We start from the raw sequence: 906,719 nt of genomic DNA, 5'->3' as shown, positions 1-906,719 counted from the left end.
TGTAATGACTTGATATTTGTATGTATTATGAAATGATCTTCATGACTTATTTATTCTATAACTGAAATTTTGGACCTTTTGACTCCCTTCACTTGCTTAATCCATCACCCCCACCCCCCAGCACCTTCCTCTCCCACCCCCTTACTCCCACCTGTGGCAACCACCAATCTGTTCTCTGTATTGATGAGTTTGTTTTTTTTTTGGGGGGGGGTTTCTTTTAAAGAAGACTGAGAAGCCCTTACTGAACTGAGAAAGTGATGGTCAACATTTTATTTAAAAGATAAGGAATATCACCTAAGTACTAGTTTTTACGGAATCTTGGGGATCTTTGAAACCATTGATGAATTAGCAGAACAGGAGGCAGGGAGCACCAGGGCCAACATTTGGGGCTCTTTCTGCTCTGGACCTCCTAAGCCTGGGTCCCCTGTAAAGTGTCCATGATTGTGGTCACTTCCTTCACAGCCTGGCTGAGCAATGAGGCAGACCCTGAGAACTACCTGACAACCACGCAGGGAAAGTGACCCAAGAAGAAGCCCAGCAAGGCAGGAAGCAAAGTGAAAAGATCCCATAAGACCCATGTGGGCTACTAAAATCAATACAAACCTTGAAGTCTGCCCTGAATTTTCTAGTACATGAAAGAATTCCAGGAGTTCCCATCATGGTACAGAGGAAATTAATCTGACTAGGAACCAAGAGGTTGCGGGTTCGATTCCCGGCCTCACTCAGTGGGTTAAGGATCTGGCGTTGCCATGAGCTGTGATGTAGGTCACAGACGCAGCTTAGATCCTGTGTTGCTGTGGCATAGGCTGGCAGCTGTAGTTCCAATTTGACCCTAGCCTGGGAACCTCCATACCTCCATATGCCATGCGTGTGGTCCTAAAAAGTAAAATTAAAAAAAAAAAAAAAAAAAAGAATTCCAAACTTTATTTTAAGGTATGTTGGCATCTGGGACTGCTGCTATTTGCTAGCAAACCATCATGATACTGAAAGTCAGCATTAGGCAGAAGATGTCTTTTTGCTGCTTCCTGTTTGTCAGCCACAACCCCAGGCACTGAGTCCACAGTGGTGAAAAGAAAAGGAACTCTTGGAGTTGCCGTAGTGGCTCAGCAGTAAAGAACCCAAACTAGGATTCATGAGGATGCAGGTTCAATCCCTGGCCTTTCTCAGTGGGTTAAGGATCCGGCATTGCTGTGAGCTATGGTGTAGGTCAAAGATGTGGCTTGGGTCCAGCATTGCTGTGGCTGTGGTGTAGGCTGGCAGTTGCAGCTCCAATTCAACCCCTAGTCTGTGAAATTCCATAAAACACGGTGTGTCCCTAAAAAGCAAAGAAAAAGAGAAAAAAAAAAAAGAAAAGGAACTCTCCTTTATGGAATATGTAGTCCAGTGGGGAAAATACACTCGAAATTCACAAGCACAATTCAGAAAGGTCTAGTGTTCCAATACTGGGGACTAGGAGAACTAATCACCACTAGGGGACCTAGCAGAATTTGAGGAATCAGAGAAGGCCTTCCTGAGGAAAGTAATGTTTATGCTGAGCCCTGAATAGAAAATGGGAGTTTATTTAAGTCAAGAATGTGTGTGAGGCTGAGTGGGATGGAGTAATGGTTGATAATTTCCACATAAAGGGACAGGACAGCCTGGAAGCAACAAGAGATTATTTATCATCTGTCATATTTGAGGAACCAACAACCATGAGATACCACGGGCAGAGAGCCTGGGAGGTTCAATTGGGGCTGGCGTGTAATAGTATAGCAACACAGTAGCTGGAGGCCAGAGACGTAGGGGGGCTATGTTAAGAATGTGAAGTAGAGTTCCTGTTATGTCTCAGCTGGTTAAAAACTTGACATAGTGTCTATGAGGATGTAGGTTCAATCCCTGGCCTTGCTCAGTGGATTAAGTATCCAGCATTGTCACAAGCTGCAGTTCAGATCCGGTGTTGCTGTGGTGAAGATGGCAGGGGCAGTTCTGATTCAAATGCTATCTGGCGGAACATACATATGCTACAGGTATGACCTAAAAAAGAAAAAAAAAAATTGAAGCTAATCTACATCAATGAAAAGCCATAGCAAAGGAGTGAGCAGCATAATCATGTGTGTGATTTTAAGAGAATATTTCAATAGCAGGGTGATAAATGGACTGCTGGAGTTCGAGAGTATGGTAGAAGAGCAGGTTAAAAAGGACCAGAAGGGGAAAGTATCTGAGGGGATGGAAATCCTAGAAATGGTAGACTAGAGAATGGGTTGGATATAGGGGTGAAGGAGAAGCAGTCATCAGAACTGACCTCAAGATCCTTGGCCTGGGCAAGAAGGGAGAGGGCAATGCCACTTAATAAATTCAGGACAGGGAAAGTAGAGCAGGTGACAATCAGAAGGAAGAGGACCATGAGTTCCATTAGAGGTGCACAAGACAGCAGTTTTTCTCTCTTTGTAGAAAAACATATTGATCAACGATTTACACGGGCTCAGCAATCTGGGGACCCAATTTAACAACAGTGATTCTGGGTACTTGGGATATTTAGACACACAACTGAGCCCCCAAGATCAACACACACACACACCTGACCCTTGTGGTTTTCCAGCTAACGTAACAGCATGTTGCACGTCCTCTTTCCTGAAGATCATTGAGATGACCACAGTAGAGGGATCCTGTACTGCTGAGATGACTGAAAGTGACCTTCAATGAGGCTGAGAAATAAAGCTGAATCTAAAAAAGGGCCCTAGCCCACTGCCTGAGCTACTCATGCTCAATAGATGTTCTTTCTCTCCATGAAATTCACACATCTTTATAGTCATCGTTTATTCTGTTTCGAAGAACATTGCAGGCCATTTTAGCATGGGACCTTTCACTGGCCCTACTATTCAGGTTCATACAGGGAAACAGCAGCAACAGAAAATGATGTGGTTACTTCATGTTTTGTCTTGTGACAGGGCTCACTGGCACAATTAAATAACATATCTATATGTTCAGCTGAGAAAAAGTTATTTCACTTGCTGTTGTGTATATTTAATAACTATCGATCAATATACACAAGATACAGCACATGTAAATGACAAAATTATGTTTTCCTGGAAAAGGAAAAGATTGAAAGCAACCATCAAACTTTTTGTGTTAAAGTACAACAAAATTTCTCTAATCAAGCCACCTAGAGGGAATGTCCTTTTTTTACAGCATATGTTATTTGGAATCTAACTGGATTTTTAATGTGGTAGTAGGTGGGGAGGGAAGGAGTTTCTGGGTTTTTGTTTTTCTCTTTTTTTTTCTTTCGAAGTGGATGAGGGGCACATAATGAATAGTTGTCTTCATGGGAAGAGAATTCTATCAAATGAAAATGAACATAAAAATCTCTGTTCACACTACCACATGTAAAATAGATAAACAACAAGGCTCTATTGTATAGCACAGGGAGCTACATTCAACATCTCAATCTATAACAGAAAAGAATATGAGAAAGAATATATATATATATATATATATATATGTATATGTATATCACACACATATATATGTATATCAATCACTTTGCTGTACTCCTGAAACTAACACAATATGGTAAATCAACAAAACTTCAACTTTAAAAAAAAAAATTCATGGGAGTTCCCATTGTGGCTCAGCGGAAACAAATCTCTCTAGTATCCATGAAGACACTCAGTGGGTTAACGATCTGGCGTTGCTGTGAGCTGTGGTGTAGGTCTCAGATGTGGCTCAGATCTGGTGTTGCTGTGGCTGTGGTGTAGGCCAGTAGTTGTAAGATTCATTTTTTAAAAAACTCTTTTCGTCCAATAACTGTAATCATATCATTATTAGGAAGAGCAGGTTGTCTGACTGTTTGATTTCTCCAATAATACTATTTTCCTCTTCCTATATAATCTCTTGCAATTATGGTAAAACAGCACAAAGTGTCAAGATGAATCATCCATCCCCCTAAACGTCTATTCAGGAGTTGACAGAAGTTACCAAAAATCAACTCTGGTCTAAGCCTATCTACTAATAGTCCTGTTACCAATGTCTTTGAAACCTCAACCAAAGTCTATCTTCAGACTAGACCACAGAAAGCTGCCAGGAAATGCATTATCACGGGAGGGGGTTCACACAAAACACTTCTTTTGTTCTGGAAGGAAGGGGGCATTTGGTCCTTCAGAATGAGAGCTTAGACAGATAAGCTAATAGAAGGAGAGGTCAGAAACTGGATGGTTGGTTTTAACAATTGGCTTATCCTACATTAGATAAGCAGAAGCTGGTTTTCTCAAGTGAAGTCCTGGAGGGTAACTGAAAATGAACTTGGAAGGTGCCAAGGTAAGGGGTGTAAAGAGATGACAAAGAGTGCCAACCAGGTTGGGAAAGAGGCAGTGGAAGCGAGCAAAGCCAGAGTCCTCTCTTGGCATCTTGGCATTTTTTATTCTTGACATTGTGCCCATGTTGCTTTCCATCAACACCCACACACACCCATGCTTGTTCTTCACATGATCCCAGGGGACAAGCATTTTGCTTGTGTATTGCCTGAGTGGCTCTGAGCTGGGCAAGCCATCAAGCTCCTCCTGTGTTCCTTCTCCTTTATATAAGGCATCGAAGTTACAGATGTGGAGAGAAGCTGCAGATATTTCTTATGCTATGCATATATTAATTAATAGGAGCATTTATACATTTGATTGACCTTCTGCATACAAGGAAGGCAGTAAGACACAACACAGGACCAAAGAGAACTCTCTTAAAAGTCCAGACTGGGAGTTCCCGTTGTGGCTCTTCAGAAACGAATCTGACTAGTACCCATGAGGATGCAGGTTCAATCCCTGGCCTTGCTCTGTGGGTTGAGGATCTGACATTGCTGTGGCTATGGTGTAGGCCAGCAGCTATAGCTCTGATTTGACCCCTAACCTGGGAACTTCCATATGTCTCGGGTGTGGCCCTAAAAAAAGCAAAAAAAAAAAAAAAAAGTCCAGACAGGCAGCAGACTCTGACCCTGTCTACCAGACCAGGGCTACATCCACTTTTTTCTCTTTACCTCTGCCCATCTCTGGGTGTGCCCTCTCTGCAAGTTCCGCTTATAGCAAGGAGGAGGCGGGGATGGTTGGCTTTGAAAGGATGAATAATTTCTTAGTTTTGCTGCTTCTTAGTGACTCAATTAAGGCTTCATTGAGGGGGAATATCACAGCTACTGACTAAAATGAGATCTTCAAGGATTTGTAGGCCCCATCTGTTAACCTGAGTCCTCACCTTTCCCTACCCATGAAATATCTGCTCAGCCATAGCAAGAGAGGGATCCATGTACTGGTTCTTGACCACACCGAGAATGTTATTATTCCTCGCCTTTGGCCATGTCTCTTTGCCAGGTCCACTCCTGTTCATCTTTCAAGGTATAGAAGATCAGATCTTGAGTTGACCCTTCTCTAGAAATGGCTCTTACCACCTTATCACATATTTATGTCCCCCTCCTATAATTCAGAGCAAGGCTGATCTAAACTTCTTCCTTAGCACTTGGCCCTGATCAAGCCTGCAACTGCCTTGATTCCAGCACTTTAGTGGTCCCCTAACCTCTTATATGTAAATTCTGTTTTATTAACTTGGCTGTAAACTACTGAAGAATTGAGGGGCACAGCACCTAGCACGGTGCTGATTGTTCTCATAAGAGCCTTTGGTAATATTTAGAAGTAAATGTTGATCCAAGGAGGATCTTTAGAAATTGGAACCAGCATCTGGGGTTGGCTATGTCCTGTCATATAGTTTTTCCATTTACAAGCAAAGAAGTGACTTCCATCCAATACTATCATTGTCATCTTTGATGCATTATAAACATTGGAGGTAGGCAGAGGTATGGGGAAGTAAGGGTAGGAAGTTCTGTTGTGGTGTTTGGAATTCCATACTGAAAGCTCAGTAAAATGACACTAATATCACCTTGGCTATCTATTATTTTTCTGCTAATAAATAAATGTCATCAACTTCCATATTCCTCTTGACTCTTCACCTTGCCTTATAGCATTGATTTCTTTTTCACTTCTCTCTGATTTTCTCACATCATCATGTCTTTTGATAATACGCTACATTTTACTGCAAAAGTCCTCAAATGAGTCTCTATAAACTATCTCTAATTTTTCTTCTCTTACTCTTTCTCAAACTCATTCCAATTAGATTGTAATCCTCATGACGCCACCAAACCTGCTCTCATCAAGGTCACCCATGACCCCTGCTTGGCTGGCTCCCTTGATCAATTCCAAGCAGTTTGCAGCTCTCATCACACTGGACCCATCAGAAGCATTTGATATAGTAGATTCTTCTCTATTCCTTAATACATTTTCCTCACCTGGTTTCTAGGACCCCACACTCTCTGTTTTCCTCCTACACCATGGGTCACCCCCTCTACACCTCCTTTCCTGCTTCCTACTTTTCTTCCAAACACCTTAATGCTGAAGTATCAAGCCCAAGATTGAGTCTTTGGTCCTCTGTCTTCTACCAACAGTTAACTTGTCCAGTGTCACAACTTTAAATATCTCCTAAATGCCAGGACTCCCAAATTTCTACATCCAGCCCAGACCTCTCTCCTGAACTTTAGAATCATACATCCACAACTGCCAGGCACTTCATATTTTCACTTGGAATTCAACAGAAATGGAAATACGCCTCATCTCTCAAAATGGAACCCCTGGTTTTTCCCCTCAGACATCTCTAACTTACTTGTTACTCCACCCTTCCAGATGTTGAGGTCCAAAATTTGGAAGTATTTCCCCGCCTCCCTCCATTTCTCTCACAACCCACATCCTACCGGTCTGGGAATCCTGACCTTCGGGAATTGTCCACAATCTGACTACTTCTAACACCCTTGTCTGGTCACGTGGATTACTGCCATAGCTCTTCTGTGGTCTCTCTGCTTTTGCCCTTGCCCATCCAGTCTGTTTACAACACAGAAGCCAGAGAAATACTTTCATTTTTTGTAAGATTTTTATTTTTTCTATTATAGTTGATTTACAGTGTTCTGTCAATTTCTGCTGTACAGTAGGGTGACTCAGTTATATATATATATATATATATATATATATATATATATATATATATATTCTTTTCCTCACATTATCTTCCATCATATTCCATCACAAGTTACTAGATATTGTTCCCTGTGTTATACAGTAGGATCTCATTGCTTATCACTCCAAGTGCAATAGTTTGCATCCAATAACCCCTAAGAGAGATACTTTTAAAACCTAAGTCAGATCATATCACCCTGTGATCAAAACTCTACAAGGCCCCCCCATTTCAGGCAGAGTAAAAGCCAGCATCCTTACAACAACCCAGAACAACCCACCAAGGTAATTCTTCACCTGCTCCCTCACCTCTCTGACCTCACTTCCTGTGACTTTCTCATCCTTTATGTCACTCTAAACACGCTGGCCTCCTTGCTTTCCCCGGAATATTCCAACCACTCGACTGCCTCAAGTCCTTCACACCAGCTGTCACCTTGGCTTGGCAATAGGTACATGCCCTGAATATGTCTAGTTTGCCCTGTTATTCCCATCAAGTCTCTGCCCAAATGTCACTTTTTCAATGAAACTCACTGTGACCGCCCTATTTAACATTATAACCCACTTCTACCTCATACTCCCATATTTCCACTACTTCCTCTACATCTCCTTTTCCTCAACCCCTTATAACAGTGTTACATGCAATATACTCATTTACTTAATTTACTATTTGTCTCTACCAGCTGCAATAAAAGCTCTATGAGGATAGAGCTTTTATCACGGCCACACCTGTGGCAAAAGGAAGTTCCTAGGCTGGGGTCAAATCAGAGCTGCATCTGGGGCCTACATCACAGCCATAGCAACACTGGAGCCGAGCTGCATCTGTGACCTATGCTGCAGCTTACAGAAGTGTTGGATCCTTAACCCAACTGAGACAAACCAGGGATCAAACCCACATCTTCACAGAGAAAATGTCAGGTCCGTAACCTGCTGAGCCACAATGGGTACTTGTAGAGGTCTTTGTCTGTTCACCAATGTATCTCAAGTCCCTGGAATTATGCTTTCACATAAATGACAAATGGATGGATGAATATGTTTAGGAACTCTTTCAGTTCCAGAGCAATAGGGAATCATCTGCTGATTTAGAGCATGGAACACAAAGCTCATCTGAAATAAATATGTGATAATCCTCTGCCAATACTCTGAGATTTCAAACACATTCAAGTGGCAGTATTTAAAAGTCTTAAGTAGGTATGTTTGAACTTTGGTTCTGAGGGCAGACATCCTGATTTCAAAGCTATCACTCCATCATTAATTGTGTCTCCTGGGCCAATTTGCTTGGTCCATCTTGAGTTTCAGTTTCCTCTTCTATAAAATAGAAACAATAATTGTGCTTACTTCACATGTTTCTTATGAGGACTAAATGAGGTAATGAGTATAAATAAGTAAGCACACAACATACATAGAAACTTTCAGTTCTAAGATGAATAGTTTCTAAAGGTCTAAGGTACCACATGGTAACTACACTTAATAATGTATTGCCTACTTGGAATGAGTAGTTCTAAAGTGTTCTCACCACAACAAAACATTAAAGAAAACAAAAAGGAAAAAAGCATAATGCTAAGCATATGAAAAGCACTTGATAAATTTTAACTATTATTCTTATTACAGTTATCTTGATCAACATTTGATTTACTCAATAAATATTTTAGGAATAGGATACAATAATAGAGACAATCAGGAAGAAGTATGAGGAAACTACTTAGATTAGCTGATTAAGCAAGACGTCTCTGAGGAGAGAAGGTTTATATGGAAAGCTGGAGGATAAGAAATATCTAGTTACATGATGAATCATAGTCAAGCAGCAGCAGGGAAGAAAAGTTCAAGATAGGTACAGATCACACGGGGTTTCAGAGTCCAGAAGAGGGGGTAGGAACTTATTCATCATCAGTGGGAAACTACCAAATCCTTTTAGACAAGGGAATGAATTAAACACAAATGTATACTGGGGTTCCACGGCGGGCAAAGGTCTGGGAAAAGTCCCCAGGCATACAAAGATGAATCAAACATGGTGTCAGCTTCTAAGGAAGGGTCATTCTAATAGTTTGTCTTGAGACTTAATGCCAGTGGAGGAAAGTTCTCCCATGTCCTCCCACCCTTCACTTTGCTACCTGAGCACCTCCTCATTGAATACTTTCAGGAACCAGCTCATATGTCAGCTCCTTTGTGGAACTTGTGCTGACATCTGTCCCCTGTATTCCTGGCTCCTTTCTCTGATCTCTCCAACCACCCTTCACATGCCCATGGAATACAGCCTCTGTATCAAGTGGTTATAATTAGTTACATCCCTTTCTACACTTATTTAAGGTTGAATCTACCCTTTCCATCTTTGTAGTCTCCCCACCTATTATAATGCCAGTACATTGGTATAAGTTAGGTACTTAATGCATGTTATTGTGAGTGAAAGAGCTATCATTTGTTTGCCATTTCTTTCTTTACTGTAAAAAAAAAAAAAAAGTGCCAAATTCGGTTTCTGCATTCCAATGATAAACCAGAGACCCCCCCCTGACTGGAAGTTTTCCTGAGGAAAATTACCTCTTTTAGTGACAATCCCCTGCAAGAGAAAACTCTCCATTTGAAATACATTTTATTAATAAGTGGGGGTGAATTTCACTCATCTTAGTTTTTTTTTTTTTTAACTTCAGCCCAGAATTATTACCATAGAAACCACAGAAGTATGTATCCATCACTAGCGTCTTGGTCTACTTTTCTTAGTTTTTCCTTCCCATAGCCCTTTGTGGTGCTTCACATCTTACAGAAGAGGAAACTGAAGCACAGGAAGAACAGGCCACACAATGAGTCAGTGATCAAACAAGCTCTTCCTGTGAGCAGGGTTCTCTGGAGGCATCTGTGAGGCAGCCACTCTCATCCCTGACATCACCCTCACCTCTCCGCAATGCTTTCCCTCCTGTGTCTCCTCTCAGGTATAGCTTCAACTCTTCCCTTGTCATGTCAGTCTGGGCCTGTGTCCCTGGCTAACCCAAAACAACTCAGCCACAGCCACCCTAGGCCCCTCACCTGGACAAAACCTCCTAGCTGACCCCTTCCTTTATCATTCCTCAGAGCTGCTCACTCCCTTCCTAGCACCATTCTCTCCCTGGACCCCCTACCTGGCCACAAATAACTAATTGAACCTTCCAGCTCTTCCTCCCTTACCTTTGAAGTTCTGCTCTTTGAAACAAATAGAACTCAAGTTGAAAAAGAACACAAATGGCCATCTAATCCCACCTACTAAGGTAGCTTCCAAATTAATAGCAGCTAATCTGATCCACCAGTTAGTGTCCAAGGACTGCTAAAGGAAAAGAAAAAAGGCCAGCACTGAGAAGAGCCAAAATTAAGTATCCTTTCAAGTGTCAGGGTAAGTTAACTGCTGCCTCCACTTGGTCATGACCACCATGCTAACATGTTCGCTGGAAGACTTAGAACTCATCTCTACCAAAACTGTTCTTGGACCCAAGAAGATGAGAGAGAAGAAATTCCCTTATCAATGAATCTGTTATATGAACATTGATCTTGCTGGAGAAGACCCGGGTTTATGCAACCAGAGCTTACATAATATAATACATGAAATGAAAAATGTAAAATTGGTACAAAAGTGAGCATTTCTTTAGAATGAAAAGAGAAATCATAATAAATTGAACATTTTTAAAAGATGATAAATGTCACAAATATCATAAAATCCAAAACATCCCAAGGCCAGAGCAGTGAGGATCCCTGGCATTTGTTTCACCAGGGTCAGTAACTCTGACTTTAATCCTGGAGTTCTTTTTCTTCTTTGTTCCCCACCTACATTTTTTTGAAAGGTTATCTTCCTCTCCTCCATTTCCTCACAATGTATTCCTCCCTAACCATAGGCACCCCGATCCAGTCCACATTGCTCCACTGAAAGTATCTTCTCACATGTCCCCAGTGGTTCCTCATCATGAAATCAGATGACTTTTGCTCATCCTTTGTGTTCCTGGTATCCCTCTGGCAGTAGCTACTCATAACTGAAACCAAACCCCCCTAAAACTGAGTGCTCTGAGTCTATGATTAATCTCTCCATCCAAAATTTTATTCTCTTTCTTATCTTCTCTGACCTCAATTCTGTGTTCTCCTCTGAGCAGCAATCAACCAGAGTCAGATGACTAAGATTGCCGTTGTCCCTAATATTATTAATGTGCTAAAGATGTTATCATAGATCTCATCATTGATGTACAAATTCAAGTTATTTTTCCAGGACCAGATGAGCTCACAGACCCTTGGCCATAGATCACCTGGCCAGAGAATCATAAACTGGAGACATCCTGACTTCCAAAATCACAATTGAAAAATATTACAGAAATGTCAAAAGATGATGACTAATCCCAGTTTCTTTGTTCTTCCCCTTTAAAATATTCCTAACTCAAAGACCAAGATGGATCTGAAACTTGTCTCCCACTGCCTTGCTTGGCACCCTGAAAATAAGCCCTTACTTCGCTGGAACCACTTGCTATCAGAGTTTGACTTTCTGCACTGTGGGCATATGAGCCCTTGTTTGATTACACAACCACATCTGCCTTCTTAGAATTCTGTGTTGGCATGCACAAGGCTATATTGTCACAATTTCCATACTATAGGTATTTATCTTTCTCTTTCATTGGTTTACTTATTACTTCTATCCACCAAACTCTGTATAACTCAAGGCTCAATTCTTACCCCTTGGTTTTGGAGTTCACTAATGTCCCTATCCCCCCTAGAAACGTCAAATGTACAAGTAATGCCCAAATCTATAACATTGACCCTGACAGTTCTTCTGTGTGTCTGTCCTGCCAATTGGACACCTCCACATAAAACCCTCTCCAAACTTCAAACTCAGCATGCTCAAAGCCAAACCAATTACCTGCATTTCAAAACTGGATTCTGTACACCAAAAAATTCCCTAGAGTCTGAAATTCAATGTTTCTATCATCAAATGCATCATATTTCCCCTTAACTAGCTATCAGAACTTCCCTCTTTGTGTTAAATGTCTGAACTAAGTGAATGAGTGTCAAGTCACAATCTCAGCAGAGGAAACAGCACTGTATTTCTCCTATCTATTTTGTCTGCCTAAAGTAATTCATTCTGGTTTGTTCCTCATGAGAACAGGAAGTTGCTCTGAAGGACTGTCTCGGAGAGAGAGCGTCTGCAAGCCACTTCATGAGGTTTGGTTTATATGCAATTCTGTGTCTGACTCTACCGAAACTTAGAGCAGAAGCTCCAGGCCCATTAGAATAAAAGCATTTTTTGTGGTCAGTGATGTACGGTGATTCTGGCACTTATTAGAAACCTTGGCATTTAAAAGGAAGATGAACACTGTATTAGCAGTAAAAAAAAAAAAAAAAAAAAAAACGGAACAAAACAAAACTCCAAAACTGAGAAACCAAAAAACCCCACCTTTATGCTTGTGGAGTTGGGACACAAGAACAAAAATAGCTGTTAACCCCCTTTGTACATCACGGAATTAGAAAATGTCATTACAAAAAGGAGCAGAATAGCAGAGTTCTAGGGTGATGGTTGATTGAGAAGATAGAGGAAGAAGGACAGGAGAGGGAGTGGGGAGTAGGGAGAAGAGGAAAATAGAAAACACTAAAATAAGGCAGAAACCTCTACCCTTTGCAGGAAAATTAACTTTTCAGTGCCCTAAAGGGGGGAGAAAAGTTTATCAACTAACTATTGAGGAAAGAAAAATAGAAATTGACTAGGCATCTCTAAATTCAACATACAGAATGGGTTGCTAATGGAAACTGACCTGGAAGTCTAAAGAGATGTTTTATTCTGGTGGCAAAATCCAGCCAAGCAAAGAAGCTGGAATCAAGAGAAGCAAGAACTTGGAGTTCCCATTGTGTCTCAGCAGAAATGAATCTGACTAGTAACCATGAGGACACAGGTCCAATCCCTGGCCTCGCTCAGTGGGTTAAGGATCCATTGTTGCTATGAGCTGTGGTGTAGTTCACAGACACAGCTCAGATCTGGCATTGCTGTGGCTGTGGCCGGGCCGGCAGCTGCAGCTCTGATAAGACCCCTAGCCTGGGAACTTCCATATGCCATGGGTATGACCCTAAAAAGACACACACACACACACACACACACACACACACACACACAAAAGACAAAAGAGAAGCAAGAGCAATTTCTCTTTAAAATCAGAATATTAAGACCTACCCTGAGGAATTTCCACTGTGATGCAGTAGGTTAAGAATCTGCGGCTCAGATTCACTCCCTGGCTGGGGAATTTCCATATGCCACAGGTGTGGGGAAAAAAAAAGACCTACTCAGAGTCCATGTGTGTAATACAGCTCTAAGTAATGGGGTAGCATATACCTTTAAAGTGGTTAATATCAGGAAAGAGAAAAAGAGTATCTTCAGCACTCAGAACTGTGTGTGCCCATCCAAATGACAAATGGTCAGTATCTTGATATTCCCTAGGGTTCTGTCTTGGGTCCTTCTCTTATTATTTTTCCTTTTATGATCCTCTCCTAATTTTGAGACTGGCATACCCAAATCCACACTGTGTATTTTAATGTTTGTGTTCTGCAGGGTTTTTATTTCCATCCTCTTGCCACACAACAGACTACTATATATTCAATGATTAAAAGCAATAACAACATTGAGTCTCATGCTTATGGATCTGCAGATTGACTACAGTTCAGCCTATCTACCTGGGCTTAGCTAGGCAGCTCTGCTCCAAACTGTGGGGGTAGGCTCAGATCTGTTCTTTATGTGTTTTGTTTTGGGACTCAAAAGGAAGGGGCCTTTTATCTTCATGGTATATATTATACACTCCTCCCCTCAGCAGAAATACACAATACCTCTGATGGCTTAGGCTTCAAAAAGGCACCTATCATTTTCATCCACATTCTCTGGGTCAAAGCAAGCCATGTACCCAAGCACACCATCAAAGACTTAGAGAAGAGCAGTTTCTTTCTCACAGAGGCTGAGAAGGAGGAAGTGAATATTTGCTGAATGATATTTAATCTTCTTTGCTTCTCAAATTCAATGACTACAAACTTCTCATCCTCCTTGTTGTTCTCCTTTATTGAATGCCTGGCACCATTATGTACAGAGTTAGAAAACCAAGAATCATTCTAACTTCTGCCTACCCTCTGTGCCTGTTTAACAAATCTTATTAATATCACATCTACATTTTTTAATCATCTTAAAATAATTGTAATTTAGGCCTGTATTGAAAACTATAATGATTTTCAGACTATTTCTACTGTCCCATTCCATAGCTGGTCATCTTAGTATCCTAAAATGAAAATATTAAAGAAATCAAGGAAACCCATATAATCAATAAAAGATTCTTTTTATAGAATTCCATCTCATAAATGTGGAAGAAATTACTGGAATTATAAGCCCTAATGAACAATTTGACTCAAGCAAAGATCATCAGCAGTTAAAACCATTCGATCAGAGGTTCTCAGCCTCAGCACCACTAACATTTCTCATCATCAGACTTACTGTCTGTTTTTGATTAGTTGATGGTACTCAGCCATCTAAGTTCATTGTTCTTATAATTTCACATCCCTTGAACTTCTCAAATTCTGGAGACACTGTACCTGCCAGTGTATTCTTTCACCTGTATCCCACCTCAGTCCCCATAAAAGTGTGACAGTTGCACTACTTACCACATGCCAGAGTCTATCAAAACACCAGCAATGGTATACTTACTGCCAGCTGGTTGGTGGGCTGTCCAACACTAAAATCCTGTTTGGGGGAGTTTCCTTCATGGTTCAGCAGTTGACAAACCTGACTAGGATCCATGAGGATTCGGGTTCAAGCTCTGGCCCCGCTCGGTGGGTTGAGGATCCAGCGTTGCCATGAGCTGTGGTGTAGGTCGCAGACACAGCTCAGATCCCATATTGCTTTGGCTGTGGCATAGGGCGGCAGCTGTCCTCCAATTTGACCCATAGCCTGGGAACTTCTATATGCCGCAGGTGCAGCCCTAAAAAGCAAAAAAATAAAAATAAAAATAAAATCCTATTTTGTAGTCTGCTTCCTCAGACCAGCTTTCTTAGGTTGGGTTCTCTGAGAATAGACACCAAGAGAGAGATTTGTGGAGGATCTATTTATTAGGTTAGCTCTCAGGAACGCCACATTTGTGGGAGTGAAAAAAGCAGGACTAGACAAAGGGAGAAATTGAACTGCAATGGAGTGGCAACAAAGGCCACAATCTATCCCATGGCAAGCTCTGGAAGTAGAGTGGCCCTTCAAAATTGTTTTAAATTGTGGTAGTGACACTATACCATCACGTCAACCAGTCACTGGACACAGACACCTGCAAGCACAAGGCATTTTCCTTTAAGTGGGAATCCTCAGTGGCCAACATCCTCAGCTGCTGGGAAAGGAGTGCCTCAGTCAGCCCTGAAAGGAGACATGCACAGTGTACCACATTATCCACTACGTCTGTAAGTGTGCTCTAAGGTTTGAACAGAGTCAGGTTTCAACATGTTTTGGGGGCAGAAGTGAAGGGCACATTACATCAGGACAGTTGAGGTACATAACATTTGCTTGTCCCTCCAACAATCTTTTATCTCACTCAGAGGTTCTCTGCACAGTTAATCTTGCCTCTACAGGGGGACATTTGACAACATCTGGAGACATTTTTGGTTACCACAGCTGGGAGTATGGGAGTATGGGGATGTCACTGGCCTCTGATACATGGAGGCAAGTGAGGCTGCTAACCACCCAACAGTGCACAATCCAACACCACCCCCAACAAAATTGTATCATGCTCAAAAATATCAATAGTGCTGAAGAGTAAGACAGTCCTCCTGGGCAGCATCAAGAGACTCTAACCCCTGAAGTAGCAGGACAGAAAAACTGGAGAATTGGGTTCTACCTAGCCTTAATTACTAGGCTCCAGAGACGTTTAAAATCTCAGGGCTACTAGGTCCACTAGGCTGAAGAAAGAACCCCGGTTGGAAAAGAATTGTACCCTGACACTGGGAAATGGGACATTTGGGTCCATGCACTCAAAAACCTTGAAATATCAGATTCCCTTGACATTTATGGGCCTGCAGAAGAAACCCACCCCTCTCTCTCAAAGGTTAGCAGTCCCCCTTGATTAAAGAAGACACAGGTCTCTGACTACAAGATACTTTCTCTTTTTTCTTAAACATTTTTTTCTACTTTTTAATGAAGTGTAATGGATATACAACATTATGATAGTTTCAAGTGTGCACCATAATGATCGGATGTTAAGAAGATTCTTTCAGGGAGTTCTCCTGTGGTGCAGCAGGTTAAAGATCTGGCATGGTCACTGCAGCAGCTTGGTTGCTGCCATGGCACGGGTTCGATCCCTGGGCCAGGAAATTCCACATGCCATGGGTGCAACCAAAAAAACAAAAACAAAAAGAAAAAAAATATTTTCAAAGATCAAACTTTACTTCCACATCCCCCCTTAGCCACTAGACCAATACCTAGGGTTATTCACAACATGACATATTATGGTGGGAAGACCAAACTCTACCACTATCACCTTTCAGCCAAGGTAACAATCAAGACAATTTGCATGCTAGGGTGGAATGGCAGGGGTAGTAGTTCTCATCCTATTTCCATTTAATTCACCTTTATGAGTCTGACTCATAAAGGTACCATGTGGATACTAGAGGATAATGGACTCCTACACACTCCATCAATACTCCCTTTAAGTGTTGACAGGTGTACTACCTTTTTTTGTTGTCGTCCTTTTATTTTCAAGAGCTGTACTTGCGGCATATGGAAATTCCTAGGCTAGGGGTCCAATCGGAGCTGTAGCTGCCGGCCTACTCCACAGCCACAGCAATGCCAGATGTGAGCCGAGTCTGCAACCTACACCACAGCTCAAGGCAATGCCAGATCCTTAACCCACTGAGTGAAGCCAGGAATCCAACCTGCATCCTCATGAATATCTGTAGGGTTCGTTACCACTGAGCCCAACAGACACTCCCAGATGTGCAACCTTTGTTAGAGCAGATTAGCACTGTCTCAGCTACAAAGTGCATGCCAAAGATCAATGAGTTCTTCTCCATCTTAGCGAGACAACAGAGCAGCAACAGGTCACATTCCTATGGAAGGGACAAAAGCCTGCATTTATGATTCTGCTCCAAGTCTGTATTAACACTCTCCCTCTATCATAATATAATCTGAAAAGACTTGGGCCACCTGAGCATTCCACAGAATATCACATTAGTTTATTCGTCAGAGGGCTCCATGTTAATTAGCTAAGATGAGCAAGAAAAAGCAAGTATTTGGGGGACTTTTGTAAGGCTCATGCACCCCGGAGGGTGAAAGATGTCCCCGTAAAGATTCAGAGGCCCATCTCATCAGGAAAAATTGTAAGGGTCTAGTGGCCTGGGGGGATAATTTAAAAACTCCTTTATTAAGATCTTCATCTTCCATCTCCCTTTGCCTTTTTATCCTTCTACCACAATTCATGCAGACTTCTACTCACCTCTATTCTTGATTTCATGAATGACACCAAAAGCTACATATCCATACTGAACTCATAACCTTTCCCAGATACCTTGCTCCTCTCCTGTTGTGTATCTCTTGGTGAATAACTCTACCACCCACCCAACTACCTTACATGTTCCAGCTTTAGCTCTCCCTTTACACCAAATCTAATAAATCACTGAGTCCTAAACATTTCTCAAGCAAAGCTTCTTATCTTCTTCTCTACTGCTAATATTCTAATTCATGCTTCCAGCATCCCTTTCCTGTGCAGACACTGGGGACAAATATTAGAGTGGAAAGAATACCAATTTTGGAAATCTGATGGTCTATTGGACCTGGAATTTAATTTTCATTTTACTTACTTCCCACCTATATGAACTTGGACAGGTAAATTAACCTAAGACTTAATTTCTTCATCTGTAAAAGGACATAATAAATATCACTTCATAAGGTTAGTATGAGAAGAAAATGAAACTCACGTGTAAAATGCCTGACATAAAGGTAAAAGTTCATAAATGACAGCAATTGGCAACATGGAGACTAGAAAAGTCTTTGTTATCAATCTGTCTTTAGCTTCTGTCTTATCTTGCCAATGTGATTACTTCAACAAACAGATCTGTTATTGTGCTGTATTACTCTCCTGCCAAGATTTTGTCATTGATTCTTACAGTATATTTAATAAAATAAAATTTACTTGCATGATTAAGCTCCTTTGTGACCTACGCTGTCTTGTTTTACATGCTCCCACACTGTTATCATCATGGCATTTCTCACTCAGACAATAATTCATTTGCACATCCCTGAACAACCAACACTATTTCATGCCTCAATGCCTTTACACATACGAGTCCCTCCATCTAAATGGACACCTATCCTAATCATCTCTTCTGTATTGGCTTCAAACTCTTTCCTCTGAGAAGCCATCATGGAACCACTCAAGTAGAGGATAATGTGAGAAAAAGAATGTGTATATATGTATGACTAGGTCACTTTGCTATACAGCAGAAATTGACAGAGCATTGTAAATCAACTGCAATAGAAAAAATAAAAATCATTTAAAAAATTAACACTACTTAAAACACACTTAATAACAGAAATTGAAGAAACACTGTAAATCAATCATACTTTAATAAGGTTCATTTCTTCTTCTCAGGAACACAGGTCATAAAATGCTGACCTGTGTTCCTGAGAAGAGACCTTTTCCATGGTCCCCCTCCAGGCCAAGGTTGGACATGGGAGGAACTTACAAGGTGGCGTGGGAGAAGAAACACCTAGCCCTCGGTCTTCATGCGGGGCCTTTGAATCAGCTCAGACCCCACCATTCCCACTTGGTTTATCCTTGCTGTGTCATATAGGGCACATTCACCTTGCTCTGATGAAGTCTCCTGGAGTTGGACTTTCTCTCTCTCGGCTACTTCCATAAGCGTTCGTGGACATCCAGGATATATTTACTTGTTTCACGTGTCTTCTGGGGTGAAAAGGAACCTGAAAGGTCTTTCTGCCTAACTGTAACACATGGTTCTCTCTACTTCACTACTCCCACTCTATGCAGAGCAGAAGGAACCATAAAACTGTCACCTCCCCTGGCTCTACTTAGATCATCAGCATAGTTACCCTCTGCTGTCTGATCCCCCAAATTCTGATAGGATTCTTCCTGTAAGTTCCTCCCATCTCCAGACTGGGCCTGAACGGGGACCATGGAAAACGACTATTCTCAGGAACACAGGTCAGCATTTTTTGTTTCAGTGTGCATCACTCCCTCAGTGCTGAAAGAGCTCTCTAGTCTGGTGTAAAAAAAAAGAAAAACTATTTCTGACTGATCTTTTACCCTTTCAAATACAGTATATATTCATTTTTAAGTTAACAACCTGAGGCTTCTGGGACTTAGGCTAGGACTCAGTTGACACTCCAATAGTAATCATGTTACAATATAGAAATGTATCAAATTAACACATTGCACACCCTAAATTTACACAATGTTATGTGGCAAATATATTCTAAAAAAGAAGGAGAAAAGAAATGATGGAAGGAATATAAGGTAATCTGAATAAACGCCAAGCCATAACATATTTTCCCAGAAGGGTAAACTTCATAAAGTAATCAAATTTCTGCCCCCCCCATTAAATTACAACAAATTTTATGTAATTTCAGTCAAAGGTCCAATAGGATTTGGCAGGGAATCGGGTGGAGGGAGAGGCATTGGAAGAGTTGATTATAAAAAATTGTCAATGACCCTTTGAAGAAAAAAAGTTATAAAGACACAGTTATTAAAATAGGGTGACCAATCCAGTAACAGACAGAGATCGAAGGAACAGAAAAGATAGTTCAGCACTGTTAAAAAATATATTTCAAAATCTAATTAGCTTCAAGGATTCATGAATTTGCAACATACCATGTAGTAAATAGAAGGGCTCTCCCAGGAGCTGCAGGAAATGGAAGGCTTTTAGAGAAACAGAGAAGGACAAGGAGATAATTAGCAAAAAAAAAAAAAGAGAGAGAGAGAGAAAATTTTCGGGCTATGTTACCTCACTAATGCTGACCAAAAATTTCCAGAAATTCTACTCCTTGTAGAAGTGGAAACTGCATTAAGTCTTGGTTTGCTGTTCCAGGGGTAAGTGGTTCCACCTTGGATCTGTGATTCTTTTTCCTTCATTTTCTCCCTCCCTCCCTCCCTCCTCTCTTTCTTTCTTTCTTTCTCTCTTTCTTTCTTTCTTTCTTTCTTTCTTTCTTTCTTTCTTTCTTTCTTTCCTTCCTTCCTTCCTTCCTTCCTTCCTTCCTCCCTTCCTTCCTTCCTTCCTTCCTTCCTTCACAGAACCAAACCCAAGATGAAGGGGAAGCTTAGTCTAAGAAAATGTTTGTTGTGCTTTCAAATGAATGGGGAATTAAAGACAGCATTGCTTATGTTATCAGTTAGCTATTTTGCAAAAGTCATTTACTACCTACCTTATACTACATAAAAGTAGATTTTTAAACACATTATGGGGCTAAAGCACAATGAATTTTTATAGTAGAAGAAAATAGATTAAAATATACCTAGAAGCGTAGGGTGAGGGAAGTCTAAGTGTGACAAGAAACTGTAAAGGAAACCGTAGATTTGCTTTTAAAAATTAAACATTTCTACATGGAAAAAGTTAACAGACAGATGACACAATGGAAAAAATCTTTGTAATACATGTAACTGACAAAGAGTTAAATTCATACCATATAAAGCATTGCTATAAACAAGTAATAAAGAGACAACAGCTTAATTTTTAAGAGTAAATTATATTAGGCAATTCAATGAAGAAGAACGACAAATGCCAATAAATAAAACCAAAAATAAGAGTTTCAACTTCAAAAAATTTTAATGCGAAGTATGGAGACCATTTTTTTATGTGCCAGTGTTGTAAAAATGTTTGCAAATTATTATATAAAAATGGCTTACAGTATAGAGAAAAGGCACTCCTACCTGGTGTGGGTTGGGGTGAAAATTAGTAAAACCTTTTACAGAACAATTTGATAATACCCATGGAAAGTCATAACATATAGTTTATGCATAGACCTTCTAAATCTATTTTTCTGTCCTAGAAGAATACTAGCAAAAATACACAGGCCTGAATATAAACATGGTCTTTATAGCATTTTCTGAAACAGCAAAACTTTGGGAGCAAATCAAATGTCCCTTCATAGAGAAATGACTGAAGATAAGCTGATGGTCTAGGCACGCAGCCATTAAAAAGAGGTAGGTCTATATGTATGGAGTAAGAGAAGATGTCCAATCACTTTTTCAGCACACTTTTACTGAGCACCAGGATAAAACAGACATGGATCTAATTGGAAAAATACATGAAGGAAAAAAAAGAAAAAAAGCCTAGGAAATTATTACAATAGATTCTGTAAAGGAAACAGAGTAGAAAATAGTAGGCGTAATCCTTAATTCATCTCTTTCCCATGCACCCAACACCCAAACAGACCTGAAAACTCTACTACTAAAATTAACAGATCAAAATTTTCCACTTCTCTCCAATTCCCCTTCAACTATGCTTTTCAGTGGCTTCCATTAGAACTAACAATAAAATCTGAAGCCCTCACAACAATGTAGAAAGCCCTGTGTGATATGGGTCTCTGTCTACCTCTCCAGCATCCCCTCTTGCCATCCCCAGACTCCAGCCACATGGCCTTTCATTCTATTTCCCCTACATGCCAAGCTCATTCCTGTTTTATAACCATTGCTTTTAACTGGTGATTTTCAGCAAGGACAGAGGAACAATATATGGGGGAGATATTTGGTTGTGAAAAAAAGATTTTAAACTAAAACAGAACTAGAGGTTATGCAATGGAGAATCTCATGCATGTGCCATCATAGGAATGGAACTTAAGAACCAAAAGGCTGATTTCCTATAAATGCTTGACCTCCTGACCAATGAATATCTGCCAAAAATCTCTATCCTCATGCCAAAAAACTTCCTGCTTGGACTCTGTCTGGACACCCTCCTCTTAACACTCCTTGCTCATAAACACAGCCCCCCCCCCCAAACTTCAACACACCTGCCTGTAACTTGCTATAGCACAAGTTTCCTGAATAGCAATTCTGACACTATTCTCAAATAAATTTGATTTCTGGTAACTCAAGCTTGCCTCATTGTCCCTCTTTATTTACATTGACAATTGTCACAATGACTAGTAGACCTACTGGTATTTAAGCTCTTAAGAAAGCTAAGCATGTTGCTAGGAGTGTTATAGTCTCAAAATACCAAAAGCAAGCCCATAAAAAGTTGTTGCCTCTGCTTACCATGTTCTTTAGCCTAATCTTTGCATTCCTGGCTCTTGTTATTTTAATTGTCCTCAGGGAGGCTTTCACTCTAATGTAATTTTCTAGTCTCTCTTTACCTTATCACCATCTTTTATTTTTTTATTTTTTGTCTTTTTTAGGGCTGTACCCACAGCATATGGAAGTTCCCAGGCCAGGAGCTATAGCTGCCAACATACACCACAGCCACAGCAATGTGGGATCCCCGAACCACTGAACAAGGTCGGGGATCAAACCTGTGTCCTCGTGGTTACTAGCTGGGTTGGTTACTGCTGAGTCTCGATGGGAATTCCCACTATCAACCTATTTTAATTCTCTGCATGGTGTTTATCTGATAATTTATATGTTTCTTTATTTGACTTTTGTTTATTTTCTCCACTACCTGCTTACCCATCTATGACATAAGTTTAAAAGAAGCAAGGAACTTATCTGTCTTGTTCACCATTCTATTCCCTAAACAATGGTTGGCACCTAGTAGGTGCTTAATAAATGTTTGTTGAATGAATGAAGAATATTAGTATTATAAGGGGGCAGTATGAGCCTGCTTTAGGTAAGATTCCTTGGATCAACAAAGCCTGGTCTTGAACCCTAGCTCTTGTTTCCTTGGAAACGTTACTTAACCTCTCTGCACCTAATTAAGTTTTGGTCACTTATAAAATGGACTTGTGGAGTTGTGAGGATTAGTAAACATAAATGTAGGGTGCTTTGCATAATTCTTATAAAAAGGAGTCAATAATTACAACTACTATTGCTATTTATGTACTTATTTTTGCCCTAAGCCAAGCCATAAAGTCCTGTGATAAGGACAACGACGACTACTACTACTACCACCACTACATCCCACTACTTTTGAATAAAAAGTTGATATTCTTTGCCATCTCGTGAGACATAAGATATGGCAATGTGGACTTAGCTGTAGGGCAGAAAAAGCATATTCATCTTCCTTTCAAATGCAGCTCCAGCTACCTGGCCACTGGTTATATTACCACTCCCTTCACAGAACAGAGCCGTCTTTACATGTTCTTCTGTAAAGTGAGAAAAAGCCAATTCACCATCCTAAAGAAAATATGAGCCACCTCAGCCACCTGCATGGTATTCTTCTCTTTGCCACCCTCCGAGATGCCTGCAGAAGCCTCCACAATTTCTTAGAAGCCAAAATACAACCCACCGAATGATGCAAAGAGGATGCTGAGGTTTGAGACGTCTTCCCCTGCAGCTCACACTTTAGAGTTCTGTTTAACACATTTGTGTCTTTCTCACCATCTGAGTCAAGGCTGTTTTCTCTTCTCAATGAAGACATGGGGTAAGGAGAACTAGACACATTTCATATTATCAGAATCCCCAGTTTCTTCAATCAACAGTCTTAATTCTCTCTTACAAAGTTTAGAAACTTAGTTCATTTACTTAAGGCCAGAGACATTTGTAGCTTCCTGAATCTTTCACCTGCCTTATCTTCCAATCAGGAACAACTTTTAGAACCTTCCCTTCCAGAAAACGTGTACCTAGTTCCCTTTCATATACTGGAAGTGGTGTAGGTGTGATGCAGTTAGGGTGGAGTGTGTGAGAAGACCGGGTCCTGAACCAAAAGAAACGAGAAGCCCCTTGCCCATTTGAGACACATTTGAGAGACATCTGAGACACCAGTAGCTGCCCAACTCTCCAGTCTCCTCTGCAAAGGTTCTCATCTTAAATATGGTATCTTACATGTGTGGACACTTTCAGCATTCAATAACACCAAGGGTGCCTCTTGCTAGCTCTCAGTCTTTGAAGTGGTTCACCCACAGAAAGCCAGGGCTACGACAAAAGAACAAAGAGGTTCTGTCCCTTCTGTGAAGAGCAGATGGAGGAGGTGAATTCCCTTAGTAGCTCACATCTCCTTAGACAACCCTGAGTTAAGCAGAGGGTTTTAGCTACAGATAAGGAGAGCAAAGAGCTTAAAATGTTGTATCTCACCAGTCAGAAGTTTACACATCACTCTAATCATATTTCGGAATTAAACAGACATCAAAGTGGATCACACTAGGCTATGAATATAATGAGCACAGAATATATTCAAACATATTCAACTAACTTTTATAGAGAATCTGACACACGACAACTGCTTTTATGTTTATTACTTCATATATTCTTAAGACACAATAAAAGAGGCATGTGAGAAAATGTTATAAAGGCTATAAAAATGTAAGATATTATTATTTTATTTTTCTATCTCAAAATGAGATTTACCAACATATTGCTTCTAATTAGTATTTTTAGGTTTTATGGGATTCATATATAACTTGGTAGAATTATGGATGATTATAAACAAGAATTTTTTCAACAGTGACTTTATCGAGGAAGTTGCTAAGGAATATAATAATTCCACTGACTTACCATCAGGATTGATTTTCCAAGTCACAAAGGAGCCCCATTCCATTTGGCATGAACCCTAGTTCCATAAAATCGTAAGCATAGGAATTGGCATCCTTATTTTACAGAGGAGACAACCGAATCTCAAGATGTTAATGTCACTTACTTAGGGCTTCACATATAGCTAGTTGAGTAGCAGAGGCTGGGATCACACCCAGGCCTTCTGACTCCAAGCTCAATCTCTTTTCTTCTCATTTTATTAAAAACAAGATGGCAGAGGGACAGGAGGGACAATTCAGGTAGAACACAGTAGAGAGAAGAAACAAAGGAAGACCCTAAGAGCAAGCCTCAACACTGAAGCTCTATGATCTCTGTAGAATTATATCAATATATACACATATAATGTATAATATAATTATAATATAATGCAGTATATGAGTAATAAGCAAAGTGAAACAAATTGAAACGCAAGATAAAGAATCACTGAAAATTAATGGGATAAGGCTCATGTTGTGTGTCATAACATAAGACACAGTTCCAAGATGGCTCTTTGCGTGGGAAGAACAGAACATGTATGCTTAGATGACTACAGACCCACTTCTACCATTTCTTAGACACATAACCTGAGCAAGGCTCACAACTCTTCAGTGTTTCTGTCGTTTTTGTGAATAAAATGGAGATAACAATCTACCTTACAGGGCTTAGTGAAAATTGAACATGATAAGATACATTAGAGAGTTTGATAAGCCATAAAATATGATAGGAGTGTTGAGCAGCAAAGGCCTGCGGCCAGTGTGTAGAGGGTTTCAGTTAAATCTAAGAAAGCACTTTCTAAAATGTAACAAGACAGTGCGGAAATGAGCTCCTTCCCAGCTCAGTGAGCTTTCTCTTCTAAAAGTTTTCAAATAGAGAATATATGGAAATGTATTCCACTTGTTAGAAATATGGCAAAGAGGACTGCTACATTAGAAAAGAGATTGCCTTATATTATTTCCAAGATTTCTTATGAACCATAGATCTGTAGGTGAGTAATTTTTGGCAACTGTGGAAGTTTCTGGCTCATACATGGCAATCTTAATACACAGTTTCCCTTTCTTCTTAAGATGTTGTAGAGTGTTTGTATCCATGAGAAGAACTTAAGCAGAACCCAAAAGCTGGTTGGTCTCTGTGCCTTTGGCCATCAGTAAAGAGTACTCTTGTTGGTACAAACCCAAGGATTTGTAGCAAGAAACATTTTTCTGCCTCTATCACAGACTGTGCCTACAATGCAACAGCAGAAAAACGCTAACACAGTTAAGTGGCACCACCATCCACTCAACTTCTCAGACCAAAAATGATAGAATTATGATTTCTCTCATGTCTCACATCTAATTTATCAGCAAATCTGGTTAATTTTAACATCAAAATGACTCTCAACCCTTCTGTTACCAATGCCCTGTTTTGAACCACTACCATCATTCACCTGGAGTGCTGAAGCAGCCTTCTACTGGTCTCCCAACTCAGAGTCTGTTCTCCATAAACAACTAGAGTGTTCCTTTTAAATTGTGAATGAGGTCATGTCACTCTCTGTTCTCAGGCCTCCAATGACTTTCTATGACACTTAGAATAAAATCCACACTCCTTCCCAAACTTCCAATACAGCTTCTGGCCCCTGGCTACCTTTCATCAAGCTCACTACACTCCAACTACATATCAAACATAACAAACACCTTTTGGTCTTACATGTTTGCATTTTAATTTCTCTGCTTCATGTGCTCTAAGTGGTGTTCCCTCACAACTTATCAAACAATCTCTCTTTCTTCACTGCTCTCTACCACTTTACATTGATTAAATTTTCTTCATTAGCACTTACCACCATATGACTAATTAGCTATTTATTTGCTTCTTTTGTGTTGTCTATTTACCATCTCTTCATTAAAAGACTTTAATTCCCATGAGACATTATTTTTCATTGCATCCACAGTATCTAGGGTAGTTTCTGGTATATGGTAGACATTAAATAAACATTTTTGAGTGAATGAATAAATGAATTTATGCTTCCTTTCAAATACCAAGATTTTGGATGACACATTTAAGGAGATAACTGTGGGAAATTTAGGGGGATGACAGTGATGTCTAACACTCAATTTAGGTATAACTTACACTGTGTGTATAATGTAATCTCTTTTCATTGCCCCCAAACAATTAGTAAAACCTGTCTACACCCAGCAACCTGGGCTAGTAGTGCCTTGAGGTAAATACAAGCATTCCACAATGAGAGTACCTTAGAGAACACCCACTGCCAGAATCCAGGTGAGAGCCAGGAAACTTTCTATCATGTGGACTGCCCAAAGAATGAGTGTCTTGAAATTTTCAGAAAACTTGCATAGAAGTCTATGTTCAACAGAATGTGAGGTTGAGGTTCACATCATTTTTCTAAGAAGTAGAAGAAAGGGTGACCCCATAGAGCTGAAAAAGTCTCCAGGTGAGAGAGGAGAGAAATGTGCATTGTACTTTTCCCTAAAGATGTACTAACTAGAATGACGGAGAACTATCTCCTAGCAAAGGAAAATCTTTATCAAAAGTAAGAAAGTCATCAGTGAAGTAATGTTTTTCTACTCTCTGGATGAACTACTTAGCTGTCTATATTTCTAAGGCTAGTTGGTTTCTAGAGGCATCTTAAAAATTCCTGGCTACTATCAATAGTTATATTATTTCTGAGTAAGGTCCATGTTTGAGTCTGAAGACCCCAAGCCATGGACTCTAATTTGAATTTCCTAGGATTGCTTCATTCTGCTTCTGGATGATCTAAAACCCTGTGAAAGAAACACATACACACACAAAAACATGCACACAGGAAGTAAAAATTCATCTCTAACATTAGAATTTAGCCAAACTCCTTTGAAAAATTTAACTTGATAAGTGTCTGACACACTTTCTTAGATAAAGACCAGGGTATGTCTATGGCTTAACCTCTTTAAGGAAATCGGAGAGCATAGCTTTGAGGAGCCAGGCTTCTCTCCCCAGTTTAACTTCTTCCAATGATCTATTTTTTCAAATTAGTCATTCTTACAATGATGGTCCCAGTAAAGCTCTTTTTCTCTCAAAGTGTGGTAAGTCAAAACCTACTTCAGAGAACACAAAGTCACTCTGGGGGGCTAAGAAAAAAAAAACCATGGTTTTGTGTGTTTTCAGGTTTTAAAAGAAGGAAAACCTCAAACTACTGAACCAGAGGTGACCTTTTTTTGTTTAAGTGTTTTACCTTGGGTTTCACATGTCATAAAGGAACAATGACTGACTCCATTTTTGATGAGCACATTCAAAAGTTTTGGGGATTTTGACATTCCTTATATTCCTACTTAGGTAAAAAGAAATAATTAAAGGAACTATTACTATCTCACTACTGAAACCAATACTTAAAGCATAATAAGCTACAACCCTGACTTCAGGAAATCCCAATGTCATCTGCATAGAGCTCAGACTTAGATGGGAAAAGGTGCCAGTAGTACCACTACTAGCTAATAGAATGAGATCATCTCAGGATGTCCAGCACCACTCCTACTTCCTCTTTGCTCTAATACCATTATCTAGAAGGGTCCATTGACCCAAAAAAACTTCCCATGACCATTAGAACTAGTGGAGTCGAATGGCATATGAAGGTTGGAGGCATATGAACAAGAAATAGATTAGGAGAATTTAATTGTGAGAGTTAGGAATATAGATCATCAGCCAAAATAAGGGTGAATACCTCTCTGACTTTCTCCATGAGGCACCTGGTCAGAAACCTGACTATATAAACAGATGAAGCAACAGTTTTAAGGAGAGCAGGTGACACTCTGGATCTTTGGTTTTGTCCATTAATTTATTCAACACATATGGACAGAGTATCTTCCAAGTGGCAGTTTCAGCTCTAATTACCTAAAAGTTTCCCTCAACAGTCCCCCAAAAGCTCCTAATAATGCCAAGGACCAAGTAGATTTTCTTGGTTTCTGATACTATGAATTAAGATGCACTATTTTTTTGATCTATAGCCTTAAACTCCCATTGGATAATCTAGTCAAAGCTGGATAAAAGCTATAGATTCATTACTCTGAAAAAAAAACCATTGAAAGATTTTGCCTTATAATTAATGTTATTTGGTCAACAAATATTTACTGAACACCTAATATGTGTTAGGTACTGCATTTGCTAATGTGGGATACTATGGTAAACAAGGCAGAAAAGGTCTTGCTTTTGGAGCTTTTATTCTGGCAGAAAAAAAATACATTTTTAAGTGGTCAAATAATATAGCCAGATTCCTGGCTGAAAAATTGGGACCCATGTATGTGGACAAAACCTTAGGCATTTGTCTCTACCGAGAAAATGAGAAATGCAGCTGTTCCCGGAGGAGGAGGAAGAGTAAAGAAAGATTTGGGGTTTTTTGGTTCTGGTTTGGTTTTGGTTTGGTTTGTCTTTTAGTGAAAGGGCATACTTGAACATGTGTACATGTGGAAATTATTCCATGGGCAGAGCTAGTTTGAAGATGCAGAAGAACGAAGAAAATTTTTAAATGGGCAAAGTAGGGAAGAGGAAATGAGTCTAGCACACACAGAGATAGTCCTCTTCCTCCACTGCGTCAGATGGAAGAAAGAGATCACTCAGATACCTGTGGGTTAGTGCTTAGGTGGTAGAAGTGAGGTCCCATAGTGGGAGGAGGGGATGCGGTTGGTTTACAAAAGGAATAGACATGATGTAATTGTCTCAGACAGTGAAAAAACATGCTTACTAGGGCACTGAAGAAAAAGTGCAGCACTGTGTTGGATGCCTCTTTGAAGTCTGTGATCACTAATGTAAAGCAGTTGTTCTCAACCAGGAGTGCTTTTGTCTTCCCAGCCCCAGCCCAGGGAAATTTGGCAATATCTGATGATATTTTGGGCTACTATACATGGGGGAAGAAGAATGCTACCAGCACCTAGTGGTTAGAGGGGAGGGATACTGTTAAACATACTATAATGCACAGTCAGGACAGCCCTCATAGCAAAGAATTATCCAGCTCAGAATGTTGATAGAACTGCGGTTGGGAAATTCTAACATAAAGTGAAGTCATATATATGCATGGATGATCTCTGGAAAGCTACAGGAGACAGTGACCTTCCTTGTGGGCAGAAATGGAGCCACAGTCCAGGGTGAGAAGAAGACATTTTCCATCCAATATCTTTGTATACCTTTAAAAAAATTGTGCTATGTTCATGTATTACCCTATTCAAATCAATATAAAGATAGAAACAACTCACTGATAGATAAATAATTGATTGGATGACTTCAGCAGATGATAGATAAAAATAAAATGAAACAAGCCAATCAGTTTGGGTCATTTTTCTCCAGCAACATCCAGTTAATAAGATGCCAGCATAAAGAAAATGGGATTTTTTGAAAGAGGAAAACAGTGAGAGTAACAGAGTATTTTGGAGTTTGGAGTCTTCCCAAGGTATTGATGGTAATGAGAGATCATAGAATCTAAGCTGGATAAAGAAAAGAGTAAAGATAAAGGAGAAGCTGATGGATATGTAAGAAAATAATAGTGTTTATTAACTAGTTGTCACAATATAGTTAAAATATACATTTTAAGATAGAAAATTTGGACCAATTGAGTTGAAACAATAGGAGATAATGTTGTGAAAATAAGATGTCTGAAATCAAATTCCAAAGGAAATATTGTTATTTTTAACAATGACAAAGTCTAGGGAGAGGTCATGGTATTGAGTGTTTGGAGAAAATAGAAAGTGGTCATTGTGAGTGACCAAGGTAAGACAGCAAGAAACCAGGCATTTTGGATGGATCCCTCCGATAAGGGGCTTCTTCTGCAGAATGAAGTGCCGCTGCAGAGTGGCTTATTAATAACAGAAGATACCATTTTTGATATTCTACTATGTGCTAGATATTTTATGTACATATCACCCTTTTTTTTTGCCCAAGAGAGGTCAAGTGACATACCCATTGATTGCATAGTTAATAGGTGAAAGAACAAAAATTCACATTCGGATTATTTTAGTCCAAAGTACATTCTCTTTCCACTATGCCATGTCTCTGTCCCCAGAAAAAGACAAATAGTTATCAAATCTACGGGTAGTTGGGTGAGATCAACTGGCAATAATACTGGTCATAGAAACTCTGAATAATGGGGAATGTGGGGAGAGAATATAGCAAGGGAAGGAGAGCCTAGCAAAGATGGAAAGATTTGCCTCACAGGTCTTCTCACCCCAGTAAATTCTTCTTAAAGTGGGCTTAAGTCATAATGAATTAGGAAGCCATAGAGGAGAGATAATAAGAAAAGAACCCAAATCTTAGTGATTTCCAAAAAGTACACTCATGTTTGCATTCTAAAATATAGTTTTTGTTACATATATTCTTTTCATTAAAAATGCACAACACAAAATTTATATAAATATTGGTTATGTTATGGGAAAACAGCATTAATAACTGACAATCAAAGAGTTTGGGGGAAAATTAGAGTTGGTCTCCAAAAAGCATTCAAAATCTACCACCAAATGCAACCCATGTTTTCCTAACATGTCCTTCCCAATCTCCCCGTTCTCTCTACTTACGTAACTCTTCTAGTCTTTCTCCCTCTCATTCTCTCTCTCTCTCTCTCTCTCTCTCTCTCTCTCTCTCTCACACACACACACACACACACACCTGCAATTGCACTGGAAATATGCATACTGTATAGGGAATGGCCTGTGTCCCCAGATCTCCCTTGCTTCTCTGTTAGCATCACCTGGCGGTTCAGGATATGCATTTAGAAGATGCTGCCAACACGACACTGGCCTTTCAGTCTCTTTAGCTTATCATACAAGCCAATCCTCTTTTATCATCCCTTATATACTCATTTTGCATCCATACATGTGAAAGACAAATTCTCCTGAGGTAGACAGCAGACCCACACCAAGAGGTGAGTTAAAAAGGTGTCATTTTCGATGTGCCAGAATGTACTTGGCAACTTAAGATGAGTGTAGAATACCCTGGTAGCTGCTTTTCCCTGACTACGCATCTTCACCTGGCAGCCCAGAGTTTCTTAGTCATTATCCATAGTCCTCCTCCTATCTGGCTCATGGACCTTAGGAGAGATGAGGAATTGTAGACCTGCTGGACCCTGTAGTCTCAAGATTCTCTTGGTTCATGTCCTTTCTCTTGACCAGAAGTGGACTGAAGACCCTCATTCAAGACAACATTTTCAGTGCCTGTAACAAGGAACCATAGTGAAGAGAATCCCAAAGTGCTTTCTCAGAGCTTATATAAGCCAAAAAATGTCTTAGATTCCTCAAAATTGACCAGAGAGAGCTCAGATACGTTGACATATAAATGGTCAGCGCTGGTGAGATTGAACACAGCCCCCAGGTAGCTGCTGCGGGCCCACATTTGGCCAGTAGTGCAATAGTTCATCATCTTTCCCTCCATCAGCACCAGGTCCTGGGGATACCTAGAGTTCCTTGTGTAAACCTTGTGACTCAGGGGCTGGTTGTTGCAGTACTGACCCCGGAAGTACACTTTGGAATACACAAAATACAGCCCAGTGTCATTGATCACAAGGCTGCCCTTCATATACTTCACCCCAGAGACCAAGGCAATTCCATAGGTGTCTTCCCATTCCAGAGGGATGGATCTTGAGTTAGGCTTGCCTGAAATCAAATCAGAAAGGAGCTTTCAGCCAGGAATGCTCAGGTACCAATAAGCCAATTTCCAAGACAAAACTGCAGACCATTCTTTCAGCAAAGATCATTCTTTTTAAACCCATATGATATAGCCCATATAGAACTGGGTGATGGGTCAGATCTAATCCATCAATGAACTTCCTCGGCACTTTTATCAAATTTACTTCCTCAACTTTATCAGTCACACAACTGGGACAACAGTATATACCCTAATCAACTGCAGTGGGAAGTGATGGAGATGATTTTAGCTTGCTAGAACACATTCCATGATATTCAGAAGTAATATCAAAACTGCTAGGGTTTGAGGTACCTTCAGGAGAGGAAAATCCAAATCCAAGGAACTCTGAAGTTGTAAAGTTGGGAAGGACCTAGAGATAACCTGGTCCAACTCTTTATCTACACTAAGGATTCTTCAGTTGGGGTAAACATCCCTTCTTTAGTATCTACACAGAACTATGTACCTACCTCAAGTAGAGAATTCTGAAATGATGGCTCATGTACCTGTCTTTCCCTATTCGATCCTGAGCTCCAGGAAGACAGGAGCCATTCATGGAGATGTGATTCATTCCATGTCCCCCAGGTTGGCACACAGCATGCACCCAAGAAAGGTCTCTTGACCTAATCAGACCATTTTACAGCCTCTGCCTAAATAATTTCAGGGACATGACAGCAGCACACCACTTTCTGTGATACTTATCCACTTTTCGTATACTTATGGACTTTACACTGGGACTACTGTACCATATTGCTATCAGATCATTTCACTCCACCCACATGTCCACTAGTGCTAGGACCCAGACCTCCCTTGTCCTATTTCTGCTCATGGACAAAACAGAGTGAAGCTCTTCCAGAACACCAGAAAAATGCCAACTAAAATTATTCCCCACCTTCCCAGCTCTCACCCCTTGGACCTGTGCCTCGAACTTCCTACAGCTCCTTGGAATAAGTGAAAAGAGTGAGCTTTCTACGGGCAGGGCTCATGTGATAAGCAGCTCCATTTCTCCAGTTAAGAGCAGGGCCTGGCCTAGAGTAGGTGCTCAATGTGTGTGTGAGGTTGATTAGATATCTGACTAGACAGTTATGACTATTCCTGGGTTTCAAATACTGTCACTGGAAAGTAACAGCTCCCTCAGAGCACAATTATGGAAACCAGCCAGCTATTCTGCTTTCTGTTGGAGGCTTCCAGATACAGACCTGTTAAGTGGGCCACTTTTCTCAGCTCCTTTTTCTCAGAGGGTAGATTGGGGTGACCTGTATCATAGAGAGATGAAAGATGTAATTATATATAAATGAATAAAAACTCTTCTTTTTATGAGGCTCTGAACTGGGCATTTAAATAAAGAGATTTTTTTAAAGCATTAATGGCAACAGTCTAATGTAAACTAATCGTACAAGTCCAAACTATGGGATTCACTGCAACCTGCATGGCAAAAACAGAGAGGTAAAAAGGAACCAAATTAAGATAGACATATGCATAAATTATAATGCTACAATTAAACAGTATAAAGCTTACTTACAAAGACCTGTCATATAAGTTACTGAATTTATAACTTACCACAACGCTTTGAGGTAGAAATAATTATCCTATCTTATAGATAGGGAAAATGAGCTTAAAATTTAGGCGACTTGTCCAAGAAGACCCAGGTACTCAGTGTCAGGGTGAGTGGACAAAAACTCATGTCTCCTGACTCCCAACCCAAGGCTCTTTCTGCTCTGGCACTGCTGCCCTTAGGATGCTATAGAACAAAGGCCAAAAAAACCTGCTGATCTCCAGGCCACTAGGCCTTCCCCCGTGGTATCCTATAGTCTGCCCCAAATTAGTTATCCTGAAGCCTCAAACATCTCAAATGGCTCCTCACTGAACATATAATTGTTTTCCCCATCATGTGATCTCTGCCTAGCTGTCCAGCTTTACCTCACTTGCCCACACTGGATATAGCTGCACAACAGTTCTGAACATACCTAGTTCCCTGCCTCCATGCCTTTGCCCATGTTGTTCCTTCTGCCTGGAATGACCTCTCAAACAGATTTCTGGGCCAAATTGCTATCAACCCTACAAATACCACCTAAAATACTCTTTCATTGGAAAAACCCTTCCAAGCCTTTCCAATCAAATAGGATTTTTCTTTCCTTTGACGCCTAGAAGAACTCTGTCTTTACCTCTCTTATCAGTTCTGAATCTATAGCACCTCTCCTTTTTTGGAGGGGGGTGGGTGTAACTGTATAACTTGTCTTATTCACCCAAATAAGTGACAAGTTCCTTAATTTAAGTTTCAACTGCCAGAGTAATTAGCTCAGTTTCTAACACAGGGCATGTATCAGTAAATGTTTGCTAAATTAAATTGACTGAAAGATTTAAAATAGACAAGAGTTCTCAGAATAGAAACTATTTCACTGCCTTTAGATACTTCAGTGGAATAGAGCTACCACTTAGCTAATGAATTCAGCTAAGATCTTCAAGAAAGATTCATAGAAAGGCTTTTGTACACTTCTGGCTCCTCATGATTAGCTTGTAAAACTCTACATGGCACGAGAATGCTCCAAATCACCTGAGAGCATTACATGAGCAATCATTACCTCTGTAGCTACCCAAGACCACCCACCATGAACGAAGTGTTAGTGAACAGGAAAGGCAAAATTGAGTCTCTTCTATATTCCTACACCACAAACCATCTGTGCAGCTGATTTGGCAATCAGCCATGAACTGACAGGAAATGGAACAGAGAACCACAGGTTGCATATCTTTATAGCCCTTGCAGAAGCTTGTACAGCGTTATTCTCATAGAATGTTCAAAGTATCTGGTGGATAAATACCATACATACACTAGAAATATAGCCCACAATTTGATGATGACTGTGTCCTATCCCAGGGTCATTGCATATGCCATTCTCAGTGCTAGAATGCCTTTCCCTGCACGCCCACACCACCCACACACATAGGCACACCCACATTAACACCACCTCCTTAGAGGGGACTTTCCAGACCACTCTAGCCTAAGTTGCACCTAGCACAATTTGAAAGTATGTTGTCTGTTTATCTGCTTTTGTTTATCTTCTGTAGCATGATAAGAGTTTCATGAGGGTAGGCCTTTGTCTCTCTTGTTCTATCCTTGCCTATCACCCAACACTCAGCCTGGCACACAGGAGCACTCCAAGAACACTTGCAGGTGAATGAAAGATTGGATGAGTTAATTGTGGAAAAATGAAAGAGAACCAAATAAGAAAGTTTTCCTAATCCATAATAGTACCTCCCAGAGAAAATCACAATTAACCTGTTGGAGTACATATCCTTCTAGATCTTTACTAAGAATACAAAAATATGCATATATATTTACATAGTCAAGATTAAACTAACTTGTCTTTTTAATCTAACACTATAGCATGCACAGTCTTTATGGCATGAAATGTTCTAATGTTCAGCCCCAATATATAGTTCTTAATTGCTACATATTTTGCTTTTGACTGAATACACTGTAATGTATTAACTAATTCCTATTAAGAGGCACTTAACTTTCTTCTGAATTGTTTATTATAAATAGCCTTATAAAGAAATGATGAACATCCTTATTATAAATTTTTAGGCATATATCTAACTATTTCTTCAGATAAAGTGTAGTGATGAGATTATAAGGTCAATGAAGAGCTTTAAGCCTTTGGTATATTTTTCCCAAACTGCTCTCTAGAAAAAGTACAGCAATTTGCATGCCCACTGATTTTCAACTGTTTAAACAGAGACTTTCTCTCATTGTTTGCCAATCTGGGTTGTTTTTTGTTTTAAACTTTACTAACTTTATGGATTAAAAATAGGTATCTTCCTTTTTAAATTTGCATCCCTTATTAGTAAAGTTTCTCATTTGAGTTGCATGTGATAATTCGTGGAACCATGTGGTGGACCAATTTCTGGTCCATCTGGGCTGATCTAGGGAAGATACTTGATATTCAGTGGGAAAGGTAGACTTGACTCATCTCTTCATTTGACTCTTAATTACCAAAATGGCTCCAAAGAGTAGGTGAAAGATGAGTAATTAGGAACCCATTTCACCAGACACATTCCACTGATTTTCAAAGCTATTTTATTTTAGAAATCTTCCAAAGGCTTTATTTTTCTAACAAGTATTTCTACTATGCTTAGGTGCATCTAGAATTTCTAACACTGAGGGATTCAGCCCCAGAATTAGAAACCAAAGAATCCTGAGGCTGGTTCCTAAAGAGCTTACCTTCTAGGGCAGTAAGGTGACTTGGGACAAAGAAGGGAGGTTCCCCTTACTCGATGGCCAGTGTTGTTTTCTATTTTCTTCTCAATTTCTAAGATAAGATTTACCTATTGTCTTTGCAGAGGCATCTTGCTTGTCATTTTTATTTCTCATTCCATGGCCATCAGGGAGAGATGGGAGTTTCCCTATATCATGAGGCACCAGAGCACGTACTGGGAAGCCCTGAGGGTGACCAGGCATTGGGAGCCTGCATTCCTTCTTGCTCCAGTTCCATAGCAGTGGTCTTGGGCACATCACATAATCTGTCTGGTGTCTGGTGTTTTGTTTCTCTTCTGAAAAATGAGATGACTGGACCAAATGTCCTCTAATCTCCCTTCCAAATTTTACCAAATCTGAAGCTCAATGAATCATAATTTAATAAGCTGGAGTATTCTACATCTATTTGTCCACCATTTCCAAAACTATGTCCTGAAATTTTAGGAGGTCAGTGTTCACCATTTTCATCTTTTTCCTGTCCTGGATCTGATACAAAGGATATTCCTTTATTACTGAAGACAGCTCATAATTGCCTCTATGAGTGAAGTGGGACTACTCTTTAAACAATGGCTAAAGTCTTCTCCCAAGCTTCCCAGTGTCTGGGGAAAAAACAAACAAACAAACAAACAAAAAAACCGTCCTAATGGAGATGATGTTTTTCCCACTTTTTAAAAGCTTAAATATATCCTATGAAAAAAAATTAATAAGGTTTAATTTCCTAGAGAGTTTAAACTGGAGAGGAAGGATATTTCCCAGCAGCATTTTTCTCTGCCTTTACTCATCTTTTTCTCCTGAGGAGTTATAGCCACTTCCCTGTGCATGGGAACCAGGAGGACTGAGGAAGGGGACAGACCTAGAGCAAGTTGCAAAGGTCTGAGAGGGAAAGATCCAGGGTTGTGTGTGTGTGTATGTTTCTTTCCAAAGTCAAGTAGAAATTATTTTGAATTGTGGGCAACACTCAACTATAATGATTTTACAATTAACTTCACGTTATATTTTAGGACAGCTCAAAGAACCCAAATGACCAGAAATTCAGAATTAGTTAGGATACAACTTCTTGTATACATATGCCCAAGAAGGAGATGGAATCCAAGGAATTCTACCAAAATGCTTCAGCGCTGAGGACTATAGAAATTCAGGGAACATGCATAAAAGGACTCACCTATTTGCTTCTCCAAAGATGATTCTGTATGCCTTTGGCTGGCAGACTGGAAAAGAGAAAGAAAAAAAGCACATAATAAAAATGAAGTTCTTTAATCAAAGGAGGCAGAATTGTCAGATAAACTAAGCAGCAGAAAGGGAATCTAAATACCTCAAAACCTCTCCTAACCCAGACTCTGGCCAAGCAATTGTGCCTCTCTTCATGCTTCAGTTTTTATAATTTGGAATAGTTGAAATATTTTAAAGTATATTTAAGGAAATTTGGCTTGTACATTTGAACAAATTCACTTCTAAGCAAAATTTGAAGTTCCTTTTCTTGCTTGGCTCACTAAGTACGAGGCAGGTAGTAGCTTAGGAGGCTAGGAACTGAGAAAAGAAGAACTCTAAATGCCAGTACTATTTTGGTCCTGATCCTTCCCAGGGGCCAAAGGGATAGAAAATACTCCTTTCACTCATCTGAACATCCTCGTTTCTGCACACAGAATAGGATGGCTACAATGACCCATTTCCAAGACAGGAGACTAAATTGAGAATCCATTGCAAGCAAGATTGCAGTCCCTATAGATCACCATGGCACTGCACCCTCCACTGTGACAGGGTGTCTCACACCAGAAGCCTCCAGGGCACAGCATTCCACAGCTTACCTCTCTGAGTTCAGTCAGCTCCTTCTGTAGGTGGAAGAGCTGAAACATCCCCAGCCCCAATCCAACCAGGGCCACCAGAACCATGAAGAACATCACAAGGAGACACAGGCCTGCATTGTGGTCCCTCTTCTTCTTCAGAGATGGCGGTGGCAGTGGAGGCAGCGGTCTTGATGGCAGGAGTGTTGGTGGTGGTGGCGGTGGCGGCGGCGGTGGTGGTGGCCTCCTTTGCCCTGGCCTTCCTGGCACAGAGGCTGGACAGGGGAAGACTGAGCCTGGGGAGGCCCAGGGAGAGGTAGCACTGCTGTCCACCCAGAAGATTTGGGGGTATGGGTAATTCAAGGGCTGCTGCATGGCAGCCGGTGACTCAAGCCAGCCCCCAGCAAAGGGTTTTCCTCCTTCTCAACCCTGTGGAGGCCTGGGTATCAAGGAAGGGACTCCTGTTTCTGACTGTTCAAGAGAAAGAAGCCCACTCTCTCTTTATAGAGTTTCCAAAGCCAAGGGAAACACCTCTCTTTCGTTCTCTCTTTCTTTCTCTCTTTCTACTTCTTAAAGTGACACCTACTCACTTTGCATCTGAAGCTGAGAAGCCTCAAAAAGCTCAGCGCAAACCCTGGGAAGTTTCCGCCCACAATTTTCTGATGAAAGCTTTCAAAACCCCAATTGCTGCTGCTCTACTACCTGAAAGCCTGGTAGAGTAGGCTGGCCTTTCTCAGGCCCTGCAAGACCTGGAAGCATTGTGTATCCTGTGGGCTTTGGCCATGGCCCCTGGGGTTTGTCTGGGTTTTTCGTTTGTTTGTTTGTTTGTTTTTAAATGAAATCAACATTTTACTTTCATTCATACAAAGATTGCATTATACAAAGGCAACTCAGAAAAGGAAAATCCCAGTTTAAGCTTAAATCTCAGTTAAATCTCAGACTTTTAGGGAGGGAATCAAAAAGCACTAATAGATAAGAGCTAGAAAGCACCATTATCAGGAGGAGCAGTTCAAAAGTGGCTGGTGGGGCATGTTCAGCAAAGAGCAGCAAGAGCATGAAGTCAGTCATGGCCAGAAGAATCACCTCTATGTCTTACCTTTTGCAGGAGGGTATCATCCCCCTGATGAGATCCCTTTCCCACGCCAAGTACTATTCACTCTGACACTGCAAAGTGTGGGATTCAAGGACTCTTCTAGGGATATAACTCAAAGCCTCTGGACAAGACAAGTATTACCAAACCCTTATCATTGTCTCACCCATCTCCTTGTAATGCCACCTCCCCTCTTTAAGCAACCTGGTATACCCCTTCCTGCCTCCAACTATGAAAGGTACGTGGCCCACTCCTCACCTCACCCCTCTTTTGAGCAACCTGGCCTAGTCCTTCTTTCCTCCTACTAGATAAAGATATGTGTCCCACTCCTAACCCCACCCCATAGGGGTAATATGCTACCCCAACCAACCAGCAAGGGTATCAGCAGACCTCATCTTTCCCCAACCAATCAGCAGATAAGCAGGTATATCACAGAACATCTCCACTCTCCCTTGGTTATGAAAACAGACATGACCACATGCTCGGGGTCAGCTCTCCCTGATCACCAGGAAGTTGTCCTGCTGCTCTAGCAGCATTTCTATTCTCAATAAATTCTTCTTTCGTTTTGCCCCACTATGAGTAAGGAAATTCTTCCAACCCACATGCACAGACCATGACATTTTGGTGGCCTGTATGGAGACTTAGTGGGGGTCTCTCCCCCACCTTCTCCCTTTCTCTTTCTGGAACCCTCTGTGAACAGGTGCGTTGTGGTGGAAACTGAGGAATTCTGTCCAGGGTTACACTCTGGTGTGTTCTGAAGTCCTCACTGCTCACTGGGCCTTAGTAACTGCCACCTGAACAGGTGACAGTTCCTCTTTTCTTTTTCTTCCTGGCTGGGGACCAGGCCAATTGATATTGTGCAGGCGTGGGACAGGAGACCTAAGGGCAATTAGCACACTCCCATACCAGGATAAGGGGGCCATGGAACAGACCAGGCTATTACAGCAACTGTCCCCATCAAGAAAATTTCCAGGTACATGAGGCACATAGTGGTTAAAGCAAAACACAGAGCCACGTCCTTGGCTACTGCCTCCCCAGTAGGACTATAAAACAGAATCCCCAGCCTTCTCTTCCTGTTATATTCACTTTGCTTTCCTCAGTCCAGCTGGGCCTTGAGGAAACCTGCTGTTCAAAATGGTCAGAAATTCCTTACATTCAAGCCCTTATGGCCCTCTGCCAAAATCTGGGTTTGAGGGACTTCTGTCATATGTTTCTCTCTACTACGACTCTATCACCTAGTTCTCCTCCTTCTCCTTCTCCACCGGGGGTTCTTGATGACCCTCCTGCCCCTGGTCTCATCGTCCTCCTCCTTAGGCTGTAGCACAACCCTCTACACCTCAATTCCCACCTCAATACCCAGATGGGAACCTTCTTCCCCCTCCCTACACCCAGTCACGGATGGCCCAATGCCTTGAGCTGGGCCCCAATATGTTCCCCTTGAGGGACGTTGCCAAAGGTGACAAAACCACTATCAGGGTCCACGTCCCCTTCCCCATGTCTGATCTCTCCATGGCCAGGGTAAACTAGGCTCCTTCAGCCAGGATCCTACCACTTTTATCAAAGAACTTCAAGTCCTCACCCTAGCCTTCGACTTGTGAGACATCCATGTGGTCCTAACTACTCGATGCACCCGTGGAGAGAAGACTAGAATCTCGGCCTTTCCCCAGGCCTGAGACCTATCTATGAGAGGGCATGAAAAAGACGAGCATCAAGCTTGTCGATTATAATTATAAGCTCAGGGAAGTCACACAGCAATCTTCTGAAAACCCATCCCTTTCTCAGGCCTGACTGGAGAAGGCTGTAAAAAAAATTTGTACTAGTCCAGATCCTAATACCAATGAAGGACAAGCCATCCTTGGAGTTCATTTTATAAGCCAGGCTTCCTTTGACACCAGATGAAAACTACGAAAATTAGAACAGGGCTCACAAACTCCATTCCTGGTCGTACTTAACATGGCCTTTAAGGTCTCTAATAACAGGGAAGAGGCTTATAGGTACTGTGGGGGGAAAAAATTTTTTTTCTAGCTTTAAGAGAAAAAAGTCATCCCAGGAGGAACTTGCCTGTGCCTTTGAGATGCAAATGTTCTACCTGGTCTTCTGGAATATTATCTCCACATCTTTTTTAAAATGGAAGGTACTTGTTAGAGCTTGAATTTTCAGGGACAAACAGAAATCCTACGTCTTTTTTAATAAACATTAGTAAAAAGGGTTTAGCCATCCAGACAGGTGCCAGAAACCCAGTTTGAATCCAGCCTATTTGTAACTGAGAGATTTTACACAGTTTTACCTGATTCATGGCTGAAACTTTGGAGTGGGAACTATGAGGTCTCTATTTTTTTTTTTCTTTTTTCTTTGTCTTTTTGCTATTTCTTGGGCCGCCCCCACAGCATATGGAGGTTCCCAGCCTAGGGGTTGAATCGGAGCTGTAGCTGCTGGCCTACGCCAGAGCCACAGCAACCTGGGATCCAAGCTGCGTCTGCAACCTACACCACAGCTCACGGCAACGCCGGATCGTTAACCCACTGAGCAAGGGCAGGGACCGAACCCGCAACCTCATGGTTCCTAGTCGGATTCGTTAACCACTGCGCCACTACGGGAACTCCTGAGGTCTCTATTTTATGCATTTGTAGGTATCTATGTGTGTATTGTGGATGTATGCACATTGCCAAAATTAACTCATAAAAGACCTCTATTTAATTGCCTAAATGAGAATTAAGCACTTTACATAAATTCTCAAAATACAGAAGGTAACTGTCCAGAATTGATTTTAGGTTCATGTGAACAGGGAAATATTCGGTATTAAATTATTACCTGGTATTATATTTTGTGGATCTAATTAATACAGACATGTCTTTAGAGTCACCAACATTAAATATAATACCTTTATTGTACCTAGGCTAATTTTTTGCAAATTTTTTAGCGAGAAAAATAATTTTGTATCATAAAATTTTCATAAATAAACCTAAATGTAAATGAAATAAGAGCTTTTGTGTGAACTCTTTAGGAATAATTGTTTCAGATATCTACTTAAGAATGATCTCTCCAGATATTTGATAATGGGAAAATTTCAAGTTGTACTAAATTAAGTGATGGAAGGTTTATGGGAAGTGGACACTGAGAAGAATTTTGTGCATTGTGAGAACTGAGTTTAAAATAAATTTAATCAAATAAATTAATTTTAAAAGTAAGCTAGTACAAAACTTGAAATTGGCACTTCCCTCTGTTAAGAGAAGGTTTTCTTGAAATGCTGCTTTCGAAAACAGATTATGTGCTTCTAAGTAATTTGTATTTGCTTTTGAAATCTTTTGATAATTTGGTTGGATGAATAAGTATTGTTTAACAATGATCCATGATTCTATTTGACCAGATGTTTTTAACATTTTCTTCTTTTTTTTTTTTTTTTTTTTTGTCTTTCCTGCAGCACATGGAGGTTAGGGGTCAAAACTGGATCTGTAGCCACTGGCCTAAGCCACAACCACAGCAACACCAGATCTGAGCCGCTTCTGTGACCTACACCACAGCTCACAGCAACGCCAGATCCTTGACCCACTGAGCGAGGGCAGGGATTGGACCCGCAACCACATGGTTCCTAGTTGGATTCATTTCCACTGTGCCACAATGGGAACTCCAAATTTTCTTTATATTTTTTGACAAAATTCCTCAATGTCAAATTCTAATTAAAGTTTTTTCTGACCTCCAGCTATATTTGGTATGCTTTAGAGGGTGACTGAAGCTTCTCAGAAAAATGATTGAACTGGGATTATTTGGTAGATTAAATTACAGGGGAAACATTGTCAAAAAAGGTAACAATAACAAAATCCGTAAAGATTATGGCACATGCAGATAAAGTGCATTTTACCTCTACAAAAAGAATTAACCCCTCATTGTCAGACTGTTACCATCCTGGTGCCCTTGTAGCATGGCAACAGTCTGCTTCTCAATCAGAGAAACTAAGATAGGTAAACGATAGCTGCAAATTAAACAGTCAGGCCTATGGGAAATCTAAGACGACTGCTTGGTTCTTCCCAGCTCCCTGACAAATGCAGTAATGAAAAAGAAATGTTTAGAAAATGTGTTTTACATTTGTGGTATATTTTCCACAATCCTAGTTTGACTATATTTGGTTTTAAAAAATGAGGGTAATTTTAAAGAAAAATTGTTTCAATAGACATTAAATTCTAGTTTTGTTTATTGAGGTTAGTGTTTATCTAAAACTCAGCTCCCAAATTGTTCTTTGCTGTTATGTTACTGTAAAGTTTAACTGAATTATTTTAAAAAATATTCTAAGCTTGTATCTGAAAGCGACTGCTGTAATCTATGTCTGGGTAAATATCAGATGCCTATGATAACCAGGGGACTATACATACTAGAAAAAGAATCATTTAAAGCACTGTTTCCAACCTAGATAAAAGGTTTCTTATCAGGTATTCTCAAGTGCCTCATGCACAAAGAAACTGAAGAAAATCAACGCTTAAATTTATATTTCTCACTTAAGAAGGACCTCTGCATTGAACTGAGTCTATAGAGAGTGACTTTAAGTCACCTTAAAATAAGGCTTTAAAAAACAAAAATAAAAACAAAAACAAAAAAACACCAATGCCAGGATGAAAAGAACACTATAGCTCTCCCAAGATTCACAGACCTAACCCATGTGGTTGTTTTCTTCTTGGTTTCTTTTCATTTTACACTTGAATCAAGTGTTTTCCTATCATGGGCACAATCCTATGTGAATTTTAGAAATCCAGGTAGATAATTACCTGCAACTAAGTACTTTGAATTTACCTTGATGGTGTCTTCCCTTCAAGGCTCTTATGAGTTGGCCCCTTAGAAATTTATTGGAGAAAGATACCATTCTGTTCAAGCCACAGTTGATATTACTAGGTGGGATTCCCCTCACCTAGACAATTAAATATCTGCTTTAAAAATCATTAACCCTGCTTTGACCCTGGCCATAAATATGCTTTCTTTTGAGTTTACTAGAACTCAATAAGAGCAAGAAGCAGGACTTCGACCAAGACATAACTTTCCCAGGCTATGGTAATTTAAATTTAAAGGCTCCCTGTGTTGGGAACAATTGAACCATCTAGGGACAACTCATTAAGTGTCGCTAGGAAATTGTGCTGAATACCCTGTGGACAAAGCCAGTATATAATTTCCCTTAAAGATCAAGAACAGACTAAGCCAATATAGTGGACTGCATGAGGTGAAAGCTCTTGATTTAAATTCTTACTTATGACTTTACTAATACTGATAGCTATATTTTTTTACATTGCCTGTTCGACAAAATTTTTTCCTGCATAACCAAATGTATGATTGAGCCTCTGATAAAGTGATAGCATACAGTTCCATATGAGATTAATAATTTTAACAGTGTAACTCTAGATATGAGAAGAGACAAGAGGAAAAATTTTCCTGGACCATAAGAGACTAGTAAGACAGGTGGTCCAGAGACTTTTGACTACGGTTAATAAGGCCTAGTCGAATAATAGCACATTGAGTGGCCTGTTGGTGAGATCTTCACCAGAACTAAGGATGAGCATTCCTAGCACTGTGGGATGAAATGGTCATGAAATACCTCCTAAAACTATGGTTCAATTTATAACCATGGGGAGGCTATGCTGACTAAAAATTTATCTGCCTCCATAAGGATTAAATCTTGAGCCACTGAAGCTGATGAACTTTAACTTCCCTGAAAGGAGTTCAGGGTGGACATCAGAAATAAACCACTTTGTACTCTGGGAAGAAAAAAAAAAAAACACTGGCAGAACAGGCCTTCCAATAGCTTGATATTTTCAAGAAAGGATTTTTATGAGTCCAAATTCTTGCATCTTCTGATATCTAGAAAAGCCTAAAATCATTAATAAAGGCACTTGCTTTGGCTAGTAAAGAGAGGAGCAAAATTGAAAGGCAGAATGGATTAGCTGTGGTTTAGACACCCAAGGTAGTACTGGGTAATATTATGTGAGTAATTTTAGACAAGTCCTTGTATTGCTAAGAGCTTAAGGTCTATGCACTGTGTCAGGCTTGATTCCAACTATTCTCAAAGCAGCATCAGTTGACAGCTGGTAGCTGAAACTTTGCTTTTTTCAATGTCTCCTCTTGTAACTATTGCATTTTTAGACAATGAAATTGCTTTAGATCATACATTAACAAAAAGAAGAGACATATATAATGACTAATAATTCCTGTTATTTATGTTAATACCACATCAAATGTTAAAACCTACTTAGATAAAAATATGCAAGTGGCTACCTGAGCACAAGTCTCCTGGAAATGCCAGGTCCAGACTGGATTTCATACATATTATTTCTCCTGAAAATAAGTGAGATCCACTTTGTTTATTAATGTTCTGATTGTCCCTTCTCCAATTATTTCTAACTGAGTCTGTCACACCTATATTAAAATATATGACCATGCTAAATGTCTTCATTCCTTTGGACAGGATAACCTGAGACTTGGCTCTATCTACAGTTAAAAATGTTACCAAGAGTAACCTGGTTCTTACCCCTGCTTGGGCCTCTAGTTACAATAGTTAGTTAAAATAATTCCCTTACTGATCTTTGGCCTTGACCTTTTAATCTGCTTGTTAAGTTCATTTCTTCTAGAATACAAGGATCCAAATGACAATGCATTAGGGATATCAACAAGTTAACACCTGGACCACATTGGAACAAGCTGCCATATCGTTCCATGGAGCCACAACTTCCTCTTTAGGAATACCCTGAGAGAGAGCAGGTAGAGGGAACCCAGAGCCCTACAATCCTACAATGCCCCATTCAGCAGGAAGCATCCAGAGCAGAGTGGTCATTGCCACTTTTCTCTTATAATCTGGGTTCCCGTGCACCATAAAGGGAAATAGGCAGGTAGTTAGGCACGAGCAGAGTATTCAAAGGGGCCAAAGACTTGGCCATCAAGAAAAAGAGGAGGGAATGTGAGACTTCAAGGCCCCTGCAAGGAGATAAAACGCAAAGCCTCTGTCCAAGATAAGAATTACCAGACCCTTATCATTGCCTTACCCTTCCCATTGTAATGCCACCCCGCCCCCTTTAAGCAACCTGGGCTACTCCTTCTTGTCCCCTACTAGTAAAGGTATCTGGGCCACTCCTTACCTAGGCCCTACAGGAAAAATATGCCACCAACTACAGCAAATGTATCAGAAGACCCCATGTTTCCCCAACCAATACAGCAAATGTATCAGAAGACCCCATGTTTCCCCAACCAATCAGCAGGTCAGCAGGTGTATCCTAAGACCTCCTCTCTCTCTGGGTTATAAAAACAGACAAGACCAAGCACTAGGGGTCTGCCCTCCCTGATCATCAGGAAGTCTTTCTACTGTACTAGCAGCATCCCTTATCTTAATAAACTCTTCTTTCTTTTCATCCTGTTATGAGTCTGGGAATTCTTCTGACCCACATGCATGGACCATGACATAAAGCACCATAATTTACAGGTTAAATACCTACCCCACCAACTCTGTAGATATCAGATCAGAAGTGGCAAACCGGTGGCCCATATGGTTTATGGAGCCCACAGACCTGGTTTGTGCCTCACCATGTTTCTTTCCATTTAAAAATTGGAAGATGTGTGTGTGTGTGTGTGTGTGTGTGTGTGTGTGTGTGTGTGTGTGTGTGTAATGTTTTGAGACATTAGAATATTGGACGGTCTGGAGGCCCTCTCTGCAAACCCACTCAGCTGGAGCTGGGCAGCAGGTGCCCTCTGGATGCCCTACAGGAAAAATATGCCACCAACTACAGCAAATGTATCAGAAGACCCCATGGCTGACAGGTACTCCAGGCTGCCCACCTGTATACCCTCCACTATGTTTCACACAGAACCTTACTGTGTGAAATGGCCTTTCTCATCCCTGTAGGTATTTCTGTTTGCCATCTCTGGTATGGTTGCCAGATACAATACATGGTGCCTAGTTAAATTTGAATTTCAAATAATAATGAGTTTTTAGGATATATAACCTAAACATTACACAGGATATACTAAAAACTATTAATTTTTTATCTGAAGTTGAAATTTAATTAATTGTCCTATTTGTTTACAAAAGATAGGACTCTATCTGGACCAACTTCACACTTTTTTCTGGTTTCAGATACAATTTACATAGCAATAACTTCCAAGTGCTCAGCTCCACAGAAAGCAAACAGACCTCTCATAAACCCCTATTTTCCATTTTATTAAAGGACCTTACTTTTAACGTTTCATTAGTTTTTATGCCATGCTTTGGCATTTCTCCACTTGAACCAAACAAACACCAATTTTATTTCCCTGCCGTATTCAGCCCACCCCACCCTACCCTCCATACAACCTGTGTCACCTGAGGTCACTCTTCCTGGTGACAAATTCAACTCCACTCTCTTCCTCTTCTCCAACATTTAACCACCGAGGACTGTTGATTTTACCTGAGACATGTTTCACACATCAGCACACCCTCCCTCTGCTGTCACTGACTGAGATCAGACTTTTATTATCTCACCTGAAATATTTCAATGACATTCTAACTGGTTTCCCTACCACCAGCCCAAGCCCAAGCCCAAGGCACCCTAAACAATGCTGCAAGAATGATGTTTTTAAAAACAAATCCAACTATCTCACTTCATTGCCTAAAACCTTCTGTTAGAAAGTTTGATTCTAGGAGTCTTTCAAATTCCTTTGTGTGAGACACAAGGGTTTTTGCAGTCAGACTCTGACAGCTGGCACTGCCTCCTCTCCAGGCACCTCTGCTCACATCCCACTCTCCATCATGAAACAGGGAGACAGATGAAACAAGAATGATGGCACTATGTTTTCACTCACTTTTGCTGCTGGGCAGAATTAACATGCTTTTGAACTCACATGTGGCTTGCTTCGTAGTTATCAAAAATGATAAGTTCATAGCTAATAATTAGAAAACAGAATTTTAAAATTCCACCATACATACAACCAAAAACAAAGCCCTTAAGGTACTCTGAAATAACTCAGTAAAAATTGCATAGAATCATATTTTTAAAACTGTAAAAATTTTCCTGAAAATGGCAAAGATTTAAATAAATGGAAAAAATACACCATATCCTAGATGGGGAGGACAGAAAGAAAGTGGTGCATGATGGTTAGAGGTGTGTGAGCTGGGCAGGTCATTTCTCTCCTCTGAGCCACAGTTTCTCATCTGTAAAATAGACATGGTCACAATAGTGCCTATTTCATAGGGCATTATGAGTATTAAATGACTCAAAGCACTTGATGTACTTACAATCGTCCTCTGCATCAACTAATGTTGCTGCTGGTCTTCTTCTTGTAAATACAGTGTGTCTTCCCGCAAATAATTCACCCAGAGACTTAATATAATTGACTTTCTTCCACCAAGGATGAGCAAAGATAGAGGGCTTGGGGTGGGGGAAAATGTTGCAGGGAAAAGCAAAGTAATTGCCTGACAGCCAGCACACCCAGAGATTCTACCAGTGAACAGATGGACTGATGGGCCCCTCTGATTCAGGCTAAAATCACACTGCTTTTCTATTTCAAACACCCACAGAAACTTTTAGAGCTCTTCAATAAGAAATATGCTATAGTTTCACATATTCCTCTGCTCTGCTTCTTCTCTAGATTATTCTGTGATAGCAAGAATCAGAATCGTAATATCTGCCTCCAACTCACTTACTCACCTCCCTCCAAACCTCGGGTGAGTTCTAAACTGAAGTAGAGAAAGGGAATAGTCTTAGACATGGATATCACTCTTTGACAATGCAACCAAACATCACAGGTTGACAAAATCATGGGAAAATACCCTGACAAACAATGACGGGGTCCTTCACAACTTGGGATTTATTAGAATCTTATTAATTAGCAGAAATAATCATTTAAAATTAGATCTTAACTCTGTGATAATTGAAAAAAAAGGGGGGGGGGCGTTCCCTTGTGGCACAGTGGGTTAGGATTCCATGTTGTCACTACTGTGTTTCAAGTTGTAGCTGTGGCACAGGTTTAATTCCTGGCCCTGGAACTTCTGCATGCTGCCAAGTGCAACCAAAAAAAAAAAAAAAAGTGTATTTGCTTTTGAGAGATAAAAGATAAATAAATCAAAGAGCCAGCAGGCTGGCAGCTCATTCAAATTGAAAAGCTTCTTTCCTTCTCACCTTACCCTTCTACTTATACCTGCATCTCTGATCCTGGAACCAGGATTTCCTTGAGGATGGATGGGGGGAAAGATTCAGAGCTGGATATTTCTTTCAGGAGAAGGGGTAGGCTTGCCAGTCATAGAGATTTCAAGGGATGTGCATGAGCCTTGGCAGCAAATTTAAGTGAGGGACCAAATTAGAGAACTATCCTTGTACAAGTGGTTAGAATTTTTAAGTATCTTACTCACAGCCATTGAAAAACTTATGTTTTCCAAATGAGACAGGTTGGGGGGTGTGGAGATGCACGGGGGTTTTGAATGGAAATGCTTTAAAATTGGGTTGTGATGATTGTTGGACAACTATAAATGCAATAAAATTCATTGAGTAATTTTTAAAAATAAAAAAAAATTTTTTTAAGTATCTTACCTCCTTAGACAATAATTCAAATGATCTTTAATTATGGTCCCTCTAGCATTGTAATTCCCTTCAGACATTGTCCCAACTCTTTAGTAAACAGACTCTAAGTATTCTTTCCCAACCTAGCATGTTAGTCACACAGAGGTTAGGACGGGGTAGAAAGAAGTGACTCCTATTTCTGCCTATTCCTCTACTGACTTAGCAGGGAAGCTGACTCAGTGGACCATGGACCAGAGCTTTAGATATGATTCAGCAGTAGCTCAGACTGGTGCATGATGAAAAGAGCAGCTGTGAATCTTCACAATTCTGGAGGAAAATTCTAAGAGTAGTTGCCAAGTAAACAAAAAGACCAAACCTTCTGATTATCCCCAGAGGAAAGCAAAGGCCCCAGTACACTCCTAGCTGGAGTTTATTTGTAAACATGTACCTTACATATTTAATTTCACCAAGCACTCCAGCTGCTCATCTAAGTGGCTGAATCCCTCTTCACCATGATGATATTACCCTACGTTTTCATCTCTACTTGGTATTATCCACTTGTCTAGTTTTTACCAATGTGATATAAAGTCCTATCACATTTATTAATTTTCTTTCTTTCTTTATTTTTTTTTTTTTTTTGTATTTATGGCTGCACCCACAGCATATGTAAATTCCCAGGCTAGGGACTGAATCCAAGCCGAAGCAGCAATGCTGGATTCTTAACCTACTGTGCCACGCTGGGGATCTAACCCATACCTTAGCAGCAACATGAGCCACTAAAGTTAGATTCTTAATCCTTTGCACCCAAGCAGGAACTCCTAATTTTCTTTCTTATTTTTTGTGATGTTGAACATCTTGTCACATTCTCATTAGACTTTCAGGTTTTCCCTTTTGTGTGTATTTCCTGTTTGTACACCATGCCCATTTTTCAACTGGGTTTTTTATCTCTTTTGTATTGATTCAAAGAACCTCCTTACACTTTATATTCTAGACACTGATCCATTGTTACTTCTAGACATTGCAAACGGCTTTCCTCGTAACATCACAGATTTCATATTTAGGCTTTAATCTATCTAGAATTTACCCCTGTGATATGAAATAAGTCCATCTTTGCTTTCCTCCACACATAAACCAGTTTTCCCAACACAATCCATCCCCCTTCACACTAATTACAGTGGTATATTTATCATATATTAAGTTTATAAATACAGTTGAGTCTTTTTCTGGGCTCTTATTTCTGTTTCATTGATCTATTTCTCCCTTTCTCTGCCGAGTCACACAGTTTTCATAATTATGGCTTCATAAAATATCTTGAGAGCTAGTATGGCAAAATTTTCCCTCTTTGATCTTTTTCAAAATTGTCTTAGTGAAGTTCCCATTATGGCTCAGAGATAATGAACCTGACTAGTATCCATGTGGACACAGGTTCAATCCCTGGCTTCAATCAGTGGGTCAATGATCTGATATTGCCATGAGCTGTGGTGTAGGTCACAGACGTGGCTTGGATCCTGCATTGCTGTGGCTGTGTCATAGGCCAGCAGCTGCTGCTCTGATTCAACCCCTATCTTGGGAACGTCCATATGCCACAGGTACAGCCCTAAAAAGACAAAAAAAAAAAAATTGCTTTAGCTATGTAAGTATACTTAATTTCCACTATATGTATTAGGAGAATAAAAACTATCATAGTTTTAAAATGTTCTACAAGACTATTAATTGTAATTGTGCTAATTTAGGGGAAATGTTTTCTTTACAATAATTTTGCCCTATCCACATTTTTTCACGTGCTCTTTACAACCTTCAATTTTTTTTTTTTCTCCAGGATGGTCTTATGGATTCTCTCTTAGATTAATTGCTTGATAGTTTATAATTTTGTTGCAGTTATAAGTGTTGTTATTTTCTGTGGTATTTTTAGATTATGTGGTAAGCAACTTCTAAGATGACCCAAATGACCTCCTCCCTCTCCCACCCTGGTGTCCATACCCTTTCCTAATTCCTTCCCCTTGGGTCAGGGTTGGACCTACTGACTCGCTTCTAACTAATGGATTACAGAAGTGTTGGCATGTCACTTCTGAGATTAAGTTATAAAAAGACTATGGTTTCTGCATTGCAGATGACTGACTTCTCACTGTATCCTCACATGGAGGAGAGAGGAAGCAAGCTCTCTTCTGACTCTTAAAAGGGCACTAATCCCCTTCAAGAGGGCTCTATGACATCATCTGATTTAATTATTTTACAAAAGCCCCATGTTTTAATACCATCACCCTGGGATAGAGAATTTTGACTAATGAATTTGCGAAGGACACAAGCATTTAGTTTCATAATACCCACTTAAATCAAGTTTGAATTCCTGACCACAGAAATGTCGAGATAAATATTTTGTAACTTTAAGCCAAATGGGATCATTTGTTACGCAGCAGTAGATAACCTATGTAGATGGTTATAACTGGTTTACATAAATGCTCTTTACTTTATAATAAACAATCTTGAACAGTTATGGGGAACACTTTTTTAAATTTCTGATAGTCTGTCAATTGATTTCCGGGGTTTTTTTGTCTTCTTCTTTTTTGTCTTTTTAGGGCCACACCCTCGGCATACGGAGGTTCCCAGGCTAGGGGTCAAATCAGAGCTGTAGCCACTGCCTATGCCATAACCACAGCAATGCAGGATCCAAGTCATGTCCACAACCTACACCACAGCTCATGGCAATGCCAGATCCTTAACCCACTGGATGAGCCCAGGGATTTAACCTGTGTCCTCATGGATGCTAGTCAGATTCATTTCCACTGAATTCCACAGGAACTCCTCTGGGTTGCTTTTTTTTAATATATATGAATATTCATTATCAGTAGACAAAATGAGAGCTTTTAATCTTATTTTCCAATTCTTATACCTCATTCTTTTACTTTTTTTTTTTTAATATTGCCCCAAACCTTAAGAACTATATAAAACAGTAATTGTGATTGTGGGCATCTGTGTCTTGTCTCTAATCACAAGGAGTCAGCATCTAAAGTTACTCACAATGAGTATGAGGTTTTCTTTTTTTTTTTTTTTTTTGGTCTTTTTGCTATTTCTTGGGCTGCTCCTGCGGCATATGGAGATTCCCAGGCTAGGGGTCCAATTGGAGCTGTAGCCACCGGCCTACACCAGAGCCACAGCAACGCAGGATCCGAGCCACGTCTGCAACCTACACCACAGCTCACAGCAACGCCAGATCATTAAGCCAGTGAGCAAGGGCAGGAATCGAACCCACAACCTCATGGTTCCTAGTCGGATTCGTTAACCACTGCGCCACGACGGGAACTCCAGTATGAGGTTTTCTTAAGGTTTTTGTTTTTTGTATGTCATTTTTGTTAATAAAATTTTCCTATTGTATCATCAGAATCTCCTCAGCAAATAGATGGAACACATGAATTAAGGTAGCTGGGAAGGGCTTAATAAAAGGGACTGTTTATTAATATAGGTAAAGATTTAGGGAAATCAAAAAGGATAGTATAATGTTCTAGCACCTAAAAGAACAGGGTTGCTATGACCACTAGTCAAGGGGAGAGGTAAGTTACTCAGAAGGACAGAATTGCATGGAGAAGACAGACTAAAAAGGAATTGTGACTCCTAGCAAGAACTACAGCCAACCCAAAGTGAGCCTGGAGAATAAAACTGTCCTGCCTCTTTCCACTTTCCGTCCTGCTGGAGCTTCACATTAAGCAAATTCAACTAGAAGCAAGGGGCAAGGAAACACACTGACATAGTACATACAAGGTAAATTCACCTTTGTTTATATATGTTAGTATGTTTAAATTTGTTTTTCAGTGTTTCATATTATTACATTTGACTTTTTAGAGTTTTGTTTTTTGTTTGTTTTTGTTTTGTTTTGTTTTTTGCTCTTCAGGCTTGATAAGCCTTACTTTGTTTTTTTTGGTTTGTTTGTTTTTATCATTTATTTATATGTATATTTTTTTCTACTGTACAGCAATGGTGACCCAGTTACGCATACATGTATACATTCTTTTTCTGACATTACATGTTCCATCATAAGAGACTAGACAGAGTTCCCAGTGCTACATAGCAGGATCCCATTGCTAATCCATCCTGAAGGCAATATTCTGCATCTATTTACCCCAAAATTCACAAGGAGAGACAGCAAAATGTAGTCCCATTCCCCACCAACACCTTCATCAGGTTGATGCTGTCTAGAATTTTAATCCTGGCTTGTAACAGAATCTTATGTGCCCTTTGCACTAATAGTTGGATGGTAGTTTAGTTGGATGTGCATTTCCAAATCTGGTATTCATTTTTTTCCTCTTTTTTTCAAAATTTTGCAGCTACTACTCTTTGTCCTCTTACAGCAGGGCAGTTAGTAAAAAGTCTGTGGTCAGCCAACTCCTATTCCTTTTTAGGCATTTTTCTTTTACCTCTCCAGAAGGTTTCAGAATATTCAGAATATTTGTGTTAGTAGTTTCATTAAAATGAATATATGCCACCTTTTGTTTCCAATATAGCCTATGCGGCACTTTACAAGCCTTTTCAGACTAAGGTCTTTTACCCTTCTTTATTTTGGGAAATAGTTTAAAATTTTCTCTATATTTACTTTTTTTTCCTCTGAAACTCCTATTATAAAAATGCTGGCATTTACATTTCTACTATCTTCATCTCTTAGCTTTCCTTCTAAAATACATTCTTCCACTTTTCTGATTTTTTCAGCTCTCAGAAATCTTCCATCTCAGAAATACACTCTTCAGGTGTATCTTTTCCATAACTTAACATATCCATTGAGATATTTATTTCAACTATTAAATTTTTCAAATCCAATGTTTCCAATTGGTTCTTCACTTGAATTGTTTCCCTTGATAAATGTTTTCAGTATTTCACCTTTATATTTTTTGAAGCTATTTCTCCTGCTTATTTTAAACTTACTTTCTCTGGTCTTTTCATTTTCTTCAGCTGGCATAGCTTGTTCAGTATGCTGTCTTGCTTTTAGAGCAGTGTGTTCCTCATGTATCTGATTACTTTTCCTTGTGAGCTTATGCTCTCTTGAGTCTAGCTATCATGGAGAATACCACATAACATCTGTGTGTGGGTTGGGGGCTGGGAGAGATGAGTGTGGCCAAAAACCAGGAATCCAGCAGTAACTTATGCCCTTCCTAGTGAGCTTAGGGAGTTGGCAATAGGTCATTCCTTAGGAGGAAGAGCCTCTGTTAGTATAATCTTGGGTGGTTCTGCCTGGCATTGCTCTTTTTCAGATTTACTACTCCATGGATCCACCTGCCTATATCTGCTGTTGATTTTTCCCCATCTCAGCCATATTTGAGCACTATCTTGAATTCACCCCTCCTACCCAAGACCTCTGCTGCTGCTGGGCAGTCACTGCTGTTTATCTGCCTCAAATGCCAACCAGACAATATAGGGAAGAGAAAAACATAGAACCATAACACTCTGGCCCAATCTATCTCCCTGTGCCATCTGACACTCTTCTCCCCTGTTCACTGCTGTACACACACAACTATATGAACACCAATACCCAACACCACCCTTATCCCTTCCAGAGTTTCTCATGCTTATGTCAGTTTCTCAGGACCATCAAGGCACTTCTTGTGTCTTGGATCTGGCTTCAAGAGCAGAGTCAGAAACTCATGTTAATATGTCACCCTATCAGCCCTGCTATGTTCCTTACTTCTGTTGTCTCTGATATTATTGTGGGAACTGATTAAATGAGTTAATTCATGTGAGGTACTTAGGAGAGTGTCTGCTCTAAAACTGTTAGCTGTCACTTTTATTTTCATCATTATTAATATATACAATAATGTATATAGTGTGTTAATGTGTACATTATTAATATGTACAATAATGTACATAATGTAGAGTGTGTGCTCTGCAACTATTAGCTATAATTTTTATTTTCATCATTATTAATATATACAATAATCCTGTGAAAATAAGTATACTATCTTTGCAAATAAGTAATTGGACTTAGAGAAGAAAAGTAACCCTGGCAAGAGGTTGAAACCAGGATTCAGTCATACCCAAGTCGATGTGATCTCCAAAGAATGTGCTCTTTCTATTCTTTTTATAGATGGTCCTTTTCTACTCCCACTTCACAAGATCTGATTGGCTCAGGAAAATTTGCATGTTGAAGTTTTTTTAATTCACTCTAGTAGGTAAATAACCATAACTTTATTTTTGCTTCCATTTGATCTCCTGTCTCCCAGAGAAAGTAAACTTTGATGTTCCTTTCTACTACAAAAGTATGAGTTGAGGGATAAGCTATCAAGCATAACGCTTGTTTCTCCAGGTCACAGCAAGTTGAAAGGGGGAAAATCAGGAGGCTGTAGTTGACAGTAGTGATGCGGCCGAAATTATCCTTCAGCCCTGCCACCCCATGCAACAGTATTATTGGCTGTCGAGATTACTCCCTTTATTTCCCTCTCCTTTACGTATCAGTTGGGAGTCTGGTCAGGAAAACAGAAGCAACTCTAAGTATACAAAGTGGGGAAAGGATTAATACAGGAGTTAAAGACTGGGCAAGCAAAGATCAGAAGGACACTTCCAAGAAACTTTGAAGTACAAAATATATGCTACAACCAATAATTTCAGCTGCCAACAACATTGAAGCTGGTGATTCTCAGGAAAGCAGAAGACTGTAGGAAAAAACCCACAGTACTTCTACTGTCTCCCACATAATTTTCAGTAGCTGCCATGACAACCAGAGGCTTCTTCTCCACCACCCTCCAAATCTCATGCAACTGCTTCTCATTGGTGGAATCCAATTGGGATCCCACTTGCAATGGAGTGTGGTAATTGTAATTTCTAGTCTCCTGAGGACAGGGAGGAGGGTAAAAAGACAAGGATAGTACTGAGTGTTAACAAATTATATGTGGTACACTGTGTCTATACTGTTCAACATCACTGGGTAAAAACTCAACAAACATATTGATTGAATTAACAGATGCAGGAGGCGGGAGCAGGACCTTAATAGATGTCCCAGGTCAGGAACAGAATTCTTCAATGGGGATTCAGATTCTTCTGCAACCTCACTCAATGATACCATTTGCTCCATCTCTTGATGACACTCAAGGAAAATTACAAACCAGGAAAATTAAAAACCAATATCACTGATGAATAGACACAAAACCCATCAAAAATATACTAGCAAACTAAATTCAACAATACATGAAAAGTATCATACACCATAATCAAGAGGGATAAATCTTAAGGATGCAAGGATGGTTCAATATCCACAAATCAATCAATGTGATACACCACAACATTAACATATTAAAGAATAAAAATCATAAAGTCATCCCAATAGGAGCAGAAAAAGTTTTTGATAAAATTCAATATCCATTTATGATTTTTTAAAGAAACCTCACAAGTTGGGTATAAGGGGAACATAATAAAGCCCATAAGCTAAAATCATCCTCAACAATGAAAAGCTGAAAGCATTTCCTGTTAAGATCAGGAACAAGACAAAGATGTCCATTCTATCCAGTTTTATTCAACATAGTATTGAAAGTCCTGGACACAGCAATCAGACAAGAAAAAGAAATAAAAGAAACCCAAATTGGAGAGCAAGAATTAAAAGTTACTCTTTTCAGATGGCATGATACCATACATAGAAAATCCTAAAGATGCCACCAAAAAACTACCAGAACTCATCAGCGAATTTGGTAAAGTTGCAGGAGACAAAATTAATACACAAAAATCTATTGCATTACTATATACTAACAATGAACTATCAAAAAGAGAAATTAAGAACACCATCCCATATACAATCATATCAAAAGAATAAAAATAAATCTAAGGAGATAAAATATCTCTACTCAGAAAACTATAAGACATTGATGAAAGAAATTTAAAGCTACACAAACAGATGGAAAGATATCCCATGTTCGTGGATTAGAATTAATACTGTTTAAAAAAAGGCTATACTACACATAGCAGTACACAGATGCAATGCAATCCTTATCAAAATACCAATGGCATTTTTTCCAGAAATAGAAGAAATAGTTCTACAATTTTTATAGAAATACGAAGACCCCAAACAGCCAAAATAACCTTGGGAGAGAAGAACAAAGCTGGAGATACCATGCTCCTTAATTTCAAACTGTATCTTAAAGCTGGAGTAATCAAAACAGTATGTCATTGTCACAAAAACAGACACATGATTTAATGGAACAGAATAGAGAGCCCAGAAGCAAATCCACAATTTTATGGGGAATGAATATATGACAAAGGAGGCAAGAATATATTATGGAGAAAAGACATAGTCTTCAACAAATGGTGTTGGGAAAACTGTACAGCTTCATTCAAAAGAATCAAGTGGAACTACTCTCTCACACCATGCACACAAAAAATAAATTGAAAATGGATTAAATATTTAAACATAAGATCTGAAACCATAAAACTTCTAGGAAAAAAAAACATAAAAGTGTAAGTTCTTTACATGGGTCTTAGTAATTTTTTTTAATACATCCCAGGCAAGGGAAACAAAAGCAAAAATAAACAAATGAGACTACATCAAACTAAAAAACTTTTACACAAGGAAGGGAACTATCAACAAACCAAAATTCGACCTACTAAATGGAAATGAATTGGAGAAGATATTTGCAAACATTAAGTCCAATAAGGGGTTAATATCTAAAATACACAAAAAACTCATACAATCCAGTATCAAAAATACAAAGAACCGAATTTAAAAAATGGGCAAAGGATCTGAATAGACTTTTTTTCCAAAAAAGACAAACAGCTGGACAAAAAGCACATGAAAAGATGCTCAACAACACAAAACATCAGGGAACTGTAAATCAAAACCACAATGAGATATAACCTCATTCTCATCAGAATGGCTATTATCAAAAAGGCACCAAATAACAAGTGCAGGCAAGGATGTGGAGAAAAGGAAACACCCCTCTCCATGCACTGCGGGCAGGTATGTAAATTGGTGCAGCTGCTATGGAAAACAGTATGGAGTTTCCCCAAAAACTTAAAAATAGAATTTCCATACAATCCAGAAATTACACTCTTAAGTATTTATCTGAAGAAAAGGAAAAGGCTAATTAGAAAAGATATATGGACCCCTATGTTCATTGCAACCTTACAATAGCGAAGATGTGGAAGCAACTTAAGTGTCCATTAATAGATGAATGGACAAAGATGAGATATATATGTGAATATCATACAGCCAAAAAAAGAATAAAATATTGCCATCTGGATAACATGGTAAACCTAGAGGTTATTGTGCTAAGCGAAATGTCACATAGAGAAAGACAAATAATACATGATTTCACTTTTATGTGGAAATTTAAAAAACAAAACAAATTTAAAAACTTAACAGAACAGCGTTATAGAGAAAAAAAACATGTGGTTGCCAAAGGAGAAGAGGGTTGGGAGAGGATGATAAATAGGTTAGAGAAATTAAGAGATAAAAACTTCCAGTTGCAAAATAAATGATTCATGTGTACGAAATGTGTAGTGTTGTAATATAGTCAAGACGTATGCAATATCTTTCTATGGTGACATTATAACTAGATTTATGTTTATCATATTGGCATGTATAGAAATATTGAATAACAGAAACTAAAAGAGTATACTGTAGGTCAGTTATACTTCAAAAACACTCATAGAAAAAGAGATCAGATTTGTGGTTACCAGAGGTGGGGTTTTGGGGTAGGGGGAATTAGCTGAAGACAGTCAAAATGTACAAACTTCCAGTTATAAGATAAATTATCACTAGGCATGTAATGTACAACATGATAAATACAATTAACACTGCCATATGTGTTAAAATACAAACCCTTATTTATGTCCAGGGCTGACTTTCAATAGATCACAGCAAGGAGCTATTCTGCTGCATATGAAACCCTGATGTAGAACACTAACACCATATACAAAAATAAACTCAAAATGATTAAAGACCTAAATATTAGGCCAGACAGTAAAAAAACTCCTAGAGGAAAACATAGGCAGAATGCTCTTTGATATAAATCACAGCAACGTCTTGTTTGATCCAACTCCTAGAATAATGACAATAAAGACACAACTAAACCAATGGGACCTAAGCAAATGCAAAAGCTTTTGCACAGCAAAGGAAACAATTTAAAAAATGAAAAGACGGAGTTCCCGTCGTGGCGCAGTGGTTAACGAATCCGACTAGGAACCATGATGCTGTGGCTCTGGCGTAGGCCCGTGGCTACAGCTCCGATTCGACCCCTAGCCTGGGAATCTCCATATGCTGAGGGAGCGGCCCAAGAAATAGCAAAAAGACGAAAAAAAAAAAAAAATGAAAAGACAACCTAGAGAATGGGAGAAAAATCTTTGCCAATGTTGCAAAAGACAAGGGCCTAATCTCCAAAATATACAAACAACTCATGTAACTCAACAACAAAAAGCAAACAACCCAAATGAAAAGTGGGCAGAAGGCCTAAACAGACATTTCTCCAAAGAAGACATATGGATGGCCAATGGGCATATGAAAAAATGCTCAATATCACTAATTATTAGAGAAATGCAAATCAAAACTACAATGAGGTACCACCTCATACCAGTCAGAATGGCCGTCATTAACAAGTCAATAAATAACAAATGCTAGAGAAGGTGTGGATAAAAAGTAACCCTCCTCCACTGTTAGTGAGAATGTAAATTGGCACAACCACTATGGAAAACAGTATGGATGTACATCAGAAAACTAAATACAGAGCTACCGTATGATCCAGCAAGTCCAGATAAAACTTTCATTGAAAAAGACACATGCACCCCCATGTTTATTGCAGAACTATTCACAATAGCCAAGTCATGGAAACAACCTAAATGTCCATTGACAGATGAATAGATTAAGAAGATGTGGTATATATATGCAATGGGATATTACTCAGCCATAAAAAAGAACAAAATAACGCCATTTGCAGCAACATGGGTGGATCTAAAGACTCTCATACTAAGTGAAGTAAGCCAGAAAGAAAACAACAAATACAATATGATATCACTTATTTGTGGAATCTAAAATATGAAACAGATGAAACTATCTAAAAATAACAAACAAACAAAAAAAAACAGAAATAGATGATGGCTAAGAAGAGCAGATTTGGGGGTGGAGCGGGATGGATGGGCATTTTGGGGGGTTTGGAGATGCAAATTTATACTTGGAATGAATGGGCGATGGAATCCTACTGTACCGCACAGGGAAATGTATGTGGTTGGGTCACTTTTTTGTACAACAACTTGGGTCACTTTTTTGTACAACAAAACTTGATGAAACATTGTAAATCAACTCTCCTTTAATAATTTTTTTTTTTAAAAGAAAGAAAGCCTGACCCAGAAGCAAGTTACCTAGAAACGGTTTAGCAACAGGTTCCCCAGGAACATGCGGTTCAGTTACCATTGAGAAGGTGACCGTGCTTTCTGGCAGTGTCCTCTTTCCCAGGAGGATGTGATTTCTCTGCAACTGACCCTGGTCCCGAGAGCAGCCAGGCACGCTGCACATATGGCTCATGGAGGCTGCCCACTGAGACAATACTGCTGTATGTTATATATGAACGTTGTTAAGAGAGTAATGCCTAAGAATTGTAATCACAAGGAAAAAAATTTTCCTGCTTCCTTAATTTTGCCTCTGTATGATATGATAGATGCTCATTAAATTTATTATAATTATCATTTCATGATATGTAAGTCAAATCATTATGCTGTGCCTTTTAATTCTGTCTCAATAAAACCTTAAGAAAAAAAAAGGACTGGATATGCTTGGGTCCTATGGGCTCTTTTATGAACCCTTACAGATGTTTGAAATATTTCATTGCAAAAACATGTGTCATGATGGGTTTGTGGGAAAGCCACATGCACTAAGGACTGACCTAAATGTCAAAGTCGTTGTTTTTTGCACCGACTGTTTTCTTTGAATGTCTAGCAAATATTAGGACTATGTGGCTTGATGCCTCCAGAGTCTTCTGTCCTCAGGATCTCATGAGAAAGAACTCTTTAGCAAACAGCCCCTGAGTCTACAATGTGATTTGCTGTCTGTTACGGACTTTGGGACAGCCCAGCCCAGTGAGTGAAGAGCCCTAGGCCTTGAACCAGTGTGTTATTTGACAAATGAGAAGCTCCCCTCTGAGCTCTATTTGCAAACTAGTTGCAGTGCTGTCTTACTAATCTAAAACTTTACATGGCTCTAGAATCTCAGTGCTAGAATAAGGAGGCAATCCTTCTTCCATATTCCTTATTTCTGATGTGGATGAGAGAGGTGACAGGATTCTCCCAGGACCATAGCCAGTGTGTGCGAGAGTTGGGAAGAAATATCTGTCCTGTCCCTAGTGCCTCCCCACCACATCTTACACATCTGGAAATGATAAATAGCATTTATTTCTGTTCAATTCCATCCATACATGTTTTGAGCACCTAATATGTGCCAAGCAGCATGGAGGGTGCAAAGACACGGCCATGTTAGGCACAACTCCTTCAGATGTTCCCAGTTTGGTGGGTTCTGTCCCTAGTATTATCTTCACAAACCCTCAAATTCATCTTGTCTTTTCTGTCCCCCTTGGTCAATTGCTAACTCAATGTTTTGTTGTGATGATAGGAGGGAAGGAAAAGGGAAGGAAAGAAAGATTTATTTAGCAACTACTACATGCTAGGCACTAAGCTAATTAATTACTCTATACATTGTCTTATTCGACTCTTATGCACTCTTCCGTTATAAGAACAATTATCTCCATTTTACAAATGATTCCAAGAAATTGAAGAACCCATGCAAAGGCTGAGCTTGGTTTTGAATTCAGGTCTTCCTACAAGACTAGTCTCTCTAGCTTTTTCTTCTCACAGCTGTCCCCTTTTCCTTGAAGAGTCTCATGTGCCTTTAGAACATCTCTGACAAATAAATTCCCCTCCCCAAACCCACACCACCCAAATCCCTGCTTATCATTTGAAGGAAACTGAATTCCCTGTAGAAGTTTCTCATTCTCACTTTCAAACTCCCACACTCCCTTCCCCAACTCCTCCAAGCCTCCTGATTTTATAGGGTCTACCTGCCACTGAACCCACACTCTCAACCTCTAGCTCTACTTACCTCTAAATGTACTAAATTCCAGGACTAAGGCTTGGACTGAGGTACTCAGACTCCACCCACTACTCTCCCCACCCCCACCACAAGACAGGTCACCCAGGTGTTGTCACCTCCTCTATGGACAAAAGAAGTAACAGGGGCCCAGTACGTCTATGTCTTTCCGCAACAGGAACTCCTGGACCCCTACACCTATATTCCTCAGGGCTCCTGTTCCCAGACCTCCTTGTACCAGCCTATATGTGAGGGTCCCATGTCATGTTACACATGTGACTTTTTCCCATCTCCTGGAGATCTCTCCATCATTCCAACCCATTCCCTGGTTTGCTCCCTTCACTCAAGTTAATCTTATTTTATGTTAATCTAGCTGCCAGGTGTTCTCCTGTATCCCCAAGTTATGCCTGGGAATGTTCTCGGCCAACAAAATTCTTTCCTCTTCCTGGTGAACTCTTCCTTCTGAGGTCAGCCCAGACACTACCTCCTCTGAGAAGCCTTCCCTAATACAGAGAATCCCTCCTTCCTCAAGGCTCCTGAAGCCCAATTATTATAGTACTTACCATACCAAGTCATTGGAAACCTCTCCTACTTCCTAACCTCAAGCATCTTTGTAAAAAAAAAAATGTATTAAAATATAGTCAATTTAAAATGTTGTGTCAATTTCTGCTGTACAGCAAAGTGACTCAGTTATACATATATACACATTGTTTTTCATATTCATTTCCATCATGGTCTATCCCAGGAGAGTGGATATAGTACCCTGTGCTATACAGTATGGCCATGTTGTTTATCCTTTCTAAATGTAATAGTTTTCATCTACTAACCCCAATCTCCCAGTCCATCCCTTTCCTTCCCCTTCCCTATTGGCAACTACAGGTCTGTTCTCTATGTCTAAAGCCAAGCATCTTAACTCTTGGGGCACTTTCATGTTAACTCTGTAATCTGTAATCTCTAACCCAGAGGTTGGCACACAGGAAATGTTTTGTAAATAACCCCTGAGTATTGCTTATCTATACAGACCCTGTGGAGTAGAACTAGAACTAAACAGTGGAAAGTTCCACTTTACTAGACTCCAAATTCCTCAGAGGCAAGAGGAACAACTTCTTCCCTTAGTGGATTCCCACTGTCTTTACAGTCAAAACTCTGAAAACAGAGCATGAGCCACCCAGGGCTAGGTCGGTCCCCACTCTGGAAGGTGCCTAAACTCAGGATAACAACGTGTTGGCAGAGATTTGGAGCCAAGGCTGCAATAGATGTTCTGAGGTCCTTTCTAGATCCAAAGACCATCATTTCATGATGAGATAGAGGTTGGTCAAAAGATAAAAAGCTAGAAAAAGTAGTGGACAGAGGAAGGTAGAAGCAAAAGCAGCACAAAGCAGAAAATAAAGGGTCAATGAGCAAAAGGGGATGAAAACTGGAGAAAGAATGGGGACTGAGAGAAGGACAAAGTGAGAGAGCATGGCTGCACGAACCACAGGGAGGCACTTGCACACTAGGCATGATCAGATCCCGTGATCCCTCTCAGGGCACGGGCACAAAGCCATAGAGAAAACTAAAGTTGAAATGCTGAAAGCTGCCCCTCTTGGAAATTAGCCGCAAATGGACTAAATGCTCAACCCACCCAAAGAGGAAACCAAACCCTAAGAATATCAGCTGCATTTGACAAAAACTAAGTCACATGGGAGCACAGGTAAAGTACTGACTGCCCTGTGCCATTAGGCCCTTCCAGCCCTGAGTCGGTCTCCTGGAGCATCAAGCTTCAAGCATCAGGCCCATATAGAGAGCAGCCCGCCACCAGCTCTGGTGATCCCCTGGCTCCACAAACAGTCCATGCCCTTGGCCCAAAACTTATTATACTTTACAGACGTTAACACTGCTGGTGGAGCCCTGCAACCAGGCTGACTTCTAAGCAGGAAAAAAATAGGAGCCCTGCACTCCTGTCACCTTCACTGCAGGCCCTGCTTTGTACACTGTTCTTATCAACAAGCAACCTTCTGGTGACCCTGGGATGTTAACCAAGTATCATGAGTATTAATGTTTACAGAGTACCCATTCTGGCCAGATTCTGAATCAGATCATTTATGTGAATTATCATGTGGATTCCTCTAAATAACCCCGTGAGGTTAAACATCCCCATTGGCAGGCAAGGATACCAGAGTTCAGAAAAGTTAGATGATGGCAGAGCCTGGATTGAAACACAGGATGTCCAATGAACCACATCTAGGAATGGGGTTTTGTTCTTCTATCGCCAAGATCCTGCCCTTGCACCCATTCCTCGAACACTCGGGTCCTGCTCTGCTCACTGCTGTCTTCCCAAGGTCTGCTCCCCTGCCCCAGTTTCTTCCCCTGGGCCCCGCTCCTGGCACCTGTGCTCAAGTCCCTTGATGCAGTCCCCTCACAGAGGCCTGTCAGCCTACAAAGTCACCTCCCTGGCAATCTCCTCTCCCATGGCTCTCTGCTGTGGAGGCCAGCCTGCCTGCCTTTTTATTGCCCCTTCAGAAATCCGCCCCCATCACCACTACAGAGATTAACCTTTGCATCTTGCGGTTCACAACGGATCTGTCCTTCCCCTGACCCAGCTGGTTTTTTCTTACACTGAGACACCTAAACACATGCCCAGGACAGTGATTGACAGCTGGCTGAAGCAGCTTCCTCTCTGCAGATACCTAACCAATGGGAACCCTAATCCTACAATGCACTTCATCATTCACACAACAAGTTGATTGGACTGCAAAGAAAGGGAATTCTCATCCCTGGGCCAGCACTTCTCAGGTTGTAGTCCTCTAAAGGTGGGGATTTCAGCTGAGAGAGCAAAGGCGAAGGGGTTTCCTTCACCTCGAAGCTGTGAATTAACTTTCTTCACAGCTCTGCACTTTCCTGGTTCCTGCGCAGCAAGTACTGCTCTTGCACCTGCATCCTAACGTGTGTGTGTGCAGCCTACACTCTGACACATGAGAGTGCACACACGTGAGCATGTGTAATAGCCTGCAAAAAGTCCTTGGGCTTGAGTTGACCCATGACACCTCACAGGACAGAGGGAGGGCCAGGAGAGGGTAGGACAGAGAATAATGACACAGATAAGGACATCAAACTCCATCCCTAAAGCAGCCTCATTTCCCCAACTCTCCTTCAGTTGATTCTATTTCAGCTTCAACTCCAGAGTGAAGTGTAAGGGCCGGCGGGCTGGGTGGGACACTGAGGAAGTGGTCAAAGGGGGACAGGAAGTGCTTCCTTTCACAGACTTTGGGGGCAGATGCTAAGCATCCTGACATCTCTGTTCAAATATCTCTTCTCCTACCCCACACCCCATTTCTCCAGTTTATGGACACATGTTTTCTGTCTTCTCCATTTTTTCACATCTTCCTAGACCTAGATACTGTTTTCCCTCCTGAAGAGAGAGCCCTGTGTTCACAGTCATGGCGCTGGAATTGAAGTGATTCTTAGCACTCAGCCATCTGTACATTTATTCACTCTTTCTTTTCACTCTGCAGGTATCATGTGCCCCTGGGCCAGGCATGGACCCTGCCTTGGGTTTCAACTGTGACCATCCATTATAACTTCCTCATTGTTCAGTTGGAAATCTTAGATGAAAGATTTTCCCTAATGGAAATGAGCATCATGGCTGGAAGCATATTATTTCTATTAATAAAATATCACACAGCCATTAAATACAAAATATATTACATTCAGAGTTTTCCTGTGCATAGATGTTTCTCTCCTTCCCTGCCTCTTGTTCATGCTACAGGCATTCAGTGGGTATCTGCTTATTTTGGTGGGCAGCTTCATGTCAAGGCCAGTGGACAATTGATAGTTGGTTGACTGTGTCCCAGAAACTAAGTCTAGCCCACAATGGATCTGAAAATATCCATGACCTTAGTGACATCTCTTGTCCTCAGGAAGGGTTGATGCTTATTGTCACTTGCATTACTCTTGTGATACAATCAGAAAGATTTTTTTATTTTAACCCTACAGTGCCTAAGTTTTGTTATATGGGGAAAATGCAACTCAGAATATTATGGATTTTGAATATTAACTGAAAATCAAGCACTTTAGAAATAGAGTACAAAGGAAAAAAAATCTAGTTGTTCAATACCTAACATTAAAGATAATAAAACTAAATTATTTCAGCCACTATGGAAGAGAGTACGGAGGATCCTCAAAAAACAAAAATTAGACTTTCCATATGATACTGCAATCATATTCCTGGGCGTATATCTGGATAAAACTATAATTCAAAAAGATATATACACCCCTATGTTCATAGCAGCACTATTCACAATAGCCATGACATAGAAACAAACTAAATGTCCATTAACAGATGAATAGATAAAGATGTGGACAGATAGATAGATGTACACACAATGGAAAACTACTCAGCCATTAAAGAGAATGAAATAATGCCATTTGCAGCAACATGGATGGACTTAGAGTTTATCATACTAAGTGAAGAAAGTCAGAAAAAGAAATAACAAATAACACATGATATCACTTATAAGTGGCATCGAAATCATAACACAAATGAACTTATCTATGAAACAGAAACAGTCTCACAGACATAGAGTCCAGGAGTTCCCGTCATGGCTCAGTGATTAACGAATCCGACTAGGAACCACGAGGTTGCGGGTTGGATCCCTGGCCTTGCTCAGTGGGTTAAGGATCCGGTGTTGCCGTGAGCTGTGGTGTACGTTGCAGACACAGCTCGGATCCTGCGTGGCTGTGGCTCTCGCATAGGCCGGTGGCTACAGCTCTGATTCGACCCCTAGCCTGGGAACCCTCATATGCTGCAAGAGCAGCCCAATAAATGGCAAAAAGACAAAAAACAAAAAACAGACAGAGTCCAGTCTTGTGGTTGCCAAGGGGGAGGGAGAGGGCAACTGAATCACTTTGCTGTAGAGCAGAAATTAACACAACACTGTAAAACAACTATACTCCAATAAAATCGTTTTTTAGAATGAGAAAACTGAGACCCAGGAAAAAAGTGAATATTCAGTCTCACTGAGTAGCAGGTTGTGAATGGCAAAGACAAGGCCAAAACCTCCCGTCTCCCAACATCTACTGAGGCCAAGTGCATCCCATTGTAGGCTCCAAACACCCTGATCACCCTGGAGATAGGGCTCAAACCACATGACATTTTGGTTTTATTCAGATAAATATATGATGCTCTTTCTTCCCCCAGATAACTGGTTTTAGAAACTTTATGTTTGTTCTCATTGAGGAGCATAGATTGTGCTTCTTGATTGTGTCACTGGATTGAAAAAAAAATGAAAATTTTTTTCCCTCTTGATAAATGCCCTCCACAAAAAAATATTCAGCTTTCTAAAAAAAATAAAATAAAAATTTAAAAAAATAACACCAGCTTCTACATGGAACCAGGAGGGTATTAAGGAGAGGAAAACATAATTTTAGGAGCCCAGTTCTGAAAGCTTAGATAGAAATGCTTCTATATAAACACTCTCATGTATAGGAAGGATGCAGAAATCCTTAACAAGTGATTGTGCTTGTTCACTGTAATGAAATTTGCCCTTCAACCATCACCCCATTTTTGGTAACAATGGTCCAATTTTCTTTAAAAAATTTCCCTACTTCTCCGTCCATGTAGTCTAGTTGCAGCTGACCCCACCTAGATGGCATCCTGCTCCAGGACAGGCTAAGGACTCAGACTCAGTCAATGAAACTATGAGTCTTGCTGGCCTGGGTGATTGGAACAGAGCTGACCAAGTGCCCCAAATTGGGCCATTACTGAAGAGCTCTAGGAACTTTGTTGGAGCTACTGGGAAGGAAGTACTCTTATTCTCTGGGGTTTGCTAATAACATAGAAAGGAGGCCTGGACCTGCTTGTCTAGTCATCTCCCTGGGAGTATCTAGAGATAGCAGAGCTGAGAGATGGCCAAAGACAAGGACTTGGTGATATCGTCTAAGCATCTGACCCCAGTGGGGCCTCAATCTTGGAGATCTACCCCTAAATTTTATAAAAAGTGGAGGTTATCACATTTTATTTATTTTTTTAATGTAAGCCTATTTATGTTGGATCTCTGTCCCTTGAAACCAAGAGAATAAACTCAAAATAAGGACACTGGGTACGTGTTTAAAGAGAGTAAGAATCTGTTTCTGTTTTGTAGATAGTTTCATTTGTGCTGTACTTTAGATACCACATATAAGTGATAAATAGTTTTTGTCTTACTTCACTTGGTATGAGAATCTCTAGTAGCATCCATGCTGCTGCAAATGGCATTATGTGGTTGCCAAGGGGAAGTTGGGTGGTGGGGGGGGGAGGTAGGATGGACTAGGTCTTACTGTATAGTAAACTATACAGTAGACTGGGAACTATATCCAGTCTCTTGTGATAGACCATGATGGAAGGTAATATAATAAAGTGTATGTATACATATGACTGAGTCTCTTTGCTATATTGGAGAAATTGGCACAAGATTGTAAATTAATTATACTTTAATGTTTTTAATATGTAAAACAGAGAGAGAAAGAGCTTTAGTCAAAGGGCAGTGACAATATTTGTGCCAAACTGGAGTTACCTGAGTTTTCTTTCGTGAGAAGAGGAAAAGGTCAACCCACCCATACAAGGGAACTAGCCATAATTAAGGCTGCCGGTTGGCAAAGCAAAGCTCACCAGGAGAGGAGACTTCATCCTGGGCTGACATCTAATCCTCCACCCACTTAATCTTCCAGTGAGATTCAATGTGAGAATACGAAACTGCTTTTGATGAGGTTTCACCTCCTCTGACTCCCACAATGCTTTCCAGGTCCCCAGAACATAATTTTTATTTTAAAGGCACCCAAAAATGTCTGAATTGGGGTTCATCACCAGCCACATTTTCTGTATTGCGCAAACACAAGGTGGTGGTGGTGGTGGTGTTTACAGTAGACATCCCGATCTCAAAGTCCCTTTTCTGTAACTTCTGTTCCTCCCTGTGTTCACCCAGAACAAACAGGGTGGACACTGGCCCTTTAACAAGGGCACAGCCTCAGGCCTTCATTATCACCGTCCTACTCTTTGAGTAAATTTCTTTTGCCTTTACTGGTTAATTTCCTGATAATTATCAGTCCCTCCTCCCCACCTGGAATTAGTGAAAAGGAGCACATTACAGGCTGAGGAGCCACCCCAAAGCCAGGAGGTGATCAGTCATTCCACCAGGACCTCTGAACACCAGGCACCATGTACCCTTGTGGACATACAGTGGAACACAAGATATCCCCTGTCCTAAGGGAATTTACACGGCAAACTACCAGCAGGGATTTTGTTTGTAGCTCTCAGATTATAAAATGGCTATTAAAGTTATGGGCAGTCAAATGAGATATTAAACTCATGTTATGCTGTGTGTTCTACCAACCTCATCTATTTGAAACATATTTAGAAGATCTCCTGGCCACCCCTTCCCCAGAATGTGGCCACTGCTTGTGGTCAGTCACCAGCTGTGAGCAAGGTAAAGTTTCAAGTCAAAGAGTTCTTTGGTTCTGCCTTTGGTCATTGAGCACCTGTGTGCTACACTGTGTACTACCCACCTCAGGGAGGCAAAGAGGGGCAAGCCAGTCCTGGAACTCAGATTGCCCATGGTCAGAAAGGCAGTGTTGAAGCAGAGAAGTTGGTATGTAACAGCAACTGCATTAAAGTGTGATAAACATTCTAGATGCCTGCAAATTAGTACTGCATTAAAAAGTAGAGAAATCATATTTGGACCAAGGGTGGGGGAACAGACAGAGTTGGGAGTGGAGAAAATAGTTCACCGAGGAGGTTGAATCTGAGATGGCACCCAGAGAATTCTCTCCAGTCATTTATTTTAACTTGATGTCTTCAAAAACAAAGTTTGAGCCCATTCAATTGAAAGATCATTGAAATAAACAATTCAAGAGAAACTGCAAGTCTGATACATGGCCTGAATGTTTCTTGCTCAATTTGATTAGAATCCTCTGGGCATTCCTGCCAGCCTGACTCAACCTATTCCCTGAGCAGCAACATTAGCTACACATGGAATCTGACTGTCCCCATCCACCACCAGCCCTTCTCTTCTGAAGTGAAGCACACACAGGTGATGCCTGTTGACTGGCCTTTCCCCTACCCTTCCATACACGAGCTTTCCAGACAGCCACCTATTGCCAAGGGCGGCTCCTCCCTTTATTTAGGGCTCAAGCCTGGTCACTTTCTTCTAGGGCAGCTCTGACACAGCTTGAAAGTCAGGGTTTCCAGAAATGAGACACATCAGAAGCCGATCTGCCCACAGCCCTCCGTGGTCTGGGCTCAAGAACTCAAGCGTTCCAAAGTGCAGTGGAACAAGTGTGCTCCACCCACTGAGAAACAGAAAGTCAGCCCTTATCTTGTTCCAGGGGGTGGCAACACATAGACAGAGGGTGCTCCATTCCTGGGTCATCTAGAAAATCAAGCCAGTCTCCTGGCATACTTGCTAAGGTTCTCAGAACAAAGAGACAAAGGAGGTTTTAACCACTGGAAACTTAGGCAGCTGGAGCCAGATGGAACACCACGCAGCAAGTCAGAGATGCTGGTCAGAGATGGGGCTGTGCCAGAAGCAGCTTTTAGTGTTTGTGGCTTGTCAATCAGAAATATGCATCCTGTTTACATAAGCTGCCTAGTGTAAGTACACATGGTTAGCTCCTAGCCTGGAGGCACAGGTGATATTTTATCTTCTTTTTTTTTTGCTATTTCTTTGGGCCACTTCTGCAGCATATGGAGGTTCCCAGGCTAGGGGTCTAATCGGAGCTGTAGCCACCAGCCTACGCCAGAGCCACAGCAACGCGGGATCCGAGCCGCGTCTGCAACCTACACCACAGCTCACGGCAACGCCAGATCGTTAACCCACTGAGCAAGGGCAGAGACCGAACCCGCAACCTCATGGTTCCTAGTCGGATTCGTTAACCACTGCGCCACGATGGGAACTCCTCTTATCTTCTTACATGCATGGATGTGTGTGAATATACAAATGTGAACGTATAGATATGAATATGCAAATAGAGTGAATATATCAGTTTCTGTTTCACATCAGGTAAAATCAGCTCTGGCTACTTTGACTCACTGATGATACAAGACAATATTTAATACACAATAATAAGTTGCTCTAAACCAAAGGACACAAACAATGTCCTTAACTTGGTTTACCAAGTAACCAGGTGCACTGTTCTCTCTTTTGACAGCAGAGGAAAGCACTTTTCTCACAAGAAAAGAGCGTGAGGGAAAAAGAACAAGAGAATTCCTCTCTCATCCAGTGGCTCCTTCGCTAAAGATCTTCACAAAGATGTTCCTTCAATAATCAAAGCTTTATAAAATTGTAAGGAAATACAGAAGCTCTCGATTTACTACTCGCTATCATGTAGGAGATATTGAAAAGTAAAAACAAACTTGGGAAAAAAAAAAAAGGAGTTCCCATCATGGTTCAGTGGAAATGAATCTGAATGGCATCCATGAGGACATAGGTTCAATCCCTGGCCTTGCTCAATGGGTTAAGTATCTGGCGTTGCTGTGAGCTGTGGTGTAGGTGGCAGACGTGGCTCGGGTCCCAAGTTGCTGTGGCTGTGGCATAGGTCGGCAGCTACAGCTCCAATTCGACCCCTAGCCTGGGAACCTCCATGTGCTGTGAATGGCCCTAAGAAGAAAAAAGAACAAAAAAAAAATTTTTTTTTAAATCTCTAATCTCATGGTAAGAGTAAGCACAAGTGCCTTAGGAGACAGAAGGAAGGCCACCAATCTCCCACAGGCAGGGTAGGGGCCAAAGAAAACATTTCAGAGGTTGTGATGCTCTAGCTAAGACTAAAGCAATAGGTAGGAAAAGCTATGCCACAAGGGAAGGTCATTCCCAGCAGACAGAGTGGGACAGGAAAGCAAATCATGTTCCTCAACCTGCCACGCTGCAGCTCCCCTGCTTTGTTTCTCTATGGTACTTAGTGCCACTGCCATTTTATACCTTTAGTTGTATATTGTCTGGCTCCCCCAACTAGAACATAAGCCTCCAGAGGACAGGGACTTTGTTTTATTCTCTGCTATACCTCCAGGAGCTAGAACATACTTACCATGTAGTAGGAATCATACATATTTGAGGAATGCATGGATATTAGGAATGAGACATGAAGCTGGGCAGACAGGGTAGATCTGCCATCACAAGGCCCTTGTGGGTTTTGCCAACAAGTTGTGGACATGAACTTGGAGACCTAACACTGCATTTACATACTGGCAGCCCATGGGCCAAACACACAAATATTTTGCTTGACTTGTACTATGCTATTTAGATTAGCATATTTTATCTTTAAAAAAAAAACTAGACTTCTAGCTTCCATTTAAAAATCATAGGATGCAGTAATATGGAGTCTGTAGTCTTGCCAGGCAAAGTCAACTGGTGTTGAGGCAGCTGGTCCTTTAATAAAAGCTGTGCTCTCCAGTTCATCATGGTCTTTTCCAATCTCAATTATCTTACATGAGGGCTTCCTTCCTCATGTGTCACCTGTTGATCCATCTAGATAAGTTAGTTTGCAACATCTAGCCCGGGTTCAGAATATCTGGTTTAAATATCCCAATGTGATAACATGTCTCGAGAATAATCCCCAATGAGCCATGCCTCCCAGTATTTATGACAGTGAATCTGAGCTGGTCCTGTGTAACCAATAGAATGGGACAGAAATGATACTGTATAACTTCTAAGGCCAGTTCTTAAGAACCTGGTCATCACACAAGAAGTCAAACTACCCTGAGGCCTCCATGCTGTGAGGAAGCCTAAGCTAACACTGGGGAGAGGCAGTATAGACAGAAAGAGAGCTGTCCAGGCAGTCCCCAGATGTTTCAGCTATGCTATCTGGGATGCCAGACATTTGAAAGCTGTCATGACACCCAGGCTAATGTCCATCTAACTATACACAAACATATCCATCAAATGAGAGAATATAAGAGAGATCCATGCAGCTGAACCCTTTCCATCCACAGAAGGATGATATATAATAATAAATAGTTTTATGCCAATGTTTCCGGTGGCTGGTTACAGAGGAATAGATGACCCAAACACCTACATCACCACTTATTCAGAATATGGCCTTGAGCATATTAGGTAGCATTGTTAAGCCTCATTTCCTCATCTTTAAAATAAGGAAAAGTAACAGTACTAATGTCAGTTTTTGAAATTCAATTTAAATCATGAATGGAATGTATTTAGTCTTGAAGCTAGCACATCATAAGTGCTCAATAAATGTTAACGATTATTTTTACTTCTCATTATTATTGTTATTGAAGTCTGTCTAGTGGGTAGCAACTTTAAAAACCAAAACTGAAGAGGAAGGAGATACAGGGAAGGTACAGATGGACAGATCAGGGTCAAAGAGGGTATTCCTGGAGAGGACAATTCTCATTGTGATGTGTATGTCTTATTCTCCCAAAATCTGAAGTGCCTGGCAATTAGCTATTTTCCCCTTTTGGTGTCTGCACTAAGGATTCTGGAAACTCCTATCAAGTCACAATTTATTAATTCATAACTCATTCAAAAAGCTTTATTGAGCACTGATGCTACATGTTAGGCACTGTTCTAGGTGCTGAGCATATAGCAGTGAAGGCCCCTGTCCTCATGAAGCTTCCATTCTAGGGTTGAAGAAGGTATCAACATAAAAGTAGTAGTATGTAGCTGGTGATACGCACAATGGAAAAAAATAAGGTAAGCTAGGGTGATCATGAGTGTGAGGTGGAGGAAACTGGGTTGTAAATGTAAGTAAGTGGGTCAAAGAAGGCCTCCCTGAGCATGGTGGAAAGTGAAAGAGATACCTGGGGTGGAGAGGGACCATCACAGAGAAAGATCCAAACATAAAAAAAGAGCTGAAGCCTCATGTTGTTATCCATCACACTGATGGATATACATGTCTTCTTCCAGTGATTCTGCGAGTCAAATGTTATTACATGTTATCCTTAATTTGCTTGGTTACTTTTTTAACCTATTGTTGTCTATTCCTCTTTAAGCTACTTTAACTTCTTTTTGACAAGGCAAGATGGACAAAGCAAGATGATGTATTAGTCAGGTTAAGTTTGGCTAAGCAACAAACAATCCTCAAATCTCATTGACCTAACACAATAGTGTACTTCTCATTCACGCAAAGTCCACAGTGTCTTCATTCAGGCACCCTGGTCATCTGAAGCATGAGAGAAGGAAATATGGAACTGACACATGCATCTTAAGTGCTTCTGCTGGAAGGGACACAGGTCACCTCATATTGCATTGTCCAGAGCAAGTTTTGTGTGTGTGTGTGGGGGGGGGGCATCCTAAATGCCCAAAAGTAAAAGTAATGATAGTAGATACTGAATAAGTGGTGAAAGGAAAGAAAGAAAGAAAGAAAGAAAGAAAGAAAGAGAAAGAAAGAAAGAAAGAAAGAAAGAAAGAAAGAGAAAGAAAGAAAGAAAGAAAGAAAGAAAGAAAGAAAGAAAGAAAGAAAGAAAGAAAGAAAGAAAGAAAGAAAGAAAGAAAGAAAGAAAGAGTGAGGCAGGGAAGAGAGGAACAGAGAGAGAAAGAAAGAAAAAATAGAAAGATAGATAGATGATATAGAGATAGATAGAGTAGATAAAAGAAAAAGAAACCGAGGCTTAGAAATGTTCAGTCATTGGCACAAAGTAGAAAAGTTTGTAAATTTGCCAGGTCAAGATCAGAACTGAAATCCATCTGGGTTTCATACTGGACTTATGACAGAATACCTGGAATCTCTGGTGCTGAACAGAGTTCTTTGATACTAAGTCGGATGTTCTTTCATATAAGGTCAGGCTCTGAATGCACCTGACTGGGTGTTAAGTGTATCTCTGAATTTTGTTTTCATGGAGCACAATTTGAGAACCTCTGCCTTTTTTTCAGCAAATTTGAAAACTATTAGTATTCAGTGACCACCACAGAGGACTTCATGCAGGCCTACAAACACCGCGATCCCATGGGAACGTGGTTCAAGGATCACTATGATAAAAGCCTCACTTTGAGGTATTTTCCAACATAGACAACCAAGACTCTGATTCTTCAGACACCACCTGGGTGTTCAACACTTCAATCCAAGTCTAACACTAATTTCCCAGAGTTCCTCACAGCTTAAGGGCTCAAACCCACAAGATTGGCCCCCTGCTTCCAATACCAGTGGAATGTCCCAGGCCTCTCATACTTCTAACTGACTGCTGTAAGTCAGGGGTTCAAGCTTCAATGCTGTGTGAGGTCACACAACCCTCCCAGAATCTTGATGTGTTCACCAAGTTGCAAGCTCTCCAAACCCCACTGTTCAAGGGTTTTTATGGAGGTTTCTCTATATAAGTATTATTAAGCAAACCACTGACTACTGATGATTAACTCCATCTCCAGCCTCTCTCCCTTCCAAAATTAGAGTTTGTCTGTCTGGCAACGAGCCCCCATCCTGAAGCTACCTAGGGGACCCTAGCCATGGTCACCTCATCAGCTTACAAAAGATAGCTGTTATCACTCCAGAGATTTAAAGTTTAGGAGCTGTATGCTAGGAACCCAGAATAGACCAAATATTATTATTATTATTATTATTATTATTATTATATCACATTCACCATGCTCAGACTAATTTCATTCTAGAATAGTCAAAACTTGCAGCTTTGAATGCAGAGACAATTTGTAATCTCAAGAAATGGAAACTGGAAGGATTGGGAGACATCTGAGAGAAAAAAAATATCCTCAATACTTTAAATATTGTTCAGTTGAATACATTCTGAATATTACTAAAAGTATATATCAATACTTGGAAAACTTCTGCAAAGATTTTATTAATATGTAGTGTGTGCATGGTTTCTAGGAAATATTTTGTTTATTGAGTTGCAGATCTGTATACATATATATACATGTATACATGTAGGTGTGTATGCATGTGTGTGTCTGTGCATATACAGATCTACAATCCTTCTTCCATAAAGATCTGAAAACTGGGAATTTTTCATAACTCACTTGGTGGTGTGCCCTAAATTGAATTCATTTGAGCCCTAAATTGAGTTCATTCAGTAAGAGTATTTGACCTGAACTGCCATGAGGCTAGAGTCTATATAATGAGTCTGTTTTCCCAAAAGTGAGACTATTCATATAACTGTCAAGATGGGATTTTTGATCAAGTATTAGTTCGATCATGGAAACCAGATCCAGATCGGGGGTGTTCCATCACAGTAAAATATATATACTATGTGACCTTTTTAAAATGAAAACATTTTAAAATTTTGAAATAATTTTGGCCCCACTGATTTGAATCTGAAATTGTGACCTGGATTGTCACCTTCGCTGGTGATTATAAAAACCCCAGGTTGGAATCGTTTTTCAGCTCAGTGGTAACGAATCTGAATAGTATAAATGAGGATGCAGGTTCGATCCCTGGCCCTGCTCATGAGCTGTGGTGTATATCGCAAATGTGGCTTGGTTCCTGAGTTGCTGTGGCTTCAGCTGTAGGCCAGCAGCTGTAGCCTCCAATTAGACCCTCAGCCCAGGAACTTCTGTATGCCATGGTAGGGTCCTAAAAAAAAAAAAAAACCAAAAAGCAAAAAGACAAAAAAAAAAACAGTAAGCCAGTATTTGGCCCATTGAACCAATTTCAGAGCCATATTTTCCCCTGTGTAGGGATGTCTTTTCTTACCTCCCTGGGCAGTGACAAAGTTTTCCTGCCTGCTCTCCATCATCAGTGAACCTCATCACTTGTTGCTGGTGTCGTCTTGGTTATCATCCTTTAAAAAAAAAAGAAAAAGAAAAAGAGGTCATTGCAGTTTGATGTTGCATTTTTGCAAGCTCTGCCCCGTGGTTTTCTTTTTTTCTCTCTTTTCATAATCATACTTGTTTGGGCCAGTCTTTTGTGTTCATGCATAAAACCAGTTTCTGTACAGGTTCAGTTTCTAACCAAGCATGTGTAGAAATACGAACCTCTGTAGATGTTATCTCCCTGTTTCTTCTTCATTAGGATAATTTGTGATTTACTGACAGATTTTGAAAACAGCCAAGTGAAAAGCATTCTGAAGTGATTTTTCCAGGGTCCTTCCAATCTCTCTTTAGGAGGATGTGAAGTAACATCAGTTTTTTTTCCCACCACCAAATTTCTCTCCCTCCGAAAAAGGTTGGGAAGGAAGGACTTAAAACACATTGTATCAAACTCAAGGTTTTAAACCTGCTCCAGAGTAACAGAGCCCTTTGAGGAATTGATAAATTCAAAGATAAATAAAAATAAACTCCGAATTTTGCATAGAATTTCGGGTTCCTCTGGCAACTTCTCCAAGTCCAGATTAAGAATGTCCAATTCCGACCAGTGCTTCTCAAAGGCCAGAGGCCCTGGAAGGTCTATCAGACCCTCGGGCAGTGTGGTTCCAATTCTACACCACAAGCCCCTCCCACTCTAAGGCACTCCCCTGGCACCACAATCTGATAAAACTTTTGAATAATGAGAAATGGATCCCACATGTGTCCTCAGTCTTGAGTTACTCAAGGAAAACTGTTTTCTCCATGTGGGTCACCTCTTTGATGTGAAATACTTTTTCTGTGAGGAAGAGTAATTATGGAAGAGGGAGATGTTCCTGAAATAAATACCTGTCACAGTTGATCCTGTCCTTGACTTAGGCTTCTGAACTCAATATTCCCAGTCATTATGTCTTTAGTTTCGTTCATGCCAATTACTATTTAAAAATTAAGTTTTTATCTTATTTTATTTTGGATTTTTTTTTCTATGCCCTCTATGGAGAAAGGCATTGAAGAAAATGAGGAAGTGACTCACTTTTATCCGCCCCTTGCCTGAAAGGGATTAAAAATGTCTAGGGTGCCCAGAGAGTATAGATATATAATTCAGTTCATTAGCCCAGAATAGAACCGATAAGAACCCATAAGTATCCACACTCACAGCAAAGGCTACTTTCTTAGTCCCAGCTGGTCATCATTTCAAACATAAGCCGATGGTCATAATAGCCTTCCCAGGACAGACCCTTGCTCCACATCCTCGGCTTAACTCCTCTCTCAACTACCTAGATAATAGTATCTGATGCACATGGCCTGAGTTGTTTTAATGATGCTAAAACCACCACCAAATGGAAGAAATTAACTACTTGATGACCACGAGCACATAGTCCCCAAACCTGCTGGTGCCTAAGAATTGATAACGTTAACCTCTGTGACACCGCCCTGATACCTCACCATCAGCCAATCCGAGAACTTTGAATGAGCTGATTACATGCCCTGAGATGCCCCGCCCTCACCTGGCCTTTTAAAATACCTTGTTGAAACCCATCAGGAAGTTCAGGCTGCTTGAGCACTACCTGTCCTGAGCTCCTTGTGTGGTGTTGTGCAACTAACTGCACCTTCTTTCACCATAAGCCCCACGTTATTAGATTGGCTTTACTGGTGTGAGCAATCGGACCGAGTTTGGTTCAGGAAAAACAACAGGGGAGAGACAGTGTCTGGAGGCCCCACACCTGCTAATTAATCTGCATAAGCAGAGAAGGTCATGATGGTGTTTCTGTAATGGCATCTTCATAAGATGAGAGAAAGTCAAGAAGAGAGGTAAGAGCCTGGTGATCTTTGCCCTGGGAGGGAAATTGAAATCCATCTGGTTAGTGACTAACTGCGGTTAAGAATACACATTGCAATTTATGGCTCTGGGCTTTTTAGGCCTCTTTGTAGATGAAATGCCTTCCTGATGTCCAGTCCTAACTCCTACCCTTCCCTGACCATTCTTCCATTGCTTGGTAAACTCCTACTTGTTCTTCAAGATACAGTTCAAAAAACAATAGTTTTTCTCTGAAATTTGCTCTGCTCAGGCAGTAGTACACCCTCCATGTTCCTATAGCTTTCCATCCCACCACTACTAGAGTACTTAAACATGGTATTATATTAACAGCTGTTTCTTTCCATTTCTTTGTCTACCCCTGTTCACTAACCTTTGATGTTCCTAAGATTAGGGGTTGTGTTAAAACAGCCCTGCTCAAAGTTTCTGCCTTTGTTCTTGGGGAAGCTTCATAGTTTCAAAGTAACCCAAATAAAGGTGTTTCAGAGATCTTAATAGGGAACACGTTGGTTAAGACGTAGTGGAACTACCCATATCTGTCGGCATTATTCCAAGACTTCATTCCCAGAAACCTCATAGCTGTAGTGACAGAGAGGAGACATGGATGTCTAAGCAAGCTGTAGTCACTAAACTCTTATGATCAAACATTAGGGGGATATATGGAGAGATGAAGAAGGCTAGGACATACTTTTCTAAATGTGTATTTAGACAGCCTCTGTCTGCAAGCTAGGAGTCTTATTTCCTGGAAGGCACATGTGCATGAGCAAATGTGTAAGCGTACATGTGTGTGGATGCCCACGTGGACTTGTCCAAGCTGTGCCCATGGGAGAGATGGCAGCAGGCCCAGACGACAGCAAGAGGTCAGGTAGGCCTAACCTTCTTTTCAGGCCACACTGATCTCAGAGAAACAGCAGTGAATGATGGCTTGGGGCAAGATCTTAATTCTCTGCTCAGAAATTGAACCAGGGCTGCCTGAGTGAAGACCAGAAATCTTAGCTGCCAGACTAGCAAGAGGCTAAAAGTATTGCCCTGATTCTTGCCCCCTATTGAAAGCAAGGATGTTTCAAGGGGCAAAGATTGTTAAAATAGGTATAAAATTTATTGTTAGAAACATAGTACAACATGAGGGAGAGAATTATCTAAGGCAGAAGCAAAGCACCCACAGGAGCAGAGGTGTAGACATCACCCTGAATGAGGAGCATACCAGTGGTGATTTAAACCACTTGTATAGGGCAGGTCTTTGTTTTCCCTTGGCCAATTATATTGTTTTATTTTTTACACCGACCAGACCCAGGTCCCTCCCCAGTCTGCAAGCTCGTCCTTTGGCCAAGATGGATTCCAAAGGAAGGCATGGTGGGAAGCTTATCTAGACCCCCTCCCTTTTTGGCCCAGAGCAGTGTCTCCGTGCATGTGTATTTGGGGTCTCCCCGACCCTGAGGATGGGAACTATGTGACCTCTTGGTCTTTTGCCCAAGCAGGGCTTAGCCCCTCTTTTGATCCTGTCATTACCATTGTTTAAAAAGTTCACAAAAGACAACTACCAGTTAGTTGCAAATGTTTATACTGAAGCCCACATATCTCCTATCTCAACACCATGAAAGAAAAAAAGACAAGACTTGACACAGCCCCGTAGCACCTGGACTGGGTCTGCTGGGCCCTCCCAAAGGACTGCTTTACTTTAGAAGAATATATCCTTGAACTATGAATATTTTAAAGCACTGGAGGTTGTGCTGCTCAGGAAGAAGATTGAAATGGGTCAAACTAAAAAAGATCCTGTGTTGGGTCATTTTTGAAATAAGGTCAATAAATCAGTTAAGTTATGTGATCCCACAGAAAGAGCCCTAGACCTATAGATCAGCATGTTTGGGGGAAATTAGTTCACCTAATTACTAGCAGAAGTTTGTGCACCTGTGATTCCTCTTCTAGTACATATAAAATATATTAGCAATTAATGTTCCTTGGTGAAAATCTTGAGGGAGAATCACTTCTTTAATTTTATTTAATAGATTAGCTTATAGGTACATGACTCCTCTTTTGTGAATATTGCAGAAGGGAAATACAAACCCACAGCCACTTTCCAAAAATAGATGAGTTGATCATTTCTTTGTAAAAAATGGTCTGTAAATAAACATATAGGGTCACCATAGAATTAACTAAGGGTGATCTCATCAGTACCAGGCTCAGTTTCTCACTCCAGATAACAAAGAGGCTTATCTATTTTTGCAAGAAAATAGCCAGCAGAGATGGCTCTAAACAGATCTATAGCAGAGTGAAAAATAAGTAAACACTCTAAAATGCCCCAGGGTTATTTATTTGATATAACTAATTAGGCAAACATGGCTAGAGCTATCCTGGGATAGGCAATATGGCCCTGAGGTAAATAATTAAGGTATTTCTGAGCAACTTGATAAACTTGGTTGCTCTGGGATTCACAGAAATGCACAGATGCATCCAAGTTGACAGAGCCCTAGTGGGGCTTGTGTGTTACATGTGAAGGGTGCGCTGAGGCTGTAGGGGGAGATCAGAGGTTCTTGGTGGGGGGAAGGAGAGCCACAATTTCCGTTCTCTGCTGTGCTCATAATTGTTATTTTTAAGCAGAGCCTCTTTGAAGTGATCTACATTAGTTCCCTCAAATCAATATTCTTTTTCATGTGGGGATTTTGAGTCATTTTTGTACTTCCTCTTTTAAAGTTCCATAAACCCCAATAAATAAGAATTCTGATTGTCTGCTTTTGGGGAGAGCAGACTTTTCTTTACCAGTGATAGTGTTGCTCTGGTAAAGAGCAGCCTCTGTTCACAGGTGCCAAAAAGAAACTCGGAGACAGGGTTTTGGGTGAAGCAGAAAAGAATGGTTGTATTGCTTTGCCAGGGAAAGGAGGCCACAGCAGACTAGTGCCCTCAGAAATGTGTGTTCCACCCTGGAGAGAGTAGGGAGGAGTCTTACAGTGTTCAAGGAGCAGGGCATGATTGGCTGTGGACATTTTCCAGTTGGTCGGTGGTGAGGTGATCAGGAGTCAGCATCATCAACCTTCTGCTTCCAATCATCTGGGGTCTCTGTGCTTGTGGGCAGCATAATGTTAACTTCTCCACCTGATGGGGGTTTCAGTATCTGCAAAACAGCTCAAAGGACATGGATCAGAATATTATCCATAGTCCTTGAGGAAGAACAAAGTCTCCAGTGCTTGAGGAAGAACTAAAAGTCTCCAGTGCTTGAGGAAGAACTAAAAGTCTCCAGTGCTTGAGGAAGAACTAAAAGTCTCCAGTGCTTGAGGAAGAACTAAAAGTCTCCAGTGCTGGAGGAAGAACTAAAAGTCTCCAGTGCTTGAGGAAGAACTAAAAGTCTGTAGTCCTTGAGGAAGAACTAAGAGCCCTCAATTTTGTTGAGAGGCTCAAGTATTATTAGTTTGTCTTGCTTGACTTTTTACGCATTGTTTCACTTCTGATTAGTTTATTTTTTGGTTAAAGCTTTTCTACAGACTAAAATCAGGTGGGGGACAAGGGAGAGTGTTTATTTTAGGAAGGCCTTATAGGGTTCTGCTCGTTTACAATAGAAGTACTACTCATTTCTCCTAAATGCTGCCTGGTTCTTAGAATTGGACTATACAGTCTTTCTTTCCTCTTAAGATTAAGGACTATAGCAGTACCTCCCTAATAGATAATGTTTATAAAATACCCACCTCATTAAATAAAATACCTCTTTGAAAGAAGGACTCATATATTTTTTTTCTTTTTTAAATTGACATATAGTTGATTTACAATGTTGTGTTAGTTTCATGTGTACAGCAAAGTGATTGTTATACATATTCTTTTTCAGATTCTTTCCTATTATAGGTTATTAAAAGATAGTGAATATAGTTAAGTGTGCTATAAGTAGGTCCTTGTTGTTTATTTTATATATGGTAGTATGTATCTTGTTAATCCAAAATTATCAATTTATCCCTCCCCCTCTTTTTCCTTTTGGTAACCACTGTAAGTTTGTTTTCTATGTCAGTCCATTTCTGTCTTACAAATCAGTTTATTTTTATCATTTTTATAGCCCACTTATAAGTGATATCACTTATATTTGTGATATCACTCAATTTATTAGTATGATAATCTCTAGGTCCATCCATGTTGCTGCAAATGGAATTACTTCATTCTTTTTTATGACCGAGTAATATTCCTGTGTGTGTGTATGTGTATGCATCACATCTTCTTTATCCATCCGTCAATAGACATTTAGATTGCTTCCACGTCTTGGCCATTGTACATGCTGTTGCAATGTACATTGTAGTGCATGTGTTTTTTCAAATTAGCATTGTGTTTTTTTTCCAGAAGTGGGATGTTTGGATCATATGGTAACTATTTTTAGTTTTTTAAGAAACTTCCTTACTGTTCTCCATAGTGGCTGCACCAGCTTCCATACGCACCAATAGTGTAGGAGGGTTCCCTTTTCTCCACACCCTCTCTAAAACTTAATATTGGTAGATTTTTTTTTTTTTTCTGATGATGGCAATTCTGACCTGCATGAGGTGGTACTTCATTATTCTTTTGATTTGGATTTCTCTGATAATTGTTGATACTGAGTATTTGTGCGCATATGCTATCTGTATGTTTTCTTTGGATAAATGTCTATTTAGGTCTTCTGCCCGTTTTTTGACTGGGTTGTTTTTTTTTTTTTTATATTAAGCTGTATGAGCTCTTTGTGTATATTGAAAATTAATCCCTCTTTGATTGCATTAGTTGCAGATATTTTCTCCCATTCTGTGAATTTTCATTTTGTTTTTTTCTCTTTTGTTTTGTTTATGGTTTCCCTTGCTATGCAAAATCTCATAAGTTTAATTAGGTCACATTTGTTTATTTTTGCTTTTGTTTCTGTCACAAAAGAGAACAGATACAAAAAAGAGATGGATCCAAGTTGCCATGGCTGTGGCATAGGCCCATGACTACAGCTCTGATTTGACACCTAGCCTGGGAACATCTACATGCCACAGGTGTGGCCCTAAAAAGATTTTTTAAATTTTCAATTTCATTGATTTCTGCTTTAATCTTTATTATTTCATCAGGAAATTATTTTTCTTGTATCTTATATTGCCAAACACTTCCCTCTTATAACTGCTATTTCTGTGTCCCATAGGTTTTGTATCACGGTGTTTTTATTTTCATTTGTCTCTAGGTATTTTTTATTTCCTCTTATATTTTTTCAGTGATCCATTTGTTTAGTAGCATGTTGTTTAGCCTCCACATATTTGTGGTTTTGGTAGCTTTTTCTCTTATAGGGCATTTCTAGTCTCCTAACATTGTGGTTGGAAAAAAATACTTGATATTTCAGTTTTCTTCAATTTACTAGGGCTTGTTTTGTGGCCTCGCTGTGATCTATCCTAGAGAATGTTCCATGTGCACTTGAAAAGAATGCATATTCTACTGTTTTTAGATGGAATGCTGTATAAATACCAATTAAGCCCATTCAGTCTAATGCATTATTTAAGGCCTGTGTTTCCTTATTGGAATTTTTTTTTTTTTTTTGGATGGGAAGGGGAGGTCTGGATGATTTGTCCAGTGATGTAAGTGGGATGCTAAAGTCCTCTATTATTATTGTGTTACTGTTGATTTCTACTTTTTTATCTTTATTATTTGCCTTGTATATTGAGATGCTCCTATGTGCATATATATTTAGGATTGTTATGTCTTACTGGATTGATCCCTTGATCAATATGTAGTGTCCTTTTTTGTCTCTTCTAAGTCTTTATTTTAAAGTGGGATTTTCTTGGCTTTTATTGTTTTTGGGTTTTTGTCTGATAGAAGTATTGCTACTCTTGGAGTTCCTGTTGTGGCTCAGAGGATTAAGAGCCCAACCAGTATCCATGAGGATGTGGATTCTATCCCTGCCCTTGCTCAGTAGGTTAAGGATCTGGTGTTGCCACAAGCTGTGGTGTAGGTTGCAGATGCAGCTTGGATCTGGTGTTGCTGCGTCTGTGGTGTAGATTAATAGCTGCAACTCTGATTCAACCCCTAGCCTGGCAACTTCCATAAGCCACATGAGTGGCCCTAAAAAGAAAAGGAAAAATAAAGAAATATTGCTACTCTGACTTTCTTTTTATTTCCATTTCATGGAATATCTTTCTCCATCCCCTCACCTTCAGTCTGTATGTGTCTCTAGATCTGACCTGAGTTTCTTGTTTCTGTATCCATTCAACCAATCTGTGTATTTGGTTGAAACATTTATTCCTTTTACATTTGAGCTAATTACTGATAGGTATGTTCTCACTGCCATTTTGTTCTTGGATTTTTGTGGGTCTTTTTCCCCCTTTCTTTTGTTTTCTGTGATTTGATGACTATCTTTAGTGTTATATTTAGATTCTATTTTCTTTTTTGTGTGTATATTACAGACTTTGTTGTGGTTACTGTGAGATTTTTGTATAGTAGTTATATCAATATGTGATTGTTAAGTTGCTGATCTCTAATTTCAAATGAATTTGTACTCTCCTCCCCTCACAATTACTGTTTTTGATACCATGTTTTACATCTAAGTGTTTTGTGTATCCATTAACAGCTTATTGCAGATACAGATGATTTTATTACTTTTTTCTTTTAACTTCCCTACTAGCTTTGTGTGTGGGTGACTTCTTACCTTTATTGTATGTTCACCTTTACTGTTGAGCTTTTCCTCCCATGAGTTTCTTGTTTCTCATCGTGGCTGTTTCTTTTTCACCTAGAGAAGTTCTGATAACTTTTCTTGAAAAGCTGTTCAGTCGTGCTGAATTCTTTTAGCTTTTTCTTTTCTGTAAAGCTTTTGATTTCTCCATCAAATCTGAATGAGAGCCTTACTGGCTAGAGTATTCTTAGTTGTTTTTCTCTTCCATCACTTTAAATACATTGTGCTACTTGCTTCTGGCCTGCAGAGTTTCTGCTGAAAAAAAATGAGCTGATAGCCTTATGGGAGTTCCCTTATATGTTACTCGTTGCTTGCATTTTGCTGCTTTTAGTATTCTCTATCTTTAATTTTTGTCATTTTGATAATAATGTGTCTTGGCGTGTTCCTCTTTGGGTTAATCCTTTGAGGAACACTCTGCCCTTCCAGGACTTGGGTGAATGTTTCCTTTTCCAGGTTTGGAAGGTTTTTCAACTATTATCTCTTCAAGTTTGTTCTCAGGCCCTTTGTCTCTTTTCCTCTTCTGGGATCTCTATAATGTAAATATTAATGCACTTGATGATGTTTTAGATATCTCTTAAATCATCTTCATTTTTTTTTCTTTTTTCTGTTTGGCAGCAGTGATTTCTACTATTGTATTCCAGCTCATTGATCTGTTGTCTGAATCATTTAGTTTACTGTTGATTCCTTCTAGTGTATTTTTCATTTAAGTTATTGTATTCTTTATCTTTATATTTTCTAACCCTTTGTTAAAAACTTTTGACTAGTTGCTCTGTGCATCCATTCTCCTCCAGATTTCTTTGATCATCTTTACAATCATTACTTTGAACTCTTTCTTGGGTTTATTACCTATATCTACTTCATTTAGTTCTTCTTCTGGAGTTTTATTCCTTCATTTGGAACATATTCTTCCCCAGGCTTATTTAGTCTAAGTTGCTACTTTTATTTTTATGTTTGTGATAGGTTTGTTAGGTTTCTCTAACTTGGAGAAATGGCCCTTTGTAGGAGGAATACTGTGCATCCCAGGAGTACCTTCCTCCCTTGTCATCCAAACTCTATGCCCTAAGGGATTCCTCTAAAATTGCTGCATGGGTCCTTCTGTTGTGGAGGATTCACTATAGGGGCAGTCTGGAAGGCTTGGTTGGCCCCTCATCTGGTTGGTTGCCAGGCTCTGCCTTGTGCTGCTGCTGCTGCTTAGCAGGGTCAGGTCACGAGGTGGTTGGCTGTTGGAATCTTATGGGGCCCTGGGCTGGGGCTTGCTAATTAGTGGGTGGAGTTAGGGTCCTGAAGACTCTGGGACTGTTGCCTACTTACTGGAAGGTGAAGCCTGAGGTTAGTGCTGGAAAACAGACAGAACTGTTTTCTGGAGTTTGGCTGCAGGTCTCAGGGATACCAGGGAGCATTTCAGATCATTAGTGTTGTGGGGACAGATTCCTGACATAGTTGACACTTAGGGGTGTTCTTAAGTTTGCATTGGCCTGCTAGTGGTCAGGGCCAGGGCTGAGCTGGTCTCAGGGTAGGGTCTGGAAAGACTGTAGTTTTCGTGCTTCTGGATTTTGCACTGTAGTGAGTGAGGCTGGTCCAGAGGCTTGTGCAGTCTTCCTGGTGAGAGGGGTCACTGCCTGTCCACTGGTAGGTAGAGCTGGGTCTTAGCCCTCTGGTGGGCTGGTCTGTGTGTAGGGTGTCTCCAGAGGTAGCTGAGGGCTCTTTATTCTTTATGTAGCCTATCTGCTGATGGATGAGGCTGTGTCCCTGCCTAAGTAGTTGTTTGGCCTGAAGTGTTTCAGCCTATAGGCTGTTAGGTGGGGCCAGGTCTTGGCACTAATGACCCAAAATGTAAGCTGCTACAAGTGTTCATGCAGCTGAATGTTCCCCCATATGCCTGACACCAATGTCCCAGGTTGAGCCGCTGCTGCCCCTGCCTCTTCAGGAGACTTCTAGGACCAGCATGTAGATCTAGAACAGCCTCCTATTAAGTTACTACTTTTGCACTGATTCCTGTCTATGTGTGTAAGATTTGTGTGCCGCTTTTAATAGTGGAGTCTCTATTTCCTCCACTCCTATGGAGCTCCTGCAATTAAGCTCCACTGCCTTCAAAGCTAAATGTTCTGGTGCTCATCTTCCCAGTATTGGACTCCCAGCCTGGGAGAATTTCTGCAATATAATTATTTTCTAGCTTGCGGGTTGCCCACTCAGGGGGTATAGGATTTGATTATATCCCAAGTTTTCCCCTTCTACCCATCTAATTGTGGTTCCTTATTTATGCCTTTAGTTGCTGATTTTTTTCTGGTAGGTTCCAATCTTTTTCATCAACAGTTATTCTGCAGATAGTTGTGATTTTCATGTGCTTGTGAGGGGACCTGAATTCAGGGTCATTCTACACTGCTATCTTGGTCAATCTCCAGATTTTTAAAGTCATACTGTACAGTGCTTTAGCAGGATCTTGGCACATATTAAGTGCTTCTATCACATCAGAGGCTTTTAGCAATTATTAACACAAAAAAATGGCTTAAACATAAGAAGCATTCATTATTTTATTTATCAAAGAGCCAAAATGTGGGCTGGATCCAGGACTTGTTGGTTCTGTGACTTAGAGTGATGCCACAAGCAACTTCTTTTACTACTCTTCCATCTTTACCAGATCAGCTTTTCCTCATGGGGGCTCTTGTGTGAGAAATTTACATATATCATCTAAACAAAAAATTGTACAGAGGGGGGAAAAGATCTATCTCTCACTATAACTCACTTTTAACAAAAAAGAAACTTCCCAGAAGGTCATGTCTCAGCAGATTTCACTTCATTTGCCACTGCCCACAACTTTACCACATGTCCATGCCTAAACCAATCACAGGTGAGAAGAATGGATTTGCCATGATTGACTTAAACCAACCAAGACTTACTCCGGACCTAGGAATAATATCACTTTCCCAGGAGTATGTGTCCCCTGAATTTGGGGAAAGAAGGAGCACAGTATACTGGTGTCTGAATCCCACCTAAAAAATTTGTTGAAAGACTAGCTTGCTAACTACTCTGATAGCGTTAGAAAAGATTTTATTACCATGTTGTATTGGGCAGTACACCTATATTTTGTTGCCAAGGATACAAGTTTTCTGGAGGCAAAACATGGGCCACACATGAGAGCTGTTTGACAGGACTAGGTGCTCTCTAGAAGAGTGGTCTAAAGGAGCATCAGAATTCAGCATAAAGAAACTAGAAGTATTGCTGGACTCCTAAGAGCTGGGAAAGGAATAAGAGATAAGCCAGAGACTAGTGTATCATCCAAATCAAGAGAACACAAGTGAGAAAACCCCAGTAAGGGATTCCTCCAATGCCCGCCTCAAGAGTTTCCATGAGGAGAGAGAAATCTTTAAATGCCTTCCAGACCCAGAGAGTCCAAAACTACCAACAGTACCAGTCAAGTAACAAGTTTCTTGCTCCCTCCACATTTTCTTTCCCTCATTTCAACCTTGATGGTGCTGAAACTTCAGTTAGCTAGCTGGGGGAGAAAGAGTAGAAAAAGGAAGAAGATGCTAGCTGTGCTTCCTTCCACACAGGCTTCTCACCTGCCTCATGTCTTATCTGAGAGCAGGAGAGTAGTTCTAAAATGGAATAAAACTGGAAGATTTCCCTGTTATGTAGGACTGGGTATTTTAAATAGTAATTTAAACTATCCAGAATAATCAATCCATCTCATTTTTTTAATCCAGGAACAAGGTCAGTGTTAGTCTCACTGAGCAGGTCAACAAAATTTTTGCTTTTATAATTATACTTGTAGTTCTGCTTGTTAAATATACTACTTAACAGTTCACAATTTTCATAATAAAGGGCAGCTCAAAACTTCTCTCCAGACCCAAATCTTTCCTAAATCCTCTGAGAAGGCCAGTTCACCATTACTCCCAGAAATATTCCAAAGTGTCCTTTAATGAGGGTTGGGATTTGACTCTTCAGGAGTTAAATAGGTAAGTGGCCTTCAGCTGTTAGTGCCAGGTACAGCATCTCCAAATTTTTTTGCTAAAATGCCCATAAAGCTATAAGAATGGCAAATATGTATATATTTTATGTAAATATGTGTGTGCCATTTTATAAATAACATCCTCAAACCCTTTGCAGTGGGTCGGGGCAATGTTATTAACTTTAGCCCTGAATGTGAGTATAAATAATGTATCATTCTGAGGCAATTAAGAACCCGTATGCCTTCTCCATCCTCTCTTCCCTTGTTGCATCAATTGAGTCTGTATTCCAGACGGTATAATCTTGGGACTGAGAAGGACCATCCAATCTGTAATGAACTTTACATAAGTGAGAAATAGATTTCATTATGTTAATCTAATGAGATTAAAGAGTTTATTTATTATTGAAACATAGCCCATTACAAGACAACCACAGAACCCAAAACACAAGAGTTTTTAAAACCATGTTGATTTATCCAAGGAGTATAAGCAAGAATGGTTTAATATTAGACACTGTAAATATAAGAATGTGTTATAAGATAAATTATAGGAGAATTACTGATGTGATAAATTTTAAAAGCATTTGATAAAATCCAAATTCTGTTCCAAATGAAGAGGAAAAAGTGTTTGTAAAATCATTAAAATATATATCTCAAGCTAATAGCCATCATAAACCAGTGTAAGCTTTCCTGTATTTATAGTCACAATCAAGAAAAGGATTGTTAAGTTAGCACCACTGTTACTTAACATTGTTATGGAAGCCCAAGCAAGTGTAAAAACAGAAGGAAAAGGAACTAACTGCATACTTAAAGGTAGCATGAGATAAATGTAACAACATCACACTATATTATTTACATGAAAAAACTAACTGAAAAAATGAATATATTTTATAAGATGAATAGGAATTTATAAGGTAAGTTGTTGCGAAATATGCTTAACTAATACCTCTAGTTTTTCTTCGAGGTCTCAAAAGCCAATAAAATACATTAAGGGTAAGGAAACCACATTCATACTAGCAACAGTAGCAAAAATCTTAGCAGAAATTAACACAAATTACATTATTTTTAAGAGAATTAAAAAACCAGAAATACTTGCATAAGTAGAAACATAACTATATTTCTGGATAGGAAAATGAAGTTTTGTTATACAAACATTTCTCTACAAATTAATCCATATATTTAATCAAAATTTGAAATTTTCTTTGTGGTTTTAGGAATTTGACCATTACTCCCGGAAATATTCCGAAGTGTCCCTTAATGAGGGTTGGGATTTGACTCTTCAGGAGTTAAATAGGTAAGTGGCCTTCACCTGTTAGAGCCAGGATTTTGACAATGTAATTCTTGATGTTAATCAGATATAGAAGACAAAGTAATTCTTGATGTTAATCAGATATAGAAGACTACTATGAATATTTTAAAAGATATAATTACATGTAATAATTTAAAACACTAAGAATTGTCTCAGCAAAAAATAGATGAATGAAATGGAAGAGAAAATCCTGAAAATCAGTTATTTTAAAAAATGGAGTAGTCAGCATAGGACATGGGTGAATATAGAGTAGAAGTCATAGATCTGAGCCTTGGGGCACTCCAATACTAAAGGAAAATAGGAGAAAAAAGACCAAATGTAGTTGTTCTTTTTTTTTTAAATTTGAAGTATAGTTTACTTACAATGTTGTGTTTCTTTCAGTTGTATAGCAAATTGGTTCAGTTATGCTTTTTTTTTTTTCAGATTCTCTTCCATTATAGGTTATTATAAGATATTGAATACAGTTCCCTGTGCTATACAGTAGGTCCTGTTGTTTATTTTATATATAGTTGTATGCATCTCTGTTAATCCCAAATTCCCAATTTATTCTTCCCCTCCTTTCCGCTTTGGTAACCATTAGTTTGTTTTTTATGTCTGTGAGTCTATTTCTGTTTTGTAGATATGTTCATTTGTATCATTTTTATGTATTTAAATAATGTATGATATTTGTCTTTCTCTGACTTCACTTAGTATGCTAACCTCTAGATCCATCCATATTGCTGCAAATTTCATTTTTTATGGCTGAATAATACTCAGTTTGTGTGTGTGTATGTGTGTGTGTGTGTGTAAATACAACACATATTTATTCATTTTTCAATGGATACTTAGGTTTCTTTCATGTCTTGGCTATTGTAAATAGTGCTGCAATGAACATAGGGGTGCTGTTATCTTTTCAAATTATGGTTTTCTCCAGATGTATGCCTAGGAGTGGGATTGGTGGATCACATGGTAGTTCTATATTTTTTTTCTGAGGTAACTCCATACTGTTTTCCATAGTGGTTGTACCAATTTACATTCCCACCAATGGCATAGGAGGGTTCCTTTATCTCCACACCCCCTCCAGCATTTATTTGTAGACTTTTTGATGATGGTTATTCTGACTGGTATGAAGTGATACATCATTGTACTTTTGATTTGCATTTATTTAATAATTACAAGTGTTGACCATCTTTTTCATGTGCCCACTGACCATCTGTATGTCTCCTTTGGAAAAATATCTATGTAGATCTTCTGCCTAGTTTTTGATTAGGTTGTTTTTTGTTTGTTTGTTTTTGTCTTTTGAGGGCCACACCACAGCATATGGAAATTTCCAGGGAGGGGTCCAATCAGAGCGGTAGCCACCAGCCTATGCCAGAGCCACAGCAACAGTTCCTATGGGAACTCCCGTTTTGAGTTTATTTTTAATAAGATGTTAGCGAATGTTCTAATTTCATTCTTTTATATGTAGCTGTCCAGTTTTCCCAGAACCACTTATTGAAGGGACTGTCTTTTCGCCACTGTGTATTCTTGCCTCCTCTGTTGTAGATTCACTGACCATAAGTATGGGGGTTTATTTCTGGGCTTTCTTTCTTGTTCCATTGATCTATATATCTGTTTTGTGCCAGTAACGTACCGTTCTGATGACTGTAGCTTTGTAGTATATTCTGAAGTCAGGGAGCCTGATTCTTCAGCTATCTTATTCTTAGGATTTCTTTGGTTATTCAGGGTCTTTTGTGCTTCCACACAAATTTTAAAATTTGTTCTAGTTCTGTGAAAAATGCCACTGGTAATCTTAGAGTCATCGCATTAAATATATGGATTACTTTGGGTAGTATGGCCATTTTATCAATATTGATTCTTCTAATTCAAAAATATGGTATAGGAGTTCCCATCGTGGCGCAGTGGTTAACGAATCTGACTAGGAACCATGAGGTTGCAGGTTTGGTCCCTGCCCTTGCTCAGTGGGTTAACGATCCAGCATTGCTGTGAGCTGTGGTGTAGGTTGCAGGCACGGCTCAGATCCCACGTTGCTGTGGCTCTGGTGTAGGCCAGTGGCTACAGCTCCGATTCAACCCCTAGCTTGGGAACCTCCATATGCCGTGGGAGCAGCCCAAGAAATAGCAAAAAGACAAAAAAATATATATATATGGTATATATTTCCATCTGTCTTGTGTCATCTTAAATGTCTTTCATCCATGTCTGAGTTTTGGGAGTACAGGTTTTTTTGTCTCCTTAGGTTTGTTAATTTTTTGATGTGGAAAATAGGATTGTTTCCTTAATTCCTCTTCTTGATAGTTTGCTGTTAGTGTATAGAAATGCAATAGGTTTCTTTGTATTAATTTTGTATCCTGCAACATTACAGAATTGGTTGATGAGCTCTAGCAGTTTTCTGGTAGCATCTTTAGGATTTTCTATCTATAGTATCCTGTCATCTGCAAATGGTGACAATTTTACTACTACTTTTCCAATTTGGATTCATTTTATTTCTCCTGCTTCTCTGATGGCTGTGGCTAAGACTGTAAAACTATGTTGACTAAAAATGATGAGAGTGGTCATCTTTGTCTTAAACTTAGAAGAAATGCTTTCAGCTCTTCACTGTTGAATATGATGTTAGCTATGGGTGGTCATATATGGCTTTTATTATGTTGAGGTGTTTTCCCTCATTTCCCACTTTGTGGAGAGTTTAAAAATCATAAATGGATATTGAATTTCATCAAAAGTTCTTTTTGCATCTGAGATGATTCTTCAATTTGTTAATGTGGTATATTGCAGTGATTGATTTGCTGAAAAGAGAGTGCTCTTGTAGAAGGAAATTGTCATGCTTTGGAAGCTAGGAAGAGTGGCAGGAAGGGAGTGACCAACTGAATTAAATGCTTCTGATGGGCAAGTAAAATGAGAACCGAGAACTGTTTTTTGGTTTTAGCAACATATGATCATTGATGGTTGTGACAAGGACAATTTCAGTAGAGTAGTGAGGTCTGATTGGAGTGAGTTCAAGAATGACCAGTGAGAAATTGATATAATGAGGGTAGATGGCTCTTTCAAGAAATTTTTGTATAAAATGGAGCAGAAAAATGGGCAGTAGCTGGAGGGAGAAATGAGTTTATAACAGAAGGCAATAATAATATATTATTCTGTTGAGAGTGATCTATTTGAAGGGGTGGGGGGATGATGGTACAGGAGAGAAAAAATGAAGCAGTGTCTTCAGAAAGGTTAAATTAGGCATGAAATCTAGTCCATTAGTAGAGCTTTGGCTTTAAGGAATACAGTTCATCCAAAGTAGCTGAGAAAGGCCAGATCATATGAACACTGACTGAGACCAGTAGATGGGAGGTTGAAAGAAGATCTTTGGTTTCTTAAATATATATTTTTAGTGGTTATCAGCGAAGAGTAAGGAAGTGAGATGGCATTTTGTGGAAAATGGTTGAAATACATCAAGAGAATCAATAGATGGACTAGGAAAATGTACTATGATTGCCAGTAGCATCCCCTGGCCTACTCAATATCAGTAATCATGAATGGGAGTGAGAACAGTCCTGCTGATTTTCCCTGACCTGCCATAGCCTGTGGATGCAGGTATGTAGGAAGCAGATTTACCCAGGTGTATGCTTTTGCCTAACTGCTTTATCAAAGCAAGAGAAGAACAAGGGATTTGAAGATGTATATAAAGGAGCAAACTTAAAGTGAGGAAATAAAAATTTATATTCTAGGGCAAGTCAAGGAAAATTTAAATATAAATTTTCTCTGCCCTTTGGTCTTCTCTTTCCCCTCTTTTTTGATTAAGTATCTGTATTATGCATTAACCAAAACTCCCCCATTGGCAGAAATACCTGCTCAACCATAAAGAACAACATTCTAGCATCAAAAGGACAACTCTTTAAAACCTTTTTTTTTTTTTTGCATCATTCTTCCTGATGACATATATTTGTGTTTTTTATTGAGGTATAGTTGATTCATAGTGTTAATTTCTGCTGTACAGCAAAGTGATTTAGTTATATATAACACACATACACACATATGGCTGCACCCATAGCATATGGAAGTTCCTGAGCCAGGGATCAAATCCATGCCTTTGCAGCAACCTGAGCCATTGCAGTCAGATTCTTAACCCACTGTACCACAGCTGGAACACCTATATACTTTTTTAAATATTCTTTTCCATTATGATTTATCATAGGACACTGAATATAGTATTCTGTGTTGTACAGTAGGATCTTGTTGATTATCCCCTTCATGTATAAGTTTACATCTGTTAACCCCAACCTCCCACTCCACCCGTTCCCCAGTCCTCTCCCCCTTGGCAACCACAAGTTTATTCTCTAGATAACATTGCTTTTGATCTTGTAAGGGGCCGTGATGACCTACTTTGTAGTTAGATTTTAGCAGATTGTCAATAAGGTGGCATTTTATGTACAGCCCTGTCTCCAAAAACTTAAATAACTCTTCTTTGTCCTCTAATGGAACAGTTCTCTGAACTTTCTGAGAGGATTGTTCCCAGGTTATAATCCTTAATTTGGCTCAAATAAGATTTTCCATTTTTTTCTTAGATTGACTGGTTAATTTTTTCATTGACAAAGAATTGACCAGGTAATTCAAGCTGGGTAAAGAGTAAAGACTTCAAGGGAGTGAGGGAGAATGCAAAAGTGGTATGACGAGTGAATTGTAGGATTTGGTGAGATTGATGAATTATTAGGGTGTGAGGGGGCAAGTGCTTAAAAAAAAATTAGGAGGTGGTGGTCAGAGTGGATGCTTGAAATTGGTATCAAGGATTATGGATGTTGGTAATGACAAAAATTAGGATTTAATGACAGGTGTAAGTGGCTGATACAGGCTACAGCAAGATCTTTGGGAAAAGATGACAAGGAACTTAGACACTGGAAAAAATAATGTAGGGTAGACGTTGAAATCAAGAATTATGACCAAAGTTTTAGAATGACAGTGACTCAAAGAATGAAGATGAGAGTGGGAGAAAACAGGAGTTCATTTTCAATAAGGGGAAATAGTGGATGCTATAGTTTGATATAAAATACAAAATGAGGCATTTTAGGGCACTGAAGATTAAGGAGACATCTAATCTGTTTGCAACTCTAGTGGTATGAAGCATTTGGAAAGAAAAAATGGACCTCCTGAAAAGGATTCAAGAGAAATAGTTTAAACTAGAACAATTATGTAAAGAGAAGGTTGAGAGAAGTTTAAAAATCCAGGAAGTTTTATTGACGATTGACTGAGTTCCAGAGGGCACAGGGGACATGTTTTAGGTGTTGCTGAAGGAATGTGCGTCCAGAAAGAAGGATGTGAAGAGTCATTTGGGGCTACTTGTGGTGATAAAATAGGAACCAAAGACATATGAAATTTGCCTTAATGGTTTTGAGGCATAAAGTTGTGGCAAGGCCTTATGTTAAGGGGTAGCAAGGTCTTTCCAAGAGCCCTGCAGAGTTCTGGACTGACTTACTGGCCTTTGTAATGGAAGCACAGAGGAGGGACCTTACTCAGAGTACATCCAGCTCAAGGCTCCCTGCTGACTTTGCTAACAGATAGAGTTTGTAGCCTGGAGATAATTAGTCCTAAACTTTCTGGTTGATGCTCAGAGACTAGGGATGTGAGCAAATTCTGAGTATCCAAACATTAGTTGCTAACAGTGTGTTCCATAGGTCAGGCACAGGGTAAGTTTTACACATATAAGCATGACTGATGCTCAGAAAAACTGTTTGAAGTAGGTACTATTATGCCTATTTACAGGTGAAAAGATGATGCTTAATGAGAGTTTGACTGTGATTTGTCTAATGTCACACTTAGTAAGAGATACAGAACAAATATGAAACTAGGCAGTCTGACTTGAAAACATTTACTCTAAAGTTGTGTGGTTATACTACCTACGTGGGGAATGGTTTTAAACCACTCTGGATGTAAAACTTGTTTTATCCCTTATAAACTTAAAAATAACAAATACTATGTTTGTTCAAATACTTATTTTACAAGTTTTGTAATAGAAGGTATTTGTCTAGGTTTCTGACCTCTGATTTATCAAAAAGAAAAATGAACTCAGTTAAGTCTGTGGTATATGACCTTGAAAATACATGATTCACTCTTACAAACACACATTCTAAAAATGAATTTTGAAAGTAGTAGACTAAGTATAATGCAAAGGTCATGAACAGATGCTCCAATAGGTTATTTTTTAATGTCTTAATATTGTATAAATGAATACTAGTGGATTGAGATATAATTTAGTGACAGTATCAGTACATGACTAGAAAAGCTCTTAGTACCTACTTTGGTAGCCCAGACACTAAAACTAGAATGACTGAAAGTAATGGCCTTTACACTAGTAAGACATGCAAAGTCATAAACCAATACGTATATTTTAAAAGAAACTAGGTAGACAATAAAATCAAATGAAACTTAACTGGCCCTTGGGAAAGAAGAGAAAGGGAAGGAAAGGAGAGTATTATGAGGACAACTGGAGAGATCTGCCCGTGAGTGTGCATTAAATACTATGGAATTATTAACTTTTTTAGGTCTGATACTATTATCATGGTCATGTAGGTGAATGGCCTTCTTCTTAGAAAACACATGCTTAAGTATTTAGGGGTTAAGGGCATGATGTCTTAACTGGCTTTCAAATGGTTCTCCTCCAAAAGATGTTTATATGTGCGTTATGTGTGTATAAAAAGAGAACTACTAATTTCAACTGTTGAACCTGGGTAAAGGTGCATAGGTGTTCAACTTTTCTATGGATTTGAAATTTTTCAAATTAAAAAGTTGGAGAAAAGCATGAGGTTTTTAAGTAACTGTTCTATGAAATATTTTTTCAAAAAACATTATTTCTAAATGAACATGTTGCTTATTACACTGTGATTTTAAATAAATTTGTTGAACTATGTTAACAAATTTATTTCTACTTCATATTCATGCCAACAAGTTTATCTACTTAAATGGGAACACACCAAAACCCAGCAAATCAGTAAGTGGCAAAATAAGCACAATAACTGGATAGAGTTGAAAACCATTGCTGCTAGGGAACAAGAAATCCTTGACTGGGGGGAAAGGTGGAGGGGGTGGTGTGTAGTGGCCAAGAATAGAGAACTGCTATCTTTCTATACAAGCCTTACTTTATACAATGATTTCATTCCTCAAACTATATTTCTAAAAATCCAAGGAAAAGAACTGCTTTCCTTTGTACCCCTGCAAATAATATTAGAGGAAATAAAATGAAATTGACAATCAAGGAACATTGAAAATCTATTAAAGAGATTTTATATATATATATATTTATATATATATGTATATATATATATACACACATACATACATATATATGCTTTGCTTCTTACCAGGCACAAATCTACTACCGGTAAGAATTTTCACTTTTTTTTCTCCTCATGTAAGTAAAAATCTCAGAGAAGAAAACTCCCAATTATAAAATGTTATAACATACTTAGATATGGGAAAATAAAAAATTAATCTTAAGGATGGTACTTACTAAAAGCACATATGTATAGTCTACTAAAAATTTAAAATTCTCATTTCCGTTTCTGAAATAGTGAAATTATGACTGTATAGGGTACAAAATGTTTATATGAAAATTCAGTCAGTTTGTAGTTGGCTGAAACATGATCAATTATTTAATTTTTTTAAGTGTCAAAAATGTGAATCTGTTTGGAGTAACAAGTTTGTTAGGTTCCTCAATGAACATATGAGCCAGTAATTAATAAAGACAAGTGTTCAGATTTATTTGGAAATTCACAGTTTCTAATGGCACTACAGCTCCGTAGTTACATATTGAAAGTCATCTTTCCACAATGCTGGATGCTGCACATAGGTGGTATAACTTCCCACACTACCTCTGCTCTCTCTTCTGGACCTCTTTTCAGTGGGTTTCTATACAATCAGGCCTTTCTGCTTTGACTGGCTAATTGTACAGACTGGAAAAAATTTAAATCATCTAAAACATACTATCGACCTAAAGCAGCAACTTAAACAAAAAAGGCTTTAAATAAGTCACATTAACAAACAATACCCCTAGAAAGGTATTAGACAAGTTTAAAAACAGTTATTACTAAAAGTGCTCAATAAGTTATAACTTAAATCTTACAACACAAAACGGTCAATTCACTCCCTTTCAGAAAGAAACTTTCCACTTTCACTCATTACTGTAAAAACACATACTTAGAAATCATTTGGTACAAACACAGTTGCTGCCAATTATTTTTAAAGAATAACAAAATGAAGACACACACATTGACATCGCACATGTATACCTCTGCACATTTGTAGCCAAGACAAAGCAAACATCAAGGAATAATAATCCCTTTGGACTTGACCAATTAGATAGACAAGGCTTGACAAACTCACTAGCTGGTTCTGTGCATACATACATAGGCAGTGATTACATCATAGGAGACCTGGACTCATTTGACAAACATTCAAACTTTCCATTTGTAGGAAGTGAAAACAATGATGGGAAAGTTGGGAGGATTAGTGCTTGTGAACGTTTAAAATGTAACGTAGCTCAATAAAATCCTTACAAATGGCTAAATGTGTTTAAAAGGTGAATTTAAAAAATTATTTGCTAACATCAGTCTTTTACAAGAAAAGATCATGTATTTTTCTCATATTGGATTAGTAGCTACAAGAAAAAAATCATGTATTTTTCTCTCACTGGGTTAGTAGCTAAAGAAAATTAGTGTGAATAAGTCAAATGAAAATAACATTAACAGTATCACCATTTACCTAAAAAGAACAGACCTAAGAGTTCCAGGAGGTGTTTAAGTGAGTTTGCTAAACAGAGGTCTAGTTGGCCAAGTCTTTAGGATTTTTGCATTGTCTTTACTGAACTCCAGGCATAGATCACCTCAAAGCCTTGTAGTGTTTGCAGCTTCAAAAAACTAACGAAGTTATAAAAGAAATCAAATGACAGAAAAAGTCCTCTCTCCTCTTCCAGTGGCATTATAAATAGACAAAAGGCACATAAATATGGGAAGGTGCAAGAAATAGGAACAAAGCTAAAGGAAGAGGTTTAGGCTTTCATTCCTATCCCACCCAAGGAACTGGGCTTCCAAATTACTTCTGTCCCAGTAATTAATCTGAAAAAACATCTTTATAAAATGTTTACCATTGTCCTTGTAGGAAGTGATCAGCCTTGTAAAACTGCAGCTCATCAACCAAGATTGACACAATCCCACCTACTTTTTAAAAAGGCAAAAGCCGTAATTTCTGAATACTTTTCCCATTAATATTTTCTCCCTCCCCCAAACCCTTCAAATACCACAGAGACTGTTCTTCAAAGAACAACAACAACAACAAAGTCTCCAGTATGAAAAGTTCGATTAATTTTAGATATGTCCAGAGACTGCTGTAACACCAAATGTTCCCACGGTGATCTCTTTGTTTCCTTTGATTATGTCATGCAGGCTCGGCAATGACCCTGACTTAGTCTGTATTAGAGTTTTTATCAATTTTCCTTGGTCTTGGACTTTAGATCGCCTTCGTTTCAAAGCCCTCTTTTCAGTTTTTGTCTTTTGGGACTGTCCATTGCACAGACTTGTGCAAGCTGAAATGCCACAAAAATAAGACTCTTCTGACTGTGATGAAGTTTCTGAGCTTCCTTCAGATGGAGGACCCTTATAAGAAGAGTGATAAACTTCTCCAATATTAGAAAAATCTCTCTGGTTCGTAAAAGGCTTTCTTCCTTTTATGTCTCCATTGGCTATAGGATGCAATGGATCTGCTGGCTTTATGGTCTCAATTTTTTCAGTTTTGTACTTGCAGCGTTTCTTCTATAATACAAGTAAAAGAAAGGGGAGAAATTAGACCTTCAAAAGTTACTTAATAAACATCTAGAGAGCTGAGCTAATGGAGGAAAGTGCCATCTCCTGGTGGAAAGTAAAAGTATTATGAACAGTGTAAACACACTATTCTGATCTGTACAGATACAATAACCTTTCCATTTTGTAAATGCTCAAATCTACCTATCTGCTACCTCTGAATACAGGTTTAGAGGGTGATCACTAACATCTGAATACCTATTATGTGCCATATATTATTCCAGCTGCTTTCATGTGCATTTTACCCTGAAAGGTGAGTGTCTTGAGCCTGATGACCAAATGAGAAAACCAAGGTACACAGGTGCAGTTCTCTGCCCAAGTTACAAGACAGTAAGTGGGCAAGTTAGGACCGAATCCTAGGCTATTTGGTTCTAATATCCAAGTTCCTTTACCTAAATACAATTATCTCTGATCAAAATAAAGACAACTTTACTGAGAGAGGCAAAATGGAAAAATCACATACTTTGGAACCAAAAAAGCCTGAGTATATTCTGATTTTTGCCACCTATTTAAATGGGTCATTTAAAGAGGACACAGACTCTGGGGACAGGATCATCTTCAGGCTAATGTGAGGATTACAGGATAGTGTACACTGTGCATGGCATGCACTGATAATAATGACCATCAGCCAGGAGTACACTTTTTCTGTAAAAGCCAGGCAGTAAATATTTGATTTTGCAGGTCACATCCCCTCTCTGGCATATTCTTTTTTGTTACAATCATTTAAAAAAGGTTACAGGCCTGTACAGAACAGGCCACAGGCCTGATGGGTCATAGTTTGCAGATCCCTGTAAATATTTATATCATCATAATTGAAAATAAGTTTAAGGGTCATTTAAAAGTTGTATTAAAACTTTCAACCTATTTCTTTATACCCACATAACACACCAATATACTTAAAAAGGAAACAAAACATTACCTTTTTTTCTGGAGAGAACTTGAGGGGTTCTACAATGTACAAGTCATTTGGGTCTACTGTAAGTAATAAAAAAAAATAAAAAGCAGATGTAAAATGGAAACTAGATTATACTCTGATTAAATACTATAAATATTGTATTACCTCTATGATTTTCTTAACTGAACCAATGAATTTATATTTGTCAGGTTAATCATATTATTTATACATTTGAAATTAATAAGCATTAAAGCATTAATTAGGTAGAGGGTACCATTCTTATTTTGGGCTTGATTGGTCATCATCAAATAATTTGCCTAAGTTTTTAACTTATAGCTGGCTATCAGCCAACACAGTGAGGATCCTTCTTTGGGACAGCTCTACCCTCTTACCTGGTGAGAAAAATAACATTACCAGGTAAGCTAATATTTTTGTGAAAGACTAAACTCTACGCTCTGTTGCAAATATGGGTTGACCATATGCAATTAAGCAGATGAGACTGAGTATGAAAGCCAGTTAAAGGAACATACACAGAAAAAGGGGTCCAGGAGGTTTTTTCTAATTGTTTATTACTACGATTTACTGTGATCAAAACTACTGAACTCCAAAATCTCAAAATAGCTTGAACACTATAAATGATCAAGCAATAATGAATAAACACTTCTGGCACAGTGAGTAAATTAGAAATACTAGCTAATAGAAATAGAAATACTAGGTTTCTAAAATTTCATTACATAAGCATATCTAAGATAACTCCATGCTACCCCCATACTGACAAGATAAATGCACATACAAAAGAAGGGCTTTGAGACTTTAGTCCTATCCAACCCACTAAAAGTAAATAATGGTCTGATGCAGGCAGAAGGTTCTAAGCAGCAAATTCATGTATCAGAAATTTACTGATAACATGATTCAACCAATTACAATTTTTTACATTATGTCCCAGAAATCTGTTATGTCACTAAGTATATGAAAATATCCAAACATCCATTTAAGTAGTCATTTCTATTAGATTACTAATCTTATTCAAATCACTTTTTAAAGAACATGGTGTCTACTTTTAGGAATGGTTGTTAATGTTTTTCAGGGTAACCTCTCCACTGAAAGCAATTAAATATGAATTTTTTAAAAAAAATCATTAAAAGCACTGAAAGGACAGCAAAACTAAGTAAGTAATCCCAAGCTACAACTGAAGGAAAAGTAGGAATCCAGAAGTCTAGTTGAACACAAAAGTCATTTTTGTCTTGAGAGCTTGCTGCCACTTTCCAGTATCATGAGAGCATAATACTGCATATTATTAGCCTGAGAAAGGTCAAAATTCAAAGTACAGCTTCTACTGAATGCATATTGCTTTCATATCATTGCAAAGTTGAAATTTTTTTTTTTTTTTTTTTTTTTTTTTTGTCTTTTTGCTATTTCTTGGGCTGCTCCCGCGGCATATGGAGGTTCCCAGGCTAGGGGTCCAATCGGAGCTGTAGCCACCAGCCTACGCCAGAGCCACAGCTACGCGGGATCCGAGCCATATCTGCAACCTACACCACAGCTCACGGCAATGCCGGATCGTTAACCCACTGAGCAAGGGCAGGGACCGAACCCTCAACCTCATGGTTCCTAGTCGGATTCGTTAACCACTGCGCCATGACGGGAACTCCCAAAGTTGAAATATTAAGTTGAGCCATCATAAATTGGTGATTACCTGTGTGTTTTATTCTTTCAATAAAAAATTACAAAGCACTAAAAAAAGGCAAAAAACTCCACAGTTTGAAAAGACTAAGCAATCTCAGAACCAGAGTTTGATATGGCAGGAATGTTGAAATTATTAGACCATCAATTTTTAAAAAGCATACATTAAGGCCTTAAATGGAAAAAAGCTGACAACATGAAAGAACAGATGGATAATGTAAACAGATGAAATTCTAAAAAAAATGAAAAATGACAGATTAGAATGACAGAGATGAAGAATGCCTTTGAGTTTATTAGTAGACTGATAAAGAATCACTGAGCTGGAGGATATGACAACAGAAACTTCCAAAACTAAAATGTAGAGGGAAAAAAGACCAAAAAGAACCAAATACCTAAAAACTATGGTGGACAACTACAACTACAAAAGCTGTGACATAAGAGTAATGAGAATACCAGAGGATAAGAATGAGAGAAAAGGAAAGAAGCAATATTTTGAATATAATGACAGAATTCCAAATCAATGTCAGCAAGTCAAAGATCCAGGAATCTCAGAGAAAACCAAGCAGGACAAATGCAAAAATACTACATCCAGGCATATCATACACTAAGTTCAAAAAATCAAAGATACAAGCTAAAAACTAAGGAATTGTTGCTAATAGACCTGCTTGGCAAGAAATGTTTAAAGTTCTTTAGAAAGGAGAAAAATAATATAGATCAGAAACTCAGATACACATGAAGAGCATCAGAGAAGGAATGAGTGAAGGTGAGATTAAAGCTTTCACTTTGCTTATTTTTAAATCCATCTAACAAATTGTTCAAAACAATAATAGCAACAATGTATCTGAGTGTGCTTATGTAAAAGTAAAAAAATGACAACAATGATATAAGGAATGGAAGGGAGGAATTAGGATTATCTCTCCCCCCCACTCCCCCATTTTGGATGCTCCTGCAGCATATGGTCCTGGGCCAGGCTGCTGAAGTGACACCACCAGATACTTAACCCACTGAGTCACAAAGGAACTCCAAAATCCACTTTAAATATAAAGATATATACAGATGAAAGGTATAGGGATGAAAAAACATATACAAAGCAAAGAAAGCAAAAATGGCACATTAATTTCAGACAAAGTAGATTTCAGAAGAAGGAAAGAGTGATACTTTACAATGATAAAGGGGCCAATTCTCCAAGAAGACATAACAATCTTTAACGTGTGTGTATGTCTCACAATAGTGCCAAAACACATCAGGCAAAAACTGGTAGAACTAGAAGAAACATGAATCTACTATTATAGCTGGAGACTTTAATATTCTATCAAAAAGTGGACAGATACAGCAAGCAGAGAATCTAACTACATGGCAAACTTCAAAAGCACAAAAACCCATTGCATTTCTATATACCAGCCATAAACACAAACATTGCCATTTTCAACAGTCTCAAAAAACATTCTAGAAATAAAACTCCCCAAAGTTTGACCTTCTGGAATAAACAGAGATGCTATCTTCTTCCCAAACTGATATGTAGATTCAGTGTAATCGCAACCCAAAGACTAATAATTTTTTGATGAAACATTTAATAAATGATTCTAAATATTTACAGAGACAATAATGGCCAATAAACCTGAAACAACTCAACTTCACACAAAATTTTATAATGGAAGCCCTACCTGACATCACCATATACAAAAAATCAGTTCCAGACAGATTAAAACCCAAAAAATAAAAGCCAAAACAAACATTTAAAGCGAATATCATCCATAAACCTGGAGTAAAAAAATTCTGTTTTGGAGTACCCATCGTGGCTCAGTGGAAATGAATCTGACTAGTATCCATGAGGATGCAGGTTTGATCCCTGGCCTTGCTCAGTGGGTTAAGGAGCTGGTGTTGCCATGAGCTGTGGTGTAGGTCACAGACACAGCTTGGATCCTGCATTGCTGTGGCTGGCAGCTATAGCTCCAATTTGACCCCTAGCCTGGGAATCTCCGTATGTCACAAGGGTGGCCCAAAAAAAAAAAAAAAAAAAAAAAAGTTCAGTTTAAACAAGAGAAAAAGCACTAACCATAACAAGGAAAAATTTTAATATGATTACATTAAAATTAAAAGCTTCTTTTACTGAAAAGATTCCATATAAAAGAAAACAGATTAAGTCTTAAAAGTAAAGTAAGATCTCTACAACAAATTTAACCAACAATTAGGATCTAAACCTTTATAAGTGAGTATGAAAATGAATGAATGAATAGGCAAAAAATTTAATGTCTGGGAAAGTCAAATGACTAAAAGGCATACGTGAACAGGCTCAATGTCATTAGCAGTCAGGTAAATGCCAATTATAACTGCAATGAGGTTAACAGTTTAAAACTGGACAATTCTATACTTTTGTTGGCAAAAATGTAGAGTAATGGGAATTCTCATCGTACTGGTGGAAGGATAAACTGACCACTTTGGAAAAGTCTACCATTATCTTGTAATTTTCAAAAAAACATAGCCTACAACCCAGTAATTTTTCATCTAGGTTATATTCCCAGAGAAACTCATGCAACCATGTGCTGGTAAACAAAGGGAATGTTTACAGCAGCATTATTTGTAATAGCCCCAAACTGTAAGCAACACAGCAGAATAGATAACTACACTGTGATTTAATTAGTTACTGAAATACTATATAATACTGAATATGCAAGTATATGAATTTACAAATAGAATGCTGAAGGAAAGAAGAAAAAAAGAGTATATATGGTATGATTCTACCTATCAAGAGCTCAAAACCAGGCCAAAATCAAATTAGATTGTTGAGGAATCTAAATAGGTAAAACTATTAAGAAAATTAAGAATACGATTATTTCGAAAGTCAAGGTAGTTACCTTTAACAAGGAGCATTTCTGAAAGTACAGGCCTTGTTCTATTTTTTGATCTGGGTATTATACAGGCATTCACCTTATAATTACACCACATGTTGTAAATTTCAATTTTATGTACTTTTTTGTACTTCCATTCCACAATAAAAATGTGGTATAAAGAAAATCAAAAGCATTTTGGTCCACCTGGCTGGTCAACAAATCAAAGTACAAACTGCAAAACATCAATGAAATTAAAGAAGGTACAAAGAAAAGGAAAGACATCTCACGTTCATGACTGGAAGATTTAATTGTCAAGATGTTCATACCACCAAAACAATCTACAGATTAAACAATGACCCCTTCAAAATCCCAACAGTATTTTTTGCTGAAATGTATCCTAAAATTTATATCAAATCCCAAGTGACCTAAAATAGGCAAAATAATTTTGAAAAAGAAAAATAAAGTTAGAAGAGTCACACTGACTGATTTCAAAACAATATACAAAGCTACAAGTAATCACAGTGTGGTTCTGATAGAAAGGCCTACATACAGACCAATGCAAAAAAAAATCCAAAAAATAAAAAAAATCCAGAAATAAGCCCTCACACATATTGTCAAATAATTTTCAACTAGGCTGCCAAGACCACTCAATGGGCAGAGAACAGGCCCTTCAACAAACAGTGCTGGGAAACCTGGATATCCACATACAGAAGAATGAAGCTGAACCCTTATCTTACACCATACATAGAAGTTTCAAAATGGATTAAGGACTTAAACATAATACCTAAAACTGTAAAATTTCTAGAAGAAAACATAGGGGAAAAAACTTCATGACAAGTGCCTTGGCAATGACTTCTTAGATACGATTTTTTTTTTAAGTACAAGAAACAAAAGCAAAAACAGAAAAACGGGACTAATCAAACTTTAAAAAAAAAAAACCTTCTGTCCATCAAAGGATACAATCAACAGAGTGAAAATCCAACCTATAAATCATATCTGATAAGGGATTAATATCCAGACTATGTATGTAGAACTCTTTCAATTAATAATAAAAAACTAATGTGATTAAAAAATGAGCAGAGGACTTGAATAGACATTTCTTCAAAGATGATTTACAAATGGCCAACAAGCACATGAAAAGATGCTCAACATCACTAATCATCAGAGAAATGTAAATCAAAAGCAAAATGAGCTATCTCACACCCATTGGGATGGCTACTATCAAAATAGAAAACATGTATTGTGAGGATGTAGAGAAATCTGGGACCATTGTTCACTGTTGGTAGGACTGTAAAATAGTACAACCACTAGGGAAAACACTATAAAGGTTCCTCAAAAAACACATTATTACCATATGATCAAGCAATCCCACTTGAGTATATAGTTGACCCTGGAACTGCAAACAGCAAATATTACAGTACTACACTATATGTAGCTGGCTCAATCTGTTGATTCAGAACCTTGGATGTCAAGGAATCATGGATATGGCGGGACAACTATAAATTATATGTGAATTTTCAACTGCACAGAGTCAGTGTACCTAACTCCAACACTGTTCAAGGGTCAAGTATACACCCACAAGATTTGAAAGCAAGGTCTTTAAGAGACATTTGAAATGAGGGAGGGCGGAGCAAGATGGCGGAGGAGTGAGAGGTCACACTGACCTCCCACAAACACATCAAAAAAACACACGTGAAACTACTCAAACAGAACGTCAACTGAATGCTGGCAGAAGAACTTAAACCTCCAAAAAGGGAGAGAAACCCTTGACATAAATGGGTAGAACAAAAGAAAAAAAAAGGAAAGTAATCAGCACAGGACTAGCATTCCTGAAAGGGAGCTATGAAGGAGAAAAGGAACCCACATTCTGGGAAGCCACATAACTGACAGATCAGCCGAGTTGGAGGGACCTCAAAGTCGCCAAGAAAAGCACAGCAGTTGGACTGAGAACAGCAAAGCAGAGTGAGAACCACACAGAGCATCTGCACCACCGCCCCAGACACTACAGCCTGAGATGCTCGGGTGGGGGCTGGGCACTGAGACTTAGGTTCCAGAGGTCAGTCCTGGGGAGAGGACTGGGGCTGGCAGTGTGGAGAGAGCCTAAGGGGCTAAGGAACAGTGCACTACAGGTAGGGGAATGGTATGCCAAGGGCGGGGAGGGGAAGCCACAGCAGAGGGAACCCAGGAGAAGGTCTAGACCTGCAGGAGAGGCAAGGTGCCACTGTTGGGGAGGGCAAGAGGAGGAGGGGTAGGCCACCATAGGAAACTCCCTGCACCAGAGCATGTGCATGCCCACGGGCTCTCAGAGGGCAGGGTTGCTCTGGCACAAGCTATGGGCAGCGAGAAGCCTCTTGCTCATTTAGGGGAGACCGGGCGCTTCCTGTGCAGGCTACCGGAGGCCAGGCACCTCTTCGTGGGCTAAGGGCATCATTAAGTGCGACGTGGTGCCTTTTGTGATCTACAGGTGGCAGGGACAGACTGCAGTGGTTGTCTCAGAGGCCAGAGGGAGGCATGGCTTGCCACCACTGGGGGCCTGTGAGTGGGCTCCACCTGCTACCCCAGTCACCTCAGGGGTTGGCTAAAAAGAAAAAAAGAGGGCACTGCAACCAAGCACCGTACACTGCTCTCACTTCCCTGGGAACACACCCGCCCTGCAGCTGCCACTGCCAAATGCTCTGGGTGGTGCCCAGACCACTTGGTCACTGTCCTATCCCAAGACCCTACAACTAGGAGCAGCTGGTACAGTAGCTTTTGCATGGACTAAGTGGCACAGAGTGCTTCGTGCGTGGTCTGCAGGTGGTGGGGGTAAACCGCCAGTTATCTCTGACTCCAGAGGTGGGTGTGGCCAACCGCCATCAGTGATAGCTGAACAACAATCACTTGCAGTCACAACTACCTCAGACGGCACCACAGAAAAGGACACTGCGACAGAACACCACCTGTTGTTGCTTCTGCTCCCGTGGGAACAAACCCGCCCTGATTCTGCCACTGCCTAACACTCAGGGCAGTGTCCAGATGCTTGACCACAGTCCCTTTCCAGGAACCTACAACTAGGAGCAGCTTGTGCAGCACCGTCTGTGGGGGCTAAGCAGAACGAGGTGCTTCTTGCATGGTCTATAGGAGGCAGGGGCAAATCACCACAGTTATCGCTGGCTCCAGAGGTGGGAGTGGCTTGCACCACTAGGGGTCTGTGAACAGACACCACTTGCAGCCCCACTCACCTCAAGGGCACCACAGAGGAGGGCATTGTGACCAAACACCACATGTTGGTGCTCTAGCACCCCTGGGAACACACCTATCCTGCTGCTGCCACTGTCAAATGCTACAGGCAATACCCGCACACCTGATCTCCTGTGCAACACCTCCTATGTGGGCTGAGATGGGTTGTTTCATGCAAGGTCTACAGATGGCGGGGTCAAAACACCACAGTTAAGACTGACCCCAGAGGCGGTGTGGCCCGCTACTACTAGGGGACCCTGAACAGGTACCACCTGCAGTTCCAATCACCTAAGAGGAGGGCACTGCAAATGAACACAAGCTCTTGTTGCTCTCGCTCCCCTGGGAACTCACGCACCCTGCTGCTGCTACTGCCAAATGCTCTGGTCACCTTGTAGATCTGCCTAGAGCTCATTACCACTTCCCAGAGCCCACTAACTAGAAATAGCCTGTGCCACCTTTCTGCAGGTCCTTGCTGCTGCTGTTAAGAGCCCAATGACCAGCACTGACTGCTGGCCCTACCCATTGCCTTCTCCCTGAAAACACAGTGAGCATCCTGGGGATAACACACCAATGAAAGAGACAGCAAATATTCAAACTCCCACACCAAAAATAAATAGGAACCCCCCCAAAATACATAGGGGTACACTTGCATAGAAGTAGCCTTACAAGACCACAGTTTGGCTTCCCCAAACTCACAGAAAAACAAAAACACAAGCAAGATGACGAAGCACAGAAACCATTCCCAGTTAAAGGAACAGAATTCACATGAAGCAGCAAACAATGAAACTGACCTCTGCAGTCTGACAGACATTGAGTTCAAAAGAGAGACAGTGAAAATAAGGAATTACAAGAGGATATGAACAGTAATGCAGATTCCTTTAGAGAGGAACTAGAAAAATACCAAGGAGGCAAGAAAAACTAGAAAACTCACTTTCAGAGATGCAAACTGAACTAAGCGCAATAAAGAGCAGAATGAATAATGCAGAGGAACGAATTAGTAATGCGGAAGATAAAATAAGGGGAATCACCCAATCAGGACAGCAGACAGAAAACCAAATGAAAAAACATGAAAGCAATATAAGAGATCTATGGGATAATATAAAGTGGGCCAATCTACACATAATAGGAATTCCAGAAGGAGAAGAAAAAGAAAAGGGGATGGAAAATATATTTGAAGAAATTATGGCTGAAAACTTTCCAAATCTAAAGAAAACAGATATCAAGATACAGGAAGCACAGAGGGCTCCAAACAAGTTGAACCCAAACAGGCTCACACCAAGAAATTTTATAATAAAAATGGTAAAAGTTAAAGAGAGGATTCTAAAGGCAGCAAGAGGAAAGCAAAGCATTAATTATAAGGGAACCCCCCCAATAAGGTTATCAGCTGATTTCTCTACAAAAACACTACAGGCCAGAAGGGAGTGGCAAGATACATTTAAAGTGCTGAAAGGAAAAAAATCTGCAACATAGAATACTCTATCCAGCAAGAATATCATTTAAAATAGAAGGGAAAATAAAGAATTTCTCCAGCAAACAAAAGCTAAAAGAGTACAGCAATACGAAACCCATTCGAAAAGAAATACTGAAAGGGCTTCTCTAAATTAAAAAAAAAAAAAGTAAGAAGAATTAGGATGGAGGAAACCGCAATTGGAAATCAATCACTTAAATAAGCTAGCATACAGATCTTGACATGAAGATGTTAAAAAAAAAAAAAAGACATCAAAATCACACAATGTGGGAAAGAAAACTAAGAAAACATAGATTATGTTTTTATTTTAATAATGTGTTTGAACCTATATGACTATCAGGCTAAAGGAAGCAGATATAGGAAGGGATTAACATACTTAAAAAAAAGGGCAACCACAAATCAAAACCAAACATTACATTCACAAAAACTGAAAAGTACTCAAGCATAAAACAAATGGAAACCATCCAACCAAAAAAAAAAAAAGAGAATCAACTGGAACACAAGGTTTAAAATGGCAATAAATAAACATCTATCAATAATCGCCTTAAATGTCAATGGACTGAATGCTCCAATCAAAAGACACAGTGGCAGATTGTATAAAAAGCAAACACCTTCAATCTGCTGTCTATAAGAAACTCACCTTAGGGCAAAGGACACATATAGATTGAAAGTGAGGGGATGGGAAAAGATATTTCATGCCAATGGACAAGACAGGAAAGCAGGAATTGCAATACTCATATCAGACGAAACAGACTTTAAAACGAAGGCCATAAAGAAGGACACTACTTAATGGTTAAAGGATCCATTCAAGAAGAGGATATTACTATCATCAACATATATGCCCCAAGGAGCACCCAGATACATACAACAAATACTAACAGACATAAAAGGAGAAATTAATGGGAATCCAATCATAGTAGGAGACTTTAACACCCCACGCAGATCAGTAGACAGATCCGCTAGATAGAAAATCAAGAAGGCAATAGAGATCCTAAAGGACACAATAGAAAAGTTAGACTTAATGGACATTTTCAGGACATTACACCCCCAAAAAATCAGAATATACATTCTTCTCAAGTGCACATGGAACATTCTCAAGAATTGATCACATACTGGAACACAAAGCTAAGCCCAGCAAATTTAAGAGCACGGAAATTATTTCAAGGCTCTTCTCTGACCCCAATGGCATGACACTAGAAATCAACCACAGGAAAAGAAATTAGAAAACACTGACTACATGGAGACTAAACAACATGTTACTAAAAAACCAATGGGTCAATGAGGAAATCAAGAAGGAAATTAAAAAATACCTTGAGACAAAATGATAATTAAGATACAACCACTCAAAATTTATGGGATGCCATAAAAGCAATGCTCAAAGGGAAATTCATAGCAATACAGGCCCTCCTCAAAAAAGAAAAATCTCAAATTGACAACCTACCACCTAAATGAATTAGAAAAAGAACAAACAAAAAATAAAATCAGTAGAAGGAAGGAAATCATAAGGGTCAGAGAGTAAATCGATAGAGATTCAAAAAACAATAGAAAAAAAAAATCAGTAAAACCAAGAGCTGTTTCTTTGAAAAGGTAAACAAAATTGAAAACCTCTGGCTAGACTCACCAAGAAGAGGAGAGAAAAAAACCAAAATAAACAAAATAAGAAATGAGAAAGGAGAAGTCACAATGGATACTACAGAAATACAAAAAACCATGAGAGTATACTATGAACAACTGTAAGCTAATAAATTTGATAACCTAGAAGAAATGGACAACTTTCTAGAGACATACAGCTTGCCAATACTGAATTAAGAATAGATCAACTGAAGAGACCAATCACTAGAAATGAAATTGAGTATGTCATAAAAACACTCCCTACAAATAAAAGTCCAGGGCCAGATGACTTCACAGGTGAATTCTACCAAACATACAAAGAGGAACTTATACCCATCCTCCTTAAAATTTTTCAAAAAGTTGAAGAAGAAGGAACACTCCCAAAGGCATTCTATGATGCCACCATCACCCTAATTCCAAAACCAAAAATACCACCAAAAAAGAGAACTATAGGCAAATATCTTTGATGAATACAGATGCAAAAATTGTCAACAAAATTTTAGCCATCTGAATCAACAACATATAAAAAAGATTATACACCATGAACAGGTGGGATTCATCCCAGGTTCACAAGGATGGTTCAACACAGGTAAATCAATCAACAGCATACATTAGCAAAAGAGAAGTCAAAAATCACATGATCATCTCAATAGATGAAGAAAAAACATTTCACAAAGTCCAACATCCATTCATGATCAAAACTCTTACCAAAGTGGGTACAGAGGGAACATACCTTAATATAATCAAAGCCATTTATGACAAACCCACTGCAAATATAATATTCAATGGAGGAAGCCTTCCCACTAAAATCTGGAACAAGACAAGGATGCCCACTCTCACCACTGTTATTCAACATAGTATAGGAAGTCCTAGCCACAGCCATCAGACAAACAAAGAAATAAAATGCATCCAAATAGGAAGAGAAGAGGTAAAACTGTCACTGTATGCAGATGACATGATACTATATATAGAAAACCCCAAGGACTCAACCCAAAAACTACCTGAACGGATCAAGAAATTCAGCAAAGTAGCAGGATATAAGATTAACATTCAGAAATCAGTCACATTTCTGAATACTAACAATGAAATATTGGAAATGGAATACAAAAATACAACACCTTTTAAAATTGCACCCCAAAAAATCAAATACCCAAGAATATACCTGACCAAGGAGATAAAATACTTATATGCTGAGAACTATAAAACATTAATCAAGGAAATTAAAGAAGATGTAAAGAAATGGAAAGATATTCCATGCTCCTGGGCTGGAAAAATTAATGCTATAAAAATGGCCATACTACCCAAAGCCACCTACAGATTCAATGCAATCCCTATCAAATTACCCATGACATTTTTTCACAGAACTAGAACAAACAATCCAAAAATGTGTATGGAACCACAAAAGACCCAGAATTGCCAAAGCAATCCTGAGGAACAAAAACCAAGCAAGAGGCATAACTCTCCCAGATTTCAGGCAACATTCCAAAGCCACAGTCATCAAGAGAATGTGGTACTGGTACCAAAACAGACAGACAGACCAATGGAACATAACAGAGAACCCAGAAATAAACCCAGACAGACACCTATGGTCAATTAATCTTTGACAAGGGAGGCAAGAACATAAAATGGGAAAAAGACAGTCTTTTCAGCAAGTAGTGTTGGGAAACCTGGACTGCTGCATGCAAATCAATGAAACTAGAACACACTCTCACACCATGCATGAAAATAAACTCAAAATGGCTGAAAGACTTTAATATAAGACAAGACACCATCAAACTCCTAGAAGAGAACATAGGCAAAACATTCTCTGACATCAACCTTATGAATATTTTCTCAGGTCAGTCTCCCAAAGCAACAGAAATAAAAGCAAAAATAAACCAGTGGGACCTAATCAAACTGACATGCTTTTGCACAACAAAGGAAACCAAAAAGAAAACAAAAAGACAACTTACAGAATGGGAGAAAAATAGTTTCAAATGATGCATCTGACAAGGGCTTAATCTCTAAAATATACAAACAACTTATACAACTCAACAGCAAAAAAGCCAACAACCCAATGGAAAAAGGGGCAAAAGACCTGAATAGACATCTCTCCAAGGAAGATATACAGATGGCCAACAAGCACATGAAAAAATGCTCAACATCACTGATTATTAGAGAAATCAAAATCAAAATTTCCACAGGATACCACCTCACACCAGTCAGAATGGTCATCATTAATAAGTCCACAAATAACAAATGCTGGAGGGGGTGTGGAGAATAGGGAACCCTCCCGCACTGTTGGAGGGAATGTAAGCTGGTATAACCACTATGGAGAACAGTATGGAGGTATCTTAGAAAACTATACATATAGAACTACCATATGACCCAGCAATCCCACTTTTGGGCATATATCCGGACAAAACTTTCCTTGAAAAAGACACAGGTACCCGCCTATTCACTGCAGCTCTATTCACAATAGCCAAGACATGGAAACAATCCAAATGTCCATCAACAGATGATTGGATTAGGAAGATGTAGTATATATACACAGTGGAATACTACTCAGCCATAAAACAGAACAAAATCATGCCATTTACAGCAACATGGATGGAACCAGAGACTCTCATACTGAGTGAAGTTAAGTCAGAAAGAGAAAGACAAATACCATATGATATCAATTATATCTGGAATCTAATATATGGCACAAATGAACCTTTCTACAGAAAAGAAAATCATGGACTTGGAGAATAGACTTGCGGTTGTCAAGGGGGAGGGGGAGGGAGTGGCATGGATGGAGTACTGGGATTAATAGATGCAGACTATTCCCTTTGGAATGGATTAGCAATGAGATTCTGCTGTGTAGCACTTGGGAACTATGTCTGGTCACTTATTATGGAGCATAATAATGTGAGAAAAAATAATGTATACATGTATGTGTAACTAGATCACCATTCTATACAGTAGAAAAGTGACAGAACACTGTAAACTAGCTATAATGGAAAAAATTATATAATTATACACATTAAAAAAAGAGATATTTGCCCACCGAGGTTCAAAGCAGCCATTATTTCACAACAGCCAGGAAGCAGACGCAAACCAAATGCACATCAACAGATGAATAAACAAAACATGATATATATCTGTAAAATGAAATATTATTCAGTCAAAAAAAAGAAAGTCCTGTTACAGGCTACAACATGGATGAAACATGAAGACTTTTTTTTTTGTTAAGGCTGCACCGATGGCATATGCAAGTTCCGAGGCTAGGGGTTAAACTGGAGCTACGGCCGTGGCCTATGCCACAGCCACAGCAATGCAGGATCCGAGCAGTGTCTCTGACCTACACCACAGCTCAGGGCTACAATGGATCCTTAACCCACTAAGCGAGGCCAGGGATCGAACCCACATCCTCATGGATCCTAATCCGGTTTGTTAACCACTGAGCCACAAAGGGAACTCCAGAAGACATTATGCTAAGTGAAATAAACCAGTCACAGAAAGACATATAGTGTATGATTCTACTTACATGTTAACTAAAGTAGTAAAATTCATAGAAACAGAAAACATAATGATGGTTACCAGGGGCTGGGAAGAGGGGAACAAAGGGGATTTGTTGAATGGATAGAACATTTCGGATTTACAAAATATACAGAACAAAAAGTTCTGGAGATCTATTTCACATCAATGTGAATATACTTAACATTACTGAGCTAAGTAGATAAACTTAAATTTCAAGATGATAAATTGTGTTATCTATCTTTTATTAAAATAAAATAAGACATAGACCTGTCTCATAGAGCTTAGAATTAAAAATAAAGCAAGTACAGGATGGCTAAAATCAAAGCAGACTATAATAAATGTCTTAAGAAGAGATTTAATTCAAACGGAAGAAATAAATGAAGTAACAAATAGCAGAATCAGAATTAAAGCCAGTTTCCTACCTACTGTATTCAACCTTTTAATTGTAAAAGATGAACCAAGATGACATAGCTGTTTAAAACAGAAATAATTCTATTATCAGTTATAAAAGGCTATTCTATTTGGCCTTTAAGAGCTACATCAAGAGAAGAGAAATAGCAAAATAGTCAACGAATTTAAAATAAGATTAGAAATGCTGAGAGAAATATCTCAATATATTTCCTATTCACACAAATATAGGTCAAATAAGTAATACATATACACCCACCAGAATGGCTAAAAGACCAACAATACTAAACGTTAGTAGGAATGTGGAATAAATGGAACTTTCAAACATAGCTGATGGGAGGGTAAATTCATATAACACTCTAGAAAACTGTGTGACAATATTTACTAAAGCAGAATATACACAATCTTATGATCTAGTAATCTCATTTCTGGCATATATCCAACAGATGTGCATACATGTATGTTTGCTAAAAGATATGTAATAGCCTCAAACATAAAATAATCCAATGTAAATGAATAATTTAGAATATCTGTATAATGCAGTACTACACAGGAATGAGGCTGAACAAACTACAACTACAGTCAGTGACATGGAGAATGAATCTCATAATCTCAAAATATGTAGTAGCTATACTGAGAGGAGATAAGCAGTGATGAAAAAGAGCATGGTGCTGGATAACATTCTGCTCCTTAATCTGGGTGTTGGTCACACATGTATGTTTGGTTTGTGAAAATTCATCAAGCCTTACCTTATGATAATTACACTTTCTTGAACAAATAATACTTCATTTAAAAAATTCAGTTATAAAAAGACTTATCAGCCAAAAGAATAAAAGAGAGAAAGAAAAAAAGCAGGGAGTAGGATGAAAATTTACTAGCGCTAAGTAAACCCACATGCAATGGATTAAGTCTGTAGTTTTGTGATAATAGTAAACCAGAGAAGCTCAGGAATGACTGCTTGAATGACTCACTAAAAACATGCTGCTCAGTTACTAAATCCCAAAGAAAGCAAATCTAATGATTACTAAGAAAGACTAACTGAAATATATAATTAATTTGGTTATTTTAATATTGCTATGAAGATAAGTCTTTCAATAAGCACTAATTACGATACTAATTATAAAAAGTACTGATATAGGAAAATGGCCACTCAGTACACATCCATTCATTTAAATGTAAGTATTCATTAAATATTAGACAATAAACTACTACTATAGACCCTGGGAGACCCTGGGCCATAAAAAAGAGATCCGATTTATTTTTCAGAAAGTGCCTCACAATCCTAAACTAGAGACAAAAGGGGTCCTACCTGTATAGGAAGAGGAGGCAGATAAGCACAGGATACTATGGAAGCACATTCAGGTTTTCCATATCTGCTGAACTTTCTCAAACACCCCTCTCTAAAAAGAAATACTTCTAAACAGGAGCATGTGCAAAGGCTACCAATAGCTAATTAACTAAGTACCCCCCACCCCACCCTCTGGACCTTTAGGAACAAAGATAGATTAAAAGTGTGGAAATGGTAAGGTAGCTTTGACACAGCACAAACACAAAGGCTAGTTATACCCACTATTCTGTTGCAGGTGGTCTCAAACAGAACATTGACGTTACACTTATGCTAGAAGGAAGCTAGATTAATGTTTCCATACACTTATTACATATCCACAAAAATCTACCTTCTTCGCCAGTTAACTGTAGAGACTTGGATCTGATGAGTGGAAATGAAGTTCTCCTTTTCAAATTCATATCATCATAGGACGAGAAACACCTAATAAGAAAAATCATCATTGGGCACAATGAGTAAAATAGATATAATTTACTCTGTAGTTGGGGCTATATGGTAGCTAGAGAACTGTACATGACACATAGGACTAATCTCTAAGGTAACACTCCAGTTATTGATAATACATGTAAAAAAATTAAGGATCATTCTCTAGGAGGTGCTATATTAAAATACCTATTCTCCTCCTCCCCTTTGAAGTCCACATTAAAGCATCTTTCACAACCGAAACATTTCATAAGCTTTTATGCACGTATTATTAGTGTTTTCTCTACTAGAGTCTATAAAACCTTCTAGGCACAGGACAATCTCTCTAGTTCCAATGAAGTTTTTAACATTTCGCTTTTAAGATAATTATATGAGGAAAGACATCATCTCAGTATCTCTTTATTTGCTCACATTTCTCAAAACCATAAAAAGAAAATGGTGAAATAATGATGACTTACCTTTTAGGGCTTGGATACTGATTACTTTTAGGAAGTTTTGAAATAAAATCTCCATCAAATTGAGAACTGTTTCGACAACGCTGCATACAAAGCATCAGTCCCAAGATAACACAGAGAACCAAAGATATAACAAGATAGCTCTGTCGATCTGAAACCTGAGATGAGAAGAGGGTTTAGGTTTATTAACAACAACAACAATTTTAAAATCATACTAGAAAAAAATACAATGGGAATTAAAGTTCAAAGGACAAATCACTGTAAGTATTTTTTCAATGTGCTTCAAAACCATAAATGTAAGGTATGCTCTTTGAAAATGTACTATGAAGGTAACGTTTTACTTTTTCTTTTCCTCCTAATTTTTAAAAAAATTTCTAACGAAGGTATGTACGCCTTTCACCTATATTCACCAATCATCAACATTTTGGCACATATATTTCATTTTTCCATTTGTACTATCTTCTCCTGGGAGGAAAAAAAACCATGTTCTTACTTAGTCTTTTCCATTTTACAAAACTAAACCACCAACTGCCCAGTGATTTAAGACTGGGGATTACCTTTAATTTCTCATAACCCACATCTAATCTTTCAGCAAGGCTTGTTTTTCTACCTCTTAAATATACAGTGAATTCAGCAACTTCACAACATATTTCACAAATTGTTCACAAATTGAGAACTTCACAAACTGTTCTCCATTTCTAAAATCCTAGTCCCAGCCAACATCACCTCACCCAGGCTACTGCAATTGCCTCCTAAGTGGTTTCCTCCCCAATTCTGCTCTTGCTGGTGGTCCCTGAGAGGCAATTCTCCACAGAGCAACAAAAAGGGAGTTTCTCAAAGTGTTGCCAATGCGATGACCCATGTTACCTCTTTACTTAATACTTTCCAATGGCTTGCAGTGATTAGAATAAAATTCAAACTCTAAATTGCCTACAAAGGCCTATATGACCAGGCCCGCCAATTTCCCGAACTCATTTCCTACCCTCACTTCTCTAATTCACTCTGCTTTAGTCATACCAGCTTTCTTTCTGACCCCAAACACATTTCTTTATGTTTCTAATCACAGGCCCTTTGCCCTAGTTCTGCTACTAACAGATTTCTTCCGATCCCGGGCTCTGGGTGGCAGCTAACTCCTCTTGAGCACTCAGTTCTAATGCCACCTCCTCAGGCAACCCTTCCGACATCACCCTAGCTAAAGCAGCAACACTTAAAGCACCACCAGTTTCCTTCTCTACCCCACTGTCCTTCACATACATTTACTGTATGTTTTTCCTCTCTCCCCCAGGTGACAGGAGCCTGAGGCCAGGGACTAGTCACTGCTGTACGCCTCAACCTAGGACTGGACAGCTCATGTCTCAAACACACTGGTGGCTCAATATATATTTGTTAAATCAATGAAATTTTTCTTTGTTAACCAACTTAGTAAGCCTTTTTGAACTGAAAATGAACTATGTATTGAAACTACCAAGTTTATAAAGGCTTAATAGAATTGCTTTATAATTGTATTTTAGATAAGACCTAAACTATGAAAGCGATGCTTTCCAAAAACTTGTATTTTTCCACAAAATGCTATATTCTGGTGTTCTGAAAAAGATCTCTGTAAATGATAATCTTCAACAAAAGTTCTTAGATATGAAGCCTGTCTTTATGACACCTGTCCTACAATACCATCAATAACAATTACCTCATGTTTTAATTCTGCTACTGTTGTTGATAAATTTAAAACGAGCTGCGCCATGTTGGTAAGTTGTGCCTGTAGTAACTGGATGGCTTCAGTCTGCCTCTGATCCTATAATAAAGGAAGAAATAAGTTATTATTTTCCCTTGTGTTTCATCTGTACATTAACTACATTATACATTCAAGTAAAATAATCTGGAAAAACTGTAAAAATTCCGTGGAGGGGGTGACATTTCAACCTTCCTCCCCTGCCTTGAGCCAAAAACAAACCCCACACACAAAAAACATTTTGCCACTCACTGCTACCATGTAGAATACTAAGTTAATAAAAATTACTTTTCAAGTTAATATGGGCCCCAAATATATAAACCAGCATATAACCAGCTAAGCAGAGAACAGTCACTTTATCAAATGTATTTTTTTTTATTAATGAAAGCAATCGGTAGAAAGACATATTGAAAAATATTTGAAGAATGTTTTTGGATATGAAGCAGGCTCATACCAAGAAAGTTTTAAAAGTTCTATTTTACAGCATATTAAGATGGAACTTAGGATGTCACATAGTCAAAAACCTACAAGTGATCATCTAGTCAATGATAAGTTATCACTGGTGAAAAGAAATTCATCAAAAATACCTATCTTCCCAACTCTGAAATTTTCAAACTTGTATAATCAACAAACATGTTTTTATTTAAATATCATTTGCATGCATCTTTTAGAGACTTATGCATCGTGTTCATGGTTATACACCTACAGTAGTTATTCTGTACTAAAAATTTCAACTTACTAGTGAATTTGGGAAGGAGGAAAAGATGACAAGAAGAAGTCGAGGAAATCTCCACTCTTAATTTAGGACCCTACATGAAATAGCTACATAACTACTTATGATTCTAAATCTAAGTTTTTCAAATTTAGATTTAAATACATTTTAAGTCTCAACTGTAGGTGGAGGTATAAAACTGTAACAAAAAGTTTCACTCACTTCGCTCACTGTGATCCACTGTGGTACTTTCTATCTACTTCATCTTTTTAAAATGCTGAATGTGATTCATTAAACTGTTTCTTTTGACTCACATTTGACAAACACTGATAAATTCTAGACAGTTTTAAAGGGTAAGTATTAATTTTATTAAGTTGGTTAACACTTCTAATCAAGATATACTTCCAATAGTGTTAATGATACATGAGATTATTCAAAAGCATAGATGTTACATATAAAGCATAGGCATTACATGAAAAGCAAAGGGAAAATATTAAAGAACTAAGTATTATGTTCATGGATCAGAGGACTTAATACTATTAAGATGTCAATTCTCCAAACCGATCTAAAAATTCAACACAATTCCAATCAAGATCCAAAGAGGGTTTCTGTTTGTTTGTTTGTTTGTTTGTTTGTTTTAGGTAGCAACTGACAAGCTGATTCTAAAATCTAGATTAGTCGAAACAACTCTGGAAAAGATAGACAAGGTTGAAGGATTCACAGATTATCTAAATTCAAGAGCTCCTATAATGCTACAGTAATCACAACGATGTAGTATTAGCAAAAAGACAGATGAACAAAACACAAGAGAAACCTAGAAGCAATCCACGTATATACGATGAATTGATTTTTATCAAAAATACAAAGAAAATTCGGGGGGGAATCATCTTTTCAATAAATGATGCTGGAAGAGACATTCATGTTTCTCAACCCCCCTCCAAAAGCACTTTGATTCCTACTTTGCAACACATAAAAATTAAAATGGATCATAAACCTAATGTAAAACTAAAACTATACAAATTCTAGAAGAAAACACAGGAAAAACAGTCTTTGTGAATTTGGGTCAGGCAAAGATTCTGTAGAACAAAGAAAAAATGGGTAAATTATATTTTATTAACAAATCAAAAATTTCTGCTCTTCAAATAATACATTTGAGAATGAGAATGAGAAACAAGTTATGGACTGGGAGAAAATATCTTCACAGTATGTGTCTGATAAGGGACTTGTACTTAGAATATGTAAACAACTCTCAAACCTCAATTTAAAACAGGGGGGGGAATTTACGTGGAACCACAATTATAATGTGTCACAAAAAGAGAGTAAGATGCAACTAAACTCTACAATCTGAGGCCTCCTCACTTCACCATCCACTAGTCCCAAGAAACCCTTTAGAAATGTTAAGTATAAAATTTCTTCAACATGGTAACACACTATAAAAACTTATTAATAAATATCACATTTAATAATGCAATACTGAAATCAATCCCTTAAAACCAACAAGACCAGGGAATGGCCACTATTAGCATTCCTATTGCATCACTATACAGCTCTAGGCAAGAGATAAAAGGGAAAAAAGAAGAAAGAAAAAGGTATATTAAAAAGAAACAGCTGTTTTTATTTACAAACAATAAAACTATCTACATAGAAAACTACAAATGATTTCAGAGTTTAACAAAGTTCCATAAAAGTCCACTGCACTTCTATACACATATACAAATCTTGAAATGTAATACAAATAATGCTAAAGAAAATTTTCTCTTCATCAGATATTGCTGCTACAAACTAGAAAACATATTACAGCTATTGGGGAAAAAGTGAACCAATATTACTTATCCCTCTTACCGGCGAAAGCATACAAAATACAATGGAAATTTATATAAAAAAAAGACATGAAGATGACCAACCTGCTCCTCTGCTATTCTTGAAGTATTCTGAAGTTTTACTATTGTTTTATTGAAAGCCTTTTGCATTTCTTCCATTTGTTTTCGGTACCTAGGGAGTAAGAATTAATTTAAACTGGTTTTAATTTCTTATTATTACTGGAAACACATTTCTGATTTCAATATATGAGATAAATCCATTTTTCTGAAAATGACTCTTATTGAGGGCTGTGCAATACAAGAAAACTTAGAGGTAACATAAGGAGGTCCCTTGAGGTATTTGCTACTTCAACATCAATTCTACCTGTCTCACTGCTATTTAAGATTTATAAGTCACATATACAGTCAACTAATTTATGACAAAGGAGCCATGAATATACAATGGGGAAAGGATGGTCACTTTAACAAATGGTGCTGGGAAAACTGGACAGCCACATGCAACAGAATGAAGCTGGACCCCTATCGTAACACTATCCACAAAAATTAACTCAAAATGTATTAAACACCTGAATGTAAGATCTGAAACAATAAAACCCCTAGAAGAAAGTATAAGTGATAAGCTCTTTGACATCAGTCTTGGCAACATATTTGGTGGGGGGGGGGGGGGGGATTTAACACCAAAAGCAAAGGCAACAAAAGTAAAAAAAAAAAAAAAAAAGCAAGTGGAACTACATCAAACTGAAAAGCAAAAGAAACCATCACCAAAATGAAAAGGTTACCTATCAAATAGGAGAAAATATCTGCAAATCATTAATATTATAAAAGGGTTAATATCCAAAATACATAAAGAATTCATATAGCTCAACAGCAAAGAAACAAACCAATTTAAAAATTTGCAGATATGAATATTTTTCAAAGTAAAACAGATGGATGGTCACACAAGTACATGAAAAGATGCTCAATGTCATTTATCAGGGGCTTGCAAATCAAAATCATAATGAGTTATCATCTCACATCTGTTAAAATGGCCCTTATCAAAAAGACAAGAAATAACACTTGTTGGCAAGGATACAGAAAAAAGAACCCTTGAGCACTGTTGGTGGGGATGTAAATAGGTGCAGCCACTATGGAAAACAGTATGGAGATTACTCAAAAAATTAAAAATAAAATCATATGGTAATATGCTTCAGCATTTTCATTTCTGGGTATTTATCTAAAGAAAATGAAAAACACTAACTTGAAAAGATATATTCATTGCAGCATTATGTACAACAGCCATGACATGGAAGCAAGCTAAGGGTCCATCATGGGAAGAATGGATAAAGAAAATGTGATACGTATATACCATGGAATATCATTCAGCCATAAAAAAAGAAGGAAGTCTTGCTATTTGTGACAACATGGATGGACCCTGAGGGCAGTATGCTAAGTGAAATAAGTTATACAGAGGAAGACAAATATCATATGATCTCTCATGTGGAAACTAAATAAAAGGGAAAAAAAATCCTCTAATTCAGAGAACAGATTAGTGGCTGCCGAAAGTGGGGGGTGGAAGTGGACAAAACTGACAAAGGGGGTCAAAAGGTAAAACTTTTAAATGATTAAGTAAGAGTGATGTAATGAATAGCATGGTAAGGGTAGTTGGGAATACTGGATAACATATTTGAAAGCTGAGAATAGAGTAATCTTAAAACTTCTTATCCCAAAGAAAAAAAACCTGTAACTATGTGGTGATATTAATCAGACTTAGTGTAGTAATGACTTAGCAATATACACAAATATTAAATCACTACTTAATACACCTTAAACTAATATAATGTTATATGTCAAATACATCTCAAGTATATAAAAAAAGATTTATTAGTGATTTCTGTGATTCCTTTAATGGGGCAAACAGGGTGGGGATGAAGAGAGGTACAAGCAGCAGGTATGAAGAAGGCATGCAAACACACCCATATGAAATCTGCCAATAAATTATATGTATGAATTAAGAAGAAATCCCTTTTAGGATACAATGTTAACCTTAGTAACATTTCCATTAGTAGCATTTTAAGAGGAGTAGGAAAAGGTAATGCTTCATGAACTCTAGGCACTGAGTGCAGAAGTGGTTTCAAAATGTTGGAAAAACCTTAAGGACACTGGGCACTTAATAAATTATAAAAAACTAAATAATATAAAGAGCAGAGAATCATGCCTGAGGTCTTAATCACTACATAAGAACACTGGCACTGCCTCTGACACTTATGAGCACAAGAGCATAAATAATTACAACTAAGAACTAGGATTCTAAAGACTTGTTAGAAGAGTTCAAATGCTGCCTCATCACCCTGTTCCATCTATTCTAGTCTTCACTTATTTAAACTCTTAAATGATAATTTGCCAAGTTTCACAAAGAGCTTTAAAGTCTATAGACTTTAAATTTTTCCCAAAAAGCACTCTGGGAATCAAATAGTAAAAGTGGCTGAAGTCAAGCAAGAGGGAAAAGGAGAACCTGACATAGATAATTCAAACTTGTTAGCCTAATAATAGTCCCTTAGTATTTCTAAAAAAGGAAATCAATTCTTAAAATCATTGATCAACATTCAAGTAACTTTCTCTCTTCAGCTAAAATGGTGCTTATTACTACTGTATCATTAAATAATTAAAGCCTCCCTGTCTCTAGTCATAGATTATACTCTGCCACTCAACTCACTGTGGAAAGTAGATTGTGCTAATTCACAATAACGCTTACCTGGAGATCCCATTGTGGCTCAGTGGAAACAAACCCAACCAGTACCCATGGGGATGTAGGTTCGATCCCTGGCCTTGCTCAGTGGGTCAAGGATCTGGCATTGCTGTGAGCTGTGGTGTAGGTCGCAGCTCAGACCTGGTTCTGCTGTGGCTGTGGCATAGGCTGGCAGTTACAGCTCCAAATTGATCCCTAGCCTGGGAACTTTCACATGCCATACCTGTGGCCCTACAAAACAAAAACAAAAAAAAAAACGAACCAATAAAGCTTACCTTTGGCTAAGCTCCTCCAAATAGCGACCACTGAGAGACATGTTAACTTCTAAGGCTTTAATACGGTTATTAAGTCTCATAAATACTGACTCCTTTTGGTTAGATCCATGTATAAGATTTCCATTGGCATATCCTAGATCTGAAGAATTTTGCAATTCAGCATAAAAATCTGTAGCTGTCCTCTGTAACCCTTTTAAAAGGGCATCTTCTGTAGACTGTTCTTCCTCTTTTATTTCAGGTAATGAAGAAGAATCCACAGCAGGAGTCAAAATTTGCTTTGGTGTGTCAGCTATGTTCATTTTGGGTTCCCCATCTTCATTGTCTGGCACAGTAGCTGTGTTTATAGGTGGCACTATTGTTTCAGATAGCTTTGTGATAATCTGCATGGTGTTTACTTCTTCTTTTACAATATTATCCATTACTTCATTAAGTTTATTTGTTTCATAAATCACAGTTGGCTTCTCTATAGAACTAACACTCTCAGATCTTTTTTCTGTTTCATTATCGACCTCGACAGAACTCTCTTGGGGAATCACTTGTGATGGTGTATGCCCTGCCTCATATTTAATAGGCTCAGATACTTCTATTTTAGATGATGAACCAATTTCTGGAGTAATGTCTAAGAGAAAAGACTGAGAAAGAGTTTGAGGATGGCTTGGTTCAAGTTCAATTGCATCTACAGTGTGATTAATCAAATCTCCACGGTGCGTACTACTTAAGTCACCTAGATCAACAGTTTCAACTTCCTTTTCCTTACTCTTGCTGTCCAATTCTCCACCTGGAAGTTGCAATACTGAAACATCTACTGATTCAACAGGAAGCACTAATGGTGGTTGAGCGGACACAAGGTAATCTTTTTCTTTACTCACAGAAGTCCTGCTGCGTTGCCGATAATGAGCAACTCTAACTGAACACCATTTATATATGTATTCTGAAAAACTAGAAATACAACAAATTGTGGTCAATTCACTGCAAAACATTTGTGTCTCTGACTCAAACCAAGGTGATGTTTCATCCTCTTGTTCACCACTACCCAGAAGGGTCACTGTAGATGGACTTGCCTCCTCTTCCTCCTCTTGAACTAGTTGTACAATGGGACTCTCTTTGGCAGTATCCGGTAATGATGGCTCTGTGTCGTGCACACGTTCTTCAGTGGTTACAAACCTAGAAAAACATATCCATAACCACAAATCACTTTAATTACAAATATAAAGTTAAAATTATGTTTAAGGAAAATAAATGTGTCATACGTAAGATAAAAAGAAGGCTGGAAATACAGAAAAAAACCTCAAATTTACTTTGGATAAATTTTTTCCCTTCAAATCACTTTCATTATAAACACTATGGTAACAGAAAGGTCATTATCAAGTGACCAGTCACCTGACTCAAATCACCATATATACCAAATCAAATTTTTCTTTAATCTCTGTTTAAGAACTATTTGTATATGACTGTTTCCATGTATTTAATGTATCACATACCTTTCCTTCTATAAATATTCACCAGATTTTTACAAGTCTCATTACCCCTTACGTCAGAAACTAAGCTATCCAAAGGCTATAAAAGTCCCAGAAACAGAACTAGAAGCCAGGATTCTTATTATGAATGCACTTTGTGCTTGAACATCCTACTTTCAAAAGGCAACTACAGTTGACCCTGGAACAATGCAGGGGAGTTAAGAGATGCTGGCCCTCCACATAGTCAACATCTGTGTATAACTTGTAGTCAGCCCTCTATGTACACAGTTCCTCTATGTCCACGGTTCTATACCCTCAGATTCAAGCAGCCAAGATCATTTATACTGCAGTGTGTACTGATGAAAAAAGTCTGTGTATAAGTGGACTCGTGCAGTTTAAACCCATGTTATTGAAGGGTCAACTACAGATTTCTCAAAGGTCATTTACCTGAGGATGGTTTGCAGAATTTCAACATGGCGTTACACACACACACACACACACACACACACACACACACACACTTATCTGCTTTAGGGACAAAAAAACATATTCCCACTCCCCCCAATAATCTCAGTATCATCTGGGCTAATTTTCAATTATTTGAAGCTAAATACTTAACCATTTAAATGAAAATCCTGGCTCATAATAAACTAATGGAGCCCCTAACTCTTCCCATCTTTGGGCTCTGGAGTATGTGGGTGGGGTAGGGGGAAGTGGAGAATGAAGCTAATGGGAACAATGTTGTAAATTATAGCATCAGTCATTCCTTCCAAGATAAAGATAATGAATTTCCAGGTGCAGTTCTTAAAACACCAAAGGTACAATCTGAAAAAAGAAACTAATCTACCAAAAAGAAATATCTTCATACAAATTTTCCTATGGTGAAAAACTACCAAGAATGCCAGGAAATTTCTTCAAATAAAGACTAATATCACAATAGCAAAAGTAGGAATAAAAAAAACAATATCTAAAAGCAGGACTTTAATTTTTTTTGACAGTAAAATAGTAAATGAACTAAACTTAAACATAATAGGCTATGCTGCTTTCCTAAATAGATGACATAGATACATAGATAGAGATATAGGCTCTATATAATATTTCTTAAATATTCAGGTGGTATATTGCATATTATCTACCAAATAAATTATGGCAGTGAAAAGGAGCAGTCTCTGAAGAGGGGAGGGAGAAAAACTAAAATGAATTAATTTGGTAAAAATTAAGTTATATACCATCTATATATACCCTAATCAGAGTTAATTTTTTTAAATTCAAACCTAGGAAAAGAAAATAAGTCATCTTTTCATAATAACTTTAACAGTGATACCCTATTATGAATTCTTTTATTTTCTTCAGAGGACTGCCATATAATCATCAAAAAGAATTTAAGACAAACATACATGAAGAAACATTAAGTTAAAAAAAACAAACAATTATGCAAAAATATCTATTAAAAACAAACTCTAATACAAAAAAGTAAAAATTTCTACATTAGGGGAGTTCCCGGCGTGGCGCAGTGATTAACGAATCCGACTAGGAACCATGAGGTTGTGGGTTCGATCCCTGGCCTTGCTTAGCAGGTTAAGAATCCAGCGTTGCCCTGCACTGTGGTGTAGGTCGCAGATGCGGCTCGGATCCCACGTTGCTGTGGCTCTGGCGGAGGCCAGCAGCCTCCAATTAGACCCCTAGCCTGGGAACCTCCACATGCCGCGAGAGCAGCCCAAGAAATGGCAAAAAGACAACAAAAAAAAATTTCTACATTAGCCTGATGTGGTATCTTTCAACAAATAGTCATATATATGGGGAATGAATGTGTATAAGTATATGTGTATAGGGGGAGTATAAAATGAAATTAGTTTTGTTTAGCTTTGAAAAATAAGACACACCATGTGTTGTTAATTAAAGAACCTAATTATGAAACTGGGACAGCTCCACATAATTAGAAACACCAAGAATCTCTATCCCAAGCAGATTTCTTAGGACCTTCTAGGAATCAGTAACACACAATGCTGTATTTTCTGTCTAAACACAGTCACTTTCAGAATTAATATAGGAGAATACAAGTTTGACAGTATGCCCTTCAAAACACAAAAATCTCATTTCTGAATTAATATACCTCTTAGGAATTTCAGCTCAAAGCACACCCACTGTAGGTTTCATTATTTATTACCTTGAACTGTTTCATATTCAAACACCATATCCTATTAAGTAGCTAGAGTTCCTCTGAGATAAAGGGCTGTCAAAGTTTACAGGGAGAACACCCTGTGAAATACACTTAAGTTAAATTCACAGTAATTATACCCAAATTATCCCAATGATCATCTTAATAACCCAAATCATTATGAGTTTAGCCATTACAGATCAGAAGTAGAGGTAACAATAAACCTTAATCATCTTTGGGAGAAAAGATTTTTTTAAAAATGAGGTTATCTTATATTTTACCTACATACACACATCCCTGCCCAAAGTGCTCACTGCAACCTGAGGAGAGATCTCTATCATTCAATTTCAGAAAGTGAACACTGTAAGAGTCTGCTGTGTTACAAAACATATTTAAAAATCACTTTTCTAAGCATTTCAGGTGCCCTTTATAGCTTTCTAGGCATAGGACAGATATTTAGTCAATGCTTTTAAATTTGAACTTAATAAAAAGAGGCCTTTGAAATTTGTCCTCAAACTTATACCTGCAGTTATGTCAATTCATTTGCAATAAGGAAAAGATTAGGTACAGTAAATAATAAAAGTAATACATAATATCAAAATAACAAACATTTGGTCTGGAGTGAAGTGAATTCCTAATACCCAAAAAATAATTTGAAAATGTTTTAAATGGCTGTGGAATGTCTGTCCTATGACCCAGAACTTTCTATAGATAATCATTTCACATGAATCACAAGTACCTTTTTATGTACTATTATACTTAGCTCTAGTTTTTAGAACTCTAATATCATAATATAACTTACTCGTGTGATGGAAGAGGAGTTGAAACAGGAGCTGATTCAGGCAATTTAGGTGCGGTTGTGGCAGTGCCATTCTCAGATATACTTTTATTTCCTATTTTAAGAAAGAAGCCCACATTGAGTTTAATTTTAAAAAGCTATACCATGAAAATACTTCACTATAACAAAGAACTTTAGTTTCTCGAGGGAGGAAAAAAAAAAGTTAAATAAGTTTACTACTGTGGATTTTTTCTTTTTTTCATCAAAGTTGTTTTAGAAAGAAATGACCGTTCAAAGTCACAACTACAAGTAATACATATTCTTTCTCAGCTTTTCAGAGAATTAAAGCAAGTATGACTATGAATTTTGTGTAATCTTAACATTATTAATAAGAGACCTGAGTTACTAGAGAGAGTGAGAAGAAATAAATGGAATCACTATAAGTCTGTACTTAGAACTAAGAATTTTTTAAATTCAAGCATATCTGACATACAATATTATATTAATGTGCACAACATAGTAATTTCACATTTGTATACACTGCAAAATGATCACCATAATTAGTCTAGTTATCATCTTTCACCATACAATATTCCCCATGATGTATATTACTCATGTATATTACTCATTACTTGCTCATAACCCCAATTTTAATGTCAACCAATACTGCAATAGCAGCATCTGTCCCTCTACTTACTGTTACTCTACCCCATGACTGACTTATTTTATAAATGGAACTACATATTTTTTGAAAACAGGAAATGCAAGATTCTCTTTTCTAGTAATATTCTTATTTGACATTCTTTAAAGAAAAATTGCTTTCTAAATTGAATAGCTATTTGGTAAGTAAAAGCATACTTGAAGTACCATTAGAGTATCAAAGCCTCAGGAAAGGGATAAGAGATAAAATCACTACTCCAACAGCAGGGGAGAATCAAAAAATAAATTCATGATTTTATATAGACAGGGTCCTATTTTTTTTTTTCTTTTTCAGCTGCACCCATGGCATATGGAAGTTCCTGGGCCAGGAATTGAATCTGAGCCACACCTGTGACCTATGGCAGCTACAGCAATGCTGGATCCTTAACCCACTGCACTGGGCCAGGGATCAAACCAGCAACACCATAGAGACAAGCTGATCATTAACCCACTGCACTGCAGCAGGAACTCCAGGATCCTATTATTAAACAAACAAACAAACAAACAAAACCTTGCGAAATTCAAATTAACAATGAATAACAGAACGCTGCTAAGTTCTTTTGGACGGTTTCTATATTTTTAAATGAAAAATCAAATTGCTTGGCTTACTAACTAATTTTACTAACTAGGAAGACCAATGGAGTATCATATATTTAAAACACCCATAAAATGATTAGGTACCTTCTGTCAGGTCTTCAGTTTTTGCTCCCAGAATATTAGCGGCAATATTCACCATATTTAGAATGGCATCTAAAACAAAATTCAATCAGAAAAAAAAAATACCAATACACCTAAATATTTTCATATAACTTAATATCAGCAAGTCAAAAACCATTTGTAATGGTCTTTCTGCATTTTTTGGACTAATTACTTTTTTGCTCGCTTTACTATGTAAGTCCAATATAGGTCACAAATTTCATTCAAAATGTATTAAGCATAAATCTGAATTTTTATGCTCAGAACAATTTTAAAATTTAATTACACTTTTTTTTTGTAAAACTTCCCCATTTTAACAAACACTAACTTCAGCGTATTACAAAATTCAAGTATAATTCAAAATTTATTTGCCTGTACTGGAAAGAAATATGACAACCAACATTCATATTTTATAGAAAAGCCTTTTTTTCTTTAAAAAGGTTCTACAGTTTAAAACAAAAACAAAAAGCTTGAAAAAACAAAAGTTTTTCCTAAACACGACTATCACAAGTAAAAATAAAATAAATCGAGATTATAGCCAAAGGACAGAAGAAAGACTATTTTCAGCTATGAACATAAAATATCTATTGGTAATATAGTTAAATCCCAAATTGATACTGCATAGAACCATGTCTTTGATGACTTTTAACTATGTTTTATGGACAATAAATCATACAAAATTCTTTTGTGAATTTTGTGAATTGGGTGAGTATGCGCATGGCCAGATGAATTAAAAGTCAGTCATAAAACTTAAATGTTGTAGATAAAGCAATCTGCGTACTTGCTAATTCTTCTTCTCTTTCCAAACAGGATATCACAAATGATGAGTAAAGTGGTACAAACCTTAATACCTATATAAAAAAATGACTGAAGGTTCATAAAGACCATAAAATAGCAGAACCCCATAAAAAGCTGGTGCTGGGAAGAGAAGACTTCCTTCTAGTAATCCAACCTAATTTCAAGGGAAATTAATTTCCAACTTGAATCTAATCTCTGAAATTCTATGGGTTCATTCACTAGTATTACATATTTTTCCTAAAAAAATACTAGATCTGGCAGGGATTTATATATACACACACACACACACATATATATGTATATGTATACGTATATATATAATTTTATGTATGCACCTGCAGCATATGGAAGTTTCCCAGGCCAAGGATTGAATGCAAGCCCACGCCACAGAACAGGCACCGAATCTGCCAGGCGGGGGATTGAAAGTACACCTCTGCAGAGATCCAAGATGCTGCATTAGGAGTCTTAACCCACTACGCCACAGTTGGAACTTCAGGCAGGGGCTATAAATTTATTAAGCCTCATCAGTTTTTTCTATAGAAGTTTCCCTTCCTAGAAGAGGTCCATAGGGTTTTCATCATACTTTCATGAAAACTACAGTTGTGAAAAGTAAGAAAGGATCTAAAGGAGGAAGAGCTATGAGAAGGTTGAGAATAAGCCAAGCACTGATGCCTAGCACTGATCCTGTAAATGTATACTTTATGGTAGGTAAAAACAGAGGAGATTTTAAACTGTTTTAAAAATAATAATTAGAAGACAGTTAATCATTTTAATCTTTACATAACTATGATTCTATAGTCTGAAAGACAAGTAGTGGTACTTTGTTTCTAATCATTAGTACAACACATAAAAGTTTTATACTTGCTTTTTAAATATCTAGGATTATAGGTCAACCTTGCCCTCTGACACAGCAAATTATTAACAGAAAAGCAGTCTTGGACTTAAGCTAAAGAGGTGCATTAGCACTAGATAAAAACAGGAATGGAAACCCTGTATTTCCTCACAAATGAAATAAAGAAGCAATGGAAGTTCTGTTACTTGCTCATAACCCCAATTTTAATGTCAACCAACACTGCAATAGCAGCATCTGTCCCTCTACTTACCGTGATGGCTAAAATTCAGTCAAAACTGACAGCTCCACAGAACCCAAATTTTGGAATCAAGTCTATATTCTAAGTTCCTTTTGTTTCAAAGGGCAATCTTACCTCATATTTCAACTTTCTGCATTTAAATTTTTGGTATTATTATTATTGAATTTTTAAAAAATTCCATATCTATTAATCTGTGTAAAGTAAGTAGCTTTAGAATATTAAAAAAAGTATTAATTTTTAACCTAAATTTTAATATTAGTGCTTACAATAAGGAAGATTTATACTAGCTATCATTTTAAAATATTGTTTATTATCATCTTTAAGGGGGCCACTTGGTAACAAAAGCAGAATCTGGCAAATTTCTTCTTTCTCAGCCCATCTAACCTATAAGAAATAATCCTGCTATGTTCACAGAACACTGCCAAAGGAAGTCTTTTCTTTTTTTTTTCTTTTTTTTTTTTTGTCGTTTGAGAGAAAGCAGCTTTGTGAACTTTCTGACCATTCTCAATTTGCATTCAAGTGCATGACTGCTTGTCAAGATAATCTGAAAAGCCTTTAGAAAGGCTAAAGGGTAAAGTAATAATTTGGAATACAGTGCCAAACTAGATACCTGTCCTTAATTTCTCCTGGATTAGTCAACTTCTTTATCTGTAGGTTGGGCAGCTCATCCTATCCCACCCCATTCCATTAGGAATGAAATTCTCCTAGGGACCAAATATCAACATTTTATACTCAGTCTCCAGCATACCAATGGCTCTATTTGATGCAGAAAACATACTGCCTATGCTACAACACAAGACAAACCAACAAAAAAAATTACTTCCTCCCATGTGTACTGAGCAGCTACCTCTGCAGCATGCTGACCTTCATTCTCTTTTCATTCTAGGACCTTAAAATATATACATTCATAAAAAATACTCTGACTTAAAACAAAAACCATACTTTGTCTTAAACATACAAAAATAGAAACCTGGCCTTTAGCAAATCAGATGATTCTAATAAAATGCAGAACACATTTAGGAGTAAAGGCAGACTTGTAAGAATATTAAAGCAGAGAGTGGTCTGGAAGACCCACATGACCAAGCACAAGGAAAGTAGAGTGATATGAAGAATTTCTGTTGAAGTAAAATATTTAAATATTCTGGTTCAAGAATGTAAACAAAAGACTCAGGTAGAAGAGTGGCCAGAACTGGCATATACAGCAAAGTCAAGAATGCTGCTCTGAGACTCCCTTTCTGGCAGTTCAATAAATTACATAATATCAAAGATGTTTAAATATGCAGCATGCACGCTCTCTGATAACCAAGTCCCATTGGAAGCATCATACTCTGATATGTCCTATGACTACTAATTGCTCAACTGCAAAGGAAAAAAAGTTTCTTTTTAGATTAAAGCAAGAGAATTCTGTTTTGGAGACACTACTTTAAGTATTAAAAATAAATAAGGTTCAAAATTGACCAATTTAAAGCTAATTTAGAAAGTGGTGAGGATTATAGTCAAAATCAGACATTCTAGTGTCAGAGACTAGCCCTTTGGCCTGATTGCACACTGCTATTTACTCCTTAAAGTTACATCACACTGGACGTAGTAGCTAGGTCAGGCTTAAAACCAGTCCTAGATTCATCAGAGAAAACTAGAAGGACAGATACAGGTATAGAAGGCAGCAGTGTTAGGTCATGCCTACAAGTTTTATGACAACAAAGTCTTATCATCCAGCAACTGCCACCTCTCTTGTTCTCAAACTTCAAGAAATGGAGATCTTTTTAAACTCTTATTTTTCATGCCTAAGCTCAAGTGACATCCTCCTACCCATCTTGTCTCACTATACAAAATCTTTCAACATCTAAAACACTGGAAGGGAAATGGTCGACCCTTCCACAGAGCCACAAAATGAAAAATAAATGATGTGTTACCAAGAAATACACCTTCAAGGAAAAAAGATTCAAAAAGTAGAATCTAAAAAGATTCTATGTATCACTGTAAGAGAAATGATTACAAGTAGGGACTGAAAAGGTTTTAATGTGAACTTGGAGTTAATTCCATAGGAAGATAGAAAAAGAAAGCTGTATCAACAGAGTTTACTTTTATCTAAAACTATATTAAATCATTACTTCCTAAGGTGCTCCTTCCTTTCCAGTAACCACCGGAAGCTAGGGGAACTTTTAGTCAGGGGCTATTTTCTGACGCTATAAAATAATGATGCCTCCTCACAGCTAATACAGCATTACTGAGCTATGATTTGATGACTATTATATAACATAGAATGTTTTATTACAAATTTAAGGACATGAACAGTATTAATATCCAGATAGATAAAACAATTACGTTCACTCCTAAAAGACTACACTCCATAGCAGTGAATGAGGCACCTGTTTTTAATATCATCACCAGCTAGCTACAGCTAAAGCATCTTACTTAAAAACTGTCAGTAATACCTAAAAAGTCAGTTGATGAGCAATAGAATAAAACAAAATATATTGAGCTAATCTGTAACAAAGTTAATTACTTAAAAGCATTCCCTTTATGCAGGTATTTTTAACACTCTTCTTCCTATTCCTTAAAAAGTCCACTGAAATCTATAGTTTTCTATGGTGAGGACGATGGGAAGGGAAAAAAGAAAAAATGAAAACAAAGAGATGTGACTCAACTCCATATACTGTAGTCACCCAAATATCTACCTAAGTATATGTACTACTGGTTGAGTATCTTAAAAAGCTATAAGGACAATGTACACTGTGAGACCATGATTCAAGCAATTCAACTCACTAAGCTCAATAAGAGAAATGCATAAACAAATAGTCTTCTATTTTACTAAAATTTACTTTCATTAAATTCAATTATTAATCTCCAAATAAAAAGAAAACTCTTCCCGGTAAATTCTATATTCTTCAGGAATAACCAAAAATAACAAACATTAAAATATACCTACCTGCATTCTAAGAGTAAAAATAAAGTGCCAGTTGGTAATGGTCTTTCCACACATCTACTTAGCTAGCCTGCCACTAAGTTCAGATAGTAAGTTTGCATAATAAATGAAACAATTAGTATCTTAGTCACTGAATTTTTACTTTACAAAGAGTATATTATTTTTACTATTATTGTTACTGCTTAGGAATCATTACTATGAATTAAAACAGTCTTTATGTTCCCATATACTAACAACTCCTCATTTGGTAGGATTTCACTGATGTGCACCAATTCTAAACTAACTCCTTTCCCACCCAGTATTACTACCTAGATACTCTTACTCATAAGAGTAAGGTCTAGGACCTCTTTAAAAATTCTTTCCCAAAGTAAATTCATAGTCTATTCTTCACTCTAAAGAATTCGCCTAAAAATATGTGTTTCATTATAGTAGAAGAACCAAAATGTGCCTGTATTTTTCCCTCTCTTCCTTCTTTTCATCTACTCTTTCTATTTTATTCCCAGAGAAATACTTTCCAATAGCCAGCACCTTTGATTTCAACTCAAAGTTTAATACTGGGCATAAGAGCCTCCTAAACTGTAAGTATTACAACAAAATGTCCACATGTGCCAGGAAAAAAAAAAGCTGAGAAATATTTGAAAAATGACTAGCAAAACCCAAAATACTCACTTGTAGCAGAACCAAGAAGGTTTTTTGAGGATTTATCCTCCCCAGTATTATAATCCAGTGGGTAATCTGTTTAAAAAGGAAAATGAAGGTAATAAGTTTAAAAACTCAAATTATGTCCTGCCAAAGTCAGCTGGCATTTAAAACAATTTTATACTATTCAGTATACATCTAAAACATGATCATAAAAGGTAAACAAGGAGTTCCCGTTGTGGCTCAGTGGGTCCATGAGGATGCATCATGGGTCCTGGCCTCGCTCAGTGGGTTAAGGATCCTGCGTTACTGAGCAGTGTAGGTTTCAGATGCAGCTTGGCTCTTGTGTTGCTGTGGCTGGCAGTTCCAGATCTGATTTGACCCCTAGCCTGGGAATTTCCATATGCCACAGATGCAGTCCTAAAAAAAAAAGAAAAACAAGTGAGAAAATGAAATTCACAAGCTATTCACCAAACAGATAAATAAACCACAGAAAATATTTCTACTGCTTACCAAAGTTTTAATCACATTTGTAACATTTTTATTCAAGCTTTCAATGTACTTTATCAACCGCTAGCTAATGTCTTCACTTATAAGAAAAGTGAAGAAGGGGAAATTTTAGATTTTTCAGACTATGGTATAAGACATCTTAAAACAAGAACTTGATGTAGAAATGGAGGGTATCATAAAGCCTTCTCCTACCTCTTCAAGTTCATAGGAATTTCTCAGAGGCTCAGACCTCAATATGTCTGCTCTTAGGCTGAAGGCAAATCAAAGAAATTAATGCTTATTTCTACTATTTCAATTACCTTTTAAGAGTAATAGGTTTTGGGCCTGGCTTAGGGAAATAATCAAAATTTATAGCACTGATGTTATGGATGGGAGTTCCAGACACAAATAACTGGTTGACAGACTTGGAAAACAGCCCTACTTACAAAGCAGCAAATCATTTTAGAAAATAGGTTTAAGAAAAACTTAGTTATTAGGGTTAAAAAACAAGGAGAAAACTAGGTCTAAAGACAACTGTGAAATAGCTTTTTTTTAAGTGACCTCTAGTTACCCATTACCATTAGATTTTAAAAAGCAAAAGAATATACATAACGGTCAATGTTTTAACATCACCTACCATAGTCCTCATCAAATAGTTCTTGACGTTCTGACTGATACTGGGAATCGGCAATCTCTTCATATTCTTCCACCATGCTAGTGCCAAATACCCTATTAACAACAATTTCATTAAAGACTTTCAAAACCAGTTGTTAAGACTTGTCTATTCGGAATAAATGACAAAATATAATAATTTTGGTTTTTTGAAAGTCATTAACTTCTAAGACCCCAAATAATGACTTTCTCAATTCATTGTTTCCATTAAAATGTTATTCTACTTAAGGCATTTAAAAATATAATGACCAAGTCTTGTATCAGTCTAAAATGTTTCCATATATTATCATCACAGCAAGCAAACTAAACAGAACATACAAGATGAAGGTTCTTTTTTCTTAATAGAGAAAATTTTTACTTTTCTAAAACATATTCAAGAACAAAAAGGTTTTGCGCTTATATTTCTATGGTATTAACTTCAAGCAGTAGAAAATTATTTATTTTAAATATACTGTTTTGTTTTTTTTTTTCCTTTGGCCGCACCCCAGCATGCAGAAGTTTCCAGACCAGGGATCCAACACAAGCCACAACAATGATAAGCCACAGTGGTGACAAGGCCAAATCTTTTAACTGCGAGGACTCTAGGGAACTCCTAATATGTTAAAATTTTTATGTATCCCTTTTTTCTTTTTAAATCATTCAGTAAATTTTTCTCTTCTGTATTACCTTATAAGGCTTAATGGACAAAAGTGCTCTGATCCAAAATGTGATACCAACTCTACCTGAAGAATAAAAAAGCACATGAAATGAGAAGTCTGCACAGTGCATGTGAGAGTATCTAACCATATACTCAGTTTTTTCATGGTAACATTTCTAAAAATAAAGTCCTTACTTCCCCAAAAATCAGTATGTATAAAGCTTTGCTTTTTGCCATGCAGTAATATGCCATGCCCTGTTATTCAATATTGCAAAAGAGAGGGTTGCTAACCTTTATGTACTTGATGAACATCTGAAGCAAGAGAAAGGAAAAGAAAAAGAAATCAGTTCCAAAGTCTGATAACATGCCATAAGCAACATTTAATATTTGTAAATTATACTGTATGATTAAAGTATAGAAAGCAATGTACTGTGATGGATAACATTGTAGTACTCTTTTCTAAAAAATTTTTGTATTACAGTTGATTCACAATGTTTTGTCAACATTGTAGTATAGTACTCTTACTTCTTCGCAGAAACCAAAGCAATTATTTCAATTTTTACCAACACAACTAGAAAGTACAGTCTAACTGTAATGAAATAAATTAACTTCAACCTAAAATTCACTGCTGCTATTTTATTTATTCATTAGATACGAAAGCATTTTAAAATTAATAAAGAATACCTAGAAATAACCTGTCATATTACTTTGAACACTGTAGATATATATCATATATAACTACATCCAAACTTATATATTGATACATGTGGCTATGCATATCTATCAATGTACATATTGATAAAAAAAATAAGTAGCATAATGTGAAATAATTATTATTGCACTATATTATATACAAACTCTTTTAGGGAAAGCATGAATTCCTGATGTGCTCTGTTATTTCAAGTATAACTTAGAGAACTAGAAGATATTTATCTTTTTTTTTTCAATCTTTTTAGGGCCACACCCTCAGCATATGGAAGTTCCCAAGCTAGGGGTCTAATTGGCACTGTAGCTACTGGCCTACACCAGCCATAGCCAATGCAGGATCCCAGCCACATCCGTGACCTACACCATAGTTCACGGCAACAAAAAATCCTTAACCCACTGAGCGAGGCAAAGGACTGAACCCACGTCTTCATGGATACTAGTTGGGTTCATTATCACTGACCCACGACGGGAACTCCTAGAAGACATTTATCAATCCACTTCTAACATATAAAAAGGACTTTGTAATTGGGGTTTAGTTCTTTCAGGTTAAAGAAAATCCAGGTAAACTCACATAATATTTATCACTATAAAATGAGAATTAGAATTAAACGTTTTTAGGGCTTCCTATCGTGGCTCAGCAGTTAATGAACCCAACTAGTATCTACGAGGACGTGGATTTGGTCCCTGGCCTCGCTCACTGCATTAATGACCTGGCATTGCCATGAGCTGTGGTATAGGTCACAGACACGGCTCAGACCTGGTGTTGCTGTGGCATTAGCCAGTGGCTATAGCTCCGATCTGACCCTTAGCCTGGGAACTTCCATGTGCCGCATCCCTAGCCCTAAAAAAGAAAAAATAAAGTCAATGTTTTTGATTTTTAGTCTAAATTCTACCAAAAAAAAAAGGCTTTTAAGAAAACCAATCATCAAAATGCTTATAGTCTTCCATCAAAAAAAAAAAAAAAAAAAAAAAAGACCAAGTAGGGAGTTTTATAAGGGATTTTTTTATATCACCATAAAATTCACTTCCATTGTTAACAAAGTAGATGATACAAAGAATGATTCTCTGAACTATTTCATAACATATTGTCTTAATTGTAAAATTAGGTACCTGCTAAATTACTTTTAACATTTTTTTACTCACCACAGGGTAGAAATTGTGCTATAAAAAAGGTCATTTACTAATTGTTTCGGTATTCACTCTAAAAAAAATTGAAAATGGGAGTTGCCGTCATGGCTCAGTGGTTAATGAACCTGACTAGTATCTGTGAGGACTCGGGTTCGATCCCTGGCCTTTCTCAGTGGGTTAAGGATCCGGCGTTGCCGTGAGCTGTGGTGTAGGTCACTGACTCGGCTAGGATCTGGCATTGCTATGACTGTGACATAGGCCATTGGCTACAGCTGCAATTTGACCCCTAGCATGGGAACTTCCACATGACGTGGGTAGGGCCCTAAAAAGACAAAAAGAAAAAGAAAAAAAGAAACTGAATATATTCTTTTATTTTTCTGAACACTTGTTGAAACACTGAGAATATCAACTGTACTTTAAAAACAGAATTTAGCATTTTTATACTGAGACTACAAGTTTTATACTGAATACTACAAGTTTATCCATTTACAGAAGCCAATTTAATACATGCTTTAAAAAAGGGACAGAAAGTAAAATCCCAAAAGACAATTAGGTAGCTGTAAGTTTTCACATCTAAAAGAAAAGATTAGAAAGAAAATAGAGCTGCTGTCATTCCAAAAGGCTGTATTATTAACACAGCTGTACTTTAAAAGTATGGCTATATTATTTTAAAGAAAAAAAAGAGGAAATGAGAGGAATAGGAAATTCCCATATTTTGTCTAAATCAAATTCAAGATTGATTAATTTTACTTTGGTAGATAATTCTACCTCTACATTAGTAGAGGAAGCAGCAGGAATACTGAATTTAAGTGGTTAAAACTTTATGCAAAATTGTTATTCTGACATACTATTGCACTTAAATACACAAAAGGCAAAAAGCTATGACAAACAATTGGATATTAAAATGGAAATGATCTTAACAATCAGTTTCTAATAAGAAATGAACCTGCTATAAGACTTTGGGCACTAACTGATTTGAATTTTAAAATAGAAAGAAATATACTATGAAGATGACATTTTATATCAACTCAAAAAACCTTAAGAGTTTTAACTTGGAATTTCATTAGAGCCAAAGACAGCAAAAAAAAAAAAGGCCTGGGTTTCCAGTTATACAAAATGGAATGTATTAATATTTGTCCCATAAAATAATATGTTCAAGTAAGAACTGTTTTATTTAAAGGAATATTGCAGGAAATTTCCTCTTAATTTCTCTTATTTCTAAGCAGGTGAGGTAATAAGCTACAGAGTATGAAGAGCTGGTATGTTTTCATTATAGCACCTAGTTTCATATATATAAAGATTACCTTCACATATTTTGCATACATCTGTTCATCTAAAGGGAAACTCTGGACATTCCTCTCATCTCTACCATGGAAAGTACCCAGCTTGATCCACTTACTTGTGGGGTACCTAGAAAACAGAAAATATATTCTTTTTTTCAAAATCATAAATCACACATTGAGAGGTTTCAGCACATTTTCAAAAGATATCCTGAGCATTTTTTTCTTCTCTAGATAAACATACGCACATAACAAAGTTTAAATATGAGTTAAGTATTGAGTTAAGGAAACACATTTTCTTTTCCAACTAAACTCTGACAGGTTCCTTGTTATGAGAAAAAAACTGTCTTAAAAAACCACACCATTAGAATAGAATGCAAGACAAGGGAAAGACAAAAGTAGGACCAGGACAGCTTCTTGGGATTTTGGAAAGAGCTTCCAAGTAATCTGGAGGTTTTAAAACAGAAAGCAGCCAAGAGATTGTTTTGGAAGAATGAAGTACTACTCTTTACACACCAGTAAGTGTGTGATGACTTATACTTTTATATAAAGTATAAGTACTGGGAGAAAGGGAAACAGAAAAGAATCCTTTATTATCTACCATATTTGAATTTCACAGATCATACCTGCTGTTCCTCCTTTAAAAGAAATCTAATACACAAGAGCCCCCAAACTATTATTTTTGCTTACTACCATATTTAATGAATCCCTCAAAGCAATGAGTGGTCCCTTACTACATTAAACTTAAAAAATATACTGTAACTTGTAGAGCTGAACATGTCCATTTGACATATATGACAATTACAGCTTACAGAAAAGGAAATGACCTTAGCAAGGTTAGCAAAAGAAAAAAATGAATTCTTAGATCTTGAGGATTCATTTCAAAAACTGTATATATGCAATGCTAGCGTGGAGTAGACAAAGAACACCACAGCAAACCCTTAATATCAAGAGAAGAATGATTAAATAAATAACAGCATCCTTCATGGTAGATCATGGGCATGCCAAACACTTATGGAATGAATAAACACCTCCATGGGCAGGAAAATACAAAGTACTCATTAAAAATTATGTATTTTGGAGTTCCCGTCGTGGTGCAATGGTTAACAAATCCGACTAGGAATCACGAGGTTGCAGGTTTGATCCCCGGACTCGCTCACTGGGTTAAGGATCTGGCGTTGCTGGGAGCTGTGGTGTAGGTCATAGATGTGGCTCAGATCCCGCATTGCTCTATGGCTGAGGCATAGTCGGGTGGCTACAGCTCTGATTCGACCCCTAGCCTGGGACCCTCCATATGCCTCGGTTGTGGCCCTAAAAAAAAAACAAAAAAAAGTGTTTTAAACACAAAAGGATATTCTCAAGATGTAAGCATTGAAAAATGATTTTCTAGTAGAATTATAAATATATAAATCTGTAGGAAAGACTGTAAGGACCATATAAAAATGCTAATACAGTTATCTTTGGTGGAGAGGACTGGGGTTCTCTACCAAATTCCTTATATGTTTATTTCTTTCATAAAAACACACACACCAAAGGTTTTAAAATATACTATAACAAAGATATACTTCATGATATAAAATGAGGTACTAATGTATGTTTTTAATTTTAAAAGGAAATGTTTGGAAGCAATAGAGCATAATAGTTACAAGTAAGCACTTTAGAGTCATACTGATCTATATTTGCATCTTGGTGTCCAACTCACAAGTCATGTGACCTAGACAAGCTACTCAATCTCTCCTACTGTTTCCTCATCTCATAAGGGAAAAACATCAGAGAATTGCTATATTATAAGGTGTGCTTGTTTTTTTTTTTTTTTTTTTTTTTTTGCTTTTTAGGGCTTCACTCGCAGCACGTGGAGGTTTCCAGGCTAGGGGTCGAATTGGAGCTACAGCTGCCGGCCTACACCACAGCTCCCAGCAACGCCAGATCCTTAACCCACTGACTAAGGCCAGAGATCAAACCCACAGCTTCATGGTTCCTAGTCAGATTCGTTTCTGCTGCACCACAACAGGAACTCCGTAACTACTACATAAGTTAATGGAAGTAAACTGATTAGCAAGTGCCTGCCCTACAGTAATATTATTATTGTTCTTACAAATTGATTAAAATACAAAATAAAGTTTTAAAATGTGACCCATTTTAAAATTTTTACTCTGAAGATTCAACATAAACTCTGTAGAAACAAGCTTTGTAATTTACCTGTCACTGATAGAAACCAGAAAATCCTTAGGAGTAGACGAGAATAACTCATAATTTGCAATATCAAGCTGTTTTACTTGAATTGGCTCACAAAGTTCAATAACAAACCTTTAAAAAGAACACAAGAAAATTATTTAAATAAACCAACCAAAATGACAGTTCATATTAAACATACTATTAACAGTTTACATAAACTAGACTTCCATTAAGTTACTCATTAGAAAATTTAAGGAAGAAAGTTCACAGCCTTAGTTATATACAAGAAAGTATTAACTTTCCCAAGCATCTCATTGGTGAGAAAAAAAAGATACTGATTTTGTCCTATAATATTTTTCTAAAAGATTCTTTAATGACAAAGCTCATTCATGGCAAAGGAATGACTTGACTAAGAACAGCTAATAAGAGTATAACCTGACTAGTCCAGAGGGCAGTTTGGCCATACTGTCTCAAAAGGAACCACAGCCTTTGATTAAGCAATATATTTTTAGAAATGTAATTGAAGGACACATGGTTCCAAACAATCACCTTTATATATACATCCTAATATATCAAAGCACAGTTTATAAGAACAGGGGAAAAAAAGTCAACCAAGATGTTTAGTACAGGGGGGTGGGGGGATGTGCTTGGGCTGTGGGATGGAAATCCTGTGAAATCAGATTGTTATGATCATTATACAACTGCAGATGTGATAAATTCATTTGAGTAATGAAAAAAAAAAGATGTTTAGTACAGAAGATTGATTAACAAATGATGGCTCCTCAGACAATCCAATACCAAATAGCTATTAAAAATGTTACTAGGAACTAGACATTATACTTACATAAGAATCTAGAAAATATAAACTAATATATAGTGACAGAAAACAGGGAGTTCCCGTCGTGGCGCAATGGTTAACGAATCCGACTAGGAACCATGAGGTTGCAGGTTCGGTCCCTGCCCTTGCTCAGTGGGTTAAGGATCCGGCGTTGCTGTGAGCTGTGGTGTAGGTTGCAGACGCAGCTTGGATCCCCCGCTGCTGTGGCTCTGGCGTAGGCTGGCAGCTACAGTTCCGATTAGACCCCTAGCCTGGGAACCTCCATATGCCACGGGAGCAGCCCAAGAAATGGCAAAAAGACAAAGAAAAAAAAAAAGAAAGAAAGAAAACAGTTCTGTAATTGCTATAGAGATAAGGGCTGGGAGGGAAAAATTATAAAAGGACATGAGGAAACTTTGGGGGATGGATATGTTTATTATCTTTATTGCGGTGATGGTTTCATAGATGTATACATATAAAAATTTATCATATTGTACACTTTAATATTTTACAATGTATTTTACATGTAGTTTTTATGTCAATTATGCCTCAATAAAGGTTTGGGACTGGCATTGCACACTGAGGTATATGGAATGACTGGACGATGGGGACCCGCTATATGGCACAAGGATCTCTATCCAATAATTTTGTGATTATTTATGTGGGAAGAGAATCTGAAAGAGAACAGATGTGTATTCATGTATAACTGAATCACTCTGTTATGTATCAAAAATTGTTACAACACTGTAAATCAACTATACTTCAATAAAACTAAAAAATGAAAAAAACACCACAATTATCCATTAAAAAAATACAACAAACTAATGAATAAAACAAAAAAGAAGCAGACTCACAGAAACAGAGAACAAATTAGTTGTTACCAGTGGAGGGGCAGTAAGGATAAAGAAGAAAAAAAGGGTTATTATGCAATGATATGAAATCATCTGTATGTGAAACTTTTGAAAAAATGATACTTGAGATACATATTGGTGAACATGGAAAGATGCCACAAAATACTGATGTTTAGGAAAAAAATTAAAAGTATAGTTCCATTTGTGTAAAATAAAACTTCATATAGCATGGAATTGGGGGAAAAGATATATTCATAACATCTAACACTGTAATCAATACTTTCATAAACTAATTTTATATCAAATGAGATTATATATACTAACAATTAAGTGCTTAATAAATCAAAAGCAGTAACATTAACATACTTTGTTCATTTTAGAGAGCAACAGAAGTGAGCAACAGCCATGATTCAGTGAAAAGCTCATGAAAAAAAGTAAACTAACATTTGCTAAATACTTACTCTCAGTCAGATACCATGTTAGGTAATTTATATCCATCCTTTGCTTTAATTCTTACAAAAGCAAGGGACATTACCTCCATTTTATAAAATCATTCAATAATCACAAATTGGTTGCTTCACATTGTCCCCTTCTTCCTTTTTAGTAACAAAACCTGGCCCTTGACTCCAAGATGTAGCTGAGCAAAGGCCATCCATTAAAGAATGTTTTTCCCAGTCTTGGCCGTTACTTGGAACATTACTTAGTTCCAGAAGATAGGATGTGAGCAAAAGTGTCCAGTGCAACTTCTGGGTCAGGTCTTTAAAAGGAAGTTGCCACCTCTCCATCTGCTTTCTCCTACCTTATACGCTAGAATGAGGATATGGTAGGGAAATAAATCATCTCAGCAATGCAGGCAGGGATAACATCTTCGGGATGGACAAAAAAAAAAAAAAATGACAGAAAGTATGTGGGTTCTTTAATTGTTCCGTTGCACCTCTGGACAACCTACCAGTTTTACTTTTTATGTCAGATAAAATTAAATATCTCTCTTATTTAAATCATGGTTATTTGGAGCAGAATCAAAAGCCCTAACTAATAGCCATTTAGCCAATAAGCAGTAATGCTAAAAGTCAAAACATACATCTATCTAGCTCCAAAGCCTAAACATTGTCCATACCACCACAACATCCTGGGAAGAGGGAACTAAAGAAAATTAGACTCAGACTTCGCTTCTTATTGACAATGGAGAAATAAATCTAAAAGAGCATTAAGAATAAAAAGCTAATTCTCCTCCCTTTTTTTTTTTTTTTTTTTTTTTGCATACAGTGCTCTCAATTTCTAAGACAGAAGCTATATTATTACCAATTAAAATAAGCTTTCATGAGAGTGCCCTGATAGCCCAGCAGTTTAGGACTCAGCGTTGTCATTGCTGTGGCTCAGGTTACTGCTATCACCTAGGTTCAATTCCTGGCTCAGGAACTTCCATATGCTGTAGTCACAGCCGAATAAATAAATTTAAAAAATTAAAAATAAAATAAGCTTTTGGGTAAATGTATTACCAGCTATAAGGAGTCAATTTACCAGGAAGATCTAACAATTTTAAACTTGTATGAAACTAATGAATAGATTCAATATATAAAATATTAGTATCTATGTATGTATAATTATTCCTCATGGAAATTCATTTTAAAATGCTCTTTCATCTTATTGCCTCATCTTTTGCTTTCTTAGAAGCAGAGAACACCATATGTCAATTAAGACAACTACATATAATGGCTAACAAAACTAATTTCTACATACTTTTCTTAATTATTTATAGGTCAGGAATTTTAAAAAGATCAGTAAAATAGCAGATCTAAACATAAGAGTAGTTTGATAAAATACCATGTACCAAAATTTAGATGATATGCCCATACTATCCAAAGCAATCTACAGATTCAATTCAATCCCTATCAAAAACACCAATGGCATTTTTCACAGAAGTAGAACAAATAACTTTAAAATTTATATGGAAACATAAAATGTCCCCAATAGCCAAAACAACCTTGAGAAAGAACGGAGCTGGAAGAATCATGTTTCCCAACTGCAGAGCTACAGTAATCAAAACAGTATGGTATGGGCAAAAAAACAGCCCAGAAATAAACCCATACACCTATGGTCAATTAATCTACAACAAAGGAGGCAAGACTACATAATGAAGAAAAGACAGTCTATTCAATAAGTGGTGCTGAGAAAACTGGGAAGCTATGTGTAAAAGAATGAAATTGAAACATTCTCTAATACCACATAGAGAAGGGAAATTTATAACCTTGAATGTGTATATTAGAAAAAAATTTTTTCTCTTTTTAGGGCTGCACCCATGGCATACAGAAGTTCCCAGGCTAGGGGCTGAATCAGAACTGCAGCTGCAAGCCTACACCACAGCCACGGCAACACCGGATCCAAACCACGTCTGCAACTGATGTCACAGCTTGCAGCAATGCCGGATCCTTAATGTTACCACTGAGCAAGACCAGGGTTTGAACCCTCATCCTCATGCACACATATCAGATTCTTAACCTGATGAGCCACACTACAGTAATGTCAAAATAAACTTTTTTTTTTTTGGTCTTTTTGCCATTTCTTGGGCTGCTCCCATGGCATATGGAGGTTCCCAGGCTAGGGGTCTAATGGGAGCTGTAGCTGCCAGCCTATGCCAGAGCCACAGCAACACGGGATCCAAGCCCATCTGCGACCTACACCACAGCTCACGGCAACGCCAGATCCTTAACCCACTGAGCAAGGGCAGGGATCAAACTCGCAACGTCATGGTTCCTAGTCAGATTCGTTAACCACTGCGCCATGACAGGAACTCCAAAATAAACTTTTTTTAAGTTCAAGAGACTAAATAAAGTACAAAATAATAGAAATTCAAGCATAAATCCATCAAACAGGAAAAAAAAAAAAAAAAACAAAACGAGATGGAATCAGTAAAGCTAAAATAGACTCCAACTTACAGGAAAAGGCATAAATTAAAATATTAGAAATTTTTTAAAAGAAAAAATCTTTAAAACAGAAAAGATTTTTAATAAGAGACTACCATAAACAACATTAATACAAAAATTTTCAAAATGGATTAAAAACAAATTCCTAGAAAATGTAACTTACCAAGAAGAAAACCTAGTCTTATAATCATTTCTTTTAAATGTAGTTTTTAAAGTTTCTCACCTATTCATACAAGTATAAAATAATGCATGCACAAGATTTATAGTAATTATCATAGCAAAATACTGTAAAAACCCAAATACCATCAGGAGAAGACAAGTTAAATACTTGTACAATCATATAATGGAATTTCATGCAGATATAAGAAAAAATGAGAAAGTTTTGTATGAATGAAACAGAAACATGACCAGATATTTTTATGTTAAAACTTAATTCAAGGTAAGAAATAGCATGTATAAAATGGTACTGTGAGAAACAAAAAATAAAACTGTATTTTTTTGCATAAAGAAACTAAAAATATATATAAAAATTTAACACTGAATAGGAAGATAGGTGACAAACTAGGAGGATTTTTCTCACTGTAACTCCCTTATCTCTTCTAAATATCTTTCAGAGTTTCAGGTATGTGCATGTACCACCTATTTTTTAAATCACCCACTTAATCTGATTTAAAATTAGTATCTTCCCATAGGCCCAAAAGGTTTTACAGTTGAGTTCCAACCTTAGAACATACTGAATCTTGAGAAAAAAAATAACAAAAGTGGAGATATCAGGCTCCTTGACTTCAGATTATATACTATAAAGCTACAAGTAATCAAAACAACATGGTACTGACACAAAAACAGACACACAGATCAATGAAACAGGATAGAAAGCTCAAAAATAAATCCATGTACTTATGATCAATTAATCCATGACAAGGAAGAATATACAATGGAGAAAAGGCAGTCTATTCAATAAGTGGTGCTGGAAAAACTCCACAGCTACATGTAAAAGAATGAGATTAGAGTATTTCCTCACACCATACAAAAATAAACTCAAAATAGATTAAAAACCTAAATGTAAAACCTGAAATCACAGAACTCCTAGAAAAGAACACAGGCAGAATACTCTTTGACCTAAATCACACCAATATTTCTTGAGATCTGTCTCCTAAGTTGAAGCCTTTGTACAGCAAAGACAACTATTGAATGGAAGAAAATATTTGCAAATGATATGATTGATAAAGGGTTAATATACAAAATTCACAAACAACTTATACAACCAATATCAAAAAAACCAAAGAACTCAATTTAAAAATGGGTAAAAGATCTGAATTGCCATTTTTCCAAGAATTTATACAGATGGCCAATAGGCACGTGAAAAATGCAACATATAACACATGTTGACAAGGATGTATAGAGAAGGGACCTTAGCACACAGTTGGTGGAACTGTAAATTGGTGCAGCCACTATTTAAAATGATATGGAGGCTCCTCAGAAAACTAAAATGAAAACTACCATATGATCCAGCAATTCCACTACTTAGTATACATCCAAAGAAAATAAGAACACTAATTCAAAAAGATACATGTAGCCCAATGTTCACAGCAGCATTATTTACAATAGCCAAGATTTGGAAGCAACATAAATTCCCATCAACGGATGAAGAGATAAGATGTGGCATACACACACAATGGAATATTAGCCATAAAAGAATGAAATTCTGCCATTTGCAACAATACAAATGGACTTAGAGCATACTGTGCTTAGTGAAATAAGTTAGAAAAAGATACAACACTCTATGCTATCACTTATATATGGAAACTAAAAAATAAAACAAACCAATGAATATAACACAAAAGAAACAGAATCACAGATAAAGAGAATAAACTCATGGTTAATAGCAGAGAGAGGGAAGAGGAGAGGCAAGATGGGGTATGAAATCAAGAAACAAACTACTACATATAAAATAAATAAGCAACAAAGATACACTGTGCAGCACAGGGAAATACAGTCATTATTTGTGTAATAACTTTAAAAGGAGTATAATCTATAAAAAAATTTTTTTTTTTTCTTTAGGACTGCACCTGCAGCATATGGAAGTTTTCAGGCTAGGGGTCAAATTGGAGCTGTAGCTGCCAGGCTACACCACAGTCACTGCAACTTGGGATCGAGACAAGCGTGCAACCCACACCATAGCTAGCAGCAATGCCAGATCCTTAACCCAGTGAGCGAGGCCAGGGATTGAACCTGCATCCTCATGGATACTAGCCTGGTTTGTTACCACTGAGCCACAATAGAAACTCCTAAAAATATTGAATCACTATCTTGTACATCTGAAACTAATATAATTTTGTAAGTCAACTATACTTCAATTAAAAAAAAGAACCAAAAACAGAGTTCCCATCGTGGCGCAGCGGAAACAGATCTGAGTAGGAACCATGATGTTGCGGGTTTGATACCCGGCCTTGCTCAGTGGACTGGGGATCCGGCACTGCCATGAGCTATGGTGTGGGGTCGAAGACGTGGCTCGGAATCTGGTGTTGCTGTGGCTGTGGTGTAGGCCAACGGCCACAGATCAGATTGGACCCCTAGGCTGGGAGCCTCCATATGCTGTGGTTGCGGCCCTGAAAAGACAAAGAAAAAAAGAAATGTAGAAAATATCTAGTAAGTATCAGGTTAGATGCACTGCCTTCAAAATAAGGAATAAGATGAAATTGCCTACTATCACTGTTTCCACTCACAATTTTCTCAAGGACATAGCCAGCACGTGATGACAAAAGAAAGTAAAACACAAGAAATGGATTATAAATTTTTTAAGCTATAATTTTCTGTGTAGAAATCCCCAAAAATTCTACATATAAACTATTCAAATGGGAGTATAAGAAGGTAGATGTTATCATATATATAAGATTCATACATAAAAAAATAACTGGATATTTACAAACAAAATGTAGTTTTTCAAAAGATATTTTGAAAGCAACAAAAGACAGATACCCACGAATGAATTTAACAAGATATACAATACTTTCACGAAAAGTTTAAAAAGTATCATTAGTAAAAGACATTAAAAACAACTTTAAAAATGATACGCCCTATTTATAGATAAGAAAACTGAGTATATGAAAGTCACCTAAAGATTTGACACAATTCCAAACAAAATCTGACACGACATTTGGGGAACTTAACAGGGTAAGTTTAAGATTTATCAAAAAAAGCAGAATAAGAAGAATAGCCAAGTCAGTCCTGAAAAATGTAGTCCGAAAACTTGCTCTACCAGGTATTAAGAATTATACAGCTGAAGAAAATGTGGTATTACTGCAGGTAATGGTAAACTAAACAAGTGAACAGAACAAAGAGTACAGAAACAAAACCACGTGTTATAAGAGAAATTTATGGTAAAGGCAGCACTGTAAATTAGGGGGAAAAGTGTGAAATACTGAATAAATAATTATGTAAATAGAAAAATGGAGTGGGGGATGAAAACATACCATATTAAAAGCAATTCCATTAGGATTAAAAAACTAAATATGAAATGCATGATTTTTAATTTCTAGAAAAAATTAGTATTTTTTTTAAAGTCAGAAAGGTCTGATATTAAAAATCCAAAATTATAAGACAGATAAGTTCAAGTACATTACAATTAAAAGTTTCTATCCACCAAAAGACATTTAAGAAATAGAAAGGACAGGAGTTCCCGTCATGGTGTAGCAGTTAACGAATCCGACTAGGAACCACAAGGTTGCGGGTTCAATCCCTGCCCTTGCTCAGTGGGTTAAGGATCCGGCGTTGCCGTGAGCTGTGGTGTAGGTTGCAGACGTGGCTCGGATCCCGTGTTGCTGTGGCTCTGGCATAGGCTGGCAGCTACAGCGCCCATTCGACCCCTAGCCTGGGAACCTCCATATGCCGTGGGAGCTGCCCAAGAAATGGCAAAAAGACAAAAAAAAAAAAGGAAAGAAATAGAAAGGACAACTCACAAACTGGAGAAATACCTGCAACATATATAATTTGAAAGTCCTATCCAGAGTTAAGATAAATCATTACATCACACCCATTCTATAAATATACTGCTAAATCATATCTAGACTTCTATTAGACACCCACAGAAAACACAGGTTAAGACAGGCATCTCGGAGGGGAGGAAAAACTGTTGCATGAAAACATGCGCAATCTCATTAGTGATCAAGGACTGACACCTTTCTAGGATAAAAGCTCCAAAGCAGCAGAGATTTCAGTCTAATTTGTGAAAGTGTTATTTCTAGCACCAGCAATATCACATAACAGATGCTCAATAAACATGGAAAGAATGAAGGAAGGAATGAACAAGTGAATGAATGGAGAAACTAACAAGAATGCTCAAAATTCTAAAATGTCAATTATCCTAAAATTCACCTAGAGAGTTGATACAATTCAAAAAAAAACTGCCAGCATTTTTTTTTTTTTTTTAGAATTTGGCAACATGATTCTAAAACTTAAAAAAAAATAAGGAGTAAGAATAGTGAATATTCTTCTGAAGATGAGGTATAAACTTTACTAGATACTAAGATTTGTAAAACTATTATAGTGATACTGTGGTCTTAATATACTTTATATGGGTCAACCGCTCAAATGAGGTGAAATCAGTTAAAGGTGTTCTGAAGATCTTTATACAATGAAAAGACATAAATGGATGAGCAAAAAGTAAAACATAGAGTACACAGGTACACAAATACACGTTGTTTGCAGAAACATTAAAATATAAATGGGTAGCTATGATCACTAGCCAGAATAAAACAAAATAACTGGTTCTTATAACTTTATCCCAGCATGTCTTTGCTTGAAATGTAAAATTTTAGAGCATAAAAACTGAGCTGTTACTGACTATAGGGGCTTTTACAAACAAAAATAAAACACTCTCAAATAACACTTTATGACGTCAAATAACCATTTCCTCAAATTCAATTTGCAGACCAAATGGCATATGGAAAAAATAAGTTTTTTAATATTATCTCTTAATACCTTTAAATACTTTGGTTTTAACTTTAACACTGAACTTAAATATTCATATGGACAAAAGGAGTAAAAGGCAGAAGTAGAAAAGAATAAGCATTATCTTTAAAGGTTAAAGAATTTCTCTTTAAATTAAAAACAATGTTTATATATTATATATGACGGTGGTGATTTACCTTGTCTTTTTTAAAGCAATGAAATCAAATAATTTAATAACGCAGTTATTATACCATACATTATTTACCCTATAAACTGGTTCCTTTGTCTATATTCTTATTTAATGGCAGAATCACAGACCCAAGCAGTGAAGCCAAAATCCTGAAAGACTTCCCAGATGCTTCTCTCTCCTTCACGTCCAATTACTACCCAAGAGCTGTCAATTTTATCTCCTATAAATAGTTTTCATGTCATCTTCTCTTCTGCATCCAAATTGCCAATGCCTTTATTGAAGGCCTCATCTCATACCTGAGCTATGACAACAGGTTCCTAAGTGATTTCCTAGTTTCCAACTGCATTGCACTGCAGGCCATCTTTTGAGGACAAGCCTTCCTAAAATTCCAGTTAGGTCACGTCATTTCCTTCCTTAAAACAAACACTACCTTCCATGATCTTTAAGATAAACTTTTAAGCTGGGTACAGATAGCATCAAATGGCCTGGTTATTGCGAAACTGACTCTTCTGTCTCATCTTCCATGATTACTTTAATTGTACTTCAATTCTTGTCATAACTAAAATAACTTCATCAAATTACTTCTACTTATAGTTGCCCAGTGCCTCTACTTACAGTAGTTAGTTGCCTTTTAGCATTGTTCCCCTATTCTTACAGTTCCTGAATACCTCTGCCTCTATCACCTGTGACTTCAAGGAATTCATCCTTCAAGATTTAGTTCATGAATTCCTTCTCCTAGTCACTCATCCTCTTTTGTAGTTATATCATCTCTGTTCCCCGTAATATCTTTCCAGCAGTACTTTTTATATTATTTGGTAATTTTTTAACAAGATCTGTCAGTTTTTTGTGTGATATCCTTAAAAGGAAAGGCATTTTATTTTCAATTTGTATCCCAGGACCTAAGGTGAGTACAGTACCAGCACCAATCAATCATAAATGTTTATTAAGTGACTATATGAACAAATCAATCTAACCCTAATATAAAATCTTAATACATATACATAGAGTGTGCTTTATTAAATTTTACATTACTTACCAAATTTTAGTGCTGCAAGGATTCAACATATAAAGATCCATATTTTCTATAAGAATAGCAGATGTACTCTATTTTAAAAAGGGGGAAGGGAATAAATTACTTTAGAAAAAAAATTTATTTCAACTCTCAAGCTTCCTAGGTTTTCTATATTTTTAGATCTAAAAATTCACCTAAGAAACATTCATTTGGGAAGAAAGCATAAATGCGGCCAAAATTTACAAGTTACGTCTATAATATGCTAAGTTAGTCTTATAACAAAACATTTAAATGTCTGTTGCAACAGAGGAAAAATTATATTTTTTAATTAGCTATTTTCTCTTGTAAATTTCACAAAGGTTTTAAAAGTTTAAAAACAAAGTGAATGTCCCCTCAGTAGGTGAATGGATAAATAAACTGTGGTATATCCAGACAATGGAATGGAATTACTCAGCACTAAGAAGAAATGAGCTATCAAGCCGTGAAAAGACATGGATGAAACTTATATGCATACAATTAAGTGAAAGAAGCCCATCTGAAAAAGCTATGTATGGTATGATTCCAACTATATGACATTCTAGAAAAGATAAAACTATGAAGAGAGTAAAATGATCAGTGGTTGCTAAAAGTTAGGGGAAGGAAGAAGTGAATAAACAGAGCACAGAGGATTTTTAGGGCAGTAAAAATACTCTGTACACATTTGTCCAAACTCACAGAATGTATAAGAGTGAACTCCGATGTAAACTATGGACTTCAGGTGATAACAATGTGTTAGTATAAGTTCATCAATTGTTAACAAATGTACCTGTCTGGTGGAGAATATTGGTAACAGAGGGGACTAAAATGTGTGGGGGCAGGGGATATATGAAAAATCTCTATACCTCCCTCTCAATTTCACTGTGAACCTGTAATGGCTCTAAAAAATTAAGTTTTTTAAAAAAAAAACAAAAACAGGGTGCAATGTATCAACCAATATACTAAGAATTCATGCAAGAACATGTCTTTACTTTTCAAGTATAACCGTACATTCCTTAGCAAATTAGGAAAACAGCTCATGTTAAAATATAGTTCCCAGGAAACCATGGCTCAAATTAAATAAAGTCACTAGCTATCCATATGTGCAGAAGAATTTTATACTTAAGTACCTTGGCTTCTGGGTTAGCTGCCAAAATTTTGGCACCACATTCTACTGAAGCGTAATTATTTCGATTTTTCTGGACTTTTTTTGTGGCATGTAGACCTCCATTAGAAGATGGATGCATTGATTGACCTGCAAACAAACCTTATTGTGAACATATATATATACATGTTGATTATGACTGAAAATGCCCACAGCAAATAATCTCAAGAGCAATAGGCTGCAATCTAGAGAATAGGTTTCAATGCCTGAGAGAGTATTTTAAAAACTCAAATGAAATTCAAAATGCTTTGCCTTAACAGCTTTAAAATATCCCTAATAAACTAATTAACTAGAGAAATCCACAATACTTGATCTTCGCCTAATATAATCCACAAAATGAAGCTTATCCACGAGAATCAAAACTTTTTTCATATACATTTTATTCTATTAAGGATGAATGCTAGCTATCCTTCTACCTCTAATACCAACAATAATAATTTGTAACTCTGGGACTTATTTTACAACAAAAATAAAATACTTTAGTTCAATTCTATTTATAGTTGAAAGCTTTATGACAAAGAATTTTCCATGCCTCAACTTTCCTCTTATAAACTGAGATAAAAAGTCACTGGTCTGCCTATTTCATCTTTATTTTAGTCTCATTTAATAATTTAAATAATGGTTTAAGACAAAGTAAACTCCATCTGTGTAATCAAAGCATCTTCCTAGGTTTTACCTTTAAAAATTTTTCAAGTTTTATTTTAACAATTAAAAAGAGAATGGCATACTTAAACTAGCTCCTTTGAAAGAAAAAAGAAAGGAATCACAGTGCCTCCTTACTTTTTTCTTTTTCTACTTCCATAACTTTCTTCTTCCATTCATCAAATGTTGGTATATCTTCTGGGTCTTTGGGACTTGTTACAGATGTAGGGTCAATTTCTCCTGATTTTGTATAATCAGAACTCTGAAAGAAATACCAAAAATAAACAAATTTCAGATTTCAAAAAATACAGAGAAAACTGATTAATAACAGTAAATACAAATGTTTCTGTCAAATTAAAGTCCAATTTTATAACAAATGATAGTATTTTGAAAAAAATGTAAAAAGTTTTAGTTTACTTAAAAGTTTCTCTTGAAGGAATTAGAATCTTCTATCTAAGCATCACAGGATGACTCCCTTCACATGTTAGTGATATTATTTGTTAAAAAAAAAAAAACCTGTATTATGTAATTCCCCACAAAAAAACTGTAGAAATTAATAAATACTATAGTTAGTTGTAGTGCATCTACCTTAAAAATCTACATTAAAATGATAAATACATTAAAGGAAGCTAATTAATTTTAGATTAGAATATACTGTTTCTACAAAATCCTTAACAATAAGTACAATTTACATAAAAATTTTATGGTGGATTTAAATACCTAAATGTGAAAAGCAAATTTTAAAGAAAATAAAGGAAAACATCTTCAGGATTCAGGATATAAAATGATTAAACAAGATGAAGAACAAAATCATTTTTATTTATTATTTACTTATTTTTTGGCCACACTCATTATGCAGAAATTCCCAGGCCAGGGATGAAACCCACACCACAGCAGTAACCAGAGCCACAGCAGTTACAATGCTGGACCTTTAACCCACTGAGCCACCAGGGAACTCCAAAGGAATAAATCATTTTTTAAAAGGCTGATACAGGAATTCCCACTGGAACGCAGGGTGTTAATAATCCAACTTGTCTCTGTTGAGGTGCCAGTTCTGTCCATCGACAGAGGAATGGATAAAGAAGATATACACAATGGAATATTACTCAGTCATAAAAAAAGAATGAAATAATGCCAGTTGCAGCAACATGGATGTACTCAGAGATTACCATATTAAATGAATTAAATCAGAAAGGGAAGGACAAATATCATTTGATATCACTCATATGTGGAATCAAAAATACAGCACAAATCAACATATCTACGAAACAAAAATAGACTCACAGCTATAAAGAACAGAATTATGGTTACCAATCATGGTCCCCAACAGAATTGTGTTGGGGAAGGAAGGACTGGGAGTTTTGGATTAGCAGAGGCAAACTACTACATACAGGATAGATAAACAACAAGGTGGTACTGTATAGCAAAGGTAACTCTAACAAATCACAATGGAAAAGATTATGAAAAATAACATATATGTATAACTGAATCACTGTGATGTATTGAAGAAATTAACATAACATTGTAAATAAATTATACTTCATTAAATTTTTTAAAAGATACACATACCCTATGACCCAATAACTCCACGCCTATATATATAAATATCAGTGAAAACATACATACATGCCTAAGAAAATATGCCTAAGAATACCTATTGAAGTACAGTTTATAATATCAAAAAATTAGAAACAATCTAAATATCCATCAATTGAAGAATAGATAAATTGTGGTAGAACCGAAAACAACAGTTAAAATAGTGAATAGACAAAACTCAAAAACAATGTTGAGCAAAATGACACTTAAGAGAAGAATGATGCCATTTTATATTGTTTCAAAATATGCCAAATAATTTTTTTGGAATGCATACTTGGAAAAACTTTGAAAACATGCTCTAGGAGTACCCGTCGTGGCTCAGGGGTTAACAAATCCAACCAGGAACCATAAGGTTGCGGGTTCGATCCCTGGCCTGGCTCAGTGAGTTAAGGATCTGGTGTTGCCATGAGCTGTGGTATAGGTCGCAGATGCAGCTTGGATCCCGCATTGCTGTGGCTGTGGGGTAGGCCGGCGGCTACAGCTCTGATTCGACCCCTAGCTGGGAACCTCCATATGCTGAGGGTGTGGCCCTAAAAAACAAAAAAATAAGTAAATAAAAACAAAAACATGCTCTAAAATGTAAAAGTAAAAAAAAAAAAAAAAAAATCACCAAATTTAAGACAGCCGTTACATCTTAAGCAGAGAGAGGAAACATAACCAGGAAAGGCATGCAATTCAATAATTTTTCTTAATTAGAATAACATATGCAAGGATGTTCATTCCATTTTAAATTATTTCTGTATTCCTAAAACAATGCATAATGCATTTCTTAACAGTACCTTGAAAAGGGTACAAAATCCATTTTGATAGCTTACTATGGTAAACAGCACAAGTCTCATACATTATATATTTGCTATATTAGAGCACATTTTTGAGCAGTAATACTAATGTATGCTATATTAGGGCATACTTTTGACTACGAATACTCATTAGTATATTAGTGTACATACTAATATAGATACCTATAATCTCCCCTTAGGAAGACTTAGCAAAATAGTTCCTGTACAACTTCCTTCTTAGAGTGTTTTGCAGAACACACTAACTTACCAAATAACGTTACGTAGCTTTATTAAAAAAAATACATAGCAGGGAGTTCCTGTTGTGGTGGAAATAAATCTGACTAGTATCCATGTGGATGCAGTTCGATGTCTGGCCTAGCACAGTGGGTTAGGGATCTGGCATTGCGATGAGCTATGGTGTAGGTCGCAGACGTGGCTCGGAACCTGGATTGCTGCGGCTGTAGAGTAGGCCAGCGGCTGTAGGCCTGATTCAACCCCTAGCCTGGGAACTTCCATATGCCTTGGGTGCAGCCCTAAAAAACAAAACAAAACAAAACAAAACAATACATAGCAGAAAATCACGTTAAAGAACTAGTGTTATACTAATTTCAATTTAAAAAATAATAAAAATCTAATTTGAATAAGAAAATATACAGACACTCTCTGAGGCCCAGGCAAAGCAATCACTATTCACCTTTCAGCAACAAATAAAACTAAACAGTACAATAAAATTCTTTGTAGAGTCTAACAGGCAAAAGGGTAGAATTTTTTTTTTTCTTTTCTATTGTTAGGGCTGTACCTGTGGGATATGGTGCAGCATATGTGGCATATGCAAGTTCCTGTGCTAGGGGTCAAATTGGAGCTGCAGCTGCCAGCTGCCAGCCACAGCAATGCCAGATCCAAGCCACCAGATCTAAGCCACATCTGTGACCTACATCACAGCTTGTGGCAACACAGGATCATTAATCCAGTAAGGGAGGCCAGGGACTGCACCCACATCCTCATGGATACTAGTCAGGTTCTTAACCCATTGAGCCGCAATAGGAACTCCCAAAAAGGTAGAATTTTTAACTGTACTAATTACTTCCTAAATAATATTCAAAAAAATTGTCAGATAATGAGCATATTATAAAGTGTCCAGTAGTTTTGTACACTATCCAGCTCAGGATAATTTTGCCCAGATAGTTTGTGTGAGTGGGAGAGTTTATCCTTGTTATCTCAAGGATCTGCAAGACACTGCTACAAATGGTTAAGGAGAACAAGCAAATCTTGGACAAAACAGGCTGCAATGCTTGAATTTTACATTCGATGATTAAATAGCACAAAGAAGACATTTTTGTAATGTTTGTTTATTTACACCTGTAGTACCTGTCACCTAAATTTTCACATACGCTTGATTTGGCTTCACTGGGAAAATTAGTTCCTTCAAGATGTTGTACTTGAAATGCTGACCTCTTATGTTTATAAGAAGCATCACAGACAGCTGGCCCAAAGACGTAAAGTCTCCAGAATGAAGTTTAGTAGTTGTCAGTGAAGACTGACAGAAAATATGTGAAAGAAAAATTTGGGAACAGAGATCCAAATTTAAAAGAAACAAATATAGATGAGGTACATAGCACTCTGAAATACTCTTGAGTCCACATGTTTGTTTTTTTTTTTTTTTTTTGTTAAGTTCATGGAGTGGCCTTCATCTCTTTCATTTAGCTATTTCTTAGGTAAAAGGAACAGACTTCTCTGTCAACATTTTTTCATGAAATTCTGTACCTGCCTCAAATGAAGCCGAAATAGAACTCAAAAGGAGAAAAGAAAGTAAAACTGCTACATGAGAATGAGACTCATCTTTAAGAATCACATTCTTGACTGGGTCACCTTGCTGTGTAGCAGAAAATTGACAGAACACTGTAAATCAGCTATAATGGAATAAATAAAAATCATTACAAAAAAACCTTACATTCTTTAATATAAGCTAGTCAAGTTGTATTTTGCACACAAATAATGAAGGGTAAAATGTTCCTTTAAAATACTTCTGTTCGAGAGTCTAAATTTAATCTTATATTATTGAGTTAAACTTCTATTCTGAAGACACATAAATTTAATAATCATAGCTTCTTCTACATGGCTCTCTAAAAAATTGCTTAAATAAGGACTTTATGTATCTGGTATCAAACAGTTGATAGTGGCAGAAAACCATTTATAATTAAACGTAACTAAATAATTTTATATATAAGCAGAATACTGGCAATAGTACCATGACATAACGATTTGCTCTCTGGGAGCACAGCTCACTTCAATTCCATGTTCATCACCAGATTCTTTTTGTTTTTGTCTTTGTCCTTTTAGGGCCACACCCATGGCATATGGAGGTTCCCAGGCTAGGGGTCTAATCGGAGCTGTAGCTGCCGGCCTACGCCACAGCCACAGCAATACCAGATCCTTAACCCACTGAGCGAAGCCAGGGATCAAACCCGCAACCTCATGGTTCCTAGTCGGATTAGTTTCTGCTGCGCCACGACGGGAACTCCTCATTCCGACTTTGTGACAAATAAGGTCAGCAAATCATAATATTAGCTAATAATAAAATGTATAATAAAGTAATAGTGCAAGTTTATTTACCTACCTCATTTTTTACATTATCTGAAGTATTCAATGCAGATTTTGGATCACCACCACCTTGATCATTTGATGCAACTTTTGATTCAAATTCCGATTTTGTAATCTTTCCTTTGCCATGTGAAGATGACACATTTTCTATATGCTGGCCAACAAGGCTATTGAAACCAAAAGACATTAAATAAAAAATTTTAGCTGAGTAACAAGTATATGCAATCTAAACTGTTATAAGTGTATATGAGTACAAAGTAAACAAAGAAAGGGGTCGGTTTTCTCTCAGTCATTAAGAGGAATTGAGTAGATTCTAAGTGCACCAAAATCTACTTAAACATGACACTGCAATTTCTTATAGAATCATAAAAAGGGCAAACAACTACTTATACCCACCTTTCAGGTGGACTGACAAAGGAAGGCTGGTCAACTGGAGCACTTGTATCAAGGGCCTCACCAACATCACAATCAGTTTCAGATTGCTCAGTTTCACTTGGCTTAGCTATAGGAATAGTACCAGATTTTTCTATTTCACTAAAATAGAAACAAAAAAGAACCCAATAAATTAATGGACATAATATAGCATAAGTTAAAAGTGAAATTAGTGATTTCCAAAACAAATCTAAGCCATAGAAGAATTCTTTATAGTTGTGCAGAAAGTTTTCAAGAATTAGCATATTTTAAATTGTGTAAATTATTGATTCTTGATCCGTTAGTGCCATTGCTTGGCCTCTAAATAGCTAATTACCAAAATGTAAAACAAAATCTTATAAGTTAATATTTGGTCTTGTCAAAAATAAGATTTTAAATTATTTATTCTAAATGCATATTCTCTCATGTTTCATTTGTTTTATAGTACATTCTACCAATATTACGGTTGTTGCCTATAATATCAAGAAATCATTATCTCGAAACACTTCACTAAGGTTCTTAAAGAACTTTTTGAATTTTTATTTAAAAAAAATACAAAACTTTAATGCTTTTCCCTATCTCACCTCCTTTTCACTAGACAGTCGTATGTTCAATAGAATGGGAAAATAAGATGTACTTTCGAATATACAGTATCTAGTCAAATTCTTTCTAAAGTATTTAATACATAAAATTTTTAAATACTATCATTACTTCTAAGCATGTTTCCTGGTCCCTCGTCCCTTACCAGAGCAAACTCCTACATACTAACTGTAACATCTTTGTGCACAATTCCTTCAAACCACTCCTCTACATTCTTGAAAAGAATAGGTATCTAAAAAAGTACTTGTGGTAGAAAAATAGCAGTGATGGCAGAAATAATGATAGCAACTGACACATGTATTCTTACTATGTGCCAGATATTGTCCTATAACTTTTACATAAATTAGCTCATTGATAAAAGAAATGCTTAATGAAGTATTTGAAAAGGGAATTCTGTTTTGTTCTTTGCAGTGTTGCTGGAACTAGAAGTACGTAAGAGATCTTCTAATTAAGGGAACTTTCAACATCACTAATTATCAGGGAGATGTAAATCAAAATCACAATGAGATATCACTTTATACGTCTCAAAATGGCCATCATCAAAAAGAACACAAATAACAAATGTTGGCAAGGATATGGAGAAAAGGGAACCCTTGTACACTATTGGCGGGAACATAGACTGATGTTGCCACTGGGGAAAACTGTATGGAGGTTTCTCAAAAACTAAAAATACAACTATAATATGATTCAGCAATTCCACTGCTGGGTATATATTAAAAAAAAAAACACTAATTTGAAAAGATACATGCATCCCAATGTTCACAGAAGCACTATTTACAATAACCAAGACCTAAGTGTCCACTAAGAGATAGATAAGGACATATACAATGAAATACTACTGAGCCATAAAAAACAACAAAAGTTTGCCATGGATAGATTTGGAGGGTGAAATCAGTCAAATAGAGAAAGATAAATACTGCATGATATAGTTTTTATGTGTAATCTAAAAAATACAACAAACTAGTGAATATAACAAAAGAAGTAGATTCACAGACACAGAGAGTAAACTAGTGGTTATCAGTGGGTAGAGTAGGACATACAAAGTACTGAGTATAAAACAGGCTCAAGGATGTACTGTACAACACCAGAAATATAGCCAATATTTTGTAATAACTGTAAATGCAAAGTAACCTTTAAAAATCATATTATAAATTTTTTAAAAGGAAACCTTAAGCCTAAATATTCTGAATATTACCAAGTTTGAAAAAGCTGTATGAATCAAAGACATGACTATGAACGGAATGCCACAGCAATACTTAATGGAAACAAATAATCCAATATTTGAATCTTTAATAATTATAGGGAAGATTATTCAAATAAGTACAGCTTCTTAAACAAGAACCTCACTTTATCTATACGATGTAGATATTTCTTGGCTGGGATACAATCAACTTCACTGAGTTACACAGCAGAATAAATACACATAAGATCATGACATTAAGAAATATAGTAAAAACACAAAATGCAGGCATTATTACTTACATCTGTTACAAAGCCTAAACAAATCTGAGTGCCAAAGAAATTCTTCTGTCATTATCTAACAATATTCTTTTTTTCTTTGCAATGACTTACTCAAGCTTTGAGATTGGAGTGATCTCTGAGGTAGATGAGCTGGAAATATTTTCAGTATTTTCACTGCCCACAACGACACTGGAAGAATCTTCATGCAGATCAACTGTAGGGAGTGTCTCAATCACAGATGGACTTAACTTTTTTGACTCTGTGTTCTGTTTTTTAAAAAGAGTTATATTAAATGTTGAGATTAATAAATTACTTCTTTATCTGACCAGGATATTATAAAAAGTATGTCTCAAAAGTAACAAAACAAATAATGCTCACTAAAAAAGGACTTTTACAAAAATCCTTTCTTCCAACATTACCATTCTAAGGAATATATTTCATATTAAAATGCAGGCTCTACATATTTTTCTTGGCATTTCATAAACTAGAATAAAGGAGCTTATCTTTCTTCTTTACTATTTTCTATTTTGTATCAGGACCCATAAAATTTCCCTCTTTCTGTAATTAATTAATGTTAGCAGCAATACAGAAATCCTATGTACATATATAAAATAGTACAACACATAGTTTTTGCCCCTGAACAGTTGAGAAGATCATGTCTATTAACAAACACCACCAAAAGGCATGTATAAGTAACATTACAAATCAATACATGATTCTTGCAGCTCCTTCCAGGACTGTATACTCTGAGCCATTCACTCCTCCAAAATACAATCTGAAATGTACTTAGTACCTACTCATGTTTGAAAAATTCTAGCAGTACCTCCTCCCCCACAACCAGCCCTAAATAGAAATAGTCATTCCTCTTCCTCTATGCCTCCACTGTTCTCTGTAGAGACTTTAATCACAGCATCTATAACACTTTAATTGTCCTTATTTCTTTTTCTTCAACTATACTTAAGTGTCTTGAGTAAGGACTATGTTTTCTTGATCTTCATGTTCCTCAGTGCCTAGCACAGTACCAAGCACACAGACATTTAATGCTTATATTTAATGACAAATGAATAAATTGAGATGTACTCGTGCTCAGTTCAAGGAAAGAGAGACTGTAAGGACTACCATGGACTAGAACAACTAGGAAACTAGGACACTAAAGAAAAGGAGGATCAGTACAGGAGCAAAAAGAAAACACAAGGCAGAGTCCAAAAATACAAAATGTGATGATCTAGAGAATTATTTACACTGGAATGAAAAATTCACAAAGGAATACAAATACTTTGCATTTTACGATGGAGCCTTTGAAAAAAGAACCACTACTATCAAATATTGCATTGTCATTTCAACATGCATTCAATATAAAAAAATTAATGTTTTATACTTTTTTTTTTTTTTTTTGCTATTTCTTGGGCCGCTACCGCAGCATGTAGAGGTTCCCAGGCTAGGGGTCGAATCAGAGCTGTAGCCACAGGCCTACGCCAGAGCCACAGCAACTCGGGATCCGAGCCATATCTGCAACCTACACCACAGCTCACGGCAACGCCGGATCGTTAACCCACAAGCAAGGGCAGGGACCGAACCTGCAACCTCATGGTTCCTAGTCGGATTCGTTAACCACTGCACCACGACGGGAACTCCCCTGTTTTATACTTTTTTAAATTAAGTCTCCAAAATCAAGCTGTATCTTATATTTACAGCAAATCTCAATTTGAACCATCTACATTTCCAGTGCTCAATACATGGCTACTGTACTGAATAGCGTAAATCTGTAAGATTCAGTAAGTACTTTGAAGTATTTGAACAAAGGAATACCATGATAAAAATTCAGGAAAATAAACAATGGCAGGACTATTCAGGATAAACGTATTATTGAAGGGCTACAGAGATCATTTTTATTATCATGTACAAGTCTTTTCCAAAAGTCTTCCAGGAGTTCCCGTCGTGGTGCAGTGGTTAACGAATCTGACTAGGAACCTTGAGGTTGCAGGTTCGATCCCTGCCCTTGCTCAGCGGGTTAACGATCTGGCGTTGCCGTGAGCTGTGGTGCAGGTCTGCAGGTCGCAGACGCGGCTCGGATCCTGCGTTGCTGTGGCTCTGGCATAGGCCGGCAGCTATAGCTCTGATTCGACCCCTAGCCTGGGAACCTCCATATGCCACGGGAACGGCCCAAGAAATGGCAAAAAAGACAAAAAAAAAAAAAAAAAAGTCTTCCAGAATCCAATAAAACGAAACTTACTCTATTTCCTTAGATAACCCAATTGAGTCATAAAATAACCCTGGCTATATTTTTTTTAAAGAGAATTCTCCCTCCTTTTAAGCTGAAATTTGTTTTTGTTAATATTTGAGATATTTAGCTTTTTGTTAGTCCTTCTTCCCTCCAGATCAATTATCACTAGTTCCTTCAGTCAATCCCGATATTAAACGATTTCCAGATGCTTCAGCATTCTGATCATCTTACATTCTAATCTGTTTTTTAATATTTTTCATAAAATCTAGTGTACAAAGTAGAAAATAATATTTAGAATGTAATATGCTAAAAGGGGGAAAATGTGCTCAATCTATTATTTATTAATTCATATTCCACACTAAGTGATAAAATTTTGGTATCAAAATACTCTGTGCTCCACATACAGATACTTTAAGTCAGAAAAAAAATTCTCCAGACACCTTAAAATCTGAAGAGACAAGGTACATTGTAATAAATCAAAATGGAACCTAAGAAGAAAGAAGGATTTATAGCCAAACTTATACTACAAGGAAAACTGTCACATCTATTATTAAGTCTGTAATTCAGAATTTTCTCAAAAGCAGTACTCTTAGCAGGTGACTAGTATTAAGGCCAGTTGCATGGTACTTTAAAAAGAAAAAAGAGCAATACACAAAATGTGACCAAACAGAGGTTTTCTATTTTGTGAAGTGGTTTGAAAAGGCATATCATTAAAAATCAAAGCGACAACTCTTACCTGTAGAGTCACAATGTAGTCATCTTTTAATTTGTGTTCTTCTGGAGGAATAGGTAAGTTTGAATCCACTTTTCCTGATGATTCGGTATTCTTAGGTCCCTCTCTTTCATCCTATATTGCAACAATGAAAAGGCCAACTGATAAAATTGTTTCACAAAACAGTCCTAAAGCAATATTAAAGACCATCTCTCTATGATCAAAATACTTGATTGTGACTTTTAAAACTTTTGTTTATATGCATATTGTCTACCTTCCAGCATTACTCCCTTACTGCTTTCACTCCAAATGTACATACACTACATGCGTACACTGGTGGTAGAGTGGTGATCATAGCTTCCTTCCAAATGAACAATACATGAGCACGAGAACCTCATTTGATCTGCTATACAGGAGAAACTGACAGAACATTATAAATCAAATATAATAAAAAATTTTTTTAAAAAAAAGAACCTCATTTGATTTCCTAATCAGCACTTTAGTCTTATCACCCAGCACTGTGTTAGACACACGGTAAGACTTCGGTAAATATTTGATAAATGAATGTACATACAGCTCTTTGTGTCATCTCTCTTTTGACACTCACGTTCAAGAGAGAATTTTGGATAAACATATTTTCTAGCATATAAGTTTCATAAAAGCCAAGTTCACATTCATCTTTATCTGAGCCTGCATATGCTAGGTACCCAAATGTTTGCTGAAAGAATGTTTACCCCTTCCTTAATGCTTTGCTTAAATTCATTCTTACAACATTTAGTCTTTAAATTTCTCACCAAAGAAGAGATTAGCTCTAAGTCTTATAGACTGGATAAAAGCATACAATAAAACTCTTTTTTGGAAAGATATTCAGCAAGTTATCAAATTTTTAAATACTTCATCCCAGAAATATATCCTGTATAACTCAAAAATTTAAATAATCCACTCTAAATATCACGCAAAAAAAAAAAAAACCCAGACACCTAATTATAAGTTTGTGCATTCAGACACACACACAAATGCACACTCAAGTACGACACGTAATTTTAAGTTTGTGCATTCAGACATACACACGCACAAAAGTGTACACACAATTATGCATGCACACACAGCTGAGAAACAATGCCGAAGTCTGTCAATAAAGAAATGCTTAATAAGAGTTCCCGTCATGGCGCAGTGGTTAACGAATCTGACTAGGAACCATGAGGTTGCAGGTTCGATTCCTGCCCTTGCTCAGTGGGTTAACGATCCGGCGTTGCTGTGAGCTGTGGTGTAGGTCACAGATGCGGCTCGGATCCCGTGTTGCATGGCGTAGGCTGGCAGCTACAGCTCCCATTAGACCCCTAGCCTGGGAACCTCCATATGCCGCAGGAGCGGCCCAAGAAATGGCAAAAAGACAAAAAAAAAGAAAAAAAAGAAAAAAGAAACGCTTAATAAATTGTGATATACATATATTATAGAATAAAAATGTAGCATTCAGAAGGATATAGCAACATGCAAAGGCTATATCCTTTGCATGCTATTTGGAAAAAGAGGTAAATGTGCACAATATTTATAGTAGGACATTTTAATAAAAATTTAAACATTAATTTGTATGCTATAAAATGATATATCTATACCCACAGAAAATGTTCTGAACATTTTCACAAGAAACAGTAAACTGTGGTTCCTTTGGGGAGGAGAATGGGATATAAATATCAATATTTTATAGTTAGTATAAATTGCTTCTATAATTTAAAATAAGTACACTGATTTGGGGGTGGAGGTGACACTAAAACTAGCTAAAGTCAATACTCACCTTTTATTATTTAAAATGACAAAATAATAAATTATTTAGAGGCCATCAGGTTTTCTGGACTCTGTTTATTCACTCCACCCAATTATATAAAACAAAGAACACAGTCATGGACTGAAGACTCATTTCTAATAGTTTTTAATTTGTAACACTGGGGTTTCTTTAGAAACCCTTTAACTAGTTAAAGCATTAAAAAGAGAACCCTAGGTTTCGGTTCTCTGAACAGGCACTATTTTTCTCCTTACTGTAGAACTAAGAATGTTATTTCAACATTCCAAATATAAACAAGAAAAATATATAAATATCTCAGAGTTATGTTAATTTCAGAATTACGTGAGTAATACCTCAGAGTATAGCTAGGAAAATTACAGTACTCCACCAAAAACTATGTCATAATATTTTTGAAATACTTTTATTCCAAATGTTTTGAGGAAGTCTTAGAAAGTTGATACCCAAATTAAAACTTCAACTTTATTTAAGGTACCTTGTTCTGGAACTGTACATCTTCCTTTTCTAGTGCACAATTGTCATCTTGAGAATAATATGATGAAGCTGAAGAACTCTCTTTACAACATACATGCCAACTGGGAAGCCTGTAAAAATATCCACCATCATCACCACCAATTAAAAAAAGAAAAAAAAAGAAAAAAACTTGTTAAGAAAACATATCCCATAATCTGGACTACAAATTGAAGTAATAACATGGTTCTTATCCTAGTGCCCTTAAGAACTTAATGATGTAGACAAATGTACATAAGATAAAGATTTTTTCATTTAGCACCTTAGGAAAATATTGTTAAAAACAGTGTTATCAGCACTCCGAGTAAGACATCATGAATCTCACAAAGGTAAAACAGGACAAATTTCACAAAAGGAATATCTGATAATTAACACAGATGAAACAGAGAAAACTATCAAACAGCTAATCCCCTCAGGAAGCATCAAATGCCAATGATATTCTAAATTCTACCAAATATTTAAGAACAGATAATTCTAAAGCTACCTAAATGATTTCAAAGCATAAAAGCTTCTAAATTATTTTTAATAGGGAACATAACAATCACAAAAAAAGTTAACAGAAATAGCACAAGCAAGTAAATACTGTATGTTAATAACTTAAGAAACCAGACATAAAACCGCTAAAGAAAACAATAAAAAATAAAAGTCTCCAGTTACATACCAAAAATTAAAACATACTACTATTATGATCAAGTAGGTAATTTAGCTCTGATATTCAAAAGTGAATCAATATGATAAAATCCAGTTTGTCATGCAAAAATAGCAAAAAAAAAAAAAAATGTGTATATATCTCATGAATCATCACCAGAAGACGTCTGATAAACTTACACATCCATCAAGATTTTTAAAGTCAGGGAGTTCCCATTGTGGCTCAGCAGTAAGGAACCCGACTAGTATCCATGAGGACAGGTGTTCAATCTCTGGCCTCGCTCAGCGGGTTAAAGGACCCTGCAGTTCCACAAGCTGTGTTGTAGGTCGCAGATGCAACTCAGTTGCTACAGCGCTATGGCTGGCTTAGGCCAGGAGCTACAGCTCCGATTCAACCCCTAGCCTGGGAACTTCAATTCGCCATGGGTGCAGCCCTAAAAGTCCAAAAATAAAAAGATTTTTAAAGACAGTAGAATAGTAATAAGTAGATATTTAATATGGGAAATATATATGCATAACACATAAGCCTAAAAGCCTTAGTTTTTAAATCATACTTAGTGAAAAAAAAAAACTACCCCTATTTCTATCTGAAAGACAAAAATGTCCACTATCACTAGTATTACATAATATGAAGACAAAAGTAGTATAAAAATGGAAGAGGAGACAGTAAAATTATTGTTAATTGCAGTTTAAATAGATGGAAAACTACTTATTAAAAGAAGTCTAAAGTTATATTCCTAGGTATAAAATTAAGAAACAAATCAACAGACTCTCTATTCAAATCATCACCACTAGTTGTAAGATTTAACAGAAGTTCTCATTTGTAACAGAAACAACCAAATACTAAACACAAACTTAGCAAGAAATGTTTCACACATATACATGTTCTATGTTCTTAGTAGAACTATTTCAAATTGCCAATATTTGACAATTCTTTAACTTGAAAAAAAGGTCAATTGTATTCAAGGAAGATCTGATATGTAAGATGTGAAAAGCACATACTCAAGTGGCAAAAAAGGCAACTTTTTAAAAATCAGACTGACTATAACTTTTATATAAACCCAACAGTCAAAAAGATTTCAATGTGGGAGAACCAGACATCTGAGAAACCACAATAATTACAACAATATTGTAACTGGGAGGAAAAAGGAATCCCCAGGGCGACTAGAAAGAAAATTCGTAGGATGAAGTTGTACATAGAACAGAGGACACCATACTAAACTGGAGGTTATCAAAAGTTCTGGAAGTCTTCTTTAAGAGGATGGAATTGAAAGCACAACTTAAGAGTCTTTGAAAATCTCAAGTACAGATTTACTTAGTAAGAAATAATTTGTAATTAAATAGAAAATAAACAAATGTAATAAAACAAGTCAAACATTAGTTCTAAGAAAAAGGAAATGGAGAATGAAGAAGGAAAAGATAATCATATTTTACTACATAAATCTGTTGTGAATGTAATTTATAGTCATAACAGAAACACTGAATACTGATCTAACTCAAATTATGACACAACTATATTATTACCAGCATGGACTTAATTTGATGATTTATAGTAAAATACTTAAACCTGACATGAAAGCAATTAAAGACAGAGATAAACATAAAATTCATCAGCTAAGAGATGAAAGTGGTTTCCTTGAAAAGGAAAAATGGGGAAAGAGGGAGGAGGGAACAGCTTCTTTGCAAAATCAAACACAATTCTTTCAGATCTGACTTTCTAAAACGAACACATCACTTTGATAAAAAGTAAAACTTTAAAAAAAAGAGAAGAGCAAAGTATATAATAATACATAATATGGTATGCTACCATGTGGGTACATGTGTACTAAAGGCCCCTGTGTGTGCATCAGTTTTTCTGGAATAATTGAAAAGAAAAAAGAATTAAAAGAAAGAAAAAATAAGTGACTGGGTGACAGAACAACAGATGGCTAGTTTCCACTCTACAATACTCTCTTTTGGATTCTGAACCACAAAAAATATATTGCCTATTCAAAATTTCATGTAGATATATCATTATTTATTAGAGATTTCTTTATTGACAGACTTCTGCATTGTTTCTCAGCTATGTGTGTGTGCATTTATGTGTATACATAAACACCTATTTGGGACAGTAAAAAGTTTCATACAATCAAAACCGTGGGTACTGGAATTTTGATGATTATGCCCTCTTATTTTCTTTATTCCTTTCTATACTTTCTAAATTTCTACCATGAGCACATACTAGTTTTATCAAGAATTCTGCATGTGTGTGTATAACATTCATCATTTAGTGTGAAGATGGCTGAAAGATATTAAATCTCATGATTCTTATTTTTACTATCATATAATCAAATCATATTATCCAAAGTTAGGAGTTTGGGGGGTTAAATTAGCATTTGAATCAGTGGACTGAGTAGACTGCCCTCCCCAATGTGAACAGGCATCATCCAATATTTTGAGGGCCTGAACTGAACAAAAATAAGAAGAATTTGCCCCGGCCTCACTATTTGAGCTGGGGCATCTCATCTCCTGACCTTTGACTAGGCTTTAAACCTTCAGCTCTACTGATTAATAGGCTTTCAGACTTGGCCTGAATTATATTACTGGCTTTCCTCAGTCTCCATCTTTCAGAGAGCATACCATGGGAATTCTCAGCTTCCATAATCATGTGACCCAATGCTTCATGGATAGATGGATAGATAGACAGATATATGTCATTGATTCTGTTTCCTGAAGAACCCTAATACACACCCGCCATTAATATGTCATACTTCCTTTACCTATCTACTTTATTCCTCCTTTTAATTACAGCTTTATCTAGCATCACTTAAACATCGCTAATATACCAGTCCCTATTTAAAGATGGATGTTGGAGTTTCCATTGTAGCTTAGTGGTTTAAGAACCCAACTAGTATCCATGAGGATGTGGGTTTGATCCTTGGCCTTGTTCAATAGGTTAAAAGATCCAGTGTTGCTATGAGCTGTGATGTAGGTTGCGGACACGGCTTGTATCCTGCATTGCTGTGGCTGTGCCATAGGCCATCAGCTGTAGCTCCGTTTTGACCACTAGCTTTAGGGGTCAAACTTCCACATGCTGCAGGTGCAGCCCTAAAAGGAAAAATAAAATAAAATAAAAAATAAAGATGAATGTTAATTAAGGGCAGACCTGTAAAGATAACCTTAATTTTCTATGTAAGAAGGACTCTGAAATAGATAAAAATTATCACCAACTAAAAACTGTAAAGACATTTTAAATCACTAAAGTAAATAAAATGAAACAATACCCGAGCCCACTCCAACCTGACTGAAGAAGAATGAATCTCTACAACGGGGTCCTTACTTTCAACAATCTCCCCCAGGAATTCTCACAAGGCACAGCAAGTTAAGAACCAGGTGTTGTCACTGCAGCAGCTTGGGTCATTTCTGTGGCACAAGTTCCATCCCTGGGCCCAGAATTTTCACAAGCTGCAGGCGCAGCCAAAAACCAAGTTTTCATGCCCCTCATTAAGTACCAGTGGGTCACACTATAACGGCTGACGGCACTTTTTGCATGACCAAATGGGTCTGATTCTATACTACTTAAGCAACTTTCAAAAACTGTACTATGAAAATCCCAAGCCTGATGAAATGAGTTTCAAAATTTTTAAGAAGTTTAGCACCAGAAATCACCTTAAGAAAAATGACAATCTGGGAGTTCCCATCGTGGCTCAGTGGTTAACCAATGTGACTAAGAACCATGAGGTTGCAGGTTCGATCCCTGGCTTTGTTCAGTGGGTTAAGGATCCGGCATTGCCGTGAGCTGTGGTATAAGCCACAGACTCGGCTCTGGCGTAGGCCACGGCCACAGCTCTAATTAGACCCCTAGCCTGGGACCCTCCATATGCCATGGGTGTGGCCCTTGAAAAAGACAGGAAAAAAAAAAAAAAAAAAGAAAGAAAGAAAAACGACAATCTAATATCCTCCCTCAATTCAAAATGAGTACTCTTACTATTCATTAAGTTGATTCTGTCCCAAGTATATCCTCTCTTACACGTAAACTCTTCGAGAATCAATTCCATATTCCTAACTACTTCAACTCCTCCCTACAAAGCCAAAACTTCCAAATGTTAGGTGATTAATAAATTTTGTTAAATGAGGGCTCTGAAGGGAATGTTTTGTAGCACATAGCAGAAAGAAATTCAGTCACTTCTCAATCCTCTTCCCATCACCCCCATCATACCACTATGACTCTCCAAATCACTCACCCAGTCACTACCCCTTCGCACATACAGAAACTCAAATAAACAGAAACTAAGAGGACATTTATTCCTTTTTGCCAATTCTTCCCCACCAATGTGGCTGTAATTCACCATTCATATAGAACAGTATTAGCTTACAGAATAGGTATAATTAAATGTCTTATAAAAAAAATCACATTTGAGTATCATTTAGGATACCAATAGCTAATAACATCCTAAAGCCTGGAAACAAAATTATGCAGCAGAATAATCCCTTGATTAAAAAGGAAACAATACAAATTACAAAATATTACAGCTGAAGACTACAGGTCAAAATTGTTGGGATGCAGATAAGACAGCAACAAGAAAACTATGCTTTTGAGTACATTTGTAGATAAACACTGAATACAAAAGAGCTAATCTTTCAATTCAAGAAGATAAAAGACAGTGTAAATCTAAAGAAAAGGCAAGACTATAAAAACAGAAATCACTGAAATAAAAACCAACCCCCTCCCAAATAAAAGACTAAGAGGATTAAGAAGTCCAAAAGTTGGTTCTTTGAAAATATTAAAATGACAAACCTCTGCAAAACTGACAAAAAGAGAGTTGGTGAAGCAAATTAACTAATACATTATAAAAGCGTGGCATAGCCACAAACGGATTTTTTAATTATAAAATATTACAAACTATAAATGTGGTATTAAATATAAATAGCAATATATTTGAAAACAGAAGAAATGGATGTTCTAGAAAAACAGAAAAATTGGTACAAAGTATACAAGGATTGGAATTAATTGACAGTTAAAGAAATTTGAGTGGATTAATCAACACCTTAACATAGAGAAAAAGGAATTCTCAATCTTTTTTTCCCCCACTCTTTATTTGGAAATAACTTTAAGCTTGCAGAAGAAATGCCAACACACTACAAAGAACATCCACCATAAGTGGATCTTTCATAAGTGATGTTGTATCTTTCTTTACCCATATCAACTTACTGTTAACATTCTGACCCATTTGCTTCATATTTGCCATTTGCTTGTGACAAGCACATAGCCCTCTCTTCTCACTTCATGTAATTTGTCTAAACATCTTTGTCTGTATTTCCTCAGAATAAGGATATCCTCTTATACAACCAGGCTACAATTATCAACTTCAGTAAATGTTACACTGACACAATACTTTGTCTCTAGTAGTGTCCTTATAGCATCCTGTTCCCCCACCCACACCCTAAATACAGAATCGATGCTAAGATTATGTCCTGCAGTTATGTGTCTTCGGCCTTCTTTAACCTGGACTAGCTCTTGGCCTTTATCTTACATGGCACTGACATTTTTGAAGGACATAATCATTTTATTTTTAAATAATATGGTCTTTTTGGGGTCTGTCTAATGTTTCATTATGACCAGATTCAGGTTATGTATTTCTGGATAGAATCTTTCATAAGTGATATTGTATCTTTCTCAGAGTATTATATCCAGAAGCATACAATATCCATCTGTTATGGTACTTGGAAATTCCACTTTTAGTTACTTCTTAAGAGAAATGAAAACTGTGTGCACAAAAATGTCCCCAGTAGCTTTTATTCTTAACAGCCAAAACTGGAAGCAGCCCAGATGTTCAACAGCAGGAGAATAAACAAACTGCAGTATATTCATACAATGCACTATTTCTCACAATAAAAAAGGAACCAATAACTGATGAATGAAACAAGATGGGTATCTCTTAGAAACACTGCACTGAGTGAAAAAAGCCAGACACAATAATAAATACTGCATATTCCATTTGGATAAATTTCCAGAATTAGCAAAACTAATCCCTGGTGATAGAAGTCAAATCACTGGTTGCTTCAGGGAATTCCATAGAAAGGGACATGAGAGGACATCTGGAGTGATGGAAATGTTTTATATCTTGATGGGATGTGAATTACACAGAAGTATGCATTTCTCAAAACAGATCGAACTACATGGTTAATAACATGTGCATTTTTCACTGTATGTAAATTATTTCAATTTAAAAATATAAAAAGCAAAAAAGTCAATATTTTCCTGCACATAACAAAATAGAAAATAAACTATTAGCAATAAGAAAAACCATGACATAATTTAGAAATTAACCTATAAAGTTATACAACCATTCACAGAGAAGAAAACTTTAATGATGACTGCAAAATGAAGAGACAAATGAAAGTCTAGTATGGTCATGGATGGAATGCTGCTGACAGCAATGTAAAGATAGCAAGTCTAAATAATTCATCACTCAAATATAATTCCTATCAAACTACCTGAAGGATCTTAATATTCTAAATATGATATGGAAAAACTGGTCAAGAATAATTAACAGAAAAGCAAAGGCAAGTGGTTCACCTTGCCAGATAATTACGACTTATTACAAACCCATTCTAATTAGTCTATAGTACTGGGATAGCAAAAGACAAGCAACTGGAACAGAATACTCCCAAATGCATCTGTTGGCATAACGTCTCTCTTTAGAAGCAGCCAACAAACAAAGAGCTCAATAAATACCCACTGAATGAATAAATGACATTAGGCTTTCCTGAGGCATCTGCCACATTATTAATTACTTAGAATTCATTTTTATGATGACTCTAGAAACTAAAACAAGTTTTTTTAAAAGCATTAAGTGGAAAAATGCAGGAAAAAGAATGAGATTAGCAGCATTATACCATTTATGTAAATTTTAAAACATATATAAACAAAACATTATTTTGGAAGAAAACACACATCTAAGTAAATATATGAAGGTCAACTGGAAAAAACACATCAAATATACTCGAGAGTAAATACCTAACATGGGGGAGGATAGGAATGAAAATGAAGATAAAAGAGTAATGAAGTAAAATGGAGGGAAAAGGGGGACACATACAGAATGTGGCATAAACTCAGTAGTCAATCCGATCCTAAGTATCTGATGTCCCTAGAAGAAAACTTGGTCACTTTTTTTTCACATTTGTCAAGCCCTTTAGATTAAAATATTAATCTAACTTTTACAAATAAACTAAAGCTCAGAAGTTAACTGGCCCAAAGTGACTCAACTTGTGCCTGCAAACCTATCTCTCCAAAGCCTACGATCTTTCTGTATTGCTACATTTCTTATTTGATATTCTCTGCTCAACAGATAAATGAAAAGGTGAGAAAATAACACTAATCTATTCCCTCAAGAATTGAGGACATTATAGTCATGACTAGTAACAGCATAACATAAAAATATAAGAACTACCACAAAGGAGGGGCAATGTTTCCCTCTTGATTTAGATAGCAGCCACAAGAAATAAATGTGGAGCTTTGCAGAATAGTGGCTAGGGTATACAGACTTCAGGGTCAGAAGACCCAAGTGTTAATCCATGGTCCCCCCTTTATTAGCTGCATTCTCTTGGACAAATTGCAAAACCTGTGTGCCTCAGCATCAACACTGTAAGATGGGAAAATGAAATAATCCACATGCAATGATTAACCTAGCACAGAATATGCACTCTAATGTTAGCAGGTATCAACTACTGTCCTTCTTCCTGCATTTATCAAATTGCAGAGTAAACATTATATGTCCCTAGGTATCTTGGTTCCAGGACCCTCTATGGAAACCAAAATCCATGGCTGCTATCATCATCCCTCCACATCCCTGGATTCAACCAACCTCAGATGGAAATGGGCTGAATGGGTTGAAGCATACAGGTACTGGATCTCTTCTGGCTACCAAACAAATGTTTGCAAACGCACACCTACCACTCTCCAAATATCTTCTATTTCCACTCCCGAAAGCTTGTCAATCAACTCTCTCTTGAAAACAAGGTTCTTTTCTCAATTTCCAAGCTTTTCAGGCTATCTAAGACTTTTACATTGCTGACCAAATGACTTCCTTAAACCTCTTTTCACTTTACACTAGTTTCCTCCTTCCCCCTTCAGAGCTTCACTTTGCTTTGCCACCTTTCTTTGTTCTAAATATCTGCAGAAATCCATATTTAGTCAAACATTCTGCTTCAAAAATGACCCCCTTTATGAGGACAACTCCAGCCCAAATCTCATTTGCACTGCATTTAAGTGCCTATATAAGGTCTCCACTAGGATATTCTACTCACCAACTAATACCTCCTCCTCATTTAAAACCCTTTGCAACTCTTCCAGGTTTTTTTTAAACCTCCAATTCCTCTAGATGCCCAAGTTTAAAAAAAACAAAACAAAAAAACAAAAAAAAACTCCTCTCTCAAAACTTTATTTCACAGATTCATAATTTTAGACCCTAGAATTTATTCTCTCAAGCACAGCAGGCTCCAAGAAAGCAAATACTTTGTTTTATCTACCAAAATCCTACACAAAATGCAGCACACGGAAGCCTCAGTAAATGTCTCTTGACCTTGACATGGATAACAACAAAAAGCAGTGTTGAAGACCAAGAGCTGGTCTAAAAACCCAGTGCTTTTGAATAATAGTCTAATGCTATTTCTATTGTACTGCATTGTCAACTTGCCAGCACATCACCAAACCAAATCATTTACTTCCTCAAAAATCTCTGCTCAATGTCTCCTCTTCATTTCTATTGCCGAATTAAGTCCCTGTTATGACAAACCTCAACTATTCCAGCTACTTTTCATTTAGTACTCATCTCTCCAGGCTTCGTCTTCTGAGATATATCTAGCACAATGATGTCAAAATAACGTTCTCCAAACACTACTTCTCTTGCGGGATCTTTGCTGCCTAACTCCTTGGTTTAGCTTGCAAAACCACCACAACCTCTAGAATACATTGAGCCCTCGGCATCCAGGAGTGCACATACAGAGGGCCAAGTGTACTACACTTTACATAACAGACTTGAGCATCCAAGGGCTGGGGGTGTCCTGGAGCCAATCCCCCACAGATATCAAATGCCACCATTAGCTTTTGTTTTCTATTCAGGCTTTTCTGTTTACTATCACTTCCACCTGTATCAAATACACTGTTTCTTTTACTCATAACTCTTTCTCCTGAATTAAGTACTATATTCCCACTGCAGGCAGTCAAGCAGACACTCCCACATATGCAAACTCATGAAGCACCTGTATTCCACAGAAGTAAATTTTATGAAGGACATGTCCTTTCCCTTAAATCCAAGTCTTCCTTGACAACTCCAATCCAGTTACTCCCTTCTTTAAGTACCTACTAAACAATTTGGCTTTTTGTATTGCTCACTAATGTTCAAATCAGCTATCTCAGAATGTTGAAAGTGCAAACAAAACAAAACAAAAATAAAAACAAACACTCAGAAGTCATTTAATTTAGTAATAATGACTAGAATGCAAAAAAGAATATCCCAAATTTGCTCCCCTAATCTCCATGGTAAATCCCCTAGGCAAGTATTTTTTTAAGTTGTGTGAATAATTCTAATGTTCATTCTCTATTGAGCCAATCCAATCAGCCCCATTTTTTTAGATAAGAAAAGTAACATACAAAAGACAAAGAAACTTGCCTCCAGCCTACCAGCCTACAGGCAGCATAGGGTGGTGGTTTAGAGCGCAGGCTCAGACCTGGCCTATTTAAATTCTATCTCATTGCTTACTGAGACTTGAGGCAAGTTCATTAACTTCTTTGTGTCTTTCTTCATCTCTTCAAAATGGGGTGTCTATCTCAAGAGTTTAATAAGGATAAAATGAGTTAGTGCATATAAAGCACTTAGAATAGACGTAAGTACCCAATTAACATTCACTATTAATACTGAAAGGAAAGGATTATAATCGAGCTCTTAGTTTTACCTCCTTTCCACTACACTACCACCTATCTGAATTTGACAACAAGCTTGTGTACTCCTGAGGGCAGAGCTCAGTTCCACTTCTTCAGCAACCTCTATCACACCAAAGACATTTTTGGCAACCAATGATATCTTAAACAAATGTATGGATTCCTATTTCTGACCTCTGATACTTTAGCCCAGAATCCTACTTCTAGCAAAGTACTGGTAGAAGTACCCAGAATGAATGAGTAGTAAGAAATTATGTAATAGTGTTTATTATGAACAAAGCACTCTTTAAGCCCTTAACTTTCTCCTATGATCATTTTCAAATACTTCATAACAAGAAATACAAAATAAGTTTAGTACTTATAAACCATGTTAATGCTACAAAACATTTTCTAACAAAGCTAGGTGTTACTTTTACGTAAAAAAAAAAAAAAATTTAACTAGTGACTCATTACAAAAACAAAGTCCTAAAATAAAATCAAACTTCCTTTCAAAAAACTCTGCATTTATGAAACAAATGTATCCCAAGGTATTGATATTCTTATACGGCAAATACTCAAAAGCAATTTCTATTCCCCAGAGGCAGGTATGATTTAATTTCTTGAAACTATTTTAAAATACAGCCTTGAAAACCAAACAGGTAACATACACCTGGCACTAAAGTATAATCTGCAACATGACTACATTGTTTCCAATAAAGAATATTTTGTTTCTTTCTGGTTACCTATAAAGTAATAAACAAAAGTATTTTAAACATATAAATGTTTCTATCTAAAGAAGGCCTGAGAGAATAATAAAACATTTAAATTTTTAATAAATTTCTCTCTGTCCTTTCATTATAAAGCACTAGAATATTAGCTATACACACTGACTTATTTCACTACTCAGATTGTTGAGAAGAGTGAAAGAATTAAGAGTTCATGAACAAGAGTTCCCATCCTGGCTCAGTGGTTAAGGAATCACACTAGGAACCATGAGGTTGCAGGTTCGATCCCTGGCCTTGCTCTGTGGGTTGAGGATCCAGCGTTGCCGTGGGCTTTGGTGTAGGTCACAGACATGGCTCAGATCCCACGTTGCTGTGGCTCTGGTGTAGGCCAGTGGCTACAACTCCGATGGACCCCTAGCCTGGGAATCTCCACGTGCAGTGCATGCGGGCATAGAAAAGACAAAAAGACACACACACACACACACACACACACAAAAGAGTTCATGAACAGCTGAAAAGTGAAATAACCAATGCCCAATGGTAAACAAGGTTGCTGGCATTTTTTTGTTATTTTCATGTCTGCCAACCCTACTACCTTGCATCCATTCCAATATATCCTCAAATGTTTAATAATCTAAAGAGGTTATTATGAAACACATCCAGCTCTTTAAAAAATAATTCCAAAGGATATTACAAATAAATTATTCACAATCTTTTAATGGACACAAGTGTTTGAATTTTACCCGAAGACATCGTGCACCTTCTTTCACAGCCTTTTTCCTATTTAGGCAATCTGGCTTCAACTAACTTGTCTGAAGGGATCTGACACTGCCTGTTAACAACCCAAGACCTCTTGTAAGTACCAGACACTTTCTGTGGAATGTATATCCCAGAGCAAAAATAAACTTCTTCCCAAAGTTTTTCACATAAAGTTCCACAAGAATATTTTATTTTTTCTACTAAGATATATTGATATATAACATTTTATCAGTTTCAGGTGTACAACATGATTCAATAAATATAGCATGTTTATTGCAATATGATCACAAAAGTTTAGCTAACATCCATCATCACTAGTATAAACATTTTCCTCGTGATAAGAATTTTTAGGTTATACTCTCTCAGCAACTTTCAAATATACACTACAGTATTATCAAGTTATCAAATGATTTGGAGAAGAGGACTTATTTTTTTGTTTTACTTATTCTGAGTATTTATTATTTACCTCAGAAAAGAAACAGATTTAGAGTCTTTTATAAGTTATAAAACTAAAACACAGAGGGGGAAAAAAATTTCCAGAGGAAAGATACAGTTAGAATTTTCAAGGGTGTTTCTAATCATTATCTTAAAAAGGAAAAAATTAATAAAAACAAAAAACACTGCTTATAAAAATATAAGCAAAAATCTTTCTAGTTTCTTATTTTTCTACTTACATGCATATTAACGAATGAGCAAGAAATGAGCAAAAGTGTCAGAGAAAAAGCAAAATACAGGGTACAGAAATAAAACTATAAACCAAAAAATGAACCTCAAGTCCTGAAAACGAGATAACATACTCAAGAAAAAAATTATTCTGATGCCAAAAAAGCCAACAAATTTTAGACCACTTTGATTTAGATATCTATCAACTTTCTTCTAGTGAGCTGATAGGAGTTGATAGCTCTAAAGTGGACACACTTTAGGGCCCCCTGACTCCAAAGTCTCTCCATTCCAATCCACTCTATCCCCATAATGCTCTAACTAAAAGATCCATCTGACCTCACTCTCTGGTTCTTCTATTTAAATCTAACTCCTTGGCTCATCCTTTCAGTCAAGTTAAAATCAGAGTTCATCTGCACAATAATCAAGTCCCTTGAAAAATCTGGCTCTACGGTCCCTTTCCTTCTCTCCCAACAAACAGGAATCTTCCCTCTGCCTGAAACAAATTTCTCCCATCTTTAACTGTCCATTCTGAAAACCGTTTTATCGATGAGAACTGAGCTGTATAAAAATAATTTGTCTGAGGACACACAGCTAGTGACAGACCACATCTAGGATATAATTCTTCCCTCGGTGTTCCTAAAGACCTTTGAAACTATTTTTTTTAATATATTTATTTATTTATTTTAACCTTTTATTATTTTTTTTCTACTGTACAGCATGGTGACCCAGTTACACATACATGCATACATTCTTTTTTCTCCCATTACATGTTCCATCATAAATGACTAGACAGAGTTCCCAGTGCCACACAGCAGGATCTCATTGCTAATCCATTCCAAAGGCAATAGTTTGTATCTATTAACCCCAAGCTCCCCAACCACCCCACTCCCTCCCTCTCCCCCCTTGGCAACCACAAGTCTATTCTGCACATCCATGATTTTCTTTTCTGTGGAAAGGTTCCTTTGTGCCATATATTAGATTCCAGATATGTGATATCATATGGTATTCGTCTTTCTCTCTCTTTTTTTTTTTTTTTCTGTCTCCTTGCCATTTCTTGGGCCACTCCTGCAGCACATGGAGGTTCCCAGGCTAGGGGTCGAATTGGAGCTGTAGCTGCCAGCCTACGCCAGAGCCAGAGCAACACGGGATCCGAGCCGCGTCTGCAACCTACACCACAGCTCACGTCAACGCCAGATCCTTAACCCACTGAGCAAGGGCAGGAATCGAACCTGCAACCTCATGGTTCCTAGTCGGACTCGGACTCGTCTGTCTACCACTGCGCCACAACGGGAACTCCCCTCGTCTTTCTCTTTCTGACTTACTTCACTCCGTATGAGAGTCTCTAGTTCCATCCATGTTGTATGAGAGTCTCTAGTTCCATCCATGTTGCTGCAAATGGCATTATTTTGTTGTTTTTGTTTGTTTGTTTTTTGTCTTTTTGCTGTTTCTTGGGCCGCTCCTGCGGCATACGGAGGTTTCCAGGCTAGGGGTCGAATCAGAGCCGTAGCCACCGGCCTATGCCAGAGCCACAGCAACGCGGGATCCGAGCTGCGTCTGCAACCTACACCACAGCTCACGGCAACGCCAGATCCATAACCCACTGAGCAAGGGCAGGGATCGAACCCGCAACCTCATGGTTCCTAGTCGGATTCATTAACCACTGTGCCACAACGGGAACTCCTATTTTGTTCTTTTTTATGCCTGAGTAGTATTCCACTGTATATATATACCTCATCTTCCTAATCCAAACATCTGTCAGTGGACATTTGGGTTGATTCCATGTCTTGGCTCTAGGGCCACACTCGCGGCATATGGAGGTTCCCAGGCTAAGGGTCCAACTGGAGCTGGAGCTGCCAGCCTACGCCAGAGCCATGGCAACTCCGGATCTGAGCCGCAACCTATAGCACAGCTCACAGCAACATCAGATCCTTAAGCCACTGGGAAAGGCCAGGGATTGAACCCGCAACCTCATGGTTCCTAGTCAGATTCATTAACCACTGAGGCGTGATGGGAACTCTGAAACTATTTTTGAAAACTATTTGTCAAATGAATGAGAGCTGTTTAAATGCCAGACTCTTCTCATTAGCTCTAAATATGTGCTTCTTCAAGATGATCCTTTCAGGCACAGTAAGGAAAAAAAAATAGATTTAGTCTTAAAAAATAAATTAAACCACTCTGGTGAGGAATGTTGATAATGGGGACGGCTACACACTGGTGGGGGCAGAAAATATGTGTAATCTCTGTACCCTCTGCTTAATTTTGCTGTGAACTTAAAACTGCTCCAAAATAAAACTGATTTTTAATTAATTTGGCTTTACCAAGGTTAATATAAAGGTTCACACTTGATCTGAAAGTCAGCTAGTCATAACAGCAGGGACTATATAGTCAGAAACCTGAGAAAAGAATGGAAGTTCCACAAACAGTAGGGTTTACTTACAGCACATTGTAATGCACTGTGGTTTATGCATGACCAATTAAGTAGATTTAAGCACTATATTATTTAGTTTTATCTAAACTGACTCTCAAAACATGGATAAGTAGCTTTGAAAAAAATCCCTGCAAAGACTGCAAAGATAATAATAATGCAAGCACAAGCCAACAAGAAAATGGCAGGGCTAAAACTCTTTAAGTGCAAGCTATTATTCACCTGCATCACGATGCAAAATAATCTAGTGAGTCAATCACACACCTCTCACCAAAAATTGTTACTTTTTTAACAAGAACAAAGGATACTGTTAACAGAAAGTATTAGATTGTTTACTTTCTTTTCATCTTTCTTAATCATCTGATTTTATTATATTTATATTGATTACTAATATTATTCTAACAATATATCATTAGAATACTAATATGCTAATGCCATGTTGGCATATGTATAAATCTTATAAACAATTAAGTACGTTACTAAAAGAGCATACACAGTATTTTTCTGATGGGGAGGTGGTACACAAAAAATCTTAAATATCCATCGTTTAAGGCACTGACCAAATCTTTTTTTTTCCCCCTCTTTAGCATGATGATCCATTCTTCAAGTTTGCCAGGACCAAGGAGGGTATATTAGGCTGCATATACAGAGGTCCCCCAGAGAAGTCCAAGTCCTAATCCCTGAATATGTTACTTTACATGGTAAAAAGGTCTTTGCAGATATGATTAAATCAAGGATTTTGAGAAGGGGAGATAATCCTGGATTGTGTGGCTAGGCCCAATGTAATCACAAGAGTCCATGTAAAAGGAGGCAGGAGGATCAGTCATTAGTAGATGTGAGAACTGAAGCAAGAGGCTGGAACTGGAACCAGCTGAGGAAGGAGCCACAGAATGCAGGCAAGAAGCTGAAAATGTCAAGCAGATGCTTCCCCTTAGAGCCTCAAGAAGGAAGCAAGCCTGCTGACACTTTGACTTTAGCCCAGCTAAACTTATTTTGGACTTCTGACTCCCAGAACTGTAAGATAATAAATGTGTGTTAAGTCACTAAATTTTTGGTAACTTGTTACAGCATCAACAGGAAACTAACATAGGGGATTCCTGGGAAGTAGGACTTTCACTGCTAAAACAAGGGTAAGTTGGTCACCCTAGTTTTAGGATTTCAATACCCATAACAACATCTTGTACATAATGAACGTGAGAAAAACTTTTGTTGAATGATTTTACGATGAAATATATAATGTACCCTTCCTTTTTATAAAGATCTATATCATATGTATCATATACATATATATATTTTAGCACATATTTATCATGTTATCTTCCTAACAACCTTGTGAGAATGAATTATGTTTTCCCACTTTTAGGATATAAGAATTAAAGTTCAAAGAAATTACAAAACATGTCCAAGAATGTAGATCTAATAAGTAATGACATCATATCTACAATACAGACTTTCTGACCTATAGTCAAAGAATTACAGCAGTCAGGATCCTACAAATCAGGCTGCCTAGGTTCAAATCCAAGCTCCAAAACCTAAAAGCTGCGCAACCTTATCTCTACTTCCTCAACTATAAAATGCAAAGTTAAATTAACAATAACATTCATAGGGTTGTTGTGAAGACTAAAGGTGCTAAAATGTGCAAAGTACATACCACAGGCTTGACAAAGAGATAGTTGACAATAAATAATTGCTATCATAATTATTCTTGTTGTAGCTACTGTACATTAATGCCTAAAATACTGTCCTATTTGATAAAGTATCACACAAAATATGCAAAAGGAAAAAACAGCAACCAGGATGTATAAGAAGGACTGGATGGGTCTTTTGTGAAAGCAATGTAAGGTTAGGACTCCAGGCTGGAAAAACAAAAGGAGAGGGGAGACACAGCCAAGATTTATAAATACATGGCAGTATAAATAAGATGATTACAAAATTCAGTAATATTGGTAGGATGAGAAGGATGGAAATTTAGAAACTACAGTATGATAGTATAAACATATAGCACTTGTAAATCTACAAAAATGGTACAGCTTTTAAAAAAAAAAGAAATGGATCACAAAATTTTGGAACAATTTATAAGACAAGACAAAAATGACTCTTTCGCAAAACTTGTCTTACCCTACAATGGCTTTAGGTTTTAAGGGAGAAGGGAGATGCTGAGAAATGACCTAAAAGACCAGATTACAGCAAGAGCTAGACCTCCAGTTGAGTCAGTGACATAATTTTTCTAATTTCCCATGGAAGAAGTCTCAAAAGACAGAACATATCACCACACACCATTCCTTTTATCATCACCCTTCCAAAAAATCCTCAAGCTTTAATATCCTATTTTAATCCCTTTCCATGGCTTCAGTAAAGAATACTTAAAATGTCTTTAAGTTTGGCAGTGCAAACAAACCTCAAAACAGACTAACGCAAATATTTCTTAAGCAAGTTTCCTAAACTTTTTACTATTTACTTAAACCCTTAAGATGGATTTTTCACTGTAGAAATCAAGAAACTTTACAGAACTTTAGGACTACTACTTTCAATATGAGGCTGGGTTTTTTTTCCCCCTTAAAGGTCACAACCTCACAATTTCTAATAAAGTTGAGAAACCATATTGAGGTTAGCTCAAGCAAAAGACAGCCAGAAATTAAACAAAGTAACAGAACACATGGTTAATTTAAATCCACAAATGATTTTAAAAACCATACTGTAATGTTTGATTTCATCACCACCATCCAATTAAGTTTTTAAAAACCATGTTTAAAGGTAGAAGTTCCCATCATGGCTCATTGGTTAATGAACCCAACTAGTATCCATGAGGACTCAAGTTCGATACCTGGCCTTGCTCAGTGGGTTAAGGATCCAGCATTGCCATGAGGTGTAGTATCGGTGACAGATGCAGCTCGGATCCCATGTTGCTGTGGCTGTGGTTAGCAGCTACAGTTGCCATTCAACCCCTAGCCTGGGAACCTCCAAATGCCACAGGCGCAGCCCTAAATAGACAAAAGAAAAAAATAAATAAAATAAAGTAAAAAGAACAATCATGTTTAAGGGTGGATATATTAAGTCCTGGAGATCACAATGTAGAGAATAAACACAACAATACTGTACGATAATTATCAACTTGCTAGGAGATTAGATCTTAATTATTCCCATCACATACAGAAATTAAGATTTTTGTGACTCAATAGAGGTGCTAACTATTGCTACAATGGAAATCATATCACAATATACAAATGTATCAACATGTTGTACACCGAAATTTACACAATGTTATGTGTCAAATATATTTCAATTAAAAAAAAATCAGAGATCCTGGTGTTTTTAAAACTTGAATGGAAAGTGTAACCTCTTTGCCATATCAACCATTCAGAAAGTGATGAAGAATAACATGGTCTAAAGATGGGCAAAACGAAGGAGAAAGTATAAAGAAAAGATACATAATCTACAAAGAATTTAACAGCCCCCAGAGAAAAGTGGATATGAATACAATGTTTTCCATACCTCAGGTACAAATTTAAATTTAAAATGAAGTAAGTGGACTCATCTATATGCACATTTCAACTTAGTAAGTATAAGGTGAGGTAACATTGGGAATGAAGGCAAGAGGCCAAATTTCTTGTTCTCTAAAATGTCTATCAATCTTCCAATCGAAATTCTTCAGCCAGGCAAGTGTTTTCTTTTCCTCTTATTTATATACTATTTTATGTTAGCAACAACTTCACTGTCTTTGGAAACCATCAGTCACCTACATAAATGAAAAAACTGTTCGTTTTGCAGAAATAAACTAAGCAAGAAACTTAGTTTATCTTGATTTTAATATAACAGCAAATCACTTTTAACTGAAGAATCATCTTTTTGGTCACAAATATCACACATCTTTGAAGAAATTCCCTTGGAGGACAAAATGGATTTTCCAAGTACAGTGGTAGTGATCCTTTGACTGACAAGCTCTTTCTGTCCCTTCAAATCTCTGTGCCAGAGATTAACAGAAACTCCGTAAACTTTATAGACAAAGCACTCTTCCCGCCTTCAAAGGGCAGGACTATCCTTACATTACTAAGGCACAATATCCAAGCCACACCACCAGAAACCACTATGCACACTACACCTAAGACACTCCACTAAACTAACAACTTCCTATTATCTACTCCTTGAAGAATTGCTTCATAACGCCCCCATAAGTATCCAAGTGTGCCCGAGGCCAAAGACCAGGCGAGAAAGGACCAGAAGAACTAGTTCTCATATACTACCTACCTTCATGACAAGTCACGTTTTTAAAATCACAATTCGGGAACCCATCACATCCGACTTGCTTAATGCCCTTACCACACCATGAAGGCAAGTGGCTGGTACTAAGCCCGAGAAACTTACAGCACATTTATCTGAAGACTAGCCGAACACTCCACCGTCTCCAAGCGTCAGGGTAACTGGGTAGGTACAAAACCACCTAGGCACCTTTCTCTCCCACTTAGTTTCTGTGAATTCCAAAATGCACCGTGATAACCTCCGCACAGAGTGCTGCCAGGCCAGTCCGCGGGAGAGTCACAGAGTAATTGGTTTGTCGCTTTCTAGCAGCCTTAGAAACCCGCACCCTAAAAGCCAGGATGATTTGGGGGTGTGACCTGGGCCGCTCCCTCGCCCCCCTCTCCTCTCTCGGGAAACTCCCGAGTTATCGCGGGTACTCACCAGACCAGAGAACACAGAGAGAGGCAGGAGACCAGGGCCAAGGCCCGCCGGTACTTCTTCATCTTTTCCTCCTTCTTTCCCCTGCCAGAAGGCGGCACATCCTCCCGGCAGCCGCCACTGCCGAGGCCAAGATGGAGGAGCCGGAGCAGGAGAGCGAGGATGGAACCGAGAGTCCGAAGGGCTGCGGCGCTGGAGGAGCAGCTCCTGAGCAGCTCGCGCGCTAGCCACCCTCTCTCAGTGGCCCACGGGGGCGCCGACGGGGGCGCTTCACAGGAAGACTCCGGGGTCTGCCGCTGCTGCCGCGGCCGCCGGCTCGTCCGCGCCCGCCTCCTCCAGCCGCCGCCGCCACTGCCGCCCCATATCCCCCCAGCCCTCCCCGGCTCTCGCTCCGTGCTGCCGGCGACCAACGGCCGCAGCGTACTCGCCTCTCAACAGCCAATCGCCAGCAGGGCCGCGACACCTCACACACCGCTGAGCTGGAAGGAGACGCGTCACCCACGTCCAGCGGCGCTCTCACACCCACCAGGCTCCGCGCGGGCCACGCCCCCTCCGACGTCTCAAGCGGATAAGCCCGTTGTGGGAGGACACAAAGCGCGACAGCCGAGGTTGCCGACGCCCCGCCCACCTCAAATCCCGCCCAATTCAGGAAGTCCGAGAGGAGTCTCCTGACCCTCAGCCTTCTTCCTACCGTGTCCCGCCCCCTCGCCCAGGGCGCGTCGAGTCAGCGCAAGGGCCGTTGGGAGTTGTAGTTTTCCTTCAGGAATCCGCCTTTCCCTTTCCCTGTCCCTCCTAGTATCACTGTTTTGATGAAAATGTGTGTAGTTTCTCTTTCTCACCGCAAGACTGACCAGCTTTTCAATTTACACTCAGTTTGCCTCTTTTTACCAAACTTCGTGGAAAGGCTGAGTATGACGGGGTAAAACTATACCAATACAATTTAAAAGGCGTTTTCCCGGTGTCAGTGGGGCGGGCCCATCAAGCTAGATGCTGATTGGTTGGCGGGAGCCGGGGGCGGGGAGGAGGGGGAAGAGTGCGGCAAGATTTCCTCTCATCTGATTGGCTGAAGTGAAGAGTCTTTCGCTTTTTTTCAGCCTCCTGGAGAATTTCCCCGCCGGCTGGATTCCTCTGTTGGGATCTGCTCCATGGGTCACTATTCTCTGGGATTCGTACTTTGCTTCTGCTGCGGTGGGGCCAGAACGGGAAACTGCCGCTCTTGCTGGGAGAGCACCAAGTCCTGGGTTTCACCGAAAACGGGAAGATGGTCGTGTACATGCGTCTATTGCTGCAGTCCAAAAAAGTGATCGCCTCTCAACCTTTAAAAAGAGCAATGTGCCCACCCCAGATTTTTATGTCACGGAGGCCCCTAAAAAGATCTCTCAGAAGCTTGTTTAGGGACCCTCTGCCTGAAAGTCCAAAATGCTTGACTGCTTTTCTTCCCAAGCGCCTCTTGACATAACTCTCGTAAGTGGGCACTAGCTTCTGTTTAAGGAAGAAGACGTCTGGCCTCTGGCCTAATGTGTTCCTTCTTCTATCTCTGGTGATATATTTGTTTCAGACTCTTGACACTAAGAAGAGAGTTAGTCGCTACCGAGGGATATTTCTTTTCTAAAATAAGATGCAAAAATATAACTCAATGGTGTTTCCCTTTTTGTCTTGGCTGTGGGAAACTCAACTATCTTCTCCAGAAAGCAGCCAGACAAAAAGAAGAATGGAGACTCCAATTGTCTGTGCCAAGCAACATGGCTTAATGTTTAGGGTAAAAGGTGCTCAAAGCACGTGTTAGCAAAGCATGAGCCACTTATTCCACATGTGTCCAGGGAAAAAAGACGAAAAATTCCCATCCAACACCTAATTTTGAAGCATGTAACTTCCTTGTAAACCTTCTAAGTTGAATTGAGGGTTGTTACTATATTCCCAGGTAACTGAATGTTTTGACTCATCTAAAATTCTTGATATAAGTCAACTGAATATTATAAAAGTTCTGCAACAGGTGATTTGGTTTAAGAGGCATTCATCCTAAACTAATTTTTCTGGCAATAATTAGCTAACAGTTCCAATGATCTGTTCATGCCACTTTTAGCGTATGACTGACAATAAAATCCCTTCATCTCTCTGACTTCACTACTCTTGCCCAAGAGCAGTATCAAATGATTACTATGTAAGTTAAAAGGAAAGTAGGAGCAGTAGAAGGATGGGGATTATTTTACATTCTTTACTGTGTTAACCTTTTCCTTTCTCTCTAGGAACTAGGTTACTCAGGACAGAGAACAGGTGCTCCTGAGCTGACCCTCAGAAGATCACAGCCAAGAAGGTTCTGAAGAAAACTTGCTCATCACAAGTTATTAGGTGCCTCTTCTGTCTCCTCTGCTTCTCACTCCAAACCCACAAGTCTTTTCCACCAAGTCTCTGTAATGATCTTTTGTAATATGCTGCTAGTAGGTAGAATTTTTCTTCCTTCTTCCTCCTTTCCTTCCTTCTTTCTTCGTTTTTCCTAGAGGTGGGGCTTTATTGCTACCGCTGTGGTAGGGTTGTCATCCACCTAGTTATTAATCAATAAGTATCTTTCATTATTTCAATTAATAAATATCCTTTTCTCTTTTTGCTAGTTTCATTTCCATAGCTTCGTGTTAAGGTTTAATCTTCAGTTCTCTGAGCTCTTGGATAGTTCATAAAACCAGTTCTCAACTATACTGTTGACTCCCAGGTCTATATCCCAACCTCTTTACAAGTAGTTGCTGGATATAACACTTATTCTACCACCCTTTCAAATTTTACCTGCGTAAAACTGAACTCATCTCCCCTATAAATTAGCTTCTTCACCCAAGTTTCTATTTGTGTTAATTCTTCTTTGTTTTAAGGCTTCAGATCATGAGAATAAGAGAAGTTCTGTGGAGCTGACCTTTGAAAAACTGGTATACATTTTTCTGCATGGTTGTTAAATATGATGAGAAAAAATAATGGAAAATTATATTATAATGCAATAAAGAAATAAGAAAATCGGTAAGAAGTATATAAAATAAATTTTGCATAGAAAAATACCACCATATTTAAAAGTTTAAGGTATGCCAAAGAATGTCAAGAAAGTGTATAGAAAAATCAAAATATGCATATAATCTTTAAGGCTCAGGCTAAGTAACAACCACTGCCACCTCTCAACTAAACAACGTAGTAATCAACCAGGCACAATTTTTCCCCTTGGGAGAAAACTGAGCAAAATCTGGAAACATTCTTGGTTGTTACAATTGAGGAAGTGCTACATCTAGTGGGTAGAGGCCAGGGATGTGACATCATACACAGCAGAAAATGCCCTACACAACAAAAAATTGTTTGGCCTGAAGAGCCAATAGTGCCCAGCTTGAGAATCCTTGATGTAGCAGAATCTCTCAATTTGATAAAATCCCTAAAGCACTGACCACACACATGATAATTCATGTGCCTTGCAATAACTTGGATTATTCAAGTCACCTAGGACTAAACTACAGGATGAACAACAGTTCTCCCATTCCTAAAAGGCTAACACACACAAACTCTGAATAGCCTCAGTCCCTGCCCTGATAAAATCAGACACTGATCTTTGCTGATGGTGGAAAAGAACAAGTCCATCTCAGAAAAGAAGCCAACCCCTCTGGCCATCTTCTTTGTCCTGTATCTCACATACATTAAAAGCCCCAGGGAATAAATATTGTTTAATTTAAGTCTATGGTATGTGATGATCCAGGTTTGACATATTTTGAATTTGCTGAAAAGTTATCTGCCATTTTCAGCATTATAAAATGCTGAGATACGATGTGTCTTAGAGAGGAACTGCTGAAGCTCAGCAAAATTGGAGGCTTCCAGAGGAAAAGCTAGTTAGGATGAAAGTTCTCTGGAGATCAATGAAAGAAAGGTCAGAGAATTGAGAAAAGACTAGTAGACAAGAAAAGGGACTAAACCAGACGGGAAGAAGGGTGAATTTGGCAATCAGAACTTAAAATTTTAACTACCTGTAGATACAATATAGGCAGAGCTTTCTATTTGCCTTCATTCCATTTGCTGCTGCTGCTTTGAGTGTGTGCAGATATGTGCACCTGCTTTATTTAGTTACCCTTTGCCTGAGGAGAGCCTAAACTACTTTACCAAGTCTACCTTAGAGCACTGATAATGTGGCCACTTGAGGAGATAGAGGTAGAGCTCACAGGGAGATAAGAAAGTAAATTGCTTCTCTAGGACAGTCCTTCCAGAAGGATCACAAACTGAAATGTTGGCTTGTACATGTCTATTTATACTGAAAATACCAAAAAATAAGATTTCCCCTTTAAAATTTTCTACTTTATGATTCCCAGTTTAACCTTATATCACTGATTAACAAATGTCTACTTTGAGGATACATAAGTTTGGCAGGCTAGTAATGGAATCATCCAAAGGAGGGATTACTTGGGAAGTGGGTGATCAAGAGGGAGAAATCAAGGATTTCCAGGAGAGAGTGTGGTCATGACATGAATAGGAAAGTCAGGTTTGTAAGGAAGATTAGTTTGGTTTTAGAAGCATAATATTAAGCTTGAAGTCTACAAACAATACATGCTAGAAAGGGTGTGGAGAAAAAAGAACCCTCCTACACTGGTGGGAATGTAAATTAGTACAACCACTATAGCAAACAGTGTGGAGGTTCCTTAAAAAACTAAAAGTAGAATTACCATATGATTCATCAATCCCACTCCTGGGCATGTGTCTGGAGAAACTTGTAATTTGAAGGATACATGTTCATTGCACCACTATTTACAGTATTTACAATAGTCAAGACAAGAAGCAACCTAATTGTCCATCAAAGAGGAATGGATAAAGAAGATGTGGTACATATATACAATAGAATATTAGCCACAAAAAATAATGAAATAATGTCATTTGTAGCAGCATAGATGGACCTAGGGATTATCATACTAAATGAAATAAGTCAGAGAATATCATATGATATTATTTGTATATGGAATCTTAAAAAAATGACACAAATGATCTTATTTATAAAACAGAAACAGACTCAGACTTTGAAAACAAATATATGGTTACCAGTGGGGAAAGCTGGGGGAGGGATAAGTTAAGAATTTGGGATTAAATACTATATATAAAATAGATAATCAACAAGGACCTACTTATAGCACAGGGAACTCTACTAAATATTCTGCAAGAACCTATATGGGAAAAGAATCTGAAAAAGAATGGATATATGTATAGGTACAACTGAATTGCTTTGCTATACACCTGAAACCAACACAACATTGTAAATCAGTTTTACTCCAATATAAAATAAAAATTAAATTAAAAAAAAAAACAATCTTGAGGTTCTGATGGAAGTATCTAGCAAGCATTTAGAAATACAAATTTCCAAATAGGGAGAGAAAGGAAGCAAATGATGATGACATATTAGGGGTTCTAACTGCTGTGTTCTTCAGTATCTTCTGTATAATGCTTTCAGATGAAGCTCCCTAAAACATTACCTTCATCACACTCTTGCTTTGATGCAAGAAAAAAAAAAAAAATCCGGAGTTCCCATCCTGGCTCAGCAGTTAGTGAACACAACTAGCATCCATGAAGACGGGGGTTCAATCCCTGGCCTCACTCAGTGGGTTAAGGATCTGGCATGGCTGTGAGCTGTGATATAGGTCACAAAGGCGACTCTGATCATGCATTGCTGTGGCTGTGGTGTAAGCCAGCAGGTACAGCTCCAATTAGACTCCTAACCTGGGAACCTACATATGCTGTGGGTGTGGCCCTAAAGAGACCAAAAAAAAAAAAAAAAAGAAAGAAAAAAAAAATCCCCAATAGACCTTAAATATGTGTTGGATAAAGTCCTGCCCTGCATTCAAAACTTCCCGTGATCCAACTCAGTTGATGGTTTAAGACATTCCCACTATTCCCTCTCATGACTCAATTTCTCATTAGACCACGCTGCTTGCCATCTTCCTAAACACCTGTGTTCTCAGTTCTTGTTCTTTGTTCTCAATTGATGTCTATCTCCCCAAGCAGTGTATAAATTCCTTATGCAAAGAGGTCATACATTACATGTGTAACACACAATGCTTTTTAAAAAAAATTACAGAGGCCCAAGGAATAACTTTTTACTTAACTATTATTCTTAACTACTATTTCATTTGTCTAACCCTATGGAATTACAATCTGCCCAATATTTTAAGTTCTGGGGAATAGCAAGCCCCTAAAATGGGAAAGTTTTATGCAATTGACTAGTCTAGAGCCCCTAGCCAACTATCTCTTCCACTGCAATTAGCCAGATTAGCTTTTTAGCATAACACTCTGACTTGTATGTGATTTGTCAGAGTTTAAATTAACCGTGAGTAACCTGGAGAAATGATGAGTTCAACAAATATTTATTGAATCTTTCTTGTAGGAAAGGTGCTGCAACAGATATTTGCCTCCAGGAAATTCAATGTCCTAGCAGGTTTCTTAACCTTCTTCTAAACTGAACCCCTTTGGCGGTCTGTTGATACCCAAGGGCCCCTTTTTGGAGTGTTTTATTATTACTACGATTTTGTATTATTATTATTTTTTCTTTTTGGGGCCATACCTGCAGCATATGGAAGTTCAGATTAGGAGGCCTAATCAGAACTGCAGCTGCCAGCCTACATCACAGCCGCAGCAACGTGGAATCTAAGCTGTGTTATCAACCTATGTTGCAGCTTGCAGCAACACAGGATCCTTAACCCACTAAGTGAGGCCAAGGGTTGAACCCACATCCTCATGGATACTAGTCATGTTCTTAACCTGTTAAGCCACAACAGTAACTCCCTTGGAGTGTTTATAAAGGTATAAAATAAAATAATAGATTACAAAGGAAACCAATTAAACTGAAATACAGTTATTAAAATATAACAAAGCAAATGTGCATGTAGAAACACACATGCTTTTTTATTAACACATAAAATACTAAGACTTGGAAGTAGATCTTGTAGCTTTAGTAATTCCAAAAGAGTGATGAGTTTAAAAGATACTTCAAGATACCTACAATATGCATCATGGGATATGAGGATCTCTATTAGTGACAAAGTTATAGATATTATTAGTACTAGTTACCAATATTCATAATAAGAGAGAATTCTAAATTTCAGAAAAGGTTAGTAAAAATAAAGACATCATTACTTTTCTGTCCAAGTTCATTGACCAGTGAATTGTATAAATGGATCACAAGTTAAGAAGCCCTGTACTAGGGCATTGTGTTTTAAATTCTGAGTCACAATTCACTAGAGGGTCAAAATTCAAATTTCAGGGACTTCAGTAGCACTTTTTAAAGAGTAAAAAGTAAAATTTATAAAATATATGTCTCAGTAAGTGGTAGTTTTGCCTCAATTCTCTTGTTTCAGTGATATATGTGTTGTGTGTATATACATGAGTACATATGTATATACATGTGTTATGTTATTTATGTGTGTGTATGCATAGTGAGTTGTAATGTAAAATATATGTTTTAATGTGGGTTTCAGTCAAAGTGAAAGCCATTGCACTAGGGGAAATAAGATACATAAGACATTCTATGAATGATATAAATAAACAAATCATGTGTGTCATGAGATTTTAGAGGAAAAATAAATGACTTTTTCTTTCTTTTGAGGAAATTATTAGGAAAGACCTAAAGAAGGCAGAGGCATATCTGAGGTGAACTATGAAAGATGAGTAGGATTTTCATTAAAATGTGAAGAGAAACCAATTCAGGTATAGGGAACAGAACACCCTAAAATCTCATTAAAAACTATCTTAACAATATCATATGCCTTCTAATTTTGGTTTGCCTGACAAGTGTTTGGTATTCTATGTTTGATGTAAACAGTGATGATGAACTTTACCCAATAAAATAAACAGATATTTATTGAAAACTTGAATAAAATACTTTAAAGACTAAGCTTAGAGATGTCATCTTCTTTGAAACAAGGCATTCAAGAACATTAAAATAACAACATGTGGTGCCAAGTACAAAATGATCACAGTGAGTTCAAGATCACTGAACTGGGTAAAGATAATGCAAAGGAACACAGGCAATTACCTTACTCACAAAACCCCACTGAATTAAACAGGAAAGTTTTATTTGTTGCTTGTACAAAAAGCCCTAAGGATGGAAGATCAGATTAGGGAACCAGAAGAACAAACTTTGAAGTTGGAATACACAGGTAAGGAAACAACTTCCTAAAGTGACCATATATGGTCTTCTAAGGACAGTTCTGGTTTACCCCTATTAATAGTCCTGGCATAATTAATAATAGTGACAACTTTTACTTCAAATGCATTCTAGTTTGAATAATAAATAATACAATAATCCCCAACACAGCAGAGATGAAAAATTGAACCCTAATTTTGTAATAGGAAATACAAAAATTGATCCAATTTGTAACACAGAATCCCCAGTGAGCTCATTCAGAAAATGACAGCACCAAATACCAGGGAAAGTGAGATTAAAAGTATGTGTTTGTTGGTGGTAGTTGGAGGGGGTTGCCAATTACAAAACAGAGCTCCCCTACCACTCTACATGGCTAGATGACTGCCCCTCCCCCACCTTCAGCACAACGCTATGGATTTATTAACAGGAGAGGATAGAGGAAAAGCTTGGACTTGGGAACACCTAGCACAGTTTAAGGCAGGAGTATCATGCAAAAACAAAACAAAAACAAACAAAAAGAACTTTTGGGACAATTGGTTAGGGAAATTTGAATAAGGATTGGTCATTAAATAATAAATTATTATTTTTTCTTAGATATGATAACACCATTATAGTTATATAGGAAACGTCTTAACTTTTTTTTTTTTTTTTTTTTTTGGCTATGTTCACATCATGTGGAAGTTCCTGGGCCAGGGATCAAACTCACACCATAGCAGTTACCCAAGATGCTGCAATGACAAGGCAGAATCCTTAACCCACTGCACCACAAGGGATCTCCAGAAATGTCCTTACTTTAAGAAGATGCATACTAAAATATTGAAGACTGAAATGTCATAGCGACAGCATCTTACTTTCAGCAGTTCAGAGAGAGAGAGCAAGAACAAATAAGAGTAACTGTTAACTATTATTGAACCTAGATGGAGGATCTACAGGTAGTTATTACACTATTCCTTAAACTTTTTTCTATTAAAAATTTTATAATAGAAATTTTGGGGGAAGTATGGATATAAACTTGATGCTGAGACCCCAGCCATCTTCCTGACTGGCATCTAGTCTCTCATTCTCTAAGAGGGAGATTGGAAGAGAGTTCTCTGAGGAGTTTGATTATCCCAAGAGGAAAGCCCCAAGAGATTCTCAGATCTGAGTTCTTCCAACAGGTTCACATTACAGGAAAAGTCATAGTCAAGTTCCAGCCATGTACTCAGAGTATCCAATCAGCTTTTTAGTGCCCCATTCTTTAAAAGGAGCAGATAACTAATGACTACCAGGCATAAGAAAATACTCTAACATGATGGGTAGAGACTAAAACAAACCAGGAAAAATAAACAACTTGTAGTAGAAGATGAAAAGACTATGCAGTGAGAAGAAAACTTAAAAAGAGAAATTCTAACATTGCCTGCTATTACTGCCATAACATAGGAGCAGGATACTCTAAAAAAGGAGCATGTCAGGAACAACAGTATCTCTTGCAAAGTAAAACTATGAAATAAAAACTCAGTAGAAAAATTGGAAGATAAAATTGCAGAAATCATCTAGAAAGTAGACAAAAAAATAAAGGACTAATATAGGAGGTTCAGGATACCTGTAAGAGAAGAAGAGAAAAGACAGAGATGAGGTAAACAATTTTCAAGACATTTTCTTAGAGTCGAGAGTTTCCATATTGAAAGTTTTCTAGTCTAGGTGTCCAGTGCACTGGATAAAAATGACCAACACTGAGGTGCATCATTGTGAAATTTGACATTGGAGGCAAAAAGATGATCACAGATGTTTTAGAAATAGGAGAGACAAACAGACCAAACACAAAGTGTTGGGAATTAATAGTTTCAGACTTCTCTACATTTACATGAGAAAGTGAAAGACAATGGAGTAGTGTCTTCAAAATACTCAAGGAAGGTTATTTCCAATCAAGAATTTTAAGCTCATCCAAGCCATTAATCAACTGCCAGGCATCAGGGGGAATAAAAATATTTTGAGACAGTCAAGCTCTTGATAAATTTATCTGCTATACAGCATTTCTCATGAAAGGGGATTTGACTCTACCAAAATAAGGTAGGACACCAAAAATGAAGACACTGGATATAGCAAACAGGAAATCCAGCTAGAGGATAAAGGTGAAGGGGATCCCCAGGGTGAGAGTGAAGGAGGAACCCAGCATGGCAGCTGAGTGCCAGGCCTAGGATGCAGCCCCTGTGGATTGAAGCAGGTCAAAAGACACTGGGAGAGACCTCTTCAAGAAGATGATGCTGACAGAATATCTACTGCATCTGAGTGACTTGGGAAATTAACACACTTGTGAAAAGATAGCTGAATTAGTGAAAAGCACTTAGAAAGCTAAAACAAAAAAAATTTTTTTAAATAGGAAAGTTTCATCTGTCAACAGCATTTACATGATCTTAATAACAAATAATGAAGTTAAACTTAATCAAAATTATGATAGAAATACATCAGAAAGATGGGAGGCTTGGAAGAATTATAGGTCTCTATTAAGAGTTATTGGTCTGGAACAAGGAAAAAGAGCAAAATCTTCAGTGTTCCATAGGAGAAAGCCAACCAGTAATGCCTAAAACTTGGAAAAACAAAAATAAAGAATGACTTAAGCTATTTAGGGCAAGGAAGTAAATATCAAAATAACTGACCATAGGGGTTTCCTGGTTAAGTGGATCAGTGGGTTAAGGATCTGGGGTTGTCACTGCTATGGGGTAGGTTACATCCCTGGCCTGGGAACTTTCACATTCTGTGAGCACAGCCAAAAAGCAAACAAACAAAAAAACCAAACAACCCAAAAAAACCACTCTGACTATAAGCAATAAAAACAGTTCAATTTTGAACAGGGAGAAATAGGAGGAAGTCAGTAGGGAATTGCTTTTTTTCATAACTTTGTTAGAACTATTTGATTCTTTTATGAATGTATAACTTTGAATTTTATAGTGTTTGTGATTTGTGGCAAAATAAGTTCATATTTTTCATGTTTTAATATTTCTTCCTTTCCCATTCGTATATACTAAATACATGGAACAAAGTTAACTATCTGCTCTAATGTGTAGATTTCACAATTGTTCCATTCAGTACTTAGACTTGAAAACGTGTGTCGAATGCAAGAAGATAATTAAAATAGAGCGTGGGGCAAATGAACATTTTCCTAATGATTATTTTTCTTTTAGAATAGGAAATCATCACTAGACCTCTCCCTGCTGCTCCTGCTTTCAGAACCACCTATTTAGTGTTTTAAATGTAATTTTTTCCACACCTGAAAATTTCTCCTTTCTGTTATATTTTTAAACCATCTTTCTAATAGTTCTATTAAGTGAAGTTACAACCTGGATAACTGAGGCCTACTTACTTCACCTCAGTCAGTCATTATCCTGTTTTGAGGCCTGAATTGTGAAGATGAAATAATGTCTCCTCTTTTATTTTGCACAGGGAGATAATGGGATATTAAAGTGGGTCGGTCTATAGATCTCTGCAGGATCTGCATGATAGTCAAGGTAAACTAGTATTGCAGAAATTTGACAACTTACCATTCCTTGCACTGGAACCACTCAAACCATTTAACTGAACTCATTAGGGAAGTTTGTTCCATAGGAAAGCATTAAACATTAATTATTTCACAACACCAAATAATTAATGAAGAGTAACAAGGATGCGTCTAGGGAAGGTTGAGAAACTGGTGAGGATATTGCATTTTTATAGAAACTTTTTGCAGGCAGACAGCTCAAAAGCCACTTTCTCCATAAAGTCTTTTACTCTGGCAGATCCCTGCTGTGCAAAATCTCCATTTTGTGAACTTCATAGTATGGATTATTACATTCTGACTTGCACAATAGTTAGTTGTCCTTCTCGGGAGGGATGGGAAGTATCTTATTTCACCCCATATTCCCCACAACACTCAGCATTATTCTTGGCTCAGAGGAGCCATTCAATCAAGTCTAACTAGGAAGATGATAATAGTAATGACAACCATGAATCACAAAGTGGGATATTTAAATTTACCGGGCATCCTTTATTCAGAGTTAGAGCTTTTATGTGCACTCTTCCAATTAAAACTACAACTACAATTTTTTTTAAAAAGCCAAACTACAATTAAGCAGTACAATCTTTATCATATGACTTCGGAGACAGAACATGAAAGTATGACTTTTTTACAAGGTTTAGAAACATTCAGCCTTTATTGAACTTTATTATGACTGTCAGTAAAGTCCTATCTTGCAAGATACCATTAAAAAGAAAAATTATACATTAAGTTTGAAAAGAAGAAAAAAAGCTTATTGTGGAAGAATAAGGATGAAGAAGAAAGGGATTTTTGATCACTATGAGTAGAAGTTTTGAAACCTTTAAAATAATTTTGGTCAGTTTTAAATATTGCATGTTTTTAATTTTACCCTTCTCCAGAACCTACTTATAGGTTAAAAAATTAAAGTGATGCACTTATCTGCACAATTGCAGATTTATATATACCTTTCAGTCAGAGACTCATGTTTGCTGGAAATATCTTGACAGATGGACAGAGTAGTTTGAATTAATTCAGTTTTTATTATATTTATCTGCAACATTGCCAATGTAGATTCAGCCAATTTGTGAAAGGTGTACAAATCATCTACTTATCTGTGCTTCCATTTTTGCTTTTACTTGCACAGGCAGTATTTGGGGTTTCATTCATTTTGGGTCAATTGCAATTTCTCCTAAATCTCGATTTCCCAAAGTTTCCTCTGTAAAAGTAAAAAAGTATAGTTTCCTAAGCCTGCCCCAGAAACACCAAATCAGAATCTCCAGGAAGTCTGTACTTAATAGGTGGCTTTTGTTGTCAAATAAGTTTGGAAACACTGTTCCAAAGCATTCTTCCCTGGGCTCCTTGAGACATTATCTTTCCAAGGCTAAATAAAACATCTCCATTGTACTGAACTCTTGAGTGTGGCTGCAGGGAATCTTGGTGAACTTTATTTCTTTTTAATCTCACTCAACGTTTTAGAAGCACCATCACTCTGATGAATGGACAACTCGCATTCTCATGGTAGAGCAGAAAAAGTAAAGTATATCATGTATATGATTTTCTTTCCACCCTCTCTCCCTGACAAGTATACTTTCTGAGGCTGCAGTCACTTTTTTTTATTTTACCAATGCTTCTCACAGACCTAAGCAGAATTATATGAGGATCATCTGCTATCTGCTACCTACCAAGACCCAACTACTATCAACAAAGATTTTGCACTTGGCAACAATGAATGGAAGATATTTTAAAAGCTCCTTCCACCAGTCCTGTCTCCTTATGTACTTACATTCCTTCTTTCCCTGCTCTTTTTCTAAGCTCCCTCTGTTGAGTCTGTTTTGTCCTTCCACACTCAAGTAATGGCTTTATAGCTCTATACATAAATAAAACATAGAATGTAAACTTCAACAAGACAGAGACTCTCTTCATAGAACTTTTTGGTCTTAGTCAGCATATTAATAAAATAAACAGCAGTTCCTGGACTATTTTAACTGAATCATTCCTAAGGAAGCTGAGACCTTTCCTTCTCTAGTGGGAGAGCAAATTCTTGCAGCAAATTCTTGGTATCACTGAACGAAGGGGGCTCATCATCTAAAACAGTTCTGGGGCCTGGAAATCTGTGGCTTATCTGGCTTTTTCAGCAGTAATTGGGTACAACTGCCTTAACCTCAAGAGAAAGTATGAAAATGGCGGGGGTAGAATGTACTTTCCGAAAATTCTTTCAGTTCCACATGTTCTTCTGGAACCTTGCCACTCCACGATGAAGAGCAGGGTCTAACTCTCCTCCCCTTGCAAGCACTGGGGGAGGTGGGCTTTATGACTGCCTCTATAAATAGGAAGCGGTGACAGTGAGGCTCTGTGCTATCCAGGGCTATGCCATAAAAGACCGTAAAAGGAGATAGGGATTCTGCGTGGCTCTCTGTCTTACTTGGACACACCCTCAGAAAACAACCTCCATATCATAAGGAAGCCCAGACAACAGAGGGAGGTCACATGTAGGTATTTAGACCAATAGCCTCTGCTTAGATTCCAGCCAAAAGCCAGCATCCATTGCCAGATGTCTGAGTGAATGAGCCTTCAGAGAATTCCAGCCACCAGCTATCAAGTCAGTCCAAGCCTTTCAATCTTCCAGAGAAGGACCCAGACATCGAGGAGCAAAGACCAAACCTCCCATGTGCCTTGTCCTTATGTCTGACCCACAGAATCCATAAGCACAAAAAGGCATTGCTTTACACCACTGAGTTTTGGGATGGTTTTACTACACAGACAGCAACTGGAACAATGGTTAATACAATGAAAGGAAGAGAACAAAAAAGTTACCTAAGCTATAGAACAAAACATGAATTATGGAAATTGCCCCCATATTTCTGTGAGAAAAATAATTGGATGGCCTGTTATGAACATAAGAGAGAGAATCCTGTATTCTCACAAGAATATTTGTGAACAAAAAGTCAACAGAAATTGATGCATGATTTTTCAAGATTTCATTACATATCATTTTTACATTTTTTAGGTTCATGATAGTTAATTTGGAAAAATGCCAAAACCAAATACCAAAATACCAAATACCAAAATACCAGACAAATACCAAGAAAACAATAATCCCTCTGCTCAGAGTTCCCCTTGTGGCTCAGTGGTAACAAACCCAACTAGTATCCATGAGGATACGGGTTTGAGACCTGGCCTCACTCAGTGGGTTAAGGATCCTGCATTGCTACAAGCTGCAAGCTGTGACATAGGTTGCAGATGTGGCCTGGATCCTGCATTGCTGTGGCTGTGGTATAGGCTGGCACCTATAGCCCCAATTTGACCCCTAACCTGGAAACTTCCATATGCCTCAGGTGCAGCCCTAAAAAGAATATAAATAAACAAACAAACAAACAATCCCTCTGCTCAAAGTCAACCATGGTTAATATTTTTCTATATTTCTTTTCTTTCCTTTTTCTAAATGTGTATTTTCAGGACATGATGGAGATCACACTATCAACGCAACATTGTAATCCCGCATAGTCTCCCCATCCATCATTTAGTTTAGTTCCCTCCACCAGAATTGTCCCAGGCTACTCTTTTCTGCCCAGCTGAAGCTCTTCCTCCTCCAGGAAGCCTGCTAGGATCACCCAACCCACAGAGATGTCTACCTCAAGATATAGCACTTATTTGCTATGCAATCACATATTAATTACTTCAGGACATTTTATGTATTTATCTTTTAACATATGATATCTACATCATATCATTTTTCCATTATGCCCTATCTTTCTAACAAGATTGAAAATGACTTCAGGGAAGAGATCAGTATTTCAATCTTTCTATTCCCTACAACACCAAATACATATGTGGCATACACTAAATATTTGCTGAAAGAAAGGAAAAGATGAGAAGAAAGGAAGGAAGGAAAGTTTCACTACTAATACTTTTGATGTTTGTTTCATTGTTATTTCATCTCAAAACCACATACGTTTTTAATTATTATAAATCTAACATGTATATGGCTATGAATACATATATATACATATATGAATATATATACAGTATGAATACCTTTAGGATTTTATCTGAACGAATGTATTATAAGGCCTACATTATCTTTCACAAATATGTCTTTTTTTTTATTTTTATTCTTTGCTTTTTAGGGCCACACCTGCGGCATATGGAAGTTCCCAGGCTAGGGGTCAAATCAGAGCTACAGCTGCCCACCACAGCCACAGTCACAGCAATGCCAGATCCGAGCCATGTCTGCAACCTATACCACAGCTCACAGCAACGCTGGATTCTTAACACACTGAATGAGGCCAGGGATCGAATCCGGATCCTTTTGGATCCTAGTCGGGTTCGTTAACACTGAGCCACAACGGGAACCCTGCAAATACGTCTTTATTATAGAAGTAAAATTGGGTATTCAAAACAGCTTTTTAATGTTCACATTTTATCTCCAGAGTATATTATCATGACATGGTAAGGGTATGTATGTACACATTAGAGAACGAAAGCACTAGGCAATTTTGTTTGATGTGTCAAAGGCTTCAGCATACAGGCAGACTAGACTGCAGGATGGGATGGAGACTGCCTGAAACTGTTCCAACATCAAGTTAGAACTTTCAGGAAAAGGCTGGAGAAGGAAAGGGAGAATATAAACTATTCAGTTTTTAGTACTGGCCAAGAGGATGCAGAAGGAGCCAAATGCAGCAGCACTTAAACAGTAAGTGCAATTTAGTGGACATTTTGGCATTTGGAGGAGAGATAAAGAAAGAGAGGGGAGGAGAAAGAGAGAGAGAGGCTCTCTCCAAACTGAAAGATGTTTTCAAAATATTGAACTGAGGTTTGAGAAGCCCTGGTGAGTTTCTACATCTATAAGACCAACAGCTGCAGGATAAAGGCCAAAGTGAAGAGAGAGAGAATTATCACAGCTCTGAAGAGAGAGGTTCTATAAGATATGTAATCAGGACCAGAAGGTGATATTTTCATCACTTCTCTCTGTGTTCATCCTCTCTTCTCCCCACCCTCTCAGCCTTCAGCTTATTCACTAAGACACACACATGCATACCACTTTTTCAAAACTTGCTAAATTTTATCAAGCGGGTCATATTCTGTTTCAGTGCCAGTGTATTTTCATCACAGAGATGAACTTTCGCCCGACCCAGAGTAAATGCTGCAGGTGATCAGAGAAGAAGAGAAGGGATGGAGCAAGCTGAGTTACTCAAGGAAGGCAGAGGAAGAGATGGGCCTACGACTGGGCCTCAAAGCATGGATGCACTTTTCCTGGCAGAAGGAGCACGTGAACCGCTATGCTGCCTGTGTGCCTGTCGTGTTGCTGCTATGGGATGGTGCTCTGCAGGCAGTGGGAAGTGTACAAGCTAAGGTCTGGAGGTATGCCTCACACTAAGGAAAGAGAAAGAAGTTCAATTCACAGGCTGCTGACCTGTCTGAGAATGATAGGCTGGAAAGGTACACAGCAGGTTTTACAAGGCCTTGAAAGCTGCCTCCCCCAGTAGTACTGCTCTCCTCTTTGCCCAGGGAAAGCTTTCCTGGGTGGAATTATTTCCATTTGTTTTTGTTGTTGTTGCTATTTTAGCGCCATGCTTGTGACATATGGAGGTTCCCAGGCTAGGGGTCGAATCGGAGCTGTAGCTACCACCGGCCTACACCACAGCCACAGCAACGGGGGATCCAAGCCTTGTCTGTGTCCTACACCACAGCTTATGCCAACGCCGGATCCCCAGCCCACTGAGCTAGACTAAGGATCGAACTCACATCCTCATGGATCCTAGTTGGGTTTGTTAACCTCTGAGCCATGAAGGGAACTTCTGGAATTATTTCCATTTCTTTGCTGAGAGAAGTCAATATAGATTCTTGGCCTTGATCTTGAAAAAAAAAATCACCTAATACATCTCTTACCTGTCAAAGATCAGCAGATGGTTACCTTACCGGAGAAAAACTGATTTGTTTGATAGGTTAAACAGTTTACTCCTAAGAGAAGACCATTAATTACAAGAGAACTAGGAAATGCAAAGAGCCTTCCTTTGAGGTCATCAGAACACTCAAATATTATTTCATTAATCTTAGTATTCTTACAATATCACAAACCCGCCCAGGTAAAAACATATTAGAGGGAGAGAAGGAAGGAGGGAGAATATAGACAAGGGAAAAGGGGAGAGAAAAGGAGGAGAGATGAGGAGCCTGGGGAAAAGGAGTGATTAGGAATGAGGCCCGTCCTGCAACTTGTTGTGGTAACCCTCACAAAGCCATTTCTCTGTTCTCCTGCATGTTCCAGAAAAACAAGCTTGGAAGAGTTGACCTATAGTTGTAGGAGGCCTAGTGAGCAGTGGAAGAGAGCCTACATCTCTTTCCTTTTTAATTACTTGCTTTTACTGGCAGCAATAAATGGACAGTTTAGGGGCATGACTTTTTTTTTTTTTTTTTTTTTTTTTTTTTTAGAAAAAGGGATTTATTTAAGAATGTAAAAAGCTAGAAGCTGAATAGCGATAGGAGCAATGAGTTGACAAAAATAATGCATCTTAGGAAACAAGGCCTAGTCGCCTGCCTTCCTGTTGCAGTGGATTAAGAAACTGAAAATGCATAATCAGGAAGCAAGTCCCCAGGGTCTGTCTTTTGTACCAAAAGTAACTGGGGAGCACCCGGGTTCAGAGAAATGGTTCTTCCTCAGCATACTTACTTTGTTCTTAGCATGTTTATTTGAACATTCAGACACCAGCAGGGAGTGCATAAAAGGACAAACAAGCACCATGCAACCCTGCTGCCAAGGGCCACCATCTTCAAAATAAGACACAACGTCAGGCATTCCAACTCCTGACAACTGTCATTCATCAAAAGAGATCCCAGGAGAGTTCCCTTTGTGGCACAGTGGAAACGAATCCAACTAGTGTCCGTGGGGACACAGGTTCGAGCCCTGGCCTGGTTCAGTGGGTTGGAGATCCTGTGTTGCCGTGAGCTGTGGTGTAGTTCGCAGACACGGCTCAGATCCGGTGTTGCTGTGGCTGAGGTACAGGCTGGCAGCTGTAGTTCTGATTAGACCCCTAGCCTGAGAACTTCCATGTGCTGCAGGTGTGGCCCTAAAAACAAACAAACAAAAACAAAAAAAAGAGAGAGAGAGAGAGAGATCACAGGAGCCAAAGGGATGCATCCTAAAGGCAGTGATGTCCCCAGGAAGGGTAAATACAAAAGTGAAATTAGCTTTAGTATTACAGTGTTGTGATAAGGAATAACTGATTTTTTTTCCTGAATTATCCAATTAATGACTCTATTTTAATTGTAGGTAAAATCACCAGTATGTATCCATCTTATGTTTCCCTAAGAGAACATTTTTTATTTGCCAAATGACATTTCATGTGAAGTTGGCAAATTGTGTATTGATTGGGACAGGCTGTGCAGAAGTGTTTATCTTAAGGTCCCACACAGCTCTATGACCTTCTGATATCACCAGGGTAATATCACTTCTTCCAAGACCCAGCTGTCTTTGAACACGTGTTACATGAGGCTTTCAACGAGTAAATAAAATTCCATGAGTAGGGGGATGGTCCATCTCTATTCAGTCCTTTAATTCCAACCTGCTGTGTTTCATCTTTCACACCTTTTGGCCACACAGAGAACTTGTTGACACTGCAAAAAGCAAACACACACACAAAGACGTGGGAAAGAACAGATGGTCTTTAATCATGCCGCATGACTACTCAAGTTATGGTTGCGCTATTCTTTGTTATTTCTCTGCAAACTGCTTAATTTTGTGTTCATAAAATGAAAACTAGCAAAGAAAGACTATTCTTCTCACTCCCACTCCTACTGCTATGGAATACCTAACTGTTGATTTAACTTGCTGACTCTGATACAATGGAGACCAGGGTCAGAAGAAGGGGACCAGGTCATGGTATCAGAAAAAAAACAGATTCTGATGCCAGAACCCCAGCCCTTCAGTCAACACTGATGAGGCCTTACTTAAGGCTCTTAATTTCCCTATGTCTCTGTAAAATGAGAATGCTGAGACGCCATTGAAGTTGAAATGAGAATCAAACGAAGTTATGGGAGCATCATGCAAAGTGCCAGGAGGGAGCAGTCAATTGAATCTGAATCTGAATCACTGGGTGGAAGAGAACACAAAATGCTTGAAAAATAACCATTAGGACTATTTTTAGTCCTAAAAGCCATTCTGCTAGTTGAGGAACATGTTCTGTGTGCTGTCCTTACTAATCTGGAGGTTAACAGAAAAGTTCCTTTTATTTTCTCAACAATGAAGCAAAGAAGTGAGTTTTCCTCAATGAATTTTTTCAGCTTTCCAGCCTAAGATCTGCACACAATAAATCAGACAGAAGCATTATTTTTTAAGTCCATGTTGTCTCCCTTTCTTATACACATTTCCAAGAGCTCTGCCTACAAAGATAATTCTGATGTTCGGCTTTCTTCTAAGCATTCAATAATTACTTTCACAAATTCCTTTCATTAACAAGGTGAAAAATACCCTTAAGTTATGTGAAATATGTCAATTTCTTTAACGTATTTAAAGCTGAGAGGTACAAATTGGACATATGATTGTCCATATTCTAGAGAGCCTACATATCTATATTTTCATGTCTGGGGAGAAAGTAAGTTCTTACTTATTTTTTTAAATTAAAAAAATTATTATAGGAGTTCCTGTCGTCGCGCAGTGGTTAACGAATCCGACTAGGAACCATGAGGTTTCGGGTTCGGTCCCTGCCCTTGCTCAGTGGGTTAACGATCCGGCGTTGCCGTGAGCTGTGGTGTAGGTCGCAGATGCGGCTTGGATCCCACGTTGCTGTGGCTCTGGCGTAGGCCGGTGGCTATAGCTCCAATTGGACCCCTAGCCTGGGAACCTCCATATGCCGCGGGAGCGGCCCAAGAAATAGCAAAAAAAAAAAAAAAAAAAAAAATTATTATAGTTGATGTACAGTATTCTGTCAATTTCTGCTGTACAGCAAAGTGACCCAGTTATACATATATATACATTCTTCTTTTCATATTATCCTCCATCATATTCCATCACAAGTGGTCAGATACAGTTCCTTGGGCTATATAGCAGAATCTCATTGCTTATCCACTCCAAATGCAAGAGCAAGTTCTCACTTTAAATGGACCATGCAAGATGAATTGATAGCTCAAAGGCTTGTGTCAGCAGACCAGGTGGAGGTGAAGTTTCCTATCCCTTAGCTCACTCATTATGACTCTGCAGGTGGGGCTCTCTCTGAGATCACTATGAATAATCCAGGTGAAGACAGGCCTGAAGCAAGTAGAGTCTTGCTGGTCCAGAGTAAATTTGTTATGAGTATTTTCCTACTAGTTTCTGTGGAGAAGAGGGGAGCTGACTCTTGAGGATAGATCCAGAAGTACATATTGCTCGTCACATACTGTTACTTGCTTACAAAGAACATAACTGGAGAAGAGCAGCAATTACAGCTAAAACCAAATGCAGCTTTTACCACAATAGCCAGAACAATTTTGCAGCAAGATTAGTAAAACAAACTGCATCTACTGTCAGTTCTGACTCACGAAACCTATGAGTAAATTTTCTAATGCTTCTGTGCTTAACTTTTCCCATCAGTAAAGGGACTGACTACACCAGTAGAATTTTGTTATTTGCTTCTGACCATCCCCACTTCTTTCTTCTGGAAACAGCATTTCCGTCTTTTTGAGGAAGTGAATCTCCCCACCTTGCACCTGGCCCCAGGTGGTCTGGATGGGAGTTGACCTCCATCCCCTGGTCACTGACTGTCCCCATGAGGGGGCACATGACCCAGCTTAGCACACTCTGAGCCCTTCCCTGGCATTTTCACTCTGGAGCTTGGGAGAAATGCCTTTCTATCTTTCTGGTAGGGAAAGGATAGAGAATGAACCTAAGGACAGCTTGTATCCTGGAGTAGAAGTATGTGAAATCAGCAGCAGAGAGGAACAGAGATAAAGGACAGAGCATTCTGCTGGTAGTCAAGCCCCATTTTCCAGTTCTCCCAAGGCTGGTTACACCCCTGTCCTTCCTGGGTTCTGGCTGTATGAGACAAGGCAATCCTCTTTTACTTAAGCTAGTTCCAGCTGGGTTCCTGACCCTTGAATTCAAAAGAATTCCAATTGACAGGCCCTACCTATCCAGAGACTATCTGAATAAGATCATTTCTCAGATGAACAGAGCAATGTAAACATTTTGAGTACTGATAAACTGTTTCTCATCATTATAACCAGCATCTAGAGAATAATTAGAAATGACAAGCAATGCTGTTTTTGACTCTATTTGACAGGGTGCATAACTCATCTGAGGAACTACTGAATATTTGTTAATACCTGGCTTCCTCTGTGAAATCTAAGTTTGAAAGCTATTTCAAACAAAATTATTTCCTAATCATCAAACCCAATAACAATTTTCTTCCTTTTCTTAGGTCTTAACTTGTCCAGCTGTATTTGTAAGCAGAGCCCTTTCTATCCTTGGGAAATTTTATTCCATCAGTTGCAAGTTTCCATAAGTTAGACTCATCTCTTTGCATCTTCAGTCTCCATCTCCACTGCCCCTTTCCTATCTGCCCCCATAAATCCTTATATCATCCTTATCTTAACAGAAAGTTCCCCCAAACCACATTCTCCTCATGAGATACATATGAACTATTTAATTCCTCTGAAGCAAACAAACCTAGAGTGAGAGCACAATAAATTTGCAGTCAAGAGTTGGACAGATCTGAGTTTGAATCTGAGCTTCATCAGTTCCAGATTATCAGTAAGGTAGTAAATTAACTTGCATAAATTACTGTTCAGTCTGTGCTGCAATTTGCTCATCTACCATGGGGATGATTGTAGTACCTATTTTATAGGGTCTCTGTAAGGACATAACATGTGCCAAGTGTACTAGACAAAAAACTAAGCTCCCCAATAAACACTGGTTATCATCATTATTTTTATACCTCTGTCTCCATTTCTTCAGGGGCTGGTTTTCTTTTCCTTAACATGTTGCATTCTGTCTTTTCTCTCATTCTACTCAGCTCATCAACTGTAATCACTCAATCCAACTCTCCTCAGTGGTTCGCCATGTCTTTGTTAAACCTCATTCCCCTTTTGGTCTCCCTGGTTCTCTTCTTTTAAATCCATCTCTGTCTCTTGATCAGCTCCATTTTCTTCTTTAATGGAGGCTCAATTGCTGTTGATTCACTAGTTCTCTTCCTCAGCACTGTGCTGCAATTAGATCCAGAACCCAAGTGCTGATGGTGTATGTAGGGGAGGAAGAGGTTTGGACACAGAATTTTCACCAGGGTAGGCAGATTTTGTTCTGTCCCCAAATATACAGGGGAGTAAAGTACTAAAAAGGGTTGTAGAAAAAGAAGATTAATTACAAGTTTTCCTCTATTCCATATTCAATGTTACTAGATTTAGTCTCAGCCCTGATTATAATTATGAGCAGGCTGGGACCTGGGACCCTTTGCTACAGGGGCTGCAGTGTTTGCACCTGGACAAACATCTCAAGCAACAAAATACAGAGAAACTATAAAGGACTAAAAATAACTGCATGCCTGCACAGTTAGGGCAAATTATGGAAAACAAGACATAAAAAACAAACAGACCAACTTCCACTTCTAAAGAGCTGAGAACAAAGCAGGGTGTTAGGAGCAAAATCAGGGTACTATGTATGCCCCCTGCATACAACACCATCAAAGGGGGAGGCAAATCATCTAAGCTGCCCCTCTGGGCCAACCCCTGGACCCACCCCTATCCTCACCTCATTTAAGGAACTCCCCAAACCCCCATCTGGAGGAGTGAGCAAGCAAGGGAAACTGCTGCTTGTTTTTGCTCCCTCCTGCTGCAACAGGGACCCCAGTAAGGCCTTGCTTGAAGTTCTTGTCTGGCTACTTATCAATTTCTATTGATTAAGGAGGCCAAGAGCCCTGGATAGTAACAATTAGACATTATAAAAGAAGATCTAAGCAAAATAACACATTAGTCAAGAACTTGAAATGAATCTGTATGTTAGCTTTTTAAAATCTTTCACTTAGATCATCTTCATACTAATTAGTAACATAATTGCTGCAAAGTGAATACATGGCTTATTTGTTGAGTCCATGCCATGATCTGCCATGCCTCCTCCATTACAAATTCCCCTGACGTTGTCTATCTATTTCTGTTACTTTCCAGTGTTCTCTTTATCATTTTATTTCTTTTCTAGATCTCATTCCAATCTTGATTGGGATTTCATTCCCAAACTTTCTCAGATGTGAAGTTTCAAGAATAATCACATCACCCAGGATAATGGAGCGCCTTCCTTGCTTTCAAGATCTTTGTTTCACTCTGAGGAAAGGAAAGCCAGCCCTGACACACCTTGTCCAGTGATAAGAACAATCATTCAACTTTGTTCTTCTAAAGCTTCCAAATTAATCTTGATCCTGACACAATTAACTGATGAAGATCTCTCTTCCCATTATCTGTCTTGGGAACCACTCCTCTCTGAAACCTCTGCTAGGGGTCGCCTCCTCTGTGCAGTTTTGTTTTGTTTTTGTTTTTGGTCTTTTTGCCATTTCTTGGCCCACTCCCATGGCATATGGAGGTTCCCAGGATAGGGGCCTAATCGGAGCTGTAGCTGCCAGCCTACGCCAGAGCCACAGCAATGCGGGATCCGAGCCATGTCTGTCACCTACACCACAGCTCACGGCAACACCGGATCCCTAACCCACTGAGCAAGGCCAGGGATGGAACCCGCAACCTCATGGTTCCTAGTCGGATTCGCTAACCACTGAGCCACGACGGGAACTCCTCCCCTGTGCAGTTTTACTGGCAGGCAGGGTCTGTTCATTTTTCATCTTCAAAGCCCACTGTCTTTCATGAGGCAGACAATAAATGTTGATGTTCTAGGCAGAAGCAGGGAAATACGCTTCAGTTTCTGAGAAAACCTGCTTCTGTTGTGTCAAAGGCTAGTGATCCACCGAGACTCATACTCAGGAGGATGGTGAACTAAGAAACCACATTATCTACCCCTTCTTCTCTCTTCACAGAGACTCACTGGAAGAAAGTGATCCCCTTTATCTCACTTCCCTCCTTCTGCACTTGCTCTCTGTGGAACAGGAGGTTGCAAATGAACTTGAGATACTGATTACCAGGTAGGGGGGAAAGACGGTGTCTACCTCTTCAGTTCTCATGATCTCATTTGATCATCAATTCCACTCAGGAAGGCAGGTAGATTAGACATAACCACATCTCATAAGCAAACAAGTTTAAGAAAATTCCAAAGTTCAAGAAAATTCCACATATCATTCTTAGTTACTGAATGGCCAGGTCTCCAGACTCATATCCAATCACATGAAATGCCCACTGGCACAGACGTTTATAGAGTACTGTGTAATAATAACAACAGCCATGTTTTCCCTTCATAAATGTAAAGATACTTTCATATATATTATCTACTGTCAATCCAGGAATAAATCGCTGAGATTCCATGCCACCAATTCTACTGATCAGGAATTGATCTTTCTAGTAAGCAGATATACTTACCTCATGTAGTCTCTTTGCATCACAGTAATTACTTCATAATTTTCCTAAAACTTTAGGTGAATTTATTTATTTATTTATTTATTTATTTATTTATTTTGCTCTTTAGGGCCACACTTGTGGCATATGGAGGTTCCCAGGCTAGGGGTCTAATTGGAGCTACAGCTGCCGGCCTACACCAGAGCCACAGCCACAGCCACAACAACGTCAGATCTGAGCCACGTCTGCAAACTACACCACAGCTCATGGCAACGCCAGATCCTGAACCCACTGAGTGAGGCCAGGGATTAAACCCACAACCTCATGGTTTCTTGTCGGATTTGTTTCTGCTGTGCCACGACAGGAACTCCAGGTGAATTTTTTAATTAAAATATATGTATTTGAATCTAAACCCCATGGCAGCAATGTGATCCTCCAAGAAGACAACCTCAGTGACTGGATGTATTCTGATTTGAAATGAAACCAAAGGACTTTCTAAAAACTGAAATATGATTGACATATAACACTGTGTGAGTTTCAGAGGTACAATATGTTTATTTGACACAGTTATATGTGGCAATATGATCACCACCTTAGCATTAGTTAACACCTCTATTGTGTCACATAATTATCACTTCTTTTATGGTGGGAACAATTAAGATCTAGTCTTTTAGCAACTTTGAATTTTAAAATACTATTGTTGTCTATATTGACTACACTGTGCATTAGATCTCCATGAATTATCTACGGATTAGAAGTTTGTGCCCTTAAACAACATCTCCAGATTTCCCACACCTCCAGTCCCTGGCAACCACCAAATGACTTTTATTTATTTATTTATTTATTTTCCAAATGACTTTAAAGTAGGAAGTCCACTAAACCATAAAATAGGAATTCCTCCTCCTTGGGGTTCCCATTGTGGCTCAGCAGTAACGAATCTGACTAGGATCCATGAGGACACATGTTCAATCCCTGGCCTTTCTCAGTGGGTTAAGGATCGGCATTGTTGTGAGCTGTGGTGTAGGTCACAGATGTAGCTCGGATCTAGAGTTGCTACGGCATAGGCCAGCAGCTGTAGCTCCCATTCAACCCCTAGCTTGGGAAAATCCATGTGCCACATGTGCAGCCCTAAAAAGCGGAAAAAAAAAAAAAATGGAATTCCTCTAAAGTCTCCAGTAGACTATAACCATTGAGTGTAGAGAAATATATTATTCATATCCATAGCCCCATAGCACTCTGCCTAGCATATACTACACTTTTAAAAAACGTTGAATGAATGAATGATTTTATTGTCTATAGAACTTCACTCTCAGAACCCCTACCTAAGCAATTTCCAAGCCTGGGGTTTTATGATTGCCTATAATCCTAGAGCCCGAATGTAAGATCATTATAATTCAATAAGGAAAATTGAAGAGAGCTACAATAGCAAATTCGGAGGTAACAGATTAGATCCCGAAGAAAGATTTAATCTCTAACAAAAACCATGATCACAAATACACTTTGCCTACCTTGAACTAGAAGACAAGTAAATGGAGCTCCTTCACGGCTCCGTGGTAACAAACTCGACTAGTATCCATGAGGACATGGGTTCCATCTGTGGCCTCACTCAGTGGGTTAAGAATCTAGCATTGCTATGAGCCATAGTGTAGGTCACAAGTGCAGCTCGGATCTGGCATTACTGCGGCTGTGGTCTAGGCCAACAGCTGCAGCTTGAATTCGACCCCTAGCCTGGGAATTTCCATATGCCATGGATGTAGCCCTAAAAAGACAAAAAAAAAAAAAAAAAGAAAGAAAGAAAATACGTAATTTATCTGAAGTTGCAGGGCATCAAGGGAGGCGGACTATCCTTAGAGAAGATTGGGAAGAGAAGACAAGTTCTATGGTAACCGATATGCTCTGGGATTGTTACTTATTTTCTGCTTGAGAAGAGCAGACAGTTCTAGTTGGTCTTCTCATCTCTATTTTGCCCAAGTGGGGAAAAGTGCATTTTCATGAGTTGTATTAGGACCCGTTTGTGCTTAATTCTGATAGAAGTCAGCGCTAAAAAAGACGCTTGGGACCCAGCCAGAATGGGAAATTCAAATTCCATGAAAAATTGACAAAGGGATATTTTTTTTTTTTGTAGGAGGAATTTCCCCAAGGAACAAGAAGAAATATTCTCTTGTTTGACTTCTCCACAAGGAAGCTTAAAGTAGTTACTGGTTCCTTGAAGTCTGCCTTCTGTAGAGGAGAACAATTTCTTGAGAGGCAGGAACTCTGGGAAGTTGGCATATTCTAACCAACCATCTGCCACTAATCATCTGGTGCCAGGGGTGGGTTAATGCAGGGGTGGGGAGGCACTGAATGATGCAGTGGTGAAAATCAGACTTAGATAGAGCTGTGTTCTCATCCTGACTCTGCCTTTTATTTACTGTAGAAATGCAGATAAGGCCATTCTAAGCTTCTTCTCTTCTGGTTTTGTTATTGCCACCAAAAATGACCTGTTCTTTTGTCCTCCTCCAACAGAAGAACTGCTTCAAACTTGTTCTAAGTCCAGATCCACTTTTCTTGTTTGTTTTCTTTATTTTTTAAAGTTTTATCGAAGTATAGTTGATTTACAATCTTGTGTTAATTTCTGCTCTCCCACACAGTGATTCAGTTACATATACACAAATACCTTTTTTTTTTTTTTTTCCCAGATTCTTTTCCCTTATAGATTCAGATCTGCTTTACAAGCAGCCTTTCTGGCTGGAAATTTTAGCTTCTACCAGGGGCCGCTTATTTACATTGCATATAAATCTAAGCTACTTGCCCAAGGCCCTGGCTCAGCAGAATGTTAGACTCTGTTAAACCTTTTGGAGGCATTCCTGAGATTAAATACAATTTATCTATATCCATTTCCTCATGGGATACTTGACCCACTTTATGAAGCTATCTATCCCAGTAACTCAGTCCTGTCCAATCATGTTTAATGTACTTAGAGCCAAGTTATGAAATATTCTCTCCCTGATGCCCTTGAAGTACCTTTTTATTCAGACTTAACTGTTTCTCTAAAATGTATATCCCAGGACAGAAAATATATATTGAGATTATCAGATCTGAGTCAAATCTGACTACAATGGCAATTCATTGCCATTCATTCACTTGTTTATCAAATGTATTATTGGACAACTATTGGCAGCTGCTTCACTCCAGGCACTCTTCTACTAGACACTGAGGATACAAAGATGAAAGATATGATTTCAAATTGTGCACAGCCCCATGGTTGAAAACCAGACCTGTGTTCTCACCCTGACCCTACCTCTTATGAACTGTATAAACACAGACAAAGCCTTTTTAAGCTTCATTTTCCACACCTATAAAGTGGGACTAACAGTCCTACTCTACAAGGTTGGCGTGACAATTACTGACATAAAATATAGGACTGGAACATAGAAAGCTCTTGGTAGATGGCACCTAGAATTTCATCATCATCATCCTGGGAATGGCCAATTGTGATTATAAATTAACATGCACCCCTATGTTCACTGTGGCACTATTCACAATAGCCAAAACATGGAAGCAACATAAAGGTCCATCAACAGATGAATGGATCAAAAAGATGTGGTACATATGTACAATGGAATACAACTCAGCCATGGAAAAGAACAAAAATAAGGCCATTTGCAGCAACCTGGAAGCAACTAAGTCTCATACTAAGTGAAGTAAGTCATACAGAGATAGATATATACCATATGCTATGACTTATACGTGGAATCTAAAATATGGCACAGATGATCCTATCTACAAAACAGAAACGGTTCACAAACATAGAGAACAGACTTGTGGTTGCCAAGGGGGAGAGGGAGAGGAAGTGGGATGGATTGGGAGTTGGGTGTTGGTAGATGCAAACTATTACATTTAGAACGGATAAGTGATGAGGTCTTGCTGTATAGCACAGTGTATTACATCCAATTTCTTGGGGTAGAACATGATGGAAGATAGTATGAGAAAACGAATGTGTGTATGTGTGTGTGTGTGTGTGTGTGTGTGTGTATATATATGACTGGTTCACTATGCTGTACCACAGAAATTGACACTATAAATCAACTATATTCTAATGAAAATTTTAAAAATAAAAATTATGATATCACTTGGGCATATGAATATAGGGAGAAGGTCTTATAAGATCATAGTCTGAGGTGGTGATGAGGAAGCAGGCTAACAAGAAGAGGGGAATTGATATCAAGCTGCTCCCAGAAGGGTAAATAGCAGGAAGTTTGGCATGAGTAGGGCAAATAGTAAGTCAGAATAATGGCAGAGATAAAAGCTTAGAGGCAAAAACAACAACAACAACAACAAAAACAACCACAGGCACTTCAGGAAATTGCACGTAGTCCAGTATGTCTGGATCTTGGCACATATGTGGGGAAGTGGCAGGAGAGCTGGTAAGAAAGGGAAGGGCCATGCTATCATCCTTATAGCATTCTTGCTGCTCTTCCAACAGTGCTCCCCATATAAATACCAGAAGGTCTCATGTCCCTTAGGGACCTTCTCCCTTGGCTTTACCTTTTAAGAAATGAGTGTTTCAGTTTTTCATTTCTTCCTATTCTAGTCACTGTCAGTGTCATAAGGGAGGAGCAGGGCTCTGACAGAATCTTTGAGTTTCCCTGAGAGTATGACCCATCCTCCAGTACCACCTCCAAGTTCTTTCAACTCCAGAGAGTGCTCCATCAGGTAGAAGAAAGTCCTAGGAGAACTGGAAGAGGAAAATATTAACAAATGTTCAACTGCTGCAGAAACCATTCCTATGGCCAGTGACCCTTTTGCTCCCTGATGACTTTGACCTAGCTACAGCTTTGGAGAAGAAGCTTTCAACTTGCTACAGTGTCCTGTAGTGAGGTCAGTCACATCAAGTCCACAGGAACTAGTGGAGGATGAACTTTGTGTCTAGCACTCTGCTTGGCAATGAAGAGAAAGACTGAAGTGGTATCTGACTCAAAGGGGTTATGTAAAGGCCAAGTCCACAGTTACAAGCCAGGCGGTGCAGCAGAACTGGAAACCCAGCAGGACTCCAGAGCTGATGCTCTTTTTGATACATTCTGTTGCCCTTTTAGCATTAAGAATGGCCAAATTTGCATTATTCATTTTGGTTTTTACTGTCCTTAGCTCAGTTTGTACCACTGCAAATGAATTTTCTGGTTTTTCTTGGCTCCTCCTTATATTTTCTAGTTTCTTTCTGAGGGATTCTGCGTTACGTTCATATCTTCTCATAATTCCTTCCGTATTTTCACTTTTTTTCATGGTATTTTCACCCTTTTGAACTCCAAGTCTGTCAGACTGCAGAGGTCTGTCTCATTGTTGACTGCTTTAGGTGAATTCGAAAATAAATAAATAAATTTCATATCAAATTTCAAAAAAATTTTAAAAAAAGAAAGGCCAATTTAGCTTAGAGAGAACTTGGAAATAAAGTACAAGCCATGGCTGATCATGTCATTGCTTATCTTTATCGACTTAATCTGAATAATCCTGACACAATAGAAGTCTACATACAATCAATGGGAGGAATATTGATTGGCTTTATAAAGCAGATAAAATATGACTAGGAAACTCCTGGCAAGCTCAGGTGACCCTGAAGTCGTCAAAGCTAGGCTGCTACTCAACTGAGCTCTGGGTAAACCAGGAGAAGCCATAACTGACTTTTGCATTTTCCCTACAGCAGGTAAAATGATCTCTAAGGAGCTCTTGGGTTAGAAATCCAGTCTGCTACAGTGGGCCATGAAGAATCAGAAGCAGTAACTGGAGGCTGAGGAGGTTTGTAGACCAGTTTTCTCACTAAATTTGGTGATCAGTATCTGAGATTATGCATCATGTCTTACTGGTGGTAGGAGGCGGAGGAGGGGCAAAGGAACAGTGCAAAGAGAGAGAACGTGATGGGAAGAATTCAAAGGCAAAAGATTCCAGTAGACTAACAGAATGAATCTATATTATACCGGAAATTCACTTTAAAACCCATGTGACATTTGGCTCTATTACCTTTGGACACAAAGATTTCATTTTAGATGTTAGTGAGAAATACTTGTATACTACTAAAAAAAATTAAAAAAGGAAAGAAAAGAAAAAAAGACATAACTAGTTCACCTTTCCAAGGGACAAGGTAGAGAAGTAGCTTTAAGTCCAGTTAGTTGCCTGGAAGAAATAAGCATCTCGGACTTATACGAAAATGGGAATTAGGACATATATTAACAATGAAGACTGGCCCCAGAAGAGGTAGCTGAAATGGAGCAACTGCATTTCAGACAAATAACTCCAACTGGCTCACTGTAGCAATATGGAATTAAGATACTCTCACTGCTTCTCTCTGGGTTTCCCTATGTACATAATAGAGATGATTGACAACTTCCCTGAACCTGCGTCACAGAATTATCAAGATGGATAATGCAGCATAGTAACATGCTTTGAGACCTTTTAAAGTTGTCTTGTGCAAGTTCCGGGTATGATTTCATCATTATCATTATCCTTATCACCTTATTGCAAAAAAGCATGCTTGGAGCAGTGTGTTGGCCTCTCTGACATACATTTCTGGCCAACTCCTTCCTTCCTTATTTCTTTGCATACTGATGGACATTAAGCCAAAATAACTGGTCTACTTAATCTCCCTATTATATCATGAGCATCTTGATCTTTGATTCTCTGTTCATATCAGGCCCCCCCACCAACCTGGTTCTTCCTTTTCCTCTCCATTTTTTAAAACCTAGCCTTTTTATTTTTTTCAAGGTCTAACTCAGGTTTCCTCTCCTCTGTGAAGAGACTCTCATTTTTTTTTTTTCTTAATTCAGTTATGTATTAGGAGGGCTTCTTCAGAGAAATAGAACCAATAGGATAGATAGATTTTTAGAAGAGATTTATTGCAAGGGATTGGCTCATGTGATTATAGAGGCTAGAAGTCCCACAGTCTATTGTCTGCCAGTCGGAGGCCCAGGAAAGCAAATGGTGAAGTCACAGCCAAAGGCCTGTGAACCAGGGGAACCACTGGTGTAAGTTCATCCAGCTGCAAAGCCCTGGGAATCAAAAGCCCCCAAGTCTGAAGGCAGGAGAAAAAGGATGTCCCAGCTCAAGTAGAGATCAGATCACACCTCCAAATCCTTGCTGTGTGTGGGCAAGAATTCAGAGAAATATTGCAAAGGGACTTAAGTTCAAAAACTAGAACTGCAAATATTAGCTCATTTAATCAGGTTTTGGAATTTTGTGCACTAACGCACATTTATTTTCAGTCTGCATTTTAACATACAGTAACTTCTTAACTCAAATATAACATGCTCTTTAAATAATTTGCTAATAAAACTTTATAGATAAGAAAAGTACATTTATGTAAAGAAGGTAACAGGAGTTCCCGTCGTGGCGCTGTGGTTAACGAATCTGCCTAGGAACCATGAGGTTGCTGGTTCGGTCCTGGCCTCATTCAGTGGGTTAAGGATACTGTATTGCCATGAGCTGTGGTGTAGGTTGCAGATGCACCTCAGATCAGATTTGCCCTTTCTCTACCATCTTGCTCTATTCAAGCCCTCAAGGGATGGGACGGTGTCCACCTGCATTGGTGAGCGTGATCTTCTTTTCTCAACTTTGTCAATTCACATGCTAATCTGTCCCAGAAACACCCTCACAGACACAGCCAAAAGTCACATTTACCAGCTATTTAGACATCACTAAGCCCAGTTGAATTGACATCTAGAGTTAATCGTCAAAAAGCACACACACTCAACAAACATTTATTGAGTCCCTACATATAATCAGGTACTTCTCTAGACAATGGGACTGCAGCCCTGAATAAGGACACTGTACTTATCCTTAGAGAGCTTGTGGTCTAGTTTACTCACTTTCAAAATTTCTTAATGGTCTTCCAGTAAGAAATATATTTTATATCATAATATATTACACACATATATTTGTGAAAATACATGTATAAGTAGATATAAGTTTCACAATATAGTATTTATTATGTATGCTGCCTTCTGATATCTTCTATTTTGTTTTAAATGATGCTGGTTGTGACGCAATGCCATGATTTTACAGCCCCCAATAGTCTTTTTTTGTTGTTTTGTTTTTTTATTTTTAAAGTTTTATTGAAGTATAGTTAATTTACAATCTATGATACTTTATGCTGTAACCCTAATGAGTCTTGACTTATGGTATAAAAAACACTGTTGCCACTGAGACACAGAAAAGGAAATAATCATGTAAGTAAGCAATTACAGTATCCCGTTAGAGGCATATGCTTCTTTTTATTTTTCTTCATGATGTATGTGGGATTCACATTACCTATTCAGTGAAAGGCTCCCTGAGAGTAGGGACTATGGCCTGTATCTCTTTGTACGCTTCCTCCATCCCTTGGTCTTGGTAGAGCACCCTCCACAGAGAATGCAACATCTATTTTATTGTTAATGATTGTGCTAGTTCAGGTCCTCTGAGCAGGTCCAAGGGAGGATTAGATGTGAAAGAGATTCACTGGAGTCAGTGCCTGTGAATGATAAAGGAGGAAGGAGCAGAAGGTGGGGAGAGCTTTCAGACCATGATGCAGATCTGACAACTGTGAAGGAAGGAAGGACAAAAGGGTAGGAAGAGTCTATGGCAGCACAGTTCCAAGAAAAGTTTGGTCAAGATGCTAGGATGTCCTTGAGCCAGAGCCACCTACTGGAAAAGTCCCAGGTCTTGCAGGAATGGGCTTGCCTCATTACACCCATGTGCTTTGTCAGTGGCTGGGAGCAGGCTGTAGGAAGTATGGCCTCAGCAGGACGATGGTGGGGCATTCAGAGGAGCAGCTGAGGCTGTCAGTTAATTACCCTGACTGCAGAGGTCTGAGTGATAATACTTTTGATATCATAGGCTACGTGTTCCTTTTCAACTGAAAGCAAGTGGTTAAAAAAAAAAAGAAAGAAAAAAAAAACCTAGGTTAAGCATGTCACTGCCTAGCTATACCTTGTTGTAGGTGTTTTCCCCACACCCCCTTTGGCTGTAGAGATGAGAACCTCTCCAGCTGGCCCTCCTACCATCTAGCTCTCCTGCTATGAAGCTTCAGGAGTCTTTTGATCCTGTTGTTCCAGGTGTGTGTTCCTTATAGGTGGGGTGCTCAAGGAAGTGAGCAGGAAGCAGGAGACACTTGAGAAAAGCTAGTGGCACCAATAGGTCCTATACAAAGAGGCTGGATGTTTATAGCCTTAAACCCAGAACCTTAAATGAAATATTCCCTGTTAGTGACTCAGTTCTCTACCTCCAATCCCTGTGCTTTACATCCACTGCAACCCACAGGGCAGATATGGGGCCCCAGGAGAAGCCTCTCGCCATGTTCTAATTCAGATGCTACAATTTGTGAAACAAAGCTTTATTACCTCTTCAACAAATTATGAAGTTGCTGGGAAGTTGGTATCAGCTCTATTCTTTCTAGCCTTTTTGTCCCTGATCTTGGGACAAAGCTGCCCAGGCTGGGGTACTGCCTGAACATCATCTGATGGTCACTCAGGAAGAGAAGTGGCCTCTCTACAGCCCACCTGGAACAGGACTTCTTAGTGGTCTGAACATAAATGTGTTATATTTCACAACTGTCAGAGTAGACTGGCAATATTTCCTTCTGTGACTACATTTTTAGGTAAAGGTGCACCCACTGATTTTTGTAGCTGGACAGCTCATAGCTGTTAACAATTTCAGGCCTAGTTTTCAAGATATCACTTTTCATGAGTAGCTATTAAAAGTAACGTCAGTTGGATTAAATAGTGACGATGCTCAGTATTTGTTCAGTATTCTACTTAGTAGGAACTCAAGCCCTGTACAAGTGTAACCTCACTAATCCTCACAATAGACCTTAAAAGAAGTGGCAATATGTCCATTTCGCCAGTCTGGGTAAGGAGTATTTCCAATTAAGACTGTCTCAATTACTTTATCAAATAATGGTGGGACATCATTAGTGACAGTGTAGCACTTGGAAAATCGAAGAGGCAGGGACAGAGTCTCTGAGTGGAGCCCGTCCAGGCCCAATTAGGTTGACAACTGCTAGACTTCGCCTCTGGTCATTTAGAAGATCATCAAACAAATCTAACTCACCCATTCTTCTCTTGATTTCGACAAATCTTCAAGATGCTTATCATCCCTAACTAATTGATCTCTCTCCCCTCTGTATTTTGGTACACTTAATACTTCTCTTGACATTCACCATGTTTGCTGTATCACCAAAATTTTAATGTTTTATTAATTATTATGAACACCTTGTATTTACATGATGTTTTTATGGCCCATGAAGCTTCTATGATACATTCTATTGCATTTAACTCTTCCAACACCTTGGACAAGTTGTTTAGCCTTCATGAGGCTCATTGTCTTCTTTTTTAAAAAGGAATTATACCATCCTTTTTCTTTTTCTTTTCTTTTTTTCTTTTTTCTTTTTGGCTACGCCTGCACCACAGCAGTGCCAATGCTGGATCCTCAACCCAATAAGCCACAGGAAACTCCTATATCACCCTTTCTTAAAAAGAATTGGCAATGTGCCCATTTTGTCAGTTGGGAAAAGAAGACTCATCTAAATTAAGACTTACTAAATCATTAATCAAGTAGTGCTCTTAGGATCATTGTACGGAACAACTGAGTTAAGGGAGGTGACAACCAATGCATAAACTGCAAAGGCATGGACAGGTAGAGAACAACAAAGACTTGCAGCAACACATGAGAGGGAGAAGATTTACATGCTGTAATTGAATATTTCATAGACCATCTCTCTGGCCAGTCAGGCTTTTGGGCTGGTACTCAGGGGAAAACATCAGGCCTAGCAAGTGTGACAATCAATGGCATGTAGGCAATAATTGAAGGCAGGACTGTGGATTACACCACCAGGGAGAGGGTGGAGCATAAGAAGAGGCCAAGGAGAACCTTTGGGAGGGCCTGCATTAAGGATGAAGTGCGTGGAAAGGGGGTGGCTGAGTAGAAGCTAGATTGGCAGAGAAACAAAAGGGAGGAAGAGACTCTAAATCGGATACTAGAAGGCAAATGAAATGAAAAGAGATTGGATTTGCAATTGAAGGTGTCTTTGCAGTTTTGAAGAGGGTGGTTTCAATATTATAATGAGCTGAGGAATGAAAGAGACATGAGGAAATAGTGAGGCAATTAGTGGAGAGTCTCCAACATAAGCTATCCTTTTGAGAAATGTGGTGCTGAAAGCAATAGACAGGATGGTAGCTTTAGGAAGAAATAAGACCAAAGAAATGAAAGAAGTAATAATAGCTAACACTTAATAATTACGTATTTTAATTAAAAAAACAATTACGTAGCATTTACCATGTATCAGACCCTGTTCTAAGTGGTTTACAAAATATCTGTTTAATCCTCAGCACTACTCAATGACATAGCTGTTATTTATGATTATCCCCATTCTTAAAAATGAGATTTTTTTGAGTTGCAGCAATTGTTATTTTTATGTTTTTAATGATTTTTATTTTTTCCATTATAGTTGATTTACAGTGTACTGTCAATTTCTACTGTACAGCAAAGTGACCCAGTCATACATATATATATATATATATATATACATTCTCTTTCTCACATTATTCTCCATCATGTTCCATCATAAATGACTAGCTATAGCTCCCTGTGCTACACAGTAGGATCTTATCGCTTAGTCATTCCAAATGCAATGGTTTGCATCTATTAACTCCCGATTCCCAGTCTATCCCACTCCCTCTCCCTCCCCCTTGGCAACCACAAGTCTGTTCTCCAAGTCCATGAATTTCTTTTCTGTGGAAATATTAATTTGTGCCATATAAGATGAGGAGATTAAGGCATGAATGGTTAGGTAAGTTGCCCAAACCCACAGTTACCAACAGAACAAATACTGATATTTAAACAACTAGGCAACCTAGTTCGAGTCCAGTTTCTAACTCGCTTTTCCCTCTGGAATGATTTGGTCATAGCTTGAGGAATAAGTACAATGGTTTTTTTCTTATGTTTAATGGGGAAGACTTCAACTTGCTGAGATACTAAGACGAGGGAGCCACTACTTTAGGAAAATAAATAAGAATTTCTGGATAATGAAAAGAACAATGTCTCAGAGCCATGAGCGGCCATGATAGGAAAGCATAGATGAAGCAATTAGTCTTGGACAAAATTAGCACTAATTCTTCTTAAGCAGGAAAGAGATGGTGAAAATATAGATTATGTTTTGAGGAGAGGGAAAACCAGTAAATTCATATCAGATAGAATTTCTGCTAAGAGAGCTTGCGGGAGTGGTTAGGCCTTGAGTAGAAAAAGCTGCATCTTCCTGGAAGGGAATGAGGAGTCCTCTCCTAGCAAATTGCACTGAAGCCACTTAGTGTGATGACCAAAGGTGTCCTATATTCAAAGCCATAGGCTGAGAGCTCAGTCTCCTTCTGTCACAGCTTTCACCAAGTTGAAAAGGCTATTGAAGAGACACTTACAGAACCACAGAAGACAAGATGAGATCAAGTAGCACTTGCACAGCTTATGTTTTTATGGAGCTCAGAGAAGGGGCAGATCAGAGGAGCTGCAATGAGGCTGGGCTTGAAAATCAGGAGAATTTGAGGTGGAGAGGAAAAGACATAGTATTTGATATCTAAGAGGAACAGAAGAATCAAGAGAGGCAGGTCTTAGAAGGAGCTCTTGCTAAAAGTGCAGGAGCTGGGTGAAGGGAGAGCAGTGGCATTCAGGCCAAAAGACAACCCCATCCCATGACTTACACCTGATTTGGGTCCCCTTAGGTCCTCATGTCTCTTATCAGTCTCCTTGCTTATTTCTCATCCCTGTTGCACTTTTTTTCCCATAGCAATCATCACTTCCCAATCTACCATATTTAAAATTTTAATCATATTTCTGTTTACTAGGATGTAGGCTCTGTGAGGGCAGGATAATTGTTTGGTTCATTGATGTATCTCCAGAGCCCAGATCAAGTCTGGTGTATAGAAGGTGCTCCTTAAAGATTTGCACCAGTAGTTTCCAGGATAACCTGGGGTGCTTCCAGTGTAGGATCAGGGATCCCTGGGCTCAAAGCCAACTCTGAAGGAAAGCTTGCCAGCCTGCTTTTCAAATGGGCCGTCTTTAACACCAGAAGAAACACAAACCCTCAAAAGTGAAAGGCAGAAACTGCCAGGAAACCGGGGCCTGAGGAAAACATCTTCCCTGAGGAGATGAGAGAAGGTGTTTAAGGACTGATGGATTTTAGGCTAAATGATCCAGAATGGTTTAAGTATGAGGTGGACTTGATGACTCTGGGAGGCCCCACCAGCTCTTCCAGACCTCGGGTTTTATTCATCTCTTCCCTCAGCTCTGCCTGGGGGCTGGGCCAGCCCTGGTGGAAGGAACAGTTTATTCCACAGTCCTCCTCTGGGTAAGGAGCCTTTCCTCAGATCCTGGTCCAGGTTACAAGGGCTCCTTGTATCCTTGCCAGTTTTTTTAGCCTATCCAATAGGAAAAACATGATTTTTTTTTCCCTACATACATTTATGTTTAAAATTGGCTTCAAACAAGGAGACAAAACACACATTGTTCAGAGGCCAGGAATTGCAAATCTGAGCACTCACTGCCCAGCAATAACAGGGTTGATCCATAGTACGTACTCCCGTGCTCAGAAAGCAACCACAGTATCACGGGTCCTGCACCCCCCACACACACCAGCAATTCCCTCAAGCATCAGCAGAGTTTTATAAATGAGTCAGCTCCTCTGCAAAGGGGTGACCCAAATATCCTGCTCTGTCAAAAGGGCATGAAAGTCCTCCACATTCCTGCATCTGAAGAAGGAAGGAGATCAATCCCACCCATGAAACACCTTGTGTTCCTTAAAAAGAGGCAATTTGCTTTCAGTGGCATTGCTGTTCTGAAAGTCAATTGGCCCCTTGTCAGGAGAGGCCACTGATCAGACCAGGTGAGCTGGCCGTGTCCTGGGAACTCTGACATGTGCCTTGAGGCCAGTCAGCTTTCAATTTTCTCACCCCAGAGAAAGCCAGAAGGTGGTTCTCCCTCCCTATGAAGTGCCCAGGAAGAAAGACTCACAGTGAGAAATCTCTAATTGTCTGCTGGGAAGGGTGGGCAAGCAGGGGAACACGAGGTTACACCCGTCAACCCAGCCTCCTCAGCCAAAATAGCTGCCAAGGAGCAACAGGCCCCTGCCTTGGGGCAGGTCGTCCAGCTCAGGGGCCCATTTCTATTGAGCAGAGAGGCAGGCAGAGCCTGAGCAAAACTCCCCACAGCTGGGAAGCTCTGCCAGCTGGCACCTTCCTGAGCTGTGGTCTCAGTCAGGGGAGGTGCAGCACAGTGCTGGAGGTTGGACTTCGATACCTGTCTCAGGATGCCCCCTGGCAAAGGACAGCATGTGTCACTGTCACCTGACTCTGATGAATAGGTTGTGAGTGTCAAACTCCAGTCCAGAGGACTGATGTGGCAGTTTGGCTGAGGCAGCGTCAGGGAGTGAGTCTGGCTCCAGAATGGGCTGAGGGCCTTTGTTTCTGATCTGCTCTACTCCCCACTCTCCCTCTTTTCCCCTCCCCTGGCATGGCACGGACTCTGCCCAAGAGGTGGAATTGCATCATCAGGCCTGCTGTATTCCAATGTATTCCAACCTGGGTTCTAACCCCAGCTCCCCCAATGGGTTGCTGTTTGTTCCTAGGTAAATTACTTAATTTCTTTGAGCGTCAATATTTTTAAATCCATCTTTGATAGGAAGATGAAAAAAATGATGCCTATTTTAAGACTTATGAGAATTAAGGGTTAACACATGCAAAATGAATAGTGCCTGGCACAGGGCATGTGCTGGAAAAGGACAGTATTAAGTAATCACAATAATTCTCTTTACAGCCCTCTAGACATTACTGCTGCAGACTGGGCCAGGTAGAAGGCGTTCAAGAATATCAAATTGCTAAAGAACGTAATTTAGACAGCTCCCCATGCCCACCCACGGGCCTTTATTTATTTGTTTGTTTTTTAGGGCTGCCCTTGTGGCATATGGAAGTTCCCAGGCTAGGTGTCAAATCAGAGCTACAGCTGCTGGCCCACACCACAGCCACAGCAATGCAGGATCCAATCCAAGTCTGTAACCTACACCACAGCTCACAGCAACACCAGATCCCCAGCCTACTGAGCAAGGCCAGCTATCGAACCAGCATCCTCATGGATCCCAGTTATGTTCCTTAATCTCTGAGCCACGAAGGGAACTCCCTGTAACTGCCTTTATGAAACCTCACTGAAACCTACAGTAGCCTTGGTTATACCTCTGCCCATCCCCCACCCACACCACATAGATACACTCCTTAAGGGGCAGAATGCATTTGGTCACTTTTTAGCTTTTCTGGCTCTTAAACTCTAATTTTGGTCAATTTTAGGGGGATATCAATAACCACCACCAAAACTGGGGTATCAGATTTATTTTCTCCACTGTGACCTAGTGTTTCTGATAACTGGGGCCTCTGTGTGATGTGGCCAAGAGGCCAAATTAATCCACATTTGTAGAGATTCATTTCTTGAGAGGATTGTTTCTTTTTTTTTTTTTTTTTTGTCTTTTTGCCTTTTCTAGGGCCCCTCCCACAGCATATGGAGTTTCCCAGGCTAGGGGTCTAATCGGAGCTGTAGCTGCCAGCCTATGCCAGAGCCACAGCAATGCGGGATCCGAGCCATGTCTGCAACCTACACCACAGCTCACGGCAACGCCGGATCCTTAACCCACTGAGCAAGGGCAGGGATCGAACCCGCAACCTCATGGTTCCTGGTCGGATTCGTTAACCACTGCGCCACGACAGGAACTCCGAGGATTGTTTCTTTACTGGAGGGAATATTCAAGGTGAGACCTCAGAAAGTCACACTGCCATCTGCTCTCCAACAAAAGACTGAGGGCAGCGGAGGCCTCTACCAGCCTCTCTGCAGCCAGCCCTCAGCTAAGCCTCTTCTAAACCCCCTCCCCCAGTGGTGGGGGAGAGATGGCTCACCACAATGTGGTTGAGATGTGGTTCATTCATGGAGCATGGGCGAATGGTAGGTGCAAGATAACAGAGCTGGGAGTCTCCACCGGTGCTTCCTGGGTTCTAGCACGCCCCAGAATCACCGGGAGGGCTCCTGAAAACAGAGCATTCTGGCTTCACCCCAGAGATTCAGATTCAGTAGCTGGGATGGGGCCTGAAGACATGCATTTCTAACAAGCCCCTAGGATGTGCTGAGGATGCTGCTTGGGGAGCAGATTCTGATGACCACTGGTTTGCCCAACCGAAGGGGTTTCCTATCTTCTCTCTAGCAACCCAAAGTCACTGGTTTCTTGTCATTCTTAATCCTTCTATGGAGCAGAGCTGCTGGGTGGGTAGTGCTGCCATTAGGAGGTCAGGCTCAGGGGTCAGACTGCCTGGGTTTTAATCCTGGCCTCATTTATCAGCTATGTGATCCTGGCCAAATCATTTTGCCTCTGTGCCCCAGATTCCTCACAATCATAAATACATCTTCTTTAACTTACATATGCCAGGCACAGTTCCATGTACTTACTATTTATTTAATCTTCCTGAGACAATGAGGTAGTTCGTTAACATCCCTAAGAAGGATAATAGGGACACTGAGGCACGGAGAAAAAAAAATTGCCAATGCCTTATAAGATTATAGTTTGGATTAAGTGAGATAGTCCATGTTAAACTTCCATTTGAACATCTAAGAATGCCAGTTACTTTTGCTATAGAAACACAGATCTGAAGTTCCTTTGCCTTCTTTTGAGAGTGTAAGGACTTGCCTAAGAGGATGAACCATCCTGCTTCCTTCTGGGTCCTATGGAAAAAGCTACAATCCCATCCTGCATCTCATCTCGTGTTTAGGTCCTCCCACAGGAGATCAGACTTTCTGCCTCCAGGGAGCTGTCACAGTTCTGAGGGCCCCAGGGCATGCGCAGTGAAGAGGCGCACACGGGGGTAGCCAGGGAGGCTGCCTGCAGGAAAGCAATGCGGTGTTATGCCCGGTTAAGCAAGAAGGCCTGTATGAGACCTGACAGGGGCAGCTCTGAGAATGCAGAGTGTTTGCAAGCTCACCAGACCAAAAGAGGAGGGAAAGAGAGAGGAGAAAAGATGCTCCAAGCCCCTGAGCTGCACCAGCACATTCCTGCATGACTGACACTTGCTAGTGGCCTTTGTTTTTCCACCAGAGCTGGAGGGGAGGGGATAGAAGCTGGGCTGATGCTTTTCCTGACCTCCACACATTTCAAGCTGTCTTTTCATAGATCAGGACAGAGGGCTAAATGTGAAATACGAATTGGTATTAACCACCATCATTAAATTAAGTGAAATCTTCAGAAGTCTCTGGCTATAAGAAATTATTCTGAGATACAAGGTCTCATCATTCAGTTCTAACCCATGCTCTGTCTCACCTCCCAGGGGGTCTAGGGCCCGCCCAGCCCCAGTTCTTACCATGATTTGGCACCATGGCTTGCTTCCTTATCTGCCTCCTTGCCTCACTGTGAAGGCATAAGCACCTCACTCATCATCTCTCAGTGCCAAGCACAGCACCCGGCTGATAGGAGGTAATCCCTGAAATTTACTGAGTGGTGTTTTGTGTGCGCCCACCCTGTCTTGGCCATGCTCAGCACCATGGGCCTTCTGCAAGTGGAAAGCCCAATTCGTACCAGGAGAACAATAAAAGGCAGGAAACAGACGCTTATGGAGTTGTTTGGCTTGGTTAGTGGTAAACATTGGGGTGAGAATATGTTTGTCGTGCTCCAGCTTAAACTGCGAGTGAGCTGATTGAGTTGGGCAAACAAGAGGTGCCTGCCAGTGTGTCCAGACTGGATGAATAAGAGGTGTGCTTGAGTGGAGACAAAAGGACATAAAAGTCCTTACACAGAAGGACTCCCTGTCCAGTGTAATGCCTTTCTAGATACCTAGTTCTTCCTGTGGTTACAATTCTCATAAGGTAAGCAGGGGCCCCAAAAGACCAGCTTTCCAGCGGGGCTTTCCCATGCTGATGAGGGGTTCAGGACAGCCACAGGCTGGCTAAGCAAGGCATTATAGGATTTGCCATCTCCTAGGGGCAAACAACATCCTGGCCTGCATCTGAGCCTTAAAGATATGCCGCTAGCAGACAAATCTCTCTGGGCCCACTTATCAAACATCATAATTACAGACTTTCTCTTCTATTCCCTTGGCCATAAAGGAAACCAGGTTAAAAGGATATCTGGGTAGGTGGGAGGATACCTCTTTTATAAGTGGATAGATACCTCTAAGATCATTTCCTAATAGGTCAGTAGGGTCCTTTGCTGTAGGAGAGAGGAAATGAAGACAATATTCAGGCCTGGGAAGGCACATGGTCTGTGGGGGTGCCTACGTGAGCCTCTGCAAAAGAAGGACTCCAGGGTCTGAGTGCTGCCCTGGGAGACTGGTTACTCTCTGGCCAAGTCGAATCAGTCTTGTATTCTTCCTTCATTGCTTTTACATGCATATAGCCTCCTTAGGATGAATATACGCTCTTTGAAGGCAGGGTACATAACACGGTGCTTCCCCTGTATTTTAGCACAGTTCTGGGCACTTGACAGGAGTGGGGGGTGGGAGGGTAGGAGAGGAAATACTTGCTAAAATGATAATAAAAATGAAGAAAGGCATTGGGCACAAAGCTCCAGGCCTCTCCATTGTCTTTTCAATCCAAGAACAGTGCCCTTAAATTTAGTCCCTTGATTTTATTGGCTTTATAAAAAAAACTTCTGGATTAAAGCCCGTGTGAAACTTCTGTGATATGGTAATAGGCATTTCCCCTCCTCCAAATGCTTTGTAATCTATTTTGAAAGCTCATGAAACTTTTCTGTAGCTGCTAGGTAGCTGGTGTTTACCACCAAAGGGAGCCTCTCTTTGCCTCCCCTCGGGCTGGGAAGTTAAACAAGACCAGAGCTACTGCTTTATTTTGGAGTAAAATTTGCCTCTACCAATCATCACTCCTCAGTGAGCAGTGGAGGGCAGATTTAACAAGACAGCACGAGGTAAACTCATCTGTGGACCAATTTCTTTTCTTTTTTTTCACAAATGCAAAAATTAGTTTACTTTCCCTCTAGTCCCTCTAGCCGAGATATCTAATGTAGCAAAGTAGGCGACCTTTCTGTCATTCAAGAGGAAATCACAAAAAGAAAGTAGAATGATTGTCTTCAAATATTTGAGGGTTTTTTGGTTTTGTTTTATTTTCATTTTTTTGGATGCCGAAGAGGAGAGGGCTGGCTCTGTATGACTTACCATGAGGGGAGGGGAGGAAAGCAGAAGCCACACAAAAACTGATTTCAGCTCAGCAAGAGAAACAACTGTCTACCAGTTCCAGCCATTTGAAGTAGAATGATCTGCTCTATGGGGTAATGAATTTCCTCACACTGACATTTTCAAAATATCTAATTTGCTTTTTTTTTTTTTTTGAATAGGTAATAAATGCAACAGGATGAAATTCAAAAAGAATAAAAAAAAAAAATCTGTACGAAAGGTTAGTCTCCTTTTCATTCCTGTTTCCCACGCATTCTTTTTCCTTCTAAAGAGGCAACCTCTGTCATCTGGTGTTTAACCAAAGGCCAGCAACCCTGTGAGGAATGCTGTAAGTGGGCTGGGGCTTCTGGCATTGGGCAAGATGACCTCTGAGGACTTTCCATCTCTGGACCTTCCCCTTCTACCTCTGCAGGTCATGATTCTTAAGGTTCTTCAGAAAATTGAATTTGAACTTGAAAAATCCAGATTCACTGATCAAGGGCAGGGCTGAGGACTTAATGATGACAGTGGGAATATTGGATCAGCTCCGTGCTGCCCTTACAGCAACAGGCAGGATCCAACATGTGACAAAGTAACTATCTGATGGAAATGGAATACAGACACCTGTGCAAAGCCTGTAGGAATTTTTTGCCAAATGTAGTCCCCTCTCAACCATTCTGAAATTGAACACTGAAAAAGTCTGCAGGGTAAGGGGAAGGAGGGTGAGAATTAGAGGGAGGGCTTTGGGAAGGAGGACAGGGATAAGCTTTGGATGGAGTAGAACACAACGGTAATGGCGCTGTCAGGAGCCCTAACACTGCTGACCCTGAGCAGTGACTTTTCCTGCCCAGTGGAAAACCCCAAGTACTCCTCTTGGCCTTTATTCCCAGCCTCTCCTGCCTTCTCCAGATTTTTCATACGCCTATAAAGTCTGTTGTCAGAGTACCTAGAACAGATAGTTTCACTTCCTGACATATCAGGCAGCATATGACTGCATACATGGAATCTCTTTTCATGGATCTTGGAAAATTCAAAAACACTTTTGACCTTGAAGTTAAGCTCAAACCTCTGATCCTGACAGATGAGTTCAGCTGCAGTTTCAAGGGCATCCAGACCTGACAAATCCAACCAGCATCTGCCCTATTTCAGGAGCTTGGCTATTTCCCCAGAATAAATGGAGGGAAGCGAAAAAAGGTAGGGCTTTCAAGCAGGACTCCATACTGATCTTTAATTAAAAGCGGTACCAAGCCATCTTGCCTATCCCTATTTCAGCTTCTTAGAGAAGAAACAAACTATAAAACTACTTCATTCCCAACATTGTTACAATGGTCATTATTCATTTTACAGGCCAAGAAATCAGTGTTCATCCAGGGTAAATTTTTTAAAAAGAAGTGTGTTTTCTAGACAGACTTGTATGTTAGCAATAACAAAGCACAGCACAAGAAAAATCAAAAAGTCATTAAGGGTTTTCTTAACCAAGACAAACTTGCAGGGCATCTCAAAGGACAGACTTTTATATGGTTCTAAGCTTGAAAGTAGGTTTGGCGTTGATTTCACTGCATCTTTTCACATTAAGCATTTTATCAACACTTTGCTCGGGGACCTTGGCCATGGGAACCTCTGGAGGAAAGGTGGGCGGGGGCTGGAATGGGGGCATCACCCCATAGACGTGCCCTGGAAACTTCACTTCTACTGATAACAACACAAATGTCAAGGATAGACGTAATGTTGAGAAGAGTAACATATTTAAGCATCTGCCACCAAGATATTTGCTAGGAATTTGTCATGAATGTTCTCATTTTTGCCTTGCAACACTCATAAAATGGGGATGCAGATGAGGAAGCTGGGGCTTAAAGACGTCAAGTCACATTCCCAAAGTCACATAGCCAGTAAGTGAACGAACGGGTCTGACCACTTGACTTCTCAGATTTTGTGATACCTCTTACGCTAAACTGAGTGGCGCTGACCTAGACAAGCAGGATGATTCCAAAGGAAGATCTTAGGAAAGGAGCACAAGAATAATAGTGCAGCGAATGCAAGGAAGACCAAGAGTAGGACCAAGGGACACATAAAAAGTAGACTGAGGTGAGTGATGTCGAACTAAATCTGGGAATAGACGAGGAGGCTGAGAGCTGTCTTTTCAGTGACGTCTGATTGTGAGGTAGGGGGAGGCATGTGCTTTAAAGAGCCCTGCTGGCCTGGTTCTCACCTTCCCCCATCCACTCAGGGGTCTGGCCCTTGGCAGTTCCCCCAGGACATGACCGATGTGCTTTCCTATGCAGAGGCCTCATCGCAATGCAGAATTTCTGTTCTCAAGGCATTTCTAGCTTTCTATAGAACCCGCCTTCCCCCACTCAACCCCAAGGGCTAAATATACTGAAAACCTCAGCACTTCCCTGCCTTTGTATACACAGGCTGCCAAGATTATACCATCACAACCCTGGTTGTTCTGGAGTTGGCTTCTACTGGTCACAATAACAAATTATTAAATTTTTAGAAATTTTATGGGTTTGTTGTTAAGCCCTTGGTAATGTGAAAGTAACCTTGCTGAAAGTGGTAAATGCTGGAGTATTTACACCACAGAAATTGGCAAATGCTACAAATCAGGGCTCCTTTTTCTTTGAGAACTAAAAATAAAAGACTATGATTCCTTTGCTAAACATGCTATGCATTCACAACTTTTTCAGCAAAATTTGCTGAGCATCTGCTCAATGGCAGACCTTGTAGTAGAATGAGAGCTATAAAGATAAGCGACATATGCTTTCTGGACTAGAAGAGACTTCATTAACTTTGAGAAGCTCCCTGACCAGTTTTCTCTCTATAGCAGAGACAGGTAGAAAGCTTTGGGTCTATTCACACTTGAGATCCAAATACGTTAAAGTCTCTTCCACTTGCCCTGAACCAATATCCTAAGAAAGATATTTCAGAAGCTTGTAACCAATTCATCTTAAAATAAAATCTTTGCTAAATGGCAGAAAAATCAAAGCCCTGATTCTTTAGAAATACTTTTCTTCCTCTTTCTCTTCTCCTAATCCTTACACTAGAGCCTTGGGGTTTGTTTGTTTTTTTTTTTTTTTTTTTTTTTTTTTTTTTTTTTTTTTTTTTTTCCTTCATGCCAATGAAATGAACACAGTAGGGTAATTCCCTGGGATAACTTGGGGTAATTGCTTTTGTTAGTGCTTTCCAGACTGCTGGGAATAGGTTCATAGGGATCCCATTAAATTTTATTTATCATTTGTTTATTTTAAAACCTTGTTCAAACATATAATTTCCTCATTAGCTTGCCCCCTGTTCTGATTTTAATTCCATAGTTCTGTGTCCAGAATGAAAGATGCCACAGGAAAAAAGAGACTGGCTTGCATTGTATGACCCTTGTACCTCCCAGTTCTGTTGCTGACCTGATGAATGACCTTGAGCTGTCACTTCCCTAACCAATGTGTAACAGGAGCATTTAAAGGATTAATTGTGGCTCTCATAGACTCTTAGAAAAGGGAAAAGCAAGTGCTTATTATTTATTCAGTACTGGCTAGTCCAAAATATAGGCTCTGCATTGTCTAGATAATGGAAAGCCTTGGATCTCTTACCTCTAAGACACAAAATCAGCTTAAAAGGACCCGAAACCGTGACTGCTCTGAATTTCCGTTGAGGATCAGAGTTGCTGCTGTGGTTGTTCACAGGAAAGAAAGTAGGCTCAGGTAACTCTCAAAGACCTGTGTCATCAGAGAAGGTAACTCCTGGCATTCTCTTAAGGGGGACTTGAGAATGGAAAATAAAAAGGAGTGAATCCCAGGCCTGCAAATGGGAGAATGCAGGAGTGAGTAGAGGGTTGAGGGAATTACAGATTTTCTCTATTTGTCTCTCTTCTGGGCTTCAGTTCTTGAACCTTGCTGGTTTTTCTAGGATATTTCATGTGTAAACCACCTCTGTTCTTAAGATACCAAGCATTTTTGGGTATACTTGCTCTGTGATACATGCTGAGGATATATTGGATAAGACGCCACTTCTTTTCACAAAGGAGCACATAGTCCATGAAGGGGAAGAAGGAAAGATGTGTGCTGAGTACATTAGGAATGTGATAAAGTAGAAGAAGGGGATAGAAGAGCTTTTGGGAGGGGTTCCTAAGCCACACTGTTACGCTAGGGGGAACCTCCTGGAAGAGGAGAGAGATCTGAGCTAGTTTAAAGACAATTAGATTCTACCTGGGGAATAGTGGGGAAAGGGTGTTTCTGCAGAAGAAAGAGAACATGTGGTAGGAGGACAAAGCACTTCAAAGAGCTCGAAGTAAAGCTGGAGCTTAGGGTTTGATCAGGGAGGAGAGGCAGGGGATGGATAAATGGAAGCCAGCCCCAGAATAGTCTGCAGCCATACTGAAGAACTTGCAGTTCATCTAGGGAAATCAAGGAGCCACTGAAGTATTTTAAGCAGCAGAATGGCCTTATTAAAATTGTGGCTTAGGAAGCATTTAAAAATAATATAACAGTAAGATTTATCAATATTGATTACTTATCATGTGCCAGGCATATTTTGAGCACTTCTCTTGATACAATGCATTTCAGTCTCACAACGGTCTTGCCCAAAGCCGTGTGGCGGCAGGAAGGTGTAGTATCAGGGTACAAATCTAGGCAGGCTGCCACCAGCGCCCCTGCTCTCAGCCACTAAGCTATAAACACGCCTTCTCTTGTTGGTCTTCATCAGCAAATGTCAGTTCTCAGAGCTTATTTTTTCTTTGTTGTTAAGCCAGTGTCACACACACAAACAAGAAGTCTGACTTTGTGAAAAACCCAGCTTTCGATTATAGAAGGTCTAGGGGGGTTACAAATAGGAAGGAAACCACAGAGAATTCCATGCTGAGTAGACTCTGTTTCTACCTTTCTACAGTGGTTTCATGGTCCCTTAGTAAAGATAACTGGCAAGGCATTTCTCTTTATTTCAATCTTGAGCTTTGCTGGGAATCCACAGGAACTCCTACCCGCAGCTCAGTTTCTGAATTCCAGAATGAGTTGTTCCTCCTTTAGAGAGAGAACTAATTTCTTCTATTTCCCTTAGGGCCAGTTTTTGGGAAACAAATTCCTAGTTAACACAGAGCACAATTAAGACACATCAATCAGCACTGAATGAGGGATAATTTAAACAATTTTAAAAATATTTCTTTTTTTTGGGGGGGAGGCCTCACCTGCAGTATATGGAAGTTCCCAGGCGAGGGGTCAAATCAGAGCTACAGCTGCTGGTATACACACGGCCTATACCACAACAATGCTTGATCTGAGCTGTGTCTGTGACATCCCACGGCTCACAGCAACACCAGATCCTTAACCCACTAAGCAAGGCCAGGGGTCAAATTGACATCCTCATAGATACTAGTCATGTTCATTACTGCTGAGCCACAACCGAAACTCCAATTACTTCATTTCTAGAGAGCAAGTTTGGTGTTCTTAGGAAGTGCCAGATTGTGTATAGCTCCTGAGATATGCTTGCAAATATCAAATATTACTTTCATTCAGTCAATCAAAACTTACTGAGTACCTGCTCTGTGCCAGGCACCATGCTGGCTAGATATAGGGGGATGGTTAGGTCATGGCCTCTTCCTTCAAGCCTAATGGAGAGACTCAGAGTCAGTCTCTGAAATTCTTACAATATGGATGTTTGCCATCTGTATGTCCCTGGACACCTCTGTCTCTGTGACTCTTGACACCTGTGTCTCTTGACTTGCAGGATATCTTAAGACACTTCTTCCTCTGAAATGCTCCAGTTCTGCAAATGGTCACTCTGGTTTAGGGAGAGGAGAGATGGTTCTTGACTTGGGCTATCTGGCTGAGCCAGCTGCCACCCATGCGTCACGTCCTCCTACTTTCCCATCTAACAATTAACAAGGCATACTCTAGCCTGTGCTGTTCTTATAGGCCTTTTTGGGAGTTCTTGGGTTGTGGCCACTTTCTAATGGGGCAAGTGAAGAATTTTGATTTCAAATCATTTAAAAAGAATTACTGTTTCTTTAAGCATTGAAAACAGAAATATCTCTAAATGAAATGTCATCCCCTTGGAGAATTTCTGAAAAGCCCAGCTATGTGACTATAAGCCAATTTCATCCCTTCCCCAAACATACAGATTCTTCCTTGGGAAGGTGTGAATTACAGGGGCCTAAATGCAATGCTTGAGGATCAGTTGTCATGGAAACAAAGCAGGGCCATAAATAGCTCATTCAGTTTCATACCCCCTTTCCAACCAGGCACTGCTCTGCGGGAGGCACTGAGCAGGCAGAGCCTCAGAGTAGAAGGGACAGTCTGTGATCAGAGAGTCCCAGACCAGAAAGCTTTACAGTCTCAGGAGTTTTCAGGAGAGCCTATCTTTCTCATTCTTCAATGGAGAAGACATTGAGAGCTCTGAGGAAGTACGATTTGGAGTTAATTTTACATTAAATTTACATTCACTCCATTAACTACACTCTTCTCTTGTTTTCTCTCCCTTTTCTTTCTCTCCTTCTCTTCGTCTACTCTACCTGCTCATGCTCATCCCCAGGAGTGTCAGAATGACCTTTTTTCCAGATTCCCAAGTGTTGACAAACCAGTTCCTTAACAATCACCTTTACCTCCACAGTCATCACTAGCTCCAAAGAACAGGTCAACCTTCTGAACCAGAGAGACAGGATGTGCCTTTTGCCAAGAAAGAAAGAAAGGCAGCCTTCTTAGAGCGATGCCAATCTCAGCTGTTTCCAAACACAGCACCTCATTCAGACTTCCTGCATTTTTGTATAGAGCAGTAGCTGATGACACCTTGGCCTTAGGTATAAAGGCTGAGTCATCTTTGACCAGTGTCCAACACAGTGCCCAGCCATGGTGAGTATATATGGTTATCACCTGCTCAGCCCCACCCACTTCCTTTGAAAACTGTCTCTCTGGACACACTGTATCTTTACAGAGTTCTTATTTAATCTCATCCTAATGGTCATAATTGATGGCTTGATTTGAAAGGGTGCCCTTCCAAGTTGTGCTAGGTGCCTTCCCTTGGATTTTTCAGCTTGGAACCACAGTGGCCAAAAGCTTTAAGCCATAAAGTTTAGAAGATGCCTGTGGTCAGGTTTTCCACTACGTGGAAATAGGCATCTGCAGAAGGAGAAGGAAAAAGACAACACCAGGAAGAAGGGAAAAGGTAGAGAAAGAATATACACCGTATTTAGTTTCCTGGAGTCTGGTACTTCCCTGTCCATTTTGTGGCTTGGTTGTTCTGGGAGAAAACCCAGCATCCTTTATGTGCATTTCCATTAAAAAAAAATTGTATGAATTGAGGTCCTGTCACTTGCAACCAAAGGATCCTGGCTCTTCTCTGGCACTTAGAGGCACTTTGTAAATGCTTGCTGAATGACAAACGAGTAGTTTTTCAGTGTCCAATAATAATTCAGAATATCACAAGGCAGGAAGATGCTGGAAAGACCAGTTGGTTTATCCCTCATTCTGGGGCAGATGCACAGGCACCCCAGTCAAGGGAATGTGCTCTGATTTTTGAAGCCCTCCTGGAAGATTTTATAACGTTCCTTGTTTCTTTAACAAGAGGAACATAAACAACCATGACATCTTGAATCTCTTCTTCTTCCCTAAAAGTCCCCTGAATTCCATTCCTAGCCTTTTCACTGTTTTCAGATAATTAAAGCAGCTCATCATTAAGGAGTATATGACACACATTCTTTCATTGAGCAAACATTTACTGAGGGCCTTGTAAATGGCAGGCACTATGCTAAGAGCTGTGATACAGAAATATTACAGCTATCTCCTCAGAGAAAACAAATCATTTAATACCTAGTCTAAACCTGATATGGCATTTTATTGGTCTGTAATTGAAATAATTACAGCTCCTGTCCTTATTTTCTTTATTGAGTCATGTACTGTTCAGCCATTCAACAAATATTTTTGAGTTTTAATTTTAGGGGTATTGTTCTGGCTCTGGGTTTATGGAGCTGGTTGAACAAGGTCCTAATATTCTAGTAGGATAGATGGGCAAAAAAGAAAGTGAATAATCACTCCAGACAGTATCAGAGAGTGATAATTGCTATGATTAAAAGAAGCAGAAAGAGTTCCTGTCATGGCTCAGTGTTAAAGAATCCGACTAGTATCCATGAGGACGCGGGTTCAATCCCTGACATTGCTCAGAGGGTTAAGGATCTGGCATTGCCCTGAGCTGTGGTGTAGGTTGCAGATGTGGTCCAGATCTGGCATTCCTGTGGCTGTGGTGTAGGTCAGAAGCTACAGCTCCAATTGGACCCCTAGCCTGGGAACTTCCATATGCCGTGGGTGTGGCCCTAAAAAAACACATACATACAAGAAGCAGAATAAAGGATTAAGCATCTTGAGTTGTTGGCAGGTTATGATAGATGAGATAATCAAGGGGATTTCTCTGAAGAGAGAGCATTTAACCAGAGTTTATGCAAAAGGTTGAGCAATGCAAAAATCTGATATGATAGCAGCCCTGCCAGATGGCCTGAAGAACTGGGCTAGATGGTCTCTGGAATTCCTTTTGGTTAAAAAAGAAAAGAAAAAAAAGTAAAGAAATAACAGAATTTTACCCTTCCTACCTAATTCCTCTTTTATAATAGTTTTAGTGGTTCCTCTCAAAACCTTTACCAGCACATTTAACTTCCAGTTATAGAGCCCAGAGTTAGTCTCAAGGGAGGTTCTGTCAATAGTACAAGTCATGGAGCCAGCAGCTTATCTTCACATCTGTAGATGGCCTCATGATACTTTACCATCTAGCCCACCCTCATTTTAGAAAGGGCCTAAGATGCTGGACAAACTCAAGTTGTAATCTTTCAGGGAAAAAGAAGTAGCTTTGGGGAACCCTAAATGAGCACCTCAGGGCCATGGTTGATGTGCTATGTAAACCTTGGTTTCTCCATCTGTAATTTTGGAATGGTCACAATAGACAAAATATTACCTTCATAATTTAAACTTACAGGAAAGAAACTATAGTCTAGATCCTTACACAGTGACATCTACCAGATGTCCAGTAATCTTTGGTCGCATTAGAATGCACTGATTTTGATTATTGCTAGAGTTTGTGGGCCATCATATGGGCAGTGAGAATCTCAGTTGAGAGAATTTACTTTTGCTTCTCCTGGTTAGTGTAACACCACTCCAAATTAAATTCTCAGATTGAGAGTATGTGGGCCACACAAGCAGTGTGAATTTAGATCACTTGTATGAGTGCCAGTTGGTCATTTAATTTCTCAGATGAGACGTTTCTCACCTTCTCTCCACTGGTGCCAACACTGAGGCATGCAAGATTTTTTTGCTGTTTCTGTGTGGTAAGTTTATTTCTTGTTTACCTCTGTATTGATCGTGTGGCTCTTTGGTGTCTCAGCTTTCTTTTTTTTTTTTTTTTTTTTTTTTTGGTTTTTTGGTTGTGGTTTCTGTTTTTGTCTTTTTGCCTTTTCTAGGGCCGCTCCCGTGGCATATGGAGGTTCCCAGGCTAGGGGTCCAATTGGAGCTGTAGCCACCGGCCTACGCCAGAGCCACAGCATCACGGGATCCGAGCCACGTCTGCAACCTACACCATAGCTCACGGCAATGCCGGATCCCCAACCCACTGAGCAAGGCCAGGGACCGAACCCGCAACCTCATGGTTCCTAGTCGGATTCGTTAACCACTGCGCCACGACGGGAACTCCGGTGTCTCAGCTTTCTATGGGGGTCTCCCAATATTCTTCATCTTGGGCATTTTTTCTTTATTAGTATATAAAATAACGGTAGGTCTTTTCATTGATAGAATCTTGGATAGGGCAACATACAGTGATTAATTAAAAGCCTAAGGGATGGAACATGAGATGGGTATGTGGAATGAGGGTGTCACAGCTGGGAGAAGGCCATTGACAAAGGATGTGGGAACAAGTGAAAAGACTAGTTCATCATCTACAGTCAATCAGAAAAGAATAGGAATCTAACCTGACTGATATAATACCATTATTATTATTATTATGGACTGCAGGAAAATTTGGAGCCTGAATGCCTGGGGAAGAGGTATAACACCAATGAGACCTATACCTTAGGGGAACACATCAAAGGCCCAAGCACAGCTAGGATAGTGACTCCAAATGTTTATGAAGTGTAACTACATTTCAGTATATGTGGATCCAAATTTTCTCCCTGGAAGGGAGGTTGCCGGTGAGGGGAGGTGGGGGCCCTCATACATCATTTATTTATTATTTATCTCCCCTACTAAGGGTGAATTAATTTATTGTGATAATCTGTCAACATACCTCTACTGTTCAATTAAATCACAAACTTCTTAGGAACAGAAAATGATCATATTCACGGTTAGATCAATGGCACTCAACATAATGCCTATTGCGTAGTAGGTTTTCACAAAATGCTCACTGAATTAAAGTAAAGCAAATGGCACAGGTCAATGGAACAGAACAGAGAGCCCAGAAAAAACCCATGCATTCATGGTCAATTAATTTACAACAAAGGAGCCAGGAATATACAATGGGAAAAGGACGGTCTTTTCAATAAATGGTATTGAGAAAATTGGTCAGCCACATGTAAAAGAATGAAGCCGGATACTACCTTATACCACCCATGCCAAACATTAACTAAAAATGGATTAAAGACTTGAACCTAAGACCTGAAACCACAAAACTCCTATAAGAGAACATAGGCAGTGAGCTCCTTGATACCAGCTTATTTTTTGAATATGATACCAGAAGCAAAAATAACAAAAGAAAAAATAAATAAATGGGACTACATCAAACTAAAAAGCTTCTGCACAGCAAAGGAAACCATCAACAAAATGGAAAGGCAACCTACTGAACAGGAGAAAATAATTGCAAATCATATATCCAATAAGGAGCTAATACCCAAAATTTACAGAATAACTCATACAACTCAATAGAAAAAAATCCCAAACAACCTGATTTAAAAAATCCTTCTCAGAAAAGACATTTTTCCAAAGACATACAGATGGCTAAGGTATATGGAAAGATGCTCAACATCATTAATCCCCATGGAAATGCCAATCAAAGCCACAGTGAGATATCACCTCACATCTATCAGATTGGCTATCATCACACACACACACACACACACACACACACACACACACACACACCAAAAAATAACAAGTGTTGGCTGAGACATAGAGAAAAGGGAACTCTTGGGCACTGTTAGTAGAAATGCACATTGGTACAACCATGAAAACAGTATGGAAGTTCCTTATAAAACTAAAAATAAAACTACCACATGATCTAGTATTCCACTTCTGGGTATTTATCTAAAGAAAACAAAGACACTCAATTGAAAAGATAGCTGCACCCCCCCATTAATTTCAGCATTATTTGCAATAGCTAAGATACTGAAACAACTTTAAATATCCATCAGTGGAAGAATGAATAGAGAAATTGTGATCTATACACACACACGCACACACACACGCATGCAAACACACACAAACACACACACACACTGGACTATTATTCAGCCATAAAAAGAATAAAAATCTTGCCATATGCAATAACATGATGGACCACTTATGCTAAGTAAAATAAGTTAGAAATAAGCCTATTTCTAAGTAAAATAGAAAGACAAATAGCATATGACCTTTTTTATATGGAACATGAGAAAAAAGCAAAAACAAAAACTCAAGTTCATAAGTAACAGAGAACAGATTGGTGGTTACAAAAGGCAAAGGGAAAAGGAGAATAAAAGAAATGGGTAGATTTGGGGGGGCTTAAATAAATTGAATTTAAAAATTTTAATGACCATATTTTTTTAATTTTATTACTATTATTAAAGTATAGTTGATTTACAATGTTTTTTCAAGTTCTAGTGTACAACAAAGTGACCCAATCACACATATTTCCCTATGCTGTATAGTAGGATCCCATTGCCCATCCATTCCAGATACAACAGTTTGCATCTAAAAAACCCCCCAAATGCCCATCCATTCCACTCCCTTCCCTTTCCCCCTTGAAAACCCTAAGTATGCTCTTCTTGGCCATGATTTGTTTCTGTTTTGTGTTTGTTGTTTTTAAATAGGATCATCTGTTCCATATTTTAGATCCCACAAATAAGTGACATCATATGGTATTTGTCTTTCTCTTTCTGGCTTACTTCGCTTAGTATGAGGATCTCTAGATCCATCCATGTTGCTACAAAGGGCATTAGTTTGTCTTTTTTATGGCTGAGTACTATTCCATTGCATATATGTACTACATCTTCTTAATCCATTCATCTGTTGATGGACATTTAGGTTGTTTCCATGCCTTGGCTATTGTGAATAGTGCTGCAATGAACATAAGGGTGTAGAGAAAAAGGTACCCTCCCCCACTGTTGGTAGGAATGTAAATTGGTACAACCACTATGGAAAGCAGTATGGAAGTATCTCAGGAAACTAAATATAGAGCTACCATATGATCCATCAATTCCACTGCTGGGCATATACGTGCACAAATCTTTCATTGAAAAAGATTAATCACCATATTCATTAAATGGTTATACAGTCACTCATTTGGATTATCTTCATAATCAGTAATGACTGCTAGAACCAGCAAGATCAAAAATAATGTTAATCTTTGCAAATGATGCAACTGACAAGGGTCTAATTTCCAAAATATACAAACAACTCATACCACTCCACAACAAAAAACCAAATAATCCAATTGAAAAAGGGCAGAAGACCTAAATAGACATTTCTCCAAAAAGACATATGGATGGCCAATAGGCATATGAAAAGATACTCAATTAATGTCTTAAATCAGTGATAACTTTATTCCTGTCCTTTGTGCAGCTATATAAACCTAGGACCCCTCACTTCTTTTCTTCCTCCATTTCCTCCTTCTTTGTCTCTCTGTTATTTTTTCCTTCAATTTAAGGGAAAAATCTTGTTTTACTTATTTAAAGTCTTTTAAGCATTAAAGTCTTAGTAACAGAAAATGTTCAAAATGTTGCACATCTGATTTTATAAGTGTTTTATATTTATATATTATAACAATTTACATGGTATTACATTTAAATAACCTAGAAATAGTCCTGGTGAATCTTCATTTCATTGTAGAACCCAAAGACTGAAAGAGTAACCCCAACCATTCCCCGTCACCAAAGATCAACTGGTCCTCACTGAACTCACGGACAGCACAGATCTGGTGCATCTGTCAGATCCTTAAAGCTCTCCAGGGAATAAGATTCTAAAACTTAATATTCTACTGAGTGTAGAAAATTATCTCTCTTTTCCTGGTGAGAAAAAATACTTTTCTTATAACTCCAAAGTCCCTGCTGGAATAGAAGTTTAGTTTCTTATTTGGTTCTCAGCCAAGTTAGAGAACACCTGGAGAGTAACTTTTAATGTGTATATTAAAATAATAACTCCCTGCCAAGAACTACACAAAGGGCATCAAAGAACAGCATTGTCAACTCCCCCTGGATTCCAGACAGAGATTTAATTATAATGACAAGATTTAAAGATCAGGCCTGAACATTAGTAAGATTACTGGACCAAATACACATATTTCTTTAGTTCCGCCTTGGAATAGATATAAGAAATTATTGCTGCACCAATAAAATAGACAAACAAATAAAAAATAGAAATGAATGAATGAATGAATAAAGTAAAGCAAATGGAGAGAAGTCCCAGGCTAACTCACTGCCGTTGGGGGCAATAGAGCCTATCCCCAGAACTGGACTCATTTCTCATCTACTTTCCAAGCACTTCTCAAAATTGAAACTGACACCCTCTTTTTTTTAACATAAAAATTTCACAACCCCCTTGAAAGTCACTAATGTGCAAAGGAGAACTAATAGTTTTTAGCTAGACTCTAGTTTCTGTACACCCTCACCAGCTAAAAAGACTTTGCCAGATCGACTTTCATTATTTCGTATTTTAACACAATAAGATTATTTTCTTTTACATATATGTATCTGCAAAATAGTAAAATATTGAATGCACTTTCTAACTGCACACCTTGCCCTAGGTCATGATATGTTCCTCCTGGGCAGCCTTAGGCTTCCTAGTTTTGCTCTGGCCAGACTCCTTTCTGTGCGCAGCCCTCTGAACCTTGTTCAGAGACAGGGCTTAATCATAGTTAGCCAGACTTCCAAGATGATGAACTCTTACTCGATGTTTCCAAGTACCCCCTTCCTGCACCACACCCATACCCCCGCCTCCCTCCCCACAACCACTTTCCTCCACTTTGGGTTCCAACCATGGACCAGAATACCAGGGTTGACAGCTAGAAGACTCCTCCACTGACTCTGCCACACTCCTGGGTCTAGCCTGCCTTCCTACCTTCTACCATCCACTTCCCAAGCTTTGTCTGTCATGGGGGGCAAGTTTCATGCCCAGAACTTGGCTCCTTCTGGCCCCTCCTTGCCTTCCACTCCAATGACATGACACACGCCAATGACCCTGGTCATCTAACAGGCTGAGAGAAAAGAAGCCTAGGCCTGGAGCAAGCAAGCATTTCCCACCCTGGGAAAACCCCAAAAGATGAGGCTTGGTTTGCCCGTGGTTTGCAGCTAGTTTTATCTCTCACCACAGAGGAATTGCTACTTTGGACTTTACTAAGGTTGAGATGACTGACTGGTAGGAAATTTTAGATATACCATGTTGAGCAAGAAATGGGCACTGTTGGGAGTTCCTGTTGTGGCTCTTTGGGTTAAGAACCTGACATAGTCTCTGTGAGGATGCAGGTTTAATCCCTGCCCTCGCTCAGTGGGTTAAGGATCTGGCATTGCTATGAGCTATGGGCACAGGACCCAGATGTGGCTCAGATCCAGTGATGCCATGGCTGTAGCACAGGTCAGCAGCTGCAGCACTGATTTGACCCCTAGCCCAGGAACTTCCATTTGCCACAGGTATGCCTATAAAAAGAAAAGAGAAAAAAGAAAAAAAAAAAAAAGAAAGAAAGAAAGAAATGGGCATTGTTCACAATCAAAGAGGCAGAGCAGGGTAGTGAAAGGAGTTTCAACTATGTGCTCAGAAAGGCCTTGGTTCAATTCCCAACTTGGTGTGAACCTGGGCAAGTTATTTAACCTTTGTGAGTTCAATTCCCTCATTCACATAATGGGGGTAATAACCCTATTTTGTAGGGTCACTGGAAAGGTGAAATGTAAACACACAAAGAGTGTTCAGCATGTAATAGGGAACACGATAAATGCTCATCTGATCACCCTCTTTACCAGCGTACAGTAAGGGTTTGATACATGTTAGTTTCGAGAGTCAGATTTCCAAATGTAAAATGAAAACGTTTTCTCCTTGAATTAGAGGGCTTTAAATGAAAACCATGCTACTGTATCAATTCTTACAAGAATTTTTTTTTTTTGTCATTTGGATAATTAAATATTTTATTCTTTAAAAGTTAATGGGTCATGATAGTAAAATAAGTTTAAAAGCTAAACAGAAAATTTACAAAAAATATATATATATAAAAATGGCCCTTAAACACATTGCAAACATGTTAGGTCTCCTAATCTGAGAAATACAAATTTCAATTACACAGAATTTCTCATCTCTAAAATTAGTTTAAGAGTAAAAACTGTTACAAATGTTATTAAAGCTGACAGAAACAGGTACTTGTATACATTTTGGTGATAATATAAATTAGAAAACTCTTATGAAGGGGTATTTTACAATATCTAATAAATATACATGAGCTTAGCTTTAAAAATATGGAACTCTTCACAAATTTGTACGTCATTCTTGTGCAGGAGCCATGCTAATCTATATATCCTTCCAATTTTACTATATATGCTGCTCTTATTATTGAGGCAAATACTTTAATTTCATTACAGGAAACCAAGACTCACAGGGATTAAGTAACTTGGCCAAAGTTACACAACTATAAAGTATCACAATTCTGGGTTTTTCCTTGTGGTTGTATCAACCCAATATGGTCAGATGTTATCTTGTGCTTATCAGAAGCTCTAATTGGTAGTTACATATGAATTTGTTTAATAGAAAAGAAAAATTAATAATTATTCAATAAATGGTTCTTATGTTAGCAGCACTTGAAATTACCAACAGGAAGACAGTATTTAAAGAGGTCTTTGGAATTCTACAAAATTATTAGATTCATCTCTTTGACTGGTAATGCATTGAAAAAAAGAAGTTGAGATATTGGGGTTTTTTAGATTAAAAGAGGCAAAAATACAATGTGTCACCTTAATTTGATTTGGCTTTGCTTAATGTCATAACAGATATGTTGGAAACAAACTGGAAATTTGAATGTGCACAAATGGAGAAGACAATTAGGAATTATTATTCATTTTTGTAACGTGTGATAATGGCTATCATTATCTTTTGAAGGAGAATTTTTGGTAGGGGGAAGGGGAAAGCTACCAGTGGTAAAATGAACTATTAGTGGTAAAATGTCATGATGTCTTTATTTTAAAAATGATTCAGCAAAACAATATTAAATGGAGGAAATGCAGGAAAATATTGACAATTTTAGACCCTAGGTGGAAGACATAGAGGTGCTCTTTGTGCTATTAGTCCTATTACTTGTGTATTTTAATGTTTTCATAATAAAATAGAGATTAAAGAAGAGGACAGATCCAGATCATCACACTTGGAAGGACTATTTTTTTTTTTTGGTCTTTTGTCTTTTTAGGGCCACTCTTGCAGCATATGGAGATTCCCAGGCTAGGGGTCTAATCGGAGCTGGAGCTGCCGGCCTACGCCACAGCCACAGCAACACAGCATCCAAGCTGAGTCTGCGACCTACACCACAGCTCATGGCAACACTGGATCCTTAACCCACTGAGTGAGGCCAGGGATCAAACCTGCAACCTCATGGTTTCCAGTCGGATTCGATAACCACTGAGCCATGACAGGAACTCCTGTAAGGACTAATTGATGGAGTAGAGATTCAAACAGACTGTCAGGCTAGAATCTAGTCAGGGGAAGCTTAATAAAGAAGAACACAGTCATGTATACAGGTTTTTTTTTTTTGTTTTTTGTTTTTTGTTTTTTTTTAAGATGAGCATCCTGAGGAAAGTGTTCAGAACAGCTATTCTCACTAAAGGACAAAAAGGCTTTTGTTGGTGGCAGGTCAATGTGAGAGAATGAAGTGACATGGCTGCTAGGACAACTATTGCCCTTTTAGTATCATTTCTAGAAGCAGAAGATCCAGAGAGGGTGATAGTCACATGACCACATTTGGCCAGGTCACATCTGGAGTTGTTTTTGTTTTTCATCTTTTTAGGGCTGCACCCACAGCATATGGAAATTCCCAGGCTAGGGGTTGAGTCGGAGCTACAGCTGATGGCCTACACCACAGCCACAGCAATGCCAGATCCAAGCCACATCTGCAACTTACACCACAGCTGATGGCAATGCCAGATCCTTAACCCACTGAGCAAGGCCAGGGATTGAACCTGCATCCTCATGGTACTAGTCAAATTCATTTCCACTGAGCCATGATGGGAACTCCACATCTGGAGTTTTAGATTCTACACTAGGTACCTTGTTTTGAGTGGCACTTGGGTGGGTCCAGAAAGGATAACTAGGTCATGTCATATGGGCCAAAGAACCTGGGAAGTGTAAGTTTAAAAAACACTAAGAGTCAAAATGTACATAAACAACAAATGCTGGAGAGGGTGTGGAGAAAAGAGAACCCTCCGACACTATTGGTAGGAATTTAAGTTAGTACAACTGCTGTGGAAAACAGTCTACAAAGTTCCTTAAAAAACTAAAAATAGAACTACCATATGATCCAGCAAATCCCACTCCTGGGCAAATATCCAGAAAAGGTGAAAACTCTAATTCAAAAAGATACATCACCCCAAGGTTCATAGCAGCACTATTCACAATAGCCAAGACATGGAAGCAAACTAAATGTCCCTCAGCAGAGGAATGGATAAAGAAAATGTGGTACATATATATAGCAGAATATTACTCAGCCATAAAAAGAATGAAATAAAGGCATTTGCAGCAACATGGATAGACCTAGAGATTACCATACCAAGTAAGTCAGAAAGAGAAACACAAACACCACATGATATCACTTATATATGGAATCTAAAATACAACAATATTTATAAAAAAACAGATTCAACAGATAGAAAGCAAACCTATGGTTGCCAAAGAGGAAAAGGGAGTGGGAGGGATAAATTAGGGAGTATGGGATGAACAAATATACATTACCATATGTAAAATAGATCAACTACAAGGGTTTACTGTATAGCACCAGAAACTATATTCAATATCTTGTAATAACCTACAATGGAAAAGAATATATATCTGAACCACTTTGCTATACACCTGAAACCAACAAAATATTATAAATCAACTATACTTCAATAAATAAGTAAAGAAAGGAAGAAAAAAAAAAGACAGACAAACTAAGGGAAACATGGCCATACCATCAAATATTTCAAGGGTTTTACAAAAAAAAAATATCTCAAGGGTTTTGTGCAAGAAACTAGTCCCATGTGGGCAACGCTATAAAAAAGAAGCAGGTGCACATGTTGTAATAAAATGAAGCACTGTTTTTGTTTGTTTGTTTATTTGTTTTGTTTTGTTTTTTTGCAGAGGTGCCCAGGGCAAGACTGTGTTTGCTAAATGGACAGCATTGTATGGAACAGTACGGTCCTGTTTAATGGTAGGAGAACACTGGTAAACTCCAGAGGGGAAAAATAAGTGAACTGCTCTGAAAAGTTTAAAATGAGACATTTGTTACTATTTGCCAGAACTAGCATTTCAGTAGCAAAACCTTCAAGGGCCAGAGATAAAATTTATCTTTGATCTGGATGCTTGCCTGAATTTGCAGTATGCAAGGACCGCGTTGTCTATCAGAAAAACAAGCAATTACATTGATAGTTTATCAACTTTCTAATTCCAAAGTTAGAAAGATCCTGTCAACTTTTCAATTTTTTTTAAAATTTATTTCCTCTTATTTTGTTTTAGAGTCAATGAAACATTCATGTGTTTTAAAATTCAAAGAGTAATTAAGGGTATACCATGAAAAATCTACTTCTGCCAATTCCTGTCTTCCAGGCATTCAGTTTCACTGCCGAAAGACAGCTAATGTTAACCAGCATTTTTCTTGTTGTTTAGACACATCTTACTCTTCATGTAATTTTCTCAATGTGAGACTCTAAGAAGCAAGCTTTCCTGACTCTCTAGCCACGTGACATCCCATAGCATAACCACTGCTACACAGGACTAAGTAGAGGCCAATCCCAAGAGGTTCAGGAACAAGTTTTCCTCATAACTGCCAACATTTGCCAATGCCTAATGCCACTATACCGCACTTCACTGGCCAGGCAGTTAAGCTTCTTGCCAAAGACTCTGCAAAGAAAGAGAGAGATAACATCCTGTGTGGGTGAATATGGCTTTCTCCTCTGACCAACTTTCCTGACAAGGTCACACAATTGCATCTTTGTTCCTGTCCAGAGAGCTGGACGGTTGGTGCCATGGAGAGTGTTATTGCTGCAACCACCCTGGATTCAGTTTATAGTAACTCATGCTTAGTCCCACACTGGCTTCTACACGTGCTCTTCATTTGTGTGTATATGTTTTTCCTTCAATTAAAATTAAAAGTTACTCAACATCAAGGTCCTAATACCTAAATCCTTTGTATCCTCAGAGCCCCAAATGCAAGGATCTCACCTCCTATTTTCTCCTATTACTTAGTAACTGAAAAATGGACTTTTCTTAATTCTAAGTATGTATTGAATATGTGTCCAAGTAGCTCCCGTGGGGATATAGTGGGAGCAGGAGATCTTGTTCTCATCCTCATGAAGTGACACATTTTTTCTAGACAGATAAGAATGACACGTATGAAACAGGCACAGTACTTATTAAGGTGCTAAGTTAAGATGGGTTTGAAGGGGACATGGTTGAAACAGGATTGATCATCCTAGTTTTCTCTAGAGATTACTTAAATTTTTCCATTTCTAAATTTTCTAATTTAAATTTTCTAATCTTGATTCTTAAAGGCTTTAGTTTAGAAATGTATTAATAGAAACAAGTCCATGCTTCCTCCCCTTCTTGGAAATGGTCCATATTCTGTTGGGACGTGCCCTCCTCGTCCCTCAGCCCTTCCCTGAGTAACTAGCCCCCCACAGAACACTCCTGGCAGGGCTTTCCTTAGGAGGAGCCAAGGCCATTCTGCCAAACTTGTTACACCTCTGTTCCTTGGAGTTATATAGTTCTTGGACATTTTCAGAAAGATGTGATACCACAGGGCCCAGGAGCCAAAAAACCTCTGACAGGCCTCCTGTGAGCTTTGACAGTCAGGGTCCAGGGAAAATATAATTGATCCTGAGAAGGGCACAAGGCAGGAAAGGCCTGCAGGATTTTACAAAGTGAAACTGGAGACTGGAGGTGACAATGGCTTTGTGTTACTTTTTTTTTTTTTTGCATAGATTCTCCTAAACATAGCATTCTGCTCCATTCCTGGCAGCAAAGGAATTGTGCTGACTGATTGGTTTTTAAGTCCCCTAATTGAGGTGAAAAAAGATAAAAGAGTAGGAGTAAGTCTAACTCATGTCTGGGGATTTTTATTACAACAAGAGTCATTTATTTTTAAAACAGCAAAATCAGGCTTTAGCCTTGAGACAAACAAATCTACCCAAGATTATCCATGTTAAAAATTAATCTGAACTGTACATGACTTTGAATCAGGAATAACATCAAGTAGGTTTTTACCATGAAGACATTATCGTGGCCCATTTATGAGAATTCTTTGGATAAAGCTTAGTAACGTGCAGTAGGTAAAATAATAACTGACAAGTCCAGATTATTACCTCCAAGGATCCAACTCAGCACAGAAAAGATTGCACTAAGGAAGATGGCAGAGTTGATCACTTGACTCTCGCAGTACAAAAAGAAGCAAAGTTTGGCACATGTAAAGTGATTTCTTATAAACATATTATGGGTAGAAAAAAATCAGGCAGCATCCATGTAGATCTCTTTTTAAGTTTAAACTGAAAGGTGGTATTGGGTTGGTCATGTGGAGAAGTTTGTCAAGAGCTGGACTTCCTAGTCTCGGACATTTGCCCTCGGTGCCATTACTCTCCAGGATACGTAAAGCAAATTTGCCAGCTGGCTACTTGTTCAACAAAACTGTTGATGGGACATCACTAGTGGGCTAAGGTCATAGTAATGTCAGGTTTGGGCTTCAGATTCTGGGAAATGAGTTCATACTAACCAAAAGCAAATAAGCTAACAAGCATTCATATAGAGAAATGAGAGTTCGAAGGCAACTAGAGTTCTTGTGCCAACTGGTCAAGCCATCCTATTCCCACCAGGTCACTATCTGAGAAATAAAGTTAAGGTTGTTAGACAGATGATGTGAGTAAAGGGAGATAAATGATGTTAAAAGTTAATATCACCAAACTTTGAAAATCTGCCGCTGCTTTCTAATATCTCTGCCAAGGAACCAGATCTCTCAGGTGGGTGAGTAAATAAAGCATCCTGCATCCCTGTCCTGGGAAGGCTGGTGACACAAGGGTATATTACACACCCTGGAAGTCCTCAAAGGGGTCTAGAGACCCCTGGAGTCTCTGAAATCCTTTTTGGGATTTCTGTGAGGTCAAAATTATTTTCCTAGTAATACTGAGCTGTTCTTTGCCTTTCTTACTTTTCTTATCTCTCAAGGGTACAGTGGAATTTGCCAGAGGCTACATGACATGTGACAATGTTATCACTCTGACAGAACTGTAAGGTGTACTTGTATACTGTTGTGTTTTAAAATTTTTTCACTTTAATTTCTAATGATAAATGTCAGTGGATATAACCCACTCAATATCTAGGTTACCATACTAGAACACTAGCAAGTGCTAGAAAGTTATTGTTTTCCAAAGAGATTTTTGGAAACACCAGGTAGTCTAGATAAGGATTTAATGAGATTTAGGAAGAGTTCTACCTACCTAGGTATAAAATATTCAGATTACCTCAAAAGCTCTAAATAATTGTGCTGGGGGTACATATCCTCCCCCTGATGTGTAGGTATAGGTGCCCCAAAGCCTTTTACTGGCTATGCTAATTTGCACAAAAAAAAAAAAAAAAAAAAAGAGAGAGAGAGAGAGAGAAGGAAACATTTTTGTCTGTGATTCATCTGTCCTCTGACAATTAGCTGAAATGGGATCATAATTCATGCATATAGCCATCACCTTGAAAGGATGTGTGTGCTATTTTTGGAGTTCTTGAACTCTAAATGAACTGAAACCAAGAATCTCCATAGCAGACCAGGAATATAGGGCAATCAAGCAAGCTTTTCTGGTTTGGGGGTTTGTGTGCACAAGAAATGAGGTCAGTTTAGTCACCAGGCCATTTGCTAGAGATTTCTAAAGTCCATTCTTTAAGCACAGTCAGCACAGAGGCTGATTCTCACATGTTGGTCTAATACCCATTTAGTCAGGACTGTGGGATCCCATAAGACCCCTGCCTCCTAAGCAATGGAAAGGATTTTTTGTTGCTTTTTTTTTTTTTTTAATTTTTAGGGCCACACCTGCAGCATGTGGAAGTTCCCAGGCTAGGAGTCACATCAGAGCTGCAGCTGCCGACCTACACCGTGGCTATAGCAACCGGAATCCCAGCCATGTCTGTGACCTACACCACACCTCACAGCAATGCCAGATCCTAAACACACTGATCAGGGCTAGGAATTGAATCTGCACCCTCGTGGATACTAGTTGGGTTCGTTACCACTGAGCCATGATGAGAACTCAAAAAGGGCCTTTTTTATATGAGCCCTCCTGAAGCTGGGCATGGAGCATATGTGCTCATAAACATAATATTTACAAGCTGAGAATCTTCCTTTATCTCTCTCACACATAGGGATGATGACAGAGCTGGAAGTTATACATCTTCCAACAAAGTAACCAAACTGCCAAATCCAAGCATTTAGTTTGGATTTGACAGAACACACACTAGATGAACATCTGTTATATGCCAGGCTCTAAAGAAGGTGACATGAGGAAAGAAAGATAGTGTTCTTGCCCTCAAGGGTGGCAACAGCTAATCACCTGCCATTTTCCAGTTACTGCATCACAGTATATTCTGTCATCTACCAGAGTTAACTGACAGAGATAAGGACAGAGGGTGACCTCCATATCTCTCCTTTATTACTAGGCTGAACTCATGAGGAACCTCCTAGAACCTCTGTCCCCCTACCTTGAAGAAAAAAAAAAACAAAAACCAATTTTCACAGGAAATTCATGTCTTAGCAACAGAAAAATATTGCATGTTATAATCTTCCACAAAATAAAATGAGCAGCACTCAATACGCTTCATTTTAGTCAACTCATCTTTATAATCATGTATATTAAACCATTTTGTCTTTAGGAGAAATGAGTAATAAGGTAACGGCAAGAGCTAGAATTCTAGCAACAGTTAGGAAGGCAAAATTGAGTCATCTTTTTTGTGCTTAAGAGGAAGTTATGAGAGGGCATCAGTGTCAGAAACTGGCTTGGTTAGGTTGCTTTCTCCCTGAGAGTCTAGAGGTGATAAACTCCGGCCACTCACTGCCTCACGGTCTTGCCGACTGGCTCCTTTCTGGGCAGGGGTGAGAGCTGTGTCTCCTGCAGAGATTGGTAGGCATCTGACAGCAGTCCGTGGAAGACAGCTGTCCTGGGGCCCAGGATGGGCAGTCTGTATTGAATGTTCTCTGGAGGACAACACAGGAAGGAAGGACAAGGGCTTCTTAGATTCTATTTTTAAAAACTACTCAAAATACTTACAGTCACAAAGGACTTCTTGAACCATATAAAACAGCTTCCAAAATTCACATGAGAATCCCTTTTAATAGAACCATCTTATCCCCCACAACATTTATGCTTTTACATATCTTGTCAAAGGGGCCAGAAAGGAGTGCTTAGAAGCAAAATTCAAATATTTGGGGACATTGCCAATTAAATTATAAATGAAGGTAAAGTATGTCTGGGGTTGTACCACGAGTCAAAGGGAAAAGAGGACTCAATCCTCAGAAGACTTTTCGGGGAAACGTGTATGGTTCCGCTCCTCAAACAAACATGATCTTATAAAAGGCTGCAGTAGGGAGAGGTACTTGCATTTCAAAAGGAACCTTTCTTTTATGAACTCATTTATTTCAGGGCTCCTTAAAATCCTCACCATTCTGACCTCTTCTTCGAATACCAATTTATATACAACAGTTGGTTAATATTCAACTTTTCCAGAAGACACATTGTGAAGGAAAGTAAGTCAGTGCATGAAATAACATCTTCCTATGGGAAGTCACTGAATGACTAAGGGAATTGGAAGCCTGAAATCTCTGGAACAAGCTCCTTAGTCCAGTTGACTGAGAGCTAAGACATGTCACAAGATCACAAACCTAGGACCCTATTCAGTCTCACTGCTTGTAATGAAGAGGAAACAGAGGTCCAGGATCAAAAGCACTGGTGGACTGAGGACCAGAATCCAGATTTCATTAATCCTAACTCTTTATACCACATCTCACCATTGGGCCAGGTGGTAGACCTATGTCAGGTGGTTAGCAGCTGTACCAGAGCCTGTGTAACGGAACTCTGGACTCAAGGCCAAAGTCAAGAGAAACAAACCCATAAGCAACTCCATCACCTGCAGAGATAGGCTCTTTCTATTTACTGAGTTCTCACTAATAATTACTGATAACATATTGAGGTCAGCCCAGAAAAATAGCGGAAATCACTGTTGTGATTAATAAAATGTTAGACAGTCATTGGAAGTGATGGCCACTGGGATGAGTCAGTCATTTGGCTTCTGCAGTATGTCCACAGGCTACACAGCACACAGGGTGGCAGCAATGAGCAATGCATCCTACACAAGGACATGTCTAAGCTTTATAAACCAGTGAGGATGGGGCAGTATCAGCACTTTTTCTGGGTCGATCAAAGGTGAAAGCTGCTTGTACTGAGTGGTGAGGGTGGGCAAAATGCTTCTCTAGTTTTACAGGTGGGAACACAGAAGCCCAGGGAGTTTCAACAATGTGGCCAAACCTGTCAAGCAAGACTAAGTTCTGAACCCAGGTCCCTTTGCTCCTAGGCTTTTTCTTTGACCTCAGAGAGCACACACAAGAGGAAAGATCAGCTCAGAAGGGTTGTGACTGGAATGAACCTTAGATCTCTAAGCTTCAGCTCCATGAGCCCTCTCCCTGAAGCCCCTCCTCCAAGACTGCTGTCTTTGGATTAATGCTATGGGCAGGAACCAGGTCTATCAAGAACATTTATGTGCTAATGTACACGCACTGAGTCTAGATCTTATATTGGTAATGGAAATACAATTACCCATTCCCAGGGTTAATGAATTGATGAAAGGCATCTTATCAAGTTGTCCGGTAGAATCAAAAATAAACATTCTTGCTGAGGTAGCGGCATGTAATTGTGTATGAGTATGTGCATGTGTGTGCATGTGTGGTTCACTCCTTTGTGAGGTAAACCTGAAAAAAATCCAGGTTCAAGGGAAACTCAGAATGAACCTTGAAGCTAACTGCACATGTTGTTACCCAGTGTTCTATGGGATTCAGGAGAATAAGGTGGTTGCAGGCAGTTGGGGGGATCTTTCACTGGGCGCATGCTCTCTGCTCTTGGATCTTCAGTCTACTTTGGCTAAATGAGAGCCATGATCTAGGCCAATATTTTTGGATATATAAGAAGGGGTTGTAACTAGCAGTCTTCCACTCCCTAGAATGGTATCTCCAAACCTCAGCTGTCACTTGAGTGTGACATGACTTTTTGGTCTCCCATTTTGATACCCCTTCAAGACATCCCTTCTATCCTCATATTTCGTTTCTTGATGACTTCTCAGTTCAGTTCTGGCTCTAGATCCCCTGCAACCTCCCAGGATAGAGCTTAGATTTTCCCATTTGTACAGAGTAAAGAAAGTGATCTTGATTTTCCTTACTGTGTGTATCAAATAAAAGAAAAACTGAACATGGCTTTAGTTAATACAGGAAAAAATGAGAATATGGACAAAGTTACTAAAGTGGCAGCCTATACTGCACTAAACCCTGGAATTACATCCCTCCAAAGAATGACCCAGTACCCCCATTGCCAGCCCAGTGCTGGCTTCTCTAAAAGATAAGACTTGGTGTTGAAGCTGGAGATAGAGTCACTGTCCTTTTTTCTATTATCAGCAAGTGAAAATAAGAATAGCACTGAGCAGCTGCTGAGTGAAGGCAGGTATTTTTAGGGAGCCTCGGGGCTTGGGGAGGCCATTCCAGGGGTATGGGAAATGCACTTCCCTTCCTAACTTACAGGTAGAACTGGAGTGAAGGGAGAGCTGTGGACCAATCAATCAGGTTAAAACAGAGTATGTGAAAGAGAAGGGATAGAGAATGGGGATTCATTCAGAAAATTTAGCCAGTTATAATGGAAAAAATAAAAATCATTATTAAAAAATAGAAATTATCTTAGGGATTAAACCTTTCATTATCTGACTCTGCGGGTGGTCTGTCTCCCCCTACAAGTACTCCAAAAGAAAGCAAACCTGTTGGGATGTCACCACAAGAAGGTCTGGGTACAGTCTGGGCTTTTGGTGGATGAAGGCTCATCATTCTGATTGGAAGAAGCAAGAGTACACATTAGTGATTTGGCTAGGGCTTGGTGGAAAGGAATGTGTCTTTATCCATTTTAAAACACAGATGGTCTCTTGACCCCAGCACCTGTTACCCTGATGCTCAGAACACTTTGCAGCTGTGTGAGATGTTGGGCCAAAGACCACTACTTCCAGAGCTCTTTCTACTTTAGTGGTATTTTTCTGGATTTTGATAAAGCCTTCATTTAAAAAAATGTTTTATCCCACTGTCAGAACACTGTATGGTCTGAAAATAGAAGGGATTAAGGAGAAAATCCTCCAGTTCTCGGGGAAAAAAAAACTAACAACTCTTTCAGATCAGTAGTCTATCCTTCAAATGCAAAACTGAGAATATTTTGGTTAGAGTCTTCCAATTTTAGAGAAAACATCTTGATTATTTCCTATTTTTCCTGGTGGCTAAGACTGCAGAAATGACCCTCAACCAAAATGTGTAATCTCAAACCATTTCTACATTAGTTTAAATTGTTTTATTTCTAAGGACTGACAAATCTGTTAACTTGGATGGGCTATCTACACTTATTTCATGCTATTTATTTCCACAAAGATTTTCCAAGATTATTTCCACTTTGCTACCAAAAAATGTGGCCAGTCCAATCAGTTTATTTTATTCAATTGACATTGGAGGACTCACTGGAACTAAGAAAAAGTCTCATTCCATTTTGGGCAAACAGGAATGTGTTATTTGTAAGACTAAATAGTTAAGATCTGTCTACACTATAATTCAACAAATACACATATATCCATTCATATTTATTTCCTCTCTCTCTTCCTTCCTTCCTTTAAATCAGCAAACATCATTTAATTCCAAAAATGGCTATAATTAAAGTCATGTAAAAAACCAATTATTTCAGTGAGAATACTCCACCTACCTATATAGGTGGTGAGACCAAAAAACTGTGAGCACAGATTTTAGAAGCTACAAACAGAACCAGGACTTTATAGCCACACTAGTTAATCTGAAACAAAACAGAAGTACTATGCTTTTCTTCATCACAATGGGAAAAAAAAAATGACCAATCTAATAATAATTCTGGCTACGGTTGATTTTAGGATTGGTTCAACCCTTGGTCTTAGCTTCTTTAAAGGAATAAAAGCTTGCTTAAAATAAAACCAATTAATGATTCAGGATGTACGACTTTCTTTAAAGTACTAAACTTGAAAGATAAATAAATTGAGACAAGGAGTTCCCATCATGGCATAGCAGAAACAAATCCCACTAGTATCCATGAGGATGCAGGTTCGATCCCTGGCCTTGCTCAGTGGGTCAGGGGTCTGGCAATGCCGTGAGCTGTAGTGTGTAGATCATAGACATGGCTCAGATCCTGCACTGCTGTGGCTGTGGCGTGGGCCAGCAGCTGTAGCTCTGATTTGACCCCTAGCCTGGGAACCTCCATATGCCACGGGTTTGGCCCTAAAAAGCAAAACAAAATAAACAAAAAAAATGAGACAAAACATTTCAAAAGTCTCTTTCATACCAGAGTGAACTTTGGCTCAGAAATTCTTGAGTTTAAATAGTTCAGTTTTCCATTTAAAGTTCTGTAAAGAATGTTTATGAGAATTACTTTTATTGTGATCTGATATAAGAACACATAAAGTACAGAGTGGGTGCAGGTTAATGTTTTTACTGCTGGAGCCTGCCTTGCTCAAATGCCCATTTCCTCCATGACCTTGTCTACTTGGGCCAGGACTTTATTTTTTTTCCCCCTATCTTTTAAAAAGTCTTTTATCTATTGTTTTAAATTAAAAAAAAAATTTATGGCTGCACCTGGCACATGGAAGTTCCTAGGCTAGGGGTCAAATCAGAGCTACAGCTGCCAGCCTGCTCCACAGCCACAGTAACATGGGATCTGAGCTGCATCCACAACCTACACCACAGTTTGCAGAAATGCCAGACCCTTAATCCACTGAGAAAGGCCAGGGATCGAACCTGAGTCCAACTATGTTGGGTTCTTAACTCGCTGAGCCACAGCAGGAACTCCCCAGGACACAGTTTTGATGCATCTGAGTCTACATCTTAGTTTGTACAAATGGCTCTGAGCTCATATAGGGAAACATAACATCTACTGCTGTCCATCATAAGGTTACAAAAGACCTATTTATTTTCCCAAGTCATTACTCTCTGTATGAGGAAAAAAATTAAAGATTGCCATTAGATCACATACAGATTTTTTGATTGGTCATGTATAAGGGTGACTATATGTTTACATTTTGACCATCTACTGCAAGGCAATTCCAGCTTTACCGATAAATATACTACTTTATTTGAGGTGACTCCATACTTTGAATACTTTTAATAAAGTGAAAACTGAATCCTTCTTTCTTGTCTGGTAGTTAAATGAAGAAAAAAAAAAACCCTGAAATATACCTAACCAAACTATGACTGAATTTTATTTCTGATGTACTTTGTTTTGTTTTTTTGTTTGTTACTTTTTAGGGCTGCATCCATGGCATATGGAGGTTCCCAGGCTAGGGATCAAATTGGAGCTGTAGTTGCAGGATCCCAGCCTCATCTGCAACCTACACCATGGCTCACAGCAATGCCAGATCCTTAACCCACTGAGCAAGGCCAGGGATAGAACTTCATGGATGCTAGTCAGATTTGTTAACCACTGAGCCATGGCGGGAACTCCTATTTCTGATATACTTGGTAAGAAAGAGCAAATGACAACCAAACAAACTGATAACAGTAATTTTAGTTTCTAAAAGTAGACTCAAGTCAAATTATATATAATCTCCTGTGCCTTATGAATTAGATATGTCATCTACATGGATAATTTGCATTTCTTTCTGCCTAAGTTATCAAAGAAATCTCCTATCCTATTCCATGTACTGTTCTTACAAAGGTAGAAAGATTATAGTTTCTACAGCTATTTTCAAGCAAAAAGGTATAAAACAACTTTTTTTGTCTGTGTTCTTTAACCAGAAAATGAAACCACTCCCGAAGCTCATCCCTCAAGCATTCCCTAAACATTTTACTAATTACATCTCTCATTTCATTATCCTGTGTCCCCAAGCAGATATAGCCAGAATTAAAGCTATGTCCTGACTTAAACCCTTGACTTACCTATGACTCACAATATTTGCAAAGGATAGTTTCAGATCGTCTGGGATTACCATAGTTCTTGGTTGTACCTACAGAAGAAAGTCTTATGTAGACAATGTCCAAAACTGCATTCTAATTTAAAGAAGTAACACACCATCTTAGCAAACTCGAGTTGTATTTAATGAGTCATTCGTGCATCATTTTTTCCTCTCTGTTAAATTTATTACTAAGTATTTTAAATTTTTTTCTTTTTACAGCCACACCTGAGGCCTATGTAAGTTCCAGGCTAGGGGCTGAGTTAGAGCTGCAGCTGCTGGCCTGTGCCACATCCAGAGCAACAACAGATCCCAGCCACATCTGTGACCATGGCAATGCCAGATCTTTAACCCACTGAGTGAGGCCAGGAACCACTGGGTTCTTAATCTACTAAGCCACTATTTTAATTTTTTAGTGTTATGATAAATGGAATTGTTTTCTCAATTTCATTTTTGGATTGTCCATTGCTAACATATAGAAATAAGATTATCTCTTGCACATTTATCTTGTGGCCTATAACTCTGCTGTCCTCATTCGTCAGTGCTAGTAAACTTTTCTGTGGTTCCCTTAGGATTTATATAAAATCATATCATCTGCAAATATAGTTTGATGTTTTCTTTTTTTTCTTTTTTACTTTCTCTCTCTCTCTCTCTCTTTTTTTTTTTTTAGGGCCATACCCAGGGCATATGGAGGTTCCTAGGCTAGGGGTTGAATAAGAGCTTCAGCTGCTGGCCTATGCCACAGCCACAGCCATGCCAGATCCGAGCTGAGTCTGCAACCTACACCACAGCCCTGGCAATGCCGGATCCTTAACCCACTAAGTGAGGCCACGGGTAGAACCCACATCCTCATGGATACTGGTTGGGTTTGTTTCTACTAAGCCACAAAGGGAACTCCTGTTTTTCTTTCTAACCCGGATGCCTTTCATTTCTTTTTCTTGCCTTAATTGTCCTGACTAGGATGCACAGTACCATGGCAAACAGAAGCAACAAGAGTGCAATCCTGGTCTTGCCCCTCATCTTAGGGGAAAACGTCCTATCTTTCCCCATAGAGTCCAATGTTGGCTATGGGTTTTTTTGTAGATACCCAATTTCAAGTTGAGGAAATGCCTTCTATTTTTAGGAGTGTTTTTATATCTTTCCAGCATCTCTGCTCAGCCCCCAGCTGAGAATGGGGCAGGGGGAGTCTCAGTGACCACAGGAGATGAACTGTCCCCCTACTATCCCCCGTCTGGAAGAGGGTGAGCTGCTCCAGCGCAGACTGAGGTAAGGGTATCCCATGCTTATTTTCTAACCTCCCGTTGTTTCCCACTAGGCTCTGTGTGCCCCCCCCCTCCCCAGTTCTGACAGCAGTAGGGATGTTATCCTTGGGCATTTGGGGTCTAAGGCCCTTCCTTTGGGCATCTGCATCGAATGGTAAAACCACAGTGTCCTTTCACCCCAGGCAGGTTTGGGCAAGAGCAAAGGTCAGAAAAGAGGTTTTGAGACAGAGAAGAGCTGCCAGGGTCTCAGGCAAGCCAGCTGGCCAGGGCCAGCATAGGGCTGGGGTCAGGGCATTCTAAATGTGGGACACAAGTGATTCCAGGAATAAAACCAGGAGAAACCTCAACCCCCATTTCCCAGATCACAGTCGATGCTCACACTGAACACCACGATCCTAATCATGCAGGACACGAACAGAGATTGCAACATCCAGGCACGCCTCTGTCAGCAGCATCAGTTACATTTCCAAATCCCACACAGCTTCACAAACCCAGGGAGGTGCTTGCTGGTGGGAAACATTTTTGCCATGAACTCATCAAAGGAGTCTCTGGTGTCTCCTGTTTGTCTTCACCTCCTTGCTTTTCCTCTTTCTGCACATCTAGGCCCACCTTCCTCCCCAAGTCAAAGGAGAATCACAGGCTATTAGAATTGAAGAGACCCCTCCCAAACCCACACCTAACCCTCAGCTCAAGTAACCTTCCACCAGAGCCCAGTGCTTGGTCTGATGGCCCCTAACCCCACTTCCTAGACTGATCCATTCCTAACTCCAACGTGAGCAGTAGACCTCCTGAAAAACACCTCTTTCTCCAGCACCTCTGGCAGAGCTTTGTCCTTGTAGCACCCATGTCCCTTTGACAGCCTTTCTTTCCCTACACCCACCCCCACTCCATCCCCCACCCCCAGGTAACACAACCCACAGGTAGGAAATACCAGAGCATCTCTCCCCAGCTTTTCCCCTGAGGCGATAACTAAATTTATGACAAACCCCAAGGTGAAGCTGATGTTTCATAGCTGTGATGCTAGAGGGAGATGGCGTCATGAGCACATGGGTTGGGCTGGAGATGTGTTAAGGGGCAGAAAAGCTCCATAACCTCTGGCACTTTTGCAGGGCGCAGCTACCCAGACAACACAAAGCAGAGTGGTTCATCTCATCTCTCCCCCTCTGGCCCAGCCTGCCTTGCTTCACCTTTGGTTTCTTAAAAATGGGGAGGTTTATTGTATCATGTCAGGTGCGGTGCTCTGAGCACCAGCAAGTGCTCATTTGCAGCCTTCCCTGCAAGGGGAGGCACCATCATCTCTCTCTGCTGGGCTCTGGTGGGGAAAGGGTAGTGCTGTGCCTGGGGAGATCTACACCTGCATCTGCCATCCTCTCACCTACCACTTTCATTTCTCGACACGTAGAGCACATCTGCTTCTTTCTGATCAGCATGGGATCGCTCTGGTTCCCCCCAACCTGTGGGGAGAGAGAGACAGAGAGGTGAGGAAGTGGTGGGGTATCCGAGGCAGCAAAGAAGTGGGTGAGGGATGGAGGGGTGAGAAAGCTAACAGTTATTTCTTCCATGAAGCAGAGAGGGACACTCTGGTCTTGGCGCCATCCCAGGTGGAAGCTGAACCACCCAGGTTTGGCTGCAGCTGGTAAATTCAGAGATGGTTTAGGCAGGAGGGAGAGAGCCTCAGACTCCATGGTGGCCTAGGGCCCCTGCACGTGGTGGTACAGGAATAAGACAGGTGGCAGAGGGGGATGGGGCCGTGGGTGGAAATCCAGCCAGGTCACTCTTTCCAACCAGAGCATGCAGTGTGAGGGACTGCGCTCTCTCGTAGGTAACACATTTCTCACATTTCATACAGAAGCTCCACCATGTGGACTAGGGAGGACTTTTGATGGTCTGAGAAAAATTAAGAGAAGACATCTCTTCTGTCAACCTCCTTCCACTTGTCCCTCTGAAACACTATCCTCCTCTCTTGATGCCTTCACTCTGGCCTGACATCAGCTCTCAAGCCTACGTTGTCCAGCACCACTTGGCCCTTCCGAACCTCCTGAGAGCCACCGATTAAGCCCCAGGCAGAATTGGAGCTGGTGTGTGGGTCCTGATCCTCCTCCCCACTCTAGGGAGGCCATCCCAGCAACGCAAAGAAAGCACCAGTGCAGGGAGAGTGGAGAGTCTGTACGCTCTAAGCAACCTCTGCTTTCTTTCTGACTCAATTTCTGCCAAACGGCAGAAGGGTGGGCCTCAGAGCGTTTACACCTGAAACACAGGGTTCTCACTCATCACTGGTGAAAGCTTGGTTAGGGAGCAAATGACAGTTTGAGGTTACCATCTGACAGGGGATTCTCTCTCACCTCTTTCTACATTCACACTGACATCAGAACGTGAGATAGCTTCATAGGAAGCGTGGGATGTGGGGTTAGGAGGGCCCCAGGGATAGCAGAGGATCACTAGGAGCTGAAGGCTTCTCTTCCATCTGATCCACTCAGTGACCTATCACGGCAGATGTGCGTGTTGTACCCTGACCCATTCCTGCTGCCCTGGGAGGTGTGAAGAACAGGATGAGGAGGAATATATCTGGGCAGCGTGGGGTGAGCCCAGGGTGTTTCTTCTAAGGTGACCTTTGCTGGACTGTCCTGAGAGAGACATGGCGCTTGGGTGAGGCCCTACTGGGAGCTTGAAGACTGTAAACCATGCACCAAGTTGGATTCTTTTGAGAAATATTTAAAATACATTTCATATTTATAGGCCATTTTCAAAGAATCAAGTCAGTATCCCCATGTTATGGGTTGGCGTGTAAAAGTCTGCGTGGGAATGACTAGACTCATTCATTCCACAACAAACCATCATTGTGAAGCTGCCACATGGAGGGTGCTGTGATGGCATCGCAAGGATGAAGAAGAAGGTTCCAGCCCTAAGGAAGACCAGGGAAGAATACAGACTCATGTATTTGTCTGGGGACACTGAGATAAGGAAGACACAGCTTCTGACATCAAGCTGCTCGCCACCCAGCAGACCGAGTACCAAGAAGTGCATGGTGTTGAAGGTGGAAATGTACTGAAGCCACACAGGGAGGCAGAAAAAAGGAGTCGAGCTCACCTGGTGGGGGGTGGGGGGGTGAGGGAAGCGTCAGAGGAGGGTTAAAAGGACAGGCAGTACTTGGGTAGGTGTTGGGAGGGTGAGCAAGGAAGGGGGAGGGCATTCCAACCTAGGAACACTGTGAGACGACACGGAAGAATGGCTTGGCAATAAAGACTGAAATAATGCCATGTTCGGCAACATGGATGGACCCAGAGATTGTCATAGCAAGGGAAGTCAGACAAAGACAAATACCACACAACATCACTTATATCTGGGATCTAATCAAAATGATACAAAAGAACTTATCTATAAAACAGAAACAAACACACAGATTCCAAAATTAAATTTACCAAAGGGGAAACTCTGGTGGGAGGAGGGATAAATTAGGAGGTTGGGATTAACGTGTACACGCTCCTGTATATAAAATAGACCTACTGTACAGCACAGGGGAATCTACTCAGTATTCTGTAACAACCTAAATGGGAAAAAAGCATGGATATATGTATATGTATAACTGATTCACTTTGCTGTACACCTGAAATTAACACAACATTGTAAGTCAGTGATACTCCAATAAAGTAAAAAAAATTAGAATGTTACTATAACCAAAAAAAAAAAAAAAAAAAAGACCTGGCAACTCCACTTCAGGTAAGTGAGGACAGCCTGGAATGGCCAGTTGTCTAGGCAGGGGTAGGGGGTGAGAAATGAGGCTAGAGAGGACCCCCTCCACCCTGTCCTGATGCCTCTGCTCCTCTGGGTTGATTTAACCTTCTACCTCACCTTCCCTGATACCATGGTGGGGTGGCATCTACTGGGGCCCAGGCTTTCCTCTCTGTCCCTCACATCTTTGAGTTCTGAGATAAAGACATTTCTCTGAAAAGGTGAGTCAAGGGTGGATGGACTAGATATCAGCGAAGGAGCCGGGATACTCCTGAGCCTTCAGCAAAGAGAGAGACCACATCCCAGTGGAGGAATTAGGACAGGCTTCTGGAAGTGGCATCTGTGCTTGGTCTGAAAGGATGTGGACCACCTGGGAGGGCGGAGGTGAGGTGGGAGGGTCCTTGGGCAGGTGTGTTTATAGTAGAGTTGGAACCAGATGTTTGTCTTTCCTGCATTTGATTCTGTCACCTTATCCAGACTTCTGGCTTCTGCATGAGAATACTTAGACCCTATGGGATTGGAATCACAGGGTTCATTGCACACCAAGCAACAAACATAAGTGAGAGAAATGCAAGGCACATAGCAGGAGCTTGCTAGGTTATGGACAGCGAACCTCTGAGCCCAGTCCCATAACCATGCTGACTGTCATTCCCTGGAAGGATGGAGGGAAAAAATGGCACATATATTTCCCTATCTGACCTTGTTAACTCCCTTCCTTTACGCCACAGCTTAGATGTTTCTTTCTCTCTTTTTTTTTTTTTTTTTTTTTTTTTAAGGGCCTCACCCATGGCACAGTGAAGTTCCCAGGCTAGGGGTCAAATTGGAGCTGCAGCTGCTGGTCTACACCACAGCCACAGCAGTGTGGGATCCAAGCAGCATCTGTGACATACACCACAGCTCATGGCAAGGCCGGATCCCGGAACCAGTGAGCAAGGCCAGGGATGGAACCCATATTCTCATGGATACTACAGATTCGCTTCCGCTGAGCCACAGTGGGAGCTCCCTAGATGTTTCCTTCTCAGAAAATCTTTCTCCTGACCCCTCAACCAGGTGCCTGCCTCTCTGGTTCCATCGTTGCAATCTGTACTGTTATTCTTTTAATTATTTTTAAATGATTGTTTGTTTCCTCCAGGATGAGAGTTGTTTAAGAGTAAAAATGTATCTCACGCCTTTGGTTGTATAAGAGGCTGACTTTCAATTGTCTCACCACCAAGAACTCTTTTGATTATGTCTTTCTTATTGACTCTCACATTTTGAAAGCTCGTGACCACTATGGAAACAACCCTGCACACTCCTAAGTCATTCTCCTGCTTATAATAATCAAACACATTTAACAACAAACACAAGTTTTAAAGGGAGCAGTGCCCTGAAATGGGACAGGAATCTAGAACCCATTTCAGAATAGGCACCGAGCAGACATTCACCGTGTGTTGTTTGAATGAATGAGTCACGGTAAACATTTTAAACTATCAGACATAACCAGCATACATGTATGTATGTAAATACCTAAGAAAAAAGATACACGTGTGAAGATCACTGGTATAACAACACTGTCTTCAAGGAAACACTGCTAGACATTCGTGTACAACAAATTCATCTGCATAAAGTTCTGAGAGAAAGCAGCGGCTGGGAGGCAAATTGCCCAGTTCCAGACCTGGCAAAGAGACTTGACTGTGGTCAGTCACAGAACCACTCTGGGGCTCCCTTCCCCCTGCTGCTGCTGGTGTCTGCAGCCAAAGGCCAGAGGCCAATTCTAATCCTGCCCACACTTCCCGTGTAGAGGTGAAAACATCTTTGATGTGGAACTTCGATCTTGGGATTCTGTGTCCTTTCTGGGCCTCAGCTTCCTCCCTCCACCCTGAAACCAAGGCCTTTTCCCTCTGCACCGTCTCCATCTTGCTTTCTGTGTCCTTCAGGCCTGCTCAGCACACTAGCATGAATGGAGAGTGAACTGGCCAGCCGTTCAGAGAACAGGCCCCTGGTTGTATCATCTGTAGGGTCAGGGCCATCAAGAAAAGGGGCTCTAAAATGCTCACAGGGCTCTAATTTCCCGAGCCGCTGTCCCCAGGATAGCAGATGGCAGCATGAAGGGAGAGCTGGGCCAAGCCACAACGTAGAATGCAGCCAGGCCCCAGAAGCCAAAGCCTGTTCTTCACATTTCACAGCTGGAAACACCCTCATGTCTGAGGTCAGTATCTGCTCAGGTTCCTAAAGTCTGGCTCCTGGCTCAAGTCCTTGGCCTCCTTGAATTTGGGGAGAGAAACAGAATGATGCGTCTCCCTCTTCCTTCCTCTTTCTCTCCTGTTTTTCTCTCTCACACACACCTGTCCACATAACAAAAACTGAAAAATGTAAGCACCAGATGGTGATTTTAAAAATAGCCACCACAAGCATGATTTGAGGGGCACTGACAAGTCTGCCTCCCATCTGGCCTGACACCTCCATTCCTTTCCTCCTCCCCCCCTCCTGCCTTACCTGAGAACCCCGCTTGGGGGTCTACTTTAACTTTTTCAGTGAACACAGAGTGAGGAAACTGTGGCCCAGAAAGCTTAAGAGATTTGCCAGGAGCACAGATATTTAGTTTCCATCATCCAGAAAGATCCTTGGATAAAGGATCAAAGAAAGACCAACTTTCCTCAGGGGGAGAGTGGACTCTTAGGATCTATGTGAAGACATAATGATTCCTATAGGATTACTATAGCCTGTAGTGGTCAGGGAGATATTTTCAATATTCAAAACAAAACAAAAAAAAACCTCTGTGATAATTACACATTTTCCTGCTCTCTGACAGTACCCCTCAATTAAAGAATAAAGCTGAACATAATTATTTTCAAAACCCTTACTGTTCACTAGGGAAAATAGCAAATATACATGATGTGATGGGCAGACATATACCTACTATTCAGACTTGTTAAACTTGGTTTTTACTTCATTTTGTATATAATTATTATATCTAGATGGTTATTTCAGGTCAATGGTTTTCATCAGTACTTCCCTTTAAAAGTTGAGTTTGTGGTTGGGTGTTCCCACTGTGGCACAGTGGGTTAAGAATCCAATTGCAGCAGCTAGGTTGCTGTGGTGGTATAGGTTCAATCTCCAGCCCAGTGCAGTGGGTTAAGGACCCCAAGTTGCTGCAGCTGTGGCGTACATCACAGCTGCTGCGGCTGTGGCTTAGAGTCAATCCCAAGCCTGGGAACTTCCATATGCTGCAGATGTGGCCAAAAAAAAAAAGTTGTATTTGTTGTTATACACGTTTTTTTTTGTTTGTTTTTGCCTCTTTTTTAGGACCACGCCTGCTGCACATGGAGGTTCCCAAGCTAGGGGTCAAATCGGAGCTACAGCTGCCAGCCTACACCAGAGCCACAGCAACCCAGGATCCAAGCCGTGTCTGCAAACTACACCACAGCTCACGGCAAACTCAGATCTTTAATCCACTGAGCAAGGTCAGGGATCGAACCTGCAACCTTGTGGTTCCTAGTCAGATTCGTTTCTGCTACATCACAACAGGAACTCAGTGTGATAATTCAACATAAACAGGAGAAGGAATGGGGAGTGTGGGTGTGGATTCCGTGGTGGTCATGAATTTTCAGAAACTGAGAGTCAATGAGAGAAATAAGCTCTCAGTGGTGAGAAACTGGAAGTCACCTCCTGTACGTGTTCCCAGCCACGTCTCTCCTGCTGCACAGTGTTTGTCCCAGGTCTGCTAAAGGCAATGTCAACAATGAGCTCCTCTTTCCCCAGACTCGTCAGACTGGAACGACAAAGCCAGATCAAGGAGAGTGGAGGGGTTGGGGGCAGGAATGGGGGGGTGATACTTTCTACCCTCTTGGGGCCTCAGTCACAGCCAACCCTGCAAGCAGGCAAAGGTTCCCTATTGCCCCCAATGTGGCTTTGCCTGACTTGAGTTCTAAGTAAGTCACTTCCTGGCCTTGATTATGTAATTATTATGGTTCACATTCCTCTTTCTGGGCATCCTGAGTTGTCCTGAATCGATACCTTGAAAAGGCAGGTGAAAGTCATGCCTGATAAAGAAGCTGCTCCACAGGTGTTTAAATGGGGAACTGTTTAGGCATCATTTCTGTCTTCATTTTCTGTTTTTATACTTTGTCACTCTGCCTCTCCTCTCCTGCTTCCTTTTTTGGTCTTTGTTGTCCCCTGACCTCTCTCTGTGTTTTGCTCTCTCTGTTTTTCCCTCTCTGAGCCTCTGTTTCTTCTCTGTCTATTCACCAAGGCATGGTGCTCCAAACACACAGACATTCCTGTGCCTCTGAGCACAGGAGAGAAAAGCCACTTGGAATGTGGATGTTCAAAGTTCTGCCCTTGGACCTGGGATGGTGAGGAGGAAGGGAGCCAGGTGGCAGGAACTTTGTACCTGTGCCCAGGGTCCAGAACCTCTTGTTGGCTGCAGGGCTACTGCAGCCTCCTGCTGGGTTCCTGACGTGGAAGAGTAAGGAAGAGATAGAGATAGTGCATTCCACTTCCATGAGATACAACATATTTTCTTTCCAGAAAGGAACAGCACACACATGCAGGCCTCATGCTCGCAGGTGACTCTGAGGGCTAGACTCAGACCTGAGGAGGTCTGTACGGCAGGCAAGGATCTGACGTGAGGGTCCTACCTGAAAACCCAACAGAACAGGGATCCCAGGTCCCCATGAAGGTGGCAGAATATGCCTCCCCCACACCTGCCACTTTGGCCTAACCATCATTTTGAGCTAAGACACTTTGACAAACCAGCAGGTGCAAGAAGGGGGCTCTCACCCTCCTCATTTTCTTCTTAAAAGCATGAGCTAAAACCCTACATGTTAGATGTCCTCCCAGTACCAGGAGTAACATTCTTATCATCAAGGACAAGATGTTGGAGCCAAGAGAATTCTGTACAGAGAGAACTTGTTAAAACAATCCTTATCCTCCTTTGCCTTCCCACAGTTTAATTACCTTTACACAACTGCCTTTTTTTTTTTTTTTTGAAGTACTATAAAAACATTCAGGTTTTGCCACTTTGGGTCTTCATATCCTTATGAAGGCTCATAGGGAAACTTACAGTAAATAAATTTGTACGCTTTTCCGTTAATCGGTCAATTTAATGCTCAGGCCCAGGCACAAACTCAAAGATGGCTAATGTAAAATTTTGCCTCCTCTCCATCTGCGTGCCCTTCCAAGCAGCCCCGACACGGTGAGGGTGAGGGGGTGACAGAGAGGGTGAAGGTTAGGGGGAGGGGGAAAGGTACCTGAGTTCCCTTTCCCAGCAGGAGCTACGGACTCATGACCATCTGGATCCACCCAAAGACTCGCCTCCGGATCTGCCTATTTATTGGCCAGGCCGCGGAAGTTGTTGCTCTTGGCTTCCATCTAGCGGCCACGTATGACTATTGCAGCTATGAAACGCTACGCCCTCTGGAAGGCGGACTTCCCGCTGGCCTTCCTCGTCATTGATGCTTTTCTCCCCTGCCTCCCGCCCTGCCAGGCTGGTGCCTAGAGTCTTAGTGCCTCCGACTGGCACGGTACACCGAGATCCAGGCCAAACCTGGGACGAGAAGGCGCTCGGGGGCAGGGGAGAGCCCGCCTCCATAAGAAGTTCAGAGACTGAGGGACTAGAAAGCTTCTTGGGGCCTCTGCAGCAACCGCCGAGTCAGTGCGGTCTCCGCTCAGGCCCCTCCGTGCATGCTTTACCGACTTGCCGGTCCAGTCCAGGACGTTAGGGGGATTCGTGCTTGACGCTCAAGCACAGCCCTGACTTTGCCACTCATGTGCTTGTAAACCAACACATCCTCTCCGCGTCCTGGTGGGGTCCACGCCCGTCCTTGGTTCCCTCCCACCTTAGCCCGAGCTCTGGGCAGCCTGATTCTTTGATGTTCTTCAAGCACTCCTCGCGCGCTTAATCCCCACGTCGTTGCCCCCCTCCCCCCGGCTCTTCCTCCGCATGTGGAAATATCTTCCAGATCCAGTGCAGACGCCACCCCCCTCTTGATCATTCCCTCACTCCATCTCCGCTCACCCCTCCCCCAGCCTGCAGATGACCTTTCCTCCCACCTCCTCCCGCAAGTACTTTGCCCCTCTCCCTCTGACACTTGTTCCGCGGTTGGGTACCTGGCCCGTCCGCCCACTCGTTAGCGTAGGTGGCATCTGACGTACTCACCTCTGCATCTGTCTTCAACCAAATAACAAGAGCTTCGTAAGCACTTAGCCACTGAAACGAGGGCTCGCCCTAACCGTGGCTCACGCCTGGCTCTGGCTGTGACGGGGGCCCTGTGCCCTTCAACTGCTGCTTTCGGTAGTCCTGTGTGTCTGACCTGTGATTGTTGCGGTGAAGAAACTGCTCACATTCCCAAGTGCCCTCTGTCTTTCTCTGCCTGGGGTCGGTGCTCACTGCAAAAGAGCCCCTAATGTGGGGAACCCCCTGTGGAGCACAGCCAGTGTCCCCCAGTGGAGGAGGATTCCTCTGAGGAGAGAGGGAGGGGAGGAGGTCCTCATGTGAGCTTCCATGGGTTTAGAGGGTTGTAGGTGGGAAGCAGAGGGATTCATGGCGGTGGTGGAAGGGGGTTAAAGACTCCAGAAAGGAGGATTGGTTCTGGACACAGGCTGAGAAGCAGCTTCTGAAGTTCTCAGGGAAGATCTCTCAATGTGAATTTGGCAGGGAGGGGTGTGTGTGTGTAGTGGGGGGGGGGGTGTTCCCTTTTTGATGATTCTAACCTGATGCCTTTATTCTTAGTTCTAGTGGAGGGTGGTGGTGGGGGGAGCCCTAAGATGCTCAGGACCACGTGAGGGGGTGTTCATTCATCTCATAGAACAAACCTCTTGAACAATGATGACGTTCCAGACTCAGGCTGTGCTAGGGAGGTAGGAAATGCCTTTGCATTCACTTTCTCTGTCATCCTAGAACCAGCTATGGGTTTCTTTTCAATTAAAAAAAAAAAAATTGAGTACCTTCGATACGATATCTGGCACGTGGAACAAAATTGGCAAATTCTTATCCTTCTTGGATGAACCCAAAAAAGTGGCAGAGGATTGAGGATATCTGAATAATCAAAACAAGAGTGAGTTAGAACCGTAGTCCAGGTTAGGAGAGCCAGGTCCCTGGCTGTTTCAGAGAAAACTCCAGGAACACCCAAGGACTTGCTCCCCACCCTGATCCTGAAGGACTCCGAGCCACTTTGGAGCTGCCACAAGATTTTCTCTCTTTAGTCACTCTGGCTTCTCTGTCCTTTTGGTTTTGAACTAACCAGCGCCAGTCGTGGATGGTTGGAGACTGTGCAAATAAGGCCAGAAAAAAAATGTGTTCATGAAAGCAGCTGTATAAGGAGAAATGCACCCCAGAGTTCCTTCTTGGAAAAGCCCATGCAGAAGTTACTAGTGTTTAACCAGAGCAGTCCTTTCTGCCTGGCCTGCTTTCTCAGAGTTTCTGTCCCCGCACCCAGAAACAATCCACCATTTGCTCCCATGGAACATCTTCTCCCTCCAGTTTTCTTCCAGAACATTCTTTCTTTCCAGGCAGAAGGTGAGGCAGAGATGCTGCAGAGATTTTACCCGTTCTCCTCACAGCACGACCCACCTTGCTGGCTGCTATGGTTCATTTTATTACAGTCTAAGGAGCCAAGGTGTGCAGGGCCTGGACCTCGTAAACAGCCCTTGTGTGCAGCTCTGTACATGCCCTGGCCTCCAAGAAATGGAAACTCACTCAGAATGCCGGCGGTTCTGCCAAGAACAACCTCTCCTCTCTCATGAGGAAAGATTTCATTGTCCATTATTCATTTATAACAAAGGCATGTGCAAGGAGTTTGATGTGCACAAGGCATTTGTTTTATTTCTCCCACCATTTCCCTGGGCCCCGGGAGAGCAGGGAGTTGGGTCTGAGCCAACTCCTTCACTGCCTTTGTCTATGATATGTGAACAGCTGGCCTTGGACTTGACACCCAAGAGCTGGCCAGGAGAGACCAGAGGCCACTTTAGAACAGCAGTTCAGCACATAATCATCTCATACAAATAGGACCTCAGTGTGACCTGAGAGCTTTCAAGACTGATGATGGTTGTGGCTTCAGCACCATCAGGCCAAACTGAGAGTCCCCCTGGAAGGAAGCGGTCTGAAGGCAGTGACCTTCAGAACTGGGTCTCCCCTCCTCTAAGCCCCCAGGCGTGTTCCCAGAGCTCACAATTAAGGGTGCTCTGAGCACATTTCACTAAATGTTCCTCTTTTTCAGACTGTTCTGTGTTGGGACTGCTTGTCCAAAGCTAGGTAATACTTCAGACACATTCAGAACTTTCTAACCAAGTTCTCAGAAAGGGGTTTTGCCAAAATAAACAGCTTGGGACTCAGAGCTTTGGTCAGATGAGTTTACAGTTCTCAAGAATTGTAGGTACTTAAAGCATCCTTTCAAAGGATTTTCCATTCCTATCTTGTCCTTCTGAAAGCTCAGGGCACCTCACAGGTGCTGTCCAGGAGTCTTAGAATTCTTGTGAGGTAGGTGAGTGCCATTTCTCTTAACAAGAGTTTAGATGACTCCCCAAGTCCTCCCAGTACAGACATGAGTAAAGCCTTAGGTTGTGTGAGGTCATTTCTCCTTGCAACCAGCTCAAGTCTGGCTGGCTGGAGGGAACACTCCTGTGTCCCTTCCCAGATGGCTGTCCCCTCTGACACTCCAGGGCCCCCCACTTTATGCCCCCTTCCACACCTCCTGCCAAAGGCTTGTTCAATCGAGGAATGAGGTAGCTGGGGGGTGAGAGAGCTATGCACAAAGATGCTTCGCTTCTGGCTGCAGGGGTAGGTCTGAGGGGTATGGGGGTGGGATAGGAAAGTGGGATATTACCCTCTTTAGACCCTAGCCATTGCACATAAAAGTCCATATTTCCACCACTGCTGGAAAAACCAGCAGATCTGGCCACTGGGTTCACATACTTTCTGGTAACATTGAGTAGGTAGAGGCAGACTGTCCCTCTCGGAGGGAGGTGATCTCCCCTTCACTACAATTCCCTTTAGGCCAGATCTACTCATTTATGTCATCCATCTGTCATTGTCGTGCAAATTTGTACCTGCCCCTAATTAACAGGTGCTAAATTGTCATTACCCATGCTGATCCTTGAGGTACTAACTCTTAATACGAACTAAGTCACCTGTGTTTTTTTTTTAATAAACAAGCCTTCAGGTTTACTCAATCTAGGATTGCCTGCTTTATACTAAGACAGTAGCTAGAGTTCAAATATATTCAAAGCTATGAAAAACAAAACAAAACAAAACAAAACCGAACAACAAGTACTTCATAGGTGCTCTGAAAATACACAGAACTGTCTAGCTGCTTACTGAGAATGTGGTTTCTAAAAAGTGCATCGGACAAAGCAAAGGTACCTGTTATTGGAAGGGGGATGAGGAGAGAGTATTCCTCATGGAGAGTCATTTATTCATGGCAGGAGGGTATGTGACAGCTACCAACAGGGGAACTCTTTTCAGAGAGTATAGTCTTTCTAGCAAATGACGTTACATGCCAGGGAGCCAACTTTTCATCTATGATGTGCCTATGGACCTGTCTCCTGGCCTGCCCTTTCCTTAATCTTCCCTGATTTCTCCCATTCGCCCCTACGTGAACCTCTTACCTACCCTCCCTTTCATTCCCCCCTTCCAGCCCGGTGTCTGTCACCAAATTCAAGCATCGAAACTGGGGGAGGAGGAGTTCCCACTGTGGCTTAAGAATCTGAACTGTAGTCGCTCAGGTCCAGATGGAAGTGAGGGTTCAATCTCTGGCCCCACACAGTGGGTTAAGGATCTGGCTTTGCCACAGCTGCAGCATAGGTCGCAGTTAAAATTTGTAAATTTCAAACTAATGCGAGGAGAAAAGGTAAAATGATGAAGAGGATGGAAGTTTTTTGAAAGTCAGTGCCTATGGGTAGAATTCTTTTGTATATATTTTTCTTCCTTTTTCCCCCTTTCTCTTTTTTTTTTTTAATGGCTGTACCTGCAGCACATGGAGGCTTCTGGGCTAGGGGTCAAATCAGAGCTGCAATCGAAGTCCCACACCAGTCATGATCCAGTCGCATCTGTGACCTACGCTGCAGCTTGCAGCAATGCCAGACCCTTAACCCACCGAGCAAGGCCCGGGTTTGAGCCCACATCCTCACAGACACTATATCAGACTCTCAAGCCACTGAGCCATAAAGGGAACTCCCAAAAATTCTCTTGTATTGTTTAGTTGTGGTGGTACAGAGGAAGGTTAATTGGCCTTCTTCAGCCAGGCCAATTCTCAGGGCTCACTTTTGTCTCAGAAACCTTGACCATTTCTGATTTTTTAGCACTTTACTTCTTTCCCTCAACCGACCAGCTGTGCCCCTTGAATAATTGCCCCTAACTCTTAAGAAATCATCTTCTATGAGGTCTTTCTTGAGACCTTTGCTCTCAGTGGCTGAGCTATTACCTTTTGGGGAGGCTGAGTATTAATGGCTTGTTCGTGAGGCTGGCCTTGCTAAACCAGGGAGTCTTGTCAAATCTTGGAACAGAAACCTGGAGAGAAATGGAAAGAGATCATTTTGCAGGATTTATTCCTCCCGACCATTGCCATTGTTAGGATGACCAAAGTCAGTGCAGTCAACACTTTATAAAACATTTTTAAGTTTTGTATTTGACCCTGTTGACTCTCCCAAGAGTAAACAGTGTTATCTCCATTTTACAGATGAAGAAATCAAATCTTAGTGTGATTTGCTAAGTCACACAGCTAGTGAGTGAATTTAGGTTTTCTGACTTTTGTGTCTACTATATCCCTTTGCTTCTTCATTATTCCTAGCTGTTTATGTATCCTCTAAAATGTCCATGACTTCAACTGAACTTTATCAGCCTCCTATTCTAAGTGTTTGGCTGCTTTCAGTCACAGGGCCCTTCTCCCTCATCCCTTCTAGGAGACAAAGAAGAAAGAACTGTACTTTGAAGCTACAGACAACTGGATGTCAGTCTTGGTTAATGAAGCTGTAAAACAAGTGGATGTTGATATTGACTAATCCACTTTCCAGCAGCATGGCCTTGGACAAGTCACAACCTCTCCCAGCATCAGTTTTGTCTTCCGCGAAAGGACGACATTATTATCACTTCACAGATCAATGCATGAGTCAGAAAGTTCCACGAGGGCAGGAATTTTTTTTTTTTTCTATTGCTTAGCTGCTGTATCACTAGCACCTACAGCAGTGCTTGATACTTGCAGAAATTTAGTGAATGTGTCTAGTGTATTCATGGATGCTTCGAAAGTCCCTAGCCGAAGGTCTGGTTTCATAATAGAGCGCGATCAAAGTAGCCATTATAATCTCTCTTCTCCCAGTCCAGCCTCTGTCCTTTGCCTTTCTGGTGCCAAATCCCAATCTCCATGTCCAGGATTTGCTTTCCAGGCATCACCCATTCTTCTAGGGAGAGGAGCCGGGAGTTCCCTTGCGCGGCCAGGAGGGGGCAGCAGTGACCTCAAGGCCGCGCGGGCAGAGGAAGGACGCTCTGGCCGCAGAGGTTGTGGCGGCCCCGGAAGTGCTCGGCCGCCGGCGCGACCCCGGCGCCCCGGATGGGGAAGGAGGCGGGCGGCCGCCCTCGCCCGGCCGCGCACCCCTAGGAACTCGCGGGCAGGTGGGTTCCGAGTGGGAGTCAGTATTTCCGGGCCTCCTCCGCCATCCCCCGCAGGGCCGAGGCTGGGTGAGGGGTGGCGGCGGGCGGGGTACACCCTCGGGGACACCCTCCCCTTCCCCACCCCCTCCCCAGCCCTGTCCCCGACCCAGCGGGCGGGCGTTGCCCTTTTCAGCGCCTGGGACCCTCCAGCCCCCTGCGGCGGCCGTGAGATGCCGGGGCTGGGGTCCCTGCTGCGGTGAGGGAGCCTCCCAGGGCGTCTGGTTTGTGAAGCAAAACCTATCATGGTCTCCATGGAAGACGTAAGGTCGGGCCATAAGAATTTTCTTCGCAGACCTGCTGGATGATCTTGGTATTTCTGACTCTTAGTTTTGCAGTAGTGGAAAGGAGATCATTATCTCCGATCCTTCCTAGAGTTTCGCGTTAAATAAGTAGAATGATAACTCTTTTTAAGGCTGCTAAACTCGGTCAAGGGATTAAGAATCTCCAGTCCTTGGCTTTAGTTAAATAAACCTTAGAGCTTGTACCTTTATTATTATGAGGTTTTTGTTTTTAGACCGGTAACTTTTTTCAGTAATAGATGCCTCTGAGAACCCAGTAAAAGCTTTGGATCCTAGCCTTAGAAATCTGCATAAATTACAACTACAAATATGCATTGACTGGGAGGGTTGTTGAAGGGTCTGAAGCCCATCCATAGACCTCAGGGATATGTGAACCCCTGAGTTAAGAACTAGTTTAGAGGGAGACATGTGAAGCCTTTGGGAAAGAAGTTTCCTTTGAATCTGGCTCCACTAATTACCACTGTTAACTTGGGCTAAAGTTACCTAAGCACTTTGAATTGCTGCTTTATTAGTTGGGTTAATCTCCAGGATTGTGGAGATTAAATGAAAGAAGCTACGTAAGGCTCTTAGTACATAGTATGCACTCTTGACAAATGGTAGCTGCTAAGGGATTATAATGTAAAATCTGAAATGAAATTTTAATGTCCTCAGTTACATGATGGCCACCATATATATTTTGTTCAGACTTCTAATAAGCTTATGATAACCCAATAAGTTGGTTTGATTTTAACTCAGTCCTACCCTTGACCTTTCACAACATTCATAGATTCACAGTCTCTCTTTTTCTAGGAACTTGGCTATATTGTCCTGCCTCAGAGAACAAACTCATCTACTAAAGGTCTAGCCTGGGTTCTGCCTTTGAAAGCAAGGGAAGGTTGGTACCATATCAACCACATTCAACATGAAATTTCCAGAGAGGTCTTATTTCAAAACTTTATAAAGAACAAGAACCACATGGACTTCTACAACGGAGATTGAACTAGCCTGAGTTTGAGCAAAAGGATAATGTGTTCACAGCCTGTAACTAACACCAAAGAGGCCAAGTGGCAGAAGGTCTTGTATGAGCGACAGCCCTTTCCTGATAACTATGTGGACCGAAGGTTCCTGGAAGAGCTCCGGAAAAACATCTATGCCCGGAAATACCAGTATTGGGCTGTAGTATTTGAGTCCAGTGTGGTGATCCAGCAGCTATGCAGTGTCTGTGTTTTTGTGGTTATCTGGTGGTATATGGATGAGGGTCTTCTGGCACCCCACTGGCTTTTCGGGACTGGCCTGGCCTCTTCATTGATTGGCTATGTTTTGTTTGATCTCATTGATGGAGGTGAAGGACGGAAGAAGAGTGGGCGGACCCGGTGGGCTGACTTGAAGAGTGCCCTAGTTTTCATTACTTTCACATACGGCTTTTCACCGGTGCTGAAGACCCTGACAGAGTCTGTCAGCACTGACACCATCTATGCCATGTCAGTCTTCATGCTATTGGGCCACCTCATCTTCTTTGACTATGGTGCCAATGCTGCCATTGTATCCAGCACACTGTCCTTGAACATGGCCATCTTTGCTTCTGTCTGCCTTGCCTCACGCCTGCCCCGGTCCCTACATGCCTTCATCATGGTGACATTTGCCATCCAGATTTTTGCCCTGTGGCCCATGTTACAGAAAAAACTGAAGGCATGTACTCCCTGCAGTTATGTGGGAGTCACACTGCTTTTTGCATTTTCAGCCTTGGGAGGCCTCCTGTCCATTAGTGTTGTGGGAGCCATACTCTTTGCCCTTCTGCTGGTTTCCATCTCATGTCTCTGTCCTTTCTACCTCATTCGCTTGCAGCTGTTTAAAGAGAACATTCATGGGCCTTGGGATGAGGCTGAAATCAAAGAAGACTTGTCCAGGTTCCTCAGCTGAGTTTGGTGACTTCCATTCTGTTACTAAGACAAACTGATAGACTAGCCCTCCAACTAGTATAAGATTCGAAGGCAGAATTCCATTCTGGAAGCAGCATGCTGATGTGGGTGGGAGATCAGAAATCAAAAGAAAAAGTTAACCAAAGGCTTGGGTGGTGAAGGTGCTTATCCTTTCTGTTATTTTGTGGCGGGAAAAGCTTTGTGGGGCCCTCTTCAATTATTGCCTCTCATTCAATGTAACAAATGAAGTGATGTGGTTTCTATCTATTAAAAAAATTAACAACACATCCATCAAGTTGTCTCACAATTTTTCTGTAAGCAGAAGACAGACAAAAGGGACACAAAGAATATGTGTGTGGATTTCCTGTCGTGGCTCAGTGGAAACGAATCTGACTAATATCCATGAGGACGCAGATTCGACCCCTGGCCTTGCTCAGTGGGTTAAGAATCTGGCGTTGCCATGAGCTGTGGTATAGGTCACAGATGAGGCTCGGATCTGGCATTGCTGTGGCTGTGGTGTAGGCCAGCGGCTACAGCTCCAATTGGATTCCTAGCCTAGAAACCTCCATATGCCATGAGTGCGGCACTAAAAGAGAGAGAGAAAAAAAATATGTGTGCATGTAAAGTCACTTCTGTCTGCCTTTTTCTGTGTACTAAATGCAGGCTCTGTTATTTATCTCCAGCTCAAATCCTAGGACCCTGGATGCTATATCCAGTTTTGTTGCCTCAGATCACAGAATTGGTCACCTAACTGACTAGAGTTTCTACTCAGTTCTAGAAGCATGTATGTAATTAACTGCAAGGGGAGTGTGATGTATCATAATACATAAGCAAAATGCTAGGGGGATCAAAGAGGCAGGAGGTCAAAGCAAGCTGGAGTGATGAGGAAATATTAGAGGAGATGGCATTTGAGTTTAGTCTTGGAGGTTAAGTGGAATTCTCTTAAGCAAAAGATGATTTGAGGGCAAAGTAGCAAAGACCTTTAGGAGGCAGGTCAGCAATGAGCAAGTGAAGCTAGCATGCTTTGTGTGACTAATGGCAGCTGGAAAACTGCAGATGGCATGCCCTGTCCAAAGAAGGTAATCACTGCTCTGTTCTGGCTGACTGTTTCTAGTCAGAACTTTGTCCTGGCTTCATAATCCTTAGGAGTCCAGGTAAAGTTTAAATGAAGTCACCATAGCTGTAATTGTAATTACAATTACAATCTGACTTGTAAGTGCTGTCAAATTTAAATCAGACCTGATAACATGTATGCAAAATGTGACTACCACTGTGCAGTGCACCATGTATGCTCTTAGCAGGAGCATAAGGAAGGGGAAGAGTTCAATGGGAGTTACAAGGATTTGAGGAAAAGTTGGAATGGGAGATTTAACAGGGGTCTGAATATTAGGCTTTATACGCAAGTAATGAGCAATTCAGCTTATCTAAGGAGGGAGTAGGTTATTATATCTTGAGCCAATGAATCAAGTGTTCTTTGTCTCATTTTTTTCATCTGTGAAATGGGAATGAAACTACCTCTAGGACTGTGATGAGTAAATGATGTGTATGAAAAGTGCTTTGAAGAATGTCAGACACAGCTCTGAATGTGTTAGCTATTGTTTTTGAGCTGACATGTAGGGAGACTTAAAGAGGGCAGAGAGTGCAAAATGTATCAGACACCTCCAGGAATAGCTGGTTCTTCATAAAAATTCATTTGGGGCAAACTCCTGTACTATCCCTTCTCACTGGAAATTAATTTCAAGTCAGAAGTTTCATCAGGGCAGTGGTATTCCTAAGAAGTAGTGTTTTTTTGTTTTTCTCAAAAGTCTTGAACAGGATTGGCAACCTCTGTCTTCAGATCTGGCACCTCACATTCTTAGTCTGGTTTTAATTTGGACTGATGACTGTAGTGTTTCAGGGTTAGGATGGTAGTTTTCCCTAAAGCCAGTTAGATTAATTTCACAGTCCAAGGACACTGACTGATGTGGAGGGAGGGGTTTTAGAGACTGACGTGTAGAACTCAGAGCATCCATCTGCCTGTGTTGGGTCTGGCTCATGCCTTGACTGACCAGAGTTGGCTCATAATTATATCATCCATATCAGGAACAGGGCCAAGGGGTAGTGGTTGAATGTAGTAGAGAGTTGTATAAGATTTTTTTAATGTTTTTATACATTTGGCTTATTTGAATGTGTCCAATGATCAATTTTAGGGAACTCACATAGCAACATGTTGGTGAGCAGAAAGCTCCCCAAATTTGAATCACTTTTAAGAATACTTCCTTAGCAGGATGAATGAATGTGTCTGCTGTCATTTTCAGCTCTGTCACACTATATAGTATTTGGAATTACCCTAGTCCTGATTCTGTTCAATCTAGTGGTTGTAAAGGTTCAGTGTGGAGGTGGCAGGGGATGGAGTATTGTGGGTTGGATGTGAGGGTACAGGTTGGGCAGCAGATTCAGTTCAGATAGAAAAGAGGTGGCTGTGTGGAGAAGGATATTCCAACGAGAGTGAATAGCGTCTATGCCCAAGAGCACAGGGCCTCAGTGCATTCTGGCAGTGGAGAGAAGCACAGAATGGACGGGCCATAGTGAGAGGCTGAGGTCTGAGAGTGCTGAATACCTTGAATTATTGGAACCTGTAAATTAAGGAGCTTTTGATAAGGGGTTTAGGGTTCCTAACAAATGTGTGTGTGTGTGTGTGTGTGTGTGTGTGTGTATAAAATTCTGGGAGCAGTGTTCAGGCTGTATTATGGAGGCTAAGCATGGGGGATTCTTGTGGCAATAGTGAAAAATGAGAGTCTGGACTAAGAGTGGTGACAGTGGGCAAAGGAGATATGGGTTCTGATGAGAGGGATTTTCAGAACTTGGTCAATTCATGTTGAAAGATGGAAGGGGGAGGAGGATGACTGGGAGGCTGCTGCCTTGAGTGGATTTGTGTTTCCAATAACAATACCATGAGAAAACAGTAATAGGTTTGAAGGTGAACTGGATGAGAAAATAATGGAACACGCAAAGTTCGAGGTACCTGAGATGGTATACCCAAGCTAAGGTGTTCCATATGTAGTTTCTGAAGGACACTGGCTCAAAATTCTGGGCATTAGCTAGAAGGTTGAGACCTAAACAGAATCCAATGCTTTTGTGCTTGGAATTCTTTGTACAGAATTCCAGGCTATAGTGGAATTAGAAATGGATCACAAGGCGTTCCCACCATGGTGCAGTGGCTTAAGAATCCAATTGCAGTGGTGTGGGTCACTGTGGAGGCATGGGTTCGATCCCTGGACCTGCACAGTGGGTTAAAGAATCCAGTGTTGCTTGGATCTTGACCCAGGAACTTCCATATGCAATGGGTGCAGCCATTAAAGAAGAAGAGAAAGGAAATTGGTCACAGAAGGAAAACTGGAATAACCAAAATGGTAGGAATCAGAGGAAAAGGAGGCTGGCCTATGAAAACAGATTAGAGAAGAGCATACCACACAGCCTGGAAGGGAGGCTCCAAAGAGATACAGTCATTGTCTATAAACCTGTTAAGGGTGAAAGTAGATATTGTTTGCTCACCAAATTATGACTTATAGGGGAAGGAGACACCCTTTGAAGTTTGAGCAGGGCAAATTTAAGAAAAAATGAGAAAATAGTTTTATTCATTTGTTACATGTAACTTCAAGAATTTTCATGAGCCATGGATATAAATGGGTTCCAAAAATTTGGGGAAAAAACGCAAATAAAACCATTAATGTTTTGTAAGAAAGAGTTAAGAAATCATAGCTGTCGCTGCCTGAGGCAAGTTGAAGCTCATGGCAGCTTCTTTTGGTGGCTGCTGGTAGAGGGATGCAGGCCTGAATGACTGGGCTGGCCTCATGTGACTGTTCTCAGGAAAGTTACCACTCAGGCACATTAATCCAGTCAGTCTTTTAAATTTAAATCACACTGGAGTTCCCATTATGGCACAGTGAAAACGAATCCGACTAGGAACCATGAGCTTATGGGTTTGATCCCTGGTCTCGCTCAGTGACTTAAGGATCCGGCGTTGCTGTGGTTGTGGTGTAGGCTGGCAGCTGTAGCTCCAATTTGACCCCTAAGCCTGGGAATCTCCATATGCCGCGGGTGCAACCCTAAAAAGCCCAAAATTAAAATTAAAAAAAAAAAAACACACTGAAAGGGTACAAGTAGGATATTAATGATTTAAATTTCCAGAGAATATTATGGTGTGTGTATGTGGATGGGGAGGGGAAAGGAGAGGGAGAAGGTTATAGTAGTATTGGAATTAAAATGCCAACCTGTCAAATACTTGTTTGCATAAACAGCTGTACTCCTTCCTCCCAGCTCTCTTATTACCCTAAGTTATAAGTAAGGCTGGAGGGTGGTGGTGGCAAGTAGGAACCAAGAAGAAGGAATGGGAAGGCAGGTTTTGCCCATCCTTCCAAAATGGTACCGGGGATTACAGTAGAGACAGGAGGACCAAGGAGAGGTAGAGCTGCAGGGCAGCAGGTATGCCTGATTTTGTGGCGTGAGGAATGATTGGCATTTGGCTAGAATGCCTGCAGGGATCTGAGTGTTGCCACACCGCAGTGGTTCTGTGTGGCCATCAGACTGATGTTAGTGTTACGCTGTATGCTATGTCACACTGTAAACTTTTGAGTGTGCTTTTGGGCAGCTGGCTTAAATTATGGATGTAAGAATTTCACTGAGCATGTTAGAAGAAGCATATGGCGCCATCATTTACCCATCATTTACATCTTTAAGCGAAAGGTTCAGGGTCAAGAAAAACAAAAACAACCCAGCAGAGGGCATCAGTCTCACAATTTTACAATATTTCAAACCCTTTAAATGTAGGGAAGCAGGACTGGGACACAGTGCCATCTGGTGGAAGTCATTGATATTCCTTTTTATAATGAAATTCAATATAAATCTTGGAATTCTTGCTGAATTGTGGTTTGGGAAATAACTATACCATCTGAGATCCCCATAAATTTGGGAAGTAAATTGCACACTGGGATTTTATAAATTATAATAGCTACATTTTCAAGCACCCAATGTGTATCATGCACTGTGCTTGGCACTTTATATACATTGTTTCATAATAGTCTTGTAAATATTTTCATCTTACAAGTACTGAGACTGAGAGAGTGAGTCAGGAACTTGCTTAAGGTTTTGGTGCCAATTTGGGATGAAACGTTGCTTTACTAACAGTTGAACTGCATCCAGGGCCAAAGGCTAACTGGTAGGCAATTGCTCTTAATCCTTTGCCAAGCCCTTCATTATCACCTTTATCCATTATTCTCTTCCCCCAACATCTATTTATTAAAACATTTATTGTTCACTTAGGCCTACCTCGTTTACTTTCTATCCTTCACATTTTATGACATTTAGCTGCAGGAATGTATGCATTCAACAGATATTTACTGAACATTATTGCAGATACCATTTGTTCTGTGTCCTTAAGATAAATCTATGAGTAAAAAGGACAAAGTTCCTCGACTTAGTGGAACTTACACTCAGGAAGGAGGAGGCAGACAATAAACGTAAGTAGAAGTTAAGTGCTACTGGAAAAAGAAAAAAAGTAGCAATGGTATTCAATAAGGGGGTCAGGGTCGGTTTCATGGAAAAGGTAACATGTAACCCAAAACTGGAAGAAGGTGAAGGAATTATCCAGAGTCTCAGGGGAGGAGCATTCCAGGCAGAGGGAGGAGGGGATACAAAGGTCCTGGTGGAAGACTGCCTGTTTGCAGAATAGCCAGGAGTAGCCAAGGAGGAACAAGCAGGGACAGAAAAGATGAGGCCAGAAAGGGGTGTGGGAGGCTGGGTCATGTAGGACATTGTAGGCTATTAAAAGGACTCTGGCTTTTACTCTGAGATGGGAACCGCTGGAGGGTCTTGGAGAAAAAGAGGGACATGATCTTACATAAATTTCAACAGGCTTATTCTGGCTGCTGTGGGATAAGAGTAGAAGCAGGAAGAAGCATTAGGAGGCTCTGATATTAATCCAAGCAGGGGATGATGGTGTCTCAGAGCAGAGTGATAGCAAAGGAAGTGGTGAAAAATAGTCACATTCTGGATGTAATCTGAAAGTAGACTCAAGAGCTTCCTGACATATTAGAGGTAGAGTATGAACACAAAGAGGAATTATAAGTGACTTGTAAAGTTTTTGGCCTGAGCAAATTAGAAGATGGAGATGATATCAATTGAGACAGGGGCCAAGGGAATGTGGGTGAAGATTCTGGGGAGGAAGATCAGGAGTTCAGTTTGGGGCATGTAGGGCATGAAATGTATTGTAGACATCCCAGCTGAAATGCTAAGTAGGGAGTTGGAGATAGAGTTTGGATTTTAGGAGCAATGTATGGGATGGAAATATAAATTTAAGACTTGTTGGTATAAAAATGGAATTTAATGCTATGTGATATATAAATGGCATTTAATGATATGTGAGTGGATGACATCACCAAGGACATTTATATAGAGAAGAGGACTAAGAACTCCAAAGTAAAATGTTGGCGGAAAGAACAAGCAAAATGATTTGGAGAGCATGACCACAGAGGCAGCAGAAAAATCGAGAGTTGAGATCCTGGAAGCCAGTGCAGATGGCTCAAGGAAGAGGGGGTGATCAACTGTGATCACATTAGAATCTGATAAATCAAGAAAGCAAGGACTGAGAACTGACCATTGGATTTAGCAAGGAGGAGGTAACTGGTATCCCTTAAAGGAACATTTTTTGGTGGAGTGGTGAAAATTAAAGCCTATTTGAAGTGGGTTTTAAGAGAGAATAAGAGAAGAGAAATTGGAGTAGCAGGAAGTTTGGCACCAAAGCGGAGCCAGGAAATAGGACAGACATTGAAAAGGGAGGTGAGGACAAGGAGCTTTTTTTCTAAGATGGGAGAAATAATTTGCATGCTTGCATACTTATTGGAAATGAAACAGTAGAAAGAAAAGTTGATGTGAGAAAGGGAAGACTTTATTGCTAGGGTGCTATTCTTGAGCAAGTGAGAAGTGATGCACACGCACACTCGGAGGGACTGGCTTTAGAAGGGGAAGGATAATTGACAAGTGGCTATGGTAACAAATAGGAAGGCAGAGTTTACAGCTACAGATGCTGATGAGTGGGTAGATGGTTAGTGGGGAGATGAGGTGATGGGACTCTTTGGAAATTCTTTTCTGACTGCTTCAATTTTTCTCAAGGAAGTAGGAGGAAAAGTATTAGCTGAGCTGTGAGAGAGAGCAAGGGCAAAGTGATGGAGTGAGGAGGTAGGAAACAGTGTAGGGTGTTGGGAGAGTGAATGGAGTAGGGATGCTTGGTAAAAGTCCCAGCAGTAGTAAGGGCTTGCTTGAGAATAGCAGTCATGAATTTAAAGTGAAACTAATTAAGGGGTGTGTGTGTGTGTGTGTGTGTGTGTGTGTGTGTGTGTGTTTCCTGACCATATACAGCTATGTGAGTGCAAACCAGAGTAGATGGAGTGAGTTTCCTCAGGGTGGTGATTTTATGAGATTGAGAGAAGGGCAAGGGAGAAGGGTAGATAAACATGGGCATGACTATAATGATTGACCATTGAATTTAATTTGGCTGAGAAGGAGAGTGAACCTCAAGAGTGAAGGACAGGGGGGTGAGGGACAGGGCAAAGGTCAATGGATTGGTGGTTCAAAGGGATTGAAAGATAGGAAGTAAAGGTCTGAGAATAGATAAAGACAAAGCTATGACCTTGGGAGTGACTAGGTGAGGTAGGGTGGAAGGCAACATTACTGAAGGAATGAAGTCCAAGGAAATGAGAAGAGGGATGGGGGTGGGGTGTTGGAAATCCCCAAGAATTATGACAGGAATGATACTGGAGTGAGTGACACTGAAACAGGAGCTAAAATCAAGGAATAAAGGAAAATGAACTGGAGGTTGGTAGATAAATGTAACAATGAGGGGTATGTACTATAGTTCGATGCATGAGGTACAAAGCTGAGGGTTTTAGGGAGGATGGAGGAAGAATGGTCTGAAAGATGAAAAACAAGGATACCTACCCCAACTGAGGTTCAGCAGTGTGAAGGATGTGGGAGACAAGAACCCTCTCCTAAGAAGGCTGCCCAGAAAGAAAGCAGTGTCCTTAGAGCAAGAAGGGGAGGGACGCACCCAGAGGAGAGGCTGAAGATATTGAGAAGTCTGCTGGTCACGGGCAGTGAATTATAGAGGGAACCAGGTAAAGGTTTCAGAAGTTGGGAGGTGGGAGAAAACCATGGAGTAGAGGCAGCCTCCAATCTCCATACAGACTGGCAAGTGGAGTCCCGGGAGGAGGGTGACCCAGCACCTAGAGGTTCTCGGCTGACTGACCTCAGCTGGGATGAGAGCTGGGTGAGTCCCAGTGGATTCAAGGCAGAGGATGAGAATGTGAGTGTTGATGGGGAGCAATGGGGAGATTTCTGGGGCCTCCATTTTAGCTTGAGGAAGGTGTGGTTTGAGTGTGTAGGTGTCCTCCTTTCATCGTGAACAGGGTTTTTGTTTGTTTGCTCTCTAATAGGATTCATGTGCTAATTCTCTGTCTAATGCACTCTTTTGGGGCTAATAACAAATTTCCTGAGAACCATGCAAACTTCCAACAGTGGGACGGTGCCATGTGTAGTGTTCTAGAAAGTTTGATTCTGGAGAGAGGGATCAGAGCTGAAGTGAGAGCCAGGGTTTGCCCGAGGTCCTGTGAACCACTGGGCCTGAAGAGGCAGGCTCCTCTGACCACTGAGAAGGCTCTGGTGAGCTTGGCTGCAGGCGAGGGGCAGAGTGGGAAGAGCTGAAGTTCTGTGGAAGCCAAGCTAGCTTAGACAAGTGCCAGTGCTTTTGGCATCTTTTGTCTTTTACATCTTGCAGGTGCAAATTAATATTGGCTTGTTTACCTTGGGAAACAATGGCAATCATCAGCCAAATCAAAACAGCATTTTCTTCCCAGGTATAGTACTGTGACTAACAGGAGAACTCCCCGGAGATGAGGTGGTCTCTTTTTCTCAACAGACCAACATGTACTCGGCACCAAGGGCCTGGCAACACCATGGTACTGATGCCTCCTTGCGCCCATCAGGTAATGCGGGGTGAGAGTGCCAGAGGAAGTAGCCTAGGAAGGCAAATGGCCCTTTCTGCCGCCATCTGGTTCCACCTGGCACCTGGGTTTCAAATGACACTCAGGATCAGCCTGTGTGAGGTCTTGTTCCTTTAGGACTAGTTCTCCAGTCCCTTGACCATGATTTTGATTGGGTGATGGAGCATGTGGATTTCACCAATGCTGTGGGTGAGGGAAACCCATCCCTCAGACCTCTGAGAAAGCCAGCTTTGGGGAGCTGCTCCTGCTTTCCCAAGCTCTGCTGGCACAGTGCTCATGCCCAGGATGGCCCTGTGGCCTTGCGCAGGCCCTGGGAACATTTGGACTCTGGGTGGTGAGAACACTGTGGGCCTCTCATTCTTTCTTTCTTTCTTTCTTCTTTTTTTTTTTTTTTTGTCTTGTCAGGGCCGTACCTGTGGCATATGGAGGTTCTCAGGCTAGGGGGCGAATCAGAGCTGAAGCTGTCAGCCTACACCACAGCCATAGCAACTCAGGAGCTGAGCCCTGTCTGCAATCTACACCACAGCTCATGGCAACACGGGATCCTAACCTACTGAGCGAGGCCAGGGATCGAACCTGAATCCCTATGGATACTAGTCAGGTTCGTCTATCTGCTGAGCCACGAAGGGAACTCCTCTTTCTAAATTGCAAAATAAACAGATCTTTAGGGCCCCAGGCAGCTTTTTTGTATGTAGCTGAATGTATTTTTGTCTTTCAAAGGGAAAAAAGCAGCAGGCAGAAGGAACTGTCTCCTTGGCTCCAACTTGCTCTCCGCTGCCTCTGAGATGTACCCGTGGGGAGGAGGACTAGGACTAGCCCTTAAGAGCCCCAAAGACTAGTTTTTCACAGTGTTATAAGGAGCTTCAAAAATATACTTTGTTAACAGCTGTTTTGAGAGGGCGGGCCGGCTTCAGTGACTTCTTTGTTACTGCCTTGAGGATCCTTCCTTCTCCTTGGTCCCCTTGGGCGGTCGGGTTTCCTAAGGCTGTCTCTACCTTGGGCCTGGCCCCTGCTCATGGTTTTCATTCATAAGGATCACTGAAGGTGTAAACTGGGGCTAGGAATTGGGACTTAATATAATGTACTGTAAAATGGGATTTGATTAAAAACAGTAGAGGAGTAGCAGTTTATAGTCTTGACTCATCTAACCACCTGCCATCAAATCCTATCTTAATATGTTGACAGTATTGCAATTTGATAGTAACTTGTAGTATATAAAAACAAAAACAAAAACAGGCATATACTATGGTAGCAGAGGCAGCTGATATATCCCTTTCAATGTGGACATGTAGTGGTGTGCTGGCACATACTCCATTTGATTTATTCTGATATAGACTCTGTAGTCTTATAAAAGCCTACAGAAAGTTTTTTCTTTTTCAGCCATCTTTTCTTTCTGGGGATGAAGTTTGTGTCTTTAAAATGGATTCACAGTTGCAAAGGTTTATTTCAGAATCTCGTGGACCTGAACTAAAGTATTCCAATATCAATTTTCTGAGTTTTTTGTTTGTTTGTTTGTTTAAATCATACTTAGTGCTGAGTTATAAAACAGATGTTGGCAAGTACAGCATTTTTCAATTTCTTGAATAAAGAGGACTCAAGGATAGTCCTCCAAACCCACTGGAGGCATTCATGATCATACATGAATAACAGCGGTTATTTCTTTACCTTCTTTCAACTTATAGGATGTTTGCTGAAACACCCTTCAGTGTATATGTGGCTCCCAAGGCTTGGAGACATTTATTTACCAGTGGAACTCCCTAAGGAAGAGATGGGAAGTTTTGTTTATTTTTTCCTACCTTTAGTTCTCTTTTCTTCATCTCCAAGGTGTCCTGGGTGTTTCGAGCTGGAGACCCGGGTTACTCTCACTCTCCTCACCGTATCCAGTGGAAGATGCTGCAGAGTACCTTCCGAACCTACAGCCTTTTTGTTAGAAGCCAAAGCAAAGTTAACAGACTACTCAATTTCAATATCACGATGTCTTTCTTAACCACCACTTCTATGATTTGGAGTCTTGTATTATTTTATTCCATTAGAAAGGAAAAATTCGGTTTCTGATTGGCTGGAATGGGTTCTATTGTTTCTCTCTTTGTCAGGGGTCAGAGTCACCATGTTCTGGAACATTAGCAGGCTTTGGGTCATGTGGATAATCTGGTTCTAGGACTCAAATAGCTGCTTCAGCCAGAAGTCAGGAACACTTCTTCCTGGAGAAATGACCCACATCTTCTCCTGTCCTAGCTCTATCCTATAATTGCTTATTTAGCTATTCTGTCAGGTACTTTTGTCCTATGACTTCTCTGGTGTTCCCAATAACTAAGATATCCTTATGAATTCAATACATGTTTGATGCATAAAAGGAGAAGAATACTTAGAAATATTATGTTCATTAAGGATATATTAGTTTGTTCCTCCCAATGATCCTGAGGCCACTTTGAAAAACTAACTTACTTTGCCAGCTTTCTATCCAATATTGAGGGTGGAGGTGGGGGCAGGAGAGCTGAAAGGGGATATTATGAAACACAGAACCACTCTGAACAGTAAAGAAACATGAACAAACTTCAGCATAGTTTAATTCTATGCCAGGCTGCTTGCTTCCCTTCCCTTCTCCTCCTTTCCCCTTTCTTCTCACCTATTAAATGTGAGGACAGGGCCATACCTGCATGTTGAGTAAGGTTGTCAGCAAGTTGTTTCTTTCATTCTGCTATGACTTGAGCTTTCCTTTCTCATGGTCATCGGGTCAATCTAAAATTTTAAAGATCTAAATGGTGTAACACTGCACATAAAAACAGGTTCAAGTTTAAGACAAGGTGGAAAAGTACCAAACACTTAAAAAAGATGAATCGATGAAAACCCTCCCATTGACCACCTGCAACTGCATTTGAGGAGGTGGTGTATATAATCCAGAGACATCGTGTCCATTGAGCTGAGAATGGTATCGGATGAGAATGCTACCATAAGAATACTGATTAAAAACATCAAATGCCTGGACTGGAGGTGAAGGAAAGGGCCACAGACTATGAGCCCTGCAATATTTTGCATCAACTCAGCAGCTTCCAGGTAAACTTGAGCTTCAGTTGATCCCTTGCTTTGGCACCTTTGAATTTCCTCTACTAGTGCTTCTAATGCAAGGTCAGTGGACCTGGGATACAAGTATATGTGGATGTAATGTGCCATTATGAAGTTTTTCCCTTGAGAAATAAACTGGTTTTGCATTTTGGGGAGGAGAACCTAGTCCTTAAAAAAGATTTTTAGGCGCCATAGAAAGAGGGGTCCCCATGGTTGAACTGAGGTTCCCACCCATGTCATCAGCACTGCCTCTTGCCAGGACTTGTCCAGGTGAGCCAGGAAGTGAGTGAAACACCAAGTCCTGATCAAGGTGCTTGCCTTTCCTATCCTGTAGATAGATAGATGGGTAGGTAGATAGATAGATGGATAATTTATTCATTTTATATCACTCAGTGAATTTTATTACATTTATAGTTGTACAAAGATCATCACAGCCAAATTTTGCAGCTTTTCCTTCCCAAACCCCCAGTGCATCCACCCACCCAACCTGTCTCATTTGGAAACCATGTTTTTCAAAGTCTGTGAGTCAGTATCTGTTCTGCAAAGAAGTTCATTGTGTCCTTTTCTTACATTCCACATGTAAGTGATAGCATTTGATGCTGGTATCTCATTGTATGACTGACTTCACTTAGCATGATAATTTCTAGTCCATCCATGTTGCTGCAAATGCCATTATTTCTTTCCTTTTAATGGCTGAGTAATATTCCATTGTGTACATGTACCACATCTTCTTTATCCACTCCTCTGTCGATGGACATTTAGGTTGCTTCCAGGTCTTGGCTATTGTATGTAGTGCTGCAATGAACATTGGAGTACATGTATCATTTTGAGTCATGGTTTTCTCTGGATAGATGCCCAGGAGTGGGGGTGCTGGATAAAATGGTAGTTCTATTTTTAGTTTTCGGAGGAATCTCCATACGGTTTTCCACAGGGGTTGTACCAATTTACATTCCCACCAACAGTGTAATAGGGTTCCCTTTTCTCCACACCCTCTCCAGCACTTACTGTTTGTAGACTTTTGGATGATGGCCATTCTGGCTGGTGTAAGGTGGTACCTCATCGTGGTTTTGATTTGCATTTCTCTAATAATGAGTGATGTTGAACATCTTTTCATGTGTTTTTTGGCCATCTGTATATCTTCTTTGGAGAACTGTCTGTTTAGATCTTCTGCCATTTTTTTGATGGGGTTGTTTGTTTTTTTGGTATTGAGATGCAGAAGGTGTTTATAAATTTTGGAGATTAAGCCTTTATCAGTCACTTTCTTTGCAAATATTTTCTCCTATTCTGTGGATTGTCTTTTTGTTTTGTTTAGGGTTTCCTTTGATGTGCAGAAACTTTGAAGTTTAATTAAGTCCCATTTGTTTATTTTTGTTTTTACTGTCATTACTCTAAGAGGTGGATCTGAGAAGATGTTGCTGTCATTTATGTCAGAGAGTGTCTGGCCTATGCTTTCCTCTAAGAGTTTTATAGTATCTGGTCTTATATTTAGGTCTTTAATCCATTTTGAGTTTATTTTTGTGAATGGTGTTAGGAAATGTTCTAATTTCATTCTTTTACATGTGGCTGTCCAGTTTTCCCAGCACCACTTATTGAAGGGGCTATCTTTTCTCCATTGTATAGTCTTGCTTCCTTTGTCATAGATTAGTTGACTGTAGGTGCGAGGATTTAATTCTAGGCTTTCTATACTGTTCCACCGATCCATATTTCAGACTTTGTGCCAGTACCATACAATTTTGATGACAGTTACTTTGTAGTATAGTCTGAAGTCTGGGAGCCTGATTCCTCCAGCTCCGTTTTTCTTTCTCAGGATGGCTTTGGCTATTCTGGGTCTTTTGTGCTTCCAAACAAACTTTAAAATATTTTGTTCTAGTTCTGTGAAAAATGTCCTTGGTAATTTGATAGGGGTTGCATTGAATCTGAAGACTGCCTTGGGCAATATAGTCATTTTGATAATATTGATTCTTCCAGTCTAAGAGCATGGTATGTCTTTCCATCTGTTTGTGTCATCTTTGATTTCTTTCATCAATGTCTTATAGTTTTCAGAGTACAGGTCTTTTCTCTCTTTAGGTAGGTTTATTCCTAACTATTTTATTCTTTTTGATGCAATGGTAAATGGGATCATTTCCCTAATTTCTCTTTCCGATCTTTCATTGTTAGTATGTAGAAATGCAGTTGATTTCTGTGTATTAATTTTGTATCCTGCGACCTTGCCAAATTCATGGATGAGCTCTAACAGTTTTCTGGTAGATTCTTTAGGATTTTCTAAGTATAGTACCATGTCATCAGCAAATAGCAATAGTTTTACTTCTTGCTGTCGCATTTGGATTCCTTTTATTTCCTTTACTTCTCTGATTGCTGTAGCTAAAACTTCCAAAACTATGTTGAAGAGTAGTGTCAAGTGTGGACATCCTTGTCTTTTTCCTGATCTCAGTGGGAATTCTTTTATTTTATTTTATTTTATTTTTTATTACTCAAATGAATTTATTACATCTGTAGCTGTATAATGATCATAACAGTCTAATTTCACAGGATTTCCATCCCACAGCCCAAGTGCATACCGCCACCCCCCAAACTGCCTCCTCCAGAGACCATAAGTTTTTCAGTGTCTATGAGTCAGCATCTGTTCTGCAAAGATGTTCAGTCTGTCCTTTTCTCAGATTCCTCAGTGGGAATTCTTTAAGCTTTTCACCATTGACAATGATGTTAGCTCTGGATTTGTCATATATGGCCTTTATTATGTTGAGGTAGGTTCCCTCTATGCCCACTTTCTGAAGGGTTTTTTATCAGAAATGGGTGTTGGATTTTGTCAAAGGCTTTTTCTTCATCTATTGAGAGGATCATTTGGTTTTTATTCTTTAGCTTGTTAATGTGGTGTGTCACACTGATGGATTTGCAGATATTGAAGAACCCTTGTATCCCTGGGATAAATCCCACTTGATCATGATGTACAATCCTTTTAATGTATTGTTGGATGCAGTTTGCTAGTATTTTGTTGAGGATTTTTGCTTTGATGTTCATCAGTGAAATTGGCCTATAAAATTTTTTTTGGGGGGGTATCTTTGGTTTTTGGTATCAGGGTGATGTCCTCACATAATGAATTTGGGAGTCTTCCTCCCTCTGCAGTTTTTTGGAATAGTTTCAGAAGGAGATAGGTTTTAGCTCTTCTCCAAATGTTTGAAAGAATTCGCCTGTGAAGCCATCTGGTCCTGGACTTCTGGAAAGTCCAGGAAAAAAATTTTTTTTTCTTTTGTCTTTTGTTGTTGTTGTTGTTGTTGCTATTTCTTGGGCCGCTCCTGTGGCACATGGAGGTTCCCAGGCTAGGGGTTGAATCAGAGCTGTAGCCACCGGCCTACGCCAGAGCCACAGCAACGCGGGATCCGAGCCGCGTCTGCAACCTACACCACAGCTCACGGCAACGCCGGATCGTTAACCCACTGAGCAAGGGCAGGGACCGAACCCTCAACCTCATGGTTCCTAGTCGGATTCGTTAACCACTGCGCCACGACAGGAACTCCCAAGAAAATTTTTAATCACAGTTTCAATTTCAGTTCTTGTGATTGGTCCATTCATCTTTTCTATTTCATCTTGGTTTAGTCTTGGAAGATTGTACTTTTCTAAGAATTTGTCCATTTTTTCTAGGATTTCCATTTTATTGTCATATAGTTGCATGTAGTAGTCTCATGATCCTTTGTATTTCTGTGATGTCCATTGTTACTTCTCCTTTTTCATTTCTAATTTTATTGATTTGAGTCCTCTTTTTTTCTTGATAAGTCTGGCTAAGGGTATATCAATTTTTTTGATCTTTTCAAATAACCAGCTTTTAGTTTCATTGATCTTTTATAGGTTTTCTTCATTTCTATTTCATTGATTTCTGCTCTGATCTTTATGATTTATTTCTTTCTGCTAACTTTAAGATCTTGTCTCTTCTCTATCTAGCTGCTTTAGATGTAAAGCTAGATTGTTTGAGCTTTTTCTTGTTTCCTGAGGTAGGCCTGTATTGCTATAAACTTCCCTCTTAGAACTGCTTTTGCTCCATCCCATAGGTTTTGGAGTGTTGTATCTTTGCTGTCATTTGCTTCTAGGTGTTTTTTAATTTCTTCTTTAATTTTTCTTCAGTTATCCATTGGTTGTTTAGTAGCATGTTGTTTAGTCTCCACGTGTTTGTGTTTTTTGCAGTTTTTTCCTTGTGAATGATATCCAGTTGTATAGCATTGTGGTCAGAGAAGATGCTTGATATGATTTCAATTTTCTTAAAGATACCAAGACTTGATTTGTGGCCCAGAATGTGATCTATCCTAGAGAATGTTCCATGTGCATGAGAAGAATGTGTATTCTGCTGCTTTGGGATGGAATGTCCTATAAATATTTATTACGTCCATTTTGTCTAATGCTTCATTTAGGGCCTGTGTTTCCTTGTTGATTGTCTGTATGGATGATCTGTCCATTGATGTAAGTGGGATGCTAAAGTCCCCCACTATTATTGTGCTATTGTCAATTTCTCCTTTTAAGGTTGTTAGCAGTTGCCTTATACATTGAGGTGATCCTGTGTTGGGTGCACATATATTTCCAATTGTTATATCTTCTTCTTAGATTGATCCTTTGATCATTATGTAATGTCCTTCTTTGTCTCTTATAATATTCTTTATTTTAAGGTCTACTTTGTCTGATGTGAGTATTGCTACTCCAGTTTTCTTTTGATTCCCATTTGCATGGAATATTTTCTTCCATCCTCTCACTTTAAATTTGTATGTGTCCCTAGAAGTGAAGTGGGTGTCTTGAAGACAGCATGTATATGGATCTTGTTTTTGTATCCATTCAGCCAGTCTATGTCTTTTTGTTGGGGCATTTAGTCCATTTACATTTAAGGTAATTACTGATATGTATGTTCTTAACTGTTTTGGATTTGGTTTTGTTGCTCTTTTTTCTTCCCTACTTCTCTTGTTCTCTTCTCTTGTGGTTTGATGACTATCTTTAGTGTTGTATTTGAGTTGATGTTTCTTATTTGTATATCAATTGTAGATTTTTGGTTTGCAGTTACCCTGAAGTTTTGATATAGGAGTCTATACATATACAAGATTGTTTTAAGTTGTTGGTCTCTTAACTGCAAGTGCACCTCCAGTGTCCTGTATTTGTACCCTCCTCTTCTCATGATTTCTGGTTTTGGTAGGATATTCACGTGTGGATGATTTCCTACCTTTACTGTAAATATGCCTTTACTTATAAGCCTTGTCATTTGTTGTATTTTTGTTTCTAGTTGTGGCCTTTTCTTTTCTGCCTCGAGAAGTTCCTTTAGTATTTGTTGTAAGGCTGGTTTATTGTTGCTGAATTCTCTTAGCTTTTGCTTATGTAAAGCTTTCGATTTCTCCTTGGGTGTTCCCCCTTGGGTTTATTATATATGGTACTTGTTGTTCTTCCTGGATTTAAGTGAGTGGTTCCTTTCCCATGTTGGAGAAGTTTTTGGCTATTATCTCTTTGAATTTTTTTCTGTCCCTTTCACTCTCTCTTCTCCTTCTGGCACCCCTATAATATGGATGTTGGTGAGTTTAATGTTGTCCTAGAGTTCTCTGAGACGCTCTTCATTTCTTTTCAACCTTTTTTTCTCTTTTTTGTTCCACATCAGTGATTTCCACTAGTCTGTCCTCCATCTCAGTTATTCATTCTTCTGCCTCCTGTATTCTGCTGTTGGTTGCTTCCAATGAATTTTTTATTTCAGTTATTGTATTTTTGCATCTCTGCTTGCTTAAGCTTTAAGTCTTCTATTTCTTTGCTCCATGTTGGCTATAAATTATCAGTCTTTGCCTCTGGTTTATTTCCAATGTCTTGCATCATCCTCAGCATCATCAGTCTAGTCTTTCCCGAAGGCTGATAATCTCCAGATCACTTAGCTGTTTTTCCGGGTTTTTTTTCTTGCTTCCTTATCTGAATTATAGTTCTCTGCCTTTTCATATTATAGGTTTTTGGTATGGTCTCCTTTTTTGCAGACAATAGAGTTGTAGCTTCTCTTACTTCTGGTGTTTTCCCCCCTTGTGGCTGAAGTTGGTACAGGGGCTTGCTGTAGGCTTCCTGATGGGAGGGACTGGTGCCTGTCCACAGGTACATGGGGCTGATTTCTATCCCTCTGGTGGGTGAGGCTTTGTCTCTGGGTGAGATTAGAGGTGGCTGTGTGCCTGGGGGTCTGTAGGTGGCCTATTTACTGAAGGGGGTGGGGCTGTGATCCCACCTGGATTATTGTTTGGCCTGGGGCTTCTCAGCTCTGATGGGTGGGGCAAGATTTTCATAAAATGGTCACTTCTAGAGGAGCACACACTGATTAATATTCCTGAGATCTTTGCCTCCAATATCCCCCCCACAATGAAATAGTCACCCCCCCCCGCCCTGTTTTCCCAGGAGATCCTCCAAGAACTGTAGTCAGGTCTGACCCAGATTCCTATGGAGCCACTGCTTTGTCCTGGGACCTGGTGCATGAAAGTCTGTGTGAACCTTTCAAGAATGGGGTCTCCATTTCCCCCAGTCCCATAGAGCTCCTTCACACAAGCTCAACTGGCCTTCCAGGCCAGATACTCTGGGGGCTCTTTCTCCCATTGCTAGATCCTCAGGCTTGGGGACCTGACATGGGGCTCAGAACTCTCACTCCTGTAGGTGAGTCTCTGTGGTACAGTTACTTTCCAGTCTGTGAGCTTCCCACCCTGCAGGTATGGGATTGCTTATATCACGTAATGGCGCCTATCTCTTGATGTGGCTTCCTCGTTGTCTTCTGGAGTAGGTTATCTTTTTGAAAGTTTCCAGTCCATTTGGTTGAAGGTTGTTCAGCATTTGTTGTAACTTTGTTGTTTTTATGAGAGAAGTTGAGCTCCAGTCCTTCTATTCCGCCGTCTTAATTCCCTGTCCTGTAGTTTTTTGTCTTAATATGCTAAGGTGAGGCATAATCAGAGGTGATGTCATCCAAGAGGACATCCTTTTAAACTCAAATTTATACCATGTAAATCTTCAAAAAGAAAATTCTAAATGAAATCTAGAATCTTTGGGATCACATATTTCAGATCACATATTTCAAAGGATGGACTATATTACCTTAATGATAAATATTTTATTTGGATAAATCTTTCAGATTTGTCTTTAATGACAGCTTACAATTTCAGTGTTGGGGTGGTTATTTGAGGATTAAGGTATTAAAAAATGTTCTCTTTGCCTGCAAACTTACATAGACTCAATTCTTCTTATTCTACTGACATCATTAAGAATCTTTCTTCTCAAGGTGGCAACGTCTCCTTGCCTTTTACTTTTATTTGACTGATGTGTTTTCTCCCCTGAATTTGCCAGATAGAATGAATGAGATTTAAATGTTTCAAACTTATAATTTCTCCCATAGTCTTACATTTTTATCTTCTAGAAAAACAACAAAAATAGAAAAAAAAGTCTTGGTGCAATTGCCATTATTAATGAGGTTTTGAAGGCAGCTTGAAGTTGTTTGGCCCCCTGTGTTTTTTCTAGACACCTAGGATTTTTACTTCATCTTTTACCCTTCCAGTGGACAGACATTTCAATCGAAGATAGATTATTATTCTCTGCCAAAGAGAATCCTAAATCACAATGCTTTAAGAACTTAAAAATCAATCATTTTCAATCTGAGCCTCTTAAAAAGATCAAATTACTTATTTTTCACTTTACCTGCTTTTAGGTGAAACAAACTCCTATCTTAATTTGAGTCTTCTTTAGAAAAAGAAACAAAACACATTTCATTTTTTTATATAGAATAAAATTTGTTTTTATTACAGACATGGATCAAAAATAAAAGTTTTTATGTACATATGACATATAGTGCAAACAGAAGGTTTTTAAATACCACGGATGGACATGTTGTCGGAAACAAAAGGAGATGAATGATGGGGGTTAGGATGGTCGTTCTGGAACTGCAGGAGGGGGTCGCCTAGTGAAAACAAAACAAAACAAAATAACGAAAAGAAAAACACATGCAGAGGAAGAAAACAATGTTTAAATTAGAAAAATAAATCCAAATAAGAGCATGCAAAACTATCCCACAAAAATTAAATTCAAATCAGACAAAAACCATGCAGACATGCAGGGGAAGTGAGAGAGAACCACATGGCATAGTAAGCAGCTCCTAGGATGTTTCCTGGCCAGCAGCCAGGTGCTAGGTCTGGGCCACTTGAGCCCACTCCAAAACCTTATTAGTTTGTACCCTGGTATGATAAACCCATGCAATCATATCCAGGAGAACTGGGAGCAGTACCAGAGCCACATACCTTCACAACTTGAGTATTTGTTTCCCAACCCTGATTTTGTGACATTTAGTTATTTCCAAAGATTTCAATAAATGTTGTGAAGTCTCCATTGGGTGGGGGAGAGAGCTGATATAGAAACATGCCAGGTGAAATTTTCTTTTTTAAGATTTGGGAAAGTAGAAGGCAGCAAGAGGTCAAAGGAGCAATGTAACCACAATGCAGAAAATAGCTGGGGTCAATCTGGGAGAAAAGGATTTGTAAATAGGAATTTCCTCCAGGTGAAAATCCTGATGTGATAGTCTTTCCAGGCCTAGGCAAATTATGAGGCTCTGTCTGGTCCACAGTGACCCCAGGATTTTGTAAGATTTGCCTCTGTCTCAGTGTAAGGTGCAACTGAAGTTCTTATTTATTCTGCACTGGGTCCAGCATAAATGAAATTTCATTTGCTGGCTCTTTCTCCCTCGCCTGGCTTGCACTTTATCAGAGCCACTGACTGTGAAATAAGGGTCCAGAGTTGTGCTTCATTTTGACATCAATGTCTCTGGATGATGTGCAACTAGGAAGATACAGGAAGCTCTACGTGGCCATGGACAGCTCTGTAAGTAGGAAAACAGCAGGCCCAATGAAGCTTTCCCACTGGTTTCCAGCAGTCTATATTTAATTTCCTCTTTCCAGCACAATTGGTAATGAGCCCCACATTACAGCAAGCCACAGAACTGTGAGGTTAGTTCAGGACCCTGCTCCCTGGGGAGACTTCTTTCTGGCTACCCATTCAGGTATGCAACAACATACTCACTTCCATCCTACTTCTGTAACACTTCAGTGAGTGGAGCAATAAGGTCTATGAAAAACAAAAACAAAAACAAAAACAAACTGCTTTTTCATCTTCCAGGAGCTGTTAATGGAGCCACACTGACCTGGCTGTTTCTAAGCAGTGGTGAAAAACGATCTTACCTTCCTCAAAGTCCAAGACCAATTTTTCTTTGGTCCAATTTAAGCTGGCTGCACTTAAGGAGGCCTCCCATCCATTTAAATGATGAAGAACTTGTTATTGGTCCGTAACCTTTCAACTGCGGGGGGTCTGCGAGCCTTTAGCTTTAGAGATCCAGGTAATGGGTATCCCTGGTGTTTTCATGAAGAAAGTGTAATTAAATTCCTGTCAGGCTCAATGAGATTTATCACCTGCCCAGCAAACAGAAACTATTTTTGAGTTCTGAAGGGGCTTTGGAACACCTTAATTACCCCAGCAGGGTGGGGAGGTGAGCCATTAAACTGAACAGCAAGTCCACAGTGCTAAAGGGACATTTTGTCAGCATATGCCAAAGCATTTTCCTGTTTGAGCCAGTTTGGTGTTCTAGTCCAGAGACAGGCTCCGAAACTTTATGTCTTGGAATATATTTCACGGACAGCTAGAATATTTGCCTCAAACATCAGAGGGCCATTTATCCCCTAGCTCCTTTCTTTCCCTCCTCACTCAATCCTGTTTCTAACTTTCCTCTCACTGCCAAAAGATCATTGTTGATGATGACGCAGTATAGCAGCTCAGAGTTAATTTTATTATGGATCTTGGCAGTTTGAGTTTTCATTAGTTCTCTTCCAGAATTCTCTATATTACTTAACAAGGCTGAAGTGCTTGAAGGCAAAATGTGCTAGAAGTGTGAAAATACCAGGGCATTTTATATGAAGGGCTACAAAGGTACCTTATACCGTGGCCACAGCTAACATGAAAATGTCACTGAGTTCGGAACACTGAGTTGGGATACTAAGTTGCTAATACATGCTAGCCTTCATCATACAAGCAAACTCTACCTACTCAAGATTATAGTTTCAGGTTATGCCTTCTTAAGCTTTCTGAAAAATAACTGCAAAGAATTGTTTGGCCAAAACAGCAAGTTAAGGTGGCAGGAAAAGCTGTGTGTGGGAACATGAGCGTAATTCATATATAAAAGACCCCATTATTGGAGTTCCTGCTGTGGCACAGTGGGTTATGAATCCAACATCAGGAGCTCGGGTCACTGAAAAGGCTCGGGTTGTATCCCCATTCTAGCAGAGCAGGTTAAGGATCTGGGTTGCTGTAGGTGTGGTGTAGGTTGCAACCATGGCTCGAATTCAGTCCTTGACTCAGGAACTTCCATATACTGTGGGTGCGGCCAAACAGAGAACTCATTATTAATAAGAATGATGAATTATCCACACTCTTGTTATTCTACCTCAATGCTTCAATCAGTTCTTTTTAAAATTTTACTGGGGTATATCTGATTTACAATGTCATAGGAGCATCATGATTTCAGCAAAGTGGATTAGTTACACATATACATATATCCATTCTCCCCACACCATAGGCTATTAGAAACATTGAGTAAACCTCCCTTCACTATACAATAGGTCCTTGTGTTATCTACTTGATATATAGTGGTGTTTATGTTAATCCTATCCTCCCAATGCAGCCATTCCCCCCACCCACCCAAAGTTTCTCCTTTGGTATTCCTAAGTTTAATTTCAAAATCCTTGAGTTTGTTTCTGTTTTATAAATAAGTTCTTCTGTATCACTGCAATCTGTTCTTAGGTGACGCTCCTCGAGAGCAAGATCCCTGGGAAGGCCTTCCTTAGAACTTTTTTCTTGTCCGTTACAATCTCACAAAGCATTCTCTGCTTGTTTTCTTTGCCCATCACTTAGATAACTTACTGGTGAGCCTGAAGGCTTGGGAAAGTGAGACAAGAAAGGCAATAAGAACAGTCATTCTTCTCAATGCTTCTCTGATGATCTTCACTTTTTTTTTTTTTTTTTTTTTTTGCTTTTTAGGACTGCACTTGAGGCATATGGAGGTTCCCAGGCTTGGGGTTGAATCGGCCCTACAGCTGCAGGTCTATGCCACAACCACAGCAATGCAGGACCTACACCACAGCTCACAGCAAGGCTAGATCCTTAATCCACTAAGCAAAGCCAGGGATCGAACCTGCAACCTCATGGTTACTAGTCGGATTCGTTTCCGCTGAGCCACAAGGGGAATTTCTGATGATCTTCACTTTTACGTCAGCCTAGATCCCTCCCTTTATAAGAATATGATGGGCGTGATGTAACTAAAGAAGCTCTTTTTTTGGAGAATAAGAGAGAAAAAGTAATATTGAAAATTATCTGAGTCTTCCACAAGGCTCCCTAGGACTCCTTGCATCTGCTTTCACACCTCCTGCTCCTATGTGACCTACTTCCTTGGGTCTCAGACACAGTGGTGACAAAGCACTGGAGCTCCAGGAGGATGGCCCTGAGGTGGGAGCTCTGGTTGCTATGACACTTGATTTTATCCGCCAAGGTTTTGTTAGTGACAGTCTGTACTAGAATAATCTCACTCAATGCCTCTTCCCTCTGGCATAAAGCCACTAAGCAGTATTTCCTAAGGCATGTACCGCAGAACACTAGTCCTATCAAATGCTCTACGAACAAAGCACTGATGGTCAAAAAAGTCTGGGAAAAATGGAGACTCTAACCCTGCAATCTGATATTAAAGCTTCTGTAATGTCTTCCCCTTTTGTAACACTGATGTTGGAACTATTTTTAAATACAAATGGAAATTTGCCAAATAGTTACAATAAGGTTGTTTGGTTTTGATTTTTTGTTTTTGGTTTTTTTTTTGGCTGTGCCTGGGGTATATAAAAGTTCCAGGGCCTGGGATCAAACCGCACCACAGAAGCAACCTGAGCCAAAGCAGTGACAACACTGGACCCTAAATGCACTGAGCCACCAGGGAACTCCTGGTTTTGGTAATTTCTGTCAGGAACTATTCTGAATATATAATCACACACACACACATAACCCACAAGTGAACAGCATAAGTCACAGGCTCTTTCTTCCATTAAGAAGCTTCCTTTGAAGGCATTCATTGCTCCACTAATGAATATGGAAAGAAATTCCAACAGAAAAGTGTATATTAGCCCAACAATCTTTTCAATTTATCTTTTCACAAAGAGCATATCCTGAACACAAAGAGAAAGTAAACAAACACCTTCCTCCCTCATTCCTGTCTTCTGCTTTTAGATGGCACACTCTGGATCTATGCAGGTGATAAAGAGGCTCATCATCAAAACTCTTGTATAACAAGGAATCTTAATCTATTATCTGGAAACTCAGGATAAGGACATGTATAGATACTGAACACCCTTCCATTTTCTTAATATTGGGGAAACTTCTCACCTCAATCGGTGCCCACTGAGTCAACAATGAAGGCTTACTGTTGAGACAGGAGCTCAATTACTTACTGCAAGAAATGCCTTTGGTAGGCAGAGCATTCTCTCCTTCTACTTTTAGTTTTTCAGGATCACCTCCTTTTCAATAGCAAAATGTCACAGTGCTTCTTGGCAAGTGTCACTTCGCACCCTCTGGCGGCCAAAGATACGTCCTTCTTAACCTAGTACAACAATGACTTCTGAACAGGAGTGTAACGTCTCCCACTCTCTCACCTTTAATTTGTCCAATTTGCTCCCTTTAAAAATCTCATCCTTTCCCAAATTAATGACAGCAATGCCAAATGCTAACATTCTCTGTATTAGAAATTCTGGGCCAACTGTATCAAAGGAGTTATAAATATTTACAAGTCTCAGATCTTGATAAGCATAGACGTGACTCTAATATATATAAGAATGAGGAAGGGGGAAATCCTTCAAATGTTATCATTTATTTCAGGTTCAGAAATACAGCTTCACATTTTCACAATAGGTACATGTGACCTTCAAGAATGATACAGGTTTTAGGAACTTGCTTCAAAAATTCAATTCACAGAATCCATCCATATATCAGCATTAAGAAATCCTGAAAGTGCCAAGAAGACAGTGGAGAGTGATCTGGCTCAAAGTAATTAAAGAATCCACAGAGAAGACAAGATTTTGCTTCTGTAGGCTGTTTCTTTATATAAAAAAAGCAAAATAGGAGTGTGATTCAGAAAAGGGAGAGAAAAGAAACATAGACAGGCAAGCAAAACAAAGGCTGTACATATGAAATTGAACACAAATCAAGTCATGGTGGCATTTCTGGTTGGAAGGTATCATTTTTATCAAATTGGCAACAGACGATGCAAGAGGTTAAACATAGTAATTTTATCACAGTTTTAAAAACATTACATTATAGAATTTGAGGGTACAAATGAAAAAGAAATGAAGCCTTGAGCTGAGCCATGTGTGAAACCCCAGACCAGAAAGGTGAGAAGTGTCACCAATATACCAGTATGAACAGGTCTTAAGATAAACAAGAAACTCCCTTGAGTTCCTCTCTCTTGCTCTCATACATACACAAATCCTTACACATTTTATACAAATAGCAATGCATATACTACATATGCTTCAAAGTATTCTTAAACTCTCACAATACGGAGCACCACATAATTTTAAACATATCAACTAGACAGGATGACTGAAGATTATCTAGAAGATACAATTGAGCTGTTAAGAAAGGAATGAGTGATCCAGTGAACCAATAATTGTTTCTTGGAAATCATCTAGCTTCATTCACACGAAACTCTGAGCTCACAGCGTGAAGTCTTGGTGAAATGATATAAAACTCAGGGCTTGAGTCTCAAATATTCTTTCACTGGGTTCCATAGTTCAGATATCTACTACATAAGCTTTATTCTCAATGTTAAGGAGATTCTTGTCAATTTCAAATAAATATATTGTTGGTCAAATTAAAAATGGTTACCTGACAAAGTGGATGGATGACCTGCCTCTGAGGTATCACATAGCTTCTTCCTCTCATTTTAAGCAAATTTACTCAGAAAAATCCACTACTGTGTCCCTCTACTTTATATTTTGACCTTTACCATACAGAGACAAATGACAATATAAACCAACTTGGCTTTTTAAGATGCAGCACAGCAATCCAAGGATAATTTATAATTCTAATCGAAGATCTTTAAGTAGGTTTCTGGAGCTTACATTTACTATATTGAGCTATATTGGCAAAGATAATTTCTTCTTCAACAGCAATGCTGTGAATTTAGATGTCAATAAATGCCTGTGGATGTTATTCTACCATGTTGTCATGGAAATTCTGAGACTTGTGCCTCTCAGAATGAATACGATATGGAGAAAATTTTGTATACCTCATGAATGTTATGAGACATGAACCACTGTTATCATGTATTATGGAAGATATAAAGCTAATGCTTATATTGGCACAGTTTAAAAAATATATTCATATGCACACATACGAAGCACATGTATACATAAATATTTACACACATACATGTATATACAATACACATACAATCACACTCATGCTTGTGGCATTTTAACAAGTGATTTTAAACCTACTTACCCAAAGGGGCACAAAATACATGTACTTCTAGAAACAAATTTACTATGTATATACTGTATACATAGAGGCACATGCATAGAAAATGTGTATGTACACAGAAAACATCAACAGTTATCACATACTGGTATTGGGTCCCATTTCATATTTAAGAATTATGGCTACAGTATACTTAAAAGTCATAAAATGAGTCTATATGACTACTTTTTAATTCTAAGACCAGAAGGCTTATAGTTATATCACAGGAACTTGGTTTTATTATATTTTGGAACAGTATGAGTTGTATCTGAACAAGTAGGCAATTTGCTAATTAAACAGACCCTACTGCTTTTCTATGTTACAAAACACAGCTAAAAGCAATATTCAGAGGAGTAATCTTGGCAGACGATTTCTGAAAATGTCATATATCTGTTCTAACTCAATACTATTTCAATCCTCTGTCCACAGTTGAGTAAATGGTTATTCCAATTAGTCAATAAGCATGCAAGGTTTAGCATATGACAATAAAATAGATTTACCTTTCAAATAAACATATAGTTTATTTTTCCAAATCCTAAAAGCACTGTATGTTTTATTGTACTAGACATGATGGAGCTACATCTGTTGTGTAGACAACATCAGAGCAATCAGGAGGAAGTTAAATGAAAGATTTGAAGTGTATGGGAAACATGTAGAAAACTTATTAAGTTACACTCCCATCTTAAGGCCTGATATGAATGCTGTACTTCAAATTGCACATCCTAGAGCCTCTGACTTTTACTTTTTTTTTTTTTTTTTTACATTTTACATGGGCGTCTCTTTTTAGCAGAATGTAAACCCTTTGGGAAATGGGGTTAATACTAATCATAGGACACAGCACTGCAGTAAACTGAAAATATTCTCCAACATGACGGCTGAAATTCCAGGGGCAGCAGGGTTCTATTAGAAATAACTTAGAAGTAAAATAAAACAAAAGCGTACACATAAGAAGAGACAATTAGGACAGTGAAACTGTGGGATAACAATCTGAGAGCAAAAGCCAAAGGTAACAAATGCCATTGTTTATGACTGCATGAAATTAGTGCAAAGAAACTTGGAAAAAAATTCCAATTTTCTTTGACATGGTTTGTGCTGATCTAAGAACACACTAGTGGTTATCCACAATATTTTCCTTTAACCGAAGGAAATTTTTGAAATACAGCAAAATGCTAAACCACATATAGCAAGCACAAAGCCAAACCCTGAAGTATACAACCCGTTAGCTGCCTATTTTAGAGAATTCAAAAGAAGAAGCAAAAGGAATCTTAAGAGGAAATTTTATGAAAAGATACCACTGTAGACTATTCATTTTACTATGGATGTATGCTTAACATATTTCCATTTAGTTGCAATACTATTTTAAAAATACAGTATGTATCTTGCACACCCGTTTCATTCACCGTTAATTTTTCCATGAGGAAAAATAAGATAGAAGATTTAGGGTGGCATTCCTTATACAATCACTTGCAATTTAAAAGTTGAAATGCATCTTTTGTGAATATTGTATTCTCTGATGTTTGCCTAAATGGGCTAGTTTTAACCCTTTAGAATAAGTTCAAAACAATGCCATTCAACTTGGCAAGTTCTCTTTTTAATAACGGTTAAAAAGTTTTTCCTTCATACTTTATGGGTGTCTGCTTTGGATATAAACCACACAGGAAATTAAAGTTAAGTTAACATACAAATCATGTTTGCTGCTTTCAAAGGCAGACATTTCAGCTGGTTAAAACTGATTTACTTCTGTAGAATATGAAATAGTGTCATGGGATACAACTGTTCAGTGAATACTTGGTGTGCTGTCTGGGAACAGTTAGCAGACAGAATTCCAGTTGGCTTCTGGCTGCTTCCTACAACCTAATCATCAAGTCCTAGGTAGTCCAAAACTCAGCCTCGAGACTGAACTATTAACCCCCAGGCTAAGCTGCTCTTGTAAGTTCTAGAAATGTTAGAATTTGCCGATTTGCTTTAAATCTCAGTGTCTTAATACCATTTTCTGGAATGACTGGGAAAGAGACACTGAAGCTGTCTGGCCGTAGGAGTGTGAGCTCTGCTCTTAAACCAAGGCATCACATACTAAATGACTTTTCTTTCCATTCCAGGTTCCATTCTTTCAATATGGTTATCCCACAGTAAGACTTGGATTTATCCAGAAAGCCTAGAATGGACAATAAGTTACATTAAACCTGTTTTAAAGGTAGGCTAAATTTTTACATGGGAGAATTACATATTAGCATGGAAAGAGAAACATTTTTGCTCCAATTAACTAACTAAATAAACCAACTGGAATTAGTGCCAAAGTGTACTTATCCCCAAATTAGATCCATATACAAAATTAAATATTTTCCCTATCAGCCTTCACTATAACCTATGAGGAGGTAAGCACATAAGTGAATAAAGACATGACGTTTGTCTGGATGCTTCTAGAGGTGTGATATTTTGCTTCTTCCTAGAACTTTGAAACTAACTTGCTAAATTTGCTGACTACCAAAAACAAGCTTTGATTCACTGTTGAATATGCTTCTAGCATGAAGCAAAACGCATTGGCATGAGAAGCCCTCTAGAGCAAGCAACACATTAACTTTTCCTTTGCAAACTACCTCGTGCTTCTGGAAAAGTTTTATATTTAAGGAATTCTAAATTTAAAAAAAATCACCTTCTAGTAGTCTTATGGAATAAGGGGGAAGGAAAGAGTATCTAAAAAAGGTAACTGTGGAGTAGACAGAAACATTAATAACAGACAACATAATTTCCATTAGTCAAAACAGAATGTGGGGAAATAAATATGTATCATTTAGGTATAAGCCCACTATCTCTTATCTCTTCAGAATTATATCGAATGGGCTATCTGGTACGTAACCTGCGAAACTTGTCAAAGCAATTCCACATATACGCCAGGGCAGGCCAATGGTCCTCAAAGCAGAGGGCTGTCAAACAACCTACCTTGGTCGATACGACATATAAAGCCTCAAAGAGTCAGCAGTTTTCAAGAGTCAAACCCCCAAAGTTTGACATACCATGAGCAATGAAGGTGAGCAGTGAATGCATTAGTAAAACTGGTTACTTGCCTACTGATGTCCACACATGCGACTACTCATGATTTACTGCAACAGTTATCAAATATTTTGCTCTCGCATAATTCATTAGTAATTAATTGCCATGCCAGACACTTCGTTTAGTCTAACAGGGAGGATTCTAGTGGACGGATTATAGTGGGACGAGTTGGTGATGGGGGTGGTCTCCGGCTAGAAAGAGAGAAAGAGAAAGGTAAAGAAACAAGTAGAATATCTAGCAGAAAGTTGTCCCAAAGACACTGAGAAAGAGCCATCACACACATGCTCATGCACAGACAGGCCAGCAGGAGTGGTTGCCATCTGTAATAATTTATACTGTCACCTTTCATTTATCTAGCATTTTCTAATGAAAAGGACATAATTTTCACATGTAAATTTTGCTAAAAACTGAGGTCATCGCTCCCAATACTAAAATGATAAAAATATCGAATCTCTTAAAAGCCGTGTGAAATGCACTGCATATTTCTCAGGCAATAAAATATGAACTGTACTGTTAAGCCTATCCCTGGAACTAATAAGGTATTTACGTCTCAGAGACTGATGGGGTTTGAATTTTTACTTTCCTTTATGTAATATTCTTCCTCTTTTTCTCCCTGTCAGGATGTTAGTTATCACTTCTCATTGCCTTTTGTGGTAGCTTTCTCCAACTTGTTCTATATTTTACTTCTAATTTGCAGGGCACTAGGAAATTGAGGTTTTTAGGATTCTCTGCAATAAGTGCAAACAGGCTCAGGGTGAGTGCTTGAGTAAACCGCATAGGCTCTATTCCTATTGGGGTCCTATTGGGGTCCTAAAAGTTTTATTCTTAGTAGAAGTATTGCCCATGTAATGAATAGTGTTTCTAATAGCTGAGGTTGCTGAATAAACAAACTCCAAATAATGAAACATTACTGTATCTGAGAATCTCAATGTTACCAATTAATACTCTTTATTTCCCAAACTCATACATTTATTTCCTAAATGTATTAATAAGCTTTTTGTGTGTATACTTGACTTCATATCTCTCAGAGAGTAATGTTTATAACCAACACAATTCAACAAATTCTACAAATTGAAACCTTTCTTGATAAAACTCTTCCATTGACTTTTTCAGAAAGATCCCTTCTTGAAAAACAGTTATGTCATGCAATTTTCTTCTGTACTGGAAATACTAAATTGATCACATCAAATGTTCTTTCTTGGGATGAAGGAGTGAAATTAGAAAAGTTAAGGAAAACTGCTATGAAACGTTAAAAAATTACGAAGCTATAAAATAAAATTAGATGGTCACGGAAAATCAAAGCAAAAGAGATACTGTTGATTAATGATGAAAATACCAACCACTTATGCACAAACTCATAGGTATTAGTAGAGTTTCTTTTGCCTCCTGCACTTGAAATATGTCTAAGAGGCTTTAGAAGAAAGGTTTCCTTAGAAAGGTACATTTCAGTTTAACCTCTTATACTAGTCTCATTACTAAGTGGGCACTTGATTTTTGAAAGTGTATTTAGAGATACTTTTTTTATAGGCACACTTATGAAACTAAACCAATCACTATTAGCTGTTTAATTTGAGTAAACAAATTAGTCCTATTCCTTCAGAAAGGCTACGGGCTGCTATGGCTATCTGAAATGTTCTGGCAATTTCCTGCTGGGAAAAATGCTCCCATAATTTCCTTTTCACTTATGACTATGCAAAAACACCTGCCCTTTCACTAGCATATTGCTCATTTTCATTACAATGGCCATATTTGTTTAACCTATGTCCTGAATTTGAACCTACATCACTTTCTCCTTTGATGTGAGGTTTCCAGAGGCCAGAGGTCATGTCTACTTGCCTTGTTTCACAGAGTGTTTAGGATGGTCTTGTCTTCAATTACATTCTCAGTGTTCTTTTGTTCATCATTTAACACTCATCTTGGTGAAGTCTTCGCTGACCTATTCCCCTATCCTGATACAGTGGTTTCTGTAGCATCTCAGTATATTTTAGAATTAGGTTTATATGTTTATTTCTACTGATTAGAAATGGGCTGTGTCTTACTCATCTTCATGTTCCTGAAGTTTCTAGCTCAGTGCCTGTCATTCAGCCAGTGAATGTTTGACAACTGAATAAATAAAGTTAGTTAAGCAGCTAAGGGGGTAAGGGATTGGCCAGAATTTCAACTTGAAAATGAGAAACTAGCAGAAGGCTCAATAATGGAATGGACTTAGAGGATTTTATTTGAAAAAAGTGAATCTTAAACTACAAGTGCAGTGAAAGGCAGAATACAGTATGGCATGGTGGGTTGGAAACTGTTTTCATGCATATGTGATAGCTTTAACCAAGGGTTGTAGCCAAGAGAAAAAGGAATGCAAATTGAATTCTCTTCTTTTCCTTTTGTTCTTTGCTTGTCATTCCTCAACACTTCCTGACCATCTTATAGTTTCCAACCACCAGTCCACATCACTTCATAGTTTTATGTATTTAATGGCATTTAGCCATGTTTGTCCTTATGTACTTACTTATTAGATTATTGCCTGTGTCTTCCAATAGATTGCAAATTTCTTGAGTGCAGAGACTACATACTCTGTATTTATTATGTATATTCAGCATTTAGTATAATTAGAAGGCAGTGAATAAATATGCATTAACTAGTAGACAAATAAATGAATGATTGAAAAGTACCTACACAAAGATGTTTAGCCAGGTTATAGGATGGAGTAAGTCAAAGTGAGCCAATGAGGCCATAAATGCAAACTTTTGAGGCATTTGTCAGATATATATATATAGTCTTTTGTCTTTTTAGGGCCGCACCCACGGCGTATGGAGGTTCCCAGGCTAGGAGTCAAATTGGAGCTGTAGTTGCTGGCCTATGCCACAGCCACAGCAATGCCAGATCCTTAATCCACGGAGCAAGGCCAGGGATTGAACCTGAGTCCTCATGGATACTAGTTGGGTTTGTTAACCACTGAGCCATGATGGGAACTCCAGAGGTTTATATCTGAGGCAGCAACTTTGCACAGAAGTCAAAAGGTGTGAATTCTAGCTTTAATTGCCAATTTATATAACCATGAATCTGGTTATATAAAGATTTCCAAGGTTCAGTTTTCTCATCTCTGACACAGGAGACTCAAACTAGATGATCTGTAACATGCCTTCCAGTTATGCACTACAGGCATTATTTATTGAGCATGTATTATGAGGACTGTATCATGCTGCATGATCTTTAAAAACTCAAAATCTATTCATAGCGGAAAAAGAAAGAGATGAGACAAGTGCACAAGAAGTTTTACTATAGCATCCCATTTGAGTGGAAAAAAATGGGGCAAAATTTTGTAATTCAGACACTGAGAATATATTCTTGGAGCTTTAAAATACAATAATGTGGTCAAAGAAGGGGCAAATATGATTTTAACTCTGGTATGTAAAGTTTGGGAGTCATAAGAGAATTCAGGTCTCAGTGGAGTTAAAGAAACTAGAAGTTAAGTGGTGAGGATGGAAGGGACAAGTTCAATGGTGGGAATAGAGAACAGAAAGCCTGAAAAACTCTGATGGCACAGCAACTTATCATTAATCTCCTCCCATACCAATTGGACAAGAGAAAATCTACAGTAATGAGCAATTGCAGAAAGAAAGCAAGGCAGGAGATCAGGAGAATATACCCTTCTGCTATGTGCCAGGCCTTTTGTTTGTCTTATCACCACCATATCCCAGAACTCAGTGTTGTCTTTGGCTCATGGCATTTTTTCTTTCAAATAAATAAAACAGGAAAAACTATCCATCATGAACTTTTTAAGGGAGTCCCTAGGTTATTGTACTGAATTGGTACTGCACACTTGTGTGGTGAACTAATGATTGAAAAAAAGTGAAAGGTAAAAAATTCCCATCATGTTCTCCTAAAATAATTATGACATCTTTAAAATATGCCTCATTTCAGGTTAAAGTAACCTATGTGGTGCTTAGTAATTAAAAACCCTAAAAAGCCCATCAACCCTTCCAGAAGAAATGTGCATCCTTTTATTTCTAAAACAATAAACCCCCAAATAATCTGCATAGAAAGCAATTCCAGAGGAGCATGATTTTGTTCAGTGTGAATTTTCTTAATAAGTCATGTTAAATGTTTGCCAACTTCAACACCAGAAAAAAAATTTAAGGTTTACAGTTAAGGTTCATCTCATTGGTTCAGTTCCTAACCATTCAAAGAGTTTCCAAAGACATTCACCTCATAAGACAGTTTGTTTTGGGCCAAGCAGTGTTACTTGTTTTGTACTAAATTTTTTCTCCTTTGCTTTGTGCAGTGATGGGCTTCATTAAATAACCTATTATATTGAAATGGAGCATCTTGCATCACTTAGTGTTTATTGAAACACCATGTGTATGTGGGAGGTTTATGGTTATGACAGAAGAGCCATGTTTCTACTTCCAAATCAAAGGGAAAGACGCAATACTTGACATTGCATTTGTAGCTGCAGGGATAGACCATTTACAGCACAATGACAAATGTACTTTGGATAATGACAAATTTTGTAAGGTCAAATGCTCACTCGGGGTGGGTGGTACGGTCGGTGAGAAACTGGCTATGCTGATAAGAGAGAACCCAACAGTTGTCTTATTTTCTCATTCAATTCTCTTCTAAGAATGAAAGAATTAAATTTTCATCCAGTCTTCTTTGCTTCTGAGTGTTCATGAGGTGACACCAGTCTTAGCAGAGGTATATCAGTAGCAGGTGGTAAGGATGCAAATTGCCTTTCCTCTAGCTCCTTGCTTCCTGATGGCATAACACTAATCACTGAAAAGGCTTGGTCTTTCTGTCCCTGCCCTTATTCCTCCTCAAGGTGGAAAGTGGGATTTATTTATCTGGTAAGTGTGTGAGCCAGACTGAGTCTATGTAGCTGAGGCTCCATTCCTCTGCTCAAACCAAGGTATTGCGATCCCCAGGCTAGGATTCTTTTTATTGGGCAGTTACATCAGCATGTTGTAAGGCTATGGTTCTCCAACTGGACTGTGCCTCAGGATTCCCTGGGGGCCTTGTTAAAATGCAGGTTTCTAGGTCCCACACACAATTTCTAAAGGGGTGAGATATTTCTAGGGAGTGCCCGGATTATGCTGATGCTGCTGGTCCTGGACTATGCTTTGAAAATTGTTTTAAGATCTTGTCCTTGCTTTCTGAGCAGTTCATTGCCAGATAAAGTAAGAGCAAAAATAGGAAGGGCTGGAAAAATTCTTAAGAAAGACGAAGAAATGGTAGAAATACTTTGATACTTGGGAAATTAGAATTAAGCATGGTCAAATCAATTTTAGGTTTATTTTGTAAAGACAAAGATATTATACTATGGTAGTTTTCTTGTTACTCATCATCAGAATAACCACTTGTTTATGGAAGCTTGTTATCTGTTCATGAAAATGGCAGCAGGTATAGAAACTGAGCATATCTAACCATGCATTCCAAATTCTCACCTTTGGAGAGAGTGTGACTGAAATCGAACCTTATTAGCTAGATGGACCCAAATTTAAGAAAACAAAGGAAATTCTCAAAAAATACACAAAGATTGGGGTTCCTGCTGTGTTGCAACGGGATCAGCGGTGTCTCTGAAGCACTGGGAAGCAGGTTTGATTCCTGGCCAGGCACAATGGGTTAAGGATCTGGTGTTACTGTAGCTGCTGTGTAGGTCACAGCTGTGGCTTGGATCTGATCCATGGCCCAGGAATTTCATGTGCCTTGCGGCGACCAAAAAAAAAAAAAAAAAAAACCGGCAGAGACTAATACTTCTGGAAGAATGATATCTGCCTAAAATGATAATTATTTGCATAAAAAAGGAAATGTAATAGGCTTCATTTATACCACAAGTTCTACTCATTAGATATAACTGAAGCTTTTAAAATAAAACTGGGAGTTCCAGTCGTGAAGCAGTGGTTAACAAATCCAACTAGGATCCATGAGGTTGTGGGTTCAATCCCTGGCCTCACTCAGTGGGTTAAGAATCCAGCATTGCTGTGAGCAGCTCGGATCCTGCGTTGATGTGGCTCTGGCATAGGCCAGTGGCTACAGCTCCAATTAGACCCTAGCCTGGGAACCTCCATATGCTGTAGGTGCAGCCCTATAAAAGACAAAAAAAAAAAAATTATGATCCTTTGGAAAATGTGAGATAAAATAAAACTGTCTCAAAATTTAACTTACGTGTAATTGCATTTTGGATCATGAGAGTTATGCATCTCAGGTTTCTAGGAGTCATAAGAATCTGATATCAACTTGTCCATTTTTAATCTTATTGATGAAATGGGTCAAAAAAAAAAGAAGGGTTTTGTCTACCTAAGCACAAGAAGTAAATAATCTCTTCTTGGGGGCTACATCTGATGAACTTCCCCCCTTTTTTTATTTTTAGTGCCGCACCCACAACACATGGAAATTCCCAGGCTAGGGGTTGAATCGGAGCTACAGCTGATGGCCTACACCACAGCCAGAGCAATGCAGGATCCTAGCCACATTTGCAGCCTACACAACAGCTCACCACAATGCCAGATCCTTAACCCACTGGGCAAGGCCAGGGATTGAACCTTCATCCTCATGGATACTAGTCGGATTTATTTCTAGTGTGCCACAATGGGAACTCCCTGATGAATTTAGAAGACAAAAGAGAACAAAACCAAGAATTGTTGCTGAGTTTTCTAAAATCATGAAGAATGCCTCCCACAGGCATTCTTGCTGCATTCAGATCCGGAGTGGCTCCAGGCAAAAATGACTCTGGTAGCATCCATCAGCTGCGTGGGGTCTCCCTCCCAGGAAATTAAGTGCCATGCTTCTTCAAGACCCTCTTGAATTATTTAATCCTTGTTCATTTTCCAAAGTTTAAGGCATATATACAATGGTTAATCATCTGAACAACATTATAAACTTCCTATGACCGGATTATTACTCCCTACCCTTCTTGCAGCTTTCCACAGCACCCACAGGGGGCAGTGTCCCAACCAGGAGTTCAAGAACATCAATGAGTGAATATCCCCAAGGACAAATCAGACAGGAGTGTGCACCCCAATGAAATGGAAGGGCAACTAACTATGCCTCAGGACTTCCTCTTGCTAATGCCTGCTCTAAGAGAACAGATTATGGAGCATAGTATTTTAAATTTCAGCACTGTATTGCACTTTGCTTATTTTAAGCATTTATTCAAAAAAACAGGTTGGACATATCTAAAAGGTCTAAGGCTAAGTTCAGAAAAATGTTATAAACAGTCACGATTTTGTCCACATGGAAGATATTTTGTAATTTATTATCAAAAATACTATAGGATGATATCCAGCATATTTTTGGCCTTTTCGGCTTGAGTAACAGAGTGAGCCAATACTCTCCAAGAATAGTTTACAGTAGAAGTTGGAAAGAACATAGAACTTGGAGTCCATTTAAAGGATTAAAAAAAATTCTCTAGTATGATTCTTGCTACATTTTAGAGCCAGGATTTCTTCCCCCTGTGAAAATGAACCCATGATTTTATAATGTATGTCATTGGGAAAGTATGAATCAATTGATGGGACTTGAAATAAGAACATAAGGAGAAAAACAGTTCACAATTTTTATTTGATGACACAAACATATAATATATTGTACAAATTAGTCTCTGAGATAAATGGTAATATAATCTACCTTGCCACACTTTCTTTATTTTAAATGTCTGACTTGGATTTCACCCACACGGATGACTCAGATAAATCCACTTCTATGGTTGCAGCAAAAAAGGTAGCTTAAGGGATGATTTGCCCACATTAATTCTGCTCAGTTTATGATCTGAAAGAAGAATTTTACAGTAGCATTCAGCCAGGCAAGGTTTACACTAAGATACAGCAAGAGAGAAAGTGTGTGTGTTTAAATTGTTCCCTAGTATACATTAAACATTGGGCTCATTCTAAAAATAAATTTTGATTGAGCATTGCACACTAACTCATTTTATTTTCTTTCTTTCTCTCGATAAGCCTTGTTTACATTCTAGGTACTGTATTAAGAGTGAGAGGTACAGAAAGAAAGTCACTGTTCCAAGAGTTTTTAGTTGAGTTGGGAAGAAAGGCATGTCAACAGTGACCACAGTGGGGTAAGTGCCATGGCAGGATTATGCCTCAAGAGTTTCAGGGACACCTGGAGTCTCAGACTGGAGATAGAAAGAGGTTGGGGGTTAGGAGGACTTGAAGAAAACGGGAAAAGTTGAGGGGGATGGCATTCCAGGAATAGGAGGCAGTATGTACGAAGGGGGAGAAAAAAATTCGAAAAAGCACTCACTGTCAGTTTGAGAAATCAAGTGTTGTCTTATTCTTTATCACAAGTGGCAAAATTACTTGTTTTGCTCCAAGTCCTAATTCATGAAACAAATACCTTTAGAGGGTTTTTAGTTGTTTTAAAATATGATTCCTAAAAAGCATTATTTTTGAGGTTAATTTTTGTATTTTAGCCTCTGTACTATATCACTGACGACAGATAAGCTGGGTACAGAAGACTAAAAGATATGCAAAGAAGCAGAAGGTTACAGAATACAGTGATGAGAAAACTACACAGAGAGAAAGGATGTGGTTTTTAAAGAGATTTACATGCTCATGGCTGTTGGATGAATTTAGGCAGTGTCCCCTCTGATGATTTTGTCTCTCTCTCTTTCTCCACCCTCTTCCCTTCCTCCCTTCTCTCTCCCTCTCTACCTCTTTCTTTCTTTCAAGAAACCCCCAGAGAGATCTCCAAGAACTTACATGCTGTATGGAGAAACCTAGTCCCATTGATGGTAGCTGGGGTAAAACTATTTCTAACCCTCTTCATCTGCTTCTGTCCTCTTCTCCCTGCCCTTCCCCTCACTCCCACCCCAGGCACCAGGGGAAGGGGTTGGCCAACTCAGACTTTTGGGGGAAGGAGGAGAGGTTGGGAAGGAGGTGCTAAGGACTAGCTACTGGGAGAGGCAAACTTCCACTTTGGAGATGCACACTCCTTTGTCATCTCAAGTCAGGGAGAAGAAGAAAGAGAAGCTAAGATAAAGAGGGGAAAGGCAACACCTTGGATCTATGTACAAAACTGCAAAATTAATTTCTGCTTTGGAAAGCTGGAAAAGACCCTCTGCCCCTTTCTGATAGAGAGCAAGAATCCTTCTGGCATGAGTATGTGACTTAGGGTCTTACCTCTAGAAGGTAAATATGTAAATATAAATACTGATGTGAAAGTTAACTTTCTAATTCTCTTATTTTTGTAACCACAACAACAACAAAAAACTGAGCATGAGAAATTTGAAGACTTAGAGTTTATGTTGTACCAGCGTTTCATTTCTGCCTGACCTGTATACACCATGAATTAAAAGGCCAGTTTTAAATGCACCACGTGGCATTCTTCTGGTCACTTGTATCAGTGTGAGTGGAAAAAACAGAGATGAGTTACCGTTTACTAATTAGAATCCCGGGGACTTAGAAAGAAAGATTCCAGCAGGAGGAGCTCTAACATGCCTTAGATTTCAAAATTTAAAAACAAAAAAGCTGAAAGCAAACAGAAAAACAGAGAGGCAGTGTGCCTTGCAAGCTGCCATGTCAGTGGACAAATATGTGACCGAGTCCAATTAAATGCTTAGTGCGAAGCCAAGTGATGAGACTGGTGGAGACAGAACAGCCCACATTTTCTCCCTTCCATGAGCCTCTTCGTTCTGATATGCAGTTAAACTGGGAATGGATGTGTGGTGTTAGCTCTTACAAAACAGAGAGCAAAAGGCCGATTTCTTGGCAAGTCTAGAAACTATTCTTTTCCTCCTGAAGGGTCATATTGTTTCTAAATGAGTCTTTGACACAGGCTCAAAAACCACATTTTAAAACGAAAATTTCATCGGCGTTTGAAGGCGCATACAAAAATTCCTGAATGTTCGTTTCCTTTACTCAGTGGCTTGTTGGGCGCTTTTTTAAAATGAGGGAAATGCTGTGTTTGTAAAAACTGGTGCTAAAAGGGCAAGGAATCATATGTCCCTTGGGCCATGTAAAGAGTCTGCAGAAGGAATTAGAGCTTTCTAACACACACACACACACACACACACACACACACACACACACACACACACACAACTGGAATACAAAGAATTTATTCAGAAAAAAGAGTGAGAAGCATATGAATTTAAGAGTTACTGGATTTTTAGGGTAAGCCTTTCCATTTTGGACAGTGCTGTGGGAGAGGAATGAACGGCTGAGCATACAGGATGATCAGAATTACTTAACCCGAAGGAAATTTTCAACCCATCCCTTTTACTCACTCGCCAATAAGAAGTCAAACTTTTTGTTTTACACCTTAATGGTAAATGCAGTGTGCCCACATTTAAAAATTTTATACAAGCTCCTACAGAAACTTTAACTAGACCAATTCAGACCCAAAGTCACTAAATAAAGCTAGTCTAGACAGAAAAATCTATGAAAACCATATGTCTTTTAGGCATCTGTCTTACAAAGACTGCCATCATCTTGGAGAAATAGTCCACAAAAGATGCTTTTAGGAAAACACTGCTGTAATGACCCTGGGAGCTGTGCTTAAGGAGATGGCGGGACCTGAAGAGAGTAAAGCCAGAATGTTTACAAAGGAAAGGTTTCCATTTCTACATCTATCTGTCTGTAAACATCACTGAGAGCATGGGCAAGGGCAGAAATAATTTATATTTCTATTATTCTAGAAGGTATCAAAAAAGTTTACAGTTTTGTTCTTCCTAACCCCCACAGAATGCTGCACTGTAGGATCTCAAAGCAACTCTGTTCTCACTCACAGAAAACTGTTTTGAATAATGTTGTGTGCAGATGAGGCCAAAGAACCAGAACATTTTCTTCTGATTATTACCTCATCCTGCTGGCCCGCCAAACACAGCTAGAAGGCAGGTGTCCGGCCGGAGTAACCAAAGGAAGACTGTCCTGTATGATTGGGTGTAGGGCCCAAGTGCGAGACAAGCGGACTCAGAAAGACTAGGGTGCAAAGCAGGAGTGCAATGAGAATACCGTAAAGAGAAATGTCCTAAAGCCTTGCTTTTCTGATTTGCTTTCTGGACTGGAGACAAGGGTCAGTGTTACCTTCATTATTCTAGCCACATATTTTTACAACATAAAATGCGCTTTAATAAGTGGTATGAAATCCATAGACGAAAATAGAAAAGCTAACTCTCATGATAAAAAAATAACTACATTTAGACAGAATACTGAACAGTCTACGGAGACTATGAAAGGACTCGTAAATTGCAAAGATTCCTTGTTGACTCTCAAGAATATTTCACTGAGACTTCTTGCTCTACAGGGACAGGAACAACATAGCAGCAATAGTTATTAGTACAAGTGCCCCAAGTGTTGTTTGGTCACCTAGAAGATTGAGTAAACACTGCATATCAAAGAGAAAATGTCCCGGATGGAAGGAGGCGAGGGTAGTAAAAAAGAAGGAAACCTACAAGAGGTCATCAATCACACACCAAAGTTTTAAGCAAAAGTGAGAAACACCATTTCAATATGTTTATTCAAAGATATGATGCTTTAAAATGAGTTTTCGAATACTTATTCGTTTTCAAGTATTAAGATGGTAAGGGGGTAATTTAGAGTGTTTGAAATATTAAAACAAATCAAGCAATCATATCATCGTCCCTCATTACAGATTCCTAAAATGAACTATAAAGCATTTAAGTAGGTTAATCAAAGTCTGCTGATGAATCACAGGGATTTTTCTGGTCTATTAATCTCAGTCCTGAGTGTTCTGAAACTACTATTGTTAGAGCTAAAACTCTAAGTTTGCGTTCTCTCAAAGGATATGTACAGCATGGGTTTTATTTTGACTTTAGACCCAGATACGTGGAGGGAAATTACTGCAGTGGTTTCTCTAGTTAACACATTTATTAATGTTTCTTTAATTTTCCACCCCAAGAGGCAATAATTAAGGTAGAATTTGTTTCACATGAAGTTTTATTATTTTAGTTATTAAAATATTTTCCAATACTACTAAGAAGCAAAAAGAAATTCCAGTTGTTTTAAAAATAAGTAGACATTTTCCTCAGTTTTTATAGCTTTTCCTCCATGAATAGTGGTCTAAAGGCAAAGCCGGGTGCAGACTTTCTGGCAAAGACCCTTAAGCATGAGACTAGGGGGAGATTTATTTGAGGGAAAAACTTCATTCACTCTTAAAATTGGCTTTGAGAGTAATCCTAACATAAACTTTAAAAATACACATGGTACAGGATTTATCTTACATAATTACCCATTCCCAAGTGGAGTGATTCCTTTTCAGATTCTCTGGGCTACAAAATATCCTGAAAAAGGCTTTCTTATCTCTTACTCTCATCGAAGGTCTCATCCTAGATGAGTGCAATATATACTGAAATTTAGACAAGGCTGCTCATGGAAATCTGAAACCTAATATAGGTAATATTTACATGGTGGAGGCAACTGACATATCTGATTATAAAATAAGATTATTTCCCAAATCATATTCAAAGGCACCTGAGGTCCCCTTTCTCTTGGTTTTCAAAATTGCCAGAGGAAGGTTAGGGATTCACTTATGGTGGTATATCTAATTGGTGGTTACCTAGTCTTGACCTTTCTCTCTCTCAGTTGGTTCACCAGCCTTGCTACAAACAACAGCAGCAACGACAACAACAACAACAAAACCAGGGAGGGAGTACAGCTTATTTCTAAATTTTATATAAACTTGCTCATGGACTGTCTTCCCATAAGAGCAGCAAGAACAATAATACCCTGTTTTTCAGGCTTTAAACTAACCCCATTGGGGAAAAATGCTGACTCTGTAAAGATCTGGAATTCTCCATGTGTCTGAGCAATTAAATTCAAGAAGGCCTGGTCTTGTCATTGACCATGAGTGATTGAGAATTTTACTATTTGCCATTTTGATTAAGCATTTTTTCCCCCTGATCTTTCGATGGAATGTGTTCTTTCTACAATTCATGTGAGCAGATAATTTTGACTGGAAAACAGGAGTGGACATTTCCTGATGTTTATGGGAATGGTTAAAATAATTCCAGAAATTAGAGTACTTGCTATTTGCGGGTTTGCCTATCATGTGGCTCTGATGCCTGAAAAGTAGCCAGAAAGAAAGGAAAGCATCATGCCAAGATGAGGTTGCCTCAATTCCTCAATTCGTTGTGGCTTTCAACTTTGCTCTCTGTAGGAATTCTCTTTCTGGTCAGAACTGCCATATGATCTAATACCGATAATGTGGCATCAATACACATGCAGATTCTCACAAACCCAAGGCCTCTCCAAGGCCGCCCTCCCCCTTCCCCCGCACTTAAAAATACTGGCCAGACCAAAAGTGTAATATTCTTTTGGCAGCAGCACTTGGTAAGCCAGATGGATTTCATTTGGCAACTAAAGGGTGTAAATACGTGTTTAGATTCAGAGGCTCCCCTAGTCAAGGGTTACAATATGTTGGCTAGAGTAAGCTAAAGGTTTCAACGTCGGGCATTTAAAAATTCTATGTTTAAGCAGAAATCAAGTTATGACAAGCAGACAAAAGCCATCAAACCCTCAGCTAAATCCTCAGCTCCTTTCTCATGTTGCTGGAGGTGGGCATGTAGAGCACATTCTGAGTGAAAGACGCAGCATTTACATTTTCGTCTTTAATTTCCTGGCTGTTTATCGGCTAAAGCAGCTCTAGTAAGCTAAATTTCACTTCTCATTTTTCCTTGTAGCTGATAAGTCAGAAGGGAGGAAGAAGCGCCCAGCAGCTCACTCTTGGAGTTTGCCGTTTAGATTAAAATTTAAAGGTGCAAAAGCCATGGATCACGTTGTGCCATGAATCTCTGGAGTCACTAAAAAACATGCCATCTGACAATAACTGCCTGAACGTGAAGACTTTCCCTGTAAAATCAGTCTCTTCTTACAGCAAGGGAGATAAAAGAGGGCAGGGATAAAAGAGAAGTATTAGCCTTCGTGTGTCTACAAGACCATGGGTCTGCTTACACTGGGTAGAACTGTTTTCTTTTCTTTTCTTTGAGCTGACATCAACTTGTATATAGGAACATTCAGCAGATTCCGACTGGTGACAGTTTGCTGCTGACTGGCTACGGGAAGAATAATAATTATCAACTGTGCATTTTTCACTGGTCAGTGGCTCTCTTGCCAGACTCCCGTCTTGGCTGTCTTCCTTAATCAGGTGAAGCCAGGGGCAGGGCTGGGTCCCCTGAAACTCAGAAGGGCTTTCCCTGCAGTACTGAAACTTAGCAATTTAGAGTCCCAAATGAGAACAATGACAGAGCTATTTGCTATTTTTTGTCATGGGATGTGGAAACAGTTGTGTTCCGTTAATAACTCAGTGCCACTTTACCACGGGCCAGCAGCCGTATATTGTTATATTTACTGCCTCCCCTGCCTATCTGCACTTCTTGTTGTTTGTATTTGCCTCATGTAGATCCTTTCCTATTCTCCTTTTTCTTGTACTCTCCTGCAACTTGGGATGTTTGGAAAGGTAAGCTAAAGGGCACAATAAAAAGGGAAAGGCAATCTGACATCTACCTTGACACATTTGCAAAGCTCCCAAATTCCTGGGTCTTGCCTAAACAGTCTGCCAGTCATTCTGGACTGTGGCGGGATGGAGATGTTTGTGTAAAGTAGACTCAAGTTTGCTAGACCCAAAAAGGAAACCACCAGACTAATTTTATTTTCACTTGAACCAGAGTGAAACCAAGACCTGAAGAATGAAAACCTTTGACATTAACCATCGATTCACTTCAGTGAATTATTAGGTTACAACCAGAATCATTGTGGCATTTGAATGATTTTGATGAAATATTTAACTGAGGGGCTCAAATTAAATTGGACATTTTCTTTAGTGAGCAGCTTGTAGCCAAATTCCTATTTTCATTAAAATATGTTAAGCATTATGACAATTCATGTTAAACCTGCAACAAGTTATTAATTACATTTGGGATTTCAGTGACAAATTTTGTAACACAGTAACCTCATGAGATGCCTTAGATATTAAGAATCATAAAGAATACCTCAAAGTTGTTTCTATTCTCGGCAATTACACTTTTAAAAAATCCTTGCTTGACTTTTAAATCCAGTTGCTAAATATAAAAACTGTTCCCTGAAAAAAATCACAACACCTAATCATAAATTTATGTGTTTGTTTTAAAGGGGAAGGATGTTGAGGAAAATAGAAAGCTCATGGCTGAAATAGAAATCACGAGATGAATTCATCATTTGTCCAAAGACACTCAGCTGCTAAAAGAAGTCATACTTTTAGAGGGCTGTCGAGGAGGGAGTAAGTCAGGATGTTTCCAGTACATGATTGCTGGGGAATCAGACACAGGATAGGCACACAAGCCGCTTAACTGTTTGTGAACCCTGAGCCCACGACTTCAAGGCTCGGCAGCTTCGTCCTTCGTGGCACCAAACCTTGATGTTAGGGATGCAAAGACACACTCATAAGAATCATGGGTTTGTTCTTACTCAAAATTTGGGGGACTGGCTGAAAACAAAACAAAACAGGGAGACCTTATTTCTGAATGAGAGGGATTCTGTGTTGTCAATCAAATCAACATATAAAATAGGTAAAGGAGACAGATCACAGAAGAGCATCAAGGGCAAACATTTAAAATAAGATTCACCTAAATTGTAAAGAAAACCACATCCAAATGGCTTCTGCCTCTGTAAAGAAAAGAACGTGAATGCCTGGCTTGTCTCTTTGTGTAGCGAAATTGATGTATCTTTGGCCATTGAGTTTGGTGGTAAATGACTAAGAATGTGGGACTGGGATGAGACTCTTAAAGTGTGCCAGGTAAAATCAGGGAAATCTTAGGAGTCATGGAAGGAGCATAAGTAGGAAGCCCTGCAATCATCCTAATGCTACTCTACTCCAGGGCTGTTTCTGCACTGCAGGGACACCAGCTTCACCCAGGGGCTCTCCAGAGACTCTCAGTAAAGCATTCCTTGGTTTCCACATTGTGCTTCTGTCATGTGGATGAGCTAGAGTAAAAGCCAAACTTTCCTTCTGATTCACTCTTGCCATTATAAAAGCCACTATCAGACTTGGCAACAAGGGTGGTTAACAGAAAGGACTTTTACTTTTCAAAAACATTTCTTTTTTAAAAAATAGAAGACTGGGGGATGAGGTAAATGGGGTTTGCTTTTCCTTGGATAGAGACCCTTCCCCCCTCCCTTCTTCACTTTTGACCCTTGCAAATAGCTTAGTCCCAGGAAAGGGGGGAAGACAAATGAGTCAAATAATGCCAGGGTCGGGTGTTGCCAGAAAAAACACTCTGATTCAGTTAATTTGTTCTGTTAATGTCAAAGGCTGTGATTCCCAATTAGCTAATTTTAAGAAGCTGTAATCGAAAATAGTGACATCAGTCCTACAGTTAGTGTTTGGTGAAGATTAGGATCTTCAAGTAAGAGAATAGGGCCCCTAAAGAGGTACTGATGTCTGTTTAAGATCATCTTGCTGAACAAGGACGAGACTGGCTGGGATTTTTCAACTGGGTTTCAGCCCCTTCAGAGAAGTAGATGGAGGTGAGAAGGGGAGGTACACACCAAACATTCTGGCAACAGAAAATGTTCCACAAATCAGATTTACGTACACTCAACTTACTAATGACAGAAGCATTTACACTGGTGAGTCTTTTTGGGATAGAGATGCTCCCCTTCTTCAGGTGGAATTAATTAAAACAAGCACGTAGTTTGCAATATTTCTAGCTCCCTCACTGAAAGACTCTTCACACATAAACCGGAACAGCTTGAGCAGCTGAGAAAAACTGGGCCAAAAATGACTCCATCAGCCCCTCTCCTTCCTCTTATTGGAATGGAAAGATATAATAATAATCTTTTTTTCTAAAAAAAAAGCAGAATGTTCATGGTGTCTGTACAATTGCAAGTGATTTCATTGCATCAGAATAGGGTTACAATCAATATCTACTCTGAAAAGTGAAGATCATAACTTGCTAATGAAATCTCCAGTTATCCAGAAGAAAACTATGCAGAGGCACATGCCGAACGGCAGAATCTTTTGCCTCTAATAGTTCAGTTTTTGCCTTTGTGATATTAAAGCCCAACAGGGAGCCGGCGGGACACAGCTTGTGCTGTCTTGTCACGTTATGAGTTTCTGGTTTCAGATAAAAGGGAGAAAGGGCCCTTAAGAAAGCAAAGAACTGGAAAAAAAAAAATTGAACTTCCTTCTTGGAAAGCTAAGGGTTGTTTTTCTGGAGATGATGGATAATGGCATTTCAAGTTTTTTTGTTTTTTTTTTTTTACGTTTTTAATAGAGAAAATGGAGGCAAAGCATGAAGGGAAAAGAGAGTATATAAATAAATAGAACAAGGTGAAGTTTCAACGAGAGTTTCCCTCAGCTCTTTCTTTCTTTCTTTCTTTCTTTCTTTCTTTCTTTCTTTCTTTCTATCTTTGTCTCTCTTTCCTTTTCTCTCTCTCTCTCTTTTTTTGAAATCTTAAACCCTATTTCTGGCTTGCATTTGGTAGGATTCCTGCTCTGGCTTTTATTAAAAACAGACTTTATGTGGTCAGAATTCTCCATCTAAAGCTAAACTTTAATAGGCACAAGGATCCTGACAGAGTCTTTCTTTCTTGCTCTTTCTCAGGTGACCCCAACCCCCCCAGGATTTCCCTCCCAATGCGCTGAACTGGCGCTGAAAATTGGAGGCTCAGCAGAAAACAACCAACTTTCCTCTTTTACTCTGAACCCTCATTTCTGTTTTACATTTGAGACTCTTTGTAAGGCCAGATCAAGTTAAGCCTGGCTCTAACTTGAGAATACTCTGAAATTTTGAATAACACAACTGTTGTCCTATAAATGCCCCAGTGCAAGATGCCTGAAATCTGGCGGCTTCCCCTCTCCAGCACAGGTCCCAGAGCCTGATTCCTGCCCACCACCTTCTGAGTGTGAGCTCGGAAATACCAAGGGTGACTCCACCCAGCTTTACAAATCAATTTAGCATTCAGCAGTATCTCTGTAGGGTACCGGCAAGCCAGCTTATCTGAAACCAAGAGGTAAAGCAGCCAAGCGAGCAGGCAAAGACATGCATGTTCATTCCTGAGGACATGCGCCACTAGGTTGCTCAGGTTCCTTCTAATAGCGAAACAGACAAAGTAGCTGACTTCAAGGCTCCTGTATGGGACTCCCATTTTCCTCCTCCCAACACCCCTACCCCCATGGCCGCTACACCTTCTTTGCACAACGGCAGACCCTTTCCCAGTCAATTTGAAATTTCCTAAAACAATCATTTAATCTTGCTTGTAGTGAAGCTCAATGCTGGTCTTCATACTTGTTTACATGGAAGGGACGACCTTTTAATACTGCAGTGCAGTGGTTCTCAAGGGGAGGGAGATTTTATACGCTACCTGCCCACCGGAGGCAATGTCTGAAGACATTTTTAGTGGTTACAACTGGGGGAGTGTGGCTACTACCCAGTGGGAAGAGGCCAGGATGCTGCTAAACATCATAGCATGCACAGTACAGCTCCCACAACAAACATGTCAGTACTGCTGAGGTGGAGAAACTCTGATATTGTGGTTAGGAAACCGGGCTCTGGATCAGACTGCTGGGGATTAAAGCCCAGCTCTATTAGTGCCTGGTTGAACCGCCTTGGGGAAGCTGCTTAACCTCTGTGCCTTATGTGTAAAATGGATAATAATCTATCGCATGGGGTTGTTGTGAGCATTAAATAAAAATGTACCTGCGAAGCCCTTAGGACAGTGCCTAGCATATGTTGAGAGCTCACATATTATTCTTAGCTACTGTGTTTGTTGTTATTACTAGAAATTTAGCTCAGTTCCAACAAATTATGAACCAAACCTATTGAGGTTAAAGAAAAAAAAAATATAGGTTTGAGAATACATAACATCCTCTTTGATGGGGACAAAGTGATGATGACAGTAACAACAACAGTGCCTTCCAGTTTGTGAGACTTTGAAATACCTCGTCTCATATGATTTGGGCAACAACCTTGTTATGTCTTTATTTCAGAGATGAGGAACGCCTGGCTCAGTTAAAGGATTTGCCCAGGGCCTGTGGCAAAGCAGGTCTTCTGATTCCACATCCCCCCTACTCCTGTTACATCTCCCTTTGTTTAGTGGTTTAAGATGCCCTTCTTTTCTACTACATGCAACAGCCTGAAGATCAAAATAAACATAAGCACCATAATCAGAGGATGAGGTGACTCAGGCTTTATGGGTGGGCAGAAGTCACTTCTCTTTTTACAGTACATGTATAGTAAGATTTTCCTTCATGGAGCATCCAAATATTTTAATCCTCTGAATTGAACTTCTAAAAAAATAACTTTTTGTATGGGCTATTTTCTTTCCTTTTAAAATTTCTCACCTTGAGAAAAAAATCCTAATTCCCCCTCTTTTCAAAATCTTCTATGTATACATATTGTACATCTATTAACTATAAATGTACGAAGGTGAGAATATAGCTTCAACTATATGTATACATGTTTTAAGTTCCATCTATTTGTTAGCTATTTTGTTTCACAATTAAGCCTGAAAATCTGCTTACAAATGCCAAAATGTATTATTCAAATATACAATATTCTATCTTACATATATATATATATATATATATATGGTTGAGAGACTGCACAAAGCAATCATATGTCGTTTTTAAATTTCTATGCATAATTTTTAAAAAAGAATTGCAGATTAATCAGCCATGTTTCTATCTGGCCTACATTAAATTTAATAATATTGGTTTCAAGGATCAGAGTTCAGAGGGCTAATACTACTTGAAGTCAGTGGTTTTCTAGAATCCCTTTGGTAAGAGAGAAGGCCAGGCCTTAGCTCGATGCTCTCATGATCTAGGGAGCACACAGCTTGCAGCAGCCCAGCCACCAGCTCTTTCATTTCAAAGCTCTCCGTCAAAAGTTTCAAACAGCTGCCAAAACGTCATTCATTTGGACCCAGGTTTCTCTGGTCCCATTTAGTTTGTGCCAGTTGAGAAAGGAGAGTTTCTGGCCACATACCGGTTTCTAAAGGATGTCACAGGCTTAGCCATCTTCCTAGGATGCCCCTCCCAGGGGAAAACTGCAACGTTATAACAGAATCTTTGCCATTTTCTTTTCCAAGTCAATTTTGTCTGTTATGCTATAAGAAGAGAACTGAAGGGCATCCCCCTGCCCCCATCCCGATTTTGGCCGTGCACTCAACACTCACCTTGGTACACTTGGGGGGGCCCTGGTGGGCCGTGACGGAACCTGTGGAGGTGCCCCGAACGAGTCGCTGCTGTTGGGGAAGGGAGGTAGCGGGCCGGGCCGGAATGGTACTGGGGGTGCCCCGGAGTGAGGTCCAGGGGAAGGGATGGCAGGTGCCGGCCCCCGGCCGGAAGCAGGCCGTGGGAGGGGTGCACTCAGTGTTGGCCTTCTCTGGGTGGTGGGGCTTGGAGGGGGGGACCTGGGGACAGAGACCAATTTCAGTACTTACAGAACTTATTCTTTTTGATAGCTGCGTAATATTCCACTACAAGGATATACTGTGCTTGGTTTTAAAAGGAGTTAGGATCATCTGACCCTCTCTCTCACTGCTGGACTTAAATATCTTTTCCCTTCTTTTTTCTTTAGGTTCATCTTACTTAAGGGAAGCACATTCACAAAATGAACTGGACAAGCTGGGAGGCCTCAGGTGACCCAGTCACCTTCCTACCTGCGGGAATGCTGTATCCAGGAGTCGTCCACAGGAGGTGGTGCTGGCGTGAACGTAGTGGCGGTGTTGATGTCCCCGATGACCACAAGGGCTTCTTTAAGGGCTTGGTACATTCGAAGCATCTCATCTCGGCGCTGTGCCTGCTCTGCAGATTCCTCCATCAGAGTATTTTGGTCCTCTGAAGAATATAACTGTGCTAGGAGCTCAGAATTTATGAAGTCTTTAACCTGTCAGGTCACCACAGAAAAGTAAAAAGTGGTAATGCGTGAGTGATTGAATGATTAAACTGGTTCAGAGCCTGTGGACAGTTCACAAAAGCCCATTCTGGGAAAAGGAAATGCATCGTGCATCTGTTTTTGTTGTTGTTACTGTCATTCTTTTTTTTTCATCATGCATCTATTTACTCTTATTTTCTTCATCAACCTCCTAATCCTCAGTATTGGTGCCAGGAACAGTTTCCCCCTATATCTTACAACTATCAACAGTAAAGAAAACCACAGATGAGTTGATAAGAGCGCCAAACTTTGCCATCCCCAGAACAAGGTCTGTTGGCTGTACAAGCATTTCCAAGATGTTGCCTGAGGCTGCCTGGCTTATAGAGGACAGAAGGTATGAGGAGGTAAGCTGCAGTATGTCTGAGAGGACACAGTGACATAGGGAAACCTATGTTGTAACACAATTTATGCATTCCTTGGTATCCTCAGCCCTACACATAGATTTTTACCAAAGTCACTGGACTACTAGTAAGATCCCAGGTTTCATTGTTGTCTCAAAAATGGAATTAACACCAATAGGGCAATATTTATTAAAGACAGAATCATATATAATTATGCAAGTTGGGTTTTTTTTTGAGTGATGCATTCTCTGTTTTCTGGAGCTTAACTGTGATGAGGTCTGACATAAGGTTCCACAGTTAACAGGTGTATGAAAACACACTAAAATATGAACAATTTGTATGAGTCTTAGGGGTGGGGCATTTTGTGGCAGGATGAGAATGCAGAGGGTGCATATGTCATGCAGCCTTGAGGGAGAGAGAACCAATCACCATATTTCATCAAGTCTAAGACAGCACTGATTTTAAGACACACCACCCTTTTATGTGCCACCAAGAAAGAAACAAACACCATCAACTAAACAACAACAGAATGTCAAGATGTCATTGGGTGTCACATGAGTCTTTGTGTCAGAAATGTGAAAAAAAAGTGAGAATTAATAAAATGTGATTCCAAGTGCCTTTGAATATTATCTGACCTAATTCTCACTGCATACTTATTAAATATACTTAAATATCCCAATTTTACAGGTGAAGGAACTGAAGTTCAGAGAGTTTAAGCAACTTGTCCAAAGTCACTTAACATTAAGTTGAACTCCAAATCTTCTGACTTGAAATCTAGTGTTCTTTCCATTACCCCTTTGCCTCACTTTGAGTGCTTAGAAAAGACAATTTACGTTTAAGCATCATTATTTTAGAGTGGCGAACAAGCACACCAATTAACTTAAGCCTAGAAAAAGAAACCAACTTGGATTTTTTCAGTGTCTGCGTTACATGAGAAAGCTAATGCTTACCTAGAGCCCTTGGGTCTCTCTGAGAAAGGCCAAAGGCCAGTAAATTTAATTATCACAAATTCAAGCAGACAACAGAACACCTGTCACATGCTCAAAATTCCTGGGTTGTAGTTAAATTTGTAACTCAGAGATGACAAGATTCTAAAACACACAGCTTCCCTATTTTTTAAGGGTATTAAACTATGTAAATAATATTACTAATCAGAAAATTCAGCTAAACCCTGGCATTGTTGTGATAAAATAAAAAGTGTTCTCTGGAGTTCCCGTCGTGGAGCAGTGGTTAACGAATCCGACTAGGAACCATGAGGTTGCGGGTTCGGTCTCTGCCCTTGCTCAGTGGGTTAAGGATCCGGCGTTGCAGTGAGCTGTGGTGTAGGTTGCAGACACGGCTCGGATCCCGCATTGCTGTGGCTCTGGCATAGGCCGGTGTCTACAGCTCCAATTCGACCCCTAGCCTGGGAACCTCCATATGCCGTGGGAGCGGCCCAAAGAAATAGCAAAAAAAAAAAAAAGTGTTCTCTGCACTTATTTTGTAAACCAGGAGTGATTCAAATGTGGAAGTAATCTATCTACAAGACATATTCAGGCAACTGTCTGGTGGAACAGAAGGTTTATGTGTGATAGTTATGGAAGGTAAATTTGGCCAGGTAATCTGGGGCCAGATGTGACGACCTTGAATGCCAAGGAAAACTGTTTGAACTTTATCCACTTGGCAATGGGAAATCATGGAAGGCTTTTAAACAAGTAAGTAAAATAATAAAAGAGAGTTTTAGGGAAACCAATCTGGCTGTGATTGGAAAAGAATTTGCAAAGGTGGTAGTGGAGATAAAGAACTCTGTTAGGAGGCCACAGCAGGTCATTTATGAGAACAATAAGGGTTTAACTTATCAAGGTTGCAGTGTAATGGAAAATATGGGCACATCTAAATGACATTATAAAGGAAAAACCAACTGGACTTGGTGCTGTTTGGATGTGAAGCACAAGGAAGAAACAAAGACATCTCAAGAATTGAGGTCTGGGTAAGTGGAAGTCAAAGAAAGTCAGATTTAGAGAAAAGACAGTACATTTGGCTTAAGGAATATTTCATTCCCCTCCTTGAAGATTTATTTACTGCTAAACACACTTGCAGGTACCCAGGGAGTCATGCACATTTGCACAAATCTTCCATTCTGGGGTGTGTGTGTGCACTTGGAGAGATGCTGCGACTCCAAACTCAAAACCAGACAAGTTTCCTGGCATTGACCATCAGTTGGGTTAAGCACTTTCGAAACTTTACATTTTCCTGGAGTATTACTTAGAATCTACTAAACACAATTTTTTTTTTTTAAAAAAAGGTCTTTCCAAGAATAGATTTAAAGCAGATCTGAATTAAGAAGCAACTGTCAAACGAACCACAAAATAAAATAATAAGAGCCTGTTTCAGCATTTTGATCAAAGATCTGCCTTGAATCAACTCTTCTACATCAAAATGTTACACACTAAAACCTGCCTACTATCCAAAAGATTTGGCAATATTCTGAAATAATGTAAATAATATTAGCATGAGAGAAAACGGCAATATAGCCCAGTGGTTAAGGGCATATTCTTTGGAATCAGACAGCTCTGAATTTGAGTTCTAGTGCTAACACTTACTGTTCTTAGACAAATAACCTCTTTGAGTTTCAGATTCTTGATCTGTAAAATGAGGCTAATGGTAGGAGCTGCCTCAAGAATTGTTGCAAGGATTCAGTGAAAGGGGGAATATAAATTAGCTAGTGTGATGCCTATTGTTTAGTCAGCACTCCATCAACAAAAGCTGTTCTTTTTACAGGATACAATCAAACTTGGCATTGGGTATGTAGAGGCAGAAGAACAAATAGAAAGCTAGTACAATAGTGCTGACATCAAGTGAGTTCAATGTAGAGCATAAGTTAACATTTTGCACTTCAGAAATATTTTAGAAAGTCTCCTCTTCTCATGCTAGCCTAGCTTTGTAAAGCTACAACTGGAACAAAGGTAGGGGGACTTCGGGGAATTTCCAGACACTTCAGGGACTTTCTGAGCAGTTTGTATTTATGTGGTACAAATATTTAAATCAAGGATTCTGCACAACTGGAGGCCAAGTGGATCCCTTTTAGATGACAGCATTTAGAAAATATCTCACAAGAAAATGACATAAACTAATTATGCTTGGATGTGAAATTTGAAATAATATTTATCCTTTAATTATAACACCTTATAGCCTATACATCTTTGTATGGTTCACATACAAAAAAATTCTCATGCACAAAATCTCATTTCAGTTCAAACTCCACAGGCAAGATAAACAGGCATTACTGCACCATGTCGTTCTGCTCAGTGTAAAGGAATGTGAGGTCATTAAAAACGTTCCACATGTTTTCCTCTTTCTTACTTTAACCCTTCTCTAGCAACCTGCAGTATTTTTGGATCTTTAACTTTCTTTGTCTTTATTACTAAGACTCTTTTAAAGCCTTTATAAATAGAAGAGACAAGGTGTTTCTGTAATGTAGTGGTTATCATATTTGTCTCACAAAGAGCAAAGACATAGAATTTTTCATATAATTCAGTTACCAAGGAGACCATTTGCTTAAAATCTCTTTATTGCTAGAGGGGGTGCTACAGCATTGGACAGCGATAGCTCTCATTCACATGCATACACATGTAAAAATTTAATTGAGAGGTTTAATTTTGTTAGTTTTGGAGGGGGGCTTGGTTCGAACTTTGTGATTCTTTGAGAGCTCACAATTCTCTCATTTCTACTTAGGCCTCCTTTCCATTTCCCAGGGGTTTCATTTTGCTAAAGACCCAGAGAAGGTTTCCTTCTTAAAAAGTACCATCTTTGACTTACAAAAGTTGAGCAAAGAAGTTAGACACAAAAAAGCATCTACTGCTGATTTCAAAGTTCAAGGCCAGGCAGAACTCATCTGTGGTATAAGAAAACAGGAGTATAATCCTTGGTGGGGTGGGGGGGAGGGGGAGCAAGTGTGGGCTTCTGGGTCATCATTGGGATCTGTTTCTTGAGCAGGATGCAGAATTCTTGGCCCGTGGAAACAAAAGAGTGCTCTAGTATTTAAGATGTACTTTGCCCTCAAATAATGAACATTTAAAATGACTCTATTCAAATTAAAGTTACGGTCAGTTTTAAAACGAGGGCACATGTTACTAATTTTCTACCAAAGTGCCAATGACCAAGGAGAGTGAATGTGGGCCTCACTCAGGGGTCCTGGGGCACAGGCTCCAAGTGTGAAATGCCTCTAGGTTTCATATTTGGTTCTTAAAAATTTCCATAAAAATTTTACATTACATTTCGTATTATCTGGGTTTGTTCGAATATAAGGAACAATAAATTACTAGTTAAGATTCAAAACATTGTTTCTCATAGTCAAACAGACCCTAATTAAATCTTGGAGTAAAATGACCCCCCCCCCCGGGAAAATAGCTTTGTGTACATGCTATGAGGATTGGAGCCCCTAGTTTGAGAAAACTGGCTGCTAGTTTTCTAGGTTTTGCCAGATGCACTATCTAATGGTGAAGTAGAAAGACTCTCAGATTGTGACTGAGAAGATGTGAGTTTTAGTCCTGACTCTGCCACCCTCAGCCCCCTGGCTGTATGATCTTGAACAAGTCACAACCTCTCTTGGCCTCAGTTTCTTCATTTTGAATCTGGTCAAAATCATGAGTACCCAACAGGTGGTTGTTCTGTGGGTTCAAACATAGAATTATGTGCTACTTTGCTACAAACACTCCTCGGATAAAGCTGGATCCACTTCCCCAATTCTCTGATGATGGAGAACTTCTGGTGGTGTGAGCTACAGAGAAGAGGCCATCAAAATGTTCTTGCAGTGGGGTGTTATGTGTATATGAATTTTAAAGTCCCGGACAAAACTCTGCTGCTTTGACTGTAGCCTGTCCAGAACAACCGCCTGTCATAAACTTGCTATTTCTTTGTGCTGCTGTTACCTGGTATGTTTAAGCAATGAAACAGCTGCTGCATTTCAATAGACAAAGGCTTACAGTATGTCTGAGGCAAGGCATTTACTGCTGGCTTTAAACTTCTTAAACAATTCCATATGGAGACTTGAGTGGCAGAACTCTTAATGTAAACTTTCAAAGGAAACTGCCCACCAAATTCTGAAATTTATGAAAGTTGGCTGAAATATATTCTTTTTCAGAGGGCAGAGTAGCCATTCCCATTTCAAAGAGGAAAGGGCACAGTGCTGCTTTCAATAGTGATAGCCAACAGAGGACCAGGTTTTAGGCATTGATTGGTTCTGGAGCAACAGCTAGCTTTTTCATCCACAGCCATCTATAGAAACAGCAGGGTAAAGGAGATAGAATTCAGAATGAGGAGTCAAAGTATGTTTTCTTGCTGTGATTCTATGATTAATTCTCTCACTTGAAGATTTAAGTCAAATAAAAAATCAACATATTTGCATGACACAGTGCTCGGTGTTCACTGTGTTACTGTTCCTTGCACTTAACAGGATACTTTTAGAACGAACAGAAAGGGCTCAGACATTCTGTACAACAAGATGCCATAAGGATATAAGCATCTTTTAAAAAAGCAATCTGTATTTTTCATATACATAATTACACGTATATAAAGTTTAAATATATATGTAATATATAAAACTATATATTTTAACATATATACTTAAAAAGCAGATAAAATAATACTCAAAGAAAAGCAGTCATCCTAGACATAGGACGACTATTTTCTGTAAGATATAAACAAAGATAACCATAATTTCATAAGAAGCCAGCATTACATGATGTTTTTGCTTTCTTCATGGTCTTATTAATCTCTGCTGCAAGGTTTGACCTTAGAGGTAAAATCCTAATTGAACTCTTCTTTCTCATGACTCTAATATGTGAGGTCTCCCTCAAGACAATTAGCAGAACTTTACTTCCCTGGATAATACCCTGTAGGTGGGGAGTTCACCCTTTCATAAAGCAAGTGAGCGCACCAGTGAGGAATGAGGGCAATTACCCCCTCACGTTTCTTTGTCTTTCTCTGTGTGTTGTGTGTTTTTCTTGAGAAGGTGAAAGTAGGATAGATCTGCAATAGGGTTTTTTTTTTTTTCCCTTTTTAACTAATTTATGTCAAGCTACCCCTCACAGCTATAGACAGGAAGTGCTATTTCCTGTGCTGATGATTTAATATAGTGCAGAGCAGAGCAGCGTTTGAACTGATGGCAGCACTAATGACTCTCGGTAAAACAGTGAAAAGATAAATGATACTTAATCAGGAAAATGTTTAAACAAGCAAGTGCCTGGATACCACAGCAAAACAACCTGAACTCATTTAAGTGAAGTTAAGAGGTTAATTTAAAAAATACACAGACTATTTGTTTAGTACTTTATATTTTTCAAAATGGCACACAGTCACATTTATTATGTTCTCTGACAATTCTGCAGGGCAGCTCAGGGTTCTTAGTATAGTTTTAGAAGTGACTGACTTCAACTCAGAGGGGCCTAAACTCAGAGGGACCTAAAGATTTGCTTCAGGTCACACAGCAGGCCAGAGGCCAAGCTTCAGAATATAATTTATAGTTTCTAATCTATTCCCAATATAATGTCTACCTGCCACTGATACTTCAAAGCATATTACTAACCTTGTTTGAATAAACAAGAGGTATATGAAAACTGAGTTAAAAATAAGATTGCTCACCTGGCTAGGGCTTCTTAAAGTCAAGGAAGGCCCAGATCATGAATAAGAAATGAACTCTCATATTTAGAAATAGAATTTTGAAAAGAATCTTAAAATATGGATAATGGTTACTTATAATTCTTAACTTGGCAACCATATTAGTTTCTTACAATGATACTTTTCATTGTACTTCCATATGTACCATCTTTAGGAACAAATCCCTAGGCCAGATACTTTTTCTATGATTCATTTTTTACCTATGGAGGACATAGAAAGAAGGTATGGGTTCTGTCTTAGGTTAAGAGAGTCTGCAGCAGAACCAAGTATAGGATCTAGGCTTCTCCTGAGTTCTAGTGGGGCTCTTGTCAGTACTTTACCATCTAATTTTTATTTGTTACAAGCAAATGCTCGTAATATGTCATCAGTTTAAATAAAAAGGTGTCCTCCTTAGAAGATAACTGGAAATAAAATTATAGGAGTCTTACTTTTCAAGAGCTAGAAAAGCCTGCTATGAAACACTCCATTACAGCCTATCTTATCTAAAAGATAAGTTCTCAAATTGTGATATTTGTACTTTAACAGAGTAGCTACCAAAAGAACCAAACCAGACCATGCAATTTAAGTATTATATTCTGACAGCTATAAAAATAACCATGAAAAGGGAGAGATTGTAGGCAATACAGATCAACTGATGGCCAGTCTAGCGGGAACTTTTTTCCCCCATTTTTATTGAATCATAGTTGATCTATAATGTTAGCAGGAACATTGAGATCTGTGGCTCTATCACTTTTACCTTAGAAAAGAAAAGGTGCTTGGACTTTGCATCCAAGGTGATAGGGCAAAAAGGCCCTTTCCGGATTAAAATGGCATTCCATAATTTTTAGAAGGTGAAAATAATATTACCATATTCTGTGTGTACATATCTTTTGCTCTGAGTTCAAGGCAAAAAAAATTAAAGTTTAAAAAAATTTACAATTTAAATTTAAAGTCTAGGAGCCAGGGTATCTGGCTTTATTGCTGTCTTTGCAACTAGTTTATACCCTGACTATAGTTTTTTTGTTCTGCTTTATTGTAAGCAAATTCATATTCTTCTGGAGACTGCCAATAGAGAATAGCAAGACACTGTAGCTAGAAGTTTTATGTTTTCTTTCCTAAGTTCTCTTCCACTGGTCAGTCACTTATCCCTTGTAATGAAAAATGATAAATGTGGGTAATAAGTATCTCAACTATCCAGAAAACACCATACAGAAGCTGAAGAGAGTGTGAGCACTTTCCACACTAGGATGGGTTAGAAGTTAAAATAAGACAGTTCATAATCACTTACATTATTGATCATAAGGTGCATTATTGTTTTGGGAATTAGGTCTCGGATGCATTTGTTGATAATAGACATGTAGGAGTCCACGAGGTTGCGAATGGTCTCCACTTGCCTCTCCAACTGTGGGTCCATGGAGAAATTTTCGGCTTGGCCATTCTCATCATTTTCAGTCTAACAGAAAGGAAGGAAAACGTAGATTATTTCACATTTTATTCAGAAGAAGAAAAAAAAAGACATTATCAGCTGATGGACTTCTGTGTACTAAATCTGGAGTGGTAATACTAGATGGTAACATCTTTAATCTTACCAAACAGCCATAAATTCCGAAAGAGATCATACCCATGATCGAGGAAAAGCAAGTATTATAATTCTGAATGAATGTTTAGATGAATAACCAGATAAACAGTGCACCTAACAACATACCTCTAGAGAACAATCTAATCTTAGACCATGTGCAAGCTGGCCAAAGAACTGAATCCAAACATATGATGCAGATGCAAACTTCTGGGAGGGGTCTCCAGGGATCCTATAGATTAGAAATAACCTTGCTGTTGTTCTGGAACTCCTAGGTCTGCTCTGGAATGGATCAGCACTTGGATCAGTCCAGATTTAAAACTAAATCTCCTAGGCCTGGCCTGGAGCCAAAATAAGAGATACAGAGGATAATTCGTTTTTCCACGCACTTGCTGGAATTTGTTACATAAATTCATGCTTCTATCATCACTACTAAAGACTGGCTCTATTGTGAAAACCTTATAATTTTAACTTCCAACTTGTTATTCTTTGAATAAAACAGAACACATCCATACACAAAGAATTTATTTGTGCAACATGAGAGAAGCATCTGTTTTCTATACTATGCGACTTGAGTTAATTAATTTTGGCTTATCCACCAGAGGCTGGGCTGGAATGGCATCTTCATCATTAAGGGCTGACCTATTGGCTTGGCATTGAAATCAATTTGGAACAAATGGTCTCCATTTCAAGTCAGGTTGAACCATCTAAGCCCCAGAACATGATACAAATATTGTTAGTGGTCTGGCTACTTTCTAGCATTTGGAAAGATTTAATTACGAATGCAAAAAAAAAAAAAAAAAGGAAATAACTTATTGCTTCCAATATGGACATGAAGTGCTTTTCTTTGGAAATGTACATACTTTGATCTGCCAGGTTTTCAATTATCCAATCAGTTCTCTGCAAAACACTGTGCTGAATCGCTTAAGTGGATCTATAAATGACAAGCTTTAACTTTGAATCAATACGTATGTGTGAAAGGCATATTTGTAGGCCACAAAATCAACCATGACAAAAATAGAAATTAGTTCTAAACATTTATATAGGCTTCTGTTGCTCTTCTAACACCTTCAAAATATTAAAATAATACGTGCTCGCTCTAAAACACGTCAGTCATTTTCCAGTCCTGAGAGTCTTATCCCATACTTCAGGAGGACGACTGGAGGACATTTCTGAGGCATCTTACTGACATTATGGCAAGAGAGAGGATTGGAAGTTTCAAAAATGAGAGTTGCTTCCCTATACTATTTCTCTTTAAATGGACTTTGGTCACTGAAAGAAAGAATTAAATCGGGTCTTACATAGTTCTTTATTTTGTTATTAATTTGTGATATAATCACAATAGGACCTGGAATAAAAAGGTAAAAAACTAATGAGGTGGAAAAGTGATAGAGGGAAGAGCTATGGCATTGAAAAAACCAATCATGCCCCCAAATTTCTTTCAAGGCCATAAAAACCACTGCATATTGGGATCCACACTGAGCCCAAATTCTAAGAATCAGTGTTAACTGTGACATTGTTTTAAGGGTATTGTATTTGAAAGTGAAAATTTTAGGTTCAAACTCAGGCTTTATCATGCACTGGTTGTGTGGTTGCACCTTACTCATTTAGGGTGACTGAGACTCATTAATATGGGGATACAATTTAAAATGGGGAAAACTGTGGAAGCTAAATGGGATAAGGCATAGGAAGTAACCTAGCCAAAGGCCTGTGGGTGTTCAATAAATGTTAGCTTCTTTCTTTTTTGAATATTAATGAATAAGAGAGAGCTAGAGTTCCCACTGTGGCTCAGCAGGTTATGAACCCAACTAGTATCCATGAGGATGCAGGTTTGATCCCTGGCCTCACTCAGTGGGTTGGGGACCTGGCATTGCCATGAGTTGTGATATAGGTCACAGATTCGGCTTGGATCCCAAGTTGCTGTGACTGTGGCATAGGCTGGCAGCTGCAGCTCTGATTTGACTCCTATCCTGGGAACATTCATATGCCTCTGGTGCCTCCCTAAAAAGCAAAAAAACAAAAAAAAAAAAAAAAAAGAGAGAGAGAGAGCTGTTTGATTCTCACTACACATTATAAAAATTAAAATGAAAAATTTGAGCAGAAGACATTTTCAAAAAAAAAAAAAACCAAAAAGACAATCTATGGAATGGGAGAAAATAGTTTTAAACAATGCAACTGACAAGGGCTTAATCTCTAAGATATATAAACTACTTATACAACTCAACAGCAAAAAAACCTACCAACCCAATTGAAAAATGAACAGAAGACATGAATAGACATTTTTCCAAAGAAGACATATGGATGGCCAACACGCACATGAAAAAAATGCTCAATATCACTAATTATTAGAGAAATGCAAATCAAAACTACAATGAGGTACTACCTCACACCAGTCAGAATGGCCATGATTAACAAGACAACAAATAACAAAGGCTGGAGAGGGTGTGGAGAAGCGAGAACCCTCCTGCACTGTTGGTGGGAATGTTAATTGGTACAACCACTATGGAAAACAGTATGGAGGTACTAAATATAAAACTAAATATAGAACTATCGTATGACCCAGCCATCCCACTTTTGGGCATATATCCAGACAAAATTTTCCTTGAAAAAGATACATGCACCCGTACGATCATCACAGCACTATTCACAATAGCCAAGACATGGACACAACCTAAATGTTCAACCACAGATGAATGGATTGAGAAGATGTAGCATAAACACGCAATGGAATACTACTTAGCCATAAAAAGAACAAAATAATGCCATTTGTAGCAACATGGATGGAACTAAAGACTCTCATACTAAGTGAAGTCAGAAAGAGAAAGACAAATACCATATGATATCACTTATATCTGGAATCTAACATACAGCACAAATGAACCTTTCCACAGAAAAGAAACGCATGGACTTGGAGAACAGACTTGTGGTTGCCAAGGGGAAGAGGAGGGAGTGGGATGGACTGGAAGTCTGGGGTTAACAGATGCAAACTATTGCCTCTGGAGTAGATAAGCAATGAGATCCTGCTGTATAGCACCGGGAACTGTATCTGGTCACTTGTGATGGAGCATGATGGAGGATAATGTGAGTAAAAGAATGTATATATATATATGTCTATGACTGGGTCATTTTGCCATACAGTAGAAGTTGACAGAAAACTGTAAATTGACTATAATTGAAAAAATAAAAATCTTAAAGTACATTTTCAATTCAACATCTTCTACATGAAGTGGCAAACCATTTATTTTAATACTGCCATGTTTTCTGCAAGCTAGTCCCTTTGCCTGGGATCCTCTCCTCTCATCTGTGAAAACCATTCATCTTTCAAATCCAGTTCCACCATTACCTCTTCTAGACAAGCTTCCCATTGGTGCCCAGACACTTCACCCCTTGCTGCACGGTACTTCATCTCTGTCTTGTACTACCTTTTATTATTTAGTATGTAGTCTAGTTTTATGCTTCTACCCCATTAGACTCTGGAGTCTTGTTTATCTCTCCTTTCTCAGCACCTAGTGCAGAGCCTGAAGCACCAGAGAAGGAGGAGGAATTAACACTACTTCCTTGATTTAGGTTTACCTAAATCAAGGAAGCTGCCCCAGTGCATTGTGGGGTCTCCAAGAGTGCCTCCTTGTTAGAGAAACTGGAGGCCAGGGAAATCCCAAGTTGATGAATTAGGATCCACTATTACTTAACCATAGTGAGAATGATAAAACGATTACTAAAATATGTATGTAAGTGAGAACACATGATCTATAGCTTTGTGAGGAAAACATCTACATAAAGCAATATAAACCTCCATAATGGATAAAATACAATTCCTGTTTGTCTCTCTGATCTGACCCATATTGGAATTTCACTGTTGTATTGTACAGCAGGAGGGTGATGGCATTTCAGTGTCAATATATTACCTCTCTCAGAAACATTTATTGAGCACTTACCGTGTTCTAGGTACCGTGCTAAATAAGCACTTTACACAGAAGATTCATACCACAACCTTAAGAGGTGAACAGAATTATTACCATCAATGTAAGGGAATTCTGAGGCTCTGAGAGCTGAAATGTGTTCAATAAATATAAGATGAATATAATGTGAAATTGATTTTTTTTTCTTAGGTATAAAAAAATCAAAAGGTATCATCAAACAGGGAAACATCCATAATATATCAAGTCAGTTTCACAGATAAAATAATGAATGTAAAAGGAGTTTCTAGGAAAAAGATATTTAAATACTGAAATTTGTAAAAACAAATAAATGAGCCAAAAGAGAAAATCGAGATAAATGGTATTTATTAAAAGAATCTTGGAGTTCCTCTTGTGGTGCAGTGGGTTAAGAACCTGCAGAGGCCTGAGTTGCTGCTAAGGCAAGGGTTCAGTCCCCAGCTCAGTGCAGTGGGTTAAACGATCCACTCTTGCCACAGTTGCGGCTTATGTTTCAGCAGCAGCTTGGTTTTGATCCCTGGCCCTGGAACTTCAAAATGCTGTGGGTGTGGCCGTGAAAAAAAAAGAAAAAAGAATCTCCAGCAATATGAAATACCAGGAAAAGTATATCACCATCCCTATTATCACACAGAAACACTGAATTTCCCCACTTCATACTATTCTTAATATTTAGCCTTGCTTTAATTTTTACATATCAAAATACGCAAAAGACATTGACTGCCGCTTTTTGAAATCAGGTGCAATCTATAAGCAAAGTGTCAGCGTGAATGGAGAACACTAACCAGTTTAATTCAAAACATTGAAAAAAATTAGAAGTATTCCAAAATAACTGGTAAAACAATTAGAAATTCTCTTTAGTTTTTGGAAATACTAGTAGACATGTAGTCACATACAAATCTTAACGACTCTGATGATACCATGGATATGATGAGTCAGAGAATTCAAAATGCAAATTTATTTTTTTTTTCCTGATTTTAGAAAGAAAGAGTAATTGCCCCTTCTAATATGTCTAAGATCAATGGGAAAAATATACAGACATGAAAATTTTCTTTTAACTGAGTAACTGCAGAGAGCAAATGCTCCCTTTTCTCTAAGCCCAGCCTTAAGGAAATTCTCTGTCATACTCTTTTCTGTATGTATACTGTGTATGGCTATGTATTTTTTTCTTTGTTTAAATTATAGGATTGCAATAGGATTCTCTGCAGTCTAAGCACTGAAGTGACAGCTGTTTATCATTATCCTCATCAAGGGAATGTAAAATAAAAATAGTAATTTGTCTCTGATCTTTGAGGCAAAAAAGAATAGTCTGCAAACATTTAACCTTTTATGTGCAGGTTCATTGATGCTGTTTACAAAATGGCAATAATATTGTGAAAACCAGCTTTCTTATGAAAAATACAATGGACAGGCCTTCTTACTGCAAATTCTTAAAAAGCAGTTTTTGAGAAATCCAATGCAATTTAAACAATCAAAAATAACATAGCACTACAAATATAAAATTGTTTTTAAAAATTAGTATTATTTGCACAGTATTCAAGAAATAGGCTGCTTTATAAAATTTTAATGTAAAAATTCTCTCCTAAAGTCTTGAAACTTTAACAAGTAAAAAAATGAAGGAGCTAAATAAGAAATAATTTCCACCATACCTTAAATAGAAGCTCTGGGCTTGATCAGGATATCTGTTTTTCATGTGTTTTGCTTTTGTTTTCTTCCTTTCCTTAAATTTCTTAATTGTTTCATAGGGTTCTTTGAGGATCATTGAAGCAATCTACATAAGTCTGGTGACTGCAACTCTTTAAGAGTGGAATAATAGAAATCCAAAATATCCTGGCAATAATATGCACATAAACATACTATAGAGCTAAGGCGGGGTGTATGGTTTGCTTCATCTCTTCTCACCAGTGGAGAACTTTGGGAGATGATCTATAAATCTACATAAGTGATTTTTCCAGATAACCAATGCTTGCCTCTTTTAAAGCATCTTATGATTATTATACAGTTCTCCATGACCTTAATCGAAGAGTAAAAAATACCACTTGAGTTTTCTTAGTAAGCAGGTCATCATTATGAAAATACTGTTACCATGGTAACACTGCTTTGAATTTTCCAGCCCTGCATTATGGAGAATGTTTCACTAAAAATCTTTCCCCACTCCCAGTTGTTCACTTCTAATTTGCAGGGGCTAGAAAGTCAGGCAACCAAACTAGTCATAAAAAAAAAAAAAACTATGAGGGAAACAGGCTCCAGGAAGCTTTTGAGGATAGTCTAGGCTATATTCTGGCACTCCAGGATAGGTGTTTCATTATTAATTTAATAGATGTTTATTGAGTGTATCATGTGGACTGTGAGAGATATAAAGGAAGTCTAAAACCACACAGTACTCAGTGTCAGATGAGTCAGTGATCCAAAGGGCAGGCCAGGTGAGATCAAGTACAGTGGGCTTCCCCATGTGTGAGATGTACCTTCAGGGTTGGGTGAGATTTCAAAGATGGACTGAGAGAACATGCTCATTATTTTATCCCACGTACTTAGCATAGTGCCTTACAAATAGCAAGAGCTTCATAAATATTGTGAATAAAGGAGAAAACAAACAAACAAAACAATCCAGGCCATTTCCTGAAGGACTGGGTCCCTGTTTCAGAAGGAACCTCAGCAAGTGAGACTGGGGTGTCATCACAAGGTATGAGCCTGAATTCCTAGAACTGAGTTCTCCATGCACAGATAAATGACTATTTGTGTAGAGAATTGCATTTCAACTGATATAAAGATCCTAGTGACCCAGTCTGAGGATGTCCACAGATCTGAGCCATATTTGTAATCAAAATGCTGGGAAGAAAAGGGGGCATCTATTTGTATCTCCAATCGGTAAGAAACATCCCTAATACCGGGGAAAACACTGAGCCTAATCCAATCCAGGTTATCCATTGGATAAAAACTATGGTAGCAGGCAGGACCTGACTTTGGTTTGGTTGTTTCCAGTTTTATTCTTCCCTGACTCTTCCCTTTTACCTATTTTTACCTTTTTATTCTCTCTATAGATTTTCACCTCTAAATAGCATCATGATACACATTACAAAACTAGGTAAGATTAATGTGATATTCAACAGCCATTAAAAAACAACTCAGGGTAGTTCCCATTGTGGCACAGTGGTTAACGAATCTGACTAGGAACCATGAGGTTGCAGGTTCTATCCCTGGTCTTGCTCAGTGGGTTAAGGACCTGGCGTTGCTGTGGCGAGCTGTGGTGTACGTTGCAGTTGCGGCTCCGATTCTGAGTTGCTGTGGCTCTGGCGTAGGCTGGCGGCTACAGCTCTGATTCAACCCCTAGCCTGGGAACCTCCATATGCTACGGGAGCGGCCCCAGAAAAGGCAAAAAGACAAAAAAAAAAAAAAAAAAAAAAAAGAAAAAGAAAAAACCTCAGTATTTTAAAGACAATTACCTGATTAAAAATACAAACCTATCTTAATTATGATGTATATGCGTGTGTCTGTGTGTGTCTGTGTGTGTGTATGTATATATAAAGCTCTCACTCAGCCCAACAGCTGCCTAACAGTATATTTCTGTCTGGTGCCACATATGTTTAAGTCTCCATATAAATAACCTGGATGGTGAAAGCAAAGAATAATGGATTTGGAGGAATAAGGGGTAGGAGGACTTCCCTTATACAATTGGCAGTCATTGCATTTGCATTTAAGTTGCACTGAAACAGCTGCTTTTATCCGCAACTGAAAAGAAGTGGCTATGAGGATTCTTCAAGAAATATGAAAACTTACATACTCTGTCCTGGGGTCCTCCTAGAAGTTATAATAATTCCAACCTAGGCTTTTTAATCTAAAGGCCTATGTTGCTATATATAACAGAGAAGTTAATAAATATTAAAAATTAAAATATCAAATATTTTAAACACATTATTGAATACTGCTGCTTAAACAGTCTTACAGAAAATTCTTCCTGCAATTGGGTATATTTATATTTAAAAGATTTCAGTCTTTATTTATTTGGCCACACCTGCAGCATATAGAAGCTGAGCATATCTGAGCCCCAGATGTACACCACAACTGCGGCAACAATGGATCCTTAACCTGCTGTGTTATAGCAGGAACTCCCATCTTTATATACTGAGTTTGCTTACCATAAAAAGCAACCTTTAATCCCAACAATAAATAGTCTAAACAGAACAATTTAAATGATTTCTTTCTCTCACCACCATTTTTAATTTTAGATAATATTAATAATTTCAAAAGGGCCAAAACTATTTTTCAAGTATTAACTGTTGGGAAAAATATCTGCTTAAAATTTAACTTTGTCATAAAGAAAACCTTTTTCCTAAAAAGGTCTAGAATTGGAATCAACTGATATAAATTTCCTTTTCGGTAAAAAAATAATTGTAACATTTCTTTAGAACAGCAAAACAGGAACTAGAATATTTCCAAAGAGAAAAAAAACCTCTATAAAATGGGAGCAGATAAAAGAAGGGTAAACATAAAAAATAATCTGTGATGGTTAATTTTGAATGTCAACTTGGCTGGGCCATGGAATGCCCAGATATTTGACAATAATTATCCTGGATGTTTCTGTGAGAGTGTTTTTTAATGAGATTAACATCTAAACTAGTGGACTTTTGAATAAAGCAGACTGTCCATGATGTGGGTGGGCCTTAGACAATCAGATGAAGGCCTGAACAAGACAAAAAGATTAGCTTCTCCCAGAAAGAGAGAATTCTCCAGCAGACTGCCTTCAGACTTCACTTGCAACATGGGCTCTTCCTGCTTCTACAGCAGATTGCCTTCAGACTTGAACTGGGTCAAGTCTGGGTCAAGTCAAGAGGTCTGGCCTTCAGACCTCTCCTGGGTCTCCAGCCTGCCTGCCCATAGATAGATAGATCGATCGATCAATCTATTGATAACTAGATAGATAGATAGAGGCATACATAAAACATACATATACACATATATCCTATTGATTTTATTTCTCTGGAGAACCCTAATACACAATCTCACTATAGATTATAAAATGCTATGTGATTCAATGTTACATTGCCTCGGGTAGTTTTAGATGCTTAAGAATTCAGAGAGACAGATAGAGGAGAGTGTGATGGGGAGTTATAACGGTGCTATTCTAACGACTTACCTTTACTTTACAGCGTTCTATAAAGGAGAGAGAGATGAGCATAAAAATAATCTCTCTTGATGTTTTCTATTCTCTCACAAGGTCTTGCCATCCATCCTCTGTTGGTAGACCAAATATATTTGTGAAGCCTCCTCTCCCCAGCTCCCAGTACTAGCAGTTAGATGGGACTCTGCCCATCAGGCCAAATCCCTCTATACACCCAACCAGCCTGGCTTCTGTGAGGACAGCTGGCATGTGACCAAGCAAAGTCAATCACATCACGTGTGTCAGAACTGTTAGGAAGGAGAAGCTCCCTTTCAGTCAGGATGAAAGATGTAAGCCTGAGGGAAGGCCTGTCTCAGAGTGAAGAGGGGTCAAACCTGCCAGTGAATGAAGTCAACACAGAAAAGTGCACGGTTGAGACATGGAGAGGTGAGGATATTTAAAGACATTATTGGAATGTCTGGAACCAGCTGTGACAGCTCTATCTACTTCTGGATTGTGCACCGGGAACTATTTCCAGTTTCTTGGGATAGACCATGATGGAAGATAACACAAGAAAAAGGATATATGACTGGGTCACTCTGCTGTACAGCAGAAATTGACAACACTGTAAATCAACTATTCTCTAATAAAAATAAAATTAAAAATTGTTATGCTTGAATTTAATTTGTTACTTATAAACTAAAGAGTCCAAATGAATAAAACACCTAAATATTCATGATGTTCTCTCAGTCTAAAATTTGTTTTCTTCCACTTCCCCCTGTTTATCCTTCATAGTTTGGTGGGAACATAACACATCTTTAAATGCTGCAGCTAAAACACAGTATCCTCTGAACATTCTGTTTAGACATTTTATCTTCTGTCTTGTGCCTTAGGTATAAAAATGTCCATTTCCCTAACCAAAATGAAAGTTTCTTGAAGACAGGGATCATAATGATTTATGGAAAATCTGAAATCTCAACAAAAAAGTGAAAGTCATAGAGCTAAAACTATGCTTAGGCGATTTTTAAAAGATACTGCACTGATGCATTCATAGTACATTACCACATATGTTAGTTAATGGGCTATATTTTTCTTTTTTTCTTCAACCAAACTGGTAGACCAATTTCCTAAATATGGAAACATTTTTACATTGAAAGCTATGATGAGAAAAAAATCTCACGAGATGACAGTAAAATGTCAGGTAGTTTTCAAACTGATTTACATATATTAATACATTTAATTATATGGACATTTTATGAAGTAGATATTACTGTTGTTGTTATTCGCATTTTACAGATGAGGAGCCAGCAAAACTAACTCACTTGCTTAAAGTCATTTAGTTAATAAGTGGTAGAATAGGGATCAATACAGGTATTCTGAAGACAAAATGTATCCTTTTCCCTGCTACATATTACCTCTTCTCTGTCTTTGATTGTGGTGGGGTTGATGCTCACCCCACCCACAAAAATGATCTGTATATATCCTGAAATGAAACATGTGCTTTCAAATGCTACTAGAATAACTAAATAAAATCCTGTGAGAAATGCCTTATAGACATAAAACCATTCTTCATGAAACTGATCATGATGAAGGTTCTTTAATTCAGAGTGACTATTTTTCTGCTGCTAATTCGATAACATCACTATCAGCACAAATGTTTCATACTTAATTAGTCAAATATTACAATCACAAGGAAAATATGAGTGGCTGCACTTATAAGAAGACTATACCTGAAGATTAGGGGGAAAATGACCATCTCACAAGAGTAATCTACGCTGTAGGCATTCTACTTTTCTTATCTGAAAATGCATAACTGCAGAGAAATATTAAACTATTATATCCATCTTGCCATTTATTTAACAGATATTCTTAAAGCTCATTCACTTTAGAATCAGAGTATTAAGGGGTTATAAGGTCCGTACAATAAAACAATAGGTCTTTTTATAACGACTGAAAGATGGACAAAGGTATGAAAGAAAAATCATAAGTATTATAAAACAAAACCTGTCTGTTGTTTTGTTCTTCAAAAATGTTTACATGGATGAGGAATGATGCATTATAGTAAAGTTAGTTAAGTCCTAGAGAAGGCAGGGACAATAAAATTCAAATAGTGTGGAAGCAGCATGGGAGGTCAGAATAGATAAACTATATAATAAAATAATAGCATAGATATGCAGTGGCTTTATCCTTATAGTAGGAGTAAACCTTAAAAGTTCAATGTTAATACAGTATCACTTGTTTAATATGGAAAAACATGTAAAAAAGAGACCAAAAAAAGAGATAATGCAATGGGTTAAAAACACCCAATGTGTAGAACTCTTTGGGTAGAATCATTACTTCCCTCAAGAGTATAGAAAAAAAATGATGAAGCCTTTAAAGAAGCAGCTACAGTTTTTTCTCTAAGAGCCACTGTACACTATAGTTGATAAAGCTGTCAACTGGATTCTACTACACAATTCCCAAAGGAATTGAGTTGACTTTTTCAGTCATCCCTACAGAGGAGTTAGTGACACCTTCTCAGATATTCCAGAGCCCAAGAGCCTTACCAGATGATACAGATAAAATATCTAAAAGCTGCTGTAGAAAATTTAGGTTCATTTCTATTGATATGACAGATGAAAGTGACATCAGAAAAATTTGTCAGGTTGAGCTGTTGCAAATTTATTGTTTCCAATGTTCAAAAAAAGAACATTTCTGGTGATAGCACTGGACCATATCTGTCTGGATCACCAAATAGACAGCATGCACACTGGAACTGGAAAGGTATTTCCAAAGTTGCCAAAAACCAGAACTTCTGTCTTTGTACATACTCATTCTCAATTAAGTAATAAACTAAAATGCAAAGAAGTTTGTCTCAATTTAGGCAAATTTTTGGTTTATGAAGATAAAAATAAAATATACTGAATATAATGAAACTACTGATACTGAAAATAAGATTGACTGGACAAAGATCTATGTACCAGAAGTTATAGGCATTGATTTTGGAGTTTATTCTCTTTTGTTACTTCTGTCTATCCCTCTTCTGAAATTGTGTATGTGTGTGGGTTGCCTGGTTAACAATATGGAGGATGGAACATAGATTTTTAAAAAACTTACTTTGCTTCACTTTAATCCTAATGTTTGCTTCAGCTATCAAATTTTTTCTACTTCTCACAAAGTTGTAAAAGCTATAAGAGGTATGATTGCTTAAAGATCAGCAACTTATGGCTTCATTTAGAACAAAAAGTAAAAATATTCTAAGGTAAGCTTAATTAAAAGGTACAATTACTATGAGAAAAATTCTGTAATATTTTAAAGTTTGTATACATGAAATTGTACTGAGGGTTGTTTAAATATGTAAATATTTTATTTACAGACTTGAAGCACAGAGAAAAATTTATGCGGTTTCTTAAAAACTTTCTTCTCCTAGACTGTTTTAAAAGTGGTTTAGGAGCAAAAATCAGACTACAGTCACTAACAAACATTGATGAATTTAAGGTTCCAAACAATGCTTTTTTAATGACCAGATCAAGTTGTTCCATTACAGAATAACAAGGTAATTTTATATTAGAGATATAAATATTGCTAAGAAAATGTATTAATGCTGTATTCACAATTTCCCCCCAATTTCTCTTTTTCCTAATCATGGCTTCAAAATTCCTAGAAATGCTATTATTAGAGAGTACTATAATAGTCCCTCTGTCAATTGTTTATATCTGCTCAATTCATAATCACACTTTCAAAGGAAAATAGATATAATGATTTTTGAATTAAACAGCTGTGATTCAATAATGTATTAAAAATACAGATATAATCACTTCTTTTAGCCCTGAAATTACCAGGCAGTCAAGGGAGATATATAGATTGGATGATCAAAAGAGAAAAACAATAGCTTTTTCTGCATTATTTCTAGGAAAACAAACCAAAAAACTGTCAATAATTTTTAAATGCATTCACAGATGCTATCTCAGTTGATCCTCAAAACAATCTTATAATAAAAGAGATGGTATAGGAGGGATGTGATGAAATTAGACCACTTGATTTTACCACTTACTAACTCTAGGAACTTGGTAGGACTCTGCGCTTCAAATCTCCATCAAATAGAGTAATAATTTTACCTATTATCATTATTATCCTTCAAAGGGTTATTGTGTGGATTAAATAAATCACCAGGGTAGAAATTCAGAACTCTTGACACACAATAAAACCTCAATAAATTTTAGCCATTCTTCTTCTCTCTTTTTTAGGAAGAACAAATGAAAGCATAGAGAGGGGAAGAGATGTGCCTGAGGTCATAAGGAGACTAAGATCCAAAGAGAACCCTGATCTAATTTTCCTTGTGTACATTTTATGCTCTTTAGGTACCACCTCACAGTTTTTGCTCATTGGCAGTACTTAGGTAAAACTGAGTAATAAAAGTGAAACTAAATAGAACATGAAAAATTTATTCAGAATTAGAACTTTTTCTTACTCCTTCAACAGGTGCTGGAAACAGTGTTTTAACATTCCGAAGAAATAAAATACAGCATTTTCCAATAGGAATATAATGCAAGCCACATTTCTGTAGCCACATTAAAAAAGTAAAGCAAAATAAGTGAAATGCATTTTAATAATGTTTTATTTAACCAAATATATCAAAAATATTATCATTTTGACATGTGTTTATGGGCTAAGTTATATCCGCCCAAAATTGCTTTGTTCAAGTCCTATTCCCAGTACCTCAGAATGGGACTGCATTTGAAGACAGGTTCTCTAAAGTGGTAATTAAGTTAAAATCAGATCTTAAGGGTATGCCTTAATCCAATATGACTGGTATCCTGATAAGGAGAGAAAATTTGGACACAGGACACACAGAAGGAGGACCAGGTGATAACAGAGAGAAGATTGCTATCTACAAGCCCGTGAGAGAGATCTTAGACAAAACCAATCCCACTAACACACTAAGCTCAGATTTCTATCTTCCAGAATTGTGAAAAAACAAGTTTCTGTTGTTTAAGCCACTTAGGATGTGGTACTCTGTTATGACAGCCCCAGCAAACTAATACAATAAAGAACTAATAGGAAAATCATTAAATTGCTCCCTCCTTTATTCCTTCTTTCCTTCCTTCCTTCTTGCCTTGAAATGATGAAGGTATTGTAACACATTCAATTCTTATTCATCTACAAATGATTGTTCTAACTTGTGGATTTTCCAGATAATCAGCTGGGATCTGATTTTATCTTAATGACTAAATTTTGTTGCTCAAGAATATCTTAATCTCAGAGACAAGCCTCTCCTTCTTCCCCAATCAAATATATTTGCTAACAATCATGGCCTCATTGAAAAATTCATCAGTGGGCTAAGATTGAATTTACTAATTAAACTGATACTAGGGAAAACCTGTGTATTATTATTTTTTTTAAAAATACGACTGTGTTAGCATGTAACAGTGCATATCCACCAAAGGCTGATGTTAACTGGAATATAACCAAATGGCTTTGGTTATTTGTCACTCTTGTGACAAATCCTATATCATTGAGGATTATAGCTACTCACAGCCTAGTGTTGGGTTATTTTTACTCTTCCATATGTACTCATAAACAGGATGTACAACTCATGGTTTTACTTGGAAACTGGCATAATCTTTGGGTAAAAGTAGGTAAAATACAGAGCAGGGTTTAAATAACTTTCTAAAATATTGTTTATCACCTTGTAGTTTCTTTTCTTGGGGAAAAGAAATTATTTCAGTGATAATGTAAAAATGTTATGTTTTAGTTTTACAATAATTTTAAAAACTATAATGTTCTAATGACTCTATATTTTACCATTTCAGGCACTTAATATTTCCACTGGTTATTTCTAAAAGATGAGGCCTCCTTTTCAAAAAAAACATAACCCTGGAGTTCCCATTGTGGCGCAGCAGAAACAAATCCGACTAGGAATCATGAAGTTGCAGTTCAATCCCTGGCCTCGCTCAGTGGGTTAAGAATGCAGCATTGCCATGAGCTGTGATGTAGGTCACAGACTTGGCTTGGATCCGATGTTGCTGTGGCTATGGCATAGGCTGGCGCTATACCTCCGCTTCAACCCCTAGCCTGGGAACCTCCATATGCCTCAGGTTCAGCTCTAAAAAGCAAAAACAAATAAGCAAACAAAAAAAACCCATAACCCTGATACCATTGTTACACTAAAAATATTTGAAAAGAATTGCTTAACAGCATTGACTATTTAAAAAATCTTTTTCTTTGAGAAACTTTAAATACATGTGAAAGTATTTAAAATACATGCAGATTTCTATCAAACATTTAGAGAAGAGCTAACACCTCTCCTTCTGAAACTATTTCAAAAAATTGCAGAAGAAGGGATATTCCCAAACTCATTCTATGAGGCCACCGTCACCCTGGTACCAAAACCAGACAACAATACACAAAAAAAGAAAATTACAGGCCAATTTCACTGATGAACATCGATGCAAAAATCCTCAACAAAGTACTAGCAAACTGCATCCAACAATACATTAAAAGGATTGTACATCATGATCAAGTGGGATTTATCCCAGGGATGCAAGGGTTCTTCAATATCTGCAAATCCACCAGTGTGATACACCACATTAACAAACTGAAGAATCAAAACCATATGATCCTCTCAATAGACGCGGAAAAAGCCTTTGACAAAATCCAACACCCATTTCTGATCAAAACCCTTCAGAAAGTGGGCATAACAGGAACCTACCTCAACATGATAAAGCCCATATATGACAAACCCACAGCGAACATCATTCTCAATGGTGAAAAGCTGAAAAAATTCCTGCTGAGGTCAGGAACAAGGCAAGGATGTCCGCTCTCGCCACTACTCTTCAACATAGTTCTGGAAGTCCTAGCCACAGCAATCAGAGAAGTAAAAGAAATAAAAGGAATCCAAATTGGAAAGGAAGAAGTAAAACTATTGCTATTTGCAGATGACATGATACTATACCTAGAGAATCCTAAAGACTCTACCAGAAAACTGTTAGAGCTTATCCATGAATTTGGCAAAGTTGCAGGATACAAAATCAATACACAGAAATCGATAGCATTTCTATATACTAACAATGAAAAAGCAGAAAAGGAAATTAGGGAAGCAATCCCATTTACTATTGCATCCAAAAGAATAAAATACCTAGGAGTAAACCTACCTAAAGAAACAAAAGACCTGTACTCTGAAAACTACAAGCCACTGATGAAAGAAATCAAAAATGACACAAATAGATGGAAAGATATATCATGCTCGTGGATTAGAAGAGTTAATATTATCAAAATGACTGTAACACCCAAGGCAATCTACAGATTCAATGAAATCCCTATCAAATTACCAAGGACATTTTCACAGAACTCGAACAAAATATTTTAAAGTTTGTTTGGAAGTAAAAAATACCTAGAATAGCCAAAGACATCCTGAAAAAGAAAAATGGAGCTGGAGGAATCAGGCTCCTGGACTTCAGACTATACTACAAAGCAACAGTCATCAAAACTGCATGGTATTGGCACAAAGACAGAAATATAGATCAGTGGAACAGGATAGAAAGCCCAGAATTAAATCCATGCACTTACAGCCAACTAATCTATGACAAAGGAAGCAAGACTATACAATGGAGAAAGGACAGTTTGTTACAGCTTGTTTAATAAGCTGTCCTTGGGAAAACTGGACAGCCACATGGAAAAGAATGAAATTAGAACATTTCCTAACACCATTCACAAAAATAAACTCCAAATGGATTAAAGACCTAGATAGAAGACCAGACACTATAAAACTCCTAGAGGAAAACATAGGCTAAACACTCTCTGAGATAAACGACAGCAATATCTTCTCAGATCCACCTCTTAGAGTATTGACAATAAAAAGAAAAATAAACAAATGGGACCTACTCAAACTTCAAAGTTTCTGCACAGCAAAGGAAACCCTAAACAACACAAAAAGACAACCCACAGAATGGGAGAAAATCTTTGCGAGTGAATTAGCTGACAAGGGATTACTCTCCAGAATTTATAGATACCTTCTGCAGCTCCATACCAAAAAAACAAATAACCCCGTCCAAAAATGGGCAAAAGGTCTAAACAGACAATTCTCCAAAGAAGACATACACATGGCCGAGAAACATATGAAAAGATGTTCAACATCACTCATTATTAGAGAAATGCAAATCAAAACCACGATGAGGTACCACCTTACACCAGCCAGAATGGCCATCATCCAAAAGTCTACAAACAATAAGTGCTGGAGAGGGTGTGGAGAAAAAGGAACCTTAGTACACTGTTGGTGGGATTGTAAATTGGTGCAACCACTGTGGAAAGCAGTATGGAGATTCCTCAGAAAACTAAACATAGAACTACCATTTGATCTAGCAATCCCACTCCTGGGCATCTATCCAGAGAAAACCACGACTTGCAAAGACACATGTACTCTGATGTTCACTGCAGCACTATTTACAATAGCCAAGACATGGAAACAACCTAAATGTCCATCAACAGAGGAGTGGGTCCAGAAGAGGTGGTACATATACACAATGGAATATTACTCAGCCATCAAAAAGAACGAAATACCAGCATTTTTAGCAACATGGATGGACATAGAAACTATCATGCTAAGTGAAGTCAGCCATACAATGAGACACCAACATCAAATGCTTTCACTGACATATGGAATCTGAAAAAAGGACAGACCAAACTTCTTTGCAGAAGAGATGCTGACTCACAGACATTGAAAAACTTATGGTCTCCGGAGGAGACAGTTTGGGTGGTGGGGGGATGTCCTCGGGCTGTGGGATGGAAATCCTGTGAAATCAGATTGTTATGACCATTATACAACCGCAGATGTGATAAATTCATTTGAGTAATAAATATATATATATATATAAAAATTTAAAAAAATAAAATACATGTAGAGAGTAGAGAGAATAATATAAATTAACTTGTGGAAGTTCATCACTTGCTCCAAATTCACTACATGGCCATCCTTGTTCCACCATTCTCCTCAAGTATTCTGAGGCAAACTCCAACATCATATAATTTTATCTATGAATATTTCAGAATGTATCCCTAAAAGAGAAGGACCCTTTATAAAGATAACCACAATACTATTACTACACCTAAAATATTAGTAACAATTTCTTAACATTAGAAATATTCACTGTTCACATTACATTTCCTCAACTGTCTTTGTAAAAAAAATGTTTTTAAGTTTATGTGTTTAAATTGGAGTCCATGTAAGTCTATTCACTGTGATTTGCACATTTATCTCTTAGGTTTATTTCAATCTTTAGATATTTCAATCTTTAGATGTCTCTTCTTTCTCTTATAATCCATTGCTGTCTTATAAGAACATAGGGTCATTTGTCCTGTAGGTTCTATCCTACTCCCCAGTCTGGATTTTGTAGATTGAATCTACTTGTGTATCATTTAATGTGTTCTTATGTCCCTTGTATTTCCTATAATTTAGTACTTAGATTTAGAGGCTCGATTATTACTTTTTAACTGACTATTTTTGAGTTAGAAAGAGGCATCTATATCAAAACTAATATGTAGACTAGATACTAATATTACAGAGTGAAAAGTGCCCCCTTATATATAGTGTTAAACTCTATTTCCTATTGTCCTTATAGAGTCTTTATCTTCATCTAAACCAGTTTACTGAAGAATAGATACTTACTGTAATTAATTCATACTACCTATTAAACACAGAATATATGATGAAAAATATACTAGGCCCCCTGGTAGGTTAAAGGGAAGAACACAACACAGTGTGTGCTCCTAAAAAGTTTGCTACCCATTGAGGGAGGAGCCAATTAATAGGCAGGAAACACTGTGTCACAGTAACAGCATGTAATAAGTGCTAAGCTGTGTGATAGAGCCTCTAAGTGTGGCTTGCTTTCAAAGCGAGGAGAGAGATCTAGAGTTTTCAGGAGCCAGACGAGGCAACAGAAAGACCTGGTTGTACTGGGGCATGCAGACTTCAAGAAGGCATGCAGACAAGGGGAACAATGGGGATGGAGGTAGAAACTAGCTTGATATGTTTGGGAAAATATTGGGGAGGTCATGGTGACAAGCATGTTGAGTGGAAGGAGATATGGTTGAACTGAGTGAAGGAAATGTGTGGCCTCTGAGTGTGGAGAACTCCAGTTAGACCAAAGAGATGAGATGTGATGTGGTGGTCAGGCACTGTTGCCGGAAAGAACGTGATCAAATGGGGTTTTAGGAAGATTACTATGGCAGCTGCTCATAGGAATTTATCCAAGGAGGATGAAACTGGAAGCAGGGAGACCAATTATTGTCTATGGTAGTAAATTATGTTTGAGATGATGAAAGTCTGGATCAAGTAAGTGGCTATAAAAATGGAGAATAATAATGGATCTTAAAGGCATCCTTAGAAAGAACAATAAAGGAGTTCCTGTTGTGGTTCCCTGAAATGAACCCAACTACTATCCACAAGGATGTAGGTTCGATCTCTGGCCATGCTCAGTGGGTTGAAGGATCCAGTGTTGCTGCAAGCTGTGGTGTAGGTCACAGATATGGCTCGGATCTGGTGTTGCTGTGGCTGTGGCTGTGGCAGTGGCAGCGGCAAGCAGCTGCAGCTCTGATTCAACCCCCAGCCTGGGAACTTCCATGTGCTGTAGGATTGGCCCTATAAAAGCAAAACAAAACAAAACAAAACAAAACAAAACACCCAAAAACCCAAAAAACCAAAACAAAACAAAAAAAGAAGTGACAGACTGTATACAAAATTGACTGCAAGATACATGTACAATGTTATGTCCATATTTCCAGTATAGAAGACTGTGACTGAGATGGAGAAAACCTCTGCAGATGTAGATCTGGGAAAAGCAGAAGGGGTTAGGGGATTGAAGTTAGGAGGGAGAATAGAGTACAGAATGGAGTAAAAATGCTATTTATGGTCTCAGGCCTGAAAATTCCCAAGAAAAAGAAGGGTCTGACTTTACATAAAAGAGAGTATCTATGTTTTAAGATCCAAATGTGATCTCAGCTAGTTTCCACTGGACAGACGTCACCATTCCTTAACTGACAGTCATAATTGGCACTGTGGTAGGCAGATGGTTGAAGGGTAAAGGAAAAGCTACCAAAAAAAAAAAAAAAGTTATTTCAAAAAGAAAGTTGCCCATCCCAGAACAGACCCAGAACAGGGTCTTTCTATGCCTGAGTTAGACCAAGGAGAGACAAGTGCTGAGAGGACAAGGGGTGCCAGACCCAAGGTCAGAGACCTCCTGGGGGGCTGCGGGGGCGGGGGTGGGGGGGACCTTGGAGCAACTCTGTGACTTCAGTTGTAAAACTCAGGCATAGCCCTGGTTTTCTTAGTAGCCATTTATGGCTCTCATTCATAAATTTGGCTAAGAGGTTTTTTAATTCATTTACATTTCCTGCCAGCACCACCTTTAGGGACTAATGAGTTCCATAAGTTTATAACTCGCTATGTGAAGCAGATTTCCTTTCATTTACCCAAAACTTACTTCACTCTGTTTTAAAGAGTGCGCTCCTTGTTCTAAAAAGAGAAAGTAAACAAGATTATAAGATGAGGGCAGATTGGCTGGAGTAAGGAGGGCAGAAAAAGAGCTAGGTGTTATAATGACTACCTTAAACCCATAGTATAGTTTTAAAAGGCAAACATGGCTGGAATGCATGACCAAGAGGGGAGCTGAGTGTGCCCAACAACAATGGCTCCATTGTTCTCCAAAGGGTGAGACCCTTCCAGGGGTTCTGCATCCTGCTCAAATGAAAGGGAGAACTTGAATGTTTAGCAGACATCAATAAAACTGATTAAAACACTGAAAGTGGACTTGGAAGAAAAAAATTAAACGAATTTGTATTTTTCAGGTCAGAGAAAAAAAAAGTTTTTCTATACAAAAAATATCTAGGATACCATGTTTAAGATGGAAAATAATTTTTCTACCTCTGAGTGAAAACACAAAGAGAAGGAGTCAAGGAGTATCAGATGGTTATCTAGCTTTGTCATAAAAAGGAACTTTCTGGCACTGGCAGTTATACAGCAGCTTGAAAAACACCATGCCGATTATTTTTTTCAAAGTTCCTAATGATTCCTAAATGATTTGGGGTTCATCTTGCCTTTGTACCTGCTTCAGTGGATTATAAAGACAGGCTAAATAAGGTATTTCTCAGATGGATATGGTGAGATTGGACTAGGTAAAGGTATGGAACAGATGAGGATATAAGCATCTTCAAAAAAAGAGGACAAAATTTGTGATTAAACTATTAGTTTGTATAATTTTTAAAACAAGGAACAACAAATATTTTAACAACATATTACTTTTAGGGAGCTAAATAGTAGACTGAAGTGTCTGTTGCATTCTTTCTTCCAAGGTCTTAGTACAAAGTTGATTATAGGAAAGTCTTGTGTTTTAACGGAAAATAGGGCAAAGGTTATGTGTAACAGGAATCCAGTCATGTGGAGCTTGCAGAACGCAGGTTAGGCTCATAAAACTCCTCATTAAAATGCTCTGTTCTAAAGCAAAAGCAAATAAATGAGCTCAAGGAAAAGAGCCACAAAAATCGTCTAGAAATATTTCCATGAAAGATTGTGAAAATAGTCCTCCCTAGTCATAAGAAATGTTCGGTTATTGCTTATACAAATAGCCACACTTAAAAGACTTTTAAATACCTTCCCTGCAATGCTGGTTTTGACCTTCTGCCAAGAGCTACTTAATGTGTTTTTCAAAAAATTTTTTTTCTGAATAGACTGTATGATGTGCAAAAAATAAAAAGGCACACACACCAGAAGTTTTTAGAACAGCACGAGCAGAAGTTTAGTATTAACCCCAGCCCTAAATTCTGTATTAAATTTAGCAAATTTGTTAAGTCCTACACTGACTTAAAACCCCTATCCCAAGTTATAGAAATGAAGACCAAAAATAAGCTTGTATTTTAAAAAGACTACTCTTTTCTATACTTCACCATCATATGGTACAGAAAAGGTAGATTGAGGTATCTTAAATTAACAATAGTAACAGTTTGCTGGCAAAATAATGAACAGCAAGCGAGAGGACTTCTAAGAAGGCAGTTAGCCCTGAAGCAATTCAGACAGACTGTGCTTACACAACGGCTGGCTGGTCTCTCAGACCTCAAAGCCAAAAACAACACACAAACAGCCAGCAGCGCCATCACTATAGAGGGAAGCGCACAACTGGATGCTTATTAAGTGTGTGTGTGTGTGTGTGTGAGAGAGAGAGAGAGAGTGAGGGTGTGTGTGTGTGTGTGTGTGTGTGTGTGTGCGCACAGATGCCCAACTGATTTTTAATATAAATTCAACGATGCCCCAAGGCTCGGTCAGAGTCACAAGAGAGGCAAGCTGGTGGAATCTCACCGGCCAAGCGATTAACCAGAAGGAGGCCAGCTCACTGAAAACAAGCTGCTCCAGCAAGAAGCACAAGTAGTGAGGCATGTGGTCTGAATTCACACCTGAATATTCTATCTGTGGCTTTGCCTCGCACCATTTCCATAGCTTGTTGGACCCATGAGGGAGTCAACAGGAACATGAAAATTTTGCCTGCTTTTTTTTTTTTCTTAAGTAGAAGGAATTACCAACGGCAATATTCTCTTCTCACTTCAATTTATTTTATCCTAAGAAAAGCCGTCTGGAGTTCGCTTATGAGAACGATCAAACTGAGAGATTCTTTCTAAAAAGCAATGCTGGATCGCGACACGCTTCCTGTCAACATTTACTCTGCTGTTTTCATCCGGTTTTGTTGTCCTTGTTGCTGTTGTATTCTGGTGGGAGGCAGCTGACTGTGAGTCTTGCTGAGATTAGGCTAAAGAAAAAATACAGAGCTATTGTACATGGCTAAACCAAATTTCATATCCTGTGAGATGGCCCAGACATTTGATAAACACATCTTGGCAACAACAGCTCATCTCTTTAGAGTTAGCCATGAAAAGGGTATTTCCTAATTCACCCAGCTCTAAACAAAATCATCTGCTGTTCCTTTTCCCACTGGCCTCTAACACACCTCATTCTGGAATAATGCTTTCTTTCACTTCAGTAGATTCTGAAAATCAGCATTATTCTTCCCACAGTGGTAATTTACATTTTTATCTACACATGTGTATACACGCACACACACATACACACACACACACTCGCACAAGTTAGCAAGATTAAAAGCCTCTCATTTTTTATTCTTGAAGCCCCAAAAGGGAAACTGTTATTCATGTGCCAAGGAATACAGCCATTCATTATTTTTTCTCTCTTTCTCCCTGTACATCCTCCCAATAGGATTAAAAGCAGTCTGGGATGTGGAGTATGGAGGTAGAGGAAGAGAGAGAGGAGTGGGAGGGAGAAAAAGATGGCATTTTAATAGCCTCTACCATGCTGAGTCAACACAGTAGGGACCTTGTGCTTCAGACTTAAACTGCTTCCTTCCTTTTTAGCCTTGCACTTGGCCCCCTTCTACCTAAGCCATGCACAGATGTCTCTGGATAGAGCTGGGAGAGGAGGTACCTAATAAATGGCCTTTCTGAGAATGAGAGAGGTTGGAGAGGACTTGGGAAACTAGCTTAACCCTATCTTTGGTTTTTAAACAAATTTTCTTCTTGAAATAGTTACACTCATATAAAAAGATTGCAAAATTAATCAATTCCTATATACTCTTCACTTAGCTTCCTTAAATGTTAACATCTTAAGAAACCACACAACCACAGTCAGTCAGGAAATTTTGAAGAATATTGACTAGTAATTTTGCAGAGTATCTCTCAATTTGAGTTTGCCTGAGCTTTCTTCATTATTAATGCAGGTTATATATTTCTGTCAAGAAAGCCACCTAAGTGAGACATCCTCCTCAGTGCATTATATCAGGAGACATGTGCTGGTGATCTATCTGTTACTAGTAAGGTTAACTTTGAGCGCTTGGTTAAGAAGGCATCTACCAGGTTTCTCTACTGCAAGGTTTCTGGTTTTGTATTTTTGGAATCAGTATCTTGGGGTGATATTTTGAGGCTATTTTGTGGGTAAATATCCTGTTTCTCACCATACTTTCACCTACTAACTTGAGCATCCATTGATGATTCTAGAGAGAATCCGTTATTATTGCGGTGTTTTGCAAAGGATGATTTTCTATCTTATAAATATATTACGTGGAATTGTATTGTAAGAAAGAGTTTTCCATACCCTTTCACTTGATTATTTATTCAATTATTTATTTATGTAAGTATGGATTCTACAGGTTATAATCCATTACTATCATTATTCTTTTGCTGAAATTATCCCACATTTAGTCACCGGAAACCCCCTTCAAGTTGCCCCCATATCCTTAAGATGTTCCCCATCATTTTCTGAGAACTTACTTTCTGGCACCATACCTATTCCAGGCTCATTTTGTACTTTCTCTGCTCCAGTCCTGTAATTTCCCCAAGGAGCCCTGATCCTTTTATTGGAGACTAGAATTAAATAACCCTTCTTTTTTTTGTGTGAGTAGAGTGTGTACATAACTCTCATAGTGGTAAAGTCACCAGCATGTGGGTAGGAAGAAACAAAGGCTCTCAACTTCCAATAAAGTATAGTGTTTTTCCCAGTTCACCCTAAATTGAAAATCCTTTCTAGATAATGACATAGGACTAACAAAGTTGATTGCCAAAGATCAATCAGCTATAAATAAATATATATCCATTTAAATTGGAAGTGTTGTGATATTATGACTTATAAGAAATACTCAATTGGTTTTAGTCTCCTTCTTGGTATAGCTCCTAAAACTTTAGGAATTTCCAATGCGTTAAGAGCTACAAAGGTGCCTTTTGTTATTCATAACAAATCCCTTTCAACTTCACCTGACCTTTGTAAAGCTCCTAAGGACTTTCTGTAAAACTTTTAAGGAGTTTTTCACTGGTTATCAGTGGAAACAACCTTGTGGCTCACCCAGGGAACGCATGGAAGCTCTGAACCCTTTCCCCGAACCTTGCCCTATGCAACTCTTCCATCTGGCTGTTCTTAAGTTATAGCCTTTTATACCAAAACACAATACCCCCCTGCCCCCCGCCAGTAATCTAGTAAGTAAAGTGTTTCTGAATTCTGTGAACCTCTCTAACAAATTATCTAATGGGAGTACGGATTTGTGGAAACTTGTGATCTATACAGCAGGTGACAACTTGGACTTTTGATTGGCATCTGGGGGGTGCAAGGTGGAGGAAGGAGAGCAGTCTTGGGAAACTGAGCCCTTAACTTGTGGAATCTGATACCATTTCCAGGTAGATAATGTCAGAGTTGAGTTAAATTGTAGGACACCCAGCTGGTGTCACAGAATTGCTTAATGTGTGGAAAACCCACACATCTGGCGTCAGAAGTGAAGTGCAGATCTTCCTTGACTTACAATGGAGTTACTTCCTGACAAACTTATTATAAGTCGAAAATATTCTAAGTTGAAAAGGCACTTAATACACCTAACTTACCAACATGACAGTTTAGCCTAGTCTACCTTAAATGTGCTCAGAACACTTACATTAGCCTACAGTTGGGCAAAATTTTCTAACACAAAGCCTAATTTATAATAAAGTGTTGAGTATCTCATGAATTTATTGAATACTGTACTGAAAGTGAAAGACAGAATAGCTGTTTGAGTGTGGAATGCTTATAAGTGTGTGAGTTGTTCAATCTCATGATTCTGGGGCTCCAGCATCAAGAGCGTATTATAATTTCATATTGCTAATGCAGGAAAAGATCAAACTTCAAAATTCAAGGCACTGTGTCCACTGAATGTGTTTTGCTTTTTCACCATCCTAAGAAATCGTAAGAGAACCATCGTTAAGTTGGAGACCATCTACAGAGTAGTGGGAGAGTATAAAAGAGAGTGTTCTATGGATCTTTTATCACAAATTAAAAACCTACCCAAAGAGTTAGTATGTTTTTAGCAAAGTGTAACTTGGACGAAAACAAGTAAATCTTTTACCACAATGTTTAACATTTTTTTTCCTGATTTTTCATGTCAAAAGTAAACAAAAGATGATTAAAACTTCTAAGTGGTAGAATAAAAAGCTGTTTAGCATTTGTGGGAAAATAAAACTCACTGTTAACATGGCTTTTAATTACCAGACATTATTATTATTGCTGTTTTTATGTCAGCTTAGGTTTACCTCAATGTTTACCTATTCCTTTGCCCATATTCCTTCTGAATAATTTTCCTTCTCCTAAAATACCTCTTTAAGAAGTTTCTTTTGTGTGTATCTATTGGTGATAAACTCTGCTTTTGTTGTTTGAAATGCCTTTATTAAACCTTCACTTTGTGCTTTTTCTTTTTCTTTTTTTTTGGCCATACCCATGACAGGTAAAAGTTTTGGGGCCAGGGGTTGAACCCACAGCATAGCAGTGACCCAAGCCATTGTAGTGACAATGCTGGATCCTCAACCTGCTGTGCCACTTGGGAACTCCTATTATACCTTTGCTTTAAACTAAAATTAAATAATAATAACAATAATATTTATTTAACATAATTAGGTTACTTAGTTCTAAAAGATTAACTGTGTTTCTCTCTGTACTTTGAAGAGTAATCTATTATTTCTTGTTTCCATTGTTGCTCTTAAGAAGTCTTAACTCTTGTTCTTTGGAAGTTGATCTCTCTTTTTTATCTGGATGTTTCTGACATGGTCTCTTTGTCTTTGGTGTTCTGTAATTTCATGACAATGTGTTTCTGCATGTTTTCTGTGGTGCCCATACACGTTAGAATGTATGAATTACATTAATGATTACAGTTAAGTCAGACTTTCTCATGCTATCCCTTATGTCTTATACACATTTCCTATTTCTCTGCCTCTCTGTGCTATATTCCACATAACTTATCCAGTTATACATCCAGTTGTACATCGAAACTGGCTCGTAGTAGCTTATGGCAACCCACTTGGCTATCTCTTCCCAAGTCTGCATTCACTGTCGTCACACTGGCAGATTAAAATGGGCCATGGTGGGAGTAGGTATACCATGGAAATTGGTAAAAGCTCATAACAGGGTTTTTTTCCCACCCCCCGGAGAGCTACTTATTAAACAGTTATCAGCGTACCACTGTATACAATCCATTTTACTTAGTCTCATCAACTGTTTAATCTGTTCATAAAATTTTAATTTCAATAATTGCATTTTTCATTTCTAATACATCTATTTGGTTCTTTTAAAAATATGCAGTCTTTTTTTAAAAAGGTGTTCCTTTCTCAAGTTTGTGACTTGCTTTTTTATTTCTTTAAACATTTTAAACATAGTTCAGCATCCTTTCTGCAGTTTGTTATTCTCTTGATTCATTTATGATGGCTTCCTTTCAAATGCTGGATTGTGTATTTATATATTTTTTTATTTGTGTGAATCCTATTAGGTGTGATGTGAGGACATGTTCTTCTGGAGAATATTTATGTTTCTACAGGCTCCCAGAACTGCTTCCAACCTGGGTCCACTGTAAGTTAATTTCTCAGCTTTTGTTCTGCTTGACTATGCAAATTGTACACATTCAAACTCTAAATCACATGACAGTGATAAAATGGATTCTCAAAAAAGAATATTCTTTCCTTTGACCCAGAACCCAGGCTGAGATTACTGACAAATAGATTTTTCCTGATCTACCATTTCATTGAAGGTGTATCTCTTTGAGGGCCCTGCTAACTGCCTGGGTCTTGGTTTCAATTTTCCAATTGGTTCTGGGTGAAGGCTGTTCTTCTATCCCAATACGATTATGTAAACCCCAAGTTTGGGTACAGTAATGGCAAATGCCTCATGGACAGCTGTAGGTTCACCACAGGCTCTACCCTCTGCTTTCCAGGCTCCTCTTCATTTCTTCACCCCAGGGTTTTCTCACATTTCTTAGGAGCTCAATCAGGAATAAAAAAGAGCACTTTTCACACTGTTCTTGATATTTCCGGATGTTCTGAAATCAAGTTGACTAGTCTAAAATACTGCTGGAAATCAAAGTTCACATGTCTTTCAAAATGATCCTAAGATTAGTAGAGTTTAAAAATAATAACCATTGGAGAGCTTTGATTGATGCTATCTTCTCTTCCTCCTCAGAGTATTCTATAGCAAAAATGTTATATATACCACAGACACACACGTCAACACATTGTGTATTGCTACTACTATGTGTTGATCTGTTATTAGCTATTTCACAATGTTATTGATCCTTACAAAAGATTTTTGTAAACCATGAGTAAGTAAATCAAAGGTTGATACTAAAAGCAATTTACATCCTAACCACCATTCGTCTGTCAAATTTTATTTGGGTTCCACGTAATTTAGATTTCTAGTTTCCTCTGATGCTAGTAACAATACTATGTACTATTTGTAGAAATGTGGATATGTACTTTGTATAAATGTGAGGTATACAATTTTGAAATTATTTTACTCACATAATTTGTTTTGAGGTTTTGACCAAACTTGTAACATAGGTAGGCTTATCTCCTTTTTCAGAAATTAAGAGCCAAAAAGATGCATAATTTTTCAAAGGGCAAACAATATAAGTTTAAGTGCTAGAATTGAAATTCAGCTTTCAAAGCTCTAAGTTCAGTGTTAAATAACCACAAATCAGTCCAAAAAACTGGGGCATTTTCCCATCTCCATGGGGAAGCAAATTCTATTGGAATAGAAGACTCTGTGATTAGGGCAGGGGGGATATGTGTGTGTGTGTGTGTGTGTGTGTGTGTGTGAGATTGTGTGTGTGTATATATATATATGTGTGTGTATATATATATATATATACTCTATACTCAGTTTTGGTACAGTTTTGTTTGTTTTTGAGGTTTTCTTCCTGGTGGTTATGCTGTAGTGGCTTAAGGAATCTTTAATTCAAAACATTTCTGCAACACTGACCCTGGTGCAGAGGACTGGTATCTTGAAGGATGGCTCATTCCTTGACTTTCTATTTTCAGTTAATATTCATATAAAAAGAAAAAAATTTCACATTACAAATAGCCAATTAAAAATATTCATATCAAGAGTTCATTCACTGAAATGACTTTTCCATCTTGTAAGCAATAACACATTTAAGATACAATCTCTTTACCTTCATAGGCAAATCCTTGCAAACCAATAAACTGGAACTCTTTGTGAATTCTTGCACAAAGAGATTTGTAGTGACAGTTTTTGGTTCAAAAGTGCATTCCTGTTGTAAGTGGACTGCATGGGATCATTCAGTGGAATGAAGTCCAGTATCACACACACAGCTGTACTCTGAGAAGTAATTTTAGATGTCAAGATAATGTATGTCGAAGCTGTGCAAAACCGCAATTCACCAGTGGATCACGATCCCTCTTGGCAAACTGCTGTTTATTGTATTAGTCTCTGGCTGTACAATGATCTGGGAAGCTGAAGGATTGGAATTTGTCGCTTAAACCATTCATCCTCAGCTGCCAAGAGGTGGGCACATTCTGACCTCCGGAATTAATGCCGGGCAGGGTTCCATATACCATCCTACTAAGAATGTGGTCACCATAGCTCCAATAAAGACATCCTGTTTCAGCAATACAATGTGAAGAAAACTTCATGACTATCAAATTGTTTAGATGTTTCCCATTCATTTTAGTTTGGAAGAAGTCTGTTTTCCTTTACCTATGTATAAACTAAAAGTGAGTCTTGAAATATTAGATTTTTTTTTCTAAAGCTCTAACTTAAAAACAGCTGAACTTATTTTCCTGAATATACATAAAAACTCCTGAGCTGAGACCTGATATATCAAGTTTCAGCCTGAAGAATTTTTTTGAGCCGATGGTTTATGCTGAAAATGCTGACAGATGTCGAACAGCCTCGGCAAAGCAGTCTTTAAGGGAGTTCTGGGTAACAGACCATGTGGCTGCTTTGAAAGTGCTAAATTCTTGTTGCCAAACAACTTTACTTAAAATAAATCCTAGCATTTCTTATAGTAAAATTTTAACAGATATTTGGAGAAAGCCATCCATTTCCCTGTAGCTGAATTTTGGGAACCTGCTAGTTTCCATTTTGCATTTTCGCTGGGCACAAGAAATTCGATTAGATTTATCATTCTCAAGGGTCAGATAAAAGGCGGACTTCTGGAATTATGACCTTTCAAGCATAAAGTAGATATCTAAAATTTTTAAATTGCCACAGGAAGTCCCTAAAACCAAGAGAATCTAGATAGTAAACATTTGCTATATTTCTGGCAGCAATTTTTCTTTGCTGGGATACTAAAATATGAGTCAGGGGAACTACAAACAACATAGGTCAGATCAGAAACAACTGAATGTTTTTAAGTGTTCTACAGGGGGTTCGGCCTTTCCCAGGAGGGTCATAATTTAAAGGATGTCAGTGGATGCAAATGAATTTCAGCCTTAAGAAGGAAGAAAAGGTGAATAGTACTTTTGTCTCCGGGAGACTTGGAATTTCAGACAGGCTCCATTTTGGATAATTCTATTTAGCTGCCTACATTTTCTGATGTTGTTTCAGTTGGGAATGATAGAATGATATTCCTTATCCCTGCATCCTGAACTGTTCAGCAGTGTTTTGTTATGCTGTTAACAGCCGTCAGGTACCGAGGCTATGCAGATAGATGAGCTCCCTGCTGATATAAAAAGATCTCTTGAATTGCATCTTGTGTAAAAGAGAGCAAAATTCTTTTTTTCAAAGAAAATGTAACATGAGTAGGAACTGAAGCTTTTTTCCACTCCAATCAGTCCTCTAGAATACCCTGGTCTCTGAGAGTCTAATAGTCAATCTAGATATTTTAAGTATGGCTGTGCTCCTAGGAGAATTATTTTTTATATTAATTTTTCTTCAAAAGCTAAGTACTTCTTTTCTTCCTCTCCACTTATACCGTGATAGTTAATCAATCTTCTAAAAGTGTGGATGCTACATAAATAAAGTGGCACAGAATATTATTTGCAAAAGAAAAAAAAAATCTACTTTTCTGGATTCATGAACATATTAAGTCATTAGCAGGAGGAAGAGTCCACCTACACAAGACACTAATAAGATAAGATGGAAGGGTATGAAAAATATAAGGAACTTCACAATGTTATTACCATACCAAAAAGTCGTACAGGAGGACAGAAATGCCAAGTCAACTGTCGCTAATCAACCAGAAGAAAGATATTCTAAAATAGCAATTATAATTTTCTTTGAAAAAAATGATAAAATGATTAGTTGAAAGGTAAAATATAAAACTTTCTGCCTATTAGGTTTATCAAATTTGTACAATTTGAGAAAATGGGCATTTCTTTCTTTAGTTTCAGAAATCAACACCAATTTAGCATCTTGTGTATACTGTGGCCACATATCACATAATGTACAGGTTTCCTGATTCATTTTAATTTTTTTTCTTGTCTTCTGGCCTTAGGACGAGTTGTTTATATACAAGTGGATTTAGTGCTTTTCTGTTTCTAACTCCCAGAAGCATAGCAATCCCCTTCATAAATCATTGTATCATTTAAATGTGCATAACCATTTAATTCAGAAAAATAAATCCTGAAGGCAAAAATACTCTTTAGCCAAACTCATCTAAATAACATATATATTCTTTAGAAGCTTAGTGACATTGTCTTCATTTATTCCATTATAGAGAATTCAACCCAGGGGATTAAACTTTGCAATTTAAAAAAATTTTTTTAATTTAGAAAATGGGTATTTGGTAATGTATCATTGTATGCATACTACCTTAAGGTGAAATTCAGAACAGGATATTTTATAATTATTTGCTTATTAAAATGATCTAAAATTGACAACTAGGCCAAGACTATCTATCAAGACTAGAACAACAGATTAAATAAAGATGGCTCATTTATTCTGAGGCAAACTAGGAAGGGAAAATTAGTACCACTGACCATAAAAGCCGTCTCTGTACCTGCACAAGATCTAACAAGAGCAGCAGCAATCACTTACTGAAGACTTCTAAGTGTCAGGAAGTGAACTAAGGGCTTCATCGACTTTATTTTCTCATTTAATCATCCCAACAACTCTTGAGGGGTTTATGTTATTTTCCAATTTGCATACGAGGAAACTGAGGCTCGCATGGATTCAATAATTTGTCTAAGTGTAAGAGCCAGGATTCAAAACCATCGCACCCGTAGATAATAGTCATTATACTTTACATGGATAACTGAACATGTGGTAGAGAAATTGGTACAGTATCTAAGTGGGAAAGTGCAAAGGGAGAACTGATCTTCCTAGGCATGTCTCTGGGGTCAGGAGCCCTTGATACTGTGAGTGGAGTGGTGGTATTGGAAGGTTACCCAGAAATTGTTCTGTTTGACACCTTAGCTAATACAAATTGCATGATTTATTTACTGAAAATGCTACTGGGAAGATGGGGAGGTTGGGCAGGGCTGATTGCACTTCCCCAGAATTTGAATTTAACATTTGCCAGCTCTGTGAAATTGGGTAAGTTATTTAATCTCTCCAAGCTGTAGTCTCTTCTACCACAAAAAGGAAAAAAAAGAACTGCAACCCATAAATATTTGTTGTGAGAACTGAATGAGATTTTTAAAACACCAGCATAATGCCTGACACAAATCTAGGCATTAAACAAATGTTACTCTCTAGTCTCTCTTATACTTATGAAAGTTTTACTGAAATTTTCATATGTGAAGCAGATTACCACTAAGTTTTCCCCCAGCTTTTCAAATTTTTAACTTCCTTGATTCTGTTACTTTTCTGGTTTGATGAACAAAATATTATGATGAACAAAATATTCTATATATAGCTGAGTGATAAATTTTGGCAGAATATGGACTTGAGTCTTGGCTCTACCATTTATCAATCCAATGATATTTAAATGTTAACTTATCAGTAGTCAACCTAATTCCACTTTCTTTTAGGTGATCTAGTCTTCTGGCCTCTTTTAAGATCTTTTTGTCTTATAGTTTCATTATGATGTACTGAAGTGTGTTTTTAGTACCATCATTATTCAGTTCTATTTAAGATTTGCTGTGTTTTCTGCATCTGAGAATTGGTGGATTTCAACAATTTTAGGAAATTCTCTGCCTTTTTCTCTCTTTCTCCTCTCTTTCTCTTTCCTCGCTCTCCTCCCATCTTCCTCAATAAACTTCCAGTATACAGAATTGGATTATTGCACACTTTCATCATTGATCAGTCTATGAACCAATTTTATTTATTTACTTAGCTTTTAAATTAGTTATTTTTATAATGTAATAAGCACTTGTGAATTCATTACTCAGAACAAAAGCTACTACTTTTTAAATAACTGTATCTACTCACAGGCTTCCTTCTACCAACTCATCCTCATCTCTGTCCTCCAAGTTAACCATCAGTGAAAACAATCATCATTCCCTTACTTTCCTTTTATTATTGTTTTATTGTATCTCTATATGTGGTTTTAAAGAGCTGCTTTTAATAAGTTATTTTAATCTTATAGAATGAATTTCTCTGTATAATCTTTTTTCACTTATATTGCTAATTCATGCCTACCGTTAAATGTACTGTAGTTCACTTGTTTGGGATGCTGTATAAAACACCACTGTGAAAATATACTACAATTTATTCATTTACCCTTCTATTGATGGCGATTTAGACTGTTTCCAAATTTTCATTAGTATAAACAGTGCTACTGAGAATATTCTGCCATAGTTTTTTTGAACACTGCCTTTTCTCCATTCTGTTTCTAGAACTCTGATTAGACAGACCTACTCAATGTATGATCTCAATTTTTGGGTTTTATTTTGGTCTGAGCTTTATTTTGGTCAGTGTATTCATGTCACTACAGATTTTCCAGTTCACTAATCCTTTATTCAGTTGTATCTCATTTGCTTCTTTGCATTTTTTGATTGAATTTTTCATTTCAAGGATTGCATTTCATTTCTAGCAGTTACTCCTCCTACCCCACCAATCTGCTTGATCTTTCTTGTGCATACTTACAAGCTTCTTTTACTTCTTAAACATATCAAACGTTTTAATTTATTTCTGTGCCTAATAACTCCAATATCTTTTCTTAATGGTCTGATTTCCCTACCTGTTGTTTTTCTTGGTTCTCAGTAGTGGCTTGTTTTCCCTATGCCATTCCTTTCTTCCTAGTGAACTATTCATTTTCCTTGGAACTCTGTCTGAAGGAGTTAAGATCTGGATTAAACTTGTATTTTTCCAGGGATGATTTATTTTTGCTTCCGCTAGTTCCTCAAGGGTACTACTAATCCAGGAAAATTAAATTCAGTATTTGAGGTTTTGCACACAACACAGGTAGTGTCAATTCAGACTTTACAGTCATATGAGGGCAGATTAGCAGTTATATAGTCTATAAAGGCTTATCATTATCATTACTGTCCTTCCCTTTAGCGTCAAGGTCTATAAAGGATCATTTCCTTGCTTCACCATTCTGGACATTGAGTTTATTTTTAGTTATGTCATTATACTAAGGTTGCAGTTTTTGGTAATGTCAGCCTATATGACATCTTCTGTTAGACTCCTTCAAAATGGTAATGTCCTAAGCTTTACACTTGTTCCCCAGGTCTTCTTTGGCCACCATGATAGAGACTCAAGATCTCTAGAGTTTGGGTGAAAAACTCAGAATGAAAACCAGTTCTAGAATTTGCTCACCTCCCAGGGTTCTTGCTTTCATTTTATTTTCTGGCCTCTGTGAATCCTTTCTTTTCAATCCATTTGACAATGTATTTAAAAACACATTTTATGTATTACATTCAGCATTTTAACTCTAATTGTGTTGGGGTGTCCATCAGGGTATCTGGTCAACCTGTCACCCTGTTTAAAATAGAAGTCTGTCTGTCTCCATTTCACCATTCATTTTCTATTGCAACAACTCCCTAAGCTCAAGTCCTATATCTTAACAGATGTGCCCAGTCTTAGTATAACATTTTTATAAAATATAAAGGTGGTCCCATGTTTTAATTCCATCAGTGACTCCATAGTGCTCTCAGGATAAAATCTAAACTCTTGCCCATGGCACACAAAGCCCAGCAAGATTTGTGCTCTGTCTACCTCCCCTGCTTATCTTCATTCAAACTTCATGCAGCCATAGCTATCTGCCTTCAGTTCTCCTAGCACACTCTCATTTCTCTGAATTTTTACTTATACTATTCCTCTGTCCAGGATCTACTCCCTTTTCTCCAGTGTTCTCTCAGATTCTTAACTGTACCCTTCAAAACTCATTTCAAAAGTCATTTCCTTTGTGTGTGTGCGTGTGCGTGTGCGTGTGCGTGTGTGTGTGTGTGTGTTTAGGGCTGCACCTGTGACATAGGGAAGTTCCCAGGCTAGGAGCAGAATCAGAGCTGTGGCCTCCAGCCTAAGCCACATCCACAGCAATGTGGGATCCGAGCCACACCTGCAACCTATACCACAGCTCAAGGCAATGCCTGATCCTTTAACCTGCTGAGCAAGGCCAGGGATTGAACCCATGTCCTCATGGATACTAGTCAGGTTTGTTACTGCTGAGCCACAAAGGGAACCCCCAAAGTCATTTCCTTTTAAAAACATTTTCTGATCCACAACCTTGCTTATCAGGAAAACATAATTAGGCACTTCTCATCTATGCTCTCTAACAGACATATTACAGCAATGATCATAAAAGGCGATCATAAAAGGCTTTCTTATCAGCCTCCCCTACTACTAGGCTGGGAGCTCTTTGAGAACAGGGAATCTTTGAGGATTTATACCCAGCATGAAGCACTGTGCTAGACACGTGAAGATGCTAACCAAATATCTATGGGATAAATAAGTGAGCCAAGTGGGCATAGCTATACTTAAAGGTTTGGTAAATGTGATGAGGAAGAATTATTCTAGTGGTTAATAGGGTGTGTGTGTGTGTGTGTGTGTGTGTGTGAAATGCGCGCTCGCGCTTGTGGTGTGGTTTAGATTATCTGCTCTTTAAATTATGCATAATTTTGGGAGTTCCCACTGTGGCTCAGTGGTAACTAACCTGACTAGTAGCCATGAGGACATGCGTTTGATCCCTGGCCTTGTTCAGTGGGTTAAGGATCTGGCATGGCCATAAGCTGTGGTGTAGGTTGCAGATGAGGCTTGTAGGCCACATTGCTGTGGCTGTGGTGTAGGATGGCAGCTGCAGCTCCAATTCAGCCCTTAGCCTGGGGAACTTCCAAATGCCACAGGTATGGCCCAAAAAGGCAAAATAAATAAATAAATAAAGATGCATAGTTTTCCAACTTCCCATCAATAAAGAAAACTGAGAGCTAACTTTCCATTCACTCTGCTGTATAGAGTTTGAAATGGTTGCCTTATTACCACTGTACAACAAATGCCTTTGGAGCCAAATTAAGAGGAAGAAAAGCGATTAGTTCACTTAGGAAACCTTTAACTCACAGTTGTCTCAGAACTGTTTTGTCTTCTCACATTATTTTCTTTAGCATAATCAATTCTGCTTTCTAAAGAGAACTTAAATGAGAAAGCAATATACAGCCCAAAAAGTCTTTTAGAGGAACAAACATTTTTAAAGATGATGAAACTAGTTTTGTGTTTCTTTTCTATCAAATGGAGAGATAGCTATTAAGGTTTCAGGCGATAACTCCTGTGAATCTCTTGGAGAGGGAATTCTTATTCCCTCTATGCATACAATAATGTTTTATTTTCTGAGGTATATATTTAAAAAAATTTTTTTTGGCCACGTCTGAGGCATGTGGGAGTTCCCGGGCCAGGGGTTGAAACCACAATGACAATACTGGATCCTTAACCCACTGAGCTATCAGGAAACTCCTAAAGTATATTTGTAAAGAATGCCAGTTTAGCAAAAAATTCTATGCACATATGATTTGGAGACCCTACACATTAGTCATCAACAGACAATGGATTAAAACCTTTATCTGGCTATAAAATGTAAAGTATTCAGAAAGGCTTTGATGTTAGCGTATTTGGTGGAAAATAAAAGAATGGCAATATTTTCATAAAAGTAAATTTTGTGATATTTTTATATGTATCCTTTTGTGAACGCACACATACATACATGGGCAATGGAACTAGAATTTTGAAGGCTGTTTTTCTCAAAATTTAAACCATCATCCATTAATATCCTGAAGTAATTCCTAGCCTATTTCCAGTTTGAGCTGAGTCCATCATAAAAACACTGCGAGAAAGGAAACAAACTGCATAGATTCCATTTGGCAAATCAGGGCCTGTAGATCTGACTGTGGTTCAGCCTCTGGCGCCATCAGTTGGGCTCAAAATCAAAAGCTGTGGAAGGAGGTAATTAGCAGGCACTCTAGACCACTCAGCTGGCATCAGCAGGCTTCTTATAGCCACTGGGAAAGTGGGTGGGAAGGGGTTCAGAAATATTCTCTAAAATAACATTGTTCCTTGAGAATAGATGATTGCAATGATAGGGCTATTTTTATGGAGAAAAAGCTAACTCTGATTAACGGTCATGTTGACATATTTGTTAAGGTGTCAATATTTAATTAGAAAATTCAGCTACCAGCAAGGAGAATCATTACAGTGTCTTATTCAAGAAGATGACAACGAGAGTCAAAGGCAACATCATCTAACCCACTCCTAAAGGTAAAAAGGTAATGTGACCTGGGCATAGTGACCACCACCAATTCTTGGTGAGAAGGAACACGACTTCCCATCCCAGTCATTCCAGCAGAAGTTAAACCAAGGAGAGGCATTTTGCCAAAGCAGTGAAAATATAACTATGTAGGTCATATTCAGAGGAGAAAGTCCTCTGAATCCTGCCTGACCAGGCTGTTGATTTCTTAAACCTGAGTGTTAAACAGAAAGAAACTGGCTATGTTCAAACCGCTCGATTTGGCTATCGACGTGATTATTTACAGATGAAGGCAAAGCAGCCCCAAAGTGAACAGAGGATGGGAGGACTGTGTTCCAAATTGACCAGCTGAAGGAAAGTTTATATTTTAAAAAAACAATCACTTGGTCAGTGACTCATGGGGAAAGAATTCTTAAGCTTTCTTCAGGGAAACCCCAGTAAATAACATGTATAATAAAATGGAGATGGTGTTGTCTGTTTCGTTGGGCCCTTCAGTCCACATAATAAATCTTTTGGCAAAAAAGGGAACATTCTGAACACGATTCTCTTTGGGAAACCCCCAAACGGCAAGAACTACTGCAGCTTCCTTACAGTTTTACAGAATATTTTGTATCTCAGACTTGCATGTGAAATAACAACTTGGAAGAAATGTGGAAAAAAATCTGCTTTTTGTTACAGGGTTGAGGATTTTTCAGTCGGTTCCCTCCATGATTCACACTGCACTCCACTGCCCTGAAACTCAAAACCACATATCATAAAAAGCAGCACTGGCTCGAGTTAATTCTTCCTGCTTTGTCCCTAGGAGAACCAACAGCTCGAAGTGTGGCCCACATGACATACAAGAGAAATGAATGAAAAGTTCTCGGCCTGCTTCAATTTACTGGAATATGGTGTAAATCACATGCTTTGAAAGAGATCTGGAGTTCTACTTTTTTTTTTTTTCTACTCTGAGGTTTAACTGACATAATCTATAACAGTTTCAGTTCCTCTCTTTTTAATTAGCAAAAGCTTTAGGAATTTTGTTGTTTTTGGTCTCTAAGAACATCTTGCAAGGAAAAAAACAAGGTTGAGCAAAATAAAATGTGCTTCTAAATGATTAAAGAAAGCCCTGTCTGTTGGGGATAGGAATGGTCAAAGTTCTCTATCCCCAACCCCCTGCCCAGAATGCTTTGTTCAAGCCACACGGTGTCTAATCAGCATGTCTTTAGATTATTTTATGTTAATTAAAATTATGGTTAGCTTCGGAGGTTAATGTATACATGTGCATGTGGCTTCAAAGGCTTCCCAAATTACTGGCTGAGCTCCCTTGCCTTGGGCAGGCCTGATCTGTGATAAAACTGACCACATTAAACCAAGTTTATAACTACGGAGTTTTTTAACTCAGTGGGGAAAATATATTTTGCAGGTCTCAAAGAATTTCCCATTTTAAACCACTCTCTCAGGATCCTAAAAGAGGTAAGGAGGGAAAAAAAAAAAAAAAGAAAGAAAGAAATGTAAAGGGAAAAGAACAAAGGAACTGGCCTCTATTAGGAGAAGAAACAAAAACAAGAGCTTTACAGATTATGAAGAGGCAACAAATAAAGCACAAAAGACTGTACTGGATCACAACTTCTACAACATGCTTGATTCTTAAAAAAAAAAAAAAAAAAAAACTCATTCATTGCACTGATTGAGAACAAACCCTAGCCCCTTAAAATCAATGAAAAATGGTTAATGCTATTACTCTAATTTCTCTTTCACTTTGTAACATACAGAAGGTAAAACTCATGGTGAGTACTCAGAGTTTGTCAAGGGCTGTAATTAGGAAAAGTTCATCCAAGTGGTCAGCATAAACCTTAATGGTCAGAGCTGCAGAGCAGCCCAGTGTGAGGTGGGCAGGAGACCAGTCTAGAAGACAGGAACAAACAAACAAAAGTTGGAACCAGAAATGGGGACAGAGTGGTGCCTCCCCTGAGAAGAAAAGGCTGTCGACCCACAACTTAGAATATATGGAAATGTGTCAACCTATATTTGATTCAGATGACAACCTAAATTCTCAGAATGCATCTAACCCAAAAGATTGGGAGGTGGCATAGTTTTCATTTACCTAATCATCTGTTCCTTCAAACTCTTCTTGGTTCAGACCCTCACAACCTCTCTCCTCGACTGCAATGAGAATCTCCTGATGGGTCTCCTGGCTCCCATTAAATTTATCCTTCACACTGCTGCTAGACTAAACAGTCTAAAACATTGTTCTGACCTTTCATAGCTTCTCGATGGCATAGAGTGAAGTATACTGCACTAGTGACTTGATCCCCTGACTGCTGTTTAGGCATCAGTCCCACCATGCCTGGCCTCACCAGTTAGTTCTTACCCATTAGGCTGCCTTCCCTACCCATCCCACAGGCTGCTGCATGCTCCCCATGAGCCAATGATTTCTGTGCACACCTTTTACCTCCCTGTATCGTAAGTTTCAGATAGTGAGCTCCTTAAGGACACAAATTGTGGACTTAGTAATTTTTGCATTCTTGACACCCAGCAAGTTCTTGATAAAGGTTTAATGAACTGAACTGATGTAAAATTAGAGAAATAATAAATGACATTGAACTCCAACAGAGAGAACAAGCAGGAATGATGTGTAAAAGAAGGCTGGCTCTCAGGTTGTTCTCATCTATCAGAGACTAGGAAGTTACCTGGAGAAATCCAGGCAAGTACACTGGCTCCCTAAAGTTAGGGAGAAGATTCAGGAAGCTGTTGCCCTGAAATGTGGTAGAAGGCCAAGTGTTCATTGCACCTTTGGATGCCTTGACCCCTATGGATTGCATGAAAAGGACTATTTCAAACTGCAGTATTTTGATGGAGCAGATAACCTGCCAGGTTAGGTCACCATTACTTTCTCAGCAGATGACCATCTAATGCTAACAGGGCAAGGGTAAGAGTGTCAGAGGTGAGGTTTCTAAGGCAATATAAGCCAATGCAAACATCTAGAAACAGATTGGTGGAAACATGGAAATAGATAATACAGTTTGGGTAAAAATTTTCAAGAAGATAATCACCCTGTACTTGTCTTCAAGGGCAATAAATGCAAACTTTCACTACGGTCAGAAGTCAGGAAGGAAATTTAGTTAAAGGTAGACTCTAAAATAATTTCAAGAATGGAATAGTCTTCTACACATTGAAAAGGAACAACTTAACATACCAAAATATTTCACAAGCAGAGGTTTCCCTCAACTCTCCTTTGAATCAATCAAGCTTTATATTCTATTCAGAAAAACAAGTGTCAATGAACATCACAGGTGAACTTGGCAGGGTACAAAGTATGGAAACCACCAAAGAGGGAAAATGTGAACATACTTTTTAACAAGTTAATGTTATTTAGCAGAACAGTTCTAAAAAGCAAAAGGTAAAAGGAAAAAAGAAAAAAAAATGAAAACTATAAACCTGTACAAATAAACTTTCTACTATTTATGTGTGTCAAGTTCAGATTCACTTTCATTCTGAACTTAAAACCAAAATGAAGTATGAGTTATACACTTAGCCTCATCTGGAAAACTCCCTGGAAATTTTCAGAGCTTCTTAGCACAAAGTACAAAGAGATATGGTAATAACTTTACTGAACAAACAAATATACAGAAAAGAGTGAGCTGGTTTGAGCCCTCAGGGCACGCCTGGTGGCCTGTGGCTGCTCTGATTCTGTGCCATGAAGAAATGTATTGGGCCTCTCTAGATCTTCTTTCCAGCCTCAGGACCGCCAACAGTCATTTTCAATGAGAAAAAGTAACAATTCCTCACCATCAGTATCAGAGCTGCGAACAGAATCCATTTAAAGGCTGTCTCACTAGGGGCAAAATGATCTGCTATTGCTCACAGCTGATAGGCACCCAGGAAGGGGTGTAATGAGAAAGCTGAATTTCTGGTAAACCTTGGCTTAAGGCACAATTCTCAATATTATGTCCATATACCTCACAGTAAAATTAAGGATTATGGTTGTAAAATCTTCCTTGATGTGACAGAAGGGAAATATTAATAGCGTTTGCACCTTACACTAGGGCTATTGTTAGTACCTACAGTACTCATTCTAAAACCTCAGAGGTACCGCTTATATCTGGAATCTAATATATGGCACAAATGAACCTTTCCACAGAAAAGAAAATCATGGACATGGAGAACGGACTTGTGGTTGCCAAGGGGGAGGGAGTGGGATGGACTGAGAATTTGGGGTTAATAGATGCAAACTATTGCCTTTGGCATGGCATGGATAAGCAATGAGATCCTGCTGTATAGCACTGGGGTCACTTATGATGGAGCATGATAATGTGAAAAAAAAGGAATGTATATATGTGTATTTGTGACTGGATCACCCTGCTGTACAGTAGAAAATTGACAGAAAACTGTAAACCAGGTATAATGGAAAAAATAAAAATAAAAAAAAAAAACAACAAAACTTCAGTGGTTATAAAATTACCCTGGCAGCTTATTTAAAATGCATGTTCCCAGGTGCCGTCCTCAAATATTCAAATTCAGAAGACTTTGGGGTGGCCCAAGAGTTTACATTTTTAACAAACAAACTGGCCATGGTGAGAAACCCTATGTTATAGTCCTTCTGCCTGTTCTGCAAGTGTTCCTTGTCCAACATTGATTTCACAAGATGATGAGAGGGGTTGTTTCTAAAAAATGGGGGGAGGGATATTATTTGAAAAAATAAGTTCAAGAATTGCAGTGTCAAGCACATCTACATGTTTTCTTATTCCAGGACTCTCAAATTTTGAAAAATGCTAATGTACTCAGTTTCTCATCAGAGGAGAAAGAATACAATGTAACCCAAACATTTCTGATCATCAAAACATTTGTTTCTCCTTTAAATAGGCTGAGTATACTTTGGGAAATGCTGTTATACAGAACTTTTATGTAAGAAAATAAAAAAAAATCAGAGAACTACTGAGGATGATAATCTGTAATACCTAGATGGAGATGGTTTATAGTATGATATGATATACACTATGACATGATAATACCCAGGAGCAAAGACAGGCCACGAACAAATTCTGAAGGTAAATGCCAAGCAGTAGCTTGGCAATAGGGAGTCCAATTGATGCTTTTCATGGCATTAGCAAGTAATGAGGCCCTTAGTAAACAGCTTAGAAAAGAGGTGATATTTGGAAAAAGAGGATAATTAGTGGGAGTCAGTGCAACTACTCAGTCCAAACCCACAGCACTTTAACAAAGCTTAAAAGACCACGCAAGCACAAAAATAATATTGACGACAGCCAGCACCTTTTAAGAACTGACTTTGTTCCTACCACTGTTTTACAACACAAGTGTTAGCTCATTTAGTCTTTGAGAAGTAGAGACTGTCATCAAGCTCCATTCAACAAATGAGAGAGGCTCAGAGTAACCTGAGGAACATCTCCCCGCTATCAAATGGCAGAACTGGGATTTCAGATCACACTGGAGCTTCAAAACTCTGCACTTCGTTGTTCTAATTAGGAGGGTCAATAGGATTGCAGTTAAAGGAGATTATCTGAGCAACAGGGAGGTTTTGTTTTGTTGTGTTTTTAAGGGAAACGCAAATGATCACATTGACAAAGATTAAGTATGAAAAAAACCTGAAATACTCATTGTCATGGTTAGGCGAGATGTGAGGAATGGGAATTGATTTAATCTTTGAGGAAAGTCATCAAGAACAGTATAATTATTCATTCCTTTTGATACCAATTCCACTTCTACAAGTCTGCTCTAAGGAAATAATCAGAACTGAGTATGAGGAATTAGACACTAAGATGTTTACTCTAAATTTACGTACAATAATGAGAATTAGATTGAAACTGAGTGTGTTTATTAGAAAGTTCATGAACTCTGAATTCAAAACTGGATTTGAATTAAATCCTGACTCCTTCACTTATTGGATATGTGATCTTTGGCTAGTTTGCCAACTTTACTAACCTCATGTTCTTCATCTTTAGAATAGAGAAGATAATGTTTATTTTCCAGCAGGGATTCTCAACAGCAGTACTACTGATATTTTAGACTGGCTAATTCTTTGTTGTAGAGGGCTGTCCTGTGCCTTATAGCATGTTTAGTGGCATCCCTCGCCTCTACCCACTAGATGCCAGTAGCACCCCTCAACCCAGCTGTGACAGTCACAAATGTCTCCACATATTGCCAAATGCCCCCAGCAGGGAATCACTGCCTGCCAGGATGGTTGTGAGGATTACATGAGCTGATTTAAAGATAATTAGTGTGAAAGGAAAGAGATAAATACACAGTTTTTTGAATGGGAAAGCAGGTAGACAAAAAGAAAAGTCTATATAAATATAGACAAAGATATACACAAATCTACCGGTATCTCTATGCATCCAACTACCTACCTACCTATTTATCTAAGAAAAAGTAAGAAAGAATAAACTAAGACATGGAAATAACTAAGTGAAGCCCTAAATATACGCCAAAGAGATAGCCTTATCAAAGAGAAGGACCACTTGGGAGTACGAAAAGAAAGGATAAAGAAGTGAAGCAATTCTGAGGGTTTTCCTTTTTATAGTAATGTTACTATCTTTATTTTGAGAGAATTAACATAAAGAAGTTCTTTTTTTCTCCCAGGGTACAAAATACCTGGATAGAGCAGGGATTTAATGTATACTACTGGGGAAAAACTCTAATAATTTATTTCATTAGCATTTTATTGTGCCTACCCCTGAAGAATGAGGTGTGTAAATAGTCTGGCAATATAAAAACTTAAATGTAGACTGGAAAATCGGTTACAGTAATTTGAGGTAAATGAATCATGGTGAACAAGTTGATGGTTAGAGATTTTGGAAGCTATTTCAGTCTCAGTGTCACAAACTTTTCCTTCTCTCTTCTTATTTTCCCCCTGATTTCCTTCCTTTGCAATTTCACCTACATCTGGTGTCAAAACTCTGTGTTGGGAGTTCCCGTCGTGGCGCAGTGGTTAACGAATCCGACTAGGAACCATGAGGTTGCGGGTTCGGTCCCTGCCCTTGCTCAGTGGGTTAACGATCCGGCGTTGCCGTGAGCTGTGGTGTAGGTTGCAGACGCGGCTCGGATCCTGCGTTGCTGTGCCTCTGGCGTAGGCCGGTGGCTACAGCTCCGATTCAACCCCTAGCCTGGGAACTTCCATATGCCGCGGGAGCGGCCCAAGAAATAGCAACAACAACAACAACAACAAAAAAAAAAAAAAAAAAAAAAAAAAAAAGACAAAAAAGACAAAAGACAAAAAAAAAAAAAAAAAAAAAAAACTCTGTGTTGAAGGTCACAGTTTGTACTTGTTTCTTCCATCATTTATATTCATTGACCGAATCACTGCACAAATACTGTTCACTACCTATTACGTCCCAAGTTCTAGGGATATATTATGGTACAAAATCACAGAGGGGATCTTGTCTTCATGGAGTCTGAAGTACAGTTAGGAAGACAGAAAATAATAATAAACCAAGAAATGTAACAAAGAATATCACACAAATTAACCAATATAAAAATGCTGTTCTTCCAAACTTGTGCCTAATGTTCCTTGTCTAGTATTTAAAATTTAAATATTGCTTTTTCACTTTTGGGGAGGCCTTCCTATTTGTTAAGCAGTTGTAATACATTGTCTTTGTTAAGAACCTATTCCTGGACCACAACCACCATGTCATTTTATAGAATACAAGCTGAAATTTAGATGTCTGCTACTCTCTGATATGATATTTGTATTCTACAAATCTATAATCCTATAAAATTTATACTTCTACACTTGTGTAATCTATCCTAATTATAACCCTTTCAGCACTTCACATGAATGGAAATGTAAAATTGTTAATTGCCTTCATAAAACTTGGCTTCTGTAACTGACTTCAGTAATTTTGTCACATTAAAAAAAGTTAAGAGTATCAAGGTTTATGTTTTAATGCTTGACAAACTCTGTTTTTAAATGGGCTGAGCAAATTGATGTGGGTGGCTTTATCTTTGGGTCTGGATGTCTTAGCCATCTTAAAGTGGCTTAAAAGAAAACTTTATTGGCAGACAGTACATTCCATACCTTAGTCAAGAAAAGTTTCTGCTTGATAATCATTGGACCACATGGAAAGTGAAGAATAATGATGCTTACATTGGAACATTAGTAAAGTTTTTCTTGATAGAGACTCAGAATTTAACTGTACTTTACTGAGCCCAATTTTATGTCTTCTTCTAGTGCTTAAATATAGTAAGATTTTTAACTTTTTTTCTGTTTTCATGGAAATCCAATTTTGAAATAGGCTTTTAGTGGAAGCACATAAAAGTTACCCAAATTTATAAAAATTGGGTTTTTCGTATTTAATGAAAGACATATGTTCACAAAAAAAAGTGTTGGTGAAGGCAATTCTTTGTAACACAGTTACTGACCTTGCACCACTTGTCCAAGTATACAAGCCCATATCTGAAAATCTTTTCAGTTACTGTGATACTTTCTAAGGCAGCCCATTGAATCAAAGGCCAAGGAATAGTTTTCGTATGAAGCAGGTACTGATAAAGCATAATGGGAGGTAGGGACTGCTTATAACCAGAGTTTCCAGTCTGAATAGATTCCAGTTCTTCAACCAATCTTAGGTGAATTTGGCTCAATTAGTGAAGGTCATAGGTCCGAATCTTCATAGGCTAAATTTGGTAAGAGGATTTTGCATACTTATTTCAAACTAGGTCAAGGTTTATTAACTTTAACACTGTAAATAACAGGATATTGGCTTCCGCCCACTGGATTCCAGTCATACCTCCCCAGTCCAACAACCAAAAATGTCTAGATATTGTCAGATGTCCCCAGGAGCAAAATCATCCTTAGTTCAGAACCACTGATCTAAGTGGAACTAATGCATTTTTTTTCAATTTCTTACTTCAGGGGATAATTGCAGTGACAGAAAGATTTAAACAAGCTGATCTTTTTTTTTTTTAAGGTCTATTTTGTTCTTTGTATCAAACTCTACCCCCACCTCCCACCTTTGGCCTAATTACTTGAAGTGTCACTAACACTTCTCTTTGAAGCCATGTGACATAAAATGAGAAAACTGGTGAGACTAATGGCTAATGACTTCAAAGAGCAAAATGAAAATGTCCACATTAGAAATTCCTTCAATTAAAAACTTGGTCAATAATAATTTTTGCTGAAGAATGTGTGTTGTCATTATGTAAAGTTAGTCTTTAGTGTCTCATTTTGTGTTATATCCCCGTATAACACTAGCCTTATCCATTTTAGGGCTGATTCAATTAAGGGGCATGTAATTAAATATATTTTCTAAATAATCATTTAAATACTACTATGCTGGTCATTTAAAAATTTTTACTAGATTCTGTATATCCCAATAAATAAAGGAAATGCATTCCTAACTCCGGATTAAAATAATGTCCATCATAGTGAGGGACACAAAATGCAAATGCTTCAGAAAAAGAACACAGTTTTAAGTTTAAAACATGCTAGTCTTTATCGTTTCTTAAACAACTAGAGTCCTAACTGCCCTCAGTGACTTAATTTAGGTTTTGTCCTGGAATACTTGTCTAACCGCTCCACTCATTCAGAATGTTTTGGCCACACGCTCAGCATGTAGAAGTCCCTGGGCCAAAGAAAGAACCCACGCCACAGCAGTGACAATGCTGGATAAGTAACCCCTTGTACCACCAGCGAACTCCCGAAATGTTTAAATTTTAATATGCAAGTATATGGCCTCCATGCAGTAATTATCATTACTGACTGGTTCAGGAATATGTTCACCTGGCCTTTTCCTAGCTTCCTACAAAATGCCTCATACTCACTTGCTCAGCCTACCTAAAAGTTACTGCTCCCACCTCTACTTCCCTCCATATACTTTCTTTACAAAATCTTTTCTCACCTTATTGCATTTCTAAGTTTGTAGTGATAATACATAGGTACAGCAACAAATAAGTTAACACACAGATGTCTAAAGAAGCTAAAAATAATTCCTAACTTTTCTTCAAACCCATGTTGCATACCTTTCTCTATCCTCTTACAAACACATACAGAAATGTCCATATGTACACACACACACACACACACACACACACGCAACCACACACACCGGTTTTTTCTCAGTCTCTTCTACTGGTTTCTCCTCTTCAACTGTATTTCTAAAGACTAGACAATTCTATCCTCAGCTATCTTCTTTTTGATTCTATACTTTCTCCTTAGGTGCCAAGGTTTAAAATATCTAATGACTTCCAAATCTCTGTCTGAAGATCTCTTCTCTGAACTTAGACTTATACATTTAACTGCCTTAGAAGGCATCTCCATTTTGATGCTTTGATTCTCCTCTAAGGTATTTGGTAAGGTAATACTTCCTGTCCATTTGAGTCTAGGTGTCATCATCACGGCAGAGGAAATCAGTGACTGTGTAATTTTTCATTCATACCCTCAGTTATGCTGATCAACAGTAATCCTTTGAGCGTTGAGCCCTGAAGTGAGAATAACAAGGAGCAGAAGGCCAGACAACTTGAGATGCATGTGTAGCATGTGCAAGAAACAAATCTTGCAGTTTTAAGCCACCAGACTTTGGGAGTTTTGTTATAGCAATATAACAAACTATTCTGACTAAACACTGAAGTGTACTAGGATTCCAAATTTAATATGGTCAAAATGAAACGACCCACTCCATTTTCTCCTTTCCCCATTTACTACTCACTTTATGGCACTAACACGCACCTGTTGTTCAAGGTCCAGTAATGTTTTTTATTTTACTCTTTCTCTTACTTTCCAAATCCAATCCATCAGCAAATCTTAAAGGTGCGGCTCTACCACCAAAATATATCCTAAATCCAACCGCTTCTCACTATCACCACTGCTATGACACTAAGTCAAGCCATCATCATCTCTCTCTGCACTGACTCAAGCAGCCGTCCCACTTTGCCTCTAAACACACTTTTCTCTTTTATCTTTATTACTGTATTTTCTTATTGATTTCTAAGAATTCTTTAACTTGGACAAAAATAAGATATTAATTGTTTGCCTGCCATATATGTTGAAATGTTTTCTTCAGTTTTAACTTTTTATTTTAATCCTGTTTATTCTTTAGAGTAAGATTAAGTCGGTGGCTTTTATTACCATCAGCCTTAATCGATTTGTGCTTAAACATGGTACAGAGGAATCAGATACTTTATATCTCTAAGACTTTTGGTTCTTGTTTGAACGGGAGGTGTCTGGTAGGGAGCCAAGCAAACACAGAGTCAATATTTAATGACCAGTGTGATTCTCTGAAATCAAAAGGATGGTTTTACCCTCAAGAGGAGCATTTCTTAGTTGAGTCTCAAATTCTGATCCCAGTACTTCTGATCCCAGACACAAACTGTGATCCCAGACATCCTGCTTTTCAATTTTCAGATTATACATTTTGTTACATAAATGACTGGATTCAAAGACAGTTAATCAACTCTTAAATTTTACAAAATAATCTTCATTAGTCTAATATGATGTCTTCATCTTTAAACCTCAATTAGATTTTTTAAAAAGTGGAAGACTAAAGGCCAGAAATGAGGCTATGGTATGGCTCCCTGATAATATACATTATTTGTACATTATGCACAACATAGTCATAGTGGGCGACAGTGCTGACAGGTACAAAACTGGAACTTAAGGAAGAATGAATGATCCAGGAAGCTGGGGAAGCTGGGCACCATGGAGTCTGAGCATTTCAAACAAAGACACAATTGAGAATCATAGGGCAACAAGGGAAGGTGAGTGTTCAAAGATTCATAACATGGTCCTTCAACAATACGTAATTCAATGAGGAAAATAACATATTGCACTGGCAAGGGAAAGGGAAAGGAGTTAAAATCTGTGTATTCATTACAGAATAATAATAATATTACATATTTATGCCAAGTTTGTAGTCTCAGATGATTAATTTCCATTATTTACTTAACTTTTACTATCCTATAAAGTTTATGCTCTATATTGCTCCTTCCGAATATTATTTTCATCATTTTATATTTGTTTCTTTCTTACAATCCTTCACTTAAATTTCTTCCTCTTTTTCATTTTTGTGTGTCTTAAAATCTTTTTTTTTTGAAAACTGTACAAAAGAAAGTTATCGAGAAAATGACATGGGAACAAGATTTACTATTGCCTATACAATTAACATTTTGGTGTGCATCTTTGAAGGACTTCTACGTGCAATCATACACATGTAAATATCATCCTCTGCAAAATTTTTAAAACAAAAATAGGATTATGATATCCACAGTGGATTTTTTTTTCAGTTAATTTATCATGAAAATATCCACTGCAATTGATGTATTTATATTTTTACATATACATATACATCTTTATTTTAAACAATTTGCTTCATAGAATTTCATGGATGTACCACACTCAATTTAATCAATTACTTATAATGGATATTGATATAGTTTAAACATTGGTAATTATGAATAATATTTCCAAATCATTTTTTAATGAATATCTTTACAACTATCAAAGTATTTGATAAAAATAAATTTTGAGAAATGGAATTGCTTGGCTGAAAGGTTGGCATATAACAAAGGCCTTTGATTTGATGCCTATCACCAAACTGGCCACCCTCCAGAAAGTTTGTGTGTACACTCCGCCGCATGTGGTGCATAAGTACATAAGGATAACTTCTTCATTACCTCTATCACAACCATTCTTTAACATTTTTTCATAATCTAAAAGCTCAAAAATGATGTCTGGGCAGCTATTTTAATTTACAAGTCCTGCTTGTTAATGGATACTGAACCTTTTTTTTAAATCTAGTTATCAGTCTTTTATTTTTTATTTTTTGGTCTTGAATGTCTATTGATTTGGCCAGATTTCTTTTTTCCCCAAAAGGCTAGTTTTTGTTATATGTTAAATGAACTGAATAGAAACAATTCTATTTTGAGGACATTTAATCCTTTATATAGTTTACTAATTTGTCATATACTTTTTAACTGTTTACTCTTTTTTGTCCCATGCGAACACTTTAAATTTTCATGTAGTTTTATGCTTGCTCTTTTTTTTCACTATTTTCTAATTCATTAATTTTTCCTCTAACCATTAATTTCTTTCTTTCCTTAGATTTGCTGTTGTTGTTGCTTTCTTTCCTACCTTTTAGGTTTATTTACCTCTACTAAAATAAGAATTCTAGGAGTTCCCACTGTGGTGTAGTAGGTTAAGAATCTGACTGCAGTGGCTTGGGTTGCTTTGGAGGTACAGGTTCAATCCCTGGCCCTGTACAGTGGGTTAAAAGATCTGGTGTTGCTGTAGCTGAGGCTGGGAATCAATCCTTGGCCTTGAAACTTCCATGTGCCATGAGTGCAGCCATAAAAAAAAAGGTATATATACACAATGGAATACTACTCAGCCATAAAAAAGAATGACATAATGCCATTTGCAGCAACATGGATGGAACTAGAGAATCTCATACTGAGTGAAATGAGCCAGAAAGACAAAGACAAATACCATATGATATCACTTATAACTGGAATCTAATATCCAGCACAAATGAACATCTCCTCAGAAAAGAAAATCATGGACTTGGAGAAGAGACTTGTGGCTGCCTGATGGGAGGGGGAGGGAGTGGGAGGGATCGGGAGCTTGGGCTTATCAGACACAACTTAGAAGAGATTTACAAGGAGATCCTGCTGAATAGCATTGAGAACTTTGTCTAGATACTCATGTTGCAACAGAAGAAAGGGTGGGGGAAAAAATGTAATTGTAATGTATACATGTAAGGATAACCTGACCCCCTTGCTGTACAGTGGGAAAATAAAAAAAAATATTAAAAAAAAAGTAAATAAGTAAATAAGAATTCTATTTAAAATTATTAACATTTCTTTGTATATAACACTGGACATATCTTATAATATTTCCCATATAGTGTTTTCACTATACTTGTTATTATACTTCAAAAAGTCTTTACATTAAGCATTAATTTCCATTTGGATCCATTTTCAGAGTGTATTTTTAAATTTCTAAGTAGATAGGTTTTCTCACTTAAAGTTTGCTATGTATCTCTAGTTTTCTAAAGCTTATTAGACATCCAATGTTTATATAGCTTTTAAGTATGTACATACATATCTTTTGAATCAACCTTAATTCCTATACCAATCACATCTTTTTTCATTTTGATTTTTGCCCAGCTGATCTGCTAAAGATAGGGAGAAGGATTTTAAACTCTTTTAACTACAGTGATTCTATATGATTGCACTGTACTCTATGATAACCACATTAAGATACATTAACGAAAGCAATAAATTTCTACTTTTTGATTAAAAATGCTTCTGTAAGGGCTTACATTGCAAAGTAAAACTTATCACAATGAAAGTTCCAAAGCCATACTTGATGACAGCATTTTTTCAAAACAGAAACATAATTTCTTTTATTTGGGGGCAGTGTTAAACCAATTCCTTTCAAAAATATCACAGGGCATTAAAAAGATATCTAAAGTTCGGTGAGAAGAGGAAAGAGGAATCAGGATGGGACCAGCACACCTGAAATGGAGCTATGAAAAGAGGAAAGGAATCCATATACTGGGAGGGTACTTCACTGGCAGGGAGATCAACCAGAATGGAGGGAGAGCCCTGAGGCCTCAGAGAAATGAGCAGCCAGCCTGAGGAGGGCAAAGCAGAGAGAGAGCCATGAAGACAATTGGTACCACCACCGGGCAGACTCCAGTGGGTCTGAGATACTTAGGTGGGTCTCGGTGCTGAAGCTGGGGCTTTTAAGGTCAGTTCCAGGGAGAGAACTAGCGCTGGCTGTGTGAAAATAGTCTGAGAGGGCTAGGGAGTGGTGAGCCATGGCCAAGGGAGTGCAGGAGGAGGCCTGGGCCTGCCAGAGAAGCAGGGCACCACTATTTGGGAGTGTAAGAGGAGGAGTGGTGGTGGGATTGCCATAGGAACGTTCTCTGCACAAGCACAGGCTCTCAGGTGGCAGGGAACCTCTTGTGCAGGGTATGGGGATGAATGCAAACCACTGCAGCCATCTTAGACTCCAGAGGTAGGTGCTTCCTGCCACCACTAAGGGTCCCGTGACCAGGCATCACCTACTGCCCCAGTCACCCTAGGGGTCACCACCACAGAAAGCCCTGAAACTTGAGTGTCACCTGCTGCTCTCACCTCCCTGGGGGCCACTGCCACTGCTAAGGGCCCTGAAATTAGGACAGCCTTCCACCACCACCTGCCCACCCCCATGGGATGCTGCCACTGCCAAAGACCCAGCAACCAGGTGACATCTGCAAGGGCTGCCCACTGCCCTCAGCTCTCTGGAAACACGTGTAGGCCATGTACCTGCACACTCTTATCAAAGGGATAATGACAGATGGCAAGATGGAACATGAAAAGATGCTCAACATCACTAATTATTAGAGAAATGCAAATCAAAACTACAGTGAAGTACCACCTCATACTGGGCAGAGTGGTTATCATTAATAAGTCTACAAATGACAAATGCTGGAGGGGATGTGGAGAAAAAGGAACCCTCCTACACTGTTGGTGGGAACTTAAATTGGTACAATAATTATGGAAAATAGTATGGAGGTTCCTCAGAAAACTAAAAATATTAACTACCATATGATCCAGCCATCTCACTTCTGGGCGTGTGTCTGGACAAAACTATAATTCTAAAAGATACATGTTCCCCTATGTGCATAGCAGCACTATTCACAATAACCAAGACATGGAAACAACCTAATTGTCCATCAACAGATGAATGGATTAAGAAGATATGGTACATATATACAATGGAATACTACTCAGCTATAAAAAAGAACAAAATGTCATTTGCAGCAACATGGATGCAACTAGAGATTCTCACAGTGAGTGAAGTAAATTAGAAAGAGAAAGACAAATAACACATGCTATTGCTTATTTGTGGAATCTAATATGCGGCACAAATGAACCTATTCACAAAACAGAAACAGACTCAAGGGCATAGAGAGCAGAGTGGTTGCCAAAGGGGAGTGGGGTGGACTGGGAGTTTGGGGTTAGTAAATACAAATTATTACATTTAGAATGGATAAACAAAAGGTCCTACTGTATAGCACCAGGAACTCTATTCAATTTCCTGGGATAGACCATGATGGAAAATAATATTAAAAAAAGAATATATGTGTATGTATATATGACTGAGTCACTTTGCTGTACAGCAGAAAGTGGCACAACACTGTAAATCAACTGTAAATTTGTTACTTCAGTAACAAATTTTAAAAAACACTGTGAGAAAAAATTAGTCAAAAGCTGTGATGTAAGACATTATTCTCTTATTTCTCATTAACTAGAGGGAAGTCACTTTTGTTTTGTTTTGTTTCATCTTTTTGCCTTTTCTAGGGCCACTCCCACAGCATATGGAGGTTCCCAGGCTAGGGGTCTAATCGGAGCTGTAGCCACTGACCTACACCAGAGCCATAGCAACGCAGGATCCGAGCATGTCTGCAATCTACACCACAGCTCACGGCAACGCCGGATCCTTAACCCACTGAGCAAGGCCAGGGATCGAACCCGCAACCTCATGGTTCCTAGTCGGATTCATTAACCACTGTGCCATGACAGGAACTTCGGAAGTCACTTCTTTTCAGAAACAAGAGAGAAAATAAAAATATGTAAATAAGCCCAGAACATCCTTCAGAGATTCCTGTCCTATCACCAACAGTGAGTGAGCTTTCGATTCTTGCTTCCGTATGCAGTCTATTTGGCAAGATTAATAAATTTGGGGATATAATATAGATTCCAACTCACTTATCTAAGATTTTTGCCCTCAGTTAAACTGTTCTTTTCTCCAAGTGTTTGAAAGTAAACGTTGGGGCTTTAAAAACTAGGCATTAACAATGCTCTTTTAAGACTGGTTTGCCAAAAAAGAAGCCAGGGTTTATTCGTGTTGCAGTGACTGATATAGACAGTTCATTTTTATATGCACATAGAACTAAAATAACACTTTGAGGCCAGTGATTTTTCATTCCTTCTTTTAACTTTAGTGATATTCTTACTGGGTTGTGCATAAATTAAGTGGATCAGATGGGATCTCCTTAAATCCCATGGAAATAAATTTGCTAAACTACTTCAAGAAAATCAAGGAAAGAACATACATTATCCAAAGAAAATAAATAACCCCAATTGAGCTGACTGTACCGAAACTACTTAGAGATGTTTTTTCAGTCATTTTATTTTTTATCTTTTTCTTTCTGGTCATGCCCATGGCATGTTCTGGGGCCAAGGATCAAACCCACACCATTGCAGCAATCCAAACCACAGTAGTGGCAATGCCAGATCCTCAACCTGCTGAGTCACTAAGGAACTCCTCTTTTAGTCATTCTTAATATTAGAGAGGAAATATACCTTCTGACACTATACTGTTTATCCCTTCATCTACCAAGGTTATAACAGACCATCAAAAAGCCACTTTCAGGTTCCATTATGGATTTTCAGTGCCTACCTATATACTTTCTCACATATGACCAAGAACAGGAATTTAGGAGTTGAAGATCTGGCATAAGAGACAAAACAAATTAACATGGATTTAATATCTGTCTTCTTCAGTGTTCATATATTTTGGTGCCATTTGATTTGGCACACCCTGTCCTTGCAAATGATGGCTAGAATCCAATGGATCGCCAACATCAGTACTCTAGATAATAACCACTTTTCCCATGAAAGGAGGCTGACAATGTCCACTTATCAAGTGATGGAAAATTGCTAGACAAAGTATTTTTAAAATATTGTTAATACAGGTGTTCAAAATGGATTTTCTTTCCTTCTTTTCTTGTATATCAAAGCCTTTCACTATGTATAAAATTATTGCATTTAACCAAACTAGAACTTAGTTAAAAATGTTATTTTTAATATTACATATTTTTAACATGTTTTATCACGTTTCAGTTCTATTTCTCCTTTTCAAATGTTCCTTCTCTCCAATCAGGGCATTCAACTTCATACTTCTGCTAGAGGACATACAAGAATTCTTTATAGTTTAAAAAGACTGAAATTAAGTAAGGTGACAGTAAATTTATTTCTCAAAGGTAATAGAAGTTTCACAAGAGAGGAGATTAAATAAATGTAGCTTTAAGTCAAAATTTTTTCAAGTATTCAATTTTTTTTTTCTTTTTTGTAGGGTTGCCCTGTAGCACATGGAAGTTCCCAGGCTAGGGGTCAAATTAGAGCTGCAGCCACAGCAACACGGGATCTGAGCCACATCTGTGACCTATGTCACAACTCATGGCAACGCTGGATCCTTAACCCCCTGAGCAAGGCCAGAGATTGAACCTGCATCCTCACGGATACTAGTCAAGTTTGTAACCTGCTGAGCCACAATGGAAATTCCCTGGAGTATTCATTTCTGAACCTGGGATTCTTTTTAGGTTTCATTTGTGTTTCTATACCAACATCATTAAGAAATTTGAGAGCTTTTGTTACAGTATTTTATTGTTTATATTTTAGAGGTTTATTTTAACCTTCAATTTGCCTAATTTAATACCAGAGATATTTAACCAAAACTCAGAGTCTTTAATAAAGAAGTAACACCAAATGTTTATTAAATTTCTAGAAATGGCTACCAAGCAAGGACATCAAATTAATGAAGGAAATTAAATGTCTTTTCTCTAGGACAAAATATGAAGATTTCTTTTTTACCTGAAGACCTCACTTCTGAAAATGACATTCTGATTTACATGTATGCTCAACAAACAAACCAAATAAACAAAAAACCCCAAACCTCCCTGTTACTGTATTATATTTGTTCACATTCCCCAAACTGATACAGAGAGTCCTAGATTATGGTCTTACCATGGAAGATACTGACTTGGAATCCTTGGTGTAGGTAAACCCCTCTAAGGAGGAGACAGATTCTACCCGAGACAATTTAGGGTATCGCTATGCCAAGAGAAAAACATTTTCAAAAGAAAAATAAGGAATGGGCCTGGAAGGAGAAATTTTCCTGACCAACTGCGATCACCACACATCAGGAAAATCACCTTTTTAAGGAGAAATAACAAAGTACATAGAATTGTTCAAGGAAGAATAAGACTCTGGGTGTTTTGTCCTATCATGTAAATCTATCTATCTCTGTAGATGCTCTTTTTCTTGGAGTGTAGAGGATTAGTTCCCAAACTCTAAGCATAATCCAAAGGTGAATGAAGCAGATCAATTTAGCTGTCACTGAGAAAATGCATAGTTACATATTTCTTATAATATATGTGTGTATATGTATATATGTGTGTGTGCACTACACTTAACATAGGTAGGAAGATGAATCCATTCATCTTTTTCATCTGGGGAAACATGAATTGAGCAGGCTTCATTCTCTTTAGTGTCTGGTTAGTATCATAAATAATGAAATGCCATTCACTAAATAAACAATTAGCCTTTGTGAGTCTGAAATGAGTCACCTTTTACAGCTGGCTCATGTATATGGCAGGCAACAAGTCAGGTATGTTGCCTTGGGGACAACTTAGAATGAGAATTCCAGCATGAAAGGGAAAAAAGAATCTCATATTCTCCTTTTGAAGACTCCAGATCTATACTCTGGAGACAGCACAGCTTGTATTCCAGTGTTTTCCATTTATACTGAAATTCTAAGCTAAAGGAAAATAGCATTCAGATGTGCTGTTTGTGATTTGAGGAGGCTCTTTTGTGCCAGAGTCCGAGGTCAGTATAATGACGATATTTTAAAAGTATTAGTCATATATATTTACAAACTATTACTTTTTCATAACATAAGCAACAAAGAATTAAGGAATAAGGGCAATTAGCAACAGCTCCTCTAAAGAAGCAACTCTTCAATTAAAAATCAAAACAGGAAGTGCTTGCATCTTTGGCACTCCTCAATCAACACTTTAACTCTAGTTGGCACCCAAAGATTCCCACAGCATTGTACCAAGTGTTCCCAATACGGATGGTGGCTCCAGGTGCCAGGAGACCTGGAGGGCCTTCTGCACCATCCAATAGGTAGCCTTAACAGACAGCAACTTAGAATGCTTGAGTTGTTTTGACTCTTGTATAATGGTTTGAGAATCAGTAAATTCCATTAAACTTTCCCAGAACCTGACCAAACAAGTTACAACATATAGATGAGTCCTTCTACGGAGAAGAAGTGTTTTCTTTGGGGAACTTCATGAATGCCTTTAAGTCATCAGTGAAACACTAGTGAAAGAGGCAAATAATAAATGCTTCTTGAATGGTTAGCACCTCCCTAAAATGTCAGAAGCTGGTTCCGTGACCTTCAGCATGCATAGGCTTACTCTTAGTGTACTCACATAGCTCAAGGCTACTTAAACAAACAAGAGATGCAGTACATGAAATTCTAGACAGAGAAATGTCAGTGTCATATAAGTGACCAGGATCAGGCACATTTACTACTCCAGAATTAAAATACATTATATGGTATAAGAACTAAAATGTTTTATCCAATACCGATAATATTAGTTAGAAATATGATCCTTTCCTTTGTGGAAGAAATTTTTCATCAATTTCATAAGTCACCTTCTGTCTTAAAAAGTAAACTATTAGTGGGCTGAGTTCACCCCTTTACTCCTTCACAAATGCCTATCTTGTACTTTTATTATATTATTTTTAACTTTATTAAATATTATTACTTGGGTCATAAGCAGTTATAGCAAGATATAAGTTTATAAAGTGACGCATTTCAACACCAAATATCTATATCAACTTATTCCATAATGGCACATTCCATCAAATTAAACTTGAAGATTTCCCACATTTGTTTTAAATTCTATATGTATGGCTTATGAATAGCAATTTTGATGAATTCCAGCTGTTTTAAATATGCCAGCAGACCCTTCCATAACAGATTCTTTTAAATTCTTATTGTATTCAATGAGGCCCATTTTAAGTGGGCCACCTGGTAGGATGAAGCACTAATAATTTTCCATAGGGGGAAAAAAAAAGAAAAATAATCACTCTGCTAAACTTAAGAGCAACTTCCCCAACTACATTACTATTACATAACTAAAGTGAGACATAGTTCTAATCTTTTGAAAAAATTAAATTAAAATTTTAACAAGCTAGCAACCCTATGCACTACTAAATTACTCATTTATTTACTATAACAACATTTAAATAACTTCCACCATTTGTGTGTGTTGCCTGGTTTCACAAATCTATCATACTCATTTCAGTCTTCCCCTCCATTCCCCACACCCTCCTGCTTCCATCCAGCTGGAATACATCAAGGGTGCAGAAGCCAAGGCAAATGTTGACCCCACCCTCCTCCATCCATTTTAAGGCACCTTCAAAGCCAGAGCACTGATCTAGTTCAGTTTCACCAACAAAGCCAGTCATCCTGCTATTTAAGACTCCAGTTCAGGGTTTTTATAACTGCACATTAACATGAGAGCTTTGATTTTTGGTCAAAAACTTCAGCTGCACTGTTTCATCAGACTGTTGTACCCTTTCTGCAGAAGAGTCCTCATTATTAAATCTCCATAATCTTTGCTCTCAGTGTTGATCTATTTCCTTATAAGAACAACCTCTCTGCACTGTCCAATAACCAATCCTGAGGAATATGATATTTCCCTTCTAAAAGGTCAAAAATGAACAGCCATGATGGTAGTCCAAGCTTTGTTTCCTCCAAAATTTGCACACCCTCCATTTTCTGTGCATTGTCACAGGCATTGGTCATTTCAAAATGCATGAAAATACCCTCGTCCAGGCACATGCAGAAAGGGGGTAGGGGCTGGAAAGATAGAGGAGCTGCAGTAGGACAAAGAACTTACTTTGTTGTTCCCCTGTGCATGTAGCCGCAAGGAAAAAAAATGAAGAAGAAATATGTTAAACATAAATTTATTTTAAAATCACGAGGTTTTTCATGCTAGAGCAAAATCCAAACAAATAATTTAACCATTCACTGACATCCCATTCATACACATACATAATCAGAGCTCATGGACAAGTCAAAGAATCTGCTTATATTAAATGAAATCATACATTTATAACAGCACAAAATGATGACAGAGATTTTCCCCCTTTCTTTCTACTTGAAATACTGAAAGTACGGGAAACTGGCCAAAAAGCATTGGTTTGAATTGGTAATAAGTGAACTGTTAGCATGAAAGGCAAAGTATTTAGTATGTCGGCTTGCCCTTTCCTGACAGTCCCTCCTCCAACATGCCAAGCAGTGGAAAATTTCATCAGCCAATGCATTTTTAAACAAACATCGCATCCTTGGCTTCGAAGAAGATGGTTAAAAAAAAAAGAAAAGAAAGAAAGAAAAAGAGCAGAGGAAAGGAGTGGGTGGTTCAAGGGAGACAGGGGAAGCAGACCAAGTTAAGCGCTCCATCTGTACCATTCCTTTATTTTGCAAATTATGAGTTTTGTCTTGGGTTGGCATGGGAAGCAAAAACTGTATAGTGGGGAGGCAGTCAAAATAAACACTGGTCCACATTCAAGAAAATGGGTTTGGAAAGATTAGTCACAAAAATGTAGTCATTTCTAAAAGGGACACTCTGGATAGAGACACAGAGAGCAGACAGCGACAGGCGGCAGGCAAATGGCTCTCCTGTTTCAAACTGGAGCTGCAGGAGTATGATTTACATCAAACAATTTAACTCACATATGGCTTAAAAAAATAAAACGGTGATTCATTACTCCCAGGGCAGCCGAGTCCTCTCAAGGTCAGATCCTGTGGGGGAGACGTGATGGGATATGGGCAGGGAACAGATCTGAACTCCTCTCACAAGGGGCCCAGAAGGAATTTCTCTCTCTGCTGAGATGCAGAGTTGCAGAGAGCTGTGAGCAAAGTGTGTGCATCTGTGGAAGAGCCTGAGCACAGGGTGGAGTAAGAGGTTGGGCTGGAGATCTGGCATTTAGTTTTGAGAGACCATGTGTGGGGGGAAGCAATATATACAGAAGTCTTCTAAAGAACAGCTAGGCAATGATCACAGGAGAGTGTATTTTCTGGAAAACAACGTCAATTGATGACTCTGGGGAAATGTCTAATTCAAGTACCATCATGGCCATCATATTTAATAAAAACATAAATTTAAAGACACTGATAAAATAGTGTAGAGAAACTTTTTGACACAGTGATTTGCCATGATATAACCATTAACCATTGGTTTATGTGATACATAAATAATTGTACAAGGATGAATGAAGTTGGGGAAAAAAGGGTCTTTTGTAAAGAATATGCCAATAATTCAATAAGGCAATAAAGATCCCTATGGGGAATTTTATCAGGAATAAAGTTCTATATTAGAGAATAATGGGACCCCAGTTCTCCAAAGAAGTGCAGTATTGCTGAAAATACCTCAAACAGATGGGGTTTATTGCATTCCACAGCAGTGCAGCTTTTGATGTACCAAATAAGTTTCAGGAGTTCAACCAAGTATTTCTGCACATTAGGGAATGACTGGCTTCCCTGCTCCGTGGCAGATGGTTCTGTTTGTAGTGGCAACAGTGATGTCACAGAGCAGGGGGCCTTAATCCTTAAATACAAGAAGTGTACAAGCAGAGGATGTGGGGTGGCTTTGCCATTTTTTTGTTTCCTTCAATCATTTCCCAATTGTCTATTCTGAGAAAGGCAGAATAGTCATGACTGGCAAACACTAAATGCTTTATAATTCCTCCACTACTCTGTGTGGCAGCATTTATATTTAGATCCTTGAAATATCTCCATTGAAGAAAAACTAAAGTCTTTGGAACTGGTCATGTAGCTGCTCTAATTTCTGTGGGAAGTGCTGCTGAATAAGCTAAGAATGAAGCTATGCAGAGCAGGGCTAGCAAGAGCATCTTCAGCCTTGTGCATGAGACTGCTGGGTATATGCATGAGAGTGGTCATTACCATGTTAATAAATATTTATGGGAGTCTGGGGCCATTCCTCTTCACCATTGAGTGATACACAGACCTTATCCCCTAAGTGTCATTTGACACAGAGAAAAGTCCAGTTGTAGAATATAGCCAAAAAGACTTTCTGATGTCCCCAAAAGACTTTTATTATGGGAAGGTTCAACCTCCAAGGCAGTCCTAAATCATGAATTATGCCTGGAAGAGTCCTGAATTCAGAGGTGTAGTGAAGTTCCAGGGTGCTTCACTTTCTACTGTCATTTTTCATCTATTAAGAAATCATACTCTAGAGGGAGGACCAGCTATCTATGCAGCTAAAAAACCTTGTAAAAAGTTGAGGTTTGACTTAGCAAACATGCAAAACAATCTGCACCAAATTTAGCTTCAGTACATGCACGAATTTGGGAGCTGCTTCTTTCAGATAGCCAGCCAACCAACACCTGAGGATAGGCTTATGAATTTTCATTTCCCCTGACAGCCTCTACGGCTCCCTCCTGACTAGCTGATGGAGCCTTCCAAGCCAGCCTGTCCACAGAACAGCATAACCTCGAGACTTCTCTGAGCATTTTGTTGTCCTCATCCCACAGTTGGGGAAATTCTCACTGATAGTTTCCAAAGAAAAGGGAACTATTAACCTCAGAATTCCGGCTTCACGATTACATTAATGACAATAACAACAATGAAGGCTACATGACGTTGACTACATTCATTCAGTTGTAGGCACCGAGCTAGATGCAATGTGCAACAGTATTCATTTGGTCCTATAAAATCACTCAGAAAAAAGAGATTATTATTTGGAGTATAGAGAAGAATAAATGACTGGAGGGTAAAGTAAGTTGCCTGGGCCACATGGCTCATAAATGGAAGGATCAAGATTCCAATGCAAGTGGATTTGACTTAAAGTCTACCTCATTTTAAATGCACACAAAATGTTCAAAGAATTGGGAATTTCTTTGTAGTTATATATAAATTAAATCATAAGGCAATAAAACTGTGCCAGAGAAATCAATCATTTGTCACATCGTGTTCTTCAGATATTTAATTAAATTTATATTTATTTGTATTCACACTTGCAGGAAAAATTTATATACATGAGCAAGTAAAATAGTATTTTTTAAGTTTTTATTTTTTTATTATAGTTGATTTACAATGTTCTGTTAATTTCTGCTATAAAGTAACCCAGTTATATATACGTATACATTCTTTTTCTCACATCATCCTCCATCATGTTCCATCACAAGTGATTAAATAGAGTTCCCTGTGCTATACAGCAGGATCTCATTGCTTACCCACTCCAAATGCAATAGTTTGCATCTACTTATCCCAAACTCCCAGTCCATCCCCCTCCCTTCCCTTCCTCTTGGCAACCACAAGTCTGCTCTCCATGTCCATAAGTTTGCTTCTTTCTGTAGATAAGTTCCTTTGTGCCATATATTAGATTCCACATGTAAGTGATATCATGTATTATTTTTTTCTTACTTCACTTAGTATTAGAGTTTCTAGTTCCATCCATATTGCTGCAAATGGCATTATTTTGTTCTTTTTAATGGCTGAGTAGTATTCCATTGCATATATGTACCACATATTCTTAATCCATTCATCTGTCAATGGACATTAAGATTGTTTCCATGTTTTGGTTATTGTGGATAGCGCTGCAATGAACTTAGGGGGTACATGTGTCTTTTTCAAAGTCTGGATATATGCCTAGGAGTGGGATTGCTAGATCATAAGGTAGTTGATATTTCATTTTCTGATGTCCCTCCATACTGTTTTCCATAGTGGTGGTACCAATTTACATTCCCACTAACAGTAAAGGAGGTACATACCCCTTTCTTCACACCCTCTCCAGCATTTGTTATTTGTTGACTTGTTAATGATGGCCATTTTGACTGGTGTGAAGTGGTACCTCACTGTAGTTTTGATTTGCATTTCTCTAATAATATAGTGATGTTGAGCATTTTTTCATGTACCTGTTGCCCATTTGTATGTCTTTGGAGAAACGTCTACTTAGGTCTTTTGCCCATTTTTAAACTGGGTTGTTTGCTGTTGAGTTGTATGAGTTGTCTGTATATTTTGGAGGTTGAGCCCTTGTTGGTTGCATCATTTGAAACTATTTTCTCCCATACCATAGGTTGTCTTTTTTTTTTTTTTTTAATCATATCCTTTGCTGTATGAAAGCTTGTAAGTTTGACTAGGTGTCATTGGTTTATTTTTGTTTTTATTTCTATTGCTTTGGGAGACTGACCTAAAAAAAATTTGTAAGATTGGTGTCAGAGAATGTTTTGCCTAAATTCTCATATAAGAGTTTTCTGGTGTCTTGTCTTATGTTTAAGTCTTTAAGCCATTTTGAGTTTATTTTTGTTCATGGTGTGATGGTAAGTTCTACTTTCATTGATTTACATGCAGCTGCCCAGTTTTCCCAGCACCACTTGCTGAAGACACTGTTTGTTTTTTTCCCATTTTATATTATTGCCTCCTTTGTCAAAAATTAATTGACCATAGGTGTCTGGGTTTATTTCTGGGTTCTCTGTTCTGTTCCATTGGTCTGAATGTCTGTTTTCGTATCAGTACCACACTGTCTTGATTACTGTAGCTTGGTAATATTGTTTGAAGTCTGGGAGAGTTATGTCTCCTGGTTGTTTTTTTTCCCTTCAGGGTTGTTTTGGCAATTCTGGGTCTTTTATTGTTCCATAAAAATTTTTGGATTGTTTGTTGTAGTTCTGTGAAAAATATCATGGGTAATTTGATAGGGATTGATTGAATCTGTAGATTGCTTTGGGTAGTATGGCCATTTTAATGATACTAATTCTTCCAATCTAGGAGCATGGAATATCTTTTCATTTCTTTGACTCCTCTTTAAATTTACTTGATTAATGGTTTATAGTTCTTATAGTATATGTCTTTCACCTCCTTGGTCAGATTTATTCCTAGGTATTTAACTTTTTTGGGTGTGATTTTAAAAGGTATTGTATTTTTATAATCCTTTTCTAATATTTCATTGTTATAATACAGAAATGCAACCAATTCCTGAATGTTAATCTTGTATTCTGCTACTTTACCAAATTTTTTGATCAGTTCAAGTAATTTTTGTGTGGAGTCCTCAGGGCTTTCTACATATAGTATCCATGTCATATGCATACAGTAACAATTTTAACTCTTCCAATTTTAATACCTTTTATTTCTTCTGTTTGTCTGATTGCTGTGAATAGGACTTCCAATACTAGGCTGAATAAAAGTGAGAGTGGGCATTCTTATCTTGTTCAAGATTTTAGTGGGAAGGGTTTCACTATTCTCCATTGAGTATTATATTAGCTATGGGTTTGTGATAAATGGCTCTTCTAATGTTAAGATACATTCACTCTATATCCACTTTCATAAAAGTTTTTCTCATGAATGGATGTTGGATTTCGTCAAATGCTTTTTCTGCATCTATTGAGGTGATCATATGGTTTTTGAATTTTCTTTTGTTAATGTGGCATATGATGTTGATTTATTTGCATATGTCAAACCATCTTTGTGAACTTGGGCATAATCTCACTTGGTCATGGTGTATGATCTTTTTTACATGCTATTGGATTTGGTTGGGTAAAATTTTGTTGAGAATATTCGTGTCTATATTCATCAAAGATATTGGCCTATAATTTTCTTTTTTGGTAGTATCTTTGTCTGGTTTTGGTATTAGGGTGATGGTGGTTTCACAGAATGTCTTTGGGAGTAATCCTTCTTCTTCAGCCTTTTGGAAAAGTTTAAGAAGGATGGGTATGAGTTCTTCTTTCTATGTTTGGTAGAATTCACTTGTGAAGGCATCTGGTCCTGTACTTTTTTTTTGTAGGAAGTGTTTTTTATGACATATTCAATTTCATTTCTAGTGATTAGTCTGTTCAGTTGATATATTTCTTCTTGATTCAGTTTTGGTGGGCTGAATGTCTCTAGAAAGTTGTCCATATCTTCTAACTTGTCAAATTTGTTGTCATATAACTTCATAGTATTCTCTTATGGTTTTTGTATTTCTGCAGTATCTGTTGAGATTTCTCCATTTTCATTTCTTATTTTGTTTGAGTTCTTTGTCTCCTCTTCTTGGTGAGTCTGGCCAGAGATTTGTCAATTTTATTTACCTTTTCAAAGAACAAGCTCTTGGTTTTATTGGTTTTTTTCTATTTTTTTTTGAATCTCTATTTTATGGATTTCCTTTCTGATTTTTATGATTTCCTTTCTTCTGCTGAGTTTAGGTTTTGCTTGTTATTCTTTTACTAATTCTTCTAGGTAGTGGGTTAAGTTGTCAATTTGAGATTTTTCTTCTTTTCTGAAGAAGGTCTGTATTGCTATGAACTTCCCTCTAAGCATTGCTTTTGCAGCATCTTATAGATTTTGAATGGTTGTGTTTTCATTATCATTTGTCTCCAGGTATTTTTAAAATTTCCTTTTGATTTCCTCATTGACCCACTGGTTTTTCAGAAGCACGTTGTTTAGTATCCATGCAGTCAGTCTTTTCTCATTTCTTTTCCTAGAGCTGATTTCTAGTTTCTTACCATTGTGGTCAGAGAAGATACTTGAAATTATTTCTATACTCTTAAATTTGTTGAGGTTAGTTTTGTGCCCCAGTATGTGGTCAATCCTTGAGAATGTTCCATGTGCACTTGAAACTAATGTATATTCTGATCTTTTTGGATGTAATGTCCTAAAAATATCAAGTAAGCCTGAATTTTCCATTGCATCATTTAGGATCTCTGTTGCCTTACTGATTTTCTGTCTAGAGGATCTGTCCCTTGATGTGAGTGGGTGAGTCTCCTACCATTATTGTATTCCTATCAATTTCTCCTTTTATGTCTGTATTTGTTGTATGTATTTGGGTACTCCTATATTAGGGGCATACATATTAATGAGTGTAATATCCTCTTTTTGAATGGATCCTTTTGTCATTAAATAGGGTCCTTCTTTGTCTTTCTTTATGGCCTTCATTTTATTTATTTATTTATTTACTTATTTATTTTGTCTTTTCTAGGGCCACACCCCTGGCATATAGAGGTTCCCAGATAGGGGTTTAATTAGAGCTGTATCCGCTGGCCTATGCCACAGCCACAGCAACACAGGATCTGAGCCGTGTCTGCAACCTACACCACAGTTCATGGCAACATTGGATCCTTAGCCCACTGAACAAGGCCAGGGATCAAACCCACAACCTGACAGTTCCTAGTCAGATTCATTAACCACTGAGCCACGACCGGAACTCCATGGCCTTCATTTTACAGTCTATTTTGTTTGATATACATATTACAACTCCTGCCTTCCTGTCATTTTCCATTTGCATGAAATATCTTTTTCCATCCCTCACTTTCAATCTGTATGTATCCTTTGTTCTAAGGTAAGTCTCTTGTAGGCAACATATTGTAGGCTTTTGTTTTTTTATCCGGTCTTCCACCCTATGCTTTTTGATTGGAGCATTCAGTCCATTGACAGTTAAGATAATTATTGATAAGTATGTATTTATTGCCATTTTAAACCTTGTTTTGCAGTTGATTCTATGCTTCTGCCTTGTTACTTTTTTTTTCTTTTCTTTTTGGTTGGATGATTTCCCTTTATTTTACGCTTGTGTCCTCTTCTTTTTAGTTTTTTTGGTTTGGATTTGTGGTTGCCCTGTTTGTCAAATATATCTGCTTGGTTTAGTCTGATAGTCATATAGGCTCAAACACAATCTAGAAAAAAAGAGTCTAGATTTTCTCACTTTCCTTTCCCACATTTTATGATTTTGATGTCTTTTTTAACATCTTCATGTTGATCCTTTTGCTGTTCCTTGTGTTTATTGTCACTTCTATAATAGCTTGTTTTTGTTTTGTTTTGTTTTGTTTTGTTTTCCTTTTAGTTCTGTATACTGGCTAATTTAAGTGATTACTTTCCAATTGTGATTTCTTTTATACTATTTCTTATTTCTTTTTTTATTTAAAGAAGTCCTTTCAGTATTTCTTTTAGAATGGATTTAGTATTGCTGTATTCGTCCAGTTTTTGTTTGTTGGAGAACTCCTTTATTTCTCCTTCTATTTTAAATTATATTCTTGTTGGGCAGAGTATTCTAGGCTGCATATTTTTCCCTTTCAGAACTTTGAACATATCTTGCCACTTCCTTCTGGCCTTAACGCTTCTGTAGAGAAATCAGCTGATAGCCTTATGGGGCAGGTTCCCTTATTATTATTTGTTTTGCTCTTGCTGCCTTTGGAATCCTCCCTTGATTTTTAACTTTTGCCATTGTTATTATAATATGTCTTGGTATGGGCCTGTTTGGGTTCAACTTGTTTGGGGCCCTTTCTGCTTCCTTTATCTTGATATCTGTTTCCTTTAGATTTGGAAAGTTTTCAGCCATAATTTCTTTAAATATATTTTCAATCCCCTTTTCTTTTTCTTTTCCTTCTGGAAATCCCTATTATGTGTAGATTGGTTCACTTTATATTATCCCACAGATCTCTTATATTACTCTTACATTTTTTCATTTGGCTTTCTGTCTGCTGTACTGATTGGTTGATTTCCACTGTTCTATCTTCCAAGTCATTAATTTATTCCTCTGCATAATTCATTCTGCTTTTCAGTGACTTTAACTCAGTTTGCATCTCTGAAAATGAATTTTCTAATTTTTCTTGCCTCCTCCTTATATTTTCTAGTTCCTTTCTAAAGTAATCTTCATTACTGTTCATATCTGCTCCAAATTCCTTAATATTTGCTTTCATTCCCTCAGTATTTTCACTAACTCCTTTTTTGAATTCGCTGTTAGACTGCAGAGATTTGTTTCATTGTTTGCTCCTTCAGAGGAATACTCCTGTTCTTTTAACTGGCAATGGTTCCTGAGCTTCTTCATTTTGCTTGTATTTTTCTTGTTCTGTGAGTTTAGGGAATCCAACTACTGTAGCCTTGGAAGGCTATTTATATTCAAGAGTGCCCCTGGGCATTTCATGATGACTTAATATTTATTTTTGGTGTGAGTGTTTGGATGTTTTCTGTATCTTCCTCAGTGTATACAGGCTGTTATCCCCTTGATAGGGTGCTGAACATTCTTCCAGGGAGATGGGGGCAATGGGCAGGGCTGTGGCCTGTGCATGGTTGCTGGGCTCTTGACAGTAGCAAGGGCCCAAAGGAAGTTGGCACAGCATGCTCCTCACTGCAGGGCCCTGGGAAGTGGCAGTGAGGCCCAAGCAGGTTTAGGTGATGCTTGGAGCATCTGGCAGTGGCAGCAGCAGGGTGTGTGCATTCCCAGGGGAGTGACACCAAGAATGGGTGGTGCTTGGTTGCAGTGCCCTCCTCTCTGCTGACCTCTGAGATGACTGAGGCTGCAAGTGGTGCCTGTTCATGGACCCCTAGTGATGGCAGACCACACCCACCTCTGGAGTCAAAGATAACTTTGGTAGTTTGCCTCCACTGCCTGTAGACAATGCAAGAAGAGCCCTGTCATGCTTAGCCCATGCAAGAGGTGTCCTGCTGCCTGTAGGCCCCTACCTCTGACAGCCCATGTGTGCACAGAGAAAGATATTCCTATGGTGGTCCACCCCTACTTTTCTTGCCCTCCCCACCGATAGGCCCTTGCTTCTCCTGTGGGCCCAGACTTCCTCCCTGCTTCCCTCAGCTGTGGTGCACTGCTCCCTAGCTCCCTCATGCTGCCTCCATGACACCAATTCTAATCCTCTCCCCAGAACAGACCTCAGGAGCCTGAGTCTCAGCACCCAGCCCTCACCCAAGCATCTCAGGCTGTGGTGTCAGGGGCAGGGGTACTGATGGTCTTTGTGGCTCTCTCTCTGCTTTGCCCTCCTCAGTCCAGCTGTTGTGCTTTTCTCTGTGGCTTTGAGGTCCCTCTGTATCCACTGATCTCCCCATCAGTCAGGTGGCTTCCCAGGGTGTGGGTTCCTTTCCTCTTTCACGGCTCCCTCTCAAGAGTGCTAGTCCCATCCTGATTTCTTTCTCTCTCTTTTTTCCCCCTTTTGTCCTAACCAGTTATATGGAGGGTTTCTTGCCCTTTTTGGAGGTTTAGGGTCCTTTTCCAGCATTTAGTAGATGTTCTGTGAGAATCCTTTAGGTAGACGGGTTTTTTTTTTTTTTTTTGATGTGTTTGTGGGAGAGGTTGAGCATCATGTCTTACTCCTCTGCCATCTTGATCCCACCCCATATTTTAAAGTTTTTAAATTGTAGCCTGTAGCTATTGATATGCATACATGCACTTTTTGCTGCTCCTTAAGCTCGAGGGAGAAATGGTGCAGAAGACAAAGCGAATAAAGTTTTGGATAGATAGGTTAATCATAAATTTAGCAGAGGAACTCAGTTTTAGGGGGACTTGGTTTCAGTCTCCACTCCTGTTTCAACTTTCCCCACATCTTTGAAGGAATGTCTCATCCGTAAAAAACAAAACCAAAAAAGAGTAATTCCATTAGAAACATCTTTACTTTGAAACTGTGTAAAATCCTATACACTTATTTAACAATTTTATATTGACTATGATTTCAATGTAATCGCCAAAGTAAAGTGAAATAAAAAAAAAATTCTGCTAAATCCAAGTTCAGATTTAAACATATTTTTAAAGTATTCTGCTGGCCAGAAACCTCAGGTGATGAATACTTAGGTAGAATGCGAAGGTAGAATGCTAAAGTTGTGGCTCAGAGATATTATGTCTAAGTTCACGGAATAAGTCAGTAGCACAATGGAAAACTGAATTCAGGGCTCCTCACTTCCACTTTAGGGCCATCTATTATAGTGCTCAGATAAGACATCTACATTTAGCTTTAGATGAAGAGAATTTAAGGGGCTGAAGGTAATTGGAAAATGCACATGGTGAAACAGAAGGCAATTAGAAAATCCACACAGGAATATAGCTGGGCTGTTGTACTTTATATAGATTTCCACTGTAGTTTCTTTTTTAAATCACACTGCACAATAGTTATCTATTTGAATCTCTGTCTTCCACTAGACTTGGAGCTCCTTATAGAGTAAGAAGTGCCTCCCTTTTTATCTTTAAATCTTTAGGGTCCACCAAAACAATGATGGATGAAAGGAAGAAAGGAAGTGGGAGAAGATGGTGAAAGGGGAGGGAAGAAAGAAAAAAATTGGTATAAAACTCTGAGAAATGACCTAAGAGATAGAAGGAATGTGATAGCAGGATATTATGATATGCGCGACATTAAAAACATTTCTCATGAGGATATGACAGAAAAAGATATGAAGAAAAGCATGTTATAAAAATTATGCAAACAGTTGAAAAAAAATTGTCCAAAAGATCAATTCATTAAAATTTGGGTGTGGTTACTTATCTAAAGGAAGCCAAACTTATACAACTTAGAAAAATGATCTATGTACAATATTTTTCTAGTCAGAATAGAGATTTTCTCATGTAGAAAGTAGTTTTTGAGTCTAGACTCATATCAATTTGGACACATAAATGTTTCATTGTTGGGGTGGGTTTTGATTGATTTGCTGTTGACTCAATGGTTTATTGATACAAAAACAAAAAACACTAGAAGTCCTAAAAATTTACTTAGAGACATCTGTTATTAGGTTATTCTGACTTCTTCATCAAATATTTCTAAATTAGGAATAACTGTACCTAAAAGTATCACTTTCCCCAAACCTAAGAGTGTTCGTGAAATGCAATGTTTGGATAAGCATTCTACTTAGATTTCCTTCAGTAGTTAGCTGCCATTTAAAGTCAAGCAATCGTGTAATATAACCTGTAGAAATACATGGTGCATAAGAAATGCAAATATTGTTTATGATGAAAACTGAGAAAAGCAATGTTCATGGCACATTGCCAAGCTTAATTTCCTGTCATGTCTTTGGCATGTAGTAAAAAGCTCCTTTGTCTCATTTTCTAAGCAACTGTACTAAATGTGTGTTAATAAACAAAACTTTGAAAATAATCAAAACATTTTATGTAGGGCAACTCAAGATTTACTTAAAATTGAGCATTCTAATAAAAAATAGTAAATATTTCATTGATCATTTTCTTTTTATGTTTATGGAAACATGAAAATTCAGATTTATGAAAACATTTCACAGAGGGATGGGTAATTTTGCTTTTCCAAGACAGGTTTTCCCTCACAAGAGATGCAGTACATAATTTTTTAAAAAAGCAAACTTGTCTAGTGCACTTAAAATAAGTTTAGTTGACAAAAATCATGACTTAAAACACTTTCATAAACATTACAGTTCCTTGGAAGGAAGACACACACACACACACACATACACACACAAATACACACACAGGCAGATATTTTTTATAACCAAGTATATCTGGAAGATAGAAAATAGCATAAAGTATTTACAATCTCAATGGGCTGTATTATAATGTCCACAGTGCTTTAACTCTCCTCTACTTCCTTAAGTAAGTACTCTGTGATAAAAATATAATACTTATTATCATCATTATAAATAAAAATAGAGTACTCACTTGTGTTTATCCAGTTAAGTTTTTTCCCTGCATTATCTCATTTAACTCTGTCAACCATACTTCAGGAGATTCTCATTATCTCCATTTAGACATGGGACTCTTGAAAGAAAAAACCTTCTCCCAAATCTGACAGCTTGTAATATGAGCATCAGGAATTTCCATTTAGGTAGCTGCATGCTAAAGTGTGTGCTTCAACCCACATGTTGTACTGCTTCTCATAACACCTGGCCATAATGGTCTTTTAAAAATGTCTTATCATGTCACTAACTGGCTTGAAACCCTCCAAGAGCTTCCTATCTCACCCCAAATAAAGCTGAAATGCTCACCACTCTCTTCAAGAGCTATGTCATCAACTTCTTTTGTTTGCCCTCATTGTGTCCAGACACACTGATTTCTTCTTGCTCTTCTAAGACATTGAGCTGGCTTTGCACTTGCTAGTCCTCTGCCATAGCACTCTTCATCAGCCTTTCATATCATTTACTCCCCCACATCCTTCAGGAACCTACTCAAATGTCAGCTCTTCAAAGGGGCCTTCCCTGATCAACTTTACTTAAAATAAAGCTCACTTTCCCCTCACTTTCACTGTCCCTTCAATTGATTTTTTATAGTATTAATTATACTACACAATTATATAGTTATTGGTTCACTTGTTTAACATCTGTTTCTTGGGGAAAGGACTTCACTCTTCACCTCAGTGTCACTGGTGCCTAGAAAGATGCCTGGCAAAAAGTATGTGCTCGATGAACTTTTGCAAAATGAATGAATTAAAAATTAAGTATATGTACATTTTTAATATATACATGTTTATGAAATTAAACACACTACCATCACTGGATAAGAAAGAGTAATAAGTAATGATTAGAATTAACAAAGAAAATAGAAGTGGTACAGAAGATAACTCTGTTCCTGGTTATCACCTGGAAGGGGTCTGGTTTTACCTCATTTGGAGGGCAGAGGGTGTGTCATAGGGGGTTCATTGTTTTAGTTGTAACCAGTCAACTGTAGGTTGAGATGGGATTAAGGGTTTACGTGAGAGCTAAAATAACAGCAATGAAGAGAAGCTTTTGGCACAAATCTTCTGTCCTTTGCCCCTGGAACTTTGTTAAATTGCAGTGTAACCTCAGGGAGAGGGTCAGGTCCAAAATTCCCTTGAGTTGCTTCAATTGTGCCCATATCTCAGACTTTCCCATGAGAAGATTCCATCTCTATTTGGGGCCTAGAAATAACCCACCTTGTGCATGATCACTGATCCAGAGCTAACAGAAGGACCACAAGGGTCAAGCTGGACTAAATCCTCAAAGCTAAGTCTCAGTTCTTAACTTCTGAGGAGAACCTGGATAGTACAACTGCTCAGGAGGAGGAAGCAAGCAGTGAGAGCCACTCATCACAGCCTCTTTAATGGTGTGTGTACAAATGTTGAGTGGGAATTCTGACGTTTAAATCCAGACTAGTCTGTGTAATATTACATTTTCCAAAGAACACAAATAGAAGGTCTGTTTATTAACTCGAATGAAGAGACGTGTTTCCAAGATACTTGAAGTATATTAATAAAGATAAGTGGGAGTAGCAATATAGTATTTTTTTGTTCTTTTATACTCACAATGACATTACCCAGAGTTTAATTTTGGATGCTGGTTCTACAGACATAATGAAAGGAGGTAGCTTTTTATAAAAAAAAAAAAGTACACTTTAAAGAATATGAAATAGTGTTATGATTGACATATATGCTATGACTATATGAAGAATGTTAATTGCTTATATGAATACTATAACAACTGTAGAATAGAGTACGAAGGAAAATAAAATTTTACATTAAAACAAAGAAACTCTCTCTTGCTTTGAGACTACGTATGTTATGTTTTATGGCAAAGTTGAGAATATACTGATAAACTTCTTAAAACAGAAATCTAGTGGATAAAAAGAAACACAAGCAAAGTGTTGGTTAAAACTATGATGAATTAATTAAGTCAAATGATAATGAGTTTCTCCAGCATATAGTATGCAGAATTATGTTTTCTTAATAATTTCAATTATTAATAAATTTTAAAATAAGAGATAATTAAAAAAAATAGACATATCCAACTTACTAAAGACTTATCAGGATAAACCCCAGCTCTTAGTAGGGATGCCTTCCAGCTGTCTACATCCTCCTGTGAATCACATGCCAGCTCAAGGAAGCGATAGTCTTTGTATACATTCCTGGAGTCAAAAAAAAATTCATACTTTCAGTTTTGAACCAAATTCAAAATGAATATTCCTGCAAACAATGATAATAAAAATGACAGTCCAAATGGAAAGTTATCTGACAGTCAACTGGAGAAAGACAAAACACATTTATTATATTTAAAATAATTAGAAAATTCCAACATGAATGTATTATACAATTAAAAAAATTAAAGAATTTAGAATTATTTACACTGCTAAGAAATAAGAAGGGAAGGAAATACGAATGCTTTAAACATGATACACTGAGTGCCAACAGATGGGGAATTGTTCTGAGGGGAATGGATTTGTTATTGTCTAATTAATTTTTGAAACTAATTTACATGTCTAAGTGGCTCATAAGGCTTTAAAATATACAGCAATAATCTTAAAAAATTAAAATACTATGCCAGATTCAAATTAGAAATGGTCACCAATATTATGAAAAGAGCTTTTGGACCACATCAGAACTCTAAGGCAAGGACCAACATGTGTAGTGCTTCAGGAGAGCTGACCCTCAATGATCACAGGACCCTGAGTGTGTCTATCCTTTGGCCCTAAGGAAGCATGGAGGGAGTGAGTTTTCTCTAACCTAACGCAGAAGAAAGTCTCTCTCTAGGTGCCTCAAACTGCTAATTCTGGCCATGATGACTAAGATGTCTGTCCCTTCCCATGGGACCAGTGCATTTAAAGTACCCAGCCATTGAATCTGTGCCACAAGGAACAAAGGAAAACGAAAGGACATCTAAAGAGGTCTAATAGGTAGAGACAGAAAGAAGGCAATCAGAGTAGTCCATCAACAAAAGAGAACTGTTGGGGTAGTGGAAGAATAATAAGTATATGAAAAAGAAAAAAAGGGTATTAAAAAGATGTCTGGAATTAAGTTAAAATATTGAATACATAAGTTTAAGGAAAAGATGATCAATGATGAGATAAGAATTAGATTTTAAGTTCCAGTAGGAGGATTAGAAAAATATAAATTAAGAGAAATATGGAGGAAAGACTCAGAACATCCAGCCTGTAAATAATAGAAGTTCTTGAAAAAGAAAGGAAGATGGGAAGAGAAAAATAATTAAAAAAAAAGAAACTTGTTTTTATTGAAAAAAAATATATATATATTTTTGGTCTTTTTAGGGCCATACCCATGGCATATGGAAGTTCCTAAGCTAGAGGTCAAATGGGATCTGTAGCTGCCAGCCTACACCACAGCCACACCAACTCGGAATCTGAGCCATGTCTGCAAAATACACCACAGCTCATGGCAATGCCAGGTCCTTAACCCACTGAGCAAGGCCAGGGATCAAACCTGTATCCTCATGGCTACTAGTCGGGTTCAGTACCACTGGGCCACGATGGGCATTCCCAGGAAACTATTTTAAAAAGACACATCCTGATTTTTAGAAAGATCCAAATCTGTACATTGAGAGTGCTGTTTCAGGAAGAATTGGTGAGAAAAGATCTCACATAGACATAAGCTAATATAATTCCTGAGCTCTGAGATAAAGAAAACATTTCAAAGTCTTCTGTAAAGAAACAGCAAGTTGCTTACAAAGGAAAAAGAATTAGACTGGCACTAGACTGAACATTCAAAAGGCAGACAGTAATGAAATAATATTCATGGACTCTTAGATCTACAGACTCAGTGTCCTACCTCCAGTCAGGATATCACCACATAGTCAGTGTGAGGAAGATCCTAATGCAGTATTAGGATTGTAACAACACTGAGTGAACCTGCAGAGAGTGTTCAAGGTGAAGAAAAACTAAGAGAAGTGAAAACAGTGGTGAGCAACAAAACTTGGCATATCCATACAGCCAAATTAAAATAATGATAGACCACCTAAGAGTTGCAACATAAGAACTAAATAAGACTCTTAAAGTATAAGAGATACACTGCAACAGAAATTCAAACAGTCCAAAACTTGGGGGAGCGTGGAAAGAAATAAAGATGCTCCCAAGGTCTCCTCTGATAAATGAAGGATCAAGAGTGGTGAAGCAAAGAGATCCTAGAGGTCTCATATTGTTGAGAGAAGTGGGCAAGAAAAAAGGTAGGAGAAGAAAGTGTCTTGGGAGAGAAATGTTTGATAATTTGCCTCATGGAAAAATAGGGCTATGTACTGATGAATGTAATTATTAATGAAATTAAAAGTACAGATTATAAAGAAAAATAATAAAAATTAACAGCCTTGATAAAATCAACAAAAAATTAAGATGAAATAACAAAATGAGAAATTTTAATAAGGCAATGGGAATAACATTAAATATATTAATTGCTAAATTAATAAAAATGAACTGAATTCTCTCAGCTGAACAGTTAATTTAGGTTTAAAAAAATAAGGCCTAGTCATATGTTATTTGCAAAATTAAAGGAGTAAGAAAAGAGATATCAGACAACCACAAAACAAAGAAATAAAAATGTATGAATGGCAATATTAATATAGGTGAGATAGAATTTAAAAGTACTGAACAGAATAAACAATTTCAAAGCACTAAATAGAACAAAAAGAAATATTACATAATGATATTAATTTACAAAGACTGGAAAAATACTCATAAACCTGTTTGCACCAAATAACATAGTAGATACGTAAATAAAGCAAATGTTATTAAAATAAACTTGAAATAACTATTGCATAAAATATAAATATGAAAAAAATTTAATACGGCTTTTTTCAAATTAGATATAGTAAACAAAGATAAGTAAACACATAAAAGAAATGAACAGTACTATTTGATGACATAAATTTAATAGATTACTTTATTGCTTAAATAGAAGATAAAGATTTTTCATCATCCACAAACCATTTACAAAAATCTGTCATACACTTGGATCTACATACATATACAATATTAGCTTTAAGAAATATTTAAAAAGAGAAACTGTATAAATCACATTCTTTGGTCTTAAAAAAGAAAATAATAATTTCTTAAAAAGTCTAAAAAAAATGCTTCAACACATTTCTAGATAATCCTTGTATTATACAAGAAACCAAAATAAAATTGTAAATTATTTATAAAGTAATAAAAAAAATGTAAGCATATCGCATCCAACCAATGGAACACAGCAAACACTGTAGGAAATTTATGGCTTTGAATATGTTCATCATTTAGAGAAAAAAGAAAAAAAGTTAATATTCATCTATAGAAACTATAAAATTATGATGAAAAAATAAGCCAAGCAAGGAAATTATCATATATTAAAGCCAACGTTAATGAAACAGGAATGTTAACATAAAGCATAAAGACATTCATAAGTATTTTCCTTTTTTCTAATAGATAATACATTTAAAATCCTAATTAGGGGAGAAAACAAAAGTATACAAGATCACAAACACAAAGGGACAGAATACATACCTCCAAATATATAGGAAATTGAGAAAATTAAATCAAATATTTTATACATTTTTTTTTTTTTTTTTTTTGTCTTTTTGCCTTTTCTAGGGCCGCTTCCTGCAGCATATGGAGTTCCCAGGCTTGGAGTCTAATCGGAGTTGTAGCTGCCGGCCTACGCCATAGCCACAGCAACGCGGGATCGGAGCCGCGACTGCAACCTACACCACAGCTCAGGGCAACGCGGGATCCTTAACCCACTGAGCGAGGCCAGGGATCGAATCCGCAGCCTCATGGTTCCTAGTGGGATTCGTTAACCAATGCGCCATGACGTGAACTCCCAAATATTTTATACACTCTTATGTCAAAACTAAGAACTTAGGCGTAATTAATAAAATCCTAAAAATTATAAATAATCAAAAATAACTCAAGAATTGGAAAATCCAAGTGGCTTTTCTAAAACATTACTGGAATTAATAAAATGCTTGTTTAAAAGGATAACATTGACTGCAAGACAAATATACAAAAATCAATTCATTTTCTCCGTACACCAAATAACATAGCAATGGGAAAATGCTCCATTCACATTAGGAGAAAGTCTATACAATACAGAATTTTTGTTGTTGTTGTTTTTCTGTATTTTTAGGGCTGCACCCACAGCATATGGAGGTTCCCAAGCTAGGGGTCAAATTGGAGCTGTAGCCACTGGCCTACCTCACAGCCACAGCAATACCAGATCTGAGCCATGTCTGCAAAATACACCACAGCTCACAGCAATGCCATATCCTTAACCCAGAGCCAGGCCAGGGATCGAACCTGCGTCCTCGTGGATGCTGGTCAGGTTGGGTGTTTCTACTGAGCCATGACTGGAATTCCAGGAATAATTTTTTAAATTAAGAAAATTATAAAATCTTATGGAATAGCATGAAATAAGATCTTCATATATCGGAAGGCATACTTGGATGTGTTGATTTGATTATAGTATACTCCTAGATCCTAGTAACTAAGTGCTAGTAGGTATTCAATAAATATTGAATAATGAACATCATCACACCCATAAAAACAGTAACTATTACCTATAAAATACCTTCGCAAATTTTGTAATTTAAAAGTAATTCTCCATCAAAACTTTAATATTTTTGCTAGGGAGGTGAGCACTTTTATAAATTTATGAAAATAATGTTCTTCTGATTTCATTACATACTTTTTGTATATTATTATAGTAATTTCTCATTTTTTAACTCGCTTCTGCCTGACTTATCTTTGTTTTACTCTTTTGCTTACATTCTTTTTTTTCCACTTTTCAAAAAGAAATAAAATGTTATAAATGCTAACATATGGTAGGGTTTTATTTTTTCATCCCAATTTGAAAATCACATCCTACAATTAAGAAAGTTTTAATCATGTTCATTTCTTGCTATAGCTGTTAAGTTTCATCATTTTGACTTATGCCCCCCTTTTTAAAATGCTCTTTACTGTTTGCTTTTTGTATATTGATAAATGAAATTGCCTGTCTGGTTTCCATTTTTTTCTCTTTACTGTTTCGTTTTTGTATATCGATAAATGAAATTGCCCTTCTGGTTTCTATTTTTTTAAGTGGTTTTCATTTCTTTAGGTAAATGACTACATTAAAGTTTCTCAAATCATTCTTGAATTCATTTCCATAAACAAAACTTTTGTATACAAAATTTAGGAATAAAATAATAATTCCTGGCTTATTGAGAGATCTGGAAGGTTTAATTTTCCACAGTATCTCATCACATTTGCTAATATGTTTAGAAATATTGACCTAAGATATCATTTCTGAATTACTGTTTTCACATTTCTCTAAGAGTCTCCTTTTCTTTTTTCTTGTGTATTCAATGTTGTTACGCTTAAGCAATTATTTAGATAGAACTCCATATATTTAACTTTAATAAATATTTACCGTCAGACATTTTCCACCTGAACTTTCCTATTTGTAAATTCTTGGATTCATTTTTTGAGTTGGTCTCAAAGTAGAGTTGGCTATAAGAATTTCTGGTCGATGTGGTATCTACATTTCTCACATTGATTCAGTCAGTAAACAAAGAAATTTTTATTGTTTTATGGTTTTGTCACATTTTTCTTACTCAGGGTAAAGCATTTTTCACTCACAGGATTTCAATCCAGTTCACTCCATTAGTCTTGCAAATAGTTTATTGACATTTTCACTTTCCAGCTTTTTTTTTTTTTTTGAGACTTTCTATCTCTGCTCTGTATGATTTTTTTGGATATAACAATGGACAGAGAAAGACAAAAGAAAAACTTCTAATTTTTCACCATTTTATAAGAGAAATCACCCAATTTAATCTTCATAGCAACCCTGCAAAGTTGGACATACAGCTGTTTTACAGTTGAAGAAACTGAGACAGAGAGAATAGGTGGCTTGCCCAAAATTGCACGGGTAATATATGGTCCAACCTGAGCCTACCATAGTCCTTGGCATGTAGCTTCCATAAAACAAATATTAGTTGAATGTATTGAACAAATGAATCAGTGAATAAATGAACTACAGAATGAACTTGGACTGTGCTTAGTTTTAAAATCAACTTTTTCATTTTTGACTGGATCCTTAACTTTTTACAGAAAACCTAAGATTAAAACAGTTTGAAAGACAAACACAATAAGCAGAATGAGTAATTTTAATTAAAGTGGGGCATCTTTAAAGGAAATATACTCTCCAGCATGACAGTTCATTGTTCAAAAATTTGAAAGATCATATATTTGTTACAGAGCAGAAAGGGTAATGGATTATCTTGATGGAATCAAAATATATCAGTTTTTAATTATCTAATTACTTCTCGGCCATAACTTTTAGTTACCGCTTAGGTTTCCATCTGAGGCATTTCTGCTATGCTGTATGAGTTCCTTTAAGATGTAAAGGTATGGTAAAGGCAAAGCTGGACCAATGCCATGGAGCTTTTGGCCAGCAGGAAAGCAAGAGAAAAGTAGAGAGGGTACAGTCTTTCCACACTCTCTAAGCAGATCTGAAGAATTCAGCTTTGGCCTATTCTTATTGACCTTTCTCCAGAGTATTTCCTTTCAGGGGCTCTTCACATGGAAAATTTTGATTTTTTCCCCCTCGAAGGATAGCCAAATTCTTGAGAGGGAAAATAATTATCTGGTTGAAACATTAGAAGAGGGTCAAAGGCTTCTGGTGGCTTTGGCTGCTTCATTTTTACCCATTTTTGAAGCCTCATCTTAGGCTGTGTCTAGACATCCAAGGAGAGTTGGACACAGGTCTAAAATACTGAACTGAGTTGATTTACTGGAAGTCTCATAAATTCTGTGGATGTAGCTTCCAGGTTCTCACCACATGCTGTAGCTGTATAGATAACCCACAGCAATTTGTACTGACTGCATTTTTTTTTGTTTAGTCTATTTCAGTGGCAATCATGTAGATATGAGCTTCTAAATCATTTCACTATGCAATCAAGCTGCACTATGTGTCTGACAGTTTGAAAAAATAAAATTCATCTCAATATTGAAAATGAGCATAAGAAATTTTATCCCATAGATAAAAGGTTTTAGGTATTACACTGAAGACAACATGACCATATGATAAGCCCATGTTTTTGAATATGTGTATGTATATATATATTTTATATATAAAAACTTTCATTCGTATCATAAGAATGTCTTTCATTCATAAGATGTTAAAAATGTGAAGTTCAATTTCCTTGCCTCTGACAGACTTCAAACACCTGAGACCAGATATTAAGTGTATCACAAGTCTTCTAGTCCCCAAGTCAACCCATTTGCCAATTTTCCCAAATGTTTCTCATATGAAGAGGTTTCTAGATAACACAGCATCCTTATTGCATTCTTGTGAAATTGCTCTATTTTAAATGGACTTTCTGAAAATGAGATGCCAGCAATTGATCACAAATCACTGGATACATAATTATTCATAAGCAATGAAGAAGTTAGGTGGAATTTTTGCCTGCTTTATGGACAGTAAACTTTTACTAAGATAAGTAAAATGTAGTAGAATATAGTAAAGATCATTAACACCTACGGAAATCCAGTCTGTGCCATTTATTATTGTATATTAACATTGGTAAGGAAATCTCTCTGAATTTCTGTTTACTCATCTATAACTTTGGGATAATAATATCTAGCTCAAGCTTACTATGATAATAAAACAAGGTTATATGCGTGAAGATCTTATTTCACACCATGTCCAGCATCAGGTAAATACACAAGTAAAATACATAAAATATAAAAATTATTCTTATGCATTATTTTCACTGCCTTTAGGTCCTTTGCAATTGACCTCCTAAAAAACTAAACCTCTCCTGGACTGAATGCATATAGACTTTTTAAAACACAGTACAATTTACCCTTAGCATTATTACATTTCATCTGGTTGGTTTTGGCCTATTTATCAGTCTGCTCAGATGTTTTGAGTCTGGATTCTGGCAAATAATATATTCACAACTCTTCCTATTCTGCATTATCTGCATATTTATAATATTCCCATATCATTATCAGAGTCATCAGTAATCATATTATAGACCTAGAAATAAAACTCAAAAAGATCCTAGATGATAATTACATGTTCCATTAACTTGTACCCAATGGGAATCAACAGTAAGACTTGAGATTTAATCATAGTCCATCACAAATGGACTACCAAGTCATGTATATTTCCCTTCATGCCTGTATCAAAAGACTATTATAAGGTCTAAGTATATTATATCTACTCCATTCTATTAAAATTTGCAGTCTAGGGAGTTCCCATTGTGGCTCAGCAGTAATGAACCTGACTAGTACCTGTGAGGATGCAGGTTTGATTCCTGGCCTTGCTCAGTGGGTTAAGGATCCCTTGCCATGAGCTGTGGTGTAGATCACAGACACAGCTTGGATTTGGCATTGCTGTGACTGTGATATAGGTCAGCAGCTGTAGCTCTGATTCGACTCTTAGCCTGGGAACTTCTATATGCCATGGGTATGGTGGCTCTAAAATGCAAAAAAAAAAATCAGTTTTGGAGTTCGGTTCAACCTGTTTTCAAGATTAAAAGAAAGTTCCTATTGATCACTTATATCCCTTCTAAATAAATATAATACCAATTTTATAATTAATTATAGAAAATATATGGATGATAAACTCATCAACCAAATTTCCACTTTATTCTCCCTTTTGAACATGGACAACAACCTCTCTGTGGACTTTTTTTTTTTTTACTGATCCACTGATCCTGCCACATCCCACTTGTTATCACCCTCCTTATGGCTTCCCTTCCGTGAACACTCTGTTTAGCATTGTAACTACTCTTGCAAACCTTAAATTCTATTCCTTCACCATTTTATTCACCTAATAAAACTAAGAGTGAATTATTGTCTTACTCAGCTCCTGCATTCAAGTTGCTAAAGAATCCAAGAGAAAAACTATACAACTGTGATGATTATACTCACTTCAAATGTATAACTGCTAACATCAAATGGGCACCTAGCTTTTTCAGACTTCCCTACTATAATTCTGTAATCAATATGCTTTCTCACTGTACTAGAAGATTACCTCATACCTTTTCTTCCCTTGAATTTCTAATACACCATCTGCCATTCACACTTAGCTAATAATATTGCCTGATACTTCATAGGAAAAACATACCATCTGATGAGAATGATCTATTTTCTTTCCAGCAAATCCACCACACTACCAGCATTAGTAACCACAGGTTCTGCCTTCCTTTTGTATAACCTTCAAGTTATACAATGGGTTGCATCTCTTCTAATGTCTTCCTATAATCATTCCCTTTTTCTTCTAGTTGAACAATTTCTTCCTTTCTACTAAGGATCATTCATATGGCATACTAGCATGCCTCCTAACTACATCTTTTGAATAACTTTTGCTGTCTTCTCTTCCTTTGTTAGTCTTTAAAATTTGGGAATGCCCCAAGCTCTTTGATGGTCTATACTTTCTCCAAGATGATCTCTGTCTAATGGTTTTCAATACTATTTAAATGTAGATAACTCCAGACCTCTATACCGAACTGTAGACTCTCATCTGGAAGACTGTTACATTTCCTTGACACTTCTCTTGCTCTGCTCTCCATACAGAAGCCGCAGTGATCATATATTGTATTACTATCTTGTTTATAATCTTCCAAAGACTTCCCACTGTGACCAGTAAAAAAAAATCCAAACTTCTTGCCATGACTGATCTACCTTTCCAAGCTCATTTTCCCTTGTTCATGCTCCTAAAACTGCAACATAATTTCACTGATGGACTGCTGAGTGTTCATCAATGTATTTCCAGCATTTACATTAGATAGTAGGTGCTCAAAATAATATTGTTGTGTAACTACTCTTTTGCTCTTTCCTTGGCATCTAAAATCCTTCAAAAATGGAGTTCCTGTCATGGCTCAATGGAAACGAATCCAACTAGTATCCATGAGGATGTGGCTTTGATCCCTGGCCTTGCTCAGTGGGTCAGCAATCTGGCATTGCCATGAGCTGTGGTGTATGTCACAGAAAAGACTCAAATGCCGTGTTTCTGTGGCTATGGCGTAGGCCAGTGGCTTTAGCTCTGATTTGACCCCTAGCCTGGGAACCTCCATATGCTGTGGGGATGGCACTAAAAAGACAAAAAATAAAATAAAATAAAATACTTCAAAAACTACTGACAATGAGTGAATGATACCAAAATGTAATAAATTGAGAATCAAAGCTGCAATTTCAATAACATAAATTGCATAAGCTATTATTATAAATTATCCTTATATCTCACAGAGAACATTTCTGATTTAATATACTTATAGTAAGAAACAGTGCAATAAAAACCAGAAATTATGATAAAAGTAAAAAAGAACCACATACCACTTAAAATAAAGGACCCCCCAAATTATGTGAAATAGCAACTTAAAAGTATAATTATACACTATCTGCTACATAGACAAAGTAACACTATATGCCAGACTGAAACTTAAGATATGTAGCCAAAATTCTATTCTGAAGCAAAATCATAGTCATGTATATCTTATTATTTTAAATAAGAAGCAAAAATTCATTGTCAGTATTGAATTTAACAAGGTAAAAAATCATAAAATTAATTAGAGTAAAATATAGGCTATAATAAAGTCAGGAACTAATGATGGAAAACTGAATTATCATTGGCAAACTTAAGGATCTGTTCTTTGATGAATCAAATAACAAAACAGAGCTCTGTAATTCCTAGTAAATAAAAGATGAGAAAAACATCAAAATCAGAAATGAGACATAATTTTATAGGGGGAAGTTAAATTATTTTAAGAGGTGCTAAATATACTTTTATGATAGTAAATTTATAAATATCAATGATAGATACAATTTCTAGGAAAATATGAAATGAGAATCATAAAATCACAACTGACCAATATCCACACGATAAACTGGAAAAAATTAAAACTTTTCTTCAGAGTTTTATAGGTCTATCTTTCCTAATTTTAAGGGAAAATTCTTTTATGCAAGATATCTCATAAACATTAATAGGCCAATACCCATTTTAAATCTCCAAGAAATGGACAAGCTAAGCAAAATTCTTCAAGTTTATTTAACCATAGACTTTTTTATTTCTTGAACTTCTCATGAGGCAGGTATACACTTAAGGACCAAAGTTTGGGATATGTCTCTATAAAATAATCTCACCTATGAATAAAGATGTAAAATTTTTAAAAATTATTCTAGAAATTGAAAGTTATAAAATATTTAAAAGAATCACCTGAAATAGTCAACACAATCTTGAGAAAGAAGAACAAAGCTAGAGGCATCGTGCTCCCTGATTTCAAACTAAGTCCAAAGTTATAGTAATCTGAAGAGCATAATATTAACATAAAAAAATGGACAAAAAGAGGAGATCCTGCTGTGGCACAATGGGTTGGCAGCTGCAGAGTCTTGAAAGTGCTGGGGCTCAGGGCTGATCCCTAGCCTGGCGCAGTGGTTAGGAATCCAGCATTGTTGCACCTGTGGCTTAGGTTGCAACTGAGGCTCAGATTTGATCCCTGGCCTGGGAACTCCACATGCTGGGGGTTGGGGGGAATACAGACACAAAGATCAATATAACAGTGAGTCTAAAAATATGCCCACACGGACATGGCCAGTTAATTTAAAAAAGGGAGCCAAGACTTCTCCTACTTAATGGGAGAAAATATTTGTAAATTATTTATTTGATAAGGGGTTAATATCTAAAATATAAAAAGAACATAATTCTCAACAGTAAGAAACCAATTTGATTTTAAAAATGGGCAGAGGAACTGAATAGGCATTTTTCCAAAGAAGACATCCTGACAAACAGGTACATGAAAAGGTGCTCAACATGACTAAACATCAGGGAAATGTAAATCAAAAACATAATGAGATTATCACCTCCCACAGATTAGAATGGAAGTTAACTCAACTTGTGGTATTCATTTCTCAATATATACATATGTCAAATCATTACGTTGAACACCTGAAACTAATATAAATGTTATACATCAATTATACCTCAATACTAGGAAAAAGATCCAGCTACAACGACCAAGTAGGGTTTTTCCTAAAAGAATTTTCTATCAGGCATACAATCAAGAGACCACTTGCATTCAGTACCAAATATAAGTTGATTACTCACAGATCCCTCCTCTAAGCTACAGTTACATTCTGGATATTTCCACCTTCCAAATATTACTCTCAAATCTTCTCTTCCTCCAAAGTTTCCTTGTATTAGTAAATGGTGTTTCCTCTGTCTACTTGCTTGTGCTAGATAAGCGTCATTCTGGATGTCTCTTTCTCCCCCATTTCAGCTCCAATCTGTCCTTTCTGACCATTTCTTTTATTTCAACTCCACTGCCTCCATTCTAGTTCAGGATACTATCACCTTTCACCTGGATTTCTACACAAAACTCTTAACTTCTATATTTGTTTCTCTCCTACTCTCCATTCTACAACCAAACCCAGTCCCATCAATGACTCCCATTGTATTAAGATAAAGGGCACAAATCTTTGATGTTCAATCTTTGATATTTTCTTTTCTTGACAAAGAGGAAAAAAATGAAGAAATAAAAATATAAACTGAAAAATTTAATTTTTAGAAAAAATATTTTAAAATATAAGAGCATTGCAAAACACACTTACTGTAAGTGCAGCTGCAGAATCAGCTGAGTCACCATCACTTCTGACTTTCTCTGGCTGCCAATAGCCATGGTGCCAAGTCCATGTCAATGTTAATCACAGTCATGATAAAAGCTGAAAGTATGAGTTTTGGTGGTAGCTGTGGGGTCTTATTTGTGATGAAAACGTTCATGAAGAAGGCAGATTACAATTTAAGTGGTGGAAATTCTCCCAATATAGAATATTTAATATCTAAATATTCTTCCTTATGCTCAAATGCTAAAATAATCTGATGTCACACAAATTAAGAATGTAATCTAAATAAAAATAGAAAAGTTTGAATTCCTTAGTAGAAAACTGATCTCCTGGCTTCTTGAAGGTGCTTCTGCTCTTGGCCTTTCTTCCCCAGACTTCATTGTTTCCCCAGCAAAAGAGAACTGACTGATTTGATTGGCATGTTATAAAAGAGAAATTGAGCAAGCTTGTGCCTGTAGGACACATGCATTTCTTTCTCTCATTCCAAGATGTTCTGGTGAGCTCTGCCCTGGGAGAAGTGTATGGTTGCTCAGCTATGACTTTTATTACTGGGGGCTGAAGTATTAGCAAGACACCTGGCCACAGATCTAGACCTATTTGTTTCATGCCTTATCTGTTTGTTTCCTGTGGTTCTAAAAACAGCAACAACAACAACAAACTTTAACTGAAGATGGGAACAAAAGGCTGTGATTTATTGGCCTCCTAAAACTCCAACAGTGAGGGATAGCTTTGAAGAGAGGATAGTGGTTTTGGTTTCAGATGGGTTAAACAGGAAGTGACAAAAGGCCTTCTGAGCGAAAATGCCCAGTAGGCAGTTGGAGATGTGAGACTGGTGTCTCAGGATAATAAATAATAACCAAATTACATGTGGCTGTGATGCTGGGTGCCATGTGAATGTTTATTTTATTTTACTACATCTTATTAGCCTCATTAAGTATTTTCCCATAGGAGGACAAGCCAAATAGCCACAGGTGATGTGTCTTCTTGGGCATAACCAATAGCAGGCAACTCAGCCAATATTACAATGTCATTAAAAAAAAAAGCTGTTGCAATCCAAATTTCATTTAGCCCAAAGCAACGAAAAAACTTCATAAGGGAATAAAAGGCAACTGGTGAAAAAAGCAGAGAGGGAACCACAATTATTCTTTCTGGCCCATTTATTAGGTCAGAAGAGGTTGGGGTAGTGATCTGTGTAAGCTCAGCATTTCTAAAATCTGAGTGAGTGTGTGTATGTGTGTGTGTGTGTGTCTGACTGGTCACCTTGCTGTACAGTTGAAAATTAACAGAACACTGTAAACCAGCAATAATGGAAAAAAAATCACTAAAAATAAATACATACATACATACATACATAAAATCTGAGTGATAAATATAGGGCAGCCATCAGTCCCCAATGTGATGCGTCATCATGAACTAGGAAGAAAATGCTGCCCACTCTGCACTAGCCTGGTCTCATTCCCTTTAGCATGTATTATTTGAGATTTTATTTTATGTAGGATCTTTTATTTGGGTTAATGACTAACTAATAGTAATAATTATTATATAAATTTAAAAAGAGATTTTAAAAGTTATAAAAAATAAGATTTATGAGTAACTACCAACAGAGGAGAAGTGCCATCTAATCCCAGAAGGCATAGCAAGGGCCAAGAAGCCAAAAACCAACAAAGTGAGATAATATGGAGTTATAGATTCATTTCATAGCCACCAAACATCTAGAGAGGGTTTGATGAGAATGCTCGGAGCCTGGGATTGGGGTGAGGATATCTGAATAACTTGGTCAGTATTGAGATGCCATTAAAGAGAATAGAGAAAAATTTTGGTAGGATGAGAGACTGGCATGGTTTTACATAATGGCTCCTCACAAAATAAGTCTTTCAAATTATTCTAGGAGTATTATGTATTGACATTGTTATTATTATTTTTAATCATATTAAGTTATAGCAAAGTCAAATGAACTCATTTTTCAAAGTTTTGCATGACACTTTTTTTTTCACTTTTTAGGCTGCACCCACAGAATATGGAGGTTCCCAGGCTCGGTGTCAAATCAGAGGTACAGCTGCTGGCCTACAACACAGCCACAGCAATGCAGGATCCGAGCTGCACCTGCGACCTATACCACAGCTCACGGCAACGCCAGATCCTTAACCCACTGAGCAAGGCCAGGGATAGAACCTGAAACTTCATGGTTCCTAGTGGGATTCATTTCCACTGCGCCATGACAGGAACTCCTTGTATGAGTCTTTAACACATGGAAAGACAGGTCTTCATGCCACTGTTGTGTTTGAGGCTACAAAAAGTTATCCTGGGTGCACTAGGGAACTCTGCAATGCTTTGTAGCTCCACTCAGATAGCCAGCATCTCTTCCATCCTGGTTCTGCAGCACCTCACTGGTTCTCTTAAGTGATACTAGGACTGGGATGAGCAGCATACAACCAGGTGCACGAAATTGTTTAAGGCCCCAAAATTGTATACACACACATCAGTCTCCTTGCTGGAAAGGGTTTGTAAAAATATGATATGCAGGATGCTTGTCTATTCAGTGAATTGTTTGGGGAAGCCATTTTAGGTACACTCAAAACTTGCAGTATAATGGCTATAAATGACTCTTCAGAGAAAATAAATCAGAATGAAAATAATCAAGCACTTCAATGGCAACCTCTATCTTATGTGTAGAAGTAATATTTATGCAGAAGGTAATGATGATGATGGTGGTGGTTCTATGACCAAGGAATCCTTAGCATGCCCTTTCATCCTTCGGGCCTTTTCATGTAATGTTGCCTCTGTCCTCCTGCCTTCTTTACCACCTGGCAAACTTCTACTCATCCCTTAGTCTCAACTCAAATATTACCTCCTCTGAATCTTCCCCAGGTCACATCAATTACATAAATTATCCTCTTTTCTGTGCTCCCCTTAAGGCTTACTTATATATCATTTGAGTTGAACTATACCTTCTGTTTAAAGAACTTATTACTCTTACAGGTGGCAGAAATATGAAGTGTCAGAGCTGATTTACATAAAATCCTAAGTGGAAAGATCCATAATAGACTAATAAAAATGGTAGAGACTGTGAGACAGATCTTCAAACTTAAAAGTTTCTATTAAGGAAGACTTCCACACCAGGTGTCATGTAAAATATAATGGAAGGATGAACGAATTATGTAACTGGTTACATGACATGTTATTCTGTATAATGGTTCTTATGGTATTAATTTATTGATGTATTTGTTTGATAAATATCTATGTGCCAGGTAATGCGCTAGGCCTTGAGGGACACCTGGCGAGTAAGACAGACAAGGACCCTATTTTCATGAAGCTTATATTCTGGCAGTACATACAAAAATTGATGGTGAATGGCATGCTGAGACACTAACAGTCATTTATTCAGAGTTCACTATCAAGGTACCAAGTAAGTCCTAGTTTCCCAATGACATTTCCCCTCTTCCCCCTAAACAACAAAAGAAAAACCTTGCATCTGTTTTAGTATAGTAAGTTTCATCATTTTAACAATTACTCAAAAGGCTGAAAATAATTCACAACCCAGATAAATGAAATCTTTACAAAGCTCCTCATGGCTTTTGAAAATTGCTGCTAAAAAATGGACATTACAAAAGAGTGGACAGCTGTCTGAAAGAACAATGATTTCATGTTTTACGACTAACTAAAATTGAGATGTCTTTGCCTTCCAGGAAAACTCAGCAGCTGTGAAGATTACTTCACTTCTCTTTCTTTCACATTTTACTGGATTTAATTTTAAAGGAAAAAAGATATAAAAGAGAAAATTGCATATAATACAGAACAAAACCCTATCGCAAAACAAGCAATTGTGCATTTTTAACAACAAGGAAAACACAAAGGCAACCCCAAATCTCTTTTTAGCTGGGGAAGAAGAAAACATAGCCTTTTCCTGGTGTAATTTATCTCTTTCCTTGCTAAACTTAGAAAATGATCCCTCTAAATATCAATAAAATCAAAATTAAGATGGTTTTCTATAAGAATAGACAGGAATAACTAAAACAGCTTTCAGGAAGTAGGAATCAAGAATCAGTTGCAAACAAAAAATATAGGTAATTGCTGCCCTGTACTCTTCATTGGCCAAGTCCTGCCAACCACTGTGCCCAATTTTGGAATGAAACTAAAGTGAGAGAGTCCATTCATGAAGGAGCTTGAGAGAGCCTCCAAGGTGACTGAGAGAAGACAGATGAGGTTAAAAGGCCAGGCAGAAATGTTTTCAAGTTGAAACTAGCAGGCAAAGCATTGTCTGTAGTACTATAAAGCCCCTTGCATTTTAGCCATTGCTGCTGATAGAAAAACAGAGAAAATGTGGCACAGAGCCATGTGGAAGAATTTTCCAGTAATTCAAGCAAACCTCTGATAGCCAGGTCTCCCTCATAGCTAGCAAGGATATAAGGTGGCTGGTGGGAAGAAAGAAGCTCTGGAGTAAACAGGTACGGGTTGATGCCATGTAGCTGGAGCTGTGTGGGCATAAAAAAAGGTCTGACCCAAAGATGAAACTCAAGTCTGAGACAGCCCCTTAAGCTGTCCACGTGCCTAGGCTGGAGGACTGTCCTTTTCTTCTCTTTCCATATGAGGGACACATGTGGGTTTATACTGGCTATATAAGTTATCAGACAAGAATGATGAACTGTATCTGCAAATAAGGAATCTGAGACTATTATCTCCAGGTAGACTTAAGCCTAGCATCTAACTAAAGATGCCTCCTGATAGAAATAAAATCAGAGTGACTTTTAAATATGTGGAATAGGTGAACAGTTATCCCTATTTTTTTATTTTTACCCCCTATTAAAACTTTCACCAACCAGTTTTGTTTCTGGAAGTTTCATTCTTTTGACTCTTGAGAGCTTTAGGTTTCTATAAGAATCATTGTATGATGTGACAGAAAACTCAAAGACTTTATAATCATTCACTCTGGAACTTGTTAACCATGTGTTAGTTTTGTAAATTTGAGCAAATTACTCAAGTTCTCAGTCTCAATTTCCTTGTTGGTAACTGAGGATAGTACTATTTAAGAGGGATTTTAAGGATTTGAAATAACATAGGCAAAGTACTTAGCATGGTACCTGGTAGTAATTACCATTAAAACCCAAATGTTCCTGGAGAAAGCTATTAGTTCACAAGGCAACGTCGCAATGAGGTAACTAACAGAGAAAGAAATACTGAAGAAGGTGGACAGAATGAGCAGGGAGGATGAGCTGTGGACAAGATCAATCACAAACTTCAGCTCCTCCATAGTTCTTTGTCCAGTGCTTGGTAAAAAACACTAGGATAAACACTCATGGAGGCAAGTATAATAGATTTTTCATCTTGCTAATATATTTAGACAGATCTTGCTTAGAGATGAAATTTGACATCTCTTGGTCTCTTAATCCCAATGTAATATAATTCTAAAATCTCAGAGCAAAGAAATGCGGTCAAAGAATACATTATATGTTTCAAAATATCACTGATTAAGAAAAAACTACAATACCATCAAATAAAGAAGCAAACTTTCAAGAACAGTACTATAGTAAATTATGAAGTTGAGTCTGCACACTAGTTTGACTCAGAAAGAAAATACTAAGATCTAGTTTGCTATACTTTAAAAATTAGTCATTATTACTTATATTAAGTGTAATAGCTATTTATAGAGTAATTTATAGTGCTAAACAATTTGCAACACTTTGGGCTCTAAAACTCTCTGTGGAAGCAAAGAACTGGACCAGGAAATGCATTGCCTTCTAACTCAGCCTGTTTTAACCATACTTAAATTGAGGAAAATGGGGATACTGGCTCACAGGTTACCTAATCTCAATATGGGGTACCATTTTCCTAGTGACTCTTGAGAGACTGCCATTGCGATGATTCATTTGTGGACCTTAGAGAAAGGAAACCAATTCCAAGTGGATGGTCCATGTGGAACTCTGACATTTTACCATCTCTTAGACCATTCCAACAACATCCCAGGCTCCTTTCCATGTGCTTCAACTCACCTCCTTTCAGTCTACACTGTGGTTCATTAGAAACATATTCTTCTCCTCGCTACTATCAACTCCCTTCTAAAAATGTGGAGGAGTTCCTTGTTTCCTAGCTTCAAAATTTTTTCAGACCACCTTCAAAACTTTCTCCAATTTAATTCTGCTGACACATTCTCTCTCCCCATTATCACACACAGAGGAAATCTTATCATATTCAGTTTTCATAACTGCCAGTTACAAAAAATTTCTTCCTATCAAAGCAAAACTTGCTGTTCCCTGAATACTGTTTTCTGTCTTTGACCAAGACTTCCCATATTCCAGTCTTCATATGTGGAATTCTCTTTCAGTCTAATCCTTTTAGCTCATTCACAACATTATTTCATGATAACTTAATTAATAATGCTTGACTTAAACTATTCCTTTCATATTTCATTGTGTGTGTGTGTATGCAAAACTTGGATACTATTAACTTTAATAATTTCATGTTTTAGTGTCTCTCCTTACAAGCTTTTCATGGATTTATTTTTTGTACCCTCTTAATATTAATCTGGAATCTCTTTCGGATAGCTACCTAATGTTCAACAAAATCAACATATGCTAAAATGAATTAAAAACTAGAAAGTTCTACACAATTATTCAGATTTTTAATACCTTCACAGAACATGCAGTTACCATTAAATATAAGTTGACTAAAGCTTAAGACTGAGGAAATAATTCATCAGGCAGCAAGCTCAAGGATGATAATAAACAACTCCAAAATCCATTCAGTTACTCATTCACTCATTCATTCACTTAGTCACTCCAGAATAAGTACTATACGCCAGGTACTGTTCTGGGCACTGAGGATATAGCAGTGAACAAACGAGATTAAATTCTTGTTTCACAAAACTTACATTCAAATGGGGAAGACAAAAAAAAAAGAGTAAAAATATCAGTAAGTAATGTGTTATGCACAAAACAGAGCAGGAGAGGGGACAAAATTATGCAATTGCTTTTTTAGAGAGGGTAGTCAGAAAATGAGGTGATGACATTTGAAAGGAGTCATAAATTTAAGAAGGGGGTAAGACTTGTACGAATTTCTGGAGGAAAACTCCAGACAAATGCGAAGGCCCTCAGACAGGATCGAGCTTAACATATTCAAGAAACAGTAAGAAGGCCAGTATTATTGGAGCATGGTGAAAAAGGGTGAGGGGAGGTTAGTTGGAAATGAGTTCAGAGAAGTATCCAGAAGCTAGGTAATGAAGGGCCTCATAAGCCATAATAATAAGTTTAGATTTTTTTACTAAATGTAATATCAAGACACTGAAGGAATTTAATCAGAGGTGTATAACAGGATTTCATTTATGCCTGAAATATCTCTCTGGCAGCTGTGTGATGAACATGCTAACTCTAGTACATCAAGAGAAGAAAGAGACCAAGGAGAAGGCTGCTGCAGAAGTCCAGACAGCAGATGATGAGGTTGGAGAGGCAGAGGTGGTAAGAAGATATCATATATATATATCTCCAAAGAAGGCCATCATATTTTTTCTGAGGAACTAGTTGTGAAAAGTGTGGGTAAGAGAGGAATCATGGGTGACTCTGTGTTCCTGGGAGACTGGAGAAGGAGCATGTCTGGGGAGACTGGGAGTTCAGTTCTAGATCGAGAATGACAGGTAGGTGATAGGATATGAATGTGAAGTCCTGGACAAAGAGAAGAGTTGGATGTATGCAGTCAGGATCTCCAGTGTGTGGATGGAGCAAGGATGCTCTCGATATTGTTACACAGTGACACTGGTGACCAAAGCACTCAGCATCTCACTCTGAAGATCAAGACTGAATTGACAACAGCAGTGTAAATGGACCAAGTCATGAGTTTGCTAGTGGTTCTGTGCTGATTTGGAAATTATTCAAGTACAAACACCTACATGCTACATTGCCTAGGCAAAGACATAAAAGCCCCAGCACTGGCTCTTACACTAGACTACTACCATAGTTCATTAATTAAACATTTTTTTAAAACCTGTATATTTTAAGTGAATAAGCTTCTACTATCAACATCAGTATATTAAAAGGAATTTACAATGCTCCTTATTAGTTTTCAATCCAGCAAAAAAATAATCATTCTCAAGCCTTCTCATAAATGAATCATACCCTCCAAAGGTGATGTCGCAAAAACTCTTTTCTCAACATCTACATTCATTCAGTGCCTACACTGAAAGGAAAAAAAAATGACACACATTCTGGTAGGATTATGTTTATAAAACCAGATTGCTAGTGAAAATAAGCAAAGCAAATCTCAGCAACAAGAAATCTGGCCTGCCTCCTCAGGTTAAGCATGGGGAGACTGACCTCATAGCCCAGGAAGTCACAGTGATAACAGAAACTACAGGAGAAAGACATTTTAACCTCCAAAAAAATCAATCACTACAAGCTGCTGGGGTTTTTCTCTAGGCAGCATGTGCTGAGGGTTCACCATGGAAACACAGTAGAACATGAAAGGCAGTGAAACCAGTGGTGCCATGTGACAAAGGCTGAGTCTGTACACTTATGCAATAAGTCACATGCTGATGCTCCTGATTTTTAACTGAAGGCAGGATTAAGCAGGGGTGTTTATGAAAAAAAGGGCTAATGAATCACAGAAACTTGCCTTCTCTTCCATAGCATGTCAACGGATGAGTAGTTGAACATTTCCCTGAAGTCAACTGTATGTGTTACTTATTATGAAATAGTAACGGTAATATGCACTCCTGGCAAAGTGGCCACAAATAATAAATTGTGATAAAAATTTAGGAAATATCGACCCTAGGCAAGGAAAAGAATCATTTACACATCTAAGGAAAACAGACTGTAGAGTAATTTTTATAAGCACTTTGCCATTTTAAGTCTACTGTACTTGGAACAGAGTACAAGAAAAGAATGACTCTGTGTCAAATCTAGGATCTACAACAGCTTTCCACTTGTGAGAGAGAAAGCAGGAAACATAGCATAAAAGGCAAAGAGGTCTCCCTTACAATCAGTCTCTAAGCTCAGAGATGCATTATTTCAGGAACAGGCTAATTTTTGATACAGCCATAATTTTGTATAAATTGCTTGAGATGTAGCTGCACCACTCCTTGAAGTGAATGTAATCTACTAAGGTCTATAATTGACAGGACTGCCGTGCAGTCTGTATTTTTATCCAAAGGTCCCTCCTCATTCTAGTCGTTTAAAATTTCATGGCAGAAAATCACAGTTACATAATCTAATGACATCAACACTTTAAAAAAATCTCTCATTTTTTAGAGAATAAATCATCCTAATCCTTTTGCTATGATAGGCAAGGTAATTCTAGCCCATTAATTATTTTAATGTTCACCTGTTAAAACCTTGACTTTTGACATTTTATGTTTTTGTGCAATTGACTGAGAAGTTTTTAATGTGATGTTTTAATGTGATGTTATACAAAACACCATGATTTTGTATAAAAGCCAGACATTTTCAATTCTTAATGATATTTGCTGCAGCGCATCAATATGTTGCTAGATACTTTCAGGGCTAGTCAGCAGAGACTCCTAGGTTTTTTGTACTCACTCCACTAAACCAGATTCCAAGAGTCTTAAGAGTTTAGGTCATTTTCCTCTAATACATGACACCTCATGTTTTCCCACATTGCAATTTGTCTGCCATTTTCCTGCTTATTACTAAAGCCCTGTGAGGTCTTCTAAAGATTGTTTTTTCATTGCCCAAGGGAGAAAGATCTACAGAATTTGAATTTTTTTGCAATGTATTTCGGATTCTTTACACAGATGTTAAGATGGGTTTGTGCAGTGGAAATCTAGGAAATTAGGATGCTGGGAAATCTCATTTATTGAGAATAGTATATCTATACTACGAATGGAAATACTCACCTCATCCCAATATACTATGAAAGTCATGAATGCAGAGAACAAGGATCTTTTTTTTTTCCTCTAACCCCTACCATAGACCCCAGCACATTAGAAGTTTGATAAAGTGCTTACACATTCGCTAATTTCCACCCTCAGCCTACTTCCTTAAAGAGAGTTGCCTAGCTACAGTTAAAAAAACAAAAACTCAATTTCATAAACTTTATAGTGAAACTTTCCTAATGGCTATTTGAAAACTTAAATATTTAGTTATCCATTGATTATTCTTTTTTAATTTTGTTTTTAAATTTTTAATATAATTTTAAAGGATACACTCAATTGATAGTTATTACAAAACATTAGCCATACTCCTCATGTTGTATATCCACTTATTATTCTTTATTGCCATATACTTAGCCTCCCCCAAAGCTCACAGACTAGTTGGCATACTTTCCTCTCAAAGAAACTATCTTGCCTTTGCCTAACTTTCAGTTCTCACTGTTTATTATAATTCACACCAGTTTACCTAATATGAAAATGAGAATCTCCATTTCTGATACTGGAAACAACCTGATCCTCCAATTCATAAGAACAATCCCAGAGGCAAACTGAAAGTAGCAATAATAAGTATCACATTTGAAACTAGAAAATAAAATAATAATAAACTAACTCTCACTCATAAAGGACAGCTGGAGAATGTGCCATTAATAAATTAGCAATTTAACTTACATATACATTGGAATATTTGCGTGTGTGTAATTTTTGTGTTAAAAGGTTTAAAAGAAGTACAGCACAATTTACACAAAAATCTTGCCAAACATAGTTAAAACTCTACTGCTGAATAATGCACTTTGCATTCCACCCTATTTAGTGACTACAAACAAAACAAGCAATCATAAAAAATTAAAGGGAAATAATTTTGAATAAAACAGGTTTTATGTAGTTAAGTTGGGGTGTACCATAGAGGTCACCTAAGCCAAATTTCCCCATGAGGCAGGACTTTCCTGTATGACCTCATCAACATGGTTGACCATTCATCCCTTTGGTGCAGACCATCTTGGTTTATTGCTAGGTATAATAATTATTAATAGTGCCCCCTTTTGCTCCCAAAAGTGATGATAAATTATGATCCCTCTACTAATAAATTTTTATTTTTATTTTGAAAGTTACAAAAATTTTTTAAGATTTTAATTTTTTTCCATTATAGCTGGTTTACAGTGTTCTGTCAGTTTTCTACTATACAGCATGGTGACCCAGTTACACATACATGTATACATTCTTTTTTCTCACAGTATCATGCTCCATCACAAGGGACCAGACATAGTTTCCAGTGTTACACAGCAGGATCTCATTCCTAATCCATTCCAAAAGCAATAGTCTGCATCTATTAACCCCAAGCACCTCATTCATCCCACTCCCTCCCCCTTCCCTTGGCAACCACAAGTCTATTCTCCAAGTCCAAGTCCATGATTTCCTTTTCTGTGGAAACGTTCATTTGTGCCGTATATTAGATTCCAGATATGAGTGATATCATATGGTATTTGTCTTTCTCTTTCTGACTTAACTTCACTCAGTATGAGAGTCTCTAGTTCCATCCATTTTTCCAAGGAAGATATACAGATGGCCAACAAGCACATGAAAAAATGCTCAACATCCCTGATTATTAGAGAAATGCAAATCAAAACTACCACGAGACACCACCTGGCACCAGTCAGAATGGCCATCCACAAATAACAAATGCTGAAGGGGCTGTGGAGAAAAGAGAACCCTCCTGCACTGTTGGTGGGAATGTAAGCTGGTACAACCACTATGGAAAACAGTATGGAGGTACCTTAGAAAACTATACATAGAACTAACCTATGACCCAGCAATCCCGCTCTTGGGCATCTATCTAGACAAAACTTTCCTTGAAAAAGACACATGCACCCGCATGTTCATTGCAGCACTATTCACAATAGCCAAGACATGGAAGCAACCCAAATGTCCATTGACCTATGAATGGATTGGGAAGATGTGGTGTATATACACAATGGACTACCACTCAGCCATTAAAAAGAATGAAATAATGCCATTTGCAGCAACATGGATGGAACCAATAAGTTTTTATTTAGCTTCTGCTCAAAGTGCTCTGGCGATGGGGGAGGCTTGCTAGCTCCTAAGTTGCCCATTCTACTTTTAAAAAGCTGTAATAAAAACATAAAATATATGTAATACATAAAAATATTAAAAATACTAAACACATCTTTCTGATGATGACCTTATATCTTTCTCAGAGTCACTTTTACCCATTATGAATTAGACCCTCTAGAAAGGCAATAAAGAATGTGAATCATTCAACTCCCTAAGATAAATTTCATGCTTTTCTTAAGACATAAATGGTAAACCATAAAATGCCAGGTTAAACATAAAATGATTTGGTAAGGAAATGCCCTTTGGGAATAAGTCTGTTGGGAAGTGAAAATTATAACAATACATGATTTTGGGGGGCTGCCACCATGGTATGTGGAAGTTTCTAGGCCAGGCATCAAACCTGAGCCATGGCATTGACAACACTGGCTCCTTTAACCACTAGGCCATCAGAATTCCAACAACATATGATTTTTAAGAAACTATATACAGGTGTCCTCAGGGGAGCCAGGAGCTCTAAAGGACTAACAGTGGCTGACAGTTTCCTTTCTCAGGCCTCTGGCTTAAGTACACTACCTGGATTTCTAAGGACTAGAAATCAGTATTTGTTTTCAAAGTCTTACACCAGTCATGGCATGTGTTAGAAAAAAAAACTGCTTCTTTGGAGAAAGGCAAAAGAAGTCAGCAGGGCGAAATGGTTTTAAAAAGACTAGGAAAGTTGAAAAGACCAGTATCTTCTTCATGTTTCTTTCTCTTTATTTACAATACATGTATAAGAAGAAACCACAGGAGAACAAATCAGTGGTTACCAGGACGGAGGGGGAGGGGAGGGGCAATAACAGGGGTAGGTGACTAAGAGGTACAAACTATCATGTATAAAATAAGCTACAAGGATATATTTTAACAACACAGGGAATGTAGCCAATATTCTAGCGTAACAATAAATGGAGTATAACCTTTAAAAATTGTGAATTACTATATTGCACACCTGTAACTTATATAGTATATCAACTATACTTCAATAAAAAATTTAAAAACTAGAAATGAATTCATTGCATGCATTTGGTCTCTCCAGTAATTTATCATCATTTTGTGTTTTATAGGAAAAGACAAAATCAGTATCTGGACCATGGGCACTAATCTGAGACATAAATAATGTATACTTCGAATGATTCTATCTGTTGAGCATTCACTATAACTAGCTCCACTGTGTATCTAGCAACAGCTACACAAATGACACGCCATAACTGTCTCACAATAATTAACCTCTACGAGGGAGTGTGTCTGGCAAATTCAACCCTGTATTTGTGATGGCCAACATCAGAGCAGTGCCTGAGTGACTGCTTGTCACTGGTTTGCAATACATTTAAAGTATGGAACCTGAGAAGAAGCAGCTGGAAGCTTTTGTAGTAGCCTGACACTGCCTGACATCTAAGCCATGATCGCTAGATGAGTTTTATTGAGCAGGATTTAGACCAGTCAGGCTGTTGTCAAACTCATGAGGTGAGACACATGCAGTTTAAGTTGAATATTGGTTGTGCAGTGACATTATATATTGGTCTGAAGAGATTGAAAACAAAATTTTTTTAAGTTTTTGTTTTTGTTTTACTATAGAAAGCTTGAAAATTTGGGCTTTAGGAGAAAATTCTCTACTTTATATTTCTGAGTGTTTTGACTCAAGATGAAGTATATTGACCAAATAATCCTTTACATACATAGAATTTTGTAAAAACTTGTCTAACAGCAGCTCAACATTTCCTACCTTTCATCACTTCTCAAACTTGTCATAGTGAAGGGGAAGAAGAAAGGGTATATTTGATATCTTTTCCCAGATTACCAAAGGAGTTCTCTCATTTGGGACTGAGGCCCTGGTTCCTTTCACTTTAGGACAGAATTAGAGGGCAGGGTAAGTGACTATGTTCTTGGTGATAAGGCTATTCTCTTTAGTCACATCTGAATTTCCACACAGCCTTCTCAGAAATGAACACATTTCCAACATCTTCACCTCCTTTTAAACCCAAAGCTATTTGATAATGTCCCTCACTGGCACCATCTTTATCAGCAATATCACTGATAAAAGAGCAGTGGTAGATAAGGAGAGTAAACAAATGTTTGGGAAATTCCATATCTGTTTTGGATTTTATTTTAGGGGGTGAGTGAGAGGAGACTGAATGGCATGGTTTTGATTGCTAAAGTAAATCTCTCAACTTGGCCTGAAACGAGTTTGACTTTCCAGATGTGTTACGTTTTCACCTGTTTTAACACACTGTGTAGGACATGTGTATAAATCTAATCTAGTAATCAGTGCAAATTGGTTCTTCAAAACTCTAAGTTTTGAAGCAACCAATAGACATATTTATGCAGTAAATAACACCTTCACTGCATGGAAATAAACCTTATATTGGTGTCATACCACTAAATCATTATATCATGTTTTGCCTAACTTGCAGTTCTCAGAGTACTGCCTGGGGATTTCTGGAGTCCTCGAGACCCTTCCAGGGGTTTTCAGGTGAAAAAATTTTTATAATAATATCAGCTTATTTTTCACTTTCATTTGTTACGGATATACAGAAGAGTTTGCCAGAAGCTGTGATGACTTGTGATGATGTCATCACTTAGGTGGTGATGGAAGATGAGCTTGTGCACTCTCATGTCTAGAATTTTCAAAGGAAGTATGTGTGTTTTTCAGAGATTAACTTTTCTCAGTATTTCTACTGTGTATTAACAGCTATTTTCATTTATACCCACTACAATCTTTGGAACCTCATTATGATCTAGTAAATTGTTAATTTGAAACCCTCAAGTTTCCCTCGTGTCTATGTGGAGATATACAAACATATAATACACATTTTTTGTTGTATATAAGTAGGAAATAAAAGCAGGACGAAAGCTACTCCTTTCCTTTGGCTTTAGAGATGTTTATCATTTACCTTCCTGTCTTATGCAACTGAACACTTTTGAATAGTATTATAATGTCAGTTAAGTTACAGCATCATTTTGAGACCAACCATTGGACATATAAAAAAAATCGCATATTTTAAACAAAGACATGATATGTTCTTTGAAATCCAAACATTGGTTATTAGAGCTTTCAAAGTAGAAATGAAAAAGCCCTTGAAGCATTTTATGGGATAAGTCATCATACTGCAACAGCTAGAGAAGATCACACTATAGCTGAGAGGCTAATAAATAAAAATTTTGTATTTGACATTATAAAAAATTTTGTATTTGATATTACTGGATTAAAAAGTCAGTAAAAAGAAATTACTGTCATTTTCCAATGATAGAGTAACTTGTCCAATTAAAGATTTGTTTGCTAACATGAAATGAATTAAGAAACTCATCTGTAGAATTATACTTTTTCCTTAAAGTGGACAAATCTAAAGAACGATTTATATTTGTCTGGTATCAGTACTAACTGACTCTCAAAAACCTTTGCTTTTTCATACAAATACTTATCAACAAGTGTTGCTGAAATAGTAAAACATATAGACTAATTTTTGTTGAATGTCATGATTTATCTTGCAACAAGCTTGTTAATATTTGCACTGATGATGCAAGAGCAAGGATGGGTGACTTAGCACCAACCAAGACGGTGTCACGAATCACTGAGAATCATTACAGTCTTCACTGCCACGAAATGACAGTTCCAAAAAAAAAAAAAAAAAAAAAAAGCCAGTTTCGCTTAAGGCTATCTTAATGAAGTAGTAAAAATATTGATTTTTGTTAAATCTAGAACCTGAGTATACATCTCTGTAATATTCTATGTCAAAAATGGGAAGTCCAATAAGCACTTCTGCTGCGTACTGAAGCGGTTTTCTCAAGCAAAGGCAGTTGTGCAATTAAACTGTACTTCAGTACTTGAAACATAGGATGTTATTTTTACTTGGAAGCCTGATAGTAAATATATAGTTAAGAAAACCTGAGTTTTTGGCAGAAATTTTCTCAAAAATGAACAAAATGAGCCCATCATTTAGAGAAAGATAACAGTATTTGCAAACAATGATAAAATTTAGCCTTAGAATTTTGGAAACATTGTATCTCCTACCAAGGGCTTGACACCTCCCCATTTCAATGAGACTGATGGTAATATTAATGAATGTAATTTTTAAATAGCATGCAATGAAATGTGTAAACATTGAGATCTGCTTAAATCAATGAACCGATAACTTCCAAATGACAAAATATATGATGTTACAAAATCACTCTTAAATAAAAGATCCATTTAAAGTGCACAATAGACCAATGGATTAAGGTAACAGAATATAAAAAGTTCATCAATATAACTTGATTCCACATTGGAACTAACACTTTGGAAACTATCACTTGTAGAATTTTGATGAGGTATCAAAGAAGAAAATCCTCAAGTATGCAAAAAGGCGATTAAAATTCTCTCCCCTTTCTAAATATATATCTGTGTGAGGCCAAATTTTCTTCATATACTTCAATCAAAACAACATATTGCAACAGATTGAAAGCAGAAGGAGATATAAGAATTCAGCTGCCTTTCATTAAGCTACACATTAAAGAAATTTGCAAAATTGTAAAAAATAATGCCACTCTTCCGATACTTTAAAAAATATTTTTCCATAAAAACACAGTATTTATGTTAATATGCAGTAGATTCATTACTATTATTTTTAATTGATTTAAATTTAATATTTTTAGTGTTTCATTTTAATTGTTAACAATGGATATGACTGGCAGTGTGCTAATAAATGTTCAACAACTAACTTTCCAGAAAGCTGTGGTTTGCAGCATTTGCCAATTTCCATGGTATAAATACTCTCAATATAACCAATTTTAAGCTATAATGTGAAGTCAACAGACTTACAGAATTTGTGATATGTTAATCCACACAATCCATATAAACAAAAGCCTCTTTGAAGTCTTCAGTAATTTTTAAGAATGGAAAGGGGTCATCAGACAAAAAAATGAAGGCCATTGATATAGGTCTTAGATGACCAATTTGTTTTTAAAAGATCACAATGTGTCATCAAAACACAGAAATGTTTAAACTACCTTAGGGCACTAACAGAGCAACCAAGTTTCAAGCATTTATTTCATTCTATTACTAAAATGAGTTTGGGATAATATCTAGTAATTTAACATATAGCACTCATGCTTTGACCTACAAGAGGTTTAAAGTAGGAGGATTTAACACACTGATATCAAAGGCAGATACTGTATCTTAATAGTCAAAACTACTCTCTGCAATTGCATTTTTTGAAACTGTTCCTTTATATGAATAGTATTTTCCTCAGGTTTTAAGAAATAAACATAGGCGGTTTCAAAATTAGAAAAAGAAAAGAAGAGGAAAAAACTCGCTCCAGTTAGTCTTTGTAAATATTTTCTTTATGAAACCATGCATCTGCTCAGAGTTAGTTGCAGAGTGTGACTAACATTTTCTACCAAGGCTTGTGCCATGTCAGTTTCCTTTACTAAGGCTGTGTGTGTTAATTAAAATTAATTGCACATGCCAGTAAATAGTTTCCCTCTGAATGCAGCAAACCAAGGAAGAATAATATAATTTATATGCAAGGTATATAATTAAAACCTTCACAATATTTTCTCTCAGCAGGTATAGTCACTAAGGACATTCTTTATGGGTAAGTTGGTTTCACAGTAAATCAACTGAGGAAAAATAAAAATATATTACACATGCAATGTTAGGTCGCAAAAAGATTTCTGATTTGTAAATGGATATTATTAAAAAAACAGGCTTATAATTAATATTCTTGAGTGCATGATTTGAGGGAGATTGGTGATTTTCAAGGAGCTTTAAACATCCGTGTATTACTTTTATTTAAAGGCTTTTTCCCCCCAACTTCAAATTCAAGAACCTCTAGGCAAGGTGTTACTGCCTCAGTAATACATCAGGATAGTATATAGTAACACTGGTAATAATGGAAAACATTGTGTCTGCCAGAGAGTGAGTGCCATAGATGCACTGTTCATTGTAACTGGATTTAAGTAGCAATAGATTTCAATAATAACCCTTTTCAGACTTTTTTTGTTCATTCTCCTATTTGATGTATGTTTCTTCTTCAATGTGTAGATTGTTATATAATATTGTATAGGTCAGCTCTAAAAACCTGATATTCTAATAGTCAGTAAAACATGCTCATAGTTTTCCTTACTTTTGTTCTTGGGAGGCCTCTAAGACTGCCAGAGAAATTTAAGTGTTTAGAAATTTCCTCCAAGTTAGACCCAGCTAGAGAAATTTTCACACCCCTGCTTATTCACCTCTTACGAGCGCTCCACGCAGGTTGCTAACTTAAATATCTGCACCCTTGGCTATCGCCCTGCTGGCTTCAGCTTGTGGATGCCCCACCGTCACCAAATCACCACCACACTACATAAGCTGTAGCATACAACTCACTTTATTTCTGTCCTTACCATAAATAACCAGAAGGTAAACCATTCTTTAAAAGCACGAGACAAGCCAGTTAATACCTGAATCCACTTCTTTAGCATGACTAATTAGTTTTCAAAGGAAATGTTAATTTTTAAACAAAAACTAGCAATACAGTCTTATATATAAACAATCACATATTTTAAAATATTGAATCATTGGTACCGTCTCTTGTAATGATGATGTGTCAGACTTTCTCTTGCAGCTCAACCACTACAGCGTCTCTTTTAAAGGCTGAGTCTTAGAACCAAGCATATATTTTTCTGTAACATGTCTGCAACTAGCAGCTGCTCTCCTATCATTAATGAACCCAGTTGGGGTCATTTATGGTCCCCAAATGGAAGCACATGTCTGTCCCAAGCCACAGTGTTTGTCTGAAGGGGGTATTAGGGGGAGGGGACTGCCCATCAGCAAATAGTTGTTCCGGGAAGTAGGTGGGGAGCTGGCAATGTGTTTGTTCTGAAATCCTAGAAGAAGAGTAAACTTGCTGTGAAGGACATAATTTCTTTTTGTTCTTGAACTTTACACAGCCGTGTTGGGCTCATTCATCAAGACAGCCCTTGGATGGAAACCTTCTGAACATGAATGCCTCAAAAGCTGAGCAAAATCTCTGCTGGCGCTACCAATGGCTTAAGATACAACTCTAGTTTAAATCCTGGAGAAGAAAGCAACTGAATCTAAGTGGCAGAGTCTAGCCTAGCAATCCCTCTGTTTGAACTACGCAAAGGCTCCCAGGGAGCAACAATGCCTAATACCCCTAGAAAAATGGATATGGACTACACACAGGTGTTTTAAGCATGAAGAATTTCTCCAAAGCCTTTTAATGACATTTGAAAAAGCTGAAAAGCACTAACTTACTATTTTTCTCCCTCAGAAAAGGCAGAAACAGTCATCCAAGTAGGGCATCAGACTCCTATTTCATTTCAGAGTTTAATTTAAAAACAAGTAAGAAAAGAATTTAAATTGATTGCTTCAAGCCACAGACATTTCATACTCAAGCAATTATGTTGGCTTCCATGAGAATTCATCTTAGCTGTGAAATCAATTGTCACAGACTTAGTTCACAAAAATATTACCAAATCATATTTGATTTCTGTATTTATATAGTTGATGAATTAAATAAATCAAAAGGGTAGACAATTTTGGTTCTCCAATCCATCTCTCTCTAGGCTCCCCTTTGAAAACATTTTTGACCCTCCTCTCTGATGTACCTAGGATTTCCTAATGATGCTATTTCACAACCAGAGAGATACTCATAAAGGGAAAAGATGCAGTAGCGAGAATTGGGAAACCATTGTAATATGCAAGATCAGAACCATATGACAACAAATATCTTTGCAGTGAGAGACTGGAACAAAGGAAGAGAGTGGCCACAAAAACAGAGTTCTTTGGTTCAAAGATTTGAATTTAACAGCTTTCAAGATATAAAGTGTCCTTTTATTGACTTGCTAAACACGTACTCCTCTCCAACTGCTCGACAGGGAAAGCTCAGGGTTTATCTTTTTAAATTTATAGAGGAAATAAACATTACTGTCATATTGTGAACTCACAATCAATAACTCTGCAAAAGTCCTCAAATCTCTGTCTGACCCATATGAACCTAACAATTCTAGCAGAAACAATAAGGACCAAAATCTTGTGAATAGAAAACTAACATCCTGTTTTCTGGCTATCTTCCTAACTTTCAAAAGTTCTGTATATAAGAGAAATTTGTTAATACTTTGTGAGAGCTGAAGAAGTGATTTAGAAAGCTGAGTATAGATATCTACAAAAATTTTTAAATAATAGTACAATTATGGAACAAAGTTGAGATGATTTACAATAAAACATCTATATTTTTTTTCCTAAATTGCCATGGAATTCTGTTCTATTAAATTCAAATAAAACCCATTTATACAGTTCGTATATAAGTGAAAATTCTCAGATTCTTACTCTCTTTTTTTGGGCTGCATCTGCTGCATGTGGAAATTCCCGCACCAGGGATCAAACCCATGCCACAGCAGTGACAACACTGGATCTTTAACTGCTAGGCCACCAGGGAACTCCTCAGGTTCTTACTTTTAAATGAGAGATTCTTTTTGTGCTAAAACTATTTCCTCTAGGAGTTTTCATCTTTATCTCCATTTTTAGCCCACTCAGATCTGAGGCTACAGGCCTATCTAGAGCTTACCTATAGAGTACTTTTTATTGGCAATTGGCATTATATGTATTTTCTCTATATAACAGAGGAGAAAATTTAATATTAATCTACTTTTTCCATTCACTCATGTCATGAACCCTCACAATCACCAGGTACTGTGTTAGGCTCTGGGGATAAAGCAATGAACAAGACAAACAGCCTCTCCCTCATGGAAAGTAATCTAGCAGTGGAGATAAATATCAATGATAGTATTACATTTTAATTAATTTACTTAGGTTGTGTTAAAGCTAGAAAGAAGGATACAGTGTTAAAATGTTGCCTTAACACATTCTGTTACTTAAATGCACTAAGCAGTTCTCACAGCAATAAAACTGATGCTTGATTAATACCAGTTTACTTATGTGTCCTTCAGGACAACACATCAGACTCCAGTTGATCTCATACTGAATGGCATTTTTTTAAATACTAAGTATGGGGAAAACGACATCTTTATATCACATCTTGTAGAAGAAGAGTACAGAAAGGGTAAATGAACTGGATAAGTCAACTGAGAGTGACAGTTTTTACTCTCAAACTGCTTTTCTTCCCCTCCACTAAGTACTCAAAGTTAGAGGGTATTACAAACGCAGCTATGTGGAAGATGACCCTTCCACACTCCATGAGAAAGTGAAGGATGACACACACTGCATTACTCAGCTTGGACTGAAAGACAGGTTACTAACGGAATCTTCATCTGACAAAGAAATCTTGAACGAGAATATCCAGAAGATAAACAATCCTCAGTATTCTATGAGGCAATAAGGAATGTCTTAAACATTCTTTTGACAACCATCGAGGGTAAAATGAAATAAAATAACTTCCAAACACAAGCTTAATTGCATTGTATTCTTTACACAATATTTCATTTCCTAGTACCAAATACTACATGTTTTTACTCTACTGAATTTCCAGTAAATATGAACTTGTGCCATCCCTATTTATGGAAGAGTAATTGCTTCCCTTTTAATATAGATTTGACACTCCACCACAACCAACAAAGACATGACCTTTTACACAAGGCATTGCATGCCACCTCTTTCGCAGCATATTTGTTTAATTAAGCACTTTTCCAAACAGCTTAAACTCTAAGCACGTCTCAATATAGTAACATAACCATAAAGGTATATAAATGGAAAACCTAACTCCAATTCCTTTGCAGCTAACAACTGGAAAAATATACCACTCAACAATGAGAATAAAGAGCCATTCTTTCAAAATGCCTAAAGAGCCCACACTCGCTATAGTGCAGTGTTATTTGACATTTATTGAGTGTCAGCAATGTGCTGGGGACTGAGGGGAGTAGTCAAACATCCTAAAATCACTTTCTGAAGGAAAAAGGGGGGGGGTGAACTGGAACACGGTAATGCTGATAAACTATATCCTGAATTGAAGCTACAAAGGAGCGACAAAGAAAGAATGCCTTAATTTAAAAGAAAACAGAGCTGGACAACCCCAAGGGGTACTCTGAAAATACCACGTGTTTGTGCTACAACACCCCTGGACAGACACAGATCTCTGCTGGCTCCCAGAGCTGACATATCTGTGATCAAATGGACCTTAGCATGACCTTAAAAGCCAATGCCTGCCTCGGGAGAGCAAAGACCAGCACAGTGAATGCATTATCTAAATGTGCTTCCACCAGAGAAAACATGGTATTTCTAACAAAATCAAATGGAACAAAAATCTGGGGGAACATTCTAATCTTCAGTTTAGACCTCGCCATAAAGAAGTTTAGGAATCTTTTAACTTAGATTTTGTAAGTGATTCAGGTTAAGAACCAAATATTGTAACTTAGAGTCTCCCTAGGTATCCATGATGCCATCTTTGAAAGGCTCAGAGGAGGGCTGGGGGTGCATATTCTTATCTGAATTTTTTTGTGGGCTAAATCAGGATAGGTGTGAAATTCACTCTCTTCAAGTGCTGAAGTTACTGCAACTAGTAACAATTCCTTTCATTTATAAAAATCTTAGCACTAAAACACTTTAGAATGGCTCAAAAACCTGGTCACTAGACTCATGAAGATCATATTAATTCGCCTGGACACTGGAGGCTTTTTAAAAAGAATGTTCTATGTGTCAGTTCTCATACACCTGATGATTGGGAGCTACAGAATGACTGTTTTAAACTTTATGTTGAAAAACTGAAATAGCAACTGGAAAGCTCTTAAGAATAATGCTGTGATACAAGGCTTACACAGTTTTTCAAGAACTATAGCAAGGGTACTGATCAGTTCCATGTTGGGCTTTGCCAACAAGACTCAAAATTGTTCCACGGAATTTTGTAAGACCTAATAGCAAATTGAAATACCTTCACCAAAAGGAACAATTCAGTTTCAATTAAAATATTAGGTGGAATTCCTATTCATAGTTAATATAAAAAATGACTGTGTCAGAAAGAGCCCTGGATCAGCAGACATTAGACCTGAGTTCCAGTTCTATCATCAACTGCTTTTTGACATGAGGAAAGCATTTAACTCTTATAGGTGAAAACTTAACCTGTGAGGTCAGGAGGGCAGACAAGATTATCTCTAAAGTCTCAGAAAACCCTAAAAAGCCATGGTATTTTACATCTATATGGGTGCCAACCATAATATTCACATAGAAACTCTAAGTCCTAGGCCAATGCATCTTACATGGGTCAGCTGTATGGCTAAACTGATCTTAAACACTGCAGTAGAACACAGGGATGAAGAATACAAAGCAACAGAAGCGTATACAATCTCTGCTAAATTAATCAAGGATAAATTCATCTAAAGGCAAGAAAAGAGAACATTTCTCTTAAGAGTTTATCTCAGAAAAAGAAAAAAAAAGGAACATAACCTCAGAATCAATGGAAGTGGAGAAAAGAATATTATTCAAGTACAGTTGAGAGAATTCTAATAAGCATATAGGCTTTTGACAGATGTGGTTTTCCTTTTACATGAAATATTAAAATACATAAACTTACATGGATAAGTCCAGTTCATTATACCCTATGGAAGAAAACTGAATTTTGTTCTAACATAGGGCTTATCCTGCCTCTGAAACTAACTTCATCTCATCCAGAAAAGACTGGCAATAGAGTAAGCAACATTTCCCATCCATTTGCTTTGACTAATACTATTCCCTCTTTGGGATATTCCTTTCTATTTCCTCTCCATCAATTCATGCCAAGACCCAATGAGAATAAACTATGATGTTGACTACTGCTTGTGGCTAAAACCTATGCTCTCTGCTCCTCCATCACTTAAGTACTGGAATGGAATACAAGATCACAAAATTTGTTTAAATGTTACCTTATACACTATAACCCATTTGTTTCATGTATAAGATCCCCTCAACTAGACTACTTTTTCTACATTTTTAATCTCTTTATTGATTTATTAAAATTTCTATCTTAAGATCAGTGAAAAATGAACATTGTATGACACTCACTGATTGCAAATGTCATGTAAAACAAGGTGACATCTTATATTTCATTTAGAGTACCAATACTGATATACAGAGCTGATAATGCAGAAATGACTAACATTTTAGAATGAAAACAAAATAAGTATTTATTGAGAAAATGAATGAGAGAATAAGAACTACTCTTCCCTAATTTGTTTGTAAAACATTCATGTTTTTAAACTCAGAGAACTCCTAGGTTGACCTTCTGGTTCACTTTTATGAAACTCTCCATTCTAAAAGAAGTCAGGGACATAGTTTTGTGTTTTGATGTAATAAAAGACCATTTCATTTCAACCAAAATGGCAGAATGGAAAATTGTAAGATTCTTTCCTACAACACATCTAGAATTGCTGAAAAACAAGCCTAGAGGAAATATATACTTTATCTCTTTGCCAGTGTCAGTTTCAGTAACCAAAATTCTTGGATTTCAGTAGCCACAAAAGAATAGGAAACACAATCTTGGGATTTATGTGAGAACCAGGACTCTTCAAAGGCCATATCCTCAGAAAAAGGAAAGATTGAGAAAAAAAAATTTGTCCACTAGCAAAGAAAGTTTGCTAGCAAGATTGTTCTGGCCTATTCAAAGATAAAGAAGATATGAGTAAACTAGAAAGCAGAACTAAAGAAATAACCCAAAATAAGCCACAAGGAGATATGCACAAGGTTGAGAGTTTAAAATATGAAGGACAGGATGAAATGTTTTAATACATACATGTCTAATAGGAATTCTTCTCTAGAAGGAGAAACAAGAAAGAACAGAGAAGTAACAAAAGTCAGAGAGATATGGAGAGAGATTAAGATGGAAGAGCAGGGGGACATGAAGCTCATCTCCTCCCACAAACACATCAAAAATACATCTATACATGGAACATATCTCACAGAATACCTACTGAAAGCCTGAAAAGATTTCATGCAACCAAAGCTGCAAGAAAGATCCCCATGTAAGATGAAGAGAAAATGGAGAAGAATTGGGACAGGACCTGTGCTGCTGGGAAAGAGGTGTGAAAGAAGAAAGGTTCCTTCACCATACTATGCTTTCTTATTCAAGGAAGGTTTGTAGGAAATCCAGAACTACGCCACTAAGTGCATAGCTAGAGAGAGGAAACGTGACCACAGGCTAAGATGCGATACTGATTCCTCTCCCTCACTCCCACAACTGATTGCACAGAATGGATCAAGGAAATTTCCACACCAAGATGGCTGCCTTGCTTGTAAATTTCTTGGAAGGAGTGCAAGTTCTGAAAGAAATACAAAAATTAAATTCCATAACTAAACCAGACCTCCCAGGTAGCAATGGAGCTTCCCAGGGTGAAGGAACCATCTACTTTTCATTACAGATATATTCTTAAACTTTAAAAAAAAATTAGCAAGAGTCTCAAGATTGGCTAGGAAAAGTAGGAAAGGTTTGTTTTCTTTCTTCAAACCTCTCCATTCAGGCAGTTTCTCTTCTCCAAGAGTTCCACACCAAGAAAAGGGTATCCTCCTCCACAGAGCAAAGAAGAGACACCACCTATCATCTAGTGTAGGCTTTGGTCACCACAATACCAAACATATCCCCTATTAAGGTGGCAAGGACCAGCGTACCCTGAGGAAAAATGGAGCAAACATCCATACCAAAAGCCCCTGAAATATTAGACTCTTATAATCTAAACAGCATCACTCCCACATAAAAATAGCCCTTAAAAATCACAATAGATAACTGTTCTCAAAATTCATAGGGTCAGAGTAAAATGAAAAAGCAGAACTATTCCCAATTAAAAGAAAAAGAGAAATCCCCTGAAAGAACAATGAAAAAGACCTCCCCAGACTAACAAATCCTGAGTTCAAAAAGGAGGTAATAAAACTGCTGAAGGAATTAAGAGAGAAGATCAATAGAAATGCAGATCACTGTAACAAGGAACTAGAAACTATAAAAAAGAGCCAATCAAAATTAGAGAACTCAATCACGTAGATGAAAAGAAAACTAAAGGCAATAAATAGCAAATTAAATAATGTAGAAGAACAAATAAGTGACCTGGAAGACAGAATAATGGAAATTATCCAATCAAAACGGCAGATAAAAAAATAAATTAAAAAATGAAAGCAGCATATGATATTTAAGGGATAATATAAAGCATGCTAATCTATGCATAATAGGAATCACACAGGGAGAAGAACGAGAAAAGAGGATTGAAAATATACTTGAAGAAATTATGGCTGAAGTTTCCCAAACCTAAAGAAGGAAACAGATACCTAGGTACAGGAAGCACAGAGGGTCCCAAAGAGGATGAATTCAGACTTACTCCAAGACATATCATAATTGAAATGGCAAAAGTTAAAGATAAAGAGATAATTCTAAAGGCAGCAAGAGAAAAAGTTACAAGGAAATCCTAATAAGGTTATCAGTTTTTCTACAGAAATGTTACAGGAGAGAAGGGAGTGGCAAGATATATTCAAAATCCTAAAAGGGAAAAACCTTCAATCTATGATACACTACCTAGAAAGATTATCATTTATAATAGAAGGAGAGAAAAATAATTTCTCAGACAAGCAAAAATTAAAAGAATACAAGAATATTAACCCTATGCTAAAAGAAATATTGAAAGGTCTTCGCCAAATATAAAGGAAGCAAGAATCTACAGGAAAGAGAAAATCACAATATGAAACTAAACCACTTAAATCAGTATACAGATTTTAAAAAATCAAAAAAGTCTAACAGTAATTATAACTACAAGGAACAGCAAAAAGGATAAACACGAAGATGTAAAAAAAAAAGACATCAAAATCATAGAATCTGGGGAAGGAGAGTAAGAAAATTTAGATTTTTTTAAAGAATGTGTTTCAGCTTATATGACTAACAGTCTAAAGCAAGTAGATACAATAATGGCTAACATACTTGAAAACCAAGGTAACCACAAATCAAAAAGATAGAATAGATTCACAAAAACCAAAAACAGGACTTAATTATAATACAAAAGAAAAAACATACAGAACAAGAAAGAAACAAAAAAGAAATATAAAATTAACTGGAAAACAAGATTTAAAATGGCAATAAATACATATCAATAATTACCTTAAGTGTCAATGTATCAATGGATCAAAAGACATAAAGTGGCAGAATGGACAATAAAGCAGGAGACTACAATACACTGCCTAAAAGAGACCCACTGGAGGGCAAAGGACACACATAGACTGAAAGTGAGGTGGAGGTGGAAAAAGATGTTTCATGCAAATGGAAATGACAAGAAAGCAGGTACAGTAATACTCATATCAGACAAAACAGACTTTTTTAAAAAGGCCGTTAAAAAGATAAAGATAGTATATAATGAGAAAAGGATCAATACTAGAAGATATTACACACATTAACATACATGTACCCAATGCAGGAGCACCTAAATGTATAAAACAAACCCTAAATAGACATAAAAGGAGAAATTGATGAGACTGCAATAACAGTAGGCTTTAACATTCCACTGATATCAATAAACAGAACTTTCAAACAGAAAATCAATAAGGCAACAGAGATGCTAAATGATTCAATAGTTAAACTTAATTGCTATCTATAGGACATTACATTTAAAAGAACACCACAATATACACCTTTTCAAACACTCATGGAGCTTTCTCTAGGACAAACCACATACTAGGCCTCAACAAATTTAAGAGAATAGAAGTTATTTCAAGCATCTTTTCTGCCCTCAAGAGGATCAAACTAGAAATCAACCACAGAAAAATAAATGAGAAAAAAATGATTACATGAAGACTAAACAATATACTTAAAAAAACAACAGGTCAATGAGGACATCAAAATATACCTCAAGACAAATGATAAAACACAACCTTAGAAAATCTAAGGGATGTAGTAAAAGAGTCCTAAGAGAGAAGCTTACAGCAATATGAGTATTCCTCAAAAAACAAGAAAAAAATCTCAGGTAAACAATCTAAGCTACTACTTAAAAGAATTAGAGAAAGAGCAAACAAGACCTAAAGTTGGCAGAAGGAAGGAAATAAATCAGCAAATCAGCGAGGAAATAAATATAATAGAGGCTTTTTTTTAAAAAAAAAAAGAAAAACTAAACTAAATCTAACCAAGGGCTTTTTTTTTTTTTTGGAAAGGATAAACAAAATCTCTGGCTGGGCTAACCAAGAAGAAAAGAGAGAAGACCCAAATAAACAAAATAAGAAATGAAAGAGAAGAAATTACAACTGATACTACAGAACATACACCCACACAAAACATAAGTGAATACTATGACATTTATATGCCAACAAATGGGACAACCTAGAAGAAATGGACAAGCTTCTAGAAACATATAGCCCACCAAAATTAAATCAAGAAGAAGTAGATTATTATTTTTTTTTTGTCTTTCCAGGGATGGTACCCACAGCATATGGAGTTTCCCAGACTAGGGGCCTAATTGGAGCTGTAGCTGCCAGCCTATGCCAGATCCGAGCCACGTCTGCAACCCATACCACAGTTCATGGCAACACCAGATCCTTAACCCACTGAGCAAGGCCAGGGATCAAACCCACAACCTCATCATTCCTAGTCAGATTCGTTAACCACTGAGCCATGATGGAACTCCAGAAGTAGATAATTTAAACAGAACAATCACTCCAAGTGAAATAGAATTTGTAACCAAAAACCAAAAAACAAATGAAAAAACTCCCTGAAAACAAACGTCTAGGATGGCTTCACTGGGGAATTCTATCAAACAAAGGAGAACCTATATACTAATTCTTCTCAAACTCTTTCAAGAGACTGAAGTGGAGGGAACACTCTCAAAGTCATTCAGTAAAGCCACCATTACCCTGATACCAAAACCAAATCAAGACCTATCAAAAAAGAGAATTACAGGACAATATCATTAATGAATATAGGTGCAAAAATCCTCAACAAAATCTTATCAAACCAAATCCAGCAAAACATAAAAAGCATCATACACCATGATCAAACTGTATTCATTGCAGGGTCACAAGGAAGGTTCAACATACTCAAATCAATCAATGTGATATATCACATCGACAAAAGAAAAGACAAAGACCACATGATCATCTCAACAGATGCAAAAAAAGCATTTGGTAAAATTCAATATCTATTTATGATAAAAACTTTCGCCAAAGTGGGTATAAAGGGAACATATCTCAACAAAATAAAAGTCATTTATGACAAACCCACAGCCAACATAATACTCAAAAGTTAAAAGCTGAAAGCTTTTCTGCTAAAATCTGGAACAAGACAAGGATATCCACTCTCACCACTTCTCTTCAATATAGTATTGGAAGTCCTAGCCACAGCAATGAGACAAGAAAAGGAAATAAAATATATCCAAATTCAGATTTCCATTATAGCTTAACAGGTTAAGAACCCAACATAGTGTCTGTGAGGATGAGTGTCTGAGCCCTAGCTGCGTTTAGTGGGTTAAGGATCTGGTGTTGCCACAAGCTGCAGCACAGGTCGCAGATGCAGCTAGGATAATCCTGTTTAAATCAAAACAACAACAACAAAATACCTAGAAATAACTCTAACCAAGGAGGTGAGTTATACACTGAGAACTAGAAGACACTGATAAAGGAAATTGAAGATGATTCAAGGAAATGTTTAGATATCCCATGCTCTTGGGTTGAAAGAAATATTGTTAAAATGGCCATACTACCCAAAGTACTCTAATGCAGTACCTACAAAATCACCCATGACATTTTTCACAGGACTAGAACAAACAATTCTAAAATTTATACAGAACCAAAAAATATCCAGAATTGCCAAAGCAATCCTCAGGAAAAAGAACAAAGGTGAAAGTATAACCCTTCTATTCTTCAGATGATACTACAAAGGTACAGTCATCAAAACAGTGTGGTACTGGCACAAAATCAGACAGATAGATCAATAGCCCAGAAATAAACCCCCACACCTATATAGTCAATTAATCTTCATTAAAGGAGGCAAGAATAGACAATGGAGAAAAGACAGTCCCTTCAGCAAATGATGGGAAAGCTGGACACCTGCATGTAAAGCAATGAAGTTATTAGAACACTCCCTCAGACCATATACAGAAATAAACTCAAAATGGCTTAAAGACTTAAATATAAGACAGGACACGATAGAACTCCTAGAAGAGAACATAGTCAAAACATTCTCTCACATAAATTGTAGCAAGGTTTCCTTAGGTCGGTCTCCCAAAGGAGAAGAAATAAAAGCAAAAATATGCAAATAGGAACTAATCAAACTTAGCTTTTTCACAACAAAGGGAACCAAAGTAAAATGAACAGACAACTTATGCAATGGGAGAAAAAAATCTGGAAACAATGTGACCAACAAGAACTTAATTTTCAATATATATAAACAGCTCATACAACTCCTTATCAAAAGAACAAATAACTCAATTGAAAAATGGGCAGGTTTATTTTGTTTTGTTTTTGTTTTTTAATGGGCAGAAGATTTAAATAGACATTTCTCCTAAGACATAGATATGGCCAACATTGCTAATTATTAGAGAAATGTGCAATGAAGTATCGCCTCACATCAGTCAGAACGGCCACCATTACAAAGTCTAGAAACAATAAATGTTGGAGATGATGTGGAGAAAAGGGAACCCTCCTACATTGTTGGTGGGAATATAAATTAGTACAGCCACTATGGAAAACAGAATGGAGGTTCCTCAAAAAACTCAAAATGGGAGTCCCCACTGTGGCTCAGAGGGTTATGAACCTGACTAGTATCCATGAGAATGCAAGTTCAATCCCTGGCCTCACTCAGGGGGTTAAGGATCTGGTGTTGCTATGAGTTGTGGTGTAGGATGCAGATGTAACTCGGATCTCGTGTTGCTGTGGCTGTGGTGAAGGCCAGCAGCTGCAGCTCTGATTTGACCCCTAGCCTAGGAACTTCCATAGGCTGCAGGTATAGCTCTAAAAAGCAAAACAAAAAACGAACCAAAAAACCTAAAAATGGAGTTACCATATGGTTCAGCAATCCCTCTCCTGGGCATGTATCTGGAAAAAAGAAAACTCTTAATTCAAAAAGATACACATACCCTAATGTTCACAGCAGCACTATTTACAACAGCCAAGACATGGAAGCAATGTAAGTGTTCATTATTATATAAATGGATAAAGAAGATGTGATATACACACATATATGCACACATAGTGGAATATTACCCAGCCATAAAAAAGAATGAAATAATGCCATGTGAAACAACATGGATGGACCTAGAGATTATCATTCTAAATGAAGTTAAGTCAGACAAAGACAAATATCATATGATATCACTTATACATGGAACCTAAACAATAGCACATATGAATTTATTTACAAAACAGAAACAGACACTTAGAGAAAATAAACTTATAGTTACCAAAAGCAAAGCGCAGGAGGGATAAATTAGGAGTTTGGGATTAACAGATACACACTACCATATAAAATGGATAAGCAAAAGTGATTTACTATATAGCACAAGGAGAGCTATATTCAACATCTTGTAATAACCTATAATGGAAAAGAATCAGAAAAAAATATCTATCTATCTGCATGTATACATATAAACATATATACACACACAAACACACATACACACGTGTATGTATACATACATAAAACCAAATAACTTTGTTGTATAACTGAAACTAACACAATGTTTTAAATCAATTATACTTCAATTTAAAAAAGTCAAATATATAATGATGTACTGATTTTCAGATTTTATGAATATCATAAATTCTAAGGTTTAGGAAATGATGAATCTCAAGCAGGAAATATAAGGCAACACACACACACACACATAAACATATCATACTGAAACTTCAGTATATCAAAGAGAAAAGTGATCTTAAAATCATCCAGTGAGAAAACACAGGTGAAGCTAAAAAACGAGCAGTAATTAGACTGGCCGAGCTGAAGTGAGAAAATAAGGGAATAAAGACTTCAAAGATAAGAGGTGAAAGAACTATCAATCTATAATACAATAATCAACTAAATTATTATTCAAAATTGAGGGTGAAAAAAAAAAAAAAAACCCAAATACCAAACTGAGATTTACAATCAAGCAGCACCCACTAAAGCGATCTTTAAAGGCTATTCTTCAGTGCGAAAGAGAACGAAGGAAAATTAAACACTGGGATGCAAGAAGAAAGTGAACAAATACATTGGCAATCATGTCAACAAATCTAAATAAGCAATGCTTGTGTGAATCAGTTTACAATATCAGTACGCTGGTAAAATGTAAGGTGGAATTCAAATACTGGGTAATAATAACATGGAGATTAGGAGATAATTGATGGAGCTAATTTGTTTTGAGGTCATTTTGGAAAGAGTGTAGAGTGATTAACATCAAACTTTAAGGTAAATATATTAAAGGGATGTCTAAAAGAATAAAAATAAAATGTATAAATTCCAAACCAAGGGAAAAATTTAGTTAACCTAAATTAAAGAAAAATAAATCAGCAAAGAAAAGGGGGAAACAAGTACAGAAAAGACAGGGTAAAGACAAAGATTAAAACAGGATGTTCAAAGAAATTCCATAAATTAGTAATCACAATAGAAGTATAAATGGGATAAACTCACTAGTTAAAAGAAAGAGATCTCATGTTAGATTAAAAGCAAAGAAATGCACCTACAACTGTTATAAAAGAGAAATACTTAATAAAAACACAGAAAGGTTAATGGCAAAAGGAAGTAAAAAAGATAAACCAAGCAAATATTATACAAAAGAAAGGTATTTAGCTATATTAAAATCAGACAAAATAAATTTTAAGGCAAAGAAATGTTAGAAATAAAAAATGTTTCCACAAAATGATTTTTTTACAGGTCACCAGGAAGATAAAAGAATCCCAAATTTGTAAGAATATAGTAGATTCTTAGACTGGCCTCGGAAATATAAAGCAAAAAATGGCAGACTTACTAGAATAATGAAGCTGACATCACGAAGTGAAATTTTTAACATCCTTCTATTAAAGTAACATTCTTTATGGCTTTTATCTCTCTCCCTGCCACCACCCCTCTCTAGAATGTAATCTAAATGTATCATCTTTGTCTATTTTATTCATGGATGTATTTTAAGTATATGGAGCAGTGTTTGGCATGTAACAGCTGTCTAATATATACTTGTTAAGTGTTTGAATTAATCAAGATTTAAAAAGATAGTCACTAGAGATTGGATAAGGTAACAAGTATAATTCAATGAACTTTCATGGAACTATATACTTCTAAGTAAACACATTCTTCTCAAGCATACATGAAATATTTATAAAAATTCATCATGCACTAGACCATATTCTCTGCCCACAATATAATTAAGTTAGAAATCAATTACAAGAGATGAGATTAAGATGGTGGAATAGAAGGTCTTGAGCTCAACTTCTCTCCTAAAAACAACAAAATTCACAACTAAAGGCTGAGCAATCATCAACCAAATGGACCAGAAACCTTAAAAAAGACATCCTATTCCAGAAGACAAAGAGAAGGCCACATCAAGAGGTAGGAGGGGAAATTTCGTGATATAAACAACCCATACCTCCTGGGTGGAAAGCCCCACAGACTGGAAACTAACTGATTCACAGAGACTCACCTAAAGGAGTGAGAGTTCTGAGCCCCACATCAAACTCTCACGTGTGGGGAATCTGGTACTGGGAGAAAGAGCCCCTGGAGCATCTGGCATTGAAGGCCAGTGGGGCTTGGGCACAGGAGCTCCACGGGACAGGGGGAAATGGAGACCCCACTCTTAAAAGGCACACACAGACTTTCATGTGCACTGGGTCCCAGGGCAAAGCAAAGGCTCCATAGGAATCTGGGTCAAACCTGACCACAGTTCTTGGAGGACCTTCTGGGAAAACAGGGGTGAATGTGGCTTGTTGTGAGGGAAGGACATTGGAAGCAAAGCTCTCAGGAATATTCAGTAGCAGTGCCTTTCTCGGGAGGTGGCCATTTTGGGAAAACACGGCCCACTTGTCAGTCAGTCAGTCAGTCAGCACTGAGAAGTCTCAGGGCAAACAATCCGGGTGGGATCACAGCCCCGCCCCTCAGTAAACAGGCTACCTAAAGACCCCTCAGGCACATAGCTGCCTCTAATCCCATCCAGAGACTAAGCCCCACCCACCACAGGGATTAGAATCAACTCCACCTACCAGTGGGCAGGCATCAGCTCCTCCCATCAGGAAGCCTACAGCAAGCCCCCATACCAACTTCAGCCACAAGGGGGGCAGACACCAGAAGCAAGAGAGGCTACAACCCTATTATCTGCAAAAAAGGTCACCACACCAAAAACCTATAAAAATGAAAAGACAGAGGACTATAACTCAGATGAGGGAGAAAGGAAAAACCCCAGAAAATCAGCTAAGCCATGAGGAGATTCTCAGCCTCCAGGAAAAAGACTTTAGACGGTTGATGCTGAAGATGATGCAAGACATTGGAAATAAACTGGAGGCAAAGATGGATAACTTACAGGAAACACTGAGCAAAGACATACAAGATATCAAACTTAAACAAGAAGAGATGCAAAATACAATAACTGAAATAAAAAATTCACTAGAAGTGGCTAACAGCAGAATACAGGAGGCAGAAGAACGAATAAGCGAGGTGAAGGACAGATTCGCAGAAATTACGGATGTGGAACAGAAAAGAGAAAAAAAAATTGAAAACAAATGAAGAGAGTCTCAGAGAACTCTGGGACAACATTAAACGCACCAGCATCCATATTATAGGGGTGCCAGAAGGAGAAGAGAGAGAGAAGGGGACAGAAAAAATATTCCAAGAAATAATAGCTGAAAAGTTCCCTAACATGGGAAAGGAACCACTCACTCAAATCCAGGAAGCACAACGAGCACCATATAAAATAAACCCAAGGAGGAATACACTGAGACACATCTTAATCAAACTGACCAAAATTAAAGACAAAGAGAAAATCGTGAAAGTAGCTAGGGAAAAGAAACAAATAACATACAAGGGAACCTCAAAAAGGTTATCGGCAGATTTTTCAGCTGAAACTCTGCAGGCCAGAAGGGATTGGCATGATATACTTAACGTGATGAAAGGAAAAAACCTCCAATCAAGATTACTTTGCCCAGCAAGGCTCTCATTCAGATTTGAAGGAGAAATCAAAACCTTCACAGATAAGCAAAAGCTGAGAGAATTCAGCAACAATAAAGCAGCCTTGTAACAAATACTAAAGGAACCTCTCCAGGCAGAAAAGAAAAGACAGCAACAGGAAACAAAAATTCCACAAATGACAAGGCTCACCAGTAAAGGTATATATACAGTAACTATATGAAATCATCCATGCACAATTATACCACCAAAATCAGAAATCATGAGAAGAGGTGGGTACAAATGCAGGACACGGGAGATGAAGTTGCAATTAAGAGAACAACTTAAAACAATCTCATATACATATAGACACTTATATCAAAATTTCAGAATAACTGCAAACCAAAAATCTACAATCAATACACCAACAAAGAAAAATCAACTCAAATACAACATGAAAGATAGTCATCAAACCAGAAGAGGAGAGAACATGAGAAGAAGGAAAGAAAAAAGAGCAATAAAAACAAATCCAATAAAACAGCAATAAGAACATACATACCAATAACTACCTTAAATGTTAATGGACTAAATGCCCCAACAAAAAGACATAGACTGGCTGAATGGATACAAAAACAAGACCCATATACATGCTGTCTTCAAGAGACCCACTTCACTTCTAGGGACACATACAAATTGAAAGTGAGAGGACAGAAGAAAATATTTCATGTAAACGGGGATCAAAAGAGAGCTGGAGTAGCAATACTCATATCAGAAAAAAATAGACTTTAAAATGAAGACTATTTTAAGGGACAAAGAAGGTCATTACATAATGATCAAAGGATCAATCCAAGAAGAAGATATAATAAATTTAAATATCTATGCACCCAACATAGGTTCACCACAATATACAAGGCAACTGCTAACAACCTTAAAAGGACAAATCAACAATAACACAGTCATAGTGGGGGACTTTAACACCCCAGTTACAACAATGGACAGATCAACCAGACAGAAAATCAATAAGGAAATATAGACCCTGAATGATGCATTAACCCAGATGGGCTTAATAGATATTTATAGGACATTCCATCCAAAAGCAGCATTCTTCTCAAGTGCACATTGAACATTCTCTAAGATTGATCACATCCTGGGCTACAAATCCAACCTCGGTAACTTTAAGAAAATTAAAATCATATCAAGCATCTTTTCCAACCACAATGCTGTACAACTAGAAATCAGAGACAAGAAAAAAAAACTGCAAAAATCATAACACTTGGAGACTAAACAACATGCTACTAAACAACTAATGGATCACTGAAGAAATCAAAGAGGAAATTAAAAAATACCTAGAAGCAAATGACAACAAAGATAGGACACTCCAAAACCTATGGGAGGCAGCAAAAGCCATTCTAAGCGGAAAGTTTATACCAATACAAGCCCACCTCAGGAAACAAGAAAAAGCTCAAAGGAACAAGCTAACTTTACATGTAAAGCAGCATGAGAGAGAAAAACAGACAAGACATAAAGTTAGTAGAAGGAATGAAATCATAAAGATCAGAGCTGAAATCAATGAAATAGTAACAAAGAAAACCATAGAAAAGATCAGTGAAATGAAAAGCTGGTTCTTTGAAAAGATCAACAAAATTGATATACACTTAGCCAGACTTATCAAGCAAAAAAGAGAGAGGACTCAAATCAATAAAATTAGAAATGAAAAATGGGAAGTAATAACGGACATCACAGAAATACAAAAGATCATAGAGACTACTATATGCAACTATACGTCAATAAAACAGAAAACACAGAAGAAATGGACACATTCTTAGAAAAGTACAATCTTCCAAGACTAAACCAAGATGAAATAGAAAAGATGAATGGACCCAACACAAGAACTGAAATTAAAACTGTGATTAAAAATATTTCAACAAAAAAAAGTCCAGGACCAGACAGCTTCACAGGCGAATTCTATCAAACAATTAGAGATGACTTAACACCTATCCTTCTGAAACTATTTCAAAAAATTGCAGAGGAAGGGATACTCCCAAACTCATTCTATGAGGCCACCGTCACCCTGGTACCAAAACCAGACAACAATACCACAAAAAAAGAAAATTACAGGCCAATTTCACTCATTAACATCGATGCAACAATCCTCAACAAAATACTAGGAAACTGCATCCAACAATACATTAAAAGGATTGTACATCATGATCAAGTGGGATTTATCCCAGGGATGCAAGGGTTCTTCAATATCTGCAAATCCACCAGTGTGATACACCACATTGACAAACTGAAGAATCAAAACCATATGATCCTCTCAATAGACGCGGAAAAAGCCTTTGACAAAATCCAACACCCATTTCTGATCAAAACCCTTCAGAAAGTGGGCATAGAGGGAAACTACCTCAACGTAATAAAGGCCATATGTGACAAACCCACAGCGAACATCATTCTCAATGGTGAAAAGCTGAAAGAATTCCCGCTGAGATCAGGAACAAGACAAGGATGTCCGCTCTCGCCACTACTCTTCAACATAGTTCTGGAAGTCCTAGCCACAGCAATCAGAGAAGTAAAAGAAATAAAAGGAATCCAAATTGGAAAGGAAGAAGTAAAACTATCGCTATTTGCAGATGACATGATACTATACCTAGAGAATCCTAAAGAATCTACTAGAAAACTGTTAGAGTTCATCCATGAATTTGGCAAAGTTGCAGGATACAAAATTAATACACAGAAATCGATGGCATTTCTATACACTAACAATGAAAGAGCATAAAGAGAAATTAGGAAAGCAATCCCGTTTATCATCGCAATCAAAAGAATAAAATACCTAGGAGTAAACCTACCTAAAGAAACAAAAGACCTGTACTCTGAAAACTACAAGCCACTGATGAAAGAAATCAAAGATGACACAAATAGATGGAAAGATATACCATGCTCGTGGATTAGAAGAGTTAATATTATCAAAATGACTATACTACCCAAGGCAATCTACAGATTCAATGAAATCCCTATCAAATTACTGAGGACATTTGTCACAGAACTCAAACAAAATATTTTAAAGTTTGTTTGGAAGTACAAAATACCCAGAATAGCCAAAGACATCCTGAAAAAGAAAAATGGAACTGGAGGAATCAGACTCCCGGACTTCAGACTATACTATAAAGCAACAATCATAAAAACCGCATGGTACTGGCACAAAGACAGAAATATAGGTCAGTGGAACAGGATAGAAAGCCCAGAATTAAACCCCCGCACCTACAGCCAACTCATCTATGACAAAGGAAGCAAGACTATACAATGGAGAGAGGGCAGCTTATTCAATAAGTGGTGCTGGGAAAAATGGACAGCCACATGGAAAAGAATGAAATTAGAACATTTCCTAACACCAATCACAAAAATAAACTCAAAATGGATTAAAGACCTAGATATAAGACCAGATACTATAAAACTCTTAGAGGAAAACATAGGCCAGACATTCTCTGACAAACGACAGCAACATCTTCTCAGATCCACCTCTTAGAGTAATGACAATAAAAACAAAAATAAACAAATGGGACCTACTCAAACTTCAAAGTTTCTGCACATCAAAGGAAACCCGAAACAACACAAAAAGACAACCCACAGAATGGGAGAAAATCTTTGCAAGTGAATCAACTGACAAGGGATTAATCTCCAAAATTTATAAACAGCTTCTGCAGCTCCATACTAAAAAAACAAACAACCCCACCAAAAAATGGGCAGAAGATCTAAACAGACAGTTCTCCAAAGAAGACATACGGATGGCCAAAAAACACATGAAAAGATGTTCAGCGTCACTCATTATTAGAGAAATGCAAATCAGAACCACAATGAGGTACCACCTTACACCAGCCAGAATGGCCATCATCCAAAAGTCTACACACAATAAGTGCTGGAGAGGGTGTGGAGAAAAAAGAACCCTAGTACACTGCTGGTGGGATTGTAAATTGGTGCAACCACTGTGGAAAACAGTATGGAGATGCCTCAGAAAAATAAAAATAGATCTACCAGTTGATCCCGTAATCCCACTCCTGGGCATCTATCCAGAGAAAACCACGACTCTCAAAGCCGCATGTACTCTGATGTTCACTGCAGCACTATTTGCAATAACCAAGACATGGAAACAACCTAAATGTCCATCAACAGAGTGGATCAAGAAAAGGTGGTACATATATACAATGGAATATTACTCAGCCATTAAAATGAACGAAATACCAGCATTTTTAGCAACATGGATGGACATAGAAATGATCATGCTAAGTGAAGTCAGCCATACAATGAGACACCAACATCAAATGCTTTCACTGACATATGGAATCTGAAAAAAGGACAGACGGAACTTCTTTGCAGAAGAGATGCTGACTCACAGACATTGAAAAACTTATGGTCTCTGGAGGAGAGAGTTTGGGGGGTGGGGGTGTGTGCTTGGGTTATGGGATGGAAATCCTATAAAATTGGATTGTTATGATCATTACACAACTACAGATGTGATAAATTCATTTCAGTAATAAAATATATATATAAAAAGAAATCAATAACAAAACAATACCATGCACTGTAAAATATAAAACACAGTTCTAAACAACTCAAAGAAAAAAATCATAATGGAAATTATGGGAACAGATCAGAGGAAATATAATGTAATGATAACAAAAGTATTACATTTTAGAGTTTGTGATGAGCATCTAAAGACTACCTAGAGGGAAATCTATACATTCATAAGCACATATAAGAAAAAGACAGGATAAAAATTGATGAGCTACTCATGTAAATTATGAAGTTAGAAAAAAAGAGCTAAAAAGTAAACAAAGAGAAAATAGAAGTTAGGAAATGGAGAGAAGATATTCTCGAAATAGATAAAATATATTCAATAGAGGTTCAAAAGCAAAAGGTAATTCTCTGGAAATAGATAAAATTCTGAGAGCTATCAGAGTTTAAAAAGTAAGTTTTATTAATATTAGAAATAAAATATTTTATTTTTTTTAGATACAACAGAGATTTGAAAAAAATAGAACATTAAGAAATACTTGGTGCCAGTATATACTTACAATAGCCAAGACATGGAAACAACCCAAATGTCCATCAACAGATGAATGGATTAAGAAGATGTCATATACATACACAATGGAATACTGCTCAGCCATAAAAGAGAACAAAATAATGCCATTTGCAGCAACATGGATGTAACTACAGACTCTCATACTAAGGGAAGTAAGTCAGAAAAAGAAAGACAAATGCCATATGATATCACTGATATCTGGAATCGAATATATGGCACAAACGAACCTTTCCACAGAAAAGAAACTCATGGACTTGGAGAACAGATGTGTGGTTACCAAGGGGGAGGGAGAGGGTGTGAGATGGACTGGGAGTCTGGAGTTAATATATGCAAACTATTGCATTTGGAATGGATAAGTAATGAGATACTGCTGTACAGCACAGGGAAGTATATATAGTCACTTGTGATGGAATATATGGGGAATAATGTGAGAAAAAGAAATATATATATATGCATGTGTGTGTGTGTGTGTGTGTGTGTGACTGAGGCACTTTGCTGTATAGCAGAAAATTGACAGAACATAGTAAACCAACTATAATGGAAAAAATAAAAATCATTTAATAAAAGAAATACTTGGTGCTAATATATTTTTAAATGAACAGAAAAACAATTTCCTACAAAACGTATAATTTGTCTAAACTGACTCATGGAAAAAAATAGAAAATCTGAATAAATCTATATTTATTAAACACATTAAATCACTAGTTAAAAGTCTATTTATTAAAACTGTCCATCAGGGCTAGACAGATGATTTTAAGGGCGAGTTCTACCAATCAGTTAAGAGTTAATCCCTGCCTTATACAAAATGTTCCAAAGAACATTAAGAACTTATTTCCACTTTGGTTATGAAGCTAACAGAACCTTGATAAGAAAACCAGGCAGAGACAGTATAAAAAAATGTGTGGGTAAATCTTATTTATGAACATAGACACAAAAGTCTAAATAAAATGCTGGCAAACTTAAGTCAGGGTCATGTAATAAATAATAACACATCATAACTTAATTAGGTTTAATCCCAGAAGATACAGAATGGTTTAATATATGAAGGTCTATTAATACATTTCACCACATAACAGATTAAAGAAAAAATCATAGAGGAAAAAAAAGCACTTGATAAAATTCAAACCCATCCATGATTAAAAGAGAAACCTCAGTAACTAGGAATCCAAGGGATCTTCTTTACCTGATACCAGTACCTATCAGAAAATACTTAGGTATAAAACTGTGCAATAATTTTTCTTAAAATCATAAACAAAACAAAGATGCCCAACTATTCAACATTGTATTGGAAGGCCTGGCCAGTACAAAAATAACTGAAAGTAATTGAGATTTCAGAGGAAAAGGCAATGGTGAAAGTGCCTGTAGACAGGACATACTTGCATAAAGGTCTTGAGAAGTGGGTAAAGAGTTCAATACCTTCTGACAAGTCTAGGATTCCAGAATACCTAGATGTTTAGAAGCCCAGAGTTTTTTTTATTTTTGTGTCTTTTGTTCTCTTTAAAATTCACAGTTGTATTTTGTCTAAACCAATGCTCTACCATTGTCTGATTTTTTCACTTTATATTCTGCCCTTTTATAACCTGAATTTTCCTGGTTAACCAAGAACTCAAATTTAATTTGACCTCCTGTGTGGTAATCACTCTTCCTATCCTGTGTTCAGGCAAGAGGGCTGAGCACACCCCTAAGGATTCTTTTAGGACCTCCCAATTCCCACTGCTCTGAGGAAGTTATGTAAACAGTACTGAGATTGGTAGGAAGACACACTACTGCTCTCTCCAGGGAACTTATTTATTCTTTATCATTTTCAGTATCTTTTTGCAAGCTGCTCTCAAATAATACCAAGTCTTTAATAAAATTCCATCTCAGTATTTGGTAGGGGAGTTGTATTTAATTTTTGTTTCCCTTGATTCTTTAAATGCTCTGCTCTTGTGGTTTTTCTAACTATTTTTGTATAATGAGTCACTCTGAGCAACTGACTGGGAATGTAGGAAGGAGGCTTTTTTTGTTGTTGTTGTTCCTATTTTGATTTACTGTGTGATTGACCCTGGGCCAGTCACTGAACCTAATCAACAAACTTCACTGCTAAATAAAGATAAAAGGTCTGGAGAGATGGGTTAAAATTAGATCCTGCCACCTGATGACTCAGTCTCTTAATAACTGACTCATAGAAACTAATTAGCTTTTTCCTCTAACAATTCCATTTGGAAAAGATCTCCTTTACTATTTGTGCCTAGTTGTAGCCTTTTTACATCTCTCTACCCTATCCTCTGTTACCTACCTATTTGTTTATTTAACTTTACTGTTTAGTATCAGTGAACAACTATGGCACTGCATGATAATCAGTCCAAATTTCAGGGCTAATTTTGTGATCTTAAGAGTCAGTCAACCTCTCTGAGTTACATTTCTCATTTATGAAATGGTAACCACAGTACTCTTTTACCCTAATTGTTAAAATAACCAGGCAATGAATGTAAGCAGTGCTTTGAAAAACTGTAAAGAGCAATACATTTGTATTCACATTAACTGAATAATTCTATTCACTGAAGCAAGAATTTAGTGATAATATATATGAGAAGGTCTTCAGGGCTATCCATCCATACTAGACAGACACTATTAAAAATAAAACTGAGTAATTTATATGTATGTAAACAAATAAATTCCAGACAAAGAAGACTTTAAAGCATCAAAATCTAGTTTAAGAATGGAAGCATCATGATTTGGGTGCCTGCTGGAAAGGCTAATTAGTACCTGAAGATCCTCTTTATTCTAAGTTTAAATTTTTTTAATCCACAATCTAAAAATACAAAATAAATGAAATGAGAACTTAAGAGTTAACAAATTTCAAGGTGGGACCAAAAGAAATCTTGTAAATATGATCTTTGGACCACATAGAAACTCAAGGGAAAAAAAATCTAAAGACAAGAGTTGCTTCATCTTCTTACCTTTGTTCTGTATTAAAGAGTGCAAAGATGTGCTTGCTAGACATAAAGCTCTTTTCCACATCCCGAACTTTCAAATTGTCCAAGGGAAGCATATACTTCTTTTCTTTTTCCTATTGAGAGAGAAAGAATTGAGAAAAAGATCTTGAAGCATGTCCATGGCAACAAATCACCTGAGTTATTTTGATACCATCGCGCCAACAAATCACCTGAGTTATTTTGATACCATTGTGCACTATTGTGATACAAGTTACCAAGGAATAAAAATTATCTGAGATAGGAGACACAAATGGTTCTCAACATGTGGGTCAGAAGAATGAGGGGAGGGAAAGTGCAGAGGAAGAAAGGGCTCAGGGATGGAGAAAACACATGGTTATCTATCCTTTCTTCCTCATGTGGGTCCCCTTAGATGTTTTAAAATGTTAGTTTGATATTAAAAATTTAGCCATCTGTTAATATTTAACAAAAATGTTCTGGTCCTAATTCAATGAGAAATGCCAGATGGATTTCATTTCATATTTTATTTGTAGCCTAAGCAGTTTTGATAGCCAGAGCTGGCAGGAGACTGGAAGCACAAGGACCCTAGTATGAAATACCCCCTATAAACTATCATAAAGCACAGAAAATACTTCCTTCATTTGGGTCTCGAATAAGTGTGGGTCCAAAAAAAAAAATTATTCGGTTAAATTGTCCAGTTCTTTCAGGAAAAAAAAAAAAAAAGAACCCCTTTGAAGTGAACTAATACTAATTAGAACAAATTCTCTTTTTAGAATTAATTCTTTAGGAAGAATATGGACACTGGAGAGCGGAGGTCTGCAAATGAGACCAAGTTAATCTTAGTAAAACATATTGGATGCCAAAGAATTATTAGAAATATTTACTTTTAAGTACTGGCCCAGGAGCAATATTATCATATGTATAAATGCCTAACAACCAGTATAGTGGGAGAGAGCCAGTCAGTTTAAGAAATCTAGTCAATATCTATTGCCTGGAGCACTTTAGCACAGTCCTTGTTAAACAGTAGTCCTCTGTATGTTTCTGGTGATAGTCCTGAGGAAATGACTGTCTAGACTCCAGAGAAGAGCATGGAGATCTAGCCAGGACTTTTAATAAACAACTACTAATGGCTGTGGGAACTATATGCACTGTACAGATATATCTGATATAAGCCTTTTTGCTCCTGCAGTTCCAACAGCATTTCCTTGAGAATTTGTCTAGCTCAGTAGTGTGGAGCATCACTCTCCTGTGCTCCCTCTCCAGCTTGTGGGGCCATGCTCTCTCCAGACATCAGAGAGTGTCATTGCAAGAACAATCACTGGCTTTGCCACTTCTTATTTTTAAATTAATCATGGAAAATTTGTGCAGAGCATATTAGACTTGTGAGGCAGAGAGAAACAGATGACTAAAGAAGTTGAAGGAAGCTGGCTAGCGAACAAAATGGCTTCCCTGGCAGGCAAGTTCTTCAAAGAAGATAACAAACAAAAACCAAACCCCAAACAACATAAAAGAAACTGAATGGGACTGGGAGAAGCCCAAGAATAAACATAAAAACACAAAGCACTGTAAGAAGATTCCAATATTTGTTATATAAAAATCAACAATCTATTAGCAAACATAAGGATATTCTAATAGCAAAATACATAATTTAAAGAAATGAAGAATCATAGTTGAGTCTAACTTGTTTGACAGATTTGTCAGACTATTTTAGGATAGAATTCTAAAAGGCAAGATCATAGCCTGAATGAAAAGCTACTCAATACATAATTAAATGAAAATGGTTGAAACCCAAGGAACATTTTTTTTTTTACTGAATGTTTTTCAATGCCCTAAATTTACGCAGCTGGATTTTTTTAAAGCAACATCCTATTCAACCTTTTGAAATGATGGATTTGCCTTTTAACGGGAAATCTGCATTTCATTGTAAAGATGGAACACAATGTCCTTGGCATGTTTTCTATAGAAGCAGGCTCCCTTTTGTACTGCATTCTTTAGCATATAGTGAACTCCACAAGTTTACATCAGACATTAAACACTGGAGAAATACACACATACGCAGACAGGGAAACAAAAAATGTAGTTTCATTTCCAAAGCACTAAATGTCATTTATCCAAGATTTTTGAGGACATATTGCTAAATTATTTCGTAATAAAGTTTTAAGACTGACAAAGAAATAAGAATATTCAGACTGATTTGTTTAATTAAAGTTGTAAGTCAGATGGAGAATTAAATGAGACTGTAATTAAACAGCATACTGGGGATAGTTCTAAAATTCTTGGTGCTTTTGGGAATATATGTTATGCTAAAAGAACATCTTGAATATGAAATAACTAAAATAAGCAAAAGAAACAGAAAAGGATAAAGAGTATTTTAATTTCCAAAATGTGGTGAGTCTTTAGCACCAGTTTAATTGAAGTATTTGCTACATATTCTTTGTTAGTTCTATTAAACTGTCTAATAATACAGTGTTCAATATGGCAGCCTCTAGCTACAGGTGACTACCAAGAACTTGAAATGCAGCTAGTCGAACTAGGATGTACTCCATGTGCTACATACAGACCAGATTTCTAAGACTTGGTATGAGAAAAAGAATACAAACTACATCATTAATACTTTCATATTGATTAGGTGTTGAGATGATACTACTTTGAATATATTGGAGCAAATAAACAGATAAATTTCATCTGTTTATTTTTACTGTTTTGAATGTGGCTGCTGGACAATTTAAAATGACAAGTATGGCTCACATTAACTTTTTACTGACAGTGATGAGCCCATGTACCTATCATCACTTTCCTTCTTCTCATCCATCCCATTTTCTCTTCTGACCTCCGGTTTCTGTCATCAGGTGTATTTATCTTTCTCACAGTCACCCAATCAGAAACCTCACTACCACTTCCAATGTACTGTCTTCCTTCACCTCCTCTATTACATTAAGACTATGCTGCATTGCGTTTGAAGCATTTGTCAGAGCTCCCATTGTTTGACATTCCTACTACATTAATCCAGGTCCCTGGCATCTCACAAGTGTGTGGTTATAAATGACCTCTGATGTAGGCTTCCTGTCTTCTAATTCCTCTAACATCACCAAGGAGGGCAATTTTCTGAAACTACTCTGTCAGATTCATTACAGTCCCTCAAAACTTTCATAGCTCTCCATTATTTATGGAAGAAATTCCACGAAACCCCTTAATATGAAATTGAAAAACACCTATAAATTGGTTCCATCCTGATTTGTCAAAATCTCCTTTAGTCTTCCATAAGAAGTCTCCTTTTCAACCAAATACACCTTGGCCAGTTTGAGATACCCTTTCAACTTCTCCCTATCACACCAGTTTAAAATGCAGAGGTGAGCTCAAATTCTATCTTTTGTGAAAAAAAGTTTTCCCAGGTTTTTAATTGTCTGTGTCACTCCCCCATCTCCTTTCAATACACAATAGGTATTGTCTATTCTATTCATTTTCTACTACAGGAATACCTTAGAGATATTAAGGGTTTAGCTCCAGACTACCTCAATGAAGCAAATATCACAATAAAGCAAGTCAAATGATTTTATGGTTTCCCAGTGCACATGAAAGCTATGTTTACACTGTTAGGTAGAGCCTAATGCAATAGCATTATATAGGAAAAAAAAAAAAAAACAATGTACATACCTTAATTTAAAAGTACTTTATTGGAGTTCCTGTCATGGCTCAGCAGAAACGAATCTGAGAACACAGGTTCGATCCCTGGCCTTGTTTGGTGGGTTAAGGATCCGGTGTTGCTGTGAGCTGCAGTGTAGGTCACAGACACAGCTTGGATCTGCCGTTGCTGTGGTTGTGGCATAGGCTGGCAGCTGTAGCTCCAAGTTGACCCCTAGCCTGGAAACCTCCACGTGCCACAGAGGTGGCCCAAAAAAATAAAAAATAAAAATAATTAAAAATTTTAAAAAATAAAAAATAAAAGCACTTTATTGTTTAAAAATACTAACCATCATCTGACAACATAAGGTTGTTACAAACCTTCAATTTGTTCAAAAAAAGAAAAATACACACATTATCTGAGGAGCACAATAAAATAACGTATCCCTATACACCTTATATAAGACATCTTTATCTTGTAAATGCACTACATTAAAAAATTTCTGTCAAGGTTGTCATGTGGAACTCAGAATGTTTTGTCAATTTTATTGTTGAAGTAGGTTACAATTGCAAAGAAAAGCAAAAAAGTAGAGCGTGTTTGTTGCAAAATGTATAAATAAACAAGAAGTAGAATTTGGTATTTTAAACATTTTATCTTTAATAGACAAATTTGAGGATGCATTTGCAAGATTCTAGAGAAATTTTTTTTTCCCCCAATGGCTGCACCCATGGCATATGGAAGTTTCCGAGCTAGGGACTGAATCCAAGCAACAACTGTGACCTACCCCACAGATGTGGCAATGCCAGATCTTAAACCCACTGTTCTGGGCTGGGACTGAACCTGAACCTCCGCAGTGAGCCAAGCTACTACAGTCAGGTTCTTAACTCACTGTGCTACATTGGGAACTCCTAGAGAAAGATATTTTAGTGGAGATTCAGAAAGAAATTTATCTATATACTATCAAAACCTTCAAAAGCTGATGTCACTGATTTAACACCATTCTTTTCTTCTTTATTTTGGGGGGGGCACACCCATGACACAGGGAGGTTCCCAGGCTAGGGGTCAAATTGGATCTACAGCTACCAGCCTACACCACAGCCACAGCAACACAGGATCTGAGCCGCGTCTGCGACCTACATCACAGCTCATAGCAATGCTGGATCCTTAACCCACTGAGCGAGGCCAGGGGTCGAACCTGCAACTTAATGGTTACTAGTTGGATACGTTTCCCCTGTGCCACAATGGGATCTCTTCCTCTTCTTCATTTTTTAAACATAGTGCCTTTTCTTTTCTCAATATGTTACCAGTGCTATTTGTATGGGAGGCAGCAAAGGTGATCAGGATTCTTTGTTCAAAGAGAGGGAACATGAGAGAGAGAGTATTTTTTCCTTGCAATAACTTGGCAAGAGTTAGACAAAAGAGAAATAGAAAAGGCCAAAAAAGGAGGCATTAATGTGTGAAACAGTTTGGTCTGAGATGGAAGTAACCTAACTATGAGTGGTGAAAGCAGAGGAATCAGATCAAAAGGAGGTGGGAATTAAGATAGAGCCACACAGTATGTGTTCATTGACCTTGAAAGAAAACAAAAGAATCAATGAGGGACAGATGTAGTGCAAGTGCCCAGTGATGGCTTCTAAGTGGCAGAGCGTCATCAATATAACTTGGTTGCTGGAAGGAGCTAAAATTGGTATGAGGAGAGGATTAAGTGTGTGAAGGAGTAGCTCTTACATATGCAAAGGATGGGAAATTGGTGATTCATGTGGAGAGAATTTAATAACTTGGGGAATATTTGAGTGGCTATGCTTTGATAACTACATTAAATCATTTTATTTGTGCATCTTTCTCACTAATAAGGCAACAACATCTTCAAGGATAAAATCAAAACTCCTTCCTCAGAGTTCCCATTGTGGCTCAGTGGTTAACAAGCTGACAAGGAACCAAAAGGTTGCAGGTTTGATCCCTGACCTCACTCAGTGGGTTAAGGATCTGGCATTGCCGTGAGCTGTGGTGTAGGTCACAGATGCGGTTCGGATCCTGCTTGCTCTGGCTCTGGTGTAGGCCAGAGGCTACAGCTCTGATTCAACCCCTAGCCTGGGAACCTCCATATGTCACGGGTGTGGCTCTAGAAAAGAAAAAAAGACAAAAACAAAAACAAAAAAAACACACGAAAAAACTCCTTCCTCATTTCCTTATATTATAATGCCTAGCATAGGGTCATTGAAATGTACACAATTGTTAGATTTGAGAAAGTCTGATAACCAAAGCCAAATGATGAGTAAAATATTTGATAGTCACATATATTTTAAGAATTAATTAAAAATTCCATGGGGGGGGGGACCTGTATAAGATGCTTTGACTGGCATTGTTTTTGATCATTAAAACTTTATAAAGTTTAGATTGACTACCATGGGTAGCTTTACCCTTCTGCCTTTGCTTGTATTGCTTCTACTTGCTAAGAATGCCTTCTTGCCTGCAAGAAAGCAAATACTAGCAGCCTTGAAATTTATGTCAAGTTCCACCTCCTCCATGAAGCCTACTCTGATTACAGCAAGTCATAGACCTCTGTATAGCTCTCAAATCTTCCATAATTTTTGTCATAGATTATAAAGGATGACATTTTAAATTTATGTTCAGCTTGCCTCTGCAAGCAGATTGGAAGTTCCTTGAAGGCAAGGATTGTGTTATAATTCTTTTGTGTTTTAATTGTTGTCAGACTGCTGCATAAACAGATGTTGCTTAACAACATTGTTGATTGTTAATGGTGCATCACAAATAAAATACCAACATGATGGAATTTTACGACTATGTTGCACCTATACTATTTTTCCTATTATGTCTTCCTATACTATTATGTTAAAAATGATCTAACCAGGAGTTTCCTTGTGACAGTGGGTTAAGGATCTGGCATTGCCACTGCAGTGGCTTGGGTCCAATCCCTGGCCTAGGAACTTCCACATGCTATGGGCACAGACAAAAAAAAAATATCTAACGAGATGTGAATATGAAAATATATTTTTAATGCCTCAAAGATTTATTCTGAATTAATTTAAAGTTTTTTGCTTAGTATCACATAGTTTGTTAGGTGAAGTTTTACTAGCCTACACCAATATATTTGGTTTGATTCATAAAAAAAAAAATCTCTGGAGTTCCTATCGTGGTGCAGCAGAAACAAATCCAACCAGGACCCATGAGGTTGCAGGTTCGATCGCTGGCCTCACTTAATGGGTTAAGGATCTGGCGTTGCCATGAGCTGCAGTGTAGATCACATGGCTCGGATCTGATGTTGCTGTGGCTGTGGCATAGTCTGGCAGCTGTAGCTTCAATTGGACCCCTAGCCTGGGAACCTCCATATGCTGTGGGTGCAGCCATAAAAAGCAAAACAAAACAAAACAAAACAACAAAAAACCCTCATGGCCTGAACATATAAATATACTGTGACAATCTAACATACTTTAAAACAATACAAAAACAAAATGCAGTAGATATACTACCCTGAACAGGTAAGAACTGTTGTAAAGTTTTAAAAAATAGAATATAAAAGAGATTAAATTACAAAGATTAAGGGGAAATACATGAAAAATCCAGTAAGGGCACCAAATATATTTTATTTATTTATTTATTTAATTTGGTTGTGCCTATAACATGTGGAAATTCTCCAGCCAGGGATTGAACTTAAGCCACAATAGTGAGAATGCTGAGTTCTTAACTGCTAGGCCACCAAGTAACTCCTCAAATATATTTTTGAATTATGTAATAATGGTGACAAAATTATTTTTAAAATATGTAATATTTGTTATAATTCTTCACTGGCTTGCTCTAATATTTTAAAACATCATGGCAATATTTCTCAGGCTAATTAATATTCCGATGAGAAACAGATTCCATGACAGACTAACAGAACCTTCCATGCTGCTGAGAATAACTGCTTCACTAGAGCAAAGTTTCCTAGTTTTGACCACTCCTTTTCTCATACTCAATAATATTTCATGTATATTTTCTATTATCACAACTGCCATATGGTATACTCCTAATTTGCTACGTCTCTTCTCCTGTTGAGAAGCTGACATTTATTTGTTCCCCCTCGGTGCCACCATTCTGCTAGCAGTGAACGAAACATTCCTATGACATAACCACACCAATAATGTGTGGAGGCCACAAGGGTGGGACTGAGGTGCCAGGCAAAGGAGGAGGCAGAATGATGGGCACCCAAGACTCTAGTCTAAAAACAGGCCAGTAGCCCATAGATTAGTGCAAATTGTGAAGATCCCATATCCAGGGGCTCTAAATGTTTTTGCAGAATACTGAAAGCTCATGAGATACTGTGGGACATTCAATTATTATAATCTGCTTATTGCTCAAGAGTTAATGATGTTGATCAATATTTTTTTCCTGACAAAGTTTTCTTTTTCCCTTGATACACTGTGGCCAGAATGTTTGCAAACAGGGAAACCGGAGACATTATCCTGGGTTTCTGGGTGGGGATCAGGGCCAAGACAAATGTGATGCCCCCATAAATTAACATAAGCCTGTCGTGATTTGAGAAACTGACACAAAAGAGTTATGAAAGCGTACATATTCATCATGCTTTCCACCCTCACTTCGCTTCATCTTCCAGGATGACACTGCATTGTCCTTCAGAGTAAACTCAAATTCCTCAGCATACCCACTCCACCAACCATGGAACTCCAGCTTTCTAGGAAAGTTAATGCCTTTTCACTTTCTACACAGGACACATCCAATCGTATCTTCTTCTCTTTGTCTATACTATTTCCTCCACTACAACTACTGATGCCTATTTGCCACTCTGTTTCTCTTCCTTCAAAACCCCTGCAAAATATTACTCTTTCTACCTCAATGGACATTTTTTCTTCAAGCATTGTAGGTCTCATTTTTGTCTTCTTTTTCTTCCCCATCCTATTTGTTGACTTATTATTTTTAAATCAATGGAATCCTTTAAAAAAAAACTCTGACACCAAAGCCCACTGTTTTAAGTAGATGGAAAGCACTGCTCCTCAGCTGAAGCAGGCATGGGACTATGAAAAAAACCTGCCCTTTAAGAGTCATTCTCTCACCCTGAAGTTGCCTCTAAGAAAAGCAGTTGCAAGGACTAAGGACTAGTACGCAGGCCTGGGTTTCCTCCAGAGTCTGGTCCACCAGCCAGCCTTATCCTCCAGATGTTCCCAGAGTACCAGGGTTATGCTCTCACCTCCAGTTTTCCTGGAACTTGATTCTCCTCATCCTTTTCAGTCCCTTATGCCAACTAGCTCCATCTAGCTCCTGGTCACTTCCAACCGAGCAATTCTCTCTCTCAGAACCACGGGTTCAATATAGCAAACCCTTCCAGTTCAAACCACTTCTGCCATGCCCTGCCCGCCTGATTGGGCACTTCGATGTCCACCAAACCTCACCCAAGTATGCAATGCTCGTGAACAATCAGAAGCCCCTGCTGTGGCCAGGCATGGCACTTAGGCTTCCTCTACCATTTCTGGGATTCCTCCCACCCAAGTCTGATCCCCCAACACAAGTGCTTGGTTTGTACTACATTACTGTATGCTTTTGTCTTATTTTCTGAGTGTTCAAAAGTTTCACTTAAGTGTGTGTATGCTCTGCCTTTCCAAATACAAGGCAAATTCCTAAAGGAAAGAGCACATCCACTACTATCATTACCTATATTACTGCTGTTAATCCTTCTGTGTTAATCATATCTTGCTCCCCTGCTACTCTGTGTCCTGAATTCCTTATCAAAGCATCAAGTCTTTGAGAGAAGCAACTGTTTCCTTATTATTTTTCATTGCATAGTGACATTCCAAAAAGTGTTGAATGCACACATGCCCAAGTGTCCTCATAGGCTGGCATGGTGCTTTGCCTAGATTAAGGACTCAGATATGATTGAGTGAGTTATAAAGTAATCAAAATAGCAAAGAAAAAAAAAAGGATACAAAAATATTGAGAATACCAGATTACTAGTTCCACATGCTGTTGAAAAATAAAATCTGGTGTTTATTGCTATTAAGAAGTTATTAACTATAGAGATATACAAGTATGAAACTCATAAACTACCCACCTTTTTAGCTGGGCTTTAATATCAGCTTTAATTAGAATTAAATTTTGAATAGTAAACAACCTCTGTGAGCCAGCATGTTGCAAGTATATAGTACTTACTTAGATTTTTCTCTTGGAAACTGAAGAAACTGTCTACATATCCTTTTGATGGACTGTCCTTGTAGGTCCAAAAAAACTCCGTGGTTTATATGCCACTGGTCTCATGGCTGCCACCCTGGCATCCACTCAGGTCCTTAACTGCAGCTACACACTGGAATATCTCTATTGGGTAAGGGAAATACAGTCACACTTGCCATTACCCAACTGGAGACACTGCTCTTTTCCTGGCTCCTTCTCTCTCTTCAGAGTCTCATTAAATTTCCACCTCCTCCAGGAAGCCTGTCTGGCCATAAGAGCCCACTGGAGGGCTCCCTCCTCCATCCTCATGGCATTCTTGGGCAATACCACTTTTTTTTTCACTTAGCCTATACATTGCCCTATAATTTCAAGTATATTTAATACCCTCAAAAGGTGGACTCCCCTCAGCCCTCACTAAAAGTTACTTTTATAATTCAAAAGTGAGAACACTAATGATTTTATTCTTAAATATTTACACTTAATCTCCACATTAATCCTTATATCTAAAGCAATATTCATGAGTATTTGTACATACAAGATTAACAGTGTACAAGACAGATATGATAAGCAAACTAAAGAATAAATTTAAAGGACTTATGGGAGTTCCCGTTGTGGCTCAGTGGTAATGAACTCGGCTAGTATCCCTGAGGATGCTGGTTCGATCCATGGCCTTGTTCGGTAGGTTAAGGATCTGGTGTTGCTATGGCATAGACTGGCAGCTGAAGCTCCGATTTGACTCTTAGCCTGGGAACTTTCATATGGCATAGGCATGGCTCTAAAAAGATAAATAAATAAATAAATAAATAAATAAATAAAGGACTTATGGTTTAGCACGGTAAATTGAGTGCATGCATATATCTCCTTTCCCTCACCCAGACCCACGACAATAATGGTAAAAGACCAAAAAGATATTGATCCACAAGAACAAAGCAAATGGGAGGGGAGGAAACAATGGACAAGAGATTTCCCAAAATCTTTGGAAGAGAGAAAGCCAACAGAGGAACATTCAGTAACTCAGCACACAGGAAGGAATTATTGCCTCCTAATACCTAAAGGGGGAAAGAATGGAGGAGAAGCCACTCATTTGGATCCTGTCTTGCCCTTGGAGGCACCTGGTACTGGGCACCAAGGGACACAGTTTTGGGAGGATCAGAGAGAGCTATATACAGAAGTACACAGAACAACTGATGACAAAGGGCCCCTCCCTAAACATGGCAGTCCATTTCTTACCCCCAGCAGAAAACCAGAGGCTTTCCTTAGAGAAAAAAAAAAGAAATGTTGTACCCAGGGAGACCAGGCAGGGTGAACAGCAAACATGGGATAAAAACAAGAAAATTTAGTGAAAGCCTTTATAGTGAAATGCTGTCCTTCAGCTCCCTTTCCTGCCCTCCCCCAGAATTCCAGCGACTAGACTGATTTCTATGCCTAGGTCAGATAGGAGGACATTGGACTGTTCTTCTCTGGGGGTCTCGGAGAAAATGCTCTATATCCTAACATTTCAATGAAAAAGCCAGCTTGCTACCTGATCACCTTACAGGAGAGGTCCTATATTCCTCAAGCCTTACTCACACATCGAATTTCTAAGTAGCAGAATGGCACATAATCACCACAGATTAGATATATCACAGCCTTTAACTGAAGTGGATTCTGAGGATGGGCTATCTCAATGCCTGTTCCAATCTCCTTGTAAAGTTTGAATTCAATTCAAAACTCTGCTTTTCTTCCCAATCTTGTTCTTATAGCAAGGGCTCCAGATGAGACCTAGTTTCACCCAATCTGCTGTGCTCATATATGACTTGATTCAGAAATGAGCCACACTGGAGAGAGACAGAGTCTGTAGCACCTGTTTTGTTGGCCTGGATCATGGCAGAGGTGATATGGCTCTGGATCGGGGGCCATAAAATATAGGGTGACTTTCTGGTTGTGTCACCTCCAGACTGGTGGAGACAGCGGCTTCCTGGCAACACAATTTCTGAAATTCAATTTGGAGAACCACTGCTGGACTCTCAGCCTATATCTATAGTTTTTCCCTCCCAGTAGTTCTTTAAGCAATTCATTCCTCCTTATTTAAAGTTTTTCTGCTTAAAGTAGGTAGAGTTGATTCTGTTGTTGACAATTAAGAGCTCTGAAAGTACAGTAGCAATATCCCGTCAACGTATATTATCATCTTAGTTAAAAGATGATAGCCAGTAAAGCACAACAATAGCATTTCTCATTTTAATACTTCATTTTAAGAAACTATATGAAGTGACTGTTAGTATGTGTGTGAGCATGAGCATGAGTTTGAGTGGTGTTGTGTGTGTGTGTGTGTGTGTGTGTGTGTGTGTGTGTGTGTGTGAGAGAGAGAGAGAGAGAGAGAGAGAATGAGAGAGATGGACATGTAGTTATGAATTTCCAGGACTTTTCACTAAAGGAAAGAGTCTTTAGCCAGGAAAAAATTATATATATGAGAAGTAACATGTATGAGAAATTTTAATTTGAAAATTCAAGGGGTAGGTGGGAACATTTGAGCAGCTTTGTAAGAAACAAACTAAGTTAACAGATATGAATAAAACAGAAAGAAAAATTCCTGGTGGCATGTATGTTCATAAACTATTATAAACTATCTCTACAATAGCAGTGAATTTCATAGGTCAAATTTTACTAGTAAGCCAAGTATAGGGACTTAGTTTGTGTTTTATACTTTTTCAGTTACTAGGGAGGAAAAAATTTACTCAGCATGGCAAAACAGTGCAAGCACTTTAAAATCAGCATATTTCAAATACCACATGGTCTCATTTCCTCACTTCTTTCTGAGTTCCAAGGCAACACAATTTATATTTTTTTTTTAAAGGGAAAGTTTCAAGTGTGGAATAGTCACTGGTTTACATGAAAAGATATGTGATATGATATGAAATCTTCGTAGTAATAGCCCTCAATTTTGACATCTATGGTTGCACGTTAAATTACAAAGTGATTTTAAGAGATCCCACAAACTCTGAAATTATGCTTACTTTGAAATGCTTTCAAGCGCTTATTAATCACACAAAATTCTACAGGTATAGCCCTTTGGGTATAACTATATTAAATAAAAGGGTTATTTTGGCTAAAGATACCATACTCTTGTAAAAGTTCAACTCAATAAAAGCACCTTGTTTACAAATGCAGCATAATTTTTACTTATCTGAGAAAATGGGGGTCAGAAAGGCATGTATAAATAAAATCCTCTGACAATTCCCAGAACTCAGTAGATGAATGGTTTAAATTTTACCCCCATCATTTGTCACCAAGCTACAAACAAAAATCAAAGCTTAATTTTCCTCTCTCCTCCCTATCATTTCAGTAAAGAAATATTCAAAAAGAGGCAGCACTAAAGAAAAAAGCAACAGAACTGAGTGTTCAACCAAATTAGCAAGCTCTTCTGAAATCCTGTTTACCATTAAGCTGCACACCCCTATCCCTGTGCTGATATTAACATAAGTCAAGGAGGCTCCTTCGGAGAAGGAAACAATCTGTTTGAAAAGGAGAGCTGAGTATCATGCCCTCTGTACTTTAGTGAGAGCCCTTCTCGCTGCGCTCCAAGGAGTGCAGCCTCAAGATGGGAACGGGGAAAAAGGGGGCCCCTTCTATGCGCCTTCTGAGAAGCAGCCCTGGACTTAAGACAACATTTGGCTGGGTTGCTCTGAGCACAGCTGGTGGTCTGTGCACCGCTATTGGCTCAAACACGTGTCTACCCAGAAACAGGCTTGGATAAGTGGAAAAGATCAGCAATAGTTCTTCTTTATCAATCCTAATCATGACTCCTACCCTCCCCCACTGCTTTGTGGGGGAGGGGAGATTTTTAAAAAGTAGTCAGCACAGGGAAGGAGAAAGGAGTGAGCGGAGGGAAGCCAGAGAAGGAGAGGAGGGAAGCCAGAGAAGGAGAGCGAAGTGGCCTTTAGAAGGAACTAACGCTACCTAAACTGGAAGTGCTCCCTGCTTTCACTGTGTGCACAGACAGCTCTATTCCCAGTCTCTGAGAAACAAGGACCAATGTGTCAGGAGAAAGGACACACACATGGTTTGGAGTTAAGGCACAGTTCACATAGGAGCTCTGATACTAACCGTGTGAACCCAGGCAAGTTACTTGACTTCTCTAAGCCTTATTTTATTTCTATATGGAGGTGATAATTCATCTTCATAGGGAGTGTAAGGATTAGAGATCACGCAGAGGTCAATGAATTCAGGGATTCCTGTTGTTTGTTTACTTCCCTTGGGGAATACCTTATTAGCCATCCTCTTCCTATCCATAAACACAGTAAGGTGTTTCTTCAACATGTTTACTATAGTAAGCTTTTACACTCGTAAGCTATAGAACTATGAGGGAAAAATAATAAGTTAATTACATGCCTACATGGTGTAGGTTGCAGACTCAGCTTGGATCTGGTGTTGCTGTGGCTCTGGCGTAGGCCAGCAGCAAGAGCTCCAATTAGACCCCTAGCCTGGGAACCTCCATATGCCACAGGTTGTGGCCCTAAAACGTCAAAAAAAACCCAAAAACAAAATAAAAAACAATGCTCTCCTACTCAAGGAAGGCTTGTAGGAAATCCAGAACTATTATGCCACTAGGTGCATAGCTAGAGAGAGGAAATGTGACCGAAGGTCAAGAGGCAATACTGATTCCTCTCCCTCACTCCCACACTGGATTGCACAGAATGGATCAAGGAAATAACTTGGTGGGGAGTGCAAATTCTGAAAGATATATGAAAATGAAATTCCATAACTAAAGAATCATCTACTTTTTATTACAGATATGTTCTTAAACTTAAAAAAAAAAATAAGCAAGAGTCTCAAGATTGGCTAGGAAACTAAAAAGTAGGAAAGGTTTGTTTTCTTTCTTCAAACTTCTCCACTGCAGACAGTTTCTCTTCTCCAATATTTCCACACCAAGATGGCCAGGGCTGGCTGTTTTTCTGGCTGCCTAGTTTGTAAATTTCTCTCTGCTACATCCCAAGCCCCTCCTTTCACTCCATTTGTCCTGTTTATTACCAACTGGATTTTTTTTTTTTTTTTTTTTTGCTTTTTGCTTTTTAGAGCTGGCATACGGAGGTTCCCAGACTAGGAGTCAAATCGGAGCTATGGCTGCCAGCCTACACCACAGCCACAGCAACTCGGTATCTGAGCCACATCTTCGACCTACAACACAGCTCATGGCAATGCCAGACCCCAGGCCCACTGAGCAAGGCCGGGGATCGAACCTACACACTCATGGATACTAGTCAGATTCATTTCTGCTGTGCCACAATGGGAAATCCTACTAACTGGATTTTAAAAACCAAGAGTGGGATTCTTTTACCTCTGTAGATAGTTAACATAAACTTGTAGTCGTACATAAGTAATATTACGAATAAAAATCGTTTGCCTATGCTCATAATTGATGAGGATTCTTTCCCTTTAAAGGGTATTTGCACATTACCCAAATTTGAGAAACATGGGTTTAGGAGGAATGTGTTTGGAATTCTCTTCAAAGGGATGATATGGTCAAAATAAGTAAAACAAATGACCTTGACTGATAAATAACTTGAAGCAGAAATTAGAAATTACTTTAATTTCTAGTTGCTCTCAGCAAAATCAGGAGAAAAAATGCAGTTCTAGGCCACAGAACCTGCGAGGCCCAGCCCTGGCTGGAACACACCCTGGGGGTCCTTGAGGGGACTGCCTTCCTGCTCTGGACTTCAGTTTCACCCTATGTAAAGCAGGCATAATAAGACCCAAACTCAATTCTTAAACTGAAAAATTAAAACAAATAAACTTAACTTTATGGGAACAAAGAGGCAATAGATGAAAAAAAGCATTTTCATCTTTTGAGAAAAAGAATATATTATTTAAAAAGGTAACTCTTGAAAATATCTCCATGATATGTGTGTAATTCATTCTGATATGTGTAACTGAATTTATGTTTAATTTTAATTTTTGCTGCAAGTGTTAACTGCTTCCTTTGGAAGCATATGGAGGTTCCCAGGCTAGAGGTCAAATTGAAGCTCTGGAAGCATATGGAGGTTCCCAGGCTAGAGGTCAAATTGAAGCTGTAGTCGCCGGCCTATGCCAGAGACACAGCAACGTGGAATCCAAGCCACGTCTGCAACCTACACCTCAGGTCATGGCAACGCCGGATCCCTAACCCACTGAGCAAGGCCAGGGATAAGAACCCGCAACCTCATGGTTCCTAGTCAGATTTGTTAACCACTGCGCCACGATGGGAACTCCAGTTATCTGCTTCCTTTAAGAAGGTGAGTTGGTAAAATGTTGAGCTGTGTGGTTCAAAAATAGTGCTGTGGAAGAATAAGACACACCTGGGAAAAGACAGAAGCAGGTTAGGCCCTTCGTGAAAGAAGAATTGGTGAATCAAAGGAAGAGGAAGGAAGAACAAAGCAGAAAAAAAGTGCTGTTAAGGATAAGAAAAGACATTGTCAAAAATTGGGTAGAAAGTAACAGAAGGGAGTAGGGGTTGTGGAGATTTTCACAAATAGAGCTCACTTACAACATAGAAAAAATTTAACACAGGACCAGACCAGTGAAGACCCAGAGCAACCCAAAGAGAGAGAAACAATGTAGATACAAACACTGAGTTTTATCCCACTTTAGATGAAAGACTATGTACTCTCCTCTTCCCTGCCCTGTGCCCCCTTCCTCCTCCACCTTCCTCTTGGTCCTGCTAAGCTTAAATATTTACTGAGTTATTTACAATTAAATTCAATGGTTATTTACAATTTTATCAATTACTTTCATTATTCAGGATAATTATATTTCATTATATAAAAAGATAAATCTCAGATTGCTTCTTATTTTAACCGTGTTAGTAACAGTAGCACATACTTTAAAAAAAAAAAGAATGGTGAGAATTATATTGCTCTTCTGGAAATACCACCTCTCCTCCACCAAACCCTCAGTTTTAAGTATTATACTAATATTACAAGGCATTATTTATTATAGGTTCATCACGGAAGGCTTCCTTGACATGGGAAGTGATATATAAAATTCAAAAGATCTTTTGGCCACTTTGCGGAGTGTGAATTAGGAAGAGTCAAGAGTAGAATCAAGAAATCAAGTAAGAGACTGATGCAGTAGTGCAGGAAAAAGACAGTGGTCTTTCCAACTAGGATAGTAGTTGAAGAGAGCAGTGACTGGGTTTGGGAAAAGGTTTTGGAGGAAAGCAGTTGTTGGCAAACTACAGCCCCAGGGGCTAAATCTGGCCCTAGCTTGTGTTCATAGCTAAGAATGATTTTTTACTATGTTAAATGGTTTTGAAAAAAAAAAAAGAGAGAGAGATAAGAAGAAAATGTGACAGCAACCACATGTGGCCTGCAAAGCCTAAAATATTAACTATCTGTCTCTTAAAAGGTTTTCAACCCCTGGAGTAGAGTAAGCAGATCCTGAACTTGAACTGGGTAGAGGGAAAAATGAAGGACAGCACCTCTGTTTTTTGCTTGAGCTGCTGCATGATGGACACACCCTCTCCATTGCAGCCATTCACACCCTCTTGTCTGCCTCCACTTTATCTCCTATATGTCTTTATTATTGTACTTTTTTTGCTGTCTTTTTTATTTACTTGTTTATCTATCTCCCCTCCTTGACAGTCAACTCCTTGAGTAACTCTAAATTTTCTCTATGTTTACAGCTCCTAGCTTTATATAAGACACACGCTCTATATAACTACTGGATATAATTGAACTGATATATTAAATTCATTTTCAGTAGTGATAATAACATCAACTTTTTTTGATGTTGTTTTTTTGTCTTTCTTGGGCCACACCCATAGCATATGGAGGTTCCCAGGCTAGGGGTCTAATCGGAGCTACAGCTGCCAGTCTACGCCAGAGCCACAGCAATGTGGTATCCGAGTCGCGTCTGTGACCTACACCACAGCTCATAGCAACACCAGATCCTTAACCCGCTGAGCGAGGCCAGGGATCGAAACCCACACCTCCTGGTTTCTAGTCGGATTCATTTCCACTGCACCACGATGGGAACTCCAACATCAATTTTTTAATGCATAAAAATTACAACTAGTTTTTGTAGTATGTAAGTTTAGAAACCATTTTTGCAACCTCTCTGTTCCTCAATATAACCTAATACACTGGCATTACAGTAGCTATCAATTATAAGTTCCCCTTACAAGAAATTATATTCTACATTTACCTATATTTAACATTTTAGGAATTATAAGCATTTTTTTCTTCTTTTTATGGCTGCATCTGTAACACATGGAAGTTCCCGGGCTAGGGGTCAAACCGGAGCTGCAGCTGCAGACCTTGCCACAACCACTGCAACCCTGGATCTCAGTCACATCTGCAGCCTACACCACAGCTCGAGGCAATGCCAGATCCTTAACCCACTGAGCCAAGCCAGGGATCAAACCCACATCCTTACAGAGACAACATCAGGTCCTTAACCCACTGAGCCACAATGGGAACTCCTATAAGCATTTTTTTTTATGTGAATTAAAATCCATCCCTTTAGGAGGATGATTAGAAAAAGGATGGAATTTAAAAAAAAAAAACTTTTCAATGAGGCATTATGAAAAATAAAAAATAGAGAAAGAAAACCTAGGTAATAAAATGACAATCAGGGAAGCTGAATTAGATGTAAGAGGGGCGTGGGAAAAATACAAGAAATCGAAGGCGAACTTTTATGTCTGCCTACGACTAAGATAAAGACTCTTGTTCCCATACATCATTTGTAATTGTAAAACTCTTATGTAGGAATAAATTCATCTGTAATTCTAAAGTGAACTTTTACATATTAAAGAATCTAGCAACAATTACACAGTAAGGGTAAAAAAAGAATATGGGACAACATAGGTTGAGTTCTGTTTTGGAAAGTTAAATTTAAGATGCTGATTAGACACTGAAATATGTGTGTGTGTATATATATATATATATACATACATATATATATATACATCCGGAAGTGGTTGGATATCCAAATTTGGAGTTCAGACCTAGAGATACGGTAATAATAAAAATAGGGCATATAGGTGGTATTTAATGCTAAAAAAATCCTAGATTACTTCAGCTAGAGAGTGTGTGTGTGTAGACAGAGAAGAAGAGATAGCCCAGGTCACTTCAACATTTGGAGGCAGAGAGGAGAAATAAGCAGTCGAAAGATATTAGAGAGCTAGTAAGAAAAACCAGGAAGAGAGGAGAATGTGTTCTAAGATGGAGGGAAAGGTGACTTATATTTGCTGTTTCTAAGAAATACAGTAAGATGTGAAGAGAAAAGTAACCATTACATGGGCCAAGATATAGGGAACTGATAACCATGAGAAGTGTTTTGGGGGAGAGTAGGAACAGAAGCTGCGTGGACTGGGTTGAAATTAGTTAAAGAGAGAATGTGGAAGCAGAGGACATATTATAGGCATGTCTGGGAGAGATATTCCCATGGATATTTAACCCGCAGGCTGCAATTTTGTTTAAAAAGAAACTGCACATAAAATAACATTTACTTGGAGTTCCCACAGTGGCTCAGTGGTTAACGAATGTGACTAGGAACCATGGGGTTGCAGGTTCAATTCCAGGCCTTGCTTAGTGCGTTAAGGATCCGGTGTTTCCGTGAGCTCTGGTGTAGGTTGCAGACGCGCCTCAGATCCCGCGTTGCTATGGCTCTGGTGTGGGCCTGCAGCTACAGCTCCAATTAGACCCCTAGCCTGGGAACCTCCATATGCCGTGGGTGCAGCCCTTGAAAAGGCAAAAATTCACTTAAAGGACCATTCTAACTTTATTAAAACGTTCCATTAATACATATATTTTTTTTCTACTTTTCAAACTGCATGTGTTCTACATGATAGTGGAAGTGAAATGGTTAAACAAAGGGTCCTTTCCTGGAGTCAATAGAGCACCAGAGCATGGGGGTTCCTAGAAAAGCAATCAATTCCCCAAAACAATATGCAGATTTTGGTAAATATACACATACTGTGTGGATGAAAGGGAAGCAGAGCTTTAGCAAAATTCTCAAAAATCAACTGGGTTAAATAGTTAATACCAAGAGCTCCTGCTGTGTTAAAAAGGGGCTATTATTTCATGGAACTCCACAGGTGTGTGATCACATGCATAATTCTGTCCAATGGAGAAAAGACAATTTTTTAGCTTGCTTGCCAAACAAGAGCTTTATTCCCACAAAGTAAAAAAAAAAAAAAAAAAAAAGTGGGAGTTCCCATCATGGCAAGTGGAAACCTATCCTACTAGGAACCATGAGTTTGCAGGTTCTATCCTTGGGCTCCCTTAGTGATTAAGGATCTGGCATTGCCATGAGCTGTAGTGTATGTCGCAGACAGACACAGCTCGGATCTGGTATTGCTGTAGCTCTGGGATAGGCTGACAGCAACAACTCCAACTAGACCTCTAGCCTGGGAACCTCCACATGTCACAGGTGCGGCCCTAAAAAAAAAGGCAAAAAAGACACACACAAAAAAAATGTGGCTCATTTTCACACAGGATAGAGCTCAGCATACACAGTGTTCTCAGAACATAAGGTGTCCAAAAAAAAAAAATCACGACATGGCAAAGCAATCATGAGGGTGACAGGTTAAGCAGGCCCATAGTTTTGACTCCCCCAGTGAAGGAAGTAAAGCACAAAACAAAACTCTAGTGACACTGGAGATGGATCTCTGAACAAGTACAAAATCAAAAGATGAGAGTTTTCTGTATATAGAAATAGTGAACTTAAAACAACAGAGTGTGATGTCCTAGCACAGACCAGTGTAGGATGAGAAAACTGTGGTGCTTACAGAGAAGAATCAGCACAACTTGGACAATGAAAGAAGTATTCTCCCAACCAGTTGCTTAGTGAGGAGAAGCTGGAAGTTTACCTAAGAAACCCAACATTCATGCGTGAGTGTGTATATTTTATTATACTCTACTTCATTGTAATGTACATACATAGCAATGTAATAAAAAGGATACAGCTCTTACTCTAGACCCATGAACTTAATCATTCTCCCCAAATCTTTTTATTAAACACTTGAGTTTTAAAATTCCAAAAGTTATTGCTAGAATTAGAACTTATAAATAGCGTAGGGCTAACCTCATCATTACTGACAACATTTTTGTTTGCAGAGTGGGAAAAAGAGTTAACAGTTATACCTTACAGAAACCTGCCTTAGCCAGGCATCTTTCTGTCTGAGTGTGCTATTCATTACAAATAAGTGCTACTGATGCACACATGCATGCGCGTGCACATACACACACAGAGTCATTAGGTTTTTAACTGCCGTTTGATTTCAAGCTCTCACTAACTTTATCAGATTTAATTGTTCAGAACATGTATTTCAATTATTTGTTTCATCTGTTTTTAGAACTAGACAATGAGTCTGCAGAGTGATGTTTCTACTTTTAGAACTTTGAACATAAAAGCCTCAATAATTTTTTGCTAGATAAATGGGAATTAAATGTAATGGTTGTTTGACTGAATTTAGAGTATTTATTTTTTAGCCCTAGTGAGTTTGCATAGTCAAGGACTTTCCACTTGTGTTTCTTCTTTAGGTAAGACTAGAAAAATAATGAAAACCTAACTCTCTGAATAATTTATAGTGAAATCTTGGCCAAATATGTTTTTTAATGGCGCATATAGGTGAGGGATGTTATCCAGAAATGACCCACTGTTTAAAGGAGTCTGAGGTACTATTTGACCTGCTTGGGAAAACTGTGATGCATATTGTAAAATCGCAAAAGGAGAGGTCTTTGGTGACAACTGTTAATAGAAATTTTTAAAAAATTCATATTCGCACAGCAGACTCAATTTGTCAGATAGTACTTCAAATCAATCACTAAATGAATGTAGGGTATGCAAGAGAAAATACTTGGGAGTAAATCTAACAGGAAATGTGCAGTACCGTATGAATAAATTTACAAAATTATGCTGAGGGACAAAGCTAAAATAAAATGAGAAACAGATCTTGAAGAGGAAACTCTAATACTTAAGGTTGTAAATTCTCCTAAAATTTAATAACTATAATATAATCTTAGAGAAATTTTTCAGTATAATTTTGGAAGAGGTAACCTGAAAAAATGATTCTAGATTTAATTGGCAGAATAAACAGTTGAGAGGAGCCAGGAAACTTCTAAAACACAAAAAAGAACAAATGTAATCTGAAATAATATAACCTTCTAATATGAAAATTTAAATCTAATATAAAAATTATAGCGAGAAACATCACACGTCTGTTGTAAAAGTCCACCAGCAGATCAGCTGAATAGAAAAAGCACATAGTAAAGAGTGAAACATATCTGAGAATTTAGTTTGTGATTCAGGTGGCATTGCAAATCAGATTTTTGAATAAATCATTTTAGAAGAACTGGCTTCCATCTCTCCCCCAAAAACTTTTAGATGAGTCAAAAACTCAAAGTCCAAGAGTACAGTTTAAGTGATGATTCTGGTAAGACAGGAGTTAAAAACAAAAACAAACCTAATTTTTGATATTTGACACAAAACCTAAAGACATAAAGTGTCTCATGGATGTGAAATATTTCTTCATGGCAAAATAATGGACTGAAAAACACGTAACAATTTGAGAAAAAGAACTGGCAACATATGACTAAAAGTTAATAACTGTAATATTCAGAGAACATATATATTAAATTATATAAATTCATGCATTTACATTCAAAAGAGAAGTGTCCAAAGGAAGGATTAATAGTGGTTTATCCTAGATGCTAGGATCTTGAATTTTTAAAGACTTCCTAATCTCAGATGTTTTCAATAAAAAGTGACTTTAAAATAAAAAAAGTATTTTGACCATTATAGATACCTCGCATTAGAGTAATCATGAAGTTTCTGTCCTTCTCTATCTGGCTTACCTCGATTAGCACGATGTCTTCAGGGTTCATCCATGTTGCTGCATATTGCAGAATTTCCTAATTTTTTAAGGCTGAATAATACTCTATTACATATACACATATTCACCTATCAATGGACACGTATTTCCACGTCTTGGCTATTGTGAATAGCACTGCCATGAACGTTAGGATGCTAAACCTCTTTGAAATCTTGAGTTTAAATCTTTTGGATAATTCCCAGAACTGTGGCTGCTGAATCCACTTATATGACATATGTAAAACAGTCAAACTCTTAGACTGAGAGAAGAAAATGGTAATTTCCAGGGGCCAAGGAGACAGGGAGGAGAGGGAGGAAAAGAAGAATGGAGAGAAGAGGAGAAACAAAGCAGGTCAGGACCTTCGCCTCTGGGAGGGAGCTAGAAAAGAAAAAACAAAAAAACTGTGTACCCTGGGAAGTCTCCCAAACCAGTGAGGAGACCAGCCAAGACAGAGGAAGAACTTTGGAGTACTGGAAGAGAACACAGCAATCGGTGTAAAGCAGTTAAAATAGAAACGGTCTTCTACAAATGGTCAGTGTCACTGCCCTGCACTCCTCAACCATAAGCTGGGGTGGCCAGAGGCCAGGAACTGACACTCCAGCTTTGGAGATCATACTCAGACAAAAATCTGGGGAAAATCTAGGATTGGTAGTGCAGAGACAGCCTTGGATGGACTAGAATCTAGAGTGACTCCATTTGAAGCTGTAAGCTGAGGAACCCCAGTTGGGCTTGGAGGCTAGGTGCCATTGTTAGGGGGTGTTGGAGAGAAGGAGTGGGATCCTCCACTATAGCTTTACCCCCTGCAAGTGCTCTCAGACTGCAAGACCCCAGCTTCTCCAGCTCTAGGCTCTACCCTCGAGCAGTAGCTGCTTAGCAGAAGTTGTGGAGCAGCCCATAGCCTTTAAGGCTACAGAGAATGTGGAGCAAGCAGAGGGAACCCTTGGGGAAGAAGGGAACCAGGGAATAGCCCAAACAGTGCGACACCACCCTGCAGCTGGGCAGGGGAACACTGAAGCTACTGCTGTAACAGTGCAGAAGGCTCAGGGGATCACAGATAGCCCAGTATGCAGGTGGAGAGCCCTGTTTTCCTTAGGGGACAGAAGGCAATTTTAGAAACAGTACAGATGGGCAGCATTCCACAAGTGGCCCCCTTAGTAGTGAGCCACAATTTGCATAGGGGGTGGAGAAAGTTATTTCAGAAACAGCATAAAGATTCTGGATCCTGAAAGTCCACAAAGGACCACAGGGCCCAGTGCAGAGCTGAAATTTACCTAGAGGGTAAAGAAAGTTATCTTTGAAGCAGCGCAGAGGGGCGGGATTCCGCAAGGGGCCTCCTAGGCGGACACAAAGCAGTGATCTTCTTAAGACACAGAGAAAGTTAGCTCGGAAACAGGGAAAGACCCTGGGAGTCTGAAAGGGACCTTCTGAGTGGGCACACAACTGCAATTTGCCTAGCAGACAGAAGGTGACTGTGGAAACAACATGGACTGCCCAAGATTCTGCAAGGAACCTCCTGAGCTAACAGAGAGCCACAATTTACCTAGGGGGTTGAGAAGGCTATTTTTGAAGTTGCTCAGAGGGGTGGGATTCTGCAAGGGGCCTCCTAGATGGAGCTGCAATCTTTCTATGAGGTGGAGAAAATTACCTCAGAAACAGGGGAATATCCTGGGAGTCTGCACAGTGCCATAATTTGCCTAGGGGATGGAGAAATAATATCTTGGAAGCAGCATGAAGGATCCTGGAAATCCACAAGGAGCTTTCTGGGCAGGTGGAGAGCTGTGAAGAACCCAATGAACTGGTAAAGCTATTTCAGAAACAGTGCAAAAGGTCCTAGGAGTCACAGAAGGCCTGGTGGGCGGGTGTAAAGCCATAATCTGCATAATGGGAGGAGAAAGTGAACTTGGAAATGGCACAAAGGATCCTGAGAGTCACGAAAGGCCAGATGGGCAGGTAGAAAACCTAAAAAGGCCCAGGGAAGGGGCAAAATGAACTTGGAAACAATGCACACAGCCAGGAGACACAAACAGCTCAGCAGATTTGCAGAATGATTTTGGGAATAGCACAAGCTCCATGATCTCTGCCAACAATCAAACAGGGGACTGTGAAGCAGCATATGTTACATGGCCAAAGGAGCTGAGAAGGATCTGCTGCTGAAAGCTTTTGTTTCACAATGGCCACAGGGAGCACTCTACCATCAGCCCAGGAGAGGAGGGACTGCCAGAAGGGTGCAGGCCTTATGGCTATAGAGAAAGCCTCTTAGCAACAGTTAAGGAGTGACTCCTGCCTCCAGAGCTACAGAGAATGCCCCCAGGGTACAGAGAGAAGTCCCTAGAGCCTCCCTGATAAAGGGAGGGACTGCAAGATCAACTGCTGACAATTACAGGAAAACTTCCTGAGAGATACCTAGAAGCAAGAGGGGTCACAAGAGCCATTCCTGAACCCCCAGCCCTTGCCACAAAAGCGAGAACTGCAAACCACAGCCAATACCCACACAAACCCTGTTCCTAATAGCCACCTGGATTTAAGAGAGTTAGCATAATACCACTGTTTCCATCACATGCTCTAGGTACATGTGAGTCACTACCACCCTGAGACTCCAAGATGAGACACCAACTGCTGCATCTACATACCTATAATCAAGGGGACAATAAATATAGAAAGTTAGACACTATGAGATGACAAAGAAATAGCTTTCAGACAAAGAAACAAGACAAACACACACACACACACACAAGCACTAATGAAGAGGAGATAGGTAATCTACCTGAAAAAGAATTCAGAGTGATGATAGTAAAGATTATCCAAAACTTGGAAAAAAATGGAGACACAGATAGAGAAGTTATGAGAAATGTTTAATAAAGACCTACAAGACCTAAAGAACAAGAAAACTAGGACGGATAGCACAATATCTGAAATAAAGAATACACTAGCAGGAATCAGCAGCAGGATAACAGAGGCAGAAGAAGAAATATTTGCCATGGAAAACAGAGTGGTGGAAATCACTTCCATGGAAAAAAAATAAAGAAAAAAGAGTGAAAAGAACTGAGGAGCATCTGAGAGATCTCTGGGACAGCATTAAATGTACCAGCATACACATCATAGGCGTTCCAGAAGGAGAAGAGAAAGAGAAAGGGCCAGAGAAAATATTAGAAGATAACAAAATAATAGTGGGGGACTTTAACACCCCACTTACATCAAGGGACAGATCATCCAGACAGAGAATCAACAAGGAAACACAGACCTTAAATGAAACGCTAGACCAGGGAGATTTAACTGATACTTATAGAACTTTCAATCCCAAAGCAGCAGAATACACATTCTTCTCAAGTGCACATGGAACATTCTCCAGGATATCTCACATCTTGGGCTTTTCCATAGTGGGGAACAGAAAAAGCCCACAATTAGCAAAAGGAAAGAAATCATAAAGATCAAAGCAGAAATAAAATAGAAACAAAGAAAACAATGGAGAAGATCAATGAAACCAAAAGTTGGTACTTTGAAAAGATCAAAATTGATAAAATTGATAAACCCTTGGGAAAAAAGGGAGAGGGCTCAAATCAAAATAATTAGAAATGACAAAGGAGACATTACAACTGACTCCACAGAAATATAGAGGATCATAAGAGACTACTATAAGGAACTATATGCCAATAAAATGGACAACCTAGAAGAAATGAACAAATTCTTACAAAGCTACAACCTACCAAGACTGAACCAGTAATAAACTGAAGATGTGAACATACCAATTACAAGTACTGAAACTGAAAATGTGATTAAAAACCTTCCAAAAGACAAAAGTCCAGGACCTGATGGCTACACAGGTGAATTCTATCAAACATTCAGAGAAGAGTTAACACCTTTTGAAACTCTTTCAAAAAATAGCAGAAGGAACACTCCCAAGCTCATTCTGAGGCCATCATCACCCTGATACCAAAATCAGACAAAGATACCACAAAAAAAGAAAATTACAGACCAATATTACTGATGAACACAGATGCAACAATCTTCAACAAAATACTAGCAAACCAAATCCAAATATATATTAAAAGGATCATACACAATGATCAAGTGGGATTTATTCCAGGGATGCAAGGATTCCTCAATATCCATAAATCAACCAATGTGATACACCACATCAACAAACTGAAAAATAAAAACCATATGATCATCTCAATAGATGCAAAAAAGGCTTTGGACAAAATTTAGTAGCTTTTTCTGATAAAAACTCTCCAGAGAGTGGGCATAGAAGGAACCTATCTCAACATAAAAACCATATATGAAAAACCCAAAGCTAACATCATTCTCAGTGGTGAAAAACTGAAAACATTTCCACTAAAATCAGGAACAAGATAAGGATGTCCACTTTTACCACTATTATTAAACATAGTTTTGGAAGTCCTAGCTACAGCAAAGAAGAAAAAGAAATAAAAGGAATACAAATTGGAAAAGAAGAAGTAAAACTATCACTGTTTGTGGATGACATGATTCTATACTTAGAAAACCCTAAGACAGCACCAGAAAACTTCTAAGTTAGAACTCATCAATGAATTTGGCAAACTTGCAGGCACAAAATTAATACACAGATATCAACTGCATTTCTTTTTTTTTTTTTTTTTTTTCTTCACCTTTTTGCCTTTTCTAGCGCCACTCTCATGGCATATGGAGGTTCCCAGGCTAGGGGTCTAATCAGAGCTGTAGCTGCCGGCCTCCACCAGAGCCACAGCAATGCAGGATCTGAGCCACATCTGTGACCTACACCACAGCTCACGGCAATGCTGGATCCTTAACCCACTGAGCATGGCCAGGGCTCGAACCCGCAACCTCATGGTTCCTAGTTGGATTTGTTAACCACTGTGCCATGACAGGAACTCTGCATTTCTATATAATAACAATGAAAGATGAGAAAGAGAAATCAGAGAAATCATTTACAACTGCATCAAAAAGAATAAAATATCTAGGAGTAAACCTACCTAAAGAGACAAAAATTTATACTCTGAAAACTATAAGATCTTGATGAAAGAAATCAAAGACAACAAATGGATAGAAAGATAGATATACCATGATCTTAGATTGGAAGAATCAATATTGTAAAATGACTATACTAGCCAAGGCAATCTACAGATTCAGTGCAATCCCTATCAATTTACTAAGGACATTCTTCACAGAACTAGAACAGAATATTTTAAAATTTGTATGGAAACACAGGAGACCCCAAATAGCTAAAGCAATATTGAAAAAGAAAAACGAAAATGGAGGAAACAAGCTTCCTGACTTCATATAATACTATAAAGCTATAGTTTTCAAAACAATATGGTACTGGCACAAAAACAGAAATATAAGTCAATAGAACAGGATAGAAAGCCTAGAAATAAACTCAAGAACCTACAGTCAACTAATCTATGACAAAGGAGGCAAGAACAAGTGGAAGAAAGATAGTCTCTTCAATAAATGGTGCTGTGAAAACTGGACAGCTACATGTAAAAGAACGGAAATAAAGCACTCTCTAACACCATACACAAAAATAAACGGAAATAAACTAAATATAAGGCCAGATACTACAAAACCCTTAGAGGAAAACATAGGGAGAATGCTCTTTGACATAAATTACAGCAACATCTTATCTGATCCACCTTCTAGAATAGTGACAATAAAGACACAAACCAATGGGGCCTAGTCAAATTTAAAAGCCTTTGCACAGCAAAGGAAACCATTAAAAACATGAAAAGACAACCCACAGAATGGGAGAAAATCTTTGCAAATGATGCAACAGACAAGGGCCTAATATCTAAAATATACAAATAGCTCATACAACTTAACAGCAAAAAAACAAACAACCCAATTGAAAAATGGGCAGAAGACCTAAATATACACTTTTCCAAAGAATGCATACAAATAGCCAATAGGCATATGAAAAAATGCTCAACATCGCTAATTATTAGAGAAATGCAAATTAAAACTATAATGAGCTACCACCTCACACTGGTCAGAATGGCCATCATTAACAAGCCAACAAATAACAAATGCTGGAGAGGGTGTGGAGACAAGGGTACCCTCCTTCACTACTGGTGAGAATGTAAATTGGTACAACCACTGTGGAAAATAGTATGGAGGTACCTCAGAAAACTAAACATAGAACTACCATGTTATCCAGAAATCCCACTCCTAGGCATATATCCAGACATGAAAAAAGACACATGCATCCCTATGTTCATTGCAGTGCTATACACAATAGCCAAGACATAGAAACAAACTAAATGTACATTGACGGATGAATGGATTAAGAAGATACATACAATGGAATACTACTCAGCCATAAAGGAGAACAAAATAATGCCATTTGCAGCAACACAGATGGAACTAGAGATTCTCACACTCTAAGTGAAGTAAGCCAGAAAGAAAAAGACAAAAACCATATGTCATTACTTATTTGTGGAATCTAAAATATGGCACAGATGATCCTTTCTACAAAACAGAAACAGATCACTGCCAAGGAGAGCAGACTTGTGGTTCCCAGAAGGACAGGGGAAGGAGTGGGATGGACGGGCAATGGGGCCTTACTGTAGAGCACAGGGAACTATGTGTGATCGGGTCAGTTTGCTGCATGACAGAAAGAGAAGAAATGTTGTAAATTAACTATAGTTTAATAATAATAATAATAATACTTAAGAACTTCAGAAGTTTTTGTTCAAATCTACTGCCATGGGGAAAAATAAAAACTAAATTGAGGGACTAGAAGGAGGTATGTGCCACTAAAGAGAATAGCATGGTGAAATGGGAGGATAGTATTGTATTGGAGAGCAGGAAACTGAGTTGTAGTCCTGGGTCTACCACAGAACAATTCTCTAAGTCTAGGCATGTCATGTAATCTCTCTGAACCTGCATCCTCACGTAAGGAGCATAAGGTGAGAGCAGATCCTTGGCTTTCCAATTTACATCATCAGCATTCCAGGGTTTCCTTGGACATGCTTCAGGGGCTAATGTGGAAACTGGAGATCCCCAAGGCAAGAGGGCTGGATCCCTGGCTCCCACCCTGCTTTAACCAAAACCAAAACCAAAACCAAAACCAAATCCTCTATTTTTGTTTATTTCATATAATGGAATTTCACAGAAGATTTTGATTGAAAAAAGTGTTCTAATGCTTAAAAACAAAAAAAGGAGAGAGAGAAGTTTGAAAAACACAAACTAAGTTGATGTCTAAGTTTCTTATAGCTTTAAATTCTTGTTTTGAAATTAATCTATGTCTCAGAATGTATGTGGGTAAGCAGTGAAAATGCAGTTTGCCCTGAAGAGAATTTCCGAGTCACTGAACATCAATCATGAAGAGTCTCTGTTGCTAACATGTGGCAAGTTGATTTTTTTTTTTTTTTTTGGCTTCCCTCGGGTCAATTTACCATCTGCCTCATCTTCATCAAAACATTAATTTCAGCTTAATCCCCCTTTTTCCTCTCTGATGGTAAAAGAACCTGGCTTACTTTGAAATAAAACAGAGTGAAGCTATGCTTTCATATGTGGGGTGGTTTCCATTTGATTATTACAGAACTCCAGAATACTAACATGAATAGCATAATTAGCTCTTTTCTGGGACTCAAGGCCTAAAAAACCATTCCAATAAAATGCATTAAAATTCACTAAGTGCACGGAGTATTATCTGTGTGGAAGGGACAATGCAAGGTGGAGATATAAAAGTGAAGCTCTGCTTTCAAGGACGTCTATCATCTATAGTAAGAGAGCATGTTGGGTCTATATGAGTTCAAAGGACAGAATGGCCTCATCAAGCTGAAGGAAGGACAGGAAAAGCTTCAAGAGTCTTGAAGGGTGACCAGTATTTTGATAGGCATAAGTATAAGAACAGGGTATTTCTGGTGAAGAGAATGCTAAATTAAGAAGTTCGAATCGAATTCAACAAGCAACAAGGCAGTCGGCAAATATGGATGCTCTATGAAGATTAAAATGGTATTAGAATATTCGATAAATAGAAGAAGGCAGAGACTAAAAGCTGGAATAGCAACTGGGATGCCGGATGCTTCAATGGCCCTGATAAAAAGATGATGAAATGGCCTAAGGGCATTGAAAACATCAAAGAAGTGACTGACAGAGCTACTCCTACAGCAGACTCCCAAGAATTTAGAGAATGTCTGCAAGAAGTAGACAGTAGAACAGGTAGGAACCTATTACAGGAGTTAAGGAAGAAGAAAACAGTAGCTTGCACTCAAGTTGGAGAGTAAGAAGAAGAATGTGTATATTTGAAAACTATTTTGAAAACTAACAGGGGTTTGGTGGATAGATTGGACAGAGAGATGATGTTCACTAGATAGGGAATAATAGATGGGGATAAGCCATGGGTTCAGTGAGGCTATGAGTTCCATTTTGGATATTTTGATGCTGAGAGTCTGAAACATCCAAAAGCAACTAGGATAATGAGGAAAAGAGAATTCTCTATTTTATGTAGTTTTGAGGATATGATGTTCTCAGAAGAAACTCAGACTTATTTCTATGAATGCAAAGAACTATAAGGATTGATGAGTGAAAAGATATAGGATATATGGGTATTTTTCACCAGAGGAAAAGAGAATTCTCTATTTTATGTAGTTTTGAGGATATGATGTTCTCAGAAGAAACTCAGACTTATTTCTATGAATGCAAAGAACTATAAGGATTGATGAGTGAAAAGATATAGGATATATGGGTATTTTTCACCAAAGAATGAGTATACAATGGGACCTGCAGATGTGTCTGGAGAGGCTTCAGAACTTAAATCAGATAATTGATTACGTTCTGCTGATAGAAAAAGACATTTTTTTTTAATATGAAAAAACAAGAAATATGAATACATGCTATTCTAGATTATGTTTGTGTACTAGTGTTTAATGAATGAGTGAGTTATGTCTCTTCTGAGATCTTTGACCAATGGAATTTTCTTTCCATCACATGTTTGAATGTTTAGAACGCTCTGAAGTTCTATTTAGTTCAAGTGGTTGTATGTTGGTTCTTTGGCGCCATTGTCAATAATAAAATTCAACAAAACAAACCCCTAAATATGGCTTTGTTTTTCTCTTTTTAAACATATCTGATTCTCAACCCAAACCAAGATCTAATTTAATCCTTCTCTTGTGGGAGACAAGTGTGAATGACCACCTTAAAATTACTTACTTACTAGACCCCACTGCCCTTTTGCTAACCTACCTTTCTGCTCAACCTCTTAAATCCTTACCCTTCCATGTTACCTACTGTCACCTTCCTTGATATGAACCTCTGCCTCTTTATCTACTTCTTGCTATACTCTCATTCCTTACCAGGGGAGGTGCCAGGGAACTTATATTTTTAGTAAGTAATCCGAGTGTTTTTGAGATTAGGTAAACTTGGGTAAATCTGTTCAGAGCCTCTTTAGGGGCCACCTTGAGGATGCAGCAGGGTAGGCCTTATTCCATTCACCTGCTTCACTCAGACTAGGTCTGTGCTTACTCTCTTTTTATAGGAGCCTCTACATAAGTTTTCATCTAAAGCAAAGATCCTATTGCTCAGAACACTTGAAAATCACAGTTATGGACCCACTACCACCTCTGACTTTCCTAGTTTCCCTATCCATTCCCACTTAAGCAATATACTCACAACCAGTCTAGAATCCCTCAGCTATTTGATGACCAAGAATTTAATATTACTGAGGGCTGAATATGCAATAAATTCTATTTTATGTGTTAAAGTCACAGTACTAAACAAAGCAGATTCCTTGCATTCATCTTACTTTCTAGTGGGGGGGATATAAAAAATGAAATAAACAAGTGGAATTTTCAGAATATAAGAAAATCGGGAGTGTTACGGAGAAAAATAAAACATAAAATGGGGAGACAGGGAATTCCAGATAAAGGGTGTGGTGTGTTTGTGTATGTATGTATGCGCATATATGTACAATTTTAAATAGGGAAAAAGAAAAGCCTCACGAGAAGATGGCCATTAAGTGAAGACCTAAAGAAGTCAAAAGAATGAGCAATGTGTATATCTGGAAGAAACACATTCCCAGGCATAGAAAATCACACTCATGTCTAATTAGCATTAGTAGAATGAATAGATAAAAATGTAGGAACTCCTTTACTAAGATAACTTTCTGTTCTTGGAGCCATCCTTTCCCTTTCTATGATTACAGTGAATGCCATCTGCTTTAACTAGAATCACCACTTACTATGGTATTCAAACCACCAAGAACATTCAATATCTGATATTATCTCAGATTTCTATCTACAGAAATTAACAGCCGAAGAAGGCATGTGACTTTCCTGAGGTCATAGTGCTAACTAGGAGAAAACTAAGAACTAGCGGTCAGGTCTTTTAAATTCCAGCCTCAAGTTCCTTTAGTTGAAAAGATCTTTAATATGTGGACTAGGAATCTAATTGATTACATTTCTTATACAAATGTTTGCTTACTGAATCCATACTCATATAATAATAACGTGGGCAATACCCTTAATAATAAGTTGTATTTAAATAACATTTGTGACTTCCCACACTTTCCCCATCCCAATAAGAACAGATGAAGAAATAAAGGGAGAGAAGGGAAGTGGAATGAGGGGGGAAAGAATGAATGAAAAGTAACGTATTGTGATTTAATCAATTCTTATGTTAACCCCAAATCTTCCTAAATCCTAGTTCTTTCCACACATTGCAACAACACTTTCAACTTCCCATAATTTCTGAAATAAAACAATATACATGTCTAAAAGTTAAAAATGTAATTTTCCTTAATGTTATTCGCAGCAACATGGACAGACCTAGAGACTGCCATACTAAGTGAAGTCAGAAATACAATGACCATAATATGATCATATGATATCATTGACATGTGGAATCTAAAATACCATACACATGAACTTATTTACAAAACAGAAAGAGACTCAGACATAGAAACAAACTCATGGTTACCAGAGGGGAAAGGGAAGGAGGAGGGCTACATTAGGAGTTTGGGATTCACAGATATAAACTACTATATATGAAATAGATAAACAACAATAGAGTTCAGGAAACTGTATTTAATATCCTGTAATAAACCCTAATGGAAAAGAATATCTATAAGAATGTATAAAAATGATTGAATCAACTTTGCTTTATATCAGAAACTAACAACATTGTAAATCAAATATACTTATATAAAAAATAATTTAATTGTCTTATCCTCCATGGCACTATTTTATTAACAAATAAATGAAGCACCCATAATTGTCACCAATTAATGGAATCCCAACCAGATACATTGTGATAGCTTGATGTTCACTGCTTTAGTGTGATATCTCCTCAAATTTCAGATTCACATTCCACCTGGCCATTCCATCCAATTCCATTTAGACACACTGCTTTCCCTTCTTGTCTTATTTGGTAATGTGATCTTCATTTCCTCTACCACTTAATCTTCCCTGAGAAGCACTGCTGTTTCTGACATCTGCTCCCTTTCCATCCACCTCTGTGAACTGTGAGATAAAGACAGAGTTTTCAAGAAATGTAAAGCTCATCTGTCAACTTATTTCCCCTGCCACCTGTCAGAGGCCTCACTGCCACTCCCATGTACACTCTTAACTCGACATGGACTTGAGGCATTTTTTTGTGTTGTTGTTAAGTTCTCTTTGGAGAGTTGTCTTCATTACCTATTTTTTAAATTAAGTCTTTGTATATTATTTTAATTGACAATGTTTCTGGTCACTCCCATTGTAATAATTTTGCATACAGCTCCTATGCCATCATTTCTGCTGCATCAAAAGCCTATTTCAAGAAATTTCTATCTCCTTCTAAAACTCAAAGGCTCAACTTGAGGGTTTAACCTATAATCTGGGTGTCTGAAGAGATATCACAGCTGCCACAGCTGCCAAGATGAGGATAGAACCAAAGAACCCTTTCTCATCAATGACCTCATCATATTTGTTCACGCCCTTAAAATATTTAGGCTGGATTAGGGCAATGAATTCTGGGTTGAAGGCTGTCCTTAGGGACCACCTGTGAGATTTAGTTAGCTCATCTACTTTGGGATCCTGGTCAGATGAGCCATGTTTCACTTATGTCATACATTTAATTAGCAATCTGGAAAAAGTTGACTTTATACTCAGTTTCTTAAAAAACCTTCTTGCTTATGTTTCAGAGTCTTTTAATTGAAAGTAAAATTAATTAACCTAGATTTCCTACGGAAGATGCATTTTTTTCTCCCCTCCCTAACAGATAAGAAGCTGTTCAGATAGGTTTTGTTGTTGTTGTTAGATCTGTCTGAAGATAGATCTAAATTAGGGAGCTGCAGATTGGTTTTCCCTGTCTACCAGAAAGGTGTGGAAATATGTTCTCCGTTATAAACTTTCCGGTATCTTTCCCCCCATTTCCATCTCCCTCTTAAACCTCTTGGATTGAGACCTTTCAGCTCCAACAAGTCATCATTTTGAAGACTCTTCTGCCTCACTCCCCTCTTCCTTCCCTGACAGTCCACCAGGTCCATCTCCCCATAAACACAGACTTTTTCAGCTACTTACACTCTTAGTTCTAAAAACAGGAGTCATTCTCTTCTCTGCATAGCTAAATTATCACTTACTTTTTTTGTAGTATGTTTTATTGTTTACAGTCTATTTTGCATATTATTTCTTGAAGCTTTTAATTTTTTACCTTTTGAGATATATCACCTATAATATTGTACAAAAAAGCAAGTTTGTTGAAGAAATTAATTTATTTAAACCTAAATAATACATACATGCAGTAACAGTCCAAAGAGTTCTTAAGAGCATGGGATGAGAAGAAAATCTCCCACCCCATTCCACTCTACTTCAAAGGGAAATTTATTTGAATTTCTAACTAAATTGTCTGGTCCATAACCCTATATAACATGCATATACTTTTACTTCTTGATTTAAGCATTTTACAAAATAGTTACTGATTTCCTCTATTGAAGTTTTTAGCTCACTCACAATTCCCCTTCCAGTTTTCCTTCCAATGGTTTATAATTCTTTATCTGAAGTTTTTGGAATCACATATGTTTCAGAATTCAGAACTTTTCAGAATTTACAAAGGTAATATTATGTATATATCACATGCTGCAAAACCCACACATAAGTGTTTCCACAGTAAATTATGTGAACAGTCCTATAACGATTACAAATAACTTCACGTTAGGCACAAACCAGGTTTTACTTTAAAAATTTGCAAAATTTATCTTCTTTAGCTTGTTACAATGAAACAAGTAACATCAATTTCTCAGTCCTCCTTACCCTTACTCAGGTTAATTTTAATCTTACCAGAGTAACATAATAAAAACAAAAACAACTTCTTCAGGTACTTAATCCAAACCCAAACCAGTTTCTATCAGTCTCACCATTCAATTCTGATTGAGCTACATAGCTATTATTAATGGTTTTTCTTTCTTTTTTTTTTCTTTTTTTAATTTTGGCTGTGCCCACAGCATGTAGAATCTCCTGGACCAGGGATCAAACCGGTGTCACAGCAGCAACACAAGCCACTGCAGTGACAACATTAGATTCTTAACCCACAGCCTTTCTTAAGAGCCTGGCTCAATATGCTATTGTTTTCCTTTTACTCTCCTGCTATCCATCTCTCTGTAATGGTTTGCCATGATGATTATGTCTATAAAAGATAAAGAAATTTTACAAGTTCACAGATCCTCTGTTGCCTTCAAACATGCAGGAATTATTTCAATTAGCAGATGACCAGATGATATCATTATAGTCCAGAATCTGTTTCAGTAATAAGAAAAATATTCTACAATTACACACACACACACACACACACACACAAAATACACATCCGGAAATATACACTGTTGACCACTCTAATTTAAAAGATGATAAAAATTATGAAGTCATGGGAGCCCCTGCTGTGGCACAGTGGGATAAGAATCCAACTGCAGCAGCTCAGGTCTCTGCAGAGGTGAGGGTTCAATCCCTGGCCTGGCACAGCAGGTGAAAGAATCTTGCTGCTGTAGCTCAGCTTCAATCACTGGCCCGGGAATTTCCATATACCACAATACAGCCATAAATTTTTGTTTTTAAATGAAGACATGAAGTCTGTGTTTCCAAATGCAATCACGGTGATTCCCCCACTACTGCTTCATACACTTGTTTGAAAAACTTTGTCTCTTTTTCTTTTTCTCAAGGGGAAGTCAACTATAGAATAAGGTTTGGTTGACAGATTGTGGGGGAAAAACATGGCAGAAATGGAACACTGCCTAGCATACAAAATATTCTATAGCAAAAAATGAATTGAATTTTCAAAAACAAAATTAGTAAGGAGGAGAAGAAAGAAAGAATGAAAAAATAAATAAGTGATGCAATAAGAGGCAGTGAGCAGAAGAAAATAAAGTGTGAAGCCAAAATTCAACCAGGGAATACATCTCTAATAGAAAAGAAGCACAGAACACGTTTAAATCTTTGTCCTATTGAATTTTTGCTCACGTCTACATCAGAGGACCCACTAGGAGCTTTCAAATATTTCAGAGGGTAAAGGACTGAGCATAGCTGGTTGACAGGCCCTAACCACACCTAACACATGACTTCCCAACCACTGTTTTGGTTTTGGATTTCCAAAAATAGCCTCTTATACTGCTGCTCCTGTAAGAAAGGATGCAGCAGCAAGAAGAGAATCAAAGAAAGTATTTAAACTTAGAAAGAAGTCTCTGCTTCTCCATGTTTCAGGGAATAGTGGTGACATTATATGAATGGGTATAAGAAGACAAGTAAAGTTCACAGCTTCTATTAGTATGACTGTATGGGTGACTGCTTCTGAGCTGTAATTCTAATTCAACATTTTTTTTTTTTCTAGGAAGGATTCCATGTCCGTTGAAACAAATAATCATAGATATAACAGCTCAATTAATAAAATGAAGTTCTTGTGAAACTTGGAAAGGATTTGGTGAAAAAAAAATAACACATTATGATTTTCTAATAGTGAAATGAAATTTTAATGTCATGTTAAGAATCCACGGTTATGGTCAATATCTAGGTACATATCTAATATGGGAAAATATTTATGTGAAAAACATGGCTTATCCTGGACATGAAATCTGGGTATAAACCAAGATGATACATATATTCAACAATTGCTTTGAGTGGTTGGAATATGAGATTTTAAAAAAATACACACACATGGGTGTGTCCAATACGTGTGTGTATACATATATATTGTTTCTCTTATTTCTTCTCTAACGAAATTTTGGTGATCATAAAGGTGAAAAGGATGTTATACTTGCCCAAGGAGTTAAGTCTCATTTATAAGAAAGAAACATTTGACAGGAATTAATCAGTTTTCTCTAATTTGGCTTGGAGTGTCTACGAGTCATTTTAACCTTTTGAACTTTGACTCCAGAATAAACATCTGGTTTCTGATGTAATCTGATGAGTTGAAGCCTTTGTCTGATCATACTAAATCATCTATTATCAACGAAGAAGCCAGGTTTTGACCTTGATTTTTAAAACTGGGGTGGGGGGAAGCTTTGTATTTTTTTTTTTTTTTTTTTTTTTAGGAATAAGCAGATCAATGCCTCAACAATATATGCCAGGTAATCACTGCTACGGTTGAACATGTCTCAGATAAAACTATTGATAAGGGCATCAAAGTACTTCAAATTTTATCACAGAGTTGACTCTAAAAACTCCAAAAAAAAAAAAAGGAGAACATTTTTAGGGTCAAATTGTATAAGATATATACAAATCTTCCAAGGGAAAAAAGACTTTGGAATGGAGAAGATATTCTGAAATATGATTCCTCAGTATATTAAAAGTCTATATTTGGATAAATTCTAGAATTCTACATCTTATTTTAGCAACTAAATGGCTAAATTTCTTGATTTTATTCAGGTCCTCCTATGAGGCCTTTATTTCTCTGACAAGAGTTTGTACAGATGATCTTGGCCCTTCCTCTTTTTTTTCTACAGCATTAAGTGTATATTACCAATGGAATTATCAGGTATCTTAGAAAAAAATGGCTCAAGATTTTATAACTCTCCAGGATTTATAAGAGCCAATGTGTTCAAAATCAGAATTAAGTCATAGGCATAACAATTCCCACAGTGGTTCTATGGCTAGGTTTTCAATGAGACAGTCACCCTGGCTCTGTTTCATAAGGAGTCATAAGGATTATCTCTTAGTTTCCATTAAGAAAAGATGAACAAGTATTAAGCTCGACCGATGGAAAAGTAGAATTTGAAGGGGGAAATTTACAGTTTTATTCTTCTTAAAATGTGGTATTATTTTAGCTATTACTCTATCCCATTTGGCTTTATTTAGTTCATTCTTTAATCATCCAAATTTTGCTCTAGCAAATTTGGGTCCCTGATTTTTAACTTTTGTGTTGCTTCTTAATCTAAAACACACATATTTCATAAAGATTGGAGCTTGAAAAAAATCCCTAAGTCTACGTCTTCCCCTTTGGGTTCATGGACATTCAGAAATCATTCTATCTTCCAGTAAGCATGATTTATTTGATGTACGTAGAGAGCGTGGAAGGGGCAAATGCACAAACTACTGTAGCCAAAAATTTCAGTTTGCATGTCAAAGAAAAGTTACCAGATGCCAACATCCCCAGAGAGCATTGCTATTTAACATATTTTAGAAGCCAACAGGATTCAAGCTGCTATTCAAAACTGTGGTAGAAATGGTCCCTGCCCAACAAGCTTACAAATAATTACCATTAAAACAGTCTACTCATATTAGCCAGTTACTGGGAACACAGGATCAACTTTAAATGTGCTTACTTGATATCTGCTGAGTAGGTATATTTGAAACATAAAAATATTTGCATATTGTTAATGAAATTGGTATCAGTTTCTCTTTTCTGGGGGGAGGCACACCCATGGCATATAGAAGTTCCCAGACCAGGGATCGAACCCTAGTCCCTACAGCCAGATCCTTAACCCACTGCACCACATGGGAACTTCCTCAGTTTCTTAACAGTATTTAGTTCCTCTCAACATCAGTGAATCTATATTAAATAGGGATTGATCACTCAGGTACCTTATGCCAAAGATATCCTTTCTGGATTTTTGTCTATTTGATCATTTTTCTGATTAATATGCCCTCCACTATAAGTTGGAAACAGAAAAGAAGACTCATTTCAAATGTATTGATTTCAAGTATTCTCTTATTTTCTCTCTCATACTACTGAAAAGAATAGCTGATTTTCAACAATTAATAAGAGTTCATTTTTTCAACAGTCTCTCTATACCTACACACACTATTATGCTTTTTTTTTCACTATGCAAACACAGTTGTCTTTATTTTCGCTGTCTCTCCAACTAAGTACCTTTACTTCCAAATTTATATTCCATCTTGTTCCTGGCCATTTTTCATAGCTATAGAATATTGATCTAGTATACAATAATTAAAGTGCTATAATATCCTAAAATGCTTCTGACTCATCACAAAGTCACTCAAATATGTCCAATGGAGCTTTAGTGGTAAAGTATAATTATCATATTCTAATTCTGTGTTGTGTGTATACACATATATATGTCTGTATATATACATAAACATTTCTTTGTTAATGAAAATAGTTACATAGCTAAAACAACATTTTATCCAGCCAAGCCAACTTCTAAGTTTTCTTTTTCTCCACAGAAATTATAATGGGATACCATGAAGTTTTGAAATAGATTTCTTAAATATCTAGACATATATTACAAGTTCTAATGAAAAAAGCTTTGAGCTAGCTATAATTTAGAATAATTCCCATAAAAAGAAGACAAAGTAAGTATTTAACAGATTTTTTTTTAAATTTCTTTTTCAGCATTTATACATTATGAAGGAAAGATCTAGCATCCAGAAAAACTTTCTATCAGAAAAAAAATAGATTAAATTTGCCTTTACTATAGTAACTCTGGTCATGTCAAACAATGATGATTGTTTTTGTTGAAATTTTTGTTTTAAATTTTTAAAATATATGTGTAAATAATTTCCAGTAATATTCAATTTCTTTGATGCCAACATGCTTTCCTTAAAAACAAATTTTAATTATCCTATAAAATGTTTAAACTTCTTATTGAAGTGTCCAGAAATGCATAGCTCACAGAATTTTCACAAACTGGAGTTCCCATGTAACCAGCACCAGATCAAGAATCAACATTATCAGTACCCCAAATGCCATCCTCTTTGTATCCACTTCTAACAATGCCTTTTAATTCACCATGTCAAAGCATTTTCTCAAAAAAGTAATCTCTGAGGCAGATACAGAGTAAAGTAAGGCAAGCCTGTCATTTCTGGTTCCCTTGGCCTGAAGTACAGTTGGTTTGTATGCAAGAAGTTCCCTCTAAAAGAGCATACTGCTCTGCCTGGATGATGCCAACAGTGGAGATACTGCCACTGCTCTCCTGCCTTTCAGGGAAAAGTTAGGTGCAGGGGACAGTGTGTGGGAAGAAAAGAAAGAAACCTGGACTTGGCAGGCTGCAAACCCATATCCTGAGATTGATTTTCTTCCAAGTGGTTATTTGACCTGGGGAAACTTAGCTAATTAACCTTTCTAAGCCTTAGTTTCTTCTATCTATCAAAAAGGATGTTTGATTATTACGATCTTTAAGGTTTGCTCCAAGGCTAAAATATTTGATTTCATATGGAAGGATGCTTGGGTTGACAGGAGAGGTATAAAGAAGTAAAAACTTTTCAATACTAATCTGACTAGGGGGTCTTCCACCTTTTATCTTTCCTGTTTCTGAACCCAGGTGTGCAGCCTGGATTAGAAGTATTTGACCATCCCTTCTTATATACTAAAATCAGCACATGATGTTAATGAATAATTTCAAAGACCGTAAGTTAAATACATAATTTTTTCCTGCCTTTTTAGTCTCTCATGACAACATAAAATAAAGTTTGGGCTTATGAAATAGCATATCCTATACCTTCTCCTATGGTAACCTATGTACTGTAAGAAAAAGAATTTCATCACACAGGTACATGAAACATGAAATACTCAGAAAATGTCATGCCCCATGAACGAGTAGATGATTTCTGAGGCAAGCCTTGTTTAAAGATAAGGGGTAGACTTATTTTTCTGCAAAGCTATTTCATATATGAAACCTCTTCAGTGACTGCACAACAGTAAAAGACAAACATCAGCTTCTATTTAAGAACTTTAAAACTTCTGACAATTGGCTCGCATGAATCATTGTCAGGAAGAAATCTTCCAGCTGCAGTGACCAGCCCTAGTTTGCTGTCTGGCTAAGGTATGATTGATACCAGAGACAGAGCAACCTTCAAGCTTCTCACAGGAATATGGAAACTGCCATGAAAACAAGAATGAGAAATCTCACAATTGATTTCCCTTCTTTATTATGATTCCAGTATCTTTCCTGCACTTTCCCATCTCTTGATTCATCAGACTTTTTTCTATGTGACATTAGAATAAGCCTGACGACACTTCTGCTGCAATTATTTGCTTAGGTGAATAAAACCCATATTATCACCTGTTACCTACAAATTCACTCTTTTGCTTCACTGCAATGAATAGCAAGCACTACAGAATTTGAACAATTTGATCTGATTATGTAAAAACATGACAACAAGTCCTCCCACACCCTCCTCCATCCTCATAAATACTATGTTTACAAGACAGACAGACTCACAAAACTCCAGGTTCCATTTTCTTTTCAATTTCCACCTGTTCCTTGAAAAGCCATTTCTTCACATGTATTCTCTGACCTTATTTCAGTATCTGCAGCAGAAGACTGGACAGAAACTCAAGTTTTAGCAATCAATACAATTTTGGATGTGTAGTCTTCATAGATCTAGAGTATCTCCTTTATCCATTCACTTAAAAATATCAATTAAAAAATTTAACTAGACATTGTATATCAAACTCAGAGCAGCAACTTTCTCCAGTCATATTCAATCCACATGAGATATTTAAGGATGTAATAAAATATTAAAAAGCATATTCTAGCTGCTTGCTATTTTAAAAAAGGGGAAAAAATCCTTTCAGACAGTAATCATTTTCATTGTGGTGGAGATTTCTGCAAAACGCATTAAGAAGTTCACGCCTGTGGCAATGGTCACTGCACATATTTTGGAATGTCTCCCAGACTCTAAGACTTTTTCCAGACATCCAGGAGGGACTTTAGGATGACAGTGATCCTGCTCTGGGTCTTAAAAAAATGTAAAAGGAAAACTTTTTTAAGTTCAGTTTCAGCTGGATTTTGTTTCTTAGACAGCCGAGTTGCCTAGGTTATGGAAAATAATAGTAATTACCAAGTGATGAGCAACAGAAAAGTTTCCCCCTCTGTTGTTGGTTTATTTATTTATTTATTTTTTTTTTCCTGTCTGAAGCTTCAATTAGTTAATCAAGATTTTGGTTAAGCAATAATGTTATTTTGCTTCCTAAGTGTCTTTACTGGCAGAGTAGAGTCTATCCTTTCCCCAGATACTGAAATCATCAAAAAGTATTATGATCATATTTTTTTAATTTTTGGAAACAATAAGAGGTAGCTCTGCTTACTCAACTGCCCTTTTACTGCAACAGCAATCTTAAATTTGCTCAGCAGTTATGACTTAAGGGATGGTGGCTGAAATCAGTGGGTTTAACAAGTGCTCTTTAACCATTTCTTTCTCTGCCTAGTGTGGCTTTAAACCTCCCTCACAAGAGTCTTTTGCTGTGGCTGGGAATGAAACCTGAGTATAGCAACTGACATAGCTTCTATCATTAAGAACATACAGATGTATGTTAGAGACTCAGATTTTGCACAGACATATGTTATTCTTTTTCTTCTCTCTAAGGCATAGTTTTAAGGGGACATATTTTGCCTCCTGTAAATCGAATCCATCTTAACCAATGAAATAAGTGAAAGAAAGTTTTCTTAGTCTTTTTATTTCATGTTTTATCATAGTTCCCATTATAGTTTTTCTGATTTGTTCAGATGTAACTTTATAATGTCTTTATTATTCTTGTATTGGCTTAAAATTCCCTTTTTGCTTTAGCTCCAGCTTAGTTTCATTGTGTTCTCCAATCAATACAGCTCCTGGTGTGAGAGAGAGTGTGCTTCTTGGAATTCGTTCTTTACTCCCAATCCTTCCTGCAAGGGCTGAAAGTTTGCAGTCTTAAAGGGCGGTAATAGCCATTTTCCTTATCTTACTGATTCTCACATTTCTTTGTTCAGAACCTAAGGAGGCAAAGACAGGCATGCTTGCAAGCTCTTGATTATGTTTATAAAATATTTGATGCTATTTACCGAGAAGAGATTTGGAAAAAGCACTAATTTAGGAATCTGAAGAACTGGATTATGCTTCAAACTCTGCCATCTACCAGCAGGGTGACCTTGAGGAAATCATTGAATTTTTCAGAGTCGCAATTTTTTCATCTACAAAATGGGAATAACACCTGCCTTGTCTAACTTACAGCTTTATTACAAGAATCAAATGAGATAGTCTATGTCAAAATGCTTCTAAGTCAACATCTGTAAAGAGCTCAGAATGCAAAGGTGTTTGGTATATGATAAACACAATATGTGTTAGCTACAATACTAACGTTATGTAATTATTATTAAAACGGCAAAGCAACAAATAAGTGATCATTGACTAGTGTATTTTTGATGGTTATATCATCTCATAATCAGTAATGTTTTTAAAAAAATAACTCCACATTATCACACTCCAAAGTGACTAGATATAGTTCCCAGTGCTATACAGCAGGATCTCATTGCTTATCCATTCCAAAGGCAATAGTTTACATTTATTAACACCAAATTCCCAGTCCATTCCACTCCCTCCCCCTCTCCCTTGGCAACCACAGTCTGTTCTCCATATGGAAAAAATAAAAATAATTTTAAAAAATAAAGCATTGTTTAAATATCAAAAAAAATCCAGTTTTATGAATTTTTTTAGCTATTTAAACCTGGATTTCAGTAAATGCATTTTCCAGGTGATGAAAAATGGCCTCAAAAATACTAGGCTGAAAAAAAATCCCTGGGCTGCTTGAGATGCCCCTGGCCTGAGCTGACTTATCCGGAGCTGCAGCTGCGGGTAGGCAAGGACCTGGGCAGGAGGTCAGACTCAGTGTCTGTTGCTATAGGGCTCTTAGGAGAGGTACTGGAGTTCTCTCCCTAGGTGGTTTCAGAATCCCCTCCCTGCCTTAATGCAAACAGCAACGATCAGCTTGGCCTCTCTTAAGCCAGTCATGACCAGCAAGTGCAGCCCATCCAAGGCAGTTCTTGAGATCCACTGACTTGGCTTCTGGATGAACAAAAATGTCTGACACACCAAGATCATGCCCAGCCTTAAGCAAAGTTGAAAAGTCATCGGTGTTCACCCTTAGAGCTGTATTAGTTTACTCGGGCTGCCACAACAAAATACCACAGGGTGGGTGGCTTCAACAACAGATATTTATTTTCTCATAGTTCTAGAGACTAGAAGTCCAAGATCAAGGTGTCAGTAGGACTGATTTCTCCTGGGGCTCTCTCCTTGACTTGCAGATCACCGACTTCTTGCTATGTCTTCACATGGTCCTTTCTCCGTGGGTACCCCTGATGTATCTTTGATGTCCAAATTTCCTCTTCTTATAAGGCCACACTCATACTGGATTAGAGTCCACTTAATGAACTCATTTTAACTCAATCATCTCTTTAAACACTATCTCCAAATATAGTCATTCATATTCTGAGGCACTGAGGGTAAGAGCTTCAACATATGAATTGGGGGGTTTAATTCATCTTATAAGAGGGCCTTCCCTCCTATTACTTCTCCCCCAGGACTTCCTTTCTACCATGGTCCATGTAGTTTAACATATTTTCTTTTCCCACACATCCCTAGTGCTCACTGCTTCTGAATACTTCTATGGGAACAGTTTTTATGCACAAATGTTGAAGTTATTTGAAATCTATACTGTGATTTGAAATGTTACATCATTATGATTTCTATGAGCCTAAGCTTCACAGGGTCAAGGACTAGACAGTACTTAAGGGCAGCCTCTTACTCACCAGACTAATATAAGACCAAAAATGTGGACAGGCCAGCTGTATTGGCTAGGGTTTTCTAGAGAGACAGTACCAATAGGCTCTGAAAGTGTGTGTGTAGAGAGAGGGAGATAGAAAGAGAGAAGAAGCATACACACAGACAGAGAGAGAAGACAGAGACAAGGAGAAATAGGCATAGAGACAGAGGAAAAGAGATTTATTTTAATGAACTGGTCCACAACATTGTGGACATTGGCAAGTCCAAAATCTACAGAGCAGGGTGTCAGGCTGGAGACCCAGGGAAGGGCTGATGTTGCAGCTCAAGTCCAAAGGTAGTCTGTATGTCTCTTCTTAGATGGGGCCTACCCACATTATGGAGGATAACCTGCTTTTTCAGATCTACTGACTTAAATGTTAATCTCAAAAAAAAAAAAAAAAAAAAACTTTCAACACAACATTTAGACTGATGTTTGACCAAATATTTATGTATTGTAGCCCAGTCAAGTAGACACATAAAATTAGGTATCACATTAGCAAAATATGATCTAGGAACAATACACAGGGACTAACTTTGGAAGTAGGTCCTTAAACTCAAAAGAGGAAAGCCAGCAGCTCTGCTGTGTCTACTTTGTAGCCTTCACTCTTGGCTTCCTCTCTTTCTACCCTTGGGAATGAATTGAAAATTGTAGTTAAGTCACTCTCAATCATAATTCTGACTTGGAATTTTACAAACATTTTTTTCTACTTGGTCTATCTCCTCATTAAATAAATAGTGAGCTCTTTGGACAGGCAAGGATTTTTTTTTTCCACTTGCTTCATAAAACTATATATATTGAGCAATATTACTATATAATTCTTAATGAAAACAAATGTAGAGTGTTCTTTTTTAAGGTTTTTTAATACTTAACTGCATACTTTCTCTGTGTTGCTAAAAAGCCTGAATTCAATACAAGGTTTAAGTTTAATCCTGAGATACTATGATATAACTTTGTAAGTGATAAGGAATGTGATTTCCTTTATTTTAGAAGCCTCACTCTGAACCTTGAATTTCCAAATAACTAACTCAAAACTAGTTTAAATACAGGGAGAGGACATCCACAACAGAAGCATCTAAAATGACCACTACAATTTAAGCTTTTATTCACAAAATATACTTTGAAAAACCCTTAACTCTCAAATTATAAGAAATACAAGCACTATAATCTGAGAACCAAAACCAGATGCCTTTCTTCCATTCTCCTATCATATCACCTGGAGGGCAAGGTCATGTCCTGCTCACCTTTGTATCCTGAGCACCTAGCATAGTGTCCGGCACATAAAAGATGCTGACTAAATGTTTCCTGAATAAATGCAAGGAATAGAAGTCTAAAAAATAGTCAAATAAAGTCCCATTAAACTGATCTAATAGGAGACTAGAAGACCCAAGGATAGCTTCAGTTAGGGTAGAGTTATCCAAATTTCCTCTTGACCTGTATCAAGGCATGCACCAAAGGACACAGGGAAATGTTCACATCCTTACTGAACAGAAAGATTCTGGTGTTTGTCACATCGGCGTCATGATATCAATACTATAAATGGGCGCCGGAACCTTAAGTGTCATATCAGTATTTCCTTAATGCCTGTGGGAGTGGCACTAAAGATATGTTGGCAAAATGTTCTTGCTTGCCTCAGAAAATGGAAGGCAGGTAATTATTCCCCTTTTGACTCCATGACAGACTTGAGGGAAAATAACAAAAATCAGCATAGAGAACAGAGTGAGCAGTCTTGCTGCTTGTTAATACACCCTGAGCATCACCAGTCGTTGCAGAGTGGGAAAGAAATAACCCTAGCTCCTACTAGCTGTACTTCATGGGTAAAGGGAAACAGAGTAGGAGCTATAAGCAGAATTCAGAAGTGACAAATAAGCCTGGGGCACTTCAGGAGGCTTCACCAAGGACATGAGTGTTGAACATTATCTTAAGATTTTAGGACAAATTTTCCAAGCAAATAAAGAGCTTAGAGAAGATTTCAAATCAATAGTTCTCAAAGTGTAAGCCACAGTTACCTGGGAATGAGCAAGACCCCTTGCAGGATGCCTACATGAAAGGCCCACATGGCCAAAATTATTTTAATAATAACTAATGCATTCATTGTCTTTTTCATTGTGTTGATGTTTGTACTGATGATACAGGAGTACTGCTGGTAAAACTGCCAATGCCTTAGCCAAAATTAAGCCTGAGAACCAAACTTCATTAGCAGTCATATTCCTCAATGCCAGGCACTGAGGAAAAAAAAAAAAAAAAAAAACAGAGTCAGATTCACTTAGGAATATCCTTAATAAATTAGTAAAAATTATTTTATGGGGTTCCCTTTGCGGCTCAGTGGTAACGAACCCAACTAGTATCCATGAAGACACAGGTTCAATCCTCGGCCTTGCTCACTGGGTTAAGGATTCAGCCTTGTTGTGAGCTTAGGTTACAGACATGGCTCAGATCCCGCATTGTTCTGGCTGTGGCATAGGCCAGCAGCTACAGCTCCAATTAAACCCCTTGCCTGGGAACTTCCAAATGCCACGGGTGTGGCCCTAAAAAGACAATATATACACATATATTAAAATTATATAAAAATATATATTAAAAATTCTGACTGTTCAGTATGGGCCTTTTAATATTCTGTGTGAAGAAATGAAGACGTGTACACAGAACCCTTCTATATCCCACACTTCAACAGGTGTTTCAAAGAAAAACACTTGTGTAATGTTTGAGTTGTGCTTTTTCCATGGAACAATTTTTACTTGAAAGAATCACTGACAGACAAACTACAGTAATTCCAATGTATCACAGGCTGTTAGGTCACTGTTCCAGGAAACTTTGATTCAGTTGTACAACATTTCATGAAAAGACAAGTAATAGCATTAGTTGCTAATCATAAAATGAGTGCTTTTATGTAAAAATCAAAATTTTAGGTGTTCCCGTCATGGCTCAGTGGTTAACAAACCCAACTAGTATCCATGAGGATGCAGGTTCTATCCCTGGCCTCACTCAGGGGCTTAAGGATCTGGTGTTGCCTTGTGCTGTGGTGTAGGTCGCAAACACAGCTCAGATCCAGCGTTGCTGTGGCTGTGGCATAGGTGGCAGCCACAGCTCCAATTCAATCCCTAGCCTGGGAACCTCCATATGCCTGTGGGTGCAGCCCTAAAGTGACAAAAAGACAAAAAAAATTTTTAGAAAACATAGCTGCCACAGTAAGCTTGCCAGTTTACCAAGACTTAAAGTCTTAGTTGATGCAATCCATGGTGATATTAACCAAAGTGATTTTTTGACATTGTGTAATAAAATAGATGAACTTTTGGAAGATCTACATACCATTCAAAGAACCAATATTTCCCAAATAACCATTGCATGACATTACAAAATCATGCATAGGTAAAAGATCTATTCAAAGTGCAAATGAGATAAAGCAATGTCTATTTTAATGTTAGAGATGAGAAAAAGTTAATTGGTATGATTTCAGATCTACATTATGCCTAACCTTAAGAAATTACCACGTGTTGAGTTTTGGGTGTAGTATTAAAGAAGAATATCTACAAAATTATTTGAAAGTGTTACTAAAATGTTTGAACCTTTTCTAACTACATATCTGTTAGAACCAGGATTTTCTTCATATCCTTGAACTAAATAACACATAGTGACAGATTAAATGCAGAAGCAGATATGAGAATTTATGTTTTCTATCAAGGCAAACATAAAAGAGATTTGCAAAATGGCAAAACAATGTCATTCTTCTAATTTTATATGTTTTGGAAAATAAAGTTATTTTTTACAAAAATATATTACTTGGGACAGCACATAATGGATTTATTATTACTTTAAAGAAATTAATACATATTTTTAAAAATACTCCATTTTACTTTCCAGTGTGTTACATACCAATATAGTCTATAGTCCGCACAAAGATTTTTGGGAAGTGCTGAATTCCTCTTCAGAGTTTAAAGGGATCCTTAGACCTCTTTAAACCGAAAACTTTTAGAACTGCCACTTCCTTTAAAGGAACTAGTTTGTGTAAAGGCAAAATTCATGCTAGGGAAATATGGTGAGTTCTTGAAGTAGTAATAAGGATAGGCTTTTTTGAAGAGTCAGCTGGAGGTGACAGTAGGAAGGTAAACTGAACTGATTATAAAAGTCACTGTATTGCTTTGACAAAAGGATTGAACTTTATTCTCTATGCTGATGACTTTTAAAACTTTCATGACTATAACCCATGATCAGATATACATTTTACATCATAAAAGAGTACCCGAACACATGCATGTTTATATAAATACAACTAGAGCAGAGTCTCACAGAACAATATCTTTATAAAATGTGATACACTCTGCTATTTTATTTATGACACTTTAAAAAGTTCCACTAAGTCACTAACATTAACTCACTACTCAATAATAGTTTGCAACCCATACTTTGTAAAACACTGCTCTTATTATGGAGAATCAAAGGGCAACAAAGGTTTTTACCCAGCAAAGTGACAGGATCACCCTTGTGTTTTAAGAATCACAATGTGGGAATTCCCACCATGATGCAATGGGATCAGTGGTGTCTCTGCCACCATGACACAGGTTCAATTCCTGGGCAGGCACAGTAGGTTAACTGCATTGCCAAAGGCGCAGCGTAGGTCATAACTGTGACTCAGATCTGACACCTGGCCCAGTAACTCTATATGCTGTGAGGCAGTCAAAAAAAAAAAAGAATCACAAGGTGGTGTGGAAGATGGAACATTCAGGGGGCTGTTCTATTTTTTATCCAGGAGAGTTATGGTAAGAATGTGACCCAAGCCAGAAGACCAAGAGGAAGGGTGGTATTTGAGATGGAAAGGACAGTCAAGATTTGAAGACAACTTGATGTAGGGCCTGCAGAAAGAGATCTATTAGTGATGACTCTGAGGAGGTCTGCAATTTGGGAGAATTGTGCAGCTACAGAGGCTATTAGCTAAGAAAGAACATGTAGGAGACCGAAAGGTTTGCAGGGCCTGGAAGTAAAGGCGGAAATAAACAAATTGAGTTTTGGATGCGCTGGATTTCAGATGCCTGCAAGTCATTCAAGTAGCAATGCCCAAGGGAATAGAAATTTGACTCTATTGAAGTAGAAAGAATTCAAGTCTGAAAATACAGAAATAATTAACCTTAGGTCCCCAAACTGTCATTCTAGGGGCACTATTAGTCCCTTCAGTCTTGTATTAACACTACTGGGTGTGTTGTTTTTGAACAGAATTAACACACTGTTTGCATCAGTTTATGCAAAAAAGCTATGGTCCTAGAAGACACAGTGTTATTAAAAACAATAAAATGAAAAACATTTACCAGTTTCAAATTTCAAAATAAATTCGCAAAGGCCATTATATTGTGATGTTTCCTCAACATGGCTCAATTATACAAAAGAAATGCAGCACATATGGTCCTTGTCAAAATGTGCCACAGCACTGGGAAATATTACATACTGCTAAGAAAATCTTTCTCATCACAATAAAACCTCAGTATGCAGAAGGACATAAACCCTCTATGAGCCAAGTGTAAGAAAGCACTACACTCATTTTTTGGGTAAAGATCTAAGGAGGAAGAACACAAATATGAGTGGAGAAATGTTACACACAAAAGCATTCAAAACTGAAGGCACAAACCCAAATTTGATTAGTTTTTTTTTAAATGCCTCATGTCAAGCTTACTTTTTATTACGAAATATGTGTCTAATGGCAACAAAATCCTTCATACAAGGCAGTTTACTTGAAAAATATCAAAGGTCTTTATGACCATTAAAAACATGGCACACAGTTTGTTCCAGTTTATAGTGACCGAAATCAAACTGGTTAAACAGCCCTGCAAACATTACATACTATATAAATAACATATTTAGCAATCAAACTTATATCAGAATTTATCAATTATACCACACAGCTTTGCAACTAAGGAACCGCAAACATCATACTCTGGTACCAACTCATATAGAATACTATTATTTAATAAAATGCCGGAACTAAACATTTTTTAACATGTATTATTAAAAAAAAAAACCTGTTATACAAAAGTAAACTTTATAGGCTACAGAGAAGATATACAGATGAATAATGTGATAAATCTAAGAGAAATAATAACAAGAGTCAACTTCTCAGGAAATCTGATTGTTTACCATAACCATCGTAAGTCTCAAAAATAGATTCATATAGTGTTGAACACATGCAAAATGTCTGGGATCAGATATCACATAAACAACTTGCTGCTACTGCTAAAATGTTGTTCCCTAATAACCTGCTTGGGCAGTTCAGCGACCAAAAACCGCTCCATGACCCAGACTTGTCAGCACTATGTTTACGCTTAGGTTTCTCTGACCAAAAGAGCCTGAACACATCAATGAAATGCAACACTGAGTCTCAGCGGATGTAGCACTTGAGGGCTTGCAAGCAATCTAAACATGGGATCTGGAGAAAGCAGCCTGTGGCTCACCCTTTGGGGAACACAAGGTACCTCAGTTACACAATAGTAGTTAGCAGATCAGAGCAGAGATTAAAGAGAACTTCCAGCTCATTTTTTTTGTCCCAAACATAATATTTGATCATAGCCCAAGACTAGACCAAAGTTTAAATTACAAGTCTAACTTCCTGTTTTGTAATTTTTAATGACCAGTTCTCCCCAGAAGGCTCAGGTTATATGTTATTGCGTCTATTCAGGTGTGTTCTGTTTTATGCAACAGATAATTTCTAGAAATAGGGTTAAGAGACGAATCACATTCTTATAACGTTATTAATCCTTCCTGCAGTGATAAATGTTATTTTTTATTACACTCCTTCAACCAGCCTTCTCTCAAACAGTAAACTGGGTAGAGTTGATAACATTAAAATTTACCACAGAACCAAACCAGTTAAAAAGACCCGGTAGTTTAGTCTATCGTAAAGTGAAAATGTTTACAACATTAATAATATAATATCATGTTCTTAGAGCTGTGGTATTCTTGTGTGTAGTTATTATATCCATTTGCCATTTTGGAGAATTTCAGGCATCGTATTCAGCCTTCAGTGAAATGGCCCAGTCATTGCACCAAGTCTTTGGGATGCAAAATTTAAAATCACAGTCTGTACTCTCAAGAACCCCACACTTTAGCAGAAGAAAACACATATATGCATTAATAAAGTATGAAATATGTCATATAAAAAGTAGATATTTGGTTTATAAATAGAATATTTGAGTAATCAATTCCGTGAAAGATACAACCTACTAAAACTCACACAAAGAGAAATGGACAATTTGAATACCCTATATCTGTTAAATAAATTCAGTTAATAATTAGTAACTTTTCCCCAAAAATTAAAGCACTAGGCCTAGATGATTTCACTGGTGAATTCTACCAAATGTTTAAAGAAGAGATAATGTCTGTTCCCTACAATCTCTTGCTAAAAACAGAGAGAGAGAACACTTCCTAACTGATTCTACGAGGACAGCATTACTTTAAAACTGAAAGCATATGAAATCATTACAAGAAAGGAAAACCAAAGACTAATATCACTCACTAATATAGATGCGAAAATTCTCAAAGCAATATTAGTAAATAAAATTCAACAATGCTCAAAAAGAATTACACACCATGATCAAGAGGGATTTATTCCAGTTATGTAAGGTTGGTTTAATACTCAAAAACCAATTAATTTAATCCCTTGAATCAACAGTTAGAGAGCAAAAAAATATCATATGATCATATCAATAAATGCAGAAAAAGCATTTGACAAAATCCAACACCGACTCATGATAACTCTAGCAAACTAGGAATAGAGGGGAACTTTTTCAACTTGATAACAAAATACCTACAATAAACATAGAGCTAACATCATACTCAGTGAAGAAGAACTAGATAATGAATCCTGCCAAGATCTGGACCAGGTAAAAATACTCCCTTTCTAAATGTTCTATTCCATACCATGCTAGAATTCCTAGGTAATGTAATAAGATAAGAAAAGCAAATGAGGAGTTCCCGTTGTGGCGCAGTGGTTAAAGAATCCGACTAGGAACCATGAGGTTGCGGGTTCGATCCCTGACCTCGCTTAGTGGGTTAAGGATCCAGTTTGCCATGGACTGTGGTGTAGGTTGTAGGTGCAGCTTGGATCCTGCGTTGCTATGGCTCTGGTGTAGGCCGGCAGCTCCAGCTCCAGGGATTAGACCTCTAGCCTGGGAACCTCTATATGCCGCAGGAGCAGCCCCAGAAAAGGCAAAAAGACAAAAAAAAAAAAAAAAAAAAAAAAAAAAAGACTTACCATAAAGCTAGAGTAATCAAGAGAGTGTGGTATTAGTGAGATAATAGACAAGTAGATCATAGAACGGGCAGAAAGCCCAGAAAAGGACTCACATAAATGCATTTAATTGACCTTTGACAAAGGAGCAAAGGCAATTCAGTGGAGGAAGGATGATCTTTTTAACAAATGGTGCTGAAATGACTGGACATGCACATGAAAGAACACTACACCAATACACTGATCTTACATTTTCACAAAAATTAACTAAAAATGGATCATAAAATTAAAGGAAAAACACAAAACTAAAACATTTGGAAAATAATATAGGAGAAAATACAGATGACCTTGGGTTGAGTGATGAGTTTTTAGATACAATACCCAAAACATAATCCGTGAAAGAAAGAAAAAGCTAAATTGGACTTCATTAAATTTAAAAAAAAAAAAATCTGTTACGTGAAAGATACTATAAAGATAATGAAAGGACAGGCTAGGAGAAAATACTTGCAAAACACAAACCTAATAAAGGACTGGTATCCAAAATATACAATTAAAACTTAACAATAAGAAAAGAAGCAATTCAGTTTAAAAGTAGGTGAGGAGTTCCCATTGTGGCTCAGTGGTAATGAACCTGACTAGTATCCATGAGGATGCGGGTCTGATCCCTGGCATCACTCAGTGGGTTAAGGATCTGGCATTGCCAGGAGTTGCAGTGTAGGTTGCAGTTGTGGCTCAGATCCTACATTGCTGTGGCTGTGGTGTAGGTCGGCAGCTGCAGCTCTGATTTGACCCCAAGCCTGGGAACTTCCATATGCCATAGGTGCAGCCCTGAAAAATGATCAAGTAAATAAAAATAAAAATGGATGAAAGACCTAAGCATTCTCATCAATGAAGATAATACAGATGTCAAATAAGCATAAGAAAAGAGCTCAACATCACATGTCCTCAGGGACTTGCATATTAAAACAATGAGGTACCACTACATAACTTTTCGAATGGTTAAAATACCCCCTCCTAAAACCTGATAATATCAAATAGTGGTGAGGATGTGGACTAACAGGAGCTCACATTCATTGCTGGTGAGAATGCAAAATGGTATAGACAATCATGCTCTTACTTATGATCCAGCAATCATGCTCTTTGGCATTTACCCAAATGAGCTGAAAGCTTACATTCACACTAAAACCTGCACATGTTTATGGAAGCTTTTTTCATAACTGACAAAGTGAGGAAACATCCAAGATCTTGCCCTATAGGTGAATACATAAACTGTACATGTCCATACAATGGAACGTTATTCAGTAACAAAAAGAAATGTTATTTCTTATTTGTGGAACCTTATGATTCCATATTTATGGAACTTATGGAACTTTAAATGCATATTGTTAACTGAGGGAAGCATGTGTGAAAAGGCTGCATACTGTATGATTCCAATTGAATGACACTCTGAAAAGGCAAAACTATAAAGACAGCAAAAAGATCAGTGAGTGGTTGTCAGGGGTTTGGAGGAGAGAAGTGGAAGAAGGATGAATTCGTGAGACACAGGGAGTGTTTAGAACACAGAAACTGTAATGGTGGATCCATAGTATCAGGCATTTGTCAAAATCCATAGAATGTACAACACCAGGGTGAACCATAATGTAAACAATACACTTTAGTTAATAATAATAGTTAATAATACAGCTGATGATGTAGCAATATTGCTTCAGCAACTGTAACAAATGTTTCACACTAATGAAAGATGTGAAAAATACAAAAAAAAAATGTGTAAGGAAAGTAAATATAAGGGAACTCTGTGCTGTCTGCTCAATTCTTCTGTAGACTTAAAATTATTCTAAAAAGTCTACTGATTTTTTTCCAGAGTTCCCATTGTGGGCAGGTTAAGAACCCAACTAGTATCCATAAAGATTCAGGTTGAGGTTCGATCCCTGGCCTCACTCATTTGGTTAAGGATCTGTTATTGCCACAAGCTATGGTGCAGGTCACGGATGCAGCTCAGATCTGGCATTGCTGTGGTGTGGTGGATGCAGCTCAGGTCAGCAGTTGTGGCTCTGATTCCACCCCTAGCCTGGGAACCTCCATATGCCATGGATGTGGCAAAACAAAAACAAACAAAAAAAAAGTCTATTGATTTTTTAAAATGCAACCTTATGGTTCAAAAGTAGAATATTTAACAGAGTGGTTAACTCTTGGAGAGAGGGAAGAAAGAGCTCCAGAACACAGGTACAGTAACAGAGATGGCTAGCTGGGTTTTAAAGGGTTAATCAGATAATCATTTGGTAAAAGACATTCCAGGCCAAAAGAATGAGAAACTAGAATAAAACTCTAAAGTTGAGTAAATATTTCTATATTTATAACAAATTAGAAAAGGAATTATAGTGCAGAAGAGTCTAGAGGCATAATGACAAGCGTGTTCACTTTCAAGATTAAAATTCTGTTTCCGTGAGTGGGAGGTAACAGCACAATGATTCTGGTACCAGGCTAGCAGGATTTTAAATTCCTTCCAACATTTACCAGCTGAATCATTTTAAGCAAGTAACTTAACTTCTCTTTGCTCATTTTCTTCATCTATGAAATAAAGATAGAAGTTTGTGCCTAAAAATGTAATTGTAAATTAATTTCTGTAAAATCCATAGATTAGTGCTTGGCACACTTGCTAAGCATTATAAAATGTGAGCTGTTATCATTGTCTTTATTAGTAGTACAAATTACTAGCTACGTCTTTAAGCCATTCCTTTCAGTCTGAGCCTCTGTTTGGGTAACTGTAACCTAGGATGATAAACCACCTACTTTGAGGAGTTAATGTAAAGTACCCCCAAACAATGTCAAATCTTTAAATGCGATTAGTAGCTGTTATAGCTAATATTCTACCATAGTAATGCATAATGGTTGGTGAAAAGAATAGAAATCTGGAGACCACAGTCTCATCCCTAGCTCTGCTGCCTGAGATGTCATTTAGCTTTCCTGTCAAATGGGTGTAAATCAGGACTGCTAAGAGGGACAAACTGGTGTATTTTACAAGCATAGAAACATATAAGGTAAAGCAACAATATTTGGGGGAATAAAATGAATTTGTCTATTTAATCACAGTTACATATATTTTATACTATCTGAATAAAGCACCGGGTAAATTAAAGAAACACTATTTCCCCACACCTACAAATAAATAGAGACAAAAGGATAAGAATTATGCCTTTTATAAGGAAATAGGAAAAGTTAAGAGCAACAGAATACCAAGAGGAATGTAAAATTTAGTGTGAGTTTTTTTCTCCGTAAACAAGAGAAAAAAATAGGAAAGACGCTGTCTTCCGAAATTTCAGATAAAAGATGTAAGCTATCCTTGAGGACCAAGAAGATGGAGGAGAACCTTAAAGCAAAGAAGTGCCAAGAATGAAACAATCCAACATGCATGCTTCTATAGTCATTTATTAAAGACCCTGAGTACTGAGCCAAACACTGTGGGACAAACCAAAAGAAGACTAAGACTAAGTTCTCAAGGAATTATAGTCTCATTGGAGAGATCAGATTTACACTTGGGAAAAAAAAAATTGTCAGTGTAAAGGATTAACCATGCCTGGAAATAACAGTAGTTACCACTGGGGAAGTAAGAAGAAGGGTTCCCAACAGCAGTGCAGTAGACCTTCATTATAACTGTAATTATTGTTTTAAGGATCTGATGCAAATATGCCATAATGCTAAGATTTATTTAAACAGGTAGCATTTCTGTTTTCCATTCATATAAATATATTTAGAATATTTCATAGTAACAATTAATTTAAAAATAAGAAAAAAGAGAATAATCACCCTCATGGATTGTACCAAGTGTAAATGGCATTAGAAATCACTGGCAGAGTGGTCATTCTGGGCTTCTGCTGAAGGAAGGCAGGTGGGAGAAGAGAATACAGCAGGTCAGGTCATGAAGATGGATAGAATTCTGATGCAAAAAAAAAAAAAGAAGAAGAAGAGGAGGAGGAAGAAAAACAGACCTGCTCAAAGCTAAGACCAGACCTTAGCAAAAATAACGATCTCGGGGGGAGTCTTCTGATACCTCAGAGGAGAGGCAGAGATTGACAGAATATGAAGAGAACAGATTACAGTGCACAGATGTTTGCTTTCTCCATTAAGGTGACTTCATGGCCAAGAGGAGTAGCTCCTTGCTTAGAGAAGATAATCTGGATGGTGATATTTTCAGAGTTTAGGGAAATTAACCCTGTGGAGCTAAGGCTTACAATCCATGGTCCACAAACAGGCCTCCAGGCTGGAGAACTTTTGGAAGTCTTTTTGTGACTGGGTGCAATGCTCCAAGGAAAAGGTCCATGACTCTTATGATGTTCTCAAATGGGTATGTGAACCTAAAGTTTAAGAACCACTAGTACAGATAGAGTATACTCAGAAGCTGGCAAAGGCTGCCCCAAAAACTTTTATCAAATGAATCTGATTTCTACTGCTGGGCTGATGACCATCACCAGAGGGCAAAAGTACCTTGGAAATGCAGGAGGTAGCAACATTTGCATTCATAGGCAGGTGCCATAGGCAGGTGCCTGGATCCTAGACCTCTCAGAAATGCCTGAAACTTTGCTCTAACCCCACACTGCCTTCAAAAAAGGGGGACATTGTCCTTCCATATTATTCCCCAGAAAAACAAAAGTAAGTATGGTCAATTTTATCTGCATTTGGAACTACGTTAAGGGGGTCAGCAGAATAGAAGCGGTATTTCAACACTTCTAGGTTTAAAAAAAAAAAAAGTTAAAGAACAAAAACATTGACACAGAGTCAACATCAGAATCCACATTCCCAAACCCCCGTTCAGCTCTCTAGGTCATGTTGTCTTTCTGGTTTATATCTCCACATTTCTTGGAATTTGTAACCGACATTTAAATTAACTCTTATGAACTCTGCACTTTGAGGTAAATTTGGTTGTAAGCAAAAACAGCTTCAAAAGTCTGAAGCCCTTACTCCCTTTTGGACCCTAAGCAGTCAAAAGATGTTCTGTCATCCCCCAATCTCTGGAACGTCTTCCCAGAAAGCAAGTTAAAATGACATTTTTGCTTATTCTCACTTTTATTGCATTTACTGATTAACAACTTTTGGTTTCCTTGCTTCTCACATCTCTGTCATTTTACCTTGCAAGTAAGTTTTACTAAGAGGCAGAGCCAATTATAAAACACTGTAAAATTCAACAACTGTTCATAGTAAGAGCACTTGGAATTAAAGCATAATTTTTATTTGAGGATGGGCCAAATTCCTCAGACCAAAAAAAATCAAAATATGGCTTAAGACATTTCTATAAATTTATTATGATAATGGAAACTAATCAGTAAACTCTTCCACATTATCTTATTTTTAGTTTCAAAACCATCTAAAGTGAACTGATTTAACTCAATTATTTAGTAGTCTTTTTTATCTAGCTGTGAAGTAGTATTTGCAATATACATACAGTAGAATGTTGCAAAATGGCTAAACAATTACAATACTCTAAAAGAATGATTCCTAAGTGCACGAACATTAAAAATCCTCTATTCGGAGGGGATTTTGAATTCTGAATTCAGTGTGTCCTAGCTTTCCTTAGAGACCCTTTGGAATTTGGCTCTTATTTCTGCCAAGCATATAGAATGAATTTGGTGAAGCTCTGTTACAAATGCACTCCACCCACGATGGTTTCCAAGAGAGAATTTCATGTTTTAAACCCACAGTTTAACTTAAATGTAAAAATGGTTCTGCTTTCAAAATTGAGTTTCACTTCCCTTTGGCATCTACTCATCTTTTTTCTCTTCAGTCCAATTTTATTTCCCAGTGAGAGAATACAGCTGGAACAAATGTAAACAGGAAAGCTAGAGTAAACAGCCTGTCTGCCTATTTGTAGTCTTTTAATTCCAGGTATTCACATACCAAGGGAGACTTTCAATCTCATTACTGATGCAAATAAAGAAGGATACATCAGGAGCTTCCTTCAGTGTCATCTACTTTGGTTCCCAGAGTCTATTTGAGCCCCCTGAGGCAAAGAGCAAAACCCACTGACAAGCAGGGCCCAGAGGAACTACTCCTTATGGACTGTGTCAAGGTGCTCCAGCATCGTTTCTGCTTTCTTGTCCCCTCCCTCCCCCCTTTTTTAAATCACAGCTCCATCTATTCCAGATGTAGAGTGCTCTCTTGCTGTTCTAACTCTCATCGGTTGAGAAAGCATCTCATGAATTAATTTACTGTAAGGTGTAGAGCATGAAAAGGAGAGAACATGGATTTATAAGCAGACCAACTGGGGAGTTAGATCTCAGCTCTGCAATTCACTCATGTAAAAGAGGATTCAGGAAGTGTATTCAACCTCTCTCAGTCTTGGATTCTGCTTTTTTTAAATGGGGAAAACACAAGATTGCAAGGGAATGTATATGTCAAGTGCATGGCCCAGATTCAGTACTCAATAAATTCTAAGATGCTCTCCTTCTTTCCTACACCCAGACTTACACCTCCCATAAGGATTTGTCTTATAAAGTAGACAGTATGAAGAGAAGCAGGGTTTAATTGGAAATGGGGAGTTTCCGAAAGAGGGATTTGGTCCTCAGCACCTAGCCTGGAGAGATGCTCTGAGGTATCGCCATGCTCTCCCCACCATGCGGCTAGACTGTGCTGAGAGTGATGTTTATTTTTTCTAACTTGATGAATTTTATTATATTTATAATTGTACAGCAATCAGCGATGTTTAGCAGGGAGAATAAACATTTCCAAATTTCTCAATTTCTAAATGAAATCAATTCTAAATCCCCATTTTGCAATGATCAGCTTCTCCACTGTGGGAAAAACGGTTGTACCTCTATGGATGGGTTTTATTTTACACAGTAGGTATGTTTTTGAAAAGCTATACAATTTAAACTGTTATAAATGTAATATTCTCCATATTTGTTTTGTGACTACTTTTCTTTACTTAATATTCAGGTTGTCTGATGCTAAATTTTGAATATAGATCAAAATCCCATATCAATGTGCTTGGGCTCACTTGAGGTCCTAGGCGTTTTTAACATCCTTTAATGGGAGAATTTTAAAAATTTTCACAGAGCTGTGTATATTCAAGCAGCTCACTTTATACATACTTTATATTGAAAGAGACAACTATTTCAATCTATTCTTTACATCTATTTCTATATCCATATTAGATTGAGATACCTCCCCTTACATCCTGCATTCTCCTTTTGTCCTCTGCAGGGATTCTGGAAGCCAGAGCAGCATTCACCAAAAAGGATGTTTTCCCTCTCATAGAACAGAACCTTATGGATATAATGTTCCTACACACATGGATATACACAAAGATTCACACAAAATACACACACACAAAAGAATAAATAGCGACAAATGCTTAATACAGCTAGCAAATTTTCTGGTTTAGTGGTAGATTCCACTCTAAAAATATAATAGATGCTCCTGTGTAATCCAGTAGTAGTAATCAATTAATGGCCTGAAGTATTAATATCCCTTCCCACTGAGAAGAGACTTCTCTTAAGACATGAGAATACTTCTGTATAAGTGCTTAAAAGAGAAATTTCTTCTGATCTCAAAAGTCATTTTAAAGATCTCTCTGAGCTACAGAATAATTCCAAGTAATTCTTGTTCACCTTTCTTTCTCATAAAGTGACAGTAAGTTTCTTGAGGCCAGGCATTAAGGCAAAATTAACTTTGCATTCCCAGCACGTGGCAGAGTGCCATTCAAGAGCCTTCTACATGCAGGCAGTACGTCTGCCTTCCAGATTCAGCAGCCAACAATAAAGGTAAGGATCTTAGCCCCCTGGGTTTAGCACCAGGGAAAAAATACACAAATAAGTATGTAATTATATATTAGAATAAGTGCTCTAAGGAAAAAAGAAAGTGTCATGAGAGAGTATGACAAAGGAAGTCTAATTTAGACAGAAAGTGGAAATCAGAGAAATCTTCTCTGAAAAAGGCCACATTTATGTGGGATCTTAAAGCTGAAAGGCACTAGAGTGGGAAGAAGTGCTACTCAAAGGAATAATGGGAAAGAGGCTGGTGTAGCAAGAGTAGGGAGAGAGAGGGGCAAGGAAATGCTGATGAAGGCAAAGAGGTAGTAAGGGACAAGGGTGTGGGGGTCAAATTAAAGATTTTGTATTTTGTCCTAAGGGTGACTGACACCACTGCAATATTTTAAGCAAGAGAGAGATGAGATCTGACTGCTGCATTTAAAAGATCAGTCTGGGGAGTTCCCGTCGTGGCGCAGTGGTTAACGAATCCGACTAGGAACCATGAGGTTGCGGGTTCGGTCCCTGCCCTTGCTCAGTGGGTTAACGATCCAGCGTTGCCGTGAGCTGTGGTGTAGGTTGCAGACGCGGCTCGGATCCCGCGTTGCTGTGGCTCTGGCGTAGGCCGGTGGCTACAGCTCCGATTGGACCCTTAGCCTGGGAACCTCCATATGCTGCAGGAGCGGCCCAAGAAATAGCAACAACAACAACAAAAGACAAAAGACAAAAAAAATAAATAAATAAAAGATCAGTCTGGGATGTGATCAGGTGCAGAGGGAAACAGTGGAGGGAGATAATGATGGCACTGTGGCCATCTAGATGAGCAATGACCACAGCATGGACAGGGCTAGTGACAGTGGGGCTGAAGAGGTGGATTTGAGGCACATTTCGAGATACAATCAGCAGGACTTGGCAATGGATTAGGATGGAAAGAGGGGACGATGGAAGATTACTCCTAACTTTTTGGCTTGAATAAAAAAACAAACAAACAAAAAAAGTCTGATTAAAGGTGGTGTTTTCCAGAGGAAGACTACAGCAGGAGCTGATTTAGGTGAGTGGTAGGGAGGGGTAAAGGACTTTGCAGGGATGCAACAACAAGTGTAATGACATTCTGAATACGTGAAGTGAGCGGGAGGAGCTCCCAATCTCACCACAGAGAGAACAGGCTCACCGAAGCAAAGCAACTAATAACAGCAAAACTTTACCAACTAAGTGGTACGACTGAGTCCACAAGAACCCAGATTTTGCTGTTGTTGTTGTGGTTGTCCTTGTTTTAAGCATAATCTAGTCATTGCTACAACATTGTTCTCTTTCTCCAGAAATATGTTTGAATGAATTATCAAATAATTACCAGTGATTTTAGGCAACAGATGTGTTTTGCCATTCCAGGAGTTGAAGATTTTATCATCTGCCATACCAAGCGCAATCCTTACTAAAAACATCTGTAATATTTACTGTATTGGGGTTTTGAAACTCAAAGTCATTATATTTTCCTTAAACTGCTACACACATAGGACTGGAGTATTTATTCACCAAGCTTTCACTGAAGACTTCAAACTTTAATTTATGTTAATTTAACTGTTTTTTTAAAACTTCGGATAATATAGGATTATTTTCCACATCATGAAATTATATATCCGTAAGATTTTACATATGGTAAAACCAATATATCTAATATTCTCAGAAATTATTTGCATTGAAAATCGAAACTGGCTAACTGAAATACATTCCTATCAGGTATGTGTGGAGATGATACGGAGGGAAATAGTAGGCATGGTATAGAGAAAGTGCTGTATGTGTATATATATTTATCAACAAGTGATCTTCTCATCTACTTTCCCTCGCTGGGTCCATTGCTTCCCACCAAGACCCTGGAATCTGGCACAGGACAATGCCTTTCTCCATCCAATTCCCTTTGGTAAAGGAGCTGAGAAAATGAACAAATTCCTTTTTTATGGAAATTATTTTTAGCAATAATGATATTAAAATTAGGCTTTAGACTGGATAATTATTTCACAATTGGAATATTCAATAGTCGATGCTTATCCTCAAAAATGAAGGGCTGACAATATTCTAATATTGAAGTTTTATGATAGAAATCTACTGGCAACTACAGAAACATTGAGAACTGGGGTCCTTAATCCTTTCTAAAGTGGAATAAAAAATTAGGTATTTAAAATTTCTGTACTTTGTTTTCCCTTTCTGAATAAAAACAGAAATCCAATCTCGAGATTATGCCTAAATGAGGCTGGGAGTTCTAATCCCCACAGAAGGTCTCCAGGGACTGCAGAGAGAGAGGCATGCAGGCAGGAGGTCTTTATATGCTCTACCTTAATGAGTACTTCTAAGCAGGTTCATTACCATTTCATTTCATCTTTACTTTTTTCTTATAAAGAGCAAGAGAAAAGTAAGTCTACGGAGAAAACTCCACTAGTAAAATTAGCTGGATTTGTGGTTGGATTTGGTTACTGTTTTCAAGGACCTATTTCTTGACATTTAAACTAAAGGTGTTCCTTCTTGCTTCATCTCTCATACATTTAAGATACACGTGATGGTTGGATACCAACATGCAAAGATTCTTACTCAGAGCATCCCTGCTCTGTAGTTTCCCACACCTGGTGATGCCAGGCCCTGAATTAATTTCATGTATGCAAGACCACTATTACCTCCATTTTTATGCTTTATCTAGTGAGCTAAACAGCATAGAGACAAATTCTTTTTATTTTTTCTCTTTAGCTCCTCTGGCTGGTCTTCGACTAATCAACAAACAAAATCCATAAATGCTCTCACACTTCTTTTCTCTTGTAACCACACTTCACTGCTCATCTTAACAACCTTCGCCATACTGGACAATTTAATGTTGCCTGTTTCTAACAGTAAAAAGTTTATAGTTTATGACAACCTCAAACTCAAGAAAATTAACATTCTTGAAAACTCTCACATATTTTTCAGATGGAAGGCATGAAGTTGTGGCAACAGCCACCAAGAACAGCCATAAGGCAGACTGAGATAATTAAAAATCAAAGACACCAGAAACATACACGATAATGTTCCGCCTGGCTTTGCCACCTTGGTTTCAGTCAGAGACCCCTACTTTTTTTTAAATAATCTCAGTTTATTTTTGAAAAAAAAAAAAAATCCTGTCTTCAGACAGGATATGGGGGAGGAGTTAAGGGGTGATGTTTTACACATGCACATCTGGATACAGTCCAATTATTTCCCTTAAACATTCCCCCAGTTGTTTTCATTTTGCTCCATGCTTTTGGCATTCATAAATTTGTGAGATTAATTGTGTGTCAGTGGTCTGTAGGCCTGGAGCTGGGCACTGCTTTAATAGCCAGAGAGCTACAAAACAACTCTATGGAGAAATACATTCACATTTTTAAGAAGGAAAGCACAGACCCATATTTCATCTCTGTTTAATATTGTGGCACTGACATTGTACATAAAGAAAGTAGTATAATCTTTCAGAGAATTGCCCTACTAGAAAGATGTATGTATGAACTCAACTGTTCTAAAGCATACGAAAGGATTCATCAAGAGTACAATGAAGAGTTTGTGGCTCCTCATTGTATGCCTGTTTTCTTCTGATCGTGGTGTCAACAGAGTGTGTTCCTTGTCCTGGAAGTGTTCCAACAATTAAAATCACCTTTGCCAAAAGAAAACATTTATCTGAGAGATGGTGAAAAAACATTTTTTACAAATTATATTTTGAGAAATCTCGGACGCCTTCAAAACCACTGCTAGGATCTAAATGTCTGTATCCCCCAGAATTAATATATTGAAATCTAACCCCCCAATGCGATGGTACTAGGAGGTGGGGCCTTTAGGGAGTGATTAGGTTGTAAGGGTGGAGCCCCACTAAATGGGATTCGTGCCCTTATAAAAGAGATCCCAGAGAACTCCCCCACACCTTCTGCCACTGAAAGGACACAGAGAGAAGCCAGCTGCCTTGATCTTGGACTTCTAGACTCAAAAACTCTCATAAATAAGTTTCTGTTATTTATAAGCCACCCATGCTATGCTTTTTTTTTTTTATAGTAGACCAATCACACTTAAACAACTACTATATGAAAAATGAAACTTGAAACCACTTGTCCTGATGTTTGAAATTCACAATCTAGATTATGAGCCAAATGGAGGAAGAGCTGTGTTTCCCAGAGCCTGGCATTACAGCTGCACTTGGCAGGTACTCAGTAAATGCTGGTTGACAATGAAAAACTAATTTTTAAATGTTAGTAACTAGACAATTTATCATTGTTTGATATAATTTACATACATGACTAGGAAACAAGCCTATCAGACACTGCGACCTTTTCACAAGTAAACAACACATGCCATAGGTGGACAAATTTCCACTCATTACATAACCCAGAAGAGTGTCCTGGGCCAAAGTTCTGCATTTGGTAATACCACCATGGCAAAGATATGGGCAGCTTCTCTTTCAACTCTCCACAAAAGCACAACCACTGGAGAAGTGTGCAGGATTCCTCTGAGTAATAATTAGGGCTCAAATAAATGCATGATATCCCTGTAGGAAAAGGAAAGAAACTTTTTATACTCCCCTGTTTTCCTCAGTTATGCCAAATGATGAGAAGTTTCACCTAAAACAAACTATAATCCACAATGATGTCTTAGATATGTGAGCAATAAGAGGTATTGCAGTTATTGCATTAGATACGCTTGTCCTTAGACTTTTGTCTATCAGAATCTTTTTTATGTAGACATATTTGAAGTTTGCTCAGAAAATCACACGCACCCCTATAGGGAAAAAATCAGGCCTATCTTCTTCAAAGGATGATGGTGAGGATCAAATGAATGACATGAAGGTTGGCAAGAAAATCAGTGAGGCATGAAGCATAAACAGATGTTGGATTCCACAAAACATCACTAACCATCTTACGCTCTACTCCTGGCTCTATATTAAAAACCCCTAAAATATAATAGCTTACCCTTTACATATATTAGGTTACTGGAATTAGTTCACAAAAATTAGATTCCTACATGGTAGACTGTCAGGTGTTCATGCTAAAGGCAAGAGAGATCTGGTAAAAGAAGACAATGCTGCTTCCAAAACAATGCAAATGTGACTCTGAGACATGATGTGATATTGATACACTATTTACAGACACAATTATATTTTAACTAAGCAAACCGACTTTCCTTGCCCGAGTTTGCATTACCTAACTGCGGTGCTCCAATGATAGATTCAAATCTCTGCTACATATACCATAGACAAAAAGTAATTAATCCCTCAGAGCCTTAGTTCTTTACATATAAAAAGGTAGTAGCACCTCCTGACAAGGTTAGTGTGGAGATTTAGAGGTGAGATATGAAGAAGTATTTCTTACCCAGTATGTACAGGTTATATCTAAAAAATTATTGAATCCATACTATGCTGAGAAGGTAAGTCCAGAATTCAAGTCACCAACAATCCAAATGATTAAGTATAGCATAATTATAACACATATATTTATAAATATTTCCTGTACACATATTATTCTTAGAAAGTTCACAGGTATATAGAAGCTGAAATAAACCACAGCAAAAAACTTCTCCATCGCTTTTCAACGACATCTCGAATGCAGCAGTTGCAATATTATTTTAATAGAATAATATTTCTAATCATTTTAATAATGATGACAAACATAATACTTACATGACTTCTTCAACTTTGTAAAGCATGTTCATATCTATTAATTTATTTTGGTTTTCTGAATGGCACTGTGAGAGTACTAATAATACACCAAATTCTACATCTGATTAAAACCTAGTGGGAATAACAACCTGTCAAAATTGAGACCCAGCAGGACTAGTCAGAAAAGGTTTGCAAGACCACCAATTACCAAATTCCACCTCATGACACATAAACTAAAGGTCACAAATGACAGTCACCACTAATAATAAACAACAACTCTGAATTCCAGTCCAGAAGGGGGGATGCTTTATATTAATGCAAAATTAGAGATGACAATCTGAAAGTAGACTCCACAAACCATCTATTTCAGTCATCAATCCTCAAGTCTAGTTTCACTCAAAGTACACGCTGATATCTACTATTAATGTCCTGTATTTACAGTATATCGCCTGGCAGCTCAAAGCACTCCTTGTATCTTAGGCTAGGAAGAGATCAGTATTTTTGTTCTGTTTTATGGACTGAGACATACAGTGATGTAGTCATGCCCAGGGAGCTGGAAGTATGACTTAGATTCTACTGATTCCATTTCATCTCCAGAAAGTCACCCCTTTGACCTCCTTCAATTTGGCTTCTATCTTTACCATTGTATTGATAATGAAATCCTAAATATCATTAATGATCAACTAATGATCAAACCCAGTCAACTATTCTTACTTTTCATTGATTTCTCCATAACATCAATTGGATGCTATAGCATGTCAGGTTGTGTTTCTCTCTCTCTTTCATAGTTTTACCTGTGTTCTTTCCTTTTCCTTCTTACATTCATAACCCTGGAACAGGCTTTCATTGCTATATCTAATTTCACTATCCCTAATATTACTATATCTATTTTTCTTCCCCCCAACCTCCCCTTTCTCTAACATATCCAAACCAATAAATCTTGTTATTGTTTTGAGATTGTTACTTCCTATATCAAAAACTTTCAAGAGTTCCCTGCTGAGCAAACCTTCAACAATCTCTCCTCAACCTACCGTTTCAACGCTGTATAGTTATCCTTTGCTGCACAGCAAACTGTCCCCAAACTAAGCAGCTTAAAATAATATTTATTATCTCACAGTTTCTGTGGGTCAGGAATCTGTGATTGGCTTATCTAGGTGAATCTGGCTCAGAGTCTCCCATGGATTGCAGTCACACTGCTGGGTGGAACCGCAGTCCTCTGAAGGTTCAACTAGGCAGAAATTTGCTTCCAAGATTGCTCATATGGCGATAGACAGGCCTCATTTCCTTGTTGGCCACTGGCTGGAAACCTCAGTTCCTTGCCACATTGGCCTCTCCATAGGCCACCTGTGTGTCCTGGTGACATGGAAGCTAACCTCTCCCACAGTAGGTTATCCAAGAACTAGAGAGCCCAAGATTGAAGCTGTAGTCTTTTATAATGTAATTGTCTCAGAAGTGACATACCTTTACTTCTGCCATATTCTGTTGGCCCATATATTTTTTTCCTACTGCTGCTGTAACAAACTTGGTGGCTTTAAGTGACACAAATTTATTACCTTATAGTTTTGGGGAGCAGAAGTCTAAAATGAGTTAGCAGGACTACTATTCTTTCGAAGGTACTAGGAGAGAATTCTTTGTTTTCCAGCTAGCTTCTAGAAGCCACCCACATTCCTTGGCTTGTAGTCCTTTCCTCTATCTTCCTCCAAAGCCAGTCAGTAGGGTAGCATCCTCTCTCCTCTCTGGACCTCTGTTTCCATCTTTATATCTTATTCCTAACACTAAGGGTACTGCGTCCCTCTTACTGGGACCTGTGATTACACTGGGCTCATCCAGATAATCGAAGATAATTTTCCCAGCTCAAAATCCTTAATTTCTTCACAAATCATTTATGAGAAGTCCCTTCTGCCATATAATATAGCATATATACAGGATCTAAAGATTAGGGCACACACATGTTTGGGCTAAGGAGGTGGAAGCAGGACTTTATTGAATCTACCACAGTCACACAGATCAAAACCCTGGTACAATGTAAGAGGGGATTATACATGGGCATGTAGAGAGATCATTGACTGTACCAACAATAGCACCTTGCTTCTCCTGCCAGCCCAGACCTTCTCCTGGGTTCCCTCAGCTGTGGCGCTCTGCTCCCAAACCCTTGGCACACTACACCCTAGCTCCCTCAGGCTATCTACATTCTGCCAACCTTAGTCCTCTTCCTGGAACTGACCTCTGGAGCCTGAGTCTCAGCACCCAGACCCTGCCCAAGCATCTCAGGCAGTGATGTCCGGGAATGGTGGTACCAATGGTCTTTACGGCTCTCTCTCTCTGCTTTGCCCTCCTCAGTCTAGCTGTTGTGCTTTTCTCTGTGGCTTTGAGGTCCCTCTGTCTTGAGTGATCGCCGCATGAGTAGGTGGCTTCCTAGGGTGTGGGTTCCTTTCCTCTTTCACAGCTTCCTCTCAGGAGTGCTGGTCCCGTCCTGATTTCTCTCTGTTTTCCTTTTGTTCTGCCCAGTATTATGGAGGGTTTCTTGCCCTTCTTGGAGGTTTAAGGTCTTCTGCCAGCGTTCAGTAGACGTTCTGTGCACATTTTTCTACATGTAGATTTTTTTTGATGTGTGTGTGGGAGAAGATGAGCACCATGTCTTATTCCCCCTCCTTCTTGATCCTGCCTTTCCAATCTCTTATTTGTACATACTATGTATGTCACTCATTTGGTTTCAAATAACATGCATTTTCTAATATCACTGAAATTAAATATATGAATGGAGGGAATTCCCGTTGTGGCTCAGAGGGTTACAAACCCAATTACTATCCATGAGGATATGGATTCGATCCCTGGCCTTACTCAGTGGGTCAAGGATCCACTGTTGCCACAAGCTGTGGTGAGGTCCCAGACACTGCTCGGATCTGGTGTTGCTGCAGCTGTGGCATAGGCTGGAAGCTGCAGCTCTGATTCAACCCCTAGCCTGGGAACTAGGCTACACACACACGCACACACTCACACACACGAATGGATACTTCCATATGATATGGTTAGATCTTCAGGAAATAAGGACTATATTTTTACTCAGTTTTTCCCATGGCATAACCTGTTACTATAGTTAAGTACTCAATAATTATTAATTAATGAATCATTAGCCATAAGTTTTGTGTCACCAAATACATGATTCGCCTACTATATCAGTTTATGTGCTATCACTTTTAAAATTAAAGAGGAAAATCAAGGTGCACGTGCAATGGATATAAGAGGACTATTGTTTGAAAGGCATTCAAAAAGGAATCTGACTGATTCACAGTCAGAATATTGCTATTTTTCCAAAAGTGGGAATACATTTGTGCTAATCTAGTCATATTATCTTATATCCTGTATAAGCAGTGACAATGATTTGGAAAGTGTCTCAGCAAAGTCAGAAGAGAGTGTGGGGCAAATGAAACAGAAAGACTGTTATTACAAATATAATTCTTTGGCAGTTGTCTTATTAGAATGTGGCAAGCTTTAACAAGCTAAATTGACTCCACGTGAATTAGATAAGAATTTTTATTTTTTTATTTTATAATAATTTTTATTTTTTCCATTATAGCTGGTTTACAGTGTTTTCTGTCAAATTTCTAGTGTACAGCAAGGTGACTCAGTTACACATACATGTATATATTATTTTTTCTCATATTATTGTGCTCCATCATAAGTGACTTGGTACAGTTGCCAGTGCTATACAGCAGGACCTCATTGCTTATCCATTACAAAGGCAATCATCTGCTTCTATTAACCCCCAGTTCCCAATCCATCCCACTCTCTCCCTCTCCTGATGGGCAACAACAAGTCTATTCTCCCAAGTCCATGAGTTTCTTTTCTGTGGAAAGGTTTGTTTGTGCTGTATATTAGATTCCAGATATAAGTGATATCATATGGTATTTGTCTTTCTCTTTCTGACTTACTTCACTCACTATGAGAATCTCTAGTTCCATCCATGTTGCTGCAAATGGCATTATTTCATTCTTTTTTATGGCTGAGTGGTAGTCCATTGTGTATATATACCACCTCTTCTGAATCCAATCGTCTGTTGATGGACATTTAGGTTGTTTCCATATCTTGGCTGTTGTGAATAGTGCTGCAATGAACATACGGATGCATGTGTCTTTTTCAAGGAAAGTTTTGTCCAGATATATGCCCAAGAGTGGGATTGCTAGGTCATGTGGTAGCTCTAAGTATACTTTTCTAAGGTACCTCCATACTGTTCTCCATATTGGTTGTACCAATTTACATTCCTACCAACAGTGTAGGAGGGTTCCCTTTTCTCCACACCCCCTCCAGCATTTGTTATTTGTGGATTTATTAATGATGGACATTCTTACTGGTGTGAGGTGGTATCTCATGGTAGTTTTGATTTGCATTTCTCTAATAATCAGGGATGTTGAGCATTGTTTCATGTGCTTGTTGGCCATCTGTATATCTTCCTTGGATAAATGTCTATTCAGGCCTTTTGCCCATTTTTCCGTTAGGTTGTTGGCTTTTTTGCTGTTTAGTTGTATAAGTTGCTTGTATATTTTAGAGATTAAGCCCTTGTCAGTTGCATCATTTGAAATTACTTTTTCCCATTCTGTAAGTTGTCTTTTTGGTTTCCTTTGCTGTGCAAAAACTTGTCAGTTTGATTAGGTCCCATTTGTTTATTTTTGCTTTTATTTTTATTTTTGCTTTGGGACACTGCCCTGAGAAAACATTTGTAAGGTTGATGTCAGATAATGTTTTGCCTATGTTCTCTTCTAGGAGTTTGATGGTATCTTGTCTTACATTTAAGTATTCAAGCCATTTTGAGTTTATTTTTGTGCATGGTGTGAGGGTGTGTTCCAGTTTCACTGATTTACATGCAGCTATCCAGTTTTCCCTGCAACACCTGCTGAAAAGACCGTCTTTTTCCCAATTTATATTCTTGCCTCCTTTGTCAGAGATTAATTGACCATAGGTGTCTAGGTTTATTTCTGGGTTCTCTATTCTGTTCCATTTGTCTGTATGTCTGTTTTGGTACCAGTACCACACTGTCTTGATTACTGTGGCTTTGTAATATTGTCTGAAGTCTGAGAGAGTTATGCCTCCTGCTTTGTCACTCACCTCAACAAATTTAAGAGTATGGGAATTATTTTAAGTATCCTCTCTGACCACAATGGCATGAAACTAGAAATCAACCCCAGGAAAAGAAATGAGAAAAAACTAACTACATGGAGACTAAACAACATGCTACTAAAAACCAATGGGTCAATAAGGAAATCAAGAAGGAAATTAAAAAATATCAAGACAAATGATAAGTTAGACACAACCAATCAAAATCTATGGGATGCTACAAAAGCAATGCTCAGAGGGAAATTCACAGCAGTATAGGCCTTCCTCAAAAAAGAAGAAAAATCCCACATAGACACCTTAACCCACCACCTAAATGAATTAGAAAAAGAAGAAGAAACAAAACCTAAAGTCAGCAGAAGGAAGGAAATCATAAAGATCAGAGTAGAAATTAATAAAACAGAGATTCAAAAAACAATAGAAAAAAAATCAATAAAACCAAGAGTTGGTTCTTTGAAAAGGTAAACAAAATTGACAAACCTCTGGCCAGATCACCAAGAAGAGGAGAGAAAAAACCCAAATAAACAAAATAAGAATGAAAAAGGAAAAAATCACAATGGATACTGCAGAAATATAAAAAACCATGAGAGTATACTATGAACAACTGTATGCTAACAAATTTGACAACCTAGATGAATGGACAACTTTCTAGAGACTAATAGCCTGCCAAAACTGAAACAAGAAGAAATAGATCAACTGAACAGACTGATCACTAGAAATGAAATTGATTATTTCATAAAAAACACTCCTACAAATAAAATCCAGGACCGGTTGGCTTCATAGGTGAATTTTACCTAACATACAAAGAGGAACTTATACTCTTCCTCATTAAACTTTTCCAAAAGGTTGAAGAAGAAGGAACACTCCCAAAGACATTCTATGATGCCACCATCACCCTAGTACAGAAACCAGACAAAGATATCACCAAAAAAGAAAACTATAGGCCAATATCTTTGATGAATGCAAAAATTCTCAACAAAAATTTAGCCACCCAAATCCAACAGCATGTAAAAAAAAAAAAAAAAAAAAATACACCACGACCAAGTGGGATTCATCCCAGTTCACAAGGATGGTTCAACATATGCAAATCAAACATCATACACCACATAAACAAAAGAAAAGTCAAAAACCACATAATCATCTTAATAGATGCAGAAAAAGCATTGGACAAAGTCCAACATTCATTCATGATAAAAACTCTTAGCTTAACATAATAAATAAAAGCCATTTACAACAAACCCAAGCAAACATAATACTCAATGGAGGAAAGCTGAAAGCCTTCCCACTAAAATCTGGTACAAGACAAGGATGCTCACTCTCACCACTGCTATTCAACATAGGATTGGAAGTCCTAGCCACAGCAATCAAACAAAAGAAATAAAAAGTATCCAAATTGGAAGAGAAGAGGCAAAATTGTCACTGTATGCAGATGACATGCTACTATATATAGAAAACCCTAAGGACTATATATAGAAAACCTCAACCCAAAAACTAGTCCAACTGATCAATGAATTCAGCAAAGTAGCAGGATATAAGATTAACATTCAGAAATCAGTTGTATTTCTGTATACTAACAATGAAATATTAGAAAAGGAATATAAAAATACATTATCTTTTAAAATTGCATCCCAAAAAATCAAATACCTGGGAATAAACCTGCCAAGGAGGTGAAAGACTTATATGCTGAGAATTATAAAACATTAATTGAGGAAATTAAAGAGGGTTCAAAGAAATGGAAAGACATACCGTGCTCCTGGGTTGGAAAAATTAATATTGCAAAAATGGCCATACTACCCAAAGCAATCTACAGATTCAATGCAGTCCCTATCAAATTGCCCATGACATTTTTCACAGAACTAGAACAAACAATCCAAAAATTTATATGGAACCACAAAAGACCCAGAATTGCCAAAGCAATCCTGAGGAACAAGAACCAAGACAAGAATTTTTAAAAATCACTACTTTCTTGGAGTTCCCATCATGGTGCAGAAGAAACAAATCCGACTAGGAACCATGAGGTTGCAGGTTCAATCTCTGGCCTTCCTCAGTGGGTTAAAGATCCAGCATTGCCATGAGCTGTGGTACAGGTCGCAGATGCGGCTCAGATCTGGCATTGCTGTGGCTGTGGTGTAGGCCTGCAGCTGTAGCTCTGATTAGCTCCCTAGCCTGGGAACCTCCAAATCCCATGGGTGCAGCACTACAAAGACAAAAGACAAAAAAAAAACAAACAAACAGTACTTCCAGGGAATTCCTGTTGTGGCTCAGCAGAAACGGATCTGAGTATCCATGAGGATAAGGGTTCAATCCCTCGCTTTGCTCAGTGGGTCGGGGATCTGGCACTGCTGTGAGCCGTGAGCTGTAGTGTAGGTTACAGATGCAGCTGAAATCCCACGTTCTTGTGGCTGTGGTGTAGGCCAGTGGCTGTAGCTACGATTCAACCCGTATCCTGGGAACTCCCACATGCCATGAGTGAGGCCCTAAAAATAAAAAATAAAAAATCAGTACTTCCATAAGTAAATAATCTCACTATTTAAGTATCCCTTCTTGAAAGAAAAAAAGCAACTTAGATAATGGTATCATTTTGAGCCTTTTTGTGATATCTCATTTCTTAATAAGTGCTTGTTGATATTCACAGTGAGTGCGTATCGTAAGTACTTTTATTAGAGTAAACCTGGAACACAGCAATATCTTTCATCCATTTATGAAAACACAAAACAAAATAAAAAATAAATTATCTATTTGAGTCTGTGTGCCACCCTTATGAGTCTATCAACCTTTTATCGTTAGACTTTTCTCTTAGAGTGGACTTTTGAGCACTCTTTCTTCGATGTAAGGTAAATTAACAAGTAATATTAAACAGTAAGAAAAGGAAACATTAAGCATGATACCTACTCTAAGTATAACACAGTAAGGGATTTGTTCAAAAATGTCAGCCAAGGAAGATAAATCACCAAGGTGTAACTTGTCAGTCTCTTCTAAACAAAACAGTGAAAATCAAGAGCTGGTATCCAAGTCTCAGATGTTGCCAAGGAAAAAAGTGCTTTTGGTCTCAAATCTCCATTCATTTATGGACACATTTATTTCAAAACAGAGCATATTCATTTCACAATGGATCCACAGTTAAGCATGAAAAGTCTCAAAACCTTGTATTTAAAATTTAAAGTTATGCTCCATTAATTTATATTTCCTTCCCAAGCTGGTGGACTCAAGCCCAGGAAAAAAAATGAAAAAAAAAAAAAAAACCCTCAATTCTATACTCAATCATCAAATCTGTTTAAGGTTCAACCATAGTCCTTTAAGAAATATTCTCTAATATTTAAAAGCATAATAGTTTCCCTTCATTTTCCACAGAGCATATGCTGTAAAGAATCGCATCATTTTAAATATTTCTATCAGTAAAATCAATAAATCTAGTTTTTCTAATAACATAAGGTTATGAGACCACTATTGCTTCATCATGATTTCAAGTTCAGCATTTAGGACACTAATTTCTTCTGAGGTATGTGGACTCTAAATATTGTTGTGAGGGCTTGGTCCCGGCTGTATGATCCAGAAGACTTAAACTGTAGCTATATCCATTTAAGGATGAATACATTTTTATATTCATTTTGAAAATATAAAATTGTAGGCCTAGAAAATTTAATGACTATTGAACCTTTTAAAGGCAAACATGAATGCTAAGAATTCTCTTAACTGTAAATTCTCAGCTTTAATACTTTTAATCATTAATTTAAAGCATTAAATCTAACCATGGTTTCAGTCCTTTTTTATCTCTTCCTTTCCCTTCTCCCTGTCATCATTGCCAGTGCCTTAGTTACAACATCCATCATTTTTCAAACAAATAACATTCATTTCTTAAACATTCTCCTTATGTCCAGTTTCAACTGAATTAAATCCATTCTCCACATGTCTACCAGAATAAAGTCTCTAACACACTATCCTGATCACATTGTTTCCTGGTTCAACCCCCCTCAAGATCTCTCCCCCACCTACAACCGTGACTCACCATCTATTTACATGCTCTATTTACATCTATAATCCTTCTCTATACTCTATCACAAAACCCACAATTCAGCTTAAGGCTGACAGACCTCAGCAGAACAGCATGTACTCAGAGATGTAGAAAAATGAGAAAGGGAAGTCTTGGAAGCCCACCTGTGAAGGTGGTCTTCCTCAATGGGAAGCAGCAATATGCTGGCTATGAACCACTTACCAGTAGGAATAAATTTCAGCTCTTATAGCAAAGCTCCCCTTCACATTCCACACACGTTTCCCATCATTCTCAAGGCACCCTCTTTATTTCTTCAACAAATATTTATTCATTCATAAATAGCAAGCACCTCTTACTCCAAGCTCTGGGTGCTGTTCTCTAGTCACACGTAATATGCCCTTAATATATCACTCTTTCATGTTCCCAAGCCTCTATATTTGAGATTATTTCTTGTGTCTGGAGTATAACTATACATCTCCGCTTCTGAGCTTCCTTCTACAATGGAGAGAATAAAGACTCAGGTACTGCTATTTATAGGATTTTTCTTGGCACTGCCCTATTTGCTTATACCTATCATCTGGATACAGAAATCAGCACAACTCTAGATGATTATACAACAAATACTGGTTAAGTCAATTTAACAAACACTGATGAATATGTGTCATCAGCCTATTTTTTCTAAGGTTGAAATGAGTACATTTTCCAAAGTATGTTTGCATCTCCTCACTTGCCACCAAGGAAAAACTGGTACTGAGGTCTCGCAGAGTAGTGGTATTCCGTATACAGTTCCTCTACTCAACCACTTCGAATGACATATAAATAAGAATTTCAGAAAAAAAAAACACATATCCAATGTATTTCTCTTCCTTCTACATAGTCAACCCCACCCGAAGTGGTAAATTTTGACTCAGGTAACCTCACTTTTTTATTCTACTCATATACATTTATCATATAACATTAAATTCTATGTTTAAATAGAAAGTAATAAATTATTTAGTAAAATGATTATAATGACTAGGTAAAAATCATTCTATTATTTATATGTTCCCAGAAAACCAAAATAGCTTAACCTGAATAAAGAAGATAATACAGAATAAGTATGATGCAAAAGAATCAATATCATCACTACTTAATTATTATCATAAGTTACAAACTCTCTTCCTTTTTTTAAAAAAAAAAATTTTTTAGCTTTTTCTAAGGTCACAGCTGCCAGACTACACTACAGCCACAGCAACCCCAGATATGAGCCAAGTCTGCGATCTACACCACAGCTCACAGCAACGCAGGATCCTAAACCACTGAACAAGGCCAAGGATCAAACTCGTGTCCTCATGGATACTGGTCAGATTCGTTACTGCTGAGCCACCATAGGAACTCCCCAAACTCTCTTCTCTCTGAAATTATATGCTGTTCCTCACAGCTTCCTTTGGACTGGAGGTAAATCCTTTGAGGCACAAAACTAATCAATCCCTATTTCTCAGAAGTTATGTTGAAAAGGAACAGAAATATGACACCAAGATACAGAAAGAAACTGTGCATTCAATGATGGGCAGAAGTTAAATCTCCAGGCTGATGAAAAATAACATTGCTATATTCTCAACAGTGTAGAAATATCACCTCAGTTAGGTCTTTTTCTATTTTAGTTTATCAGCATAAAACGAAGACAGAGCTGATATGATCCCTTGTAACTCAGAAATTTGATTTTCTTTCTTTCTGATTTGGTTACCAAAAGGCACAATGCACCAGCCTTCTTCCAATATGGAATCTAAGAATTCATGTGAGAGTAGAGGTCCGACTCAAATGTTCCCTGGCTCCTTCAGCAAGAAAACCAAAACAAGAATATTATGATGTGCCACTGATAAATTTTAAACAAATCACTCCAATGTGACTGTCTTTAGAAAATAACTGTAATAATACTGCTGATGAGATCACCAATTAACAATGAAGTGCTAATCAGATGTTATGAGCTCTGTATGTATTAACTCAGTTAATCCTATTTTCATTATTTAGATATGAAACTGAAGAGGCACAGAGAGATTAAGGTCCCAGGTCTCATAGTGAGTAAGTGGTAGCCTAGCTTCAGAGCCAGGCCCACTTCACCTCTGCACTCCCAGTTAGTTGTTAAAAGCTGGAGTTCAACACCCCCATGTTCAAATAGCAGCTTTGCCATTTTACTAGCTGTGAGACCGTGAAGTACAGTACCTGACTCTCCAAACCTATTTCCTCATCTATCAAGGGAGAATATTAATGGTACCTCCACTTGAGGTTACTGTGAAGACATAAAAAATAATGCATTTAACATGAACCAAATGTTTAATGTATATGAATTTAAACATAAATAGAACAAAACCAAAAAGCTCTCTCATTTCTTTTCTTGTGATATTTTTCTACTAATTCTTCCTCTCTGAAAACATTTATGGAGAAGCTAATTTTCTCTGCAGTACATAGATTTCTAACTCCTTCCAAACCTGCTTCCTAAACACACTTAGAAAAAACGCAAACTAAGCTTATAAACAGAGCTGCAAGAAGTTTTTCTTCTCATACTATAAAACAATGTATTACTGGTTTTGTTCTCAGTTCTTTGGTGCTATAAAAACTGAAAGTCAAATTTATTTTAAAAGAAGAAAAAAAAAAGTATAGGTATTTTATTTAAATATCACAACAAATAATTTCACAGCTATGAAAACTGATGTTCACATCAAATAATAACTAGACCATTGTCACCCAGTCAGTAAATGGAATAATTTGAGTCTGTATCCATAGCTGCAAATACACTCTTCCTACTAAATCAGGTTTATTTGTGAAGTTTTCTCTCAAGTCATGTAAGACTTTTCTAAAGTTTCTTCTTACCCTCAAACTCAAGGTAACTATCTCCAGATTAACTTTTTATCTCCAGGACTCAAGTTAACTAGAATATTTTAAAGGACAGCTTGGACAAGGCTTATTGGAATTAGTGGTCATTTAGAGAGTTTACAAGCCAAAAAGTCAGCCATAGTTAAACCACTTGAAAACTAAATATCCTTAGGCAAAAAGTTGTTTTTGCTGAGATTTAAGCTCAGATGAGAGAATGAAAAGATTATATGATTCTTCATGATTTCATGAAAATAACATAGTATTTTTCTTCTGAGAAACAGCAGTCACAGAAATATAGCAGGGAAGGTAGGACTTTGAGTAACTGGGAACCTGAGGGGCAAATAAAAGAATGTCTGACCCATTCAATGCTAACCTCAGCCCACTCATGTTGATGCAGAATTGAAAGAGACTCTTTTTCTTAAAAGTATTTGGAGTGAGGGAAATGCCACTCGATACTGAATTTCACCCTGGACAAAGTGCAGAAACAGGGAAGGAGTCTGTCTTATAATAGAAATTTCATGGTGATGATAACTGAATAAGACATATTATGGCAAAAACTTGTCAGTTAGGTGAAACCGGAGCTATGGGAATAATCATTTAAAAGTAAAAGAGGCAAAGACTACCACTATTTTTTTTTTCTTACCACCTATGACTTTTTATCAGCCACTTATAAATATTTGAGCCACTAGACTTTTCAAATTCAAATGCAAAAGAATCATACTCATCCCAGAACATATGCCAATTTTCATCTCTTGGAGCACTAGTGTGAATTCATCCACCAACGTTTATTGCAGCCTGACTTGTAGAACTTGATACACTTATACCTGATTTTAAAATGTCTATAAGTGGTCATCAATGCAGGTCTCTAGGAGCACTAAGACTGTGGGGATGGAGGGCTAGTCCCATATGGAGAAGGCTGGGGACACCTTGCAAATCTATTAGGGCTTCCAGTGCAGAGATCTGCTGTGCATTTAATACTTCCAAGGAGGCAAAGAGAGGCTAGAACAGGAAGAGAACACTTTCAACTAAGTCATGTCCTTCAGGGATCCCATATACTTCAATTGCACTGTGGAGACAAGCCAGGGCATAGGTTGCTCATGAGCAACTCTAATCACCCCAGCACCCTATGGTAATCCAGACACATACTTGGAATTCTTCCAGAGAACTGTTCTCAATTAGGCAATTGTCTTGATAATAGAACAACGGTGTACTCAGCTCCATTTAAAGCATCCATCCTGCCATGATCAGTGAACCTTTTGTTAAAATATGGACTGTTCCTTCTAGCCTTTGTGTTAACAAATACAGGAAGCTATGTGGAGCATAATGGGGAATAAAAGATGTTCTTATTTTTTCCTTTGCAGGGTAATTAACCCTTCAAGAATAGACTGGGAAAGAAAAACAAAAACAAAAAACAAGAAGAAGATCATAATGAACAACTAATAATCAGAAAAGACATGCATTTATTCAACGAATATTCACCTGGCACCCACTGCAAGCCATTGCAGAGTGAATTATAATAGATAGGTGGTTAAAACAATAAGGAAATGCTTGTTTTATTCTGAAATAGGGCAAAGCTCTGCTAATGTTCAGGGAAGCAGTATAACATCCATGAAATCTTAAGAGTGTAATTATTCCCGGAAATGGTATGTTCATGCTTTCCCTTTGTAGTCTTTCTTTTATCTGAAGAACTCAAACCCTCAAAGCATCATGAATTAATTGGCACTTTGCAGGAAACTGCACTTAAAAAAAAAATCTTACTGTGGTAATATAAGTTATCAAGACAAGTTTAAAAACTTACTTCTTTTGAGATATTCTGGAGCAATACGAGCCAAGAAACTGTAGCTGGGTTTAAGTTTTCAGTACACTGATTTTGATAAATTCTTCTAAAGTAAACTATGTGCCTATTTGTTCCTAGAAGTAAGTGAGGACCTCAATTATGTAAAAGAGTCATGACAGGTTTTTCTGTTAGTAAGTAATGAGCAATTTTCAGTTTAAAACCCAGTAAAAACTCAATCCATTGACATTTATACAGATCTGAATATTAATTTCTGGATGACATAACTCTTTGTTGCTCTTATTCATTCTCTGAGCTCCCAGTTAGTCATTTCAGGATTTTAGAGCACAAAGGTGGGGAGAATAGAAGGAAATTCAAGTCGGTAAGTTCCATTTTCAGAAGCTCAGATAAAACCATAAGAAATTAAAACGGCAAATGAAAAAATGATGTAGGGTGGGGAGAGGAAGTGTAATTATTCAAATTTTTTTTTTTTTTGGTCTTTTTAGAGCCATACCTGCGCCATATGGAGGTTCCCAGCCTAGGGGTCGGATCAGAGCTGTAGCTGCTGGCCTACGCCACAGCCACAGCAACACCACATAGGAGCCATGTCTAAAACCTACACCACAGCTCACAGCCACGCCGGATCCTTAATCCACTGAGGGAGGCCAGGGATGGAACCTGTGTCCTCATGGATGCCAGTCAGATTCATTTCCACTGAGCCATGATGGGAATGCCCAAATTATTCAAACTATTAATTCCACAAACATTCATTGAGCACATACTATGTTCTAGGCACTTAGTTTATGTTAGACATTTGGGATACAAAAATGTTTTAAAACCCACATTAGATTCCTTGCCTTCAAGGGATTCAGGTCTAATGTCGACTTGATACTTGTTGCTAGAGATTATTATTGAGTTGGCTGCACTCATTCCTAGAATTCAAAAGTTCATATATCTATAGATTTGTATAGTGACCACTGTGAAGCCAATGTATCCACATCACTGTATATGTAAATTCTGTGTCATAACACATGTTTGTAATGATCTATTGATCATGACTAAAAGTATACATTGATTGGAGAGAAGATCAAGAAAATCTTAAGACTGTGATTCTCTGACAGCTTGCTTAAGAGCTAATGACCTATTTAAGAGAGGGCCTCAATCATAATTATCCCACCAATTAACCATGCATGACCTTCAGCTTCAGTTTCCTTGCAATTGTCTCAATCAGTGCACATATACTGAGCACAGCCACATGCACTATTCTGAGTATGGGGGATATGATGAAAATAACCAAGTGCCTATCCTTAAGGTGCTTGCAGTCTAGAGGAAAAGACAGATGCAGAATCCAACAAACAATATTGAATGATACTTCTAAGTAAGATAGTAGTAAAGGCAAGATGCAATGGGAGCCCAAAAGAGAGACCTTCCAACTAAGTTGGCCAGGGGGAAACAAGAAAGTCTTCCTTGGAGTTCCCGTCGTGGCTCAGCGGAAATGAATCTGACTAGTATCCATGAGCACACAGGTTTGATCCCTAGCCTTGCTCAGTGGGTTAAGGATCCTGTGTTGCCGTGAGCTGTGTTATAGCTTGCAGACATGGCTCAGATCTGGCGTTGCTGTGACTGTGGCATAGGCCAACGGCCATAGCTCTGATTTGAGCCCTAGTCTGGGAACCTCCATATGCCACAGGTGAGGACCTAAAAAGACTTTAAAAAGTCTTCCTTAAGAAACGTTTTAATTTTGCCTCATATTCCCAGCATCTAGCACAATGCCTGGCACATAAAAGATAGTTGATAAAAATTTATGGAATGAATAAATATTCTAAGCAATGTGGGGAATTTCAAAAATACATAAAGTCCTGATTTCGAGCAGCTTAAAAATTCTAGTAGAGAGATGAGACATATACACATAAAATTGATATTAAAAATAAGAGGTTTTAATAAACAGAAGCATTAAAGTTTTAGATGTCCTATTTACTTTAAAAATACAGAAGAACAAGATATTACCTTGAACTGAGGGTATTCAGAGAAGGCTTTCTGGAAGAAGTGAGATTTTAGGTACCCTACAGGGTTGCTGTAGATTTCATGAGATAGAAGGATGGGGGTCATCCTATAGGGATATCCCTATTGAAGGTCAGCGAGGAGCCCGGTTTGGCTAGAGATTTGCAGCAGGGTAGGTAACAGTAACTTATCATATAGGAAAGGTAGACTGGGGCATGGGTTAAAAGGTTTTTGAATCCCAAGGCTAAAGAGCTGGAACTGAATCCTATAAATTACTGGAATTCATTCACTAAAGTTTTTGAGCAGTGTGGCAACATTAAAGCCCTTTTTTTTTTTTTGATATATTAAACATGTAGTAATATCTTTATTCCCTTAAAGACTTACACTTTCACCTTTTTTCCCCCTGAAACACATTACTGTCTTGGTCTTTCATTTTCTACTTTAAAAAAAAAAACAAAAAACACTTTTTATTTTGAGATAATTTTAGACTTACCTAAGAGTTGGAAAAACAGTACAGAAAGTTCCCATCCATCTTCACCCAATAAAGCTGTATTTTTGAAAGATTAATCTGGTTAAAGACCAGCTAGGTCTTTAACACATACCTCCATATAACAAGACTTACAAAGATTGCTTCTTTGGATAGACTGAAAATGGCCAGTCACTGAAACTGGATCATGAGCCTACATTGTAAACTTGGTTGAAATGACAAAGTTGCATTTGTGCCAAGTCCTCAGCCCCAGGACAAAGAGTTGCATGTGCCATTAGTATAAACACAAGAGATGTGTGCCTTGGACGCTGAAACAAAAGCAGCAGTGTGGCTCATTTACTTTTCACCACTGTCGGCGTTTGCCAAGCCTGTTGCCCTTAGGAGAACTTACCCTTTAAGACCACTCTCCCAACCACCTTCCTCCCACACCACCTGTCCCCACCACACCCATCCAGGAGGAGGAGTTGCTGTGGTATGGTAGACTGGGCCACACTTGCTAAAGGGTAAACAGGAACCCAGCAGTGTGCACGTGCATGGTTCCCCCTCTGGTTTACATCCTCCCCCTGTACTTGGCATCTTTAGGGCCAAGGTTCATTTCCCCCAAGTCCAAACACATCAGTCTCCCTTGATTCTTTCTTATATCTGGTTGGAGTGTGATAAGAGGTAAAATGTAGTATGGATTTTAGGTTAGAAGAGGTCTCCTTTAGTTTGAAGCTATTAGGCCTCGCCACCTCCGGAAAGTGGCTGCTCCAGATAGGTGGTCTGACCCAGCTGGTCAGAGTTCTTTGTGCTGGGGTTTGTGGCCAAATCCCCAGCAAATAATGAGGTGCTATTTTACTTTTCTTTGCCATTATTCCTTCAGAAACCACTAGGGGAGTGGCTGCTGTGGTCTCTGGAGGATTAGGGTATTTCTGGTCCTCTAGTCATAATACTAAGTTACAGCACCCTAAGCCTTAATACTGCCTATTGCTTTAGCTTGTATTTTATTACCTGACACATAGAAAGTTCTCAAAGAGAAAAGAAAAGAGAATGTTAGTTTCTCCCCTGTCCCTTTATCATGATGAGGAAGTAGAGCTACTGTTCAATTGTTTCTAACTATACTTTCTTTTCTTATTTGAAAAATTGGTTCATTCAATGTAAAGTCTAAAGAACACCTGTTTTCATCAAGAGGGAGAATCCTACCAGATACTTGCTTATGTAAGTGCCTTGAAAAAGACAGATGCTTTTCTATCAGGTAAAATATTTAAAAGAGTTAACAGGTATTCATTCTCAAAATGTCCTCTACATCTATTACTCAAGCCACCTTTCTTGAAGCCCTGAAAACAATGAAAAGAGTAACACTCTCATGTAATGATCTGAGTATTGGTTAAGATAGATTGAATTGCTCTGAGAAACCATTTTTTTTTTTCACTTTGAAAGAAGAATCTGTAAGAAATTTTAATTACAAAACAAGTATTTAAAAATTTGTTTCCTATTATAACATTTTATGGACAATATATTCATTTAGTTCAAAATTCAAAAAATATAAAAAGGTATTCAAAGAGAAAGTATCTTTCTCACGCCTGACTACAATATTTTTAAAGCAGGAGAAATACATTAGAAAGCCGTCTTTCATGTGTTTTGTCTATTTGTGTTTCTGAGCAATTGCTACCATGACAACATCTTACATTAAGCTACCTAACATTATCAAGAGGTCAGAATTTATTGCCAAATGTTTGGAAAGCAACCCTTATGTCTCTTAAAGGACCAAAAATGATATTTTTTGAACTAATAAATCATGAATTCTCTTAGAGAAATCTGAAAGCTGATAATTAAGCAACAACAGATATGTTATTAGAGCATAGTAGGTTTGCACTATTTTCTTTAAATGAAACTCCATATAAATAATCAAAAGCAGAGTTTAGACAATATATTATGCATTTTTCAATGACAATAACTTCCTATGTTGCTATTTCCTACTATTATAAAAACATTTACTAACATAAGTTCATGCCCAATATATACTTGCTGAATGAATGCTTTGAAGTACATGAATAGCAAGAAATTTAACAAAATGACAATGAAGACAGAGCCAATTTTTCAATTCCTTTGCTAATACACTTTGGCCAAAAAACTGCCTTAGAAAATCATGCTTTTAAGAAACAAGGTAAGTAATCATCCCAGCAGATAGATAAACTCCATTTTAAAAAGATAATAACAGAGAAAATTCATAACTTATCATGATAGTACTTCCTAGAGTTTTAACAGCAAACGCTTCCATGGAGTTCTTTCTTTCGCTCAATCTAAGTCTCTGGTAGCAATTTACACTAATTTATTTTGTTTACTTTCCCTTTGGAAGATGAAGTGTGGGTGAACATCCTTCTTACACGGAACTAATTTATTTACAGGTAGTTAAGATGATGTTAAGCTTTTCCCCAGTCAAAACAACAACTTCTTTCTTAAACTTACACTCCTTGACCCCATCTTCATCCTGCCAGATTACAAGCCCAATCACTTTAGCTGCTCATCTGTGGTATACTCAAATTTTTCATACCTCTCTTAGAATGTGAACATTAAATGGAATCATGTCTCATTAAATAAATGTGGCCAATGCCAAGCAGAGGGGAAGCACTATTCTTGGTTGATATATATCATATCGTCCATCCACCCCATTCCAGCAATACTTTTTGATTTAGTTCACATCCTTATTATTTCATTCTAATGTTGTGGTAAACCTCTTAAAAAGAGTCCTGTAATGCTGAAGTTAAGCTAAAAAATGGTCCACAGTAACAATGGGGTCTTGGTTTGCTCTGTTCAGCCCTGTGTCAACATTCATTTCTCCTGAACTGCATTCTACTTTTTATTCAATTGTTTAACTAAACAAGTGCCACTTTCTATTCAGACCATACAGGAGGATAATGTCACTACTTAATTATCATCCAAAGACTAATGAACTTACTCTGAGTTCAGTCATCAAAATCATTGATAAAAAAGAGTAAATAATCCAGTGTCTAAACCAAGTTAATTAATCCATTCTGTTTTAAACAGTGTATTTCAACCTATTAATAATAGAATAATTGTTATGATTTTTGAAAGTAATGTACATACCAGACTAAGAAGTTTGTATAGTCCCTTAGTAAAAATCTATTAAGGCTATTAGCTGATATTTTGCGTCTATTTCACAGAGACACTCAGGACATTCATTAACAGAGAGCACACATATGGCCAAATTCCTGCTGCAGGATAATACTGAAGTCAGGAGTAGAACCAAAAGTCTCCTAATATTCTATGCTGTGTCACTCAACGGAGGAACACATCATTCACTTCTTACAGTAGATTTCATGAAAATCAACTGAGAACTGAAGCTCATTCACTTTTGGAAGGTCAAGTAACAGGTTTATACATAATGCTAACTTCTTGAGGAGGTCCAATTGATGTGAAAAATAAGTTTAGCTCTATGTGAGCCAGGGCATATTCACCACTGCAGTCTTGGATTGTAACTGTGAGATGAATTTACTGTAGCTGAAACACAATAGCATCATCTAAAGAGATTACCTGATAAAACAAACAAAAACATGAGCCAATGAGGACATCTGATAGTCTGATGAACCTAACAGTGTCCTTGTTCTTTCTTGAGATGCCCCTTTTGTCCATCCTACCACCTTTTTGCATAACTTGGCATAGAATAGAAAGCTAAAAGAGGTAGAAATTAATTAGTAATGCCAATGGGTCTCAAATGGCAAGAAAATTTTCCAAAGAAAGCACATGACCATTTAAATGACTTGACTCATATGCCCCTTTATTTTGTACCATTATTGGTGAGTATGAAATCAGGTATACACACCAGCCAGAAAAACTACTCTTATGATTATGGTTTTTATTTTTTTACTGTTTTATTGAAGTACAGTTAATTTACAATGTTGTGTAAAGTGATTCAGTGTGTGTATGTGTGTGTGTGCGTGCATGTGTGCACTCTATAAAGTAGGTCCTTATTGGTTACCTATTTTATTTTTTTTTTTGTTTTTTTTTCGTTTTTTTTTTTGTTTTTGTCTTTTTGTCTTTTGTTGTTGTTGTTGCTATTTCTTGGGCCGCTCCTGCGGCATGTGGAGGTTCCCAGGCTAGGGGTCGAATCGGAGCTGTAGCCACCGGCCTACGCCAGAGCCACAGCAACGCAGGATCCGAGCCGCGTCTGCAACCTACACCACAGCTCACGGCAACGCCAGATCGTTAACCCACTGAGCAAGGGCAGGGATCGAACCCGCAACCTCATGGTTCCTAGTCGGATTCGTTAACCACTGCACCACGACGGGAACTCCTGGTTACCTATTTTAAATACAGCAGTGTGTATATGTTAATACCAAACTCCTAATTTATTTCCTCCCCATACCCACTATCCCCTTTGGTAACTGTAATTGTGTTTTTCTGTGGCTCTCAGTCTGTTTTGTAAACATGCTCATTCATATAGTTTTTAAGAGTCCATAAATAAGTAATCTCATATGATATTTGTCTTTCTCTACCTGACTTACTTCATTTAATGTGATCATCTCTAGGTCCATCCATGTTGCTGCAAATGGTATCATTTCATTCTTTTTTATGGCCAAGTAATATTCCTGTGTGTGTGTGTGTGTGTGTGTGTGTGTGTGTGTGTGTGTCCCATCTTTTTCCATTCCTCTGTCGATGGACATTTAGGTTGCTTCCATGTCTTAGCTACTATAAATAGTGCTGCTGTGAAGAATGGAGTGCATATATATTTTTGAATTTAAACAACTCATGTTTAAAGCTTGATCATGGGCATAAAGAAGAAAACCACTGGAACATCAAGATTACTCACACAAAAGACTATGACTTTAATATTTAAAGCAACATTGAGTTTATCAAGCCATGATGCTTGTAATTGTAATTCAAAATTATAGTGCTAGGGAATCTTTTATTTAATAGTATGTACTTTTTATTTTTTTAAATATCAATTTTTTTATTATACATCAAAACTATTATTTTAATTGTATATTTTTATTTGTCTCTGAAAACCTCATAGAGTTTTACCTATATAGTGTATAGAGAAATTTTAAATTTGCACTTTAAGATTTTATCAGTGAGGGTTCCCATCATGGCTCATCGGAAACAAATCTGATTAGCATCCATGAGGATGCACGTTTGATCCTTGGCCTTGCTCAGTGGGTTAAGGATCCTTGTTGCTATGGGCTGTGGTGTAGGCCGTGGATGCAGCTTGGATCTGACATTGCTGTGGCTGTGGCAGTGGCATAGGCCAGCAGCTACAGCTCTAATTCGACCAGTTGCCTGGGAACCTCCATATGTTGCGGGTACAACCCTAAAAAGACAAAAAAAAAAAAAAAAAGATTTTATCAGTGGTTTGCTTCTATTAATTAGGATTTTTGTTTGTTTGTTTGTTTGTTTTTTGGCCCATGCCTACAGCATGCAGAAGTTCCCAGGCCAGGGAATCAAACCTGCACCCATGGCAGTGACAACACCAGACCCTTAAGCTACTGACCCACATAGGAACTCTGAGAAACACTTTTTTTTTCTTTTTATGGCTGCACTTGCAGCACATGGAAAGTTCCCTAGCTGGGGTAGAACAGGAGCTGCAGCTTTGGCCTATACCAGAGCCACACCAGATCCAAGTTATATCTGTGACCTATGCCTTGGTTTATGGCAATGTTGGATCCTTAGCCCCCTGAGTGAGGCCAGGGACTGAAACTACATTCTGCACAGAGACACCATTAGGTCTTTAAGCCACTGAGCTACACCAGAACTCCAAAACTTTTTCTTATGTTTTGTTTTGTTTTGTTTTGTTTGCTTTTCAGGGCCACACGCATGGCCTATGGAAGTTCCCAGGCTAGGGATCGAATTGGAGCTGCAGCCACTGGCCTACACCACAGCCACAGCAATGCCAGATCCAAGCCGAGTCTGCAACCTACACCATAGCTCATGGCCATACCAGATCCCTGACCCCACTGAACAAGGCCAGGGATTGAACCCGCATCGTCATGGATTCTAATTGGATTTGCTTCTACTGTGCCACAAAGGGAACTCCCAAAAGCCTTTTTTTTTTAAGGGCCACACCCATGGCATATGGAGGTTCCCAGATTAGCCAAAACTTTTGTTTTTTTAATCAGCAGAAACTAAAAGTCTTTTTTCTAGCTTTCCCCTCTGAGAAGCCTTCTCTGGTACATCTCTGATCCCCCTTCTCTATGCCTGTCATTGTATGGCTTAGGTCTGAAGTAGGTCTCTAGCACCAACTTCACCTCCTCCTATTTTCTCTTTCTTTTCCAGGCCCACTGACCTTCAGGCATAGTCTTGCCTCAGAGTCTGTTCCTTCTATACCAGAAAGGCTCTTTCCCCAGCAGTCCGCATGTTCATACCCTCACCACTTGTGCATGTTTTCTTCACTATCATGTTTCCTAACCACCCCATTTTACATTGAAACCCATTTCCTAGATTCTCTACTTCCTTTTCCTGCTTTAATTTTTTTTTTCCCATTGCACTGCACTGTCACAAGGGCAGGGATTTTTATCTGTTGTATCTCCAATGCCTAGAATAGTATCCGGTGCACAGTAAGTACTCTAAATATCTGCTGAATAAAATTAAGTAAACTTATTCAATGCTAACTATATCCTAAATGCTTAATAAGCATAATTAAATGAATGTATGGAAACTTATGTTCTAAATGCTTGATAAGTATTACCTTGTTTAATCGTCACAGCACCCAATAAGAAAGGTTCTGTTATCATCCAAATTTTAATAGCTGGAGAAATGTAACACAGAGAGATCAAGTGAGTTAACTACAGTTAAGCAATTAGTAAGTGGCAATGTTTAAACTCAGGTATTATGACCACAAAATGACAAAGTCTTTTGTACACCATGTCTTTTAACTTCCCCCAATGCTCGTCCATTCTACCCTTACTACAAACTGTTGACCAATTACTATAAAAAAAGGTAAATTTATTTATGGTATACATCCCTTTCTAAAAAAAAATGTGAGGCAGCTAGCTTTAGATATTATTTTCTTCTTATAAGAAGAAGGGAGGGAGGAGAGGAAGGATGAAGAGAAAGAGGGAAAGAGTAATGGAAAGGAGAAGCAGAGAAAAAGAAGAAAAAAATAACCAAAAGAATAAAGCCTACACTATCATAATCTAGTTACTTAAAAATAAAAAGACTTCAAAAATATGAGCCACAGGCACCTAGCAACTCCACATCTGTGAACTCCACATCTGTGGCTCAGAGTCATGGTCCACAGGATGGGATGGAGATGAGGCATAAGGCTTGCTTCAGAAGTTTCAAGTAGAAACAATAATAGCAATAGGGGCTAACTGAGCTGATCTGGACCATACGCACTGGTGTGGTTATATCAGATTTCACAGCCAACAGCAGTTCTAGGTGTTTGGTGCCCCTACTGCACTGGTTGTTTAATATCTTGAAAATCATCCCTGAAGCTAACATTTATTAAGTGCTAGGGGTCGACTGGAGCTGTAGCCACTGGCCTACACCACAGCCACAGCAACGTGGGATCGGAGCCGTGTCTGCAACCTACACCACAGCTCACAAGGATGACGAATAATAATCCCAAAGTCACATAGCAAAGTTAAGTGGTGGAGCTGGATACATAGCCAGGCCATCTAGTTCTACAGTTTATGCACTCAACCACTATTCCACTGCTTAACTTGAAACAAAAAACAAAAAGTCTAGTTTAGTAGTATTTAAACAGATAATATGAAGTTCCTGTGGTGGCACAGTGGTTCACGAATCTGACTAGGAACCTTGAGGTTGCGGGTTGGATCCCTGGCCTTGCTCAGTGGGTTAGGGATGTGGCGTTGCCGTGAGCTGTGGTGTAGGTTGCAGACGCAGCTCGAATCCCACGTTGCTGTGGCTCTGGCGTAGGCTGGCAGCCACAGCTCCAATTCGACCCCTAGCCTGGGAACCTCCATATGCCACGGGAGCGGCCCAAGAAATGGCAAAAAGACAAAAACAAAAAACAAACAAACAAACAAAAAAACAGATAATATAATACTGTTAGATAAACCTGAGCATTTTTGTAAATATATATTTACCCAAAAGACTGAAATTATTCTCTTTTTAATAACTGTTTTTGCCCTTTAAGTCACGTCAAACAAACTCCTTGAAGGCATGAATTCTGAGTTATTTATCTTTCTGTCTCCAGTGGTGTCTGTAACATAGTAGGAGTCTGATGAATGTTTATGTATGGAGTAAATGAGTGAATGAGAGAACAAATGAATGGAGTGACTAGAAGTTTGTTTTTACATCTTATCTTAAAAACGGCACTTTCCAAGGACATAAGACACCTTGGCTATGAATGTAGGCCTAGACAAATTATGTATTAGTTACTAAATGGAGCCAGCTAAAAGTTTTGGAAGTTAAAATAGTAAGAAGCAAAACAAAACAACCCCTCCAAACACCCTGTTAGAGAAGACTATGTAAAATAAGCCTTAAACAACTTAGCCTCCCTTTTCAAACATAAGGTAGAAAATACAAGCTGTGGAAGGAAAAGTTTTCATCTACTCAAGTATATAATCAACTTAATTTTATAATCTTCTTGAGCCCATGTTTTTGTTTTTGCTTTTGTTTTCAAAGCACAAGGCCCACTGAATTCAGAAATGCAGGTGTGTTCCTCCTAAACATAGTTATGTATGGTCTGGTCATGTTTATTAAAAGGAAGTCACAATGTGACAATGTGAATGACTGGTCTTTATGCTTTAAATGCTAACATTTTTACCATTCAAAATCTACTTATCTTAATCATGTTTATTCATCCTTAAATGCCAACTTTATAATATATTTAAATTGTATAAGGGCTACTAAGTAGAAAACTAAAAAAGAATCTCCAGAATATTTTTCTGAAAAAACACTCAACCCTCCTTCTCCCATCCATTCTATTCACTCACCTATTCATATCAAGTTTTACATAGCTAAGTTAAAACAGTGGAGTAAAATTCTCCTGTCCCTAGAAGAAATTATCTAAAACTAACCCAAAAAGAGGTTTTGCTTTCTTCCCTTTCTCACTCTCAAAATAATGTCTGCCTACCAAAAACTAGAATGAGACTTTCGTTTCAATTTCAACTGAGACAAATGTTACAGTTGTATTACTACTTATCAGTGGGAAGCAAAATTACTCATCCTTTCCGTTGAGATATCTAAGACTAGAAGACTCAACATATTTTCTCCCTTCTTAAAGGATCCTATGAGATGGGATTAAATTTCACAAATTCCAAAATACATTTACGATACAGGATTTTAAAATTTAATCCCTTTGCCATTCACTTAAGTTTTAAACAGCTTGTTTATCTTCTTCCTGCTAGCATAAAATGCAGTGTAGAAATGGAAACCAGATTTCTTTATGTAGTGAATTTCATGTGGTTTCCACATTTCTCCTGGCAGTCATTTCCCAGCAGACGTTCATCTAAAAAATTCTTCCTTGAGTGACTTTTAAGTAAGATGGCATCTGTAGCATTTTGTGGCACATTCTAAGCACCCTCTCAAATGCACTACAAATGGCCTGAGCATTATAGCATTCTGCAATGTAGTTTACATTTAAAGTCCTTGTAAAGGTAAATAAAGTCATTAAAAATGTAATCTAGGAAGGTGATTTGGGTGGCCTTGATTCTTACTTAAGAAGGAATCTCCTTTCTTTGACCTTTCACATTCAAGAAAGTCTCTGATTGATCAATATGTGTTTATTAACCTTATTTCATTTGGGAAGGTATTGTATAGCATACATAGGAACTAGAGGCACGGCCCCTGCCTTCAAGGAGTTTATAATCAAGAGAAAAAGATGAGACATAAACATCAGAACAAGTCAAGCAAAAGTCTGAGATGAATCAGCAGATCACAAACAACAAATGGATGAATGATGGAATGGATAATGAGGTCTATATGGTTATGTGGAAATATCTGGTATGCAATATTCTCTGGAGCCATGAGAAAGTTAATTTAAAGTAAAATGGTGTGATCAATCTAAAACTCCACCATTCTCTCTTCGCCTTTCTGAGGACATTTAACAGTGATGAAAAAAAAATAAAAAGTCACTGCTTCAGAGGAGAATTATTTTAAAGGCTATGGGAAAGTATAAAAACAATTTGGTTTGGGAGCTATTTATTTTTAAGCAATGCACACACAGGGTTAAATTAATCTGACTGAAAATTCAAGGAGAGAAAAAAAAAATCTCACTGAACAGTCTAACACATATTTTCACTGGTAGCTCAATTCCAATTCTGTTTCCTAAAGAAGAAACAGGAAGAATTGGGGCTGCAGAGAAGAGGGGAGAGCTACAGAAAGCCTCACACTCAGCAGAGGAAGGGTAGAGACAAAAGTAGGAAAGAGGAGGAGAGGAAAGGAAAAAAAGTTAACAATAAGCCTATGCTTCTGAATGCCTTTTGATCACTTGGTAGAGATAGAGTATGATACATTACATTAACACATGCCTTTTGACAAAACAGCTAGTTTAATTAATATTCTCTGACCTTCCTCTTTTTTTTAAATTACTCAATGAATTCTATTACATTTATAGGTATGCAACAATCTTCACGACCAAATTTTAAAGCATTTCCATCCCAAACCCTCAGTGCATCCCCCTAACCCCAAACTGTCTCATTTGGAAACCATAAGTTTTTCGAAGTCTGTGAGTCAGTATCTGTTCTGCAAAGAAGTTCATTGTGTCCTTTTCTTTAGGTTCCACATGTAAGTGACAGCATTTGATGTTGATGTCTCATTGTCTGACTGACTTCACCTAGCATGATAATTTCTAGGTCCATCCATGTTGCTGAGTAACATTCTATTGTATATATATACCACATCTTCTTTATCCACACCTCTGTCAATGGGCATATAGATTGCTTCCATGTCCTGGCTATTGTATAGAGTGATACAATCAACACTGGAGTACATGTGTCTTTTCAAGTCATGGTTTCTCTGGATGGATACCCAGGAGTGTGATTGCTGGGTCAAATGGTAGTTCTATTTTCAGTTTTCTGCGGAATCTCCATAGTGTGTTCCACAGTGGTTGCACTAACTTACATTCCCACCAACAATGTAATAGGGTTCCTTTTTCTCTATACCCTCTCCAGCACTTATTGTTTGTAGACTTTTTGATGATGGTCATTCTGGCTGGTGTAAGGTGGTACCTCATAGTGGTTTTGATTCACATTTCTCTAATAATGAGTGATGTTGAACATCTTTTCATGTGTGTTTTTTTTTTTGTTTTTTGGGGTTTGTTTTTTTTTTTTTTTCCTCTCTTTAAACATTCAACAGCACCACAAAAGTTACCAATGATGGGAATGCTATTTGCTGTAGCACCACATCTACCAGTTCCAAGGCAGCACCATGACCATTCTCTAATTGCTGTATGGGTTGTTAAAGAAATGTCTTCAAGAACATCCCAATTTATTTTGTCACTATCATCTAATTCAGGCTTTCTCCCAACCACCTCCTCCCAACCTGCCTTATTTGACAAATGAGAAAATGTCAGAGCTGAACTAGAACCAGTCAATCCTGGTGCTCCTTCTTTTATACCTCAGTTGTATCCAAGAAAGCAGAAAGCAAAGAAATGTGTACAAGAAAGGTGAAATTTTGAAATCAAGTATAATTAATTAAATCTGTACAAATACTAAATCACCAAATATCTTCTGCTCTAGGTACTGAGCAACTTGGCTTTAGTGGTTTCACAAAAATGCTAATTCCAAACTTCTATAGATATAGGTAAGCAAAGGGAACTGTATTATGACAATTATTTTACAATGAACAGGTTTTCCATGGCCTTTCCAAACACTTTCCATCAGCACACACAGACACAAAAAACTCACTGAGTTTGCTTTACTGAATGTGAAAGAGATATGTACCATGTTAAGAACAGTTTTAAGTGGGAGATTTGAAACATCCGAGGAACCTGCATACATACACAACAGATAAATGCACTGAAAACAAGATAGTGTAAGAATGCAATAGAAGTGGCATTCATCTAAACGAGTCTGAATACACAAAATACTGTCAAAGCAAAATCATATTAAACAATATTAAAATGAAGTTAGAATTTACATTAACAAATTGGACCCAAGCTAGCCAGTATGAGTATTACTGGGTGACTAACACCAATTATTTCATGATCAGAAGGTAAAGATGAAATTCAAATTAAGATTGATTTGGAAAACAAGGCAAAATTCACTGGAAAATCAACTCCCATTAGCTTTCTCGTACTTTGTTAATGGTTTAAAAAAGAAAAGAAAAGATTGGCGGGGGAGACTCAACTTTCCAAAAATTAACTAACTGAAATGTAGTACTGAAAATTTCATGCACTGGAATTTTGAAAAAAAGGGAGGTAAGTATAACAATTCTCACACTTGCTTCAGTACTGGCAGAAGGCAAGTAATTACTTTTAGAAAAATCAGGATTCATCTTATACCACTTATTCTGGTTCTTGTTTTCTCTGTTTCGAAAATTTGAAGGGAAAAAATAAAAAGAACTCTAAGTTCTTTTAGTTCTTTAGTGAGCTTCTCAATGGTAATTTCATGAGCCCTGAAAATGCAAAGTGAACTCTAAGAATAGGCTCCAGCTTTACACACACAGTGAGCCAGTCAGCACCTGAGGCCACCCCCAAACATTTTGAGTCGGGTCCAGGTCCCTTAAAGAAAGAAAAAAAAAAAAAAACTATTTAAAAATCTACTAGTTACCCAGCAAAACAAGCCAGTATTTCAAAAGCCACCATAATCCATTCTGACCAATAAAATGCAAGACTAGTTCTTTCTTGAAAAAACAAAGGTGAAATGGAAATGAAGTAGCATGCACTAGAGGAGTGCATGCAGTTTGTTACAAGGCAGAAGGTTGGGTGTAAACTGATTGTTCCCAAATAAAAAACAAAGAGTATTACACAAAGTGTGTGAGCAGTTTTTAAAGCAATCAGTGACACCTTCACCTGTAGAGAAATCAATCCCCTTAATGTGTTGCATTTGCAAAATTACAAAGGCATTTCCTACTAATTTTCACTTGTTAACCTTCAGCTGTTGCTATAAAGCTCAGGCAGGCACAACTTTTTTAGAAAAGTCTGAAATGTGCACATGCTAAAACTAACATCTAAGATTACAAAAAACACTGCCCATGTTCTAGCTTTTAAAAAGGGAAAAGAATTGATTTTGATGTTAGTAATTCTATATAGAAATCTGGTCTAGTTTATAAGTATATATAGATATAGCTATCTAAAAGTCTTTTAAAAACATGTATTTTACAAAGTATATACATATATATATATGTACACATATACATACACATGCTTACACATTCATATACACATATGTGTTTTATTATATGTGTGCAAAACTATGCTAAAAGCAGAAAAACTCAAAGGAAAGGAAGGTTACTTTTGGCTTTTCAAAGAGATTCTCCAAAAGGTTATCTTAAGAAGCCTCTACCACTAAAATGTTTTTAAAAAATCCTGTTGTCTTTCTTTCTGAATCAAGTATTTTCTTTTACTTTTATTTGTTTTACACACAAATGATTTATTTATCCAATGAGATTACAAATGCATTGAAGAAAATAACACTCTCTTCCAGAATAGTACTTGCTGTTGCTTGTGCTTTGGAGTCACAGGAGGTGGTTTTGAACAGAAAGAAAGTCAGTATCTGAATCACAGTGGCGGACAGGCTGCACCCTGACTGCCGCACCTAACCTATATATGAGTGAGGCCTTTCTCCAGGCAGCCCTGATCCAAGCTTTTCTCACCCCTTACAGTCTTCAGAGAAACACTATTTTACAGATGAGGAAACAAGAGCTCAGAATACTGTAGTTAAATAATCGCCAAGGTTACCAAACAGTAAGTCGTGAAACCAGGATTCAAACCCACGCCCTTTAGCTTCAAAACCATCACATTGCACTGCCTCCTCCTGGAGCTTCCACTTCATCTGCAACCTTGGAGAAAAATCTACCTTTCATGGTTATTGGATTACATTATGTCACATGTGAAAAACTCTAGCACAGAGGCTTGGTATAAAATAAGTGACCCCCCCCAAAAAAAAAGTGGCATCAAAAAGAAACAATTAGGGAACAGTTCACTTTCCTTTCTCTTCAGCTTCTGCACTGCAGTCCTCAGTGTCAATGAAGTTATGTAATCTCATTCTGCATGGCAAACTGAAGCAATTTTTGGTTGATTAAAATGCAAATAAGTGCTCTTATAAAGATATGTGATTAATACTCAATTGAAACACATAAATTTTCAGCATGCATTAAAATTTATACACCATGTGCTTTTGTTTGTCTATAAAGGTAAAGCAACTTCCCATGGTGACATGCATAGAAGTATTTTAACATGGTCTCATATATCCCTTAAATTCTCTAGAGAATGAACAGAATTGGGAAGCCAGTAAAGGCATCTATAATATTCTCAACTAAACAGATTTATGTTCAATTGAATTCTTTTAGCACTTCATATAATTTGTATTTCCCTCTGGATAAACCAAAAGATTATAAAGCCTAAAACACAGATACTGTGCCATGTATTATGCAGGTATGTCTCTCATCACTTAAAGACTCGGAGCCTCCATAATGACTTACTGCATTATTGCAGGTATTCTGGTTAAAGCAGAAAGCTCTCCGCATGAATATACAGAGCCAATATGCTTTGCTAGCACCTCCAGCCACAGAAAGGATACCTTTTCTACCCCTGCAAAATGTGGTTTCTGAGTCTTAATGTGATGCACATACAGATTTTTTTTTTCCTTTTTGCTATCATGCATGCTCGTTTCTGAGTTGTGCTAAGGAAATAAACTATTGGTGTTGCCAAAAGACATCAGGAGTCAATATTCTAAAATTGTCAGTGACCCCAGGACACCATATTTCTCTCATCCAAGTGAGCCAACACTCATTTTAAAGTCGGATTATAACGTGGAATTCGATGAGAGTTCATAGCACATAGCATTCAGATGATGCTCGTCAGCTTTTGGGGGTTGAAGCAGGCAAAAAACTGCATTCCTAGTACGCCTCTCACTTAAAATCTCCCTGAAAAGGCCAGCACCAATTTTCCAATCCCTTCATCTTGTCTCCCCCTAAAGATGTTAAGACAGTGCTTCAAATTTTACTGGAGTCATAAATCATATATTTACCTTCATGCGACTGGTTTTCAATAGGGCCAGAGTTTGTAAGGTTTGTCGGCCGGATGTATTATGTTACTGAAATATAGAAATGGCTGCTGTGCACGCCACTGGTTAGTAAAACTCAAAGACGTAACTTTATCTTTCTCAATTGATTTGAGGAAAGAATGTTCATAAAATATATACTGCTATTGGTGAGGGGCTGGTTTCTAAATAAACAGATTCAGCAATGGAAATTCTAGAGACGCGCAAAACAAAACATGCATTAGTAAATGTAGGTTTTAAAATCAACTCTCTCACAGTGTTTGCCTTTTGCAAGCTTTTTGAAGACTGTAAAATCAGTTGTATTAAGCTTATGATTTATAGCTGTTCTAATCTAACTTCTTTTTTAGTTGCTGAAGAAAAATCTGTTAACTCTTTTGGACTATTTCTCCTCTATTTTACAGCTTCTGATGTTGCATCTCTGGCTAAGAAGGCACTTCACTGCAGTGACCTGAAGGCAGCCATTTGTTTGAGAGTCAGGGAACGAGAGAAAAGAGAAAAGCTTTGCTACAACAAATCTCCCAGTCTTTTCAGGCCCTGACAATACAGGAAATTGACTGGCAATTAGAAAACAGCATTGCCTCCAATTAAAAAAAAAAAAAAAGTGCTAATCCACACAACATGAAGTCAAACTAAGTGGGGCTATCTTCCCTAATTTGCAATGAACTGGGGTCAACTAGATTTTTATCTCAAATACAAAGTGGGGAGGAGAAAACAACAAGAGAGGAAACGCCACATCTTGGTTAGATCCTGCTTTTCACACAAGATTATATGACCGATAGCTACACAGGATGCTTCCAGAAGATTAGAAGGCCAAAAATAAGCAAGGAAATATGGCCGGCCCAATATTCGCAATTACTTCCGGGGAAAAAAAAAAAAAAAAACAGCACAATCTAATACATAATTATAGTATATATAATGTTAAAATTGCACCATGTTTTCCATTTAAGATAATAAATAAGACAGCTTTAATTCTTGAATTACTATCATGATACAAGTTTGATCAGAAACCAAAGGCATACTATGTAGCCTTTACTCATTCTTTGGATAGTTGACTGAATGTATTACTGAATAGTTTACTTTAGGCTAGTTAAAGTATAAAAACATCTTTCCTGCCTTCAATTAACATACTCTATTTGGTGGGAAAATCCAAATGTGTGAAATAATAATAACATTTTAGTACAAAACTAAAAGAAGGCAGCAGATAACTGACAAATTATAACAGGAAATGTAAGTGCTATAGCATTCAGTAGGGGAAAACATTTATCTATGTGGGCTGACAATATGCTTCTGAGCACACACCTCTAAATTAGAAAAAAGTTGAGTTTTGCCGCTTACTGTAATTCCACAAAGCAATATGCTTAACCTCGCTGACCCTCAATTTCATATCAATAAAATGGGACTGTTGATAAAACTTACCCCACAAGGTTATTATAAGAAATGGATAGAGTATATGTAAAAAGTTTTTTTAATCTGTAAAGAAGCTATAAAATGAGCTTTGAGAAGGGGGGTAAAAGAAATCACACCAAACTGTTGCCATTAATTTGAAAAAGCAGAGAAGGTTAGGAGATTGGAGGGAAAGATGATTAACTTTGTCTTCACATCTTTTCTATTATTTAACTTTTATAATGCCCATGTACTAATCTTATAACAAAACAAAAAGCTGTATAAACACTATCTGAACTACGCATACCATGATGTCACAAAAGACTCTAGTTGCAAACAGTAGTTACAAGGACAAAGAAACAAGACTCAGTCCTGGTTTCGATGTGAGAATTTCTAAAGGAAATCAATCTGACTAGGAACCATAAGGTTGTGGGTTCGATCCCTGGCCTAGCTCAGTGTGTTAAGGATCTGGCATTGCCATGAGCTGTGGTGTAGGTCACAGAGGAGGCTCAGACCCTGCGTTACTGTGGCTGTGGTGTAGGCCAGTGGCTACAGATCCAATTCGACCCCTTGCCTGGGGACCTCCATATATCATGGGTGTGGCCCTAAAAAGAAAAGAAAAAAAAAATTATGCCAAGCTTGGGAACGATAACCAACTAAAACAGTGTTTTCCTTCCATGACATTTTTAAAAAAAGCAAATTTTGTAGTCACTCACCAAAAACCATCCACTGATTCAAACAATCACTTTGGTCAATACATTTTGAAATAACCAAGGTAAATAACATTAGGCACGTCTCAAAGGCAAGTCTTTGTCGTGTCTAACTTTGCTTTTTAGAGCCCATCACATTTTAGAATTTAACTAATAATTTACAGACAGAGAAAATCCTCAGGCCCCTTCCAAGCAAATGACAAGGGCTTTCCATAAATGCATGGCAGACTTTTTAGATTGAACTTGATCATAGATTACCATTCCTAACAGAAGTAAGTATGAGCAAGCTCTTTGAGGGCAGGAATATCTTCTTAATCTTAATGCCAGTCCCTGGCACTGTGACTAGCACATGAGTAGGCAACAATAAACATCTGTTGAACTATTTGGAAGAAAAATAACTCTAAAACACTGCTCATTCTGAAGTCCAGTGAGATGGGCATATATGCCAAGGGGAACACAACTTTTATAATTGCTTTTGTAGAAAAATCACTTGATATGCTTCAAAAGCAGGAAAGATAAGGATAAAATTGAGTTTCTTACATAAAGTGTCATAAAAAAACCCCTATTTGAGAAAGACGTTTTTCCTATATTTGAAAAAAGTATAGATACGTGAACTAAAATAAAATCATGGAGCGGGCTGATCAGAATCACCTTTCATTTGTTTTACTGAAAATTCCCAAGGCATGTTTCATCAATACAAACAGAAGAGGCCAGAGGAAAGGTTTTCACTATTTGTGGCTGAAACAAGCCCACACCTGGAATGCTGGATTCTTAACTGACTATTGTTCCACTGGCTCGTGGCTCTTCTATGGTGATCTGTGAATAAACATATAGATATTTAAAAAGAACAGAAGTTGGTATCCACATGTAATGAGCCTATTATATGCTATGTAGTCACACTTTAATATTTCCAGTATTATGTCATACTGTAAAGCAGGGACAGAGAAAAAAAAGAAGTTGAGGCATACTGGGCTGGCCCAACCACTGTGGAATAGGCCCTGAAGACACAAGCTTGGAAGCAGTGATACAGTGATCTGAGATAATCCCTCTGAATTTCCACTGATGATTTAAATCTTTCTATGAATGATGTACCTAATGTTAATCTCTTATTTCCATCCTAAACTGCTGGATAATTCATTTTTATCTTACTTAATCTTCCTCTCCAGGTAAGCAGGACTTGTAATAACTTTTGAACCCTTTAATGGTATGTTCATTCAAAAGAAGGCATTTAATGAAAATGAAAGCCATAAGACAGGTCTCACTTGAAGCCTTTTGAAATATTCAACACCATGTATTTAAAAGAGATTTTTCTGCTTCTAAAAAGTATTGCAGAAGGTCAGTAGAAATGAATTGCTTTGGCTATCATTCTTTAAAGAGTTTTAGGTTTTTTTAGTTTGGATACTCAAATCAAATTTGGAAGCTACCTAGGAATTTTCTCACATTTTGATTTCTGGAAGGGCAATTAATCAAGCTCTTGTTTGAGGCAACTCGAATTTCAATCAGAATACTATGGAGGGAAAGTCAGAGACCTGTACACTCAGAATATTCAACAGTATATATAATGAAAACAACAACAAAAGAAGAAAATTAGTTGTCAGTGGGTTGATATGGTACAACCTTTGGTCAAGCAGTTCTTGGCAAATTTCAACAGATTTAGTTAACTGGCGATAAAACTAAGCAGCAGAATACTATTGAAATGAAACAAAAGTAACAAGTAACACAGAAACAGGAATTACTAGTGAAAAACAGTGCTGTACCTAATAGCATGGATCTACCAGAGGCAATTTGTTAGGAGACCAGGGTCATTATTTCACAGAGGAGGCTTGAAATCCAAACTTTTACATTTCTTTAGGTCAAGCTATATAGCACAGCATTTGGAGAGCCAGCCAAAATCGCTGAGGGAAACGAGGAAGGCCACATGTGGAACTAATTACTCATGGAGAGGCCATGACAAAGAACATTTCTCCAGACTTTTCATGGGGGCTTCACTTTCAGGAAGTTGCTATAATTACTGTTCAAGTCTAGAGCAGCCTGCAAGCCGCTGACAGATCCAACAGACAGGAGGAGGAGGGAAAGAGAGAAAGAGAGAGAGAGGGAGAGGGGGACAGAGAGAGAGAGAGAGAGAGAGAGAGAGAGAGAGAGGGAGGGAGAGGGAGAGGGGGGGAGAGAGTGAGAGAGAGAGAGAGAGAGGAAGAAAAAAAAAAAATGAACTTATCTGCCCTTTCTGACGAGTGAAATACCAGAAAATAAAGTACCACAGGAAAGCTCAAAAAGGTTTCCAAATGAGCCCTGGCTTCCAGTGTTCAACTTTCTGTTTACTTTTTTATCTACCCTCTATCTTCAAATTGCTTTTCTAGCCTGGATCGGACAGCAAATTTGTACTTCTACACTAACTCACTTTCAGTTGGCCACAGCAGAACTGTACATCTCGACTCTTTTTTTTTTTTTTTTTTTTACAGCTTTTCCATACTGGGGCCCACTTCCTGCCCAGTTGAGGAAAAAAATCTGGCCTGAAGATGAAATGACTGCTTAACATTACACTAAAACATCTGGTACCATTTTATGCACAGACCCATGTCTGAGAGCAGGCGATTCTAGCGGTCTCTCCAGCGGCACAGCGCATACCCAAACCTCCCCAGGGTGACATCATCCCATATATGGACTCTCCAGCCCAGCCCTCCCCCTTTTCCTGGTCCTAAATTCATTGCCAGTTCCCCAGTCTGCAGCAAATGTGCCACGTCAAGACTGGAAATCACAGCCCTTGAGTCTCAGTCAGGGCAGCAGAATTCAGGGGGGGAAGCTGAATGCAACCCCTGGTGCAGGAAGGGAGGCTTTTCCCAAAGACCGGGAGAGGATTTTAAGTACATAGATGGAAGCTTCTGGAGATCCTGCTCCGTCGCCCCAGTGTTCAGACTACCTGTTCAGGACAATGCCGTTGTACAGTAGTCTGCACATTGGTTAGACTGGGCAAGGGAAAGCAACGCCATGGACAGCTGGGGACAAAAGTTGCTGTTTCCAAGGAGAAGACATTTGTTTGTTCCTTTTTTGAATCTCATATCCAGTGTTTTTCTTCACAGGTTTTGCACACTAGGGACCAGGACGCCCTCGGGGACACTGCCGAGAAAGGACTGCTCGAGGGAAGACCTGTGGGTAAGGCCTTCTTGACTGCTCACCTGGGCTGTGACCAGGAGAGCCTAGGTGGGGAGCCAATGATTTGCTTTCACATGCAAGAGAAGCTGAGGTATATGTGTGAGGGATAGCCCTGCATTTAGTTTTAAAAGAGCAATAATGTGTGGTGCATAGAGATTTACTAGATGTTATTCAACTTCTGAAAAATTTAAGTCAAGTATTGTCTTAAGGTGAAAGGTTTTCCCACTTCAGAATGAAATATGAAAGGTCTCCAAACACTTAAGAACAATTTGATGAGGCGAGTTTTGAATTGTTGAAGTTAGTAATACAGACACCTAAAAACTTATCTGGATGAGTGCTGTAATATAACTCTTAACATCCCAGGATTGAATCCATTTTGCCTCAAAGTGAAGAATATGTGCTATTTTTTAAATGCTATATGAACAGTGCTTTTCTTAAATTTTAAATATTAGGAATAATAGTGCCTAACAATAAAAGAAGAAGCTGCCAGGTTTTTGCCTACCAGACAATTCAGATGGGACTGGTCCAGAAAACAGCACCAATCCAAAACTTATTGAGTCAGCAACCAAATAAATCAGGGAATAGAAACCTCTATCTTCTGATAGTCCCAATATATATCTCTGTGTTACATTTTTTAAAAATCCAAGAACGGCTGATAATCGCTGGTCAGCTGAGTCCTCGTGGCTGTATTTTACAATGCATCTATTTCTCGGAGCACTTAAAATGATAAGGTACTTTGTCTAGAAACCCACTGATAAAAAAGGAATTTGTAAACGAAAGCAAAGTTTTCTTTGGTCAGTTTCCAGCTGTCCTGGGGGTGAAGGAGGGTGGGAGAGGGGGAGGAAGATGGGAGGGAGGAAAACCCTCAAGTTGAATGAAATCCCAATAGAGAGAATAATAGAGAAAGTCTGGGTTGCAATACGATCCATGCTGAACTTTAGAGACGGGTCCCCTAAAGAAAGTTCTGGAAAAAATGTTACTGCCTCAGCCTCTATTATATCTACCCTCAAAATAATTCTATATAATGAAAATGGCTGTTCTATAGGCCTTTGTGAAAAATGAAGGTAAACCTCTTTTGTCCTCTTTTAATTCTGTAAAGTTACACTGGTTCCTTAACACATCATTTTCTAAAGCACACATTTTGCCACAATTCAGAAATTTTCACAAGTTCTCTTTGGCAAAATATTTTCTTACCAAAGGTTCCCCAAGTTATCTTTTGGTCAAAGAAATTTATTTTAAAAATTACTCCTTTGATCATTCCAAAACTGGTACAAAGAACATAAAAGTTTTCTTTTATTCATGGTTTTTAGTTAAAATATAAAATGAAAGGATTTATTTTAGCTATTGTCTCCATTTAGACGATAGAATAATGTCATCCCTTTTTTTTTTTCCTATTGTCCCTTGGAAACTTACATATTAATTATTTTTAATAAAACAAATGAGATTTTAAAAATCTACTTTTCACATAGGAAAACTGAAAAAAAAAACTCTTAGATAACCTTAAGGAAGCTTATTTTTCAAGAAATATTTTTACTACTTGATACAGTTACTAAAGAAAATAGCTATAAGGTACTTTGGCAATATTTAAGATTTCTCAAATATTGAAATTCTATTCAGTTTTTTGCTCCATAGAAATGACTGAATTTCCCACTTGCTTTCATTTCATGTATGTTTCACTTACATGTCTTTTTTCATAGTAAGTGGCCCTTTTGTTTCAAAGAAACTAACCCACCACCACTGGTTCCTCACCTATTTTCTCCCTTAGGATGACTTTTAGTCTAGAGACAGAGGGGAGCGGAGGGCGTCCTTGGCGTAAGTACAGGAGTAGGAACATAAGAATGAACTTGCAGAGGGGTAGCCGAGAAGCCCCTGCACATTCTCCCTGGAGTTCTGACTACCCATTTTTGATGCAAACTTTTAATAAATGGGAAGGAACAGTACTTATTTTTCAACTGTATGAACTAAATTAAAAACCAAAAGTAAAAGCTCACATTAAAAACTACTGCTGACTGAAGGAAGGATGGTAGTTTATGCGCCAGTATATATACCAACATGTATATACATGTGTCGTAAATAACTTTATCTATTTCTAGGATAATTAGAATAATGTTTAACTTTATTTTGATATTACTTTATAAGGAAATATACAAATATTTTAGGGATCATGGGATCTATTCCAGAGGAAACTAACCAACAATGAATATCTTCAACTAAAACCACCCTGGATATGATGGTAAGTGTTGGTATTAAAATTAAATATTGTACATCGTCAGAAAAACACAACTGCTTGCAAGGCCTGTCCAAACTGTACTTCATAGAAACTCAGTACTATTTTGCATTTTAGTGCATGGTGATTGATAAATTAGACTAGATGCTGAATTATAAGAATTTTTTTTCCACTAAGCTTCAACATAATCATTTGTTAATTGGAAAAGGATCAATATGAAAATGTTTATTTACATTTTCAACTCCCATCCCTTTTTTAAGCCATAGATCTCAAAACCAAAGAAAGTTTATTTACAATGGGACAAAATTTCACACTGATCACTTTCTTTAAATCAGTCAATTGGTTTAAAGCCCTTCCTGCTTGGCATTTGAGCTTTTGGCAGAGATAATGTGTTTATATTTTTTAAAAACCAAAATAGACTACCTACCCCCACTTCTCACCCTACAGACCACCCACGTTTTTCACTCTGTGGGAAAGGGTTCAGGCACAAAACTAATGAAGGAATTTTCTCCCCCCTCCCTGTCTTCCCTCCCCACCCCCGACCCCCGGTGAAGTCTTAAAGATATTATACATGAAATAAAAAAAAAATACAACTTGATAATGTAAAAAACTTCACTCATCCACCAGCGTCCATCATTATTAAAGAGAAGCCAAAGCTTTTGATTATTCTACAAGAGATTTGCTCTTTAAAAACAACCCACTGTCCTCTTCTCTAAGGAGACTATCCCACCCATCTCAATAATATCTAAATAGTACATAAGAGATCATCTCTCATAAATTGTAGCTTAAAATAGCTAGAAGTCAGTCTTTAACCTAAGAGAAGGCAGGAAATTCCTCAATAAAGATTGAAACTTTCTTACTTAGTTTCTTCTGTCTTTTTAATGTTGTGTGCTACAAATCATGTAGATAGAAATATTTACCTATTTTGTGAACATCTCAAGATTTTTATCAGTTTTAATAAATAGAGATAATGAAGTAAATTAAGGAAAATAATTAAATCTTAATTTTGAATTTCCTGAATTGTGACAGCCAGTTTCCTGGAGTTTCTTTGGTATAATTTTGCTGTAGAAGGCTTAGAAAATTATTCTTTTTTAACATTTCTCTCTTAAAGTAATAAATAAAAGAAAGAAGTAAGAAATAGTAACCATATTAAAAATTACATGGTATGATAATAATATAAATAGCCCATTATATTTCAGCTAGTATTTTCAGTGATGATGAATTAATATTCATTGTGTCGTTTAGAAAATAGAAAAAAAATCTTAAATGCTTTTTCAGTTTTCTACATTTTTAAAAAGCTTAGAGGCAAGTTCAACAAAAACAAAAATTTATGTATGCCACATAATTTACTAAAATTGTGTTTTTAAAATCTATTAGAAACATAAATTGTCCAAAAGTCTGATGAATAAAATAAAATCACTTTTCAGCAAGAACTTTCCCCCTGAAAAGCAGTTATGGTTTTTCAGGCTCAAATATATTGGGGTATCTTTGTTTAATAGAACTGTTTCATATTAAAGGATAACGTAACTCACAAATATTTTTCTCTGTTTTTTCAGGTTGCATGCACCATTCCTTTAATTGAGCAGAGTTAACTGGATCAAATTATTTATGGGAAAGAGAGGGAAAGCCATACAGAATTATAGTAACTTTAAATTTCCACCGATATTCTCTTTGTAAGTGAATTACTTCATACACATTTTCTGTTGCACTGAATGCAGCAACAATAACTAGTTTCTTAAGGTATTTGTTTTTGCATACTTTGGCCTTGTAATTATTTAAGTAGCAGCCAAGTTTACTGATGTTTTTGGTTCTGTCAAGGAAAAAAATAAGTCCTCTACTCAGAAGTGATGACCAGAAACAGAATCAACATTTATTTTTTGAAATTAAACAAATAAATGGAAAGTTGCATTGATCAACTCTTTCTTAAAACTGTACCATATCTAATCACTACATAAAAGTTCAGATGTGTAGAAAACTGTCTTTAGTCTCTAAAAACTATTTTGCGTTCTATAAACTTTCTATTTGCTATTTTCTCAGAATTCTGCAATTAAAGGGAAATAACAAACTATGCGTTTTCCTTAAAATTCTTAGGAAAAAATCCCTAAGTCCATACTCCTTAGATGATAAGGTTTTGTTTTGTTTTGTTTTTTTAAATGCCATTTATTGGCATTTTGACTACCTGGATATTTTATTTTTTAAAGGGCAGGAGGATTTGTTAAATATCGCTTCTATATGAATTGATCATTTGTATTAAAACAACCAATAGAATTATCCTCGACTCACCAGAATTAAATTTTCTGACTGTATATTTAACACCATTAACTCTTTCTTATATGAATTATAAGGAAATTATGCAAAGGGTCTAGTTTTGCTTTTTTGGACATGAAATGAAATTTCCTCTTCTGTGTTTAAGATATTATTTTGTACTACATTACACTAACAATGTCCAAAATGCATTGTGAGCATCCCTGTGGGTAGCAACTTTTTAGTTTTTATCCTTTTGACTCATGGTACAGCCCTGTAGTTAACTAAGAGGAGGAGAACTTAAACTCACAACTGCTCTTTATTTGGTTTTCACATCCATACTTAAAAATTTGGCATTAAAAAGAATATGAGAAATTTAAATAAGTTCCTCTTGCTTAATAAAATATTGAAAAAAATACACCCCCTTGTAAAATTCCCACCATCGAGGCATGAGATATCAAAGTCTGCTGGTTGAATTGTCAAATACATTAGGCTCATTAATTACTTTGAGAATGGATGACGTTTCCATGCAAATGACAAGTTTCTTTTTCATGAGCAAGGTTGTGGTACTTATCTACTGCAAGAACCATGTATAAACATAGTCTTTATCTTTAACTTCAGTTTCAAAATATGCAGAGTTTTTACGAAGAGGAAAAACATCTGGTTCAATTACTCTGAACTCTGACTGCATGTGGGCCAGTAGTTATATGAATTGGAATTAAGAATAAACCTTATGTTTAGTTTGGGGTGTTTTTTTTTTTTTTTTTTTTTTTGGTTGTTTTTTCCTTAACATTTCAATGTGAGTTTTCTGTTATGTCAATTATCCATGTTAGTACATTGGAACAAATGTATAAGTGTACTTTCTGAATAAAGTTAAAAGTCTAACTTGTTTTTAGTTCTATAATGTTTTAATGTTTAATTCTATTGTGTGTTTTTCTCCCTTTCCCCTGACCCTCCAAAATCACCAAATCTGGAAAACAGACTGATTGTATCTGCCCATGACCAAAGGAAACCCGAAGGAACCAAGGGCCTGGCTGGACGGAGTTGTCATGTGTCTGCCTGTCTACACTTGCTGTGCAGAACATCCGCTCACCTGTACAGCAGGCACAGACAGGCAGTCACATGACAACCCAGCCTGAAAGACAACCAGCCATTGAAAGAAAGCAGCCCTCACACCATAGCATCTACACCAAGAGCTACAACCAAAATGAGGGATGTGGGGGCCTGGGGTTTTAATCTGTTGGTTTCTTAACTCGTATGTATTATTATTATTATTTTCTTTTGATTCAAATATTGAAACCCACCAAAAGTAAAGTGAGTGGTGCTTATGAAATATAATAAAACCCATTTCTGAAAATGTTCCTGTGCTTTCTATAGTTCTCTTTTCCTAATTGTTGTCAGTAAATTATTACCCTTGACATTTATTGTACACAGCTTTGCAGCACCCCATAATAAATATAACAAAATAATGTAACTTCAGTCTGATGCTTGACAAAGAGTAGGTGATTCTAATAATTCTACTCCAATTCAGTTTAGCTTTCTTTATCGTGACTTCTTGTTTACAGATTTGAAAAAAACATGATATTCACATTGATTACAATAACTCAAAAATGATTGTAACATTGAAACATCACTTAGTATACAAGAACATAACACACGAATATAGGCACATAAATATACATATATATATTCACCAAGAACTATGGTTCCTATAAAATACTAATATATAAATTGTCAATATCTGACATTGTGTACATTTTTAGCAAATAAAACAAAATCCAGAACCATTTTTTGTTACTGTTTTTAAGAGAAAGAGGAAGGAAAAAAAAAGAGCCAAGGGGTAATATTTCAAGGGATTATGTATTTTGAGTTAAACTCTCCTGGTTTGGCTCTGGGTAAAACATAGTTAGAAGAGTATTTCCAACATAATTTTCAAATGTATCAGGATAGTTTGCTTCTCTTCTTTTGATATATAGAAAGCTGAAATTGAAGCTTTAATATTTCCAAGTGTCATGATGCACATGGATTTATTACTGCCATTGTTTCATTAAGAAGGAACTACAATTCTAAGGGTGGAATTTATGGGGCCAATGCACTCACATAGAATACATGGTCCTATTCACTGGAAACTTTCAAATCCTTGAAATGTTTAGACTGTTCAATAATTTTCAAAAAAAAAAAAAAAAAAAACAAGGAAAGGGATTAATGGATATGTAGTGTATATTTTCCCATATCTTTTGAGGAAACGTCCAAACTTCAGTTTACATATTGTGAACTATCAGAGTGAAATAACCAGGGTTTGCTTGTTTATATGAATATTTCAAATACTCGAGGGTATATAGTGGGGAGATGGGTAAAATTAGAAATTCGTCAACCTTGATTTGGTTCACTAAAATGTTTTAACTTCAGTACTTAAAATTAATTTTCATCTTTCTTAGAAAGATTCTAGTCAAGCTTTAAAAAATGTTGCATAATACTATCCAAAATTTTGGGGTTTTTTTAACCTAACTAAACACTTCAAGTTTATATTTTGGACTAAAGCAAATTTATTATTCAGATATTTCAGTTTTAAAATGAGAGATTTTGTCCTAAGGCTAAAATCTCCACAAGGTTCAAAATTTCTACTATTATATATGATATTTTACCAAACCTGTTGTTTTAAAACAACCACCACCACCACAACAGTGACTGGGTAAAACTAATAAGTAAAAATATGATTAAGGCTAAAACCTTACATTTAACAATCTGGCCTAAGGAAATAAGTCACCTGCTAAAATACCCTACTGCAAAACACACTGTGCACTGAAGGTGTTTACCTTAAATAAGAGTCCCATGACTAGCGATAAAGTCCTAAACAACAGTTCACAAAATGTAAAATATAAACAGGAAGACAATTTTAAAATGTCTCACAGAATATTTGCAGAGTATCACTCAATTTTAAATGCTTTATGTAACCTGTAGCAAATGCCTCAGACAGGAGTCCACAGATGGGTCATTCTACTGGACCCTGCAAGGCACTGCCAGGACAGTGCTTCAGAGCTCCTGGGATGACACAATAGCTGGGCCAGAACCTAGAGAAGACTGTTTCATTCCACCGAACTCAAAAGGGAAAGCTAAGGAGGCCAGCACAGTCATCCTTTAATGAGCCACTCCAGGATGACGTTTCAAATAATTTTCTCTTGAAGTATTAAGTTAACTTACCGGTATTACTTTTTTTTTTTTTTTTTTTTTTTTTTTTTTAACTTAGCAAGGCACATTTCAAAGTTTTACTCCTCCAGGAAAGGGTAATAAAAAGAGTAGTATTTTTCTTCCATCATAAACTTCTGAGCACAACAAATAATGTACATAAGGGAGTGCATTTGGGTCTACTCGTATTTTTAATATGTTTGAAATAGAATTTACCATTATGGTTTGTTGAATAATACCATATATTTTTCAAAATTATAAATCTTCGTATCACACTAGATGTGGAAATGTTTACAGGAAACAACCCCACATTAGAAAGCATAACATAAGATAGCTTATGTATGTGAGAAAACACACTCACAACTGTACTCATGAAGAATTTTAAGTAACATAAATGTTTCAAAGTTTTATATTTATTGAGACTTTTAAAATAAAAATATCTAAGTTTTGGCTAACTAAAACAACCCATCAAGAAGTGTGACTAGTGATCATGGGTCAATCCTGACCTCATCACGGCGAGCATGCAGACCTAGCCAGAAACAGAATCTTGAAAGTATAAGTGCAAATGGAAAGAGCTGAAGAATTCTATAACTTCTCAGTTTCACAACTTTGACCATCCAGGGATGTAGCTGTCATTTTGCTTCCTATTACTGAAGTTACATTTGTCATCTGTTACAGCTACATAATAAAAACAATACTAAGTAAATATCCCTATAAGGGAATTATATAATCTCCTTATCAAGTTATCCAAACACTTCAACCCACAAAAATGAGGCCTGCAAATTTTTAAGAGTCCAAAGAATGTCCTTATTTCAATGCAGACTTTGGATTTTCTTTAATACTGTAAGGTTAGTACATTTCCACTGGAAATGCTTCTGTTGCATTACTCTACTTTCCTAGGAGTATTCCATTATGATTTTAATCTTCATGCTGGACTATATAAAGAGAATAAATATTGGCTATGTGCTTTCATTATACATAAATTAGCAGTTCCCCTTTTTTAGATATTTTTAACAATCTTTTTTAAGCATCTTTCTCATGGATATTAAGAAAAATAGGACTCTTTTCTCCTTGAATCAGAATATTCTATGCTTTTAAATTTTTATTTTGGATTTATTTATGTATTTATTTATTTTGCTTTTTAGGGGCGTGCCTGCAGCATATGGAAGTTCCCAGGCTAGAGGTCGAGTCCAAGCTACAGCTGCCAGCCTACTATGCCACAGCCACAGCAACATAGGATCCGAGCCACATCTGCAGCCTACACGGCAGATCACAGCAACACGAGATCCCCAACCCACTAAATGAGGCCAGGGATTGATTCTATACCCTCATGGATACCAGTCGGGTTCGTTTCCACTGGGCCACAATGAGAACTCCCTTATTTTGTAGTATTTTAAATAAAAGCCATCACTTTTTTCCCAAATCTCTTTTTAAAGTATTAATATAAAACTACCTAAATTCGAAATCCTTTTAAATGATAGTTTCTATTTTATTCCAATGTCTTGCTCTTTTCTAAATCCCTTCAAAGAACTCTACAAAATATATTTATAATATATGAAAATGACATCAGGAAATTTTCTGCTTAAATTATCTTCAATCTAGGAAGTTATATAGTCAGAGGAGAAAGAAAAAAAAATCCATTAACCTTCAACAATGACAACTGAGAAAATTTTAAGACAATCTACCTCTCAGGGTTATTTTACCCTGTAATTCAATAATTTGGTTTAGGCACTTAAGAACCAGGATAGGATGAATTATTATGCTGTACCTAATTATTTATTTGCTCACTCACATCTTCATTCAGCCAATATTTATTTAGTGCCACCTATCAGTGCCTTGTCTATTGGTGGTAGAACATGGAACAAGACAGTGGTTTGTGTCACAAGAGGCTTACAGTTTAGCAGGAACTCATACACACAACCAGTACTTAGCATATGTAGTAAGTTTTGTCAGTTCTCATCTTTTGAAAAAAATCTCTTAAATTCATTCATTTCTATCAGTTTCCTTGATTCCACCCAGCCCAAGCTACCATTATCATTTACATATCCCACAGCAATAGCTTTCCAACAACTCCCCAATCCAGTTTTGTGCTCCTCCAGTTTTGTCTTTACATGGAAATCAAAAAGATCAATAAAAATTTTAAATCTTATTGTGTGATTCTCCATCTTAAAAACTTCAAAGGCTTCTCATTACTCTTAGGATCAAAATCCTTAATCTTTATAGAGTCCTTTTCTCTATTTGTTCCCATCCCTGTGCCCTCAATTCAGTTTCTTAAATCCATCAGGCTCACTCTTGCCCTAGGTATTAACACCAATCTTCTCTGACCACTCAGTTTAAGGTCCCCCCCCCCACCCCCATGATGTGTTTTCCATCCCAGACACTACTTCTTAAGTCAAAGGATTTATTTTTTTCATAGTTTGTAATACGAATCTCATAGCGGTTCCTCATTGTTTACATTTCTTTATCAGGAAATATCCTTCATAAGGGCAAGTACCTTGCTGTCCATTTTATCCTTACTGACTAGGATAGTGTCTGGTACATAACAGGTTCTCAGGAAATATATGTTGGGCAATGTCCAGGTGATTAAGAGCACAGCACTGATACTTAATAGCTGGCTAAATTACTCACTCACTCTGAGTTCCAATCTTCATTTCTAAAATGGAGAATGTAAATCAAGGACTGACCTAGCTCAGCATCTGGTAAACTATAAATATTCAATAAATGTTAGCCAGGGATGATCATCATCATCATCAAGATTATCATTTAGACTAAGACCTGGGCTTCATAGGTTTAAGCAGGCAGCATGAATAGTGGAGATATTCTTTACAACCACAGTTACTTTAGAACTAGGGAGCATCTTATTACTCAGAAGCCCATTGGTTTTGGTTGAGCATTCTGACTAATTTGGATATACAAAGTTAAGCCTGCAACAAGCCTGGACTAGATGCTAAGAAAAGCTTAACGGATATAGATAATAGAATGAGGAAACACCTTGATTTGGGACAATCCAGACTGACACCATTGAGGGGAGAGATAGGAAGAGGAAGAGAAAAAGAGAAGCCACTGTACGCCCACTGGCCTGGGCCAGCACAAGGCGAGAGCTGCTAGTGACACACCCAAATGGGATGCCCCACTGATTAAAAACTGCTTTGCAGAGGGTCAGCTAACATTCTATTTGAGGTTGTTTGAATTGCTGTATTCTTCTTTAGATTCATAGTAAAAAATAAGAACTAAAAATATCCTTATGTTATTATTTTGATAAAAATCAAAGGAGCGGAATATCATCCATCTAAGATTCCAAGGGATATATGCAGACACACAAGCTGTCGTCACCCCCATAAACTGCTCCTCCTTGAATTGGGGTATGCACGGTGACAGAATGCCCTGGAGAGGATGAACCCAGAAAGAGGCCTATGCAACCCCTAGAGATGTGTCCAGGCCCACTTGTAGATGGAATTTCAGAGTTGGGTGGTACTGGAGAATGATTTAGAAGGACAGTCAGGTTTGGGTAAATCTCCTAGGTAATTAGTCATAAAATATCTAACCCTGTACAACATGGTCTACTTCTTTTTATGCTGCAGAGAGCTCCAATTTTAGAGTAATGCTAGAGGATAACACATATAGTTAGGTATATAGATTATTTTTTCTATAACCACACTGTATTATATGGCTTCTCTGAAGATAACATGTGGAAATAATATTGCCTGGGACACAGGTGGAAACCTTTCTATTAAAATCATCTGTAGAAGTTCCCATTGTGGCTCAGTGATAACAAACCCAACTAGCATCCACCAGGATGCAGGTTCAATCCCTGGCCTCACTCTGTGGGTTAAGGATGTGGTGCTGCTGTGAGGTGTGCAGGTAGCAGATGTGGCTTGAATATGGCGTTGCTGTGACTGTGGTGTAGACTGGCAGCTGTAGCTCCAACTCAAACTCCTAGCCTGGGAACTTCCATGTGCCACGGGTGGGCCCTAATAATAAAATAAAATGAAATAATCTGTCCGTAACATTACAAATAACATTAGTGTAGAATAATGGTTCAAAAAGTGCAGTTCATATATGTTTGAGGGTGTTCATGAATCCACCAAAAATTTAAGCGCAGGGTAGATAGATCCATTAAGGGTGAGGAGAAACCAGGAAAATGCTGGGGCTCTATTATTACCCTCATGTCAACTCTAGCTTAAAATTATTGCATAGGGTTATCATGTTGTTGCCTCTGTGATCTTGGATAGGAAATCATCCAGTTTGATTTTATCACCCCTAACCCACAGGCTGTAAGGAAGGCAGCATGGAAAAGTCTCACTGAAGGAATGGGGTCAGAGTTCCCTGTTACTGTCTGAAACTTACTATTCTCTGCTGAAAACTCCCAGACCCCACACATCATATCTCATAATATGAAATGACAAAGACATTTGGAAATAGAAGACATGCGTCAAAGAATAACATTATAGTAGCAGAGCATAGTATTACTTGCAATGACAAGAATAAATATATGAATGTGATACCTAAAAGTTTATAACTGTACTAATTAATATATGATTTCTCAGTCTCGCAAATTCCCATGAGGCGAGTTGGTCAGCAACAGTCCCCATTTGGTAAGTAAAGACTGAGGCTCAGAGAAATCTGTTTTGTCCCAATATTGACAGTTGGTCACAGCAAATTCACATTCTCCAACACCTTACCCTTTTCAATGCACAAAGCATATGGTTTATAAGGCCTTTTGTTCAACTAATGTCACCCTAAAAATAGCATGAATCATTGTTCTTTAATGACAAATATATTTCATAAGTCATTTATTACAAACCTGTCATAAGTTATATAAAACTTTGTCTATTAACGTGACATAATATGTGCTATTTATTCAACAGCCAATTAGGTTATAATGAAAACATATCTGTCTAATTACAAAAGAAAGTAGGAAGATGAAAGAACACAGAAACAAATGGAAATCCTTCATGAATATCTAATATTATTAAATAAATGATAAATCCATAGCTAACTTAACATTTACAGTGTCATATTTACTTGACTAAAAGAGATATATTGTCATGTAGCAGGATTTCCTAAATATGTAGGTGTAACTGTGACAGATACCATGGGAACAAAGTACAAGCACTCAACTTACCAACAAACTGACTCCAAAAGCTGAGTAAGAACTCATGCTTATTTTCACAAAGGAAAATTCTAAATTTGGGGTTTTCAAAGTTGCCCACAGAAGTATGTTTAATCTATGTGTAGTTAAACTATGGGAGCCAGATATGTACGAAATCTAAGCATCATTTAAAACATTGCTGAGGGGAGTTCCCTGGTGGCTCAGCAGGTCAAGGATCCAGCATTGTCACTGCTGTGGCACGGGTTCAATACCTGGCCCAGGAACTTCTGCAAGCTGCAGGTGTGGCCCAAAGAATCCTTAAAACACTGCTGTTAAAGGATGAGGATTCAGGGTACAAATTCAAGAGGCCAGAGATGACCTCTATGCCCACCCTCCTGACATTTCTCCTGACCTCCTTTCCCCATACCCTCCGTTCTAGCAGCCGCTCTCAGCAGACACTAATAGCTAGTTGTTGAATACTGGTAAAGAGCAAGGAACAGTGCTGCCCTCTCCCTTTTTCCCTGATGGCAGGCACAGAAGTGGTCTGTGATGGGAGGAATCGCTGGCAAGAGTAACGGAGCAGCATAGAGAACCACTGGGAGTTCCTGTCATAGCTCAACGGTAACGAATCCGACTAGCAATCATGAGGACGTGGGTTTGATCCCTGGCCTCACTCAGTGAGTTAAAGATTCAGCACTGCCATGAGCTGTGGTGTAGGTCTCAGATGTGGCTTGGCTTCTACATCGCTGTGGCTCTGGTGTAGGCCGGCAGCTTCAGCTCCAATTTGACCCCTAGCCTGGGAACTTCCATATGCCATAGGCGCAACCCTAAAAAGCAAAAAAACACAAAAAACCTAGAGAACCACTGAGTGGTGGTAGCCAAGGGGTAGTAGATGGCTCCAGGGGAAGAACCCTCTGCCCTGTTGACACAAATACCCTGAAGACAGGGGTCATGAGTCAGGCATTACCATTTGGAAAATTTCCTGTTTTCTTGAGCAGAGTTTTTAATGAGTAACAGTAGCTAATGAGCACAGTGTAGATGTTTGGGGCCCATCAATTTGCTGCCCTAAACTGAACTTTCCTCTCCAGCCACTATAAGCCACCATCTTCTCTCGCCTGAACCACAATACGATCTCCTAGCTGGTCTCCCTTCTTCTATTCTTTCCACCCACTCCCTCCATACACACATTCCATCCCACATGTCAGGCCAATCCAGCACCCAGCATAATCTTTTTAAAATAAATCTAATCAGGTCACATCCTATTGATACAGGCCAATGGTTTTCAAGTATCTTTGAAATAAAATCCAAATCATTGGGTGGAGCCTGACAAAGTACGTCTGATTTTGTTTCCTACTTCTCTCTCTTATTGCTCCTACATCTCAGCCACTGGCTTCCTGTCCACTTCCACCCTGGGAGTTTTATACTCTCACCCTGGAACACTCATCAACACAATCTTCTACACAGTTCATCATTCCAGTCTCGGCTCCAATGTTACTTCCTCCCAAATACCCAATCTAAAGGTCCCTCCCTCATCAATTTCTAGCTCACTGACCTCTTTTCTTCAGAGGAGCCTTATTATCCCACCCATTCCCCCCAAAACACCCAATCACATATATCTTTAATAAAATGTTCCCTGGCACTCAGTTAATATTATAACTGCACATATGTATTTTCTTTGTGTTATAACAAGTGCTCATGAGGGAGCTTAAGTGGCAGAGATTTTGTAAAAAGTTATTCTGAATTTATAGCAGAGAGGAAGGGCTGACTGGTGACCATGAGCTCACCATGCTCTCAAAGCCTTTTCCTTCCCTGCGGGGAGTATCATGTGCCTTCCAATGGGCTTGTCTCAGTACCCACACAGCCAAACATAAAAACACCCTGAAGCCCCATTCCATCAGCAGTAGCCAATCCCAAAGACTTCAGAGCCCCTGATAGGAACACCCGGGGAAAGGTCAAGGCTGGGATGCCTGGAACTCATCTTAATAAATCCCCAGTGGATGAGGTTGGCTTGGAAAACTCCAGCATCTCAGAGATTCTTACCTTCATTTGTGGTTGAAGGCATAAGCTCTGGAGCCAGACAGCCCGTGCTCAAATTTCTGCTTTGCCCCCAGCTAGCTATGAGACCTTGGCAAGTTAGTTATCCTCATCAACACCAAGTCTTCTGCCATAAGGGATACTGAATTATATAGAAATGACTTCAAAAGGTTGTAACTTTTTTTTTCTTTACTTACTCATCTTAAAAATGGGAATAATAACACTACTTATCCTTAGGGTTATAATGTGGATTAAATGAGTTGATTAACAAATATAAAATATTAGCTATTACTATTACTATTCCTGAGCAAAATCCTTTGCTTTCCTTACAATAACCGAGAAAGGCCCTAAGACCAATATGTATTTAAATGTATACACATGAGGATCTAAATCCTTGTAAATAAAATGTATCTAAGATAAGATCTAGTAGGGCAACTGAAAACAAAAGAAGATAATCTATTTACTGATGTTTATATCTAGGCAAGCATCCCAAGAGTTCCTACAGCTGTGGTCTTTAAACACTGGAGCTTCCACAGAAAGACAGAAATATCTAAGCAGTCGGCACAGGAAAGAAACCATTACTAATGCTCAGACTCACAATGACCAATTCTACATTTGGCTGAAGTCAGTAAAATATATGACATAAAAATCTGAAATAAAACTTTTGAGTAGTTCTTTGGACATGTCTATAAGATTTGATTTCCTTTACTGTAGAAAATTTAGTGGTCATCAAAGGATGATCTGATATTTATTCAACACACTACAGCACTTAGGAAACAAAGAACTACATAGGACACAAACCTTTTCCTCCTACAACCAACAAAAGCACCTTTCAGAGCTTTCAAAAGATGGAAAAAAAAAAATCAAGCCAAGAGTAGAAGGACTTTTAACTCTGAAAGGATTGCCCTTTATGGACAAATACAACTGACACAATCTCACCTGTAAATAGTTTTGCTATCACAGAGTATCCTTAGCCAATGTTTGTATGCTGCATTACAAGCACCGAAAACTTCTCAGGTCAGGCCAGAGCTATTAAAATTTCCAAAACCCTGTTTAATTTCCATCCATGCCCTCCCAAATTTACCAGTATCACTATATAGCACTTTAATAGCTCTGCAAGACTGATTTTTTTTTTTTTTGGTGTTCTTTTCTAGCTATCAGATTTAAATGAGTAATAAGTCACAGGACCAAAATTATTAACATCTAACATGAACCAGAACACCATAATTATCGTAATTCATGCTTTTACATAGATATCAAATTCTCAAAGAAAAAAATTCATATAAACAATCATCTGGGACTCACTTGAAGACTAGTGATTTAGACATTTTCAAAAGCCTGTCATTTAATACAGATGTCACAGCAATAATTCCAAAATGCTTTATTAATTCTGCATCACTGTTATTAATTTTGCTCTTATGATGCTCTATTAACTTGAGTATATTCAACACATTTAACAAAAATTGCTCTCACTATATCGGTACTTTGCCATTATTACAAAAAAGGAAGTTTTCAACTCCTCATCCATAATTCCATTTCTTCAGGTAGACAAACATGCGACTACATCAAAGAAATCAAAGATATCTGACAGGACTATTGTAAAATTTAAAACCTCTGAAGAAAAAAACTACATTTCCTCAAACAAACATCCCAAGCTAAGTCTTACTGAAAGAAAATCACTGGTGTCTCGAAATTGTGGATCACAATAATATCAATTAATTTGAGATAGAAACATTTTAATTTAAAAAGTTCTATCACATCCATGGCTTACCTCATCATCTTTGTACCACGACAAGCTTTCAGCAGTAAGGACGAACCAGTATCCCTTAGAGCCTCCTTTCATGATGCCAATGTTGCTGATGGTTAGCCATCCCTTTCGAATCACCTTCAAGAGAGCACAGATCAGCAGGCACATTTAGTTTAACATGAGCCAATGTGGAACACAAGTCTTGCACTTAGCTAAAAACAAGATACAAGATACAATGAGAACAGCATGGAGTTCCCTTGAGGCACAGCAGGTTAAGGATCCAGTGTTGCCATTGCAGCAGCCCCAGTCACTGCTGTGCCACAGGGTTCGATTCCCTGCCTGGGAACTTTCACATGCCACAGGCATAAACCACAACAAACAAACAAACAAACAAAAACCGGCATTGTTCCCTCAAAGCTCAACCTCTATTACAGTATTCAAAATAATATATCTTCCAAAAGCACAGACAACCAGAGGGAAGGAAATCTCCCATCACATGAACAAAATCAAAATCGTGGACTTGTATGAATGGCAAAAGCAGAGCAACTGAAACAGACAGGAGCAAAATAAGGCAGTCTAATAGGTTTGTGCCAGGCCTATTTATGGCACGGCTACTACAATTAAAATATACTTAGTTGATTGGATGAACAACAATAGACTCTCCATGCCCACTGTCTCTTATCCCCTTCCAGCCCACTGGCCCATTTGTTTGCCTAGTTTGCATCTCATTAGGACTCCCACCAGGGACTGGCCACCAAATGGTGAAAAGAAAAAACTCAAGTCAACCAATTAGTTCCTTTTTAACAGCTATGAAGAAGGCTGAATGAGAGAGAAAGCTGAAACGGTTGGCTAAAATTAAAAGTTTGGAGTTTTTTAAATGGTCTAGATTTATCCATCTACTTCTGGTTGTTATTTGCCAAGCCAAAACATTCATAGAATCTTCATAAAAATCTTTAAACATCCTTTAAATTTTAAAACATTAACAACTTGGATTACAGATTTGATAGGAATTATCTATAAATGGCATTTAAGTGAAAATCTAGTTTTTTCTGTTGTAAAGTTGAATTCTGTTTTCCATATGGCATAGTTCGCTGTCTCCTCTATGCTAGCTAATTTCTGTTGTCATAGAAATTAAATACTATATGGAACTGTATGATATTGTTCAAAATGTCAAAAATCAGGCTATCCCTACATTGTTCATTATCCCAGACATCCCAAAATATTTTTTAAAATTGCTACTGAATGACCAAGTATCAGTTCCTAAAGGATAATTAAAGTACCTTAGTAATAATATTTTATCTCTATATTTATATTTATGTTTTATTTTTTAATTTTCTAGTTGAAGAAGGAAGGCCAGTCAATTCTAGGGAAAATAGTGAAATAAGATGAGGTCATTATTGACCTTCCAAGCCTCTTTCTACACTCCCAGTCCCTGTCACCCTTGATTCTGTATTTCAGCATCTCCCAAGTGCCCGGTGTCCTTTTTAACTCTATAACTTTCATAGACCCCCAAATAAAACCCCATTCCAGGCCCAGACTAAGGCAATTTTTTCCAATGTTCAAAATTACTCCTTCTTCCCTCTACTTCAGAAAAAAAGGAAATGAGACTTCTCCAAGTATGGTTTCTGCCAGCTTTATTATAATCATTGGGATGCTTTTTAAAAATACAGACACTTGGGATACCTGCAAGTCCAAATGAATCGGAATACATAGATAGAAAACCCAAGAATCTACATTTTAACATGTCCCAAGGTGATTCTTATTCATACCGAAGTTTGAAGATTATTGCACATATACATTCTCCTTAGAGCAAATAATCTCATTTAATTTTTAGTAAGAAGGAACTGATCATCTCCACATAAGACTGTTATCCACACCATCAGGGCTTACAAAGAGTGTACTAATCATGGCACTTAATGAAAGTGTATTTACTATTTAATTTTATCAAGCATCATTGGATAAAGAGAAAGTCTTCCAGGTACTCCACAAATTGCAGTAAGAAAAATCACTATTTCACCCATTGACATAACAGGCTGGCTTCATCAAGAAGAGTCATGAATTTAGTTCAACAAACATTACTTTTTTTTTTTTTTGCCTTTTTTAGGGCCACACCCGAGGCATATGGGGTTCTCAGGCTAGGTGTTGAATTGGAGCTACAGATGCTGATCTACACCATAGCCACAGCAATGTGGGATCCAAGCTACATCTGAGACCCACACCACTACCCATGGCAACACTGAATCCTTAAGGAGTGAGGCCAGGGGTCGAACCCACATCCTCATGGATACTTATTGGATTCATTTCTGCTGTGCCACAATGGGAACTCAAACAAACATTTAAGAACCTATCACATGTCAAGATGAAAAAGAGTGATGATGACACACCCCTGCCCTCAAGAGTTTTACAGTTTTGTAAGGGACGGAGATCCATAAAGAGATCATTTCGATATAACGGTATAGTAAAAGATGTATTCTAAGCAAGAGAAGGAGCACTGGACACAACTTAAGAAATGTTAAGAGGTTTCCTTGGACACATGGTAGCTCAGGAGAGCCTGGAAGAGAATTACAGTTAGGTCAGGAAGTAGTTTGCTCGCTGGTTTGTTTATTTTCCATGAAGGAAAAACAAGAACAAAATATGAAAGAGCCACTTCGAAGCAGTAAATTTGAGGTGGGACAAAGAAGTTGAGGCTGGAGTGGTGAATAGGGTAAAGCCAGAGAGGATCCAGTTCAGTAGATCCCAAATTTTGTTAATAAAATTTGGCAGTTCCAAAATAAATTCCAAGTGCATATTTAAATTGATTTTTAAGTACATATGACTATTGTAATAATAAACTGCATATATCCATAGAAATACACAAAGAAATATGAAAGTATGATATAAGATAAAATATTTTAATTTTTTTCATTTTGGGGGAAATACATTTTGTTACATTTATATCTTTATTATTGACTTCTCTGTGATACAGAATGACAGTTAAATACTAATAAATCTCAACTGTTTTATTTTCTAGATAAAAATATGTATGCAGATGTTCTACTATATCCTCCTGCATTCCAGTGAATTTTTCATGCTCCCTGAGACAAACTAGGTTATGTACCCTATTTGCAATAACCCAAGTAAGAAATGACTAAGGTGTAAAGTAAAGCCATGATGTAGAGAGCATGAAAATAAATAAATCTACTGGAGAAACACTAGGAGATAAAAATCAACAGGACTTATGACTATACAAGAAGGGGATTGATGAATGTAAAGACTTTAGAACTGCACTGTACAGTAGTCACTAGCCAAGTATGTTTACTGAGCCCTAGTAACTAGTTCTAACTCACGTGTGTGATAAGTATAAAATGCACACTGGATTTTGAAAACTTAGTACAAAAGAAATGTAAACTATCTCTGTCTTAAGATTTATCGCAAGTTCAAATAACATTTTAGATATATTGGGTTAAATAAGTTCTGTTCTCAGTATTCATTTCACTTGCCTCTTATGTTTTAATGTGGTTATTGAAAAATTTTTACATTATATATGTGGCTTGCATTTATTGGACATTGTGCTGTCCTAGAATCATTCTGAAACTCATGTGGCTACTAAGTCAGGAGGAATAGAGGAAGAGCATGAAGTTTTGGAAGTGGGGGCATTGACAATAAATTCAGCCAAGGCCACGCTGAATCTGAGGCACATGTGGGAAACACAGAGCGTCAGGCAACTATGTGTGACCTGACTTCTGAAACAAAATGGAGATAATAGGACTGGACATGTAGACTAGGCATCAGCATATTCACATAGGTGACAGTTAAAACTGTGTGATACAGCAGTGGCTCATAGTGGAATCTTGGGGAAAATACTAACATTTAAGAAGTGGTCAGGGAGTTCCCTCATGGTGTAGCAGGTTAAGGACTTGGTATTGCAACTGCTGTGGCATACGTTGGATCCCTGGCCTAGGAATTTACACATGCCTCGGGTATGGCCAAAAAAAAAAAAAAAAAAAAAAATGGTGGTCAGCAAAGTCTCTAGAAAAGAATGACAGAGAAATACAAGCAGTGAGGTTATGGAAACCAAAGGCAAAACAAATTTCAAGGACTCTGTGCTTTGGAGTGTCAGGTTCAGCACAGAAAGGGACATGTAAAGTGCAATGCAGATGTCACAGTGTCTTTAGCTATGCCAGCTAAGTGAGGTGCTGGGATGAGTCAGAACTCACTGGTTGAAAAGTGAATGAGAAGTAAAAAATGGAGAAAATGACTCAAGAGAACTCTTTCCAGAGGATGAAAGCCAGTTAAAACCAGAATAGGCACAGAATCAAAGGAGGTGTTTTGTTGTTGTTTTTGTTGCTCCTGCTGTTTTTTTCATTTGGGAATTTTTTTTTTTTTTTTTCGGTATGGGCAAGAAGCAACCATATTTATTACTTGAGGAGAAATAATAGTACAGACTAAGAGGTTGGTGATACAGGAAAAAAGAAACAGAACAAAGAAGATGTGAGTGGATGACATGAAAAGCACAAGGAGGGGCTGTCCCTGAACAGGAATGGAGCTACCTCATCCTGTGAAGCTTTGGAGGGTAGAAGGCTGAGGTTAGATAAAGGCCTATGAGTTGAAAAGGTTAGAAGGTTTAGAAAGGTTATATTTCACCTTTCCATTTCTTTTGATAAGCAAACAGATTGAATTATCTATAGGAAAGGGAGGGTGAGAAGATGGAAAGAAGGCTTGAGGATAGTGTGAAGCACTGTGACAATCAGTAAGTAAATGACAGAGACAATACAACTACAGTTAGTAAAAGCAAACAAACAAAAATGATTGACAAAGCACAACACTATAAAACTCTTACAAGATAATACAGGAGAAAATCTAGATGCCCTTGAGTATGACCGATGCTTCTTTACATACAACACCAAAGACACAACCCATGAAAGAAATAATTGGTAATCTGGACTTCATTAGAATTAAAAACATCTGCTCGGCAAAAAGCAGTATCAAGAGAATCAAAAGACAAGTAACACATTTAGGGGGAAATACTTGCAAAAGACATGTGATAAAGGACTGTTAACCAAAATATACAAAGAACTATTAAAACTCAATTAATAAGAAAAAAACAATTTAAAAATGGGTCAAAGACTTTAACGCACCTTACTGAGGATATACAGAGGGCAAATGAACACATGAAAAGATTCTTACTATCATATCATCAGGGAAATGCAAAGTAAAACAATGAGATACCACTACACACCTATTAGAATGACTAAAATCTGGAACACTGACAACACCAGATGCTGGTGAGGATGTGGAATGACAGGAACGTTCATACACGGCTGGTGGGAAGGACTTTGGAAGACAGTTTGGTGTTTTCTTACAAACCTAAATATACTCTCCCCATGTGATCCAACAATCACAATCTTTAGTATTCAAAGGAGGTGAAAACTTATATACACACACACACATACGTTTATAGTAGCTTTATTCACAATTGCCAAAATTTGGAAGCAAATGAGATGTCCTTCAGTAGATGAATGGATAAATAAACCATGGCACACCCAGATAATGGAATACTATTCAGTGCTAAAATAAATTAGCTATCAAGCCATAAAAAGACATGAGGAATCCTTTACTTTCATTTTTATTATTTTGGCTGCCCCACAGCATATGAAGTTCCTGGCCAGGGATCAGATCTGAGCTTCAGTTGTAACCTACACCACAGCTGTGGCAATGCCAAATCCTTAACCCACTGTGCCAAGCCAGGTATTAAACCTGTGTCTCAGCACTCCAGAAACACCAATGATCCCATTGTGCCACAGTGGGAACTCCAACATGGAGAATCTTAAATACATGTTAGTAAGTGAGAAAAGTCGATCTTAAAGCCTAGATTCTGTATGATTCCAACTATATGACATTCTGGAAAAGGTAAAACTATGGAGACAATAGATTAGTAGTTGTGAAGGGACAGACAAATAGGCAGAGCATGTAGAATTTTTAGGGTACTAAAAATACTCTGATATTAAAAAGATAGATATACATCATTATACTTTTTCCCAAAGTCATAGAATGTACAACAGAAATAGTAAACCCTAAGGTAAACTATGGTCTTTGGGTGATTATGATGTGGCAGTGTAGGTTCATCCTTGATTAAAAAAAAAAAAGTAACACTCTGCCAAGTGATATTGATAATGAGGGAGACTATACATGTGTGGGGCCAGGGGGAATATAAAAAAATCTCTGTGCCTGCCTTTCAATTTTGTCATAAACATAAAACTGCTCTAAAAATACAAGGTCTTAAAAATAATGGCTAAAAGCTGAGAACGAAGACATAACCTGCAGTGACACAAGCAACATGGTGGCATTATTGGCTCCAGCAGCACACAGCATACTTGATGTATAAAAAGAGAAGGTAAACTGGAAAATGATCCAGGCTTCTGAATTTTTGGACCCAAGTGACCCACGTCCAGGGTTTGGGGCAAGAGAATAACATAGGTGGTTATCCATTTAATCTAGGCCAAGCAGAGAAATGAGGCCAAAAGGGGACTAATAAGGAGGTAGAAAATGGGGGAAGGAAAAAAAACACAGATACTACCTAAATAAAGGCAGGAATAGAGTTTTGGAAATTTAAGATGATGTGAAGCAATAAATTCCCTGACCTTATTGGCAATGCTGGATTCAATCCTCAAAGATGCACCACTACTTCTGGATGTATTGAATGTTATAGCCAAAAAGGATATTTATTAAATATCACTTAGTCCAGTGCTTATATTCAATTGAGTTACAGGGTTTACATAGGTTAAAATGAAATTTGCAAAGAATTGACATAAAAAATAACTAGAAGAGATTATATTCAATGACATTAGTCATTTTAACTGCAATAAACTTTCACACTTGGAGAAAAAGAAGATTACAGCTACCCTACTGAGTACACATGGCCCACATCCGTTCATAAGAATCATGGAAATGTGTTCCGCACTGAATGCTGTCAGCAAGTAGCTGTCATAAAAAGTTTAAGAAGCTCTGGTCTAATCCCAACCCTTCCATTGGGGGTAGGCATATTTGCTACAAATGGACTTTTTTTCCCCAAATGACAAACAGCTCAAAATAAGAAATGAGAAAAGTAATTCCTAATGTACATTTTTACAAAAGAACTGAGGGACAGGTAAATCACAAAATCAAGGGAAAAAATAGAATGAGATAAGAAAAGTCATGCATTAAGGGAAAATAGTCAAAACCTAAGAGAGGGAGTTCCCGTTGTAGCTCAGTGGGCTATGAACTGGACTAGTATCCATGAAGATGCAGTTCAATCCCTGGCCTTGCTCAGTGGCGTAAGGATCTGGCATTGCTGTGAGCTGTGGTATAGGTCGCAGAGGAGACTGATCCTTCATTCCTGCGGCTGTGGCATAGGCCTGTCAGCTGCAGCTCCAATTCAGCCCCTAGACAGGAAACTTCCACATGCTGCAGGTGTGGCCCTAAAAAAAAAAAAAAAAAAAAAAGGAACCCAAGAATACTAAGGGAAAAATTAATAGAACAAAACAAAAGAAAGTAAGGAAGAAAAAGAAGAAGAGATGGACAACAGAATAATTAAATTTAAAAAGACTATTAAGATAAATGTGATTGGCATCTCTTCATAGAGAAAGATATGTTAATTTTGTATTCAAATTTAAAGCTACAAAAATAAATCCATTAACATTTAGCACAATAGCCATTACAGCCTCTTAGTGTTTGACTATCGAATTCTGTCTTAAGTATTCAAGTAAACGAGAGCATAATTATACGACTGGCAGGGGTCTTGAGAACTAAAAGGGCATGTCTTATTTGTAAGGCTTGATGCAAACCATTTTTTAATATTTATTGCTATAAATATCACCCATGCTTCTTTTGCCAAATACAGATATATTAAAAGTGGAACAGGGAGAGTGGAGTAGCCCAGCCCCTTCTATCAGCTAGCCTACTGTACAGTGTATATGTTCTAGTTACTTCCTTCTCACTATGAAAAGTCAGGACTTATTAGGTTTGGCAAAATCTATGTTAGGGACAAGATCAGACTTCAACATCTGGCCAGCACACTGGATCATAAAATTAATATATAGACAAGGAATAAAATTATGGGAAGAAAACAGTACATGTGGAAACGCTCTAATATAGCCAAAGCTCTGGGCCCTGAACTTCTTAAGCAGGGTGTTTTGACCTTGGCCTTACTTATAGCAGACCATACAAGTTTTTCTCAGCTCTGCATCTGGCTTTTAACTGTTGCAGCCTGTGTGGAGGTTGTAACCAGAAATATTTTGACTTTGGTAGTTTACAAAAGGTTTTAACCATAGCTGAGAAACTTTTTCCATGAAGGTAGTTCAAACACCACAGGGCTAATGGTAATCACAGCAGAGCTGCAAAGACTCGGCAAAGGCACAGGTCAGGCAGGGCACTCAATTGGTTGTGAGCACAGGCATCCTTAGGATATAGGCTGCTTATCCTTGAATTTGGCCAATGGGGATTTTCCTAAATGAGTGTGCCTGGGGCAAGAATTCAACTATAGGGAGAAAAGTCTTTCCATATATGGGCCTGATTTAGAAGACAGATTTAGATTTACTACTTTTAAACTGTAAGGCAGCTGAGGGTCACATGTATGTCACAGAGCACTCCTGAGGTTCTAGCTTTACTTCATTAGGTAGGAAGTAGGAAAGGTTGGATTAGTTGCCTTCAGTGCCATCCTTTTCCCCAGGCGGGGGGGGCGGGGGGGAGGCGGTGAGGAGGACTGTGAGGAGCTCATCCTAACTTGTACTGCCTAGTTACAGACTCAAGAGCAACCCCACCTCCCACCCCAGCACACGTTCTCAAACTGTCTCTGCATTAATTATAAAAACAGGAGAGAGTCTCCTTAGATGAAGAAATTAGGTAACAAGGACAGAAGGGGAAACACAAAAGCAAAAGGAAAGTACACGGTTTTGAAGACGCTGCACAGGAAAGGAAGGTAACTCAAATTAGACCTGGTGACTGGGGCTGCCTTGGCTACAAAGTCCTAAACTTTGAAATAGCAATGTTTTAAGTGTTCTTCTCAGAGATTATATGTATGGGTGGCTTTCCCCCTTTAAGGTAAGTTCATAGTGGCAAAATTAGCTTCTTAGGAAGAGATTTCCCACAGTACATTTATAGGTTCATAAACTAGGAAAAAAAAAAAAAAACCGACAGCAAGATAGGACTAAAACCAGGAAGATATTTTTCTTTCTACCTTCTTCCTCATTCAGATACGTCTGAATGTCTGCAATAGTTGGTGGCTGTCTGAGAAAAGGGTTTGGGAACACAACACAGCCTGAGATAATTGTAAAAACTAGGGAATCTATTAGTCCTGTTTAATTTGCTGGCTGTGGAACAAGGGCTGGGATTATCTTTCGTGTCCCACTCTCTGAGATATTTATGAAGTCAGGAATATAAGAGACTATTTTAACTTCAAAAGCCTAGAAGGAACAACTCATTCTTATGGAGGCCAGCTCGGTGTGCTGCTGCTGCTGAAAGAACCCCAACTCCACCTGGGAAAGAGAACCTCTGGCTGAGACCCAGAAAGCAAGAATTGGGAGAAGATTTTAATGTTCCAGAAGCATCTTAGACTTTGCAAACTCCTTTAGGAATGTAATCCTTGGACTTTATTTTCTGAGAACTTATATTATGAGGGAGTTCATAGTCACACTGAGGACATGCCTATTTTGTTAACATTTTACTACTGAGTATATTAGAATATATTAATGATGTCACGTGATCACTGATAGGCTAGTGAAATAATACCACTGCATGTAATTTGAAACAGAAAATAGGGAGGAAACATTTAACTTAGGGTACAACCTAGCCTTGCAGTGAATTTTACTGATGCGCTATTTGGACCCATCTCAGAGCCCTCTATCCACTAGTGGTCCTAGGAGGATCGCCAAAGGAGCCATGATTTGCTTTCTAGGAGAGGTTTCTAGAAGACAGGAGCAGGACTGATAGACTGCTACTCTCTTTCTCCAAAGGGGGTTACTCACACCCCAAGTTAACCACTGATTTAATGATAAAACTCAATGGAATAAAAGGTGAAGGAAAGCTGAGAAATACTGCCAATGGCTGGGGGATGAAGAGGCACTCCTGTTGTTTCCTCACTCATTCCACTCGTGGTAAAGGAAAGTGACAGAGGAAAGTGACTTCTGAGACTGGTAAATCTAGAAGGATAAAAAGGAAGTGTAGTCCAGGGCCATCCCCTCCCCCACTGTCTTCCCTATTCCACTTGGGAGCTAGCCTGCCCACAGAGGGCACACACTCTGAGGAAGAAAGGGGTTCATGACTGCAGTTTTAAGGGATAAGGTTAATCCAGGAAAGCATTCAGAGGTCTTTCTCACCTAAGACAGTTGATAAGTTAGTCACCGATATGGACTGAATGCCTATGATGGACCAGACACTGTACCAGCTGCCCTGCCCCATTGATCACAAATGAGAGCAACATAACTATGCCCAGGTTGTGTTATTAGTGGGCTGACATAATGTGAAAAGTAGATTTGCACATCTGATGAACTTATGATTAGGATAAAGAAGCTGTAGAAACAAAGAAGGTGAAGGCTATCTAGAGAGATTTAAAGAATAATCAAATTAAAACTCAAATTAATCAAATATTTGATGAAATACTGTTTTCTTCTCAAGACTCTATAAAATACTACTACAAATGAATTGGCTAAGTGACATTTTTGTTTGGATGTTCCTCTCACAGACCTAACTTTCTAGGAAATTGGAGCACAGAGTTTTGTAAGTATCTGAAATAGGCAAAGTTAAGAATACAGTTTGACTCCACTTCTAGGAATTCAAGGAAAATAATAGCTAACATTTACTAAACATTATTTGTGCCAGGAATTGTGCTAAGAGCTCTATGCCTATTATTTCTTGTAATCCACATAGTAATCTGCTGAGGGAGGTAATATTTTCCTTATGTGACAGATGAGAAAACTACAATTAGGCTCCTATCACACAGCCAACAGGCTTCCTTCCATTTTGCCCCATTTTGCAGAGCACACTCAGAGGATTCAACACCTTAGCACCCACATAAAATAGAACATTTCTGGTTGTCTGATTTCAGAGCCCCAGCTTTTAATTCACAACAAATACCAGGATATTGGCTCCAGTACTGTTTCTAACAGCAAGCAACTGGAAACAAGCTATTTGCCTGACTGGTAACTGGTTAGCATATTATGATATAATCATCTGATGTTAAATTAAGCTGAGAATGAACACCTATATTACAATGTGAGATAACATTCTTGCCAGGGAGTGCTAATACTGGGCAGGACTCTGGAGTCAGACTATGTAGGCTGCCTCCTAGTTACAACATTTGCTAACTGGGTGACACTGGGTGAGTCTCTTTCTCTCGATTTTCTCTTACATAACACGGGATAATAATGTCTGTAACACAGAGCTGTTGTGAAAAAATATGATTTAATAGATTTAAAGATCTTAGATCAGAACTTGTTAATATTAAATATCACATAATTTTGGTTCTAGTTGTTAATATAAAGATAGAAAAAAAGACTGTAGTATATAACAAAATGTCAGTTGTGACTGAAAATTAGTGGTAAGATATAAAGTTATATTTATTTCCTCCTTCAATTTTCCTGTATTTTCCATATTTTCCTACAATATTCACAGCATTAAAAATGTAAGTTGCGGAGTTCCCGTCATAGCTCAGTGGTTAACAAATCTGACAAGGAACCATGAGGTTGCGGGTTTGATCCCTGGCCTTGCTCAGTGGGTTAAGGATCTGGCGTTGCCATGAGCTGTGGTGTAGGCTGCAGACTCAGCTCGGATCCAACGTTGCTGTGGCTCTGGTGTAGGCCAGTGGCTATAGCTCTGATTAGACTCCTAGCCTGGGAACCTCATATGCCGCAGAAGCAGCCCTAGAAAAGGCAAAAAGACAAAAATAAAATAAAATAAAAAATAAGTTGCCATCATGTTATTGCTTGCTTAAGAGAGGCAATCACTTAAGATTCCTTTTAATGTATAATGAACACAGCGTGCTGGAAAACTGAGGTAGATTACAAATAACCAGGTTATGAGATAACTCTATAGCACATGGAACATTACATGGGAGATGATCATGAAATAAGCTTGATTATTTTTTAAAAAGGAGCTGACCTGATTGAAAACACATTAATAGTGTTCAATAAAAACTGACTGTAAATAAGCTGACATTTAATATTCATATCAAATCCTCTTTTTCTTTGAATATACAGCTGCCAGAAATATAAGAAATTTCTAGTTTCTTCGTAAAAATCAAGCTTCACCTAAAAACATGAGTACAAATTTGAAGTATAACCACATAAATGAAATTCTGTAGGTTAAACAGAACTGTTTCATGAAATAAGCTCCCTTCCCACTTTCTTTCTGGACCACTCAACTCTACAAGGACTACTTCTATGGTGCCTCCATCAGTGTCCATTCATTCTTCCCCCCAAAAAGCACCTGAAACCCATTCCATTGAGTCTTACTTCCAGAACATTGGCCCATGCTAACATAATGAGTGCATTTTTCATGCCTCTGTGGCTCACTAGGCTATTACATCAATTCTCAAAACTGCTCCTAAAGAATTTCTTCCTTTTTCATTGATACCCAGAATTTTCCCAACTGCTTGTTTATGCATTATTTCTGCCACATGCACAGCTATTTCTGAAGAATTCACAAGGAGTGAGCTGTTTATTCTCAGAACTTATTCACCTAAACCTCAACAAGATCCAGGCCATTAACCATGATGAAAATCAGGGCTCTACTTTTTTCACTTTTTTTCCTGTGTATCTTTTCCATGTGCAGAGCTTCCTTTGAAGTTAAAGAGAACCCTCCATGTGGAAGAGATTCTAAATGATACAAAACAGAATAAGAACTAAGCCCGTCATTTATTTCTCACATTCAAGGACGAAAATACACACAGAGAAAGGAAAAGATACCATATAATTAGCAAGATCTGAGTAGAATTTGGATATTTTACTAAAAAGAATCCAGAGAGCTTCTTTAAGAAGAAAAAAGTACCTTTGTCAATATTTATTAGTTCATTAGTTCATTTAGTGTGTCGGGCAGCACACAAAAAATACAAGGATAAACAAAGAACAACAATGAAAACAACAACAACAAACAAACAAAAACAAACAAAAAAAAACCAGGCACATTCCCAGAACTTCATGAAGCTTACAGACAAATGGGGGAACAGACACTAAGCAAAGACTCACACAGATAAATGTGAAATTATAGCTGTGGCTAGTGCTGACAAGAAGTAGTTTAGTATTTTAAGAGAGCTCTGACTGCATGAGGTATATCCTTGAAGATTTGAGCCCTTGCACTAACATATGGAGGGTGTGGGCTGGGAGTGGGGAATGGGATGGCCATAGCACAGAAAGCGAGAGTGGGCCTAATGCGAGACAAGCCTGGAGAGGGGGCCAAACCATGCTTGGTCGTATAATTTATGTGAAGAAGTTTGGTCTTTATCCTGAGAGGAACAGGAAGCCTTTGAAGTGTTTAAAGTAGGGCAGCAACACAAGATTTGCATCATGAGACATTCCCTTTTCTAGATCTGGTTGAGTAAAGAGGTTAGAGATAGGAGAAAGGATGCAGGGAGATCAGACAGAATCCTAAGGATAGAATCTTAAGTCATAGATGATGCCGACTCTGACAAAAGTGGTGGAAATGGAGATATAAAGAAGTGGACAGATTTGAGGAGTATTTAGGGAAAAAATTAATATGACAGTGATAAATTGGGGATGAAATATGAGAGAGAATAAGATGTCAAGGATGAATTTCTGAAACTGGACAGTCTATGGAGGCAAATTCTCTGAGAGAGAGAGGGGAAAAGGACTATTTTATGGAAGGAACGAGTCATGGGTTTAGTCTGGACACGTCAAGATGTGAACACGTGGGAGTTCCCTGGAGACTCAGCAGGGTAAGGGTTTGGCATTGTCATTGCTATGGCTCCTGCTGATGTTATGGTGTGGGTTCAATCACTGGCCCCAGAACTTCTATATGAAGTGAGCACAGCCAAAAAAAAAGAACATATGAAATAAACCACTGCCACAGAGAAGTTACCAACAGATACACAGATTTTTGAATTGGTTTTTTTTGTTCGTTTTTTTTGTTTTGTTTTGTTTTTTTGCTATTTTAGGGCCTCACCAACAGCATATGGAGGTTCCCAGGCTAGGGGTCTAATCAGAGATATAGCTGCCAGCCTTCGCCACAGCCACAGCAATGTGGGGTCTGAGCCACAGCTGTGACCTACACCACAGCTCATAGCAACGCCGGATCCTTAACCCAGTGAGCGAGGCCAAGAATCGAACTCACATCCTCATGGATCTTAGTCGGGTTTGTTAACAGCTGAGCCACGAACGAAATTCTGATTTTTTGAATTGTTGATAGTGGATGTGACTGAAACCATAGGTATGAAAAAAATGACATAAAGTGAGAGCTCGAGAAAAGAAGACTGAGCACTGAATCTCATCTCAAGGAAAGCCAACAGATTAGGGTTGGGTGGAGAGGAACCTACAAAGGAGAGAGATGAGAAAGAACCTAGAAGGGTGGGAGAAAGAACAGAGGTCAGTAGAAGAGAATGTTTTAATAAAGCAAAAGGGTTGAAAAGGTCAAATGACACCATGAGGAAAAGTAACATTCAAAGTAAAAGCTTATTCACTGGTTTGGGTAATATGGGGTTATTGAAGAGAAAATATTAAAAATAATTAACTATTATGTCATCATCTTAACCAATCTGAAAGGGTAAAGGGGTCAAGTGCTAGAGGTGGGTACTGGAGGTCGCTTTCTGAACCAGACCTTTGCCTCTAACTTATGGATAAAGGGGAAGTTAGAGGACTTCTGAGAGAAGAAACTCAGCATCTCTAATTACGGGCAGGCACTTGAGGGAGCAGTTAGAAATGGCATGAAAACATTCAATATTTGAATGATACATGCTGGCTGTACAACTTTGCCAAGCCTTGTTTCTGTGGCTTGAAGGAGAGGAGAAGCAGCCAGATTGCAACGGATGAGTGACAAAGTTGAAGGTCGCCCATGCAACCCCGATTTCATGCAATGAATCAATGCTTTCAAAATATCTTCTAAATGTAGAAAAAAATTCTTCCAAAATTTTTTTTTTTTTTTTTTTTTGTCTTTTTTGTTGTTGTTGTTGTTGCTATTTCTTGGGCCGCTCCCGCGGCATATGGAGGTTCCCAGGATAGGGGTTGAATCGGAGCTGTAGCCACCGGCCTACGCCAGAGCCACAGCAACGCGGGATCCGAGCCGCGTCTGCAACCTACACCACAGCTCACAGCAACGCCGGATCGTTAACCCACGAAGCAAGGGCAGGGACCGAACCCGCAACCTCATGGTTCCTAGTCGGATTCGTTAACCACTGCGCCACGACGGGAACTCCCCAAAATTTTTTAAAGTTAGTAATTGACCAATGAAGAAAATATACATCAAAGACATAATGTTTTAAAGGAGATCATGGAAATTTGGGCCCATAATGAGAAGCAAGAAGCTGTGCTGTCCTTCAACCTGTCAAGTTAAAAAGAATTTCTGAAGAACAAAGCACCTAACACACTGCCTCATACAAAACAGCCATTCAAAAAGTGGTAGCTAATTTGACGATATGATTATTTTAAAAAATCAAACGTGCCAGAGAGTAACAGGGAGAAGTACAAAAACATGCATCAGTTTTCTGGGTAATATAACATTCCAAGAAAAAAATGGAATCTGTGATACTATTTTTTTTTCCGGCTGCACCTACAGCATATAAAAATTCCCAAGCCAGGGATCAAACCCATGCCACTGCAGTAACCTAAGCCTCTGCATTGACAATGCCAGATCCTTAACCCACTGTGCCACAAGGGAACTTCCTTTTTTGTGATACTATTTTAATAAGCAATAAAGAAGCTCCAGTAGTCCATCATGGATCTCTTTCTTCTCTGAATATTTATTTTATTCATTATCTGAATTCAGTACTTACATCATCTTGTTTTGAATTACTAACAATTGTGTTTGCTTTGCTCTCATTATCCCAATAAGATTACAGCTAAGTTGAAAGCATAGACTTTGGGATTTATATGTAAGTTTGGCCATTTACTAGACATATGAACTCAGGCAAGTTGCTTAATCTAACCAAGCCTCATTTTTTTTAAATCTGAGAATTGGAGTTAATAGTCCCAATTTCAAATTAGATGTTGTGACTATTAAGTGAGATGAATGAACATTCATTCAACATGAAAGTACTCAGCAGAATGTTTGATATCTGGTATATTTTCAATAAATGATAGGTATTATTATCAAAGTGGAAACTAACTGTGCTTTATGCTCCTTTGAAATACTTACACTTTCTGTACATCACAGGTTAGTCATAAATTATTGGTATAAAGGCTCTAAACCAAGGGGAACACCAATACCAAGGGCTTTCTATAAATGTGTAGCAGGCATACTGTACTGTCACAATGTCTAGGAGACATCTACTGAGTAAAGATCAAAGATGATAAATGAAGAACTCTCCTATCTAAAATGACAATAGCATCTACTGGAGTGCAAATACAATTCAAAACTGAGTGGTTAGCTCTAAATTTAATCAAGTGTAAATCGGGAGTTCCCATCATGGCTCAGTGGTTAACGAATCCAACTAGGAACCATGAGGTTGCAGGTTCGATCCCTGGCCTTGCTCAGTGGGTTAAGGATCTGGCGTTGCCGTGAGCTGTGGTATAGGTTGCAGACACGGCTTGGATCCCATGTTGCTGTGGCTCTGGTGTAGACGGGTGGCTACAGCTCTGATTCGACCCCTAGCCTGGAAACCTCCATATGCCACAGGAGCAGCCCAAGAAATGGCAAAAAAAGACAGAAAAAAAAAATCAAGTGTAAATCAGTTTCTTTATAAGATTGGAATTTACTATATTCAGAATCACACTCTAGAGCTATATGTAATCATTTTTGGGGTGATGTATTTAGGGGGGAAACTTGAATAATCACCATAAGCAATTTCATCTCTGGGTAACGATTATAAATTGAGAGCCATTTTTTTTCCTCTGGGTGACAAAAAGTAATGTTCAAAGTTAATAAGCTCCTTTAATATATTCTAGATGTTCCCTCCTGAATGTTAACATAGCAGTATCTTAGAAAGCATTTACTCTGGTCATTTACCTCCAGATTTAAAAACATAATTCTTTCCCTCATTGAACAGTTATTTTTTGGACACCCCATCATGAGTAGGGTCTAAGTTAGACATGGAGAATATAGCAGTGAACATGGTAACTACTGGTCCTGATCTCAGCTTACAGGCGAGCAGGGGAAATAACATTAAACAAGGAAATAGGTAAACAGTGAGTGAGAAAGGGACAGACTCTCATGGGAACATACAGCAGAGGGCTGAAAATACTACAGAAGATAGAGAAAGCATGCCTAAGGAAGTGATAAACTAAGGAAAATGAGGAGATGCTACTCAAGCAAAAACAGAAGCTGCACCAAGCACAGGTAACAGTGCATCAAAAGCACCAGCAGGGAAAGAGCTGGGACCACTGAGGGCACTGACTCAAGGTCACTGTTGCTAGAGCACAGGATTCAAGAGTGCTAGTGGCAAGAGAAGAGAAGAGAAGCTGGCAGGCAGCAGATAATGTATTTTTTTTTTTTTTTTTTTTTTTTTTTTTGCTTTTTAGGGCCTGCACCTGCAGCATATGTTAGTTCCCAGGCTGCGGCCAGATCTGAGCCGCATCTGCGACCTACACCACAGCTCATGGCAACACCGGATCCTTAACCCACCCACTGAGTGAGGCCAGGGATCGAACCCACAACCTCGTGGTTCCTAGTCGGATTTGTTTCTGCTGAGCCACGACAGGAACTCCTTGGATAATGGATGTTAAAGTTTAGACTTTATCCTCAATTACAGAAGTACTTTCGAGTGCTTGTAAGTAAGGGAGTGGCATGTTCAGATTCTTCTGTTTGCACCGAAACAAAACAAAACAAAAATCACATCAGATGTTATACTTGCTTGTAATTTCAGCAAAAAAGTTTTAGGAGAGAGTGTTGAATTCTGGTTAAAGTAATTCTTTTAATTATTTGTGGATTTTAATTACCCATATTCTTCCTGACTTCCTTAATCATGACTAATTGAAAATTGGCGGTAACTTAAGATACTCTGTGAGGAAACTTAATAAAATGAGGTATCTAACAGATGAAATCCTGATTTCTGTTGAAAACTGAAGAACATATAAGTAACAGGCATTCTAATTCCTGATGGGAAATGGAGAGGCCCTGGTAAATATCAGTCATCCAAGGCAGCTATTTTGCTTAATCCCGTAAACTAGTTGCAGATGTTGGCTCAAACACTAGGCTTTGCATCTGTAATTTTAAAATTGTCTCATATTTCTAGAACCTGACTCTGTATGCACCGGAAATCAGTGACATGAATTATGAACTTCAGGAAGGGGAGAAGCACAAGAAATGCCAGAAGTGATAGGAGATAATATTCGGAGCAGTGGTCAAGCTATGTGCACAGGATGAGTGAAGGATGACACGGTTCCTTCCTCCAGGACATGGATCCTGCAACCAGGCATTTGAAAATGAAACCCTGCAAATGGATGTACCAAACAAGAGGAAGTCATTTATAGATAGTTGAGTTCTCAAAAACAAATCCTCCTTTTCCTTTTCCCCTCCTCCACTTTACAGCAGGTCAACAGGAAGACCAGAATTGCTGGAGAAGGAAAAGATTCTTGAAAAGAAAAAAACTGAACACAAATGTTCACTAAAAATTTCTTACCCTAATTAAGAAGATGATATTTAGTCAACTGGGGCAGGAAACGATAAAATGACTATTAAACTCACATTTTAGTTATGACAGTGCTTTCTCATAAAAAAAAATTATGAAAAGTCAATAGAGACTTGAATTAAAACTGAGAAAAGGAACTGAAGGTGGCAGAACTCCATAGGTAAAAAATTCATATTATACTGCAAACAAAGTATAATCATAGGCCTTAGAAACAAATTCTTAGGATGACTGAATTTCATATTCAAATTCACATTTCTCAAGTCCATTTTTATTTATATACACTATTCCCAAGTAGCATTCTATCCAGGCAACATAAATGGCAGAGCATTGAATAATCTACCCACAGGGGCCATCCATCACAAGCTGAGAGTGTAAATAACCTCACCAGGAATCAGGACAAAAACTCCAGCCAATTATTTGGTGAGGCAAGAGCACAGTACAAAAGAAAGTTTCAAGGAACTTAGGTTCAATTATGAAACCAGGACACTCATTTCCCAGAGTGGGGACATTCATCCAGGAGAATTCAGCCTAACAGAATTCCCTGAGGTCGGAATGGGTTGGGTGCCGAGTCAAAGAGATTTCATAGTAACTTTAGGGGTAAGACACTTTATTTCTTAGTTTAGCTAAAGCCCTACATGTTTACATTTTGTTCAAGTGATCAGCCCTGATAAGTTTTATTTATATGCTGCTAAGAAAAAAAACCCCACACTTCTCTTTTCAGGATTTTTCAGATAAATCTGAGACCAGCATTAACTCTTTTAATCTACTGGAACTACTGTGATTAAATCACAATATTCTCATACCACACAAACTACTCCTGAGGAAAAGTTAATTTGATTCCACAGAGGCTATTAGAGATCTGTTCACTGAAATGTCTTAAGAGAGAATACAAGTAGTAACTTTACAAAGAGGTGGAGCACTTAGGGCAAATAAAATTTTGAACTGACATGTAAAGCTACTCTCTGGGAAATCTGAGAACCTCAGATATTTTGAGAAAAAAAAATACAATTATTCTCAAATGGAATTATCCCATTACAAAACAAAATTTTTTTTAATTATGATTAAAAAGTCCCAGCAATTTACACTAATGCTGGGATAGATGCTCTGGCATTTAGGTACATGACAATTAGACTCAAAACAAAGCAGTGATCTAGGACTGATGTTTAGACTGGAACCCACAGAGCTAATGGCCAAGTCCTCCTGTCTAAACAACATGGTCAGCACGAGCATTTTTTTTTTTTCCCGTGAACACACATCTCAGGACTCTCAATGAAATATCTTAAGAATGTAAAGATGTCTCTGCATTTTGAGGATCCTAGGCTAAATAATATAACTCAGGAAAAGTACTATAATGTTACTGCACTGAGTATGAAATGATTTGTGCTTGAGGGATAGAAATAGCAATTTGCCTTGGTTGTGATGAATTCAGGACATATTTATGTTGGGTGGATTTGATTTCAATATGGGAAGTAATGAACAAAAGTAACAAAAGAGTTCTATTGGAAATACATACCAGAATTTCTCAGCTTCTGTTTACTTCTATTTTCACTGTGATAGTGAACCAGTGGCATCTGTTTAAAAGGATCTTCTGATAGAGGACAAGGACATCATCACTAACAAAAGATCCCATGGCACCTTTTTTGTCAGTGAGGTTTTTGACTTGTTCTTTGCTGGGAGTTCCCATCATGGTGCAGTGGAAATGAATCCGACTAGGAACCATGAGGTTGTGCGTTGGATCGCTGGCCTCGATCAATGGGTTGGGGATCCAGCGTTGCTGTGAGCTCCAGTGTAGGTTGCAGATGCGACTTGGATCTGGTGTTGCTGTGACTGTGGCATAGGCTGGGGGCTGCAGCTCTGATTGGACCCTTGGCCTGGGAACCTCCATATGCCACGGGTGAGGCCTTAAAAAGACAAAAAAAAAAAAGACAAAGGAACCATGACTTGTTCTTTGCTAATCCCTTTGCTAAATTGAAGGGAGTGGGGTTCTATCAGTATATCAAAGAAATTAGCATCTCTACACTGGAGCCTCAGAGTGTGAATGGGTGGTGAGACCACAGTATGGCCAATAGCTGAAAAGCCCTTTTGCTCCTCTTTACATTCTATTTGGTAACTATACCTAGTTTCACCATCTTCTTAAGATTCCCATGTAACCTGCAAGTCCCACTCCCCTGGCTCTCAACAAACAGCTCAGCCTCTTGCTTTAGCAAGCAAATTGAGACAATGAGGAATGAGGCATACAATAGTATTCTTTTCTCTTCAGTTTCTGTAACATTTCTCTTTCACTAGGAATTTTAATTGTATTGCATAGTCATGCATTTGTTTCACTTATTCATTTATAAATATATTTATTCTTATAAATAACTATAGGTAAAATATATTAATCTGATATTAAATAGGAAAACTAATTCAATGGCAAAAGAATCACCCTCTAATTACGAAATAGGAAAGCAAAGATGGTTAATAAATCTATCAATATAATAAATTAGTAAATCTATCAATATAACAAATTATGTGTAATTTGTTCAATATGCAAGACCATGATCATCTCAACGAAATTCAAGGCTCATTTCTGAAACTCTCAGTTGCAGAAGAATAGAGAAATTTATCACAATAAATGTATTTTAAACAAAAAGCTAACATCAAATCATAAACACTCCCATCAAGATTTTAAAAAGCTGGGGAGTTCCCATCATGGCGCAGTGGTTAATGAATCTGACTAGGAACCATGAGGTTGCGGGTTCGATCCCTGGCCTTGCTCAGTGGGTTAATGATCCGGCGTTGCCGTGAGCTGTGGTGTAGGTTGCAGACGCGGCTCGGATCCCGTGTTGCTGTGGCTCTGGTGTAGGCCAGCAGCTACAGCTCTGATTAGACCCCCAGCCTGGGAACCTCCCATATGCCGTGGGAGCAGCCCAAGAAATGGTAAAAAGACCAAAAAAAAAAAAAAAAACTCTGTCCTCTGTCCTCCGATGCCCAGTTGAAGTGCAGAGACAGGGTTTTAAAAAAAAAATAAAAAAGCTAAGAAAATCACTAAATTTAATAATGTTCTGAAAAAATACTATATTAAAATATAAATAAAAGATACAATTTCACAAAACAAAAATTAAATTAAAAACTACTAGAGAATCTAGTAAATTCCAGACACAAATATAAATGCTTCAAAAATAATAGTTTTCATTTTATAGTACTAGTTAGAAAATATAGTTGAAAAACATTCCATCTTTAATTACAACAAAAGAGTATTCCCAGTCATTTTATATTTTAACAAGAAATGTGAATTTACCTATATTAAAGGGAAGAAAACAGGGAATTATAATAAACAGAAGGAATCATCATCTGCTTGGATGGAATAAAAAAGCATGAAAAAATGTGACTTTTTCCCCTATTAATTCATACAAATATCTCATCAAAATTCAAATAGAACTGTCCTTGGGACATGACAACATAATGGAGTAATCTACAAAAGCAAAATGCATTTTGTTTAAAAAAGAGTAATGAAAGACAATCACCTAGCAGATATTAAAATGTATTAGGCAGCTGCGACAATTAAGAAATGTGTCACCGCACAAAAATCAACAAATGGAAGGACAGAATAAAAAAAAAAAAAAACCCAGATACAGATCCTAGGATAAAAGTTTGTCCATAACCTGGACTGAGGCTAGAATTCTGCCATTTATCCACTCTATGACTTAGGATGAACTATTTAACTTTCTAAACTTCAGTTACATCATTTATAAAATTAGAATAATGGAACCTACTTTACATGGTTGTTGGAGAACTACATATGTTGATGTAAGAACACTTAATGCAATACCAGGCCACAGAGTTAGCTTGCAAGAAATGTGAGCTGCTACAATTATTACTATTATTATTGCCATTAGTATACAATCACATTTGAATGATGGTATGTCTCATTCAAAATTATATTTAGGAGTTCCTATTGTGGCTCAGTGGATTAAGATCCTGACTAGTATCCATGAGGATGTGGGTTTGATCCCTGGCCTCACTCAGTGGGTTAAGGATCCAGTGTTGCCGAAGTTGTGATGTAGGTCATAGATGCAGTTCACATATGGTGCTGCTATGGTTGTGGCATAGGCCAGTAGCCACAGCTTCGACTTGACCCCTAGCCTGGGAAATTTCATATGCCACAGGTGTGACCCTAAAAAGAAAAGAAAGGAAAAGAAAAAATTATATTTAGATATTTGCTCCTTTGGAATCAAATTAATAGTAATTATTATTGCCATTGCCAAAAATCACTGAGTTGTTACAATGTACAAAACGCTTTTCATGAACCAATGTGTTTAACCCCATTAACTCTAACAAGTGGATGTAATAACCACATCCCTTTTGGAAATGAGAAAACTGAGGCACAGAGATGTTAAGTAACTTGCTCATAGCTGGTGAGTGGCAGAGCCAAATTTTGAAGCCTGACAGTCAGGCTCTTAATCCCTACACTCTGCCCATCAAGCTAGTGCCTTACCTCTTACCATGTGCCATGATAAATTCCAAATAGATTACAGAGATAAATGTCAATACTGGTTTCAAAAAATGCTTTAAGTACAGAGGTGAATATTTAATTGTTCTTGAGGTGAACACTACCTCTCAAAACATAAAAGCAATGGAAAAAATGAGAGAAAAAAAGAGTAGTAACATATATTACTACAAAACTTGGTTTTAAACTTTTACCTAAAAAAACCCTGGTAAGTAAAATTAAAACATACACAAAAGGAGTTTCCTTTGTGGCTCAGCAGTAACGAACCTGACTAGTATCCATAAGGATGCAGGTTTGATCACTGGCCTTACTCAGTGAGTTAAGCATCCAGCATTGCCTTGAGCTATAGTGTAGATTGCAGAAACAGCTCAGATCCTGCGTTGTTGTGGCTGTGGTATAGGCCAGCAGCTGCAGCTCTTATTCGACCCCTCATCTGGGAACTTCCATATGCCACACATGTGTGTCTCCCCCCAAAAAAAACCATACACAAGAAAATGAGAAAAATTGTTAATAAATGTGACAAAAGATCAATGTCATTATTGCAAAAAAAAACTGTTAAAAGTCAAAAAGTAAAAAAAAAAATTCAAATAGACAATAAGCAAAGACATGAACGTTTTATTGAGAAAAGAAGAATACTAGGGAGGGATTGGAACAAGACGGCAGAGGAGCAGCATGTGGAGCTCTCCTTCCACAAACACATAAAAAAAAAAAATCTACATATAGAACAATTCTCACAGAACATCTACTGAACACTGGCAGAAGACCTCAGATTTCCAAAAGGGCAAGAAAATCTCCACCTATGTAAGTAGGACTAAAGGAAAAAAAAGAGAGCAGAGAGAGAAAAGAATCAGGATGGGACCAGCAGCCCTGGGAGGGAGCTGTGAAAGAAGAAAGGTTTCTGCACACTGAGAGGCCTCGTGACAGGCAGGGAGATCAGCAGGGAGATCAGAGTGGGGGGAGTTTCAAAGCCTAGAAGAAAACTGCAGCAGCCAGGCTGAGGAGGACAAAATGAAGAGAGAGCTGCACAGAGGTTAGTGCTGTCACCCAGCATGAGAAACTCATTCACCACAGCAGGTGGGGTCTGGGTGCTGAGACTTGGGCTTTGGAGGTCAGTTCTAGGGAGAGGACTAGGATTGGCTGTGTAGTAACAGCCTGAGGAGGGTAGGGTATGTAGGAGGAAGCCTGGGCCTGCCAGAGAAGCAAGGTGATGCTACTGCGGAGTGCAAAAGGAGGGGGCAGGACTGCAATAGCAACTTACTTTTCTGTCTGCAGGGACCCTCAGGGAGCAGGGTACCAGGTACCCAGGCTATAGGAGTGGGAGCAATCCATAGCAACCATCTCAGACACCAGAGGTGAATGTGAGCCGCGATCAACAAGGGTCTCACAATCAGGCACCATCTTCCACTGCTACCTCCCTGGGAGTTCACATAGCCTGCTGCTGCTACAGCTGCTGCCAAGGGCCTTGCAACTGGTGCTGCCCACTGCACCCACCTCCCTGGGAATGTGCATGCCCCAAAAACCACCACTGCTGAGGGACCTGTAACTGGGCACCTCTTATCACCACCACCTCCTCAGGGGTTGCAATCAGTGGTGAAGGTCTCAAAACCAGGTGCCAACTACCACTCCCCACAGAGTGTGTACAGCATACCACTGCTGCAACCCCTACTGAGGGTCCTGAGACCAGGCTCCACCCATAGCCCCCACCTCCCTGGGGGTTACTACAACTGCCAAGGGTACTGTAACTGAGAACAACCCCTTAACCCCACCTCCCTGGAAGTGCACATGGGCAAGCCCCCTATCAAGGGGATAACAGATACAATGGACTATACACACTGGGGAAAGAGAAAGGGAAAGAGTTAGCAAACATCCAAACCTAAAGCAGCCCTCACAGCAAAAAAATAGTAAACCCACACAACGTACCCAGGGATGTTTCCACATATAAATAGCCCTGCAAGACTACAGTAAATAACTGTTTTTTCCCTAAACTCATAGAATAAGAGAAAGATAAGCAAATTAAAGAAGCAGAGGAACCATTTCCAGTTAAAAGAACAGGAGAATTCCCCTGAAGGAGCAAACAATGAAACAGACCTCTTCAGTCTAATATGCACCAAGTTCAAAAGGATGTAATGAAAATACTGAAGGAGTTAAGAAAGGCTATCAACAGAAATGCAGATTACTGTAAAAAGGAACTAGAAAGTATAAGGAGGAATAAAGAAAAATTAGAAAATTCATTTGACAAGATGAAGGTTGAGCAAAAGGTAGTGAAGAGCAGAATAATGAATAATGCAGAGAAACAAATAAGTGACTTGGAAGATAGAATAGAAATCACCCAATCAGGACAGCAGACAGCCAAAGGAAAAAAAAAGAAAAAGAAAAATTAAAGCAATACAAGAGATCCATGGGATAATATAAAGTGTGCCAATCTACACATAATAGGAATTCCAGAAGAAGAAAAAGGAGAGGGGATTGAAAATATATTTGAAGAAATTATGGGTGAAAATATTTTCAAATCTGAAGAAGGAAACAGATATCCAGATACAGGAAACACAGAGGGCTACAAACAAGTTGAACCCAAAGAGACCTACACTAAGACATGTTGTAATAAAAATAGCAAAAGTTAAAGAAGATTCTAAAGGCAGCAAGAGAAAAGCAAGGAGTTAATTACAAGGGAACCCACATAAAGCTATCAGCTGGTTTCTCTACAGAAATACCACAGGCCAGAAGGGAGTGGCAAGATATATTCAAAGTTCTGAAAGAGAAAAATATGCAACCTAGAATACTCTACCCAGCAAGATTATCATTTTTAATAGGAGGAGAACCAATCATTTCTTATACAAGCAATAATTAAAGAACACAGCAATATTAAACATACCCCAAAAGAAATATTGAAGGGTCTCTTCTAAAGAGAAAAGAAACAAGAAGACATAGGAAGGAGGAAATCACAATTGGATAGTAATCACTTATAAAAGCCAGTACACAGATAAAGAAGGAAAAAAAATTGTGAAAGCAATGATAAACACTAGGGAACAGCAAAGGGATAAACATTAAGATGCTAAAAAGGAAATAAAAATTATAAAACATGGGGAATGAGAGTAAGGAAATCTAGACTCTTTTTTTAAAATGCGTTTGAGCCTATATGACTATCAGATTAAAGTCAACAGATAGGAAGGGGTTAACATCGAAAAATAGGGCAGCCATAAGTCAAAAACATACAATAGATTCACAAAAACCACAAGAATAGGACACAAGCATAAAATAGAGGAAATTATCAAAGCACAAAAAGAAAAAGAAAGGAATAAAGAAGAAACATGGAATCAACAGGAAAACAAGGTTTAAAACAGCAATAAATACATAATATATCAATAGTTACCTTAAATGTCAATGGACTGAATACTCCACTCCAAAGACATAGAGTGACAGACTAAAGAAAAAAAAAAAGACCCTACAATATACTGCCAGCAAGAGACTTACCTGAGGACAAAGAACACACACAGATTGAAAGTGAGGGAATGGAAAAAGACATTTCATACAAATAGTACTGACAAGAAAGCAGGAGTTGCAATAATCATATCAGACAAAACAGACTTTAAAACAGAGACCATAAAGATAAAGGACATTACTTAATGATAAAAGGATCAATTCAACAAGAGAATTTTACACTTGTCAACCTATATGCACCTAATATAGGAGCACCCAAATATATAAAACAAAGGCTAATAGACATAAAGGGAGAGACTGATGAGAATACAATAACAGGAGACTTTAGTATCCTACTCATATCAATGGACAGACTTTCTACACAGAAAATCAATGAGGCAACAGAGATCCTAAATGATACAACAGAACAGTTGGACTTAATTGATATTTTCAGGACATTACATCCAAAAAAAGAGGATATACATTCTTTTCAAGTGCACATGTAACATTCTCTAGGACTGACTACATACTAGGGCACATAACTAACCTGGAAAATTTAAGAGTGCTGAAATTATTTCAAGCATCTTCTCTGACAATAACAGCAAGAAACCAGAAGTCAACCACAGGAAAAGTAATGAGAAAAAAACAACTACATGGAGACTAAACAACATGCTACTAAAAAACCAATGAGTCAACCAGGAAATCAAAAAAGAAATTAAAAACTACCTTGAGACAAATGACAATAAAAACATAACCATACCAAATCTATGGGATGCCGCAAAAGCATTTCTTAGAGGTAAGTTCATGACTTAGGCCTTCCTTCAAAAATAGGAAAAATCTCAAATAAACAAACTAAATTACCACTTAAAAAGATTTAAAAAGGAACAACTATAATTAATTGGTTTTTAAAAATACAGCAGAAATTGACAAGTTTTAAAACAACCATATTTCAATTAAAATAATTTAAGAATTAGAAAAGAAGAAAAAACAAAACCTAAAGTCAGTAGAAGGAAGGAATAATAAAGATCAGGGGTAAATTAATAAAAAAGAGATTAAAAGCAAAAGGAAAAAAATCAATAAAGCCAAGAGCTGTTTCTTTTAAATGGTAAATAAAACTGATAAACCTCTGGCCAGTCTCACCATGAAGAAAGGAAAGAGAACTCAAATAAACAAAATAAGAAATGAAAAAGGAAAAATCTCAACTGATACCACAGAATTACAAAAAACAGTAAGAGAATATTATGAACAATTATACGTCAATAAACTTGACAACCTAGAAGAATTGGACAACTTTCTAGAAACATACAGCTCACCAAAATTGAATCAAGAAGGAATAGATAATTTTGGACTTCCCCTGTGGCTCACTGGTAATGAATCTGACTAGTATCCATGAAGATGCATATTCCATCCCTGGCCTCACTTAGTGGGTTAAGGATCCGGCATTGCCGTGAGCTGTGGTGTGGGCTACAGACATAGTTCAAATCTTCGGATCTGATGTTGCTGTGGCTGTGGCATAGGCAGGCAGCTACAGCTCCTTTTTGACCCCTAACTTCCATATGCCACATGTGTGACTCTAAAATGAAAAAAAAAAAAAAAACTCAGAAGAAGAAAGAATTTGAACAGATCAACCACTAAAAGTGAAATAGAATCTATATTTAAAAAGGAAAAAAAAATGCTCTCTGCAAAAAAAAAAAGTCCAGGACCAGATGGCTTCACAGAGGAATTCTACTACACATACAAAGAACTTCTACTGATCTTTCACAAGCTCTTCTGAAAGACTGAAGAGGAGGTACCACTCCCAAAGATATTCAATGAAACCATCATCACCCTAATGCCAAAGCCTAAAAAGATACTACCAAAAAAGGAAAATTATAAGCCAATATCTTTGATGAATATAGATGCAAAAATTCTCAAACAAATTTTAGCAACTTAAATCCAACAACACATAAAAAAAGGTCATACACCACGACCAAGTGGATTTCATCCCAAGTTTACAAGCATAGTTCAACATATGCAAATCAATCAATGTAATACACCATATTAACAAAAGTCAAAAACCACATGATTACATTAACAGATGCAAAAAAAAAAGCATTTGACAATATTCAATGTCCATTCATGATGAAAACTCTTACAAAGTGGATACAGAGGGAACATGTCTCAACATAATAAAAGCTTTTATAATTCTAAAATATACATGCTCCCCTATGTTCAATGTAGCACTATTCACAATTAGCCAAGACATGGAAACAGCCTAAATGTCCATCAATGATGAAGGGATTAAGAAGATGTGGAACACATACACAATGGAATATTACTAAGCCATAAAAAAGAACAAAATAATGCCATTCACAACATCAAATGCAATAAGAGAAGTCAGAAAGAGAAAGCCGAATACTATATGATATCACTTACACATGGAATCTAAAATATGGGACAAATGAAACTGTCTATGAAACATAAACAGACCCAGGGACAGAGCGAATAGATATGCAATTGCCAAGAAGGAGTGTGGGGTGAGTAGATCAAATTATTACATTTAAAAAAGATAAACATTCTCAGATGCACCTCCTAGAATAATGACAATAAAAACAAAAATAAACAAATGGGACTTAATTAAACTTAAAAGTTTCTGCAAAGCAAAGGAAACCCAAAATAAAACAAATAGACAACCCACAGAATGGGAAAAAATATTTGCAAATGAAGTGACTGACAAGGGCTTAATCTCCAAAATTTATAAATACCTTCTGCAGCTCAATACCAAGAAAAACAAATAATCCCATCAAAAAATGGGCAGAAGATCAAAACAGACAATTCTCCAAAGATGATATACAGATGGCCAAAAAACACATGAAAAGATGTGCAACATCACTAATTATTACAGAAACTCAAATCAAAACTACTATGAGGACAAAAAAAAAACTACTATGAGGTACCACCTTACATCAGCCAGAATGGCCATCATCAAAAAATCTACAAACAATAAGTCCTGGGGAGGGCATGGAGAAAAGGGAACTCTATTACACTGTTGGTGGGAATCTAAATTGATACAACCCCTGTGGAAACCAGTGTGAAGATTCCTCAGAAACTAAAAATAGAACTACCATTTGATCCAGCAACCCTGCTCCTAGGCATCTATCCAGAGAAGACCATGACTCACACAAAGATACATGTATTCCAATGTTGAATGCAGCACTATATACAATAGCCAAGACATGGAACCAACCTAAATGTCCCTCAGCAGAGGAGTGGATAAAGAAGATGTGGTGCATATACACAATGGAATGTTATTCATCCATTAAAAGGAAAGAAATAACAGCATTTGCACCAACATGGATGGACCTAGAAATTATCATGCTAAGTGAAGTTAGACAGTGAGACACTGATGTCATATGCTATCACTTACATGTGGAATCTAACAAAAGGACACAACGAACTTCTTTGCATAATAGATACTGACTCACAGACTTTGAAAACCTATGGTTTCCAAGGGAGATACATTGGGGGTGGGGGAGTGGGCCGGGGGTTTGGGGTGGAAATGCTATAAAACTGGTTGTGGTGATCATTGTACAAATATAAATGTAACAAAACTGACTGAGTTAAAAAAAAAAAGGGATAAACAATAAGATCCTACTGTATAGCACAGAGAACTATAGCCAATCTCCTGGGATAGACCACGATGAAAAGAATATAAAAGAGAATATGTATATATATGTGGTATATGTGTAGATATATACATATACACATGTGTATGAGTCATTTTGCTCTACAGAAGAAATTGGCACATTTTAAATCAACTATTATTTAATAAAAAATTAAAAATAAAAAAATTTATTTAAAAAAAGGAAAGAACACATGGTCAACATGCATAAAAAATGTCTCTCACTAGTAAATTACATACAAGTTACTGAGCTTTAATAGGATATGTGTATGTGATCATTAAGAAAATAATTTTCATTTTCATAGGGCTATCTGTAAAAACCTATAAAACTATTAGAAAAAATATGATAAAATAAAAATGCCACAAAAATTTTAAATTTGTTTAAATCAAAATTATAATTTTTACTTTATAATATACAAAAGTTAAACAAGTGATAAACATATTTGTACTATACATAATATAAAACTAATATTTAGACTATAAAAAATTCTAAAAATCAATGAGAAAATAACATAAATGAACCCTTTAACATGAGCAAAGGACATAATCAGACATTTCATATGAGAGGATATGAATGTCTATTAAGTATCTGAGAGGCTGCTCTATAACTTGAAATTAGTGAAACAAAATCAAAACAATATAGTACTCTTTCCTTCAGATTATTCAAAATTATATAATTACATAAAATGATAAGTATCCAGTACTAGGGATCCAGGCACTTGCATAAATAGTTGTTAGCTCTATAAACTCATTCAATTGTTTTGGAAAAACTGGAAACCACACAAATGCCTATCCTTAGAGGAATGGTTAAATTTACTCTGGCACATCTACATTGTGGAATATACAATGATACTATATGTCAGTAAAAGAAATCTCATTTTCTTCTGTATACTTACATGAAAAGATTTCTAAGACATATCATTAAGTGGATAAAGTTCATCTTCAAATGTCTTTACTGAGCATCAGGTTCTAGATGTTGCAGATATATCAACGAACAGAAGAGACGCAAGCTGGTGCCTTTGCGGAGCTAACAACTACAGCAGAAAATATGTACAATATGTGACGAGTTTTATGTTTTAAAATATGTGTATACATAGGTAAACGTTTGCTTATCTGTGTATGTACAAATTTGGGTGTTCATGTATATATGTATATATGCTCCAAAATGCTAACACTAGTTATAGCTATGGAGGAGAATGGGACAAGGTAAAGGTCAAGGGTATATTTACTTGACCTGTGTTACTTTTTTTTTTTTGTCTTTTCTGTCTTTTCTGGGGCTGCATGCACAGCATATGGAGGTTCCCAGGCTGGGCTCTAATCGGAGCTATAGCCACCGGCCTACACCACAGCCACAGCAACACCAGATCCAAGCCACATCTGCAACCTACACCGCAGCTCACGGCAACGCCAGATCCTTAACCCACTGAGCAAGGCCACGGATCAAACCCACAACCTCATGGTTCCTAGTTGGATTTGTTAACCCCTGAGCCATGACGGGAACTCCTGACCTATGTTACTTTTTTCCACAATGAAAATGTGTTCACATATCTCTTGTGTAATAAATGAAAATAAAGCTTCAAAATCAGATTATGCTGAAATTTTGTGCTACATAAGCTATACGGTGCACATAAGGGAAAGACTGAAGCAAGAACTAAAGAAAACTTGAGGAGTAGTTTCTGCTGTTTTAGAGTAGCAGCTCTATCCTTGACTATTTAAAAAGCCATGGCTAAAGTATTAGACAATGAGCTGGTTGGTAAGGAATGGAAATGGGAGCAGCTCTTCTACAATGAAGTTGTAGGAGACTTGGGTAAGACATCCACGAGCTAGCCACTGGCACATCCCAGGCCTGGAATCAGGAGCAGTAAGGGATGGTATAGGCAGGAATGAGAGAAGGAAGGGCCTGCATGGGTCTCTCTCAGGTTTGCCCAAGACAGATGCATCTGAGGGAGAAAACCAGCAAGTTTGGTGCTGGCCTAGATAGTATGAACTTATGTGGAACTCCTCCTAGGTGACTGTGTAGGAATAGAGTGGAAACTTCTTCTCTGAGATGTGGAGTGAAGATTACAGAAATGGAAATTAAGCCAATGAGAGCTACATAGCCCGGACCAAGGAAATGACACAATCCTAAAGTCCATAAACACTAAAAATAGTCATAAACAGGAAGACACTAAGTTATCATTTATCTGATAATTCAGGGGAACATTCAGGTCTGAAATTACAGTGGTTAATAATAGTGGGAGAAAATAAAATTTTACATGTTACAAAAATTCCAGGGAATTCAAATCACATAGGCATTTAAATTACTTGGAATCAAATACATCATATTTTGTTTCAAAAAAACGGGCGAGGGAGAGAGAGACAGTGGTAGGGAAGACAGGCAGGGAAGACAAAAGAGACAGAGGGAGAAAAGCAGGAAGGGAAAAGGGTGGCTATGAGACAGCAGGAGAGAGGCAAGAGGAGAAACACTAGCTTGCCCAGGTGCCCATTTCCCTGGTGAAACAAGACCAGGTTTCAACTGCCCAAAGGAAAGACCACAGCTAAACGGCGGGGCTAGAGTCTGCCTACGAAAGAGATTTTCCAAGGCAATTTTGAAAAGATAGAATATTTTTCTCCTCCCTGATTTTAAGCCCTACATCCTCAATTAAGATGCAACTTAGCTGTAAAAATACAGAAAGCCCATTTTTATATTTTCTGGAAAAAAATCATTATGCATACAGTAAGTGCTACTTCTGGTAGAGGTCTAGATTTAAATGATACTGAACAAAGAGTAGGTCATACATGTCACCAAGTGTGGCTTTCATGGACTCCATCATCTATTTTATTAAAATAAAGTTTGTTGTATTTCATAAGCTATGGATTGGTCCTTCCAGAAATATTTTCATAGAATTAAGGGACAAAAAGGAAATACATTCGAACAGCTACGACAGTTTTTCACCTTTGATGAGGGCAGTGAACTGAATGTTTGTGATCCCTCAAAATTTACATGTTGAAATCCTAGCCCTCAAAGGGAGAGTTAATGAGGGTAAATTGAGACCATGAGGATGGAGATGCCACAACAGAATTAATACCCTTATAAAAAGAGGAGACATGTGATCCCTCGCTTCATGCACCAAGGAAGGCCATGTGAGAACATAAACAGGAAGAGGGCCCTTACCAAGAACCAAGCCATGCTGGCACTCTGATCTTGAACTTCCAGCCTCCAGAATATGAGAAATGTTTGTTGTGTAATTCACCAGGTGTTTGCTATTCTGCTCTGGAAGCCCATATTACTAAATTAATCAGATTAATTTTCACAAGCCCAAGTTCATTCTATTCAGAATCAATCAGCTTTCAATTGGAGATGGGATTAAGATGGTGAATAGAAGGACTGGAGCTCAACTTCTCTGCTAAAAACAACAAAATTCACAACTAAAGGCTGAGCAATCATCAACCAAACGGACCAGAAACCTTAAAAAAGACATCCTACTCCAGAAGACAAAGAGAAGGACACATCAAAAGGTAGGAGGGGAAATTTCGTGATATAAACAACCGGATACCTCCCGGGTGGGAAGCCCCACAGACTGGAAACTAATCGATTCACAGACTCACCTACAGGAGTGAGAGTTCTGAGCCCCACATCAAACTCCCACGTGTGGGGATCTGTCACTGGGAGAAAGAGCCCCTGGAGCATCTGGCATTGAAGGCCAGTGGGGCTTGGGCACAGGAGCTCTACGAGACTGGGGAAATGGAGACCCCACTCTTAAAAGGCACACACAGACTTTCATGTGCACTGGGTCCCAGGGCAAAGCAAAGGCTCCATAGGAATCTGGGTCAAACCTGACCACAGTTCTTGGAGGACCTTCTGGGAAAACAGGGGTGAATGTGGATTGTTGTGAGGGAAGGACATTGGAAGCAAAGCTCTCTGGAATATTCAGCAGCCATGCCTTTCTCTGGAGGTGGCCATTTTGGCAAAATCTGGCCCCACCCATCAGTCAGCACTGAGAAGCCCCAGGGCAAACAACAATCCAGGTGGGATCACAGCCCCGCCCCTCAGTAAACAGGCTACCTAAAGACCCCTCAGGCACATAGCTGCCTCTAAACCCATCCAGAGACTAAGCCCCACCCACCACAGGGATTAGAATCAACTCCACCTACCAGTGGGCAGGCATCAGCTCCTCCCATCAGGAAGCCTATAGCAAGCCCCCATACCAACTTCAGCCACAAGGGGGGCAGACACCAGAAGCAAGAGAGGTTACAACCCTATTATCTGTAAAAAGGTCACCACACCAAAAACCTATAAAAATGAAAAGACAGAGGACTATAACTCAGATGAGGGAGAAAGGAAAAACCCCAGAAAATCAGCTAAGCCATGAGGAGATTCTCAGCCTCCAGGAAAAAGACTTTAGACGGTTGATGCTGAAGATGATGCAAGACATTGGAAATAAACTGGAGGCAAAGATGGATAACTTACAGGAAACACTGAGCAAAGACATACAAGATATCAAACTTAAACAAGAAGAGATGCAAAATACAATAACTGAAATAAAAAATTCACTAGAAGTGGCTAACAGCAGAATACAGGAGGCAGAAGAACGAATAAGTGAGGTGAAGGACAGATTCGCAGAAATTACGGATGTGGAACAGAAAAGAGAAAAAAAAATTGAAAACAAATGAAGAGAGTCTCAGAGAACTCTGGGACAACATTAAACGCACCAGCATCCATATTATAGGGGTGCCAGAAGGAGAAGAGAGAGAGAAGGGGACAGAAAAAATATTCCAAGAAATAATAGCTGAAAAGTTCCCTAACATGGGAAAGGAACCACTCACTCAAATCCAGGAAGCACAACGAGCACCATATAAAATAAACCCAAGGAGGAATACACTGAGACACATATTAATCAAACTGACCAAAATTAAAGACAAAGAGAAAATCGTGAAAGTAGCTAGGGAAAAGAAACAAATAACATACAAGGGAACCTCAAAAAGGTTATCGGCAGATTTTTCAGCTGAAACTCTGCAGGCCAGAAGGGATTGGCATGATATACTTAACGTGATGAAAGGAAAAAACCTCCAATCAAGATTACTTTGCCCAGCAAGGCTCTCATTCAGATTTGAAGGAGAAATCAAAACCTTCACAGATAAGCAAAAGCTGAGAGAATTCAGCAACAATAAAGCAGCCTTGTAACAAATACTAAAGGAACCTCTCTAGGCAGAAAAGAAAAGACAGCAACAGGAAACAAAAATTCCACAAATGACAAGGCTCACCAGTAAAGATATATATACAGCAACTATATGAAATCATCCATGCACAATTATACCACCAAAATCAGAAATCATGAGAAGAGGTGGGTACAAATGCAGGACATGGGAGATGAACTTGCAATTAAGAGAAAAATAACTTAAAACAATCTCATATACATATAGACACTTATATCAAAATTTCAGAATAACTGCAAACCAAAAATCTACAATTGATACACAAACAGAGAAAAATCAACTCAAATGCATCACTAAAGATAGTCATCAAACCAGAAGAGGAGAGAACATGAGAAGAAGGAAAGAAAAAGAGCAACAAAAACAAATCCAAAGCAATTAATAAAATGGCAATAAGAACATACATACCAATAACTACCTTAAATGTTAATGGACTAGATGCCCCAACCAAAAGACACAGACTGGCCAAATGGATACAAAAACGAGACCCATATATATGCTTCTAGGGACCCACTTCACTTCTAGGGACACATACATATTGAAAGTGAGAGGACAGAAGAAAATATTTCATGCAAACAGGGATCAAAAGAAAGCTGGAGTAGCAATACTCATATCAGACAAAATAGACTTTAAAATGAAGAATATTTTAAGGGACAAAGAAGATCATTACATAATGATCAAAGGATCAATCAGCTTTGGATTAAGAAAAAATATAAGAAATAAAAAAGTGAATGATTGAAATGATGTGGCTTGCCATCATTGAGAGTAATAAATAAGATTCTTGATGCAATTTACAAACTACTAGAAGCAGTAAACACTGTAATTAAGAGAACAGGGTCTAGAATAAAATTGCATGGATGTGATGATGAATTCTGGTGCTGTCAGCTAGAATGTGTATGGCTGGACACATTGCTTGGCCTTTCCATGTCTCATTTTCCTTACCTGTAAAATTGAAATAATGAGGGTGCCTACCTCTTAAGGCGATTGGGAGGAGTTAATGGGTTAATGTGTGTAAAGTACCCATAACCACACCTGGTTATACCACTTTATACATGTCAGAATGGCCATCATTAATAAGACTAAAAATAACAAAATGCTTAACAGGATGTGGAGAAAAAGAAACCCTCCCCTACATTGTTGGTGGGAATGTTAGTTGGTGTAACCACTGTGGAGAACAGTATGGAATTTCCCTAGGAACTTAAAAATAGAATTACCATATGATTCAGCAATCCCACTCCTCGGCATATATCCAGACAAAACTATAATTCAAAAAGATATATGCATCCCTGTGTTCACTGCAGTACTATTCACAATAACTGAGACATGGAAGCAATGTAAATGTCCATCACAGATGAATGGATTAAGATGTGGTACATATATATAATGGAATACTCTTCAGCCATAAAAAAGAATGAAATACTGCCATTTGCAGCAAATGGATGCAACTAGAGCTTCTCATACTAAGTGAAGTGAGTCATAAAGAAAAAGACAAATACCATATGATACCATTTATATGTGGAATCTAAAATATGGCAAAGGAGTTCCCATTGTGGTGCAACAGAAATGAATCTAATATCCGTCAGGGTACAGGTTCAATCCCTGGCCTCACTCATTGGGTTAGGGATCCAGCATTGCAGTGAGCTATGGTATAGGTCATAGATGCAGCTCAGATCCCATGTGGCTGTGGCTGTGGCATAGGCTGGCAGCTGCAGCTCCCATTCGACCCCTAGCCTGGGAACTTTCATATGCCATGGGTGTGGCCCTAAAATAAAATAAAAAAAATATGGCACCCATCCAAAAATGGGCAGAAGATCTAAACAGACACTTCTCCAAAGAAGACATACAGATGGCCAAAAAACACATGAAAAGATGTTCAACATCACTCATTATTAGAGAAATGCAAATCAAAACCACGATGAGGTACCACCTTACACCAGCCAGAATGGCCATCATCCAAAAGTCTACAAACAATAAGTGCTGGAGAGGCTGTGGAGAAAAAGGAACCCTAGTACACTGGTGGTGGGATTGTAAATTGGTGCAACCACTGTGGAAAGCAGTATGGAGATTCCTCAGAAAACTAAACATAGAACTACCATTTGATCCAGCAATCCCACTCCTGGGCATCTATCCAGAGAAAACCACGACTCTCAAAGACACATGTACTCCAATGTTCATTGCAGAACTATTTACAATAGCCAAGACATGGAAACAACCTAATTGTCCATCGACAGAGGAGTGGATCCAGAAGATGTGGTGCATATACACAGTGGAATATTACTCAGCCATCAAAAAGAATGAAATACCAGCATTTTTAGCAACATGGATGGACCTAGAAACTATCATGCTAAGTGAAGTCAGCCATACAATGAGACACCAACATCAAATGCTTTCACGGACATGTGGAATCTGAAAAAAGGACAGACGGAACTTCTTTGCAGAACAGATGCTGACTCACAGACATTGAAAAACTTATGGTCTCCGGAGGAGAGAGTTTGGGGGGTGGGGGATGTGCTTGGGCTGTGGGATGGAAATTCTGTGAAATCACATTGTTATGATCATTATACAACTACAGATGTGATAAATTCATTTGAGTAATAAAAAAAATGGAAAAAAAATATGGCGAAAATGAACCTATCTTCAAAACAGAAACAGATTCAGGGATATAGAGAACAGATTTATGGTAGCCAAGGGGGTTGGGGAAGGGAGTGAGATGGACTGGGAGTGTGGAGTTAGTAAATGCAAACTCTTAAATTTAGAATGGATAAACAATGAGGTCCTATGGTATAGCACAGGAAACTATATCCAGTCTCCTTGGATATATACCATGAAGGAAAATAATATTAAAAAACAATGTGTGTATTTTATATACATAAATATTTATACACACACATATACATGTATAACTGAGTCTCTTCACTGCACAGCAGAAGTTAACATTATAAATCAACTCTATTTCAATAAAATAATTTTTGAAAAAAATTTAAAACAACAACAAAAAAACAAACAATTTTGGTGAGGATGTGGAGAAAAGGGAATGCTTGCAGACTGTTTGGGAACATAAATTGGTGTAGCCACAAATACTGGAAAACAGTATGTAGATTTCTCAAAAACTAAATCTAGAACTACGACACGACCCAGCAGTTCCACTTCTGGGTATATATCTGAAAAAAACAAACATTAACTTGAAAAGATACATGTACCTCAATGTTCATTTACAACTGTCAAGATATGGAAGCAACCTGTGTCCATCAATTGCTCAATGGATTAAGGATATGTGGTATATATACACATGGAATACTACTCAGCCATAAAAAGAACAAAATTTTGCCATTTGTAACAATATGGATAAATTTGGAGGGTATTATACTAAGTGAAATAAGTCAAATACTTATTGTCAAAAGACAAATGTTGTATGATATTACTTATTTGTAAAATATTAAAAATATAACAAACTAGTGAATATAATAAAAAAGAAACAGAAATAGAGAAAAAACTAGTGGTTAACCACTGGGGAGAGGGAGGAGAAAGGGGAAGGGACAATCTAGGGGGAGAGAATTAAGGGAATTAAACTATTACATATAAAATAAACTACAAGGACATACTGTAATACACAGATTATAACCAATATTTTATAATAATTATAAATGGACTATAACCTTTAAAAATTGTTAATCACTATACTGTACACCTGCAACTTATATAATATGGTACATCAGGTATGCTTCAATAAAAATTAATCAATGAAGCATTACTGGATATGCAGATTTCATTGTCGCTTTGTAGCATTCTTCCCACTTCCAAGGAGGAAAAATTTGAATTTGTAAATAAAAGCAAATATTTTACTATCATTCTTGAAGACTAACAGAATGATACAAATATACAACAATAGCAGCAACAAAAATAATAGGAAGTACTTTATGTACCATTTACTATCAGCCAGGTCCTGTTCTAGGTACCTAACTTGTATTATTTCATTTAATACTTACAAAAACCTTATGAAGCAATTACTATTCTTATCATCGTATTATAAATTAGAAACCTGAGAAACAGGAAGATTAAATAATTTCCTCCTGGTCACGTAATTGCTTCACAACTCCAGCTCTAAAAGCCATTGCACTATACTACTTCTTAAGTTAGTATAGTCATAAAATTATTTTTTAAAAAGAAAGAGAAGGAAGAAGGAGATAGAAAGTTACAGGACAAATTGGGAAAATTATTAAATTTAATCAAAAAAATGAATATAGGGTTTTAATAATGAAATGTTAAAAAAATCTTACATTATTTTAAGAAGACAAAATACACAAGAATCCTATTATCCAAATTAAGTTGCTCTGAAAACAATGTTCAACAAATACCTGTAGCCATCATCTCTGATGCATCTCCTTCAGCATCTATTCTGTCTTCTAACAAGAGCTCTGAGGTCAGGTGGAAAGGAGTCCATCCTGACTTCTAGTCCACGTGATCTGGCCTAAGCCAATCAGTACATCTCATTCTCTGGTCACAGTAATTGGTTCAGGAATGAGCACGTGATCCAAGCCTGCCCAATCAGAGTGAGCCTTGAGAGTTTTTCTGAGAATTCTGGGAGAAAGATTGTTTATTTCTGCTGGATTCTAACTAGGGATTATCCTCTAGAAGGATAAGCCTCTGGCTGTCATATTGCAATTTGGGGGCGCCCAAGAATGGAGCCAACAGCAAAGAAGCAAAACCAAAAACTGGAGTTTATCTAATTCATCACAGTTCATCAAATCAATCAGTTCGTGTGGACACTATTAAACAGTACTTAACTCTTATCTCTGAAATGTTCAATCCTATAAACTAATTAACTCTCTTTTCTCCAAGATCATTTAAATTGAGATCCTCTGAAATTTACATCGGAAAGAATCCTGATACAGATATTGGTACCAGGAAGTCAAGTGAGTGTGGGAATTAAAAGTGACAGATTCTGAAAGCTGGAACTAGCTGAGTGGCCAAAGAAGGAAGGAGGGCTGTGAGGAGCCCTCTATTGTAACCCAGTTGCAATCTTTGTTACCCAGTTGTAAAATAGCTGATTAAACTCTCAGCTCTTTTAACAGTGGTCTCAAACTATTACTTTCAAGAGACTGAAGAACTAGGAGACTTGGTAGGGAAATTTTAGAATGTTGGAATATGGTGATTATTTTAGAGCTATAGGGGGTCCTAAGGAAGAGACTAGTGTCTACTAAAACTAGCTTTCAGAAAGTAGGGAGGGAACAGATCCTGTGTTGATAAGAAAGGTCTTTTTCACTTATAGCCTAACAATTCAAAAATGTTGAGAATCCAGTTATCTGGAGACTTGCAGGTTTGGGAAAGCCAGTCATATTCCATTTTAAAAGTAGATCAACAGAAGGCACATTGGTAGGAAACAAAACAGACAACAAGTCCAGTACTAGGAGATACCCTGATAGCCCAGAACTGGAAAGTATCCTGAAAGCACCTGCTCTGCTCCCTGCCTAAGAAAAAGGTCTTCCTAGTTACACAATTGCAGTTGGATGTGTCTGGGCCAAGAAGCAAGTCAGCAATGCCTTCCTGCTCTAGATTTTTACAGTTGGATTATCAGTCACAAATGTCACAGCAATCTTTCTGGCCTCAGTAAGTCCTGGCACATTCAAATCTAGAAAATTTCATCCCAATTTCTCTTTACTACCCAGACCTCCTGAAGAAAAACAACACTCCAAAAACATCTGTAGCTATCCTTTGTCATTTCCATCCTCCAGTGTCTGTTCCTTCTTATTCCAAAAACATCTATGACTTTAAGGTGGCATTCTCTTCCCTCTTAAATCTTGAGATACAACATCCCACTCACTGACATCAACCTCCAATCCTACCATTTTCTTCCTCTTAATCCTGGTACACATTTTCTCTAATTTCAAAAAGACCCCAGTGCCCTGATTTGCGGATTTTCTTTTAATTTTCAGTCAACATCATCTTTCATCTTTTCTTTTTCCCAAAAACAAGCTCAGATTATATTTTCCTGCTTTCTCTGCAGTTAGGAGTGGCCATATGACTGAGTTCTGGTCAATGGAATGGAAATGGACAGGATGTGTGACATTTCTGGGCTGTTCCTTTCAAACCGTTTTCACTCAGGCTACTTTCTCTTTCCCAGCTGTTTGAAGAATAAAGAGAATATGAAGGCCCAAGACTGACCATGTGAAGCTGGGATGCCCCACTCCAGCCCCATGACTTCTACTAGATTGTTACAGCAGAGTGAATTAAATTGTTATTAAGCTACTGAAATTCTGGGGTTGTTTGATACTTGGTTAACCTCGCCTGACTAATGCCCTAATATATCAGTCAAAACCATTTGTGTTAGATTATACAATCTACCTTTTATTTCAAATCTTTAACTCATCAACTCATGCTGCCTCCCTCCCTAGAAAAACCTCGTTCAGGGTATTAATTCCATCATCTGCTTTCTCAACTTTGTTCTACCTTCCATCTGTGGAGTAGAAAAGCAATTCACTAGACCAAGAAGACTGGTACTACTTTGGGTGGTCCCAACACTGCACAGGATCGTCTACCAGTACACCCATTTGACAACTTACCCAATGTTTCTGGAGTTCTTGGAAATATTTGACCATATCCTCTTTGAAATATTCTCTTCCCTTGGCACTCATTCTACTACTCTCCAAGTTCTCCCACCTCTCTTACCACTTCTTAGACTCCTTTTCAGGTCCTTGTTCTGTCCCAACTCTTCTTTTTCCTTTAATCCTTTAAATCCCACATTTCCTTCTATGCTCTCGTCCTCTAGAGTGGTCTCATCTATTCCATGGCTTCTCGTCCTCTAGAGTGGTCTCATCTATTCCATGGCTTCAAATTCCATGTACGCATCGACAACTATAAAATTCCTATCTTCAGTCTAGACAAATCTTGAACCTCAAACTCCACCAATGCCTCCAATAGGCACACACACAAAAAATGTATCTGAAACTGAAATCACCACCTCTCCCAACCTAATCTGAAATCCGCTCCTCCTCCACCTTTACTCCCTCTGTCCTGAGATCTCCTTAGTCATTGCCTGGGAGAATAACTGAACACACTCCCCTCAATTCCACAATCATTTTAACTCTTTCCATCCTCTAAATACATTTTGAATCTGTCCTCCCACATACCTCCTGCTACAGACATTTGTATTTTCTTAGCTGAATTATTTCAAAAACATCTTCACCGGTTTCCATGTATCTAGTTTTATTCTCCCAAACACTTCATATGGATAATACACAGATCTTTCAAGATATAAATCAGATGGCACCCCTTCCCTATTGGAAATCTTTCAGTGGTTCTCCACTACTTTGGAAATAAATAGTTCTCTGTCCCTTCTGCAGTCTAGACAATTTTACTTAACTTCCCACTGGACATTTTTACTCCAGTCTTCCACAGTGACTCACACTCAACTTATCTACACTTCCTCACTTTGAATCCAAATCTAAGTCTCTCTCTAGATTCTCTTCTCCTTGAAGAGCACCACCATCTCATCTGTGCCTAAATCAGATATCTGGACAGCACTGAAGATAATCCCCAGCCTTCCCCTCAACATTCAGTTTATCACACATCCTTTAGAATCTTCTTACTTCATGTCTCCTGAATTCATCAGCTCTTCCTCAAATCTAGTTCACAGAGCTTAGCTAGCCCAGACCACCATAATCATTTGTCTGCAATAGCGTCCCAACTAGTCTCCTTTTTCTAACCTCATCCTCTCTTCAAAACCTTTCTCCACATTAGAGACAGAATGACCTCTCTAAAATGTTGTTTGCACTTAAAACCTTACAGTGATACCCCACTGCTTTTAACATCACACAACAAAATAGCTTTAATGGAGCTTAGGTCCTAGTGAAAGAAAACAAAAAATTATAAACAAGTAACAGAATAACAGATAATGATAAGATATTAGGGAGGAAAGGTCACTTTTGAGTCAACAGTCAGGGCCAGCCTCTTACAGAAGTGATATTACAGTGAGGCTTGAAGGATCAGAAGGTGTTAGCCTTGGGAAAAAAAAAAAAAAGGGACAGACTTCTATTACTTACCATCATCCCCACTGGGATATGAGTGCCCTGACAGAAGGGCCCATGATTTATTCATCATTCACTTCTAACATCTACCAGAGCTTTTAACACCCATAGGTTTCGAAAACACATATGATAAGGGATGAATGTAGTTTAAGCTTAAATTTCTGGGCAGTGCAACTTTAGGCTAATTGTGTGCTCACATTTTTTTTTCCATACATTTGTTGACATCAGCCTGCAAAACTTCTAAAGAAGACAAATTTCTAGGCAGACAAAAACAAATGGGGATTTAGACTTTAAAGAGGAATTTATCTTTCTTTAAACCCTTCTAAAATATTTCATAACAGATTCAGCATGGCCATCTCTTATAATCAGGAGCCCTAAGAGGATATCAGAATGGATAAAGCTCTTGTCAAGGCAGTACACAATATTTCAACCCCACCAACCATAAAAGCAAACATCAGTTAGCAGGCTGGGCTCCAAGGCTCCCTGGCTTTGTGCTTCTTGATAGGCAAAAATTGTTTTTTATTACAAACCTAAATCAACCTCACTTATTCAGATTCATAAAGAAATGGTTTCAAGTCATTATGGTTCATTTCTGCTAAGCAGGGAAAAAAAACAATAAAGGATTATTTATATTGTGTTTTAATTATTGGATTTGATTCTGGAAAATAAGATATTCAGGTTCATAAACCTCTTACTTGCAAAGTGAAAGGTTAAAACAACAAATCTGGCAGCAAAACCTGTCCTGATTTGAAAATATTTATGTCTTTCATTTAGTTTACTTAGTGTACCTATTCATTTGTTTCACTGCAGAAATACAATGTGTTTAATTACAGGTTGCTGCCTTTGACCCCACAAGAATATTGCATAATATGTGATACATGAAATACTCTTCTAAAATCCAGAAAGTTCTTACCTTCAGGGCACATCTGGCCCCAGAAGTTTTGGAAAAGGAATCTGTATTCTATTATAACACTCACCCCAATTCTATTATCTTGAGTTATAAAACTTCCATAATGTATGGGCTTTGAAGTACTCAGTGAAAGTAAAGGCAGAGAAACACAAGTAGCATGATTTTAGCATTTAGAAGCAATGCAACTGAAAACTGTTTCGAGTTTCCATTCAGGTCTGATTTAAAGTCTGCATTTATGCCACCAGACTATTACTTTTCCAATAAGTATAAACTTCTATGAGCTAAAGCTTCTGGCCATGAGGAAAATTTTATACATGGATCCATTACACCACACCCAGCCTATTTCTAGGCATTGTAATCTTCAGAATAATTTGCCATGGCTTCTAATTTTCCCAAAAGTTTCATTGTTCTCATTTTATAACTTTCCTAATTTTCTTATATTTCATATTTTTTCCCCAAAGTTTCAAGAAGCAGCACCTTCCTCCTGAGAGCAAGGTTTCTACACTTTACAGAGTACATACCCAGTACCCCAATGCAAACCTCATTATGTAGGCTAGTTCCCAGTCCCACAATGACCCTACAGAGTTATTTTCTATTCCTCTCATCATACAATGGGGCAAACTCTGTTTCAGTTGGTCCAAGGCCAAATGGCCACTAAGTGACAGAGGAGAATCTGAACCCAAGAGTATCCAGATCCAAAGTTTGTTTCTTCCAAAACATCATGAGGAAGGGAATAGACCCAACCTCGAATCTCATTTCAACTTGAGCATTGCTGGAAGAAAGACTTTGAGGCTGCTTCATCCATGGTTGAAATGAGTGTAATTTTTTTTAATGCTATGTTAATAATTTGACAGTATCTTTACACTTCCATTAAGTGACGATATTGTATCTGGTTTTAAAAACTTCAGCTGTAAAACCATATAAATTATAAATTGATATAATTTTGCTTTTTGTTTTATTATTTAAAAAATAAATACAAGTAATTGGGATTAGATACATTTGTCAACAGATACATCAAAATCAGATGTTTAATATTCACCCACCTTTTAGAAGTGCATCTACATTTATTGGAAATATTATCATACAAGGGGAAGAGAAAGGCATACACCTTATAACAACATAGCATAAAAGGACAGAGAAGAAGGACATTAATAATTTTAATTATTTTAAGGCTCATTAAAATTAGAGAAATATCAAAGCACCCACAGTGTTAAAAGTTTATTATTACAGCATTTTAGAATTTACTAGTTCATACCTTTCAATCACAGCAAGTTATTAGCAGTGAAGGGATGAACCCTCTTAAGAGGATTTATATTTCAATGATAGGGTGTTATGACAAGACAATCTAAGTTTAAAAAATTAGTAGCAAGCGCTAGTTGAGTTAATCTGTTAAAGACAAACTGTGCCCTTGGGAAGCTAAATGAAAAAGCAACAGTAAAGCTTACAGAACTTAGCTCGTACAATTTGCCTTGAAGGCGGAAGATTGGTTCCCTGAAATAGCAAAGAATTATATGCTTTAGTTCAGAAAAAAAGTTTTTAAAATAAAGTCTGTTATTACCTCTTCTCCTTTCAAAACAATGGAAAAAATTCTAGAGCAGAGGTTTCAATTTGTTCAATAATTGTACCTCTGAATTTAAAAAAAAACTATAAAATCATCATTGTTTTGACTTGAAAAGAAATAACAATGCAAATATTCATTATCACATAAAACATAAAAGAAACAGCAAACTGTCAGAGTTAATGCAATCTCTGCAGAGCGCTATTAGTCAGAGACAGCTGGTCAGCCCAAAACACAAAAACTGAAAAGATCAGATCTTCTTAGGAATTAACGTTTTCATTAACCAACAGGATTTGGTGTGGCAGATATTAAATCTTAAATGCAACAACTGCCTTCCTTATGAGCTGTCCCTTCACTGTTATCAAGCTGTGCAAATGTGTGAACTAGTCAGCAGCACCAGAAAGCTCATGCAACTACTCACCATATTTTAACCTTAAACTGACTCAGGGATTCGATGTTAAGTCAAATTTAGGGGTAATGTAAGCAAGCAAAGTAGGACACACGGAGTCAAATTTGAAAAGCAGAGCAAATAGCAGAAAAGTTATTTAAAATAAATCAATACGGTTAACTGCATAAAATAGCAAAAACAAAAACAAAACAAAAAAATGCAATTCACTCCAAAAACTTTAAAAGCAAAATCAAAGCAAAAAGCTGCATTTCCAGCAAAATTTGCACACGATTAATTTGCATTTTAAAAAAGAGTCAATCAAGCAATTTAGTTCAAATTCTTGGGGGGGCATGCATGCACTGATTCCTTTAAACAATTCCTACCTGATTTCCAATTGTGTTTTTCTTGTGAACCTGACTGCTCCTCTGCTGAGCACTGAGAAAAGCAAAGGAGAGCAGCACTGAAGAAACTCATAGGTTTTTTTTTTTTCTAAACAAGTAACAGATACTAAAATATAGACAATAAAAATACACCCATAACTGAGGCAGAGCTCATATTAAAAAACCCAGGTCAGTTTCATTCTGGAAGCAATACCAACTCAGCGGAACCTGTAGAACCAATTAATAATAATCACAAACCAAAAATAATACACCACAGGAAGAAATGCTGTATTGCTGCATTAATAACAATAAGTCAATGCAAGTATTTATGACGTACCACAGGTACAGAATAGTTGTACTGCAAATTGATGGTTAAGAATTTTTGAGTATATTCCATGTCCTAAGTGCTTTACAGATATTAATGATTTAATCTTAATTTTAACCCTGTAAAGTAGTAATATTAGTCTTTTCATTTTACTGATAGAGGGAATGAGTCACAGAGAAGCTAAGTGGCTTTCCCAAAATTACTCAAACAAATGCTGGTACTAAGTAGTCTAACTCCAGGTCCCAAACTCTTTGTGAACTTGTATAATCTCATTACTTTGAATTCCACTGGATTCTAAAAACTCCTATAGTGCATCTCCAGCTTGGACCTAACTCCCCAATTCTAGACTCATATATGTTCTCAACAATTCAACATTTCCACTTGGATGTCTAATGGGTAATTCAAACTTAATCTGCCAAAACTGAATTCATGATGTCCTGCCTAAATCCTGCCCCACCCACATTCTTCCCCTTCATAATTAGTGGTAATTCCATATTTCCAAGTGCTTAAGCCAAAATCCTTGGTTCCTCTTTATCTCACCTCCACATCAAATCATCAGCAAATGCTATTGACTCTACTTCTTAAAATGTATTTAAAATTCAGTATTTTTTACCACTTCCATTGCTACCACCTTGGTTCAAACCGTATTATCTCCCACTTGCACTGTTGCAATAATTTATTCTTTAGTCTCTCCTTATACATTGTTCCCTTAATATCTATTCTAAACACAGAAGCCAGAGTGATACTTTTAAAAGTGGTTTCCTGACACTCTTCTGCTCAAAACCCTCTATTGCTATGCAATACAATTACACTCAGGGTAAAAGTCAAAATTCTTACAATGGCCTACAAGGCCCTTGACCCCACTCTCTGCCTCTTTGACTCACCTCCTCTTCTTCTCCACCTCATTCATTAGAAAGGTCCAGTGATACTGATTTTTTTTTTCTTTTTGAACCCACCAGGCATATTCTCACCTCAAAGCCTTTATATGCCAGCCGCTCCATCAGCCTAAAACATACACTTCCTTCATATATCTGCATGGTTCCGAGGCTCACTTTCTTCAAGTCTTTGTTCAAGTGTGTCTTTTCAGTGAGACCTACCATGACCAACCTATTCAAAAGTGAATCCCTCCCTTCCTCCAGGATTGGCATCCCCTTTATATTGCTCCAGTTTTCTCTATGTCATCTTTCACCTTCAAACCTACTATACAGTTTGCTGATTTGTTTATGTGTGTGTGTGTGTGTGTATTGTTTCTCTCTGTCTCTCCATAATCAAAGCTTCTTGTGAGCAGGGGGTGCCTGTTTTTGCCTGTTTCATTCACTACTGTATCCACAGTGCCTAGAAACTACCTGGCACAAAGTTGGCTTCAACAACCATCTGTTGAATGAGAAATCCAATGAGGCTTGACACCATTACAACATGAGCAGAGAGGGGATAAGAGCCAGACATGACCCTGACAATTTAACCCCCGAGTTCTCACGATTAGGCACTGTGTTACTCTATCCCTCAAAAGAACGAAGGGTTTCTTTTGGTGAGTCCATGAGTAAACACATATAAACACAAGAAAACTCAATCTATTTTGGTTATTCTGAGAAAACTAGTGATACTGAGCCCTCTAACTAGTAATTTAGCAGTTTATAGAAGCTGTTTTGCAGATCAATGAAATAATCTAAAACAGAGAAGAGATAAAGCCATCTATCAGCTGTTTAAAGTGGTGGAATATCATGGCTCAGCAGCTAGTCAGAATTCAACACCACACTTAGAAGAGCTGTTCAAAATGGCAATCTTTTATAATCTCCCATGATGTATTGAAGCTGCTTCCCTTCACTCAAACTCATAAAAAACTATAAGTACTTTCAACTGAGGGTGAGTAAGGGGTGGGTGCTGAAAGGTCACACTGTATTTGATAACTGAAGATACTTTGTGTGTATCTTTCTTTTTCAATTTGCTAATTTCAGAATCTAGCTTCTTTCTTCTTTCCTCATTTCTTTTTGTTATTTTTCTAGTCTTCAGTTAAATGCTTAATTCCCTTAATCACCACGAAATTCCTCTTTTTCCAACCATTTCTCTATATAATCCAAATCTAAATTATTCAGGTTTTTGTGGTGAGGTTATGAACGAGGTGAAGGTTGTGTCTGTCTGTGCTCAGGCGTCTGATGTGCCTACACTGCCCCTCTGACTGCCCACCATGCCCTGATGCTCACAGTGTGTCTCAAGTACCACTCTTCCTGAGTCTTCAGATCCTATGCTTTCTTTCTCCAAGTATCTCCAGGCTTTTCCCTTTTTTCAGAAGAAATGGGAAAACTACTATGAAAATGTGATGTCTTCTTCATGAGTATGGCTGTATCTCCCAAGCATTATACTTGTATTTTTAGAGTTTTTAAAAGAGGAAGTATTTTAAAATAAATCACTGACTACTAGTGATAACTTCAAACTATGGCAGACCTACAGGTGCTTATTTTGGAGTCAGTGAATTTCTAGGGGCCTTCAAATTATATACAGATTCCCTTAAAAATCACATAAGAGAGAGGAAACTCAATATAAAGCAACAGAAACAGAGATTGCTGTGACTCCTGTGCCACCTTAGGCAAAGAGTATGACCTAAATGGACCTTAGTTTCTTGGCTGTAACACATGTGTGTGTTAAGAGACAGAGAGACAGAGACAAGGGGTGGGGGAACTGTACTAGCTGTTTTTTAAGTTCCTTTTAGATCCAAGATTCCTTGAGATGCAAAGTTACTCTCAGAAGCTCATGAGATTCACTAGGTGAAGACACTATCCACTGACAGAATTTCCATCTACTCAATAATGCATATTTAGGAACTATCACTTGTAAGAATATTCGGGGGGGAAAACAGATTTATTTTATAACCCAATCTCAAATATTAGCATTAGAACAAACACTAAATTACCTTTACTTTTCACCTAAAAAATAATCTTTTTTGCAGCAACAGGCCCCATAAATCCAAAGACACTGCTCTTAATGATGTATTTAGGCACTTAAAGTTACTCCATAAGTCACATAGTAAAAATAAGCTGCCTAGTTAGAAAACATCCTTTATCATAATTCTTAGGAATGCAATGATAACTGAGAGTATTTCAAATACTTATTTAAAAACGTGTTCTCAGAAAGCCACATAAGGACTTACAAGTTAGTTTGAGTCTTTGGACATATTCTTGGTGATAGGTCCTTAATTGGTTACCTCTGCACTATTGTAAAACACACCTATATATAATATTTTAATTTGACATAAGTAAAAAATTTTAGGGTAACAAATATCTGCAAAGCACTTGAAAAATACAAACATGCATAAGGTATGGTCCTTGTAATCAGAGCCTATAATTTACTTAATGTGGATAGTGATATACAAAACACAAATAATGAAGAATAAGTTCTATAAGAATAAACATGTGAGGCTGTATTAGAATGTCAGAAAATGTGCTTCCCTTTCAAATGTGAGATATAATTACCCCATATATTATTATGTGTGTGTATGCTTATTATTAATCATATAAAACTGTACTACACACAAGTCACTGTGGAAGACTTCATTAGAACATTAAAAAACATAAAACCAAATTACTTTAATGCTCTGAGACATAATGATTTTGAAACTATACAAGGTTTAAATTTTTGTAAAAATAAGACCACAGTGAAAGACATTCAAAGAAAAATAATCCATGTTATCTTCAAAAAAGATTTTTTGCACATATGTTTCTATGCATGTCCATGTGCATATGCAATAGAAGATTGTAGTAAAACCACAGCTAAGGGTTGTGTGTGACCATTTATCAAATAAATTCTATGCATAGTAATTACTCTGAATGTTCAGAGACAATAAAGATCATTTTGGTCTGATATGATCTGAGACTTACATAGAACACTTGAAGAAAAGCACAATTTTAATAGAGAAAGAAAATCAATTGCATTTCAAGAGAATGGTGTAATTTAAGCAAAATCCAGGAGGTAGAAAGATGGGGCATGTAGGGAAGTTGTAGAAAGTAAAACTATTATGGCAAAAATTTCATGACCATAGACTCAGGTTTATAAATGACTTTAAAGGCCACCTAGTACAATAATTCTATATTTTGGCCAATTACAGAAAATTTGATCATTACACTGAAGGCAGCAGAAAGTATTCAAAGTTTCTGAGCCAGAAAACAGCATGATCAAAGCAGTGTTTTATTAAAAATTACCTTCCTGAAATAGGCAGTATTGACTCTGAACCAGAGAAGACAGGAAGCAGACAGCCTTGACACCCCCCTACCCCCGACTGCTGGAGTCTTGCCCAGCCTTCAAAGTCAAAACAAGTATCATTTCTGAATTATGCCTTCTTAGAAACCTCCAGTTATCTCTCCTTCCCATAAACTCCCCAACCTCTTGGTCTGTGTCTGTATTCCATAAACAGGATTGTATTATAGGCAGGCCTCTAACTCCCTGATGGCCAACAGCATGTTGCATTAATTGGCATTTCTACCTTTCTCACCAGTGAGATTACTTAGCACTGTTTAAGGTAGTTTCTTAATATTTATACAATTGTATTTTTATACCAGGGTTATTTATAATCAAATTCTTAATGTTTATCTGCAGCAAGAAATTGAAATAATTTGAAGAAATGTGCCATAGACATGTGCTATAGCAAGAGTATGCTACATTTCAAAATCCAAAAGTGGCCAGCCTGCAAAAAAAGAATAAAATAGTGCCATTTGCAGCAACATGGATGGACTTAGAGATTATCGTACTAAGTGAAGTCAGAAAGCAAGACAAATACCATATGATATCACTTATATGTGGAATCTAAAATATGGCACAACGAACTTATCTATGAAACAGAAACAGACTCACAGACATAGAGAACAGACCTGTGGTTGCCAAAGGGGAGGGATGGATTAGATGTTTAGGATTAACAGATATAAACTATTATATACAAGATGGATAAACAGCAAGGCCTACTATGTAGCACAGGAAACTATATTCAGTATCTTGTGATAAGTCATATAGGATAATAATATTAAAAAGAATGTATAGCCAAATCACTTTGCTGCACAGCAGAAATTAACACAGCATTGTAAATCAACTGTACTACAATTTAAAAAAAAAATAAAGTAAAAAAACAAAAGTGGCCAGTCTGGCTGGAGCACAGAGTTGGCAGATGGGACAGAGAGGAATAGTAATAATAGTAATAATAGGCTGAAGAGGTAAACAAAAGACAGATTCTACAGGGCCTTGGAAACCACACTAATGATTTCAGACTTTATTCTGAAAGTAACAGGAATCCCAGAAGGAATGAGAAAGAACATGACAAGAGGCAAGGAGACTGCTGTAGTAACTCAACCAAAAGAAGACTAACTTTAGTAGTAGCAATGATGATAGGAAGAAATAGACAAATTCAAAAAATATTATAGAGGTAGAGACAAATGGATATGATAAGATGAAAGGAAACAAAGATGAGGGAACAAGGAGTAAAGAATGACACTCAGTTTTCTAGTTTAAGCAACTGGAAGTTGCCACCCACAGAGAGAGGGAACAATTGTAATAAGAGAGGCAGAAATTATAAAATCAGATGATGAATTTAATTTAGGGATAATGGGTTGCGGCTTCCCTAGAATATGCAAGTAGAAATACCAGTATGTAGTTGAATGTGGTACACAGGCCAAGAAAAGACTCTGGAATGGAGATCCAGATGTGGAAGCATCAGATAAAGCTGATAACCGAAACCAACGTAGTGAATAATACCAAGCAGGGACAGTGCAGTAAGAAAAGAAGAGGGTCTACAGAAGAATGCTGATAAAAAAAGTAGTTCTTAAACCATGATTGAAGGATAAAGAGCCCCAAAATAAGGAGTGGAGTGGCTAGAGAAGAAAGCCCAAAGCCAGGAGACAGCGGAGGGTTACTGAGGCAAAGGAATAAGTCTCTTCAACAAGAGTAGGTAATGGTGTCACATGAAGGACTCAGTTGTCCAATGGATTAAATGTTTGGTCCTGGCCAAAAGCAGGCTCAATAGAGCACTGTGGTAGAAACAAGACTACAGTGGGCTGAAAAGTGAAAGAGAAGTGAGAAACAAGAAAGAGGAGTGCCAACTCTAAGTCAAACCAAATGGGGATCAAGGAATCAAAGAAATAGAGTCCCTAAGAGATGCAGATTCCATGACAAAGGTCAAGGTGTACCTCCCCCTCTACTACCAGGCTCAGTTTGTAGAGAAGACTTGGAATTAAAAGAAATGTCAGTTGTAACCATGAAGGAGAAATTACTAGCAACATGGCAACCTACAGACTAAATCAGTGGGAGGGAAAATCCATCTTTCATACTTCAGTGACAGAGAAGAGTTGACTGTATATTCCTCAGCCATGGGGTTTGTTTAATAGCAGCTAACAGAGTTACCTCCTTTTTCTTCTCTTGTAGCCACCACTGTAGGCGACCACCAAACTCTCAATAAAGTATGGCTCATTAAAGGACCCAGAGCAATTAGCTGGATTCACCATATTCTAGAACTGTGCCATCCAATACAGTAGCTGGTAGCCAGATGTGGCTATTTGAATTTAAATTTTAATGAATTAAAATTTAATTTTTTTCTCATCTCTTCTGTTTTACTAGCCACATTTCAGCTACTCAATAGGCATATGGAACTAGTGATTACTGTATTGGACAGCACAAGTTATGAAACAGTTCCATCTTCTCAGAAAGTTCTATTAGACAGCACTGCTCTGGAGAAAAGAAACTCTTTTAGAATATTCTTTTATATTATCCCAAGAAGATTATAAACACTTGTTGAAAGTCCCAAGAGTGCAACTTATCATATGTAGGCTTGACTCCATCCAATCAAATTGAAGCCAAAGGGAGTTGAAACTACATGATATCGACTGCCCCTTCAGGATCTTTAGTGACCTCTCAGGCTAAATATTATGCAAGAAAACGCTGCAGAACTTGGGGCCTCTAAAAAAAAGATGACTCATCTCCAAAGATTCATTTTAGGGATGAAGATAAAGTTCAAAATAACAGATTTGAGAATAAAAGGAAAAAGTGGAAGTCCACTTATTTTCAAAATAACACTTGAAACATTGGAATTTATATCTTATTTAAACAAATGATACTAATGATGTCTTTGCAAGTTGCTCAATCCTGTATTTCTACCTCATAGCAGTCCCAATAGGCAAAGAAGCATTTAATTGTTAAACTGTAAAATGAATCAAGGGAGTTCCTGTCGTGACTCAGCAGTAACAAACCCAAATAGCATCCATGAGGATGCGAGTTCGATACCCGGCCTCACTTAGTGGGTTTAGCATCTGGTGTTGCTGTGAAATGTGGTGTAGGTCACGGACCTGACTCAGATCCTGTGTTGCTGTTGCTATGGCTGTGGCTATGGCATAGGCCAGCAGCTGTAGCTATGATTCGACCCCTAGGCTAGGTCCTTCCGCATGCCACACCTGCAGCCCTTAAAAAAAGAAAACAAAAACAAAAACAAAAAAACGACTCAAAAGAAGGATCCTATTGGAGACCCCTTGTGGTAGCAAATTAAGGATCCAGTGTTGTCACTGCTGTGGCTGGGTTCAATCCCTGGCCCAGGAACTTCTTTATGCTATGGGTATGACCCCCAAAAAAGGGAAGGATCCTGTTATAATCTAATACCTAAGTTTTAACTTCACAAGAGAAAGAACATTCTCATGTAAGAACAGAAACTAGAAACATCATTTAATGGAATATGATTATGTATTACAAACACATAAAAAAAGAATGCAAAGGGAAAGACCAAGATTGTTCTGGAATTTGGTGTCAAGGTTCACATATACTGCGTTTAGTAAAATGGTAATGGAGGCATTCCAGAGGATCAGGAAAGAGATATAAGGAATGTTACAACCCATAGACTTTTCATGGTGCTCATGTAACAAGAACTGAAATCTGTACACTGTATCCTTTCTACTGTGAGAAAACAGGTGTTGAGACCTACTCAGCAGATTGAAAAACAGACCTTGGTCGGCTGCTTGTGGCATAGAGATGTTATTCTAACAGTGTGTATCTGGAGCCCATTTTTTCTCTTAAACCACTGGACTGCATAAATCTTAGTAACTCATAAGTAACAAATAAGGCAAACTGTGCCCATGGAAATGGAGAAGAGCACAAGAATGTGAAAGTTCACTTCCCAAGGCATTCAGCTAATAAGCCTGCCTTTCTATTCCAACAACAGGACTACTGAGAAAGGGGAAGTACATGAAGGAACAACTGGACGAGCTTGTTTTCTTAAATAAAAAAAAAAAAAAAAACCTAATTATGTTAAGAAAAATAGAATGTAGGTTTTGTGGGTTGTTTTTTTTTTTCCCCCAACAGGGAAGAATGATAAATTAAAATCCTTAAGTCAAAAGAAAAGTTGACATTTTCTTATGGAATACTAAACTTTCAGGTTTGGAAACTCTATTACAGTTGAAAAAAAAAAAAAAAAAAATCACGCCTTCAGAAATCTGGAAGTTCCGAGCAAGCCCACAGCAGCACTTACTTGGACACATGACACATGGTACACATTTTATCGTCCATGTTTAACAAAAATAGCTGGGAGATTAAAAAAGTTCCACATAGTCAACAGGGCAGAATAAACTCAATAGCAGAAAGAAGAATTTGGAGATAATCTGAACACTACTCTGAGACTTTTCCGTTAATCTAATTTTAGCAATTTGTTTTCCTTTTGGGGGTAATTTTTAGAACAAAAAGTCATCCCAGCTGAAAAAAAAAGACATGTGTAAAATACTCTGTACATCACCATCCTATAAATTCAAGGGGGCAGTCCTCTTCTTTTGGCAAATTTCTAAAAATCTCACGAGACTAACGCTTATTGTCCTCAACTGAAGACTAACTTTCTATCTTCAGAACTTAAAAATACTTACATAATTGTCTTCAAATATGGCTTGACTTTTCTTCCTTGATGGAAACAGCATCCCTGCCAACTTTAAAATTTATAGCTACAACCATATTTTTTTAATTTTTAAAAGCACACAAAAAATACAACCCCTCAAAGTGATTTTGAAATAAACATTTCTTCATCATCATAATTATCCCATGTCACACTGAAATGTACTCCAACTGAGCATACAAATGCAAAGAACATTTACCTTTGAGTCTCAGCACAAAACATTACATTTGGAGATAACATCAACAACTAAAAACAAATCTTTCAGTGGCAATCATACTCTAGTCACTAAAAAAATGCTATAATGAAGTTAAATAGTGCATCTTGTAAAATCAAATTCCCATATGTGTATGTGTGTGGGAAGGGTACTTTCTCACTTTTACAGACTACACCACAGTTTTCAAAAGCACTTTCACATAACTTCGTTAATTTGATCTTTCAACAATCCTGAAAGGTATACAAGACAGGGAATGTTTTATTATTCCATTTGATAGAGCAATAAACTGAGATACAGAGAGGCTAAGTGACTTGTCAAAACCCAAACCTCATCAGTGGCAAACCCTAGAAAAATAATGCAGACTACTAACTCCCAGACCAGTACTTCACAATGAACTTTGGGTGTGCAGTTTTGATGACAAATTTGCAAAGTTGCTGGGTTTCTAAAGCATTTTGAACAATGCTTCCTTACAGTCCCTCAACATCACAGAGGTTCATCATCTATCTCACTGCTGGAAAAACAGGGCAGTCACTGGACTTACAGAGAGACTGTACCAAAGAGCTGTGCTTGAAGTATTTTCATTTGCAAAATTATATGCCTTTGAAAACCCAGTCAATATAATATTTTGATTCAACAGCTTCTGAGGCAGAAAAGATTAAAATTTATTGGAGAAAACAAATTCTGGACCACTTATCTTCAAAAAGGAATAAAAGGGTAATCTAGGAAGGAAACATTTCGAGGAGAGTATAGGGGTGAAATTTAAACTGTAGCTCTGGTTGCAAAACATGTTCAAAACTTGGATCTTTCCAAAGTGATTATGATTTTTTTCTATGTTTCCTTTTTGAATTAGGACACCACAACAGGACAGTGCTGCAACAAACTTTTCACTTTTAAGTCATGGTGTCAAGTTAATATCTACATCTGCTACATTTTTATAAGAATCGAATTGGCTTTTGTAACCAATAAAAATCAACATGAAAGGCAGCATTCCTGTTATTTCAAATAAGTCAAGGATTTCTTTTTCTTTTAAATTCCGCAAGGAAGCAAGTGAAATAAATGGCGAATGTGTCAGTTTAAATTTTTACATGTGTTTCTCTATACTTCTCAATTATTAGGCAATCTCCAAAAGACATTTTTTCTTTTTCTTGTATTTTTTTCCCATGGCAACTAGAGTAGAGCTTGGCACAGGCTACATGGAGTTCACTGACCATGCTGAAAACCAGGTAGAAATTCTCAGGTCCCCCCCTTCCAGGCCTAGGGACAAGAAGGTATATCAAGGTCTAGGTTTCTTCCCACTGGTGATTTTCCAGAAGGAAATGAGCAGAGAGTGAGAGCCATAGGGAATAGAAGAGAGGGGTGCAAGTCTGCATGAAATGTCTGCGAAGTAAACACCTATCTAGTTAGAGTGGGCAGTGTGGCTCTAAAGACAACTGACGAAAGGAACCTGTTCATTGCTGTGTTCTAACAACTTTACACATTAAGTCACAGGCAGAAAACAATTGAGAAAAACTCATGTGCCACACAATAGTAATAATCCTTGGATGCAAAATGTATGTACACTACTGGTTAGGCCAGGTTTAGCATGAGACAATTTTCCATTGGATAATTGAGACTTTCCTCCCTAAAACGTGCCTATAAATTCCTTAGGCCACTGTTTAGTTTAGATCGCATGATCTAAATACCTGTTTCTTCTAAGTCAAAATTTAAAACTATATCTGTCCAGTTTTACATTGTGTTGTTTTTTTAATTTGTCTCTGTTCTTGAATGCACAGTATAAGTAGCACTGCATAGGCCTCTTTACATTTTATATAAAATAAACTATTTTATATACTTGAAGTGGGAACCACCTACATGCCACAAAATACATTTTAGAGTTAGAATCTGAATTCTTTAAAAGTAATAAAAATTGATTCCACTAAAGGGCTAGGGGAAAATAGTAAATTCAGGGTCTTAAAAATGTCACACAATAAATAACCAACCTTGAATAATTAAATAATGTTAACCTGACAATATCTGTGAATACAACAATGGAATATTAGAATATAACAGAATACAGGTATGAGAGAATATCATACGAGTTAAACATATATAAAATATACTTTATAGAAAAGAGAATGTTCATCCAAAAAGATTACATTAAAGTTCACAAAGAACAGTTTTTTTATAAAATATATAAATAATATATAATTATATTTATAATATGTAAATATAGGCTTCTATATTTATAATATATAAATATAGGCTTCTATATTTTGATTTAGAGATACCCACATAGCTTGTATCTTATGACTTATGCTTGCTATTTCAAATTTATGCGAGAAATTGTTCCTGAACATTTTTTTTTTTTGGTGGTGCCTACAGTATGTGCAAATTCCTGGGCCTAGGGATCAAAACCATACCACAGCAATGACCCAGGCTGCTGCTGCAAAGACACCACTGGATTCTTAACCTGCTGCATCACAAAGGAACTTCTTTCCCAAACATATTTAAATGTGCATCAGTTAGTACTTATCTATGGAAGCTCAAGCACAAACTGCAGATCATCACCCAAACACAGTGAGAATCTGAGCTACATGCTGAGTTACGTGACTTCCCATGCTGCACTATAAAGAAGCAACTCTTTTATCCAGAGAGTATGACCCCACAGCCATGAGGCTCAGACCTCCTCAGGAGGTTAACTCAGAGTTAATCCTGACACAGAATACACTCTTAAAAGATGGTGAGGTTGTATTAGAAATTCACAATGTTCATTTGAGACAAACCAGCAGGAGGAATGTGTGTGACAATCAAGGGTTTCACGTACTTTGCAAAGCCAATGAAATCTTCATGGTTGGTATTGATGTAGGAGACTTGGATGTCAATCAATAGCAGTACCTATAAGTCAAAGAGATCACTTCAGTGAAAACCCCTCTTAAATATTCTCAAACACTAAATTCAGTAATTGCCTGCAAATCATTTATCTTTCATTTTTAAAAGGATGCGGCCCTAAAAAAAAAAAATAAAAATAAGAATAAAAGGATGCTTCAGTTAGATTGAAAAGTTACATTAATTTTTCTCATTAGGCTCTCATAATTTTTACTCTAAATTCAGAAACTAAAAATCTTTGTGAAAAATCTGAGTCATAATGCACATGATGACAATGACATTATAGCGTTTAGGCATGCACTCTTTGCCAACTTAAACACCAAATCTAGAATTATTCTATTCCCCCGAAATGTAGGTATGATGTTCAAAAAGACAAGTGTATTTAAAAAATCATATGGCAAGAAGGTCATGGAGGGGCTGCTCAGAGCTTCTTGACCCTGTAGACACCACATATTAGCCACAAAAGAGCAATAGCAGCTCTTGTTTTTCCTCTCCTCTTCTATCTCTTTAAGCTCCCTCTAGGTAAGCAGGGGAAGCATCTCATCAATCAACTACAAACGGCAATATACAAATAAATAGAAAGCCTCCTTAGGATCAATAGCCTTCACTGAAGGTGACCTTTGAGTGCATCATAGCACTCATTGTAACAATTCACTCGCATAGTCCATAAAGTGCTCCACAGATGGTGCCTCCTCAGGAAAGCCTTCCCTGATCCTCACCCCACATCCTCACCTAAACCCAGCTGGATCATGCCATTACACTCAGATAGTCTATATTTCATAAGTATATTTTTTACATATTACAGTCTATACTTTTCTTTGCATGTCTGCCACATATGTAATTAACTATTGGTATGGTATTTTGTTTGTTTTGCTTCCCTGAAAGATTATAGGCTACAAGGAAGCAGAGATTATATTTGTCTTGTTCACCATCTTATCCCCAGAATCTGGCATGACTACACATGACAGGTGCCTGATAATTTTTTTTTTTTTTTAACAACCACATAAGGAACTTCCCAGGAGAGGAGCTGAATCAGAGCTGCAGCTGCCGGCCTCTGCCACAGCCACAGCAATGCCAGATCAGAACCGCGTCTGCGACCTACACCACAGCTCACGGCGATGCTGGACCTACTGAGAAAGGCCAGGGATCAAACCCACACCTCATGGATACCAGTCTGATTCTTAACCTGCTGAGCCGCAATGGGAACTCCCTAATAAATATTTGTGGCTGTACATTTTGTAACTATCTACTAGTCTTAAAGAACAGGTTGCTTTAAAGGGAGCATTTTATTCCCATATAATTAGTATGTGGCCAAGTATCACTATTTCTCACTCACGACCCAATGCTATGGGCTCTAAGCCTTTGCTTTTATGGCTAATCTCAGTTGGTCCATCTGACCAAATCCTGCTGTGAGTTCCAAGAGTACCTACCACAAAAGAATAAATGGATCACCCTGAACTCATCCTCACTAACAAACAAAAAGTCAAGGCCCAGTCACTACTGGGTCAACAATATCACATTTCTATGAAAAAGTTTCATAGAGTTCTGTTTCTTAATAAAAAAAAAAAAAAAAAAAAAAAAAACTGAAGACTTAGGAGGAGTGATCATTATTAGATTATTTGTGGCACTGCCTCTACACTCCCTATAATAAAGCCAGATTCTAGTAAATACAATACCCCAAATCCATTTGGCCAGGAGTTTGTATCAATAAACCAAAATATTTAAACACAAATAAACTGTTGCCACCATAAAGAGCAAAATATCTAGAAAATTCTCAACACTGCCAAAGGTTGTCACGGGTATCTTGGATGTTCACACACATTAACTTGGACAGAAGTATAGGGAAAAAGTGGAAGAAAAATAACAACTATGGCTGTTCTCTTTCATATTCCTGGAAACTGGGAGTCTGTGTTCATCCTAGGAAAAAAGCCACGTTGCATGTGGGGGATGAAAAGGAAAACAGTACATTTTTTCTCATTTTTTTCATTTTCTCAGAGTTTCTCACTGCTTTTCTCAGTCACGGTTATTGAATATTTAGTTGAAGAAAAGTAAAGCTACCCCAGGTAGCAGTAATCACCCACAAAGTCAACCATTTCAGTATGCAATTACACGTATGAAAGCACCTGGAATAACAGCAAGGCACACACCCATGTTCAAAAAACCTTTGTTTTAGAAAAAAGTTCACAGACAGATTTATGATTTTCCATATTTTTAATTCTAAAGAATTTTCCCCCCACAAAGTTTCCAGAGCAGAGGTTGGTAATACTTCCATTTCAAAAATACTACGAGCATACCTCAAGCAATTCTGGTACAGAGGCCTAAGGAAATGGGTCGCTCTCTGACCAGCTACTTCAGTAGTAACTTATGGCCTAAAGCAGCACGGAGTTCAGAATGCAAATCTGAGATCTATGTAACTGACATGTTCTCATTACCAAAAACAGACATGTTTTTACTAGCCCCCACAGGTCCATGTCAGAGGGGGCAAGCACCAGCTTCTTCAGGCAGTTGATTAACAGTTAGACCAGGCCCCCCGAGATAGTCACACAGAAGCAAGATGCTCATTCCATCCCTAAACTCCCACTTAGGGAAGGAATTAATCACTATATCAGAAATACAGATGGAAGAAAGTCCAGTTTCCCTTGAAATCTACTGTGTCCTACCTCTTTAGGAATAACAACAAAAACAAAATTAACAAAGACTAAGAACTATAACTGGATTATTTCCTCACAAAATGCCTATGAGTTAACAACCGCTGTAACTCCACTTTCAAATGGGGACACTGAAGTGTAAAAGTATTAAATAAATTGTTTGTTTACGCAGAAAGTAAATGGTAGAGCTTGGATTCGAACTCAAGCACTTGAAACTCAGAGTCAATTACAATACTGTTTGCATATGTCACTTCAGTAAAGCAAAAACTGTGAAACATGAAACATGAAGTTAACAACTGATTTAGATATGAAGACAAAGATTATTAAGATAATAATTATACATTGTTCCCATCATGGCTCAGCGGAAACAAATATGACTAGTATTCATGAGGACGTGGGTTCGATCCCTGGCCTTGCTCAGTGAGCTAAGGATCCAGCGTTGCTGTGAGCCATGGTGTAGGTCACAGATGCAGCTCTGATCTGATGTTGCTGTGGCTTCGATTCAAGCTGTGGCTTCCCCTAGCCTGGGAACCTCCATATGCCAAAGGTATGGCCCTAAAAAGACAAAAAATTTTTTTTAAATTTTAAAAATAAAGATAACTATACTACTTTTTCCTCAGTAATGTTTTTACACAGGATCCTAAGAGTTAAGTAGGATACATTATCATTCGAATTTTTAGGATAAAAACACAAATTAAAATAGTTATCTTATTTACTTGAGGTCAGAAGTACAGCTGATGCCAGAACTTAAGTTTTCTCAGCCCAGCAGTGGCTGTGACATTAGGTGTGGGGGGAACTTCTAGTCTCAGGTTGTATATCTGGACCTAGGCTTGATTTCGCAGGCTCATGAGTTAACATTGATTTGTTTATCTCCACTAAGTCACAAGGCCTATTTTCTCCGTTTTTGGCTCTTGTGAATACTCCATGCGTGGGAAAGTTGAAAAACAAGCGAAAACTATGAATAATGGTTAGTTAACTTTCAAAACACAATGATAAAAACTAGCAGCAATGAATCCCAAAGTTCAAGCAGAGAGCAGCAGATTGTTAGCAGTCATTCACAAACACCCCAACCTGCAGGGCCTCCATCCCTACTTCTTCACTTTCTCCTCCATACCCACCCCAACCCTGCACATACCCTCCGAGGCATGAGGTATGTGTCTCTCTCCCCATGCTTAGTGTCTATCTGTCTGTCTGTCTCTCTCTCTCAATCCTATTTTTCCTTCCTCCTTTTCCCCAGTTCTGCCTCTCTTCCTCTCCAACTCACCCAAGAACCACAAAATCTTATAGTGGACTTCAGATATCATATAGATCAACATTTCAACACTGTACATGAGAAAATCACCATCTGAGAAGTGATTTGCTCAAGAACATGCTGTTATTTTGTGGCAGATATATGGCCTGAGTCCAGGGTCCTCTCTGTGCTGTCACACTCACAGCTGTGTCCTGGAATGGAAAAGCATCTGAAAACCTTTGTGTTTCCCATTATAATGTTTTATAAGTAACTAAGAAAACATCCACTTAAATTTAGAAAGCTTTTATTATTTTCATGTAGTCCTTAACTCTTTTAATGAATTCTCTTAACTTGAAAATAATCTCCAAATTCACAGAAAGATTCAAAGACAATTTCAAGGTCCCACTCCTTAAGCATTTATGAAATAGTTATAAATGTTCAAAAGAGCTGTTACTACACATTTTTATTTTTTCAGTTCAGCTTTATCCATTCTCAGGGAAAAAAAATAAAAACACTAAACATTTTGCAAAACATTTTAGGAATTTATGAATATCCTGGTGCCCATCTGTGGGCCCATTAAAAGTTAAGAAGCCCTGTCTTAAAGAAAAAATGTGGTATGTTTCTGGATTAGTGGTTTTCAAAGCAGGGTGTGTACGTGCTAGGGGTGCACATGATACTACATGGAGCGTTGAATAAAAAATTAATGGAACTCATATTACTGCTTTTAAATGTCATCCTTCTAAAATTTTTATATTTGTTTATATTTTAAATCTTTATATTTGTTTATATTTTAAAATTAATGGAACTCATATTGCTGCTTTTTAAATGTCATCCATCTAAAATCTTTATTTATATTCTAAATCTTTATATTTGTTTATATTTTAAAATTAATGGAACTCATATTACTGCTTTTTAAATGCCATCCTTCTAATCTTTATATTTGTTTATACTAACACAACATGTTAGTATAGCAACACATGTATAAAATTCATAAATAAGTAAAGATAAACATGTGGTGGTGTTCTCAGCTCTCTTTTTTCCATTCAGGGATGGAAGACCACCAGACAACCTTGGAGAGACCTTCCCTCAAGGACCCTGCTCACCAGGGAAGACCTCTCCTCACCTGGTCCTTTGTCTTCCCTTCTCGCTCACGAATGTGGTTAGCAACGATCCTTTCCGTTTCCTCACAGAGTCTGGGGAAGTTTGCCAGCTGTCAAGAAAAAAGAGATCTGAGTGTTAATACTCAAATAGTTATACCACCCCAAAAGAAGCAGAGATAAGTTATGTTATATTCCAAAAGGCGTGCATTACCATTCTATAAGCAGAAGTAAAATATCCTAAAGAAGAAAAGCAGAGTGACAGGAGAGACCCCACAAACTACAACCACAAGTAACTACACTATCTGAGATGAAACACTTCAAATCCAGCAGAGGAATTCCCTACAAAGAAAACAGACACCCAGACACCATCAAGCACTATGCTGTACAGAGTTAGCACTTAATAAAGTTCAAAGATGCAGAAGACAGAAATTAGGATGAAAAGGAGGATAATGACAAACATTTATAGAGTGCTTACCATGTTCCAGGTCCTGTGCTAAACACTGCATGAATTACCTCATTTGAAATTCACAACAGTCATGAAAGATAGATCTGATTATTAGCTCCACTTTACAGAAGAGGTAAGTAAAGCACACAGAGGTCAAGTGACTTGCCCAAGACCACACAGTTCAAAACAGGCAGGTCCAGGATCCCAATCCAAGCTCCTGGACTCCAGACTTCGTGGTCTTATCCATTACTTTTTGAGGATGATTCATTCCATGAACCACAGAGATCATTTTTTAAAATTCTCTAATAGATATGGTTTTGTGTGCATGTTTTTGGCAAAACTGTAGAAACAGTGCATGCCAATCACTTACTCCATCTAAATTGTGCAGGTAATTGTCCAAAAATCAGTCTGCAAAACCAAATGAATGAATTATGGTTGTTTTCAGTGGAAGGAAGGAAAAGAAAAGGATGCTATGAGGATGTTTAAGGAAGCCTAACTAGGAAGAGGGCTTAGTTGGGTAAAGTTGTGTGGGCATGGCTGTTAGAAAGTTGGAGCTTGCCAATCACAGAGACGTGTATGAAGGTGCTGGAGGACAGGGACAATGAGTACGAAAAGAATTAAAGGAAGGTCAGTGCAGACAGTGAGGGGGTCTTTAGAAAGATAAACAGGGGCTAGATCAGGTAGATCCTTGCAGACCTGTTAGGAATTCTGGCTTCTGAAGCAATTCAGATGGAAAATAATGGGATTTGGATTGGGACAACAGCAATTGAAATGGAGAGAACTGAGTAAATCCATGGCTTAGGATGGGCAAAGATAATTCCATTTATTGTGAAAAGCACTTGAGAATTAATAAGACTAACACAAACGTCTCATAAAAACAGGCAAAAAACATGATTTAATTTAAAAAGAAATGAAATGGTCAATAAGCAGAAGAAAAATATTAAACTGCACAAATCATCAGAATAATGCAAAAAAGATAATAGGTATTATGTGGTCAAACTGCCATAATTATTTTTATAAGACTTAATGTAGGTAAAGATACACTGAGACTAACACTGTTTAAACATGCTGAAGGGATGCCAATGAGAATAACTTTCTGTTGAGCGATTTGGCAATATGTATCAAAAATCTTAAGACACACACATACATCAACCTAATTCTGGATTCTGAGCTAAAATAATAAGGAAATGCATCAGAGTATTACTTGGAATAGCAACAATAATACAAATAAACATAACTCTATAAACTTTTTAAATATTCAATGATATTAAATAAATTAAGGTAGGTCCACTAATGGGATATAATAAGCCACTCCAAATAATATCTAATATTTGATTTTTAACACTAATTTATAAATAATATCTAATAACATCATAAAATGTCTATAATGCGACATTTGGTGAAGATAATCAGGCTACCAAATACATAATGAGATTACACACAAGTATACACACACTTACAGTCACAGGCCACCACACACCCTTTGTATCTTTTAAGAACAAAGCCCAAAACCTTAAAAATTCCAAAATTATTGAGTAATATTGTAGTACATAGTATTTCCTCTAACCTGTAAGCTAGGCCTCCCTGAGATGTGACTGCTCCATGGTCACGGGGTCATTGTGCACACCAACTTTATAGCATGAGTGATGCACATCAATGTCTTGGCAAGACAAACAAACTGTATTACTTCATGGAATCATCATGATCGAAATCACATATAAACACTAAACCACCTAATGCTGTAAGTCTGCCGTCTGGGCGTGGAAAAAGATCTACATAAATACTACAAAATAGCAATAGCGACAACCTCTTTGAATGATGGGCTTACACCTAATTTTTTTCCTATATACATTTTCTACATTTTTCTACAATGAACGTAGAGTAGTTTTATAACTACATCATTAGAGCTGCACTGGTCACCTCAAAATTCACAGCCCGGTGTTTCTTCATGAGACCCCCTTACTAAGACTCCTAGCTGAATCCTGAGATGTGTACTCATTTAGGAGATAATTTCATGAATAACTTCAAGATACGAATGGAGTTTCCATTTCGAGTTTCAGAAACATTCTCCAGGGAAAGCTCTATCATCCCAGAACTCCTCTTATACTCTGAGAATACAGAGCATAAGAGTTATTTTTTGTGAGGCATATAAAAAATTTCTAAGTATGGAAGGGATAGCTAATGAATACTTGTCCTTCTCCTCAACTAAACGCAAACTGAGGTGGTACATCTGACCCTGACCATTAGTTTGCACTAGGCCAGAGAAACTGTTCCTCCTCTGCACTCCAGTGCACACCTGCTTTTGATGACAGCTATGATAATAGAGAACCACACTCCTGCAGAGAAGTGACTGCACGAGCAATTACTACGAATCAGTTGTCCACTGAGTAAGATGGTTATGCCTCGAGCAGCATTTAGAAAATGGATTACAGCAGATTATGTCTAAAACACCAAAGAGTGGCAATATAAATATTTATTCAAAACTAAATACTTGATAGCTGAAGGACCCCAAGCTAGTATGCAGCTGCTAATAAGTCAAGAAAAGACCAAAATGACAAAAGTATCCCATGAAGTAGAAACATCTAAGAACCCTCCTATTTACTTCCCTTGGAAGGAGGATTGATTCAGTGTGTGTGTCTCATAATCTTTCAAAGTTCAGTTTCACCAGGAAAGGAACCCACCAGAGCCCTCTTTTTGTATATACAACTGAGACAACTGGAAGTAAATGAGACTAAATTCCAAAGTCAAACAAAAGGGAAAGAGAACAAACTAGAACAACTGCCCTCATGGAGGCAAAGGAGGAGAAACACTGAAGGAGACAGTAAACCATGGAAGGTGGAGGCATTACTGAAAGGCAGTAATGAAGCCAGTATGGTTTCTAACTGGTTGATCTTGAAAGGTCTGTAGAAGTGTAAAAAAGGTTATGGGAGAGTAAAAGTTAAAATGCTGGTTGTAACTGCCAGCTCCCAAACGTAATTCTCCAGTCTCAGGTCTTCATAACACATATAGAAGGAAGGAAGGAAAAAAGAGAAAATCCTACTGACATTCAAAATGATTTCTGAGTAGGGTTTCTGCCACCCATTCATTAGCTCATTTAGCAAAGTTCTGGTTCAGTCTGCATGACACTCAACTTAGCTTTATTAAGATGGTGACTATTTGCTCACTTCAATCCCTCACCTCTCTTCTACGTCTCTTAAGATTCAACCAATTTCCTCAACCACTTAAGTCATTATCATTTTCAGTCCCTTTTGCTCTGGATGTTGAATTAAAAACTTACAATAATAAAAATGTGTTTATTTTGTCATTAAAAAATTTAATTACATATGCCAAAATAATATTGACTTATAAATCACTATTAGGTTTTGATTCCTTTATTAATTATTTAAATATTCTGCAAATTGATTTATATAGGATCAATGAATTAAGGCTTTGCTATTAGAATAATAATTTTATATTCCTAAATATATTTCACATCATTCATTCAACAAACATTCATTGGGTATCTGCCATAGGCCAGCTCTGTGCTCAAATTGCATCAAAGCACCTGATAATAAAACCTTACAGTCTTGAGGAGCAAGTTGACTATACAGATAAATTGTCATAGAAGAGAAATATTTAATAAAAAGCAAGGAGAAACACAAAGCAGTAAGTGGCTAAATCTGCTCTGAGAGGGAGTCAGACAATTGGATGTTTAACCAATAACAAGAAAGCTTCCAGACAAAGCTGAACATCTAGTAAATGAAAAATTACTTCTAATTTTTTTAATCTACTTATAGTTATATTGAATATTCTTCAATAATAAGGAAGGTTCAATGGTAAAATAATATAGTACATACATATTTAGGAATCAAAACTTTAAATATAAATTCTAAGAGAAAATTTTAACTATACATGTCTTGAGAGAAAGTAGCACCATAAATGTTTTAAATACAAAAACATGTTTTAATAAAATCCAATGTTTTAAGTATTATTTAGGGTAATGTTCAATTATTTTGATGGGACCTCAATATAAAAATTTAATTTTAAGTATGGACCACATTTTTCCCTAGAGGAAAAAAAAAATCACTTGAAAGACATTTCTATTCAATAAAAAAAATACACATATAATATTGGTTAACTATTGATTAATCAGATCATGAGAGCCAGGCTATTAGGTTTCTTTTGGAATACGCACAAGACCAGGCAAGATTTCTATATCTTCAAGAGTAACTAGTCGAATGCCTTAAGCAGAGACTCAGGTTATTAGGTAACCATCTGTTCATAGTTCCATACCAAACATGACTGAGAAAATAAACTAAAATCAGAACAAACCTTTTACGTGCATGACTTGAGTTGATTGGTTTGGCTGACCTAAAAATATAGGCTCTATTTTGATCAAAATGTTATAAACAGTCCAATGTTGGCCAATCACTACAAACTGAGTAGCAGTAATGGCTTTACTGCTTATAAATCATACAATAATTTTATTCCATTTACATTCATTAAAATCTGACCAAAAAACCCCTAGTGACTTTTAATTTGTATGTAGCATAAGTTAATACCTATTTTGGCACAAGACATTTGTTACAAAAAAAGAAAAAACAGAATTATCCACATTTACAAAAGTGATCAAAGATGAGCAACAATTCTAGTATTAAGAGATCAAGAAACTGCACAAGAGTAACTGGGAAAATTCTGGTTTTTTCTTTTTAATGATTTGTTTTGTTTTTTGTTTTTTTAATATATACTGATTTTTTTTTTCATTATAGCTGGCTTATAGTGTTCTGTCAATTTTCTACCATACACCAAGGTAACCCAGTCACACATACATATATACATTCTTTTTTCTCACACTATCATGCTCCATCGTAAGTGACTAGATATAATTCCCAGTGCTACACAGGATTCTATACTTTAGGAGTGGCAGATAGTAAGCCAAGGAAGATCCAAGTAAAGTTGGTAAAAAGGGGAAGAGTGTCAGATCCCATCCAGGTAGCCCTGGGTAAAGTACTCAGAGAGAAAGAAATACGGTATTCCTCCTTCTCCAAGTGGGAAAATCCCAAACCTTAAATGTTTTCTACAGATGACAGAGAAATGGTGAGGTCTGTGATAGAAAATATATGCGAAGTTATTATGTTCTCCATCACATATCTGATCTCATCATTTCTTCTAAACAGAGAAATGAAGAGAATGCTACTGGTATTTAGCAGATGCTAAAGAATTAAATGGCCAGCCTTGAGTGAAACAAAGCTGAAAGGCAGTCAGAAGAGCCATAGTCTAAGTAATTCAGAAAACATCCAGCCAGGAGGGCAAGGTGGGGTTGGTGCTGGGTCAAAACAATACCTGAAGACAATAATCAGGTTTTCATTGCTATTCTTTCCACACTTACCTCTGGTAGACATATTATTGAGTGCTTAAAACTGAACAAGAAAAATCATACAGACGGTAAGAGGAAAGGCAGGGGCCAGGGTAAATTATAAATTAAGAATTAATTGCAAAGATCACTAATCTTTTAGAGAATTGTGAAATTAAAGGGTGAGATTCCTATCTCTTAAAAGTCAAGTCCCAGGACTGATTTTCATATAAAACCCAATAAATGATTCAAACTTTAAAACTCAGCCGGATTTGAAACCCGAGTACTTGGCCCATTACAGGAGACATCTGCTGTATGCAAAGCACAGCACAGAATGTTTGACTGGACAGCCAGCATTAGAGGAAGTGAAATCCAAGTCTTTATGTACAGAGTGAAAACCAGAGAAGAAATATCCAGACCTAAAGGAAAATTTTACTTGAGCCTGATGCTTTCCAGCTATTCTACGAACTTTTGTGGAAGGTACTCAAGTGGCTACTTTACCCAAACTGATCAACACCTGACATATCAGTGAAATATGATTCCTTTATCTTTTAAATTATTCATTCAAAAATTATTATTGAAAACCTGGCCACTTAGGGGTTGTGAACAGAGGGATGAGCTTAACAAACCAAGTCCCTACTTTGCCAGAGTTTACGTTCTCTAAGTCCCTTTACTGTCCAATAACAGTAACAAAAACAAAAGACATATATGGTGTAAATTATGTGGTTATATATGCTGCAAAGAAAAAGTTTAGTAGATGAGTGGTGTGTGTGTGCTCAAAGAGAGGCATGTACAATTACAGACAGAAAAGTCAGAGGAAGACTCTGATTATGAGGCATTTGAGAAGAGACCTAAAAGGAGCTAGGATGCAACCCATGTAGCTATCTTGAGGGAGAGCATTTCCAACACTGAGAATGAGAAATGCAAAGGCTTTGCCATCACATCTCCCTAACCTGTTGAAGAAACGAGGAAACCTGTGTAGCTGGAGTGAACTGTGGGGAAGGAGACGGGAGGAGTTGAGAGATGAAAAGATCATGCAGGGCCTTGAAAACCATGATGAGGTCTTTGGATCACTCGCCTAGTTATGTGTACTCAGGGCCAGATAGCTACTTACCTAACATGTCACAAAATTCAGCACTTCTTCTAACAGCACTTTTTAATGAAAAATCTTCCCCAGTACTTCTAAGAGACAACTAACATATCTCTTTTATTTCCTTGCAAAAGCTTTTTCTTTTTTCTAAGCAGGGGGGAAAAAAATCAATTAATTGGTATGATGGTGATCCGAGAATGCAACTTCCCAAGAGTCCAATAAATGGCACAGTTGCTAAACTGTGGTTTAAAAAAAACAAGATGTTCCTTTCAGTGCTTCCTGCAAAGCTGTTCAAGACACTGCAAAGAAGTTCTGGATAAGAGGAGGTAGAGAAAAGCAGCTGAAAGATGATGCCCACCAGAAAAATTCCACAGTTGAGATGTCCCTGGAGTGAAGCCAAATGGCTCATAAAACTCGAATATCCCTGTCTTGTCCTCCAGTGCCCCAGAGACAACAGTGAGAAAACACCCAAAAAGTGTATTCCCCTAGGTTAGCTTTGTTATATGAACACACACAAAATCCCGTGTTTTTCACTGATGTTTATTTATGTGGCTTAAGAAAAAAGGTTAAATATTTTACACATAAGAAATTCAACAGGAGGAACTATAAATGAAAATACTGGTTTAAGTTCTTTCTATACATATATTCACAGTACAGTGAGAGTAACTATACATTTCAGATTGCCTGGGCATATCACTCCAGTGAAAGTATCAATCACTCCCCCTTTCAACCTCAGTCATTTCCTGTATTGGACAATAAATTATATGGTCAGCTTATCTATGGCTCATCTTCAAAAGTGGCCAAGTAATTAAGTCTTGGCATATTCAACTTTAATTAGGATTATTTTGTTTTGCAGAAGATTTTAATTAGACCTGTTTTAAAGGAAAAGAAGTGGAAAATAGAATAAGGCCAAAAGTCAAGAACACCAAACTGCAGAATAAGGAAGAGTATAGATATTTGAAAGAAAATCTGTCCAAACTTTATCATTTTAAAAGGAGTGACTAAAATATTCTTTTTAAACCAAGTACAGATTTCTTTAGCATCAGGATAACTACAGAACATTTAAAATTGACAAAAAAAAAAATAATAAATAAAATAAAATAAGGGGAGTTCCCGTCGTGGCGCAGTGGTTAACGAATCCGACTTGGAACCATGAGGTTGCGGGTTCGATCCCTGCCCTTGCTCAGTGGGTTAACGATCCGGCGTTGCCGTGAGCTGTGGTGTAGGTTGCAGACGCGGCTCGGATCCCGCGTTGCTGTGGCTCTGGCGTAGGCTGGTGGCTACAGCTCCGATTCGACCCCTAGCCTGGGAACCTCCATATGCCGCGGGAGCGGCCCAAGAAATACCAACAACAACAACAACAACAACAACAAATAAATAAATAAATAAATAAATAAATAAATAAATAAATAAAATAAAATTGTTAATAACCATTTATAGAATCTCTTTTTTTTTTTTCTTTTTTGGTCTTTTTAGGGCCACACTCGTGGCATATGGAGGTTTCCAGACTAGGACTCGAATCGGAGCTGCAGCTGCCAGCCTACACCACAGCCACTGCAATGCAGAATCCAAGCTTTGTCTGAGACCTATACCACAGCTCACCACAATGCCAGATCCTTAACCCACTGAGCGAGGCCAGGGATCAAACCTCCATCCTCATGGATCCTAGTTGGTTTCGTTAATCCCTGAGCCACGAAGGTAATTCCTAGAATGCCTCTTATGTAGAGTTAGTTATTGTGTTAGGTGTCCAGGATACAAAGATAAATCAGCAAGAGGAGGCATTCTCCTAAACAAATAAATTACAAATTGTAATGCAGTATCATAATTGCTATGATAGGGGTAAATACAGGGCAACAATTAAAGCACTGAGAAGGGAGTGAGCATGGAGACCAGGAAATGGCTCACCAAGGCCCTGCAGGAAAAATAATGATTGAGCAGTATCTTAAAAATCGAAGGGTTACAGCAGGTGAAGAACAGAGGGGAAAGGAGATTTTCTAAACAAACAAAATCACATGTGCAAATGTTAAAGGCACCAAAAATTTTTGTGAATAGCACAAGTCATTTAGAATGGCTGAAGCAAGCAAAAAGTGACAACAGATGTAGCTGGATTCAGGGATCAGATGGTGAAAGTAAACATAATTGTAAATGACTTGAACTTTCTTAAGATATAAGGAGCCCTGGAATAATTTTGAGGGGACAGGCAAAATATGTGCACATATTTTAGAAGGGCCATTTTGACAACAGTGAGGAGGATGAATTTGAAGATGACCAAACTAGAAGTAGTAAGATCACTTAAGAGGCCACTGGAGTAATTTAGTTTGAGAAGAAAAAACTGTTTAGGGCCTTAAATAAGAAAAGAAAGTAGCTGCAGTAGACTGCAGACAGTTTCAATTAAGAGGCTTGGGCTGGAGGTACAGATTTGAAAATCGGCAATGATTTAAGTGGTAGCTGAACTATGGGAGATACAATCTGCCAAGGGAAAGGGAAAGAGAAGGGAAGAAAATCCAGGAGCAAATTCTGCAGGACTTGGGTATTTAGAGGGAGGCAAAGGTGGATAAACTCTTGAAAGAGATGAAGGAAGAATCATGATAAAGATGGATGAGAACCCAAGAGACAAGGGTATCAGCTTCAAAATGGGAGTGGAATACAGTAAGGGGAATAAGAGTGTCCACTCGATCTGGCAATCAAGTCTCTGGTTAACATTTGCCAAAGTTATTTCCATAGAGTGGTGGATGGAAGCCAACTTTCAGAGGGTTAAGGAGTTAACTGGAGGTGAGAAAGTAAAGATATAGCAAGCATAAACTACTTTTTTCCCCAAGAAGGTTGGCCATGGAGAAAAGGAGAGGAATAATGCAGAGGACATGATTTTGTTACTTTTAAGTTGAGAGACATAAATTTATTTATATATTGATTTATTTTCAAATGTGATGGAGAAAGTGATGATTCAGAAAACAGAAGAATCCAAAGAGTAAGTTCCTTAAGGATGCGAGAGGACAGATAGAAGCCCAGCCTTGGTCGAGACTAATACTTCCACAGAGACAGAGAAAAGGAGGAGCATGGCTGGGAATACAGGTAAATTTGGGGGTTAGAAATCAACATTCCCATTTGTAGCCCCTATCTTCTCTGTGAAATCATTACTGAAAGTGATAAGCAAAGCATCTTGGAGTGTTAAAAGTTTAACCTCACTATTGTGGCGATCACTGGAAGTTACTAACTAATGTAATGCTGAAGACTGGATAGACTGTGACACTAATCCACACAGACAGGCGATTATCTCCAAGCTCTTCAGCAATGTGGGGGATAGGGGCATAAAGACAAAGAATAAATTTGACCAGGCTTAGAGCTTCAATGGGTGGCAAAGTTAATCCAAGTGGAATGAAGTAATAGATCAGAAAGTTAAAGGTAAATGTACTGGTTTGTCAATGTGATGCCTCTCAGCTGCAAATTCAACCTTCTTGCCCGCTCTGTAAAAATAATTCTGGACCCTTTAAGTAGTATTCATTTGCTGGCTGGCACCATGGGAAGCTTTGTCAGGAGAGGTGCTGCAGAAGGAAAAGGTAGGCTGGAGCAGGCTCTTGCAGTGCAAGGCAGCCACATTCCCCCAGTCCACACCCCTACTTCCACCTTGAACAGTTGGTAGCAGAGTGCCTCCTGTGAGACACCTCCCTGAGGACAGCTTTTTCTCTCCCAGCATGTTCCAGAGAGCAGTCAGACTTCCAGCATGTTCAACAGCATAACACTCCAGCAACTTTCCTGTGATTCAGAAAGCCACATCTGTGCCCTCCTCAAGGAAGTCCAATCTTAGCCCTGGGCAGGGCCCTCTTCCCTGGATGTTCCTTAGCACCTGCTCCTTACAGCTTCTATCCCTATAATCAGTCATGCTCTTAACTTACTAGTCAATCCCTCATTTCTCTAAATTCCTGTTATAGTTAATACTTTTTTTTTGATAGTAAGTGTTCCCTGTGCAAACTCCTGTGTGATTTCTCTCTTCTGGATGGGCCCAGACTGATACAATGGTCAGAAAAGATAATAAAATCAGGAAGAAACAGGTAGCTAGAAAACAAAACAAAACAAAACAGAAGCCAAAGGTCTAAAGGTCTCTTTGAGTTTAATGACTGGTTATAGGAGTGAGAGAGAGTTGAAAGGGTAGGAGCCTGTGGCAGAATTTTAGGTACAGGGAAGAACTGCTCTCTCCTTTCCTTCTCCCCAACATCCTTCACGCCTCATTCATAAAGTAGGAAATTCCACCAATATTTCTGCCCTCTTGAGAAAGTACTACGGGAGAAGCTCTGGTTATTTTGTCCACCTTGCAGGAAAGAAAAAAGAGAAAAGATAAAAGATGGCATGCTGATAGGTCAGGTGGTGTTGGCCCACAGCTCTCACGTGGGGTGGGCACACCATGTCACTGCTCACATGAGACTCTCACTATAGAGGCCCCTCGACGTGAATAAGCCAAAACATGCTGAGTTGCTTCTGGGTGTACATCTCACTCCCCACCACCGTGGGCTCTGAGGTCTATTGCTGGAGAAGGACTAACAGGGGTCTCCCACTTCAGCAGCAAGACCCAGCCATGTCTTCCAATCTAGATTTATCAGCAGCAAAGTGGAGACTAAATTTCAATTTTTTTAAGCTTTTCTTCTAATTTTCCAACAGATTTAAAACCTTAAAGCGGGTAGAAGGGGATAATCAGTATTCTCAAAATCCTAGATTTTGAGTTTGAAATTTCTGAAGAATCTCTTTGTAGAATATTTTTCCACAATGACAAGGACCAGAAAAAGTCATGGAAGTGTGATGCTAGTGTTGAATGAATAGAGAAACACTGGAATCAAAGATTTCCAAAAAACAAGGAGTTCCCATCATGGCTCAGCAGAAACGAATCTGACCAGCATCCATGAGGACGCAGGTTTGATTCCTGGCCGCGCTCAGCGGGCTAAGGATCTGGCATTGCCGTGACTGTGGTATAGGTCACAGACGCAGCTCGGATCTGGCATTGCTATGGCTGTGGTATAGACCAGAGGCTATAGCTCCAATTGACCCCTAGCCTATGAATCTCCATATGCCGTGGGTGTGGCCCTAAAAAGAAAAAAAAAAAGACAAAAAAAAAAAAAAAAGCCGCTGCTGAAGTCACCCAAGTTGAAGGTGAATTTAGGATGAAGAGAAAAATGTAAGCCATGTTCTAACTACCTTGATGAATGCAAGGAGTCAACAGGATTTGATGGTGACAGTGAATAGAAGGGAAAAGGGTAGCAGAGCTAGTAATACCTGGCCCTTAAAGGAGACTTTTATAGGAAGGTGAACAAATAATGTCTGGAAGCCACAAAGGGAGAAGTAGGCCATGCCTGATCCAGGACCTTAGGTTCTTTGAGTTTGGGCCAAATAAATATCCTTCAGTGAAGGGAGCTCCAGGATAAACAATAATCTCAAGGAGAAAGCTGGGTTTTACTCAGGGCAACACATAAAATGTTTTTGAGAAGACAGTACAAATATACAACCACCACTGATCTAGAGAGCTTAATGGAAAGGGAGGTTCAAAGAGTGGAGAGCAAAGAATAAAAGCCAAAAAGTCCGGGAACAAGTTGTCTCATCCCATGCCATCAGGACCGACTGTTGGTTTTCCAGTAAGTTGGCTACAATGGGAAATGATAAAAAAAAAATGATTCATACATACCATAAACACTTTATATAACTTAAAACATAAATGTACACACATGTGCCAATCTTTTGATGTAAGGCCAAGGCCTGTTCTCTGCATATGGATCTGCTGACTGTAGTTATGTGTCTTCTGTCTTACATAAACCACATCCTTCATCTATGATTTCCAGTTTTGCTTTCTTTAAAGTAGAGGGGAAACCTGAAGACACTTGGGAAATATTCTGAATGCAGAGCCCATCTAGATCTTTATAATGCCCCCCACATCCTTTGAACCTTGTTCTACCCACACCTAGGCAAAGCTTTGCAGCAAACATTTATCAAATCATTTCCAAGCTGAGTTTTTATAGGAACAAAATTCAAAGTCTTTTCTTAGTCGGTCAATTTATTTGCTCTTCATTTAAACTACATAATTAAAATAATAAGTACAACTGGCTAATCAGGTTTGGGGACAACCACAACACCATGGGCCATTGGGAAAAAGTTTAACAGGTGGGAACAGGAGTGCATGGACAACGTAAAGAGAAGCTAAAGGAGACATCTGTGTGCTCAGGGGGCCAATCCCTGTGTTTAAGGAGAGAATGCAATTATCGGTTAATTCACCAAGTCAGATATAAGGAGGCCAATACTACAGAGATGATGAGACTGGTTGCATTTTGAGGTACAGGCAAGGACAGCAGGGATGTGAAATATTATTAAATGGCTTCAAGGCTCCAAATGAAGATCTGGCAGAGAGATTTTTTTTCTTCCCTCTGCATTTTTTCACCTTTCCTCAGTTCCTTAACACCTATGGCTTTCCCTATCTTAGAGAAGAGAAAATTGGACTTTAAGGAACAAGTGTAAGAATAGTTAAGAGGTCTAGAAAAGGGGTCTGAAGCTCTAGAGCCACTTCTGGTCCCCAAGCTAGTTCTGTTTAACTCATTTTTCTTTTAGTACTAACAATCCTAAATTCCTAATTTTTACCTGCTCTCCTCTTTCAGTACTTACATCTTTTCTGTATCTGAGTTTTTCTGCCAGGTAACTAGGAAACAAAATTCATACTCATTTCTAGCTCTGTGTCTCTCATTGTCTTTCTTACTACCAGTTTTTCAGGGAGGTCACTCATAGAAGCCACACAGAAAGGGAAGCGTAACAAAGCTAACAAAGTTAAAAGTATACCTATTTTCAAAAAATGATCAAAGTAACAATGCTAACTGTCACAAGGAGAGGCCTACCCTGTCCTAACATCCTCACTAATTCTCTTTTTATATTTTCCAATTCTCTTTTTATATTTTCGTGTCCCTACGGAATGGATGGAATCCAGTACAATTCCTCCAAGCTCCTCAGTGAAGAGCCCCCAGATTGAGAAGTCTCTCCCCCACTGCTCTCCATCATAGAGTCAATACATACTATAAGACGAAAAATACTGAGTGCTACTATAGCCACTGAGAAATTAACCATTTACTGAGCCCTTACTGTGGTTAATCAATATGTTAAGTGCCCCATGGGTTTCAGACAACATCCTGTTTAATCTTCACTGCAGTGATATTATTATTATAATTATTACTACTATGCCCGTTTCCACAGAGACATTAACAAGACTACAAAGATTAAGCATGATACTCAGGTCATGCAGCAAGTAAACAGTGGAGCCAGGATTTGGATCTAGATAACCAGACCTCAAAGCCTGGGCTCTTCACTACTACACCCCTTCCCAGAACATCCAGGTTCAAGTGGAATTCATTTAAAAATGAAAAGAATTACCTTTCAATACATTCGGTATCAATGATTCCCTTTCCCCATCAATTACTCCCATCTGTGCACCGTAGGCAAAACTGACTTAGAGCAGTCACCTAATTGTTCTAAAGTGACGTTATCTGATTAAGACAACAGTGATGCAAGTAGCTGATTCAAATATACTCTATATGCTTTCTGGTTTAAGCAACCGTATTTGGAATGGGGTGTTAAAGTCAACGTGCCCATCTATCATGAAAGCAATTCCCCCTGAGTACTTCTCGCTACCTTCCTCTTGAGCAAACACACAACCTTCTGTGACAAAGTAGGGGGTCAGGGAAAGAGAGGCAGGGTCGGAAAGATGGGGAAGCCACGTAGTTACTGGTTGGAAAGTTATGTAACTCAAACTTACTTTTTTGGTACACTTCTTGACAGTGTTGATTAATTCTTGTATTACCAGATCTACACTCTTCAGGGAAGGCCCTTTCAGCTTTACAATTTGTTTTTTGACTATTGCTTCAAATGCCATGTCTGGAGTAAACAACCCTGTCCTAAGTATAAGAAAAAAAGCAGCATGTTAGATATTTTAAATTGAATGATATTCAATACTCTTTTGACAAATGTTTTAACTAGCATGCTACTTAAAGTAAGCATATAATACCCTATTTACTTTTTTTTTCTTTTTATGGCCGCACCTGTGGCACACGGACATTCCCAGGCTAGGTGTCGAATCAGAGCTGCAGCTGCCGGCTCACACCACAGCAACACAGGATCCAAGCCATGCCTGCAAGCTATACCCCAGCTTGAGGCAACATGGAATCCTTAACCCACTGTGTGAGGCCAGGGATCAAACCCACATCCTCATAGATATGAGTCAGATTCTTAACCCAATGAGCTACAGTGGGAACTCCACAAATACACTTGTTTAAAAGTTACAAAGTTTTTTTTTTTATCATATCCACAGTATAATTTGTAATATTATCTTTAATACATTTACAGACAATTACCATTACCTAAAACCAATTCCTAAAATGCTTTCAAGTCCAGATTGTAACGTCTAACTAGTATTTGTCATTTGTCTCAGCTCAGTGTTCCACAGCAATAAAAAGGAATGCTACAATAGAAATGGTATCCTATCTTTACATTTCCATTTTTAAAGTATTCCAAAAGCAATCCTCTCTTGACTTTTCTGAGGTAGGAAATGATTCTCACTTTTTGAACACTGACATAGCAGTCTTCCTGGACTAAACAATCTGTTCTTTCCAGGAGAGCTATACTATAGTGAGCTCAGTGGTTCCCAGTTTGAGCCCTAGTGTTCTGGAGGAAAAATAGGGCATTTGACTAGAACCAGCTTGGGAGCCAGAATGCCTAAACTGTGAATTTATAATAATAACAAATGATAACAAAAATCAAGCATCTTTTCATTTTGCTGGAATTAATTCAAACTGGTATCATAACGATGCTTTCCTGCTGCTGTGCATGAGCTCAGGAAAGCAGGTTTATATGTGCGTATGTGTTTCATAAAGAGTGAAAAGTGACTACTCACATTTAAACAAAAGGTCAATGGAGAAACAGCTGTAATAAGAGGGACCCTGACGCCTGATGTGTGCCATGCCCATTTTTGTTATCATTTGTTATTATTATAAATTCACAAAGTCATGCAGGCTCCAGGTACTGGTAGTTGATTCTCCCCCTTCTAGACCCTCCTCACTCCCCCTCATCTGATTACCTTCTCCTCCTTCAACATTCAATTTCATGGTACCTCTTTGGGGAAAGAAGTTTAGTCAGGCATTAAAAAATTTCCCCTGTCTTCCTTTGTAGTTATTTTCTTCTTTCCTTTCATGCAGGCTATGTTTCAGCCAAACCAGGCCATTTGCCTTTCCACAAACATATTCAGCCTCATATTTTGTGTCTCCTTCATCTATGATATTCATTTCACCTTTTCCCACAATTTCAGTCTGTCCAAATTCCACCTGTGCTTCAAAGACTGGATCAAAAGCAACCACTTCCTATAGCTTGCCTTCTTCAGTGCTGCCACTGACAAGGTCTTCCTTCCCCAAACCCCAACATCCTATTTTGCACTGCAGTGGTCTGAGCACATATTTTAAACCTATTACTACAGTGGTAGGAAGAGTCATTATTGTACTTATCTTTGCTTTCCCCACAAGGAGGGATCCTTTGCTCATCACTGGCACTCAGTGTTAGCAAAACAAAGAAGGACCACCAGGTCCTCTGTGAGTGAGTAAAGATGGTTTCTATTACTCAAATATCTAACCGAATCAACTGGGAACAAAACTTTTCAAATTAACTGTATTTAAGGGCTTAAATAATCACACTATTAGTAGGTCTTATGCAGGACATTGTGCACATCTTATCATCTTGTAGGCAAATTAACTCCAGAATAATAGTAACAACAAACCTCTTCTGTTAGTGTGCACATAAATCTGAAATCTACAGTCCTGAATTATGGGGATTTTGCAGTTATATTCGACAAAAATGTTACTGGTAAGGAGTTGTAAAAGCCAAGTAAAAGTACTGTTTGGGTTAAATTAAAATACTCTATGATCCCCTCAAAAAATGTGATTTGGTTCCACTGCATTTATCAGATTGACATGTTGGAATACTAGCTCTGCCCAGCTAAAAAGCAAGACGTAGTTTCTATGTCAAATGTGTTCTAGATTTGAGGGAGAGGGAACTTGGAAACCTGATGACAGTTAAGAAAAAAGCTTCAGATGTAGTTGTAGATGTTTTCTCCTTTTTACTTTCTGAATGCATATTTACCCATTTTATTTGAGGCTTGTCAAGCAGACTTTCTAAAGTTTGAAAGGGTAGATAATTCAAATGGAATAACTCCTTTGGAAAATCACTATCACATGCATACTCAGTGTCCATCTTTGCTGTATCAGCCTCTGTTCCAAAACAGTCTAGAGTTGGCCCAGAGGCAGAAGCTGAGATACAACCAGCCAATAGACTGGGGACCCCTCCTTCATGTGAGATATCATGAAGTAGGCAGCCTAAGTCTTCTTACCTTGAATTCAGGACACCTCAATTTAACCTATGCTCCATTACACTGGACATGAAGTCAAGAAATGTGTGCTTTAAATTCATTTATTTTCTTATCCCAGTTCTTTAAAGAATCATCCCACTTTACACACAAGTGAATTTAGGCAAAAGTTCTACTCCCAGCTTCACATCTCTCTGCCCCCCTATCTTCATTCCTAACTCCAGTCCAAACACATGGTTCCCTGCTCAATGAATACATGTTGCCCTTCGCCACCTCCATGCCTTGGCTCACAGTAATCCCTACACTTTCAACCCCTTCTTTTCTGCTGAAGCCTCAACAATCTCCATCCTCTCACATCTCATTACATTGCCTCCTACCACCCACCCCCAACCCCATGTGTATACACACAGGCACCTAAGCCTGTTAAAATCATTCTTGTTCTCTAAACAGGCAAGGTTTGACTCTACTGTAACCACCTTCATTAATCTTGCCCAACCTTGCTTCATAAATCCGGTCAAAATTAATCTGTCCTGTCTCTGGGTAAGTAATGATCAGTTATATCACTTACGAGCAAATCTGGCCTCCATCCCTAAAATGTACAGCCCTGAAGAACAAGGTTTTGCTCATCAGTAAATCTCCTCTTTTTCAGAGCACAGTGTTGTGAGTGCAGAAAGGGTTTTGGTTGCTTAACTAAAAAAGACTGGAGTATAACCATACTAGAAATTACCACTGAACCCAAATGAGGATTTCCTATTTCTCACCAAACTTCAATACTCTACTCTGCTCAGATGATGAAAAGGCTACTTGACTAGCCATTTATAAACATTAATTTTTTTTAGTATCTTGAACTGAAGACAAGGAAAATGTGAAGCACTTGCCTGATACCATGTATGTTTTTGATTGCATAGCTTATTTCTCTTCGTAATTCTTTCTCATTGAACTCCATCTGCAGATGTAAAATGAACCACAGTTATGACACTTAATTCTTTTGAATAATAATATTGTTGAATATTAAAGAATGAGAATAACGTGACTCTATCATTAATAAATGGATACTCATGTCTTTCCTAACCTAAACCCAGATGGTCAAAACATCAGTTTACATAAAGTCAAGGCAACACAGAACATTAGGGATTTCTGGAAGTTTTACTGCAATGGATTTTAACTCTATTATAGATAAGGAGTGCTATGCATAAAGGATGCCTTCTGGACACAAAGCTGGCCATTCATGTGAGATATATAATTCTTCATTCTTTTGCTGAATGTAGTAAAGGTATTTCCAGACAAACACACAAATAACAGTGTCACCCAATGTACAATAGCAGTGCAGCTATGCTGAGATTAACAATGGTTATCTCAGAGTTCCCGTCATGGCACAGCAGAAATGAATCCGATTAGGAACCCTGAGGTTGAGGGTTTGATCCCTGGCCTCGTCCAGTGGGTTAAGGATCCGGTGTTGCTGTCAGCTGTGGTGTAGGTCACAGACATGGTTCAGATCTGGCGTTGCTGTGGCTGTGGCGTAGGCTGGCAGCTGTAGCTCCGATTGGACCCCTGGCCTGGGAACCTCCATATGCCGTGGGTGCGGCCCTAAAAGGACAAAAAAAAAAACAATGGTTATCTTTTCTCCCTGGACATTTTAACCATCTGAATGCAAAGCCTCTTTATAAGAGGAAATTAATAATATTTTGCCAATCCAATACAGGATAGATTACTGTATAAAAGTTTCCCAGAAGTCCTAGGTAACTTAAATTTATTTGGAAGTAGGATCAAAGTGCCACTGAGCTTAGAACTAGAAGGGATATCAAGAGAAAATTTGGTTCAGTCGCTGACTTCTGAGATTTGGCCTCTCCAGCCTCTGCATGTCCATTGTCCCCCTCACACTTTAGGAATCACTTTAGTTCCCTATCCACATCCTGTGCCTCCACCTCTCAGCCTTTACTATTCCTCCATTTCTGTCTGGAACAATCTTCCCCCCAACCCCAACCCACCTTTCCTGCTTAACCAGCTGTTCATCCTTCTTAACTGAGCTCAGGAGCCAGGCTCTCTTACACTGTTGGGCTGGGATTCATGTTCACGGGCTGTGTTTCCATAGCACCCTGTACTGAAGTTTATCACTTTATATATCAGCACATTTTAATGAAACTGTCTATTTACCCATCAGCCTCCTACACCAAGACATAAGCACCCACCTCCGTATGTGAGGCAAGTAACATGGTCCCTAAAACTATGCAGCTGCCTATTGGGCCTTTCAAACTTAACATACCCAAAACAGAACCCTTGATTCATAACTTAACACTGAGCTTTTCCTCAGTTCCCCTCCTCTTCTGGGCACTAACTCTCAGTTTGCAAGACAAAATCTTGGGAGTCATCTTGACTCGTCTCTTTCTTGCATCTCCCATATCAAACCAACTCCTACTGCCATTACCATCAAAATCACAAATGCACCTCTCCTCTCAAGCCTCTCTTCTGAGGCATTTTTACTATAAAGCTAAAGAAGTTTATAAGTTTTAGGGCTTCTTCCTTGCATAAGTTCCTTCCAAGACCTGTGCCTGTGTGTTCATAATTTTGTATTCTTCTTCTTCTTCAAGGGAGCCCCCCAAATTATACAGGTTTCAGGCCCCACAGAAAGGGATCCACCTCGGCTCTGCCCCTGCTGTTTAACTCACCTTACTTGTCTTCCTGAATCCACCCTTGTCCCTTTACAATCCAATCCACATAGTGTTCTTTTTAAATCACCAACCAAATCAGGTCACACCTTTGCTTAAAACTCTCCTCTGACTTCCCATTGTTAAATGTAAACACCTCACAGCAACCTAGAAAGCCCTGCCTAAACTGGGCACATTCTTCCTCTGAATTCGTTTTCTCTACCTTCTCCTTCACCAGCTCTGCACCAGCCTCAAGGGTTCCTCACCTGCTCTATGGGTGCTTGCCTTAGGGCCTTGTCTTTGACTTCTGGCCTTGGACAACCTTCTTCCTCCAGATCCTTACGGCTGACCTCTTCATGTCATTCTGGTCATGCTTTAAAGATCCCGCAGTCAGAGAGACCTTGCCCGAACATTCCACCCAAAGTGGCTATCCATCTCCCATTTCTCTCACACTATGCTACATAATAATATACTTGATATATTCCTACTTTGCCTATTTGTTAATTTTCTGCCTTCTCCCACCAGACGGTGTCTCTGTCTTGATCCCCAGCACCTAGCTCACTGGTACACAGTAGGTGCTCAAGAAATATTTTGAAATTAATTAGACAATAAATAAACATCATAGGAACCAATTAGCAGTTGTTGAATTATTTCAAATGTCATTCAATTCCATTAAATAAAATCAGTAAGAAAATATTGCTCTCTAAATTTCATTAGTTAAGTGTGGAGGCTTTCATTTAAAGAATCACCTTAGTCCCATACCACTCACATAACATTTTATGAACAGTTACATAGAAATGAAATGAGACAAAGGGAAAAAGAACAATATATGGTACTAACCTTTACTATCTCAAAAGGAAAGCGTTCATGGAAAATACGATTGATTTTAGCACCCCCTGAGAGCTCCAGTGTATCTACTTGATCCCCTGACCCTTCAATTCTCTTCTCAAAGTCCACAGCAAATTGCTGAACCATCCTATAATTGTGAAAGAGAAATAAATTTAAGTTAAGGTTACAAGGCTTCATGTTTTTCATTTTAATTTGCTACGGTTATCCCTCAAAATTCTTTTCCTGGGGTTCTTAGTGGCACCTACTGGCAGAATTAACATTGCACTCTATTCAGCATGCAAAATGTAACAATATGAAGTACACGTTATTAAGATTTATTTTAGACATTTAATTTAAAAGATATATATTTGAAACATCTGTGTCATTAAATGCATTCTGTCCATTTAGTTGCAAACATGAAATGGTATTTAAAAACACCTAAATTAAGAATGAAAGTTAAGCAATACAACTTGATGTATAATAGTCAAATGAGCCATGACTCTTGTGGCATCACAATCACTTAGTCTCCCACTGTCTCACTTCATGAGCTATTCTCTTTCTGGGCCCCAGCATCAGAGACCTCACTGTGCTAAACAATGCAAATTTGTGGCCTCCACCCATGCACCTTTACAACTAGCACCAGCCTTGTTTTTCAATGACTCCTCAGAGTTTAGTAAAATTAAATCTCCTGACCCCATCACCTAAGACTCTCCATGGTCTGGCCCTGTTTGCCCTGTTTCTTACCACTCATCCCCACTCAGCTTCCAAGCTGTATCACAGTTCCCCACATGCACCAAGTCTCTACACTTTTACACTTGTTTTCCTTTCTGCTCTGCCTTGTGCTTCTTTGTCTGGCTAACTTTCATCTGTCCGTCAAGACTCAGCTCGAGCATTAGTTTTCCCAGGAAACATCCCATGACCCATGGTCCTACCCACCTTCACCACTCTTTGCCACCCGGATGAAGGGCTCCCTCCTCAGCTTCCTCAGTATACTTTCAACAAAGCACTTAGCAGAGTATATCACCATTGTTCATTTATCAGTCCCTCTTCTAAGGGCAAGGACCATGCATTTTATTTACTTCCCCTGTCTCAGCATAGAAGAGGTATTCAATAAGATCAATGAAGAAATAAATTACCTCAGGGTGGTTGATACAAAAAACATATATTATAGGGGAAAACTGACTACTTGTATTTGTGATTACTAGCTTTAGAAACTCTAATTTTGACATACTGGCACTACTTTCAAATTCAAAACCTAATAACACAATTCAAACCATCTAAAGTTTGCATCTTTTATGCTCTTTCATCAAAATCATGGATGAATTAAAAGTAACTGCAACTAGGGACTCCCTGTCGTGGCGCAGTGGAAATGAATCTGACTAGGAACCATGAGGTTGTAGGTTCGATCCCTGGCCTTGCTCAGTGGTTAAGGATCTGGCGTTGCCATGAGCTGTGGTGTAGGTCACAGACATGGCTCGGATCTGGCGTTGCTGTAGCTCTGGAGTAAGCCAGCAGCTACAGCTCCAATTAGATCCCTAGCCTGGGAACCTCCATATGCAGTAGGTGCAGCCCTTTTTAAAAAAAAAGAAAAAAAAAGAAAAAAAGGTAACTGCAAATATTTAGGTCGGAAAAGCTAGACCATAATTGGATATAGCTATATTCATGTATATGCTAATGTTAATCTAATTTGAAACACCTGGAAAGGTAAGGAACACTGGGAAACTTTTGAAAATTTACCTCTAGTCACTGCTTTCTGCATATCCTATATCCCAGCCACCTGGTCGACTAGAACAAGCTGCTCAGAGGTTCACACTATTCTCTTAACCTCCTTTTGCCACCTAACAAACTCCTCCCATATTTCAGGATCTCTCTGAATTCGTACTCTTACTCCCATGTAACTGCTCTTCATCTGGGATTCCTTAATATTTTATAATTACCAGAAATGTAGCATTTATCAGATTTTAACAAAGTTACTTATATGTCTGTTTCTCTTGCTATACTATGACGTCTTCTTGAAGGCAAAAATCTTATCCCTTGCTGAAGCCCCAGTGGATAGCACAGGGCCAGACATCAAGTGTAATGCACAGAGATAAGAGCAGGCAAGGAGTTCCCGTCGTGGCGCAGTGGTTAACGAATCCGACTAGGAACCATGAGGTTGTGGGTTCGGTCCCTGCCCTTGCTCAGTGGGTTAACGATCCGGCGTTGCCGTGAGCTGTGGTGTAGGTTGCAGACGCGGCTCGGATCCCCCGTTGCTGTGGCTCTGGCGTAGGCCGGAGAATACAGCTCCGATTAGACCCCTAGCCTGGGAACCTCCATATGCCACGGGAGCAGCCCAAGAAATAGCAAAAAGACAAAAAAAAAAAAAAAAAAAAAAAAAAAAAAAGAGCAGGCAATATGGAAGGTAGAAAGGGAGGGAGAGAAGGAGGAGGAAGAAAGAAAGGAAAGGAGCTGAATCAGTTCCCTACAAGGGAAGAATCTGGCTGCAGAAAATTGTAATATGAGTCCAATAGAATTACAGAGGCAAGGCCCAGTCTTTGCAAAGAGAACAGTTTCTTTTGATGATGACCTAGGGCCTAAACAGAAATAATTTTCCTTTCTCTGTAACTTGAAGAGGTTTTAATAGGAGCTTAACCAAAGCCAAGAGTAAAAGAAAAAGATAAACTAGGACATACTCAAAACCAAGAAAAATTCTTTTCTACATATGACAATTTTTTAATGGAGGAAGATACAATGATGCATTTAATATGTCACTTAAGTAATCGGAACATTTAGAAACCTCTGCACAAAGAAAAGGAATTATGTTGTGCATTTTAAAGGCCAGAATAAGGGTATTTTGATTACAAGATTGCAGAAGGAGTAAGGGGTCACAAGAAGTGGTAAGCATCATCCTTAGAGATGGACGTCAGGTGTCCTGGAAAGTAAGCTGGTCAGTGGGGGTCTTCTGCTGGAGAGAGACTTGAGGCAAGTTGCAGCACAAGGATAAAAGGACAGATGGAACTGAAAGGGGCTGAAAGGAGGAATGAGGGTAAAAGACATAAGGGCCTGGCAATTCTCCAACAACTCTGTGTCCTAACCTAAGAACCCTCAGGGATAAATCTAATAACCCGAGGATAAGAAGGGAAGATCATAAAGAAGTAAAAAGATACTTGGCAGTTTTCACATTTGTGCTTTTAAAGGGCTACATTAAAAAGCATTACCAAAAAGTAAAAAGAAATTTAAATGTCCCCTTATTGTCTGTATTTTTTAAGTTAAATCCTTGGTTCTCATTGCACTGAAAAATACACATAGATAGATGACATGAAATAATTGAACAATAAAAAATAAGTAAAAGTGAGACCAGATGATATTTTCAGCAGAAACTTAGCCCACTTGTAAAGACTAAGCATAAAAAAAAAAAAAAAAAAAACTGCTGAGTTTTCACTGTTGGTATTGTTTATTTACTGGCCCCAAAAATAAAAACACAATAAATCTGGGTGTAGGAAAGGTCAATTGATTAAATTTATAATAACAGAATTAAGATCAGCAATTATTCTTCACGAAAACAATGATTCAAGGCCCAATATAAAGCATACACAAAGCTTCATACACTTTACTTGCTGCTTCTATGAAACCTAGAAAACAGCATGACAAATGGACTAAGGAAAAAGCAAACTGAAGAAATCAATTTAAAATGCTCAAGATGGGAAGAGAAAAGTGACTCACTGAAGCAATGCTTTGGTCTTCCTGGTGGGGTCTTCTGGCTTGAAGTTTTTGTAGGCTTCTACTTCGTGTTCTATGGACAGCAACTGTCCCTGCAGTTTGTTCCTGAAGTTGGGCAGGGTGTCTCTGATGTGGTTGGTAAGTTGCTAAATAAAACAAAATGAAATCATACACACATATCACAGACCGCAGGTTAACTCAGAGGACAGAAACAGCCTTCACTGTTTTCCTGATCATTCAAAATTTTGGGGGCCATATGCACATACGAGACCAATTGTGTAAGTAGGCAGTGAGAAGTAGCTCCAACCATCTCCTCCACTGCCCTATGATGTTCAAAATTCCTTCAGCTAAAGTCACCTGCTTGGGTTATATCTTTATGTCTGGGATACCCTGTTAAAAGGTAGCTCATGTCACCAACTAGGCTACCTAATAACACCTTAGCATGGATTGATTTATCAGATCAGCTACCTTGTCAAAAGGAACCTTTAGTTAGAGTGTGGTGTGAATGAAAGAAGTGGCAAGTTACGGGTGCTGCCGGAGTTCTCTCACCACTGGTGAAGCTCAGAGTTACCTGTCAGCTCTTAACTTCCTCTCTGTTCTGTAACTCAGGCAGGTGTTTCCTCTCCCTTCCACCATTAGGCCCCAGTCCAACTGTGGTTGGTACTGACTTACACCTTCCTCAGGTACCACACAAAAAGCTTTACTGCTGATTGTCTCCTAACTAACCATCACCTTGGCATTTCCACCGAGATCATCCACTGGCACCTCAAGCTCAATCTGATGAAAAATTCTCTAAGTGATTTTCTAACAATACACGATTAGCTAAGAACAAAGGGAGGACTATAAACCCAGACTGGTTAGCTCTCTGCCTGATGTTCTGTGTATTATTACAAAGCAATTAAAGAACAGTCTAAATTAAAAGGAGGGGGAAAAAAAGATCATCTGCTTGAACTGCTTAAGGAATAAATTCAGAATCAAGAGAAGAAGAGAATGCAAACTTTGGAAAAAATGCAGGAAAAAGAAAAAAAGTCAGGGTAATAGTAAACAGACTCAGACTGACTGAAGAACGATTTTAAATCATTTTTATGTTTATCTGAGGTTACCTGGATATATCTATTCAAGAAATCTAATTTTTTGTCAGTAGTTCATACCTATATTTTATCCTTGCCATTTTATCACATTTTTCCCTGGCATATGCTGCTATTACAGCTCTGAAGCAGAAAACAAAAGAAAGGAGACAATGGTATTCCCAGTGGCAATGCCACAGACACAGACCCCCAAATCTCAGAGTAACAGTAACCACAAGAAACCAGCAGCCAGCTGACTGCCATGTGAGTGGTAAATAATCAAAACGCTTGGTTTCCGTTTGTTTCTCATATATCTCAATAGCTGAATCATACCACAGACCACCCTTGGCTTTCTACAACACTTCTTTCCTCGGCTTTCAGAAGTCTGGCTCCTCTCATTTTTCTCCTAACTTTTCTGAACTTACCTTCTCTATCTCCTTTGCCAAACTGTCCTCCTCCACAATATCTGTAAATATTGATATTCCTCGAATCTGGGTCCTACACCTCTTCTTTGCTCACTGCCTGTTCTCTACTAAGGCAATTTTATTCCATCCATGGTTTCAATAAATATCAAACACCCATGGCTGCAAACATGTTATCCAAAGACCAGATTTCTTCTGCTTTGCTGTTGGATGTATGTGTTAGATCACCTCCCTGACTTCTCCTCTTGGAAGTGTCAACAACATCTCAACCTCAGCATATCTGAAATCAAGCACATAATATTCCCTTCAGGGTTTTCCATCTTGGTGACTTCATAACAATGTGGGAACTTAGGAGTTATCCTTGACATTACCTCTCCATCACCTACCAGAGCTAATCTTACAGCAAGTTCTCAATTTTCCTAAACATTCCTCAAATCTTTTTTTTTTTTTTTTTCATCTCTACTGGCCTTAAGACCAAGCTTCCATCAATTCTCATTGTGACTCCTAAGTAGTCTTCTCAAGTCTACTCTTGATCTTAGTATCTGCTAACACCATAATCTTTAACCCGTAGATATGCCTAGATTCTTATCTTCTTAGATTCCTTGAATAACTGACTCCCCATTGCTCTTAGGATAAGAGCCTGCAAATGCTGCAGGACACGGCCGCTGCCTGCATCTCCAACTTCATATGTTATAACACATTCCCCCACTCTCTGCCCTCCAGCCATAATAACATTCCTTTCAATTAGTCAAAAATGCCATGATCTTTTCCAGTTTTTGTCATAATAACAATCCCTCAGGGTCAGAGGTGTCGGTACACATTAAACTAGCAATGAAATTATTCTAACTTCAAAAACAGTATGAAGATCCTTGAAGCAATAAAGAGAAAATGATTATCCAGGAAATGAAAGATCTTCAGTTTAACATTTATTCAATTTTCAGTCAATCAGAATCAATTATATCATATTTTAGGGGTCACCTGTAGTAACCAAATAGTCAATCATATCTTTTCTACTTTTCCAGTATTCATAACTGAATTTGTTTCTAACTTTATCTTTCTAATCATATTAGTGATTTTTCACTTTTTTAAAGTTTATTCATATTTTTTTATGCCAACATAGGCATGAAAACAGTAATCTAAGAAGAGTTTACCAGTACCGAATATATTGAGAGAATATCATGGTTCTTGCATGTTCCGTCTCTAAAACATGTTTGATTCCTTAAAGCAGCTACATATTATAAGTAAACATATGCTAAAATGTACACATATTTCTGCACTTCTGTTTTGAACACTGTTCTTTCAATAATATTAAGGTGGATTCTGATTACTTATAATAGTAACTGTGTGGATCTAAGTATTCATAGTCATATTTTTAGTTTATATCATTTAAGCTAAATGTCTTATTTCAGAAAAAGAGAATATAAAAATAAGAAATATTAACTCCAACATTTTATTTGGAGCTTGTGTATCTTATTATTGTTCTTGTTGCTTAAAAAATGTTTTTACCTGATTAAGGACCTTCTGCAGGTGTGGGGTCCCCATCCGATCAGCAATATGCCTATAAGCCGGGTGTGAGAGAAAAAATTTCCTTTCTGCCAACATGGCAGCCTTTATGTCCTTCTTCCCATCTATGTCCTTCTGGCTTCTGTTTACCACCCCAATGTAACCTAAAACAAAACACACACGAATGGAGTTTGGGACATCATTTCTAGGGAAATTGGTTTCTTATTCTGGGGAAATTTTAAAGTCTAAATAAGAAAATCAAAATTAATTTAGGGCCTGGGAAATGGATCCCTTTACAAAACTCAATTTGAAACATCAGTGTTTAACAAAGGCCATCTGACATGGCTAATGTAGATTTTTTCAGCATTAACAAAATATTGTCCTTTACCCTTAAAAGGTGTGTGCATTTAAACAGAGTAAATCTCTAAGCAGTTTTGTCATATAGCAGGAAAAGTAAATAAGTCAGACTTAAAACAGAACACTATACATTCATGCAGTCTATGATGAATATTTATACCCTCCCGTCAAACCCCTTCCTTTTCCTGTTCTTTTACTCCTATTATTTTAAGGAATAGTTCTCCCTTTGGGTAATTTTTAATATGTCATCTGGGAACACTGTGCCATTCTGTGGTAGAAATGCATAACTAATGTTAAATGGTTAACTAAATGCATGGTTAAACTGTATAGCTAATCATAAATCCATTCCTCACAACTGTGGAGGCATTAAAACCCAGCCTCCCATTGCTTTCCCAGTTGTTTCTCTGCCACATCATCAAAGGAAGTCCCATATAGGACACAGTACATTACCCCTGCGGAGCGGCAGCAGCTTGTTCTCTAGAACATCCCGAGCATCTGTTCCTTCATCCATAAGATCCAGTTTAGTGATGACGCCAATGGTTCTTAGACCTACATCACAAACAAATCCAACATTACATAATTTGCATAAGACTAACAAATTTCAGAGATACATATCTCAATGCTACTGCAAAGAACTCATATTTCTGGTCCTTTTCCTGTCCCTCTCCATCTTACTTTGTCTTCCAATTCACTGCTACTCCAGTCTGGTGAATTTTAACAGGATGAAGCAAAGAGTTGCAAAATCACCCATCCATAAGATAACTTTTGATTTAAGACAGAAAATACAAATAGTTATGGATAGAACTAGAGATTATCACACTAAGTGAAGTAAGTCAGAAAGAGAAAGACAAATACTATATGATGTTACTTACATGTAGAATCTAAAATACAACACAAATGAACTTATCCATGTAGCAGAAACAGACTCACAGGCATAGAAAACAGACTTATGGTTGCCAAGGGGGAGGGAAGAAGGAAGAGGGATGGAGTAAGAGTTTGTAGTTAGCAGATGCAAAAATTTATATAGAGAGTGGATAACAACAATATAGCACAGGGAACTATATTCAATATCCTGTGATAAACCATAATGGAAAAGAATATTTTTTAAAATGCGTATATGTATGTACATGCATATGTATGTGTGTGCATAGATGGATGAATCACTTTGCTGTACAGCAGAAATTAATAGAACACTGTAAATCAACTATACTTCAGTTGAAAAAAATAACTGCACCACCAAAATACTTTTAAATGTATGAGTTTATTTTTGTATCACACACATGTGGAAATTACACATTTAAATTTTCCTCCCAAGGATTGCACACAATATGGATGATGTTTTAATTTTTATATATTCCATTATTTAAAACAAATAAATCCCAAAATAGACCACATATGGACCATTGATGAGGCTGTGTCATAAACCAAAGCTTATTATTGACCCAATTTTGAGCACTTGAGGTAAAAAAATAAATAAATTAAAAAATTAGGTATAGGATACTGGCATTACCAAAAATCAAATCACAAGTCTCACAGCATTCACTCACTGTTCCTTAGAAAAGGAAATACGACTTAATAGAAAGAAGACTGAACTAGGAATTCTGAACCTTGGATTCTAGTTTCAAGGCAAGTCACTTAACTCTATGGGTCTCAGTTTTCCTCATCTGTAAAATAAAATGGTTGGAAATCACAATCTCCAAGGTAATAAAATAACATAAAAACCTAAACGTTTTATGTAGCTTTCAGGTATATTGTATTTGTTCTTTGCTTCCATCATTAGAAAAAAAAAAAAAATGAACCGTTTTTACCTTCATCTTTTTAAGTGCCTTTCTTTGAATTTCCAATTAAACATGGTTAATTCAAAACAAGCCTTTATCTTTTACCTGAGACCACCTGAATAATAATGGCTAATATTTATTACACCAGCTATGGTTTTATTTCATTTTTTTCTTTTTATAGCTGCACCTTGCAGGACATGGAAGTTCCCAGGCTAGGGGTTGATGAGAGCTGCAGCTGCCACCCTATGCCACAGCTACAGCAACACCAAATCCAAGCCACATCTGTGACCTACACTGCAGACTGTGGCAACCCGGGATTCTTAACCCACTGAGTGAGTCCAGAACCCTCACGGACACTATGTTGGGTTCTTAACCTGCTGAGCCACAAGAGAACTCCACCAGCTGTGGTTTTTAAATGCTTTACATGTCTTAAGTAATTTAACCCTAAAAAGTATTCCAACTACTAATTTTTTAAGATGAGGAAACTAAGGCAGAGAGAGATTAAATAACTTTCCCAGTGTCATACAAGAAGTGGATCTGTGCAGTCTAGTTCCAGAGTCCTTGCTTTTAACCAATATACTGCTTTCCAGAGTAAAAATAATTTTTTACAATTTAAAAAGCTTAAACCAAGGAGACTGAAGAAAATGGGAGAGGAATGTAGAAAATTTTTGAAGCTGGAAACCCAGCAGGATGACTGTTAACTCACTTAACAGATCAGAGGAAAACTATACCCAAAAAAGCTAACAATAGGGGAAGCCCAAAAGCTGAATAATTTACATCACAGCATCTCAAAAAGATTCAAGACCTAGGGGACCTTTTTCTTACATAGATCATCATAGAATATTTGGTAGAGTTCCCCATGCTATGTATCTATAGAGCAGAACCTTGTCAGCACAGTCATTCCATACACCACAATCACATCTGAAAAGGAATGGATGTGTGTATGTGTATAATTGAATCACTGCTATATAGCAGAAATTATCACAACACTGTAAATTAAATATACTTCAATAAAACTTTGAAAAAATGAGGAAAAAAAAAAAAAAAACCTAGGAGACCAATAGCTCTGAAAACACTGGAGAGTGGTGGTGGCAGTTGAATCTGAAAATAGAAGCACTGGGCGGAAATTCCGTCAAATTTCCATGGAAAACATAGCAAGGAGCTGCCCTGGTCCATTCTGGCAGGACAGTACAAGTTTACTCTCTGGAAATATTGAACCAGAAAAACTCTGAACTCATGGGTACCTGGCCCGGTTAGGGGGTATCAGGTATTAAAAGAGAGTGGTTAAGTAAAACTCCACATAGTAAATAATGGCAGGACCCCCTTCCCAGTCCAGTTTCCTAATTTGACTTCAAAAAAGAGATGGCTGTCAGACTTTAACCACTGCAAGCAAGAGATTGGACCAATGATGTGAGGAAGTTAACCATTACAAGAGAAAAACACAGATATTGATATTCAGATGAACAATTAAAACAGCCCAATAAATCATCCTGCTGTGAAGTCTATCATTCGATAATTCAAGCATACTCACAAAGAACTTCCAACCACCTGATAATATTTCACCTTTAAATATGAAGAGAGAGCCAAGGAAACTCTCTAATGAGACCAAAACAAACAAACATTATAAAACAGAACTTGAAGAAGACAAAGATAATACAAAATATGAAGAAAACTCTATTATTTTTATTAATATTCTCAGAGAGAAAGAAGAGGTCTTCTCATTTATGAAACAAAAATAGAATGTCATAAAAGGAAATCTGCCAACAAAAAGAACTCTCAGTAATTAAGAACATGAGTGCAAAAACAAAAATGTTGGAGTGCAAAGTTAGGAGCCCTTCCAGAAAACAAAAGAAAAAGTGTAAATAATAGGAAAGGAAAAAATTTTTTTAACCTAGAGAAATGATCCAGAAGACCCGATATCTGAATAATCGGTATTCCAATAAGAGAGAAAACACTAAGCAGAAAGATTTGGGGGGTGTTTGGGGACATACTAGTCAATTAAATGTCCTATAAGTGAAAGGTTAATTTAGGGACTGAATGAATCCATCAAGTGCCCGACACAACATGAAACACACTCACACATACAAACAATACAACATGTCACATCAGTATAAGAGTCATAACACTGGGAACAGATATAATATCCTAAAAAACTCCCAAAGAAGTTAAAAAAGAAAGTTATTCTCTTCTTTCTTTCTTTCTTTTTTTTTTTTTTTTAAGGGCCACACCTGCAGCAAATGGAAGTACCCAGGCTAGGGTTCGAATCGGAGTTATAGCTGCCGGCCTACACCACAGCCACAGCAATGCAGATCCTTAACGCACTAAGTGAGGCTAGGGATCCAGCCTGTATACTAGATGGATTCATTTCCACTGCGCCATAATGGGAACTCCAAAAAAGAAAGCTATTCTTTTAAAAAGTTTGCCAATCATTATAGCATCAGTCTTTCTAGCAGCAAACTGTAAACTAAAAACCAGCAGAGCAATGTTTTCAAAATTCCAAGAGAAAGATTAGCCTACAATTCCAAACTAGCAAAAACAGGACAATAGAAAAGGATATTTTCATACATGCAAAAATCTCAAAATATTTACTTCCCTTTCTCCTTTTTACTTATTTATTGAAACTTCTAAAGGATGTGTCACACCAAACCTGGGAATAAACTAACAAAGAGTAGGTATGAAATCCAGGAAGCAAGAAATCCAATATAGCCAGAAAAATATGGGAATTTTCAGGATATTGTTGATCCCAGAATAAGGCCAGGAGAGCAATCAAAATCTATCAGAATAAGAGAATAAAGATTATTGAAGAGACATATTCCCTCGTCAAGAAAAAAAAAGAAAGAAAATGAAAGAATATTCTGAAGCCCAATGTTTCTGAAAGTATTAAGAGATTCAAACTTCTGTAGGAGAGATTGGAAACACATAGATAGATATATAGAATACTATGCAAAAAAAAAAACTATCGACTTCAAAAACAAGCAGTATCATGCAAGAAAGGAAATTTAATCATAATTTAACACATCTGTACTCCGTTGTGAATATTTTCAGAATCATAATATTCATTTGCCAAAATATATTAGTAGAATTGGGGAGGTATGGGCATGGGAGAGGAATATAAGACAGCCAAATCCTTAAATATGGAGAGAAATATCAAAAGAAAGTTAAAAAGGTAAAGAGTGGTAGTCTTTAGAAATCAGTAATCCAGAGCTGGAAGAAGTGAGCAAGGGACAGAAAGTTCTTACTAAAAGTCATGAAAAATTTAAACAGCCTTAAATTCATGTTACTAAGTGAAAGACAACAATGTAAAAACGCTATATGGTGTATGATTCCAACTATACGACCTGCTGGGAAAGCAAAACTGTGGAGACAATAAAAAAAAAAATCAGTGGTTGCTGGAGTTAGGGGAGGCAGGGATGAAAAGGTGGAGCACAGATATTTTTCATGGCAGTGAAAACTACTCTGTGTGATATTACAGTGATGGATACACGTCATTATACATTTGTCCAAACTCAGAGTGTATACCACCAAAAGTGAACCCTAACATCAACTATGAGCGCTAAGTGATGATAATGTGTCAACCGTAGGAAGCGCACTAGTCTGGTGGGAAATATTGGTAACTGGAAAGTTTATGCATGTGTGGGGACAAGACATACATGGGAACTCTGCACCTTCTGCTCAGTCTTCCTGTGAACCTGTAAAATTGCTCTAAAAAATAAAATCTATTAATTAAAGAAAATTAAATAACATAATGCATGGAAAGTTCTTGGTACATAAAAAGCCACTCAATAAATGAAGGTTGTGATCTTACCAATTTTGTTTCCCACCACTTCCTCCCAACTCTATTCCAAGCCTAAACTCTTGTCACACTCAACGAGTTGCAATTCTCCATGTGTTTATGCATTCTTGCCTCTTCACCTTCATAACGCTATCCCCCTCAGCTCCAATTATTCTTCTCTTTTCAGTCATCTCCTACTCATCCTTTGAAATACCTTAAAGACCTTTCCTGCATGTCCTTAATCAGGCTCCCACAAGTCTAAGTTTGAAACCTTTTCTCTACACCTTGAAAGCTCTCTGTGTACAGTGAAATCACATTTCTTATATGACACTAGGAATCTGCTTATTTGCCTGTCTTACCCACTAAGTCACAATCTCTTCAGGAATTAGGACAACATCTAATCTACATTTTTCAAGCAATTAATATAGGTAACCAAACACAGCGTGGGAACTCAATAAATGTTTATTTATCAAAGAATAATGAGTTTAAAAAGCATACTTATTTTTCTTAGGTTTAGACAGGAATTGAAATAACAAATTCCAAAAAAAGAAATATGATGCCATTCTACCATGTTACCTAGGTTTGTTGTCAACACAGTGATTTTCCTATAAGAACATTGCTGTTTCTTCCATTTATATACGCAACTAAATTATAAGTAGTGTGTTATTTCATCTAATTAAGAAATGGGACAAAACCAAGCCACGAACCACATTAGCAGTTGCCAGAAAAGTAATCTGGAACGCTGTGTACACTGAAACAACAGCAATGAAAAACAAAATCAATGAAAAGTTACTGTAAACATGTATACAGTAAAATTAAAAACAGACTTAGGAAATTAGATGTCCTTCAGTTAATGCTTTTTTTTTTGCTTTGGATTTTGGTGGGATTTGGGGGAGTGGGGAGTTGAAGTAAATGTTGTTCTTTCTGTTTGGCAAAGATTGTGGAATATTTTATTTCTGAAAGCAATCAGTGATGAATGGGAATAGTTTCATCTTTTTTTCCTATAAGTTTTCCATTAACATTATTTTCTTGTTACTCCCAACAATTCTGAATAACAGTTTTCACTTTAGGAGTCATCCGGTAATGTTATTGCATGTGATGATAGGTAAAATATTAAGAAAATAGAAAACACAAAAATTACTGTTGCTGTGGAAGCAGAGACTCTATCATGCTCACCAATCCAGGCCCAGAATCTACCCAAATACTTGAAAGATTTAATATTTATAGAAGGAGGGGAGATGAGAAACAGAAGAAAGGGAGAAAGGAGATAAGGGAAGGAAAGAAAAAAGAATTACTTCAAAGATAAGAAAATTTAGATATAGAGTGGTCTTTCGCTGAGAATCTGTGCTCCAAAACAGACTAAGGCATGAAAATACAAAAGAGAAAAAGTCCATATTCAGCAGTTTCCCCCTTTTTTTGTGGTTTCACTTTTACCACCAGTCTGTGGTCCAAAAATATTACATGAAAAATTCCAGAAAAAAAATTTATAAGTTTTAAACTGAGTACTGTTCTGAGTAACATGATGAAATCTCCCACCATCATGCCCCATCAGCCCATGTGAATCATCCCTTTGTCCAGCTTATCTCACTTGTTTGTTACCCAGTAGCCCTCTTGGTTATTAGTATCTTAATGCTTGTGAACCCTTATTTCACTTAGTAACAGCCCCAAAGCACAAAAGTAGTGGTGCTGGCAATTTGGTATGCCAAAGTGAAGCTGTAAAGTGCTTCCTTTAAATGAAAAGGCAAAAGTTCTCAATAAGAAAAATAATAATATGCCAAGGTTGCAAAGATCAATGGTATCAATCTTTTTTCCATGAAATTGTGAAGGAAAAAGAAATTCATGCTAGTTTTACAGTTCAAATATGTACGTATAGGAAAAAACATAGTATATAGTATATTTAGGTGTTAGTACTTTCCATGGTTTCCATCATCTACTGGGGGTCTTAGAACGTATCCCCCATGGATAAGCGGGACCACTGTATACTTAAATCTCCATGTTTTTTTCCACCTCAATCCACTTTCTTCTTCTTCCTTGGCACAAAGCTTAACTATATTTCCAAATCTCCCTTAAAACTGAGTTATAATATCCCTTATAAAATGCCTATAACTGAGTTCTAGCCAGTGGCATGTGGGCAGAGTGACATGTGCCATGTTTAGGTTTGGTCTATATAATTTCCCACATGTTCTCTTGCTAGCTCTTTCACCTTCTACTTGCTGGATCTAACCAAAATCCCTCAGTCCTTGAGGGGGACAAGTAGAAGTATCTGGCCATCCCAATTATGTCACAGACAAGAAACACCACACTACCCTGAAAATCCACTCCACATAGACACTTCTGTTTGCATCATTACATTATTTCAGTCTATTTATTACTGTATATCAGTACAAACAGTGGTACTCAGAAGAAGAGAGCTACTACAATAACGAAGACCTAGCTTAGCAAGATAGGCAGCAAAGAAACAAGTATAGCAACTTGGAAAGTTTCATGTTATTCAATAGCTGTGTATTATGTAAACCTATCCCACGTAAGGCAGGCTAAATGCCTAATGCGATTATAAATATTAGTTTATAATAAAATATAGAATATTAGTTTGTCTTAATTGTTCTTTGCTGCTTAAACAAAGTATTTAAGAGACGAGTTCACAAAAGAAATTTATCATTGTGTGAGCAGAAAGAGAAAGGACTAGAGAGACACTAGAAATCTGGGTCTTCTAATGGTTGAAAAGCTAATTGTTCTTGTAACTCAAGAAAATAATAGATTAAAAGGACTGAGAAACAAAGGTCCACTAAGAATTTTCTGTTAAGCAATGGAACTCAGTAATTTCTTTTTCTAGCTTAAAAGAGTAACAGTTCAGATACATCTCACCTTTCAGCTGTAAACTATAAAACTGATAAAATATATTAAGTAATTGTTTTCTGATATGAAACAACAGGTTGTATAGGACTACGATACTTGAGAGAAGAGAAACAAAATATGTCATACAATTATTCAGCTTCTACTTAGAGGCAATTTCTGGACTACAATGCATGGAGGAAAAATTCAAAGAGATTCCAGCAGTCCTGCTTAGTTGAAGAGACATAAATTGGATTTCAAGAGGCCAACACAGATTTATAGTATAGCATACCAGATAAAAGGGAGCTATGAATAGAAAGAGCTCTACAAATGTGCATAGAGGTCTCCTTGAGTCTCAGAATGCATGCATGCCTAAGGTAAAACCCCCCAAGGCTAGGAAAAAAACAACTGCCAGGGAGCTCTAAACCAAACAATTCCCAGAGCACACATGGAGCTGGGAGTCATTAAGTCCCCACATGCTACAATGAAGAGACCTGTTTAGTTATATACCAGAAGGGCCAAACCTCAGTAAAGGTTACTGCAGACCCATCCTTTTAAAAAAACCTAAAAATCAGGTTCAAAAAATGTAACTGATCTGCAAGTAATGTAACTACCTGATAAAAAAAAAGTCCAATATATTCTAAAATAATACAATAAAACTCAGAACTCAATAAAGTTAAAAATATCCAGCATTCAAACAAAAATCACCAGACACAAAGAAGAAGGAAAATGTGACCATAAAATGGGGGAGGGGTGGTGAATCAGTTTAACAGTATTTCATTTATAAACTCTGAATTCACAGATGACATTAAAATAACTATTAAAAACATGCAGAAAACATTCAAGGATATTAAATAAAATGTGAAAACACAGACATACTTCATTTTACTGTGCTTTTATTGTACCTTGCATATAGTGTACTTTTTAATAAATTGAAGGTTTGTGGCAACCCTGCATTGTCAGATGATTGTTAGCATTTTTATCAATAAAGCATTTTTTAAAGTATGTAGTTTTTTTTGGACATAATGCCACTGCACACTTAATAGACTATAGTATAAACATAACGTTTACATGCACTAGGAGGCCAAAAAACTTGTATAACTTGCTTTATTCAAATATTGGTTTTGTTGCAGTGATCTAGAACTAAATCTGCAATATTTCAAGTTATGCCTGTAATAAGCAAATAAGAATATGCACAGATGTCTATATGACATCTACAGAAGAAGATAATAACATTAGAATATAGCCTTATCAAATGCACACTGGTCATACATCAAAATGGACCATATGTAGTACTAACAAATAAATCTCAGTATTTACAAGGAATAAAATCATACCAAAATTACTATCAGAAAGTTACCTGGAAAATGCTAAAATATTAGGAAACTGAACAACATATGTCTAAAATACCATGAGTCAAAAAGGAAGTCACAAGGAAATTTTTAAATACTTAAAATTAAATAAAACAAAAGTACAACTTATCAAAATTTATAGTATATAGCTAATTAAGAACTCACAGGAAAATTTATACCCATATGATATCACTTATATGTGGAATCTAAAATATAGCACAAGTGAACTTCCCTACAAAACAGAAACTCACAGACCTAAGGGAAAGGCTTATAGTTGCCAAATGAGAAAGAGGAAGGAATGGGATGGACTGGGATTTGGGGGGTTAGTAGATATAAACTACTGCATTTAGAATGGATAAGCAGTGAGGTCCAACTATATACACAGGGAACTATATCCAGTCTTTTGGGATAGATCATGATGGAAGATAATATAAGAAAAGGACTGTGTATGTGGGTATACATGTGAATGACTGGGTCACCTTGCTTTATAGCAGAAATTGGCACAATCCTGTAAATCAAATATACTTTAATAAAAAATATAAAAATTTATAGCTTAATATATTACTATTACCAAATAAGAAAGCTTTAAAAAGATCTAAGCTTCAACCTTATGAAGCTACAGAGAGAATAATATATTAAACCCAAAGGAAGTAGAAGTAAGGAAATAAGAGTAGTAATAAATGAAATAGAATACAGATAATAGACATAAACAATTAAACCAAATGCTGATTATTTGAAAAGGTCAATAAAATTATCTACTCTCACTCTTCAATTCAATATTATACTAAAGGTTCTAGCCAGTTAAACAAAGCAAGAATAACAATTCAAATGCATAAGGTTACAAAGAAAAGAACAGAACTGTCTTTACTCTCAAAGAACAAGAGTATACATGTAGAATATTTTAAAGACTCTACGAAAGGCTATCATAGTTAAAAAGTGGATTGAGACCACAGAATATAAGGCTATCAGAATTAATAAGTGGTTTGAGATCACAGAATATAAGGTCAAAATACAAAAATAAATTGTACGTATATATATACTGGCAGTAAAAAATTGGAAAGGCAAAAAAATTTAACTATTTACAAGAACATCCCAAATCATAAAATGCATAAGCATAAGTTTGATAAAATACATGCAAGACATGTCCGCTGAAAACTATAATACACCATAAAGAAGACCTAAATAAATGGAAAAAAAAAAATGTTCATTGACCGAGGCATTCAATGCTATTAAGTCAGTTCTCTGCAAATTGGTCCATAGCAACACTGTTCAACAGAAGTTACTACAATAATGTAAATGTCTGATATGTGAGCTTTCCAATACAAAGGCAATAAGTAACTTGTAGTTATTAAGCACTGTAAGTGAGGCATGACTGAGGAATTAATTTTTTTGGTTTTAGTTAATTTTAACTTTAATAGCCACATATGGCTACTGGCTAGCATATCAGACAGCAAAAGCTATAGATTTGATGTAATTGTAGACAAAGTCCCAGTAAGTTTTTTTTTGTAGAAACTAACAAGCTGATTTAAAAAATTCCAATGAAAATACAAAGTATCTATTATAAAGAAAGAAATAATGAATAAAACTTGCATTAATTGCTCTCAGGGCTTATTATAAAGCTACAGTCATTAAGACAGTGATATTGACACAGAATAGACAAACAGATCAACTGGACAGAATAGAGTCCAGTATTATAGATTACACCCAAGTAACTGGTTTTGGACAAAGATGTCAATGTAATTCAATGGAGAAAGGAAAGTCTGTTCAAAATAAATGGTGCTGAAATAATTGTATATACATATGGAAAATAATGAATTCTGACCCTTCTTCATTTTAAACAATACACCAAAAAAAGGATCACAGACCTAAATTTAAGGCTAAAACTACAAAACTTCTAGAAGAAAACACAGGACAAAAATCTTTGCAAATCTGGATTAGGCAAATCTTTCTTAAGATAAAAAATGTAGATTACATTTTTAAAATTAATAAATTGTACATCATCAAAATTAAAACTTGCCCTTTAAAAGATATGGAAAGGATTTTACCAGTAAGCTATAGACTGAGAAAAATATTTGCATTACATAAAATATTTGCATCAGAAATTTTTAAACTTCATAATTTAATATTAAGAAGAATTTAACATAAACAAAAGAATTGAACAGACACCTCACCAAAGAAAATTTACAAATGGCCTATTAGGGCATGAAATGATGTTTAGCATCATGAATCATCAGGGAAATGCAAATCAATACCACTACATAGGCATTACAATGACTACAGTTAAAATAAAACTAACAATACCAACATGTGGAGCAAATGAAGCACTTCTATATTGCTGCTGGGAATAAAAGTTGTACAATCACTTTGGAGAAGAGCTTGGTGGTTTCTTAAAAATATTAAACATGCGCTTACCCAGCAAATCCACTCTTAACTATTTTCCCAAGTGAATAAAAACATATGAACATAGAAAACTTGTACATAAATACTTGTAGCAGCCTGATATGTACTCAGCCAAAATTAAAGAAAACTAAAGTTCCATCAAGAGGTAAACAAATCAACAATATGTGGCACAGCACACAGTGAAATACTATTAACCAATTTAAAAGAATAAACTAAAACAGGCAACAGCATGGATGAATCTCAAAAACATGCTGATCAGAAGAAGCTAGACACCAAGAGTCCTTACTGTATGATTCCATTTTATATAAAACTCTGAAGACAAATCTAATGTATAGTGAGTGATGAAAAGCAGACCAGCGGTTTCCTGGAGCCGGGAGTGGGGGACTAGCGTAGGACTGACTGGAAAGGAATACAAGGGACCCTGTGTAGATGATAGAAATGTTCTGTATCTTAGTTGTGGTGGTAGTTGTATGTATGTATATTTTTGTCAAATCTCATCAAACTTTATACTTAAAATGCATACCACCCTACCCAAGCCTATAGCCTCACCCAGGTAGCCTCAAGGTAACCACAAGGTGAAAGAGAGAGAAGAGGGGTGGGGGAAGAGGACTCATGGCAAGGAGACAAACAAACAAAACAGATCTAAGATCTATGTCTAGGAGAAAGCTTCTATGTAATTATTTGTACATGGAATTAACTAGAAGCAGAGAGTTAAGCCGTAATAAGTTTTTTCTTTTTAAGAAATTGCATTCCCAAAGAAACAAAAAGCCTGGCCTGAAAATGTCTTTGACAGTTTGAGACTTAAAACAACTTTTATGGCTCCAAGTTTCTACAAGCATACAATAGGCTATGAAAGCTGTGCATCTCTGGAGAAGATCATAATCCCTCAGTTCCACTTCAGATATGTCATGGAGGAAAATGCAAGGAAGAAACTCCCAGAAGGTAGAGCCCTGAGAGACCAATGGACAGTGGACAAGGGACTTCCTCCCAGAAAGCACATTTAGGATTTAATTAAGAAACTTCTTTCACTGCAGGGTAGGACGTCTTCACAATGCATGCCAGTAGGATTCCATCACTGTTGTGGACATGGGACTATTACATATTTCCCACTCATACCTTTCTCTTACAGGGGGTTTTACTGCAGACAATAACCAATAACATTCTACCCAGAACCCTCAGCAAACTGTTTGGAATCCTGAACTGATAGCTCAAGCTGTTGACTGCTGACCACAAAGTGTTCTGGTCCAGAACACCATCCAGGGATTCTATTGGCAATAGCATGGAGACTTAACGGAAGTTCCAGCTGGTTAACTTGGAACTAGTTGATAACACCAAGATCTCTCCTTTAACATCACCCTTCACTTTCAAACCGCATGCAAGCTTCTTGGGTCATGTCTCCTCTTCTGAATAGGAGGAATTTCTCCTACAGCAAAAGTTTCTATTAAGGCCATGGGCTCTGCTGGGACCTACTAAACAGAAACATGATACACATTATATAGATCGCTAGAGGCACCATTATCAGAAACCATGGTTCACATACACACACACACGCCATGCACCCAACTGCATGTAATGCAATTGGCTCTGGTTTTGCGCATCGTCATCATGGGTTATATAAAGGTAACAACACATGAATGTGTAAGGAGCCTTGGACAAGTGATAATGTTGGCAACCCTAAAAGACAGGTAAGAAAAAGTAGAAAGCAAAGTTTAACTTTGCTGAGAAAGATTTCAATTTAACAGCTATAAACTTCCAGAAAATGCAACAACTATTGGCTTTTATAACAGAAATCCCTGTAGGAAAAATAACTATTAGTCTGATATTATACAGCCACAAACCTACTTTTTAACCATAGAAACATACTAATTTTAGGTAATACTTTTATAAAGCTTATTTAAGTGCAAAGTACTTTTCTAAGTACTATGCAGATATTAATTCATTTAATTTCATAACAATCTTACATTGCTATCCCCATTTTACAGATGAGTAAATTAAGGTGTGGAAATATTAGGAAATTTGCCCAAGATCACAAAACTAGTAAGAGGTGGAGCCAAGATTCAAACCTAGGCAGTTTGGCTCCAGAGTTTGTACAATTAACCACTAAGCTGTACTGTTTCAAACATAATTTTTATACGTCTTATGCTTTTATTAATGTAATGTCTATTAAGGCAACATTTCTTAAGAATGCATCTCAGTTATTTCAGCAGAACAGCTTGTATTTCCATTTTGACAGCTGCCCACTTCTCCCCTTGCTGCCTTTCTGCCAACCCTCTCACTGTGCCATCTGGAACAGTCTTTATTGTTACCAAATTACTCCAACATACTCATGTTCTGGTCCAAACAATAGCTCTCACCTCCTTGCCTTCATTTAAATCCAGTTCTTTCCTTCATACCCCTCAGGTGAAGGAAAGGAGAATGAAGATTAATAAGGTTTTCCTACTCCTCAGTTCTGTTCCAAACCAAAATCATCTACCTTTTCATAAAAAATATTTCTTTGGAGTTTTATATCACCTGGTTACAGTGCCCTCTGTTCTTGCCGCTGTCATCTACCAAACGCTCAGATACCCGTTGTCAACACACACGCGCGCATGCACACACATACACACTTTATTGAAGCTTTCAGCATCATGGTCTTCTTCACCACTCTTAGTTCCACCATTGTCCAGTCAACATCAATGTATATGAGGATGAGGTATCCGTTTCTCATGTATTTAGTTTCCTGAGCGCTTCTATTCAATGATTATCACCTGCACATCATTTTAGCAATTTCCTTCCATGACCATGTCCTGGACATTTATAACCTGGATTTATTCCAGCTCTAAATCATAAACTCTAATATTCTAACCACAAATTCCTATTCTTCCAATTCCTTCACTCACCTACCATGAATAATGCACTGCTATTCTTCAATCTTATCCAGATTCTCAACCCTGAACCATTCGATTTTCCCCCCAAACTTACAAGTTCTTTTTGGTTTCACTTTCTTCCCTTCTTCTAAGGATTTCACAGTTCATCTTTCTATTATTTTTCCAATATACTCAACTCTTTTGCCCACTTTGTCTTTCATCCAACTGATCCTGCAGAACGTTAACCCAAAAACAATCTGGGTATTTGCTTCTCCAAATCCCTAGCTTCTACGTGTTTCTGGGAATCATACAGTCCAGTCCTAAGGCTTGTTGCAAAAGGCTCTGGCCTCAGTGGAGTCTTCAATGAGTTCCACTTTCTCCTTCTCTTTCCCCACAGTGGCTGTCCAAAATACCTTTCTCCACAAACATCTTATACAACCCCCTTCTCTCTTATCCTCCAATCCCCCGCCCCAGTCTCCCAGTTCTTTCTCAGCCTGTAGCCTGGCTTCTCATGTAAAAGAAAAAAACTCTATATCTATAGGTAATAAATTACTCAAATGACACTCCAGTTATCTAAAAATGAACCTCCACCTACAGGTACTAAATTTCTTACTTCATGCTTGTCTCAATGGAAGAAATTGTTTTCCTACTCAAGGATCATAGCAAGCATTCAAGAAATATTGGACAGAAAAAAAAAAAGGGAAGAGAAAGGAAAGTAAAATAGAGCGAGGGAGAGAGGGTGGAACAAAGAGATTACAAAAGCCAGGAAAAATAAAGATCTTATAGAAATTTAGAAGAGTTTTCTTTTAATAGTCACATTTTTCTTAATAGACAACAAAATATACAGATCTGGTTTGAACAGATATTCTGGTGATGGATTCTAGAATACGTTTCTACAGCAACTTTTAAAAGAGCTACTACGCTAATGGGAATGTTAGAAGCCTGGGGCCATATCAGAATTCAATATTCAATAGAGTAAGATTCAATTGCATAGGTAACTATTACTTGTGTTTGAAATGTCTTTGAATTTTGAAACATAAAGTTATGAGAACACAATTGTTCTATAAAGCTAAAGTCCCATTAATTAAACATTTTCACTCTGATTAGCAATGCAACAGTTATCCATATACCAATATAAAGAAAATTCTTAAGATTCATTATCAGTAATATGCAACTGAGGGAAAGAAAGAATGTTTTACTTCTTCTATATTATTTAGTCTTTCATAAACAGTCATTCTTTTCCACATTCAAATTTCTACATTCAAATGCCACAAAGGGAAATTTTAGCTTTGTTCAAGCAACGACTTCACAGTGACCCCCAGTGGTAAAAGCACTGAACATGTCAGTTTTAGTAATCCACACTAGTGGTCTGTCACACTGATAAAATCTTGATGACAATAATAAGTTCCATTTTAATAGCATGTTCACTGTTGCCAATGGCTTCACATTTTTCTCTCTCATTCTTATTTTTAAAAAGAATTAAACATATATTTATAGACATATCTATATTCAAGTCCTAAATCTATTCTCTTTCTTTTTCAGAGTAAAATTCATAATAAAGGCTATTCTGTTTTTCCCAATAAAAACAGTATACCAAGTAGAACACATTTTTGTAAAAAAAAAAAAAAAAAAAAAAGCGTTTTTAATCCTATAGGATGAATTTTTTGTTGCATTTCCAATTCTAGGGTTCAACTTACTTTTCTATGATATACATAAATCTGAATACAATAATTTCTGTGTATATATATAATCTTAGATATAATTCTAAGACAACACGCATTTTTAAAGCTTAAATGGAAATTCATCTCTACGCTTAGGCAAGCCTATTTATCAACCTCGGACAAACTACTCTCTTTGTAAAGGGGCTGATTACTAACATAAGATTCAACATATTCACTCAAGCTGTGAATGCATGAAACTCTGAAATTCAAGTACAAATGCAAAATAGAAACATGAAATTGAAACATGCATCCATAATTCTCAGACTTCAGAGTATAGTACTATAATGATATAGTCCATATACCTCCTATCAAAGTCCTGATCGCACTGTAAAGTCATGTGTATCCGTGGTCCCCTTCGCTAGAGCAGACATCCAACACAATCCTTGTTCAAGCCTAGTACATAGTAGATGTTAAAAGAACGATCGGGCAGGACTGATGTAAAACAACTTTTTCAAAGTTTTTGGTTCAAATGTTTTGGTTTTAGCCTCTATTTCTAGCACTTTCTCCATTTGAAAAAAAAAAAATTTAAGAGTCTCACTCATGTGAAAGATAAGCCCAAAAGCATATCCCTTAAGAAGTCAAAACACGCCTTCTATGAGTTAACACACTAAGTTATTTCTTCTTAAAGAATAAGATAGCTTCACAAATATTAACTGACTCAATATCAGGGTTTGTACTCTTGATTCAATTACTTAATATCTACAGTCCATCATCTATATCTGTGGATGAAAACCTACAGGTGAGGAGGGTGGACTATGCTGTTTTATGTAAAGACTTGAACATCTGTGGATTTTGGTATCTGTGAGGGCTCTTGGAAGCAATTCCACAGGGGTACCAAAGGACAACTGTATTAATTCTTTTTAATACGGTCAAGAATTTAATCTAAGAATGTCAAGGTAGGAGTTCCCGTCATGGCTCAGTGGTTAACGAATCCGACTAGGAACCATGAGGTTGTGGGTTCGATCCCCGGCCTTGCTCAGTGGGTGAAGGATCCAGCGTTGCCGTGAGCTGTGGTGTAGGTCGGATCCCGTGTTGCTGTGGCTCTGGCGTAAGCCAGCGGCTATGGCTCTGATTAGACCCCTAGCCTGGAAACCTCCACATGCCATGAGTGCAGCACTAGAAAAGACAGAAAGACAAAAATAAATAAATAAATAATAAAAAAAATTAAAAAAAAAAAAAAGAATGTCAAGGTAAAATGGGAATCCAATTAGGAAAAAAGAGCTGCAAAGACATAGACACTGGCTGGAAAATAGATTTTCTCCATGGATTGCTCTTACATTTGCATTTTATAAATATATTCACCATATTCTGAATGCTGGCTTAATGCCTGGAAGCTTGGCGCTTCTGTTGGACTGAACAGCATCTCTAGCATCTCCATAACAGACAGAAAAGTAAATGCTTTGGCAACTGCTAAGTGTTGCCAAAGGTCAATGAGTATCAGCTTACATCACCTACAGACTTTTAACTTTTTCCAGATTGAAGAGGGAGACCTGAGGAAAGGCAAAACCTCGAGGAGGTAGGTTGGACACACGTCCATAAAACAAAAAAAGTCTGCCTCCAGCTTCCTGGTAAATTCTAACCAATTCACAAATTTCACCTCAAGAGAAAATGGTGCCCTCTTTCCCAAAGAGGTCTAACTCTCCTCTTGGAGTGTTTTTTATACTTCAGGAAGACCTCTGGTCATGCTAGATTTAGAAATGAAATTCATTTGCTGTGAAGTAAGTCACCATAAAAGGAATTTCCAGACACATGTGCCTCCTAAGTGAGGGCTTTGAACAGCTATTGTAGACGACAAGCTTTATAGGTAAATGCTAAAATACTGCTGTGCCCAAAAGATAAAAGGCACAATGAGTGTCTTCATGGGTAATGAACTCATGCTCAAGTAATAAATCAATATCACTGTTGGGACTAACTCTTCTGCTTTTTATACAGAAAGTGTGAGTACCTCTTCATGACAAACTGCTCAGCTAGGTTATAGCAGTACCTATAAAACACAGAGATGTTAGTGTCACTTCTAGCCATGTTGAACAGCAGTGTAAACATGGTGTCTTAACTATATGACTATTAGAACTTCTCAGGATAGGTGGATATTACACCATCATAAATAAACTCAGTATATTAAAAGCCTTCTCTCCACCAATCGATCTAACCAACTTTGTCTATAACCATATCCTCTGCCTTTCCTATTCTTAAAATGGAGAACAATCCAGTTCTCTTCTTACAGCAAGGACTACCACAGGTGCCCCATATAATATCTCCACTTCCCTTAATCAAGAATTAGTCTCATCTATTTATCCAATCTTTATCCTGCTTCCCCTACATTTATGCCATCTCTATTTTCTTTACCAATTTTCTCTCTCTTCTGGTCCATTCTTATCAACACACAATCATGCTATTATTATCCCCAATCTTTCAAAAAACATTCCCTTGGAGGTCCCACTGTGGCACATCAGGATGGGCAGTGTCTCTGTAGTGCTGGGATGCAGGTTGAATCCCTAGCTCTGCACAGTGGGTTAAGGATCCAGCATTGCTGCAGCTGCAGATAGGTTGCAACTACAGCTCAGATCTGATCCCTGGCCCAGAAACTCCATATGCCACAGGGTGGTCAAAAAAAAAAAAAAAAATTCCCCTGAACTTAAACTATTAGTGTCCCATTTTTCTGCTTTCCTCTACAATAAAACTTGGAAAAGCTGTCTGTATTCTGTCTGCACTTCCTTATATCCAAGTTTCTTTTGAACTTTCTCATAAGAGACTTTCCTACCAAACCCTATTCATCAAGGTCAGCAATGACTTTCATGTACCAAATCCAATGGTTAATTTTCTACCCTCATCTCCATTAGATGAGAACATGGAAGTCTGGTTTGGATACAAAAATTGAAAGTAATGATGATTAGACCCAGTTCAAGGCTGTTTTCTTTCTGTTTACTACTTAATCTTCCAGGAAGCAATGGAAAGAATTTATACACCAAGAATTCAAGCACCTGAATGGATTCAGCTTCTCAGCACTTCCCTGGTTCCTCACAGAGGAGTACTATAAGTCTGAAGCTGAGTAATAGCTGTGAGACAAGGCAAGTCAGAGAGGCAAAGAAATATGGATGCACTGTCTTTTATGCCATTCTATTAGGTGCACCACTTCACTACAATGTAAGGGAAATCCTATTACCCTATACTTAGCAATTCCTATGTGTCATTTCTTACTGTGTTATTGGGCTTCCTTACAACGTCTGAGGAATGGAATCGGCCTTGACCTACCAAATCACCCACTTCATCTCTCAGCCGCTTTTGGCACAATCACAATGTCCTTCTAGCTTTTGTTTTTGGCCGCGCCCTTGGCATGCAAAAGCTCCCAGGCTAGGGATCTTGGTGAGCCACAGCAGGGACAAAGCCAGATCCTTACTTGCAAGGTCACCAGGGGATTCCCACAATGTCCTTTTGAAACCCTCTTTTCCCATGGATTCTGGAATACCATACCTACTCGGGTTTCTACCACTTCTCAGTCCCCTTTGCTTTTTCTCCTCACCTCCACCACTACTAAAATACCGGAGGGCCCCAGCACTGCTTCCTTGGTCTTCCTACTCTAATCTACATTTATCAACTAGTCTCAAAAAATTAGATATTATCTGAATTAGCTCCTTAGGGATGTCACAACAAATTACCACAAAGTGGTGATTTAAACACAATAGGAATTTATTTTCTCGCAGTTCTGGTGCTCAGGAATCTGAAATTAAGGTGTCAGCAGGGTCATAATCATTCCCACAAAACTCTAGAGGAGGACCCTTCCTTGCCTTTCCTAACTTCTGGAGGCTCTTGGAATTCCTTGGCTGCCAGCCTAGTTCCAATCTCTGCCTCCAACTTGGCATGGCCTTCTCCGTATCTCTCCCAAACCTCCCTCTCTTTTCTCCTACACAGACACTAGACATTGGATTTCGGAAGCATTGTAAATCAAGGATTACCTCATCTCAAGATTCTTTTTTTTTTGTTTGTTTGTTTTGGGGGGTCACACCCGTGGCGTATGGAGGTTCCCAGGCTAGGGGTTCAATCAGAGCTGTAGCCACTGGCCTACACCACAGCCACAGCAACATGGGATCTGAGCCGTGTCTGCGACCTATGCCACAGTTCATGGCAATGCCAGATCCTTAACCCACTGAGAGAGGCCAGGGATCGAACCTGTGTCTTCATGGATACTAGTCAGATTTGTTTCTGCTAAGCCACAATGGGAACTCCCCCAAGATTCTTAACCTAATTACCTTTGCAAAGACCCTGTTGCCAAATAAGGACACATTCAGAGGCAAGGGGATTAGACTTTAGACACATTTTTTGAGGGGATACAATTCAACTCACTATACCATGTCTGGGCTGATAGCTCCCAGAGTCATAACTCCAGCTTGAAACTCTCGCTTAAATTCCAATCTCTAACACCACATAGGTGTCTAATAAACATTCCAAACTTCACATGTCCACAAGAGAACACCTGATTCTCCCCTAAATATGTTTCTCTCCTAATATTCCCAATCTTACTAAATGGCATCACCATTTAACCTGTCCCTTTAGTTAAAACCCATGGAGTCATCTTTGACTCCTTTATTTTACTCACAGCAAGCCATCAGTAAACTAGCAGCTCTACTTTCAAAATTTATATTGAATCTGACAGGGTTTCCCCTCTGTACTGTTGCTCTGTTATTCTAAGCCACATCGTCTCTCTCCCCACGGAACTTCTTTGAAGGGGTAATCCAACTGATCTCCTTGTTTATACTCATGCCCCCTCTTTTAGTCATTTCTTCTCACAGCAGCCAGACCGACCTATGAAGACATAAATCAGATCTTATCTCTCTACCCTCAAACCCTCTAGTGGATACTCATCACACTTGGAACAAAACACAAGTCTCTGTCATGGCCCGGAAGACTCCACATGATCTGGGCCCACCTACCACTCTGATAGCAGAAAGTACTTCTCTTCCTCTCACAGAGCTCTCCCCTAGATGGCCTCCTTGCTGTCGCTTAACACGTCAAGCCAGTTCAACTCCCAATTCTTTGTGCTTGCAGTCCCCTTTACCTGGAATGCTCCCCCTTCAGATATTCCATCACTTTGCAGTTCTCTGCTCAAATGCTGCTTTCACAGACTGTCTGCCTAAAATTCCCAATCACTCTCTCTTCCCTTATCTCTTTTTTCCTCATAAGCACTCGTCACCACCAGATATTAAAGTAATCATTTATCTGTCATTTTGTTTGTTTCTTCCATTAGAATGTGAATTCCACAAGGCCAAGAATTTGTTTTGCCGAACTGTATTCATGATGCTCAAAATGGTACATGGCATATAGTAGTCGTTCATTAACTATTTGTTGAATAAATGAACAAGCAACTACAATGATCTTTTATAATTAGTTAAGGCAACATAACCATACTGAAAACTGATATGAAAAGTGAAAATCACATTAAACCAGTTGAATATAATGTTCACTGAGTGCTTTCGGGGAATAATGAAGGAGCAATCATGAGAAAATATAAGCAGGAACTCTCCCAAACCATTTTTTTATCTAGCATTTATAATATTTGCTCTAGAAGTTCAGTCTTTAAGTTTGTTAAGGGGTCACAACACATTGATGCAGAATATTCTAATAAACCTCTGTCTTAAAAAAAAGAATTATAAAGCAAACCTAATTCAACTTAACAATGTTTCACCAGGTTTGGTACCATCAAACTACATTATCAAGCTCTAATTTTACAAAAATATAACATATCTTCACAATTATCCCCAAATAAAGTGTTTAAAACACAGTTGCATGAGAAAGATAGACACTAGTATCAGGGATAGGTGGGCTCATATCATGATTCTGCTACTTACCAGCTGTCTAACTGTGAGCAAGTTATATACAGCTTCTCTAAGCTTGGCTCCTCTTATATAAAACTGGGCAATGACACCTACCTGACAGGAAACTTAATTTAAGGTTATAATATATGACACAAGGTGTTATTATACAACTCATTTCACTTGACTTAATATATGCTATGAGTCAAATCACATCCCCTCAAATATGAAAATGTTAATTTCATAAAGCAGATCCTCTCTATACCTTTTTCTGGGGACTTGTATGACCTCACACATAAGAGAACATGCCATGCAAACAAATAGCTCATTTTCTTTAAGTAGTAGAGAGCAACAAAAATAATCAGAAGTATGTACTAAGCATCTACTTAGTCGAAATACTCCACTGGTGATCCAGCATTTAGAACTAACACTATTGACCTTGAGCATTTTTATCAATAGATGCTTCATAAATGTCTACTGAACAACAAATTAATGAACTAACTCACTAAGGCAGTGATTGAATTCTTAATGTACCTGAGTAGAATTTGTAAATAGCTGGAGGAAATGTTCCTTAGGGGAATCAGTGCAGTCTCTCCACGGTGAGAATCCTAGCAATCCATAGTAAGAATTCTAGTCTGCCCCTTTCACTCTAAATTTATGAGCAGCAGCTGGCACAATGCCCTAAATACATCAAGAGACATTAAGGACAACCCTCCTTCCAGCCCCAACCCAGATAAGGTCTTCTTTCACCTACAGTTAATCTAGTAACTTGAAGGTGAATTTGAAATTATTATTATTTTTATGAAACATTATTAAAATATTCAAAATGATTCTATTATAATTCTAAGTATTATCAAGTCTAATTAATTTATATTAGTATAGACAGCAATTTGAATTACAGAATGATGCATTGTTTTATAAGTTTATTATTACTATAAATTACATACAATAAATAACAAAGTAGTGGAGTTCCTGTCGTGGCCCAGTGGAAACAAATATGACTACGATCCATGAGGATGCAGGTTCGATCCTTTGCCTCTCTCAGTTGGTTAGGGATCCAGCATTGCCGTGAGCTGTGGTGTAGGTCGCAGACGCAGCTCAGATCTGGTGTTGCTGTGGCTGTGGTATAGGCCAGCAGCTACAGCTTCAACTAAACCCCTAGCCTGGGAACCTCCGTATGCCACAAGTGTGGCCCTAAACAAAGGGGGTAGGGATAACAAAGCAGTATCCTTTGAACATTTTCAAGAGGAAAGTATTACTAGCATTTGTTTGGGTTTTTATTCTGATTTAAATATTTATTCCTCAAATACAAAACAATGTTGAACATGCACATCCCGTAATGTCCCAGCCATCTGGCCTTCAGTCAGAATTGCGAGCATTTGGCTAGCCATTTAGCGTTAGAGTTATCTTCACAAATAAATTTATCTTATTTAACTATCATAGCAACATTTTGAGATAAGATTTATTACAATTTCATGTCATTTTAGAGTTGAGGTAATAAAATTCAAAGTTAAATAACCTGTCCAAGAACATACAACCAGAAAGTAACACATCTGTGTTCTTTCATCTATACCCTTTAACAAGGCAATTAACTGAAGTGTGGTCTGATGAAATAGAAGGAGCACTAGATAAGGAGGAAGGGGCCACCACAAATGCACGATGTGATTGCAGGCATCTTATTCAACACTGTGTATGTCTCCTGAGTAAATTTCTTCAACCCAAAATAGGACCTCATCCCAACCAACTTCACAGTATTCTGGTGAAACCAAGGTATGTTAAGAGTACTTTGAGGAGTTCCCGTCGTGGCTCAGTGGTTAACGAATCCGACTAGGAACCATGAGGTTGCGGGCTCGGTCCCTGCCCTTGCTCAGTGGGTTAACGATCCAGCGTTGCCGTGAGCTGTGGTGTAGGTTGCAGACGCGGCTCGGATCCTGCGTTGCTGTGGCTCTGGTGTAGGCTGGTGGCTACAGCTCCGATTCAACCCCTGGCCTGGGAACCTCCATATGCCGCGGGAGCGGCCCAAGAAATGGCAAAAAGACAAAAAGAAAAAAAGAAAAAAAAGAGTACTTTGAAAAGTTAAGACCCCTATACCAGGAAAAATATATATAAATTATTATGTAATTCTTAACAATAGGGATTTGACCTTTTAAATAATGTAGCCATTCACCTTGGTTTTGTTAAAAATGCTCATTTAGTCAGTAAAGACATTTTTCACAAATGATGTAAGATATGACCCTGACCTTATAAATTTGTGACATTCTATGTATATTAGAATAATTCATCATGAAACTTATATAAAACATATATAGCTATATCCCAGCATTACAGTAACATTTATTTTATAAAAGATTTTATTTTAATTACATTATGCAAATAATATATAGTTAACATCTCAACATAAACATCCTTCTCAAGCATATATTCAAATAGACTTGAGTCCTGCTTAGGTGAAAATGAACTGTCCCTATCAAATAGGCTTAATTTAGTGCAAAGTACCTACTGCCTAAAATAGACCACCCCTCATAAAAATATATAATTATGTACCTTGGTGGATAAGACTGCAATTCGGATACCTTGAATTAAGAATCATCCTCTGTGTGTACATATATAGACGAATCTCTTTGTGGTACATCAGGAAATTATCACATTGTAAATCAACTATACTTCGATAAAACTTTAAAAAATGAAAAACAAAACGAAACAAAAAGAGTGGCCCCCATTATCTAAATAGGTCATCATCTTTAGCTAATGGTAAAACTTCAGGAGAGACATACATGAAGTGATAAAAACAGGTCGCTTCCAAGCCAACCAAATCAATGCTGAAGACTAACAGGGTAAGAGATGCCACAACCAGATTCTAATTCAGCTGTATTCTATATGAAAATTTCCTGATTATTAAAGTTATTTAAGATTAAAATGAAGAATATTGGAATGGAATAAGGGATGGTGGAATAAGTACCTCTGAAAAGAACATTCCTCCATAAAAGCAATAAGAATACTGGCAAAAAAATTATCAAAATCAGCTTTTTCAGAACTCTCAAGAGTAACCAAAGGCTTACAACAAATTGAAGGGCATTTATTCAACAAAAATTCTGGATCACAAGAAGAACAGAGATTCGTGATGTTTTAACTTTCCTTATTCCCATTTCCCTCTCCTTTCACAATCACAGTGAAAGCCAGCAGCCAGCAACTATTAGAAGGGACAAAATGAGGTTGAAATACACCAAAAATACAACTTTTAGAGAACTATAATTATTTAACCTGCCTAGTAATTCTCTAAAAATATCTATTCATAGAGCTTTTCTTTATTTGGCCCTGACTCAGAGCTTACTCAGTACCAATAGCTTTTCTCCGATGAAGTATACTGAAAACAGTCAGTAGTAACTGTTTAATATCACTGCTGCCTTAGGCAGCAATAACAGTTGGAGGAAAAAAAAAAGTGACCGAAAAACTTAAAAGGAAAATCAGAGAATGAAATAACCATAAGGTCCTTTGAATTTTGTATAATCTAGAATCTAGAAGGCTACATGTATGTCTGGGACTATGCACATTCTCAGGAAAGACCTCACAAGGACCGAACTCTCACCTCTGCCTAACCTTAAGGCTTTACATAAGCAGGATGTGGAGGTTAAGGCAGAGCTAAAAAACTGCCAGAGCACTAAAAGCATATTCCAAAATGCACATCAAACCCTTCTGCACTTGCTGGAAGACTTCTTGACCCTAAGCATTTGAGAAAATCTTGTCCAATAATTAACTGACCAATAAGAAGATTTTGAGTAAGTATCTTAATGACCCCACACAATAAAGAATAGAGACTTACAGAATTAATTTAGGAAAATTACTAAGCTAACAAATAACCACAACAACAATAATAAACAACAACAAAAACAAACACTGGGGAAAGAAATGACTCTGATTTGGGGTGTGGCCACAATATATTACTTAAAATGTTCCATTTTCAACAAAATATTATAAGACATGCAAAGAAAGTAAGTCTCATACACAGGAAGATAAGCATTCAGTAGAAACTGCCTCTGAGTAAACTCAAACACAGATGTTCAAGCAGCTATTTTAAATATGTTCAAAAAACTAAAGGAAGCCGTATCTAAATAAGAAGAGAATGGTGTTTCACCAAATATAGAGTATCAATAAAGATACAGAAGTTATTTTAAATAAATAGAAATTATGAAGGTGGAAACTGAAATAATAGGAATTTTAAAATTCCCTGGAGAGGAGTTCCCGTCGTGGCGCAGTGGTTAACGAATCCGACTAGGAACCATGAGGTTACGGGTTCGATCCCTGCCCTTGCTCAGTGGGTTAACGATCCGGCGTTGCCGTGAGCTGTGGTGTAGGTTGCAGACGCGGCTCGGATCCCACGTTGCTGTGGCTCTGGCATAGGCCGGTGGCTACAGCTCTGATTCAACCCCTGGCCTGGGAACCTCCATATGCCACGGGAGCGGCCCAAGAAATAGCAACAACAACAACAAAAGACAAAAGACAAAAATAAAATAAAATAAAATAAAAAATTCCCTGGAGAGATTCAAGAGCAGATCTGATCAGGTAAAAGAAATACTCAGCAAACCTGAAGACAGGTAAATTCAGATTGTTTCTCCCATTTGAGGCTCAGAAAGAGCAAAAACATAAAGAAGTAAATGAACATAGCCCCAGAGAGCTGTATGATACATCAAAAGTACCAAATACATTTAATGGAATCTCATAAAGAGAAGGGGAGTAAAGAATAGTTAAATAAATGAAGGCTGCAAATGTCTAAAATTTGACCAAAAAATCAATGTACACATACAAAAAAATCAACAAACTCCAAAGAGAATAAAAATCAAAGATATTCATCTATAAACATCATAAACATTCAAAAGATAAAAAAGGAAATCTTCAGAGAGCAAGAGAGAAGAGATTCATAATGTTCAAGGGCTCCTCAATGATATTAGCAGATGACTTCTCATCAAAAACTACAGAGGTCAGAAGGCAGTGAGGAGATATACTCAAAATGGTGAAAGAAAGACTACAACTAAGAACTTTCTTCAAAAGTTAAAGAGAAGTTAAGAGATTGCCCAGATAAATAAAAACTGAAAGAATCCCTCACTAGAAAATTTACCCCATAACAGATACTAGCTGAAGCCCTTCAGGCTAAAATGAAAAGACACTAGATAGTAACTCCAATCCACACAAAGAAATAAAGAACACTGGTGAAGTTAACTAAGTTGACCCTCTGTATCCATGGTTTCCACATTCATGGATTCAACCAACTGTAGATCAAAAATAGAAAAAAAAAAAAAAAAAAAAAAAAAAACAACTTCCAGAGTTCCCAAAATGAAGACTTGAATTTATCACACACCAGAAACTACTTACATAGTATTTATATCGTATTAGGGATTATAAGTAATTCAGAGATAATTTAAAGTATGCAGGAGGATGTACGTAGGTTATATTCAAATACTACACTGCTTTATACAAGGAACTTGGGCATCTGCAGTTTGGGGTATGTATCCACTGGAGGTCCTGGAAATAATCCCCCATGGATACCAAAGGACAACTGTATAGAGGTAAATATAAAAAATATATAAATGTATCTATATAGTTTATTGAACTTTTTCTATCTAATCTAACAAACAACTGCATAAAAGCACCAATTATGTCTGTGTTGATGGGCATATGATATATAAAGACGTCATTTGTAGAACAATCATAACACAAAGGAAAGGGAGGGAATGGAGCTATACAGAAGCAAAAATTTTGCATACTGTTGAAATTTAATTGCTATTCATCTGAAGCAGGCTGTTATGAGAGGTTAATTGTAATCTCATGCCAGCCACTAAGAAAATAACTTCAAAATACTAAAATAAATTACAAGATGATTAAAATGATATACTAGAAAATATGCTTTAACAAAAATACGGTAATAAACAGAAAAACAGAAAAGAATAACACATATAGAAAACAGAAAAATGATAGGCATAAATTCTACATTCAGTAGTTACATGGAAATGGATTAACACTCAAATCGAAAGGCACATATTGATTGGTACAATGAGTTTCTTAAAAGCTGATCCAACTATATGCTGTCTACAAGAGACACATTTTATATTCAAGGAGCTAAGTAGGTAAAGGATGGAAAAAGATACACCAAGAAGATAGTAACCAAAAGGGTTAGAGAATTAAAAAAGAGAGTAGCGGGAGTTCCCGTCATGGCGCAGTGGTTAACGAATCCGACTAGGAACCATGAGGTTACGGGTTCGGTCCCTGCCCTTGCTCAGTGGGTTAACGATCCAGCGTTGCCGTGAGCTGTGGTGTAGGTTGCAGATGTGGCTCGGATCCCGCGTTGCTGTGGCTCTGGCGTAGGCCGGTGGCTACAGCTCTGATTCAACCCCTAGCCTGGGAACCTCCATATGCCACGGGAGCGGCCCAAGAAATAGCAACAACAACAACAAAAGACAAAAAAGACCAAAAAAAAAAAAAAAAAAAAAAAGAGTAGCTACACCAAACAAAACAGAATTTAAGATAAAAATTGTTACCAGAGACAAAAAAGAACATTTTATAATGATCAAAAGGTCACTCCATCAAGAAGACATAAGAAGTATAAAGATACCTAACAAGAGAGCCCTAAAATATAGAGCAAAAATTGACACAATTGAAGGGAGAAATAGATAATTCATCAGCAATAATGTGAGACTTTAATATCTCATTTTCAAGAAGAGAACAACCAGACAGAAGACCAAGAAGGAAACAGAAAATTTGAATAGTACTACAAACCAAATAGACCTAAAAAACATCTATCAGACACTCTACCAAACAACAGAAGAAAATGCATTTTTCTCAAATGCACATGGAACACTCTCCATGATAGATCACATGTTCAGCCATAAATCAAGTATCAATAAATTTAAAAGGACTGAAATAATACAAAGTATGTTCTCTCATCACATGAATGAAATTAGAAAACAACAGAAGAGAATTTGAGAAATTCACAAACATGGTGAAATTAAGCAATACACACCTAAATAACCAAAGCTGATGTCACCGATTTTCTTTCTTTTAACCCAAGTTGTAATTATAAGGAAAACTAGACCTATGAATCCAACATTAGAATGATTCAGTCTTCCCATAGAATGACTAGGAGGGCACAGAGGATACATCAAGGGTCAACCCCAATACACCTATCTGTATATATTATATTCTAAACTCGTCTTTCATAGAGTCCTACAGCTTCCTCTTTTCTCTATTTTAATAATTTTACCACATTGTGACCCCTATTGCTTTGGGCAAAAATTCAACCTCTTCTTTGGGAACTTGAGTGATGTTAGCACAAGCCAAAGCCGCATTGCAAATGCCAAAAGTGAGTCTCTAGTGAAGATCTAATCATCATACAAACCTCAAGCTTCTTGAATATAACAGTGTTCAGGAGTGTGAGAAATGAAATAATGATGAGAAAATAAATAATTAAGCCTGAGGTTAGCAAGGAACTTCTAATAACAAAACCAAAAGTTGCACTTACTAAGATCTTTCAGGCAATGAATTTGTCCTCCTTAGCAATCACTATATAAGCGTCAATAGACAAGAAAGTGGCACATGGTAGCATTCAGTATTTTCTCTATTTCTGGAAAATTATCAATTATCTGCAAAATTATCTGTGAATTGTCAGCAAAACTTTCAAAAATCTGTTCTTAGGACTACCATATACAGGATACAAAAAAATGGGGTAATGAGGTTCTATCTTTGACAAAGCAGGAGTTACAATGAGTCATAAAAAATGAGGGTCATTTGGAGTAAGTTCATAAACATTTACAGGGCAATTTTTTTTTTTTTTTTAATTTACGGCTGCACCTGCAGCATATGGAAGTTCCCAGGGTAGGGGTCGAATCAGAGCTGCAGTTGCCAGCCTACACCACAGCCACAGCAACTCCAGATCTGAGCTGCGTCTGCAACCTACACCACAGCTTGTGGCAATGCCAGATCCTTAACCCACTAAACAAGGCCAGGGATCAAACCCGCTTACTCATGGATACTAGTCTGGTTCTTAACCCACTGAGCCACAGTGGAAACTCCCACAGGGCAATTTTTAAGTGGTAGCTAATAAAAATAAGCTTGTAAAATAAGTCAGGTCTACGACAGGGGGAAAAAAGCCTCATTTAACTTTTTGGATACAGACTTATGGGAGACAGACTGGAAGATATTATTTGCACTCCTCCATGAAGTAAGAGTGGACTTTTCAGGGATTTGAATTGTGCTGCACTTGCTAAAAACCACTGATGGAAGTGCCATCTTTGTTTCTTTTTTTTTTTTTTTTGTCTTTTGTCTTTTTTGTTGTTGTTGTTGTTGTTGCTATTTCTTGGGCTGCTCCTGCGGCATATGGAGGTTCCCAGGCTAGGGGTTGAATCAGAGCTGTAGCCACCGGCCTACGCCAGAGCCACAGCAACGCGGGATCCGAGCCGCGTCTGCAACCTACACCACAGCTCACGGCAACGCCGGATCGTTAACCCACTGAGCAAGGGCAGGGATCGAACCCGCAACCTCATGGTTCCTAGTCGGATTCGTTAACCACTGCGCCACGACGGGAACTCCGCCATCTTTGTTTCAATCAGATAATCTGGTTTTGTTTCTTGTGGGACAAGAAGGCCTCTGAGACAGGAGTTTTTAGCATCATATTTATAACTAGACTCCAGCCCCAATCCATCATCTGGCTCTTCCAAGCCACTGGTGCTGAAGAAGGAATCATAGTGATAGTCCCATCCAGCCATCTGGAACATCTACCTGTTTCGTTCTAAGGACCAATCTCAGGTTTGTTCGAGTAAGTTTACAAGAAGTAAACCAATCATTATTGCAGAACACTGCAAAGGTTCAAGAACTAAGGGCACCAAGGCTAGTGTAGGAAGAATTGAAAATAGAAGAACTGGGTGAAAAATTATATAGCTGGCTGTTAAATTTAAGGGTCCACCAGAACCTTTTTCCTATCTTGCATAATCACACGGTTATTCCTCCTCAACCTCAGCAGAACACTGAATATTTACTTTCAGAAGAGGATGAACCAGAGGGGACTTTGGACTCAAGAAGACCTTCAGGAACGTCATTATGAAAGCAGAGGGATTACTAAGAAGTCTACATGCTGAATAATGAGAACCACACCACCTGCCCCCAAGAACTCAATTCTTCCTCATAACCCTAAGACCACTGGACATCAGGCTTATACAAGACCAGCTCAAGAGAAAATACTCAAAGAATTTAACAGCAGCTGAGAAAGTTTCCTAACAAAATGACCAGGTCCCAGCCCAAGCACCCTATGGAAAAGCCTATTAGCAACTGAATCCCTTTCAAGCATACGCAGAGCTTCTATCAGGTTTTTAGTGCTCTACTCTTAACATCTACCCATGCAGCAAAAGACCACCAATCATTTGAAAAAGGCCTCTGACATCAAAGGCAATGACCAAAACAAACAACCAGGGGAAAAAAAGGACTCACAGACATGGTAGAATACAAAAGGAAAACCTCAAAAAGCGCTCATTAAAATCTTTAGAGAAAATATTGCACTAGAGAAACCAAGAACATGACGCTATTTTAAAAAATTAAAATGACATTTACAAAATAAGAAAATGCTGTAGGAACTTTTAAAATGATATCAGACATGAAAAATTAATTAGAGGAGCTGAAGATAAAGGAATAAACCTTCCAAAAAGTAGAACAAAAGGACAAATTATTGATAAAAGAGAAATTTTAAAAAAAAGGTTTAATCTAGGTGTTTTAACATGACAACAATAAGAATTTCAGATAAAGAGACCACAGAAAATGGGGCAAACTATTTTTTTTTTTTAATTCCTAGACTTGGAGAAGATGCATCTCCATCTTGAAAGGACACACTGCTAAGTGCCCTTCCATAATTTCTTAAACACACATGCAAAGACCCATTACTGAGGTCCCCTGTGGATAAATGATTACTCAGCTAAGAGAAAGAAAAAAAAAGCAAACAATAGCATAAATAAGGGACTCTTTAGATTCTTAAATGCCAATAACAGGTAGGTCTTTGCTTTTATAATATATGTCAAATAATTATAAACTAAATAATCTTACATGCATTAAAAGAACTTCCTATTTTAAAAGAAAAAAAACCCCAAAAAACAGAAAAGATGTTTTTATTGGAAGTATATTCAGATAACTCTTTAATAACTAAGGGGAGTATCTGAATTCTGTATTAGAAATTTCTTTTATCAGATCTTAAAATAAGTAGTTCATAACATTAGAAATGTCCATTTTCTTAGATCTCAACTAATTTTACATTCATTTATATAGATTTAGGCTATATTCCCCATATTTTTCTTTCTACATCTTAAGTACAAAAACATATTTTTCTTTCTAACTCAAATTCAAAAGATCTAACAATGTTAACAATTGCTAATTAATAGTGAAATCAAGTTATGAGAATTTGTGTTACTTTGAAATATATTCAATATACCCCAACTCTTAAAATTTTAAACTAATTCCTTTTCATCTATGGGCCACACACTCACCTTGAGGATCAACTTCTTTAGCTAGCTTCAATGCATCTGAGTTTGCAAGATCGGTGTTGGCTGGGGTAACAGCCAAAATCAGACAGTTCTCCCGGGTAATGAACTGCATAATCATTTCTCTGATCTGGTACTCAATATCTGGTGGCTGATCTCCCACAGGCACTTTAGTAATTCCAGGTAGGTCGATGAGGGTTAGATTTAACACTATGCAGAAAGGGGGAAAAAAGGTCTTACATACAACCTCAAGGCTGAAATATATCAACAACACAGAATCATCGTTTTAGTAGAAATAAAACAAGTTGAGCTTTATACGTATCTGCAGAACTCTAATTCACATGCATAGAACAAAAAAACAGAATTCAAAATGGTTTTGCAAGTTTTCTCTGTTTTTATGATATGATTGTGCTTGTTCAAATGATCATTTCAGCATGATTTAACAGGCACTGATTTGCATACCTAATAGTTTTCTCAGAGATCTGTCATATCTTTAACCGGGGGGGGGATGAAATTCAAATACTGAACAATAACTGAATATGCTGTCTCTCAGTCTTGCACTTTGCCTTCAAATGGTATAAAAATTCTCAGGGTAAGATTTGTGCTTCCCTTTAAAAGCATCTTATGTTATTTACAGTATTGACCACGTAGTCTATTGGAAAGCCATGAACCTCATGGGGTCTTGAGGTTAGTGTGCAGGTTATAGAGCCAGATTCCTGTAGCACCATTTGGGAGTGCAGGACACTACTGAGTCAGTGACTCCAGCCCTGACCTGGCTATCCCTCTCTATGCACACAAAAATGTTGCCACCATATCCTCTTGGGAAGTCATAATTGAGTGTATGTCATTCATGCTCCTTTTTAAAAGCAACAGAGCTGGATATAAGATCAGAGATCAAAATCTGCCCCACTAAAATATAAGTCAGAATGGAGGCTATTCTTGAATGTATCTGAGTTATGAACTAGTTATGTGATTTATAAGTTTCTGCTGACAATCTGGAAAAAAAAAAATCCCAGTTGATTCCTCAGGAAGAGACTAAATAGGAATATACAGGACTGGAAGAAGATTCATGAGGGAAGACTCAACCATAGAACCATGCACCCCTAAGACTTCTGCAAAGAATGAAGATATTAAAAATGGAAGTTTTCATGCATATCTCTTTAGACTTCTGAAAGTTCAAAGTAAACCTTTTTTAAATGAATTATTAATTTCTCTTTTAAAAGTCATCTCCTCCTGCCTCCCCATAAATAAATCGATGAGCTGTTGGGTCATACTGTTTACAGAAGTGACTAAGCATAACCCTAGAAACTTGGTATTTTTTTGAGAAAACAAACCATAGTCCATAAATAATGTACATTGATTAATATAGTGGAAATTTTCGAGTACAAGAATTTGGAATTTCGTTATTTTACTTACCATGTGGGGAATAGACTCGTAAATTAATGGGTACGGAGGAAATGCCTTTATTCATCCCAGTTACTCGATCTGTTTCTACTTCAATCTCATGGCGAACTTCATCAAAATCTGTAAATTTTTTTCCTTTGCAATGTAGAAATTCAGCATATTCTACAAAGATAAATTAATACAACCTAAATTTCATGTACTCTAGCAGTAATTACAAGGAAACAATGCTTCTTTAATTACAAGTCAAAGTATCTAATATTGTCTTTTCAGCCATCACAATTAGAGAACACAGCAGTTACTAAGAAGCACAATACTTTAGAAATATTAAACATAGCACAAATGCTAAGAATGCTAAATTTTCTAATTTGCAGAGAAGCAATTAAGTGTTATAAGCAGTGCTGAAACCATCTAGCCCATTAAATAAAGAGAATTTGGGGCCTCTGATAAAATAACAGCAACCAATTGTCAAAGAAATTAGATGCAGGATACACAAAAAGCCTACTTACTAATCCTATTAGCATGTCCTTTTTCAATATCACCACTTTATTATGATGGAATGCTAAATTATATAAATATAGCTTCAGAAGGAAAGACGATTTAGAAACAAAGTTCGCTTAATTCTTCTTAAAAATGTGGAACATTTTAGCTTTAAAATATACTATTCAAAATACAATACAAAATTCTGTAATTAAAAAGATATTTTCTCAAAAAAAATATTATATCAAAAAAACTATTTACCTGCAATCTTTTTTTTTTTAAAAAGTCAGTATCTATAGGCAGAAGGAAAAATTCTAAAATAACTACATAATATAAAATTAGGTTTTTTTTAAATTCGGAAACATCTTAAAACTGTTGTACTATCAACTTCTGTATCAGCTTCCAGTGGTGTCAAGTGTATGATAAATAACACATCTCAAAAAAAAGAGAACTGATACTACAAGAACTATAAAATTATAAAATTTTATAATTTTAACAAGGGAACAGACTTAACAAATATTTTAATTTCCCTAACAACTAGCTGAAAAATTAGACTAAGGCTAAGTATCTTGGGCTGAAGAGTTAGACTAAGGCTAAGTATCTTGGGCCCAGATATCAGCTGAAACAATTTTTGGTAGTCTTTCTACCATTCTCTACCATAAATATTTAACCTTCACCTACTACATGGCAAGCCCAATAGGGAGACAACTACAAGATGTGGTCCCCTGTCTTCAAATAGCCTAGCATCAGTGAACACAGGTAGCATGAAGTAAGTGCTGATCTAGATCTAAAGTGAAAGGAAACACAAAGATAGGAAAGATGGCTTCAAAAAGCAGTGTCCAAAAAAACAAATGGGGTATGAAGTGAGTACTGAAGAGTGAAGAGGGTTTTGGTGTATACAGAGAAAGCAAGGTCATTCAGAGAATCAGAGACTCTTAATAGCGTCAAAAAAAAAACCCTGGCAGGTTTTCATCTAGCCTCTGCTTGGACCTTCCCACCGATGGGGAACCGAGGATTTGATCTCTTTGGGGAAAAAAAAAAAACCTTATTGGAAAATGTTTCTTAATGTTGGTATGAGATTTGTTTTCTTATCACATTTCCTTGGTCCAACCTTTACCCCCTGGAGCTTCTCAGACAAAAAGTCCTCTTCCATTTGAAAAGTCTGGGACTAATCTGAGCTTTGGCATACAGAGTTCCTCTCCACACCTACCCGCCCCCCCCAACACCCTCTGCTTATCCGATATCCTTTCTTAGTTTGTCTGATCATTGCTCAGGCCTCTTGGTGGCAGACACAAATTTCCCAGGCCCCCTCCAGCTAACTCAGGACTAGAAAGGTCACAGGCTCCTGAGGTAGAACTAATGAATTTCTGCTTTAATTTTCCAAAGAACTGTAATGACCTAACGTTTTGAATGTGAGCATGACGGTCAGAGACTTTACTTAATTTCTGTCTTTCCTGTCAATGTGGGTGGACGTGAATATTTTTCTGTCTTCGTTTCTCCATACAGTAATAAGTTCCACTTCCTGAACGACAGCAAGCTAGGACTCCCAAAAGCTCATGCCTCAACGGTGGAAGCATACACAATAATTAAGCTTCAGTAGCCTTCAGAAGCCTGGCCTGAAGAGATGACTGCATCATATGGCATGTTCTTTCAGATGTTTACTCTCAGAGGTGCTGTTTCTATTAGAATATCAACCTTTAAAAGATAGAGCCTTTATTTACCCACTCTGTAGCTAGGACAGTAACATGTAAGAGTTTAAAGAGAAGTAGAGGATAAAACATTTAGAAAAATAAAGAGGAACAATGAATGTCAGATCCTAAAAAACAAAAATTTGGAAGTAAAAATAAGTAATAAATAATTTAGAAGAAACAAAACAGTACTTTTTCAAAATTCAACATATTCTGTGGAAAATGCAAACTTTTGAGAATGTAAACCTGAGAGCACTGTAATTATCTTCATAGATTAATAAGGATCAAAGACTACTTTTTCAATTATGTTTCTAATCACTAATTCAAGTAACACAAATGTATACTTCTCTTGTTGCCACTAGATGGCGCCGACTTGCTTTCTCTATGGTAAACTAAGTCCCTTCCAGAAAGCTTTAAAGTCAATGCAGTTTTCAAATTAGATTTTAAATTCATTCTGGGACTTCTGAAAATGCTTTTATCTTGGAATTGAGAAACTGGAATTGTGAAGGACCATTCCAAACCTTCGTGTCTTTTTAAGGATAGGGTTCCACAGAGAGATTTAGGGATGTTGGTGTTCATTCTTTTATTATTTATTGAGTTCCTTGTCAGGAATTGTTTTAGAAACTTGGGATATAGTAGAGGGGTAAAAATTAGTCTTTAGCCTCATGAAGCATAGATTTTAGCGAGATGAAACAGTAAATAATGTATGTGCCAGACGATAAATGCTATGGAGAAAACTGAGAAGGGAGATACTAAATACTGCGGAAGGGGAGTCGCTTCGTTAAATGTGTTGGTCGAGGAAGGCTTCTCCAATACGATAAATTGACATCTGAGCAAAGACTTAAGAAGCCATGCTTTACATAAGAAGATCCTGGCATGGTGCCTGAGGCACTCTTGGCATATATTAGAGGAAGAAGAAGGAGGGCAACATGCCTGAGCACAGAGCATGGGGAGAGGGGTGGGAGATGAGGTCAGAGCTGTGGTACAGACCTGGATGGTGTAGGGCCTGTGGGCCACTTTAAAGACTTTGGTTTTTACTCTAAATGAATGGTAGAGCCCTTTGAGGATTTAGGGAGAAGGGGAAACATGACGTGAACTAGGTTTTAAATAAATAATTGAACTGCTGTGTTGAGAAAAGACAATGAGGCATAAGAGAAGAAGCTGGCTATCCGAATAATAATGGTGAGATGATAGAACTTGGACCTGGGTGGGAGCAGTGGGAGTAGTGAGAAGTGGTTACATTCTGAGGTATCTGAAGGAAAAACCATCAGGATTTGCTGAAGGATTAAAGGAGGGGTATGGGAGAAAGAGGAGTTGAGGCTAACTTCAAGGAGTTTGACCTCAGCAACGGGAAGAATTTTTAATAGGAAAGACTACTTCTATTCAAGAAAAGAAAAGAAAGGTGTCAGGAAGATGGGACTGGGGATTAAGAGTTCAGTTTGGGAACCACTGAGCTTGTGATACCTACTACATGCCACCCACATGGAGAAACGGAACCGCTGCTAACGGCTGAGGATCAAGCAGCTGAAAGAGGCATAATTCACATTGGTATCATAAGATAAGTAATAAATTTCTACTCTGAAATTTTTCCAGAAGATGGCAGTCAAGGGCTTGAGGAAAAGGTAGCTTTTTCTAATTAGCACAAAAATGCCTTTGGGGCTGAAAATGTGAGCGACTCATCTAGAGAGAAGTCTAAGCTAGAGATATATATTTGGAATTCATTACAGTTAGGCAAGGGAATGAGATCACTATGTGAGAATCTTAGATAAGGAAGAGGTCAGAGCACTGGCCCCTTGGTTTTCCAACGTTTAGCAGTCAGGAAATGGAAAGTAAGCTGGAGTGGTCGACAAGATAGGAGAAAAACCCAGAGAGAGGCGACTCAAAGTCATGGAAAGAGGATGTTTCATGAAAGGAGACTTTCTACTCCAACATGTCAGGTAAGAATGAGAACAAAGCATGGATCATAAAATTGGGCAACCTGAGGGACTTTCAGGATGCTGAAAAAGCACTGTTACAGTGGAGTGGGGTGGAATAGATATCAGAGAGAATGGGAGGAAAGGAAAAGGAGACTGGTTGTAGACAATTCCTTTAAGAAGTTGCATTGTAAAGGAGAGGAAAGAAGTGAGAGGGCATCAGGAGAGGGATATGAAGTCAAGAGAGGGTTTTATAAAGATGAGCAAACTAATAGCATGTTCACAGGCTGATGGTATTCATCCAGTCCTGAGGGAGAGCTGATGATGCACAAGTAAGAAGGGACACATGCTGAAATGATGTCTTCAGGAAAAGGAGATGGGAAGCACTGGAAAGGAACATTCCAGTTCATCAATGGAAACAGGAAGGAAACACAATAATGAATATTGATGGATGAGACAAACAGGTAGAACTGATGGTGGGGGAAGCATATGAAATTCATCAGGTGAAAATGGGGATTGATCCTATTTTCTAGTCATTTTAAATCTTTAAAAAATATTTCTTCTTGAGACAGACCATGATGGAAGATAATATAAGAAAGGGAGTGTGTGTGTGTGTGTGTGTGTGTGACAGAGAGGGACTGGGTCACTTTGATGTACAGCAGAAATTGGCACAACACTGTACTTCAACTGTAATAAAACGTTTTTAAATATATTTCTGCATGTATTCTCACTGGTTAAGCCCTACAAATAGTATTGTTTATACCACAAAATACATCACACACATACACATATACCCATAGAGTGATCTTAAATCAATGACCAAAGCATAACCATAGTAGGAATGTCAACTTGGGTCTAAACTATGTCCATTACTGGGAGTCAAACCTTCACACCTGCCCAGCATATCAGAAGGACTAATGGGGCAAGATCCACAAAATCCCTTTCGCTATGGATCTCAAAGGGCTTCCTGGGAAATAATACATTCTATAGGACAGAAAAATTCAGGGATAATCTAATCTTAGTTAACAGAAAGGAGCTTCCTCTAATATGTCCTCCTCCCAAATCCAGGGACTCAAAGGTCTATGTCCTCTTGTCACTAACAGTACAGGGATAATTGTCAGACCACATAGACTGCATTCCAATTAGAAAAGCATGGCAACCATAACCATACTTCACAATTCACGCTACAGGATTACACCGTCAATAAGGTGAGTGCTACTAGCAACATAGTAAGCAGAATTTAAAGGTCACAGCTTTACCGCCTGCTATCCAAAGACAAAATTATCAATGAAAGTCTTGGAAAGGATTATCACAAAAGCAATTAATTACTTACTATACTCACCTCTGAAGAAGAATGTTCACAGGATTTGGGGGATGAAGGAAATTCTAACACCCAAACCAACTCTATGGGACAGGCTGCACTAGCTTTTCAATAGCTAGACTTTTTAAGAGCTGGTAAATGTGTGTCTTCTGAGACTTTTATACTATAGTAAACTAATACGTCTGAAGGCCTAACGAATCTCATCTTATGGTCCTGAGATACATTCTTTCTTATAGAAAGGTACAATTTCCACTGGTACAAGCTCTCTTGGCATGTTCTCAGTGTTCCTTTCACTCTGAATGCTTGGTAGTCAGGCACATAAATGATCTCTTTCTCAAACAATTCCAGGCTTCAGCCCAAGTTCAATCTGAATAGAGAGTGATTAAATCTCTTAGCCACAAGCTCATATAAAGAATGAAGGCTATGTGCACATAAGCATTAAAAGCCTGATAATGCATCCATGAAATTCTACTGAGTGTCAGTAGAACCTATCTGCTGAAATCCATAGTGTGTTTTCAGTTTCACAAAATAAGACTCCAAGTTTTTAAAATTTTTCCTGGTTTCCCAATGTTAAAAATAGCCTACATTTGAAACAAACATTAAGATACATTTTTATATCAAAAAATGATTTGGGGGGAGAGGATATTAAAAAATCAAAGCTACCACTGTATTTTATTCTTTTTTTCCTATAAAACATTTTAGCACTGTCATTTCTGCTGATCATGAAAAACAAATAACACTAGGTTAAACAGCTGACAAATTATTTGGGGGAAGGATGATATGGCTTAAGCCTGGGCATCATTCCAGTCATCTGTGAAAAGCACAGCATGACCATAAGAATTTAAATATTTCCAATATGGCCCTTCTATGGGGAAAATACGCATATGTTTCAATTAATCAAGGTTAAGTAGAAAAAACAACTATGGAACACATACATATAACCTCTAGCCAATCTTTATTCTAAGAACTGAGGTCCTTAACACTTTATCTGGAATTTTATTTCTAAAAAAATTTGTCTTTTTTAGGGCCTCACCCGCAGCATATGGAAGTTCCCATATGGGGTTGAATCAGAGCTGCAGTTGCTGTCCTACACCACAGTCACAGAAGCTCAGGATCTGAGCCGGGTCTGCGACCTACACCACAGCTCACGGTAACACCGGATCCTTAACCTGTTGAACAAGGCCAGGGATCAAACCCACATCTTCGTGGATACTAGCTGGGTTCATGACCACTGAGCCACAACGATAACTCCACTAAAATGTTTTAATAGCAATGTTTTGTAAGCATAGGGCTCCAATGAAAATGGAGTACATGAGACACAGGTTCTCAATGCAACAGCTGAATCCACTGGCTATGAAAATCATCTAGTATGACTACATTTAAAAACATATTTCCTTAAAGGCAGAGACTACATTTTACTCATCTATGTTTCCCTGATGCCTATACTATTTGGAGTAAAGAGCACCTATAGATTTCTTCTTAAAAAAAAAAAAAAAGCCTACTTTGCATACCACTGAGCAATTTGGGGAAAATGTTTCCATCAAGCCTTCAAGTCCTTCCAAACTGAAGCCAAGAGCCTAGAACTGTAGTTAAGTAATCAACAGGGTAAGTTAGATATGAATTATATAGACCCAGGTATAAAGCAGAACTCAGTGGTCTCCTAGGGTAAACAGGGAAATCTGGCAGTTTAAAAAAAAAAAAAAAAGGAAGAAGAAATCTAAAGAAGCAAACAACCTGAGCAAGTCCAACAGTGGGTAAAAGATAGGGGTCTCAGAGGATGAAGAACAATGGGCTGGGGTCGGAACAAGTAGGGCCAAGATGTCACCACAGACAAAAGGTGGGTCCAGCAGGTATCAGAGATCAGCCACAGAGACTAGGGTTTGGGATCAGGGCTCTGGTACTCCTGAGTCAGAGGAGGGGACCAAAACAGAACTCCAGACCCAAGTGAGCCTGATGGTCCAAGGCAGAAGAATTCAGTCCAAGGGGAGAATTCAGTCATGAAATAGAAGGTAGAGCCTTTTACACAGAAATACAAAGCCACTCACATAGACTTCAGGGTCAAGAGACGAATAACAATGCTTTCCTGATATTTACTGTTCAATGGTGGCCTGTATAGTTTTCTAGCCTAAGAGCTGGGCTGGTCTAAAGCATGGGTGAGGCAGAGCCTACTGGTGAGTATTAAGTGGCCTCAGAATAGTGCTGGCACATGAGACCAAGACTAGCATGTGACAGAAATCTCTCCAGCAATAAGAATTTGTATGGAACATTCTACCATGAGTCCCCAAAATAATAATCAGAGACTCAGAGGCTGCAATACCTACATAGCTCGATTTTAGTTTCATAATTTTTCAGGAGGAGCTCAGAGTGTAACAAAAATCAACTCCATATCATAATCATCGTTTCCACATAAAACACAATCAAGAGATAAACTATATTCTAAATACTGAAACCAAATAAGCAGTGCATCAAGCACTTGGCCAAAAATTGCAAAGTGGATAATTCTTCTAAGTCTCAGCATTATCTGACATGATTTTCCTCTTCTTCCTTGAAATATTCTACTAACTCCCATTCTTCCAACTTTCCTGACTTTTCTCCTTCCTCACCATTGGATCCTTCTCCATATCTTTTGCTCATTGTTCCTCTTCTTCTCCACTTCCAAATACTGGAGTGCAGCTAGACTTCCTTCTAGACCTATTCTCTTTTTGTCATCTCTAGCCTCTCTCTTAGATGGATATCCTATTTTCTCTCATTTAATTTACTGGCCTTTAAAATTTTATATATATGCCCATCTCCCCAAATTCATGTCTCAAGCACTCTAATTCTAATCTTTAATTGGCATTTCCACTTGGACATCTAACGGATATCTCAAAATTACCATGTCCAAAACCAAAGGGGTTTTTCTGGCCACTTAAAAAAAAAAAAAATTGCTACACCCACAGCATGTGGTAATTCCCAGGCCAGGGATCAAACTCACGCCAAAGCTGAAACCTGTGCCACAGCTGTGGCAACCCCAAATCTTTAACCTGCTGTGCCCCAAGGGAACTGCCCCAAACCAAAGTTTTAATTCCCCATTGCCTTCCTCTCCAAACATCGACACATACCCTTCCTCCCAGCCTTCCACATCTCAATTATTGAAACTACCACTAAATCAGGCACTCAAAAGACAGAGTTATTTTACATCCTTATTTTCCTCAGCTCTCTCTCTCTCACAATTGTCTTCTCACTGCCTCCACTGTACCATCCTCCTTCTAAGAAGATACCACCTGTTACCTTGACTACCATAAAAGCATCCCACTGGTCTTCCTGATTCCACTCTTGCTCCACTGAATCCATTCTCTATCTGGCAGCTAAAGAGATCGTCCCAAAACATATGTCAGATATGTCTCTTCCCTTTATAAAAATTTTTATTAGTTTTCCAAAGCAGTCAGAAATATCCAAATTCTTCTCCCCAGGCTACAAAGTCCTAGAGAGTCTGACCTCTACCTACCTCTATCTGTAATACTATTTCTACCCTCTGTGCTCAAAATATTTCTGCTATAACACCCTCCTTTTTGCTTTTCAAGAGCACCAAGTCTGTTTCCACCCCAGGGCCCCTCTACAAGCTACTCATCTTCTGGAATGCCCTTCGCCCAGATCTTTACAAGTGTGGCTCCTTCTCGTCATTTACTTCTCATCCAAAATGTCATCTCTGATTTAGAGCGCCTTCTTGATCAGGCAAAGAAAAGTAGCAGCTCAGTCACATTATATCACATCATCCAGTTTATTTTCTCCAGTGCACATAATCACTACCTGAAGATTTTCTTACTTGCTTTTTATTGCCTGTCTTCACTCACTGGAATATAAGCTCTATAAGAACAGGAAAATTGTGTACTCCCAGTACCAAAAACAGTGAATTGCATCTATTGGATATATATATATACACACATACATATACATACACACACACACATATAATTAAATAATAAATTAATAAGTAACTGAATGAATCCATCAACAAATAAACCCTGGCAGATACTTGAGGTTTGTGGGTATTGAGAAGAAAATGATCATAAATATGGCTTTTGACATATTGAGTTTGACATCTTTGAGACATTCAAATAGAGTTTCAAGCAATCAGCTGGAAATAAGTGTCTGGAGTTGAGCCCAGGAGCTATAAACATGAGAGTCATAAGGTGCGTGAGTTGTTAACAGAAGCCAGGGCGTAGAAGAGACTGCCTAAGGGAAGATACCAAACAACACAGAAAGGAGCCTTGGGTTGGTGCAAACCTTAAAGGCCGGGGGGAAGGTAACACATTAGCCAAAGAGAGAAAGGGGCCAAAGAGACAGAACAAAAACCAGGAGTATTTGGCATCATGGAAGCCAAAAGAATAGTATATGTTTCAAAGAGAAAATAATCAATAGTCTTAAGATCTGTTGAAAGGGCAAAGTAAGTACTGGCACTTACAGAAATCATGTATGCATTATATAATTTCCTCTATCCTTAAACGAAGTTCTATATATAATGCAATTAAAATATTTCTTGTTATTTCAATGATTTTCACTATCAGTTGCCTTGTTAACTTAAAATTTATATTTCTTATGTTTTTTTTAATTGTGTCTCTTCCCTTGTATCAGGTTTATAGCTGTCACTTCTTACTGTTGAAAATGCATCTGTTCTTAAGCCATATTCCCATTCTAACTTGCAGCTTTATGTTTTACTCTAGACTGAGAAGTCCAATAGCCTAGTATATATAGTCTGAGTCTAAATTAAGACTGGAAATGCCCAGAGTAAGGTCATGACCCTGAAAATGTGAGCTTTAGATTACAGACTTTGTAATATTAATTTTGACTGCATAAGGCTCTTTTAGCTTCTCCTGATAAACAACTAAGTTTCAAAACTGAAAAGAGGTTTCCAAATAAGTGAGCTATTACAGTATTAAAGAGTAAATGAAAGGACAATTTCAGAAACAGCAAATATTTCAGTGTTATTTCTTGTTTTAGTAAGACAAAAAAAATAAAGTGATCTGCCAAGTAAAAATATGTAATTAAGAGTAAAACACTAGAATTTGTCATGAAAGTTTGAGTAATACAGAAAGTTCAAGTAATACAGAAAGTTCGAGTACTACAGAAAGTTCGAGTGATACAGACAGTTCAAGTAATTTTCTATACAGAAAAATAAAATGGAAAGTCTAAGATTTGCAAAATGAAAATATTTCCCCATAGAATCTTATAAACAAGGAATGACGCATGTAAGATTTAAGCAGTATTAGAACAAGTGCATAAATATGCAATTTTTTTAAAATTCTCAAAGACAGCATCAAACTACAATATATATTGCCAGATACATCTGCAACTTGACTAAAGGCTTTTATCTATGAGTATAAGCTTCTACAAACAACTTGTCAGCAGCACTATTACATCTAAATATTTTAATAATATCTTAATGTGGAGTTCCCGTCATGGCACAGCAGAAAGGAATCCAACCAGGAACCATAAGGTTGCAGGTTTGATCCCTGGCCGCCTCGCTCAGTGGGTCAAGGATCCCGCATTGCCATGAGCTATGGTGTAGGTCACAGACACAGCTAGGATCCTGCATTGCTGTGGCTGTGGCATAGACCAGCAGCTGTAGCTCCAATTCAACCCTTGGCCTGGAACCCTGCATATGCCACAGGTATGGACTTAAAAGGCAAAAAAAAAAAAAAAAAAAAAAAAAAAAAAAACACTTTATGTACTTGGTAAGCTCCTCAAGTGTCTTCATGACAAATTCCTGAAGGTCATTATGAGTTGGAAAGCCAACTTAACTTTTTATATACGGTGAAAGGTATAAATAGAAGTTCATTTTTTACATATGAATAGTCAATCTTTCCAAAATCATGTATTAAAAATACCCCCCTTTATTCATTGAATTACCTTTCCACTTTTACCAAAAACCAGTTGTCTGCGTATCTGTAGGTCCATTTCTGAACTCTGTTCTGTGTCATTGACCTACTTGTCTATACCAATGTCAAACTACCTTGATTACTGCAGCTCTGTAACAAGTTTTAATCAGGTAGTGTTCATTCTCCAACTTTGCTTTTATATTTTAAAGGTGTTTTAGTTACTATGGGTCCTTTGCATTTCCTAAGAATGTTAGAATCAGCCTGTCAATTTCTACAAAACAATTTAATTTTTTAATCTTTATCTACAGTATTTGCAGCATTACTCAAAGTTTTCTCCTCTGGCCCAAGCTTGCATAAACACACACATATACATACACAACATGTTTAGCTAAAAGCATAGAAATTTTCTCCTGAATGCCTGCTCTGCTAAATGCATTAAATGTTAACAAAAGCACAGACTCTTGTAAATGAGAGTTACATCTCCTCTAAACTCTGTCTTATTAGATAAAATCACTTCAGTGTTGTAGAGAGTAATACAAAAATACTTATTATCAATTATGGACCAAGTACTAAGTAGTCAGAGTCAGTATGGTATAGCTTGGTAATGAGAGTACATATCTTTGCAATAAAAGTCTGAACAAATGAAAAAGAATATATGAATATGTGAAATTTCTTGGGAATAACATTCAAAACTGATGATAAAACTAAAATGTAAAGTAACTCTGACAAGATGCCTTTTCTTCATAAATTGCAAAAATTATTCTATGACTCAGCAATAGAGTCAATCCAATCATTTCTTGAAAACTTAAAAAGGGAAAGGAAGAGAGACAGGAAAGGAGGAAGGGAAGGAGAAAACTAAATATTGTCCCTAGTATGAAGAAAAAACTCAATTAATAGAACTGGCCAATTAGTTTTGGACCTATCTAAATGGAGATAAGTAAATTTAAAATATTTTAAGGTCCACCTTAAGTAATTTTTATTTAATCCCAAGGGATTCTTATAAGAACATTCATAATTTAGCAAAACCCAATGCATTATATGATCAGTTTTTTTTTCTTCTTCTTCTTTACAGCCACACCTGTCACATATGGAAATTCTTGGACCAGGGGGTCAAATTAGAGCTACAGCTGCAGCCTACACCACAGCCACACCAACACTAGATCCAAGCCACATCTGTGATCTACTCCATAGCTCACAGCTACTCCAGATTCTTAATCCACTGAGGGAGGCCAGGGATTGAACCCACATCCTCATGGACACTACGTCCAGTTCTTTGCCCACCGAGCCACAGCAGAGACTCGTATGTGAACAGTTTAAATGATGCTAAACAAAATGTACCTATAAAGAAAAAATAAAGTTCTCATCTGAAACCCAGTATTATGGTTTTTCCAACTCAAATTGCATATAAATTAATGTTTAGCTACAATAGTCACCAATTATCTCAATAGGAGCTTAATAAATAGAAAACTCACAGGGACACTCACCTTCTTTAAAAGGGGCTCAAACATGCATGGAATCAATTACTTTTGCAAAAAAAAAATAAAATTATAAGAGTCAGAAAAAGGACAATCAGTAAAAACATATGATAAAAAAATCATCTTGCTTGAAAAATAAGCTCAATCATTGCAGAGGGTTCTCGAATATGAATATATCACATGGATCACAATGAAGATTATAATCTCAGAGCTCCCATGTGGCTCAGCAGGTGAAGGATCCAGCATTGTCACTGCAGTGGCTCGGGTCACTGATGTGGCATGGGTTTGATCCCTGGCCCTGGAACTTCCACATGCCACAGGCACAGCCAAAAAAAAGAAAAGGAATATAATCTCAGTAACAATGTATTAACTACTTGATCATCCAAATGTGTCATCACACGAAAAACGGATTTGAAAATATGCCCTATTACTTGATAGCCCCTCTTAATAGTTTCAAAACATTAGAAAAACCTGTGTAGAATATCTGTATCCCTTCTCTTTCAAACACAAAATCTATATGTAAATCACCCCTAAAGTAAAGTAGGTTTCCTCTTGTGAATGCTCTTGTAGGGTCGTTAAACTGCACAGTATTCTGTAGTCAAGAACACGAGTGCTCCTGCACAGCAAAGGAAACCCTAAACAAAACAAAAAGACAACCCACAGAATGGGAGAAAATCTTTGCAAGTGAATCAACTGACAAGGGATTAATCTCCAGAATTTATAAACACCTTCTGAAGCTCCATACCAAAAAAAAAAAAAAAAAAAAAAAAAAAAAAAAAAAAAACCTCATCAAAAAATAGGCAGAAGATCTAAACAGACAGTTCTCCAAAGAAGATATACAGATGGCCAAAAAACACATGAAAAGATGTTCAACATCACTCGTTATTAGAGAGATGCAAATCAAAACCATGATGAGGTACCACCTTACACCAGCCAGAATGGCCATCATCCAAAAGTCTACAAACAATAAGTGCTGGAGAGGGTGTGGAGAAAAAGGAACTCTTACACCATTGGTGGGATTGTCAATTGGTGCAACCACTGTGGAAAACAGTATGGAGATTCCTTAGAAAACTAAAACTAGAACTACCATTTGATCCAGCAATCCCACTCCTGGGCATCTATCCAGAGAAAACCACAACTCACCAAGACACATGTACTCCGATGTTCACTGCAGCACTATTTGCAATAGCCAAGACATGGAAACAACCTAAATGTCCATCGACAGAGGAGTAGATCAAGAAGATGTGGTACATGTACACAATGGAATATTACTCAGCCATTAAAATGAACAATATACCAGCATTTTTAGCAACATGGATGGACCTAGAAATTATCATGCTAAGTGAAGTTAGCCATACAATGAGACACCAACATCAATGCTTTCACTGACATGTAGAATCTGAAAAAAGGACAGACTGAACTTCTTGGCAGAACAGATGCTGACTCATAGACACTGAAAAACTTATGGTGTCCAGAGGAGACAGTTTGGGGGGTGGGGGGATGTGCTTGGGTTATGGGATGGAAATCCTGTGAAACTGGATTGTGATGATCATTATACAACCACAGATGTGATAAATTTATTTGAGTAATAAAAATAAATAAATTAGGGAGTTCCTGTCATGGCTCAGTGGTTAACAAATCCGACTAAGAACCATGAGGTTGCGGGTTCGATCCCTGGCCTTGCTCAGTGGGTTAAGGATCTGGCATTGCCGTGAGCTGTGGTGTAGGTTGCAGATGCAGCTCGGATCCCGTGTTGCTGTGGCTTCGGCATAGGTTTGGCAGCTGCAGCTCCGATTGCACCCCTAGCCTGGAAACCGCCATGTGCTGCAGGTGCGGCCCTTAGAAAACAGGCAAAAAATAAATAAAAATTAAAATAAAAATAAATTTTAAAAATTAAAAAAAAAAGAACATGAGTGCTTAAGACTTTGCAGACCTGAGCTTGAAGGTCCTTCCATTTCTTCATCATGTGATTTGGTAACTTATTTACCCTACCAGACCTTCAGTTCCTTCCTCTGTAAATAGTGTCTCATTCATAGTTTGCTCTAAGGACAAGAGTATGGCCATATCTATTTCTTCATCAAAGTTCTCCCAACGACTATTCTCCAGTGAATATTAAGATGGTCTCAAACTTACATTACATAATCAAAGAATACATCATGTAAATATATATAGCAAAAAATAAATGAAAGAAACCATTTAACACATAGTAAGCCCTTAGTTTCAAAAATAACCAAAGAAATTGTAAATAAATATGTAACAGCTGATCTAAAAGGCAGAGGTCTTAGATTGAGAGAGAATAAGTAAGTTGCCTGGGATCACACAGCTAGGAGGTAGCAGTCCAGGATTTAAATCCATTCTGACTCCCAATGACAATCCGTTAACAATTCTGGACTGCTTTTCACTACTGCAAGCTCTCTCCTCCTACAAGCATCCAATTCTTGATCTTCCACAGCATCTCTGACCTCAACACCCACCCTGCCACCCACCTATGTGTACATTTCTCAAAGTCCAAGAATCACACATGCTACTCTCTACCACGATTGTGTTTCTGGAAGTTCTAGAAGTTTTCTCCATAAAAATGTACAAACTTACCTATACATAGGATTTTTAGTATAATTTCAGGGTATTCATAGACAACTCTGAGGTACCCTCTTCCTCACAGGATTAAATTAGCACCTAATATAATGACTCCTGCATAGCAAACAAACACTCAATAAATGGTTTGCAACATTATCATGATTATGATCTGTGCCTATCAAAATATTACTACACAAAGATCATTTCCACCAAAAACTTCCTTTGATCACTCCACTATGAGGAATGTTTTTCTCTTCTGTGAATATACAACTCATGTAATTTTACAGGTGGAAAGAAACAAAGACTCTCTATGCAAGGTAATGTGTTTAAGAATACTCATATAATATGTATTACATATCCCATAGCCTAGGAACTATTTGTTTATATGTCCTTTTTTTTTTTTTTTTTGGCTGCATCTGTGGCATGGGGAAGTTCCTGGGCCAGGGATCAAACCCATGCCACAGCAGTGACAATGCTAGATCCTTAACCTGCTGAGCCACCAGGGAACTCACAGTTTGTATGTCTTATCTCCAATACTACAACAAAAGTGCTAAGAGAACAGGGACAGTATCATTTGCATCTTGACTTAACACCTTAAGGATATAGAAATGATTAAAAGAATAAATGAATGAAGAATTCCAAGTTAAAAGTGACCTACTATTCAGCATTTTTCAAAGGTGCATGAGGCCTAGGCCGTCCCTTTCAGGACTTTAGAACTTCCAGTATCTTTCATTCCTCATTCAGTATGAATCAACACTATGGAGCAAAATCTTCTGAACAGATCTATTTAGAATCTTTTTACAAGCCACCTCCTCTCTATCTGGTCTAATCAGTTATAGAGAAAAGCTCCGGATAAGACTCTCAAGAGTATGTTATTGCTCTCTGGACTTCATTTTAGCAATAAATTTAATACAACAAAAATATTATATTTTCAGTCTTCAAAAACCTGTGCTTTTATGATAAGGTTTTTTTATTTCCTTAGTGAGCAAGTCTTCATTTACACATCATGCTTCTTAGGTTACACAGGTGAGACTGGTTTTCCATTCCATGATAATAAAATACAGCCTTTCAACTGGGAGTTGAGTTTTCTGGCTATATGAAAATCTACTAATAGCAACTACTTCCATAGATGACACAAAGTGTTACGCTATAACTCACAATCTTTAAGAACTTACCCAAATGGGAGAAAGAAGATAAACTTGTAAAAGTTAAGCAAAAGATTTAAATAAGATCACAGGATAGAAAAAAACTACCATGAGTAACTGACAAATAAATGGTGCACCTTGGTGCCTCATGGATTTAGAAACAGAAGTAGTCTTTTTAGGCTGGTGTGGATGTATGGAAAGAGCTGAATGCAAGCTAGATTTAAGAGAATAGATAGAATTGGGAGAAAGCCAAGAAGAGAAAAGTGAACACATAAAACTAAAACAGAGGATAACAAAAGCACCAAAGTGAAAATGCAAAAGGGAGTTGGGAATAAACCGGCCAGGCAAATAACAACAAATATCCAATTTAAAAAACATATTTTATGGAGTTCCCGCCGTGGCACAGTGGTTAACGAATTTGACTAGGAACCATGAAGTTGTGGGTTCAATCCATGGCCTTGCTCAGTAGGTTAAGGATCCGGAGTTGCCATAAGCTGTGGTGTAGGTCGCAGATGCGGCTAGGATCCCATGTTGCTGTGGCTCTGGTGTAGGCTGGCAGCTACAGCTCCGATTAGACCCCTAGCCTGGGAACCTCCATATGCCACAAGAAGCAGCCCTAGAAAAGGCAAAAAAAAAAAAAAGATAATTCTGGACACAACATATATTTAAGTATTGTGCTTTGTGGTCCTAATGGTGATTTTGACTATAATCCATCTTGGCCTTAAAAACTGATTTTAGGAGTTCCTGTCATGGTGCAGCAGAGACGAAACTGAATAGGAACAATGAGGTTGCGGATTCGAACCCTGGCCTCACTCAGTGGGTTAAAGATCTGGCCTTGCCATGAGCTGTAATGTAGGTTGCAGAAGCAGCTTAGATCTAATGTTGCTGTGGCTGTGCACTGCAGCTCCAAACGGATCCCTAGCCTGGGAACCTCCATATGCCGTGGATGCGGCCCTAAAAAGCAAAAAAAAAAAAAAAAAAAAGATTTTATTTTTATTTATTGGGGACAGGAGTGGTTTCCAGGCCAGGGATCAAACTTGTACCACAGCAATGACCCAAGCCACTCCAGTGACAATGCCTGATCTTTAACCTTCTGCACCATAAGAGAACTCTTAAAAGCTGATTTTAGAATGCTGTACCTGTATGAAATGGAACTGCATTCATACTCATTTCAAAGGCAATTTGGAGGGTAATTATACATCTTACCAAAAATTGTTTATCACATTTAGACTAGAATTTGAATCCAAAAACTTATTTTATACACATATTCTTACTCTGTTGCAAAATACAGACACAAAAATAAACTAATACACATTAACTCCTGTTAATAAGGACAATAATCCTGGGAAATAAGTAATATTATCTCAGCTAAACTGTAACTTCTCTGTACCTCAGGTTCCTCCTAAGTAAAATGGTAATACTAATATGAATAATATCTCATAAAGGTTAATTACATTAGATTTACTAAAAGTTAACCTTAAAATTTTTAATATTTATGATCTCACCTTTATTATTCTTTAATTAATTCTGAGTTTGTTACTGGATTTCTTTAAAAAATTATTCTAAGATATAACAATTTAGGGGGCTTCCAAATAATACATATATGAAGTAAAAACAGGAGTAGGATGCAAAAGAAAGGAATCACATAGGCCAAATAAGAAAAGGTGCTTATTTTTATCTGTTTCAGCATCAATCTGTGGTTTTGCCCACGTGCAAGTCCAAAGTCACATGGACTTGTATAATTAGTAACTTCTGACCCTTAGAATAAATTATAAACTACTGAGAATCAAACATCAAGCTTTTATTCACCGATACATTATCTCATGTTAATACCCACAACAACAATGAAAGTAGGTATTATTATCCTGGGTGGACTATAACTTCTCTGGGCCTCATTCCTACTATGTAAAATGGGAATAATAATAATAATAATAATAACAACAACATCAGCTACCTCATAGGATTGTTGTGAAGATAAGTCAGTATATGCAAAGCACTTAGATAAGCGCCTGGTAAGCACATATATGCTAAGTGCCATACAAATGCATCTAGTAAAATAATTGTAATAATAAGCATTATTATTTTTCTATAACTAGTTTTACGGCTTTCTTCCATCAAAGCTAAATGACATGAATACAGACAGAATCTGAGGCAGGTCCCTACAAGCTCCAGGTGTAATCACTAAAGTGCACAGTTAGATTACACAGTATAATTGTGCATTTGGTACTTCAAATTTACCTTGATACAGTAAAAATTTATGTGTTCCAATAGGAAAATTAAAACAATATGTAAAGCGACTCTCATTTTTCCTCAGTATAGCTTATTAAACAAATGCAATGTAAGAATGGACTTCCATGCCCACTTAACACTCCCTCAAGACTAACAATTTAGTATAAAAAGAAAAAAAAATGAAGTTCTGAGTATCATGATTACAGAATCATTTTCATCAGAAGCCTCAACAGCAGAGAAAGTCTTCTGAACTAACAACAGAGCATTCTGCACATGTATAGCACATGTATAATGTTCAAAGCAGCTTCAGGTACTTTCGATCTTTAATCTTCACATCCATTTTATGTGAAGCGATCATCAAAAAGCTTAAATCATTTCTTTACAAAGTCACAAAACCAGGACATAGTGGAAATATAAAAGCCTTGGTCTATAGTTCATTTCACCGCAACAAGCCCCTGCAACCTCATGGAAAAGAATTTTTAGTTACAGTGGAAATCTTCAGGTATGAGATAAACACCATAGGAAGAAATGACACAGGAAATACCTCAGATATGATTTTTTAATACCTCTTGGGCCCCCTCAACACTTCTAAAAATATAACAGCAGTTCTCTGTGGCACAAGAATCCCATGTTGTCACTACAGCAGCTCTGATCACTTCTGTGGCAAGGATACAATCTCTGGCCCAGGAACTTCCACATGCTGTGAGCATAGTAAAAAAAAATTAAAATAAAAATGTAATAATAAAAGGGTGAGGATAAGTGAGCATTTTTGAAGAGATTTCTTTGAAGAACTTAGTGACCAAGCCCCCAGGCCCCATTCAGGAGCCATGAGGGGCAGTGGGGGAAGGTGCCCTATTCCATACCTCATACCAAGTGACAGACCTTTCAAGAACCTAGTGTTCAGGCAAGCCAGGGAAGCTTGTCCCGTGGTAGACCTTCCAGGCTGCACAACCACAGCAACAGGGCAAAGGACAGGAAGCCTGGGCATTTCCCATGGACCAGATGAGGGCCACACAGGAAAAGAAGCAGCCCAAGAGACATTGTCGTGTTGTTCAGGAAGGCCACCAGGGAGGGCAAAGACTCCAATGGGGAGTGTCTGTGTGGACCAGATGGTCAGAAAAACAGGCTTCTACCAAGGGCCTCACAGTGAAGGTTCCCAAGGGAGAGAAATCACTGAGGAGACCCAGTGAGATGAGGCCTTTCTACCCCTCCTGTGTCCTGCTTACTCAACTCTTACTGGTTTCACTTAAAATAATACATCCCCCAAAACACCAAGTATAGTTTCTAATTATGTGATAAGATGCCACAAATCAAGGGATTCTTAATAAAATTAACAGCTTTGAAAAACACCTCTTTTATATTTTAGGGGTTTTGCTTATGTGTGAGAATATATACATAACATTATCATTTTAACCACTTTTTTATGGCCACACCCACAACATATGGAAGTTCTTGGGCCAGGGACTGAATCTGAGACACAGCTGCAACCTATGCCACAGCTGCAGCAACAGTAGATCTTTCAACCCACTGTGCCAAGCTGGGGATCGAACCTCCACAGAGACCCTAAGCCACTGCAGTCAGATCCTTAACCCAATGCACCACAGCAGAAACTCCTTAAAATAAACACCATAAAATAAAACCTTAATTTTAGAGAAGTTTTAGGTTCACAGAAAAATTTAATGGAAAACACAGGGTGTTCCCCTAAACCTCCTATCCCCACAAACACATACCCCCCCTTCAATAGCAAAATCCCCCACCAGAGTGGTACATTTGTTCCAGTCAATGAACCTGTATTGGCACATAATCACCAACATTCCATAGTTTACATTAGGGTTCACTCTTCCTGGTATGCATCCTATGGATTTGGACAAATGTATGATGACATGTATCCATCATTACAGTAGCACACAGAATAGTTTCACTATCTAAAAATCTTCTGTGCTCTGCCTGAATTCATCCTTCCCTCCCCCACAACCCTTGGCAGCCACTGATCTTTTTACTGTCTCCATGGTTTTGCCTTTTCCAGAAGTTATAGTTAAAATCATACAGTATGTAACATTTTGACATTGGCTTCATTCACTTAGTAAGATATATTTAAGTTTTCTCCACATCTTTCTTCTCATGGCTGGATAGCTCATTTCTTTTCAGCACTGAATAATCCATCATCTGGGTGTGCCTGTTTATGTATCCATTCACCTACCTTGGTTTCTTCCAAGTTTTGGCAACTATAAATAAAGATGTTATAAATATCATGTGCAGGGTTTTGTGTGAACATAGGTTTTCAACTCCTTTGAGTAAATACCAAGGACTGTAATTGCTAGATCTTATGGTAAGAGTACAGGTTAGTTACGTAAGAACCTCAACTGTCTTCCAAAGCGGCTGTACACTTTTGTATTCCCACCATCAATGAATGAGAGTTCTTGGTGCTCTACATCCTCAACAGCATTTGGTGTTGCCAGTATATTTTCATTATCCTAATCGGTGTGATTGTAACCTTTTTTACTGTACAATTCAGTGGCGGTAAGTACATTCACAATGTCACATAACGATCACCACTATTTACAGATTTTTTTCATCATTCTAAACAGAAACTCTGTACCCATTAAATAACTTCCCATTTCTCTTTTCCCCCAGCCCCTGGTAACCTCTACTCCACTTTCTGTCTCTATGAATTTGGCTATTCTAGGTAGCCCATATAAGTAGAATCATAAAATATTTGTTATTTTGTTTTACTGTACTTAGCATAACATTTTAAGGTTCATCCATATGCAACACATATCAGATTGCAATCATTTTCATGGCTGAATAATATTCTATCGTATGTATATAAAACATTTTGTTTATCCATTCATCTGTTGCATTGTTTTAACCTTTTGGCAAGTGCAATGAATACTGGTGTACAAGTGTGTGTCTGAGTCCCTTCTTTCAAGTCTTTTGAGTATATAACCAGAAGTCAAATTGTTGTATCCTGTGTTTGCTTTTTGAGGTACCACCAAACTGTTTTCCAGTGGCTGCACCATTTTACATTCTTACCAGTAATGCACAAGAGTTCCAATTTTGCCACTCTCGCCAATACACATTATTTTCCATTTTACATCAGTTTTGAGTATAATGATATTACAATTTCACAGATGACAATGGCCATACTTTGTCGAAAATGAAAGGATCAAAAGCACATGTTTCTAGCTACTATCATGACAGCTCTTGTTACCACAATCTTTCTTTCAAGTCTCTCACTCCCTCTGTCCTCTGTTCTTCCTTTCTAGCCAGTCAAATTCACTGCTGAATGGGTGACCCATCCTCTCATCCAGCATCCTCTTCCTTCTCCTTTGCACTTCTATGCCTTCATTCCATCTATCATACAAAACCCCTACTCCAGAAGTTACTTTTCTTGTTGTGATACTGTGAGTCTGAGCACTATCTGAAGCTATCTCACAGCAGTATAGTCCAGCTTTGGTACAAATGAATGATCTCTGAGCTAAGTACTGTCAATCACAGGTTGTCTCTGGTCAGCTTCGTCATCCTTAATAACTACTACAAATCTCCACTACTTCTTGTAACTTAACCAACCTCATCTGCACCCCTACCACATCCTCATGCTCAACAAAATTTACCTCTAACAAAACTGAGGTCATCAAAGGTGCTCTTTCTTACCTTCCTGTCTTCTTACCTACAAACTTAACTATTACCTCACCCAACCCTGCCTTCATTCTTCTTGTCACAGAGTATAGAGTTTTCATTTCAAAGTCAACTCTCTACCAGGACTCTTGACCCCTCGTCCTCTTGGGACCTCCAGGATTGTGCTTTATCACGTGTTTCCTACCTCTCCTTGATCTTTATCCTTTCCCACTCTCCAGAACCTTCTCTTGCTCTGAAAATATGCACATCTTATCCATCCTATAATAAGCAGAGCTCCCTTATTAGCTAGATAGCACTCCAGCTATCCCTCAGTGTATGTGTTTCCTAGGGCTGCTGTTAACAAAGAGTCACATACTAGGTGTCTTAAAACAAGAAAAATGTTATTGTTTCAGGTCTGTGGTATAGAATTCCAAAAGTCAGCACAACCATGCCCTCTCTGAATGCTCTAGTGGAGAATCTGTTCTATAACACTCTCTTAGCTTCTGGTGGGTGCCAGCAATCCTTGGCACTCTTGGCTTGTGGATGCATCGTCTGCTGCTGTTGTCATATGGCATTTTCCCTGTGTGTCTGTGTCCAAATTTTTCTCATCATGTAAGGACAAAAGTCATTGGATTAGGACCCATTCTAACCGAGATTTTACTTGATTCCTCACCTTAACTTGATTACAAGACCGTATTTTGAAATAAGGTCACATTCTGAAGTTGACACAAATTTAGGAGGACAGTATTAAACTCAGTACAATCATATTTCTGCAAACATTCCTCTACACCCTCTGTACCCAATGCCCCCCTCACTGCAGTTGATTTCTGCCCCTAATACTCTGAAACAGAGCTCCAAAGTGAGCAGAGCCTCTCAACTCCAGGCTTCATCTTATTAAATGGCCCATTTGCACCTGACACTGATAATAACCCCATCCTTCAGGAAACTATACCCCAGTGGCTTCTTTCAGGATGCCCCCTCTAGGTTTTCCCCCTATCTTTCAATCCATTCCTTTTCTGCATGAGTTTCTCTCTCTCCTGATACTTAAATGCTGGTGCTCCCTAGAATGCCCTTCTTATTCACTGCTTTTCCCATTTCTTCCTAGGAAATTTCATCCATGTTTTGATTCGAACAAACAACTGTATATGTGTGACCTCCAAATCTACATTTCTAGCAGAGATTTCTCCCCCAAGCTGCAGACTTGAACAGCCATCTGTTTGAATGTGCTTCAAGCACCACAGCATACCATTTTCCCCAAATAAACCCCCAACTTTCTGTTTACTTGTCATCACCATCATTGACCCAGTAATCCAAGCTAGAAATTCGGAGATATCATGCTCTTGTTTCAACCTATTTTCCCTTTATTATATTTTTAATATAATATTTAATAATACAAAAGAATACATAAGTAATTAATGAAACACACATAATGATTAATAACAATAAAACCAGCATCCATAAACCCACCTCCAACACAAGAACCAGAACGGTCCAATACCACTCCATCCACCTATGTACTTCCCCATTCCATATCCTTTCCCTCATGTCTCCCTCCGTGAGAGATAACCATCATCCTTAATTTCTGCTTTTAATATTTCATTTTTTATATTGATTGATTACACATGTGTGCAACTCTAAACAATACCTCAAAACGTTGTTTAGTTTTGCTTATTTTTGAGCTTTACAAAAATGATGTCATTTACCTGGGACTTGCTTTATTCAATCAACATTATGCCTGTAGGATTCATCCATGTTAAAGCATATGGCCGCAATTAACTAGTTTTAGTTTTACATATTCCTTCATAAGAATTAGTAATTTTAAAAATATATAATTTATAATATTAATAGAAAATATATGTTGTTCGATACACACAACAAAAGATATGTAAGGTGGATATATCTATTTGACTTTATTTTCTAAAAATCTCTTGACTCCATTCTAAATCTTTACCAACTCCAAGTAAGGTGCCCTTGTCATCTGTCACCTGGGCAGCTTACTCCCGGAGTCTTACTCTCAGTCTTGCCCTGTTCAGTCCACCCTCCTCTTCACCATCATGGTGACCCATCAGCATGTAAAGCTGACCACACTCTCTCGCCTCACTCTAACAACTTTGAGGGTTCTCCATTGTCCACAGGCTCCTCATGTATTGCCCCCCAGTCTCCCACTTACATGAACACTATATAGTTCAGCAACTTCACTGTATTTCTCAACTCTGAGCTTTTGCTCCAACTCACTTCCAGGAATATCTCACCTATTTTTTGTGGTCTTCCAAACACATACACACCATCACTTATTTAGATCCTACTCATTAATATTCAGCTTAGGCATCTCTTCAACAGAAAATTTTCCTTTGATGCTACCCATTCTCCTTATCTGTTATGTCAGGTATCTCTCTTCTAGAGGCATACCTTAGAGACTTCAGGTTTAGTTCCAGACCACCACAGTAAGGTATATAATGCAACAAAGCAAGCTACACAAATTTTTTGGCTTCTTAGTGCATATAAAAGTTATGCTTATACTATATTGTCGTGTATTAAGTAGGCAGTAGCATCATGAATAAAGAAATATTGTACATGCCTTAATTTAAAAATACTTCATTGCTAAAATATGGTAACCATCATCTGAGTTTTCAGTGAGTCCTAATCTTTTTGCTAGAGGGTCTTGCCTCAACATTGATGGCTGCTGACTGATCAGGGTGCTATTTGCTGAAGGTGGAGTGGGTGTGGCAATTATTAAAAATAAGATAACAATAAAGCTTGCCTCATCAATCGACTCTTCCTTTCACAAATGATTTCTCTGTAGCATCAATACTGTTTGATAGCATTTTACCCACAATAGGACTTTTAAAATTGAAGTCAATCCTCTTAAACCTTGCCACTGCGTATGAACTAAATTTATGTAATATTCTAAATTATTTGTCGTCATTTCAACAATCTTCACAGCAACTTCACTAGGAGTAGATTCCATGTTAAGAAATCACATTCTTTGATCATCCATAAGAAATAACTTCTCATCCTTCAAGCTTTATCATGAGATTGCAGCAATTTAGTCACATCTTCAAGCTCTACATTCTAGTTCTCTTGCTACTTCCATCACCTCTGCAGTTACTTCCTCCACTGAAACCTTGAACCCCCCAAAGTCAGTCATTAGGTTGGAACCAGCTTCTTCCAAACTTGTGTTATTATTGACATTTTGACCTCTTCCCATGAATCACAAATGTTCTTATGGCATCTAAAATGCTGAATACTATCCAGAAGTTTTTCAATGGACTTTGCCCAGATCCTTTAGAGGAATCACCTAAAAGAGCAGCTATAGCCTTAAAAATGTATTTCTTAAATAATAAGACATGAAAGTTGAAATCAGGAGTTCTCATCATGGCTCAGTGGTTAGCAAATCCGACTAGGAACCATGAGGCGCAGGTTCGATCCCTGGCCTTGCTCGGTGGGTTAAGGATCTAGCATTGCCATGAGCTGTGATATAGGTCACACACAGCTCAGATCATGCATTGCTGTGGCTGTGGTGTAGGCCAGCAGCCAAGGCTCTGATTAGACCCCTAGCCTGGGAACCTCCATACGCCGTGGGTGCAGCCCTAGAAAAGACCAAAAAAAAAAAAAAAAGAAAGTTGAAAATCAACCCTTGATCCATGGGCTGCGTAATGGATATTGTATTAACAGGCATGAGAACAACATGAATCTCATTGTACATCTCTATCAGAGCTCTTTGGTAACCAGGTTCATTGTCAATGAGCAGTAATATTTTGAAAGGAATCTCTTTTTCTGAGTAGTAGATCTCAATGGTGGGCTTAAAATATCCAGTAAACCATGTTGTAAAGAGATGTGCTGTCATCCAGGCTTGGTTGTTCCATTTATGGAGTACAGGCAGGGTAGACTTAGCATAAATCTTAAGGGTCCTAAGATTTTCAGAATGGGTAAATGAGCACTGGCTTCAACTTAAAGTCACCAGACGCATTAGCTCCTAACAGTCAGCCTGTTCTTTGAAGCCAGGCATTGACTTCTCCTCTCTAGCTATTAATAGAAGGCTGTTTTATCTACACTGACACTTACTGTTTAGTGTAGCCACCTTAATTATCTCAGCTAGATCTTCAGGATAACTTGCTGTAGCTTCTACATCAGCACTTACTGCTTCACCTTGCACTTTCATGGGGAAGTCTTCTTTCATTAAACCTCATGAAACCATCTCTGCTACCTTCAAACTTTTCTGCAGCTTCCTCACCTCTCTCAGCCTTCACAGAATCAAAGAGATCAGGGTTTTTCTCTGGATTAGGCTTTGACTCAAGGGAATGTTGTGATTGATCTGATCTTCTATCCAGATCATTAAAAACTTTCTCTATATCAAATATATCACTTTCTTATCACTCTCACTCATGTGTTCAAGCTTATCATTCATGTGTTCAAGGGAGTAACCCATTTTAAGTTCCTTCGAGAACTTTTCCTTTGCAGTCACAACTGTGCTATCTGGCACAAGATACCTAGCTTTCAACTAATCTCAGCTTTCAACATATCTTCCTCACTAAACTTAATAATTTCTAGCTTTTGATTTAAAATGAAAGACATGTAATTCTTCCTTTCACTTGAACATTTAGGGGCCACTGCAGGGATATTAATTGGCCTAACACTGTTGTATCTCAGGGAATATGGAGGCCCAAGGGGAGAGAGATGGGGGAATGACTGATCAGTAAAGCATTCAGAACACCCACAACATTTATCTATTAAGTCGGCCTTCTTTGGGCACAGTTTGTGGTACCCTAAAATGATTATAATAGTAACATATAAGATCACAGATCACAAGTCACCATAGCAAATGTAATAACAATGAAAAAGTTGGAAACCCCAAAGACATTCTATGATGCTACCATCACCCTCATTCCAAAACCAGACATAGATACCACCAAAAAAGAAAACTCCAGGAAAATATCTTTGATGAATATAGACGCAAAAATTCTCAACAAAATTTTAGCCAACCTAATCCAACAATATATCAAAAAGATTGTACACCATGACCAGGTGGGATTCATCCCAGGTTCACAAGGATGGTTCAACATACACAACTCAATCAACGTCATACACCACATCAACAAAAGAAAAGTCAAAAACTGCATAATTATCTTGATAGATGCAAAAAAGGATTTGACAAAATCCAACATCCGTTCACGATAAAAACTCTCACCCAAGTGGGTATAGAGGGAACATACCTCAACATAATCAAAGCCACTTATGACAAACCCACAGCAAATATAATACTCAATGGAGAAAAATTGAAAGCCTTCTCACTCAAATCTGAAACAAGACAGGGATGCCCACTCTCACCACTGCCATGCAGCATAGTACTGAAACTCCTAGCCACAACAATCGGACAAACAAAAGAAATAAAAGGCATCCAAATAGGAAGACAAGAGGTAAAACTGACACTGTATGCAGATGACTTGATACTATATATAGAAAACCCTAAAGACTCAACCCCAAAACTACTTGAACTGATCAACAAATTCAGCAAAGTAGCGGGATATAAGATTAACGTTCAGAAATCAGTCGTATTTCTGTATACTAATAATGAAACTTTAGAAAAGGAATACAAAAACACAATACCTTTTAAAATTACACCTCAAAAAGTCAAATACCTGGGAATACACCTGACCAAGAAGGTAAAGGACCCATATGCCAAGAACTATAAAACATTAATCAAGGAAAGTAAAGAAGATGTAAAGAAATGGAAAGATATTCCATGCTCCTGAACTGGAAAAATTAATATGGTAAAAATGGCCGTACTACCCAAAGCGATCTACAGATTCAATGCAATCCCTATCAAATTACCCAGGACATTTTTCACAGAACTAGAACAAACAATGCAAAAATTTATATGGAACCATGAAAGATCCAGAATTGACAAAGCAATCCTGAGAAACAAAAACCAAGCAGAAGGCATAACTCTCCCAGACCTCAAGCAATATTACAAAGCCACGGTCATCAAGACAACGTGGTACTGGTACCAAAACAGACATACAGACCAATGAAACAGAACAGAGAATGCAGAAATAAATCCTGACACCTATGGTCTATTTCCTTGACAAAGGAGGCAAGAATATAAAATGGGAAAAAGACAGTCTATTCAGCAAGAATTGCTGGGAAACCTGGATAGCTACATGCAAATCAATGAAACTAGAACACACCCTCACACAATGCACAAAAATAAACTCAAAATGGCTGAAAGAGCTAAGTATAAGACAAGACACCATCAAGCTCCTGGAAAAGAACATAAGCAAAACATTTTCTGACATCAACCTTACAAATGTTTTCTCAGGTCATTCTCCCAAAGCAACAGAAATAAAAGCAAAAATAAACCAATGGGACTTATTCAAACTAACAACCTTTTGCACAGCAAAGGAAACCAAAAAGAAAACAAAAAGACAACTTACAGAATGGGAGAAAATAGCTTCAAGTGATACAACTGACAAGGGCTTAATCTCTAAAATATACAAGCAATTAATACAACTCAACAGCAAAAAAACCAACCCAATGGAAAAATGGGCAAAAGACCTGAATAGACATTTTTCCAAAGAAGATGTACAGATGGCCAACAAGCACATGAAAAAATGCTCAACATCCCTGATTATTAGAGAAATGCAAATCAAAACTACCATGAGATACCACCTCGCAACAGTCAGAATGGCCATCATTAATAAGTCCACAAATAACAAGTGCTGGAGGGGGTGTAGATAAAAAGGAACCCCCCTGCACTGTTGGTGGGAATGTAAGCTGGTACAGCCACTATGGAGAATAGTATGGAGGTACCTTAGAAATCTATTCACAGAACTACCATATGATCCAGCAATCCCACTCTTGGGCATCTATCCAGACAAAACTCTACTTAAAAAAGACACCTGGGAATTCCCGTCATGGCGCAGTGGTTAACAATTCCGACTAGGAACCATGAGGTTGCGGGTTCGATCCCTGGCCTTGCTCAGTGGGTTAAGGATCCAGAGTTGCTGTGAGCTGTGGTGTAGGTCACAGACGCGGCTTGGACCCTGTGTTGCTATGGCGCTGGCGTAGGCCGGTGGCTACAGCTCCAATTAGACCCCTAGCCTGGGAACCTCCAGTGCCACAGGAAGCGGCCCTAGAAAAGGAAAAAAGACGAAAAAAAAAAAAGACACCTGCACTCGCATGTTCATTGCAGCTCTATTCACAATAGCCAAGACATGGAAACAACCCAAATGCCCATCGACAGATGATTGCATTAGGAAGATGTGATATATATATACACAATGGAATACTATTTAGCCATAAAAAGAACGAAATAATGCCATTTGCAGCAACATGGATGGAACTAGAGACTCTAAAACTGAGAGAAGTAAGTCAGAAAGAGAACGACAAATACCATATGATATCACTCGTATCTGGTATCTAATATACAACACAAATGAACCTTTCCACAGAAAAGAAAATCATGGACTTAGAGAATAGACTTGTGGTTGCCCGGGGGGGAGGGAGAGGGAGTGGGATGGATTGGGAAGTCGGGGTTAACAGATGCAAGCCATTGCTTTTGGAATGGATTAACAATGAGATCCTGCTGTGTAGCACTGAGAACTATGTCTAGATACTTACAACAGAACTATGTCTAGATACAATGGGAGAAAAAAATTATGTACACATGCATGTGTAACTGGGTTCTCATGCTGTACAGTGGGGAAATAAATGTGTTGGGGGAGATAACAATAAAAAAATTTTTTTAATTAAAGAGAAAAAAAGGGGAAAAAAAGTTTGAAACATTGCAAGAATTACCAAAATATGACACAGAGACATAAAGTAAGCAAATGCTATTAGACAAACAGTGCCAAGACTTGCTCAACACAGGGCTGCCACAAACCTTCGCTTTGCAAAAAAAAACACACTTCACATCTATTAAGTGCAGTAAAATGAGATATGACTTTATAGTGTCATATTAGATATGCTTATAGTTATGGTTATTGCCATTGTTATGATGGTAGCTTTATCATTTTATTGGCCATTCTGTGCTTTTTAAGTCTCTGAACTGCCACAGGTCCAAGATTACCTCATATTCATTTCTGCCTCCTCTGTATCTGCCATAGAGCCTGAAACATACAATACACTCAGTATATATTGAACCAAATAATTTATTCTATAATTATTCTGTGTAACTATGAAAGAGCATTATTTTTGAAATGATCAGGTTTATCGTGTTTTATATATAAATGCATATTTGTCAAATTTTCTAAAGTTCAGTTCTGCATAACCTTCATGCCATTAAGCCATTCATTTATACAGACCATACATTTATGGTAACTTCTCCCTGGCTAAGAGATAATTATTCAGCAACTCACTGACTCATAAAACAGTAAGAGCTAAGAGCCCACCCATCTGGAACTACAAGTTGAAGTTTGCTATTACATAGTAGTACTACCCATATAAGTACTTCAAATTTTTAACATGCTAAGACAGGTGTTTTAAAAAGAGAGTATCAATTTAAGCTATTCTAACAGAACTTCTCCACCTTCAAATCATGGTAACTATTTATTAGTAAGCTAAATATCCCTAACTAAAACAGAACTCCCTAGCATCAAATCACTGTTAATTCATTAACTCTCTGCTAAGAACATATTTTTAGGTATCTCAGAAAAAAAAATTGCGTAACAAAGTGTGGTCCCTTCCTCAATCCTGGTTGTTCTACTTGAAATGTCACAATATAAAAATGTTTTCATTAAAAATCATCCATTTTCTAGTAGTGTTTTCCAACTGGTATGATTTAGAATCTTCTGGACTCATCACTCAGGACTAAAGCTCCTCTTGTGGGAAAGAGCAAGCATGCTAATTGAAATGAAAGGTGATCATATATAACATCTCACTGCCCCCACAGGGACTGTGAGAGTCCTAAGCAGCAAAGTGATTTAATAGCATTAGGGTTGATAGCCACTTCACTATCCCTTAAGAGGATTTTATTTTCTATTTTGTCATTAAGGAATAATACCAGGCACCCAGAAGTCAAAGATAGTTAAGAAATGTATGAGAAGGGAACAAGGTCTTTGACTATTTCATAAGGTCCTAGAGCCTATTCTAACAAGCACTATTTCCCCTAGAGATCTGGGATGGTTAGATGGTAAGCTTATTACAACTGCAAAGGAGGAACTGTAACCAAACTGGAAAACAGAAAACAGGACCGAAAATTAACTCAGGAGGCTGGAATCATCAGTGAAATGAACAAAAGAAATTTACTATTGTAATAAATGTAGAGTTCTGCTCTTAAATCAATAACAAGAAGAAGATTCAAGCAAAGTAGAAAAAAGAAAAAAGATCGGGCAGTGTACTGGACAGCAAGTTCAATATAAACCTATAATAAAATATCTCTGTCCCAAAACTAATGTGATCACAAATCACAACACAGAACACAAAGTACAAAACACATACAGGCATGGCCATCCTAATCACACACTCTCTTAAATACAAAACTGCAGTCTCTCAGAACACCTCCTACAGAGACACAGAGCTTCAGATCCAAATACTGACAGAGTAAACGGAAATATTTCCTGTCTTCAAAGATTTCAAAGGGTGGAAAGGAAGTCAGATTGAAAGAAGGAGAGAATGAGGAGGGACAAAAAGGGTGGCATTACGGACCTCCCCAACTACCTGCAGATGCCCAGGCATTACAGAACTTTTCTGTGGGCTTACAAGAAGAGAGGACAGGAACGCGGCCCAACTAGAAACCAGAATTTGAGTTCTCTGCCCACCAAAGGCAATCAGACTCCAGCCCTCTGATAACTGAAGCCCTTCAACCAGACTCCTGTGTCAGGACAGAAAAAAGAAAGAGGGTAAAATAGGTGGGGGTTGAAAAGAAAGGGAGAAGGAACGGGAAAGCGGTCAACAAAGTCTTTTGTTCCTTACCCAGTCAGGGCACTCTGGTCAGTTGTCTGCATTAGGAAGAGACCAGGGACAAAAGGGTACCAGCAGTAGCCACTGGGTATGGTCCTATCAGCAGGTGAACTTGCCAAGTTCCCCAAGTGGTCAAGATGGATCGCAGGAGATCCCTTGTAGAGCAGTGGGTTAAGGACTCAGTGTCATCACTGCAGCAGTTTGGGTCACTGCTGTGGCACGGGTTCAAACCATAGCCAGGAACTTCAGCATGCCACGGGGAACCCTTCCAGGGCCTGAGTGTGGGCTCTTGTCTAAAACCCAGAAAGGAATTGTCTGAGGAGACACACATACTAACAAAGCCAAAGACTTTATTGGAAAGGGGTGCCCAGGCAAAGAACAGCAGGGTAAGGAAACCCAGGAGAACTGCTTAGCCTCATGGCTCACAGCCTCAAGTCTTATGGTAATGAAGTTAATTTCTGGGTTGTCTGTGGCCAATCATCTTGCTTCACCCATATTTGGTCTGGCTCAAGGTTTTTCCAGGTCCTTCTCTCAACCTAGATGGATTCCAGGGCCAAAGATTCTGGGAGGTTAGTCATCTCCTCCCTCCTACTAGCCCCTCCCAAACCCTCCTGATTAGTTTTCAGAGCAGCACCATATTCCCTATCAGGGCCTCCTGCTGTGAGGCAACTCAGGCAAGCAGTTATTATCACGCCTCGCTAAGGTGGGCAGTTTCAGTCAATGGTTCTCTAACAATAGGATTCTTAAATTTTTTTTACTCATATATTTCCCTGCTCAGAAATCTAGAATGGCTTTTGCCTTTAGCACAAAATTCCAAACTCCTCTACCAAGTTTCCAATATTCTGCCTAACCTGGCCTCACGCTGCCAAGTCAGCCCCATCATCAATGTGGAAGGAGAGGTCTGCTCACTGAATCCTAAGTATCCCACCTTCAAGACCTAACTTTAATTCTGTCTCTCCTCCTACAACATCATCCAGCATCCCCTCTATTTATTTGAAGTATATATCAGATCAGATCACAGCAACTTCTCCAGTGACTTAAACCAAATTTGAACTCCTTTCATATTTAGAATCGCAGACACACAGCTTATCACTGAATTATTAATTTTGCCTGTGCCGCCCTCCCCCCCAAATACAGAAACTATGGCTTTACTTGACTCATAGGCTCATCAGGCCTTGCAAGTACTGGGAAAACTATACAAGTATGTGGTGATGCATCAAATAAACAAATAGTTCTGGTTGACCTGGGGAGAAGAAAACACATTTTTTAATCTACTAAGTAAGTATTAATACTTACTTGATTTTTACATACTAATTTTCAGAGGAAATCAAATTTTTGTTGATTTTTGTATACTAACTTTCAGAGGACATCAAATTTTTTATTATTCTAATGTCTTCTTTCTAATTAGGCATCACTGTCATTACCACCCAAGCCATTTCAGTATGGTACAACACAATATGTGAGAAAGAAAAGACCCTGAATGAAGAATGCACAACCTAACAAAAAAAGAGAGAATACATTGGGAAACTACTACCAAAAAAATTCACAAAATTAGCTTGCAGTACTAGGACACCACATATACGTCAAAGAACAGTAAACTAAAGCCCCAAATGCAATGCACTGACCAAGGTCACACAACAAATGAGCAATACCATTTTCTTATGCCAAGTTTTGCTGCCTGAGCAGAAAATCTGCCTCTTGAGAAATCTGATTACTCAGAAACGACTTTCTTTACAAATAAATCAAAGCTTCAGAGAATCAGAATGCTTTTGCCAAATATAAGCACACTTTGGGAACAGAAAAGCAAAGAGACGACATATAAAGCTTTTATAATGCAGAGCATTCCATGTAAAATATTTCCAAATTTGGTTTCTGTTTCAATATTTTGCCATTTATAACCAAGTAGGCACCAAGTCCTATATTCATGAAAACAGGCAGAAATAAAAGATTTGCCTACCTTGAGACAAAATGTTGAATTCTATCAAAGCAGCCATCATGTTTTAAGTGAAGAAAGAAAAATAAAATAAAACAAAATAAACAAGAGGGAAGATCAATTGCCAGGATCAATACAACCAATAAAGCAACCACCAAGTCTCATTGTCTGAACTAAGGACTCAGCAGATAATGGGACTTGAAGAGAATTTAAACTTGGGAAAGTATATATGTGATTAGTCACATTGTGTTTATTACCTAACATTTTTGGAGGAAATAGCACAGAAATCAAAGCATGAGCAGGATGGCATGGTATACCCTCCTTTCCCCATCCCCCAAATAAGCAGTGGCTTCTGTATACAACTAAGCCACAAACTGAGAGAGATTGAGTAGATTAACACGCATTTTTAACAGCTCTACCGAGATAAAACTGATATATAATTGTATTAGTCAAGATTCTCCAGAGGAATGGGATAAGTAGAATATAGATGTAAGAAAGAGATTTATTATGCAGGATTGGGTCACGCAATTATGGAAACTGAAAAGACCCATCTGCAAGCTGGAAGCCAGGAAAGCTGGTAGTATAGCTGCAGTGCACGCCAGAAGGCCTGAGAAACACAGGGTAAGGTGGAATGCCCACCCAAACTGGCGACGGTGATTTTCTTTATTCAGTCTACCAGTTCAAATGCTAACTTTTCTTCAGAAGACGCTCTCACAGACATAGCCAGAAATAAAAAGACCGCTCTCACAGACATAGCCAGAAATAATGTTTTACCAGCTATCTAGGCATCCCTTAGCCTAGTAAAGATGCCATAAAATTAACCATCACAACAGTAAATCACATACATTTTCAGTATACAATTTGATGTTTTGACATGTGGATACACACCTAGGAAACCATCACTACAATCAAGATAAAGAGCATATCCATCTCCCCAAAAGTTTCCTCACTGAAATGCCTTCCTTCTGACCATCCTTCTCCAAAACCACTGATGTGCTGTCACTACAGATTGGTCTCCATTTTCTAGAATTTTTGAATCATATAACATATACTCTTGCACTGGCTTTTTTCACACTGCATAACTATTCTGAGATTCATCCATGCTGCTGAGTGTATCCACTGTTCATTCTCTTTTATTGCTGAGCTGTATCCCATTGTATGGATGTCACAACATGTTTATCCATTTACCTGCTGATGAACCCAATTTTAGCTGTTTCCATTTTTTTGACTATTTGCGTCTTTGTAAAGACAAACACATCAGTTTCTCTTGAGTGGAATGGCTGGTCATACAAGTAGCCGTACCTTTAACTTTTAAAGTGCCAAACTGTTTTCCAAAGTGGTTGTACCATTTTGCATTAGACACCAAGAGTATGGATATTTCAATGCCTCTATATCCTAATCAACACTTCGTATGGCCAGTCTTTTTAATTTTAGACATTCTAAGAGGTACAGAGTGACATCTCCTTTTGGTTTTAATACGAATTTCCCTAGCAACTACTGATGTTGAACATCTCTTCATGTGCTTATTTGCCCTCCCTCATTATGCTGTCACTAGCAGTTCTACTCTCCCTACCCTACCCTTGTTAACTACTGGTCTTTGTCCCTGGATAGAGAACCACCTCAAACATTTCTATTCACACATTTAGCTAAAACTAGGAGCATATATTGGTAAAATACTGTGCTTCCATTACTGGAACAATCAGTAACATCTTGTGATATCTCAAACCTATTCCACACCTTCCCATATTAATATTTTACAAGTGGGGCAGCTATTTATTTCATGAAAGAGTAAATTCCTAAGATTGCCCTTTAATTACAAAAAAATAACATGATATGAATTTTTAGTAACTTTGATGCTTTTTTCTTTTGAAAATATCATAATAAATAAGAATATCCTCTTTAATACAAAAAAAAAGATAAAATCTAAGTGAGGTAGCTATATTTTCACTTCCTAACCAATATGCCTAAACAAATTACATAATTGAGGAAGTCACATAATACAGCATATTTTCAGAGCTCTTGAATGCCTGAATACTAGGAAGTAGAATAGTTTTCATAATTTAGTTGTAGCTTACAAATCTTGACCTTAGTACTTCCTCTATCTGGATTCTGTTTTATCCACAGGAGCTACTGCGTGTCTTGGTGAGATTACCATTTAAGAATTTGGCTCCTTCAGGAAACTCATTTGTTTGAGGAAGTATGTTAGCAGGAGTTCCAGCAGAACCAGTTAACATGTAGCAGCTATTTTCCTTGGCAGCACTTCTTTCAATTCCCCATGTTATCAGAGAAGAGCTGCCTTCCTTTTTCTCTCTAAAAATGATCAGATCAATGAGAAGCTCATTCAGATGTGAGCTTATACATATAAAGGTGGACATTTTCACCTTGGCATTAGTCATTTGACAGTCTATCATATTACTCTTCCATGCCCAAACACCCGGAACTCCCCCCCTCAAAAAAAATGGTTTAACTTAGGCACTTAAATAAAAGTACCAGAGTTCTTAACCCAACTCATTTCTAAAACATTTCAGTATTTACTTCTCCTACTCTCCTTATCCATTATAAATTAGTACCTTGATTAAAAATTTAGTGAGACTGCTTAAATTGTCAAGGCTGAAACAATTCACCAATAAAAATGTGTTTGTACAACGCATTAACATTTTTCCAAGTATTTTCAAATACGTTATTTTACTTCTCTAAAATGGTGTATTTCTTTCATCATCTGTCATCAGATTAAAATTCTGTCTGTTTACTACAAGTAGTATACGTTAAAGGTCAGAAATAATTTACAAAGCATTCTGAACTAACAGAAGATGGAATTACTTCAGGTGCTAACCTTAGCTAGAAGCACAGCTGTAGCCACCTAGCTGGTATAGTCTTAAGAGCTTGAAAAAGCCCCTCCAGATTAAAAACAAATAAACAAAACTTCTCTCCTTCCCAAGAGAAAACTCCTCAAGGAGAGATTAATTCTATAATACAAGGCTTCTCATTTTTTTTCTGTTAAAATGAGAAGAACTTTGGGATATTAACACTTTAAACTGTATCAGTTACTTGTATCTGAGTGTAAATGAACTTATCAGATGCTCTTGGGAAGCCTTTCCAGGTACAAATAGGATACAAAAACTCAGGCACCTGGGAGATATGAGATACCATAAGGAGTAAAAATGAATATAGATATGCCAGGCTGGGGCCAAAGGAAACAAACTTAATTTCATTAACTACTTTATTATTTTATCTTAAATAAATTTTGAAATTCTACATAAACACTAAGGAAAGTTATTGTTTTATATATACCTAATATTATTGCTGATAAACTTTTGAAAGTAAAGTCAAATAAAAGAGTTCCAGTATTTGCTGTGAAGCACTGATTTTTCTCATCCTGTCATACTGAAATTAAAAACACAAACTATGAGTAACACTTTTTTAAAATATCGAAGGCTAGTCTAATTAGATGGCTTGATGGCTAAAGCACACCCCTTTCCCTATACACACAAAACTTGCCATGAGAAATTAACCTAAGGGCAGTACAGCAGGCATACACACAAGTCCTATCAATTACAACTCTTGAGCTGAGGCTAAGGCTAAAGCCATAAAGAAAAGAAATGAAGCCTCAGTCCAAATGTAGCCCCCTGCTCCACAGGAACCACAAACCCCACCTGTTTATCACCAAGCTGCCATCAGAGTAACAGGTATCTACTCCCCATTCCTCCTGTCCCACTTCTGATAGATGTCATTTCATGGTAATCCCAACACTGCCACCAACTGAAATGGTTGTGTAATGGACAGGTCACTAAACTGTATAGTATTGAGCATATTCACACACACACTTATCAGAATTTCATAGCTACCTTATTATCTAGCCAACAAGTCAGAAGGGAAAAGATGCTTATTAATCAGCATTAGCTTAGCAGAGCTCCCCTCATCTCCTTCAAGCCTGCGGAAATACACAGGTGGTACCCCAGATATCAACTCTCTGTATGGGATGGCTCTTATCACCAAGGGGTTATTCATTTGCTTTTTCATCTAATACTCCCTTTCTTGATTATTAGCTTAATTTTAACTTAAAATTATAGATATGAACCACATACTTATGTAATATGTTTATATCCTTGTGAGGTTCTTAGTCTTGGTATTGGCTAACATTTAACTCCCACTCTGGTTAGAATAACTGCAGCAAGGCCATCTATTTCAGATAGATGTATATAGATGTATAATCCTTAGAGTGAGAAGAGGGCTCATGAACCAAGTGAGTTTTCCCTACTAGTCCTGCCATTATGCTTAGAAGACCAACTTTGGCAGAGTCTTTTCAACAGCCAAGAGCTGATAAAGTAAACACCAATAAATAGTCCTGATGCAATTCTTCTAAGATTGACCTATCCCCTGACAAACACGGCCGTCTTAGTGGTAACCATCTGCAGAGTCTAATGGAAGTGCATTTTAATGTGAAGTTCTAAACATGACAACTACCAAATCCAAGTCCTTTTGCAATTCAAAGTCCCTGGTGATGCCTTTACCTTACAGCCTGGCAGAAAACCCTCAGTTACCTGAACATATCTGGACTTTATATCCTTATAGTAGCTCAGAGGCATCATCAAGATTGTAGTGAATCTGGTGCTTTTAACTTGGAAGAGGATTTCAAGGAAGCCAAGGCATCTAGAATTTTGTGGAGTGAAATACTGAAGAGAAGGTGGCTACACAGAATATTCCAGAGACCCGAAGAAGAGTCCCCTGAGTCCCCCATCGGTGAATGCACATAACAACAATACGGAGTTTGGAGGAGAGAACCCCTAGAAAGGAGTAGGAGGAATGACACTGCACACAAAATGCGTGCAGTAGTTGGTGTTCCAATGAGCAAGAGTGGAAATACCACCAATATCCGGGACTTCAAATAAAGTCAATAATGAGGTCAAGTTTGCCCCTAGACTGAAGTCTGCTCTGGAGCCATCCTAACAAATTTTAAATGCAAGCTTCAAAGAGATCAAATGGATGCCTGTTAACTGCATATGAGAACAAAGTCCAAAATTACTAAAACAATATCCAGTACATGAAATTCACGATGTCCAATATTCAATCAAGATTACCAAGCATGAGCTCTATATCAATTTTAAAAAAAATGAGCAGAAGATTTAAATAAATATTTCTCCAAAGAAGACAGGCAGGTGACCAAAAAGCACATGAAAAGATGCTCAACATGACTAATTATTAGAGAAATGCAAATTAAAACTACAATGAGGTATAACCTCACAGAATGACTATCATCAAAAAGTATATACCCTCTTGGAGTTCCCGTCATAGCTCAGTGGTTAGTGAATCCGACTAGGAACCATGAGGTTGCGGGGTTGATCCCTGGCCTTGCTCAGTGGGTTAAGGATCTGGCGTTGCCATGAGCTGTGGTGTAGGTTGCAGACACGGCTTGGATCCCCGTGTTACAGTGTCTCTGGTGTAGGCCAGCGGACACAGCTCCAATTAGACCCCTAGCCTGGGAACCTCCATATGCCATAGGAGCGGCCCTAGAAATGGCAAAAAGACCAAAAAAAAAAAAAAAAGTATATAACCTCTGCTGGAGAAGGTGTGAAGAAAAAGGAACTTTCCAACACTGTTGATGAATGTAAATTGCTATAGCCACTATGAATAAAAGTATGGAGGTTCCTTAAATAACTAAATATAGAAGTACCATATGATCCAGCAACCCTACTCCTGGGCATCTCTCTGGAGAAAACCATAATTTGAAAAGATACATGCACCCCAATGTTCATTGCAGCACTATTCACAATAGCCAAGACATGGAAGCAATCTATGTGTCCATCAACAGATAAATTAGTAAAGAAGATGTAGGACATATATACAATATTATTCAGCCATAAAAAAGAATGAAATAATGCCATTTGTAGCAACACGAGTGGAACTAGAGATTGTCATAGTAAGCAAAGTAAGTCAGATGGTGAAAGACAAATATATATGTGGAATCTAATAAAAAAAAGTGATATAGATGATAAAAAATGACACAGATGAACTTATTTTACAAAACAGAAATAGACTCACAACTTCAAAATCAAATTTATGGTCACTAAAAAGGAAAGATGGGGATGGGGATAAATTAGGAGTTTGGAATTAACATATATATACTACCATGTATAAAACAGATGACTACAAGGACCTACTGCATAGTACAGGAAACTCTGTTCAATATTCTGTAAAAACCTATATGGGAAACGAATCTGAAAAAGAATGGATATATGTATAACTGATTCACTTTGCTATACACCTGAAACTAACACGAAATTGTAAATCAACTATACTCCAATAAAATTTAAAAAATAAAAGAAGTCAGGAGTTCCCATTGTGGCTCAGCAGGTTATGAACCCAACTAGTATCCATGAGGATACAGGTTTGATCCTTGGCCTCACTCAGCAGGTTAAGGATCTGGCACTGCTGTGAGCTGTGGTATAGATCAAAGATGAGGCTCGGATCCTGAATTGCTGTGGCTGTGGTGTAGGCCAACAGCCGCAGCTCCAATTTGACCCCTAGCCTGGGAACTTACATATGCAGCAGGTGCAATCATATAAAACAACAAAATAAGTAAAAATCCTAGGGAAAAAAATTACCGGGCATGAAACAAGCAGAAAAAATACGACCTTTAGACAAGATAAAATTCAATCAAGAGGAATAGAAACAAATTAAAAAGAGGAATTCTATATATTCAAGAAAAGAAACCATGAAGTTGACGAGGAAGAAATGAGAAATATTTTTTCAAATGCAAATTGAACTTCGGAGATGAAACACAATACCTCAAATTAAAAATATATGGAAATTATTAACTGCAGACTATTCCACTGCCAACTTTGTTCCCAATCTTAGCCCCTTGTTTCAGAGCAAGATAAAAAATGGAAATAATTTTCAAAATGCACTTTTTGGTAGTTTTCTAACCATTAAAAAAACCTCTTAGGTCACCAATCCAACTTCTACCACTTCATTTTCTTTGCTTCTACCGTCAAATTCCTATACTCCTCCACTGTCAAATCAGAAAATATCACCAATTTTTGATTTTTGAAATAACCTCTCATAACTACTAAGATCTTTAAGAAAGTGACTTCAATTATGAAGTATGGGTTGCAAGAATTCATTTTCTGAAATCCTCCTTTATAAAACATTTGAATTTGTCATCTTACCAAGTTTAACACTTTTTTAATGGTTAATTCTTCTATTTATGAACTGTTTTTCTATCCATCCATCCATCTCTGCTATATATTGTCCATTTAATAAATTATTACCTAAATAAAACCCTATGAGGAAAAAACTGTAACTGCAATGTATACATCTAAGGATGACCTGACCCCCTTGCTGTACAGTGGGAAAATAATAAAAATAAATAAATAAATAAATAAATAAATAAATAAATAAAACCCTATGAGCCAAAAAATGCAAAGAATTGGATGTTTCTTCTAATTTTGCATCACCCTTTTTTGGAAAAGGACAATGATGTAGCATACTCTTATAGGAGATTAGAACTTTAATATAAACACATGCCAAAACAATCTATTTCCAAAATTGAGCAATAATAATGATTCTCAGACTAATATCCCTTAAGCACTATAAAGTCCTATATTGATTAAAAAATCTTAGTTGTGTTTTAAATCAGAGGTTGGCCAACTATGGTCTTAGAACCTAACTCAATTTGCCAACAGTTTTTATAGCCCCTAAACTAAGAATAGTTTTTATTTTTTAAGTAGCTGAAAACAAATCAAAAGAATATTTTATGGTGTGTGAGGATTCTATGAAATTCAAATGTCAGAGTCCATAAATCAAGTTTATTGGACCACAGCCACACCCATTTATTTACATATTGTCTATGGTCACTTTCATGACACAAGAGGAGAGTCGAGCAGTTGAGACAGAGATCGCATGTCCTTCAGAGTCTAAAATATCTGGGTCTTTAGAGAAAAAAACTTGCTGACCCCTGTTTTAAGCAACTTTTTCCTTAAAATGTACTTCACTGAATTTTTCTTCTTTGAAAAATTGGTAACACATTCATGGAATAAATGATTACTCCCTGCTAGTCAGTACAAGAAATCAACCAATAAACCTCTAATTCTCAACCATTACACACGAAAACAAGAATGTCCTCTGACAGAGGCCACACTGGTCAGTCACCCCACTTTTCCTCAGTAAGCCAGGCATATGCCCACCTTAGAGCTTTGTACTATCTCTAGCTTCTGCCTAGAATGCTCTTCCTCAAGACAGCCATATGTTTCATCCCTCAGCTCCTTTGTTACCTTCCAAAGCTATATGAAATTGCAACCCATGACCCCAATCCCTTTACCTTGAGCATTTTTATTCCATAGCATTTAACACTACGTAATTTACCGATTAATTACTATGTAATTTACCGATTTAATTTTGTTTATTGTATTTCTTGTTCTATAAAATCAAGAGTTGCCTACCTTGTTCACTTCATGTTACAGAGAACCTCCCAGTAAGTATTCACGGAATTAATGAACATTTTCAATTAATCTAATATTTAATCTAATCCCCTTGCACTGGTACCACTTGTTATTTTATTTCTTTAAGTTTGTGTTACTTAAATAAGTGTTTTAGTTTTGCATTCCACTTACTTCTTCACGTAAAAGTTTTCTATATATCTCTACCATTTTTACTTGCAACTAACTAGAACTCACGGTTCCTTGAGAAGAGGCTAAATTCAATGCCAGTACTTTAGGGAGTAGTACGCACACCTGAGGTTCAGGCTCCAAACAAAAAAATACTCCCAGATGCCTTATTCCATTTAAGACAAAACAAAACCAAATCAAGCAAGCAGCATTTGAAAACATTCTGGACCAAGACATCAAATATCTTTCTCCAATAGCTTACTCAGGAAATACCCAAGCCACTTGTCCAAAATCTGCTCTGTATTTGCCTTCTAAGTCATTTACGTATCCATCAACTCAAATAAATGAACAAAAAATCCAAATATATTTGTATAACAAAAATACAGAGATCACCTCCTAAAAAAAGAAAAACCAAAAAGTAAAATACAAACAATAGTAATCTTATTCCTCAAATTCTTCTTATGCAAAAATGTATGCAATTACATGTGTATTTATTCCTGTCAGCTTTTCTTTAACCACAAGAAACTTACTTATTTTTTATTGTTTATATTATTAAAAGTCATTGCTGTTGGGGATAATTATAAAAAGACAGCACTGACATAAAAATAAGAAAAGTGTGTGAGTTGGTGAAGGACATTCAATAAAATAAATTTCCTTCCTAATTAGTAATGTGGGTAAAACAAAGAATACCTCAGGTGTGGCTCTATAGATAAGGATAACAAGCCTCCTGCAATGGTCTCTGATCTTAGCAGGATGGACACTGATATATCAGTTAACAATACACCAAGATGAGTTCCGTGATAGAAGTCTATATGTGAGGCTAGGGAAGCACAAAGAAAAGAACAGCCTCAAGTTCCTGTCGTGGCGCAGCATAAACAAATCCAACTAAGAAACATGAGGTTGCGGGTTTGATCCCTGGACTCGCTCAGTGGGTTAAGGATCCAGCATTGGTGTGAGCGGTGGAGTAGGTCGCAGATGAGGCTTGGATCTGGCATTGCTGTGGCTGTGGTGTAGGTTGGCAGCTGTAGCTCCAATTAGACCCCTAGCCTGGGAACCTCCATGTGCTGTGGGTGCAGCCCTAAAAAGAAAAGAAAAGAAAAAAAAAAAAAAAAAAAAAAAAAGAACAGCCAATTTTTACTGTGAGGAGTGTTCCCCAAGCCCAACCTCTAATCACTCACACCCATGATTCTCACTCATTTGGTAGCTGTAGTATGTGGACCTTCCTCAGATAATTTCTTCATATCCTACACAGAGTAGATTCCATACAAGTGGCTTGAGTATTTACTGAATAAAATATTGGGGAAAGATATTTGATGTCTTAGGCTCCTTGACTTCTTTAGGTTACTGAGGGGTGTACAAAGATATATATAACGCACTGTCCCTACACAGAACGGGTTGTGCTGTGGTGTGTGACAGGTGAGAATAGGCACACTGTCAAATACTTGAAGGAAAGAGTAACAACAGAGGGGGAAATTAAAGGAATAGCTTTCATATGAATAGAGAAATGGTGCTAAAAAAAAATCTGTGTAATAAGTGTTCTTTATGCATTTACTTTTATGAATACCTAACAATTTAGCAAAGATACAATATATTTAAAAGACTTATTTAAAACATCAGCAACAATTTAAACAGTTCATCAAGATTCTACCTACCTGGTGAATCAAAATAAACCTGTGTTTAAGAATGTATATATTTATTTTGAATTCTGCACTAATTGCTGGTCATTGAAAAGCCTACATAGAACCTAATATGGACATCAGTAGGAAGGTATATAGTAAAAGGAAATGTTAAATACAATGATGAAAAGTTAAGATATATCATATACATGTCAAAAAAGGGTTTTGATCAAAAGGACTGCGAGTAACAAGGGCACATGGATATTTAAAATGGAAATTATAGTTGGCATGCCTTAAAGACCCTCCAAAGAATAGAGACTCAAACTGCTTCCAACACACCTTGCAGAGATCCATGCATCAGTCTTACTTTTCATAATACTTGTAAAATACTGCACAACCTCAAATCCCTACATAATGGAACAATAAAAATTAAAGTTAAATGGGAGAGACAATTTCATCCAGTGCAAAGATTTAAAAAATAGGTTCTCTTTAAATATTAGTCAAGCTGAGAATAACAGTGTGGAAAGTAACATATGTCTTTTCTATCAAAGGAAATCTTGGTTACTCCACTTTGCTCTGGTTTCAGCTGAGATGCCCTCCTGTGACCCCCTCTTTATCTCTTCTCCCAGCAACAGTTTGTTTCAATTAGCCAACACCCTGACCTGACCAATGGGAAGGGGACAGGTACATCATCTGCGTTAAGGATGAATAGGGAGGGTCTTTTCTTCTTCACATGTGCTTTTTGAGTACCCGCACCCTTCTGCAGAAGTAAAGAGCCTTGTCGAGATCTCCCCATGTTCATGTGTCTCACTTTCCGACACTGATAATCCGAACCAGAGTCCAACAACAGAGAAAAAAAAAAAAAAACTGAAGAAACACGGTATGCAGGACAAACTGGAAATTTCTGTGTGGCACATTGTGGGCATTAAAATCTGTTTAATGAACACATGAATGAATGAAGGCAAAAACATGAAGATAAAAATTTACAAAACAAATATACTTTGGGAAAACAATGAGAAGAAATTCCACCAAGCTTGCAGAAGACTGAATTGTATTAGTTTAATTTTAACAATGAAAAATACCTAATATAACTTTAGCTCATTCTGCAAAACAAACACCTTCACTTCATACAAAACCATCTTATAAACCAGCAGAATAGCTCAACTATGATCTTTTCCTATGCTGTTCAGACAACAGAACCAGCAGATTCTTAAACCTTGAGACCATATCATTCAAGAGTAGATGAGACTACTCATCCTGCACTGCTGACCAAGTGACTACGACATCAGTGTTACACAGAGAAGAGGATGCAGCCCGTGGCAGTAGGAAGGGTCAAACAAGCCAGAGAGGAGGAGAAAGAAAAGAAAATGCATTCTCAACTACTTTACTAATCTAGCAAATGCAAATACAGAGGACATCTGTGATTTATGATTTCTGTTGTTAGAAGCCCAAAGGGAAACAATGAGAGTAGTAAGGGGCAGTTAAGTAACAATTATTAGCTGGCTGTAGCCACAGGCATTATGCAAAACAAGTCTATTCATTTTTTTTTTAATTATTTTTTTTTCTTTTTTGGCCACCCCATGGGCGCATGGAGTTTCCAAGCTAGGGATCAGATCCCAGCCACAGTTGTCACCTAAGCCACAGCTGAAGCAATTCCAGATCCTTAATAACCCTCTGTGCTGGACCAAGGATCCAACCTGCATCCTAGGGCTCCCAAGACGTGCCGAACACACTGCACCAATGCGGGAACTCCAAGTCTATACATTTTTTAGCGATAAAAAAAAATCATACCTCCTCCTCTCATATTTAAACAGGTATTAATGTTACAGCTTATCTTTTAATCCTCTTCAATATCAATTATTTTAAGACAACCCATTTTTTTAAAAGGGAGCAGAGAGAAGAAAAGAAAGAAAACTCTCAAAACTAAGGAACGTTATCTCTCTCTTCCATTTAACCTCTTTAAGTAGTCGTAAGTCTGGAGCAAATATTTGATGGACCAAAAGAGTCTAAGGTTAGAGAATTATAATTTTTGGCTTAGAAACTCAAGGCAGTTACAAACCTCAATACTTTCTCCTTAAAACAGAAGAAAGACCTAAAAAATAACAAATTACTTCTAACTCAAATGTTAACCTTACAATCTGGAGTGGTAATTCTATTGAAATGTATTATTTCTTCATTTTCTCTAAGGAGAAATATATAACATCTTTTTTTTTAGTCATTTTTGTCCTAAATGGAAAGATATGTGTTGTTAAAAGGCAGTCATGTACCATGAAGAAACAAGAATGGGTCAGGTTAGCTGAGTATAGCTTCTTGACTTTAAATTTTGAGGGTTGAGTGAAAATTGCTGTTGACTTGTACTGGAAGGTACAGACATAAGTGAGCTACTAGAAATTCTAAGTCCTCGAGTAAATGTGTAGCCAGTGATTAAACTGAGAAAAAAGGGGGGAGGGTAACAAGAGAAAATTGATGGAAAATAAGTTTCAGAGAGCTGTAAGCAAAACAGAAAGAAAAAAGAAAATAAATGAATATAACCAGTCATTCTCAGTGAGATTCCAATAACCATCCATAAGAACAAGTTTAATTTCTTGAGTTACACAAATATTAAAAGAAGAAAAAAAAATAAAAAATAAATAAAAGAACAGTGACTTAGGAAAAAAACAACCAAACCAGATTCAAAATAGGTCTGGATAAAAGTCCCAAATAGTATTAACTACCTTTTTCCCCCCTCAAAAACAAGGTTTATGAGAACCATTTGGTCTCTCTATGAAATAGGTTATAAATGTGGAAATATTTCAAACATAGCCCTACTTAATATATACTTACAGCCTCCCTAAACATCCAGAGATGTTTATAATATCTCTATCCATTTAACAAGAATATTGTTCCACCTAGGACTTTTAGAAGTTCACTTATTATATGGTGTCTAATATTCATGAAAAAAATAACCCAAAGCATCCTCCAAAAAGGTGAATTCCTTTGATACCTTCCATGCCAGTGATCCTCCAACTTTTCGGAAAACCTAACATTCCCCCCATTGTCTAACTCCCCCACTAAATATTTCTAATTTATTTTTGATATTAATATCTTCCATAATTAAAATTATGTGCTTGATAACTCTGTGACATTCCACAGAGCTTACAAAAAATTAAGGAGGAGGACCCCAGCTCCAAGGGATGAGTGTATATGCACCTGCTGTTACAGAGATTTCACCTGGATGGTTTTTACATTTCTCCATTAACACCTGGAAGGTTAACAACAAAACTTGGTGTTACTAGATCAACAACCTCTGACAGTCTATGAAGATCCCGGGGCTCTTGAAACATTAGAGCCAGGTGTGCTGGTATCTGAGCTAGATGCCCAGGCAGCAGGAGAACAGTTTGGAATTGAATGAGTACCTGTTACACTGAAAGCACAGTGTACCTGTACAAAAACGCCATGACCAAACATTTAAACAACTTTTTTTTTCCAAGTTACACCCACAGCACATAGAACTTCCTGGGCCAGGGATCGAATGCAAGCCACAGCTACAACCTACACCACAGCTACAACAATGCTGGATCCTTAACCTACTGCACTGGCCTGGGGATCAAACCCATGCCACCACAGAGACAACTCCAGATCCTTAACCCATTGCACTACAGCGAGAAATCCATTTAGGTGACTTTTTAAAGAATGACAGGTAAATTCGTCAACAAAAAGATCCTATTAAAAGGAAGAAGGAAAGAAAAGTATCTAGAAAAAGAAAACAACAGAGATATAATTAGATAAAATGGTTATATGTGTTTCTCAAACTGTGACCCAAAGACCAACAACTTGAGAAGCACCCAGAAGTAGTTCTTTAAAATGCAGAATCCAGGAGTTCCTGTCACGGCTCAGTGGTAATGAACCCAACTACTATCCATCAGGATGCAGTTCAATCTCTGGCCTTGATCAGTGGATTAAAGAATCTGGCATTGCTGTGAGCTGTGGTGTCGGTCACAGATGTGACTCAGATGGGGTGTTGCTGTGGCTGTGGTATAGGCTGGCAGCTACAGCTTGGATCTGACACATAGCCTGGGAATTTCCATATGCCATGGGGTGTGGCCCTAGGGGAAAAAAAATAAAATAAAATGCAGAATCCTGGGCCATACCCCTAGACCTGCTGAATCAAAACCTCTGAATGATACCTAGGAATCTGCACAGTACTTTAAGCATATTAAAAATGCAAATCAAAACTACTATGAAGTACCACCTCACACCAGGCAGAATGGCCATCTTTAATAAGTCAACAAATAACAAATGCTGGAGAGGGTGTAGAGACAAGGGTACGCTCCTTCACTGTTGGTGGAAATGTAAATTGGTACAACCACTGTGGAAAACAGTATGGAGCTTCCTCAGAAAACTAAATATAGAACTACCATATGACCCAGCAATCCCACTCTTGGGCATATATCTGGACAAACCCTTCCTTGAAAAAGACACATGCACCCATATGTGCATTGGAGCACTAGTCACAATAGCCAAGACATGGAAACAACCCAAATGTCCATCAACAGAAGACTGGATTAGGAAGAAGTGAGATATATATATATATATATATATATATCCACAAAGGAATACTACTTAGCCATAAAAAGAACAAAATAATGCCATTTGCAGCAACATGGATGGAACTAGAGACTCTCATACTAAGTGAAGTAAGTCAGAAAGAGAAAGACAAGTATCATACGATATCATTTATATCTGGAATCTAATATTTGGCATAAATGAACCTTTCCACAGGGGGTGGGGGGGAAACTCATGGACTTGGAGAACAGCCTTGTGGTTGCTAAGGGGGAGCGGGAGGGAGCAGGATGGACTGGGAATCTAGGGTCAATAGATGCAAACTATTGCCTTTGTAATGGATGAGCAATGAGATCCTGCTACATGGCATTGGGAACTACATCTAGCCACTTATGATGGAGCATGATGGAGGATAATGTAAGAAAAAGAGTGTATATATGTTTGTGTGACTGGGTCACTTTGCTGTACAGTAGAAAACTGACAGAAACTGTAAATCAGCTCTAATGGGGAAAAAATCATTTTAAAAAAGAATAATATTCAAAGAACTTTAAACAATGAACCTGCACTTTATGTGGTACCCTGTACTTTTTTTTTTTGTTGTTGTTTTTTTTTTTTGCTTTTTAGGGGCACACCTTTGGCATATGAAAGTTCCCAGGCTAGGAGTCAAATCAGAGCTGCAGCTGCCAGCCTACACCATAGCCACAGCAACTCAGGATCCAAGCCACATCTGTGACGTACACCACAGCTCATGGTGACACCAGATCCTTAACCCACTGAGAGAGGCCAGGGATCGAGCCCACATCCTCATGGATACTAGTTGGGTTCTTAAATCACTGAGCCACCAGAGGGAACTCCAGTAACCTGTACTTTACATGGAAAGCAATAGGGAACCAGCACTGGAGCAGAACAAGGTCAAAGCTGCAGTTAAAAATCACATTTGTTTTCACTATGAGGTTAACTTGTTACAGTGAAAAGAAAAACATTTTAGCCTCTGCAAAAACACTCTAAAATATCAGTTTTAATTAAATTCAGATACTTAAATGTAAAACAAAATGAGGTATGTAGTTTTAAAATCTTTCCAGTGTTGTTATTCAAAACAGTACTTGAATGTTTCCACTAAGTATATGCCAGTCTAATTTATTCAACTAGAAAAAAAGGAGTTCTCTTGTTGTGCAGCGCGTTAAGGATCCTGTGTTGACACTGCAACAGCTTGAGTCACTGCTGTGGTGGCCTGGGCCCAGGAAACTCCCACTTGCCATGGGCATGGTCAAAAAAAATCTTTTGGTGGGGGAAAAAACTGTAACTGCAATGTATACATCTAAGGATGACCTGACCCCCTTGCTGTACAGTGGGAAAATAATAAAAAAAAAAAAATCTTTTAAGTAAAATGAAAATAAACTAGAGAATAAGTCCCGGACATTGCACATAAATCAGGATTTAAAGTCTAACTAATACACAAACTTTTTAAAATATCTCACCTCAATGAAAAGTTAACGTCTTTCTCCAGAATTAATTATTCTTTGGCTACTGTAGCAGCAAGCAATCGCCTCAAATGCCCGCTGGCTCAGTTCTACCAGGACGCAGAGTGCTCTCCATGCTGACCTGACAACGGACCCCAGCATGAAGCCCATGACACAGACCACAGTGATTTGCCACCTTCACAAGTCTTCCTGCTGCTTCTTAGACCTGCTGCCTGAACTTGGTGTCTCCACCTCTTCCTGTTAATTATCTGGTGCCTCAGAAACAAATTTTCAGATTTCCGTTACTGAGGTTTTTTATTAAAATGGTTATTAACGGCAATGCTAACCAAGGACCCAAACTACTTAATAGTAACAATTCTCTAATAAATGACAAGCCTTGGCCAGTTTTTAAAACATGCTATATTGTTTGGTAGATGCAATGCCAAGGTGGTAAATCAAATTTTGATGAATTAACATTATATTTGACATACATGAAAGGTGTCAGCAAAAAGGAAATCTTTCACAAAAGAAAGAATATTTCAGTAATTTGAAAAATTACCTTTAATGTATTCATTTTGTAACTTCTGATTTTTAATACCTTCCTTCCTTTCATTAATGTCATAGAAGTAAAGGAGAGTGAGGGAATATAATAGCATTTAGGGGAATATCTTAACAGAAAACTTCTCACAGAAAACAAAACCATTTATCCTTGACCATGACCTACAGGCTTTACTTGTATAAGTCCTTAACTTTTAATACAGAGAATGACTTGGATTCTGGTGTCTTAAAAAAAACCCTCCCCTTCAGGGGGCATATCAAATTCCAAACGGACCACTTCTTAAAGTAGGGGAACTTTTCAAATACTCAGTAGTTCATCAAAATATTACACTCAGACACATTTGCTTTCTCAGTCTGACATACCATTTAACCAGTAAACAGTAAGATCAGGTGTTGCAAAGAATGAAACCAGTGGTATGCTGGTAAATGTTTACCAGCTGTCACTGCAGGGGGGAAAAAGTCCTGATGTGTAACATCTGCCGATTTCTATACTGTAAATTCTTCCACCATGAGCAACTTCAAGCTACCACCATGGCATCACTGGGAAGACAGGTACACAGCCTGATCTAAGGAGCTGGCATAACCGAGTTTCAGCATGGTACCAGAGGAAGCCCCTAGGCACTGAAAACTGTCTTCTTGTCTTATGAAGACCTTCCTACTTCCTTGTTCTCAACACTGTAGTCCTCACCCAACACCTTACCTATGCTTTGTCCAACTTTTGTCCTCCCAAGCCGTACTTCAGAAATCTCTCTCTCTAAAACCAAACTACCAGGACCTCACTTAAAAATGTTAATGAAAGAAGTGATTTTTCTCACCTCTCTCACAACACTGTGTGTTTTCTTGGAATGCCCTCTGTGCTAAGTACTAAAGGTCCTAAAACAAATTACATAGAACAAAACACAGTATCCATAATTAATTTTTGGCTTGGTTTCACAACTAGTACAGCAGAAGATGGAGACAACAGTTAAATATTACTGAATGGACATTATGTTGGAAATTAGAAGATAATTACGAATTATCCAAACAATTTCTACATTTAATAATCACATATTTGTGCTCCTTCACATAAAAAATACAATATAAAAATATGAAGTATGTCCTGCAAATATAAATCAAGCAGTTTGAGTTTCTTATTTAAAAAAAAATGCAATATTAACAGTGACAGGAAGATACTAATAACAAATCCAAATCCTACCAACAGTGTAGCCTTGGACAAATAGCTTAACCTTGCTGGGGCTCTTTTTCTAAAATAGGAATCATAATATTTCAGAAGGTTCTTGTGAAGATTAAATTAAAATATTTTCAAATTGAATAGTTCATGGAATTCCCGGCGTGGCTCGGTGGTAACAAACCCAACTAGTATCCAAGAGGACACAGGATCGATCCCTGGCATCACTCAGTGAGTTAAGGACCCGGCGTTGCAGTGAGCTGTGGTGTAGGTCGCAGATACAGCTTGGATCCTGCCTTGCTTTGGCTGTGGCATAGGCTGGCAGCCACAGCCCTGATTCAATTCGACCCCTAGCCTGAGAACTTCCATATGACTTGGGTGTGGCCCTAAAAAGACAGGGGGGAAAAATTGCACACTTCAGATATAATTAATGCTCGAAAATGGCAGCAAATTATTATTTCTCTATAGTCAACTGGCCTGGGCTAGCAATTCTTTTATGAACATTTCAGGGGTTATGGCAGGAAAATATATGCATTAGAAATTTCAGTAACCACATGATTCTGAATATTCCCTATATGCCTCTGGACCCAGCACAACCACAGCCTCAAGCTTAACCTAACCCAGGCTCTCACTGCCCATGGCTGCTGTCTCTGAACCCCTGAGGCAAACGCATAACCTTTTGCAAAAAATCAAGCTAGCAGCCCTCCTTAATTGGGAACAGAAACCAAATGCATCACTGGCTTTTTAAGAGTATCAAAAGCTAATAGAAGAAAAGTCAAAGGACAGAAAGTTACTTGATTTATTTTATGCTGACGAGTATGGCTTTCATTTGACAACTTTACAATGATAAATATGTATAGAAAGAAATGTAAATAACCTAAGTAATCTAGAGGAATTACTTTAACAGTAAGAGAAAAGAATAAGTTACTATAATCAAATGCATCTTAGGAATGCTAGAATGCTTAAACAAGCATCTTAAATAAGAAATCTGTAAATTTAAGGGTAAACATATTAAGGGTTTTTTAAAAATCATCTCAGTAAGTGTCAAAGTGACTCAGTAAAGTTACATACCTATTCATTAGATTTTTAAATTTTAAAAATCAGAACTAAAATAGTTCCTTACCAGGAAAAAAACAAATAGTAAAGAGTACATGCATAACTTAACACACAGGTATTTTCATCAAACAAGAGGCACAACATTGTTCGGGAAGTCCTGGTCATTGCAACAGGGCGTTAGAGTGACATACTAATGGAAATAAAAAGATAAAATAATAATTATCAGCAAATACTTGTTCTCCTAGTTTTCCTAGAGAAAAAAAAGTTACCGAATGAGGATTCCACTAAAAGCATAAATTTACCTGTAGTTTCTCTCACATTTTTCCCTTCCCATTTGGTTGGAACAGAACAGGTATCCCTTCATCCTCCTCATGAGTAAAAGAAATTATCCTAACCCACTCTGAAATCCCTGAATCACTCTATCATTTCTTTCCCTTGTGTTCAATGGCATGTACTTTAAGGGTCTAATCCTTCTTTCACGTTCCCTTTCAAAGTCCCTAGCCCAAAAGACCCTACCAAATCTGCTTTTTTTTTTTTTCAGCAACATTGTCCCTCCTTACTCTATCTCCTACTACCCCTCTTCATTCACTCTACTTCTAGACCTACTGGCCTCCTTGTTAAACTCCAAACATATAAGCATCTTAGAACTTTCTAATTTCTCTATGCCTACACAAATATGGCTTAAATGCTCACTTTCTTTATCACCTAACATCCATGTGTTTGTTTTGCCTTTTTTCCCCCCTTATTGTTGGTTTCTCTCCAAGAATATAAGCTCCATGATGACAGGGATATTTGCCTGTAACACAGGAATCAATCAATAAACGTTGGTTGAATAAATGAATCTATTAAGAGAAAATATTATTTCTGGAACTTACCCCAGGTAGCATCTCAAGGCACAAGTATACTGCATGAGAAGAGATATATATCCCCACCTTGCTTCATTTTGTTAGCCTTCCATCAACCCAAGCCTGTAGTGATACCCCAGACTTTCCTATGAACAGTGCCTTTAGGGTAAAAGAAACGGGGTACAGACAGTTCTCAGCTACCATCAGCTGCAATGCAAAAGCTCCATTTTGAGGTTCTTGAAGGATTACAGGGACAGTAAGTTTTCCCTGAGGGAAGAACTTCCAGTCCGCTTTGCATAAAAAGACAGGAGGGAGAGGAGATATGATCCTCACTGATTAATGGGAAATAATGAAAAAATAGTCAAGGGCTTAGAAGAGGCAAGACTGAGAGACTGTTGACAAAAAGGTATAAGGAAGATGCATGTGACATACCGTCTCAAAAGAGCTCAATATGTAAGAACTTCTTTCCCATGTCAATACTCAAAACCCCCACTGCAATGAACTTATTAATATTCTGGTCAATAAGTGTCCTTTCTGAGCTACTCCAGTATTTGCATGATAAGTATTTGTTGAATAAATTAAGAAATGCAAATTAAATTACTATATAATTAAAATACCAAGAGAATCAATTAAAAATATTTTAATCTGTCAAATGTAGAGTTAGGACAGTTAATTTAAAAATTAAAACTAAAAACAGCAGCTTTTACATAGATCAGCAATTAGAGGTTAGAAAACAGAATGAAAAAAATCCGTATTCAAGCCACAAGAAAAAAATTATGAATACCCTAACTAGAAATACATGGGTGCCATATAAAGACCATCAAGAATTTTGCTAAATAATAATAATAAAAGGAGACTTGAGCAAATGAAAGGAAATAGCATGATCCCTGAATTGGAAAAAATAATGAATATGTTAATGATATTGATTATTTTCTAATGAATCTATTAAAATCAAAATAATTCTAGTGGCAATAGTTTTGTATTTACAAAATTATCCTAAACTTTGACACAAACAGAAAAGAATCCCTAAATAAAAATAAAAATGAGGAGAGGACTATAAGCCCTAACAGATATTAAAGCAAATTATAAACCCAGTAAAACACTGCAGTAAAACTCTTAAGATATTAAGAGATTGCTGGAGTTCCTGTTGTGGCAGGAACAAATCCAACTAGTAACCATGAGGTTGTGGCTTCGATCCCTGGCCTAGCTCAATGGGTTAACGATCCAGCATTGCCATGAGCTGTGGTGTAGGTCGCAGACACAGCTGGGATCCTGCATGGCTACAGCTGTGGCACAGGCCGGTGGCTACAGCTCGAAATAGACCCCTAGTCTGGGAACCTCCACATGCCACAGGTGCAGCTCTAAAAAGCAGAAAAAAAAAAATGAGAGATTGCTGAAAGAACATAATATAAGATAGAGGACATTGTGCAAAAATTATTTAAGCACACATGAAGATAAATTTTAGGATTCTCACTGTGGTGCAGTACATTAAGAATCCAATTGCAGCAGCTCAGGTCACTGCAAAGGCACAGGTCTAATCCGTGGTCCAGCACAGTTGGTTAAAGAATCCTGGGGCATAGGATGCAGCTGCAGCTCAGATTCAATCCCTAACCCAAGAACTTCCATATGCTGCAGATGTCGCCATTAAAAAAAAAATATTTTAAGAAAGAAAATAAATTTCAGACTAAACATTAAACTTTAAAAGTATGAAAGGGAAAAATTTATGCTAAATATTTACTTTTTGTTAAACATAAATGTACAGATTTTACAAAACCATAAAGAGTAAAACTTCTGTACATTAAAAATTATATAACCAGACTAGAGACTTCATCCTAGTCACTACTATATCCCCAGAATTTAGAATAGTATGCAGATCTTTAAGCAATTTACTTTTTCCAAAGGATAGCATTTGACTCCATTCCTTTGGATCAAACTTAGATTTTTTTACATTAAAAAATGGTTTAAAATACCTATACTTTCTATCAAAAACTTAGCTGAATTGTGATAGTGATGCATTGAATCTATCAATTTGGGAAGTACTGCCATCTTAACATTATCTTCTAATCAGTGAACATGGGATATTTTCCCAATTACCAAATAATAATTTGTAGTTTTCAGAGCATAAGTTTTGCTCTCCTGTTAAATTTATTCCTAAGAAGTGTATTCTGTGTGGTGCCACTATAAATAGAAGTGTTTTCTTGCCTTAATTTTTTGATTGTGCACTGCAAGTGTATTGAGATACAATTGATTTTTGCATCCTTATTTTTAACCTGCAACCTTGCTGAACTAGTTTGTAGTTCTAATAGTTTTTTAGTGAATTCCTTAGAAATTTATATGTACTTGATCATATCATCTGCAAATAGAAATAATTTTACTCTATCCTCTCCGGTATCAATGTCTTTTATTTTTTTCTCTTGCCCAACTGTCCCATCTAGAACCTCCAGTACAATACTGAATACAAGTGGCAAGAGTGGACATCCTTGTTTTGTTCCCAATCTTAGAGGGAAATGAACTTATATACAAAACAGAAATAGACCCTCAGACATAGAAAACAAACTCATGGTTACCAAAGAGGAAAGGAACAAAGATGGTTATGTTAGGAGTTAGGGATTAACATATACCCACTACTACATATAAAATAGATAACCAACAAGAACCTGCTGTATAGCACAGGGAACTATACTCATTATTTTGTAATAGCCTATAAAGGAAAATAATCTGAAAAAAATACTTATGTATAACTGAATCACTTTGCTGAATATCTGAAACTAACAACATTGGAAATCAACTATACTTCAATTTTTTTGAAATTGGGAAAGATAAAAATAGCCAATTCACAAAAGAAGAAATGCAAATACCAAACACACAAAAGAAATTCCACATTGCCAGTTACTGAGAAATAAAATTAGGAGTTCCCATTGTGGCTCAGTGGGTTATAAACCTCACTAGTATCCATGAGGATGTGGGTTCCATCCCTGGCTTCAGTGGGTTAAGGATCCAGCGGTTGTGAGCTGTGGTGTAGGTCGCAAAAGCATCTTGGGTCCCGCATTGCTGTGGCAGAGGCCAGCAGCTGAAGCTCCAATTCGACCCCTAGTCTGGGAACTTCCATAAGCCACAGGTGAAGCACTAAAAACAAAAAAAAAGAAAAAAGAAAGAAAGAAAAAAAAATAGGGCTCATTTGCCTATCAAATTATCACGGTGTTAAAGAAGGGGCAAAAATAACACATTAATTACAGAAATGGATATAAACACAGATACACTATAGATATGCATACAGATATTAGATAGATAATAAATTACCTTTTATTTTATTTATCTTTTTGCGTTTTCTAGGGCCACTCTCACGGCATATGGAGAGTCCCAGGCCAGGAGTCCAATTGGAGCCACAGCCACCGGCCTACGGCCTATGCCAGAGCCACAGCAACGCGGGATCTGAGCCGCATCTGCAACCTACACCACAGCTCAGGCAACGTTGGATCCTTAACCCACTGAGCAAGGCCAGGGATCCAACCCGCAACCTCATGGTTCCTAGTCGGATTCGTTAACCACTGGGCCATGACAGGAACTCCAATAATAAATTACTTTTAAAAAATTCCCAAACACACACACACACACACACACACACACACTCACACACCTACAGGAAGGAAGTATACAAAAGGGATATTAGTGGTTATACCATACTATAAAATTATATAAATATATTAAAATAAGTGAGACTCTCCCTTTAATGTAATAAAAGGAATCTAAAAAACAATGAAGAAGGGAGCATTCTGGACAGAAATACAAACAGCTACCCATGGCAGAGTCAGCACAAAAACACTCAAGAATGCAAACAACAGGTACCATGGGCTATGTTCATCCATGTGGCAACATCCACATTCATTACCTGCTTTCGAAGTAACAAGCTGCAGCACCAGAGGGCGTCTTGTTACAATGCCTGACCCTCGAGGGAGAAAGTCCCTAAAAAAGAAAAGAAAAAAAAAGGATAAATTAAGGCATTTTAAGGAATTCTGATCACCTATAAGTTTATAAGTCAAGTTCCACAGTAAGTCTCCTAATTTCCAACCTTTTGAAGCATCACATATCTAAAGAATGCTAAATTCATCTCATAAAAGAAACATCTGCAAAAATAAAAATGGGGATGGGGAAGGGTCCTTATATTGAATATTAATCCACTTTCATTGTCATAATGACCTCACTGGAATATGTAACTCATTCATTTATCTGAAATTAATAAAGGTTTGCATTAAATTACTGTGTATTGTCAATTCATTTTTTTTTTCAGATAACCAACATGTACAAAAAATTTAATGTAGAAATTAATCCTAAACACTTTGGTAATTAAAAAATTCAGCACTCCATCCAGCTTCAATATTAGTAATATTAAATAGTGACCATTATAAGAGGAAATAAAGGCACATTACATTGTATCTTCTAAATACCTAACATTTTTCTCCAATAAAAGGTCATACAGAAAAGTGTAGATAAATACTGTGTATGCAGAAATTAATAGCACAAAAATACCGCAATTTGATTTTTTTGTTCTCATTCCTGACAGATGAGAGTTTATTAAAAAGAGACTTTTAATAAAGATTGTATTTAAAGTGGCATATGAATATACACTAAACCAATAAAACTGGAGCAAAGAAAGTATTTTATAATTACATCTGCAATTCCACATAAATCGGTTTTGATTCTGCAATGTCAAAGAGAATTCATAAGCATACCCGTAATGGTTTTTAAACATTTAGAATGCCTCACAACTTCTAGAGGAATCGTTTTTTAAAAAAAACCACAGCATTCCACTCAAAATAAATGTCTGACTCAACGGCATTTTTCCTGAAAAGTGGTTCCAGAAACACCAGTAAGTGTTATAACCACAGATGCCTAGGATCCATACTGACCCTACAGATTTCAGAATTTTTCTAGGGAGATGTGGCATCTACAGTCTTAACAAGCTCCAGGGGATTCTGATGCTCACCGCGGTTTGAGAATCACTGGCCTTAAACTGGGATATGTTACTCAACAATTTAGTGGGTAATGAATGGCATGGGGCATACTATGAGTTTTGTAGGAAAAGTGGCAGAACAGAGCTTCAACACAGATGGGATTTCAGTGAACAGCAACTTATACACCTGGTAAAGGCCAGTGAGAAGGCTGCAAAAGCCAAGCCTTTAGCTCCACTGATACTTCAGAATAGAGAGTTACAGAAATAAAATTAATAAAATTTCCCTTACTTACAACTTACATATTTTGCAAATGCTAGTATAAATTCTATGGCCTCTTGGCTAAGTTATGACCTTATTCCTTGACTCCCAGGGGTCAGTTTCATTTGGAATGTCACAGTATGTGAATAAAATAGAGAATAGTAAAATTACAGACTTGTTTTTGCTCTAAAAAAAAATGCCGACTGAAATAATATTTATTCAACAAATAATTAGAAAGTGCTAGAGATGATGTGGCCATGGGCCTGTACTAATTAGACAGCACGAGTATGAAATCTAATGGGAAGATAAAGATACACATTCACACAGAAAACCATTAGGATGGGAGCACATAAACTATCCTGGAGTACAGAAAAGAGAGATACCGACTCTCTTCTTCTCAAAGTATCTAAATACAAATAATTAAATACTCTTTTAATATTCTCCAGGAACTATCTTAGAATATTTCCTAGTTTGGATGGTTTTATTAATTTCTTAAAATTTAATCAAAACAAGGAGAAAGTCTATTCTGTGTGCAGAACTAAAAAGACGTTAATTCGAGAATCAAAATGTATAAAAAGAAAAAGCAAAACCCCAGGGCAAAGAGCTGGAGGCCATCTGTTTGTGTTATTAGGTTCATGAATGAGGTTTTAGGATGTATGGATGCCAAAGAAAAATATAAGTTCTTAAATGTCTGAATAATGCCATTAACAAATCAATAGAATATTTTCTTTTAAAAAAATGTAGAAAAGAAAGAAGGAAAGGAGGGAAGGAAGAAGGAATTTAGCTGACTAATGCTTTTGTGCTGCATCTGTTTCAGCTCATCCTGTGACTATATATTTATAATGCAGATTTAGTAACAATCCGTTTTCACATTATTAAAGTAAAACAGAACGTATCAAACATTTTAAATAACAAGTAATTATCATGCATTTGCCTAAAACATAAACTTATAAGCTTACAGGAGTTCCCGTTTGGCTTGGGGGATTAACATAGTGTCTGTAAGGATGCGGGTTCAATGCCTGGCCTCACTCAGTGGGTTAAAAATCTGACATTGCCGCAAGCTACAGCATAGGTAGCAGACGCAGCTTGGATCCCAAGTTTCTTCGGCTGTGGCATAGGCTGGCAGATGCAGCTCCGATTCGACCCCTAGCCAGGGAACTTCCATATGCCACAAATGTGGCAGTAAGAAGAAAAAGAAAGTAAGCCTACAGGTATAGCGAATACTTTTCCCTACTTTTTTTTATTAAGCAACAAGAACTTTGAGAGTGATAAATGGTTTCAGGTATCCAGTCTCCTTCTTACACTTACTGGCCCCCTTCATGGCTCTCACCAATCCACCTCCAACACATACATTCTCACCAAAAGTCAAAAGATTTGGTAACCAAATTCTGCTATTTGGAAGTCTCTTCTGACTTTACAGGAGTATCTGAGTGCAACAAAGCATAACAGAGAAACTCCTCTCTTCGTGAGTGACTAATCTAGCCTCCTGAAGATTCATGTCATTCTGGTGATCCAGCAGCAATAAAAACCATATGCCCAGCACACTCCTGCTGTAAAAACCTAAGGGAGTGAGCCCTCAAATGAAATAAGGTAACCTCACTTTGAGCCCCAGTTCTGCCCCTGAGTGGGCAAAATTCTCTAAATCTCAGTTTACTATTAAATTGAGATAATCCTATGAATCAAATGAAATGCAACATATGGCAACTTTTAAGAAAATTAAGCAGCACAGAAAAATGCAATACTGTTATCATTGCTACAATACAGCCAAAGAGTGTTTTCCCTGATATTTAAGCATTCTTCCATCTTTTAAAAAAAAGCCCCTATAGACAATTTTTAACATTTCATGAATACTGTTTGGAGGGGAGGCACCTCAAACCCCACCTGAACTATCCCCTTGGTGACTAGCTGCACTGGTTTGCAAAGCTCAGATCCACCTTCCTGCCTCCATCAACAGGGAGGCAAGGCACTGATACAAACAATTATGAATAATTCATTAGCCACTGAGTACAATCATCCATTTGAATTTTATTATTTTCTGTGTAATAAGTGGTTGGTTTTCCTGTAAGTACATCTTATGGAAAAACTACTTTGCTAAATTAATGCAGAAAAATGACTGCACTTTTAGCATTACTGTGATTTTAAATTTGTGTGCTATTTTCCTCCAAAATGGGCTTCAAGGTACAGTGAGAAGAGCAATCTGGGAAGTAAGCAGTATTAAACTGACTCCCTTCTTTAGCATGAATACCTCATTTACGATTGGACTGTTCAGATTTTAGTCAGGAAGAGTGTGCTTCCCTCTCTATGCCACACAGCAGCTATAATTCAAATGCCTTTCTTTTCTCTCAACACACTGCAATAAAGCATTAAGTTATGCAGTCTTAACAGCTGGTTTTCAGACAATAAGTCAATGTTCTTTTATGGTTTCCTGATCCCCACACAAAAACTAGAGAACAGTTCCCATGCTACGGTCTAAGAATCACCTTGATAATATTTCTCATTGGCACTTCTGGTAACTTAGTTACCAAGAAATACTATTATTCTCCATCGGGAAATGATTGATCTTTGGAAGTCTAAAAGGAGAGCACACTTGTTGTGCTAACAAAGCTAAAAGGAATTTTTTCCCTTAGCAGCAAATAAAGTAACTACAGAGATGCTTTTTTTCAAAATAGATGTAAACAATGACTAACCAGGTGATCTGTTTAGTAAATAAATGTTTAACATCTGCCCTTGATTGAAGCCAAGAGGTATAACTCATACTCTCCTATAAGTTAATTCATGTAGCTAATTCATTCAAAGCCAAATGATATTAGTCTTAGAGGGGAATGATGTGTAAATGATTACAGTAACCATAGGTACAATGTTAAGCTCCACATAAAATGAAGTATCAACACAGAGCAGGGAAAAATCTATTCTGCTTAGGGAGCCAGCCAGAAACTATTTCAGAGAGATATAAGGTAGGAGGCATTCCACAGGGCATTAGGTTGTGCAGAGACATGTAAGATCTATATAACACAGAACATTAAAGAACTTTAAATATTAAATAAAAGGATGAGGTGGAGTGTCTGAAGAAGGAAGCAGGAAGAGACCTTAGAGGCCCTCACTTGTATCTCCCCTCTTTTTTTTTTCTTTTTAGGGCTGAACCCATGGAATATGGAAGTTCCCAGGTGCCAAATCAGAGCTACAGCTGCCAGCCTATACTACCGCCACAGCAAGGAAAGATCTGAGCCATGTCTGTGACCTATACCACAGCTCATGCAATGCCAGATGCTTAACCCACTGAGCAAGGCCAGGGATTGAAGCCTGTGTCCTCATGGATATTAGCCGGATTCATGTCTACTACAATACAACAGGAACTCCGTATTTTTTTTCTTCCTATGAAAACAGGAAGATATTGAAGAGTTTCAAGTGATCAGATTGACAGTTCATGGGATACTCCACAGAGAATGCTGAAAAGGAGAAAGACAAAAGACAAGGAGACTAGTCACCAACCAGTATAGGCCATTGAAGAAGGAGATGATAAAGGTTAGGTCCAAGGCAGCGAGATGGTGGAGATGGAGAGAAGACAACAGAGAGAATGGACAGGTGACAGGATTTAATGATCGATTTGATGTGCAATTAAATGATATGGAGAATCTAAGATAAATCTCAGATTTCTGGTTTGGGGAACTATTTGAATATCAGTGCCATTAACCAGAAGAGGTTAACAGAAGAGATCTTTCTGTAACAGAAAGATCTGGTTACAGCTGATGTTTATATAGTGTCTACCATATGCAAGACATCATTCTTTTTTTTTTTTTTCTTTCCTCTTTTAAGGGCTGCACCACAGCAATGCCAGATCCGAGCCTCCCCTGTGACCTATGCTGCAAATTGTGGCAACACCAGATCCTTAACCCACTGATGGAGTCCAGGGATTGAACCTGCCCGCATCCTCATGGATACTAGTCAGGCTCCTAACCCACTGAATCACAATGAGAACTCCTCAGGCATCATTTTTATTTGATCTTCTTAACAACCACATGAGGTAGATATTATTGTTACTCTCAGATCACAGATGAGGACACTGAGACACAAAAAGGCTATGTAATTTTCTCTGGGTCACAAAGCTACTAAGTGACAGGTCCAGGACTAAAACCTAGAAAGTCTAATTTTAGTATCTGTGTTCTTGAGCATCAGACTATACAATACCATAAAAGAAACGGGAGAAGGTAAGGATATATTGATCTTTAGATAGCTGAAGACTGTCCAGATCAAGACAACAAGTACATGGTTAGACTGAGCAACTGGAACTCAGAATAAAAGTCCTGTCTAGAGATAACTTGTGAGTCGTCAATGGAGCAGGCTGTTGAAGTCAAGAGAATAGATGAGTCGGAACAGAGTGGAGAAGAGTGATGAATGTGGACTCTGGAAAATAACATCACTTCTTGAGCACCCGAGAGAAGTAGAACTAACTAGAAGACTAGAAGGTGTCCCCAGAGTAATAAGTCAAATAATGGAAGTCAGAGGTATCCTCAAAGTCACACTAGCCTCTTAGATACCCTCCACTTAGATGTCTCAAACCTAATCTCTACAATTCAACTCATTATCATCTATCTGACATGTTTCTCCTCCTTTATTCTCAATCACAGTCCACAGCATCAGCATCCATACATGTCAGCCAAGCCAAATACCTGGAAATCATTCATCCACCATCTTCCTCATCTTCATGCTCCAAATTGGTCACCAATTCCAGCAGATTCTTCCTTAATATCCCTTAAATGCATCTTCTCTATTTCCACAGCCTCTCCAGGTGCCACTAACTCTCATATAGACTACCACAATAATCTCCCAATTAATTTCCCTACATCCAATTTGAGCACCCTCCAATCTAACCTCAATAGTAACATAAGTCCCATCACATCATTTCTAGACTCTAAATTATTGCATGACTCTCCATTGTCTTTAGCATGAAATCCAAACTGTAAACAAAGCAGAAAAAGGTCCAGCCCGCCTGGTGGAAGTTTTGCTGTGCACCTGCACTCTGACGCACGTTCCTTGGCACACCGAATGCTCCCCGCTCAGGATGGTCTCCCGCCTACTTAGTCTTCAATCCTCACATCTCCTTTTCTGAGAAGCCTTTTTTGAAGTCCCCCCATCCATTCTTCCACCTAAGCTCTCAGCAAACACTTGTCATAGTAGTCTACTTAACATGTCTACTCCCTCACCCCAGTTCCCCACCCCCCTGGGCCTCCTTCAGTGCCCAAGTATTAAATATTTTTAACATTTTCCACCTACTCTTTCAGGATGTTTTCCCATTTCCCTATATGTTCAAAACATGGAAGGAAAACATTCACATATCTGATTCCCCAACAGACAGGCAACTGAAGTGGTATCTTACATGACAGCAAGAACAGTTAAAAATAACTTTCAATCTACCAGTCATTTGCCAAGGTGATTTAAATTAATAACATTTTTATTATGAATGCTTAAGAAATAACAGTATTCATCAAAGAACAAAATACAGAACATCAGGTAGGCCAATAGTACAGAACATCTGAAGACACATAATAGAATTTGAAGGAAACAATATATTTAAAAATCCAAGAGCCAATATACTTTTTAAAATCATTCCTTAAAAACAGAGGCATCTCTTCTAAAAAAAATATCCTTAAAATATAATTTTATGTGCCTCCAAAATAACTCCTGTAGGATTATTATTTCACAATTCTTAAAAATGACAACCTGGAGTTCCCGTCGTGGCGCAGTGGTTAACGAATCCGACTAGAAACCATGAGGTTGCGGGTTCGGTCCCTGCCCCTTGCTCAGTGGGTTAACGATCCAGCGTTGCCGTGAGCTGTGGTGTAGGTTGCAGACGCGGCTCGGATCCCGCGTTGCTGTGGCTCTGGCGTAGGCCGGTGGCTACAGCTCCGATTCGACCCCTAGCCTGGGAACCTCCATATGCCACGGGAGCGGCCCAAGAAATAGCAACAACAACAACAACAAAACAAAAAGACAAAAAAACAACAACAAAAACAACAAAAACAACAACAAAAAGACAAAAAAGACCAAAAAAATTTAAAAAAAAATTTAAAAAAATAAAAAAAAAATGACAACCTAATTTTAAAAAGAGAGAAAGATAGGCACCTGCCATATAGCACAGAGAACTCTACCCAATATTCTGTGATAATCTATGTGGGGAAAGAATCTGAAAGAGAATGGATGTGTGTATATACATTTCTGAATCACTTTGTCGCACAGCAGAAATTATCACAAACATGTAAATCAACCATACTTCAATAAAACTTTAAAAAATGAAAAAGCCATAAAATATAGCCTATATAATACTGACACTAAAAAATAAAAAATAAATAAAAATAAATAGAAAGAGAGAAAAGAAAAGAGGAAAAAGAAGGATAGAGAAAAACAGAGATAGGCAGATCACTGCCAAATACTGCGTACCTCTGCCTGAAGAAACACTGAGGTCATGTATTCCACACACTGAACACAATGGCACTGTTAAAATGGCTTTGTGTTTGCGTGCCCTAATCTTGGAGCTTTGCCAGCCACTACAATGCCACTTTAATTGCTGAAGGAAGTAATTATGCCAAAATCCACACATTTAATTGGAAATTTTCCACTGCAGTTTCCTTTTTTTCCCTAAATTCTTGGCACACAGTAAGAATATTGGCACTTACAGATTTTGTAAAAGATCACATTTTGTTTCTATCAGTTACTCTATAATTTGAGGTATTCGATAAATACCACCATGATTTTGTTTGAAAAATACAGTTGTAAATCCAAATACAAGAAACACGATGATTTTTTACTAACATCTAAGAAATTTCAATATTTACCTTTCATTCACAAAACTCAAAATTCCTAGGCAATATGTTTTCATTAAGTATAATTAACCAATAATTAATGGTTCCTATTGCAACATTCAAACTGCAAAAGTTTCTGTGTCAGAGATCTGTAAACTGAATGAAGAAGCCAGTTCTCAGTTTACAAATACCACGTGTTCTCTCCACTAGGAAACTCTCAAAAACTTAATGCTTTCGTATTTAATCCATTCTGTTTGCTTATTCACCAAGTCAGTTTGCTACGAATTTAAAGCACCAGATTAATGAGCCCTAGCATCAAGTAGAGGCACTTAGCTGTCATTCTATCTCAAATCACAGATTATACCTTACCCTGGGTAACTGCCATGCAAATGGATGACAAGGAGACAGCTAAAGAGACTGTTAGTTGCCTGCCCAATATTCATTTGCCTGTTATTCCTTATTAAGAGAATCCCAGTTTTGTTGAGAATGGCAATGTGCCCAACTTAAATGGGTAAATAAACAAACTAACCTATACTTCTCAGCCTCCCTCATAAATGGAGTGTCCACATAATTAAATTTTAGTAAGATATAATTAGAGGCTGTTGAGTGACAGCACAGTTCCTTTAAATGTGTCTGACTTAGCTGATGTGTACCTTTTGCCCCTCCATTCTCTTTCTTCTCCCTGTCAGTTATACGTGAGAGCAAGGCTGCAGCAATCGTCTTAAACCACAAGGCAACCTTGAAGATAAAAGCTGTGGGTGAATAATGGCAAAGCAAAAAAGACAAGAGTCCAGGGCAGTGATGGCAATATAGCCACTGAACCAGCTTTGCACTGCCTGACAAAGAGCATGAGAAAGAAAAAGAGAGACACTATGCTTTATAAAGTTTCTCATCTTTGTTCTTTTTTATTATTGTGTGCCTAAGAAACCTTATTAGATATGTTCCCCATTAATTCCGCCCATTAAATTGATACCAGATATCCTGTACATCAGTATGTGTGCTGTTTGTACATCTATGCTTTATACATAAAGAAGATTTTTGCCTCCCAAGAATCAATTTTTGCCTCCTTAGGGGCAATCTCACCCCCATTAAGAACATGTGCTACAGATCAAAGAATACAAGAACCCAGGATGTTAAACATTCAGTTCTGTCAGTTACTCCTCCCCACAGAGTTTCTAGAAGAGAGGCATGTGGAAAGGGCAAGGTCAGAGGGCCTCTGCCTCAAACCCCAATACATTCCCTTCATAACCATGAAAAGACAGGCTGGGCCATATGTAACCTTCACATGGCCTAGTTAAGAGGCAGGCCTGGAGTTCCCACTGTGGCGCAGTGGGTTAAAAATCCAACTTCAGAAGCTCCGCTCACTGCGAAGGGTGTGGGTTAGATCCCTAGCCTGGCGCAGTGGGTTAAAGGATCTGCTGTTGCCACAACTGTGGTCTGGGTTGCAGCTGCAGCTCAGATTCAATCCCTAGCCCAGGAACTTTCAAGTGCCATGGGTGTAGCCATTTAAAAAAAAAAAAAAAAGGAGTTTCCATCGTGGCTCTACGGTTAACAAATCTGATGAGCGTCCATGAGGATGCAGGTTCAATCCAGCATTGCCATAAGCTGTGGTATAGGTCACATAGACTTGGCTAGGATCCTGCATTGGTATGGCTGTGATGTAGGCTAGCAGCTACAGCTCCAATTCGACACCTGCCTGGGAACCTTCATATGCTGCAGGTGCGCCCCTAAAGAGCCAAAAAAACAAACAAACAAACAAAACAAAACAAAACAAAAAAGACAAGCAGGCCTAATACCTGGCTATCAAAAGCTGAAAAGCACCCTGTGCCCCTTTTCCATGAAGCCCACACATTTATCTCAGACCCTTGTACCCTGACACCACAGTGGTTAGGAAAGGCCTGTATGTGGAAGACCTACCCAGTGAGAAACAATGGCAAGAGAACACTTATCCAAGGACTAGGGCAAAGCTGGTCTGGGCAGCCCACTTAAACCCCTCCTCTGCTAAGGCGTAACTTGGAGAACTGACCAATTACTGTCCTTGGTCCTGAATGTGTATTGCCAGTTTCTTGGAAGGGGGGTGGAAGGAAAGCATGAATAAGAATAGAAGCCTCCCTAGCCAATACTATACTCTCCTGTTTTCACTTTTTCTAAGATGATGGAAGAAAAAAATAGGTGTTTAATTGAAAACAAAAAGGTACACGTCAGTTTCTCCACTAAAGTGGACCAGAGAGCCACAGCCACACCAGACAGTATTTTTGTCAGTGGGAACCAGATTTCCAACTATCAAGAAAGGATTTAAGTGGGTCCTTGAATCTGCTTCTTCTCTAATACTACAGAATCCTCACCCAATCTTTCCCCCCTCACAAACCTTTTATTCCTGGTCCCCAAGTAACTTTGCCCTAATTTCAGACCCCTGTGTTGACTCTTCTACCACAGAAGCCCTTACCCAATTCACCCTTAAAGATATGACAGTATATTTAGATGCTCCTCCTCTTTATTCCAAGGTAACATGAGCCCTAGTCATATCCCCTCCCCTAGACAAGCTCCCTAGGACAGGAACCTCATTTCTGTAAGGCTAGTATTTAGCACAGCCCCTGGCACAAAGAGGTGCTCCTTGGTGACTTGGTAAGCACAGAAAGTCAGCATTCTAGGAATTAAAACAACGTATTAGGAAGATAAGTTTTAAGGGGTGATTTTTAAAAAACAGATACACAAACATTCCAAATTAGAGATATAGGTATCATGTATTGTGGTTTATTGTTTTATTTTCTTACTTGAAATGTGTTTTTTCTTGTCTATTTAACTGACTTTTTTCTGTGATTCAATATCCATTGATTATAAAAAATTTTAAAGATTAAGTAAACCAAAGAAAAAAGAAAAGCACTCAATATCTAACAGATGATATATATGCATATACATTTAAAATACACATACACATCATAAATATTTAGCTATTTCTTATCTTAAAAGTTACCTCTGAAACCATGTTCCCAATGAACATTTAGGAAAAATATTTTCATAGCTCTAAATCCTGAAATGTACTACAAGTAGCCAGTGGAAGCACATAACAGAGTTCAAAAAATTCCTGCTTACTTCTCAATAAATTCTGCTGACTAAAGAAGGCATATTAATGAGTAAACTTAGAATTACTTTCCCAATCTACATTTCTCTGAGTATACCCATTCGACTATGTTACCCATTTGCATATACCATGAATGATACGTAAACTACATGTCCACCAGTAATCAGCAAACTGAAAGTGCATGACTAAGTGACAGTTTTTTTTTACTGTCCAAATTATCTGCTGTACTGAACTGCCTGACAGCTTCCTTCTTTAGAGTATATAATATCTCAAAATATCATTTGTCTCAGCAGCAATGTTTACTCTTTCTTGTAAGACCCACACGCTTTAAAAAACAAGCACATAGCTTCTGAAAATTTTTAAAGTTCAAAGAAGAACAGATCATTAGGTTGAAGACAAAACATTTTCAGAGCTGTCAGAATCTACTAAAAAAAAAAAAAAAAGCAATGGTCATTAGCGTTTAAGATGCCATTTAAGATAGGAAACTGAACAGAGATTCTAATGGAGTGATTCTATTCAAATCTGAATTTAACTTTATGGAGATTTATTAGGTAAATAATGTAATAATTATTTCTGTGAAATGCTTTTAAATATTTATTTATTTATTCATTTATTCATTTATTTTAGGACCACACCTGAAGCATATGGAGGTTCCCAGGCTAGGGGTCAAATTGGAGCTGTAGCCACTGGCCTACATCACAGCCAAGCAATATGGGATCCCAGACACATCTGCGACCTACACCACAGCTCACAGCAACACTGGAGCCTTAACTCACTAAGTGAGGCCAGGGATAGAATCCGCAACCTCATGGTTCCTAGTTGGATTCATTTCCACTGTGCCACAACAGGAACTCCCTAAATATTTATTTTTTAAGGAAGTATAGCACAGAGGTTAAGAGCACAGATTCTAGCTCTAAAGTGCCTGGGTTTGAATTCAGAATCCACTGCCTAACTGGCTCAGTTTCCTCAACTGTAAGTTGGCATCAGGGAGGGAGTGGGTAGAGATAATACAATCCTTTAAATGCTGGTGGCCAAATGTGATATGCAACTCAATTTTTTTCTAATTTGAGGAATAGACTCAGACAAAGAAATAACAAATTTATGGTTACCAAAGTGGAACGGGGATGGGGGAGGGATAAATTAGGAGTTTGAGTTTAGCAGATACAAACTACTCTATATAAAATACATAAACAACAAAGTCCTACTGTATGGCCCAGGGAACTAAATTCAATATCCTGTAATAAATTATAATGGGAAAGAATATGAAAAAGAATAAATATATATACATATAAAAAGAATGAATATATATATATATATATAAACTGAATCACTTTGCTGTACACCAGAAACTAACACATTATAAATAACCACACTTCAACTAAAAAGTTTTTTCACTTTTTTCTTATTTGAGAACAGTAAAATGATGCATGACATTTACATTGTGAAATGAAATCTGAAGCAGCACCCCCAAATCAAATAGACTAATACATCTTCAAAAAAACAAATGAAAATTCATACTAACAGAAATAAAGACAAACTGTGAATAACCTCATATCACTCAGGTAAAGGTGCCAGTAAATGCACTTAGATCAAAATAAGTTTTGCCAAATTAATTACAGAAATATTTGTTTTTCAGAGGATTCTGCATTTTGGTTTTTTGTTTGGTTTGCTTTTTTTGTTGTTTTTGTTTGTTTGTTTTTTTGTCTTTTTGCTTTTTCTAGGGCTCTGGATTCTGCATTTTGAAATGAGAGGCAGAAAGAGTGAAGTACTTATAGTAACACACAGAACAGAATAAGTGGTCAAAAAATATTAGCTGCTATGATTATTATTATTATTATTATTAGAAAAATATTAAGTTATTCTGAAATCTATTTAGTAATGAATTACCCAAATTTGTTTCAGGATACATACTCCATAGTCACAAGTATCTCTAATGAACTTTTCCTAGCCTTAAACATGTGACTTTAGGGTAAACTGGATTTAGTTTGTCACACTGTATCTAAAGTTTTGAGTAACATGAAAAGGAAAATATATCAAAACACCTTTAACTTTAACCTTCTCATCTGCTTCCTGGAAAGTCAAGAGCCATCTAAAGACTATGTTCTCTTAAAATTCTCAGTATTATTCTACTGCTTCCACGAGAAAGGTTAATAAAAAACATGGAATGAAAGCTTAAACCAACAAAAGTTCTCCAACCACAGTGTACTCAATTCAAACACAGAATGAAATGAATCCCCTGGCATCTAGAGTATTCCACAAGCGTGTGGCAAGTGTTATTTCTAGCCACTTAAAAGCACCAGTGAAAAGAGCTCAAATACTTAGAAAAGAAAAGATCTCCATCCCCATGAGGAGAGGCATTTATTAGCACTTAATGGCCCTCTTTCATGGCCTTTCCACTGACGCATCTCTAATTGTTCCAATTATAATTTCAAGTAACAAAACCAATAATAGTAAAAGTCTATAGTTCAGTGTGTCCTTGTGAAAAGAGGTCTTTAACAGCCCAAACCACATATAAAAGTATATGGCAACACGGGATCTTGGCAGGCAATATCACAAAAATGAGAGAGGAGGTGGTTTAAAGAGCGCTGGTCAAAAAACCAGCTTAGGTTCCAGCTGTGACGTCAACATGTCATTTAATCTGTAAAAGACAGTTTTCTACATCTTTAAAATATGAGGACTGTCCTCAGAAGATGTCACAAAATTTAATGTTTGACAGTCTACGTAGGTTTTGTATTTATTATTGTTGTGATACTATAAAATGATGCAGCATAAATTATTTTTTCATTATTGAATATTTTTCCTGTGCATTTGTGGTATTTTACATATATTACAATTCTGTATTTCAACATTTAAAAAATAGTTACTGTTTAACAATGAAGCAAAGAATTTTAGAGTTTTAAAGAACTTTATCAAGAGGCTTGAAAGTCCTAGATTATTGTATATTCAGTCCCATTGGGGTTGCAGGTTTGTTTTTGTTTGTTTGTTTGTTTGTTTGTTTTTGGCTGCATCTGCAGCATCTGGCAATTCCAGTGTCAGGGAACAACACTCACTCCACAGCAGCAATCCAGGCCACTGCAGTGGCAAAGCCAGATCCTTAGCCCGCTGCACCACAAGGGAATTCCCAGGGTTGCAAATTTAAGTAGCAGGTCAGTTTAAGTCAATGAAAAAATGACTTAAGGGAGTGAAGTGAATTAGCTGTGCAGATCCAGGGGAGATGTGTGCCTGGCAAAGGAGAATGGAATGAGCAAGGGGAAGAAATCAGAGATTAGGTCAGAGCAAGAAAGAGAGGCCTGCTTCTCTATGAAATTGGGAATTATTGACGTGACTTTCATTTTAAAGGATCACTTCAGCTTAGACTTTGAAAAATTTATTGTTACCAAAGGGGACAGGTGGGGAGTGGGAGGGATAGACTGGGGGTTTGGGACTGTCATATACACACTAATGTCTATGGAATGATTGGCCAATGGGGACCTGCTATATAGCACAGAGAATTCTACCAGTATTCTGTGATAATCTATGTGAGAAAAGAATCTGAGAGAGAATGGATATATGAATATGTATGGCTGGGTCACTTTGTTGTACAACAGAAATTATCACAGTCTTGTAAATTAACTACACTTCAGTAAAACTGTTTTAAAAAAGAAACTGTAGGGGTCAAACAGAGAAGTAAAGAAAACAGAAGACGGTAGAATAAAAGAGGCAAAACAGCATGGAAAGTTGAATCAGGGTGGTGGCAGTGAAGGTGGTGAGAGGTGGTAAGATTCTGGGGGTATTTAAAACTAGACCTGCCTGGAATTTTTTCTGCCTTGTAGCGCAATGTGGTGGGACACAGACAAACTTTGTTTCCAAAAAGAATTGGGCTCGAATATCAGCTCTATGCTAATCAAGTCTATATTACCTTGGCTATGAGCTCTCTAAATCTCAAGATCTAGGTCTGTAAAATAAAAGCACCATCACACACTGTAAAGGGTTGTTGAAAGAATAACATGCATAGAGCACATAGCAAGACCTCAATAAACGTGAGCTCCTAATAATAAGCTCCCACTGTACAGCACAAGGAACTATATTTAATATCCTATGATAAACCACAATGGAAAAGAATATAGAAAAATAATATATGTGTATGTGTATAACTAAATCACTCTTCTGTACAGCAGAAATTAACACATTATAAAATCAACTATACTTCAATTTAAATAATGTATATACATGAGCTCCTTTTCTTCCTATTGCTATGATTATTTGTTAGAGACATATTTAAAGAACAGAAGACCCAGGAAGTCACATCTGGTGGACATTTTCTAGAAGAATTTTTGATATAAATAGCATAGATGTTCCTGCTGTGACACAGCAGGATCACTGGTGTCTCTGCAGCACACAGGTTCAATCCCCAGCCCAGCACAGTGGGTTAAAGAATCTGGCATTGCCACAGCTGTGGTGTAGGTCACAACTGCAGCTCATATCTGATCTCTGGCCTGGGAATTCATATGCCACAGGGCAGCCAAGAAAGGAAAAAAAAAAAAGACCAATCAAAAACATAGTTTCCAAAATAAAATAGATATCCATAAAATATAAACGATTAGCATCTTTTAATGTTCTGAAACTCAATTTCCAATGTGTATGGGGTACATGAGGGGATTCCCACACTAACAATAATTCTGACATGAGCAGAATTCCCAAGAATTCAACTGAATTCTGACACTATCCACCTAGAAATCAAGGAAGATTCCACAAATTGGATTTAGTCCTATAAGACTGTCCCACCCCTCTGCACTTCAGATGCCAATTGCAAGCCCAAATTATTACCTGTGCTTCTGACCTACATGCTATAAGTCAGAGATTCCCACAACCTTCTCCTTGGGTTCAAACTACAGCAGCTCACAGAACTCAGAGAAACATTTTACTTACTAGATTACTGGTTTACTATAAAAACATATAATTCAGAAACAGACTGATAGAAGAGCTGCAAAAGTCAAGGTATGGAGAAAGGACATGGAGCTTCCATGCCTTCACCAGGTGTATTACTCTACCCAAATCTCCAGGTGTTCACCAACCTGAAAGCTCTCTGAACCATGTCCTTTTGGGGGTTTTATGGAGGCTTCATTATAGCCCTGATCACTTACGTCCTTAACCATTGTGACTGATCCAACCTCTAGCCCCCACCCCTCCTCTGATGTCAAGGGGTGATTAAAAGTTCCAACCCCTAAGACCTGGTTGGTTTCCCTAACAGCCATTCCCCATCCTTAGGTGGAATCCAAAAGTCACTTCATAAACCTAACAAAAGGTACCTTTAAGGCTCTCATCACTTAGGGAATTCCAAGGCTTTGGAAGCTGTGAGCAAGAAACAAGGATATGTTGTATATGTCATACAACACATCCCTGTACCTTATTTTATAAATAGTTGGTACTTCTTAACCCTCCTCCTTTCCTCTCCCCACTGGTAACCACTCATTTGTTCTCCATATCTGTGAGTTGGCTTCTTTTCTATTATATTCACTAGTTCGTGTATTTTTTTTAGATTTCACATGAAAGTGATATCATATAGCATTTGTATTTGTCTGACCTTATTTCACTTAGCATAACATGCTCCAAGTCCATCCGTTTGCTGCAAATGGCAAAATTTCTTTATTTTTTATGGCTGAGTAGTATGCAACTGTATACATGTACTACATCTTATTTATCCATTCATCTGTTGGACATTTAGGTTGTCTTCTTATTTTGGCAATTGTAAATAATGCTGCTGTGAACATTAGGGTGCATGTATCTTTTCAAATTAATGTTTTGGGGGGAGTGAAATTGCTCCCCAAAATCAATTTGAGAATCCCAGGAGTGGAATTCCTGGGACATATGCTAGTTCTATTTTTAGTTTCATTTTAAATAGTTTTTAAGCAAAATTTTTTTAATTTAATTTTATTTTTTTAATTACTCAATGAATTTTATTATGTTTATAGGTGTACAACAATCATCACAAACAAATTTTAAGGCACTTCCATCCCAAACCCTCAGTGCACCACCCTACCCCAAAACCTGTCTCATTTGGAAACCATAAGTTTTTCAAAGTCTGTGAGTCAGTATCTGTTCTGCAAAGAAGTTCATTGTGTCCTTTTTTTTAGATTCCACATGTAAGTGATAGTATTTGATGTTGGTGCCTCATTGTCTGACAGACTTCACTTAGCATGATAATTTCTAGGTCCCTCCATGTTGCTAAAAATGCCCTTATTTCTTTCCTTTTTATGGCTGAGTAATATTCCATTGTGTATATGTACCACATCTTTTTTTTTTTTTTTTTTTGTACCACATCTTCTTTAACCACTCCTCTGTCGATGGACATTTAGGTTGTTTCCATATCTTGGCTATTGTATATAGTGCTGCAATGAACATTGGAGTACATGTGTCTTTTCGAGTCATGGTTTCTTTGGTTCCTATACTCTTTTTTGGGGAGGGCAGTAAACATTTTTTTAATTACTTAGTGAATTTTATTACATTTATAGGTGTATAACAATCATCACAACCAAATTTTATAGCACTTCCGTCTCAAACCCTAAGTGCACCCCCCCACAACCTGCCTCATTTGGAAACTGTAAGTTTCAAGTATTTAAGACCTAGTGAATTTTATTACATTTATAGGTGTATAACAATCATCACAACCAAATTTTATAGCACTTCCGTCTCAAACCCTAAGTGCACCCCCCCCACAACCTGCCTCATTTGGAAACTGTAAGTTTCAAGTATTTAAGACCTATGTAGAATTTCCACTATTATCTCTTTTTTAATTTAAGTCTATTTAAACCTCCTTTTCCAAAAATGACGTGTTAAAAGTTAAATTTTCAAATACGAAGCTCAATTAAAACTTCCACCCAAATTGTTTTGATTACTATAGCTTTGGAGTACAGTCTGAAGACTAGGAGGCTGATTCCTCCAGTTTCATTTTTCTTTTTCAAGACTGCTTTGGCTATTCGAGGTCTTTTGTGTTTCCATACAAATTTTTAAACATTTTTGTTCTAGTTCAGTGAAAATGCCATTGGTAATTTGATAGGAATTGCACTAAATCTTGGGTAGTATGGTAATTTTGACAATATTAATTCTGCAATTCCAAGAGAATGGTATATCTTCCCATCTGTTTGTGTCATCTTTGATTTCCTTCATCAGTGTCTTGTAGTCTTCAGAGTACAGTCTTTTGCCTCTTTAGGTATGTTTACCCCTAGATATTTTATTCTTTTTGGTGCAATGGTAAATAGGACTGTTTCCTTAATTTTTCTCTCTGATCTTTCATTATTAATATATAGGAATGCAAGAGATTTCTCTGTACTAAATTTGTATTCTACAACTTTACCAAATTCATTGATAAGCTCTATTTATTTTCTGGCAGTGTTTTTAGGATTTTCTATGTATAGCATCATGTCATCTACAAACAGTGACAGTTTTACTTTTTCTTTTCCAATTTAGATTCCTTTTATTTCTTCTTCTTCCCTGATTACTGTGGCTAGGACTTCTAATACAATGTTGAATAAAAGTGGTGAGATTGGACATCCTTGCATTATTCCTGATCTTAGTGGAAATTCTTTCAGGTTTTTACCATTGAAAATTATGTTAGCTGTGGGTTTGTCATATATGGCAGACTTCAGACTATACTACAAAGCTACGGTAATCAAAACACAAAAACAAATATCTATCAGTGGAACAGAAGAGAAAGCCCAAGATAAACCCACACACCTAAGGTCAAGTAATCCATGACAAAGGAAGCAAGAATATACAATGGAGAAAAGACAATCTCTACAATAAGTGGTGCTGGTAAAACTGGACAGCTACATGTAAAAATATGAAATTAGAACATTCTCTAACACCATACACAAAAATAAACTCAAAATGGATTACCTAAACATAAGGCCAGATACTATAAAACTTCTAGAGGAAAACATAGGCAGAACACTCTGACATAAATCACCACAATATCTTTTCAGATCCATCTCCTAGAGTAATGAAAATAAACAAAAATAAAAAAATGAAACCTAATTAAATTTAAAATCTTCTGCACAGCAAAGGAAGCCATAAACAAAATGAAAAAAAAAAAAAACACACAGAATGGGAGAAAATCTTTGCAAATAAAGCAACTGACAAGGGATTAATTTCCAAAAAAAAAAAAAAAATACAAACATCTCATGCAGTTTTAGATTAAAAAAGAAAAAAAACCAAATCAAAAAATGGTCAGATGATCTAAATAAACATTTTTTCAAAGAGGACAGAGAGATGACCAAAAAGCTCATGAAAATATTCTCAACTAATAATTAGAGAAATGCAAATCAAAACTACAATGAGGTATCACTTCATACCAGTCTGAATGCCCATCATCAAAAAGTCTACAAACAATAAATACTAGAGAGGGGGTAGCTAAAAATGAACCTTCCTACAGTGTTGGTGGGTATGTAAACTGGTACAACCACTATGGAGAACAATATGGAGGTTCCTTAAAAAACTAAATATAGAACTACTATGTGATCTAGCAAGCCCATTCCTGGGCATATATCCAGAGAAAAACATAGCCAAGACATGGAAGCAACCTATATGTCCATGGACAGAGGAGTGAATAAAGAAGATGCAGTACATATATACAATGGAATATTACTCAGCCATAAAAAGAATTAATGCCATTTGCAACAACATGGACAGATCTAGAAATTATCATACTAAGTGAAATCAGACAAAGACAAATATAATATCACTTATAAGTGGAATCTAATAAAAAATGATACAAAAGAAGTTATTTATAGAAAAGAAACAAACTGACAGGTTTCAAAGTCAAATTTAGGGTGACAGGAGGGATGGGTATTAAGGAGAAATAAACTGGAGGGATGGGATTATTATAGTAAGGAAAAGATAATTAACAAAGACCTACTGTATAGCACAGGGAGGTCGGTCTGCTTAATGTTCTGTAATAACTTATATGGGGGGGGAAAGAGTGGATATATGTATATGTATGGCTGATTTGCTTTGCTATAAACCTGAATCTAGTACAACATTGTAAGTCAACTATACCCCAATAAATTTTTTTTAAAAACCCTCCAACCAAAATGTCTTCATCCCCACATTAACAATGTGCTACAGGAGTTCCCTTCGTGGCGCAGCGGAAGCAAATCTGACTAGGAACCATGAGGTTGCAGGTTCAGTGGGTTAAGGATCCGGCGTTGCTGGGTGCTGTGGTGTAAGTCACAGACGCAGCTTGGATCTGGTGTTGCTGTGGCTGTGGCTGTGAGCAACAGCTCCGATTAGATCCCTAGCCTGGGAACCTCCATATGCCGCAGATGTGGCCCTAAAAAGACAAAAGACAAAAAAAAAAAAAAAAAAAAGAACAATGTGCTACAATTAAAACACAATGGATTAAGGAGTTCCCACTGTGGCACAGTGGGTTAAGAATCCTACTGCAGTAGCCCAGGTCTCTGCAGAGGTGTGGGTTCTATCTCCAGTCAGGCACAGTGGGTTGAAGGGACCCAGCGTTGCTGCAGCTGCTGCTCAGATTCCACCCCTGGCCTGGCAACTTCCATGTGTCACAGGTACAGCCATTAAAAAAAAAAAAAAGACAAAAGATTAAAAGATTAAAAGAAAATAAGGGTTTGGTCCTGAAGAGAGCTTAGGAAAGCTCTCTAAAATTGTAACACATAAAGGAAAAAAAAAATAAGTCTGTATTATTCTCAACATCCGCCTTAGAGCATAACTTTAAATGAAAAAGTTACCCCTGGAAAAATAAAATTCAGAAAGACAGCACCAAATACAAAGGAGAAATCAATAATAAAATTAAAATGTTATCTTTTTTCAATTAGAATTTCTCCTTATGCTATCAACCCATTTTCATCCCAGTTCAACCCTATAAACGGTTTTTTCTTAATGTAACTACTGTAGGTGCCATGGATTAATGATCCAGCATTGTCTCTGTGGTGGTGGGGGTTTGATTCCTGGCCCAGTGCAGTGGGTTAAGGATCTGATGTTGCTGCAGCTATGGCATAGGTCAAAAGCTGAAGCTCAAGACTGGATCCCTGACCCAGAAATTTCCTTATGGCATGGGAGTGGCCAGGGGAAAAAAAAAAGAAAAGAAAATACAAGCAGTTTTTAACCACTAACAGTACTTTTATATGTCCAATCTCTAAAAACACCTGACAACCTGTCGCTACCAGCAGATAAGTCAATGGCCAAAATATGTTGCTTCTGACATGACTGTCTCAAGGCTATGGAATGTTCAGCAAGTCAGTTTCAGTGGAAGACAGTAGCAAATGTTCACTGAAACAATTGTTAGTAAAATCATGAGATATTTAAGTCTTTCATCAATCAAATAAATAGTCTCTCCTTTTTAACAAAGATTATCACCACTGAACACACTTCTCCAGAATCAACAACATTCCAAGTCATTACTTTGATTTTAATCCATTGTCCAAATTTCAGACGCTTGCTTATAAAAGACAAAAACATTTCTCACGTCAGGAATTTTGGACCTTAGTGGTTTCAAGGCTTGTCCTTCCTGAATGTCAACAGGGCTATCACAATTCAATAATGAATGCTTTTACTTTCATTTTACAAAAGTCTGATTTTGATTCATGCCAATTCTCAATGGATAATTAAAATACTCATTTCTTTTAACTGGTGAAAGAAATCTAAAACTGGAGTAAGAGATCTGATGAAAATTCCACATTTGATTTTTATTAATTTCTATTGTAGGCTACTATTTCAATTAAAGATATTAAATGGAAAGAACACTGTAACTCAGAATTAGACAAATAATTGCTGCTCTAAAGCTGATAATGTGTTCTCCGGGGTCAAAAGAGATAGAGTCCGGGTAGAGTCTGGGATAAGGTTGTTTTATTCTTGAAAAATTCTGAATTGATTAACCTTTTTATGAACACACAGGGCAGTACAGACTTAAATTTTTTTAATGTGCCATGGAAATGTAAACTTGAACTGATAATATGATGCTTCCCTGATATTCCCCTCATCTATCACCAAGTTTTGTATACAATTTACCTTCTGCATGAGGGGTATCAGCTCTATCACTAATTTATCAAGTATTTAAATATTTCTTTTATAAAGTCTTCATTTGAAACACCAACTACTGTATTATGCTAAAACACAGCAATGCCCACTGTAGATATTTAAAAAGCCTGATAATCCCACACAAATTGTGAGCTTTTATTATTACTGTTCCCTTAGAAGGAGTTTTAGAGTGGGTGCGACATCTCCCTGCGCTATGCAGAGCCCCCTTAATTCTTCACCTTTGCCTCTTTACATCTGCCTTTCAGGGCTCTATGAAACTCAAGGATGTGAAAATGCTTTCTACACATAATGCACGACGTTGTTAAACTGTCATTACTAGGGATCAATGAATTTCGGGATTTCTGAATTCTGGCCAGGTGAAGTACAAGTAGGATAATATCCTCTTTCATAAACACTGCATTCTGTACATTTCAAAGCATTGATAACATACATATGTTACTGATTTCAGTTCTCTCAACAGAAAAGGACATAAGTACAATGCATTTAGTATTCAATGTTACAAGTGAGGAAAGAGACAAAGAGGGGTTAAGGGCCTCATAAACCTTCACAGGAGTTCACTGGTGTCAGAGCTGAAGCTGGAGTCAGATTCTCTGATTTCCAGTCTTGCACTTTTTCTTAAAAAACTGCCTCCCCAAAGAAGTTGCTTTACCCATGAGATTCTCTCTCTAGGGATCTCTCCCACTTGAAAGGAGCATGTCCCTAAAGGTCGAGAGGAATATGTCAAGAAATTTTATCCTCTAGTTGTTTACAGAGGTTAATCAGAATATATTACGGGGGAGGAGTTCCCGTCGTGGCACAGTGGTTAACAAATCTGACTAGGAACCATGACGTTGCGGGTTCGACCCCTGGCCTTGCCCAGTGGGTTGACCATCCGGCGTTGCCGTCAGCTGTGGTGTAGGTCACAGACGCTCTCGGATCCCATGTTGCTATGGCTCTGGTATAGGCTGGTGGCTAAAGCTCCAATTAGACCCCTAGCCTGGGAACCTCCATGTGCCGCAGGTGCTGCCCTCAAAAAGACTATATATATATATTACGGGGGAAATAATATTTGTTTAGATCATAGGCTAAATGAAGGAGAGGAAGAATTTGGGGATGACAGAAAATTAAACAGCTCATATCTCATTCTTTTGGAGGAAAACACAAAAAGAGTAAAGACTTAGAAATGGGCTAACATTACAAACACCGAAAGATAGAGTTAAAGCCCACCTAGAATAAAGTCTGTGTACAGATGTATGTATATTTAACATCACTCACACATCTTTGAAAGAAAGATCACAGTACAATTATGCATTTGTGTTCAGACCCGCCTTCCTGCCATCCTCCTCTGAGCCATCCAGCAATTTACATCCTCTCAGACTCCTCTGTTTTCAACCTCCCCTCTCAAGTGATTCTTATAAAAAAAAAATTTCTTCGGGAAAAAAACCAAGCAAAGGAATACCACCATCTCTCTCCATTCTTCACTGGTCCTCTCTCACCTGCTCTTAGCCCTTACCACGCCCTCTACAGCCAAGTTTCTTAAAAGACGATTCTAAGACCATGCTTCCTTGACCTGGAAGGCATGCCTGGAACACTGAAATTCAAGTCCATCTTCTACTTCCTGCTTAAAACTGCCCTCGCCAAAATCACCAATGACCTTATTTCTAAAAACGATGGAACTCCCAGAATTTCTCTTCCTTCTTTTTTTAGCAACACTTAATATAGCTGACCTCTCTTCAGCTCTCCTTTTCTTCTCAGCTAATCTCCCTCACTTCATTCCCTCCTGCTTTTCCCCCAACTGCTCTCCTCCTCACAGTGTCTTCCACTGTCTAGTCCTTTCTGGGTTTTCACCAGCCATCTTCTGACTCAACACATTCTCCCAGTAGTTTCGGCCCCTCCCTGCTAATGGTTCCCAGTCAGGTAGCTGCAGTCTCTATCTCTCTTCTGAACTCCAGACTTCTACTTTTATCAGTATGTCACAAGGACTTCAGACTCATCATGTCCCAAACCAAACACAGTCATGTCTCAATCTACTCCTCCTTGTTCATCTCCTGCAATCGTGAATGGCACCACCAACCCATCAACCAAGGGCAAAACTAGAAGTTACCCTTGATTCTCCCCCATCTTTTATTGTCTTTAGCTCTCAAATTATTTACTGCCAATCCTCCTCCCCTTTGCAGCCTCTTCTTTTGCTGTACACTGGACTTTTTGTAGTGCCTGGTAGGTTCCATCTTCTTTATTGAATCTTCGCTTTTACACATGCAGTTTTCTCTGCCTGGAGTATCCTCCCCACCCCTGGCTCACAGGTCCCTCAAGACTCAGCTCAGTTATCAGCCCTCCAAGACTTTTGTTACTCTGCCTAAGCTGGGCTATGACATGCCAACTCTGAACTCCATACTATTGTGGAAATCTATATGATAGAGCCAACTATATATGCTTGTTTATTTTCCACCTTCCCAAACATACTGTCAGGCAGAAACCATATCTAATTCATCCTTATGTAATTCCTGGTACATCATAGACCCTCAATATTTTATGAATGAATTAAAAAAAAAAACCCTAAGTAACTTCACATTTCTGTGCTTCCTGTCATCTGTTTCTACTCTCAAAATTCCTGCCCATTCTTTATGGCCCCATTCAAATATTTCATCTATGAAACTTTCCCTGATTCCCACCCTACTCTCTTATTTTTCACCTCTCTCGGGGTAATTAACTGCAATGCAAAGTAGAAAAAAAAAATCTGAGTATTTACTTTTCTATTACACTACTATTCTGTTATAGGAGGCTTGAAGGGAAGGATAGTTTAATTCAACCTTTAGGTGCCTTCCTTACTTAGGATTCTTTAGAGGGAGGCACATTCACATTTGAAAGAAACCAAAAGTAACACGCTAGCAAAAACCTCCTCTGCATTAAAACTCAGCAGCATCTCACAATAGAGCTTTCAAAAGGAGTTACAGATCCTGTGTCTAGGGCTGCTTACGAGCCATCACATGGCAGCAGCGAGGACAGCACACCAGCACCAAATCCGAGACAAAGAGCAGAGATGAAGCCCGCTCTGTTCCTGCTGACACAACTGAGGCCACTGCAATCTCAGCTGGGCTAATGGCAAACAGGCCTTGGCCAGCACCCTATCGGGGCAAGCGAACCATGTCCCAGAGCAGTGATTCCCTGCACTTAAGGGCACTGCTGCCCTACAGCTTCACTGTAGCTTCAAATGCAACTCGTCATCTCTTCCGCCTAAAAAGGCAGTTAGCATAAAGGTTTATTTTTCAATTTTATAAGGCTTTACTAACAATTATGCCTTTAGGTATACCACTGGAAATACAAACTACGATATGGAGATACTTCTCCCTTTTTGTTTCCACAGAATTTCTTTCATGTTTTTATAAAACTGATTTTAAAACAACATATACTTGGTATGGGGCAGGAGAGGAGTCAATAGCATAACTTCCTGTGGAATTAACAAGAGTTAAAGTGAAACTGTGATTGGAAATAATACAAACAGTCAAAAAGAGGAGCCATCACACCATTGAATACTAATAATTATTAAATATAGTATAACAGAATTAATAACATGAAAAAATGTATTCTCTACATAAAATAAATGTATCCCTATATTTTTAAATCATATAGCATAACAGTATAATATAAGCTAAATCTAGGCCAAAATGTTAAAAATACTTAACTTCTAACTGACTAGAACTGATTTTTGTGTTATCACTTAATCTGTGTTTTTAAAATATTCTTTTTTTTTTTTTTCTGTCTTTTTGCCATTTCTTGGGCTGTTCCCACGGTTTATGGAGGTTCCCAGGCTAGGGGTCGAATCGGAGCTATAGCTGCCAGCCTCTGCCAGAGCTACAGCAACATGGGATCCGAGCCGCGTCTGCGACCTACACCACAGCTCACGGCAACGCCGGATTGTCAACCCACTGGGCAAGGGCAGGGATCAAACCCACAACCTCATGGTTCCTAGTCGGATTCGCTAACCACTGCGCCATGACGGGAACTCCTAAAATATTCTTGAATGAACATCTTTAATAAGGAAAAAACTAGTTTCAGAGAATAAAGTGGCCATCTCTTGATTAAATTCTATAAATCTCTGTATCTTCATAAATATATTCAATTTTTATTTCTATCCTAAAGACCTAGAACAATTTTTTTATTTCAGTCTTACTAGGTCTCAGAGGTGATGGTACAAGATCTATTGGATCTCTAGGTCTGGAAAATGTTGTCTTGTCATACCCGATAAAAATGCTTACTTGTGAAACTAGGTTCAAAATGAAAATGATAATGAGAAATGTACTGATTTTAAAATAATTGCTTATAAAATTATAAACAATGTATTATATTTTATATTATATATAAAAAGGTTAAGACAAAGTCAGAACGCCAAAGGTTAAATTCTACCACTAGCCAGTTAGGGTGAATATCTTATTTTTATTATGTTCATCTATAAAATGTAGAAAATGCCAGATTGTTACAGTAAAGGAAGTTCCTGTCTGATGCTAGATATCCTGTATCTTCACATTAACGAATAAGATGATTTGAGAATTCATTTTTTAACTTAGCAGGTATTATTATTATTCCATAATTCTCTATGGAATAGCATGAGCCAATCTAGTTTTTCACCCAAAGAAGCAATTCTCCACAGATCTTCCCTTACTTAGAATCAAAAGATTGACAAGAGATAGACATGATTATTCACTACTGTCAAATTTCTGACATCTGTTCTACTCATTAAAGGTCTACCCTTGACATCTGTAGAGTAGGATAATAGCTAAAGTTGTTTAAGAAAAAAGACTTCAAATAAAAGTGGATTGGAGGAAAGCTTTTATTAATTAGAGAAAAGAACATAATATGCAATTTAAATTTGACATTTGGAAGGGGCAAAACAAATCCTACCTGATCAAAGTCTTATTTGTTTGGTAGTTCATTTTTAATATCCAGACTTGACAAAATAAAAAGGTGACAATGCTACATCCATGTCATTTTTCTTTAATTCTCTCTTAAAATTTAGCAGTCTGGGAGTCACTGGTTCCAAGAGCATTTTAGACACCCAGAAGATGGCTGAGCTACCATTTGGAACCCTGCCCTTTACTCATACAGAAGATGCTCAAAAGTATATTTATTGAATGAAGAAATGTAATCCTATTTCATAAAGAAGATGTGATCCAAAGATAACTTTAAGATGGTCCAAAAGACCTGTGACTCTAAGAAGTCAAGCAGCAAGCAGTACATTAAGTATAATTAAGAGAGGTTGGCCCTAGAGAGCAAGATTTCCCTACACTGTCTATGAGGTTTTAATGCATAGTTAACACTGTCTGTAAGTCTAACGCTGGGTAGGATATATTTGGATTAACATGTATTCTTTGCAAATGCAAATCATTTGGTGAGGATTAAGGAATGTAAACATTTAACTACTTTATGAGAAAAATTACAGTTCTGTCACAGTCTTTACCAAGTATATAAAATATAACTGCATATTTAGGATTATGAGCTATATTTATAACTTAAAACTTAATTGAGAAAAGGGTCAATTATCCATGTGGTAATGGATTAGAGCTGAAGACATAAGTATGAACTCATTTAGTTTAAAATAGACACAGATGGTCACATACAGAAATATTTATAGATACGTACATCTACAAGCGTTAGTAAAGGCATACATATCTCCCCATTCTGTCAGTTGAGAAGACCTAGAAGCAACTCAGTAGCAATGAGCACACCTAACATCCAAATCTTGTTTTCTAATACCACTTTCAAATAATAGGAACCAGAGTTTCTTGGAGAAATAGCTGATACTGGGACTAGAACAGGAAATATAAAAGACGAGCATTTTACAGTGATAGAAAGTAAAAAAGTGCTCAGAACACTCACACACACACACACAACATGATGGGACAAATGATGAGTCAAAGGGACATGGAAACCAACTGAAAGAGCTCCCAAGGGAACAGTGAGCCACAAAATAAAGTAGTATCGGATTGAAACCCTAAGTATAAAATAAATATCCATGAGTCCATACTGATTTAAATAAATGATTGAGTGGAGAAATAAAGGGAGAAGAACAAACAAATCTGCCATGCAGAAAAATTTCTAATAACTTATACAAAGAATCCACCCTCAGGGAAGTGAAACAAAACTCGTACTTCTTAAGTGACTTCTTTCCAAAGAGGACAGTATGGAAAGGGAGAATCCTGGCCAACTCTGTCTCAGACAGGTGATAACGGTCAACACCAACAGTAATAAGTCATGTTGATATTATGTGCCCTTGACATGATGTGATGAAAACGGCAATTTCCCTCTGCAGTCTTTCTCCCCAAAACACATAAGTACATCAGCTAGATCCCAATTAAGAGACAGTCTACCAAATACCTGACCACTACTCCTCAAAATTATCAATATTCTCAAAAACAAGGAAAGTCTAATGAACTATCACAGTCAAGCGGAGTCTAAACGGACACAATGATCAAATGCAGAGTGCTATCCTGGATGGGATCCTGGAATAGAGGAGAGCATGAGATAAAAAATAGGAAATCTGAATAAAACACAGACTTTAATTTTTAAAAATCAATATTGTTTGACATCTGTTCTACTCATTAAAGGTCTACCTTGACATCTGTAGAGTATATACCATACCAATGTAAAATTAATAGGGGAAACTATTGTGAGAATTCTCTTTACTATCCCTGCAATATTTCTATAAAGCTAAAACTGTTCTAAAATTCTAAGTTTATTGACAAATAATTTACTGCATATGATGATTATTACCAAAATCATCACCAGCCCTAGCTCTAATTCTATCCATTAGCATCAACCACTTTCAGCTTTCTAAATGGGAAGCTCTTAGATCTCATGTTTTGACCACTGTGATCTTTTTATTTTGATGCTCCTCTCTTGAGGGGGTTGTTGGCCATCTCAGCACAATTTGGCTGCAAAACATATAAAGTCAACTATATGGGAAAATTTTCAGAAACCAATATATTTTTACGATTAGATTTTCCCATAACCACGTGGCATGACTCTTGGAAACTACATCCATTGCTATTTTACCTTTAATTCAGGGTTCATGACTTTATTTTTTGCTTATGTGACTGGTGTCTAATAATCAAGACCAAAAAGATGTCCTTCTAAATAGATTTAAACACACCCTTCCCCTCCATACACACACATACAAAACTAGAAGGTATTATTACTATTCTAGCATCAACTATGTCACCTTCATAATTCTCCAACTCACTTTGCAGGAGCTGTGTCAAAAGAAAAAAAGAGCCAATTTAATGATGTCTTTCCCCACTGGAAGTTGCTCATAGGTTAATTCAACTGACATCTAAAACTGCATATGAGTTCTTTTTAATATAAGAGGCTCAAAGAGCAGCTGGTAGCCATTGTTCTAACTTTTAAATATGCTCTGTTAAATGCATATTTTAAAGCCAATTTTACTATAGGAAAGTCACTAACTCAATTTTAAATGAATTTCATTATGTTTGATCTCTAGGAAAGCATCTGTTAGTTTTCTAGGAAAATGAACAAACTAGTCATTTTTTCCTGGTTGGCCAGAAATGCTACTTCAATATAAATTCACAGAATAAGTACTCCCATTTAAGACTGAAGAAACTTTTAACAAGCCAAATCTTAAAATAAAACTGGAAAATAGATCCACTCTGAACATTATTTTTAGTTTCCTTCTTACAGTACAGTATCAAACTAAGCTTTAAATACGTCCTCACAAAAGGGGTTGCTACCTAGGCTCCATTCTTCTCTTTTGACCTGAGCTGTAAAGAATTTGAACATAAAATGTAAATGAGAAAGCACAGCCTAGTCAACAGCTCACCTTAAGGCACCACACATCAGCTTTGGAAGGGAGATTTTACTAGGGGTTCCCAGGCAAACTACAAGGTACCCTTAATGTTCAACTACCTCTCTCTCTGGTAAATTCCATACTGTTCAAGAACTGTACCTTAGATTCACTGATCCTATTGCAAATAATTAGGGATGATTTGGAGAACAGAGGCTGGTACACTTGTAGTTTTTCTCACCAAAATTTTTTCATATACCATAGTTCTCAGAGCTCATTCTCACTACAAATGGCTGGTAAATCCTAAGTAGAGGAACATAAAATGAGACTTAAACTCAGATCATGATGGTTATGACACACCAACATAGTGATGCAAGCACAGCATCTACACTTAATACATTAAATAGTAATGCTAGAAATAAGATATTCAAATTCAAATCTTTCACCTTCTACAACTATCCTTTGTATGCAGAGTCTCTGTTAATATATTTTTAGTGAAGAATAGCTTTAAGGAGGCTTTCCATCCTCCTAATAAGCAGCGTTATCCCCTTCTCTATCATCTGGAAGGAGCTTTAATTTTAAAAAGCAAACAAGAATGCTTTCTCCTAGTTTGTTTGCTCTAATCTTTTCATAAATTTCAGCTAATTCTCAATTTTAGCCTACCTGACACTATCCTGCCTAAACCTGCTTATGAAATTCTTTTCCAGTCAGAGTAAAAAAGTAGCCAGAAGCCATTGTTTTAACTCTGAAATATGTGCTATTAAATGCATATTTTAAAGCCAATTCTACCACAAGAAAGTCACCAATTCCATTTTTAATAAATGCCATGCTTGTACTTTTCTTTAGTTATATGCTCCTCCACTGATATTTTGTATATTTTCCATACATGTTGTGCTCAGAGAGTTGTCTATATCACTGGTTTTGTCCATACACCTTTCTCTCTTGTTTAGATCATTCACAAGTAAGTTATCAGAATTTCATGTTTTATCATCAGCCCTCATGACTCACAATGCCTTCTAAAATATCTACTTTTTCTCTAAACTTCTTAAAATCTACTTTTAAAAAAATGATACTCAGTACTGCCTTGCCTTAACATCAAGTCTATTAAAGTCACCTTCTCCTAGAATTCCTTTTAAGGCCATAGTACAATACATTCTGTGCCAGTCATTAAAAGATACACAATGGCAATTCTCTCCACTATTTCTTACCCCTTCAAAGAGAGATAGTACTGACCATACAAGAGAAGAATACATCAGATGCTCTGGCTTTATGCTGACTCACATCTGTACAGTACTATTTTCAGTGCTTTCACATGCCTTACCACATTTGAACTTCATAATAAACTTAGAAGTTTGGAAAGAGAGGTTTTAGCACCCTAAGGCTGAGAACAGTTAAATTTTTACTTAAGTTTCCTCAGTCAGGCAAATGGAAAGTGTAACCTATTTCAAGGTCCTTTCCATTAAGCTGCCTTCCTCTTCTTTTAGCAGAATCAGACTCCTAGCCAACATCAGGATGCTAAAAGTTCCCCATCACTATTATTTCTTGCATCTATGCCAGTTTTATAATCTATATTAAGAACTCTTAATTGTTTCTAATAGCTACAGAGTTTGTTCTCTGGAGAAATGACAATATTTCTCCTTTCTCTTAAAAAAAAAAGAATTTCATATGACCTTGGTTTTATTCCCAGCTCCACTATCTTTTCACTGTAGAGCCCTGGGAACCGACTTCAAAATTCTACTGCAAATATAACATTACTATTTTTTCACATTTCACAAATGCTTTTCCTAATCATAAAGAAAAACAAAACTTCCTCTAAATTCTTAGTATATAATGATAATAACTAGCTGATTTCTAAGTATATAAACAGAATAAGAAAAAAGGAAAACTAATGGATAAAAAGAAAAATCTTAAGTAGGAGATAACCTAGAACTTCTTTACCATGTCTTAAAATACAAGACAGATTACAGGAGTTCCCATGGTGGCTAACAGTAAAGAACCTGACTAGTATTCATGAGGAGGTGGGTTTGATCCCTGGCCTCGCTCAATGGGTTAAGGATCCAGTGTTGTGATGAGCTGCAGTGTAGGTCAAAGACACGGCTCGGATCTGGCATTGCTAAGGCTGTGGGGTAGGCTGCCAGCTGCAGCTCCAATTTGACTCCTAGACTGGGAACTTCCGTATGATGCAGGTGCGGCCCTAAACCAACAACAAAGACAGGTTACCGACAGCATAATGGAATCACAATCCTTTCTGACTTCCAAAAATCAGATTATAAGGATTGTTTTACACATATCTTGAAGGTTTCATGTGTTCCTATTGAAAAATAAAAGACAAAGGGAAAAAAACTATGTATCAGACAATATATACTAACGATACTTAACAATTGGGTTATAATAGAATAATAGTGAATGAAATAAATCCAAGTCTTTTCTAACATCAACAGGCTGCATGCACATTTATGTATATGTAGCTGCATAAAAGTGTTTATAAATTATCAAAGAAATAATAAAATACAGAAGAGATTTTATGAAAGAATTACCTGTTTAACAGCAAAACAAATATAAAGTTTACCTTTCTTTTATGGGTCCCACAAATCACTGGCAAAGGATTCACAAAGAATGCGGTGATTTTTCTACCCTGAGATATCCTGATAATAATAAAGGCAAACCACAGAACTTGTAACAACAGGCTATGAACTGGCTTTACTGTTCATGCATCTTTGAAACCTTTTAAATAATAAACCATATTTAGGAGTTCCCGTCGTGGCTCAGTGGTTAACAAATCCGACTAGGAACCATGAGGTTGCGGGTTCGATCCACGGCCTTGCTCAGTTGGTTAAGGACCCGGCGTTGCCATGAGCTGTAGTGTACGTTGCAGACGCGGCTCGGATCCCGCGTTGCTGTGGCTCTGGTGTAGGCCGGTTGCTACAGCTCCAATTAGACCCCTAGCCTGGGAACCTACATATGGCGTGGGAGTGGCCCAAAAAATGGCAAAAAGACAAAAAAAAATTAATTAATTTTAAAAATAAACAATATTTAAAAGATTCTGCCTCCAGAATGTATACCTAGTATCAACAAAGAGCAGATATTCTCTGTATTTAGAAGTAATGATCACTAACTCATGGCTATAGTCCTTGGATTCTGACTACAGTGTGACCTTGAACAAGGGACCTTACACCTCAATATCTTTATTTTTTTGATGAGGGTGTTGCGTTGGATTAGATGACTCCTAAAGTCCTTCTCTCTATATAATTCTGATTCTATGAGTAACAGCAAAAGTCTACTGACCTGAATCTAATCGAGTTTAGAATCTCCAGCAGAAAATAGGAAGCACCTTGTCTACAACCCACAAGCAATTGGGTTTTCCCTCAGAGCAATTACATATCCAGTATTTTAACTTCCTGATAAATCTACCTTCTCCTGCTCATGTATTTAATGATAATATGTTATTATCCAATCACAACGTAGTAAAATATAATTCTACTACAGCCAATGGGAAATAACTTTCTAGTAAGGAGATGTGTAATGACTCTTTCAAACAGCAAACCAGAAAAGATGACAACTCTGTGTGCTAACTTGCAAAAATAATTTGACTTAAAGAGAGCTATATGAATCTAAGGAAATGTTTATAATGAAGCCATTAATCAAATGCCATGCAAATGAAATTACTAGACATATGTTCACCACTAATGACTTAACCTAATCCTCACATTATAAAGACTGAAATTTATGTTTGCCCTTTCTTATTTCAAATTTAAGACACATCCAGAAAACAATGAGCTTTGAGTCCAACTCTTCTGTTAGGATCTCCCACATCATCTAAATTCCTAAAGGCATAAAGTAAATGACAAAGGCAAAGGTAATTTTCCAGGCAGGATGTGACTGACCATGGGAATCCTTTAAAAAAAAAAAAGGAGTTCCCGTCGTGGTGCAGTGGTTAACAAATTCAACCAGGAACCATGAGGTTGCGGGTTCGGTCCCTGCCCTTGCTCAGTGGGTTAACGATCCAGCGTTGCCGTGAGCTGTGGTGTAGGTTGTAGACTCGGCTCGGATCCCACATTGCTGTGGCTCTGGCATAGACTGCTGGCTACAGCTCCAATTCGACCCCTAACCTGGGAACCTCCACATGCCACGGGAGCGGCCTAAAGAAATAGCAAAAAGACAAAAAAAAAAAAAAAAAAAAAAAAATTAAGAGCAGAGGAGAGGCAGGAACACAAAAAAGGCAGCATTAAAATTCATTTTAGCCACAGTAACACCAGTCCTGCAAATTGTTTCCTGTATCTGCTTTGTCCTCAAAGCTCTCCATTTCTTAAAAATATTTTAATGCCTCATTATGATGAACCTCCAGTAGTATCCTCCATAAGTACCCATTAAATTGTCATCTGATTTATAAGCAAACATTAAAGTCTCAGGTACTTGGTACCTGCTGGATTACTATCTGTGAAGCTTTCAACACTAATCACTTAACCTGCAAATCAAAGATTGTACCATGTATAGAGGAAGCAGCTTAACAACATGACAGTTCTCCTAAAAGAGAGAATACAATTTCATAATATTTGTCATATACTAATAGGAACCAACTTTTCAGCTCCTTTTCAGCTATTAATAAGAACCAACTTTTCAATCTCACAAAAGAAACACCAAATTCATTTACTCCCCTAAAATATAGTAAGTTAAGCATCTATTTAGCAAGTTTTAGCTCATTATATTTCAGAAGTCATATGATTTTTGGTGTTTCAAAAAAGAAACACCAAATTAATTTACTGCCCTAAAATGTGGTAAGTTAAGCATCAGTTTTTAGCTCATTATATTTCAGAAGTCAAAACTCCCAGAATTCACAAGATACCAGTCCATGCCGTAACTGAGGAAAACAAAATGGAGGTTTGTGAATAAACTAAAAATAGAACTGCCATTTTATTCAGCAATTCCATTTCAGGGAAGATAGCTGAAAAAAAAACACTAATTCAAAAAAATATATGCACCCCAATGTTCACAGCAGCACTGTTCACATTTGCCAAGATATGGAAGCAATCTAAGTGTCCACTGACAGATGAATGGATAAATATGTGATACTTATACACAATGTAATGCTACTCAGCCATAAGGAAGAATGAAATTTCGTAGTAGGAGGGACTGGGAATTTGGGAATTAATAGATGCAAACTATAGCCTTTGGAATGGATAAGCAATGGGATCCTGCTATATAACACGGGGAACTATGTCTAGTCACTTGTGATGGAACATGATAATGTGAGAAAAAAGAATGTATAAATGTATGTGTAACTGGGTCACCTTGCTGTGCAGCAGAAAATTGACAGAACACTGTAAATTAGCTCTAATGGAAAAAAATAAAAATCATCATAAAAAAAAGAAAATTTGCAACAACACTGAGACTTGGAGAGTTTTATGCTAAATGAAATGAGCCAGACAAAGACAAATACTATACTGTATCACTTATATGTGGAATATTAAAAGATATAACAAGCTAGTGAAATTAATAAAAAAGAAGCCAACTCACAGATATAGAGAACAAACTAGTGGTTACTAGTGAGGAGAGATAACGGGGCTGGGAAGATAGGGGTAGGGAATTAAGACATACAAACTGATATGTATAAAATAAATAAGTTGTAAGGATATATTGTACAACACAGGGAATAGAGCCAATATTTTATAACTATAAATGTAGTATAACCTTTAAAAATTATGAATTGTAGGGGTTCCCGTTGTGGTGCAGTGATTAACGAATCTGACTAGGAACCATGAGGTTGCAGGTTCGATCCATGGCCTTGCTCAGTGGGTTAAGGACCTGGCGTTGCCATGAGCTGTGGTGAAGGCTGCAGACGCGGCTCAGATCCCATGTTGCTGTGGCTCTGGTGTAGGCTGGTGGCTACAGCTCCGATTGGACCCCTAGCCTGGGAACCTCCATATGCCGCGGGAGCAGCCCAAGAAATGGCAAAAAAAAAAAAAAAGACAAAAAAAATAAATAAATTTTAAAAAATAAAAATAATAAAAATTATGAATTGTACACCTGTATATGTATCATACACCTGCAATTCATAATACTGTACATCAAATATACTTCAGTTAAAACAAAACAGACAAAACACAGAGGAAAGTCCAGCTCTTGTTCCCCTGGAAGATTCCATATTATTAACAAACAGCCTTCTGAGATTCCTGATCAGACCACTCACCATCTTTGTAGTCCAAGGCAAAGTGGCCCCTATCCTAGGGTCTGTCAACATTTCGTCATATTCTCAGTTCCACCCCAAACTCTTAGGAGCCTCCAAAGCCAGGTCATGGGCCCCCAACCCAAAGTCCAAGATCCATCTGCTCCAAAACCCTCATTGAGCAAATGCTACTCCTTGGCCATCTCTTGGGCCTGGGTGGGGGCAGAGGGGTAGCTTCACATTGGAGAACTCTACTAAAAAAGCAGAGGCCCACATTGGTTCTGAAAGCAATTTAAGGCCATTCAGGCAGAGGGATTTTGTAGTGAGATACCTGGAACATAATTTAGAAGAAGAGAGGGTTTAATCTCTAGGTGAGCATGTGCCCCCCACAACCTCAGCACATCCTTTACCCCTCCAATGCCCAGCCCCATGAAGCCAGAGAAAAGACAGAAAGATCCTCTAAAGTATTAGCACTAGGACAGAGGTCCCCACTGCTTATATTCAAGGGAGGTGCTATTGCTAGTTATTTGAAATTTCAAGAATTCTTCAGAAAGGCCTTGACTCTAGAGAACACAATCTAAACACAACGGTGTGCTCTCTCCTTAATTGTGTCACAGAATAAAATCAAATTAAAGTGAACAGTAAGGGCATCCTTTGACAAAAAAAAAAAAAAAAAAAAATAAGGGTACAACATAACTATAAAAGTACGTATGTTTTGCCTAGGAGATAAAGGTCATTAGGATTCCATTTAAGATTTTTTTAAAAAAAATGCCAAGTGTACACCCGCCTTCTCTCCATAGATTTTCCTTATCAACTAACTGATCAACAGCCAATCTCCAAAAGCTTGGCACCCCAGAGCATTGCTTTAATGCTGTCATTGTACCTTAGATATTAGTCAAGTTTGGGGGGGGGGGGGATGCTAGAGTCATCAGATAACTGCACGGATCAGTTCAACGTTTCCCAAGCATCTAACTTATACCAGACACACAATACAAGCTAAGGGTAGAAAGATGGGTAAGTTGTAACTCTGATGCCAAGGAACTTGCAGTGGATAGGCTGCAGTAATGGCCCCATTTGTTCACATATCCTCGCCCCTGGATAGTCCCTCCCACACTAGCTCTGGGGTCAGCCATATGACTTGCTTCAGACAATGAGACAGTAGCAAATGTAGCAGAAGTAAAAATTTGACAAGTTCTTGCACATTAGAGGTTTGCCCTCTTGGTGTTCTTGGAACCCCTGTGGCTGTACTGTAAAAAAGCCCAAGTAGCTTGTTTAAGAATGAGAGACCCCAAGAGAATTACTAAGTTTCCAAACCTGGGACCTTCCATATGCCACGGGTGTGGCCCTTAAAAAAAAGCAAAAATAAATAAATAAATAAGGTCAAAAATAATTCTAGACCTAAAAAAATATATTTAAAAAGAAATAATCTTTGATTGGTAACCACAAATTTATTTTCTAGAAAGTTCTAATATGTGGTTCCTAAAACATTATGTGATGTTTTCAGGTCAAATAGCACAACTGTCTCCCTGGAGAAATCAAGGTAGGAGATGGACAAATCCCTTCATTAATCCTGTTGCTCTCCTAACAGATGATTTGGCTGAGGCTGGAATCTCTCCCACTCAGTACCCACTAGAGGCAAAAGGTGCTTGGCAACACATCAAAGTGGGCCTCTCTGCGTGCTGGTATTTGCATACCTACACTGTATGGAGAAGGCTGCCATTTTAGCAACATACACAAAATAATAACTCACTCGTGGCCTTCGATCTGACTCTCCAGCTCTTGCGAGGCACTGCCTAACTCTGTGGTGCCACTTGTGGCCCAGCCTGGCTCTCTGCCTGGAGTCTCCTATTATCTCACCTGAAAATTCCCCAGTCATATAAGTATTTCCAAGTATAGCTGAAAACCACACCCCTCAGCCCCTCTGCCTAGTTCTACATGAAAAGACAAAACTGAACAGAATTTTCATGTTAAATAGCATGATAACTGTCCATTTACTTAAATGCTAAATTCCTTAAAGAAGGGGCTCTATCTTAAACACATTCTACACTGTACTTGTCTATTCAATATCATAAGTCACAAAATTAAATAAGTTAGTAAACTAATACCACTTGTGCTCCATTTGCTCTACTTAATGCTCTCTATGGCAAAATAATAACAATAATAATAATAATATTCTCAATTAAATGCATTAGCATAAGCACCAATGGGAAAAGTTCAATTTCAAAAGATAGCCACAATCTAAAAAGGAGACATATGGAATACAAACTATAAATATACCTAGATACTTGGGTTCCAGCTGTCATATCAGACCATGTAATTACTAATTACTGATAGATACTGAAGATTATTTTTTTAAAAATCTGTTTTAAAAATCTACACGGATATCTAAATGAAACACATAAGGTCTGTATCTGAAAAACATTTCCTTCATTTAATCAGTCAAATTCTAAGTTTATTTCCTAGAAATCACAAGGAATAAGACAAAGATCATTTGTGGCAGAGACAGCAACTGGCTAGCTCAACTTCTATTCCAGTCTCCTCATTTGATTTCTTATAATGCAGAGGCTAAAATGCCAAAATCTTCATTTTCCAGACTCCCTTGTAACGAGCATTCTCAGTGCTGTTTAGGTTTCAGATGAACTTCTATAAGACCTGAATTCAGAATCAAGTTTAGTGGAAGAGAAGCAGCACTCAAGGTGTGTTTTGGCTGGTAGAGATCCAACAGGCAGCAAACAGCTTTGAAGCTTACAGGGCAGGCATCAGTCTGATTGTGAATCACAACTAAGGTAGAATGTTCTAGAAGACGACAGTTGCTCCATGACTCCTGGTTGTGGTTAAAGTGGTGGTGAAACCAGAAGTTGGCAAAGAGACTTCCTGAGTACCCGGCTTCTTAAATTTAACAAAGGTAGCAATTCCCTTGGAAGATGTTTTTTCTCGTTGCATAGCTAGAGTGGTTTCTTTCCATTATGTGCATCTGCAATCGACTCCTGAATACACAATATTAAGATAATTACATGGAAACATATACACCTGTCTGAACACTTTCATGCTTTCAAATATCCAAAGTAATCCAAAGTGGTCTCTCAGTAGACAGCACTAACTGCATACACCATGTAATTCCTCATTCTCTTCTCTAAGCAGTAACAAAAAGAACACTAGATTTTAAAAGCACAGCTACTCAACACAGTGAGTCATTTTTCACTCAAACTCGTTATGATTTGAAGTTTGAAAGCTGCAGTCAAGAAAGGACATTCTAACTACTTCTAACCCTTTCTTCTTTGAACAACTAGAACAGTGCCTTTCATTCACCAGTCTCTGAATACATGTTATCAACTGAGCATGGGCAGAATGATATAGGTGATTCAAACTATTAGATAAGCCAAAAGTACATTCATTTGGGGGAACTGAATTATTAAAATGTTAAAGATTAAATGTATTAGCACGAAATCTATTTTTTTATTGTACAACTAGACTCACTCTGACAAAAAAATATAGGGGGCTCCAGGTTAAAATTTTAGGAAATTTATATAAAGGTGAGAAGAGTATAATTTCCCATAATGACAGAGGATCTCCTCAGTTGGAAAATTTCCTTAGGATGTTTCTGTGTTTTTCATATACTTATATATGTTTGTTTGTTTTCATTTTAAAAAAAAATAACTTGACCTTAAAGGTCACGAATATACCAAGAATTTTTTTTTTAATCAAGAATCTGGAGTTCCCATCGTGGCGCAGTGGTTAACAAATCCGACTAGGAACCATGAGGTTGCGGGTTCGATCCATGGCCTTGCTCAGTGGGTTAAGGATCCAGCGTTGCCGTGAGCTGTGGTGTAGGTTGCAGACGCGGCTCGGATCCTGTGTTCCTGTGGCTCTGGCATAGGTCGGTGGCTACAGCTCCGATTGGACCCCTAGCCTGGGAACCTCCATATGCCACAGGAGCGGCCCAAGAAATAGCAAAAAAGACAAAAAAAAAAGAATCTGCTTGATAAAAGGTCCCAACAGCACCAATTACCTCTAGGGATCAATGCAATACTCTTCCTTCCATGAAGTACAAATGACATACCTTTCCATGAAAAAAAATAATAATAATATAAAAGAAATAAAGCCTTGGCGATCTGCTTCTGCCCTGGATGATCAATGGTACATTCCAGGTTCACACTTAGCAGAAAAGCAATAGAATAAACAGGGTTTGCCTTTATCTCTGTCACTTAACACAAGTCTATTCTTTAATTCATGGGAGAAACAGAGGTGGTTACACAGATCCTTTTACTAGAAGCATGCTTGGTATAGGAGAGAAGTCTGCTTCAGTTGCAGGCATTTTTCATGAATAAACTCCCAAAGTCCTATCAATTTGCCAACAAATTTGAATTTTAACCAACTTACAAAAAATGTATTGGAATTTTAAATTAATATTTCCTGATTATTTAATCTGTACAAAGCACTTTATTAACTGCCAAGGAAGGATACAGAAGAATAGGGAACAAGGTCCCTATCACAAAGAAAGTGTGAGGAAGAAAAGTTCTCATACCTTTACTTGACCCATGTAAAAAACAAAAAAAAAAAAAAAACAAAAAAAAAATTCATTACAGCTTCTGCAAATTTAGTAATCCTTATTTGTAAGAAATGTTGGACATCTTATCTTTAATACCTACTCCTCCATTCTTCTTAATAATTTCATGCGGCATATTTTTTAAATGAAAAATCTATTTTTAAATTGTCTCAGAATCTCATTAGTCAGCCAAAGACAGCACACGGTGTCACAATGACTACACTGGGAATTACTGTCCTTAGTGCTACGAAAAAGCTAAATGAGTAAAGGAGTGAATGATACAATATGGCTTAGCAAGTGCACATCCTCACTAAAGAACACCCACTCTCACTTGCAGCCAGTTCATAATCAGACATCCCGCCTAAAACTTAACCATGACTCGAACCTTGCAGATATGAATGAGGCAATTCAATTCTTGTGAATTTGAATTCTTCAGTGTAGTAGCTAAAGGTCAAGGAACTGGGTTAATGAGAACATGCCACTGGGGAGGCAATGCAGCAGGGAGTGGAGAAAATCAAAGTCAGAGACTCACTCTCCACTGCGACTGAGAAAGTCATGGCAATAATGCTGTTAGGCAATATAACCTCATTCTTGATTTTTTTTAAGACACTTTATTATTTAAAGATTGACTGTGTCCTTCCTTTAGCACTCCTCTTTGCTGTTAGCATTATCTTTTAACTATTTCACTGGCAATTAGCACCTCCATAGAGGACCTAAATAGAAAGGAGATGTAAGTAAAACTCAAGGTAGCCCAATTTCACTACTTGGCTACCTTGAGTTTTATTTCACTAAATTCAGCCAAAAAAAAAAAAAAAAGATTTAGTGTAAAGAAAAGACTGGATAAGTTCAACTTATAAACAAGGAGAATTACGAAATATTTAAATGAGAGGTTAACTATAATTCTTGCTTTAAAAGAGTCTCTGATTTATAAAAATGGTTCCAGTTACGATCATGTTTAATAGACATAAAATTTGGGGGTTTAAAATATACTTTAACTTAGCAAAATGTGTTTTACATACCCTGTTTCAAGAACACATCTAATGAAAACCTTACCTGTGCTACTGGGGAGAGCTGGGTGACTAAAAGTATGGTTACTGCATTTCTATGTTTGCAAGGCATACCCAGAAGCAAAACAAAGTTCTATGATTTAGGTTTTCAACATTAACTTTTTCCAACTTTACACTAGACTCTTCTTTGCATCACCAAAGTCTTTAAATGGAAAAAATAATGTGGATTGACAGATGAAAAGAAAATCTTACTTTTAATAACCATACAATAAAAAACAAATATCATGAGTTCCCGTCGTGGCGCAGTGGTTAACGAATCCGACTAGGAACCATGAGGTTGCGGGTTCAGTCCCTGCCCTTGCTCAGTGGGTTAACGATCCGGTGTTGCCATGAGCTGTGGTGTAGGTTGCAGACGCGGCTCGGATCCCGCGTTGCTGTGGCTCTGGCGTAGGCCGGTGGCTACAGCTCCGATTCAACCCCTAGCCTGGGAATCTCCATATGCCGCGGGAGCGGCCCAAGAAATAGCAACAACAACAACAACAACAAAAAGACAAAAGACAAAAAAAAAAAAAAAAACAAATATCACACATGTTCAGATCCCTGATATGCCAGAATTAAAAAGATATTTCTGTAACTTAGCTAAAAACCTGAAGCAACATTAACTTTCCAAATGAAGTCCTTGAAAAGATCAAATACCCTAAACATCATGTAATGCCACAAGTATTTCTATTTGGAACTACCATTATAAAATCTTAATAATAATCTTTCATCCAGAAATATGGTACTTTAGTAACAACTGTGACACAAACTTTATGTTCCTTCTGAATTACAGTCAACAGATGCCATTTGTTCCACTAAGATGTGATGTGCGAGGTGTTTGCTATAAGAATTACATGATGATCCATTGCCCCCATGGAGCTTACGCCTAGAAGAAGAAAAAGAAACACTTGGGGATAATCCCAAAGCAGTAGTGTACAGGAGCCCATGAAGGGCCTGGGGCTAGGCTAGTCAGAGAGGAGAGATGGGATGTGGCTGGGTTATCAAGGAGGGCTTCACAGTAGGTGGCATTTGAGCGATATCAAAAAAGCCAGCAACAGTGTGTCAGATTTAGATAAGGAATGATGAAGAGGGAGGGAGGGGAAAAAATGAGAAAGCAAGCAAGCAAGAAAGGAAAGTAAGCACGAATGAAAGGATATAGGAAGGAGAAAACTGCCCTTTTTTGTTGTTTTGACTTTTTATTTGGAAAATTCCAAGCTTAAAGTAGAAAGAATAGTGTAATAAACCAACATTTCTACATCCCACTTGAAAATTATCAACCCATGAACAATCCTGTTTCGTCCCTTTTCTCACTCACTCCCATGTCTCGCTCTCCTACCAGATTATTTTGAAGCAAATCCCAGATACCACACCGTTTTATCAGTAAATATTTAAGTATTCTTCTTTAAAACATGAAGTCTGTCTTTTTAGACTTTTACTATGATATTTATTTTTATATTTATTTATTTTTTTTTTTTTTATTTTCCCACTGTACAGCAAGGGGGTCAGGTTATCCTTAGATGTATACATTGCAGTTACAGTTTATTTTTATATTTATTTAACAAACTATGTCCTAAGGGCTTTACAAATAACAATTCAATTAATCCTCAAAATGATTCTAGAAGGTATTACCATTATTATTATCACTTCACAGATGAAAACACTAAAGCCCAGAAGCTTAAGTAACTTGCCCAAGATTGGCCACATCTAGTAAGCAGCAAGGCAAGGTTTGAACCAGGTGTTCAGGCTCAGATCTATGCTCTTAAACACTGCACAACACTATTTTGCTAGTAAATGCTCCGTCTATTCTTTCCAAGTCCAGCTTTAACTTTCGCAAGTGTGATTTTTACATCCTATGTTTCAACTTGTCTTCAAAAAGAGACACGATTAGTACTTCAGCCAACGGGGGAAGGTCCAATGGAATAGCACTGGCTTTTTTAGTAGCTTTAGTATGCACAATTCAAAGCAAATGTGAACTCTAGAAATCACTGAATAAATGCAAGACAGCAAGTCATCTAGGCTCACTAATCACACATGTGAATGTGACAAGCAATGAACCATTTGAGTATCATACCTTGATTATAAAATCAGAGCTCTCGAATTATTTTTGAAAATCCAATCTTTCACTGCATACTCTTTCACTGCAACATCAAAAATGTAAGAACTATCCCAGATACCACTGATACATTAAATGATTTTGACTTCACAGATGCCATAATTAATTTAATTTTAAGGAAACTTTAATTATAAACACTGATGGTTTCCCCAATTCTTTCACACAATTAAGAGAACAAATTAACTTAATTACTAAAAATGCTTGCGTGGGTACAAACATATCTATACAAAATATATATATGCATAAATTAATAGCATTTTTATTTTGTATCTGAAAACCTAGAGACCTGAAAAATACATGTGTTTGTATTTATGTATATGGATGTGACATCCAATATTAAAAATATAGAAAAACTGCCATCTGATTAGGAAATGAAAAAACTGAGCTCATTTTATGTTAAGTTTTCAAGTGAATTCCAGGACAAGAACTATCATTTATAGATAAGGTAACCTAATAGTACTTTAGCTGTGGTAAGAGGCCTTCTCACATTCCTTTCCTGTAGTCAAGTAACACTCAAGAGAAAAACTGAAACTTTTTTCAAAAAAAAAAAAACACTATAATAATGTCATATAATGAGAGGTGCATAAATGTGCCTCTGGTTTGGATTAGAGCAAAACCCATCAGGAAGTAAAGGAAATAGCTCCTAAAGAAAGATTTGATAATACGATTAGGAATGCTTATTTTACCGTCATTGAAGATAAAAGAATATTATTTTTTCTTACTTTCTGGAGAAAGTAACTTTTCACATGTTTTAGGCCTAAGAGTTAAGAACATCAGGCATTTTCACAGCATAATAGCTGTTCTTTAGACCAAAGGGGCTGAATACTTCTTGCAGAAACATCAGCTTCCAACTCCCAAAGTTATTTGTTCTTTGTCCAGGACCAGTTTCTCCCAATTTAAGTAATTTATTTTGGCACTTGCAATGCCAGTTCTCAACTCTGGAGACACAGATAATCTTGTCATCTCCAAGTCTTTGTCTCTTTCCCCTGGAGAAGTACTGATCCCCCATGCCTTGCTTTTATCTTTTCTTGGGTGGATAGTCCTAAACATCCTGTAAGCTGCCATGTAAATTACTTACACCCCTTACTTATCCATCTCTGCAGTTAGAATTGGAGTTCCTAGAGAAGAGGAATCTTTGATTCCTTTATGGTTTTTGTTCTCTAGCTCTTAAAATGGTGTCTAACACATAATAGGTGTTTAATAAGTATCTGCTGAATTTTGGGTTTTAAATAACTTAATATTTTATAGCAAACATTTATGGAGATGGCAAACCTATCACAAGCCAAGCTGTGTCCTTAAAACTTATAACAGGCCTGTGAATACATACCCTTGCACTAATGAGAAATGTGTCACCTACAGAGATCACATGTCACAGCAACTGAATCTCATTTAAGATCTTTCCATCTTTAAGTATGATTCAACTGGATTCCTTAAAGGGCTGACACCATTACATCTTTAAATATCCAAACACATCCAATAACTACAACAGTAAAATGTGAGTTCATAAAGTTTATCAAGTGTCTTCACAAATTATGGCAAACACAAGACTCAGGCCCTAAGAGTAACTATATAACTATTTTGCTCCTCCTTGCTAGGATTATACTCCTCCCTCAATCTTAATAACAGCCAAAGAATAATCATTTTTGTTACAGTTTATAACATGCTTTATAAATATTATCAAATTTACCTATTAAAAAGCACAGCTATAATTCTTGCTCTTTAACTGACTCCAAAGTGAGAAAGAACATCTTGTCCAAATTAGACCTGAATGAGAAACAGATACTCAGAAAGAGACCTCCTGAGTGGCACTTTCTATAAATTCCAGAGCAGATACTAGCTTTCCAAATGCTCTGTTACCTAAAGAGACTAGGAGAAAAAAAAACATGATTCTACAAACTGAGACGGAGTACCACTGGGCCTTGGCTTTCATGCTGAAAATGGTTACGGCTGACCTCTTACTGTCCTAATACAGCATCTTGACTTCACTTTTCCTAAAAAATGCTAATAGGAAAATAAACAGAAAAATTTACTAGCTAAGAATAATCCCTTCATTCCTATATAAATTATGTGTCCAATATTCACTGAGTGGCTACTCTGTGCTCAGCACTATGGGAGATCCAATGACGATTAAAGCTTGGTTCCCATTCCTAAAAGCTAGTTGGGAAGACCAAGATACAAAGAAGTAAAGACAAACAGAAAAGTTATCTACAAACAGAAAAGTTAACTGCAAAAAGAAAAAAAAAAGTAGAAATGGGAATAGCAAAGAAGCTTTATCTATATACAGACTCATTGCAAAGTCTGTATAAATTATACAGACTTGAAAGGTCATGTCAAATTCAACTTTCTGTTACAAAGTAGTACCCTCTTAAAATCCTATTAAAATTATATTTACTCAATACCTAACTCATATGTGACTATCTCTGTCATTTCCCCTAACTTTCCCTCAAGCCTCTCTACAGGCTTTATCATCTCTCAAATTCTCCATACAACTGACTTTCCCGATGGGAAAAGTCAGCTACATGAGGGCAGAAGCCATAGCCCAGACCTGCATGGTACCTAGCTTAACAAATGTTGGCTAAACTGAATGGAACAAAGAATTTAATACTTCTGAAACCCACAGAATCTATCTTTCTGGAGAAAACATTTAATAAATGCATGACTTCTGACTTATTAGGGGATTACATTTCAAATGTTCTCTTTGGTAGGTAAAAACAAGCAAAACAACAACAAAAATATTTAAACAAAAAAAGGGAATTAGGATTTACAGGCTACATAGTCACAGATACAACACTAGGGCACTGGTTGTCAAGGGAGTACAATTTGGAAATTCATGGAAATGTTTCACAGTGATTGCAGAACTGGGAATGTTAAACATCCTAAATTTTTAGAAGAGTCTTACACACTAAACAACTACCCTGCTTCCTGCATAATTTTCCCATCTTTTGCTACAAATCCATGTAGGTGAAATTATCCAAGCATATAGGTGAAATTATCTGAGGTGGAGCCTAATTCTGTTTTATATATAAACAAGAACTTAGACAACACATTGAATTTTCTGGAGATAAAACTACCATGTACACTGGGAGAAGACTGTAGTTTGTTTGTTGGAAATTTACGAAGAATTTTTCAGCATTTGATAAACAGACTCCTAACAGCAATGTATCTATCTGTTCTTGTGGCTCTAGGCACTGGGCATAGAATGGTGAGAACATACATGATTGTGCATTATATGGCTCCATTTCTAAGCAATGGTCCTCCTTGACCTCTCTCCACCCCAAATGGCCCTCTCTGTCCCATCGCTTATAAGAATATCTAGAGCAAACTTTTGACTGTTAGCCTATAAGTCTGAATGCATGGACCATTCTATATATCTTTGATGCATAATCTGTTTTGCAAAGTGATTGGTATATAGTGAGATTTCAATAGAAACCATTTTACTAAAGATCAACTCTTCACTTTTTATTTCAGGCAACTAGGGTTAACTTTCTGCAGAATAGTGAACAATGCATGAGAGAATTCAAAAGTTTACAAGTTCCAAGTGAGTTTTTAAAAACTCCCTGTTCATCAGTTAACTGACAATGAAAATACAAACATTAGCTTTCAGGTGGTGCTACCTAAAGTCTATCTTCAGTCATGTATTATTAATGAATATATACAAAGCCTTCATAAAAATTATGTCACCAAATTTTACTTTAAACCAACAAGGAATATAAGGGATAATTCATGTCAAACAGACATTATAATTTAATATTTTCATAATAATGAAAAAATATTAGCAAATGTACCAATATTTAAGTAAGCCCAGAAGCAAGCCATCAGAACCCTGACTGCAAGGTAAACTTTTCAATGCATATTTATGTCTTCCTAGGCACTACAATCTGTGCTTCTAGTAACTCCCACCAATAGTGCCTAATTATGGCTTTAAAATCTAAATGACTAGTGAAGAAAGCTGAATATCAGATATGAGCTACTGTAACAAATTACAGGACATGTCAGAACTTCCCATATTTAAAAATTAACTTTAATTAGCAGATATGAAAAATAATTTATCAGAGTTCACGCTGTGGCCCAGTGGGTTAAGGATCCAGCACTGTGTCTATGGCAGTGCATGTTCAATCCCCAGCGGCTGTGGTGTAGGTTGCAGCTGTGGCTCAGATTCAGTCCTGGGTCTGGGAACTTCCATATGCCATGGGTGCAGTTAAAAAAAAAGAAAGAAAAAGAATATACATATATATATATATGTATAATTGAATCACTTTGCTGTACACCAGAAACTAACACAATATTGTAAATCAATTATACTTCAATTTAAAAACTTTAACTTGAGCCCATATAAAAATTATCATTTTCCACCTTTAACTAGTTGAAGGTTAAATTAAACCGGAAGTAACTGGTAATAAACCAATTTTCCATCCTAAGGTAGCATGAAAAATTGGTCCCCTATAAGCGTTAGTTTTAATTTCTCAAACAATAAAAATAAGGTAGAGCAGTAAAATATTTTAGTGATAATAACCCAGAATCATATCTCAGTGAGAACTAATGAGTATCAATCATGACATGAATCCATTTATAATTAAGTAAATGGATAAAGAGAAAATAAACAACCAGAAAATTTCAGGTCAAGAGCTTACTTAAGTTTCTATGTGGATATGCATACAGGAAAAAAAAAAAAAAAACATGATTAGTATAAACTGGAGAAGAGAAATTCTACAATAAAGCAGCACAATTTAACAGTTAACTACAAGTGACAGATATAATGACCTCCTTCCCTCATGAGGAAATGCCTCTGAAGAAGCAAACGAGCAAGAATGAAAAGCACACACTGGAGATCTCAGGAAACTTGAACTCTGCAAAGATCCTACGTGGCCAGGCTGTGAACAAAGAGATGACCATTCCTCAGGCATGTGGAGGGTATCACCAGATGGAGAATACAAAGGGAATAACACTTGGGCTATGTGCCAGGTGTTTTCACATAGCTTAATTCAGAGGGGAAAACAGTAAGTAGTTTGTACCTAAAAGCATTCACAAAATGGTTTTCTCCAAAGACCAAACATGGGATGTTCAAATACACAGCCCTAAAAAAAAGCATATGCAAGAACAATTAGCCCTGCAACTGTAGTCTGAAAAATTATATAAAGGACACCAAGAAGCTTCTTCTGTTTCTTCTTATACTGCAATTGCTCTATCAATGAAAGAGAAAAAAATTTTTTAAAAATGTTTTTCAATAGAAAGAGGCTACTCCTTGCTTACTAAAGTTGCCAAGTCACAGCTGACTTAGAAGAAAGCTAATTCTCTTTTCTTTCTGACTAAAAAATTGCTAAGATGTGTCATCTCTAACTCAATTATGCATGTCTATGAAGGTGCCATTAAATAGGTGGATTTGAGCATTTCAAATGGATCTGGCAAGAAGCTATTTCTTGCTCAAAATTTTCCACTCATTCACGCAATGCGCAGACTACAGTGTCGAGGTTGAAAACAGGAAAAATCACTTGGCTTTGTACCAAGTACTTCAGGGCGTTTCACTTTCTGCCCCTTGGCCTGGGCTGACCAGAGAGAAAATGAATGCCTGGCATGCCATGAGCTGTGCTCAGGGCACCACTTGACACACTCACCAGAGAGGGTGGGTCCCAGGGCATGAACCAAAGAATTCTAAAACTAGTCAGCTCTAAAAGATCCCGTCTTTTAGGAAATAACACTACTCTAATTCCACCAAGAAGTGCTTTTCAAAGGTTTGCCACCAACACTCTTCACAGCAGGGGGAATGATGTTGGGTGGAAAAACACGAACATCATGCACTGAAGAGTAATTAATGAGTTGGACCCAATGTGAAGAAGTTTATTAATTACTCAATTTATTAATATCTTGCAACTTATGCATAAGGTGACATATGAAAAAAATCTTTCTAAAGTCTGAGAGCTTTTCTAGCAAGTATAAAACAAAAATTCTAAGTGATAAGAAAGCATATGTCTAAATGACAGTGGATTTTCTTTCTTTCTTAGCTATATATAAAATAATGGTCTGTCTTAAAAGTGTGGCAACTTTGCTAAATAAAATATGGTAAGTATAGATACATAAATATGTGATTTATGACCAAAGGTACCGTTTAAGTAGAACCCACAAATGCCAGTACTAGAACAGTAAGAATTCCCTTTGACACTCAAGCGTGTAAATATGGGGCTGGTTAATAATTTCCAAAGTGGATTATAGACATGAAGTATATATTATGCCATAAAAAGTTTTAAATAAAAATAAATGCAAAGGAAAGGCAGAAAAATACACTACCATATATATGAAAAATACTTTGGTGTTTAGTTTAGGATTAACATATGAAAGTAAAACCATGTACCCAGCATCTCCCCATCGTACATTACTTTAGCATCAATTAGCAGAAGAATCGTGGACTGGATGAACCATGGATCTGATCTATTATAGCCTAGAACAGAAGTGACTTCTATATTCCAAATATTTTAGGTTCAAAGCATAAATATCCATATTAAAACCTGGGTTTTTTTCAGTGAAATAAAGTAATCATGGGAGAGGCAGGAAGAGAGGTATTCTTCACTTAGTTAACCAGTAACAATTTGCACAACAAACTAGTCAGGTATGCAGCTAATGTGGTGCATAGAAGCTTCTAACATCATGGGGCATATAAAACTGTAATATTCAGGATATCCATAGGGCCTGCTGTAAAAATAGGAGATAGGGCTTTAAAAAAAAAAAAAAAAAAGAAAAAGAGTTTAAACTCGGAAATTAGAAAGGCTTCATAGAGGAAACAATACTTTAACTTCAACTTACTAATTCCTCTGGATACAGCCATGAGGTATTTGAGGGAAAGGGTAATCACTCTCAGCTCTGAATCCACAATAGCGAGCACATCCTTTGTCTACGGTAAACACTCAGGGAGGTTTTCATTCATGGAAGTTAAATGAGGAAAACAGGAAGAGTAAACTCATTCTAGATTGAGGAAATAGTATCGGTAATGACACAATGGAAAGAAATTTGTACAAGGAACGTTCCAGAGAATGGTATCTACAGTGTATGAGTGAAGGGAATGGAAGACTCTGCTGGAAAGCAGTTGGTGGCCAGACCATGGAGAGCTTTAAATGTCATGCCAAGGAGTGAGGATTTTATTATGTTGGCAAAAGGAGTTGATGATGACTAGAGTTGTCCTTTAACAAAACTCTGGCAAGAGGATTCAAGATAATTTAGACAGAACATGATAGTGGAAGAACCAAGGCTATAAACAAGCTATAAAACATTAAGTTCTGAACTGAGACCACAGCAACAGAAATGAAAAGGCACCAACAGAATGCCAAGGCACCGGTGCAGTAGAACCCCCACATTTAGTTAGGTGTGGAGACAAGAGAGATGAGGAAAATATGAATGTTTTAAGGTTTGTTGATTAAGAGAAATCAGCCGCACACATAGGAAATGAGCTATCCGGGAAGATGATGATCTCTTAGTAAAAGTATGAGCATTTAAGTTGAAATTCCAGCATGCATCTGCAATATGGGAATGGGATCCAGGCTCAAGATTCCAAAGTCACCTGGCAATCTGAACCCTGATAATGGGCGAGATCACAGAGAAAGAGAAAGAAAGTTACTATCAGTTGTTATAAAATAGAGGAAATTGCTCTTGATTCAGCTCTAGGAGACATTGCGTGATTATGAATGTTTCCTCCTCCTTTCTAATAAAATGAAGTGATATTTCACTTTTCCCCCACCATGTTTTCATGTCTTCAACTCCGCTATTATAATATTTATGTTTGGAAATTTTCTCCTCTCCATTTCTTGGTCTTATCTTAGTTCTTTCTTTTTTTTTTTTTTTTTCTGGTCATGCCTCTTCTACTCTTTATTGTTTCATGTTATGTGTAGAATACCTCCATAAATATTTGTTGGAAAAAAAATGAATAAACAAATAAATATGATTTGTAGGAAACCATCTCAAATCCTCTGTGGGAAAGAAAATCTTTAAAATCTAAGCTTAAAATGGTTTTATTTGCAGAGGTGATAGCTAAGTTCTTATGAATTAAAGGAATGGTTCTCTCCAATTAAGATAACCCGCTAAATTTTAAAATCAGTGTTTTAAAGAGGAAATTAAGGAATGATTTATTTCATTATAGCAAAATTTAGCCTCACAAAGATTCTCACTCTAAAACTCCAAGCTACACGTTAAATTTTTTTTCAAATAAGAATTAGAAAGTTTTGGCAAACAAAATCTGAAAATTAAACCATCTCTAATATAATAATGCAAAGTGTTTAAAAAAAACACTACTTACAAGTATTTGATTTAACTATCAGTTATAAAGAGAGAAGCTACTTAATAAACAAGCTACATAATGACAATTCAACAATAAATGTTATGCCCTATTCCCAATACAGATGTCTGTGAAAGTATATTATGTGTGTAAACTATGATCTTTTTTGTGCTTTTCTTAGTTCCAGCCTAAAAAGAAAGCCCCTTTTCCAAGCTTAGGGGTCTCCACTTAACACACTATGCTTCCACAAGTTCTGTCTGTTCTACAGACCACAGGGAGTTTGTCTTCCACCCTGGCAAGCCTTATCATAAGCTCTGTCAGCTTCTTTTAACCAGTTACCAGGTCCTGTCCTCTTAACCAGCACAACTCCTTAATGTGCAGGCAGCTGGAGACCTTAATGGAAAATATGTAGGGTAGAGTGTGAATATTCAAATTTTCCTTCTACACCAAATGCATTCCCCCATTAACCCACCCACGGGTCCTAACTAGAAGAACCACAAGTCATTCTGAAGAAATATTACCTTTTGGAAAAACAGCCTTCTTATAGGTCTTCACAATCTGCCTTAAGTGTCATGCCAAGAAAATGCAGCACTTTAAATACAGGAAGGGTCCTTGTGATCCTTGAATGGAGACAATCTCTTAGGCATGTTTTGCTACATTTAAAAATAGTGCTTAACCAAAGATTTACAACTATCACTTACTGAGAAGTCTATGTCCTAGACATTTAGAACCCACTTTTCAGACTGTGGAAGAGGAACTGAGGTAATGTATATTAACCCCATTCTGAAAATGAGGAAACAAACTCAGAAAGCCATTCAGTTCAGAAGCCCTTGGCTTTTTGTGCACACAACACTGCCTTTCTGGATAATTCTGTATTCAAAGAGCTCATCATCAGTTCAACAGAGCTCTAAGCCTTTCCATTCTTTCCATACACATTTAGTGAACTGCTTCTACTTGTAAGCTCAGTGAAGGCTTCCAACAAAGATGAAAGGTGTGTCTTGAAAGGTAAGTAGAGTTAGGCAGGCAAAAGAGAACCCAAAGAGCTTTCCAGGTAGATAGGAACATGTGTTAAGCCATGGAGACATGAAAAGGCTTGATGCATTCTAGGGACCCTAAATAGTTCAGCAGGACTAAATACCACAATGAATGGGAGGAGCAGCAGGAGAGGAGAATGGACAGAAGCAGATGGCAAACCATGAGGGAAACAGTATATCACACTAAAAAGCTGGGTAACAGGGATTTTAACAGTAGAGTAACTTGATAAAACTTTCATTTTAGAAAATCTACTTAACTGTATTTGAATTATGAAAAGGGCAATTTCATATATGTTCTGAATATATTTCTCCACTGAACTCACACTCCCATTTCCTCAGATAGTCTTTGCCCACATTTTCCTATCTTCTCTTTATTCCTCCCTCTCCTTCCCACTCTACCATTAGCTAATGCTGTCATCTTATCAAATTGGAACTTCCTGATCCTCCCCTATCAACTCTATGCACCTCTTCTTGTAGCTACAGAATAGAGAAGAATAGCTGCTGCTTCTTGTAAAGAAGTCTCCTCCTCTTGTAAAGAAGCCTTCCCCCACAGAACCTCTGGATTCCATCCCACTGCATTTTCTCAAGTCTTTTCTGACCCTCTCTCCTATATCTCTTCCTTGCATCATCTATGTCTTCTCCTAGATCATGCCCACTACCAAACAAAAATGCTCTAATATCTCCCATCAAAATATATATAAATATATCCTCCCTTAGCCCCAGACCCTCCTCCAACTTTTTCTCAGAAGAGCTGTCTATAGACTCTGTCCCTACTTACTGCCCATTCCCTTCTCAATTCACTCCAAGTAGGCATAAATTAACTGACCATAAATGTAATTGTTTATTCCTGGAGTCTCAATTCTATTCAGTTGATTCAAATGTCTATACTTATGCCAGAACTACACTGTTCTGATTACCGCAGTTTTATAGCAAGTTTTAGAATTGGGAAGTGTGGGTCCTTCCAACTTGGTTGTTTTTATTTTGTTATTCCAGGATTATAATACCATTCTTCTCTCTCTCTCTCTCTCTTTTTTTTTTTTTTTTTTTTTTTTTTGTCTTTTTGCTATTTCTTTGGGCCGCTCCTGTGGCATATGGAGGTTCCCAGGCTAGGGGTCCAATCGGAGCTGTAGCCACCGGCCTACGCCAGAGCCACAGCAACGCAGGATCCGAGCCGTGTCTGCAACCTACACCACAGCTCACCGCAACGCTGGATCCTTAACCCACTGAGCAAGGACAGGGACCGAACCCGCAACCTCATGGTTCCTAGTCGGATTCATTAACCACTGCGCCATGATGGGAACTCCTATAATACCATTCTTATAAAAGGATCTACAAGAAAAAGGCAAAGAAATGTAAACGACATGGTGAATGTATATAGGGCATGAATCACTGTTGGATCAAAGCATATCAGATACAATGGAGAAGCTGGGCCATGCAAGACCTTTTATGCCATGCCAAGAATCTTAAATTTTATGCTGTTAGCATTAAGAGCCTAAATGTTTTCACCAACATAGTGACACCACTTAATTGTACTTCCCTATCAATCATGCTATGGTCATGCAGAAGTTAGATTGGGGTTACAGATGGGGAAAGCATAAAGTATACTGCTATAGTCCAGAAGATGAATGATGACAACTTAAACTCGGCCAGTGGTTGTAGGAATTAAGTATTACTGGTAGTAGGAATTAAACATAGACAATCAATTTCAGAAATACTTAGAAAGTAAATTAAGCTGTTTGAAGATCAGTGACCTTGGCAAAGGCAGTTTCAATGTACTGATGGGAAATGAAGACCTTTCACTCCTTACCCACAGCTGCAGAAGTAATAGGAATTATGGAAATGGTAATTAGTAGCTCCCAAATCTGGCTGCTTATCACCATAAGAGCATTTGAAAACATGGATTCCTCTGACTTAACGCCAGACCCCCCGAGTTAATGTCCATGAATGGAGCCCAGGAATCCTTATTTTGACAAATTCCTCAAGGCAAATCGTACACATATATACACATATATTTGCTCTGGGAAATGCTGGGGTGGACCAGTCTTTCAAGTATGATTATCCCTTCTAAATTCAAATCTATTTGGTTTCTAGGTTCAGAAAGCAAGAGTTCAGATAGTGAAGGTTGGAAAGATAGTGAGGGAAAGAGCTAAGCCAACAGCTGAAGAGGGCAGATGTTAAAACAAGAGAATCATACGTAGATTTATATCATTAAGAAAATGAAAGAATTATATCCAACATCTTATAATAATTTATAATGGAATATAATCTGAAAAAAAAAGAACCACTATCCTGTACATCTGAAACTAATACAACATTATAAATCAACAATTCTAATTTTTAAAAATTAAAATTTCGTGGAGAAGTACAAGTGAGAGAATGAATAACTCAATAACTAAGGCACATGGGCTACAAATATTAGTTTAATGGAGCTAAGAGCATTAGTTTATTAAACACAGTCAATATAAGGGTTATATAGAAATATCTTTCTAAAAGCCAGGATCTTTATGCCCAGTACCAGCCCATCTTAAGCTGGGTCAGCAATTTGATTAGTGAAAACGCAATACAAATTTAGTACCTAAAACAGAATTGCACAAGGTACTATAGTACATACCAATAAAGAGTTTGCAGTCTGGGTCTGGGATCAAAAACCATAATAAGTCAGTCAGAAACTCTGAAGTGCTAAAAAAAAAAAAGCCACGGAACTAAACTTAGTGAACAATCCCTAAGTCATAGAGAGGTCAGAGAAGGCTGTCATCTGACCTCTCCCTGTCCCCCCATCTCAACTTATCAAATTCTTATTCTTTCATGCTCATTTCAGACCCTGCCTCATTCATGAAATCTTTCCTGGACTCTCCAAGGAGATGGGATATTTTCCTTTAACCATCCAAAGCACTCTACCTCTAAAGTCACCCAAATTCTGTCTGATATCACATCTTCTTGGAAAAGATGAGAAAAGTGACAGGAAAACACTTTTGGGAGGAACAGAAAACAAAAGCTAGACAGGTAGAAGATTTCGAAAACCAGAGATTTTGAAAGGTGTGTGACAACTGCAGGTTCTTGAGAAGGACAGAGGCATTAGAGTTGTGTGTTGGAGGATTAAACTGAGAGCAGCAATGTCAGCATGGAATGAATGAATGATAAATGAAGGAACAGAAAGAGCAGGATGCTGTCAGTTATCCACGTGTCATGGGAGGACCTAGGCCACAATACTCACAATGAGAACAGAGGAAAGTGTGGCCCTAAAAGATGTTCTGAATAAGGAAATTACAATGTGTATTAGACTCAGAAGATTTTACAAATAAAAAAGAACACTAAATGATGGAGGTTTTTTCTTTTTTTAATGTTTCTATACTAGTATACCACTGGAGGAAGTGGGGTTGTTAGGAAAAGAAGACGTTAAAATCAAGCTGTTAGTCCATTCTTTTTCCAAAGAATAAATACAATTTACCACTAAAACATCACTCTCCATAGCTGCTTCATGGAATTCACCATTCAGTGAGAGATTCTAGTTTCTTTACATTCACACTATTCTTTGAAGGCCCAGAAAGTCTAGACCCAGGGAGTTCTTAACCCTTTTATATGTCTGGCATTTCTTATTTACCCAGAAATAGTCTACAGAAAGCACACATTTTTTAAAGCCAGATTTCTCTCTGACACCCTGCAAGCCAAATCACAGACTTTTAAGTTAAAAAGAACCTTCAAAGTCAAGAACCTTCAAAAAGGTTCAACCTGCCTCCCATCTATACCATACCAAGAAGCCAGTCAGTCTTTCAATTCCCAGCCTCTATCCTTCTGTGATGGAACACTTATTTACTGCTTCACAGGGTTGAGCAGTCTCCCCAGTGTTAAGTTTAAAGCTCTCTGCCTATAACTCTCATCCATGTGTTCTAATTCTGTCTTCTGGGGACATACAGAGTCAATCTAATCCTTCTCCAATTAACAACTCTTCAAATATTTGGAGACATCATCATAATCCAGTCAATTACATTCCAACAAATGCCTTGCATAAAAATTGTTAGCCTGGTTACCCTGACAACAGCACAGTGTATATCAACCCTTATGCATTTCTGGGTCACCAAGTTCTTTCAAGAAGGTACTATGTACATAGAGCCTCACACAATTTCTGGCATGTGGTGGACTCTTAAAATATGACTGTAAATGACTGAGTGAATAAATTCGCCTGCTAATAGAATTTTCAAGCATATTCTTTCTCAACTGATCTAACCTTCTACCTACAACCAAACAAGTTTATTCAACTCTCTGCCCTCAAAAATCAAATAAATGTCAGAGTTCCCTAGTGACTCAGTGGGTTAAGGAACTGGCATTGTCACTGCTGTGGCTCTGGTTACAACTGAGTTACAGGTTCAGTCCCTGGACCAGGAATTTCCACATGCATGGGCAGAGCCAAAAAAAAATTGTTATCACGTCCCACTAATAGGTCACATCCACATTTTGAAAAACAGAGATTAAGTACAACATCCACCCCATTCTCAATCAATTTATTGATGACAAATGAAACACAGATACAAACAGCTGAACAGACAGACAAGGCAGCCAACTGTATAATAAGATTCCCATACAGTGAAGTATGAACAAGGGCCACTGAGGAGGGGCCTCTAAATCAGAAAGGGAGAGCTGAGAAGACCAGCATAGTAAAGACCATTCTTTGACCATTCCAACAGTAAAGTTGTACAGTAAAGACCATTCCGACCCCAGCTCTCATTTTCTGCCATGTTGCCTTGGCTTAACAGATATTTCTTTAAAAAACACCTACCATGGGTATAAATCAAATCCACCTCAAACCAAGTAACTCACAAGTATTCCTAACTCCTTTAGCAGTAAGATTCCATTTGTGTTTTTTCTTCCAATCTCCCTTGTATAGTATAGGAACTCAACTAAGCAAGGCTTCTTTCTTCCTCCCTCTTGCTCTTGAGGCAAGAGACTCGTGATCCTTCCACTACTTCCCTTCTTCGCTGACTTGAAAAAAAAAAAAAATCCTCTGGGAGAATATAATACTTGAAGTAAATCAATAAAATCAAGTATCTCCCCACAACTTCATATTTTCTAGGATAAAGTAAAGAGACTAGATGAAGTTTCTTAAATTGAATCTACAAGGACTGAAGTCAGTACTCAGTTAATTATGTTGGTATTTCTAGATGACTATGTAAAAGTCTCACCACATAATGGTTGCTGTCCAAGAAGTAGGACACAGAATCATGAATGCTAGGATCCATGAAAATAAATTCTGGGTCTTTTCTTCTCCATTAAATAAATGAAAAGAATGGACCTCGGTTTTATTAACTAGAAAACAGAAACAAACACACATATATACAAAGTTCTAAGCCTCCGCTGGATAATCCAAAGCTATTCTTACACAAAGCTTCTGAGGCACACCTAGTAACACAAAAGATAATGTAATGCTAAATGGAACCAGTTAACTAGCTCAGAGCTAAAATTGGAGGTCAACAAGTTGTGGAAATGTCAGTCAAGTCAGGATATGAATCTTTAAATGAAAAGAAAGCCATTGGGTATTACTTCGACATCTACTACAAGGATTTTGGTACCTACGGTCTAATAACACTCTGCAGACACTATTATTTTTCTGTCTTAACTTCCTGATCTCTTGGCTATAGAACATTTCTGTACCTCAGCCTTAGCTTATATTCCTGCTAAGTAGTCCTGCTTCTCCAGTCAGACTCTTTCAGTTGTTTTTCCCACTTTCATCCCCATCTTTGCCTACAACTTCATCTAACATTTCAAAAGATAAAGACAGGCTAAGAACTGTTTATTCCATTATCACAGAATCAAATACTTTGCTTAAAATTCATTGTCCAGGAGAATATCTGAAAATAATTTCAGAAAAATTCATTTTAATTCTATTATCTCTGCTAATAATTCTACTATGCTCATTATCTCCAATAATCACCATTTACTTTTTTTATTTTTATTTTTTTTATTTTTTTTTTATTTATTTATTTTTTTTTTTTGGTCTTTTTGCCATTTCATGGGCCGCTCCCGCGGCATATGGAGGTTCCCAGGCTAGGGGTCTAATCGGAGCTGTAGCCTCTGGTCTACATCAAAGCCACAGCAACTCAGGATCCAAGCCGCATCTGTAAGCTACACCACAGCTCATGGCAATGCCAGGTCCTTAACCCACTGAGCAAGGGCAGGGATCAAACCTGCAACCTCATGGTTCCTAGTCGGATTCGTTAACCACTAAGACACGACAGGAACTCCAATAATCGCCATTTAAACCTTAGCATATCACTTCACTTTTCTGAGGCTCAATCTTCCACATTTTTAAATTAAGCTTAGTAAAACATGGCTTTGGGAGTTCCCTGGTGGCTCAGCAGGTTTAGGACCTGGCATTGTCACCACTGTGGCTCAGGTTGCTGCTGTGGCGTAGGTTTGGTTTCCACCTGGGAACTTCCACATGCCAAGGGCACAGCAGAAAAAAACAAAACAAAACATGCCCCAATATGCTCTCAGGGATACTGTAAGGATTAAAAAAGAGTAAATAAAAAGTACTTGGGAGGGAAGAGTTAACAAACTGGATTTATGTTGTGTATATCTGTTAAAAAAAAAAAAAAACACACTAGGTATTGCTAAATGTGGGTGATACTTTCTTTGAAAAAGACCCAAATATACATTGTTAGACTGATCTAAGAGTTAGTATTTTGATGTTAGATGTAATTTTCCAACATGCACAAGAGAATTTGCAAATACACATTACTATCTATTGTCTCTCCTGAATTTACTAGAAAATATCCAGTCTGCAAAAAAAAAAAAAAACCTCTTAAACTAATAGCAACATTTTATTGAAAGCATTATTACAGACTGGGCACATTACACATTACTATCTATCCTCTTCCCTAAATTCACTTTTGTTTTAAAAATAATTGGAAATGTCCATTCTAGATAAAAGACTAAAACTAATAACCATTAAAGGAGTTCCGGCACCAATTCCAACATGGGGAGGTAGTTTCCCACACCAAACAACAAGCAGGGCTCTGGACATGAACTGGGTGTCCTACAATTCAGCTCAATTCTGACACTATCTACACCTGGAGAAAAAATCAGATTCCAGAGGCTGACAGCTCAGTCCCACAAGACCGCCCTCTCCAGCAACATCAGGCACCAATCCCAAGGCTAGGTCGTTACCTATATTTCTGACCAACAGGCTACAGGCTGGAGTTTCCCACCACCTCCTTCTTGGTTCAATCAATTTGCTAGAGCAGCTCAGAAAACTCAAAGAAATGTTTTACTTATTAGTGGTGTATTTTAAAAAGATATATATATAGCTCCAGAGTAGCCATATGGAAGAGATGCATAAGACAAGGTACAGGGAAAGGCCAAGAGGCTTCCATGCCCTCTCCAGGTGTACACATGTTCACCAACCTGGAAGCTCTCTGGACCTGTATTTTTGAACTTTTTATACAGTCATGATCAATTAAATCGCTAGCCATTGGCAAGTGATTCAGCCTCAAGCCCCTCTCCCCACACTAAAGGTTGAGAGGATGAAACTGAAAGTTCCAACCCTCTACTCACAAAACTGGCTCCACTGGCGACCAGCTCCCATCCTTGGGAGCCTCACTAACCTAAAAAATATGCCTTTATCACTCTCCACACTTAGAAAATTCTACAGTTTTTGGGAGCTATGAGCCAGAAGCCTTGGACGAAGACCAAATATATCTGAGAATTATAATTTAGCCATGTGAACAACAAAATATATTTTTTCTCATAAATCACAACAATACAGCAATCATTTACTACATGCTTATTTTGGGCCATATACTTTACATCATCTTTCTTGGAACTCACACATAAAACAATGAAGTCTATATTATTGTCTCTATATTGCAAATGAGGAAATTAAGTCCCAATGAAGTTCAACGTCTTGCTGAGAACCCATGTTTGTAACCAGTTTGGAGTCAGAAGTGGGACTGAAACACCAGTCAGCAAAGCCTGGACTTGATTACCAGAATATGACTCCTTTTCAAATATCTGTTTTTTGAGGATCTAAGAAAACAAATATCATAAATAAGATTAGACACCCAAATCACTTATTTAAATGGATTAGTCTTTTCAATTTCAAGCCATTGAAATGACAGACAACAAAGTCCCTCAGAAGCCCTGTGCATTCCTAATAGGTATGTATGTATTATTCCTGGGGATATCATGACCTTGAAACTAAGGGAAAAGAAAATGAGACACTCACAAGCACTCAGTCACACACTTTTAACTCCTGAATATAGAGCATCTTCAGCAGGAGTGTTAAAGGAAAAACAAGATCTAAAGCAACCCTGCAACATTTATATAATCATGGATTAAATAAATCATCCTTTTCCTCAACAATTATTTTGTCTTTTTATTAACACTAAGAATTTAACACATTAATGCTTTTTAAAATTGCTAAAATAATTTCTATGACATCAATGGGGCTCAAAGAAAACAAACACAAAAAAGTAAGGATATGAAACAGGCAAACTGAAAGGTGAGGATTTAGTATTCAAATATGCATTTTAATTTACCAAAAATCTCACCTATTTCTTTAAACACCAACTTTTCCATTTCTATAATTTATTTATACACAACTTTTAAGAAGCTTTTCCTGGTTTAAACAAAGCCAATCAGTGACCATTCCAGGCACAACTTTCTAGATAAGCCTACCTGGTGGGAAAAAAATAATAATATGCAAGAACATCCACAATATTTCATGTAGTCTTCTGAGCCCATTTGTTTCCTAACAGTCACAATTTACTCTAGAGTATATTATCTCAGCCAAATTTCCTGGTCTAAGCCTAAGAAAAATTCTGCTCCCTGTCTCCATACCCTATTGTGTATGGAGGAGAAAAAAAAAAAAAAAAAAACTATTACTGCTGGCCTACCATCAAGAAAAATAATAGAGTAATGGAGGGGAGTATCAAGGAGAGGACAGATTGGTCTAATGGAAGGGAATGGGAAGAGAGGTGGTGAGGCTGAAAGGCAGTCACTTTAAAACAATAACAGGAGGAAGAAAAGAGGATGAAATGCCACAGGGCTCCCAGTTCTGAACACCAAGTTCCAGGACTCAACTGTTATTCTATTTCTGACCTTGGGCAAATCTCATTTCTCTGTATCTTACTGTAGCTCCAAGAAGTTAGCAAAAATTAAGCAAGTTTGTTACAGAACCTAGTGGAAGGCCAGTATTCCCTACTGATTTTAAAAATATATATAAAATTTTTTTAAAAAGCTAAGCCAACCAGGACAAAGAAAAAAAAAAAAAAACCACCAATCTGGTATTAATAAACTCGTTTTGTGGAACAGAGTTTAACTCAATAATGCAAATCATTGAGTGTCAACCTTCCCTCTGCCTTTACTCTTTTCTCTTTCTAAATATATTCTATCCTCAGGTTTGCCTTTAGAACGTTTTCCTTGACGTTTTGTTTTCCATTTACTCCACTTTAACTGAACACTTTATTCTTAAAAAAGAACATGCAATTCACCTCCCTTAAGTATTAGTGCCTTAATGTCCTTAGTTGGTCTGATCTATCCTGCCCTCAATGCATCCAGTTATATTTGTAATCTCTCCAACCTTTTTTCTTTTCCCTGCTCCTCTTCTCTCAGGCCCTCTCCAATATACAGTGTCTCTTTGCGATAAAGTGACAATCTAAATTCAATGCCTTGTTATCAAGTCAAACACCGAGACACAGATCACCACCTCCCTGCTTTGACATCGATACTTCAGTACACGCAGCCTTGAGCTAAAATGATACTGGCTGCCAAATGACACTGGTATCTCAAATATTGTCTACTTTCCATCATATCACAATTCAATTTCAGAACTGTTGTTTTTAATAATTGTGGGTTTTTTTGGAAAAATAAACTGATGAAATGTATTTTGTCCCATTAAGTCTGCAAAATACCTTCATTTTACAAGATCTTTGAAAGCTGTGGTTTTATTCCTTCTGCTGCCATGCCTCTTTTTACATAGACATCACTTCCTAAACATTCATACTTCCTTCTATATTCTTATCCAGTATACTTAGAACTCAATAATACATACTCATTGACTTTACTTGCCAATGTTTCTCAAGAGTATCAGCAAGAGTCATATCCAAGACTAAATCCCAGATTGGCCACTTACTAGCCATGTGACCCAGCACAAATTATTTGTCTCTCTAACCCTAGTTTCCTCCCTTATTGACACTGGGATGTGAAAACAACAAAGGTTCAGAAGGCATGGAAAGTGTGTAACAGCCTCCATGCCTACTATCAAGTAAGGCTAAACAAATACTGTCCTCCTTCTTCCTTCCATTTTATAAAAATGTGTTTAGTATAACATAATCCATCAGAATTTTAAAATTAATTATGAGTGTGAGAAAATGCAAAGCAGAATCAGATACAGGCAAAACTGTGGCCATACAGAAAATAAATTAGATCATTTTATACAGTACATTAGGCTCAGAGTTCTCTTGAGTTGGCTATGGTGAAAAGGAAAAATTCATCTATTCCTTTTAGATGCTTGCATTCCTCTCTTAAAATTAATCATAATAAGTAAAACATCATAATTTAATTCTACTTATTAGCCCCAGTACAAAGTACTTACTACCTAAGACAAATACCTAATATATTAAATGTAGGTCCCGTTGATAGAGAACTCAATAGCCTACCCTCTATCATGGCTCATTATTTTTAAGTTTTATTGAAATATTGTTAATTTACAAGGTTGTGATAATTTCTGCTGTACAACAAAGTGACCCAGTCATACATATACACATATCTACTCTTTCTCAGATTCTTTTCCCTCATAAATTATCACAGAATACTGGGTAGAGTTCTCTGCGCTATACAGCAGGACCCCACTGATAACCCACTGCTAAGTTTCCATTCCTTCAAAGTTCTGAATTATGCTTGCCTAACTTCACTCTTAAGTTAGTCCAATGCTTTTTTTTTTTGTCTTTTGTCTTTTTAGCTTTGCACTCATGGCAAATGGAAGTTCCCAGGATAGGGGGTGAATTGGAGCTGCAGCCACTGGCCTACACCACAGCCACAACAATGCCAGATCCAAGCTGTGTCTTCGACCTACGTCACAGCTCAGCGCAAAACTGGATCCGAGGCCAAGGGGATCAAATCCACGTCCTCATGGATATTAGACAGATCTGTTAACTGCTGAGCCACGATGGGAACTCCAGTGCATTTTTTGATATTTGTTCATCATAAGTAAATTTCAAAACAGACATCCTACCCAGTCCTCTACTAGTTGTTTGCTTGTCAGATATTAATAATTAAATTGATTGTTATAAATCCTTCCAACTGTAAAATTGTGATAACCTACATAATGTGAATTAGGCAAAAATATCTTCATAACTTCAGGTTTTAGCAATTCATTATTGGATGAAACAAAGTTTATATTTCTGATAATTTAAATAGATCCTTGGGGACTATGAAGTATGATTTTCAACAATTATCATATTTTATTGTTAGGGCCAATTTATCTAATAACTTTAATATTTGGAAGCCATTTGTTGAAAAATATTCACTAGGAAGTTCCTGTGTGGCACAGCGGGTTGAGGATCTGGTATTGCCGCAACTATAGCACAGGTTTGACCCCTGGCTTGGGAATCTCCACATGCTGCAGGCACAACCAATAAAAAAAATATACACACACACACACAAATTCAGATGCTTTGCTATTTTAAATAATCTTTTCCCCTCAATACCAACGTAATTATGAATTAAGAAGTTTACTAATTAATATGAATGCTTCCGTGCTTAGTTCTACTTAGTCCCATTTGCAATTAGAGAACTCTTACCTCCTCAATTTTTAAATACTCTCTTGAAAGCAGTCAAAAGATTTAAGAATAAAGTCGTATCTGTCCAAGTCATATAAATGTCTTTGGATTTTTTTTAAACTATCTGGGAGTTCCTGTCATGGTTCAACAGTAACAAACCCGTCTAGTATCCATGAGGACACGGGTTCAATCCCCAGCCTTGTTCAGTGGGTTAAGGATCTGACACTGCCGCCAGTTATAGTGTAGGTCGCAGATGCAGCTCAGATCCCACATTGCTGTGGCTGTGGTACAGGCCAACAGCTACAGCTCTGATTCGATGCCTAGCCTGGGAACTTCCATATGCTTTGGGTGCAGTCCTAAAAGACCAAAAAATAAATTATCTGGAGTTTCCATTGTGGCTCAGTGGGTTAAGAACCTAACAATGTCCACGTGGATATGGATTCGATCCCTGGCCTCGCTCAGTGCGTTAAGGATCCAACATTGCCGTAAGCTGCTACACAGGTCACACATGTGGTTCAGATCTTGTGTTGCTGTGGCACAGGCCTGTAGCTGCAGTTCTGATTCCACCCCTAGCCCAGGAACTTGAGCATGCCACAGGTGCAATTGTAAAATGGAAAAAAAAAAAAAATTATCTGGTCATATCTGTTCAACAACAGCATCAAATGGCTCTCTTTTAAGGTTCTCCTGCAAATTATCTTTAGAAACCTCACAATCAAATATACATTATTTGACATTTCCTCATGGAAACGAACTCTCTCAACACAGCCAATTTAACTTTTTATTTGGCCCCCCTTAATCAAAAAAAAACTTATCCTATCTGTACAAAACTGAAAGTCTATTTATCATTCAGGCTAGAATAAAACAATGTGAATCCTCTGCCTATAAAATTAGCACTGAAGAACTAATGTTTCTAACAAGTATATCATTAAAAAAATGTTTGCACATTAGCAACTAGTACGGTTCTCACTTAACACCTCTATAAACAAGTTATATTCCCTCTAAACACATCCTTAAATAAAAAACCCAATTACATCCTAAAATAAAAAACCCAATTACATCCTAAAATAAAAAACCCAATTACATCCTAGAGGTCCCTTCAAGAATGTCTAATGTGGTAAAGAAATATACTTATCTTTTTACTAGTGTTGCTTCTGCCTAAAAGGTTACCTCAAACCCTCTGTGAAATGAAGCAAAGTAGACATACATAAATAAACACGAAAAAATTTATAATAGCAGTTTCTTATTTATTTAGGTGGTGATTTTCAGTGTGATCAAAGAAAGAAGTTCAAAGTATTTATCAGAGAAATTGGCAAATCTCAATATGGAAGGGGGTTCAATATAGTACAGAGGTTTTACAGCACAATAGAGCCCAAATACCTCAGACTGAATCGTAGTGCCACTGTTTTCATGTTAAATTAAATTCACCTTCAGCAAGTTATTCATATTTTCTAAATATGCCTTTAGCAATTACTCAAACTCTCTAAATCTGAATTTCCTCTTCTATAAAATGCAACTCTCAGGAGTACCTTCCTCTTTAGGGTTTTATGAGGATTCAATGAGATTATCTACGTTACAGCACCTAGAATAGCACCTGATACATAAGAAGCCCTCAATAAATGCTGTTATCATCACCATCATATCCCTGCACTGTTTAAAAAAAAAAGGATGTAAAAGTAGTTGAATAAATTCTTCTGTACACACTAGATCAATGGGCAGACCCCAAGCCATCTAGTGAACCCCTATATTCAGACCATGAGTCTCAGCTTCTACTCATTAGACCTTAAGCTGCCTCTCACTGAGTATATCTGACCCGAACATCCAAAAGAACAATCTGATTACTCATACTAAATCACATTAATATGTAAATTCATCACTTCAGCAATAAAAATCACAAACAAGTAGTTCATTCACAACTCGTTTTATTCATACAATCTCAAACACATCACCCCAAAATTTAATTTTAGAGCTACAGTTAAATGAGGTAACGTATTCACATGCAAATTCATTCGGTGGTATCAAAAAAATCAATATAAGCAAACAGAGAGGAGAAGAGATGATTAGTCCACTAAACATGGATTGTTAAATGTTGAGAAAATGTATCATTATGTTGAAGAGAACAAGCTTAAATGATTAGCAAACATTATTAATTTACACGAGTAATGACCCCTTGTTTTATAACTGCATTCGCTAACTGCACAGAAGTCAGTCTTAAAATGAAACAGCTATATGTAAAAGAGGAAAGTTTCATTCTTAAAGGATCTTATCTTAATCGAAAAATTTCTGGCTAACGAAATGATAAAAGGTTATAGTATAATACTAGTAGTTTTTTCCATCTAGAATGAATCTCCTAACAAAGTAGAGAATTCCTCTTTCCCTAAGGTTGGTTTATAATTAGAAACTAGATTCCTCAATAATTCAATGATTGAAGTCTTTATTAAAGTCAAATGACCTTTTTAATTAAATTTTTCTCCTAATATACAAGCTCTGCTAGGTAGGCGTCATCTCTATGGTAATAAAGCCTTGCTATATTTCTTAAATGAGTTTTTTCCCCTTTATGTCCATCCTTTTCTTTGATTTGACATTCTACCAGTAATTATTGGTAAAGCTTTAAAAAATATAAGAAATGACTAATGTATTCTGGTAAATGCTCTGATTTATATATTTATGATGCTCCTATTTTTCATTCTATCCTAAAAATATGCTGAAGCTAAAATATTTTACTCCTTCAGATTTTTTTTTTAAATTCTCATTTGAGGAGTACAGCTAGTGAAGAAAAATGTTTACAATTTTATTATCACATTAAGGGATGTGTTAGGGTTTGAAAATCTGGAAAACAGAATTAAGATACATGCATAAAACTAACATTAGGTTCAAATGCTCTTGCCACAATGCATTTAATATACAGACTCATCCAACAAAAGATGTATAAAATATGGCCAATGCATTTGAATTACTTACAACTTTAATCTTTAAGTATTAGTTTAAAAGACAAAAGTACTCAAATGTCTATTAAAGCACCCTGTTAAATTCTCTGGAATTTAAAAACCCAAAAATACAATGTCATCAAACCTCACTATCCCTATGGATACCACTTTAAATTTAATGAATTTCATTGGCAATACATTAAAAAAGTAAAACCCTTGAGTATGTAACTGCTGTGTGAACATGTTTGAAATCACATATTCCTCTATCACTTCACCATAAGTCTATGATGACGAAGGCAAAATGCTTTATGATCCCTTTTTCATCATTCAAATTAATGATAAAAACCAAGCAAAGTGATTGTGACTTAGTCAAAGACATTAGCCAACTGTCAGCAATTTCACTCTTAATTAGGTTTCTTAGATTTCTAGTTAAAACAGAAAAAAAAAAAAAACCCTAAGAGTATCATCTGAGAGAGCATCATCTGAGAGAAAAGAATATACACTTTATGGATACTAGCATTCCAAAAGAAGATATGAATTATCTAAATCTTACACATCACCAAACCTTAACAACAACAACAAAAACCCAGCGACCTTCTGAATCCTAAATCACTAACCAGCCAAGTAAAAAGAGTGAAGTACAATCTCTGTATTGTACCCTCTCCAGCCCACTCTCTCAGCTGCTGTACATTTCTACCTGCTAACTACTAGGAAACAGATTTCAGCTTTCTTAATTCTTTCCGATGGGCTTTTCTTAACAAACGTGTGCACTCCTCAGGCAAGGCCATTAAGGTAAAAATCCCTCATGAATTGTTCAGTGGAAAAAACGCTGATTTCCAATTTAAAAAATTAATTATTTAGATTTTTCTGAATTAAGAGTGACTCAAAACACGTAACTGTAATTTTGATACAGCATGTTAACTTGAAGACTCGCAGGACAAATAAAAGCTAGCTTAGGTAACCGAAGATGATGCTGGGGGAGGGGGCGAAGAGAGTGCGAGAAGGATGCTGGCTGGTCCATTCCGAGATGATGCAGGAATGACATGGCACCTGGACAACACATGTCCACGTCTACACCCCCCACCCCCCGCCGAGTCTGTGCCTCGCTTTCTCTGACATATGCCTGGAGCTGTGGCTAGGTGCACATGCAAACACACAACCTTTTATTCTCCCACTCCCAAAGAGGAGAATGGTGGGGAAGCGTCGGCCCGTTAAAGCTTCACCACAACAAACGGTTCCTTTCTCCTCCCACCCCGCCTCCCCTGCTAGAGGCAGGCGACGACTGTCTCGAACAGTAGACAGCTGAGAGGAGCCGAGAAGCAGGGTGAGAAGGAAAGCATCTCCAAGGGGGGGGGGGAGGAGGCGGGGGAATAAACCCCCAGCCTCTAGGAAAGGGGGTCGGGGAGGCTGACAGGAAAAGGAGGATGATGCTGAGCCGGGAAAACAGGAGAGGGGGACTGGGAAGCGCCCCGGGTGCGCTCTGCATCAGGGCTGCCCGACCGCCCGAGGCTGGCGCGCAACGCGCACGGGGCGGGGGAAGTCGATCTCAGGGCGGACCCCCTCCCCCGACTCTCCAACCGGAGGACCGGGAGGAAATGGCTTTGTATCACAGGATGAAAGGCAGACAGGAGGGCCACCAGGCGGGGAGGGACGGAGGATGCCCGGAGCTGGGACGACCCCGCCCGCCTCACGGACACCGCTGCTCAGCCCTCCTTTACGCCGCAGCCCGCAGTCTAACCTCCAGCTCCCGCCGCCTGTCCACGCTCCAACGGCCCGGAGCGGGGTCGCCCCCACCCCCCACGCCCTCACCTGCCCACGAAGTTCTCGAGCACTGAGCTCTTGCCGGCGCTCTGGCCGCCCACCACAGCGATCTGCGGCAGCTCCAGCAGGCAGCTCTGTCCCAGCGCTGAGAAGGCATCCTGCAGACGGTTCACCAGAGGAATCAGCTCCTCCATCTCTCGGTTCCCCATTGTGCCTGCGCCGACGGCTGCCCGCTAGTCCCTGCTCGCCTCTGCGACCTGGCGGGGAGCCCCGGCCGCACCGCCCTAGCTGCAGCTGCCGTGCTCCGTTCAGTCCGCCGGTTCCAGCTCAGACGTCGGATCCCGCCGCGGTCTGGCCTCTAGTGCGCTCCTGACAGCAACGGTCCCGAAACGCGCCTGCGCGGGCGAGTGGAGGCGTGGCCTGGCTCCAGCTCCGCCACCGCCCCGCCACGCTGCCTTCGGCGGCTGCTCGGACTTGAGCTTCCGAGCCCTACGTCCCAACCCGGCGGGCAGGCACTGCCTCCCAGCTGCGGCCAGATGCCACCGCCTCTGTCTTTTGTACCAAGACTCATAGGCTGAGTTAACAACACTTGGTCAGGAAACAACATGAAATCAGCAATAGTCGGCGGCGCTGTTCCCTTTCAACAGCTACGAAGCCAAAGTCCAGTGGAAAGCACGGCCACCAATAACAACTCAGCACTGTCGCAGTGGCAGCGGCAGTAAAAGCACCTCAGCTGCCACCAGCAGTGCACGGCCTCCGGAGTGCACCTCCCAAAAGGAAACACGCCTGTTCTCACGCCCACGCTCGGGGTTGCGGGCCGGATGGGGTCTAAATTCTTACATTTCAGGACCTGAGCAGTCTGACCTTACCTAATCATTTAACTTTACAAGCTTGGTCCTCCTAGCCCCGCCTATTGCCCCGCACCACACCTCCTCTTCAATCTACCAAACTCATTCTGTTCTTTGAAAATTCTCGTGCCATTTCTCCTCTTACTGAATCTCCCTCTACAGGCTCCATAACCATGTACTCTGCACTCATTCTCTTAGATTTAGCAAACCAAGAAATGACTGTATATCTGGTCCTGTGACTGGTGACGGAGAGACAAAGACTAAGTCATGCTTCTACGGGCCTCCTTAGAGGGATCCTCTTCAGATACTCCTTAGTATGTAATTCACGGGCCTTTCTACCTACATGAGGGCTTCCCGGTTACTTTAACTATACATATGGCTAGAGACTACAGAATCTAAATTCCTTGCCCACCTCTCTTCTGGGCCTGGACTGAAATCCAGTTTGTGCTAGACCTCACTGCCTGAATGTCCCACAAGTACTTCTGACTTAATTTATGCAAAGCTGAACTCATCATTTTTAGCCTAAGCATTTAATACTATAAATTTCCCTCTGACCACAAAAAGACTTATAAAAATGTCCATAATAACCAGAAAACTAAGAACCCAAATGTCCCTCAAAAGGTGAATGAACCAACAAGTATGATATGTGCATACAAAGGGGATCAGACTTCAATACAGCAACAACTCAGCTGAATCTCAGATGCATTATGTTGAATGAAAGAAGCCAGAAAAAGTACATATTATATGATTCCATTTATATGAAGTTCTCAAACAGGCAAAACTATTCTATGGTGATAGAAGTCAGGGCAGTGGTTGCCCTTGAGGGATAGGGATCAACTGCAAGAGGCATGAGAGACCTTTTCAGAGGTGATGGAAATGTTCTCTATCTTGATTGGGGTGTTAGTATAGATTTACCAAAACACAGCAAACTAAACATATAAGATCTGTACATTTCACTGTAAATTATACCTCAACTTTAAAAAAAAGTACTAGAAGAGAAAGACAAAACAGAACACATAATCTTCTCCAAGGTAAGTGGACACCTATTGGAATATCTCCCTGCATGCTTTTTCCAAGAATCACTCCTCCAGCTACCATTTGGTTGAAGCCAGAGCTGTCATGACAATAAAACAGCACTAGGGCAACTGTGCTATGGCCACAACCTGATGCACCAAGGGAGCACTGAGCCAAGCTGTATCAGTCAGAGCCCTATTTCCAAGGACTATGGAATTCATGGGGTTGGGGGGCAACCAGTCTTTGAAGGACAGAACTACAGATAAAGTGTAAAATCTGAAACTATGGTTAGTAATGTTTTCATCGACAGAAGGGAGACACAAAGATCCTGGTCTTTAGAGAAAGAGAAAAATAAGAGAGAGGAACAAAGAGAAGTCCTAATATACTTGTGTCCTCATTCTACTTCATCTCTGAGGCTCAGCTACAATCCTGCCATGAGTTCCATGAATCAGCCTCCCCTCATAAACTTAAAATAAACTCCCCTCTTTGCCTAACCTGATTCCATTTGTTTATTGTTTGACCCGTAATCAAAGAAAGAAGAGTCCCAATAAATACATCCTCCAGTGTGGCCCTTGCCTCAGTAAGACTACCACCCAGTCCCAGTCCAGAATCTGGAAATCATTCTAACTCCCTTTTTCTCTTCCTCATCCCCTATCTCAGCTTGGTTCCCAAATCATTATAACCTACAAAATATAAGATAATAAATTTGTGTTGTTTTGATCCATGAAGTTTGTAGTAATTTGTTACAGCAGCCATAGAAAACTAGTAAAACTAATGATAAACTCCTTGACGGCAAGATCTGAATTTGTAATGTGTTCCAAGCATGCTATGGACTGAACTGTGTCTGCTTAAAATCCACATGTTGAAGCCCTAAACCCCAGTGTGGCCGTGTTTAAAGAAGCAAGGAAGATTAAATAAGACCATAACGGTGGAGCTTTGATCCTATAGGATTAGTGAAAAAGAAAATTTTGGAATGGTAAAAACATCCCCAGAAACAATAATTTAACCTATCAAAGAACAGTACATTTGAATATATGAATTCAGGGATTCTTTTTTTTTTTTTAATCAGGCACATTCCACATATTTCTCACAGTGCCTGACCCAGTGGTTAATAAATATGCATGAAGTAGAACTGAACGGAAATGTAAGCATTTGTCATGTTGTCCTCTGTTATTATCACTGGATGACAATAGTATTTTGTTTATTTTTTAGGACTCACTCAAGTCCTTCAGTCCTTTCTCCAAAGGTTATCTCATGGGTAGATTATATATCTTACTGCAATGTCTGCAGGCATCTTTTGAGTACTGTTTAACCCAGTGAACATCCAATATAGATATACAGACTTTCCATAGTGTAGCCATTGCAGCTGACACTTATGTCTCTCAGGACTTCTTTCCTTTAGCCTAGAGGAGTGGTGAGAAGGTCAAGACTCCCAGTTTTATTGTCCATTATTTTTCATCAGCTGTCATCAAGAAGCAAAATAGGTCTGAAAGTGTCACTCCAGTCTCCTACCCCCTCACTTCTGTCAATTTGAGATGTGGCAGATGGAAACTCACCAGTAGTCTCATGGAAGCACAGCTAAATCTACACAGGACAGGACAGAAATACCAATAGGCAGGTTTCAAGTATGAAGAGAGAAGGTTTATGAAGAACTCTCTATATCACCTAAGTCTGATTTAGCAGCCAGTTTTTGTTTCCTTCTATCAAGTAGGTATAACTGTTCTGCTATAAATATAATCCATATATACTAAAGTAGAACAGAAATCACACAGGACTCCTTTTAAAGGGGAAGATTCCCTAGTGCTTTTTAATTCTCATTTATTGAATTATGAATCTCTCTCATATATATGTATATATTATTAAAATATATATAGGGTATGCTATAAATAGCCATTTATAATTATGTTTATGAAGCCTTTTTAATGACACAGAGATTCTATGAAGGAAATATTAAAGAGCAGGGTACAAAATTTTACATAAAGTATAATCATATCTACATAAAAGGGAAAAAAACTAGAAAGAAATCTGCCCAGAAATTCAGTGTTGGAGTTCTCATCATGGCGTGGTAGAAATACATTCGACTAGGAACAATGGGGTTGTGGGTTCTATCCCTGGCCTTGCTCAGTGGGTTGGGGATCCGGTGTTGCCATGAGCTGTGGTGTGGGTTGCAGATGCAGCTCAGATCTGGAGTTGTTATGGCTGTGGTGTAGGCTGGCAGCTGTAGCTCCGATTGGACCCCTAGCCTGGGAGCCTCCATGTGCTGCGGGTTCGACCCTAAAAATGAAAAAAAGAAATTCAATGTTATTCTCTATGACAAAGTCTGGTAGGAAAAATTACTGTCCTTTTCCTTTTATGTCTCAAACTTTCTACAAAGAGCATGAATTACTCTTACAATTTAAAAAGGTGAATGAATGACATTTTATTGAACCATAAATGGTTTGTATACACACCAGCTTATCAACAAAAAAAAGTGTTGCAGAACATAAGGTTAAAAGACCTTTGCAAATAAAAGCAGGAGTCCACAAGCTCCCCATCCCCAAAACTTGCCACCCACTGGCAGCAGATAAATGGTTAACTATAACTAAGATTTGTAAATTAGGAAACATTTCTTTCTGATTTAAAGAGCAAAAATGTCACAAGCCCAGGCCACCATCGACTATCATATATGCCAGGAGTTCATTCAGTACACAAAACTGCAGTCTAGTCACAATTGTAGGAAAGTAGTTACAGGCATGGAATTTTGTTTGCCTAAAGTTTAGGCCATATCTATGGCATCAACAAGCCAGATATAACATTACATCTTATGTGAATACATTTATACGACATTATGGACAAAGCAGAACTAATCTACAGTGACAGAAAGGAGTCTCGAGTCGAAGGTGGGGACAAGGGATTGACTGCGAGGGGACATGTGGAAACCGTCTTGACTGTGGTTGTGGTTATGTGGTTGTCTATGTCTCTCAAAACTCACTGAACTCTATGATGCATTTAGTTTTACATAAAATACATGGCAATAAAAATAAATAATATCTGGCATTTATGCAATGGTAATACATTAAACAGTAATACAAAGTATGATGGTCTCAAGTCTGGGGACAACCTTAGTTGTAGGTAGCCATAATCCATAAAAATATAACCTACCCCAGAGTTCCCCTCATGGCGCAGTGGTTAACGAATCCGACTAGGAACCATGAGATTGCGGGTTCGGTCCCTGGCCTTGCTCGGTGGGTTAAGGATCCAGCATTGCCATGAGCTGTGGTGTAGGTCGCAGATGCGGCTTGGATCCCACGTTGCTGTGGTTCTGGTGTAGGCCAGTGGCTACAGCTCCGATTAGACCCCTAGCCTGGGAACCTCCATATGCCGCGGGAGTGGCCCAGGAAATGGCAAAAAGACCAAAAAAAAAAAAATTATATATATATATATATATATATATATATATAAAACCTACCCCCCCCACCCCCAAAAGAAGCTTGCATGACTCTAAAATTTTGTCAATGTAAAGTCCTTCTAATGGGATTTCTGAGTATTATGTTAATGGGAAAACATCCCTTGGAGAAGAGCAAAAAAATACCTTAACCTATTATCAACTATCTCTTAGAAAAAATTATATGCCAACAGTGCCAGCTCAGGGAGGGGATTGGGGAGGGGGCAGGGGGAAAAGAGTGGAAAGAGCCAGAGTAAGAACGCCCTAAGACAGCTTTGCTTGTTTCACCAGGTCTCCTCTCTCATTTCACAGAGCAAGTGCAAACCCTAGAAAAGTTCAACCCTGATCATACATGCGAGGCCCAATTGAACCCCAGTTCCCTCCCTCCTGTACCTTTTGCCAAAGACAGTGGTGACGAACAACACTGACAGCTTTTGGGTACTGCTCTGCAGCCACAAACCCTTTTCACATCAGTTATTTCATCGGACAAACACAGGTACCTTTGAAGTATTAACAGTAAGATAGCATCACCAGTCTCTTTTCTGTTAAGGAAACAGGGAAATTAGAGAGATGAGGTGGCTTGGCCAATGCCACACAGATAAGAACCTCCAGAGATGTTCTCTGATGTGCTTCAGGGGGCCGTACTTGGATCCCCATGTGAAAATCTTGCACCAAGTAAAAGGTAGAACCTGCATCTGCAACCTAATATTAAGACTGAAAAGTGCAAGGAAAACATATGTGGAGTCTAAAAAATGAAAACTGAATATAACAAAAAAGAATCAGACTCACAAACAGAACAAAGTAGTGGTTACCAGTGGAGGGGGGCGGAACAGTATAGGGGGTGGGAGAGTGGGAGACATAAACAACTGGGCGTAAGACAGGCTACAGTGATTTATTGTACAATGCAGGGAATATGGCCAATATTTTACAACAACTGTAAGTAGAGCGTAACCTTTAAAAATTGTGTAAAATTTTTTATACAGCCAACACCACAGCCACAGCAACACTGGATCCTTAACCCATTGAGCAAGGATAGGGATTGAACCCGAATCCTCATGGATACCAGTCAGATTTGTTACCACTAAGCCACAATGAGAACTTCTAAAAAATAAATTTTTTAGAATGTATGGTAAAATATTGCTTGTAAACAAGACTAGGTTTTATCTTTATAAATTATTTCAATTACAGTGAACTTAAGTCAGCAGATTGGGATATAAGTTCCTACTGGCTACGTGATTCACCCTCCTAGCCCTTTAATTCCACCTGAAAAATGGGTATATTAATGTCCACTCCTCTTAATTCATAGACTTCATTGTGAAATCAAATAATGAATACTAAAATATTCTATAAACTTCATAGTACCAAGTGACTATTAGACATTTTATTTATAATTATCCAAACCTACATAGGAATTTTAAATTTATTAATTACCAAAAGGTTTTTATTAACTCTAATTTTAAAGTGACTTATGTGATAAAGATTTATTTGTGAAAATATCTTCAAGTATCTTACAATTTCTATAGCTCATCCATTTTAGGATTCTTTCATCTGGTAGCTTAGAATTGTGGAAGAGTTCACTCTTAGGATCAGCCCAGAAAAAAACAAACAGAAAGTGCAGGTGAAAGTAACAATTCACTAGAAATCAAGCATGACAAATTAATGGAAAGCAAGATGAGTTTTCACAAATAAGTAAAAACATCCAGAAAGCAGCATGTTAAGAGGTGGCAAAAAAACGGGCCAAGATTGACTTTCACGGAGAAATTACAACAAAGCTTAATTCCTTTATAACTTTTGCTATTCTCCATGTATAGCTAAGAAGGGCTTAAAGTAGAATCAAGGCAGCCAGTGACACAAGCGTAATTTTCAGATTCTTGGTCAAATTTTTGCAAAGCAACCCAGTATCTCTGGAACCAAGGATCTCTAAAAATCCCCACTCCCTGTGGAGATCTCTCTACTTTCTTTGAAGACCACTGAGGCAGAACTCCCACTCTACCCTGTTTTCCTCAGCCTGCTGACCCTCCTCCCCAGCTAGCATTCTCATTTGTCTTCAAAAAATATTTTGAGATTTAAGAAGGAGTCCTTTCTCAAGTCTGCCAAAGAGTAACTCATTGTGAGAAGTCAACACCCCGAGGTGTCATAGCTGAACCTGGAAAAACAAGATCAAAATGGCAGACCCAGGATTTTACGATCACATCACTATCTCATGCACCAGTCATTCTGATAAAATCTTCTCTGTACTTTCCTATATGACCTTCAAAATCTTCCTTTTGAGTAGCTAGAGAAATTTTTTTTTCTGTTTTTCTTCCTTTCTCACAACAATTACTTTACAAGTACAAATGCTGGCTGATACATGCTGAGAGAACAGAAAGGGAAAAAAAATCACATAAAAGGTAAAACCCCATCTCACTCTTATGCAATTTATTTACTTTTATTGCCAAAAATTTCCAGAAAATACCTTATTGCTGAAGAAATATGTTCTGAAAAATAAAAACTCAACTGAGAAGACTGAATTCCAACCTCAGTGTACAATGCCTCTGATTCCATTAGGGCATGCTCCGCTTACATCCTGCTGCAGAACAGGAATTTGTCACACACACACTCACACTGATGCAGTCCCCTTCAGGCCATTGACATCTGCAAAATGACAGCTCTGCCAAGGAGGCCATGACAGCAACAACAAAAAAAACCAATTACGTTTTCTGTGAATACGTGTGCACATGTTTCAGATGAGCCATTTATCATCTAACCTAATAAAAATCCCTTTTCTTTTTTCTTCCTTTTTTTTTGGGGGGGGGGGGGCTTCACCTACAGCATTCAGAAGTTTCTGAGCCAGGGATTGAACCCACACCACAACAGCAACAATCGGATCCTTTCATTGCTAGGCCACCAGGGAAATCTTCCTTCTTTGTCTTTTCAAAACCTATTTTCAGCAGTGGCTAGTCAGAGAAGGATCTAACTGTCGGTGTTGGACCTCTATCCACTGACACAATTTCTCTCACAATCCAAAGAGGCTAGTTTCCACTGCCAAGTCTTTCAAGCAAATGGGATGGGCTCTTCAATGATTCTTCTGTCCTACCCGGATGTCTCAATCCAAACAGAACCAGAAAATCACAGAAATCTCTTTTAGAGCAATTGGTTAGAGAGGTGATAGACAGTAATGTCTAATTATGCCTTGTTGGCTCAGGGCTCTTTTTATTACCTGCTTCTCCTCTCTGTTCTAAGAGCTAGATCCATTTTAGACAGGAGAGAACTAGGACACACATTACCTGCTGCAGGCAGAGCCCTAGTTCACAGAACCATCAGTCAGAAGCAGCCAAGGGAAAGAACTTTCTCCTACTATGGTTGACAATCTTTAAATATAGAGCCTTTCTTATTTTCCTAAGTCTGGTCGTCTCTTTCATCTCCATCTCCCCCCTACTCCTGAAATCCCTCCACTGTGCCATCTGCCCCCTCCCACAGTCTATTAGTAGTAATAAATTCTCTTCTATCCTCAACTTTTCTCCAAAGTTACTAACAGAAACCTGGTCCGCCCCTGAGGACCCTGTCACTCCTGGAGAGGTCTCAAGGAGTAGCTGTTGTCTTCCTCAGGCACCCTAAATGCTGCAGAGCAAAAGTGAGGCAGGTATGCTCTGTGCTCCTCATTATGGCTTCTAAACCATTGTCTTTACCTAAAATTTTCCAGCTTTGAATCTACATCATGTCTATTAACACCCCCACCTCTGCTTGTTGTAGGCATCTACCAACTTTTTGGTCATTCTCCCTCATGTTTTCAAGATTTCAGTTCATGATTCATTGCCACTCTACTACATGCTTATCTTAATTCTTAGTGATTTCCAAGTCGATGGCAATTTCAACATTGTCCTCTTTGTTCTCATTCTCCTCCCTCAAGTGATTTTGTCCTCTAATGGATCTCATTCCATCTCCCTCCCTTGGGCCAATCCCTAGGCCTTGTCATTACCAAAATCTACAAATACCCATAAGCTCAGATGCAAACATCCCACACTCAGACCTACACCCACTTCTCTTTCCAGGTCACGATAGTGCCCACCTGCAATAATCCATCAGCTTCACTCACTAGAAACTACAATCAATTACTTCTACCATCCGTTCAGTTTTTCACCCTCTTTGTGTCCTCACTTCCCTTATCCTGTTTAAATGCCGTGATTCATCATTGTAAACATTCTCTTGCTTATACCCTCCACCCTTCTGCTGCTCTCTCAGTTTATCACACTTACTTAGCAAAACCCAGCCCTGGGAAAATCCAACTCTCCTCCTACCCTGTACCTATACCCAAGAAAAATGAACATGGCTAGAAAAAAAATACACACCATGATGCTGATAAGGAAACTGACCCTCAAATATACCTGGTACTTTGCCTTTCCATGGTCCATTCACTCAGTCTCCTAGATGACAATCTCCTATTTTCTCCTTTCTCATCAGACCTCCCTGTCTCTTCACCATCCTCATTATAAAATGATGATTTATATCCCATTTCATACAGAAAATATCAATAATAAGAGAAATTCTGTTAGCTCCTATCAAGCCAACCTCCCAGCTTCTAGGCCATATATTCCGCCTTCCCTAGTTTCTCTATAAATGGACCATCCAAACTCCTAAGACAGGATCTCCATGTATGAACTAGATGCTACTCTCTTCTTTATTCAATTACAACAATTCTCTCTTCTTTACAGCATCACTAATTTCTTTCTCTATTGGATCATTCCATCAGCATATAAATATACTATCTTTCTCTCAGCATTTGATTTTTTTTCTTACCTATTTCAGTTAGTGGAAACTCCCTCCTTCCCATTGCTTAAGGCAAAAACCATGGTCATCCCTGACTTTCATCTTTATCTCACACACCATAGAGTCAGTCCATCAAGAAATCTTACTGGCTTTACCTCCAAAACAGATCTAGAATCTGACTGCTTCTCACCATCTTTGCTGCTACAGCCTAGTGTAGGTACTGCCATCCAGTACCTAGATTACTACATAGCCTATCTGAACGTCCTACTTCTATCTTGACCCTCCTACTAACTATTCCCAAAATGCAGTAGCAAAAGTGATCCATTTAAACATAAATCCCAATATGTTGCCCCTTACCTCAAAAAAAAAGCTCTCCACTGGTATCCCATATTACTCAGACTAAGAGACCTACAAGGCCCTTCTTTACTGACTCCCCCACCCCCATATCCTTCTTCCCCTCTGCCTTTATCTCTAGCTCTCTCCTTCACTCACCTTGCTACAGCCACAGACTTCCTCATTCTTCCTTAAAAAATACCAAACACATTTCTCCATGGGCGCTTTCTCACTTGCTCTTCCTTCTGCTAGAAACACTCTTTATTCAAATGATGCTGAGGCTTATCCTCTCACTTCTTTCTACGTCTGTGCTCAAAAGTTACTTTCTCAGGAACACTTTACTTGACCATTGCACTTAAAATTGTATTCCCTCACACATAATTTCTATCCTCTTTCCCTCTTTTATTTTCCTGCATAACATGAATCTTCTAATATCCTATATTAACTTTTAAAGTTGTTTGTTATCTGTTCCACACACACAAACACACACACCTGAAAGTAATCTCCATGAAGAAAGGAATTTGTCTATTTTTGTTCACTGTTATTTATCCAGTTCCCAGTAGAGTACCTGGGACAGAGTAGATGTTTAAACATTTGTTGAATGAATGATTTTAACACCTTAACTAGGAATTTTATATTATTTTGTACCTATCCATGTGAGTGAGTCTAGTAGTATTATAAGCTTCCTGATGGTCAGAATCACACCATCTACCTTTCCAACCTCCCTCTCCGGCACAAATCATGGGTTCCACAAGATGGGTTTCCACATTAAATACCAATTGACCTGAACATCAGTATAATAATATTCTGATCAGCCAAGCTCTTCCCAAATTCCTGACCCACAGAACCTGAGAGAAATAATAAAATGGTTGTTGTTCTTTTAACCCACTAAGTGTTTAGAGTCAATGATTACATAGCAAAAGCCTATTGAGACACACTTAATAGCACTGCTTTTAGAAGTTATAAATAATTCCTGTCTTAAGGTAGCTGTTCCATACTAAATTCTCTATCTAGCAATTTAGTTACCAATAAAATTACTTAACCCACTGCATATATATATTGGTTAAGTAAACTACTTAGGTGACACATATAATAGATCTGCAAATATATAACTGTCCAAATACAATAAAAATGTATTTCTTGCACACACAGCACAGAAAAGTGAGTAAGTTATGGGATGGTCTTCCTCGAGGCAGTCAGTCTGCTAAATTCAACATCTAGTTTCCAAAGTCATCCTAGAAGTTTATCCCTCTTACATCCTAGCCCAATTACAAAAAGGAAAAAAACATGCAGGAGCACACATGGGACGTTTTTATGGGCCAGTCCTGGAAATGCCACATCACTTCTACAAATGATCCACTGGTCGATCTCAGTCACACTGCCACCCCCAACAGCAAGAAATACTGGGAAGTATAATCTAGCTAAGTGCCCAGGAGAGTTGCCAGATTTAGGTAAAATATGAATCAAAACAGGGTAGCCTGTATTTATCTGCAACCCTACTAGGAAGAAGAGAACATTTCTGTTGAACAAACAATATCCCAATAAGAAGGAGGAATGAGACCTCACTATATATTCTTTTTAAAAATAATGATTTTTACTCTTTCTATTATAGTTGGTTTAGATTCTTAATATATGTCCCAGTCTTACAATACTCAAAACCAATGACAACTCAAAATCAGTGCAATTGCAGACTTCACCTGAGGTCTCACAGAGGAATGGTAAGATCCAACTATGACAACACAGAGGCGGATGATAAAAAAAAAAAGGGGAGTTCCCATCGTGCCATAGCGGAAACGAATCCGACTAGGAAACATGAGGGTGTGGGTTTGATCCCTGGCCTCGCTCAGTGGGTTAAGGATCTGGCCTTGCCTTGAGCTGTGGTGTAGGTCACAGATGCAGCTCGGATCTGGCATTGCTGCAGCTCTGGGATAGGCTGGTGGCTACAGCTCTGATTCCACCCCTAGCCTGGGAACCTCCATAGGCCATGGGTGCAGCCCTAAAAAGACGCGCGCGAGCACACACACACACACACACACATACACACACACACACACACACACAAAACCAGAGGTGGCAAACTACAGAAATGAAATTTCTAGTTCTGCTAAATATAATGGTCATAGCTGGAAAGTTCTTGTAACTCATCCATAGAAAAACATTTAACCATCTAAAGCAAATTCATCCAGTGACTAGTTATCGATCTGATTTATTTCTCTGGCAAAATGACCAGAGAATGTCGCTAAAAGGAGTTAAAAGATGGCAGAGAAGAGACAACAGATTTTAGGAGACTTCTTATGACCTGGACACCATCAACTCTCCTTATCAGTCTTCTCTCCTGACTAAAAAGATAACCATTTTGACATATCTGGGTCTCCAGGAAAAACAATTATTCTGATAATTTCCATTCAGGCATGCATGTTCAGCTTTCCAGGGGCCCCCAGCCAAAGACCCTAATGACCAAGTGATTAACTCAGAGAAAGCTGAGTATGATTGACAGGATGAGTAAAGTATCATTATTCTTGAAAGCGGGACTGAAATTGTTTTTGTATAAAGTCAGTTAAAACTATCTCATGAGGGAGTTCCCCTTGTGGCTCAGTAGTAAAAAACCTGACTAGTATTCATGAGGACATGGGTTCAATCCCAGGCCTCGCTCTGTGGGTTAAGGTTCCAGCATTGCCGTGAGCTGTGGCGTAGGTCACAGACATAGCTTAGATCCCATGTTGCTGTAGCTGTGGCGTAGGCCAGCAGCTACAGCTCCAATTCAGTCCCTAGCCTGCAAACTTCTATTTGCCAAAGGTACAACCCTAAAACGCCAGAAAAAAAGAAAAATACTTCAGGTGTCCCCTTTTTAAGGATTCAGTGTTGTCACTGCAGTGGCCTAGGTCACTACTGTGGCATGGGTTTGAAAAAATTTTTCAGAATTTTCCCAATTTGGGGAGAAAAAGCTAAATATTAAGGATGAGAGATTGAGCTTTAGCAGTAAGAAAAAAATTACAAGCAAGCAAACTCCATCAGGGCCTGATTACAGACATGACCCCTATATCTAAGCCAATATTAAATCAATTTAGAAACTTGGTGGCATATTATTTAGTTTCTTATCTCTTCTAAACTTTAGAATTCTAAAGAGTTAACCTACTTATCAAAGAAGGTGGCACACAATATGGTTTCTATTTTCATATCATTTTTCACATTTCTCTGTTTTAATGTAGACCTATTTTTGTAGCTAACAGAGCTAGCTGTGATGTGAGACTATTCTGGGGATGCTCAATTTTCTCTTTTTCTAATTGGAAACACATTAACCTGTCCATTTGCCTCAAGAAGTTAGCATAAAAAGGAAAGGCCCTAATGAAGGAGGAATCCAGTCCCAGCCAGGTGTATCAAAACAAATGGCTTATATGGAAAGATCCTCAGAACTCACAATGATTTCACTTGTGAATTTCTTCTTGGAATTTCCCAAGGGACCTGCCAACACCTGTGGCAGCTCATCATCATCCCACACACTAGAGCCAATGGGAAATGAGGCACAGAAGGTTGTCTTGATATAAAACACCAGTCAGAGAAGTGTTGTCAAGTGTCAGAGGTCACTCAGCAACAAAGGCAGGACTGAAACTCAACAGTTTAAGTCTTCCCATTTGAAGAGATACTCAAGCCCATGGAGTGGGAGATTTGCTATTTGTCTCATTTATTTTCCTAGGGCAGAATTTAAAATAAATCTTCAGAGCAAAAAAGTAAATTAATGGTCCATTAATAGCATAGTTTTAATAAATATTGCTTCTGAAAATGTTCTTCATCTATCTCTATAACCACACCATCATCCAGGAGTTTTTATTAGGATTTATTTTCAAATAGCCGACTTCATGAGACTCAGAGAGCTAAAGAAATCTACTCATGAAAATTTACCATCTAAATTATACTTAGTTCAGCTCAAAGGCAGAAAGGTATAACTTTAAAATATTTCCATTGAGTTAAAAGAAAACAGGGAATGAAAAGATGTCCAATATTATTAGTCACTACAGAAATGCAAATAAAAACCTCACAATAGGATGACTAAAAAATTTTAATAGGAAATTTCTTGGCAGATTTGTGGAGAAATTGGAACGCTCCTACATGGATGGTGGGACTATAAGTCAGTGCTACTGATATGGAAAATAGTTAGGTGTTTCTTCAATAAGCTAAACATAGAACTATCATATTAGTAAGCCATTCAATTCTTAGATATGTATACTCCCAAACCTGAAAATAGGTATACAAAAAAACCTGGCATACAAATCTCATAGCAGCATTATTCACAATAGCCAAAAGGTAGAAGCAACCCAAATTTCCATCAACTGATGAATGGATAAAAACAATGTGGTATAACCATACAATGGAATATTATCTAGCCACAAAAAGGAATGAGGTAATGATATATGCCACACCATGGATGACCCTCAAAAACTTTATGCAAAGTGAAAAAAGCCAGACATAAAAGGCCACGTGTTGTAGATTCCCATTTATTTGTAATATCCAAAATAGATAATTCCAGGGAGTTCCCACTGTGGCTCAGTGGTTAACAAATCCGACTAGGAACCATGAGGTTGCGGGTTCGATCCCTGGCCTTGCTCAGTGGGTTAAGGATCCAGCATTGCCATGAGCTGTGGTGTAGGTCGCAGACGTGGCTCGGATCCCGCGTTGCTGTGGCTCTGGCACAGGCCGGCGGCTACAGCTCTGATTCGACCCCTAGCCTGGGAACCTCCATGTGCTGTGGGAGTAGCCCAAGAAATGAGAAAAAAAAAAAAAAAAAAAAAAGTAATTCCATAGAGATCAAACCTAGGTTGGCAGTTACCAGGGTCTGGACAGAGGGGAAAAAAGAGTGACTGCTTAATGGACATGGAGTATTTTCCTTTTTTTTAGGATGAAAATGTCTTAGAATTAGATTGTGGTAATGGTTATACAACATAGTGAATGTCCTAGATGCCAATGAATTGTACTGAATAGTATATTTTAAAATGGTTACTTCTGCATTATGTCAATTTTACCTCAATAAAAATGGGAAAAAATTCAACAGGGAGGGCCTGCCTGGTCATATATACTCCCTATCATTTACGGTCATTTACCAGGCCTTGGAAGTCCTGTGTTTAATGCTGAGGTGTGACACAAGTTTTCTTTGGTCATAGGAAGTCTGGCTTCAGCCTTGCACACTCTTAGCCCTGAGCCTGGGGGAGAGGAGAAGTCAAAACAAACTCCCTCTGCAGCTCTAGGGCTTCTGAGTGGATAACACTCTCCTCTTTCTTCTTCAGGGAGATGGTAGGAGGTACAGACTGCTTTTATGCCACAACCTACAGTCTGTTTCAAGAGCTCCTACCCGCTGTGGACTCAATCTCAAAGCCTAAGAAGCCTCGGCACTGCTCCAGGGCTCTGTTCTCCAGGTTGTGCCCCATAGGCTGAGAGCCAAGGATTTCTGCACTCACAGCAGGGTTTCTGAGCAGTCCCATGCCAGTATCATTGCCACTGATATTTGCCCAAAGAAGTTTGGACAATGTTACTTTAACATTCCCTTTTACTGCTACATCCCGAGTCCTTGACTAGTAATATTTATGTGACAAGTGCTTGAATGCTGAACACTGTTTTTAAGCTTTTAATAACCTGATGACTATTTGAGGAGACTATCATCTCTTTCTATGGAGTCCCAGAAAAGAAGACGAAGAGAAACATGTCTGGCATGTCATAGGCGTTAAAAAACTAAACATCTTCCAGAGAGCCGTTGTTTTCTGTCTGGAAATTTCTAAAATTGCAGTCTATGCACACACTAATCTTATGCAAATCACTTATCAAAAGCATATGCTAAGCTCACTCACTGTGGCTCCTCTTTTGCCTGCAGTGGTTTTTTGCAACTCCCTTGGAAGAATTCTTGTAGAGACCAATGCTAAAGGGAGGCACTGTTGTCATATTCTCTCCTCTCACTTAAAAAGATAGCACAGGAGTTCCCTTGTGGTACAGCAGGTTAAGAATCCGGATTGTCACTGCTGTGGCTTGGGTTCAATCCCTAGCCTGAGAACTTCCACATGATGTGTGGCATCCTCCTCCCCCCACCAAAAAAGAAAGCACAAATAACAGATACTTTTGTTGATTCAATTAACAAACACTTCTTGAGGACCTTCAGAATACCATGCCCAGCACTGGAGATAAGAACAAAGCTATAAGTTGAAAGAACTCAAATATTTCATCTTCTTTTTGAAAAAGCCTATTTCTAGACAGGAGAAGAGAATAACAACTCAATAACCTGGACAAGTCAAAGACTGGACCCTCAAGATCCAATTTCCAACTCAAACTCCATTCTTCGGAATACCTTTTCTGACTGTCCCCAACCAGTTCTAACCATTCCTAACTGTATTGCTTCATTTCGCGTATGTAACCGGATTGTGTGTGTATGTATTCACATAGTATCTTTCTTTACATTTCATATGTATGTAAAGAAGTACACACACCTTTGTATCTTTCTAACTATAGTACAGGCTTTTGAGGGAGAAGTGGCATGCCTTGTATCTGTCATCACCTTTTTTATAGCCCACCCACCTTTGCCCCATGTTTAGGGTGTCAGGAAGGGCTGGTAAATCAACTTGGAAATAAGGAATTTACTCTGGTCACTATGACATTATCTTCCCTGAAACATAGGAGCTATTCAACAACTTTATATTCACAAAATTTTTCAGAGCTTTTCAAAAACCTTTTACCTACATTATCTCATTTCTCTCTCACAAGAAAGTAGGTAGAGTCATTTTGGCACTTTATTAATGAGCAAAACTGAGAACCAGAGAGGAACCTAGGATGTCTAGCTTTCAAGTTGTTCTAGTTATTTTGTTTGTCCCCTACCCCAGATCCATTCGCCTCCTTTTCCAACTGTCCCCTTCCCCAGGAGGCTGACCTCTATAGCCTACTTCAATAGCCCCCTTGTTTGCTGGATTCCAGTTAGATTTGGCCAGTGGAAAGACTTAAGAAGGGAGAGTGGAAGGAGAATAAGGTTGGGTATTTACTCCTCTTATTCCTTCCCGTTGGTTGACCAAACATCAACTGCAACTGTTAAATGTTTGTCACAGCTCCTCTCAGGTGACCCACTCGATACTTTTCCTCTTCTCAATTCCTCCTTGCTTCTTCAGCCTAGTAAGGTCTCCCAACTCTTGCTTTCCAAGAGACCCCACACCATCCTGTGTTATTTCCCTGAACCCCACCTACACTTTGTAAAAAGTCTTTCTATTCAGTGCTGCTCAGTTGCCCAGTATGAACATGCCATCTATCTTGCTAGGATCCTAAGCAATGTCTGTTAGTACTGTTCACATCTTCAACCTCTTGCTCAATCCTTTGGTTTCCCAATCTAAAACACGTGCTCACTGCAATACCCAATCCAAAGAAGGGGCATAATCAATCACATAGGGCTTCCCCCCTACCACCTGTTCTGCATCAGGACCTTGCAAGAGTGCAAAAGCTCTCAATCAAGCCTGCTAGCTCTGCTGGTGAGGTCTGGAGCATAAGAGTCTGTACCTGCAGACAGCTATTGCTCTCAATAAACAAGTCAGCCCCAGCCACTGGGACATCAGTGGAATCAAGACAGTGACTCATCAGAGAAGCTGCAGTCACTTGACCCCCTGTGACTCAGACACATATTGTTGTCAACAGGGTGCTGAGCTGCATAAAAGCTGAATAAGCCAATGCCCCTCTTCGCCCAGCTCCCTGGCAATCAGTGAGTTAAAAAGCACTAGGAATCTATTTGGAGGACTGATGGGAAAGAATACTTGAGGATACAACCAATGTCCTTCTGTCATCTCTCCTCTTTCCACCTCACCCACAAAAAAACATATTGCTGAAAATGAATCAGATAGAGGTTCACAAGGGCTGCACTTTTGAGATAACAAGCATGTAGCCATCAGCCAACACTGCACTGCACTTTAATCATTTTACAGGGAATCCAGGACTCCAAAGCTTTGTTTCTCTTGTCTTCCAATTATAGCTTCAGCAAGAAATTCAATTTGAGAGGCAAGGACTCTCAGCTGACTGGCTTCTAATCCAGTCTCTCTTCCTCAATTCTTCTCTTAGTTGAGGCTCTTTCAGTTTTCATAAGTTTGAGATCTGTACCACTGCAGGAATTTTGTTGTGATGACTAGAGAGCATGTTGAACATTAACATGTTCAGTGAAACAACACTAAGTAATTACTAGCTGTCGGGCATTGTTCTAAGACCTTTACTTTGGTTGCCCCATTTAATTGTTGTATCAGTCATCTGGGAGTTCCCATTGTGGCTCAGCAGGTTAAGAGCCTGACTAGTATCCATGAGGATGTGGGTGTGATCCCTAGCCTTGCTCAGTGGGTTAAAGACCCGGTGTTGCCACAGGCTGTAATGTAGGTCACAGATGTGGCTTGGATCTGGATCTGGCATTTCTGTGGCTGTGGTGTAGGTCGGCAGAGGCAGCTCCAATTTGACCCCTAGCCTAGGAACTTCCCTATGCCACAGGTACAGCCCTTTAAAAAAAATCTGAAACTGCACGTGTGCACATGCACACATGCGTGTTTTATAGATGAAAAGAGGCTCAGAGAAGTTAAGTTACCTAGCCAAAGTCACACAGTTATTGGTAAAAAGGGAATTTGAGCCTAGGTCTACCTGTCCCTCAATTCCATACCCTTAGCCATTTTTCTGCTGATGTGTCTATTTCATCACTTAAGTTTCAATTTTTATAGTTCTTTACCTCCAGACAAAAAATCAAAAGAAAGCAAGATACATCCTGTTATATCTTTCAGTTAAGTTTAGCACTCTATTTATTTTCTTTTTAGGACCACACCAATGGCATGTGGAAGTTCCTTGGGCTAGGGGTCGAATCAGAGCTGCAGCTGCCAGCCTTATGCTACTATATGCATCCAAGAAAAGAACAAAATATTAAGGGCTCTGTCTTCTAGAGAAGATTGGCACAAGTTTCAGGGATATAAAGATAAATTCCTCTATTAATTGTTCCAAAATTTAAGTGAATGTAAGAATCACCTAGACAGTTTTTTTAATGAAATTTCTAGGAATGTACCTGAATCATGGAGCTGCTGATTCAGTGGGGTCCAGAAATTTCTTTTTCTCATAAGCAGCACAAGTAATTGTTGCAGCGGTCTCCAAACTTTTTTTTAAATTATGCACAGAAAATATTTAATTTTTTAACTTATAAATTAGATTGTGTATTTTAGTACTTATAGATAAAATGCACTCGAAATAGAAATGTTAAAAACATAAATTCTTTTCATACATCAGTGGATCGTCTTGTGCATCCCTGCTATGGAGTCTTCTCATCCATAAAATGAGCATCTTTACTAATAGCCTTAAGGGCTTAACTTAAGGAAATACCCAACTATAAAAGTCAAAGAAACATCTATTGAGGTCATTCCATGTATCGGGCAATGCACTTAATTTTTCCAGTAGCCTTGTAAGATAGGTACTATGTCAATTATAGGTGAGATGGATATTTCATGAGATCCATGTAACTTACCTAATGTCAAAGATAACAGATGACGAAAAAGGAGTTTAATGGACGTAGGGGTTATCATACAAAATGAAGTCAGAAAGAGAAATACAGATATTGTATGCTATCACTTGTATGTGGAATCTAAAATATGATACAAATGAACTTATTTACAAAACAGAAACATACTCACAGGCATAAAAGGCAAACTTATGGTTACCAAAATGATGAGAGGTGGGGGAGGGAGAAATTAGGAGTTTGGGATTAGCAGATATACACCTCTATACATAAAATAGATAAACAACAAGGCTCTACTGTATAGCACAGGGAGCTATATCCAATACCCTATAATAAACCATAATGGAAAGGAATATGAAAAAGAATATGTATAACTGAATCACTTTGCTCTACGCCAGAAACTAACACAATATTTTAAGTTAACAATACTTTGAAAAGAAAAAAGGAATTCAAATCCAGGTAATAGTTTTTACTGTATTGTGTATATCAGTGAAGAGTTTATTTGGCAAAAAGTAACACATTCAATTACAACAATTTAACTAAATAGTGGTTTATTTTTTCCCTTGACAAAACATTCCCATAAGTGGAATCGAGGCTGCTCAGGAGGATGTGGGGTGGCACTAGAGACACAGTTTTCTCCTCTTTTTCTGTCCCATTACCTTTATTTAGCAAAGTAGTTTTTGTCACAAAATGTCTATTCCACCTCTGAGCATCACAGTCATGCTCCTAGCAGAAAATAAAAATTGGAGAAGGGACAAAAGACAAGAAGTAAAAGCTGTAAAGGCATTTACCACATGACTCAGCCCCGTTTAACAAACTTTCTCAGAAGTCCCCACCTTGGTGACTTGATCTTGCAACTCACTGTCAGAACTATGTAACAAGGCCAGCCTTAGTTGCAAGCTGAGTAGCTTAAGGTGGGCATAAATGGAACAAAGTTAAATCTCTTAGGAAAGAGAATTAATTGGGGGGAGATAAGCAGGAATATCTGCCATATTGCTTCTGCCTTAACCCCAGAACTACCGCAATGTTGTAGCTCCTGTGTCAACAGTCTTAGCATCCCAGAAAGTGACTATTTTCAGGTCATGTAGTCCATGTCCCCATCGGACACAAGAATCCAGTCATGACCAGCATCTGCTTCAAACTTCCAGAGACAGGAAAGCTCATGACTTTATTTTTGTTATCTCTTCTAATTGAAGGAGGGTTAATTGTTGAAACTTCTATTCTAGTCATAAGCACAGTGTATTACATTTACATTTTCACATTAGACTTAGGGGCTGTTTCTTATTCATCTCTGTACCTGGTTCAGTTGATTTCCATAAAGAGGAAATTCAATAGAAGATTTGAGGCCTAAATCGAGAAATCTGTTTCACATGGAGATTAAATGATTCTTTCAGCTCTTTTAAAAAAGAAACTCTTTCTCTCCGAGGCCCATCCTATCCAACTATGCTGTCATGTTCAGTTAATAAACAGTACGAAGAATGAAATATTAGGGTCACATCCCAGGAGATGGTCAGGATGTATAAGAAGACCTGCAGAGCTCTGGAAATAATCACTGTTCCAGGAAGAGGTGAACGTGCCTCAGGGAACAGCTTGTGATCTTGACCCACACTGCTGAGAAGAAATGGGGCTCCTACAGGGCAGTCCCCGATCCAAAATTCACCACCTTCCACCTGCTCTCTGCTAATCAGGGTTTTCATCACTGCCTTTGGCAAATTGTTGCTGCCACGATGACCAAGGAATCAACAAAAATGAAGTGCAGTATACATGTGTGTCTGTGCATCTGTGTGTGTGTGTGCATCTCTAGACTTGTGGCTTTCCGCATTTCCTCTTCTCCAGGGCAACAACCTCCCAACCCAGGTCGCCAGATTGCATACCCTGGTGAGTTCACATACAGACATCGTTTTTACTCCAAAGTAAGATATTTGTAGGGAAACAAACTAAGCATAGATATGAGTTCATATGTTTCAAGAGAGTAGGACATAATGTTTCAGGGTTAGGATTCAGGCAGAACAAGATTCAGATCTTATGATGATTTAACTTCTCTAAGATTCTGTTTCTTCGCCAGTAAAGCAGGGACAGCAGTATTGCCTGCAGAGGTGGCTGTGAACCTTAAATGAGATGCAGCCTGTGGAATACTTACCACAGTGCCTAGTATATAATATGCTTGGTTAATATCAACCACTCACTGGCACGTGGCCCCTTGGGTTAGCACAGGTTCTGTTCCTTCCACAGGCTCTTTCTCTAGCTCTGACCCTCAAGATCATGACTGTTTCTTGCTCTTCCACCTCACATTCCTCAGACCATCTTAGCTGCAACAGTATTCCAGGTCTCTGTAAAAAGAAGCCTTTTTCTGACTGGGACCTTCTCTGCACTTGGCTCATAAACTTGCTAGTATCCTTGGGTGCCCTTCCCCCAAAATGGTCTCACCTTTTTTCCCTGACTCTAGATAAGCTCAACTTGATTACCTCCAAGCCAGCTCTCTTTTTATTCATTTTATTCTTCCCTGTCTTTTTATAATAGTGAAAACAAGGATCCAAATCCTTAATAAAAACGAATTTAAAAAAACATATTATAGCACAATACCATTTACTAAACACTTCCACCAAGTAAAGCTCATTTTATCTTTACAACAGCCCTGGAAAGGACCATTATCCCCATTTTCAAAATGAGCAAATAGATTCAGAGAGCTGACAAAACTTGCCCCAGGATGCAAAGATAGTCAGAATGAATGTGAGACTCAAAGTCCGATGCTCTGAAACTCATGGTTTGGTTTCTCTGCCATCTTGCCTCAGTGCATAGGTCATGATGGGTTGAGAAACCTAGAGATGAGACAGAGAACCCAAATCACCTGGCCAGGTGTGCTGGGACACACAAAGGCTGCCTTCTATCCTCTTAGTCTCTACAACAGGAGCTGGACATCTTAGTACAAACGGATGGCACTGGGACAGCTTGCCTTCTGCTCTCTGCTGTGACTACCAGAGTTACCAAAGAATCTAGGCCATTGCACTCTGGAATTTATTGCATACCTAGAATGTATTCAACACCTAGATAATACAGAGATCTCAGACCTAGTCCAGTGGTTCCCCAAAGTTTCCAAACTAGTCAGAGACTGAGACTAAGATTATAAAACAATTGTTAAATTGAACAGGAGAGGTTGTAAATGCTGAAGTAACTCAGAAAAAAAGATGTTATTTCAGACCTCATGAATCTAAGGGAAGATTTTATGGAATGAAGCTTCAAGTAGAGGACACATGGAAAAAATGGGAACTGTAGGGCTAGTAATTGTTACTCCCAGTGTATTTAGTATGCCAAGTATTTATATACATAATATCTCAGAATATTCAAAACAATCCTGGAAGGCAGGTGCTTGTATCTTTATGGGTAAAGAAACAGAGTCAGAGAAGTTAGGCGATTTCCTCAAAGTCACAAAGCTTTTAAGTGATGGATCCAGGATTTAAATAAGGTTTATCTAATGCCAAAGTTAGTGCTTTTTCTTCTACCTATACTGCCTGCTATGGTTAGGTAAATCCCAGAGCTAAAGCAAACATTACTGGCCCATAAAGAGATCCCACTGAGAAAAAGGGGTATGGCAAGAAGAACATTGGAACTAGAATCAGAAAACCAAATTTTAATTAAATATCAGTTTCTAACTTGTTTGGTAAATGCTTAATACTTTTCAGTTTCCTCATCTGAGGGAAATGGAAAAAATGCTACCATCTATGTCAAATAACTATTATAAATATGAAATGCATAAACATGTAGATATGACTAACACACATTAAATATCCACTTTTAAGAATCAATTGTAATAAGCAATTAAAATACAAATTGAAGTACCTATATCATAGTATGTATTTTATTGGATTTACCTGAACTAATTTCCAAACACTTGCATCTTCAAGCCTTTCAGGAAATCAGAAAGGACAGAGAATCTTTTGGGCATTTCTAAAACTATCCGCAGCTTTTAAGATACCAGTCTCTTTCCAGCGTTGACCCTCCCAGGTCCCAAGGTGTTATTCAGTGTTCTCTTCTCAGACTGAGGAATTCAGGAGTGAGACATCCTCCAAACAGAAAGCCAAAGACCACCAATAATCTATAAGAGCACTAATCTGGGCATGCAGCATATCCTCCATAAATTTAACTAGATTCCCAAGGGTTCTAAAAGTGAGCCTCTGAAACTAACCATTCTATGGTATCAAGCATTAATGGGGATGTCACCATGCCTAAAGAAAAAAAGAATCGTATGGGGAAAATTAAGCAGAATTTTCTGGACTGCTCAGAACCTCCTAGGAGGCAAGTGTTCCTTGTAATGGCTGAGTGTGCCAGAAGGGGACCCTGAATCATCTCATCACCTGGTCAGCAGGTGCTGTTTAAGCCAGAGGGATCCTAGGAAGAAAAATATCCTTTTCAGAATTGCATGACTTTGTTGCTAACAGGTGACGTTTACAGTCCAAAACTAGTACAATCAGAATTTCAGACCTTGGTTTATGAACTGACAGAACAACAACAAAAAAAATTACTGCCTTCTATTTATATAATGCTAGTTAATGCTTTTCTCCCCAAAATTTCAAAATACTTAGCATTAATTCCTTCATGAACACTTCTAAGATTCAAAAGTACTGTTACTGGGGTAGAGGAAGAGTTTTAAGAGAACTAGAGGTCCTGTTTGACGTAATGGAGCCAGACCCTGGGCCGGCTGATGTCAATGTGATTTCACTGGTGCCCAGGGACTGCAGCGGCCTGGGACCCTCCGAAGGCCAGAAGGGGACAGAACCCTTTTCTCCAGTCAATCATGCATGCACCCATTGATTTATTCACTCAGTAAGCATTTATTGAGGACCTTTCTTTGTGCCAGGCACTGCACTAAGCTCTTGAGGGAGGATTAATTTTAAAGGAAAATAACTTTACTGGATAGGGTTATTGCTCTAAAGGGGACAGGAAACCAGCCTGAAAACATGTGGCCTATAGGAAGACGAGTCAGTCATGACCTAAAGAGGAGCTCTGGAACAGAGCAAGTAAGAGGTTCCCTTGACACAGAAAATTTGTATGACTTGCCAAGATCGTACTTATTGAAGTCAGAGACTGACCTGAGTGCCTTTCAGACAATACCTTGAGCCTGACCGAGTAGAAAGAACTCAGGCTTTGGAAAGAAACACACCTGAATTTAAGCCCCAGGTTTACCTTTAATTAGCTCAGAACTAAACCTCTCTGAACCAAAATTTTCTCATGTAAAAAATGGGGATTAGGAGTTCCCATCGTGGCACAGTGGTTAACGAATCCGACTAGGAACCATGAGGTTGCGGGTTCGGTCCCTGACCTTGCTCAGTGGGTTAACGATCCGGCGTTGCTGTGAGCTGTGGTGTAGGCTGCAGACGCGGCTCAGATCCTGCATTGCTGTGGCTCTGGCGTAGGCCGGTGGCTACAGCTCCGATTCAACCCCTAGCCTGGGAACCTCTATATGCCGCGGGAGCGGCCCAATACATAGCAAAAAGACCAAAAAAAAAAAAAAAAAACAAAACAAAACGGGGATTAGAAAAATAAACATTGTAGAAGGGATGGCCAAAATGTGGTGTGTTCATACAACAGAATACTATTCAACTGTTAAAAGGAAGGTACTACTGATGTGGGCCACAGTGTGGATGAACCTGAAAAACATTATCCTGAATGAAAAGAAGTCAGATACAAAAGTCTATGTGTTTCACGATTTCATTTACATGAAATTTCAAGAAAAAGCAAAACTGTAGAGATAAAAACATGGTCAGTGATTCATCAGGGATGGGGATGGGTGAGGGTGAACTACGTATGGGAAGGAGAGGAACTTTTAGGGTAATGGTTGCTCAGTTGTTTAACTTACTCAGAATCATAAAACTATAAATGTATAAAGGGAGAACGGTACAGTACTTTGACTTCAATAAAGTTGAAAAAGTGAATGTATCCATTTTAGGTGTACAGTTGAAAAACGCATCATTCAACATGATATAGGCCCTTTTTAATCACTCCCCAAAGTTCTCTTCACCCCTTATTAGCTAATCCCAATTCTCCCCTGATTTAGGAAAAGAGTGATATATATTACTTCCACCTACTGTAGATTTCAAGCAGATAGGGAATCATCTAGTAGTTTCTCTTTTGTGTCTGGCTTTTATCACTGAGTATAGTTTTTTTTGAGTTTTATCGATGGTGTTGCATGTATTGGTAGTTCATTCCACTTTTCATTTTATGAATATAACACAACTTGTTTATCTATTCATCTGTGGAAAAAATTCATGTTGTTACCAGTTTGGGACTACTATGAATAAGGATATGACAAACATTCAAAAAAATACTCATTGTAAAGTAAGGTTATCAGGATTAAATTATACGTTGTGGATATTAGTTTCCAACAAAATGGAGTAATAGAGACCAAATTTTCTCTCCCACTTAAAACAACTGAAATACAAGACAAAATATATGAAACAATGGTTTTCAAGACATTGGACATCAGGCAATAAGAGAAAAAAATCCATTCCAGAAACATTCTGACCACAGCCAGGGCCAGCCTGCCCACCTGCTCACCCACTCATGGCTGATGGGAAATGAATGATGTGAGCCCTAGGGTAGAACCAGCTTACTGCTTTAAGAGCATTCCTAGGCCACAGCATCAATGTGCAGGCTGGTCAACTCTGTGAGCTCAAGATACAAATGGGACTCCAGAGAGATCATGTGACCAGAGTTTGCAAGGCAGATAGGCCCTTCAAGTATTCAGTATGGAACTGTGAAGATTAGGGAAAACAATCCTAAGAGTTCATATAGGATCAGAAAGACTTCTTTTATTCCGAAGGAAAGCTTCATAATTTACAGAGCAGTAGGTAAATTATTCAGAAGGATATTACCTCAATAGTAAGGTAAAAAATCAAACTTACACTAAAACACTTCTGTGTTTCTGACTAACAAACTTTAAACGATGACTCAAATGGATTAAACTATTTCCAAGTAACCTAACTATGTCCTAAAACAAAACTCAAGAATATTTATAGGTATACTTATATATCCATTCAATGTGAAAGGAAGCATCAAATCAAATATTAACAATGTAAAATCCACAATGTGAAGGAAGCATCCAATCAAATATTAACGAGCATGAAGAGAAGCAGAAAAAAACAACTCATAAAATGGGTGGGGGAGAATCAAAATCAATCACCAAAAAAAAGACAGCTGATACAATTGATAGACAAGGACATTAAAACAATTATTATAGTTATACCTCACATGTTTAAGAAGTTAGAGGAATGTTAAATATATTTGACATATGTATGATATAAGAGACCCAAATCAAACTTCTAAAGATGAAAACCACAGTATTTGGGATGAAAAATATGATGGATAGGATTAATGGTAGATTACACATGGCAGAAAAAATGTGAGTGAATTTGAAGGCCTAACAATAGGAGTGGTAAAAAATAAAACAGAAAGTGAATGAAAAAAAAAAAGTGATCAGAGCATCACTGAGCTATAGAACAACCTGAAGAATCCTAAGATGCATATAACTGGAGTCTCCATAGCAGGGGAGAGAAATTTGTTTAATGACAAACTACCAAAGCTCATTTAAGAAGAATTTTTTGAGTAGACAAAGCAATCCCGAGAAAGAAAAATGGAGCTGAAGGAATCAGGCTCTTTGACTTCAGACTATACATAAAGCTATAGTCATCAGAAACAGTATGGTACTGCCACAAAAAAACAGAAATATAGATCAGTGGAACAGGATAGAAAGCCCAGAAATAAACCCAAGCACCTATGGTCAATTAATCTATGACAAAGAGACAGGAATATACAATAAAGAAAAGTCTCTTCAGTAAGTGGTGATGGGTAAACTGGACACCCACATGTAAAAGAATGAAATTAGAACATTCTCTAAAACCATACACAAAAATAAATTCAAGTGGATTAAAGAACTAAATGTAAAATTGGATACTATAAAACCCTTAGAGGAAAACATAGGCTGGACACTCTTTGACATAAACCACAGCAATATCTTCTCAGATCCACCTCCTAGAGCGATGACAATAAAAACAAAAATAAACAAATAGGACCTAATTAAACTTAAAAGTTGTTGCACAGCAAACCTAACCATAAATGAAACAAAAAAGACAACCCACTGAATGGGAGAAAATATTGGCAAATCAAGCAACTGACAAGGGATTAATCTACAAAATATACAAACACCTCTTGCAGCTCAAATCAAAAAAACAACCCAGTCAAAAGATGGGCAGAATATCTAAACAGACATTTCTCTAAAGAAAACATACAGATGGCCAAAAAACACATGAAAAGATGCTCAATATCACTAATTATTAGAGAAATGTAAATCAAAATTATTATGAGGTACCAACTTACACCAGCCAGAATAGCCATCATCAAAAAGTCTACAGATAATAAATGCTAGAGAAGGTATGGAGAAAAGGGAACCCTCTTACACTGTCAGTGAGAATGTACATTGGTGCAAACACTATGGAAAACAGTATGGAGGTTCCTCAAAAAACTAAAAATAGAACTACTATGCAATCCAGTAATCCCACTCCTGGGCATTTATCCAGAGAAAACCATAACTCGAAAAAGATACATGCACCCCAATGTTCAGTGTAGGAGTATTTATAATAGCCAAGACATGGAAGCAAATTAAATGACAATCAACAGACGAATGGATAAGGAAAATGTGGTACATATATACAATGGAATATTACTCAGCCATAAAGAATGAAATAATGCCATTTGCAGCTTCACGGATGGAACTAGAGATTATCATCCTAAGTGAAGTTAGACAGTGAAAGACAAATATCATATATCACTTATATGTGGAATCTTAAAAGATTCAAACGAACTTATCTGAAGAATAGAAACAGACTCAGACTGTGAAAAAAAACTATGGTTACCAAGAGAGATGGGGTTGGGGGGGGGTAGTGTGTGGAGATGGACTAGGGGTTTGAAATTAGCATTTACACACTAAAGTATATGGAATGATTAGCCAAAGTGGACCTTCTGTATAGCATAGAGAACTCTACTAAATATTTTGTGATCGTCTATGTGGGAAAAGAATCTGAAAGAGAATGGATGTTTGTACATGTATAACTGAGTCACTTAGTTGTACAGTAGAAATTATCACAACATTGTAAATCAACTATGCTTCAATAAAACTTTAAAAAATCGAAAAAAAAATTTTGAAGCCTGAATATCTCTATATCTCTTAAATAAATGGAACTAATTTGTAGTTGAAACCCTTCCACAAAAGGAAATTCCAGACTCAAATAAATTCACCAATGAGTTGTACCAGAGGAAGAAAATTCTGATTCTATACAAATGCCTCCAGATAATTAAAATGGAGGGAAGAGTACACAATTCATTATACAAAGTCAGCATTACACTTACAGCAAAAACAGCAAAGACATTAGAAGAAAAGAGTATTGACTGCTATTTTTCATGAACATCAATGTAAAAATTCTGAAGAAAATTTTAGTAAAACAAATCAAACAATATTTTAAGAGGATAAGGTATCACAACCAAGTGGGATTTATCCCAGAAATGCAAGGCTAGTTAAAAAAAAAAATCAACTAATATAATTTGTCATATTAAACAGACCAAAAAGGAACAGAAATCGCTATTTGAAAATGTCCAGCATCCATTTCTGCTATTTTAAAAAATCTTAGTAAACTTGAGTAGAAGGCAAATTCCTCAACCTGATAAAGGATATTTCTGCAAAACTTACAGCCAACCTTATACATAATGGTGAAAAGTGGAATGTTTTTCCCATAAGCAGAAGCAAGGCAAGTACATTTGCTCTCACCAACTCTGCTCAACATTGTTCTGGAGATTCTAGCCAGTCCAATAAGGCAATACAAACATAAAAAGTTTAAAATTGGAAAAGAAGAAGTCAAGCTCACTACTCACAGGTGACATGATTGTCTATGAAGAAGATCCTATGGAATCTAGAAAAAAAAAAAAAGCCACTGGTGTAAATGAGTTTAACAAAGTTTCAGGATATTTTGGCCCAATATACAAAAATCGAAGTATTTCTCTATGCTGGCAAAAAAACAGAAATTTAACATTTAAAATACTGCCTAATAGAATTAAAAATATAAAATATTTAGAGAGAAATCTGACAAAAGTGTATAATGTGACCAAAGTGTGTATTAAAAATTATAAAACAGGAGTTGCTGTCATGGCTCAGGAGTAATGAACCCGATGAGTATCCAAGAGGCTGAGGGTTCGATCCCTGGCCTCACTCAGTGAGTTAAGGATCCAGCATTGCTGTGAGCTGTGATGTAGGTTACAGATATGGCTTGGATCCCGCATTCCTGTGGCTGTGCAGTAGGCCAACAGCTACAGCTCTGATTCAAACCGTAGCTTGGGAACTTCCATATGCCTCAGGTGCAGCCCTAAAAAAGACAAATATATACATATAAAACATTGCTGAGAGAAATTAAAGAATACCTAAGCAATAGAAAGATACACTGTGTTCTTGGATCAAAAGATTCAGTATTTTAATTATGTAAACTCTTTTTAAATTGATCTATTGATTCAACGTAATCCCAATCAAAATCCCAGAAGACTTTACTTTTGTGGGTGAATACTGACAATCTGATTCTAAAATTCATGTGGAAACATAAAAGACCTACAAGAGCCAAAACAACTTTTAAAAGAATAGTTTGGGAGGACTTAATACTATTTGACTTCAGGACTTTAATTTCAAAGTTATAGTCATCAAGACTAAGTGATACTGGCATAAAGATAGACAAACAGATCGACGGAATAGAGTCCAGAAATAGACCCACACATATTTGAACAATTGATTTGGACAAAAGTGCAAAGGCAATTTTGGAAGAAAAAGATAGTCTTTTCACCAAAGAGTACAGAAATTATTGGATATTTATAAATATATATTTCAAAATTGATCTGTACTTCATACCACATACCAAATTAACTCAAAATGAATCCTAGACCTACATATAAAACCTAAAACTATAAAACTTCTAGAGAGGAGTTCCCGTCGTGGTGCAGTGGTTAACAAATCTGACTAGGAACCATGAGGTTGCGGGTTCGGTCTCCGCCTTTGCTCAGTGGGTTAACAATCTGGCGTTGCCGTGAGCTGTGGTGTAGGTTGCAGACGCGGCTCGGATCCCGCGTTGCTGTGGCTCTGGCGTAGGCCGGTGGCTACAGCTCCGATTAGACCCCTAGCCTGGGAACCTCCATATGCCGCAGAAGCGGCCCAAAGAAATAGCGAAAAGACAAAAAAAAAATTTCTAGAGAGAGAAGACAATCTTTGGACCTTGAGTTAGCTGCCAAACATTGCTTAGAAATGAATCAAAGACACAATCCATAAAAGAATAAATTGATAAACTATACTTCATTGAAATAAAGGATGTCTGCTCTTTAAAAGATACTGTTAAGAAAAGGAAAAGATAAAGCACAGACTGAGAGAAAATTTGCCAATCTTAATATTTGATAAAAACACAAGTTTAGAATATGCAAAGTACTCTAAAAACTGCATAACAGCTAACTTTTTGAATAGGCAAAAGATTTGAAAAGATGCTTCATCAGGAGTTCCCGTCGTGGCTCAGTGGTTAACAAATCCGACTAGGAACCATGAGTTTGCGGGTTCAATCCCTGGCCTTGCTCAGTGGGTTAAGGACCTGGCATTGCCATGAGCTGTGGTGTGGGTCGCAGGTGCGGCTCAGATCCTGCGTTGCTGGCAGGCAGCTACATCTCCGATTCGACCCCTAGCCTGGGAACCTCCCGCGGGAGTGGCCAAAGAAATGGCAAAAAGACCAAAAAAAAAAAAAAAAAAGATACTTGATCAAAGGAGATGCACACATAGCAAATAAACACATGAAAATATGTTCCATATCATTAGCTATTACCATTACGTACCTATTAAAATGTCCAAAACTAAGCAACTGACTAAACTTAAGTGTCAGCAAAGATGTGGAGCAATTGGAGCTCTCATACCCTGCTGGTGAAAAATGTAAGATAATACAATCACTTTGGAAAACAGCTTAGTAGTTTCTTACAAAGTGCAATATACACTAACTTTAGGAGTATCTACCCTTAGGTATTTACCTCAGAGAAAGGAAAGCATATGTCCATTCAAAAACTTAAACATAACAGCTTTATTTTTAATCACCAAAACTGTAAATGACTTAAATATTTGTCAACAGATGAATGGATAAACAACTTCCAAGTAGAATATTCCGCATCAACAAAAATGAATTAACTATTGATACACACAATAATGTTATAAATCTCAAGATACACTGAGTGATATTAGTCAAACAAAAAAGAGGGCATATTGTATGATTCTGTTAAAATTCTAGAAAATATAAACTAATCTATAGGGAGAGAAAACACAATTGGTTGCTCGATGAGAAGACTAAGGGTGGAAAGACTTGGGACCAAGGGATTACAAAGAGACATAAGGAAATTGAGGGTCAAGGCCATGCTCATAATCTTGATTGTGGTGATGGCTTCATGAGTGTATGCAGGTGTTAAAACCTATCAAATTGTGTAATTAAACATGTGCAGTTATTGTTTGTCAATTATACCTCAATAAAGTCGCTTCTTAAAAAAATTACATAATATTTGTATGGTACTCCCCACAGAGAAGGTCATAGGTAAATGTTAGTTTTCTTTAAGAACTATGTTTTACAGCTATAAACTAATAGGACCTTAATTCCTGGCTTGGGGTAGGGGACAGGGATCTTTTCTCACCAGAAAAAAAAGGCAGAAACCATTTTTGAAGAGCTAAACTGCTTAGTCATCCTGGCTTTCAATTTTCCTAAGCTGGCAGCTCTGTATCATCAATATCTCCTGAGAGCCAGGCAGTGAGAGAAGCCAGCCTGTCATCTCTCCTCTCCACCCTCAACTCCCAGAGCAACTGTCTTTGGGAATCTAACCCAATTCGGTGGCTTATCAAAATGTAAGGTTCTTGATTTTGTCTACTGCCCCAGCTTAATGTTTGGCGTGTGGTTAGTACTTGATAAACACTGAAAGAAGGAAGATATGAAGGAAAGAGCAAAGTTTCTATTCCTGTTCCTTTTTACCTGCATGGTGACCTCTGGCTCCCCATCTGCTATAGGTCCCACGTAAACCTTGACAAAGAGGAAACCAAGAGGCTCCAGTATGTCAGATAAAGGCCTAGATCTAAAGGCTGCAGACACTGCTTTACTTGTGAGGCAAGAGTAGAGTCTGTGAAGGCAAAGTTGGTACAGAGAAGTTGGTACCACCCCAAGCCACCCCAGGCAGAAGCTGAGGAGCCCCTGAAAGACCTAGCCCGGACCCCAGCAGCACTGTTTTAGAAGATGAAGAAATACAGCCACAAACAGGAGACAGAAAGGAATCCTCCCCATTTCTGCACAGGATCCAGTGAGATTCTGATGCGGAGAGGGTGGGAGGTGATGCCTTGCCATTTTGGCATCTTGAGTGTTTTGCAGCTTCATGAGTGCTGAGAGGCAGGGGCCAGCGTTCTCAAGGAGAGAACAGGAGAATGGGTACAGGCCACCCTCAGCTGAGTAGACTGAGGGAGACCAGAGCAGAACGTTAAGAAACGATGTTAAAAACCAGCCGATGGTGTGGGGTGGGGCTTAGACTCATTACGCAAACAGAAGCAAGAAGTTTAGGAAATTTGAATGGTTACAGGTGGTCCCAGCTTACAATGTTTCAACTTATGATATCCCAACTTTACGATGATGCAAAATGCTATGAATTCTATAGAAACCAGACTTCGAATTTGGATCTTTTCCCAAGCTATCTACAGGTAGTAAGATACTTTCTGATGATGCTGGGCAAGGTTATCAAACCACAGCTCTCACCATCATGGTGTTAACCCCATACACTCACAACCATTCTGCACTCATACACCCATTCTGTCTTTCCCTTTCAGTACAGCATTCAGTGAACTACATAAGGTGAAAACACTTTATTATCAAATAGGTTTTATGTTAGCCTACAGTTGGGCAAAATCATTAAATATAAATGCCCTAAGTACATTTGAGGTAGGCTAGGCTAAGCTGTCATGTGTGGTGGGTTAGGTGTACTGAATGCACTTTTTATTTTTTGCACTTTTTGCTGCACCCATGGCATATGGAAGTTCCCAGGCTAGGGGTCAAATTGAAGGTGCAGCTGCCAGCCTACACCACAGCCATGCAAAATCCAAGCAACATCTTTGACCTCTACCACCACTCTTGACAACGCCAGATTCCCAATCCACTGAGCTAGGCCAAGGATCAAACCCACATCCTCACAGATACCAATCGGGTTTATTCCCCCCTGAGTCACAACGGGAAATCTCCAAATGCATTTTTGACCTATGATATTTTTCACGATGGGTTTATTGGATAGAACCCTACGGTTAAGTTGAGGGGGAATCTGCACCTCATTATTATGGCCTCACTTGAACTTGTAGACTGGTGGGAAAGAGGAGGTTTGGGATACAGCCATTGGAAGAAGACCTCATCATAAGAAGCTAAAAGAGTTCTGAGAATTATCTCCAAGAGAGCAATCTAAGTGCACACATTAGGAAAACATAAGTTATCTTGTGATTGCGGCTCCCCACTACCTTTAAACATTGGTTTTTCAGAGTGTTCTCATCACTTTCAGATAGCTTGAAAATAAGGTTATCGTGAGTTTGTAGTATTTTCCTAAATTCTTACCTTCAAAATGCATCCAAAAAGACCACAGGGTTCTGTAGGCTGTCACATAAGTTCATTTCAACTACATGAACATAATGCTCAGGAAAATCCTAAAGGGCTGACTTTATCTCTTTTTAGGGCCACACCTACAGCATATGTAGGTTTCCAGGCTAGGGGTCTAACCAGAACTGTAGCCACTGGTCTACACCACAGCCACAACAATGCAGGATCCAAGCCGTGTCTACAACCTACACCACAGCTCACAACAATGCTGGATCCTTAACCCACTGACGAGGCCAAACCTGTGTCCTCATGGATGCTAGTCAGAGTTGTTTCTGCTGAGCCACGACAAGAACTCCTAAAGGGCTGACTTTAATTATGAGGGAACAAGTGCCTTGAAATGCTTACTTGAAGCCTTGGTTCTGAGTGAGCTGAGCTCTGCTCTGACTGGCAACAGCTGGAGCCAATGCAGCTCTGGGTCTTGATAACACATAACTTTTATACCAATGCCTTTCTATTACTGCCTCACTTCTTGGGCTTATCAAGCACTCTGCCAGGGCATTACAACCGTTCTCAGTCTCTTAATCTTGATTTGATAGCAAAGCAGTAACGTTGTAAGATCTTCATGTTGTTAGGGTTCTAAACTCTTATGCTCAAAGGCAGAAGATGGTGGGCGTGGTATTGCAGAGAGAACAAGAATGGAAGCCAAGAGTTATAAGTTCTAGTCCTGGTTCTGCCCTTTCTCATGAATGAATGACCTGGAATCAGTCCAGTCTATACTTGTAACACATTAACCAGCCTTCCCCACCTTGGCTGCGATTGCCAACGTTAAGAGTAACATCACCAGCTTTGGGTTGGAAGTTAAGACCTGGATCTTCCATGTGATAACCAGAAGGTGCTTTGGAGACCCAAGCCCATTTAGAGGGCCTTATGTAGCAAATTTTTCTGTTGTCCAGTTTCCAAATGGCTAAGGCTTATTCTTTCTCCCGTGGAGAAGTAGATGCTGAGATAGCTATAAGACACTACAGAGAGTAGTAGGTATGTAAATATTCAATTGGTGCTACCCCTGAAATTTAAAATTGAAAATTGCCCTTCTTGGCTTTGGCGAACTAATAGCATTCAATGCGAGGTCAACATGGATTTTCTGCAGGACATGTTGACATAGGTACCTTAAAATTAATTAATATAATCTATATAAAAATCATGCTTTCTATGAAAAGCATCTAACACATACAAATTGAACTATCTTTTGCTTTTTTATCATCAAGTAACACTCATGAGAACAGGAACTTTTATTCACTGCAGTATTTCTAGTGCAATAGAACAGTGCCTGGCACATAGTAGGCAGTCAATAGATGTTTATTGAAAAATCATTTAATAAGCTATCAGTGAATTAAATTTGTATGCAGTGCAATGGACAATCACCAAATGTATGTAACCTCCCTTGATCATAATTATGGTAACTTCACGTTACCCAGTAACTTTCTTTAAATACACTCACATTTCCTTATTCATTCCTTCTGGTGATCTACTATCATTCCCAGGAGGCTGGTAGAGATCCAGGCCTTATATTAAGGCAGAAAAGCTAGAAATAGTTGTTTCAGAGTTGTAAATTACATCCCAACCCAACCAGTACTATGCCTGGAAGATGATACTCTGCAGGCCCCCTCAGCAGGTCAACAAGTCCACAAGACCATCTCAGCTGTTAGTTTTTGTGCTTTTATTAAAGGATCTACTTTGGCCTCTTTTCATGTGTATAGACTTAAATACAAAGAATTTAATACATTCAAGCCCTTAGCTCTGCAAAACACTGCAAATCATCCCAATTTTATTGAGAAAAGACTTTTAAAAACAACATGCTTCAAAAATCTCCAGTGGAATAAGAAGTTGACACTCCATTTTTTTAGACCTAGAAGATAATACCCTACAGCAGCTGTTCTACAGCCTGTTTATTATCAGCATTACTTGAGAGCTTTAAAAAATGCAGATTCCTGGTCTCCTCTCCTGCCCTGCTCTATCACTCCTAACACATACCCAAGATTCTGATACAGTAGGTCTGGGATGTGATTCAGAATAGGTAAATGGTAAATGGTTTTCATGTGGTTTTATTAAACAACCAAATTTTAGAACCATCTCTTACCCAGTTCTATTCTATAAAAATCTTCCCTAAGTACTGACTACAAAAACTAGGGACTTACTTTCTCTTATTCTAAAGGAGAGGATTGGGTCTTTTAACCTGCCAGCCCTGATGCATAGATCAGAGCTACATTCTTGAATGCCCACAGGACCAGGTATGTAACATAAATGCATGAAGGAGGTATATAGGGAGCAGTGGCAATTGTAGCAAATATGACTGATCTAAAAGGGATAGATGGTCACCGGTTCTTGCCAAGTGGGAATGTGAGTCCGGCATTGCCAGAGCTTCTAAGTTTTCCAAAGAAGCCAGAAATCCAGATTTTACATACGAGGTCCTATGAAGGCTAAACTAAACACATCTGTGGGTAGTACATGGTCCAGAGACTAAACAATCTCTGGTTCTGTGAAGCAACACAAACAAGACCCATTTAGGCAATTGTATTCCTCTCCAGAGCCAGCCAAACCAAATTATCACCAAGTGGCTTAAAACTACAGAAGTTTATCCTTTCACAAATAGGGAGCCAGAAGGCCCATTAAAGGTGTTGGCATGGTTGGTTCCTTCCGGAGGCTCTAAAGGAGAATCATTTTATGCCCCTTTCCTTGCTTTTGGTGGGTTTAGCAAGGTCCTTGCCTGTGGATGCATCTTTCCAATCTGCCTCCGTCTTCACATGGTCTCCTCCCCTGTGAGTCTCTCCTGTCTTTGTTTCCCCCTCAATTCTAAGGTCTTGTCATGGGATTTAGTGCTCCCCAATCCAGAATAATCTCAAGATTCTTTTTTTTTTGTTGGGGGGGTGGCTGCACCCGAGGCATATGGAGGTTCCCAAGCTAGGGGTCGAATCACAGCTACAGCTGCCAGCCTATACCATAACCACAGCAACTTGGGATCCAAGGCTACACCGCAGCTAATGGCAAGGCCGGATCTTTAACCCACTGATCGAGGCCAGGGATCAAACCTGCATCCTCATGAATACTAGTCAGATTAATTTCCACTGAGCTATGATGGGAACATCAAGATTCTTAGTTACAGCTACAAAGACCCTTTTCTAAATAAAGTCACAAGTATAAATTCCAGGGGTTAAGACTTGGGTATTTCTTGGGGAGGGGAAGCCATTGTTCAACCCACTTCAGGCAGGCTTACATTTAAAAATACCCAAATCCATTATTTCAATCAAATTTTGTTTTTGCCAACCTTTCCCTTACCTACAAATTCACTACTGTGTTAGAAATGGCTTTATATTTTGGCAGGAAATTTGAGGTGCCAGCTCAGGCCCAGATATATATTATATTTTTGCTTCTCATGCGCTTCCTCGATTTAAACTCTTTCACATCCTGTTAGCATCATCCCATTGCTCTTTGCATGTGGGGCAAAAGGATCTCTGCCTCCAAGCAATGCTCCCCCTTGTAGTCCTCAACTGGAGAAAAATCATCCTTTATGTGCATGAGACGGAAAAAAGATCGATGACGACAGAGCAGAATGGGTAGGGTATTGGGTAGAGAGAGAAAAATAGCCAAACTAGGAGTCTGTCCTCAGACATGAGAGAAAGAAGCAAGAAATATAGTTCAGGTGAAACATGTCCTTGAAAGAGCTGTGCCCCTCTCAAGGAAATGTTATAGACACCCCAAAACGTAAGTGTGATTTCTAGTGCCATCTACTGGGAAGCATAGGAACCAGCTCAGACCTGAGCCAGAAAAACAAAACAGTTGTCACCCCTTCAATCACTTTAAGGAGGCAGTTTTTATTGAGACTTGACCCCTACCTGTCTGTTCTAACAAGGATCTAAAAAAAGACTCTCAGCAAACACCTGACCATCTTCTATGCATTCCTCCAAACTTGTGTGTGTTGGGTGGGCGGGCCGAGTCCAAAACTCCTTAAGGTGTTGCAATTTGTCAGAGAGCTGTATAAGAGCAGGAGCTGTTAGCTCTTTCCTCCATCTATATCCTCAGCACAGGCATGGTGTTTGGCACAGAACAGCCTCTCAAAACAAATAAACAAACAAACAAAAATGCCTATTGAATATAAAAAAAAAGAAAACCTCAAGAATTCTGCTTCCTATTGACCATTACTTGTTGATAAACCTGTAGAAACCAAGGGGCAAGCCAAGCTACAAGAGGAAAACTGGTTTACCTATGGTGTACTCTACCAAACTCTTTGAACTTCAATAAGCAGTCCTTAGGACGTACCCCAGGGCCTAGTTGTAATAGAAAGTGTGGCTTCCATGTGGAGAGATCACCACATACCATAAGCCAACTCCTCACCCTACTGTCATCCACTCAAAAGGCAAAGAGCTGAGGTGTGCACCAGTGTATAGGTGTGTGAAATAATATACCTATATATACGTGTGTATCTCTGACCCCAGTTCCAGATACAGAACTCCCGCAATTTTCTGGGTGATAGGAGCACCTTTTGTTCTAAGAGGCAACTCTTGGTAGGTTCTTGGTTGGGAGCTGATCACCAAAGAGACCCAGCTGAGATACGCTGGGATCTAGGACCTTTTACTGTAGTGCTTGCACCTGGACAAACATCTCCTCAAGCAGTAGAATATGAAGAAACTATAAGGAACTAAAAATAACTACACGCATGGGCAGTTGGGACAAATTATGAACAACAAGATACAAAAAGACCAGAAACCAACGGCCACTTTGGAGGTGCCAGGAGAAAAAGCAGGGCACTGAGCATGATCCCCGCACACAGACCACCTAAGCCATCCCTCTGGCCTGACCCACCAATTGGCCCCTGCCCTTATACCCCCTTTAAGGGACCAACTGGCCCACCCACCACAGGGAACAAGCAAGAGCACCTGGTAGTTTTTCTCACTCCCTCGTGCTACAGCACTGAGTCCCAGTAAAGCCTTCCCTGAATTTCTTGTCTGGCCTGTTAACAACCTATTGATTAATAAGTTCAAGAACCTGAGTCAGTAGCAAAGCCATGATTGTAGCTAGGATTTTCGTCCCTACCACCACCCCCTCATCCTCTGAGGACGGGAGAGGGGCTGGACATGCAGTTAATAATCAATCATGCCGACATGATGAAGCCTCCATAAACTCCCACGAGCACAGGGTTCTGAGAGCTTTTGGATGGGGGAACACAGAGAGGTGCCCAGAGAGGGCATGGAAGCTCCACACCCCTTCCCACATACCTTGCACTGTCTATCTGGCTGTTCTGAGTTGTATTCTTTTATAATAAACTGGTAATCTCCAACTGTTTTTCTTAGTTCCGTGAGCCAGTCTAGCAAATTATCAAACCTGAGGAGAGGATCATGGGAACCTTGGATTTATAGCCAGTTGGTCAAAAGCACAGGCGACAACTTGGACCTGAAATTTGGAGACTGGCATCCGAAGCAGTTGGGGCGGGGTGGGGGAGAAAGGGAGGTAGCCTTGTGTGGTCTGCACTAACCACAGGCAGGTGGTGTCAAATTTGAATTGAATTGTGTGATACCTAGTTGGTGTCAGAGAGTGTTCCGAGTTAACTGTGAATATAAGTAAAGGTTCAACAATTTTTCCTAGACAACGTGGAAGAGCATATTCAAATTAACAAGTGACTGCTACTGCTTCCATCTCAGAGCTAAGCTGCTATTTACTGATGGGAATAGCAACTTCATTCTCCTTACCTAAGACCATAGCCACTCACAGAACCTCTACCTCAATGGGCCTCAACTTTTTGGTGGCACAACATTATCAGCTAGAGGGCTTTTAAAAATTCTGATGCACAGGCTGAATCCAGACCAATTAAATCAAAATACCTGATAGTAGGGCCCAGGCCTTATTTTTAAGTTTCCCAGTGGGAATGCAAATTGGTGCAGCCACTATGGAAAATGGCACAGAGGTTCCTCAATAATGTTAATAGAATTACCTATAATTTAGCAATTCCACTGGATATTTTTCTAAAGAAAATGAAAACAATAACCCAAAAAGACATATGCACTCTCATGTTCAGTGCGGCATTATTTACAATAACCAACACATGGAAACAACTTAAGTGAATGAATGAAGACGTGAGATAGACACATGCAGAGGAATATTTTCAATATTTTCAACCATGAAAAAAAAACAAAGCAGCACAATTTGCAGCAAGGATAGACCTTGAGGGCATTATGCTTAAGCAAAATAAATAAATAAATCTAGGAGCAATAAATACCGTATAATCTTGCTTCTATGTGGATGTCAGAGGACCAGGGGAGGGGGGAATGGGAGGGGGTGGCAGCAGTGGTAGTGAAACGGGTCTAGGGGATCAAAAGATGTAAAATTCCAGTTACAAAATAAGCAAGTCATGGGGCTATTATGTACACATGGTTACCATAGTTAATATTACTATTCTTTATATTTCAAAGTTGCCAAAAGAGTAGATTTTAGATGTTCTTACCCCCCCCCCCACCTTTCCCGGTATGTTTCCTGTTGCTGCTGTAACAATGTATCACAAACTTAATGCCTGAAAACAGCAAAAAAGGCATTATCTTATTATAGTGCATATGTTGGAAATAGGGTCCCACAGGGCTAAAATCAAGTTACTGACTGATTTTCATTTCTTACTGGAGGCTCTGGGGGAGAAAAGGTTTTCTTACCTTTTCACAGGGCTAAAATCAAGTTACTGACTGATTTTCATTTCTTACTAGAGGCTCTGGGGGAGAAAAGGTTTTCTTACCTTTTCACAGGGCTAAAATCAAGTTACTGACTGATTTTCATTTCTTACTGGAGGCTCTGGGGAAGAAAAAGTTTTCTTAGCTTTTCCGCGCTTCTGGAGGCTGCGGAGTTCCTTCCATCTTCAAAGCCAGCAACCGTCTTTATCACATCAATCTGGCATTGGCTTTTCTACCTTAATTACCGTTTGCCATGTAAAGTAACAAATTCATCGGTCTCTGGGATTAGGACAAGAACATCTCCAGGAACTACTATTCTACCTATCATATCAGATGACTCCAATGTGCAGCTGAGAACTACTTGTCTTCTGGTAAGATGGACTCAGGCAGTGGCCCAGTTAGCAAGCTGAGCCATGAAGGCAGATTGGAGGCACACACTGAAAAGTTGGTGTGTGGGGGTGGCGTAGAAGGAGCAGCAGACAGCCTCACCAGTTTTACATTGTTGCAGGGCTTGCCTTGGTGTGAAGTGGGGGGTGATGTCATGTAATATATTTTCATTCAGTCCTCAGATGGCCTTAGGAAATTAAATTGTACACTACCACAAAGGTGGTGGGACCATCCCCACTCGAGTAGCCATTTAAAAAAAAATGTAGGTCACAACACAAGATGGAATTTTTCCAGACTTTTGAGACTGTTAGCTACCAACTTGTTCCTTGTTTTATGCTCACTCAGAGCTTGGGTGTATGATAGATTCTTTCTGTAGTGAAAGATGCAAATTACTGGCCAAATGTTTTCTGTAAGTGTTGTGATTGGCCAATATTTTAATATTCACACACACATCCACCTGGGATTTCTGGCTTTCTTAAAAGATCTAGAACTCCTGCAGGACAACACTTGGCTGAAAGAACAGCTGCTGCTTTTTTTTATGGGGTGTTTATTCTATGGTTTACGGTAGGCTTTATCCCAGCGTTTTTGTTTTACACCTGGCTCACCTCACACTTGTTACTTGCCGAATCTGGAAGGAATCTGAGTTTAAAGCCTCCCTGTCCTCTGGAGTTCACATGCCTAAAGTTAGGCAAAATTTTCATAAAGACCCATTTGCCTGTCATCAACGCAATAGTGAATAAATAGTATGCTCTCATCACTTCATAATATATACTGTTACCGAATAATTATGGTGTACACCTGAAAATAATATAACATTGTATGTCAAATTTCACCTCAATTTCTTAAAATACATAATAAAATGAAATCCCCTGCCCTCACCCCAAAAAAGAAAGTCAATAGCTCTTCAGTGGGAAGATGGCATACAGGCCAAAGACATTATCTTGTGCACAAAAAACCCTTTCCTCACCACTCATCAAGTTAAACTAGGGTTTGAGTAAAAGCTTGAATCACACGTCCAGGTGAACATAATGGTCTCCCTTGGCACAAGTCTCTGTAGAAAATTAAGCTGAAAGCTGCCCAACTGTAATTTCTGCCCATTGGTCTTTCTTCAGTCTTTGAGGGCATATGCAACCAACCTCAGTCTTATGTACCCCAGTCTTTCAAAAAAAAATTTTTTTTTTTGCTATTTCTTTGGGCCGCTTCCGCGGCATGTGGAGGTTCCCAGGCTAGGGGTCTGATCGGAGCTGTAGCCGCTGGCCTACGCCAGAGCCACAGCAACGCAGGATCTGAGCCGCGTCTGCAACCTACACCACAGCTCACGGCAACGCCGGATCCTTAACCCACTGAGCAAGGGCAGGGACCGAACCTGCAACCTCATGGTTCCTAGTCGGATTCGTTAACCACTGTGCCACGACGGGAACTCCTCAAAAATTTTAAGACAACTATATCATCGCCCCTGAGTGCCTCTTCCCACAACGAAGGCTTCTCTCCAGTGAACCTAAATCCTTGGACTATTCCTCCTAAGACATATAGAGACCTCGTCATCATTCCAGTAATTCCCTAGCTTGGCTGTGCCACCAAGCTTGCTGCTGCAAAATCTGCACAGCACTAGATGGTGGTCTGACCACAGGTGCCTCTGTAACCTATCCTAATATTGCATGAGTTTACAGTTAGAAAACAACAGAGAATTTCCAAGCTGAGGCCCCCAGGCTACAGGGATGCCAAGAGACCACCTTCCCTTTATACAGCTCAGGGAAGACTCTCCCCTGAACACCTAGTAATTCCAGCAGATAAGATCTAAAAACACTACTCTGCACACACAGCACTTCTCAACAGGCTGACACAATTTTGTAAGGATGACAACCTACTTTTGAAATATGCTTCGCCTTAAAAGGGTAGTCTATTCTAAAAGGCCTGTGAAGAGGAGCTGGGGTGTGGGTTTTTCATGGTGCTGCTCATTAAGTCAACCTTGGCTTACTTATTAGGAGAGATGAAATTCAAGCCAATCTTGGAACTGCTGACCTAAGAGTTTCAATGGATAAGATACTTCTGGCTCAAGTGAGATTTGAGGTTAAATGCAGATTTGTTTTTATTTACTTGCCTTTTAATATTTTTGTCTTTTTGCCTTTTCTAGGGCCACACCTGCGGCACATGGAGGTTCCCAGCTGGGGGTCTAATTGGAGCTGTAGCCACCGACCTACGCCAGAGCCACAGCAACTTGGGATCCAAGCCACGTCTGTGACCTACACCACAGCTCACAGCAATGCCAGATCCTTAACCCACTGAGGCCAGGGAATGAACCTGCAACCTCCCAGTTCCTAGTCGGATTTGTTAACCACCAAGCCACGATGGGAACTCCAATACATATTTTTTTAATTAAAGTACAGTTGATTTATGATGTTGTCCCAGGTTAGATGCAGTTTTAACTATCCTTTATCTCAGATTAAATCAGACAGTGTAGTAAATCACTTAGAAAAATTCCTGGATCATGTTATTTTTTTATTACTAATTTGTGGGTTTGGGCCATTCTTAAAGCAAATTTACTTCCATTACAGCTCTTTACAGTGGTTCTGGGATGTAGCGGCTGCTCAGTAAATGTGAGAAAACCAATACCAGAGACTTCAGTCTGGTTAAGTCTTTGACACACAGTTATGGGGCCAGTTACATCCACTTCCTCCACTGCCGCAGAACAGATGGCTTAGACTTTGAGAAAAGCTGTTAAGTAGAAGTGGGTTAGCAGATTCTTAAAACTTGGGGCCATGTCAGTGGCTATTCCTTCTGCAAGACGACAGTAGATATTCTCTTAAATCTGTCTCACAGGATCCGGCATTGCTGTGAGCTGTGGTGTAGGTCGCAGACACGGCTTGGATCCCGTGTTGCTGTGGCTGTGGCGTAGGTCGGCAGCTACAACTCCGATTCGACCCCTAGCCTGGGAACCTCCATATGCTGCAAGAGTGGCCCAAGAAATGGCAAGACAAAAAAAAAAAAAAAGTCTGTCTCACATAGAGGTCCTACTCTGTTTATAGTCTTTTGGGACAGAATGCTCTGCTGTCTCACTTGAGATCATTCCTACTGAACCAAGAGAAGGAGCAAGCAAAGCGAACTGGCAATCACATTCAATCATCTCCAATCCTAAGGAGCTTAGTGCATGCTCGTTAAGGCATCAGCATCTGATGGGGGCTCTGGCAGGGAATCCTGCCCAAGGACATGGTGAAGGAAGCAAAGGAGATCAACCCAAGCAGTACTGAGGAAGACAGGATGGAAAGGACTTCTTTATTTTCCCACATCTTCAGGCAACCTCACCAAGCTGGAGGTCACGTGCAGCTGAGTATGAAACTAAGAAAGATACAGGGCTTCAAAAGTACTGTGCATTGTATTTCTTCGATCTCTGACAGGCCAGGAGCCCAAGGTCAGGCTGGCGGGAAGCTGAGAGACTGCCTGGTCCAGACACTCATACAATCTTCACAGTTTTGAGCATGTCTGACAGGACATATGTGTCATCCCAGCCCTTCCCAGGCTTCCTCAGGGTCTGCTCCAAGGCCTGGGCCATTTCCAGAAGCTCTGGCGTAGCAACTTTCCGCTCAGGATGTGGCTGACAGAACAGGATCTCGTTTACTTCACCCTCAATTCGCCGGACATACAGGAGGGGGAACACTGCCTTGAGCCCAGCCAGCACTGAGTCCTTCAGCCCCAGGTCTCGGCACACAAGGTTGAGGATAAAGACACCTGCAGAGTGGGAAGGAAAGAGTTAGAATGATGGCGGTTTAGGGGATCTGTTGGAGACAAGGTTCAGCTCTGACGAATAAACGCCTTCCCGCCCCAGGAAGGCTGGTGGATCAAGGAAAACACCTACAGTGAGAGTGAGTTTGCAGAGAATGCACAGCACACAAAGGCAGGAAGAGAAAAGCATGGGGGATGTGTGAACCGAGCGAAAACTTCAAGCTAACTCCTTGCTCTCCTGTGCTGCTACCCAATGTCACCACTCTCCCGTTACACAAAGAATTGCTTTGAGAAAGAAGTAATTAATACTCTCAAGAAAGTACCAATTCCACAGACAGATTACCTTCTTAATATATATATCACATACCTTCACTTGTGACAATTATGGTTCTAAATTAACCCTGTTCAGCACAGTATCTCAACCAAATCAAAACACCTGGGAGGCTGTGAACATGTGGATGAAGAGCTCCAGCTGTCAAGAAGTCACAAGGACCTGAGTTAGAACCTAAGCTCTTATCTCATGTCATCTTGGTAAGTCCCTACCTCAGTTTCTTCATCTGAAAACAGGCTGCTATGAAGATGAAATAACACACTGCCCAGTCCAGTGTGGGAAGAATTCAAATGGCCACTAGAGTCACCCTGCCAGTGAGGTTGTGAATGGCTACAACTACTTTGTGAAACCATGTGGCAGCATCTTCAAAAACTGGACATACATGTAATCTGTGATCTAGTAATTACAACATATCTATGCCCAAGAGACACGCACACACTGTTCACCCAAAGGCATCACTAGAATGTTAATGGCAGCACTTCTTATAAAAGCCCCAGACAGGAAACAACCCAACTGCCAATAGCAGAATAGAGAGATGAACTGTGGTATAGTCACCAATGATGTTACACAGCAATAAAAGGGAATAATGTCAATACAACACTATGCGTGAATCCCACAAACATGCTGAGTCAAAGAAAACAGAGAACAGTGCGTGTGCTTCTTTTTTTTTTTTTTTCCTCTTTTGGCCACTCTGCAGCATGTGGAAGTTCCTGGGCCAGGGATCAGATCCAAGCCATAGTTGTGACCTGTGCCACAGCTCTGATAATCCTTTAACCCACTGTGCTGGGCCAGGGATAAAGCCTGTGTCCTGGTGCAGCAGAGATGCCTCTGATCCTGTTGCGCCACAGTGGGAACTCCCCATATGATTCCTTTTATATAAAGAACAAAAACAAGCAAAACGAAGCCGTGCAGATAGAAGTGAAGAAAGGAGAATGAGTTGCTGAAAGGAGGTAAGAGGTGGACTTCAGGGTGCTGGAAGGGGTCAGTGTTCCTTGTGCGCGTGTTCCATGCATTTTTCATTAAAAAGAATATTTACGTTAAAGGACCCATCCCTCCTTCCTCCTCCTTCCCCAACCTTCTACTCCTCATACCTTCAGGAGTCAAGATGCTTTTGACCTTCTGCAGGAAAGGCTGGGCCACAAACGCTGGGGGAGGACAACTCATTCCCAGGGTTGGGTCCTTACTGTCCACGTCAAACATTATGACGTCATAGTGAGGCCGTGCTGGGAAAGAGAAGCAAAGAGTGTTTGTCTTTTAGATAAAATAACAGCGTTCACATTCCAACCACATCTCCTCTGTGACCCGAGGTGGCACAGGCGGCTAAGTCCGAAGGATGACACAGAGGACGCAGTTTGCCTAGAAGGGCACTAATGTCACCATCCACAGGAGTCGTGCCATGGGGTTCTGCCCTCAGTAGCCCGCATTTAGGATGGGGCCTTCACCTCATCTTCTTCCTCCACGTTAAAAGCCCTTTCCGGAGTTCCCTTAGTCGTGTGGCAGGTTAAGGATCCAGTGTTGTCACTGCTATGGCTCAGGTCAGAGCTGTGGTGCAGGTTCGATCCTTGGCCCCAGAACATCCACATGCCATGGGCTTGGCCAAAAAAAAAGCCCCTTCCACGAACACACATTACTGGGGTCCACTCTAGTATGATTATTACTCAGTCAAAGGCCCATCTATACTACTGATTTACAACCCTGGCAGAACATTAGAGTCAAATGGGAAAATTCTAAATACTCAGAGATCCTGGGCTCCAGTCATGACCAACTGAGTTAAAAACCCAGAGGTGGTAAGGAACAGATGGGAGGGGAGATGGGAAGCCCTGCTACTTCTCTTAAGCTCCCCCAGGTAATTCTATATGCGGAGTTGAGAAGCATTGACCTAAACAAAGCAGCTGTCTCTACCTTTAAGGGTTGACCCAGCAAATGGTAAATTTAACTTAACTCGGGGAAACAGCATATGCTGCCTTCTCAGAGAAAATGTTCTCAAATTAAAATTAGTGTATCTGGAGTTCCCATCGTGGCGCAGTGGTTAACGAATCCGACTAGGAACCATGAGGTTGCGGGTTCGGTCCCTGCCCTTGCTCAGTGGGTTAACGATCCGGCGTTGCCGTGAGCTGTGGTGTAGGTTGCAGACGCGGCTCAGATCCCACGTTGCTGTGGCTCTGGCGTAGGCCGGTGGCTACAGCTCCGATTCAACCCCTAGCCTGGGAACCTCCACATGCCGCGGGAGCGGCCCAAGAAATAGCAACAACAACAACAACAACAACAAAAAGACAAAAAAAAAGAAAAAAGAAAAAAAAACTAGTGTATCTTTTCAAGTTATTTGAACAATAGCTAGCTCAAGAAAGAAATGATTTCACTCAATCAGTGAGGAAGAAATGATGAATCTGACCCTAGATCTTACTATAATGTTAAATAGTTTTACAAGGGGTAGATCTGCAATACAAATGACTTGCTTTTAGCAAACTTTGAGAGGAGCTAATGATTATTTAATAATTAGTAAGTATTTTCTGAGGACAACAGCATGTCCATCACTGTTCATAGCACAGCTCTGATTCTGGTTTCTTAGCGAACAGAACATGCTGGCTCATCAAAGTCTAAGGACAAGCATAGCACATACCTGCACTACTGAGTCCTCCAATAATCGGAAAGGTTGTTAGGGACAAAGGCCAGAGCTGTTCGAAACTGACTTAAGGGTAATAATGGCAGCAACGTATCATGGATTGAGTAAGTGCTGTGAACTTGGCACCATTTTAAATGTTTCACAGGTATTATGATCTTGGGCCTGGGCCCCCAGACTGGCCCTAGACTCAGAAATGGAAACTGTGAAACTGATAAAGTTCAGTTTGCAATTAAGTGAAAGCAGCATGCATCCATCCCAAAACCAAAATTCTTTCCCTAGGCATCCTGGTTTGCCACACCCGTCCTGTAAGTTATTCTAATTCAGCAAAAACCAGAGCATCTATCATGGAATGAGCAGACTGGGAAGGCTGGGTGGCCTGGGCTCCCCAGGTTCACGTAGGAATGAGCCAGCATAACGGACTTCTCCCTGAGGGGCTCAGCTCTGAAAAGCATCCGTCACCAGAAGCCTAGATATTAAGCTGCAGAAGGATCAGGGGAGCTATTCTAAAACATTACCATGCCTTTTGTCCAAGTCTGGGGTACAAAGTATTAGAACAAAATGGAGCCTTAATTCCAGTAGCAGCAGGGCAATTAGAGTAACTTTTGCATCAAGATTTCTTAACTTCATCACTAGGTACATTTGGGGCCAGATAATTCTTTATTATCAGTGGCTGACCTGTGCATTGTAGGATATCTAGCAGCATCTTTGGTCTCTAACCGTTAGATGCCAGAAGCACCCCTACCTAATGGTCACGACAAAAAAGTGCCTGCAGATATTGCCAAAGGCCCCTGCGGTTTGGAACCACTCATCTACATGAATGCTGTTTTGCTCTATTTCTGGCTTCATCTCTAGCTGAAAGATTTATAAAACACACCTCCCCCTCCCAATATTTCTTCCCCTTTCCTCACTCAGCTACAGACTTTGGGCTTCTTGGAATTACGAGGAAAGTGGCAAGGTTACAGGATCAGAAGAGATTCAGAAGAGGGGCCCACATGTTTGTTAGTGTCATCAGGGCAAGAAATAGTCTGTTTTACTTGTTGCTATAGCCTAACCCCTAACACGGCTCTCAACGGCCCTCCAAATCCTCCAGAGCAGTACCTTCTTCTCCTGCCAAACTGGTAATGTAGTCCAGGCCGTCTGCAATGTGGACCTTCATCCGGTTGCTCTGGGAGAAGCCAAACCACTGGGTGGCCACTTGCAACATGGAGGGGTCGATCTCCACAGCATCGATGCAGGACTTTGGGAAATGATCGTGGACAAAGAGGGGGAGGCTGCCCCCACCCAGGCCTACCACCAGTAATGCCAGGGGGCTCTCTGTAATAAAGAATAAAAGCATCACTTTATCATCTGTTCACTGTCAAGTTTCATACCAGCCTTGGGGAGGGCAAAAGAGGGAGTCAGACTGTTGGCTCTGCCCAGGGGATACAAGATTTAGAGACTTGACCCCCCCTGTCTCTTTCTAGAAATGTAGGAGTCATCTGACATCTGGAAACTCAACCCTGGCCTCACAATCCTTTCTTTACTAGATCTAGAAGATGAACCACTGTATTATGGCCCCTTAAAGATCCCAAAGCACTTAGCTAACATTATAGCACCAGTCCCCACTACAAGCATTATTGAACCCCTCTAAGAAACAGGAGGCACAATGGCTAACATCCTGTTCATGATCACAGTGCAGGGCAGATGGGATGCCCTCTGCCCAGCTTTCAACTCAAAGGCCACAACTGCCTTCTCAGACACATCAACCAAGTGAGAGCAATCCATCCAAGTTCCAGAAATCAGAGGAAAACAAAGACCCAAATCGAACACCTAAGCACAGAGAAATCACAGCAACCACAGAGGCGTGGAAAAAAGGTAAGAAACAGGAAAGAATCACCAAAAGAAGACAGACCTTGAAGATTAAACGTAAGAACTGAGGAGCTCCCGTCATGGCTCAGTGGTTAACGAATCTGACTAGGAACCATGAGGTTGTGGGTTCGATCCCTGACCTTGCTCAGTGGGTTAAGGATCTGGTGTTGCCGTGAGCTATGGTGTAGGTTGCAGACGTGGCTTGGATCCCGCGTTGCTGTGACTCTGGCGTAGGCCGGTGGCTACAGCTTCAGTTCGACCCCTATTCTGGGAACCTTCATATGCCACGGGAGCGGCCCTAGAAATGGCAAAAAGACAAAAAAACAAAAAAAAAAACAAAAAAAAAAACAAAAAACCGTGAGAACTGATACTCTAGGAACATACATCAACACCAAGATAAGCCAAAGTACAGGGTGTCCCAATAAGACATACGCAGGGACTTTGGGTAAAGACGGTTACAAGAGTAAACAGAAACATGACTCTATTTGCTACTATAGTCAGATACAAACCTAATCTTAGCGATAAGGTTATGATTATACTACCTATACTATGGATTTTCTTAAAAAGTAGAAATTCAAGATAGAATTGCATGTGAAGCTCAAATAATGCATTATTGAAAAGCCAGAAATTCTCTTAAAATGCAAAGGTGTCTCTCCAGAGATGTGATTTTTAAACGTTCCATCTGGTTACATGGGTATACAGACATGCAAAAATTCACCAAGCTGAACAACTTCACTCTGTGTACTTTATCGATCTCATCGAATGTGTTTTATACATTAATTTTTTTTTTTTTTTGTCTTTTCTAGGGCTGCACCCACGGCACATGGAGGTTCCCAGGCTAGGGGTCTAATTGGAGCTGTAGCCACCAGTCTACACCACAGCCACAGCAACACCAGATCCGAGCCACATCTGCAACCCACACCACAGCTCACGGCAACGCTGGATCCTTAACCCACTGAGCGAGGCCAGGGATCAAACCCACAACTTTATGGTTCCTAGTTGGATTTGTTAACCACTGAGCCATGACAGGAACTCCTAATTTTTTTAATTGTAGTTAATTTTACACTAACTTTTTAAATGAATGAATAGAAAAAAAAAATTTAGATATCAGCAGTTGGAGCCATTTTGAGATTACAATTTGGCTTTGAGAGAAAATAAATAACTTTCTTTGGATGTTCATGAACTTAGAAGATGTTTGGAATAAGAAGATATGACTATATCTGCATCTGTCAGCCTGTAATCATGGTTCCTAAGCTGCAAGGCAGCAGACACTGGTTACCTCTGTGGTCTCACATGCTCCCTACTGTGGAAGGCAGTGGCATCGCCCTCACCTAGGAGCAGCTCTGGGTTCCTCAGCAGGGCAAGACCAGCGATCATGGCTTTGTGGTGTTCACAGCACAGGTAGCTCTTATCGATGGACTGTCCCGGGGCTGCAGGGAGGTCCTCTGGAGTGTCAGTAGGCCGCTGCTTCTTCCTGTCCTTTTTCCGCTTCTTCTGGGCTAGATGGGAGACAGAGATGAATGAAGTCATATGCCTGGTACACTGTCCTTGGAAAGCGAAGCACACCAGCAGCAATGTACTAAAGCTGGCTTACTGAGACTCAGGAACCCCAATGCTAAATACACAGGAATTCTGTCAATTGGTTGACATGCTGATAGCATGAAATCTGGCCATGCTGGCCATCTTTATGCCACAGAAATTGGCAAACAGTACATATCATGGCTTCTTTTCCCCAGGGATGGTTTTTAAACATTTAACACATACCACTGGATACTAGAGAGTCAGGAAAGGGAAGAGCCAAAGAAACACCCCAAAACTCAAAACTCTACAAAAACTCAAGAGAAGAGTACCAATGCCTCTCCTCTGAGAAATACAAAGCAGCTAAGAGAAGGGAAGTTGATTCATGAACCCTTTCAGGGAAAAAGAACCTAAAGTTACTAATTACCTCCCCTATGCCAATTACTATACTAGGTCTTTTACTCTTGCAGCTTTTAGTAACAACACTATTTCAATTCTTGACAAATGGAAAAACTGAGGATCTGAAGAGTTATTAATTAATTAGGCCCAGAATTAGTAGGCAGTGCAGCCAGGATTTAAACCTGGGACTGCCTGTCTCTAATACCTTTCATCTTTCTACTGTATCACACACCAACCCACTAGACAAGGACATCCGAATGTTCATAGAAGGGGGGATATTCTACAAAAGGCCCCTCTACTGTCCCTCTATCTACTCCCTCAACTTCTCCAGGACAGAGTGAGCAGATGGTCCTGGGGTTTGCTAGGGACCAGATATACTCCAGAGCACTTTTGGGCACTGATGGGTGAGTGGCAGTGTGCTTTTCAGAGATGTTACATCATTTGTGGGGGGCGGGGTCACACCCCCAGCAAACAGAAGTTCCCAGGTCAGGGATCCAACCCAGGCTACAGCAGTAACGGGAGCCACAGAGGTGACAACACCAGATCTTTAACCACCAGGCCACCAGGGAACTCTTTTAAATCACTTTTTAACACACCCTCCTTCTTGCTCACCAATACATCTGTGAAGGAGATCACTCCCATGAGAATTACTAAGAAGGTTAGGAACTTGACAATAACGGTGGGAAGGAAAGGCCAAAACCCAAATTGGGAGGCAAAATGTCCTCTGAAGCGGAGTTCCCATCGTGGCTCAGTGGTTAACGAATCCGACAAGGAACGATGAGGTGGCGGGTTCGATCCCTGGCCTTGCTCAGTGGGTTAAAGATCCGGCATTGCCGTGAGCTGTAGCGTAGGTCACAGACACGGCTCAGATCCTGAGTTGCTGTGGCTCTCTGGCGTAGGCCAGCAGCTACAGCTCCGATTAGACCCCTAGCCTGGGAATCTCCATACGGGTGTGGCCATAGGGGGAAAAAAAAAATGTTCTCTGAAGCAATTTTACTGAGCTTTCGGTGAGACAAAACTGAACCAATCTGTAGCCAGAGTGACCAAATGACAGCACAGGTACCCAACAAACATGGGTGCACCTGACCAGGGCATACCCTCAAGAGAAAACTGTCCTGCTGAGCGTAACCTAATCCTGGTCTCTGGGCAAACCCGTGACTCTATGGGTTTCTGAATGCTCTCTCCCACCTTCCTTCCAGATGGCCCTGCTAACAGGACAGCATGGTGAGGCAAAGGAAACAACCAGGAATTAGGAGATTCAGTTTCAGATTCCAGCCTGAGTCTGTGCCTCAAAAAGGAAGTTGTACTGGAGAAGGGGAGGGGAGAAGCATTCACTTTTTCTACTCTATACATTTGATTTGTGAATTGATTACAATGAGCAAGTATTGCTTTTATAATACAAATGCACAAGCCCAAGAAAATAGCAGGGGAAACAAACTACTGCTCTACCCATTAGTGGGCATTTCTGAGCAACACTTGGGAGAGCACTTGAAGGGAATCCTAGAGAACATGGTCTAGATCTACCCTGTCCAAATCTGTAGCCATTTACACGCAAATGTTAAAAACATTTAAATGTAAGTTAGTCAGAATTAAATAAAACTAAGGATTCAGTTCCTCTGTCACACCAGCAATGCTCCAAGTGCTCAGTAGCCATATATGGTTAATGACTGCCCTGCTGGACAGCTGACCAGATATTAAATATCTCCTCCGATGCAGAATGTTCTACTGGGATGGCACTGGACTAGATGACCGCTAAGGCGCCCGCCAACTCTGAAACCCTCTGAAACCAGTGCTAGGAGGTGGCACCACGTAGGAGGGCAGGGCTCACCTGCACCCTCCATGTTTCTAGCACACCTCACAGAGGCCAACTGATCTACAGACACATATGGAGCAACCTGTAAAACAGGCAGCCTTTAAAATGGAGGCATTAAAGTGATCATCACATTTATTGGGTAACCACCACCCCTACTCCTTATCATTGCAGAGCGGGCTTTGCTCAAGAACAGAAGTCCGCCTCCTTTTGCTTATCACCACTGACACCCTAAGAACTCTGATGATAAAAGGATGACTGAGAGCCCAGTGCCTCTGCTCACAGGTAGCAGGTCTGTCCTACAGCTCTGCCAAGCTCCCAGGTCTTTCTCACCACCCCAAACTGTCCAGGCCATGTACACCTGGGCCCCACCACTGTGCCCACAACACCTCACCTCTATGAGACACGTCCTTTAGCAACCTGGCTTCTGACTGCACCACATTCCTGTTGCTCAGGAAGATGAGCCGCCGAAAGTAGCGCCTGTCATCCCCCTGCACGTCCTCAATGACGTAGTCACCACTCAAGGGGCTGCAGTCTTGGTGCTGAACAGTCCGGACCCCGATGTCCCCACCCACAGACAGAAAGGGCACCTGGAGGAACAGCAGAGGTGTGGTCAAAACACCAGCTCAACTGAGAAATCGGATAAATTATAATCCCTTCCCCTTGTGTGTATGTGAGGAAGCCCAGTACCATGACCCCGGGCAGCAACAACTCCAAGGATCTGCCATTATATTAAAGCACTGTTCTGGGGCACTTGAATGGATCTCAAAAGGTTTAATTCACCTTTTTGAAAAGCAATTGAACAAATAAAGGTCCCCTAAATCATCAGTGAAATGCAGCTGGTTCCACGTAAGAAAAATATGAGTTTCCCAACAGTAATCCTTAAGAGGACTTTCAATAGTTCAGAACAATTAAAGTTAGAATGAATCCTCAGGAAAGGACTAGAATCATGAAGGAAAGACTCTGAACAGGGATAAAGATAAGAAAATCTAGGACTTGTGGCACAGTGGCTTGGGTCACTGCTGTGGCAAAGATTCAATCCTTGGCCTGGGAATTTTTGCACACTGCAGGTGCAGCCAGGAAAAAAAAAAAAAATCCAGGAAGAAAGAAACCACTCCTAATTGGGAGAAATTTCTCCCTTCCTCCAGTCAATCTCATCTTTTTTTTCCTTTTTTATTTTTCATTTCTTCCTTACTTTTTATTTATTTATTTTTTTTTTATCTTGGCTGCCCTGCAGCATATGGAGTTCCTAGACCAGGGATTGAATCTGAGCCCACTTACAACCTATACCACAGCTGCAGCAATGCCAGATCCTTAACCCACTGTGCCAGTCCCAGTGCTGTAGAGATGCCCCCATCCCATCAAGCCACAGCAGAAACTACTGCTCTTATTTTTTCCCCACATTTTTCCAAGTAAGAGAAAAAATTAGGAGAAAAAAAATTATTTTCCCCCTAAACTTTCCATTTCCTTTCCCATCTTAACATCTATTTCTTCTCAAAGACCTACAAGAGTAATAATAATCACCAGGGACTCCTGACTTTGCAGAGACACAGGCACTGGTCAGGGAAGGTCACAAATGGGCAGGGTCACAAACCCCCATAGGACTTGTGTTTCTCTGGACACCAAACCCAAAATCTTCCAGGAAGAATCAAACCCACATTCATCTGTGAGCACGTCACCTTAATGGGCAGAACCACAGGCTGGGAACTCAGTAGCTTGGGTTCTTCCTTTTAGATCTTTTATTACAGCACCAAGCCTCCATGTACCTTGGTTTGCCCATCCACCAAGAAGGATAAACTCCTTTCTATAAAATCCTTGCAATAAAGTCACCTGTCAATTACCTTGTTATGTTACCAGGATAGGACAAAACAGACTGTCAACTGATGATACCATGTCATTGTTTTGGCAAAAGCTTTGTTTCCTTCCCAGTGAAATACCAGACCGGCAATGTTAATATCTTGAAAATTATGCTGAGCTGTACTGGCCCGCTCCCATTCTACCTCAGAGAATGATGGTTCTAAGAAGCAATGGCCAAGGAAGTCCCGTGTAAAGTGGGTTAGGTGAAACACAGCCTGAGTAATCCACAGTGTGAAGAGCTGGAGCCTGCAAGGTGGAGAGCACTTCTTACCATCTACGAGGCTCCACAGACACAGAAGCTGCTACTGTGGGGCTGAAGGCAACCGCTCACCTTCCTCTCACTGCCTGGGCCAAGGGAAGGTAATTTCTGCCCACTTCACTCATGGTTCCTGACATGCCCTCCAGGAACAGATGAGGGCCACAGACCTTAGTCCTAGCTCCTTCCAAGACACCCTCTGACTTCCTGGCTGCTGATATGACTTCTCCACAAAAACCATGAAAGCTGCTGCCAAAGTTTTGTTACCTGCTGCTGGGCGGGCATTCCGGCTGGGGCCAGCTCCATGACTCTGGCCGAGAGCTCAGCCTGGATGCTATCCATGCCCTCGTACTGCTGACCTCGGTGAAGGGCCACTGTGATCAACCTTCTGAAGCCTGCACTGGCTGCCAGTTGCTTCCGGCCCTCCTCCATGCCGAAGAGCCATTCGGTCTCCCGACCCTGGGGGACTGGAAAGAGGCATTTGTTGACGGGGAATCCAGGGAAAAGTGTTTAAAGCCCATGACAAAATATGCCCCATGTAGCAGAGAGCCAGCTGCCGGCCAGACCCAGCTTCCCTTCTAACTGTGACCTACCAAGGGGCTATCAATTCCCAGTGCACAATGCCCACAGAGAAGGTGCCAGGAGAGCCATGGGAGGACCCAGTGTGGAAAAGAAATGTGAGCATGTATTTAAGGGGAGGGAGGAAAGTACCCAGGGCAAGAAAAACAGCAATAATACTAACACTTTACAAATTATCCCAAGCAGTTTACAAACAGAAACTAATCAAATCCTCACAAGAGCCCGCGATGCAGGGAGTATTATTATTCCCATTTTATAAATGAGGACATTAAGACACAGAAGTTACATTCTTTGCTCAAGTTCACACTGCTGGGAACTGGCAAAGCTGGGGCTCAAACCCAGGCAGTCCAGCCCCAGACTCCATGCTCAGGTCCACTGTGCCATGTATTCCCACAGGTGGACACTGACGATACAAAAATACATGGAAAAATGGATTTGACATCAGGAAACAAATTACCAGCACGACATATCAACACCTCATGCTTGTTAAGAATATTCTACTTATGGGAGTTCCCGTCATGGCTCAGCGGTTAACGAACCCAGCTAGCATCCATGAGGATGCGGGTTCGATCCCTGGCCTCGCTCAGTGGGTTAGGGATCCGGCGTTGCTGTGAGCTGTGGATCTGACTCGGCTCAGATCCCGTGTTGCTGTGGCTGTGGTGTAGGTCGGCAGCTATGGCTCTGATTCGACCCCTAGCCTGGGAACCTCCATATACCACGGGTGTGGCCCTAAAAAGACAAAAAGACCAAAAAAAAAAAAAAAAAGAGAGAGAGAGAGAGAGAATATTCTACTTGTGAAAACATTTCTTCACCCTTTCTCTTTTGATCATTACCAAGTGGAATCTGGTATCATTTACCCCTTTCAATAGTAATGCTAACATCTGTAAAATCCATCATGTGCCAGGCACCATTCTAAGGTCTATTACCCTTCTCACAACTACATAGGACAGTTATAATCTCAGTTTATAGATGAGGAAACCGAGACACAAAAAGAAAACTAACTTGTCTAATGTTACACCACCAGGAAGTGACTGAGCCAGGACTGGAATATGAATAGTCTGGTTCCAGAGTTCATTTCTTTAGCTGTACTGTCTCTCTAAATTCAGTAGAGAAGCACAGAAACTTCCCCAGATCAAGGTGCTCACAGGCTCCCTTGCTTCCACTGCTCCATGTTACAAAATAACATCTCCACAAAGTGTGACCTGCCTAAATTTATCTGTACTAATTCTCCTTCTCCCTACCAATCCCATTCTGGCACTTCATCAAGCCTTTGCCATGGAAGATGGGAAGAAAGAAACGTCAAATCCAAGCAGGCAGCTGAAGAGCTGCTACTCCCCCTTCCTCCCACCCCGGTCAGTCTAACTTCTAAAAGTATGGCCCCCTGCAAGATAACACTCAGCCACAAAGCCCCAGCCCCAGCCCCTGTAAGCCAGCCCCTCCAGGGAAGAGAGGGAGCAATCCCAACTCACTGATGAAAATGGCAAAATGACTGTCCCGCGATGCTTTCACTGTGGGGCTGTCCACCACGTGGAGGGTGTAGCGTGGCTCCCCCGTGTCCCCATTGCACAAGTCCAGGGACACACTCCCCAGCCCGGCCTTGCGGTACAGCTGGCTGCACAGCCAGGCATACTGCTGCCGCTCCCGCACTGCCTCAGCCAGCCGCTCGGCACTCTCCAGCCGCACAGGCTTGCCCTGCTCCTGAGCACACAGCTCAAAGATCTGAAGGGCAGAGCCAGGGACTGGCCTGAACTTGGTCATGATGAAGGCAAAGACAGGCAGGGAGAACCGAGGCTCTGAGTCCAACAGCTGGTCCTGGCTGTTGGCCACCTGGTGCACCCTCACCATCCACCCCTCCCGAGAGAAGTGACCCACTGCTTTCTTCAGGACGTGAGCCTGAGCCAGGGAGATGCAGAGGTAGCGACCGCCCACCTGCAGGACACGGCCAACCTCAGCCAGCATCCTGTCCACCTGCTGCAGGGTCTTCTCCTCCTCATCTGTCAGGACAGCGTCCAGGGTGCCCTTGTCCAACACCACCTGGAAGGAGGCATCAGGAAATTCCATCTGTGTCATGTCCATCTTCAAGAAGCTCAGCTGGGGCCGTCGGCTGGCATTGCGTTCCTTCATTTGCTTGATGACGACCTCACTGATGTCAATGTTCACTATATCCTGATAGCCCACATCATACAGCTGCTCACTGAGCTCTGAGTTACCGCACCCAATCACCAGCACCTGGGGGAAAAAAAACAATATGGAGGTGATCAAGGCAAAGGAATGAGCTTCACGTACTTCAAGGAATCAAGTCTCCCCTTGGCTGATGCGTGTTTTCAGAAGGCAGAGATGCTACCATCAGGAGAGAGCACCATTACAGAGCTGATGCTAGGCTCCAACTTGACCACAACTGGTTAGAGGAACTCACTAGTAACAAAAGCTGTAACAATGCAAGTTATGCAGAAACAGACTAACCAGGGTTGTTCTTTTCTCTCAATCAAGCATTTATTAATCAACTGCAGAAACAAACTAATCATGGTTGTTCTTTTCTCTGAATCAAGCATTTACTACTCAAGAATTGATAGAAAGTCATGGTAGTTACAGTAAAAATCTCCTATTTATTTCACTATTGAAAACCAGGATCTGGACTAATCTGATTCCACTCATGCCTTCAGCTCTAATCCATGACATTCTGCTATTTTCTAAAGCCAAATTTAAAACACAGGTTGTTGCCTCCTTCTCTATGGAGCAATCTTCCATTGATCCTTCAAAATTCTGCCCTGAGGAGTTCCCTGGTGGCTCAGCAGGTTAAGGACCTGGCAGTGTCACTGCTGTGGCTTAGGTCACTGCCTTGGTGTGGGTTTAATCCTTTAATCCTGGGAACATCCACATGCCATGGAGGAAACAAACAAACAAAAAACAAAATTCTGCCCCAAGGTCGTCATCTCTGGAAAGAAGTGAGACAATGCATAAGCTTTGGAGTTAGGTAGGCCTAAGTTTAAATTCCCACGTGACCACTTACTACATATATGATGATCTTGGGCAAGAAACTGGCTCACAGAGCCTCTTTCTTCATCTGTAGAATTTATGTACTACCACTCAACTCAATGAGAATTCAATGATTGAACCAAGACATACATACATACACGCATGCACGCACGCACACACAAAGCACCCAGCATAAGGCTTGGCTCTTAAAGCTTCCTCCTTGAATGCTCTCTACCCTTCTTTCTTCCCTACTTCCAGTACAACCCTTCTATCAAAACTCCAATTACTGTATTTACCACTTTTTTTCACTTTTGGAATGTGCTCACAGTTTAAAATGCTCTTGTGGCTTAAGGGTTGAGCCCAGTGCCTTAAAGTCAGTGGGCCTGCAACACCTGTTTGATAACATGTTCACTTATCAGTAAAGCCAGAAGTGCTGCCAGCTCCACAGGGATGCACTGTGACAGAAGTACACTTCTTCACTAGGAGGAGATATCTAGGTCCCATTACTAAATAAGTCATCCTTACAACAGGGTTATTAATTTAAGGGTGAGTTGGGGGTGGAAGCGTTTATCTGAAATTCTTTAAAAGGATATTTCGTAATTGCCTGTTGGCTGTAACGCTGCATGGAGTCCTAAAAATATGGGCCCAGCGAGGGCCCCCCACTCCTGTAACGGTCTGCCAAGCGCAGAATTTCTGTTATCAGATCACACCTTCCAGAGCACACACAGGGCTGCCAGGTCGCGCTTACCTTTTCCCTGGGCTTGATGTATTTGTGTAGCACCCCGCACAGTTCCAGGTAGGTTCCATACCACTCAAAAGCTTTCTTTCCCCGCTGCTGGAAGAACTTCTCCCAGTAGTCAACGGACCCAAACTCTTTAGAGCTTTTAGGTAAGAGATTCATATTCCCACTGCCCACGGGGCTTCTTCAAGACTCTCCTACTCCCTGTGCGGTACCATCGGAGAGGCTTCTCTAAACGCTGGCTCCGGGGCGCCGCAGCGGGAATTCTTTCCACGGACAAATAGCCACATTGATTTACCACCCCAGCCCCCCACACACACACACTCAAAACTCAAAGGGGTAATCCTTATACGCTCACCACACGCGCCAGACGCTAAACCTAATCAACGTTCACCCCCTCTCTGCGCCCAAAACCCCTACCCCACGTGGGAAGCCCCTCACACTTTTTCAGAGCTTGGTTTCAGAACCCACAATCATATCCGGGTGCGAGGCTCCACGATTGGTCGGCCGCCCAGACCATCCCAGCAGCTCATTGGTCAGCGATTTTCATTCCTGGTACCTCATTGGCTACGACACACTCGCCTCACGCCGGCGGTTTCGTCGCGTTTATTTACGTACTGGGCCGGGAAGGGGCGGGGCCCGGGTCCGGAGGCAGAGCCGAAGAGGTTCGGCTCTCCTCGCCCTTGGCTGGAGCGCCGGAGCCGCGCGGGGGCAGCCTTTTCAGCTCTGGGCTTTCCAGCCCCGGCAGAAGGCGGGTTTTGCTTTCCTTTTGTCTCTTAGCCGGCCTCGTCTCCGATTCTGATCGTGAGCCAGCCACACCAGGGCTAAGCATGGCCGACGGTAAGCACGTTGGAGGAGAGGCCTCTGAAAAGAAAAACCTGTGGATTAGAAGGAAGTGAGGCAAGGGATGAGTAAGAGCCAGTCCTTAGCAGAAGAAAACTACCCATTCCAAACATGTTAATCTTGTGCATCTGCCGCCTCACACCTGCCTTAATTTAATAAATTTACTTGTATAATTCAGGTTTAATTTGGAGGAGAATGGCACTTGGCTGTACCTTTTCCGCACCAAAATACAAGGTTCTAGAATTTTAAATGTAATAACATGAAAATTCAGGAGAAAAGAATAACAATTAGGTATTCAGATGTGCGTCCTTTCCCTCTTTCTCCTTCCCTCAAAGCATGCATTGGTAAAAGGCCTCCTTAGGTTGTCCTTCTGATGTCATCTAAAAATAGTTACTAGGGCTTATTTTATGTGTTTAATGAACACGCTGTGCTTTCAGATGCTCATCTTATCAAAATACCCTAAAAAAGTTCTTGTGAAGGGCACTATTTTAAATTATCTGCATCATTGGGCTTTTCACAGCGTTATAACTTGCAGGAGAAATTTACAAAATGCGTATGCTACCTGGCTCTTTCCAGATTCTTGGACAGGAATACCATAGAAATGAATACCGCTTCCACAAGACTCTTAGGCAAGCAAACTTTTTTATTGATAGACAGCTTGTGCACAGTGTAGAAGGTGCAAAAAAAAAAAAAGGCAAGTGACTCATAACACAAGGGAGGGTTTATCTCATGATCACTGATAATTTTCAGAAATCGTCAAATTTCTTTCATCAGCAGCATGAAATTATCAAACTTCTTTCATCAGTGCTCCTTGTTGGTGGTGAGGAAGGGTGCTTCTCTGAGGGTAAAGAAGTACATGAGAATTTTCTGTAAGAAAGCACAGGAACAGATAAGATTAAAATTTACATTTGGGGAGTTCCTACTGGGGTGCAGTGGGATCAGCGACCAGTGTCTTGGGAGTGCGGGGACCCAGGTTCAATACCTAGCCAAGGAACTTCTGCATGCTGTGGGCACAATTA

The 906,719-nt window shown here is 38.3% G+C and overlaps 7 protein-coding genes, 6 long non-coding RNA genes, 2 other non-coding genes and 1 pseudogene across 57 annotated transcripts; 7 read left to right on the top strand and 9 right to left on the bottom strand.

Moving 5' to 3' along the window:
- Positions 1-24,330: 24,330 nt before the first annotated feature.
- On the bottom strand, positions 24,331-48,508 carry FASLG (Fas ligand). Of its 2 annotated transcripts, XM_084974514.1 has the most exons (5): positions 46,838-48,508; positions 38,309-38,580; positions 37,666-37,711; positions 33,448-33,504; positions 24,331-32,220 (listed from the first exon to the last, which is right to left on the bottom strand). In XM_084974514.1, the coding sequence occupies exons 2-5, from the start codon at positions 38,399-38,401 to the stop codon at positions 31,826-31,828; spliced, it is 591 nt and encodes a 196-aa protein (XP_084830640.1). In that variant the 5' UTR covers positions 38,402-38,580; positions 46,838-48,508; the 3' UTR covers positions 24,331-31,825.
- A 30,637-nt stretch (positions 48,509-79,145) lies between these two features.
- Positions 79,146-120,769, top strand: LOC110255510 (uncharacterized). The gene is made up of 3 exons (XR_002335922.2): positions 79,146-79,414; positions 91,213-91,292; positions 120,238-120,769. It is a non-coding gene; the product is annotated as an uncharacterized LOC110255510 (long non-coding RNA).
- Positions 98,995-190,088, bottom strand: SUCO (SUN domain containing ossification factor). 4 transcript variants are annotated; one of them, XM_003357538.5, is made up of 24 exons: positions 189,601-190,088; positions 169,768-169,876; positions 167,516-167,626; positions 164,667-164,821; positions 162,480-162,617; positions 162,100-162,250; positions 157,246-157,369; positions 156,431-156,555; positions 155,310-155,377; positions 144,566-144,673; positions 142,391-142,496; positions 139,542-139,562; positions 139,280-139,335; positions 138,579-138,670; positions 137,483-137,548; positions 131,984-132,052; positions 130,628-130,718; positions 126,211-127,374; positions 123,295-123,382; positions 120,637-120,741; positions 118,956-119,110; positions 118,406-118,497; positions 102,033-102,088; positions 98,995-101,065 (listed from the first exon to the last, which is right to left on the bottom strand). In XM_003357538.5, the coding sequence occupies exons 1-24, from the start codon at positions 189,660-189,662 to the stop codon at positions 100,622-100,624; spliced, it is 3,756 nt and encodes a 1,251-aa protein (XP_003357586.4). In that variant the 5' UTR covers positions 189,663-190,088; the 3' UTR covers positions 98,995-100,621. The 4 variants fall into 4 exon arrangements, with proteins under 4 accessions (XP_003357586.4, XP_084833740.1, XP_084833742.1 ...); XM_084977614.1 differs by lacking the exon at positions 139,542-139,562; XM_084977616.1 differs by lacking the exons at positions 139,542-139,562; positions 189,601-190,088 and adding an exon at positions 189,286-189,515.
- On the top strand, positions 189,608-192,653 carry LOC102164985 (uncharacterized). Of its 2 annotated transcripts, none has more exons than XM_084977623.1 (2): positions 189,608-190,205; positions 190,692-192,653. In XM_084977623.1, the coding sequence occupies exons 1-2, from the start codon at positions 189,760-189,762 to the stop codon at positions 190,990-190,992; spliced, it is 747 nt and encodes a 248-aa protein (XP_084833749.1). In that variant the 5' UTR covers positions 189,608-189,759; the 3' UTR covers positions 190,993-192,653. The 2 variants fall into 2 exon arrangements, 1 of the variants encoding a protein (XP_084833749.1); XR_014816236.1 differs by lacking the exon at positions 189,608-190,205 and adding an exon at positions 190,401-190,516 and having other exon boundaries at positions 190,692-190,808.
- Positions 192,654-235,737: 43,084 nt separating this feature from the next.
- On the top strand, positions 235,738-268,410 carry LOC146400117 (uncharacterized). The gene is made up of 4 exons (XR_014816240.1): positions 235,738-235,942; positions 252,367-252,436; positions 264,597-264,717; positions 267,450-268,410. It is a non-coding gene; the product is annotated as an uncharacterized LOC146400117 (long non-coding RNA).
- Positions 249,498-249,598, bottom strand: LOC146400118 (U6 spliceosomal RNA; annotated as a pseudogene).
- C9H1orf105 (chromosome 9 C1orf105 homolog) lies at positions 254,327-294,036 on the bottom strand. 3 transcript variants are annotated; one of them, XM_021063651.2, is made up of 8 exons: positions 293,951-294,036; positions 293,094-293,217; positions 278,843-278,928; positions 275,370-275,460; positions 266,093-266,167; positions 263,438-263,505; positions 260,266-260,333; positions 257,072-257,449 (listed from the first exon to the last, which is right to left on the bottom strand). In XM_021063651.2, the coding sequence occupies exons 2-8, from the start codon at positions 293,112-293,114 to the stop codon at positions 257,304-257,306; spliced, it is 555 nt and encodes a 184-aa protein (XP_020919310.2). In that variant the 5' UTR covers positions 293,115-293,217; positions 293,951-294,036; the 3' UTR covers positions 257,072-257,303. The 3 variants fall into 3 exon arrangements, with proteins under 3 accessions (XP_084833750.1, XP_020919310.2, XP_084833751.1); XM_084977624.1 differs by lacking the exons at positions 275,370-275,460; positions 278,843-278,928; positions 293,094-293,217; positions 293,951-294,036 and adding an exon at positions 273,674-273,747 and having other exon boundaries at positions 254,327-257,449; XM_084977625.1 differs by lacking the exons at positions 275,370-275,460; positions 278,843-278,928; positions 293,094-293,217; positions 293,951-294,036 and adding an exon at positions 274,582-274,793.
- PIGC (phosphatidylinositol glycan anchor biosynthesis class C) lies at positions 279,974-282,549 on the top strand. 5 transcript variants are annotated; one of them, XM_005667779.4, is made up of 3 exons: positions 279,974-280,026; positions 280,199-280,375; positions 281,154-282,549. In XM_005667779.4, the coding sequence occupies exon 3, from the start codon at positions 281,370-281,372 to the stop codon at positions 282,261-282,263; it is 894 nt and encodes a 297-aa protein (XP_005667836.1). In that variant the 5' UTR covers positions 279,974-280,026; positions 280,199-280,375; positions 281,154-281,369; the 3' UTR covers positions 282,264-282,549. The 5 variants fall into 5 exon arrangements, with proteins under 5 accessions (XP_005667836.1, XP_084830263.1, XP_084830262.1 ...); XM_084974137.1 differs by having other exon boundaries at positions 281,139-282,549; XM_084974136.1 differs by lacking the exon at positions 280,199-280,375.
- Positions 294,037-302,099: 8,063 nt separating the features above from the next.
- DNM3 (dynamin 3) lies at positions 302,100-844,951 on the bottom strand. Of its 29 annotated transcripts, none has more exons than XR_014816221.1 (23): positions 844,647-844,951; positions 774,970-775,043; positions 717,111-717,260; positions 715,701-715,904; positions 683,129-683,227; positions 682,325-682,485; positions 679,333-679,475; positions 675,643-675,778; positions 673,036-673,103; positions 669,566-669,704; positions 654,948-655,034; positions 649,884-649,954; positions 637,649-637,700; positions 636,781-636,810; positions 590,905-591,018; positions 470,616-470,725; positions 415,067-415,178; positions 341,114-341,278; positions 332,574-332,800; positions 332,088-332,324; positions 303,558-303,725; positions 303,400-303,444; positions 302,100-302,287 (listed from the first exon to the last, which is right to left on the bottom strand). XR_014816221.1 is itself a non-coding variant. In XM_021063644.2 (23 exons), exons 1-22 carry the CDS (start codon positions 844,805-844,807, stop codon positions 303,423-303,425), a joined length of 2,574 nt encoding a protein of 857 aa, XP_020919303.1. In that variant the 5' UTR covers positions 844,808-844,951; the 3' UTR covers positions 302,100-302,287; positions 303,400-303,422. The 29 variants fall into 29 exon arrangements, 18 of the variants coding, with proteins under 18 accessions (XP_020919303.1, XP_020919298.1, XP_084833743.1 ...); XM_021063644.2 differs by lacking the exon at positions 303,558-303,725 and adding an exon at positions 400,497-400,508; XR_014816234.1 differs by lacking the exons at positions 303,400-303,444; positions 303,558-303,725 and adding an exon at positions 512,823-512,924 and having other exon boundaries at positions 636,765-636,810.
- Positions 346,290-352,793, bottom strand: LOC146400116 (uncharacterized). Its single transcript, XR_014816244.1, has 2 exons — positions 351,069-352,793; positions 346,290-350,533 (listed from the first exon to the last, which is right to left on the bottom strand). It is a non-coding gene; the product is annotated as an uncharacterized LOC146400116 (long non-coding RNA).
- LOC146400115 (uncharacterized) lies at positions 379,814-387,759 on the bottom strand. The gene is made up of 2 exons (XR_014816243.1): positions 386,059-387,759; positions 379,814-385,718 (listed from the first exon to the last, which is right to left on the bottom strand). It is a non-coding gene; the product is annotated as an uncharacterized LOC146400115 (long non-coding RNA).
- Positions 500,316-506,755, bottom strand: LOC146400114 (uncharacterized). The gene is made up of 2 exons (XR_014816242.1): positions 501,889-506,755; positions 500,316-501,747 (listed from the first exon to the last, which is right to left on the bottom strand). It is a non-coding gene; the product is annotated as an uncharacterized LOC146400114 (long non-coding RNA).
- On the top strand, positions 574,093-574,168 carry MIR199A-1 (microRNA mir-199a-1). Its single transcript, NR_038596.1, has one exon. It is a non-coding gene; the product is annotated as a microRNA mir-199a-1 (primary transcript).
- LOC146400113 (uncharacterized) lies at positions 574,150-579,828 on the top strand. 2 transcript variants are annotated; one of them, XR_014816239.1, is made up of 4 exons: positions 574,150-574,350; positions 576,510-576,583; positions 578,134-578,250; positions 579,803-579,828. It is a non-coding gene; the product is annotated as an uncharacterized LOC146400113 (long non-coding RNA). The 2 variants fall into 2 exon arrangements; XR_014816238.1 differs by lacking the exon at positions 579,803-579,828 and having other exon boundaries at positions 576,490-576,583; positions 578,134-579,710.
- On the top strand, positions 579,849-579,958 carry MIR214 (microRNA mir-214). Its single transcript, NR_038497.1, has one exon. It is a non-coding gene; the product is annotated as a microRNA mir-214 (primary transcript).
- A 44,495-nt stretch (positions 844,952-889,446) lies between the features above and the next one.
- Positions 889,447-905,332, bottom strand: METTL13 (methyltransferase 13, eEF1A N-terminus and K55). Of its 3 annotated transcripts, none has more exon segments than NM_001244726.1 (8): positions 889,447-889,927; positions 891,344-891,475; positions 893,974-894,189; positions 896,055-896,222; positions 898,845-899,040; positions 900,831-901,030; positions 902,612-903,371; positions 904,867-905,332. In NM_001244726.1, coding segments are annotated over 8 exon segments (2,100 nt in total). In that variant the 5' UTR covers positions 905,020-905,332; the 3' UTR covers positions 889,447-889,652.
- Between the last annotated feature and the right edge of the window lie 1,387 nt (positions 905,333-906,719).

Source organism: Sus scrofa, chromosome 9 (genome assembly GCF_054392235.1).
Source record: "Sus scrofa isolate SSC_HxYL_T2T_F1_AM1 chromosome 9, Sscrofa_HxYL_maternal_Yorkshire_Landrace_v2.0, whole genome shotgun sequence".
NCBI classification, from domain to species: Eukaryota; Metazoa; Chordata; class Mammalia; order Artiodactyla; family Suidae; genus Sus; species Sus scrofa.
The sequence above is the reverse complement of the archived record's forward strand: the minus strand, read 5'-3'. Positions and strand labels throughout refer to the sequence as shown.

What these genes read in the sequence shown, in the direction of transcription:
- DNM3 (XM_021063635.2), bottom strand. Translation starts at nt 844,807, where the DNA reads ATGGGGAACCGAGAGATGGAGGAGCTGATTCCTCTGGTGAACCGTCTG. An exon ending in AAGACCAAAGCATTGCTTCA is followed by an intron (nt 675,779 to 679,332) that starts GTGAGTCACTTT and finishes TCACAATTATAG; the next exon opens with GATGGTTCAGCAATTTGCTG. An exon ending in GCCCCCCCAAGTGTACCAAG is followed by an intron (nt 312,165 to 332,087) that starts GTGAGTGTTGAG and finishes CTCTCTTTCTAG; the next exon opens with CCGGAGACCACCCCCATCAC.
- PIGC (XM_084974136.1), top strand. Translation starts at nt 281,370, where the DNA reads ATGTGTTCACAGCCTGTAACTAACACCAAAGAGGCCAAGTGGCAGAAG.
- C9H1orf105 (XM_021063651.2), bottom strand. Translation starts at nt 293,114, where the DNA reads ATGAAGAAAAGAGAACTAAAG. An exon ending in TGCCAGATATCGTATCGAAG is followed by an intron (nt 266,168 to 275,369) that starts GTACTCAATTTT and finishes CTCTCCCCACAG; the next exon opens with GTTGGGGGGAACCAGAGCGA. An exon ending in CGTGTCGAGAAATGAAAGTG is followed by an intron (nt 263,506 to 266,092) that starts GTAGGTGAGAGG and finishes TTTCTTCTGTAG; the next exon opens with GTACAACCAAGAACTATGGT.
- METTL13 (XM_084974201.1), bottom strand. Translation starts at nt 900,995, where the DNA reads ATGGAGGAGGGCCGGAAGCAACTGGCAGCCAGTGCAGGCTTCAGAAGG. An exon ending in CAGTTTGGCAGGAGAAGAAG is followed by an intron (nt 891,476 to 893,973) that starts GTACTGCTCTGG and finishes TCTCTTTCCCAG; the next exon opens with CACGGCCTCACTATGACGTC. An exon ending in AAGCATCTTGACTCCTGAAG is followed by an intron (nt 889,928 to 891,343) that starts GTATGAGGAGTA and finishes CCCACTCTGCAG; the next exon opens with GTGTCTTTATCCTCAACCTT.
- LOC102164985 (XM_084977623.1), top strand. Translation starts at nt 189,760, where the DNA reads ATGGAACCGAGAGTCCGAAGGGCTGCGGCGCTGGAGGAGCAGCTCCTG. An exon ending in CACAAAGCGCGACAGCCGAG is followed by an intron (nt 190,206 to 190,691) that starts GTTGCCGACGCC and finishes GCTTTTTTTCAG; the next exon opens with CCTCCTGGAGAATTTCCCCG.
- SUCO (XM_003357538.5), bottom strand. Translation starts at nt 189,662, where the DNA reads ATGAAGAAGTACCGGCGGGCCTTGGCCCTGGTCTCCTGCCTCTCTCTG. An exon ending in CCTTGCAGCACTAAAATTTG is followed by an intron (nt 144,674 to 155,309) that starts GTAAGTAATGTA and finishes TTCTTTTTAAAG; the next exon opens with GTTTGTTATTGAACTTTGTG. An exon ending in TGTTCATCAAGTACATAAAG is followed by an intron (nt 139,336 to 139,541) that starts GTTAGCAACCCT and finishes TTTATTCTTCAG; the next exon opens with GTAGAGTTGGTATCACATTT.
- FASLG (XM_084974514.1), bottom strand. Translation starts at nt 38,401, where the DNA reads ATGTTCTTCATGGTTCTGGTGGCCCTGGTTGGATTGGGGCTGGGGATG. An exon ending in ATCTTTGGAGAAGCAAATAG is followed by an intron (nt 33,505 to 37,665) that starts GTGAGTCCTTTT and finishes TCTATGATACAG; the next exon opens with GTCACCCCAATCTACCCTCT. An exon ending in AAAAGTGGCCCACTTAACAG is followed by an intron (nt 32,221 to 33,447) that starts GTCTGTATCTGG and finishes ATTTGATTTCAG; the next exon opens with GCAAGCCTAACTCAAGATCC.